General features: G+C 45.7%; 1 protein-coding gene across 1 annotated transcript; it reads left to right on the plus strand.

Moving 5' to 3' along the window:
* The first annotated feature begins 362,174 nt into the window (after positions 1 to 362,174).
* Positions 362,175 to 903,005, plus strand: DCBLD2 (discoidin, CUB and LCCL domain containing 2). Its single transcript, XM_086934447.1, has 15 exons — positions 362,175 to 362,645; positions 526,715 to 526,942; positions 582,719 to 582,856; positions 597,213 to 597,264; positions 665,029 to 665,101; positions 667,019 to 667,152; positions 667,518 to 667,558; positions 682,347 to 682,562; positions 725,815 to 725,939; positions 729,885 to 730,032; positions 791,705 to 791,842; positions 831,758 to 831,851; positions 852,910 to 852,959; positions 883,622 to 883,759; positions 898,685 to 903,005. Exons 1-15 carry the CDS (start codon positions 362,579 to 362,581, stop codon positions 899,125 to 899,127), a joined length of 2,085 nt encoding a protein of 694 aa, XP_086790573.1. The 5' UTR covers positions 362,175 to 362,578; the 3' UTR covers positions 899,128 to 903,005.
* The last annotated feature ends 250,428 nt before the right edge of the window (positions 903,006 to 1,153,433 follow it).

Raw genomic sequence — 1,153,433 nt, forward strand, 5'->3', positions numbered from 1 at the left:
ATCAGGGCTTGGACTACTGTCTTCCGGGACTCGACCGATAGCAAAGGAAGAACATATTTTAACATTTTCAACATGCTGAAGCACGACACCACGGTCTGGATGTGGGCTTTCATTGTTAGGGTAGTGTCAAGCTTGACCCCTAAGTTCTTCACAATGCTGACTGGAGCAATAGGAGGGGACATGTCCCGAGGCCTCCACTGGTGCCATGATCCACAAGCTGGCAACCAAAAAAGATAATCTCTGATTTTTCTGGGTTGCACTTTAGTTGATTGAGCTACAAGCAAGAGAAAACCTCCGTAAGACAGGTATTGATCTCCTTGCCTCTAAAACCAAAGCCTTTGTCGCACGTAAAAAATAATTGAGTGTCATCCACATATGACACTATCCTGGCACTGTGGGACTCAGCTAGAAGTGCAAGAGGAGTCATATAAATGTTAAATAATGAAGGGCTCAGGATAGACCCTGTGGAACCCCCACCTTCATAGGCGGGATGGAAGCCGAGATGGAAACCGCAATGGGGAGACCAAATTTCCTGGCGACGATTGTTCAGAAAAGAGGTGAACCACACAAGTAGTGTGTAGGTAGGCAGGGTTGATGTTGTGCAGTGCCAGGAAAGTGTGAGTTAGGAGTTTGAATTGAGCATGTTTGTGTATAGGGAGCCAGTGAAGCTTCATGAGGTGTGGTGTGGTGTGATGTAGGTTCTGCGTGAGAGCTTGAAGGTTGGTCTGGCTGCCATTTTCCGGATGGTTTGAAGTCTTTTGAAGTCCTTTGGTAAGATGCTTGCTGATTCCTGCATAGAGGGTGTTGACATAGACTAGCTTGATGTTGACTATGGTGTGTGACAGTCTTTAAGTCTCCAGAACCATTTGAAGATGTCCTTCAGCATCTTGAGGGTGTGGATGAAGGATGCTGTGATGGCATTGACTTGGCGATCATTTCCAGTTTTGTTGTCAATGATGATCCCGTATTTCCTGGTGCGGGTGCCGGGAGTGGGTGTGGGACCAAGGTCACCCGCCAACCAAGTGGAGTGTCAAGGTGAGGTGTTCTTGCTGAAAATCACAACTTCTGTCTTCGCAATGTTTAGCTTGAGATAGTTTGAATTAATCTAGTTGGTGATTTCAGTCATGCAGGCTGTGAACGTGTCCGTGTGTTGGGGGTCTTGTGCAAGAGAGAGTATGAGTTTCATGTTGTCGGCGTAGGAGAGGATGTTGATGTGGGCGACCCTGGCTAGAGGGATCATGGAAGCTTTGAAAAGAGTGGAGCTTAGGTACGAGCCTTGTGGCTCTCCTCAGATAATTTTCAGGCTGACCAAGTGAAAATCAGCTCACTCGATCCATGAACGGAGCGAGGATTCCGAATACCAACGCTACCTTTTGATCAAGATTCCACCAGGGGTATTCAGGGCAATTTTAGACTATGGCCATTTAACCTCTATCAGACTTGTAACAAACGAATCAAGATACAGCACCCTCTCTTGAGGACAGCAGAATGCAGCTTATTATGTATGGGCCTGTACCACAGGACTGGTGTCTCCTTCTACCAAGGGGATTAGCTAAACATATATCTCAAAGTACCTGTAATCATTGCAATACAAACCACGATTGGCTAACCTCGTGACAGAAATACTACTGCATCTGTTTAAAAAAATAAATAAATACTTTGGAATCTGAAATGTTCCCCAAAGCCTTAATGGTATTGAAACTCTAGCCAGAAACCGGTCCTAGGATAATTGATTCCAGTCCAGGAAAGACATGGCTTGGCAGTTCGGGCTGGACTGTTCCCATGATGCACAGGGTCAAGGCTGATTTGCATATGGCCATGTCTGAACTGGGGTGGTGTGGAGTGCAAAAAAACGATGGATTTAGGCCCAGATCTCTATACTGGGGTGAATGTATGACATTATTCTGCATTCTGTCCATCAACTGTTGTTTTTGCATTTGTCACCCCGAGTGGGATGGGTATGCTCAGACGTGAGTCCCATGCTCTCCACACCACTGGAGTCAAGCTATCCTGGCTGAAGATGACTGATAGCCAGAAACCGGTCCTAGGATGCTTGATTCCGGTCCAGGAAAGACATGGCTTGGCAGTTCGGGCTGGACTGTTTCCATGAGGCACAGGGTCAAGGCTGATTTGCATATGGCCATGCCTGAACTGGGGTGGTGTGGAGTGCAAAAAAACGATGGATTTAGGCCCAGATATCTGTACTGGGGTGAAAGTATGACATTGTTCTGCATTCTGTCCATCAACTGGTGTTTTTGCATTTGTCAACCCGAGTGGGATGGGTATGCTCAGACGTGAGTCCCATGCTCTCCATACCACTGGAGTCAAGCTATCCTGGCTGAAGACGGCTGATAGCCAGAAACCGGTCCTAGGATGCTTGATTCCAGTCCAGGAAAGACATGGCTTAGCAGTTCGGGCTGGACTGTTCCCATGAGGCACAGGGTCAAGGCTGATATGCATATGGCCATGTCTGAACTGGGGTAGTGTGGAGTGCAAAAAAACGATGGATTTAGGCCCAGATCTCTGTACTGGGGTGAACGTATGACATTGTTCTGCATTCTGTCCATCAACTGTTGTTTTTGCATTTGTCACCCCGAGTGGGATGGGCATGCTCAGACGTGAGTCCCATGCTCTCCACACAACTGGAGTCAAGCTATCCTGGCTGAAGATGGCTGATAGACAGAAACCGGTCCTAGGATGCTTGATTCCGGTCCAGGAAAGACATGGCTTGGCAGTTCGGGCTGGACTGTTCTCATGAGGCACAGGGTCAAGGCTGATTTGCATATGGCCATGTCTGAATTGGGGTGGTGAGGAGTGCAAAAAAACGATGGATTTAGTCCCAGATATCTGTACTGGGGTGAATGTATGACATTGTTCTGCATTCTGTCCATCAACTGTTGTTTTTGCATTTGTCACCCCAAGTGGGATGGGTATGCTCAGACGTGAGTTCCATGCTCTCCACACCACTGGAGTCAGCCTATCCTGGCTGAAGATGGGTAATAGCCTGAAACCGGTCCTAGGATGCTTGATTCCGGTCCAGGAAAGACATGGCTTGGCAGTTCGGGCTGGACTGTTCCCATGAGGCACAGGGTCAAGGCTGATTTGCATATGGCATGTCTGAACTGGGGTGGTGTGGAGTGCAAAAAAATCATGGATTTAGACCCAGATCTCTGTACTGGGGTGAATGTATGACATTGTTCTGCATTCTGTCCATCAACTGTTGTTTTTGCATTTGTCACCCCGAGTGGGATGGGTATGCTCAGACGTGAGTCCCATGCTCTCCACACCACTGGAGTCAGCCTATCTTGGCTGAAGATGGGTAATAGCCTGAAACCGGTCCTAGGATGCTTGATTCCGGTCCAGGAAAGACATGGCTTGGCAGTTCGGGCTGGACTGTTCCCATGAGGCACAGGGTCAAGGCTGATTTGCATATGGCCATGTCTGAATTGGGGTGGTGTGGAGTGCAAAAAAACAATGGATTTAGTCCCAGATATCTGTACTGGGGTGAATGTATGACATTGTTCTGCATTCTGTCCATCAACTGTTGTTTTTGCATTTGTCACCCCAAGTGGGATGGGTATGCTCAGAAGTGAGTCCCATGCTCTCCACACCACTGGAGTCAAGCTAGCCTGGCTGAAGATGGCTGATAGCCAGAAACCGGTCCTAGGATGCTTGAGTCCAATCCAGGAAAGACATGGCTTAGCAGTTCGGGCTGGACTGTTCCCATGAGGCACAGGGTCAAGGCTGATTTGCATATGGCCATGTCTGAACTGGGGTGGTGTGGACTGCAAAAAAACGATGGAGTTAGGCCCAGATCTCTGTACTGGGGTGAATGTATGACATTGTGGGGACACTTCTTTCTACCAAGGACTGCGGGACCCCTCACCTGATCTCAACGCCACTGCTCGCCTCACCCGTTCGGCGGGTGCCGCCTCGCTGCTTGTTCCAGGGCAGGGCAGCTTTGGAGAGAGTCCGTGGGTGGAGGAGGTAACTCTGCAGGTAGTAGTGCGATGCTGCAGGGACTCCATCACCCAGGAGTCCCTGCTTGATTCAAGGCACCTGGCCCGCGCTCCCTGTTCGACCCGCCCACAGGACGCTGCAAGAACAAAACCGACAGCCTGTTTCCTGACCTGCGGGACACTTCTTTCTACCAAGGACTGCGGGACCCCTCACCTGATCTCGACGCCACTGCTCGCCGCACCTCGCTGCTTGTTCCAGGGCAGGGCAGCTTTGGAGAGAGTCCGTGGGCGGAGGAGGTAACTCTGCAGGTAGTAGTGCGGTGCTGCAGGGACTCCATCACCCAGGAGTCCCTGCTTGATTCAAGGCACCTGGCCCGGGCTCCCTGTTAGACCCGCCCACAGGACGCAGCAAGAACAAATCCCATCGCCCTTCTCCCGGCCCGCGGGACGCGCGCGGGCGGCGCCGAGCTGAGCCCGGGCAGAGGGCGGGCCATCTGTGGCCATCAGGGGCCAGAAGAGGCCGGGCCGGGCCACCCCTCTTGGCTGTGAAATGGGGAAGCGTAAACTACAAACCAAAGAAGGGGAAGGTAAGAAGGCTAAGGTTCCCCGGAAATCGGAAACTATCATTTCTTATTTGACATCTGCTGTGGGGGCTTTAAATGATCAGATTGCTACTGTGGAGAAGGAATTGGGTCTTGACTCTCGCATTGATATCATCCCCGCTCAAAATGCTGTGACACCTCCAAGTGGGGCACCCCCCATTCCATTGGAACCAGACATTGTTGTGATTAACCCGACTCAAGGTGCCCAGGACAAACAAACCTGTATAAACACTTCCCACAGAGCTACCCCAAGGGAGTCTATAACACACAAAGATTCCTCAAAATTGACCAGTAAAGGTAGCAAAAGGAAGAAATCCGTTATTTTGCCTAAAGGGAATGTGGCCAACACTCCGAATGGACTCCCTACAAATGTTTTGGAACTAATGGAGGAACTGATTGAATCCCACTTGGAGCCCATACTTGTGAACATTGGCAAGGATATTGTGGACTCTTTGAATCACTGTGTTGCAAACATAGTCAAGAAATGTGAAAATATTGACAAATTTCTAAAAGATGTCAGGTCACACTTCACAGTTCTCACTGATGCTAAGGACACAGGAATTAACCAAATCCGGACGCCTAGTCTGGTTATGGACACTGAACCTTCTTTGGGGGAGGGTATGCAGACCACGTCGGGACATCTCAGTCATCAGATTAAGAGGCCAGTTTCTACACCTGAGGCACAACAACATTTGTTACACGATGAGGGCATACACCCAAGTTCTCCACATAAAAGTGGATATGTTACTAACCACCGCACCCCTAAATTAACTACATTAGATCTCCCCCCACGAGCTGCTCCGCTAGTGGTAATACTGACAGGAATTCCATCTCTTAAAACTGGAGCAGTAGAAAGTGATAACGATCTCCTGATTAGAACTAAAAGGTGGTGCTCACAGTTTAGTAGTGGGAGTGTCGATATTGTTTTAAGTATTATTTCGGCCAGAAGAGTTGAGTGGGTGGGGAAACGTAAAAAGACCATCCCAGGAGACTGTGTTGTTGTTAACTTCGACAGAGCAAAAATCGTGGACACTCTGCTCTGGGATGGCTCAGACCTAGATGGGCAGGGTATTAGGCCACTTCCCCTGGGTTATTTCTACCCGCCACCCAATCTTCTACAACCAGCAGCACGTCGACCTATAGTCCCTAGGACCAATGGTCCCATTCTGAAAGTCAATAATCCTATGCATTACTCCTACCAATTTTACCAGGCATCCTTGAGGCCAGTAAAAATAGTCCGGAGTAGGGGGGGGCGTGGTTTGGACGCCGAGGGAGATGGCGGCGCTCTGAGTCTCTCTGCTCGTGCCGGAGGAAACGTTTATGAACTGGAGCATACAAACCTCTCCAGCGCCGGAAAAATAAAAGAAATGGACGGCGGAATGTGAGCGGGTCAGAAAGAGCGCTCAGTCGACGAGCTGCGTGAAGGTTTCGCAGGATTGGCAGCTCCGCTCCGGCGCTGCTGGTGAAGGACGGCGGGAGGAAGGCTACGTGTCCGCCCAGCAACCACCGAGGACGCCGGCAGACAGAGAACGAGGGTCTGCTCGATATGAGAGCAGGCTTTGAAGGATTCCGGCGGTAACCGGTCTGGCAGATGCACCGGTCTGGCAGATGCACGGAAAGGGCAGCGGGAGAAACAGTGAGTAAATGAAACGCCTGAAACGCTTGGCAGGCACAACAAAAGTGCATAAAAAGCGGCCACCGCTCGCACCACACAAAATGGCGGCGTAACGAATTTTCCAAAGAACTGCAGGCATACAGATTGATTCTGGCCACATAAGATGTGCGTTTTCACTGGGTAAAGGAGATAAAAACGATTGAGCATGAAAAAACGCCTGATCATTGTTCTCATGGGAATATTAAAATCGGTGCCTTGCTAACAAGCAGAGACATGCTTTTCTGGGATGATTTTGGCCCCTGAGGATTGATTCTGAGCTCGTATGTGTAGTCTGACCATGCTTCCAATTTAACCCGAATACTTTGACACTGCTGAGACATCAGGGCTGCCACAATTTCATGTGCTATGATGGCTGGGTGCTGGCTCAACATGAAGGAATGATTAGTTGTTGCTCTACAATGGGCAGAAGCTGGTAAAGGCGGGTAAAGACTGGTAAAGACTGCAGGAAAGTGGAGCTTCTAAATGTATGATCTGAGATTGCGCCTGAGATTGCGCAGAAGCTGGTAAAGGCGGGTAAAGACTGGTAAAGCTGGTAAAGGCGGGTAAAGACTGATAAAGACTGCAGGGAAGTGTAGCTTCTAAATGTATGATCTGAGATTGCGCCTGAGATTGCGCCTACCACACGAGGTGTCACTGCAATGCGATTGAGTGAGATTGCCACTCCACTCCACACATATTGCCTATTTTAAGCAAAGTGGCGACGCAAACTCTCACCGTGAGTTAAGAATAGCGCCTTCAGCACAGTGATCAACCCACTCAAACCAATAGACTGCATCATTGATTGCCGTTACCTGGCTATCACGGCTTTCTCAGTGGTCATCTGAGGAACAAATAGGGCATTCTACGGAGCCTGGAAAAGAAAGTGCGCCACGGCGAACAGACACAAATCAGGTGAATCAATTCACAAATCAGGTGAATCACTGCCCAGTCAGTCTACGTCAGTCAGTCTACATCACGAGCAAACATGTCAGACAAAGAACTAGCAAAAAGCCTAAAAAGACTTAAGTCTGATCTGCCCTCACCAGGCAAAGGAAGGAAGGATAACCCGGATCCGATAGATTTAATACTTAGCAGACTTGATGAAGTCAGGGATCTGGCGAAAGCGACAAAAGAAGAGGTGGCAGCAATCAGGCAAGACAATCGTGACACCAATGCAAAACTTTTAGAAGCGGAAACGAGGATTAGCAAACTCGAGGATATGGAAGTGAAGACCTGCAACGCAGTTAAACGCTTGTGCATAGCAGCGGATCAAACAACTCGGAAACTCGCTGAATTGGAAGACCGTAATCGAAGGGGGAACCTACGCATTTTTGGAATTCCGGAAGGTTCAGAGGATCAACTGGGGAGCTGCGTGGCTTTTCTTGAGTCCTGGTTTACCCAAGCTACAAACATGACGTTTACACACCCACTAGAATTTGATAGAGCCCATAGAGTCCCGGCAAGGATCTCAAAGGATCAAAAGGGTCCCAGAGCTATTGTTTGCAAACCGCTCAGGTACCAGCATGTAGAACAGATTCTTACCTTCATGCGTAAAAACAATCACATTTTATGGAAATCTGCTAAGGTCTATATATCTCAAGACTACAGTAAAGAGACAGTGGACGTCAGGAAGGCATTCTTGGCGCTTCGACCGCAATTGAAGAAAAGGGGCTTCCAATATGGATTCATTGGTCCGGCAAGGTATCGAGTGATTATTCAGGGCTCTCCACACATTTTTTCAGACCCACTGAAATTGAAACGTATGCTGGATGGCCCTGAGGAATTGGACATGGAGACGAATAATCCTGAAAGCTCCGCTGACCAGGCTTCAGCCTCAGGTTATAAATGAAGGGCATTCTGCAACACGCATTTTCCATTGGTATTCAATTCCTGGTTGTTTAGCAGAACAAATGAATATGTTCAGCTATTGTTCAAACAAATATGGTGCTTTGAAGCAAAGATTATGGCCAAAGTTTAGGGCTTTTTGACTCGGAGTTCATAACTCCATATATGTATCCGTATTATACACACTTCACACATTTATACATATTTTTCAAGATACTTTGAGGGCCCATGGTTAAGGCCCAGGTTTAAGGTTCTGACTTGGTATCCATGTCTATACATTTGTAATCTTCTACCTTGAGCTTCTTCGTTTAATAAGTTTAATACTTTTTCGCATGCCTCACTACTTAGGTTTTATAACTTTACCAGTTGGTATTGATTCAAACAAAAAGGTAATACCTTGTTTCGTTTATCTCTAATATTGCAGTCCTTGAATTCCTTCATGCGTGCAAGGTGGCTTGGTACATGATTTATTATGGTCGTGATAGTTAGAAACAACTCACAAGTTTTCAGTAAAATGTTATAACTCTTATATGCTCCTAAAGAATATGAATATGTCTAGGCACGGGGAGGCTGTACCGTACTCTCTCTCCAATCACCATGCCTACGTTATACAGGTGGGGTGGGGAGGGTGGAGGGATGAGGGGATTGGGGGTTCGGGTATGTGTTGCATATCTTTTATGTTTGATTCTTTTTCTTCTCTTTCTGTTTCTTCTTTTTCTTCTTTTTCTTCTTCTTGCTTGCACTTTCACTATTGCACTGACACCTGATGATGATGTGGGTTATAGCCTCTATGTTCACTCATATGTCCTCTCGAAGTCTCGGGGAGATGGAAGTCCAGCATTTTGTAATTGGTCAAGTGTGATGCATGTCTTTCTCCAGATGAAGCATTCTTTGACTGTTCACACATAACGCGGTGAATACTCCGATGGGAGTATGTAATATGGACAAGATGAAGATATTGTCACTCAATGTTAAAGGTTTGAACCAACCGATCAAAAGACAAAAAATCTTGGATTATGTGCGTAGGTTGAAAGGCGATATTGTATTGCTACAAGAGACGAAGCTGGAAGCTAAGTTGTTTTATCACTTGAGGAACAAGTTTTACAACGAAGTTGTGGGTGCAGAATCTGTTCACAAAAAGAATGGGGTGTTGATTCTTGTCGCGAAGAAATCAAAGGTGGAGGTTTTATCTCATGAGGCTAGCTCAGACGGGAGGTGGGTTACGGCCAGACTAAGCAAAGAAAATACGGAATTTTATGTTACAAACATATATGCCCCTAACACCAGTGACCTTAAGTTTTGGGAGGGCTTAAATAAACATATGGAAAATATCCCAGATAACGCTGTTCACATAGTGGGTGGTGATTTTAATCTTCCAAAAGATGCAACGCTAGATAGGGACTCCCACTGCCCTTTCAAGCCAAACAAATCTCATAGAGCCTTCAATAATCTGTGTGAACGCTTTCATTTAGTGGATGCGTGGAGGCTCCAGAATCCTACAGGGAGGGATTATACCTTTTATTCTACACCGCATGACTCATACTCCAGGATTGACTACATCCTCATAACACAGAACGGGGTACCCAGAATAGAGTCTACCAACATAGAGCCTCGTGTGATGTCGGATCATTCTTGTATTTCCCTGTCCATTGCAAATGCCAAATCATCTCCCCGTCAAACGTCTTGGCGCCTGAATGATGAGATATTAAGCGACGCTCAACACAGATCTACAATACAAGCTGCCATTGTCTCTTACCTGCAAATTAATAAAGAAGGGGACACATCTGATCTTATTAGATGGGATGCTATGAAAAGTACACTACGGGGAGTATGTATTAAGATTAGGTCTGCCATGAATAAAAATTATAATGCGAAATTAGAATCCCTTGAAAGTGAAATTAGAGATCTTGAAAGTAAGCATTTAAGGTTAAGAGACGACATGACTCTTTATGCTCTGGCAAATAAGAAATATGAACACAATAAGTTAATAAGTGAAAGGGCGGGAGTTTGGCTAGACAAAGGTAAGAGGTTTAAGATTTGCGAGTCCAATAAAGCGGGAAAGAGTCTTGCTTCATATTTGAAATTTAAAGTGCAAAAAAACTGTATTAACATCCTTAAGGACGCCTCAGGGAACTCACATTCTGATCCAGACAAGATAGCTGAGGTATTTAGAGTGTTCTATGAGGACCTGTATGCAAAAAATACAAAGGTGGAGGAAGATAAAATTAAGAGTTATTTGGATGAGTGTGACCTTCCAAGGCTGACCGCCGAAGACCAGATTAGTCTAAATGGCCCAATCAGTACTGAAGAAGTGGAAAGCGCGATTAAAAAATTGAAAACAGGGAAGGCACCAGGCCCAGATGGCTTTACAGCAAAATTCTATAAAACATTCCCAACTATGTTAACTGGGCCCTTGATAAACCTATTCCAAGAAATAAATAGCTCTGGTGAAGTAAAAGGCACCCTGGCGGAGGCAATAATTGCAGTACTCCCGAAGGAAGGGAAAGACCCATCGCTCCCAAAAAACTACAGGCCAATTTCGCTAATTAATATTGACTGTAAGATTCTAGCAATGATACTTTCCGCACGTCTTCAAAAGGTGCTCCCACATTTAGTCCATCCATCTCAAGCGGGCTTCCTAAAGCATAGGTTGTCCAGTGATAACACACGGATTTTGGCGCATGTGTTGGAGAAATCTAATCTTCTAGAAACCCCTGCAGTAGCAATAACGTTAGACGCCGAAAAGGCCTTCGATAAGGTTGATTGGGTCTTTCTCAAAGCAGTCCTCAATAAATTTAATTTGGGGGAAACATTTACACGGCTAGTGATGTCACTTTATTGCTGCCCCTCGGCGCGAGTTAGAGCTGGTGGATCGTTCTCATCTTCCTTTTGCTTAAAGCAAGGTACGAGGCAGGGGTGCCCTTTATCACCCTCATTATTTTTATTGGCAATTGAACCATTCTTACATCATATAAGGGAAGATCCTAAAATTGCAGGTATACCCTTTGGAGACTGCACGGTTAAATTGACAGCATATGCAGATGATGTGCTTGTCCTGTCTGAAAGGGCGGATGAGGCAGTGTCTGCACTCATGTCGGACATTGAAGACTTTTCGAGGGTTTCGGGCTATAAGCTCAATAAAGACAAGACGGAGGTCAAGCTGCTAAATAACATAGGGGATAAGGGAATCTTGGGGGATTCTGGTCTTACATGGCAGCCCAAATGCTTTAAGTACCTGGGGTTGGACTTCGATAAGGATTTAGTCTCCACTCTAAAAATAAATGAAGAATCGACTTTGAAAAAAGTATCTACTCTTCTAGAAAGTTGGTCCCCAAAGTTTCTCTCATGGTGGGGCAGGGCAGAAACTCTCAAAATGATGTCAACACCATTAGTTAACTACATTGCCAGTATGCTCCCTATGACGTTCTCTAATAATTTTGTCTTAAAAATAGACCAGCTGTTTGGTAACTTCCTGTGGCGGGGCAAGAAAGCCAGGATATCTCTAAAGAAATTACAACTGGCAAAAGATAAAGGTGGCCTGGGGCTACCATCGTTCAGAAACTATCAGACAGCCTTTCTGTGTAAGCAAGGTACTCAATGGTTAATGAAATCACCAACTTACACTCCTGTGTGGATTGACATTGAGAGATCAATAGTGGGCAAGGCTCCTCTTGAGTCTTTAATCACCATGGATCTGTCACACCTCCCTCACTCCAGATACATATTGTTAAATACCAGAAGGGCCCTACTTAGACTTGACCAAACGCATAAAACCAAATTGACATTCTCTAAATCATCATGCATGTCATTATGGAGAAACCCCTACCTTAAACACACGGGTGTGGAACTCTTTTGGGAGTCATGGTCTGGAAAAGGTATTAACCTGGCCGGAGACTTGTATGACAACAGCGAACCAATCCCGTTCTCAAGCCTACAAACGAAGTTTGACCTAGCCCCGATAGACTTCTATAATTTTCTAAAAGTTAAGGCGACATTAACCAACCGTAATTTCACACCCTACATTCCGTGGCTGATAACACATCTCCCACGCATCATGCACTCAGGTCACTTCGTTTCCAAGGTGTATAAACTGTTGCTACCACTGCCCAGCAAATCTCACAAAAAAGTGGAAGCGAAATGGGAAGCGGAACCTAACTCCACAGGAATAGAGTGGGATTGGGAATTGATTCATAAGTCAGCACTTGCCCACAAAGTATCACCCATCCTATTCCAGACGAAGTATATGCTCATAAATAGGTCGTTCTGGACTCCGGAAAAGCTATTTAAATGCAAATTACGTGATTCTCCGGAGTGCTGGAATTGCCAATCAGGGACTGGTGATCTTCCTCACATGCTATTCAACTGTCCCCTGCTGGAAGAATATTGGGAGAAAATATTTGTATGCATTCATCATGTGTTTAAGATAAAGCCAATAAAGGAATTTGTATATGTCATTCTAGGGGGGTTGGAACCGCGTTTAACAAATGAGCATGATCGCCAGCTTTTGGATTTAATGTTGACACTGGCATGTAAGGTTATTTTGTGCAAGTGGAAATGTGCTAAGGAAGTAAATTTCAAAATTTGGCAGGAATGGCTGTCTTTCCTGAGAGGTGCCACGAATCAGGCGTTACAGTCCTCTACGTGGTGTCCGTCCAATAAGAAATTATGGAAGTCACTAGACAGTTCATCCCTCCACTTTGAACCGCCTTGAAGCAATATGACCTTGTAGTAGTACCTTGGATATATGGGTGTGATCCTAGTTGCTATGTCAGAACTATCCCCATTCATCCACACGTCAAGTGTTTAACAACTTGATCAATAACCATGTGACAAGCAAGAGTGATTCTTCTCTTTATTCTCTTTATTTCTATCATTTGTAGTTTCTGTATTGGTCTGACAACATCTGTATTAATTCACTTTTGATGGAAGATTTAATGTAATGTCTTTTGCTTTGCTTTCTTACTTCAATAAAAACGATTTGAAAAAAAAAAAAAAAAAAAAAAAAAATAGTCCGGAGTGATAGCATTGATACAGGTCTTAATCCTGAACTAGTATTAACAAACAGATTTTCTGCTTTATCAAGCCTGGAAATAAATGATTGACAACCACACATAGAATCTGACACCACGTCTAACATTATACCGGATAATCCATTGCTTCCCCACTCCTCGTACAGATTAATTAGTTGGAACGTGGCGGGGCTTGGCAAAAAAATAAAAGATGCCAGATGGATAGGTTTTGTAGTACAACACAAGATTATTGCTCTACAAGAGACTTGGGACACAAGTGATCTTTTTCATCTAGATGGTTACTGTAGCTTTCATGTTAAGGCCACCGCAGGGCAGGGCGGTAGACCTAAAGGGGGTCTTTGTATTTTAACCTCACTTAAACTCCCAGGCACATTCAGAAACTTGGGGTTTCTGTCAGCAAACCTACAAGGACTAGAATGGAGTCGTCCCAAATACCCTAAAATTTTTATTTTGAACTTTTATAATGCGCCAGAGAAGGTCACACAAAACTTACACCTAAATACACTGGCTTCTTACTTAGAACACTACAAGTCAACACAAACTGCTATATTCGATATAATCCTAATGGGAGATTTTAATATCCATCCATGTGTTTGGAATTGTCTGGATAAACACAATATAGGCCCACCTGGTTCAATCTCCACACATTTCGAGCACTCACCCCAAGGCGAGTTGTTAGAAGATCTACTTGCAAACACTAATCTCTATGAAGTTGAGGGGAGCGGAGGGGAGGAAAGGGCCCCAACCTTTGTTGGTAGAGAAGCCGAAACTGTAATTGATTACATTTTCGTCTCCCCTGGTGTGGTACAGATTTGTTCCTCAATAGAGGTCATAACTTCGATCTTTAGTGACCATAATCCTCTAATCATGACCATACACAGGGGGGAGGACACAGACAACCAGAAGGCAAACGAGGATTGTAATCCTGATAAACTCATACCCAAAGATCAGGGGAGGAGGCTCAATTGGGCCAAGGTGGTCCCAGACACTTTTATTTTAATGACCAAGAGCACAAAGTTAAGGAGGACATGGCAATATGCTTAGATAACTTGGCAGATGGGAAAAAGGTCTTAAATTCTTTCACCACTATTTGTACACAAGTGAGACTTGACCTAAAATGTAACAAGAAGAGGGATCGCCCAGATCAGCCTAGGTGGTTTGATGAGTTGTGTTCAAAAGCCCACAAAGATCTATTGTTTGCTTTAAAACAAAAACCGAGAGAGTAGGAAAAGGTGGCCATCCTGAGAAAAAATTATAAACTTGCTATGGCTAACCGTAAAAAATCTATAAAGGAGGAGGCTTGGGACAATCTCATGTCAACTGATGTGTTGAAGGACAGTTCTAAATTTTGGGCTGTAATAAGCCACCCTTACTTTTCTGGTTCAAATAACTCGGTGATGGACTCTGTGATTCCCGATGAGACATGGGTCGCCCACTTTAGTAAAATATCTAATAGTGCTGAAGAGAACATATTAATGATGGACCCCTTAGAAATTGGTGTAGAACCTCTCTTACGATTCGAGGAAATGGAGGTACAAAAGGCTATTGTAGAGATGTCGAAAAATAAGGCCCCGGGCCCAGACGGTGTGCCCGCAGACCTTTACAGAACCCCCCTGGAGCTATGGACTAAGATACTCACGAATGTCTTTAACTCCACTATAACTTCGGGGTTTCCCCTCTCTTGGGCATCTTCATCTATAATACCGTCTTTAAAAAAGGTTTAAGATCTGACCCTGCCTGTTATAGGCCTATCTCGCTGATTGACTCGGCCGTCAAAATCTTGGGCAGGGTCATTCTGCAGAGATTAGGCGAACATCTGGAAGAGAGGAAGGTCCTCTCCGAACTACAATATGGGTTCAGGGCTAAAAGGGGTACTCTTGATCAATGCCTCAACCTCCATATGATAATTAGCAAATACACCCTGGCTAAGGAGGGTATGCTATATATGGCATTCATGGACCTAACATCGGCCTTTGATCTAGTTAATCGTGGTAAACTTTGGGCAATTTTAATTAACATAGGGATTGATCCCCCATTGGCACATTACTTAGCGGGTCTGCATCAAGACCTGCGGGCCACTATTAGAACTAATAGTGAGGGCAGAACTACAAGTTCTTTTAAGTCAAAACGAGGGGTAAGGCAGGGGTGCATCTTGGCACCCCTCCTATTTACCCTATATATTAACTCCCTCAAAATAACCCTGAAAGGGTCCACTCCTGATGTCCCACGCGTGGGGGAGTACTTGGTGCCGGTACTCCTCTACGCGGACGACGCGGTACTGCTCGCTCGTACTGGGGTAGGGCTGCAGAAACTTTTGGACGATTGTGGGGTATTTATGTCCTCTTTGGACCTGAAGGTAAATAACAAAAAATCACACGTTATGGTTGCAGGGAAGCGATCCAAAAATGTAAAGTTTGGCAAGTTTCTTTGCAACGGTGAAGAAATCTCCAGAGTCCCGGTCTTCACTTACCTGGGCGTCCTTTTTGATGAAAGGGGTACCTGGAGACCACAATTAATTGCTAAAGGCTTAGCTGTCACTAGAACTAATTCTGCTCTATTGAGCTTTGCTAAACGCTTAGGTTCACGTCCAATAGAAGCACTGCTGGCAGTTTACAAATCAAAAAGCCTATCAATAGCTAGGTATGGTGCCTCCATATGGGGCTATCTACCACAAGATAAAGTCCAGGTGGCAGAAAATAAGTTTCTAAGATCCCTTCTAGTGGTCCCCCAATCAACCCCAGTATTATCAGTGCATACTGAGGTAGGTCTCGGTTAAATCAGTGATCAACTACAGTTGGCACCCTTGACCTGCTGGGCCAAGACCTGGTTGAATCCAGACATTAGCCTAAATCATTCTATTCTGAAAGACTGTATGGCGCTGGATAAAGTTAATAAAATTCCTTGGTTGGCCTACATTAAAAAACACTTTTATTAAATTGGGGAGGCCTGAACAATATCTTGCCCCATGTACCATCAAGAAGGACGATGTATTGTGGATCAAGCATAACTTCTTAGAACATGTGACGATGGAACGGGAGGAATTAGAGGTCCAAAAAACGGGGGTTAGGGCCAATTACATACTTCAGACTACCCCTAAAGTGGAACCCTATTTGACCATTGTGACTCGTCCTTACCATCGTAATCTCCTGGTGAGATTTAGACTTAACATCATCCAGTATTCCTTGGGGAATTACCCAGTATGGGGAAAATCCGATACATCTATCCCTTGCAGCTGTGATAATTTCTCTGAACAGACACTGATGCACTTTATTATGTTTTGCGGCCATTATGATGAATGTAGGAGATTGTTTTTAATACCTATTTTGAGAGAAGCAGGGTTCACACAAGTTCGTCCCGCTCTCCGCTATTTACAACTCCTGAGTAGCGTCAGAGTGATATTTGGGGTCGCAAGTTTTTTGGTTGCTGCCATGCGTGTTAAGTCTAGGAAACTGAAATTAAATTGCCTATGAAATATGCTAATAATTGCCAATTGCTAGTTTAACTATGCAATGCTCTATTTTTAATGTATATACATGAATTGTTTTTAAAAGAAATGTTTTTTAATACATGAATTGCTGATTTTATATGTGATGTAATTGCTTTTATGATTGTAATTAATCGAATAAAGCTTGTTTTGACTTGACTTGACTTGACTTGTATGACATTGTTCTGCATTCTGTCCATCAACTGCTGTTTTTGCAAATTGTACTAGAAGAAAGGCACAACTTGGACCACCAAGAACACGTTTCATGCACAGATGGCAATGCCCCAAAACAAAACGCCTTTCTATGTTTAATGTATGATAACTAAAAATATATTTGAGATCCTAGGCCCAAGTTGACCTTTTTTGTTACCTACAACTGAAAATTTGCATTTAACTTTTTTCGAAATGGCGCACTTTTACAGGTGGTGAGTTCCTAAGGCGAATTTCTGCTTGGATAAATTGCACAATATGTGTCCAACTTGAGGAGCACAACACGATAGGTTCATAATATGAAGCATCGCTGGATCACACAACGATGTAAGTGTTACTGTGCTCACTGTGTGCCATGCAGGACATGACTTTTTAGGGTAGGCGCAAAGGGGACACAAAGGGGACAAATAATAAAGTCTCAAAACGCTAAATCTGGTGAAGGCCCAATGTATTGCTTGCTGCCATGGTTCTCCTTCCAATTGAAGAATAATAGAGGCAACTATGGAGCAGTGGCAAAGCTGCTGATTTGAGCTCCTTGGGAGCCTGGGTTCAATTCCTGAAAGTCGTTATTTGCTAAAAACCGATTGATTCTGGTAAAAACCGCCTGATTCTGGGTAAATCACTTAATTTCCCACGGCCTAAATGTGTGAAATGTAACGTAATTTACCTGATGGAAATATCTCAGCAAACCCCATAATGCAATTTTCATTCACTTTATGTATCCCTTCCAAGACATTGGTGTTTCTCTTCACAAAAACAGGTGCTCTCTGTCGTCAGGTCCCACTTGAATGCAATATTGAGACTGGGCCTTTGTGAACCTTGCCATGAATTTCAGAGCCCTTCGGAATTGTACAGGAAAAACGTGTAGCAAGGTTTACGGGGAACAGTATCTCTGGCAAAGACAGGGAAAATAGAACATGGCGCGGTTTTACCCTGGGAAATCTTGCACTTTTACAATTGTTCTGACAAAACGATTTATTAAAGAAATATGAAAATGAAAAAAATGGTAAAATACAATACAGAGCCCTAAACTGGAAATGGGGAAACTACTTTTGACAACCCGGCTCTGGGAATGAGAGGGAAAAACTGCAGATTTTGGACTACCTCAAATTGTAAAGCGCTCTGATATCCTTCGGGATCAAGTTTGCGCTATATAAAACTTTATAAATGAAATTAAATTAAATGTATACAAGGGCGTTTTATATGGAACAAGTAGAGCTCACATTTTATCAACCTTCAGCTTAACCATAATCAATAAATGTCCCTAACGATGAATTCTAAATCATTCCTTCCCACCTAAACATTACCCACCCTTTAGGGCTATAAATCCCCCTCCAACTCCTTTAAATGCAAACGATGCTAACAGGGCTAACTAGGAACTATTTACTTCCCATTTTTATTGTAAAATTTCCATCAGCTTCTTGTTCACGCTGCTGAATTAGGCTAATGATATTAGCCTCATAATAAAACACGTGATTCAGCAGGGTGTCTAGTTTTGGGCTCCTATTAAGTCAGATAATCCTCAAACAATCTGACAATCAAATTTACATTCCACAAAAGGCATACTTTCATTTCAGAGATATCTTCAGCCTCATACCTTTCATTAGCCAACAGATTATTCCTTCTGGCTGATCATCCCTCTTTTAAAGAATGAACAACATCTACTGCTGACCTATAATTACCAGTCTTATAACTGAAACCCTTCGTAAACAGCTAAACTATTACATTTGCTATCATAACCCCATAAGCCTCCACAGGATCCACCACCTTTCTAAGCATCAATATTTGGTGCCTCTGACTCCTATGGAGTTGTGAAGTCTCTCCCCAAAGCTCCTCATATTGTTTGGACCTTCTGATATCTTTTGAAGAAGAAGGCTCAGAAGTAACTGTCATTACCAAACGAAGTTGCCCCCTTGCAACAATAACCCTCTCAATGTTGGTATTACAAAAGCTTTCCCCACTGTTAGCTCCATCACCCCCAAAAAACATGGATGAGATACCCAAAACAGGAGTTTCAACATCACCTGACACCTCTGCCTCTCCACCAGAGAATCATTGTGAAACATGGAAATGTATCCATGGATTTAGCCCCTGCATCCAACCTCCAACTGTAAAAACTCTGAATCTGAAAGAGTAGCCTTGATGTAAACAAATCTACTTCTAGTGGACCCCACATATCCTGGACTTTCAAGAAATAATTTTGATTCAGCTTTCATTTACTGAAATCCTCTAAATAGTGTGTTTATATTTGTTACTCCTTTCTCCAGTCCTGGCATATGCTTTGTTCTCAGAGTAACATTGTGCATCATAAAAAACTGACACAAACCTTAGCTAATTCTGTCAACTGCTTCAACCTGCTTCCTCCAAAACTGTTTAAATAAGTAACTGCTGCTATATTGTCCATACAAAGACATATAGAACAATTCTTAAACTGAGATCTGAAACTTCACCGAGCAAAAAACCCTGCTTTCAACCCCTCACAACGTATACGTCGATTTCCCTCTACTCCTGACCATTTTCCACCTGTCTACTAACGGTTCATCCATGTTCCCTAACCAACATAGCTTGCATTCAATTTCTCCCCAAAATCTGAAAATGTTCTCTAACCAAATAATCAATTCTTTCTTTCCATCTTCTGTCACAACCACTTTGTTGACATACCAAAGTCTCTTCTTCAACCCAACAGCTTTCAACCATTGCAGGACTCTGGAACAATTGCCTAAATTGAAATTATCAAGTCATATCACTTATGCCAACCCTCTCAGATATTGCACCTTGGTGGTTAAGCAAGTTATGTATCTCCATTTTTAGCATCCTCACTTTATTGTCTAGTAATCACAACAATGCCTTCACTATCTAACAAGAATCCTACATTTTACGAAGTTCTCCATAGGATCAAAATTGGCTTCTCCGAATTTATAATGAACCCTAATTTCTCCAAAAGAGTATCTGCCATCCTTAAATGCTTCTTAACTGTCTGGCATCCTCACATATCAGACAAATATTACCAAAGTAAATCATCAGCCTCGCTCCTTTCTCTCAGATAAGCAACCACTGGCCTGAACACTTAAGTGAAACAGTAAAAAGGTGAGGAAGCACACTGCCATCTTCTCAGCTAACGTTCACCACTGTCAATCGCAGTTCATGATAGTGTCTGTAACTTAAAAAGATGAACTACAAGCAGCATTTCAGCACCCCAACCCTGAACTGCTACTTTCTATTGAAGACATGCAAAAACCCAGTGATGTATGACTAGGTACCAGTGCATCAAAGGATGTTCAACACTTCCTTACTTGTGAATTATTGAAAATATCATAAGCTGCAATTACCAGAATGCAGTGGAGAACATTTCATGAGATTCCCACATTGTGTTCCCTCCCTCTTCTCTATACCTTTGTGAAACACCAGGGTGCGGATGAAAGCCCAGAGGGTGAACACAGAAAATGGAAATGTTGGCCCTTCCACGTGAATTGAAGTTAAGATCAACTCTTCTCTCTAGCTGGAATTGTTAAAAAAGAATCTTTGAGGTCCAGTCTCCTTCACAGATTCCTGTAAACTAAAAAATATTGTTCAAGTCTCTCAGATTTATCACCAGCCTTCAACTCTTCTCCTTATTCCGTTCCAATCTCTACTTATTAATACATTGCTCTCCTCTATCTCTTTTGTGTTTGCTCTTTTCTTCAACATTTGCCACATGTGTACAACTACTAAACTTTGCTGCTCTTCCGGAAAAACCTTTGTTCTTTGTTTTTTTTTTTTTACGTGACATGGAAACCTAAAAAAATCTAGCTTGAGGGGGTGTGGCCAAGTTGGCGGAGTGAGCAGACGTGCTCAACGATCGCTCTGCTCCCAGCCCAATTATTCTCCTGTCACAGTAGTGCCCTGAGGCTTTGTAGAGGGCCCCCATTGCATGTGGGGCTCCCGGAATCTCGTGCCCTGCGGAGGAGTCCGGCGGCAGCTCCCGGAACCGGGAAAACTAGAAGACCCTGCGGTCCCGGCCTTGCGCTGTAACCGGGACTCGGGCCCACGATCCTGGGCTGCAGTGCCTTGAAGTGCGGTGACCGGCAAAGAAGAGGAGATCATGCAGCGTCATTACCAGACAAACACGCCGGATGTGGGAAGGCCTAGAACTGTGCGAGCCAACCCCCTCCTCCAACGACTGCGGGCTGAGTGCTACAGCTCCAGGAGGCCACAAGAGCGTCTGGTGAGTCACTGCATCGGGAGCTTGCAGCAGACCTCTTGTGCCCCCCCATTGATTTGAAAGAGGACTGGGCTCCCCTTCGCTTAGGCAGGGGGCCCTGCTGCTCGTTGGCTACAGTGAGAGCCTGATCGAGTGACATCGGAGGTATTGGGAGTGGTAGAACAAGACGATCCCGCCCCCCTCCGACACCTACCTGGTCAATGGACTACCCCTACGCTTGGCAGCCCCTCCGGGACAGAGACCCTCCCAAGGTGGCAGACAGTATACCTGGTGATGCCTGATCTTCCCCAGGCCTGTAAAGAGGTGAGGGTCATCGCCTAAGGTATTGCAGGATGGGATAACAGGAGGAACCCAGCAGGGGAGGCAAAAGGAATGACTAGGCCCGGAGTCCCCACCCGCCCGTACAAAGTACGAGTCTTCACGACAGGGCCAGTCCCGAAGTTGGGGGCACCCACTCAGAGGGCCTGATCTACGGAGAGTCTTGAGGCCTGATTTCTGGGGACTGACATTGCAGAAAACATTGGAGCCCCGGTAGTCAAGGGGTACAAAGCGGGGCATAAGGAGGCCCTGCCTGGGCCCAGATGGCCACCCCATAGTACAGCACCGGAACAACTGGGGATTCGGAAGACAGGCTAAGCAGAGAAAACCCTATGGCAGCACGAGGTGACTCTCTCCTTGGCGGCTCTGGCTTCAGAGGTACTCTCCTCTGGGGCCCCACTTTGGGGGACAGCACGCCTTTCTAGCTGCCGGTTCTTGACAGCCCGGAAGACGCTCCTACGGAAGGCAATGTAGAATACCGGCGAGCACCATCTGACCCCCTCTGACCCAACGCTGTTGCCGCGCCTGTACCCAGCACACTAAACATGGCAACACCCTGGGTTAAGAAGGACCATATGCTAAAAGACATGCTGGTAAAACCCTCACTTCAGGACCGACCTGACCCCCCGGCAGACTCTTCACCACCCCAAAGGAGGAGGCGAAGGTAAAGCCCCCATCACCTGCTTCTATCTGGAGTCACTATTCTCATCACTTAAAGAGGACCTACAACAGATTTAAGGCAATTTAGCCAAAGACTTGCAAGGAGTAAGGCGAGAAATATCGGACGTAGGGGACAGAGTCGACACTCTGGAGGCAAACGAAATGACCAGGGTTGAAGAGTTGGAGCATCTATGCCAAGAAATAATATGCCGCACAGGCAGGCAAATCGACCTCCAGGCCTTTGCTTCAGACTTAGAGAATAGGTCCAGCAAAATAATATCAGGATCCGTAATGCACCACCCTCGGCGGAAGCAGGAAACACGAAGGAATTTGTTCAAGCTCTCTTTGCTCAAATCCTGGGTGATATGTCCATGTCGGATAGTCGCCTGGATCCAGTACACCGAGTGGGACCATCAATGTGACCTGACCTCGGGTCACTCCCCACGCTTCACGGCTCCTCCAGGGTGCGCGTGTCTCCCCGCTGCTGCCTCTGACCGAGGGTTCGCCGCCCCTGGTGACTGCCACTCTCACTGTGTCTAACCTTGTCTCCTTTCCCCATCCTGTAATTTTGTCTTTTTTCATATTTTGTACTTATTCTAATTGTCTGCTCTAGGCGCTCCTTTTTCGCGCCATTGCCCTCCGTGCCCCCCCACCCCCGCTTCTCACCACTGCTCCCCTTCGGCCCTGCCCCCTTTTGCCTCGTGTCCCTCACCCATTGGCCCCCCGCTCCCGCCTCCCAGCTGCTCCTCCTTCCCACTTCGCCTCTTATGGAGGTCACCGCGTGGAAGCGCAGTGGACGCGCCGCTGACGCTGAAGGCACACCAAAGGCAAGCCCATCTGCGCCCATCCGCGCCTGGACTGCGCCCAGCGCCAGGACCCCTTGACCCCGTGCACCCGCAACACCAGACTGCACTACGACTCCAGCACCCTCCGCGCACTCAACACTGGACAAGGCCACCCCTGCTACCGGGCCACCCCGAAGCGCACCCAAGGACCCTTCGCCTGCCAGAACTGCAGATTCACCAGCATCCAGCCCAGCAACCACCAACCAGAGAACCCAACCACCTCCGCTGCATCCTCCTCAACACCCGCTCCGCTCGCAAGCACGCCATCGAACTCTGGGACCTCCTAGACCCCACCGCCCCCGACGTTGCCTTCCTGACGGAGACCTGGCTGAACGCCACTTCAGCACCAGACATTACCATAGCCATCCCAAGGGGCTACAAGATCTCCCGCAGAGACCGCACCAACGGAGTGGGAGAGGGAATCGCCATCATCCACAAGGACACCCTCAGAGTCTCGACCAACACCGACGACACCCTCACCACCGCCGAGCACATGCACTTCCAGATCCACACCGACCCCAACACCACCCTCAGAGGAACACTCATCTACAGACCTCCCGGACCACGACCACAGTTCAGCGACACCATCGCCGACCTCGTCAGCACCGACGCCCTCGCCTCCATGGAATACATCCTCCTCGGGGACCTGAACTTCCACCTCAAGAACAACAACAACGCCAACTCCACCGCCCTGATCGACAACCTTGCCAACCTCGGACTCAAACAGCTCGTGTCGACACCCACCCACGCCGCCGGGCACACGCTGGACCCCATCTTCACCAAAAGCCCCTACGTCTCCTTCAACCACACCACCGAACCCCACTGGACCGACCACAGATGCGTCCACTTCACCTTCAGGAAACCCAACAACACACCATTGCACCCAACAGCTACCACGCCGCTGCTGGGACAAGGTCACCAAGGACCAATTGACTACCACCCTCGCCCAGAGACCACCCGCCGACCCCACCGACCCCGACACTGCTGCGACCATCCTCAAACAATGGATCATCGACTGCGCCATCACCTTCGCCCCTCTCAAGACCTCTACAACCAACCACACCAACAAGAAAGCCGCCTGGTTCACCGAAGACATCCGGATCTCCAAGCGCACCTGTCGGATGCTGGAGAAGAAATGGCTCCACGACCGAACACCAGACAGCCACACAGCCCACAAGAGCGCTACCCGCAGACACCACCAACTCATCAGAACCGCCAAGAGGACCACCTTCAAGGACCACCTAGACAACAACGCACACAACACCAAAGAGCTCTTCAACATCGTGAAAGAATTCTCCAACCCCAGCTCCAACACCAACAACATCCCACCATCACAAGACCTGTGCGACTCCCTGGCCACCTTCTTTCACCGCAAGGTCACCGACATCCATCACAGCTTCAACACCGACACCCCCACACCAACCACCGAGTCCACCACCCCTGCGACCACCACCCGCACCAGCCGCCTGACTGCCTGGTCCCACGTCAGCGACAAAGACACCATCAAAACCATGAACTCCATCCACTTCGGATTCCCATCCGACCCCTGCCCTCACCACGTCTTCAACAAAGCCAGCACAACCATCGCGCCCCACCTCCGGAAAACAATCAACAGTTCCTTCGAGACAGAAACCTTCCCGGAAAGCTGGAAGCACGCCGAGATCAACGCCCTTCTGAAGAAGCCCAAGGTGGACCCCAAGGACCTCAAGAACTTCATTCCCATCTCCCTGCTCCCGGTCCCGGCAAAAGTGACAGAGAAGATCGTCAACAAACAGCTAACCCGCTACCTCGACGACAACAGCATCCTGGACCCCTCCCAATCGGGTTTCGCAGCAACCACAGCACCGAGACTGCCATCATCGCCGCCACTGACGACGTCAGGATCCTGATGAACAAAGGAGAAACGGCCGCCCTCATCCTCCTGGACTTATCAGCAGCCTTTGACACAGTCTGCCACTGAACCCTATCAGCATTCCTCCATGACGCCGGAATTCAAGAGAAGGCCCTGGCCTGGACCACATCCTTCCTCTCCGCAGAACCCAGAGCGTCCGCCTCCCACCCTTCTGCTCAAAAACCACCGAGATCATCTGCGGCGTCCCACAGGGGTCCTCCCTCAGCCCGACGCTGTTCAATATCTACATGGCGCTGCTCGCCCACGTCGCACGACAACATAACCTCAACATCATCTCCTACGCCGACGACACCAAGCTGATCATATCCCTCACCGAAGACCCCCACACCGCCAAAGCCAACCTCCACAGAGGAATGAAGGCCGTAGCCGACTGGATGAAGGACAGCAGACTGAAGCTGAATTCAGCCAAGACGGAGGTCCCCATTCTCAGACCCACCCCATCAGCCTGGGATGACTCTTGGTGGCCTACATCGCTAGGCTCAGCCCCGGAACCCACAGACCATGCATGCAACCTGGGGGTCATCCTCGACTCCACCCTCTCCATAACCAGGCAAGTCAACGCCGTCTCCGCATCCTGCTTTAACACCCTCCGAATGCTCAGCAGGATCTTCAAATGGATCCCCCCGACACGAGAAAAAACGTTACCCAGGCCCTCGTCACCAGCAGACTCGACTACGGAAACGCCCTCTACTCAGGAACAACAACCAAGCTCCTGAAACGATTACAATGAATCCAGAACCCCTCGGCACGACTGATCCTCGATGTCCCCCGATGCAGCCACATCACACCCCAACTGAGAGGCCTCCACTGGCTCCCCATCAACAAGAGGATCACCTTCAAACTCCTCATCCACGCACACAAAACACTACACAACACCGGACCCACATACCTCAACAACCGACTCAGCTTCCACACCCCCACCCGAAGCCTCCGCTCAGCCAACCTCACCCTCCCCTCAGTTCCTCGTATCCGGAAAGTCACCGCCGGTGGAAGATCCCTCTCCTACCTCGCCGCCAAGACCTGGAACGCTCTCCCTACCAGCCTGCGACAGACTCAGGACCTGCTGGCCTTCAGAAGACTTCTCAAGACCTGGCTCTTCGATCAGTAGCGCCTTCCCCCAGCGCCTTGAGAAATGCAGTGATTGATTGATTGATTGATGGCTTTGAATATGCCACCACCGGACATACTAGCCTGTGTCCACAGTAAGCATGGGCGGAAAATCCGTTCCGCTTGCGGATTTCGCGGATTTTCTGTAAATTCGCATTCCGCGAGATTTGCGAATTTCCCGCAAAATCCGCGAGCGGAACGGATTGGGTCAAAAGTTCAAGTTGACTTTTGTAACTCTTTTAGAATGGCGCCGGCAAGCTGCCAGAGCCATTCTAAAATAGTTACAAAAGTCAGCTTCAACAGGAAGCTCTAATAGATAAAGTAAAGCAGGTGCTGCCCAAACTTGGGGTGATTAATGATTGTGTAACTTAATTTGACCTTCAACTGGAGCACCTGCTTTACTTTATCTATTAGTGCTTCCTGTTGAAGCTATTTCTAGCTATTTTAGAATGGCGCTGGCAGCTTGCCGGCGCCATTCTAAGTGGGGCTGAGGGCAGAAGGGCACAAAAGTGGGACAGAGGGAAGAAGGGGACAAAAAATGAGTGGGGCTGAGGGCAGAAGGGCACAGAAACGAGTGGTACAGAGGGCAGATGGGCATAAAAAACGAGAGGGTGGCAGTGATTAAGCAGGCAAAAAAAACCCCCGCAAAATTGCAAAGCGCCTCGCGAACACCCGCGAACACGCAAAGCGCCTCGCGAACACCCGCGAACACGCAAAAATAAAAAAATCTGCAAATTTGCGCGAATTCGCGAATTTTGCAGATTGCCAATTCGCAAATTCACAAATTCACGAATTGCGAATTCGCAAAATTCGCCCATGCTTAGTTAGTCCACAGCTTCCCCTTGAAGGAGCACATACTCCGAACTGTACGGGGCTCAAATATAACGACCATCAGAGGAGACTCACTGCAACTGTTCCAAGATCTCTCAGCTGTAACACTTCAGAAGAGGCAAGAGTTTCGTCTGGTGACTTCCTTTCTCAGGAACCACAACATCTCTTATGCGTGAGGCCACTCATTCCGCTTGATCTTTGTATTAGAGAGGGGAAGACTCGCCAGGTACGTACCCTAAGTGCGGTTTGTGACTTGCTTTGGATGGAACACCCTGAGTCCCAGGTGGCGAGAGTGGAGGAAGCAGGGGCTGGGGCTGGGGTGGGCCAGTAGGAAAGACCACAGCAAAGGCAGAGGGGCCAAAAGCTCTCAAAACCAGACCCTGAGGCTATAGCGCAGGAGAGGAAACCAGTGCTGGAGAGCCTTGCCGGGGGCACTGCAGCAGGAGGGTAAGAATAACCTCACGCAGAATGCCCCGACAGCCTTAGGGACGCTCATGGGATGCTATCTGGGATGGTGAGCAGACCAGCCTTCAGGACAACCTCTAGCCATGATGTACCCTATCAGAAACTTCTCTTGCCGGCTGGAGGAGATGCTTCTCGTGGCTACCTACTTCCTAGAGACATTGTCCAAACTACTGTTAATGTTTGGTTGAGAGTTTTCTTTATTTTGGTTATTTGTTTTTCAAGTACCACTACATGACACTAATAGGAGATGCCAAGACGCCGCTCTCTAGATCCCAGGATATCACATGTCATGCTGCTTTAAAGAAGGGGATGGTTGGTCAGCTCATTTCACATGGCAAGCCCTTATACCTCTAATATGGCATCAGGTGGCACCTTGAAGATAATTTCCTTGAATGCTAAAGGGTTGAACAACCCTGTCAAATGGATAGCTAGCCTCTCCTATCTAGAAAATACTGGGCAGACATTTGTCTCCTCCAGGAGACCCACCTCATGGCCCAAGACACCCAGCGACTCAAGTCTAGATCCTTCCCGCATCAGCGTTTTTCCTCAACTGGGCGTAAGGGAGGTGTTGCCATTTTATTTTCACGCACTTACAGAGGCACTATTGGCCCTAAGTTAGCCAAACTCAAAGGCTGCCTTCTGAGGCACCAAATACAGCTGGGTATGCAAGCACTAACATTGGGCACCTTATACGGGCCAAACAAGGGGCAGGAGACCTTCATGCGGGCGGCACTGACAGAAACACTCACATCGCAGGGCTGCTTGCTCTTAATCAGGGGTGACCTCAATTTAGTCATGGACAACCACATAGACCGTTCCATACACAGAGAAGGTGGGTTGGGGGCCCTCTCAGGTGAACTTGGCTGAAGGAGGCTGGTCTGGTAGATCTGTGGAAGGTTAGTCACCCAAACACTAGGTAATTCACGTTCTGTTCTCATGCTCACAAGTCATATGCACAAATAGATTACTTCTTGGGCTCCCAAGACATACACCAGTTCCTCCACTCAATCAAGATAGAACAAAGAACCCTTTCTGACCACTCTGCCCCAGTTTTAGACATACAATTCCCCCTACAGCGACAAATGCAGCGTTACTGGAGACTAAAGAAGACCTCATTACGAAAACCCGAAACCCAGGCAGTAAATTAAGAAAGTTATCATTGATTACTTGGAGGCCAATGATAACGCAGAGACACCACTCCCAATAGTTTGGGACGCATTGAAGGCGGTGGTCAGGGGCGAGCTGTCAGCAGCTGAAAATATGGAGAAAAAACTCAAAAGAGCCGAGCTTTAGGAAATCATTTTTAGTACACAAGGGAACCCAAGGAAGCGTAGGCTAGGGACCTTAGGTGGTTACGTTTTTTCACAGGACAATGGTCCCTAGACAATTGAATTATTTACAAAGAATAAATATAGACTAAATAGCAATTATATTCATTGTCCAGCCGGACAGTATTTAATTTTTAATAAAAAGAATTAACAGGTGATATGGTGTGATACAAGCAGGACACCAGCCGATGCCCAACTAACACACTCAGAAGAAAGACAAACAAAGAATTACAGTCCCCGAATTTAAGACCTTTTCCATCCTCATTTGCCACTCTCTTGGTCAAATCTTCCATCTTTGGGCTTATTTTCGTTAACATGGCTTTGTGCCTCTTTGTAACCAAACTCAAATTCATATTCCCTAAAAACCAAATGACTCTCTGGCACCAGGCTATAAACCTATTAATGTCTACCACCACATATTTTAGGTATGACTCGTAAGACGTGTCAAAGAAACATGCCAGTGGTGCTAAAAAATCGGAAAAAAATAATCTTTGCACAGCTTAATAGAATGTTCTAATATTTTCAAATGATCTTTTCCCAATTCGGAAAGATGGGTTATTCACTTGGAATCCAAATTTGGAGTTGGGCATATTTTTAATCTATTCCCAGACTTGAGCATTACACCTTCATGACTTCTCTGTGCTCCTTCTCCAAAGACCTCCTTAATCGACACTCTATATACAATTCCCCACATGTTCCATGGGTCACTGCCCTTTGCTACTGGAATACTAATTTTCTTTAGGATAAACAAAACATGCCCGAATGTGTCTTTTATCAAACCCTATTTTGGCTTCCTCGCAACCTTCTCCTTTCTAATCTCTTCCATGTTGATACCCTCATTGTCTAGGTCCAGTACATATTCCTCTAAATTGGACTTTTCCTCATCCTCGCCCTCGAACTCTAACTTCTCAAATTCCCATCCTCACCATAGCTAACCTGCTTTCTTTGTGTGCTGCTTCAAACACCAGTCACTTTTGTGCTCAGGATATCACGCCCCATATTGTTTGTAGGGTGCACTGCACAGCTCACCTTTAACTGAGTGCTTTGGGTGCAGACTGGGTCAGTGTGCTCTACTAGAGTTAACATACTGCCCGCAGTTGTGCTGCAGCGTTGCAACTGCTCTGGGGCAGTGTATTTGTGAAAGGCAGACCAGCTTCTTGAAACCGCCAGTCCGCCTTTTGTGTGCATGTGGCAAAGCAGTCTGCTTTCTAGGGGGTCCATGAGATCTGCTCAGAGTTCACCCTTGGGGGACCCAATGACTGTGTGCCACCTCTATATGGCATACAGTCCATGCACCTCCTAATAGCTCCTTGCCTCTGCAGTCATGTCTATAATACAGTGCGGGCACAGAGGCAAAGTGTTTCCTCATTTTGCATAAGGCCACACCCTGATGCAAATAAGGGAACGCCTCCTATAATATAAAAACCTGGATATCTGCTTTACTTGTCTCATCTCTCAATATTCTTATCACATTCCCCACTTAACTTTTATATTTTCTGTGGGAATATTTTCCGTTCTTATTAAGTCTAAACCCGCGTATGCATGGTGTGAATAGGTGCATTACTTAGCCGAAAGAATGGGGCTTGTTGCTGCAAGCTGTATGCTTTTCAAAAGCAAAAAGTGAATCATAAAGAGTTAGTATTCAGCACACTCTAAAACACAGGACGACTAGGGATATGAAAAGCTTTTGGAGTACCAGGAAAGGTTACTCCAGGTATGTTGGAGTGGTGCCACGGATCCAAAGAATTATTTATCTTGACCAGTTCTTTGTATAGTCTTTTATATGGCTTTCGATGTGTTCAACAGTATACAATTCTGGTCACCTGTAAACCCTTAAGGCGGCAACAGGGGAGGATAAGTTCTCAGTTTTTACATGGTGGCTGGGTAGAAAAGCAAAGGGCGCACTGATGGGACACTTTAATGTCCCTTTCTTAAGCTTGCTATAATCTTTGCTCCTGACATTTGAAGGACTCATGCACTTAAATGGTTATATATTTTGTTACTCTATCTGTGTAAATAATGCATATTTTGTACAGTACCGTTGTCTTTTTATGATATTGATTTATCGAAATAAAGTATTCTGACTGACTGACTGACTCATGCACTCATCTTCTTTCCTTTAATATGCAAAGCCAGAAGACTAAAGCTTTAAAAGGAAATTATAATATTTCACTCAAAGCAGGGCAGCACGCAAAGTTGCTGTGTTGCGTTGCGTGATATGGAGTGTAGAAATGTGCGATATCTGTTAAGATATAGTGCGCTTCTGCACTGGTGCTCTGTGTGCCAGCGCAGGTACTCTTGGGCAATGCTGCAGGGTGCCTGCATTACGGCAGGATAGTTTTTGTGCAGGGAAGGATCCTTTGCGGCACAAAAACAATCCTTAGAGGCTAATTCCTCTTCCTACGTGTGATGCAGAGTTCATCACACATAGAAGAGGAAGGAACGAGGAGAAGTAAAGATATCTTTCCTTGTTATGCCTCATTGGGGAAGTAGTACTCCCAGGTTTATTAGCTTTATTAAATCTGAGAATGCACCAAAATCCACGGGTGAATGCATGGGAACACCCATGCACCAACCATGAAATGCCTCCCTGAAATGTACTGAAAACAGTGCAAGCAGCTGCCCTGAGTTACATTTCCTTGCAAAGACATGTAAGTGGCACTTTGTAAATATTACTGAAGCCTTTGTGTTGTCCTTGCCTTCCCTTGCATGACGTAAGGACATCAGAAAGGTTTGATAAATCTGGGTCTTAACACATAGAAAAGAGTTTGCTGTGTCAAACTGAGTGCCAGAAGAAAAGCTGATCTGGCATTGGCAGTGGTGACTGAATGGGGTTAAAAGGCAGGGACTCCTCAGACTGGTGCACCACTTCTACACACGATTGTGGGCAATCTTCGCCTGCTTCCTAATCATAGCAGGTATTCCTAGTCATAGCAGGTATCTTCCTGCCCAATTGCTTCCCCACCACCCTCCAACCGCCTCTGCCAAGCGTAATGCCAAACGCTGCTGTGTGGCAGCTCTCAACAAAAGAGCTGGACACATTACAAACATAACATCCTACACACAGCTGGTGAAGAGTGAAGGGGGCTGTGTAGCTCATAGACAATGCATTACCAAGACTTCCATCCCTGGTCTCCATCCTGTGAAGCAGAAAAATCCACCCTGCACACATCCAGGATAGGAGGGGTATAGAGCGGTACGTGCTCTCAAGAGATCTGACTGTGTGGCTGCCATCTTCTGCAGCCTCCTTGCTCTTGGACCCCTCGCCTCTCAATCCCACCTGAGCATTGTGGCACTGTCACTATGATTTGTTTCCTATGAGCTCCTTATTGCAATCTTGTTTGGCTGATTTGTATACCCAGGAGTCCAGGGAGGAGGAGCTCAAGCTGCTCCACTCAAAAGAGAGCTGCTTTCATCCCTCCTCTCCTCCCAAGCTGTCTGTAAATGGGACACACAAAGGTTTCTTGCAGAACAGACACCTGGAAAATAGACTTGCCTGATGTCACATATGGACCAGCCTCCATAGTGGATTGTGGAAACAGGGCAACAACTGCCCCTTACTGTTTATCCTCCAATGAGGACAATTCTGCCCCAGTCTTATTGATTACATTGTTAGAACCTGACACTGCACTGCCAGGTGGCTGCTTCTAACTCCCAAAGACTATGGGGCTGATTTAGATCTTGGCGGAGGGAATACTCTGTCACAAACGTGAAGGATATCCCGTCCCCCATATTACAATCCCCATAGAATATAATGGGATTGTGATATCCGTCATGTTTGTGATAGAGTATTTCCCGCCACCGGGATCTAAATCAAACACGCCCTATGTATATAAGCTGAAACTCCATTACAGCAACTGGAAGCCCTTGATGAAACTAGACCCACACAAACTCCTCTGTAATCCTTATAGAAGTGTGCTGCTTATTTCTTCTAGGCTAGGATTAAGCTGATGCCATGTTGAAGCTCTGCTGGCCTGCATTGCAGATGACTTTGTATGTATGGTAGGCCCCAATTAGCCACAGGATGCCAGGAATATGATTACCAAGCTTCAGAAATCTCTCTCCCTCTCTCAAGATACCTTTAGGGTTGCTCGTTCCATCTACAATTGCTGGTGAACCGAATGGGGACTCTGCCTGGCAAGTATGTTTCCTCCATGTGCCAATATTTGCTTTGCATGTTCACTTTTGGTCAACTTCTCTACTTGCCTCTGTCCGGGGTTTCCGGGGTGGCATAAGCTTAGGCCCAACACCACCCATTGTATATTTTTTCCAGAAGTGTTTTCAATCCACAATGTTGTTTCTCTGCCCTAATGTTGCTGTGCAAAGGTCCAGCACCTTGCTGGCTTGAAAGCTAGCAGGATTCAGAATTTCAAAGCCTGCCTGATTGGTCCTTGTGCACACCTTATGTACCTGTGTCTGCATGCCAATTTCTTCCAAGAGTCAGACCCACTGTGTGCCCCCTCAGTACTGGTGTTGCAAGAATTGTGGGGCAAGAGAAATCAAAATTATAAAATGATGGCAATTCCAAAACTGGGAGGCAAAGCAAGGTTTCCTAGTCTCATACTTCTTTACCTCAAAACAAAGACAATTCGGTCGCAATTGCAGCGTGAATGTAAGACATTGTTCTGCATTCTGTCCATCAACTGTGTTTTTTGCAATTTTCACCCCGAGTGGGCTGGGTATGCTCAAACGTGAGTCCCAGGCTCTCCATATCACTGGATTCAAGCTATCCAGGCTGAAGAAGGCTGATAGCCAGAAACCGGTCCTTGGATGCTTGATTCCGGTCTAGGAAAGACATGGCTTGGTAGTTCGGGCTGGACTGTTCCCATGAGGCACAAGGTCAAGGCTGATTTGCATATAGCCATTGTCTGACCTAGGGTGGTGTGGAGTGCAAAAAAACGATGGATTTAGGCCCAGATCTTTGTACTGGGGTGAATGTAAGACATTGTTCTGCATTCTGTCCATCAACTGTGTTTTTTGCAATTTTCACCCCGAGTGGGCTGGGTATGCTCAGACGTGAGTCCCAGACTCTCCACATCACTGGATTCAAGCTATCCAGGCTGAAGAAGGCTGATAGCCAGAAACCGGTCCTTGGATGCTTGATTCCAGTCTAGGAAAGACATGGCTTGGTACTTCGGGCTGGACTGTTCCCATGAGGCGCAGGGTCAAGGCTGATTTGCATATAGCCATTGTCCGACCTAGGGTGGTGTGGAGTGCAAAAAAACTATGGATTTAGGCCCAGATCTTTGTACTGGGGTGAATGTAAGACATTGTTCTGCATTCTGTCCATCAACTGTGTTTTTTGCAATTTTCACCCCGAGTGGGCTGGGTATGCTCAGACGTGAGTCCCAGGCTCTCCACATCACCGGGTTCAAGCTATCCAGGCTGAAGAAGGCTGATAGCCAGAAACCGATCCTTGGATGCTTGATTCCGGTCTAGGAAAGACATGGCTTGGTAGTTCGGGCTGGACTGTTCCCATGAGGCACAGGGTCAAGGCTGATTTGCATATAGCCATTGTCCGACCTAGTGTGGTGTGGAGTGCAAACAAATGATGGATTTAGGCCCAGATCTTTGTACTGGGGTGAATGTAAGACATTGTTCTGCATTCTCTCCATCAACTGTGTTTTTTGCAATTTTCACCCCGAGTGGGCTGGGTATGCTCAGACGTGAGTCCCAGGCTCTCCACATCACTGGATTCAAGCTATCCAGGCTGAAGAAGGCTGATAGCCAGAAACCGGTCCTTGGATGCTTGATTCCGGTCTAGGAAAGACATGGCTTGGTAGTTCGGGCTGGACTGTTCCCATGAGGCACAAGGTCAAGGCTGATTTGCATATAGCCATTGTCTGACCTAGGGTGGTGTGGAGTGCAAAAAAATTATAGATTTAGGCCCGTGTCCTTGTACTGGGGTGAATGTAAACATTGTTCTGCATTCTGTCCATCAACTGTGTTTTTTGCAATTTTCACCCCGAGTGGGCTGGGTATGCTCAGACGTGAGTCCCAGGCTCTCCACATCACTGGATTCAAGCTATCCAGGCTGAAGAAGGCTGATAGCCAGAAAGGATGCTTGATTCCGGTCTAGGAAAGACATGGTTTGGTAGTTCGGGCTGGACTGTTCCAATGAGGCACAGGGTCAAGGCTGATTTGCATATAGCCAGTGTCTGACCTAGGGTGGTGTGGAGTGCAAAAAAACGATGGATTTAGGCCCAGATCTTTGTACTGGGGTGAATGTAAGACATTGTTCTGCATTCTGTCCATCAACTGTGTTTTTTGCAATTTCCATTGGTACAAGCCTGCAAGATCCTTAAGATCTGGTGAGCAGGCGCTGGTAACAGTCCGAAGAGTTAGGAAAGCGCTCTGGGGAGGCAGGAGCTTTTTCCTGGGTGCTGCAGTAGCTTGCAATAGATTGCCACTAAACCTCAAACAGTCCTTGGACCTCTTATCTTTCAGAAGAGCGCTAAAGACCTGGCTCTTTACACACTAAGCTTTTGGCTCTCACGCACTATGGTCAATCAATTAGCGCCAGGACACCTCCGGGTAACAGCGCGCTTTAAAAATGTGAAAAATAAATAAATAAATGAGGAACAGGGTCAAGACTGATTTGCATATGGCTGGGTCTGAACTGGGGTGGTGAAGTGAGCTAAATAATGATGATGGATTCAACCCAGATGTGTCACTGGGGTCAATTTCTGAAAAGTTTCAACGCTCCGTCCATCATCTCCTTGTGTTTGCTTTGATCGCCGTTAGTTGGTAGGGTATGCCCTGACGTGGGTCCCTTGCTCACTTTGCCATTGGATTCAAGCTAGTTGGTTGATGAGGGGTGTTACCCTAAAACCGGTCCCAAGAAGCTTGTTTTACAGTGCAGGAAAGACCTGGTTTGGCAGTTCATGCTGGACTGTTCCCATGAGGAACAGGGTCAAGACTGATTTGCATATGGCTGGGTCTGAACTGGTGTAGCGAAGTGAGCTAAAAATGATGATGGATTCAATCCAGATCTGTGACTGGGGTGAGCTTCTGTGAAACGTTTCAGTACTCCGTCCATCATCTCCTTGTGTTTGCTTTGTTTGCCCTAAATTGGCAGGGTATGCCCAGACGTGGGTCCCTTGATCACTTTACCACTGGATTCAAGCTAGCTGGCTGATGAGTGGTGTTACCATGAAACCAGTCCCAGGAAGCTTGTTTACGGTCCAGGCAGGGGCGGCTCTAGGGTCATGGTGGCCCTGGGCAGGGAGCGTAGGTAGGTGGGCCCCGGAAGAGGGGGTCCGGGTGGGGCAGAGCGCGGAGGCCAGTAAAGAGGGGGGGGGGGGGGGGGGGGTCAGGGTGTTTAGAAGTGGAACTGAGCCGGAGGCCGCCAAATCCCTGCCAGGGGCCGCCACACAAATATGTATCCATCCTCAGATTTAGGGATATATATTGATGTGGTGGCCCCTGGGGTTTGGTGGCCCTGTGCAGGTGCACAGTTTGCACATGCCTAAGGTCGGAAGACCTGGTTTGGCAGTTCAGGCTGGACTGTTCCCATGAAGAACAGGGTCAAGGCTGATTTGCAAATGGCTGAGTCTGAATTGGGGAGGCGAAGTAAGCTAAAGAACGATGATGAATTCAACCCAGATCTGTCACTGGGGCCTGAGTGTCTAAAAAGTTTCAGCGATCCGTCCATGATCTCCTCGTGTTTCCAGGGAAAAATGCATGTGGCGGGAATCCCCAAATGCAACAGACCACCAACGGCTAGACTAATGCAGCTGTTTCTTCTTCTATATATGCAGCTGAGTGTCCCATTTGACAAACAATAAATAAACGAAGCCCCGTGTATGTTTCTTTAAAACAGTGGTTCTTAACCTGGTGTCCGTGCATTCTGTGGACCCCTGAAAGTCTGTGGCACCTATTTAGGGGCCCGCAACTGTAGTTGAAAAGTGAAATAAAAGTAGCTGATTATTAAAGCATGTGTTCAGAAAAAAGTTACATGTAAAATTGAGCATTTTAAAACTTGCTGTAAATGTGAAGAAATTGGAAATTGGAATCTAAAATTTAAGTTGGTATGCTTAGGTAGATTCGTGGAAAAGCTCAAGGACAGGAACCAAAGGAGTAAAAAGGAAAAAAAGCAATATTAGAGGCTGTATAGATATCGCTTTGTGTTTTAGAACAGATTTTGAAACGTTACAACGTTCCCATTACAATTTCAGTGTTTGTATATCTTCAGTCTGAATATGATATAAAATATTTCATAATTTATGTATTTGTTAAATACGTAGAAATTGTGTAGGTAGGCATCCCCAACGTCCAGTAGTAATTCATTGGGGTTCCCCAAAAGTCAAAAGGTGAGGAACCGCTGCTTTAACATATCCTTGGGAAGCTCTCTTGAAGCAACATGTCTTGCTATCAAGAAACAGCGAATGCTCAATTAACACTTCAGCACTTTACAAAAAATAAAAAGCGTGTCAAACCTCCAGTCAAACTATTAAAAACATTTCAACGCACTCCACAGGGCAATTCCGTCATCCATCTTGTTATAATGAAGCCTTAAAAGCACTGCCGCCCTCTTTTCCGGGAATTCCAAGTGATGCCATTACACTTTGGCACAGATCAAAATCTGTGCTGCATAGAATAATGGCAATTAAGCACGCGGCCAGAAATGAAGGGCGTCTCTACAAAAGGAAGGTGTGCATACTTTGTAAAAGCATGCAGCTCGTAATATTTACAGCTCCGTTTTCTAATCCCTCTATAAAGGTCTCTGTGTGCCGGTGTTTCTGCCTCTACATGCCAGGAAACCATCCGCAGCTCTTCAACAGAAGGACCGGATCACTGATGGCGTTTTATTTCCTAGAGCAAGACATCTTGAAACAGATTCCGACATGCTGTGTAAGGCAAAGTAGTCATTAAACATGATAATAATTAAATGCATATCTTTTCTAAAAGGCTTGCAATAAATTAACACCCCACCCTTTAGATCTTTGACGCCCTGTGGCACACGTCTCGGTGTTAAATATACTCATTGTGTTTGTCATAATTAGTAATGAACAATGTCAACTTGCACTGAATTAGTTAGGCAACATATAAATGTATTGCATTTAGGAAAAATTCTCCCTTTCGTAGGAGTTAAAGGCACAGGTCTCTTTGAGATACATATATATAAAAAGAAAGAAATCAAAGATCGTCTAAAGAAACATGAGGAGAAAATAATAGCGAGAAAAATACATAAATTCACTGGAGACCAAGAGGATTATCAAAGAGGACAAATATACACTTTCTCAAAAAACTATGATAATTTCCGAAAAATAAAGAGGAAGAACATTTCAAAGCCAAATACCCTGCAAGCTGGTGCCTCAAATGGAAAGAATGAGGATACCAATACTGACCCCGAATCATTAACAAGTGAATCGAGTGATGAATCAGGCAGCAGAAGCAACAAAGATGTTGATTATATGGTTCTGAGCATGGAGGAAGAATTGGATTTTTTGGTGGCAGCCAGGATGAAAACCCTAACACCGCGGAACGAACAAAATCAGGTCGGAAAGGGCGGGACACAATTAGGGGGTCAAATAGGAGGAAACGCAAACGAGAAGCCCAAAAAAAAGAAAAATAATTGGCGCAAGAAGTAATGACAGACCAACAGACAATAGTAAATCTAACGACAATGACTCCTACAAAAACGGAAGAACAGTTGTTAGCATTAGGCCTGAACTATTGTCCAAATACAGATTTTAATTATGCCACCACACGAATTGATATTTTCAAATTTATAAGGAAGCTGAAGTTGAGAAAGTTCTTTGCAATGAGAAATGTGTGGGACGAAAAAACAACGAAATTACCCACCACAGCAGGATCCAATCTATTGGTCTCAGAAGTCCCTACTTTATGGGCTTTGCATGAATTAAATAATGAAGAAGAAAATAACTCACAGTTGGCAACACAAACAAAACTGCGAGAAATGAACTTATTACAATAGGGTGCAGGAGAAAGCCCCTTCAAGCCCAAATCGGCATTCATTCCTCTAATACCGAAGGACGCCATAGACGTGTTCCACGACCGTGTTATTGAGGACATGAAAAAATTAAACTACCAAACTAATCATAAAAAATGCAGACCCAATCAGCATCAAATTCAGTTTGTCAATCTAATGGAAAAGATAAGAAAGAACCCAGATGTAGTGGTGAAAAAATCCGATAAAGGAGGAAATATTGTCCTTTGGCAGAAACTGGAATATGATGCAGAAGCAATGCGGCAGTTGGACAATATAAACTGCTTTGAAAGAACGTCTCTGAAAACATACAACAAATCCAAGGAGAATATTAAGAAAGAATTGCAAAAGTGGAAAAGTGAGGGGCTAATAACAAGTGAGGAATTTAAATTTATGCATAAGACTCATCCAGTAATGCCCTTCTTATATTTGCTACCCAAGCTGCATAAAGGAAAAGTCCCAATACCAGGTCGTCCAATAATATCAGCAATAAACAGTATGACGGAGCAAGTGGGCCAATATATAGACTTTTATTTACAAGATCTAGTCAAAGGCATGCCATCATACATAAAGGACACTGGCGACTTCTTGAAACGGATTGACAACATATCTTGGACTGATGATCTGATGCTTCTGACTCTTGATATAGAGTCTTTATACACAAGTATTGACCATGAACAGGGTCTGCGTGGTGTGGAATACCTTTTAAATACTCGACCAGCAGAGTACGTTTTGCATAATTAGATGCTTATGTCCTTAATTACTTGGTGTCTTAATAACAATTACTTTTCCTTTGGTAAGGAGTTGTTTAGACAGAAGCGAGGGGTGGCTATGGGGGCCTGCTTTTCCCCGAGCTATGCATGCTTGCACGTTGGGTTCTGGGAGAAGCAGGTCCTCATGGGACAATACCAACAAGAGATGGAAGAAAGACTATGTCTATGGCTGCGCTTTATAGACAATGTGTTTATTGTGTGGAGGGGGATAGTCAAAGCGCGAAAGAATTTGTTGAGAAAATCAATATAAATGATTATAACCTGTTCTTTACTTCTCAATGCAGTACAAGTACAATCGAATTTTTAGATGTTAAGATACAGGTAACTGACAATAAATTAACAACTATTGCATATAGGAAACCCACAGCAGGGAATGCAACCCTCCATGCGTCAAGCGCCCATCCTAAACACTTAATAGCCAGTATTCCCTACGGGGAATTACTGAGGCTTAAACGCATATGCAGCACTTCTGCAGCATATGAAAAATGTAAGATTGAAAGTTTGGAAAGGATGCGAGCTAGGGGCTATACAGAAGATATGCTCACTAGGGCCATAGACAAAGTTAATGAAAGACCCCGAGAAGAACTATTACCAACAGACACTGAGGTAGCAAATGAATTTGTATTATATGTGCTTTTATGGTTTTCTCTGCAAAAATCGAATAAAGCTTTATTTGACTTGACTTGACTTGATATTGTAAATAAGGATGAGATACCCAGGCTGATTACAACATTCAGCAGACAGGAACGCAAGATAAGAGCTATACTAAATAGAAACTGGCCAATTGTTTTAACGGATAGCATTTTAAAAGAGGACCTTCCTGAGAGACCCCAGGTAACTTTTAGAAAGTGCAAGAACATGGCAACATATGTATCACAACCCACAGTAGCAGGGGCTCCTGCTACTATGTGGTTACCAACTAAACAGGGTTTCTATAAATGCACAACCTGCCGGGCATGCAACTTTGGTGTAAACACTACAAAGTACAGCACACCTTTTAGTAAAAATGAACAGAACATTAAGGGCAACTTTGACTGTCGAACAGAATTTGCTGTATATATACTTACGTGCACTTGTGGACTTAGGTACGTGGGAAGTACCATAAAACCAGTGCACGTGAGAATTTTACAACATATAAGAGCAATTATCAACAGCGATCCCGCCTATCCGGTAGCTAGACATTTTAAGGCGATACATGAAAAAAACATTAATTGTTTGTCCTATTATGTCATTGACTCGGTACCGGTACCTAAAAGAGGCGGAGACAGGGAAATATTGTTAAGGCAGCTGGAGACAAAATATATATTGAATCTTAACAGCCAGGCTCCAAATGGATTAAATAACACAGAGGACATGCACACATTCTTGTAAAATATAAAGATGAATCACAAATTATGAAGTAATAATGCAAATGCTATACAGTAGAAAATCTCTCATTCCTGTTTTTAATCATCACTTATTTTTTCACTTTTTGCACAAAGCACGTTTTTCTGACAATAATGTCATCATGTGTAATAAGCTAGGTTGGTTTCTTGTCCGAGGATCGGACTTTTTAACCAAATAGATCCTAGGACAATTCATAAAATGCAAGTAAAGTACAAAAACATCAAATTATCGTTTTTTTAATAAAAAGAACAGTCACTTTTTGCCAGAATTGCACATATGTAATAAGGTTTTTTGCTCTTCCTTTTTTTTGCACTGTGATTGCGTAAATTGCACAAAAATTGGTTTTATAGGCATTAATGGCGTTATGTTGTTTTAACTCTAAAGATTTATACTTTTATGAGTTTAACATAACCAATGCGTAATATTGCACAAATACAACTTGGTTTTAAAGCATTTATGCTGATATATATGAATTCTAAAATGCGATGAATTTGAGAGTTTTTAATTATTTTTTACAATGTTGTACATATAATAATTTTACACAGATTTATTATGTATTATTATCTATGGCATAATGTTGCACAGTTATAAACAATGCATTCATGCACAAATGTATAAAGTAACTGGAGAAAATATTTTGAAACCGATTGCACAAATATGTTGATGTAAATGTAACATTGCATATTCAAGTGAATCTAGAGATTGTCAGTAAAAGTATGTCTTCACTTTTTATGCACCACGTGGTGAGAATGAAGGAAAAAATTAAGTATTTAGTAAGGAAGGATACTGCATTGTCGCCATGTGATCAAGGTTACCTGTCAACCGAAACGCGTCATGCTGGAAGAAAACCGTGATAAGAGTTAATAAATCTTCCTGGAATACTTACTTGCTGCTTGGTGGTCCGTCATTCTGTGGTCCGAGAATGCCGTTTTTCAGAATGTGCTAGGATATATGTATATATATATGTATATATATATATATATATATATATATATATATATATATATATATATATATATATATATATATATATATATTGTCGCTCCAAGGTAGTCCACCTTTGAGTAGCACACGAGCGGCAGCTTGATTTATGTGTAGGTGAGGACAGGGATCCGCTTGTAGATGCCGCTCCGTAATGGATCTGCCCGATGCGTTTCGAAGCTCCATATGCTTCTCTTCAGGGGCTTTAACGGAAGTGGTGTGCGCAACCGTTAACCCACTCCTCCAATTTCCATATGACACACCCACCAATGGGAGGCTCAAATGAGACTGTGTATTATGGGAAGTGTGGTGCGGAAAGCACACAATCAAGTCCTGTATGGACCCCGCAAGTGGGCCCGTCCTCGATGCCCTTGTACGGCTGCTGTTTCACTTCTGTGACCCCCAAGGATGACGGGGTGGTGCATACTCCGCGGCTGGACGGCCGCGTGTAAATTGTCGCTCCAAGGTTGTCCACTTTTGAGTAGCACACGAGCAGCAGCTTGATTTATGTGTAGATGAGGACGGGGATCCAGTTGTAGATGCAGCTCCATAATGGATCTGCCCGACGCGTTTCGAAGCTCCATATGCTTCTCTTCAGGGGCTTTAACAGAAGCGGTATGCGCAACCGCTAACCCACTTCTCCATTTTCCATATGATACACCCACCAATGGGAGGCTCAAATGAGACTGTGTATTATGGGAAGTGTGGTGCGGAAAGCACACCATCAAGTCATGTATGGACCCCGCAAGTGGGCCCGTCCTCGATCCCGTGTACGGCTGCTGTTTCCCTTCCGTGACCCCCAAGGATGACGGGGTGGTGCATACTCCGCGGCTGGACGGACGCTTGTAAATTGTCGCTCCAAGGTTGTCCACCTTTGAATAGCACACAAGCAGCAGCTTGATTTATGTGTAGGTGAGGACGGGGATCCGCTTGTAGATGCCGCTCCGTAATGGATCTGCCCGACGCGTTTCGAAGCTCCATATGCTTCTCTTCAGGGGCTTTAACGGAAGCGGTGTGCGCAACCGCTAACCCACTTCTCCATTTTCCATATGACACACCCACCAATGGGAGGCTCAAATGAGACTGTGTATTATGGGAAGTGTGGTGCGGAAAGCACACAATCAAGTCCTGTATGTACCCCGCAAGTGGGCCCGTCCTCGATCCCGTGTACGGCTGCTGTTTCACTTCCGTGACCCCCAAGGATGACGGGGTGGTGCATACTCCGTGGCTGGCATCACCTACACATAAATTAAGCTGCTGCCCGTGTGCTACTCAAAGGTGGACAACCTTGGAGCAACAATATATATATATATATATATATATATATATATATATATATATATATATATATATATATATATATATATATATTCACTGAAAAAACCATAGGTTATAGACCATATATAGTTAGGAATTCGCATTTACAAAACCTTATTTTACTCACACAAAACCATTGAAATTCCATATATAGTTAGTTGCACTAACTATATATCGCGCACCCGCAATCCACTGCTGATGATGTCACATATTACATCATTCATGACATGGTCAGTGACATCACTGATGACATCACTGATGACATCTCAAATGACATCACTGATGACATCTCAAATGACATCACTGATGACATCACTGATGACATCTCATTTGACATTACTGATCACATCACTGATGATATCATTCATGTGATAATACGATGAACCTCTTCAGACTCTAATATAACCTTAGATACAATCAGTGTAAACAGACACTCACAGACTGTCACTCATCCATGGAGTTACTCACACACCTAGTCAGTCATGCAAAGAATCAATCACACCTCCATTTCCTCAACTATACAGTTATACAAACTTTACTTATTCAAACATATACTAACACATATTTACTCTCTTATACAATCCCTGATACAAGTTCACAATGATCCATACAGCCACTCACACATTCACTGGCTCTTATGCACAGTTATTTATATATGTCAACTCTCACATGTACTGTGTTTTACATATGTACTTACTTTGACATGTAGCACTGAGATATCCATTCACTCACCAATACACTCATGCACACAGTCAACCGCCCATACAGCTGTTTCCACATGCACTTTTGAAACCATACATCTAGTGAATCAACTGCTCACACATCGATGCACAGAGTCATACACCTCCCAGCCACCCACACACACACTCAGTCTCCCATACAAATACTTGGGCAACCAATCAATAACCCATATAGTTACTCATATAGCTACTTATCAACACATGCAACAGTTTACAGAACAACAGACATAATGATGCACAAATTAAGACAGTTTAGTCACTAACCCATGCACTCAGTGAGACACATTTAATCACTCACTCATACAGTCAGTCATGCACCTACTAAATCCTTCATCCAGACACTTATACATCCACTCATTCTTCAATATGTAAGACATATTTTAACTTTACAGAAACATACAGTCACTGGATGTTGTCATCAGTGATGTCATCAGTGATGTCATTTGAGATGTCATCAGTGATGTCATCAGTGATGTCACTGACCATGTCATGAATGATGTAATATGTGACATCATCAGCAGTGGATTGCGGGTGCGCGATATATAGTTAGTGCAACTAACTATATATGGAATTTCAATGGTTTTGTGTGAGTAAAATAAGGTTTTGTAAATGCGAATTCCTAACTATATATGGTCTATAACCTATGGTTTTTTCAGTGAATTTTCAAGGTTTTGTAAATGCTAATTCCTAACTATATATGGTCTATAACCTATGGTTTTTTCAGTGAATTTTCAAGGTTTTGTAAATGCTAATTCCTAACTATATATGGTCTATAGCCTATGGTTTTTTCATTGAATATATATATATATATACATACATATATAAACATATATCATCTGTATATCTATATAAATACAAACATAAATGCATGCATACATATACTTATATGCATACAGATGCATGTTATTTACATGAAAGTTGAAAAAACACTAATAAAAGCAAAGCTAAAAAGCCACCTCATTACAAACAGAATGGCTTTAACTTAAACGAGGGCGAGATCTATTGCATTTTCAATGCTTGTTTACTTTGGTTCCATCAAGAAGGCATTCAGATGTGTCACACATTTGCCATACATTCTGAATGTTAGCACTCTAGTTGCACATTAGATCACTGTAGTAAAGCTACTGCTCACCAGGGACGTCTGCTGCTGGTATTCAAAGTGCATGTTTCAGTCTGCATGTCAGAATTTTTTTAATGAAATAGAAGAGGATTTGAGAAGTCACTCAAAATGATCCCTAATTTTTCTTTCTGAAGCACTAATCATACTTTCTATGGCAAAATTAACCCCCTCATGTTGTTCCTTTTTAAATTGAGTGTTTTCAGACTTACCACTTCATTCCAATCAAGATGGCTTCTGGCGTGCCATACTTTTGTCATAAGTAAGAGTGTTAGCGCTCTAGTTGTTCTTTAGAACACTCTGGGACATTCTGTCATTGGGCTATACTTGGGGTACATCTGGGTGATATTTGGGCTACATTTAGGCTCTTTTGTCTCTGGTGGCCATCTTGGGAGACTGATAAATAAACAAGAAGAATCCTACTACCAGTGTGTATCACAGGGAGGGGGAACACTCAGTGTTGTGTAAAATACCCCTCACACACCAACAGGCCCCTTGGTGTCATGCTTCATCATTGGGGTCTTCGCGTCCCGCTAAGGGCACGCGGCACGCTGCGACCTGCGACTACGCGGGAGCGTTGACAAGTTGGACTATGTGTGGTGTGTGTTGAGTGCAGGTGAAGGGATTTATGTGAGTGAAGGGTGTGGTGAAAAGTAAAAAGTACCTGGCTAGTGGGTGGTTTGAAAAAAACTTTATTTCTACCCCTAGCTGGTGCTATTAAAAAGGTGTGCAAAAAGGGTGAGGTTTTATTGTCTTAATTAGGGACAGAACCTCTAGTGTGCGTCGACATGTTTCGGTACTGGTGTACCTTCTTCAGGACGGGGCACAACTTCCCAACCCTACTCACGTTTTTCTATAAAAAAATGTTATCTTAATTTAAAAAGTGATAACAATTTAAAGGAGGCTACAGTGTGCCTACAGCGGTTCTTTTGGATCATGCAGTTGCATGCCCTGCAAAAAAAGAAAAATCCATAAGGTTTGGTTGCCATATAGGATTGGCTCAGACAGGTGCAGTCGCCTGGAGCCCCAAACAGTTAAGTAAACCTGTAAAGAAAGGGGGGACACACAAGACACACAACATATAACACACACTTAAGGTTTTTGTTTATACTCATTTTCTTTGGACATACTCATGGTCTTTGTGGTATGTTGCCTCATGAGCAAATCCTGGGCATCAAGGTAGGTAGGTGGATCCACAATCTAAGTAGGAAGATAAGTGGATTCAGTGTTGTTCCTTTTACTCACTGTTTAACTCCATGCTACACCTGGACAGATTGGAGTTTCGTTTGTTTGTAATATACTCACGAGATCCGCCTGAATTGGCCTCCTTCTACCACCCTGTGCTGCTCCGCTGTGAATGTATTGGGAAACAGCTAGGCGGTGTATATATAGAGGATGGGGGTGTAAGTTCATTGGTTAATTGGCGGTAATTGAAGGTGACCATGTAAGGAACATCCGTGTTACCGCCTTTCGTATACATGTGTTTTGGCCACATGTAACATGTATCCTTCGCTCATTCGTTAATTACCGGGTCTGTTGGTTGTCCAAATATGGACTATCCGCTTCCCAGCCATTCACGGGGCTCGGGTTCTGACTGCCGTTGTCAGTCGAGCCTTCTGCGCAGGTTAGGCTCGCGTGTCTCTTTGGCGCGCATGCGCGCAAATGTCTTTACTGCGTCTTCCTTGTTGATTCACGGCGCATGCGTGATCACATCTTTGGTTTGCGCTAGTCACTGGGGCTGTATAGTCCCCCGGTTTATGCAAAGAGAGCGCTTTGGTATTTCATTGTTATTCCGGATGTGTCTCGATGTGAATTGTTAATCCGCTTCTCTTTTAAACAAGGGCATAGAGACATATAAAATGTACAATATCCTCATTTTTCACAGTGTCAGTCTTTGACTACAAGTATTACATATATTTCATTGCAATCCGTTTCTCTTTTGGACAAAGACATAGAGACAAATATTGAATTCGCAATGTCCTCATCCTCTACAGTGTTAGTCTTTTACTACAAGGATTTCATACACTTCATTACCATTGCTGTTTTGGAAAAAAGACCATTCAGATCTTTTCAGTTATTATCTGTTTTCCGGTATTTTTTTGCTGTTTTTACCTCGGAAATTCTTTTGTTGTAAACTTTCTCATATCCCAACTAAAGTTTAGGTGATTTGGCTCCATGGGATGTCGTCGTTGAGACCTGTGACATGGGTTCCTAAGCGGAACACCCATCGTTGTTCCTTCTGGAACAAGCCTGTTTCAGAGGGTAGACGTTCGATGACCGTCCAGCGTAAATCATTGATGCAATGCTGGTGTGTCAAAAAATGTGATGCCATCTTAGTTGTCGTTTTCTTGCAGCGTATATTGCTTTTATGCTCCCCTATCCTTACTTTCACGGGTCGGGTGGTCATACCTATATATTCCAGTCCACATGGGCATGTTATCATATAGACCACGTTTCTTGTATTGCAATTAGAAAATTGGCGTTGTTCCCATGATGTGCCATTCCTAAAGGTTAGGGTTTTACTTTTTTGAGTTTGATGACAGCAGCTGCAATCCCCACAAGGGAAATAACCTTGCACAATTGTATTATTTTGTCTTGCAGTATGGTTTTCACGTGGTCTAGTGTGTACCACAATGTCTTTTATGTTTTTGCCCCTCCGATGTGCATGCATTGGTTTCTCAAAATCAAGGTCTCCGCAGTTCAATATTCCCCAGTGTTTGTTAATGACTTTTGATACCTGATTTGATATGGAAGTGTAAGTAGTTACACAGATTGGTCTTTTGTTGGTTTCTTTATCTTGTGAGGTATTCTCTATGAGTGCCTCCCTGTGATTGTTTTTTGCGCGTTTCATCGCTTTGTCGATGGTTTTGACAGGATATTGTCTTTGTAGAAGTTTGGATTTTAAGTCTTTTGCCTGTTTGTTGAATTCATTCATTTCTGTACAGTTCCTTCCGAGTCTTAAAAATTGACCGTACGGCAGATTCTCCCTTAGGTGTCTGGGATGAAAACTGTCGTAGTGCAACAGACAGTTCCTCGAGGTGGGTTTGAAGTGGGTCGTGCTTTTTAGCCTTCCATCCTCAGTGTAAATATTCAAATCCAGGAAAACCATCGATGTGTTTGAAATGGTGCTGGTAAATTTCAGGTACGCATTTTGGTTATTCAACCAGGCTACCAAATTCGTGGCGCTGGTGACATCCCCGTTCCAAATGATGAAAATATCATCTATGTACCGTTTCCAGGTGTCAATCTGGGAGCGGTATGGGTTACTTTCATGTAGGATTTTGTGTTCCTCCAAATGGTGGACATATAGTCCCGCTAGACTCGGGGCAAAAGTACTACCCATGCTCGTTCCATGGGTCTGTAGGTATAGTGTCTCTTTGTACTGGAAGAAATTGTCTTTCAAAGCCATGGTGATGCATTCAAGGACCAAGTTCCTTGGTGTCTGATACTTCCATGCATTACTGAAGAGCACTTCCTCTATGATCTGTAGAGTCTCTTCATGGGGCAGGCTCGTATATAAGCTCTCCACATCGAGGCTTACAAGGAGCTGTGCAGCTGGATCAAATACCTTTTCTTCCAAAAGTTGTAGGACTGATTTGGTGTCCTTCAGGTATGTGTTTGTTGCTTGTACCATTGGTCTGAGGAATGCATCTGAGAACTTCGATAGAGGCTCCAAAATCGACCCAATCCCTGAAACAATGGGTCTTCCCGGTGGGTTTTCGATGTTCTTATGTATCTTCGGGATACAGTAAAAGTATGGTATTCTCGGAGTGGGTTGTTGTAGGAAATTCGCTTCCTTTTTACTTAGCCAGTCATGGGCTAGGCCTTCCTCAACCATACCGCCGATCCGTGTCCGAAGTCTTTCCGTTGGATCTCTCTCCAACACTTTGTAGTTCCGTTCATCCAATAGTAGACGTTGGCACTCTTTGTCATATGCCTCAAGGGTTTGAAACACTATAGCTCCCCCTTTGTCTGCTGGTTTTATAACAAGCTCGCTGTTGGCCGTTAGTTCTCGTAGGGCTTGTTGTTCCTCACCACTTGTGTTATAGAAGACGTTCCTCCCTTGTGTATTTAACTTGTTGACCTCTGTGATCACCGCCTTTTCAAAGGTAAGGATTTCTACGGGAATGGTAGAATCGGGTGGGGTGAAGGTAGATTTTAACCTCAAACCTGTATCAGTCTTTTCTTCTGGTGTGTGCTTGTCTTTGAAAAAAGCCTGTAGTTTTAGTTTTCTGAAGAAATCCTGTAACTCCATGTTGAGTTTGAAAATATCTGGTTTCTGGGTTGGTACAAATCCCAAGCCTTTGTTTAGAACCTTCTTCTGTGTCGCTGTTAAAGTGATGGGTGTGAGATTCACCACTAGGTCCCTCTCTTGCTGGTTGACGGCTGGTTGGGAAGTGATCCCGTCATGCTCCGAGTTGTTCGGGCGTTGGGCTGTTCCTGGTCTTCCCAAACGACACTGTTGCCTTTCCGGTTCTTCCCGCGTGTGTTTTGGCGTGCCCCTAAAAAAGGTTGTTGTGCCCCTCCATAGGGTTGTTGTTGTCCATAATAACCATCGCTGTATTCCTGGTTCCACATTGGTCCAAACTGAAAGGGGTTGAATTGTGGTGGGCCCATAAATTGTTGGAAATGGTTCGGTGGTTGATACCCCCGCCATCCTCTTTGTCTGGGGAATTGTTGCCTCCTCTGTCTCCATCCTCCTCTGCGTTGTCTGTTTCCTCTGTTACCACTTGAATTGGAACCTGAGGAGCCATTATCCGAGGTGTCGCTGTCCGCGTCGCTGTAAGTGTTTTTTGAGACATAATCCACCTTAGTGTATGGGTATGCATTTTCGGGGGTGAATTTTGCCACATCCTTAGTTAATTTGTTGGTTTTGCTCTGTTTCAGATTGAACTCGAAGTCGGTCATCTGTTGATTTAGTTCTTCGAGTCTGGTTTTCAGCTCTTCCGGTGAGATATATGTTTTCAATTGGACCTCTATTTTATTTATTTCAATTTTGAGTTCTTGTGTGATCCTGGCAGCTGTCTTGATTATGAGTACTAACCAGTCTCTTGAACAATGCCAAGAGATTAAAGACCATTCTTTTTTGAAAATCATATCATTTTGGAAAATTAGTGGTTCATTTTTCACAATTAGGCCAGGTGGTGCCATTTTGTTACGGAGGTACTGGGTCATAAACAGTCCATGTAAGGCTGCTTTTATTTGGTTTCGTCTGAGGTTTAGTAATTCATTCCAATCATTTGTTTGTGGGCCTGTGTCCTGGTTACATAGGCCTTCGAAAAGGTTGCTGTCAGCTAGGATTTTGTCTATTTCGTCCTCTGCAAAGGTGAGGCCATGTTCATCTTCCATTGTGAGACGGCCGCTGGCTTCTTTTGTTATACCTAAGTGTGTGTCTCTATGTGTATGGCAAAATGTGTCTGTAGGAAAAAAAAAAACTCCCGCAGCTGTGCGCTGCCTAAAGACTATAATTAACAAAGGAGGGAGGTAGAGTACAAAAGTAGGATTCCTACTCCACGGGCACTGATAAATAAACAAGAAGAATCCTACTACCAGTGTGTATCACAGGGAGGGGGAACACTCAGTGTTGTGTAAAATACCCCTCACACACCAACAGGCCCCTTGGTGTCATGCTTCATCATTGGGGTCTTCGCGTCCCGCTAAGGGGACGCGGCACGCTGCGACCTGCGACTACGCGGGAGCGTTGACAAGTTGGACTATGTGTGGTGTGTGTTGAGTGCAGGTGAAGGGATTTATGTGAGTGAAGGGTGTGGTGAAAAGTAAAAAGTACCTGGCTAGTGGGTGGTGTGAAAAAAACTTTATTTCTACCCCTAGCTGGTGCTATTAAAAAGGTGTGCAAAAAGGGCGAGGTTTTATTGTCTTAATTAGGGACAGAACCTCTAGTGTGCGTCGACATGTTTCGGTACTGGTGTACCTTCTTCAGGACGGGGCACAACCTCCCAACCCTACTCACGTTTTTCTATAAAAAAATGTTATCTTAATTTAAAAAGTGATAACAATTTAAAGGAGGCTACAGTGTGCCTACAGCGGTTCTTTTGGATCATGCAGTTGCATGCCCTGCAAAAAAAGAAAAATCCATAAGGTTTGGTTGCCATATAGGATTGGCTCAGACAGGTGCAGTCACCTGGAGCCCCAAACAGTTAAGTAAACCTGTAAAGAAAGGGGGGACACACAAGACACACAGCATATAACACACACTTAAGGTTTTTGTTTATACTCATTTTCTTTGGACATACTCATGGTCTTTGTGGTATGTTGCCTCATGAGCAAATCCTGGGCATCAAGGTAGGTAGGTGGATCCACAATCTAAGTAGGAAGATAAGTGGATTCAGTGTTGTTCCTTTTACTCACTGTTTAACTCCATGCTACACCTGGACAGATTGGAGTTTCGTTTGTTTGTAATATACTCACGAGATCCGCCTGAATTGGCCTCCTTCTACCACCCTGTGCTGCTCCGCTGTGAATGTATTGGGAAACAGCTAGGCGGTATATATAGAGGATGGGGGTGTAAGTTCATTGGTTAATTGGCGGTAATTGAAGGTGACCATGTAAGGAACATCCGTGTTACCGCCTTTCGTATACATGTGTTTTGGCCACATGTAACATGTATCCTTCGCTCATTCGTTAATTACCGGGTCTGTTGGTTGTCCAAATATGGACTATCCGCTTCCCAGCCATTCACGGGGCTCGGGTTCTGACTGCCGTTGTCAGTCGAGCCTTCTGCGCAGGTTAGGCTCGCGTGTCTCTTTGGCGCGCATGCGCGCAAATGTCTTTACTGCGTCTTCCTTGTTGATTCACGGCGCATGCGTGATCACATCTTTGGTTTGCGCTAGTCACTGGGGCTGTATAGTCCCCCGGTTTATGCAAAGAGAGCGCTTTGGTATTTCATTGTTATTCCGGATGTGTCTCGATGTGAATTGTTAATCCGCTTCTCTTTTGAACAAGGGCATAGAGACATATAAAATGTACAATATCCTCATTTTTCACAGTGTCAGTCTTTGACTACAAGGATTACATATATTTCATTGCAATCCGTTTCTCTTTTGGACAAAGACATAGAGACAAATATTGAATTCGCAATGTCCTCATCCTCTACAGTGTTAGTCTTTTACTACAAGGATTTAATACACTTCATTACCATTGCTGTTTTGGAAAAAAGACCATTCAGATGTTTTCAGTTATTATCTGTTTTCCGGTATTTTTTTGCTGTTTTTACCTCGGAAATTCTTTTGTTGTAAACTTTCTCATATCCCAACTAAAGTTTAGGTGATTTGGCTCCATGGGATGTCGTCGTTGAGACCTGTGACATGGGTTCCTAAGCGGAACACCCATCGTTGTTCCTTCTGGAACAAGCCTGTTTCAGAGGGTAGACGTTCGATGACCGTCCAGCGTAAATCATTGATGCAATGCTGGTGTGTCAAAAAATGTGATGCCATCTTAGTTGTCGTTTTCTTGCAGCGTATATTGCTTTTATGCTCCCCTATCCTTACTTTCACGGGTCGGGTGGTCATACCTATATATTCCAGTCCACATGGGCATGTTATCATATAGACCACGTTTCTTGTATTGCAATTAGAAAATTGGCGTTGTTCCCATGATGTGCCATTCCTAAAGGTTAGGGTTTTACTTTTTTGAGTTTGATGACAGCAGCTGCAATCCCCACAAGGGAAATGACCTTGCACAATTGTATTATTTTGTCTTGCAGTATGGTTTTCACGTGGTCTAGTGTGTACCACAATGTCTTTTATGTTTTTGCCCCTCCGATGTGCATGCATTGGTTTCTCAAAATCAAGGTCTCCGCAGTTCAATATTCCCCAGTGTTTGTTAATGACTTTTGATAACTGATTTGATATGGAAGTGTAAGTAGTTACACAGATTGGTCTTTTGTTGGTTTCTTTATCTTGTGAGGTATTCTCTATGAGTGCCTCCCTGTGATTGTTTTTTGCGCGTTTCATCGCTTTGTCGATGGTTTTGACAGGATATTGTCTTTGTAGAAGTTTGGATTTTAAGTCTTTTGCCTGTTTGTTGAATTCATTCATTTCTGTACAGTTCCTTCGGAGTCTTAAAAATTGACCGTACGGCAGATTCTCCCTTAGGTGTCTGGGATGAAAACTGTCGTAGTGCAACAGGCAGTTCCTCGAGGTGGGTTTGAAGTGGGTCGTGCTTTTTAGCCTTCCATCCTCAGTGTAAATATTCAAATCCAGGAAAACCATCGATGTGTTTGAAATGGTGCTGGTAAATTTCAGGTACGCATTTTGGTTATTCAACCAGGCTACGAAATTCGTGGCGCTGGTGACATCCCCGTTCCAAATGATGAAAATATCATCTATGTACCGTTTCCAGGTGTCAATCTGGGAGCGGTATGGGTTACTTTCATGTAGGATTTTGTGTTCCTCCAAATGGTGGACATATAGTCCCGCTAGACTCGGGGCAAAAGTACTACCCATGCTCGTTCCATGGGTCTGTAGGTATAGTGTCTCTTTGTACTGGAAGAAATTGTCTTTCAAAGCCATGGTGATGCATTCAAGGACCAAGTTCCTTGGTGTCTGATACTTCCATGCATTACTGAAGAGCACTTCCTCTATGATCTGTAGAGTCTCTTCATGGGGCAGGCTCGTATATAAGCTCTCCACATCGAGGCTTACAAGGAGCTGTGCAGCTGGATCAAATACCTTTTCTTCCAAAAGTTGTAGGACTGATTTGGTGTCCTTCAGGTATGTGTTTGTTGCTTGTACCATTGGTCTGAGGAATGCATCTGAGAACTTCGATAGAGGCTCCAAAATCGACCCAATCCCTGAAACAATGGGTCTTCCCGGTGGGTTTTCGATGTTCTTATGTATCTTCGGGATACAGTAAAAGTATGGTATTCTCGGAGTGGGTTGTTGTAGGAAATCCGCTTCCTTTTTACTTAGCCAGTCATGGGCTAGGCCTTCCTCAACCATACCGCCGATCCGTGTCCGAAGTCTTTCCGTTGGATCTCTCTCCAACACTTTGTAGTTCCGTTCATCCAATAGTAGACGTTGGCACTCTTTGTCATATGCCTCAAGGGTTTGCAACACTATAGCTCCCCCTTTGTCTGCTGGTTTTATAACAAGCTCGCTGTTGGCCGTTAGTTCTCGTAGGGCTTGTTGTTCCTCACCACTTGTGTTATAGAAGACGTTCCTCCCTTGTGTATTTAACTTGTTGACCTCTGTGATCACCGCCTTTTCAAAGGTAAGGATTTCTACGGGAATGGTAGAATCGGGTGGGGTGAAGGTAGATTTTAACCTCAAACCTGTATCAGTCTTTTCTTCTGGTGTGTGCTTGTCTTTGAAAAAAGCCTGTAGTTTTAGTTTTCTGAAGAAATCCTGTAACTCCATGTTGAGTTTGAAAATATCTGGTTTCTGGGTTGGTACAAATCCCAAGCCTTTGTTTAGAACCTTCTTCTGTGTCGCTGTTAAAGTGATGGGTGTGAGATTCACCACTAGGTCCCTCTCTTGCTGGTTGACGGCTGGTTGGGAAGTGATCCCGTCATGCTCCGAGTTGTTCGGGCGTTGGGCTGTTCCTGGTCTTCCCAAACGACACTGTTGCCTTTCCGGTTCTTCCCGCGTGTGTTCTGGCGTGCCCCTAAAAAAGGTTGTTGTGCCCCTCCATAGGGTTGTTGTTGTCCATAATAACCATCGCTGTATTCCTGGTTCCACATTGGTCCAAACTGAAAGGGGTTGAATTGTGGTGGGCCCATAAATTGTTGGAAATGGTTCGGTGGTTGATACCCCCGCCATCCTCTTTGTCTGGGGAATTGTTGCCTCCTCTGTCTCCATCCTCCTCTGCGTTGTCTGTTTCCTCTGTTACCACTTGAATTGGAACCTGAGGAGCCATTATCCGAGGTGTCGCTGTCCGCGTCGCTGTAAGTGTTTTTTGAGACATAATCCACCTTAGTGTATGGGTATGCATTTTCGGGGGTGAATTTTGCCACATCCTTAGTTAATTTGTTGGTTTTGCTCTGTTTCAGATTGAACTCGAAGTCGGTCATCTGTTGATTTAGTTCTTCGAGTCTGGTTTTCAGCTCTTCCGGTGAGATATATGTTTTCAATTGGACCTCTATTTTATTTATTTCAATTTTGAGTTCTTGTGTGATCCTGGCAGCTGTCTTGATTATGAGTACTAACCAGTCTCTTGAACAATGCCAAGAGATTAAAGACAATTCTTTTTTGAAAATCATATCATTTTGGAAAATTAGTGGTTCATTTTTCACAATTAGGCCAGGTGGTGCCATTTTGTTACGGAGGTACTGGGTCATAAACAGTCCATGTAAGGCTGCTTTTATTTGGTTTCGTCTGAGGTTTAGTAATTCATTCCAATCGTTTGTTTGTGGGCCTGTGTCCTGGTTACATAGGCCTTCGAAAAGGTTGCTGTCAGCTAGGATTTTGTCTATTTCGTCCTCTGCAAAGGTGAGGCCATGTTCATCTTCCATTGTGAGACGGCCGCTGGCTTCTTTTGTTATACCTAAGTGTGTGTCTCTATGTGTATGGCAAAATGTGTCTGTAGGAAAAAAAAACTCCCGCAGCTGTGCGCTGCCTAAAGACTATAATTAACAAAGGAGGGAGGTAGAGTACAAAAGTAGGATTCCTACTCCACGGGCACTGATAAATAAACAAGAAGAATCCTACTACCAGTGTGTATCACAGGGAGGGGGAACACTCAGTGTTGTGTAAAATACCCCTCACACACCAACAGGCCCCTTGGTGTCATGCTTCATCATTGGGGTCTTCGCGTCCCGCTAAGGGGACGCGGCACGCTGCGACCTGCGACTACGCGGGAGCGTTGACAAGTTGGACTATGTGTGGTGTGTGTTGAGTGCAGGTGAAGGGATTTATGTGAGTGAAGGGTGTGGTGAAAAGTAAAAAGTACCTGGCTAGTGGGTGGTGTGAAAAAAACTTTATTTCTACCCCTAGCTGGTGCTATTAAAAAGGTGTGCAAAAAGGGCGAGGTTTTATTGTCTTAATTAGGGACAGAACCTCTAGTGTGCATCGACATGTTTCGGTACTGGTGTACCTTCTTCAGGACGGGGCACAACTTCCCAACCCTACTCACGTTTTTCTATAAAAAAATGTTATCTTAATTTAAAAAGTGATAACAATTTAAAGGAGGCTACAGTGTGCCTACAGCGGTTCTTTTGGATCATGCAGTTGCATGCCCTGCAAAAAAAGATAAATCCATAAGGTTTGGTTGCCATATAGGATTGGCTCAGACAGGTGCAGTCACCTGGAGCCCCAAACAGTTAAGTAAACCTGTAAAGAAAGGGGGGACGCACAAGACACACCACATATAACACACACTTAAGGTTTTTGTTTATACTCATTTTCTTTGGACATACTCATGGTCTTTGTGGTATGTTGCCTCATGAGCAAATCCTGGGCATCAAGGTAGGTAGGTGGATCCACAATCTAAGTAGGAAGATAAGTGGATTCAGTGTTGTTCCTTTTACTCACTGTTTAACTCCATGCTACACCTGGACAGATTGGAGTTTCGTTTGTTTGTAATATACTCACGAGATCCGCCTGAATTGGCCTCCTTCTACCACCCTGTGCTGCTCCGCTGTGAATGTATTGGGAAACAGCTAGGCGGTATATATAGAGGATGGGGTGTAAGTTCATTGGTTAATTGGCGGTAATTGAAGGTGACCATGTAAGGAACATCCGTGTTACCGCCTTTTGTATACATGTGTTTTGGCCACATGTAACATGTATCCTTCGCTCATTCGTTAATTACCGGGTCTGTTGGTTGTCCAAATATGGACTATCCGCTTCCCAGCCATTCACGGGGCTCGGGTTCTGACTGCCGTTGTCAGTCGAGCCTTCTGCGCAGGTTAGGCTCGCGTGTCTCTTTGGCGCGCATGCGCGCAAATGTCTTTACTGCGTCTTCCTTGTTGATTCACGGCGCATGCGTGATCACATCTTTGGTTTGCGCTAGTCACTGGGGCTGTATAGTCCCCCGGTTTATGCAAAGAGAGCGCTTTGGTATTTCATTGTTATTCCGGATGTGTCTCGATGTGAATTGTTAATCCGCTTCTCTTTTGAACAAGGGCATAGAGACATATAAAATGTACAATATCCTCATTTTTCACAGTGTCAGTCTTTGACTACAAGGATTACATATATTTCATTGCAATCCGTTTCTCTTTTGGACAAAGACATAGAGACAAATATTGAATTCGCAATGTCCTCATCCTCTACAGTGTTAGTCTTTTACTACAAGGATTTCATACACTTCATTACCATTGCTGTTTTGGAAAAAAGACCATTCAGATGTTTTCAGTTATTATCTGTTTTCCGGTATTTTTTTGCTGTTTTTACCTCGGAAATTCTTTTGTTGTAAACTTTCTCATATCCCAACTAAAGTTTAGGTGATTTGGCTCCATGGGATGTCGTCGTTGAGACCTGTGACATGGGTTCCTAAGCGGAACACCCATCGTTGTTCCTTCTGGAACAAGCCTGTTTCAGAGGGTAGACGTTCGATGACCGTCCAGCGTAAATCATTGATGCAATGCTGGTGTGTCAAAAAATGTGATGCCATCTTAGTTGTCGTTTTCTTGCAGCGTATATTGCTTTTATGCTCCCCTATCCTTACTTTCACGGGTCGGGTGGTCATACCTATATATTCCAGTCCACATGGGCATGTTATCATATAGACCACGTTTCTTGTATTGCAATTAGAAAATTGGCGTTGTTCCCATGATGTGCCATTCCTAAAGGTTAGGGTTTTACTTTTTTGAGTTTGATGACAGCAGCTGCAATCCCCACAAGGGAAATGACCTTGCACAATTGTATTATTTTGTCTTGCAGTATGGTTTTCACGTGGTCTAGTGTGTACCACAATGTCTTTTATGTTTTTGCCCCTCCGATGTGCATGCATTGGTTTCTCAAAATCAAGGTCTCCGCAGTTCAATATTCCCCAGTGTTTGTTAATGACTTTTGATACCTGATTTGATATGGAAGTGTAAGTAGTTACACAGATTGGTCTTTTGTTGGTTTCTTTATCTTGTGAGGTATTCTCTATGAGTGCCTCCCTGTGATTGTTTTTTGCGCGTTTCATCGCTTTGTCGATGGTTTTGACAGGATATTGTCTTTGTAGAAGTTTGGATTTTAAGTCTTTTGCCTGTTTGTTGAATTCATTCATTTCTGTACAGTTCCTTCGGAGTCTTAAAAATTGACCGTACGGCAGATTCTCCCTTAGGTGTCTGGGATGAAAACTGTCGTAGTGCAACAGGCAGTTCCTCGAGGTGGGTTTGAAGTGGGTCGTGCTTTTTAGCCTTCCATCCTCAGTGTAAATATTCAAATCCAGGAAAACCATTGATGTGTTTGAAATGGTGCTGGTAAATTTCAGGTACGCATTTTGGTTATTCAACCAGGCTACGAAATTCGTGGCGCTGGTGACATCCCCGTTCCAAATGATGAAAATATCATCTATGTACCGTTTCCAGGTGTCAATCTGGGAGCGGTATGGGTTACTTTCATGTAGGATTTTGTGTTCCTCCAAATGGTGGACATATAGTCCCGCTAGACTCGGGGCAAAAGTACTACCCATGCTCGTTCCATGGGTCTGTAGGTATAGTGTCTCTTTGTACTGGAAGAAATTGTCTTTCAAAGCCATGGTGATGCATTCAAGGACCAAGTTCCTTGGTGTCTGATACTTCCATGCATTACTGAAGAGCACTTCCTCTATGATCTGTAGAGTCTCTTCATGGGGCAGGCTCGTATATAAGCTCTCCACATCGAGGCTTACAAGGAGCTGTGCAGCTGGATCAAATACCTTTTCTTCCAAAAGTTGTAGGACTGATTTGGTGTCCTTCAGGTATGTGTTTGTTGCTTGTACCATTGGTCTGAGGAATGCATCTGAGAACTTCGATAGAGGCTCCAAAATCGACCCAATCCCTGAAACAATGGGTCTTCCCGGTGGGTTTTCGATGTTCTTATGTATCTTCGGGATACAGTAAAAGTATGGTATTCTCGGAGTGGGTTGTTGTAGGAAATCCGCTTCCTTTTTACTTAGCCAGTCATGGGCTAGGCCTTCCTCAACCATACCGCCGATCCGTGTCCGAAGTCTTTCCGTTGGATCTCTCTCCAACACTTTGTAGTTCCGTTCATCCAATAGTAGACGTTGGCACTCTTTGTCATATGCCTCAAGGGTTTGCAACACTATAGCTCCCCCTTTGTCTGCTGGTTTTATAACAAGCTCGCTGTTGGCCGTTAGTTCTCGTAGGGCTTGTTGTTCCTCACCACTTGTGTTATAGAAGACGTTCCTCCCTTGTGTATTTAACTTGTTGACCTCTGTGATCACCGCCTTTTCAAAGGTAAGGATTTCTACGGGAATGGTAGAATCGGGTGGGGTGAAGGTAGATTTTAACCTCAAACCTGTATCAGTCTTTTCTTCTGGTGTGTGCTTGTCTTTGAAAAAAGCCTGTAGTTTTAGTTTTCTGAAGAAATCCTGTAACTCCATGTTGAGTTTGAAAATATCTGGTTTCTGGGTTGGTACAAATCCCAAGCCTTTGTTTAGAACCTTCTTCTGTGTCGCTGTTAAAGTGATGGGTGTGAGATTCACCACTAGGTCCCTCTCTTGCTGGTTGACGGCTGGTTGGGAAGTGATCCCGTCATGCTCCGAGTTGTTCGGGCGTTGGGCTGTTCCTGGTCTTCCCAAACGACACTGTTGCCTTTCCGGTTCTTCCCGCGTGTGTTCTGGCGTGCCCCTAAAAAGGTTGTTGTGCCCCTCCATAGGGTTGTTGTTGTCCATAATAACCATCGCTGTATTCCTGGTTCCACATTGGTCCAAACTGAAAGGGGTTGAATTGTGGTGGGCCCATAAATTGTTGGAAATGGTTCGGTGGTTGATACCCCCGCCATCCTCTTTGTCTGGGGAATTGTTGCCTCCTCTGTCTCCATCCTCCTCTGCGTTGTCTGTTTCCTCTGTTACCACTTGAATTGGAACCTGAGGAGCCATTATCCGAGGTGTCGCTGTCCGCGTCGCTGTAAGTGTTTTTTGAGACATAATCCACCTTAGTGTATGGGTATGCATTTTCGGGGGTGAATTTTGCCACATCCTTAGTTAATTTGTTGGTTTTGCTCTGTTTCAGATTGAACTCGAAGTCGGTCATCTGTTGATTTAGTTCTTCGAGTCTGGTTTTCAGCTCTTCCGGTGAGATATATGTTTTCAATTGGACCTCTATTTTATTTATTTCAATTTTGAGTTCTTGTGTGATCCTGGCAGCTGTCTTGATTATGAGTACTAACCAGTCTCTTGAACAATGCCAAGAGATTAAAGACAATTCTTTTTTGAAAATCATATCATTTTGGAAAATTAGTGGTTCATTTTTCACAATTAGGCCAGGTGGTGCCATTTTGTTACGGAGGTACTGGGTCATAAACAGTCCATGTAAGGCTGCTTTTATTTGGTTTCGTCTGAGGTTTAGTAATTCATTCCAATCGTTTGTTTGTGGGCCTGTGTCCTGGTTACATAGGCCTTCGAAAAGGTTGCTGTCAGCTAGGATTTTGTCTATTTCGTCCTCTGCAAAGGTGAGGCCATGTTCATCTTCCATTGTGAGACGGCCGCTGGCTTCTTTTGTTATACCTAAGTGTGTGTCTCTATGTGTATGGCAAAATGTGTCTGTAGGAAAAAAAAAACTCCCGCAGCTGTGCGCTGCCTAAAGACTATAATTAACAAAGGAGGGAGGTAGAGTACAAAAGTAGGATTACTACTCCACGGGCACTGATAAATAAACAAGAAGAATCCTACTACCAGTGTGTATCACAGGGAGGGGGAACACTCAGTGTTGTGTAAAATACCCCTCACACACCAACAGGCCCCTTGGTGTCATGCTTCATCATTGGGGTCTTCGCGTCCCGCTAAGGGGACGCGGCACGCTGCGACCTGCGACTACGCGGGAGCGTTGACAAGTTGGACTATGTGTGGTGTGTGTTGAGTGCAGGTGAAGGGATTTATGTGAGTGAAGGGTGTGGTGAAAAGTAAAAAGTACCTGGCTAGTGGGTGGTGTGAAAAAAACTTTATTTCTACCCCTAGCTGGTGCTATTAAAAAGGTGTGCAAAAAGGGCGAGGTTTTATTGTCTTAATTAGGGACAGAACCTCTAGTGTGCATCGACATGTTTCGGTACTGGTGTACCTTCTTCAGGACGGGGCACAACTTCCCAACCCTACTCACGTTTTTCTATAAAAAAATGTTATCTTAATTTAAAAAGTGATAACAATTTAAAGGAGGCTACAGTGTGCCTACAGCGGTTCTTTTGGATCATGCAGTTGCATGCCCTGCAAAAAAAGATAAATCCATAAGGTTTGGTTGCCATATAGGATTGGCTCAGACAGGTGCAGTCACCTGGAGCCCCAAACAGTTAAGTAAACCTGTAAAGAAAGGGGGGACGCACAAGACACACAACATATAACACACACTTAAGGTTTTTGTTTATACTCATTTTCTTTGGACATACTCATGGTCTTTGTGGTATGTTGCCTCATGAGCAAATCCTGGGCATCAAGGTAGGTAGGTGGATCCACAATCTAAGTAGGAAGATAAGTGGATTCAGTGTTGTTCCTTTTACTCACTGTTTAACTCCATGCTACACCTGGACAGATTGGAGTTTCGTTTGTTTGTAATATACTCACGAGATCCGCCTGAATTGGCCTCCTTCTACCACCCTGTGCTGCTCCGCTGTGAATGTATTGGGAAACAGCTAGGCGGTATATATAGAGGATGGGGTGTAAGTTCATTGGTTAATTGGCGGTAATTGAAGGTGACCATGTAAGGAACATCCGTGTTACCGCCTTTCGTATACATGTGTTTTGGCCACATGTAACATGTATCCTTCGCTCATTCGTTAATTACCGGGTCTGTTGGTTGTCCAAATATGGACTATCCGCTTCCCAGCCATTCACGGGGCTCGGGTTCTGACTGCCGTTGTCAGTCGAGCCTTCTGCGCAGGTTAGGCTCGCGTGTCTCTTTGGCGCGCATGCGCGCAAATGTCTTTACCGCGTCTTCCTTGTTGATTCACGGCGCATGCGTGATCACATCTTTGGTTTGCGCTAGTCACTGGGGCTGTATAGTCCCCCGGTTTATGCAAAGAGAGCGCTTTGGTATTTCATTGTTATTCCGGATGTGTCTCGATGTGAATTGTTAATCCGCTTCTCTTTTGAACAAGGGCATAGAGACATATAAAATGTACAATATCCTCATTTTTCACAGTGTCAGTCTTTGACTACAAGGATTACATATATTTCATTGCAATCCGTTTCTCTTTTGGACAAAGACATAGAGACAAATATTGAATTCGCAATTCGCACCCGATTCTACCATTCCCGTAGAAATCCTTACCTTTGAAAAGGCGGTGATCACAGAGGTCAACAAGTTAAATACACAAGGGAGGAACGTCTTCTATAACACAAGTGGTGAGGAACAACAAGCCCTACGAGAACTAACGGCCAACAGCGAGGTTGTTATAAAACCAGCAGACAAAGGGGGAGCTATAGTGTTGCAAACCCTTGAGGCATATGACAAAGAGTGCCAACGTCTACTATTGGATGAACGGAACTACAAAGTGTTGGAGAGAGATCCAACGGAAAGACTTCGGACACGGATCGGCGGTATGGTTGAGGAAGGCCTAGCCCATGACTGGCTAAGTAAAAAGGAAGCGGATTTCCTACAACAACCCACTCCGAGAATACCATACTTTTACTGTATCCCGAAGATACATAAGAACATCGAAAACCCACCGGGAAGACCCATTGTTTCAGGGATTGGGTCGATTTTGGAGCCTCTATCGAAGTTCTCAGATGCATTCCTCAGACCAATGGTACAAGCAACAAACACATACCTGAAGGACACCAAATCAGTCCTACAACTTTTGGAAGAAAAGGTATTTGATCCAGCTGCACAGCTCCTTGTAAGCCTCGATGTGGAGAGCTTATATACGAGCCTGCCCCATGAAGAGACTCTACAGATCATAGAGGAAGTGCTCTTCAGTAATGCATGGAAGTATCAGACACCAAGGAACTTGGTCCTTGAATGCATCACCATGGCTTTGAAAGACAATTTCTTCCAGTACAAAGAGACACTATACCTACAGACCCATGGAACGAGCATGGGTAGTACTTTTGCCCCGAGTCTAGCGGGACTATATGTCCACCATTTGGAGGAACACAAAATCCTACATGAAAGTAACCCATACCGCTCCCAGATTGACACCTGGAAACGGTACATAGATGATATTTTCATCATTTGGAACGGGGATGTCACCAGCGCCACGAATTTGGTAGCCTGGTTGAATAACCAAAATGCGTACCTGAAATTTACCAGCACCATTTCAAACACATCGATGGTTTTCCTGGATTTGAATATTTACACTGAGGATGGAAGGCTAAAAAGCACGACCCACTTCAAACCCACCTCGAGGAACTGTCTGTTGCACTACGACAGTTTTCATCCCAGACACCTAAGGGAGAATCTGCCGTACGGTCAATTTTTAAGACTCGGAAGGAACTGTACAGAAATGAATGAATTCAACAAACAGGCAAAAGACTTAAAATCCAAACTTCTACAAAGACAATATCCTGTCAAAACCATCGACAAAGCGATGAAACGCGCAAAAAACAATCACAGGGAGGCACTCATAGAGAATACCTCACAAGATAAAGAAACCAACAAAAGACCAATCTGTGTAACTACTTACACTTCCATATCAAATCAGGTATCAAAAGTCATTAACAAACACTGGGGAATATTGAACTGCGGAGACCTTGATTTTGAGAAACCAATGCATGCACATCGGAGGGGCAAAAACATAAAAGGCATTGTGGTACACACTAGACCACGTGAAAACCATACTGCAAGACAAAATAATACAATTGTGCAAGGTCATTTCCCTTGTGGGGATTGCAGCTGCTGTCATCAAACTCAAAAAAGTAAAACCCTAACCTTTAGGAATGGCACATCATGGGAACAACGCCAATTTTCTAATTGCAATACAAGAAACGTGGTCTATATGATAACATGCCCATGTGGACTGGAATATATAGGTATGACCACCCGACCCGTGAAAGTAAGGATAGGGGAGCATAAAAGCAATATACGCTGCAAGAAAACGACAACTAAGATGGCATCACATTTTTTGACACACCAGCATTGCATCAATGATTTACGCTGGACGGTCATCGAACGTCTACCCTCTGAAACAGGCTTGTTCCAGAAGGAACAACGATGGGTGTTCCGCTTAGGAACCCATGTCACAGGTCTCAACGACGACATCCCATGGAGCCAAATCACCTAAACTTTAGTTGGGATATGAGAAAGTTTACAACAAAAGAATTTCCGAGGTAAAAACAGCAAAAAAATACCGGAAAACAGATAATAACTGAAAACATCTGAATGGTCTTTTTTCCAAAACAGCAATGGTAATGAAGTGTATGAAATCCTTGTAGTAAAAGACTAACACTGTAGAGGATGAGGACATTGCGAATTCAATATTTGTCTCTATGTCTTTGTCCAAAAGAGAAACGGATTGCAATGAAATATATGTAATCCTTGTAGTCAAAGACTGACACTGTGAAAAATGAGGATATTGTACATTTTATATGTCTCTATGCCCTTGTTCAAAAGAGAAGCGGATTAACAATTCACATCGAGACACATCCGGAATAACAATGAAATACCAAAGCGCTCTCTTTGCATAAACCGGGGGACTATACAGCCCCAGTGACTAGCGCAAACCAAAGATGTGATCACGCATGCGCCGTGAATCAACAAGGAAGACGCGGTAAAGACATTTGCGCGCATGCGCGCCAAAGAGACACGCGAGCCTAACCTGCGCAGAAGGCTCGACTGACAACGGCAGTCAGAACCCGAGCCCCGTGAATGGCTGGGAAGCGGATAGTCCATATTTGGACAACCAACAGACCCGGTAATTAACGAATGAGCGAAGGATACATGTTACATGTGGCCAAAACACATGTATACGAAAGGCGGTAACACGGATGTTCCTTACATGGTCACCTTCAATTACCGCCAATTAACCAATGAACTTACACCCCCATCCTCTATATATACCGCCTAGCTGTTTCCCAATACATTCACAGCGGAGCAGCACAGGGTGGTAGAAGGAGGCCAATTCAGGCGGATCTCGTGAGTATATTACAAACAAACGAAACTCCAATCTGTCCAGGTGTAGCATGGAGTTAAACAGTGAGTAAAAGGAACAACACTGAATCCACTTATCTTCCTACTTAGATTGTGGATCCACCTACCTACCTTGATGCCCAGGATTTGCTCATGAGGCAACATACCACAAAGACCATGAGTATGTCCAAAGAAAATGAGTATAAACAAAAACCTTAAGTGTGTGTTATATGTTGTGTGTCTTGTGTGTCCCCCCTTTCTTTACAGGTTTACTTAACTGTTTGGGGCTCCAGGTGACTGCACCTGTCTGAGCCAATCCTATATGGCAACCAAACCTTATGGATTTTTCTTTTTTTGCAGGGCATGCAACTGCATGATCCAAAAGAACCGCTGTAGGCACACTGTAGCCTCCTTCAAATTGTTATCACTTTTTAAATTAAGATAACATTTTTTTATAGAAAAACGTGAGTAGGGTTGGGAAGTTGTGCCCCGTCCTGAAGAAGGTACACCAGTACCGAAACATGTCGACGCACACTAGAGGTTCTGTCCCTAATTAAGACAATAAAACCTCGCCCTTTTTGCACACCTTTTTAATAGCACCAGCTAGGGGTAGAAATAAAGTTTTTTTCACACCACCCACTAGCCAGGTACTTTTTACTTTTCACCACACCCTTCACTCACATAAATCCCTTCACCTGCACTCAACACACACCACACATAGTCCAACTTGTCAACGCTCCCGCGTAGTCGCAGGTCGCAGCGTGCCGCGTCCCCTTAGCGGGACGCGAAGACCCCAATGATGAAGCATGACACCAAGGGGCCTGTTGGTGTGTGAGGGGTATTTTACACAACACTGAGTGTTCCCCCTCCCTGTGATACACACTGGTAGTAGGATTCTTCTTGTTTATTTATCAGTGCCCGTGGAGTAGGAATCCTACTTTTGTACTCTACCTCCCTCCTTTGTTAATTATAGTCTTTAGGCAGCGCACAGCTGCGGGAGTTTTTTTTTCCTACAGACACATTTTGCCATACACATAGAGACACACACTTAGGTATAACAAAAGAAGCCAGCGGCCATCTCACAATGGAAGATGAACATGGCCTCACCTTTGCAGAGGACGAAATAGACAAAATCCTAGCTGACAGCAACCTTTTCGAAGGCCTATGTAACCAGGACACAGGCCCACAAACAAACTATTGGAATGAATTACTAAACCTCAGACGAAACCAAATAAAAGCAGCCTTACATGGACTGTTTATGACCCAGTACCTCCGTAACAAAATGGCACCACCTGGCCTAATTGTGAAAAATGAACCACTAATTTTCCAAAATGATATGATTTTCAAAAAAGAATGGTCTTTAATCTCTTGGCATTGTTCAAGAGACTGGTTAGTACTCATAATCAAGACAGCTGCCAGTATCACACAAGAACTCAAAATTGAAATAAATAAAATAGAGGTCCAATTGAAAACATATATCTCACCGGAAGAGCTGAAAACCAGACTCGAAGAACTAAATCAACAGATGACCGACTTCGAGTTCAATCTGAAACAGAGCAAAACCAACAAATTAACTAAGGATGTGGCAAAATTCACCCCCGAAAATGCATACCCATACACTAAGGTGGATTATGTCTCAAAAAACACTTACAGCGACGCGGACAGCGACACCTCGGATAATGGCTCCTCAGGTTCCAATTCAAGTGGTAACAGAGGAAACAGACAACGCAGAGGAGGATGGAGACAGAGGAGGCAACAATTCCCCAGACAAAGAGGATGGCGGGGGTATCAACCACCGAACCATTTCCAACAATTTATGGGCCCACCACAATTCAACCCCTTTCAGTTTGGACCAATGTGGAACCAGGAATACAGCGATGGTTATTATGGACAACAACAACCCTATGGAGGGGCACAACAACCTTTTTTAGGGGCACGCCAGAACACACGCGGGAAGAACCGGAAAGGCAACAGTGTCGTTTGGGAAGACCAGGAACAGCCCAACGCCCGAACAACTCGGAGCATGACGGGATCACTTCCCAACCAGCCGTCAACCAGCAAGAGAGGGACCTAGTGGTGAATCTCACACCCATCACTTTAACAGCGACACAGAAGAAGGTTCTAAACAAAGGCTTGGGATTTGTACCAACCCAGAAACCAGATATTTTCAAACTCAACATGGAGTTACAGGATTTCTTCAGAAAACTAAAACTACAGGCTTTTTTCAAAGACAAGCACACACCAGAAGAAAAGACTGATACAGGTTTGAGGTTAAAATCTACCTTCACCCCACCCGATTCTACCATTCCCGTAGAAATCCTTACCTTTGAAAAGGCGGTGATCACAGAGGTCAACAAGTTAAATACACAAGGGAGGAACGTCTTCTATAACACAAGTGGTGAGGAACAACAAGCCCTACGAGAACTAACGGCCAACAGCGAGCTTGTTATAAAACCAGCAGACAAAGGGGGAGCTATAGTGTTGCAAACCCTTGAGGCATATGACAAAGAGTGCCAACGTCTACTATTGGATGAATGGAACTACAAAGTGTTGGAGAGAGATCCAACGGAAAGACTTCGGACACGGATCGGCGGTATGGTTGAGGAAGGCCTAGCCCATGACTGGCTAAGTAAAAAGGAAGCGGATTTCCTACAACAACCCACTCCGAGAATACCATACTTTTACTGTATCCCGAAGATACATAAGAACATCGAAAACCCACCGGGAAGACCCATTGTTTCAGGGATTGGGTCGATTTTGGAGCCTCTATCGAAGTTCTCAGATGCATTCCTCAGACTAATGGTACAAGCAACAAACACATACCTGAAGGACACCAAATCAGTCCTACAACTTTTGGAAGAAAAGGTATTTGATCCAGCTGCACAGCTCCTTGTAAGCCTCGATGTGGAGAGCTTATATACGAGCCTGCCCCATGAAGAGACTCTACAGATCATAGAGGAAGTGCTCTTCAGTAATGCATGGAAGTATCAGACACCAAGGAACTTGGTCCTTGAATGCATCACCATGGCTTTGAAAGACAATTTCTTCCAGTACAAAGAGACACTATACCTACAGACCCATGGAACGAGCATGGGTAGTACTTTTGCCCCGAGTCTAGCGGGACTATATGTCCACCATTTGGAGGAACACAAAATCCTACATGAAAGTAACCCATACCGCTCCCAGATTGACACCTGGAAACGGTACATAGATGATATTTTCATCATTTGGAACGGGGATGTCACCAGCGCCACGAATTTCGTAGCCTGGTTGAATAACCAAAATGCGTACCTGAAATTTACCAGCACCATTTCAAACACATCGATGGTTTTCCTGGATTTGAATATTTACACTGAGGATGGAAGGCTAAAAAGCACGACCCACTTCAAACCCACCTCGAGGAACTGTCTGTTGCACTACGACAGTTTTCATCCCAGACACCTAAGGGAGAATCTGCCGTACGGTCAATTTTTAAGACTCGGAAGGAACTGTACAGAAATGAATGAATTCAACAAACAGGCAAAAGACTTAAAATCCAAACTTCTACAAAGACAATATCCTGTCAAAACCATCGACAAAGCGATGAAACGCGCAAAAAACAATCACAGGGAGGCACTCATAGAGAATACCTCACAAGATAAAGAAACCAACATAAGACCAATCTGTGTAACTACTTACACTTCCATATCAAATCAGGTATCAAAAGTCATTAACAAACACTGGTGAATATTAAACTGCGGAGACCTTGATTTTGAGAAACCAATGTATGCACATCGGAGGGGCAAAAACATAAAAGGCATTGTGGTACACACTAGACCACGTGAAAACCATACTGCAAGACAAAATAATACAATTGTGCAAGGTCATTTCCCTTGTGGGGATTGCAGCTGCTGTCATCAAACTCAAAAAAGTAAAACCCTAACCTTTAGGAATGGCACATCATGGGAACAACGCCAATTTTCTAATTGCAATACAAGAAACGTGGTCTATATGATAACATGCCCATGTGGACTGGAATATATAGGTATGACCACCCGACCCGTGAAAGTAAGGATAGGGGAGCATAAAAGCAATATACGCTGCAAGAAAACGACAACTAAGATGGCATCACATTTTTTGACACACCAGCATTGCATCAATGATTTACGCTGGACGGTCATTGAACGTCTACCCTCTGAAACAGGCTTGTTCCAGAAGGAACAACGATGGGTGTTCCGCTTAGGAACCCATGTCACAGGTCTCAACGACGACATCCCATGGAGCCAAATCACCTAAACTTTAGTTGGGATATGAGAAAGTTTACAACAAAAGAATTTCCGAGGTAAAAACAGCAAAAAAATACCGGAAAACAGATAATAACTGAAAAGATCTGAATGGTCTTTTTTCCAAAACAGCAATGGTAATGAAGTGTATGAAATCCTTGTAGTAAAAGACTAACACTGTAGAGGATGAGGACATTGCGAATTCAATATTTGTCTCTATGTCTTTGTCCAAAAGAGAAACGGATTGCAATGAAATATATGTAATCCTTGTAGTCAAAGACTGACACTGTGAAAAATGAGGATATTGTACATTTTATATGTCTCTATGCCCTTGTTCAAAAGAGAAGCGGATTAACAATTCACATCGAGACACATCCGGAATAACAATGAAATACCAAAGCGCTCTCTTTGCATAAACCGGGGGACTATACAGCCCCAGTGACTAGCGCAAACCAAAGATGTGATCACGCATGCGCCGTGAATCAACAAGGAAGACGCGGTAAAGACATTTGCGCGCATGCGCGCCAAAGAGACACGCGAGCCTAACCTGCGCAGAAGGCTCGACTGACAACGGCAGTCAGAACCCGAGCCCCGTGAATGGCTGGGAAGCGGATAGTCCATATTTGGACAACCAACAGACCCGGTAATTAACGAATGAGTAGGCGTGGGCGGAAAATCCGTTCCGCTCGCGGATTTTGCAGATTTTCGGGAAATCCGCAATCCGCGAGATTTGCGAATTTCCCGCAAAATCCGCAAATCCGCGAGCAGCGGATTTTGCTCGCACTGCTCGCACTGTTCGCGTGAGTTCGCGCCCCGCGAATAAGTGCAAAATTGCAGAAATACGATTTTAGCAAAACTGAAAGTAACTACTTACCAGGTTCAAAAGTTCAGGCTCATCATTAGTAGCCATTTCCTGGAGTGCTTCCTGAGGGGCCCCTCCAGAGTTCAGTTGCCAGTTGAAACTAGTATGTGACCCTGCTCTGAACCTCAGAATAGTTACACATATGCCACAAAGGTCCTGAATTACAGCTAAGGGAGACAAGCAGGAGCCAGGCTGGAAGTTAAAATCCATTAATCAGCCCCTAATTCATTATTGTCAGTTGGGGCAGGGCAGGTGTTGTAACTAATTTTGCAACAATGAAAGCACTTAGCAAGTGCAAAAGATCACTAATCAGGGCGCACTAAGGAAGCAGGTGCCAGCTAAAAAAATATTCTGTGACACATGAATCAGCCCCAAATTAATTCAGGTCACTTGAGGCAGGGAAGGTGTGCTTTGCTTTGCCGAAAATAATGTACACTGGACAACCAGAGGGTGTGGTGATGAAACAGAGGGTGGCATGGGTGGGCCAGAGGGTGGCATGAGTAGTCAGAGAGTGGCAGTGGTGACAGAGAGTGGCAGTGATGAAGAAGAGTGTCCCAAACAGGCTGGACACGTAGAAACAACAAGTTCGCGAAACTTGCGACCCGACAGGTACGTTCGCAATTTGCGAAAGTGTACAAAACCCTCGCGAACTGGCAGAAACACGGGCGAACACAAAAAAAAAAAAAATCCGCAAATTCGCGGGAATTCGCGGAATTCGCGAACGCGAGATCCGCAAAATTCGCTCATGCTTACGAATGAGCGAAGGATACATGTTACATGTGGCCAAAACACATGTATACGAAAGGCGGTAACACGGATGTTCCTTACATGGTCACCTTCAATTACCGCCAATTAACCAATGAACTTACACCCCCATCCTCTATATATACCGCCTAGCTGTTTCCCAATACATTCACAGCGGAGCAGCACAGGGTGGTAGAAGGAGGCCAATTCAGGCGGATCTCGTGAGTATATTACAATACAAACGAAACTCCAATCTGTCCAGGTGTAGCATGGAGTTAAACAGTGAGTAAAAGGAACAACACTGAATCCACTTATCTTCCTACTTAGATTGTGGATCCACCTACCTACCTTGATGCCCAGGATTTGCTCATGACACAACATACCACAAAGACCATGAGTATGTCCAAAGAAAATGAGTATAAACAAAAAACTTAAGTGTGTGTTATATGTTGCGTGTCTTGTGTGTCCCCCCTTTCTTTACAGGTTTACTTAACTGTTTGGGGCTCCAGGTGACTGCACCTGTCTGAGCCAATCCTATATGGCAACCAAACGTTATGGATTTTTCTTTTTTTGCAGGGCATGCAACTGCATGATCCAAAAGAACCGCTGTAGGCACACTGTAGCCTCCTTCAAATTGTTATCACTTTTTAAATTAAGATAACATTTTTTTATAGAAAAACGTGAGTAGGGTTGGGAAGTTGTGCCCCGTCCTGAAGAAGGTACACCAGTACCGAAACATGTCGACGCACACTAGAGGTTCTGTCCCTAATTAAGACAATAAAACCTCGCCCTTTTTGCACACCTTTTTAATAGCACCAGCTAGGGGTAGAAATAAAGTTTTTTTCCACACCACCCACTAGCCAGGTACTTTTTACTTTTCACCACACCCTTCACTCACATAAATCCCTTCACCTGCACTCAACACACACCACACATAGTCCAACTTGTCAACGCTCCCGCGTAGTCGCAGGTCGCAGCGTGCCGCGTCCCCTTAGCGGGACGCGAAGACCCCAATGATGAAGCATGACACCAAGGGGCCTGTTGGTGTGTGAGGGGTATTTTACACAACACTGAGTGTTCCCCCTCCCTGTGATACACACTGGTAGTAGGATTCTTCTTGTTTATTTATCAGTGCCCGTGGAGTAGGAATCCTACTTTTGTACTCTACCTCCCTCCTTTGTTAATTATCATCTTGGGAGACTGTCAGAATTTTTTAATGAAATTGAAGAGGGTTTGAGAAGTCACTCAAAATGTGCCCTAATTTTTCTTTCTGCAGCACTAATCATAATTCATATGGCAAAATATACCCCATCATTTTGTTCCTTTTTAAATTAAATGTTTTAAGAGTTACCACTTTATTCCAATCAAGATGGCTTCAGGTGTGCCATACCTTTGTAATAAGTAGGACTGTTAGCGCTCTAGTTGTTCTTTAGAACACTGTGGGACATTCTGTCATTGGGCTATACTTGGGCTACATCTGGGTGATATTTGGGCTACATTTGGGCTCTTTTGTCTCTGGTGGCCATTTTGGGAGACTGCATGTCAGAATTTTTTAATGAAATAGAAGAGGATTTGAAAAGTCACCCAAAATGTGCCCTAATTTTTCTTTCTGCAGCACTAATAATACCTTCTATTGCATAATATACCCCCTCATTTTGTTCCTTTTTAAATTAAATGTTTTAAGAGTTACCACTTTATTCCCATCACGATGGCTCCAGGTGTGCTATACCTTTGTAATAAGTAGGACTGTTAGCGCTCTAGTTGTTCTTTAGAACACTCTGGGACATTCTGTCATTGGGCTATACTTGGGCTACATCTGGGTGATATTTGGGCTACATTTGGGCTCTTTTGTCTCTGGTGGCCATTTTGGGAGACTGCATGTCATAATGTTTTAATGAAATAGAAAAGGATTTGAGAAGTCACTCAAAATGTGCCCTAATTTTTCATTCTGCAGCACTAATCATACTTTCTATGGCAAAATATACCCCCTCATGTTGTTTCTTTTTAAATTAAATGTTTTAAGAGTTACCACTTTATTCCAATCAAGATGGCTTCAGGTGTGCCATACCTTTGTAATAAGTAGGACTGTTAGCGCTCTAGTTGTTCTTTAGAACACTCTGGGACATTCTGTCATTGGGCTATACTTGGGCTACATCTGGGTGATATTTGGGCTACATTTGGGCTCTTTTGTCTCTGGTGGCCATTTTGGGAGACTGCATGTCAGAATGTTTTAATGAAATAGAAAAGGATTTGAGAAGTCACTCAAAATGTGCCCTAATTTTTCATTCTGCAGCACTAATCATACTTTCTATGGCAAAATATACCCCCTCATGTTGTTTCTTTTTAAATTAAATGTTTTAAGAGTTACCACTTTATTCCAATCAAGATGGCTTCAGGTGTGCCATACCTTTGTAATAAGTAGGACTGTTAGCGCTCTAGTTGTTCTTTAGAACACTCTGGGACATTCTGTCATTGGGCTATACTTGGGCTACATCTGGGTGATATTTGGGCTACATTTGGGCTCTTTTGTCTCTGGTGGCCATTTTGGGAGACTGCATGTCAGAATTTTTTAATGAAATAGAAGAGGATTTGAAAAGTCACCCAAAATGTGCCCTAATTTTTCTTTCTGCAGCACTAATAATACCTTCTATTGCATAATATACCCCCTCATTTTGTTCCTTTTTAAATTAAATGTTTTAAGAGTTACCACTTTATTCCCATCACGATGGCTCCAGGTGTGCTATACCTTTGTAATAAGTAGGACTGTTAGCGCTCTAGTTGTTCTTTAGAACACTCTGGGACATTCTGTCATTGGGCTATACTTGGGCTACATCTGGGTGATATTTGGGCTACATTTGGGCTCTTTTGTCTCTGGTGGCCATTTTGGGAGACTGCATGTCAGAATGTTTTAATGAAATAGAAAAGGATTTGAGAAGTCACTCAAAATGTGCCCTAATTTTTCATTCTGCAGCACTAATCATACTTTCTATGGCAAAATATACCCCCTCATGTTGTTTCTTTTTAAATTAAATGTTTTAAGAGTTACCACTTTATTCCAATCAAGATGGCTTCAGGTGTGCCATACCTTTGTAATAAGTAGGACTGTTAGCGCTCTAGTTGTTCTTTAGAACACTCTGGGACATTCTGTCATTGGGCTATACTTGGGCTACATCTGGGTGATATTTGGGCTACATTTGGGCTCTTTTGTCTCTGGTGGCCATTTTGGGAGACTGCGTGTCAGAATGTTTTAATGAAATAGAAAAGGATTTGAGAAGTCACTCAAAATGTGCCCTAATTTTTCATTCTGCAGCACTAATCATACTTTCTATGGCAAAATATACCCCCTCATGTTGTTTCTTTTTAAATTAAATGTTTTAAGAGTTACCACTTTATTCCAATCAAGATGGCTTCAGGTGTGCCATACCTTTGTAATAAGTAGGACTGTTAGCCCTCTAGTTGTTCTTTAGAACACTCTAGGAGGCTGCAGTAGAACACAAAGGAATCAACTGACAGTCTCTGTCCTTGTTGGATGTACATGTTTTACTGAGAATGTCAGACTTCATTTTCACATGACTGAGAAAGATAATGTGAATTTACAGAAAATATGCTTTCAGTTTAGCTTATAGATCCCCTTCCAAACCACTGTGGGAAAATCATGAGATATTAGTTTTCTTTCAAACAATATTCATGATATCACAGCAGAAGGTTTTTTCACATGGTAAAATCACCTTAGAACCCACCACAATTCCTAAAACGAGTATGGTACCATCAACAAATGATTTATAATGTAACTAAAGTCCTAAAACCCTCTATTAACTACAATGCTTTTTAATGAGGTGCTATCATGTATATTGGTCCCAAGATGGCTGCCAACACTTCTTGGATGAAGTGCTGACAGCCAATCAGATCAGATGTGTGGTTAGGCTCCGCCCAGATATATATCTTTTTTTGAACCTAAATTACTCAAAATCCACTGGAGCACATATATTGAGACCTAGCAAAGGCACATCGGGCTAACAGTCCCTACAATTTTGCCAAGTTTCGTGCAAATCCATTCAGCCGTTCGAGCTAAAAGTGAGGCCAACCGCCCTATGGAAATTAACATGGGAAAAACGCGTTTTGGGACCCCCTTTTTTTCTCGGCCCCCCTTGATGAAACCCCCCCAAATTGTCAGGGGCTGCTCAGAAACAAAATGTTCCATTTTCCTGAAAATTTCAGCCAATTCCGTCCACAAACGCCAAAGTTATTAGACATAGAATTTTCAAAAATCCCATAGAGAAAAAATCCTAACTATATATACCTACTGGCGACCGCCAGTAGGTAATATATATATATATATATATATATGGGCACTGTGCCATAATGTTTACTCTTTGTCGTATCACAAGCTGTGTCTAATTTGGTTTTCGGCATTGATAATATTGTCAATACAATCACTTCTGTTAGTGGGTGGCATGTAACTCTTCATAATGAGAGAATTAATTAACGTGCCATCACCAATGCACTCCCTGTATATATATGAGTTGGATACTTGGTTTTAACATGCACAATTTTGCACATTAGCACAATTTTGCACTCTATTAAATAGCATATTTTGCGCGTTCCCTGTAAAGTGAGACTTTAGTATCAAATTTAGACTGTATATACTAATTCAAAATATGGAGAGGGTCAACATGTGTATTATTCAACAAGGGAAAAAAGGAGATAGGAGATGTGATTGGAAATAACACTTCAGTCAATGGGTAATTATAATGTATGATATATTTTGTAGATATTGTGTAAATATATCAATTTACCTTTCCCTTTGTATATATATATATATTTATATCAATTTACCTTTCCCTTTGTATATAGACCTATGAAAATTGTTAATTGGGTTTTAGACAATATCTCCGATCATGTAGTATTTTCTCTATGTCTATGTTTTGCTTAAGTTTCATTGGGGACACACACAGTATATAAATTGCACTTATTGGTTCTTTTGGTCATGTGATCAAGGCTGCCGTGTTGCAGCCGAAACGCGTCATGCTGGGGACAGAAGATCAATAAACCACCTTTAATCTGAAAAAAAGCACAGTTTTGTGGTCTGTACCTACGTCTGTGGAGTCGGTGTCCATTGCCGATTAGTAGGAGTGTGGAACGGATATATATATATATATATATATATATATTACCTACTGGCGGTCGCCAGTAGGTAGTATAGTTAGGACCTAGTTTCCATAGGAAATCCACAACATTCTATTTGGAATAACTTTGGCGCCGATGGATGAATCTTCGTGAATTTCTCCAAGAAAATGGCCTGCTCGGTTCCGCTCCTTCAATGAAAGTTTGGGGGTGATTCGTCAAGCGAGGGCAGAGAAAAAGGGGGTCCCAAAACGTGTTTTCCCCATGCAATTTTCCGTAGGACCTTTAGCCTGGGCTACAGCCCGAACGGCTGAACGGAATTACATGAAATTTGGCAGAAAGGTAGAGTTTGGTTCGCAGATTGAGCTTTTTGTTAAATGGTGTAAATGCGTTCAGTAGTTTCTGAGAAAATTGCAAGTAAAATCATAGCGATATCTAGAGACGGGGTGCAGCACGCGTACAGAAATTTGTTTAATTACGAGCGCGAGCTGCATGCTGATTGGCTATGAACTGTCTGTCAACACTCGAAACCAGGAAGTGTTGGCAGCCATCTTGTGCTTCGGTAGAACTGAGTAAGAAGAAAACAGTAAAGAAAGTTGAGAAATAAGGGAAGGGGGTAGGCTACAAACATTTTGATCCTTCACGCTTGCTCAGGGAGTTGTACATGGATGTTTGAGCTCTATTTTTCTTTTCTTTTTTTTAAATAAAAATCGCGGAGTACGCGTATGGAAATACGTAGAATTACGAGCAGGAGCTGCATGCTGATTGGTTGTGAACTGTCTGTAAACACTCGATACCAAGAAGTGTTGGCAGCCATAGTGTTCGTCGCTAGAAGCGAGTCACAAGAAAACAGTCAACAAAGTTGAGAAATAAGGAAAGGGGGCAGGGTAGAACCATCCTGACCCTGTAGGCTTCGTTAGGGGTTAGGTTTAGAATTTTTAGGCTATTTTTTAAAATTGTATTTTGAATAGAAAAATCGCAGAGTACGCGTATTTATGTGCACGAGCAGCATGCTGATTGGTTGTCGACACTGCAAACCAGGAAGTGTTGGCAGCCGTGTTGTTGGTCGCTACAACCGAGTCAGAAGAAAACAGTTTTTAAAAAAAAACAAAAGGCGAGAAATAGGGAAAGGGGGCATGGTAGAAACATCCTGATGCTGTTGGTTTGCTATCGGGGTCGTTCATGGATTTTTAAGCTCTATATATTTTTTTTAGTTGAAATGGAAAAATTGCGGTGTACGCAGACGTACAATCACAAGTTGCATGTTGATTGGCTGTCAACGCTTCAAAGTAGGACGTGTTAGCAGGCATGTTTTATTAAGTTCGGCTGAGGGGGCGTATATGCTCTGGGGTCCGCCACCTTCCTGGGGCAGTAATCTTTAAAATAGGGTGGCCGTGAGGGCATGGACCTCCTAGCTCCAGGGGTTACCACTTTTCGGGGCTTTTTAATGTTGGGAGGGGGTAGCGCTGATTCTGTCCTGGAGCACTTGATTGTTCTGGGGACCACCATGTCTCAGGGCCGACTCCTGCAGTGTCCTGGGGTGTGTACCCCCGGGACACTGCTGTTTGGTATGGTAGGGCGGGAGCGTCGCGTCTCCCACTTTAGCGCAGGAAACCGGTTTCCTATTTGAAAGGGAGAGCAAGTTAAGCTGCTGTGTCTTTCAAGTAGTAATTACATTGCATTTCGTTAGAGAGCAGCATATAAACTGCTCTCTCTGAGAAAGCAATGCCGGCTCTCGAAGGATGCAGGGAGACGGCTGGGACCGTGTGGGCATTGGTGTTCTCCACATGGTTCCTAATGATATTTTTTGAATCCCGGGGAAAAGGTTCATTTGCAGCTCCTTCTAAATTTGTTATATAGTTTTTGCTATATTCTTTTTTGGGTTGGGGAACAGAGTATTAGTCCAGTGACTTTGTCATGTAGGTATGGTTTTTTTTTTTTTTTACTTGTATTCCGTTTTATTTAGAGTATGTTTCTACGTCTCTTTAGAATGAGTTCCACAGCGTACCATCTGTGGCAGTGTTGTTTTTTGTTTGCCTCCCTCCACCCTAATTGACAACGTAATGGGGGCAATGCTGTTGTCTCTATTTTAATTTTGCAAAACAGTAGGTAGGATAAATAAAGCACTTGACACAATGTAGAGTGACAGTATTTATTGTATTTAATTTTGCAATGTTTTTCAAATAGAATATACTCATGTACAAAATATTGTTTTATCTGAAAAATAAATATTTAATATAATTTTTTTGAATCACCACATGAGCTGATATTCTAGTTAAGATAAAAAAGAAGTGTTTATGTACAAGGAGCTACAACAGAAGAAATTCAGTATGGAAGATCAACAACAGAATTTGAACACATTTTCGAAATTAATAACAGTGTCATAGAAGAGCTGAACATACTTTTAACAAGTAGCAAGAATGAAGAGGAAGATATAAATGCTGGAGATATTAGCTGTGATTTCCTAGATTAAAGGTTAGATGTTGATTTTCTGGAAGATTTACATGACAACAAGTATGATCATATGAGTTTTGAAATTGATAATGAGGTATATGAAATACATGATGAAATTATTTTAGGTCTATTAAGTTATGAGATGTTATAAGAATACATTTATTAAAATGGCTGCAAGTGTGCAAATTACCCAATGCCTTTAGCCGGGGAAGTAGTTACAACAAAGAGGCTCGATGCAGGGCCTTGACGTTCAATCAGAATGTGATATTGAAGAATAATTGATAATACCAGTCAAGAAAGGCAGAAAGTGTGCAATTTAAGCACTGCTTTCGGCTGAGGTAGTTCATACTAATTAGAAGATAATGTGAAGAAAGTAATGTTGAGCATAGTGATGCTCCTGATCCATGCATTTTATTAGGTTGATAGACTGTTCCTCGTAAGAGAAAACTTCATCACAATAAATGCATAGAATGTTAATTTCACCGAAATGGGGATTAATTTATGGGTGTGGATTGCTTGCTGAATATGCTGCTGCAGCAATTTCTGTGCTTGGTGCAGCAGTAAGTGGGTTCTCTCTGTAAATGAAAAGGAGGACATTTTTCTGTGTTAGGCTCTCTACGAATAATAGCCTGGAATGGATGGACACATTTAATAAGAATAGACTCATAGGTATTTAAATCCATCAGTTTAGAAGGAATTATTACTAAGTCTACATTATTATGCACAGCACTAGGAGGCTTTTGTTCTTTTCTAATTTGTTATAAAAATATTTAGAAATATGCTGATTAGAATGCAATTCAAAACAATTATGTGACAAATACGTTGCGAAATGTTTTTTCATTATTATTTTCCTTTTTAAGTACAGATGAACAGTACTGGTTTGATTTTTATAAAGAGTTTGTTGAAAACAAATGGAAGAATAACTTGGTGTTTTGGTGTTAGTGAAATCACCTACAACTTTGTAGAATGTAGCTCACAATTATCTACAGTACAACATTGTACATTCTGTTCCACATTTTCTTCTATTAATATCTCAGTTTCTGCACGGTTTTCCTGAGGACCAAAGTAACTAAGCTTAATTTCTTCAGAGACATGTGTTACATCTGATACAGATGCACGGAAAAGAGTACTGTTCAATTTTTTTTTAACATTAGTGCTGGAATTTTTGCATAATACAACGTTCTGATTAATTTTCTGATTTGAGTATGATGAACTGGTAACATTCTGAATTGGTGAAAAACACTTTGGCATACTTTTTTAGAAAGATAAGGCAGGGAATGACTTTGCAAACCAGTATTTTCTCTCACTCTGCAAGAGTCTAGCGCGTGCCATTACCATATCGTAATGTTTTGTTTAAACATTTGTTAATATACTTAGGTAAAAAGTTGCATAAACAAATTAATAGATTCTTCACTTACAGTATAAATACTACTACAATTGGAAGTGTTCACTGGAGTTTTAGAACGTGTCCCTAAAAGATCCTCAGGTAACACTTCTTTTGCATTTCTAGGAAAAAATTTGTGTTTCACAATAGCACAACCATTTCTAACGTCATAGGTACGAATACTAGTGTCATCTGTATGCAAATCATTACTCTGAAGATAACTTGTCATTAAAAAAAGGCTTAGAACTTGATCTATCGTTCCAGTCTCCTAAGAAAAATGTATGAAAAATTATTTGTTAATTTCTCTTTTCAATTCACTTTTGGCCTTCATTAAAGGGATTGATGAATGCAATTTTGTCACAGTTAACAGAATGTGTGGACACAGTACAATTGTCTGTCTTAAATAAAGCAAAGCTACATTCAATGTTGTCGTTAGTGTACATGAAAAGGTGAATTGAAGTTGTTAATCCTCTTGTCCGTAGTGTAGGTCGAAGGCAGTAGTTGACACAGAAATGGAGGAATGCTTTTTGTCTCTTTTGTAATACAAAATCTGAAGACATATAGTAGAAACATCTATCATTTTAAAAAATGAAGGCTGAATTTCCTAATGTACAAACTGTAAGGAAATGTGATGACATTGTGAAATTGTCTGTTTTAAATAAATCAAGATTGTATTGAATGTTTTCTGTACTACTGGCGGGATTGGTATCTAGTTGTGAACTCTAGTGAGCGCAGAATTTATTGAAGGCTCTTCTTTGTAGACATAAGAGAAATTTGCATGCAAAAGTTAATTGAAGTTGTGAATCCTGCTGTTCGTAATGTACATCGAAGGTACTAATTGATACAAATATTGATGATTGCTATTTTGTACAGTTAACAGAATGTGAGGACATAGTACAATTGTCTCTGCCTTAAGGAAAGCAAGGCTGAATACAATGCTGTCCTTAATGTAGAAGGAAAGCTGAATGCAAGTTGTGTACCCTGTTGTCTGCAGGTTAGATTGAAGGTAGTTGTTGATACAAAGATTGAAGAATGCTATTCAGTTGCAGGTAACAGAATTTGAGGTCACAGCAGAATTGTGTTTGTGTTAAGGAAAGCAAGGTTGAATACAATACTGTCTTTAATGTAGAAGGAAAGCTCAATTGAAGTTGTGAACTGAGCTGTCCGTAGTGTAGATTGAAGGCAGTTGTTGACACAAAGGTCGATGAATGCCTTTTAGTCACAGATAATAGAATCTCAGGATACAGTATAATTGTGTGTGCCTTAAGGAGATCAAGGCTAAATGCATTGCTGTTCTTAATGTAGAAGGAAAGTTGAATTGAAGTTGTGAACCCTGCTGTCGCAGTGTAGATCGAAGGTAGTTGTTGACAGAAAGATCAGTGAATGCAAGTTGTCAACCCAGTTGTCTGCATGGTAGATCGAAGGTAGTTGTTGACAGAAAGATTGAAGAATGCTATTTAGTTACAGATAACAGAATCTGATGACATAGAATTGTATTTGTGATAAGGAAAACAGTGTTGAATGTAATGCGGTCCTTAATGTAGAAGGAAAGCTCAATTGAAGTTGTGAAGTGTGCTGTCTGCAGTGTAGATTGAAGGCAGTTGTTGACACAAAGATTGAAGAATGCTATTTAGTTACAGATAACAGAATGTGAGGACCGTGTAGAATTGTATATGTGATAAGAAAAACAATGTTAAATGTCATGCGGTCCTTAATGTAGAAGGAAAGCTGAATTGAAGTTGTGAACTCTGCTATCTGCAGTGTATATTGAAGGCAGTTGTTGAGACAAAGATTGAAGATTGCTGTTTAGTTACTGATAAAAGAATCTTAGGAGAGTAGAATTGTATATGTGATAAGGAAAACAGTGTTAAATGTAATGCGGTCCTTAATGTAGAAGGAAAGGGGAATTGAAGTTGTGAATCCTGCAGTCTGCAGTGTAGATCAAAGGTAGCAGTTGACAGAAAGATTGGTCAATGCAAGTTGTCAACCCAGTTGTCCGCAGTGTAGATTGAAGGTAGTTCTTGACAGAAAGATTGAAGAATGCTATTTAGTTACAGATAACAGAATCTGACAACATAGAAATGTATTTGTGATAAGGAAAACAGTGTTGAGTGTAATGCGGTCCTTAATGTAGAAGGAAAGCTCAATTGAAGTTGTGAAGTCTGCTGTCTGCAGTGTAGATTGAAGGCAGTTGTTGACACAAAGATTGAAGTGTGCTATTTAGTTACAGATAACAGAATGTGAGGACTGAGTAGAATTGTATCTGTGATAAGGAAAACAATGTTAAATGTAATGCGGTCCTTAATGTAGAAGGAAAGCTCAATTGAAGTTGTGAAGTCTGCTGTCTGCAGTGTAGATTGAAGGCATTTGTTGACACAAGATTGAAGAATACTATTTAGTTACAGATAACAGAATTTGAGGTCACAGTAGAGTTGTTTCTGCTTTAAGGAAAGCAAGGCTGATTGCAATGCTGTCCTTAATATAGAAGGAAAGCTGAATTCAAGTTGTGAACCCAGCTGTTCGCAGTGTAGATTGAAGGCAGCAGTTTCTGATGTAATTTGTACTAAAATGTCAACATAATTTAAAATTTCCATCAAAGCTTTCGTGTTCAAAATCACAATTCATGTGTGCAGTAGTAATTTCTCCTTCATCACTCTCATTGCCTGTGACAGATACGATTAGTTCTTTAATTATATTCAAAGTAATATCCAAAATCTCATGAGTATGAGGCTCATTAAAGGGCCTGTAGTTTGAATTTCAATAAGAAACAGAAGATTTGATAACTATAGACTATACTGGCTCTTTTTTAATATTGTTAGACTTTTAAGCTTTTGTTTATACATGAACGGCAGGAAGTGCGCAAATTACCCACTGCCATTCACGAGTAATAGTTACCAAGAAGGCTCAATAAAGGGCCTGCACTTTGAATTTTTATTACAAGAAGGACAATTGACAACTCCAGCCAAGAAAGGCAGCAAGTGTGCAAATGTTTCACTGCCTTTGGACGGGATAGTAAAAAAAGCTTGATAAATGTTTAGTGAGTGATGTTGAGGAGAGTGATCTTTTTTCTCTTTTTTTTTTGAAGAGGTTGATAGAGTATTTGACGTAACAGAAAAGTTAATCGCAATAAATGCATAGAAATTTAAGTTTACCAAAATCACGATCATTATGTGAGTATGGACTGCTTGCCGAAAATGCTGTTGCAGCAGTTGATGTGGTTGGTGCAGCAGCAAGTGGGTTGTCATGTAATCTCTGTGTTGCAGCTCAAGTGAAGTTGTTGGGGTGCAAGTTTTTACGTGTTGCATCATAGTTGGTGTGCCAAATGAGTGTTTATTTTTTGGATGGATCATCCCTTGAAAGAGTTGTTTGCTAAATTTGACAGATTAGTTTGGGAGTATTAACCTTCTTCTGGGGTAGTAGAAATTAGAAAAAGGTTCGATAAAGGGTCTTGACGTTCAATTAGAATATGAAGCCAAGAAGGAAGCAAGTGTGCATCTAAAGCAAGAAAGTCTCGTGGAGTGTGTGATGTTTTGTGGTGCAAGCAGCACGGGTTGGTAGCAACATTTTTAAAATCAAGTTTTCTAATAAATATTGGTTGTCTATTCACAGAAGTAAGTTGAAGTATATTTTCAAAAAGTATGATGTATTTTTTTGTAAATAAGTCATGTCATTCAATACGGTGACATGGTGATGATTTGTGGTGCACTGAGTTAGTAATACCTTTGGAGCTGAGCTTGAATGTACAATGTGAGGATGTGTGGTCGGGTGAGGTACAGTAATCGACGTAATGTCTTTTGTTGATTGAATTCTGCATCAATTCCATGTAAAAGGGACAGTATGTCTCACTGTGACATAAAAGTGTTCACTCTTGTTTGTGATTATTTATGGTGCGCTGAGTAAGTAGTATCTTTGGTGGTGAGCTTGTATGTTCCCTGTGCAGTGTGGATTGAAGTCAGTTGTTAACAGACATAGATGAATGTTTTTTGTCACTTATTTAAACAAAATGTGAAACATAGATAGTAGAATTTGTGTGCGTTAAATCAATGAAGGCTGAATTTCCTAGTGTTCAAAGTTTAAGAAAATGTGAGGATATTGTGCAATTGTCTGTGTTTTAAGTAAATCAAGATCGTATTGAATGTTTTCTGTAGTGCTGGCGCTCTTGGTGTCTAGTTGTGAAATCTACTGAGCACAGAATTGATTGAAGGCAGTTCTCAGCACACATAATGAAGAGACATTTACATGGAAAACTGAATTGAAGTTGTGAACCATGCTGTCTGTAGTGTAGTTCGAAGGTACTAATCGATAGAAACATTAATGAATGGTATTTTGTACAGTTAACAGAATCTTAGGACAGAGTAGAATTGTATCTGCGTTAAGGAAAACAATATTGAATGTAATGCTGTCCCTAATGTAGAAGGAAAGCTACATTGGAGGTCTGAATGCAGCTGTCCACAGTGTGGATTGAAGGCAGTTGTTGACACAATGATCGATGAATGCTATTTTGTATAGTTAACAGAATGTGAGGACACAGTATAATTGTCTCTGCCTTAACGAAAGGAAGGCTGAATGCAATGTTGTGCTTTATGTAGAAGGAAAGCTGAATTCAAGTTGTGAACCCAGCTGTCTGCAGTGTAGATTGAAGGCAGTTGTTGACACAAAGATCGATGAAAGATATTTTGTCACTGTTTGCCTAACTGAGGGCACAGTAGAATTGTATTTGCCTTAAGGAAAGCAAGGCTGAATACAATGCTGTCCTTAATGTAAAAGCAAAACTGAATTGAAGTTGTGAACCCAGCTGTGCGCAGTGTAGATTGAAGGTAGTTGTTGACAGAAAGATCTGTCAATGCAAGTTCTACAAGTTAACTGTATCTGTGGACACAGTATAATTGTGTCTGTCTTAAGCAAAGTAAAGCTCAATACAATGGTGTCCTTAATGTAGAAGGAAAGCTGAATTCAAGTTGTGAACCCAGCTGTCTGCAGTGTAGATTGAAGGCAGTTGTTGACACAAAGATCAATGAAATCTATTTTGCCACTGTTTGCCTAACCTGAGGACACAGTATAATTGGCTCTGCCTTAAGGAAAGCAAGGCTGAATACAATGCTGTCCTTAATGTAGAAGGAAAGCTGAATTGAAGTTGTGAAACCAGCTGTAATCAGTGTAGATTGAAGGTAGTTGCTGAGAGAAAGATCTGTCAATGCAAGTTGTACAACATAACAGTATCTGTGGACACAGTATAATTGTGTCTGTCTTAAGGAAAGTAAAGCTCAATATTTTATTTATAAATATGATTTTGGAACTCCATGGAGATCCACATATTACAAGAATACAAATTAAACATATTAAAATAAGACCACATGTTATCAACCTGTTCTACAGTAATATACAAAATGTCATGCCATTCAACTAGTACAATTCTAAGAAACATTTAAAATAATTAAAAATTCTATTACAGAAGATTTCATTCGGAGGACAAAAGATCGCATCAATCAAAGATCTAGCAGATAAAATACCCAACTGAATGCATACGGGCTTTACCCACAGCCGACGATAAGCCATTAGTGCTGGACAAACTAACAAGCCCTGATCTTTGGACTGGGTAAGAGTGGTCTGTTTAACTCAGACACTCTGTTCATCACCACCCCCTTTTTGTAAATCGGACAAACTAACAAGACGTGTATGGAGTCTTGGACTGAACTGTTACAAAAGTTACATATATTGGATATGCCATACCATTTGGCCAGCAGCTTATTCAATGGGAGTAGATCATGCCTGAGAAGTAGCCAAAAACGGCGCACGCCGTGGGGTATATTCCAAGAGACATAAGGTTGTATTTGTCTTAACAAACAAGAATCAACAGCTTGGTTTGTCCCCTTTTTTTGTAAAGTCAGGTTACGATCCCTTTCATAGCTCAACTTCCAGGTAGCATGTTTTAATGTGAGCTTTAGTTGTTGTGTAGAAAGGTCTAGGAGGGAGACTTCCTCCAGACCCAAGAGTATGAGGGCCTTCCTATAGTTCTTTATAAGCATTGAATACTCTTTTAGTGGGCCCATCAGCTCTTTTTTGATTAGGGATCTTAATGTTGCTGGCTTTCCCTTAATCAGACATATTACCCAGCAAATGACTCCTGCCAAACCCTGTGCCCAGCTGCTTCTTAACCCGAATTCCAAATGAAGGGCAGCTGTACTACGGCTATTATTAGCCGAGATTAAGCTTCTCAAGAGGGAACCCTCAACAGTGTCTAAAAAAACCCCATTCAACTAGGTCAATAAACTCTATGCCATAAAGCAGAGTTGGAGGGACTTTTGCCCGGAATGCCTCCAACAGATAACCAAAGTGCCTTTTACCAGTCGATTTGTATAGTGCTCTTAGGCCGTTTCCCTGTGATTTTGCCTTGTGGGTGCTGTTTTCAATATGGGATTTATTACGCTATTAAGCTCAATACAATGGTGTTGTTAATGTAGAAGGAAAGCTGAATTCAAGTTGCGAACCCAGCTTTCTTCAGTGTAGATGGAAGGCAGTTGTTGACACAAAGATCGATGAAAGCTATTTTGTCACTGTTTGCATAACCTGAGGACACAGTATAATTGTCTATGCCTTAAGGAAAGCAAGGCTGAATACAATGCTGTCCTTAATGTAGAAGGAAAGCTGAATTGAAGTTGTGAACCCAGCTGTCTGCAGTGTAGATTGAAGGTAGTTGTTGACAGAAAGATCTGTCAAGGCAAGTTGGGAAAGTTAACAGTATCTGTGGGCGCAGTATAATAGTGTCTGTCTTAAGGAAAATAAATCTGAATACAATGGTGTCTTTAATGTAGAAGGAAAGCTGAATTCAAGTTGTTAACTCAGCTGTCCGCAGTGTAGATTGAAGGCAGTTATTGAGACAAAGATCGAAGAATGCTATTTAGCCACAGATAACAGAATCTGAGGACACAGTATAATAGTCTCTGCCTTAAGGAAAGCAAGGAAAAATACAATACTGTCCTTAATGTAGAAGGAAAGCTGAATTGAAGTTGTGAATGCAGCTGTCCCCAGTGTAGATTGACAGCAGTTGTTGACACAAAGATCGATTAATGCTATTTAGTCACAGATAACAGAATCTGAGGAGGCAGTATAATTGTCTCTGTCTTAAGTAAAGCAAGGCTGGATTCAATGATGTCATTAATGTAGAAGGAAAGCTGAAGTGAAGTTGTGAACCCTGATGTCTGCAATGTATATTGAAGGTGCTACTCGACACAAAGATTGATGAATGTTATTTTGTACAGTTAACAGAATCTGAGGACATAGTACAATTGTCTGTGCCTTAAATAAATTGAGACTAATATGTCATACTCTGTTTTAAGAGTTTGCAGCATTCTTAAATGCACAAAGGCAAGCATTACGTTTGATAGCATGCTTATGTGATCAATAATGAGAAGTTTCATTTTCTTCAAGAGTCTTCACAACAAGCTTGTCCAGATATCTTGTGGTATTTAATTAGTTGTTATACTCCATAGGTAGTATAAGTAAATGATGTAATATAGCATTGGTAATGTTAACATTTGGTTATATTTTTTGTATAAGGAAGTTATTACAAATATGCAATAAGGAAATGATGCTGAATATGGAACTATTCTACAAGAAATAAGAATTGGAGAAATGACTGAACATGTCAAACAAGTTTTACAGAGACGATTAGTTTGAAATTTGTTTCCAAAAGAAAATATTGTTGCCAAGTATGTAGGTATTTTTAAAATAATTGACAACCCCAGTGAAGAAAAGCAGCAAGTGTGAAAATATCCTACTTTGCTCGGCGGGGTATTAGCTACAATAAAAAGATTTGTTAAAGGTCCTTGACTTTGAATCAGAAAATGAAATTGAACAATAATTGATATCCCCTAGCCAAGAAAGGCAGTTAGTGTGTAAATGTTCACTGCCTTCGGTCGTAGACGTAGGTACAACAAAAAGCCTCAATAAAGGGCCATGAGTTTGTATCGGAATATGAAATTGGTGAACAATTGATAACCGCAGCCAAGACAGGCAGCAAGTGTGCAATTTTTTACTGCCTTTGGCTGGGATACTTGTTACCACAAAAAGGCTCGATAAAGGGCCTGTAGTTTGAATACGAATATGAAATAGAATAGTTGATAACCATAGTAAAGAAAGGCAGCAAGTAGGTGTGTGTACGTGTAGATAATGTGTTGATTGAGTGGAACATGAATAGTTTAAAAACTAGGAAAGGCTGTAAGTGTGCAAATTAGTCACTGCTATTCACGGGTAGTAGTTTGCAAGAAGGCTCAGTAAAAGGCTTGCACTTTGAACTAGAATAACAAAGAGAAGATTTGATAACCATAGACTATACTGGCTCTTTTTTAGTATTGGTAGACTTTTGTTAAGCTTTTTTACATACATGAACGGCAGGAAGTGCGCAAATTATCCACTGCCATTCACGAGTAATAGTTACCAAGAAGGCTCAATAAAGGGCCTGCACTTTGTATTTGTATTACAAGAAGGATAATTGATAACCCCAGCCAAGAAAAGCAGCAAGAGTTCAAATTTCCTACTGCCTTCGGCCGGGGTAGTTGATAGAATAAAAAGGGCTTGATAAAGGGACTGCAGTTTGAATAGGAATATGAAATTGAACAATAGTTCATAGCCCCTGTGAAGAAATGCAGTAAGTGCACACATTTTCTACTTCCTTCTGGTAGTGCAGTATCTAAATGAAAAAGACTCGATAAAGGGCCCACACTTTGAATACAGGTATGAAATAGAAGAATAGTTGATAACCATAGTCAAGACTTGCAGCAAGTAGGTGTGTGTACATGTAGATGATTTGTTGATTGAGTGGTAGATGAATAATCTAAAAAAATATGAAAGGCTGAAAGTGTTCAAATTAGCCACTGTCATTCACGGGTAGTAGTTAGCAAGAAGGCTCAATAAAGGGCCTGTAGTTTGAATTTCAATAAGAAACAGAAGATTTGATAACCATAGGCTATACTGGCTCTTTTTTAATATTGTTAGACTTTTAAGCTTTTGTTGATACATGAATGGCAGGAAGTGTGTAAATTACCCACTGCCATTCACAAATAATAGTTACCAAGAAGGCTCAATTAAAGGACCTGCACTTTGAATTTGTATTACAAGAAGGATAATTGATAACCCCAGCTAAGAAAGGCAGCAAGAGTTTAAATTTCCTACTGCCTTCGGCCGGGGTAGTTGATAGAATAAAAAGGGCTTGTTAAAGGGACTGCAGTTTGAATAGGAATATGAAATTGAACAATAGTTCATAGCTCCTGTAAAGAAATGCAGTAAGTGCGCAAATTTTCCACTTCCTTCTGGTAGTGCAGTATCTACATGAAAAAGGCTCGATAAAGGACCCACACTTTGAATACAGATATGAAATAGAAGAATAGTTGATAACCATAGCCAAGAAAGGCAGCAAGTAGGTGCTTGTACTTGTAGATGATTTGTTGATTGAGTGGTAGATGAATAATCAAAAAAATTATGAAAGGCTGAAAGTGTTGAAATTACCCACTGCCTTTCACGGGTAGTAGTTAGCAAGAAGGCTCAATAAAGGGCATGTACTTTGAATTGCAATAAGAAACAGAAGATTTGACAACCATAGACTATACTGGCTCTTTTTTTAATATTGTTAGACTTTTAAGCGTTTGTTTATACATGAATGGCAGGAAGTGCGTGAATTACCCACCGCCATTCACGAGTAATAGTTACCATGAAGGGTCAATAAAGGGCCTGCACTTTGAATTTGTATTACAAGAAGGATAATTGATAACCCCAGCTAAGAAAGGCAGCAAGAGTTTAAATTTACTACTGCCTTTGGCCGGGGTAGTAGCTACAACAAAAAGGCTCGACAAAGGGCCCGCACTTTGAATACAGATATGAAATAGAAGAATAGTTGATAACCATAGCCAAGAAAGGCAGCAAGTAGGTGCGTGTACATGTAGATAATTTGTTGATTGAGTAGTAGATGAATAATGTAAAAAAATATGAAAGGCTGAAAGTGTTCAAATTACCCAGTGACATTCACAAGTAGTAGTTAGCAAGTAGGCTCAATAAAGGGCCTGTAGTTTGAATTTCAATAAGAAACAGAATATTTGATAACCATAGACTATACTGGCTGTTTTTTAATATTGTTAAACCTTTAAGCTTTTGTTTATACATGAATGGCAGGAAGTGCGCAAATTACCCACTGCCATTCACGAGTAATAGTTATAAAGAAGGCTCAATAAAGGGCCTGCACTTTGAATTTGTATTATAAGAAGGATAATTGATAACCCCAGCTAAGAAAGGCAGCAAGAGTTCAAATTTCCTACTGCCTTTGGCCGGGGTAGGTGATAGATTAAAAAGGGCTTGATAAAGGGACTTCAGTTTGAATGGGAATATGAAATTGTACAATAGTTCATAACCCCTGCGAAAAAATGCAGCAAGTGTACAAATTTCCCACTGCCTTCTGCCAGTGCAGTATCTATATGAAAAAGGCTTGATAAAGGGCCTTGACTTTGAATCAGAATATGAAATTGACGGTGCATAGTCAGCTTTCAATTATAGTGCACGCTACTCAGAAAAGATTCTTACCATAAAGTTTTCTGTATAAGTTGCTGAAGCTTTTTGATTGCAGACACCACAATACTTTTCAATAGACTGTAAATGTAAAAAAAGGTGTATATTAGGGAATCATAATAGCAATACTAACCATTGAAAAGGTAGTTTGCAAAATAAATGTTATCCTTGAAACCCTGTTTGGTATTTACGAGTATTTTAAAGAAGTTGCATCAAGCATAAAAAACGGTAGCAAACTGGCAGATTCTCAGAATCTTTCCATTTGTGACCGGTATTTTTGCATTTGGGATGCATCATCCCAAATGCAAAAATCCCAATTAGGGAATCTCTAAATTGAGATTCTTTAAATTGCGATTGCATTTAAGGAGCCACGGCTTGTGCAGGGCGTTACGCAGGGCGGGGACGTCAGGCAGAAGAGAGGCAGGGTAGGGGTTGTAAAATGCAGGATATGGATTTTGTCAGGTAAGTACCGAAAAAAAAAGAAATTGTTACCCGCGGTGCATCGCCAAATGTGATGCAGCGCGGGCAACAAAATTATTATTTTTTTTTTTTCGGTACTTACCTGATATCGTCCATATTCCGCATTTTACAACCCCACACCCTGTCCCTCCTCTGCCTGACGTCACTGCCCGGCGTAACGCCCTGCACGAGCCATGGCTGATGACATCACAGCCCGGCGTAACGTCATGCACGAGCCGTGGCTGCCAATTACATTCATTTAGACTTACAAGTATTAGAAAACGAATACAGGCTTGGGAGTGTCACGTGATGCAGTAATAAATATTAAAACTAATGGGAGAATTAGGAGGGAGCAAATACGATGAACCAGAAAGCATATATTCCAGAAAAAGAAAGCAAAGCAGAGCTGGGAGGGCCACGTGATGGATAGAAAGAAACGTTCGCACAATAACTCACTGTCCACAACTTCTTGGTTAGGAAGGTTAGGAAGAAAGGCCACTTAAGACAGGTGCAATTTAACTTCTAATCAAATATCTTGCTATTAATTATTTAATAAACCAAAAATTCCTTCAACTTATCTTAGCATCCTTATGAAAGATGAAACCCCCACCAAGTTAACCCAAACAAACCCAGGAGCAACTGACTCTTGTTGATACCCTCCTCATTTCCTTTAACTGCTCTTTGAGGATGGAGCAACCAGGTCCAGGCTGCCCACTCCCCAGAAAAAGCGCCTACCAACTAAAATTGCACCTGGATCTGTCTTAGCGTGGCAACCAAGAATAAACAGCTTCGGCAGTACCCAAAGCACAATAAAACAACAAACAAATAGGACCTGAAAGAGCAAGTGGGTGGGTGGGGCAAAAACAACCTTCGCCACCCGCCTCCCAGGCACTGTTCCTATTCCCGTCCTTTCTACCCCTCTTTATCCATTTTCACTTCCGCTCCAACTAGCTAATCACCCCCCCCTTTCACCGTTGGCCAGTTCCCTTGCGCAAACCAACCCAGGGGAGAGAGCGGATCGCGCACGGCTCCCCCTGGGCCCTCCCTTATACTATGTACATAGAAAATCATTGAGGGGTAGGAGGGGCACGTGATGCAGAAAAGAATACCATTATGAACATACAATAAAAAGAACACATTGTAAAGCACGTGACACACTTCAAAAATAGGATACAGAAATTCATGGAAGCTCAATTTATAAAAAAAGGCGTAGGAGTGCTCCGTAATACAGAAGGAAATATTAGGATCAAAAGAGGAAGATCAATGAGAATAGAGTCCTGGGACCAGGGCCGGACTGGGAACCAAAACCGGCCCTGGCAAAGTGCTCGGCCGCCCCCCCCCCCCCTCCTCCGGGAGGAGGGGAGTTGGGGGTGCGACCGAGCTCTTTGGCGGGACCAGTTTTCGGACGATTTTGTTACAGGGCCGATTTTGCAACTATGCTGTAAAAATCGGCCCTGTAACAAAATTGGCCGCAGGGGCCTAAAACCGGCCCCCACTCTTACGGCATATCGTGGGTTTGCCAGTGCCCGCAACGGCCAGTCCGGGCCTGCCTCGGGCGGCCTCGTGACGCAGAAAAAAAATGTCATGATGGACGCACAATTAATAACGATAGAGGCCTAAGCACATGGCGTAGTACAGAAATACGACACAGAAATTTATGGACACATAATTTATAAAATTAGAGGTATATAGGACCTCGTGACGCAGGTAGAAACTTTTATACTATGTGCATACAATTTTAAACCATTAAGGGGTAGGAGAGTCATATGATGGAGAAAAAAATAGCATTATGCATATACAATTTACAGCGGAGTCTGATGTTGTGACGGCTTCTCTTACCTTTGTTTCTGTCGTCTTTTGTCGTGTCTTCAAAGGGTGCGGTTTCACTGGGTCTGGGGTGTTTTGGGTGCGGGCCTATGGTATTGTGGGTGGGTGGCAGCAGTAGTGATACCACGTTGAGTGTCAGGAGTCTTTCTCCGCTTGAGCTGTGAGTTTGTAGTGAAATCGATGACGAACACACTGTCTGTCACCGCAGCACAAGCAGGCATAAGAGAAAGTGCTCACGTCAGTGTTCGGACTATATGGGAACCATGGGGGCTGAGCAAACAAAGCCCAGGACCATCATTGGTAGCGTTTTCGCGGTCTATAAGAATGATGGCCTTGGGGGACATCGCATTGGCTAATGTATTAGTTTCCAGGCTTAGTGATAGCAAGCATGCTAGGTGGTGGCATGTGGGCAGTGTGGGCGGGCGTGTACCGCGCATGTGCAAGTGTGAGTGTGTGCACCAACAATTAAGATGTTTTCAGTGATGTCATGAGTGATGTCCTTGACCATGTCATGAGTCATGAGTGATGTAATATGTGACATCATCAGCAATGCATTGCGGGCGCACGAGTTATAGTTAGCGGAACTAACTCTAACGGAGGAATTTCAATGGTTTTGTATGGGAGAAATGTCCAGCTAACTAGAACATGGATGAAACCTATGTTTTTTTCACTGAATTTCTAAGGTTTTTTATATGCTAATTCCTAACTATAACATGGCTGAAACCTATGGTTTTTTCAATGAATTTCTAAGGTATTTTAAATGCTAATTCCTACTTATAATGTGGCTTAAACCTATGGTTTTTTCAGTGACTATATATATACATACCATAGGAAAATGGCCACATTCTATTCCCAATAACTTTGGCGCCGATTGACGAATCTTCGCGACCTTTTCAAAACTAATTCTTTGTTGAGATCAGCTCCTATGTTGAAAGTTTGCGGGTGATTCTTCAAGGGGGGCTGAGAAAAAAGGGGGTCCCAAAACATGTTTTTTCAATGTTAATTTCCATAGGAACCTTTAGACAAGGCTACAGGTCGAACGGGTGAACGGAATTATCCCAAATTTGGCAGGGAGAAAGGTCTTGGTCTAGAAGACAAGCTATTGTTCATTTGGTGTAAATTTGATCAGTAGTTTTTGAGAAATATTGACATTTACAGATATCGATATTTGGGAATTCTGCCATCTGATTGGTTGAGGCGTTAGGAGCACAAGCTTGCTGCTGATTGGCTGCGAGTGGTGCAAGCGGTTGCAACTAGGAAGTGTTGGCTGCCATTTTGTGATTCTGTTGAAGCGAGTAAGGGGAAAAAAGGGTGAAAACAGTGGGAAAGAGAAGGGTAGGAGCACTGTAACCTCTGTGGGGTGTTTAGGGTGTGCTATAGAGGGGGTGTGAAGCAAAGTATTCACGCCTACCGGTGTAAAAGTGCTGGGCTACAGAAATTGAGTGAGGTATTGCCTAGAGTCTGATGCTGGTAAGGTGAGCTGGTGCGGGACTCAGGATTAAAGCGGAGCCCAAAGTGTGTGTCTTATGCTCTGAAGTCATGTGCCATGGCTGCTGCACAACTGTTGTGGAAGTAGTGTCAGCCTGTATTTATACCTACTAGTACGAACTACTGACCCGTACTAGTCTGAAAGTCCTGGGGTACGGAAAATATGTGAGGTATTGTCTATAGTCTGATGCTGCTAAGTTGAGCTGCTGCCCGACCCGGGGATTAAAGCGTGAGCCCAAACTGTGTGTCATATACTGTGAAGTCATGTGCTCTGGCCGCTGTGCCACATCTCCGCAAGTAGTGTCAGCATGTAGTTATAGCTACTTGAATGAACTTTTGTTTTAAACATTGTAGCTTCTGTATGGTGCTTTGGGGGCGTTATAGAGGGAGTGCGAAGGTAAATTTGTGCGTATCAAATCAATTCGGTATTTGTGAAGTGCTAACTACTCACTCCTATCAATCAATCAATCAAAGCATTTATATAGCGCGCTACTTACCCAGAGGGTCTCAAGGCGCTGGGGGAGGGGGGTCCGCTACTGCTCGAACAGCCAGGTCTTGAGTTGCTTCCTGAAGGCGAGGTGGTAATGGGTCAGGCGGAGGTGGGTCGGGAGGGAGTTCCATGTCTTGGCGGCGAGGTAGGAGAAGGACCGTCCCCCTGTGGTGGCTCTTCGGATGCGGGGGACGGCGGCGAGGGCGTGGCTGGTCGATCTAAGCTGGCGTTTGGGAGCGTAGAAGTTGAGGCGGCTGTTGAGGTATCCTGGGCCTTGGTTGTGTAGGGCTTTGTGTGCGTGGGTGAGGAGTCGGAAGGTGATTCTCTTGTTGACCGGGAGCCAGTGCAGGTCTCTCAGGTGTCCGAAGATGTGGCTGCGACGGGGGATGTCCAGGATGAGTCGTGCTGAGGCGTTCTGGATCCGCTGGAGTCTCTTCTGGAGTTTGGCGGTGGTTCCGGCGTAGAGGGAGTTGCCGTAGTCCAGACGGCTGGTGACGAGGGCCTGGGTGACTGTCTTCCTGGTCTCGGTGGGGATCCACCGGAAGATCTTACAAAGCATGCGCAGGATGTTGAAGCACGACGAGGAGACGGCGTTGATTTGTCTGGTCATGGAGAGGGAGGAGTCCAGGATGAAGCCCAGGTTGCGTGCGTGGTCTGTTGGTTTGGGTGCGCTGCCTAGGGCGGGGGGCCACCAGGAGTCGTCCCAGGCGGAGGGTGAAGATCCCAGAATGAGGACTTCCGTCTTGTCCGAATTCAGTTTCAGGTGGCTGTTCTTCATCCATTGGGCTACCTCTTTCATCCCTTCGTGAAGGTTGGCTCTGGCGGTGGCGGGGTCGTTGGTGAGGGAAAGAATCAGCTGGGTGTCGTCGGCGTAGGAGATGATGTTGATGTTGTGCTGGCGTGCGATGTCTGCGAGGGGGCTCATGTAGACGTTGAAGAGGGTTGGACTGAGCGAGGAGCCTTGAGGAACGCCGCAGATGACTTCGGTGGCTTCAGATCTGAACGAGGGGAGGCGGACTCTCTGTGTCCTTCCGGCGAGGAAGGAGATGATCCACTCCAGTGCCTTCTCCTGGATTCCGACGTTGCTGAGTCGCTGCACTAGTGTATGGTGGCAGACAGTGTCGAAGGCCGCGGAGAGGTCTAGGAGGATGAGGGCTGCTGTTTCTCCGTTGTCAAGCAGTGCTCGGATGTCATCGGTGGCTGCGATCAGGGCGGTCTCGGTGCTGTGGTTGGCCCGGAAGCCAGACTGCGAGAGGTCGAGGGATCCGTTCCTCTCGAGGAAGGCGGCCAGCTGCTTGTTGACGGTCTTCTCGATGACTTTTGCAGGAAATGGGAGCAGCGAGATGGGGCGGTAGTTCTTGAGGTCGGTGGGGTCGGCTGATGGCTTCTTTAGTAGAGCGCTGAGTTCGGCGTGCTTCCAGCTCTCCGGGAAGGTAGCGGTGTCGAAGGAGGTGTTGATGATGTCCCGCAGGTGGGGTGCGATGACAGCGTCGGCCTTGTTGAAGACGTGGTGAGGGCAGGGGTCGGTAGGAGATCCGGAGTGGATGGAGTTCATCGTGCGGACGGTGTCTTCGGTGCTGATCGGGGTCCAGGCGCGGAGGGTGGTGGTGGTGGGGGGGCAGTGGTTCGGTCGTGGCGTGCGTCGGTTGAGTGCTGAAGCTGTTGTGTATGTCCGCGATCTTGTTGTGGAAGTAGGAGGCGAGGGAGTTGCAGAGGTCTTGCGAAGGGGTGATGTTGTTGTTTCCGGCGTTGGGGTTGGAGAGCTCTTTAACGATGTTGAAGAGTTCCTTGCTGTTGTGTGCGTTGTTGTCCAGTCGTTCCTTGAATGCGTTTTTCTTGGTGGCGTGGATGAGTTGGTGGTGTTTTCGGGTGGCGAGCTTGAGGGCAGTCATGTTGTCCGGTGTTGGGTCTCTGCGCCATGTTCTCTCGAGGGCTCGGCAGTTCTTCTTGGAGCTCTTGAGTTCGTCGGTGAACCATGGGGCTTTCTTGCTACCGGGTCTGCTAGGCGAGGTCTTCAGAGGGGCGAGGTCGTCTGCGCAGTTGCTGATCCACTTCGCGAGGTTGGTGGCCGCCTGGCTTGGGTTCGTTGCGCTGGTGGGAGGGTTCATGCCAGGGAGGTCGCGAGCTGGTCGGCTGTGATCTTGTTCCAGCTTCTGCGTGCAACCTGTTGCTGGTGGTGGTGGATCGTGGTCCTTCTGAAGCTGAAGTGGACGCAGCTGTGGTCCGTCCAGTGGAGTCCGGTGGCGTGGCTGAAGGCGATGTCTTTGCTGGATGAGAAGACTGGGTCGAGTGTGTGTCCGGCGTAGTGGGTGGGGGTGGTGACCAGCTGCTTGAGTCCCAGGTTTGCGAGGTTGTCCAGCAGGGTGGTGGTGTTGCGGTCGTTGTTGTTCTCTAGGTGGAAGTTGCGTTCCCCGAGGAGGATGTTGTCAGCGGAGAGGAGGGCGTGCGGGCTGATGAAGTCGGCGATGTCTTCGCTGAATTGTGTGCGTGGTCCCGGGGGTCTGTAGATGAGGGTGCCTCTGAGGGTGGTCTTGGGGTTGATGTGGACCTGGAAGTGCAGGTGCTCGGCGGGTGCGAGGGTGTCGTCGGAGTTGGTCGTGATGCGGATGGTGTTCCTGTGGATGATGGCGATGCCTCCTCCGGTGTGGTTGATGCGGTCCCTTCGGATGATCCTGTAGCCATCTGGGATGGCGATGGCGATGTCGGGTGCTGAGGAGGCGTTCATCCAGGTTTCCGTGAGGAAGGCGACGTCTGGTGAGGTTGTGTCGAGCAGGTTCCAGAGCTCGATGGCGTGTCTGTGGACGGAGCGGGTGTTGAGCAGGATGCATTTCAGGTGGCTGCTGCTGTTGCTCGTCTTGGTCTTGGTTGGTACTGGAGTAGTGCTGGTCCGGATGCAGGTGAACTTGCAGGCGTTGCAGCAGAAGGGTCCGTGGGTGCGTCTCGGGGTGGCTCAGTAGCATCCTGGGATTCGGCCGGCGTTGAGTGTGTTGAGGGTGGCAGCGTCGTACGTCCGGCGGGTGGGCTGGGGTCTGCGGGGGCCAGGGGTCCTGGCGCTGGGCGCGGTCCAGGCGTGGACGGGCGCAGACGGGCTTACCTTTGGTGCACCTTCGGCGCTCAATCGGTGCTCCCGCTGCGCATGTCCGCTGCGCAGTCGCTCTGGGGACGTCATAAGAAGGGAGCCGGTCGGGAGGGTCTGCGGGGAGGCGGGAGCGAGAGCCAATCGGCTGGCGGGGGGCGGGGCTGCGGGCTGGGGCAGCGGGAAAGCTGGAGCAGGCTCGGCGGCCCTCGGGTGGCTGGGGCGGCGGGAGGCTTGTGTGGGCTCGGCGGCCCTCGGGTGGCTGTTGCGGCGGGAGGCTTGTGTGGGCTCAGCAGCCCTCGGGAGGCTGGGCCGGCGGGAGGCTGGTGTGGGCTCGGCGGCCCTCTGGTGGCTGTGGCTGCGGGAGCAGGCACAGGCAGGAGGAGCGTGGGGGTGACCAGGCCGGAAGGCGCAGTGGTCACTCCCTGGTTCTGGTCAGGCTCCCCTTAAGAAGGGAGCCGGTCGGGAGGGCCTGCGGGGAGGCGGGAGCGAGAGCCAATCAGCTGGCGGGGGGCGGGCCGTGGGCTGGGGCGGCGGGAAAGCTGGAGCGGGCTCGGCGGCCCTCGGGTGGCTGGGGCGGCGGGAGGCTTGTGTGGGCTCGGCGGCCCTCGGGTGGCTGGGGCGGCGGGAGGCTTGTGTGGGCTCGGCGGCCCTCGGGAGGCTGGGGCGGCGGGAGGCTGGTGTGGGCTCGGCGGCCCTCGGGTGGCTGTGGCTGCGGGAGCAGGCACAGGCAGGAGGAGCGTGGGGGTGACCAGGCCGGAAGGCGCAGTGGTCACAGCGCTACTGGTGTGATGGCGCTGGATGCGTAAGCTGAGATGCTGACGGACTCGGGGTAAAGTCGCTAAACTACTGACCTCTACCGGTCAGAAAGTGCGGGGTACGGAAATTAAGTGAGGTATTGCCTAGAGTGTCATGCTGTTAAATTGAGCTGCTGCTGGAGTCGGGGATGAAACCATGAGCCTAAACTGTGTGTGGTATATTGTGAAGTCATGTGCTCTTGGCGCTGTGCCACACGTGTTCAACTTGTATAGGGTGCTTAGGTGGTGTTGTATAGGGAGTGCAAAGGTAAATTAATACGGTATTTGTAAAGTGCCAACTACTCACCTTTATGGGTGAGTACAGCCGGGGATCAAAGCGAGAGGTCTGTGCTGCAAAGTGAGATGGTCTGGCCACTGCGCCACAGCTGTGTGGAGAATACATTTTGGCGAGGGTCTGGGAGTTGCCATTATCTGGCCCAAAATAGCGTGCCTAAGTTGTAATGTATAGGGTGGCTCTAAAAAGGGCCCTTGACTTTATTAGTTGGAGCTACATATAAATGTGGATGCACAGCTTCAAGTTATTCAGGAAAACTCCATCACTTCTATATATATATATATACACCATATCAAAATGTATATTGTTGTTGTATATGGACCCCGTTTTTTGGTCTCTGAGCTATGCAGAGACAGCTTTGTTGACTTTTTTCCGAGATTTTTCAATCTGAGGACAAAATTGTTTGGACCATTTCCACTTCCGTCTTCGGCATATATTGGAACATACAAAGACAGTTTGAGGCAAAAGTAACATCAACATGTCCAAAGGTGTCCTTCACAAGCATTTCCAAACCTACCCCAGTCAATGTGCCTACGTAATTTCCACCATAGTGCACAATCAGGGTGTTGGAGATGCAAACAGATTTTAACCAAAGGCACAATTGGTGCCACTTCAATCCTCTCTGTCCAAACCGTTTAAAATCCACATTTTGTAAACCGAGGTCTAAGTCAATATGTCTCTATTCTGCATACCTCTTGCACCAGAAAACATAGCTATGTCCTACAATCCACACTAGCATTTTGAAGGTAAAGCTGGAAGGTATGAAAAGATGTCTGTAGCTCATATAGTTCCTTCATAGAATAAGATAGATACATGTTTAAAGATGGAGAACTAGTTTCTTTTCGACTACAAAACGGTATCTGATTGGGAGATGAAAAGCATTGTTTTTTAAAAGTAGGGTGCATATTTGTTTTGTGGAAAAACATCTTTGTGATTGGTTAAGAAGAAGCAGTTTGCACGTGGAGTACATATTATAGGATGACATTTGCTCAACTCAACCACACCTACTACACAACAGGATGTGGGAGCACACCGCTGACCTCTCAGGCTAGGCTCGCCCCAGGTATTCTCTGGGAAATGCAGTCTCTTGTAGCTCGCTCCGATATTTTCGAGTATTTCGCCAAGGTTGATGCAGATAATGCTGATCTCTAGACACGTGTTTCTGGTTTATTAACCGTCATCAGTAGAGAATACAGTCTAGTATTTTCGGGTTTGCTGAGTAGGCTGCCAAACATTATATCACTTCTGGTACCTCTCACTGGCACGCAGGCACTTGATCCACAAGCTCGTCAGCTGAATGACTCACAGGAGTACTTTAAATAGACAACAGGATGTGGGAGCACACCGCTGACCTGTCAGGCTAGGTTCGCCCCTGGCATTCTGGGACATACAGTCTCTTGTAGCTCGCTGCGATATTTTCAAGCATTTTGCCGAGGTTAACGCAGGTAGTGCTGATCTCTAGACATGTGTTTCTGGTTTATTAACTGTCATCAGTAGAGAATGCAATCTTGTATTTTGGGGTTTGCTGAGTAGCTGCCAAACATTATATCAGGTACGGTACCTCTCACTGGCGCGCAGGTGCTTCATCCAAGAGCTCGTCAGCTCAATGACTCACGCGAGTACTTTAAATAGGCAACAGGATGTGGGAGCACACCGCTGACCTCTCAGGCTAGGTTTGCCCCTGGTATTCTGGGAAATGCAGTCTCTTGTAGCTCGCTCCAACATTTTCGAGTATTTCGCCAAGGTTGACACAGATAGTGCTGATCTCTAGACATATGTTTCTAGTTAATTAACCGTCATCAGTAGAGAATACAGTCTTATATTTTGAGGTTTGCTGAGTAGGCTGCCAAACATTGTATCAGGTCTGGTACCTCTCACTGCTGGGAGGTGAAGCGGTGTGCTCCCCCCCCTGTTCCTGTTTGATAGTACTTCAGTGAGTCATTAAGCTGACGAGCTCGTGGAGGAAGCACCTGCATGCCTGTGAGAGGTACCTGACCTGAGAAAGATGTTGGCAGCCTACTCAGCAAACCCCACATTTGAAAGACTGTAGAAATATGTGTCTAGAGATCAGCACTATCTGCGCCAACTGTGGCGCAACACTTGAACACTCTTGAAGCAAACAAGTAACTGAAACGGCATGTACCACAATGCCAGGGGCAAACCTTGCTGGGAGGTGAAGCGGTGTAATCCCACTCCTGTTCCTGTTTAATAGTACTCCAGTGAGTCATTGAACTGACAAGCTCGTGGATGAAGCACCCGCATGCATGTGAGAGGTACCTGGCCTGAGAAAGATGCTGGCAGCCTACTAAGCAAACCCCACTTTTGAAAGACTGTGATCTCTACGATGACGGTTAAAGAACCAGAAACACGTGTCTAGAGATCAGCACTATCTGCGCCAACTGTGGCGAAACACCCGAACACTCTTGAAGCAAGCAAGTAACTGAAACAGCATGTACCACAATGCCAGTGGCGAACCTTGCTGGGAGGTAAAGCAGTGTCCTCCCACCCCTGTTCCAACCACACCTGCATTTGGAAGGCACTGTACGAAGTTAAAACAATTGTGAACTTTTAACCTGCATGTGCAGTTAAATGTTTGAGAAAATATTGCAAAAAAATATCATTAGGTTTAAAAAAATTGATGAACTTTTAACCTCCATGTGTTGTAGAATGTTTTAGAATAGTGTGTTGACAGAATACGTTGCATTTCTGACTTCTATGTGTACTTGAATATTAATAAAATTGTTTATATGGAAAATTAGAAAGACAGTAATAGAGAGAAGTTTTGAAAGCTAAAAGAATCAAGGAACTATTCTAATTTGTTTTTTATTACCTACTGGCATTCGCCAGTAGGTAGTTATGACTGTTACCGGTCTGAAAGTGCGGTGTTGTTCATATTGACATGGTGCTAATATGATATGGTGCTACACTCGGGTATGAAACCGAGAGTCTAAACCGTGAGGTCACTGCTGTAAAGTGATGTGGTCTGGTGTTTGTAGCTTACGTGTGCAAGTAGTGCTAGTAGTCATTTATACCATACAGGGAGTAGGAGGTGAACTACTGACCGCTACTGTGTGTTGATAGTGTACCAGAAGCGGGAAGCGAAGTAGTTACGCCTACTGGTATGAAGACTTTGGGATGAAATTGAGGTGATTGCTGTAAAAGGATGGGCTCTGGCAACTTGAGGTATACATGTGTAAGTAGTGTTAGTAGGCGTTTATACCATACAGGGAGTGGGAAGCTAACTACTGACCGGTACCATGCGTTTATACTACACTGGAGGTGGGAAGCAAAGTACTCACACCTACTGGTGTGAAAACTCGGGGATCAAACCGAGCTGATTGTTGTAAAGTGATGGGCTCTGGGTGCTGTAGGATACTAGCCGCTGTAGTATAAGTGTGTAAGTAGTGTTAGTATGCGTTTATAGTATATAGGGAGTGGGAAGTGACCTACTCACCCCTACTGGTGTGAAGACTCGGGATTAAAACGTGAACCCAAATTGTGAGCTCATTGCAGTAAAGTGTTGTGCTCTGGGTGCTGTAGCATACCTGTGGAAGTAGTGTTAGTTTGCCTTTATACAATACAGGGAGTGGGAAGCGAACTACTCACCCCTACCGGTCCCAAGACTCGTGGATAAAACCATGAGCTCATTGCTGTAAAGTCATGTGCTTTGTGTAGTATTCCAATGTAAGTCATAGTAGAATGTTAGTATATAATTCTACTAGAATCTAAGTATGTTTTGTTAGAATGTAGGGCTGTCAGTCAGTCAGTCAGCAAGCTTGATTCGGTTGAAACAAAGCAACCATAAAAGCACAGTACAAAGTCAAAATACATTAAGTACAATAAATAAAAGAAACAACACCAATAAAAAATAATTACATTGAAACATCATACGTAATTCATTAAATATAAAAGAGAAGCACCCCTCAATTCTCTTAGTAAAAACAGTCTACTCCTAGCAGCTTTTCGATACTAAAAAAGTGCCTTCACTTGTAGTAACAAGATTAAAAACAAATAGGCTTCAGAATGTGCAAAAGAGCAATGTGCATAGATGCTTACTTTAGCATAGACCATCCCCGGGTTTAGGTTTATCATTATTAGCAAACCATTCAGAAATCAGTTTAACAAGTCAGTGCATCATATCTATACCAGAGAATAAGGCAAATCGGTTGTGAATGTGTATATTGTAGCTACTAAATACAGGGCCTCTGCTGCCCATACAGTTGTTCTTTTCTACATTTGATCTTACAGGTTGCAGATATGTGGTTCTAGGGTAAAAGTCGCAGAGTTCCCAATTTACTATGGGCCCGTCTCCCACTTGTGGTTGCCAACTTTGCAGATAAGGGATGACCTGGGTATCCCTAAAGTTTATTATAACCAGGTCTCCGGCTATATTCTTCGGGAGGGATCCTAACCACCCCACCCTTCTGACATTTAAGATTTTTCCATCAATGTTAGGTGGAAGGGGTCTATTTTTGGTTAGCCAGAAAGATACCTTATTTACCATTTGGGAATGTCCTTCGATTTTGCCGTTAGTGAGTTCAGGCACGCCTGAGAGGATGCACACGAATGGTGCGGCCTCCGGCGGTAGGTCTAATTGGTTAATCTTTCTTTGCGCATTGCCATAGTCGAAAGATATCCCCTCTGTGAGCGTGGATTCTTTAGTCAGCCCTACACTAATGGCGGAGCTCTGGAGTATTGGGGGGTTTAATGGTACATGCTGAATATTTGATGTTAATAATGTTTTTGGGGCAACTGAGGGAATTTGGGCAGTATTACTTTGTGCAGAGGTATTGGGGGTGTCAGTCGCGACCAGGGACTTTACCTGCTTATATCCTGCCATTCTTTTTATAAGCATTGCATTTGCCTTGGTTGTTTCCTCTATACCTGCGACCTTTTCCCCTATTACCTTGATTCTTTTTGCCAGCTGGGATATTAAGGATTTGATAAGAAGTTCGATCTGAACCAGTAGGTCAGATAATGTAGTGGATACAGGGGTTTCCAGAATTGGACATACCGTAGATGTTTTTGGGGTGTTGCTAATGACCGAAGGGGGGACTTAAATGTAATTTTTGTTTTTTTGCTAGTCTTCCCCTTTGTTTAGCACCTTTGCGCTTTCTATCAACAAAAGGGGCCTGAAGGTTTGCTTTGATTGGGTATTATCTTTAGCTGATAGTGAGGGGGGGTACCCAGATGGCTTACATTTAGTTGGGATGGTGTACTAGGATGGGGACTTGTGTTTCTTATTACACATATAGGAGCACCGGTTTGCTCGTTTCCCTCTTCAACATTAGTATATATAGTTTTGCAGATCTAATTTAATTCCTCCAGAAATGTAAAATTTTGAATTTGGTCTGCTGTCACCAGAGGAGATTGAATACTAGATGTAGTTTCTATGGAAGGGCTTTGTTCTGCTCTCTCTATTTCGCGTTCAATTATCGATGTTACCCTAGTTAAAAAATTGTCCAATGTCCCCTTCCGTGGCCCCCCCGATAGATAATATTTTTTGGAACCCCTTTATCAGTCATAATGTGGCTTGCTTTTATGTGAGTGGCAGTGTAAGTATAACAACAAGAGACACCTATGCTGGTCGGGCACGAAACTTAATAACCAAAAAGTAGTCCTTTAGAGTGAGCGGAAGTGTAGATAAAGGCAGTCACTGTTGTGGGTTAAATCAGTTTACCTCCTTTTCCAGCAAAAGACAGGAAAGAGTCAAGTGGGGTGGCCCTGCCCAGCCTCCTCCGGCCTCTGAGGGCCTCAGAGGGCCCGCCCTTTGCCCGGGCTTAGCCCGGCATCACCCGCACGCATCCCGCGACCCGAAAGGGGCTCTGACCTTTTCAGCGCCTTCCGGGCGCGTCAGTGGGTGGGTAGGGGCAGAGCAAACAGGCAAAGGGTTGTGGGGGCTGTAGTACCCCCGCTCGGCGGCGGCGTGGTGTTCCGGTCGCAGCGGCGGGGGGACCAACAGCCGGTGGGGATGCAAGCGCCGACTGCGCTATGGCCAGCGAAATCCCAGAGTCCCCGGTGAGTTCTGATTCAGGAGAGTCGCTGTCATCAGGGGAACCTTGTGGAGATTGTACATGGTGCTGGAGAAGACGGTTGCCTTTCTGTCTGCTCCTGTTGGTGGTTGTTTCAGGGGTCTTGTTTTCTTGTAATAAATCTACTTATTGGATCCACTGGTGTATGCCTCGTCACTACATAAATTTGTACATGAGTAGGAGAAGGTAAAAAGAAAGCATCACTCAGCAATATTTAAAAATTGCTTGCGTTGTGCTGAAGACCTGTTTTCTTCGTGTTACTGTTTCTACTCATGCCAGGGTCGTTGCTCAATGAACTGTCATCCGACTTCTGGTAGGATTTATATTTTGCGTTTCCTCTGCTTTTTTATTACATTCTGGTTGCTATACTAAACATGTGTAAGTAGTGTTAGTATGCATTTATACTAACAAATGCATCATGCTCTTCGAGAGGGAGACATGTCAGGTGCAGGGCATACAATGTCCCGGGGTGTGCATTCGCTGGACATTTGTGTTTGCTATTAAAGGGCTGGTGCATGGCTTCCACCCTGTGATAGCAAGTACTTGTTTGACTACTTGAAGCGAGAGGAGGAAAACCTTGCATCGCTTTAATAGAGGGGATACAGGTGGTAAAAATCGAGAGAGAAAAAGAAAGGAAAGCGGGGTCTCACCCGTTCTTTTAAATGGGGCCCCTGGTGGGTAATGTTCCGTGGCCAATCCAATTATTATATTGCGGGGTCTTTGTAGGACTGGGGATCTTAATGTCACATGTAAATTAGGCGCGGAAGGGCACAGAGACATTTTGCAGCCTAGGAGACCGCCACCTTCCCGGGTATTGTTTACTAATTGTTCGGGTGGTTCGAGGTCAACTGAAGTCCGGGGATCGCCACACTCCGGGGCTTTATTTAAATATGCAGGGTGGGCCTCGGCAGTCCCTGAAGCCTCAGTGGTCCTAGGCAGTGCCTTATTTGTTCGGTAATCACATGGGCAGTACTCACGGTGTTATAAAGTGATACACTCATAGAACTCTTGTAGTTGTACAATTTCCCAGACTTCATTTGTCTAATAGTCAGTTAGATTATGTTTGGTAGGTGCACTCTAATATTCAATAAGTTTGTCCTTAAAATCTCCTATAAACAGATGAATTTCACAATAAATAATAGACAAGTGTTGTCAGAAAAAGAAGATCTATACAGTTATTTATTTGAAAAAAAAGAAACCTTTACTAAAACAGAAATAAATAGAAACGTAACTTTAATAGAAGAAACAGTGTAATAAAAAAGTGGGCTGGACTCCAGTGGAAGCAGCGTAGGAAACCTGCAAGACAAAAATGAAACATAAGTATGTGTTCTATGTGGAAGAGGTAAAGAAAGGTAGTCCGAATGAAAGGACGATAGTGAGAGTGGAAGGGAGGGGGAGTGGGTGGAAGGGAGAAGGGGAGGGAGAGTCAAAAGAAGAGAAGGAGGAGGAGGAGACAGAGCGTCGGCCTACTGCACCCAGCCCTTAGTGTTTACCCTTCCCTCACCCGTTTGTCTAGGATGCTGGGGTCCCTACTGCACCCAGTCCTTAGTGTTTACCCTCCCGCCACCCATTTATCTAGGACGCTAGGGCCCGTGAGAAAGAGTGTGGTTCAGCAAGTCCTTAAAATGAAACACATGAGGCCTGAGATTATGGGCCTTGTTTATCAAGGAATGGCGATAACAATATCGCCGCTTTAGCTGCAGGAAACTGCGGCTAAAGCAGCGATAAGGGGTTGATAATATGCCCTTGTGAATTCCCATAGAATCCCAGGTTCGGGTGTGACCCTGGGTTTCTATGGGAATTCAGAAGGGCATATTATGAAACCCACAATAGTCGCTTTAGCAGCAGTTTCCTGCCGCTAAAGTGGTTATAATGTTATCGCTGTTCTTTGATAATATAGTCGTACATATTAGCTGCAGGAAAATCGCTTGCATGCACCTGTGCACCCAGGGTGCTGAACCCAGGGTGCTGCACCCCAGCCCCTTCCCCCGTGCTATGCTCCGTTGTAGGTTTTACACACCGAGGCTTCACTGCTCACCTGCTACCACCATTGTGTCCCACAACGTGTTGGTGTAAGCTCCAAGTCCGGGGTACGTTTGTACGGTAGACCAGGTCTCCGCTTGGGGAGGGTGTCTTGATACCATGATGGAAGGTGTCAGAATGCCCATGGTATCATTGCGGGGTCAGCTCCAGCTCCACCCTTCTTGAGGCAATCTATGGAATGTCTGAAAAGGGAGAAATAATTTAATGGTGGAAACGTCTATAGGTAAATGAAGGTTTATTTCAAGCTTGATAGAAAATAGGAGTCGAGTGCATCCTTCGACTTTGAAGTACGATCTACCAACTGTTAGTGTTAATCGTGGTTCAAAGAGGAGTTGGCGTGCCCGAGAATACACAAGGTTAAATAATATGATGTCATACCAAGGTTCACATATAAAGGAACAGAGCGCATGCTAGAAGCATAATGTGTGAGTGTAATGCAGAGGCGGAAGCCTGTGTGCATGTACACTTAGTAACAAGCTCACTACAGAGTACAAAAAGCCAACGCCACATGTCTGTAGGGCAGCGCTGCCCGCTGGCTCAGGCCTACAGTACGGTCCAGCAGGTCTTTGAAATGAGACAGAGATGAGACTGAATGAGGTCAGAGATCACATCATTATGCATGGCAACATCACTTGTTCACACCTGTACACCCCTCTTGCAGCACCGCGCTCAATTGGAGACCCTGTGCACCGAGGCCGCTCTGCTTACCTGCTGTCATTGTTGTGTGACCAAACACTACAGGCAGCAGTGCTCACAATTCAGGTGGAGTGATGATTTCAGGATAGTGTACACCTCATGGATCCATTTTGTAGACGACGGGCAGTAGGGCTCACAATTTAGTGCCTGTGTTGATTGCCAGGATGGTGCACACCTCATGGATACATTTTTTTTTAATTGCACATTGCGATATGTGAGGTGGATGCGGCATATCACCTGGGGCAGTGTGGAAGAAGAGGGACATTTGGTGTCATGGTTATCCTATTTATACATACGCAAAGTGGGCTGGGCTTGCGTATGCCAGGCCAGTGTAGGGGTGTGAATAATTATTCCGGGGACCTGGGCATTGTTAAATTCCTGTCTGGCCAGGAAGTGTACTTATGTGTGTTTCTTTTGTAGTTTAGACCTCGTAGAGTGTGCAATTTAGATTACTGTAGCATGTGTCAGGAGGGCGGAAACTATCATTAATGAGATGGTGTTTGACAAGATTGAATGGTAAACATTACATGTCGTTGTCAAGGTTGTGGATATGCGCAGACACTCATGGTAATGGTGTGCGGTAATATTGAAAGTGTTGCTATCGCGAACCATTCACATGTGAAGGTGCTTGGATGGAGGGAGGATCAGCACTGCGGCTACGTCATACACAGTCATAACACTCATTACAGTGAAGCAATGCATGTCAAATGTGAATCTGAAAGTCTTACATATAACACACTACTATATTGGTAAAGCCTGACAACAGAGAGTACAGCAAAAGAAATCTACACATTGCTGTTAACTGTTTTTCACATGTGATCTAGGATGTGCACTCTGCCCATGGCTCTGATACTTCTTAGAGCGAGGCCGAAAGAGAGCACAATAATGTGCACACACAGACACCAGGGGCATCGTGTAACACATATTTGTTTTTTAATGGAACGTTTGAGATGCATGGCAATCACACGTGAAAGGCTAAAGTACAGAGCATGAATATTGATCAAGATGATCATTGCATGTTGTGTGTAGTAAAAGATACGTGTATACAGGAAAACACTTTTCAAAAAATCTTTCTAAGCAGAAGAGGTATCTCTCATCAAACGCTGTAGAGAGAATGAGTAAAATGGGTGAGGTCGTCCAACTGCTACAATGGGAAATGTTATGAACCAATCAAATGCTTTTTTTTAAGGTCACATGGCAATCGCGCACCGAGCGCGCAAGGAGGCCGGATCCGACACGAATGTGACAAAATATATTTATCATTATATAAGTTTATTACAGTTAGAAACATATACATGTTTAAAATATTTAAGATTATCGCTTGCTCTCATATACTGTTATAGTTATTTAGATATACTTTTGAGACAAAAAAGGGAATGGCTTACCCGTCGCGATACTATATGTCTGTGACGTAACACAGGGCCTGGCAGGTGTATTAGTCACATATGCAAAGCGCAGCGGGCACGAACCCATACGTAAATGACGTAAGGCGTGGCTTGGTACTGCGTACCCGTCGTATACCAAAGTAGCACCTGGGGTGACTTCATGCGTATATGATGTTACTTGGGACGCGGTGACACAAAGTCGGCGGATACGAAATGGGCATCATTTATGAGTTTAGCAATATGGCGGATAGGATTCATGTGGTGGTGGAGCTTGGTACGCTACCGGTATGGGAGTGCAGTTTTCTCCCCCCCAAAAAATAATATACATATTCTTTGGGGAAGATATAAAACATTTACAAAAGAAGGAGGGATTTGCTATATCCGATCTGCACATCAACAATTGTCTCTTTGTTGTCCAGGAACAGTAATTATAAATATATACCAACTTTTGAGTGCAACCTTGATGTAGAATGCTTATCCTCCTTAAGCATTAACCATATACAATCCACCCCACAAAAGTGTTGCAGAGTGTCACATCCATGTACAAAAAAATAACATCAATGCACATCACAAATAGACTCTTTCATCCATGTGCTGTTAGCACACACAGACAAGACTTCTTAGTCCAAAAGGAATCACGTAGTGTAGACAAATTCCAGATTTTGTTTCTTTTAAAACAAGGTTCTTCACAGCCGACGCGTGTTTTGCCCCCTATGGGCTTTCTCAAGGCACAAATCCAATTTGTACAATACTCTATCTGCCGATGCTATATAGTTCACACTCCCTTTGAGAAGAATCCGCCCAATATATATTCCAATCTAGTAGCACACTATCAGAGGTTACAGTCGTCCTCATTCGTTGTCAATGTGGAGACATGATAAGTTCCAGCATAAAGCCCAAAGTGTGTCTCTGACCGATATGTGAACGCGACCAGGTTCCATCTTAGCCCTCTCCAATACCAGAATGCAACAGATGAGTTGCAATAGGCAATCGCAACAGGAAGTTATGTCAGAATTTTTTTAATAAGTGGAATTGTAATGGCGTTCTGTGTTGAATAATTGTTCCCCGTGAGCAAAGTCTCGGCTGAGACTGAAACGCGTTGGGGTTTGTGTTGGCAGCATTTGTGGAAACAAACACCCTTGAACTACCGATGGAGGAGTAAGATTTATTGGTTGCTATTAAGTAGCATTGAGTGCGGTGAGGAAATCCCTCTTCAAAAAGCAGTGGCGTAACGAAACTTGAGGGGGCCCCCCTGCAAACTACATGGAGGGGGCCCCCCTCCCATCCTCCGTGCCAGTCTAGAGCTCTCAGGAAAGTGACCCGCCATACTGCAGGGGATGCGGGGCTATTGTTACCCCACTGTCACCAATGCAGCCGTTATAAGTAACACTGGATGGTGGAGTCAAAGGTTGGGCTTAGTCTGCCAGCAGGCTATCATAGGTGGTGGTCCATTCATTACAGTGTCCCTGCCATCAGTAAGCCGGGGAAGTTTGCCCAAGTTTAGGTGGGTTTCCTGATGCAGACTCCTGTCATGATATACAACATTGGGCCCCCTCATCGTTCAGTTTTGACATAAGTGCATCCACTGCTCCTTATTGTTTCTGTTTTAAAACATTAGACAATGCGACAATGCAGTATTTCAAAAGCAGATGTAACTACAAAGAGCACATTTTGATAATACATTTTTATTAGTAGATAATAGCAATCTTAAGAGGCATTGCATAGCTTCATCCACACTGTGACCCTAATTCCATCACAGTCTCTCTCTCTCTCTCTCTCTCTCTCTCTCTCTCTCTCTCTCTCTCTCTCTCTCTCTCTCTCTCTCTCTCTCAGTGAGTCAGTCTTTCTCTCTCTCAGTCAGTCAGTCTCTCTCTCTCTCTGTATTCAGTCTCTCTTAGTCAGCCAGTCTCTCTCAGTCTGTCAGTCAGTCAGTCTCTCTCTCTCTGTCAGTCTCTTTATCTCTCTCTTTCTGTCAGTCTGTCAGTCTCTCTCTCTCAGTCAGTCAGTCTCTTTCTCTCTCTCTCTCTCAGTCAGTTTCTCAGCCAGTCAGTCTCTCTGTCAGTCAGTATTCAGTCTCTGAGTCAGTCAGTCTCTACTCTCTCTCCACTCTATCTCTCAATTCTCTCTCTAAACTCTGTCCACTCTATCTCTGCTGTCTCTCTCTCTCCACTCTCTCTCCACTGTCTCTCTCTACTTTTTCTCTCTCTCTACTCTCTCTCTCCTCTCTCTCTCTCTACTATCTCCCCACGCTCTCTCCGCTGTCTCCCTCCACTGTCTCCCTCCACTCTCTCTCCAATCTCTCTCTCCATTCTCTCTCTCTACTCTCTCTCCACTCTATCTCTCTCTCCACTCTCTCTCTCTCTCTCTCTCTCTCTCTCTCCACTCTCTCTCTCTCTCTCTCCACTCTCTCTCCTCTCTCTCTCCACTCTCTCTCCTCCACTCTCCCCACTCTCTCTCTACTCTCTCTCCACTCGCTCTCCTCTCTCTCTCCTCTCTCTCTCCACTCTCTCTCCACTCTCTCACCACGCTCTCCACTCTCTCCACTCTCTCTCCACTCTCTCTCTCCACTCTCTCTCTCTCCACTCTCTCTCCACTCTCTCTCTCCCTTCTCTCTCTGTACTCTCTCTCCACTCTCTTTCTCTCTCCACTCTCTCTCTCTCCATTCTCTCTCTCCACTCTCTGTCCTCTCGCTCTCCACCCTCTCTCCACTCTCTCCACTCTCTCTCCACTCTCTCTCCACTCTCACTCCACTCTCTCTCCACTCTCTCTCCTCTCTCTCCACTCTCTCTTCACTCTCTCTCCATGCTCTCCACTCTCTCCACTCTCTCTCTACTCTCCACTCTCTCTCCACTCTCTCCACTCTCTTTCTCCACTCTCTCTCTCTCCACTCTCTCTCTCCACTCTCTCTCCATTCTCCACTCTCTCTCTCTCTACTCTCTCTCTCTCTTCTCCCTCTCTCTACTCTCTTCTCTCTCTCTCTCTCTCTCTACTCTCTCCCCACTCTCTCTCTCTCTCTCTAATGTCTCCACTCTCTCCACTCACTCTCTCCACTCTGTCTCCACTCTCACCACTCTCTCTCTCCACTCTCTCTCTCCACTCTCTCTCCACTATCTCTCCACTGTCTCTCTCCACTCTCTCTCTCTCCACTCTCTCTTGCTCACTCTCTCCACTCTCTCTCCACTGTCTATCTCCACTCTCTCTCCACTCTCTCTCTCGCCACTCTCTCTCCACTGTCTCTCTCTACTCTCTCTCCACTCTCCACTCTCCCTCCACTCTCTCCCTCCACTCTATCTCCACTCTCTCTTCACTATCTCTCCACTCCCTCTCTCCACTCTCCACTCTCTCTCTCTCCACTCTCTCTCTCTACTCTCTCTCCACTGTCTCCCTCTACTCTCTCTCTCCACTCTCTCTCCACTGTCTCTCTCTCCACTTTCTCTCTCCACCCTCTCTCTCTACTCTCTCTCTCTACTCTCTCTCTCCACTGTCTCTCTCCACCCTCTCTCCACTCTCTCTCCACTCTCTCTCTCCACTCTCTCTCTCTCCACTCTCTCTCTCGCTCCACTCTCTCTCTCACTCCACTCTCTCTCCACTCTCTCCCATTCTCTCTCACAAAGTAGTGTGCGTTGACATGGGCGTCCGCAGAAATTTTTCCAGGGAGGGGGACATTTTTAACTTCATCACTATCCCCCTTGCACCCTTCTCCCCTCTGCCTTGCACCCTTTCTACCTTGCACCATTCTTCCCTCTGCCATGCACCATTCTCCCCTCTGCCTTGCGCCCTTCTCTCCTCTGCCTTGCACCCTTCCCCCCACTGCCTTGCACCCTTCTCCTTTCTGCCTTGCACCCTTCTCCCCTCTGCCTGGCACCCTTCTCCTCTCTGCCTTGCACCCTTCTCCCCTCTGCCTTGTACCCTTCTCCTCTCTGCCTTGCACCCTTTTCTACTCTGCCTTGTACCCTTCTCCCTCTCTGCCTTGCACCCTCCCCTACCTTGCACCTTTCACCTCACTGCCTTGACCCTTCTCCCCTCTGCCTTGCACCCTTCTCCCCTCTACCTTGCACCCTTCTCCCCTCTGCCTTGCACCCTTCTCCCCTCTGCCTTGCACCCTTTTTCTCTCTGCCTTGCACCCTTCTCCCCTCCCCCTTGCAACTTTCTCCCGTCTACCTTGAAGCCTTCTCCCCTCTACCTTGCACCCTTCTCCGCTCTACCTTGCACCCTTCTCTCCTCTGCCTTGTACCCTTCTCCCCTCTGCCTTGCACCCTTCTCCTCTCTGCCTTGCACCCTTCTCCCCTCTGCCTTGCACCCTTCTGTACCTTGCACCCTTCTCCCCTCTGCCTTGCACCCTTCTCCCCTCTGCCTTGCACCCTTCTCCTCTCTGCCATGTACCCTTCTTCCATCTGCCTTGCACCCTTCTCCCCTCTGCCTTGCACCTTTCTCCCCTCTGCCTTGCACAAAACATCACCTCCGCCTTGCACCCTTTTCTACCATGCACCATTCTCCCCTCTGCCTTGCACCATTCTCCCCTCTGCCTTGCACCCTTCTCCCCTCTGACTTGCATCCTTCTCCCCTCTGCTTTGCACCCTTCTCCCCTCTGTCTTGTACCCTACTCCTCTCTGCCTTGCACCCTTCGCCCCTCTGCCTTGCACCCTTCTCCCCTCTGCCTTGCACCCTTCTACCCTCTGCCTTGCACCCTTCTCCCCTCTGCTTTGCACCCTTCTCCTCTCTGCCTTGCACCCTTCTCCTCTCTGTCTTGCACCCTTCTCCCCTCTGCCTTGTACCCTTCTCCTCTCTGCCTTGCACCCTTTTCTACTCTGCCTTGTACCCTTCTCCCTCTCTGCCTTGCACCCTCCCCTACCTTGCACCTTTCACCTCACTGCCTTGACCCTTCTCCCCTCTGCCTTGCACCCTTCTCCCCTCTACCTTGCACCCTTCTCCCCTCTGCCTTGCACCCTTCTCCCCTCTGCCTTGCACCCTTTTTCTCTCTGCCTTGCACCCTTCTCCCCTCCCCCTTGCAACTTTCTCCCGTCTACCTTGAAGCCTTCTCCCCTCTACCTTGCACCCTTCTCCGCTCTACCTTGCACCCTTCTCTCCTCTGCCTTGTACCCTTCTCCCCTCTGCCTTGCACCCTTCTCCTCTCTGCCTTGCACCCTTCTCCCCTCTGCCTTGCACCCTTCTGTACCTTGCACCCTTCTCCCCTCTGCCTTGCACCCTTCTCCCCTCTGCCTTGCACCCTTCTCCTCTCTGCCATGTACCCTTCTTCCATCTGCCTTGCACCCTTCTCCCCTCTGCCTTGCACCTTTCTCCCCTCTGCCTTGCACAAAACATCACCTCCGCCTTGCACCCTTTTCTACCATGCACCATTCTCCCCTCTGCCTTGCACCATTCTCCCCTCTGCCTTGCACCCTTCTCCCCTCTGACTTGCATCCTTCTCCCCTCTGCTTTGCACCCTTCTCCCCTCTGTCTTGTACCCTACTCCTCTCTGCCTTGCACCCTTCGCCCCTCTGCCTTGCACCCTTCTCCCCTCTGCCTTGCACCCTTCTACCCTCTGCCTTGCACCCTTCTCCCCTCTGCTTTGCACCCTTCTCCTCTCTGCCTTGCACCCTTCTCCTCTCTGTCTTGCACCCTTCTCCCCTCTGCCTTGCACCCTTCTCCCCTCTGCCTTGCACCCTAGTCCTCTCTACCTTGTACCCTTCTCCCCTCAGCCTTGTACCCTTCTCCCCTCCACCTTGCACCCTTCTCCCCTCTGCCTTGCACCGTTCTCCCCTCCCCTTGCACTCTTTTCCCCTCTGCCTTGCACCCTTCTCCTCTCTACCTTGCACTCTTCTCCCCTCTACCTTTCACCCTTCTCCTCTCTACCTTGGACCCTTCTCCTCTCTGCCTTGCACCCTTCTCCCCTCTGCCTTGCACCCTTCTCCCCTCTGCCTTGCGCCCTAGTCCTCTCTACCTAGTCAAGTCAAGTCAAGTCAAAACATTTATATAGCGCACTACATACCCAGAGGGTTTCAAGGCGCTTAGGAAGGGGAGGTGGATTATTTGTCAAATATCCACGTTTTAAGCTGCTTTCTGAACGATAGGTGATTCTGGGTGAGGCGAAGGTAAGCGGGGAGTGAGTTCCATGTTTTGGCAGCCAGGTATGAGAAGGATCTGCCTCCCATGGTGGTCTTGTTGATGCGAGGTACAGTGGCGAAGGCTTGGCTGGAAGAGCGGAGTTGGCGGGAGGGGGTGTAGAAGGACAGTCGAGAGTTGAGGCAATCTGGTCCGATGTCGTAGAGTGATTTGTGTGCGTGGGTAAGCAGTCGGAAAGTGATCCTCTTATTGACGGGTAGCCAGTGGAGGTCTTTAAGGTGACCGGAGATGTGTTCGTTGCGTGGGATGTCTAATATGAGCCTGGCTGAGGCGTTTTGGATTCGTTGTAGTTTCTTCTGGAGTTTCGCGGTGGTACCTGCGTAGAGGGTGTTTCCGTAGTCCAGTCGGCTCGTGACTAGAGCGTGGGTGACTGTTTTCCTTGTTTCGGGGGGGATCCAGCGAAATGTTTTTCTGAGCATGCGAAGAATGTTGAAGCAGGAAGAGGATACGGCGCTGACTTGTCTGTTCATTGAGAGTGAAGAATCCAGGATGACGCCAAGGTTCCGTGCGTGGTCTGTCGGGATGGGTGCATTTCCGAGGGCTTCCGGCCACCAGGAGTTGTCCCATGCAGAGGGGGATTTACCTAAGATGAGGACTTCTGTTTTGTCTGAGTTCAGTTTCAGACGGCTTTGTTTCATCCATTCGGCGACTTCTTTCATTCCTTCGTGTAGGTTAGTTTTAGCGGTGCTGGGGTCCTTGGTGAGAGATAGGATCAGTTGAGTGTCATCCGCGTAAGAGATGATGTTGAGGTTGTGTTGTCGGGCGATGGCCGCGAGGGGGCTCATGTATACGTTGAAGAGGGTGGGACTGAGTGAGGATCCTTGTGGTACGCCGCAGATGATTTCGGAGGCCTCGGACTTGAATGGTGGGAGGCGGACTCTCTGGGTTCTTCCGGTGAGGAACGAGGTGATCCATTCCAGTGCTTTTCCTTGGATTCCGATGTTTCTGAGGCGTTGTAAAAGGGTGCTGTGGCAGACTGTGTCGAAGGCTGCAGAGAGGTCGAGGAGGATGAGGGCGACTGTGTCTCCATTGTCCAGTAGAGTTCGAATGTCGTCTGTTGCTGCGATAAGGGCGGTCTCAGTGCTGTGTTTGGCTCGGAAGCCAGATTGTGAGGGGTCGAGTGATTTGTTGTCTTCGAGGAAGGCGGCGAGCTGGTTGTTGACAGCTTTCTCGATGACTTTGGCCGGGAATGGAAGAAGCGAGATGGGGCGGTAGTTTTTGAGTTCGGTGGGGTCTGCTGTTGGTTTTTTCAGAAGGGCGGTGAGTTCAGCGTGTTTCCAATCTTCTGGGAAGGTAGCGGAGTTGAAGGAGCAGTTGATGACGTCTCGGAGGTGCGGAGCTATGACGGAGTCTGCTTTGTTGAAGATGTGGTGGGGGCATGGGTCTGTGGGGGATCCAGAGTGGATGGAATTCATCAGGCGGATGGTGTCCTCAGTGGAGATTGGGTTCCAGGCGTTAAGGGTGTTAACGGGGGGAAGATGGTCAGTTGATGGTGGGGTGGGTTGGCTTCCGGGTTGGTTGTCAAAGCTGTTGTGGATGTCAGCAATCTTGTTGTGGAAAAAAGAGGCTAGGGAATCGCAGAGGGTTTGAGAGGGGGTGATGTCGTTGGAGTTGGCCGAGGGGTTGGAAAATTCCTTGACGATGTTGAAAAGTTCCTTGCTGTTGTGGGCGTTGTTGTCAAGTCGATCTTTGAAGGCTGTTTTCTTGGCTTTTCGGATCAGTTGGTGGTGAGTACGGATGGCGCTTTTGAAAGCGTCCTTGTTGCTGGTGGATGGGTCTTTTTTCCGGGCCTTTTCAAGGGAGCGGCACAGTTTCTTGGATTTCTTGAGGTCGTCGTTGAACCATGAAGCCTTCTTGATGCCAAGTTTGTGTTGACGTTTTTTCAGTGGTGCTAAGGTGTCGGCGGTGTTGGATAACCAAAGGGTGAGGTTGGAGGCGGCTTCGTTGGCATTAGAAGAGAGGGCTGGGGAGGTTTGAAGGAGTGATGTGGAGATCTGCTCTGTGGTGATTTTGTTCCAGTTTCTTTGTAGAGTTGGTTGGAGGTGGATGATAGGTTTCGGCTTGTTGTAGGTGAAGTGAACGCAGCTGTGGTCAGTCCAGAGGAGATCCGTAGTGTGGCTGAAGGAGACATGGTTGCTGGAGGTGAAGATGGGGTCGAGAGTGTGACCTGCGATGTGTGTGGGGGAAGTGACCAGTTGTCTAAGTCCGAGGTTGGCGAGGTTGTCTAAGAGGGTGGCGGTGTTGCGGTCGTTGCTCTTTTCAAGGTGGAAGTTGAGGTCTCCCAGAAGGATGTAGTCTTTGGAGGGGAGCGCGTGTGGGGTGATGAAGTCCGTGATGTCTTCACTGAATTTTGCGCGGGGTCCTGGTGGTCTGTAGAGGAGGGTGCCTCTGAGTGTGGTCTTGGGGTCGGTGTGGATCTGGAAGTGAAGGTGTTCGGAGTTGGCGAGGTTGGCGTCGGAGCTGGTGGTGATGCGGATGGATTTCTTATGGACGATAGCGATTCCTCCTCCTGTATGGTCGGTGCGGTCCTTGCGAGTGATCTTATAGTCTTCAGGGATAGCGATGGCGATGTCAGGGGCGGAGGAAGCGTTCATCCATGTTTCCGTTATGAAGGCGACGTCTGGAGAGATGGTGTCTAGTAGGTTCCAAAGGTCAATGGCGTGCCTGTGGACCGAGCGGGTGTTGAGAAGGATGCATTCTAGGTGGTTGGGGTCGGGAATCTGTGTTGTGGTCGCAGCGGAGATGTTGTCGGTGCCGCTAAATTTGCAGGAGAGGCAGGAGAACGGTCCATGGGTGCGTCCAGGAGCGGCTTGGACGCAGTTGGGGGCGCGACCGGGGTTAAGGGCTAGGAGGGTGGCGGCATCATAGGTGACGCGGGGGGGCTGGGCAGCGCGAGGGGCAGGGGCTCTGGCGCTGGGCGCGGTCCAGGCGCGGACGGGCGTAGACGGGCTTACCTTTGGCGCACCTTCGGCGTGTCCGAAGCGCGTGGACGCTGCGCGTGGGGGCATTGGCCATAAATGGATGGTGGAGGGGGCGGAGCGTGGGAGGGGCAGCAGCTGGGAGGCGGTAGCAGGGAGGAGGGGCGGGCCAGGGGACACACAACAAGATGGAGGGTCACAGGGCATTGGGGGCTAAAGGCAAAATATCTTAAGCCAACACAGCGCGAGGCTGAAGTAAATAAATGAAACACACCGCAGGCACAATTAATTAAATAAGTGCAGCGCGAGGCGGAACGAAAATGGATAAACACACCACAAGGCACAATTAATTAAATAAGTGCAGCGCGAGGCGGAACGAAAATGGATAAACACACCACAAGGCACAATTAATTAAATAAGTGCAGCGCGAGGCGGAACGAAAATGGATAAACACACCACAAGGCACAATTAATTAAATAAGTGCAGCGCGAGGCGGAACGAAAATGGATAAACACACCACAAGGCACAATTAATTAAATAAGTGCAGCGCGAGGCGGAACGGAAATAAATAAACAAATAAACACACCGTAAGGCGGAATTAATTAAATAAATGCAGTTGCAGCTCTGTAGTCTCGGCTAGATCGTCAGCAGGAGCTGGGATCAGGGAGCATGGGGGGAGCGACCGTGCTGGAGGAGTGCATCCTTCTCCCCTCAGCCTTGCACCCTTCTCCCCTCCGCCTTGCACCCTTCTCCTCTACGCCTTGCACCCTTCTCCCCTCTGCCTTGCACCCTTCTCCCCTCCCCTTGCACTCTTCTCCCCTCTGCCTTGCACCCTTCTCCTCTCTACCTTGCACTCTTCTCCCCTCTGCCTTACACTGTAGTGTAGTTCCTATATTCCCAATAGGCTCTGCGCATTGGAATAATATATTCAGCAGTGTAGACGTACAACTGAGGTCGACTAGGTATCTACTGACTATATTAGACTTAAGGTTTGCCAGCTAGCTCAGAGGTCACTAGAAACTTTCTCGAATAAACGAGGAGGAGTTTAAGCTCCCTGGATAGACAAGAAGGGATTAGCTTCCGACAACCATATAACATGACAACTTTGCTCCCTCAGAATAAGAGTGTATCTCTAGAGTCGTGTGAAAACAATAGGCAGCTATTTCACTCAGTCAAATGTGCGTACTTAGTTTCACCAGAGTGCAGAGAAAATAGAGACGGGCGTTTTCAATAAAAGGTGTAATTTACTGAGCAGTCTTCTTTCTCATGCAAGAGAAATGAATTGCCATAATTACAATACTTAATGTAAAGTAAAGTGCGTACAGTAAAAAGAGTATTATGAAATAATACTGTAAAAGCATTGATATGGTTTCTTAGCCATAAGATACTTTAAAATGGATACAATATATACATACATATATACATTGACTAACATACTCAACTGGTGCTTCTAAATACGCCTACCCCGGTGTACCTGAACTAAGCCTAATACGTGGGAAGGAGTAAGTAAGTAGCAGTTTAAGTTAAGTTGGTTTTGCCAAGAATCTGACTCAAGAATTCTCTTTAAGGATTTAGTCAGTTCCGTACCTGGGTAATAGAATGCAGGAGGTCTGGTATCTCTCTTTCAGGACTCGATATCCCAGCAGCCCACGAAGGCGGCTGAGAACACCGGAGCTGGATTTCTCGGCAGGAGAAAAGACAGCGTCTCTCTCAGTGCGTCAAAGAGGAGGGGCAGCGTCCGTGGGCTCTCGCATCAGCTGGGCTCTCAGGCAAGTAGATAGCTGCTCGGCTCCAAAACCACCACCGTGTGTTTGCTTAAGGCAACGTTGGTATATTTATACCAGAAAGGTGCCGAGTTTGACGTAAGGTTTGGACATAAGACGTCAATAAATATGTCACTAAGAACTGACTGTTCCTTTAGTGTTCGCAGGAGTTCAATGACAAATCAAAACAAAAGCAAATGGGGATTTCCCAGGTTGCTGGAGGTTTGGTGTGTCGAAAGAACTCATTGTGCTTTCTAGGAATCCAAGGAAGTAGCTTCTGCCGTGTTTTGGACTGCAGGGGCTATTTACTTAAATATGGATCTGATTCTTATGCCATTATAGGGATATTATTGATTATAGCCGTACAAGGGCATAAAATAGCAATATTGATTCGGTTCCTAGATAAAAACACAATACCCACTCCACGATCTAATGTCCACCATTACTAAAACCAAGCAATAGTAAACATTTAAAGGTGCATGTGTATTCCAACCCACCCCAAAATACATTTTATGCATTCGAAATGGTGTATGCGAAATACACGAAAATGATTATTGTACTGTACGCTTTTCAAGCAGTGTAATCATTCAGTTAAACATGCTTATATATATTAGCTGAATGATTTGCGAAAATTACACATGAAATGGCTCTTAGTACAGAAAAGAAGGTCGAGACCATTCCATCACATATAAATACAGTTGCTGTAAAAATGTGCTAGAGGCTGAGGTAATATATTGTCTCTAGAGTTCCTAAAAATAGAAGCTCTGTTCTTTAAGAATAGTTCTACTTTAAGCAGAGTACATGTGCCAGAAAAAGGTAAATATTTTGGAAGTTCGAAAAAAAATAATTTTGTTTTCAGGGCAAAAAATAGTTCTAAATGTTTTCAGTAGCTTTTGTTTATCAAAGCTGAAGGCCGAATTCAGAGTTCAGGGGAACGCTGTGTGCTCGTTGCTGATGGTAGTGTAAGACAGACGTCCAACATGCATTCTTCTCCGCATAGCATACATCGAAGCACAGGTAGGATGCAATTTTGCCAGATAGGTCTGAATGAAAGAAACCAGGTCATATTCAGATCTCTTAGCCGGGCTAATCCAAGGACTTTAGTTATGCGGTCCCGATAGCGTATAGCTAGGATCGTTTTTTCCATTGTTGCTTGAGTCTTGTCTGCGACTTGGCTTGCCATATTGGAGCAGAAGGGTAAAAAATAAAATTCCGGCTACGAGTCCCAAAAGTAGTGGTAGGCCGCCAAAGACAGAATGGACAAAATTGGGAAAAATGCCCAGAACTGCTTCGAAGGGTGTTAACAGTCCCGAAAAAATTGTCTTAAATATATGTGGGATACCACTGGCATCAGACATATTTAGGATTTGGCTTAGCATTTCTACGAAATGCACGGGGCAATTTGTTGATAAAAGGGTATGTATCTCTGCCATTGTCCTTGCAACTAGAAGATCATACCTTTCTTTTGATGACGTTAAAAGCACGGTTATCTGTAAAAGAACAGACTTCATTCTGCTTAAAGTATCAATTCGTATAGAAGAGATATTCAAAGAAGGCCAAATCGTCACCTCCGTATCTGGAGAGCTGTTTGGATACAATACTTGCATACAGCAAGTGACCATGAAACTAACGCTTACGAGATAGGCTTTCCCTGACACCATGCCACAACAGCTATGGTCCTTTTAGAGAATTTCTTGGCAGATTGTTAAGACTACGTTGGACACTTGTTAAATGTTGGACCCACCCATCACCCAAACCTAATACCCTCGCCGTTATAGATTGCTTTATGTCCCGGTTTTTTCTTTCCACAATCCCATTTCCCTTAGGATGGAAGGGACAAGAGTACCGCAATGCAATGCCCATGCTGGTCATGGCCTCCTTATAACCTCGAGAGCTAAAAGCATGACCCTGGTCAGAATGTAGCATGCCAATTGCGTATGTGCCGATAAAGACTCGCAAATCTTTTATACCAGTTCTGGCGTCAGCCGAGCGCTGGTGTCTGTATTTTTAAGTGAATCTAGTCTTAAAAAGAAATTAATGGGACGCTGGATTTTACTTATAGATAGCCTTATGCTAACTACAAGAATGGCCATGGCAATACTCCGGTCGGTTCACTACTGCGATCTCTGTTGCAGTTTGGAAAGCTCTTTGCAAATTTGTAATGTTGCAGGCTCATCCCTGGCCACCAGTATTCTGATTGTAATTCTTTCAGTGATTCCTTGATCTGTTTGTGCCTCGGACCTTCACCCATGTGTGCATCTGCTATTAATAAGACTCTCCTGTTCGTGTTTGGAATTACTCTATCCCCCACTCAAGGGATTCGAGCAAAAGGAACGGAGTTTGCATCAGTAAGTAAAAATCTTTATTTGGATAAAAAAAAATATACCCTTAAAAGCATTACAAATTGAGTCCACAAATCGGTACATTGTAATTAAAAAATTTCAAAACATGTTTCACCACAATTGAACAGTAAAAATTGATCAACACCTGTTACTCGCGTAAACCTTAAAACTTAAAACAATTGTGGGATAGGCAGCGATAACACTTAGAGAAAGAACATCAATTATATATGTATAATTGAGTGGATAGTTCACGGGAAGGGCTGCACAGTCGCCTTTTGAAGGCATTTGTACCGCCAGCATTGTTTCCCCGTCTATGTATTTTTCTGAACGCTTTTTTGTGGCTACGGAAGCCGGTTGAGTTGCTTCCGCTGTGGCTGTATTAGCCAATGAATTCCCTGCAACGTGAACGCCATCACGTTGATGACTCAGTGTATGTATCATGTGAGTCTTTCGTAGTTCTTTCTGCAAAAGAACTACCTGTTCCCAAAGCTTCTTATGCTTTATTGTGGCACCTGTGTCATCTTTGTAATCGTTTGGAACCCAGTTCTGCAAGTCCTTATTGTAATATTTGACGCAGAAATGTGAATCGCACACTATTAGTGTCGGGAATTCACGATCTGCATTTTCAAGCGCCATCTTTAAAGATCTGATTTCAGCTCGCTGAGCCGAACAGTTTCTCAGTGATTCAGTTTTTGTTATTTTTGGTCTGAATTTACCACAGCGCCAGCGACCTTTAACAATCGCGCATGCTGCATTGTAGGATTTATTATCCACATCGTAATGTTTTGCAAATCTGTCCATATAGATTACACAAGAGTCAGGAGAGGCAGAATTTCGATTGGCAGAGGATATTCTTCTTCATATTTTAGATCTTTCAGTTTTTTCATGTTTGGGTCAAAATAGTATTTCACGTCTTCCGCAGCAAGAGAATTTTCCCACTGTATCCATTTTGGATCTAATGCCACCGTTTTTAGATTAACTGGGCTTAATAATGCCTCAAGGGCTGATTCTGCTGTAAAAACAGTTATTCCTTTGCCTTGGGCTTGGGCTCTTTCTTTTGCTACAATAGTTTGAACCGCATTTACAATATTCTCAGTAAGACTGAATGTTTTTTCAGCTTCTGTGTACAAATGTGATTTGTAAGCTATTGGTACAGTTTCTGCCTCATTAGAGGTCAGGTACGTGAATCCGCATCTTCCTGGGATGACTCGGATTACAAGGTTGAGTGTTGTCGCGAGTTTGTAATTTTGTTTTAGCTAACATGTCTGTTTGCAATGATCTCAAAATTTCTGTGTGTTTCTGAGTCCAATTGATTGGTTTAAAATCAGGTTTTATTAATTCGTAGAGAGGTTTAACCCTCTCTGCATAATTTAGAATGTAAGTTCTTCCGAAATTTAGGAAACCTAGTACTGATTGTAAGTTCTTCAGCGTTTTTGGTGCTTGGAGTACAGCGCACTTCTCTAGGAAGTTGTCTGCTAGGCTTTTGCCTTCACTTAATATTTCATATCCTAAAAACAGGACAGTTACATGGGCAATTCGTGACTTTTTAAAGTTGAATTTGTAACCCTCTGCTGCAAACCCAAGTATTATGGTGTTCACTCTTTTCAAGTGAGTATCCAGGTCATCATCTGTGAGATAGATGTCATCGACATAAGATAATGCCTCATCATCATACATTTGTAGTAACTCTGTTACTCTTGCTGAGAATAATCCTGGGCTATTCTTGAATCCTTGTGGGAGTCGACAGAAATTTTTCTGTGACCCCATTATTGAGAAAGCGGTTAAATACCTGCTTTCAGGTGCAATGTTTTGACAAAAGAATCCATTGGAGATGTCTAATGTTGTTTTGTATTTCTTTGCGAATGATGTTATTCATTAGTGCTGCACTGTGCGAGTTTTGTACTGCAAATGTTTTGCAACATGAGTTAAGGTGTCTGTAGTCCAAGACTAGACTATATGAATCATCTGGTTAGGAGACAGGAAATAAAGGATTGTTCATTTGAGAGGTGCATGTTTCGATCACCCCTTGGTATTCAAGTTGATCTAAGATCTCCCTGACTTGTTTTTTAGCTTCTTGCTTAATTGGGTACTGTCTTTGTGCAGTTGGTTGACATTTTAACTGGATTTTGTGAGGAGGGGAGTCCTCATCCCATCCTGCATGATTTTTATATAATGCAGGAGCTTGAGCTACTGCCCATTTTCTTGCATATATGTATTTTCTATGAATTGGAATATGATTTGAGAAGGCAGGCATAATCATTTCTTCGCCACGAGGGCACTCCCTGACAAACTCTGGTGGCCAGTCTTTCTCAGCTAATAGGATGTCATAGCCTTTTGAAAGGTTATCCCAAAACAGACCCCTTACTTTCCTAGTCTTATCTCCCTCTATACGCAATGTTATTTCATATATTTTATGAGGTTCGCTAACTCTGGTATCTGCAGTTTCCACCTGAATGTATTCATTCGTGTCCACTGTCTCCAGATGATTCATCAGGATCTTGCAAGCTATTGTTACTTCTGCTGCGCTGTCTAGCATTGTCTGGGCCCACTCTCCGTTTTTCAGCTGTGTCCTCAGTATCCGTGGCATGTTTGATTATTTTAATACTAGCTACCTTCTTTCTTGGAAATTGTAATTTTTTACTTTGAGCAGGTTTTTTGTCTTTGGACTTGACGTGCTCTTCCCTGTGTTCTCACCGTCCTCTTCTTTCCGATTTCTGCGAGGAAGTCTGAAAAGATCGAGAGGGACGTGTATCAATATCTTGATATCTATCAGGCTTTTTCAAATTATCCCTTTTTCTAAGGTTGTATCTTTTCTCAGATGGCTCCCTCTGGGGAGACTTGTGTCCTTGGTCCGGAGATCTTTCTCTCCACCGAGGAGACCTTCCTCTGGACTGGAATCTTTTTTCTTTGGGAGTGGATTGTTTGTTTCCATCCCAGCTCTTTTTTGGAGTGTTTAGATTATTTTTAATAAATATCTTTTCAGGATTTTCAGTTAGTTGGGGTTTTACCGGTTTCCCACCCAAACTATCTCTACCTAGTTCTTCATAGGATTTTTCTATGATTCTGGCAAGTTAATTGGTTGATCTGTTATATCTGTTTCTTTCAATTTCTGGCGGATCACCACAGATGCTGCTTCTCCTTTTATGTTGGGTAATAATATAGCTGAGACCTGCTTGAAGTCTTTCAGTAATTTCATACCCAGAGTTAAAGCAGGTTCTGGACCGTATTCATTTTGAATCTGTCTTAGTACATCTGGTATTACCGCCATGGACGGAACACCATGAGTTTTTGTGTAAATGGAGGCAAAGACTGTGCCCCAAGTGTAACAATCCTCCACATGTGGTGCGATCCCCATTATAAGGCAGATAGTCAGAATTCTGTGTTTCTCACTAGGGGTAGTATTCGGAAATACCGCCTCTATTTGAGTTATCTTTTGTGCTAGCCAGAATGGAATTTGTTCCCGTTTTCTGGGTGTTTTACCAAGACATGAGTGTATGTTCTGTGGTGTAATTTTGTTTGTGTTTCCCTGATGAGGGCTCAGCTGTGAAATGTTAATAGCTGGTTGGACTGTTGAAGTCCGCATTACATATTGAACTAATTGTCTATGTATTTTAATTAGTACTTTTAGCTGGGCTAAAAGTTCCCCGGTCTGACATTTTTTCGATGTCTGGATGTGGTGTGTAGCTGGCTAGAACCGGCCACGTTGCTCCTGGTCTACCTAGTGGACCGAGCCTGGTGATGTGATCATTATGTTTTAGGGCGCCTTTGAACCAGAGCATGTGCTCTTGGTAATTTAGTGGGATTTCAACATCCTCAAAAGGAGTGTATTCATCCGGAGGTTCCTCTATTTTGTAATAGTGGAATTCGTGTGTTACAGCGTTTGCTGCTGGAAAGTTTATCCATGAATAGAATACCTCTATCTGCCGATATTCATGGGCCTCTACCACGAATATGACTGTACCACCTCGTGGTGTCAGTCCGTTTTCTATAAGTTTAAGAGTTATAGTTTTTCTTATGTTGACCGGAATGAGTATAGCATTCGGGTCAGTCTGTAGGAGACTCATGTCCTCCTCTAGGAGTCGAGCTGCTATTCTAGCTGCCTCCCTCTCGTCTTCACTTTCCACCATTTTACTGGCAGAAAGGTTTTTTGTTGCAGATCAAGTTTCAAGGAAACAAAGATTAGGTGCACAATATTTTGGAACACTGTATCCTTCAACGTTGACTAAACCAAAAACTATACATAGGAATCTCTTCCTACTAAGTTCCGGCAGATTTTAACCACTTACCCACTCCAGACGTCTTTTGGAGTATTTACGGGAAAAAGGGTCTGCGTGAAAAAGCACGACTGAGTTACTCTAACGTCTTGTGTTAGTTTTATCGCCTTACCAAACGTTGGGCGCCATGTAGTGTAGTTTCTATATTCCCAATAGGCTCTGCGCATTGGAATATTATATTCAGCAGTGTAGACGTAGGACTGAGATCGACTAGGTCTCTACTGACTATATTAGACTTAAGGTATGTCAGCTAGCTCAGAGGTCACTAGAAACTTTCTCGAATAAACGAGGAGGAGTTTAACCTCCCTGGATAGACAAGAAGGGATTAGCTTCCGACAACCATATAACATGACAACTTTGCTCCCTCAGAATAAGAGTGTATCTCTAGAGTCGTGTGAAAACAATAGACAGCTATTTCACTTAGTCAAATGTGCGTACTTAGTTTCACCAGAGTGCAGAGAAAAGAGAGACGGGCATTTTCAATAAAAGGTGTAATTTATTGAGCAGTCTTCTTTCTCATGCAAGAGAAATGAATTGCCATAATTACAATACTTAATGTAAAGTGCGTACAGTAAAAAGAGTATTATGAAATAATACTGTAAAAGCATTGATATGGTTTCTTAGCCATAGGATACTTTAAAATGGATAAAATATATACATACATATATACATTGACTAACGTACTCAACTGGTGCTTCTAAATACGCCTACCCCGGTGTACCTGACCTAAGCCTAATACGTGGGAAGGAGTAAGTAAGTAGCAGTTTAAGTGACTCTGACTCAAGAATTCTCTTTAAGGATTTAGTCAGTTCCGTACCTGGGTAATAGAATGCAGGAGGTCTGGTATCTCTCTTTCAGGACTCGATATCCCAGCAGCCCGCGAAGGCGGCTGAGAACACCGGAGCTGGATTTCTCGGCAGGAGAAAAGACAGCGCCTCTCTCAGTGCGTCAAAGAGGAGGGGCAGCGTCCGTGGGCTCTCGCATCAGCTGGGCTCTCGGGCAAATAGATAGCTGCTCAGCTCCAAAAACACCACCGTGTGTTTGCTTAAGGCAATGTTGGTATATTTATACCTGAAAGGTGCCGAGTTTGACGTAAGGTTTGGACATAAGACTTGAATAAAGATGTCACTAAGAACTGACTGTTCCTTTAGTGTTCGCAGGAGTTCAATGACAAATCAAAACAAAAGCAAATGGGGATTTCCCAGGTTGCTGGAGGTTTGGTATGTCGAAAGAACTTGTTGTGCTTTCTAGGAATCCAAGGAAGTAGCTTCTGCCGTGTTTTGGACTGCAAGGGCTATTTACTTAAATATGGATCTGATTCTTATGCCATTATAGGGATATTATTGATTATAGCCATACAAGGGCATAAAATAGCAATATTGATTAGGTTCCTAGATAAAAACACAAGAGCACCCTTCTCCTCTCTAGCTTGGAACCTTCTCCTCTCTGCCTTGCACCCTTCTCCCCTCTGCCTTACACCCTTCTCCCCTCTGCCGTGCACCCTTCTCCCCCTCCCCATTGCACCCTTCTCCCCTCTGCCTTGCACCCTTCTCCCCTCTCCCTTGCACCCTTCTCCCCCTCCGCCTTGCACCCTTCTCTACCTTGCACCCTTCTCCCCTCTGCCTTGCACCCTCTCCCTTCCCCCTTGCACCCTTCTCCCCTCTGCCTTGCACCCTTCTCCCCTCTACCTTGCGCCCTTCTCCTCTCTACCTTGCACCCTTCTCCCCTCTGCCTTGCACCCTTCTCCCCTCTGCCTTCCACCCATCCCCTCTCTGCCTTGCACCCTTCTCCCCTCCGCCTTGCACCCTTCTCTACCTTGCACCCTTCTCCCCTCTGCCTTGCATCCTTCTCCTCTCTGCCTTGCACCCTTCTCCCCTCTGCCTTGCACCCTTCGCCCCTCTGCCTTGCACCCTACTCCACCTCTGCCTTGCACCCTTCTCTACCTTGCACCCTTCTCCCCTCTGCCTTGCACCCTTCTCCTCTCTGCCTTGCACCCTTCTACCCTCTGCCTTGCACCCTTCTCCCCTCTGCCTTGCACCCTTCTCCCCTCTGTCTTGCACCCTACTCCTCTCTGCCTTGCACCCTTCTCCCCTCTGCCTTGCACCCTAGTCCTCTCTACCTTGTACCCCTCTCCCCTCAGCCTTGCACCCTTCTCCCCTCTGCCTTGCACCCTTCTCCTCTCCACTTTGCACCCTTTTCCCCTCTGCCTTGCACCCTTCTCCCTTCCCCCTTGCACTCTTCTCCCCTCTGCCTTGCACCCTTCTCCTCTCTACCTTGCACCCTTCTCCCCTCTGACTTGCAATCTTCTCCTCTCTACCTTAGACCCTTCTCCTCTCTGCCTTGTACCCATCTCCTCTCTACCTTGCACCCTTCTCTCCTCTGCCTTGCACCCTTCTCCTCTCTGCCTTATACCCTTCTCCCCTCTGCCTGGCACCCTTCTCCCCCCCTTGCACTCTTCTCCCCTCTACCTTGCACCCTTCTCCTCTCTACCTTGCACCCTTCTCCCCTCTGCCTTGCACCCTTCTCCCCTCTCCCTTGCACCCTTCTCCCCCTCCGCCTTGCACCCTTCTCTACCTTGCACCCTTCTCCCCTCTGCCTTGCACCCTCTCCCTTCCCCCTTGCACCCTTCTCCCCTCTGCCTTGCACCCTTCTCCCCTCTACCTTGCGCCCTTCTCCTCTCTACCTTGCACCCTTCTCCCCTCTGCCTTGCACCCTTCTCCCCTCTGCCTTCCACCCATCCCCTCTCTGCCTTGTACCCTTCTCCCCTCCGCCTTGCACCCTTCTCTACCTTGCACCCTTCTCCCCTCTGCCTTGCACCCTTCTCCTCTCTGCCTTGCACCCTTCTCCCCTCTGCCTTGCACCCTTCGCCCCTCTGCCTTGCACCCTACTCCACCTCCGCCTTGCACCCTTCTCTACCTTGCACCCTTCTCCCCTCTGCCTTGCACCCTTCTCCTCTCTGCCTTGCACCCTTCTACCCTCTGCCTTGCACCCTTCTCCCCTCTGCCTTGCACCCTTCTCCCCTCTGTCTTGCACCCTACTCCTCTCTGCCTTGCACCCTTCTCCCCTCTGCCTTGCACCCTAGTCCTCTCTACCTTGTACCCCTCTCCCCTCAGCCTTGCACCCTTCTCCCCTCTGCCTTGCACCCTTCTCCTCTCCACTTTGCACCCTTTTCCCCTCTGCCTTGCACCCTTCTCCCTTCCCCCTTGCAATCTTCTCCCCTCTGCCTTGCACCCTTCTCCTCTCTACCTTGCACCCTTCTCCCCTCTGACTTGCAACCTTCTCCTCTCTACCTTAGACCCTTCTCCTCTCTGCCTTGTACCCATCTCCTCTCTACCTTGCACCCTTCTCTCCTCTGCCTTGCACCCTTCTCCTCTCTGCCTTATACCCTTCTCCCCTCTGCCTTGCACCCTTCTCCCCCCTTGCACTCTTCTCCCCTCTACCTTGCACCCTTCTCCTCTCTACCTTGCACCCTTCTCCCCTCTGCCTTGCACCCTTCTCCCCTCCCCCTTGCACTATTCTTCCCTCTGCCTTGCACCCTTCTCCTCTCTACCTTGTTTAAACTCTTTATTGTTGACCATAGCGAAGCATCATGATATAACAGGGCATTTTCACATCACAGTCAATTGTTCCCTTTTGTTGTGCAATAATATACAGGAATTCTAGTCTCACAATAAGTAATTATCTTCCCTAGCGAGCTTTAGAGTAAGGCAATGAGGGATATGAAGTGCTAACATCTACCATCATTGTTTTTTTTCCACTGCCTACACGGTATATATATCACCTCATGCCTGCCAAACATTATTCTCATAAACGATAAACCTCCCTTCCTAACAATCCCCCCTCCCCGCTAACCCACCCACCCACTCCTGGTCATGGCAGATTCAACTAGGTGATCTACTGAAGTGAAAAGATAATAGACATCAGGCTGTGATTCTAGTATATAATGTACAAGCATATCACTTTGTAGAGGGGGGGCAACCACCCCATCATCTTTCTTCCTCTTGAACTAGTAACTACGTTCCAGGTGCCTGAGGGGCACTGTCCACCATTCCCTCCAATTCTACAACCATTGTATCCCATTCCAGCACTATAGGATGTTTCCTATGACCTCTCTCTTCCTCCCTTATCAAAGCCGCACTCTCTGTCCGACCCCATTGTAGCAAATCCAACTGCCACATAGCTAGATTAGGGGGCCTCTGTTCTTTCCACCTCCTAGTTTTACATCTGATCGCCAGGATCATGGCCAGGTCCAAGAATTTTAATTTCACTTTCAATGCCTTAGACCTCCTCCGCATCCCCACTAAACAATATAAGATTTCCATCGGGACAGGTACTTGTGTAACAGTATGTAGTGTCTGACAGAGGTCAGCCTAATAACTCTGCAATCGCAGGCAGGACCACAGCATATGAACAAAATCAGCATCTTCCCCCTGGCAGGGAGGGTAACAATGGGAGGCATCAGGGAACATACGGTGGAGTCTCCTGGGCGTTAGGTATGCTCTGTGGAGCACCATTGTCTGAATAAACCAGAACTTAGCATTACGTGACACCCTTTTCGGGTGTTCCGATAGGAGCTGCCAGTTTTTATCTGTGAGTTCTAACCCGGCGTCTTGAGCCCACATCTCTCTAAGTGCAGTAAGCGGGATTGCAGCGTGTTCTCTAAGTCCCGTGTATAGCCAGTGCACCAGGTGTTCTCCCTCCCCCTATAGTACATCAGATATACCAGTTTGTGTTGTGTAGGTTTTACTCTCAGAGGTGCCCACGTGTTCTTTATATAATATGTGACTGAGGCATGCAATAAGTACAATCTTGGAGGTGCTCCCGTGATCTGCATGAAGGAGTTGTGATCCAACAACACCTCATCTCCAAAAAAGGAGCCAACCTCTTCTACCCCGTGGTCCTTCCAAGCCTGTAATACGGTCCTGGTAAGATTACCCTGTGGTGTGGGGATGTTGTGAATGTATCTAGGACCCTAATTAAATATTCCCAATTTATGCCCTTATGTGATTATAACAAATCATATCCTTATAAAGGCATAAGAATCATATCCATATTTAGACATAGCCAATGCAGTCCAAATACGGCAAGGCTACTTCCTTAGACTCCTAGAAAGTACAACGCGTTCTTTAAACAATCCAAACCTCCAGCAACCCGGTAATTCCCCCTGTTTTTGTTTTGATCTGTCCTAGAACTCCTGCGAGTCCTGAAAGAACTGCCAGTTCTTAGTGACAGTTCTTATTGACGTCTTATGTCCAACCTTACGTCAAACACGGCACCTTCCAGGTATAAATATACCAGCATTTGCCTTAAGCAACACACAGTGGTTTGGAGCAGAGCGGCTATCTACTAACCCAAAGCCCAGCTGATGCGAGTGCCGAAGGAAGCCGTCCCTCCCATTTGACGCACTGAGAAAGACGCTGTCTTTTCTCCTGCCGAGAAAATCCAGCTCCAGTGTTTCCAGTCACCCTTGCGTGTTACTGGGAGATCGAGTCCTGAGAACGAGATAAAAGACCTCCTTCATTCTAAAACCAAGGTACGGAGCTGATTAGACCCTTAGAGAATTCATGATTCAGATTCTTGGCAAAACTAACTTAACTGAAACTGCAACTCCCTTACTCCTTCCCACGTACTAGGCTTAGGTTAGGTACACTGAGGTAGGCGTATTTTAGAAGCACCAGTTCAGTACGTTTAGTCAACTTTTATCATTGTATGTAACTGTATATATTTTATCCGTTTTAAGTATCATATGGCTCAGAAACCATATCAATGCTTTTACAGTATTATTTCATAATACTCCTTTTACTGTACGCACTTTACTTTATGATAAGTATTGCAATTTGGGCAATTCATTTCTCTTGCATGATAAAGAAGACTGCTCAATAAATAACACCTTTTATTGAAAACGTCCGTCTCTCTATTTCTCTGCACTCTGGTGAAACTAAGTATGCACGATTGACTGAGTGAAATAGCTATCTATTGTTTTCACACGACTCTGGAGATATACTCCTTATTCTGGAGGGAGAAAAGTTGTCATGTTTATGGGGTTGTCAGAAACTAATCCCTTCTTGTCTAATCAGGGAAGTTAACTCCTCCCTGTTCATTCGAGAAAGTTTCTAGTGACCTCTGAGCTAGCTGGCATACCTAATTAAGTCTAACATATTCAGTCAAGACCTAGTCGACCTCAGTCCTACGTCTAAACTGCCGCTTATGTTATTCCAATGCGCAGAGCCTATTGGGAATATAGGAACTACACTACAGGGATACCTGTCAATGGGATGTTTGCTCGCGTAAGGAGGTATCGTGGATGTGTATGACAATGCTTTCTTCCAGCACGTTAACGCTGTGTGTAAGAGGGGAGAGCAGTCCGGGGGGATCAGGGCCTTTGGTAGTAACAGGGAGTGGAGCGCCCCACGATCCAGTTGTTCTTTCGTGAGAGCAATCTCTTGGAGGTTTCTCCCCACAAGCCAATATGACAACCACTGTAGTTGGCTGGCATAATAATAGCCTCTGAAATCTGGCACTCCAAGTCCTCCTGCTTTGGTTCCCAACTGGAGTTTACGCAGACTAAATCACCTCCGCCCAGTGCCCCAGATAAGGGAGATCAATAAGGTATTGAGAGAGGCAAAAATGTGTTGAGGAAGAGTTACTGGCATATTCACAAAATAATATAACATGCGGAGGAGCACCACCATTTTAGAAATGGCCACCCTACCCATGACAGACAATGGTAGTGAATTCCAGAAACTTACACTGCCCCGAAGTCGAGTGATGGCACGTTTAATATTCACATCAATTTGGTCAGCAGGCCTCCTGTAAATTTGTATACCTAAATATTTGAAGGACACAGGGGCCACCGGGATCAGATATGTCCCAAAAAGAATTTGGGGGGGGGTGACACACCATCCTTGTTCTCCTCTCTACCTTGCACCCTTCTCCCCTCTGCCTTGCACCCTTTTCCCCTCTGCCTTGCACCCTTCTCCCCTCTGCCTTGCACTCTTCTCCTCTCTACCTTGCACCCTTCTCCCCCCTGCCTTGCACCCTTCTCTGCCCCCCCTTGCCCCCCCCTGGGGATGCCCATGGTGCGTTCTAACAAGATCACTTACCTAAGGACACCATTTTGCTGCCTCATCCCTTCTCAGATATGAGCTTTGCCCTGGAGAATGCTCTCTCCGGGGGCCCCCAATCCCACCCTTGTCAGGGTCCTGAGCAGTGGTCTGTGCTGCCTCCTGCTCTCTTGGGCCCCCACTCCATCCTCTTTCCGGGCCTCCTGCGCTGTGACTGAAGAGAAACAATGTTAACTTGTTACATTGTTTCTCTTCAGTCAGCGGGAGGGGCTCAGAGCAGGCTGCAGACAGCCTGCACCTGCTTTGGAGAGAGAGAGGCTTGCTTTAGCGCAAGCCTCTCTCACAGCTCTCAGAAGAGCTGAAGGGGCTCAGGCCCCCTTCATTTACTGAAGAGAGGGGGGCCCCCCCGCACCACGGGGGCTGCACGGGCATTTGTTATGCCCCTGTCAAAAAGGGAGTGTGGTGATATTTGTAACAGCTTGGTCCTGCAGTACCCAACACGCACCATTCAAGAAGCGCCCAGCAGCCAGAAAAATGGTACCATGCGGAAAAGAATATATATATATATATATATATATATATATATATATATATATATATATATATATATATATATATATATATATATATATATATATATATATATACATACATACATACATACATACATATATATATATATATATATATATATATATATATATATATATATATATATATATATATATATATATATATATATATATATATATATATATATATATATATATATATATATATATATATTACCTACTGGCGGTCGCCAGTAGGTATATATAGTTAGGATTTTTTTCCTATGGGATTTCTGAAAATTCTATGTCGAATAACTTTGGCGTTTGTGGACGGAATTGACTGAAATTTTCAGGAAAATGGCACATTTTGTTTCTGAGCAGCCCCTGAAAATTTCGTCAAGGAGGGGCCAAGAAAAAAGGGGGGTCCCAAAACGTGTTTTTCCCATTCATTTTTGCATAGGGCTGTTGGAGTCACTTTTAGCTCGAACGGCTGAATGGATTTACACGAAACTTGGCAAAATTGTAGATATGGTTTGCCCGACGTGCCTTTGCTATGTCTCAATATATGTGCTCCAGTGGATTTTGAGAAATTAACGTTTTAAAAAACAGATATATCTGTAACAGCGCTCCGGTTAGCGCTCCGGTTCGCGTACCAGACGCGTAACGGAACTTCGCGAAGCGAAGCTGATTGGCTCTCCGGTGTCTGTCAACATTCTAAACAGTCCGGTTCGGCCGCCATCTTGTCTCTCGGTAGGATCGAGAGACAAGAGGTGGAGAAAAACGAAGGGGGAATTTAATGAAAGGGGGCAAGGTAGACCCCTCCTGACCCCCTAGGAATGATGTGGGGGTTATTAAAGGGTCCCGTGGGGCAAATAAAAAAAATTCGATTTTTCGCGGTAAAAGCGCTTCCCGGTACGCGAACCGGGTAGCTCACCGGTAGTGTAACGGGAGTTCGCCATTTTGTGTTTCGGATGAAATAAATCACAAGATGGAGGGAAAACAATGCGGTAAATGGGTATAAGGGGGCACGGGAGACGTATCCTGACCCCTAGGTTTTCTGAGGGTGGCTGAGGAGGCTCATATATGTCGGGGAAAAAAAAAAAGATTGAATTTTTTACGCGGTTTGCTGCCGGTACGCGAACCGGGTAGCGAACCGGGAAGCGAACATAAGTGAAAATTTGTGAAAAAAGGTACATTCGAAATTTTTAAAGAATAATCATAGTTAAGGTAGCTCTGAAAAGAGCTTTTGGGTCCTGTGTAAGTTCTAGGTACTTATAAGTAGGTACCAATACACAGTCCTAAATTTTGTACGAAAACTCTGTTTCCCTCATCTGAGAAGTGCACACCATCTCCTCTGTAGATATCTTGCATGTAGTAACGCAAGTTATTGTTGTAGATGGCGCCCATTCCATGGTCTCTCATATAAGCTGAAACAGACTTATTTACATGTTTCCTTGCTTTCTCAATTTGTGGACAAATTTGATTGGACCACCTCCATTTCTGTCTTTGGCATATATTGGAATATACCAAGGCAGTTTGAGGAAAAAGTGCCATCAATTGCTCAAAGGTGTCCTTTAAAAGCATTTCCAAACCTACCCCAGTCAAAGTGCCCAAATCATTTCCTCCACAGTGCACTATTATGAGGTCAGGGTTTGGCAAATGTAAAAAGGTTTTTACCAATGGTATCAATTGGTGACATCTCAATCCTCTTTGGCCAATCCATTTGATTTCCACATTTTGTAAATTGAGGTTGTGTAAATTTCTGTTATCAGCATACCTGTGAGCCCAGTGGATGTAGCTATGTCCAAGAATCCAGACAGAAAACATGGTTAGAGGAGGTTCTGCTGCAGTCAGATGAAGTGTGGGAATGAAATGGCAGTTGAAACAGTAGGAGTTTGTAAAGAAAAAAAACGGTGGAGTTTCAGTGCTAATGAATCACTAGCAGTGATTGGTGGATTTCCATTTCTGAAAACAGAAAGTTAGGGTGCATGGATGTGTTCTTTGAAAGATGTAATTTGAATGGTTAAGAAAAAATGATTTTAAGAAACATTGCAGTGGATTTGCAGGTGTACTGAGAGTTCAGAGTTCATTTGAAACATTGTTGTGTGAGCTTGTAAACATGAGAGGTCTTTCAGGAGGTAGTTGCTATGGAAAAAGGGCAGAAAGGGCAGGGGGGGGAAGGGTGTTGATTTGAAAAAAGTGAGGGAAGAGTTTTGATTGGGTGACATGAGAGATATGTGTGATGAAATACAGCATTTCTGTGCCTTTGTTGGTTGCAGCCTCTGGAGTGCATACCCTTTGCTCTGCTAAAGAAAAATTGGTGTGTGACTGAGACTGTTTTGAAATTCAAAAGCATTTGCTAAGGTGAGAAAAAAATTCATTTAATTTAGATAGAGACTAGTATAGTTTATGGAGAAAATAAGGAAGCCAGCTGTGCATTTAAAATGTTGTTTTGTGTCAAGTGTTTTCATTTTTTTTTCCCAAAAAATTTGCTTCTTTGACAAATTATAATTATATATAATGTGAAGTATTAGTACTGACAGGGTGTGCTTGTACATAAGAGGTGTGCTGTGTTTTCAAATTATGACCAGAAAATCGTTTTTTAACAAAAAGACATGCTTTTTACATTTATGAGAAGGATAACATGGGGTGTGCTTTTTTAAATAAATATTTCACTTCCCAACATGAATATGGGAGAATAATTTGCTTGTTTGTTGGTTTAAAAACTCGTTTCTTGAAGTCATTTAGGTTTCACAACATGTTCTGCAAGAGTTACATAGTCAACATGGGGGCATATTTACAAGGCTTATGAGACACATTCACGTCATTTTCCCCATTTTAAAAGTGACTTTAAAGGTGGTGCAAGGTCCTTGTAAATACACCCTCATGAGTGCTTTGCAAATTTAAATCATTTTCCCCTGGTTTATGTGCCTTGTAAATACGCCCCTATGTGTGCTAGACAATTTTAAGGTACTTCTCCTATGAATCTGGGAGACTAATTTGCTTACATGATGTGTTTAAAAATTGTGCTAAGGTGAGAAAAGATGTATTTGATTTAGAAAGAGATTAGTATGCTTTTTTGGAGAAAATAAGGAAGCCAGCTAGGGTGTGCTTGTACATAGGAGCTGTGCTGTGTTTTCAAATTATGACCAGAAAATCGTTTTTTTTAAAAAAAGAAATACTTTTCACATTTATGAGAAGGACAACTTGGGGTCTGCTTTTTTAAATAAATATTTCAAATCCCAACATGAATATGGGAGAATAATTGCTTGTTTGATGGTTTAAAAACTCGTTTCTTGAACTCATTTAGGTTTCACAATATGTACTGCTAGAGTTTCATAGTCACTATGATAATTATGATATACATTTAGGACTGTTTAGGGGGCATGGATATGCTGAGGCTTCTGTAATTGTCATTGGAGGAGAATTATGTACATTGCACTGCTGCATACAGTCCTCACCTTCTGCGTACTGTTGGATATGCTAGACTATATCTGCTCAATGAGATACCTAAGCTGAGGAAACACAGGTGATGTGATTGTGAAATGAGCAAAAATATTTGCACGTTTTTCAATTACATCATCTGTGTTTCCTAACATTACTAATCACATTGTGCAGATGAGGTTTAGGCCTGTCCAGGGAGACAGAGGAGGTCTGGTCTTTGTTGAAGTATGCAGTGGACATGACTCACTTCATCTGTTGGCCTGCACATGTATTATGTCCTCTGTACTCTTCAACAAGCCAAAATTTCATCTGCAACTCTGAGTAGGCCTCACCTCAAACAAACTTTTGGGACTGCAAGACCTGACTTTTTCCCCCTAGATATTTTTTGTTTTTACCATGGCAGACAGACAATCCAGCATACCTCTGGATAGGCCACACCTTATGGTGGTGCAAGGGCCTTGTAAATACGCCCTCATGTGTGCTTGGTAATTTTAAGTCACTTCCCCCTGGTGCAAGGGTCTTGTAAATACACCCTCATGTGTGCTTGGCCATTTCAAGTTACTTTCTCCTGGTGCAAGGGCCTTGTAAATACGCCCTCATGTGTGCTTGGCAATTTTAACTCACTTCCCCCTGGTGCATGGGTGTGGTAAATACGCCCTCATGTGTGCTTGGTAATTTTAAGTCCCTTCCCCCTGGTGCAAGGGTCTTGTAAATACACCCTCATGTCTGCTTGGCCATTTCAAGCCACTTCCTCCTGGTGCAAGGGCCTTGTAAATACGCCCTCATGTGTGCTTGGCAATTTTAACTCACTTCCCCCTGGTGCATGGGTGTGGTAAATACGCCCTCATGTCTGCTTGGCAATTTAAGTCACTTTCCCCTGGTGCAAGGGCTTTGTAAATACGACCCTATGTGTTCTTGGAATTCTAAAACATTCTAGCAATTTCTTATAAAGGGGAGGTAGTTCTGAAAATAACTTTTTTTTAAATTATTTTTGTTGTTTTATATTTTTTTTATTAGTTTTCTGAACATTCTTTTACTTTTTTGAATTTTTTGAACGGTTTTATATTTTTTTTGTTTTTTGGGGGGGAACGAAAATGATTCATTATAAAGGGCTCAACAGGAGCAACAAAAAAAAAAGATAATTTATTTTCTGGGGCGTTTTGGACATTTGTGATTGTCAATAGCTGTGTTGATTAAATGTATGCTACTCTCCCTGTAGCAAATCCATTGGCCACAAAAAATGCACACGTGCTTCACATTCCCAAACTTCAGCTGGATATTTGGGACCATCTCCCTCGCCTCTGGTCCCGTCACTGCCTCTTCATTGGATGTACTGGCCACAGGTGGAGGGTTATCCTGCAGGTCACGTACTTGTGCAGCACTATAATTTATAGGGTGCCACCTGTCCATGTGCCGATGCATGGTATAATTGCCATAGCTGTATTTTTTATCAGTCCCTCTGGACAGATCTTTTTTGCAGATCAGACAGGTAACGTAGCGGGCATTTACCTTATTTTGGCCCCGGGGAAATGTAAAAAATTGCCATATGTAATTTTCTTTGACATGGGACCTCCTCGGCTGTTCAGGTAAAAACCTCCTCGTCCCTTCCTCCTCTTCCTCTTCTTCCTCTTCTTCCTCCTCTTGCTGAAGGATAACCTGAGGAGGTGGTCCTTTCTTCCTAGGAGGTGGTGGTGGTGGTGGGGGTCCACCAGCTGCAGCTATTACTGAAGCCATTTCTAAGGAATCAAAGTAGGTCTTTCTCTCATAAAAATGAAAGTCAGAGTGAGGAAAAAAGGTGGAGCTTTCATCATTTGGGAAAAAAAATGTTCTAAACCAATGAAAAGTGTTATTTTTAGGTCATATGACCAAGCCTTACATCATTAGGAAACCAAAAGTAAAATGAACCAATGAAAAGTTTTATGAACAAGTCACATGACCTGTTATGCTTACGTTACGCGTCCCGCTACGCACCCGGAGCGCTTCCGGGGCGCTGCGCTTCGCGCCTCGGTTCACGCTCCGGAGCACTTCCGGGTGCGCTAACGCGGCGCGTCATAAGACGCATTACGAGGCAATGTGATATGTCGCGTTTACGCGACGCGTCACGATATTGTTTTCTTGCGCGGCAGTTGCGCTAACGGAACGTTTCCCGGTTCGCGGACCGGGTCGCTGCACCAAATTGAGCTAACGGGAAGCTACCCGGTGCACGGACCGGTAGCGAAACAAAAAAAATAATAAAAAATATATATAAAAAAAAATTATATTACAAACATATAAAATATATTTTTGCATTAAAATAAGAATACATTTTCCAGCTTTTGATATTTGCTATTAAAAAACCATTGAAATTCACTGAAAAAACCATAGGTTATAGACCATATATAGTTAGGAATTAGCATTTACAAAACCTTAAAAATTCACTGAAAAAAACATAGGTTATAGACCATATATAGTTAGGGATTAGCATTTACAAAACCTTATTTTACTCGCACAAAACCATTGAAATTCGCATATATAGTTAGTTGCACTAACTATATATCGCGCACCCGCAATCCACTGCTGATGATGTCACATATTACATCATTCATGACATGGTCAGTGATATCACTGATGACATCACTGATGACAACTCAAATGACATCACTGATGACAACATCCAGTGACTGTATGTTTCTGTAAAGTTAAAATATGTCTTACATATTGAAGAATGAGTGGATGTATAAGTGTCTGGATGAAGGATTTAGTAGGTGCATGACTGACTGTATGAGAGAGTGATTAAATGTGTCTCACTGAGTGCATGGGTTAGTGACTAAACTGTCTTAATTTGAGCATCATTATATCTGTTGTTCTGTAAAGCGCTGCATGTGTTGATCAGTAGCTTTATGATTAACTATATGGGTTATTGATTAGTTGCCCAAGTATTTTTATGGGAGAGTGAGTGTGTGTGTGGGTGGCTGGGAGGTGTGTGACTATGTGCATAGATATGTGAGCAGTTGATTCACTAGATGTATGGGTTCAAAACTGCATGTGGAAACAGCTGTATGGGTGGTTGACTGTGTGCATGAGTGTATTGGTGAGTGAATTGATATCTCAGTGCTACATGTCAAAGTAAGTACATATGTAAAACACAGTACATGTGAGAGTTGACATATATAAATAACTGTGTATAAGAGCCAGTGAATGTGTGAGTGGCTGTATGGATCATTGTAAACTTGTATCAGTGATTGTATAAGAGAGTAAATATGTGTTAGAATATGTTTGAATAAGTAAGGTGTGTATAACTGTATAGTTGAGGAAATGGAGGTGTGGTTGATTCTTTGCATGACTGACTAGGTGTATGAGTAACTCCATGGATGAGTGACAGTCTGTGAGTGTCTGTTTACACTGAGTGTATCTAAGGTTATATTAGAGTCTGAAGAGGTTCATCGTATTATCACATGAATGATGTCATCTGTGATGTTATCAGTGATGTCATTTGAGTTGTCATCAGAGATGTCATCAGTGATGTCACTGACCATGTCATGAATGATGTAATATGTGACATCATCAGCAGTGGATTACGGGTGTGCGATATATAGTTAGTGCAACTAACTATATATGCGAATTTCAATGGTTTTGTGCGAGTAAAATAAGGTTTTGTAAATGCTAATCCCTAACTATATATGGTCTATAACCTATGTTTTTTTCAGTGAATATATATATATATATATATATATATATATATATATATATATATATATATATATATATATATATATATATATATATATATATATACATATATATCACACAGCAGACTCCTCTGGATTTGAAGAAGCAGAGGCCATACAGGGGATTCTTTGGAAGCTCTTTCATGGATGAAGGCATAATGCATTTCGGCCTGGATGGCCTTCGTCAGATGCCGTAATACTCAGGAAACCTTTCCACCCGCTCTTTAAAATGTCCTGCCACTTTCCTATTGGTTGGAATCTGCTCCACCCTAACTAGTGTATCCGCACACTGCTCGCCGCTCATAGGAGCTGCAAGTCCCAGAATTAATTTCCAGGTAAGTGCTGCGTGGGGAATATGCCTGTGTGGGCTGGCGGGGTACAGGGCAATGCGCGGTGTGGTCAGATGCCACTATCCTGTTTAATTTAAATACAAGGGCTTTCTTGGGTCCCCAAAAGTTCTAGCCCCCAAATGAACAAGTATCCACGGGCAGGGGCAGGAATGACAATGCATCCGACCCTACATGGAGTCACGAACCGCACAGCAGCCGCCCTTGCTTCACTTGAACTAAGAGGCGGGCCCTGTGTGCTATATATCTATATATGTTAGGACAATGCCCTTTCAGGATTAGAGTGCCACATAAATTATGCAAAACAGGAAGCAGGGAACTCTGGATAGTTCCCACGTTTAGGGGAACATCAGCTCCTATATTTGGAGCACCCTCCAAAACCACCAACACTCTGAGCTGCTCACCTAAAATGTCTATTTTTGTAGAAAGTTTTAAACAATAGGATTAGCACAATGCCATTTGTGCAGAGCTAGAAAGTGGCAAAGCCTTTTGCCATTTTTACAGCAAAGTTTTTAAGCAGAAGGTACACAGCGAAATCCACGGCGAGCTGAAAAATTACAAAAGCCTTTTACCACTCTGTAGGAAATTGGGTTACTGGTTGAGGGAGACGAAACACTACTCAAGCAGCACCACAATTCCTGTCAGGAAAAAGTTGCCAGTAAATCCCAAATTAACCTGTGCTTAACCCTATTGGTGCTTGGCATAAAAGCAGCAAGGCTTACCTTATGGGCAATGTGTAAAGTATTTATGCAGCACTTCAAACAGTAATAAAGTGAAAATACCATACAAGAAAAACCCCACACCAAGTTAGAAAAAATGAATAGCATTTAATAAATTATTTTAGACCAAAATAAAAAAATCTAGTCAGCAGAAACAGAGATATGCCATTTAAAAAATGTAAGGTAAGTATTGCGCTTTAAAGCACAAAGTGCACCCCATGGTTATCTGGTCATGCGAGACCAGGTGAAAGTCACAAGTTCAGGCCGACGTGATGAAGCACGGGCCAGGTACAGGGCACAGGTTAGTCCTGCTGATAGAGTTACCTTGAAAAGTCCAGTCTGAACAGTTCTGTTCACAATGGAGGGAGCAGCAAGGAGAGCGTCGCAGATGGGCAACGATGTAGCATGAAGAGCAGGCTGGGCTTCGCAGATGGTCATCGCTGTAGAGCAAAGATCCTGTCGGGTGTCGTGGATGGATGTTGCTGGAGCTTCGCGTTGGCAGTCACTGCGGGATGTCCATGCTGTAGAGCGAAGTGTAGATCCTATGTTGCTGGTCATCCCTGGTGGTCGTGTGGCGCAAAGAGTCAGGTTCACCCTAGCTTTGTGTTGACAGCCGGCGTGAGCAGCAAGATCTTGGCACGAACGGGCTTATTCGCGGTCATGATGAGTTAAAAACTTTAGGATTTCTCATTTGCTTGGGTAGATAGCTCAACTAAAGTCACAAAGGGTCCAGGACTTTATGGGTACTGTTGGACCTGGCCCTTTTGTTAGGTTCACCCCTGAACTTTTTGCCTTTTAATGTTACATAATTATAGTGATTTCGGGTCTTTGCGCACTTTAGCACTGTGGCGCAGTGTAAAGTGCGTGCGCTCTCTGAGTACGTGTGGTGAGATTGGCCTGCCCTCCCATAGGAATGCATGGGGAATGTGTGTGTCCATGGTAGTTCCTGATGTGTGGGGAGTGCAGGGTCGAGTTTGGTATGTGTGAACTCGTGAGATTAAATGCTGCGCGATGATGTGTGCAGATTTATTGTGTCTAGTGTGGAAGTGTCACTTTTAGAAGTTGGCATGTCTGTGCAATGAATGTGAATTGACTGTCTGGTTTGTGATTGGCTAGAGCTGGCTGGTGTGCCTGGCTCCAGGAGTCAGGATGGGTCTGCCCCAGTGGTGAATGAAGAGATCTGCATGTTGATGGGAGGGAGGAGTGCATCTGGGACCTGAATAGGGCTGGGCCTTCCCTCCACAATGCTGGCTCCGCCCCCTGTGGTGCGTCTGATGTCCCTGACCCATCCTGTGAATAGGCAGAGGGGCTGAGCAAAACAAAGTGCTCAGGAACCAGTTGCATCTGGTTCGCCCCTTGCCTGCACCTTTGGAAACAAAGGATTTCTGTGTATAAAAGAGGAGCTGTGACCCCATGAAAATGTTCTTGTCCTGTACTCGAATCTACCAGGGGAGTGCTGCTGCTGGGGTCCATCACCACCCCTTGTTGTTAAATATTTTGTCCGCCCTAAGCGTGGAAGGGTATACTCAGATGTGAGTCCCTTGCTCATTGCACCATCAGGATTCAAGCAAGCCGGGCCGACGACGGCTGAAATGCCAGAAACCGGTCCCCGGAAGCTTGTTTCCTTCCCAGTGTAAGAATTGGCTTGGTAGTTTGGTTTGCCCTGTTCCCATCATGCACTGGGACAGGAACAGACTAATTTGCATATAGCCAGGTTCTGAGCTGGGATGGTGCAGTTAGCTAAAAGACGGTGTTGGATCTAGCCCTGATCTCTTGACTGGGTGAGAGTATTCTGCTTAATTCAGAGACTCTGTCCATCACCACCCCTTGTTGTTAAATATTTTGTCCACCCTAAGCGTGGAAGGGTATACTCAGATGTGAGTCCCTTGCTCATTGCACCATCAGGATTCAAGCAAGCCGGGCCGACGACGGCTGAAATGCCAGAAACCGGTCCCCGGAAGCTTGTTTCTTTCCCAGTGTAAGAATTGGCTTGGTAGTTTGGTTTGCCCTGTTCCCATCATGCACTGGGACAGGAACAGACTAATTTGCATATAGCCAGGTTCTGAGCTGGGATGGTGCAGTGAGCTAAAAAACGGTGTTGGATCTAGCCCTGATCTCTTGACTGGGTGAGAGTATTCTGCTTAATTCAGAGACTCTGTCCATCACCACCCCTTGTTGTTAAATATTTTGTCCACCCTAAGCGTGGAAGGGTATACTCAGATGTGAGTCCCTTGCTCATTGCACCATCAGGATTCAAGCAAGCCGGGCCGACGACGGCTGAAATGCCAGAAACCGGTCGCCGGAAGCTTGCTTCCTTCCCAGTGTAAGAATTGGCTTGGTAGTTTGGTTTGCCCTGTTCCCATCATGCACTGGGACAGGAACAGACTAATTTGCATATAGCCAGGTTCTGAGCTGGGATGGTGCAGTGAGCTAAAAACGGTGTTGGATCTAGCCCTGATCTCTTGACTGGGTGAGAGCATTCTGCTTAATTCAAAGACTCTGTCCATCACCACCCCTTGTTGTTAAATATTTTGTCCACCCTAAGCGTGGAAGGGTATACTCAGATGTGAGTCCCTTGCTCATTGCACCATCAGGATTCAAGCAAGCCGGGCCGACGACGGCTGAAATGCCAGAAACCGGTCGCCGGAAGCTTGCTTCCTTCCCAGTGTAAGAATTGGCTTGGTAGTTTGGTTTGCCCTGTTCCCATCATGCACTGGGACAGGAACAGACTAATTTGCATATAGCCAGGTTCTGAGCTGGGATGGTGCAGTGAGCTAAAAAACGGTCTTGGATCTAGCCCTGATCTCTTGACTGGGTGAGAGTATTCTGCTTAATTCAGAGACTCTGTCCCTCACCACCCCTTATTGTTAAATATTTTGTCCACCCTAAGCGTGGAAGGGTATACTCAGATGTGAGTCCCTTGCTCATTGCACCATCAGGATTCAAGCAAGCCGGGCCGACGACGGCTGAAATGCCAGAAACCGGTCCCCGGAAGCTTGTTTCCTTCCCAGTGTAAGAATTGGCTTCGTAGTTTGGTTTGCCCTGTTCCCATCATGCACTGGGACAGGAACAGACTAATTTGCATATAGCCAGGTTCTGAGCTGGGATGGTGCAGTGAGCTAAAAAACGGTGTTGGATCTAGCCCTGATCTCTTGACTGGGTGAGAGTATTCTGCTTAATTCAGAGACTCTGTCCATCACCACCCCTTGTTGTTAAATATTGGGGCCCAGGGGAAGGCTTGCCTCCCTGGGCCCTGCCCAGCCCCTGGATGCCCTGGAGACCTGGTGGGACCCTCCTACTTTGCTTCTTTGCCTTCAGGACCACAGAGAGACTTTTGGGGGCATTCCCAGCACCTTGTGAGTGTGAGTTTTTGGGGCACCTAGCTCCTCCTGCATTGCCTCTGGAAACTTCATGACCTTTTGTGGCTGTTTTGCCCCCCAGCACCTCGTGAGCACTTTGCTTTTGCTTTATGCCTGAAAGGGGGGCCGTTCCTGCCGTTCACACGTCGGCTTGCGGTCCTCTTCGTGGGTATTCCTCTGTGTTTATTTTGCGCCTATAACGGATCCCCACCCCGCGACTTTGCCCACATATTTTTAAAACCCGAGGGAGCCGACTCCTCATTCTCCCCAAGATAGACGTCCGCGGCCCACCTGGTTGTGGGCGGGGCAGCCGGACAGAAGGGGAAGTGACGCTGCAGGGCTCCCAGACAGAGGGGAGAGCCCCGCGGTGGCGACGAGTACAGAAGAAAGTCCCGGGTCCCAGGAGGGGGCCCGGAAGAAGCAAAGCTGGCGGCCGAGGCCGCCATCGGAGGTGCGGGGCTCCCTGGAGTCAAGGGGAGCCCCGCCAGAGACATGCTGCCACCTGCCCGAAGGAACCCCGCCGGAGGAGAGCAGCCTGGTAAGTAGAAACGGGCTGGGGGCTCCGGCGTGTGTTGGCGCCAGTGCGCTACACCGTGACAGGGGTGCATGTAAGGCGGCCCCGGATGGCAGTGGGCCGCCCCAACTTTTTTTACGAGCCCAGGCATGGCTCCAACGGTGGGGGCATCTTTATTTCCGGAGCCAGATGGCTCCCGAGGCCCCCAGTTATTTCCCAAGGCCCCATGGGCCCGTGCTGCCCATGATAGTCATTTGTCACCCACCTTATTCCAAGAGGTACCCTATTCAGTTACTGAGCCCCATGTGGCTCCAATGTTTGGCACATTATTTCTTTTCGAGCCTTAGAGCCTAGATGGCTCCTATGCTGGGCACCTTTCTTTTCAGAGCTTAAAGGGCTCCAAGGTGCACCTTATTTGTTCTAGAGGGCTCCAACCCTGTAGCACAGTTGTTCTAAGGGCCAGCGAGAGCCCATGCCGCAGTTTACAGTTCACAGCTGCCCAGCAAGTAGTGGGCAGCTGAACCGTTTAGGCTTTTCTTTTCAGGGGACATGAGCTTTGTGAATCCAGCAGTAAGACGCACTCCTTCACCCCTACAGTGGCCTTCCACAGCTGTGCAGCACTTAGTGCCAGCTGCAGCATTTAGGCCCCAGTTCCTTGATCTCAGCTGCCCAGCAAGTAGTGGGCAGCTCCAATGTTTAGATTTTGGCGCAGTGGCACAACCTTGACCTTCGCTGCCCAGGCAGCAGCCCTGAATCTCTGGACATAGGGCATTAGAGCCCCCCTATTTTAGATGGCCAGTTGGCCATGGGGATGGTTACTTTTTATAGGGCGCTAGGCCCTAATGTGATTTATGTGCTAATATGATTTATGTACTAATGCTTTTGGGTTCTAGGAAATGTATGGTGTGTAGTATGTTTTGCGCACCCTGTTTGATACCTCTGAGATATGGTTTATGCATATGAGGTTGTTTTACCTGTTTAGGTTTGTGTTAGGGAGATTATACTTCCCTGTGTGAGTTACGACCCTAGTGTAATGTTAACTTAGGTGGTTAGGGTCTAAGGTATTTAGACTTGTGGGATATTGTGCCTGTTATGATTCATATTTCAGGTTGACGCTGAGTATAGGGTCCGCCAGTGATTACTGGCTGTGTTCTAAGTGCATATATATTATTTTACTATTTCTTTACCAAGTTCACTAAGTGCTAATTCTGACAGTGGCCCACGTGGCCCTGTCCTGTGTAAATAATTCCTCGTAAATATTGCCCGTGCCAGTTGGCACAATGTATATGTGTGCTTACTATCTGATGTGTTTTGTGAATACAAAGGCTATTTTTGATATAACCTTGTGTGGAGTTCCTTTTGTGGGGGGCCTGGGATGTTGTTGCTGGTGGGTGCGTGCGCAAATGCTTTACACTTTGCCTCTGGGATAAGCCTTACTGCTCGTGTCACATGCCAAGGGGGTGAGCAGGGGTTATCTTTGGAGTGTAACTCCCTTGCCCTAACTAGAGTGATGGTTTCTGCCTGGCTTTGGCGCAAGCCTCCGGCAACCAGAAATCCCATTTCTAACACTGGTAGCCAGCGGAAGGATGAGGACTGTGTTTGCGCAGTACCACAGAGACAACTGGCTCCAGTGCAAAACTCTGCATTTTTAGATAGTCACATGAAAAGGGATTATTGTTTCTAAGTTGGTTCTAAATTTCATTTGTTTGGAAATGTGTTTCTTGTGCACTGGGAGTTTTCTGGATTCACCAGTAAGGATGGGATCCAGTGGAAGCATCAAAAGTGTGTCTGGATTCACCAGTAAGGGTGGGATCCGGTGGTAGCAGCATAAGTATGTCCAGTGCATGTATTCCCCGTCCCGTTCCCAGAGTGTGGTACCTGGTACTCAGTAAGAGGGGTGCACGTTGAGATTCAGGAACAGTAGATACTGTCTCACCGGTCTGGGGGGGTGTGTGTGGATGAATGGTGTGTTGCACTGGACGAGTGAGTATGAGTTCTCTGAGATAAGAAGCTTGCTGAATACTTTGATGTGAGTTCTCTGAAATAAGGAGCTTGCTGAATACTTGGGTGTGAGTTCTCTGGAATAAGGAGCTTCCTGAATACTTGGGTGTGAGTTGTCTGGAATAAGAAGCTTGCTGAATGCTTTGGTATGAGTTCTCTGAAATAAGGAGCTTGCATGGGAGAGTGACCCTAGGGGAATGGTGCAGGCGTCTTCCAACCTAGGGTGGTAGTAGATGTTCAGAGTTAGGTGCTGTTATAGTGAGGAGGTTGCAAGGCCTCACATCATGTCCTGCGAGGAAGGTGTGAGACTGGGCCGTATTCCGAGCCTCAATCTATCTCCAGCACTGGGTGGTTCTTAGAGGGAACACCAGGAAAGTAACCTAGCCTGTCCTGTTTGACGGTTCTATGTGGGGATCTACCTTTGTTAGAAGATTTAAAGAAGCATTGGGGAGTAATTCCAAAAGGAGTGGCTGAGGTGTCTTCCAGCCCAGAATGGTGGAAGAGGTTCAGAGTAGCCTGTCGTGTTTATATCTAGGACCCTAATTCGATATTCCCGATTTATGCTCTTGTGAGGTTATAATCAATAATATCCCGATAAAGGCATAAGAATCAGATCCATATTCAGTAATAGTCCATGCAGTACAAAGCACAGCACGGCTACTCCCATCGACTCCTAGAAAGCACAACGCGTTCTTTAAACGAACCAAGCCTCCAGCAGCCCGGGAAATCCCCCCTGCTTTTGTTTTGATTTGAACAAGAACTCCTGAAGTCCAGAAAGAACTGTTAGTTCTTAGTGACGTCTGTCGTCCAACCTTACGTCAAACCCGGCACCTTCCAGGTATAAAATACCAACATTTGCCTTAAGCAAACACACGGTGGTTTGGAGCAGAGAGGCAATCTACTTGCCCGAGAGCCCAGCTGTTGCGAGAAGCCCACGGAAGCCGCCCCTCCCGTTTGACGCACTGAGAGAGACGCTGTCTTTTTCTCCAGCCGAGAAAATCCAGCTCCGGTGTTTCCAGCCTACCCTTACGGGTTGCTGGAATATCGAGTCCTGAGGAAAGAGATACCAGACCTCCCACATTCTATTACCAAGGTACAGAGCTGACTAAATTCTTGGTGCAGATGCTTGGCAAAACTATCTTAACCAACTTAACTTAAACTGCTACTTACTCATCCCCTCCCACGTGTTAGGCTTAGGTCAGCTACACCGTGGTAGGCTTAGTTAGAAGCACCAGTTGAGTACGTTAGTCAATGTATTTATGTATGTATATATTTTATCTATTTTAAAGTATCATATGGCTAAAAGACCATATCAATGCTTCTACAGTATTATTTCCTAATACTACTTTTACTGTACGCACTTTACTTTACTTTAAGTATTGCAATTGTGGCAATTCATTTCTCTTGCTTGAGGAAGAAGACTGCTCAATAAATAACACCTTTTATTGAAAACGCCCGTCTCTCTATTTCTCTGCATTCTGGTGAAACTAAGTATGCACCGCTGACTGAGTGAAATAGCTGTCTATTGTTTTCACACCACTCTAGAGATACACTCTTATTCTGAGAGAGCAAAGTTGTCATGTTTATGCGGTTGTTGGAAACTGAATCCCTTCTTGTCTGAGCAAGGGAAGCTAATCCCTCCCTATTCATTCAAGAAAGTTTCCAGTGACCTCTGAGCTAGCTGGCGCAAACCTAATTAAGTTTAACATAGTCAGTAGAGACCTAGATGACCTCAGTCCTACGTCTAAACTGCTGTTTATGTTATTCCAATGCGCAGAGCCTATTGGGAAAATGGGAACTACACTGCATGGCACCCAACGTTTGGTAAGGCGATAATCTAACGCAAGACACTAGAGTAACTCAGTCGTGCTTTTTCACACAGAATCCTTTCCCCGTAAAAACTCCAATAGACGTCTGGAGTGGGTGAAAGGTTAATATCCGCTGGAACTTAGTAGGATGAGAATCCTATATATTAGTTTTTGGTTTGATCAACGTTGAAGGATACAGTGTTCCAAAATATTGTGCACCTAATCTTTGTTTCCTTGAAAACTCGATCTGCAACAGAAAACGTTCAGTCAGTTAAATGGCAGAAAGTGACGAAGAGAGGGAGCAAGCTAGACTAGCAGCTCAACTCATAGCAGATGACACACTTCTGCAAAACACAGACCCGGATGCAATAATCATTCCGGTCAATATAAGAAGAACTATAACTCTTAAACTTATAGAAAATGGACTGACATCACGAGGTGGTACAGTCATATTCGTGGTAGAGGCACATGAATATCGGCAGACAGAGGTATTCTATTCATGGATACATTTCCAGCAGCACACGCTACGACAAAAGACTTCCACTATTACAAAATAGAGGAACCTCCGGGAGAATACACTCCTTTCGAGGAGATCGAAATCCCACTAAATTACCAAGGGCACCTGCTCTGAATTAAAGGCACCCTAAAACATAATAATCACATCACCAGGCTCGGTCCACTAGGTAGACCAGGAGCAACGTGGCCAGTTCTAGCCAGCTACACACCACATCCAGACATTGATAAAATGTCGGTTCCTGAACTTTTAGCTCAGCTAAAACTCTTAATTAAAATACATAGACAATTGGTCCAATATGACATGCGGGCTACAACAGTCCAACCGACAATTAATATTCCAAAGTTGACCCCTCACCAGGGGAACACAAACAAAATCACACCACAGAACATACAATCATGTCTTGGTAAAGTACCCATAAAACGGGAACAAACTCGATTCTGGTTAGCGCAAAAAATTGCTCAAATAGAGGCAGTATTTCCAGATACTACTCCTACCGAGAAACACAGAATTCTGACTATCTGTCTCCCAATGGGGATCGCACCACATGTGGAAGACTGTGACACTTGGGGCACAGTCTTTGCTTCAATCTACACAAAAACACATGGTGTCCCGTCTATGGCGGTCATACCAGATGTATTAAGACAGATTCAAAATGAATACGGTCCAGAACCTGCTTTAACTCTGGATATGAAATTACTGAAAGACTTCAAGCAGGTCTCGTCTATATTATTAGCCAACATAAAAGGAGAAGTAGCATCTGTGGCGATCCGCCAGAAATTGAAGGAGACAGATATAGCAGACCAACCATTTGAACTCGCCAGAATCATAGAAAAATCCTATGAAGAGCTAGGAAGAGATAGTTTGGGTGGGAAACCAGTAAAACCCCAACTAAGTGAAAATCCTGAAAAAACATTTATTAAAAATAATTTAAAAACTCCAAAAAAGAGTTGGGATGGTAATAAACAATCCACTCCCAGGGAAAAACATTTCCAGTCCAGAGGAAGGTCTCCTCAGTGTAGAGAGAGATCTCCAGGCCGAGAAGACAAGTCTCCCCAAAGGGAGCCCTCTGAAAAAAGATATAACCTTAGAGATAGGGATAAAATAAGAAAACCAGACAAATATCAAGATGTTGATACACGTCCCTCTCGATCCTTCTCACTCAATCTTTCTCGATCTTCCTCACAGAAATCGGAAAGAAGAGGACGGTCAGAACACAGAGAAGAGCACGTCAAGTCCAAAGACAAGAAACCTGCTCATCAAAGTAAAAAATTACAATTTCCCAGAAAGAAGGTAGCAGCATTAGGTATTAAGATTAAACATGCCGAGAATTCTGAGGACACAACTGAAAAACGGAGAGTGGGCACACACAATGCTAGACAGCGCAGTAGAAGTGACCATAGCTCGCAAGATCCTGATGAATCTTCTGGAGACAGTGGACACGAATGAGTACATTCAGGTGGAAACTGCAGACAAACGAGTTAGTGTGCCCCATAAACTATATGAAATAACATTACGTAAAGAGGGAGATAAAACTAGGAAAATAAAAGGTCTCTTTTGGGAAAAACGTTCAAAAGGCTATGACATCCTATTAGCTGAGAAAGACTGGCCACCAGAGTTTGTCAGGGAGTGCCCTCATGGCGAAGAAATGATTATGCCTGCCTTCTCGAATCATATCCTGAATACACTAGATGAACATCTTCAGTTTACCAGTACAATAGAACTCACAAGAATTCCTTTTCTGGACGTACTAGTAAAACTAGAAGACAATGAAATCCGCACTGAAATATATCATAAAGCTACTGATAGAAACACAGCTTTAATGTTCAACAGTTTTCACCCCAAAAACCTAATTGAAAACCTGCCATATTCACAGATGTTGAGAGCCAAAAGGATATGCACGGATACCCACACACTTGAGCGTAATTTGGAAACCATCATTGACAAATACACAGAGAAGAAATACCCGAAGACACTTTTGGAAAACACCATACAAAGAGTAGCAACAAAAGACCGGGAATCACTGTTAACACCCACAACAAAACCCGAGACGAACCGCCAAGTATTTGTATCTAAATACTCAACCAGCTCAAGAGAAATCAAAAAGAGTATAAACCAGCACTGGGACCTTCTTAGTAATGAAAATGATTTTCAAGGGTTATTCAAAGACAGACCGATCTTTGCCTATAAAAGGTCCAGAAATATCAAAGAGATGTTAAAATCACCCACCACGAATCTTCAAGAAAACTATCGAGGAACTAGGAAATGTTACAACTGTGTACAGTGTAACAACGTCATAGTGAGTGATAACATTAAGCATCCCTACACCGGAGAAACCATCCAGACTAAGCACAATGCAGATTGCAATTCTACACATCTGATTTATGCGATAAAATGCCCCTGCGGGCTCCTATACATAGGAAAAACTGAACGAAAAATTAAAACACGCATATCAGAGCATAAAAGCACCATTCGCAATAATAACCCCAACAGCAGCCTAGCAATACTCTGGAAAGAAAATAGGCACACAATAGCACAGCTCAAGTTCCAGGTGCTCGAGGTAGTTAAACCCACCCCCGGTAAGCACCCCACCAAAAAATTACTCCAAAGAGAAATATTTTGGATAAAAAGACTAGACTCACAGGATCCGAAAGGGATCAACGACAGAGTAGATTTAGGATGCTATCTATGATATTGTACCATACGTCGCCTGCGTGCGACCTGTGTTCAGTATTTACTATATAAACTAATGTAAACAAATGAGAAAACGCATATAATTACATGTATTTATATGTATGTTTCCACTGTATGGAATCTCAGTCCAATGTACCTAACTTATACCCTTTCTTCTCTTTCTGCCTATATTCTTGTTTTTTATTTCTGGTTTTTGCATGTCTTAAGCCATTCACCAATGGCTGCCACCTTCATTCACTATGCCCCATAGACTTGAAGTAGTCCGTCTTTCAGTACCTTAGTTTTAAGCCTGTCACACGCATGCGCGGTTATCAGCAACCGGGATTGCAGTAACTCCGGCATCCCACCACGAAGTTTCACGGAGTTTTCTATACTTGCGTAAGGTGAGTCACTTCCCCCGCTAGCCGGTTTAGTCTATTCTCCGCTTACGAGCTGCTAACGCTCTCCGCTCGTTTCACTTTTCAGTTTGAGGACCGCACCCACTTGAACTATCCAGACGATTACCTCTACAGGATAGACTCCCGTGGAAATTGCTAGGTATGACGATTTCCTTTAGTTCCGCCGTAGACACTGATATCCGTACTAATTGTGATATTTACACAGTACTTTCCGCATTTTTTTAGAACTTGTCTCAGTTTGCTGTACGCACCATACGTACCACCCCTAACCTACAAAACATTAAGTCAAGGTTAGTGACATAATAAGTGGGCCACGTTTACCACTTGGTGTGGAATACTGGTAGCACCATCGATCTCTTCGAACCACTCCCATAATTAGATCCACCTTCCATCACTCTCGTTTTCTTTCAGTCACCGTTATTAGTAATTTTCTTTTCTTCACCAGTTCCCAACTGTTTACTTTCCACTCAATCTTCAGCCCCCTCATTGATATTAAGGCATGTTTACAAACTATTGTATACAGGAACGATGAATGTCTAAGTATATCTGACTGTATATCCCTCACTGCATAAGAACTGTATCAAATAGAGTGTATTTTTTCTGATCTTTACAGATACTGCCCCTGAGGAAGGGCCAAGGGGCCCGAAATGCATAGGGCGTCGCTAAGAAATGCAAAAAATGTTTATGTATGAATTGTGAACGTGAAACAATTATCCAATGAGTTCTTCAATTGGTTAAATTTCATGATTTTCTTTGAAAAGAATCAAGTAAAATGGCTAAGAACTAACTTATTTTTGGATTTATTATGTTGATTTAATAATGACATGATATTCAATATTGGCTCAGAATTATGTGTATCAATTAAGTCATAGCATTCCAGCAGGAAGTGCAACAGTGCGCATTAGGACAAGCGGTTACGCTTGTATTATTACTTGTTATTTGAACTGCACAATATGGACATTGTGCTAACCTAAGCAGCACGCATTTAGTAATAGAACAAACTTACGTTTAAAAATATTTAAGAGCAGGTGTGCCCAGCCCCTATTTAAATTTTTTGAAGAAATTATTATGCCTGCCTTCTCGAATCATATCCCGATTCATAAAAAATACACATTGGCAAGATAATGGGCAGTAGCCCAAGCTCCAGCTTTATACGAAAATCATGTAGGATGGGATGAGGATTCTCCTCACCACAAAATAGAGTTAAAAAATCAGCCCACTGCACAAAGGCAGTACCCAGTTAGACAAGAAGCTAAAAAGCAAGTCAGGGAGATCTTAGATCAACTTGAATATCAAGGGGTGATCGAAACATGCACCTCTCAAATGAGCAATCCTTTGTTTCCTGTCTCCAAGCCAGACGATTCATATTGTCTAGTTTTGGACTACAGACACCTTAACTCCTGTTGTAAAACATTTGCAGTACAAAACTCACATAGTGCAGCACTAATGAATAACATTGCGCGCAAAAAATATAAAACGACATTATATATCTCTAATGGATTCTTCTGTCAAAACATTGCACCTGAAAGCAGATATTTGACCGCTTTCTCAATAATTGGATCACAAAAACAATTTTGCCGACTCCCACAGAGATTCAAGAATAGCCCAGGATTATTCTCAGCAAGGGTAACAGAGTTACTACAAATATATGATGATGAAGCATTATCATATGTGGATGACATCTATCTCACAGATGATGACCTGGAGACTCACTTAAAAAGGGTGAACACCATAATACTTGGGTTCGCGTCAGAGGGTTATAAATTCAACTTTAAAAAGTCACGAATTGCCCATCTAACGGTTCTATTTTTAGGATATGAATTATCAAGTGAAGGCAAAAGCCTGTCAGATAATTTCTTAGAGAAATGTGCTGTACTCCAAGCACCAAAAATGCTGAAGAATTTACAATCAATACTAGGTTTCCTGAATTTCGGAAGAACATACATTCTAAATTATGCTGAGAGGGTTAAACCTCTCTATGAATTGATAAGACCAGATTTCAAACAAATCACTTGGACTCAGAAACACACAGAGATTTTGAGATCATTGCAAACAGACATGTTAGCTAAAACAAAATTACAAACTCGCGAAAACATACGCAATCTTGTAATTCGAGTCATCCCAGGAAGATACGGATTCACATACCTGACCTCTAATGAGGGAGAAACAGTACCTATAGCTTACAAATCACATTTGTACATTGAAGCTGAAATAAAATTCATTTCTACAGAAAAAATTCTGACTGCGGTTCAAACTGCTGTAGCAAAAGAAAGAGCCCTAGCCCAAGGCAGAAGAATAGCTGTTTTTTCATCAGAATCAGCCCTTGAGGCGTTAACAAGTCCACGTAATCTGGTTAAAGGGGTATTAGATCCAAAATGGATAGAATGGGAAAATTCATTTGCTACAGAAGACGTGAAATACTATTTTGACCCAAAACTGAAAAAACTAGATGAGCTAGTATATGAACGAGTATATCCTCTGCCAGCTGAAATTCTGCCTCTAGAACAATGTACCAGCGTAATCTATATGGACAGATTCGCACAACACTACGATGTAGAAAAGAAATCCTACGATGCAGCGTGCGCGATTGTTAAAGGTCGCTGGCACTCTGGTAAATTCAAACCAATGATTACCAAAACTGAATCACTCAGGAAATGTTCAGCTCAGCGAGCTGACATAAGAACTTTAAAGATGGCGCTTGAAAATGCTGATCGCGAATTCCCCACACTAATAGTGTGCGATTCGTATTTCTGCGTCAAATCATACAACAGTGACATGCAGACATGGATCAAAAACTGTTACAAAGATGACACAGGTGCCACAATAAAGCATAAAACGCTTTGGGAACAAGTAGTTCTTGTAAAGAAAGAACTACGAAAGACTCACGTGATACACGCTCTGAGTCATCGACGTGATGGCGTTCACGTTGCAGGGAATTCATTGGCTAACACAGCCACAGCGGAAGCGGTTGAACCGACTTCCGTAGCCACTGAAAAGCGTTCAGAAAAACAAATAGATGGCGAAACCATGCTGGCGGTAAAAGCCTAATTAAAAGGCGATTATGCAGCATTATCTCTCAACTATCCACTCAGTAATACATACATAATTGATGCAAACTCTGTTCCGTTTGCTTGAATCCCTGGAGTGGGGGATAGAGTAATTCCAAACACGAAGCGGAGAATCTTCTTACTACAAGAAGCACATATGGGGTTGGGCCTGAGGCACCAAGAGATCCTGAAATCTCTGATGGAACTACAATCAGAGTACTGGTGGCCGGGAATGAGCGTAGATATCTACTATTTTGCAAAAAATTGCAAGGACTGCAACAGAGATCGCAGTTGTGAACCGGACCAGCCTGTAGCCCAGATACCACTATTAGATAGCATCAGGCTATCTATAGCGCAGAAATCCAGTCGGAGAAATGCGTCCCCATAATAATTAAGACTAAATTCACTTAAAAATGTGGCTCCAGCACTCGGCTGACGCCAGGACTGTTATATAAGATTTGCGAGTCTTTATCGGCACATACGCAATTGGCATGCTACATTCTGATCAGGGTCCTGCGTTTAGCTCTCGAGCTTACAAAGAGGCCATGAACAGCATGGGCATAGCATTGTGGTACTCTTCTCCCTTCCATCCTGAGGGAAATGCGGTTGTGGAAAGAAAAAACCGGGACATAAAGCAATCTATAACGGCGAGGGTATTAGGTTCGGGTGATGGATGGGTCAAACATTTAACAAGTGTCCAACGTAGTCTTAATAATCTGCTAAGAAACTCTCTAAAAGGTCTCACTCCATACGAACTATTGTTCGGAACTAGAATGCTTATTCAGGATCTTGATAGTGACACTTTAGTGGTAGAAGATAAATCCTTTGATATCAAAGATCGTTTGGCTGTTTTACAGGATTTAAATGAAACAAGAAAAAACCTGAGTAACATAAAGTTGAAACTACAGCCAACAGCCACTGAAGAAAAACCACGTGTCCCAGCAAGACCTGTCTGGATTCCTTAGATTGGGGATCTGGTCAGAGAGAAGATCGTGGTAAAGAAGGAATTTCGGCCTTCTTACAGAAAAGCAGTACCTGTCTTAGCCATCAGCGGAACAAGATCAGTCGTACTACCGCCCCTTGCTGGTAAAAAGGAGAACAGAGTTGTATCCATCGACCTGGTAAAACCAAAATCATGTGGCCAATAATAAGTAGTAGGCCAAGTGGACTCCCAAGAAATAGCAGAATACCGAAATTTGCTACAATCCAAGAGGCTCATACTGAGAGACTAATCACATTTGATAAACCTACAGTGAATAACAAAGGACTATGCAATAATGCCATGGAACTAGTGCCTCTTGAAACCCAAATAACGACAGTTCGTCAAGAAACACCAGTCTACAATGATGAAGCTTCTGACTATGCTAATGAAACAAAGAAAAATGCAAAAGCAAATGAAAATCCGGAAAAATTCCAACAATTGACAGAACTGCACCTGGCTACTTCATCAATTTTGACGACTTCTCTGAAGATCCAAACGAGAATGAAGAAACGCCTCCAACAAAAACTCTCAAAGACAAGTTAATTGAACTTTCTCACCAACTAAAAGAAACATATCTGATTTCACCATGGATTCAATTTTGGATTGTGTTAGGTGTACTTACTCTCCTACTTTGGCTCATCATGGTCCTCTGTTTGGAAAAAATTCATTGATGGAAAATATAGTACAATGAACACAGCAAGTCAGAACATCAACTTGGTCCTAAAGCCTCACACATCCTCCCACGTCGAGAAAAGAGAACTGTCATCTGTGAACACCTCAGCCAAACTAATACCCGGTGGGGTAGCATGGGACAGAACTGATTATGACATTTTTGGCCCGGTTGAGCTCTTGAAGTATCCACACCAGTTCAAGGTTTCATTAAGTGACTTTGTGACACCAAGTACCTTCTCTGATGACTGGGACTTTGAAAACATTAATAATATGATGTCAGATTTAGTAATGTCAGCCAAATTTTCAGAACATGATTACTTACAGGTTTCATCGAATTATGAAGAGTTATACTATGCTGATCACTATTTGCATAAAACTGCTCAGCCTAGAAATGTTTTATCTTATAACCAGTGGGAACACTGTCCAACTCCACCAAAAGGCAGTTTGAAAACATTTTATGAGAAATTCCAATACTTCTCAGGGTTTAATAACACTGATCCAGAAACGTTTTATGTTAAAATGTTAAGTAGGACAGGAATGAAAACAATATTGACAAATACTAAACTGATTTATTCTGAAAAATTTTATGACAAAATGTCTACATTTGGTTTCGAAATTTTGAAAAACACCATTGAAACAAAAACGATCTGGGGTTCCAAAGATTGGCAAGTACAAGGCCTAGAAGCATTATTTAGGGCCTGCATGATCCCAGAACAAATGATATTCTTGAATGACACAATTTAACAAACTACTTGTCTTGGACTAGCTAAGATAAAAGATTTAAATACACCGTCTATTCCGAAACCCATGACTGATAGTGACAGCACTACAGATGTGGAGATAGACGTATCCCATATTTTACACCAAAACAGAACACATCCTGATTGGAAAATGTGGTTGATCTGGCCAACAGACACGAATAACTGTCAAGATAGATTCCTGAACAAAACACAGGGGTTCAAAATGACCAGAACAGACCCTAGATACTCCCAGAGACAACATCCAGGGATAGTTATAACATACAGTGTAGGGAAACAATGCCTTGAGTGGCTAGAGAAATCCACACTGGCTGAAATTAAGCAACACTTGACTTTACTTAAAGACGGTGCTGACTTGCGTGATTTCATAATGGGACCACGCAAACTGCGTCAAAAACGTTTCATAGCGGCCGGTATATACACTGTGTACAACGAGGCATGGAAAGTAATGCAAATTGAAACAGCAGAAAAAATACGAGAAATTGATCGTATAAATTTGGAAAAATCACTTTCTGTTTTAGACAATGGGTTAACGACTCTGTCCTCCAGAATATATTCACTGGACAGCATTGTATCATCTGCTTTTGATATAATAGAGCAGGACTTACTAATGTTACAACATGGTCAGTCTCAATTACGTTCTATTGTACAGCTTGGTTGGATGTTGCAAAATCTGCGTTCAGGCTACGTACCATAGCGTTTAATCAACACAACGTCATTATTCGGTATCTTTAACCTTACTGATAAACAAATCAGTTTGGCACAAAAAGGAACAGACTATACGATTCTGAGCATTGAAAAACTCGAGAGATTACCATTGACAATGTCAGAGAGACCTGTCATTGAATGGATAATACATGGAACGATTACACAATTCCGATTACAACTTTCCAGTTCAAATACTGTCAAGAGTATATACCTGTAGGCCAGTATGAAAGGTTGGGTAAAGAATACATCAAATCAACCTGGGATTTACCCTATACACACAGATGTTATAATGAAGGGAACAAGGAGGTATTTCTTAGTGGTAAAAATTGTAAAAAATCACTAAGCGGTACACTTCTGTGTCAAGGTATTAATTTGCATGCAGCCTGCGAAGGGTCTTCAAATAACCTTTCATGTCACCTGCATGGCACGCCTGCAAAACGGATAGAGCCATTTTTTAGACCACTTTCTAACGGCAGTTACGTTTTAATAAGTGACCATAGCTGTTGTGGCATGCTGCCAGCAAAAGCCTATCTGACAACTGTAACTTCCAGGGCCGTTTGCTGTATGCAAGTATTGTATCCACACAGCAATCCAGATATGGGGGCTGCGTTATGGCCTCAGTTGAATGTCTCTTCTATTCGAATTGATACTTTAAGCAGAATGAAGTCTATTCTTTTACAGACAACTGTGCCTTTAACGTCATCCAATGAAATGTATGATCTGCAAGTGGCAAGGACATCGGAAGAGATACATTCCCTTTTATCGACAAATTGCCCCATGCATTTCGTAGAAACACTAAGCCAAATCTTAAACATGTCTGATACCAGTGGCATCGCACATGCATTTAAGACAATTTTTTCGGGACTGTTAGCACCCTTTGAAACAGTTCTGGGCATCTTCCCTAATTTTGTCCATTCTGTTTTTTGGCGGCCTACCCTTAATCTTGGGACTCGTGGCAGGAATTTTATTTTTGCTCCTTCTGCACCGATATGGCAAGCTAATCCACAGACAAGACTCTAGCAACGATGGAAGAAACGATCCTAGCAATACGATACCGAGACCGTATCACTAAGGTCCTCGGATTGGCCCGGCTAAGAGATCTGAGTACAACCTGGTTTCTTTCATTCAGACCGATCTGGCAAGATTGCATCATACCTGTGCTTCGATGTCTGCTATGCGGAGAAGAATGCGTGTTGGACGTTTGTCTTACACTACAATCAGCAGTACCAATGGATATCGATACTTTGCTAGGTCCTGTAACGACTCATGCATCGTGTTGTCCCCAGCGGCTACCGATTCTGATGACGGCATTCGTTGAGACTTCACCACTACGAATAGGTGGCGGTGAGATACGAGAGGAAAGCAGCACCGAACAGGTACAGCCGTCTGTGAGCATTGCTGATCCAACCATCGATGATAGCAATCACGCAGAGAAATGCACAGTTGCAGCATTTTCATATTTGGTCGAACTTTCACCTGACGTTGTAGACCAATATTTTGCGGGTCTGTCTGAAATAATGTTCTCTCCCGTCAACGAGAATAACTCTTAAAAAAAACAATGAGCACACAGCGTTCCCTGAATTCTGAATTCGGCCTTCAATTTTGATAAAACAAAGCTACAGAAAATATTTGGAACTATTCTTCCCCTGAAAGCGAAATTATTTTTGCCCATTTTTCAAAATATTGATCTTTTTTTTTTGGCACATGGTACTCTGCTTAAAGTAGAACTATTCTTAGAGAACAGAGCTTCTATTTTAGGATACTAGAGACAATATTTTACCTCAGCCTCTAGCACATATACAGCATTTCGTATAAATATGTGATGAAATGGTCTCAACCTTCTTTTCTGTATTTAGAGCCATTCTTGTGTAATTTTCGCAATTCATTCAGCTGATATATATTTCCATTTATCTGAATGATGACACTGCTTGAAAAGCGTATAGTACAAACACTCATTTTTGTGTATTTACCTTATACCATTTCCAATGCGAAATATGTATTTTGGGGTGGGTCGGAAAACACACATGCATCGTTGAATGTTTACTATTGCTTAGTTTTTTAGTAATGATGGACATCAACCCGTGGAGTGGGTGTCATGTTTATATCTAGGACCCTAATTCGATATTCCTGATTTATGCCCTTGTGAGGTTATAATCAATAATATCCTGATAAAGGCATAAGAATCAGATCCATATTCACTAATAGCCCATGCAGTCCAAAGCACAGCACGGCTACTCCCATCGACTCCTAGAAAGCACAACGCGTTCTTCAAACAAACCAAGCCTCCAGCAGCCCGGGAAATCCCCCCTGCTTTTGTTTTGATTTGAACAAGAACTCCTGAAGTCCAGAAAGAACTGTTAGTTCTTAGTGACGTCTTATGTCCAACCTTACGTCAAACCTGGCACCTTCCAGGTATAAAATACCAACAGTTGCCTTAAGCAAACACACGGTGGTTCGGAGCAGAGTGGCCATCTACTTGCCCGAGAGCCCAGCTGATGCGAGAAGCCCACGGAAGCCGCCCCTCCCATTTGACGCACTGAGAGAGACGCTGTCTTTTTCTCCAGCCGAGAAAATCGAGCACCGGTATTTCCAGCCTACCCTTGCGGGTTGCTGGAATATCGAGTCCTGAGGAAAGAGATACCAGACCTCCCACATTCTATTACCAAGGTACGGAGCTGACTAAACCCTTAAGAGAATTCTTGGTGCAGATTCTTGGCAAAACTATCTTAACTAACTTAACTTAAACTGCTACTTACTCATCCCCTCCCACGTGTTAGGCTTAGGTCAGGTACACCGGGGTAGGCTTAGTTAGAAGCACCAGTTGAGTACGTTAGTCAATGTATCTATGTATGTATATATTTTATCTATTTTAAAGTATCATATGGCTAAGAGACCATATCAATGCTTCTACAGTATTATTTCCTAATACTACTTTTACTTTAAGTATTGCAATTGTGGCAATTAATTTCTCTTGCTTGAGGAAGAAGACTGCTCAATAAATAACACCTTTTATTGAAAACGCCCGTCTCTCTATTTCTCTGCATTCTGGTGAAACTAAGTATGCACCGCTGACTGAGTGAAATAGCTATCTATTGTTTTCACATGACTCTAGAGATACACTCTTATTCTGAGGGAGCAAAGTTGTCATGTTTATGCGGTTGTCGGAAACTGAATCCCTTCTTGTCTGAGCCAGGGAAGCTAATCCCTCCCTATTCATTCAAGAAAGTTTCCAGTGACCTCTGAGCTAGCTGGCGCAAACCTAATTAAGTTTAACATAGTCAGTAGAGACCTAGATGACCTCAGTCCTACGTCTAAACTGCTGTTTATGTTATTCCAATGCACAGAGCCTATTGGGAAAATAGGAACTACACTACAAGCCCAGCTAGGTCCCGGTGTAGGGGCCCACGTCCTGCCTCTGAGGAGAAGGAGTGGGTGGGACTGCATGTCTCCATGTGCCTGAAACCCTGTCTCAGGACCTGGGTGGTTTCTTTAGGGAACACAAGGTTGGGAGCCTAGACTGTACTTGTAGACCATTTGAGGAGGATCTCCCAGTGTTTAGAGAACATGGAACATCTGTAAGCAGTGTCTTTGACATTAGTTGTGTGTCATTCTTGAGAAGTCCTGTTGTGCCAGGCATCTGACCGAAGGGTATCGTCCCTAGGTTGGGGAGCCAGGTCCAGGTGTTTGCCTGTCCTGGACGGCAGGGCGACTGTAATCAGTGTCCTGGCCGGTTTTGTCTTCTAGGGGTACCCCTGTGAACACAGGTGGGGCTAATCTTAAGTGAAGAGACCCTGTGTTTCCCAGAAGGGGTGGTACAGGCCTAGCGGGGATCTTTAGGGTCCTTGGCTGAGTGTTGTGGTACTACCCTGAGAGCAGGTGGGATCTACCTTAAGTGGAGGGACCCTGTTCTACAGTGGGAGGGTGCAGAACTCTGGAAGGGGGTGCAGAGGGAGGGAGTACCTCGCTTCTGACCCCTGTGCATCCGGTGAATGTGGATCCCAGGTGGTAGACCAGTTGAGGGAGAGAGGTCCTGATCTGGTGGGAGGGTTGTTTTCTGGCGGGTGCTTTTCCTGGGAGAATGCTCAACCCCAGAAGTAGAGGTAGGGTGGGGCACTCTTGCCCGTGACCTCTGGTCAGCCTGAGGGTGCCGTCCCTAGGTTGAAGGTTCAGTAGTAGTTTGGAACTACACTGAGAAGGAGGGTGGAGAATGGCTATTGTATGCCAGGGGTTACTACCCCCCACTCTGTGGATTGGCAAGGACCAGTGGTATCTGGGAGGCTTAGGGCCTGGTCCTGGCCGTGGACATCTGAGGAGTACCAGTGGGGTAGCCTAGTTGGGCCTGAGTTTTTTTTCTGTGTTTGTTTTGTGGAACCACGTGGCATAGACCCGGAGGGTGTTACTGCAGTGCAAGCCAGCGTCCATATTCTATCGCCCCAAGCAGGGAATCCCATCACAGTGGTGAATGGTCGGCCCTGCATTTTGGCTGGAAGGGGGTGGACTTGGCCCTTTTGGCAGGTTCACCCCTAAACTTTTTGCCTTTTAATGTCACATAATTATAGTGATTGCGGGTCTTTGCTCACTTTAGCACTGTGGCGCAGTGTAAAATGCATGCACTCTCTGAGTGCGTGTGGTGGGGTTGGCCTGCCCTCCCATAGGAATGCATGGGGAATGTGTGTGTCCATGTTAGTTCCTGATGTGTGGGGAGTGCAGGGTTGAGTTTGGTATGTGCGAACTCGTGAGATTAAATGCTGCGCGATGATATGTGCAGATTTATTGTGTCTAGTGTGGAAGAGCCACTTTTAGAAGTTGGCATGTCTGTGCAGTGAATGTGAATTGACTGTCTGGCTTGTGATTGGCTGGAGCTGGCTGGTGTGCCTGGCTCCAGGAGTCGGGATGGGTCTGCCCCGGTGGTGAATGGAGAGATCTGCATGTTGATGAGAGGGAGGAGTGCACCTGGGACCTGAATAGGGCTGGGCCTTCCCTCCACAATGCTGGCTCCGCCCCCTGTTGTGCTTTGATGTCCCTGACCCATCCTGTGAATAGGCAGAGGGGCTGAGCAAAGCAAAGTGGTCAGGAACCAGTTGCATCTGGTTCGCCCCTTGCCTGCACCTTTAAAAACCAAGGATTTCTGTATATAAAAGATGGCCTGTGACCCCATGAAAATGTTCTTGTCCTGTATTCGAATCTACCAGGGGCGTGCTGCTGCTGGGGCCCAGGGGAAGGCTTGCCTCCCTGGGCCCTGCCCAGCCCCTGGATGCCCTGGAGACCTGGTGGAACCCTCCTACTTTGCTTCATTACCTTCAGGACCCCAGAGAGACTTTTGGGGGCATCTCCAGCACCTTGTGAGTGCTGACCTTGTTTTTGGGGCACCTAGCTCCTCCTGCATTGCCTCTGGAAACTTCATGGCCTTTTGTGTCTGTTGTGCCCCCCCAGCGCCTCGTGAGCGCTTTGTTTTTGCTTTATGCCTGGAGGGAGGGGGGGGGGGGCGCTGCTGCCTTTCACATGCCGGGCTACGGTCCTCTTCTTGCGGATTCCCCTGCGTTTATTTTGCGCCTATTACGGGTGCCACCCTGCTTATCTGATTGTTTTTGTGCGCGGGTGCCCACCCCGCGACTTTGCCCACGTATTTTTAAAACCCGAGGGATCCTACCCCTCATCCTACCCGAGATAGCCGTCCGTGACCCACTTGGTTGTGGGCGGGGCCGCTGGAGGGAAGGGGAAGTGATGCCGGGCTCCCAGGCGGAGGGGAGAGCCCCGCAGTGGCGGCGAGAAGAGAAGAAAATCCCGGGTCCGAAGGAGCCCCGCCGGAGGAGAGCAGCCCGGTAAGTGGAAACGGGCTGGGGGCTCCGGGCGTGTTTTGGCGCCAGTGGGCTACACCGTGACAGGGGTGCATGTAGGGCGGCCCTGGATGACAGGGTGCAGCCCGAACGTTTTTTACCGAGCCCAGGCGTGGCTCCAACGTTGGGGGCATCTTTATTTCCGGAGCCAGATGGCTCCCGAGGCCCCCAGTTATTTCCCAAGGCCCTATGGGCCCGTGCTGCCCATGAGGGTCATTTGTCACCCACCTTATTCCCAGAGTTACCCTATTCAGTTACTGAGCCCCGTGTGGCTCCAACCTGTGGCGCATTATTTCTGTTAGAGTCTAGATGGCTCCAACGCTGGGCACCTTTGTTTTCAGAGCCTAGAGGGCTCTAAGGTGCACATTATTTGTTCTAGAGCCTAGAGGGCTCCAACCTTGTGGCGCAGTTGTTCTAAGAGCCAGCGAGAGCCCATGCTGCAGTTTACAGTTCACAGCTGCCCAACAAGTAGTGGGCGGCTGCACAGTTTAGGCTTTTCTTTTCAGGGGACATGTGCTTTGTGAATCCAGGAGTGAGACGCACTCCTTCGCCCCTACCTTGGCCTTCCACAGCTGCGCAGCACTTAGTGCCAGCTGCAGCGTTTAGGCCCCAGTTCCTTGATCTCAGCTGCCCAGCAAGTAGTGGGCAGCTGCAACGTTTAGGTTTTGGCGCAGTGGTGCAGCTTGACCTTCGCTGCCCAGGCAGCAGCCCTGACTCTCTGGACATAGGGCATTTGAGCCCCCCTATTTTAGATGGCCAGTTGGCCAGGGGGATGGTTACTTTTTATAGGGCGCCAGGCCCTAATGTGATTTTTTACCTGTTTAGGTTTGTGTTAGGGAGATTATACTTTCCTTTGTGAGTTATGCCCCTAGTGTAATGTTTACTTAGGTGGTTAGGGTCTAAGGGCCAGATGTAGGAAGGCTATTACCGGTCGGTAGCGGCCGAAATTAACGAATTTCGGCTGTTACCGACCGGTAATAGGCTTTTCTGATGTAGGGGCCGAAATTACCGATTCGGTAATTTACCGAATCGGTAATTTAAGGAATCGGTAAATTACCGATTTCTTAAATACCAATTCGGTAAATTACCAAATTCCTAATGTATGGAGCACTTAAAATAGTGTTTATCCCATGTTAGGATTCGTTATTTACCACCAACTACAAGTTGGTGGTAAGTAACGAAAACACCCCAAAAAGCAATATTATGCAAATTGCATCAGTGCCATGTTGCATGTATGTCTGCAACATGTGCACCCATACACAATTGAGGGGTGCAACAGGGTGTCAAAGTGACACCCCGCCACCCTTCAATGTTTTCCCCCTTTTACCGAATCGGTATTTACCGATTCGGTAATTGACATTCATTCCTACAGGCCTCCAGGTCCATAGGAATGAATGGCAATTACCGAATCGGTAAATACCGATTCGGTAAATACCCGATCTTAACGATTCGGTAATTTTTACCAACTGATTTGCTACGTAGCATTTACCGATTCGAAAATACCGAATCGGTAAAATTCGGTATTTTCGAATCGGTAAATGCTACTTACCTACATCTGGCCCTAAGGTATTTAGACTTGTGGGATATTGTGCCTGTTATGATTCATATTTCAGGTTAACACTGAGTATAGTGTCCACCAGTGATTACTGGCTGTGTTCCAAGTGCATCTATATTATTTTACTATTTATTTGCCGAGTTCACTAAGTGCTAATTCTGACAATGGCCCACGTGGCCCTGTCCTGTGTAAATTATCCTTTGTAAATATTGCCCATGCCAGTTGGCACAATGTATATGTGTGATTACTATCTGATGTGTTTTGTGAATACAAAGGCTATTTTTGATCTAACCTTGTGTGGAGTTCCTTTTGTGGGGGGCCTGGGATGTTGTTGCTAGTGGGTGCGTGTGCAAATGCCTAACACATTGCCTTCGGGATAAGCCTTACTTCTCTTGTCACGTGCCAAGGGGGTGGGCAGAGGGTTATCTTTGTAGTGTAACTCTCTTACCCCAACTAGAGTGGTGGCTTCTGCCTGGCTTTGGCGCAAGCCTCCGACAACCAGAAATCCCATTTCTAACAGGTACCATTTGGGAAATAGCAACTCATTGCAGCAGAGGCCATCAGGGCTCCAAAAGGTCGAGTTCCAGGTCCAGGTAGCAGGTCAGCTGGGCAGATGCAGGAACGCCTCTGGAGCTTGTCATCTCCATGTAGCTCAGAACAGGATGTCAGTCAGGTGACTGACTCTTGGAGTCATGTCAGCCTGGGATGAAGGATGCAAGTTTAGTCTTCCTTCCCAGCAAGCAAATCATCAGGGTAGAAGAGTTTCAGGGCAGCAGGTTACACTCCTACTGCAGCAGAGCAGCACAGCATTCCTCCTTCTGAAGTATCCACAGGTCTAGAGGTGTAATGAAGAGTTTGGTCTGAGGGCGGCTTATATATATAGAAAAAGGAAGGTTTGGGCCTGGCTAAAGGTTTATTTTGCCATGTCCAAAAGCCAGATTAAAACTGCACACCGACACTGCAATAGCAGGCCTGGACATGTTTCAGAAATGTATTTGAGAGGGTGGCATAATGAGTGCTGAAGACCCACTAGTAGCATTTAATTTACAGGCCTTGGGTACATCTAGTACCACTTTACTAAGGAACTAGGCAAGTAAATGTAATGTGCCAATTGGGTGTAAGCCAAATTCACCATGTTTAAAGGACAGAGCTCAAGCACCTTAGTACTGGTTAGCAGTTGTAAAGTGTGCCGAGTCCTAAAACCCACCAAAAATGGGTTCCAAAAACAGGAGGGTAAAAGCGAAAAGTTTGGGCATGACCCAGCAGAAAGGGCAGACAGAGACTCAGAGCTTTACTGCATGCAGCATGAGACGTGCAGAGGCGGGGCGCAGAGTGAGCGTGAAAAGCCAGTGAGGAGCTGCAAATGCTGTGTTTTGGCGATTTGCCCCTGGAGACTCGGGACCTTGGCGATTTGGGGTATTAACCCCTTCGATGCTCATGACGAGCTCAGCTCGTCATGAGGCACACCTCTCGTACACTCATGACGAGCTGAGCTCGTCATGAACAATGGGATATCACCATTCTCAGCATAGGAGGAGGATATCATCAGCATCCATGGTGTTAATTAGGGGTCGGGGAGAGAAAAGAGCCCAAGATACCCGCGCCAGAGCATTTTGATCACCTGCCCGCACACCTACCTGTTCGACTACGCTCGGTTTCAGTGGTGCGAAGCCCGGTAAAGCCCCTGCCCACTATCTTGACAGGAGGAGTGAAAACCGTGCCAGAGCGTCAGTGGAGCGAGGAAGGAAGGTACATGCTAAGCACTTGGTGACAAGCCCCTCTTCAAGTAGAAGCAGACATTAGACCGGTGTGGATTGCTTGGGGGGGGGTTGCCTCCCAGTCAACCAGCCATTCTTCTGGAACAGAGGTGACAGGAGTTAGGAGGTGGAGACTCCAAGAGTTGCTGCTACAGTTTAGCCAAGTAGCCAAATACCATGTTATGGGCTTAAAACCAGGTTTTGATATTTACCTAACACATTCCCGTCCTATGAAAAGGAGGAAGGACTAGTGGTGTCACAGAGCTGGCTGACCTTATGAACATATGACTTTATGATCTTATGCTAGCTTAGTTTGTGATTTCCTGCCCTGTTTTTGACTTTGACTCTGTCTTTGGTTTTTGGCCTGGTTGCTGTTTCCATTGTGACTTGGTTCATTGATTTTATTGATCTCACTGATCTTATTGGCATTTTTGGCACTTCTGACTCCCCCAGATTCGTGGATTTGGATTTTCGAATGGATTGGATTGGATTTATCCAACTGACAGCCTTGGCATCTTTGCCCCCTAGTATGCTAGAGTTTTGGGGTTTGGGAGCCATGTACATCTGTGTCTGACAGGTGTGGGGTCGTCTCTGGGCACAGTGACATAAAAAAAATTACGCTCTGGTTATGTAATCTCTTCTAACCTAAAAATAAAGAAATCTTTTAGCCGGAACAGAGGCTCTCAGCTACAAACATATAAATCTGACCTGTCAATTTCTGGATGTTTTAAAAAGACAAATAAAGTTATGCCTAAAGAGGTTAAAGAAGCCTTCAATTTCTCTTATTCTGTAGTCTCTCCCTCAGCTGCGTTTCCCAGACCATTGACTCAATGAAGTAGAAATGAGTGCAAGTATGTGAGTTCCTACCCAGTTGCAAAGAAGTCTCCAGGCCTTAACAAAATGGACATAATGGAAAATGAGGGGGCGCTAAATCCCCTGAGATGTTGTTTGGCATATGTGATCCAGAGGGCTTGGGAAACAAGCCTTTGAAGGAGATGCCTGTGCCCTTATTTTAACTGTCAGGGGGGACGTACTTCTGATAAGGGTTTTGGAGGATGTTTCTCTCCTTCGTCTTCAGTACCTACCCTAAAATGACATGGGAAGGGTCCGTCTCCAGGCTCCAAAGTCACCCCTGTAAGAACCAAGAATGCCAACGATGAGGAAGTCCTTCTTGCAGAGGACTTTACCCTGCCAGACAATGATTTAGACTTCTGGAGCACAGAGGCAAGGGTGGTGGCCTCAACACGTTCTTCCCCTAACAATATTTGGGTTGATGTAGGTCGTCATACTATGAATGTATACACTCTTCCCTCCTTGCCAATATTATACAGCAGTTCTCTGCCCTTAGGGGGTGTGGTATGGCGTCCTTCCCTACCTCCATTTCCGACCCTGAGGGGTCCCTAACAACGTGGTCTCCACCCCCTCTATCCTTCATTTCAGGAACCAATCCAACCTGTAGTTGGGCCGGAAGTGCAACCTTGTGACCCCGGAAGACCCTCCCTGATCCCGGACTCGGAGACCGGAAAAGACGGCGCAGAGGAGAGCAAGACGTTCTTCGCGGCGAACTCGTGGCAGGAGGCTTGTGCGAACCCAGAACCAGAGGCAACGATCCAGGAAGAGGCGGAGGACGTTTGGAGCGAGGATTGGTGGAGTTCACAGGAGGTGGCTGAGGAGTGGCTGCAACTCACAGAAGAGTTGCTGCGGGGCATGTGAGTACCAAACACCCAAGTTACTCCGATAGCACCTTAAGTGCAGTGTATATAGAAGCGTCACCTTGGGTCTAGTGGGAACACTGTATCAAAGACTGTAGAGCACGTGGGAACCACACAAACACTGTTGTAAATACTCCCCCCCTCATCAACCCTCACGCTCTTCCGACTATACTCTGTACCCCCCCTTTCCAATCCCCTTACCCTCCTCACGGTCTCTTCTATAATTTCCCTCACCCGGGTGTCGGTAGCAGTACTCAAACCATCCCAATCCAGTTGGACTAATAGCCCCTTTTTTCTCTTTTTTGTTCCTTATAACCTCCGAGGATTCCAACTGGAGCAGTGCACCCCAAAGAACCGCCTTCCTAGTCCAGCGGCTGATGAAGACTCGGACTGCTATCTTTTCACCTCCCTCCTTTTCATTTGTTCCTCCTTGTTCTGAAAAAACTGTTGTGTCGAAATCACAATAATAGAAAAGGGACGTCATAGCCCACTATATACGGCCTCCACGCCTGTTATTCCGGTCCACCACACCCCCACGATCACAGGTGGCTCTTCTCCAATCAAGACAATTGTTTTTTATCCCAAAGTGCACAGTGGAACATAAACCTCCCTAATAGTGGAGTGGGGTGGGGGGCGTTTCATCAGATATTTTGTTCTGTATTGAAAAAAGTTGTATATTCTATACTGTCTCTAATAGAGAAATCTGTGTCAAACGCGTATCATAGCAAGGAAAAGGACTAACCCTGTTATATTGTCTTTATTAGTTAAAGACAAACCCATCAACATGTTACTGTTGCTAAACAGTTCCAAGGAAAGACACTAGTTATGAGAGGTCTCAAGTTAAGGGGGACACACACTGTTGCAGTCTAGAAAGCACATAAATGTTGCAAAATTAATAAAAAAATAATGATATGTAGGTAAGGATATTAAATTAAAACAATTTTATTCTTTACATAAAAAGAGCATGGATGCACCTCCCTGAGGGTTACAATCTAGTTCCAATTCAGCTTATGTCCTTTTTAGGAGACAAATATTAAAAACAATGATTAAGAATCAATTTAAAAACAGTCAAACGCTTATCATGTACTGAATATGCTGTCGTCAATACTAATGTTAATAATCATAAGTCAATTATCAATCCAGCATCGGCTGTGCCACCCGGGAGGGGTTAGAGACGCTTTTGCCCAAGTTGGTAAACCAATGTTGGGTGGTGTGTTATAAAAAAAATCCTAGCTCAAATGTGGATGAGGACATTTTGCTTAAGTTTGTTGTTTGAAGATTAGAGTCAGGATTTCACCTCAGATTTGGCAGCAATGGCTGAGCTTTTCCCTATCACTTTAAAAAAAGGTTCAAAAAAGGGGTAAGAAAATTGGAACTGTGACAGAAATAGATGCTGGTGCTGGATTTAATGCAGGCAAATCTGAAAAGCAGAGATTAGATCTTGTCATAACCTGTATTAAGAAGGAGTTCAAAGTAGAGTCAAATTCATTGGCACAGTTGGGTGTTTTAAAGAACATAAAAGAAGAATAACAGGAGAATTTAAAAACACAAACCAAAAAAAGTTAGATTTTCTATTTGTCCTGTTAAGGAGTGTTTGAATAAAGTGACGCCAATGTTACCTGTGGTTGGTGCTTTTACTCCACTTCCAATTAATACGCATATAAACCATTGCAACTCCAAGGCGGAGGAAATAGGCAGGGCATATTTTTTAGAATCTTACATCCCTACTGTAGTTTCCCTACGATTCCAGCTTGTTCCAAATACTTTACTGAGGTCCTCATACACTCAGACAGGGTGCAGGGTGGGGTTACTTGGAAGCAGGGCCCTTCCATTATATACTGATGTTGAGGGGTTAAAGGACACTATTGCCCATTCACATTTTTGGGGAGCCATCATTGGGCCGGACAAAGGGGGTAGTTTCTCACTATTAAAGGTACAATTGGAAAATCAGGTCAATCAACTATTGTATACACTAATTGCTCGTGACCAAGGAGCCACAATGGCTCATGTTAATACAACCTATCATTTGCTTAACCAAGAAGCAAGAGTTTTTGTACCGAGGGCCATGGAACCTGTAATGGGGCGTAATGTATGTTACCCTCAAGGGTGTCACCAGAGCAGGTTTCAGAGTCAACTTCCTTGAATTTTAATCTCATTATTTGATAATTAGCCCTTCCCTGTGACTATAAGTTCTATCTTACACTCGCTTTCAGAAATAGAAACACTGAGGTTAGTGAAAAGCAGTGACTTCAAAAATGTGTTTATACACTCAACTGCACCGATGCCATACTCTAGAATCACTTTTGGTTCATGTCATTGCAAATTTGATATTGCGAAATAGTGAATATTTTCCCAAAAGGGGGATTGATGTTGTCTCCCAGAACCCTCACCCAAACAAATTAATTTGCTAAAAGTCCATTTTTGTTGCTGCAGTGTGGCCTGATAATGACATTTCACTGTGGAACCCTAATGATATAGTTGTCTCTCTGGGGCAGGGAGGACATGTGAAAAACGTTTTGGGGGTCCTGCTCCTAACTCACAAGTTGTTGAGTTGAAGGATGATCTCCTTAAATGGAGTTGGGTGGCGGGTGTCTTTATTAGTCCCCATCCCATGGTAAAGACTGGTGAGCCCTGGTGGGCTACTTCGGTCCTGTACCTTGGCTGGGTTCGGTCATGATGAAGCGAAACTGAATTACCGAAGCCTCTTAACTCATTAATGTTATGTTTACAAGAAACGTGGGCATGTACAGATTTTACACATGCTGATTGTTTCGTAGTTTTCTGCAAAGCGAGCCATTCTGAAAGGGGCCATGCTTGGGGGTGGGAAGGAGATTCTGGGGGGAAAGGGGCGAATTTATGTCAAAATATTATGAACTGGAATAAAGAAGGTTTTATTCATCTATCCAATTTATGCCTTTGTTTGAAATTTGCCCTCCATGATACGAGAGGTTGCCCATCCAGCTTCCTTTTAGCAAATATGTACATTCCTATTGGTAAATCCTTTGAGCACCTGGTAAGTTCATTTTTTACTTTCATTCATGATATTAGTATGACTGAAGACTGTCCCCTGGTAATAATCGTGGATGATTTAATTGCAAAGGTTTCCAACTCAGTTTCATCGACATCTACTTGTGTAAAAAAAGAAGTGTGGTCCATCCCGGAGAATTCTTACCGGAAACATTAGAACAGATAACCGTGGTTTTCTTTTAATGGATAACCTTAGGCAGTATGAATTAGTGCTTCTGAATGGACAGATCCCAAATGGTGAGCCTGCCTATTACACTTTACAATCAACTACCAGGCAGAGTTTATTTAATTATGTGATAGTATACTATCAAATGTTTGGGGCTTGTTCCTAATTTACTGTGCGATCCCGGCATAGTGGGCATGACACTCCCCTTTAACCTTCATGTACTAACGCCATGGCACCTTTTAAATGGTGAGGTTGGCTTTAATAAGTCGAATCGGTGTACCTTTTTGGGCAGCTAGGAACAGTGAGACCCTAAACTGAAAAAATCAAGATTTATGTGTTGGATTATATGACTCTTCATGGTGTGAACCTATATTTTGTTTTGAATCTCACATGATCTGTTTTCGTAATCTAGGCTCAATGAATAAAGGCCCTAAGAAAGTGAAAAAGTACAGTCCAAAACAGAAAGTGCTAAACCAAGAAATACATTTCTTGATAGGGAGACAGCATCAGTTGTTTTCTTCTACTTTAATCCAATATGAAATCTATCTTCAAAATTATAAGCATAAGAGCGTGGGAGTAAAAGTGATGATAGTGGATCAATCTAAGGGAGGCCACTAATTCTAAGGTCTTAATTAAATACTGGTGCGTGGTGGCTGAATCCTGCGATTCTAGGGTTATAGCACATGCAATCTCCATCTCTGAAAATGTTTGCATAGGTTATATTTCAAATTTGTATTCTAGTAATCCTGGGAAAGTTCTTCCTGTAGATAAAGAATTGCTTGTATTGTATGGTGCTCCGAATGTATGATGTTACAACGCAAATAATTACAACGCATGCCTTTACAACGTGGTTTTTACATCACAACTACCATTACAACGCATGATTTTACAACGCATGCCTTCACAACGCATTTTTTTAAACTACCATTACAACTCATGCCATTAGAACGCATACCATTACAACTCATAATACTTTTGGGGCAACAGGGGGGTAAGTATTGGATAGTGTAGGGGTAAAAATTACTATTCCCCACCAAGTGAGTGCGACAGTAGGGTAAGTGTTGGATAGTGTAGGGGTAAAAATACTATCCCCATGTACCCCAAAACTCATACCCACACTAAAACTAAAAAATCCCCATTACTTACCCTATAAAGCATTGTAATGGCATGTGTTGTAATGGTATACGTTGTAAAGGCATGCGTTGTAGTGACATGCGTTGTAAAGGCATGCGATGTAAAGGCAGTTGCGAAATAACTGCTGCGTTGTAAAGGTAGTGTGTTGTAATGACTGTGTTGTAATGGTTGTTTCCTGGTGTTCCATCTCAAGGCGAGACTGTTGGTTTTAATAAAAATGCAAGGACTTCTGGGTCAATGGGGCCTGATGAGAGACGGATTTCAGTACAAAAAAAGGAGCCCATTGCTTCTCTTTAAATATTGCTAGTGAGCTGGAAAAATTCCCTTCGTATTGTAGAGGTAGTGTCCTCGTACCACTTTATAACAAGGGCCCCAAACTATCCACAGCAAGTTTCAGACAGACACTATTATTAGATGCAACAGGTACATTTTTTACTAGGAGTTTACTGTCCCAATGGGTTCAAGAAAACAATATTATCCCCCAAAACAGGCTGGCTTCAGGAGGTACCATAGCGCTCTTGATAAAATTCCTGTTCTCCAGCGACTATTAAGAAATATCTTTATTCCCGCTGTATGCTGATGTATATGGCCTTTATTGATTTTTCCAAAGCGTTCAATAGAGTTTTTTGTTTTTTTTAAAGTTTATTTATAACATTTTCCACATACATAGAAAATTGGGTATTCAAGATAGCACTTTGTCAGCATATTGTACAAAGAATGGAATCAATCGTGACCGTCAGATAGCAGGTAAATGGGTAACATTATACATACAGATAGACAGTATATTGAAACATTGCATGAATAACTGTAAGCACATGACAGTAGAGAACACAACATATTTGCATAGTCCGAGGTACATCATATCCCCACGTAAGTAGGCGTACAGCACGGCACCATGACTCAAAACCAGAGCATCCCTGATACCGTTTGGTACCCGGCATCTGGCATTACCCTGTTATATCGTGCCCAAGCTCCCCTCCAGCCCCTCCGTTTGTCTGTCCCTCAATCCCCACATCGGATGGCACCTGCTGCGAGATATAGGACTGAAGTGGGCCCCAAATATCAGCTGATCTAGAGGTCACCGGTTGTGTTTCGGCATAGATATTGTGCTGATCCTGACAATATATCAGATCTTGCATCCATTCCTTAGATTTTGGGGCTCTCCCCCGCCCCCACCGACATGCAAGTCTACGCTTAGCTAACTGAAGAGCAGTGTCTATAAATTTCCTGTTCCCTCTGGGTATATGTGCAGTGTGCCCGAGGAGGAAAACCATGGGATCTCTGGCTAACTGCAGTGTAAGCATACTCTCCAATGCACCATGTATTTGTTCCCAATAAGAACAGACCCGCGGACATGTCCACGCTAGATGGAAAAACTCGGCTCCTGGTTGCCCACATCGTTCACAACAGTCTGTATCTGCCAGTTTAAATCTATACTTCCTAGCAGGGGTATAATAAAGCTGGTGTAAGAATTTGTAGTGAATGATCTTAAATCTACAGCTAGATGTAATACACCTTATCATTTCGCAGCAGTACTCCCATTGCTCATCAGAGATCTCCATCCCCAAATCAGCGGCCCAGTGACTCCTAGCCGCTCCCTCAACTTCAGGGCTATGCGCCCGGTTGCTGCTGTATAATCTAGATGTGTGCCGTCGGTACTATTCAGCAGCATAATCAAAGGAGGAACAGCCTCCGGCTCATGGGGGTAGTCAGACAGAAGGCCCTTCATCCCCTCTCTCAGCCGCAAGTAATAAAAAACTTCAAGGGGGTTAGGATTGAATTCGCCAAAAAAATCGTTCCTTAGGTCGAAATTCCCCGTTAAGAAATAGGTCACCCCATGTACTCTTCTGCAGTCGCTTGCACATGAGCTGGAATCCGGTTCCATTTAAGACAGCCAGACCCGGGTTGTATGTCAGAGGCATGTGTGGTGCATATAGCATAGGAAGTCGCAATCTGCGCAGTATTCTATGCCAGGAGTCTATTGTACAAGATACTGTCGTTGGTGGCGTCTCCAGGACGCTAGCCGGACCATGAACAACTCCATTCAGGGGTATCGGTTGTGCAATCCATTTCTCCACAGCTATCTGCAGCATGTATCTTGTGGGTCTATTCCAGTGGTATAAAAAGTGCGCTTGAGCAGGGATGTCAAAGCCGCCTTTGTTATACGGTTGTACCATGACACTCCATTTGAGCCGTGGCTGACGGCCCCCCAGACCAGTCTGATCAGCTCCGATTTTAGGGTTTTGAAGAAAAACGCCCCCGGATAATAAGGGATATTAAGGAAATAATATAGGAAGCGCTGGAGTATGGCCATTTTGATTAAAGAGGCTTGTCCCGCCATCGACAAGGGCAGTGCAATCCAGCGTGTAATGGTACCTTTCAGTTTTATTATAGCCGTTCCATAGTTCATGCGCAAGGTTTCCTCCCTGTCTCTCGATACCTGTACCCCTAGGTATTTTAAGTCGGAGTGACACCATTCCACCGGATAGTCCAGAGGGAACTCGGGAACATCAGGTGTCAGTGGAAAAAGTTGATATTTACACCTGACAGTCTGCCAAACACAAGAAATTCCCGCAATAGGGCGTTCAACCTAGTCTGTGGCTCTCTGACATATAATGTTACATCGTCTGCATATAGTGATACAGAAATCTGCCTCTGAGGGCAATGGAACGCACTGTCCTGATGTAACTGCCGTAGCAGGCATGCCAGCGGCTCGCTTGCAATGGCGAATAAAAGTGGGGACAGCGGACACCCCTGTCGGGTGCCACTTGTAAGAGATATTGCAGGCGATAGATGCCCGTTCACAAGCACCTTAGCGCTTGGCTTATGATACAATAGTAGGATCCACGACAAAAAGACAGGGGGAAGCCCATTCTCCCCAGCACCGTAAGCAGATAGTTCCATTCAACGGAGTTGAATGCCTTTGACGCATCCAGAAACACAGCAGCGAGAGGGAAGTCCGGCGCCACTGCCTGCATAAAGGAGAAGAGAGTGCAGAGGTTATGACTCGTAGCCCTCGTTGGGACAAACCCCGATTGATCCGGGAGTACTATCTGAGTCATAAGTAGCGACAGTCTGGTGGCCAATACCTTGGCCAATATCTTAGCGTCACAATTAATGAGCGTCAGGGGTCTATAGGAGTCGGAAATTGTGGGGTCCTTGCCAGGTTTTAGGAGAGATGTAATCACCACTTCGTGCATTGTTTGAGGTAGTAAACCCACTTCTAGCGAGTCTTCGAAAACTTCTCGCAGTACCGGCGCCATTATATCTATATAGCAGTTATAAAATTCTGCCGGTAGACCGTCCAGACCTGGCGCTTTCCCATTTTGTAGGGACATTATCGCATCCTTAATCTCCTCCAGTTCTAGAGGGGCACTCAAGAACTTCCTGTGAACATCGCTCAGCCAGCAGAGGGCCACATCACCCAAGAAGGCATCGAAATCTATTGCACCCGAGACTTGGGAAGTGTATAAACTCTTATAGTGGCCTGTGAGGACCTCCAGGAAGCGGCCATTATCTTTGCACAGTTCACCAGTGCAGTCTGCGATCTCCAGTATGGTGTTAGCGCCTCAGGCATTTCGTATAATTGTAGCAAGGGCTTTTCCTGGCCGCTTTCCCTCCCTATATTTTCTAGCAATCCAGTATTTACTCCGAAATTTTGATTCACGAGCCGCCTCACTCTCATATTCTGACAGCTTTACCCTAAACTCTTCTTGCGCTGCATGGTTCTCTTCCCCCTGCATCCGGCGCTCTAAATCTTTCAACTCACCCTCTAGTCTACGCATTGTGCGCTGAATGTCACGTAGTACACCAAATCCCTTTGCTATGCACCAGCCACGAACAGTGACCTTAAAGGCCTCCCAAATGGTTGCAACGCTCTCTACAGTGCCCTGATTGCGCAGGAAGAATTCAGTAATGTCCATTCGCAGTTCCTCCCTAAAAACTATGTCCACGAGGGCCGTGGGTTGTAGCCCCCAGTTTGGCCTGGAGCAGTCAAAACCCGAAATCTTCAGTGTGATCAACACAAGGCAGAGATCCGAATATGTACGGGCCAGATGTTTCGCAGCTGTCATATTACCCGCAAGCCTTTGTGACAGGAGACAATAGTCCAACCGTGCCCAAGTCCCTGGGTGAGATGTGAAGTGCGTACCTTCAAGTGTGTTGGGATGTAGGTGTCTCCAACTATCTATTAACAGTCCTTCCCCTAAAATATCTTGTATAGCCTCCCTTGCTTTAACGTGATATTGTGCCCTTCCATCCGCCCTGTCTAGTGCCGGCTGCAGTGCCACATTAAAATCACCCCCCCAAATCACATGCGCAGATCCTATGTCTAATATCTTGCCCCATAGTAATACAAAAAAATCCGGTGCATCTACATTGGGGGCATAACAATTTACCACTGTGATCGAGTCATCACCCAGCCTCCCCCACACAATCACATATCGCCCCGCAGCGTCAGTTACACTACCCTGGAGTAGGAACGGGACATTACGTTTAATGTATAGCAACTCCTCTGGAATATGAGGAGTAAGAGGAGAAGTATCGGCCACCAGCCAACTTGTTTGCGAAGGAGTGGGTAGTCTGCGGGGGGATATGTGTCTGCTGCAACAATACCAGTTGTGCCCCACGCCCTTCCAGGTAGGATATAACTTTTTGACATTTTCGTGGATCGTTAAGTCCTCTGACATTCCAGGATAGTGTAGTTAACAACTTGTTAGTCGGTTCGCCAGTCATACGCACAAGCAAAACATGCAAAGTAACTCAGCAATGTCTTTAACAACCCTGCTACCCTGTAGTCACCACAAGATTCATCCTTCTCATTGTGTGCCTTCGCACTGCCCAGACCGTAGTGGTCAACTGCCCCCGACACATCCCCCCCTGCCATAGAACAAACCCCCCTCCCAATGAAGCATCCCCAACTCATCAACTAGTCCCCTCTCCTCCCTCCCGTCTATTTCAACATATCCAATACGATACAGTACGCATTCGCACCCCATCCACCCCCCTCCCACTGAAGCATCCCCAACTTGCCAGATGTGCCCGCCCTCCCCCCCCCAACCCTCCCAGCAAAAACAAAATAAGCACCCCACTGACATGGTCCATTATTGGGGAATACCCACAGGGGCACAGCATTAGAAGGTCACACAGCCCCTATCCCCCCTCAAGCCCCGGAACCTGTGCGCCTCTGGTCTTCGTCTGAGGAGGGGTAGTGGGAGCCTGGAATACGTTACCACTGGAACTGGTGTAAAGCTTAGTGGGCAGTAAGCCATGAGCCTCCGTCCTCGTATATGCCCAGCAGGTCGTGCAGTAATCATGAACCACAGTTCAGTTCCCACGTCTTGCCGATCAAGCGTCTTCATCTGTCTCCCTTGCGTCCGCATGTCTCGCCGGGCTGCGATCAGTCTCTACACGTTGTGCATGTTTCAGTGCACGCAGATATTCCTCCACTTGCTGCGGGTTTGTAAAAAAACGTTGTTTCCCCTGATGCGTCACCCTGAGCCTCGCAGGGTGCAGCAATGCATAGTCAATTTGGGCTGCACGAAGCTTCTTCTTCACCTCTACAAACTTGCGCCGGACTAGTGGTGTAAAATCCGGGAAGAAAGAAAAGGCATCTCCATCATAAACTAAGTTCTGTTGAGTGCGCGCAGCACGCAACGCCACATCGCGATCACGATAATTTAGTAGTCGCGCAATTATGGGTCGCGGCGGGGCACCAGCTTTTGGTTTAGGCCCCAGAGACCGATGTGCCCTTTCAACAATAAATTGCGTAGAGAAAGCTTCAGAACTAATGGACGTCAAAAGCAGTCTTTCAATATAATCCTCCATCCGCCCCGTGTTTGTTGATTCCGGCACGCCCGTGACGCGTATGTTATTGCGTCAGCTGCGGGCTTCCAAATCTTAATTTTTTGCAGCAATGACCCGCAGCAAATTGTTCATTCTCGCTAATTGCGTTGTGTGTCCAGCCGTGACGTCATCAGCAGCAGAGATGCGGCTCTCCGCTTCCTTCAGCCGCTCTTCATGTTGATCCACTTTATGGACTATGGCGTCCATTCTGGAGGACATCCGATCCACCTTGTCCACCACAGTAGCGAACCCCTGTTGCATCTCTTGTAGTAGTTGGCGCATATCGAGGTCCGCAGTCGCTGCTCCGTTACATGACACAACTGCGTCATGCGCCTCAGCCTCCGTCCGGCCATTCTTGGGGGGAGTCCTTTCTTGGTTGCGTCAAAGGTAAGTTTAGGCTACTGAGTGTCTTTTTTTCCCCCTGGCGCCACTAGGTCACTAGTAAATTGCGTCTGCACAGTCAGCTTGTGGTGCAACGCTCCCCTCAGAATTGCCTTGTGTCTTTGCCACTCCGCCAAATGAAGGTAGCAATGTCTTCAGCAGCCCTAACTCACAGCAAATAGATCTGATGTACCCCAGTGCGGTCGCACTAACTCTCAGCAATCACCTGCAGCATCACCTGAATTGTATAGGCACACACCAGAAAGTCTGCTGCCCTGTCCTGGAATGCCCCGCGTGCAACAATCGAAGAAAACCCCTCGGCACTGGTAGTTCACGTCCACTAATAGCTTACTGCAAGATGGCGCCAAAATGAGTGCCCCAGCGGTCAGGGTAACCCGGGCGATGTCTTCCGCAATAGCGGTTATCACAGCAGCGGGCAGAGCAGAAATCCGCCGGTCGGTAACTCAATTGCCGCTGTCGGGCCCCGCAGATAGAGTGCAACGTGCCCCCGCTGACTCCCGCGTAGATGAACGTCCGGGCCCTTCGCACAGCGTGTCCTGCCAAGCACTCCTCAACGCGCTGCCCGCGATGGTCGCGGGTATTACAAGGGGGGCTGCTGCCTCCTCGTCTGCCTCAAATATGGCACCCGTTTGCGTGGGGGTGTGTGCCCAGGCTGTCCGCTCCCGCTGCAGAGCCACGAGCCGCCCTCACCTTCAGTTTGAATCCGCGGCACCGCCGCGCCACACGCACGCAGCAAGGAGGGCCCGCAGCCCTCGCAGAAGGCCTCGGAGTTTCGTGCTTCAGGCAACCGGTCACAGCATTCCCCTCCGCTCCAGCGCGAACCCGGTGCAAAGTTCAGAGCGGTCGTTTTCAGGCTTGGAAAGCGCAATCAGTCCCAAAATTTCACCGAGGACAGACAGAGGCACCAGAGACGTGTACCCTTCTTTTCAGCTGTGTGGTAACCGTTTTTTAGCAGAAAAATGCAGGATTACTGGTCCAGGGGACAGGAGCCTCACCAACAGGCGGCCATTCTGTTTGTGCGCCCTCTAGCGCCGCCAAGCGTTCAATAGAGTTGATCATCATATGCCGTGGAGAAAGCTACTATTTTTCCTCATCACCTTCTGTGGCTCATTACTGAACTTCACTCAGCTACCTGGTGTCAAATCTTGATGGGAGGGGCTCAGGGTTTATCTTGAAAGGTTACAACCCACAATGGCTTAAAACAGGGTGGCCCGTTGGCTCCCTTGCTGTTTTCCCTCTACATTTATGACCTGCCAGGCTATTTAAGTCAGGTGCGAGGGGACCACCTAAAAATCTGTCACATGTATAGTAGTTGCCTGCAATACACTGATTTCTACTATTATGCTGTCATTGGTCTTAGGATATTCGACTGCCAACCTTAGGAAGCCACTAGCCCAACCATCCCCAGTGGCAGGGACACAGGGCAAGTGCTATCGCGTCTGGCTTGCATGCTATACGCTGATGACGTGGCAATAGTGGATTTAACCCCATTGGCTTACAACATCACTATACTGCTTTGAAGAAGGATGCTAAAACCAATGTTTTGAAAATAAATATTTCAAAAAGCTAAATTTTTACTTTTTTGTTAGAAAGGTACGAGAATAATGGGGATTTTAATTGTTACTTAGGGGAAGATAAATTAGAAAAAGTAGAATCGTATCTTTACCTGGGCAAGATTTTCTCTAGCAGTATGCTGGATTGCTCAAATAGGGCCTTATCCCAGGCAAATGCCCTTAATAAACAACATAAATTGTGTATAAAATGTCAGTTTGGTCACTTTTTGTCTGTCTATGGGCTAATAATTCCCTCATTATGAAGTTATGCTTGTTATTGTGTTGGACATGAGCCTTTGACAAATTCTTTGAGGTAATAGAAGTTTGCATCTTTTGTTAGATTTGTGATTTGAATACTTTAGCCGCCCCTCACACCCTTCACCTGGAGTTTGGATTATTGTCAATTTATCCCTTCGTAATGGCCGCTGTTCTGAGATGGGGAAATTCGCTTCTGGGCAGAGAGACTTGAACTCTTCGTGAAGCTCTTCAGTACATATGTTTTTTTTTATTCAATTTATTTTATTGTTTTTCTGCAAACAGGAGCAATACAGAGGCAAAAGAAATAAATACACAGGTAGACTAATACAATAATCTGAAAGGCGGGGTACATTGTGGGCGTGAGGGAAAGACTGCGCATGACATAAATGTTTATACATATTTTGGTAGGATCACTTCTTTACATGTACATTAACGCATATTCGTAAAAGCATGTATACATCATCCTGTAAATATTCTTGAATAAGCACACAGGTATTTAATCTTAATACGAGGTAGGTATAGATGTTACATTCCAAGATCATTGAGTCGATTATAGCAATTATAACAGGGGTAAGTTCTTACATCTTCATTTAAGCCTTCCAACTTCAATTAAACCTCACATAAGCAACACATGGCAGTTATTCCTAGAATAGCACACAGGAAATATAACATTAACAGCTGAACCGGTTATCTGTAGTATTTCGAGATCATTGATCCGGTTGTGACAATTATACCACTTATAACACTATGTCTGCTTGGGTAATACTACTATTTCTAGAAGGATCCAAGTGTAAACGTAAGATGCGCACAGGTAAGAATAAAATATTGGTACCTCTTGTGTTTCAGGGAAGATAGAGGTGTAGACGGCGTTGGGATCTAGTATTATATTTGCGGGATTGTGTTATGTTGCAGGCGTGTGTTATGTTGGTTGTGAGAGGGAGAGCTACAATAGGAGATATGCCCTTATTTTAGGGATATTTCATGGGGGCTCATAAGTGAAGGATCTGTCATCCAATGAGTTCCATATTGATTTGCGGGTGGAGCGCCAAGGAGAGAGCTGTAATGCTATATTGTCGACTCCTCTAAGGAAGGTAATCCATTCCTGCCACATAGTGAAGGATACCGATTTATCGTTTTTCCAATTGTTCAGTATCAGTTTGCATGCAATAGTGGTCATTAAATCCAGTAGTTGATGGTCATTGTCACTCTTGAGTTGAGGGTCTAGAGGGCCCTGGATAATGTATGAGAATTCTTTTGTATAATCTTTAGAGTGTGTTTAATGCAATCTAGAATTTTATTCCAGAAGTTGTGCAAGATGGGACATTCCAATAACATGTGGGCCAGGGTGCCTTCTTGCTAGTAGCAGCTCCAGCAGTTGAGGTTTTGTTTGAGTCCAACTTTGAAGAGCCTGGAGGGAGACCAGTATGTTCTGTTTATTGTCATATATTTAGTCTGGGAAAGGGTTGGAGAGATTTTGTGTAGAAAGGGAGATTTATTGATGGCAACCCAGTCAAATGGAACTTTATTTGTGTTAGATTCGGCTTCCCATTTCTGTTGGTTTTGTATTAGGTTTTTATTTTGGTTAGGTAGGAGGAGTTTGTATATGCAGGAGACCACGTGGCCTTCCTTGAGTGGCGACCCAGAAGGGTGGGGAGAGATGGGTTGAAACCCGAGAAGTTCTTTTTCGTGATCCCTACTTTAAGTTGTAAGAATTATAAAAGTCTAAATTTTTAAGATTGAATCCGTTCTGTAGGGATGAAAATGGAAGCGGGAAACCTCACCCGGCCCGGACACAGAAAGGATTGACAGATTGATAGCTCTTTCTCGATTCTGTGGGTGGTAGTGCATGGGCGTTCTTAGTTGGTGGAGCGATGTGTCTGGTTAATTCCGATAACGAACGAGATTCCTCCCTGCTAACTAGTTACGTGACCCCCAGCGGCTGTTTTTGAGTGTGATCACTCATCTGTAAGAAATCATTGACTTCGAGAGTATATCCTCAGATTGGATTGTGGAATTAGATTGAACATTTTTTGTTAGAACATGAATTCTGTACAACTCATTTGAAAAATAAAAAGAACAAGGACTACAACATGGATGGTTGACCTTTTACTTTATGAACTTGACTCTCCTTCCATTAACCTTTAAATATTGACAAATGGCTAGACCCTTTGGTGGTTTTATAAAAATCCATTGCAGGAGACCCTATGCTAGGATGGGGTATTTATTTTACCCACAAAAAAGAAACCCTCCCAGAATAAAGTGAGTGGAGCTTCCGATTCGCGGGTTGCACCGGAACACAGGGAAATGATTTTGAAATATGCATAGTTATGTCATGGACAGATAACTGCATTTGAATAGGGTATTGATCTTCTGTACTGGGCCTCTATGTTTCCTTGAAATGTTTCTTCGATTTATATTAAAAATGAAGCGTATTAGTGTATTAGAAAAGCAATTGGGTTTTATGTGATGTCTCTGGCTGGTCCACAACTGTTGATTTTCCTCTTTGTAACACATTCTATCCCATATCCAACAACTTTCCCTTTTAGGAGACGTTTTGTATTTATCTTTCACGGTAAGTGCACATTATGAGTAATGTGTGTTTTAAGTTACCTTATGTACATAGCGTATTGTTCATGCTGTTACTTTCATGGTTAATGATTTTTAACCGAATAAAGTACTTTCTGATTCTGATTCTGAGTAAACAAAACACATTTCATGAGAGGGGATCTCAGAAGAAAATCATGGTTAGCCCACTAGAAAATTGGTAAAAACTGTCAGGAGGAAAAAAGGTTCAAAACAAATCATCACCAGATAGCCCTTACAGAGAAAGGTAAGAATATGAATTATATAAAATATGTTAAGTAGCTGCATGCAACTATGGAAAGTGAAGCAGTAACAAAGTATAGATGTGTGAACATTCAATTATTATATTTCCACAATGGTAAAAATTAGAATTAAAACCTGAAGCAGAATTGCCTAGCATTCCATATAAAAAGAGAATAGACTTTGCATAAATTGTCCTGTGTTTCATAGACGATATTTTGTGTTTGTTTATGTACATAATTGATGTATTAAGGATTGCTCATGTTTTATGTACCTCTTGTAAATGTTACCTCACAACAAATAAAGCGCTCTGAAAATTTGGGGTATAGCTAGAGCTATATTATGTTAAAAGTAACTTTACCTAAAAAAAGGTACTCAATAGGAAAAAGTAGGCCTCACACAGAAAAACAAATGTGTGTGTTTTACACAACTAGGACGTACATTTTTTTTATATAGATGCCCAACATTTTGTTAGTGCTTCCTATCAGCTGTGCAAAATGTTACAGCACTCTCCTTAAATACATGATATTAAATATTAAAAGCATTCACATTGTATGAGTAATTGGTGGCTGCTGTACAGGTAAAATGCTAAAATAAAAGTGTCCTCCTTTTTACCACACTGCTTTTGACTGGCTTAGAATGCCTGGGTTTTAATAGAATGAACTGAGCTTAATCCCAGCACCAGCTGCTGCTTTCTCTCCTGAGAAGTGTAGAAGCTGACACCTGCCGGTCATAAAACATAACTACAGGCACAAGTTACAGGTGTAAAGACTGTGGCAACTAGGTTTTAAATTAGTATCAAATAGCACATACAAGCATGTGCCTTTAAAGACAAATAGTCTTGCAAGTAATGACATATAGGTAGATTATTTTGGATAAAAGAAAAGGGATAAAAGTCAGGACTTCCTTTCTTGCTTTTCCTAAAAATTACATTTGTGGATCTCTTAGTAAATAATTACTTATTTCTAAAGGGTAAATAATTACTTATTTCTAAAGGGTGAAACAAACTTTCTATGTTTCAGTAAAGCTTCTGTTTCAAAAGAAATGTTGTCATTGTTATAAATAAATGCATTAAGGAAAGGGATCAGGCTTGCTTTTCATATGTAGAATCAACAAAAGGGTTATGGATTATTATTCAAAAAATGACTACATGAAGAAAAATATTAAAAGTCATTGCACTAAAACCGTTTTTTACATTATCATGATCTTTAAAATATCTAATAACATCACTGTGTAAATGTAATAATATTTAGCACTGTAGAAAATTACCCTGTGCAAAGTATGTATTCATATTTCAATGTGCACATTAAGATTTCTGTCTCCAAATGGTTAAATATGTTGTTGTACCAAATTAAAAGGGTGAATATTAGTTTATCTAACAACATCAATATTACTGTCTCTTAGTGACAAACTTAAAATGTAGTATGGCCTAATGGCTGCAGTGTCAAATACAAAGGCTATTAAAAGTTATGCAAAAAGTAGCTGTACAGACATGTGAATTACATTGCACGCCTTTATGCACGATAGTTCTGGGCGCATCATGGTGTTCTGTAAACTAAAATTGTGAGCCAATTCTTTAGGTGCTAGAAAAGCACAGTGCACAAGGATAAAAAAATCAAGAACAAACGTTATATTCTACCTTTAAAATATTAGCACACAGGCACGGAGCAGGGATGCCCCTCAGTCATGCTTTTATGTTTCTCAAAGAGTTACTATGAACTGTGATGGCCACATGAGGATAGTCTTGCTCAGATAGGGGACAACAGGTTTAAGGGTCAGAGGCCATGTTCTCTATTTAGAACTGACCAGCACGACTGAAAGCAAAATGTCCACGCAGGGAGTTTTGGAGCATTATTTTTTATCTGAGTTTAGCCACTTAGACAGTGTGTGATTTCCACTTTTAGGGGCCTACATTACACTATGAAAGCATCACAGTGTTTCTTGATGTGTACATGTATATATATAATTGTGTAAATGCAAATTGTACATTAAGGGGCCTATTAGGATGGCGGACGGACCTACGTCCGTCCGCCACCCCAGAGGAGGAGGGACCGTCCACAGGGGCAGCGGCGGTCCCTCCGTGATGATTAGGATGTGACTGCCACCCTGGCGGTCACATCCTGTATATTTAACGTTTTGGCGGGTGCTGCTTGAAGCAGCACCCGCCGCAATGTTAAAAAAACATGTTTTCCTTTGCGTGCACGAAGCTGCAGGCACCGCGTGGTGCCTGCCGCTCCGTGCACGCAAAGGCAGGGTGCACCCCCCACCCCCCTTTCACCCCTGGGGGCCCGCAACGGGCCCCCAAAAAAAAGTCTGTTTGCCTTTCCACGGCGGAAATGCCGCCATAGAAAGGCATAGGACCGCCGACATCCTAATATGGCTGGCGGTGTCTGATAGACACCGCCAGCCATGTTAGAGCTTTTCTGCCGCGGTCGGAAGGCGACCGCGACGGAATAGTGGCGGACGGAAAAAAGATCCCTCAGCCATCCTAATCTGGCAGGGGTCTTTTTTCAGTCCGCAGCGGTTAATCCGCATCCTCCGGGCCGGCGGTGGCTTCCGCCGGCCCGGAGGATGCGGATTAACCGCAATCCTAAAAACGTAGATATAATACCTGCTTGTAATAGTGAAGAATAGTTTAACCACTTAATTCCTTTGTATTAATTAAATATCCTGATTCTAACATTGTAGGATAAAACACTACAGGTAATGTAAACTTTGCTCTAATAATATCTGAGGCTATAATGTGCCTAGGAAAATTAGGGTCAAATTAATTCTCAATTCATGTTAATATTATTTAGGATATCGTCATTAGTAATTAAACTACATTTAAGAAATGGAAGAATTTACTTCGTTGTTTCAATGAAATTATGGCCTTAATTAAGCCGTCCTGGACGCGGGCATCCGAGATGGCCGCGTGAGCACATGGATCCCGGGACCCTCGCCGCTCTTTGCAAAATATCCTGACGCTATCCTGATTTTTCAGATGGGTTACTGAAGATGAACCTCAGCTGATACCTTTGCTCTCTGAAGAATTTGATTTGGACTCTGGGAACCGCAGTTACGTTGGTCCGAACTTTTGAGGCCCACCTTGCGATGAAGCCGGGGGCTTGGCAAGCTGGCATGCCGGGACGAAGTTGAACAACAACGGCCGAGGGGTCTTGCCCCAGTAGCCCTGCATCAACTTTCAGTTTCGCTTTTGGGTTCTGGCACTGTCAGATCGCAGAACTGTTCCGTTCTGTCGGAGGTCCGGCCTGGATCTGCATCATCATTGTGTGCCTTCGACGGTTGCCATCGATGTCACCTTGATCAGAGCTGACTTGTCTAAAACCAACGAGAAAGTGAAATCGCTGGATTTAAAGACTTCTAGCCTTACGGCCGATGTGTCGGAACTACAAACGGAAATCGGTAACCTTAAATCATCCAACGACCTCATGTCTCATCGACTGGAGGATTTTGAAAATAGGGCAAGACACAACATCCGCGTCATTGGTGTAGCTGAAAACCCCAAAAATCCTTCAATGGACCTCCTGGTGGAGGACCTCGTTCTGAACCACCTTGCCCCTACAGGACTGAGCAAATTCTTTGCCGTGAAACGTGCTCACCGTGTGCCCGGTGGAAAGCCGAGGCCGGGCGCCCCTCCGAGGCCTATCATTGCTAAGCTCTTTCATTTCAGAGACCGGGATGCTATCCTGCAGGCCTCGAGGGTGAGCGGCCCAGTAAAATTCGAAAACACTACAGTAAGCTTTTACCCGGACTTCACCCAGCTTGTTCAGAGGCAAAGTATGGGCTTTCAGGGTGGGAAACGAAGACTCCGAGACTTGGGCCTGAAATATGCTGAAATATGCTATGTTGTTTCCTGCCAGACTCCGTGTTGAGTACTAGGACCGGATGTTTTTCTTCGATCGTCCAGAGAGTGTGAGTGACTGGCTGGATTCTCTTCCTGCCCGGAATGATCGAACTGAGCACCCTGGTGGCGCCGAGGGTGGCGAGCCAGAACAGAAGTGACGATGCGGTTCCCGATTTCCGAATACTTGACTTTTCACAGCTGGGTTCGATTGTCCTAATATTGTTATATCTCATTGTCGTACACCCGAGGGTGGCGGGGGTGGCGAGACTCTTTCCTCCTCCAGGGTTCTTTTTGTAGATTAGTGTAATGGTAGGGCGACAGGCAAATGGCAAGTTGGGATGGATTTTTAGTCTAATGCAGGGGTGCAGGGTGGGGGGAGTTGTAATGGGTTCAAGTTGGGGGGTGGGGGGGAGTGTTTTGGGGTTTGTTATCTTTTCTCAAGGCAACGTATTGTTCTTTTCTACGATCCGGTTATTGTGTTCCTTGTGGGGTGGGTTCCACATTTCTTGCTGGGATGGGGGGTAGTGGATTGAGGCTAATATCTTGGAATGTCAACGGGTTGGGCGATAGAATAAAACGGGGAGTGGTGCTGCAATTTTTGCGTCGCCTGTCCCCCGATGTCATTCTTTTACAGGAGACACATCTGGTGGGGAACACGTGTCACGCCATGAACAGGTGGGGGTACCGTCTCGTTGCAAATTCTGGGTTTACCACTGGTTCCAGGGGCGTTGGCATTCTTGTTTGGTCCTCTCTCCCCTTGGAGATAGATGATGTAATCTTTGATGACAGGGGGCGCTACGCCACCCTCACTGGTAGATGGGAGGGTAGGACTGTTTCGCTGATCACCGTATATGCTCCACCGGGTCTACAGACCTCCACTTTCTCAGATATTGGGCGAGTAGTGCTGGGACTCCCTGATGGTACCCTGGTTATGGGTGGGGACTTTAATTCTGTTGTTTCTGGCAATATAGATCGCCACCCCCCCAGATATCTTACCAAGTCTCAATCATGGCTGAGTGGGTTTTTGGAGACTTTTGGTCTGGTGGACTGCTGGAGGCTGATGTATCCAGAGCAGATACAATACGATTGTATCTGCCGGGGGCTTGGCAAGCTGGCATGCCGGGACGAAGTTGAACAACAACGGCCGAGGGGTCTTCCCCCAGTAGGCCTGCATCAACTTTCAGTTTCGCTTTTGGGTTCTGGCACTGTCAGATCGCAGAACTGTTCCGTTCTGTCGGAGGTCCGGCCTGGATCTGCATCATCATTGTGTGCCTTCGACTCTCAACGCTTCTGTATCGCACTGCGTCGTCACCTCAGTCACGCGAGCCTACTCTTGTAGACTTTTGGTGACTTGCCTGCGAGCGGCCATTTTCACCAGGTCTCACGGGCCCCTCCGGGGCGCATCTTCCAGTATGGCTACCAGGGCCGACAACGGAAAGCGGAAAACCAAGGCGCCTATTCGCGGGGGACCGATTCAAACTAATATCATGGATCGTTATACCCAATCTAAAGGATCCCCCGGTGGTGCCAGCCACACTCCAGAAGACGCCAAGGAAGACCCGGCTGTGTCGACCGAACTGTCACTCCAAGACATCTTGACCGCCATTGCCAATATGAAGGCTACCATCGGCCAGCAATATGAAGCTATGGCTCATAAAATCGACACGGTTGCCATCGATGTCACCTTGATCAGAGCTGACTTGTCTAAAACCAACGAGAAAGTGAAATCGCTGGATTTAAAGACTTCTAGCCTTACGGCCGATGTGTCGGAACTACAAACGGAAATCGGTAACCTTAAATCATCCAACGACCTCATGTCTCATCGACTGGAGGATTTTGAAAATAGGGCAAGACACAACAACATCCGCGTCATTGGTGTAGCTGAAAACCCCAAAAATCCTTCAATGGACCTCCTGGTGGAGGACCTCGTTCTGAACCACCTTGCCCCTACAGGACTGAGCAAATTCTTTGCCGTGAAACATGCTCACCGTGTGCCCGGTGGAAAGCCGAGGCCGGGCGCCCCTCCGAGGCCTATCATTGCCAAGCTCTTTCATTTCAGAGACCGGGATGCTATCCTGCAGGCCTCGAGGGTGAGCGGCCCAGTAAAATTCGAAAACACTACAGTAAGCTTTTACCCGGACTTCACCCAGCTTGTTCAGAGGCAAAGTATGGGCTTTCAGGGTGGGAAACGAAGACTCCAAGACTTGGGCCTGAAATATGCTATGTTGTTTCCTGCCAGACTCCGTGTTGAGTACTAGGACCGGATGTTTTTCTTCGATCGTCCAGAGAGTGTGAGTGACTGGCTGGATTCTCTTCCTGCCCGGAATGATCGAACTGAGCACCCTGGTGGCGCAGAGGGTGGCGAGCCAGAACAGAAGTGACGATGCGGTTCCCGATTTCCGAATACTTGACTTTTCACAGCTGGGTTCGATTGTCCTAATATTGTTATATCTCATTGTCGTACACCCGAGGGTGGCGGGGGTGGCGAGACTCTTTCCTCCTCCAGGGTTCTTTTTGTAGATTAGTGTAATGGTAGGGCGACAGGCAAATGGCAAGTTGGGATGGATTTTTAGTCTAATGCAGGGGTGCAGGGTGGGGGGAGTTGTAACGGGTTCAAGTTGGGGGGTGGGGGGGAGTGTTTTGGGGTTTGTTATCTTTTCTCAAGGCAACGTATTGTTCTTTTCTACGATCCGGTTATTGTGTTCCTTGTGGGGTGGGTTCCACATTTCTTGCTGGGATGGGGGGTAGTGGATTGAGGCTAATATCTTGGAATGTCAACGGGTTGGGCGATAGAATAAAACGGGGAGTGGTGCTGCAATTTTTGCGTCGCCTGTCCCCCGATGTCGTTCTTTTACAGGAGACACATCTGGTGGGGAACACGTGTCACGCCATGAACAGGTGGGGGTACCGTCTCGTTGCAAATTCTGGGTTTACCACTGGTTCCAGGGGCGTTGGCATTCTTGTTCGGTCCTCTCTCCCCTTGGAGATAGATGATGTAATCTTTGATGACAGGGGGCGCTACGCCGCCCTCACTGGTAGATGGGAGGGTAGGACTGTTTCGCTGATCACCGTATATGCTCCACCGGGTCTACAGACCTCCACTTTCTCAGATATTGGGCGAGTAGTGCTGGGACTCCCTGATGGTACCCTGGTTATGGGTGGGGACTTTAATTCTGTTGTTTCTGGCAATATAGATCGCCACCCCCCCAGAGATCTTACCAAGTCTCAATCATGGCTGAGTGGTTTTTTGGAGACTTTTGGTCTGGTGGACTGCTGGAGGCTGATGTATCCAGAGCAGATACAATACACTTTTCATTCTGGGGCCCAAGGGAGTCTTTCCAGACTTGATTACGTTCTGATGCCGGCGGCGCAGTCCCCTTCTGTTAGAGAGATCAGACACCTTGCCCGGGGCATTTTAGACCATTCCCCATTGTGGCTCTGTATGGACACTAGAGCGTGTGGTGCAGGACGAGTCGCTCCCATAAACCCCTGGTATTTACGTAATCCTAAGACCCGTGCTGGTTTGGTAAAGTCCCTGGATCAATATTTTCTTGAAAACGAGGGGTCTGTGTCCTCATCTGTGTCACTATGGGAAACCTTTAAGATGGTCATTCGTGGGCAGGCTCTATCCTTGATTGCTGATGCTAAGAAAACTAAAAACCAAGAAATTGTCCGTCTCGAGACAGAAATAGTCGAGCTGGAGAGTGACTTGGAATCAGGCGTTACTCATGCCAAACTCCACGCCCTTGGTCTGAAGCAACTGGACTACAAATCCCTGGTTACGGATGCTGCCAAAATAATGCACAGGGAGCAGAAGGCAGATTATATGATGTTGGGGACAAGGCGGGTAAATTGATTGCGTGGCTTGATAAGAAAGAAAGGGCGAATCGGGTGGTCCCCGTGATTCAGAAACTGAATGGAGTGTGTGTGACTGACCCGAGTGAGATAGTGGGGTGTTTTGTGGACTAATTTCGTACAGTGTATTCTCCGGTCTCTGATAGAGCTGAGGAAGACTCTCATTTGTTGCTACGCGATATTGCACTGCCGCGCCTATCAGAGGCTGACCGAGACCTAATGGATGCTCCACTGTCGGCGGATGAGATTGCAATCGCCATTCGCTCCATTCGCTCTGGCAGGCCATGGACCCCAACGGTCTGCCCATCGAACTATGCAAATTGCGCCCTGATAATGTGGCACCGTATCTCCAAAATATGTTCCTGGAGTCGCGAGACCTTGGCTCCCTCCCTTGTGATCAGCGTTTAGCTACGATTGTGGTAATTCCAAAGGAGGGGAAACCTCGGGATTGCTGCGCTTCATACAGGCCCATCTCACTGTTGAACGCCGAACCTAAAATCCTAGCTAAAGTGTTGGTTAATCGGCTGATTACGGTGATCGGTGACCTGATCCACCCAGACCAATCTGGTTTTATCCCGCATCGTAACACCGCACTCAACTTGCGGGGTTTGCATGGCATCCTCGCGAGGGCGGAGTCTCTTCATGAACCGGCCATCTTGGCTTCTTTGGACGCCACGATGGCCTTTGACACTATAGAATGGCCGTATCTCTGGGCCGCCCTCGCGAAAATTGGTTTCGGATCCGAGTTTATCGGGTGGGTGAAACTTCTATACGTGGAACCCCTGGCTTAGGTGGTCGTTAATGGCCGAGTATCTGATTCTTTTACTCTTGGGAGGGGTACGAGACAGGGCTGCCCGTTGTCCCCCCTACTTTTGCGCTTGACTTAGAGCCCCTGGCTGCTTGGCTCCGGTGGGAGCCTTCGATAAAGGGCATACAGTGGACTCCAGATTTTGAAGATCGGATCTCGCTTTACTCTGCCGATATCCTGCTATACCTAACCTCCCCCAGAAAATCGCTTAATGTTTTGTTCGATGTTCTCACTTCGTTTGGCAAGAACTCAGGTCTAGTCATTAATTGGACTAAATCCTGTGTCTATGTAATTTCGGGTGGTCTCCCCCCTTTGCCTCGTAGATTTCCCATCCAGGTCTCGCAGACGGAATTCAAATATTTGGGGATTTTTATATCATTAGACCCCGTCGTTCACTATGAATGCAATTTGCTTCCCCCTCTCCAGAGGCTGAAACTCAACGTCGTTTGCTGGCGTAGATTACCATTGTCACCGCTCGGTCGCGCTGCACTCTTTAAAATGATGTCCCTGCCACGCTTTCTGTACACGCTCCAGAATTCATTCGATATTATTCCCGCAGGCTATTTCCGGGAGGTGGAGAGCTTGCAGAGGCGGCTTGTCTGCGACGGGCGTGCTAGAATCGCCCTCGCTAAGCTAACCCTCCCCTGGTATGATGGGGGCATGGCGCTCCCAGACATCAGGCGGTATTATTGGGCCTCTCAGTTGAGCGCGATTAACCACGCAACATATGCACCCAGCCCAAATCCTGCATTTGAAATGGATAAGCATCAGTTGCCGGGTGGGAATTATAACAGGGCGCTCTACTCTAAGGGGGCAGGGAGAAATTTAACAGGTCCCACTAAGATTGCTGTACGAGTCTGGTGTGATGCGAATGCGGCCTTGGGTTGGAAGGATCGACTGACACGCCGACTCCTTTGTATGCGTCTGAGAGACAACGAAAGGTTTTGAAAAATGGGATATGATTGGTATTAGTAGGGTGGGCGACCTCTGGGCCAAGGGTGCAGTTAAGACTTTCAAAACGTTGCAGAAGGAATATGAGTTGAGTGACAGGGAGTTTTTCAGATACGCACAGGTTCGCCATGCCTTGACCTCGGTCTTTCCTGCTGGTGTCAATGCCCCTGAGTCCTCCCCGCTGGAAGATTGTGTGCTTGATGGTCATGTGCCTGATAGTATGATTTCATTAATATACAAGAAGTTGATCAATAATCGGGCGGATCTCCTTGTAAGCCTCAGAGAAGTCTGGACTGGGGATGGGCTGGAACTGGACGATGAAGATTGGCAGTCTGCACTATCCTCACCTAAGGAGGTGGCTATTCCCGCCCGTCTCCGCCTCGTCCAACTTAAAATTCTCCATTGTGTGTATGTCACCGGTCCTCGTCTGGTTTCTATGGGTTATTCTGCTGATGGGCTATGCAAGCGTGGTTGTGGAGTGATTGGTACCTTCCTCCATATTATTTGGGAGTGCCCAGAGGTGGCCGCATTTTGGAATCGTGTGCATGCAGTGATGGAGAGTGTCACCGGAGTCGTGCTGTTGCCTGAAGCCCGGCGATGTCTGTTGAATGTGTGGGAACCGAATGATTATAATGTCGCTCAGACCCGGTGGTTGACCCTTGGGAAATTGATTGCCAAGAGAGACATTGCACAGTTGTGGGGTTCCCGGCGGCCGCCCACTGTGTCAGTATGGAAGGAACAATGCAAACAAGAAAAACAGATGCAATAACATTAGGTAGAAAAGCGATAAGTAACAAGCAAAACAAGTAGTTAAAAAATACAAAATCTTGTTTATTATTAAGTATATATACTCAGATTAAAAACATAAAATTACTGACATGTAAAAATAATAGGACTTTTGACCTATTATAAAGCATCAACACAATACAGCATTACAAATAACATCATACATTCTTAATTCCTAAGACAATGGTGGACAATATCAATGCTCTTCTCGACGCGCGTTTCGGCGTTTTCACAGGAACGCCTTCTTCAGGAGCCACATATACAATCTGAAAAACATGTACAGCAATTCAGATTCTCTTTTTAGGTAAATTATATTTACATTTTAATCGGCACCTCTATACATACAAACATGCGAACAGCTTTACATATCGCCAACTCCCTACTCATGTAGCCAAATATGAGGCTACATAAGGTACAAACTCTACGATATTATATTTGAGCAGTAGTGTAGCATATATTAATAAGACAAGGTCTTGTGTCGATTAGAGCATTTCGCCAATTTTCTCTAGGAAATCCGTAGCCAAGGTTTGCTGGGATAGGCATGTTATCAATAAACAATGGCTAAGAGTACATATATATAGGGGTGTATTGTCTACACTCAGCGAAGACCAAATAAATTTGTCTGAACATATTTCCTTACATTTAATGTGATGATAATGTTATCGATACACAAAGGATGCATTTTCCACATGTAGCAAGAACTCACTGAATTTATCTGGGCTTCTATCCTTGCATTTAATATGGTGGAAAGGGTATGATAGATATTACCCAAATCTATGTTAATCAGTCGGCACCTGCAATCTATGGAATGAAGTTTGTGGCAGTCAGCAAGTATTTCTTTATTTGAGACTACACAATATTGGTGGAAGGACCTGATAATTTAGTTCCAAGATAAAAATAGTACCGCTTTCGGAACTGGTTACGGTACTAAAACAGTAATAGCATAAACACAAATGTTAGTTATTCGTATCTTTACCTTTGCAGTACTAAACAGATCTTACTCAGAAAATAAAGTTAGATCAACAGCTGCTGCCCCGTCCACGGCAAACATAGACTTCTGCCGTCTTAGGTAAGAAACGCGGTATTTGTGTTGAATAATCTAGAAACCCTACTCACCAAGTTCTTGAGCGAAATTATCAGGTCCTTCCACCAATATTGTGTAGTCTCAAATAAAGAAATACTTGCTGACTGCCACAAACTTCATTCCATAGATTGCAGGTGCCGACTGATTAGCATAGATTTGGGTAATATCTATCATACCCTTTCCACCATATTAAATGCAAGGATAGAAGCCCAGATAAATTCAGTGAGTTCTTGCTACATGTGGAAAATGCATCCTTTGTGTATCGATAACATTATCATCACATTAAATGTAAGGAAATATGTTCAGACAAATTTATTTGGTCTTCGCTGAGTGTAGACAATACACCCCTATATATATGTACTCTTAGCCATTGTTTATTGATAACATGCCTATCCCAGCAAACCTTGGCTACGGATTTCCTAGAGAAAATTGGCGAAATGCTCTAATCGACACAAGACCTTGTCTTATTAATAAATGCTACACTACTGCTCAAATATAATATCGTAGAGTTTGTACCTTATGTAGCCTCATATTTGGCTACATGAGTAGGGAGTTGGCGATATGTAAAGCTGTTCGCATGTTTGTATGTATAGAGGTGCCGATTAAAATATAAATATAATTTACCTAAAAAGAGAATCTGAATTGCTGTACATGTTTTTCAGATTGTATATGTGGCTCCTGAAGAAGGCGTTCCTGTGAAAACGCCGAAACGCGCGTCGAGAAGAGGATTGATATTGTCCACCATTGTCTTAGGAATTAAGAATTTATGATGTTATTTGTAATGCTGTATTGTGTTGATGCTTTATAATAGGTCAAAAGTCCTATTATTTTTACATGTCAGTAATTTTATGTTTTTAATCTGAGTATATATACTTAATAATAAACAAGATTTTGTATTTTTTAACTACTTGTTTTGCTTGTTACTTATCGCTTTTCTCCCTAATGTTATTGCATCTGTTTTTCTTGTTTGCGTTGTCTTAATTTCCCTGTCAAACATATTCTGTTACTCAAACAGGGGGTCCTTTTTATTTACACCATCAGTATGGAAGGAAAACATGGATTGGTGTATGTTTAGAGAAAAGACTGTGTATTTGGCTAGGGGCAGACCTAGGGCGTGGACTAAGGTCTGGAGCCAGTGGAATGCGTACCGCGAGAACATATGTACACCCCCGTTTGATGACAATCTGGACATCTCCCTCTCCCCCTGATCCGACATTCCATGTCTTGCTTAAATTTTGTTCCTATTCTTGGCTTCCCCGCTGGCCCCCGTGACCCCCTCCACTAACTATCAGTTCACACAACTTTGCACTTGGAGGTCCCTCCTGTACGAGCACAATTCCGTGTACAATGTTCTATGCCTTGAGACTTGTTATTTTTTTCTTTTCTTTATTTTTCTTTCTTTTGTACAAAACAAAATAATATTTCATTATGATTCTATCCTGTGTTGCTATAGATCTTATTCTGAATCGCTGCCGGCCTCAGGGATGTCGGCGAGAGCTGTGGTATATAATGATTGCTTCTACTTTGACTAGCGGCCGGCCCCTGTGGTTGTAGGCCCTTGTGTGTAACTTTATTTGAATGCACAATAAAGTTTAAAAAAAAAAATTAAGCCATCCTGGAACAAGATTGGACACCACAGATCTGTTTTAGGTAACATTAGCTAAAGGAAATATTGCATATTCTGTTACGAGTAGAGGGGGATATTACTGTTTTCTTGAGAAATAATACCAGTGTAGGAGATATGCAGGGTGGGATTTATCCTACTGATTAACATTATCAAGGGGTGCAGCATAGATACCAGAGAGTAGGTAAGATTATGGTATCAGTGCTATTGTGCCCAGTGTTTCAAGATGAAGGTAACAAACACGTTCCTCCCTGAAACATGCCCAAAGAGAATCTCATGTTTCCACTAAGGTGGGAGACGATTCCACTAACGTGGGAGATAAAGGGATACATTTCACAATTTAATATAAATAAATATAATTTTTTGCAGCAGTATATATATATTTTTTCAATAAATGGAATCTACTCACAAATACCTAAGGATAGGTTTGAACAGGGCACTTACTGCTTGCAGCTTCAGTAAGGATCCTTGTACACATCCCCTGTAGAGCACGTGTGGATGTGTTGAGAGATGATGAATGATGCTGTTAGACTGCAGTTTGTTACAAATGAAAGGGAAATGGATGGATGTACACATAACTAACAATAAGGTTATAGAACTATGGAACAGAGAGGTTTGGAAAAATGCCTTCACCCTAAAGTGATATTTAAAAAAAAAAAAAAAAAAAGAGAGGGTGGTGAAAATATGCTGTCCCCATAAAGTGATTACCTTATGAACTTGTGGTTGCCTTATTGCATGTTTTGCCTGACACCAGTACTATATTATTAGTTATAAAGTCCATCCACAGGGTGAAAGCATATTTGCCGTCATGAGGTAATTGAAATTTTTATGGTCAATTGTGTCCCCTAACGTGTACCCCAACGGCTCCATGTACGAGTTTCAAGTACATGTAATTTCCCTCCACAACCGAATCTGAAGACGCAAATACATTTGCGTCCAACGTTAACATGTCCTCTGTCAGATCCACCATGAATGGATCGATAATTCAGTTCCTAAGTATGCCGTGCCACCGTCTTTACATGGTGCACTTTCTCGTTTTCCTGGCTCTGCCGAGCTAGGCCCTGAATTCTGTCCTCAAGCCACTTCTGTCTCTGCCTCTGAAAGCTGCAGCATGGATATGCATCCCTGACCTCTGCCTTACTTCCTGCCAAGCGAGCGGTGCCCGGCTCGGCCTGGCCTGCCTGCCAAAAACAGTATTTTACCTTCAAGTTATCAGCATAGCCAGCTCAGCTCCTCGAAAACACATTCCTGTCTAGTGATTTAGGTAAACATATCCCCGGCTACAGATCAAAGGGCCAAGCCTTCCTGTCTTCCTCATGTAATTCATTGTTCCCGTTACCATGGTAGGCCCCTGGCTCCGTGCATTGCACTTAGACACGCATACATTCAGTATAGAATAGCCTCTGCCCGAAAGACCTTTTACTCCAGATTAAACATCCCCTAAATACTAGATATCAGATATGTTATAGGGACAGGTCGATCTGACATGCTAGACTTCTGTCTCCTCTACTAGTGCTAAAAGTCAGACCCTTTCTTCCTCCAGATGCACGTCAATCACACGTCATATAAGCTACGCGCGCATTCAGGTCACAGGTTTCAGCTGACTCTGCAAGAATTCTCTATGCATCCACCCACTTATGACACTTTTCTGTGACGTTTCTAGAACACGCCTCTGTGCACACCCTTGTTCACGCCTTTTTGCTACGCACATGTGTTCTTATCATATACATTTCACTTGTCACGCCTACTGTATTCACTGCTACTGTGTCATTTTACTATATATGTCATGTACTGTTAATAAATCGTTGACATCTTTCCTGCCATCATTGCATACCCGAACCCTTGTATTGATGGAATAGATTTCCATGACTCGAGTCATCATTTATGATTAAAGCCCGTATGACTCTGATGCCACGGACTCTGCCTCTCATTTGATTGAGCTATTCCTTTACTTGACCGAAATTATCTGGCAAACTCGTATACGGTAAAATATTTACCACATAATTAGGCGCCCGAATAGGGACCCCTCCCCCACCCCACGCGCCGGCGATGCGTCGCAGGCTTCGCCCCCGACTACAGCTGTGACGGACCCCATGCGCATCTGCAGGTTTTCCTGTATCTCCCTCAGGCCTACGGAGGTGACGGAGACTGCGGTCGACATCCAGACGAGGCGGTGAGGAGTGCGGAGGATCCCGACCAGAGCCCAGCCGAGAGAGCAGTGTCCGAGGTATCGAGAGGCCCACCAGTAGTGTCGAGGCGCATGCGTAGTGCGCAGCAGCAGCAGTGACGTCGAAGAGGTCCAGTCCAGTCGAGTTTCCGAGGCCTTCCGTTTCCGTGCTTCCCGGTGAGTACCGTTGCTGGGGACGCATCAAGACGGGTGCATTAATTTGTGTCCGGTCAAGACGGGTTTGGGTACACAGATCCGGTCTGCACTGTTTTAGCAGTGTATCTGTACTGTTTAGCAGTACATCCAGTATCCAGTTATCTAGTTATTGTTGTTCGTTCCGAAATGTTTCAATGTGTTTTGATGTTGTGGTATGAGTGATTGTTTGCATTTTCTTACTGTGTTTATAGTGTCTAGATCAAGGTAGCCATGCCTTTATTTTCGAAGTTGCGACAAATAGGAACTAGGAAAGGGATACTCGAAGAAGCAGTTCCCATCCCACCCAGGCACACTCCTGGACATTTTATGTACCACAAGCACGGCTTAGATGCCATATTATACCTAGACTTGTGGGTGGATTACACGAAAGACTTAGCAGAGAATCAGAAATGGCCCGTTACAGGGACATGGGATGCCGAGTGCATCATGAGAGTAGAGGAAGCGTTATGGAAAAAGAAAGCCAGACAGTCACAGAAAGATGCCATTGAACTATGGCGTAAAGAATCACATAGACGGACAGAGAAAGCACTCAGAAAAGTAGAGAAAAGTAGAGAGGATTCCAGAAAAGCCAAAGAAAAAGAACTACTTGAAGAAGGACAGCGAGTCAGAATAGAGCAACACGAAAGACAGAGCAACGCAATTATGACAGGACTGTATCCGGTCCTGGCCGAGGGCTTGCCCAAGGCGACCCCGGAAATACCGAAAGATCTGCCCCCTCCATTGGTTCCGACTAAATGACGTCACAAAACCGCAGCAGACATTTTTCTTTCTTCCTATTTAGACGATGTAGCTCCCGCATATACCAATGTACCCGTACTACCTGTACCTGTACCACCCGTTGATCATCTGCCCCCAGGTCCACAACAGCAGACCCCTCCCGCACCAGTTGTCACTTCCCCTATTGTTCACCCTGGTATTCATCCGCTTAATCCCTTTGGGCCTGGCGCTGTTCAGGGCCCAACCCCGTTACAAGTACCGACCCAACAGCCAGGTTACGCTCAAGCCTCCGCCTCAGGAGGTGCTACAGGAGGTTATCGCACTCCGCCACAGTTACATCGTGTGACAATGAGAGAGTTAGCAATGCAGCGGACACCTAAAGCTGCCCCAGCCGAAAAGCTTAAAGAACAGCTTACAGATTGCAGATATGACACAGTGCCTGGAAAAGCAGGACCTATGATGTTAGCATCCTTACGTTTAAGACGTGTTACAGATTATTTGATATTATTACCAGAAATGCCAAAACATCTAGACAATATATATCATTTTATTAGAACAGGAGAAAGACCGGAGTGTGTTGGTGAAGCCATGTCACATCAGAAAGTTGAGACACAAGGTTTAATAATGCGATGTTTGGTAAATTTGTTGATAAGGGAACAAGACCAGCCCAGCTTTCCGCAAGAAGAGATGGATAGATTGAACAGATGGAGTCAGAATATTGCCGAGGGTAAACATGATAGAGAGAGAAGTATACATGCTATGGTTAGAAAGATCCGTAAGGAAATAATAGCAATACATGCCCGACGAGAATCTGAAAAGCAATCTGAGTCAGACGATAAAGAAACCTCAGGAAGAACCAGAGAATCCAGCAGAAACCTCGCAACAGGCGGGGGAAGGCATGATAGCGTATGTAGGTAGGGAGAAACTACCTAGACAGTATCCTCTTGATAGGCCCTTTGACAGACCTATTCGTCTAGAAAACAAGAAACGTTACCTTTGTCCGATACCAGAACGATGTTCCCTTGAACATATTTTTCAAATCACTGATAAAGTACTGAAAGAGAGAGTAGGTTATCACGAACTCAATACCTTACGTGATCAGGAACTAGCCCGGTCCGCAGTACAGTGGCCCGGGGATGACAGCATATATAAAGACGAATCAGTAGTGCAAACATTTTTAAGTCTTACTCCAGAAGAACAGCGACTAGCTGGTATATACATGACCCAACATCTCATTATACAGTATGAAAACCAAGCATCTGACCCAGGTCCGTTATATAATTTATTGCAAGACTTACTCATGAGAAGATGGAGAGGTCTAGGTACCGATTTAATTGAAATGATTTTAGAACAACGTCACAAGTAAAGAACTTTCTTGACTCCACATCTTGTTTCCGTTCCACCCCCAGTTAGACAACCATATCACCTAGACAAACAGAATCCTTTACGAGAAGTGCATCCAGTCAGGAAATCCGATGACACCCTTGAACGCGTGTTTGTATACACGCCTATAACTAAAATGGAACTGTTAGAAATGAAGAAAATAGTGCCCAGCCACGATAAAGACCCTGCAGGTTTCCACCGTGAAATAAAAGACATGTTACTCATGGGAGATTACACCTATCCCGACATTATGAAGATATTGAAAGTATTATTGCCTGCCGGTATTTACGAGAAGCTCAAAGAAAAAGAATGGGAGGTGGGAGACAAAAAGATTAATTGGGCTGCATTAGAAGCAGAAGAAACTGGAGGAACCCCAGGTTTAGGTCTTGGGGACCAAACTAAAGCACTACCAGGATTGTTAGTACAGGTTTTGCCAAGGTTATTGGCAACTAAAAAGGAGGACTGGGATGCAATCTCAGCCTGCAAACAGAAACACGACGAAGACACTAGTGATTTTTATTCCCGATTCGAGAAATGTTTTATTATTAACAGTGGCCTGAAAACAAGTAGCGAGTCATACCCACATCTTTTTGTAACCAAATTAGTCGAGAATTCCCTGCCCCAAGTTAAGAATCGTGTATTGAAAGTCGAGAGCACATGGCAAGCAAATACGCCTTCCCAAATGTTACAGATGTTACAGTACCACCAGAACAGAATTAGGGAGGAACATGATCACGAACAAAGACGTATGAAAGACACGAAAATGAAAGTACTAGTGGCTCAGTCAGTTCCAGCTGATGGTCATAAAAGGGGTACGACGCAATCCAATAATTCAAATTCAGCAGCTCCTCTTAAAGGGACATGCAACTATTGTAAACAGCCAGGTCACTATGTAAACGATTGTGCAGTTCTGAAACACAATATAGCCACAGGTAAAACTAAAGAGAGACCGCGTCCTCCTAGACAGGACCAGGTCCAACAACACGTTCCACAGAATGTTCAGCCTATGCAGATTCCACAACAGACCGTTGCGATACCACAGCCACAACCCATTGCCGCAACACAACATGTAACACAGCAGATGTACCAGTATGCACAATCTGATTATCCCGATTATCAGCAATACACATGAAACAGCCTAGAGAGGGAGGTTGGCTTGCCTCTTATCGAGGTTCCTGTAGATCAAGAGGGTCCTTATGTACATAGTCAGGTATTAGGAAAGGATAGTAAGTTTTTGATTGACACAGGGGCAAGCAGAACGACCATCAGTAATGAAGAGGTTCCAGGGGCACCCCTCTCAGGCTCACAGAATGTTTCCCTTGGATTTTCAGGAAAGCCTATTGTTAATGAAGTTTCGAAACCTGTTCCCCTAGCAGTTGGTCCATTATCTCGTACTACAGACTTATTGCTCACGAAATCATGTCCAGAAAACATACTTGGTATAAAGACTCTGAAGGCTCTAGGAGCTGTAATTTGTTGTTCTCCAGAAGGAGTCAGGTTGTTTCTTCGTGATTTTAAGGGACATTATGTATTGAGAGACTTTGACCCCAGGTTACAGAATGTTCCTGCACATTTATGGGCAAAAGGCCCCACTGATGTAGGTTGTATGCACATTACTCCATACCGTGTCACACTCAAGCCAGGAGTAGTACTACCACGCATTCGACAATACAAGTTACCCCCAGATGCTGTAGTGGCTTTACTGAAAATCATTGACGAGCTCATTGCACAAGGAGTGGTTGTAGAAACCGACTCAAATGTTTGTAATTCCCCTATCATTCCAATACTTAAACGCAATGATCCAAATGCACCTCCTGTTTATCGACTAGTGATCGATTTACGAGAATTAAATAAGTGCATTGTACCACAGTATCCAGTGGTCCCAGACATTTCGTCCTTATTGACAACTATTGATTCTGAAGCGACGTTCTTTACTGTAATAGATCTCAAGAACGCCTTCTTTAGTGTCCCCATCGATCCGGAAAGCCAATACCTTTTCGGATTCTGTTTAAATGGCCGAAGCTTCAAATTTGCACGCGCACCTCAAGGATTCACAGAAAGCCCCAGTATCTACAGCCAAGCATTGAAAAGACAACTTGACAGTATACACATGCCTGCCAACACTGCCCTACTCCAATACGTTGATGATCTATTGATCACCGCCCGTAGTGAACCAGAATGTGAACAAGCATCACTGACAGTTTTGCATTTCCTGGCGGACAAGGGACACAAGGTGTCCCCTTCGAAGCTACAATTCTGTGCCCAGCAAGTGGTGTACCTTGGGCACTTGCTGTCCAAGTGGGGTAGGCAGCTGACACCCGAACGAATTCAGTTAATTGCACATCTTCCGCAACCCAAGACACAGAAAGAAGTACGAGCCTTTATTGGACTCACTTCCTACTGCAGATAATGGATTCCACAATATGCATTCCTAGCCAAACCACTTATACAGTTGACAACACAGGAGGCAGCGTCTTCGACTGTCCTCCCTTGGACTCAGGAACATACACAAGCTTTTGAAGAATTAAAGAAAGCCTTATGTCAAGCACCAGTTTTAGCAACACCATGTTACAGCAAACCTTTTACACTTTTTGTCACAGAACGCGATGGCACTGTGTTGTCGGTTCTCACTCAGGTTCAAGCAGACAAACACAGACCGTGTGCTTATTTTTCGAGTACATTGGATCCAGTAGCTCAGGCTTTGCCTGCGTGCTTAAAATCAGTTGCAGCAACAGCTCTAGCAATCAGACAAAGTGACTCCATTGTATTAGGACATCAATTGACAGTACAAGTTCCACATTCTGTAGAGGTTCTCTTAAACAGAACACAGACTCAACACTTGACTATAGCACGACTGACAGGTTATGAATTGACATTATTCCAACCACACATAGAAATCAGACGTTGTAATACACTGAATCCTGCTACACTTCTACCATCGAGCACAACAGATCCTACTCCACATGACTGCGTAGATGTAGTTGACACAGTCACGAAACCCCGACAAGACTTGACAGATGTCGCATTACTCAATCCAGACCTGACACTTTATGTGGATGGTTCATGTTTAAGAACAAGTACAGGAGAGTTAGTGGCCGCGTATGCATTGACCACTGAAACTGAAGTCATAGAAGCACATCGCATTGACACACTGTCAGCCCAAGCAGCAGAGCTCATTGCTCTGACTCAAGCCTGTATACGAGCCAAGGACTTGAAAGTAAACATATACACAGATTCGCGTTATGCATTCGGAGTCGTACACGACTTTGGTGTACTCTGGCAAGAAAGAGGTTTCTTGACCCCTCATGGAGCCAAGATACAACATGGTCCCCTCATTCAAGCCCTGTTAGAAGCAATACATTTGCCTACAGCCATAGCTATCATGAAGTGCAAGGCACATACGAAAGTCACAGACAAGATTTCTCAGGGCAACGATTTTGCAGATCGAATAGCGAAACATACAGCACTGACTCATACTCAAACGACGGACATGACAAAGACTGATGTAACTTCACTGACACATAGTATGACAGTCAAAGATCCTACACAAGATGTCATTGACATACAAACACATGCTACTCCAGATGAAATAAAGAAATGGGCTGAACAAGGAGGGGTCCAGACAGATCAAGGTTGGATGACGAGGGGAAAGACCACATGGTTTCTCCCCGACTCTATGGTTCAGGTTATCATCAACACAGCACATAGTCCAGCACATTTAGGAGAAAAAGCCATGTTAGACAGTGTACAGAATCTCTGGTTCAACAAGCATTTACGAGCAGCAGCAAAACAGAAAGTGCGTACCTGCATGATCTGTTGTCAGTTCAACCCAGGAAAAGGTGTTCCCGTAGCGCAAGGTGGATTTCATCCTCCCGACTACCCTTTTGAAGTCCTCCAGATGGATTATATCCAGATGGAAAGATGCCGAGGATTTAAGTATGTCCTCGTAGTTGTCTGTGCTCTATCCCGATGGACAGAAGCATATCCCGTCCCAGATTACACTGCCCCGACCACTGCCAAGCAGCTGGTTCGTGAGTTTTTCCCTCGATACGGTTTGCCCCGTGTCGTGTATTCAGATAACGGTCAGCCATTTTCATCCGAGCTTATGAAGCAAGTCTCGCTTCTATTGGGGTACCAGTGGAAGTTTCACTGTGTCCGGCATCCTGAGGCAGCAGGTCTCGTGGAGCGGCACAATCAGACTCTGAAAACTCGCCTTGCCAAAGTGTGTAGGGAGAAGGGTGTAGATTGGATAGTAGCACTGCCAGTTGCTCTTTTTTACATGAGAATGGTAGCCCATTCTAAGACAGGGCTATCCCCGTATGAGGTGGTCTTCGGTAGACCTCCTAATATGTGGGGGACGCCTCTGCCACGAAAAATCACTGATGTTGATAGTACTATGTTGACAGATTACCTTGCTTCCTTGATGTCTGCACTACAATCATGTCGTTCACAGGTCGCGGCAGCCTTCCCAGACAACACCGAGGTGAAGCCACATGAACTGGTCCCGGGGGATATCGTAGTCGTTCGGAATTTCGACCGATCAAGCCCTTTGGAGCCTCGCTGGAAAAGCCGAAGATCGTTTTGTTAACAACCAGGACAGCTGTTAAACTGGAGGGGCGCAAAGGCTGGGTGCACTCCAGTCACGTCAAGAGATTCTTTGGACTTCCGCCAAAATCTGAATCCCAGAACTCCCACGTACCAGTGACTGATACCAAACTCCCCCTTCGAGAGAAAACTCCCCAAGAGGAGTACAGACAGAAATTGAGGTCTAGTAAGTCAGACAGTTTAATTGTTTAAGTCCCCTCCTGGGTGAAGCGGTTAGGCAGTTTCTGACAATGTACAAGTTAGACCCAAATAGAGAGATAGATAGACAGGAGACCAAGAAAAGAAAATATTGTAAAAGTCTCCGGAGCAGATGCGTCTGCACATTACTTATTATGTTTTTTCTGAGTCTTACGGTTATCATTTTGAGTTGGATGCTATACATGTATTTTCCTCTTGCACATTCTTTTCCTAATGACACTGTCGAGCACACGTTTAGTGCTCTTCCTCCACACGAATTGTCTTACAGACTTGCGCTGCGCAACAATACATTTATTCGTATGTTACACCATTCTCACCAGATCAACAATGCCACTAATTGTTGGATATGTGGCCGACTCCCTCCCTATCAGAACTACAAGGGAGCTCTGCCCCTCTTTCCTTACCCGTTCACACATAATGGTTCCTGTGGTGCATGGTTTAGTTTAATATCCTCTATAAACACCGAGTCTAGAGTTTCCCAAAGCAATTGGATATGGGGAAATCTGAACACAGTCATGAACAAGGCATGTTTCCCAGACAAGGAGGGTCTTCCACAAATGACAGGGACAGATCTAGAAAATGAAGTGTATGGATTAGGCAATTTCACACTCAACCTCATGATTCTAAATGTTCAGTCAGAAACCAGTCCAGACTTGCCATCCATATCAGTTCTACCAGCGAAAGGTGTATTGTGTGTCAGAAAGAATGGTTCAGTATATCTAGGTCACAGTGACTGTACTACTGTGGTCGAATTCAGTGATAAAGGCAAGTCTACATTCAAAGCTTCCCGACATTCCTATTTCATTTGTGGTCAGACAGCCTATGTCCGTTTACCTCCAGACTGGGATGGTACCTGTTTCATTGCATTCTTATTGCCACCAGTTTTCCTAGCCCCATCTGACTATCACAGGAATTCCCGCCTTAATATTGTTAGACACAAGAGAGACCTCCCAATAGTTGATCAGACTGAAACTACATGGGAACAATACACAGATTTCAATAAAGGATTCTTTCCCTATTTAGGCACTGTCTCCAATAGTAAACTGATACGCAAATTAACCAGAATACTTGAAGCCGTAGTGAACGAGACTACTTCTGCCCTGGGCAACTTAACAGAGGAGCAGTCTGCTATGAGACTTGTCGTTCTTCAGAACCGCCTTGTCCTTGACGTCATCCTGGCAGATAGGGGCGGGGCTTGTAGAGTCATCGGATCCAGTTGCTGCGTGTTTATTCCAAATAACGCGCCATCAGTCTATAAGGCCATTACCCGACTTCATGAAATTGCCCATCTGATACACCAGAATCCAGGCTCCTGGACTTGGTCCGGTTGGCTCTGGAGTGTAATCACAGCCTGGGGATGGAAACTACTGTCATTCCTAGGAATCATATTGGCCATAGTATTCAGTTGTTGTCTATGTCTGCAATGTGGGCCAGCGATTTGCGGCTTGTGCGCCACAACTTGTGTTCCCCATTCAAGTTCACGGTCCCATTCCAGAAGAAAGAAAGAAGAACAAATGATGTTATATGAACAGATTGATGGTCTCATGAACATCGATATATCATGAAGGGTCCGTAGGGGACAAGGAGGGAATGAGGTAATTGAAATTTTTATGGTCAATTGTGTCCCCTAACGTGTACCCCAACGGCTCCATGTACGAGTTTCAAGTACATGTTATTTCCCTCCACAACCGAATCTGAAGATGCAAATACATTTGCGTCCAACGTTAACATGTCCTCTGTCAGATCCACCATGAATGGATCGATAATTCAGTTCCTAAGTATGCCGTGCCACCGTCTTTACATGGTGCACTTTCTCGTTTTCCTGGCTCTGCCGAGCTAGGCCCTGAATTCTGTCCTCAAGCCACTTCTGTCTCTGCCTCTGAAAGCTGCAGCATGGAGATGCATCCCTGACCTCTGCCTTACTTCCTGCCAAGCGAGCGGTGCCCGGCTCGGCCTGGTCTGCCTGCCAAAAACAGTATTTTACCTTCAAGTTATCAGCATAGCCAGCTCAGCTCCTCGAAAACACATTCCTGTCTAGTGATTTAGGTAAACATATCCCCGGCTACAGATCAAAGGGCCAAGCCTTCCTGTCTTCCTCATGTAATTCATTGTTCCCGTTACCATGGTAGGCCCCTAGCTCCGTGCATTGCACTTAGACACGCATACATTCAGTATAGAATAGCCTCTGCCCGAAAGACCTTTTACTCCAGATTAAACATCCCCTAAATACTAGATATCAGATATGTTATAGGGACAGGTCGATCTGACATGCTAGACTTCTGTCTCCTCTACTAGTGCTAAAAGTCAGACCCTTAGCTTCCTCCAGATGCACGTCAATCACACGTCATATAAGCTGCGCGCGCATTCAGGTCACAGGTTTCAGCTGACTCTGCAAGAATTCTCTATGCATCCACCCACTTATGACACTTTTCTGTGACGTTTCTAGAACACGCCTCTGTGCACACCCTTGTTCACGCCTTTTTGCTACGCACATGTGTTCTTATCATATACATTTCACTTGTCACGCCTACTGTATTCACTGCTGCTGTGTCATTTTACTATATATGTCATGTACTGTTAATAAATCGTTGACATCTTTCCTGCCATCATTGCATACCCGAACCCTTGTATTGATGGAATAGATTTCCATGACTCGAGTCGTCATTTATGATTAAAGCCCGTATGACTCTGATGCCACGGACTCTGCCTCTCATTTGATTGAGCTATTTCTTTACTTGACCGAAATTATCTGGCAAACTTGTATACGGTAAAATATTTACCACAGTCATGTTGGGATACCCAGTCCACTTCCTTCACTGTGAGTCCCAATGTCAATGCGCAGGAAGTAAAGAGAGACTTGGACCACCTATTGCTGGAAGGTGGTATCGTCTTGCAGTAGGCTGATTACCTTCTTATGACATCTCCATCACTTGAGGCCTGTAAAAGTTTGTGAAAAAGACACTGTAGCGCTGCTGATCTACCTCCAGGAGAGAAGACACAAAGCCTCATTGTCAAAATGCCATTGCTTCCAAAAAGAGGTGACTTACCTTGGTTATGTGATATTCCAAGATACACGCCATATGCCACCTGACAGAATAAAATTGTTTCAGGGCATTCAGCTCCTGCCCACCAAGAAAGGAATGATGTCCTTCCTGGAGATAATGAACTGCTGCCACCAATGGGTCCCTGAATGCAGATGCTATGACTAATGAACTTACAAACTATTTCAAGAAATTGAAAGAGACATTGTGTACTGTGCCATCACGGGGACTGCCTGACTACAAACTGCCTTTCCATCTCTGTTTCAGAGCAAAATAACATTGCAAATGCATCAGCTATGATGGTGGAGAGGACGGCTCTCATTTTGTTGGACTATACTTGTAATATCTAGTTGCCACATTTGGTATGGTTGTTGTTGTTTCCTGGATCAACACAACCTTTTTCTGCTGGCAGGCACACAGGTTATAATGGCACCATGTTGTCTAATTGTAATGTCATAATAAGAGGCCCACCTGCTAATTTGGCAAAAGTATTACCTGCAATAGGTTATTCTGATGAGATCCATTTTCTTAGAAACAGATGAGACCCCTAAGTAAGTTGCTGTTGAGATTGTAGAAATCGGCACCACACCACGATTAGACACTATTAGAAAAGGCAGACTTTAGGAGTGATACACTGATGGTTCCTCCAGCAGAGTGACAGACACTTATTACAGAGCAGGATATGCTATAGCAATAGCTGAAGTGCAGCTCTGCCACTTGGAACATCTACCCAATAAGATGAGCTGTATGCTGTAACAAAAGTATGAATACTAGTCAAGGGTAAAACTGTCAACATTTACACAAACTCACATTATGCTTTACAGTTCTTATATGTGGCCAGCTGTGGAAGTATCATGGATTCATAACAGAAGCAGGGCACCATATTAAAAATGGTCCTTTAGTAAGGATCTTGCTAAAAGCAATACTATTATACACCAGGATAGCAGTAATAAAATGTGAAGCGTACACAGGAGCTAATACTAAGTTAGCCAAAGGTGATGCCATCGCTGACAAAGCATTAGATGAAAGCATGTTCCAGCCTGTGCAGATGGGACTAATGAACAAAGCATTTCCAATAATACAGCTCATTCAGAGACTTTAGTTGCAAGCTAATGTAAAGGAAGCACAATGGTCTGCAACACCAGATGAACATAGAGGGTGGATTGATGATGTATGTGAGCCGGATAATGAAGAGAGTATGGGCCTACCAGGATGAGATGCCTGTTTCCCCACGCAGTATGTTCCTTTCCCTTACAAGACTGGAACAGGGACCCTCTGATATTGCACAAGGGAGGATGAATGTGCAGATGCACGTTGCTTCCCAGTGAATGGATTTAAATATTTGCTGGTGTGGGTGGATATGTTTTCAAAATAAATGGAGGTGTATCTAACAGGGAAGAATAATGCAGCAACTGGGGTGCAGTACTTCAGGAAAGCCATCTCTCCAAGGCTAGGGGTCCACCAGGGCATAAATAGCTATTGAAGATGACTTTGTGACTGCATTTATGCTAAAGAGGTTGTTTTGGGGACTAAAGTATACCATGTATACCCCATACCACCCTCCACCGTTGAGGCAAGAAAGAGTAAATGAACTCCAAAAAAAGAAAAAAACAGATTATTAGTAAAGGCAACTGATGGAACAGGCCTGAAATGGCCTGATGCTCTGACTTCAGTATTGCCTGCAATGTGGCAAAGACTTCTAAAGCGATTATGGAGACATGGTCATGGTGAGAAAAATAAAAGCTGTTTCTTTTATTTCTAGGTGGACTGGACCACAGACGGTAAACCAACGCCATGAATGGATTGAGGGGACAAGATGCAGGGAAGCACTCCAACACCTGAGAGGACAGTACCAGAAATTGATGAACATCTGTCACCAGAGGAGCTGCACAACACAACAGTCAAGAAGAGGACAGACCAGACCATATCTACGATCCATGGGGGCTCATCATAAAGTGTCAGAGGGACCTGTCATAAACTGATGCTGTTGAGTGAAGTACACAACGCAGTCTCAAAGAAAGGTGATGATCTGCACCTGCAGAAAAATAGACTGAATGAGGACAACGCAGGGCAGGTCCGTGAAACGGCCCCTGAACAAGACGACTGAGGACCAGGAGGAGAAGCAGATGACCGCTCACTGCGTGCATTTAAATTTCTGACACTTGCAGAAAGTGCCCGGGAACTGAGTGACTAAGTGACAATGTAGCCAGATGCATTGCATAAGAGCAAACAATATTTGTTGGACAGCTAATTATGAGTATGCTGCCGGTATCGCAATAGCCTGCTGATATAATAATGATCTCATCAGCATGTATCAATATGGCAATATATGCATTTTTTGCAAACACTGTGTAATGCCATCCAAAGATTTGTAACTAATGTTTCCTTCATATGTACATATATATATATATATTTTGGTTTTACACTAATGTTGGATAGGTCTATCCAAAAGGGAGGATTGTTGGGAAATATATATGTATTTCCATTTAAATTCATATGTATGCACTCACACTAACATGAGGCCCAGAGCTCTAAAGGGCTTCCTATCTGACCTTGCCTGGACAAGCTTCCAACAGCTATTATGAATCAGCCTTAGAGGTCACTTTCCTTGTCCTGACGTCATCATAAGTTTGCTTATCTGGTTGTGCAAGTTGCTTACACAGTGCTGAGCCAGCCTTTCTGGTCTGCCCATATCTGGCTGTTTATAATTTGCATGGTGCAGACATTGCACATCCATGTTAGCCATATTTGACGTGGTGCCTTATTCTAGTTCCGCTGACATGGCGCTAAACTATATAGCACCCAGAAACCAAACACTCTGGGAAGAAGGGGTCTGAGAATCCCTAAGGCACAAGACCTGACTTCTTCCTTGCTAATTAGCAATAAGGCATGCTTTTGGTACCAATAAATACATTTCACTCTTTTCTGCTATGTCTGGTGAGTTTCATTCATTTGCTCCTGGGAGGGTGCCAGTATTTCCCCATCAGAAATGACATTTTAGAAACAAACAATTCACACAGAAGATTCAGACACATGCTACACAATACTTTGAATTCAATGAGGGCACAGCAGATTCCACCTTTACATTATAAGAGGCTTACAAAACAGTGAATAGGGGGTTCATCCAGACCGAAATTGGAATTTATGAGAAAGAGCAAATTAAAGAGGAAAAAAACTGGAACTTCAGATAACCCAATTGGAGGAGGAATTGGGAGAGAAGGGAAGGACCTATTGCGAGGTGGCTCGGTGGCTGGTTTACAAGAGATAGGAATTGAAAGAGCTGAATGGGAATAAAGCAAAAGCACATGAGCTAGCAGTCCAGAGGAAAATCTATGATGTGGGGGACAAAGCAAATAAGATAATAGTGTGGCTAGAGTGCAGGGATAGGGATAGGAGCTGGCTCCCAGAAATACATAACCTTAGGGGAGGAAATAAATGAGTATGGAAGGAAATAGCAGAGGAATTCAGTAAATTCTACGAGGGCATATATACCTCCAGTACAGAGCGGACAAGGGGAGACTGTGATGCTCTGCTGCGCGAAATGAATCTCCAGTGTTTAGAGAAAGATGACAGAGAGGCCATGGACCAAGAAATAACGGTGGAAGGGGTCACTAATGCCCTATCTGAATTACAATCAGGGAAGGCATCCGGCCCTAACGGTTTGCCAATAGGGTTTTACAAAAGTGTGGTGAGCAAGATAGCGCTGCACCTTTTAAATATGTACAAGGACGTGAGGAAACGAGGGGAACTCCCAGTAGATTTGCACACAGCTACTATTGTAGTAATTCCTAAAAATGGTAAGCCTTTGACTGAATGTGGGTCATATAGACCCATATCGCTTTTAAATGTGGAGGCAAAGGTCCTAGCCAAGGTCCTAGCAAACAGGCTGCGACCAGTGATAGCCACATTGGACCATCCAGACCAATCTGGATTCATGCCCAACCAAAGTACGCAACTGAACCTGAGGAGATTGTATGGGGTTCTACACTGGACCAAACAAATGCCAGAGAGGGACGCAGTCCTCCTATCACTAGACACGCAGATGGCGTTTGATAGTATAGAGTGGCAGTTTATATTCACCACCCTAGACAGATTAGGTTTCGGTCCTGAGTTTTGCTCCTGACTGAAGCTTTTATATCAAAACCCGCAGGCCAGAGTGCAGGTGAACGGAGAGGTGTCCCGCTCTTTTTCCCTCAGTAAAGGTATGAGACAGGGATGTCCGCTGTCACCGATGATTTTTGCCCTGGCATTGGAGCCTCTGGCGACATGGATACGTAATGACACAGTATTACGGGGGATACCGGGGGAAGGGGACTCGAAGGATAGGATATCTCTGTATGCAGATGACATCCTTCTGTATCTAAATAACCCATGTAGGTTGGTTCATAGGGTCCTCCAGGTCTTTCAGCTGTTCGGGACTCATTCTGGGTACACAATCAACTGGACTAAATCCCTTATGTTCCCTCTGGCCGGTGAAATCCCACAGAGAATGGCGACTAATGCTCCCCTACAAATTAAAACTAAATTTACGTATCTGGGCATGCAGATCTCCTTGAATGATGAAGACTTTCCTGTGAAGAACATATAACCACAGATACAGCGATTAGGAGAAGACGTGGAACATTAGAGGAAACTGCCAGTGCCACTGATAGGGAGAGCAGTCCTCTTTAAAATGGGCTTCACAATTGATTGTGGTAAATGATTGGAACTTTGGAGATCGTGGCGACCCAGCATTCAGGGCAGATCACTGGGCAATGGGGACAAGGGAATACATGGCAGCTTTATATGGCGGACACACAGATAAGTATTTGCCTATGCATACGCGATCAGTTATACGAGTCTGGAAAGAGGCGACAATGCACACGAGTGGAAGGGCAAGTTAACAGGGAGAACGCCACTGTGGGACAGTGACCAGTTGATGGAACTGGGGACCCTTAGGCAGACTTTTAAGAAATGGGAAGTTCTTGGGATTGAGAAACTAGAAGATATATGGAGAGGCCAGAAACTGCTCACATTCACGGAACTCCAGGGGGAGTATGATTTGGCGGAAACGGAACAGTATAAATACTTACAACTGGGACATGCATTATACCAGCACATAAGGGAGGGAGACACCCTTCCAGACCACTCCCCTCTGTAAGATAGATTGCTAATGGACCCGATGGAGATTAAGGCCACCTCCTTGACGTATAAAAAGCTGCTCTATAACTCTCCTAATCCGATAGATCCTCTCTGGGCGGCATGGGAGACGGAATTGGGGCTACTTGAGGATGACGACTGGGAAGAGGCGGTACAAAGCACCAGAGAAGTGGCAATTAGAGCCAGGTTCCGTCTGGTGCAGTTGCGCATATTACATAGATCCTATGCCTCCAGACCACTAATACATAAACTGGACTACAGACTGTCCGAATTCTGTGTTAGGGAATGTGGCAAAATAAGTACCTTTTTTCATATTTTGTGGGATTGTAAATATATACATGAATACTGGAAGGGAGTGGCAAAAGTCATGTAAAAAAAACGGGGACAACAATTCCTGTTGACTCATGCTGGATGATTCTGTGTGTAACAGGGAAGAGAAATGGCCGAAATACACAACCATTTGGCTGAAAGTGGCTGCAATGGTGGCAAAACGGTATATAGTCAAAAAATAGGGGGCAAGACAGGTACCAGAAGTAAGAGCCTGGAAGTCTGACTTGAACTGGTGCTCTAGGGCAGAGAAAGTGATTTACAAAGCCAGAGGTTGTCCACATAAATGGGATAAAATTTGGTGAGAATGGCAGAAATACTGTGGTTATTAGGTAGAGTAGAGGTATGGGGTGCCTATTCCATATTAGATTAGAACACTCCGAGAGTTCACAAGGGACTCGAGGAAAGGACTGCGATTGTGGTTATACTGACAATAACAATTATATACTCTGTACATGTACCTTAGATATGGTGACTCTGTGTTTTATACTGAGCTTGTTCAATAAAAATACTTTTAAAAAAAGAATTCTTCGATTAAGGTGATGGGCAGCATACTAATAAGGTAGTTGATCATCATTGGTAGCGTTTCGGCCCTACCCCACCATGACAGAAACTTTGGAGGCTAACTGTCTCGGAGAGAATCTAGTTTTTTGGGACAGTGTTTTTTCATTAATATGTAGAGTGGTGATGAGATCACTTGAGAATTCTATCCTAAATATTTAATAGAGCCCTGTTGCCAGGCTAATCCTGATGACCCTGGGATGTCCTTCTCTCCATTCTGATGAAGGAGTTTTACCTCAGATTTGTCCTTGGTAAGGGAGTATCCTGAAACTTCTGAGAATTGGTTGATAGTAGACAATAGAGATGGAATGGCAGAGGGGGCATCCTCCATAACTAATAGCACATTGTCTGCGTGCGACAGTTGTATCGCCAAAGGTAATCCCAGTGATATCCTGATTTTCTCTGATGTGTTGGAGGAAGGTTTCCAATGCCAAGAGGAAAAGGGGTGAAGAGAGTGGGCAACCCTGCCTTGTGATTCAGGTTAAAGGCAGAGGAGATTACGCCTCCAGCTCTGACTTTAGCGCTTGGTTTGTGTTAAAGGGCCATTATCATTTTGATTAGACTGTCACCTAAGTTAAATTTCTCCAGAACAGCCTTAAAGTATCTCCAATCTGTCAAAGGCCTTTTCTACATCTAGTGTGATGGCTACTGTAGGGGAAACTAGGAGTTTAGCTTTCTCTATAGTGTGGCATAGCAACCTTCTGTTGTCACAGCTTCAGAAAGCCCACTTGTGATGGATCTATGAGTTTGGAGATGTATTGTTATACTCTTTTTGAGAGGATTGTGGCATAGATTTTACATTCGAGATTTATTAATGATATTGGTCTATAATTTTTAGGTAAGAGAGGATCTTTACCTTCTCCAGGCAGAACAGCTATGATTGCTTTGGGCGGAGTACCCGTAACCTGGCCAGGAGAAGTGAGCAAAAAGCTGCGTTAGCGGTAATACTAAGGATCAGGGAAAGGTTTTGAAGAATTTGGCATTAAACCCATCGGGTCCTGGGGCTTTACCTGATTTGAGTTTATTGATTGCCTCTATGATTTCACTTTCTATAATCGGGCCATTGATTGAGGCTTTTTCTACTTCTGTGAGGCTTGGGAGTGTAACACCATTTAAATAGTTGTGGCACTTCGAGTGGTTAACATCCGCATTTTCCTCATACAATTTCTTATAGAATTCTCTAAAGATATCGGCAATATTACTAGGGTTGATGTTGATGTTCCCATCCTTATCCTTCATAGAATTAATGGCATATTTTTGTAATTTGAATTTTAGGTAGGATGCTAGGATTTTGCCAGCTTTGTTTTATTCACATAATTTGATGCTCTTTTGTTTATTGACCCAGATTCCCACACGGTTACTTATGATTTTCTTATTTTCATTTTCCCTATTTAGGATTTTGTTGAGAATTTTATTATCTTTGTTGGTGATGTGTGCTTTTTCTAGGTAAGCTAACTCTTTCTCTAATTTGATTAGATTGGAGTTATCCTCTTTGTTCGTTTTTGACCTGATCCTGATTATCTCACTTCTTATTGTTGTTTTAAGGCCTCCCATGTTTTGGGGTTTGATGTCTCTTCTGTTTTATTTTCATTAAGAAAGTTGTGGATGGCCTCTTTAATTGCTTATATATTGTTTTGATCTGCTAAGATCTCATCATTTAAGTCCCAGCTTGTTTGTTTTTTATGTGGTGCAGGGTCAGAGATGGAGAACGTAATACAAGAGTGATCGGAAATCACTCTGGGCTCTATTGTAGTTTGGTCTACTTTACATAGTGCATTGCTTGAGATCATAATGTAGTCTATTCAAGGGTATGTCTTATGAGGTAAGGAATAGAATGTATATTCTCTTTCTGCAGGATTCTGGATTCTCCAGGCATCTACTAAATTGAATTTCGTACATAGTTTCTTAAGAGCTTTGTGGGATTTGTTTGGGTGAAATGGGAACCTAGAGTTTTTGTCTACATATGGATCAAGAGGCAAATTAAAGTCACCCGCAAGTATGATAGTGGCTGTGTTGGATATTTTGCCTATTTGCATGTAGAGATCATCCCAGAATAAGGGTTCGTCCTTGGTTAGCCATATAAAACTCCACATTATCTTTGGTAAGCTTTGTGATAACCCATCTTCCTTGTGTGTCAGAGATGTTTGATATTAAATTGATTCTGGAGTTTTTTGCAATAAATGTGAGGACCCCATTTTTCTTCCCTACAGCTGCTGAGTAGGCTACCTATGAGAAGTGATAGTTTGCAAAATTCTGGGAAACTGTGTTTTCTAGTTTGGTTTCTCAGAGAAGAAATACGTCTCCTTTCTGCCTGTTCAAATATGCTATGATCTTTCTCCTCTTGACTGGATAATTCATCCCTTTCACATTTAGTGATACAAGCTTAATGCATTGGTTTTTACCCGCTATTAGTATGGGTGGGGACATTTCTTCTTCCCAACGTCACCTTTTTGGGAGATGACTCTATAACTGGTTGACTTATAGTAGAACTTCCCTTTGTATATATCAGTTTGAAATGAAAAATAAGGTACACAAATCAGGATGCAAGAGAGCCAACAAAACAGACAATAAATGGAAAGAAAACCCCATCCCCTGTATGTAATGAGGAGGAATCCATGCAGGGACACTGTGGGCCCTGTCAAATTCCAGTTCCTTTTCGAATTTTATGGTTTTTTTGCTTGGGTGAACCACTTTTCCAAAAAGGCGATGCATGATTGAGCAGACTTCTCTTCACCTTCCGGCATGAAGAAAATACGTAAGTTTCCGTGTCTATTTCTGTCTTCTAACTCTGATATTTCCTTGGCAAAGAAACGGGAAGCATTATTGAGATTTTGGATGGATTTTTTTATTGTATTCCCGTTGTCTTCCAGATTGCTGATCCTGTTTTCGGCTTCTGCAATTCTGGTATTTGTTTTCTTCATATCTTGACAAATGGCTGCAATTTCATTTTGGATGATGTCAGTGTTGGACTTGGCCCGCAGGGCAGGGTCACCCCTAGACTTTTTGCCTTATTTGTGACCCTGTGTTAGTGATTTTTGGGTCTCTGCGCACTTTCCCCTGAGTCCCAGAGTGCGTGCGTGTAGTATGGCTGGCCTGCCCTCCCATAGGAATGCATGGGGAATGTGTGTGTCCCTGGTAGTTCCTGATGCGGGGGGGAGTGCAGGCTCGAGTTTGGTATGCCTGAACTCGTGAGAGTGAATGCTGCAAGATGGTGTCTGCGGCATATGTGTGTCTCGTTGGGAAGTGCTACTTCTGGACATTGAGATATGTGTACAGTGAGGGTGCTGGAGCGTGATTGGCTGGAGCTGGCTGGCATGCCAGGCCCCAGGAAGTCTGGATGGGTCTGCCCGGTGGTGAGTGGGAGATTAGCATGAGTGATGTGTGGGAGGAGTGTACCTGGGTCCTGGATGGGCTGGGTTTTCCCCACACAATGCTGGCTCCGCCCCCCTGTGGTGTGTCTAATGACCCTAGCCTCCCCAGTGAAAGGAATGGGTGGTTGGGCTATCAAGAGTGCTCCAGAACCAGCTGCGACTGGTTTTCCCCCCACCCTGCACATTGTAACAAAGGAATTTACAGTATAAGAAGGGGCTGTGTCCCCACTGAATTTGTTCTTCTTTTGGAATCCTGCCAGAGGGGGCTTGTGCCGCTGCTGGGGCCAGAAGGACCGCCACTTGGGGAGTCTCCCTGCCTGGAGACCCAGTGTGCTGGCTCTGGCCCAGCCTTGCCCCCCCTGCCTGCCTCCAGCCCTGCTGGAGCTCTGCCCTGTCCTCCAGTGCTGGGGAGCACTGAGGACTTCTTGCCTAGCGCTTGGGAGCGCTTTATTTCACTTATTGCGCTTGTGAGCGCTGTAATTACAGAGGCCGGTGCCCACCCGGCACTGTCCGCCCCGAGCGAGTGCACACCTCGCTGACTGTGAATTGCTGCTGGGACCGGGCGCTGTTCCTTGCCAAGGATCGAGTGCCCACCTCGAGTAAGTTCTGTGCCGAGATCGTCCTGAAGTTGCGAGTGCCACCTCGCTTCTTAATTTAATTGGAGCCGGTGCCCACCCGGCATTGCCCCGTGTCGTCCTCGCAGAGGAGAAGCCGAGAAGGAGAAGCCACCCGCGTCATCGCCCTGCCGCGCTGGGATTGGCCCAGCCGGCCGAGCCTCCGGCCGCGTCATCGGGAAGACCGGAGAAGCAGGAAGCAGCCTGCCGCGTCTTGCCTGGGGCTCCCGAGTGGAGAGGAGCCCCACCCGCGGCCCAGCTGAGCAGCCGAGGCAGCCGGTGAGTGCGGGGGCGGGTTCTTTGTTGTGCTGCGGGCGGCCCCGTTGAGAGAGGGTCGCTCCGACAAGAGGGGCCAGTTCTTTGTTCGCGCCTGTGATTGAGAGCCTGCGAGGCTCTAGGCGGCCAGTATTTCCCGAGTCCCCCGAGAGGGACTCCAACGATTGTGGCAATCAGTGTGCTTAGAGCGGCCCCGGTTGGCAGCGGGCCGCTCCCACGATCTTGGGGGCATTTTCCCTTGCATCCCGAGTCCAGGAGGGACTCCAACCCGAGCCTAAGAGAGGCTCCGACGAGAAGAAGCATCTCCGCGTTTGTGGAGCCACGAGGTGCCCCGGGGGCACCAGTTGAGTAGAGCCCAGCGTGGCTCTTGGCAAAGCCTCATCTCTTTGGGTCCCCAGAGCGAGGGACCCCCCAGCCCAGCGAGGCTGTACCTTTCTGTTGCTGAAGCCCTGAGAGGCTCAGCAGCCCCCTTGCTGGTGAGGGAGCCTAAAAGAGGCTCCGCAGTGCCACAGTGGTGGTTCTTTGAGCCCAGAGAGGCTCCAACTCTGTGCTAACTTTCCCTGCTCCAGTTGTCCAGCACTTAGTGGACAACTGCCACGTTTAGGCCCTGACATTGGGACACCGGGACAGTCACAGGTGGTGACTGGTGAGTTTGGGGACATAGTTAGTGATTTTACACCTCTGAATGTTACGGCATCATGTGTTTTGCTTACACCTCTGAATGGGTAGATTATTCATCATGTGTTCTCTTTGTCCTTTTACACCTCTGAATGTTACGACATCATGTGTGTTGCTTTTGCACCCCTACAGGTAGTGTGACGTGTAGGTGGTTGTTTTCTCCCTAGTACAGGTGGTGCTAGAGAGGTCCTGTTACCAGTGATTACTGGTTGTATGCTCTACTGTTATATTTTTGTGCTACAGTAATTATTTCTAAAAGTGCTGATACCCTTGACAGTGGTTCAAGTGGCCCTGTCCTGTACAAATATCCCTTGTAAATTCCGCCCGTGCCTGTTGGCACAGTGTAACAAGATGTGTGTTTTATCTGATGTATATTTATTATAATACAAAGGCTATTTTCATATAACCTTGTGTGGAGTGTTTTCTTTGTGGTGGGCCTTGGGGGTTGTTGCTGGGGTGCATGCGCAAATACTTAACTTACATCGCCTCCAAGTTTAGCCTTGACTGCTCGCGCCACGTTACCTAGAGGGCGAGTAGGGGTTGCCTTGGTGTGTGACTCCCTTGCCCTGACACCTAGAACTGGCGATCCCTGACTGACCTCGACGCGAGTCTTGGCCGGCCAGGGTCCCGGTTCTAACATTGGCGGCAAGCGGTGAGGATAAGAATTTGTGTTTGCGTTGTACCACAGTAGCAACTGGCCACTACAAAGCTCTGCATTTTAGATGACCACATTTTTGGGGATTATTGTGTTTTGGTGAAATTCCATTATTGCTTCTCCTGAAGAGTGCCACTTGATAATTGTGTTCAGTACATTTGTCCCCCGCCCTGCTTCCAGAGTTTGGTACCTCTGTCACATGTGGTCAGGTTGAGAAGTCAGGGGTGGTAGAAACTGCCTTACCGATCCGAGGGGAGGGTGTGTGTGGATGAATGGTGTGTTTCCCTGGACGCATGAGTGAGTTCTTTTTTTTAAGGAGAGTGGAAGTTTTGGAATTGTGTACTTTTACTTCAGATTGCTAGGTCCCTTGTGTTGCACGTTTCTGTGAGCATCCTGTCAAGATGGAATCTCCTTTTAACCTGTGTGACCTGTCTAAGTACAGTGTGCATGAGTTGGTACGGTTATGTAAGGAGAGAGACATCCCAGTGAGTGAGTCAGACACCCAGTCCAAGCTTAGGGATAACATGATCCTGTGGCAGAAGAGTGACTGGGAACGTGAGCACAGTGAGAGGGAGAGGGCCCGGACCGCACACCATGAGGGTGGTGGGTCTGAGGGGAGCCCTGAAGAGTCTGATGTGGAGAGTGAGTTTGACAGTGAATGGGCGCCAGCAGAGAGCGAGTACCCCCTAGATAGGGAGTCCCTTGCTGGGTCCCGTGTCAGATGTAGCCCCCCATCCCTTTCCCTGTCCCCAGAAGAGTGGGTGGATAGGAGAGAAGAGAGGGAGCACCAGCTGGCCATGGAGAATCTCAGGTTAGAGTATGCCTGGAAGATGGCGCAGCTGGGTGTGAATGAGCGGATTGCAGAGGCTGAGAGGGCCTGGGCCAGGGAGAAGATAGCCCTAGAGAGTAGGTTATCCCCTGCCCGCAGTCCGAATTTTCTGGATCCCCCAGGGGGGGTGGAGTCCAGTGGTGGCAGCTTTTTAAGTGTTGGTGTTGACAGTCCCACTCCCAGTTCCCAGAGTATGGTTCCTGTTTCTCCAGAGGAGGAGTTAAGGTTGAAATTCAGGGGCAGTAGGAGGCTGCCTCACCAGTCTTGGGTAGACTTTGAGGAGGGCTGTTGTGAAGCCCTGTGCGATTGGGTACAGGAGCCCACGAAATGTGATTGGGACATATTGTTCGATATGTTTCTCAGAGAGCAGTTGCTCAGTTGTTGTTCCCCAGGGTTGCGGCAACACCTGATGGGGTGTGGATTGTCTGACCCGTGTGAGCTTGCAGTTGAAGCAGACCGCTGGGAGAGCGCCAGAGGTTCTGCAGAGTCATTAGAGAGTGAGTCCAACAGCAGTGGTACAGGGAGCTTCCAGCCCAGCGTGGTGGAAGAGGCTCAGTGTAGCCCAGCTAGGTCCCAGTATAGTGAGAAGGGTGAAGGGGCTGACTGCCTGGCTCAGTGGAGCAGAAGTCAGGGGGTGGCTGAGAGCACCCAGAGGCCCGAAGCCCTGTCTCAGAACTTGGGTGGTTTCTTAAGGGAACACCAGGTTGGGGACCTAGGCTGTCCTGTTAGTACACTTGAGGAGGATCTCCTAGTGTCTAGGGAACCTGGAGTGTCTGTAATCAGAACTCCAGGGGTTCCAGTGTCCGGCAGTGTCGCTCCAGTTGGGAGGGCACAGAAGTCCGAAGCGAGAAGTGATTGGGGGACGAGTTTCCCAGTGGATGCACCAGTGGACCAGAGACTAGCCAGTTGGGCTAGGTCTTGGGTGGACCCGGGTGGCGCCACTTCTGGTCTGGGGGATCTTTGCGCCCTGTCAGGTGGACAGGAGGCGGGAGATCTGCGCCAGACAGACCGTCACACGACACATGGGTCATGTGTCAGCCTCAGGGGGATTGCGTGTGAGTCCTCAGAAGTCCTGGAGTGCCAGGCAATTATTCCACTAAAGGTTTTAGACCGGAGGTTGAGAGGCCAGGTGCAGGTTCGGCCTGACCTGAAGGGTAGGACGACTGTAAGCAGTGTCCTGACCGGTTCTTCCAGGGGAACTTCTCCAGTTGGGAGAGGGCAGACCTCTGGAAGGGGGTGCAGAGGGTGGGAAAGCCCACCTCTGACCCCGGCGCAACCTGAGGGGTTAAACCCTGGGTTGGAGTGGCGTTGTAAGGGTACCCCTCGCAGGAGGAGGAGGAACCCTGGAAGACCAGGTAAGGGGAGGAAAGCCTTCCCTGAGACTCCTGGTCCGCCTGAGGTTGTAGGCCCTAGGCTGGTGAACCAGTGGCAGTCTAGTCCTGTCTTGCAGACAGGGAGAGTGGAGAACGGACACTATGTGCCAGGGGTTACTACCCCCCGCTCTGCGAATTGGCAAGGACCGGTGGCGCCTGGGTGGCCCAGGGCCGGGTCCTGGCCGCGGACAGCTGAGGAGTACCAGTGGGGTAGCCCAGTTGGTCCTTACAGGAGCTTTAGAAGGAACCCTAGGGGTTCACCGTGGCATAGAACAGGAGAGTGTCCCGGCAGTGGCGGGCCTGCGTCCGTGTTCTATCGCCCCAAGCAGGGAAGTCCATCACGGTGGTGATTGTTCTCCCCTGCGTTTAGGCTGGAAGGGGGTTGTGTTGGACTTGGCCCGCAGGGCAGGGTCACCCCTAGACTTTTTGCCTTATTTGTGACCCTGTGTTAGTGATTTTTGGGTCTCTGCGCACTTTCCCCTGAGTCCCAGAGTGCGTGCGTGTAGTATGGCTGGCCTGCCCTCCCATAGGAATGCATGGGGAATGTGTGTGTCCCTGGTAGTTCCTGATGCGGGGGGAGTGCAGGCTCGAGTTTGGTATGCCTGAACTCGTGAGAGTGAATGCTGCAAGATGGTGTCTGCGGCATATGTGTGTCCAGTTGGGAAGTGCTACTTCTGGACATTGAGATATGTGTACAGTGAGGGTGCTGGAGCGTGATTGGCTGGAGCTGGCTGGCATGCCAGGCCCAAGGAAGTCTGGATGGGTCTGCCCGGTGGTGAGTGGGAGATTAGCATGAGTGATGTGTGGGAGGAGTGTACCTGGGTCCTGGATGGGCTGGGTTTTCCCCACACAATGCTGGCTCCGCCCCCCTGTGGTGTGTCTAATGACCCTAGCCTCCCCAGTGAAAGGAATGGGTGGTTGGGCTATCAAGAGTGCTCCAGAACCAGCTGCGACTGGTTTTCCCCCCACCCTGCACATTGTAACAAAGGAATTTACAGTATAAGAAGGGGCTGTGTCCCCACTGAATTTGTTCTTCTTTTGGAATCCTGCCAGAGGGGGCTTGTGCCGCTGCTGGGGCCAGAAGGACCGCCACTTGGGGAGTCTCCCTGCCTGGAGACCCAGTGTGCTGGCTCTGGCCCAGCCTTGCCCCCCTGCCTGCCTCCAGCCCTGCTGGAGCTCTGCCCTGTCCTCCAGTGCTGGGGAGCACTGAGGACTTCTTGCCTAGCGCTTGGGAGCGCTTTATTTCACTTATTGCGCTTGTGAGCGCTGTAATTACAGAGGCCGGTGCCCACCCGGCACTGTCCGCCCCGAGCGAGTGCACACCTCGCTGACTGTGAATTGCTGCTGGGACCGGGCGCTGTTCCTTGCCAAGGATCGAGTGCCCACCTCGAGTAAGTTCTGTGCCGAGATCGTCCTGAAGTTGCGAGTGCCACCTCGCTTCTTAATTTAATTGGAGCCGGTGCCCACCCGGCATTGCCCCGTGTCGTCCTCGCAGAGGAGAAGCCGAGAAGGAGAAGCCACCCGCGTCATCGCCCTGCCGCGCTGGGATTGGCCCAGCCGGCCGAGCCTCCGGCCGCGTCATCGGGAAGACCGGAGAAGCAGGAAGCAGCCTGCCGCGTCTTGCCTGGGGCTCCCGAGTGGAGAGGAGCCCCGCCCGCGGCCCAGCTGAGCAGCCGAGGCAGCCGGTGAGTGCGGGGGCGGGTTCTTTGTTGTGCTGCGGGCGGCCCCGTTGAGAGAGGGTCGCTCCGACAAGAGGGGCCAGTTCTTTGTTCGCGCCTGTGATTGAGAGCCTGCGAGGCTCTAGGCGGCCAGTATTTCCCGAGTCCCCCGAGAGGGACTCCAACGATTGTGGCAATCAGTGTGCTTAGAGCGGCCCCGGTTGGCAGCGGGCCGCTCCCACCATCTTGGGGGCATTTTCCCTTGCATCCCGAGTCCAGGAGGCACTCCAACCCGAGCCTAAGAGAGGCTCCGACGAGAAGAAGCATCTCCGCGTTTGTGGAGCCACGAGGTGCCCCGGGGGCACCAGTTGAGTAGAGCCCAGCGTGGCTCTTGGCAAAGCCTCATCTCTTTGGGTCCCCAGAGCGAGGGACCCCCCAGCCCAGCGAGGCTGTACCTTTCTGTTGCTGGAGCCCTGAGAGGCTCAGCAGCCCCCTTGCTAGTGAGGGAGCCTAAGAGAGGCTCCGCAGTGCCACAGTGGTGGTTCTTTGAGCCCAGAGAGGCTCCAACTCTGTGCTAACTTTCCCTGCTCCAGTTGTCCAGCACTTAGTGGACAACTGCCACGTTTAGGCCCTGACATTGGGACACCGGGACAGTCACAGGTGGTGACTGGTGAGTTTGGGGACATAGTTAGTGATTTTACACCTCTGAATGTTACGGCATCATGTGTTTTGCTTACACCTCTGAATGGGTAGATTATTCATCATGTGTTCTCTTTGTCCTTTTACACCTCTGAATGTTACGACATCATGTGTGTTGCTTTTGCACCCCTACAGGTAGTGTGACGTGTAGGTGGTTGTTTTCTCCCTAGTACAGGTGGTGCTAGAGAGGTCCTGTTACCAGTGATTACTGGTTGTATGCTCTACTGTTATATTTTTGTGCTACAGTAATTATTTCTAAAAGTGCTGATACCCTTGACAGTGGTTCAAGTGGCCCTGTCCTGTACAAATATCCCTTGTAAATTCCGCCCGTGCCTGTTGGCACAGTGTAACAAGATGTGTGTTTTATCTGATGTATATTTATTATAATACAAAGGCTATTTTCATATAACCTTGTGTGGAGTGTTTTCTTTGTGGTGGGCCTTGGGGGTTGTTGCTGGGGTGCATGCGCAAATACTTAACTTACATCGCCTCCAAGTTTAGCCTTGACTGCTCGCGCCACGTTACCTAGAGGGCGAGTAGGGGTTGCCTTGGTGTGTGACTCCCTTGCCCTGACACCTAGAACTGGCGATCCCTGACTGACCTCAACGCGAGTCTTGGCCGGCCAGGGTCCCGGTTCTAACAGTCAGTGTTTGTTTTTATCGACTTGGCCAGTTTGTGGAGATCTGCAAGTTTTTTTAGGATCATCTCTATTGTCGAGTTTATCTTGTTTTGTTTTTATTGGAGAGTCTGGGTGTGGAGGATCTGCTTTCACCCTTTTCAGAGATTGTTTAGCGTCCTTTTCCGTCATTTTACACTGTGACTGTTAGAGACTGGGTTTTCTGGTTTCTGTTATTGTGGAATTATCTCACCACTGTTTGTCCCAGTCTCACCACTATTTAACCCAGTCGATGTGTTCTAGGTCTGGGTCGTCAAGTGCTAGTGGCGACAGACTGTGATTGTGACCAACCAGGGATGGATGACTGGTTTCTGCTGGACTGTGGTTGCCTCACTCCTGTTGTACCAGCTAGTTGTTGCTAGTTTTAGTTGACTGTGTTTGTGACAAACCGGGGATGGATTACTGGTTCCTGTTGTACTGTGATTGCCTCGGTTCTGTTGCACCAGAAAGCTGTTGTTGGTTTTAGTTGACTGGTTATCAATGTAGATTGTTCGAGAGAGTTTCTATCATAGGTTTTCACGGTTGTATATCAGGTTTTCAACATTCGATCAGTACATTTGTTGTCAATTGTTGTCAGTTGTCAGACGTGGTACATGCATAGCTTGTAGCCTTTGGCAGCCATTTTACGTATGATGAAACAAGCAATTAATGAGAGGGTCCAAGGGCGAAATTAACGACTCGCATCAGAACCATGCCCCAAAATAATATCTCAATACACAAAAGAGTACCTAAAGGTCGAAATTACCACTCAACTGTAAATGCAACCCCAACACCATACAAACAACACAGTGGAACAAACAGTGTGAGCAAAGTGTGATAATAATCGAGTTAAAACTCGAGGGCATAGGGAAAAATTCCCATCAGAAACCACACTGTACTGCCCTCTTTTGCATCATTTGGGTACTCCTTGCCCAGGAGACATAACAGAACAAACGGACGACTAGTTATTACCTTGGCCGTTTTCAAATGTGCATAAAGTATACTTATAGAGGGAGGTAGTGTAAAAGTTTACAGTATTAATGTGGCTAATGAAAAAGCAGTGTAAGAATAAATGAAAAAAAGTGAATGGTGCAATACTTAAAATTGGATAGGCTGGGTAGATGTAAATGATTTATTGTTATCCCCCAGGCTTCCAACTCTAAAAACCAAGTGCAAACACAGATTTAACAAAATATCCGTGATCAGTAGTGGTCAACATGTTTCAGCATATCAATGAACATTTTTCATGCCTTCTTCAGGACCCGTTGTAATATAACTACTGCTTTTTGTGAAAGATAAAAATTGTATCACCTGAAATATCCAGGTTGTGAGTTCAACCACATACTGTTGTCGCACCCTGTCGGAGACACGACATCCACAGGAGCGGATATATAAAACACATTACAAAACATTATGTCAGTTACACCAAGATGTTCCCAATTAATGTAATACATCTCTATGATTTTCAATGTATTCAAATCACATGTTTTTGGATTCCCATTAGTTCAAAACCACTCACCCATTAGTTGTGGTTGTTGCGCTTCACCCCACCTGGCTACAGCTCAGGTTTAGAGGAGCACCGCTCTAAATTGGAAAGTGAAGGAGTCAAAACAAAAATGACATTCGTGGCTTCTTGTATTTAACAATAAATGTCTGCCAGGAAACTGTATGGCTATATCTCGTTTCCATACGCAACTTCGAAGGTAAAATCAATACTAGAAAAGACGTAGATTGATGATGTTACTCTAATCCTTGCAAATGACCGAGATGGTATGTGTACTCAAACCCCCAAGTAGGAGGTCATCACACACTTATATGAGCCCTCATGCCCAGTAGATTGTATTGGCATATTGACATATAGTCTAAAACTAGACCTTCCCTAACTTTATCTGTCTAAAAGTGCGCCGATAATAATAATACCAGATCACTAGATAGCGTGATATCGTATGAGCCCTGTGCGCTGCATATGCGTATTAGTTCGAACTGGTAATAGAACTCCCTCTATGATACCAATAAATGAAGGAGTTGGTTCGTAACCCACACTCACCTGTCCGTCGGTGTCTCCCGGCAGTCTTCCGAACTGTCTGGGGGGGGCACCGAATAGCAAAGGAGCGCCATATTTAACCCGGATGTGTCCCGCACTCGTGTCGTTGGTCACGTGACTCACGGGTTTGACTGGAAATGTAGTTATTTTACTCCCGTGTTTGTAGTCCTTTCAGATGGCAGCATTCGAAATGAGTATTTTCTCTGTTTTATGCATTAATCACAATAAATAGAGATATGCGGCAGATGCAGCGAGTCATCAACCCATTTGTAGACTATAGGTCTCTATAACTCGCTCAACGCTCGCCATTGCACTATTCCCCGGGCTAGCTCGATATATAAGTGCCATAATTGTAGTTCTTTCAACTTGCTGTAGTTTTTACAAATGATCTATAGGTACTGAAGGGGATATTTATGTCAGGATGGTAAAAGGAGTAGAGTAACTTTCTATGTTTTTTATATATCAGTCCTTTCTACCCTCAGAATAAGTCTGCTGATTATTAACTTTTCAGAATCTGCAATGTGTTATGTATGGGTTCATTCTATGAATTAGAAATGAAATGATTATATTTCAATTACGTATGCCTCTTTAGGACAAATTTGAGATGTTCACCATAGGACAATAAATGCAGACTAGATGATCATAAGGAAGTGTTCAGATTATTCATGATGGACTTAGGATACTTCAGAGAGACATCCACGGTATCGGCTCATTTAACCCATCCTTTTCGCTGTTAAGCTTATAGACCCACTTTTGTTCAATTTTGAACAAAAAGCGGCCTATATCTGGGCAAAAGTCGGGGATTCGAGGCTGTTCAAGCACAGTCCAGTGAAACTCATTTGGGCCATGACCCACTTTCAGAAAGTGTGTAGTTAAACGGGTGGCCTGTTTACGACAGCGTACCGTACTTTTGTGTTCCTGTATTCTGGTCCGTATCTTTCTCGTCGTCATGCCAACATACTTCTTCTGGCATGGACAGGTTATCAAATAGATGAGATTTACGCTATTACAGTTCGTAAACCTGCGTTGTACCCAAGGTCTATTTGTACCTATGTCAACTGTTGTGGATTTGCAGGTTTGAGGACATACAGAACACGCCCCACAAGGGTGACGACCCTGTACTGGTGGTAAATCCCACAGGGTACCCACTTATCTAAGTTCTTTGTTCTTTGGGCGTGTATGGACCAATTGGTCCTTCAAACTTTGACCTCTCTTAAACGCAAATAGAGGTAACGGAATCTCATCACCCCCTGTATTCAATATAGACCAATGTTTTTTAATGATCTTTTGTACTTGATTAGATCTGGTGTTAAAGGTATTCACAAATGTAATACGATCAGTTTTATCCTTTGGTGGCTGTATTTCAAGAAGGGACTCTCTGTTGTTATTTGATGCCCTCTTCTTGGATTGTCGGATTATCTTCTTTGGATACTTCTTCTCACAAAGTTGTTTCTCCAGATTTTTTGAGTGGGTTTTGAATGCTTCTCTGTTGGAACAATTTCTCTGGACCCTGAGAAATTGGCCAAACGGCAAATTGTTTCTCAGGGCCCGCAGATGACAACTTTCGTAGTTGAGTAGAGCATTCTTCGCTATTGGCTTGCGATAAAGCTCAGATTCAAGGCCATTCGCAGTCGCTAGGATCATTAAATCCAGAAAAGCCAATCCAGTCTTACTGTGTTCCACAGTGAACTTAAGGTATGCATTCTGGGTATTCAACCAATGGTGGAATGCCAACAGGTCTTTTTCGGTCCCACGCCATACAACTAAAATATCATCTATATATCGCTTCCATACGTGAAGCGACAATAGATAAGGGTTTGTAGATGTTAGCACTACCTGTTGTTCGAAGTTGTGCACGTATAGATTAGCGAGGCTCGGTGCGAAGACACTACCCATGCTTGTCCCAGATGTTTGTAGGTAGGTAGTGTCTTCGAACCGGAAACAGTTGTCCTTCATCGCTATCTCAGCCAAATCCATTATGAATGATACTGGCGTGATAGACTGATGGTCACTCTGTTCCAACAGATGGCCCACAACTTCAAGAGTCTCTGTCTGGGGAATCGAAGTATACAATGACTCTACGTCAAAGGATACCAGGATATCGGTACTGACGTCGTATTGTATTTCAGGAAGAAGTCTCAAAACGTCCTTGGTATCCTGAAGGAACGTCGGCATGGCCTTAACCATTGGGTTCAAAAAGGAATCCACAAAAGTGGAAAGAGGTTCCAAAAGGGAACCAATTCCAGAAATAATAGGCCGCCCCACTGGTGGTCTTTGGGGTTTGTGGACTTTTGGAAGGCAATAAAAGAATGGAATGGTAGGGTGAGTGGTTAGAAGGTACTGGCCCTCTTGTTGTGTAATCCACCCTTCAGATGTTGCTTCTTCCACCATGTGCCCAATCTTGGTTCTGAGTCGTTCTGTGGGATCTTCTGCAAGTGGGATATATGATTTCCGATCACTTAATTGCCTCAAGCATTCATTTCGATAGGTGTCAATGTCAAGTAAAACAGTTGCCCCACCCTTATCGGCTGGCTTTATTATTATTTTCTCATTTGATGTTAATGAGCGCAAAGCCAACTGTTCTTTCTTAGGAAGATTGATGAAGGACTTTTTCTCTGTTTGGTATAGAAGATGTATATCATTCTCTACTGCCTCTTCAAATGTCAATACCTTGGCAGGTAGACCAATACTTGGTGGATTGAATGTTGAGGGTTTCTTCAGTCCGGTGTTCTTTTCTTCAGTTCGTATATCAGTATTCGATTGTTTTGAAAAAAAATAGTGTACCCTGATCTTTCTAAAGAACTTAGCTAGTTCTATTTGTGCTACAAAAGGATCCCCTTTCTGAATTTCTACAAATCCTAAGCCTTTATTTAGCAGACTTTCCTCATCTTCGGACAGTATATGCGAGCTCAAGTTTATCACGAGACCTTCGCATTGCTCGTCCCTGCTGTTTCTTGGGGGACTTTCTTCCCGCTGCGGAGGTCCATTGTGGGTTGTGGTGTATTGCCCCAGTGGACCTGTTGTGTTGTTCCTTGTCTCCTCCTGCCCCTGCCTCGTCTTGTGCCAAACCCTAAAAAAGGAGGGAACATTCCTGGGCCTTGTTGCATCTGGGGGGGACAGAAGGGACCCATCTGTGGGGGATATGACGGTCCATACATCCACGGGTCTCCTTGCCACCAGGGTTGGTAGTGATTCTGGGTCTGAGTATGGTACCCACCCCTCCAGTTTCTGCGATTTCCGCGACCCCTTTGGGTGATGTTGGTGGATCCACCCTGTGGTGTATCTGAATCACTAGAAGCTCCATCCGAACTTGGCGTAGCATACATTGAACCACCTCTTCGGCCATTACGATTAAAAGTGGGTGCAGTGTAAGATTCGCTCGTGTAAGGGTAAACCTTTTCTGAGGAAAATCTTGCAAAGTCTTTTTTAAATTTTTCTAATTTGGCAAATAGGATAGTGTCTTTATAATCCTTATTATTTTTGTCGCTCTCATCTTGGCCTTTCTTAAATATTGAGCTCTTTATTGTGGTCTTGATCTGACCCTCTAGTACCTGAATTTCAATAAGTATCTTATCTGCCACTCTCTTTGCAGTCTTGATAATGAGGACTAACCAGTCCCTGGTGCATCTCCAGGCGATCATGGACCAATCCTTGACAAAATCTTTGTCATCAAGGAAAAGTCTAGGTGCATTATTTACAATGAGGCCAGAAGGTGCACAGTTGCCGCGGAATTTGTCCTAAAGAGGCATACGTAATTGAAATATAATCATTTCATTTCTAATTCATAGAATGAACCCATACATAACACATTGCCGATTCTGAAAAGTTAATAATCAGCAGACTTATTCTGAGGGTAGAAAGGACTGATATATAAAAAACATAGAAAGTTACTCTACTCCTTTCACCATCCTGACATAAATATCCCCTTCAGTACCTATAGATCATTTGTAAAAACTACAGCAAGTTGAAAGAACTACAATTATGGCACTTATATATCGAGCTAGCCCGGGGAATAGTGCAATGGCGAGCGTTGAGCGAGTTATAGAGACCTATAGTCTACAAATGGGTTGATGACTCGCTGCTTCTGCCGCATATCTCTATTTATTGTGATTAATGCATAAAACAGAGAAAATACTCATTTCGAATGCTGCCATCTGAAAGGACTACAAACACGGGAGTAAAAGAACTACATTTCCCGTCAAACCCGTGAGTCACGTGACCGACGACACGAGTGCGGGACACATCCGGGTTAAATATGGCGTTCCTTTGCCGTTCGGTGCCCCCCCAGACAGTTCGGAAGACTGCCGGGAGACACCGACGGACAGGTGAGTGTGGGTTACGAACCAACTCCTTCATTTATTGGTATCATAGAGGGAGTTCTATTACCAGTTCGAACTAATACGCATATGCAGCGCACAGGGCTCATACAATATCACGCTATCTAGTGATCTGGTATTATTATTATCGGCGCACTTTTAGACAGATAAAGCTGGGGAAGGTCTAGTTTAAAACTATAGGTCAATATGCCAATACAATCTACTGGGCATGAGGGCTCATATAAGTGTGTGATGACCTCCTACTTGGGGGTTTGAGTATACATACCATCTCTGTCATTTGCAAGGATTAGAGTAACATCATCAATCGACGTCTTTTCTAGTATTGATTTTACCTTCGAAGTTGCGTATGGAAACGAGATATATCCATACAGTTTCCTGGCAGACATTTATTGTTAAATACAAGAAGCCACAAATGTCATTTTTGTTTTAACTCCTTCACTTTCCAATTTAGAGCGGTGCTCCTCTAAACCTGAGCTGTAGCCAGGTGGGGTGAAGCGCAACAACCACAACTAATGGGTGAGTGGTTTTGAACTAATGCGAATCCAAAAACATGTGATTTGAATACATTGAAAATCATAGAGATGTATTACATTAATTGGGAACATCTTGGTGTAACTGACATAATGTTTTGTCATGTGTTTTATATATCCGCTCCTGTGGATATTGTGTCTCCGACGTGGTGCGACAACAGTATGTGGTTGAACTCACAACCTGGATATTTCAGGTGATACAATTTTTATCTTTCACAAAAAGCAGTAGTTATATTACAACAGGTCCTGAAGAAGGCATGAAAAATGTTCATTGATATGCTGAAACATGTTGACCACTACTGATCACGGATATTTTGTTAAATCTGTGTTTGCACTTGGTTTTTAGAGTTGGAAGCCTGGGGGATAACAATAAATCATTTACATCTACCCAGCCTATCCAATTTTAAGTATTGCACCATTCACTTTTTTTCACTTATTCTTACACTGCTTTTTCATTAGCCACACTAATACTGTAAACTTTTACACTACCTCCCTCTATAAGTATACTTTATGCACATTTGAAAACGGCCAAGGTAATAACTAGTCGTCCGTTTGTTCTGTTATGTCTCCTGGGCAAGGAGTACCCAAATGATGCAAAAGAGGGCGGTACAGTGTGGCTTCTGATGGGAATTTTTCCCTATGCCCTCGAGTTTTAACTCGATTATTATCACACTTTGCTCACACTGTTTGTTCCACTCTGTTGTTTGTATGGTGTTGGGGTTGCATTTACAGTTGAGTGGTAATTTCGACCTTTAGGTACTGTTTTGTGTATTGAGCCATTTTACATACACATTCATTATGTTCCACCCTGCAGCATCTTTCGCTTTCAAACATCAGAGGCCTGGACGTCATCACATAATTTTTCTAATCAGCGTTTTAATGATCTGTGGTGCTTATAAAGCTTGGCACAATTCCATGCCTCCATACTATACCAAATTTATTTATGTGAGATAGTGTTTATTTGTTCAGGTTACACACTCAGAATCACCATTTTAAGGTCAGGCAGTCAACAACAACTGTACAGCTACACAGAGTTAGCATGATTCATACAATTATGTCCAGTTGGCTGAGACCGCCTTATCTAGTTGGGACTAAAAGAACTTGCGCATTGGTAGGGTGGACATCAGTTGATCCGCTCTATTTGTCTCGGAAAACGAGAAATGGTCGCCATCTTAGAGACAGGCATCCAGGCCAGGGCAGCCAGTAAGAACGCTTATTTCACTTAAGACACAGCATGCATGTATGTTATGGACATCGGTTGATCCACTCTATCCACTCTATAGATTTATTGCTTGTTCGATCCCCATAGTCTTGATAGATATGCTCTATAGCGGAGGATTTTAAGAGGCTGCCATGTTGAGGGCAGGCCTCCACCGGTGAGCTTGCTTAACCCGCTTAAAATAACGATGTTCACATTATTACTGATAGTGCTTGCACTGCGTAGCTTGCACTGAGTCCCACCTGGGTTGATTTGTAGGATTCATGTGGCACACGACACCGTGTAGGCTACCAAGTAGAACAAGCTTTGGTGCTTCTGACCACCACATGGTCCACTTTCCTAACGGCCCTGCTCCTCCCGCATTCCGCCGTCAGACCGCCGAATTTTGGTCGAGGCAAGACCTCTATGGGTTTTCTACGCATCGGACGATGCCCTTGATGTTTGTCGTTCAGGGTCTGCCTTTCTTTTGGTGGAATGCTCTAAAAATAGAGTCATTATTCTGGCAGGTTTGTTCCTCCGGAGCAGAGCTGAGAGCTCACACCTCCATCTTCCTCACTCTCCAAGCCACGCCCCCAAGTGCAAATGTTTTTAACTCCAAAAAGAGAAGAGCACATTTTTTGGAGTCCTTTGTGATGGCTAAAGAAACCTTTGGGATTGCTTTGAGTGCAGGGTCTTTTATGCCAAAATCCCTTCTAAAGATTTATATAAAAAATCCCTATATAAAATAAGCCAGGACAGAGACATGGCTTTAGGTCAATCAAATCAGTGCAATCGGGTAATACAGGAGAGCAATCTCAGGAATAAACCCTAACCCTATCTAACCTTGAATCTCCCCCTTGGGACCCGAAAATCGATCTTATTGTTGAGAATGGATTTGCTTCACCTACCTGTTATCTCAGGCATCTGGGATAAAGTCCCAAAAAAGGAGTACAATTACCATATGCTGAATGGGGGTAAAATGCATCTTGGAGGAGGTAAAGAAGCCTGGTTCACCAATTTAGAGTCAGATATGTCTGGGACCTTCCAAGTTTAAATGCTATGAATTTTTTTTGATTGATGAAAACCTCTGCTACCTTCTCATCGTAGATACAGTCATAAAAACTGATTTTTTTTCTTCTGATGGTCTTGTGATGAGTACTTCAACAATCTCATTTTCATCGCAAGGCAATTTAACAGTATCTTTTTTCATAGAGCATGGACTAGTGGAAAAGCCTGTCCCTTTGTGGGTACCCCATAATTTCTTACATCCCAAGAAACACCTCAATCCACAGGTGGGAAATTTGGGGATAGTGTTAAACCTCAATTTCATAAGGCAATGTGTCCCGAAGTAAGGTACAAAATCAGCATATTCAAAAATACCATCAGCTAGGTATGGGACAAACTCATTAAGTGAGATGTAGAAAGTCATTGCCTTAACGACTCTCAGTAATAGGGAAATATAGAATGATCAGCAAAATCATCAATCATATTAAATCCCAAATGAGCATCAAAATCAGAAAGAAATATGATAGCATCCCTAGTAGCTGGGAAAGGTCATCTGGCTTACCCCCGAATTGAAAATCTTCTCATACAACATAATAGAAATTGCAGATTCTTCATCGTGTGAGTGGAAAAAGAACATTTCAGCAAATCAGAGCATAAGATTTAATAGTGTCATACACCTTACCACCTAAGAACTATGTCACTATTTGAATATTGATTCAGCCTACTCTATGCTAATGTCATCCAGAAATGTCAAAACAAGCTAGTTACAAAATAATAGTGAACAATTGTAAATCAATTGAATTCTGCAAGCAAGTGAAAGAAACTTTGGGGCATATTACCAAGCAATAGCGATAATTATCGCTATTGCTTGGTTAGAGACAAAAATTTACCGCTGAGCTGCGGCGATTTTTACCGCAAATAAACCTTGGTATTACCAAGGTTTATCTCAAATGCGATAAAAATCGCCGCAATGCATGAATATCGCTGAAAAGTCAGCGATATTCATGCATTATCGAGCTAATGCTCTTAGCCATGTTATCCACCTCCCATTGGATAACATGGCTAAGAACTGCTCAGGGCAGGTGTTAGCTTTTGGAGATATTCGCGCTTAGCGCAAATATCTCCAAAAGTTGGTAATAGGAGATAGCGATGTTAGCGACTGTTTTCAGTCTCTAACATCTTGGCACGCCCACTTTGCATGTCATTAGTGATAAATATCACTGACATGCAAAGTGGGGCCCAAGATGGTCGCTATCTCCTACTAGCTGTCGCTAACTGGTGTTAGCGATGCTAGGTAATAGGGAGATAATTTTATCTCCGCTTTCTTGGCTTTTAAAGCCAAAAAAGCGGAGATAAACCCCCTTGATAATATGCCCCTTTGTTCTCAGTGTCAGTTGGAAGTAAAGAAAGCATGGCATGCAGCAAAAGTAATAAACAATGAATAATCAAAATGAGACACCCATTTTGAACAAAATGGTGTCAGGGCCTAACTGAGGCCTAGTTAGCTTCAGCTAAGAAAAGGGAAATTTAACAGGTCATATCAAAATTGATAGAAATCTATAGGTGTACACATGTGAACTTGAGTGTAGATTACTACTTTTCACATTGTTATTAATGTACAATTAATATTAAACACAAATATTTCTACAACTTGGTATGCATAATGGCTTATATAAAAAAGGTGACATATTCAAAAGGCAGCAGCTCACCTGGTGGCCACTAAGAACAGCAGAGACTGCATCTCACCAATACCCACTCTCAGCCCCTTCTTATGTGATTTTGAGGGAGCCCCTTCAACATATCTTGCAGAGGGGCCCACTCACGTTCTGTTACGCCACTACCGCTAGCATAGTGTGATGTGTGCCCCCAAAGAGGGCCACTGCAGCCTGACCGTTCAGGGTGCTGCCGTACCCGCATTCCCCAAGTAAGCAGATACAGGTGGAGCAGTTAAAGGTATGTAGGTCATGTCATTTCATTAAAATCTGAAGCAAGGATGTAGATGAATGGAGCCAATATCTTTTGATATGTCTCCGTATTGTGTGTTCCAGAGAGGGACAGTTTCTCCATACCTAGCAGATACTATAGTTTGTGCAACTAAGTTGTGTAATCTGGGGTCTTGTCTGTTACCTGGAGTGAGAGAATTGCTTGGTGTGCCGCACTGAGAGCCAGGACCATCTGTCGCCCTTGGAGTGATTTCAGCTGGAATGTCAGCTGGTTAGGGAGTCCAAGTATTGTGTATGTGGGGAAACATGGCATCTCTTTGTCAAAGGGGCAATCAACTACATCAATTACCACTCCCAGTATCTGGATAGTTTGGGACAGTTCCATAGCAGGTGAGCGGTGTGCCGGTGCCTCAGTGTGGGGTCGTATACCCCAGGAGAGTATCTTGATGGCACTCTCGGTACCTGATACACTATATGAGGCTTAACGACCTCTGGGGTATATGTCTGCCCATTCTTTGTGTAGAGTGTTCTCCCAATCTCAGCTTCCTATATAACTTGGCCAGCACTCTTGCTGACCTGAGGTTATTGCAGTAAGAGAGCATATAGCTCAAATATGAGGTGCATGTCATTATCTTTTATCAAAGTTAATTTCTCGCTAACGTTGTGAATGTAGGATGTAGGATGCGTTGCCCCGTGTCGGATCACTAGGTATGTTACACGGGCAGCTTCGGGAAGGTCACGACCTCTTTCAAATTGTCACTTACTATCCTATTCTGAGAAACAAAGGCTCCTTCAATATGCTGTCATGTCAGTTTAGGTACTTTTTAGACCTTGCAGCTTTAGGGTGGTTATCCCCCAACCTTTTAGTCTCTCCTCCTCCATTTTGCTGAACTTATTCTTGTTGGCCTAAGGACGCAGTGCACTTTACGACTGCTAGCCAGTGCTAAAGTGCTTGTGCTCACTCCCCTTAAAGACGGTTAAATTGGTGTATACCCAATTGGCATATTTAATTCACGTATAAGTCCATTGTAGAGTGGAATACCATATACCCAGGGCCTGTAAATTAAATGCTAACAATGGGCCTGCAGTACTTATTGTGCCACCCACTTACGTAGCACACTAAAACATGACCCAAACTAGCCACTGCAACCTAAATGCAGTTTTGAACTGCCATGTCAACTTGGCATTACACCCCCCTTGTCAACCCTTAAACTCCCCTTTTATTACATATAAGTTACCCCAAAGATAGGCCCTAGGTAGGCCATGGGGCAGGGTGCTGTGCAATTAAAAGGCTGGACATGTTCTTTTAAGTTTTACATGTCCTGGTAGTGTAAAACTCCTAAATTCGTTTCTCACTACTGTGAGGCCTACCCATCCAGTAGGATAACACTTGGGATTCCTTATTACATCTAACACGCTCTAATTTCCAATTGGGAGTTAATAGCTATGTCATGTTTGGTGGCTATTGGAATTGTAGTGAAAATCCCTCTTTAATGGTATAGTTGAGTTTTGTATTAAAATCCACTTTTAAAAAGTTGCCAATTTTTGCCCTTGGCCCCTTTGTGTTTGCAGCCTGGCTTGAAGCACATGAGTGGGTATAATTGACAGACTTTGTGAAATCCTCCAAGACAGTTACACAATAGAGGGATTAGGTGTGCCTTAATGGGCCATCTGCTGGCATGATTGGGGTGGAGCTGAGCACAGCCCCACTTGCAACTGAATAGGGAGTGGTCTGACTTCACGGAAAGGACCTATCACCTTCACATTGTCACTGCAGCCAGCTTGGAGCCAGGGCAGGGGTGTCAGGGAATTTCATGCACTTCAAAGCAACTCTCTAGAGCTTCTCGCACCTTCCACGAACAGGGGCACAAGGGTATTAAAATTGCGCCTCAGACACCAACTCCTCAGTACACTTCGGACCTGTGGATACTCTGCCAGGAACAAGGACTGGTGAGCTGCCGAAAGGACTGGTACTCAATCAATCTGAGGTAATATGAATTTTTATTGTCAATTGTGTCCCCTATCGTAGACCCCAACGGCTCCATGTACGTACTTCAAGTACATGTATGTTCCCTCCACAACCAGCTATGAAGACGCAAATACATTTGCGTCCAACGTTAACATGTCCTCTTTCAGATCCACCATGAATGGGTCGAATATTCAGTTCCTAAGTATGCCTTGCCACCGTCTTTACATGGTGCACTTTTCACGTTTTCCTGGCTCTGGCGAGTTAGGCCCTGATTTCTGCCATCGAGCTTTTTCTGCCTTCTGCCTCTGGAAGCTGCAGCCTGGACCTGCATCTGTATCCCTGAACTTTGTCTTACTCCCTGTGCGGCTAGCGGTGCCTGGCTCAGCCTGCTTGCCTGCCAAAACTGTATTTTGCCTTCAAGTTATCTGCTCCGCTCCTCGAAAATACATTCCTGTCTAGTAGTTTAGGTAAACATCCTTCCCAGCTGCAGAGCAAAGGGCCCGGCCTTTCTGTCTCCATGTAAGTAATTCATAGCTCCTGTTACCATGGTAGGCCCATGGCCCCCTTGCTTTACACGTAGACACGTAGACACATATGCACGCACTAGCAGTCAGTATAGAATAGCCTCTGCCCGAGAGACCTTTCCTTCTAGATAATATAGTTCCTCAAACACAAGATACCAGATATGATTTGGGATTAGGTTGTTCTGACACGCCAGACTTCTGTCTCCCTGTATAGCGCAAATGTCAAGTCCCCTTCACCCTCCAGTTAGACGTCAATCACACGTCATGCTGCTGCGCGCGCATCTCTGCCACATATTTCTGCTGACTCTGCAGGATTCTTCTATGGATCCACCCACCTGTGACGCTTCTCTATGACGTTTCTAGCACACACCTCCGTGTACACCCTCATGCACGCCTTCTGTTACGCATGTGTGTTCTTATCTCGTTTCTCTCAGCTGTTACGCCTTCTGCATCTATCACCACTGTAATGCATTGACTATATATATGATATTCTGTTAATAAAGCATTGTGATTCCCTTCCTGAACCCTTGTGGTGATGGAACATGATACCTGGTTCGAACCAATTCCTTTTTAAGGAATAAAACCCTTATAAACTCAGATGCCACGGACTCTGCCTCTCATTTTTTTGACTGAGTTATTCTTATTGAACTTTACCGCATAAATTAAGTATAGGTAATTTTATTTACCACATAATTGGCGCCCGAACAGGGACCCCTCCCCCACCTTACGCGCCGGCGGTGCGTTGCAGGCCTAGTCCCCTGCCACAGCCGTGACGGACAACTACGCGTACCCGCAGGATTTCCTGTATCTCCCTCAGGCCAACGGAGGTGACTGAGGCTGCGATCGACACCCAGACGAGGCGGTGAGGAGTGCGGAGGATCCCGACCAGAGCCCAGCCGAGAGAGCAAGGTCCGAGGTGTTCAGAGGCCCACCAGTTCCGAAGTTCCAAAGTACCTGCGTCACGAGTCGAGTCGAGTCCAGTCCGGTCCAGTCCAGTGTCGAGTTTCCGAGGCCTTCCGTTCCGTGCTTCCCGGTGAGTACCGTTGCTGGGGACGCATCTAGACGGGTGCATTAATTTGTGTCCGGTCAAGACGGGTTTGGGTACGCAGACCCGGTCTGCACTGTTTAGCAGTGTATCTGTACTGTTTAGCAGTACATCAAGTATTCACCTATTAAGTTATTGTTCGTTGTCCGAAATGTTTCAATGTGTTTTAAATGTCGTGGTATGAGTGATTGTTTGATTTCCATTACTGTGTTTATTGTATTAGTGGTGTCCAAATCCGAGTAAGTACCAAGTATCAAGGATCACGGCTCAAAATGCCGCTGTTTTCTAAACTGAAACAGATAGGAACTAGGAAAGGAATCCTCGAGGAAGCTGTTCCCATTCCACCCAGGGACACTCCCGGATATTTTATGTACCACAAACACGGCTTAGATGCTGTATTATATCTCGACTTGTGGGTGGACTACACCAAAGATTTAGCAGAGAATCAGAGATGGCCCGTTACAGGGACATGGGATGCCGAGTGCATCTTGAGAGTAGAAGAAGCATTATGGAAAAAGAAAGCCAGACAGTAACAGAAAGATGCCATTGAATTATGGCGTAAAGAATCGCATAGACGCACAGAGAAAGCACTCAGAAAAGCAGAGAGAAGTAAAGAGGATTCCGAAAAAGCCAAAGAAAAAGAACTACTAGAAGAAGGTGAACGAGTTAGAATAGAACAACACGATAGACGTAGTAATGCTATTATGACAGGACTGTATCCGGTCCTGGCCGAGGGCTTGCCCAAGGCGACCCCGGAAGTACCGAAAGATCTGCCCCCTCCATTGGTTCCGACTAAATTACGTCACAAGACCGCAGCAGAGATTTTCCTTTCTTCGTATTTAGACGATGTAGCACCCGCATATACCAATGTTCCACCTGCACCTATACCACCCACTAATAGCCTTCCCCAACGACAGATCACTCCTCCACCACTTCCTGCACCCCCCATTAACCCTATTAATCCGCTTAATCCTTTCGGGCCTGACACGGCTCTACAGACAGACCATGCTCAAGCCTCCGCCTCAGGAGGCGCATCAGGAGGTTTCCATACCCCGCCACCAACACACCGAAAAACTATTAGAGAACTAGCAATGGAACGTACTCTGAAACCAGCCACAATGGAAAAGTTTAAAGAGCTTCTTACAGACTGTAGATATGACCCAGTACCAGGCGAAGACGGTTGCATGATATTAGCCTCAATACGCCTAAGACGTGCTGCAAACTTTTTTTTTTTTTTTCCAGAAATGCAAAATTACCTAGACAGGATATATCATTTTGTTCGGACAGGAGAGGGTCAGGAATGTATTCACGAGGCTATGGCACATCAGAAAGTAGACCTTCAAAGTATACTATTAAGATTCCTCATAAACTGTTTCATGAGAGAACGAGACCGGCCTGGTGTAAATAAAGAAGAGATGGAGGTACTAACTACGTGGGGTCAGAATATTTCAGAGGGAAAACATGATAGAAAGGCATGTATAGAGGCCATGTACAGGAAAATTCGTAAAGAAATAATAGTATTTCATGCAAAAGAGAAAGCTGAAAGGGGAGCAGAATCAGACGTAGATAAATCCTCAGAGGATGAGCCAGAGACAGAGCCAGGAGATAGAGGAACGATAGCATATGTAGGAAAGGGTAGATCCTTTAATAAACCGATACGTCCAGAAAGCAAGAGACTTTTTCACTCCGCTATGTCAAACCCGAAGACTCCTGAACATCTATTTCAGGCTACCGATAAAATACTGCAAGAACGAATGGGGTACCATGTACTCAATTCCATGGATGAACAAGAATTAGCCAGGTCAGCAGTACAATGGGCTGACAATTTCTGATAAATATAGTGATCACGCATTAGCGCAAACATTTTTGAATCTTCTCCAGACGAACAGCGTCTAGCTAGTATGTATATGATACAACACCTCCTTATATTGTATAAGAGCCAACATTCTGATCCAGGTCCCTTGCCTGATGTATTAATAGAGTTACTCATGAATAAATGGAGAGGCCTGGGTACCGATTTAATTAAGCTTATTCTGGAACATCGACACCGATATAGTGCTTTCCTGAATCCACAGTTTGTTTCAGCTCCACCCCCAGAAAGAAAAATGTTTTACATAGACAGACAAAATCCCTTGCGAGAAGTGCATCCAGTCAGGAATGCTGATAATACCTTTAGACGTGTGTTTGTGTACACGCCCATAACAAAAATGGAACTATTGGAAATGAAGAAACTAGTGCCCAGTCACGATAAAGACCCTGCAGGTTTCCACCGTGAAATAAAAGACATGTTACTCTTGGGTGATTATACCTATCCCGACATCATGAAAATATTGAAAGTATTATTGCCTGCCAGTATTTACGAGAAACTCAAAGAAAAAGAATGGGAGGTGGGAGAGCAAAAGATTGATTGGGCTGCATTAGAGAACGAGGAAAATACTCGAACCCCAGGCCTAGGGCTTGGGGATAAAACTAAAGCATTGCCAGGATTATTAGTACAAGTTTTGCCACGATTATTAGCAACGAAAAAGGAGGACTGGGATGCAATCTCAGCCTGTAAACAGAAACCCGATGAAGACACTAGTGATTTTTATTCCCGATTTGAGAAATGTTTTATTATTAATAGTGGCCTGAAAGCAAGTAGCGAGTCATATCCACATCTTTTTGTATCTAAGTTAGTCGAGAATTCCCTGCCCCAAGTTAAGAATCGTGTATTGAAAGTCGAGAGCACATGGCAAGCAAATACGCCTTCACAAATGTTACAAATGTTACAGTACCACCAGAACAGAATTAGAGAAGAACATGATCACGAACAAAGACGTATGAAAGACACAAAAATGAAAATGCTAGTTGCTCAGTCAGTTCCAGCTGATGGTCAGAAAAAGGGCATGACACAGTCCAATAATTCAGCAGCTCCTGTTAAAGGGACATGCAACTATTGTAAACAGCCAGGTCATTATATAAACGATTGTGCAGTTTTGAAACACAATATAGCTACAGGTAAAACTAAAGAGAGACCGCGTCAACCTAGACAAGATCAGGTCCAACAACAAGTACCACAGAATGCACAGCCTATGCAGGCTTCACAACAGACAGTACAGACCGTAGCGGTACCACAGCCACAACCGATTGCCGCAACACAACATGCAACTCAGCAAATGTACCAGTATGCCCAAACTGATTATCCCGATTATCAGCGATACACATGAAACAGCCTAGAGAGGGAAGTTGGCTTGCCTCTTATTGAGGTTCCTGTAGATCAAGAGGGTCCTTACGTTCATAGTCAAGTATTAGGTAAAGATAGAAAGTTTTTGATTGACACAGGGGCAAGCAGAACAACGATAAGTCACGACGAGGTTCCAGGGGCACCCCTCTCAGGCCCCCAGAATGTTTCCCTTGGATTTTCAGGCAAGCCTATTGTAAATGAAGTATCGAAACCAGTACCTCTTTTAGTTGGTCCATTGTCTCGCACTACAGATTTGTTATTAACGAAATCATGTCCAGAAAACTTGTTGGGTATCAAGACATTGAAAGCTCTAGGAGCTGTTATTTGCTGTTCTCCGGAAGGAGTAAGACTGTTTTTGCGTGACTTTAAGGGTCACTATGTCTTGAGAGATATTGATCCCAGATTACAGAATGTACCTGCACATTTATGGGCGCAAGGCCCCACTGATGTAGGTTATATGCACATTACACCATATCGAGTCACACTCAAGCCAGGTGTTGTATTACCACGAATCCGACAATACAAGTTACCCCCAGATGCTGTAGTGGCTTTACTGAAAATCATTGACGAGCTCATTGCACAAGGAGTGGTTGTAGAAACTGACTCAAATTTATGTAATGCTCCTATCATTCCAATTCTTAAACGCACTGATCCAAATGCACCCCCAGTTTATCGATTAGTTATCGATTTGCGCGAATTGAATAAATGCATTGTACCGCAGTACCCTGTGGTCCCAGATATCTCCTCTCTATTGACAGCTATTGATTCTGAGGCAACGTTCTTTACTGTAATTGATCTGAAGAACGTCTTCTTTAGTGTCCCAATTGATCCGGAAAGCCAATATCTCTTCGGATTCTGTTTAAATGGTCGAAGCTTCAAATTTGCACGCGCACCTCAAGGATTCACAGAAAGCCCCAGCATCTATAGCCAAGCACTGAAAAGATAACTTGACAGTATTCACATGCCTGATAACACTGCCCTACTTCAGTATGTCGATGATCTATTGATCACCACCCGAAGTGAACATGATTGTGAACAAGCATCACTGACGGTTTTGCATTTCCTGGCTGACAAGGGACACAAGGTGTCCCCTTCGAAGCTGCAATTCTGTGTTCAGCAAGTGGTTTACCTTGGGCACTTGCTGTCTAAAGGGGGGAGACAGCTAACACCTGACCGCATCCAGTTAATTGTAAACATGTCACCACCCAAGACACAAAAGGAGGTACGGGCTTTTATAGGCCTCACTTCTTACTGTAGACAATGGATCCCTCAGTATGCATTTCTAGCCAAGCCACTCATACAGTTGACAACACAGGAGGCAGCATCTTCGACTGCCCTCCCATGGACTCAGGAACATACACAAGCTTTTGACGACTTAAAGAAAGCCTTATGTCAAGCATCAGTTTTAGCGACACCATGTTACAGCAAGCCTTTTACACTTTTTGTCACAGAACGTGAAGGTACTGCATTGTCAGTACTCACTCAGGATCAAGCAGGTTCACACAAACCGTGTGCTTACTTTTCTAGTACATTAGTTCCAGTAGCCCAGGCGTTGCCTGCGTGCTTGAAATCTGTAGCAGCGACAGCTCTAGCAATCAGACAAAGCGATTCCATAGTGTTAGGACATCAATTGACAGTGCAAGTTCCACATTCCGTGGAAGTTCTTTTAAACCGAACACAGACTCAACACTTGACTATAGCACGACTGACAGGTTATGAATTGACATTGTTTCAGCCACACATAGAAATCAGACGTTGCAATACATTGAACCCTGCTACACTTCTGCCATTAAGTGAGACAGACCCATTGGCACATGATTGTATTGAAGTCATTACCATTACGACGAAACCCAGACAAGACTTGACAGACACCGCGTTACCAGATCCAGACCTGACACTTTATGTGGATGGTTCATGTATGAGAACAGGTACAGGAGAGTTAGTGGCCGCATATGCAGTCACGACAGAAACTGAAGTCATAGAAACGAATTGTATTGACACCCTGTCAGCTCAAGCAGCAGAGCTCATCGCTCTGACACAAGCCTGTATTCGAGCCAAGAACAATAGAGTTAACATATACACAGATTCACGTTATGCATTCGGAGTTGTACACGACTTCGGAGTACTCTGGCGAGAGAGAGGTTTTTTGACTTCTCACGGTGCCAAGATCCAGCACGGTCCCCTGATTCAAGCTCTGTTAGACGCAATACATTTGCCTACAGCCATATCCATCATGAAGTGCAAGGCACATACGAAAGTCACAGATACTATTTCCCAGGGTAACGACCTGGCAGACCGAACAGCCAAGCATACAGCTCAGACTCAGACTCACACAACTGACCTGACAAAGACAATAGTCGCGACACCGACACATTGCATGACAGTTAAAGATCCCGCCCTAGATGTAATTGACATACAGACACATGCTACACCAGACGAAATCAAGAAATGGACTGAACTAGGAGGGATCCAGACAGAACAGGGATGGATGACGAAGGGAAAATCTACATGGTTTCTCCCCGACTCTATGGTTCAAGTTATCATTAACACAGTACACAGTCCAGCACATTTAGGAGAAAAAGCCATGTTAGACAGTATTCAAAATCTTTGGTTCAATAAACATTTACGAGCAGCAGCCAAACAGAAAGTGCGTACTTGCATGATCTGTTGTCAGTTCAACCCAGGTAAAAGTATTCCTGTAGAGCAAGGTGGTTTTCATCCTCCCGATCACCCTTTTGAAGTCCTCCAGATGGATTATATCCAGATGGAACGCTGTCGAGGATTCAAATATGTCCTCGTAGTTGTATGTGCACTCTCCCGTTGGACAGAAGCATATCCAGTCCCAGATTACACTGCTCCGTCCACTGCCAAGCAGCTGGTTGGTGAATTCTTCCCCAGGTATGGTTTGCCCCGTATCGTATACTCAGATAACGGTCAGCCATTCTCGTCCGAGCTTATGAAGCAGGTATCACTCCTGCTAGGCTATCAATGGAAGTTCCACTGTGTCCGACATCTCGAGGCAGCAGGTCTCGTGGAACGTCATAATCAGACTCTGAAAATTCGCCTTGCCAAGATCTGTAGAGAGAAAGGCGTCGACTGGATAGTAGCTCTGCCAGTTGCACTCTTTTATATGAGGATGGTAGCTCACTATAGAACAGGGCTATCCCCGTACGAGGTGGTCTTTGGTAGGCCACCGAATATGTGGGGGACGCCTCTGCCGAGAAAAATTACTGATGTTGACTGTAACATGCTGACAGATTACCTTGCCTCCTTGATGTCTGCACTACAATCATGTCGTTCACAGGTTGCTGCAGCCTTTCCCGACAACACCGAGGTGAAGCCACATGAGGTCGTTCTGGGGGACCTGGTATTCGTGAGGAACTTTGACAGAAGAAGTCCGCTGGAGCCCCGTTGGCAGGCGCCGAAGCTAGTACTATTGACTACAAGGACTGCAATTAAAGTGGAGGGCCGCAAGGGCTGGCTTCACTCGAGTCATGTCAAAAAATACCATGGACTGCCGCCAGATTTAGACTCCCAGCCCGGCCCTCCTCCACAGACTGACTCAAAACTCCCCCTGGTAGAGAAAACTTCTTCTCAGGAGTATAAATTAAAGTTGAGGTCTAGCAAGTCAGACAGTTTAATTGTTTAAGTCCTCCCCTAGGTGAATCGGTTAGACAAGTTTCTGACATGTATCCACTAGACCCCAATAGAGAGAGAGATAGACAGAAACAGCTCAAGAAACGTGCATATTGTAAATCACTCCGTAGTCACTGTATTGTGACATTACTGATTATGTTTTTTCTGAGTCTTTTGATTATTGCTGCAAGTATACTGTTACACTTATATTTTCCTATTTTCAAACGTGCACATGCTTCTTCAAATGACACTGTCGAGCACACTTTTAGTGAACTGCCCCCGCATGAGTTGTCTTACCGACTTGCGCTGCGCAACAATACATTCATTAGTATGTTACATCATTCCCATCAGACCAGCAATGCTACTAATTGTTGGATATGTGGCCGACTCCCTCCCTATCAGAAATACAAGGGAGTTCTGCCCCTCTTTCCGTACCCGTTCACACACAATGGTTCCTGTGGTGCATGGTTTAGTTTGATTAATTCCTTAAATTCTGATTCCGTAGTTTACCAGGGCAACTGGGTATGGGGAAACCTGAACACTGTTCTGCATAAAGTATGTTTCCCTGACAAGGAGGGTCTTCCCCAAAGGACAGGGACTGATCTAGAAAATGAAGTATATGGATTAGTGAACTTTACACTTAACCTCATGATTCTGAATGTCCAGTCCGAAGCCGAATCAGTCTTACCCGCTATGTCAGTATTACCAGTCAAAGGTGAATTATGTGTCAGGAAGAATGGTTCAGTACACCTAGGTCATAGTACATGTACTACTGTGATCGAATTCAGTGATAAAGGCAAGTCTACATTCAAGGCTTCCCGTCATTCCTATTTCATTTGTGGTCATACAGCATATATACGTTTACCTCTAGATTGGGATGGTACCTGTTACATTGCATTCCTTCTGCCACCTGTTTTCCTAGCCCCTCCTGATTATCATAGGGATTCCCATCTAGTACACAACAGATCCAAGAGAGATCTCCCGATTGTCGACTATACTGAAACGGCATGGGAGCAATATACAGACTTTAATAAAGGTTTCTTTCCCTACTTAGGTGCTGTCTTCAATAGTAAATTGATACATAAATTAACCAGAACCCTTGAAGCAGTAGTGAATGAAACTACTTCCGCCCTAGGCAACTTAACAGAGGAACAGTCTGCTATGAGACTTGTCGTTCTTCAAAATCGTCTTGTCCTTGACGTCATCCTGGCCGATAGGGGCGGAGCTTGTAGAGTCATCGGATCGAGCTGCTGTGTTTTCATTCCAGAAAACGCGCCATCAGTATATAGAGCCATAACCCGTCTTCACAAAATTGCAAGTCAGATACACCAGAATCCAGGCACCTGGACTTGGTCCGGTTGGTTCTGGAGCGTGTTATCAGCCTGGGGATGGAAAGTCCTATCCTTCCTAGGAATAGCCCTTCTCATAGTATTCAGTTGTTGCCTATGTCTGCAATGTGGGCCAGCGATTTGCGGTTTGTGCGCCACATCATGTATTCCTCATTCAAGTCCACGTTCAAAATCCCGTAAGAAGAAAGAAGAGCAAATGATGTTACATGAACAGATTGATAGATTAATGAGGATTGATATATCATGAAGGGTCCGTAGGGGACAAGGAGGGAATGAGGTAATATGAATTTTTATGGTCAATTGTGTCCCCTATCGTAGACCCCAACGGCTCCATGTACGTACTTCAAGTACATGTATGTTCCCTCCACAACCAGCTATGAAGACGCAAATACATTTGCGTCCAACGTTAACATGTCCTCTTTCAGATCCACCATGAATGGGTCGAATATTCAGTTCCTAAGTATGCCTTGCTACCGTCTTTACATGGTGCACTTTTCACGTTTTCCTGGCTCTGGCGAGTTAGGCCCTGATTTCTGCCATCGAGCTTTTTCTGCCTTCTGCCTCTGGAAGCTGCAGCCTGGACCTGCATCTGTATCCCTGAACTTTGTCTTACTCCCTGTGCGGCTAGCGGTGCCTGGCTCAGCCTGCTTGCCTGCCAAAACTGTATTTTGCCTTCAAGTTATCTGCTCCGCTCCTCGAAAATACATTCCTGTCTAGTAGTTTAGGTAAACATCCTTCCCAGCTGCAGAGCAAAGGGCCCGGCCTTTCTGTCTCCATGTAAGTAATTCATAGCTCCCGTTACCATGGTAGGCCCATGGCCCCCTTGCTTTACACGTAGACACGTAGACACATATGCACGCACTAGCAGTCAGTATAGAATAGCCTCTGCCCGAGAGACCTTTCCTTCTAGATAATATAGTTCCTCAAACACAAGATACCAGATATGATTTGGGATTAGGTTGTTCTGACACGCCAGACTTCTGTCTCCCTGTATAGCGCAAATGTCAAGTCCCCTTCACCCTCCAGTTACACGTCAATCACACGTCATGCTGCTGCGCGCGCATCTCTGCCACATATTTCTGCTGACTCAGCAGGATTCTTCTATGGATCCACCCACCTGTGACGCTTCTCTATGACGTTTCTAGCACACACCTCCGTGTACACCCTCATGCACGCCTTCTGTTACGCATGTGTGTTCTTATCTCGTTTCTCTCAGCTGTTACGCCTTCTGCATCTATCACCACTGTAATGCATTGACTATATATATGATATTCTGTTAATAAAGCATTGTGATTCCTTTCCTGAAACCTTGTGGTGATGGAACATGATACCTGGTTCGAACCAATTCCTTTTTAAGGAATAAAACCCTTATAAACTCAGATGCCACGGACTCTGCCTCTCATTTTTTTGACTGAGTTATTCTTATTGAACTTTACCGCATAAATTAAGTATAGGTAATTTTATTTACCACAAATCAATCAATCAAGGAATTTGTAAAGCGCGCTACTCACACGTTAGGGTCTCAAGGTGCTGGAGGGGTCGCAACTGCTCGAACAGCCAGGTCTTGAGTTGTTTCCTGAAGGCGAGATGGTCCTGGGTCAGCCGGAGGTGGGTGGGGAGGAAGTTCCATGTCTTGGCTGCCAGATAGGAGAAGGATCTTCCCCCGGCGGTGGCTTTGCGAATTCATGGGACGGTGGCGAGGGTGAGGCTGGCGGAGCGGAGCTGGCGGGTTGGTGTGTAGAATGCGAGGAGGTTGCTGAGGTGTATGGGGCCCGCGTCGTGGAGAGCCTTGTGTGCGTGGGTGAGGAGTCGGAAAGTGATTCTCTTGCTGACGGGGAGCCAGTGCAGGTCTCTCAGATGGGCAGAGATGTGGCTGTGGCGGGGGAGGTCCAGGATGAGTGTTGCCTGGGTGACCGTCTTCCTGGTTGCGGTGGGGATCCATCCGAAGATTTTTCGGAGCATGCGCAGGGTGTTGAAACAGGATGATGAGACGGCGTTGACTTGCTTGGTCATCGTGAGTGAGGAGTCCAGGGTGAAGCCCAGGTTGCATGCGTGGTCTGTGGGTTTGGGGCGGTGCCCAGGGCAGGTGGCCACCAGGAGTCGTCCCAGGCAGAGGGGGATGGTCCCAGGATGAGGACTTCCGTCTTGTCTGAGTTCAGTTTCAGCCGGCTGAGCTTCATCTGTTCCGCGACGTCTTTCATTCCTTCCTGGAAGCTGGCTCTGGCGGTGTCCGGGTCGTTGGTGAGGGAGAGGATCAGCTGTGTGTCATCGGCATAGGAGATGATGTTGAGGTTGTGTTTGCGTGTGATGGCTGCGAGGGGGCTCATGTAGACGTTGAAGAGGGTGGGGCTGAGCGAGGATCCTTGTGGAACGCCGCAGATGACTTCGGTAGCCGCGGACCGGAACAGGGGAGGTGGACTCTCTGGGTTCTTCCGGCGAGGAACGAGATGATCCACTCCAGGGCAACGTCTTGGATTCCGGTGTCGCTGAGGCGTTGTATCAGGGTGTGGTGGCATACCGTGTCGAAGGCTGCTGAGAGATCCAGGAGGATGAGGGCGGTGGTTTCCCCGTTGTCGAGCATTGACCTGATGTCGTCGGTAGCTGCGATGAGGGCGGTCTCGGTGCTGTGGTTTGCTCGGAAACCGGACTGTGACGGGTCGAGGGATCCGTTTGTCTCGAGGAAGGCGGAGAGTTGTTTGTTGACAGTCTTCTCGATGACTTTGGCAGGAAAATGGAGGAGAGAGATGGGTTGAAAGTTCTTGAGGTCCGTGGGGTCCGCGGTGGTTATTTCAGGAGGGCGCTGAGCTCGGCATGCTTTCAGCTCTCCGGGAAGGTGGCGGATGCGAAGGAGCTGTTGATGACGTCCCGGAGTTGGAGTGCGATGATGGAGTCGGCTTCGTTAAAGATGTGGTGTGGGCATGGGTCGGTAGGGGAGCCGGAGTGGATGGTGCTCATTGTGCGGGCGGTGTCTTCGGTGCTGACCGCGGTCCAGGTGCAGAGGGTGGTGGTTGGGTGCGCTGGTTTGGTGCACTGACTAACTATCCCGTGAGACTATGCCATGCCGGACGAAGTTTTGCCAAATATCAAAACATTTACTGTTGATGCGGACTAAGTAGGCCATATCACCGTTTTTTTCGAGAGCAACCCTCAATATAAAAGGGGGTCATATTTCATAAAAGATTGAAGGTCCTGAGGATGGCCTTAAGGATTTGACAATTATAAGGCCGAAATGTCGACTTATTAGTCCACATCTTTGTTCTCAGATTAACTCGATACAACGCTATCTTTGTGTACAGTCAGCAAGATTCGTTGTCACTTATCTAAAAAGAGTGGATTGCAACGCAAGTGGATTTTAATAACAACTAATCTACGTCTTGTCCGCTTGTACATTGTTGATTGTTTTTCACTGTTTTTTAAAAAATTGTACCCTTTAGGATGAAAACTTTACATAAAGTGACATTTCTATCAAATCCATTTCCCGTGTAGCTTTTTTCTTATGTGAGTCTTTACCACTATGTTAAAATTTAAAGTGATAAATTTGATGAATAACAGGTTTTAATTGAATTAAGTTGGTCCCAAGTCTTCTCAGTAGAGATTGATCAACCTCCTGTTACTAAATAATTCACAAAAGAATTCCCTTGTTGGCAATTTTTTTTATATTGAATTTTAGCCCAAGCTCGCAAGGGTATATTGGGTCACCCACCCTCAACAAAACGGTTTGGTGGTTGGGCGCGTGGTCTGTGCGCCGAAGCTGTCGTGCATGTCGGCGATCTTGCGGTGGAAGAACGAGGCGAGTGAGCCGCAGAGGTCTTGAGAGGGTGTAATGTCGATGTTGCAGGTGCTGGGGTTGGAGAGCTCGTTAACGATGCTGAAGAGTACCTTGCTGTCGTGGGTGTTTGTGATCGTGGGGTTTGGGCAGACCGGAATAACAGGCGTGGAGGCCGGATATAGTGGGCTATCTCTTAGCCGGTTTTTATTTTCAATACAGAGTTCGAAGGGGGGGGGAGAGAGAACAGTGTCCTGAAGCGGTGCTTGGCCTGATGTCGAGACAATGGCTCTTCGCGGAGGGAAGGTGCTTGATAGGAAGTCGTGTAGAGGGCTTCTTCCAGAGGGATTAGTCGGATGGTCACCGGGATGGCGGCTCCTCGGAGGTATGGGAAGGAGAGAGAAAGAGGGCCGTTAGTCCGACGAGTTATAACAGGCTGATGCCGTATACCTTCACCAAGGGGGTGCTGGACTTTGAGCGAATGTGAGGAAGGTAGGGGACGGGTCAAGAGGGGGAAAGAGGAAGAATGGGAGGGCAGAAGGGTGACTAAGTGCTGGGCGAGTGTGGGATTTTATATACAACTGTGCCTGTGACTTTCACACGGGTAATATACAGTTCTACAGTGCTGGGTTCAAGGTGGGGGTTTGACTAATTTGAAACTCTAATAGTTACACTCTTTGTACAAGGGGAATCGGTACTCACTTGCCTCTCCCGTGAGTTGCGGCCACTCTCCAGCCTCCTCCACCGGACTCCACCAGTCCTCGGTCCAGGCTTCGTCTTCTTCTTCCGCTTCACCGCTCGTCTCCGTAGGTTCTCTGCACGCTGTCTCCTGCCACGAGTCCTCCTGCTTGAACACACTCCTCTCTTCGATTCTGGCTTGTCCGCACTCCGCCTCGGGTTTGGGGGAGAGACTTCTGGAGTCACTGGTGAGTCCTTCTGGTTTTCCGCTTGTTGCTATTGGCTCCTGCAAAGAAGGAGAGAGGGGTGGAGTCCTGGTTGCTATGGACACCACGGGATCGAATGGAGAGGTCCGGGGCTTCGAGGGACGAGGCCGCCCGGACGAGGTAGGGGACGTGGATCCGTCACATCCCCTTCCCCTAGCTGTCTTTCTTGATCGGGTTGGAGGGTGAGGGTAACGGGAGAGGTGATCTGCATTACCCTGATCAACGCCTTTCCGGTGTAAAGTCCTGAATCTATAGGGTTGTAGGGATAAGAACCAACGAACGACGCGGTCGTTGTGTCCTTTGTTACGGGCCATCCATTCTAACGGGGCATGGACAGTGTACAGGACGAAATCTCGTCCGTCCAGGTAGTAGCGGAGGCTTTCTACAGCCCATTTAATGGCCAGAGCCTCCTTTTCTACTACGGAGTAGTTCATCTCTCTTGGAAACAATTTTCTGCTCAAAAAGAGGATGGGTCGTTCCTCCCTGTTGTGGTCCTTCTGAGATAGGACTGCCCCCAAGCCCTGTTCCGAAGCGTCAGTTTGGAGAATAAAGGGCGGGAATAGTCCGGGCTGATAAGCACAGGACCAGACATGAGGGACTGCTTAAGGGTGGTAAATGCATGTAGCAAAGAGCGGTCAGGGTGTCTCAGAGCGTCTTCTGTCTTTGTAGACTTTTTTAAGAGATTGGTTAGGGGTGCTGCAGTCTGGGAAAAATTAGGGATGAATCGCCTATTGTACCCTAAGAGACCTAAAAATGCGCTGAGCTCTTTTCGTGTTTGGGGGAAAGGGATCGACTGTATGGCAGTGATTTTATTGTTTTGGGGTCGGATAACTCCCTTGCCTAAAAGATAACCCAGGTACTTGACTGTTTGGGCGGCTAAGGTGGTCTTTGAGGGGTTGATGTTGAACCCGAATGAATTCAGGGAACAGACAACTTTTTGTAGGTGGTGCAGGTGTTAGTCTCAGTCATCACTGTAGATGATTATGTCATCCAAATAGGCCCCGCATATCGGGAATGAGGCCGTAACACCTGATTCATGGCCCTCTGAAATGTGGCGGAGGCGCCGTGAAGGCCGAAGGGCAACACGGTGAACTGAAACAGGCCTTCGGGCGTAGAAAATGCAGTTTTCTTTTTGTCCGCGTTTCTCAATGGGATTTGCCAATAGCCCTTGCATAGGTCGAGTGTGCTGATGTACTTGGCCTTCCCTATGCGCTTAATCATCTCATCAACACGAGGCAAAGGGTAGGTATCAAAGGATGAGGTATTATTTACCTCGCGGAAGTCATTGCAAAACCTCATCGACCCGTCAGGTTTTGGTACCAACACAATAGGGGAATTCCAACTGCTAATAGAAGGTTCTATGATCCCCATGCGCAGCATCTGGGCTATTTCATCCTTAATGACGGCTCTGCGGGCCTCAGGGACCCGATAGGGTCGTTGACGTACAGTTTTACCGGGTTCCGTTTGGATGGCATGCTCAATAACGGATGTGTGACCAGGGTAGGATGAGAACACCTGTTGTAGTGGCCTCAAAGAGTAGCGGAGTTCTTGTTTCTGCTTCTCCGTCAATTCTGGATCCATACAGATCTCATAGGACAGGACGGTTTCTGGTTCCGTACCGGACAGAACGGGGCGAGGGCCTACCCATTCCTTTAACTGATTTACATGGTATATCTGGGAGACGTGCCGGGTAGGGTCTGTTTCTATCTCATAGGTAACCAGCGTCACCTGTCGTAGGACCGAAAAAGGGCCCTGCCATTGCCCCAGCAATTTGTGGTCTGAGGAAGGCATGAGGAGGAGCACCAGGTCTCCAGGGTTAAAGGACCTTGGTTTTGTGCCCTAATCATATTGTTGTTTCTGGGCTGCTTGTGCAGTCACCATGTTCTGTCTCACAATGTCCCTTATTTGTCCCAGATGGGTCTTGAGGTTCTCCACGTACTCAGGGAGGGGTCTGGTTCAGTCGGGTTCGGCCTCCCAGGCTTCTCTGGCCATGTCTAAAAGGGTTCGTGGGGGACGCCCATAAAAAAGCTCATAAGGCGAAAACCCCGTGCTGCTCTGCACCTTGCAGCGGATCGCAAATAAAGCTAGGGGCAACATCTCCTCCCAACTTTTGCTCTCAAGGGCAAATCATTTCTTCAAGGTGGTCTTTAGAGTGGCGTTGTATCGCTCAACAAGCCCATCCATTTGGGGATGGTATGCAGAGGTTCTTATCTGCTTAACACCTAGTTGGGAACACACCTGTCTCATGAGAGAAGACACAAAGGGGGTCCCCTGGTCTGTCAAGATTTCTCTAGGGAAGCCTACCCTAGAGAAGATCGAGATCAAAGCTTTGGCTATGTTCTGGGTGGTGGGTTGTCGTAGGGGTATGGCTTCGGGGAAACGGGTGGCGTAGTCGACCAGGACTAGGGCATATCGACACCCGCTTCTGGAAGGTAACATGGGGCCTATAATATCTATCCATACTCTACTGAACGGTATGTCTATAAGGGGCAGGGGTTGAAGAGGCACTCGGGGGTCGATATTGACTGTTCTTTTGGCAGATCAGACATGCACGGCAGTACTGCTTCACTTGCTGGTAGACGCCTGGCCAATAGAACTTTTCCAGGATCGTCTGACCAGTCTTCTCATCGCTAAAGTGGCCTCCCAGTAAGTGACTGTGGGCGAGAAACAACACCTTATCGCGGAAGGGCCCTGGGATGATCAACTGAGATGTTTGTTGGGCCCCTCCCTTTCTATACAAAAGTCCGTTCTATTTATAGAAGTAGGGACCTACTTGTAGGGGGTCTTCATTGTCCAAGGCACGCCCCCACACCTCTTGCAGGACGGGGTCCTCCTGTTGTGCTGCGTGGAATTCCCTGTCTGTTTCCCAGGGGTGTTCATCCAAATGAACGGGGAAAGCTGTAGCGTAGTTCCTCTTCTCTTTGTTCTTTTGGGTTTTTGTTGTGTAGGGTCTGGCTGTTGTTTCGGGGGACGGATGGCCTTGGGGAAACGGAGTTTCGGACCACCACTTCTTTAAGGAGTCTGTCGTATCATGGAGAAGACGGGGAAGACCGGCGTAGTCGCTGCCCAGTATTACCTGTTCCGGGAGGGTGGGTACTAGACCAACAGTGAGCGTGCTTCCGCGGTCCATAGGGTGTTGAACCCGAACTCGGGCGGTAGGGTACAGTCTCGTATCACCGTGTACGCACTGGATGGCTACTGTACCGGTCACTGGTCCCACCGGGGTTGGCAGCTCCTGGGGCCGGAGCACGCTCTGCCTGCAGCCCGTATCAGCAAGGGCTAGAACCGGGTGTCCATCCACTCTCACTGGGTAATGAAATTTGGGAGGGGTAGCTTCTGCCGTGCGGCAAACAAAGTTCCGGGCTAGACCCACCTCCATCGGTTCTTCTTTCTGGGGGCATACTCGGGCGATGTGTCCATATCCCCCGCAGTGATAACACTGAGGTCCAGGTGGAGGTGGTCGAGGCACAACAGGGTAAGGAAACAGAGGAACGGGCTCCGGTTTTGGCCTCAGGCCCGATTGTGGCTAGGAGTTTGGGGTCGGTGGGTATGTTCCTCTTTCGGTTTCTGGAAGTCTTGTGCCCGGCTGTAGGCACTGGCGATCTCTATCGCGTTCTCCAGTGTGAGGCGGGCGTGTTGACGAACCCATTTTTGTGTGGCAGGATGTAGAGACGCCAAAAACTGCACCAGATATACTTTAGAGAGTATGTCTTCTTTTGTGGCCGTGGTAGGTCGTAGCCAGCGATCGGCTAGATCTTTGATGCGAAAAGACAGGGCCTGAGCGGTTTCTTGTGGCCCTTCTCTGGCCTGGCGCAGCCTCACCCTATAGGTTTCGTCATCGATACCCAGGCGCTCTAGGATACATGTTTTGATATCACCATAAGGGGTCTGTCCCTGGATATTGGCCTGTTGGTAGGCTGCTTGTAATTCGCCGGTCAGTAGAGGACCCAAATAGTGACCCCAACGGTCAGGGGGCCAAGCGGCAGCTTGGGCCAGATGTTCAAAATTAGTGAAGAAGAAATCCGGGTCTTCTCCCGGTACATACTTTTGGAGGACCACAGAGGGAAGAGAAGTGACTGGTCTTTGTTGACCTAGTACGTCGGTGAGCTTGCCTAGTGCTTGGTCTTGGGCTACACCCTGTCCTTTCAGGACATCCTGCAACTGTCCTTGGTCGTCCTCGGCCGTCTTGAGGAACTGCTCCATCATTTTCCCCAGTTGCTCCTGAGTCTCCGCCAGTTTCTTAACAGCGGCCTCCATGTCTCCGGATAATCCCACTTCTGACACCAACTGTGATCGTGGGGTTTGGGCGGACCGGAATAACAGGCGTGGAGGCCGGATATAGTGGGCTATCTCTTAGCCGGTTTTTATTGTCAATATAGAGTTCGAAAGGGGATGGAAGGGAGAACAGTGTCCGGAAGCGGTGCTTGGCCTGATGTCGAGACAATGGCTCTTCGCAGAGGGAAGGTGCTTGACAGGAAGTCGTGTAGAGGGCTTCTTCCAGAGGGATTAGTCGGATGGTCACCGGGATGGCGGCACCTGGGAGGTATGGGAAGGAGAGAGAAAGAGGGCTGTTAGTCCGACGAGTTATAACAGGTTGATGCCGTATACCTTCACCAAGGGGGTGTGGGACTTTGAGCGAATGTGAGGAAGGTAGGGGACGGGTCAAAAGGGGGAAAGAGGAAGAATGGGAGGGCAGAAGGGTGACTAAGTGCCGGGCGAGTGTGGGATTTTATATACAACTGAACCTGTGACTTTCACACGGGTAATATACAGTTTTACAGTGGTGGGTGCAAGGTGGGGGTTTGACTAATTTACACTCTAATATTTACACTCTCTGTACAAGGGGAATCGGTACTCACTTGCCCCACCACAACTCTCCCGCAAGTTGCGACCGCTCTCCAGCCTCCTCCACCGGACTCCACCAGTCCTCGGTCCAGACTTCGTCTTCTTCTTCCGCTTCACCGCTCGTCTCCGTAGGTTCTCTGCACGCTGTCTCCTGCCACAAGTCCTCCTGCTTGAACACACTCCTCTCTTCGATTCCGGCTTTTCCGCACTCCGCCTCGGGTTTGGGGGAGGGACTTCCGGGGTCACTGGCGAGTCCTTCTGGTTTTCCACTTGTTGCTATTGGCTCCTGCAAAGAAGGAGAGAGGGGTGGGTCCGGGTTGCTATGGACACCACAGGATCGAATGGCGAGGTCCGGGGCTTCGAGGGACGAGGCCGCCCGGACGAGGTAGAGGATGTGGATCCGTCACAGTGTTGTTGTCCAGACGTTGTTTATATGTAGTTCTCTTGGTGGTGCGGATGAGTTGGTGGTGCTTGCGGGTGGCGTTCTTGAGGGCTGTCATGTTCTCTGTAGTCTGTTTCTGGCGCCAGGTTTTCTCGAGGGAGCGGCAGGCTTTCTTTGAGTTTATGAGGTCGTCAGTGAACCACGATGCTTTCTTGCTGCGGGTCTGCTGGGTGGTTTCTTCAGTGGTGCGAGTTCGTCGGCGCAGCTGGCGAGCCACTGTGCGAGGTTGCGGGCTGCTTCGTTGGGGTCCGTTGTGATGGTGAGAGGGTTCCGGCTGAGGGAGGTGCTGAGCTGGTCGGCGGTGATCTTGCTCCAGCTTCTGTGGGGGGCCTGTTGTGGGTGGTGGTGGGTCGTGGTTTTCTTGAAGGAGAAGTGGACGCAGCTGTGGTCTGTCCAGTGGAGTCCGGTTGAGTGGCTGAAGGAGATGTACTTGCTGGAGGAGAAGATGGGATTGAGCGTGTGGCCGGCGTAGTGGGTGGGGGTGTTCACTAGTTGCTTATGTCCGAGGTTGGCGAGGTTGTCCAGCAGGGTGGTGGTGTTGCTGTCGTTGTTGTTCTCCAGGTGGAAGTTGAGGTCTCCTAGGAGGATGTAGTCTGGGGAGGTGAGGGCGTGCGGGCTTACGAAGTCTGCGATGGCTTCGCTGAATTGAGTGCGTGGTCCCGGGGGTCTGTAGATTAGGGTGCCTCTGAGGGTAGTCCTGGGGTCGGTGTGTATCTGGAAGTGCAGGTGTTCGGCGGCTGTGAAGGTGTCTTTCGAGTCGGTCGTGATGCAGATGGTGTTTCTGTGGACGATGACGATGCCTCCTCCGGTTTGGTTGGTGCGGTCCCTCCGGGTGATCTTGTAGCTGTCCGGGATGGCTATGGCGATGTCGGGGGCTGAGGAGTCGTTCATCCAGGTTTCCGTGAGGAAGGCGACGTCGGGTGCAGCTGGACTGCTCACCTGTTTCGGCCTTGCTGAATGGCTGCCTCTCTGCCTTGCTGCTCTCTTGCCTGGGGAAGAAAGTAACCTCCTGAGGTAAATCGCTGGTCAGATTGACTTTTCAGCTTCTCCCGCTGTTTTGTTCTCCGTAACAGTCCTCCACCCAAGGGGTTTCCTGCCTCGTGGAACTGTCTTCGGCTACAGCCCTCTACCTCGTCCCGCTGGAGATTTTCAATTTTCATTTCAGAGACTAAGTTTGAGCTTAGAAATCTTCACCCCGGTTTAGACCCAAGGCTATCTGACAATGACGTTCACTCCTCGGACACCTCCTGCAGCCTTGTCCTGCTAAGCTTTACATTCTCAGAACAATTTTCTCAAAGTTTCTTCGAAGTCCAAAGGTAAGCACTGTCCAGGCACAATCTACTTCATGTATCCGAACCGCGCCTAGGTCTCCCCGGTTGGAGCTTTGATCTTTTAGGAGCTAGCTTTTACTAAACACTTTAAAAATTCATAAGTCTGGTTCTACTCATAGTCAAATATTTTATTAAAATGTACTCTATTTTTCTAATAATCAGTGATGTCATTTGAGATGTCATCAGTGATGTCAAGAGTGATGTCACTGACCATGTCATGAGTGATGTAAGATGTGACGTCATCAGCAGTGCATTGCGGGCACGCGAGTTATAGTTAACTATAACGGGGGAATTTCAATGGTTTTGTATGAGTGAAATGTCCAGCTAACTATAACATGTGTGAAACCTATGGTTTTTCATTGAATTTCTAAGGTTTTTTAAATGCTAATTTTTAACTATAACGTGTGTGAAACCTATGGTTTTTTCAGTGTATTTCTAAGGTTTTTTAAATGCTAATTTTTTTACTATAACGCAGGTGAAACCTATGATTTTTTCAGTGAATTGTTAAGGTTTTTTAAATGCTCATTTTTAACTATAACCTGGCTGAAACCTATTTTCTTTTCAGTGAATTTCAAAGGTTTTGTAAAAGATAATTTTTAAATGTATTAATTGTTATATTTTTTTATACTGATTTACTACATTATTTTAAATTATTTATTTTTAGATATTTTATTTTTCAAATTACATTATATATTTTTATATAAATTGAAAAAGAAATGTTTTTAAAAATGTTGAAATTGTAATTTTTTAAATATTTTTTTAATTTATATATATTTTATATAGCAGGCAATGATATCCTATGGAAGAAAATTCAAGTTACTGGTAAGTACAGTTAAATTTACTTTTCAGGAACAGTAGTGAGCTGAAAGATGCAGCACTGAGGTCTCTCCTCAAAACAGCTGAGTAAATCGGAATTTGTAGTTCGGCTGATTTTTGAGGAATTTTTTAAAGTTCCAAAACTCCACACTTAGAAAAATTTCTAAGTGAAACATGTCAATGTTACCCTACAGAAGGAAATTCAAGTTACTGTAACTACGATTAGAATTACTTTTCAGGATCAGTAGTGGGCTAAAAGATGCAGCAATGAGGTCTCTCCTTATAACAGGTGAGTAAATCAGAATACGTACTTCGGCTGATTTTAGAGGAATTTTTTTAAGTTCCAAAACTCCACACTTAGAAAAATTTCCAAGTGAAACCAGTCAATGTTAGACTATGGAAGGAAATTCAAGTTACTGTAACTACGATTAGAATCTTTTTTCAGGATCAGTAGTGGGCTAAAAGATGCAGCACTGAGGTCTCTCTTGATAACAGGTGAGCAAATCGGAATTCGTAGTTCGGCTGATTTTAGTGGAATTTTTTAAAGTTCCAAAACTCCACACTTAGAAGAATTTCCAAGTAAAACATGTCAATGTTAGCCTACGGAAGGAAATTCAGGTTACTGTAAGTATGGTTACGTTTACTTTTCAGGGTCTGTCCTGGGCTCAAAGATGCCGCACTGACGTCTCTCGTGATAACAGGTGAGTAAATCGGAATTCGTAGTTCGGCTGATTTTACAGGAATTTTTTAAACTTCCAAAACTCCACACTTAGAAAAATTTCCAAGTAAAACATGTCAATGTTAGCCTATGAAAGGAAATTCAAGTTACATTAAGTATGGTTACATTTACTTTTCAGGGTCCGTCCTGGGCTCAAAGATGCAGCACTGACGTCTCTCGTGATAACAAGTAAGTAAATCGGAATTCGTACTTCGGCTGATTTTAGAGGAATATTTCGCTCAACAGTGAACGAAGGGGGCAGGGCCTGAGGACACATGTGTGCAAACACACCCTGTGGTGCATTTTAGATTGGGGAATATATTCCTCTTCAATCCTGAGGTCACCTGTGAGCCAACTAGCCCATCAGGTACCTCCAGTTTGCACCAGAGAGCTGCGTTGTAGAGAGGTGTTCAGAGGGCACCCCCCCTTTTTACACCACTCTGCAACGCAGCTCCGTGGCACTTACTAGAGGTACCCGTTGGATTAGTTGGCCCCTAGGGGACCTCTGGATTGAAGAGGAATATATTCCCCAACCTAAAACGCGCCACAGGGCGTGTTTGCACACATGTCACCTCAAGCCTCTCCCCCTACCTTCACCACTGTGCAAACATGCCCCGTAACGCGTTTTAAGTTGGGGGATTAAGTTCCCTTGCATACTGGGGGTCCCTGGGGGCCAACTAGCACACCAGGAACCTCCAGTATGCGCCAGGGGCCTGCGTTGCAGAGAGGTGTAAAAAGGGGCGTGGCCTCATTACACCTCTCTTCAACGCAGCCCCCTGGCGCGTTTGCAGAGGGAGAACTAATTCCCCTTGCATACTGGAGGTCCCTGGAGGCCAACTAGCCCACCAGGAACCTCCAGTATGCGCCAGGGGGCTGCATTGCAGAGAGGTGTAATGAGGCCACGGCCCTTTTTACACCTCTCTGCAACGCAGCACCCTGGTGCGTTTGCAGAGGGGGAAGTAATTCCCCTCTTATACTGGGGGTCCCTGGGGGCCAACTAGCCCACCAGGAACCTCCAGTGTGCGCCAGGAGGCTGCGTTGCAGAGAGGTGTAAAGAGGACATGCCCCTTTTTACAACTCTCTGCAACGCAGCCCCCTGGTGCTTTTTCAGAGGGGGACCTAATTCCCCTTGCATACTGGGGGTCCCTGGGGCCATCTAGCCCACCAGGAACCTCCAGTGTGCGCAAAGGGGCTGCGTTGCAGAGAGGTGTAAAGAGGCCATGCCCCTTTTTACACCTCTCTGCAACGAGCCCCCTGGCGCGTTTTCAGAGGGGGACCTAATTACCCTTGCATACTGGGGGTCCCTGGGGCCAACTAGCCCACCAGGAACCTCCAGTGTGTGCCAGGGGGCTGCGTTGCAGAGAGGTGTAAAGAGGCCATGCCCCCTTTTTACACCTCTCTGCAGGGCAGCCCCCTGGCGCATACTGGAGGTTCCTGACCCTCTAGGCCTGCTCAGGGGGTGCCACAAGGACCCCCAAGGTTCCTCCCAATTGTATTTATTTGTTTTAAATCCCAGGATACGCGTTGGGTACGCGTACCCTGCTGATCCCCAAAAAAAATATTAAGGCGCCACTCTGCAAACGCACCCCCTGGCCCATTTGCAAAGGGATAAATAATTCCCCTTGAATACTGGGGGTCCCTGGGGGCCAAGTAGCCCACCAGGAACCTCCAGTATGCGCCAGGGGGCTGACTTGCAGAGACGTGTAACAAGGCCACGCCCCTTTTTACACCTCTCTGCAATGCAGCCCCGTGGCGCATACTGTAGGTTCCTGTCGGGCTAGTTGGCCCCCAGGGACCCCCAATATTCAAGGGGAATTATTTTCCCATCTGCAACCGTGCCAGGGGGCTGCATTGCAGAGAGGTGTAATGAGGCCTCGCCCCTGTTTACACCTCTCTGCAACGCAGCCCCCTGGCATGTTTGCAGAGGGAGAAGTAATTCCCCTCGCATACTGGGGGTCCCTGGGGGCCAACTAGCCCACCAGGAACCTCCAGTGTGCGCCAGGGGGCTCCGTTGCAGAGAGGTGTAAAGAGGCCATGCCCCTTTTTACACCTCTCTGCAACACTACAAACTTTGCCCCGGGGTGGCGGTCCCCGGGGCAGTAGTGGGGGGGATTGGGGCCCCCCCACAGTTTTTATAAAATATGCCCCCGGGAATTTAAAAAAAATCACACCGGGCTTTTTTTTTTTATGGGGTACGTCTACGTACGCGTACACCGCGATTTAAAAAAAACATTTTTTTTTGGGCCTTGAGGGTCCTTGTGGGACCACCTGAGCAGGCTTAAGGGGTCAGGGTGTGTCTACCCTGCCCCCTTTGTGTGTTTTGTGCGTTTGTTTTCAGATTTCTTGTGCCTCGGTTCTACTGAGGCACAAGATGGCTGCCAACACTTCCTGGTTTGGAGTGTTGACAGCCAATTAGCATTCTGCTCATGCTCTGGAAGGTACAGGGTACAGTAAGCTTACAGTAAGCTTACAGTAAGCTGCTATAGATATACTTATGATTTCATTTATGATGTTCTCAGGAACTACTGAACAGATTTACACCATTCAACAAGAAGCGTGATCTGCGAACAGAACTCTACCTTTTTGCCAAATTTGGTGTAATTCCTTTCAGCCATTCGGGCTGTAGCCCTGGCTAAAGGTCCTATGGAAAATTGCATAGGGAAAACACGTTTTTGGACCCCCTTTTTTCTCAGCCCCCGCTTCACGAATCACTCCCCAAACTTTCAGGGAAGGAGCGGAGCGGAGCTGGCCATAAGTGTTGAATTTCGCGAACATTCGTCAACCGGTGCAAAAGTTATTCCCCATAGGAACCGTTCATCGCGGCTACAGCCCAAACTACTGAACGGAATGACACCAAATTTGGCAAAGAAATAGTCCTTAGTTTAGACTCGTGTTGTTTGCTTAAATTGTGTAAATCCGTTCAGTAGTTCCTGAGAAAATCACAATTAAAAGTACATATATATCTATGGCCGCACAGGATCCACGACCCTGCCGAGCACGAGCTGTATGATAATTGGCTGTCAACACTCCAAACCAGGAAGTGTTGGCAGCCATCTTGTGCCTTGGTAGAACCGAGGCACAAGAAACCTAAATAAAAAACACGCAAAACGCAAATAGGGGGCAGGGTAAACCCTGACCCCCTAGGCCTGCTCACGGGATCCCACAAGGACCCCCACGGGCCAAAAAAATATATATATTTTTTTAAAAATCACAAAGATCCCCCCACACTGCCCTGGGGACCGCCACCCCTGAACCTTAAAAGTATAATTTTGGGGGGCCTCTAAGGCCCCCCCGTGCCCCGGGGCCCGCCACTCCCCGGGACTCAATTTGATTGACATTGCGGGGTGCACACGTCCCCCCCACAGCCTCGGGGATAGCAACCCCTGGGGCTTAAAAGTTTAATGATGGAGGGCCTCTAAGGCCCCCGAGCCTCAACTACATTGAGATTGCGGGGGGCACACTGCCCCCCCCCCGCAGCCCCGGGGACTGCCACCCCCGGGGCTTATTTTTAATTTCATTTTTTTTTAAACCCTGTGGGGGGCCTTGAACCACCCCACACACCCCGGGAACCGCCACCTCCCCGGGGCTCTAAATATGTAAATTGGGGGGTCCGTGATGGATTCCCCAGCCCCGGGGACCACCACCACCGGGGCTTTGAAGAAGGTGAGAGGGGGGCCGCACGGCCCCTCCTGGAGTCCTCAAAAGCCCTGGGGACCGCCACTGCCCAGGGCCGGCTCCTGCAGTGTCCCGTGATGCCCACCCCGGGGACAATGTAGTTTGCTATGGCAGGGCGGGAGCCTCACGGCTCCCACCCTGCCATAGCAAGCTGCTTTGCTATTTGGAAGAGAGAGCAGGAAACCTGATCTCTCTTCCAAATAGCAAAGCAGATTGCTTTTCCACATGGGGAGCAGCATGTTAGCTGCTCCCCGTATGGAAAAGCAATGCCGTCTCCGGCAGGAGGCAGTGAGCCGCAGGACCGTAGGGGGATTGGGGACCCCCCACAGTCCCCAATGGAGAGGGCCAGCCCCTTGGGATGGGGTCCACGGGGCTATTAGTGGCCCGGGAGGGGGCAATGCAGCCCCCTCCTCAAATTAGAAAAAAAATAAAGAAAGAAATCAAATAAGGCCGGCCCCGGGGGATGGGGTCCCCCAGGCCATAAGGAGGGGGCAAGGCAGCCCCCCTTCCAAAAAATATATATTTTTTAAAAGGGTCATGCCCCGGGAGATGGGGTCACCGGGCTGATTAAGGCCTCGGGGGAGGGGCCACACGGCCCCCTTCCCAATTTTTAATTAATCAAAAAAAATTAGAGGGTAGGCCCTGGGGATGGGGTCCCCAGGGCAAGAAAAAGAAGGGGGGCTACGTAGCCCCCTTCTTAAAAAAAAAGAAATACTGGCATCGCGCCGGAGGCCACGCCCCTTCCTTTCAGCAAACACGCCCCCTGGCGCATTTGCAGTTGGGTAACGAATTCCCCTTGCATACTGGGTGTCCCTGGGGGCCAACTAGCCCACCAGGAACCTCCAGTATGCACCAGGGGGCTGCACGGCAGAGAGGTGTTCTAAGGCCATGCCCCTTTTTACACCTCTCTGCAACGCAGCTCTGTGGTGCTTAGTGGAGGTAGCTGGTGGGCTAGTTGCACCCCAGGGTCCCTCAAGATTCAAGGGGAGGTCATCCCCCAACTGAAAACGAGCCACGGCGCGTTTGCACAGTGGTGAAGGGAGGGGGCGGGGCCTGAGTTCACATGTGTGCAAACACACCCTTTGGTGCGGTTTAAGTTGGGGAATAAATTCCTCATCAATCCTGAAGGTCCCTGGGGGCCAACTAGCCCACCAGGTACCTCCAGTAAGGGCCACGGAGCTGCGTTGCAGAATGCTGTAATAAGGGGCGTGGCCTCTGAACACTTCTCTGCAACACAGCCCCATGGCTCATACTGGAGGTACCTGGTGGGCTAGTTGGCCCTCAGTGATCCACCGATTGAGGAGGAAATGAATTCTCTAACTTAAAACGCGCCACAGGGCATGTTTGCCGACATGTCACCTCAGGCCACGCTCCTTTCCTTTACCACTGTGCAAACGGGTCTCGTGGCGCGTTTTAAGTTAAGGAATTAATTTTCTTTCAATACTGAGGGTCCCTGGGGGCCAAATAGCCCAACAGGTATCTCCAGTATGCGCCAGTGAGCTGTGTTGCAGGCAGGTGTTCAGAGGCCATGCCCCTTTTTACACCTCTCTGCAACGCAGCTCTGTGGCGCTTATTGGAGGTACCTAGTGGGCTAGTTTGATCCTAGGGACCCTTAGGATTGAAGGGGACTTAATCTCTCAACTTAGAACGGCCACAGGGCGCGTTTACACAGTGGTGAAGGGAGGGGACGGGACCTGAGGTGATGTGTTCAAACACGCCCTGTGGCACGTTGTAAGTTGGGGAAAAAATTCCCCTTCAATCCTGAGGGACCCTGGAGGCCAAGTAGCCCACCAGGTGCTTCCTGGAAGCGCCACTGTGCTGTGTTGCAGAGAGGTGGTGCAGGCCGTGCCCCTTTTTACATCTCTCTGCTACTCAGCTCTGTGGCGCTTACTGGATGTACCTAGTGGGCTAGTTGGACTCTAGGGACCCTCAGGATTGAAGGGGAATTATTTCCCCAACTTAAAATGCGCCACAGGGTGTTCTTGCACAGTGGCGAAGTGAGGGGATGGTGTAGGAAAGTGGCTCTATATATACTGGACCGAAGTAAAATCAGCAGAACTACGAATACTGATTTACTCATCTGTTATCAGGAGAGACATCAGTGCTGCATCTTTGAGCCCAGTACTGATCCTGAAAAGTAATTCTAACCGTACTTACCAGTAACTTGAATTTCCTTCCATAGGCTAACATTGACTGGTTTCACTTGGAAATTCTTCTAAGTGTAGAGTTTTGAAAATTTAAAATATTCCTCTAAAATCAGCCGAACTACCAATTCCGATTTACTCACCTGTTATCAGGAGAGAACTCGGTGCTGCATCTTTAAGCCCAGTACTGATCCTGAAAAGTAATTGTAACCATACTTAGCAGTAACTTGAATTTCCTTCCATAGGCTAAGATTGACTGGTTTCACTTGGAAATTCTTCTAAATGTGGAGTTTTGGAACTTTAAAATATTCACCTAAAATCATCCGAATAACGAATTCTGATTTACTCATCGTTTATCAGGAGAGAACCCAGTGCTGCATCTTTTAGCCCAGCACTAACCCAGAAAAGTAATTCTACCCGTACTTATCAGTAACTTGTATTTCCTTCCATAGGAATCCATTGTCTGGTTTTCACCAGAAAAGTTTCTAAGTATCTATTTTCACATATACAAATATTCCTTAAAAATCGCCTGTATGACTTAACGCATTCTTTCAACTGTTTACAGGAGATGCACCAGTGCTGGATGCAAGATCCACCACTGAGTAAGAGATAGTAACAATAACAATACTTACCTGCTAAGTGACTTTTCTCCCGTAGGATAACATTGGTGATTCTATGTGAAAAAGTTTCTGTGTCAACTTTTAAAATACAATAATATTCCTTAAAAATCACTACTGTAACCAAAACGCTTTTACTCAACTGTTTACAGTAGATGTTCCAGGACTGAATCTAGGATCCAGTCCTGTGATTAGAAAAGTAATCCATAAAGTAAGTAATTACATTTAACTAGAAATTCCTGTTGAGTTCAATGTTGCAGTGTGTTTGAAATTGTGTTGCCCATTGCAGCAACTGTAACTACTGTACTTAAAAGTCTATTGCCTATTTGCAAAGTATTTAAACTAAAGTAATTCATTCTGAGAAAGTATATTTTGTAATGTAATGTATAATGTAATTATAATGTAATTTAAAAAAATTAAATATCTAAAAATACATTGTTTAAAAAAATTTAGTAACTCAGTATTAAAAATATATATAACAATTAATACATTTAAAAATTGTCATTTACAAAACCTTTGAAATTCACTGAAAAACCATAGGTTTCAGACATGCTATAGTTAGGAATTAGCATTTAAAAAACCTTCGAAATTCACTGAAAAAAACATAGGTTTCAGACATGTTATAGTTAGGAAGTAGCATTTAAAAAACCTTTGAAATTCCCTGAAAAAAACATTGGTTTTAGACATGTTATAGATAGGAATTAGCATTTAAAAAACCTTAAAAATTCACTGAAAAAAAACATAGGTTTTAGGGGTGTTATAGTTAGCTGGACATTTTAGTCGTACAAAACCATTGAAATTCCTCCTTTATAGTTAGTTGTACTAACTATAACTTGTGTGCCCGCATTCCACTGCAGATGACATCACATATTACATCACTGATGACATGGTCAGTGATATCACTCATGACATCACTGATGACATCTCAAATGACATCACTGATGACATCATCCTTGTGATAGAGTGGCAGACCTCCAATCACCCTAATATAACATTTGATACACACATTCAAAAATAGAAACTACAATTTTCAAAACAATGGACATAGCAATATCACTTACATCACATCTATTCAGTAATTCTAACATCTACACACACATTCACTCATTCACCAACAGTCTTATACAGTAACTCATACATGTACTCACTCATCACATGTACTCATACACCTATACATCCTGTTACATACCCCCACTCATCCATAGAGTTACTCCCCCATGGTAATCAAGAATAAAACATCCATTTACTTGAATATACAGTTACACACACACTACCACACATACTTCTATAGAAACTTAACATACTCTTTTAAACAATGATTATAGAAACACATACTTTTTCATACAGGAAGTCTTTAAATCTCTCACTCTCACATATATTTACTTATATACACCAATACTCATAAATACTAGTTTAAAATATATGTAGTTACTTTTAAAGACACTATTGAGACAGACATTCACTCACTAACACACCCATACACACACTCATCCACCCATACAGTCCTACACACATACTTTCTTCAAAACATACAAACAGTGACTCACTCATTTATGCATCTATGCACTGAGCAATACCACCCACGGAACCATACAGACACTCAGACACTCATACTCATACTCGAAAAACCAAAAATTAATAACCCATATAGACACTAATGTGGCTACTCACGAACCTAGGCAGTCACTTATACACAAAGTGAGAGACTGATACAGATATTTACATATTTAAACATCACTCACTAAACTATGTATTCACTAAGACTCACTTAATCAGTGCATTATACAATCAATTTTACAAAAAAATCATCCATTTAGACACTTATATACCCATTTATTCTTCCATCGACCTTGAGATATGCATATATAAAACATATTTAAACTTTAGAGAAACACACATTCACTGGATGATGTTATCAGTGATGTCACCAGTGATGTCACTGACCATGTCATGAGTGATATAATATGTGATGTCATCAGCAGTGGATTGCGGGCACGCAAGTTTTAATCAGTACAACTAACTATAACGGAGGAATTTCAATGATTTTGTACGACTAAAATGTCCAGCTAACTATAACACCCCTAAAACCTATGTTTTTTTCAGTGAATATATATATATATATATATATATATAGTTGCGTGATACGGAGGCCTCCGCATCAATTTTGGGCCACAGACTTAGCTGGCTGCTGCTTCGGCGGGTTGCTTTTTGTTCCGAGGGATCGGATTACCCGTGGCCCGCCTCAGGAATCCAGGACATATGCGGGCGGTGACACGTTGGGTAGGCTGTATTCACACCCCTGCCACTGCCCACTTTGTCATCTGGAGGAAATGGGATGATGCGGTGATGGGGACTCAGGGAAAACGCTGCAAGAACAATAACAGGAATTCAGCAATTTGGAAGTACCACCGTGAGCTCTGCACTCAGCGAAATCCCCTGTGAGTGCAATTCCCCCTGCAACACCTACCTGGAGACACCTGCATCCTGGGACGTGTAGTTCTTCAACTGCAGTCTGGTGAGCGAGCACCAAGGTAGGGGGCGGAGCGGATCCCCTCCAATGGGGATGTGGCAGGACCCACATAAATGAACAATTCCAAAATGCCGTCTGACGATTACAGGCATCTGAGGAAGGCCAACTACAGGCCGAAATGCATTATGCCGCTCTATCTTGAAATAAAGCGTTTCCCAAGATGTCCCCCGTGTGGCCTCCACTCTTTGTTTAATTGAGAGGAGGTGTTTGGTTATATATATATATATATATATATATATATATATATATTCACTGAAAAAACCATAGGTTTCACACCAGTTATAGTTAGGAATTAGCATTTAAAAAACCTATTAAATTCACTGACAAAACCAGTTATAGTTAGCTGGAAATTTTACTGATATAAAACCAATGAAATTCCACGTTATAGTTAGTTGGACTCACTATAACTTGCGCGTGCAATGCACTGCTGATGACGTCACATATTACATCACTCATGACATGGTCAGTGACATCACTCATGACATCACTGATGACACCATCCAGTGAATATGTGTCTTTCTGAAAAATAAATATTAGTGAGTAATGTTTAAATATTTAAATATATATATTATTGTTTCACTTTGTGTATAAGTGGCTACATGTGTTGGTAAGTAGCTACATGCGTATGTATATGGGTTATTAGATGTTTCTCTTAGTATCAGTATGAGTGTCTATATGGTTTGGTGGGGGTATTACTTAGCACATAGATGCATGAGTGACTGACTCGCTGTTTGTATGTGTTTTGAAGACAGCATATGTGCAGGACTGTATGGATGGATGAGTGTGTATATGTGTTTGTTAGTGAGTGAATGACTGTCTCACTAGTGTCTTTATCAGTAACTACATATGTTTTAATCTAGTATATGTGAATATTGATGTATATAAGTGAGTATATGTGAGAGTAAGAGATTGTAAGAGTTCCTGTTTAAATAAGTATGTGTTTCTATAAGTGATTGTTTAAGAGAATAAATATGTGTAATTTTCAATACAAGTAAGGTGGAAGTGTGTGTATAACTCTATATTCAAATAAATGGATGTTCAATAGTTTATTTGCACGTGTAAGTATGTGTGTGAGTAACTTTTGGATGACTGTCGGTGTGTAACAGGATGTATAGGTGTATCACTTCATATGATGAGTGAGTATATGTATGAGTGACTATATAGAACTGTTGGTGAATGACTGGATGTGCATATAGATGGTGGAATTACTGAATTGCTTGTTGTAACTGATATGGGTATCTCCATTTTTTTTTTAAATTTCAGTTTCTATTTTTGAATATGTGTTTCAAGGGTTACATTACAGTGAAAGGAGGTCTGTCACTATGTCACAAGGATGGTGTCATCAGTGATGTCATGAGTGATGTCACTGACCATGTCATGAGTGATGTAATATGTGACGTCATCAGCAGTGCATTGCACGCGCAAGTTATAGTGAGTCCAACTAACTATAACGTGGAATTTCATTGGTTTTATATCAGTAAAATTTCCAGCTAACTATAACTGGTTTTGTCAGTGAATTTAATAGGTTTTTTAAATGCTAATTCCTAACTATAACTGGTGTGAAACCTATGGTTTTTTCAGTGAATTTTAAAGGTTTTTTAAATGCTAATTCCTAACTATAACTGGTGTGAAACCTGTGGTTTTTTCAGTGAATTTCAAAGGTTTTTTTAATGCTAATTCCTAACTATATAAGACCTGAAAGCCCACCAGGAATCTCCAGTATGCGCCAGGGGACTGCATTGCAGAGAGGTGTAATGAAGCCACAACCCTTTTTACACCTCTCTGCAACGCAGCCCCCGTGCATGTTTGAAGAGGGGAAACTAATTCCCCTTGCATACTGGGGGCCCCTGGGGGCCAATTAGCCCACCTGGAACCTCCAGTATGCGCCTGGGGCTGCATTGCAGAGGTGTAATGAGACTATGCCCCTTGTTACACCTCTCTGCAACGCAGCCCACTGCCGCGTTTGCAGAGGGGGAACTAATTCCCCTTGCATACTGGGGGTCCCTGGGGTCAACTAGTCCACCAGGAGCCTCCAGTATGCGCGAGGGAGCTGCATTGCAGAGAAGTGTAATGAGGCCACACCCTTGTTACACCTCTCTGCAATGCAGGCCACTGGCGCCTTTGCAGAGGGGGGACTAATTCCCCTTGCATACTGGGGGTCCCTGGATCATATCTGCCCAAACACCGATATTCCGAACGATTGTAAATGACTTTTCTTGAGAAACATTTGGATTTGGATTATCATGTCCTATACTTTGGAATTTTTGAAAGACTGACTTTGAGGATGCTATAAATTACTCAAGTCTGCCCGAATTGTGTGGGTAAAATTGATACCTAGTCACTTTTAATAAGAATATACTTATGTCTCGTCTAACATTTGGAAGAAATATCTAGTTATATGACAACGGGATACCGACATAACTTGAAGGAAATAAGAACGCCCTGAAGAAGTTCTGTTGTACAGAACGAAACGTTTCGGCTGGCTGTGGTACATAAACTTAAGGAAAATAAAAGCATTTGAATATACACCAAGATTCAGCGCTTCAATAAGTACTCTAAGTGATATGATTTGATTGGACTCATTGTGAAAGTGGTGCTGTGCCAAACTTTGGAATATTCTCCACTACTCTCTACTACTTACTCTCTCCCACTCTCTACTACTCACTCTCTACTGCTCTCTACTACTCACTCTACTACTTACTCTCTACTACTCTCTACTACTCAGTCTCTACTACTCACTCTCTACTACTCTCTACTACTCACTCTACTATTCACTCTACTACTCTCTACTACTCACTCTGCTACTCTCTCTACTGCTCTCTACTACTCTCTACTACTCACTCTCTACTCTCTATTACTCACTCTCTACTCTCTACCTCTCTACCTCTCTACCTCTACACCTCTACCTCTCTACCTCTCTCTACACGCACACATATAGACATATATGCATATATATATGTGCATATGCATTTATATATATGTATGTGTATATATAAAAAAAACAACTAAACATTTTTTTTTCTAATCAGCTACTTTTAAAACTGTCATTCTTTTTCCCCATGGTACACTCCCCGGTACGCTTACCGGTGCGCGTACCGGGCGCTCACCCCGCGAAAATCAAAATTTTTTTTTTTTTTTTTTGCCCCGTGGGGCCCTTTTATGGCCCCCACATCAAACCTAGGGGGTCAAGGGGGGTCTACTCTGCCCCCTTATGGTCATTTCCCCCTTTGTTTTGGCCACCTCTTGTGTCTCGATCCTACCGAGACACAAGATGGCGGCCGCTCCGGACTGTTTAGAATGTTTACAGACACCCCAGAGCCAATCAGCTTTCTCCGCGCAAGTCGCGTGACGCGCCCGGTGCGCGTACCGGTGCGCTTACCGGAGCGCTGCTATAGATATATATATTTTTTTGAACCTTAATTACTCAAAATCCACTGGAGCACATATCTTGAGACATAGCAAAGGCACATCGGGCTACCAGTCCCTACAATTTTGCCAAGTTTGGTGGAAATCCATTCAGCCGTTCGGGCTAAAAGTGAAATCGACCGCCCTATGGAAATTAACATGGGGAAAACGCGTTTTGGGACCCCCCTTTTATCTCGGCCCCCGCTTGACGAATCCCCCCCAAACTTTCAGGGAAGGACCGGAACGCCGCGAGGCCATTTTGAGGAAATTCTCAGGCAGATTCGTCAACCGGCGCCAAAGTTATTCCAAATAGAATTTTCAGATTTAACATTGAAAAAAATCCTAACTATAACTACCTACTGGCGACCGCCAGTAGGTAATATATATATATATATATATATATATATATATATATATATATATATATATATATATATATATATATATATATATATATATATATATATATATATATATATATATATATATAATTATTTTTTTTTTACCTACTGGCAGTCACCAGTAGGTGGTTATAGTTAGGACCAAGTTTCCATAGGCAGAGCATTTTTTGTTTTGCTTATAACTTTAGTGTTGTTTGATGAATCTGCATGAAATTTTCTAAACTAATTCTTTGTTCATATCAACTCCTATGTTGAAAGTTTGGGGGTGATTCGTCAAGAGGGGGCCAAGAAACAAGGGGGGTCCCAAAATGTGTTTTCTCCATGCAATTTCCATAGGAAACTTTAGGCAAGGCTACAGGTCGAACGGGTGAACGGAATTACCCCAATTTTGGCAGGGAGAGGGTCTTGGTCTAGAAAGCACGCTTTTTTTATTTGGTGTTAATCTGTTCAGTAGTTTTGGAGAAATATTGAAATATACAGATATCGATATTTGGGAATTGTGCCATCTAATTGGCTGAGGAGTTAAGAGCACGAGCTTGCTGCTTATTGGCTGCAAGCTGTTGCAACTAGGAAGTGTTGGCAGCCATTTTGTGATTCCCTTGAAACGAGTAAGGGGAAAAAAGGGTGAAAAGAGTAGGAAACAGCATGGAAAGGAGCACTGTAACCTCTGTGGGGGAGTGCGAAGCGAAGTAGTCACTCCTATTGGTCTTACAGTGCGGTGTTGCTCAGAGTGACATGGTGCTGAGATGAGATGCTGCTACACTCGGGTATGAAACCAAGAGCCTAAACTGTGAGCTCATTGCTGTAAAGTGATGTGCTCTGGTTTTTGTAGCATACGTGTGCAAGTAGTGTTAGTAGGCGTTTATACCATACAGGGAGTGGGAAGCGAACTACTGACCCCTACCTTGCATTTATGCTATAACAGACGTGGGAAGCAAAGTACTCACGCCTACCGGTGTGAAGACTCAGTGATCAAACCGAGCTGATTGCTGTAAAGTGATGGGCTCTGGGTGCTGTAGCCTACTGGCCGCTGTAGTATAACTGTGTAAGTATTGTTAGTATGCGTTTATACTGGGAGTGGGAAGCGATCTACACACCCCTACTGGTCTGAAGACTCGGGGATTAAACCACGAGCCTAGACCGTGAGCTCATTGCTGTAAAGTCATGTGCTCTGGGCCCTGTGGCATACCTGTGGAAGTAGTGTTAGTTTGCGTTTATACAATTCAGGGAGTGGGAAGCGAACTAATCACCCCTCCTCGGTCTCAAGACTCGTGGATGAAACCATGAGCTCATTGCTGTAAAGTCATGTGCTCTGTGTAGTATTCCAATGTAAGTCATAGTAGAATGTAAGTAAGTAATGCTACTAGAATGTAAGTATGTAATGTTAGAATGTAGGGCTGTCATTAGGGGAATCTTGGGGAGTTTGGGCACGCGCTGGAGAAAACGGTTAACTTGCTATCTGTTCCTGTTGGTGGCTGTTTAAGCTGTCTTGTTTTCCTGCAATAAATCTACTTATCGGATCCACTATTGTCTGCCTCTTCACTACATAAATTTGGCGATGAGCGGGAGAAGGCAAAAAGGCAGCATTCACCAATATTTCGAGCTTCCTTGCGTTCTGCTGAAGACCCATTTTCTTTGTGAAGCTGTTTCTACTCATCCCAGGGTCGTCGGCTCATCGAACTATGTCATCCGACCTCTGGTAGGATTTATATTTTTTGATTTTAGGCTTCCTCTGCCGCTTGACTTCACTCTGGTTACTGTACTACAAGTGTGCAAGTAGTGTTAGTATGCGTTTATACTAATTCTGTAGTTATGCAGTAACCAATGCATCATGGCCCTATGGAGGGCCACCTCCCAGGTGCAGCTCATACAATGTCCCGGGGTGTGCATCTGTGGGACATTTATGTTTGCTATTACAGGGCCGGAACATGGCTTCCACCCTGTGATAGCAAATCCGTGTTTGCCTCGTTGAAGCGAGAGGAGGAAAACCTTGTATCGCTTCAATAAAGCGGATCCGGATGGTAAAAATGGAAGAAAAAAAATTAAGCAGGGTCTCACCCGTTCATTTAAATGAGCCCCCTGGTGGGTAATGTTCTGTAGCCATTCCTATTATTATATTGCGGGGTCTCTGCAGCACTGGGGACCTTAATCTCACATGTAAATTAGGCGCTGGAGGGAATAGAGATGTTTCGCAGCTTAGGGGATTGCCATTTCCCCGGGTATTCTTTGCTAATTGTTCAGGGGGCTTCGAGGCCAACTCAAGTCCAGGGATCGCCACCCACCGTGGCTTTACTTAAATATGTAGGGTGGGCCTCGCCAGTTCCTGAAGCCTCGGTGGCCCTAGGCAGTGCCTTATTGGTTCTTTAATCACACGGGCAGTAATCATGGTGTTATAAAGTGATACACTCATAGAACCCTTGCAGTTGTATAATTACCCAGACTTCATTTATGTAATAGTCTGTTGGTTTATGTTTGGTAGGTGCACCACAAAATTACAAATGTTTTCCCTCATAACCTCCTATCAAATGCCGATTTTCACAATAAACTACAGACAAGTGTCAGAAAAAGAAGACCCATACACTCACTTATTTATTGGTAAAAAAATAACCTTTATTAAAGCAACACAAATAAATGGAAACGTAACTTTATTCAAACAAACAACAGTATAACATGAAATAAGTGGGTCGGACTCCTCTGGATGCAGCGTACAAAACCTGCAAGACAAAAAAGAAACATAAGTATATTTGCCATGTCAAAGAGAAAAAGAAAGGTTGTCAGAATGAAAGGAAGAAAGGAAGAATGGGACAGAGAGCGAGTGGTTGGAACGGAGAAGGGGAGGGAGAGTCAAAAGAACAGAGGGAGGAGGAGACAGTGCTTCGGAGTACTGAACCCAACCCTCACTGTTCACCTCACGGGACGCTGGGGTCCCCGAGAAAGAGTGCGGTCCAGCAATTCATTAAAATGAAACAGAGATATGAATTAGGCCAGAGATTACATTATTATCTACGGCAACATCACTTGCCTGCACATGTGCACCCAGGATGCTGCACCCCAGCCCCTTCCTCTGTACTGTGCTCAATTGCAGCTCCTACGCACCGAGGCTTCACTGCTCACCTACCACCACCAGTGTGTCCAACGGCGTACCAGTGCGAGCTCCGACTCCAGGATGCCTCTCTCAGGGTGGCACAGCAGGTCTCCAGTCGGAGACGGTGTCTTGATACCACGATGGAAGGCGTCAGAATGCCCAGGGCATGATCACGGGCTGAGCACCCGCTCTGCCCATATTGGTGCAACCAACTCAGTGTCTGAAAAGGGAGAAATAATATAATGCTGGAAACGTCTTGAGGTAAATTATGGTTTATTTCAAGCTTAATAGAGAACACCAGTTGAGTGCATCCTTCCTTCTTGAAGTACGATCTACTAACTGTTAGTGGTAATCGTGGTCAAAGAGGAGTTGGAGTGCACGAGAATACAGAAGGTTAAATAATAATATCTTATGCCCACGTTCACATACAAAGGAACAGAGCACTTGCTAGAAGCATAATGTGCACGTGTAATGCAGTGGCGGAAGCCTGTGTGCATGAACACTTAGTAATCAGCTCACTACAGTGCCCCAAAAGCCAATGCCACGTGTCTGTAGGGCAGCGCTTCCCGCTGGCTCAGGCCCACAGTACGGTCCAACAGGTCCTTAAAATGAGACATAGATGTGACTTAATGAGGTCAGAGATCACATCATTACGCACGTCAACATCGCTTGTTCGCACCTGCGCACCCAGGCTGATGCACCCCACCCCTCCCGCCGCACCGCGCTCAATTGTAGCCCCTGTGCACCCAGGCCGCACCGCGCTCACCTGTTGTCATTGTTGTGTGTCCAAACACTACGGCCAGCAGGATTCACAATTCAGATGGAGTTTTGATTGCCAAGATGGTGTACACCTCATGGATTCCTTTTTTTTATTGCGCATTGTGATATGCGAGGTGGATGCGGCCATATCCCCTGAGGCAGTGTGGAACAACTAGGACATGTGGCGGCGTCGTTATCCTATTTATAAATACGCAAACTGGGCTGGGCTTGCGTACGCCAGGCCAGCGTAGGGGTGTGAATAATTTTTTCGGGGACCTGGGCGTTGGTCAGTTCCTGCCTGGCCAGGAAGTGTACTTATGTGTGTGTCCCTGTTGCAGTTTTGATGTCGTACAAACCGCAATTTACATTAATGTCGCATGTACCGGGAGAGCGACAACTATTGCTAATGAAATGCTGTCTGAAAACATTGAATGGCCAACATCACATGTCATTTTCAAACTTGTGGATATGTGCAGACAAGCATGTCATGGCGTTCGGTATTATTGAAAGTGTTGCTATCGCGGAGCGCACACATGTGAATGTGCTCGGATGGAGGGAGGATCAGCAGTGAGGCTACATCATACACAATGAAAACGCTCATTACAGTCAAGCAATGGATGTCAAACGTGAATCTGAAAGTCTCACATATGACACACTACTATACTGGTAAAGCCTGACAACAGAGCATACTGCAACACAAATCTACACATTACTCTTTACTGTTTGTCACATGTGATCTAAGATGTGCACTCTGACCGTGATGATGATACCCCTTCGAGCCAACAATGCCCAGGCTGAAAGACAGCACAATGATGCGCGCACACACACACCAGGGGCATCGTGTAACACACATTTATTTTTGATGTAACGTTTCAGATGCATGGCCATCACACGTGGAAGGCTACTGTACAGACCATGAATATTGATCAAGATGATTGTTGCATGTTGTGTGTAGTATAAGATATGTGTACACAGCAAAAAACTTTTCAAAAAAGCTCTCTAAGCAGAAGAGGTGTCTCTTATCAAACGCTGTAGAGAGAATGACTAAAATGGGTGGAGTCCTCTAACTGTTACAATGGGCAATGTTATGAACCAATCAAGGATTCCGCACCAGATGCGATTTTGAGAAAATATATTTACCATAATATACGTTTATTACAGTTAGAAATATATAAATGTTTAAAATATTTTAGATTATCACTTGCTCTCATATACACTTTAAACTTATTTAGATATAGTTTTGAGACATAAAAAAAAATGAGGGAATGGCGTACCCGCGCGACACCGTACATCTATGATATAACACAGGGCCTGGCAGCGTGCAAGCGGGTGCGACCCCATACGTACATGACTTAACGCGCGGCTTGGTACTGCGTACCCGTTGCATACCACAGTAGCAGCTGGCGTGACCTCATACGTATATGATGTTACGCGGGACGCTGTACCACAAACCCGTCGGATACGAAATGCGCATCATTTACTAGTTTAGCAATATGGCGGATAGGATTTGTATGCTGATGGAGCTTGATACTCCAATTTTCTCCCCCCCCCAAAAAAGATATGCATTTTTTTTAAGACATAAAAGTTAAAGTTAAAAAAAAGGATAATAGAGTTCCAAAATATTACAAAACAAATAGAAAAACTATAGGTTTTATAAATATTAAAATATGAAATTAACATTTAAAAAAACATTGAAATTCACTGAAAAAAACATAGGTTTTACAGACGTTATAGTTAGGAATTAGTATTTAAAAAACCTTTGAAATTCACAAAAAAAACATAGGTCTCAGTGAAGTTATAGTTAGTTGGACATATGACTCATATAAAACCAATGAAATTTGCCAGTTATAGTTAGTTGAGCTAACTATAACTTGCGCGCCCGCAATGCACTGCTGATGACATCACATATTACATCACTGATGACATGGTCAGTGACATCACTCATGACATCTCAAATGACATCACTGATGACATCATCCATGTGATAATCTGATGCACATACTGAAGCCCTAATATAAACTTTGATACACCCACTCCAAAATACTGACTACTATTTTTGAAACCATACATACAACAATGCCAGATACTACATAACACCCACTATTTTCTAGGTTTACACACACATCCAGTCACTTATACATCCAGTTACTCATCAATACAGTACTATAATATGCACTCATACACCTATACATACAGTCACACTCCACCACTCATCCATAGAGTTACTCACACACCTAGTCAGTGATGCAAAGAATCAATCACATAGCTATTTACTCATGTATACAGTTATACACACCAACTCAGTTAGTTATACACATACCACATCCCTTATTTATGCAGATACTAACACATACTTACTATCTTATACAATCACTGATACAAGCAGACACTCATTTATACACCCACTCTTCAAATAACTTACCCTCACGTATAGTCATTTATATACTCCAACACTCACAAAACATTAATATCAATGATTGTGACAGTGGCTGTATAGATGAGTGTGCACTTGTATCAGTGATTGTATAAGAGAGTATTTATGCATTTTTTTCTGTTTGCATAAGTGATGTGTTGTGTGTATTTTCAGGTATAGGTTAGTAAATGGAAGTATGATTGATTCTTTGCCTGACTCACTAGGTGTGCGAGTAACTCTAGTTGAGTGCTGGTGTGTGAGTGTCTGTGAAGGTGTATGAGTGCATATATTAGTATTGTATTGATGAGTGACTGCATGTATGAGTGATTGTATGGGTGGATGAGTAGATGTAAGTGTAGTCTTAACAACCAGTGACTAGATGTGTAGTAAGTGGCATTGGTGTGTCTATGGTTTCAAAAATGGTATTCTGTATTTTGGAGACAGTGTATCAAAGGTTATATTAGGGTGTGAGTGTAGGAAGATGGATACCTGACTATGGTTACCCCAGATGTGTTGCCTAGTGTTTAGCTGGTTTTCGACTTAGTTGGCCTGGGATCCTGCTAATCAGGGCCCCAGGCTATCTGCTCTCTCTTTAAAATGGACTCCATGTACCCTAGGTACATCTCCAATTGCATACTGGGTCACCTTATGAGCCCCTGTACAGTGTACTATAGGTACCCAGGGCATAGGTGCATCCAAGGCCTACCAGGGGCTGCAGCATGTATTATGCCACCCCTGGCTGGCCACCCAAATTGACACAACTGGCTGATCACTCAGCTGGGGCAAGGTTGTGTAATCACCCCTTGCTTAGATATAGTATAACTATATCTAACCTTATATCTAGACACATATAGGCCTATAAGTCACTCCTATGGCAGGCATTAACAATCCTGGAGTGCTTGGTTTTATGTGAGATGGTGCTCTAGCATGAGCTGAGCCTGTCTGCAGCTTTCGGAACCATGTCCTTATAGCTGTTCAAGGATATTGCCGTACAATATACTCTTATGTGCATTATGAACCTCCCGGTTAAATGCTAACTATGGTTTGGCTTTATCAAAATATGTCGAGTAAGGTGTCATATGATATGGAATACTACCCCCTCGCCAGTTTTGGTGACGGGGGTAGCATTCCACCCTTCTAGAGGGATAAGACATGTTGTTCCTACTATTCCCGGTTAAAGTTAACCAGAGCCTCAGCATCACAAAATGGATGCTGCTGCCACAGACCCCCTGCTGCTGGGAGTCCTTCCAGCGAGGGAGGCTTGGACAATAGGTTTCCTGCCTTGGGAGGTACTAGCACCACCCCAGACAGGATTTTGTGTATTGGGACAGGGAGGCTGAAAGGATTGAGACAGTGCCTGGGGCACATAAGGTGTCCCATGCATAGTCCAGTTCATACCGGTGCTGGGGCACTCCAGCCCCAGCTCTGGCACGAAACTGGACAAAGGGAAAGGGGTGTAACCACCCCCTTCCCTGGTCCCACCCATAGGAGGGACCTTGCAGGTAATCCAGCCCCTAAGATTGGTATACAGGAGGGAGCTCAGTCTAGAGACTTTAGATTGTCCTGACTGAAACTTTGAGACAAAACTCTGGACCTTCATCACTCTACTTGAAGAAGACGACTGAAGAATCTCCCTTGTGGTCAAGGAGTGACCACCCTGCACAAGCAGGCACCATCCAGCGATTGACAACTTAATTTGCCACCACCTCCTGCCGGAGCCCGAGCCCAGAGCCTGACAAGAACCGGATTCCCAGACATCCAACAGCCCGATCCACAGTCCCTGCAAAGCTGAGACCTGTGGAGGCGACGAGAGACGTGGGACCGACCGGCCATCTTGAAAAGTCTGCAACCTGCTAACTGTGCAACCCCTGAGGCCTCCTCAAAGGTGTGCATTGGGGATTGAGAAGCCCCAGCCCCAAGCAGTATTTGCAGCAAAGATCAGCCCTGCACACTCCACGAGTTCTGCGTGGGGCCCCTTTGCATTTTCCTGCTTGACGCGTGTGCCCAGTCACTTGCCCGTTGGCTAGTGGCCATCTTGGCAATGATCCTTTGAAACTACACCACTGGTCTGGTTGCTCCAGACTGGCCCTTGCTTCCCTCTAAAGCCTACATCGTATCCTGCGTGGGTTGCCTTTGCCAAAGCTTGTTGACTCCAATCCTGAAGCCGACACCACTGACATCGAGAGCCTTCGTGGGACAGTCTGTGCCTGCCTCCTGGCCATCATCGACGCCTCCTGGTCCACGTGGCTGCAGAGACAAGCTTCCTATCAGCACCTGATTGCTTCGCGACATCGCCTGGTTCCTTCCTGGTTCCATCCTGGTCACTGGCTAGTGACCCAGACTCTGTCCCCTCTGCTTTCAGGTCCTCTACATCTACACCTTGGATACACCTGGACTCTTCTCTTCTGTCCGCCTGCAGCATCTCTTCTCCAAGGCTCCATAGAACTTCACGAAGAAACCAGACACACTTTGGGACCTATGCACCCGCTTCCTGAGGGTTAGGTAACGCGAGTACTGCGGTGCTCCTGTAAAGAGTAACTCTCCTAGTGTCCTAGTTTCAAATGGTTAAGTTCTAGTCCAGTCGGAAGACTCCCAAACCTTTAACTTTCCATTTTTACGCACCCATTGACTTCTATGTGTGCACACGTGTGCCTTTAGACTCTGCACACACATCCCGTGGGCCTCCTGCTCCCTAACCATTGTTAGTCCAGTGTAGCCCCAGCGATTCCAGAGGCCCAAGGCCTTACCATTGTTCGTGACGTGGTTCTTATACCATTTTTTTAGTATATGGTTTAGCGGGCCACCCGGCCCTATCCATATTTGTGCAACTTTTGTATGTTATATTAAGTTACTTGTTATGCGCTTGTGCTTCTTTGCTCATAAAGAGTTCCGGGGATTTCTTTAGCAGTAAATACATATATATTTTTAATATATATCCTGTGTGGTGTCCTTTCATTTGGTATTAAGGCATTGCATATGGTAAAACAGCTGGCTTCACATGCCCTCTTGAGTTTAGCCTAAGACTGCTTTGTCCATGATACCTCTAGGATAGCTGGTCTATAAGGTGTTTATAAGGTGGACTTTACAACCATCACCATAAGGGTTGTTTGGACTGGTGCAAGGTGCTCACTAGAATAGTCAACATCATATACCAGGCCAACTTCTCACTGTGAGAAGATGCATCAGATTCTCACATGGATTATGTAATCAGTGATACAATCCATATTGGACTACAGCCATGTCTCCCAGTTCACTTACAATCCTATAGTAGGTTGCTGTCAAAGGAACCGCTGGGTCCCTGTTTGTATAACTTGCCAACACGGTCACGCCGTTCCGCTGATGCTGCAATCTTCTCAGCGTGCTGGAGGTGCTCTTCTGCAGCGGGGCACCTCGCGACCCGAGCAGGGCCGCTATATATATATATATACAAATAAAACCGCCCAACCATTGAAGCGCCGCACACGAACGTGTTAGAAACCTTCTTTATTAGCAGGTTGCAGGGAGACCGGCATCCCTTTAACAGCAGACGTTCATCTTTCCAAACATGTTTTGGGCTGCATAGCCCTTGGTCACTGGAGACAACAGGAGGCACCGCTGGATCGTGTTTCACGCTGCATTTGTTTTCATTACCATACTTGAAGGGCTGGATTCAGCCAAGCTCCAAAGCAGTCAACATTCACTAATTTACCGATGTAATTTATTGATGTAGACCTCCACAGAGATCAACAAAGCTCAGCAAACAATTTCAATATTTAACATTTGAAATTTAACTAATATAAATTCAAAAAGCTTAAAAAAAATATATATAAAATAACAAACATGCTCATTAGGAGAAGATATCATAAACATACAAACACCATTCGATTAGAGAATAAAGGATATAAAAACATTCTACGCTGTAGCCGTAAAGAAGGACAATAGAGCACTACATAGTTAAAATCTTGTACCCCATCTGCGCAAACACAGTTGTTGATCATAGATTGAACCCTTCAAAGCCCTATTTAAAATTCTTAACAGGGGCCACCCAGATATTATCAGAAATATCACTGTACCAAACTTGTGTTCTAACAGCTGTTCCACTAAAGTTGCGTTTTGTTAAACAAGACAGCCTCCAATAAGGACTTCTACAGTTTCAATTTTGAACAATATTCTGTATCTATTTTTTAAATCACTTGAGGTGTTGCCCTTTTCAAGGTGAGTTTGAACTGACCAAAAGACTAACACTGTAAACATGCCTCAGACATTTAATTTTAAACAAGGTATTATTAAAATTCTTGATAAATGAACTATGTTTCCGGCCATTCAAATATTCTTCTTTCAAAAGTTTCCTCAGTTGAAAAGGACATGGCAAAAGTGCTCAGCGAGCTAAATTCCAATTGCTAAGCTTGGAAAGGACTGAAAGCCCCCAAAGAATGGAGCTGGCACAATATTTTCTCTTCTGATGTATTTATAAATGATGATAGGGTATGTGTTCTACTGTATATAGTAGTTTAGTGGAAATGTTGACCTTGTAGATATGTATTAAATAATAGGTGTCTAATTCTGGTTTAAAAATGTAACACAAACCCAAGGCCTTATCACCCTGCTACATGATAAGAGTAACTTTTTTAACATATCCCCTTCTTTCATAACCCTACATCAATTTGAAATGGATACACCTCCTCCTGCCTCTTAATGCCACAACCTTGCTCTTTGAGACAATAAACTTACAATAAAATATTCGCAATGGTTGCATAGCAATTCATTTAACCCAAACCACATTGAAGACCTAGTACCATGAGATCAAAAAGGGTCATTTTGTCTGCTTACACTGCAATATGAAGTGGATGAGACCCAAACCATGGGAAAAAAATGTTGAAATGTAAAACTGGTTGTGGGAAATCATATTGCCAGAAAGCACCAGCCTTGTACACTACATCTAACAGGAGCAATGCAGTCTTCCAACTCTCATCGCCTCCACCATTGACCACATACTGTTATTCCATGTAGGATGGGCTTGAGATCCCGGCACTGGTAGTTTCCTGAGTGTGCCTGGGCAGGTCTTGGCGGATCATTTGGCAGCATTTGTGCTCTGCGAGTGGAGTGATACTTCAACATGCCTTTTTGCCACTGTGTTTGGGTACCATTCGTGCTTGTGGATCCATGTTCGGTCAAGAATGGCACAAACTCTGTTCCTGGAGCCTCATGGCCTCCCTCAAATATGCCTTCCTTCTGAGCAAAGGCCTCAAAAGAAGAAAAAAGGTGGACCCTTCCATATCTCTTGACCAATCAAGAATCTGGATTGGACGTTCTTCTCTATTCCAGCTATCCCATGGCCACTAGGAAGAATTATATGATAGCCTTCTCTCTAAAGGGTATTTAAGACAAAGGCCGATGCAGGTCACTGCATTGCAATGCATCCAAAGTTTTTTTTTGCCTCATTCATCCCCATTTCAAATCCATCCCCAATAATTTCGAGTATATTTGGATCTTCTGCCTCTGTTTCCAGCCTTCCTGTCTTCTAGCCCTGGTCTCCTGGATTCTTTGGTCATCTGTCATCCTGTCCTGATACACTTTGGGGTATTCTGACCTATCCCCTTCATAAGGTTTTTTGACTTTGCCTTCTTCCTTCCACGTTGGGGCTCTTTCTAGAATGCACTGGTAGTTCAGTAAGTTTCTTAAGCATTCAACATCTCTGTTATTATTGGAAGGGGTCGACTTTATCTCTGGCAGCCCCACTGGAGAAAGAAGTCCAGCTGGTTTAGCATCCAGTTTTTGGCAGATTGCGGCGCCAGCTGATTCAAGACCCAGTTGTCAAAAGGGGCAGCATGGAAGGAAGTCCGCCAGCTCGTCTCATGCATTGGATTGATCCTTGCAGCATCAAATTCAGAAACTACAGTAGTTGCATGACACAAACGTAGACTTAAAGCAGGCATTGGGCAAGAGCCTCAGGTTTGCCTACAATGCCTTCCACAGCCCAACGTTTTCTAGATGCCTACTAGTTTAAAGGAGCTTTTGGACTCGTTGACTCTGTATTTTGCCTTTCATCCATCACAATTTGCACCGTACTAAGGTTGGATACTTAATAGGTTTGCTCAGTGGGCCCGCCTTATCCTGGTGTAAAACCCTTTGTTTGCATACAACATTCCTAGCCTGTAGAATAATTAATATTTCCTTTGCAATATTCAAAACATTTTTTTAACTGCTCTTGAATGAAAATGTAACATATATGGGGAGACAACACTCTGAGTCATTTATCAGTCCGATACAACACCTAAGCATTTAATATTTCGATATTTAGTGCACAGTTAGGTGTGCTGGAGCCACAGTTATCAGTTTTCATAAACATGTGGTACAAGCGAGCCACCTGAGCAGCATGCAAGACACTTCTTGGTGTCATCATATCTTCCCCACAACGGTCAGCTAGGGACGGTAAAGTTGAGGACTGGCGCCCACCCAGGTTAAGACAGTGTCAGAGAAAAGCTGTGAGACACTGGAAGGCTAGACCCCGAAGTGTGGCATTGCCCAGTATGTCAGTCCTCGCCTCTATGTGCTGTCTACCCAGGTGGTCCTGTGGGCAGTTTCTAACAACCAGTCTGGGTCAGGTTCCAGTGCTAAGAAAATCACATTGTATCCTGTGAACTGATTGTCCTGCCCTGCCTTTTGGCGAAGCCACTGAATCAAGTGGCCCTCTTCTCTTGCCCAGTGATGCACATCAGTTTGCCAAGCCACCACTGATGGTGCCAAGGCCACCTTCCAATGCAGTGTGATTGCTCTTTGCCCTAGTGACACTGCCAGGTTCATGATCCTGATTCCTGCTCTGTCCTCTTTGCGACTGTGCATCAGGCCCAGCAGACATATCTTGGGTGTGTTGATGTGTTGCCTACCCATGAAGTGGGTGATGTAGGTAAAGACTTCGGTCCAAACTGGGCGCAGCACTGCGCAATGCCAAGTCATATGGTAAAAGCCACATTATCCATTCTGCATCTGGGACATTTGTGTGACGCTGTGCCAAACATTCTATGAAGGTGTGAGGGGAGGAGACATGTGCGATATATACATTTGAATATTAATAGCTTCTGCCATGTGATTCGCGAGACCTTGGGGTGTGGCTCATAAACTTATTCCAATCTGTGCCAATTAATGCACTCTGCAAATCTTGCATCCAATGATCTTTCAGGCCGGTTAGCGCCATTCCCACTGCCTGATCCAATGCCATATATATTGTTAATGATCCTGCGCCTTGCAGGGCTCCATGTTAGTAGCCTTTCCAATATGGGTCTATGTCAGGTTCCTTACCCGGATCTCTCAACGCTTCCTCAATGGTTCCTATTAGTGGTAGGTGTGTCAAGAACTGTCCCGTTGGGATAGTGTACATCTCTTGGAGTTCCACAAATGAAAGGGTGATCCCCTCATTGAACAGCTTGGCCCAGTTTAATTAATGGATGTGCATTGCAACTGAGTTGTGTAGTCTTTCCGACTTTATCAAAGACTGACAGGTACCACAAGAATATATTCAACGAATATGCCATTTCCGCTAGTCGATGGAGTTGGTAGTGAGACCAGCAATACTGAGCCACCCTTATCACGAGTGGGACCCACACGTCCTGGGAGGTCACCCCCAGCACATCACTGAGCACACCCTCTTACATTTTTCAGGGCCAAAGGCAGGTGCCTCAAGCAATGCATCTGGGGTTATCCATGTCATCAGCCATTGTAGTTGGCAAACTAGATTGTACAATTTATATTCTAGTGCCCCCAAACTACGATGCCGCCAGTGAAAGGCACAATTTCTACAGGAACACGAAACATCCCATGGGATACAGCAGCAATGTCCACAAGTATGTCGATGACGCTTGGAGGGAGGCAACCACTCAGTCCAGGTTGCCCCACGGAAGTCCCAGGTACTGTGATAAATATTTTACCATATACGAGTTTGCCATATAATTTCGGACAAGTAAAGAAATAGCTCAATCAAATGAGAGGCAGAGTCCGTGGTGTCTGAGTCATAAGGGCTTTAATCATAAATGATGACTCGAGCCATGGAAATCTATTCCATCAATACAAGGGTTCGGGTATGCAATGATGGCAGGAAAGATGTCAACGATTTATTAACAGTGCATGACATATATAGTAAAATGACACAATGGCATTGAATACAGTAGGCGTGACAAGTGAAATGTATATGATAAGAACACATGTGCGTAACAAAAAGGCGTGAACAAGGGTGTGCACATAGGCGTGTACTAGAAACGTCACAGAAAAGTGTCACAAGTGGGTGGATGCTTAGAGAATTTTTGCAGAGTCAGCTGAAACCTGTGGCCTGAATGCGCGCGCAGCTAATATGACGTGTGATTGACGTACATCTGGAGGAAGCTAAGGGTCTGACATTTAACACTAGTAGAGGAGACAGAAGTCTGGCATGTCAGATCGACCTGTCCCTATAACATATCTGATATCTAGTATTTGGAGGATGTTTAATCTGGAGTAAAAGCTCTCTTGGGCAGAGGCTACTCTATACTGAATGTTAGTGCGTGTATAGGTGTCTGCGTGTCTACGTGCGGGGCCATGGGCCTACTCTGGTAACGGGAACTGTAAATTACTTGCACGGAGACAGGAAGACTTGCTCTTTGCTCTGCAGCCGGGGATATGTTTACCTAAATCACTAGACAGGAATGAGCTGGCTACGCTGATAACTTGAAGGTAAAATACTGTTTTTTTTTGGCAGGCAGACCAGGCCGAGCCGGGCACCGCTCGCTTGGCAGGAAGTAAGGCAGAGGTCAGGGATGCGTCTCCATGCTGCAGCTTTCAGAGGTAGAGACAGACATGGCGTGAAGACAGAAATCAGGGCCTAGCTCGGCAGAGCCAGGAAAAACGTGAAAGTGCACCATGTAAAGACGGTGGCACGGCATACTTAGGAACTGAATTATCAATCCATTCATGGTGGATCTGATAGAGGACATGTTAACGTTGGACGCAAATGTATTTGCGTCTTCAAATTCGGTCGTGGAGGGAAATTACATGTACTTGAAACTCGTACATGGGGCCGTTGGGGTACACGTTAGGGGACACAATCGACCATAAAAATTTCAATTACCTCATTCCCTCCTTGTCCCCTACGGACCCTTCATGATACGTCAATGTTCATGAGACCATCAATCTGTTCATATAACATCATTTGCTCTTCTTTCTTTCTTCGGGAATGGGAACGTGAACTTGGATGGGGAACACAAGCTGTGGCACACAAGCCGCAAATCGCTGGCCCACATTGTAGACATAGACAACAACTGAATACTATGGCCAATATGATTCCTAGAAATGACAGTAGCTTCCATCCCCAAGCTGTGATTACACTCCAGAGCCAACCGGACCAAGTCCAGGAGCCTGGATTCTGGTGTATCAGATGGGCAATTTCGTGAAGTCGGGTAATGGCTTTATAGACTGATGGCGCGTTATTTGGAATAAACACGCAGCAACTGGATCCGATGACTCTACAGGCCCCGCCCCTATCGGCCAGGATGACGTCAAGGACAAGGCTGTTCTGAAGAACGACAAGTCTCATAGCAGACTGCTCCTCTGTTAAGTTGCCCAAGGCAGAAGTATTCTGGTTAATTTGCGTATCAGTTTACTATTAGAGACAGTGCCTAAATAGGGGAAGAATCCTTTATTGAAATCTGTATATTGTTCCCATGTAGTTTCAGTCTGATCAACTATTGGGAGGTCTCTCTTGTGTCTAACAATATTAAGGCGGGAATTCCTGTGATAGTCAGATGGGGCTAGGAATACTGGTGGCAATAGGAATGCAATGAAACAGGTACCATCCCAGTCTGGAGGTAAACGGACATAGGCTGTCTGACCACAAATGAAATAGGAATGTCGGGAAGCTTTGAATGTAGACTTGCCTTTATCACTGAATTCGACCACAGTAGTACAGTCACTGTGACCTAGATGTACTGAACCTTTCTTTCTGACACACAATACACCTTTCGCTGGTAGAACCGATATGGATGGCAAGTCTGGACTGGTTTCTGACTGAACATTTAGAATCATGAGGTTGAGTGTAAAATTGCCTAATCCATACACTTCATTTTCTAGATCTGTCCCTGTCCTTTGTGGAAGACCCTCCTTGTCTGGGAAACATGCTTTGTTCATGACTGTTCCCCATATCCAATTGCTTTGGGATACTCTAGATTCGGTGTCTATAGAGGATATTAAACTAAACCATGCACCACAGGAACCATTATGTGTAAACGGGTAAGGAAAGAGAGGCAGAGCTCCCTTGTAGTTCTGATAGGGAGGGAGTCGGCCACATATCCAACAATTAGTGGCATTGTTGATCTGGTGAGAATGGTGTAACATACGAATAAATGTATTGTTGCGCAGCGCAAGTCGATAAGACAATTCGTGTGGGGGAAGAGCACTAAACGTGTGCTCGACAGTGTCATTAGAAAAAGAATGTGCAAGAGGAAAATAGGTGTATAACATCCAACTCATAGCAATAATCGTAAGACTCAGAAAAAACATAATAAGTAATGTGCAGACGCATCTGCTCCGGAGACTTTTACAATATTTTCGTTTCTTGGTCTCCTGTCTATCTCTCTCTCTATTTGGGTCTAACTTGTACATTGTCAGAAACTGCCTAACCGCTTCACCCAGGAGGGGACTTAAACAATTAAACTGTCTGACTTACTAGACCTCAATTTCTGTCGATATTCCTCTTGGGAAGTTTTCTCTAGAAGGGGGAGTTTGGTATCAGTCACTGGTACGTGGGAGTTCTGGGATTCAGTTTTTGGCGGAAGTCCATGAAATCTTTTAACGTGACTGGAGTGCACCCAACCCTTCCGCCCCTCCAATTTAACAGCTGTCCTGGTTGTTAACAAAACGATCTTCGGCTCCTTCCAGCGGGGCTCCAAAGGGCTCGATCTGTCGAAATTCCGGACGACTACAACATCACCCGGGACCAGTTCATGTGGCTTCACCTCGGTGTTGTCTGGGAAGGCTGCAGCGACCTGTGAACGACATGATTGTAGTGCAGACATCAAGGAAGCAAGGTAATCTGTCAGCATAGTACTATCAACATCAGTGATTTTTCGCGGCAGAGGCGTCCCCCACATATTAGGAGGTCTACCGAAGACCACCTCATACGGGGATAGCCCTGTCCTAGAGTGGGCTACCATTCTCATATAAAAAAGAGCAACTGGCAAAGCTACTATCCAATCTACTCCCTTCTCTTTACACACTTTGGCAAGGCGAGTTTTCAGAGTCTGATTGTGCCGCTCCACGAGACCTGCTGCCTCAGGATGCCGGACACAGTGAAACTTCCACTGGTACCCCAATAGAAGCGAGACCTGCTTCATGAGTTCGGATGAGAATGGCTGACCGTTATCTGAATACACGACACGGGGCAAACCGTATCGAGGGAAAAACTCACGAACCAACTGCTTGGCAGTGGTCGGGGCAGTGTAATCTGGGACGGGATATGCTTCTGTCCATCGGGATAGGGCACATACAACTACGAGGACATACTTGAATCCTCGGCATCTTTCCATCTGGATATAATCCATCTGGAGGACTTCAAAAGGATGGGCGGGAGGATGAAATCCACCTTGCTCTACGGGAACACCTTTTCCTGGATTGAACTGACAACAGATCATGCAGGTACGCACTTTCTGTTTTGCTGCTGCTCGTAAATGCTTGTTGAACCAGAGATTCTGTAAACTGTCTAACATGGCTTTTTCTCCTAAATGTGTTGGACTATGTGCTGTGTTGATGATAACCTGAACCATAGAGTCGGGGAGAAACCATGTGGTCTTTCCCTTCGTCATCCATCCTTGGTCTGTCTGGACCCCTCCTTGTTCAGCCCATTTCTTTATTTCATCTGGAGTAGCGTGTGTCTGTATGTCGATGACATCTTGTGAGGGGTCCCTGACTGTCATACAATGTGTCAGTGAGGTTACATCAGTCTTTGTCATGTCAGTCGTTTGAGTATGTGTCAGTGCTGTATGTTTCGCTGTTCGATCTGCAAAGTCATTGCCCTGAGAAATCTTGTCGGTTACTTTCATATGCGCTTTACACTTCATGATAGCTATAGCTGTAGGCAAATGTATGGCTTCTAATAGGGCTTGAATGAGGGGACCATGCTGAATCTTGGCTCCGTGAGAGGTCAAGAAACCTCTTTCTTGCCAGAGGACACCAAAGTCGTGAACGACTCCGAATGCATAATGGGAATCTGTGTATATGTTTACTTTCAAGTTCTTGGCTCGTATGCAGGCTTGAGTCAGAGCAATGAGCTCTGCTGCTTGGGCTGACAGGGTGTCAATGCGATGTGTTTCTATGACTTCAGTTTCAGTGGTCACTGCATATGCGGCCACTAACTCTCCTGTACTTGTTCTTAAACATGAACCATCCACATAAAGTGTCAGGTCTGGATTAGGTAAGGCAACATGTGTCAAGTCTTGTCTGGGTTTTGTAACTGTGTCAACGACATCCACGCAATCATGTGGAGTAGGATCTGTTGTGTTCGATGGTAAAAGTGTAGCAGGATTCAGTGTATTACAACGTCTGATTTCTATGTGTGGTTGGAATAACGTCAATTCATAACCTGTCAGTCGTGCTACAGTCAAGTGTTGAGTCTGTGTTCTGTTTAGGAGAACCTCTACAGAATGTGGAACTTGTACTGTCAATTGATGTCCTAATACAATGGAATCACTTTGTCTGATTGCTAGAGCTGTTGCTGCTACTGACTTTAAGCACGCAGGCAGGGCCTGGGCTACTGGATCTAATGTACTCGAAAAATAAGCACACGGTTTGTGTTTGTCTGCTTGTAGCTGAGTGAGAACCGACAACGATGTGCCATCGCGTTCTGTGACAAAAAGTGTAAAAGGTTTGCTGTAACACGGTGTTGCTAAAACTGGTGCTTGACATAAGGCTTTCTTTAACTCGTCAAAAGCTTGTGTATGTTCCTGAGTCCAAGGGAGGACAGTCGAAGACGCTGCCTCCTGTGTTGTCAACTGTATGAGTGGTTTAGCTAGAAATGCATATTGTGGAATCCATTGTCTGCAATAGGAAGTGAGTCCAATAAAGGCTCGTACTTCCTTCTGTGTCTTGGGTTGCGGAAGACGCGCAATTAACTGAATTCGTTCAGGTGTCAGCTGCCTACCCCACTTGGACAGCAAGTGCCCAAGGTACACCACTTGCTGGGCACAGAATTGTAGCTTCGAAGGAGACACCTTGTGTCCCTTGTCCGCCAAGAAAAGCAAAACTGTAAGTGATGCTTGTTCACATTCTGGTTCACTACGGGCGGTGATCAATAGATCATCGACGTATTGGAGTAGGGCAGTGTTGGCAGGCATGTGAATACTGTCAAGTTGTCGTTTTAATGCTTGGCTGTAGATGCTGGGGCTTTCTGTGAATCCTTGAGGTGCGCGTGCAAATTTGAAGCTTCGGCCATTTAAACAGAATCCGAAAAGGTATTGGCTTTCCGGATCAATGGGAACACTAAAGAAGGCGTTCTTGAGGTCTATTACAGTAAAGAACGTCGCCTCGGAATCAATAGCAGTCAATAGGGATGAAATGTCTGGGACCACAGGATACTGTGGTACAATGCATTTATTCAATTCTCGCAAATCGATGACTAATCGATAAACAGGAGGAGCATTTGGATCTGTACGTTTAAGAATTGGAATGATAGGGGAATTACAAACATTTGAGTCGGTTTCTACAACCACTCCTTGTGCAATGAGCTCGTCAATGATTTTCAGTAAAGCCACTACAGCATCTGGTGGTAACTTGTATTGTCGAATACGTGGTAGTACTACTCCTGGCTTGAGTGTAACACGATATGGAGTAATGTGCATGCAACCTACATCAGTGGGGCCTTGTGCCCATAAATGTGCAGGAACATTCTGTAACCTGGGGTCAAAATCTCTCAATACATAATGTCCTTTGAAATCACGAAGAAACAACCTTACTCCTTCCGGAGAACAATAAATTACAGCTCCTAGAGCTTTCAGGGTCTTAATACCAAGCAAGTTTTCTGGACATGAGTTCGTGAGCAATAAGTCTGTAGTACGAGATAATGGACCAACTGCTAGGGGAACAGGTTTCGATACTTCATTGACTATAGGCTTTCCTGAAAATCCAAGGGAAACATTCTGTGAGCCTGAGAGGGGTGCCCCTGGAACCTCGTCATGACTGATGGTTGTTCTGCTTGCCCCTGTGTCAATCAAAAATTTTCTATCCTTCCCTAATACCTGACTGTGTACATAAGGACCTTCTTGATCTACAGGAACCTCAATAAGGGGCAAGCCAACCTCCCTCTCTAGGCTGTTTCATGTGTATTGCTGATAATCGGGATAGTCAGATTGTGCATACTGGTACATCTGCTGTGTAACATGTTGTGTTGCGGCAATGGGTTGAGGCTATGGTACTGCTACGGTCTGTTGTGGAACCTGCATAGGCTGGACATTCTGTGGAACGTGTTGTTGGACCTGGTCCTGTCTAGGAGGACGCGGTCTCTCTTTAGTTTTACCTGTGGCTATGTTGTGTTTCAAAACTGCACAATCATTTACATAGTGACCTGGCTGTTTACAATAGTTGCATATCCCTTTAACAGGAGCTGCTGAATTTGAATTATTGGATGGTGTCGTACCCTTTTTATGACCATCAGCTGGAACTAACTGAGCAACTAGGACTTTCATTTTCGTGTCTTTCATACGTCTCTGTTCGTGATCATGTTCTTCCCTGATTCTGTTCTGGTGGTACTGCAACATTTGTAACATTTGGGAAGGCGTATTAGCTTGCCATATGCTCTCAACTTTCAGTACACGGTTCTTAACCTGGGGCAGGGAATTCTCGACTAATTTTGATACAAAAAGGTGTGGGTATGACTCGCTACTTGTTTTCAGGCCACTATTAATGATAAAACATTTCTCGAATCGGGAATAAAAGTCACTAGTGTCTTCGTCGTGTTTCTGTTTGCAGGCTGAGATTGCATCCCAATCCTCCTTTTTAGTTGCCAACAACCTTGGCAGAACCTGTACTAACAATCCTGGTAATGCTTTAGTTTTCTTCCCAAGACCTAAACCTGGGGTTCGACCAGTTTCTTCGGTTTCTAATTCAGCCCAATTAATCTTTTTGTCTCCCACCTCCCATTCCTTTTCTTTGAGTTTCTCGTAAATACCGGCAGGCAATAACACTTTCAGTATTTTCATAATGTCGGGATAGGTGTAATCTCCCATGAGTAACATGTCTTTTATTTCACGGTGAAAACCTGCAGGGTCTTTATCATGACTGGGCACTATCTTCTTCATTTCTAATAATTCCATTTTAGTTATGGGCGTGTATACAAACACGCGTTCAAGGGTATCATCGGGTTTCCGGATTGGGTGTACTTCTCGTAAAGGATTCTGTTTGTCTAGGTGATATGGTTGCCTGACTGGGGGTGGAATGGAGACGAGATGTGGAGTCAAGAAAGTCCTATATTTATGACGTTGTTCTAAGATTATTTCTATTAAATCGGTACCTAGGCCTCTCCATCTTCTCATGAGTTGCAATAAATTATATAACGGACCTGGGTCAGATGCTTGGTTTTCATACTGTATAATAAGGTGTTGGGTCATGTATATACCAGCTAGTCGCTGTTCTTCTGGAGTGAGACTTAAAAATGTTTGCACTACTGAATCATCTTTATATATGCTGTCATCCCCGGCCCACTGTACTGCGGACCGGGCTAGTTCCTGATCACGTAGGGTATTGAGTTCGTGATAACCTACTCTTTCTTTCAGTACTTTATCAGTAATTTGGAATATATGCTCAAGGGAACATCGTTCTGGTATCGGACAAAGGTAACGTTTCTTGTTTTCTAAACGAATGGGTCTGTCAAAAGGATTACCTAATGGGTTTTGTTTAGGAGGTTTCGTTCTACCTACAGACGCTATTGTATCTTGAGTCACTGCCGGATTCTCCGGTTCTTCCTCCTCTGAGGTTTCTTTATCATCTGACTCAGAATGCTTTTCAGATTCTCGTCTGGCATGTATTGCTACTATTTCTTTACGGATCTTTCTAATCATAGCATGTATACTTTTCTCTCTATCATGTTTACCCTCTGCAATATTCTGACTCCATTTTGACAATCCCTCCATCTCTTCTTGTGGGAAGCTGGGCTGATCTTGTTCCCTTATCAAACAATTAATCAAAAATCGCATTATTAAACCTTGTGTCTCAACTTTCTGATGTGCCATGGCTTCACTAATACACTCCGGTCTTTCTCCTGTTCTTATAAAACAATATATATTGTCTAGATGGTCTGGCATTTCTGGTAATAACACCAAGTAATCTGTAACACGTCTTAAATGTAGGGATGCTAACAACATGGGTCCTGTTTTTCCAGGCACTGTATCATATCTGCAATCTGTAAGCCGTTCTTTAAGCTTTTCGGCTGGGGCTGCTTTAGGTGTACGCTGCATTGCTAATTCTCTCATTGTCATTCGTTGTAACTGTGGCGGGGTGCGATAACCTCCTGTAGCACCTCCCGAGGCGGAGGCTTGAGTATAACCTGGCTGTAGGGTCGGTATCTGTAACGGAGTTGGAACCTGAGCAGCGCCAGCCCCAAAGGGATTAAGCGGATGAATACCAGTGACAACAGGTGCGGGAAACGGTGCGGGAGGGATCTGCTGTTGCGGACCTGAGGGGAGATGATCAACGGGTGGTACAGGTGCAGGTGGTACGGGTACATGGACGGGTACATTGGTATATGCGGGAGCTACGTCGTCTAAATAGGAAGAAAGGAAAATGTCCGCTGCAGTCTTATGACGTAATTTAGTCGGAACCAATGGAGGGGGCAGGTCTTTCGGTATTTCCGGGGTCGCCTTGGGCAGGCCCTCGGCCAGGACTGGATACAGTCCTGTCATAATGGCATTACTCTGTCTTTCGTGTTGGTCTATTCTGACTCGCTGTCCTTCTTCTAGTAGTTCTTTTCCTTTGGCTTTTTCCGAATCCTCTCTACTTTTCTCTGTTTTTCTGAGTGCTTTCTCTGGCCGTCTATGTGATTCTTTACGCCATAGTTCAATGGCATCTTTCTGTGATTGTCTGGCTTTCTTTTTCCATAACGCTTCTTCTACTCTCATGATGCACTCGGCATCCCATGTCCCTGTAATGGGCCATCTCTGATTCTCTGCTAAGTCTTTCGTATAATTCACCCATAAGTCTAGGTATAATATGGCATCTAAGCCGTGCTTGTGGTACATAAAATGTCCAGGAGTGTCCCTGGGTGGGATGGGAACTGCTTCTTCGAGTATCCCTTTCCTAGTTCCTATCTGTCGCAACTTCGAAAATAAAGGCATAGCTACCTCGGTCTAGACACAATAAACACAGTAAGAAAATGCAAACAATCACTCATACCACGACATTAAAACACATCGAAACATTTCGAAGCGAACACCAATAACTGGGTAACTGAATAGTGGATGCACTGCTAAACAGTACAGATACACTGCTGAAACAGTGCAGCTTGGATCTGTGTACCCAAACCCGTCTTGACCGGACACAACTTAATGCACCCGTCTTGATGCGTCCCCAGCAACGGTACTCACCGGGAAGCACGGAACGGAAAGCCTCGGAAACTCGACTGGACTGGACCGCTACGACGTCACTGCTGCTGCTGCGCACTACGCATGCGCCTCAACACTACTGGTGGGCCTCTCGATACCTCGGACACTGCTCTCTCGGCTGGGCTCTGGTCGGGATCCTCCGCACTCCTCACCGCCTCGTCTGGATGTCGACCGCAGTCTCCGTCACCTCCTTAGGCCTGAGGGAGATACAGGAAAACCTGCAGATGCGCATGGGGTCCGTCACAGCTGTAGTCGGGGGCAAAGCCTGCAACGCATCACCGGCGCGTGGGGTGGGGGAGGGGTCCCTATTCGGGCGCCAAATTATGTGGTAAATATTTTACCGTATACGAGTTTGCCATATAATTTCGGACAAGTAAAGAAATAGCTCAATCAAATGAGAGGCAGAGTCCGTGGTGTCTGAGTCATAAGGGCTTTAATCATAAATGATGACTCGAGCCATGGAAATCTATTCCATCAATACAAGGGTTCGGGTATGCAATGATGGCAGGAAAGATGTCAACGATTTATTAACAGTGCATGACATATATAGTAAAATGACACAATGGCATTGAATACAGTAGGCGTGACAAGTGAAATGTATATGATAAGAACACATGTGCGTAACAAAAAGGCGTGAACAAGGGTGTGCACATAGGCGTGTACTAGAAACGTCACAGAAAAGTGTCACAAGTGGGTGGATGCTTAGAGAATTCTTGCAGAGTCAGCTGAAACCTGTGGCCTGAATGCGCGTGCAGCTAATATGACGTGTGATTGACGTACATCTGGAGGAAGCTAAGGGTCTGACATTTAACACTAGTAGAGGAGACAGAAGTCTGGCATGTCAGATCGACCTGTCCCTATAACATATCTGATATCTAGTATTTGGAGGATGTTTAATCTGGAGTAAAAGGTCTCTTGGGCAGAGGCTACTCTATACTGAATGTTAGTGCGTGTATAGGTGTCTGCGTGTCTACGTGCGGGGCCATGGGCCTACTCTGGTAACGGGAACTGTAAATTACTTGCACGGAGACAGGAAGACTTGCTCTTTGCTCTGCAGCCGGGGATATGTTTACCTAAATCACTAGACAGGAATGTGTTTTCGAGGAGCTGAGCTGGCTACGCTGATAACTTGAAGGTAAAATACTGTTTTTTTTTGGCAGGCAGACCAGGCCGAGCCGGGCACCGCTCGCTTGGCAGGAAGTAAGGCAGAGGTCAGGGATGCGTCTCCATGCTGCAGCTTTCAGAGGTAGAGACAGACGTGGCTTGAAGACAGAAATCAGGGCCTAGCTCGGCAGAGCCAGGAAAAACGTGAAAGTGCACCATGTAAAGACGGTGGCACGGCATACTTAGGAACTGAATTATCAATCCATTCATGGTGGATCTGATAGAGGACATGTTAACGTTGGACGCAAATGTATTTGCGTCTTCAAATTCGGTCGTGGAGGGAAATTACATGTACTTGAAACTCGTACATGGGGCCGTTGGGGTACACGTTAGGGGACACAATCGACCATAAAAATTTCAATTACCTCAGTACCGTAAGGTGTAAAAGGCAGTTGGGATACTGTAGGGTTCAGATCCCACTGAAAGGGTTGTGCACTGATTTGACAGTGGAAAGAGGCATGATGTCTGCGTGTTCACTAGTAACCCAGAGTGTGCATCTAACAAATCAGATAGCCTCATTGTAGGCTCTCGCCCGGTAGTAACGTTGTGCAGGTATATCAGGTTGTTGTCTGAGTAATAGGAGATCATGCATCTGTCCATCCACTGTTAGCCCCTGACCAACCCAGCCCACTAGTGGTGCGCATCTAGCATGCCAATAGCTCTATGTTGACTGCAAACAACAGTGGGGACAGTGGGTATCCCTGGTGGGAACCTCTGTGTTTCGGCAATTGGCCCGAATACTCGTGCCTTACCTAATATACTACTTAAGAAGTCCTGTTTGACTAACGGTGTGGAGGCCGAGCCCAGATTAGTTTCATAATAAACCAACCAGAAAATTAATTGTGGAAACCAACACCTCTGAAAGAGCTATCAGGAAGTAACCCTTCAAACGCAGGAAGATGAAGGGCTTGAGCACTCAATATTCTCTTTGACCCAGCGTTCAGTAGTGGAAAGGGAACTGTTGCTGATGAAATTTGCTTGTACTGAAACATTATCCGATGGGAACTGAGGAACCATTTGAAGTCCAAACTGACTTAATTTCAGCTCCCCAAAAATTGGGTCCATTCAATCCTTCATTGAAAAGGTTTGATCTGCCATTCCAGGATGACAACTGAAGACTTCATGAGACTCAAAATTCATGTGGATGAAAGAGATAAACTCCATTTAAAGTATCAAGCCATGTATATTCTGTCTTATGAATTGAAGGCTAAAGTCCAACAGATGTGCTGTGACTCACTGATAGTAGGACACCTGGGAGTTAAAACCATCCTTGGCCTCTTTTGCCGGTCCTTCTGGTGCCTGTTTCTATGACAAGGTGCAGAACTTTATGTGACTATATGTTCAGGTTGCGTCCAGGATAAACCTCTTCACACAAGACCACTTGGATATTGTTAGAAACTGGATTTCTGGTTGGCTAAGGCTTGCGCCAAAGCCAGGCAGAAACCACCACTCTAGTCAGGGCAAGGGAGTTATATGCTGAAGATAACCCCTGCTCACCCCCTTGGTAGCTTAGGACGAGCGGTCAGGCTTATCCCAGAGGCATTGTGTAAAGCGTTTGCGCAACACACACACAGCAGCAACACACGAAGCACACCACAAAAGAAACTCCACACAAGGCTCTCTATATATATAAATAGCCTTTGTATTATCCAAAACACATTAGAATAGTAATCACACAATATGCACTATGCCAACTGGCACTAGGCAATATTTACAGGGGATTATATATACATGACAGGGCCAATTGGGATATTGTCAGAACCTTTTAGAAAGCACTAAAAACACATGCAGTAAATAACGCAACCAGTCATTACTGGCAAAATACTGTACTCAGCATTATATCCTGCATCATAAAACACATTATGGAATCAGCATCACGTTAGGCGTAAAACACATTATGCGACAACCTCCTAAGCATAAACCACATTAGAGGCATGAATCATGGTGCATAAATCACATTAATCCTAGGAACCATATAAATCACATTAGCGCCTGGTGCCTTACCAACCTAACACTGACCCCCTGGCCAACTGGCCTACTCTTTGGGGCTCAAATGCCCTATGTCCAAAATGTCAGGGCTGGGCTGCCAATGCAGCAAAACCAAAGTGTGCAAATGTGCTGGGGCAGGGACGGAGTGTATCTCACTCCTTTCTTCTTGTGCAGACCAAAAATGCCCCCAAAGAAATGATAGCGCTGGCACTGTAGTGTAAACCCTATATTCCCAATAGGCTCTGCGCATTGGAATAATATATCCTAGAGATTTGACGTAGGACTGAGGTCAACTAGGTCTCTATAGAATATATTAAACTTAATTGTGTGTGCGCCACCTAACTCAGAGGTCACTAGAAACTTTCTTGAATACACAAGAAGGGATTAGTTTCAGACAACAGCATAAACATGACAACTTTGTTTCCCAAGAATAAGAATATATCTCTCAGAGTCGCGGAAACAATAGATAAGTATTTCACTTAGTCACTCGTAAATGCTTCGTTTCTACAGCGCTGCAGAGAAATAGTGAGGCGGGCGTTTTCAATAAAAAGGGTTTATTGAACAGTCTTCTTTCTCTTGCAAGAGAAGTGAACTGCTACAATTGTTATGCAGACTGCAAAGTATAATGCGTACAGCGTAAACAGTAATATGAAATAATACTGTAAGAGCATTGTATGGTTTCTAAGCCATATAAAAATACATACATAAACAACATTGACTAAAATACTCAACTGCTGCTTCTAAAATACGCCTACCCCAATGTACCTAACCTAAGTCTAGTACGAAGGTAGAAGTAAGTATTGTGTATCATAGGTTTCATTTTACCAAGAATCTACCAAAGGGTTCTCTAGGTTCTAATCAGCTCCATACCTTGTCAGAATAAAGAAGGTCTGGTATCTCTGTCTCGGGACTCGATTTCCCAACACCCCGCAAGGAGCCGGAAACAATGGAGCTGGATTCTCGGAAGGAGAAGGGCAACTTCCTGATCAGTGCGTTAGCTGGAAAGTCTGCTTCCTTCTGCACTTGCTGTAGCGAGCTGCGTCGGGCAAGTAGGTCTTCAAACTGCTCCGTACCATCATATCTTGCTAGAGCAAGTGAAGGTATATTTATACCTTGAAGGTGTTCAGAAATGCCATAGTTTGACGTAAAGTCTGGCATATGAACATCAGGAAAGAACCCCTAGGGAATAGTTGTTCTTTGTAAAGTAACTGAGTTCTTGGACAAATCAATATTCAAGCAAGGGGAAGTCCCTGACTGCTTAAGCTGGTTTTCCAAGAAGTCGTTGTGACGTTTGGTATGGGTGGAAGGAGCCATGCCTTTATTTGGGTAGCATGGGCTATGCCTAAATAAGGGCTTGATGTCCATACCTATATAAGGGCAATGTGAATTGTACCTATATAAGGGCATGAATCGGGAAAATTCACTCGGAGCTTAAAACGCCACACAACACCCACTCCACTTTCATTACTAAGTTCTGAACATATAAAAACATATCCAAACATGATGTGTTAAAACCCACCCAAAATACATAAAAATGCATTGGTACTGGTTGTACATGAAAAGCATTTGTGCTGTATGCATTTAAAGCAATGGTTCATTCAAAGCATATAGATGACATTTGAAAATGCTATCCGAATGAATCACAAAAATACATTTATGAAATAGCTCTTAATTACAGAAGAAAAAGTTGAGATCATTCCATGGCAGATTATATAAACTGTTTGAATGTGGACAAGGTCAAATATTGTCTCTAGGAAGTTTTCAAAGAATTCTAGTTCTCTATGAATATTTCTACTTTAAGCAGATTACTTTGTGTCAAAAAAATTAAAAAATACAAATTTGGAAAAACAAAAGTTTGATCATAGAAAAAAAAAATATAGAGTTCCAAAGTTAGGACTTTGTTTTGAAAAATGAAGGTCGAATTTAGATTCTCTCAGAACACTGCGTGCCAAATCAAAAGTCAGTGTTATTGTTCGGTGAAAACATCAAATCTTCTAAGTCTGTAAAGAATTTCTCTACCATTGTAGGTGAAAGTTGGATTACCTTGTTAAGAAGAACAACGCATATAGCTGTGAAGCATCGCCCTCAGCATTTTGTATCTGTGAGATCTCAATGAATGCCGTCATCAGGATTGGTAGCCGCTGGGGGCAACACAGTGCATAAGTCGTCACTGGTCCAAGCAAAGTATCAACATCCATTGGCAGGACTGATGGGAGTGTGAGACAGATGTCTAACACGCATCTTCTCCGCATAGCAGGCATACTAGAACAGGTAAGATGCAATCTTGCCAGATTGGTCTGAATGACATAAACCATGTGGTATTCAATTCTCTTAAACAAGTTATTCCCAAATTTTGGGCTATGCGCTCACGACACTTCATCGCCAGTAGAGTATTTTCCACAGTGATCTGGGTGTCTGCTGTGGATTGGCTTGCCATATCGAAGCAGTAGGAGCAAAAATAGTATCCCTCAGCGAGTCCCAAAATGAGAGGCAATCCGCCAACACAGAGTGGCACAAAGTTTGGAAATATTCCTAGGACTGCTTCAAAGGGTGCGAACAGTCCTGAAAAACTGTCTTAAATACATGTACAATACCACTGGTATCTGACATGTTTAAGATACGACCTAACATTTCTGAGAAATGTGCAAGGCAATTTTTAGTTAATAGGGTGTGTATCTCCGCAGAAGTCCTTGCGACTTGCAGATCATAGGTTTCTTTGGCCGAGGTCAATGGCACAGTTTTTTGCAAAAGAATGGCTTTCATTCTGCTTAAAGTATCAATTCGTATAGAAGAGATGTTCAGTAAAGGCCATAATGATGACTCCCGGTCTGTCTTGGTTTTTGGAAACAATACTTGTATACTGCAAGGGACCCTGACTGACACAGTTACGAGATAGGCTAAACCTGGCAACATGCCACAGCAGCTGTGAACATTCAACATAATGTAACTCCCATTAGAAAGGTACCTAAAAATTGGATCAATCACTGCAACACGTGAACCTTGCAGGTGGCAGGATAAATTATTAGAGGAACCATCGCAGGCCCCGTGTAAATTAATACCCTGACAAAGGAGAGACCCGCTTAGTGCGTTTTCACAATTTTTACCACTAAGAAAGACTTCTTCCCCCCACTCCAACATTTGTGTTTGTGTATGGTAATTCCCATGATGTCTTGATGTATTCTTTACCCAACTTTTCATATATGCCTGCTGGTATATGTTTTAAGCAATACTGAAAATGGAAAATTGTAACAGCCAGAGTAATTGTTCCGTGTATCATCCATTCAATGGCCGGCTTTTCAGAGATAGTAAATGGAAATCTTTCCAGTTTTTCAATGCTCAGCACTGTATAGTCTGCTTCCCTCTGTGCCAGTTTGATCTGTTTATCAGTGAGATTAAATTCTGAAAACAGTGACGTGGTATTGATTAAACGCCAAGGCACATAGCCTGAATGAAGGTTTTGTAATGTCCAGCCTAATAGCATTATAGAACGTAATTGCGACTGACCATGTTGCAACATGACCAAGTCCTGTTCCATTAAGCCTATGGCAGAAGATACTATGCTGTCCAAAGAATATATCCTGGACGACAGAGTTGTTAACCCATTGTCAACTACAGAGAGAGATTTCTCTAAATTAATATGATCAATTTCTCGTATTCGTTCTGCAGTCTCTGCGTGCATAATCTTTCATGCTTCATTATACAGAGCATAGATACTGGCGTATATAAAACATCTATGACTCGGTTTAGTAGGTCCTTGTAAGAAGTCCCTCAGATCAGTGCCATCTTTAAGTAAAGATAAGTGTTGTTTTACTTCCTTTAGTGTAGACTTGTGTAGCCATTCAAGGCAGAGTTTCCCCACACTGTATGTTGCTCTTATTCCTGGGTGCTGTCTCTGAACATATCTTGGATCTGGCCTAGTGAATGTGAACCCTTGTGTCTTATTCAGGAATCTATCTTGACAGTTGTTTGTGTCTGTGGGCCAGATTAACCATTTTTTCCAATCAGGAACTGTTCTGTTGTGAGTATGTACTTCGACCACCCCCTCTGAAGTGTTACTCAGATCAGGTGTAGGTGTAGGTATTGACGGTTTGTTTAACTCCTTGATCTTGACTAACCCAAGACAAGATGTCTGTTGGACAGTGTCATTCAAAAACATTATTTGCTCTGGGATGATGCAGGCTCAAAATAAAGCTTCTAAACCCTGTACCTGTCAGTCTTTTGTGCCCCAGACAGTTTTTGTCTCAATGTTGTCTTTCCAAAAGTCGAAACCTAACGAAGACAGCTGAACATACTTTTCATTCCTGTCCTATTAACATTTTTAAAGTAAAATCATTCTGGATCTGAAACATTAAAACCTGAAAAGTATGGAAATTTGCCATAAAATGTTTTTGAGCTACCCTTTGGTGTCGTTGGACAATGTTCCCATTGGTTATATTTCAATACATTTCTAGGATTTGCAGATTTGTGCAAGAAGTGAGACCTTAGTGATTATAATATTACATTTGTTCATAATCTGATGAACCTTCTAAGTATTCGTGATTTGTAAATACAGCAGACATTTCTAAGTCTGACATCATATTATTAACAGTCTCGAAGTCCCAATCATCAGAAAAGGTACTAGATGAAACAAAGTCATTCAAGGAAATCTTGAACTGGTGTGGAATCTTCAACAGGTCCGCCGGACTGAAAATGTCATGTGCAGTTCTGTCCCAAGCTATACCACCAGGTATAGGAACGGCTGTGATGTTCACTGATGACAAGTCTCTTTGTTCACGATGAGATGATTAGTGTGGCTTGAGGAGTAAGTTGATGTTCTTACTTGCTTTGTCCTTTTTAACATATCTTCCATTTATCAGCATTCCCAAAGTTATTACAAGAGTCAACCAAAGTAGATGAAAAAGTACACCCAACACAATCCAAAGTTCAATCCATGGTGAAACCAGATAAGTCTTTTCCAAGTGATGAGAAAGTTATGTTGCTTGTTCTTTAAAAGTTCTTTTTACGGGAGTTGTTTCTGGTTCGCTGTGATCCTGGGAAAACGCATCAAAGTTAATGAAATAACCAGAGGAAGTTCTGTCAATTGTAGGGATTGCATCAGGATTCGTTGAAATCGCTGGAACCACTTGATCACTTGTTACATTTGTATAGTCAGATGCTATTTCATTGTAGACAGGCGTTTCTTGACAAACTATTATTTGGGTCTCAAGAGGTACAAGTTTCATGGCTTTGTTGCATAGTCCTTCTTTTCGCACTGCAGATTCTTCAAAGGTGATGAGTTTCCCAGTTTTATCTTCTTGGATAGTAGCCAGATTAGGGTGTCTGCTACATCTTTGGAGTCCACTTGGCCTACTGCTTATGATCGGTCACGTGATGTGGATTTAACAGGTCAATGGACACAAACCTGTTCTCCTTTTGACAAGCAAGGGGCGGCAGTAATACTGTTCTTGATCCGTGGATTGCTAGAACAGGTACTGGTTGTCTGTAAGAAGGCCCAAATTCCTTCTTGTCCGCAATCTTTTCTCTGACTAGATCCCCAATCTTTGGAATCCAGACAGGTCTTGCTGGGACGGTCGGTTTCTCTTCAGTGGTTGTTAATTTCAGGAACATGTTACTTTGGCTTTTCCTTATTTCATTTAAGTCCTGCAAAACAGCCAAATGATCTTTGATATCAAAGGCTTTTTGTTCTACCACTGAAGTCTGACAATCGAGATCCTAAATAATCATTCTTGTTTCAAAAAGGATTTCATATGGAGTGATTCCTCTAGAGAACTTCTTGGCAGATTATTAAGACTACGTTGGACACTTATTAGATGTTTGACCCACCCATCACCCGAGCCTAATATCCTAGCCGTTATAGATTGCTTTATGTCCTGGTTTTTTCTCTCCACTACCGAATTTCCCTCAGGATGGAATGGACTAGAGTACCACAATGCAACGCCAAATTTGGCCATGGCCTCCTTGTGAGCTCGAGAGATAAATGCAGGACCCTGGTCAGAATGTAGCGTGCCGACTGCGTATGTGCCGATAAAGACTCGCAAATCTTTTATAACAGTTCGAGCGTCAGCCGAGCGCTGAGGCCACATCCAAATAAATCTTGTCTTAATATTTGTGGGACCGCATTTGTCCATAGGGACGTCTGCGTGTAGAAAGTCTAATGCTGTCTAACAACGGTGTCTGTACTGGGCTGGCTACACTGCAGTCAGGTATCTGGGGGCGTTCTCTGCTGCGATCTCTGTTGCAGTTATGGCAGTTAATTGTGAATGTGTGAATGTGACCATTCATCCCTGGCCACCAGTACGTCTCTTTTAATTCTAGTATAGCTTTAGAGATTCCCTGATGTATCAGACCCTCTCCCAAATGCGCTTCATGTATCAAAGCTACTCTACGTTTCCTGTTTGGAATTACTCTATCCCCCACTCCAGGAATTCGAGCAAAAGAACGGAGTTTGCGTCAATTATGTATGAGTATTTGAGTGGATAGTTTTGAGGTAACGCTGCACCGCTGCCTTTTCTTATCGCATTTACAGCTAGAATTATTTCGCCGTCTATTTTAATTTTTGAACGAGTGATTGCAGCTACGGAAGCCGTTTGCACAGCTGCCTTCGCGGCTTCATCAGCCAATGAATTCCCTACAACATGAACGCCATCACTTTGATGACTCAGTGTATGTATCACGTGAACGTTTTGTAGTTCTTGTCATAACTGAACTACTTGTTCCCAAAGCAATTTATGTTTAATTGTGCCACCTTTTGCATCTTTGTAACCGTTTTGAATCCAGTTTTGCAAGTATTCATTGTAAGATTGAACACAATAATACTAATCACAAACTATGAGTGTGTGGAATTCGCGATCTGTATTTTCAAGCACCATCTTGAATGCTTGTAGTTCAGCTTGCTGAGCTGTACAATCTCCTAGAGATTGCGTTTTAGTGACCATTGGTCGGAATTCACCATCGCACCAGCGACCTTTAACAATCGCGCATGCAGCACTATAAGCTTGTTTATCCCCCGTAGCAGGTTGGGCTGATCCGTCACTATAAATTATACATTCATACTTTTCTATAGGTAGAATCTCATCTGGCAGAGGACATTCTTGTTCGTATTGTAGAAATGCTTGTGTTTTCAAATAAGGGTCAAAAACGTATTCAACGTCTGTTGCAGCAAGAGAATTAACCCATTGTATCCATCTTGGAAGTAAAGCTTTAGCATTCGGGATGCTCGCTTTCGTCACTGCCTCTAAGGCAGGTACAGGTGTAACGACCACAATGCACTTACCCTGTGCGAGGGCTCTCTGTTTTGCTACTGCAGTTTGAACCGCTGTCAGAATTTTTTCTGTTGCAGTGAATTTCATTTCTGCTTGTGTGTTCAAATGTGATTTGTAAGCTATTTGTACTTTTTCTCCTTCATTAAAGGTTAAGTATGTGAATCTGCATTGTCCTGGAATGATTCAGATCACTAAGTTGCGTACGTTTACGTGTGTTTGTAAATGTTTTGTTGCTAACATGTCTGTTTGCAATGAACGCAAAATTTCTGTGTGTTTTTTAGTCAAATTAACTGTTTTGAAATCAGGTTTTATTAATTTGTAGAGAGGTTTAACCCTTTCTGTGTAGTTTAGAATGTAAGTTCTTTTGAAATTCAGGAAACCTAGAATCAACTGTAAGCTTTTCAGCGTTTTTGGATGTTGGAGCAGCGCACATTTCTCTACATAGTTTGCTGCCAGGCTTTTGCCTTCACTTGAAAGTTCATATTCTAGGAAAAGGATGTTTAAATGGGCAATTTGTGATTTCTTAAAATTGAATTTGTACCCTTCAGAGGCGAAGCTCAATATTATGGTGTTCACCCTGTTCAAATGCCTATCCAAGTAATCGTCTGTTAGATAGATGTCATCGACATATGATAATGCCTCATCATCATAGGTTTGTAGTAACTCTGGCTGAAAATAACCCTGGTCTATTCTTGAATCCCTGGGGGAGAGGACAGAATTGACGTTGTGTCCCCATAATTGAGAAAGCGGCCAAGCACCTACTTTCTGGTGCAATGTTTTGACAGAAGAAACTGTTAGAAATATCTAATGTGGTTTTATATTTTTTACGCACAATGTTATTCATTAGTGCTGAGGAGACCTACCTCACTATTGAGAACGCTTCTCTTTAGAAGTTTGTTTAGTGTTCTCCCACTTCTTTTTAGAAGGAGTAGGAGTGTTTTTAATAAAGACCTTTAACTATATCATTCAATTAAATTTTTAATATTACTAAGAAATTCATCATCTGACATTGCTTCAATGTCAGAGTCAGGTCTGTAGTAGGCATGGGCGGAAAATCCGTTCCGCTCGCGGATTTTGCGGATTTTCGGGAAATCCGCAATCCGCGAGATTTGCGAATTTCCCGCAAAATCCGCAAATCCGCGAGCAGCGGATTTTGCTCGCACTGCTCGCACTGTTCGCGTGAGTTCGCGCCCCGCGAATAAGTGCAAAATTGCAGAAATACGATTTTAGCAAAACTGAAAGTAACTACTTACCAGGTTCAAAAGTTCAGGCACATCATTAGTAGCCATTTCCTGTAGTGCTTCCTGAGGGGCCCCTCCAGAGTTCAGTTGCCAGTTGAAACTATTATGTGACCCTGCTCTGAACCTCAGAATAGTTACACATATGCCACAAAGGTCCTGAATTACAGCTAAGGGAGACAAGCAGGAGCCAGGCTGGAAGTTAAAATCCATTAATCAGCCCCTAATTCATTATTGTCAGTTGGGGCAGGGCAGGTGTTGTAACTAATTTTGCAACAATGAAAGCACTTAGCAAGTGCAAAAGATCACTAATCAGGGCGCACTAAGGAAGCAGGTGCCAGCTAAAAAAATATTCTGTGACACATTAATCAGCCCCAAATTAATTCAGGTCACTTGAGGCAGGGAAGGTGTGCTTTGCTTTGCCGAAAATAATGTACACTGGACAACCAGAGGGTGTGGTGATGAAACAGAGGGTGGCATGGGTGGGCCAGAGGGTGGCATGAGTAGTCAGAGAGTGGCAGTGGTGACAGAGAGTGGCAGTGATGAAGAAGAGTGTCCCAAACAGGCTGGACACGTAGAAACAACAAGTTCGCAAAACTTGCGACCCGACAGGTAAGTTCGCAAATTGCGAAATTGTAAAAACCCTCGCGAACTGGCAGAAACACGGGCGAACACAAAAAAAAAAAATCCGCAAATTCGCGGGAATTCGCGGATTTTGCGGATTGCGAATCCGCAAATCCGCAAAATTCGCGAACGCGAGATCCGCAAAATTCGCTCATGCTTAGTCTGTAGTTGGCTAAAGCTAGCCATGTTGCTCCTGGTCTACCTAATAGACCGAGCCTGGTAATGTGATTTATATATTTTAGGGCGCCTTTAAACCAGAGCGCATGCTCTTGGTATGTTAGTGGAATTTCAATGTCCTTGAAAGGAATGTATTCCTCTGGTGGTTCATCTTCTTTGTAGAAGTGAAACACTTTTCTTACTGGATTTGCTTCAGGGAAGACTATCCATGAATAGAATACCTCTGCCTGATGATATTCACCTGCCTCTATCACAAAAACGACCCTACCACCTCTTGCTGATAGGCCATTTCGTATAAGTTTTATAGGGTTGGTTTTTCTTAAAGTTTCTGGAATGCTTATAGCATCCTCGTCGGCCTCCTTAAAGCCTGTTATGTTAAAAGCTGCATCGGCTGGATCAGCCACAGCTCCACCGGTTTCGGTGTTGTCGCCGTTATTCGTCATTGTTTAATGAAAAATGCAGAGCAAGTTTTAAGGAAACAAAGATAAGGTGCACAATATTTTGGAACACTGTATCCTTCAACATTGAACAAACCAAAAACTAATACATAGGATTTTCGTCCTACTCAGTTATGGCGGATATTATCCCTTTACCCACTCCCGACGTCTATTGGAGTATTATGGAAAAAGAGGTCTCTGAGAAAAGCACAACTGAGTTACTTTAGTATCTAGCATTAAATTAGTGCCTTACCAAACATTGGGCGCCATGTAGTGTAGTTCCTATATTCCCAATAGGCTCTGTTCATTAGAATATTATATCCTATAGATTTGACGTAGGACTGAGGTCAACTAGGTCTCTATCGAATATACTAAACTTAATTGTGTGTGTGCCAGCTAACTCAGAGGTCACTAGAAACTTTCCGAATACACAAGAAGATATTCATTTCTGACAACTGCATAAACATGACAACTTTGTTTCCCAAGAATAAGAATACATCGCTCAGAGTCGTGGAAACAATAGATAAGTATTTCACTCAGTCAATCGTGCATGCTTCGTTTCTACAGAGTTGCAGAGAAATAGTGAGACGGGCGTTTTCAATAAAAAAGGGTTTATTGAACAGTCTTCTTTCTCATGCAAGAGAGGTGAACTGCTACAATCGTTATGAAGACTGCAAAGTATAATGCGTACAGCGTAAACAGTAATATGAAATAATACTGTAAGAGTATTGTATGGTTTTGAAGCCATATAAAAATACATACATATATAACATTGACTAAAATACTCAACTGCTGCTTCTAAAATACGCCTACGCCAATGTACCTAACCTAAGTCTAGTACAAGGGAAGAAGTAAGTATTGTGTAGCATAGGTTTAGTTTTTGCCAAGAATCTACCAAAGGTTTCTCTAGGTTCTAATCAGCTCCATACCTTATTAGAATGAAGGAGGTCTGGTATCTCTGGACTCGATTTCCCAACACCCCGCAAGGGGAGCCGAAAACACTGGAGATGGATTCTCAGCAGGAGAAGGGCAGCTTCCTGATCAGTGCGTCAGCTGGCGTGTCGGCTTCCTCTGCACTTGCTTTAACGAGCTGCGTCGGGCAAGTAGGTCGTCGAACTGCTCCGAACCACTGTATCTTGCTAGAACAAGTGAAGGAATATTTATACCTTGAAGGTGTTTAGGAATGCCATAGTTTGACATTAAGTCTGGCATATGAACGTCAGGAAAGAACCCCTAGGGAATAGTTGTTCTTTGTAAAGTAACTGAGTTCTTGGACAAATCAATATTCAAGCAAGGGGAAGTCCCTGACTGCTGAATCTGGTTTTCCAAGAAGTTGTTGTGATAATTTTTTACATAGGTTGGGGCTTAAGTGTAGATACAAAATTGGCACTTAGCAAATCTCAATCTCACTTAACTCTAAAATAAAAGTCGGCATCTTTGTTTTTCTTTTTCTTTTTTCTTTTAATTTTTAAGGGAGCGAGGGGTTAGTGGGAGCCCTGCAGGGTGCAACTTTCTGGACTTGGTCCAGATAGTTAGGGCAAAGGTTTCCCGGGGGGGGGGATGGGGGGCTAGGTTTGGGCACTGGGTACAGGGGTGGGTGTTGCAAGATGAAAAATGTTTAAAAATCCTCATTCTCTCCTTTATAATTCTCTTTTTGTTTGGAGCAATCTATGGTGCAAATATGGCTGGATTAGATAGGCCTAGGGGGTTCTTGAGTCAAAAATGGGCTCGGTGCAGGGAAAGCTACCTTACTTATGAATAGTCTACAAATTCTCTCCTGGAACGTCAATGGTCTGCGCACTAGACCTAGAAGGATCTTGCAATATCTTCGGGATTCTGGTGCGCGAGTTATTGTGCTCCAGGAGACGCACTTAACAGAGTCAGAGATGATTCTACTTGTTCAGAAACATAAATGGATAGATTTACATGTTTCCACAACTCAGACTACGAATATCAGGGGGTTCTGATACTTTTTAAGAGATCAGCTGAGGCCCGCCTTATATCAAAGTTAGTAGACCCAGATGGCAGATGGGGCATTGTAACCGTTAATATTTCAGGGGCGCAAATATCCATTGTTGGATATTATGGCCCGAACCACGATGACCCTTCAGTTCTTAAATCAATTTTTTCTCACTTATTATTGTTTCCAGAACCAACTGTATTGGCAGGCGATTTTAATATATTTTCAGACCCTCATCTCGATAAGTCACCAAAGAGTCGTGCCTCAGTCCCCTCTAAAACTAGAACTTTCTTACTTGATGCTATAAAACAATATGTTTATTTTGATATCTGGAGGCTAAGGTCAGGGCAACATTTAGGTTTTTCATTTCGTAATTATAAATATCGGCATCAATCGAGGATCGATCTTATTTTGGTCAGTCAGGCTTTAAAGGGTGCAGTTAAAAACATCTTATATCTTTCTTCACATCTGTCTGACCACTCTTTTGTGTGGTTGGAACTGGAAGGCATTGTCTCTATTTCCCCCAGATCGTGGTCATCTGATCGCTCACTACTCCTGGAAGATGAGGAGATTTCTTCCTTGACTACGGAGACAGAGTGGTTCATGGAAATGAACATAGGTTCGGCCTCAATAGGGTATGTATGGGACACCTATAAGGCCTTTTTAAGGGGCCAAATAACCAGCAGGGCCTCCTATAGGAGAAAAATATATAGAGAGGAGGTCTCTACTATTGAGGCCGGAATTGGAAAATTGTAAGTAGAAATAGACCAATATACTAGCATGTCTGTCGAAACTTCACAGGAACTACAAAACAAGCTAACAAGGCTAAAGGGACAGTTGGAAACAGTATTGAATATACATTTGCTTCGCAGGTGGGAAGCGAGCAAAATGGCCCATTTTGAGTATGGGGAAGGCGCAGGCAGGCTCCTTGCCTGGAAAGCCAAGACTGACCAAGTACGAAACAACATCGGATCCATTACTCAAGGTAACGTCATACTCACATCGGATAACGATATTGGGAGGGCTTTTCAATTGTTTTTTCAAGACGTCTATAAAGAAGATAAATGTATTGACCCTTCCTGTATTGAGGCTTGGCTACGTGAGGTCTCATTACCTTCATTGACCACAGAACAAAGGTGCCACCTCGATCAAGTGATCACGCAGGAAGAGGTTAATGCAGCCGTTATGAGTTGTAAAAAGGGGAAGGCGGCTGGCCCAGATGGCTTACCCTCCGAAATTTATAGGGTCTTGGTAAAGGTAATTGTTCCTATTTTGACTGCCCTGTTTAATCAGATACTTCAGAAGGGGTATCTCCTCCAGCCTTATGGGATAATGCAACGCTGCATCTAACTGCGGGTCCTATAGGCCAATATCTATCCTTAATGTTGATTATAACATTTTTACTTCTGTTATGGCTAAAAGACTGGGGCTGGTTGTAGGTGACATCCTGCATCAGGACCAGAGGGGATTTGTTAGGGGCCGACAGCTTTCTGACTTGACCTATGATCTGATTGGGGCTATTGACATCGCGTCTACTGAATCTCTTCCTCTGGCTGTACTGACACTCAACGCTACTAAGGCCTTCGACAAGGTTCATTGGATATACCTGTCGGGGGTCTTAGGCAAGTTTAATTTTGGGGAAAAATGGTGTAGAGCCGTGAGGTTGTTATATCAGAATCCTTCTGCATGCCTTTTGGTGAATGGAGCTCTTTCAGACCCCTTCAAGATCACAAGAGGCACGGGTCAGGGCTGCCCACTCTCTCCTCTCCTGTTTGATCTATATATTGAACCTTTTGCCCAACGGCTGAGGGATGATCTTAACATCAAGCCCTTCAGGCATGGGGAGTGGGAGAGGAAGGTGGCTCTGTACGCGGATGACATCTTGATTTTCTCTTCTGAGTTACATACAGCCCTTCCCTTGGTTATTAAACTAGGGATGTATGATGGTACAACGCGTACCGTTACAACGCGTCCCTTTACGACGCAGTTTTAACAACGCAAGTCGTTACAACGACTTGCGTTGGGGGGGCGCTGATAGTGAATAGTTTAATTTACTATTCCAACACCAGTCTCCGTGGATAGTAGGGAAGGTGTTGGATAGTAAATTAAACTATCCCCTATCCTAGAGCGCCCTCCAGCGAAAGTTGTTGTAACGACTTTCGTTGTTAAAGCAGCGTCGTAACGGTACTGCGTTGTACCAGTTACGTTGTAAAGGAGGTTTCCCTTAAACTAGCCCATGATTTTGGAGCGATCTCTGGGTATGAGATTTATGCCTCCAAAATGGAGATTATGGCCTGGAATATGGGGGAGACCCAGATAGGAGTGCAGCTTAGTTAAAAAATGAGGTTTCTTGGAATTAGCATCCTTCAGGATATTAGTAAAAAAGCCGAAACCAACCTTTCAGTAGTGGCGAAGGAGAGTCGGAAACTTATACGGGCATGGTCTTCCTTACCCCTGTCTATTTTGGGAAGGGTACATTTAATAAACATGTCAATCTTACCCAGAATTACTTTTCTTTTCATTACTATTCCTCTTTATTTTGAGGTTGCCTCTTTACTTAAGTTACAGAGTGATATCAATTCATTTATTTGGGCCTACCATACACCTAAGATTGCTTGGAAAAAACGTAGGCGGCGTAGAGAAAAGGGAGGCCTAGCCGCGCCGGATCTTCAGTTGTATTCATGGGCATTCCAACTCTTCCATTCTCGCATGCTATTGAAAATGCCTATCAACACAGGGGCGGGTTGTATCTTTCAGGCTATGCTTAGTGGAGCCAGGTTACCATACCAGGGCTTTCTGTTCAAATTTGGTGATCCCAAATTTTTTAAAAAGATAAAGTTAAAGGCTTTCAGGGCCTAGCTAGAACATGGGCTAAGTTGAGAAGCACAGTAGCGTTAGGATATTTTTCTAGTATGGCTCCTTTGTGGGATACACCGGGGGCCTCGGATGGCATAAAGATAGACTGGCCTTACCCTTGAGAGAAGCAGGTGTGGAGGTTTGGGGGGATCTGTTTGTGGAAGGGGTCCTCATCCTGTGGGAATCTCTCAGAGATAGGGTTGGTTCTGGCCTCTCTAGGTTTAAATACTTACAGATGGCTAGTTGGGCCCAGTCGCAGATAGCCACCCAGAGCAAATATCAAGTTGGAGGAGGTAATCATCTAGAGTTCCAGCTTGTTAATAAAGTTCCAGTAAAAAAGGAAGTCTCCTTTTGGTACCGTTCAATATTAGATGAGGTAGATGGCGAATTTCAACTGGCCAATAAGCTTTGGGGCAGCTCCCTTTTGAACCAAGATATTAAACATCTGTGGTTAAACTCCTGTAAGACACTGTGGGAGGTAGTTAAACCAGCATGGCTTCAAAGGAATCACCTCTTCACCCTATATAGGGCTTATTTAAGTTTATTTCAAGTTTATTCGGACCATTGGTCCACAAACAATACATATCTTTAGTAAAAACTCATCTAAAAGAGCATTTCATTTACACGCATAAATATATCCTAAAACATGTTCTATCTAAAAACCCACTATTACCTAAGTTGCGGGTAAACTAGCTAAAACTCATTAAAAAGATATAAAACTGCCTTCACTTTTTGCATAAATTTCCCCATAGCCACGGCAATATCTAAATAGGCCATTTCGGTCATCAGTGTCACAGCCTGGGTCCTTGTTTTAATCTAATATTTCATGAAAATTGGTTTTAAAAACATAATATGTAAGTCAAGGAACTTCAGGCAATCAAATAAAATATGTGGCAGATCACATTGGGTGCCCAAGGTGCAAGTGCAGCTTCCCGTCTTATTTATCATAGCACGCTTTACCAGATTGTTAATATAACAAGGGTTTACCCCAATTCTTACCCTCAAAACCTCATTTCGTAATTGGCAATCCGGTAGCTTATCAATATAAGGGAAGCATTGATCATTTTTCCATGCAACAGCCATAAAACAAATCGAGGTTTTATTTGTACGATAGTTTTGGTCCTGTGCATGAGATATTTCCTTCCCCTTCAACCTGAGTGTCTTCTTATCAATATTAGCCACAGAGATAGTGGGGCGCACATTAACTTCCATCTTATTGCATAGCTTTGTTACAATCCCCCTAATCTCTTTTGCCCATTTTAGTTCACTGTTCTGTATTTCATTTTTACACCATTGAGATATTTTGGTGTTTACGCCTACTTCTAGGCGTTGCCAGAAGCGTAGTAGGGCCATACCGACTTGAATACCCCATGAAGTTAATCCTAGTTCCAGTCGTACCATTGCTGACAGAGGGAGTGTAAGTAACTTTTGTAAGTTTTTACCTTCCTCGACATCCCAGTTTTCCTTGCCACTTAAAAATAACAGTTCTGCGCCATACAAGAATTGCGGGGGTACAATAGCCGAATATGCTTTTAGCACTGGTCTATCGGTCATTGCTCCATAGGCTTTATTAAACAATTTCAGGCCGCTGATCGATGCAGAGGTTCTTAATTTTGAAGCCTCTAAGTGGGTATTCCATTTCAAACTTTTCTCAAACCATAACCCCAAGTATCTATGCTCAGTAACCGATTCCACCTTCTCTGACCCTATCCACCATGGGAACACAGTTTTTCTCCGGCCAAAGCTCAAGGTTTTGGTCTAATCCATATTCTGGAACAATAGTCATTAAATAAATTCGGTTTCCTTTGCAGGCCAACCTCGGTCTGGTCCATGATCACCAGATCGTCGGCATAAAGTAAACATGCAATCTGCTTGCCATTTAATTTCGGGCTTGTCCCAATGGCATTCCCCAAAATCAGTGGCAAGTCTGCTAAGAACAGGGAAAACAGCAGGGGAGCCAATACACATTCCTGCCGCAGCCCATTTCCAATTTCTATTTTACCAGATAAACCACCATCTATGTCTAAAATTATCTGGGCTCAGTTTTTAGTTTGGAGCATTTGTATCAGCTGTAGAAGATCATTTGAAATTCCATAACTAGTTAGGGCCTCCCACAACAGCTCTCGATCCACCAGATCAAAGGCTGCACGGAAGTCTACAAAACAACAAAATAACCTTCCCTGTGTTTCCAGCGACTTCCATGCTATGGCCCACAGAGCAAAGCAATGGTCAATTGTGGAATGGCCAGCTTTAAACCCTCCCTGTTCCGGGGGGATAATCTGGTTTTCCTCTGCCCAGTCTTTTAATACATTCAGTATGGCATTTGCAAAGACTTTTCCCCTATATCTAAGAAGTTTATCAGCCTATAGTTTTTTGGTATTTTGTGATCACCCTTTTTATGTATTGGCCTTATAATTGCACCCTTCCAACTTTCTGGTACAATTCCCGTTTCCAAGATTACTAGGAACATCTTTGCAAAAAGCTCCGCCCACCATTCTGGTCTCGTTTTAATTATCACTGCCGGGAGGTTGTCTGGGCCTGCAGCACGGGTAAGATTATTATTTACCACAGAGACTTTCAAAATTCTCAAAGGGTCCTCCAGTATCATGCATGAGGTGTGGGACAATAGCTGCTTCCGATATTCATATGTTTTTCGACTGTCCAGCCCTGTTCTCTTTTTGGGACCCTATAAGCAAATTATTGACAACATCTCTTGACTGCCCTATTATAATTAATCCTTCGTTGGTTAAATTTGGTTTATCGGAGGGCGTGACAGGCCCGCTAAACAACTTCTTTTCCATGCTATCCTGTTGGCCAGAAGAGAAATTTGCAAAAAATGGAAGGAATCTTCATCACCCTCTTTTCTCGACTGGCAGGCATCAGTATTGCAGGTTTCCAGATTGGATCTTGGGAGATCAGGCAATCTAAATAAACAAGCTTTTTGGAATCTTTTGAAATTGGGGCAATATTGAGATCAATCAATCAATCAGGAGTTTGTTAAAGCGCGACTACTCACCCGTAAGGGTCTCAAGGCGCTAGGGGTGGGGTGGGTGGGGGGTGCAGGTTCCATTCCATCAAGGAGGGGGTCTGTCGAAGAGCCAGGTTTTGAGGTTTCTTGCGAAGATGGGGAGCGATGTTGTCTGTCTGAGGTGGAGCGGAAGGGCGTTCAACGGATGATGGATGGTTTTTTTTTCTTGTTTTTTCCCCCCCTTTCCTATGATTATGCTGCCCTACTTTTCCGCAGATACATCCAGTGACATTAGGTGGCGCCCTTAAATGGATGGTCTGGTTAAGTTCAGTAAGGTGGCTCCCCATAGGTCTCCTTAAAAGCCTTTTGAGTATCTGACAACACTGGTAGGCGAACGCTAAAAATTCCAGATGCCTACATATCCAGTATGCTGAGGCAGTGTGTCGATATCTCTAAGGTAGAATGGAGCTAGTTGGGTGGAGAATGAGGACAATAAAAAAACTAAAAAAAGAAGTAGTTGTGACATTTGGTACGTGTGGAAGTAGCCATGCCTGTATTTGGGTAGCATGGGCTATGTCTAAATAAGGGCTTGATTTCTATGCCTATATAAGGGCAATGGGAATTGTACCTATATAAGGGCATGAATCGGGAAAATTCACTCGGAGCTTAAAACGCCACACAACAGCACCACTGTGCCTCCTGGGTCCCCACTGGGACTCCTAAAAATGATATGGCCTAAACGTTGCAGCTGCCGCTAACTGCGGTGCAGCTGTGTGGCACAATCAGCGCTACAAGTCCACCAGTGCCATTTAATTTACCAGCCCTTGGTATATGAGATACCACGTTACAAGGGACTGACAGGTTTGTATATAATGTCAATAGGAGATAACTTAGTAGCTGGCATAATGTCAAATATCTAATGATAACAGTGAAAGGATATACCTTAGCTGTATTTCTGTGTAATCACTTCTCTGTGTTGTGGTATGAAATTTGGTATTACTGCATAACAAGAGATGAATAATTGTATATATGTTCATTAGCAGAGGCGCAACTAGAGCCACATTTCGTGGGGCTAAGAAAAAATTTCGGGGGGGGGCTGAATCTCTAAGCAATAGGCAGAGTGGAGCTGCAGGGGCTCTTAGAAGGGGCGAAATAACAACAATGCCTCATTAACAATCAAAAGATCTTTAAAAGACCTGTGAAGTACTCGGGTGCAGCTGTGTGTGTGCCCGGGAAGCAGTCTCATCACGGGCTGCCACACACGACGGGGGGGCTTCAGCCCTGTGAGTTCAATGGGCGTTGCACGCCTGCACTTCTCCTTATTAGTCAGATCACTACCCAAAGTTACCTAATTATTCGCTTTCTGCTGTAGATTATTTTGTTTCTACTTTCTGCTGTAGATTATTTTGTTTCTACTTGACATATTATGCCACTGGAAAGGTAATCAACAAACATTACAATTCCATGGATCCTAACACTGGAAGTCCTACATCACTTGCAAAGAATTCTTAGTACCATATGTATTAATATACACTTCATGTGTAGTATTATCCTATCAAGAGAATTGTTCCTGTTCCGTAACAAGACCAACCCCAAAATCGTTTATATTGTATCATAAAATCAACTCCAAATCTAATGCAACAATTCTTAAAGTCTCTACTAATATCCCAAAGTCTAATGTTTAAAATGTTGCCAAGTTCATTTTCTAAATGTTACCTAATTTTCAGAATACTTCTCTGTATTCCCGAATGTTCTCCAACAAACTCTCGCTGAAGCAAATGTTCTTTGGAAATGGACACACTGAATTCGAGTAGCAAGATCCTGGCTGGAGCAACATTGAAGCATGATTTCCTATCAAGAACGTTGTAAAACATGAGGAAAATTATTCCTGATAAAGCAAGATGGCCACCACCATTTATATATCATTTGAGAGTTCAGGAACCGCCGGGAAATATAGTTAGTCATTGGGGAACCATTTCGCATGGTAGTGCTCTCTGCCATGCACTAAATGGCAAGCCATGACACCTGACATGGCTTCTGATAAATATAGGGAAACAATGAAGGGGCTAGGGTGCAGACCTGCTTTTGTGTATTCCCTGTTACTATCCTTGAGGAAATATATGTGTCTGCCCCTATTAAGACCTTACACCGCGAAGAAGAATGAATAGCAATAACAACCTCAAGAAGACCTGAATGGATCTTAAGTGAAGCACATTTTTTTCTGAAAAATCTATAAAAGCAGCACAGACTGACTATTCCTCTGTTCCAACATGCCCCTCTAATATAAACTGAACAGAAGCTATACACTACCAAGCACAGGCCAATTAGATTTAAAATCAGCCTGTGGCTCAGGAGTAAAGATGCTTAAAAATGCTCTTGGCAAAATTCTTCCCAACAAAGTCTAGAATAAATATTTGTATATAGCTCTTAGGTGAGTTACATGAACCTTTTTTGTATATAAGAAGGATAAAACTTCTCACCTAAGAGCATAGTAGTGTTCATGAATTATAGCAGTGATGAAATAAAGACATCAAAAATTGTCTCAAAGGTTAGTATCTTCTTTAAACACCACTTTCAATAACTGGTTGGGACTCATCAAGCCTGGGTCCTCAAACAAATTGAGCTGTTTTGCTGCACGTGAGGTGGACACATAGGAACCATCAAGAGAATCCAACTCCTGCACATGACAAACAATTCTTCTGTCTCATCTGAGGCTTAGAGGTTTTAAATATAATTGTGAGAAGTTAGCCTGGCATACGATGTCCACTAGTTCTAGTGGGCACCTTGCACCAGTCTAATCGAGCCTTATTGATGGTGGTTGTAAAGTCAACCTTATAGAAAGCTATCCTAGTGGTAGCATTAACCAGCAGTCTTCAGGCTAAGACTTCAGTAGGCGAGTTAAGCAAGTTGTTTTACCATATATAATCCCTTGAATACCAAATGAAAGGACACCACACAAGGTATATATCAAATATATATGTATTTAATCTGAACACAACCCCTCTGCACTCTTTATGTTCTGTTATGTTATGTGTTTTGTTGAGCGCGACAGCTGCCCCAGCAACGGGGCGTCCCGGCGCTATGAACCACAGCACAACCTACTGAGGAGGGGGGGGAGGGAATAGAGACTACAGAAGTGGAAAGAGGTGCGTTTTTATTGCTTTGCGGAAAGCAAACAGGTTGGTGAGGCAGCGGATGTGGAGGGGCAGGGAGTTCCATAATTTTGCCCCCATTAGTCTGAAGGAGCGACCTCCGATACGGCAGAGCTTCGTGCGAGGGACCACTACTAAGTGTTGACCCATGGAGCGAAGATTGCGTTGGGGGGTGTTAGGTGTTAGCAACGATCGAAGAAGTTCAGGGCCATCAGTTTTAAGAATTTTAAAAGAGATGGTAAGGGCCTTAAACTGGATGCGAGCTTCCATAGGCAGCCAGTGGAGCCTCTGTATGGTGGCTCTAGCCGAGCATCCTCTGGGCAGGCCTACAATTGCCCTGGCCGCTGAGTTCTGAATACGCTGGAATCTGGTTATCTCGGCTTTGTTTGCGCCTAGTAAAAGGACGCTCGCATAGTCCAGCCGGGCAAGGATGGTGGATTGGACAATGAGCTGCCGTGTTTTGGGGTCAAAGAAGCCTAAGATGGAGTTAAGGCTTCTCAGCAACCCAATACATGTGGCTGCTACTTTTTTGGTATGCGTTTGGTAATTCAGTGCAGAGTCCAACCATACTCCTAAGTTTTTCACCAGGGATTTGGGAGGGGGGGTGGGGCCCAGCAAGGGGGGCCACCAATGGTCGTTCCAGCCGCTGGTGTTCTTGCCCAGGAGTAACACCTCGGTTTTTCCTGCATTTAGTTGTAGGCAGTTTGCAGTCATCCTGTTGGCAACTGCAGCTAACCCATCCCTAAATCTTGTGGCAGTGGCAGAGGGCACCTCCGTGAGGGTGATTACCAGCTGGGTGTCGTCAGCGTACGACACCAGCGTGAGGTCCCATTCTTTGGCCACTGCCGCAAGAGGTTGCATATACACATTAAAAAGGGATGGGCTAAGGGCAGAGCCCTGCGGGACTCCTTGGCTGATCGCATGAGATTGGGAAATAAAAGGGGGGCTGACACGCGAAAGGATCTGCTTGTGAGGAATGACCGAAACCATTCCAGTGCCAGTTCACTGATCCCAATGCTTTCCAGGCGGCTCAGTAGGATATTATGGGAGACCGTGTCGAATGCTGCGCTGAGGTCGAGCAATATCAGCGCAGCACTCTGACCGGTGTCCATAATCCTCTGGAGGTGTTCCGTGGTGGAAAGAAGGGCGGACTCCGTACTATGTCCAGGCCTAAACCCATGTTGGGAGGGGTCCAGGATGTTATTTTTGGCCAGATGGTCAGTGAGTACGGTGTTCGCATGGGCTTCAGCTATGAGGTCAGAGGTAAAAATACAATACAACAGCAAAATGAATGGGACCCCCTCACAATAAGTGTAAGGTCAGGGAAAAGAGGGGAAAACAACACCTATATCTATACAAACATTTCCCTCATTGACCAACAAATTTACTTTGAAAGTATGCCAATACTCATGTATTGATTATTTATTTTATGTTTTTATATTTTCATGTATGGTCAGACATTTCATTTCTTTTATTTGTATAGTTTGTCCATTATATAATTTTGTACAAAATCAGAAAAGTTCATTTCATCAGGCAAAAATACAACTGCATATGATCATTGGTACATTTCTTTTATAACCATGATTATTGCCTATAACTTTATCCAATACAAAAATATATATATATATATAAAACGTCCTCCTGATAAGTCGACTACATCCATCCATTTCAATCATACACATTCACTCATCCACATTCATTTGTAACACCACCTCTGTTAGTGGTAAGGAAAAAATGTAGACAGTGAGAAACTGAAAGATATTATTAGTTCTCTGCTGCCAAAATTACGGGTCTCAGAACCAAACTTCAATGAGACCCGGCACAAATACAATACAAGTCATACAGTTAATATACCATAAGTTGCACAGTATACGTTATGACTTTGGGGCCTCACAAACCATATACTAAGACAGTGGTATAAGTACCACGTGAGAGTTAGAAAGCAGGCCTGGGGCCTGTGGAATCGCTGGGGCTACACTAAACAACCAAGGGTTAGGAAGTAGGAGGCTCACGGGAGACGCGTGCAGTGTCTAAACATAGACGCGGGTTACCATTCACTTTCTATGGGAAACAAAGAAGTTACAAATACACAATTTAAGGAAACTTCCGGATGGACTAGGATGGAACCCTTTTAAACTAAGACACTTCGAGACTCAAGACCCACAGGAGCACTGGAGTACTCGAGTTACCTCACCCAGGGAAGCTGAGTGCATAGGTGTCTTTTCGTGTCGGGTTTCGTCGTCGTTTTCTATGGAGAGCTGCAAAGAAGTGCTGCAGGTGACAAGAGGAAAAGTGTCCGGGTGGATCCAAGGGTGGATCGGAGATGTGAAGAACCTCAAAGCAGAGGGGACAGAGTCTATGTCACTAGCCAGTGACCAGGAAGGTACCAGGAAGGAACCAGACGATGTCGGGTGCTTGAAGGTGAAGAAGGGGAGTTTGTCTCTTCAGCCACGAGGTCCAGAAGGCATCGACGATGACCAGGAGATGGATTGGAGCTTTCCCACGATGGATCTAGATGACTGCGGTGTCGGTATCCGGATTGGACCCAACAAGCCTTGGCAACAGCAACCCATGCAGGATGTCGAGATTGGTTCTATTGCATACCAGCAAGGTCTCTGGTGCTTCTCCATTTAGGGGAAGCTGGAGCAAGCCTGGAGCAACCAGAAAAACAAGTTAGATTAAAGATGGCATCTTCAGGGGGCTCACTAGCCAATGGGCAAGGAACCAAGAAGACACGTCAATCTCAAATGCAAAGGCCGGGCCCACGGGACACTCACGGAGTGTGGGGGCCTGGGCTGCAGTGCAAATGGTGCTCGGGGCTGGGTCTTCTTGTACCCCAATGCACAACTTACTGAGGCTTCAGGAAAGGAGTGCAGGTAGCAAAAATGCAGGATGTCCAAGAAGTCTGGTCCCATGTCTCTCGTGTCCGCCATGGGTCTCAGCTTTGCTGTGGATGTGGATCGGGGTCAGGGAAGTCTGGAAGTCCAGTTCTTGTGTCGCAGAGTCTTCGGGTTCTGACAGGAGCCTTGAAACTGCAGACCAGCAAAGATGATGTTGGAGCCTGTTTGCACAGAGTGGTCACTCCCTGGACAGCAAACCTATTGTCCAGGCCTCCCCTGTCGGAGTTTCATCCAGAAGCAGGAGGTCAGACTCATGTCTGTGGCAGCAGCATCCATTTTGTGATGCTGAGGCTCTGTTTAACTTTAACTGGGTAAAGCAGTAACTACATGTCTTCTCCCTCTAGAAGGGAGGAATGCTACCCCCGCCCCCAGAATTGGCGGGGGGGGGGGTAGTATTCCAAAGTGTTTGACACCTTACACGACATGTTTTGATAAAGCCAGACCAAAGTTAGCATTAACCGCGAGGATTATAATGCACGTAAGAGTATATGGCATGGCTATATCATAGAACAGCTTTAAGGAGATGGTTCTGAAAGCTGCAGAGGGGCTCAGCTCATGCTATGGCACCCTCTCACTTTAAACCAAGCACTCTGCCTCCAGGATTGTCGAGGCCTGCCATAGGAGTGGCTTATGGGTATATATGTGTCTATATGTAAAGGTAGATATATGTATACTAAATCTAAGTAAGGGGTGATTACACCACCTTACCCAGGCTGTGTGAACAGACCTGTGGTGTCAGTTTAGAAGGCAAACCCGGGGTGGCACAATACATGCTGCAGCCCCTGGTAGGCCTAGGGTAGACCCATGCCCTGGGTACCTATGGTACACTATACAGGGGCTCACAAGAGTGACCTAGTAACCAATCTGGTATGTACCTAAAGTACATGGTATCAATTTAGAGAGAGAACAGCTGGGCTGTGGGTCTGATTAGCAGACCCACAGCCACACTAAAGTCGAAAAACCAGAGAATCATAGCAAAAAGTGGGGGTGGCCATTGGAAGCAGACCCTACTCTCCTACACAACACCCCCCCCTCCCAAATGCAGGGACATTAAACTAACCTTGACCAGTTGAGTCTTCATGTTCTAAGTGGAAATATCTGGAGAGTCCATCTGCATTGGCATGGTCAGTCCCTGATTTAGCCACAAGAGGGGCTTATGGTCTGTCTGAATCTTGAAGTGAGTACCAAACAAATATGGCCTCAGCTTCTTCAGAGCCCAAACCACAGCAAAGGCCTCCCTCTCAATAGCTGACCAACATTTCTCTCTAGGGGTCAGCCTTCTGCTAATAAAAGCTACTGGCTGGTCTTGACCATCTTTATTCAGTTTGAAAGCACAGCACATACCCCCAACTCAGAAGCATCTGTTTGAACAATGAATTCTTTGGAGTAGTCTGGACTTTGCAGAATAAGAGCAGTGCACATGGCCTGCTTCAGGTCATCAAATGCCTTTTGACAGCAGGCTGTCCACTGAACTTTCTTTGGCATTTTCTTGGAAGTTAAGTCATTCAGGGGTGTCACTATGGAACCATGCCCCTTGACAAATTTCCTGTAGTACCCAGTCAGGCCCAAGAAAGCTCTGACCTGAGTCTGGGTGGTTGGAGCAGTCCAGTCCATTATGGTCTGCGTCTTGCTCTGCAATGGTTGAACCTGGCCTCCACCTACAACGTGGCCCAGGTATACAACTTGACTCTGCTCTATCTGGCACTTGGTAGCCTTGATAGTTAGACCTGCCTTTTTCAGGGCCTCCAACATTCTTCAGGTGGATCAGGTGATCTTCCCAAGTGGAGCTAAATACAGGAATATCATCTAGATAAGCTGCACAGTAGTCATCCAGACCTGAGAGGACTTGGTTCACCAACCTTTGGAATGTGGCAGGTGCATTTTTCAGACCAAAGGGCATCGCCACAAATTGATAATGCCCACCAGGGGTTGAAAATGCTGTCTTTGGCTTTGCATCATCAGCTAGTCTGATCTGCCGCTATCCAGCAGTCAGGTCAAATGTTCTCAAAAACGTGGCAGATGCCAATCTGTCGATGAGTTCATCTGCCCTGGGTATTGGATGTGCATCTGTCCTAGTGATAGCATTGAGGCCTCTGTAATCCATGCAAAACCTCATCTCTCTCTTACAATCTTGGGTGTGAGGTTTAGGCACCAGGACTACTGGACTGGCCCAAGGGCTCTCTGACGGCTCAATGACTTCCAAATCCAACATATTTCAGACCTCTGTCCTGATACAGTCCCTGACATGATCAGGTTGCCTGTAAATATTACTTTTAACAGGCAGACTGTCCCCAGTGTCCACTTCATGAGTACACCAGGTAGTCTGACCTGGAGTCAGTTTAAACATATGTCTGTAGGACTGTAGAACTTGTCTTCAGTCCTGCTGCTGTTGGTCAGTGAGGTTGCTTGCCAAGGCTACACCATCAACTGAACCATCGTCAGGGTTCTGAGAAAGCAGGTCTGAGAGAAGGTCAATCTCTTCCTCTTGTCCCTCATCTGCAGCCATGAGCAAGCCCATGTCTCCCCTGTCAACATATGGTTTCAATCTGTTGACATGAAGCACCCTGTGGGGGCTCCTGGGAGTTCCAAGGTCAACCAAATAGGTAACTTCTCCCTTCTGTTCAATAGTGTGGGGTCTACTCCACTTGCCTTGGAGAGCTGCTGGGGCCACAGGCTCCAACACCCACACTTTCTGTCCTGGCTGGTAAACAGTCATCACAGCATTTTGGTCATGCCAGGCCTTTTGCAATTCCTGACTAGCCTCAAGATTTTTGGATGCCTTTTTCATGTACTCGGCCATCCTGGAGCGGAGACCAAGTACATAGTCCACAATGTCCTGTTTGTGAGGTTTGAGGGGTAACTCCCATCCCTCCTTCACCAGACAAATGGGTCCTCTTACAGGGTGCCCAAACAGAAGTTCAAAAAGGCTGTAGCCAACCCCCTTCTGTGGGACCTCTCTGTAAGCAAACAAAAGGCAGGGCAGAAGGATGTCCCATCTCCACCTAAGCTTTTCAGGGAGACCCTTAATCATGCCCTTTACGGTCTTGTTGAATCTCTCAACTAGACCATTGCACTGTGGATGACAGGGTGTGGTGAACTTGTAGTTCACTCCACATTCCTTCACATTGCAGTCAGATATCCAGACATAAAGTTTGCACCTCTGTCTGAGACAACCTCCTTCGGAAAACCCACTCTTGAGAAAACTCCCAGGAGGGCTCTTGCTACAACAGGTGCTGTTGTGGTCCTTAGGGGAATGGCTTCTGGGTATCTGGTGGCATGATCCACTACCACCTGAATAAACCTGTACCCTGATGCTGTTTGGGGATCCATTGGTCCAACAATGTCAATCCCTACCCATTCAAAGGGAACCCCCACCACAGGTAGTGGTATTAGGGGGGCCTCTGTGGTGCCACCTGATTTGCCACTGGCTTGGCAGGTGGCACAGGAGCGACAAAACTCCTTGGTATCCTCTGACATATGAGGCCAGTGAAAGTGAGGGACAAGCCTGTCCCAAGTCTTGTTCTGGCCAAGATGTCCTGCAAGGGGAATATCATGGGCTAGTGTGAGAAGGAAGCCCATGAATGCCAAAGGTATGACCAACCTCCTGGAAGCTCCAGGCTTGGGGTCTCTAGCCCCTGAATACAGGAGCCCATCATCCCAGTAAACTTTGTGGGCCCCTCTAGCATTCCCTGCAGCCTCAGCAGTAGCTTGCTGTCTGAGGGGTTCAAGAGATGGGCAGTCCAACTGTGCCTGCCTCAGATCTTCCCTGGAGGGACCCCTTGTCCAAAGAAACTCAACCTGATCAGACTCAAGCTCTTCTAGGACAGTTTCCTCCTGGGTCTCAAAATCAGCTTCCTGAGAAGTCTGATCCTCTTTCTGAGGCAAGGGGGAAGGCACTGCCTTAACCCTACTGCTTCTCCTCCTGGTAAGCAACTGGTCCATTGTTCCAGAATCCAGTGCCTGTTCAATGTTGCAATTTCTGACCTGTGACCTAGTCACAGCAAGGACATGTGCTGATATCCCTAACATTTCTGCATGGGTACTATACTCCACTTCAGCCCAAGCTGAAGTCTCCAGGTCATTTCCAAGCAAACATTCTACAGGGAGGTCTGAGCTAACCACAACCTTTTTGAGGCCAGTGACCCCTTCCCAGAAGAAATTAACAATTGCCAAGCTGTGAGTGGTAGTGACATTGCTAGCATTGGTCACTAGGTAATTTTCACCTAGTATTATCTGTCCAGGGTCCCCAAAGCCAGGTGTCACCATTGTGACACTAGCACATGTGTTCCTGTAGGCCTGAGCCACTATGTCATTAATTAGAGGAGTTTGTCTGTACTTGCCCAAGTTATTGGGACTCACAGTAGAGGACAGAATTGTGTCCCCGTCACAAATCAAAACAGCTTGAGTTGGTATTCTGACTAGGCCAGAATCAATCTCAGTTACCAGGGTTAACCCACCTAAACCCTTCTGTTGAGAACCACCACTTGGAGCTGAACTAGGGGGAACAGTTGCCTTAGGGTGGCTGGAGCTGCCTCCTTCTTGGCACAATCACTGGTCCAGTGAGTATTTACTTTACAAATCTTGCACCAAGGTTTCTTTGGGCCTTCTTTCTTCTTAGATTGTTAGGAACCCCCACCATTAGAAGCTTTTTGGGGACCTTGAGAAGTCTTCTGGTCTTTTGCCTTCTCCCCACCCTTTTGGTCTTGCTTCTTGTGATCACCACCTTGGTTCTGTACCTTCTGCTTCACCCTGGTTCTGACCCATTTGTCTGCCTTCTTTTCCAATTCTTGGGGAGAGGTCAGATCAGAGTCAACCAAGTGCTGATGCAATAACTGGTTTTGACAGTTGTTAAGAATTTGTTCTCTCATAATCAGATTATACAATCCTGTGTAGTCACTTACTTTACTGCCCAGTAACCAGCCTTCCAGAGCCTTAGTAGCACAATCTACAAATACAGTCCAGTCCTGAGTCTGTGTCTTTTGGGTATCTCTGAACAGCAACCTGTACTGCTCAGTGGTTAGGCCAAACCCATCTATCAGAGCACTCTTCAGGACATAGTAGTTGTCAGCAATCCACTCGGGGCACAATTCTCCCGTAGGTATTCTGCCATACATATCCCATGAACACGGACTCTTGCTTGCTTTTTTTTAAGTATCAGGACCTTTGCCCATTCATCATTGCTGTTTATCTGAGCAGTTGGTATTAACTCCAACACGCTCGGGTTATCAGCCAAAATTGACTGTACCTCAGCCTCATCGAAAGCCAACCCTAAAATGGTAGCCATGATAACGAGAGAATCTCAGCACCGATAGGCCTCTAACAACAACAGAGAGAGTCTGCTTGAAATTTTGCCCTCGAAGTTAAAACAAGAACGGATCACGTGCGTAAACACGTTCTGCACACAATCTAACCAAATCCAGAAGATTGTAAGAAAACACTGGAGGATTCTGAATACTGGCACTGACACACTCCCTTGTTTGCTTTCAAGAGGGGACAGAGTCTGAGAGACCAACTAGTTCATACCAGACCTAAGAATACCATTCCCGAGCTGTAGGGATGCTTTGGGACCTGCCGGCTGTTACTGGACATCACCCATGTGGCAACTGTGCGGCCTGCCCACTAACATCAAAGACATATAACATCGATATTGGCACAGATCGCCCTTGGCAGCTGAGAAGGTTCACGAATTGTAACAGCACAAACCTTATATATCTGATCACTTGTCCCTGCAATAAAAAATAAGTGGGGATGACGACCAGAAAGATTAAGGTGCGGAACTCTGAGCACAAGAGTTCGATCAGATGCTCCAAACAGGCCACTAAATTAACCAACCACTTTTTAGAAGTAGGGCATTTACCGACTGATCTACACTGGACAGTATTAGATCAACCATTGATTCCATTTGGGGTAGACACCTCTGCCTTTCTGTTCAGGTGTGAACAAAAATGGGTGTTCAGGCTCAAATCTGACAAAATAGGGTTAAATGAAGACATTCCCTGGATGTCGCTCTAAGTGAAGTCTGTAAAAAGCTATATAATCACAGTACTAGAGTTGGCTCCTGTAATATGTCAACAAAGCCTACATTCCATTAATACACAAGCCCTCAGCCATGAGTCCGAGTCTGGGCATTTATCTTCAGACAAAACCTGTTGTTTTGTGACACCTTATCATGTACAAGGTGTCTATATCTGGTACAAGACTCGAGGTCAGCATTACAGTGCATGAACCATAGCTTCTGTGGTTTGGACTGTAAAATACAGGGTGCCTTGGCATGATGGGTTTTGTATGACACACATAAAAAACTGTTGTAGCCGTTCTTCTGTATCTGTTTATCAGCAGGTTATCGGATCCACTAATGCAACAACATTATAAATAGGATCTACTAATGCAACAATAACGCTTGGTTCGAACATTTAAATCGGCTAATAAACGGCTGGTAATGAAAAGTATGCCATTAGCACTACATTTCCCTTTCATGTGAGTGCAAATCGGCGAAAAACTACACGTAATGAAGAGAATGTTGGCAGAACTACATTTCCCTTCCACTCGAGTGCGGAACACTTTGATGACGTCATACGCACGGGCGACGCTGCCATCGGAAAGAACTTATTGGCCATAACCTCGCCGCGTCGGCACCTCCCCAAGAGACAGCCCAGAAGGACGTCCGGGGTACCGATGGAGAGGTGAGAGCTTGGCTTCTATTATTACTCTCTTCCATACAGGGAGTAGCGGAGAATACGATCTAGGTATTCTGATGTGAAAGCGCAAGAGCTGCGAGTCTGTTACGACCACAAATGTGTGATTGCTGGCGCGCTTTTATTAATGGCGGTCAATATAGATGCAACGAGTACTTCCCTATAAACACGATTAAGCTGCACACGAATCCTGTGGCTGAGAGAGCGCACTCTTTACTTGTATTGTATTACAGGCAGTACTTATTGGCGAATACTTTCTTTATGAATAACGGCATGGCCCCCATATTCAATATTCGCCATGTAAGGATATTGTTGGAGAGACTCTGTAGAGCATGGCGGGTCGATAAGGACTGGCTGATTATGGATACAATCTAGGTATTCTGATGTGAAAGCGCAAGGGCTGCGAGTCTGTTTCGACCACAAGTGTGTGATTGCTGGCGTGCTTTTATTAATGGCACTCAGTATAGATGCAACAAGTACTTCCCTATAACACGATTAAACTGTACACGAATCACGAGGCTGAGAGAGGGCACTCTTTACGTGTATTGTACTACAGGCAGTACTTATTGGCGAATACTTTCTTTATGAATAACGGCATGGCCCCCATATTGAATATTCGCCATCTAAGGATATTGTAGGAAAGACTCTGTAGAGCATGGCGGGTCGATAAGGACTGGCTGATTACTGTTGTTTCTATGAAATTTCAACCCCGTTGTGTAAATAGCACCTCTTTTATTCCCTTCGCTAGAGCGGTGCTCCAAGTACCTGAGCTGAAGCCAGGTGAGGTGGGGCTGTTCCTTCCTGCCACAAAGGTGAGTGAGCATGGAAATAATAGGGCAGAATTAATTGGCCTGTTACGGCTGGCAATGCATTAGCTGGCAAACGAATTTGATTAATTGATCATAAGATTCAAGCACATGGTAAATAAGTACTGATTGTGCCTTGTTTGTCTTTCTTTTTTATGTATCTGGTTTTTCCTTATGGACTCTTGCACTATGAAGTCAGGAAGATGGTAATGGATCACGTTCCAAGGTGATATTATTCTATTTTATCTTTAGTAGTAGCATTAATGGTCCTGAGGAAGCAGCAGGAGACCACCAGGCTCCGTTTGTCTGCAGAAACATGTCGACCTAAGATACTTACTAGTAGTTATTTGTTACACTACTACTTGCACTGTTTTTATTGACTTGGGATTGAAGGGGTACAGAATAAATGTTTTTTTCCCCGGTTACTACCCAATCTTAACTTACTTTATTGTTCACTGATTCACTTTCACTTTATTTGGCACTGCTATTCAGTCATCTACAGACACTTCTACCATCCCTTTCCATCCATCAATGATATGTTTTGTTATAGATTAGGCTTACAACATCAGCTAATCTATTGTGGATACTTTACCTTCAGAGTTTGAGGGTCCCCAGATGATGAAGGGCGGTCTCGTTAAATGACTGATGGGAACTCTTTCACATTGAGGAAGTTCCACAGCAAGATTTCACTTTCTGCTTTTGTACACACCAAGGTTTACATACAGATACATAATTTAGTTAGCTTTTTGACCCACTGCTATTCTTTGTTGGTGTAGTTACGTAGTTAGGGGCTATAGCAGGCGTGGTCGTTAAATTTCCCCTAGGACCCTCTACCCTCAGTGCTTTGTTGATCACAGTTCTCTCCAAGAATAATGTTTGCACTATATCTGTCATTACAGTAGACCTGTGACAATTGGGTTCTATTATAGCAGGCTGGCTTTCCCTTGTGGATGCAACTTTATGACCCTGATACTCAATGTCTAAAGGGGTTGATCTCGAGCCAGCCCCATCATCAATAACTTCAGACACAGATGGAGTGAAGTTTGGGCTAACATTTGTTATCAAATTTGATGAAGCCGCTAAATGCTCACTGACTCTCATCTGCTTTAGAAAACGTATGAAATCTTGATGCTTAGAAAGGTTTTTTTTAGTAATTTTATTCCTCCATATTTTTCCCTTTTTAGGTTTTGCCTGGCGAAAGCTGCGCTTTCTGCGCAGCTTTTTCGCGCAGGCGAAAACCTGATGAGAACTGTAGTGTGGCTTTGTTCGGCCCTCGTCATTGATTGGCTGGCTCCGTAAACGGAGCCTTGCCATTGGACGAGGGGCCTGTCCGTCAATGCCAGACCAGACACGGGGGCGTTCCTGACATTCTTTGGCTTTTGCCGACGTCACGCGACGCCGGGAACGCCCCCGAGTCTGGTCCGGCATTGCCGGCACTTCTGCGTCTCTCCTGCCCTGTGACTGGCCGGCCGGCCAATCCTAGCGCGGCCGGCCGGAAGTGCCCGCCCCCCGCAACAAGAAGGAAGACGGCAAGCAGTATGGCGGCGCCCGCGGGGCTCCCGTGGCCTGGAGGGAACCCCGGGAGATGCGGAGGACGTTGCCGGTCTCCCATGCCGAAGAGGGAGACCGGAGAAGTGCCGCCGTCGCAAGGTGCAGGTGAGTCGATTTGTGCTCCCGTCCCCGTTCCCGCCCCTTCTCCCGCCCAGCCACGCAGAGCACCGGCCGCCCGCTCTCTGTCCCCACCGCAGGCCCGGAAGGCGCCTGCCGCCCGCTCGCAGTCTCCCCCGGCGCGGAAGGCTCCCGCCGCCCGCTCCCAGTCTCCCCCTCAGGCCCGGAAGCCCCCTGCCGCCCGCTCCCCGTCACCCCCGCCGCCGAAGAAGGCCCCTGCCACCCCTCAGCCTGCCAAGAGCGCTTCACTGCTGGACCTGGGCTCCCGTCCCCGTTCCCGCCCCTTCTCCCGCCCAGCCACGCAGAGCACCGGCCGCCCGCTCTCTGTCCCCACCGCAGGCCCGGAAGGCGCCTGCCGCCCGCTCGCAGTCTCCCCCGGCGCGGAAGGCTCCCGCCGCCCGCTCCCAGTCTCCCCCTCAGGCCCGGAAGCCCCCTGCCGCCCGCTCCCCGTCACCCCCGCCGCCGAAGAAGGCCCCTGCCACCCCTCAGCCTGCCAAGAGCGCTTCACTGCTGGACCTGGGCACGCAACCTTGATCTACGAGTGTCAGCCATTTCAGTTTATTCTTAGTCAATAAACATTTCTGCTTTTCACTATTTAGAAACATAGATAATATCTATTCTAAATACATTCTCAATTTCTGATGAATTAAATCAACTGGATTTTAGTGAATGTACGATGTATAGATCTAGGACACATTTTTATGTATGGCGCTCTAGTGCCCTCTGTGGCATGGAGCCTTATTTCTGGAAGATATTATATGAACTACATCTTGAACAGAGTAGGCAAAGTACAAACAGGCTTTACAAACCCGGCTAAGGATACAGGGAATGACTGGATGCAGTCTGATGTTATTCTTTGCAATTACCTGGTTACGACAAGGACGTGGCTAACGAGACAAGGAATCTGTCAGCCTAGGAAATTAAAATAGTATATATACTGTTTGCAGCTCCTAGGTCATTCTGCCAGCGGGAACAGCAGTGGTGAGATGTGTCACCTTGGAGACGATGCACAGAAAAGAAAGCCGTTTGACAAAGGCAATTGAATTGGCTTGTGTATACTGCACATGCCCAGGCATACAATATGGACGTATGAGAACGCACAACTTAAAAGACCCATGCTCACAAGTACCAGCATGCAGTAATACACACAGACCACCAAATATAGGCATTTGTGCACAGATGACAACAGTCATGCATAACCCAACACTAGAGGGGACAAATGGTGATGTGCACCAGCGGAGCAAAGGCTAAAACCAAGCAGGGGCACATGGTGATCTGTTTGCCTGAGAGCACTAGTGATGAACCTCAGGAGAGTATTGGGTGATGAGCGCCAGAGGAGGGCAGAATGATGCGCAGTTCAGGGGAACAGGTCTCTGTGCATTTAGAGGCATCATTGTGAGGATTCAGGCTGATATGAAGCAAGAAGCACATGGAGCTGCACAAAGGGGGCACCCGGCAATGAACAGAATGCGAGCGCCCTGCATTGCTAGATAAGTCTCACGTTGTCCCATGTGAAGTGTGAGCAACTCATCCCGACTAAGGGGGGGGGGGGGGGGGTTTGGAAGGAAGCATGTCCCATGTGAAGTGTGAGCAACTCATCCCGACTAAGGGGGGGGGGGGGGGGTTTGGAAGGAAGCATGCACTCGTGCCCTTTTTTGCTGTTAGTGAATTAAGAGTAAAAATCAAACATTTATACCAGGAGAAACATTACTATTTTATTTCACAAATGGTTGAAGCTGCTTGCATATCCCGAGTCAGGCGGGTGTCTACCAATTTCTAACCCCCCCAAAAAATACGTTATTTTGACTGTGTGTGTGTGTGTGGGGGGGGGGGCTCTGTGTGGGTGTGTGTGGGGGGCTTTGTGTGGCTGTGTGTGGGGGGGCTCTGTGTGGGTGTGTGTGTGGGGGGGGGTTTGTGTGTGTTGGGGGGGCTCTCTGTGGGTGTTGGTGTGTGTCATTTGCGAGAGATAAAGCTAGTGGCATTGTAAATGACAATGCCATTTATTTATGTTAAAAAAAACATAAATAAAAATAATGTCAAGAGCAATGCCAATCGCTCTAACTTTAACAAAGGCAAAACCATTGCATTGTAAATGCTTGTTTATTTTTCCCTTCACTACCTCTTTCAGTTAAATTAGACTAGCTACTGAGTCTATCTTATGCTACTACTTAACACTCAGATAGGTAGGGACGCGTTCTACCTGCTCTAAAGAAGTCATATTCATGGAAAAGCAGCAGCTTTCAGGAAACAGCTTCCTTAGTGAGAATACCTGATCAAAAGACTCCTTTTCCTGCTTTCATATTCTGGGTTTCCTATCTTCACTACTGCAGAATCCCCTGCTTAGATCGCCACACTTGTTTTACTTCTACTCTCTCCTAGATATACAGTGGGGGAAGTTCCCATGACATTTCCCTTTGCCTGCATGATATGATTTAAAGTCTGCATAGATTTTAGAAATCTATAGCTAATTTTTTTCACAAGTGTCAGGACCCTTGACCAAGGCTGTCAAAATAGAAGACAAGATCACCAAAAAATGATCAAAGTTGAGGGTAATTTTCTTCAACATTTTTAACACCGAGCTCAGGAGTTTATGTAATGCCCGTGAAACCTGCCATAAATGAACATGATCTCCTAGAAGATTGAGAGAGTCCTTTAATGGCAGTTCTGGGGTAACAGATACGTTGTGTTCAAGTAGCAGTGTATCCCTAGGGGTGTTATTAAATAATCTGGAATCCCTTTAGACATTGAGTAAAATATCCCTAGTTGTATTGGGCCAACTTCTAAGTCAGGTAAACTCCCTTGGGAATGAGTGATACTAAGTTACTTGTTCCAAAACTGTTGGCAGATGGAAATTGGGCAACGTAACCCCCTGTCTTCCTTTGTAGCGAGCTGGTTGCCTCCTTGACCTGGGCATCAGGAAATGAGGATGAATTTTGTTAAGAGAATACATAAGCAGGAGTTTGCTCCTCTCTTAATGTCACCTACTGAGAAAAAATATTCGACATGACAGTAAACCATCTAAAAATTCAACATGCAAAAATATATTCCTTTAAACATTTACATCTGGAGGTAATACTATTCTTTTTTAGTGCAATAGTTCTGGATCTCAATTTTCTAATGATCATTGTACCTGTTCTCACCCAATGACCAAACTTCCAATCTATAATAATAAATGGGTACCAATTTCAAATCAACAATATAATACTAAGAAACATCCAAGTGACTGTCTTCTCCTTGGTTGCTGACAATATGTAGTCTAGGGGTCATGGTTGTGAGGTTACAATGGCCAACCTTATCTGTGGATACCTATAGGCTCCCTCCCCCACACAAAAACATGCTATAAGTGATTGTGACACTTCCTTGCTGCTGGTCCCAATGCCCCAAACACCATCACCTAGTCTGCCCAACTTATACCATCCTTCATTAGCTGGCCTTCCAGTGGCCTAGAAGTAGTTAGAGAGAGAGGACTCAGGAGAATAGGGGAAAAAGTATGAAGATGACCAGTAAATAAAACTCCACACAGCCCTTGCTGACCTGGTCAAACTGGATAGGCAGGTGTCCGAAGTGGTGGTGGGGTCTGACAGAGGTCCAAAGATTGCTGAAGTTCTGCCACTTGAGGTTTTGGACCATGTCAGCAGGAACCGTGAGAGGCATGTATGAAGGACACAAGCACGGCAGCCACTTCTGTTGATCATTAAGGAAGGGAGGAGTCACAGCCAGGCCACGGCCTTACAGATTGAGCAGACAACAATATTTGGTATACTCCAGCATAGGATACATTTTCTGCTGGCCCAATGTAATTTTTTAGCGAGGCAAATATATCAGAAATGAGCCTGGAGGTGGACATGCGCAATGATTCCCCCAGGACTACTCTGAAGAAATGAGAACATTGGTTTCCAGAAGAGAAAGAGGCATGCTTTCTACCTGATGATTCTCAAAGCTAAAATGACACTCTCTATCATGGCCTAGGTGGGTGAGTTTTGGGGGGCATCACCACAGCAGAGTTTGTTGCTGATCGCTTTCCCAGATACCATGTTCTTCGCCCCAGAAAGCCTGGTGATCCTGATGCCTAGGCACTACATTAACAGGTATGGAGTGTCATTGGACTATTGTGAGAAAGGAATTTTGAAGTGGAGGAGGATTTCAGAGTGGGGGCTTTAGCTTCTCGCTAGGTGACACTAGAAGAAAGACTGGAGCCAGATGATCTACAGAGTAGACATAGGTCTCAGACCTGGACTCAATTGCAGCTGCCTAAGGTATCCATTCAGGTGCCCATGTACCCACACCCTAGTGGCTGGGGGTAGTTGTGTGTGATCAATAAATGGGCTTAGTGCTCTTGAGAGCGCAAAGTCAGATCCATTAAATCACTATGTCAGTCATATGTGACTGCCCTGTCGTGCTATGGACCAAAGACAGAAAACCTCCTTACGTGTTCATGGTGCTGCTCCGAATTTTAAGCTACCTGTATCCTCGACTGGGAGATGTTGTTGCTGGATACATGGGTAAAAATGACAAGAGCAAGCCCAGGAAGGAAAGAGGAGATGTCTATACCGCCAAATCCTGTGCCACGACGAGAGATGAAGGTGATTTGGGTGCAACAGTGGACCAGCTCTCTCATATGGAGAGTCTCTCCTCGTGACAGCAATCTCTGAGGTGTACCCCACCTCTCATGGCATTGATGCAAAGGTAGCATGACTGGAGAGCAAACTAGCGGCTTGCAGGTCCATTAGTGGTGAATGAGAACCAGATACAGGAAAAGGTTCAACCAATGGAAAAAGTTACATTTATGCTATATGTAAAGACCAGCATTTTCAGAAGTTCAGCGACAGCACAGTTAACACCCTGGTTCAGCCTGACCCTGAAGATCTGGAGGACCTTGCAAGAACATCATACGTGTGAATCTTGGGGTTTCTAATATTCTCTGACGGTGAGAGCCTGAGGAAAGTGTTACAAGGTTTTCTATTCTCTGCAGTTTCCTTCCCTCTGAGGTTCTCAAAGAAGCTCAGATGAATATGATAGAGGCTGTCAAAGTAATGGGACCACCCACAAGTATCCCATCTTGGAGCCAAGCATGGAGAAGTACCACCCCTGTACAACTGAGGATTGAGTCTGAAAACTCCATGGTTTTAAGGGAAGCCATCATAAAGAAATAAAAGTAATTTCGGCAAGAGCAATGAATGTTATACCTACATTATAGCCGTATAAGTGGGGCAGCATGGATTACGAGTTATTTGGCTATTCTTTCCTTATGTGCCGAGATAGCCATTTGATGTTTATGGAGGTAGAAAATGCTGAAACCGCTTGTGTTCATAATTTCTTTGCAGCCTTTCACCAAATGAATCAAACATGATTAATGGCTTCCAATATCCAGTGCAGAACAATAAGGAGCCAAGAGGGAAGTACGAGTACTGTAGGGATAGCCCTCCACTCAATAAACAACAATACAAAAAGATCCTAGTACCCTGGACACGGATTAGTGTTCATCTAATGTGGCATATTTCTGTGCTGGGAGACATTTAATTGGGTCCCTAGTCACTATCCTACTCAATATTGAGTTAGGTGTTTGTCTTCAACAATGCCTATTCGTCCAAAACAAATTATTGTTTTAACTTTAAAAAAAGGGGGGAAAGGAGAGTCCAAATCTGCTTTCAACTCGACATAACCACGTAAGAAAATAAGTGATCACACATTAATAGTGAAACAACAATAGAAAATGTGTGGTGAAGAGGAAGGCACCTCACGGGAGAACACCCTCGGGCCCTTGGCAGATGTTTACCAGTTTCTTGCCCCTTTCTCATCATCGGTCGCCATTCATCTTCGAAAATAAAGTGTCCAAACGCAAAACCATTCGTGTATTGTGCAAAGAAGACAGGTGCAAGACAAACCATCCAAGAAAGCACTCCTTGGTATGGAACAGAAAACGTGATTAAAATCAGCAGTCACACCAAAATTACAAATTTATTATTAGTTATAGTGTGTACTGATGAATTAAAAAGGCTGGTAGCTTAGCATTGCATACCAATACCCACAGCCAACATGTTTCACTGCCTTACACACTTATTGGCAGATTCATCAAGGCTTCACCACTTGGTCACTGCACCAGTGTTGGACATCCTTGTAATGGAAACTGTCGAGTTGAAAGCACAAGGCCACAGTTAAAAACATTAAAACCTAACCTTGGAACACACTCATACACTTTGTAATGTATTTGCAACTAATACATGGATTAGTTACCCTCATTCAGCTATGTCCTCTCCTACCAGCTGAAGTAGGGAAAGATACTTGATCTGGACGTCGATTGTATCATCAATCTATAAGAAGTATGTATAGTATTACCAAGGGTTAGAAATACATGAATCCCAGCCAAATACATACTATATTTATAGGAAAGAAGCATGGAACACATCGTTGTCGTGCACTGCACTGTGGTTTCTACAGCTTTGTAATGAGATATATTTTATTTTATTTTATCAACTCACAAAAAACGTGTGTTCTGTGCTGCTTGAACCTCATGGTAAAACACAGATACACGCTCTCGATAGTAAAACAAAACCACACGTGCTAATGCTCACGCACATGCATACTTTATTCGTAGGGAAATGTATGGTGAAAAACTGGTTGTCATGCATTGCACTGCGGATGAAAGTCCAATCTTATTTCTACAACTCAGCTGTTCATAAGAAGAACTATTTTCATGCAAACAACGTCTGTGCTATGCCGCTTAAAGCTCGTAGTGAAACGTAGATCCAAGCGCTCGATGTTACACACGCTCGATCTTGTAGATTCAAGGGGTATTCAAGGGGTATTGACGCTAGTCAATCGGTTCCTTCCCAAAACGTTCCGAGCCCCCACCCTAAGGTAGAACGGGACTCCATTCCACTGGATTGTCGGACTAGTACAAACCACTGAATCTACCGGGCATCTACTTCAGTAAATTACCGAACACACACAACACACGGCGTAGGTGGTATTAAAGCTCATGTGCGTTTCACATCCTGCCCCCCTACTCCTCACCGTACGTATGGACCACAGGGCGGTAAATCATCCCAGGAACACTCCGGTCCTAGTTGGATCGACTTTTAAACTCCGTATCGCGAAACCTACTCCTTCCCGATCACGTGACACAGGAGAATACTGTGGGCGCCATCTTGGAGTGGTCTGCTAAAACCCTGCATCCTACATATTGTGTTAATAGCCTAACATTCGGCTATACCCCGTTTGTTCAGACAGTACTATCGGTATGTGTTGGAACTCATTTCACCTCTTAATTCTAAGGCCAACTACAGGGGTATGCACGCAACCAGGCTAAGTGTCAATCATCCCGTTTGTTTATGTTTGGTAATATCTCCAGCTCTAAACATTGCACTCAAGCCTACTCCTTTCCAATCACGTGACAAAGGGAAATGCTGTGGGCGCCATTTTGTGATGGTCTGCTAAATCCCTGTATACTACATAATGTTAATAGCCTAACATTCACAGAACAGTAGGCTATAGCCCGTTTATTCAAACAGTATTGGCACTGTAGTGGAGTCCAGCGTAAATACCTCTACTCATAGTTTGTCATACCTAGAGGCTAGGACAGCCCACATTTTATTAAGGGTTGAACATATAAACTTTGTTGGTGGACACAAAGTACTGCAGTCACAGAGAAAAACATAGAGGACCTAAAGGGCCAAAAAATACTACACAGGTACTGATCATTTAACCCTGTTCCACTCAATAATTTCATTCAGCCCGCGGGTGTCACTTCCTTCCCTGTAGATCCATCTCGCCTCTTTTGCCAGCAACACTGCTTCAATATTGATGGGGTTACCCTTGACTCTTTCAAGTACCGTCCAAGTGAATCCATGCTTCTCCTGAAAACAGTGCTGCACCAATTTAGTTGTACGTTTGCCTGCCTTTATTGTACTCAGGTGTAACTGAATACGAACCTTGATCTTTCGTGAGGTAAGGCCGATATATGGAAGGCCACAGCTGCACAGTAATCTGTAGACTACATTAGTAGTGTTGCAGTTGCTAAAGTGGTTTAAAAACCATTCTTTGCCTGATGTCAGGGTAACACTGTTACACTTTTTTGTCAGAGGGCATACTGAGCATGACCCACATGGATAGTGCCCGTTGGGGACTGTTGTGGGTTCATTTCTCAGTACTGCCAGATCCCGGGTATGGACAAGCCTGTCTTTCAGATTGCTAGATCGTTTGAAAGCAAATCTCGGTGGCGGCATAGAAAAGGTCGTACTTGATAGAATATTCCAGTGTTTTCTTATGGATTGCCTGATTTTTGTTGCCATGGGGTCAAAGGTCATAACCACAGACAGGCAATCCACTCTTTCCTTATTGCTTTTTTCCAATAGAGCACTCCGAGGTGTATTGAGTGCCCTCTTCCTAGCATTCTTAACCACCTTACAGGGGTAATTTCGATTTTCAAGTTTCTCAGTCACTGTTCAAGGAAAACCTCAGTGGCAGAGCAGTTCCTTCTGTACCGCAAGAATTGGCCCACCGGTAGGTTATCCCGGAGGGCCCTGGGATGATATGAATTGTATAGAAGTAATGAATTCCTGTCGGTCAGCTTTTGGTGTACTCGGGTGCTGAGATCACCATTAGATCCTGTAGTGATTTCTAAATCCAAATAGGTGGCATTGGTATGGCTATATGTCCAGGTGAATTTAAGACTTTGATCCTGAGAAGTCCCAGGAATATTATAAACATACCAACATGACTAAAGAAGATTGCAATGCCGTCAAGGGTTTGGAGGAGAATGTGTCACTCACTATTAAGCCGGCCGACAAAGGGGGTGCGGTGGTTATTCTCAACACAAAAGACTATGATGCCGAGGTACACCGTTTGCTAAATGTGCGTACCAACTACAGACCTCTCAGCAAGGACCCGGTGCATGATCTTTTACAGACCATCCGCGAAATGGTGAGCAGAGCTAAAACAAACAAATGGATTTCCATCAAAGAAGCTGAATTTTTGGTTAATGAGACTCCCAGGACCCCAGCTTTTTATATCTTGCCAAAGATTCAAGTTCAGGAATTTGTATAGCGCACTACTCACCCAGAGGGTCTCAAGGCGCTTGGGGGGGGGGGTGCATTATTTATCGAATAGCCAGGTTTTAAGTTCCTTTCTGAAGGAAATGTGGTTCTGTGTGAGGCGGAGGTGAGTGGGGAGAGAATTCCAGGTCTTGGCCGCCAAGTAGGAGAAGGATCTTCCTCCCATGGTGGATCTGTGGATGCGCGGAACTGCGGCGAGGGCTTGATTGGAGGATCTTAGTTGGCGGGTGGGTGTGTAGAAGGACAGTCGTGTGTTGAGGCATTCGGGTCCTAGTTTGTAGAGGGCCTTGTGTGCGTGGGTGAGGAGACGGAACATTATTCTCTTGTTGACGGGAAGCCAGTGGAGGTCTTTCAGGTGACCGGTAATGTGAGCTTGGCGAGGGATGTCCAATATGAGTCTGGCTGATGCGTTTTGGATGCGTTGGAGTTTTTTCTGTAATTTGGATGAGATTCCGGCATAGAGGGTGTTTCCATAGTCCAGTCGGCTAGTGACCAGTGCGTGGGTGACAGTCTTTCTTGTTTCGGTGGGAATCCAACGGAAGATTTTTTTGAGCATACGAAGTACGTTGAAGCAAGAGGATGAGACGGCGTTGACTTGTCTGGTCATCGAGAGGGAGGAGTCTAGGATGAAGCCTAGATTACGTGCGTGGTCTGTGGTTCTGGGTGCTGTGCCGAGGGCCGATGGCCACCATGAGTCGTCCCAGGCCGAGGGGGATGATCCTAGGATGAGGACTTCCGTTTTGTCTGAGTTAAGTTTTAGGCAGCTGTTTTTCATCCATTCGGCTACTTCTTTCATGCCTTCGTGAAGATTGGTTTTGGCGGTGTTAGGGTCTTTGGTGAGGGAGAGGATCAGCTGGGTGTCGTCAGCGTACGAGATGATGTTAAGGTTGTGTTGTCGCGCGATGGATGCGAGGGGACTCATGTAAACGTTGAAGAGGGTGGGACTGAGTGATGATCCTTGTGGTACTCCGCAGATGACTTCGGTGGCCTCTGATTTGAATGGGGGAAGTCGGACTCTCTGGGTTCTCCCGGAGAGGAACGAGATGATCCAGTCCAAGGCTTTTCCTTGTATGCCGATGTTGCTGAGGCGTTGTATGAGGGTGCTATGACAGACTGTGTCGAAGGCGGTGGAGAAGTCGAGTAGGATGAGGGCAACTGTTTCTCCGTTGTCCAGTAGTGTTCGGATGTCGTCTGTCGCTGCAATGAGGGCGGTTTCGGTACTGTGTTTGGCTCGAAAGCCGGACTGTGAGGTGTCGAGGGAGTTGTTGGATTCAAGGAAGGCGGCGAGCTGGCTATTGACGGCTTTCTCAATGACTTTGGCAGGGAATGGGAGGAGTGAGATGGGGCGGTAGTTCTTAAGTTCAGAGGGGTCTGCTGTGGGTTTCTTCAGGAGGGCGCTGAGTTCGGCGTGTTTCCAGCTTTCTGGGAAGGTAGCGGAGTTGAAGGAGCAGTTGATGACATCACGGAGATGGGGTGCGATGATGGAGTCTGCTTTGTTGAAGATGTGGTGGGGACAGGGGTCGGTTGGCGAACCTGAATGGATGGAGTTCATTAGGCAGATGGTGTCTTCAGTGGTGATTGGGTACCAGGCGCTGAGGTTGTTAGAGGGCGGTTTAGGTTTCGGAGGTGGGTGGAGTGGACTGTTCTTTGGAAATGTTCTCAAAGCTGTTATGTATGTCGGAGATTTTATTGTAGAAGGAGGATAACGAATCGCAGAGGTCTTGGGAGGGAGTAATGTCGTTTGAGGCTGCGGTGGGGTTGGTAAATTCTTTGACGATGTTGAATAGTTCCTTGCTGTTATGGGCGTTGTTGTTGAGTCGATCCTTGAATGCTGATTTCTTGGTGGATCGGATCAATTGGTGGTGTTTGCGGGTGGCTGTCTTGAAGGTGGTCAGGTTGTCAGTGGTTGGGTTTTTTCTCCATGTTTTCTCGAGAGAACGGCATAGTTTCTTGGATTTCCTAAGGTCCAGGGGGCCTTTTTGCTACCCTGATTGGTTTGGTGGTTTTTCAAGGGTGCTAATTCGTCAACGCTGAACCAGGGGGCTTTTTTGTTATTTTGCTTGAATAGATGGTTCTTCAAGGGTGCTAGTTCGTCGGCGCTGTGGGTGATCCATTGTGTGAGGTTGGTGGCTGCTTGGTTTGGGTCCGATGATAAGGCAGGGGGGTTTTGGTGGAGCGAAGTGAGGAGCTGGTCGGTGGTGATTTTGTTCCAATTTCTTCGAGGAATAGGATGTGGGGGGTTGTGGGTCGTAGTCTTTTTGTAGCTAAAGTGGACGTAGCTGTGGTCCGTCCAATGGAGTGTTGTGGTGTGATCGAGGGAGATGTGCTTGCTGGAGGTGAAGATAGGGTCGAGCGCGTGCGGTGGGGGTGTCAACAAGTTGTTTGAGACCGAGATTGTCCTGGTTGTCCAGAAGGGAGGTGGTGTTGCTGTTGTTTTTCTTTTCCAAATGGAAGTTGAGGTCTCCCAGTAGAATGTAGTTTTCGGAGGTGAGGGCATGTGGGCTGATGAAGTCAGTGATGTCTTCACTGAATTGTGTGCAGGGTCCTGGTGGTCTGTAGATGAGGGTGCCTGTTAGGATTCGGTCCCCAGTCCTCTTTTGCTGACCATGTCCTAGCCGTCACATGACACGCCAGTTGCATAAAAGGGAGTCCTACTATTATGTTGATGCTTGTTATTGCTAACCTGTGGGTTCCTGCATCCTGGCTCCTGTGTATCCTGTTGGCTGTTGCTGTCTTTCACGGGCTCGTGAAGAGACATTGGAGTTTTCCCCTTTATTCCTTCCCTTTTGCTTAGTCCCGTGTCCTGGAGCTCCGTTATTGCACTTGTCCTTACCCTCCCTTCCCTTTACTTAGTGTCTGTCCCTTGTAGGTTGTAGTTAGTCAGTTAGCGTGCCTTCGTTTTTGTTCCTATTCCCCCTTTTGCCCTTTATTTTGAATAGTCAACGACATCCAGGGGCTCCTGTTTGTTTGTTGCCTTTTCCGCGTCTATTTCCTGTTTTCTGAGACGCTGTGAGATTAGCTTTTGTACGTGCGGTATTGCGCTGTACATTCGTTTAGAGTTTAACCGGTCCGCCTCGTTTTGGGCGGAAGTGACGATTGTGGCCATTCCGCGAGTGGAAACCCGGCTGGGTTTTACCATTCGAGTATACCGGAGAGTGTGTCATCACGTCCCCTGGATTCCCTTAGACTCAATCACTGTTTCAAGAAAGACAGGGTTTTTTTGTACATGCCCTATAGTTCGGCGTGTTTTTTACCCTGCATTTCTTACTCGCCCAAACCAAGCACCCAAACGACCAGTCCTGTTTTAATTCAGCCCAAGAGAGGTTATCTTGGGATAGTGTTACTCTGGACTAGAACCTGTGTATGTGTAGTTGTGGTTATTGGATATGGTCATATTGTACAAAGGTAGGATTGGGGACTGAGAGATTACCATAAGGTGTACTTTTGTCTCCCTGTTTATGCAGGTGCAGAAGGAGGAGGAGGGTGTTCATCTTACTGCGATTTACAAGGGTGGAAGGTTTGGGTGCCTTCATATATTTTCCACCCCCTTTTCTGGGTCACCAGCTTACTCATATGTACCATCTAGTGAGTGGCTGGTGAGTCGGGGAAGTGGACTGGGGCATTCCTCGTTCCGGCAGTGTGTGGGTTGGGCAGGAGTCTAACAGTGCCTTTAAGTGTGGTCTTGGGGTTGGTGTGGATCTGAAAGTGAAGGTGTTCGGCGGTAGCAAGGTTATCGTCGGAGCTGGTTGTGATGCGGATGGTGTTCTTATGGACGATGGCGATGCCTCCTCCTGTTTGGTTGATGCAGTCCTTTCGGATGATCTTATAACCGTCCGGGATGGCTATGGCGATGTCGGGTGCTGAAGAGGCGTTCATCCAGGTTTCTATAAGGAAGGCGACGTCCGGTAAAGTGGTGTTGAGTAGGTTCCAGAGTTCAATGGAGTGTCTGTGGATCGAGCGGGTGTTCATGAGGATGCACTTGAGGTGGTTAGAGACAGAATTATGTCTGGAGTTAGTGGATTTGGTGTGGGTCCTGATGCAGTCGAATTTGCAGGAGTGGCCGGTGAAGGGTCCATGGGTGTGTCCTGGGGCAGCTTGGTAGCATTGTGGTGTGTGGCCGGGGTTAAGTGCTGAGAGGGTTGCGGCGTCGTATGTAATGCAGGTGGATTGGATTTTGCAGGGACCAGGGGGTCTGGCGCTGGGCGCGGTCCAGGCGCGGACGGGCGTAGACGGGCTTACCTTTGGCGCACCTTTGGCGCACCTTCGGCGCGCATGGGGCGCGACCGCTGCGCGTGAACGCTGCACGCAAAAGCTTCTGTCATAAGAGGGTAGTGGAGGGGGGAGGGGCGAGGGAGGAGCAGCTGGGAGGCGGGAGCGGGGTGGAGACCCGGGCAGGGAGGCACAACAACAACAACAAAATGGCAGGCAGCCTAAAACAGGATGCAAATGCGATGCAAATGGCAGTGGCACCGGCACAATCAGGCACACATCAAAATCTACAGGCAGCGCAAGACAAATGAAACTATACTAACAGCGCACTATGGCAATCTAGCGCTACGATCTTAAAATGAATACAATGAATAGACAATCAAGGCATTCTAGCGCTACGATCTACAAATGAATACAATGAATAAACAATCAAGGCAATCTAGCGCTACTATGAAAGTATTAGTTGCAAATACATTACAAAGTGTGTGAGTGTGTTCCAAGGTTGGGTTTTAATGTTTTTAACTGTGGCCTTGTCCTTCCAACTCAACAGTTTCCATTATAAGGATGTCCAACACTGGTGCAGTGACCAAGTGGTGAAGCCCTGATGAATCTGCCAATAAGTGTGAAAGGCAGTGAAACATGTTGGCTGTGGGTATTGGTATGCAATGTTAAGCTACCAGCCTTTTTAATTTATCAATACACACCATAACTAATAATAAATTTGTAATTTTGGTGTGACTGCTTATTTTAATCACGTTTTCTGTTCCATACCAAGGAGTGCTTTCTTGGATGGTTTGTCTTGCACCTGTCTTCTTTGCACAATACACGAATGGTTTTGCGTTTGGACACTTTATTTTCGAAGAGGAATGGCGACCGATGATGAGAAAGGGGCAAGAAACTGGTAAACATCTGCCAAGGGCCCCAAGGGTGTTCTCCCGTGAGGTGCCTTCCTCTTCACCACACATTTTCTATTGTTGTTTCGCTATTAATGTGTGAACACTTACTTTCTTAGGTGGTTATGTCGAGTTGAAAGCAGATTTTGACTCTCCTTTCCCCCCTTTTTTAAAAGTTAAAACAATAATTTGTTTTGGACGAATAGGCATTGTTGAAGACAAACACCTCACTCAATATTGAGTAGGATAGTGACTAGGGACCCAATTAAATGTCTCCCAGCACAGAAATATGCCCCATTAGATGAACACTAATCCGTGTCCAGGGTACTGGGATCTTTTTGTATTGTTGTTTTTTCCAATATCCATTGCCAACAATATAATGGTATTTGTGGGAGAGTCATTGTGGTTGATACTGAGACACCTGGACATTATGGGGTCTATGCACAAAGGTACATTTACGCGAGTAAATCTACATGTGTAACTTTTCTCTTACACTTTGTTGTAAATGTACTACTGTTTGCAGTTTATCGTTTCTAAGTGTAAACATACATTTTTCCACTTCCTGCTACAGGGAGTGGAGTCAAATGCATGAGTATAAAGTTACTTCTAGTTTCCTTTGACAGGAGGTCTCCTCCACCGGTGTGAAGATTTCCCTATGGTAAAGTATAAGGACATTTTAAAAAGCGTATTAAACCTTAAAAACAATGTAAACATTTTTATGTCATATATTTATATTCACTATTTTTATATATTTATTTGAAATGTAGTGCAAAATAAAAAAAATGCTACAGCAGTATTATCTTAATTTTGAAAAAAATATTTACATCATTTCAATGTATTACGTTAAATTAACAGTTTTTAAAGATATATATATATATATATTTATAATTCCACCTACAGAAACAGTGACTAAAAGTTAGGGATAGAATTAATTTAAATGTATTAAAAATGACTAAAAGTTAGGGATAGAATTAATTTTAAATACCTTACTTATTTGAATATAAAAATAGAATGATTATTTATACTTTACAAAGGGTTATTAGAATATTTCATAATAAAATATATATTTATTTATATACATTCCTTTAAATTAAATCATATTTGTATGTATTTTTAGAACATCACATTAAATTAATGTATCTTAAAATTATTTCCTTTTATTTTAAACTAGCAGCCCGGGAGCAACAGGCTTCCCCGACCCCCGCCCACCCCGACATTGTCCAGCAGCCCGTGCCACCGCCCGGCCCGTCCCCCGCCTGCCCCGAACCCCGCCTGCCCCGACATGGGTCCCCTTACCTCAGCTGCCGCTCCTCCCGCCTGTCCGCTGCTCGCACCGCCGCTGGCCTGTCCGCTGCTCCTCACATCACCGCTCCTCCCCCGCGCCATGTCAGCCGCTCCCTTACCTCAGCCGCTGCTCCTCCAGCCTGTCCACTGCTCGCACCGCCGCTGGCCTGTCCGCTGCTCCTCATCGCGCTCCTGGACGCCGCTCCTCACCGCGCTCCTAACGTGAGCACGCACGTCGCAGCCGGCGCTACTTCGGAGGGACTACTTTCTTTTTACTGTTCATTTTTTTAAATAAAGTTTTTTTTTTATTTATATAGCCTATAACCATCTACACACCCTGACAATTCCAACGGTGTATCGGGTGTGTGGATTGGCGCTGTGGTTCCCGAGTTTACCCGCCTCAAAGGCTGAAAGTTCTTCCTTTATTATAGTAGTATAGATATTTTTATTCGGATTCCCCCGCCCCCCTTTTTTTGTTGTACAGGGCAAATAAGTTCATTCACAAATGAAATGCAAGAATATGGCAAAACATACAATACAAAAATATAAAATATACAAAGGAAAAACAAAATCAGGTAAAAGAGAAAAAGAACATTAGATAAGCAAAGCTGCTATAAGCCCTAATCAGAAAATTCTGCTTCTACATGTACAAATTATCTCAATCACATTCATTTCATTTCGACACTACCCGGGATCCCTCTCCTTTCATCTTTGTATAGGTTCCCATATTTGAATTACTAGTTTCTTGCCTTTTCTACCCCTCCTTGCATATATTGCTTTTTCAAGATTGTAAACTGCTAATAATTTACCTAGCCATTGGTGGAATGTCGGTGGTAGACGATCCAGCCATGCTGTGGCGATGCACAGCCTTAATACAGCCATGGCTACAAAAATAAAATATCCGTACTGAGTTCGACTACCGTTATCATCTACTCCAAGCAAAACAACTGCCCAATAGGAAATAATTTTAAAATTATTTCCTATTGGGTGTCATTTTAAATATGATCACACTTAGGGTCTTCAGGAGATCATTTTATTCTACCAAAAAACGTACTACTCCTGCAAGCACAACATAGCACACTAATTGTATGTTTGGTAGTGTACAGACAGAGAGCATTTTGCTGTTAAGAACGAGAACCTTCACACACTCAAAGGTGACATGCTTCATTATTGGGCTCCCTCCTCACACAAGGACCACAAAACACCTTAGCTCCTCCCTAGGTAGTCAGGAGTTGTAGCCCACAAAAGGTACCTTGCGGTCCTTGTGTGAGGAGGTAGCACAATGATGAAGCATGTCACCTTCAGGTGAGTGAGGGTTTTTGCCCTTAACAGCAAAATGCTCTCTCTGCACACTACCAAACGTACAATTAGTGTATTATAGTGTCCTTTTAAATCCATGTCACTATTATTTTTTATGCGAGGGTGTTGTTATACCAGTGGTTGGCCATGTGTGGTGCTGAACTTACTCCATGCCTGACCTGGAGTACATTTACGACTGCTTTAGGTACTTTTTGGCTGTAGTAACTTTAGAAGTAGAGTTTGTGAAAAGGGATGGACGTATTGTTTTGTCGGTGGTCCATGTTCCTCTCTGAACCATTCTTTAGTCCTCGCAATGCCACCCTCATTTTGTAGTAAGTAGTCCCCATTTTAGAGCCACTACCCTCTCTACCTCTTATATTTACTACAACAAAGGATATGTGCTGTGACTTCTTCAGTGCAGAGGAGATCTCTGGATATAAAAGATAGGAGAGACAGACGTTGATCTCCGAACATAGGTTAATGAATTGCATTTTGTACTTTGTGTGTATACTATTGTAGTTCCACTAAACTTACTACAAAGTTCAATAAACTGCATCAGTTGGTTCTATTCCTATAGCAAATGGAAGGGCACAATGCCAGAAAATTTTCATAAGCAAGTGGAGAACTGGATTTTCTGAAACCAATTGAGGGGCTTCATTAAGTATAGGAAAACTTTTTTTTAACCCAATCTTGATTCAGCCCTGATTAGATTTACAGAGGATGCCAGACACTGGAAGGGGCTCCCAATGCTAGTATTGAGTAATGTGGCACTCTTACATACTATATCTGTCCCAAGATTCTAGTACATAATCAAAATGGGATATTTTATGCCTACATCCTCTTTAAAATGATTGGAGAATGGGTTTGCTAACTCTATACAGACAAAATGTTTATGGTGGAATATTGAATTTCTCGAACCTCTAAAACTATTATTCATTTCAACTAAAGATATGTACATAATTATGGACAATAACAACGTATTAAATACAGATTCCTTCATCTTCTATAGAGAGAGCTCATAGGGCAAAGCACATTTGCTGGGTTATTTTATGGGGACCAGTCTCCAGAAATCTGCTGCAGGTCACATTTGCATGTACAAAAGAGTGATGGATGGAATGCCTGAATTAATCTCAGCCACTGGTAATTACTTGGGATGCATTTTATTTTGTACATCATGTCACCTCAGTTTGGACCCAACTGTATGCTAATAAGGCTTGACACTGCTCAAATTGGAACAGTCCAGCACAAATTGCCAAGCCAGGTCCTCCCTGAACCGGAAAACACAAGCAACCCATGAAATTTGTTGCCCTGTTTATGGGCTCATAATCTGGGTAGAGCTTGATTCCAATGACACATTATGCATGGGACTAATGTCTGTAGAGCGAAACACTAAGGTATATGTAGGAAAGTAGTATCTGCTTCGATGGTTACCCCCACTTTTTGCTTGATGCAATGCTGTTTATGACTAGTCTGGCTGGTATTCTGGTAATCAGGACCCCAGCCTCTCTGCTTTCTCCCCTAAATTGGTTTGGTGAGTACTTAGGTACATCGCAGATTGGACACTGGTGCAACCTTATTATTATTATGTTCTTATATAGCGCCAGATTCGACCCCCGAAGGGGTATCTCCGCGCTTGCCTTGGGAACCCGTCCTGGCTTTTCCCTGTGAGATAGCCCCTACAGGGCATCCCCAAGGTGAAAGCCAGGCATCCCGCCGCAGGGGGCCGTTGTGGAGATTAAGCAAGCTTAATGCCCAGAGTTGCAGAGTGTGAACCCATGATTAGGTCAGGCACCAAAGCGAGAATTATCGAGTCCATGGACATTTGAGCTCAAGACCCTGCCGCGTCGGGAATTGAACCCTGGTCCCGGGTCTGACCTCTGCTTCAGGGTCTGCCTGCTCTAACCAGTGAGCCACACTTCTCCACAATTATCTGTCCCTAGTATATGATACTAAGGGACCCAAGGCACAGGTTCACCAGGGATCCCCATGGACTGAAGCATGTATTATGCCACCCATGGAAGACCACTCAATTTGTAACTACAGGCCTGCCAGTGCAGCCTGTGTTAGTTGGTGCTAACACCTCTTACAAAAAAATATAGGTTTACCTATATCTAAGGTCACTGCACTTAAAACCTATAAAAGTCACCCCTACAACAGGGTATACAATCCTGAAGACAGGGTGCTTGGTTCTAAGTGTGAGGGTGCCCCTGCATGAGCAGGACACACCTACAGCCCATGGAGTCCATTCTCCTGTGTTGTAAGTGAGACAGCCATATGAAATATAGAGGAGCACCACGTCATTGAGCGATGACCACCTCGAAACTAGCTGTAACGAACCCTGTTGTGTTTGGTATCAAACATGTTGGAATCCAAGCACTGTAAAGGCCCTCCCTTAGGCCCTTAGTGCTCCTGGTACCAGTCTTCTAACCCAGGGCAGCACAAAATGGCTGCTGACGACCAGAGACATGATTCTGCCCTCCTGCTGCTCAGCCAAGCTCGAGCAGGGGGAAGGCAGAACAATAGACATCCTGTCACAGGGAGGTTTGACTACCTCCCAGACAGGGTTTAGTTTATTGGGGCAGGGTTGGGGCACTTGCCAGTGCCACATAGGTTGCCCTAGATTCATTGTGGGACAAGATTAATTTCAGAACCCACTTCTTCTTTGACCGTCTGTGCACTCTGGACTTCGCTCAAGGCTGCAACCGGGAAGACTCCTGCTGTTCCTGATCGCCTCGCCCTGCTCATCTTTTGTAAAATCCATGCCTGTGCACCATACAGGAACCATCCAAGGCCTGTGGGCATCCAAGACACCTGTAGTAATCTCCCTTGAAGTGAAGGAGTCACTTCCCTGCATCTGCAGGCACTGCAACTAAGCTGACTGGTCTGCTAATCCTGGGCTGCCATGGACTCTGAAAGGCCCAGCAACATAGGTGGTGGTTCTTCACATCCCGCGAGGCCTGCCCTGTCCTTTCAACACATTTGAGGCCAGTATCCCTCGTCGGAGCTGTAGGAACCGAACTCCTGTGCAACACATCGACTTGCAGTTGCAAAGGCTTTTTGGCTTCCTTCCACCAAGATCTTCGGGCTCAAAGAAGCCCCAACCTCAAGCATCTCCAGTGACCAAGATCTTCATCCTCACTGCATCACTTGCATTGCGGGCCTGCGTCTTTGGTGAGCTGCTTGAGGTCCTCTCGCGACACCAGTGCCTCCTGCCTGGGGTCCTCTTGAGGGTCATCCTAGAATTCTTTAGGATCCCCTCATTGCTCGGGCCTGCCATGACTCCCCTCCTCGTGGTGAGTCACCTGGACCTTGCTGGTCCTAACATTGCACCTTCTTTGCTTTCCACGTTGTTTGCAGTTGCCAAGGCTTGTTGGCGCTCCTAACAGACACCGACCCCTCAACTCTCGACATCTGACGTAGGACAGTTCGTGAATAACTGCTGGTCTTCCACAGCATTTCCTGGTCCTCACAGCTGCAGCTCCAAGGTAACCATCAATTCTCTTGAAGCACTCAACACCGGTGGGCATTCGTCTTCTGTGCCTCCGTGTCACTTCCAAGTGGCATAGACTCTGTCCCCTCTGCTTCCATGTACTTCTCAACTTGAATCTGCCTTTGGGTTCCACCAAACACTTCTACCTTCTCCAGCAGCAGCATCCTCCTGAAGCCCTCCATTGGGTTGGACAGAGGTTTCCAACGCCAGTTCACACCTATGCACCCGACTCCCTGGGGCAGGTATCCCGATACCTAAGGTATCCACAGGTGGAGTGGCTCTCCAACCTTCTGTCTTCCACTGGGTTTCTTCAGGGTCCACAGGAAGGGTCCTTCTCCTTTAAAATTGCAACCACGACTTACCGATTGACTTGCATTGATCCAGCGGTCGTATTTCCACTCAGCACATGGCCTCTGTGGAGCTCCTGGTTACTTACCTTATGGGATTCCTTGGGCTCCCAGCACTTCTACGTCTTCTGGGTATAGTATTTACTTGAGTCGTGGTTCACATACCACTATTTTAGTATATGGTTTGGTCTACCCAGTGACCACTGTGTATTACATGCTACTTACCTGTTTTAATTGAAAAGCATTGTGTGTATCTCTGTCTAGGACAGAGGTCTTCAAACTTTTTTACTCTGAGCCCCCCTGAGCAAAATGTTTTGAGGTCGGGCCCCCCTCCAAAACTTTATGGGAAGGATTGGGGGAGCTGGAGGGACATGGCTGCGTGCAAGGAGCGGGGCTTATGAGATGATTTCAGGAATACTTTTTCTATAGCTTATGAACCACACCAAATATGAGACTTATAAAACAGCAAATGCATCAAACAAAAACAGATATCCTAAACAAACTACTCCCCATAATTGGGGTGTTGGGAGCCTGTTGGACAGGCCTCGTGCACGGGCCGCTCCCTCCCCGCATGATAGGGTCAGAGCACCGGCTCTCCCGGTGTCACCAGAAGAACCACCCCGGCAACCCACAGAAGCAACCCGCAACCCGTCCCCCACGGGACGCCTGCTCCCGAACATCCCAGCATCGGCTGACCCGGGCCTCCGTCAGCACCATTGCCCAGCCCAGCCGCCATCTTGGACACTGCACCACGAGGCCTCGTGGTCTCAGTTCGACCCCAACCCTGGGCCTGGCCAGGCCCCGACATCGAGGCACCACCATCCACCCAGGAGGTGAACGCACCACCATCCACCCAGGAGGTGAACGGACCACTTGGCAGGTCAATGGGAGAGAGGAGTGTCGATGGCTCTTCCCCGCCAGGTGCCGATCGCCCCCAGCCTCCCCGGGCGCTGGCTCCACCCCCCTGCTGGGTGTCTGGACTCCCTCATCCCGGACCTCCCGACCTCCAAGAGCGAGGGTCCGGACATCAAAGGAGGCCAGACCTATAACTGGGGCAGCTCCAGAGCAGGAAGGCAGTTGTATCCTGGAGTAGAGAGACACCTTGAAGAACTCATCCTTGACGGACTGCTGGCGCTGCCGCAGCCCTGCCTTGTGAACCATCGTCCTGCCTGCTGGCGCTGCCGCGGCCCTCTGCAACCTACATCCTCGTCGGGACCTGCTGGCGCTGCCGCGGCCCTCTGCAACCTACATCCTCGTCGGGACCTGCTGGCGCTGCCGCGGCCCTCTGCAACCTACATCCTCGTCGGGACCTGCTGGAGCTGCCGCGGCCCTCTGCAACCTACATCCTCGTCGGGACCTGCTGGCGCTGCCGCGGCCCTCCGCAACCTACATCTTCGTCGGGACCTGCTGGCGCTGCCGCGGCCCTTCTCAAGTGAGACTTATCATCCGAGCCTGCTGGCGCTGCCGCGGCCCGACCTTCCAGAACTCCGAGCTCGAGGATTGTGAGCTATTCATCATACCACCTCAGTACCAGACCAGTACCAAGATTGTCCCGCTACCCTTTCCCCCTCAGAGACTAGAATTGAGAGGACCCTCGTGTCCCGATCTCACTGTATCGCTGATATCCTTGCTTCAAGAATCATATATAAAGAGTGTTGACCTTATCCTTGTGTGGTGTCCATCTGTGGGGGGGAAGTTACTTGTCTGTACGATCGCTGGAGACGGCCCTCTCCGGAGGCCTCTCCCCTTGTCCTCGGCCGACCCTCCAGGTCCCCGTCTAACAGAGCCCCTCATACTTTTTGACCCCAATGCAACAATACCTGCTGCACTAATGATAACTGCAGTCCTGAGTAGCAGGCTATCTCCTCTGCCTCTTTTACCTCGTCCCCACCATGATGGATCACCTCTGTCCTAATGCTTGAAAGAACAATAGGCTCTGATGCCCCTTTTTTTAAAGGTAGACAGTCATACTTGTGATGCAGTGGGCCCCCCAAATTCCTGGCCCCCAGCCCTGCTGCATCTGCTCCTTTATGATAACCAGCAGTGGCCACTTACACACTTGTTTTAAAGGTAGACAGTCATACTTGTGATGCAGTGGGCCCCCCAAATTCCTGGCCCCCAGTCCTGCTGCATCTGCTCCTTTATGATAACCAGCAGTGGCCACTTACACACTTGGCAGCAGTACCAGCTTCACTAATGAATGACCCTTTAAAAAAAAAAACTTATATTGTCACCTTCTTTGGGGTATCTCTCTGAAGGAGCGGTCTCTGGCCATTTGTAAACATAAAAATGAGTCTGCATACAGTGCTCCTTATTCTGGGCCTTCTCTTTGACAATATCTTTGAACCTTGCTCCTTTCCTAGACCATTTCTGTGAGGCCCCAAGGATCGAGAGGATTAGGGTTCTGCATCTGAATGCAACCCTGCTGGCCTTCTACCTGATACCACCCAATGGACTCGGCTTTCACACAAAATACTTCCTCTGAATGGTTAATACTGACTTTGAGATGCTGGTGCCTGAAACGAAGTGTGCGGCAGTAGTGCAGAAAGTTAAAAAAGAAACCGGCCTTCTTACCAGCCATTAATTGATTGAGTCACTTAAAGCCAGGGCCACTGGAATTATGAGTTTCTGCAGCAGCAGCTTTTTCCACATAATTATCAGTTTAGTGCATTTGCTACATGTTCCAGGGCAGTGGAAGGCCCTTTGCAAAGATTGACTGGTAATCTTGTAGTTGCTTTCTGCTGTATTTGGGTGTTAAACTGGTACTAATGAGGTGAAATATTTTCCGACAGCGTTACCATGAGTTAAAATGACAAAATAATGAAGTAATACTAACCACACAATTTGGCGCATTGTGCTACATAATTTACCTTTTCTTGCCGCATAATTTAGTCAAACCTGCCACATAATGTTGTCCTCTTCTGCTGAATAATTACAGTGGATCTGCTTAAAGCTTTATGGTGGCAAAGACCTATTCTTTTTAAGATGTAATGTAAAGGAGTTATCAGCTCGGAACTGGAATAGTGGGGACACTTACAAAAATGTCTGCATTAGATACAGTTTGATTACTTATTACTAAAAAGTATATTTTGCAAGAACTTGTTTTATCTCAATCACTGCATCATTTTGCAGCAGCCTAGCTTAGAGTATGTAAATACTGTTTTAAAATAATGACTTACATATTCACAGTGTTTTCTGCTACAGTCTGGGACCTCATAGCACTATAAACAGGGCCATTGGAATTATGCGGCAGGAGAAGGCCAAATTATGCAGCATGGTTGACAATTCTGCAGCAAGCAAAGGCGAATTATGCTGCATATTTTGTGATAGCATTAATGCACTATTTTGCTATTTTTACACTTGTTACCATTGTCCTGGCCTTTATTGCTCCTCATAAGTACCACATTAACACCCACATATAGCAATAAGCAACAGAAAGGTGACCAGTCTACCTTTAGAAAGGGCCTTCCACTGCAAAGTAACATGTGTTGCTGCATTTTTAAATCTGCAAATTATGCTGCAGATGATGGATTATGTGGCAAATGAGGGAAACCCCTAACTATGTGCTGAGAGTGCAGGGTGAGTGTGATAGTGAAGGGTGAGAATGAGCAGTGAGTTGTCTGAATGCAGGGTGAATTCCCAGACAAAGGTAATCAGCATGTGATTGATGTGGTGTAGGGTTTCAGATATAAGTTAAACTATTGCTATTATGGAATGAATCAGGCAATCGAGGGTGAAATAAATAATGTTGCAGACATTACAAAAATAAACATTCACCTAAAGCCCTATTTTTAGCACTTATCTGTGCGTACTTTTAAAAGCAAATATAAAGCACTATTAAATGTGTTCAAGGGCTGCCTGATTGATTCATGACTGAAAATGAAAGGAACAGACAGAAAGTCACTTTACAAATGAATACATACTTTTTTATTTAAGACCATATTTAGTGTCAAAGCAGGGTCTTTGCAGGCTCTTTAAACATACAAGGCTGGCATTTTTTCTATTGGCAACACTTTTTTGTACTCCTTTTCATGAAATGCATTTTCTCACTAAAGCAGTAAATTTATAATACAATTGTAAGGAATAGGCAGAGTCGGGGCCCAGGAAAAAGAAAAAAAAATAAGCTTTGGTAACCAGTTCCTGAAGGTATTTAAATGGTCTTTAAAGACCTGTGAAATACTCTGTTGTGCTGGAGTCTTAATAAGACTCCAGACACTGCCCGCTGAGCCCCCAATGACCTCTGGCCCCACGGCAACTCTGTTGGCTTTGGAGTAAATGAAGACAGCCTGGAAATACAGCAAATAAACTTCGCTGCACTTCCCGGCGTCTTCATTTACATGTGCTTGCAGAGGCCTTTGCGCCCCCCTGGGAACCCATCCACGCCCCCACAGGGGGGCGCGCCCCACAGTTTGAAGAACTGGGGTCTAGGAGATAACCTGTATGTGATATTGAGTGCTATATAATAAATACATGATTATGTTCTGGTAAAACAAGCTGCTTTACACTCCTTCTGGACTAAGCCTGAAGGCTGCTCTCCACAGCTACCACTTAGAGAGCTTTCTAAGTTTGACTAAGACCACTAAAATCACCATAAGGGATTGTCTGGATTGGTGCAAAGTGCCCACTTACATAACAGTACACAATATATCAAGCCAGCTTCTCACATTATACATAAAAGTTACTATGGAATGCCTGAATTAATCTCAGCCGTTAGTAATTACTCGGGACACATCCCATACCATTGCTATTTCACACACCACACTTCCGTTTGGACCTTGTTATATGCAAATCAGTCTTGACCCTGCTCCAAACGAAACAGTTCAGCACAAACTGAACCAAATCACAAGCAAAGGGGGACTAGTTATGCTCTAGTTATTGGCTCATCAGCCAGGCTCCAATGACACAGTGTGCAGGGGACCCAAGTCTGGGCATATCAGTGCCACATTTGCGGCAGTCAAAATATGTATGTAAACTACCCATTCAATAACTAAGGTGCAAATTCAGAGACAAGGGAAATTGTATTATTATGGATGCCAAAAGTTATGAAAGATGTAAGTGATTTAGTGAAAAATGCCCACATTTCTCTTAAAAGATGTACTTGGCAGCAGAAAAAGGCATTATTCATTTGGACTGATTTTCATTGGGGTTGGATATTTTATCTGTGCCCAGGCTGAATAAAATAGTTGATAACCACTTTACTTTTTGGGATGAAAATACCGGTCATGCCTCGCAAACAGAATGAGCCCATCGATGTGGTCCAATACATGCCAACAAGGGAGGAGATTTTGCAACAGTTAAAATGGGTATTTCCATGTCTCCCAACTCACTCTCCTTTAGAGGATGTCGGCTTCCTTTAAATAATCTTCATCCTGCGGACAAGTAAAAAACTCCCACAGACTTCAGCGTGATTCCCCATCTCGATAATTTTAATCTATCTCTAAAAATGTTAGATCGCTGTTTATTTCAATGGGATCGCCCTTCCAAAACAGCCTATGTCAGCCTCCATTGAGACTGAAAAGGTTTCGAGATATGGTTACGTCAGTCTACGAGTGGAAGCTATCATTCATTCAGACCGTTTTCTGAAATCATTTTGTCAAACTCGAACTATTCGTATTCCAGGAATCCCGGAACCATCCCCTGGCACGTCTGCTCTGTGGGCGCGGACACTCCAGGGCCCGGAGTTTGACAGGGACAGGGGAGGGCGAGCGGAGGCCCGCTCAGCCGTGCGAGTGGGAGATGTTACAAGGGTGGGGGAGATCAGGGGGAAGCGGAAGTTGTTGACCGAGATTGAAAGTGGCCCGAGCGGCGGCTGAAGGAGGAGCAGGAAGCCGAGGAGAGGGGCCGAGGCAGGCGGGGCGTGCGGGGGCGCCGCACGGCACAACTTTGCGCAGAGAGAAGTGCCCTCACGGCCCCGGGGGCTACTGGGCGCTTGGTTCCCTGAACACGGACTCTCCCCCCTCCAGCCCGGAAGCGGCGGTAGAGGGTAGGGAAGCCCGCGACCACAACAAAGCTCGGCGCCCGCCCGCCATGCATGCGGACTGCAGGCTGCTGCCGCTGGGGCGCGCATAGCGGGGATGGCTGCCCGAGCCTGCCCGCTTCTGCTGGCCGCCTTGCTGTTGGGCACCGGACGGGCACAGAAAGGTGAGTGCCGCCTCCCTCCTCGTTCCTTCCTCAAGCACTGCTGGGTGAGACTTGAGGGGTGTGTAGGCAGGGCTCTCTTGTTACTAACACAGATCTATTGTTATGGTCACTTCACCCTTTTGATATCCCTGCTTTGCAAAATCCATCCTTAGTTTACATCTGCTCTCGGTACTAGATTACTATGGCCAGTCATCTGTTTACATTACACAGTTACATTTTTGGAATATACATTATAAAAGCACCACAAAACTGAGGTTTAACTCCATCTGAATCCAACATATTGTAATTTGTGTTGCTCATTTTTGTATTTTTCACTCGCATTTTAATAATATAGATGGGCTATTCAACTTCGTGGCTACAGTAATGGCCAACAACTGTAATCTAAAATACAATTTAAGCTTGGTTCGCTCTCAAAGGCCGTCATTTAAAATACATTGTTTAATTTTATTATACACTAAGCTACTTCCACAGTCTGTCTTTTTTATTTGCCAGGAACTTCTTGAAAACACAATCTCATTTGGGTTATAAAAAAGGAGAATTATTTTGTTATCCCGAAAATCGATAGCGACAAGTGCGTGTTAAAGGGGACGCACGGCAGTTTTCATACTCAAAAACCCTTACTTATTAATTAGTCTAATGGGCAGTGTGGCTGGTTTCATTCCTAAATGCCTTTTTGCTTAATTTTTTAAATGTATCACTCCAATGTTGTCAACGCTTGGAAAGACTAGCAAGTGTGTAGACATTCAGAAGACGACTGTTACCTGAAAATTGGATAGTATGTACATTTATTGTGAACAATGACTAATTGCAACCCTTAACCTCTGTTATAAACTCCACGGCTAACGCTCACATCTTCTTTCATGCATTTGAGTGAACATGTTTGCAAATTATTTTTCCATTGTGCACACACACTGCCCTCCCCTTAAGAACGAACCCAGCTCCAATCAAAAATCCCTGCGTGCGTCGAGCGTGTTGTTTCTATTTACATAAACGCCTCGGAATGTTTTTCAGAAGTTTCACAGTTGAATTCCCCACATCGAAAACACCTCGCTGGCATACTTTTGTGTTGTGTTTTTCGCTTACTTTATTAATGGGTTTGGATAACAGGTTCCCTCAAGAGACCACGACCAAGAACGGATTGTTCCTGCGTTAGCCCAAAAAACCTATTTCCCGAGGATTGTGTTGTCCGAAGTGATACTTATCATGTAGATGTAGGAAATCTGATGCGTTGGTCCTTCTTGGATTAATATTTTAAGTTATTTAAGTAGTGGGGGGCCAAGACTTGCATCTTCTGAATATTCAGTGTAGCTGGATAAACATTCAGTATTATACACTCATCCACTCCGCTCTCCCACATCTTCTGTTGCATGGTTGTGGGCATGTACTTGGTGAACTGGTTTAATTCATTTGGGGTTTCTTTCAAACGTGACACATTTGTTTTAGTTTTACTTTGCATGGTCGCGTAGACCACATCTTCCAAAGAGCAGCAGAGTGCTTTAAATTTTTATTTTATTGTAGTAGAACATCTCCGGCATTGGGTCCAGATCTTTCACGTTTCCCAGGTCCTTGCGCTAGTGTCTCAACCAGATTATTGTGGATCAGTATTCTGGGACTTGTAGTTTTGTTGTTCCATTAAAAAACATAAGAGAGCTTCCTCCCAGAAGGCCAACCAAAACTTGATATGGAAGCGCTACTCATCCGAGGATCTGTAAATCTTGATGAGATTGGGGATGCCGTTCATCGAACAGTATTGTGTGTGTGGTTCAGTTGGATGAAGGATATCAAGAGCTGGACAGGGCCAAATGCAAACATAAAGCTAGTAAGTGATTGGAAGCGTAGCTTAGTTCTGTGACAGGAAGTGGACTGTTACTGTGTCTTGGTGTGGTTTTCTTTAATGCAGTGCTCTTCACGTATCTCCTAAATGTGAGCTTCGCCAATTGAAAGTTGGGCAGTCATGATGTATACAGGGATATCATTCCAGATTCTGGGTGCATAGTTGGATAAGGCCTATTCACAGGTGTGAATGCAAGGAAATGATGGATGTAGCGCTGAAACTTTTCAGACACTCTCCCTCAGTCACAGATCTGGGTGGAATCCATCATCGTTCTTTAGCTCACTTCGCCACCCCAGTTCAGACCCAGCCATATGCAGATCAAACATGACCCTGTTCCTCTTAGGAACAGTCCAGCCCAAACTGCCGAACCAGATCTTCCTTGGACCAGAAACACGCATCCTGGGACCGGTTTCAGGGTAACCCACGGGTCTAGCTAGCACTATATTAAACTTTATAAATAAATAAATAACACCCTTCATAAGCCAGGCTAGCTTGAATCCAATGGCAAGGTGAGCAAGGGACCCAGTCTGGGCATACCCTGCCAACTTAGGGCGAACAAAGGAAACACAAGGAGATGATGGACGGAGCGCTGAAACTTTTCAGACACTCCACCTAGTCACAAATATGGGTTGAATCCATCATCGTTCAATAGCTCCCTTCACCACCCCAGGTCTCAGGATGCTTGTTTCCAGTCCAGGGAAGACCTGGCCCGGCAGGTCCCATGAGGAACAGGGTCAAGACTGATTTGCATATGACTGGGTCTGAGCATCGGGTGTGTTGCTTCCCCTGCCCTCCTATTGGTTCTCTCCACCCGACGATTTAACCCCTATGTATTTCTTGCGCCCCTGCATTCCACGTTGCTGTTTCTCGTCTGTTTGTCCCTTTGCGCTTGACTCCCAGAGAAGCTGAGGAAATTTGGATCAGCTACGCCATGAAGCAAATGGCCTACTTAAGTTCAGGATGAACTTCGCTGTGGAGCAAATGCTGCAGCTCCACTTTTAAAGGGGTACAGTGGCACCAAGAGCCCCAGTACCTACATTCACGTCCTGGGGTGTCAGTGTAGGTGGTCAGGACCTCCACTTTCTTTCACTGAAGCGCACATCTCCTCCCCCTAAGTATAACTCCAGCTGTGCTCATGTCTTCCCAGAGATGCTGCAGCGGATAAAGGTGGTCAGTACTTTTGGCTGCACTAGTTTTAGATTTGTTTCCAAGGACTCCACCGTTTTACAACCTCACAATTTTTAGTCCACCCCCACAAACAGCATTTAGCTGTTGTAGACTAAGGCCTATTGTGGACCACAGTGCTTTAATGAGATGAAAAGAGGGGGGGAGGTGCGTCGCTTAAGTATTAAGGATGTGGATTAAAACATGTGAACTACAATCCTTTGCTTTACACAGATGCTGCTTGACCATCAGTAAGATGTCTCTTTGTGAGTTTTCTGCTATTGCATCCAGACATATCACACACAACGAAACATATGCCTAAAACAAGCCAGACCTATTGATTTTGTGAGTGCTTGTTAGCAGTTTGAAATAAATGAGTTACAACAATGATTTTGTTGTAAATAATTAGAATTGGTAATTGCACATGGTACACGTGACCATCGCTAAGTACGCACTGGAGAGAGGCCAAGGATTGTAAGAGCATGTAATTTATTTATTTATTTATTTATTTATTTATTTATTTATTTATTTATTTTGAGAGTTTTATACAGCGCGAACAAGGCCCTTGCGGGTATCAGAGCGCTTTACAGGGAAGTGTCCTTGTTACCTAATACATGTACATGACATGGAGTTCAATGCGAGTCAATGCTAGAATAGATATAATCTTGTAGGTACATAGTTCTATGCTACATAGCAAGATTATCACAAAATAACACGTATCATGTAATTACAGTATCTGGGATATCTGGGTAGACTGTAGGCATTCTAAAGTTCCATATCGAAGATACGTAGGGTCGTATATTAACAGTGATCCAGGCTCATGTGCATTTCGCCATGAGAAGCGATTTCACTTCTTTTTTGAAAGATGCAGTAGAGGGTATAAGTCTAATTTCTGGGACTAGAGCATTCCAGATTCTGGGTGCCATCCCTGAAAAGGTTCGCTTGTATGTTTTCTTCTTGTTGAATCTTTGCGGCTTCAGTAGCAAATTTTTGGTACTTCTTGAAGATCTGACACCACATGAGGGCGCAAGTTTCTGTGTCAGATATCATGGTGCATTGTGATGAATGGCTTTGGGTCATACATGCTATTTTCAAATGAATTCTGGCTTCCAAAGGTAGCCTGTTGAGGGATTTTAGTTCAGGGGATATGTGGGAGCTTCTTTTTGATCAAGTGATAAATCTCGCTGCGGCGTTGATTGATGCTCTTAGCGGGGCTGTTGTGGCTTTTGGTAGAGAGACACTCCCGTAGTCCACTCTTGGGATGACTAGGGCTTGTACTGCCAGCTTGAAGTCCTTTTCCAGCAGTAATAGTTTCAGCTTTCTCAACGTATTTATCTGAAAGTTTGCTCCTTTTGTTGCGGTGCTGATGTGTTTTTGCATATTGAGGTTTCTGTCTAGTGTTATTCAGAGCGATTTCGCTGAGTCCACGATGATAGTCTGGCAGTTGAGTGCAGTGAGGTGTTTTGATCCAGTCTTGCATTATGGGTACTTGGGAGGGAGGGGAGATTAGGAGGAATTCGGTTTTGAGGGCATTCAGTTTTAGATGGTTTTCTGCCAGTCAGGTCTGGGTTTTTCCAAGAGTTGTGTTGAGGGATTTGATGTCTTCTAGAGTGTGGATCTCAAGGTATAGTTGTGTGTCATCGGCGTACATGTGGTATTGCACGTTAGACGCGTGGAGAATTTCGGTGAGAGGTTCCATGAAAAGATTGAGCAATGTCCGAGATAGTGAGGACCTTTGTGGGACTCCTAAAGTGACTGCGACTAGTTTGGACAGGGATTGGTTGACCTTGAATCATTGTGATCTGTTTTTGAGGAATGAGGAGAACCAATTTAGTACTGATCCCGATAATCCCATTCTGAGTTTCAGAAGGTCTATCATATCGTGTTTGATGGTATCAAAGGCCAAGGAAAGGTCTAGCAAGATGAGTAAGCAGGCTCCATTTTGATCTAGGATTTGTAGTGCATCATCAATTATACGGATCATAGCTGATTCTGTGCTGTGATCTGTACAGAAACCTGATTGGTATTTGTTGAGTAGGTTAAAGTGATCAATATGTCTTATCAGCTGGAGAAGTACATATTTTTCTAATAGCTTGGCCAAGGTAGTAATGTTGGATATAGGGCAGTAGTTGTTTAAGTCCGCAGGGTCAGCCATAGGTTTCTTTAGAATGGGGGATACCTGCCTGGCTTTGAGGGTGTCTGGATGCAACCTTGTTGTAAAGAGTTATTTATGATCTCGGTTCAGAGAGGTAACAGCAGCAGAATGAAGTCTTTTACGGCATTTGCTAGGAGAGGGTCAGTGAAGTGATTGGGACGAGTTCAGGGCAATAAGCATTTTGCGAATGGATTCTTCGTTGTAAGTATTGAAGGATGACCAGGACGCATTGTTTTTTAAGACAAACTTTGATGAGCTTCGATGTGGTGCAATTAGTAGGGATTGTGAAGGGTTCGTATGTGAGGCAGAGCGCGTGATTACATCATTGAGAAGGTCCTTCTTAATGCTGCCGGTCTTCAGGGTGAAGAAGGTAGCGAATTCTTCACAATTGGGTTGTGGGCCTAATTGATCTTGGGGCGATGCGGTGCATCCTTAGATTGAGTTTTGATAAATTCGAAAAGTTTTTTGGGGTGATTTTTATTTTTTTTGCCTGGTCTGATTGGTGGCTGAAGAAGTCTGCTTTGGTGCACATCATCTTTCTGTAGTAAGCGTTTCTCTTCTTTCTTAGTATATTGAGTTGATTGGCGGAAGGATCAGATCTCCATGTGCGTTCCGATGTTCTTAGGGATCGTCTGTTGAGTTTCCATTGTACCAAGGCTTAGAATCTTTTGTGGAGACTCTCTTTAGTTGAAGGGGGGGCTACCTCATTTAGTATCAAGTTAATGGAATTGAAGTAGTGGTTGGTGAGATCATGAACTTCGAATACCCCTGGTATGACCCACTTGCCCACACTGCCTTCAGCCTCTGCTCCAGATCTCTCAATCATACCCCATTATATGAGCACCCTCCCACAACCAGAACTCACTCAGACACCTCATTTGACCCAGCTCACATATATCATACACGTATTGGAAAACCAAATAGCAAGGCCTCCCAGAGTTGAGACCTTTTGGCTTTACCAATGCTTTGTAATGTAATTTGAGTTTACTTTACTAAATTTCGCTAAAGCAAAGATAGTTTACAAATGTTAACAAACTCAGCCTTTACTTATATAAAATATGCCTGTATATACTGTAACATTTTGCGAAAACCACAGTGGCAAAGCCAATAGGTCCCAAAAGTGAGACCTATTGGCTTTGCCAATGCTTGTTATTTAAAAACTGATCTGCATGAAACACGTTTTAGTAAACAATGTCTCAGAGAAATGGTATCTAAAGATGAACAATAGTTTAGCAAAAGCTTATTTTGAAGTTGCGTTTTTTTTTGTGCGTACATTTTAATTTGAAAGGAAGCAATTGCTAATATTGCTTTCAGCATCTGTATTTATTTGCATTTAATCTGGGAGCATTGTAAATAACCTTAAATTGTTGTATTTGTGTACTTGTGCACATTTTTATACTGCAAACACTATGATTAATACAGTTCGTTAGAAGTCGCTCCCTAATAGTAAAGGCTTTGCATTAATGAATCACATGCAAGTTTGAACACCTTATACATATGCTTACTAATTTTGGCTTGGTGGCAGAAAATACTCTTTCATAGAGCAGTAAGTACTGTAAACTAGCTACTAAAGTGTGTTTGGAGGGGGTTGTGCCTAAATGTCACCTGGACAAACTAAACATGAAAACTTGTTGTAATTGACCTCAAACTATATGTCCTGAGCTTTGGATTATGGGAATTCCACATGCCTTCTGTTTACTTGTGTCTTTTCCTTTTTTCACTTGTTTCCTGTAAATGTATCTTTTTCTGTGGGTGAATAGAGAGGCACTGGAGATGGTGAGCTTATCAGCCATATCGATGGGGTGCCAGGAGTGATGGCTTTTGACCCTCGACAAACCATCTTAGGTGTACTGGCCTTGGCAGGTCTTGAGTAGGAAGGTAGTCACTGAGTGTTTTTCTCTGCTATCTGTCCACATCAAAGTTTTGAAAGCATTATTGCCTGTGTGATATCAGTGACGGTGACCATGAAGATCTAATGATCAAAGTTAACCACATTTGAAGGTTGGTCAGATGCGTAATTGTGCTTTTTCATAGATGATTAAAACAAAGGCCAATCTAGGTGTGAAATATGTTTTATTTCTGGTGGAGAATGTGAAGTCTGTGTTTTTTGGCTTTTCAAAATCATTGTAACTTGGATCGTTTACAAAAAATCTATCTTAGCCAGGATTACCTACCTTGTATTAGGAATAAGTAATAAGGATAGAGAACCTTATTGTGTACTCCGCTTTATGTGACTCCATTATGGGGAAATACTTTATTAACAACCCCTAGCTTTGAAAGCTTCTTTGTGGGTGAATCTTTTAAGACGATCCCTACCAGCCTTAAGGGACGTCCTCCACGTAAGCCAGTGCTTGGCTTACCGACTACGTTGTGACCACACCCCCCTCCTTGTTCTCAGCGTTTCTGGTATCTCTCATCGATAGCGGTTTGTTCCTGCTATTGTTCCAGTAGCTGTCCTGCTCCCATTCCTCCTGTTGGAGTTTGGCAATATTTTTATGACTCCATTCTAAGTAAGTTGCTGCCCCGGTCTTATTTGGAGCCGGACGACATTTCCTTATTTTTCCTTCCGAGCCTTCAGCTGTTCCGCTCCTCTCTCCCCTTGGAGTCGGACGGCAATGCTCTGTACCCGCCCATGAAAGTCAGTCGCTGTTCCTCTCCTTGCCCCTTTTGGAGTCGGACGGCACTGCTTTTTCTTGGCTTCCGTGAGCTATCTGCTGTTTCGCTCCGCACCCCCCTTGGAGCCAGACGGCGTTGCTTTTTTCCCCGCTTTTCTTGACCGCACTTGTCCCGCTTCTTACCTCCTGTCGGTGTCGGACGGCACTTTTGTCCATGGGCCCTCTACGTGTGTAGCGCTTCTGCTCCTTGTCTCTCCCGGAGCTGGAAGGCATTTTCTTTTTGTATATTTTAGCTCTGTGTTAGATTTAGAGTGTGTTGTTGTTCCGCCTCTTCCTTGTTAATGACGCCGGACGACACACCCCCAGAGTGAGTTTCTGCTCCGCTTCTACAGTTTTGTATACAGGAGCCGGCCAGAGCTTCTCTGAGTCCTTTTTTTAAAATATTTTATTTTATTATCTTCTTTTTCTGCCTTCTTTCTGCCCCTTCTCCCTTGACGGTGCTTCTCTGGTAGAACCACATTCTGATTGTACCCTTACAACCCCTGCCCCTTTGGTGAGACGTTTCTCAGTCAAGGATTTACCATTGGTGAAGTTTCCCTTGGGGTCTCCTGTATTAAGGACCTGACACCTTATCTTTGGGGTAAGTGGAGCACAGAAGCTGAGTATACTCTACGGTTACTAGTCATTGTTTATAAGACATTCTTGTTCATTATATGTATTGTCTTGTTTACAGTACCAGCTAAACTACCAGACCACGACCAGTAGCACAGTTTCCTACACATGGGAGAGTGGTGGGCCCGCCTTGGAATATTCCTCCATACTTTTAAAGAAACAGCCCTCTATGAGGGCTTTCTGGTGCCTCCTGAGCGTTGCTTTCTGGAAGTTCGGCGTGCTCTCATCTTCGCTCCTGTGAAATCTTGGCATAAAATCAAGAAACCTGACACCTTGTCCTTAGAAGGTCCCTTTGTTTACACATGTCACTCATCAGCTGCTGTTCAAGTTTAGTTTCATCCAGTGTCTATAATTAGAGAAGTACATTTTTTTTTATTTTGTCGAGTTTTATGTAGCACAAACTAGACCCGAGACATCGGGTATCAGAGCGCTTTACATAGCACCCGTTTCGTTATAGAAGGACACATTCATTTTTGTTAGGCATGGGGATATTAAGTGATTTGCCCAGAATCAAAGGATGTTGATCGTCGTTGCCGAGTCTTGAACCTGGTGCACCAGCTTCGAGTTCGACCGCTCTAGCCGTAAGGCTACATCCTCTCTCCCTAAAATATTAAATGACAGTTAAGGATAATGCAGCATCAAAATTACGTAAGTGAAAAGTGCCTCAAAATGTGCATTAACATGCTCAAAACTGTGTAGACTGCATTAGATATTAAACAAAAAAACAAGCAGTAAAAAGTAGGAAAATGCTACTTACCCAGTATGCATCTGTTCTTGGCATGTAGAGCTGTAGAGTCACATGCTGTGCATAGCCCGCCATCTAGTGTTTGGTCGGATGTTTGCACCCTGTTCTTGTTCTAAGAAGCCTTCTCCAGTCACAAGACAGGGACTCCTCCTTTCGGTGACAGTGCGCATGGACATCAACTCCATTGCCAGACCATTTTCTTCCGCCATCGGGCTCGGACGTGAATTGCTGCGATCTGGTTAGGCACCGTCTCTCTGGTTCCCCTCGACGCGCAATCCACCACCCTCGACGGCATTGTCTCTTGATCGCGTCTCCCACTCTCTGCGTATCGTTTTGGCAAAGACCCTCGTTCAGAAGACTCGTGGAGGGCAGTGGGGCCCACCCTCGCTGGGCTCGCCAGCAATCACTTATCAGGGCCGTTGTTTCCCTTGAGGTGATAATTGAGTGCAATTTAGAAATAAACCGCCCGATCAATGGCATTTTTTCAGCTTTTGGAATTGAAGGTTGAGAATGAGGTGCAATAAAAAAAAAAAACTTTACAGTGCAGTACAAAAGTTGGTGCATTTTGTCCGTGTAATCGGCAACTTTGCCCATAAATGTAATTATTCTGTTGAATAATCGTCTGTCTGTGATTTGGAAACAATATGTAATGGCTAATACGTAGTTCCTTACACTCGTTTTTCAAAATATTGTGTGACGGAAGCTTTCTCCTTTGTTGGCAAAGACTGGACACACACAGAATCCGGGCTAGCGACACAACAAAGAACAGTGGTAATATATAGATGGGTCGCACATCAAAGATTGTACATATGTACAGGGCTGGCAAGTACAGATAGTAATTTATACTTAATAAAGAACATCAAAGTAAATTGCGGTGCCTCTCTGGATAACTAGCACCCCACTACCTTGGGTGGAAAAAACACACAGGGGCCTAAAAAAGTACCTGTGAGCTGAAATGTGGCACTCCTAAAATTTGAATTACAAATGTGTGACCTCGTTAAGTTAATACCAATGGTCCACTCAATCAGGGGAAAACATCAGAGATGTATTTATACAAAGTTTCCTCCGTTTATTCCACACATAAAATTTGACATATGAGCTAAAAGCATCTCTGTATCAATTAATAACATGACTGAATGCACTCCAATTTTATAATGGGTACAGAGGACAAAACATTCCTTTGATGGTGGTGACGTGCATCAGTCCTTGTGAGCAGATACGAGAACAGCCGACAAGTGTTTCGTCACATCCATTGACTTCCTCAAGGCTGTATGGAAAAGTTGAGCTACTGAAAGGCCATGATTCGGTGATTGTGCATGATATATAGGTTGCTTGTCAGTCCAGGTAAGTCCTGAAAATGTAAAATGTGCCTGTGAAAATTTACCAGAAGGCCAGTAATGGCTACAAAACGAGTCTATGGGCATCTCCTGATGGACTCTTATATGTCCCTCTCCTCTGGATAGACCGTCTGTAGTCATGGACATCCGTGTTGTCAATAGCCACACTTTGTAATATGACCTCTTATTTACATTTTAGTACCAATTCACTTACATCAAAGAGGCCAAAATGCAACCTTAAAAACCTGAGTTTCATTTCCCCGGAAGGCGTCAAGTCGAGATACTTCTGAGGAACTAGTATTTCGTAGGTGGGAGCTGTGAATGGGTTGTGCTGTTTTGTTTGAAGTGTATGCAGATCAATAGCTCTTGATTTCAGATTTAGGGCTCCCTTAAGTCATTGTTTAAATGATTCACTGGCAATATTGAAAATCCATGGTGGGGTCAGTTTGAGTTCCTTTAATGTGGAATCAATAATGAATGACCAACAAGAATGATTAGTACGGGCCACTTCCTGTCCAAGATGGTATTTGAAGGTCCCATTTTCCTCTTGCTTTGGTTTGAACCAGAATTTAAGCATTGTTGCAATTTGACCCAGTGTTTGCTGCATTAAAACAAATTCTAGCGAAATATGCTCTTCCCTCGCAATGCTTAAAATAATACCTGTCTCGGTAGTTGGCTGCGTTAGCGTGTGACAGTAATCAATTTATATCAAATGGGTAGACTTTGATATCCCACTGTGTGCTCATCCGTAACCTGTGCAAGCAAAGATTATTGGTCCAAATTCTTTAAATTGAACACTTACTGAAAAGCGCATCTATTTATGTTTATGGACAAATCTTGATTATTCCTGGTTTATGCATGTTCATTTTAGTGCAAACCCGATGGAGGAAAGGCAAGACCAAGTTAGTCATAAGAAGCATTGTTGTAGCTTATCACCTATTAGCCTCACTAGATATCCGCTAGCAGTGAAGCTTTCCCTTTGGCATTCCAGCTGTTGGGTATCGCCCTCTTGCGTGGCCAAAAAGGTAGATAGGATGGGGTTGACATGTGAATCCAAATATGTTCTTCCCTTGTCGCACATTTTACAGCAGTCTTGTAGGTACATTTGGGAAGATATTTATAGCTAACACGTCCAGGTTCATCACTGACTTATGATGTATTTATCGCAGCATTTTGGTCAAATAGGGGAAGGGCGGGAACATGCCCAGAGTTCTTTTTGTGTGGTGTGATCTCTTATTGGGATGGCTTAACAACATTTAATTAGTGCTTTAAATCGAAATCTAGAAGTGCAGGTACTCACTATTCAGAGTACCTTCTTGCTCCTGAGACACGCTGGTACTCTCCCATTAAATCTATAGTTACAAGGCAGAGCAGTTCAGGCACTCTCCCTCTTAATTTAAAGAAGTGCAGGTTCTCGGTATCGGAGAGTACCTGCCCATTTAAAGCACTGGGTTTAGTACCTTATTACCCAGGTTTTTTTTTCTGTTAAATTGTTCTTTTCATTTTTTGAGTAATAAAAAAGAACAACATGGGCAAAAGAGAGTTGCTTGTCATAACAAGCTACTGCCACTGAGTATGTACAGTCAGAATTCACAGTATTCTAATTGGTTGCAAAACGGGCGTTAAAACAGTTGCGCAACATAAGAAATTCGTTGTGTATTGAGGTGAATACCGCTTTAACCTGCAACCATGCACCCGACACTTTTTAGTTGAGGGAGGAACAAGAGTCCAACCGTAGCGCCCAGCAGCACGTGTCCCCGGTGCTCTGTTATCATTGCTCATATATTTAAATCAATGGGCCCATGTCCATAGCTTCGCGTATAGCTTATCGATTATGAGGAACTTGTTACATGTTTGTGTTCCACTGAGGCTGCTGTACTGATTGGAGCTAACCATCCCTGCAGCATGTCGGTCCAGACCTAATAGTCTGCTTCACCTTCATCATCAGTAAAGCCCTCCCGCATGTGCCTTTCCTCTGCTAGTGCCGATTCAGGAATATCCTTATTCCATCCCTGAAGGGTAGGGTTAATATTAGACCACCTATGGATAGCAATCCTTCTCTTCACCAAGACTAACCCCAAAAGCACAAACCTATATTGCGTCTTGACACTTTTAGGGCATGGGATAATACTTAGGAGAGAGTTTTTCATGGAGACCTCTAATTATATGCAAGAAGTCTGCACCACCCGTACCACATCTGGGACACTCATCTGACTTACCCGGGTAAAGTATTCCTAATCTTACGGGTGACATGTAGGTGCGCGGTGTAACATGTAGAAATAAGCAAGCTGGAACAGAGTGTTGCTGGACACCCCCTGGACCAGTGTACCTGCTCCATTCCCTCTCTACCAGACTTTCTTTCTCAGGTTAAATGTATTCCATTAGTAAGGTAATGTATTACCTAGAAGCATTGAATGATTCTTTGGAACCCTGAAATCCATTAGCTTGCTCAGGTGCGCTGTTGAGCGGGTGTTAGGAGTACGGTGTAGAAGTTGTACTGTGTGAGATAATGGTTAGAGTGAGTGCTGTTGTGAGCCACTGATATCCAGGCGTTCAGTATATCTCTGCTATGCTGGATGTGTATGAAGAGTTCTCTCGCAATGTTTGTGAAAATAGGTGGAAAAGTGGGTCTTATCCATCATCGCTCTGTCTGCTGTTTTGGAGTATGTTCAAATGATTAAACACACGGACCTGTTCAAAAAATGTATTTATCAGATTTCATGTGAACTGACTAATGCAAATGTTAAACCTAGGAACTGGTGTTAAAAATATCTTAAAAACCGTTCATTGTGTAACATACCATGCAGGCTTTATTTGCACCATTATAAAAATCAGCAAGAGCTTTGGATTGCATTATAAAGTTAATATTAATGTAATCAGCTTACCAATAATGAAAGGCAAAAGGCGCAGCGAGCTTGGGGTTGAGCGCTGGTTGCTTATGTCTCTGTGACCTGCTGGTCACTGCTTCAAATAACAGGAGCACCTGCTCAGCCTTTAATACTTTTGTGGTTGACAAATTTAAATGAAGTAACAGTAATACATGGTCCAAGTGTCTACCCCACAAACGCAACATGGCGGCACCTTCACCCCCACGTGAGGGCTCTGATTGGTTGCCCATCAGTCATAGAATATACTCCCCCACCGATTCAACCGGGCATATCAGGCACCCTGTCTGCACTTAATCCTACTGTCAAAGCTGCTACCTCGCTTTGACCCCCATGTTTGCCATACACAACAAGTCTCCTAAATTCCACTACCCCTTATCATGCTCTTTTTTCGATTCTCCTTCTTGATACTAGCTTACACAAAGAGGAGAAGGGTACTACTGCAGGAGGTGGAGAAGTGTTTTAACGCCTCTTTATCACACATTCTGTTATCCTGTTTTTCTGATAACTGCTGCTTTTGTACCTCTATGATATTCAAACTGTTATAAGCTACTTGACTGCACTATACCATCTACACTGTTGTAAAAAAGCATAGTAAACATATTATTACAAAAACAGCAACACTTGCTATTCATAGCACTTAAAAATAAAAAAGGCTTTATTAGACACCATCTAAAAAAACATCTTATTATAAGAAATAATCCTTCTTGACAATCGCAAAGAACAAAAAATCCTCAGATGAATTAAACACTCTTGACATTAAATATGCAAAACCTCTTCAAAAGCTTTTCATCCTTTCCCCCCATCCAGTTCACTCCCTGCACCCCCAATTCCCTCACCCTCACCCCTACTTCATAATTTTTGTTCTCAGGGCATGGGCTTGGAATCCATGAAGATATCAGTAGGGGGCTTCTGACCCCAGTTCGATTCAGTCATTTGCGTTAATGGCTTCAAATAAGCTTCCTAAAGCGGCCTGTCCTCAAATTTATCACAGCAGAGGTGTGGAAATCGGCCATTAAATCACCACAACAGAGAGCACAGTCCTCATGGTAAACCTAAAACCATCAAAGTTACTCCAGAAGAAAGAAGTAAATAGAAGCCTCACTAAGGTTAAGCAAATGTTCTCTCTTTAGCCACAGTTACTCAGTTGTGCTGGTGTATCTGTTACCGACCCTTCACCTACGCTGAGGTGGCATGGTCCAAAAAATTGGTCCCCCGCTCACATGTTTGGAACTTATAAACACATGTTCTCAACCTCATAAATCAATGAATACTTTGATGATGCGGTGCATGTGTAAACATAATCACGAAGTTCATCCTATAACTATGAAGGGCATAAGTGGCAAAAAAAAGTTGGTTATCTAGAGGTAAAGTTAACAACATTCAGGCTTTGTGATTATTCCTGTGTACCATGCCAGCATGTTTCAGCCCCTTATAGCCCACTTATTTACCCACAGAGTAGCTATGAAATGTATCTGAAAATCGCAACCTGAAACAGTCACTACAATAGACGAGGAAACAAGTAGAACAACCGTTGCCCACCCCAATGGTCAGCTGCAAATTGACCGTAGATTAAACTCATAGTAATATTGAAGTCGAGAGGCAGCAGGAACAGTTGAAGATGAGCACATTTAGTAAAGACGGGAAGTCATAAGTCTTGAATGATGATTCAGAGTTTTTATTTATTGTATATTTTCCAAATTACGCAGCCAGTGCATTTCGCCTTAGGTTTGCAGATGTTCTTTCCTATTTACACAAACCAAGGCGATATGAGTAATAAACAACACTCACCCGATCCTCATCAATGGGAGAGTCAAAGTTAAAAAAACTATGTCTATACTGTCCTAATGTCATTATTTCTCTTAAAAGAGATAAGCAACTCAAGACATGCGTAAATGCAGGCTCACGTGTGGAAACACAAGAAGGAATCAAACAGTGAGTGCAGATGAGGCGGTGTTACGTGACACATTAGTTAAATATTAGACTATGTACACACCCAAATCTAATTTAGTGGTTTTGAAGTTAGAATTCTTTGGAAAAAATCAGTGAGTTTGACCTAATTAGGTCCCTGTGCTACTATTCATGTAACATGTACCAAGAACAAAAGAAAGATCAAATATATAGTGGGTCTCTTACCCAGATATCTGTACAACTGGAAACGAGAAACTTCCAGGTAAGAAAAAGGCCGTATCGGTGTTCTAAAAGCACCTACAATCAAAAATAACTTTTATAATTCAAATATTTTCCCGAGCTTCGTTTCATGCTACGCTTAGCATACTGCAAGAAATGTCTTGGTGTTCCAAAACTTATATGTAATTTGACATTGATGTCTGCTTAGATATTTTATGTCCCATTCAGCGATTGCCGCATGTATCTCCTGATCAAAGCATGTGTAGCGTACATGCAAGTTAACTAATCCTAACACCGTTCAGTGGTTCTCGAACACACGCATTTCTCCTTCTAGAAAAAGAGAGACAATCGATAAGCCAATTAAACTTAAAATGATGATCAGAAAGAATATAAAACAATATCACCCAAAAATCCTTTACGTCAAGTTCCTTTGAGTTCATTAAATTCAAAACGTAATGCACTATGTCCACTTTAGTACAGATTATAATTACATTTGACCTTCTTCGGAGAATGGTCAGAGATCTAATATCTATTTATTAAACCTTTAGGATGTCCAAAGGTATGATTGGAGAGCATCACATTCCAAGAGACTGGATAGGGCTACAGACTACCTTAATAGCAGATTGTATCAATGTAGCAAAAAAAGGGGGGAAATCATAATCCCACCCAACCCCACAGCCCCTGCCTGCAAGCGCAGTCTCTCATCTATTTGCTTGCCTGCATGTCTGCTGGGAAGGAAACAGATTAAACCCCCACTTCCAGTGGGCAGGAGCACTTTAACAGCTCCCACCCGCTGGAACTGTAGTGTTTTTTTTTTTGATTGGCAGAAGCTATCATAGCTTCCGTGAAGCAAAAGCAAACCACTAGGTCCTGGGGTGGGCACAACAGGACATTCCAAGAGCCAGCCAGGCGCAGTGGCGGTCCCAAGGGCCATTATTGATTGCAATAAGGGGGGGGGGGGGCGCATGGACTCCTTCCTTTCATCTGCTTGGGCCGGCCCTAGTAGGTGTTGGTCCCTGGGGCCGTATATGGCCCAGGAGGGGGGCGCATGAGCAAATAAATGGATTTAACCCAGATTTGTGACTCTGGGTAATGTTTGAAAATGCCTAGCATTCCCTGCATATTCTTTTGGTGTTGCTGTAGTCTCCTTAAGTGGGTCGGTATGCCCAGATTTGGGTCCCTTGCTTGATATGCCAGCGAATTAAAGCTAGCCTTGCTGATGAGGGGTGATATCCTGAAACCGGTCCCAGGATGCTTGTTTCCTGGTCCAGAGAGGACCTGGCCTGGCAGTTGGAGCTGGACTGATCCAATGGAGAGCAGGCTTAAGACTGATTTGCATATGGCTTGGTCCAGACTGGACTGGTTTGGTTAGCAAAATAACAATGTATTTAACCCAGATCTGTGACTGGAGGTGAGGGTTTTACAATGTTCAGCATTCGTCCATCCTCATTTTGTGTTGCTTTGGTCTTAAAGCTGCCTGAGATTCACCAGCCGTTTGTCCGACTTAGTTCATGCCTGCCTCTTGAAATCCCAGGCCAAACCACTTTGTCTTACCACCCTTTTAAGTACGGTTTTGTTTGGGCAGTACCTGCAGTACACTTAATGTGTCTGCTACGGGGCAAAACAACATGGACCTGTTTTCCTGAGGAACCAGTACCCTCACAGACACTGAAGGCCCTGCTTGGGCTGTTCGGGGCCCACAGACTGATTTCACACTTGCATCTTGCACTAAGGGAAGATTTGTCAAAAATAGTTCCTAAGGCACATGAGAAATGGGAGGGGTGCTGGGTGAGGCCCTATCCGCCTGGGAATGGGAGAAGGTCCATGTGGGAGAACTCATTATGGGCTCTAACGCATGCTTTAAATTAATACATACAATTACATGCACCAGGAATATCTCTCATCCACATCCTACTGGAGGACAGTGGTGGAAAATCTAAACAGGGTGACCGGTTGGGAGGTACAACATACCCTGCTGGCGGTGGTGTTTGGCCTATATACAGCTCCTGCAAATATGAAGTTAGCCGTAGGTTTCTACCACTAGTCTTGCTACTAGCAACGCGATGTATTGCTATCAAATGTATGGGGGGATGGCCCCCCAGTTACTCTGACCGACTAGCTCAGAGATATGTCCGTATAGACATGTGAGGAGAGGTGAGCGTCTAGAGGATGATTAGGCTGCATGAGCTTTAATGCTAACTGAATTGCGCAATATGGCAGGCACAGGTGCAGACCTGGGGAAAGAGGAATGAGTGAGAACGTGATGTGTCCTAAGACATGACGGAGAGTAAGAATGGGTACCCTGGAAACCGAGCTGACCACCAGAATAGACAAGGGGATGAATGGTAAGAGTAGCTACATGGGCCGCTGGCGCGGAGTTCAGAAAATTTACCAAGTGCTTCCATGAACAACAAATGCACACAGTAGAGAAATATATACTGTAGAAGATGAGCAGCATTGGAGGGAAAGGGGGAGTTAAGGGAATTATTTGTAGGCTAAGTATTCATGCAATCATAAGAGTGTAGATGTTGCCACGCTGGAGTACTGATTGTGTTCTTATCCTATGAAAATCAACAAAGGATATTTGTCCCGGTGTCCCCTTACCCTGCTCTTTGCTCTAGGGCTTCCTCACTGTAGTGCTTTCACATGTTCGTTCAGTTTAGGAGGCTGCCTCTGTGTTTTGATAATGTGAGAAATGTAATCACTTATGTTGTTTCCTGCATGATTTCTGTTCTATTTAACCAGGTGGTCTGTTCTACAGAAACAGAGTGGCCTTCTCCCAGTACGGATGTGGGTATTCACTCTTGACCATAACAACTTTGTATCATTAAAAATATCCTCCTTTGCCAACGGATTTTATTTACTGTGCACATTTTTATACACCAACCCATGTTAGTATACATGAGCTTGGGTGTACCAGTCTGTGAACTCTCATTTTGCATCAAGGTGCATAGGTTCAGCAAATATGGTCCAAAATATAAGTTTACCTCTCGGTCTACACCCTACCAACTTTTTATTTGCAAATGGTAACGCTCCAAGCAAAAACACAAACTACAGATCACTGTGAATAACCCAGTAAGATCTCCACTTTATGTGGAGTTATGTTTACATTAAACTCTATTGTTTTGCCTACCAGATTAGAGCTTGTAGCAGAAAACTTACCCTGACCCCACTGGATATAAGAACCTGACCGTGGCAGGCTACACTTTTCCAGGAGTTTGTCACTTTAGTGTTGGAGACTTAACCTGCACTACTTGTATTGTCACTGTTAACTTGATTTAGCCTAACAACAGTGTGACTATCTGACTATTCAGTAGCTGGACTGTAAGGAGAGTCTTGGCGCATCATTTTGTCCAGAATTCAGTGAGGCTTTTGGGCCCCAGTTTTCCCTAAAGTTTAGTAGGTAATACCCTGTCAACTGTTGGGTAAGGAGACCAGGTCTCTGCTTTTGTCTACGGTCCATACACCCTAAGTAATATGCCAGTGTAGCCACAGCATGCAGTAAGTAATCTGCCCAGCATTTAAAGATGGCTACTATCAAAGGATGCTTTATCAGCCAACAAGTTTGTTAAATGCTGATAGTGAATGACTATTGCAGACTGCTCCCCAGCCCAAATCCCTCTGTTCTTTCCTCCACCTGAACTATTGCTATCGCTGACTGTTCTAGGCCACGTATTTTACCCTTCTTCCGGGATGTAAAGGCTGGAACCCATTCTGAGCAAAAACTCCAATTTGTCAATGCACAAGTACTCGTGGGGAGTCGTGAAGTAAATGGGACACAATGATGCCAAAAGAAGACAAGAGAAAAAAGGTACAAAGCAAGAAAACGTAAAGACTGATGAGAAAGAAGCATCCGAATAATAGAAATCGGGAGAATAGCCAAAATAAAGCTGTAGGAAAATGATCTGATGTAGAATAGGGTGACAGAAAAGGAGGCAAAAATGGCAGAAAATATAACATGTTGAAAGAAAAAGGGAAGGAGGTCATATATGAAATTGGATTATTACTTGGTGTGGTTGACTGCCCACTTCGGGGTCAAGGTATAATCACAACCCTTGTCAGGATAAACCCTCAAAGTCACTAAATCAATGTGAGCTCAACCCCCTGGTAGCTATGGCACAGCTTGCTTAAGGCGCATGTAAAGTATTTATGCAGTACAGAAACAGTAATAAAATCAAACAAAAACAATGAAAATCCCAAACCAAATTAGAAAAATTGAATAAAATGTGATAAACTAAATGGTAAAAACCCAATAAGGGAAACCAAAGATATGAATTTTTAAAGCTTAAAGTAGAAATATTGTCACAAAGTGCCAGTGATAATCAATGTTTATGGTAGACCGGGAACACGGCGCAATTTGCGGCTGACCGCAATGTATTATGAGTTTGGTACACCAACCAGGGTTGTTCTGGTCCCAGGTTTTACCTTCTGACTTGGGGCCTGATTAAGACACTGCCAAAGTCGATCAACACCGCCTGCCAGATTACAAGTCATTTTGTGGTCTGGTGGGCGGGAGGCGCGACAGTCCTGCAGCATTGCAGTTCAAAGGCCCATATGTGAACCTATAAACTGCAGTACCGAAGGAGCGCCGAAGCAAATTCCTGCATGGCTTACTACAATTACTTACTGTTAGTTCTCATTATGGGGGTATCCATTCGAGCAGGTTTCATGTCTGCGAAACCCTGCTCCATCATACTCCTTTCATTGATGTCGCTAAGGCACATTGAACATAAGTGATAAATGCACATAAGTATATCACTTTACTGTGACGTGAAAGGGTGAAGCTAAAATTACACTTCCCTACCCGCTGTGATGTGATACATTTTTTTTTCAGTTTAATCTCCTAGCATTCACAAATATCGTGAGATGGCCTTTGGCAGTTCTCCTGCATTGGCTAACAGTGGTGGTATTTGTTGTCCTCCAATTTGCCCAAAAGCAGGGAGGGTATTAAAGGTGTAATAAGTGCCAGAAATGTGACAGATGTCCTAGTGGCCTGTTAGCAGTAGCAAAACAGAGCAGTGATCAAGCTTTCTGTTGTCTCGGGCCTCCTTTCTTGCTCCTAAAAATGTGAGTCAGGGAGAGCAACTGGGGCAGTAAACCACCAGGCAAAGAGGAGGCATCAATATTTAAATTCTGTTCTCATCGTTGTCAATATGTGGTGCAGCGACAATATCTTCCAGGCACTGTGAGGAGTCTCAGAGGAGCCACCAAGGCAGTTGGATGGCAAGCGCTGGGCAGGATTTGACTTAACACAGTAGAAGATATTCTACCCTCTGGTGAAGTAATATTTCCCCCTGGGCTTCTCTTAGGCAAGATAGATGGGTGGGGTGGTGATTGGCTGATACTTATAGGAGCATTCCACCCATCACCCTTGTGTTTTAAGGCTGAGGATAGCAAACCCTCCCTGTCCCTGGGACAAAGCCGGGAATGGAAGAAGAAAGATGATTTAGGTGAAGGTCTGCATACGTGATCTTACCTAAGGACATCCACTTATGCAGACTCAAAATGTGATTCTTTTTTGGGATTCCTTTTTTAAATGTTTCAGTGAGTTCATCCCATAAAATTCGATAGTTTTCTATGTTTGTGAATGTTGATAAAAAGCCACCCAATCTGAATTTGTAATAAGTACTTTTTGCAGCTTTTTTTAAAATCATGAGCAACTTTTTAAAAACATCTGATTCAGTCTGTAAGGTTTTAAGTGTGGAATAAATTGCAATGATTACACTTTTTGTCAGATTTATTACAGGTGATGTAATCTATGGTAGTCTGTCTGAAATGAAGTGGGGTCATAAGCAGTATCTGGAGAGAGGGACGTATGATTGCTCAGCCTGTGACTGTAAATTTTGGTCCCCAGTGCGCAGTGCTAAAAGGAAAAATAACTGCCCCAAGTTGGGGCGATTTCATCGAGAATCTCGATGTTTGCATGGTCGAAGAAACCTGGTTAACATTGCCTGTTCATAGACTGGGATATGCATGCTGTCCTGTAGAAGCGACCCACCAAAATTGGGAGAGGCCATCAGGGGACCATACTGTTTGGATTAGAAGGTCTCTGGACTACAGAATTAAACAGATCCCCATTAACTCTAGGGAGCTTTTATGATTAACATTTATAACACCCAAGGGCATCACACTAAAGATGTATACCATGTATAATCGTAGCGTCCCAGAGTCAGAGATGCTAAATCTTTTGTAATCCTGATTAGAATCTAACCCAGCAGAGTGCTTTACGATAATTGCAGGAGACTTTTAATACAACTTTGAGCCCAGTAATGAAATTAATTGTTTTTTAAAAACATGTTTTATAGGGTTTATCAGTTTTTAGGTTTCAGCACAGCAATACAAGGTGAACATATACATTTGATCTATAACAAGTGATTACCGGTCATACCGGGGACGTAATAAGCCTCATCAAATTCAAAACATTATTAGCACATATGCAGACCAGGTCGAAATGAGGAGCACTTCAAGGCTCGGTCGGATAGGAGAATTCTTTGCCCCACCTGCAAGGGAAGCTGCCCACATATCGACAGGGGCGTTGACAAGCTTTTCACAAGTATGTGTTGAGAAAAAATAAATCCCAAAAAAAAGAAAAATCCCACCACCCTATCCCGTCCCTATTGCCATTCCACCACCAGAGTGTCCATATCATTAAAGGTGGGGTACAAACTGATGTTGTTTGGGATGGCTGAATGTTTCCTGCCTTCGTCACTTGGGTGATTGCCAACTTGATGAAATTAGTATGAAGATGAAGACGCAAGATGTGTTTCCCAGTTTGACCTTCCAATAATTAAACAAGCATTTGCAATTCAATAGGTCTCGCATTAGGAAAGTGTGAGCTATTGGTATTCTAAATGACACATTTTTAGGTCTCGCCTGTCGATGCGCATGCGCATCGAGCTTGCGAGACTATGGGGGCTTAAACACTCTTTAACCAACTTGCAAGGAATCGTGGCGATTCCTTGCAGTGCCCGTGAAATTCAAGCTCAATGCGCATGCGCATTGAGCTTAAAAGCGCGTGCACATGCCCCCAGCCGCCTGCCTTGCATGTATTTTCCCTCAGGCGCACTCCTCCCACACCCCAGCTCAGGGCCGGACTGGGAACCAGAACCGGCCCTGGCAAAGTGCTCGGCCGGCCCCCTCCCCCCCCCCCCCCCCCGGAGGAGGGAGAGGTGTGGCCGCGCTCTGTGCTAGGGCCGGTTTTCGGCCGTTTTTGTTACAGGGCCGTTTTTGCAGCATAACGGCCCTGTAACAAAAACGGCCCCCAGGGGGCCAAAACCGGCCCCCAACCATGCAGCCCACTGGGGATTTCCCGGTGCCCGCAACGGCCAGTCCGGGCCTGCCCCCGCTCCGCCCCCTCCCCTGCCTGCGGTGTCGCATTTCTTTAGTTCCCTCAGCCGCACTCCAGGCCCCTGCTGCTTTCACACCCTCTCCCCGCTCCGCCCCCACCCCTGCCCGCCGTGTCGCATTTCTCCTCCCCCCTCCCCTGCCCGCCGTGTCGCATTTCTCCTCCCCTTCTCTGCCTTCCCTCCGTCTTTTTATTTTTTTTTTACCCGCTTCGCCTCCTCCCTTTTCCCCGGAGTCACTGACCAGAGGACTCTTCACCATGTCTTCACCTCTATGAACAAGGTACTGTTTTACAAAAATATATTTTACGGCACTGCTTGTTTTAAGGAGGATTAGACACCAAATACTGCTAATCCTTCCAATTTATGAATAAAAATGCCTTTGCGTTACTCCAATTTATACTTTTTTCTTGTTATTTACAGATCTATCTCAGATCGGTAAATCTTAAAATAAAAAATAAAAATCGCAGCGTGCATTTTTGCCAATGCCGTACATCACAATCAAATGAATACAAGACTTTGACAGAGCAAGTCTGGCTCAAAGGCAAGGCCTCTTGGTTTTGCCCATGCTTCTTTTCTCTTTTGCATTGATGAGTACTCTCCGCTACCCTTCCTCTGTGTGCCCCTTCCTGCCTTCACTCTGGTAGCACAGCTGCCCCGAGGTTGAGTTAATGTGGCCTTGGGTCTGCCAAGGACTTTGATCTCCTTTAATGAACCCTCCCCAGCAGGACGTTCACTTCCTCCTCCCTGTGAACGGAGCCCCTCCAGCCAGACCAGAACGAGGGAGGTGATCCTGCCCGCCGTGTCGCATTTCTCCTCCCCCCTCCCCTGCCCGCCGTGTCGCATTTCTCCTCCCCCCTCCCCTTCTCTGCCTTCCCTCCGTCTTGTTTTTTTTTTTTTTACCCGCTCCGCCCCCTCCCTTTTCCTCCATGGTGGCAATGCACATGCTTGACAACCTCCATACTGGTCACCCTCCCCTTCCCTGCATGCTGTAGCCCTCCTCATCAAGGGCTTGAAGAAATATGGTGCATTATCTCCCCAACCACTCTCCTCCATGGAACTTCACACGCGCCCCATGCCAGCCTGCACCATCTTCTAAACCAGCTGCATCATCAAAGAAGCCATCACGGTCAGCACCCTTGCCTAGCTGGTTGACGAGCTCACCACCTCCAGTGGCTCTCTGCGCTACACTTCTCCTCCTTCACACCCAGGCAGGACCTGAAACAAAATCCCCATGTCCTTCAGGACTGTCCGTACAATTCTTCAATTTAGGAAAGAGCGAAGGACACACCTCTGCGAAGAACACTACTTCAGGGCAAAGTAACAACCCGTCTCCACTCTCAGCACCCAGTGATGCCCTCCAGTACCTTGTTGACTCTCTTTGGCCGTCTACAAGGCTCTTTCGCCTCTCGTCTAGGTTTGGATTATACAAATCTCACATGGAGATTTCCGAGTAAAGGTGTGCAGCCACTGTCTCTCTCACACGATGATCAAATACATTCTCTGTGCATGGAGCCCCCTTCTGCCCTGTGACTTGTTACTGCGAGTTTTATAAGTACAAAATTTGTCCGTATGAGTTATGGGATATGATGTGTTGCTGAGTCTGTATGAATTGTCAGTGTTCGGCAAGTATGTGATGTGTCACTGCACCTGTATAAATTGTCCCTGCGAGGTCAGCTGGTATGTGATTTGCCACTGCACCTGTATAAATTGTCCCTGTGAGGTCGGCTGGCTCTGCCTGCTCTCCTCTCTCTCTCTTCCTCCCCTCTCTCCCCCCTCCGTCCTTCGCTCTCGTCCTCCCCCTCTCTTCTTACCCTCCCTCTCTCCCTCTCCCTTTCCCTCTCTTCCTTTACCTCACTTCCCTCTCCTCTCTTCCCGTCTCTGTCTCTCTCTCCTCCATCCCCCTCTCTCTACTCTCTCCCACTCTCTCTCTCCTCTCCCCTTCTCTCTCTCTCCTCTCTCCCCCTCTCTCTCCACTCTGTCCTTTGCTCTCGTCCTCCCCCTCTCTTCTTACCCTCCCTCTCTCCCTCTACCCTCTCTCCCTTTCCCTCTCTTCCTTTCACTCACTTCCCTCTCTCCCTTTCCCTCTCTTCCCTCTCCTCTCTCCCCGTCTCCGTCTCTCTCTCCTCCATCCCCCTCTCTCTCTCCTCTTCCCCTCTCTCTCTCCCCCTCTCTCTCCCTCTCTTTACCCTCTCCTTTTTCTCCCTCTCCACATCTCCCCCTCTGACTGCTCTCCTCTCTCTCTCCCTCCCCTCTCTCTCCCCTCCGTCCTCCGCTCTCGTCCTCCCCCCTCTTCTTACCCTCCCTCTACCCTCTCTCCCTTTCCCTCTCTCCATTTCCCTCACTTCCCTCTCTCCCTTTCCCTCTCTTCCCTCTCCTCTCTCCCCGTCTCCGTCTCTCTCTCCTCCATCCCCCCTCTCTCTCCTCTCTCTCTCCTCTCTCCCCCTCTCTCTCTCCTCTCTCTCCTCTCTCCCCCCTCTCTCTCTCCTCTCTCCCCCTCTCTCTCTCCTCTCTCCCCCTCTCTCTCTCCTCTCTCCCTCTCTTTACCCTCTCCTTTTTCTCCCTCTCCCCATCTCCCCTCTCACCACTCAACACTCTACCCTCTCACCACTACACTCCCTCTCCAATCCCTCTCTCCTCACTCACCTCTCTCTCGCCTCTCTCCCCTCTCCTCACTCACCCCTCTCCTCACTCTCTCCAGGCCTGACTCTCTCCTCCCCTCTCACCACTCTCCCCTCTCACCACTCTCCCCTCTCACCACTCTCCCCTCTCACCACTCTCCCCTCTCACCACCACTCTTCCCTCTCAACACTACTCTCCTCACCACTCTCCCCTCTCCTAATTGCATTTTTTCACGGCCGCCTGGCCGTGACACCACATCAAAGGGCTTCTCCTCCCCTAATTATTTTTTGCCGGCCGGCCGTACTTTAAGTTTCACGCCCGCCATACAACATACAACCACACATACAACCACATGCACAACCAAATCAGTGCACGCTTTCACCAGTCACACACACACCACAAGCCGTCGGTGCACGCTTTCACCAGGCACACACACCACCAGCCGTTAGTGCACGTTTCCACCAGGCACACACACCACCAGCCGGCAGTGCACACTTCCACCACTCGGCACCACCACAGCACCACTCAGCACCACTACAGCATCACTCCGGGGCACCACAACATCACTATGTGCTACAACAGCATCACTGAACGCCACAGCATCACTTGTCCCCAAAACAACATCACTCAGCGCCACCACATCCACCACCACATCCACCGCCACATCCACCACCACATCCACATCCACCGCATGCACCACCACCACATCCACCACATCCACATCCACATCCACCACATCCACATCCACCGCATCCACCACCACCACATCCACATCCACCACATCCACCACCACATCCACCACCACCTCCACCACCACATCCACCACCGCATCCACCACCCCATTCACCACCACCACCGCATCCACCAACACCACATCCACATCCACCACCGCATCCAACACCACCACATACACCACCACATCCACCACATCCACCACACCCACCACCACCACATCCACCACCGCATCCACCAACACATCCACCAACACTTCCACCACCACCGCATCCACCACCACCACATCCACCACCGCATCCACCGCATCCACCACTACTGCATCCACCAACACCACATCCATGACCACCACCACATCCACCACCGCATCCACCACCACATCCACCAACACATCCACCACCACCATATCCCCCAGATCCACCACCACCACATCTGTGTGTGTGTGTGTGTGTGTGCGTGTGTGTGTGTGTGTGTGTGTGTGTGTGTGTGTGTGGGGCTCTGTGTGTGTGTAGGTGCAAATGCAATGTTCTTGGATTTTCGTCACAATAAAATACACTGAACATAATCTTCACAAAAGTTATTTACAAACGTTTAAGGTATTGCCATTATAAATTACAATAACTTTTATTTAAGTATTAATTATTTACAAAAATAAAAGCCATTGTTATTTGTAATATCAATACATCTAAGTCACGTAAATACAACACACATTGCATTACAAATGCTATAGGTGTCACATTTGGGAAAGTTAAAACTATTGACATTGTAACTGACAAAGCTATTAATTTTGCTACTTTCAAAACCAACACATAAATAAAAAAGTGTCATTTACAATAACAATCGCTCAAACTTTCCTAATGCGAGACCTATTGCATTTCCAATGCTTGTTTAAATGTGTTGGCTTTCAAAATATCTGAATTAATAGCATTGTTATTCACAAAGCCAATAGCTTACTCTTTCCTAATGCGAGTCCTATTGGCTATGGCAATGCTTGTTGGTAGCAAGCAAGGACAGTGCTGTTGTGGTGCTGAGTGATGATGTGGTGGTGTCCCTGAGTGATGTGGTGGTGTCCCTGAGTGATGTGGTGGTGCCCCTGAGTGGTGCACCCTGAGTGATGTGGTGGTGTCCCCGAGTGATGTGGTGGTGTCCCTGAGTGATGTGGTGGTGTCCCCAAGTGATGTGGTGGTGTTCCAGAGTGACGTATCCTCTTAATAGCCTGTAAACAAAACCCTTGTTATGTATATAACATTGATTAACAAAGCATGGGGTGTGTTATGAAGAGAGACGAGTAGGCACAGATCAATACTGCAATGATTTTCTTAGCCAAGAATGGAAGTATGTCTGCGAGATGAAGAGAGGGTGGTTAATTGGATGAGGAAGATGAATAAATAGGAGAGAGGAAAGAGGAGGAGGGGGCCGAGATCCAAGATCAGCGAGGGAGGGGGTTGGAGATAGGCCAAAATTCAGAGGAGCAAAAGCAGCGAGCAACAGAAGTGAGCCTGTATGGAAGAGAAGAGCCACGGCAAACAATATGAAACAACAAGGTTGAAACCGAGAGAGAGGGCAAGAAACAGAGGTAAGGAGAGAGAGAGCTGGATGAAGTACAGACCATGAAAACAAGTAAATAAAGGCTCACGAGAGCGAGGCCAGCAAGTTCTGGAGCGCATTCCTTTGAAGTCTGATGGGCGGGTGAGCGGCTTCCTTTGAAGTCTGATGCTGAGGCACAGACAAATGGTGGTGCGCGATGTGCACGCGGGGGCGGGGAAGCGGAAGCCTTTGAAGTCTGATGTCGAGGCACAAACAAATGGTGGTGTGTTATGTGGCTGGCTCCGTGCACGCGCATAGATCACATGAACTGTATGCGATCCGCAGCTGTTTTGGTAGACTTTTCTTTTCCGCTTACTATAATCTTGCCGGAGCAATGCGCAAGCGCATTGGCTCAGGCGAGATCTAAACAGGACTGCGATGGTAGTACAGTTGGCTGCTCTTACTTTCCCATTTGGGCTCAGATCTTGTAATGGTAGAACTGAATATGGTTGAGTGGGTGCTTAAAACTTTATTAGACCACGACATAGCAGCAGAATTAATTATGTATTGCTTTGCATAAGATTAGAGGATATGAAAATATTCAAACAAATTAACAGTACTCTCCACCTGTCGTTGATTGATGAAATTAGTTATTTGCCAGATCTTGCCCCAAGATTGGTTGATGTGCAGATAAAAGTGTATAATAACAAAAGCTCTATCAAATGGTCCAAGATTAAACAAAACCCTAGCAATAATGTATAAGGAAGTGACAGTGGGCATGGGATCATTAGAAAATGTAATTAAAAATTCAAGTGTTACGAGCAACTGCTTGATAACAGACATTCATACCAGGCTGTCCACCGAATCACAGGGTTTTTCCTCAGAGAAAAAAATAATACAGGGCAGATTAGAAATAAAACACTTGGCTCAATAGTTACTGTAAGAAATTTAAATATGCTCTTATACACGCATTCAAAAGTAAAGAAAGAAGCAACATCAAGCATTGATGAAGAGGTATAACTATAAGAGGCTAATATCGGAAAGTAATAGTAATGATATTAGGGAATTCTGAAATATAGTGTTCCCTGGGAATTCTAGAGTAAATTACAGGATTGATGCATACATCCTGCCCCCCATGCGTGGGTAAATCACTTTGAAAAATTATATTCAGGCTGTTTGGTTGATGTCAATAGTAGTGACGTAGGAAATATGTCTATTCCTACTTCCGGATTTGTGAGATTGGAATTTCTATTAGATAATGCTCTTGCAACAAACAGTAAAATGAAATTTGAAAAAGCACCACGACTAGCCAAAATCCTGGGAAACCTGTTCCTTTCGGATCCATTAATTAGGGCTCCGTATATAAATGTTTTGTCAAATGTCTATTGTGATGGGTGCATATATTACAGAGACTTGGCATAGGGCTGTGATTGTTCCAATCTATTAAAAGGGTTGTAATGGCGATCCAGCTAATTACAAGCCTATTGGCCTCATCAACAATTTACAGAAAATCATTTGTAGACAGATTCTCAAAAAATTACATGACTAAATGGAGGATAATGCAGGTTTAGGATGTAAATTGAGGATTGTTGACCAATTTGTTGCTTTGTACATATTCTTTGGAAGAATGAGGTTTTGTAATGTTGTCATATTTATGTAGCTTTTATTGATTTGCGGTTGGTTTTTGACCTTATACCTAGATAAAAACCGTGGGTGGTCCTAAAAGAATTGGGTGTACAAGACTCTATGTTAAGAATCCTTATAAGGTTACACACTGGAAATTTGTGTCCAGGTGAACTGTGGAAAGAATGCGGAAGTTACTGAAAATATAGTTGAGACAAAGGAGTGAGACTGGTGTCTTCGGTCCAACTGTATTTTCGTTATATATCAATGGTGTTCAGAAGTATTTGGAAACGTGGATTAATGATTACTCATTTTTAGGTCTCGGCTAGCCGCGCGGAAGTGCGTCCCCGCCGAGATCTTTTGTTAGCGAGTGTGCTTCCCAGGAGACAGTTTCGGCCGCGCGCATCCTTGGAGCCGATTTGAAACGGGAACGCGCGCTGTGGTCAGGCGCTGTCTCCTGGGAAGCTCAAGCACCACACACGCATGCGCATACACACACACAAGCGCCCATGCACGCATGCACATACATACATACAGAGACACCCCCCCCGACACATACACACACACGCGCACACACAAGTGCACAGAGGCCCCCCCTCCCTCCCTCCCCCGCCGTCACCGTCGCACACATACATACACACACGAGCATACAGGCACACACACAAGTGCACCAAGCCCCCCCAGCCTTTTGGAGCTTACCTGGCCAATGTCGGGGACTCTGCTCTCAGCACGCGGCGCCCAACCTCCTGCTGGTGCGGCCCCGGGGCTCCACACCGCTCAGAGGAGCCCCGGGCGCGAGACGCATTTGACTCCGCCTGCCTCCTTTTCCGGTCTGGACGTGGCCCCACCCCCGTCACAGGTGACCGTGCCTGACTTCCGGGGCGGCCGCGGCGGGATTCCGGGGGCATTTAGGATGCTCTCTCAGCTTGCACTGGGCACACTCCTTAGTTACTGCAGTCAAAATAATGCTCATGAGTCACGTCTTTGGTAACCCCTCTCTCCCTTCGAGTAATTCTCCAGCAGCGATTTCTGCACCCGAGGCCATCGCCTGTGACTGCCTCTCTGTCTCCTGACACCCCATCCATGTCTGCTCTCCCCTCGTGCACCCTTCTAATTCTCAGGTCTGCTTCTTTTGAAATCATCCTTTATTGTAGCTAAAACTGAACATACACCGCCGGCTGCTCTTGCATCTATGGTGCATACTTTTAATTTATCCTGCTGTATTTATGTATTCGGAGACTCTCCTTGCTGCATGACGCTCTCTAGCGCCCCTTCCCGGTGGTCGTTCGTGGCAAGAATGTTAAATAACTAAATACAAGTAAATACATAATGCTTCTAACGTGCACTTATTGTCATGTCGCAGAATTATACCCAACATCAGCCTTATTCACGCTGTGGGTGGCTGGTCACAGTCAGGTTTAGCGAGACGTGGTGAACATCAACTGTTCGAGGTTCAGGCCGGTGGTGCACGGGTAGCTTGGGGACAAGCGTGCACCGGAAGCCGAGGGTGACGTGCACCTCAGATAGTGTGGCTCGGTGATGGACATGCTGCTGACTTAGGTTCAGGCCGGTGGTGCACGAGCAGCTAGGGGACAGGCGTGCACCGGAAACCGCGGGTGAGGTCATGTGCACCTTCCTTCCGCAGGCGTGGCTCGTTGAAGGAATCTGCTGACTTTAGCGCTGCGCGAGGACGCCAGGCCAGCTTTGGCGAAGTCCATGAACTCGCAGCCGTGAGTTGGAAGGTCACGGGGGCGGAATCTCACACCCACTGCGAAAGGGGCTTGGGGAGGGTCGGGTGAGGAGGGGAGAGTGCTGAGTGCAGAGTAGTGAGTGCAGAGTAGTGAGTGCAGAGTAGTGAGTGCAGAGTAGTGAGTGCAGAGTAGTGAGTGCAGAGTAGTGAGTGCAGAGTAGTGAGTGCAGAGTAGTGAGTGCAGAGTAGTGAGTGCAGAGTGGTGAGTGCAGAGTGGTGAGTGCAGAGTGGTGAGTGCAGAGTGGTGAGTGCAGAGTGGTGAGTGCAGAGTGGTGAGTGCAGAGTGGTGAGTGCAGGGTGGTGAGTGCAGGGTGGTGAGTGCAGGGTGGTGAGTGCAGGGTGGTGAGTGCAGGGTGGTGAGTGCAGGGTGGTGAGTGCAGGGTGGTGAGTGCAGGGTGGTGAGTGCAGGGTGGTGAGTGCAGAGTGGTGAGTGCAGAGTGGTGAGTGCAGAGCATTGTGTGCTGTGTATTGGCAATGTTAATGACAATGCCATTTATATTTGATTTAAAGAAAAAAAAATGTCCTGAGCAATGCCAATAGCTCTACCTTTAATGATGCCGAGACCATTGCATTGCAAATGCTTGTTAGCTTGAGAGAAGGCTACAGCCTAACTGTATGCTGAGGACCCCATATTGATTTCACACACCTATGGGACTCCAGGCTTTGCTGGACCAATTTACCGCCTTTTGAGTAGATAAAAGACGAGCAATGAACCTGATCAAATCAAAATTTATGTGCCTTAACCCACTTAAATGTTTTAGACATACTTTGAGGCTGGCTTGGTGTGCTATAGAGAGAGAGTAAGTAGTTCTGAGTACCTTTTAATGATACTTTCTTGTGGGTTCGTCAGATCATGAATTGTAAACTCTCTCTATGGCACAGTTCTGCCGCTATTTTGAATCTATTCAAAACCTGAGGGGGTTGATCCCATGGCTTTCCTCAATGAAATCATGGTTGCATAAATTAGGGTTAAATGGTTTATGGAACTAGCCAACACTCCTAATAGGGCGCCTCTAAAAATTTGTTAAAAAAACATATTGAGGTTATGTAGTATATGACCAATGCACGAATCAGAAAAATTGGTCCTCAACTACGAAGTTACTTGAGTTCAATTGTTGTCCACATTTTGAAGATCTGTTAAATGTCATATCACTACCATCCTCAAGACAATTCTACTTAAAGTTTTTATATGGTATTTTACCAGTTCAAACTTTTGAGTGTAAATGATCAACAAATGATCTGCTTCCTCGAACTGATTATTGCCCAGTTTCCATATTGGAGTAAGATACTGAGACACCAATGCTTTATTTTGCACTGGTTATGCACATTTACGTAGAAAATGGATCTTATTTGTCGTATGCTGTGTTTGTCCTGCCATGTTGATACATTGAGAATTTATTAAAATCAGATACCAGAGGTGGCACTAGTTGAATTTAGCAAATCTATCTTGGTGGGAGAAGTACGCACAGCTATACTCTGTTCAGCACCAGGAAAGGGAGCAGGACCAGAGTGGGTGCCGGTAGAGATTTTTAAACACAATTTAGGACTCTGGGCCCTGCTGCTCACAAATGTATTTAGGTCTATAATAGTTGGTGGGCCAGTTGAGTCATGGAGGCAGTCAGTCACAGTTCCCATATATGAAAAAAAGAGAAGAACGTACCTTCCAATTACCTCCCATTTGCACTGCTTGAGCCTATGGGAAAAATCGGTGGTAGTCATTTTAGGGAAGTTCAAAGCTTGGGCGAGTGAAAACTTCTTTTTTTTAATTCATTTTTTTTTTAACCAAAATGCAATATGGGTTCCGCCCAGGAAAGGGTACTACAGAGCAAGCTTTAAAACTCTCCCCAATTATGGGTAAATATGTCAAGGCCAGGAGAGGGGCCATACATATGGTCTTTATGGACCTCTCCTGTGCCTTTGACTTCGTGGATCGAAACAAACTGTGAGACATTATGGGGACTTTCCGGAGTGGATTTATCTTTATTGCATGTGCTAAAAAGTGTTTAACAAGATACAAAGATGACAGCTTGCTATTCCCAGTTAGGCGAATGGACTCCGCCTCTATTCAAGTTACCCGTGGAGTGAGACTAGTATGCATTCTGTCACCTTTTTTTTTTTTTTTTATATTCAGGCCCTTGACTCCTGTTTAAAAAAAAAAAAAACGGTACCCCTAATGTCCCAGAAATCGGTTTGCATGTAGTCCCTGTTTTACTGTACTCGGCCATGCCGTCCTCCTGGCCCCTACTGCAAATGGTCTGCAAGCTCTTTTAGATGGGTTTTATAGTTTTATGCAGGGGCTAACCCTCAAGGTAAATAATGCTAAATCCTACATTTTAACATGCTTGTCAAAGATGCACCGGCTCAAAGATATTTTTTAGTGGGTAGATACCGATAAGAGTGGACTTTACCTACCTGGACATTCTATTTAGCACCAATTTGAAATGGGACCGTTTGATTCTTCAAAAATCCCAGTCGATGGACGCGGCTTGTGAATCTCTCTTTAGATTTGCAAACCATTTAGGACACCAAACCCCCCCCCCCCCCCCCCCCCCCAAGAACTGACAATGCCATAAAGAGGTAAATGCCTGGTGGTGGGTACGTATGGTGAGGGGATCTGAGGACATACACCTGTACACCTGTAAAGACACCCCCCCCCCCCTCCCCGGCAGCAGAAATCAAGTTTTTAACAACGCTCTTAGGACTTTCCAGATCCACATAAATGTTTATCACTCAATGAAATGGGCCTAGATTTTATAGAAGATGTGGTGGGCTTGGCACCCATCTTCCTGTAGATTAAAATCTGGTCCACTCCGAAGGTTAGTTTCACTCGGGGGAATAGTAGGGGTTTGTCTGAAACAGACTAATATGCTAGACCTCCCATTGATCAAGTGTATAAAAAACGCTTTTCATGACCTAGGATTACACAGTGTTTTTGAAACACTAGCGAGATTGGCTCACGCACGAAGGCCTTGGTAAAGGACTCATACTCAGCCCATAGAGATAAGATGAGACTTGTTCTAGACATGGTAACTGTCCACTCCTATATCCCTTTGTCAACCTGGGAAGGCATGGAGCCCTTTCTGTCACGAATAAAGGCACCGATACGCAGATTTTATTTAACCAGCCTTTTAGTAAATACGATTCACAACCTGGTGGCTTACCTATTTAGTGGGACATGGTTTGTTTGCTTCACTACACTGCTGCCCATGCGATAGTGTCCATACAGTCCACTAACACTCAATTATTCTTCACTTTATAATCTGCTTTTAAAACCCGGTTTTTATGCCCAATTTTAACTGGAAAGGGCTTTAAAACACATCAAGAAGGATTTTTGCTTTAGCAACACTAGGCCCCAAACAATATGTTATGCATTGTTGAATCTTATTACTCAAGCGAGGAGCTTAAGAAAAAAAATATGCTGAAAGATTGATGCAATTGAAGGTGGAATATGATGTACAATTCAGTAATTGACTTTTATGATTTTCATGCGTGTGATCTGTTTTTTAATTCGTTTTTACCATGTGCTTTTATGGTCTTTTTTGACCGAATAAAGATTATTTTGATTGATTGATACAACAGGTCTTATTGTTTTGAGTGCAACTAAATATCTCTTTCATGCTTGCCGTTTAAGAAGTTAATATTGTGACCCTTGACTTGACCAAGCATGTTTAACCTAAATATTTATATCTATCTTTTAACTTGATTCTGTATAATGTGCATGGATTGACAGCTTTTATTATTGTTAATACTTTATAATTTTATGTACTGAGTGATCTCGGTATGCTGGTGAGTTGCTTGTAAGGGCTCGGCCTCAAAATAAGTAGAGTAAATGCTTCCTTGTTGTGTAGTACAAGTTACCTGCTGTACTGCTTTTCTGTATGGTGGTGATGGTTTATGGTGTGAAATTGGAGTTATTACCTACTTATTTGCTTCTGTTCTGCCAACAGGGGATAGAACTGGTACTTACTTACTTTATAGATGTCCGCTCAAAAAGGTTATACCTGCTACTTGCATTGCAGAGGTGTTTTTTTCCATTTTTGAAGTTTTAGTGCTACATAGGCCACCTCTCATCCCAGCATCACACTCCCAAGAAAGGAGTTCTTATTTGCACAAGACTAGTTGAGTGCTACTTAGGCAGCACTTAGCCAGTTAAGTCTCTGCCCTGACAATTAACCCTTTTCTTGTTAAGGTATAAGGAGATGGGCTAAGCTTCTGTATGTTTAGAACTCTTTGAGAAATGTTTAAACCTTCAGCCTTGATCTCTCCCATGGGCATGTTGCCACGACAAGACACCGTAAGCAAGTCATCATCGACCCTCTACTACAAAAAAAGAACTATCTTAAACACCTAGCTACGTTGTAGTGCATGAGATTTGGGGAAATAATGGATGGGAGATATTGGCCTATTTCCCATTATTCAGTGCCTGATATGAGTATTGAGTGTAGTGGGTGGTGGAATAGGTTCTTCACCCTTCTTGATTGAAGTCTGCTCCACAATCTGAGTTTACTTTTGCATTCATCTTTTGCCTCTGTACGAGTCCAATGAGTTATGAATCGTAATAATAGCAATCTTTGATAGCAATGCAGCCTGATGTAGAGTCGTACAGTAGAGTGAAATCTGGAGTGACAGTTAAGAAAGGAGGGTTGAGGTTCTGAATGCCACCGAACAGGACAGGAATCTTAATGATGTAAGCGAGGGCCAGCTGCAGAAGGGTTGTTCTGTTACCACTGCACACATCCCTGGTGAAGCTGCTGTAGAGTATTTTCTCCTAATCTGGTGCTGCATTTCCAGAAGTATAAAAACACATTGTTGTCAGGCCCAGTGCTCACCTCTTCTTTGCACATTCCCACTAATAGACAGGCTTTCTGCATTGGTGTGACAGAAGTGGGAGTGAAGAAGCAGGCGCTGTATGTTGTACCATTTCAGTTAACGAGTTTGCCATACCAGGGTGGCTGAGTGAAGCACGGTCCACGGAGGTTTCTTTTATACGCTGCTTTGTTTGATTCACTACTGTGAAATAAATTGGAGCCTTGAAATGGGGACTCTACTTAAAGACTTATTCAACCAATCACTGTAAAGAAAAGTTCTCCATTCCATAGAATCTCAGAAATTCAACAAGGCTTCCCTTTAAAAAAAAAAAAGTAGTAGCAAATTCCAATCTATAACTCCACATTACTAGCCCTGCAACTCTTTAGTGCCAGATCTTTACCTGCTTACGTCCTCCAACAGCACCTCTGTCCTCTTACTTACATGAGCTAGCTCCACCGATACAAGCAGCGAATTCAAATACCGCAAGGCCACACCAATGGTATGGTCAGAAATCAAAACACGCCTTGTGGCGTAACTCTCTTCATTTATGCATTTCACTTGTCGGTCTGCTGCTCTTCTGTAATCTCTTATTCCGAGCATTACCAAATCAAAATTGCTCCTTATTGCTTTCAGCAAATGTACTTTATCTTTGCAATTGAACTATTGAATTTAGTAAATTATGCATGTAATTACTGTTTACTTTTATTCTGCTTAATGAAAATCTCACAATTGTTCTGAGGATGAAACAAAGTGGTATTTATTCGCAACGCTTGATTGCTTTGGAATCCCCTTCCCCTGGAAGGTAAGCCCTCCCCCTCCCCAACTGTGTGTAGAACGAAGCTCAAGACCGTCCTGTCTGACTGGACCAAGGCCAAGAGATCTCCCGGGGTAGTGACACTACATGAATATTTCCAACAGACTGAGAACGTCAGACTGTTAAGTCTGCGACCATACTCTGTGCCTACCTTTTTCTCTGGCTCTGACTTACTGTGTCTCTGACGTGAATGGGGCCAAGATGTGTGTGGATTTGTTTACGGTGCTCTTTTTCGTTTTCCACTGCACATGCAAGACCACAAGAAGGAATTTGTTTCTGGTGATTTTGTCTCATTGCTGTGCCTGTGCTCCGTTTGAGAACACAGATTGCACTGCTGCTGCCGCCGGTTCTTGTCCTATATGCTGTGTGTGCGACAAACTGCATTGTTGCTGCCTGTGCTGTGTTTGTCGGGGAAGGTTGCACTTCTTCTACTTTTGCTGTCTGAAATTTGACACTCACTTGCCTTTCGGAGCGGAAGGGTAGCCCAGAAATACACAGCATTGTGAGTTATTCAAGCCATTTTGAAATGAATTCTGTCATCTAGGGTAAATACTAATGATTTTCATGATATATGTATTTATTTATTTTGCTCATTTATAAAGCGCATGAATCGCCCCACACGGGGTATCTCCGCACTGAAGACTAGTGAGGTAATGTTAGTTGACTCAGAACAAGAATGTTTTCAGCTGCTTCCTGAAGCTAAGATAATTATGATTTAGTCGCAGCGTCTCAGGGAGCTGGTTCCATAACTTGGGCGCAAGATGAGAGAAGGCTCTGCCTCCCCATTTTACTTTCTTAAAACGGGGAGTAACTAGGAGGCCTTTGCCTTCCGAACGAAGCCTGCGTGAAGGCGTATAAACTGTCAATTTGTTTGATAAATATAACGAGCCAAGTTGATGAAGACTCTTAAAGACCAGAACACATATTTTGAAGTGGATTCGTTTGCGAACCGGAAGCCAATGTAATTTGTGAAGGAGGGGCAAAGAGGGAGTGCAGCGAGGGGCATTGGTAACCAGTCGGACTGCAGTGTTCTGAATCACCTGCAAAGAACGCAGGGTAGAGTCTGTAGCTGAAATAAGAAGTGCATTACTAAAGTCCAGCCGGCTTAGGACCAGAGCATGTATCAGCATCTTACGAGTAGTGAGGGGAAGGAAGTGAAAAACTTTCCGTAAGAGGCTAAGGGCATGGAAGCAAGATCGTCTAGTAGATGCTATATGCTCCTCCATGTTTAACTTGTTAAACATGGATGGGTAGAGTGATCGATTTTCTAGATGCCTATTAAAAGGCTGGCAGGCATGTGTAACGCCCTCTTATTGAAGGCTTTGCAAGTAAACTGTTACAGCCTTTGTGAGAGGACCAGGGCTTGTAAAACGTTTCTGAAGTCGTCGGGCTGGATAGGTTTACGTTTTCTGAGCAGTTGAACTGGATGAGGCGGGTTTAGCTAATTTGGAGATTTATGAAATAAGGGAGACGTTTGGTGTAAGTTGAATACAATGGATTTTTGTGTGGAGACCCAGGTGTGAATGCTCCTTGATCTGAGAAAGTTGCTAGCCAGTTTTGGCCTGGAGGGGAAGGTCATGAGAGTTTAGGAGGAAGGTTTCTAATAGAAAATTAATCGGATAAAAACGAAACCACAAAAGTTGAAAATAAGGAGAATCTAAATAAGACCATTTAACTACCCCAGAAAACCCTACCCTAACTAATGTTAAAAAAACCACACTTTGCTCTACCAGCTCGTGACAGAACTGCTAATGGGATCAAATCGAGCTGAAAACATTATTACAAACTGACTGAAGAACCCATGTTTCCTGACAACATATAATATCAAAATCGTGGATCACATGTAACCAATCGGGGTTATTCATCTTGGAACCTAGTCCTGAAACATTCCAATACGCAAGTTTAAGAACAAGATTACCACCTAATATCCTGATGTCCCCACTTGTGATAGGACCCACCAGAACAGGTGTCCTAGCTGAACCTGTGCTGTCTGATACCAGAGTAGTTAACACATCTGATATAGGATCAGCCGTAAACATTCATAAGAGAAATTCTGCTTATTTGTCAATCATTGGCATCCGGTTGAGCCAGTGCTTCAAACCTGTTATGGACTGGTATGGCAAAATTAGAGGCCACAACACCTTTCCTATGAATGTTATCATTGGTAACTGGTCTCATCAGATGCTTTTCAGGGTGGTGAAAATAACCCAGTGGAGGGGCTTAGATTCTGCTGTCATGCCTTGGGATGAAATTTGACCAGTTTAATAGATCTCGGACTAAAGCAAAAAGAAGTCATGGGTGGATGACCCTTCGATCATATGCCCTGCTAACCCCACAGCCGTACCGTACCATATCTTTCAGTGTACGAACCAAATCAAGTTTCTTAAAGTTGAGACTGGGAGTTATCAACCTGCTATCTCATTGGCCAAAATGGAAAAGAGAGCTAGGACGCGACCTATGCCGACTGTGTGGGAATTATAAAGAAGACATTACACATATTGTCTGCTTGTGCCCAAAACTGCTGACTGAGAGACGGGGCCTGCTCAAGCCTCATTGGAACATAAAAAAAATGATCAGAAGCTGTAGAGCAGCAGTCCTGGCCTGCTTCGACCCTAGGAACACTAAATTAAACTGTGCCCTAGTAAAATTCATGGAGCGTGCTTCTAAAAAACTTAGTGACCCGTCGACAGCATGCGATTCCCCATTAGCATAATGTTTGATAAGCTTTACCTGCTACTACTACCCCTACTGGTTTTATGATGTTATTGTTACCCTTACTGGTTTTTAAGAATTATGACATTTTAAATGAAATCTGGATACCTTTTTTTTAAAAAAAAGTTTTTTATTTGCAATGGTTTTTTAAATCGCGCAATAAATAAATTTAGAGACAGACTACAAATTAATGACTAAAACTGATCATAATACATTCATTAGTGTCCAGTTTAGGGGAGTTACTGACCTACTCAACCCTCCTCGCCATAGGTATTTTATCATGCAATAATATCTAACCTCAGATTTTCCAGAAAGCCAATGCACCACCTTATTTCCAGCTGTTCATAACTCAGTTTAGAGAGATCCGAGTTTAGGTACCCCTTTGAAAATAATAGTGTATGGAATCTGGTGGTAGATTTAAGGCAAGATTATTTTTTGTCAAAAAAAATAAAGTTGTGGGCCTCGGGAAGCCATAGTGGCATTATTTCCAGATAAAGGGCCTAAAACGTGTGCATTCGCAGCCAGAGTCAAATCAGCATTCTGGTTAGGTGTAGCAGAATTAGTAATGCAGGGGTCTAACATGGCCCTGCGAGTTAGAGGAGAAACATCCCTTTAAGTGGGTGGCTTAACATGTACCTGCAGTGGCTGAAATTTGGTTAATTTCAATTCAATAAAATACATATGTTAAGAATGCAACCCATAAATGACCTTATATGAAACTGTAAATATTCCAAACTACAGTTAGCTGATATATCATATCACCTCCTCAGTCCCATTAAGCGGTTTATGCATCCCAGCCTGTGTGGCTATATCTACTGCTGTAGAAACAGTTTTTCCTTTCTCCTGCTGGTTTTATTTGATTTTCTTTTTCCTTTTACCTGGAGGGGAGGAGCAAACCTGGTCACAAATTCCTTCAGAATCTAAAGTAAGACTAATCATATTTGCAGGTATCTGAGAGGAGTCAAAAGAACAGCTTGATTGGCCTCCAAAAATAAAAAGTGAAGAAATATCCAATACAGGTTGCTGCAAGGGGGGGGGGGGGGGGGGCAGAGTACCGGCTGGTTTGTCTTTAAGTTTGCCAAAGGTTTTATCAAGGTCTGGTTTGACCACATTAGAGAGACTCTCTTCAACCGAGTCAATTTCTTGGTCAATCCCCTGCATAGCATTTGTCAGAAAGCTTTCTATAGTATTCGAAATTAATGGGTCCTTACTGATGGGGCAGATTTTCTCTTAGCCATGATCCTTGCCAAATCCGAAAAGAAGCAGTATGGCTGGAATTATTTGCGGCGAGCCAAGCAAAAATGTGGTGTGGCGTAGCCCAGCCTAGTCCGGCCGCGGACTGGCCGCGGACTGGCATAGACAGGCCTGCTCTTAGCCGAATCCTGGCTTGGGCATGCACCTGGCACGTCCTGCACTGTGGGATTCCCAGGCATCTTAAGCGCCTCCCCACCTCCAGGCAGCAAAAGCTCCTGGGAATGTAGTCTTCTGTTCCCACAGCCCGAAGTTGTGCAAGGTTAGCGCCCCGGGCTACGGTATTCACAGTGCCTTAAGTGTGCATTGTTCTCCCTACCACTAGGTGACAAAGATTCCTGTGGAATGTAGACTCTGGCCCCAACACCCCCTGATGGAGCAAAGTCAGTGTCCCCACTGCGTACAGTCTAGCACTGACTTGACCAGTAGGTATTCAACATTATATTGCTTCTGGAGCATTGTTTCTTACATTGAGCAACAATGTCCTATGCATCTTGTGTCCTATAGAAGTTGGCTGACTTGGTTTGTTGGAGGAAGCGCCTTCTCCCAGCACACCAGTTGTTACCTTTAGGCCCTTCTGTTTAAACACTATATGCAGGGGTGCTGCTTAGTTTCTGCCTCCCACTTGTGCATAAAGCCCTAGAATTGGTGGGTGGCTGTTAATGCCAGTAGGACAGCAAACGCTGGCACAGGCGGTCGTACGATTCATGGAGTGACACCCACCAACCTGGCAATAAATCTACTTCAATTAAGCTGTTTCAAGCATTAATTGAATTAAATGTTTACCTAATCCCTACCATATGGGTGTATGCTAGAGTGACCTTTATTGTTGGATTAGTGTAATTTTGGCTCTACCCTCACATGTCACATATACGCGATATATATGTGCTCTTAACACTACATACTTGTGTGTTCTAATGTTATTAAAGTGTTGGACTTAAATCAGGTTCTGAAGTGCATTTACTGTAGATTTAGGAAATCATAGACACCGTGTGCCCTAACAGTATTTTAAAGGAAATATAGTCTTTAGAGGTTGAATATATCCGCTTCCCACTATAAAAATGTTTTTTCTTTATAGACGAGAGGGATTTATATAAACATGCACTAATGTTTTCGCATTGGTATTTAAAATGTAGTTCTTAGTCACACTTTTATTTGTGCATTCAGTTACTTTACATTTACTTAAAGTGCAACGCGAATCTAAGGCTGAATTTATGTATTTACATGTCATTTATTTGTAGGCCTATATGCACAAACAACACATTTAATTATGCACCACTGAATATTCTGCTTAAATTGACTCAAGTATTCCTGAATTTCCTTCTGCATAAAATATAGTTTTCTATTTTTGCTTGTGTGTCTTTTCCTTGCAGGTATGTTCACATGGTTTGTTAGTTTGTGAATCGATGTTACTCTGTACTAGCGATAGAGAGCCTGAGAAGAAGACCTTGACAAAGAACAAGGAGAGCCAGAGTGTTAATTGCAGTAATGTGGAGAAGTGTCGCAGGTGACCAAGGACAGTGCTGTTCTCAGGACTAGCCTGGGAGAATCTGCTAATATTGCAGCTCTCACCATGAGAATGAAAAGGACAGTGGAGCCCCTGATGGTGTGATCAATGGGTGTTGCCTAGAAGATCCCTGTGGTGTTAACTAGTATTCTCACAGGTTGATGATCGCCTCTTTTTATTTGGACTTTGAGAGGTATGCTTACCCATTTGATTCTTTGCTGAGTGGCTTAGGCTGACACGTATTTCTCTATCCCTAGAAGACTCTTAACAGAGTTTCTGAAATGCTGACACTTTCCTGCATACGTCCCACTTTTTTTCTTTTTCACATTTCCCCAACCTTTGAGACTCCTTTAGATTAAATTTCCTTTAGCATCTTTAGACTCGAGATTAGAGGACTTTATATTGTACTCCTTTTTAAGAGAGAAGATCGAAGACTCTTCTCTGAGCACCACATTCTGCGGTTAATTCTTTGTATTTCTGTGACTGAACTTCTTGTTTGTCTCATACTTTTGTGCCTGAACTTCTTCGGGAGGTTTGGCTATCCAGTTGTTACTCTGTACCTTTATATAATGATATTGAGAATGATTATTTAACCTGACTGCTAATTTTTAATGAAACTTCTTGACTTTATTTACTGAATCCTGGTCCTTATTGCATAACCAAATGAGTTACACTGTTAATTATATGTGTTTGACCAAGTGCTAACTCCCTTCACCTCTCAGTCACATAAAGACCCATCGGATAGCTAATGGTAAGAAGTTTGCCCAGTACTGGATCATTGTCCAAAAAACTCTCTACTCCTAAAATAAGTGTTTGAAAGTCAATTGTTCTGCTTATATGCAGGTCGGATCTGGTAGAAATCTCTACTTTATTTGGGGTACAGTGATTAATGACCCACTCCAGAAGAATTGAGAACTGTCCTAGATTGGTGCGAAGTGGAATTTTGCATCTCATCTGTAAACTCTATCCAAAATTCTTTGGCGACAATACCCAGGGTTTTTTCACTTAACAGACTTGCAGCGGGGATCAAACGTGAGCAAGATGACTGCATATTTTCTGTTTCTAACGATTTTCCAGGTTGGTATGCATTGTACCATTGGGCACAGAAAAAAAAATCTGTACACAATAGAAATTCCTGCAACGATCTTAACAGTTTATACTGTTTCTGATCAAATGTGTTCACAGAAGCATCACTATGTATCGGTTTATTTTTGTAAAAGTACAAAAATATGATGTTTTTTTGTCCGGATATGCATTTTATAATTATTCATACAAAGCCACTTTCGCATAGGGCTTTCTTTTTTGCATTGATGTGCCATAGCCAGGAATTTCTTACTTGAAGTTTTCTACAAACCATTTAGTGCATAGGAAAGCAGAGGGATATATGGTGTGAGATGCAGTGGAAGGCCATGACGTTACATTATGCTTTCTGTCACTTGAATGGGAGTTACTTTTATGTTCTGTGCCTGGAGTACTAAGTAAAGGTTAACCACTGGGTGGATAAGCAGTTCTCTGTTCCTTTTATGAACAGTGGGATTTTGAATGTTCCTTTGCATGAAGTAATTCAGGTTCTCATCATGTAGTTTCACCTCTTGTTACATCTTTGGGTTTGGCGGAGGGGGGTGGTAGATATTAAATTTTATCTCAATTGATAAATGCATATCAAGCCAATACCAAAACGTTATTCATACGCTTCTCAAGACTTCATTGTCTTCATTAGCAAGTGAAGTGTACATGTGTTTTACTATTTACAAAGTGTGAATGTATCTGAATTGCAGTTGAGCGTTGAAAATTATTCAGGATGCAAGCCCATGTACATAAACTGAAAGTTTGCACATCTGAATTGGACAATGAAATTAAATTTCACAGGTTTCAAATTAGCAGTTCATCGAATAGCCCACTTCTCTTACCCTGTGTCTATATCACTACGGACTAGTTATGTTTTTGGTACTTTCACAGGCACAAAAACGGGATGCTATCTTTACTCGTTGGTCTTCAACACTGCTCAAGTGATACACATGGCACGAGTTTTGATTTAAAAAGATTATTTTTAAAAATCATATATTTCCTTACTCCTGTAATTCCTATTTTTATAGTTCACAAACAGCTATTTTTATATCCTCGTGGGGTTAACAGATGTATAGATATCCTGAGGGCCCCATTTATAAGTATTCTTGCCAACCAGTAAAGGCTTCTTAGTACAATCCTTGTGTTTGCTTTGTTTGCATTAAGTTGCCAGGGTATGCCCATACGTGGGTCCCTTGCTCCCTTTGCCACTGGATTCAAGCTAGCCTGGCTGATAACATAGCTGCCAAGGTTTCAGATTGCTATGTGTGACATTTTCATAATTTCACGGTAATAATGAGTGACATTTCAATGACTATGAGTGACACTTTCTACCGAGTCAAATCAAGCAATGAAGATGAGAGAAACCTATAAATATCGGAAATTACATCCATTTGAACAACAAGAAATTCTAAGGAGATCTTAAAACCGCTGCAAAGCTCTAGAAATGGAAGGGAACTAACCTAGTGCACTGGATACTGTTGTGTGTTAAACAGTATGTCCCTTCATGAGAAAATGCAAAAGGTATGGCAGACGCTGACGGACCAAAAGAGAAATGGTTAAAGTTTCACACAGGCAACAAAAGGGGTGTGGAGTTTCATATATTTTTTTTATTAGTCCACCATACGTTTTCGGATGAGGAGCACTTCTTTATCAGTTCCCCAGATGAGGACTGCATAATGCTAAACACAAAATCCTGGAACGAATATTAAAGTCAGAAAAAGTTATGTGTAAAGTGTCTAGAGACTAATGGCCATTCAGAAATAACATTCCCCATTTGTAACGTTGGAGATAAGTCCTAAGCACAAAGAAAGCTATATATATATGTACTGTAGCACATAAACAGGTAAGAGCTGTCAGCTAGACCGTCAATCACAGAGAGAGAATAAAAGAGCTGCACTCGAGAGAGAAATTAGTTCAGGTACATTCAGGTCTATGGACTGATGCTGGGCTACAGCTGTTGCCTATGCCGCGGTGATAAAATATACCGTACACTGTTTTAGATAGTTTCTTGCACATGTCTTTATGAAGAAGTATATTTCAAATTAAATTATGTTGCTCAACGACACTAATGCGTGTTACGAATTTCAGTGCTACAGTGCTTCAGGATTGTAAATGGAAAAACATATGAGCTAATATAATACAGACCTTGTTTTCAATTAATTTAGGAAACAGTCATTGTACGGGATTTCTATTCGGGAAAAACACCAACCTTTCCCTCACAAACTTCGAAGTTAGCACATCTCAGTACATACGTCACAATATCAACTTAGAAAAAAGTTCTCTTACCATAATGAGATCAAGTGCCTAGTAACCTTCAGGGGCAGCAGGTTAGTTGACGGGCACCCTGAATGGTTAACATGCTTAACCAATATCTGGCCGTGCGCTTTTGGCGCAGCGCTCCATAATTAAAGGCAGCGACTCTGATCTGCAAGGCCTGCTTGTTATGTTGTGCTTATTATTATTATACAGTATGTTGCTTTAAGGCTCGTGTTTAGAGCGAGCCTATCTTGGAATGCTTTTACTTCATGTTGTGTTCTGATTCTGTGTAGCAGTTGATGCCTGACTGATCTGCTGTACAGCTGTGCTTCCTGGCACCACCTGTTCTTACCTTATCTGAAATAAAGAACTAAGAAGGAATCCTGCCTCCACCTCTACTTTACACTGCTGCAGGCAGGCTCAGGCTTTGAGTCACCCCGGGTCGTGGTAATGTGAGTTTGCCGCCCCGGTGGGGTCCGTCGGGTCTACGAGATCATTACTGCTGTGGTAGTGGTGCGAGTCACAACTTGCTCAGCCATTGTGCCCACAGGGGTTCTGGCGGCCTCGACGAACCGTGACTGAGCTGCACGGCTGTGCAGCACTGCGTGCAGTGTCCCCTGCAGTGCCCGATCATTATGCGGCGGCTGTGCTGACTGACCCAGAGTGTGACTACCAGCAGGTAGTCGATCATGCTGTGCCGGCGTCTCGCCGATTTAACAATCTCGCTGGGCCGATTTTAATGAATGATTGCCCCTCTTGCGGAATGCGCAGGCCTAGCAGCGGCGCACAGTGACACAGACAGTCTCAGAAGACTGTTTAAGGGACACCGGGCGCCGACCGGATGACACAGCTGCAACTCCTACAGTCTACTCCCCGGGCTGGCCCCACCGCTTCTGGTCACCGACCTCACTTCCTGTTTCAGGAGGACGTGAGGCCAGATTTCAGCAGCAGATTGTTAGTAAGTAAACCTCTGAGTCGGAGAGTGGCAGAGCAGATCTTTAACTGTTAAGCTGCTGCTTGTATTGAGTGAAGTCTGCTGCGGCCGGGGAGCACATACGGATGTCAACGCCGGCGCGCTGTAGCACCTGGGCGTCAAGTGGGCAGTCATGTGGTCAGTGACAACATGCGTGACAATGCATTTCAGTGCGGTGATGCGGGGACACCACACTGAAATGTGTTAGCGTCACGCCTAATGCGTGACACGTGGCAGGCCTGTGATAAGAGGTGTTACACCGAAACTGGTCCCAGGATGCTTGTTTCCGGTCCAGGGAAGACCTGGCTTGGCAGTTCAGCTGGACTGTTCCATTGATGAACAGGTTCAAGGCTGATTTGCATATTCGTTGGGTCTGAATTGGGATTGCCAAGTGAGTTAAATAACGATGATGGATTCACCCCAGATCTGTGACTGGGGGTGAGTGTCTGATAAGTTTCAGCACTTTGTCCGTCATCTCCATATGTTTTCCTAGTACAATCATGGCACAGGTAGTGTGCCAGAAGCCTTTCACTATCCCATCAGTGAAAGCCAATAGTGATCCTTCAGCTTATAGCGCTATAGCATATTTCTGTGCTGCTGTAGTATAAAGATGCAGTGTTGTTCTAGTTTGCATAGTTGATTAGTGTTCTGTTTTGAGATGACATGGAGGCGAGGCCACTTGAATTATGCAGTTCAGAGGCTGCAGTATTTTATGCATAACCATTGATTTGCCTCATTTTCCAAATAATCCACCATCTACTACATAATCTGCAGATTTAATAAAAACACAATTGTTTTAGGCTCAAATGGATCAAAAGTTACTGAAAACATGGCGCCTTGTGTTCCCAGCGCAGTGGAAGGCTCTTCACAAAGTTGACTAGTCCTCTTTTAGTTGATTATTGCTGCATGTGGTTGTTAAACAGGTACTAATTAGGGAAATCAGACAGTCTTACCATGATTAAAATTGACAAAACAATGAAGAAATATCACAAAATGTGCCCCATTATTCTGCATAATTTTCCTTTTTTAGTTGCATAATTTAGTTAACCCTGCTGCAAAATTTGGTCTTTCCTTGACGCTGAATTTCAGTGGCCCTGCATGAAGGTATGATAGGTTATGTATTAGTGTGTTGAAACAAACGTACTCTAAAATAGCATTCAATGTTATGAGTTTATTTGAGTGAAGAGTTGCAGGCTGTACTCTTCAACTGAATTAATGGTTATGGACCACTGTGTGAAGTAGTTTTTGTTTACTAACTAGGAGTCTTGGAATTGTCTGTGACCATGGGGGAGGAATAAGGCCTCTCGGAGTGAAGAAATTCTAATTCTTAGTTTGAGACAAATATCAAATTACTTAACACCTCATTTACAACAGCGCCATTAGGACCTGGGGCATTCTCTCCACTTCTTTGTGTTTTTTGCATTTCTGGGCCAATGCTATGCCTCAGTAGGTGGTGCCTCAATGAGGTACTGCAGCAAGAGATGTGAGGACACGCATGTTGTGTGTAGATTGTGTTGGCACAGGCTAGCAGTGGCCATAGACAGAGTGAGGGCCATAGACAGAGTGAGGGCCATAGACAGAGTGAGGGCCATAGACAGAGTGAGGGCCATAGACAGAGTGAGGGCCATAGACAGAGTGAGGGCCATAGACAGAGTGAGGGCCATAGACAGAGTGAGGGCCATAGACAGAGTGAGGGCCATAGACAGAGTGAGGGCCATAGACAGAGTGAGGGCCATAGACAGAGTGAGGGCCATAGACAGAGTGAGGGCCATAGACAGAGTGAGGGCCATAGACAGAGTGAGGGCCATAGACAGAGTGAGGGCCATAGACAGAGTGAGGGCCATAGACAGAGTGAGGGCCATAGACAGAGTGAGGGCCATAGACAGAGTGAGGGCCATAGACAGAGTGAGGGCCATAGACAGAGTGAGGGCCATAGACAGAGTGAGGGCCATAGACAGAGTGAGGGCCATAACTCTAGATAGAGTGAGGGCCATAACTCTAGATAGAGTGAGGGCCATAACTCTAGATAGAGTGAGGGCCATAACTCTAGATAGAGTGAGGGCCATAACTCTAGATAGAGTGAGGGCCATAACTCTAGATAGAGGGAGGGCCATAACTCTAGATAGAGGGAGGGCCATAACTCTAGATAGAGTGAGGGCCATAACTCTAGATAGAGGGAGGGCCATAACTCTAGATAGAGGGAGGGCCATAACTCTAGATAGAGGGAGGGCCATAACTCTAGATAGAGGGAGGGCCATAACTCTAGATAGAGGGAGGGCCATAACTCTAGATAGAGGGAGGGCCATAACTCTAGATAGAGGGAGGGCCATAACTCTAGATAGAGGGAGGGCCATAACTCTAGATAGAGGGAGGGCCATAACTCTAGATAGAGGGAGGGCCATAACTCTAGATAGAGGGAGGGCCATAACTCTAGATAGAGGGAGGGCCATAACTCTAGATAGAGGGAGGGCCATAACTCTAGATAGAGGGAGGGCCATAACTCTAGATAGAGTGAGGGCCATAACTCTAGATAGAGTGAGGGCCATAACTCTAGATAGAGTGAGGGCCATAACTCTAGATAGAGTGAGGGCCATAACTCCAGATAGAGTGAGGGCGATAGACTGATAGAGTGCACTGACGGCTGTTGGTGTGTGTATGCCTGTTGAAAGCGTGCAGTGACGGCTGGTTTCTGATTAGTACAATTGCATTTGAGATTTAGGAATAAGACGAGGAAGATAATATTCTTCCTTTTGCACCCCACCCACCCATGTCTGCTTAGGGCATGAAGATGCAAGGTTCAGTTTTATCTATTTCCTAATTACATTGCAGAGTGTAAATAGTAATAGAGCATACTTCGAAACTGCGACTAACGGCTCATCTTTTTAACTATTGGACTATAAAACTATGATTGTACACATTTATCAAAACCTGCGGCCCGCAGATTACAGGCACTTTGTTTATGGTCAATAGAAGGTCCCAAAGTTTGTGTATCCTACACCCCTGGGAGGAATATACTTTTTGCTTTTGTCAGCCAACCAAATCACCTCACTCTGCATGAGAGACGGGGCACTAGTGTCTTATTCCAAGCAGTCGAGCCTCCTCTCATTAAATGTATATGCCTCGTCAACATAAACTACTACCGACGAGAATGGGACAGCACAAGAGATGCGGTGTCTGCGGTCACTGACATCCACCACAGGCGCAATACAGCCCTTAAAGTTGAATGACTCAACACCACCTCCTCGAAGATACTCTGCAACTGCGACTCCCATCGGCACCATGGGAAGCACCATGACCCCTCTTTCCCACCCGCGAACCCGATGCCAAGCACCTCCGTTTTGGAGACCCCTGTGCACGAGCGAAGCACAACAGAGCTCCAAGAGGCCGAGAAGGAGCCCCTGACATAGAAGGGCTCCTCTATATCAGGGGCATGTGTGTGCCAGATGATGCAGAGATGACACCAGCGCAGCGACAAGAGCCCGGTGAGGTAAGGGGTGGGGGGGTGAGGGGGATTGCTTGTGTGTGTCTCTGTGTGTCTGTGTGTGTGTGCGTGTGTGTCTGTGTGTGTGTGCGCACGCGTGTGTGTCTGTGTGTATGTGTTATCCGCTTCCTGGCAATGTGGGACAGGGGATGTGCACGGCGTATGGATGAACGTGCGCGCTCACATGGGAGAATCCCCTGCGCGTGACCATCCCCTGTCTCACATTCCCAGGAAGTGGATAACAATAGATGCTTCGCTGGACGCTGTGCTGCGCACTGCTACACCAGCTCGACCTAAAAATTAATTATAAAGTTTTGGAGGATCAGTGTCCTATCGTGCAAAAATTGGGTCAACATTCAAACCTTTTTCCATTTACCACCTTTTTTTCCTCAAAGCGGACAAGGGCTTATTTTCATATTTAATGAGCAAAAACGTCATTCTAAATGTAGTTTTATTGCCCTAGAGTATGACATATTTGCCTTTCTGTCTCAGCTTTTTAAAACTCGTTAATGAACATCACACATTGCTAATGTTATTACAAGTGATATTGCTCTAGAACTGCTGAGACCTGATTTGTCTTTAGACAGATTATTTTAACTGTAAATGTATAAAGAAATTAGAAATTAGATCCCTGGATTTTTTTCAGAAAACTTTAAAAACTCTGTTTTTGTTAGAGGTCACCTTTTACTTGAGCACGCAACACTTAGAATAAAATCATTTCCCACCATTTCCTATCATATGCAAACATTGCTGACCATTCCGCTGTAAAAACAGAATATCTTGCACTTTGTGATTACCAATAGCTGCTCTTTGAAAACCTGGTTGTGATCTTCCTTTAGCGTTCACGTTCGGGATTGCATCTGGCTGAATATTGCATAGCAGCGCAGTACCTTTATGTATGATCAGACCAGCAGGTTCTCAGTCATCAATACAAAGAATTCTTTGTAATGTTTTACTTCTCAACACGGCTGGGGTTGCGCTTTGACTATGCTTGTGTTAAACATTGGTTCTTCACTACAACACACGTGGCATGCACAAGCAGTTTGCTTGGACCACTGCAAACTCTCTGGGAGAACACTGTTGATCTTCAGGTTACTCATGCCCTAACGTGTCGCCATTTGTAGCATCCTCCTCAGCTTGTATGCCCGCAAAGGACTACAACACTCTTGGAGCTTAGCAATTCACGTCTTTATTCTTCTGCGCGTAACCGCAAACTCAACATTCTAAACTAGCCTTCAATGCCTTCCGCTCTAAAACTTATGTCATGCTTCTACAGAGTCCATCTGGAGCCAAATGAGTTCCATCATTTTTAATTATCATGAGGTGTGCAAGGACCTGCCCCTGATTCAAAATAGACCGATACCAACCCTACTCTACGCCTATGATGCTGTGATAATGGCCCGAACATCAATAGAGCTACAGCGGGCTCTGCATAAATATAACGAATACATGGAAAGTCTTGACCTAAAGATAAATTCTACAAAAACCTTTATAATGGCCTGTGGGAAAGCTACCAGGAAAGATAAATCTATTTTTATTGGTAGCGGTAAACTTGAATACACAAAATCATATCCATATCTGGGTATTCTCATGGATAATAAGGTTTCTGCTAGGAGGCCATGAGGGCAAAGAAACTCTTATTTATGAAAGCCACGACTGCTCTTGTAAAATTTGCACAGAAGCTAGGAAAAAGACCACCCTTGGAGCTGACAAAGATATACAAGGCCAATTGCGTTAGTGCAGTTTTATACGGGGCGGGGATTTGGGGATATTGTAATGTATCAGTAATACAAAAAGTAGAAAACGCTTTCATCCGCTATGTATTGGCAGTCCCATCCTCTACTTCAACGTTTCTGTCATTCAGAGCTGGGACTGCAGTATATAACGGATAAAAGAAGAGTCCAGCCATCCTTATTGTGACATCGTATTTAGACGTCAACAAAGACAACTTTTAATCAAAGCGTTATAAGTTATTCCCTTAAACTAGAGAAAGCCCTAGATATTAGATGGCTGAAATATATTAAAGATTTTATGATGGACTTGGGACATCCTGAGTATTTCAGTAATCCATCAAGGCTGAATAGCATTTCCAGAAAAGATTTTAAAAAACAGTGTATGCTTCACATGGACGAGTTGAGATATGTAAGTGAAGCACACAAGCCCACAGTTCGCCAAAACCAGTTGAATCTTTCCACCTTAGGGATGCAACCATATCTGACTTATCAGTTAACTGGATATGAAAGATTCGTATTAGTCAGATTCAGGCTAGATTGCTTTGATCATTTAGTGTCGTTCCCTGAAACAAATGATTGGTAATGAAACTTAGGACCATGCCCGTGTGATGGGGTTGCAGCCCAATCAACAATGCACATTGTGTTATTTTGCAAATATTATGGGGTATATAGAAAAAGATGGATCATCCCAATTTTGAAAATGTGGGGTCTGAGGCAATGTCGCCCGGCTTACTTTGCACTCCAATCATTGGAGAAGGATTGTTATGCAAAAAATATAGCATTATTTTTAAAAACTGTTATAAAATCACAGAAAAATGTAATACTATTAAAAAAAAAAGACTTGTCTATTTTGTATAAAGCATTTCTGTAAATTATGAATTTGTTCAGATGAAATGACTAGACCGTTGCTTTGGAAACACGTGACAATTTTTTATAATACAATGGATGGTTCTTTTTTTAAAACTAAAGATTTTAAATGTTTACATTCTGTATTTGTATGCTACGCTTTTATGGTTTTTAAGTCTTGAAAAGAAACCGAATAAAGTGAATTTGATTTGAAATTATCAAGACACTACACTAATGTTATGGCAAATTCAGTTTAAAATAGTCATCCAATTGCAAGTTGTTAACCGTGAATAGTCGCACAGCGAGGAGTTGGTTTTCTAAAATTGCTCAGTTGAAGGAGCCTTGTATGATGTCCTTAATCTGAAGCACTGGTTGTGAACGCATGGCATTGAATCTGTAATATCAACACAACATTGGACTCTTTTTGCATTTTTTTCTCCATTTTCAAGCATTTTCCCACCCATGTATCTCATCCCAGCCTTATAAAGGGTTATTTTGCTGTCTTGTCTCCAGCTGGGATTGCTTTTACTTTATCAATATTTATTTTAGTTTTAAACATGCGCATAAACATTCAAAAATTAAAAAGTCTCAAAAGCAATAACATTAAATTACAAAAGATAATAGAAACAAACATTATAAACATGTTTAACTGCCTGGCGCCTCCTGCTTAGGCAGTTTAAAATTGGAGCAGATAATCGAAAAGATTATTTACATTATTGCTTTAAATTTAAATCCTCATAATTTTACAAAGCTATTCATTCCTTCAGGTGTTGAGCCAATATTAATAATAATGACTTGTTTTATATACCCCTTCGGACCGCACAACTGCTGACTCAAAGTACTGCAAACTACTAATGTTACTATTAATCAGCTTAATGGTAATTAATGTATTCACCTCAGAAGGGTAAAAGAACGAGTCTGTGATGGGACCCTTGGGACAGGGATACAATAATACTTATTACAGGTCACAAACATAAAACACAGATTTTATCTCACAAGACTAAGAATGGGATTAGCCCACTTTTTAATAGTTTTTCCAATGATGGGCATAATCTTCCGAAGTGCCCTTGTGATGGAAAATCAGACCAGCCCACGTTGCATTTTATTTTATTCTGTGGTTTTATAGAGATATTAGGAAGAATCTCTTATGACCATTGTTTTTAAAGGAGAGACTGTTCACATATAAAGCTGCTTTTGAGTATACTTGTGGCCTAGCAAATGATCGTTTGCAATGCAGTGGCGGTTTATATCCAGAAGGCAAACAGAATAAGAAACAATAATTCACATCATGAGGTCCTTGTATATGAAGAAGATGGGTCACATATTGATAAATGATGTCCAGGATTGTAGTTGTTTTTTTAAATTATATACTTTGCTTGTGGCACTTTATGTATTATGCCTTTTCGGACATACTGATGAAATTTAAACGTATGCACTTTATTGTATATTCTGTGCAGAATAGCGGAGTTACCAGGGTCATAACCCCGCTTTGAATTGGATATCCTGTACGTAGCACTTTATGCATAGGGTCTTTTGGGGTCTGTTGCTGAGATTTTGTATCTTTTCTTTTATTTAAATTCATTTTATTGTATATCTTGTGATGTGAAGATGTTTATTACTTTTAGGATGCTTTTATGGTTGTATTTTGTAACCGAATAAAGCTAGTTTTGACTTTGACCTATTCTGTCTTTCAAGGTTTTAAGCTCATGACTTGCAAATAATGGTCAATATGTTCTAGCCCATAGCACACTGAGCTCTTGTGTAGACTTTCAGAAAGATATGGGCAGTCAAATTATAATAAAGGGTTTATTTACAATTTAATGACGAAGGTCATGTGGATTCTCAGAAAATGCAAATTAATCTGGGACATTTTTCATTTCTGCTTGACATATATTAGTGATTGGAATTTATTAAGTAGTGCAAGGACTCCTGGTTGCAGGGAACAAAATGTGTTAAATTGCCCCTGTTCCAACACATTTCTTAAATCATGTAACGGTCGATCAGAAAATGGGTGGCAATCTCGTACCTTTTTGTCCAGAGATTGCATTTACAATCCCAGGTCCCTCAACACCCAAAAAATTGGGAGCTAGCTGACTCGAAAGAGCTACCTTCACACCTACTTAATCTGCCAGTTCCTGCCACTTTCTTTTTCTTTTTTATCGTTATAGTAGCAAAGGTAAATGGACAAGAATGGTCTGGTTCATATTTTGTGAACAGTTTATAAATCCATCAGAAAATATTTTTTCTGGCCATGCAGGTGAAAGATTAGCCTTTGAAACACTAAATTATTGCATCACCTTAGCAATATTCTTTAATTAGAAATGATTGAACCTTCAAAAGGTAACCTTTATTTTCAAGATTGTTTTCAACATATTGGTGAATATTGGCAGCTAACCGTTTTTGCTGTTGCATCAATTTGTAGTGAAAGAGTACATCTTCGTCAGTATAAAGTAAGGCGTTGATGATTTCCGTGCTCTGTTTATGATAACAGAAGCATTTCATTTGGCTATGAAAAAATGGAGGCCAGAAAATATATTTGAAGACAGGCCAGAGAACTGTCCTCACACCATTTCATCAGCAAACTAAACCCGTCATCTCAAAACTGCCAGAGAAATGCACCAACGGTCAAATTACTACCTATAATTACTGTCCTCACTAGAGCAGGAATCCCTCAGTTCTGATTTTCCGCCTACGTCGATTTGCCAGCCTTGGTGGTTGCCGTAGTATGTCCGTGTATGTGCAATAGAATGCTAATAGGGGTAGTCCTCCGGATTTCTCACCAGTGGATAGAGCTAATGTGTAATGTAACATGGACTCAACCCAAAAATGAAACAATGCAGCAAGCACTTTAGTAACGACCTGCAGTGTGCTAATTGAACGTTTGGCAATCGCCTGATTTACATTTCGTTTATTAAATGGGCGTGACGCTTCAAATGCTGAATGTTATCCTTGTGGTTCATATTGACGTAGGTTATGCTTTTGACCGATAACGAACACGTTTATATGTCAGAAAAGGTTCTTTTCACGTTTCTTTTAATACATTTTTGTTCCGTAGTTGAAAGGACAGTTGCACGGTAAAGCACATTATTATTCAGTTCCTGTAAAAGCCTACACATTAAAAAAAATATCTTATGATATGACTGGGCCATAAAGGACCGGCCTATGGCAGGGGTTAAAGTGGGAACGCAGCTGCCAGTTGTAGGAGGGTAGATTATTTAACTTTTGGCCGAAGGCGTTGTTAAATAAACTGGAATATGTATGCCACAGAGATTTCTGCCTTTCAAGGAATCGAAAGCTGCCCTTGGTGCCTGTGGAACGTAAGCGCTTCATGAACACCAGCTTTCTGGGTCTTTGGCTGACCTTGCTCCTGCCTTTGTTTGCTATGTGTGTCTTGGAGCTGCTCTTTCGCAGCCTGTTCGTTTTGTTGCCGTTTCCTTTGGTGATATGCAAAAAAAAAAACCGAGTCAGAGCATTCCTTTCTGATGATGCCGTGCTGTTTGTATTACTTATTCTGCTGCGTGCTTGCGTTAATAAAACAGCTGGATCGCGTCGGGCGCCAAGAAAAAGCCATTTCAGAATCTTGTTGCGTCACCAGACATTTCCAGCCACTGGCGAGGCCTCTCAGCTATCCCATAGTTTGTATTTTTTAGTTCAAATATCTCGTTTCATTTTTAACATGCCTTGTTCAGCATGTATTAGAAGATTTGGTATGTGACCCCCGCCGAAATGTAATTTGTGAGAGTGAATCGCTCCTTTGCTAACCGTGGAGGGGAGGGGCGGGGGGAGGACGGGACTCGATAAAGGTTAAGAAGTGGAAAGTCGTACCAAAGCAGGACTGTGATGCGTGTTCATAGGATCAGGGTGCCGTTTATCTTGAAAGAAATGGTACTGGGTGCTGGTTTCCTGTTCCTTTGTATATTCTAATAGAAATACAAATACAAATAGAAGGCTTCCGTCCTTGATTTTTTTTTTTTTTTTTAAAATATATTTTTATTGCAGGAATCAGTAAATCAGTACAGTAGCGACCAGCATTGTATCACAAGCAACATTAACAGAATAAAGCCCTCTGGCCCCCCTCCGTAAAGTCTGTACACAGCCAACCGGCCCACAACCCTGGGGTCGGGCGGCGAAATGCAACGGGGGTCAGTAGGATGCTGGAGCTGGTCCGGATAATACACTGTCCGTCATCTGCTTTTCCAAACAAGCCTAAAACCCCCAAAATAAACCCCCCCCCCAAAATGTCTACTAACTGAGAACCCCCCCCCCCCCCCACCACCAGCGCCAGGGAGCTATCAACATAGGATCTGCTATTTGACCCACGGGGAAGACAATAGGACTGTCAGTGCTGACGTTCATCGGGACTCGGGGCGAGTCGCTTCTTCACTTTCAGAGTCGCTGGGGGCACAATAATCCCTGAGGGCCTGCACCAGCATTTCCCACTCCAACGCGGCCTCCTGCGCCTTCTCATTACCCTGCCTCCAAGCCAGTTGATACCTCAGCGCGCTCTCTCCCGCCGCCCACTTCAAAAGCTCACTGTGCCATCTGCTGCCTGCCGGACCAGCTCGTGCCTTCCAGTTCCTGGTCACCTCTCGCTTAGCAAGGAGGAGCCCCAGGTCGATAAATTTACTGGAAATTTTATTCCTGGGGGTATGGGGGAACCAGTGCAAGAGCCCCACCGCCGCATCTAATGATAAGAGTCTCCCTGTCACCTCCTCCAGAGTCGTCGCTACCTCCTGCCAGTAGGACGTCAGTCCTGGGCAGGCCCATAACATGTGTAGGAGGTCCGCCTCCTGAGCCGGGCATCTAGGGCATTCCGCCGAAGCCGTGGCAAAATAACGCCTGATTTTCACCGGGGTCAGGTACGCTCTATGGAGAACATAATAGTGGACCAGTTGGAAACGGGCGCTACGTGTGCCCTTCCAGGCTCGTCTCACCAACTGGGCCCAGGTCGTCTCCGGGATCTCCCTACCAATGTCCTCCTCCCAGCGGGTCCTCAGGGTGGTGAGAGAAGCCAATCCCTCGGTAATCAACCTGCCGTAGAGGCAAGTGACCGCCTTCACCGTGCCCGCCGACATCATTACGTACTGGCACACCGGAGACAAGTGGGGTTCCTCCTGCCCGTTCTTCCAGTGTGCCTGGATCGCTCGCACTATGGCCGAGTGCAGCAGAAAGTCACCCCGGGAGATCCCGAAGCGGTCAATGAGATCCTGAAAGGACAACAGCGCTCCGTCCTCGTACAGATCACCGACGAGCTGTAAACCGGAATCCTCCCAGGCCGCCAAACGTGACCAATCCCCTCCGTGGGGGAGGGCCGTCAGCATCCCCAACGGTATTTCAGGCGCATACGGTGTTCTCAGTTGGCCTCGGGCGTGGGCCCGATTCCAACACAGTCGGACAGTCCGCTCCTCCATCGACAAGTCCCGCAGGACCAAACGTTGTCGCAGCGCTATAAAGGAGAGAACATGCCTGGCCATACCCGTCCCTCTACCGTCTTCCGGGCCCCGGAATTCCCTGGCGATCTCCTGGGTGAAGGTCTGGAGCTGCGCCGCCAGATAGTACTTCTCGAAGTCCGGCACAGCGAGCCCCCCCTCGTCTTTCGGCCTCATCAAGGTATTGAGGGCCACCCGCCGCCGGCCCGTTCCCCAGAGGAATCCGACCACCATAGAGCGTAAGCGACGAAACGTGGCCGGTGGGACCCAGATCGGCAAAGTTCGGAAGTAATACAATAACCGGGGAAGCGCCACCATTTTGAGCAGGGCGATAAGTCCCGCCACTGAGAGCGGCAGCGTGGCCCAAAAGTCCATGCATCCTCGGAGTGCTCGAATGCAGCGGGCAATGTTCCCATCTAGGAGGTCGGGGTGGTCGTGGTAAACGAATACCCCAAGGTACTTAAAGCAGTCGGGCTCCCATCTAATCTCCCTACTTAGTGCAGGGGTGGGGGTACCCCTGCGTACTGGAAAAAGACAGGTCTTCGACCAGTTCACTCGGAGGCCCGAGACCTCTCCGAACTCCGTGAGCGCCAATTCCGCTCCCCGTAAAGCGCCGACCGGGTCCTCTAGGAAGAGCAACAGGTCGTCCGCATATAACGAGACATAATGCGGGCCCGCAGACGTCCATAAGCCCGTATAGTGGGCTCCCGAGCGAAGGTGCATCGCCAGTGGCTCCACCGCTAGCGCAAAAAGAAGCGGGGACAAGGAGCACCCCTGCCGCGTGCCTCGTTCCACCAGATACCGCGATGAAATCAATGGGCCCGCTCGGATCCTGGCCGAAGCAGAAGCATAAAGAACCGCGGTCCATCTGACAAATCCCTCCCCAAGGCCGAATCTCCGTAACACCGTGCAGAGGTAGTCCCACTCTAGGCTATCAAAAGCCTTCTCCAGGTCCACCGACAAGACTACCGGGGACGGGGCATCCACAAATGGTTCCCCTAGAAAGCGGAACAACCTACGAATATTCATAGTCGTGTTCCGCCGTGGGATGAAACCGGCCTGGTCCTCATGCACCAGGGAACTCATATGTCCCAGCAGCCTCGAGGCCAAGATGCTGCTCAATATTTTGTAGTCCACCGTCAACATTGATAGGGGACGGTAGGACCCCGGGTCGGATGAGTCTCGGCCCGGCTTGAGGAGAGGAACCACCAACGCCTCACACATCGAGCTCGGGAGTCGCCCCAGCCTCTTCGCCTCCCTGTAGACCACCAGTAACCGAGGGGCTAGGAGGTCAGCGTAAGCTGCATAAAACTCCACTGGTAGGCCATCTAGGCCCGGGGTCTTGTTCCTCGCCATCCGTTTAATGGCCCCGCGGATCTCACCCAAGTCGATGTCGGATCCCAGAGTTTTCGCCACTTCCTGCTCTACTGTGCGGAGCTCCAGTGGGCGAAGATAATTATCAAGCCGGTCTGGGTCACGTGCGGAGCGACTGCGGTATAAACATTCATAATAATGCCGGAAGCAACTAAGAATCTCCGGTTGGGTGCATACCTCGGTCCCGTCTGCCCCACGCATATTCGTCGTCGTCTGGGACTGGCGCGTAGGGTTGGCCAACCACGCCAACAACGCACTCGACCTGTCTCCCTCCGCGATAGACCGGACCGTATAGGCCTTATAATCAAAACAGCGGAGCCGTTCGACCTCCACCGCTACCCTCTCCCTCGCCTCCGCCGTTTGTGTTTGCAATTCCGGGTGTCCGGGGCGGCGAACTTCAAGCTCGCGGAGTGCCCGGTCCGCTGTGTCCAAATCAGCCAGGATGACGCGCCTCATGCCCACCTTCTTAGAGATACAGTAGCCCCTCACCACTACCTTAAAAGCGTCCCATTCTAACGCCCTAGTACTCGCGGAGCCGCCGTTGGACGCAAAATAATCCGATATTCTCTCCCCCAAGTCCGCCCTGAAGACACTGTCCTCGAGGATCTCGGGTCGCATCTTCCAGGTGGGCACCGCCGGCGTCCCAGGAAACCAGCGAAGGTCCAGCAGGAGGGGGTTATGGTCCGAAATGGTCCTCGATAAGTACTCCGATCGGACCGCTGCCGAAACCAGTTTGGGCGAACCAAGAAAGCCATCTAGTCTGACATGCAGCTCATGGAGGCTCGAGAAATATGAATAATCCCTAGATGCGGGGTGATGCGCCCTCCAAATGTCCGTCAAACTCCAGCGGGTCTGCCAATCCTGACGACCCTTAGCCGTGCGACGGACCGGGGAATCGGGGAGCGGGGGATGCGAGCGGTCTATGTCCACATCCTCTACGGAGTTAAAGTCTCCCCCCAACAGGAGGGGCCCGGCGAAAAAGTGGGCCAACGAGCCCGATAACCTGGAAAGGAAGGCAGTCTGGTCTACATTAGGAGCGTATACACAGCAAACGTTCAGGTCTCTCCCTCCTAGAGTGCCTGAGATGGCCACGAAACGCCCCTCTGGATCCAACACTGTCCTCGTGACTTGGAAGGGGACCCCTGCCCTGATCCATATTAGCGCCCCCCTGGCATAAGCAGAGTACGACGTGGAAAAGACCTGCCCCCGCCATCTACGCTGAAGCGCCGCCCCTTCCGCCTTGTTCAGATGAGTTTCCTGCAGCAGCGCCATTTGCACTCCCCTACGCACTAAATAAGCATGGACCTTGTGGCGCCTGGACATAGTGTGAAGCCCCCTCACGTTCCAAGTAACACATTTCAAGTTAGCAACATCAGCCATTGTCCCAGATTGTTCTTGCACAGTCCCCCCATCCGGGTCTCCACAAAGAAAAGGCATCAATCCTCCCAGCGCTGATGGCGGCCATTTTCCCCAACCAAAACCAAACCACCCGAGAACCAACCAAACCCCCCCCCCACCCACCCCAGAACAGGACCCAAACTGCACCATCTAGATCCCATCCAAACCTCGTCTTTCATCAACCCCAGAACCCCCACTAATCCTATGGTCGCCACCGTAGGAAGGCCTTATGGGCCAGGTGCGGGCTGGGCGGAGGCAGTGGGCCCTCGTCGCCCAGGCCACCAGGACTATAACAAGCCCCAAACAGTGCCAAAACCTTCCGGGGCAAAAGCAGAGGCCCCCCAACCCTCTCTCCCTCTTTGTCAGCAATAAAGGACGGCAACCGCCTCCCCCCTGCCGGGCCCCCACCCAAAACAAGGCAGTATACCCCGTTACCCTTGTCCATCTAGAAGGTCCTCCACCGATTTCGGTGTGATCACCGGTGTATGGGTACTATCTGCCACTGAATCCTCCGAGTCCGATGGTGCCCCCTCAGCACCCGGGTTTTCTTCCTCCTCGATGGCTTCATCCCTTGCTCCCGACAGCTCCGACAATACTTCCAGCACTCCCCTCCGTTCCGAAGATGTCTCCGCAGTCGAGGGCCCTCCCGTGCGGCCGCGGCGATTCCTGACCCTCTTGGATCGCCTCCTTTGTTCCGGCTCATCTGCCTGTTGGGACGAGGAGCCAAAACCATCTTTCCCTGTCCGGTATAGTTCGAGCCAGTCACAGACCTCCTCCGGGGTGTCGAAGAACTGGGTTTTGTCATCGACAATGATGCGGAGCCTCGCAGGATAGAGGAGTGAATACTGAATCCCCTCGCTCCTGAGTTCGCGCTTAACCGCTAGAAAGGAGAACCGCTTGCGCTGCGTCTCGTAGGTGTAATTAGGGAAGATGTTCACCTGACTGTTCGCTACTTGGAACGGGCCATTGTGCCTGGCGGCATTGAGGATTAAGTCCCTGTCCCGAAAATGCAGCAACCGCGCCACCACCGGCCTCGGGGTACGTCCCTGCTGTGGGGGCCGTGCAGGGACTCTGTGGGCCCGTTCCAGAGTGTAGAAGGAGGACAGACCCTCCGGGACCACCGTGTCTCGGAGCCAGGTCTCCAAGTATCGCACCATGTCGCCATCCTCGATCTTTTCCGGCAGGCCCACCACTCGGATGTTGTTCCTCCTGTTGCGGCCTTCCGCATCCTCCGCCCTCCGTTCCAGGGTCTCAATTCGGGATAAGGCGTCCTTCATCGTCGCAGCCAAGGTTCGCTGCGCCGGCTCCAAAGTTTTCACCGTGCCCTCCACCTCCTTGACCCGGTCTGAAAGTTTGCCATGGTCCGCCCTGAGGAGGCCCAGGCTCGTCGCCACCTGCGCAATGTCCTGTTGGAGGGCCGATCTCGTAGCCTCTATCGCCTCTAGGACACGGTCGAACTGTTGCTGCATCGGCGCGCTACCAGAACTTTTTGGGTCCCCATGTTCCTCTTTGTCTTGGGCTTCAGAGTCCGAGGTGGTCTGGGTGGATCCCTTGGCTCCTCTAGGTTTCCCCATGCTTCCAGGGGCACTCCGTGAGGGTCCCGGAGTAGGCGTCTCCGTGCACAGGTGACAATCACGACCTTCCCGGGTGCTTGTCCTCAATTCGGGTATGGGCGACCTCCTTCTCCAGAGCCTGTGGAGACTCCGCCGCTTCGGCTCACGCCACCGCCACGGCGTCCGAGGGCACCGATGAGGGGGCGGAGACAGCCGTCGCCGAGTCGGGCAGACCCGTTCACCCACTATAGCCCCGGGGTGAGGGCCACCAACTCCCTCGGACGATCTGTGGCGCCAGAGTGTCGCGCCTCCCATATAGGTGGACTGGCCAGGAAGACGTAGCTAGTTGCGGAGTCGCGAGGTGGGCCACCGCTTGGATCACAGGGCGTCCGCTCCCGGTGCCCTCCACTGCGTGGGCACCCGTCCGGCCGTCCAACCGAGTGCAAATCCGTTGCAAAAGGTCCAATCTAGTAAATGTCCAATGTCCAGAACAGCCGGGGATGGTGAAGCCGGGCGCCAGTCGACACCCGCGGCACCTCTTCAACTCAGTAGTTCCGACCAGGGGGACAAAGGAGTCCGGGCGCCATGTTGGGTCGCACTCCGCAACTCCGCGAACTTCGGTAATACTCCGTAGCAACCCTCGTCCAAGCTCCACCAGGGGCCCCGGCAGGTTGCCGTCGGCACGCTCAGCAGAATGCGGGGTCTGGGGTGCCCCGCAGCCTCCGATTTTCAGGATAATCCCGGGCTTAGTCCCGGAGCCGAGCTCTCAGGCGACCATCGCCATCGGCGCCCAAGCCACGCCCCCAAGGCTTCCGTCCTTGATGTGATGCTTTTTGCACGTCCCCCCACCACATAGCAGTTGCTAGTGTTTTTAGGTCGAGGACCGTAGGCTGCGCTTGCGCAGTTCGGTCCGAAGATTTAATGTTTATTAGTTAGGGGGCTTGAACCCGCTCTTCTTCTCCATTGGCTGGCCTCGTAAATGCTGGCCAGCCATTGGAGGAGAGGGGTGTCACTCCCTTTAAACGCCGTCTTTTTCGGATTTGGGGGCGTGCTTTTTGCGTTTCTCACCGTGACGTCATCCGTTACTCAACATAAACACGCCCCCCAGTCTGAAAAGGACGGGGCTTATCTGCAGCTGCTGCTACCATTTTGCTTGTTTCCTCCCTCGCCGTTTTGTTTCATTTTCGTCCCTCTCTCACCCTGTGGCCCCTCACCCGCTCCTATGGTAAGTATGAAACAGGCAGAAATTTAAGAAAGGACACATCCTACATATTCGAGGTTAGGGGAAGCGGTTATGTGCAAATCTGGGAGCGTCCGAAGGAAAATATATTTTTATTGCTGCTTTGGGAATGCAACACAGATTTGTAATATTTGTAGTCACTGCACAGATTAAACAGAGACTTGTTACAAAAGTTTTTAAAAATTGTGAGACTTCCTTATGGCGATGAAACAGCAGTGACTTAAAAACGCTATTTAGGAGTTTCCGGAACTACTGTCAAATTGCCCAGACTGATTTCCGAGACCCACTTGAAAAACTCGTCTCTTTTTTATTAAGACGAGATATCTGATAAAACTGAGAATTCGTCATCGTCCAGCGGTTTGCGAGCAATCAGAAATCTCAGTAGCCGGCCGTACGACACGCTGCCAAGGAACCCGGTTTCTGCTGTTTAATCTGCGCGGCGCAGCCTTGCACGTAAATAGGAGTCTCTACGCGAGAGACGTGCGTGATTCATTGCGCTGTAAAATATCTGTCCACTTTAAAACTCTACTTCTGAACTTTCTGTGTGTTGCACGCTGCTCTTCTCTCACTCTCTCTGCTCACCTGTTTGCCTTCCCTCGCCTGTGGTGGCTCCGCCCCCTCCTTCCCAGGGAGGTGAAGTGGGTTAAGTAAATGGCAGAGGTACCTCGAGGCGGCGTCGCCACTGCGCACTCCCGGACTGGGGCAAGTGCCAGAGAGTGCAAATTCATGGGGGTGAGGCTCGGGCATGGGTGTCACTGCCTCAGATGCACCTCAGCCTACCTGGGAGAGGACGACAGGACGGGTCCGGTACAGGTGCCTAAGGAGAGCTGCGGGGATGTACTGACGTGTCCTGACAGAGCTGTGTACGGGTTCAGTACTGGAATGCCCAGAGGTGCTGCAGGTGAGAGTCGCTGTGCCCCAGGAGAACAGGTGCGTGTCTCGGTCCTGGGCTGAGGTGTACTGACAGAGCCGTGTGTAGGTTTCAGTACTGTTTTGAGTCATAGTCCAGTTTGGATGAGCTGCATTGGTCGAGCTGTAAGCTCGGAGCTGTGTTATGGCCCCAGTTCTGTTATAGACGGGTTTCTGTAGATCGGGACAGAAGTTCATTCTCAGAGCATGTAGGGATCTCAGACCAGGAGCTGCAGGCCGGCAAGAGTAATGTGCCTTCACAGAGCTATGAGTATCCTTGCCCCTAGAATAGCAGAGGGTGCGGGGTACTAGTGAGGTAGCTCGGCGGGTCACGTGACTGAAACAGCAGAGTGTGTGCGCTTGTTGGCCTAGCCTAGTGATTGACAGCAAGGGAGGTGCTGGCAGAACTGAGGTGCATAGACTGAGTTCCCCGTCGGCCCTGGTGCTATGGAAAAGGACCGATGCGAGCTGGCCTAGCTGTGTGTGGTGCAGTACTGGCTAGAAGGGGAGCTGCAGGGCAGGACTTAAGTGCATCATTAGAGCTGTGGGGCAGGACTGAGGTGCATCAGTAGAGCTGTGTGCGCGTCAAAGCGCTAGGACAGCAGCAGAGCTGTGGGGCAGGACTGAGGTTCATCAATAGAGCTGCGGGGCAGGACTGAGGTGCATCAGTAGAACTGTGTGCACGTCAAAGCGCTAGGACAGCAGCGGAGCTGCAGGGCCGGACTGAGGTGCATCAGTAGAGCTGTGTGCGTGTCAAAACGCTAGGACAGCAGTGGAGCTGTGGGGCAGGACTGAGGTGCATCAGTAGAGCTGTGTGCGCGTCAAAGCGCTAGGACAGCAGTGGAGCAGGATTGACGTGTACTCGTAGAGCTGTGCATGGCTTCAGTATTTGATTGGGGTTAACTGGCAGACCTAGTGACTCCGGACGCAGTTGTGTAATGCCAATCTGGGCTTGGCTCCTGTCCAGTCCTGGGACCGTGACAGGTGTGGTCTGTGTCCTTTGTGTACAGCCTCGGTGTGCCCTGATAGGGGATTATCAGTGATAAGCGCTATATAACTGGTGCACAACTGAGCCACGCGCCTGCGGCGTGACTGGCAGGAGGGGATGGAGGGTACACATGTATGCTCAAAGATCCAATTCAACAATGTAATTATTGTTATTATGGTGCTTTTTAGGGCTCGCCTATTATATACCCGCAGGGATTAATAGGCGAGTTTATAGCAGTTGAAAAAACTCTTGAAACCAAGGGCTTTGGCAGGCGGATTGCTGACAGTGCATGTTCCCATGCACGCGCTCTTGGCATTTGCTCCCCCCACTCCCCCCCCCCCCGCATCATCGCATCAGACCCGCCGAGAGCTTCAGACTTCAAAGGAATGCTCTGTCCCCACTGCCACTTCACGCGCTCCGCAGAATCAGCCCTCCTCCCAGCGCTGCCTGTCCTTCAAAAGCAATTCATGGCAACTTGTTTTGTGAGACATTGACTGTTAAAGCCCTTCGATTTCTTATGACCTCTGCAATTTCATATTTCACCAGATGTTGAATGGGGTGTAGTGCGTCATGGTTTCTTTTTAATGAACAGCACCACATTTTACATGTTTACACATCGTCTAAGCTTGTTTTATCAAAAGGAGTACATATTATGTCTGTCTGAAACGCTCAAAGGGCTGGCATGCTGTCAGTGGATGGTACATTATTTGCATTTTAGTATACTGTATACTTTGCGCAAAATTTACAAAAGGCTAGTATAATTATGGCATTTTACTCAACATAAAGCAGAACTTGTTGTGCCACTGACGTTGTGCCAGCCCTTTCAGCTTTTCACACGTAATATCACGTTATCTCCTCCATTTGCTAAAGGGCCATTTGGATACTGTGATTTATTTTAAATATATGTTTGTGAAAGTGCTTAGCTGACAGGATTGAGATTTCTAAATGTATTTATATTGTAGAACTACACATGCCCAACCATTGGAATTTTTAATTAAGAAACGATTTTTGGAAATAAACACATGCTGCTGATCGCATTTACAGTTTATTTTCAATACATACTTCGGACTGTGCTTAGCTGGCATGATAGTGTGATAGGAATTTATTTATAATTAAGAATAAAACGTACTCGGGCAATGGAATACTGTTAGACGGGGACCTGGAGGGTCAGCCGAGGACAAGGGGAGAGGCCTCCGGTGAGGGCCGTCTCCAGCGATCGTACAGACAAGTAACTTCCCCCCCACAGATGGACACCACACAAGGATAAGGTTAACACTCTTTATATGCGATTCTTGAAGCAAGGATATCACGATACAGGGAGATCGGGACACGAGGGTCCTCTCAATCCTAGTCTCTGGAAGGGAAAGGGGGTAGCGGGACAGTCTTGGTACCGATCTGGTACTGAGGTGGTACGATGATTAGCTCACAATCCTCAAGCTCGGAGTTCTGGAAGGTCGGGCCGCAGCAGCGCCAGCAGGCTCGGATGATAAGTCTCACTTGAGAAGGGCCGCGGCAGAGCCAGCCGGCAAGGGCGATGGTTCACACAAGGATGGGCCGCGGCAGCGCCAGCAGGTCCCGACGACGATGTAGGTTGCAGAGGGCCGCGGCAGCGCCAGCAGGTCCCGACGACGATGTAGGTTGCAGAGGGCCGCGGCAGCGCCAGCAGGTCCCGATGAGGATGAAGGTTGCAGAGGGCCGCGGCAGCGCCAGCAGGTCCCGACGAGGAGGTAGGTCGCAGAGGGCCGCGGCAGCGCCAGCAGGTCCCGACGAGGAGGTAGGTTGCAGAGGGCCGCGGCAGCGCCAGCAGGTCCCGACGAGGATGAAGGTTGCAGAGGGCCGCGGCAGTGCCAGCAGGCAGGACGATGATTCACAAGGCAGGGCTGCGGCAGCGCCATCAGTCCGTCAAGGATGAGTTCTTCTAGGTGTCTCTCGACTCCAGGATACAACTGCCTTCCTGCTCTGGAGCTGCCCCAGTTATAGGTCTGGCCTCCTTTGATGTCCGGACCCTCGCTCTTGGAGGTCGGGAGGTCCGGGATGAGGGAGTCCAGACACCCAGCAGGGGGGTGGAGCCAGCGCCCGGGGAGGCTGGGGGCGATCGGCACCTGGCGGGGGAGAGCCATCGACACTCCTCTCTCCCATTGACCTGCCAAGTGGTCTCTTCACCTCCCGGGTGGACGGTGGTGCCTCGATGTCAGGGCTGGCTAGGCCCAGGGTTGGGGTCGAGCTGAGGCCACGCGGCCTCGTGGTGAAGTGTCCAAGATGGCGGCTGGGCCCGGCAATGGTGCTGACGGTGGCCCGGGCCCGTGATACTGGGAGGTTCGGGAGCAGGCGTCCCGTGGGGGACGGGTTGCGGGTTGCTTCTGTGGGTTGTCGGGGTCGTTTTTCTGGTGACACCGGGTGAGCCAGTGTCCAGGCCCTGTCATGCGGGGAGGGAGCCAGCCTTTCACGAGGCCTGTCCAACATGCGTCCCCCCAGCTGAAGGCGGGGAGAGTCACCCATCCTCTTGGGTACTCTCCTCGTCGAGGCGGAAAAAGCGGGACAGGCCGTCCGCGTTGGCGTGGTCCTGGCCTGGACGATGCTCCACAGTGAAGTCCATCCCCTGCAGGGAGATTGGTCATCACAACAGTTTTGGATTCTCCCCCCGCATCTGCATCAACCATTGCAGGGGTCTATGATCTGTTTGTACCTGGAAGTGGGTACCGAAGAGGTAGGGCCGGAGTTTCTTGAGGGCCCACACTACTGCGAAGGCCTCCCGCTCGATGGTGCTCCAGCGCTGTTCTCGAGCCAGTAGGCGTTGGCTGATGAAGGCCACTGGCTGATCGACCCCCTCGGCGTTTAGTTGAGAGAGGACTGCCCCAATGCCATGATCTGAGGCGTCCGTCTGGACGATGAATTCCCGGCTGTAGTCGGGGGCCTGGAGCACAGGGGCGGTGCACATGGCGGCCTTCAGCTTCTCGAAGGCCGCTTGACAGTCCGGGGTCCAGTTGACTGTTTTGGGGTTTTTCTTGGATGTGAGTTCCGTGAGGGGCCCCACAATGCTGCCATAGTCTTTCACAAACCGCCGGTAGTATCCGGTGAGCCCCAAGAAGGCTCCGACCTTGGTTTGTGTGACGGGTGGCTGCCAGGACTGGATGGCAGCGATCTTGAGCTGGAGAGGGGCCACCAGACCGCTCCCCACTTGGTGCCCAAGGTAGGTCATGGACCCCTGGCCAATCTGGCATTTGCTGGCCTTGATGGTAAGGCCGGCCCGTTGGAGGGCGTGCAGGACTTCTCTGAGGTGGTGAAGGTGGTATGTCCAGTGGCGGCTGTACACAGCGATATCGTCCAGGTAGGCGGCGCTGAACTCTTCGAGGCCCGCCAATACCTGGTTCACGAGTTGTTGGAAAGTGGCTGGAGCGTTTTTCATGCCGAATGGCATCACTTTGAAATGGTAGTGACCATCCGGGGTATAGAAGGCGGATCGTTCTTGGGCTCTGGGGGTGAGGCCGATCTGCCAGTAGCCCGCTGTCAGGTCGAAGATGCTCAGGTAGCGGGCAGCCCCCATACGGTCAACCAGTTCATCTGCCCGGGGAATGGGGTGAGCGTCGGTTCGGGTGACAGCGTTCAGGCCCCGATAGTCTACACAGAATCTGAGCTCGGGGGTGGTGCCCGGGGCGGCAGCTTTGGGGACCAGTACGACTGGGCTGGCCCAGGGGCTGTCGGATGGCTCGATGACTCCGAGTGTGAGCATTTTAGAGACTTCGTCCTGGATGCAAGCGCGCACCCGATCCGGCACTCGGTACGCCCTGTGTCGAATAGGGGGACTGTCCCCAGTGTCCACGTCGTGAAGGCACCAGGGGGTGACCCCGGGGGTGAGGGAGAACAGGTTTGCAAATTGCAGCAGGAGAGCCCGACAGTCTTGGCGTTGCTCCGGGGTCAAGGCATCGGAGAGTCGGACCCCGTCCACCGAGCCATCTTTCTCACGGGTCCTCAGTAGGTCAGGGAGGGGCTCGGAGTCTTCTTCCGCCCCACTATCTGTGGCCATCAGTAGGCTGATCTCCGAGCGTACGAAGTGTGGTTTGAGTCTGTTGGCGTGAAGGACCCGGAGGGGGTTCCGGGGGGACTCCATGTCTATTAGATAGGTGACCGGGCCCTTGCGCTCAATCACCTTGAAGGGCCCCGTCCATTTGTCCTGCAAGGCACAAGGTTCGACGGGAGACATCACCCATACTTGCTGACCGGGCTCAAACTCAATGGAGGAGGCATGTTGATCGTACCATTTCTTCATGTCCTCCTGACTGGCCTCGAGATTGGCTTTGGCGAGTTCCCTGAATCGCCGGGTCTGGTTGCGGAGGGTCAGGAGGTACTTATACATGTCCGGAGGGGTCTTCTGGGGGGTCATTTCCCATTCTTCTTTAACCAGGCTGAGGGGCCCCCGGACAGGGTGTCCGTACAGGAGCTCGAAGGGGCTAAAACCAAGGGATTTCTGGGGAACCTCTCGGTAGGCGAAGAGGAGGCACGGGAGCAGCACGTCCCATTGGCGACGTAGGGGTTCCTCCAGGCCCATGATCATCCCCTTGAGAGTGCGGTTAAACCGTTCGACCAGTCCGTTTCCTTGCGGGTGATAGGGGGTCGGGAACCGGTAGGTAACCCCGCACTGCTGCCAGAGAGATTTCATGTATTTGGAGATAAAGTTCGTGCCCCTGTCGCTGACGACTTCCCGGTGGAAGCCCACTCGAGAGAAGATCCCCATTAAGGCTCGGCCTACCACTGGTGCTGTTACGGTCCGGAGAGGAATGGCCTCGGGATAGCGGGTGGCGTGGTCCACCAGGACCAGGATGAATCGATGCCCCTGTGCTGTTCGGGGGTCCAGGGGCCCCACAATGTCTATTCCCACCCGTTCGAACGGGGTGGTGACGACGGGGAATGGTTGCAAGGGTGCATTGATCTTTCGGCCGCTCTTCCCGCTGGCCTGGCAGGTGGGGCAGGCCCGGCAGTGGTTGGAGACATCATTTCGCATTTTGGGCCAGTAAAAGTGTGTTACCAGGCGGTTGTAAGTTTTGTCTTGCCCCAAGGGCCCAGCAAGGGGGACATTGTGTGCCAAGTTCAAAAGGAAGTCTCTGAAGCGGAGGGGCACCACCAGCACCCGACTGGCCCCCAACTCAGCAATTCTTTGCTCGCTGTACAGTAGGTCATTGTCCCAATAGATCCAGTGGGCCCCTGCGGTGTCTCCTGCTTGCTGTCGGAGTCCCTCGAGGGAGGGACAGGTCTTCTGTTCTTGCCGGAATTGTTCCCGAGTGGGTCCACCCTCTTGACGCCACTGGGCCAGTTCTGGAAGATCTTGGAGCTGAGTGGGCCCTTCTTGGTTTTGCTCTGGGGGATCAGTACTGAGGGTGTCTCCCTCTGGGATGATCGGGGGAGGAGGTGCTGGCCATTCGAGTTCTTCGGGTCTGGGGATGGTGCGGGCGGCCATGGACCGGGTCGTTACGCAGGCCCAGTCCGGGAGGCCCAACATCCCCAGGTGCTCTCTTCTCTCAACGGCTGCCCAGGGGGAACTTTCGAGGTCGTTTCCCAGGAGGCAGTCCACCGGGGCATCATCGCGGACAGTCACCTTTAGCATACCGGACACTCCTCCCCATTCGAAGGGGACGCAGGCCATTCGACACAGGCTCTCCGAATTCTCAGCTGATCGGACGGGGCAAAGAACGTTTGGCAAGATTTGTTCCGGGGTTACCAGATGACAGCGGACTGCTGTCACACTGGCCCCGGTGTCACGCAGGGCTTCGGCCTGGCGCCCATTAATGTTCACCCACTGGCTGTATTTTCTGGTGTTGGCGGGTAGGGGAGCCCGCGGAATCATGTCTCTTTCCCCCAGGCAAGCCAGGATCATGGCGGCGGGTTCCCACTCGGGCTGTTCTTGTTCGTACTCTTCATAGTCTTCGGGGGCTTGTTCCTCTCCCAGAGCGGCGGCAGCGACCTGGCGGGGTGCGGGACTCTGGTTCTTCGGGCAGTTAGGGTCGCTGGCATAGTGGCCGGTCTGCTGGCACCGGTGGCAAGTAACGTTGGCTCGGAACCCTGGACGCATCGGGGGGTTTCCCCGACCGGCCGGGGGCGGGGTGTTGCTGGCGGGAGCTGCCGGGACGGCGTCTCTGCCCCGGCCCTGGCCTCCTCCTCCTCGGGGGCGATGGGGACCTTGGTTGGTTCTGTTTGGATCACTTGGCCCACTTCGGGCCACTCGAGTGCTTTCCCATCGGTCAGCTTCGGCGGCGAGCTGCCGAGGTTCAGTCAATTTACTGTCGAGGAGGTGCTGCCTGAGCTCGACAAAGCAATTGTTGGAGAGGTGCTCCCACGCAATGAGGTTAAAGAGTTGCTCGTAGGTGGTTACGTGGCTGCCCTTGATCCACCCCTCGAAGGCTCGGCTGAAATAGTTCACATACTCCACCCAAGTTGTACCCAGGATCCGTTTGCAGTCGCGGAACCTCTGGCGGTACATCTCGGGCGTGAGTCCGTATCGAGTGAGGAGGGCGGCCTTCATGTGATCATAGGATGTCATCTGATGGTCCGGGAGCTGCAGCAGGGCATCGCGGCCTTCATTGACGAACCTCCCCCATAGCCCGGCTCCCTAGTCACTTCGATCAATCCGGTGGGAGGTCATGGCGATCTCGTAGGCCTTGAAGCACTGCTGGATGTCGTCGTTCCGATAATATTCTCTGACGACATCCTTTGGGATGTGGACTTTCGGTTCGGCAGTGCCCGGGGTGTGCGGGAGCTCGGGCACCCCGAGGTCTTTATTCTGTTTTCGCATCTCTATTTCTGCTAGCTTGCTCTCGTGTTCGTATGCCAGTTTTTCTCTTCGAGTTCTCTCTGCCTTTGTTTCTCTTCCCGCTCCTCTCGGAGCCGTAAGTGTTCTAATGTTATCTTTTGTTCCGCCAATTTCAGCTCACCGTCCAGCCGGAGCCATGCCAACTCTAATTCATGGAGTCTGCTTTTCTCTCGTTCTTGGATCTCTTCCAGGGAGAGTCCCGCTCTCCTTCCTTCCGTCGGAGTGGTGTTTGTTTCTGGTGCCTCGAGGTTTTGGTTCCGGGGTACGGCCGCCCCCGTTTCTGCCCAAGATTCTAGGGCGTGTTTGAAGTCCTCTTTCGTGCTCAGCCCGGTGGTAGCAATGCCTAGTTCCATGCAAAATTGCTTTAGCTCTCGGTGGTTGTACTCTTCTAGTTTCTCCATCTGGAATTTCTCTGTGGGTCCGCTCTCTTTTGTTGTCATTGTGGTTGGGTCGTGGGGTGAGTTACTTTCTGTACGATTACGCGTTGGTTCGGATCGCGCCGCTGGCCACCAATGTTAGACGGGGACCTGGAGGGTCGGCCGAGGACAAGGGGAGAGGCCTCCGGTGAGGGCCGTCTCCAGCGATCGTACAGAAAAGTAACTTCCCCCCCACAGATGGACACCACACAAGGATAAGGTTAACACTCTTTATATGCGATTCTTGAAGCAAGGATATCACGGTACAGGGAGATCGGGACACGAGGGTCCTCTCAATTCTAGTCTCTGGAAGGGAAAGGGGGTAGCGGGACAGTCTTGGTACCGATCTGGTACTGAGGTGGTACGATGAATAGCTCACAATCCTCGAGCTCGGAGTTCTGGAAGGTCGGGTCGCGGCAGCGCCAGCAGGCTCGGATGATAAGTCTCACTTGAGAAGGGCCGCGGCAGCGCCAGCCGGCAAGGGCGATGGTTCACACAAGGATGGGCCGCGGCAGCGCCAGCAGGTCCCGACGACGATGTAGGTTGCAGAGGGCCGCGGCAGCGCCAGCAGGTCCCGATGAGGATGAAGGTTGCAGAGGGCTGCGGCAGCGCCAGCAGGTCCCGACGAGGAGGTATGTTGCAGAGGGCTGCGGCAGCGCCAGCCGGTCCCGACGAGGATGAAGGTTGCAGAGGGCCGCGGCAGCGCCAGCAGGCAGGACGATGATTCACAAGGCAGGGCGGCGGCAGCGCCAGCAGTCCGTCAAGGATGAGTTCTTCTAGGTGTCTCTCGACTCCAGGATACAACTGCCTTCCTGCTCTGGAGCTGCCCCAGTTATAGGTCTGGCCTCCTTTGATGTCCGGACCCTCGCTCTTGGAGGTCGGGAGGTCCGGGATGAGGGAGTCCAGACACCCAGCAGGGGGGTGGAGCCAGCGCCCGGGGAGGCTGGGGGCGATCGGCACCTGGCGGGGGAGAGCCATCGACACTCCTTTCTCCCATTGACCTGCCAAGTGGTCTCTTCACCTCCCGGGTGGACGGTGGTGCCTCAATGTCGGGGCTGGCTAGGCCCAGGGTTGGGGTCGAGCTGAGGCCACGCGGCCTCGTGGTGAAGTGTCCAAGATGGCGGCTGGGCCCGGCAATGGTGCTGACGGTGGCCCGGGCCCGTGATACTGGGAGGTTCGGGAGCAGGCGTCCCGTGGGGGACGGGTTGCGGGTTGCTTCTGTGGGTTGTCGGGGTCGTTCTTCTGGTGACGCCGGGTGAGCCGGTGTCCAGGCCCTGTCATGCGGGGAGGGAGCGAGCCTTTCACGAGGCCTGTCCAACAAATACTTACAGGAGAAACACACCGTTTTTTTTCTAGGATTGTTTTTGTTTATTGAATTAGGACTTGCTGGGCTACTTAACAGTGTCTCAGCCCTTAAGGCTTAAACACATTGGCTAAACCAATAACTCTAGCTAAACACTTTTTAGGCCCCAAATGCGAGACTTATTGGCTTTGCGTGCAGCACCTTTCCGTTGTGTGTCTGTGTAGGTGGGGGCACAGTTTTTAGTCTCTACATTTCTGGCTAAAGCGGACTAAGCAGTTTTTCAATCTCTCTTATAAGTGAGTCAGTAATTAGCACATTAAAAGGCAGAATGCTTTATCTTGGAGGCAAGGTTATAAAGTGTAAGACACACAACCATGGCCCCGTGCTCACCGCCCACCTCCTCTTCCCCAGTCACACTTCAGACGTGGTACATTTAGCTCGCATGCAGCCGGTCAGTTGCAAGATCTGCACACCAGCCGCCCAGTGTGCACCCTCCTGTGTTCATTGTCCTGTGTGCACTTGCTTGTGTGCACCAGTATGTGAGCAACGTCATGAGTGCATTGTCTTGTGTACCTTCCTGTGTGCATGGTCCTGAATGCACCACCTCTGAACACTGTTGCATGTGTACTGCCCTGTGTGCACGTCCCGTGTGCACTGCCCTGGATGCACCACCTCTGTGCACTGTCCTATGTGTCCTGTCCTGTGTGCACTTTGCCTACTGATAACAAAGCCTCGCTATTGTGTTTAATCTCGGGGGTGCTACTGTGGCTGGGCGATGCTTGAGGGCTTCCGTCTGTGATACTCCCTGCCCCCACAGTTGGCAACACTCCACAGGCACTTACAATATGTCCAACATACAACCGCACACACACAACCGCACACACACAACCGCACACACAACCGCACACACAACCGCACACACACAACCGCACACACACAACCGCACACACACAACCACACACACAACCACACACACACAACCACACACATACCACACACACACACAACCACAACCACACACACCACCACACCCACACCACCACACCCTCACCACCACACCCACACCACCACACCCACACACCCACAACCACACGCACCCACAACCACACACAACCACACCCACAACCACACACAACCACACCCACATACAACCACACCCACATACAACCACACATACAACCACACACACAACCACAACCACAACCACACACAACCACAACCACACACACAACCACACACATCCACAACCACACACACACCCACAACACACCCACAACACACACCACCACCCACAACCACACCCATACAACCACACCCATACAACCACACCCACATACAACCACACCCACATACAACCACACCCACATACAACCACACCCACATACAACCACACCCACATACAACCACACCCACACAACCACACCCATACAACCACACAACCACACACCTACAACCACACACACACCTACAACCACACACACACCTACAACCACACACACACCTACAACCACACACACCCACAACCACACACACCCACAACCACACACACCCACACCCACAACCACACACACCCACAACCACACACACCTACAACCACACACACCTACAACCACACACACCCACAACCACACACACCCACAACCACACACACCCACAACCACACACAACCACAACCACACACAACCACAACCACACACACCCACAACCACCCACACCCACACCCACACACCACCACACCCACAACCACACATACAACCAGACACATAACCACACAACCACACCGTCCGTGCACAATTTCACCTGACACAGACACCATCAGTCGTCATTGCACGCTTCCACCAGGCGCACAGCACCAGCCGTCAATGCACGCTTTCACCAGGAACACCCCACCAGCCGTCAGTGCACGCTTTCACCAGTCACACATCACCAGCCGTTAGTGCACACTTCCACTAGCAGTCAGTGTAAGCTTCCACCAGGCACACACACCACCAGCCATCAGTGCACAATTTCTACAGGCACACACACTACCAGCCATCCGTGCACACATCACTTGTTAACACATCAACAATTAACTATTGAAGCAATCGCAGTATGACGCATTTTACTTTTAAACATATTCATCTAAAGTGCAGCATGCCACCATTGCTACAAAAATGAATACACTTTTTGAGGCCTACAAATTCTAGACTTTTGTTGCAATTGATGTTGCAATATTTAGCAGTGCCAATAGCTCAAACTTAATTAATGCGAGACCTATTGCATTGCAAATGCTTGTTTTTGCTAGAGTGCTTCACAGCCCTGATCTTCGCCAAAGAGCACTTTGCAGGTGTGGAGAGGAGAGGAGTTATATATGGGCTCCTTCTGGTGTAGTCCTGATGTTGAAGCCCAGAGTCGAATTGGTAAAGTGGGCACTCGGTCAATGGGGGAGGGGGCGGTACCAGAGTTGCAGCCCCCCTGAGACGCTTTTTGGCCAGCGCGGAGGCTGATTTACGCTTCGTCTGTGCAGTTCAGAAGCCGCCAGCGGTGCAGTGGGGGCCTGAGCGGCCTCTCCGAGGCAAATGGGTCTCCATTACCCCCTTTTAACAACGGGGCGGAGGTGTCATTCAGTCTCCCTCTGTATGTAATGGGTGCAGATCGAGCGGAGGCAGGGCGCCTGAGCAGTAATAGTCTTGCTTATATTAAAGTGTGGTTCACAACTGTGAGCTAGTCCGGGCAAAGGAGTCCTGGCAAAATTAGCATTTTTAGGTTTCGCCTGCCGAAAGCTGCGCAAGCAGCGTTTCGCGCAGGCAAAATCTTTTGTTTTGCAGTATGGATGTTTGTCTCGCCTCTGCTAGCTACATAAATGGAGGCTAGCCATTGGAAAACAGAGGCGTCTGTCATTCTGCGAGGCGACTCGTGGGCGTTTCTGAGAATTTTTCTCATCCGGCCCCTTTTGTCACTTCAGTGCGGCGGTGGGCGGGGTTTATTTTTTTGGTCGTCGAGGTTTCATTTGGTCATTCCGCGGCCGACCGCCGCCGGAGGAAGTCCAGGTGAGTGCCTTTCTTGCCGTTTGCAGTTCCCGCCCTCCTCCCGCTGTCCGTGCCTTTCCCGCCCCCTCCCACTGTCTGTGCCTTTCCCGCCCCCCTCCCACTGTCTGTGCCTTTCCCGCCCCCCCTCCCACTGTCCGTGCCTTTCCCGCCCCCCCTCCCGCTGTCCATGCCTTTCCCGCCCCCTCCCGCTGTCCGTGCCTTTCCCGCCCCCCCTCCCGCTGTCCGTGCCTTTCCCGCCCCCCCTCCCGCTGTCCGTGCCTTTCCTGCCCTCCCTCCGGCTGTCCGTGCCTTTCCTTGTTTCATAGTTCTATTCCAGTTTAGCTCTTTGGACCATACGTACTTCTCGTCATGGAACACTCCTTTACCATCCATTTGACCCCTCGACCCCTTTCTTGAACCACCTCATTTATTTCCCTTCTTCAAATGGCATGTGGTGATTGCCTCCTTACCACCATATGCCATGCGTCCTCCCAGATTAAATGTCGGGCACACGTTCCTTTGTTTTCTTTGCCTCGGTGCCCCTCAGGCATGCCACCTTCCGTTCACGTGAGCGGCGTCATCGCTTGAGCCCTCCTCCTCTTCCTCGTGTGTGTGATCGGCCTCTGGGCCGAGCAGGCCTTGAATGGAGCTGTAAGGTGCAGGCGCCCGCTATCCCCGTGGACCCGTTGTATTGAAAAGTGCTGGGTCCCTCCTGTCAAAATTAGCACGCGCACCCCATTGAGAGGTGCGGCTACTTTCCCTTTTAGATGAAAGTACCTGGCCACTTACAGCGCCGTGACCCACCAAAGCCAGTGAAGCGCCTCGCTTCCTACAGCCCTTGCCTCCTCTCCACCCTATGTCTTCTGACGGGTTGTCTGGGTGGTTACCCCTGCTTTGTTCCTGCACCCAGTGTCTGCCTGCTTCTGCGAGGGAGTGTCTGCACCCGCAGTCCCTGCCTGTAGGCTTTGCCGGGCTTAGCACTGCCTGTCTGCTTCTGTGACTCCCTCTTTGCTGCGAACCCCAATACTGCCAGTCTGCTCCTGTGACTCCCAATACTGCCTGTCTGCTCCTGTGACTCCCTCGTTGCTGTGCACCCCGGTACTGTCTGCAGGCTGTGCTGGGCGTCACTCTGCCTGCTCCAGTGGCTCCCTCCATGCTGCACACCCCAATACTGCCTGTCTGCTCCTGTGACTGCATGTCTCCTCCTCTGACTCCCTTGTTGCTCCTCAGCTGCAGATCCCCTGTACCGGGAGACTGAAGCGGTGTAGAATTAAATGCCATTTGACAGGCCCCATTGGGCGTACATTTCAGTGATTTGTGCAGGACACACACACACAGTAATATTAGTTGCAACTCCGGATTCGGCGATGAAGCCGAAGGCTGACGCTGTCCCGATGCCAGCTGGGAGGTCACATCCGCCGCTTGAGGCACTGTGACTGCACACTGCCGCCTTAGGACGCGTCGCTGTGCCACTCGTGAATGCCGTCTGCAAAGCATTGCCTTGTGTCTGCTTCGGTGTCTAGTGACATGCTGCTGTCGCTCATGCCCCCTCCTCCTCCGATGGATTAAAATGCATGTTATACCTGGGTCCCCTGGTTAATGTAGTCACTCCCCCCGCTGTCCCCCCCCCGCTGTCCGTGTCTCTGTTTAGGCACACCCAGGCACTCCTGGCTGTTCCCATCCCATTTTACAAGAGCCTAGCCCCATTAGCCCATTGCTGTAATGGCTTCTGTGACTCCCTCTTTGCTGCGAACCCCAATACTGCCAGTCTGCTCCTGTGACTCCCTCATTGCTGCGCATCCCAATACTGCCTGTCTGCTCCTGTGACTCCCTCATTGCTGCGCACCCCGGCACTGTCTGCAGGCTGTGCCGGGGTGTCATACCGCCTGTCTGCTCCAGTGGCTCCCTCCATGCTGCGCACCCCAATACTGTCTGTCTGCTCCTGTGACTCCCTCGTTGCTGTGCACTCCTGGTCCCTGTCTGCAGGCTGTGCCGGGCGTCACTCTGCCTTCTCCAGTGGCTCCCTCCATGCTGCGCACCTAGTACTGCCTGTCTGCTTCAGTGACTCCCTAGTTGCTGTGCACCCCTGGTCCCTGTCTGCAGGCTGGGGCGTCGCACTGCCTGCCTGCTCCAGTGGCTCCCTCAGTGCTGCGCACTATGGTACTGCCTGCCTGCTCCAGTGACTGCATGTCTCCTCCTGTTACTCCCTCGTTGCTCCTCAGCTGCAGATCTGTTCACCCCTGGTCCCTGTCTGCAGGCTGGGCCGGGCGACACACTGCCTGCCTGCTCCAGTGGCTCCCTCAGTGCTGCGCATTATGGTACTGCCTGCCTGCTCCAGAGACTGCATGTCTCCTCCTGTGACTCCCTCGTTGCTCCTCAGCTGCAGATCCCCTGTACCGGGAGACTGAAGCGGTGTAGAATTTAATGCCATTTGACAGGCCCCATTGGGCGTACGTTTCAGTGATTTGTGCAGGACACAGACACACAGTACTATTAATTGCAACTCCGGATTCGGCGATGAAGCCGAAGGCTGACGCTGTCCCGATGCCAGCTGGGAGGTCACATCCGCTGCTTGAGGCACTGTGACTGCACACTGCCGCCTTAGGACGCGTCGCTGTGCCACTCGTGAATGCCGTCTGCAAAGCAGTGCCTTGTATCTGCTTCGTTGTCTAGTGACACGCTGCTGTCGCTCATGCCCCCTCCTCGTCCGATGGATTGAAATGCATGTTATACCTGGGTCCCCTGGTTAATGTAGTCACCCCCCCCCCGCTGTCCGACCCCCCCCCCCCTGCTGTCCGTGTCTCTGTTTAGCCACAGAAAGTTGATAGGTTGCACTCCTGTTTTTGAGTCATTCAACGTCTAATTATGTCAAATTAAACCAAGCGTGCTCAATGGTTGCGTGCCCTGCCCCAGTGGCACGTACAATCAGGGCACCGCATTTCAAATTCTTCCTAGAATCTAGTTGGGGAGGAAGTGGGAGCACATGGAAAGGGTACACAGATGGGGGAAAGGTCATGAGGTGCACGCACAGGCATTGCGAAGAGAAATGTATATATATATTTTTCTAAAAAAAGAATTTGAAATGCGCTGACACTTTCATTATGCTTTTAGTCTAATGTAAGTTAGGGCTATCATTGCTGCATTTATTGAAAGATGAGAGACAATTGGTTAAAGAGTATGTCTATTCTATAGAGAAAGTGATATATTTTACATACATTAATTGTTGTTTTGTTGATCTTTCCAGTTACCCCTGACGAAGGGCCCATGGAGGCCCGAAATGCATTGGGTTTTTAAATAAAACTGCTTTTTACGAAATTTGCACTTTTATGTATTCTTGATTGAAGAGGCACGGATGGCCCATTGGGAGTATGAGAAAAACAGAAAATAAGCATTTCTTTGCAAGTGGATGAAACATGTGAGAAAATGTAAAAATGAATTTCGAAGAAAAAGTGATGAAAATAAGTGTATTTTTACGCTAAAAAAACAGTTAAAGACAAAAGTGGAATAATTCTGCAACAAGCAGCAGCTACAGTGCCGTGGTTTGGGGCACTACCTAGTGCCCTAGTGTTTGGATGGTCTGTTTAGGCACACCCAGGCGCTCCTGGCTGTTCCCATCCCATTTTACAAGAGCCCAGCCCCATTAGCCCATTACTAATGGCAATGTAAATGACGATGCCATTAATTTATCTGTTTTCAAAACCAACACATAAATACAAATTTTGTCATTTACAATGCCAATAGCTCTAACTTTTCCAAAGGCGAAACCATTGCATTGTAAATGCTTGTTTTAAAATTGCGGTGAAGTTAAGAAAACATGCCTCTTTTATTGAACGCCTCCCCTTCATAATACTTAAAACACGAAAGTAGTGTTTTCGGAAAAAGTGCAACCCGCAAACGTGGGCCACTTATTTAGGGTGCCCTGAACTATTTTTTATCCCAATCCAACGCTGTCTTGCCGTGGGTGTCTTGAAAGGTGATGCAAGTGTTGCAGAACTAGAACAGGCTGTGAGGGTGAAACCGATGGAGAGTGTGTGGCTCTGTCTGTGTGTGGCTCTGTCTGTGTGTGGCTCTGTGTGTGTGTGTGGCTCTGTGTGTGTGTGGCTCTGTGTGTGTGTGGCTCTGTGTGTGTGTGGCTCTGTGTGTGTGTGGCTCTGTGTGTGTGTGGCTCTGTGTGTGTGTGGCTGTGTGTGTGTGTGGCTCTGTGTGTGTGTGGCTCTGTGTGTGTGTGGCTCTGTGTGTGTGTGGCTCTGTGTGTGGCTCTGTGTGTGGCTCTGTGTGTGGCTCTGTGTGTGTGTGTGGCTCTGTGTGTGTGTGTGGCTCTGTGTGTGTGTGTGGCTCTGTGTGTGTGTGTGGCTCTGTGTGTGTGTGTGGCTCTGTGTGTGTGTGTGGCTCTGTCTGTGTGTGTGGCTCTGTCTGTGTGTGGCTCTGTGTGTGTGTGTGTGGCTCTGTGTGTGTGTGTGTGTGTGGCTCTGTGTGTGGCTCTGTGTGTGTGTGTGTGGCTCTGTGTGTGTGTGTGTGTGGCTCTGTGTGTGTGTGTGTGGCTCTGTGTGTGTGGCTCTGTGTGTGTGTGTGTGGCTCTGTGTGTGGCTCTGTGTGTGTGTGTGTGGCTCTGTGTGTGGCTCTGTGTGTGTGTGTGGCTCTGTGTGTGTGTGGGGCTCTGTGTGTGTGTGGCTCTGTGTGTGTGGCTCTGTGTGTGGCTCTGTGTGTCTGTATGTGGCTGTGTGTGTGTGTGTGGCTCTGTGTGTCTGTATGTGGCTGTGTGTGTGTGTGTGTGGCTGTGTGTGTCTGTATGTGGCTGTGTGTGTGTGTGGCTGTGTGTGTGTGTGGCTGTGTGTGTGTGTGTGTGTGGCTCTGTCTGTGTGTGACTGTGTGTGACTGTGTGTCTGTGTGTGGCTCTGTGTGTGTGTGGCTCTGTGTGTGTGTGTGGCTCTGTGTGTGTGGCTCTGTGTGTGTGTGTGTGGCTCTGTGTCTGTGTGGCTCTGTGTGTGGCTCTGTGTGTGGCTCTGTGTGTGGCTCTGTGTGTGGCTCTGTGTGTGGCTCTGTGTGTGGCTCTGTGTGTGGCTCTGTGTGTGGCTCTGTGTGTGGCTCTGTGTGTGGCTCTGTGTGTGTGTATGTGGCTCTGTGTGTGTGTGTGTGGCTCTGTGTGTGGCTCTGTGTGTGTGTGTGGCTCTGTGTGTGTGTGTGGCTCTGTGTGTGTGTGTGTGGCTCTGTGTGTGTGTGTGTGGCTCTGTGTGTGTGTGTGTGTGGCTCTGCGTGGGTTTAAATGTAATAGGTCATGCATTTGCGAGCGATTAAGCTATTGGCATTGTAAATGACAATGCCATTTATTTAACGATTAAGCTATTGCCAATGTAAATGACAATGCCATTTATTTATGATTTATAAAAAAATGTCATGAGCAATGCCAATAGCTCTACCTTTAATAATGCCGAGACCATTGCATTGTAAATGCTTGTTCATACTTGTCATGGCCTCTTAGCATCTCATAAGATGCATACTCATCAGTCAACAGTTTCATTTAAGATGGTAAATATTAAATTAAATAACTTCACGACCTAAACCTTCATTCTACCCACTTTCTACCTCTAAACACAAGATGGCGGACAGATACTGTAGTCTCTGTCTGTCCTCTCCATATCAATTTGATATGATCCGTATCACCGTAGCATAACATTTACAAATTCATTACTTGCACTATCATAGTCAACAGGACAGTCCTATTGTATATGAAAGGACCTATGAAACAGATGCAGGCTATACAAGCCTGCCTAAATAAGCTCCAAGTCCTAACCGGATGGGCCTGCCGAAACTAAAGAGACTTGCCACAAACTTCCAGTCACCGAAGGACTTTACCATAGTCCGCGCTTCCGATTCTAAGTAGTACTTAGTCTGAGAACTGACATCCTATAATAATAAAAGGATGAGGCCAATGCAGTCCACCTCGGCAGATCTCTTCCATTGATATCTCTTAAAGGCAATCATTTCAAAAAGGAGGACTGTTACAGTCTGTCCCAGCAGATCTTGGATTTCCCCCTCCCGCAGATCCAGAACATCAGTGGATTATACCCTCCCACAGCCATCATATAACATCTGATTGAGAACATAAGATAAATTACCAACACCCTAATGGGCACAGTAATACTAATCAAAACTGCCAGCATAGCACATTTTAAAATTGTGCATCTGTCTCACACGTTTTCATCCGACGCACCACTAAAGACAGCCTCTCATAATGTAGTAATCACACTTTGGTGGTCATGATGCGAAAATTGAGTCACTTCCCATATAAGCTCAAGACCAAGACAACTTTTATAACTATTCACCCACCTGGTGAAGTGTGCTACATGTTTGGACTTCCACTTCATTGCTCCCCACATAGGGGGTATTAGGTCCTTTACAAATACCATAATACAATACATTATGCTTTACACTTCCTGTCCCTTTGTCTTGGAATCCTTGCATTATTCTGGTCTTTAGATTGACCAGAAATTGATTCTCCTTTAGCAGGGGATTGCTGGGACTATGGGAAGTTATTGTATTGGTACTTGTGTTTTTTATAGCAACTGTTATGTTGTTTTTATGCTGTCTTGTCATTTTGCTACCAGCGATGTTATAAGGTTTCTCCTCAAGATTCTTTCTATAGAAATCCATTTAGCGTTCCACACTTTAATCAAAACTATCCTAACCTCCCAAGAGAAGTTGGTCAAACTTGCATATGCCAACCCAAGAAAGAAGTTCTCATGTGACTTGACCCCAAAGTTAGTGCCACCTTGCTTAAATGTATTGCAGTCCAGAACGACTTGTCATTTGATATCATGTGATAATATATTGTTTACCCTCAGACATATCACAAAACGTTGAAGGGAATCAAAAGGGAAATCTAGTTGCATTCAGACCTCTAGTAGAGATCCTAAACACTTTTAGCTCCAGTTCAGGAGCCAGCTCATTACCCGGAGCATGGTCTTTCAAAAAGTGATCCTTAAGGGCAATCAGAAGCACCCCCAAGGTCCTAATCGTTGATGCGCTGGCAAGATTGTGCAAAGATTTGACCTCTTACTTCCAAGCTGATTGCAAAGGTATTGTGTAGTGTTTGAAACACTCAGTGATGCACATCTCCCACATTCGTGAGACCCTGGGAGTTGAAGGTAGACCTTTCATAATACCAGTCCTGTATCCACCGCCCGGATAGTGCCACCTTATTCTTGAGGTCCTACAAACACCCTTTAACTAATGACAATTCACCATCAGTGCCTATGATTTTGCATCACAGGTGTTTCAAAAGTCAATGGGTCTGTAAAGTACAGAAAATATCCACCAAAGAGTAAGGATACATCTGTGTCCACCGTGGGTCTCAATACACAAAGCCTTCCAAGTAGGGTAGTGTTCATGCAGCAGGGGGTGCATTTAGATCCGTGGCCTGAGTTGCCACACTCGTAGAGCCCACACTCCAACATCTTTTGTTGCCACACTAGATAGAGGTTTGAGAAGGGAAACTCCTCCGGTAAAGGTAAAATGCAGATTGCTCTGTTTCATTGTTGACTGTTTCCTGGCACACATTAAATGTGAGGCATGTAGCCTTACCATCTGAATTCCACAAAGACCACGGTCTACTAGCCAAAGTGTGACACAGAAGCAGGTGCCATTTTGCTCTCTGGTTCAGCTTCTGGAGAAAGGACTACACAGTGATCACTGTATTTACTTGTCTAGCAAGAAGCTAAACGCTCAGAACCTCTTCATTCAAGAGCTCCGCAGGTTCCGACATCTCCTGCTCCATCATAAAAGTGATCTAAAGTGTTGCATCAGGTCCTAGAAAGGAATCTGCCCCGAGCTCTGTGGAAAAACATCCACTCGCCAGCCAAGCAAGTGCCACTGTGTCTCAGGATTCTTGTGGTTGTCAGTTTGTCTCGGACACCAGCAACTTTATATTGCACACTCAGTCCACTGGAACCTTCTACCATTTCTAACTGACTGACAACTTCGAGACTCCTGAGATGGAACCTTATAATATCAATGTGGCATAATGACTGGACACAGCATACGGACGACATAAAGACCACAATCACCATTCAAGACACAACAGGTTGCTTATCTAACAGCCCAACATGTTTATTTGTTCTAAAAAGTTTTGGTTCCTAAATGCATTCAAACATTTATGTAGATTGTCCTCATTAAGCATACTTTGATTTACCCAAAGTATTGAAAAGGGAAGCGGCAGCACGAAAAATGTAAAACAGTTGTGGACTGGAGGGAAGGAAATGTGGGTGGTCCTATACATTTATCCTAGACATCCTAAAAATGGACCATCGACCCTCGCACAATTAACCAACTCTGAGAGTGAATGTTTTATTCGTCATGCCTAAAATCTGCTATGAAGTCGACATGGCATACAGAAATACACGCTACAAAGGCAAACCGTGTTCTTGTGGCTTTCTGAGACAAATACTAATAGTTAATTGTTGATTTAGTTTTACTGATTGCTTCTGCGTGTCTCCGGTCAGTAGAATGCCTATTTCTGTGACTGAGCATGGCATCGCTCTCTATATGATGTGGAAAAACATCGTTTATGTTAGTTAAATGTATGTTTCATCTGACTCTTGAATGTATCCAAGCAGCTCTGTCCCTTGAGTTCTTCGTCCGCATCACATTACGTTGAACCCCGTTGACATTTTACAGCCGGTTTCTGCCATAGTTTTGGGCTGACTCAGACTGCATCAAGATATTTCAACCGCGGGAGCATCGCCTTTTTAGCATCTTTGACAGTAGTATATGGGTGATAGTCACAGTAATTTAAAAGGTACGTGCTGACTTTGGCTTCATATGTTGACACATTTATGCAACACAACATATAACACAATTACATACACAAAAACACAACACATAGCTTAACTGGGCACAGTTCAACGAAACCATCAAAACGGAGAGCAACTCGCCAACCATAGTACATCACCACCACCACATTATGTTCCAATTAAGCAGCGCAAAACAGAGCACATCACCACCAGAACGAAATGCCTTTCAACATGCACCGACATTCAGTGGCGGCTGGTGGATTTTGAAAGTGGTGAGCGTAAGGCTTAATCCTTAATCCTGAATTTTGTGGCGTAAATCCTAATCCTGAATTAGTGTGAATGAGCAAGTGTAGTGAGCGAGAGCAACCGTCACCATGGTACTTAATTGGTGAGTGTCTCAAAGTGTATAGATTTTGAATTAAGGATATTAAATCTGTATGCAGCTATTCATACTTAACTGAGGTATATTTTGTCAGTCAATAGTCTACCTAGATTACTCCTGTAGCACAATAATTTCGTGGATGGCATTCAGAAATAAAATACCCCTCTTTTGTACCCTCAATGCCCTTCTGTGCCCTTCTATCCATCCATTACTCTGTTCCTTTCTCTATGCCCTGCCACACCAAGCTAGTTTATTCGATTCAATCTCAATTTATGTAACGCTTTTATTCTTAAGATTTCCTCTACCTATTCCCATTTATACATATCACTCGATTCCGCCTTTATTCTTCTTGTCCTACTTTATCTCCATCACTCTCCTCTTCTGTTGCTACCTATACATTCTTGTAACACAACTAACGTCAGAAGCATGCTTTCATAATACGGTGTTGAAGGTATTTGCACCAAGTACCTCCTTACCTTACCATCATGGAAATGTACTAGCACCAGTAAAAATGTTTGGCAATCTGCTCCCCCATGTGCCTCTTCAGCTCCTCTTGGAGATTTTTGTGCGACGTGTTTTGATGGTTAATAGGGGGATGCAGCATAGAAAGCTACCCCTAACTACTCTGTCAAAATGTAGAATTATTTACCTGATGTACCCAGCTCTACGGAGCGGATTATGGACCAGAAGGGATAGTAAGTGCTAGAGGTGAAGAAACCTTGGATAGAGCGCTCCCTCTACCTGTTCATATTGGGCTGCATAGGTAGTGATGCAGGGCCTTATTGGTATTAAAAATATTTTAATGGTAAATGTGGAAAAAAAAGTGGTTTACGTTTTTCAAATGGGAAATAAAACAAAAAAGAATCCTGCATTACAGCTGATGAGCAAAAACTTCTCCTGCCAACTGCTTGATGGTAAGTTTTGTGCCAGTCATTAGGTCCGATGTTAGCCATGAATTTTTGATATATATATATTGTGAATGCCTTACCCCTTCCACTTACGACTGCGTTCAACGGCGAGATTGCGAGCCTCACAACAGCAACCAACGCCGTTCTCCTTAACGAAAAACACAGCGTGCCGTGGATACAGGTTGTTTAAAAAACTGGGTTTATTTGACACTAGTTAGACCATCTCTACGCGTTTCGGGAACAAATTTCCTTGTTCACAAGCAGATTATAGATAATCTGGTTAAATGCGCCAAATCAATAATTATGTGTAAAACGCCTTGGCCGCAAAATCGCATAATTCTAGTGGCCCTGTATACAATATACTTTTTTTAGCCAGCCCTGTTCATCCATTGGTATACTGTTAAGTTACTGAAATTTTTCTTTCACCCACTACAGCATATAGCATTGGATAGTTTGTCAGCCCATTTCAGTAACGGGATAATATAACTGAGTGACGGCATTCTGCTCTTTCATAAAGTGTGCGCCTCAACTCAAAGTAATTGTTTTCAATACTGGGGACTACTATAGCAATTTGTTTTGAGACCCCAATAAAAACCCCTTTTTAGGTCTCGTGACGTAAGCAGCGCATGCGCTGCTCTAGTCTTTCGAGGCTTCTTGGAATCAATACGATTCCAGAATGCTTGTCCTAGCTCCGCCTTCAGCTTTGATTTGTGCGCGTCGTTTGGCGTCACAAATTATGCAGAAAGCAGTGCAATGATTGCATGCAAGGCATGTCAATCGCTGCTTGAAACTGGTGTGGGAGCACACTGCTTCACCTCCCAGCAGAGTCGCCCCTAGGCATCATGGTAGATGCAGTTCAGTTTGCCAAGCGAGTACACTTGGAAAGTCTCTTGAGTGTTTCACCAGGTAGGTGCAGATTAGTGCTGGCCATCTCTGGACACGTGTTTCTGGATTATTATCAGTCATCCGCAGAGATTAGGCAAAATTATTTGGGTGCCATTACGCCCCAATCTGCTACCTGACGACCCTCTTGGTTCCCGAACTGCCCTAGCCACTGTGGCTACACTTCACAGATTGGATCGCACCAAACCGATCAATTGCTTGCCAAGCACTGCTTTCAACCCCTGCTTTCAACCCCACCCAGTCCTGAAAATGATCCGAAATTAAATCAGATCGAAACGCCATGGACTACCCAGCAAGACCATAGGCGCCCCTTACAAAGTGGTTCACGCAAAGAATTCCAAATTAGAACTATCATTCAAAACCATACTGAACCACTCTGTTTTTACTCTCTGTATATATCCATGCACCAAGCACCTTGCGCCATCCACGCTGAGCACATTGTCACTTGCGTCGCCTTTGTGTTCCACACTCGCACACTTGAGCACCTTGCACAATGTTGGGTTGATTTCAACTCTTTAATTTGTCATTCTCAGTGCTGATATAACTGCTGTATGCTCTGATCTTTCTTCTAAACTGTTGACATAAATGATTCCATGACAACATGATATAATCAAACAGGGTCTCCTTGTTTCTCTTTGGATAATGTTGCATTCATATCCTTACTAATTGTCTTAAAATTATACCAGTTGGGATATTTTGTGTTATAATTAACCACAACCAGGTCAGTAGTTTGTTTTATTTTCTAGGACTTAATTTGTAAACTGTTTCTCAGCCTCTCTTGCTGCTTCACAGAGGAAGCCATAAGCGTTTTTCTATGGCGTGCCACAGGAAACACCAGCACCCTTCCATACTTTCCACAAATTCTGCAGAGGAGCCCAAAGGGTTGGGTTTTTCTGAATCCTCCTGCTTTTGAGGCTTTTATTGCATTTCCGAATGGGACATAAACAAGGGTTTGCCATACGCTAGGTCTCGCATTTGTCGTTGCTTACAAGAAGCAAGGCTGGCAGTAACTGCGCCTGCTTTACTACCAGTCTTGCTTCTCCTAAGCAAGGACTATAAGTACAAAGTGCATGTTTATGCACCACTTGCGAGTTTTTAAAACACATAATTAAAAGGCATTGTCATTTACAATGCCAATAGCTCAAACTCTCGCAAATGCGCAATCTATTGCATTTCAAATGCTTGTTTCCAATAGGTTTCTCTTTTTTACCTCAAGCCTGTGAGAGCATGTGCTAGCACATGCGCTCTCGTTTGCGATACTCTGGTGTCTAATAATAGGCTTGAAACCCGCCCATAAATTACCATTCATTGGCATCCTTGTTCAGTGGCGGCTCCTCCGCTAAGACTGAGGAACGTCATCCCACTGCTATTTGAGCAGTGCAAAAAGAAAATGATAATAACAAGACGTTATCATTTTATATTTCTGTACGGGACTATAGGCGAGGCGGGGTTAAGCAAAGTAGGCTGGCCAAACATTCATGCGCATTTAGCATGTTCTCCACCTGACTTGTGTTGCACAGCCCAGTGGAGAACATGCCCAGGCTCCCAGACAGTGCCAGAGCGGCCAAACAGGCCTGAGTCTGCTTCCGGTGCTGCCAAGTCAGAGGAAGAGGATGGAGGACAGCCATGCGGTGGCTGCGCCGAAGGGACGGTAAGTCATTTTTTAATCCGGCCCACCCCTCCAACCGCCCACTTTCCCCATTCCGAGGCAGCCGCCGCTGTCATTGTTGCTCTTCTTTGCTTCCTTCTCATTGGCCAGCGCTTGCCATGCATCACTTTCGAGGCACACGGAACAAGTAAATAGTGTGACTAGTGAGCTGCTACCTGCAGGAACTGTTATTAATACTGGAGCCAGTTCCATCTTGTGCCATTGAGCTCTTTTAATCAGCCCCTTCTTCTAATACTTTCTCTTGGCATCTCATGAACCATTTTTTTTTTCTACACCTGAAATTTAACTGGACCCTGCGCACCAGTTGCCCAAACCGTACTAATTCCGACTGCTCAAAAGCCAGAACAGGCAGATGCTGTAAGAATCCCTGTAACTCGCAGACCCTTACCTGGCGGCGCGAGAACAATGCAAGTTACCACAGCCCAATGCGGCCTGGCACATCACACCTGGTTGCTGTGTGTACTTACTCTACACAAGTGGGCTTTTATCAGATACTGGGTGGACTACAAATACCCCTCACCTAAAGAAACTTCACTTCCTCCAGACTGCACTGTCATCTCACAGGCAGACCTACCCCATGCTAACAAGACAGACCAACAGCTTTTTCAGAATGCCACCTTGTACTAGCATTGCACGATCCGCTTCTCCCTGCACTTTTCAACGCAGGCAGGTAAAGGCATTGCTCAACCCCTTTTACTTCATTCATAGATGCCCCTCCTCTACCAGATGCCCACCAGACACACACGAAACTCGCACAACCTCTTGTATGAACTTGTCATCCAATGCCCGTATGTTAGTCCACTTGCTTCCTTGATCTTGCTCTATTGTCTATTGCAGTGGTCTTCAAACGTATTAATGCTCCACCCACCCCCCCCCCCCCCCCCCTCCTTCCGTGGGGAAAAATATCTCAGCCCCTCCTCAATTTTTCACATTTATTCTATTACACTGGCAATGTTTAAATATCTATAGACTTATTTTAACATTGCAGTCAAGTTCTGTTACCGTTTTACAAATGCTATCAATACATGATTGTCAAACGTACCTTTCTGGTCAGGCCTTTCTAACATGTAAAAGTATCTACAGTGTGAGTATTAGAAATGCGGGGCGGGGGTTTTAAAGAATACTTGGAGCCCCTTTTCTTTTGACGCCTTCTCCCAGCCAGAATATAAATGACAAAAGTTGTTAATGATGGCCCCTTACAGAGCGACTTAATGATGCTCGTTTTTTGTTGTTACTGAAAACAAAAGACTGTTAGCAGCATAATGCTTCTTTTGGCCAGAGCCTGGTGCCCCCCAGGGATCACTTGAGGTCCCCCAATTTTGAATACTCCTGGTCTATTGCCCAAGAACCTAATTGGGGGATGTGAGGGGTTTGAGAACAGGCCAGTATCAGCCTGTCTTGCCCCCTTCTTGCAAACCGAAAAGTGCTAGCATCAGATCCGCATAGTTTATTTCTAGTTCTCCTTGGACTGCTGCTATTTAAAATGTCTATTCTCTGCCTAAACTGACTGAAGCAGAGGAGGATATGTGACGTTTGACTCTCTCTTTCCAAGTATACTTATACTACTAACCCTTCACCCCTCCCACTGCCCCCATCAGATGCTGCCTCCCTCCTCCCCCGCACCTCTCTCATTTTGCCCAAACAAAAAAAAACGCTATGGCCTCATCATAGCGTTTTTTTGTTGTTGTTTTTTTACCCCTACTCTCCATTCCACTAACCCCACCTGCCCTCCCTTTCACTAACCCCACCCGCCCTCCCTTTCACTAACCCCACCCGCCCTCCCTTTCACTAACCCCAACCACCCTCTCATTCACTAACCCCAACCGCCCTCTCATTCACTAACCCCCAACCGCCCTCTCATTCACTAACCCCAACCCATCCTCCCATTCACTAACCCCAACCCACCCTCCCCTTCACTACCCCACCCGACTGACAAAGCCTATAGTTCACCCATAAGCAAGGCCTATTGGCTTTGCCAATGCTGGTTTTATATTGGTAAGGGCCCGGTTTTATAAAACCATAACAAAACAAACATGGACCAACACAAAAGCCTGACAACCAATACTAAACCGATTGGCTGTGCCAATGTTAGTATTTTAATCCTGCTCGATCCACGAATTTTGGTGGTACAAGTACCTGGTCCTCAAAAACTTTAGACGGTATATTTGTAAAGTTCTGCAGATGTAGGGGCAGGAGTTTCTGTTCCTAAATTTAGTTCGTGAGAAAAGAAAAAAAAGACAGTTACAGAAACAGTTACTATTCCACTTTTCTTTTGCTTTGTTTCAAATGACTGAACTGTAAACTGCGTGCAGGCGGCCTGTGACACGTGCTGAGGGCGGATAGTCAGAGGGGAAAAGAAACTGAAATTCTGTGTTTGACGGTAACTTTTCCACGGATTTAGATGGAATATGTTTGACAGGCTCATACCGCTCACGCACCCGCTTCACACTTTAACAAGTGGAAAGTTTGTTTCATGAACGAACTACAGCTGCGAACAGTAATCTTGGGGCCGCAGATTTACACGAGTCGTAGTCTAGGAGTTATGACGTTGGACTGTGATGAGGAGGCGAGAACATTGCCTGTGTGTGTAGACTGTTTTTAGGTGGTTTGCTTGTATGACCACAATGCACTTTATTTCCTCAAAGTTTATAATTCCAGGATAGTTGCTCCTACATCTGTTTGATAGTCTAATTCAGTGTGTGTGTGGGGGCGGGGGGCAAAAATACAGTACTTCAGTGATTATTTTTTTTCCCAACATTGTTTGGGGCAGATGAAGATAGATGTGTCAACCTTGTCTGTTACTGATCGAGGACAGTGGGGGGACATTTTCTGCTATTTCATGTGCTCACTGTGTTGAACTGGATTGGCACTCCTGTCGCAGTGACATACTGTGCATGTCAGTAGAAGGCCATATAAAATGGGTTTCTTGTACTGGATTATAGGCCATATTTTCTCGCACATTTTCAGAGCCCCAGCACTTCAAGTGAAGGTTCCAACTGTTAATTTTTTAAGTGTTGTGTTTTTCGTTGAGTCCTGTAGAGCACAGCCCAGTTGTTTTCAAAAAGTAAGAGTAGTGAAGCTAAGGCATTAGTTCATGGAGGCCACATACGTTTGGTAGGTCCGGAGCTCCCTCCAGAAGCAGCCCTGGTCAATTTACACAGCAGTGACTAAGTGGAGCCTCATTCCCTAACTATCCGCTTGCAGTCTTTTAACACCCCAGTTTCAACAAAACCACTCCCCCACATCTCATCATCCAGTCTCGCACAGTCGTTGCCCACCTTGGCCCAGCTCTAGGTTCCAGATGCACTTTAGTCCTAAAATATGAGTTACTTTTAATCTGGCACACAGAACACAACCCCTCTCGCATCCTCAAATTGATTCTAGCATCTTTGGGGAGCCAGCTTTGTGTTACTAGATTGGAGAGAGATTGTCCAATGTTCATTAGCCAGTTTCTAGCATAGTAGCAGAGTGAATGGGTGCTTTGAATGGTCTTGGTGTTTATGGATCCCAATGAGCAGCACGTTTTCATAAGCTAATCTGGAAGCACTAGAGCCTGGATTACTTGTCTAAAGTAATTTTCCTGGATTTAAAGGCCTAATACTTGAACGTGCAAAAAGAAGGGGGTTCCCCAGGGGAAACAGGATAATAGGCAGGTAGGGGGGAAAAACCAGTACAAGAGAGAAGAGAGACCCTGCCGTGGATAAAGAGGCCCTATTCAAGGGTCCTGGGATATAGATCAACTTAATGGACCAGAAAGCACAGCCCAAAAATATAATTACAACATGCATGGCAATGAAGTCCATTTTTCTTTTTCTTTTTTCATTTTCTTTTATGTCTTTATACAATGATAAAAAACATTTTTTTAAATAATAGATATATACATTTTTGATAAACATATTCAACAATTGATCCCAACAAACTAACAATTTATAAAATATTTCTCATAAATCAAAGTGACGTCCCACACAGCACCATTCATACCTCATCATTCTTCACTCATGATACAGTCATACAACAACATTCATCCTCAATAGCTACAGTTATTAAAAATCAATTCAAGATACACAAATGCCTGAATGGAAGGTCAGATGGAAATATACTGTAAATATAGGCAAGTTATATTAGCTGGCGTCTATGGTGTTGAAGACGGCGATCCTTAGTCATCTTTGGGATCAGCCCCCTCCCCCTGTTTTTCCAGCTAATATAGCGTGCCTATATTTACAGTATATTTCCATCTGACCTTCCATTCAGGCATTTGTGTATCTTGAATTGATTTTTAACTGTAGCTATTGAGGATGAATGTTGTTGTATGACTGTATCATGAGTGAAGAATGATGAGGTATGAATGGTGCTGTGTGGGACGTCACTTTGATTTATGAGAAATATTTTATAAATTGTTAGTTTGTTGGGATCAATTGTTGAATATGTTTATCAAAAATGTATATATCTATTATTAAAAAAATGTTTTCTATCATTGTATAAATTCATAAAGACATAAAAGAAAATGAAAAAGAAAAATGGACTTCATTGCCATGTTGTAATTATATTTTTTGGCTGTGCTTTCTGGTCCATTAAGTTTATCTATATCCTAGGACCCTTGAATAGGGCCTCTTTATCCACGGCAGGGTCTCTCTTCTCTCTTGTACTAATACTTGAACGTTTCAGCTGATGTTATCCCTTTTGCTAGACAATTGATGTGAGTTTGCAGGTTCAAATTCCTGTCCAGGAAAAAGTCATTTGTTCAGCTCTGCAATTTGTGGCTGACAATTGAAGATCATACATGCTTTCAGCCGTGACTGGATCAGGACTTTGCTGTTTGGAAGATGGCAGAACTCCTTTCAGAGTGCCACAGGGCATGCAGGAGCTACTGGGACCAGCAGGTGTGGTTGATGCCTTTTACTCCTGATGTCCTGGGGCTCTACCTACTATGGATCCTACTCAACTGAACCAAGTACCTCTTCTGCACTTGACTCTCCAGGGTAGCTGTGGTTGAACAATCAAGGCTCCCTTGAGGGAAGGAGGGGGGCGGGGAGTGGGGGGAGCGGATATAGATACATGTCGATAAACACAACTCAAAATGCAAACAATACATGCTACCAGTCCAACATCACTTTAACATAAAAAATATTTTATTTCTAATCCTACACATGCAAAAGTGTAGGACATTCAGAAGCAATAACAAAATCCCATTTGTGGTTGGGGCTCTAGTAATTGTATGGCAAGTCCCTGTCACACCCTCCTTCGTGTAATGTGTTTGGGGTTAATCCTCAATCACTCCTGGCTGCATCCAGGGAATGCAGACTATTAGGCCGTACTCAGTTCACCCTTTGACTCTTAAGAAATTAGTCAAAAATGGTCTATGGTGCTGGAGCACCATTAGCAGCAAATCCCCCAAGGTTCCAAATGCTAAGTTCCAGTTTTACCTGCTCTGGCGGTACGTCAGCGTTCAGCTGCGCAGCGAGTGATATCCCCTTTGGGGCTCATGAGTCCTTATCTTGTTGAGTAAAGTCAGGCTTTTCGTGATATACACGTTGGCACCCAGTCTCTCTCTGTCAAGCAGTGCTTCTGGTCTGTTCCAGTTGATCAGAGCTGCTCCCGCTTGCTGACACAAAAGGAAAGTTGCATTGCTCTTCTCCCTCGCGGGGTGGGGTGGGATGAGGGCAGGGGTTGTGGGCGGGTGATTTGGTGATCTGATCCTCTAGCTCCTGAGCAGAGTTCCAACGAGGGTGCAATGTCCTCAGCAGGTGGCATCTTGGTGAACCTTGGGGACTTTGTCAGGTGCAGATCACAGCATGTGGGCTCGACCCGCAGGTTACAGCGGTATTCTTTCAGTCCAGCGATGACCTAGATCCTAGGCCAAAGTGATACAGACTGCCCCTCCTGCATACCAGGTTGCTGCGGTAATCATGATCCAGGCACAGACGCTACTTATGCAATCACCCTCACTACAGTGGTCCTTACTGGCATACAGGGTTGCTGATTATGGCAGTCACAAGTCCTGCATTCCTGGCCTAAAATGTGTTCACCAGTGACTCCCTTTGGTTGCAGGCTCCCTGCAGTGGAGCATGGTGCTTACTGCCAGCCATTCGTATACAGCTAAAACAATACAGCCCGCTCCTTCCATCTGAGGGTTGCAGAGCCGAAACTGCACACAAGCAACGGCCTGATTGATGTAGAGCCTCACACGCTGCTCAGGAAATTCTCATACAGCGCTCCCCACTGGACTACACTGCACTCCTCTCCCTCACAGGGCACTCTGGTATTGGCAAGCAGCCAGGCAATGGTTCTCCAGGGCAGGTGATCTTGGTGACCTGGGTGAGGCCTCCTCATCCAGCAGAAAGACTAGCAGCCAATGGCCCCTAGTCCTGGTCAAAGGAAGGAGTCTTGCAGAGCTTTCCATTCTCACACAGCCCGCCTTGCTTCTTGGTAGATGACAATTTTTGGGGACTCAACCTCCTCTTCTTATAGTCCTTATCTAGACACCAAATATGATTTAGGGTCTGAGCCCTTGAAGTTTTATGTTGGGGGTTCTGCTTCTTTTGAAGTGGACACTTATCTCTTTCTTCTTTCCTTATGATAGATGTCTATCACAGCAGGCAAGACCCCAAGTTGATTGTCCCACAACACAATTCATGGGTGTGATCAGAGATCACACCTAGATGTCAGACTCAGTGATATGCACTGCAAAAGGTTAATCCCAGACACTCGGCCCTACTCGTTCTGATTCCCATATCTTCCTTCATGAGATGTGTCCAGCCTCCTTCAATGTGATTCATCACTGAATCAAAGAGCAGTGTTTTAAAGTGTAAAGGGAGTCTCTTCCTTTTCCCTCCAGGGTGTGTCCCACCTTTCTCAAAGCAATGCAGCAATACACAAATCTGTGTGGAGAGGGGCATCCACTACTCCTCGTGTCTTAGCCAGGCAGGCCTGGGCTTCCCAAAATGGAACTCTGGGTCCTTCATAGAATGTATCACCTCAGGCACACTTACTCAGTGCTCATTCACAGTACACTTTCAGTCCAGCACTGTTACATCTATGCATTGCTGCCCCCACCTTGCTCGTGCTGCTTACCTCTTGGTAAAGGTGGTAGCTTTCTACCACTATCAGTAGCGCTTTGCGCGCCACTCCTTGTCCAGCAAGACCACAATCCGTGAGACAGGCATATTTCATGTGCACACGCATGATCCGTATTCTCCTATGACAAAAAAATCAGCAGTAGGGATCCAGACAACAGTACAGTCAGGCACTCAGGGCAGGGGTACACGTCTTTACCATGCGAATGACTTTTCCATCCCAACAGGAGAGACATCAGAAGTAACTGTTTTAAATGAGTTGAGTTTCAATAGATGGATAGTAACCCATTTTTACATGCCCTCTATATTCTTGCTGCATTTTCAATATCATTTAGAGAAGCAATTTTTAAGCAGAGCTGTACATCATCTGCTTAGACATGGTGTGCAGTCTGTGAGTACTTCAGGAATGAATCCAGTAGTGAGTCAAACAAAGGGGGGGGGGACCAGGAGCTGGTTGAGGTCCAGGGCCCGTGCTCCAGATTCTTTTATTACAACCAAATAAGGGGGATCACTGTTCCATCCGAATGTGCACTGTGAATTTCACGCCCACATCAGATAAAGTAAAGGGAGAGGTTGGAAATCCGAGAGAAGGAAGAGAAAGCTAGGTATGGTCTCGACCCTCTCAAGTGAAGCAAGAAGGGACGGGGGGGAGACATTTTTTGTCTCTTGTTGCCCTCACACACCCCGAAGGATGTCATGCTTCATCATCGGGCGGTGCTCCTCGTCGGGCCGGTGCTGCAATGCCCTATGGGTCACCCGAAGGGTCACTTTGTCGTAGATCTTTTAAGAGAACAGCCGTATGAGTGCGGGTATGTGGAGAGGGTCCTACTGTAGAATGGTAGTGTAGGTTGGGGGTGAGTATAAATGGCTAGGGGATACCAAAGGGCAGTAATTTTATTAGTGAAGAATGGGTTCCCCTGTCATGTTAAAAAAAAAACAGAAGGTTGTGCTACAATGTGGGTAATATTGTACCCTGGGTAACATAAGGTGTGGTCAGGTCGACATGTTTCGCGCTATCGTGGTCAAGAAGATCCTGTGCTCTTCATCAGGACCAGTGCATAGAGAAGTGGTAATAGTGTCATCTAAAAATAGTGCAAGTGTAAATGTAGGAGGTTACACTTACCTATGTGGTACTGGAGGTAAATGCGGTTCTAAGGCCCTACTAGAGTGCCGCAGTGACCAGGAAATTAGTCTTCTATCCAGTAGAACCTAAATAGTAATGGAGTATTACTCCATGTGTGGCGGCGTAGGTATCACCATCAGATCACGGTGGTTCTGTAGATACAGAGGCACTGTTCAGCACCTACCCGGGCGACCCGTAGGGCATTGCAGCGCCGGCCCGACTAGGAGCACCGCCCGATGATGAAGCATGACATCCTTCGTGGTGTGTGAGGGCAACAAGAGACAAAAAATGTCTCCCACCCCCCCATCCCTTCTTGCTTCACTTGCATCATACCTAGCTTTCTCTTCTTTCTCTAGGATTTCCAACCTCTCCCTTTACTTTATCTGATGTGGGTGTGAAATTCACAGTGCAAATTCGGATGGAACAGTGATCTCCCCTTATTTGGTTGTAATACTATGAATCCAGTAGTTCCATATATAAACTGTAAAGCATGGAAGAAAGTATGGGCATTTGCTGGGCCCCTTTCTGGAGCAGCATTGAAGTGCTTAAGTGCCAGCTGAATGTGTTGGTATCTGTTTTTGAGATATGATTAGAAGCAGTTAAGGTTTCATACCCACTCAGATGCATTCTTTCAATGAGAATTTCAAGAAGGCTTCAGTGATCTCCATGCCAAATGCTGCTTACCGGTCCAAGAGTATTACCTTACCAGTAATTCCTGTTGCCTAGAATGTGGAGAGGATTGCCCACTATTTTTTGAACAGCTCTTTCCATGTTGCATCCTGGTATAAAGAATGATTGAATTTAGTTGGAGTTTCGAAACGGAAGTTCCTCTCTACTCAATTTTTGGGGAGCCATGTTAGATTTTGTGGGTGACTGACCAGTGTTAGGCTAGTGCCTGTGTTGCTGTCCAGTTCACTGTGGGAATTGCAGAGCAAAGGTGCTTTCACAGGTAATGGTTTCCAGCCAGAGGAGCTCAGACAGAGCTAACCCCCTCTTTTTGGCAATCTTGCTTGGTGATTGATTAATCATTATACCTAAAATTTCTGCCCATTGATTTTATTGTTGCCTTCTTCAGTTTGTTGGATCAATGGAGAGTACATCACGAAGAAGAGCTAAGTTATTATTGGTATAGTGTGTCCCTCTAGGACCAATGCTGTTTAGCCAACCATTCAACCATAGACTGTAGTGTTCCTTTCCTTCTGAGGGCAAGAGTTTCAAACTTGTGGAGTCTAGCAAAAAGTTAAATAAAACATGTGTCATGCTAGTGTGGACAGCTTCTGTTTCTCATCTACCTGTTTTTATGGACTACTAGAGGTACATGAACCTATTAACATGATGTAGTAGTCAACAATTAACACCTGGCCCTTCTATTTAATAACCCATTTGTGCTTGCACCTTGATTTTCACTGAAAGGTTTCCATGTATCCACCAGTGAGATAACAGAAAATTTACAATAGAATTATTAGTAGAATTCAAATTAAATCTGTTTGTTTACTTTTCCAGAATAATATGTAGAATGTTTTACAACATGCAACTTCGGTACTAGATCGATCTCGTCTTAACAACAAGCATTTGCAATGCAATAGGTCTCCCATTAGGAAAGTTTGAGCTATTGCCCTTGTAAATGACACATTTTTTATTTATGTGTTGGTTTTGAAAATCGCGAAATTAATAGCTTTGTCATTTACAAAGCCAATACTTTTAAGTATCACAAATGTGAAACCTATAGCATTTGTAATGCAACATGTTTTGTATTTACGTGATTTAGATGTATTGATATTACAAATAACTATGGTTTTTAATTTTTTTAAGTAATTAATACTTAAATAAAAGTTACTGTAATTTATAATAGCAATAGCTTAAACTTTAGTAAATAACTTTTGGGTAGATTATGTTAAGTGTGTTTTATTGTGGCGACATTCCAAGAACAGAAGTGAAATATTAACATCTTTTTGTGACATTTGTAATAAAGCTTGAAATATTGAGAGAACATATTTGATCCAGTTGTTGTTGAATAGTTGCACAGATTGATGCTGTCGTGGCGCTGAGTGATGTTGTGGTGGCGACGAGTGATGCTGTGGCGTTCAGTGATGCTGTGGTAGCGCATAGTGACGTTGTGGTGCCCCTGAGTGATGCTGTGGTGCCCCCTGAGTGATGCTGTGGTGGTGCGATAGACAGACTGAGGGCAATAGATAGCTAGAGGGAGGGCGAAAGATACTTAGGTAAATAGAGTGAGGGCGATGGATAGATAGATAAATAGAGTAAGGGTGATAGATAGATAGACAGTGAGGCATATAGATAGTTAGATAAATAGAGAGTGTGGGTGATAGATAGAGTGTGGGTGATAGATAGAGTGTGGGCGATAGATAGAGTGTGGGCGATAGAGTGTGGGCGATAGATAGAGTGTGGGCGATAGATAGAGTGTGGGCGATAGATAGAGTGTGGGCGATAGATAGAGTGTGGGCGACAGAGTGTGGGCGACAGAGTGGAACAGATAAGCACAGGAGAAGAGAACAGGGAGTTGGAGAAGGAGGTGGGGTGGAAAAGAGCAGCAAAACCGCACAGGAGAAGAGAACAGGGAGGTAGAGAAGGAGGTGGGGTGGTAGAGAACAGCAGATCAGCACGAGAGAAGAGAACAGGTAGTTAAAGAAGGAGGCGGGGTGGAAGAGAACAGCAGATCAGCACAGGAGAAAAAAACATAATTAAAGAAGGAGGCGGGTGGAAGAGATCAGCACAGGTGAAGAGAACATGGAGTTAAGGAAGGAAGCGGGTGGAAGATAACATATTAGCACAGGAGAAGAGAACAGGGAGTAAGAGAAGGAGGCGGTGAAAGAGAACAGCAGATCAGCACAGGGAAAGAGAAGTGAGCAGAGAGTTAACACCTTGGCTGCTAGGGGGTTTTCCCGTTCTGTGCTGAGCATACATGATCCCCATTGTTCATGACAAGGTCAACTCCTCATAAGCACAGGGCAGGTAAAACCCATGACGAGTTGACCTTGTCATGAGCACTGAAGGGGTTAAAGAAGGAGTTTGGGTGGACGAGAGCAGCAGATCAGCACAGGAGAAGATAACAGGGAGTTAAAGAAGGAGGATTAGTAGAATTCAAATGAAATCGGTTTGTTTCCTTTTCCAGAATAATATGTAGAATGTTTTACAACATGCGACTTCGGTACTAGATCAATCTCGTCTTAACAAAAATCTCTCCAATACAGAAATGTGGATATACCTTAATCTCTTCGTAGCACTTTGTTACTTCAACTATAACACACTTTTCCATAAAATGCTAAGTGTGTAGTTGGAAATAATATTCTTTTCATAACAGTTCATTCCTAACCATGTCAGTTCAGTGCAAATAGCCAGGTCACAAAAATGTACAACAGTCACACTTGTCAGGTCATTCTTAGAGACAGCTGTTAGTGGGCTGTTGTTGAAGACGTTTTGTAGAGTCTCGATGAGAGAGTTGATAGTGATAGAGCAAGGCCATAGGTAGGTCAAGATTGTGTGCATGATCCATCGGGTGCTAGCATGTGAATATTGAAATCACATAAGGAGGAGGGTAATGTAGCCCAACGGAGGGTGCTGCAAGTTGGTATATAGGGACTGAGAGGATATAGAGAGAATTGCAGTGCTTACTTGGTTCATGACAGGTGTACTTGTAGGATTTCTTGTGGTCTCTTTGATCTTCGGGTGAATACAGTGGGCATCGCATGTCACTCAAAAAGTCGCAAGGCACGGAAACATTGACGAGTTAAGTAGTGATATTTTAGTCTGGACGTATGGTCTACTTGGGTTAACATGTGTGTCTCTGTTCTGAATGTGTTTGAGAATGTGTGGTCTGTTACATGGCAAGCATCTGCCACAGCATGCGGAACCAGAGTGCAGTGTAAGGGGCTTCCTTTTACTTCCAAAAAAGCACTAAGAGTTGTTTGGCTTCCCCTGTCATATGATGCATAGTATCCTGTCGGACTCTGTTAAACTCCTCATGGTTGAGGGTGTTCCACCCAAGATCACTGCGTTCAGGTTAGCTGGGATAGGGTGTCCCAGGATTCCCTTGATGTTACCTAGTATCTCCTTCCATAACGTTAGAATTAGTGCGCATGACCACCATCTGTTCTGGAATGAACCATCCTCAATCCTATATCGCCAGCATAGTGTTGAGATTGTAGGGAACATTTTGTGAAGGTGCATTTAAGTAAATTACCATTAATACATCACTTTATAGGACGATTCTCTGTGGGGGATACTGCGTGAGGTCTTGGGTATGTCATGCCAGAGTCGTTCCCAGTCTTTGAGTGTATGTCCTTGTGTACGTTTCTTTACCACTTTGACTGATAAGTGTAGTGGCGTGGGTTTGGAGTTTTGCAGGACACAATATGTTATGGAAATGAAACCTTTTGTGCCGGAGTATGTGCGTACTAGGTTCTCGTAGGGTATGACAGATTTCACGGCAGCGGAAGAGTTGGATGGGTGTACAGCCTAGTGTTGGAGCTGCCTATATTGAAATCTGGATTTCTCTGTGATATGAAACTCTTGTGTGCAGTAATCGAGTGCTTTGATGGCTTCTCCTTAAAAGACACATCTCCGTGCTCTGTAGTAGTTTAGTCTAGTCTAAAAAAGTGTTAGGCTCCAAAGCTAGGGTGAAGTCAGGATGTCTAGGTATCGGTGGGTTCAGAGACATGAACGACAGTTTTTATGGGTATAGCAATCTGAGCTCTTTTTAATGACGTTGCTACATACCAGCCATGATCGATATATGGAGCCCTATCTCCTAAGATTATCCAGAATAGCTTTACTATAGTCCACCTAGTTTACTTTCGACCGCCATCTGTTTGGTGATGCAAAGACCCAGATAGCAGATCGAGGAGGCATCTCATTAAAATGGTGCTTGTGTTTGTGTCTGTACGTCCTGCACATTTACCATGAGGTTAGAAACACAAGACTTTGCTTTGTTTATTTTAAAACCGGACACTTCAACTAGTCGAATGGCAACTAATGCCAGAAGGGATTCCATAGAGTTGGATAATTAAGAGAAATGTCATTTATAGATAGTCTGATTTCAGGCTCCCGGCCCCCAAATGGAATTCCTATAATTGTGGGTGCCTGCTGGATTTTTATGGTTAGGTTCCACCGCAGGGCAAACCAGAGGTGGGAGAGCAGGCTGCCTTGTCTTGGCGTTTTTAATTTGTGCGGTAAATTTTCAGTTAACTCCTAGGACTGCAGCAGGGGTGGCATAGGCTGCCACAATGTTCTCTCTCATTGTGGGGCCTAGCTGAATTTCACATAGTACCACATCTTGGAAAGCCCAGCTCACCCGGTTGAATGCTTTCTCAGCATCAAGAGATACTAGTAGTGTCGGTGTATCACATTTTCACAGTTTTTCAAACAAGTGAGCAAGGGGTCTGTTATCATCCATTCCTTGTCTGTTACGAATGAAGCCCACATGGTCAGGGTCTATCAACCCAGAGGAGAGAGCCTCCAGTGGCTTTGGTAGTATTTTACTGTATAGTTTAGCATCTGTAATTAGGTCAATTGAGTGGTAAGACATACAATGTGTGCGGTCTTTTCTGGCTGTGAGAGAGCGCATATCTGCATCACACATTGTGGTTGTGAGGCAAGTTGTTTGCGGAAAGGATTTAAAAACAGGAGGTAAGTGGTGTTGCAAAATGGCGAGAAAGAGTTTGTTGCATTCAGGAGTGAGAGCATCTCAGCCCATGGATTTCTCAGTGGGGAGCAGTGTGAATGCGTGGTGAAGTTCTGAGATATCAATGGGAGCTTCTAATCGTTCTCTATGGTGGGATCTATGGTTGTGCAGTCACAGTTCTGCAGATATATATATATATTCATATTCATATTCCAAAAGAAGCATCAAATGCGTTCCCCTGTTACCGGAGCTTCTGGCCCTCCAGGGTGGCCTCACAAACATGGGGACAGGGCAGCTCATCATCACCTTCCTGGCAAAACAAACAGGTGAGGCCCAATACAGTAGAAACTGGCTTCATTTCAAAGTCTCAAAAGCGCATGCTTCCATGTGTCTTAACGTTTCGGCGTCATGCCTTGCTCACAGACTGGATCACAAGCTCCCAGGTGCGCTCGAGCCTGATTTAACACGGTGCACCACGTGACTGTGATGATGAACTACTGCTCCTCCCAACCTACTGAGGACTGCCACTGAGCAAAGAGGTTGGCGCGTGGAAGGAGTTCAGACAGGGGGACATCCTGTAATGATCGTGCAGTGTGTAAATGGCCTCTCCGGATTCAAAGACATCAAAAAAAGAGCAGCTGTAATAATGTACTCACCTGACTGTTTGAAATGTAATTCCACTTTGAAATCGTGCATGTGCGTAAGGATGGAACTGTTGCCTAGTATTGACATAACCCGCACAATGCACTTTGGGAGCAGTAGTTCATCATCACAGTCACATGGTGCACCGCGTTAAATCAGTCTTGAGCGCACCTGGGCGCTTGTGATCCTGTCTGTGAGCAAGGCATGACGCCGAAACGCTAGACGCATGGAAGCAGACGCTTTTGAGACTTTGACATATATATATATATATATATTCACTGAAAAAACCGTAGGTTTCACACCAGTTATAGTTAGCTGGAAATTTTACTGACATAAAACCATTGAAATTCCACATTATAGTTAGTTGGACTCCCTATAACTTGCGAGCCTGCAATGCACTGCTGATGACGTCACATATTACATCACTCATGACATGGTCAGTGACATCACTCATGACATCACTGATGACACCATCCAGTGAATGTGTGTCTTTCTGAAAAATAAATATGTTTTGTATATGTATATGTAAAGCTCGATGGAAGAATAAATGTTTAAATAAGTGTCTTAATGGATGTTTTTTTTTTTTAAATTGATTGGTTAACTGGCTTATTAAGTGTAAAATAAATGTATTACTGTTTCACTTTGTGTATAAGTGGCTGCATGGGTTTGTGAGTACCTATATGTATGTGTATATGGGTTATTAGATGTTGTTTTTAGTATCAGTATCAGTGTCTGTATGGTTTGGTGGGGGTATGACTTAGCACATAGATGCATCAATGACTGATTCTCTATTTGTATATGTTTTGAAAACAACATGTGCAAGACTGTATGGGTGGATGAGTGTGTATATGTGTGTTATTAAGTGAATGACTGTCTCACTAGTGTCTTTATCAATAACTACATATGTTTTAATCTAGTATATGTGAATATGGATGTATATAAGTGAGTATATGTGAGAGATTGTAAGAGTTCCTTTTTAACTATATATGTGTTTCTATAAGTGATTGTTTAAGAGAGTAAGTATGTGTAAGTTTCCTTAGGAGTAAGGTGGTAGTGTGTGTGTAGCTGTATATGCAAATAAATGGATATTCAATAGTTTTTTGCATGTGTGAGTATTTGTGTCAGTAATTTTTGGATGACTGTCGGTGTGTATCAGGATGTATAGGTGTTTCACTACATATGATGAGTGAATATATGTATGAGTGACTATATAGAACTGTTGGTGAATGAGTGGATATGTATATAGATGGTGGTATTACTGAATTGGTTGTTGTAACTGGTAGGGGTATGTCCATTTTTTTGAAAATGTTAGTTTCTATTTTTGAATATGTGTTTCAAGGGTTGCATTACACTGAAAGGAGGGCTGTCACTCTGTCACAAGGATGGTGTCATCAGTGATGTCATGAGTGATGTCACTGACCATGTCATGAGTGATGTAATGTGTGACGTCATCAGCAGTGCATTGCAGGCGCGCAAGTTATAGTGAATCCAACTAACTATAACGTGGAATTTCAATGGTTTTATGTCAGAAAAATTTCCAGCTAACTATAACTGGTGTGAAACCTATGGTTTTTTCAGTGAATTTCATAGGTTTTTTAAATGCTAATTCCTAACTATATATAGGGCCTCAAACCTATGTATTTTTTAGTGTATTTCAAAGGTTATTGAACGAAAATGTCTATAGCTAAAAAAGGTAATTTCTTTAAAAATAAATCCTATTTTGTATATTAATATAATACTTTTTTTAAAAAGTATATTCATATATTTTAATTTTTTTATTTTTCACCCTGGAGCGCTCCCGGTGCGCTTACCGATGCGCTCACCGGTGAGCGCAATGTTACGGCGCGCCCCGGGCGCGTACCGGGGAGCGTCCCGTTAGCGCTATTGCCGCGAACGAAAACAACATCGTGACGTATCGCGTAGCCGCGTGATGTGTCATATGACGCACGGCGTAACCGCACCCGGAAGCACCAGAGCGCATACGATCGAGCAACGTAAGCGCCGCCGAGCGCGCCCCGGCGCGCGCACCGGTGCTCGTAGCGTAAGCCGTCGGGTCATGTGATCTGAAAATAACGCTTTTTATTGGTTCAGATCAGTTTTGGTTTCCAAATGATGAAAGCCCGGATCATGTGACTTGAAAATAACACTTTTCATTGGTTCAGATCAGTTTTGTTTTCCAAATGATCAAAGCCCCCACCTTTTTTCCTCATTCTCACTTTGTTATTTGAGTGAGTAAGACCTGCTTTTTCCTTACAGAGATGGCTACAGTCATATCAGCAGCTGGAGCATCTGCCCCACCACCACCACCATCATCAAAAAGACCACCAGAAGATCACATTGGTGGTCAAGAAGAAGAGCAGGAGGATGATGAAGAGGAGCAACAGACATGGGAGTACCTGCCTGAAGATAATCCTCCATACAAACCAAAAGAGCACTTGATATGGGAGTTTTTCAAAATCCCAAGGGGATTCAAAAAAGTCAACGCTGCCAAGGTGACTTGTCTGATCTGTAAAGCTGAGCTGTCCAGGAGGAACCCTAACAAAAAATATTCCTTTGGGAATCATACTATGATTCAGCACATGATGTGTTTGCACCCTAACAACTATTCTTCAGCAGAGCTAAGGGACCTCTGCAGTAAGCTACCCCAATCTACTTCCGGAGCCTCAACATCAAAAGAACCCACTCCATCGGGTCCAGAGGCAAGGGAGACAGTCCCAAATATACAAACAAAGTTAAAGAATTACAAAATTGTTTGTATATATTGCAACAAAACAATGAGTTACTGTCAGCAAAGCATCACACTAATTAATGTTGCTATTGATAACCACAAATGCCCGAGGAAACCATAATTTTTCCTGATTTTTTTTTTTGTGCTCCACTTGAGCCATTTTCAATTCCCTGTTTTTTGTTTCTCCCCAAAGAAAATACAAAAAAATATAAAACTGTTCAGAAAAGCCAATAAAAGTAAAAAATGTTCATAAAAACAAGAAAAAAATATAAAACAAGAAAAAGAAGAAAAAAAAGTTCTTTTGAGAACTACCTCAAATTTATAAAAATTCTTTTTCCCCATGGTACGCTCCCTGGTGCGTGTACCGGGTGCTCCCCCGCGCAAATCAAAAAAAAAAATATTTTTTTTGCCCCGTGGGGCCCTTTTATAGCCCCCACATCAAACCTAGGGGGTCAGGGGGGGGGGTCTACTCTGCCCCCTTATGGTCTTTTCCCCCTTTGTTTTTGCCACCTCTTGTGTCTCGATCCTACCGAGACACAAGATGGAGGCTGCTCCGGACTATTTGGCTCTCGGGTGTTTGTAATCATTCCAATCAGCTTTCCGCGCGCGAACTTGCGTAGTGCGCTCCCCGGTGCGCGTACCGGGGCGCGCTTATAGATACATATATTTTTTTGAACCTAAATTACTCAAAACTCACTGGAGCACATATCTTAAGACATAGCAAAGGCACATCGGGCTACCAGTCCCTACAATTTTGTCAAGTTTGGTGGAAATTCATTCAGCCGTTCGGGCTAAAAGGGAGGTCGACCGCCCTATGGAAATTAACATGGGGAAAACATGTTTTGGGACCCCCCTTTTATCTCGGTCCCTGCTTGCAAAATCCCCCCCCAAACTTTCAGGGAAGGACCAGGGCGCCGCGAGGCAAATTTGAGGAATTTTTCAGGCAGATTCCTCAACCAGCGCCAAAGTTATTCACAATAGAATGTTGAGATTTTGCATTGAAAATAATCCTAACTAGAACTACCTACTGGCGACCGCCAGTAGGATATATATATATATATATATATATATATATATATATCTCCTATATATCTCATTTGGGTTTTCAACTCTTAGATCTTATAGGGCTTGGTAGCAAATTTGAAAAATGGTTAGATCTTCATATTTCCTCAATTGTACAATTGCCTTTATGCATGCAGATTTGTGGGCTAAATGAGTTGGTTCTATGGAGCCTGATCTTTCGTGCAAGGGGAGAGCCCACCTTATCTCCTGTGTCGCAGAATTGCTGGCCCTGGGCCAAAATAGACCGTTCAGCGTAATTGGCCCTGTATGCTTTTAATTGCTGTCGCGCCATGGCCAGTTTACGTTGATTTGCTTTGGAGGGGCTTTGTTTGTCTAAACAATTTCTAATCTCCAATCTGCAAGTTTACTGTATGGGTGTGCCCTCTTGCCCTATCTAACTCTATGGTGGTCTCACACCTCTAATAGTACCCTTGAAAATATCCCAAAGCACATGTGAGGATGTCCTCTGGTCAGTGTTGAGTGCAAAGTATTTGGTGATAGTGTTGTGTGTGGCCGTTCTGTTCACTAGTCCAATCACAATTTGTCAGATAAGTCGCTAGTGCAGGGGACCTTTTCAGAGACAGAGGCCGTCCCTCTAAGTGAGAGCTAGATGTACATGGTGAGATATCAATATGTCTTACATTGTCATTGTGTCTAGTGTGGGGAGTAAAGAGTGTGTGATCAGGATGTAATTGATGCGTGAATAGAGTACACAGGAGAGGGGAAAAAGTAATCTTTCTCATCTATTTGCAGATTACGCCAGTCGTCAAGCAAGCTCAATTTAGTAAAACAATTAGGGGAGGAATGCGGACTCCACTCCTGTACCTTGATACGTTTGCATTTTGATCCCGCCCAAGCTAGATTGAAATTGCCTCCCACTGTACTATTTCTATGCACATTATAAAGTTGTCTTGACAGGAGTATACATAAGTATGTGTCCCGCTCGGTTTTGGAGATGTATACATTTAATAGAGTGGGGCTGTCCCCGTGAGCAGAACTAATTTTAGATAGTGCCATGTGGCTCTCTGATGATGATGATAGAGGTTTTCTGGACAATGTGGGGCTTGCCCAAGATGGCAACACCAGCTGTTTTAGCCGGAAGAGATGGGTAGTATTGGTGAGGGTATTTGTGGTGTCACATGAGTCATTCATCCTCTTTTAAGGAGGTGGGTTTCATGTAGGACAATTAAATCAGCGACTTGCTGAAGGAGATCGCTCCAGGTCTGGTGTAGTTTATTGGCCGAGTTTAGGCCCCTAATGTTTAGTAAGAGGAGTTTAAATGAATGTGCTTGTGGTATTTGCTGGTAGTGGTTGGTGTAGTATATGGGTATATTAGAACAACGAACACAGAAAGGTAGGAGGAGGGCCTGAGGGATTTTAAAGACCAAGACACATTCCCTAGCTACATATAGAAAAACAAAAGAGTGTCAGAGGGTCTGGTTTATCTATGTGTGGGTCATTAAACTAACAGAACCGTGTCAGATCATCTAACCAAAACAGAAAAAAGAAAGAATTGTTGGATACCAGTGATCACTTACAGGTTATCCATCAGTCACCACACGGAACCGCCCTTCATCATTTGGCATTCCTGTTATTCACAATCATTGGTACGTCACTGGCTCAAGTAAGGGGAGGTCAGATGGTATAACCTCCTGAGAGCCAAGTGGCGGCCAAATAGTGGTAGAGTGTCACAAACTACCCATCAATTCATTTGGTGGGTGACTGATTTGCAGTGCTGTGAAAGAGGGTGTGTGGATAGGGTGAGTGAAGATGTATAAAATTGGGTGAGTGAGCAAAAATACGAAAACTTTATTAGGTCATATGCTCGCTCCGCCAACATTAAAAAGCAGCATAGGTAGTTTTAACAAATATCTACCCTGATATCTACCAATCTAATATCAGGGTAGATATTTGTTAAAACTACCTATGCTGCTTTTTAATGTTGGCGGAGCGAGCATATGACCTAATAAAGTTTTCTTATTTTTGCTCACTCACCCAATTTTATACATCTTCACTCACCCTATCCACACACCCTCTTTCACAGCACTGCAAATCAGTCACCCACCAAATGAATTGATGGGTAGTTTGTGACACTCTACCACTATTTGGCCGCCACTTGGCTCTCAGGAGGTTACCATCTGACCTCCCCTTACTTGAGCCAGTGACGTACCAATGATTGTGAATAACAGGAATGCCAAATGATGAAGGGCGGTTCCGTGTGGTGACTGATGGATAACCTGTAAGTGATCACTGGTATCCAACAATTCTTTCTTTTTTCTGTTTTGGTTAGATGATCTGACACGGTTCTGTTAGTTTAATGACCCACACATAGATAAACCAGACCCTCTGACACTCTTTTGTTTTTCTATATGGGTATATTAGCCCTCAATACCATGGGCAATTTATTGTACCGTTTCTCTGACCCATTCATGTTTTGTAAATGATGTGATGTGCCTGCCTCAGGGAAGGGGGGTGGTAGTGAATGGGGAACAAACTGGAACACATAACACTAACAGGCCAACATGGGCAATCCAACATTCTTTAGCCATCAACAACATTGGTGTAGTCCTCAGTCCACACTAGAGGTGTGCCCATCAAAGGTGTGGCATGGAAAGCTGGTAGAGTATTGCTGGGAGGTTGGCCAGATACTTGAAAAAATGCTCGAGAGAGGAGAGGTGATCAATTCTCAGTACCTATGCTTAGCCAGCCTCCTTCGGCCCTCTTGATCGTGTCGCTTGGAAAGGGCATGTATGAATCAATTGTTTATATGGCTGGAGGGGGATCGTTGGTTTGTGACAAAAATGCCAATGATGAGGGTTCCCATTTCATTCTGAGGAGATGGAGAAATTATGTCTGATTGCCTTTCTCTGGGGCCTTGTTGCTGAGTCAATGTGTTCTTGTACGTCGACGGACCCTTTGCCAATCCAGGCGTAGACCCGTACGTGCCTGGGATTGGTCATCTGGTCTTGCCTTGATCCCCTTGTCCTGGGGAAGGCCCATCAGCGTCCTCTCCTCTGTGAGGGAGTGTACAAAAGGGTTTTTCTGACCATTGAAACAAAATGCTGAAGGGGTGACCCCATTCATATTTGATGTGGCGTTCATTAAGAAAGGCTGTGATAGGTCAAAAGTCTCCGGCGTTGAGGTGTGGAATCGGATAGATCCTGAAAAAGGCGGATGATGTGGCTACGGAATACCAGCCGATTTCCTCCTAGCAATATGCATTATGTCCTCCTTGTCCTCGAATAAGTTTATATACTTGAGGTTATCTGGGGCCGTAGAAGTCCTGGTAAAGCTAGTAAGGACTCTGTGGGGCCAGTCGGGTAGGTTTTGATTTCCTCTACTTGCCTGGAATAGGGTTTTAGTGAAGCTCATAATGTCCGTTCCCTAAGCACCTTTAGGGATTTCCCCATATACATATATTATTGCAGCTGCACAGTTTTTCAGGTCATTGTGCTTTATTTGCAAATTTGCATGTTTTTCCTGCAGAAGTTGCACCCTTTTCCAACTGTTATTTATCCTCAGTTCTTGGGTCCATTTTGTGTTCTAAGTCATCCATCCTATGCCCCATGTTACATAGTATTTGCGCAAATCCTGTGGACAGGACTTAAAGTCTGTTCGAAGCAACTCGGTTTCAGTGTGCATTTTGGTCAAAAGGTAGTCCGTATATTCCTGCGTGATCAGGGTCGTTAAAGGATTCATGCTCAGCGAGGGTGGGTCATCTTCTTTGCGAGCCCCATCAACTGTTGAATTCCACATGTCTGCAACAGAGCTTTCCTTGTGATGCTTACCCGTGCCCATATGAGAAGAGTCAGGGTTGGCGACCAATGAGAGGAGTTGGCCCAACGGCTAGTGCTGTCGTCTTCGAATCTGGGGAACTGGGTTCGAGTCTCGGAAATGACGCTGAACATCCTGTGATTCTGGGCAAATCACTTAATCTTCCTGTGCCTAACCCAAAAAAAAATGAAAATTAAAAAAATTAATGTGTCCTCCTGTAACATAACTGGTGCTATGTAAAGCACTCTGATACCCGATTTGAGTCAAGTTTGCGCTATATAAAACTCTGTAAAATAAAAACAAATTTAAAAAATGAGAGGATAGCACACCCTTCCAGACAGTCCAGGGGCACCGACAGGGGTAGGACTGAGTGGGCTGGATTTTGCAATGATGATTTGTAGTTTGTGCCCCCGATCAGCTCTATAATAGTGTGCAAGAGATCACATCTCTATTAGAAGCGACTCTGGTCAGTAGAATTGATATTGGTCTATGTGGTCCTCAGGATATTGACGCAGCGTGTAGGCTGTTGCAGCAATGGCGGTGAGCTAATCCTAGTACTTTTGACATTTGGGTCCACGGTTTGGGCAGGCATTAATGGTAGGGGCATAAGGGGCCCAGAAACATCCACGTCAAACAGCCGTCTCTCCCAACCCCCTTAAGGCTGCTAGGCTTCCTGCCTGAGAAACGGTGCAGTGCGCTACAGGACTCACTTAGTTCCTGCCACGAGCGGGTGTGTTGAGGGGCCAGAGAGATAGGGAGGCTCCCTTGGTTGTCCCCGGTGCTATGATTTCTAGATTCCTTGTCGCCAGAGAGCAGCGCTTGCTGGGTGACCCAGCCTCGTGGTGCTGAGGATAGGTGTTGACTGAGTGGGCTGTCTAGACCAATGTATGGCTCACTTGTCTGGAGTTATCTAGTCTGAGAGGTTGGCCCGAGGTGTCAACCATGATAGTCAAGCTCTCCCCAGCCAAGGCCCTCCTCTTGGTGCCATACCTCCTTGCATATCTTATGCCTAATTCTGTCCATGTGGCAGAGGGGTAGCCATATCTGTGGGTGAGTGGGTGCAGAAGATGGTGTTCAGCAGGCCCAGGGAGACCGAGACCCCACCGCAAGCTAATCCTGGGGGTGCTGTTCCATTTGGGGCTCCATTGGGAGGCCGTTTGGATTGAGGCCTCTCGCTTCCTGACAGATAGTGCTCTCTCTGTGGGAGTGGCAAACGCCAGGCTGTTGGTGCTAGTGCTGGGTGTATCTGTGGGCAGGCTCAGGGAGGGACATCCGTCTGGGGGAGAGGCACTGCCGTCACCCTCCAGGTGCATGTGGTGCCGCCAAAGCTCTGAGCAGGCCTGTCCCCTGGCCAGCGAGTTGGTTCGCTCCGTAGTCACTGGTGGAGCTTGTTGCTGACATGGAGCCCAAAATGGCGGGCACGTTTCTCTCAACGCAGCTATATCATCCTAGAGACTGAACCAAGGCAGTGTCCCTGCTCCCTTGAGGGATCCTGTGAGGCTGCAGGAAGACTGTCCTGCAAAGCGGGACAAGTTAGGGGTCTTTAGCCTCCAAGAGAGAGGTGCTATAGTAGAGTTTAAGCCATGCTCCCCGTCTCAGATTTTTTTACACCCCTTTCTCCTACCAAGCTCCTCCATTGCGCCCCTCCAGCCGCATGTCGGTAATTACTCCATCCCCCCCCAATTGTTCCAAATGTCCCCATTTCGTCACATTATCTCCCACTACATATATATACACCCTGCTGTTTGATGCTGGGGTGTTCCTGCCACGTTTTGCGTGGTGACGCTGGGGATACTTTTGCCTGAGGCCACATACTTGCATCATTGCTACTTTTTTCATTTTCGTTTTGGAGACGCAAAAAATATTGGCAAAGCCAAAAGATCTGCATTGGCAAAGCCAGAAGGTGTCACCTATTGGTTTTGTCAATGCTTTTCTTTGATCACCGTAGCACTCAAGAGATTATTTAAAACTGCACGTATTAGGGTCAAGCTCCTTGTTTCGTTTTTTTGTTTTTTTGTGTGTGATGTATTACTTTCCTGAAAGCTGCAATTGGCCATTTTAATCCTCCAGTAATTTGCCTAATAGGATTTGACTTTGCTGAGTCTTGCCCTTGCTCAGCGTATTTGATTGATTCGTGGCTTTTGACATATATTAATTCACTTCTTTAGAAGAGTGATTTTCTAAGAGTCTTAAAACACCCCAGTGTGCTTTTTTTCTGTATCAGTTAATTAAATAGGCCATGCTCTCACGATGTTCTGATTGGAACATATCACACGCTAGAATCGGCTTCTTTTGGCAACGTTCTAACTTGGCCAGGCTCACTGTATCAATTTTGTCCTTGCCTTGTGCAGTTTGTACAACAAGCAGAGTCTCTCGATATTGAGGAGCATGAAGTTTCAGGAAAATGATGTGGTATAAAGATTGGATTAACGGTGATTGTAATAATTCCCTATATTTCATTAAGAAGGCATGATTGGGAGATAGATTTCTGAAGACCTAGCCATTGAGAGTGTATCAATAAATCCATATTTCTGAAATTCAATTAAATATATTCAAGGAGGATGTCAAAGTAAGTTATGCACAAATTGGATCAGTGCAATTTTCTAAAATATGTGCAGCGGTACAATGCAGTGCAGGACATTTGTTATATGTTTATGTATTCATATATAGTTCCATGGTTATATTGTGGTTGTAAGTAATACATAATTGCATTCCAGAATGCAAGTGTTATATCAGGTTTATGGTATTATGTATGGTAATGTAATGGAATGGGGGGGATGCCTGTGATGTGGAGTATCAGTTGGAGTATAGGCTGAGCAGCAGGGAGGCTGCTCCTGGTGAGGCTAACTACAGAACTTACTACAAGACCATCTTAACAACTAAGATCAATAAAACCTTAATCTACAACCTAACCTCGTCTACTGGATTTCCTCTCTACATCATAAGGTTCTTGGATCACTCAGGCAGCATTCTTTCTTCTGCTGCTGAGATGACCAGAGCCTCCTACCCATCTCTCCTCTGTCGTTGATTGTACTTAAACAAACCACTGCTTTTCTAACATCTGCTGCTGCCATAGTTTATTTCCCCATAACAACATTTAGTACCAGGAGTGGGGTCTACAAGAAACTGTTTGGAGCACCACGTTTGCAACCCACAGACAACGTGCAGGATTTGGAGCTTTCTGCACTTAAGAGGTTAGAGAGGAATGCTTTGGAACAGCAACTGGCTATTTGCTGGTTGTCGACTACAAGAAGCGTGAGGGACGGACTTTGCCGCGTAACAAGTGGCAGTTTCATCAAGAGGTAAAGCCGTTACCTGTGGGTTTGTTTTTGAACTTCAGTGCCCTGAGTGCTTGCAGACCTGGGTGCCGGTCACCTGCCTGCGTTACTCAATTGGCTCCAGCATTTGGAACCACTGACGGTGAGTCACCGCACGCATATGAGCCTATGATGAGAGGGTTGGAAACTCTTGTTCTAGTGCGCGAGACGTCATGTGGTTGCTGGTGTTTAACTGTGTGTGAGATGCTCATCGACGGCCATCTTTAATCCCCCAGTGAAAGGAAAGTTTACTTTGTTTCCGATGGACACTGTGACGGTGAGTGGCCATATTGCTTTGGGGTGAGGAATGCCATGAAGTATTGGCATGTTTGTTTACTAGAGCACATTCATGCATGCGCTGTGCTCGCTTTTCTGAAGCGCGCTGATCGTTTGGTCATATGACAGCACAAGGTCATTACGGAGGCAATTGTGGTCCGGCGATTTGCAGCTTCTTCAATTTTCAGAAGCATTAAATACATTGTTCCACTCCTTGCTCGGTGATTCGCATACCAGATATTCATAAATACATTTGATAGCTGTGACAAATTGCTCTGATTCTAAGTATTTCTGTACTTTTCTTTGTGTATTTACTCTATATTGTTATTTCAGCTTAGTAAATAGTAGCACTCCGGATCACCAACCGACCCCTGCCCTCACCACGTCTTCAACAAGGCCTACACCATCATCACACCACATCTCCAGGACATCATCAACGCCTCCTTCAACACCGCCACCTTCCCAGAGAGCTGGAAGCACGCCAAACTCAGCGCCCTACTGAAGAAACCATCAGCGGACCCCACCGACCTCAAGAACTACCGCCCCATCTCGCTCCTTCCTTTTCCTGCCAAAGTCATCGAGAAGACCGTCAACAGACAGCTGGCCGCCTTTCTCGAAACGAACGGATCCCTCGACCACTCACAGTCTGGCTTCTGGGCCAACCACAGCACCGAGACTGCCCTCATCGCAGCCAACGACGACATCCGAGCCCTGCTCCACAACGGGGAGACGGCGGCCCTCATCCTCCTGGACCTCTCTGCAGCGTTCAACACTGTCTGCCACCGTACCCTAGTACAGCGCCTGCACGACATCGGAATCCAGGAGAAGGCACTGGAGTGGATCATCTCCTTCCTCGCCGGAAGAACCCAGAGAGTCCGCCTCCCCCCGTTCAGATCAGAGGCCACCGAAGTCATCTGCGGCGTAAAACAAGGATCCTCGCTCATCCCCACCCTCTTCAACGTCTACATGAGCCACCTCGCAGCCATCGCACGCCAACACAACCTCAACATCATCTCCTACGCCGACGACACCCAGCTGATCCTCTCCCTCACCAACAACCCCGACACCGCCAGAACCAACCTACACGAAGGGATGAAAGACGTAGCCGAGTGGATGACGAACAGCCGCCTGAAACTGAACTCAGATAAGACGGAAGTCCTCATTCTGGGATCACCACCTGGGACGACTCCTGGTGGCCCCCTGCCCTCGGCAGCACACCCAAACCAACAGACCACGCACGAAACCTGTGGTTCATCCTGGACTCCACCCTCTCGATGACCAGACAAGTCAACGGCGTCTCCTCGTCATGCTTCAACATCCTACGCATGCTCCGAAAGATCTTCCGGTGGATCCCCACCGAAACCAGGAAGACGGTCACCCAGGCCCTCGTCACCAGCAGCCTGGATTACGGGAACACCCTCTACGCCGGAACCACAGTCAAACTCCAGAAAAGACTCCAGCGCATTCAAAACGCCTCAGCATGACTCATCATGGACATCCCCCGACACAGCCACATCTCCGGACACCTGAAAGATCAGCACTGGCTCCCCGTCAGCAAAAGAATCACGTTCCGACTGCTCACCCACGCACACAAAGCTCTCCACAACCAAGGCCCCAGATACCTCAACGACCGCCTGACCTTCTACACCCCCACCCGCCAACCCCGATCGACCGCCCACGCCCTCGCCGCCATCCCCCGCATCCGAAGAGCCACAACGGGAGGAAGAACCTTCTCCTACCTGGCTGCCAAGACGTGGAACTCCCTCCCCATCCACCTCCGCCTGACCCAAGACCACCTCTCCTTCAGGAGGCAACTCAAGACCTCGCTATTCGAGCAGTAGAGGACCCCCCAAGCGCCTTGAGACCCTCCGGGTGAGTAGCGCGCTATATAAATGCTTTGATTGATTGATTGATTTAGCAATGTTGTGCAGCATCTGCCTTTCCTGACGATGATTAGGAAAGGGTAAAGTATGATTTGAGAGAAATCTGCTTTGTCATAACTTTTGGGGTGGTAGATGGCAAGCATCAAGTGGCAAGAGGTTCTCAGTAATTGGTAGCACAAGACATCATGATCGATTAAATATTGAAAGTAAGATCCTGAAATGACTGCATCAAGGTTCCAAACAAAATGACTGCCAAATCCTTTATTAGGTTTTGCCTTCCAGATGGTTGCGAATAGACCTATTGCCATCTTAGAGTGGGCTTGGAGCCCGCTTATTGCTTACTATTGGCTGGTTTTATTATCACTCATTTTCTTCCTTTTTAATTGTTAGCTTGTGTGGGCCTTCCTTCTTCTTTTGTTCGTCTCCCTTCACCCCACTGGAGCATAACCTCATTACCTCAGTCCATCTACTTCTTAGTTTTCAGGCATTACGGTTTTCTTTTTGGTTAAACATCCCATGTGAGTGCATCTGTTTTCCAGCTATCCCCCTTGAGCACATCTTTGTCCCACCCGCTAAGTTTTGCTCTCTTTTGCCGTGTACGTCTCCCCCACTTTGTGCTGAACTCGCGCATATGTGCTTCTCTTCAGTGTTCCTTTCTCTCAAGCTTCTCGATCAAGTGCTGCTTACTCCTCAAACCCTCACACTGCCCCATGCAGTCTCCTCCAACTCTCCTTTGCTGTCCCCTCAGCCCCCGTTGCTGAGACTCCCAACCTCCTGCTGCCCATTACTGACACCTGCTCCCCGTTGCGAACCCCTCTGCCCCCACCTGCGGTCTTATTTTTTTATATTAATTAATTTTGTTTGGAGAGGATCAGGCACTAAATTGATGCCTTAAAGGTGATTTTGCCCTGCTTCTATCTGTTTATTTACGGATCTGTCCCTGATTGGTAAATGAAATAAAAAAATCTCTTATGCCATTTTGTAGGTGTGCATGCATAATATGGCATGCACTTGCCTGCTAAATGACATGGCTGCATCGTTGTGCCCTTTTTAGGTTTTGCCTATCGAAAGCTGCGCACCGCGCAGCTTTTCGGCGCAGGCGAAATCTAATGTTTACAGTATGTGTGTGTTGTCCCACCCTCTCTTTCCATTGGCTAGCTCCATAAATGGAGGCTAGCCATTGGAAGAGAGATCTGCTAGTCATTCTGCGAGCAGATTTGTGGGCGTTCCCGCGATTTTTACTCATCCCGCCCCTTTGCGATCGTCATGCGGCGGTGGGTGGTGGTTTATTTATTTTTTCTTCGAAGGTTTATTTTGGTCATTTCTCCAGGCCGACCGCCGCCGGAAGAAATCCAGGTGAGTGCTCCCCTCCCCTCCCGCTGTCCGTGTGCCCGTTCCCGCCCCCCTTTCCCCTCCCTCTGTCCCTGTGCCCGTTCCCGCCCCCCTCCCCCCTCCCGCTGTCCGTGTGCGGTATGTTCGTGTTTGGTGCATACAACCCCGATGGCTCTCCTGTTGGTAAGAAGCTCCATGCAGCTAGTAAACAGAGTCTACATGTGGCTGAGTGTGTTTGGGAGGGAATAGAGGGTATCCCACTTGTCTATCCAAGCTAGCTAAATTCAGCAGTCCTTGCAGACTGCCGGGGATCCTGACTCTCTCTTACAGCACGAAAGTTAATTGCATATTCTTGTACATTGGATTTGCGCATCCTATTCACCAGCATGTGAAAGTCTTTGATTGACTGCCTCTAGGCGTTTCTCCAGGGTCAGGCAATCACCGTACCCGCCCCCCTCCCCCTCCCACTGTCCGTGTGCCCGCCCCCCTCCCGCTGTCCGTGTGCCCGTTCCCGCCCCCCTCCCGCTGTCCGTGTGCCCGTTCCCGCCCCCCTCCCGCTGTCCGTATGCGGTATGTTCGTGTTTGGTGCATGCAACCTCGATGGCTCTCCTGTTGGTAAGAAGCTCCATGCAGCTAGTAAACAGAGTCTACATGTGGCTGAGTTTGTTTGGGAGGGAATAGAGGGTATCCCACTTGTCTATCAAAGCTAGCTAAATTCAGCAGTCCTTGCAGACTGCCGGGGATCCTGACTTTCTCTTACAGCACGAAAGTTAATTGCATATTCTTGTACCTTGGATTGGCGCATCCTATTCGCCAGCATGTGTAAGTCTTTGATTGACTGCCTCTAGGTGTTTCTCCAGGGTCAGGCAATCACTTTGACAATCTCATGCAGAGATTTTACGCCAGGATTTGAGAGAATAGTATATTAATTTTACCATCTTGGTAGTGTGTAAACAGGCATTCAGTGTTTTTCTGTCGTCGAGATAGTAATGGTCTGAAATTGGTGATTGCGATCAAGGGAAGGTTTGTGGTACAGCTAGTCCTATTGTGTAGTTGTCATGTGAAATGATTAGTGAAGCTAGTGTATTTCGTGCAGTTTTTGACAATATACATACAAAAGTGCTTTTGATATCCACTGATATGACTACCTTTTCAAGAAACCGCTAAAAACAAGCCTTTTTAAGAGTTAAGTTGTCCTTGGCTGCCGTCATTTGTGAACCTATAGCGCCGGAACACTCCGGTTGGAGTAGCTGTTTACAAGTTTCGATCTATCATTCATTCATTCAGCAATGTTGAAGTTCCACATCGGTACAATCTTTTACTAAGACCGGAGACTTAATCTACACGTGTAATTGGTTCTTGACCAGGGCAGATAATGTACCAGGTTATTGTAGGTACCTAGTACTAGGGAGGAGTAACAGTATCCAACTGAAGCACAAGTGATCACAATGCTGTGCATTTCCAGAGTGCGGTGATGACCAATACTTCTCGCCAGTTTAAAAAACAAAAAAAAGAACCACTATTGTTTGCGCATGGTGGTGACGCCTTTTTAAAATTTCTTTAGTTTGAGTCGTGGAGAGGCATGCTCCTTGCTTCAATTTGTTTGGGTTACGTCAAGAACATTAGTCTATGGTGGATCATCATACTATTTAAAAAAACCTGGTTTACCCGTTTTGCTGTACAATAAGTAGCATAGCAGAAGATACATTTTTATCACTTTCTTTGTACTTCTGTGGCCGAATTTGAATCCTTCCTTCCGTAACGCACCCAAAAATATCCCATGTAGCAGGATACATGGTCAGCAAAAATTTTGCTGGGAGTACTGGCCCCATTTCTTGTACTTGCACAAAATACATCACACACATATACATGTATCAAAAAAATAGAATTTAGTTACGTGTGAATAAAATGTAGATAGTTTTGTTTGCAAGCTATCTGTACAGAGAGAGTAGAAATTAGTCGGCAGCAATGTCGTATCTGAACGGTTTAGGTTCCACCTGGTATTTTTTCACATTCCATCCCCTTACATTTAAAATAAAGAACACCGTGCTCCTTTTGAAAGAAGCAACATGGATTCGAAGCCTTATTGTAATGCACCTACTGCAGGAGTGGATTTGATTTAAAGGAGTGGGCGCTATTTGTGGAAAAACAAATCTGAAAACTACCCATGTGTACCCGAGGGGCGGTCACCCAAAAGTGGTGTCCATTGAGATTTCGTTTTTCAAGTTTACGTTCCCACTTTTTCCCTTGCAGGTCCTTCTTTTGGGCCTCCATTAAAGAAAGCTCACTGTCTGCAAAATCATTTTACATACATATTTGGACCTGTTTCACTGCATGCCCTAAGCAGATGTAAGTACATGCTCATGAGCTGCTAACACCTACCTGTATAGTGATTATTGATGTATGTGCTCTGGCTCTTACAAGTTGATCTCTTTTTTGATAGCATTTCTGTTACAACCAGCCTGTTGGTACATTCCGTCCACCCCTTCTCCCTGACCCCTGTTGGGTCCTCCCACCCTGAAGCTTCCTGTAGAATGTTGAGGTGTTCTTCAGTGAGGAGAGTGGATGGTCAATAAATGAGTATTCCTTCTACCAGCTGTGTCCTGTTTCTTCAGTATTTCCAATTTCTAACACTGGCGACGGAACTGTGCAGGGGGCAGTAGTGACCATCTTACCTTTGTGTGCTCTCTCCACACACTGGCATCTAAGGACCCAGAAGTAAGGAATTTATAACATACTGACTTTTCAAGAATGAAAGCAGGAAGCAGTATCGCATAGGAGCATTGCAAAACGTAAGCTGACCTCCTGGTTGAGCTACGAGTGGTTACTGTATGAGCGCAGTATAAGTGATTCTAAAGAGACTGAAGGAGAGCGGATGGTATGTCTCTGAAGAAACCTGACCCGCTCTGAGTGCGACGCGTACATCCTGATGTGCCTTGCTGTTGCTGACGGCCGGCGTGAGCGGAGTGGCGGCTCAGCGAGTGAGGTCTACGTGCATGGGTTGGTGGCAGCGTTGACAGCGAGGACTCCTGCCAGGGCGCTTCGTCTTCGTCCAAGTTTCTGACGAGTTGTGATTTGTGGGACTTTGGCGCTGTGGAAGAAAGGCTTTTTTGCCTGTGAGAGCGGTGTCCTGGCATAGCGGCGCATCAGAAGCCTAAGCCCGCCCTTTCCTGTCAGAGTTCCTGAAGCTGACTATATCCTGGGTCTGGCGGTGTTCCTTGACGGCGCCTGCGTGTTACCTCAGATCGTTCTCTGAGGAGAGTGTCCGTGTGCCTGATTTCCGCCGGGGGAGCAGTGCCGGCGCATCAGGTGCTAAGGGCCGCATCTTTCTTCCTGTCAAACCCTGTTGACAGCATCTGCATCGGAAGCTTGTTCAGGCCGGCAAATTTAGTTACGTGGCAGCTGTTTTGCACCAACTCGTTTTCTTCAAGGATCTCCACGGACGTCGAGCGGACAGCGGTGTCACAAGGAAGGGAACATTTAGTAAGGAAGCCTGCGCACCGCTAGCTAAGCGACTGACTGTTGGTGCTCTAGTAATTAGTGTGATTTCATCCAAAAAGACTAACTTTTACCTTTGCAGCGTTTTCTGCTCCGTGTGTTGGTCCAATTTAAGGAGGGACTGTGTGTATTGTAGAAGAAAAAGAAAAAGCCTGATCTAAGTTGTTTTGCATGCTGCGTAGATTCATCTTCCTAGGTTAAAAAAATGTTCCCCCCTGTATAGTAGCTCTTGGTCTTATTTTCCTGGTTCACAATGGCAGCAGCAAGCATGAACCAACCACCGCCATTTCTAAATGACATAGGGGAACCCGAGATAAGCTGGAAGGAATGGGTGAAGCTTTTTGAGTCGTACCTTATAGCCATTGGGGGACAGAGGTTCAATTTGGTAAGGAAACAACACATCCTACTCCATAATCTGGGGATGCAAGGGCGCAAAGTGTATGAAAACTTACCCGTACCAAAGCAGGATGGTAATGCTGTGGGGGAAATTGCTGTGTTTGTGCAGACCATGGAAAAGTTAGAGAAACACTTTGGGGATAGGATCAATGTGGTACTAGAGCGCCACAAATTATTTAAAAGATGTCCAGGTAAACAGGAGTCAGTAAAGAATTATATCACAGTTTTGTGGGGAATGACACAACTATGTGAGTTTGGGGATCTCACTGACTCCCTAATAAGAGATCAATTAGTGAGGTGCACTAATAATCCACGCATCCAGGAAAAACTATTAGCTAAGAATCCAGGGCTAAAAGAAGCTATTGAAATAGCCAAGTCAGTGGAACACACAGCAATGTGTGTTAAAGAAATGAAACCAGAAGGGGAGGTAGTGGCTACCATTAGTGATGCAGAGGAGAGATTTGATGTGTACAAAATGAAGTTTAAGGAAAATATCAGCACCAAGGTAGAGCACAGAGAGAAGGGTCCTAAGTGTTACCGGTGCGGCAGTAACAACCATTTTGCCACCTATTTTCAATGCCCAGCCAGGTATGTCACTTGTAAGAAATGCAATAGAAGGGGGCATTTTGCCAGAGTGTGCCGTGATGGTGAGTTACACTCAAGAGATTATGAAAGAAGTAATGAAAGGGGTGCAAATAAAGAAGTAAAATGTATTGAACAGAGAATGGAAAAGTTTATTTTGCAGGTAAAGGATGTTGATGACACCGTGAATTCCATTTATCCAAAATGTGATGTATTAATTAATGATGAACGTATCGAAATGTTTGCAGATTCCTGTTCACCGTTCACGTTGATAAATAAGGATGACTATGTTTCCATGGGGGAAAATAAGATTAGCGATCTAACAATTCCAGATATCTCTCCTTCAGGATACAATAAGGGCAATATACCCCTCCTGGGGATGAAAGATGTGCAGCTTCAATTCAAAGATAGGAAAACCTATGGGACAATTTACGTAGTAAAGTCTGGTTCAAACCTTTTGGGATGGGCTCATCAAAAGGAGTTGGGAATCATACTGGACCCAAATAGTGCAGAACAAGTCTTGCTTACAGAAAAGTTTCCGGGAAGCGAAAAGATCTGTGAAGGATTCAAACAACTGTTCAGAGAGGAGCTTGGATGTCTGCACAATTTCCATCATAGGATTAAACTAAAGCACAATGCCAAACCTGTGGTGCACGGCCTGCGCACCGTGCCTCTTAAACTGAACGAGCCTCTAGAAAATGAACTGCGCAAGTTGTGTGACTTGGACATTATTCTACCCATAGACTGCTCCGAGTGGTTGGTCCCCATTGTTCTCGCAGCCAAATCCAACGGTGAAGGCATCCGCCTCTGTGTGGATTTGCACAGCTTAAATGACTGGATCTGGGTCGAAAGACACCCTTTGCCAGCCATAAATGAGATGCTAAGCACAATGGGCCCTGCAAAATACTTCAGTGTAATAGATTTATCCATGGCGTACCACCAGATCGAATTGCATCCGGATTCAAGGCCACTTACGGCGTTTATTACGCCATTTGGAGCTTTTATGTTCAAAAGGATGCCGTTTGGCCTTGCGTCAGCGGCAGCCATTTTCCAAAGAGTTATGCAGAAGATCCTCGAAGGTGTAGAACACACAATGTGTTTCCAGGATGACATCTTGGTCTATGGAAAAAATTCAGAAGAACATGATAATGTGCTAAGGCAAGTCTTTAAAAAGCTAATGGATGCAGGCCTAATAGTCAAGAAGGAAAAGTGCAGAATAAAAGTGCAACAAGTCGAATATCTGGGCCATTCCATCTCAGAACAAGGGTTTAGACCAAAGGGAAGTTTAATCCGTGCAGTGAAGGAGGCTCCAAACCCACGTAACAAAGAGGAACTCAAATTTTTTTTAGGACTCATGGAGTACATGTCCAAGTACGTGGACAATTTTGCTACAAAGTGCGAGCCCATGAGAGAGATGTTAAAGAAAGACAAGGATTTTGTGTGGAATGAGGAGCGGGAGGCTGTCGCAAATGCTCTAAAGGAGGATCTAATCAACTCTCCAGCGCTTAGTACGTTTGATTCGACTAAAAAAAACATTCTTGCAACAGATGCATCAAACTATGGATTGGGTCAATCAATCAATCAATCAATGGCATTTATAGAGCGCGCTACATACCCGTAGGGTCTCAAGGCGCTGGGGGTGGGGGGGTGCCGCTACTGCTCGAACAGCCAGGTCTTCAGCTTCTTCCTGAAGGAGAGGTGGTCTTGGGTCAAGCGCAGGTCGGTCGGGAGGGAGTTCCAGGTCTTGGCGGCCAGGTAGGAGAAGGACCTTCCTCCTGTAGTCGCTCTTCGGATGCGGGGTACGGCGGCGAGGGCGTGGTTGGCTGATCGGAGGTGGCGTTTGGGAGCGTAGAAGTTGATTCGGCTGTTGAGGTAGCTCGGGCCTTGGTCGTGTAGGGCTTTGTGTGCGTGGGTGAGGAGGCGGAAGGTGATTCTTTTGTTGACGGGGAGCCAGTGAAGGTCTCTCAGATGTCCGGAGATGTGACTGGTTCGTGGGATGTCGAGGATGAGTCTGGCTGAGGCGTTCTGGATCCGCTGGAGTCTCTTCTGGAGCTTGGCGGTGGTGCCGGCGTAGAGGGCGTTGCCGTAGTCCAGTCGGCTAGTGACGAGGGCCTGGGTGACGGTCTTCCTGGTCTCGGTGGGGATCCACCAGAAGATCTTCCGTAGCATGCGTAGGATGTTGAAGCACGCCGAGGAGACGCTGTTGACTTGCCTGGTCATGGAGAGGGAGGAGTCCAGGATGAAGCCCAGGTTGCGTGCATGGTCTGTCGGTTTGGGTGCGGTGCCCAGGGCGGGAGGCCACCAGGAGTCGTCCCAGGCGGAGGGAGAGGAGCCCAGGATGAGGACCTCCGTCTTGTCCGAGTTCAGTTTCAGTCGGCTGGTCGTCATCCACTCGGCTACCTCTTTCATCCCTTCGTGCAGGTTGGCTCTGGCGGCGGCGGGGTCGTTGGTCAGGGAGAGGATCAGCTGGGTGTCGTCGGCGTAGGAGGTTATGTTGAGGTTGTGTTGGCGTGCGATGGCCGCGAGGGGGCTCATGTAGATGTTGAAGAGGGTGGGGCTCAGAGAGGATCCTTGAGGGACGCCGCAGATGACTTTGGTGGCCTCTGACTTGTACGGTGGTAGGCGGACTCTCTGTGTTCTTCCGTCGAGGAAGGAGATGATCCATTCCAGCGCCTTGTCCTGGATTCCGACGTTGCTGAGGCGCTGTACTAGGGTGTGGTGGCAGACAGTGTCGAATGCCGCGGAGAGGTCTAGGAGGATGAGGGCCGCTGTTTCTCCGTTGTCCATCAGGGCTCGGATGTCATCGGTGGCGGCGATGAGAGCGGTCTCGGTGCTGTGATTTGCTCGGAAGCCGGACTGTGAGGGGTCGAGGGATCCATTCGTCTCGAGGAAGGCGGCCATCTGCTTGTTGACGGTCTTCTCGATGACTTTGGCTGGAAACGGGAGGAGCGAGATGGGGCGGTAATTCTTGAGTTCGGTGGGGTCCGCTGTGGGTTTCTTGAGTAGAGCGCTGAGTTCGGAGTGCTTCCAGCTCTCAGGGAAGGTGGCGGTGTCGAAGGATGTGTTGATGATGTCTCGCAGGTGTGGTGCGATGACTGCGTCAGCCTTGTTGAAGACGTGGTGAGGGCAGGGGTCGGTCGGTGATCCGGAGTGGATGGAGTTCATCGTGCGGGTGGTGTCTTCGGTGCTGATCGGGGTCCAGGCGTGGAGGGTGGTGGTGGTGGGGGGTGGTTGTTCGGTCTTGGTGTGCGTTGGTTGGTTGTTGAAGCTGTTGTGTATGTCCGCGATCTTGTTGTGGAAGTATGAAGCGAGGGAGTTGCAGAGGTCTTGCGATGGGGTGATGTCGTTGTTTCCTGCGCTGGGGTTGGATAGCTCTTTCACGATGTTGAAGAGTTCCTTGCAGTTGTGTGCGTTGTTGTCCAGCCGGTCCTTGAAAGCAGTTTTCTTGGCGGCGCGGATCAGCTGGTGGTGCTTCCGGGTGGCCAGCTTGAAGGTGGTCCTGTTGTCCGGTGTAGGTTCCCTTCTCCAGACTTTCTCGAGGGCTCGGCAGTTCTTCTTGGAGCTCTTGAGTTCGTCGGTGAACCACGGGGCTTTCTTGCTGCCGGGTCTGCTGGGCGGGGTCCTCAGCGGGGCGAGTTCGTCCGCGCAGCTGCTGATCCACTTCGTGAGGTTGTCGGCGGCCTGGCTGGGGTTTGCTGAGCTGGCAGGAGGGTGCTGGCTCAGGGAGGTGGCGAGCTGGTCTGCTGTGATCTTGTTCCAGCTTCTGCGGGCGGCCTGTTGCTGGTGGTGGTGGGTCGTCGTTCTCTTGAAGGTGAAGTGGACGCAGCTGTGGTCCGTCCATTGAAGCTCTGTGGCGTGGCTGAAGTCGATGTCTGTGCTGGATGAGAAGACTGCGTCGAGTGTGTGTCCGGCGAGGTGGGTGGGAGTGGATACCAGCTGCTTGAGTCCAAGATTGGCGAGGTTGTCGAGCAGGGTGCTGGTGTTGCGGTCGTTGTTGTTCTCCAGGTGGAAGTTCAGGTCCCCCAGGAGGATGTAGTCAGCGGAGGGGAGGGCATGCGGGCTGACTAAGTCGGCGATGTCGTCGCTGAATTGTGTGCGCGGTCCCGGGGGTCGGTAGATCAGGGTGCCTCTGAGGGTGGTGTTCGGGTCGGTGTGGATCTGGAAATGCAGGTGTTCGGCGGTGGTCAGGGTGTTGTCGGTGCTGGTCGTGAGACGGATGGTGTTCCTGTGGATGATGGCGATGCCTCCTCCCATCTGGTTGGCGTTGCGGTCCCTCCGGACGATCTTGTAGCCCTCTGGGATAGCGATGGCGATGTCGGGAGCTGAAGAGTTGTTCATCCAGGTCTCTGTGAGGAAGGCAACGTCAGGGGCTGTGGCGTCTAGGAGGTTCCAGAGTTCGATGGCGTGTCTGTGGACGGAGCGGGTGTTGAGCAGGATGCACTTGAGGTGGGTGCTGCTGGTGTTCGACTTGGCGGGTGTTGGTGCGAGGCAGGTCCGGATGCAGGTGAATTTGCAGGTGTGGCAGCTGAACGGTCCGTGGGTGCGTCGTGGTGTGGCTTGGTGGCACTCTGGGAGTCGGCCGGTGTTGAGTGCGATGAGGGTGGCGGCGGAGTACGTCCGGCGGGTTGGTCGGGGTCCTCGTGGGCCAGGGGTCCTGGCACTGGTCGCGATCCGGTCGCGGACGGGCGCAGACGGGCTTACCTTTGGCGCGCCTTCGGCGCACAATCGGCGCGCCCGCTGTGCGTGACCGCTGCGTGTTCGCACGGTCGCCATATAAAGGCGAAGTGCGCGGGTGGGCGGAGCAGCTGGGAGGCGGGAGCGGGGAGGGAACAGAAGGAAAAAAGGGGCGGGGTCAGCGGTGGTGGCGGGAAGCGGGGAGGGAAGACGGAGGGCGGCGAGGTAGGCGGGCAAACAGGAAGGACACAAGCTGAAAAATACAGGCACAAATGGAAGTCAAAAAAACGCTAACACGGGCAAGAAATACAATTTAACAAGCACAAATGGCGAACAAAACAAAAACAAAACAAACGACAATAGAGTCAGCCGGCAGCGAGGCGGGCAGCGAGGCAGGGGCAAGGCAAAGGGGCACACGCAGCAGCTGGTGGCCGTGCGGCGCGGGGGTGTCCCACAAGTGGGTCACACTCACCTGTGTCGCACGGTCGCCATATAAAGGCCAAGTGCGCGGGTGGGCGGAGCAGCTGGGAGGCGGGAGCGGGGAGGGAACAGAAGGAAAAAAGGGGCGGGGTCAGCGGTGGTGGCGGGAAGCGGGGAGCGGGGAGGGAAGACGGAGGGCGGCAAGGAATACGGGCAAACAGGAAGGACACAAGCTGAAAAATACAGGCACAAATGCCACCTTAGTCCAGAAAGATGGTAGTGAGGAAAAGATCATTGCCTACGCGTCCAGGAGCCTTTATCCACTGGAGAAAAACTACTCTGTAATCGAACGAGAAGCCTTGGCGTGTTTTTGGGCAGTCAGGCATTTAAAATTTTTACTATGGGGATTGAGGTTCACTATACGGACGGACCACAAACCCCTCACGTTCATATTTTCGGTGAAAGGCCTGGAGAACTGCACCCCACGCATCAGCAGGTGGATTCTGGGATTGGAACATTTTAATTTCAAGATCGAACACGTGCCGGGCAAGGAAAATACTATTGCAGATTTTCTCTCAAGATCACCTTTACCAAAAGAAGAAATACCTGAGGAGGCTCTGGACAGTCCAATAATGATGATGGATTTCCCTGCCATCACAGAGAAAGAATGGGAAGACGGTATGAAGGAAGATAAAGAACTCAAGCTTTTTATGGAGCAAGTCAAGAATGGATGGCCTAACAAGAAGAGAGACGTTGAAGCAGAACTAGAAGAGTATTGGGAGGTCAGGAATGAATTGAGTGTCATTGGAGGGAAAGTGTACCGAAACAACAGAGTGATTCCCCCCAGAGAATTGCGGAAGAGAGTTATAGACTTGGCGCATGAAGGGCACCTTGGGCGAAGTGCCACCAAAGCTAGAGTTAGAACAAATTTTTAGTTCCCCAAGATGGACACCATGACGGAAGAAGCCGTAAAAGAGTGTGGGGCATGCGCTAAGAGTGACAAGTCAAAAATAATACACAAGTCTCCACTTTCTCCAGTAAGTGTCCCAAACAAGCCATGGAGCAAGTTGGCATTGGACCAATGCAAAACCTAGGTGTGCAAAAAAGGTTCATGTTGGTTCTGATTGACTATACTTCACATTGGATAAGGCAAAAATGTGTGCACAACATCAACACCAGATCAGTGATCCAATTTCTCAAAGAAGTGTTCTGTGAAGAAGGTATACCCTCCACATTAGTTACTGACAATGGGGTACAGTTCACCTCCGAGGAAATGCAGGGTTTTCTGGAATCTTCAGGCATGAGACATGAAACCACAGCCCTCTATTGCCCCAAAGCTAATGGCATGGTGGAGAGAGCTAATAGGCTTATCAAAGAGAATATCCAGCTAGCTACTGTAAATGGACAGGATGTAGAGAACTGTTTGAGGGAATGTCTGTGGGCTTATCACACTTCGCCAAATAGAATAACTGGAGTCTCTCCTTTTGTGTCTTTACGGGGGAGGGAGCCTAGTACAAAGTTAAATCCCAGTTGGTTAAACGGGGGCGAGGTCAGGGATGTAGATTGGGAGGAGGCAGGAGAGATAGTCAGACAACATCAAACTAAGTACAAACAGTGGTATGATAAGAAACATGGTGTTAAGGTTCAAAGGTGGGAAGTGGGGGACATGGCGCAAGCCAGAAGGAACACCAAATTGGGAACAGACATCAGCAAGTTCTACTCCCCCAGCAGGATTGTTAAAGTGTTAAAAAATGTAGTACAGTTTGAGAATGGTCAATGGTGGAGTTTTGACAACATTGTAAAAGTGCAGCCATAACTTTTCCTCCTAGGTACGCCTGTGTTTCTTCCCCCCCCCCCCTGGGAAGCTGACAAGTGTTGCTAACCTGTAACTGACGTTATGCTTTGTTGGTACTCAAGGAAGGGAGATGTGTTACAACCAGCCTGTTGGCACATTCCGTCCACCCCTTCTCCCTGACCCCTGTTGGGTCCTCCCACCCTGAAGCTACCTGTAGAATGTTGAGGTGTTCTTCAGTGAGGAGAGTGGATGGTCAATAAATGAGTATTCCTTCTACCAGCTGTGTCCTGTTTCTTCAGTATTTCCAATTTCTAACAATTTCCCATTCGCCTGTCACACTCCAGCCCTGTTTTCGGTCTGTTTACTGTAATCTCCATAATGTGTAAAACGTTAACAAGCAGAGGAAACGCTCTGTGTGTGTGGCTCTGTGTGTGTGTGTGTGTGTGTTGGGCTCTGTTGGTGTCTGTGGGTCTGTGTGTGGGTCTGTGTGTGTGTGTGGGTCTGTGTGTTTTTGTATGGCATTTGCCAGAGATTAAACTATTGGCATTGTAAATGACAATGCCATTTATTTATCTGTTTTCAAAACCAACACATAAATACAAATTTTGTCATTTACAATGCCAATAGCTCAAACTTTTCAAAAGGCGAAACCATTGCATTGTAAATGCTTGTTTTTAGGTCTTGCCTAAGCAGCGCGCATGCACTGCATAGGAGGGCCTTTAGCCGTCGCTCTTCACTTTTTCAAGCACTGCACACGTGCTTGTGGCGGCATCGACCTTGCGGGGGCGAGCAGGGGCGCGCCACAAGCACGAGTGCAGTGCTTGAAAAGTGAAGACTCTCCCAAGCGCGTGCGCACGCTCACCACTCGCGGGCTTACCTCCCGCTCCCCCTCTCTCTCACAACAGTTAACTTTCGTGGTCGCGGGGCAGAGCTTGTGTTTTAGCGCTTGTTCTTTCTGCCCCCTAAAGACTTGGGCATCCTGAGTTCTTCAGATTGTTTCCAAGGAGCAGCTTTGTTGCAGTTTCATGAACAGTTGTCATCTCGACTGAGCTGCAATAAAAGTAATTTTCTTCACCCTAAAGGTTTTTTTTTTTTACCTTTTAAAGAAGCTGTCCGGTGTTTTACACAGACCTAACCAAAGAAACCGTTTACAAACCAGCACATTCTTTGCTCAATTTGCAGGTTTGCTTCACACTTCAAGTAGTGCGCCTTTGATACACCCCTTCTGTTGGCAAAGCTCTATTCAGCAGTGCAGTCTTGGTTTAGACTCCTTGTTCTTCACTTTTATCCTCTGAGCTAGGTAGCTTCTTACCCATCAGCATCGCTGTGTGTTCTTGCCCTCAAGGTCTTCTGCTGGACGCACCATTACATTTGTTTTGCGTAGTATACAATCTCTGCCCCACCTACTTGGGAGGAACATTTCCGGATACACAGTGGTGATGAAAGTTTCCAGTATTATTAAAGGACTCGAACCAAGCTATGTCGGCATCAGTGTACGTTTCTCCTCTGCTGCGTTCAGTATTTTTAAGCAAGCTTTAATCACCACTTTATTGTGCGATGAATTATGCTGACAATGGTGACTAATGTGAGAGTCTGAGCCTTGAGCACCTCGGTAGACAAGACAAAGGCTGGCTCTTCTGCCCAGGTGCTTACTTGAAAGGAATTGAAGCAAAGAACCCCATGTTGGCGCTTGGCGAGAGCCGGCTTTAGCCTCCAGTGGGCAATGAGTGGCATGCTGCAGTTACAGCGCCCGGGTATATCACAGATGTTTACATTGAGCTATTGAAACATCATGTTGTGGCTTATTTACCTCCAACGCTTTCTTCTTCACATTTTAGTATGTTTGGACCAATTGCTCCACCATATGCCTAGTGTATGAAGTGCAAGCTAGACAGACTTATTGCATGTTCAGTATTCCGTTTCTTAGACATTGACTAACAGGAATAGTTAAGACACTTTTGGCCTACATTCAGATATACGTTGTAATATTCCCCTCCTTTCTGTAGGTTTGAACTATATCCTTCTGGCATGGACCTTCTGGGGTAGGACACTCACTGAGCTTTTGCTAACCCTGCTTTTCCGGGATCACTGGTCCATCAACTGTGTGATCTCTGGCATGTTGAGTGCCTGACCCCCCCCCCCCCCCCCCCCCCCCGGGTTGAGTGCCTGACCCCCCCGGGTTGAGTGCCTGACCCCCCCAGGGTACAGTGCCTGACCCCCCAGGGTTAAGTGCCTGACCCCCCCAGGGTTAAGTGCCTGACCCCCCCAGGGTACAGTGCCTGACCCCCCCAGGGTACAGTGCCTGACCCCCCCAGGGTTAAGTGCCTGACCCCCCCAGGGTTAAGTGCCTGACCCCCCCAGGGTTAAGTGCCTGACCCCCCCAGGGTTAAGTGCCTGACCCCCCCAGGGTTAAGTGCCTGACCCCCCCAGGGTTAAGTGCCTGACCCCCCCGGGTTGAGTGCCTGACCCCCCAGGGTTAAGTGCCTGACCCCCCAGGGTTAAGTGCCTGACCCCCCCAGGGTACAGTGCCTGACCCCCCCAGGGTTAAGTGCCTGACCCCCCCAGGGTTAAGTGCCTGACCCCCCCAGGGTTAAGTGCCTGACCCCCCCAGGGTTAAGTGCCTGACCCCCCCAGGGTTAAGTGCCTGACCCCCCCAGGGTTAAGTGCCCGACCCCCCCAGGGTTGAGTGCCCGACCCCCCCAGGGTTGAGTGCCCGACCCCCCCAGGGTTGAGTGCCTGACCCCCCCAGGGTTGAGTGCCTGACCCCCCCAGGGTTGAGTGCCTGACCCCCCCCAGGGTTGAGTGCCTGACCCCCCCAGGGTTGAGTGCCTGACCCCCCAGGGTTGAGTGCCTGCCCCCCCCCCCCCCCCGGGTTGAGTGCCTGCCCCCCCCAGGGTTGAGTGCCTGCCCCCCTCCTTGTTTTGAGTGCCTGCCCCCCTCCTTGTTTTGAGTGCCTGCCCCCCCCCCCCCCCCCCCGGGTTGAGTGGTGGTGTATTAGAGTGACGTGGTGGTGTATTAGAGTGACGTGGTGGTGTATTAGAGTGACGTGGTGGTGTATTAGAGTGACGTGGTGGTGTATTAGAGTGACGTGGTGGTGTATTAGAGTGACGTGTTGGTGTATTAGAGTGATGTGTTGGTATCCCCGAGTGATGGGGTGGTGTCCCCGAGTGATGCGGTGGTGTTCCCGAGTGATGCGGTGGTGTCCCCGAGTGATGCGGTGGTGTCCCCGAGTGATGCGGTGGTGTCCCCGAGTGATGCGGTGGTGTCCCCGAGAGTGATGCGGTGGTGCCCCTGAGTGATGCGGTGGTGCCCCTGAGTGATGCGGTGGTGCCCCTGAGTGATGCGGTGGTGCCCCTGAGTGATGCGGTGGTGCCCCTGAGTGATGCGGTGGTGCCCCTGAGTGATGCGGTGGTGCCCCTGAGTGATGCGGTGGTGCCCCTGAGTGATGCGGTGGTGCCCCTGAGGGATGCGGTGGTGCCCCTGAGGGATGCGGTGGTGCCCCTGAGGGATATGGCGGTGTCCCTGAGTGATGTGGCGGTGTCCCTGAGTTCATGGGAGAGAGTAAGGCAGACAGAATGGAAAAAAAAAGGAAGGCTGACCGTGTGGGAGAAAGAGAAAAAGAAGCTAGAAAGCATGGGAGAAAGAAAGGTTGAGATTGAGGGCGACAGCAAGGCAGACATGTGAAAAGGAAGGTGAAGGGCATGGGGGAAAGGGAAGCAGAGTGAGAGGGAAAAACGAAGGCAGAGTGCATGGGAAAAATGAAGACGGACAGCAAGTGAGAAAGGATGGGAGAGTGCATGGGAGAAAGGAAGGCAGAGATCATGGGAGAAGAAAAGCAGAGTGCATGAGAACCTTGGGGCACAGTGCACAGAAAAGAATGTAAGGTAGACTAGGGGAAAGTAAGCAAACGTTATCACATAAAGCAAAGAGCGTATGTGAAAAAAGAAGGCAGCTTATGTGACAAAAGGGAAGGCAAAGAATGGCAGTAAGGAAGACGGCGTGTGGGAGGAAACTAAGGAGAACGTAGGAGAGAAGAAAGCAGAGAGTGCCGAAAAATGAAAGAAGAGTACAGAGCTTAGCAGAATGGAAAACCGAGAGCACGGAAAAATGAAATTGAATTAAGAATGTGGTAAAGAAAAAGCAGAGAGCTGTGAGAGAAAGGAAAGCAGGTATTGGGAGTTAAATGTATATTTTAGTGAGCACATTAATTTAAACAAAAGCCTGATTTGTCTGCGAGAGCGGGCTAACGTGGAAGCCGTGACTGGGGTCGAATGTCTATTTTAGTGAGGGCGGGCAAAATGCCACGAACTGGAGAGGTGCGGGGGCCGAGAATTCAGGGACTGCAGGATGGGAGGGGGGGAGACACAGGAAGCCGTGACTGGAGTTAAATGTATATTTTAGTGAGGGCGGGCAAAAAGCCACGAACGGGTGGGGTGCGCGGGCGGAGAAGTCCGGGACTGCAGGATGGGAGGTGGGGGGGATACAGGAAGCCGTGACTGGAGTTAAATGTATATTTTAGTGAGGGCGGGCAAAAAGCCACGAACGGGAGGGGTGCGGGGGCCGAGAAGTCGGGGACTGCAGGATGGGAGGGGGGGAGATACAGGAAGCCGTGACTGGAGTTAAATGTATATTTTAGTGAGCACATTAATTTAAGCAAAAGCCTGATTTGTCTGTGAGAGCAGGCTAACGTGGAAGCCGTGACTGGGGTCGAATGTCAATTTTAGTGAGCTCAATAAACAAGCTCTCGGCACTGCTGGTGCGGGGTGGGAGCACATTCCTTTGAAGTCTGATGGGGGGGAAGCGGGGGAGCGGCAGCCTTTGATGTCTGATGTGAGGCACAGACAAATGGTGGTTTGTTATGCAGCTGGTGTGCATGCGGCTGTCTCACATGAACTGCATGGGATCCACAGCCGTTTTGGTAGACTTTTCTTTTCCACTTACTATAATTCTCGCCAGCAACGAGCAAGCGCATTGGCAGGCGAGACCTAAAAAAGCACAGAAGCTGTACAGCACCACTTTTTTTTAAGAATACTTTGCTTTAAAAGACATTTTGCAGCAAACGTGTAAAAAATATGATAACCCCTGCAAAATTCAAGTAAGCATGAGACGTGTTTAGCCATGCAAAAGTTGATGATGTTGCACCAAGGATATTGTGCTGCATACCTAACTACTTATAAGGTCCCAAAGGCGAGACCTATTGGCAATGCCAATGCTTGTTATAAAATAATTTTCGCTGAAATTCCAGTTTCTAAAACTGATGCATCACTGCTATGACGTAGTAACAGTTGATAGCAAAACTCGTTACCCACTGTCATAAAGTCATATAGGCCTTCCAGGTCCGGGTGACTGGGCTCTCTGAGAGCCTGTCAACGCAGCTCTACTTGTCTGCTTTGAATGAAAGCCGAAAGCACAGCTGCAGGAGGAAGGAAGGGAAGGTGCTGGGGGTTGGTCAAGGATTGCACGTAAGGTATTAGTTTATTTAAATCTTTGGGACAAAGATACATTACAGAAGCCATGTTATGTATGGGCCCCCATTACTCCACTGAATAGCATTTGAAAGCAGGGCAGACTATTTTGGGGGCCATACATACCATAAAATTGTAGATGGATTAAAAGTTAGTTATGGGTCTGTTTTTCCACCCCAGGGATCTGAGAGACAACATAGACAATTCAAGCTTCTCTCGTCTATTTCATGTCACTCAGAACCTCTTGTTGGAAAACATCCCCTAAATTTACTGTCCCCTTTCCTAATTCAACATGTTCTGCATGTCTTCCATCGGAAGCTTCTATCGTTTACGCCAGATTCAATCTGGTAATTTCTCTGCTGTGATGTAGCAACAGTTGATAATAAAACTCAATATCTACTATGGCTATGTCATAAAGGCCTTCCATGCTACACTGACACGACTCTTGTAGCATGTATGCCCCGTGCTGCTTGTCTGTTTTGACTGAAAGCTGAAAGCACGCTGCAGGAGGGGGAAGGACGACCGGATGGTAAGTTATCTTTTTTTTTTACATTTGGGACATGGAGGAGAGGCCATGTTGTGTGGCTCCCCATTACTCTTTTGCCTCAACCTAGCAGTTATAAACAGTGAGAGATGATTTTGGAGACCACACATTATATATAATTAAAGATGAGTGACTAAGTTGTGGGGGTGTTTTTTTTATACGCCACAGGGTTTTAAGTCACTTGAGCATCAGCACACCGGCATAGGGTGGACATTAGTACCGTGAAGATTCACATAGTGGAGGGTGGTTTTAGCGCCCCTGATTTTGAAGACTATTATCTCTCATCATAGGTGCATTGGCTATCTCATTGGCTGGACGGGAAACATAGGGAAGAATTGGCACACATGGAGGGTGACTAAAAGATTACTATCCCTATAGACCTCACCTTACACAGCCCTCTAAGGGACAGAAAGCTACAGCAGGCAGCTAGGTAAGCTGGCACATGTAGACATCAAATGCTAGCATAGCTGTATCTTCAAGACCAAGGCAGCACCTGTCTATGCACCAACAATCCCCCTGGGAGGCCAAAGTAGGAGTAGGCCCCAGACTGGGTGTACAACCTACGCCACTGGGAGGGCAGCTGGTCTTTCACAATTGGGGACTGTGTTTTTTGTTTGGTCTGTTTATTACGTTTTTGCATATCATATAAGCACTACAGTTATCACAATGTGGCTATAAGCAAGTATAGAAGTTAACTCCGTCTTTGCAATAGTACAAATGAGAAATTATACATTGACGAAGCAGCGTGGGGCTGAATGTTGTCAGGCTTGAGCTGGCCCATATGCGAACTCAATGGGTACATCAAGTTAATGTAATCAATGTGCTTATAGATAATACTGTAATCCTGAACAACTTATACAACAAGTGATACCAGGATAAGGGGGGGGGGGGACCTCATCCCACATCAAGCAACCCACAGTCACTTTAGAGCGGCAATCAACAATGTATGCAGCACATAGTATTTAATGTATATCTCAACATCAGTTGGTCTGCGGGCATTCCGCCGTATGTGTGGGAGGTGAGTCGATGATCAATTATGTCTCTGTAGCCTTCTTCAAAGAGGTTTGAAGGTTCTGCAGTATGGCATCCCAATTAGAGGAGATGGGATGTTTGTGGAGACCCAGTCTGTCCTCCCTGCATAGGGATATGCCTGCCCTACCCCAAACTATGATGAATCGTGTCCAGGCCTCCACCGACGGTGACTCGCATAATTTCTACCGCTGGATAACAAGGCATTTGGCTACTAGTACACCTAGGACTAAAAAACGTGTGGTCACCCTGTCTTTCATATCCCTAGGATAAAGGCCTACCAGGCAAGTCTTCCAGGTGCCTGTAAATTGCCGCCCCATGCATGTGGAGGATAGGTGATGTGTCACACTGTGACAGTAATTTTGTAGTGCTGGGCATGGCCACAACATATGGAGCAGGTCAGCCTCTATCAGATCGCAGTGGGGGCAAGCAGCATCTATCTACTAAAATAGCTATTGATATTATCGGGGGTCAAGTATGCCTTACGTAGGATGTAAAGCTGTAGGAGCCGAAACCTAGCATTATGAGGGATAAAGGTTGGGCCTGCTAAAAACATATTCCTGTCTCTGGTCGTGCAGCGTCGAGCTAAATCTGTCTTCCAGTGTTGACGCAATGGTGTTAGCTGTACAGCAGTATGTTTGCGGAGTGAGTCTGCAGACCAACAAGTGAGGTGACATCTTGTTTCCCTAATATGAAGGTATTGGATTATGAGGTCGAATTTTTGCCTCTTGTGAGATATCACCTCAGCTGCGTCCCAATGTGTCAACCCAGGCATTGTAACGAAGGTGTCCTGTGGGCAGTCCCTCTATCATCGGCTCTTAGAAGTGAATTGTACCATTCCAATATAGGTCTCCAAGTGTGTGGAGGCCTGTCGCGTGCCAGGCTGTCAGTTCTACTTTTGGGGTGGCCCCTGGGTGTTCCAGGTGACAAGATATCAAAGGTGCATATGATGTAGTGAGCTTGGTGAGGTATAAACTTCTACAAACACATCGATAGGCTATGCGCAAATATATGGGGCGAGGTCAGGATGCTCTGGTCCATGGATGAAACAAGTGGATGAGGGCTCCAAGCAGTGAGGTGTAAACCTGCCATCCAGTGTGCTACCCATTAAAGATGGGATGCTAGGTAGTAATGTTCATAGTTAGGCACTGCCATCCATCCCTGTTAAGTAGGTAGGTATAATTTCAAAAGGGCCACCCTATAACGAGATATATTCCATATAAGTTCACAACATCCGTTTTTCCAGAGGTTGAAAAAAGGACGGTGGAACATACAGTGGCCGATTTGCAAAACAGCTACCGACGGAGAACGTCCAGATTGATATTTGAGATGTCGGGGAAGTGAGTGCCCACGTGAGGTTTCCATCAAACAGATCCTGGTCCGCATGATAAACTCTGTACATAGTTAGTTGCCAAACCACAGGTGCCCCGTTAATAGTGAGAGCTGGTTCTGACAGGGTAGGAATGAATGGGAAAAGGCAGGTTTTCGCCGAGCTCACATGCAAACCAGACAGATCTGCAAACCTGTCTAGGATGTCGGGTATCTTGTGAGGGACAGAGTGGATATCTTTAATATAGAACTGTAAATCTTCTGCATACAGTGAAATTTCAAGTGTCCCATCATTCAGAGGTATTCCCCAAGTCTCTGCCTGCATTTGCACAGCTAGGGCCAGTGGCTCTATGGCGAGGGAGAAAAGAAGGTGTCTAGTGCCTCTGCACATCTGTATTGGCTCGGAAACAAGGTTCCCTCTTAACCCTCGACGCCGTCGGTTGTAGAGGAATTGTACCAGATGAAGGTACCGGAGGACCTCGAATAGAAAGCCCCATTTGACAGTGTCAGACGTGTTTTCGAGGTCGAGCACAAGGCATCTCGAATGTGGCCAGGTGTTTATGGAATCGGATAAGAGACAGAAAAAAACACCGCAGATTGAAGGAGGTGTTGTGGGCAGAGGCAAACCTGTTTTGATCTGTATGTATCAGGAAAGGTACCAATGGTGCCAATTTATTCAAAATCTTGTAGTCTGTGTTTAATAACGCTAACTGTCTGTATGAGCCCAGCGCAGTAGGATCCCTATCGGTTTTGGGGAGGGAGATAAGCATGACCTCGTAAAGAAAGTCAGGAAGGTGGGAGGGCAGAAGTGCCTCATCATACATATGCTGTAAGTGAGGAACCAATAGTTCTGCATATGCTTTATAGAATTCGGCCGGCATACCATCTGGTCCTAGCAATTTCCCAGTAACAAGTGCCCAGACAGCCTTTCGAATTTCTGCTGGGGTGATGAGGCTATCCAGTTCCGACTGCTGCTCCAGAGTCAAGCAAGGAAAGGGCAAAGGGGGAAAGGAAGTAAACTGTGCCTGTGGGGGACGCCAACAGTGTTGAGCAATATAAAGAAGTGTAGTAGTTGTGCATATCAGCCTGAATGTCGAGCATTGTGTTAAGTAAAGGTGCCTCCAGCAGATCTCAATGAGATTATAGGGTGTGCTGGCTGTTCCTGCTGGGATCAGCCATGCTCGGAGAGGGCCAGACCGATCAGCGTCAAGTGAACTCTGGTCGAATGGGCCTCGTAGTTTAAACGTCATAAGCAATCCAGCAGGCCTGCGTGGTCGTCTTATGCCTTTTCGAGAGCAGGTGCTTTTGGTGTTAAGAGTTGTCAGTCTCCAGGTGCCTTGGACGCTCACGGCAGCCCAATAAAGTTCAGTTGTCGGGGGCTTGGTAGTTGGGCAAGGGTGTGTTGCGGTAAGCTGGGGAGGGAAGCAGTGTCACCACAGCAGGCACTTCGGGCCTCCCTTCCAGGGTACCAACAGGGCTCAGGGCCAGCTGCTTGGTCTTACTGTCAGGGCCTGCGTCCTGCCGCCGCGCAAATTGATTTAGGTCTCTTCTGACCTTACCCACCGCCCCTCTGGTCTGTGGGCTCCGGGCAGTATGTCAGGTCAGCCTGACATCCTCACAGCCGATGGCCGGGATATCCACCGCACACATCTTCAGCTTGGCCGCAATTCTGCTATGGCGGTGCACGGCCACTTCTGCTTATGGAGCGACTCATTTAAGAGAGAGTCAATAGGGCATCAAAGCGAGACCCACGAGTCATGGATGCCACATCGCAGCCAGATAAATACCAGATAAGAGGCATGAATTGCGGATCCTCGTTAGGATGCGTCCGCCATCTTGGCTTAGCAAGCCATGCCCCCCTTACCTTTGATAGGAATTTACTCAAGCAGGATGAAAAGGTGGCAAGCTTACAGCTCCCAGAAGCACATATCCTTACGTATGCTGTGATCCGAAGGAGGGTCAGGGTCCGAAGGGGGGGGGGGGGGGAGATGACGAGTCACAGACACACCATTCTTATTCATAATGGGTGGGAGGGGTGCATAAAGTTGGTCTCCTGGTTTTACAAATTCTTAACACACATGACTAGACCCTAACTCGCAGCAGTTAGAGACAGATGGGGCCATTACCCAGGACAGACTCTTACAGGAAAAGAATGTGACACAGTCACCAACCACACACAGAGAGTAACTAGAAATGCTTGGCTAAAATACTTGCAGTTTAATATCTTCACTCCACCAAACTCGCTCCCAGGTGACTGAATCGCATGCCGACTGTTAAGAATGCATGCCCGCATTGCAGAGGAACTAGATGATGATGATGATGATTTCCTTCATTTGGTGTGGCAGTACGTGGCCTTGCAACACTACTGGGAACAAGTGACAGCAACTCTTAACAGAGTGGTACTTGCAGGTTTGCGTCCCACTCCAGACGTGTGCATAATTGGCTTATGTCCTAGAAAGGAGGATAACAGTCCGGGTGCCATATTGGTGGACCTGGCCCTAGTTCTTGCTAAAAGGAACTAAAAGGCAACATTACCCCCTGCAATAGAGAGGTGGATATCCGATATGTGCAGGTGAGCCACCAGGTAGCACCGCACACTAGTACTAGGAGAGAGACTGAGGCTCCGGCGCCACCCCATTTGAGAACGTTGGGAGTGACAAACTCGCAGCTTTCTCAACCCTAGAGCTGACCTCACCCACTAGACCGGCACAGCGCAGCTACATGCACGAGGCAGAAACCACTGCTCTTTATCCCGTATACTTAGCATACCGAGACACATATGGGCAAGCCATCACCAAACTGACTATTAAACCAGGAGAGAAAGTGGACAGTTCTAGTTTTGCTTGTTTATTTATGTCAGTTGAATATCACACACAACTGGGTTTGTTATGCATTGTGTTTGGATGTACTGTGAACATGTGCTGATACACCAATGCTGTACAAAGCATAATAAACAGGTAAAAACAAAATAGACCACTCGAGCTTCACTCTTGTCTATTTGATACACTTTATTAATTTCAAATGGCCACATTCGCCCCAGATGGTGTGATTTATCGTTGCCCTCATTTGAGGTTCCACAGTCTGGGACGATCAGCACAGCGCTTTGAGGCAACTACTTATCACATGTTGCCTGTTTCCCATTTTCTCTTGTTGATAAACCTAACCGCATAGCGCTATCTACTGCATACTACATGGCTCCAACTCAGAATCCCACACTGTTGCAAACATGTTCTAACTGGGGACCACAACATGGATTAGGCTCTACTCACAGCCACTCTTGAGCTGTCCTATGTGTCAGTACCCCTCTGAAGCATCTCATACGCCATTAGCGCTTTGAAATATCTCTACATTCATCCTATACATTGGGCAGGTGCTTCCTAAACTCATGTCCTGATGATGACCCTGTCTAAATTGTATGCTTGAGTTTGAAATGTTGACATGATACAATAATAGTGTCCTATTTTTATTTGATTCTGGAGCATTTCACTGTCAATGTGTGCACCAACCACTTGTGCTTCCTGGGTGAGTCACTATTTTATGTATATAGATTGTATAGCACCAACTAACTTTACACTCACTTATTTCACTTGCACCGCATCATTGCGTCATTTGGGATCACTTTCTTACTTGCAAATTGATTTAAATTTAACCTTGCAATTATGTTTTTCTATTGTTTAAGAAATTGAAATAAAACTGTCTTATTGAGCAATGCAACCAATCTTTTGATGATCAAAGTTACTCTCTCCTAGGAAGTAGAGGTTCGCACGTCCTGCTTGAGGTTGTCTATTTGATGCCCCTGAGAACCCCTTGGTAAAAAAACATCCCTGTAACTCAATTAAGCACCTATAATTCTATATATTGCATATATACTTTTATTTGATATGGTTGGTGTAGGCAAAACAGAAAGTAGTTGTTCACAAAGCTGCTTTGTTTGAGCAAACCCATAGGCGCATGCATATAAATATATCATTTAAAATGTCTTAAAGTAGTCTGTCTCTTACTTGCTCATTGTCTTACTTGTGTGATTAACAGTTTTAGTATTATTGCTGAGAAGTTGGTTGTATGGGCTTGCTTTACTTTCTGATGTGTCCTTTAAAGAGTGTAGGATTATTAGCAAATGCCATTGTTCTATTTTAGTTCGCTTCTTCCAAAACAAATGCAAGACCTTTCTGGAAAAGTAACCTCCTGACAGCCTCATTATAAGCCATCAACCAGGGCACTGTTTGAGGTATGGAATGGTTGTAACAAGCGAAATTAAAACTTACGTTATCAATCCTGCTGTTCCATCTTGGAGCAATTGTGTTTGTTTTATTTGAAATGTGTAGACATATTTGCTTAATGAGCCTGGAGGAGGCATCCCAGAAACTGCCCATCTCTGCCAAAATGAATAGTCCTGCTCTGTGTCCAGATAAGGAAATGGGAATGGTTAATACCTAAGAAAAGTAGAGGGGCTTCACTCCCTCGTTAAATGTAAATTATACAAGCCTAAGGTGGATACAGCCTCTCCACGCACCCGGGCTATCTATCACCTCACTTACGGATTTGCAAATTGCCCTCAAGACCTGGCTGTTCGAATAAGCCTCTGGGATCTGCAAGCGCCTGCATACCCTATTGGGTGATTAGCCGCGCTTTATAAGTCCCGATTGATTGTGTTGGACTTTGTTTGGTGTAAATGTTACCTTATCTATCGGCTCAGAAGTTACAAATCTACAAAATTCTTGTTTCATTGAACACTAATGTTTTGTTAACTTGTGCTTGCAAAGTAAAAAAAAAAAACATTCGTTATTGTGAAAAAGGCCCAGATATGGAAAGCATGATCTCTCTTAACCTTGGCCGGTTTCAAAGGTTTAATCATCAGGTATGAATATGTCCAAAATTTCAGACTCGAAGTCTGACCGGACGGACGCTTTTTGCGGTTGCAACATGCACGCCTTATTATACCTGTAAGAACTCCAGGGGCTCCCAGCGCAATACACTGGAGAACATTTTCGAAACTATAGTTCACTGTTGAAAACTTATAGAAGAATTTATAAGCCCTTATGAAGTTCCCCTAGAGGGAATGAAACGCGTTGGCTGAGTGTTGCTTACCACAGAAATTCTGTATGAAATTACAAATGAAATATTTTTTTGATACTACCTACAATCTATTGAACTTCATTGCCTGGCGCACCCCCATTTGTATTAATCATAAGGGATGACAACTTTTGTTTTTATATTATAGCTTTTCTTTTTCTTTTGTATAGCTGTAATATCCGCAAAGCTCTTTACTGATTTCCTTCATCTTCTTTCTCCTGAGTATCGCTGTTCCTTCTCTTCTATCTCTCTGTCTCTCAGCACTTTGAGGCGACCTTAAGGTGTCACAAAAACTCAGCATTGTTTTTAGAGCAAATAATAAGCTCAAAAGCTATTCAACTATTTTCTTTGGGCTAGTTTTTCCCAACGGACAAACTGTGGCCCCATAAGTTATGACCACTTTGGAACATCATAGTGGTTGAGAAAGGCGCCTATGTTTCGTTACTTCTCCTTCTTTTCTGTACTAAATAGGACTTGTAACCTGTAGTAAGAGCCAAAATGCTAAGAGATGGCATTTGAAAAAATCCCTATTTATATCCAACCCATGATTCTTTGCTTCTGATTTGAAACACTTAGAGAGTGGTAACTGGCTGAGAAAGGGCTTAATTAATCGTCATTGGAAAGTATGACAAGCTGACACAAGACTTGCCACTGATTTGAGGAATCGAGACCCTGATGCCCATATCATTCCAAGACTACACTGACCCCTGATAAGTGCCAATATACAATTCAAACCTGCTGTCTCCCCTGTTTCAGAGTTTCTTCTTGACTCAGCAACATGTTCACTACCATCCCATTAATCACAAACCAGTATGCTCCACCTACATCATCTTTCTAGCCACAAACTCATAACAAGCATTAGGAATGCATTAGGGCTCGGGTTTGTTTGAGTTTGAGATAATGGCATTGTAATGGTAATGTGCATTGACAGCTGCTGATGATTGTGCCAATTGAAAGAGTGGCTGGTGTACTGTCAGCTGTTGGTGTGCGTGTGTGTGTGTTTAGTGAAAGTTGCACTGACATTGTTTGTTGTGTGCGTGGGTGTTTAGCAGCACTGATGCATGGTCGTGTTTGTTTTTGGTGAAAGCGTACATTGATGGTTGTTGGTGTTTGTGCATGGTGAAAGCATTCATTGACGGCTGGGGGATGTGTTGTTGTGTGTGTTGTTTTCTATGTAGTGGTGAGTCTGTGGGGGTGAGCCTGGGGAGTGAGTGTGGTGCTGACTGTGTTGTGGTGAGTGGTGAAGAGTGTGTGGTGTTGAGAGAGCGAGGTGTGTGGTTTGTGTGTGTTATGTGTGTGTGTGGTGTATGTGTGTGTGGTGTATGTGTGTGTGGTGTGTGTGTGTGGTGTGTGTGTGTGGTGTGTGTGTGTGGTGTATGTGTGTGGTGCTTTCTGCACACTCACACACTGCCCCTACACATTCATACACTGCTCACCCGCACACTCCCAATGTCACCCTGCATAGTCACACACTGTTTATCCTGCACACTCATTCTGCACACTCCCACAATCCGCACCCTGACACACTGTCTCTGCAGTCACTCTGCACTCACTGTCACTCTACACTCACTCTGCACTCACTGTCACTCTACACTCACTCTGCACTCACTGTCACTCTGGCACTCACTCTGCACTCACTGTCACTCTGCACTCACTGTCACTCTGGCACTCACTTTGCACTCACTGTCACTCTACACTCACTCTGCACTCACTGTCAGTCTGCACTCACTGTCACTCTGCACTCACTGTCACTCTGCACTCACTGTCACTCTGCACTCACTGTCACTCTGCACTCACTGTCACTCTGCACTCACTGTCACTCTGCACTCACTGTCACTCTGCACTCACTCTACACTCACTGTCACTCACTGTCACTGCACTCACTGTCACTCTGCACTCACTGTCACTGCACTCACTGTCACTCTGCACTCACTGTCACTCTGCACTCACTGCCGCTCTGCACTCACTGTCGCTCTGCACTCACTGTCGCTCTGCACTCACTGTCGCTCTGCACTCACTGTCGCTCTGCACTCACTGTCGCTCTGCACTCACTGTCGCTCTGCACTCACTGTCGCTCTGCACTCACTGTCGCTCTGCACTCACTGTCGCTCTGCACTCACTGTCGCTCACTGTCGCTCTGCACTCACTGTCACTCACTGTCGCTCTGCACTCACTGTCACTCACTGTCGCTCTGCACTCACTGTCACTCTGTAGAGGCAGCAGCTGATATGAAGGGCTTGCTGTTGGCTCCATTAAGGCCTGTGTAGATGTCTGGTTCACAGCGCCACTGCAAATGGCCACACGAGGGCACCAGATTCCTATAAATTGCCTATACGACTACCTTGTTGCTTAGGGAGAGGGGGCACTCAAACAGCAAATTATTATTGTGCCTGGTGCCCAGAAACCCCCTTGGATCGTCGGAGATGCTATTACTGAAGTAATACTCTGTAGATCATGGATTTACATCAAAGAATGCGAGTGAGGGGAAGGCAGAAACACTGGTGACAGCACCATGCAGCCGCTCAGGGAGAACGCTGCCTCGCCGCAGGAGTCACACCGAGGTACTTTAAACCTCACCAGGATCTCCTATAGATCACCAATGATGAAAAAGACAGGATTTGTGTTTAAATTCACTTTAACTATTCTTGTTGCTCTTGTTCAGAATTCGCTTATGTTTGCTTTCCCTTGCTCCCAAAACAAAGTACAATGCTTCATGAAGTCTGGGCCTGCTATTATTTTAAATGTTCGGATTTTCCAACGAGTTGCTTACTCCTCCTTTCACACTACTTGAGGAGTCTCTCTAACAACTTGCCCAGCGCAATCCCAAATATCTATAAAGAAACCACAATCACAAACCGTCCTGAAAGTTAACAAAACGACCACATTTTGCTGAAATGCTGGAAAGTGTGATTGTGGCGGAACTGCGATGCAGACGAACGCGCGCCCACCAAAAGCACTGTAGAATGGTGAACGCGCCCACAGCATCTGCATTCCATTACACCGGCTCCCTGACAGCTCCTAATTGAAATTAATGGACTGCCGTGCGCATAACCGCACAGAAAATGCCAAAAATGGCGAACGAGAATTACATATGGCCTATCGCGTCAAGGCTACTAAAAAGACAGCACCGCAAACACCAATTACAATGCAGCTGCCAAAAAAAGTACCAACAATCTTGCGCACGGAAGAATTTTTGCTACACTAATCTGAGCCCCAGAACAATACGGCTCGAAGCTCCGCCCCACTGCTACGCAGTGGTGACGTAGGCCGAGCCCTAAAAACGTGGCTAGAGGACTTGGACACCATCTGACTTTGGAACTATTTGTAGGAGGCAACTCAATAAAGTCCATCTGCAAATGTTCGAAGGGTGCCTCAGAAGGTGAAAAATGTCCTGTAGAGGTAGGAATCCCTTTACCAGCATTATATTGTGTGCATACTATGCAATTTTTACATATTTTGTCTGCAAACTTCCATATATTAGCATTTTTCAAATGCTTTTCATGCTGTTTTCAATGCCATCTCTTGCCAAGTGGGAAGGGCGTGTATTATCAATGCTATAGGATACAAGTTTGGCAGGTAGTGTGAATCGATAACCATGTTGATCCTTCCAGCACTCATTTATCAGAGTACCATATTGTTGCCATTTTTGTAGCTTCTTTAGTTGATTGTTTTTGCAAATCTGCAATGCCCACATCACTAAGTCATATGTACTTTCCTTCTATTCAATAAACATTTGATGGGAAACATATGTTAATGACATACCATTCTGTGTTGTTTGTTTCGCCGTTTCATCAGCAAAGGCATTTCCCTTACCTGCAGCATCTGTTATTTGTTTTTGTGTGAGATACATTTGACAATGGTTACCCGTTTTGGCAGCGATTAAAGCATTAACCAAATTTACAATAAGTGGACCATGCTGTATTTTTTTTCCTTGAGATGTGAGGAATCCTATTTCTGTCCAGAGCCTGCCAAAGTTATGTGCAACGCATAAACGCATATTGGCTATCAGTATGTATATTCACAGTTCATCCTGAACTAGCCTCACAGGCTCTTGGGGTGGGGGGTGAAGGGGGGGGGGGCCATGTGCGCCCACTCCGTTTTATTTAGGAGTGGCCCTGGGATATGTGGTTCCTAGAACCTAACAAGGCTTGGAGAGGGGGGGCGCAACATGGGCTTCCTCCTCTTTACTTAAATAAGTGGCCCGAGTCCCTAGGGCCGATACCAGCTTGGGGGAGGGGGCTGCACAGTCACCCCTCCCCTTCAATAAAAAGAAATCTTTTGGCCCCAGGGTCCAACCCTATGGCTAACACCCCACCACCCCCCCCACTGCCGAAGGCCATGTGCAGAGTAGGGTTGGCTGCATGGGGGTGTGTTGGCTGTAGGGCCCGGCTGCAGGTTAAAGTAACATTATAGTTAGGTGTAAAGAGGATCTTTTTTTTCTTTTTTATAAACCTTGGAAATTCACTGAAAAAAGCAAAGGTTAACCACTTCCACGCGGGGCTAATTTCCCCACTGTGTGGGAGGGGCCACGCGTTGCTCGTGACGAGCCCAGCTCGTCATGCTGCACAGTGGAGCTGTGCTTATGACGAGCTGAGCTCGTCACGACTCCGCCCACTCCCGTAGATAGCGGGGAATTAGCCCCGCGTGGGCCATCCGCAGCTGTTAAGACGAGCTCAGCTCGTCATGAGCACAGCTCCACTGTGCCTCATGACGAGCTGAGCTCGTCATAAGCAAGCAAGGGGTTAAAGGAACATTATGCTTGGGTCATGTTGCCAGCGACAACATTAACATTTTGAACTAAAAAAAAAAAAAAAAGAAATTAACCAGTTATGGTTTGTAACTAGCTATAATTTGCCCCTCTGCCATGCCACGCAGTGCTTATGACCACACATATGATATCACTCATGACTTGTTCTATGACATCATTTGACATTTATTTTTTTTCAAATCGTTTTTATTAAAGACAAACAATAATACAAACAAGATAATAATAAGATTATGACAGTAATAATCATACAAATATTTTAAATGATAATGATACTGATAATAACAACAATAATAACTGCAACAAATAATGACTGTACTCAAGTGCCAAATAAAACCTTCGTAGCAGAGCGCATGCTTGATAGTACATGTTATCAGATCAACCACAACGCACGACAGGGCAGAAGCAAAAGTTCCACTGATGTAAGGAGTAAAAGGTATTCTAGACATAAGAATGTTTGTGAAATTATGGAGGGTCATAAAATGAAGACGATGCGTCAAGGGATTTCCACAGTTTCCTGTGCGATTTACGCCATGGAGAGGTATGGAGAGATTCATTATCTGCACCTCTCAAAGAGTATAGGCATTCCTGCCACATTCTAAAAGAGACTTTACCAGCATTTTTCCATTTGCTTAGATTGACTTTACATGCTAGAGTGAGCATGAGGTTCATCAAATGACGATCCTGCAAGTTTACAAGTTGAGGGTCCAATATCCCTAGTAAAGTATAGCAGAAATCTCTTGGAGGTAAAATATTAAATGTTTTGTGTATATAATTGTAGATCTTGTCCCAGTAGGATTGTAAGGAAGTGCAATAAAAGAGCATGTGGGCAAAGTTGCCTACATGAGATTTACAGTTCCAGCATGTGGGGCTATCACTGAGTTTAAGCTTAAAAATGTTCACGGGTGTCCAGTACGACCTATTTATCAACATTATCTTGGTCTGTGAAAGTATAGGCAATATTTTGTTAGAGAATGGAGTCAAGTGAATCTTTTTCCAATCAAATGGGATATTATTGGAGTGGAGTTCATTTTCCCATTTCACTCAATTTTCCTGTGCGATTTTCGGGAGTTAGGAGAAAGAAGTTTATATACTTTGGAGACGGTGTGTCCAGACTGTACGAGCTGTGATAACTTGGCGACTATCGAGGGATCTGAGGGTGTGATGGAGCGTAATGAAAGGAGCGATTTGAGTTTTAGGAATTTATAAAAGTCTAATGGTTTAAGTCCGTGTTGGGTCTGGAGGTCGGAAAATGGTAGTGGTAATGAACCTGTAAAGAGATTTTTGACTAGATTCAATCTGTTTTTAGACCAGTATTCCCAGTATAGTGTCCTACCATATATCTTTAAGCTCGGGTTGTACCATAAGGAGGCCAAGTTAGATTTATTAATTTTGATTTTGGTTTTGGAAACCCGTTCCAATCTCAGTAGGGCCCTCTTAGTATTGAGCAGAATGTATTTTGAGTGGGGAAAAGCAGAGACAATGGCTGTTAGAAGACCGGAGAGAGGCATGTTCTTGATGATCGATCTTTCTATATCCAGCCAGAAAGGGGTATAGTCTGTTTGCGGGAAGAGCCAGTTAGAACCCTGTTTGCATAGATACGCAGTTTGATAGTTTCTAAAGATCAGGAGACACAGACCCCCTTTTTCCTTGGGTAGTTGAAGTTTACTTAATGAAGTTCTGGGTTCATTGCCCTGCCATAGAAACGCATTAAAAAGTTTGTAAACCTTCTTCAGGAACTCATTTGATAATAACATTGGGAGCATACTGGCAAGATAATTAACAAAAGGGGTAATCCTCATTTTCAATGTCTCTGCTCTTCCCCACCAGGATAAGAATTTCGGGGACCACCCTTCCAGCAGTGTAGATATCTTTTTGTGAAGGGACTTCTCATTAGTTTTAGAAGGTGGTGATCGGATATTTGTCAAAGTCCAGGCCCAGGTACTTGAAGCATTTAGATTGCCAAAGTAAGCCTGAGTCACCAATAATGCCTTTGTCACCAATGTTGTTCAAAAGTTTCACTTCTGTCTTATCTTTATTCAATTTGTAGCTAGAGATTCTGGCGAAGTCTGCTATTGAAGACATTAAAGCCGGTATGGCGATTTCCGCATTTTCAGATATCACTAAGATATCATCAGCGTAGGCCGTTATTTTGACCGTACAGTTGTCAAAGCATATCCCCGTAATCCGATCGTTATTCCTAAAAAGACAAGCATTAGAAATGCAATAGGTCTCGCAGCATTAGAGTTAGTGCTTTTAGAATTGTTAATGGTTTTTTTTGTAAATCTTTAGCATGAGGTTGAGGGTGAGTGAGGGTGAGGGGTTGAGGGTGAGTGAGGGTGAGGGTGAGGCTGAGGGGTTGAGGGTGAGGGTGAGTGAGGGTGAGGGGTTGAGGGTGAGTGAGGGTGAGGGGTTGAGGGTGAGTGAGGGTGAGGGGTTGAGGGTGAGTGAGGGTGAGTGAGGGTGAGGGTGAGGGGTTGAGGGTGAGTGAGGGTGAGTGAGGGTGAGTGAGGGTGAGTGAGGGTGAGTGAGGGTGAGTGAGGGTGAGTGAGGGTGAGTGAGGGTGAGTGAGGGTGAGTGAGTGAGGGTGAGTGAGTGAGGGTGAGTGAGGGTGAGGGATTGAGGGTGAGTGAGGGTGAGGGATTGAGGGTGAGTGAGGGTGAGGGGTTGAGGGTGAGTGAGGGTGAGGGGTTGAGGGTGAGTGAGGGTGAGGGGTTGAGGGTGAGTGAGAGTGAGGGTGAGGGGTTGAGGGTGAGTGAGGGTGAGTGAGGGTGAGGTGTTGAGGGTGAGTGAGTGAGGGTGAGTGAGTGAGGGTGAGTGAGGGTGAGTGAGGGTGAGGGAGGGTGAGGGAGGGTGAGGGAGGGTGAGTGAGGGTGAGTGAGGGTGAGGGAGGGTGAGGGAGGGTGAGGGAGGGTGAGTGAGGGTGAGTGAGGGTGAGTGAGGGTGAGTGTGAGTGAGGGTGAGTGGGGGTGAGTGTGGGTGAGTGTGGGTGAGGGGTTGAGGGTGAGTGAGGGTGAGGGGTTGAGGGTGAGTGAGGGTGAGGGGTTGAGGGTGAGTGAGGGTGAGGGATTGAGGGTGAGTGAGGGTGAGGGATTGAGGGTGAGTGAGGGTGAGGGATTGAGGGTGAGTGAGGGTGAGGGGTTGAGGGTGAGTGAGGGTGAGGGATTGAGGGTGAGTGAGGGTGAGGGGTTGAGGGTGAGTGAGGGTGAGGGGTTGAGGGTGAGTGAGGGTGAGTGAGGGTGAGGTGTTGAGGGTGAGTGAGTGAGGGTGAGTGAGGGTGAGGGGTTGAGGGTGAGTGAGTGAGGGTGAGTGAGTGAGGGTGAGTGAGTGAGGGGTTGAGGGCGGCGTAGTGTCGCAGAGTTGCCCTCAAAGAAGGGAGAACCAGGCCCTTAATTGCCAGTAATTATTGCAGCAGATCGAGAAACTGATTTGCATGTCTCTGCCTTGCAGGGGACCTAGACTATCTACTTTGGAAATGTAAACAGGCCTTTGAGCGCCATATGTGAAGAAAAACAAAGGAAAACATACAAGACCGTGAGAGAGGGGTCAGGGCCCCTCGCCCCAAGAGCGAGATAAAAAACACAGTTTGCTTTATTTTACCCCTATTCCTTGATATAAAAAACGTTACTTATTAAATCTAAAGACGTGAGGAGGGGAGGGAAACACTGTTTCGGTATATAGGCGGCATACAGTGAATAACATATCCAATGCGCGGGGAATATAGGAATTAACCCAACTTTATACATCCGTTCTTAACCTTTTCGACGAGGAGGCGACAAGGGAATATCACCACTTAACTATACAACCAAGTTCACTGTAAAACGTCTTCCTAATTCTTTTTAAGGTTTCATAAAACCAACATTTAAGAGGAGACATAAAAAAGGCATCATTTACGTCAAAAAGTGATTGAAAGTACTAGCGAGTCATGGACATTCCGTGGAGGGGGGCGGTGCGGGATAATGGTTTAGGGTTCTTAGTTCTACAAAGTATATGTCGTTGTCAATTCCCATGCTGTTATATACCATAGAGATATATAGAAGACGAACATTTACTAGCTAAAGCATCACCTGAATGTGCAAAACCACAACAAAATGGTTTGGGGAAAAAGCAATGCAAGTAACCCATTCAAACTTTGGCACTGCAACCACTTCTACGAAGGTGAGCACACTTTCACTCTTTTGTTAACTTTTACCAAAAGAGAGCGTGAGAATGACAAGCGCTTTCCTTTAGAGACAACCGTCTGCGCGAAACGGTATTAGTAGATATTTACACAATTTCTAAAACATTCAAAATATAGTTACCAACACCGACTGCAAAAATATAGCAATCGAACAACCAAAGAAAAACTTGCGACTCCCTATGATGAAGGTAGCATGCAATTGGAAAACAAGGAGGCTTACCAACCAGAGCAATCTCAAACTCTGTTCGACTTCTGGGGCAGCAAACTAAACAAGCCTTTCACCGTAACACGGCGGGCAGGGGAGGGGGCGGGCAGGGGAGGGGGCGGAGAGGGGAGAGGTGCGACACGGCAGGAAGACGGAAGGAAGAGAGGGGAGGGGGAGGAGAAATGCGACATGGCGGGAGGTCAGAGCAAGGAGGCAAAGCCATCAAGAAGGGCAGTTATAAAAAATGTCTCACTACTTATGGAATTGTTTTCGCTTTTAATGTTGCACGGAAATTCAATACCCACCATTGTCCTCACTTTATGTATGTTTTATGGGTTTTTAGGTTAAAAAAGCAAGTTCGCCATGGTGCAAAGTCCTTTGTACCCGGAAAACGGTTGCAGAATTTAATTTGCGACCATTACTGTTTGGCTTGGTTTGAATTAAGCGAGTAGTGAGTTTTCTTTCTCACAGTAGAATTCACAGACCTCTTTTGTGGAGTAAACTTCTGGACTCCCTCTGAGAACTGTGCTTTCCAGGTTTTAGCTCAACCCCGCTCTATAGTTCTCATAAGTTTATGCAATGTTTGCCTTTTAATGGCAAGGTGATACACTTGCCTGGATCTAGATTTAGAGCAGGGTCAGTCAGGGTAATATATTTCCCTCCAGTGATTTAGTGCGGATGACGGCTGGTCTGTGGATGCGACACCGAAGCGTGCTTGCTTCTGGCTGGTCAGTAGCACGCGCCTTGCATTGGACAGTGTTCCCGGTAGAGCATTGGGAGGTTTGGGCCATCTTTATGATGGCCAACACAAACAAAATGGCTGTGCATATTTCCACCTCGTTTAACGCCAAGGAATTCATACCTCGTCCAAGTTTTGATGGGGGTCCAACCGTAGCCGTGAAATAAAATATTTCCAGGACGCAGGCGACAAGAGAGGCTTCAGTTCTCTGCGTCTGGCCGCAGCCAGACTTCCACCATACCGCTTGATTCGGAAAGAATTAATGGCGCAGACGCCTTGGGTGACTGTGAATGGGCTAGAAAAAAAAATCCCAGGCGTGATGTATGGGGTGCTGTTAGCCGGGCTGGCCTCGGCCCTGGCTTTCAAGTGGAGCGTCGCCTGCCCTCGCGGCGGCTTCGCACTTCCCCGCCGGCCCATGGCGGACGGAGGCAAGCACAGTGCGGCTTTGAGGAGCGCCGGTTCACACGGGGACGGCACTTTTCTCAGCCCAATCCTAGCTTGGCCTCACGTGCACCTCGGAGAGGCAGGCCCGGGGTAAAAGTTCGACGGGCGTCGTTTGAGTCTCCGTGTGTAAGGCTCGATTTCAGACAGCGGGAGGGTGCTGAGACAAAGGGAACGGTAAAAAAAAAAGAATGAAACTCACCCCTGAGCAGCCGCGCGGCCACAAGCTGCAAGACAACAGACAGCGGGAGGGGGCAGGAACAAAGGGAACGGGGACACGGACTACAGGAAAGGGGGCGAGAAGATGGACAAAACAGCCAACGGGAGGAGGGCATTGCTGTGGGGAGGGGGGGGGAGGAGAAGTGCGACACGGCCGCAGCAGGGGGCGGAGCGGGGAGAGAATGAATGTTGAAGGCGAGCAAGACTGAGAGACGGATCTGTAAGTTAAAACAAGCTTCTCAGCAGTGGCCGCAGGCTGCCAGTGGGAGGGAACGAGCGAGCATATGGCGAGCGGCGGGAAGGGGAAGGGGCGGAACAGGGGAGGGGGCGGAACGGGGGAGGGGGCGGAGAGGGGACATGCACGCGCCCGTGACTTTTAAGGTCAATGCGCATGCGCATAAGCTTAATGCGCATGCGCATTGACCTTAAAAGTCACGGGCACTGCAAGGAATCGCCACGATTCCTTGCAGTGTGTCTAAAGAGTGGATAACTCGCAATACTCTCGCCTTGCTCGATGCGCATGCGCATCGACAGGCGAGACCTAATAAAGGAAGGGTTCAATAGTAGTTAAGCAAAAGAGAGGTAACCCAAGTTGTTCCAGGGAACAGGGATCTTTAGACAACTAAGCAAATTGGAACATCCCTGGAAAAAATCTTACATACTTCCACACAGTCACTTCACATAATCTCCTCAGTAGCCTCACCATACAGCTAATTCACACCTCTATACTGAAAATGCAGATCCAGATTCCAAGTATACTCTCAGACTGAAATGTAATACTTACACTGTTTTATTAATGTAAATTATCTTTTTCCTCAGTTGATTAAAATCTTGGAAATATCCCGAAAGTGTGTACACAGTCAATATATAAAAACATTTTTCACAAATTATACATTCCAATATCTTTATACCAAATAATACAATACAAAGCAAACAAAAAAGGTTAAATTTACTAGAACCCCAGTTTAAAAAACAGTCATTATTCTCTGTTTGCGCATCTATTTGATCCAATTGCCATATATGATCGATTTGGAACTTTTAGTAAAAAGGACTCTTTTTTTATCTAAATGTCCCTAGGCTTTTTTTTGGTTTCTTTGCAATGCGAAGGCGTCAACGCATTTCGGTGGCTAAAAGACAATATAAACAGAACCACCTTCCTCAGGACAAAATTCAATATGGGGTCACTTTTCTCCTCACAGTACAGTTTATATCAATACAAGAGAGAGAAAAAAATCAGCTACAGTATAGGCTATACATAAATACATTCCATCTTTTAATCAGTGGCCTCAACCTCCTATTGATAACATCCAATCTAAAACAAGTTTAAAACATTCTTTCTCTCAATCTATTATTTTAAACTTTTATTAACAACATCAGAAAGTACATAATAATTTCTTTTTTTTAAAACTTTTTAAAACAACGCAAGAAAATGCATTACATTTCACTGTGATGTCTAATGATTATCCTCCCGTCTACCCGCACACTCCCTTAGGCATTTCTCAATTATTCCATACACCCTAACATTCATTTATCTTCCATTCATACTCCATTCATGCTATTCGACAGCCATTACTGACCATTTGACGTATCAGTTATGTTACAGTTTAGGGCTGGATATAGACCCATCTTCAGTCCTTGTTTTATTCTGGATACATTTCTGGAGGAAGGAGATTAGTGTACAAAAGTGAGGATTTACCTACAATTGCTTCTTTATAAACTCTTCTTCCTTTATTTTATTTAATTACCTTAAAATTTCTTGTATCAATCTTGTTAGTTCTTCCCTTTTCTATATGGGACGAAAATGGCTTTTTGTAGAGAGGTCCCTCAATTGACCATATAAAATATTTGTATCTATTACAGAAATACAAAGAAAAGAGCAAATGATCCAATAAGTAACCTTGCTTTTTGACCTCTTTATAATTTTGTTACTCCCCTAAACTCTTTAATGTAGGTTGGATGATTACTTTTGGCTTACCTTTAATAAAAAAATGGTTTAAGGTCATGCCTGCTACATTCGCTCCGGGAGTCATTGATATCCCTGCATATTTCCCCACCGTAGTAGACTTTTGATGCGTCTATTCAGGGCTATCCAGAAGCTTTAGATCTGTTATTATAAAAAAACACGGGCAATCCTATATCGTCTAGTTTCTTTTCATTGCCCTTGCTATCTTTCTACCTTGCCGCATCCGTTGTTATGCCTCACTTCCTCTGCGCGGTTGGCGGAATTGCTCAACAAATACTCAATAAATGGCGGGGGTTAATGGCTCAATAGCCACTGTCCCCCTTCACATAATTGCATATTGTGCCCCGTCCTCGCTGAGCTCCATCTGGCCGGCCTGCCTGGGTCCCCCCCAGTCCCAAAGGATGCCATTAAGAGCTTGGGCATTTGGTTGGACAGGTCCCTAACGCTAGACCACCAGGCCGTTAAGTTGTCTGCCACCTGTTTCGGCATTATCAGAATGCTGAGGAAGATTCTCCCCCTGCTACCATTCCAAGCCAAGCAAATTGTCATACAGGGATTGATCCACTCTAGGCTGGACTTCGGAAATGCACTTTATTTGGGAGCCCCTGACTTCACATTGCGGAAATTGCAAGTGATCCAAAACTGTGCAGTCCGGACCCTACTTCAAATTCCTCGTAGGTCCTCTGCTAAACCTGGATTAACAAGATTGCACTGGCTTCCTGTTAGAGACAGGATTACTTTTAAATCCCTTTGTATCGCCCACCAGTCATTCTGGGCAACTGGCCCTCTGATCAATCGTCCCTTAATCACCCCCTACCTCCCTAGCAGACAGTTGCGCTCAGCTAGCGCGTTCCTTGCTACGGTACCCAAAGTCAACCGGGCTAGATCAGGAGGCCGTTCTTTTACCCTTAATGCCGCTAGGCTGTGGAACAGCTTACCCCTTCAATTAAGGTCCAATCCAGATCTGACCTCCTTTAGGAAGCATCTGAAAACGTTTTTGTTCAATAAATAAACTTTCCTCTCCCTCTGTGTCAATTGCTCTGCTGCTTAGAACATCTCGCAATCTCAGCGCTTGGACGCCTCCGGGCAACTATTTCGCGCTATACAAAACGCATTTTCATTTCATTTCATACTTTGAGGCTCAAAAACTCGGCAGGTGTTAATACCTCGCTCCCATTTCAATGTAAACCGTGGGTTACTCATTTGTGGACCATAGTCCCCCTTCGCAGTATTTCCAATTGCATATCTTACATCCTACCCGGAAATAGAGAGGACCTAGCGGTCCCTAGCTATTCATGCACAGTCTTAAGCGGGGTCTCATTCATCCCGTGGCCTTACCTTTGTGTAGCAGTATGTATTGTTCCCCTCTTTTTTCGTAATGCGTGGGCATGTTCCCTCCCCGCTCTCTTTTTATACAGAGTGTAATAGTCCGAAATCTCGTTGCAAAAGATCGCGAGAGAGAACCGCCATATTCACTCTCACCCTCACACCCTCACACCCTCTCACACCCTCACCCTCTCACCCGCTCACCCTCTCACCCCTTCACCAGAATAGCATAACAAAACATAGCATAGCATAACAGAACACAGCATAACTTAGCATAACAAAAAAGCATAGGATAACAAAACAGCATAGCATAGCAAAACAAAACATAGCAAAACACAACAAAGCATAGCATAGCATAACAAAACACAACAAAACATAGCATAGCATAACAAAGCGAGCATAACCAAACAAAGCATAACCAAACAAAGCATAGCATAACATAAAGCATAGCAAAACAAAACGTAGCATAGTATAACAAAACATAGCATAGCATAACAAAACACAACAAAACATAGCATAACATAACTGAAACACTCCCTTTTCTTTCGTCAAAACCCTCTCACCCTCACACACCCTCACTCACCTTCACACCCTCTCACCCTCACACCCTCACACCCCTCACCCCCCTTCACACCCTCACACCCCTCACCCCCTTCACACCCCCACACTCCTTCACACCCCCTCACCCTCACACTCCTTCACACTCCTTCACACCCCCTCACCCTCACATCCTCTCACACCCTCTCACACCCTCTCACACCCTCTCACACCCTCTCACACCCTCTCACACCCTCTCACACCCTCTCACACCCTCTCACACCCTCTCACACCCTCTCACACCCTCACTCACCCTCACTCACCCTCACTCACCCTCACTCACCCTCACTCAACCTCACTCAACCTCACTCAACCTCACTCACCCTCACACACCCTCACACACCCTCAAAACCCTTTCACCCTCACCCCCCTCACCCTCACACACCCTCACACACCCTCACCCACCCTCATACACCCTCACTAGCATAGCATAACCAAACATAGCATAGCATAACCAAACATAGCATAACAGAACAAATCATAGCATAACATAAAGCATAGCAAAACACAACAAAACATAGCATAGCATAACAAAACACAACATACATAACAAAACATAGCATTGCAGAACATAGCATATCATAACAAAACACAACAAAACATAGCATAACAAAACACAACACAACATAGCATAACATAACTGAAACACTCCCTTTTCTTTTGTCAAAACCCTCTCACCCACCCTCACTCACCCTCACACACCCTCACACCCCCACACCCCCTCAAACCCCCACACTCCTTCACACACCCTCACCCTCACACACCTTCACACCCCCTCACCCTCTCATACCCTCTCATACCCTCTCATACCCTCTCATACCCTCTAATACCCTCTCACACCCTCTCACACCCTCTCACACCCTCTCACACCCTCACCCTCTCACACCCTCACTCACCCTCACTCACCCTCACTAGCATAGCATAACCAAACCTAGCATAACAAAACAAATCATAGCATAACATAAAGCATAGCAAAACACAACAAAACATAGCATAACAAAACACAACACAACATAGCATAACATAACTGAAACACTCCCTTTTCTTTTGTCAAAATCCTCTCACCCTCACACACCCTCACTCACCCTCACACACCCTCACACCCCCACACCCCCACACCCCCTCACTCCTTCACACCCCCTCACCCTCACCCTCCTTCACACCCCCTCACCCTAACACCCTCTCACACCCTCTCACACCCTCTCACACCCTCTCACACCCTCTCACACCCTCTCACACCCTCTCACACCCTCTCACACCCTCTCACACCCTCTCACACCCTCTCACACCCTCTCACACCCTCTCACACCCTCTCACACCCTCTCACACCCTCTCACACCCTCTCACACCCTCTCACACCCTCTCACACCCTCTCACACCCTCTCACACCCTCTCACACCCTCACTCACCCTCACTAGCATAGCATAACCAAACCTAGCATAACAAAACAAATCATAGCATAACATAAAGCATAGCAAAACACAACAAAACATAGCATACATATCAAAACATAGCATTGCAAAACATAGCATATCATAACAAAACATAGCATATCATAACAAAACAGCAAAACATAGCATTGTTTAACAAAACAACAAAACATAACATAGCAAAACATAGCATAGCAAAACAAAGCATAGCAAAACATAGCATGGCAAAACAAAGCATAGCATAATAAAACACAACAAAACATAGCATAACATAACATAGCATACCAAAGCATAGCATAGCATACCAAAGCATGGCATAGCAAAACATAGCATAGCAAAACATAGCATAACAAACATAGCATAGCACAACAAAACACAGCATAGCATAACAAATCAAAGCATGGCATAGCAAAACATAGCATAGCATAACAAAACATAGCATAGCATAACAAAACACAGCATAACAAATCAAAGCATAGGACAGCAAAACAAAACATAGCATAGCATACAGCATCACTCAGGGGCACCACAGCATCACTCGGGGGCCCCACAGCATCACTCGGGGGCCCCACAGCATCACTCGGGGGCCCCACAGCATCACTCGGGGGCCCCACAGCATCACTCGGGGGCCCCACAGCATCACTCGGGGGCCCCACAGCATCACTCGGGGGCCCCACAGCATCACTCGGGGGCCCCACAGCATCACTCGGGGGCCCCACAGCATCACTCGGGGGCCCCACAGCATCACTCGGGGGCCCCACAGCATCACTCGGGGGCCCCACAGCATCACTCGGGGGCCCCACAGCATCACTCGGGGGCCCCACAGCATCACTCGGGGGCCCCACAGCATCACTCGGGGGGCCCCACAGCATCACTCGGGGGCCCCACAGCATCACTCATTCGCCACCACAGCATCACTCGTTCGCCACCACAGCATCACTCGTTCGCCACCACAGCATCACTCGTTCGCCACCACAGCATCACTCGTTCGCCACCACAGCATCACTCGTTCGCCACCTCAGCATCAATCTGTGCAACCATTCAACAACAACTGGTTCAAATATGTTCTCTCAATGTTTCAAGCTTTATTACAAATGTAACAAAAAGTTGTTAATATTTCACTTCTGTTCTTGGATTTTTGTCAGTCAGTCAATTTATCTTTATTCGATTATTAAAAATCATAAAAGAACGAGCATAGATACATAGCAATTCATCTGTTCTTGGATTTTTGTCACAATAAAATACACTGAACATAATCTTCACAAAAGTTATTTACAAAAGTTTAAGCTATTGCCATTATAAATTACAATAACTTTTATGTAAGTAATAATTATTATTAAAAAAAATAAGCCATTGTTATTTGTAATATCAATACATGTAAGTCACGTAAATACAACACATATTCCATTACAAATGCTATTTATTTATAGTCTTGTATCGCGCCTGAATCAGCCCCGAAGGGGTATCTCCGCGCGTGGCTTCTGTATGAGTTAGACAAACTATAGTTGAGGAGTGACAGAGGGAAGGCTAAGTTAATCCTGTGTGAACAGGTAAGTTTTTAGTTTCTTCCTAAAGTTAAGAAGGTTGGGGATTTGTCTCAGCTGGGGAGGGAGGGAATTCCACAGCAAAGGACCTTTAAGGGAGGGGGCTCGACCACCCTGTCTCGCTCTGGTGACTTTAGGTACATATAGCAGCATAGTGTTGCTGGAGCGTAGAATACGTCCGGGAGAGTAGGGAAAGAAAATGTCTTTCAGATATTTAGGACCAGACCCATAGATGCATTTATGCATGATGCAGCAGAGTTTAAAATTTACCCGCTGTTGCACTGGAAGCCAGTGAAGGTGGGAAAGAAGAGGACGGGAGGGGGTACGGGGAGGGGCATTCAGGATGAGTCTTGCCGCGGTGTTCTGCACCACCTGCAGTCTGCGCAGTTGTTCCTGGTTGGCGGAAATGAGTAGACTGTTACAATAGTCAACCCGTCCGAGGACTAGCGCCTGAACCAGCGTTTTCCTAGAGATGTTTGATAGGAAGGGGAAGATACGCCGTAAAAGACCAATTGTACGGAAACACGTTCCCGTGACCTGGCTGACGTGATCTTTCATAATCAGAGTTTGGTCTAGGCGTACCCCCAGGTTTTTGATGGTTTGTTTGGGCGCTGGGACACGTCCAAGCTCAGTTGGCCACCATTCCGGGGACCAGAGCAGGGTGGCCCCTCCAAACAACATGACCTCCGTTTTGGCCACGTTGCATTGGAGGAAGTTTTGGGCCATCCAGCCTGCCACCGCTCTCATGCCGTCTTGGAAAGATTGCATGACTGCAGGTGTAATGGTTTGAAAAGGAAAAGCAGCTGAGTATCGTCAGCGTAAGAGATTGGTGAGAACCCGTGAGATCTTATAATCTCTGCCAAGGGGGCCACATATACGTTGAATAACGTGGGGCTCAGACATGAGCCCTGTGGCACACCCTTGGTAAGCTTCCTGCAGGCAGATTTATGGGAGCCTAGTTTAACACCTTGTTGTCTGTCTTCAAGAAAGCTTTCCAGCCACGCAAGAGCGGTTCCCTTTACTCCTACTCCCTTCAGACGGTCGAGAAGAATTTTGTGCGACACCGTGTCGAAGGCAGCGGACAAATCCAATAGCACCAGAATCACTGAGCTCCCTCTGTCAAGTGACATTCTGATGTTATCTGTCACTGACAAGAGGGCTGATTCGGTGCTATGGTTGGGCCTAAAACCAGATTGCGAGTGGTCTAGGCCGCCCGCTGCCTCGATGTAATTGGACAGGTGTGCGTTAACATGTTTCTCGACCATCTTGCTATAGTAAGGCAGAAGGGAGATAGGGCGGAGGTTGGAAAGCTCCGTCCATGGGAGAGCCGCATTCTTGCGGATAGGGTTCACCACTGCTCTTTTCCATTCAGTTGGTACTTTTCCCTCTTTAAGAGACTGGTTGATAATATCCTGAATGTAGGGGGCTAACAGGGTACGGAGAGAGGTTAAGGTTTTAACAGGAATAAGGTCATCCGGCGATCCTGATTTTACTTGGGTCATTATTGAATCAAGCTCTTCAGTGTTAATAGGAGGGAATGTAGTTAGTGTAAGGTTGGTATTTTTTCATTGGGGGAGGAAACAATTAAGGAGTCACCATTTGGTTGGGATACTAAGATTTTTCCGTAGATGGATTCTATTTTGTTCTCAAAGTAGAATGAGACTTCTTCACATAGACTTTGTGAAAAGTCATCTGGACTTATACAGGCCGTAGGATTTACAAATGTTTCGAGAATCCTGTACAGTTCTCTGGGGGAATTATCGGCTTCCATGAGCTGTTGAGCGATGTTGTCTTTATGGGCAGCCCCGATATGTTTATAGTAGTTGGCTTGAGCTGCACGGTGTGCCTTTTTATTATCCTCAGAGTGTGATTTCCTCCATCTCTTCTCTATCCTTCTACATTCTTGCTTCTCTTTCCTGAGAGCTTCGGTGTACCATTTTTCCTGTTTAGCCACAGGGAACTGTCTAAATGTTTTCAAGGGGGCAATTTTATCAATGGCTGCAGTCAGAGATTGCTGAAGCATAATTAACTTATGTTCTGCTTCATCTAGATCTCTAATCTCGGGTTTTTCCCACGCCTTTTCTAACGCCTCCAGCGTGAGTTTGTGCCACTGTCTACGTATAGTGGAGGGTAGGGAGTTCTTTTGGGAACCTTTATTAACTTTAAAAATAGTAAATTGTAATAAAAAGTGATCTGACCAATAAACTTGGGTAGGTTTATGACACAGTATATTGTCAAAGTTGGTGTATATCAGGTCGATGCAGTGTCCACCTTCATGGGTGGAATCCTGATTCTTTTGTGTGAGACCGATGGTTGTCATATCAGTTGACAAACTTTTGGTCCCTGTGGATTCAAATTGGTCAGTGTGAATATTAAAATCTCCGAGGAGAAGGAAATCTTCATTGGCCCGCATATAAGGGCCAAGCATCTCTAAAAGAGATGTGGAAAAACTGGGGCATGGAAGAGGTGGTCTGTATACGTGTATAGGTGTCACATTTGCGAAAGTTATAACTATTGGCATTGTAAATGACAAAGCTATTAATTTTGCTATTTTCAAAAACAAAACATAAATAAAAAATTTGATATTTACAATACCAATAGCTCAAACTTTCCTAATGCGAGACCTATTGCATTGCAAATGCTTGTTTCTCTCATCATTACTTCAATAGTATCAACACTCTAATCCCATCCACACTCTTACTTAACCCTCTGGCACTCACTTCCCATCCACGCTATCACCCAAACTGATAGATCACCCTTACTTGCACGATTCTCCCACCGACATAATCAATCATACTTACAGGATCACCCCATCCACAACTGTCACTCCATTACCCTATGTTAATTTCACTACTTGCGCACTTGCTTTCAATGTTCACATTCACCCCAACCTTATACGTTTGGCTAAACTCACTGCTTCCACACACAACTTATTCCCCCACTCCTTGCTGCTCTTGACCCCTAGCCAGTCACTCTATAACCAACCCAGTGCCTCCTACTCAACCAAAAGGTAAAGAAAACATAAAGTTGACATACTATATGCGGTGAATCATATACATCTTATTAACAAGGAATCCAACCTTGTCAGATGCTAATTTATGTCACTCACAAAGTATAAGTTCACAATGCACACAGATCATAGATTGTATTTATATTTTCATTTATTCTTTAGTAGATCAAATTAAAAAACAAAACTTATTCATACCAACAGTAAGTTTGAGGTGATCTCAGAGTTACTTCTTGGCTAAACAAAAATGAAAAAAGTAGCTGTGTGGAGCCCTGGATAATAGTACGAATTGCAGAATGAATATGTACGTGTCTACTTAACATTATGTTTCTATTATTTCAGGAGATGGATGTGGATACACAGTAATGGGACCAGAAAGTGGAACATTTACATCCCTAAACTATCCGCAAACCTATCCAAACAGTACTGTTTGTGAGTGGGAACTCCGTGTCAAGTCTGGGGACCGAATTCATCTGAAATTTGGTGATTTTGACATTGAAGACTCAAACTCATGTCATTTTAACTACTTGAAAGTTTATAATGGAATTGGTCCAACAAGAAGTGAAATAGGTATGTGAATTATATATTTGTCTTGTTTGGCTTTTATTATATGCATAGTTTCTTTTGTTGCATGTTATTTCAAATTGAAGTTGCGTCATGATTTCCAGATGTATTATTTTTTTTATCACGTTTCTTGTTCTATGACAATACATTCTCAGTCAGTGAAGCTCATCGCACTGCCATCATCTCAATTACATTTTGAGAATTCTTTAATATTTTGAGCACACCTTCAGCGTCTTTGTTTTTTCTCCATACACCCCCCCACAATTCAGTGATATAGAGGAAAGATAAGTGCCCCATACTAGAATGAGTGTATAAAGTTCACTGTGAAAATTACTTTTAGCTACTTGTTTGCCCTGACCACTTAGTGCTGTTACTTATTGCCGCGTGTGATTTCAATGGGTAGTGAAATCTATAATAAGTTGTTTCCGTGAGTGGAAGTTTTCCTTTGATTTGAGTAGGGCCAATATCGTGTTTATTTGTAGATCGGGTAAGTCACCCGAGGAGGGTGACTCATACAGGCCAATCTTGGTATTAAACACACAAAAGGTGGTGGGGGGATGCCTCCAATTTTTCTAACCACTGGCAATCGCTTGGAGTAGCATTCCCACCAATCGTTCCTTTGCCCTCCAAGCCACCTCAGTTTAGACCCAGCCATGTGCAAATTACTCTTGACCGTCCTCCAATGGGAACAGTCCAGCACAAACTGCTAGGCCCTCCCTGTACTGGAACACAGGCAAACCAAGACAAGTTTCACCCTGATTGGGGTAGCTTGGTGGGCAAAATAAGGATGCGTTTAAATAATACTCAGATTGATTGCCAGTGGTGTTAATATGTATGTAGTTTGGTAGACATACAGATTGAATAAACGCTGGAATATAGTGCTCGCAATCCACTTGAAAAGACATGACATCTCACAAATATATAGGACTTTGGTGAATAACTGCCTAGTAACAATGGGCAGACTAGGAGATAATTGGGGATAATTAGCAAGAGAAGAGTGGACTATCTTAAGAGGAAAACTGAAAAGAGGCTTTCAGTTGCACAAGGGAGGTGGCAAAAAGGGCAGGCTTCTGATACAGACAATTGAAAATATTACACCAAGTTTATTATAGTACAATTTTACTGAAGATTCCGGGAAGGGCAGTTAATGACACAAGCATTAGGGGCTGCAGATTAAAGGAATCTTTTATCCATACTATATGGGAATGCCCCAGGATGTGTTCTTCTCTGGAATGGGAAGTACCAGCTGATAGCCATGGAGTCAATAGAGTTATGGAATTGAAATCTCCTCCTATGATAGTAGGAATGTAGGGTGATTTAACAGCAATGTTGCATTGTTGGTGGTTCAAAGGGGATATAATCAGACTGTGGGGCAGCCAACATACTCCCACTATGAGCCAATGGGACAGAAACATTGTATTGTCCATGCAGCTGGAGGAAGTGGTATACAGAGGTCAAGACTGTCTGCAGAAGTTTCCATACAAACAAAAAAGGGGGTGCCACGCTCAAGAAACAACAAGCACGCCAGTAAGGCTAATGGTGAGGATGTTGAGCACCTCTATTACGGCAGAATAGTGCAGAAACACATTGACCTGTTAAACTGGGTTATCAACCTCGAGTTCCCCACACTATTTTAATATCCCAACCAAGACATGTCCTAATTAAAGTTTTATGCTGTCGCCAGAGATTAGAATTTTAACCGGCACTCACCTCTTTTATATGGGCTCCCCTAGAAATTTTGTTTGCACTGCACACTTTCTTTCACAAAGAGCTCTCGCTTTATGCTGTTGAGCCCACTCACTCCCTCATAACAATGAGCGGACGAGTGTAGGTTGCTCAATGACGAGGCATGGCATCCGGTTGGGTGTGTGAGGGTATAACTTGTAGGTTTAATATAATATTTGTTAGTCTTATTTCAGACGACAGGCTGACACACCACTGTTGTAAGATTCTCCTTCTTTTGACATCCTCATCAATAACCTTACTGGAGGGAGTGTTTCTTTTCTTGAGCGTGGCGCCCCCTTTTTTGTGTGCATGGATACTGTTATAGGGCGACCGGCGTTAGGCTTGTATAGTCTCTCCTTTCCCCCTCTCCGTGTCATTGATGTCTGCAGAAGTTTAACAGGATTTGGGCCCCCTGGAAGGAGTACTGCAGTGGAGCCGAATAAGAACCATATGAAATGGTATGCAATGCTGAAACAATCAAGGGACATAATAGGAAAGTACTCAAGAATATTGGAACCACAGAAGGTACTGTTGACCCAGACAGTTTACAAGCGGGTGGGGTACTCCCAAGTCCAATATTGATGTGGTTAGTATTACAGTTTAGTTACAAAATGAAATCTGTATCAATATAATCTATGTGGTGGTGTTGCCTGTATGTTTTTTCATGTTTGTAAAACCTAGCAATCTGGTAAAAAATAAACTACACTTGCCCAATTGGTTCCATGCAATGAACTGAAAAATAATAGCAGTGTTCTCATTTTATCAGAGTTATGATAATGGCCTCTATGATTTTGCCAGTGCTGATATTAGATCAGGGTTTGGATTTTAGCAAGGCTCTGATCATATCTCATTCTGATTATAAATGGCACCAAACATACCACTGCCACATTTACTTCATATCTTCAAACATTCACAGTATATGCATATGCAAAGGTTCTGTTTATACATGGGCTCCGTTTACACTGGCTTTCTTATCGTGTTTGTTAGTGGGCTCTGTTTACACTAGCTTCCGGGTCACAGAAGGGCCCTGAATATGCCAGAGTTCTGATTATAGCAGAGTTGAGGATATATAATTTCTCCCTTTCTACTTTAGTGTCTGAGGAAGTATCTTTTCAGTTGCTCTGGCAAATTTACTTTTAAGTATTTACTCAGGTTTTAGGTCTCACCTGCACAGTGTTTGTGAAATCTCTTGTAATGAAGAAAATAACATTCTTAATAAGGGATTAAAACCCATCCATTACTTACCTTTACTTACTATGTTTTGGCTCCTATGTCAGGCTTAGTTCCTTGCTTTCTGTTGGTCAGCTGCTCTTCCTGGGCATCGGAGTCTTATTCCATGTCGTGGTGCTTGACCAAATACTGCTTCCTGTGGCCAGTGTCCTACAGGTACTCTTCTTTCACTTTTTTCCTCAAGCACTCCTTTTTTTTTTCTCCTTTCTTTTGATAATCAACTTTATTGGGTTTTGAACAATGACGCAATGATTCGTAGCACAGTAACATACGGTACAGTCCATTCATATCTCATGGTGATCAGATAACAGCCACAGTCTCCTTACAGACATGACAGATAGCAAACCTGATTTGAGGAAACATTAAAGACCAGTGTATATCTCCATTAGCCCACCAGGCCCAGCAATTTACCGCATACTTGATCATATTTGGTCAGACAGCCTCTCGCCTCATATACAAGGTTCCTTCAGTGCACACCAATCCAACCCTCTGCGCCAGTGTGACACCGTGGTTTGGGTGAGGCCGGGGCAGGGTTCAGGCATTCGGCCTCTGTGTGATGTTTGGCCACCATGGTGGCCAGACCGAGAAATGCTCTGTCAGCCTGAGAACCCTTCCCGAGCCCTCCAAGACCCCCAATATAAGGACCAGGGGAGTGAACGGGACTTACCTTCCCAGGACCGCATTGAGCTCGTTCACCACGTCTGTCCCATATTTGTGTAAAGCGGCACAGGACTAACTCATGTGTTAAATATCAGCTGGGGTTTCTGCACACCTCGGGCCGCTTAGTTGGAAGGAAATCAGTGTGATGTAGTGTGACCGGGGTGAGATGGGTGCAGTGAAGGTATCCATCTGCAGTCCCTCACCCCTTTACTCCTTATTATGTCTGTTTTTTCCCCATCCCCCTCCTCTCATGTCTATTTAATCACTCCCCGTGTCTGTTCTTAATCATTGCCCCCGTCCTCCTCCAGTGTCCTTGTTTGATCACTGCCCCTGCCCTCCTCCCTTATCCCTAATTCATCCAGCCGCTTTTCTTTTCACAACACCCCACCCCACCCCTATGTGTCTTGCCCCTCCTCCAGCCCTGTTTTAAGACATGTTGCACAGCAGTGCAGGCTGCTGTGCAACATGGCTCAAAGGAAAAAAAGCACTATGATGAAGGTAACTCGGGCCGTGTAATCATGCTTTTAAGGTTTCGCCTGAGCCAGCACATGCGCTAGTCTTGCGAGACATTTAGTAAGCTGCTTTTAGAAGCGCTTCCAAAGCGGCATCCAGCTTGTGCGTGCGCGCCACGCTCCGCCTTTGCTGCATGCGCATCCCTTGTTTTCTTTCACTTTTGCGCAAAGCACAGGTGCCGCGATTATAGCAAAGGTAAAGAAATAGATTTTTTTTCTATTTCTTTACTTTGGCTATAACCGCGGCACCAGCGCTTTACTTTTAACATTAAAATTAAAGGGCGGGTGCCGCGATTATAGCAAAAGTAAAGAAATATTTTTTTTTTCTATTTCTTTACTTTGGCTATAACCGCGGCACCAGCGCTTTACTTTTAACATTAAAATTAAAGGGCGGGTGCCGCGATTATAGCAAAAGTAAAGAAATAGATTTTTTTTCTGTTTCTTTACTTTGGCTATAATCGCGGCAATCTCACTTTAATTGTAAAGTAAAGAAATAGAAAAAACCCTCTATTTCTTTACTTTGGCTATAACCGCGGCACCCGCGCTTCACTTTTAATTTTAATAGTAAAGTGTGGGTGCTGCGATTATAGCAAAGTAAAGAAATAGATATTTGTTTCTATTTCTTTACTTTTCCTATAATCGCGGCACCCGCGCTTTACTTTTAACATTTAAAAGTAAAGCGCGGGTGCCTCGATTTATACAAAAGTAAAGTGATAGAAAAAAACATCTATTTCTTTACTTTTGCTATAATCGCGGCACCCGTGCTTCACTAATAATGTTAAAAGTAAAGCACGGGTGCCGCGATTATAGCAAAAGTAAAGAAATAGATGTTTTTTCTATTACTATACCTTTTGCTATAATCGTGACACCCACGGTTTACTTTTAACGTTAAAAGTAAAGCGCTGGTGCCTCGATTTACTTGTAACGTTAGAAGTAGGCAGTTATCATTGTAAGTCTTTGGGAGATGAAGTCCCTCTTCCCTTGGACACTGATCTATGCCATGTTGTTAGCTCAATTGATAAAAAACTAATTCAATACAAGTTCGAGGGAAACTGGACATGACTGTTTTGATTATAGAACTTAATTAATTGCCTAAAATATTTTATTCAAGGCCATAAATCTTTTCAAAATCATTTACACAAAAGAAAAACATGAAGGATAAATTACATTGGTTGAAAGCTTAATGAAATTTTTTGTTGTTGTATGCAGTATTTTCATCACATGGGAACAAAGACAGCACCATAGCCTAAATTGTAAAGGTAGATAATGAATTGTTTTATCTGCAAAATAAGTCTCATAATAGTGGCACAAAATTAAACCAAGTTCTAAAGTATAGCACACGTAGTGCAAGTATTGAATGAAAAATAAAAGGAAGGTTGGAAAGCAATACCTAGTGAGTGGTCATGATTTAGAAGAACAAAAGGATGGTGACAAAATCAAATGTGTAGCGTTCAGGGGTAAGAAAGTAGATTAACTAGATCAGACATCTTTTTGCCACTGAGTTAATGTTTCTGTGTTCAAAGTAACTCGGAACACATTTTACATCAAGCACATAAACAAATGGCAGTTTTGGATGCTGCTGTGCACCAAGGTTTCCTGTTCAGCACATTTGTACCAAACTTGTCTTATCTGCTTCACTGTCTAAGAAGCTCTGACCCCCTGAGTTTCCGAAGGCAAAAGGTTAGAGATTGCATTCATTCAGACTTTTCAGACTTATGACTGCCAGCTAAAGAAAACGCTACAATTATAAAATCTGCAGAGCTTGCAGATGTGAGGTGACAATGTGAGAAGATGAAAATATATTCACATTTATAGGTGCGTTTGTGGGCATTGAGAGGTCCGTGTCTCTATTCTAATTGGTTTTTGGGGAATGTGCTTTAAAGGGCATCTGACAAACAGCCTGTCTTTTCGTCCTTATTTGCATTTATAAATTGAAAACCATACGTATGTAGGTATAATGTTTACTAAAATATGTTTAGTTACATACACAAGGTTTGCAATTTAAAAATGTAAATATAAACCGAAAAGTCACGCAGCTTTTCTGATGCCCCATAAACACATTCCTAAAAAAACATTTAGAAGAGAGACACTCAGCCTTTCAACTGGCACCATTCATTTAGCCATTGAGCAACCTGGTTGTCACTATAGAAACAAGCATTGGCATAGCCAGTAGGTCTCGAGACGCCTTTGGGATCTTATAAGTGTTTAGCCACGCAACAGTTGGTGTTGTTGCACCAAGGATATTGTGCTGCATAACTAAATACTTATCAGGACCAAAAGCGAGACCTATTGGCTATGCCGATGCTTGTTGTTTTTGGGGTAGCACTCCATGAATGCATGCTGTCTCTGCCCCTCCCTTTAGTCTCATTTGCTTTCCAAAACTTCCACCTACTCCTGTGTCCTTGTTTCCCAAACTAGCAGGCTCTTCCGCAGTCTTCAAAAGGCAATGCAAACGGATTGGCAGTTTGGGCTGGACTGTTCCCACAAGGAGCAGAGTTATGACTGACTTGCATGTGGCTGGTTCTGTACTGAGGTGGCGAAGTGAGCAAAAGCACGGTGATGGTTTTATTTCAAATCTGTTTGTTGAATATAAATTGAACAGACAAACAAAGAGGGGGAGAAATAAAGGAAAGTACATCACTGAAAGTATGGTACCTTGGTAGGGCCTTGCCAAAGTTCTCCTGTTATAACCAAAGAAAACAATAGAGGGTAAGGATGTAACAAAGATAAAACAATATGCTTGTCAATTAACAGGATACACTGGTATAGCTTTATGTTAAAGTATAACGTTTAGCATAATAGCCATAGAGGGGTAGTGATCTACTTAAATAAGAGTGCCACTAATGTCCTATTTTAGTAAAAGCACCCCCGTGTAAGAGAACAAGAAGATGGGAGCTTGGGGTCACTGGCCCAATGTTCTGTTATGTGAGTAAGCTTTGTGCATACCAGCGTATTAGCATGAAAACGTGCTAGAACTTGCGCGATGGCGCTAGTGAGAAAAGGGGGTTAGTAAACACTCCCTTCCTTAATAAAATAGATGGGGAATCATTAAAAACCGGGTAGGAAGCGTGAGGGGAAGGAAGTGCTTTCAGATCATCAAATGGGCGGATAGCCAGAGTCTTGTGGGAGGAGGGAGATGCCCCAACAAAGTTCTCTGGGATAGGGGAAGACTGGCGTGTGCCTCTTGAGTATGGCAGAAGGGAGTCTTCAAATAGCTGCAGTGCTCTAAGATGTGGAGGGATAAAGCGAGCATATTCAGTCTGGGATAGGTGTTGGATTAATGTTTGCCAAGTGCTAGTGAATTTGGTGTCCGTGTGATTAAGATATGGGTAAGCAACTCTAGGGCCAGAACATACCACAGATGAAGAAACCACAACGCATTAGGTGGAGGGCCGGGTTTCTTCCAATATAAAGCTATCGTCTGTCGTGCCGCTCCCAGCATTTGTGCTATTAGGTGCCAGTCTGAATGTGTCATGGCTGTTAGTTGTGAGGGTCTAATGCCCAACAAAGTTACGGTCAGAGAGCTGGGTATGGGGAATCCTACCATATCTTTAATGTGACTAAGGATCTCCTTCCAATAAAGCGTCGGGTTGGGGCAAGACCACCAGATGTGTATGAAGTCACCCGTTCCACTCTGACATCTCCAACATGTTGGAGGGAAGCCCGGAATCATCATCTGTAGACTGACGGAGGTAAAGTATCACTGTGTCATACGTTTATAGGCCGATTCGCGTTGGGGGTTGCTTTGGTATATTTTAGGCATGTCTCGGCATAGTCAGTCCCAGTCAAGGTCCGTGTTCCATTGATTTTGGTATGTGTGGGGCTGGGGTTGTTGTGAGTGTTGTAGCACTTTGTATGTGTTAGAGATCAATCCCCTAGATCCCCACGAAGGCCTCATAGGGAGTAAGCGGTCTAGTCGCTCCTTTTGTGTATGAGGGAGAAAACAGTCAGTGTCTAAGTTGATAATATTGCATTCTTTCATTGTCTCTAAGGTGAAACATTTTTTTGCACGGGTCAAATGTGATAAATGTGGCCCCTTAGAATAAGTCTTGAATTACGCGATACTCACAATCCGTCCAAGGCAGGAAGGCGTGAGGTTGGAGGGCAGGTGGACAAGGGGGGTTGCGTGCTATAGGGGTGTTTGGAATGGAAATGAGGTCAGGCCCGAGGTACCGCAAGTTTGTCCCATATGTCTAGGACCGTTTTTGTAGGGGGGGTTGCTATGTATGCGCTATGTGGGCCAGCCGGACGAGGGAGCCAAGCTAAGTCCCTCAGGGGTCTACTCGCCACAGCGTGGTCCATAGGGAGCCATTGTTTTTCGCTTTCCCGTAGCCCCCCATTCTGAGATGTAGCGAAGATGACAGGACCAGTAATATTCGAGGAGGTTAGGGCATGCTAACCCCCCTCCCCCCGATCTTGGGGTAGCATCAAAACTTTGTTGGAAAAACGTGGGTGGCCCTTACCCCAGATAAAGGTGGTTAAATCTCATTGGAGGGATTGATTATCGGTTTGTGGGATTGGGGTAGAGAGGTTTTTAAACAAATATTGCACCTTCGGATGGCGAGACATCTTAACAGTGTTAAGTCAACCTAGCCCAGAGAGGGCGGAAGTTTCGCCATCTATGGATATCTTCCCGTATGGCCTGTCTGTAGCTCGGCCAATTGGCCTGAGTCCAGGAAGATAATGAGGGAGTCGGGTCCAATCCTAGGTATCTTATCGACCTCTCAGACCATTTCAATGGGATCCGAGTCTGTAGCTCTTGAATCTCTGAAAAGGGGAGGGTGGGGTTCAGGGCATGGGACTTGGCTAAGTTGATCCTGAAGCCTAAGGCTTCTTCAAAGGAGAGCAGGAGTGATGCTAATTCTGGAAGGGATGAAGCCAGAGTCGTAAGAGACAAGAAAAGGTAATCCGCAAATAAAGAAATCTTGTGTTCATATCCCGTAAAAGGAATGCTCGAGATGATGGATAAACATTGTACTGCAATTGCTAGAGGCTCCACCACCAGGGCAAACAACAGCAGAGATAGGGGGCATCCTTTTTTGGTACCCCTACGTTTAGCGATGGGAGAAGTGAGACAGCCATTGATGCAGTTGCGTGTGGTCGGTTGAGAATAAGGGGCCATCAGCCTGGATATCATGGTAGGACCTAATCCTATTCAGTGGAAGACCTCCCTGAGAAAGCGCCAGTCTACCTGATCGAATTCCTTCTCCAGTGCTTTTATCCATCTCAGTAACTCGCTGGAAGTATCACAATATGGGTTCAGAGCCTATCATAGCACTGAGTTGGCTCTGTTAAAATCCACAGAGGAAATCCCAGAAGCTGTGGATAGAGGAGGAAATGCTGTACTTGTCCTATTGGACTTATCCGCGGCTTTTGACACGGTCCATCATGAAATATTGATGGACCAGTTGTCGGAAGTCGGTGTTAAGGGGTCGGCATGGAAATTGTTACAATCTTTTCTATCCAACAGGTCGCAGACTGTCGACCAGGATGGGAATGCCTCAGAACCCTTCTCACTCCCATGTGGGGTGCCACAGGGTTCTTCGCTTAGTCCCACTCTATTTAATATATATGTGGCACCATTGGCGGGAGTCATTAGGTCCATTGGCTTTCAGCTCACCTCTTATGCAGAGGACACACAAATTGTGTTATCATTGACAGCTGAGAAGGAGGCCGGGGATTGTTTTCATGATTGTATGAGCGCAATCCCGACCTGGATGTCTTCCAACTGCTTAAAACTAAATTCTTCTAAGACCGAGGTCCTGAAATTTGGCAACAATCCACGGGTCTGGACACCAGAGTGGTGGGCAGAGGACCTTGGCATATGCCCAGAACCTGCCAGAAAAGTTAAGAATCTGGGAGTTTTGGTGGACACTAAACTTACTATGGGAGACCAGGTAAGTACAGTGACCTCAGCCTGTTTTATGGTTCTCAGAATAATCCGGAAAATCAAGTTCTTCCTTACTCAGAGTAATCTGAGGACAGTGGTAACAGCTCTTATAATGTCGCGCTTGGACTATTGTAATTGCCTTTACCTTAATGCTCAAAAACAACATTTGAATAGGCTTCAACTAGTCCAGAACGCAGCGGCAAGAACACTGACTGAAATCCCCAGGTTTGTCTCTCTCAGGAGCGAACTGAAAAATTGCATTGGCTTCCAGTAAGGCTAAGAACTTGCTTCAAGGCTCTGTGCATTGTTTTTAAGGAAGTTAATGGAATAGGTCCGGAGTTTCTTAGACTCAAACTTCAATGGTATGTTCCAGGCAGGAATTTAAGATCAACAGGAGCTAAGCAAGTGCAAGTGACCTCCTTTAAAAAATCTAATTGGGGAGGTAGAGGCTTTATTGTCTGTGCTTCTAGAGCATGTAACGAGCTGCCTTTCATGCTTAGAAATGCCCGGGACTTTTCCCAGTAATACGAAACCAGCTTCCCAGGTAATCTGCACCTAGCGCCAGGACACCCTAGGGTAACCGTGCGCTCTACAAGAATAAATAACATAAATTAACACGTCCAGCAACACCAAACAGGCAGGAATGCCCCTGTATTGAGCTTTTTCTATAAGGTGGGCAGATAGGGTTCCAGGCGATTTACAAGGAACTTTGTATAGGTCTTCACATCGGTATTTAAGAGGGCAATGGGACGATAAGATGTACAAAGAGAGGGGTCTTTACCTGGCTTTGGGACCAGCACTGCGTCGGCTTCTGACATGGTTGGAGTGACTCCGGTGGCGCTGGTAAAATTATTAAGGAGGGAAAGATGGTGATTTTGGAGCTGCGGATAGAAGGTAAGGTAAAAGGCAACAGCGAGACCATCGGGCGGGGGGGGGGGTTCCCTATTAGAACCTGCTTGAGTGCTTTTGCTATCTCCTCCAGCGATATTGGCTTGTCTAGAAGATTCACGTAGTGGGAGCTGATAGGTTCCAAGTGGCAAGAGTCAAGTAAGGAGGCGATATTCTCTGGGGCACAAGGTTCGGCTGCATACAGTTCTTCATAGAAGTTGGGGAGAGTTAGGCCTTTATTGTGCTCAGATGTGGCCCAGGAGCCATCCGGCCACCTAAGCTTGGATATATGGGCGCGTGCGTAGCTTGGGCCCCGCAGGCTTCGCGCAAGGCATTTACCTACCTTTTCCCCACCTGTGTAAAACTTTTGTTTAAGACTAGAAAGGAGCGTTCTGCTTTGTTGGTGCAGTGTAGGCTTAACTAGCATCGCAACGCTGCAAGGGTTGTTGATCCTTTTGCTCTAGCGCTTTAATGTCGCCAGAGAGAGTCGACTCCAGAGCCTCCCGGAAGCGGGCTATCGCAATAGAGGAGATAACTCCCCAGATAGTCACCTTGAAGGTGTCCCATCTGACAGATTCCGAAGTGTCTTAGGTGTCGTTGGCAGCGAAGAAGGCCTCAGTCTCTCTCCGTATGTCTTCCACATCTACTGATCTACTGGATCATGCAAAACATGAGGAGGGAGTCTCCATAGGGGATGTGGTCTGTGCTGCGTATCGGGGCGGGAAGGGGTTGGGAGAGAAATCGTGACATGTACGCGGTCAGAGACTGAGATGCCAGACATCTCCGCTGCAGTTAATAGAGAAAGGGGGAGGGATAAGAAAAAATAATTTGCGAATATGAGCGATGGACAAGGGAAAAGAATTAATAGTCTTTGATGTCAGGGTGGAGATAGCTCCAGGCATCTAGTAGACCCAAGTCATTGATAGTATTCTTAAGGGCCGCTGGCATAGCGAACGCACCCTGATATGCAGGTGCGCTGCGGTCCCAGTCAGGGTCCCATACCCTGAGGACATTCGCCTCCTCCAAAGGCTTAGCAGATCTCGTAGGTGGGAGCACAAGAACATGTCCTGGTCTTGATTATGTGCATAAAGGTTTAAGAGTCAAAAGTTTTGTGCCCAATAGTATCTAGAGTTTAAAAAAACGGCCCTCAGAGTCTCACACCACCTCGGGGGTCCTCCCGCCAAACCTGCCCTCATTAGTATGGCTACTCCTGTGGTTTTGGAAGAGGAACAAGCCAAACATTGTAGTGGGTATTCAGGGTGTGTCATGAGTCGAGTGTCTGTGGACACAAGGTGGGTCTCCTGGAGGAAAATAATGTCAAGATCCTGAAAAAGCAAATGGCGCCAACCGTGGCATCTCTTATTAGGGGAATTAAGTACCTTTACATTGAGCGAGAGGAACTTAAAGGGAGACATCATTGACATCCTGGTAATGTATGAGTGCATAGGTCGCTTATGAAAACACTAGCACTTATTTGGGACCACCAGGGATAATGGGATGTGTGGAAGTGCGTATTATGTCGCTTTAAATGTGTAGGGGGCTCCAAGTTACTTAATATGTCAGTCGAGTTGGAAAGATTCAGCCCTGTCCCCCTCTCAAAAGACTCATCTAGGGGATAGTGATGGTTGAGGGAAAAAAGGGGTAGGAAGGATATCAACAACAACAAACGGCCAACCGAGTCAGTCGTCGAAGAATAGCCCATAGTTCACAGAACGGACCATTCTGAAGAGGAAGCTCTTCTATGTGACACTGTAGTTGTAGGGGGAAGCGGCAGGCGCAAGCAAATTTCCAAATCTCTGCTTCCGGCAGCCTGCTACATGAGCTGCAGAAGAAATCAACAGCCGCCGGCAGGAATGGAGAGCTGGAGTCGAAGTAGTCAAGGGCGAGACTGGTGGGTCATTTGCAGAGATGAGTTTACCCACGTTTCCATAGTGTCTGAGGCCCATCCAACCAACGTCCAAGGGTATCTGGTTCTGTTGCGTATATTTGGGTTCCCATGAGTAGACTCGAAGATAAGAGACCAGTTTAGACTGTGAGGAGTTAGAGATAAGAGTGTGACCAATCAAGTCATTGTGACCAATCAAGTCATTTTGTGTGATCAGAAGGTCGAAGTTGTGGGGGGGAGTCATTCAGGGTTCGGATGTGATTAATATAACCTGCTTAGCCTAGGAGGAGTTTTTGTCTTTGGGGTGCTTTCTATGCTTAAGCGATGGGACAGTAGACCATTCCGAGCCGAAAAGCTTTCCAGGGCGTCCATGTTGGGAAGTGGGGTCCCCTCTCCCTGATCCAACGGGAGGTGAAGAGGCTGTTTTGCTTTATTGAGCGAATGAAGGATCGGCATTTGCCCTCCCAAGAAAACATCAGCGCAGAGGGGGGGGGGGGGCCCACTGGTATTTGATTTTGAGCTCACACAGCTTATTAGTAAATGGTTTAAAATCCTTGCATCTGCATAGCGTGGCAGGAGCTATGTCTAGGAAGATTTGGATTGAATATCCGTTGTATGACAGAGGTGTGGCACCATGGACCTTTTTCAGGATTGCTTTTGTTTCAACAAAGAAATGGACCCTTGTGAGTATATCTGGGATGAAGTCTGGGCGCCCCCCGGGGCTGGGGACTCCGTGAGCTCTATCCAGCATGGGCAGACTGGCCTCTTCGTTTTTCTGGATTGCCTGCAGGAGATCCGCCTTGAAGGTCATGATGTCGTCGCCCTCTGCTCCACGCGGGACTTCTCTGATGTGCAGATTATTACGCTGACCCGGATTTTCCAATTCTTCCTGCTTGAGCTGTAGAGTGATGTGTTGGTCTTCCAGCTCCCCCATCCTACCCAGAGGCTTTTTTGCTCTTCTGTTCTAGGGTCCATCCTGCGCTCGAGATAGTCTACCTATCCTCCAATTTCAGTGACATCCCTCAGGATGTCTTACAGCCCGGCCTTGAAATAGTGTTTAAGCGATCTGATCTCAGCCTTGATTTCCTGAAGGAAAGAGTTCATGTAGGCCTTTGTGATCGGAACTTCAGGCGGCCCCTCCATCCAACTCCGGTACCGGGGGGTCGGATGTAACCTGTGACAGGGCATGTGATTTCATCCATAGTGAGATTACGGGGTTGGCTTTAGACATATTAGGGTCTAGGTCTTTGTTAGTTTTAGATCTGGGCATGGTCAACGAGTATTCGCCGGCAGCGTCTTAGTAGCCCCTAAATAAGTAGACCGTCCAAATAATCGCTGCTCTGCAGGATATGAAGCTTATGCACTTACACCCAAGACCTCGCAGTTTGGCACTGTGGGAAGGCTGTCGGCAGAGAGGAGAGGGCCGAAAGAGTGTTCAGAATTCAAGGGAGAGCTGGAGCTCCCTGCCCCTCCGGTCCACATGTAGGAAGTGGACCAGTGGATGTCCAGATGAGCTCAAAGAGAAAGAAGGATTCCAGTTGGGTTTCCCAAAGATTTCACAGCAGGGCGGCTGTCCGGCCTCCCGGTCTCTCAGTCCAGGTTTTCGGTGCGCCTCTCCTCCAAGAAGCCAGTCTGGGTCAGGGGCCCCAGTCGAGGGTGCAGGTTTCAGTTTTCCTGCGGGTGTACTGTAGCCGGGCCAGTGCACAGACAGTCGCAGGTGTGCCTTCCAAAGCAAATTTGAAGGCTCTGTGATCTTTAAGCTCCAATTTTCGCAGCTAGCAGTCTCTACGTGGGAGGTAACTGGGGGAAGGGGCAGCCCAGCATGCTATGCTGCCCTCTTCACGGGTGTCCCCTCGCCGCTGGGGCCCCGGATGGTGCTTATTGCTCTTCCTTTTGCACCAGTGTGTGTCAGATCAGCCCTAGGCCCAGAATCTGCATAAAAGCTGTTGTGTCCGTGATGGCTAAGGAGGGGTGGAGGCCCCAGTCGTAGAGCAGGATCAGGGAGAGATCCCCTGGTAACAGCTAGCAGTGCCAGGGGACTCCAACACCCAGGCTCCTCGGCGCGGTAGTTACCTGGTGTTACGACAGGGAGGAATCAATTTCCTGTACAATGGGCTAGCTTCAATTGGCTGAAAGTCTCACCGCAGCACCATGTTCTTCCTTCGGCGTCTTACGGGTCCCAGCCGCCACTCCTCTTTTCAGCTCTACATGGGGGGCCCCAAGCACACCCCAGGCCAAAGGGAGCAGATCCCCAGCGCCGCAAGCCCCACCTGCGAAATCAGTAGGCCTACACCGTCACAGGCTCTACTCAGACTATTCAGGCCGCAGGGCCACCCCACCGTAGTGCGATCCAGCGGTGGAGCTCAGGGAAACCAGGCGGTGTCAAGTGGTTTCCCAGACACAGAGGGGGCGGGCGCCCAGGTCACTCCGAACAGGTGCCCTCTGAGAGGTCCAGTTCAATGGCCTCGACCCCTCCGGTCCGAAGAGCGAAAGCGGCAGAGGAGCAGCTGAGTCACAGGCAAAGTTTAGCTGTAGGCGGATAAGGCTCTCGATTGGTGGCCAGAAGTTCAGGGGCTCGCCCAGAGAACCAGCAGCCCCCGCAATCACTGGCAATCAGGGCCGCCAGCAGTCGTGGCTGGGTGTAGGGGCAGGGGGCAGGTCCTCTCTCCCCGCTCAAGGCCCAAGATTATGTCAGCAGACCCAGCGGCAACACCTCCTTCTGGCGATCTCCAATTCCCAGAAGTCTCCAAGGCTGGTTCCCAGCAGGTAAAAGCTGATTGTCAGAGTCACAACAGCAGGCCAACCCTCCGGTAATGGCTAGCTCTACCGGTGGCTGGGATTTCAGCTTGATATTGCCACGACGGAGTGGAAACCCAGCGGAGCACGTCACTCCATTTGTGTCCTGGCCACCCCCCCCCCAACGATGATGGATTTAACCCAGATTTAATAGTGATTGGGGGTGAGTGTCTGAAAAGTTTCAGCTTTCCGTCCATCTTCTCACGTTTGCTTTGTTTGCCCTAAGTTGCCAGGGTATGCCCAGACTGGGTCTCTTGCTCACTTTGCCACTGGGTTGAAGCTAGCCTGGCTTATGAGGGTTGTTACCCCAAAACCAGTCCCAGGATGCTTGTTTCCGGTTCTGGGAGGACCTGGCTTCGCAGTTCGGGATGGACTGTTACCATGAGGAGCAGGGTCAAGACTGATTTGCATATGGCTGCGATTTAACCCAGAACTAATATTGACTGCGTGTGAGTGTCTGAAAAGTTTCAGCGTTCGGTATGTGTTTCTTCGATTTGATCAGCACACTATTATGCTCCTATACCATATGTTAGAAACGGGACCCTGGCCGGCCAAGACTCGCGTCGAGGTCAGTCAGGGATCGCCATTTCTAAAGTCAGGGCAAGGGAGTCACACACCAAGGTAACCCCCACTCGCCCTCTAGGTAGCGTGGCGCGAGCAGTCTAGGCTAAACCTGGAGGCGGTATGAGTTAAGTATTTGCGCACGCACCCCAGCAACAACACCCAAGGCCCACCACAAAGAAAGACTCCACACAAGGATATATATAAAAAATAGCCTTTGTATTATAATAAACAAAACACATTAGATAACACACGCAAACTGTACAATGTGCCAGGGGCATGGGCAGAATTTACAAGGGGAATTATGTACAGGACAGGGCCACATGGACCACTGTCAGGGGTAGGCACTTGTCAGAAAATAATACTGGTAGTTATACACTTATGTCGTAAACATAGAATGAGTAGCACCAAAATTATAAATGCAACACACATCCAGTAATCACTGGAACAGAGTCAAGACCTCCTACGCAACCCTAAAACACTGTAGGCAATTACGCAGGTAACTAGGACCTTCTCATCAGGACCTAAGGAAGGAATACCAACACCTAAGCAGTTCACTCTTAGCAAAGGGAAGGAAACCTAAACATAAAATGGGACATCAACAATCCTCTATGCAGGTCACTCTTAGCAAAGTGGATAGACATAAAATGGGACATCAACAATCCTCTATGCAGGTCACATTTAGCAAAGTGGATAAACATGAAATACCTAATCAGGTCACTTTTAGAAAAGGTAAGCGGACATAAACAATTGCACATGAGATGCAGGTTAGAACATTTTGCGCAAGAATCACATAGCAAGAAATTACAATGCGCGGGGTGCACAAAGCACAACACTCACAATGTCCCTCAGGCCAACTGGCCTCGAAAGGGGCGGAATGCCCTGAGTCTCAGTGTCAGGGAGGTCTGCGCAGGCAGCACAGAACACAAAGCCTAAACGTGGCAACTGTCCACTAAGTGCTGGACAGTTGTAAATAAGAACTGGGCAACGTTGGAGCCAGGAGGGCTCAAGAACAAGGTGGGGAGACACATTGTGGGAGCCTCGGGGCTACAACCACCTAGCTGCCTGTGTCCCCCTAGAGCCTCTCAGGGGCTCACAAAGCAAATGCGCAAATAGAGCTTCCCCGCTCTAAACAATGATGTGGGCGCTCAAGAGCCTTTCTGGGGCTCATAAACAAATAGGGCACGCAGGAGCCTCTCTTAGGCTCGTGGCAAGGACTGTGGCTGGAGCCTCACCGGGCTCGCAGAATGAATGGCGCCGTGAGCCTTCTTGGCTCAAAGAATAATGAGGCCGGGTCAGAGCCTCGCAGGCTCTCAAACAATTATGGGTGATCTGAGCCTCTCGGGGACTCAGGAAACAGAAATGCCCGGATCGTTGGAGTCCCTCACGGGGGACTCGGGAATCAGCAATGCCCCCAGGAGCCTCAAGGCTCCAATCTAAATGGTTGGCCTCGTTGGAGTCCCTCACTGGGGACTCAAAAATAACACGACTGCCCCCAAGAGCCTCAGGCGGCTCTCTGAACTCTAGCGCGAGCTCGCGCTACCGGGAAAAGGGGGGGGGGGCGGACACCGACAATGTGTCCCGGTGCCCCTCCCTCCTGCTCCACTCACCGGCTGTATGGGGCTGCGGCCGCTCCTCTCCTCTCGTCGGCGCGGGGCTCCTCTCTCCACTCGGGGAGCCGCGGGGACACGACCGGCTGCCTCCCTCGTCTCCCGCCTGGCCTTGTCTCGACGTCCGTCTGCCTGACTTCCGCCGGGGCCGCCAATGGCAGCGCGGCCCTGGGGGTCAGGAGGCGGGACTTCCGGGTCGCTCTAGGCAGTGGCCCGGCAACAGCTTTCACTCCCCCTCGGCTGCGGCGGTGATTTCTTGGCAATGCCGGGTGGGCACCGGCTCGAAAATGAATAAATACCACGGGGCAATGCCGGGTGGCACCGGCCTTCAATTAAAAAGATAAAGCGAGGTGGGCACTCGCTCGCCCAAAAATCGGCAAAATAGGATGGCCAGATGCCGGGTGGGCACCGGCTGCACACAAAGCGCTCCCAAGCGCTTAGGGGCTAAAGAAAGCGGGCCTAGCGCTAGAAATATCAGCAAAGCGCTATTGAGCGCTGGGGCACAAGGAAAGCGCTCCTAGCGCTATAAATCAAGATCAGGGCGCCTCCAGGCACAGGAAAGCTCCAGCAGGGTCTGGAGGCAGGCAGAGGGGCAAGGCAGGGCCAGAGCCAGCACACTGGGTCTCCAGGCAGGGAGACAGCCAAGTGGCGGTCCTCTTGGCCCCTGCAGAAGCAGCAGCCCCCTCTGGCAAGATCCTGGAAGAAAACCAAAGACAGGACAAATTGTATGGGGACACAGCCCCTTCTTATACAGAAAAACCCCTTTGTCTCAAGGGTGCAGGGTGGGGGAAAACCAGTCGCAGCTGGTTCTGAAGTACTCTATTTACCTCAACCACCCTCTATTCACTGGCAGGGCTAGGGCCATCAGTCGCACTACAGGGGGTGGAGCCAGCATTGTCTGGGGAAAGTCCAGGCCCATCAGGGACCAGGTGCACTCCTCCCAAGCCATGAAGCATGCTGATCTCACACTCACCACCGGGCAGACCCATCCAGCCTTCCTGGAGCCAGGCTCACCAGCCAGCTCCAGCCAATCACACTGCAGACATATTTTACAGTAATATGCCAAGTCCTAGAAATGGCATTTCTACTCATGACACACACATGCCACATACACCATTGCAAAACATTCATTCCCACGAACACGCACATACCAAATTCGAGCATGCACTCCCCACACATCAGGAATTACTAGGGACACAGACATTCCCCATGCATCCCTATGGGAGAGCAGGCCAGCCTAACTACATGCACGCACTTTACTCTGGGACACAGAGAAAAAGTGCGCACAGACCAGAAAATCATCCACGCATATCACAGATTAAAAGCAAAAAGATTAGGGGTGAACCTGCCTTAAGGGCCAAGTCCAACACGATACCAGATGCAATACAGCCTGTTTTTGTTAACGACAAATGTCTGCACATAGTAACACATGTCCATTCGCAGACACTACTTTTATGTATCGTAATATCCAAGGCCTCAACAGCCCACGCAAGGGCAAAACAAATGCTGCAGTATCACAGCATCGATATAGCCTTACAGGAGACTCATTTACCACCCAGCCTCTCACACACGTTTGCAAACACATGGCGTCCGCATCTATTCTTCTCCAGTTACAGTACTTACTCATGTAGAGTGTCTTTGTTGATAAACACCTAGATATTCAACTCTGTGCCACCCATACCGATGAGGATGGCAGATGTATCCTAGTGGTAGATCACCTAGCAGGATACTGCATATTATTTATCAATGTCTATGCTCAGAACTCTGACAACCCGGACTTCTTTCAGGCACTCCCGCCCTAATTGACCGCACGACACATTTCACATTGTAATGGGGGATTTTAATGTGCTCCTTGATCCGGTGTTCGAAACCACAGCATAGGCCCCGGTCAGAAAGCACCGCTCGCTCTGTATCTTACAGGACAATTTGATTTATACATACTCTGAGACCCCTGGGGCCTGCAAAACTCTGCCTTCTCTGCCTACAGATTTTACTCCGCTCCCCAAGACATCTCGACACGCATAGATTATTTGTTCCTATCGGCCACACTTACACCATGGCTTCTCTGTCACACATCTCCCACTGACTCTCTGTGATCATTCCCCAGTTGAGATGACTCTACTCTGCATTCTTCTGGCGGAAAGGTCTTGAATGTGACTGGAGACTCTTCAACATGGCACTTCATGTCTTTTGCACTAAACTCCGTTCAGCCATCACTGAACATTTTGAACTTTACAAGGAATCAGTTCAATCACAGACTACCCTGTGGGAGGCCTTTAAGTCGTACATCAGCGGCATATGTGTACATAGACATCCAAGGGTATTGCATGACCTGCGCAGGACACTGGTCCGCATTGAGGCAGACCTGGCAGACTTTGATTGTGCAAGTGCTCAAAGTACCACTGAGGCCCATCTGCACCAATGTATTATGTTACTGGCTGAGTTCAGGGAGACTTCAGAATAAGAGGCTCACTATCTGCAGAAGTATACCAGAGCCCGCCTCAATGGGGAGGGGGAGAGGCATAACGCATGCTCGCTAGGCTTTTAGGACCACCCAGGGGTACATCTTGTGTATCAAAACTAAAGCGGTCTGACGGCACCCGAATCATAGACTCTATGGGCATACACACTGAATTACTTCATTATTATACCATTCTTTATACCACACGATTGGGTGACGACCTCACTGAAAGGGCGACCTGTCTGAGCGAGGTGGCCAAGATCTGGCTCACTACTCCACCCCAACAGTTTCTTAGTGAACATTGCACCTCTGAGGAGATCATTCAGACGATTGATTCGATGGACGGCTCCAAGGCACCTGGCCTAGATGGGTACACAAGTGCTTTTTACAATGCATACAAGCACGTCTTAGTACTACACCTCTTTGCAATGTACTCAGAAGCTTTGGAGAAGGTGCACTCCCACCCACACTGCAAGAAGCAGTGATTACACTACTCCTGATGCCGGGTAAAGGCCCTCAACATTGCTGTTCCTATCGCGCATTATCGTTAGTAATTTTTTATAACACAATCTTAGCTAAACTACTGTCAACTCACCTTGCACTACTGATGGACCAGATTATCTCACCGGCCCAATCAGGCTTCGTCCCACTGTGCTCAACATCTCTGAACCTCCGTACAGTCTGAGCTGTTCTTAATAGAAATCCTCTACTGTACCCCGTGGTCGCCGTATTGGACGCAGAGAAAACCTTTGATTTGTTGGAATGGCTGTTCCTACAAGCCACTCTTAGTAAAATGGGCTTTCTGCATAACTTCTGTTCCCTACTATCTCTTCTTTACTTACTACTGACAGCTCAGATTAGGGTTAATGGTACTCTTTCAGCTCCATTTTCAATCACGCGGGGGCACAATAGGGCTGTCTCCTCTCACAGTTGCTTTTCATTATATCGATGGATCCGTTGGAGCACTACCTCCAGGATTAACATCTACACAGGCTTGCACTTTAAACCAGGCCTGCTTTTGGTTTCACTCTATGCGACAATATATTACTTTTTATATGGCACTCTGCTGATAACTTACCTCTGATACTCTGGGAGTTAATTAGGTACGTGACCATATCTGGCCTCCATATTATTGGAATAAGTCAAAACTATTCCCACTAGAAGATGCGACCACTCAGGGGCACTGTGACTTCCTCTTGACTGTGTGCGACGGCTCTGCTCGCTATCTGGGCATTTATATACATTGAGACCAGGAACAAGTCATACATTTAAACTATGGTCCGGCGGTGGACAAGCTGACCACTTAGGCAGAGTGTTGGAATAGACACCCTCTGTGTCCATGGTGGAACACATTGCCATTTTTAAAATGGTGGTACTCCCCCTGTTTCTTATCTTTTTCAAAATGTCACCATTCTGCCGACAAATTTGTTCTTTGCGACTTTGCGGATTATACTGACCAGACTTATTTGTGCAGGCAGGCAGCCTCAAATTGGGTAGGACACCCTAGTATTCTCATGAGAATGGAGGCTTCAGAGTCCCTCACTTGCGCCTATACTGTCTGGCTGCACAGTGTAAACTCGCCCAGCAGTGGTATCATACAGATGCTTACATACTGTACTACATACCCAAAGCGGACCTTGCAGCTCCGACACCACTAAGGGCATTGCTACTGGCAGGTCTGTGCATGACCAGCTGGGCTTGTAGAAGATTGACTCTGACGCCTGGTGGACAGACCCTGTACTCTCTTGCATCCCTCTGGTTGACAACCATTGCTTCCGATAACCTGGGAACGGTTGGTCCAGCGCACACTGATGAAAAATGCTTTACACACCTTCGAAGACATTTTCCTGGATGGGCATGTGTTCTCCCGTACGGAAGATGCACGATTCAAAGATGCCACCCACTTGGACCAGTTTGTGCTCCTAACAAGTTCTCGCTGCTGACCTGCGAGATCACTGACACAGAAGGAGGTAGGTTCATCTCTAAAATATACCACACCTATCAGGGCATTCTTTTTTTTAAGTTTAAAGTTTATTGAAAAGAATATAGTATACCTAAAAAGAAATATCATAAAGGCAAAAATACAATGAAAACCTATGACTATTAAAAATGGGAAAGAGAAGGAGGAAAAGAAAGAAGGGAGGGGGGAGAAGGGGAGAGGAATAATAAAGCATTACCTGAATCACAATTCTAAGTCAACAACATTAGCATTATTAAGTACAATATGAAATATAAACAGAAGATTACATGAAAAGGAAAAAGGAGTAATATCGGAAGATATACATCAGGAACAATAAAGTAAAAAAAAGACAACAGAGAAATTATGGAGGTTTCCTTACTTCATCCGAAGTGTTAGCTGTAGTGGGAGAATCTAAGGCTGAGGTCGTTAGATATGAAGATAAACGAAGCCATATAAGATCTATTTTAATGCATAAAGAAATAGGGAAGGTATTGTGTTATATCCTATGTACAATGTATATAGTGCTTAATACTCTGTTTGCTAGCTTAGTTTAATTAGCCATTTACCACTGATGTCATTGGGTTTACGATGTCATGACATCTGGAATGTTATGTTTCAATGCTGGGGAGTTAACTGTACTGTAGCACTGAGAGGACAGGACTTGCAGATGATCAGCTGTGTGGATTTTGAACTTCTCAATAAATCAACCAATTGAAGCTCACTTGATTCTAGTCATTTGTGAGTTTACTACAACATTTGGCGACGAGGACTCTACACAGCAGAATCCACACAATTTCAAGACTTTGAGTATCATCTGCTGCTTTCAATTATCTACTTTCCTGAAGATTTGTGCTTTTCAAACCACCATCTAGGGGTTACTTCATAGATTACAAGCCTATGGACTGATTCAGATAAGTGACTATTTTTATTTTCTCTTCTTTTCTTTCTACTTTCGTTTTATGCTAAAATATTTTTAATATAAGTGGCACGAGTACTCCTCCAAGAACTATTTTTCAATGTACTGAAAAGAAAAGGAAGGTTGATACCGCGGCTGTTGAGATTTTCAGTTCTCATGCACAGTGCAGCTCGATTTTACTTATCTGAATCTTCGTCATATTTCCTGAGGATGTTATGTTCTAACTTTTGCTATCTTGTCTCCTATTTTTAATTCTTCATTTTTATGTGCTTGCCTTGTTTATTTTTGAAAGCACTCACCTAACTGTTGGCATCTTGAACGCGCTATTCCCCTCGCGCACCGAACATCCATAATTGTTTTCCTTCTCGTGCTGCCAGAATGTTATCATACTAGCGCGAGATTTAAAGAGCTCGTCATCACGCATGAACTCCATGTTGTATGCCAACCAGAGTCAACGCTGCCAACCACGTTCAGCGAACTAGTCATTGTGCATGCACACCACGTTGTATGCCAACCAGAATCAACGCTGCCAACCACGTACAGCGCACTCAGGGGTCTACCAGAACGTCATTCAAGATTTACCCACTGTGATGTCACAATAAATCTTTCTGTTTGGTAGATTTATGTTCTACATTCTTTGTCCATTTCAAGTGAAGATTATTACATCAAAAAGCTGTTTTTTTTTTTTTAATGATGGCTTTAATCTCTAATTTTTCTCAAGGTTTTCGATAGAAATATTCATTTTACTCGCACAGTCTACTAGTGTATTACAGTTATTCACATTTTTAAACATCCAGCTATCTTATCAACAAGCGAATTGCAGTGATATGCACAGTGATTCGCACACTTTTAAATATCCAGCTGTCTTATCAACAAGTGAATTGCAGTGATATGCACAGTGATTCTCACACTTTTAAATATCCGCCTGTCATCAACAAGCGAATTGCAGTGATTTGCACAGTGATTCGCACACTGTTCAATACAACGGAGTGGAGTAAATACTTACACTTTTTCTACATCAATAACAAGCGAATTGCAGTGATCCGCTCACTTTTCAATATTCAAAGGAAAACACGCTTTTGTGTCAATTTATTCATCTCCAGAAATTGTGCATTTGGTATTGAGGAATTAACCATTTTTCTTCTGTTTGAAATATTTATATTGTATAATGTCCTCTTTACAATCTGTTAATGCGCCTCCTTCTTTTCTTGAGACTCCAGGAGAGCCTCCTGTGAAGTGGGATGTATGGTTTGATGCCTTTGAAACATATCTAGGTGCAATAGGGGCTCTAAGATATCGTCCAGAAAGGAAGAAATAGTTATTATTAGACTCATTAGGATTCGAGGGGAGATAGATTTTCAAACATTTACCCGATTTGCCTGACAATGGGGACATTTTGGATGAATATCAATGCACTGTAGCAAAACTTAAAGTACGTTTTGATAAACAATCTAATTTGATTTTACTAAGACACAAGTTCTTTAAGAGAAAACAGTCTGAAAAGGAAGATGTAGATGCTTATGTTTCTGTCCTCTGGAAACTTGCTTCAGTGTGTCATTTCGAGAATTTTACCGAACAGTTGATTGGTGATCAATTTGTTGGGAATTGCAAAGATAAACAACTTAGACAAAAGTTGTTATCTATGGACAGACAATCCATTACTTGATGAATCCATTAAAGTTGCAAAAAGTACTGAAACCTCACATATATCACTCAAGGAATTGGTGTATAAACCAGCTGAGGCTATCAATTTTGTGGGTCCAATAAAAAAAAATAGAAACAAGTTTGCAAAGAAAGGAAATAACTTTTCTTCAAAAACAAAATCTGATAATTCTATACCTAGCAATGTCTACTTACGATGTGGTAGTCCTTCTCATGGGAAGGGATTTAAATGTCCAGCATTTAACTCAACATGTAACTATTGTAAAAAAGTTGGACATTTTGCTACTGTGTTTTTGAAGAAGAAATTTCAAAAGAAATCTGTAGCTTGTATATTAGAATCTGATGATAATGATTCAGATGAAGAAATTGTTTCTGTTGTACAAGAACAGTTGGTTTCTAATGAGTATGCAATACCACTTACTGGTGATCCTTCATCTTGTGTTGAGCCTATTGTTGAGATCACAGTGGGTGATAAGAAACTTAATTTACTAGTCGACTCTGGTTCTAGAATTACCATGATAACACAAAAACCTTTCTATGAAACATGGGGTAAAAGAGATTTGTTTCCTCCTGATCGATCACCAGTCTCTTATGAGGGAAGGAAAATAGATTTACTTGGTTTCATTGAGGATTTTCTCATTTTCAAGGGAAGGAAAATTAGAGGCAAGATTTACGTAGCTGTCAAGGGATTAAACATCTTAGGCTGGCTCCATCAAGGCTTATTTGGGATGCAACTTAAACCAGGCACTAAAGAACAAGTTAAGCTGGTTACATGTGAAGAATAAAGCACTAAGTGGATTAGTGAATTTCCAACTGTTTTTAGCAATGAGTTGGGAAAAATCATCGGGTTCAAGCACAAGATAATTGTAAAAAAAGGTGCAACTCCTATCAAACATAAACTAAAGGGTGTCCTGTTTAGCATTAGAGAGGATCTTAACAAAGAACTCTCCTCTCTGTGTGAGAAGGGAATCGTAGAACCAACTGATTATTCTCTATGGTTGTCACCTTTAGTGGTTGCACGCAAATGAGATAGAAAGTTGAGGGTATGTGTTGATCTCAGATCACTCAACAAGGAGATCTGGGTTGACTCTCATCCCTTGCCTAAAATAACAGATTTGTTTTCAAGTATCAAAGGTGCAAACGTTTTTTCAAAGTTAGATTTGGCTAGCGCCTACCACCAGATAGAACTTCATCCTGATTCACGCTCCTTGACTACTTTTGTATCACCTCTTGGAACGTTCCGTTATAAGAGGATGACGTTCGTGCTCGCTTCTGCGGCGTCGGTGTTCCAGAGGGTTATGCAGAATATGTTGAGGGGTGTAGACGGGGTCCTGGTGTTTCAGGATGACGTCCTTATTTATGCCAAAGATAACTAATCCCATGACAACATCATCAGAAATGTTTTAGAAATTTTTAAGAGAAATGGTGTAGTATTAAAAAATGAAAAGTGCAAGTTCTCATGCAGTGAAATTGAATATCTAGGACATCTGTTATCCTCTGGAGGAATTAAGCCCAGGCAAATTCTTATTGATGCTATCATGAATGCACCTGTACCCAGCGACAAGACTGGTGTAAAGTCGTTGTTGGGGTTGCTAGAGTACTACTCTCGATTTGTCCACAATTATGCTTCTAAAGTCAGACCTATCAGCAACCTTTTTAAGTCTTCTATGAAGTTTATATGGTCATCAGACTGTGACCGTGCTTTTGAGGCGGTTAAGGATGCTTTAAGGAAAAGTGATGCTCTTACGCCTTTTGACCCGGAGTTGCCATGTTTTATTACTGTCGATGCTAGCAAAGAAGGGTTAGGAGCAATTATTACTCAGCAGTCTGGTGATCAAGAATTTACGGTTGCTTTTGCATCAAGAGTTCTTAGGGGTTCAGAAAAACCATATTCTGTGATCGAGAAAGAACTGTTAGCTTGCTTGTGGGCTATTGACAAATATCGTCCGTATATTTGGGGAAGACACTTTAATTTAATCACGGACCACAAGCCTCTTGTTTCAATATTGTCTTCTGGCCCAAGCAAGTGTTGTACACCGAGAATCACCAGGATGGTTAACAAACTGTTACAGTATCAGTTCAATATTACACATATTGCTAGTGACAAAAATATCAGGGCTGACTTTCTTTTACGTTTTCCTCAAAGTTCTTATTAGTGAGGGTACAGGTTTTAAAGAGTTGTGTGATGAGGATGATGAGGACTGTTTTGTGTCATCTGTAGACATTCCCATTTTAGCTGTTGGATCAGAAGAAAAGTGGAAGTTGGCCTTTTCTGATGACAACATTCTTCAGGATATCTGCATGTATGTAAAGGAAGGTTGGCCGAAGGAAAAGTCTCTTTCTTGTGAACTTCAGCCTTATTGGAAGGTTGAGTCTGAGTTATCTATGGAAGATGGTTTACTGATGAGGTGTGACAAGTTAGTTCCTCCACATTCATTTAGGTCTGTTATTGTCAAAGAATCTCATGAAGGGCATCTAGGTATATCACTTACTATACGGCGGGTCTGTGAAAACTTTTGGTGGCCTAGAATGGACAATGAGATTAGGATTGCTGTAGAGAATTGTCTATTGTGCTCTTCGTCAGAGAAAACACTCAAAGTGAATACTCTACCTCTATCTTCCATTGAATGTCCTCCTGGACCTTGGGTTAAGATAGGTATCGATATAATGGGTCCTTATGAAGTTTTACCTTCGGGTATGAGATATATCATTGTTTTGATAGATTACTCTTCCAAGTGGCCGGAGGTGAAAGTTGTTAGAGAGGCTAGTTCTACCAGTGTCATCAAGTTTTTGAAGGAAGTGTTCTTGAGGGAAGGGTTTCCACAATTTCTGGTCTCAGACAATGGTTCTCAATTTGTGAGTCACAAGTTTCAGTGTTTTCTTAATTCCAGTGGCATAAAACACCTCAAGAGCTCGTTATATTATCCACAGGCGAATGGACTGGTGGAAAGAATGAACTGGGTTGTTGGAGAATGTGTCAAATGGGCTGTCAAGGGAAAGCATGATGTGTTGTCTTCTCTGGAAGGCATGCTGTGGTTCTACAGGACTACACCACACTCTACTACCAAGTGTTGTCCTTTTGAAGATCTAAGAGGTAGAAAAGCCAATACCAGTTTTCGTCCAGGATGGATGAACAAATGGTTTGACTCTTTTGTTGATATTGAGTTGATTATGGAAAATGTTAAAACCAATGTTGATCTTATGCAGAGTAAAAAAAAGGAATGGTTTGACAAAAAAAAATGTCAAAATGGTTCATTTGTGCGTTGGTGATTTTGTAAGAATCAAAAATCCTGTGCATATCAAGAAAGGAAAGGGAAGATTTGGTGATCCTGTTAAGGTTATCGGAATTGGTAACAATTCTGTTCAAGTCGAAGGTGGGTGTTGGTGGAATGTATCGAAGATTGTCAAAGCTAAGTCCAATGTTTCATGGGAAAAGGAAAAAGAAAGTAATGACATCAATCTATCTACCAATCCATCTACTTCTTGTGTACAAAAAAGGAAAAGTTCTAGAGTTCCTATTATTCCTCGTAGATTTCGTGAATAATCTTTTAAACTAGTTCTTATTTTTCTTTGCAGAGTTCGTGATTGAAATTGTAAAACTATTTTATAAAATTTTATTTTTGTTATAACTGTTTTATTTTGTAGAAGGGAAGGTATGTTATATCCTATGTACAATGTTTATAGTGCTTAATACTCTGTTTGCTAGCTTAGTTAAATTAGCCATTTACCACTGATTTCATGGGTTTATAATGTCATGACATCTGGAATGTTATGTTTCAATGCTGGGGAGTTAACTGTACTGTAGCACGGAAAGGACAGGACTTGCAGATGATCAGCTGTGTGGAGATTTAACTTCTCAATAAATCAACAAACTCAAGCTCAAATGATTCTAGTAATTTTTGTGAGTTTACTACATATGGCCTGTATCTAATCTGTGATGAAAACAAACTGCATTACACCAAGCTCTAAAGATAATGTTCTGAACTTGTTTCCAGTTGGAAGTAATTAGGTGTAGGGCTATTGCTAATAGCAGATCAATTAATGAGGGGATGGAGGTAGAGTACGGCCAGGAGGGTGATACGGGACCCAAAAATGTTGGAAGTGGAGAAAAGGATTTGGGGATTGAAAATGTTGTTAATTTGGGACCAAACTAGATGCCAAAAACGGGAAAGAGAGGGGCAATCAAAAAGCATATGCTTTAAATTGGCTGAAGAACCTTTACATGACCAGCAGTCTGAAGGAAGATCTGAGGAAAATGAGGCTAATTTCATCGGAGTAAAAAGAAGGCGTTTATAGATGAAATATAAGGTCTGAGAGATGTTAGCTGCTATTGACGTTTTGTGAATTTTTAACCATAGTTTGTCCCAAAAAGGAATAGACCAACATTCTACAATATCATTTTCCCAGGCCAATTCACATTTACTCTTGAGTCTGTCAGAAGGGAAAAATAGATTTCTATTAAGAGAAGAGGCCAAAGTAGTAGAAGATAGTAAAGGAAAGAGACTGGAACATTTGGCAGGAATGTTGGGTTTGGATGGCAAGGAAAAAAGATAATGCAAAAGAGGGAGGAGAAGTGAGTCATATTGAGACTTACAGGAAGAAGGTAAAGAAAATTTTAATTGAAGATCCGAAAAAGAGAGAGGAAGATTGTTAGATAGTAATTGAGAAATCCAGAGTAGACCTTTGGATCTCACTGTTTTCCAGTAAATGGTACGGCCTTTAATGCGTAATAAGTGGTTGTGCCAAATAGGTTGCTGATCTAATGAAGAAAAAGCAGGATAGGAGGATGGAAGAAGAGGTATTAATATTTTACGCCTTTGGGAGATCACTGGAGGGTGAAAAGAAGAGATATTGTTAGTGAAAGCAAGAGATTCATTAAAATGAAAAGGAGCCATAAAGTATTTCTCAATGTTCAACCAGATAGGAGGATAAACACTGTGTTCTTGATCATGAGAGAGCCAGCGAGAAGCTTGCCTCAAGGAGAAAGCATAATAAGATTTGAAATCCGGAAATTTGAGACCACCAGAAAGTTTATCATCTTTGAGAGCATTAAGAGCTATTCGAGGGGGTTTATTCCTCCAAAGGAACTTGTTTAAAATAGCATACATTAAAAAAAAAGAAACCAGGGATATGGACTGGAATCATGGATAAAAGATAGAGAACTAGCGGAGAAAGCATCATCTTAATAGAGTCTAGACGACCCCACCAGGAGAGAAAAAGTGGATGCCAACGATCAATAGACGCAGGCAAGGTCTTTGAAAGATGATCAAAATTACTTTTCAAAGTTTCCGGGATGGTAGGAGAGAATCATAAGCCTAAATATTTAATTTTAAAAGTGTTCCAAGAAAAGCCAGTAGAGACAAAATCTTGTTTCAAGCAGCGAACATTTAAAGGAAGAACTTCACATTTATCCAAATTGAATCAGTACCCAGATAATTGAGAAAAAGTATCAACTGGAGAGAGGAAAGCTGGAAGGGAGATTATTATTATTATTATTATTATTATTATTATTATTATTATTATTAACGAGATTTATATAGCGCCTGGTTACCCTTGGGCATCCCCGCGCTCATCCAGAGAGAAAACGCCAGAACAGGAATTACAAGAATTAGGCAGGAAACAGATATGTTTTTAAAAGTTTACGAAAACCTAAAAAGCTCGTTTCCGAGCGCAGGAACAGAGGAAGAGAGTTCCACAATGTAGCCACATTTATGGAAAATCTTCTGCCACCGGTTCTTGCCTTCCTAGAAGGGTTGGAACAATAAAGAAGAAAGTCGTCCGCTTAGACAGACATTTTAACATGAGAAGTATCAATGTTAAAACCAGAAATACTGTCATGTAACCGAATTGTCATTAAAAAGGGCTCTAAGGCAATTCTAAATAAAAGGGGGGGACAAGGGGGGGGACAAGGGGCAACCTTGACAAACTCCCTAAGAAGAGAAAAGTACTCAGAGGATTTTCAATTTACAAAGATGGAGGCTTTCGGTCCTGAATAAAATAATGAGATAAGAGAGATTAATTTAGTAGGGAATCCAATCCATTTGAATGCTTGGAACATACAATCCCATCCAATCCTATCGAAAGCTTTCTCCGCATCTAATGCTATAGCAGCAATGGGCTAATTAAGGGAAGAGGCTTTACTTAGAATATTAAAGAAAACCCTGGAGTTGTCGGAAGATAATCGACCTTTGACAAAACCAGATTGCTCTGGGCCAATAATATTGGGGAGGACAGGGTCAATACGAAGGACAAGGATCTTTGCAAATATCTTATAATCTAAATTAACTAAGGAAATCGGACGATAATTTTTACAGAAAGAGGGGTCTTTATTATCTTTGGGAATTAAACAGATCACAGCCTCTTGAAAAGAACCAGAAGAAGAACCGTTCTTAACGAAAGAATGATAGAGCGATAAAAGATGTGGAAGTAATAAGGAGGCAAAATGAGCATTAAATTCAGTAGTAAAACCATCTGGGCCAGGAGCCTTACCCCTATTTAATTTTAAAACAGCATTTTTAATTTCAGAGAGAGTAATATCCGAGTCTAATGAGGTAAGATCCGCGTCAAATGCAAGAGGGGGGGGAATCGGGTTAAAGAAAGAGGAAAGTGCAGCATAGGAAGGTTGTTGCTCTGGTGTGTATAAATTCTTATAAAAAGAGACAAATTCATTAAGAATGTCATCATCTTTGAATAAGGAGACGCCAGCATTGTTACGAATGGAGTCAATCTTAGTCCGTTCCTGACGAATTTTAAATAACTTGCAAATAATTTGCCCATCTTGTTCTGGCCTCCATAATAATGAGCACTGCTCCTTAAAAGATAAGAGGAAGCAGCTTCTGTGGAGGACTTATTAAAAGATATTTTTGCTTCAATAAGATTCTTTAAGGAGACCTCCGAATTAGAGCGATAAGAATATTCAAGACGCTTAATTTTTGGCTCGTAACTGGGTAAGTTAGATTTCAAAAAACTTCTTTTTCCAGGAAACAACATTTATAATACAACCCCTAGCTGCAGCTTTAAAAGAGTCCCAAATCATTACAGGGGAAGATTCTGGAGTAGAGTTAATAGAGAAGAATTCAGATGCAACAGATGTGAATTGGCCTGTGAAGTTAGGATCTGATAGTAGTGAATTATTAAAACGCCATCTACCAGCATGAGGGGAAAATGGTAACAAATCAAAGTCTACAGAAACTGGGGCGTGATCTGATATTAAAATAGAGCCAATCTCTAAATGTGAGACGAGTTGGGACAAAGATTTACTAAAGAAAAGATAATCTATTCTAGATTGTGAGTTGTGAGGGGTAGAGTAAAAAGTGTATTCCTGTAAGTCCGGATTGCAAAGCCTTCAAATGTCAGTTAAAGCTTTGCGGCGAATGGCGGAAGTGAATTGCGAGTGCATCTTGGTATTAGAGAATTTTACAGAGGAATGCCTGTCTAAAATGGGATTGAGTACTTGGTTACAATCGCCTCCAAAAATAATATAATCATCATCAAACATGACAAGTTTATCTGAGATCAAATTCCAAAACATGTTATCAACATTAACAGGAGCATAAACATTGAACAGAACTAAAGGTATTTGATCAATAAGTAATTTAACAATTACCCAACGACCCTCAAGATCATTCTCCTGATGCACTACTGAAAATTGGTTTAGCAGCTTCAACCTCTGATAAGTGAGTCTCTTGAATAAAAGCAATATCAGTATTTAATTTAGCTAGGTGAGTTAACACACGTCTTTTTATAGGATTATTAACTCCTTTAACGTTCCAAGTTAAAACTCTAAATGAGAACAGTTAAAATGAACATGCACAATTAGTATAAAAGCATCAAAATAGTGTCTATCAAATAGAACATAAACAAGAATGATCTTAAAACAGGTAAGAAAATAGTTCAAGATTCTATTGCTAATAAGAACATGCACAAGTTTTCTAAAAACAGATAAAAAGTACCTGCAAAAGAGAATGTAACCAACGAATGAACAAACAATATAATGTTGCAAAACATTATTACCTAGGGGAAGAAGAAGAGAGAAGGCAAAAGAGAAAAATAGATTCAGGATTAAGTAGACGAACAAGATAAAGATAAGAGATATAATAAGAAAAAGAAGATTGGGTAGTATAGGAATAAAGATAGAACAAAAGAGAGAAGGGAAAGACCGGGAGAAGAACAATAAAAAGAGAAGGTAGGAAAGATCAAAGATGTAATTCATATGACATTGAAGAAGGACAATGAGGAGACATACCACAGGAAAACAGTGGAATTGGGGGTGGTGGAGCCACATGAGGAAATGAACACACCGGACCACAAAGACGTGTGCAGGGAGAACGACCTCCAAGTGAACAGGAAGAATGAATAACTCAAAGGGTCACAAAACCGCATCTAGAAAAAGTCAAAAGAAATATATTAACAAAATAAAATCACACCAAAATCAGAGTACAATACAGGATATAGAGAACAGAGCACAAAACACAATATTGTTACGATTTGGGGCGGGATGCGGCGCAGCAGATATGGGCAAGAGTCGTGCTCGTGGTAACTGAGGTTTTATTGAAGCAAAGAGTTGGTCTGTACAGCTCTTCCGGTTGGGGTATCTCCGTGGGGACCGGCTTCTGCTCCGTCTACGATGGTGGACTTTCTCCTTCTTCCGGGTCCCTTCCGGTCCTCTGGATGGAGTTTCTTCCTCCTCGGAGTCCGTCCCGACGAGCGGAGTAGCTCTCCAGCAATCCCCCAAAGAGAAGAGAGGAAAAGTGTCAGGCGTTTGTTCCGTAAACAATCCGTGCAGGGTAGGGAGTGAGGGGATCACCTGTGCTATATATATATCGAGTGAGTGGTGGGGGTACGTGCACAGGAAGGGTACCGGGGGTGTTAGACGTCCCGGGGAGTTGTACCTAGCGTACGCTGACCTCCTACCCAGCCCCTTAACCGGTCACGTACCTGGAGGAGCCACGCACCTCCCCTGGGTGAGTGGCTGGGCGGCTCGTGGGAACGGTGGCCTCCTGGCTTCACTCCGTCCGTGGCAGGCGCCGAATCTGCTCTCGTCTCCTCTCCTGACGTCTGACTTCCTTCTCCATCTCTCGGAGTCCGGCTCTCGGCTTCTCCACTGACGTCTCCCGCTCTCTCCTCCTGCAGTCCGGTCCTCCGGTCCTTAGCTTCCTCCTCTCGACGATCTATTCTCCGCGCACTCTCTCCTTCCGTCCTCCAGGTGAACAAGCACACCTGTGACCCGTCGGGCTCTCCTTTTGAGGGGCAAGTCGGATAGGTCGGCTCCTCCCACTCGGCGTCCTCTCCTGAATTAAAGGGCCAGTCCATGGCGTTCGGCTCAGTCCAGCTTGCACCCGGGTCCTGTGGTTTAGAGAGAGAGAAGGGGGGGGGAGGGAACAGTTGTTAGGTCGAACCTCCCCTCGGTCGCTCTCATTGCTCGAGGGAGACCGGCACCTGGAGGCTCTGAGTCCTGCGTGCCATCCGATGCCCTTCTGTACACCCCGTTACACACCTCCCCCCTAGGACGCTCCCGATCGGGGAGTGGATGACGAGAAAGATAGTCCGCATTAATGTTCTCAGTCCCCTTCTTATGGTACACCGTGAAGGTGTAGGGCTGTAACGCCAGGAACCAGCGCATGACCCTGGCATTGTTGGACTTATTACGTGACATCCACAAGAGGGGAGCATGGTCAGTGTACAGGTGGAACGGTCGACCCTCTAGATAGTAAGCCAGCTTTTCAATAGCCCATCGCACTGCCAAACACTCCTTTTCAATGGTGGCATATTTTAACTCTCGGGGAAAGAGTTTACGGCTGACATATACCACCGGGTGCTCAAGCCCGTCCTTGCCTATCTGGGACAATACTGCGCCTATGCCGTACTCTGAGGCATCTGTGTGAAGCAGGAACGGGACCGAGAAATCTGGTGACGTTAGCACAGGGGTGGTGGTTATGATGCGCTTCAGGTGGTTGAAGGCATTGGCCATGCATTCCGTGGGTTTGATGGGGGTGTTGGATTTCCCTGGCTGTCGTAGGGCATCCGTAAGGGGGGCCGCAATGTCCGCAAAGAGGGGGATGAACCTCCTATAATACCCCACAAACCCTAGGAAGGCCCTCATTTCTTTTCGGGTGGAGGGAAAAGGAGTGTCCGCTATTGCCCTAACTTTCTCTATCTGCGGTTCTATCATGCCATGTCCCAAGACATAGCCGAGGTACTTCACCTTCTGGTAGGCTAGCCTGGATTTCTTGGCGTTTACTCGGAGTCCCGCCTTCTCCAGTTCTTGAAACACCTGATGAATATGTTGCAGATGTTCCTCCCAGGTTTTGCTGTGTATGACGATGTCGTCTAAATAGGCCGAGGCCATAGAGGACACGGGGGCAAGAACGGTATTCATGAGTCTTTGGAAAGTGGCATGTGCCCCGTGGAGCCCGAACGGGAGGACGGTGAACTCATAATGTCCCTCGTGAGTGCTGAAGGCGGTCTTCTTTTTGTCCTCCTCCCGTAAGGGCACCTGCCAATATCCTTTTGTAAGGTCGAGTGTCGTTATGTATCGGGCTTCCCCAAGGCGTTCTATGAGTTCGTCCACGCGAGGGATTGGGTAAGCGTCAAATTCAGATATCTCATTGAGGGCTCGGAAGTCCATACAAAAGCGCCGGCTACCGTCCGGCTTGGGAATCATGACTATAGGACTTGACCATTGGCTGGTTGACGGTCTTATCACCCCGAGCTCCAACATGTCTTGTACTTCTTTCTGGATGGCAGTTCTCCTGGCTTCAGGCACCCGGTAGGGTTTGATATTAACGACCTTTTCCGGTGGGGTGTTTATGCAATGTTCTGCCAGGTTGGTTCGTCCGGGCTGGTCGGAGAACAATCCCTCGTGTCTGTGGAGGAGTGTCTGTATATCATCTTTTTGGTCTTGAGTCAACTCCTCATTGATGTTCAGCTGGTCTCTTGTGGAACTGTGAGGGTTTACACTAGTTGTTACTTGCACATCTGCGGGAGGGGTCCCTAACCACTTTTTTAGCATGTTTATATGGTAGGTTTGAGTTTTTCTGGGTCCTATCTGCAGGCAATAGGTGGTTTTTCCGATGGTTTTGACCACTCGGTAGGGTCCGGTCCAACTGGCACGAAACTTCTGAGTGGAAGAGGGCAATAATACAAGGGCCCACTCTCCTTCCCTCAACTGCCTCCATTTCTTGCCTTTATCATAGGCTTGTTTCTGTTTTTGCTGGCTAGTCCCCATATTTGCATAGGCCAGGTCTCTAAGTTTTCCCAATTTGGATTTGAGGTTCTGGGCATAGTCCAGTGTGGCGGAGGTTTCTTCTGGAACCTCGTTCTCCCAGGCTTCTTTTGTCATCTCCATCAGAGAGCGGGGTTGACGACCATAAAGAAGCTCAAAGGACGATACTCCGAGACTGCTTTGGCGTTGCCCTCTTATTACGTACAGAGCCAAGGGAAGGATTTGGTCCCATTCGTTCCCATTGACCTCCATCATTTTCCTCAATGTCGCTTTTAGGGTGCGGTTATAGCGTTCAACTAAACCATCCGTCTGCGGGTGGTATACGGAAGTTCTGATTTGGTGCACATCTAGACACTTGCACACTTCCTTCATCAGACGGGAGACGAAGGGGGTTCCCTGATCTGTCAGTAGCTCTTTTGGGAACCCCACTCGGCTGAATAGCTCAATCATTCTGTCTGCAACCTGCTTCGTGGTGGTAGCAGTGAGGGGAAAAGCCTCCGGAAACCTGGTGGCGTAATCGACTAACACCAAAACGTACTGATGTCCTTTTCGGGTTTTTGGTAAGGGACCGATGATGTCCATACCGACTCTTTCGAAGGGTTTTCCGATAATGGGTAGGGGTTGGAGAGGCACTGCCGGAGGCCTAGTCATGTTCTTCGTTTGGCATATACTGCATTCCTGGCAATATCGGTGGGCATCCTTATATATACCGGGCCAGTAGAAAAATCGTAATATACTTTGTGTGGTCTTTTCGCTCCCGGTGTGCCCGGCTACTAGATGAGTGTGGGCGAAGAATAGGATTTGTTCTCTGTACGAGACAGGTACCAGTAACTGTTCTGGCTCATCTTCCTTTGCCTGTCTGTACAGCAGGTCCTTGGAAATGAGAAACCTGGGGTAGCGAGGATGAGGGGTGTCAATCTCCTGGTGGGCCTGCTCCCAGGCATTCAAAAGCGTAGGGTCGTTACTTTGTGCAAATTTAAAGCTCCGGTCCATTACCCAGGGTTCAGGAGTCAGAAGGGCTGGTTTTGGGGTTTGTGAGCTGGATTCTCCTGTACCTAGGCTCTGCCCGAACCATTGAAGAAACCGGGGATTGTCGGTCCCTATGATTAAGGGTTCCGGGAGGGTCTGGAGGACCCCTACTCTTACTAGCTGCTGGGGACCTCCTTTGGGTGCTATGGGTATCTGAGCAAGGGGGTAGGTTCTAACATCCCCGTGTACGCATCTTATGGCCACTGTTTGAGGATACAGATATTGTGACCTGAGGACATGTTGGGCCTGAATAACTGACTGCCGGCACCCTGAGTCTAATAAAGCTTGAATAGCGGATCCGTTCACCTGTACACTCACCCGATAGGTGCTCCCCATCTCGGCGGAGTATAGCACTGTCCTTGGCAAGTATCCGACCTCCATTGGTTCTTCCTGGGGTTTCTTGGTGGGGCAAAATCTGGCGATGTGGCCCCAGTTCCCACAATCGAAGCATTGTGGACCAGAGGAGGTGGGAATGTCTGGCTTCCAGCTACGGGGTTTCGGGTGTTCGATGGGACGCTGGACGGGGCGTCTCTCTTGTTTCACCGGAGGCTTCTGGGGGCGCTCTGGTTCCCACCCCGAGGAGCGGGGTTGTGCTCTAGAAAACGTGGTGGCCATCTCCACGGCTTCTGCAGTGGTCAAGTTGTGATGTTGTCGGAGCCACCGTTGCGTAGCATAGGGAAGGGCTTCCAGGAATTGTTCGAGATAGATACGGTCCATGATCTCGGTCTTGGTGCTGGTGGAAGGGGTCAGCCATTTGTCGGCGGCCATCTTCAGCCTCACAAATAGAGTTTTGGGGGTCTCACCGGGGGTGCCCCTTTCCTTCCGAAACCTTATTCTATAGGCCTCTGTGTCCAGTCCAAGATGATCGAGAATAATTTTCTTAACATCCGGATATGAGGTATCGCCGTTGGGGTTGGCGACCTGGTAGGCGGCTTGCGCCTCGCCAGACAGGAGGGGCGCTAAGAAGAAGGGCCATTTGCTCATGGGCCACCCACAGGCCCTCGCGGCTCTTTCGAAATTAAGCAAAAACGCATCAGGGTCGTCTCCCGCATGATATTTTTGCAGGGCCACTGCGGAGGAGCCATGGGGAATAGTACCCTCCACTCTGGTTCCGCCTGTGGGGCCGGGATCCACCCACGCCTGTTGGGTGTCTTCTCTGGCTGCTAGGGCTTTCTTTAGAATCTCGCGGTCTGCCTGGGCCGAGGTCAACTGCTGTTCGGCAACCCAGCCGAGTTTCTCCTGTCCTTTAATGAGCTCTTGAAGGAGGGTCTCCATCTCTATATCGGGATTCACATTGCCCGCATTCTCCACCACTGTTACGATGTGGGCGGGATGCGGCGCAGCAGATATGGGCAAGAGTCGTGCTCGTGGTAACTGAGGTTTTATTGAAGCAAAGAGTTGGTCTGTACAGCTCTTCCGGTTGGGGTATCTCCGTGGGGACCGGCTTCTGCTCCGTCTACGATGGTGGACTTTCTCCTTCTTCCGGTCCTCTGGATGGAGTTTCTTCCTCCTCGGAGTCCGTCCCGACAAGCGGAGTAGCTCTCCAGCAATCCCCCAAAGAGAAGAGAGGAAAAGTGTCAGGCGTTTGTTCCGTAAACAATCCGTGCAGGGTAGGGAGTGAGGGGATCACCTGTGCTATATATATCGAGTGAGTGGTGGGGGTACGTGCACAGGAAGGGTACCGGGGGTGTTAGACGTCCCGGGGAGTTGTACCTAGCGTACGCTGACCTCCTACCCAGCCCCTTAACCGGTCACGTACCTGGAGGAGCCACGCACCTCCCCTGGGTGAGTGGCTGGGCGGCTCGTGGGAACGGTGGCCTCCTGGCTTCACTCCGTCCGTGGCAGGCGCCGAATCTGCTCTCGTCTCCTCTCCTGACGTCTGACTTCCTTCTCCCGCTCTCGGAGTCCGGCTCTCGGCTTCTCCACTGACGTCTCCCGCTCTCTCCTCCTGCAGTCCGGTCCTCCGGTCCTTAGCTTCCTCCTCTCGACGATCTATTCTCCGCGCACTCTCTCCTTCCGTCCTCCAGGTGAACAAGCACACCTGTGACCCGTCGGGCTCTCCTTTTGAGGGGCAAGTCGGATAGGTCGGCTCCTCCCACTCGGCGTCCTCTCCTGAATTAAAGGGCCAGTCCATGGCGTTCGGCTCAGTCCAGCTTGCACCCGGGTCCTGTGGTTTAGAGAGAGAGAAGGGGGGGGAGGGAACAGTTATTAGGTCGAACCTCCCCTCGGTCGCTCTCATTGCTCGAGGGAGACCGGCACCTGGAGGCTCTGAGTCCTGCGTGCCATCCGATGCCCTTCTGTACACCCCGTTACACATATACAAGAGGGGGGAAGTGCAAAAAGGGGGACAACGAGACTGGACATACTCCAATACAAGTAGAATTTATGCGCAGTAATTATGAACGAGGGAATTCCTTCTATTCATTTGAACAAGAGTCAAGAAATTGCTGAAGCAAGCCCAGATCTTCATAGTTCGTCTTGTTGTTGTAAGTCACTTTAAATAGGCAAGGATGAAATAAACCATAGCGGGTATTCAAGGAGCGAAGAGCAGGTCTCATATCCAAAAACTTCTTGCGACGATCTGCGGTACTTTTGGAGTAATCTTGTGCAAAGAAGAGATTGGAACCATTCCAAGTGATTTTCCCTTTCTGCTTGGCAGCCTGAAGAACTTTGAGTAAGCCAGTATACTCCAGAAAGTACAAAATAACAACTCTAGGTTTTACAGTGGAAGAGGAAGAGGTAGAGGCACGAGAGGGTGGACCCAGACAATAAGCTCGTTGGAAGTTTAAAGCTGGAGAATTTGGTAGGCCAAGTAGCTGAGGTAGGAAGGATTGAAAACATGTTATGGGGTTTGATCCTTCAAGATTCTCTGCTAGGCCGTAAATTCGAAGGTTATTACGCCGGTTTCAATTTTCCACATTTTCCACTTGGGTCTTAAGATTTTTAATTTCTCTGTGTATATTGGGAACTTGGTCAGTAAAAACTTGAACTGAGGTGATGGTTTTCTCAAGATGATCAACTTTTTGCTCCGTATGGGACCACTTGTCCTCGAGAATTTGAAGGCGAGCGTTGGTGTCTGCCATGTAGGGTTTGAGCGAACTGATTTCCTTCATGTAAGGTTTAAGTGAACAAATTTCTTCTAGTAGAAGCTCCATAGAGATAGAAGAAGTTGTATTTGTAGGTGATGGGGGATTCGTTTATACTAGTTTCCCTGTAGAAGTAGATGAAGAAGATAATTTAGCAGTAGTTTTGGTATTCGAGCGAGAAGTGTGAGGAAAGGCACATTTTGTGGAAGGCGAATCGCTGGCTGCGTCTTCTAAATTCTCTTGTAAAACATTGAAAGGATTGGCATCCTCCAGTGAAATTGTAGAAGAATTAACCTGCTGAGAGGAGGTACGGTTATATCGTGACATTGCCATGGAAAGAGCTAGATGTATAAACGGAATGCAATAAGTTCCAGAAGTTGAAGGTTCCAAAAACTTAAAAGGGGAATAAGTATCAAAAACTAATTCTCAAAAAAGAGAAAAAAACATGTCATTATAGGAGAAAAAACTGATTCACAACCAGAAATATTGGTAATCAAGAGCTGCAATGCACATACTTGCAAAGGACTGTATGCAGATGTAAACTCTTGAAAGATACAATTTTCTCCTTGAAATTAGCTATGGCAATTCCACATTATGTAAGCTCTTTCCGAAGATTAAAAAAAAGTGTTAATTATAGAGGAAACACATTAGAAGAGATTAGAATTGAACTTATGAGGTAAAGCCCACCTCAAAATGGCGGATAATGCAGAGCTGTGGGCTGAAAAGGTGAGAGAAAAACGACCCATAATCCAAATCTGTTCGGGGTCAAAAACCTCACTGAAGGCAAACAATCCTAGAGGAAAAAATATTCGGATTGTACCACATTTATACACCAATTATCGAGTGAGGAGAGCTGTGTAGCGCATATCGGGCGGCAAACACTGTAAAATGGTGGACGAGGTCAGACGCGATCCGACAATTGCAGGGAAGCGCTGAAAGTCAATGAACTGCTCACCCCATGCGGCGGCAATAATAGCGATAATGGCAGCAAGATATCCGTTGCTGGAAAATGCGGTTAGCGGACCTCGTAGGTGGCGCCAGCACTCTGAGGAGTATTGACTCTGCTTCGTCGCAGCGGAGCTCCTCAGTATAGCGGCCATTTCTCTCGGCGCCGAAGCCACGCCGCCCCCTATCAGGGCATTCTACCAGCTCGAGACTCAAAAGCCAGGGCTGCATGGGAAACCGATTTGGGGCACCCCCTTGCCTGTTGTGCACAGACGTGCCTCGTCTTTTAACCATCACCGTAAGCTTATGCAGTATTTTTTGTATGCGCAGAGCAAATGTCACACCTGCAACAGTAGCCTGTATTTACTCTGCCCATAAACCCTATTGCCTGAAATGCCCTGCAGAGGTTGCAGACTTTGCCCATGTAACATGGGTATGTAATAGTATTGCACCATACTGGAGAGAGGTATTTACTAGACTTGCTTTGATGATTGACATTGCCCTTGAACCCTCCCCTTTATTAGCTCTACTGGGCTATGTGCACGACGTGCCCAAAGCTGTGTTGATATGTTGTCATTACTTTAGCCCAAACGGGAGGTGTCCATCCACTGGGGGAGCAAACTCCCACCTATAGTAGCGGTGTGGATAAAAAGCCTAATACAATGTGATACTAGCAGTGAGTTGTATACAGCCCTTCAACCACCCACCTCTGGACCAAAAGATATTTGGCAGCCACAGAGAGATTACCTTCTGATACTAGACTCACGAAATCCATCCAGCCACCATGAGCAGACCCTAATGGGATTTGAAGACGCCGCCAGTACCCTTCCATAAGTTTTAGTGATGCATGGGCCTTGGATCTTTTTTACTATGTCATTATATGACAGACTGTGGTGCTGACATGATATTCACTGTTGTGTTGTGTTTCTCGTTTGTCATGTATAAAATGAAACAGAGAATCAGAATACTCCCCTCTCTGGCGAACGCCTCTGTATGTATGGTATGATTAATAAAAGAAAATAAATGGAAATGAGTCAATTAGTTTGACCGGGCCTAACTGGATGCTGGGGGATCTTCCACAAATTCCTCTGGCACCCTTTATACCCGTGAGAGTCTCAGTCTGGCTCTCTGGTCTCTCTTCAACTGTAGAACTGCTAATGATGGCAACTGAAAATGTTATAATAGTTGATGTTTATAGTTCCATGGTCTGTCTCTTTCACAGCTATTGGGATGTCTCTGTGTCCTGGTGGGTTTGGGCTACCAGTGTGAATAGGAGTTGGAAGGGTGGAGGATTTTTATGTTTCTATAATGTATACTTGGAGATTGAGCATTGCTTACTGGTCATGTTCTTTAGGGGTGTGGTGATGCTATGTTACAGCTTCCTCTTGCTCTGCTTACTATTCTTCATCATGCTGTGTATGTAGTATGGCTAGAGGGGAGGTAGTCAGGCCGTTGGTTTGTGTGACTTGGGCCATTAGAGGTCTGCACAACCAGTGTAAAATACGATTGATTCGCTCCTACTTGGACCTCCCATCATGTACATGTTGCCCTGTGCTGGGAGCGTAACTTAGCTTCCAGATGGGCTGTCTGTCAAATACTAAATTTGTACTCATTCTGACGAGGTGTAGCTGTATTATTTAAGACACATTTTATTGCATTTTGTAGGGTACATCTCAGTATAACATGGAAAATAAAATATAAATATTGTAGACCACAGAGAATCCAAGGCGCATAGCCAACAGTTCTCCCCTCTCCTGCTTCACCCCTCCAGGCCAATATATACTTTTTCTCTTTGACAAAGGCTTCCCCGCCTCCCTCCCATCTCACCAAACCTCATCTTGCATGCTTGCTGATAACCTAAAACAAGGTTTGTTTTTTCACTTGCTAGGGTCCCTCACGGAAAATCAGGGACTGTATGATGTTGTCTGGGAGAAATTAGGCACCACAATGATCACTGGTACATTGCTGTGGCATAAATGTTGATGATCCCAGCTTCTTTACCAGCCTTTGGGGGAAGGTTCTTTCTAACGACCCACATGGAATAATATGAGGGATACAGTTTATATGTGTCCTGCTGGAAGGTCTTGATCGGTTGCATGTTGTGGGGGGTTCTGGTTGATGGAAGTGCTCAGACCCTGTTCATATACTGTCTATATTTACCATTCTTTTTTTAATCATTGTATACGTCCACCTCCGCCAGAACTGCTAAAAACCTTGCAGTCTATCTTGGCGATGTAAGCCTGGGGTGGCTGAGTGATAACTACAGGCTCATTCTTGCCAGACCCTTTACTTTAGACTGAATCCTTAGTCATTTGTTCACTCCCCAACTGCAAGGTTCCTGGGGAAGATGACTATGTGGCAGAATTCTATTCAAGATATGCCTCCCTTTTAGCTCCTTGACTGCTTGCAGGTTAAGAAGAGCCTTGGCAAACTGAGCTCTGCCCGCCGTTCATGTGCAAGACAGTAATATTCACCCTCCTTAAACCTGGGAAGACACCCCATCTATGAGACTAGTACCTCCTGTGTCCTTGTCAAACTTTTACGGTTATATCCTGGCTAAACTAGTGGGCAACCAATTAATCCTTTAGCCAAACCTGGTTTGACTCGACCAGTTGTGGCTTATTCCAGTCCGATCACACTTTGTCCCCTTCTGCAGGATCTCAACCCTGCTCTGGACACTGTGGCCGTCTTTCTCGACACTACTATGGCTTTTGACTCCCTAGAGTGGGACTATTTCTTTCCTATACTGAACAGGATGGGTTTCCCAGTACCTTCCTAGGTTGGATCAAGTTGCTGTATGTCCAGCCTATGACTAAAATGCGCATCAGCTGGATATTTGAACCCTTTGGTTTAACAAGAGATCACTAGGCAGGGATGACCTCTGTTGCCTGTCTTATTTACTCTGGCTGTAGAGGCATTGGCTGCCAAGCGATGGCAACACTAATTTAATTATGCACTTCGCTATACGAGTCGGCACATTCTCTTCTCTCTTCATGCAGGTGAAATCACCCTACACATCCGAGAGCCCAGCAAGAGCCTGAACGCTATACTACATACATTTCTGAAGTTTTGGGCCCTCTGGGTATTAACTTTAACTGGGGGAAATCTCATATTTTTCCAGTAACACCTGCCATACTTTCCCCTTCAATGGTGCACAATTGAAATGAAACACCTAGGCATATGGGTGCACTGTGATAGAGAGGTGTTGATGCATGCCAACTATGGCACCGCACTCAACTCCATCACGATCAGGTCACTCAATAGATCTCGCTTCCTTTGTCACTAGCTGGACGTGTAGGGTTGGTGAAGATGGTTATCCTAATGAAGATATTACACACGTTTTTAAATGCCCCCTGCTCAGGGCTCCTTCTTTTCTGCATTAAAAGCCCAATTAGTATGTCTAATGTGGGAGGGAAAATAACTGAGAATAAAATCGAAACTTGCACCTTGCCATTTAATCTTGGGGGCGGGGTTTTGAGGCCCCTGATATGGAAATGGATTACCTGTGTGCTCAGGCACATTTTGCTCTACATTGGTACCACCTTACTCCATTTCTTCCTCATTTGACTGTTGAGGTGGAGTGTATGTCGCTGGTGCCCGACTTCTTTCATTGGGACCCCTTCTACTGGCTATAATAGCGACCCATCCACAGTCACATGTACAACTGGAGCCTAGCAACGTATATCCAAAAAAAGTATGTGATGGTGAAGAAACATAAATCCAATACTATATAATGTTGGCGTAATGTATCCAATAAATGTGATAGCATGATGTACCTATCCATTCTTTTGCTGTATATTTATTATTGGCCTAATGTGTCTAACCAATATGTAGTTGCAGCGTATTATTCATGTGCTGCAACCCACTGAGCTATTTTTGTAATGTGCAAGCTTCAGTAGTATAGAATTGTTCCTATAATGTGGAAGCTTTTATCTTATTCTTGCCTTCTGAGTTAGAAATCTGTTGTGGTACATTGCTTTCCATTGGTTTGGTTTCCAATATTGATGTAGTACTTCAATTGAGTGATCTACCTTCTGCTGTCTATTACCCATCAACGGCTTGTGATATCCCTACTCCGGGCAAGAGACATGGTTAACTGGATGTACCTATACACAGGGCACCTTTCTCTTTTTACCGGAGTTTCTGGTAGTCTCCTCTGGCTCTACCTTGGAGGTCTTTATATACCATTGACTCCACAGCAGCTGTAGACTGGCTTTTACGAGCTTTCCCGCAGAGTGAGCTTCTATCACCACATTGGACAGGCTACCAGAAGCCTGATCACCACACTATGCAGTACTTTGCAGGTGGAGATTGTGAGGTTGCCTCCGGGGGCTAAAGTGGCATTGGGGGAGGAGCTGGACCATGATAGTTCGGGGAGGTCTGGGAAAATAGCTGTACACCAACTGGACTGCTCTCTTCTATCAGCTGACTCAGAATTATACATGATACATTTCTGCAATATATGTCCAACACCCCTAAATGACTACATAAATATTGACTCCACATGGATGACTGTTGCGCAAGGTGCGGGCGCCTGGGGCTAGATTTCGGCACCTGGTGTGGTCCTGTCCTAATGTATTGACATACAGCTGGATCGTTTGGTGGCCCTCCTGGGATATGTTCAGGAGATCTCGTCTCTACACAGAAAATGTATGGCTTTGGCACTTTTGTTATTGAAGAGGCAGGTGGCCATTAGTTGGTAAAGAGGGAGAGCCCCCGACTTCAATCACTTTAACATACTGTAATGAACAATTGGACTTGCAGGTGGAACTGTAACCCCCGAAATCCAGACCGGTGGATACTTGGAAGCCTTTGAAATTATATCTATTAAACCAACTGCAGGTTGATGGACTATAACACCTTGCGATTGCACCCTGAGGGAGTTGTTGAGATATTTGATAGTAATACAGCAGTGCCATTAATTGACCTGGTGGCTGAAGGTGTTCTTTAGCCTGGCGCCTCCTGACATCATGCACTTTACAAGGACCACAGTTTCATATTTCTCTGTTGTTATACGACATATGTATTCTACCCCACCAGGTATTTATTTGCAATTCTCATGCATTGTAACTTTCTGATTCTTGAAAGTGTTCGTCTGCATCTCAAAAGCATATTAAAAATAAAGTTTAAACAAAAATACAAATTAAGGAGACATTTCGGAACTTCACGAAGTCCAAAGTTATTTTGCAAATTATTTTATCCTTTGGGTCCATAGTACCAACACACTTCCACTTGAATTAGCCAGTCCATCTCAAGTCTTTCCTTCTGACCCAGTCTTACAGGGCAGAAAGAGATATTCAGTCTGTGGATGTAGCAAGTTGCCTAAAATTTTACATAGCGAAAATTGAACCATTTAGACATACTTAAAATTATTTTTCTCCTTCAGTTGACCACATAACTGTCAAAGTACCACTCTTAAACATTTGTAGGGGGCAACATGGAAGACCCACCCTCTGGGCATTTTGCTTACCTGTACATTGATGGTTACAGTTTTCCACTATACCAGTTCCTTCCCATACAACTGTTCTAATCGCCCTTCCTCCAGCCTTAGTCAATGTTTTGGGTGTAAGGGTGAACTGTTTCCCATACCACCATTGGTTGCTGAAACAATTCAGGGTCCAAATGCCTCCACTAACTGTATTTGTATATGCATCTCTCTCTTACTCTGTATGAGCTGGGTCATACAGTGCCATTTTTAGGTCTCGCCTAACAGTGTGCATGTGGTGTTACTGTGAGGGGTATTGAATACAGTAAAGGGATTGGAGCAGCCTATTTCTTTTCATGTCACTTTCTTTTATTTCTCTGGAGCAAGGACCAAGTACTGTCTGATTTCATTTGATTAGTGTTCTTTCGCTGCTCGCACTGTGATTCAGGGTATTTTTAGGTCTCGCCTGAGACAGTGCATGCGCTGTCTCTTCAAGACATTTAGTAAGTGGCTTTTAAAAGTGCCACCAGATGCTTTTGCTGACCTACAGCTTGCATTCACGAGATCATGCACGTGCCCAGCTGCCATCTGAGTTGGCCATACGGCTAGAGCACTCGACCTCGGACCTGGGGATCCCGGTTCGAGTCTCGGTAATGTCGCTAAACCTCCTGTGATTCTGGGCAAATCAGTTAATCTCCCAATCTATCTAAATCTACAACACTCCACACTTCTCCACTCCACTCTACCCCAGTCCACCCCACTGCACTCTACTCCGCTCAATATACTTAGTTCCAGTACACTCTACTCCACTTGAATGTACCCCACTCCACTCTACCACAATGTAACCCACACCAATCTACCCCATTCAACTGCAGTCTACCCCCACCCCGCTCCAATCTACCCTGCCTTGCTCCAATTGGCCCCATTCCACTGCACTAACTTTTAGCCGTGCTGAGCAGCAGCCACACTGGTGTACAACATGACTAAAACACATTGCAAAAGCCAATAGCTAATGCGTAGGTAAGACCTATTGGCTTTGCCAATGCTATTTTTTTTAATTCAGTTAGTGGGTCAGTCAGTGGCTGCAACCTACTTAGAAAAGAAAGTGCATTTAAGTCTTGGCAACCCTAATCTTATTTGTTTTCTCTGCATATATGTGCAATGGTGCCATCCCAACCAGAATAAACCGTAACCAGAATGCGAGGTTATAGAAAGTAAGCCACACTTTCAGAAGGGGTTCCTATGGTGAGGAGAGGTCATTGAGGGAAATAAGATAGACGAAGTCAGAAAGCAAGTGTCGGAGTGAAAGATGAGTAACTCTAGTGAGATGGGTGTCAGTGATAGGAAAGAATCCTAGCATGTAGGACATCATGTCCTGGCCTTCCAAGCAAAACTGAGCACACTGCAAATGAAGACCGCAGAATTTTGTACAAGCTTGTTTTTGTTATTTTTATGATATCTAAGATTTGACTAGATAATTTTAATTATTTGATCTGCATAAGGATTTTGCTGGTATTATAAATCCTGGGCCTCCAACCTTCACGATATGTTCAATGAAAATCATCCTGAGCTACTAATATCATCCTGAGCTACTAATATTGTGACCGCATCAGGCAAGTGTACACTAGTTTCCACCATTTGCAAGATTACTAGCACTGATCACTTCAGTGCATTGGGCACGGTTGCCAGCAGTAATGCAAAAAACGCGTTGTCAATGTGGATGGCCTCTATTTGGGTAATATAAAACAGTCATGGAACCTATGCCCCTAGCATCAAATTAATAATATTAATAATAAATCTTCACAGCGCCGCATGATACATCACTCAATTCTCCACGTTAAATATATTTTGGAAATTCAATCATTCTTCTTCAAACATCAGCCTATGAGTTCTGAAAATATGCACATTCTCATCTTCAATACACACTTTTCAGTTTTGATGTACATATATTAATTCGGCCAAGGAAAAGCTTTAAACTTATTTTGCTGGCTGCTCTCAAGAGAGCTACTTACAGGTAGGTAGCTGGAGAGCTACCAGTAGCTCACGAGTTACTCGTTGAAGAAGCCTGTTCTAAATTCAGAATCATTTAGAATGGGTGTTGCTGAGAATATATGTTAACTTAAATTAAAATGCGGTCCCGTCCTTCAAAACTATATTCACAGAGTCTTGACTCTTTCCACTTCTTTGATATGGAAGTGTACTGCATCTGTTCCTGTGATGTATCCTTGACTTTTCTCTCAGTTGGTGGCAATACTGCATAAAATGTGGCCATACAGTGGAAGGAACTTGTGGTTTGCTACTACAGAGACTTGTCAAACATACTTGAAGAGATTTTGTCAGCCCCAATAGAGTATAGTTAATGAGAAACTAATGTGGTCTATCATTCATAAGCAATTTTGTGAACTCTAGGTCTGCAAAAAGGCAATAGAATCTTATTTTGAGGCAGCTTTATATAACAAATTTTAAGAAAACTAGGCGTTTAGAAACGTGTATAGTTTGAGGAATATTTTTCAAATATTATATTGCATGCAAAGTTATGGTAGTTGAGCTTATGGGACAGATCTTTTTGGATTTGTTTTTGTTCTATAAATAATTAAGCTCTAGTTTTGTTTATGTGGGTATTTACATTGATATATGCATACAAATGTAATGCAAAGCAGTAATTCTTGAAGAAGCCTATAAATTCATGGAAGAAAGCCTGAGGATAGCATGTGGTTTTATTTAGCTTTTCAGTGTGTGCATAGAGCATTTGGATAAGCTGCACACTGCCAAGTAGCATCTAAGTCAGAAATGCATGTTAAAAGCAGAATAGGATTTCAAATTCAAATGATCTTTATTAGCACAAGGAGTTATACCACTGTTGCCAACTTTAATACTGTTTTCACTTTTTTTGCCCAACAAGTCAATATTAACAAAATATTTTGGACTCCAGATTCAAATTACCAGATTGATCGGGGAAATTTATTTAACGATCAACACCATAGTGCCCTTTGAAAATGCCTTCCTAGTCGTTGAAATTGTCTCCATGAACTTTGAAATTGCACCTGCAAGACTTAAATCTTCCCCAAAAACCAGGAATTGGCACTGTGCTTCTTACCATTATTCTGTTAATAATAGTCAAGTGTTTGCAGTGTGAATCTGTTGTGTTTTCTCATGCTTAAGCTATTGCAACAATTAAAAATGCTTAACTTAATGTCGGCCACTGCTAATTATTCAATGCCACATCGCAGTCCATTCATTTAGTTTTTTTGCCCACTATACCAACTCGGAGTAGAGCCAACATATGCAAATCAGCCTTAGTCTCCTGCTCCTTTGGAGCAGATTAGCCCGAACTGCTAACTCGATTTTTCTCTGAATGCGAACACAAGCAACCCAAGACCGGTTTCGCCCTACTTCAGTTGGTGCAGCTTGGTTCCAGTGGTACATTGAGCACTAGTCCCACGTTTGGGTAAGGCTATTTCACTTCGGGCATCACAATGAAAGATACCAACAAAAAAGAATACAAAAGAATGAGGCCATTTTTATATTTCTGCAATTCTAGTTTTGATGAAGGTGTAACTTCTTTTAAAAAACATTTCGTACAAGTTGACAGTGACATGTCCGCATTCAGATCTCATGTCTAAGGTTGGTCAATATTTTTTGCATCATCTGTTGGGTACCGAGGACATAATTGACCTCAACATCTCGATTCTCAAGTGTTGTTTTTGGATAGAATTCATGATTTTTTGGCAGTTACTTTTTAATAGTAATTTTTTCCTAAACGTTGGTGTTTTAGAGATTGTTTTCGGCTTTGGAAAAATCAGTTTTGCTAGAACAAAGGATGATCATATAATTAAGGAGAAACTAATGGTAGTCATGCCTTCGATAGTCACACTCCCCGCCTCCCAGTTCTCCCTCCACTCCCTAAGCACCAGGGGTGTTACATCAAGGAATGATGGCTGCAGTAGTAACTGCACTGGAGGCGGTACAGGGGCTACCTCTGTAGACATTCCACTTGCCCCATAACCTATCCAGTTTTCTGGGACAGCCCCGGCTTTCACAAACCTCTTCCTCGACTACCATGCACCAATCCATGTACTTTTCCAGTCTTTTAGGAGTGGTGTAGACATTGCCCCCTACAGGCGTGCTATGTTATGTTTGGCAGTTGCCATGCCCAGCGTCCTCCAAGTCTGTTCCATGCGATTTAGGTCCTTTGCTTCCTACTCATTGAGAAGACACCAGTAGACTGAGATCGGCATGTCACTGTTACATAGGCAATTCATGGACTCCACCATTGATTCCCAGAAGACCTGCACCACTGAACAACCCCAAATTATGTGGAAGAAGGCCCCTTCCTGGCTAAACTGCCGTTGACTGCTCGAATCCGACACTCTGCCCACTTTGGCTCTCATGTTGCACGAGGGATAAGATCTGTGAAATATTTAACCTGCACCAGCCAGAGCCCTGCCCTAATGGCCACCTCCTTGGGGGATGCCAAGGCCTCCTACCATTCATCATCTGCTAGGCCTCTCAGGTCGTAATCCCAGTGGTCCAGCAGGCGAAGAAGTGTCTCTGGTGAGTTATTAATCAACTTCCTGTATGTAAGGGAGTTTGCCTTGCGGGTCTTATGTTTGTCGAGTAATCTATCCTCAAGGTGCGCCTATTCAGGGAGCTTGGGCCCTCGGGGAATCACCGATTGGAGAGCATGGCATATAGGTACTGGCTGGTCTCTGAGGTCACAAGAAACACTAAAGAGCTTGAAGGTCTGGAGTAAAGCTGAGTCTGCTAGGTCCTCAAAAGGAACAAAATAGACTGAACATGCATTGAGCCAGCCCACGGATGATCAGAGGACACTATGGAATAGACTTCGATTAAAGTCCTATCAGCCCACCCTCATGGCGGAGCATCGTCATTTAGGACATCAGGAACCAAACCGGTGTCTCCATGCCCAGATGTATTGGCTAGATAACACACGATTTAGGGTTCAAAGTTGATGAAAGTGTCCTCGCCATTAGCGGTGCTGGTATAATGCAGTGCAGTGTGAAAATAGTGAGTGAAGTTAAAATGACGGTCAAGGCAAAAAATTATTTTATTCGTATTCACCTGGACGTCACATTAAAAAGGGTGAAGGAACAGTGTGAAAAAATCACTGTAATCTTTGCTTAAAGGTGAAAAAGGGGCCAACATGTTTCTGCCGCAAGGTGAAAGTCCACCGGCATTCTTCAGGGCCAATGATGTATGCTACTGCAAAGATACACTCTAGATTCGAGTGACATAAAGAGTGAAATACAACACTACAACAAGTTTAGGCGAATATGGTCACTGGACCACCCTACCGTATCCTTACGAGTTCTGTGATAAGTGAAGGATACCGTCCCTGCAGAGAGAAAAACAGAGAAATACACCAAACCTAGATGTGAAACAAGTGATAACTAAATTCCCAAGAACAATTGGTCCTGGACATAACATATTGTCAACAGATGAGTATTATCAGAACTCAGCTCAGGCCAGTCATCTTTGTGACGGCCAGTATTGTGTAAAATGATTGCCCTTAGGGCCAGACATAAAAGTTCTGTTTACTAAGTTTAGAAATGCAAATGGACTTACCCAACTAATTGTGGGAATCCAGCCTCACCTCACCCGGCAACGGCTCGGAGGATGAGGCCCCGCTCTGTGCACAAAAAATCATATATAGGACATAGTCAGAGCCCTGATAGATGCCCCAAACCTATTGGCATGTTATTGAATTGTGCATAAAACTTGATTGTGAATTGCCCACCATGATCATTGCTACATGGAAGAAAGGTAGGTAGAGCGTGCAATGTAACTAATGTAGAGCCATATTGTGTATGTAAGTTCGGGAACATAATAAAGTGCTAGTGAAACCGGATGGAACAATGTCAAACTAATCCTACCCATTTCCGCCAGCACTACCATGTTAACACGAACTTGGCTCTCTTAAAGGTACATCTTCATGGCGTCATGGATCTATTAAGCGCCTGAATGGGATAAGTGATGTGATCACTACACTAGAAAAAACGCTCCAGAACCTGTTGGATGTTGTCTCTAGGTAGTTAGTAATGGAGAATGAGTTAGGGTAAATCATTAAGTAAGGAGAGCTTCTCTCAGCGTGAAAGTGTAGAGAGCAATCCCCTAAACCTAACCAAAGAGGCCAGCGTGTACCGACTAACCCGACTTTCAAAGAACCGCCGCCATGAATCTTAAGTACTCACCTCTCCGTCGGTACCTCTCGGCGAAGTCCTAAGCCGAAGGGGAGGCAACGACGGGAGGCGAGAGGCGTGTTAATATACCCCCATTGATTGGTGGACAACTGATTAACTCGGCTCACCTGGGAAAGTTGAAGCGTACTACTCCTGCGCGTCGAACTAACACTAGACTGGGATCATGTCTAGTAACGGAGCATGCGCAGTCTGGTGAGCTCAACTGTGGACGTGCATCTCAGAGGGATAGTTCGTAATCGCGAACCGATTGAGAAAACACGCATGCGCGTGTGATAAAGTCTTGTTTACTTAACACAGGGCATGCGCTGTGTAAGTAACTACGTGCGGAAAACGACAATTTGTCTATAGAGCGTATCGTGTTCCCGTGCCCTCAACTAGTTATTACTATCCACTGCAGGAGATTTTTACCAGAAAATCATTTTATTGCCGACACATAGTTGCAAAATGCAACGTGCCTGACAGTTTACAGCAGAAACCCAGGGCTAAGAAAGAGTATGTGCACATGAGCACATCCAGACAACTATTTACGTAGCCAATGCTAAGAAGGCACTTCTGTCCGTGGGGGCTGTTCTATGTCCCACATGACGTCTATGATGTAAATGTAAATGTATAGGCATTTATATAGCGCACTACTTACCCGTAGGGTCCCAAGGCGCTTCGACCGCTGCGAAACCCTTCCTGGCTTCCCTGAGAGATGGTCCCTTAATGGGTATCTCCAGGGTGAGACCAGGCATCCCCGGCGGTCTGGTGGGGCCGTTAGTGAAGATGAGGCAAGCTAATGCCCAGAGTTGCCGAGTGTGATCGCTGATCAGAGTGGGCACCGAGGCGAGAGAATTATCGAGTCCGCTGACCCTGGTCCAGAAACCTGCCGCGCCGGGAATCGAACCCTGGTCCCGGGCCGTCCTCTGCTCTCGGGTCTGCCGCCTCTAACCAGTGAGCCACACTACTTCACTGCCATCAAATGGTAGCCAGCTCATAATCCCTCTGCAGATCAGAGAAAGGGATCACCCCACCCTAGGCCCAAAGGTCCCTCACTTTAAAGAGACTTATGAGATCCCTTTTGTCGAAGTCAGATCGCGCCCCTAGAATGCCCAACCTCTGGGAGTCCCACTGTGGTGTGACCAGGGAAACCCCCCCCCCCCCCCCGCCCTCAGCCGAGCGTTCTGAGTGTTGTGGACCAGATCTGGACCGTGACTGCTGTGGGTCCTTGGACAATCATGTGCCTCAGGATGATGTAAGGGCTCGCAAATATCCCACTGGGCGCAGAACGAAGCGGTCCATACGGACTATGGTTAATCTTCGGGGTGGTGAACCCTTTGTCTGATAACCACCAGTTGTGCCGACCAGTAGTATCTTTGTATGTCTGGCAAGGCTCTCTCCCCATCACGCCAAACCAGTTTTAATTTGACCAAAGCTATTCGCACAGGTCCCCCATCCCGAAGCAGTGGTCGGATTTCACTCTCTATGGCCCTAAAATAAACTGTAGGGACTGGGAATGGCGTATTCTGCAGCATGTAGATGAAGTGTGGCAAGGCCATCATTTTGAACCGCGCCACTCTCCCGAGCAATGAGTGGTAATAATCTTCAGCGATGGATGCCGTAAGTCTCATCAGATGGGTCTGGAGGTTTCTGTAGTGAAACAGGTCAGGGTCTGGGATGACGTATAGGCCTAGTTAGAGGAACTTGTCTATTTCTATTCGGGCGGTACACTCCGACCGTATAGGACTTATGTGGTGGATTTGGACCAGTTGATTGTGTACCCTGAATATTTACCAAAGTTAGTAAAAAATTTCAATACTCTTTGAAGGGAGAATTGCGGGTCCGTGATGTACAGCAAGACATGGGTGTAAAAAGAAATCTTGTCTTCCGATTGCTCTGTCCAGCCCAGGTCATGTATCAGGGGATCTGTTCAAACCACGGCTGTCAGCGGTTCAAGCATCAGGGCAAAAAGGAGTGGCAAGAGCGAGCAGCCCTGCCTAGTTCAGCGCTGGAGGAGGAACACTCGGGATGCCTCCCATTGACTATGACTTGGGTTAGGGGCTCAGTGTAAAGAAGCAGCAGCCAGGATATAAACTTGGGGCCGAAGCCCATGTTCTCCTGTGCCGCAAAAAGCTATGGCCATTTGACCGTATCGAAGGACATGCGGGCGTCAAGGGAGAGAACTACAGCATCGTCTTTAACTCTAACAGCTCGACCCAGCACCCCATGAAGCCACCACAAGTTGAGGGCCGTGATGCGGTCAGGCATAAAGCTTGATTGATCAGGGTGTACAAGTTTAGAGACATTTTGAATAAACCGCTAAGCCTGAAGCTTCGTAAGGATCTTGACTTCCACGTTTAGAAGCGATATTGGTTGCTATGAGGCACGATTCTCTGGAGGCTTGCCTTCTTTATGAAGGACCACTATCGAAGCCAATCGCTGGTCTCAGGAAAATGTGCCTGGCTGCCTGCTCTCCCTGTACATCTGTAACAGATACATCGCTATGGTGGTTGCTGTGAGTTCATAGAGCTCTATCGGTAGGCCATTAGGGCCCCATTACCTTGCCAGATCGTAAGCCACGTTTTCCTTGGGCAACCTCCTCTTATTAGCACACTCTTAAAATGTTTGCTACCTGTGAACAAAATGCTGTTCTTTTTCATTATTTTATTTTGGGTATTTTTATTATTCAGACCTAGCCGCAAGGCCAATGGAGCTTTTTACAAATAACTTGAAAAATACATTAAAGGAGCTAAGAGTAAGGTAGAATAATATACACTAGGTAAAAGGAGGGGTAAAGGAAAGTTGATGATGATAGAACAGGGCATCATTAGGAATAGGCTTTGAATAGGTGGGTCTTTAGATTTTCTTTTAGCAAAGTATGTTTTTATTGAGTCTTGGATCCTGTGGAAAAGCTTTAGAGACGGGAATTCCTCTGAACAATTGGAAAGAATATGTGTGTAACAGGTAATTGACTCTAAATGATTGAATGAGGATGGCAGTATCTATATATTATGTGATATCCTTCCCTCATGATTGTACTCAGCATATGTAATGTTACTTAACTCTCAAAAACTATAAGCATACTCCAATTTCACATTGTTCTTTTGTGTATTCTAGGTAAATACTGTGGTCATGTGCTTCACCTTGAAAACTTGATTGAGTCCAAAAGCCATGAGGTTACAGTGCAATTTATGAGTGGGACTCACATTTCCGGTCGTGGCTTTCTTGCCTCCTACTCAACCACAAAAAATACAGGTAGTATTTTGTAATTCTTTTCATATTCTTCAGAATTAATAGTTCAATGTTGCACTCCCCCAGTCCCTTATGCTTGATGATTTTTAAATTAAATGTGAATGCTGTTCCAGGTTTGTTTAAATATCACATCCTTTATGGCTGGCAACGCTGTTTCTCCACTTTCGAAAAACTACCCTTTGGTGACTGAAAACTGTTTTGTAGCAGTTTATAGGAACTGTTAGACAGATATGCTAGTGTGAGATGGTTAGTAGCACAATAGCACATCAGAAGGGGAAGTTAGAGTGACTGTGCCAAGCCCTTGGGTCACTATTTAATGTATTTATAAATGGCCAAGAGAAGAGTCCTTAGCTTTGTTGTAAGATGTAATATCCAGTCAAGCCATTTCCACCTTGGGGCACTATTGATATGAAAACTAACTTGGTCTGCAATAAGAGTGATCACTTAATCTAAATGAGGAAAGTATCATGTTATTTTCTAGAAACTTCATAAGGAATCATAATATAATCAATAGTTGAAGGATTATTTGGGCTGCTTTTGTTCCTAACAGGAATATCCCTGCTGACTCTGCCATTGAGTATACAACTTCTTATTTCCATCAGTGCACCAAAAAGTACTTTCCCTCTCTTTTTTTATTTATTTTTTTATTTTCAAAAACCTTTATTGGTGGTTGAGAGCGTTAACACTGCTCTATGCCTACAACCATGATGTGGCCGGCAGCGCTTAAGTGATTATCAGACATCAGTCAGTAAGAGCAATACTCAGTGCGTATTAACACAGCAAGCCGCCTACAACCACTTCGGGCCGGCCACGTTGAAATTAATATCCATATGGCAATTATCTGCATTGGTAGTAGGACACATACAAAGAAAATCTCTGAGGGACATTGAAATGCATTATAAGTCATAATCCTGGAGCATGCAGTCATCAAACATTATCCGGCACAACACCTCACACTTAGCAACATCACACGGCAGATATAACCACAGGTAAGTCCAAACAAAGAAAAGTGGAAAGGAATGTCGAGGAGCCCAAGCAGTCCAGAACCTTCCTCTAGGGCTTCCCAAGTCACTGACAACAACATCATTTAATCAGGATCCCCAGGGTCTGATATCCCATGGGCCGAGTTGCATAATAGCAATACACAATTATCTACACATTAGCATGTGGATGGGTGGTCTCCGTGGATTGCGACAAGTAAGATGTAAGTGGGGACCATATATTTCTGGGCCAAGAATTAATGGGTAAAAGGTCAGCATAAAGGGCAGATTGTTCCTGGCAATAAATCATATCCGTAAGCCAATCCTTAATTTTGGGTGCCCTGTCCCTGCCCCACCTACAGGCTATCCATCGTTTGGCCGTTAGTAATGCAAGTGCTATATATCGGCGATGTCTATAGCCAAGTGACAAAAATAATTGAACAAATTGTTTTACAGTTCTCTAAAGTGAAAACAAGAAATATTATAAACCGAATATAAATGATATATAGAGTCCAACTGTATACAAAACCAATAAGCATTAGATATTTCTACACAGTTTCATGTCTATTGATTTTGTACCTTTTCTAATGAAATTTTAACTGAATGTTGTATAACAAAAAATAATCACCAAAAAAACAAACCAAAATAGAAGAAAAAAAGAAAACAAAAGTCTATATATATATATATATATATATATATATACAAAAAGAAGAATAAAGTCATATCAGAAATATCTAATGCTTATTGGTTTTGTATACAGTTGGACTCTATATATCATTTATATTTGGTTTATAATATTTCTTGTTTTCACTTTAGAGAACTGTAAAATAATTTGTTCAATTATTTTTGTCACTTAGCTATAGACCTTTCCTAACCCCACTTCTTCCCTATGTATAGCAAGTGCAACAGTACTATATAGGGGTCCCCTTTTTCCAAAATATATATCGGGGATGTGCCAGTGGAACCTTTTTAACATAGCTCAGCAAAGCAATCAGTGGTGGCGTGGCTTCTATGTGCGTATTGGTCATCTGACTGAGTGCCGTGAAGACATGTCCCCAGTATTCGTGTATGGCTGGACAGTCCCAGGACAAATGTAAAAAATCAGCTTGCATCGCATGACACCTATTGCATCTGTCTGTATCGCGCAGGTGGTGTCTATGCATACTGGTCGGAGTGTGATACAACCTGTGCAAGTATTTATAATGTATGATTCGAAGCTGGCTGCTGGCTGATACACGTTCAGTTTGCGAACAGCAATATTCCCATTGCTCCTCTGTTATTTCAGCTCCCAATTCTACCTCCCATTTAGAGCGTGACGGTGAGTCCTCCACATTGTGTCGAGTGTGTGTGACACGATAAATTAGTGAAACTAGATGCCTAGGTGAAGGCTGTTGCAACAATACCTGCAATGGCGGGAGTGATGGAGGTTCAGCGGAAAAGTCAGCATGTAGTGCCCTCATACCCTGCTTGAGGCGTATATATAAGAAAATGTCCAGAGGAGTGCACTGTGTGCCCTGAAACACACTATCGGAGTCCTGAAATTTACCGTTCTCATATAGGTGCCCCCAAGTTGTGATGGACGCACGTGTCTGTAGCTTGTGAAAGATGGCTTCTTGTAAAAGGGGCATGTCTGGATGATAAGCCAAAGGAAGCAGTGGCGAATATAGTAAGGGGAGGTCAAAGAGTTGCACAAGTCTCTGCCATACTGTAATAGTGGCATTGACAGTGGTCTGTGAGGGCTCTCGAGCATTCAAGATCATGTATATGGCCCCCTCTATCGGTATGGGGTGTAACAACCAGTGTTGTGCCGCCAGTTGTGGCATATACCTGGGCTGTCGAATCCAATAATATAAGTAGTGTGCCTGGGCGCTAATGTAGTAGAGCTCAAAATCTGGGATGCCAAACCCACCCGACTCATAAGGCCTGGTAAGGATCGACCATTTCAATCCTGCTCGCTTGCCCCCCCACACCAATTGGATCAGTTCAGATTTGAGGGATGCAAAAAAGTGCCGCCCCGAGAATACGGAATATTTAAAAACAATTATAGTAACTGGGGAAGATCACCATCTTTATCAGTGATGCCCTCCCTGCCATAGAAATTGGAAGCGCTATCCAGCGGTCCACCTTGTCAGTGATACGAGACAGTGCCACCCCGTAGTTGAGTCTCATAAGCTCTTTCTTGTTCCTGGTGATTCCGATCCCTAAGTATCGTAGTTCCCCCTCGCACCATTCCAGTGGATAGTCTAGAGGAAAACGCGTCACCGCGTCCGTCAGTGGGAAGAAACAAGACTTCCCCCAATTGATTTGGACCCCAGACAGGCGGCCAAAGACAATGAATTCTCTCAGTAGGGTGTTCAAGTTATGCTGTGGATCTCGCACGTATAGGGTAATGTCATCAGCATATATGGAGATCAGTATTTGTCTCATGTTGCATTGCAGGGCCATAGCATTGTGGTGCTGACGCAGTCACACCGCCAATGGTTCCGTTGCCAGGGCCAACAGCGGGGATAATGGGCACCCTTGTCGCGTGCCCCTAGTAATCAAGAATTTCTGGGACATTTGCCCATTGATTAGCACCTTTGCTCTGGGTTGATGATACAAAAGGCGTATCCAAGATAAAAACAGAGGTGGGAAGCCCATGCGCATCATTATTCCGAAAATATACCTCCATTCGATAGAGTCAAAGGCCTTTGTTGCGTCCCAAAAAATCGCAGCCAGAGGTAATTCAGGAGCAACATTATGCATCAGTGTAAAAAGGGTTCTCAAGTTTGGGAGGTAGATCTGCCAGGGACAAACCCAGACTAGTCCGGTAATATCAGATGCTCCAACAAAAGGCTCACTCGGTTAGCGATGAGCTTTGCTAAGATTTTAGCATCACAATTAAGAAGGGAGAGCGGCCGGTATGATTCGCATAAATGGGCCGGTTTGTCTGGCTTCAACAATGAAATAATGAGTGCTTCCCTCATTGAGGGAGGGAGAGAGCCAACGTCTAAGGACTCTTCATAGACTTCGCGAAGGATTGGGGCTAGCAAATCGATATAAGTTTTATAAAACTCAACAGGTATGCCATCCATTCCTGTGGCTTTGCCCGATTGAAGGCCCATTATGGCCTCGCGCATTTCGTCCAGTTCAAAGGGTGCGCATAGGAATTCCCGATGCACGTCGCTCAGCCAGCCAAGGGCCACATCTCCTAGGTAATCATCCCAATCTAGGTCTCAGGAGCCAGAGGTGGTGTATAGGGTTTCATAATGGCTTGTGAACCCGTCAAGTATACTCGCAGTGTCACAGCAGCGCGTTCCATCTAGCCCTTCCATCTCTACCACGTAATTAGAGTAACGTGGTTTCCGGATTATGTCCGCTAAAGTTTTACCTGGGCGTTCTCAAGTCAAGTCAAGTCAAGTCAAAGAATTTGTATAGCGCACTACATACCCAGAGGGTTTCAAGGCGCTTAGGAAGGGGGGGGGATTACTTGTCAAATATCCAAGTTTTAAGTTGCTTTCTGAATGCTAGGTGGTTCTGGGTAAGGCGAAGGTATGCGGGGAGTGAGTTCCATGTTCTAGCAGCTAGGTATGAAAAGGATCTGCCTCCCATGGTGGTCTTGTTGATGCGGGGTACAGTGGCGAGGGCTTGGTTGGAAGAACGTAGTTGGCGGGAGGGGGTGTAGAAGGACAGTCGTGAGTTGAGGCCTTCTGGACCGGTGTCGTAGAGTGATTTGTGTGCGTGGGTAAACAGTCTGAAAGTGATTCTCTTATTGACGGGAAGCCAGTGGAGGTCTTTAAGGTGGCCAGAGATGTGTTTGTTGCGTGGGATGTCTAATATGAGTCTGGCTGAGGCGTTTTGGATTCGTTGGAGTTTCTTCTGGAGTTTTGCGGTAGTACCTGCGTAAAGGGTGTTTCCATAGTCCAGTCGGCTCGTGACCAGAGCGTGGGTGACTGTTTTCCTTGTGTCGGAGGGGATCCAGCGAAAAGTTTTTTTGAGCATGCGAAGAATGTTGAAGCAGGAAGAGGATACGGCGCTGACTTGTCTGTTCATTGAAAGTGAAGAATCCAGGATGACGCCTAGGTTCCGTGCGTGGTCTGTCGGGATGGGTGCTTTTCCGAGGGCTTCCGGCCACCAGGAGTCGTCCCATGCAGATGGGGATGTACCTAGGATGAGGACTTCTGTTTTGTCTGAGTTCAGTTTCAGACGGCTTAGTTTCATCCATTCGGCAACTTCTTTCATTCCTTCGTGTAGGTTAGTTTTGGCGGTGCTGGGGTCATTGGTGAGAGAAAGGATCAGTTGCGTGTCATCCGCGTAGGAGATGATGTTGAGGTTGTGTTGGCGTGCGATGGCCGCGAGGGGGCTCATGTATACGTTGAAGAGGGTGGGACTGAGTGAGGATCCTTGTGGTACGCCGCAGATGACTTCAGAGGCCTCTGACGTGAATGGTGGAAGACGGACTCTCTGGGTTCTTCCGGTGAGGAATGAGGTGATCCATTCAAGTGCTTTTCCTTGGATTCCGATGTTATTGAGGCGTTGTAACAGTGTTTTGTGGCAAACTGTGTCGAATACTGCAGAGAGGTCAAGGAGGATGAGGGCGACGGTGTCGCCATTGTCCAGTAGAGTTCGAATGTCGTCTGTAGCTGCGATGAGGGCGGTCTCAGTGCTGTGTTTTGCTCTGAATCCGGATTGTGAGGGGTCGAGGGATTTGTTGGCTTCGAGGAAGGCGGCGAGCTGGTTGTTGACAGCTTTCTCGATGACTTTGGCCGGGAATGGTAGGAGCGAGATGGGGCGGTAGTTTTTGAGTTCGGTGGGGTCCGCTGTGGGTTTTTTCAGAAGGGCGGTGAGTTCAGCGTGTTTCCAGTCTGCCGGAAAGGTGGCGGAGATGAAGGAGCAGTTGATGACGTCTCGGAGGTGCGGTGCTATGACGGAGTCTGCTTTGTTGAAGATGTGGTGAGGACATGGGTCTGTGGGAGATCCTGAGTGGATGGAGTTCATTAGGCGGATGGTGTCTTCAGTGGAGATTGGGTTCCAATCGTTAAGGGTGTTCGCCGGGGGAGGATGATCAGCAACTGGTAGGGTGGGTTGGTTTCCGGGTTGGTTGTCGAAGCTGTTGTGGATGTCTGCAATTTTGTTGTGGAAAAATGAGGCTAGGGAGTCGCAGAGGGTTTGAGAGGGGGTGATGTCGCATAGCGGCGAGTTTGCCAGTGTTTACCCCGAAAGTGTGTTTCCCTCTGCGCCTCTTCCATGTATTCATTGTTTGGACCTAAATTTGTCTTGCGTCTCACAATCCGGTGTGCGTGTCAGTAGAGCCTCTAGTGTCTGCAGTTCGCGCTCTAGCCTGGAAAGTGTAGCGATAATGTCTTTGAGTACTCCCGACCCCTTAGAAATGCAGAACCCTCGAAGTGTAACCTTAAAGGCTTCCCGTATGGTCTCTACGCTTTGTACCAATCCCTTGTTTCGTGTGAAGAAATCCTGCACCTCCTGCCGCAGTACTTCTGGGAAGACTGTGTCTGAGAGCATGCGTGTGTTGAGGCGCCACGCGCTACGTGGCGGGTTTAAAGTCTGCGTATGAGAAAGCAAGCCAAACAGGGGCATGATCAGAGTAAGTCCTAGCTAGTTGTTGTGCCTTACAGATTGCAGGGCCAAGCCCCCTAGATACAAGCCAAAAATCTAGTTGTGCCCAGGTGGCAGCGTATGCCGTAAAGTGTGTACCTTCCCTGCCCGAGGGGGTGCAGGTGCCTCCACGCATCCAACAAGTGATTATCCACAATGATGTCTTTGAGTAAGGAGTCTGCCGTAGTACGATGATGCGGGCGGGGTGCAACCTATCTAGAGCCGGACCATATGTTACATTAAAGTCACCTCCCCATATAATATGATTGGACCCAGCGTGTCTCACCGCCTCCCACAAGGAAGAAAAGAAATCTGGGGCATCTACATTTGGTCCATAGCAACACACTAGTGTGACCGATTCCAGGCCCAGGCGCCCCAGATCATGCAGTACCGTCCCTGATCATCGCTAGTCGATCCTACCAGTTGAAATGGCACTTGTTTCTTGATTAATATGGCTGTAGCCCTAGCATAAGTGGAGTATGAGGAGAAAACACTATGCATGGCCCACCGGTACTTGAATGTGGCAGGCTTTAGAGGTGAGAAGTGCTACTCTTGCAACATCGCTATGTGGGTGTGGTGCCTGTCTAGGTACGCCAATACCTGCCTTTTCTTTGTGGGGTCTCTGGGCCCCCGGACATTCCATGTGAGAACGTTTAATTGCGCACCCAGGCTAGTAGCCATGAACACATGTTATCAATAATTCCAGCCATGCTGTGCTGTGCCGAGCCTTCTCGATCCACGCAGAATCTAATAACATTTGCAGCATGCCCTGTGCTCCAATTAGCCTGAAATACATCCTGCATTTCTTTGTCTCAAAATTGCTTGTATAGACCATAATACGAACTTTCAACATCCCGTCTCTCCTCCCAGTCCCCCCCTCCCACTGAAGCAACCCCAACACGCCAGCATAATACACCCACCCAGCCCTCTCTACCCATTCATCCAAACAAAAATGAAGAACATCCCCTACCATAACTATTGGCAAGGTATTTGGGGGTAATTCCCTGTGGGGTCTCATCCAGGCAGCAACACAACCACCCCTCGCCCTTGGAGCCAGTGCAGCAGATGCTGCAGCTCCAACGAGCATACAGAGGGCCCGGCGAGTCAGCGTCCAGCTACCCGGGGGGACACCCGTCCATAATTACATACAGTTCAAATGGCATTAACCCCTAGCTCATTCGACACTACTCACAGTTACCAAGGTTCAATTTAAGAATAGTTACAGTCCAAGGCACTTTACTGTTCTTCATCATCCGCGCCCTCCATCGGCGACTGCCGGCCTTCTTTCTCTCTTTCCTCAGGGCGAGCTGATTGCCTGAGGTGTTTAAGGAACTTGTCCACCTGCTTTGGTTTTGTAAAGAAGCGTTGCCGATCTTGATGAGTGTCTCACAGTCGTGCCGGGTAACAGAGGGCATAGTCAATCTGTGCCTTGCTCAGTTTTCCTTTTACATCAAGGAATTTATGCCGCTCTTCTTGAACCATTGGTGTGAAATCCGGAAACATAGTGAAGGAGTTTCCCTCATAAGACAGTGACTGCTTGCTGCATGCTGCCCGCAACGCCACATCTCGGTCCCTGTAGTTTAAGAGTCTAGCAATTATAGGCCTCTGAGCAGTTCCCGGTTTGGGTCTAGGGCCTAGTGATCTATGCGCCCGCTCAACAATAAATTGGGGAGAGAAGGCTTCCGGCCCTACCGCTGCCAATAACATTTTTTCTGAATCATTGGTATGAAGTGCAATAACATTTTTTCAACATATTCTTCCATGCGTCCGGTATTGGTCGACTCCGGAATCCCTAAGATGCGTATGTTACGTCTGCTTCTCGCTTCTAAATCCTCGTTCTTGGAAGCTATAACTCGTAACAGGTTATCCATTCTAGAGTTGCGAGGTATGTTTAGCCGTGACATTGTCCGAGTCCGATATGCGCCGCTCCGCCTCCGCTATTCGCTCCTCGTGGACATCCATTTTGTGATCTATAGTATCCATGCGAGAGGACATCCTGTCCACCTTGTCTGCTATTGTAGCAAATCCCTGGCGGACCTCTCGCAAAATGTCCTGGATCTCTGGGGGCTGTTCCGCTAGGGCCCCAAGTGGCCCATTGCTGCTCATTGGTGCAGGTGGCTCTTGCCCCATCCGGGTGAGCCGTTTGGAAGCCTCGAAGGTGAGTTTGGGCTGACATGCATCGGTCTTGCCCATGTTGGCGCCCGGTCAGGCCTGGTGAATAGCCCCTGAGGCGGGTCGGTGGCGGCTCCCGCGGTAGGAGAAATAGGGCGCGGAGGCACTTGATACCACGCAGAGTTGCAACTCAGCTGCGCTATGCAGTCCCTCCTCAACGGTACTAGCACGGTGCTGTGGTGGTGACACACCGCGGCAATAATAAAAAAGAGGCGCCCAGCACACTGTGGTTCTCTAATGCGGTACATTCAGGGCTATTGCAGGTACTTCGAGGGGGCAGGTCACAGGATGGCAGTGTCTTCACCCTAGGGGGGGGCCTCCCCGTTCCAATACAGCAGACGAGGGCTCTGCGCAGTGAGTATCTACTACTGGGTGGACAGGAGGCCCCGGCGTGCACTCCACTCGTGGCTTCGGTGGTAGGGAGTGTGGGCAAGCCGGTGTCCATTCGCCGTCCTAGCCGTCAGAAGGATTCAAGCTGTAAGTCCGCCAAAGTGACCCCCAAAGCTCACTGTGGCAGCAGGCTGTGGGATGCGTGGGGGGGAATAAACAGGCGTACAATGGCCAAGGGCCCTCAACAGTGATCCCGGCCTACAGACCTCGTGGGGGCAATGGAACCCCGCCCCGCTTACCGCCGCCCCCGGTGTGCCTCTGCTGATGTTACGCCGTTCCCCGAGCCCAGAGGGGTCCGCAGATGATGCTGTAGCAGCCGCGGACACGCAGGCCAAGGCGCGACCGGCCACACCACACCTGGGCGCAAAGGCCTTTTACACTTAAGTTGACTATGCCCTCCTTTACCCTCGTGCGGCGCGGCGGCGCCACAGGCTCACGTAATCGCCACAGCCGGCGTCCGCGCAGGGCAGGCTCCGTGGTCGGCTCCCGAGTAAAAATGCCAAGCGGTCTCCAATCAAGCTGAGGATCGGCCAGCAGATTCTAGTAGGGCATGCCAATCAAGCGCTGGTGTCAAGAGCCCCCGGCGGTGCCAATCAATAGGATAATTTTGGGATGTTAGTCGCCGAGCGGCGAGAGCTTCACGAGGTGACAGCCATTCGCTAGTGCGCCACCTAGCGCCCCCCCAGTACTTTCCCTCTTGCATTGGTTTTTGCTCAGAATTTTTATCTTGAGACTATTCAACACATTTTCATGCTCAGTGCCGCTCAAGTTACAGATTATGAGAGATCTTTTCATTGTGATCACCCATGATAATTATATTGGTTATTTTTTTTGTTCCCAAGAAATGTCTTCTTTCCTGCAACACTTCCGTGAGTAACTAATTGTTCCGACCCCAGGGGGAATTAACAAATTAAAAGTATTAGTTCAGATGAAACCTAACATTCTTTCTCCAATTTAAACAAAATGACACTGTGCAGATTAATACTAACAAACGAAAGTTTCATGTGATCAAAAATAGTCCGTTCTTATCAGTGGCACCAAGCCATCTCTTACATGATCGTTTGTGGATTTAAAAGTTGCTATTAAGATAACAATATGGCCACATTTCTTGTACACACGTCACTTTTGAATTTTGCTGGTTAGTACTTTCCAAGTCATCTTGAACGATGGCTATGCTTGCAACATTCCAACTAGTAGTGTCTACATAATTGCTAAATGCAATTAGAATAAATCACATTTCCAACACAGGTAGGAGCTATGACCAGGAAACTGACAGGTTTTGTATATGACAACATGGAGCTGATAGTTTATTCTCTACTCTGTTAATTCCATCAAAACTGGGAATCACTGTTTTGCCTTCATCAATTTAGATTCTGATAGTGAATTTCCAAACTTAGGACCATGGACCAAGACTAACATCTGAGTTCAAAATATTCAACCTATCTATGTTCCTTGCACCAGGAAAATGAAGAATTACATTAAAGCCCTTCATTCTGAAATGGTCTAGATTAGGGTTTGAATTTACTGATATAAATGTAGTGCACAACAATGTGGAAAATTCAAGCAAATGTTAATCTTTAAATTGCTGGAATATCTTTGTGCTTCCTGTGGTCATTTGACAAGATTGGAGTAATTTCCTATTGGAAAGATCTATTCATGGGCACTTCTAAACAACACTTTTCCTCTGGAAACAAGTCTATGATGACTATATACAATGTCTACTCAGCTGGAGTATAGTAAAGAGCAGCTGGAGTATAGTAAAGTTGAACACGCTTTTCACAGAATGATCTATAGTTAAGTAGGATGTACATTTTCATAATCCACAGAATTAAAAATTTTTGAGCTAATGGAAACTGCCAGGTTTGTATTTTCTTGCCCCATGGTGTTACTATAGCCTTATAGCCCGCCGTAGCGGGCTATACCGGCTATGAAAGGCCCGCTACAGCGTTAAAGGCCTGAGCCGAAGGCGAGGGACTTTAACAAGGCAGCGGGGCTTTAATAGCTGGTATAGCCCTGCTACTAAGAGCTATAAGGCTATTAGAACATTCTGCCACTAGAGAGCAAAATGTTCTAACAAATAAAACAAAGTCTTCAGGGAGCGCGAGGGGATTGAAATCCCCTCAGGTTCCCTGAAGCCTTTGTTCAAAGCTAGAGCTATGAACAAAGAAACATTGGAATGTTGGAGCTACTGGCTTATACCAGCCATTATAAGGCCGGAGTACTCCATTGTTTTTAATGGAGCTACCAACATTCCAATGTTCTAATATAGACTTGTAGCCCACCGTAGCGGGCTATACCAGCTATTAAAGGCCCGCTGCAGCGTTAAAGGCCCGAGCTGAAGGCGAGGGACTTTAAGAAGGCAGCGGGACTTTAAAAGCCGGTATAGCCCTGCTACTAAGAGCTATAAGGCTATTAGAACATTCTGCCACTAGAGAGCAAAATGTTCTAACAAATAAAACAAAGCCTTCAGGGAGCGCAAGGGGATTGAAATCCCCTCAGGCTCCCTGAATCCTTTGTTCACAGCCAGAGCGGTGAACAAAGAAACATTGGAATGTTGGAGCTCCAGGCTTATACCAGCCATTATAAGCCCGGAGCACTCCATTGTTTTCAATGGAGCTACCAACATTCCAATGTTCTAATAAAGATTAGAACATTGGAATGTTGGGAGCTCCATTGAAAACAATGGAGTGCTCTGGGCTTATAATGGCTGGTATAAGCCTGGAGCTCCAACATTCCAATGTTTCTTTGTTCACAGCTCTGGCTGTGAACAAAGGCTTCAGGGAACATGAGGGGATTCCAATCCCCTCACGCTCCCAAAAGGCTTTGTTTTTTTTTGTTAGAACATTCTGTCCTCTAGTGACAGAATGTTCTAATAGCCTTATAGCCCTTTGTAGATGGGCTATACCGCTATTAAAGTCCCTCTCCCTTGTTAAAGGCCCTCGCCTTCGGCTCGGGGCCTTTAACGCTGGAGAGGGCCTTTAATAGCTGGTATAGCCCTCTACGGCGGGCTATAAGGCTATATTGTACCTGCAAGGAGGAACAAGGACCTTTTAAAGAAATTCCTATTTTCAATGGTCATCTTATATCAATCTTCTATTTAACCCCTTCCAGGCTCATGACGAGCTGGGCTCGTCATGGTGTAGCCTCCTCGCACACTGATGACGAGCCCAGCTCGTCATGGAGCATGGGTTTTTAAAAATCTCAGCATAGAAGGAGAATTCAACTAGCGCGGATGTGGTTAATAAGAATCCATTAGTCTTTCTCAAACTCCAGGTATGGGTTAAGATTTGCAACCTGTATGTTTGTGGGTAGCACTAACCTATCATCATTTATGGGCTTAAGCTTTGATTCCTTAAATAATTCCTTCAGATAATTTATAGGCATCTTTACTTCCCTGCTTTGGATTTGTTTGTTTTATTTGTAGTTTTATTTTTGTATTTCTGCCTTGCAGAGATTGTCTGTTCCAAACTGGAGACATTCACATGGGAAATAACCCCCTCCTGGGCAGGATAATCACTGTTCTAATTTCCATAACACCAAAATTTTGGGAGCTTCCCTCTGAATTACCACTATTACGGGGTGTAACTTTCAGGATATCCGTTTTAGACCAGATCAACACTATTGTCTTTTTTTGGGGGGGTGGGGGAGCGGTGGGGGGAGACAAACGTCTGTTTTAATGACTACAAGTGTTTGCAGAATAGTTGTCAACTAAATAGACAAATCAACACCACTTCGATATTTCTGAAAAAAAGTGTAAGAATGGAGCTGAGAACTTAGTGCTGAGCATGCATGGATTCAGATATTCTTGTTCTCTCCCAGAAACGTTATTTAAGGAGAGGCATAGAAGTGCATGTCTGATATCAGAATACTGTTAACTGGATCCTCTTTTTTGAATTAAGAATGATGTTGTATATGATGGAAACTTTATATTGATATGAGGTAAAATGAAATATTCATTAATCTACTAAGCGGAAGGAAACCTCCATGCTTCAGCTTTTCGATGCGGACTGTAAGAAAGAGATCACCTATTTCACTTTGACATCTTCTACAAAGGAGTTGGATCATATAGAGCAGTCTCTAATATCCCCTCTGACCGGTGCTTCTGCAGTAGATTTATTTCTAAATAGGACATCATCTGGTGATTCCTCAGCCACTAATGAAGAAGTCACAGTGTGGAATTGCAAAGGTAATTTATGTGGTTGAACTTGAATCTTTTTGGATGATACACCAACACTTGTCAAATAAATTAGCTAGTGAGAAGTGTGTAGCAGCAACCATACCTGTAGAGTGGTAGCCAGGTGGCTGATGTGTTCTGTTCTGCTTGTTTCTAGAGCTTCCCCTTGGGAAATGCAGCTTTCAGTTTCTCGTATTTGTTTCTGCTGATTTATTTAACTGTCCGTGCCCTTAATTTCTTTATTAACTTTCAATTGCAGAAAGTTTGTCTCGCATAGTTACTCACCTCTCTCATTGTTAGTGATGAAGCAGAAGCTGGTCTAGGCAGAGCCACCAAGCCGACACACAATGGAAAACAGTAGGCAGTCTGCTCATGAAGAAAGCGGCTGCAAGTCGCACTGGGCGCCACCTTCAATGCTGAATGTGTGTGTGGTCAACCCACGCAGCCTTTCAGCCCATAAACTTTCTATGCTTAGTTTGCAATAAATAAGTGGCAGGCCTTCAGTATTGCTCAGGAGGCCACTACAGCTTGCATTTCCAACAGGACTTGCCATCGCTGCCACATGCCTGTGTAAATACTTCCTACTAAGCATCACACCTCTATAAATGTGACAATTTGGGCAAGTCTAGGTGACCCACAGCTGTAAGATTGACCTGGACGCGCTAGAATCTTGTTATGTATTTCATTGACAAATTGATGTGCTCAACTCGAAAATAGGTAGTCGGGGCCACCATGTGGTGGACTGTCTTATGTATGGGCCGGTGTCACCAGTGAAGTGGCCGTGCCAAGCACTGGCAAATAATTGTACATATTAAGAACTACTCTCGGCCACCTGAGGTGTCTTGAGTCACATAGAGGCTCAACAGCAAAGAGTGGCTGCGTAAAATGGCAAGCTTGCATGCACCAGCACACGAAATGAGCATATCCAGCCACTTCCATGACGTGGTTCCAATGGGAAAGGGAAGGGCTGACTCTGACGTGTTGAAGTCAGGGCCGTAGACGTTGTCGTCTATAATTTTGATGATTAATTCTGTTTTCTTCTCTCTAGATCTTATTACATGTTTGGAAAAAGCAAGTCGGTTTTCAGAGCCTGAGTACAGGTATGAGATTGACTTCCAATTTACTTGAACATAGCAGAACAAAGTCAACGTTTTTTGTCTATGAATTGTAAAGTTACACATTGATGTTTATTTTTAGGACCATGACTATATGCATACCTGTAAATGAGGGTTTTGGTGAACCAGATAATGTGATCATGCTGAAAATTAAAGTAATAGTGATAGAGCGCACAGGTCACCCGAGTCACCAGTTTACCAATTTTCACGCACTGGGCCCTGTCATGCATATTATGACTGAGTTTGCGTGAACCGGGTGATCTTTCCACGCTACTATGAGTAATCAGGGGTTGACTTTTTCACCACTATAATTCATGTACCTGACTTACCACAGGCACATTTCTCCTGATGGACCAGGGGCTATCAGTGGACAGGTGATAAGATTTTCATAAACACTTCATATATTCAGTTCATTTAAACCACTTTGTGATATATAATGACCACAGACACCTGGGGGGTTTTCAAAGCTTTATATAGAGTAAGTTTAGAATGAATATGCCATGAGTGTGAGGCAAATACAGATCAGTACATCAATAATCAAGAATAAAAGCACAATGTAACTATGGATGAGGGCAAGTACCATTGAGTACTAGGGAACACTACAGGGTATGAGTACTAGGGAACATGCTAGTCAGTACGAGTTTAAACTAAGGCAGAGTGACTGAATAGGGCTAATATGGGTACTTAATATTCGTGTTCTAATTACTAACTCTAAGCTATCTTCTCTAAATTCACAGCAACCATACTAAAGGGAAGGGATAATTGGAACAAGCTAAAATAAGCAGTCAGTTTTAATAATATCCTATAGGTAGGGAAAGAATTGGAACATCACTAATAAACAATTTCATAAAAGTCACTTTCGAAAAGGCGATAAGAAAATACCACAGGCAAGAGTGCTTTATTAAGAAGAGGAAAAGTAAGAGTATAGTTTAGACGGACACCCACAATTATATTTACCTAGGACAGGAATGAAGACCAACCCTGGCCACGGGTCAGCTTTAGAATAGGCAGGGACAAGGACCCTCAAGAATTCGGAAATGCCAGTAGGCGAGCAGGTACAGCTCTGGGACAGTCAGGACAGAATACCCCTCAGGTTTTGGGTCAGGACTGGGCTCATCAAAGGGCACGACCAACACCTGCAACTTCGGATGCAATGCCTGCGTTACTCCCTCTCTGCACGGAATCCGCCAGTAACCCCGATTGGGTTTTCGAATCCCCAGCAAAGTGCTTCGCCAGCACTTAAGACTATTTCCACCCCTTGGAGTTTGTGGAAAATACGGACAGAGTGCTCCGCAGCGCTCTGTATCAATCACCTATAGAGTTCGTAGGGTCAGTGACAGGTCAGCTACTCGGACAAGTCGGACAATTTTCTCTAACTAAACTAGGCTAGTTATACTCTAATTGGACCCCTAGACCACCCACAAATGTTGCAAGTGACAAGGTCCCATCTTTCGATTGGTCAAGAGAGGTGGTTAGGTCATTGTCACCTCCTAAATTCTGCGTTCCCATGTTTAAATCTTTAAATGACAGTACCCACCCCTTGAATTCCTGTTCCCAGGCATACGTGTAGAAGAGGACAATAGAGCATACAGTAGAAAGAAACAAATGTTGCATTTCAGGTGAAATTCAGCTTCTCCTCTCTGGGTTATGAGGCAGGTTCCCAGGAGCATCTCAGCTTCGGTGGCCAGCTGGCTGAGTTCCACTGATGCAAGGCCCGGTCCTCATGTCAGGTGACCAGGTCCACATGGGCTTCTAAAATGGCGCAGCTCCCCAACTCCCAGGCCCCCAGATACGCGGTACATGAAAAGTAAGCGAAAACAAATTAGAAACACAGAAAAAATGAATACACTGTATACCATGAAAAGCTTCACTGCACCCCTTACTTTATAATATCTATAGCATTGAGGGTTAATGCGGGAAAGACAGATATGCAAAAGCAGCATGAGCTAGCAGAGAGCATGGTTAAAGACAAGCGGCCATATTTAGCAGTAATGCGCATGAGCGAAAACATCCCTCCAAATTGCGAGTGCGTCACATCACGTGGGTGTGACCGACTCATGCGCAGACTGGATTTCTGCGAAGCGGCCATTCAGTAGTGCAAGCATCATTATGATTAACAAAACACAGATGCGAGCTTCTCTCGGGCACCCGCGTGTACTGAAAAAGGTGAGATTTAAGACGGACAGGATTGGTTAATGCTTATTAAAGGTTAGACGAGGTTCGTGAATGAGCAAGTCGCTTTACGTGCGAATCCTTGCTCCATCAATCCCCTCTTTGATGATATTTACTATCATCACTATAAATGGAAACAGATGCCAACTTCATTCTTGCATATCATTCATCTCAATTTCCACAAACTTGTTGTTGAGCTTTCTCCCTGCATCCTTATTAGGATGAAAGCTTTTAGCTCTCTTGTAAATTTCGTTCTTCAATTCTTCTAATTCTAGCTCATCAACATTACGCTTCACTCCTCTTTTGTTCACTGTATATTTCTTTTTGCATTTTTGACATTTGCAGCAGATAAATATAATCAGTACAACCACACCTATTCCAGCTATTGGCATCAGTATTTTCCATAGAAGGTTTTTACCCAAGTTAGAGAACCAACTACCTATTGAGGAGAGACCATCAGTCAGTCTCTTCCAGGCACTATCAACCTCCAATGGTTTGAGTTCTTTTTCCAAACTAGTTATGTTTCTCACATATTTTTTTATTTCAATGCTTTTATCAGGAATGTAAGTGCAACAATGTTGCGCCTTCAACATTCGGCAGACTCCGCCCTCTTTTGCCAATAAGGTATCAAGAGCAAGGCGATTCTGTAAAACCATTGATCTGATCGCAACCATTTCAGTATTGACCAGCAGGAATCCAGCAGCAGTGTCAGTTGATAACCTATCCACTACTGTAGACAATTTGCAGATACGGTGAGTATTCAGAACTACCCCCATTCCAGGTATCAGTGCGCTAAATATATCACCTACAATTTCTCCTACACTCTCACACCTACTACGCACTAAGCCATTAGTGTTTTCATTGCTTCCAGCAGCACTGTTCACATGGTATATTTTCGGGAAAACAATGCCAAAATAGCAGCTTCCATACCAGTGATCCGGCAATTTGAAATAAGCCTTGTTTCCACATATATAATAAATTACGGGAAACACAGGTTCTGACCCATTTTTGAAACCCCAACCTCCAATTACCTTGTAATTATGTTCACACTCGCTGGAACCGATGAATACATTGTTATAATAACTAGTCTTCCCTCTATGCAGACAGAGTTTCCCTTTCCGTTCAAAATCCAGCAACAATGCAGGACTAGCTTCGCCTTCTGAGGTGCTTTCCATGTTTTCTGCCCACCTAGGGATTCTATCTTTCTCATCATTGGCCTTTTTCTGAAATTTCTCCCTCCTTCTTTCTGCCATTTTCAGGAACATCTTTTCCTGCTCTTGTAAGGAACAGGTCAGATTATTTTCTCTAGCTTCATTTAAGTCTATGTCACCTATGGTCAGGAAATATTCTCCCATATAACGGGTTACCTCGCTTCTAATATGTACAATGTTCAGATTTCCTCGAACAGGAAGTTCTGAAAAGATTACGTCAGTGTTTGAGTAGTAGTACTGTAAAGTGCTTCTATAGAATAAGCTTGCTAATATACTACAGGAAATTCCGTAGGTCAGGGGTAAATGGTGATATGTCACGCTTTCAGCTACAGAAGTAGGTAGCTTCATGCATACGTAATAATCTTCTATTTCCATAGCTTCTACATAGTGCACTAAAAGATTAGCGAAGACATTTAACTGAGTTCTGTTTTTCAATTTTTGAAAATGTAGTCCACCCTCATCTGAAGCATCTAAGTCGGGTCGTTTTTGTTTTAGTACAGCAGAGTTGTCACGTCTTTCTACACTTCGTGATGTTTCTACAGTCGGTTCAGCTTCTGTGTCTAGAGTTTCTGGATTAGTGGGGTACAAGTTAGGATCTTTACTTATCATAAAAGGTATAAAAACGGTTAGTCCTATCCATATTATTATCAGTACGGCTATACTACAAAAACAGATTTTACAGCAAGTTTTACAACAACTAAATTTGGATCTTCCATTTACATTCGAATCAGACATAGTGGCTTACAGGTGGTTCTCCAACCCCTCTTTGTTTCTTTACACCGAAGGTTCACTCAGGTTTTCCTCAAGGAGGGTCTTCGTTAGAACTCCGATCAGTAATTGACTCTTCGTCACTTTTGCCACTTGTTTCTGGTTCGTCAATTTCTTCCAATACCAAGAAAGTCCATTCAGGGCTCCGATACAATTTGCTTTGTCTCTTTAATCGTGTACTCCGTCGATGTGACTGGTCTCGGGCTTCTTTTCTTTCACTGGCAGCCCTTTTTCGGTCTTCTAGTTTTTCTTCAACTGTCTTTATCCTTAGTCTCAGTCTTTTTATGTATTGGGGTTCATTCTTCTTCTTGGGCCGTTTAGTGGTCGAGGAAACTTGGCCTTCCTCGTGAACTCTCTTGTTCTCGCTTCGTTGTGGCACTATAGTTTCGGCAGTGTTTATTTCCCTTCCTGTCTGACTAGTTCCAGGTCTTTCATTAGCCTCTTCTGCCTGGTTTCTAAGCTGGCCTTGTTCAGGTTTAATTTGTATTTGATTTCTATTTTCAGGCAATTGTGATTCTGCTTCCTGAACGCGTTCGTCTATTTCTATCTGTTCCTGTTCATGCACTTCGACCCCTTGATTTTCTTCCGCATGAACTTCAGCTTTAATCACTATCTGTCCCTTTCCAGTCTCTGGAGTTTCAGGAGGAGTGTCGATGACTTGATCTGTCCCTACTTGGCCTATTTCCTGATCAGGTTTGTTGTGAGTCTCGATGACCTGACCTTCGTCCTCTAATTCTGTCTCACCTTCACTATCCCACTCACTATCTAGGTAAGAATATTTTCGGGTTCTTATTGGATCAAGAACTTGGTCGTCGGCAGGGAACCACTTGACGTCCTGACTTGAGCTTGGTAGTTCGATGTCAGCGAGATCTGGACCCTCTTCTGGAGCCTCCTCAGCTGTGCTACCTTCAGCTTCAGTCGCGTTTTCTCCTGTCACTGGCTTCGTGTGACTGGCATGGATCCACTTCGGTACGCCCGCACACTTCACAGCAGTTGTGGTTACAAGGATCACTTGCCTCGGCTTTCCCCACTTTGGTCCAAGGCAACTCTTCCGGGTGTGTTTCTTTAACACCACCCAATCACCTGGTCTCAGTTTATGTGCTGGAGTTGTAGGCCATTCGACAGCAGTCTCTCCAATCTGGTGAGAGATAGAACGCACTTGGTCACCCAGCTGCCTGCAGTATTCTAGCACTAAATCATCAGAAATACTTAGCAGTTTGTGTCCAGGTACCCATGCCTGCCGCATTACTCTTCCCATTAGTACTTCATGGGGACTTAGGCCTGTTTTTCGGTTTGGAATACTTCTCAAACTCATCAGCACAATGGGTAAAGCTTCTATCCAGTTCATTTTGGTAGAATCACACACTTTCGCCAGCCTGGACTTGATGGTGCCATTCACTTGTTCAACTATTCCAGAAGCCTCCGGATGATATGCACAGTGCAGCCTCTGTTCGATCTTAAATGCTGTACAGAGTTCTTTTAGGATTTCGTTGGAAAAATGCCCACCTCTGTCTGTTTCAATCGTCTCTGGAATTCCAAATCTAGGTATCAGCTCTCTAAGTAATAATTTGGCTACAGTTATGGCATCATTTTTCTTTGCTGGGTAGGCCTCCACCCATCTGGAAAACAGGCAAATTATGACTAGGACATATTTGTATCCTTTGCACATGAGCAATTGGATAAAGTCCGCCTGCAACATGACAAAAGGACCCTCTGCCTTCCCAATCGTACTTTGTTCCACTACTGTCTTTTTTCCTGCGTTGAATTGCTGGCACACTAAACACCTTTGGCAAAGCTTATCCGCTATGTTCCTGAACTTTGAGTTACGGAATACCTTGTCAAACATACGGCACATGGCATCTCTCCCAATATGTGTGTCCTCATGTATGATCCTAGCCATTGGGGCTACCAGACTGTCTGGTAATACAGGCACACCAGTTTTGTAAATCACAACACCATCCTCGTCTCTGGGTTTACATTCATCCCTTTCCCACCTGTCTTTTTCTTCCCTGTCTGTTGCCTGTTGTATGTCTCTCATCTCCTCCCATGTAGAAACACTTTCAAACATCATAAGTTGGCAGCTGCTTCCACCTCCCCATAATTTGACTTGGAGGGACATTTTGTATCGGGCACAGTATTGGGCGATTTGGTCAGCGTACCGGTTTCCGGCAGTTACATCATTTCCAGACCTGTGAGCCGCACACTTGACCACAGCCAATTCTTGGGGCAATTGGATAGCTTCCAGTAAGTTCTGTACCACCTTTCCATTTCTGATAGGGGTACCTGAGGAAGTCATGAATTCTCTTTGTAACCATAGTTGGCCGAAGTCATGAACAACCCCATAACAGTACTGGCTGTCAGTATAAACAGTTACCTTTCTGTTCTTCCCTAGTTTACAAGCTCTTGTCAATGCGATTAACTCTGCTACTTGTGCAGATTTTATGTCGCACAGGTAAGATGCTTCCAAGATTGTCTCCAATGTAACTACAGCATAGGCAGCACTCAGACCTCCAGCCTCATGTCTTAAACATGAGCCATCCACAAACATCATAAGATCCTCGTCAAGTAAGGCTATTTCTTTGATATCAGGTCGTGGCTTGGTGCTAAATTCAGTTAGGTCCATGCAGTTATGCTCAACTTCACCTTCTTCTTCTATATCCAGGGGAATGGGCAACAGGGTTGCAGGGTGCAGAACATTACACCGGGAGATGATCACATTCTCAGCACCTATAAGAATTCTCTCGTACTTGGTCAGCCGACTAGGGGTGAGATACTGGGTCTTGGTTCGGGTCAGCAAGATCACAACGGAATGCGGAACATATACAGTGACAGGATGTCCCATAACAATGTTTTCACTCTGTTCTAGACTTGCACAAGTAGCAGCTACTGCTTTCAGGCATCCGGGTAATCCAGCAGCCACTGGATCCAGAGTGGCCGAAAAGTAGGCCACTGGACGCCTAGTCAGTCCATGTTCCTGTGTTAGGACTGAGAGCGCACAATTGTCTCTTGTATCACAGAACAGTTCGAAGTTCTTGGAATAATCAGGCATTCCTAAGGCTGGTGCTGAGCATAGGCAATTTCGCAATTTTACCCAAGCGGTCATGCTTTCATCGTCCCAACTAACTGGGTCTTCCACTCCCTTCCTGGTCATCTTTTTTAATGGCTTGGCTAGAGCTGCGAATCCCACAATCCATTGCCTGCAGTACCCTACAACTCCTAGGAACATTCTTACTTCTTTCTGGGTTCTGGGGAGTTCCATCTCTCGAATTATTTTGATCCTTTCTGTAGTAACTTTCCGAATCCCTTTTTCTATCTGGTGCCCCAGATATTTCACTGAGTTCTTACAGAACTGTAATTTGTCTGGGGATACTTTATGTCCTCCCTTTCCTAGGTGATTCAACAAGGCAATGGTATCAGTGACACATTGGTTTGACTTTTGGACGCCACCAGAAGGTCATCTATGTACTGTACCAAAACAGACTCCTTTGGCAGTACTAAAGATTCAAGGCATCTTTTTAGGATCTGGTTGAAAATCGAAGGACTTTCAGTGTACCCCTGGGGGACACGATTCCAGACATAGACATGGCTGTCAAATTCAAAACTAAAAAGAAATTTGCTTTCGGGGTGCAATGGGATGGAAAAGAATGCATGACACAGGTCAATGACAGTGAACCATTCCGCATTCCAAGGAATCTGATACAGTATCACTGCGGGGTTGGGCACAATGGGACAGCAAGGTACAACAATTTGGTTTACCTTACGCAGGTCCTGCACTACCCGATACTTTCCGCTAGGCTTTCTAATTCCAATTATGGGCGAATTACAGGGACTGCTCATCACTTCCTGTATGATGTTGGCTTCGAGCAATCGGTTTACTTCAATTGCGACTCCAGCCTTTACTTCTGCACTAATTTTGTACTGTCTGGTTCTTGGGTAAACAGCATTTGTTTTTATTGATATTTTAACTGGGTCTACATTTGCCATTAAGCCTACATCTCTTCCAGTGAAATCCCACACTTCAGGTACCACTTTTAGCTGTAGTTCTTCAGGTAAGTCTTTAATAGACAGGAGCTTAATTTCTGTGTCTGGTCGTAGTAACATCAATTTGTACAAGCTATCTTCATCTGGGGTCTGGATTTCGACGCCGTTTGGTGTGCAAAAGATGGTACAATTCATTTTGCACAACAAATCTCGTCCTAGCAGGTTTACGGGACTGGAGTCACAGACCACAAATCTGTGCATGTCTTTGAAATTCCCAATGGAAATCTCCATTGGTTCAGTTACCGGAGTACTGATTATCTGATTGGAAACACCTACTACTTGGATAGCTTCTCCCGAGAGGGGTAGGTTAGGTACATCCACGGTTCTTACAGTGGAACGGGTAGCACCAGTGTCCAACAAAAAGGTGACGTCTTTTCCTTCAACCTTTCCTTCTATGTATGGTCCAGTCTGGTCTACCGGTAAGGAGGCGCCAAGTACGCACTCCTTGTCCTCCCCCCCTCAGGCCCCGTCAATATTGATCATCACAGAGGAAGGAATCATTTAACAAGAACTGTGAAGTTGCTGCATTTCTCTCATTCGCTCCTTCCCACACCTCAGCCCTTTCATTCTGCTGAGCCTGATTTTTATAATTTTGTCTAGGAGCGCGAGGCAACGGAGGCTGGTTTACCTGTGGTTGGTTCTTCCGTGTCCCCTCTTTCTGCACCTGTGGATTTAAACCATTTACGGGGGCATTACCAGCCTGCAAATGTGGACACTCGTCTCTCCAATGCCCTATCTGACCGCACCCGTGACAGGGAAATTTCTTCATAGCCTCTTCTCGACTCATTTTTACCCGGGGTTTCCCTCCTCCCCCAGCAGTGGGATTCTGTGCGTTATATTATTATTATTCAATTTACTTAACTGTTTTTCTTGCTGTTCAGCCAATTTCACTTGTGCCCACATAACCTTTTCTTTGAGGGCTTTCTTTTTGTTCTCTATCTCATCTTCGCAATACTTGGCATATTTCAGGACATCATCTATGGGCTTACCTTGCCAACTGATTTTATTATCTCTAATCCACTGAGATATTTCAGGTCTTAATCCTAGCACGAATCGGTAACTGAAATGGGTCATATCCTTCATGTCCACATTATCGATTCCACTGTAAGTTTTGAACACCTGCAGTAACCTTTCATAAAAGGAGTGGACGATTTCATCGCGCTCTTGGGTAGTTCTATCTATTCGGGTCCAATCAGTTTCCTTTGCGGGTACCTTTTTCTTCAGGTATTGTATGACTTGATCAGATTTCCTCATTACCTCGGGTGAGGGAGTTCCGGTTTTGGAGTCTCTCTCATATTCATCACTGGGCCAATCAATTTCAATTTTGCATTCGGTCCACAAATCTACAGGCACCACAATGTCGAAAAACCCATCCAGGTCTTTCAGAAGACATTTCTGAACCTTTATGAAACGTTCGACCTGTCTGTACCAGTCGACGGGTTTCTCTCGCAGTTTTGGGAAGTCATTAGTAAATGACACAATATCTTGTCTAGACCAAGGGACATGGACATATTTTCCCCCAGGTACTTCTCTCATGGGACATAATTTTTCTGCTGGCCCTACTTCTTTTAGTACGTATTCTGAAGCCGTGGTTTTAGTCCCACTATCTTCCTTTTTCTTGGCCCACCGGGTTTTCCATTTTTCAAAATCTCCCCATTTCTGTAGGATTTTCAGTAATTCTTTTATTTGGGTTTGTTTTCCTGACACATTCATGTTTTCTAAATCTTTGTCAGAAAAGTCCGCCCTGTAAGGTTTCTGAAGGACTTTGGAACGACTAACATCTATTCCCATGTCAGTGGCAGTGTCCATTAATCTCTCATGGAGCACTCTGGTGTTCCGGGTAAGGCTTTTGCTGATAAACAGCAACTCTTCCTCACTAAGGGTGTTCAATCTATCCAATCCCACATTACCGGCCATAAGTTCCTCGATCTCTATTCTTAGTCTATATATCTCTAACGGTTTGGGTTGAGGTGTGTCTTTTGGGGTGTCTTTTTCTAATTCTTTGGTCCATCTATCCAATTCTTCTGGAGTTACTACAGTGGCACTCCTGACCCCTGAAGTGGTTTCAATCAGGACCTCTTTTGCCCTAGCTTGACTCCTTGCCCTTGGCACACTTGTTCCAGGTTCCCTTATGGGCAGATCCATTAAAGAGATTACAGACTCACACTCACTTTCTTGATCATCGACTATGAGTGGCTCTTTTCTTGGGGGCGGTACAATAGGAGTAATAATAGGAGTTCTTGGACTAGTCAGTCTATCCCCATAAAGAGGTATGGCTGGACCAATGGTTACCGGGATAGTCAGTGAATCCGGACTGGGATTTATCTGGGCTATGGTCTGAATTAAGTCATTTCGCTGTTTGTTCAGGGCTTCCTTTTCTCTTTCATGCAAAAACCTTCCTGAAGAATTGTCATGCATCACTTGGGGTACCAATGTGGGGTAAATACTTGGGGCTGTCGGAAGGACCAAACTTGGTCGGCCTTCCCCAAACGGTCGGTAATTTGGGACCACGGAACTAGGTCTGCAAAACCCATCACTATCACTGGCCTTACTTTCCGTGCCCGTTACATCTGTCTCACTGGCCCTTCTACATCTAGGATATTTAGAAAACGGGTTTTGTGAACTCAAAGATTCTGACTCTGTAACATAGGGAGGTGGATTTTTCATCAATAAATCCTCTAGGTGTTCATCTTCTGAGTCCCCCATAGCCATGAGGTGTTGGTTTTTCTCCGTACACTTCCCTTTCCCCTCTTCGTGTACCCCAAACATTGGAAACAGTCCCTCAACCATCATATTCTGTCTCCATTGTTGCATCTTTTTCTCTTTAGTTTCTTTTTGGACCTTTGGATACCACTTACTCACTCCCTTATCCATTCGGGGTCTGTCTCGTTCTAGAGCTTCAATTTCCCACTCCTCTAATGCTTCGTATTGAGTTAATCTGGGTCGGGGATGTAATTCATTCATTCGGGTTCTTAAGTTAAACAGGATCCTACCATTAAAGGTACCATCAAGGGGAAATGCTAAAACCCCATCATCTTCCGTATACCTCATCCAATTCTCCAACCATACACAGGTATGATACCCTTTATCAAACATCATGAAGGAGGCGGGAGTATTTGGTGGTGGAATGATCACACCCTCCCTAGTTCGTATGGGCTTATCTTTCTTGAAATAGTTTTTAATCTTTTCGGCAAATGACAATTTTCTCTTTCCTCCGTACATATTGTAATGACTACCTCTTAGCATCTGCTCCTTATAAAAACCTAAATTCTGTGGATTAGGCAAGAATTCAGGATACCACATACACCTTTCCAGACTAGCTTCTAACTCGGCTTGATTATTTTTGTTTACTTTTGTGCTTCCAATGCTAGCGCAACTTCTATTTCGCAACAACCAATCAACACAGTAATAACAAAAAGTCTTGTCCAATGGGTGCGCGGCCTTTCGCGAGATGAGGTCTCACGCTCCGGCACTCACCCCTCCCTTACAATTTCAGCTTCACTACGCGCCCGCTGTCTTGACCAATACCAGCGCGGCACGGAGTGACGTCAGAGCAGCCTTCCGACTGACTCCCTCCTTTACAAGGTAACGGAAACTTTGAATTTTTCTTTAAGTGCAAGTGCTTATTTTAGTTAACAATATATAACGTTCGCCGCTGTGTCGGAGTGTCCTAAAAAGAAAGAAAGTTTTTCTCCCGCTACAAGCAAACCACTTCAGTCTACTTTTCATTCACCTCGGATAGACTTCACTGCCTAACCTTTCACACGTGCAATATAGAACCTGCTATTCCTCTGACTTATCCACTTCTTTCCGGGATATATACTAAGTCAGGCTTTCACCAGCGAACTACCTTGCTTACCATTCAAGCTTTGGAGACCTTATGACCCCTTCCTCCTGTGACCCTTACTAGGTGATATCACAATGGAAGTTTTACACAATAGGACTCGTGGCTATCATTTATTCAAATACAAAAGATCCTAATTAGCGCTTCCAGTTCTACCTAACCATGCACTAATTTTTCCTCCTGACAAGCGACCTCTGAGCGAGATGGATTCTACTCACCATCCGCTATACAATTCCCCGGGGATTTCAGACAACATAAAACACTTTACGGACAATTCCGTTAATATCACATATAGCAGCAATGCAAAGCAATCAAAAATATATTCAAAAACTTTTTGCGCAATATTTGAAGCAATGTAATCAATATAGCAGCATTGAAATCTAGCAGCACATTTTTATTTCCACGGTTTATTTATTAACATATCTTATCTACCTATCTTAACTAGTCCTAACCATACTACTGCTACCAGAAAATTACTGATAGAGCGCGCAGGTCACCCGAGTCACCAGTTTACCAATTTTCACGCACTGGGCCCTGTCGTGCATATTATGACTGAGTTTGCGTGAACCGGGTGATCTTTCCACGCTACTATGAGTAATCAGGGGTTGACTTTTTCACCACTATAATTCATGTACCTGACTTACCACAGGCACATTTCTCCTGATGGACCAGGAGCTATCAGTGGACAGGTGATAAGATTTTCATAAACACTTTATATATTCAGTTCATTTAAACCACTTTGTGATATATAATGACCACAGACACCTGGGGGGTTTTCAAAGCTTTATATAGAGTAAGTTTAGAATGAATATGCCATGAGTATGAGGCAAATACAGATCAGTACATCAATAATCAAGAATAAAAGCACAATGTAACTATGGATGAGGGCAAGTACCATTGAGTACTAGGGAACACTACAGGGTATGAGTACTAGGGAACATGCTAGTCAGTACGAGTTTAAACTAAGGCAGAGTGACTGAATAGGGCTAATATGGGTACTTAATATTCGTGTTCTAATTAACTCTAAGCTATCTTCTCTAAATTCACAGCAACCATACTAAAGGGAAGGGATAATTAGAACAAGCTAAAATAAGCAGTCAGTTTTAATAATATCCTATAGGTAGGGAAAGAATTGGAACATCACTAATAAACAATTTCATAAAAGTCACTTTCGAAAAGGCGATAAGAAAATACCACAGGCAAGAGTGCTTTATTAAGAAGAGGAAAAGTAAGAGTATAGTTTAGACGGACACCCACAATTATATTTACCTAGGACAGGAATGAAGACCAACCCTGGCCACGGGTCAGCTTTAGAATAGGCAGGGACAAGGACCCTCAAGAATTCAGAAATGCCAGTAGGCGAGCAGGTACAGCTCTGGGACAGTCAGGACAGGATACCCCTCAGGTTTTGGGTCAGGACTGGGCTCATCAAAGGGCACGACCAACACCTGCAGCTTCGGATGCAACGCCTGCGTTACTCCCTCTCTGCACGGAATCCGCCAGTAACCCCGATTGGGTTTTCGAATCCCCAGCAAAGTGCTTCGCCAGCACTTAAGACTATTTCCACCCCTTGGAGTTTGTGGAAAATACGGACAGAGTGCTCCGCAGCGCTCTGTATCAATCACCTATAGAGTTCGTAGGGTCAGTGACAGGTCAGCTACTCGGACAAGTCGGACAATTTTCTCTAACTAAACTAGGCTAGTTATACTCTAATTGGACCCCTAGACCACCCACAAATGTTGCAAGTGACAAGGTCCCATCTTTCGATTGGTCAAGAGAGGTGGTTAGGTCATTGTCACCTCCTAAATTCTGCGTTCCCATGTTTAAATCTTTAAATGACAGTACCCACCCCTTGAATTCCTGTTCCCAGGCATACGTGTAGAAGAGGACAATAGAGCATACAGTAGAAAGAAACAAATGTTGCATTTCAGGTGAAATTCAGCTTCTCCTCTCTGGGTTATGAGGCAGGTTCCCAGGAGCATCTCAGCTTCGGTGGCCAGCTGGCTGAGTTCCACTGATGCAAGGCCCGGTCCTCATGTCAGGTGACCAGGTCCACATGGGCTTCTAAAATGGCGCAGCTCCCCAACTCCCAGGCCCCCAGATACGCGGTACATGAAAAGTAAGCGAAAACAAATTAGAAACACAGAAAAAATGAATACACTGTATACCATGAAAAGCTTCACTGCACCCCTTACTTTATAATATCTATAGCATTGAGGGTTAATGCGGGAAAGACAGATATGCAAAAGCAGCATGAGCTAGCAGAGAGCATGGTTAAAGACAAGCGGCCATATTTAGCAGTAATGCGCATGAGCGAAAACATCCCTCCAAATTGCGAGTGCGTCACATCACGTGGGTATGACCGACGCATGCGCAGACTGGATTTCTGCGAAGCGGCCATTCAGTAGTGCAAGCATCATTATGATTAACAAAACACAGATGCGAGCTTCTCTCGGGCACCCGCGTGTACTGAAAAAGGTGAGATTTAAGACGGACAGGATTGGTTAATGCTTATTAAAGGTTAGACGAGGTTCGTGAATGAGCAAGTCGCTTTACGTGCGAATCCTTGCTCCATCAATAGTAGGTTGAATGGGCTCCGTCCATTTAGACAGTACCACATAATTTTATAACACTAGAAATGAGGCTAAAGCAAAACGAGCGTTTTACGATGCATCGGAATACTCCGCATCGTAGGTCACCTGTGACTGGCTATCTTTGGTTGTTACAACCAGGATCTAAAGAACACTGTTTCGAATTTATAAGTATTAAAAAAGCACTCCATGAAAAAAGTTTCATGAGAACAAACCATGTGGAAACATTATATTTCATTGTCTGTTAAAATTGTGCGTGATGCAGACTTTTAACTTTTTTATTAGACCTGTAAAACAAAAAAAACTAACTGTGTAAAATCAAATTATTTGTCATGCAACAGATTTATTGTTTTGTTACTGTTATTTGCCTGGCTTTGGATCATAGTGAATAGCATGGGCTAGTATTTCACAGGTCAATTATTTGCATTTATAGACCTTAGATTATTGAATTTCCCATTCCCCTTTTCTTGAAGATTAGCCTGTGGCTTTCCAGTTGTGCATCCAGCTCTGTAGCAGGCTCGCCAACGTGAACTGGTTAATCTTCTACTGTTGATGCTTTAAATCAGACTGAAATCCTAAAGTACGTGAAAACTTGGCTTGTGGAAGTAATGTGATTAAGAACAACTTGTTTCTGCTGGAAGAAGCTCTTGGTGAATGGCTTGACAAGTAAGACAATTCAGACCATATAACAAGCTTTAACAGCAAGAAATGATTATGGTATTTCAAGAAGGTGGAGTAGTTTGTGGTGATGCAGGTTAGGCTTCACCATGCAATACCCCAGAGATGCTCCTTGGAGTCAAAGTAACAAATCCTTAGCTGAGTCATTGTAGAGTGGCAAATGGCAGTCGGGCTTTACCAGAGGAACATGTGGTAAAGCGTAAGAGTACCAACATGAATGATAAATAATCGACTCCAAAGAAATCCAACACCAATTTGTAAAAATAAGGCAGATTTCTATCTAAATTTAGACACCAAAATGAACAGGATCAGTTACATGTATCCAGAGTTATGGACTTTAGTAGAAAACATAAATCAGTCATTTATTACTGCAAAATTTCTGCATTGCGGTCAATGGGAAAAAGTGATGTGACAGTTGGTCACTGGCAGGTCGAGCTGCTTGGAACCCATGGAAGGTCAAGGTTGTGCGGGTCCAGGCCTAAACCATGACAGTCAGTTCAGTTTTACCTGGCTCTGAGTCCGGGTGCAGAGTTGTCCTGGCTGTCCTTGGTGCTGAAGCGGGAGGCGCAGGAAAGCTGGTTTTACCGCTTACACTGTTATGGCGGAGAACAGGGTGCAAAAATTCGAGAACAAAGCCACTTCTGACGTGGGATGAAAGTTTTGCGGCGTTCCCTTGAATTTATTTCGACATCCGCAGGTCCTGGGGAACACAGTAGCCACCTGGAACTCCATGGCGGTCAGGACTGTTTCCCACCAATGAACTTGGCCATCTACCTCTGGGTGATCCCTCGAAGATCCCGATGGCTAGCGATTCTTCAGTTCCGGTACGTTGTTTTTACCTGTGGTTGCTGGGAACAAGTGCCACTAGGCAAGGGGAGTGTGGTGATGCCGTTGGCTCTCAAAGGGGTCCATCTGTCTGGGGGAACCGAGCTTTGGTCCAGGACAAGCCATGTTCGTGCAGTTCCTGGAAAGTTGCCACAGGTACAAAGTATAACAGTTGGGGGTGGGGTCGCACAATACTCACACACCGGCGGTGTCGCCCCTAAGGACTCTGGTTAGTGTAGTTACGTGTTCGCGATGCATCATCTTTCGATCTTCCGCTATCTTCGCCATCCCTGGACACGTGTTTCGGGGTATCACCCCTCGTCAGCAGGGATAGGCCATGTTCTGGGGTTGCCGATGGCTGCCAAATATCTGCCAGGTATAGTACCACACAGGCGCGTAGGTGCGGGATCCCAGGCTCGTCAGCCAAGAGCTCAAGGGAGCTTTAAAGTTACAAATGGGGGTGGGGTCGCACACTACTCACACACCGGCAGTGTCGCCCCTAAGGACTCTGGTTAGTGTAGTTACGTGTTCGCGATGCATCATCTTTCGATCTTCCGCTGTCTTCGCCATCCCTGGACACGTGTTTCGGGGTATCACCCCTCGTCAGCAGGGATAGGCCGTGTTTTGGGGTTTGTAACAAAGTATAACAGCTCTGGTTTATGCAGCTCCTGTTGTCACATACACAGGTCTCTTATTTTTTTTGGTTTCAAAAGGAGAGGGTACCCCACTTTCACCAGGGAACAGGGTAGGAAGACAGTTAGTCAAAAGGGGAATCCCTGGAGTCGACTGGTCGACTGGTAACTGTTGGCCTTTTCTATTTGAAGAGAAAAGGTCACAAAATGCAATGGGTATTTACACGGACATAAAAATAGGTTTCCACAAAGAAATAGAATCGTTAACAGTCTATATTTATTAAAATTACAATCAATTAAACAGTAAAAAGCAAAACAAATTCATACACTTTTTGCCATACAGTTAAAATCCAATGGAAAGGATACCTTGGAGAGTTAAAAATAAATATTAAACAATGTTACACCAACACAATATTACAGTACACGATAAATAGGCATAGATATCTGGTGGGCCACATATGTACTAGGGGTTTTTTGTAATTATGTGTAGTTTGCTGTCTATTTACTGTGAATATACCTAGATTGTGTTCCTATTTATCGTGTACTGTAATATTGTGTTGGTGTAACATTGTTTAATATTTATTTTTAACTCTCCAAGGTATCCTTTCCATTGGATTTTAACTGTATGGCAAAAAGTGTATGAATTTGTTTTGCTTTTTACTGTTTAATTGATTGTAATTTTAATAAATATAGACTGTTAACGATTCTATTTCTTTGTGGAAACCTATTTTTATGTCCGTGTAAATACCCATTGCATTTTGTGACCTTTTCTCTTCAAATAGAAAAGGCCAACAGTTACCAGTCGACCAGTCGACTCCAGGGATTCCTCTTTTGACTAACTCTTATTTTTTTTACCTTGTTGCAAATCCGATCAGAACTGAGGTTCTGGTGCCAAATGGTAGCCCTTAAATCCTAGATTTAAGGGTGTTAGGGGTGTGGGCGCAAGTGGGGAATGGGCTACTAGCCCCAGCGGCTAATCTGCCCCTGAGGTGACCACATCCGGGGGTGTAGGTCACCTTTTCTACACAGAACCCAGTATTCTACCACTTTTAAAAATAGATGAAGTCTTCTTATCTGTAAAGACCCATCCTAGAGGTGTGGCTAGCCTTTTGGGCGTGTACACCTCCTGAAATCCCAAATTTTCCGGATGAGCCCACTCAAGGTAGCACTTTAATTAACTTTTGCGCTTCTGTTTTTTGCCTTACAAGGGTTTTATATTTGAACCATGGCATGTTGCAGCTACTGGTTTGAGCCGGTTTTATTATTGGTTTTATTATTTGTCTTGTGCCCTGATTGTACACTGGACTTTTATGGGGCACTTGGCCTTTAACCTCCATCGTAAACATTCATCATGTTTTAGTGCCTTGTATCTTTTTGAAACAGTTATGGAGTGTTGGTTTCTATGCTTATATATGATCTGCAATCTAAACATATGCAAGTGCGGGAAAAGATATACTGGAAATATTAATGAGGGAAACTATTAATTAATCTCTCTCCTGGCATGACATTATACCAACCATAATTTCTTTATCTGTTCAGTATACAAGCAAGCAGCACTTCAAAGCATTGTAGTTTTATCTCACAAACAAACATTCACAAAACAGACATAACATGTATACTAAAAAAATAGAAAGCGTATCAAATAACATCAAATAATACTCAGTTTCTCTTCTGACATGATTTGTCAATTTGGCTGCTGAAATTCATTAAGCAAAACAGTCCAAAAGGAGATGGTCACATACAGGAATACACTAAGGACAAAACAATAATAGGCCCCTTAATTAATCATAGAGTGTATTCTCAATCGATGTATCATTCCTTAATTTGATTTGCCGGGCTTCTCCAAACCAGAACATCTGTCGAAGCATTTAGGCCCATTCATTCAATGGGTGAATGTTTGTTTGCTAGATAAAACGACCTACAATGCTTTGAAGTGGTGCTTGGTTGTATTTTCGAACTGATAAAGAAATTATGGTGGCTATAATGTCATGCCAGGAGAGAGAATATTTTTTTTCTCTCATTTATATTTCCAGTATATTTTTTCTCATACTTGCATAGGTTTAGATTGTGTTTTATGCCTAGCTTGTGGGGGGGGGGGGGGGGGGGGGGGGTCACGTGGGTAAATCCCTAGATGGTGATACTATATATGATACTATATATGATCTGCAGCAGACCAGAATCCCACTGCAGCAGACCATAATCCCACTCACGTCCTTGAGCTAGCTATACTTAGTACACTTTATATCCCCTTTGGACGTTACTTTATCAGTCCCGTCTCGAGCCGCGTTGCCTATATGCCCTAATTTTAGCCATTCTCTCTCTTAATGACAGGCTCTTCATTTCAAGTTCCTTTTATCTTGACCACCATCACACTGAGGTGGTCGCTTTATGTAATGTGCTAACGGACATATATTGTTTTGTGTTTTATCTTCTTTCTGATTTTGGGCATGCCAGCAAGATGTCCACCTCTTTGTACTGTTGAAATGCTGTTTCCTGTGCGGCAGCCCCTGAATGTTTCAGTACCTGAGAGCCTTATCTTTTACCTTCTGCTCTCTCCTATATCCTCACTATAGGAGAGACTGCACCCTGAGGCCCCACCTTGGCCCCTAAGTTGCGACACAACACCCAAAGATTGTGGGTAAGACCTTTGGTTTTGTATAAACGCCTGGTCTTGATTATGTACACACTGTGTACCAGGGTGTTCAAAATTCCCCTTAACTTTGGTGAATTCTGTATGAGCGCAAAGTTTTGTTTAATCTTTCACTCACTTTACAGTGGTATATGATATCCACCATTAACTTGGGTAGTCGGTGGCACAATGTGAAAGGTGCCACTAATTTCTGAACTATAACCTAGCTGTTTTTCATTCCCCCACAGGTTGATTGAGAGTGGATCCTTTCCAAATCTGACAGTGGACCACTGATTAGTTTTGTATTTTCTTTGTATGAGCTCGCTTTTCGAGCAGTAGCATTTTTCAGAGGTTCTGATGAATGCCAATATGCTTCTTATCTCAAGGGTAACATGGCAGAAACATCTTGTCCTATTTTTGTGACACACTTAAGCAGGTTTAATTGACCACTGCAATGTCCCTTCGTTTTAACCATGACCCAGGTGCACATGAATAAAATTGTTATGGTGCTCTGGAGTCAGTTCTAATCATTATATCACATGTCGCACGCTCTGCATACCTCTCCACCCCTTAGCTCACCATACAGTATCTACCATCTCTCCAAAAACATCTGAAGAGCGCCTCCTTCTCAGTGACGGAGTTGTAGCCTGCACTGTAATCAGCTGTCATGGTGCGAGGATATTCCCAGTGATGAAGCATGCCACCTCTGGTGGGTGAGGGAAATTGTCCTTAAAAAGTAGTATCCCTTTCAACTAGGCTGTTCTTCCGTGTTTTTCTTCTTGTTTACCCAGGTGTGTGTTTGTGAGTGCTTCCTAATTTTCTCTCATGACCAGGTGCAAATTTCCCTGGGGCAGGTGGTGGGCTGTTTCCTCCATTAGGAGGTGGAGCAGCCTTTAAAGCTCACCTACTTGATATGCAACTTCATTAGTCAGCCTGTCAGGGAGGGACGTGTAACCTCCTTCACATCCAGGACATTTTCTGACTCCTGGGAGAGGTTACACTTCCTAGCAGGGGCTCAGATTCCTGTTGTGGCGGCAGCAAGCGCTGGCTGGCAGCTAGTGCATTGGAAAAGCTAGGGCAACCAGGTGAATAACTAAGGTAGCCACTTGGGTGCATGTCAAATTGTCCTCGAAACAAGATTAGTGTCCGGTGTGATGAGGCATGTTGTTTGATACCAAACACAAAATATTTAGGTGGCACCATAATGGAGTGCCTGCCTCGGGTTTGCCCCGGTTCCAGCCCATGTTATCCTATAGACCATCTATCACCTATAGTGTCCTTTAATCGTAAAAGCCACTATAGGGACATATAAGCTTTTACTTACATGTCCGCACTTGTAATATAATGAACCCTGCCTCCTGGGCTCAGGAGACCTTCCTTTATGGGTGTCTGTTATATATTAAAAATAGTGCTTTGACTTTGCCACACATGATGATGGCAAAGTCGAGTTCAAGTAGTTTGCTCTGTTCCTGCAGTCTGCAATGACAGGCATGTTGTCAGTAGTTTACTTGGGTCATTCAATGTGGCACCAACAGTGCTTTAGGCCCTGATGACCCTGTTTTACACACATGCCCTGGGTTCCACTGTTACCATAAGCTACGGACTTATTAGGGAGTTGAAGTTCTTTACCAATTGGGGATACCAATTCACACACATCAGTTTTAGGGAGCGATCAATGGCACTGCACCATGGTTATCAGGCTTTAGTGCACTGTCAGTCGAAAATCTGCATCTAGTAGTCCAAAGGGAGGAAAAAGTGCAGGTGTATCTGCAAAAAGGCCTGTTTTCTTACAGCTATGGTCAATCAATCAGGAGTTTATAAAGCGTGCTACTCACCCGTGAGGGTCTCAAGGCACTCGTGGGGGGGGGGGGGGGGCAGCAGCTCCAGATCAGCCTAAGAGCCAGGTCTTGAGGTCCTTCCTGAATGTGTGCAGGGTCAGGGAGTGTCTGATGTTCACTGGGAGCCAGTTCCAGGTCTTGGCTGCGATGTAGGAGAAGGCTCTCCCGCCTACTCTGTTTCTGCGGATGCGGGGGACCTCTGCCAGGGCGAGGTCGGCGAATCGGAGGTTCCTCTTGGGTACGCGGAAGGGGACTCTCTCGTTGAGGTATTTGGGTGTGATGTTTTAGAGGGATTTGTAGGCGTGGGTGAGGAGTTTGAAGGTAACCCTCTTCTCGATGGGGAGCCAGTGGAGGTCTCGTAGGTGTTGGGTCATGTGTTTGTGACATGGTATCCTGAGGACGAGTCTGGCTGCTGTGTTCTGGATGGTTTGGAGTTTATGTAGAAGGGTTCTGTTGGTTCCGGCGTAGAGGGAGTTGCCGTAGTCCAGTCTGCTGGTTAAGACCGCGTGGGTGACGGTCCTTCTGCAATTGGGGGGGGGGGGGGTCCATTTGAAGGTCGTGTGGAGGATGCGCAGGCAGTTGAAACTGTTGGAAGCGGCAGCGTTGATCTGGCGGTTCATGGAGAGGGAGGAGTCGAGGATGATGCTGAGGCTTTGTGCGTGGTCTGTGGGGGTAGATGGACTCCTGAGGAACAGAGGGCCACCAGGTGTTGGCCCAGGCGGAGGTGCAGGGTCTGATGATCAGGACCTCGGTTTTATCTGAGTTGAGCTTCAAGAAGCTGTCTTTCATCCAAGTTGCAACGTCCTTCATTCATTCCTGGTAGCAGAGTACGGTGTCTTCGGGATTCTTCATGTGTGAGAGGGATGAGCTGGATGTCGTTGGCGTAGGATACTATGCTGAGCCCATGGTGTCTGATGATGGTGGCGAGGGAGGCCATGTAGATGTTGAAGAGCGTGGGGCTGAGCGATGATCCTTGGGGTACTCCGCAGTTGATCTCTGTGGGTTCGGAGAGGAAGGTAGGGACTCTGAACCTCAGGGTTCTGCCAGAGGGAAAGGATTGGATCCAGTCGAGGGTGGCTCCTTGTATCCCCGCGTCGTGAAGTTTGGCTGCAAACGTGCGATGTGAGACAGTGTTGAAGGCTGCGGAGAGGTCTAGAAGGATGAGGGCTGCAATGTGTCCCTGGTCGAGTAGCATGCGGATGTCCTCAGCGGCAGCGAGGAGGGCAGTCTAGGGGCTGTGGTTGCTGCAGAATCCAGATTGGGAGGCGGTATGGTGTATTGCCTTTAGATAGTCGTCAAGGTGCATAGACAAATAAAAGATACTGACTGCAGTGACTTCCGTATTCCTAGTAAGTTGTGCATGTCCTCCTAATCAATGACATTACAGCAAGTGCCATTGAACTTCAAGAGGTTATGAGATGTGAGCCAGAGAGTAGGAGACTTCGACAGATTCCAGTGCTCTGCCATCTTCTACCTTTTGTAGCGACTTTCAGCCCAGTCTTCTTTTTATTGCCTGAGGTGACAACTATAGTGCGGCCTGGACATAGGGAAAATGAAGGAAGGGTTGTACAACTGAAGGACATGATATATATAGGAGTTACGGTAATGAGTAACTTTTGCTCGCCTGCATGTCTACACTCCTTCTACATATGAGAAGATTACCAGTCATAGGTTTCAGAGGAATGTGTAATTACCATGTGTCCTGGGAGTCTGCAAAACCTTATTTACCTGCTGTGCTGCCGAAAGTCTCAGGGAAGTTGTGGACACCATGCCACAGTAATTGATCTGATCGTTGGTAATCCCACTGCAAGTAATGCAGTTCAGGCTTCATTGATTATCCTTTTTGTGTACTTTCGCTTGATTATACCGGTCTTTTCAATTTGGGTGTGGGCTACCTCCTGTGGTACCTCATGTCGCTCTTTCTTCTGCTGTGGCTTCCCTGTTGCTTCCCTTGCTCCTCGCTTCCCTAGAACTGGGTGAATGTGTTTAGTCCAGCCGAGCATCCATATAGCTTATGCAATCTCTCTGCTTCAATGAGGTGTTCTTTGGATCCCAGATTCTTTCGTGCCCCAGGGACTCTCTAGGTGTGTCGTGCTCTAAGTTTCCGACCATGGTTCATCTTTTATTTATGTACCCTGTCTGTTCACTCTATATGGATATCTGTCACCATTCCCCATGCAGTACCCCTTGAATCTCTTGTCTCCTTCTGGTGCATCATCTTTGGCCCATGCTTCCCTTTGCACCCTATGATTCTTCTTTTATAGAAGAGGCCAGGAAGTGCTTGTTGGTACCAGTTGTTTCCCTTCCTCCTGGCATGGTCCTTGAAACTCGTCTGGAGTATCTTTCATTTTACAAGTCCTTCCCCTGCCATCCTGCGCTGTAGATCAGTAAGTGCAACTTAAATATCTGGAGTGCAGTCCTTTCTCCAGTTTTCATACTTAAAATAAAAAATGCCAGCACGAGGACAAGTTTCCTAACTCCATTAATAGTTTTTGAAATATTTTTATACCATTTTCAAGCTAGCCATGCTTAATAGGGTTCTTTTTTTGGTCCTCGGTTATGTGATTGTTGTGAGGAATTGTGGCGTATTATACAAACCCTAGGTTTGTGTGGTTATGAGCAGCAAGGCTTACACAAAGGAGCAAGGGGTGACCTACTTATGCTCAGAAAATACCTTCATGATAGGATGCGGGTAGTAGCCTGGACTATCCGGTTTCCTCCCACCTGATCACCTCTTCAAGCGAAGTGTGACATCTCAGAATGTACCTTTCTGCCCACTCCCAATATGGCAGGACCCCTCTCCTGGCGCGTGGAGCTTCCTAGCCAAACCTAGTGATGTGGTTACTAAGTGGGCTAATCACCCCTGGAAAGCCTGTTTGGCAACTGGCTTATACTCTACTGTCCTACGCACCATCCTGTCTCCCTGAACAGTGGAGCAGCCTCTCTCCCAAGTGTTACCCATATGCCTTTCAAGGTGGCTTCCCCTTAAGAAGCTGGTCTTCTGGACCGACACCTGTGTGACTTTCTGCAGGATGGTGGAAGCACTTCCTTCCAGAGTAGGCCCCTGTTGTATTCTTTCCTGGGAGTCGTTAGCACATCTCACCAGGAGGGCAGAAAGCTGTCTCGGTTAAAGGACCTCGTGTGCAACCGATATGAGCATTGAGGATGAAGGCTACAAAATGGCAACTTTGCTAAACTTGTTACATTGATATCGACCTGAGGATCAAGTAAGTCTAAATGTAAATAGTTGTTTGGAAACCTTGGTTGACCAAATTTGCTCGCACCTTTTCTGACAAAGCACACCTAAGGGTTCAGCGTGTAACTCTTCAATCGCCAATCTGATGACAAAGCTTTTCCACTGTAAAAACGACAGTTCTGTGTTTTCACTGGTAAAACATGTCAAGTTACATGTTCTGCTAGTGGAATAGGATGCACCCTGCCCTTGGACTCTATAGGGGTGGCATTCACATGTACCAGGGGGCAGTCTGGCTTTGCCATTGCTTTAAATGGCAAGGTCAGGTCAGCAGTCAAACTGTCCTTCCGGTCTGCAAATGGTGGTCTGGTAGTTTTGTTTTACTCGTGTCCCACCCAGGGTGGCTGAACCAATGCTGCAGTCCCTGGGGGGGACTCCCTAACGTACATGCCCTTGGTATCATTTACTAGGGACTTACAGGTAAGCTATCTCTGCCAATTAGGTTAAAGCCAATTCAACATACCAGTTTAAGGGTAAGTTCACAGGCACGGAGGTCTGGTTAGCAGGCCTCCTGCACTCGGAGTCCAAACCCAGAAGCATTAGTCCCAAAAACTTGGGGAGTGACCATACACCAGGAGGCATTTCCTTTGCTTTCAAGCAAATTAATAAATCATTGACAGCTCGATCAGTAATACTTTGCTCAAGTTTTTATTCTTTGTAGAGGAACACTACTTTGTATTGAATGCTTTTTGCAGGCCTACTGGACAGTGGTGGTTTGATTAGGATGAATGACCAAACCGAGCAGCAACAGCATCTTCCTATGCGAGCCGACAGTGTTTGCGCACTGAAACAGTCGTGTTGATAAGGGCTCAGGTTTTCATGAGAAATTACTGCAAAATAATCCATCCACATACATCATCGGAATCTTCCTGTGCATGTTCCCACGAAGGGTAACTCCTAAGGATCCCAATACATTATTTGCTCACATACTCCGATCATGGCGGCACTGATGAGAATGGCAGTGCTTGTTTTGCTTCAGTTTGGTATTCCTATTAACCCCTTCACTGCGGCGGCTATTCCGCCGCAGTGCTAAGGGGGCGGGGCGGAAATACGGCGGGCGCATGCTGGTGACGGAACCGCTCCGTCACCAGCGTCAGTTGCGCTGTGCTTATGACGGAGCGGTTCCGTCATGGCCCGCCCCGCTCAATGGAACGCTCAGCGCAGGCGCTCCGCGTGGGCCATGACGGAACCGCTCCGTCATCAGCACAGCGCCACCGCAGCTGATGACGGAGCGGTTCCGTCATCAGCAGGCAACGGGTTAAACCATGAGTTCCGGAATGGAATCCTTACTGTGGCTATGCATGGTGCATGCAGACTGTACAGAGCACCGGTGACCGGAATTTTTTCCTTAGTTCAAAACTTTGCACACAACGATCTTGAAAAGCAACGGGCAAATATATTTATAATTTGGTTTTCACATTCAACTGTCTGTAGTTCACATAGGTCCGTTTAAAATGGCCAGCGTTAGTGTATGTTTTTGTTGACGTGTCTTCTTTTCTTTTTTATTTCTTGAGAAACGCTGTACCAGCAACCTCAAACGTTGTTTCTTTTATTTTGTTTTCTTGTGTGAATGTTTAACTTTATGCAATCCTCAAAATATTTACTAATGAGCTCCTGGGAGAGAACATCTTGGAACGAGTATCTTTTTTCTGGTTCAGATACCGAAGCTGAAGGAAATTTAGGAGAGATTTTATTGTGATTTTGCTTGTGAAAATAAAGACTGTCTTATGAAAATGTACCCTAACCCAATTGGTTCCCTTCATGGGAACTGTGTGTAGGTGTAACAACATGTTGGAATATATGTTTGAAGCTAATGCCATGGAAACATGTCCTCAGATGCCTTTTTCCCTTGCGCGAAGGAGTTTAACTGGACTCTTGGACATATGCCTTCCCCACTTCCTAGACAATGCTTTGCTTGATTTATATGTACTGCCTTTTAGATGATTTCCATGGTGATACCTTCTGTCTGACTTCTCTCCAACTTCCTAGCTTACCTGCAAAGGGATTTTCCCTTCATGGGAAAGTGAGTCTGCTTTGATTTATTTTGAGGCGACTTTATACCAGTTTGTCTTTGCATTTATGATTTTGAATTGTTTGGAAATATGTATGGACTAATGCATTCATGTATTGTCTATTCAAATACAACAAATTTGATGAATTGAAATTGTAACCTTGCTAATCTTTTAAGAAACCATCATGGTTGGGAAATCCAATATTCTCTATCGTCTTTGAGGCCGATTGTACTTCAAGTTATTGAAATGTCAGCCTCAGATGGAACTAAAGATCCATCCAAGCAAGTGCAGCTTATACTTGAGTTTGCATCAAAATGTGCATGGATCAAAGTGCTGCATCACCGGCTTTCCCACATATGTTTTTCCTAGCTCACATCAATCACTAAAGAAATTATATTCATGCTTTCCCTGTAGTATGGTGTCTTAAATGGAAACAAACCCATCAGTAAGATGAACAGGACGTCCGAAAAGCATACATATTCACTAAAAACAGTTTAAGTGTAGACCTGGGCTTTGGCATAATATTCAATGAGACACCTATTTTTGAAACAACAGAATCTCTGTGCCTCCAATTCTAATTAATCTACTCTCTCTTTGTCATTTTTAATGGCTGACAGTTATGGAAAGATATTGCATGTCATCTATCCTTGCTCCTGGCCACCACCTACCAGTGGTGGCTCCTCCATTATGGCAGAGGAGCGCCGCCCCGCCTGCTGCAAGTACAGCTGGCGCACACATTAATAAAATGGTAATAAATACCATTTTATGAATGTGTCCAAAGCTCGCACTGTTATAGCGTGATGTCAGGGGGCGGGCCTGATTAGTCCTGTGCACTGTTAATTCAGCCCCTGCCAGTGCGCATGTAAGATTGGCCGGCTGTCTAGAGCCAGACAAACTGACTAGTACACTTCAAATCCTGCAATTCCAAGGCTTAGAAACAGCAGAGGGATTGCAGCTGCAGGCCTCCAGCCTCGAAGTAAGTTCTGGGTTAGCCTGCTCCAACCAATCATGGAGCTGCGGTGTAGCTCTAGGATTGTGCATTGTACAAGGGAAGAAGTCCTTCCCTTACGTCAGAGTCAGCGCCAAGGAGAGCATCACAAGGCTCCGTAGGCTCTGGATGCAGGCTCCTTCATCCTCCTGGCGCTCTCCTCTGCGCTTACGGAAAAAGTGAGCAGACTGTTGTCAGAAGAGGACGTTGGGGCCTAGGAGACGTAGGTGGCAGTAGCGACTGGTGTGGGGAAGGAGTGCCGGTAAAATATGAATGTTTTGCAACCGCATTTCAGCCGCAAAACATAAGTACATAGCATAAGCAATTGTTCTTTGGAAGGAACACCTTAAACATGCCTGTCTCAATATTGATTCCTTATTTCCTAAGCCCATTTAGCGTTTCAGTAACGTATCACAAAATTGATTTAGTACATTCAAAAACCAAATAGTTTTTTACTGCAAACCCTGCGATTTACCTTAACTGTAGGGGTTGCAATAAGAAATGCATTAGTGCATCATGATCTATTTTTCTACAGTGTTTCAGCAACACACATGATCACTCGCATATATTACACACTCGTTACCCTAACATACACCCTTATGCTTGCACATTATCCTCACATGCCACCATGTAAAACACACACACACACACACACACACACACACACACACACACACACACACACACACACACACACACACACACACACACACACACACACACACCAGCACCAGAACATTATATAATCATATACTCCATCCTCAGACTGTACAATAGAACAATATAAACTGCATTCCAAGCACACATACATTTTCGCACTATCATAGACCATCATACCCACAGTCGTACACACTCGCCACCACCACCACACAATTGTGAATGTTTACATCTGATCGAGACTTCCAGCCAAAGATTCCTTACGTTAAAATTATCCCCAGGTATCAGACTGGAAACATAAGGTTTTCGTGAGTAGTACCCCTGGGTGTCAGTAGGGGGCATGGCATTGGCTGCCTTGAACGTGTTGTGCACTGTGCTTACATTTGTGCTACCCCAGCACGCTGACGTCAGTTCTTTTCCTTCCGCGCCAGTCAGCGCTGATCTGGAGAGAGCTACCCCCAGTCATTTTTTTGACTGACCTATTTTGACTTTTGTCAAAGTGGTTTTTTGCGACTTATTTCCTGGGGTAGCAGGTAGGTCCACAAGGAAGGCTAGCTTCAAGCCCTGCGGCTCCTGTCACCGACAAATGTTGGTGACAGACCCGCACCTTATCTGCCCCTGGCATCTTGAGAACGACTGTGACGTCAAGACTTGCATCGATTAACATTCCATGCAACCCAAACCCTTGAGCGAGTGCTTCCGCAAGCTCCTTTCTGCTTGACTTGCAATGCTGCGACGGTCTCGATCCCGGTCGAGAGGATGGTCCCGGGATCGGTTGTGCAGCCATCGATCTTCATTGCTGTCCATGAATGGGTCTGGACCTGTGCCCGTCGTACTACCTCGCCCTTCACCTATGATGGTCTTGATGTCAACACAACTGCCATCACCATCACCATTCTCATTCCCGACTCTGACACGCAGCCTGAGGGACGTCGCCCAACAAAGACTCCGGCACAGAATGGATCTATACCTTCCAGGTTGGAGCCTCAATCCTGTTCCTATGGGCTAGGACTTGGGGAAGATTGGGAGGGGCCACTGGACCCTGAAGAATACCAGCCTCTAAACCCTAACATGGACCGGTGTGAGGAATTGGTGGACACCAGTGGACTCGACACCTTCCCAGATACTGGCATGATCCCACCTACCATGGCTACGGAGGATGGAGCTACTTTTTCTATGCTGGAGCGAAGACAACCCAACATTATTAAGGAGAAATTTTGGTTGTGCCTTTGGGCTCTAACTACCATTACTTTATTGATTTGGCAGTGAATTACTTAATTTGTGGCTGGAGTCATTGCTGTATCTCTGTTTAATTTATACTGGTCCTTAGGATGGTCTTGTGGATTGATACTGCTTGAGACCAAAACGTTGAAGCCAAGCCCAACCCTCTTCTCCTTTTTCTGATTCCATCATCTCCATTGATCTCTAACTTGATGACACATAGAAAGTTGACACTAATCCTTTTGCGAATGGGTCCTTATATATTGACAAATGAAGTAATGTAATGTGAAACACGGTTATATAGTGCATTGTCAATGTGTATTCGGATATTTTACAGTTTGAACCCCTTCTGTTTGATTTATAAATGACGGTCCATTGTTATGCCTGTCTTGTGTTCATAAAACTTATTTTGGTCATTTTATTTCCTCATGTTTATTAGTAATTTGTATTTAAATAACTGATTTTGATTATGGTTTCAACTATATTGGGCATCTGTAATGTAATTCAAATGGTTTATTTGGGTTTGAATGCTCCCCTTGTTAGTTTACTTATCTGGATTTTCCAGGTCAGCTGTCGCTGTGAGACACTTCATTTTGAGCTCAGGCCTTCTGTACACCTTTCCATCCATACTACTCCTGCCCAGAGTTCACAAGGAGATCAGGAACGACTGGGTCCAAGTCATGCTTGTGGCTCTGGACTGGGCTGAGGTTTTAGTATCCCGAGCTGTTAAGCATGGCCATCGGTCCTACAATTAAACTGCCCTGTTGGGAGGATGTTCTATCACAGCAGCAGGGGAGGGTTCTAAACCCAAACTTGCCATTGCTCTGCCTTCATTCTTTGAGATTGAATGGCAACAGTTAACGGTGTTTGACCTTCCACCCAAAGTCTGCAGTGTTATCTTGGCAGCCAGGCATCCCTCCACCAAGACAGTATATGTTTGCTGTTGGGGCAAGTTTGCGGCACAGTGTGCAGAAAATGAACCCCCTTTCTGCTCCGCTTTCTGAAATTCTTCTATTCATTCTTTCTCTTGTCCAGCAAGGCTCTGTTAGGGCACCTTAAAAAACTATCGTTTTGCCATATCCGCTTTTCTGCGGTTGCCAGATCAGCCATCCCCGATCAAATCCCCTGTTGTAAATAAGTTTCTGAAAGGTATTCAACACATGTTCATGTTGCCACCTTCACCCCCTTCATCATGCCTCAGTGGTACTTACTTTTCTTATGTGCGAACCTTTACAGCCAGTGCAAGACTGTCCTCTCTCACGTCTGTAGCATCAAGACGGCTTTCTTAGTATAGCATCTGCCCGGAGGGTCAGTTGAGCTTCATGCTTTGACATTTAAGTCTCCATACATAAACATCTTCCCAGATAAGCTGTTTCTTTGCACTAGAGCTTCCTTTCTACTGAAAGTGTTTCCTCCATCACCTTGCCTACCTTTTATGTTCTGCCGAATCCCTTTAAGGAAGAGGAGCGCCTCCACCGACTGGACCTAAAATGAGCGTTGTCGTTCTGCCTTGACTGCACAAAAGAGTTCCGGTAGACAGTCAACTCTTTGTGGGATATGCCAGAGCGAAGAAAGGGAACGCTGTGCAGAAACAGACCATCTCCTGATGGATCGTGCTCTTCATTAAAATACACTACGCACTAGCCAGGGAGCAACCCCGAGGGTGTGCGTGCTCATTCCACCAGAACAAAGGCTGAGACCACTGGGTTTGCACATGGAGCTCCGATACTGGACATCTGACAGCCAGCAACGCGGGCTTCTCTGCACACATTCACCAAGCACTACTACCTGACAGTCAGGTCTTTCGGGATAGTCACTTTGGTTATTCGGTCCTGCAGGACATTTTAGAATTAAACAATTTTGTTGACCCACCTCCGGGGAGGTACAGCTTAGGTATCTATGCTAAGGTAAGTAATCTGTGGCTAGAAGTCTCTATCAGATGAAAAAGTTACTTACTTTTGGTAACGCCTTTTTTGGTAGAGACTCTATCTAGCCGCAGATTACTTACTGACCCACCCATCCTCCCCGTTGTGCAGATGAATTTCTAGGGACAAGGCTTTCCCCTTTCATGGCCCTAGTTTTCCTCACGAGTGGTCATTGTTCTTCGTAGCTCCGTTCTCCTGGCATGGAAAGACATGAAAATAAACTTGAAGTCAGATCGCTGGGGTGGCACATATATACCCACCATGCATGTTAATTCCGACAAAGCCATGTGGAGCCAAATGACGCCACCTCCTGGTGCACAGGGGTACTGCTCATGAAAATTCTGTATCCAGTCAGATGCCTGGGGATAATTCTAAGGTAAGGAATCTGTGGCTACATAGTCTCTAACGAATAAGGCGTTACTGGAGGTAAGTAACTTGTCCTTCACTTGTCATTACTCCTCACATCAATTAATACAATCGCAGCATAACACATTCAGCATCATCATCCTGCCAACACACACCGACAGAAACCATTACTTACACCATGGCATGCTGCTGCAGAGTCACAATCATATTGCATCTATCACACACCACATACACACACCCACGCTGCCCATTTTGCATGAACATACAGCTATCACAAATAATCACACACCTGACACCACACAATCACCATCACCTGTCATCATACACACCACTGCATACTGCACATAGCCACACACTCACACCAACACTACATCACACACACACCTTCGTAGCAAAACATCAAATTCACATCGATGCAGCATACCAAAACAAACACAATCTCACAAATCCATTAACCATCACATACTGACACCATCTCACAGAAGCACACTCATAGAAATACATTAAACAAACAGCTTCACATACCAATTCTTGCTAAAACATTACATATCATGACTCCCATATATGGTGTGTTTGTCTCTCTCTCTCTCTCTCTCTCTCTCCCTCTCTCTCCCTCTCCCTCTCTCTCCCTCTCTCCCACCCTCTCCCTCCCCCTCCCTCCTGTTTACTTCCACAGTGCTTGCTTTCTGTAAAATGTCCTTTAAGTTTTGTTGTGCAGCATGAATCTTTTCTGGATACACATGCTGTGCAATATTCGACCATCTAGTGGTTGGGTCTGGAATTCTCCAGCAAATAGTTTGTCCTTTTTTCTCTTATTGTTTTTTGATGTTGAGGGGCATTGATGGACCTCCATTTAGTGTCCCCTTGTGATGTTGTTGTGTTTCCTCCAGAAGCTCCCACCTTTGGTCCTATCTTCAGGTTCTTGTTTTTTGCCGTTGGATCTGGATGCATCCTGAAGGTTCTCCAACACTTGGAAGAAGTTAACCGAAGATTGTGTAAAGTTCGCCAAAAGTCAACTGAAAATACGGAAAACATCTAAGAAAGGTCTTGGGGGAGATTTCAAGAGAAGAGTAACAATTTCCTGTATGGTTTTGGAGCATGCATGTGCGGGGAGCTTCCTGTACTGAGTATTGGAGATAACATCTTCCCAGTTTTGCCGAAACTGCCACCACAAATTTACCCAGAAAGATAAACATTCAGTTTGCAACCTCTGCTTGCCCGTAGGTCATTGTAGTGAGGACTGCAACGCCTGTTCTGTGTTCACACTGAAGACCCTGAGGGTAAGAGAGAGGTAGAGTGGAGCACAGTACACCATGCAGGGACAACACCCCCCACCCCCTCCTCTATTAGGTTTGGTCTTCACAAGCGACAAGGAGAGCGTCACCGATGAACCAGAGGGGAAACTGAGGTCGACCTACAGATCGTTGATGCCGAGACGCAGGGGTCAAGAAGACATCTAGAACCGAGGTAACCATTGCGCTCGAAAAACGTTCCTGAGTCGCGAAGATAACTCAAAAACATAGACGAGAGCCTCGATGCACTCCACTTCCACAGTCGCGACTCGAGCCAAGGAACCTCTCGGTACCTTTCAGAGGGAGACCACAGCGGGTAAGACGCCTGACGAGCCCAAGCCATCAAAGGACTCATCTATGTCCAAACAGGTAAGGTTGTGAACAGACCATCACGATTGGCCTAACAATTTGTCTACAAAGTACTCTTCCATGTGGAAGAGCAAGACTGTCAATCTCGAAGCTGAACAACTGGCTGCCAAGATCAAAAGAAAAGGCATCTTGAAGCAGAAATGAAGATCCTGCTACAGAAACTCAAACACTTCAACGAAAGCCTGAACGAGTTTCAAATCTAAAAGAAATCCTCAACATTGAAGGATCAGGGGGAGAAATGCTTCACAAAAAATTAAGCCACCTCTCACTCCTGAGCCTCAGAAAGAACTAGAGAAAGAAAACATCTGTGTAGAAGAGGAAGAGCAGATGGCAGAACTTTCTCAGTATTCAGAGGCTTTGAATACACTGAAATACAATGGCAAGACTTTGACACAGATTCACCAGAAGAGTAGGTAGACATTTACCCATCAAGGTCATCACTGCCTAATGACATAGGCATCTACAACCAGGTGATAATAAAGGCAGCGAACAGGTATGATGTTCAACTAGAAGAGTAATCTCAATCCTTTTTCCTGTTGGAGACTCTTGTTCCCACACAATCAAAGATCCATTCTTGCCTATGCTACCAAATGTTTTGGACCAGGGTAAGTATTCCATTTTGAGCCTTCACACCAAGGGCAGAGAAAAAATATAAGCATTTGTCAAAAGATCCTGCCTACATAAGGGGGTACAACGTGCCAGCAGACTCCATTATTACATTAACAACTAGGAAGTGTGCTAACATTCAACTACCTGAGGACCAACTCTTGACAAGAAGAGTAAAAGAGTGGACCTCATTAGTCAAAAGCTCGAAAGAAGTGTTGTAAATCAGTGGTGTATTGTGAATTTGAATTCACTACTAAATCACCATGCCTATCAACACTGAGAGAAGATAGGGGAGCTTATGAAACAATCCCCCAGAATAATATCGGAAGAGAGTGGCTCAACTGGTGGAAGATGGCAAGAACATTGCCAATACACGCTTGAAATCAATACTTGACAGGCAGAGACATTTAGCCGACAGATAAGGGTAACCCAATGCCATCACACCTGGCTCAGAATTTCAGGGTTCAAACCTGAAGTTCAAGCAAACATCCTGAATGCGCCATTTAATGACAAACAGCTGTCTGGAAGTGCTGTCTATGAGACACTTAATCAGCCGAAGAAAGACAACGAGACAGCCAAATCAATGGGAGTTCTACAGTTCAAAGGCAGTATGCTGAGAGGGTCCGTACCTTCTCGAAGATCCGTAGGAAGGGGCAGCTTCCAATCTGGGACATCCCACCGGACGTACCAACAAACTTATCAAGGAGACAGTCAAACAACTAAGCAGCAGACTTGCCAATCCCAGCAAGGAAGGCGTTCCTTTTGAGGTCGAACACGTGTAAGAGAACCGCCACAAAGTGGAGGAGCACCACCTGCAAAAATGTGACTTACCAACAGTCACAAACACTCCCTAACAACATCAGGGAGAGAAAAAATAAAACCCCACCAGCTCCTACACTTAGCACCAGTAGTAAATAAAAAACCTTCCTTCTGGAGTGGAGAAAGATCACTTCAGACACATGGATTCTAAATATAATACAATATGGATATTGCATAGAACTAGACAAGACACCTCCGTGAAGGGGGACCAAGAAGAAAGGTTAATTCAAAGGAGGAAACATCCTGTCTACTCGAGGAGGAGTAAATGTTGTTTAAAGATGCAATAGGAGCAGTACGAAGAGTAGTTATCAACAAAGAAAACTACCCAACATATTTTCTGATCCCAAAGGTAGACGGGACGCTATTTCTAATTCTAGACCTAAGTTTCCTAAGCAAATTTGTAAAGAGTCAAATTGACAACCCTACAGGAGGTTTTACCACAACTGCAAATAGGGGATTACATGGCAACAATAAACTTAAGACACCTACTTCCACATCCCAATTAATTCAGGTCTCAATAAATACCTCAGATTTGTGGTAAATCAAAAACACTACCAGTTTAAGGTAGTAACCTTCGGAATCTAATCCGCACCAAGAGTATTCGTTTACAGTCTTTATTTCGATCAATATAGATCATAAAAGATTACAACAATTTTAAATGATTAAAAAGATGTCAAATTAAAAAGAAGTTTGGAGGATAAGTAAAAAACAGTACAGGTAAACAAAGATTAAAACATTACAAAAGCATGTTAGAAAAGAAACAATTGCAGTGCATTACATTTAAAAAAGTATTTAGGCAATGCTTTTGTCAATATTTGACTTAATACAACGGTTGCGAATGTACCACATAGCTGTTAAAAATGTTTCCACTGCAAACACAATAGGAAAGGATAGATCTGTCTTTAATATTCTGTAGGCTGGGAGATAAAGCCTGAAGCCTAGGTTTTTTAAGAGGGGAACAAGCCAGTATTTCCTAGGTCTCTGATAAGCTTTGCAAAAAAATAAAATATGCAGATCATTTTCATGAGGATGTCGGCAAGCTGGGCACTGTGTGGAGGGCTGGGGCTTACCCCAACAATCCATAAAGGCCCCAAGGGGGAGAGTGCCGTAACGCCACTGCATGAATAGTTTCCTTGTCAGGATGGGACTTATTTCATCAAGGACAGGCTCTAGGAGGTATGAGTCCTTGGACATGGTGAACAGATTAGTTAGAGACCCCTCGCGTGTACTCTCAATCGAGACAAGCAACTTTTGCTCGTAGTACTCTCTCTCTCGAGAGAGAGAAGTTTGCGTGGGGTCCTACCACAAGCATTACCCGGGTCCAGCCATAGTTCCGGCCTTCCTAGAGACTCGCATGTTTGTCTGATATATCTCAGCCAAGGTATCAGGGTAGCATTTGGTAGGCGTAGGATCTCCATGAGCTCAACCCTGTAGCTCGATAATTCAGGGGAGCTCCAAATTCTGCGCCAAAAAGTTAAAGGTTTCAGTCCCAATTCTTCAGTAATGGGTCTAAGACCCAAATATAATCTCAGTGGGAGGAGGGGGGTGCCAGGTGATAGAGCTGTCAGCTGCCTTATGAAGTTATTCTCAGTAATCTGTAGTTTCTTGGCTATTGCATGGCCCCACAGTTCTCCGCCGTAGGTAACGGCCCCTCTTGCCTGCATTTTATACATATGGATAAGGGGACCAAAAGGCTTAAAAGTCGACCTACTTGCCATCCTACAGATGCCACCCGTTAGCTGGACCAGTTTCATGATAGCCTTGGTACAGTGTGAGTCCCAACTCCTATTCTGATTGATGGTTACCCCCAGGTATTCGAAGTTGAGGATCCTCTCTAGTCTCAACGGCCCTATGGTAGGGTTTGGGCGAGTTGAGGAGGGAGGGTTGAAGATCATAAATTTTGTTTTCATGGCATTGATCTCCAACCCTCGCTCCACACAGAAGGTCGAAAACCCGTCCAAAACCCGTTGTATACCCATGGGAGACTTAGATAGCAGCAGCGTGTCGTCCGCAAACATGATAGCGGGCACCCTGCTGATATCAAAAAGGGGGAATAAGGGAGGACGATTTTTAGTGGGGTCCAATGTACTTGTCCTAGGATGCAGCAAGCAACAATCGGTGTACAGAGTTCCCCAAGTAGAGCTAGAAACTTTAGCTCAGCCAGTATTCTCTCTCACTCAATTAGACAAGGGGTGGTGTGAGGGTCTAAAGTGCATGATGTAGACCCTTTTTCCAGAATGTAAGGATACCTCACACAGGCTACCGGCAGGACCACAACTGTGGTCCCAGCCGATGACCGTCCAGCGTCATCATCGGTATCCTGCTCCTTCGGCAGGCTGGCGGTGCAATGCCCGTCGGGCAGCGAAGGGAGCTGCACTTTGGCGGAGATCTTCTATTCTGGGCCAGCGGGTGTGTGTGTGTGTGAGGGGCCTAAGGGAGTGCAATCGTGAGCATGGTGGTGTAGTTAAAAAAAGTCAGTAGAGTCCTGTTGGAGATTATTTTAATAGTCAGGCTCACTGCTTTGATTAAAAGTTACAGGGGTATTAAGGGGTGGTAAGCAATGAGACCAACCCTTATTCAACCCTTATAGTGGAAAAAACGGTCGACATGTTTCACGCCCTAAGGGCGATTCATCAGGACCTATGTGCTCATAAAATTGCTCGGATCCTCTAAGTTAGGAGGATACCAGTATACGACCTGTGAAAGTGTCGTTCAGAAATGGTTCCACGCAAGGGACTTCCTGGGAACTGAAAGAAAATGAAAAGAAACAACAAAACAGACACAAATGATGGCACCGTTAATCTGACTTTAGATACATCTTATTCGTGCCTATGTTCAGAGTGTCAGAACATGCGTGCCCAGTGGGTGAACCTGTTGCAGAAGTGACAGCGTCAGGTGCTATTGTGAGAGAGAGAGGATAAAATTTCAATCGGTTAAGTGCGTGTAAGTCACTCGCACTGTGTTATGCTGCCATGCTGGCTCGCTATAACATGCATACCAGGAAATGTGCCGTTATCTCGGCTATGCAGCATACATGGTGGATTAGGTCATCACGTTGCTAGATCAGTGTCAATCATACACCTCCGGGTAATCAAGCAGCGTGTGACAACAGTTTTCAAAAATAGTGGTCTCAAGTTTTAAGCCATAAACAGTAAAGCGCCACACAGATCAAACCAAAAATCGTGGTTTGACACTCTGTTTAAAAGTAACTTCGTCCGCTGGTGGAGTGTTCGAATAAACCAGCGCGCGTGGGGAGTGTGTGTGTGTCCGACTCTGACAGCGAGGGAGGCGGGGAAACGGGAGACAAGTGCCCTTTAAAACCGGGTTGCGTGAGCGAGATAGTTCTACAAATCGGCGGTGCACTTACCCTTGCTGTTTCCTCATGGAAGCCTCACGAGCTGTCCAGGTGGGGCCAGCAGCGAGTGAGGAGGTCCTGCGGGGAAAGGAGAGTAGCCCGCGGGATATTTAGGGGAAATTAAAGCCATCCGGGCAACCGCGATCAGGGTTTGGCGAGAACTGCGTGTAATGGCAGATCGCGAGCGGTATTACGGCCCAACACCTTACCTCAAAGGTCGCTGCAGGCAGGCTTCTCTGCACCTACCCCTCCCACAGGAAATCAGATAACTGGACAGCCGGCACGGTAGTCAGGCAATGTCCGGATTAGATAAGGGAAAGGCGCGCGCGCAACGAGGGGTGTGTCCCTCAAGTTGCTAGGTGACGGCACGCAAAGGTAAACAGAGAAGAGGGGTTTGCTTAGGGACAGCGCAGGCCGGGCATAGTGAAGCGGGTGCCATATTGGAATGGACTGGGATGTCTAGTAAGGCATACACAGGCATGTGGAAGTGGACAACAGGTCCAGAATCGTGACTATCTGGCGAGTGTCGTCCAGGGCACCCCATCATTTAATCCCAATGTTTCGCACTGCAATCGGTGTATCCATCTCTGTTCATGTTTGAAGAGTGCTTGTTGGTTGAGATGTGGTAGGGACTCAATAACAGTCCATCGAATGCTTTCCGGAGAGTGGTTCTTATCCTTGCAATGATCATAGAGTTTAGTGTGTGTTTTGCGACATCGAATGTTGCTGTTATGCTCCATAATCCTTTGCTTAACGGGACGCATGGTCATCCCGATGTATAACAATTCACAGGGGCAGATCAAGACATAAATGCACCTGGAGCTGTTACAGTTCGTATGTTTGCTAAAGGTCCACGTGAAATTGTTATTAAGTACAATGGTCTTGCCCTGGATGGTCTGTGGGCATACGACGCAAGTACCACAGCGATAATGTCCAGTTACTGGAGGCAGGTCCCAGAGTGTATTGACAGCTTGGATGCAGGTTTTCTTGGGACGGGTATGGATAAGGGTGTCTTTGAGATTTGCCGTCCTCTTAAAAGCAAAACGTGGGCGTGGTAACTCCATCCCTGCGGAGTTGAGAATGCCCCAGTGTGTGTTGACTGTTTTTTTGATAAATGAAGAGTTTCTGGTAAACGAGGTCACACAGGTAATCTTGTCGTCTGGTACCTTGGGATGCACCTCAAGCAAGGCCTCTCTGTTATTATTGAGGGCTCTTTTGGTGGAATCTTTCAAAAGGCGGGTGGGATACCCCCGATCCAGGAGTTTGGTTTGTAGGGAGCGTGCTTGTCGTTTGTAGTCATTGATTGAACTGCAATTTCTCCGAAGGCGGAGAAATTGACCGAATGGTAGATAGTTCCTCAGGGATCTCGTATGATGGCTATTGTAAGGCAACAGACTATTCCTGTCAGTCTCCTTTTTATAGAGAGTGGTGCTGATCGTGGTAGGTTCCAGTACTATGGTAAGGTCCAAATAAGGGATGGATTCACCGGAAATGGTGCCCGTGAACTTAAGAAACGGGTCTTGTTGATTTATCCAAGTACAGAACGCCTCACAGGTCATCCGGTCCCCCTTCCAAAACACCAAAATATCGTCAATGTATCGACGCCAGCACGTGAGATTCTCACGGAACGGATTGTGTTCTGGGGGGTAGATGCATCTTTCCTCAAACGATGCCATGTAGATGCAGGCCAGGCTCGGCGCGAAGGTCGAGCCCATAGATGTCCCGCGAATCTGGTGATACAAGTTGGACTCGTATTTGAAAAAATTTTCGGTAAGCGCGATATGTGCCAATTCCATAATGAAGGAAACTGGAGTGGGGGACAACCACTCCTCTTGTCGGAAGAGAGATTCCACCGATTCGAGCGTTGCCTGTTGGGGTATATTCGTGTACAAGGCTTCCACGTCGAGTGTTAGGAGAAGATCGATGTCCTCTCTGCCGTCCATGTCGTTGATAAGACGAAGCACATCTCTAGTGTCCTGTAGGTAAGACGGGATGAGTTTGACCAGAGGTTGCAGGAAAGCATCACAGAATTGAGAGAGGGGTTCTAAAATAGAGCCGATGCCAGACACGATGGGTCTTCCTGGGACTGGGGTGGTGCCCTTGTGTATTTTGGGCAAAATGTAGAAGTACGGTATGACAGGGTCCGTGGTTACCAGAAATTCTGCCTCTTTTTTGCTCAGCCATCCATTGGTCTCTGCTTCAATAACCAGGGACATCACGGTAGTCGTCAGTCGGTTGGTTGGATCCTCTGTCAGTAATCTGTAATGGTTTGAATTTGACAGTTGACGTCTGCATTCCAGATCATAATCGTCGTAGTCAAGTATGACAGTGGCACCCCCCTTGTCAGCTTGCTTGATGACAATGGAGGTATCCTTCCCAAGAGAGGAAGCTGCCTGTCTCTCAGCATTGGATAAATTGTTAAATGGTTTAGTTGATGGTACGTTCCTCATGGTTCTGCTGCCATTAAGCTTGGGAGCGTCCATATCAACCAGCCTATTCAAGTGGTCGATCACCCCGTTGACAGAGGCAGAACAGGATCGGTGCAAGCACACAGCCCTGTCTTACCCCTCTGCGAACGGGGAAACTACCCGAGAGTGCCCCACTTCTGCCACACCTAACCCGGGCGAAGTTCCCCTGGTGTAATCTCATCAAAATTGACAGAATATTCGCCGGGATCCCTAACTCCGCCAGGACAATCCACAGTCTATCTCTCGGCACTAAATCGAAGGCTGCTCGCAAGTCCACGAAGACCGTGTACAAGCTGCCGCCCTCGATTGTCACAGTCTTCCAGAACAAAAGGTTCAGACGGAAGATCTGGTCCGTTGTTGAAACCCCTCTTCTAAACCCGGCCTGGTAGGGACTTAGGATGGCAAGTTCCTCAATCCAATTTTGGAGGCGGTCAAGTATCAGCCTATCAAAACATTTCTGAGTTACATCAATGAGGCTGATAGGCCTATAATTGGCTGGGAGCCGAGGCGACCTCTTCTTATATATAGGGACAATCTCTGCGCCCAACCAAGTACCCGGTATATCCATACCCCTTAAAACAGCGTTAAATAACGTCATTAGGTATGGTGCCCATACGTCGGGCTCCTGTTTGAATAGGTCACCCGGTAAGCCGTCCAAACCAGGCGCTTTGCCAGGTATCAGCCCTGCGATGGCTATTCGCACCTCCTTTTCGGTAAAGAGGTCCCCCTCTAGTACCGTACTGGTGATCGGTAAGGGTTTGTTAAGGGCGCCATCATCAACCCCATAGAGAGACTGAAAGCGATCCTGCCAAGCCTTGAGCGAAATGTTGGGTTCGATTGCCGAGGCTTGCTCCTCAGACCCCGTATTTACAATGCGCCAGAATTTACGTGAATCCCTACAAGATAAAGAAATTGTGAGATTTTCCCATTTCTCCTGCTCCCATTCACCTTTAGCATGTGAAATCAGGGACTTATAAACCCTTATCCTGGCCCTGATCACGGATCTGTCTCTGCCTTCCTTAATCGAGGTCAGCAGGTCAGATTTAGCCTTACGGCATGCAGCATTATACCAAGTGGAGCGGGTATGGTGACCACCACCACTCTTTCCTGTTGAAAAGAAAACATCAGCCACAGACTTAACCATGTCCTCGTGCAACAGCCACAGCTGCTCGTTGATACCCGGCATGCTAGGTTGCTCCATTAGTGTGCAAACCTTTTCAAGTGTGGGAATAACCCGGGCGTAAAGCCCTGGTATCTTCTCTGGATAAGAGGCAAGCTTCTCCCACCTAACTCTCCGTCTGTTATTCGTCAGTGCTAACCCATTTCCAGAGACGTCCGTCGCATGCCCTCTATCATCAATGCCTGGATGGGCATATTCCAGTTCCAATGCGTTGTGGTCACTGTCCTCCCTAGGTATCACCCGGAAGTCAATAATATGAGACCACGACGAAATTGGGACTAGAATATAGTCTAATCTCGACTCCCTACCTATTCTATTGTAGGTGCATTTGGGGGGGGAGGTCAGAATTGGTGCATCTGTTACAGGCCCGCACACCGTGTTTGAGAGTCAGACCAGTAATTTGGACAGCCAACGGAGTCCAGGCTCTGGGTGCAGGTGCTGCCGTTGGAGGTACGGACCATAATGCATCCTCCTCTTGAGAAAGTCCATCCACTAAACCCAGGAGGTGTTCAAAGTTGCAGTTTAGGTCCCCTCCAATCAAGAGGGGAGTGCCCTGAGAAATGTCACTAAGGGCGACCGAGAGGTCATCAATGGTGCATGACTCCTGTGTTATGCCAACCTGCCTGGAATAGACATTTAACACCACAAGTCTACTCTAATTCGGCCACTCTAACAAAAGACCAAGAATGTCATCTATGCCTAGTGGAAGCACGGCAACCGTGCATCCCAGATCAACCGCCACCCAGGTCACAAGGCCGCCTGAAGGGCGCCCCCTACCCCCCCACTATGCGGGGACAGAATAAGATGCAAAACCTGTGCGAGGGACTTCCTCTCTCGCCCAGGTTTCTTGGAACATGCATATGTCCCTACCCTCAATGAATAAGCTCCAATCTGAGAATTAATTGTGTTCCCCAGGCCAGCCACATTCCAAGATAGTATGTTTAGGAAGAGCTGTCTGGGGTTCAGGGTCGGAAGGGGAGGAGTGCCCATGTATGAGGAGTTTGTTAAAGGCGTGTTACTAGAGAAACTTTCCCCTTGTTCACGTATAGTTTCACTCAGACTGGGGATGGTCCCGGCTATATTTGTCTGAACCTCTCTGGAAGAATGTTGCACCTCACAACGAGCTGACCCACAGGAGTTATTAGAACAGAATTTAGAGGAAATGGCTCCCCTTTCCTTTAAAGCACCTTGGTCGCTCTGCTGCCTCCCCCCTCATAGTCCCACTCGGTCAGTCGACTAAATCCAAGGTACTATACCTATTAAAGGTTGGAATATGGACCGGGTAGTGGGCAACAGGGCGGAATATGACTCCTCTCCCTCTGTCACCCCAGCTTCCCTCCCTCCTATGGATAGTCTCCCATCGCTCTTCATCTCTCACATGGGTCGCTGGTGGATAAAAGAAAGATAGAGGTAAGGACTGAATGGATGTCCATAAGTCAGGGTAGGACCATCTGCAGATATGTGCAACGGTCGAGGGGTCCCTGAAATTAATTAAAATACAATCCCCATCGATTGATTTTCGTGTGTTACCTAACCATGGGACTCTCCTCACCATAAGGACATCACTCGTTGTTCCCTAGGGGAGGGGCCTATTGATGGAAAGCCAGCTGATCACCTTATTTTTGAGAGCCATAACATGTTCTTTTGAGGATGGTTTTAGCTTTGGAATCCCCGCTAGGATAACTGTGTATGGACTCGCCTCCGGTGGTAAGTTTACTACCCTGTGTTTTTTGTTAATGCCCTGGTCTCCCTGTGTAACGACAGCTGGCCTTTCAGGGGGACGTGAAGATGTGACACAATCGGTCAACTGGGCGGACACTATGTGGGGTGCGGGCTGTTGGGATTGTGAGGACTTGGAGGCCGGTGCCACCTCCTTCACCACCTCCTTTGCTAGTGGCGTGGATGCAGGCTTTTTATTCCTGAGCCCCCACCACCTTTGGCAACAATACTATCTTTTTGGCAGGGATAATGGCGTCTTTCTCCTCGGGGGGGTATGTCCCTTGCTGCCAGATCCCAAGTTGATTCCCTCCGCTGATGGGTTGTGCTTTGCTACCTTGGCCTTGCGCCCCCCTGGGTTTTGTGGCCCTCTTTTCCTTTTTGGAATGGCTCCTTCTCTTTCCCCCTGCAAAGGGCAGCTAACTGTATCATTAGTGTCATCCCTGTTAGCCAAGCTGACAATGACATTAATTGGGGGAGGAGGGGGCTGGGGTAGGGGTAATAAGCTTAACTCTACAGGGGCACTAGTGTCGATATCGTTAATTAATAGGGTGGAAATGGTTAGGTCAGGTGTATCTAACACACCACTAGCTCCATTCTCCCCATTGTCAGACTCTATGCGATCCAGTCTCTTTACCGGGCTCCTAGCCTGCGCTATTGTGCCCATGGATGATCGCCTTACCCAGTCTATTTCTTGTGATATTCGCCTTTCCAAAATCGTAATTATATCAATGAGGAGAGACCCCGCCTTTGCAAAATAGTTGTCCAAAGTACCTTTTGAGGTCCCAGCAGCTAGCGTGCTCTTGCTTCTCGTCTCTCTCGTTGCCATAGTTTCAAAGTTTAGTGATTTGAAAGGATGATTTGAAGAAAAGCAAAGGGGGTGGCCCGGTCCCGGTCTCTACCATTCTCGAACGGCCTTAAACGGCCCACCCTTTGCCCGGGCTTAACCCGGCGCCCGCCCGCGTCCGTGCGGAGGAGGGCGTGGTTATATGAAGCAGCTGGGGGCGGGAAGAGACACCAGGTGCGCTGTGTTGGAAAAGCGCTAGGCACCCTGGGTCTCGCTGTCCTGGCCCCGGCGGCACCGATGAGTATCTTGGGAAGTTCTGCCCCTCTTGATCAGGCTCCGTGACAGATTTTGGCAATCCGGTGAGGCAATGGACGGGGAAAACCAGTATTTACAATTCCAGAAGCAACGGCTGCGAGCGGCTCCCGCGGAGCGGGGGCCGGGAGCCGTAAATAGCCGCAAGGGAGCTGGGGGCGGGAAGAGACACCAGGTGCGCTTTGTTGGAAAAGTGCTAGGCACCCTGGGTCTCGCAGTCCCGGCCCCGGCGGCACCAATGAGTATCTTGGGAAGTTCTGCCCCTCTTGATCAGGCTCCGTGACAGATTTTGGCAATTCGGTGAGGCAATGGACGGGGAAACCCAGTATTCACAATTCCAGAAGCAACGGCTGCGAGTATTCACTAAAAGTGCCTAGAAGCAGTTGCAGCACACCTACGTAGAAAAGGCATGCACGTTTATCCCTACCTAGACGATTGGCTGGTAAGGGCAAATAAAAACAAAGTGCAAGTACCACATACAGCAAGTTATGCAAACTCTATACAGTCTGGGTTTCGCACTAAAAATGGAGAAGTTGTCTCCAAAACCAGAATAAGTCAAATATTTCTGGGGGCAAGGATCAATTCAGTCCAAGGGAAAGTGTATCCCAGTGAGAAGAAAACAGAATCACTGTTAAATGTCGTTAAATGTCGTATACTTGTAAAGCGCACAGCTGCCCTGGCAAAGGGGTGTCCCGGCGCTGTATACCGCTGGGGAACCCATCCTGGCTTTCCCTGTGAGATGGTCCCTCCTGGGCATCTCCAAGGTGAAGACAATAATCTGCGGCGCTGATGGGGCCGATAGTAGAGATTAAGCAAGCTATTGCCCAGAGTTGCTGAGTGGGACCCATGGTTGGAGTAGGCACCGAGGCGAGAATTATTGAGTCCGCTGACCATGGCCCAGGACCCTGCCGCGTCGGGAATCGAACCCTGGTCCCTGGTCAACCTCTGCTTCCGGGTCTGCCGCCTCTAACCAGTGAGCCACACCACTCTACTGAAGGAAACACACCACTCTACTTGAAGGAAACACAACTGTACTGGAAGGGGCAAGCGGTGACAGTGAGGACAGTGGGACATTTTGTTAGGAATTATGGCTTTCTGCATCCCTTTGATTCCAAATACAAGACTCCACTTGAGACCAATTCAAGAATGGTTGCAAAATCAATGATTGAGGGAACAGGGCTTTGGAAAGATATAGTTGTTGTCACGCAAAAGATAGAGGAGCAGATAGCATGGTGAACAGATCACATTTGCTCAACCAACTCATCCAGTAACCATTACAGCAGACACCTCTCATATGGGATGGGGAGTTCACATGAACCATCTAGTCTAGTCTAGTCTGGAAATTTGTATTGCGCAGAACATATCACATCCCGTGAGGGAGTCTCATGGCGCATGCGGACAATCCCAGAGTAAAAGGAGAGAGATCCTGCGAAAGGCAAGACCTAGCTGAAAAGCCATGTTTTCAACAGTTTTCGGAAACTCATGTGCTCGATCGTTGCACGGATATTCAGAGGAAGTTTGTTCCATAGGAGAGGTGCCATATAGGAAAAAGCATGTCCCCCATTCCTGACTGTTTGTACTCTAGATGGCGTGAGTTGGAATTTATGGCTAGATATCAGTTCTCGTCCGGGCTGGTACCAAGTCAATTTTTGGTTCCAGTATTTAGGTCCAGTGCCATGCAGATGTTTGTGAACCAGACACATAGTTTTAAAAATGACTCTTTTTTATGGGAGCCAGTGTAGATTTTTTAGGCTCGGAAGGGAAGGGGATTGTTTTGGGAGTCCCAAAATCAGACGAGCAGCAGTATTTTGAACAACTTGCAGTCTCTTTATGTGGCACTCATTTATGGCAAGCAGGATGGAGTTGCAGTAATCTAACCTATTTATAATGAGGCCCTGAACTAGAACTTTGCGTGCTTCTTTTGGTATCCATTTGAAAGCTCTGCGGAGGCTTCGCATGATTCCAAAGCAGGTTCCAACAGTGTGGTTCACATGGTCCTTCATGGATAATTTACTATCCATGTGGATTCCAAGATTGCGGACGGATTCTTTTCGGACCGGACATTCCCCCATTTCCGGGGGCCACCAGTCCTGAGACCAGTGTACACTGGCTTGACCGAAAGTCATTATTTCAGATTTTGCACCATTTAGTTGTAGGTGGTTCAGACTCATCCAGTTTTTAACCTCTATCAAACACTTTTTAAAACGTTTTTTGGTGTCATTAATATCATGGCCAAGGGTAACAAGTATTTGCGTGTCATCCGCATATGATAACACGTCAAATCCATGTGCCCTAATGAGATTGGCCATGGGGGCCATATAAACATTAAAAAGCGAAGGGCTGAGGATAGAGCCTTGTGGCACACCCCTTGTAACTGGCCGTGTGCTGGCTGAGGTTTCATCTGTTTGCAGTGTGGTGGTTCGGTTTGACAGATAGCTAATGAACCACTTTAAAACCTGCCCTTTGACAACATACTCCCACAGTCGTCTGACTAGGATATGATGGGAGATGGTGTCAAAGGCAGCCGATAAGTCTAAAAGTACCAGAATGCATGACTGGCGTTTGTCAAGGGCACCTCTGATGTTGTCGGTCACCTCGATCAGGGCTGTCTCCGTGCTATGTGCAGCACGGAAACCTGACTGTGAGGTGTCGAGTAGATTGTTCCTCTCGAGATAGCTTATCAGCTGCTCATTTACGAATGCCTCCAGCACTTTCCCTGAGAAGGGTAGCAAGGAGATGGGGCGATAGTTTGAAAAGGTGTTTGCATCCGCACCGGGCTTTTTTAGTAGTGGTTTTACTCTAGCCGCTTTCCAGATTTGAGGGAATTCCGCTTCTCTCAGGGATGTGTTTAGGAGGCAAGAGAGGGGATGGACCAACACTGGAGCAAGGGTAGTAAATAGTTTGGATGTTAGGTGGTCGCAAGGAGATCCGGATTTTATTTTATGTCCTAGACATAGAATTTTTTCATCGTTTAAAAATTCAAAAGTGGACCAGTTAGAGGAAGAGACATCTTGGTTCATGTGTAGCTCTTTGTCAAGGTGTTGGAGAGATGTATTTTCTGCATTGAATGGTTGAAATATTTTTGTGATTTTGTCGTCTAGGAACATTGAAAGGTCTTCCGTCCATTCTTTGGTTTTTGGGGCCTCTGGTGGGCTTTTAACGGACGTAAGTTCTTTTAGTATGTGATGGAGCTCTTTGGACGAGTTTTTAGCTTTACTTATGCGTTCAGCTATATGGGTTTTTTTTGCCGCTTTGATTTTCCTCATGTATTCGGTATGTAGGGTTTGGTAAATTTTGCGATCATTGGGGTTTTTTGTTTTACGCCAGGTTTTTTCAGCATTTCTTGTTTGAGTTTTGAAATATTTTAATTGGTCGTTGAACCATGGTGAGGTTTTTTCCCTACAGTACACCTTTCGTAAGGGGGCTATTTTATCTAGTGTTTTATGGATGGCAGACTCCAGATGTATAGCTCCAAGGTGTACATTTTCCTTGAGGTTTATGTGATCTATTTTGAAATTTTCTGAAAAAGAGACCTGAGTAACATTTTTCATGTTTCTACATGCTTTTTGCTTTTTGTTTATTATATTTTTAGCTCTATGGCCACTTATAGAGAATTTCACCAGGAAGTGGTCGGTCCATAATAATGGAGTGGGAGTCTTTAGTGAGACATTAGGCGAATTTGTGAATAAAAGATCAAGAGTATGACCTGCTAGGTAGGTGGGGCCAGTGACCATTTGTATCAGATTGAGGGTGTTCATTGTGGAAATCAGTTTTTCTGTGTCCGCTTTGGACTGATCGTCCACATGATAGTTAAAATCGCCTAATAATAGGAAATTGTCTGACGTCAGTACATGAGGGGCGATGGTTTCTAGTAGGGTATTGGCGAAATCTCCTTTGTTTCTTGGAGGGCGATATAATAAAGCCCCTTTCCAGATGTCTTCCTTTTCTAGCTCGTTAATTTTAAAAATGAGAATTTCTGTGTCTCTTACCGCTAGGCTGTCTATGATTTGAACATTTATGTTCTTTGTAGCTGCTATAAGTACTCCACCACCTTTTCCTCCTATTCTATCTCGTCTTATTATGGAGTATTGTGGGGGGAAAGGCGATATGGAGGTCCGGGATTGCATGTTCATGCAGCCATGTTTCCGTGATGAAGCACAGTTCCGGTTCTTCATAATTAAGGAGACTCCATATTTCCATAGCATGTTTAGGGATAGATCTGGCATTCAGGTATATAGCAGTGTATTTTCCTAGTGTGGAACTGAGTTTTGTTTGGCCGCAAGCCGACTTAATACAGTCCTTGGGGGCTTTTAAAAGATCGGTTGTTAGATTGTCTGATAACACTAGGGGAGGGCGATTAAGAGCCACCAGATCTTGTCGTGCATACCTGATGGAGGTCGGAGTGCAGAAAGTCATTTTCCGAGCCAAGGAAAGTGCTGGGTCCGGCGATGGGTGGAAGATAGTGGCCGGGCAGCTGGCAGCGGACGGGCGCAGACGTGCTTGCCTAAGGCGCGCCGCCGCCGCGCCGCTTCGCGCGTCCGCGCCTCCCTTGGTATTAAATAGGGAGAGTGAGCCGGAGCACTATCACGCTGACCTCTACTTCCGTGTGAGAAACCGGAAGTGAGTATGCCTGCAAGCGACCCTCCGCAACAAACGGCAAAAGCCGCGGCGGACCGGGGTCAGCAGAGAGGTACACAAGATACACTATTACAATCAGTGTTAAAACAAAGTAAAATCTCAAGGTGCAGGGTGTCTGGAAAGAACAAGATGCTGCACAACATATCAACATCCTGGAACTAAAAACTGTATTTCTAGCCCTAAAAGACTTTTGGAATGAGTTGGCATGGAATACATTATTGATCCAAATGAACAATACAAACACCACATTCTACATCAACAAACAGGGAGGGACACAATCCCTACCACTGTCAAAATTAGCACAAGAGCTGTGAAAAAGTATGAATCAAAAGAAGATGGAAATATTAGCAATTCGTCTATCGGGAAAATACCCTGTTGAGGCGGACAGACTGAGTTGACAAGCCTAATGTTCCCACGAATGGGAACTAAACCAAACAATACTCAACAGGAACTTTCAGAAATGGGCAACACTGGAACTAGATCTTTTTGCAACACTTCTGAATGCAAAATGGCCAAGCTTTTCCTCCAGACAACCTTACCACCAATCCATGGGAAATGCACAGTTGGGAAATTTGCATACGCTTTTCCCCAATACCACTACTACGCAGGGTGATCAGCAAATGCAAAATCAGCAAGATGACCCTGATACTAATGGCTCCACAGTGGGCAAGACAATCATGGTTCTCAGAGCTGGTAGAACAATCTCAGGGAAAAATTCACAAATTACAGGCAAGTTCTGCTGTCAATGGAAGAAGGAAGGGTTCTACACCCCGAACCAGAGTCTTTAAGCCTGGCAGCATAGCTCCTGAAGACTTAAAGCTATCAGAGAATACGATGATTGGCCTAAGAGGCAAGAGGCAAGGAAGCCATCAGAACGAAGGTGTTATATGGCTAAATGAGAAAGATACTCATTTTGGTGTCTCAAAGAGGGATTATTAAGACAAAACACAAGAGACGAAACAGTGCTAACATTTTTGACACATCTCCTAGACTGCAAACTGATATATGCGTCTTTAAAGGTCTATTTAGCAGCAATAGTGGCATACACAAGGGGTCACACTGGGAGACCTTTCTTCACAACACCGGTAATAAAGAAGTCCTTGGAGGAACAAAGAGAATTGCAAAACCAAGACTGTACCCGCAACCACATGGAACTTGAATGTAGTGCTCACACAGCTGATGAAGGCACATTTGGAACCTTTGCACAAGACAACATTGCAAATGCACACTCTAAAAACAGCTTTTTCAGTGGCTATAACTTCACTACGCAGAGTCAGTGAATTACAGGCACTCAAATTACAAGAATCATATTCTAAAGTACACAAGGACAGAATTGTCTTGAGTACTGACCCGCAGTTCATGCCAAAAGTAATTTCACAATTCCACTTGAATCAAAGTATTCAAATACTAAGTTTCTTTCAAAATCCAAAGAAGCACGCAAAAAGGACATTACACACATTAGACGCTAGAAGAGCTGTAATGCATTATATTGAAAGAAGAAAACCAGACAGAAAAACAAAACAGCTATCTGTTTAATTTACGAACCGTTTTCTAGGAAGACCAGTAACCAAGCACATAGTTGTAAGATGGATAGCACAGACTCTTCAGTTGTGCCACAAGAATGCAGGAGAAACATTACGCCTGAGGCCCATTCAACTAGAAAGAAGGGAACAACCATTGCTTTTCTAGCAAATACACCATTAGAAGACATTTGTATGGCAGCAACGTGGTCATCAGTGCACATGTGCACAAGACACTAATGTGTAGAGATACAGATGAACAAGGAAGCAGAAGTGGAACAAAGTTCTTACAACATCTTTTTATTAATCAATGCTCATCCTCAGGCCAACCACCACAGAGGTAACAAACTGCTACAAAGTCAATGCACAGCATTTGAATCCAGAAAAGATTCACACTGCAAAACGTATTGTTTCTTACCGCTCGTAGTTTTGCAGCTTGAAGAATTTTCCGGATTCACAAGCGAACCCACCCACCTCCACCAAGAAGATGAGAGAAAGGAACAATATTCATAAAAATCTGAAGATGGTGACCAAAGGTGGGAGCTTCCGGATGAAGTATGAAGACTTCACAAAGGGACACCAAATTGAGGTCTGTCGATGCCCACTAACAGCAAAAAACAAAAAGAGAAAAAGTACAAAAGATTTTATGGAGAATTCCAAAAGCAGCCACTAGATGGCAGAATAAAGCACAACATGTAAATCCAGAGAATTCTACAAGCTGCAAAACTACACTGTGCATTCAAAGTTTGAGGTCAACTGTCAGGCTCTGTCTTCTGAGGGAGACTGGTGTTTACTTTCCTGTTTCTGACCTCAAAGTGAGAGGAATTATGTGACACTCTTGCTCTGAAAGGAATTACTTTTTTCTAGCACGCAATAACATTTTTATGTTTGTAAATGAACTGTGCAGGTATTTCATACTATATTAAAACTTGGAAAGGACGAATGAAGCATACTTTTGAGGTGCCGGGTTTTTAGGAACCCAGTGGTGCCAGGGGAAAACACCCAAAGACCTCTTGAGTTCTTCCTGTTCTGGACCACAGAAACACAGAGTCTTCTAGGTGAAGTCAAAGATCGAGTTTTATTGGCTGCAACCAAGTAACAAGTGTCCTAGAAGTACAACAGCACGGGATGTAGATTCTCAGGAGACTGTTCGTTTTTACAGAGCCAGCCTTCTTTTATACAAAAATAACAGCTGCAGGCAAGAATTCCTCAGTTTACAATACGGTCATATACATATTTCCACAATAATGAAAAAGCAAAGTCATGATGGCAAACCCACATTTTCGATGTCCAGTTTGTGATAGATGACCCAGCCCGGCCCAGAACTACCATCAGATATCGATGAAACCCCAATAAAATCGGGCACCTCCTCATCGTAAAACTAGTCATAAACAAGAAACAGGGACAGGTGTGTGTATGATAAAGCATGGTTTGTATGTAGTGAATGGTTTATGGCATGTTGTGCCTTGATGCTATCTTACTCGGCCACTGGGCGAGGATCCGCCCAAACAGGTTTGGCTGGAGGCAGTGGAGTCAGCTCGGCCAGGTCAAGGGGAAGTCAGCTAAGGTGGACGTGTCCTTTCAGATCAAACTCAGCCTCAATCAATTGACTATATGAGGGCAAGCCACAAGATGGATGCCGTTCACAAAATGGAATCCGAGGGTTCGAGACGGAAACCATGATTTAGAGGGGGATAGCATCACTCAATCATGACGCAAATGCATAGGGATAATGTCCTGATCATTACCGGTCTGCCGACACCAAATTCGTGATGGTACGATGATATTTTGTGACACGAGTGTTGGGCCTCGGTACCATATTATAGCAGGGTCCAGAATTTTCAGAACCACAGACCCTCCTTTTGCCCTTATATAGGCAATAACTCATGCTAATCTGAGTCCAAATCTGTATTCATGAAGTCATGGAGATGCTGCTGTAGCATCATCCTGTTGTTCAGTTCGTCCCTTGACACAGGCTCCCTTACACATGATGCAGCACAGAGGCCACATATTGCAGGAGCGCACTGCACACACAGGCAGAACAGGAACAGAATGGCTAAGATCATCCCAATGAATATCAGAATTTTCCATCCCCAGGCAGATATCAGTTCCCAGAACCACCCCAGCAAGGACCAGTCCCCTTTGTCCACATGAATGGAATCGGAGATCTTGTGGAGTTTGGAGATGGCCTGGTACACTGTCGGAGCATTATCAGGAATGAAAATGCAGCAACTGGATTGGATCACTCTACATACCCCACCACGGTCTGCAAGTATGACATCTAGGGCAACCCTATTTTGAAGAGTCATAAGGCGGTCCGACTGGAGCTCAGCAGTCAAGTTACTAAGGGCACCAGCCGTTTCAATCACGGCGGATTCAACTACCCTCTTCAATTGGTGAATGTTCCTGCTGTTCACCATTGGCCCCCAAAACGGCAGAAAACCCTTTGCGAAGTCTCCAAACTCCTGCTCCGCAGTGTCGTCTTTACTCACGACACCCCTAACTGTCCTTGTCCGATGGTAATCTGCCTCGGCCGTGTAAGTGGCTGGCAGCAGAAACGAGACAAAACATGTGCCCGAGAAGTCAGGGGGCAACCATGTATACGTTCTGTCGTGGCAGACGAAGTAGGTACCCTTAACCGCTTAGAATGAAGGGGAGGTCTGAGATGAGAAAACATAAGTCTCAGTACAGACACTGTTCCCTAGCTGAGCTCTAGAGTTTCTGCCATTTCCCTGCAGACATAGGTGACCTTGGTGGGGTACTATCCAGATTGGGGAGGATTTCTTTGCTTTCTGACTCTCAGCCAAGGAAATTCCATATTGTGTTATATTCCATCTGCTGTAAGGTGTCAATTCATCTCTGGGAATAGTTTTATACGTTTCAACATCCCTGCTCATATTTCTAATTCCCGCCACTAGCGCCTTGTTGCTTGAGTTTTTCCCCGGGACATATGGTTCGAGGGCAAACAGGAACATTGCTCGAAATGCCCACAGAGAACCATGGTAGCCAAATGGCAGGACAAAATACGGTATACCCTTGTCTGTCGTGTGTGGCATGAGGCCACATACCCAACAGTTCGTCGTGTTTACTACAGACTGGTGCTGGTGTAGGAACTGAACAAATGAGTTATTTACAAATTCTAATCTTCTGACAGACTCGTGTTCCGGCAGAGGGTAAAAGAATGCGGGGAGACAGTAGGAGGAGGTGTGGGCTGAGTGTTGTGTACAAATGTAACTCGAAATGTGAATAGAGTATAGCCAATCAAAAACAACATTATGCTACACAACATTAAAATGCATATTATTAAAAATTGTTTTCTTACCATCAAAATGCATATTTTTGTTTCAAAGTTCGTTGATCTAGCAGGTCTCTCTACCCTTGGAAACTCCACCCTCTATGTTGCTGCCCGCGGTGGGAGATTGATTCTGCTAAGGGGTGCTTCTGTTCAGTCCAGGGTAATTCCCTTAGACCAACCAGAACTGTCGACCTAAACGTCTCCAGCTGCACTTCCCAAGACTGTCAACCGCGACCCTAGCAGCAGAACCGGATGGCGGTTCGAAAATTAAAAATGAGCAAGTTCCCTGGGCGAGAGAGCTGCACAACCAAAAAATAGTTCTTGGGGGAAAGAAAATCGTATTAGTTTACTTTTATTAGTTCGTTTTTCTTGGCCTCAGATTATACCGTTGTTTCCCAGGTATGGTGTGGTCTTCAAACAAGATTTCAGGTTCTGAAGTGTCCAACTGCATTGACGGTGGCACAAATCCTTGCAGAATATGATCACTCTCCTTTTCCGTAGCAGTTCCTTTTAATCGTGCATCACTGAAGGGTAAGAAACGATGTACAGATGCAGTCTCTGAGTCGGCGACACCCTCCTGGACCCACCGGTCATAAGGCAGAGGCAGAGGGATCTGTTTACAATGGATCCCGTGGATCCAGTTCTTCTTTCCTTCCACCCGAATGGCTGATCTTGTGGAAAGAAGGACGAGGTATGGGCCGGTCCACCTGGGCTGTTCGTTCTTTGTTCGCTGAAAGTTCCGCACTAGGATCCAGGTGCCAGGTTCGATCGTGTGGCCTGGATCATCAGACGCTGGCGGAGAGGAACTGTGAACCTGTTGGTGTAAAACATGCAATTTAGTTGTCAATTCGTGCAAATAGTCAAGCAGTACAGGGTGCTCTATCTCACTGAGTTTCTTGGACCTTGGCACTCCCCATATATTAGCTGGGCGGCCGAACACTATCTCGTGCGGACTAAGTCCCAGTCTAGAATGGACAGTCATTCTGGTAGATAGGAGTGCTAGAGGCAGGGCGTCAGGCCATTTAAGACTTGTGCTGGCTTGGATCTTGGCCAATTTCAACTTTAACGTGCCGTTGTAGCATTCTACTAACCCAGCTGATTGGGGGTGATTTGCAGCGTGGAACTTCTGGTGTATGCCTAGACACTCACACACTCTTTTCATCACTCGTCCCACGAATTCACTTCCATTATCACTCCAGACAATTCTAGGCATACCGTACCTAGGGAAGAATTCTTTCACCAGGGCTTTGGCTGTGGACAAGGCAGTATTGTCCTTAAGGGGATACGCTTCCACCCACCTGGAGAAGGCGCAAACAACAACAAGCACGTATTTCAGATTGTTGCACCTCTCCATGTGGATGAAATCGAGCTGCAAAACCTCGAACGGATACGTTGGAGGCGCAAAATGATTAGCTGGAGTTGGAGTTCCCCTACCGGGATTGTACTTCAAACACACCATACAGTTCTTGACCAAGTTCTCTGCACATTTTGGGATGCCACTTTTCTGCCATACTGGGGCCAACAACTTAGATTCCTTTCACACTGATGTGAGCCATCCCATGAGCCATTGTCACCACTGCAAGTACATATGCGTCGGGTAACAGCCATCTCTGATGCTCTGACAATTCGACCCAACAACCATTCGCATCCAATCTACCCTTGCTTTCTCTCCATTCATTCACCTCTTTCTCAGTGGCCTCGGACTGTATAGACTTCACACTTTCAATAGTGTCCTCACACATACCCACATCAGCAATCCATCTCGCAGGACCTACAACATACATTCGACTCATTGCGTTCCTTGCAGTCTCTTTCGCAACTTCATCTGCGAATGCATTTCCACGATCAACATCATCTTGAATCTTTCTGTGTGCACTGCATTTCACAATCGCAACTTGTAGTGGCAAGGTCAGTGACTCGAGAAGTTCGTTAACTAGCTGACCATGTTGTATTTTTGCACCATGCGACGTCAGGAACCCACGTTCACGCCACAATCGTCCAAAACTGTGAGCCACGCCAAAGGCGTACTGGCTGTCTGTATACACATTCACTCGTTTTCCTTTTGCCAACACACACGCTCTTGTAAGTGCAATTAACTCTGCTGCTTGCGCAGAATTGTGTGGGATACGTGCAGTTTCTACAATCGTGTGCAATGTTGTCACTGCATATGCTGCAGTCGTATCACCATTTGGCAACTTGAAACATGAACCATCAACCCATAAAGTATCATTACATTCAGGAAGGGGAGTGTCCTGTAAGTCTACTCTCCCTTTTGTCTCTTCTTCTGTCCTAAAACAGCAATCATATTTTTCGACCTCATCTGTCTCTGTTGGAATGGGCAATAATGTGGCTGGGTTGAGTGTATCGCACCTCTTTATGTGTATGTGACTCGCTAACAGTGTCAGCTCATAACTTGACAGTCGAGCACTAGTTAAGTGCTGTGTCTTTGTTCTGTTTAGCAAAATGTCTACTGCATGTGGGACCCTAACGATCAGTGTATTATTCATTACTAACCCAGCAGACTGTCGAATACAGACAGCTGCTGCAGCAGTGGCCCTCAAGCAACTTGGTAATGCCTTAGCTACAGGATCTAGAGTCGCTGAGAAATACGCGCATGGACGCTGTTTGTCCCCAAAGGATTGTGTCAGGACTGATAATGCGCAACCTTCCTTCTCATGGACATATAATGTGAAAGGCTTACTGTAGTCGGGGTTACCCAACACAGGAGCCGAACACAATGCATCACGCAACTCGTGAAAACTTTTCTGACAATCTTCAGACCAAGGCACAGGATTGGGTGTATCCTTACAGATTAGTGCCAGCAAAGGGTTGGCCAACAATGAGAAGTTCGGTATCCATTGTCTGCAATATGATGTAATGCCCAAGAAAGCACGCACTTCTCTCTGTGTGCTTGGGACACTCAATCTTGCAATTGCCTGTATTCTCTCTGGGGTCAGTTTCCTTCCCTCCTTTGATAAGATGTGACCTAAGTAGGTCACTTCTTGTCGACAAAATTGCAATTTCGAAAGGGAAACTTTGTGCTTCATGTCACATAAATGACGCAGCAATGACAATGTGGCTTGCTTGCAAATCTCTACAGTATCTGCAGCGACCAGCAAATCGTCTACGTACTGAATAAGAGTCGCACCATCAGGTAGAATAATCGTGTCAAGTTGTGATTTCAGAGCCTGACTGAATATATATGGACTTTCACAGTAGCCCTGAGGGGTGCGTTTGAAGCGGAAGCTTCGTCCTCCTAAATTGAAGCCAAAAATATCTCTGCTCTCTTCAGCAATAGGGATGCTGAAGAAAGCGTTCTTCAAATCAATCACCGAGAACCAAGTGGCTGAAGCTGGAACCATAGTCAATAAGGCAGTAATGTCGGGAACAACTGGAAACTGTGGCACAACAATCTTGTTCACTTCTCTAAGATCAATCACAAATCTGTACACAGGTGGCTTAGACGGATCAGTACGCTTTAAGACTGGCAAAATAGGACTGTTACAAATGTTGCCTGTTGTCTCTTCAATGACATCTTTCTCAATCAGATCGTAAATGATTGCTAACAACGCCTTTTCACATTCGCTAGAGATCTTGTACTGGGGAATACGTGGCAACTTACATTGGCTCGCAATGTTATGACATATGGAGCTATCTCCAAAAGACCCACATCATCAGAACCAGTAGCCCAAAGTATGTCCGGAAGAGATGACAATTCTGTAGGGATATTCTCCTTTGACAAATACATTAGAGAAATCACTTTCTTACCTAGGGTAAGTTGTACTCCCGAAGGAGAACAGTACAAGGTTGCATATAATCTTTTTAACAAATCCAAACCTAACAAGTTTTCGCCACAACCTGTTGTAAGAATGAGGGGTGCTTCTAATTCACATGGCCCAACAGAAAGGGGCATAGGACTAGAAATCGGGTTCCTAACCGGGGCGCCAGAAAAACCTACTGAAACATTCATTTCGCCAGACAAAGGTGCGCCAGGAAGTTTTGAGTGCATAATAGAACTTTTTGTAGCACCAGTATCCAGCAGAAAAGGTTCTGACACACCTGATGTAATCACCTCAACATAAGGTCCATTCTGATCTACTGGAACTGAAACAACTCCCTCTCTTTGTCCATGGCTGTCCTAACAACCATTACCCTCATTCTCGTTTTCTGCGTAGTAGTCATCAGCATAGTACTGAGCTGACCTAGAAGACTCATTATTCTGTTGGTCAAAGCTGTTCATGGAATTCTGAGGTGGAAAAGAAGTAGTTTTCTGGGAGAAATTTCCACGGCCCCTACCTCTAGGAGCCTGTTGAACACCTCTACCTCTTGCACCAGAAACACCATTCAAACGTCGCAACAGAGCTGGACAACTATTCTTGAAATGACCCTCTTCCTTGCAATACGCACACTGATTCGGACCATACGGTAAACGCTGTTGAGAAGACTCATTTCTTTGTGAGTTTCTCGAATACTGTTGTGGTTGCTGATAATCAGGCTGACTAGTAGTGCGAGGCGGATAAGTTTGCTGGAGAAGTACTTTAGTTTTCAAATCTTTAGTCTTTTTGTCTGCCTTCTCTAGCTCGTCTTTGCGTCTATTTTCATAGTACTGGGCTGTGGCTAAAATCTGCGCTCAAGCACTCTCTGAATCTTTCAATTTATTACATAGTTCAGGAAGCAGATTATGCACGAACTTGTCTACAAACAATCTTTGGCCACCCTCGGTAGCCATATCCTGACCACTATGATCGACGTAAGTCTCTTCAAACCTCGTGAAAAAGTCGGACACATTCTCATCTTTCTTCTGCTTGCATGCAGACAACTTGTCCCAATTCACACGTAATTCAGGCATTAAAGTTTTCATATACGTGATAATTCTACCAGGAAGTTCTGCTACCAAAGGCTCGGGCTTAGAGCCACCAACTTGTCTAGCATCAGCAGCAGTGATATTAGCCCATGTGTCACCTAATTCTTGGTCATGATCTGTATGACGAATCTTACTCCATAAAGGCTGTAGAGCAATATTTCCAAACAACATGTCTACATCCGCTAAGTTCATTATACACGAGCTGGCAGTCTGTGATAACTCCTTATAATATCCTGCAGGGTTTTTACGGGGATCAGGCAATGTCTGCTTGAGTGCTAAAACTTCAGATCTTTTCCAGGGGACATGTACCCATGCACGCTGGAAATGTGGCAGAATTGCTGGATTTGCATTTGCGTCACCTTCCCTCCAAACTGGAGGAACTTCTCTCATGGGGTACTGTCGCGCCTTTTTCCTACCTGACATGTCATCCTCATACAGTGATCTAGAGACGTTTCCCTTACTCCTATAAGATAACAATAAATCTATTGCTCGTTCAACATCGGCACCTACAATCATGCCTTCATAGAACTTGAATCGCATACGGAATAATTCCTGCATTTTGCGTTTTGGATCATTATCTTGCAAATCTTCGCAGAGATATACACACATCTCTTCGAATACATATCTGTGAGTGGGTGCTTCCCACTGACGGAAGACTTCCATTACAGACTTTTGAACATCATACTTTACAGTATCAGTAACCCATTTGCGTGCTAACTCATTCAGCACTTCTCTTTCCTGATAATCAGGTAGTTGACTACGCAACTGTCTACGTCCTGTTTTAGGGGTCGTTTTAGGTGACCCAAAGAAAGGTGAGAACAGACCAGTGACAGTACTTGCCACTCTCTGTCGAACAGAAGGAGAAGCTTGCGGAGAGGCAGATGTGCCAGAAAAGACAGGCTGATGTAAAGAGGAAGTCGAAGCAGTGGCAGAGGAAGTTGAGGCAGTGGCAGAAGTAGTATCATGATAAACAGTTGGAGCAGTAGGCAAAGTCGTAGAAACAGTGGATGGAGTATGTAGCAAAGGCGGCGGCCCTTGTGAGGGCTGCGCTGGAGAAGTAGGAACCAGCTGAAGAGGAGCTGGTGTTTGTGTAAGAACTGGAGTTCGTGCGCCGGGGCGCGGTATAACAAAACGCTTCGGGGGTGCAGTAGCATTTGGTGCATATGGAGGTGGTGAACTCAGTAAATGGGACATTAATGGATCTTTCTCTGATGTCCCTTTTGAATCTTGTCCTTCATGCGGCAACATTGGGTAGCATTTATCTACTGCGAACTTCTTGCTTCTGAGCATTTGTTCACTCTCTTGCTCTTCCTCATTATCCCTGTATGCAATGGCAGCTTGCACCATTGACATATTTCTTTTATTTTTCTTTGCTAATTTCATTTCTTTCTGTTTGGCTTCTTTGCGCCATAAGCGAAAAGAGTCAAACATCGCCGGCCGGGCTTTCTTCTTAAACAGTTTGACCTCTAGATTATCTAAAATTTCTGCGTCAAAGCTTCCATATTGGGGCCATTTTAAAACACCATCTTTTCTGGTGTATTTTATCCACACTTCATTATATGTGATAGGGCCTACTCCGTGCTTCACATAGAGTTCATATGTTGGAGTTCCAATCGGAGGAACCGGACATGAATCCTCTAATCGGGAGTCCTTACTACAACCAAGACAAAACAAGTTTCCAAGTCTGCTAAGACCAGGCATCTTCGCTCACTAGTCTAGCTTCAAACTTCAAAGGATTATCGAATACGATATTTTCGTGAATACACGAATCCCTTGGTTTTGGCGCTTGCAAGTTCCAAACAAGGTGTATCTCAAGGATACCAAAACTAAGAATCAAACTAAGGACTGGGAGACGCTCCACTTATACTTAACTGAAGTATTGATGATCGATGACGTCACTAGAAGACTCATCTATAGTTTCGCTCTACCAAGGATCACTGGGCCCAAAACAGGGCGATAGTCAGGGCAGCAGTCCTTCGTAGCCGTCGGGACGCGGGGAACCTCGCAGCAAAGACCTTCGGAACCACGTCGACATACAGGGGTCGCTGAAGTGGCTGGCCGTCTGGAATTTTCACACGAAGCTCCTCACGAACATCTGGCTTGGACCGTCACCGCTTGATACCGCCCCGAGTTGGGTGCCAACTGAGGTGCCGGGTTTTTAGGAACCCGGTGGTGCCAGGGGAAAACACCCAAAGACCTCTTGAGTTCTTCCTGTTCTGGACCACAGAAACACAGAGTCTTCTAGGTGAAGTCAAAGATCGAGTTTTATTGGCTGCAACCAAGTAACAAGTGTCCTAGAAGTACAACAGCACGGGATGTAGATTCTCAGGAGACTGTTCGTTTTTACAGAGCCAGCCTTCTCCTTTTATACAAAAATAACAGCTGCAGGCAAGAATTCCTCCGTTTACAATACGGTCATATACATATTTCCACAATAATGAAAAAGCAAAGTCATGATGGCAAACCCACATTTTCGATGTCCAGTTTGTGATAGATGACCCAGCCCGGCCCAGAACTACCATCAGATATCGATGAAACCCCAATAAAATCGGGCACCTCCTCATCGTAAAACTAGTCATAAACAAGAAACAGGGACAGGTGTGTGTATGATAAAGCATGGTTTGTATGTAGTGAATGGTTTATGGCATGTTGTGCCTTGATGCTATCTTACTCGGCCACTGGGCGAGGATCCGCCGGAACAGGTTTGGCTGGAGGCAGTGGAGTCAGCTCGGCCAGGTCATGGGGAAGTCAGCTAAGGTGGACGTGTCCTTTCAGATCGAACTCGGCCTCAATCAATTGACTATATGAGGGTAAGCCACAAGATGGATGCCGTTCACAAAATGGAATCAGAGGGTTCGAGACGGAAACCATGATTTAAAGGGGGATAGCATCACTCAATCATGACGCAAATGCATAGGGATAATGTCCTGATCATTACCGGTCTGCCGACACCAAATTCGTGATGGTACGATGATATTTTGTGACACGAGTGTTGGGCCTCGGTACCATATTATAGCAGGGTCCAGAATTTTCAGAACCACACTTTGTTTTGTAATTCTGTGTGGTGGAAGCAAATATTTTGACACTGGGAAAAATACCAATACACTAGGTGATGACACTCCACTCTACCCTGCACCACTTCACTGATTGCCACTGCACTCCTTGCCACTGTACTCTGCCCTACTTCGCTCTGCCCTACTCTACTCTTCCCCACTCTACTCTTCCCCACTCTACTCTGCCCCACTCTACTCTGCCCCACTCTACTCTGCCCCACTCTACTCTGCCCCACTCTACTCTGCCCCACTCTACTCTGCCCCACTCTACTCTGCCCCACTCTACTCTGCCCCACTCTACTCTGCCCCACTCTACTCTGCCCCACTCTACTCTGCCCCACTCCACTCTGCCTCACTCCACTCCACTCTGCCCCACTCCACTCTGCCCCACTCCACTCTGCCCCACTCCACTCTGCCCCACTCCACTCTGCCTCACTCCACTCCACTCTGCTTCACTCCACTCCGCTTCACTCCACTCTCCGCCACTCTACTCTGCAACACTGCAGTCTATGCAGTTGCACTATATGCCGTACCACTCCACTCTACACCAATCTGCTCTATGCCGCTCTAATCTACTCTGCTCCACTGCACTCTGAAACAATCTGTTTTACCACTGCACTCTGCTACTACAGTCTATACCACTGTACTCCAATCTGTGCCACACCACTGCAATCTACATTGCACCACTCCACGCCACTCTACTCAAACACTGCACTCTATGCCAATGCACACTGTGCCTTTCTACAAATACAATGCACTATACACCATTTCAGTCTACATCACTACACTCTACGCCACTCTACACTGCAGCACTATACTCTATGCCACTACTCTGAACAACTGCACTCTACGCCACACTACTCTACACCACTGCACTCTACTGTGCAACATTGCACTCTCTGCCACTGAACTCTACACCACTCTATGCCACTGCACTCTACGCCACTCTACTTCAATCTATGCCACTACACTCTGTGCCGCTCTAATTTGCATCACTGCACTCTATGCCACAACACTTTACACCACTGTACTCTACAGCACTCCTCTGTACTCTGCACCGCTCTACTCTGTGCCACTACCCTGTACAGCACTCTACACCACTGCACTCTATTCCACTCTACTGTACTCTCCACCCTACAGCACTCTACATCACTTTACGTCACTGCACTCTATGCCACCTACTCTGCACTCTACGCTGTGCCACTCCACGCCAATCCGCTCTACGCCACTGTTATCTACTCTGCACCACTGCACTCTGTCACTGCACTCTACGCCACTCTAATCCACCCTTCACCACTCTACGCCACTTCACTATACTTTGCAACAATTCACTCTACGCCACAACACACTGTTCCCCTCTGCCACCCCACTCTACGCCACCCCACTCTTACACCACTCCATTATGTGCCATGTCGCTCTACTCCATTCTATACCACTCTACTCTATACCAATCTGCTCTAGACCACTGCACTCCTCCCAACTCTACTCTAAAATACTGCACTTAATGCCCCTACACTCTATGCCTCTGCACTCCACACCAGTGCACTCCATTAAAAAACAACACACTCTATACCATTTCATTCTACGTCACTGCACTCTTCGGCACTCTATTCTACTCTGCACCACTGTACTCTGTGCGACTCTGCAAGTGCACTCTACACTACTGCCCCCTACTCCACTCTTCAGCATTGCAATCTCCGCCACTCTTCTCTGCACCACTGCACTCTATGCACTCCACTCTTCTCAACTGCACTCTCCGCCGCTACACTTTATGCCACTCTAATCTCTATCACTCCACTTTACCCACTGCACTCTGCTCTGCACCACCATATTCTCTATATTACTCTATTCTGCATCCTTGTACACCGCTGCACTCCACGCCACTGCACTCTACACTGTACCACTCCATACCAATGTGCTCCACGCCACTTTAATCTGCTCTGCATCACTGCACTTGCTACGGCACTCTACTCAATGCCACTCCACTCTTCCCCGTACTACTCCACTATGCGCCACTTTGCTCTACTCTGTGACACTGCAATCTACGCTATGCCACTCCACTCTACTCTAAAACACTGCACTCTACAACATTTCAGTCTGTCACTGCATTCTATGCCACTCTGTTCTATTCTGCACTACTGTACTCTACACCACTGTACACTGCCACGCTACTCTACTCACCTTCTCAGCAACACTGACCTCTGCACCACTCACTTGATGCCACGCTACTCTACGCCACTCTACTGAACTCTACTTTGCTTTACTTTATGCCACTATACTCTGCATCACTCTACACCATTTCACTGTATTCTACTCTACACCACTCTACTCTATGCCACTACACTCCAACCACCTGCACTCTACTCTGCACCACTTTACAGCTCTCTACTCTGCACCACTCTATGCCACTGCACTCTATGCCACTTTGCTCTGCGCCACTATGCCACTTCACTCTGTGCCACTCTACTCTTCACCACTGTGCGCTCAGCCACTGCACTCTTTGCCACTCTACTCTGCACCCTTCAAATCTCTTCCACTTCATTCTGTGTTGCTACATTGTACGCTGCTGCATTCTAGGCCGCTTTACTCTACACCACTTTTACTCTGTACCTGTACTCTCTACGCCACTCTAATGTACAAGACTCTACACCAATGCACTCCACTTTACACCACTCCACTGTATGCCATTCTAACCTACTCCGCTCTATACGACTCAATGCCACTCTATGCCAATATTCTGCCACTCTACGCCACCCCATACCACTGCATCCACTCTACACCACTCCACTGTACTCCTCTCTACTCTGCACCACTGTACATCATGCCAATGCATACTATGCCACTCTACTGTGCACCACAAAGCTCTACGCCACTGCACTCTACATGATTCCACAATAGGCCACTCCACTCTACGCCCACTGGACTCTACGCCACTGGACTCTACGCCACTGGACTCTACGCCATTGTACTCTGGACTCTATGCCAATGCCCTCTACTCTGTACCACTCCGCTCCACTGCACACTTCATCACTCCACTCTAATCTGCACTACTGCACTCTGTGCCGCTGCACTCTACCCTGCACCACATCACTCTACTTAGAACCACTCTACACCACTACACTGTATACCATTCTGCTCTACTCTGTGCCACTCCACTCTACCTCACTCTGTACTGCACCACTGCACTCTATGCTGTGCCACTGCATTCTACTCTTCTCCGCAGTACTCTGTCACTGCACTCTACGCCACTGCATTCTACACCACTCTGCTCAAAACCACTGCTCTCTATACAGCTCCACAACACTTTACACTACTGCACTCCTCGCCAAATCATTCTGCTACTCTATTCACCTCTACACCATTGAACTCTATGCCTCTGCTCTCTGCCATTGTTCCCTAAGCCACTGTTCCCTACACCACTGTATGCCACAGCAGTCTACGCTACTCCACAGTTTGCCACTCTACTCTGTACCTCTCTATGCTCCAGCACTCTATTGCGTTGCACTCTGCACCACTCTACTCTGCAACAATGCACTCTGCACCAGTTCACTCTACTCTGTAGGCCACTGTACACGACCCCTCCACACAGTGCACGCAACACCACTCTACCCTACTTCTCTGCACAATCCCACTCCAAGCCACTGCACTCTACGTCGTGCCACTCCACTCTGCTCCATGCCACTCTACTCTATCCGACTCCACTCTATGCCACACCTCTCCTGTGTGCTCCACTTTATGCTGCTCCACTCTACGACACTCCAGTCTACGATTCTGTACTCCACTCTATGCCACTCCATGCTACTTCATTTCACCCTGCTAAACTCTGGGTACAACAATATGTGGCACTGCACTATACAACACTATACTCTTGTCTGGGACACTATACTCCTCTTTACACCCCTCTATTCTACGTCACTCCACAATACAACAGAACACTGTACCCCATGACACTCTATTCTATAACACTCTACTCCATCCCACTCTGGTGCTCCACGACACTCCACTCCACTCCACGGCCCTCCCCTCCACTCCACTCCACTCCACTCCACGGTCCTCCACTCCACGCTACGGCCCTCCACTCCACGCTACGGCCCTCCACTCCACGCTACGGCCCTCCACTCCACTCTACGGCCCTCCACTCCACTCTACGGCCCTCCACTCCACTCTACGGCCCTCCACTCCACTCTACGGCCCTCCACTCCACTCTACGGCCCTCCACTCCACTCTACGGCCCTCCACTCCACTCTACGGCCCTCCACTCCACTCTACGGCCCTCCACTCCACTCTACGGCCCTCCACTCCACTCTACGGCCCTACGGCCCTCCACTCCACTCTACGGCCCTCCACTCCACTCTACGGCCCTCCACTCCACGGCCCTCCACTCCACTCTACGGCCCTCCACTCCACTCTACGGCTCTCCACTCCACTCTACGGCCCTCCACTCCACTCTACGGCCCTCCACTCCACTCCACACTACGGCCCTCCACTCTACGGCCCTCCACTCCACTCTACGGCCCTCCGCTCTACGGCCCTCCACTCCGCTCTACGGCCTCCACTCCGCTCTACGGCCCTCCACTCCGCTCTGCGGCCCTCCACTCCGCTCTGCGGCCCTCCACTCCGCTCTGCGGCCCTCCACTCCGCTCTGCGGCCCTCCACTCCGCTCTGCGGCCCTCCACTCTGCTCTGCGGCCCTCCACTCTGCTCTGCGGCCCTCCACTCCGCTCTGCGGCCCTCCACTCCGCTCTGCGGCCCTCCACTCCGCTCTGCGGCCCTCCACTCCGCTCTGCGGCCCTCCACTCCGCTCTGCGGCCCTCCACTCCGCTCTGCGGCCCTCCACTCCGCTCTGCGGCCCTCCACTCCGCTCTACGACCCTCCACTCCGCTCTACGGCCCTCCACTCCGCTCTACGGCCCTCCACTCCCCTCTATGGCCCTCCCCTCTGCGGCCCTCCCCTCCGCTCTGCGCCGCTCCTCTCCACTCTGCGCCGCTCCTCTCCACTCTGCGCCGCTCCTCTCCACTCTGCGCCGCTCCTCTCCACTCTGCGCCGCTCCTCTCCACTCTGCGCCTCTCCACTCTGCTCCGCTCCTCTCCACTCTGCGCCGCTCCGCTCCTCTCCACTCTGCGCCGCTCCGCTCCACTCTGCGCCGCTCCGCTCCTCTCCACTCTGCGCCGCTCCGCTCCTCTCCACTCTGCGCCGCTCCGCTCCTCTCCACTCTGCGCCGCTCCGCTCCTCTCCACTCTGCGCCGCTCCGCTCGTCTCCACTCTGGCCCGCTCCGCTCCACTCTGCGCCGCTCCGCTCCTCTCCACTCCACTCTGCGCCGCTCCGCTCCTCTCCACTCTGCGCCGCTCCTCTCCACTCTGCGCCACGACCCTGCAACTAGATGATTGAGGCTCCGCTGTCAGAACCGTCAGCTTCTCTTTTGATTTGGTGGAAGTACTTTTACGACCTTCCTCTTAATTATTCCTCAAGTTCTTTTTATGCTTAATCGTTTATTTGAACTTTTATGAGGTATGATTTAGCGGTGAGTCTCATAAATGAGTCTGGCATATCCTTGCATATCCTTTTTCAGTAAGGGAATCCTTTCTAGAGTAGAGTCATCGTGTAAGGTTCTGATTATTCAAATTGTCACATTGAAGTATGTTGTGACTGGACTCTGAACCGCTTTGTCTCCACAGAAAGATGGTATGTTTTTCAAGATTAGAGATTTGCACTTTAAATAGTAATATCAAAGTTGGAAATGTGTATTGCTTTTTACATGATACCTTAAGACATTTTGGGTTTCTGTTTTGAATTGGCATTTATTTCTTTTTTTACTTTGTTTTAGTAAATATTGCCCAGCTGGTTGTCTTACTCCCTTTGGCGATATTTCTGGTACCAGTCCTCATGGATACAGAGATGTAAGTGAAGTGCATTTAGCATTATCTATCTTGTGAAACCCATTCCAAATTATCAGCAATAAATAGATTCAAACAAAAAAAGGGAGCTTGCAGTAAATTGGTCCATAATGCAGGCAGTACTGCTATCTCCACATTAGCTGTAAAGAGGATCCACTTGCTCTCTGGAGGTAGGTTATGCTACTTGCATAAATTCATATGCCGTAGCTGCCAAGGATTCAGTTTCTTTGGGTGTGACTTTTGCATGGTTTTAGTGGGCTGTGTAATATCTCACTATAAAATGTAAAATACATGGGTAAGGTCAAATTTGAGAACGCTGTTAGTTCCTTCATTAAATGTTCATCCTCTTGAGTGATTGCCACACAATCACCGTACTGCCTTGTTAATCTAGGTTTTAATATCCTCCAAATCAGTGACCAAAAAAGTAACAAGCATCAGCAAAGTGAATTAACTGCTTCTTTTAGCTGTGTTATTACTGTTTGTTGATGCTGCAGGCCGTGATAATCTATTACCTCACATCGGTCACCATATGTGCTTGCATGTGTCCTGACACAGCAGTCATTTTGTTTTTTAACATTTAATAATCCAGGTTGGCAGTGGCATTTACAGTGGGTAATTTAAAAATAAAATGTGTGCGTAAGTCATTTTACAATTTGGAGCAACCAAGAAACAGATTTCGGCTGCGGGACCATCCTATAAAGATTTTTTTATTAAACGGAGCGAGAGATGGGTGGTTAAACAGTAGAGGAGAGGTTGCTAGATGGAGCCAATAAACGCTGCTAAAAATTAATGGTGGCATCGAGGTGGATAAAGGTAGCACTGGAAGCTGGCTATAAAAGAAAACCTGAGTGGAATGGGGTAACAGTGGATAGGCACTGGATGCGAGAGGGTGTGGGGGGGGGGGGGGGGGGGGCAAAGCGTGTGTGAAGGGCAAAACGAACAACAGTGGGAGGGCGGGTTTGAGGATTCCATGTTTCATAGGCAGCAACATGGCTCTCCCCTTTTTAGTGGTTCTACCTGCCATTGCTATGGGCTGAAAACCCTAAGCCTGCAGTTCTTTGATTTAGTTAAGGGATTTCATTATCCTGATCTTGAAAAGGTGACAGAGGATAAGTTCCCCACAAAAATAGCCTAGAAGCACACACTTGGAGCCACTGGAGACTAATTTGATGACTATTCCCATAGAACCCCAAATACAGTTGTGTCAAAATGTTCTCTGTGGGAGCAATAGTCTGATCTAGAAAGCTTTCAGGCACACACCACTCCCGTTAAGTATCTTAAATCACAGCCTACCAAAAGGTTCTCATATTTTCAACAGGGTTAAATGATGACCTGTTGCAAGATAATGGCGACATTCGAGGGACATGACATGGACCGATATAAGAAAGGCTAGATTATGTAAGAAATATACCTATGAAGGTGGTTAGGCGTGTGCTGTTTGAACCAGTAGATGGCCTGAAAAAGAAGAAGCAGTGCAAAATTAGGACCCATTGCCCTAAGATCAAAAGTCTTTGAAACCGGGGCCTTCCCCAAATGTTTAAGTCTTAATAAAGTGCAGAAGCTGAATATTTTCAATCTGAAAATTGTTTTGGACAACCTATGTTAGCAAAACTATCACTAAGAATTGAGACAAATAGCTTTTAGCGTATGAGGAATTCAGGGGTAAAGCTGAAGCAAAGGAAGATGTGTAACTCGTTTTATGAGTCTAATAAAGGTTTAACAACTGAAATATTGATTGTTCTGACGAATAAGATCCTCAATCATCTGGTAATCTTAATGATATAGTTGGAATGCCCTTCCACCTATCCCTCACTCTTCCCACTTCATTTCTTTGTTTATATATTTAAGATTTTACGTTTATTTCATGCTTCGGCAAGATGGAACCTAGCAGTGACGGGGCAACTTATTTTTGTTTTCTAGTCATCGTCGCTGTGCATGGCCGGTGTGCATGCTGGAGTCGTATCCAATGTGCTTGGTGGCCAAATCAGTGTTGTGGTCAGTAAAGGTATCCCATACTACGAAAGTTCTCTGGCTAACAATGTCACATCGAGAGTGTAAGTGGAGCTCTTATCTTTAGTCTTAATGCAACTGATCATCAAGCTTGTGATATGAAAACCTTTAGATCTGTGTAAATTTAGTGGCATTGATCATTAGTAATTAGTTCCCCCCCCCACCCCCTTCGCATCATCTATATGCAAAAATAGCATGTTCTATTAATTACAGTTCTGAATCACACTATATGCTTACAAAAGGCAGCTTTAGTGCAAATGCATCATACATACCGTAATGGGATTGTAAAATATTTTACCCTCCAAACAAGGGTGCTAATGTTGGCATGGGTTCAGCTTCCCTAGGGCCTACAAGTCACTCTTACGATAAAGCATGACTGTACCTCAGTAACATATGATTTGTTTTTCAGGGGCCCGTTATCTGCAAGCCTTTTTACGTTTAAGACCAGTGGTAAGCGTTTTCCTGTACATTGATTGTTACAGTTCAATTTCTAAAGTGGCTAAGTAAAAACCTCTATGCACTGTGACATTCTTGAGCAGATTCACCTAATCCCCCTTTTGTATTTTTTTCTACTATATCTCTTATGAAGACAAACCCATTTATGTTTCTGAATGTTTTAGTACTACTAACTTAGTAATGTGTGGGCACAATAATGTCCTGCTGGACCTTTACTTTGTATTACGATGCAGTTTCATCAGCCTGCATATGTTGTGTGATTTATAGACTGCAAAATGCAGACTTCAGTAAGCGGAAGATACATTCAATTTCTTAATTAAAGACGCTCGGGTGGTTACTTTCTTTGAGTGATGGTGGGAGTAAAAATGCATACTGAAATGTATATGTACAAACGAGTGATTCTACTAATCCCACTGCAGGAGGGGACCCGTATCAGCTGTAGGACCACTTTAATAAGGAGGCTCTATATTCAGCCAAAAAATAAATTGAAGTTCTGCTGTACAAGAATAGCGAGCTACTGGCACCACAATTGAACCTTCAGTAGATTTAAGACCTGTGAATAGTACCTTAAAATCACACTGAGAATAAAAGGGCATACTGCCATGAATTTCTTTATTACAATTATGTAGAAAGCAATGGAGCAACCTTATGTATTCGTCACTTAATGCATGATTAAAAATTCAGTTAAACAAAGGATCCTTTTTACTGTGTAACAGGAAATTAGTCCAGCTGATTTGATTAAAAATAGATGAGTCATCCGCATGGACCACAATGGCAGGGAAGCAAGGTATGATGTTGATGACAAACCACACATACATAGATTTGGTAAGCTGGAGGTTTTATTGTACACCCCTCAGGCACAAGCAGTGCCTGACCAACTGCCTGAACAGAATCTCACCATCTAAATCCTAACATTCCAGATCATTACTACAGAACACTGGAAGGTGCCTGGCAAGTGCATAGAGTGGAGAAGCACACCTCAGGCACTACCCCACAGATCTTCCCTACACGAAAATGTCGTAAAATAATAGTGTACAACAAGAAAAGTAAACAAGTCACGAAACTGAGAATAAAATAACTTGGAAAATATCAACTAGGTCCGCATAATCACTGATCGCGATCACTGTACATAATGCTGCAAATATTTAGGTCTGCGTGAAGCTCTTTCTTCCCGGACCAAATAACTCATTCTCAGATCACTCAGTGCTTTCCATTCTCAATCCATTTGTCTGTACTTCCCTCCAACACGCTACCCCTTCCTCACATACTGACTTCTGATTTAGATTCCATATACATATTTTTTTTTAGTTTTATATAGCTCGGACTCGACCCTAAGATATTGGCATTCTTAAACAGCTTTTCACCTTGAAAAGTTTCTTGAATTAAAAAAAAATTCTCACATCAACTTGGCACATTAGTATGCACCCAGTCCCACATGTTAACCCTACATTAACATGCAGCTTTTCTTATGTTTGTTCTCGAGTCTCAACTTTCTATCTTCCAAGTATCATCAGGAGACATCCTCACACAAGCTTTGAGCCACCCCATCCGTTATGGGACTAATTTAAAATTAGGTTTCTGTTCCCTGAACAGCTAGAAAGGGGTCTTGCCAGTGGTCTGTTGAGAATAGAGATTGTATGACTCGATCCTTTTGAGTAATTCCTTTTAACTTAAATGTGAGGGCTGTGCTAACTGTATACCTTCCTTCAATGTGCCAGTCAATCATTCCACTGGATTTGGAATGCTACCACATATGCTCAATAACACTTTCAACAAAATATGCCTTTAACTCTCTGGAGCAAAGCTGCACATGTTATCGGTTAGTTCTGTTTCAGGAAAACCTTCCTTGTAGAAAACCTCTTGTAGCAAAGACATAACACTATAAGGACTCATGTGATTCTCCCACATTAATTCCGGCCAATGTGAAAACATATCCACTAGAATAAAAATGCAATGTGCAACTACTTGTCCAGGTAAAAGATCCACAAGATCCAAAGCAATCTCCTCCCATGGCGCTGAATGCAATTTCCTACAGCACATTGATGGAGTGCATGCCTTGCGTATTGTGTCACTGATGCAACGCTCAACCTCTAAATCTAAACCAGGTCACAAATAATTAAGACGCAATTGCTCCTTGGTTTTCTTGATCCCAAGATGACCCTTGTGAGCCAACCTGATGATCCTGTTCTTGAGTGACTTTGATGGAATCAGTCTCATGTACCTGAACAATAACCTTTCATTTTCTGAGACGTGATCATGAAATATCCATAACATTGCATCTTCAATTACTTCCTGTGTCCGTTCCGCTTGTGACCGTCTACACTTTTATCTCTTCCGACATCTGCTCATCTAGAACACCTTCACAGGGATCCCTTTTCACCATGCAGGAGAGGTAATCGGCTGCAACGTTTTGGTTTCCTGGTAGAAATTGTGCACAAAAGGTGTACTCTTGCAAACCAGTGACCCAAAGCTGTTTGCATGCCGACTGTATCAGGTCCTTTCTTTTCAGAAATTTCCCTCAATGGCTTTTGATTCTTTCATACGGTGAAAACCTATCCCACTCACAATTCCTCACTTTAACAGCCCAGTGTATTGCTAGCACCTCTCTTTCAATGACTGAATAATTAAATCCTGCCCTTCTCAATGCCAGATAGGCAAACAGAATAGTTTTTTTCAGCAGTCAGTCCTCTGAACACGCACTGTGCCTGGTCCTTTTGAACTAGCAACCGAAGTGACAAAGCACTGTCTTTCTGCAAACCAATCTGCCGAGATAGCTGTTGCTTAAGGTCCTTTTCAAATTCCTTTCTTAGTCTTTGTTATCCTGTGATGGAGAGAGTAAAGTTTAAATCCCTAGTCTCAGCACATTCAGCTCTCAATGGACACGGTCCTACTTACCTGAGGAAACGCTTCAGGTTCTATTTTCCCACCAGGCAGCTGCGTTCAGCCACGCAGCTTCTTGCCCACGGTACGAGATTTTGCCTTGAGAGTTGGAGGGAGCTCTCTGGCTTTCAGGGCAGCTTCAGCCTGGAATCTTCTTCCCTTTGACCTCCCCAGCGTTTAGGATCCCAGGCTTTTCAGGAAAAGACTTAAGACTTCTCTTTATTGCACAGTTTCTTTCTGCCTTCCACCAGCTTCGCGCCGGAACACTCTTATGAGTAGCTGTGCGCACTACAAATCACATAAACATAATTCAACACTTTTCCTCAGGAGTGGTGCACTTAGTCTGAGTTTTATCTACCATTTTTTCCATCAAACTGCTAGCAAACTTGATCATTGCAGAAAAGAGATAATTTTATCTTTATTCTGTTCATTGTGAATAATGGTGTCAACCAAATACCTGTTTGGCAAGACACCAGTGCAACTAATCATTTGGTCTAGATGTATAATCTTCACTTTACCAAAATCACATTTATTAACTCTCAGGGTCAATCCATGCTTCTGAAACTCCTTACATGTCCTCTGAAAGACCAGACTATAAATAGGTAAATGACCCCTCCACAGTCTCCTGACAAAGATGACAAAGCTCGCTGAAACACTGAGGCCGCTGTCACAAGCCAAAATGGAATGCGCAAAAATGTGAACAATCCAAATGATGTTATAAAAAAGTGTTTTCCTGACAACTTTCTTCTAATCTTCCCAGATGATCAACTGAGATTAGATCCAAAGTAGTAAACAAAAACTTAGTCACGCACACCACAGACAAATGCTAGTTTATACTAAGAAGTGTAAACTTATCAATGACTGCCTCCTAGTTAAGGGCCCGAAAGTCAGTCCACAGCCTGATTTCCCTAGAGGGTCTGTTCACCACAGCGATGGGCACCAACCATTTCGTTGCCACAGTGGGGAACAATAACCTCATTTTCATGCAACCTAGTTAATTCATCCTTGACTGCTTCATGAAACTGGTCTGACTGGGTCTTTAAGGCAAATGATGAATTAATAATTCTTCAAGCTTTCCAATTTCTTTACGAACACTAGGAAACTTGTACTCCGAATTTGTACATTCCCTTTACAACTATACATTTTCTAGATTCTTCTCTCATCTGAACATGTGGTTCTTCGTTAGGATTCAAGAAAACACCTAACTGTTTTTTTTTTAGGCCAACTCAATAAGCAGTGACTTGAGACTGAGACATACACCTTTCCCATAATGGTCATTCCATGAAACAACACATTCGCCTCAAAATAGCCTAACATTTTATTGCCCCACCCGTTATTCCCCCTTGCCCCCCCAACTCGTCCTCCTGGGCTGATATCCATTCTCATAAGACTGCATTTATCCTTCAGGTTCTTTGTTTACACTTGCTCTGAAATTAACCCGAATCAAACACCATACACAGATCTACATCATCAATTTTTTCAATATCAGATGGTATTTACTCGCCTTACACACCAACTATAACACAATTTTGTTGCAGACTGCCATTACGGTTTTACTAGCTGTGCCACCTTACCACTTCAACAGCGTACAAAATGACATCTTTCCACACCCATTGCATATACCCCTGATCTCTGAACAACTTTTGTTGTTTGTCATATGGCCCAATTTCCCACATTCGAAACATTGGCCTGTAAACGTTTTGTCCATCATTTTCTTGTCCGTTTCCTTTTTTTCCCCTCTCCCAGTTGCGGCGATAAGCTTTTAGTTGAGATATTCTCCACTCTCACAGTCTCACTTTTTCGAGATTCTGCTCACTTATGCATGTGCTCCACCCTCTGAGCTATCACTTTGAGGTAGCTCATCCTTTAACCATATGTACTCTTTCTTTTTTTCTCACTCCTTCAATTTTGAAACATCTGGTCTTTTAACTGTTCATCAATCAGGACACCAAACCTATAACTGTTGGCCAACTTCCCCAAGACTGTTACATACTTCTCTGCACTTTCATTCTCCCTGTGAACCCTTTTCACAAAGTGGAAACGTTTATTAATAGTACTTACTCAAGGTAAATAATGCAAGTTTAACTTCTTGAGACCCATCTCAAACTAATTTTGATCCCTCATCTTTGATTGACAATTCAAGTACATTGGCTTGCTTCTCCTGGCCCTCAGTTCCCAAACAATTCAACAACAGTTTCTGCTGGACGCTGTGTGTAAGTTAATTGACTGAAAGACAGTCTTGGTGTTCTGTCTGTTCATGGTAGGAGAACATTAGCATGTTTGAGTTTGGTGCTAGGAACACCTATTTACCTTGTGATCTGTATTCTATAATTCATACAACGTAATCAAGAAAATTTGACTAACAATTTTCCCATGTTATCCCTTTGACCAGTTTTATTAGTTCAGCTCGAAATTCTTTATTCGGCACAAGAAAATGGCCATAAAATATCAATAAATAAAAACATTGATATAATGCAATCACATAAGATCACATTAAAATAACCAATCAACAGTTAAAAGGAGCAGTGAGTCCAATAAATACTATAACAGATTGCCACACTTAGCCATCCATCGACTTTCTGCACCTTACTGCTGCTTTAAGAAATGAGCAGACACTGTAACAGGACTCAGGGCCATTTAACAATTGTAGGCAAAACAAAGCATCAGTGCACTTGCAAAGGCTTAATAATTTTAAAATTGGCTTAATAAATAGGATAAAATGCATTTGATAAAATTGACATCAAGCATAATTGCATAATAGTCTGTTCAGATAATCCATCGGTAGGACAAGCTGGTACCAATGACCCTGAAGAGCCATCCTTGCCTGGAAATTTCACGAGTCACACCACTGTTCCTGCCCTAAAAAATGAAACCGTAATGATCTCTCCCAGTGCGAGAGCAGGATTGCAAAATAATGCACTGGCTCCTCAAGTTATGTTATGTTATGTTATTTACATTTTTAATGCGCACAGCTGCTCCAACGAAGGAGCGTCCTGGCGCAGGAAGGATAAGATACTCCCTGATAGAGCTTTTACTAGACTTACTTTGTAGCCTCTGGAAGTGACGACTCTAGGAAATAGCACTTTACCATCAACTTTTCACCTTTTGCGGATGCTTTGAAAAAGACCTGTAGGTTTAGTGCTTTAAAGTTATTTTGTAAATAATTCAGCCAGGGGATTGAGAACCCCTTATCCAAATTGAGGCAGTCTGAGATAATGTCAACGTTCCGACTATCTTTGTTGCTGGACCACACACTGAGCCATAAAACAGGCACTAGCTTAAATGTATTAGAAATATACTGGAGGTTGTGCGCTGAGTGCATGATAAAATGAGAGCTTGTGGGTGGTAAACACAAGAGCTGCCTACATATACGATTTTCCTCTGTCTACAATGTGGTGACATCCTGATAGCCCCATATCTAAGCTCCATGAAGTGCTGCTGATGTGCACCGAGAGTTCTAGATGTTCAAATAGGGGGAAATTGTCCCCCTACCTCCTGCCGGGGGTAGATTTAATAGAGAAGCTGCTGTCCTACTGATCTTAAGTCAAAAGTGATTAATCTGCGGTTACCAGGAGACAGACTAAAGACAACCCCCTCACAAATAAAATAATTCACAGACCCTAGTTTTTGCCCCTTCAACCTTGGGGTGGATATATTTTTCTTCCCTGGTTCACAATCCATTTTGGACGAGTTCCCATAGTTTGTAGACCGATCTAATTCACTCTTAAAGGATGTAAAAGAATCCACCATCAGACGAAGATCCCCTGGCGGTTGTGCCATAAGTACCACGTTGTCTGCTTAAAGCAGCGCTGGTGCAGGAACTTGAGAAATCAGGATAATGGTAGTGGCTTAACCAAGATGGGACGCAAATTATTAATATAGAAAATAAAGAGCAAGGGGGCCAAAATACACCCTTGGCGCACCCCACGAGCTAAAGTGAAGGAGTTCGACAATTCCCATTATAGGCCAAACCAGACCTTAGCTTCCAGGTTATCATGTAATGTGTGCAGAAAGTTAAACAATGACACCTCCACCCCTAGGTCCAGCAACTTCAGCCACAATTTGGATCTAGTAACCGAATCAAATGCTGTTGACAAATCCAGAAAGGCCAGGTACAGCGGACAGTGCTTAGCTATTGTGTATTTGCTGACGATAAAGTTCAGGTTTAAGTACTGTTCCACTGTACCCAGACCCTATTGGAATGCGAATTGAAAGGGACACAAGATCTTATTAGAGTTTGCCCACAACTTCAAGCGATTAAATATTACCCGCCCAGTTACCTTAACCGTACTGTCGGTGAGGGAGATCTTGCAGTAACCTCTTTGAGACATTTGATCTTTTTAAGAATGGCAGCTATTGTGCAAAGGGACCAGGAAGTAGTAATCTTACTTATTAAAGAATTATTGAACACATTAGTTATCAAGGCCCCCCAGAGTTCTTTCTTCCTAGAATTCAGAATGATTTTGTAAGTCTTGCGGGCCTCTCGTACAGCGACCTAGTCTTTTGGTGTGTTAGAAAGTGCCTTCCTTAGTTTCTGTGTGTCTGCAGAACAGTGGCTGTTGAAACAACACAGCCTCTCTTGCCTACTCCTGATCAGCTGCAAAAGTAGATGCCTAATGCTCAAGTTAAGGGAGTCAACATATGCGAACGTTTCATCACAACGCTTGTCAGACAAACAATTCATGAACAGCATAAGGCTGGACTTCAGCAGCTTTCTTTTCTTTTTCTTTCATTTGTTTGTATAGCGCCAGAATCGACTCCCGAAGGAGTATCCCTGTGCTTTGGAAGAGGAGCACAGTTAAAATGCAACTGCAGCCTGAATCAGCAGGAGAAGAGTGTAGTCTTAAGCAGCTTCCTGAATTACAAAGGGCAAGGGTATCCCCGCATATTTCAAATGTCATAGAAATCTTAATCCACAACTAGTGTACTGTGCGTGAGATGTTGTGACTGCAGGGGGGGTGTTAAGTTTTAAGCACTGGAAGGTGACCTACTACATACAGAGCTTTATGGTCACCACATTCAGTCGCTAATGCGGCTCCTTACAAAAACCGTGAAGAAAAATGTATTGTTGCATGAGCACAATCTTTAAATTCTGTCCAAACTGCCATTGTACGTGTTCCCTCAATGACGAAAACCCAGTCTGCTTGTTTTGCCTCCCTATAGACTGTATGTCAGAGGATTGTTTTCCATGCCACCTTTTTCAGCCAAAAACCTTTGTGCGCAGGGCAAAGATACTTAGGGCTTCTTGGGCTGCGACTAACAGGGCAGGTTTATTGGAATTCGAGTAACAAAGCAGGTGTGCTCATGATGTAAGAGATTGGTTTCTCTGATGATGAAAAGGCAGAGGAACCTCAGCGGGAACACAATGACTCAGAATTTGAGGAAACAATGGAGGTTAAACTAGCCTTTAAATATGCATTGCTCCGCGCCTGTAAATCATTAGAGGGCTCTAAACAAAAGGAATCCAAGATAATGCATACAACACTGAAGCAAAAAGCATTGAGCAATGCTACCCACAAAAAGCTCAGTACTGAATGCACACAAAGTTGGCAGTCGAAGGAGCTCAAGACGTTCCCCATTCTTCCAGACAAGCGAAAGGTACTGGTAAGGAGATTCTGAAGGGCACGTCTCGACTTCGGAAGATGATCAACGTCATTGTGGGTTAGGGAGACAGACGCCCTCAATAGATAAGGCCCAACTGGACAATAGAACCTCCAATACTTCCGACATCGAGAGGAAGAAAAGGACTTTGGAAGCTGAATGTGAGCATTTAATAAAGAAAATTAAGGCATATGACAGCTGTTTAGCATAATGTACCCAACCAAAGGCATTGGGGGTTAAAAAGCCACAATCTGGCATCGTAGCACAATAGCTAGAACAGGAAATTCAGCAAGATGCAGACTTAGAAGCGGAGGAATATACTCTCACACAAGTAAAAGCCAAGGACATGTTTCCACATGTTGAGGAAGATACTTTGAGGCAAACTTGCCACAGGAAGTGGCAGACGCATATGCCCTCTGGATGACAGTATGTACCATGGGGTTAGTCCGAAAGGCAGCTGATGCTTTTCGGGTAGAAAATCTGGATAAATGTTTTCTCCCGGAGACCCCAAATCTTGTGTACAAAAAAAACTGATTGCTTCCGATGTTACCAACCATAATTCATCATGAAAAAATGGTTTTCATCAGTCCAGCTCTAGCCAAGGCTGTTATACCACATATAGGAAATACAAGGCGTGTAGCATGGATCCTAAAAATATACATGGGCATGTGGAGGCAGACTCATTAATTGTATACACAACAAGGAAAAGGCAATGTCACTAGCATTCTTGGGACCACATCCTGAAAAAGCGAGCAAGAGATTAGATGGTGTAGGAAAGAAAATAGAAAGCGCACCAGCCACACAATGGTGTATAGCTAACTCTAATGCCCTTCTCAATAGAAATGCTCACCAACATTAGGAGGAAATGGAGGTTCTCCTTTGCCATTCCCTAAAGAATATTAGAAAAGGGCAAAAAGTATTCTAGAGGGAGAAAGATATTGCCAACTTTTTTCTAAAGTCTGCTTGGGGCACAGCTGAAACAACTAGTTGCCTAGTGGCAACTAGCACAGTGTTTACAAGGTATGCATGGCTGCCCTTATCTGGATTCGAACCAGAAGTCCAGTTGAACATCATTGATGTGCCACTTGCAGGAGGATATCTCTCTGGCCCAGAGGTGAAACACTCCCTTTAGGCTATGAGGAAGGCAGATGAAAGCAGAGAGCCATGGGGACTTTACATACCTATAGACCATCCTTTAAGAGTGGATTGCCTACAGATAGAGGAGGTCAAGGTAGATATTTCTGTAGAACACAAATCCAAGGACAGATGGATGTGGGGGTGACCAGTTCTTTACATCCTCATAATGGCAGAAACAACAATCAAAGCAAGTGCCTTTCTTAAGAGAAATCGGGAAACCACTGGTCTGAAACTCCAAGGAATCTGCCTCCAGGTCCTTAAAATAACATCCTTAATGTTTATTTCTTTTTATGATTTTAAATAATCGAAATAAAGATTGTTTGACTGACTGACTAACATGCTTCTCTCACCACCCCCCTAAACACAAAACACCTGTGGGGGGAGCAAATAGGCCTTCCTAGTTCAAATGGTGTCTATCACCACCAAGTGGGTTGAAAATATTGTCAATTATTTCTATGTATAGACCTCCTCCACACACCACCAAACAAGCCATCAGGGCTACTAAAAGTACCAACTAGAGATCCTACAAGCAGAAGTACAGCTGCTGCCAATGAAAGAAGCAATAGAAAAGTCCCAGATGAAGGAAAGAAACACAGATGTGTATTCAGTCTACTTTTTGGTCTCCGTCAGGACTTGACTATAAGATTGAATCTAGATCTGAGGTTCGCAAACAGGTATATAAAAACACAAAGATTCCAAATAACATTGCAGAATGTTACTCCATTTTTGGAAGGAGGCCTTATATAGCAACAGCAGATCTCTATGCCTACTTCACATTCCTGTACACCATTCCCCGAGACACTATCTAAGGTGTTTGATACTAGATCGTCATTACCAATTCAAAGCGCTGTCTTTTGGCATGAAATCCACCCTAATAGTGTTCACAAAAACACTCTCTGTGGTGGCAACACACCTAAGGGAAAACAACATTCATGTGTATCCTTACCAAAATAATTTGTTGGTAAAAGCAGACAACTACCACCAGTGCCAGCAAATCTTCACAAGAGGGATCACACTGTTGCACTGTCTGTGGTTCACCAGAAACTGGGCTAAGTCCTCGCCAACACCAGAGACAATAGGACATCTCTGGGGACAGAACTGGATACAGTCAAAGCAATTGCTTATCCGACTGCAAGGAGAGGTCAAGCAATCTTAACACAGATTGAGCCTTACCAGACGGCTTAAGTTCGGACACTGAAGACAGTCATAACCTTGTTGGAGATGATGGCATCCTTCATTCATCTTATTTCAAACACACGGCTAAACGTGAGAACACTACAGGAATGTTTAAACATACAGGGAGTTGGGAGGATCTAGTGGTTGTAACAAGCAAGACCTTCGAAGGGATGAGATCATGGAATGCATCCAACATGTTGAGAAAGAGGCCTATCACGACAGCTGTAACACAAGCCAACGAAACAGCACATGCTTTACACATAGGACGGAGAGCACATATGGGAATGTTTAGGCCAAATGAGAAGGCTGCTCTACGCTTTAGCGCCACCTAGGTTTCTGAGAGCCAGTATCCTCCTGTGTGAAGCTCAACAAATCTTTTCACCATATTTGTTTATAATGTGCAGAGTTAACTTACTTTTCTTGGTGCAGAATATGCTAGACTTTTCTTGGTGCAGAATATGCTAGACTTTTCTTGGTGCAGAATATGCTAAACTCTACGATAACTGCAGAGCACTTTAATGTTAGTACTACCTTGTTTTAATTTCTGCAAAACCTTTGGAGGGCCAACTGCATTTCAGTGCTCTTGAGTGTCCACAATTGAGCATCTATCCTTGAAAAGGACCTTGCATTGATTTGGGCATAAATAGTTTGATTTAACACATTTGTAGGACATGGTTTCTTACTTAGTTGGCAAAGCTGTAAGTTAACAATTGAGAAACATTGTTTGTGTTGCTAGCATGCTTCTTCTATTAAATAGAGTAATCTTTTCTTAATTCTTTCCTGGTTAGAAAGCCAGTGCAGAGAAACTAAGCCTAATTGGCTACCGTCTACGCACCTTATGCCTAAAACAATGCAAAAAGTAACATTTGGTGCACTCACCCAGAGTCAAAAAACAAGGTTGGTGGAGGTTCTAAGGGGGAAATTATTTAAAGACCAAAGGAAAGACAACCCCCTTATTCACAGTATAACAATACAAAAGGACTGTCCATGGTCTGTACAACTAACATTTTTCTTTGCCCCCATTAGTTGTACAGACCATTGACAGTCCTTTTTAGGGCTCGGCCTACGTCAACCCTGCGTCAGCAGGGGAGGCGGAGCTTCGAGCTCTAATGTTATAAAAAAAAAAAAAGTATCTCTAGGGGTCCGGGCTGCCACATTCCTTAGTGCGCGCGCGTGTTTTATGGCATCTGTAGAGTGATTCGTCTTCGCTGTGCTGTGTTTTTATTATCCTTGACGTGATAGGCTTAATGGAATTTGTCAGTCACCATGTTGGCATTTTCTGTGTGGTTACGCGCACATCAGTGCATTAATTTCAATTAGGAGCTGTCAGGGTGCGGCGATAATGTAAAGCAGATGTTGTGGGCGCGTTCACCAGTCTGCAGTGAATGGCGCGCGTTCGTGCTTTTCTTGTGTTTTCTTTCCGTGTAGGGCAGACGTGAAAGGCATGGTCTTATGAGGGTGAGGGCCGAGTAGTGAGGGCCGAGTAGTGAGGGCCGAGTAGTGAGGGCCGAGTAGTGAGGGCCGAGTAGTGAGGGCCGAGTAGTGAGGGCCGAGTGGTGAGGGCCGAGTGGTGAGGGCCGAGTGGTGAGGGCCGAGTGGTGAGGGCCGAGTGGTGAGGGCCGAGTGGTGAGGGCAGAGTGCAGAGTGGTGAGGGCAGAGTGCAGAGTGGTGAGGGCAGAGTAGTGAGGGCAGAGTGCAGAGTGGTGAGGGCAGAGTAGTGAGGGCAGAGTAGTGAGGGCAGAGTAGTGAGGGCAGAGTAGTGAGGGCAGAGTGCAGAGTAGTGAGGGCAGAGTAGTGAGGGCAGAGTGCAGAGTAGTGAGGGCAGAGTGCAGAGTAGTGAGGGCAGAGTGCAGAGTAGTGAGGGCAGAGTGCAGAGTAGTGAGGGCAGAGTGCAGAGTAGTGAGGGCAGAGTGCAGAGTAGTGAGGGCAGAGTGCAGAGTAGTGAGGGCAGAGTGCAGAGTAGTGAGGGCAGAGTGCAGAGTAGTGAGGGCAGAGTGCAGAGTAGTGAGGGCAGAGTGCAGAGTAGTGAGTGCAGAGTAGTGAGGGCAAAGGGCAGAGTAGTGAGTGCAGAGTAGTGAGGGCAGAGTGCAGAGTAGTGAGGGCAGAGTGCAGAGTAGTGAGGGCAGAGGGCAGAGTGGTGAGGGCAGAGTGGTGAGGGCAGAGTGGTGAGGGCAGAGTGGTGAGGGCAGAGTGGTGGGGGCAGAGGGCAGAGTGGTGAGGGCAGAGTGGTGAGGGCAGAGTGGTGAGGGCAGAGGGCAGAGTGGTGAGGGCAGAGTAGTGAGGGCAGAGTAGTGAGGGCAGAGTAGTGAGGGCAGAGTAGTGAGGGCAGAGTAGTGAGGGCAGAGTGCAGAGTAGTGAGGGCTGAGTAGTGAGTAGTGAGGGCAGAGTAGTGAGTAGAGTAGAGTAGTGAGTAGGACATCACAGGCAGCAGCTGTGCAAGCTTCTTACACTCACAAGGAGACCACAGGCAGCTGAGGTGCAATGTTCTCCCACTCACAAGAACGACATCACAGGCAGCAGCAGTGCAAGCTTCTTACACTCACAAGGAGACCACAGGCAGCAGAGGTGCAAGCTTCTCACACTCACAAGAAGGACATCACAGGCAGTAGCGGTGCAATATTCTCACACTCACAAGGAGATCACTGGCAGTACACACCACATGAACACACTCCATAACACATACCAACAATACATTGGCATTTACAATGCCATTAGCTCAAACTCAAATAAATCCGAGCCTGATTGCATTTCTAATGCTTGTGTATTGTTGCTCTCACCCAGAGTGCCTTGGTTGGGGCAGGTTCTTCTGTCTCCAGAAATGTTTCACATCCTACATCTACAAAGGCCATAATAGAGTTTGAAGCTGTGCTGCAGCCTACGGAGATCCAGAGAAAACAGTGGCTTCCACTACCCCTGAAAATGTAGATCAGAACCAATTGTTTACAAGATGAGTCCCTAATTTTTGGTCCCCAGGTAACTTAATTTTGGTCTGAAAACCTTTGTTCCACCCTGACGTCCCCAATGAGACCTTTATGCTGATTTCAGCTAAGGCTGTAAGTGGTCCTTCTTGAACTTGGTCCAGCTGCCCCAATTTTCTGACAACTTGATCTATGGTAGCTTTTTTTAGCTGAACCCTCAAGCCATCACTTTATTAGTTCAGTTTCACTTTTTGGTGGTAGGTTTTTATATCTCTGAAGTTGTTTGGCAGGCTTCCAGTTAACTTGGCTAAAACTTTCTCCCACTCGAATACTGAGCTGTTGTAAAACTATTGCAAAAGGCATGCATATCAAAGCCTACTTGGTATAATTGTATTGTGCTGTGTGGCATCTTCCTCATTGAGATACATTTACCCTGAAAGTTTCTGGCTATTGTGAAGGATCTGTGTGAAAACTCATTGGCGTCATAATGTTCTAAAAATACTTTTCTCTTTCAGAGCTTAATTTGAACTGCAATACTTTTATTAAATGTCTATTCTATTCCTAGTAGTTTTGACTGAGCATTGAGTTTAAGGTTGACTACTATGTAAAACTGCATCTGAGTCTTGCAACCGCACTATCTTGTGAAGTTCTATTTTTCCATTTGTCTTACCTTATAGAGTATAGTGTACAAAAGAAGAAACATCAATATTCAGTTGGTGTCCTGTAGTACCTGTGGCTTGAGACACTAATTGAACATAGACAAAATACCTCGTAATGCTATTAGCATACACATAGATACAATTTGCCACCAGTACTTTGCAAAGTTAGCACAAAATGTATTATAACTTCATGCAAACAAGTTTGTCACAAGTGGTGAAATTATCGGATAGCCTGATAGCCTACAAAGTGAGAGGAGCTATGGAATATGTTGTAAAAAATGTATTATCTTTCACCTGTGTTTCTTTACAGTCCTCTTCCTCAACTATTTGACATTGCTGAAATGTAATTCCACTTATACTCTGACTGCCACGGAAGTGACATGGTGTATTACTTTCAACTTGCACTTCCAGGTTGTTATGGGACTCTTGGAATGGAATCTGGTGTCATCCCGGATTCTCAGATAACCGCCTCATCAACTCTCGAATGGACTGATGCTTCAGGTGAATTAAACATCTGGAGCCCTGAGAGAGCCAGGATGAAAAAACATGGACCTCCTTGGGCCTCCGAATTCATAGATGAAAACCAGTGGCTACAAATAGACTTGAACAAATTCAAGAAAATTACAGGTACACTAGCCAACTTTTTTGAGCGACAAGCTTTAGTAGTGAAATATATGATTGTCAGGTGTGTTGTGTTTTTCTCTGTGGTTATGAGTAAAGTCAATGTTTCACAGGAGTGTCGCCACTTTGCTCTATGTAAGATCTTTAGTATGCATTTTTTTCCTCTATGTGGGAGAATAGCAATGGAAACATTTCCAGGTCTTATCGCATTATCATTCCTATTTCCAGGTCTAAAAGGGTAGGTAGGAGATGAGGTGCTCAGAGCTAAGAAAAAGAATAGCTGCTGTCCTTTTAGACTTATTTCCTCCCTTTGATCTGTGTGAAGTGTCAACACAATATGCAGTTGCTGGGAGTAAGTGGCTCTTGCAAATTCCTTCGCTAATTTGATGCCCACCAACTGTTCTGTCTGCCTCACATTGGTATATACTGGGTTTAGGTACAGGACATGTAGATGAAGAACAATGTTCAGATGTATGAATGTATTATGTATCCTAATTTTCTTGAATTGTATTGGGAAACAAAGAGAATACATATTTACTAATGACAATTGTACATGAGGCCAAAGGTAATAGAAATCAGTGTTGAGATGTACGAGCCATCCAATCATCCCCCAATTCCCTCACACATCATGCTTTATGGTACTGGAGCTCCTACATTTCTGGACCTTTACAGATCATATAAACCAATCTAATGTAAAACCCAGGATTCAATGTTTGAGCAACAGTGAAGAATATCACTTAGAGGGAAAATTGTTCTCTGTCATGTATTCTTAATGGTTCTGTGCTATTGTGTAAGTCTTAATTGGCACTTACAGAGGAGGATTCAGGAAGATTAGTGAATGGGCAGATAGGTTTTATCAGTACTTTAGTGTCAATATGCACAGACCTTGGAGTCCAACTTAAAAATGTCACATTTGTAGCTGTGTGCCGACAAGACCATGTTGCAGCTTTGAAAGGCGAGTCATATCGGGTAAGGAGATCACATTAGATACTTTGCATATTACCAAATTCACAAAAAAAGGTTGTGCTAACCTTTACCATGCTACAGTGTAACAAGCCAAACAATAGACTTGTCAGCGACTCTGGCAAGGGCTGGTTTGCAGAGTAGCAGAATATTGGGTACAGAGCTGCCCAAGATCACACAGGGAGTCAAAGGAGAAGGGTATTCAAAGGGAAAGATCTGCAGAAGGGAACGAGAAAGTTCAGGCTCAGAAAGAATAGGAAGTCAAGTGGCAGTTTGGCATTAAGAATAACACCCAGGGGGAAGAGTGTGTATGTGTGTGTATGTGTGTGTGTGTCTGTGTGTGTCTGTGTGTGTCTGTGTGTGTCTGTGTGTGTGTCTGTGTGTCTCTGTCTGTGTGTCTCTGTCTGTCTGTGTGTGTGTGTCTGTCTGTGTGTGTGTGTCTGTCTGTGTGTGTGTGTCTGTCTGTGTGTGTCTGTGTGTGTCTGTCTGTGTGTGTGTGTCTGTCTGTGTGTGTCTGTCTGTGTGTGTCTGTCTGTGTGTGTGTGTGTCTGTGTGTGTCTCTGTCTGTGTGTCTGTCTGTCCCTGAGAAGCTTCACATGGTAAGAATGAAGCTCAGTAAGTTCCTCAGCCTCCATTTCAGATACTTACTGCAAATGCCCACATATAGGATGTACTTGTGAAGGCATGGTCTGTGGAGTGGATACATATGGTGATGTTATAAAAGTAACTCAAAGACAATACAGTGGACAAGAAACACCACCTAGGTTGTCAGTTGTGCCCATGGATCTTGGCAATCAAACACGCACGGCGGTAACATTAAAGGTGTAGAACTAAATGCACAGCCACAAATGGATAAGTAGCTAGCAAGGAGGCGCACTTAACAGGATACTTGTTTGCCCACATTGTTGTTCTATTTCAAATGTATTTTTCCGAAAGCCTTCTATTACCTACCTAATAGGCGTTTGTTATGTATTATACAACTGATAGTGAGTTCCCACCGAGAGAAGAGGAGATCACCGGAAGAAAGATTCATGGGAAGAACTCTCTGGATCACAAAATCTCAATGGTGTAAATTTCAAGGTTCAATGTCTAAAATCTTAATTTGCCCCTATAATAAAATGGGGAGTTTGTTTATTCCCAGGAGTTTTCTGACTTTCTATTGGAGGATGAAGAAGACAAAATAATTCATGTGTTTATGCTGGTGCATGTTCCTAGAGTAGGGTAGGTTTCCTTCCCCAATTCTCTAACTTGGAGACTCGCCTTTAAGTTTCTGCTGCCTTTCTTTATGAGAGACAGCCTTACTTAGATTTTACTGAATTGTCTGCCGATATCTTTGAGCTGAGAATATTTCCAGCTTATGCTGAGAATAATTTCCAGTTTTTAATGCAAAGACTTCATGCTTGCTTATACATTTCTCTTTCTCTCATCAAAACTCTTCTTTGGGTTTTTGACCTGTCATCTTTTCCTGTCATTATTCCATATTATTTAGAATATGAAATTTCCGTTCTCTAACACGCTTATTGCATTATTACAATATTAACTGTGATTCTGACAAACATTTTGTTCTGTTTATAATTAGGGCTCCTGGTTTTATTGTATTTATCTGTTTAACATTTTCTTCTGTTTTTATCCATATTTATTTTGTGTTTTGATTTTAAATGGAGCCGTTAAATGGTATGTTTCCATGTTTCCACGTTTATTTAACCCTTGGGCATTCACTCATACATGGATATCTGTCCCGTTTCAGAAAATTAAACATCAACATGTAACAAAACACTACACTCACTGGTGTATATTAGTGTTATACTACAAAAATGGTAGCATATGCCTGTATTTAAGGAAATCTCGTCCTGTTTTTTTATCTCTCCATGCTGTCTATCTGCTCAGCTGTTGCCTCGAATTCAAGAAAGACAGCATAGAGAGACTCTCACACCCCTAAAAAAGTACAAGAGAGAGAGAAAAATAAATGGGTGTATTTGGACCATATGCAGTCGGGGAAAAGGGGTAGTACGAATGGGAGTACGAACAGGAAAAGGAACCCCCTGAACAGAGCACAGATCTTGAAAGTCTTTGCGGAATGTAGTAGCCTTAGTGGGATCAGTACAAGCGATCTCCGGCAAATTGGCTTTGTAGAGACCAGAAATGGTAAAGAAATAACAAAAGTATCATTACATTCAGTCCTGGTAAAAATGGCAATCCTCAAAGCAACTAGCGAGATAAACCACCTGGGAATAAGAATAATCCCGGAGAGGGAAGTAAAAGCCCCCAATGACAATACCTTCCTAAAGCATCATGCAGGTTTAGGGAGAAGACAGGTGAGATTATATAAAGACGAGGAAGGGAACCAAAGCTGTCTAAATATAGAAATAGACAATACAGATAACGAAGGCCCATGGGGTAATTGGTCACACTGTAGCAGCCCAAGGTTCGATTTAAACAGGAGTCATACGGAGGCCGAGGGAGATGAGGGAGGTATGAGTGAGATAGAATAGGATGAGGGGGTGTCGCAAAGTCTAGGTCTCCTGTCATGGAATGTAAACGGGCTAGGCAATGAGAAAAAGAGAGAAACTATAAAGGAGATAGTAAATAAAGTGGACATTGCCTGCTTGCAAGAGACCTGGTCATGTGACGAAACCCCGTTTAATGAAGGATACCTACAACTAAACTGCCCGGCCAAGAAAAAGAACTTTGGTCGTCCGTCGGGTGGTTTAATGACTTTGATTTCAACGAAAGTGCTCAGAGAAGTAAAACTGATAAAAATGAAATGTAAATGGGTTCAGACTAGCAGAATAGAATTATTGACAGTGGAAAAGAAGTATAAAATGCTGACTATAATGAATGTATACATGCAGTGGGAGAATGGGGCAGAGTATGAGAAGGAGATGAAGCTGTTTAAAGAAGATGTAGATTCTGTTGCAGAAAAATATGTATTGGATACCGTGATAATAATGGGGGATTTCAATCATAAACTTAACCCAAAAAAGGCGGATATCTGGAACAGAGAAATGTTAGAGGTGTTTGGTATAAACCCAGCAAGGTTCCCAGTAGGGGAGATATCAAAACATGAAGCAGCTCTGGTATACTTCCTAGGAGGCAGGGGTTTCCAATGCCTGAATGGAAGAATGAAGAACGACTGCCCAGCAGGGAAAACTTTTAAAGTAGGTTCTCAGAACTGCCCAATTGATTATATGTTTTTACATGCCTGGAACTTCCCCCAAGTACGGGAATTTAGGTTGGAACAAAAAGAGATTAGCGACCACATCCCTCTATATCTAAAAATACAAGGGGGAAGAAGCTTACCCAGAGATAAAGTGATCACCCAGGAGGTGGAGTACCCTAGACGTGTGACGACACGACTCACGGAGGAATATCAGGCAAAACTGCTAGCTATGCAAATTAAAATAAAGCCGGAAAATCTTGAGAACAAAACCTTGAACTGGTTTATAGGTAAACTAGAGGAAGTTGTCTGTTGTTTAAGAACTGAACTGAAAAGGGTCAATAATACAAGTCGAAAACCACCCAGTAGAGTAAAATGGTTTTCAGTAGAGTGTCAATCCAAAAAACGTCAGATCCGGGCAGCACAAAGAAAACAAAAAAAGAACTTCTGCCAGGAGAGACAGGATCAGGTAACCCGTCTAAAAAGAGAGTATAAAAAAATGGTAAATGACGCTAAAAGGGCATTTAAAGAGAAATGCTGGTCAAACCTGCTGGAAGCGATTGAGGATAAAAACCTAAGACAATTTTGGAAATTGGTAAAGGCAGCCCTTAGCCCCTCTGATGGGGAACTAAAATGTGTAGTTAGTGAGGCCGAATGGGAAAAGTATATTAGGGAATTGTATGGGGCAAGAGCCACCACAAACCAGGTAGTGACACATAAATGGCAGGAAATATCAGCAGACCTAAAAGCTAAATTTTGCGTAAAACAAGTAGAAGATACAATAAGAGAGCTGAAATTATCCAGAGCAGCAGGTCCGGACAACCTCCCAGCAATAATTTTAAAGTCAGACATAAACTGGTGGGCAAGATTCTTTGCTCAGATGTTTGGTACAATACTAACAGAAGGCAAAATGCCATCCAACTGGAAGGGTGCTATAATTAGGCCCATCCATAAGAAAGGTAGCATGGAGGCACCACAAAACTACCGCCTGATTAACCTCCTTGATATAGGAGAGAAAGTTTTCTCTAAAATTGTACTGAAGCAACTCAACATATGGGTAAAAGAGCGCCAGATTGTCCCTACAGAGCAAGGAGGTTTCAGGGAAGGGCACTCGACTATAGACCATGGGTTTGCACTGTGGGCATTGGCGAAGAAGTCAACGGAACAAAATGGCAAGCTGTGCTGTTGTTTCGTTGACTTCCGAGCCGCATTTGACTCGGTTGATCGCGCGTGCCTATGGGAAGCATTACTTAAAGTAAACATCCCGAGTGACCTCCTGACAATAATAAAGGAACTTCATAATGAGAACTGGGCGCAAGTCATCAAGGATACGGAGGGCTCCTTAACGCAAAAAATACCCATCAGAAACGGCCTAAGACAGGGGTGTGTGTTAGCGCCGCAGTTATTCTCCTTATTCCTGTCAGACCTACCGGCCCATCTAGAGGTCGAGGGTAGTGCAAGTCCCAGAATGAACGGAAACAAGGTGGCCTGCCTACTATATGCAGACGACCTAGTTATTGTAGATCAGACAGAAATAGGCCTCCAGCGTAAGCTCAATGCCTTCAACGCATACTGTGCCAATAAATTTCTTATTGTCAACCTGGATAAAACTAAAGTACTTTGCTTTGGGAAAAAATTAACCAGATTCAATTGGTACCTAGGGGAGCTCAAACTGGAGACGGTGAATGAGTATCGTTACCTAGGTATATGGTTCGACAAAAGCCTAAAATGGGATATGCATTGGGATACACAAAAAGCCAAAGCACACACATCGATATGTGGCCTAAAAATGTTCAACAGGGATTACGGTGAGATGTCGCACAGACCAATGCTAAGGGCCTTTGAGGCAATGATACCCCCCCAAGTGCTGTATGGGGCAGAAATCCTTTATTTGAGCGGTAAAGGAGCCTGGGACTTGGTAGAGGGTAAATGCCTCAAAGGACTCCTCTCTCTCCCACAATCTGCGATGGTGCAAGCCATAAGAAGGGAAATAGGCACAAAGTCCTGGGAGACATTAACTCAAATGGCAATACTTAGACTTTGGAAACGTCTGGAAGACCCCGAGGGACAAAAAGTAGCACAATGGTGCAAGAAGGAAATCCAAACGAGTAACCTAAAATGGGCAAAAATGTGCAGGGAAAGAGTTACGCAAATCTGTAAAAAATTAAAGGTAGAGGTAAACCAGGAAACTCATCAACTCCTTTGTACAAGGAGTGAGTTGAAATCAAAGGGGAAGGAAATATCGGGATTGTCCGATATGGAATATCTAGCGAAAAAGAAATCAATAACACATATGATGGGCGCATGGCTAAATGAAAACTGGTTCCCCTACCTAGACATCCTTCCCAACCGCGGACTTAGGCAGGAGATCTTAAGGCTGAGGGTTGGTCTAAACCCATTGTTAACAAATAAAGATCTGAAAAATAAATTGTTAGATAAAAATGGATGTTGTAAATGTAATTTGGGGTGCAAAGGAGACCTGGTACACATCCTACTCGATTGTCTGTTTTTACTGGAACAGCGGAAACTGTGGTTACGTCCCGTGTTCCTAAAATATGATATAAGCTCTAGAGCGCAGGCAGCCAACCTGCTAACTGAAATACCCACTATCGACATTGCGATTGCTCTTGGGAAATACATAAAAGCAGCATTAAGTGAGCTAAGAATCCGGGAATAACAGGTATATTTTAAAGCATTTTAAATTAAGGAAACTAGTCTAGCTGAAGGAAGTAGATTGGGTTTGTTTTATTCATAACTGTGGAATGTTAACTAAAATGCAATTTTAAGGGCGTCGACAAAGGATGAAGCGTGTGTAAGAGTTTTAACTAATATGTGATGGATTTTATTGTGATAATGTTTTAAATGAGTTGAGCTCAGCGTTTTAACTTTTTGATACTCTCTTGCACCTGTTTAAATGACTAAGGTCATAATAAACATACCTTTTGACTTGACTTGAGACTCTCACAAGAAGCAACATTACCAGCATTATTCTGCTTTTAAAAATAAATTTAGAAAGGAAACACTTTGTTTTCTCTTTGTTTCTGTAAAAATTCATAAAAATGGAAAACTGGAAGCCTTATTTATAATCCAATATCTTTTGATGAATTAGATAACATTTAGTGCTGGAAGCTAAAAATGAACATCTAATGAGTAAACCGATTAAAGACTAAAAAGATTTGAAAATAAAACTCTTAACTCGTACTAATTCTCTTTATTGACTGAACTAAAAGTCTTTAATTATGTATTGTTATGTAGATTATTGCACCGCTTTCCTCTTTGTTGATGAAGAAAGATCCATAAGATCAGTGACGGTGTCATTTAATGATTACACCAGAAGATTGAAATATAGAAAACAACGCTTCCTCACAAGTAACGAATTACACAAGAGAGATGAAAGCAGAGACTGTAGGAAAGAGAAGGTATCAAATTAGAAACTGGAACAAAGTTAACGGAAAGAAAGCAGGCACAGGGAAAATGTAAATATAGAATGAGAGAGAGTTCAAGTATGCACTAAGAAATTGCTGGTTCAGAATTCAAATGAGTACTGCAGGCAGTGCTAGTTTAGGAACCAGAATTAGTTAAATCTCAGAAATCAAGAATATCAAAACAAGGACCCGCAAATACTCAGGAAACAAAGGTTGGTCTACAGGAACAATGCTACAATGACCAATGCTGACCTGACAGAAACTGGGCCAAAAAGAGCTCACTGTGATTAACTGCCAGCCACAGGTGTGCTGAATGGCTCCACCCACCCTTGGCTTCCAGGAGTGGAGATAAAGCAGTGAGCAGGAAATTCTAGGTAATATAATTTTTTGCATGAGCAGACTGGCTTCCACAATACCCAAAATGGATCCTAAATAGATGTGAATTTCCGAATTTTGTCCAAGAACCTGGAAATAAGATATGCAGGCAGTGGTGGGTACGGATCCAGATTGAAACTCTGGAGTGTGCCACAGTTGGGCCCCCTGGTGTTGGACACGAGATCACAGGGAGTGAATTGTTACAAGAATATAGGATTGAGAGAGGATTCCAGTAGTCATGGAAGCTATATTCAATTCCACTTTTAGTGTGGATGCTATTCTTACAAAACACTCAGCTATCTGCTTCAGTTTAACAAAAACTCAAGGGCAAAGCAACTGTGTATGGAGGAGCCCTCTTTAAACATAAAGATAACATTTATAACAAAAGGAGCAAGCTGTTAATTATTATTCTTGTTGAAGTGTACCAAGAGAGAAGGTATTTTTTGCAACAAGCTGTAGTAGCTGGGTGCATATGTGCAGACGTCTAATAAATGCTCATTCTTTGTATATATTTATGACGTTTTATCAGAATATACATCACAGTTCAGAATCTCATATCCACCTACCTTAATAATCTGGGTACACTCCAAAAACCTTTTGCCACCTTCATATTCCAACCATGTGGCCTTTTGAGCACTGGAGCACCCTATCACCAGAGATTTGTGCAACCCTCCTCCCGGAGTTCAATCTGGTAATGAAATAAAATTCAGTGAGTCTTCAAAAGATGCGTTGTCAAAAGAGACTAACTTAAATATGACCAATATTGTTAGGACTCTGATTAGATTTGTCATGGGCACCTCGTTGGTGAGTTCATGAAGCCCTCACCCACCAACCTGGTTGGTGGCATGCTTCATCATCAGGCCCACCCAGTGACACCTAATGTGTCCTCGGTGTGCTGCGACGCCTGATTACAGCGGAGCTGGTATTTTACTGAGAGTGCAGTGTGAGGTGTAAAGTGAAGTGTGAGTAAAAACGGCTTGGCGAGGGTCCCAGTACCAGAGGGTAAATTAAATTTTAATAACTGCGCCCCTGTCAGCGGTTAAAATAAGGCTAGGGGATGTTTAAGGGAGGCAAGATACTACCTCCTACATCCATCAGTTGGTCGACATGTTTCAGCCGGTGCCTTAAACTAAATCTGGCTTTCCTCAGGACGTTTTTAAAATAGAGTGTAGTGCAGGTTAAAAAGGACTGTATTCCAGGCTATGTGTTACACTCACTAAGGTGTTTCTTTAAGTGTGAGACGGGATTCCCTTCTCATATATGCCTGTACCGACTACATTGAAGACATAGACAAAACATGTAATAAGAGGAGAGTCAAATAGGCGTCTTTGCCACATAGTCATATACATAGAATGCCGAATCTACAGTGCTCAGTGGGTAGACTACAGTCGCAAAAGTGTAATGGCACTGGTGGTACCATTATTGCGATTATCGCAAATAATTGGGGGTGGTGTCGCTAAAACACGGGTATCACACATATGCATGAGATACAAAGTGTGATGGGGCGTAAGTAAACACTCTTACGCTTAGATTTTGCAGCCAATGCTTCCAGGAGTGAAGCGGTAAGGGGTTGACCCTGTAGGGAAATAATGTTGGCCACTGGGAGTTAGAGACCTGTAAGGAGGGAAATGCGCTTACCCAGAGATTGTTGCTTGGAGGTTGTCATACTCACAGCTTTTCTGGTCAGAGCTTGCCTTGTACCTGTTGCACCGTCCTCGTACTCCGGTAGAAAGAGCTGGAGTTTCTTGTTCGTTTTTATATGCTTGCTAATTGGATTAACTATCGGCACCTGTAGCTGGGAGTAAGAGTAGAAAGACTACCCCGGGCGTGTTCCTAGCTGTCTGCTCATGGGCGGTGGAAAGACCCTAGTCTCTAGCACATGAGCGGTGCTGCTTGTGTCTATTGCGCATGAGCGGGGGTGAGACACTAGTTGGTGGAAAGACACTAGTCTCTAGCACATGCGCGGTGCTGCTTGTGTCTATTGCGCATAAGCGGGGATGAGACACTAGGTATTAGTGCAGGTGCGTCTGCGGGTCTAACACGGTAGAGTATGTGTCGTATTGAAGTATGCAATCTGCCACTATCAATAGTGCGGGTATGGAATTTCAAGGAGGTGCATTTAGCTCGGGCATAGTGTAATGAAGTATCACAGGTTGCTGTAGGAGCGGGAGACTATGGCTGGGTATGGCAACGAGTCACAACCCGATATGGGTTGGGCACGATTAGGGGTGGTAGCCTCAGTTGAGTTGAAGTTCATAGGTCAACTGGGTTGAATGGGTACTAGTAAAGACCTCTGTATAGAGGTTTACGTCAGCATGTGACTGAGTTCCAAGGGATCGCATCGTTCAGGCCATTGATGTGTGAGGAAAGGCGATAGATCCAACTCTGTTCTTTGCTCATCGGTCTTCTTTCATTGTCTAATGCCTGCTCAGGGATTTGTTCGATGATTGTCCATGTGAGGTCATTGGGGGTATGGCCATGGGTGATGAAGTGGTTGGTTAATTTACTGATGTTTTTCTTACACCTAATGGTGCTCTGTGCTCAGTGACCCTAGTGCGTATTTTGCGGGTGGTCATGCCGATATAGCGAAGACCACAGGAGCAGGTGAGAAAGTAAATCACATTACGTGAGTTACAGTTGGTGTGGCTGCGTTGTGTCCACACCTTGTTAGGTTCTAGGGTTAGAGTTTTGGTGTGGGTGGTTAAGTGACACACACTGCAATCATTGCAGGGGTAGTGTCCAGTTACTTTTGGTAGGCCCCATGCATTCAGAATGGTGTTCGGTTCTTGTGTGTTATGCGTTTCGTTTTAGGACGGGTGTTAACTAGTTGGTCCTTCAAGTTATTGCTTCTCTTGTAAGCAAAACGCGGTATGTCCCACTGCCTCTGGCAAGAATTCAAGATCTTCCAGTTCTTCTTAATGAGTTTGGCTACCTCATTGGAGGCTGTGTTGTACGTAGTGACGCAGGTGATAGGTTGTTCCTGCTCCTCTTAAGCTGTGGTTTCAAGGAGGGCCTCTCTATTCTGGTTCCTGGCCCTCTTCCTGGTTTTGGAGATGATAGCTGGTGGGTAGCCCCGGGCCTCCAGTTTCCTGGATAGTTCAGCAGACTGTTTTTTATAGTCTGCTATATCACTGCGATTCCTGCGTATACGTAAGAATTGTCCGAAGGGAAGGTTCTCCCTTAGCGGGCGTGGGTGGAAGCTTGTGAAGTGGAGTAAAGAGTTTCTGGCCGTGGGTTTATAGTAGGTTGTCGTGGTGAGGCTGCCATCTTTGACTGTTATATTTAGGTCCAGGAAAGCAAGTTGCTTTGCACTGATAGTGCTGGTGAACTTCATGTATGGCTCCCTGCCGTTGAGCCAGATGAGGAAGTGATCCAGGGTTGTTTGTGGACCCTCCCATATCACAAGGATGTCTTCAATATAGCGGCGCCATGCGAGGATGTGGTTGGCATAGGGGTTTGTGCTGTCAGCAATGTGCGTGCGTTCGAATTGGTGGACGTAAAGACCTGCTACGCTTGGGGCGAAAACGCTGCCCATGGATGTTCCATTGGTCTGGAGGTAGAGGGTTCCCTCCTATTCCAAGTAATTTTCCTTTAGTGCCAGTGTGGCGCATTGGAGGATGAATTCTCTGGGGGTGTGGTAGGGGTCTTCCTCTAAAGGTTCCGGTCGGCGGGATCAGTTTTTAATCTCTTTTCCATACAGCGCTCATTAAAGAAACTAAGAAAGCAAAGTATTTCCCGTACAGCATTATAACAACTTTAAACTTTTGTGGCTACTCCAGAAGAAGGCGCTGGCCGCCGAAACGCGCGTAGAGTACCAATCTGCCACTTCCTGTTTTTTAACTTTATATATGTTTGCATATGTAATGTGATCTATGTAATGTGATTTATACATCGTTGTTTAAGTCTAGTTTGCCTAAATTATACTTTTTTAACGTACATATTAAATTTGTAAATGTGATATTGTTCTTTTTTATCTCTAATAAATTGTTAAACTTCACAAGCATTTTTGTAGCTTAATTGCCTTCCATTCATCAAAATCTTTTTGATTGTTTCTTATGGTTGCCTAGATTGTTAAATACCAAAAGATCTTGAATTCTGGCCAGAGGCAGTGTGACATACCGCATTTTGCTTACAAGAGAAGCAATAACTTGAAGGACCAACTAGTTAACACCCGTCCTAAAACGCATCACACACAAGAACCGAACACCATTCTGAATGCATGGGGCCTACCAAAAGTAACTGGACACTACCCCTGCAATGATTGCAGTGTGTGTCACTTAACCACCCACACCAAAACTCTAACCCTAGAACCTAACAAGGTGTGGACACAACGCAGCCACACCAACTGTAACTCACGTAATGTGATTTACCTTCTCACCTGCTCCTGTGGTCTCCGCTATATCGGCATGACCACCCGCAAAATACGCACTAGGGTCACTGAGCACAGAAGCACCATTAGGTGTAAGAAAAACATCAGTAAATTAACCAACCACTTCACCCATGGCCATACCCCCAATGACCTCACATGGACAGTCATCAAACAAATCCCTGAGCAGGCATTAGACAATGAAAGAAGATTGATGAGCAAAGAACAGCGTTGGATCTATCGCCTTTCCTCACACATCAATGGCCTGAACGATGCGATCCCTTGGAACTCAGTCACATGCTGACATAAACCTCTATACAGAGGTCTTTACTAGTACCCATTCAACCCAGTTGACCTATGAACTCCAACTCAACTGAGGCTACCACCCCTAATCGTGCCCAACCCATATCTGGTTGTGACTAGTTGCCATACCCAGCCATAGTCTCCCGCTCCTACAGCAACCTGTGATAATTCATTACACTATGCCCGAGCTAAATGCACCTCCTTGAAATTCCATGCCCGCACTATTGATAGTGACAGATTGCATACTTCAACACGACACATACTCTACCGTGTTAGACCCGCAGACGCACCTGCACTAATAATTAGTGTCTCATCCCCGCTTATGCGCAATAGACACAAGCAGCACCGCGCATGTGCTAGAGACTAGTGTCTTTCCACCAACTAGTGTCTCACCCCCGCTCATGCGCAATAGACACAAGCAGCACCGCTCATGTGCTAGAGACTAGTGTCTTTCCACCGCCCATGAGCAGACAGCTAGGAACACGCCCGGGGTAGTCTTTCTACTCTTACTCCCAGCTACAGGTGCCGATAGTTAATCCAATTAGCAAGCATATAAAAACGAACAAGAAACTCCAGCTCTTTCTACCGGAGTACAGGACGGTGCAAAAGGTACAAGGGAGGCTCTGACCAGAAAAGCTGTGAGTATGACAACCTCCAAGCAACAATCTCTGGGTAAGCGCTTTTCCCTCCTTACAGGTCTCTAACTCCCAGTGGCCAACATTATTTCCCTACAGGGTCAACCCCTTACCGCTTCACTCCTGGAAGCATTGGCTGCAAAAACTAAGCGTAAGAGTGTTTACTTACGCCCATCACACTTTGTATCTCATGCATATGTGATACCCGTGTTTTAGCGACACCACACCCAATTATTTGCGATAATCACGATAATGGTACCACCAGTGCCATTACACTTTTGCCGACTGTAGTCTACCCACTGAGCACTGTAGATTCGGCATTCTATGTATATGACTATGTGGCGAAGACGCCTATGTGACCCTCCTCTTCTTACATGTTTTGTCTGTCTTCAATGTTGTCGGTACAGGCATATATGAGAAGGGAATCCCCTCTCACACTTAGAGAAACACCTTAGTGAGTGTAACACATAGCCTGGATTACACTCCTTTTTAACCTGCACTACACTCTATTCTAAAAAGGTCCTGAGGAAAGCCAGATTTAGTTTAAGGCACTGGCTGAAACATGTCGACCAACTGATGGATGTAGGAGGTAGTAACTCGCCTCCCTTAAACATCCCCAAGCCTTATTTTAACCGCTGACGGGGGCCCAGTTATTAAAATTGTATTTACCCTTGGGTACTGGGACCCTCGCCAAGCCGTTTTAACTCACACTTCACTTTACACCTCACACTGCACTCTCAGTAAAATACCAGCTCCGCTGTAATCAGGCGTCGCAGCACACCCGGGACACATTAGGTGTCACTGGGTGGGCCCGACGATGAAGCATGCCACCAACCAGGTTGGTGGGTGAGGGCTTCATGGACTCACCAACGAGGTGCCCATGACAAATCTAATCAGAGTCCTAACAATATTGGTCATATTTAAGCTAGTCTCTTTTGATAACACATATAAACTACGGGGACTCGAACTAGCTTTCTAGTCCTCTCTCTCTCTCTTGATACGCGCAGTCTTCAAAAGTTAACACTACCCTTGTATGCTGTAAATATGTATACTTTCTGATCTAGAATGTCCTAACATATAGTTAAATGTATTGTTGATCCGTCTTCCAATGCTTTTGTTATCGGTACAACTTATGTGAATATTCCTTCCTTACACTGCCATCTTTCAGAGCTGTCAGCCCATATCAAAGTATGTATCCTCTTCAGTGTGTAAAATATTTTGGCTTGAAATGTTAGTGCTGCATAAATAAAAAAACTATATTTACCCCATTTAAAAGCATCCTGTATTTAGAGGTATCCTTCCAGGAGATAACATGATTTATCTAAGAAAGTGGATTTTGGTCAGGTGAAGAAGTTGGCTTTAGAAAAAAATTGTGTAAAATGATATCAGTAAGTTTCTGAAAATTTCAAGAAGTTTTTTTTCTTTAAGTGTTTAAAGCTCAGAAACTTTGCATCGTATTTAAAACGATTATAAATATCTGGTAAAGGTCGATTTTTGCTACAGGAAGACCCTTACAAAAACCTTCTTTCAGCACAAGAATTCTGCTGCACTGTAATTGTATTAGAAAATACTCCAGCAAAGGTATATATGTGTATTTATTTGCTGGAAACTTTGCTCGCAAGTCAAATTTACAAAAAATTTTAATTCCCAAAGTACTAGAATTGGGAATTTCACAACCCTTTGCTGGTGGAAAGTAATCCTGTACAGCCTTAGTTTAGAACTCTGTTCTCCTTTCACTGGCTTAGGCAACAAGCATCATGACCTCGCTAGTGACAGCATGGACTGAAGCAGGTAGAAGCCCAAGATGCAAAATGCCGGATTACTCGTTGTTTAAAATTAGCACATTGACTATATCAATACAGGTAAGACATGGACTGGACTAACACTACAATTAACAGACAGGAAGTTATATGTAGCTTCTTCTCCTAGAGCAACCTGAAAAAAATGTACAGCCTATCCTTTAAAGACCCTCTGGTTAGGAAGGGTTTTTAGCAGATATTACCACATGCATGACTTGCCTAAAGACTAAGCTGATTATGCTACTGGACTGCAGTTGTAGACGAATCTAGGGCTCTAGTGTAATTTTCCCGATTCATGCCCTTATATAGGTATAACTCGTCATATCCTTATATAGGCATCAGAATCATAACCATATTTAGACACAGTCAATGCAGTTCAAATACGGCATGGCTACTTCCACAGATTCCTAGAAATCACAACGAGTTCTTGGAGAGACCAAACCTCCAGCAGTCCGGGACTTTCCCCTGCTTCTGTATTGATTTGTCCTAGAACTCCTGGAGTCCTAAAAGAACTGCAAGTTCTTAGTGACGTATTATGTCCAACCTTACGTCAAACTCGGCACCTTCCATGTATAAATACACCAGCATGTGCCCTAGCAAAACACACAGTGATTTGGAGCAGATTGACTAACTACTTGCCCGACGCCCTGCTGTAGCAAGTGCCGAAGGAAGGCGACCCTCCAGCTGACTCACTGAGAGAGACGCTGTCTTTTCTCTTGCCGAGAAATCCAGCTCCGGTGTTTCCCGGCTACCCTTGCAGGTTATTGGGAGATCGAGTCCTGAGAGAGAGATACAAGACCTCCTACATTCTATAAACAAGGTACGGAGCTGATTAGACCCTTAGAGAATTCTTGGATAGATTCTTGGCAGAAATTATTTAACTCAAGCTACATCTCACTTACTCCTTCTCATGTACTAGGCTTAGGTTGGGTACACCAGGGTAGGAGTACCTTAGAAGCACCAGTTGAGTACGTTTAGTCAACTTTTATCATTGTATGTATTTTATCCATTTTAAGTATCTTATGGCTTAGAAACCATATAAATACTTTTACAGTATTATTTCATAATACTTTTTATTGTACGCCTTTTACTTTATGACAAGTATTGCGATTGTAGCAATTCACTTCTCTTGCATGAGAAAGAAGACTGCTCAATAAAAACCTTTTATTGAAAACGCCCGTCTCTCTATTTCTCTGCACTTCTGCTGAAACTAAGCATGCACGATTGACTGAGTGAAATAGCCATCTATTGTTTCTGCGACTCTGGAGATACATTCCTTATTCTTGGGGAACAAAGTTGTCATGTTATATGGTTGTCAGAAACTAATCCCTTCTTGTGTATTCGAGAAAGTTTCTAGTGACCTCTGAGCTAGCTGGCATTCACAAATGAAGTCTTACATATTCAATAGAGACCTAGTCGACTTCAGTCCTACGTCTAAACTATCGTTTATGTTATTCCAATGCGCAGAGCCTATTGGGAATATAGGAACTACACTACACAGTGATTGTGTCGTAAAGTGGTAAGATAGCTTAGTGAATGAAGCACCTGCTTCTGACATGTGTATGACTTTTAGATCACAGACTTTAATACCAGAATGGCAGGCATAGTCTTTTAACCTTCCTTGTTTGATGAAATGATAACCTTACCAGAGGAAAGCCTTCTTCCTGACTAGGCTTCGATTTAAAACAATACATTTTCTGGCAGTTTTCCCAACCCACCCTCGCTCCCTTCTTGCCCATGCGCACTATATATCAAAGCACCAAGCAATGTATCTTATTATGTACTTTTTATACCCCCCAGAGAAGGCAATCCTTCGTCCCTTATCATTAGCTCCGGGGATTAGGTGTCATGAGTTTGCGTTGGCTTATCTATTATCCCTAGATAATATAGATGTTAGATATGGAGTATTAAGTTATATCTTAACTGTGTTTAGGATTCGTTGTAAATATTAAATCATGACTCTGTTTTAAAGTGTTTTCATGGATCTGCATTTTTAAATCGTTTTTAGGGCTCGGCCTTCGTCAACCCTGCGTCAGCAGGGGAGGCGGAGCTTCGAGCTCCTAATGTTAAAGAAAAAAAAAAGGATCTCTAGGGCTCTGGCCAAACACATTCCATTCATTCCTTAGTGTTTTATGGCATGTGCCTAGTGATTCGTCTTCGCTGTGCTGTCTATTTAGTAGCCTTGACGTGATAGGCTATATTGACTTTTTGTCCGTCATTGATGTTAGTTTCATGGCATATTCTGTGCGCGAACGAGCACGCAGAGTGATTAATCTTAATTAGGAGCTGTCCGAGTGCCTGTGTAATGCAATCCAGATGATGCTAGCGCGTTCACAGCGGTGAGCGCGTTCAATGTAAAATGACGAGAGGCAGCAGGCGAGGCTCACAGAAGAGGACTCATACATGCTCGTCCACACTGTAGTTCTTGTGTTTCCTGAATACTCTCATTTCCAAAGGGCTTCATTTCCTTCTTTTCCTCGCACGCTGCGCTGCACTATTTTTGTCTGTGGTTTAAAAAACGGGGTTTAAAGGCGTTTTATTATAAAACATTTGGATTCTGGTTCTGTAAGCTTTGTTTTCCGAATTTTAATAAGTGCTGACATGCAGACTACTGGTTGAATAAATGATGAAGGTTAAAAGTGACCTTCGTGACACGTGCTGTCGAGCCTGACTCGCAGAGTTAACATGCAGTCATCATTATTGTAAAGTTTTTGGAAAAAACGTGAATACGCAATAATCATGGAAAACAGAGCCTTCCCGCGGTTACAATGGGAATTCACAAATGTCTTGTGTGTCTCACGTAATGCCAATGGCTATTTCATTAGGAAAAATTAGACTCATTGATACATGCACCACCACCAGCAGTACTACCAGTGCTACAGCCACCAGTACTACCATTACCACCACCACCAGTACTAACAGTACCACGACCACCAGTACTACCACTAACACCACCAGCAGTACTACCAGTACCACCACCACCAGTACCACCACCACCACCACCACCAGTACCACCACCACCAGTACTACCACCAGCAGTACTACCACCAACAGTACTACCACTACCAGTACCACCACCTCCAGTACTACCGCTACTACCACTACCAGTACCACCACCACCACCAGTACTTCCAGTACTACCACCATCAGTACTACCATTACTACCACTACTACAACCACCAGTACTACCACTACTACAGCCACCAGTACCACCACTACCACCACCACCAGTACTACCACTACCACGACCACCAGTACTACCACTACCAGTACTACCAATACCAGTACCACTACAACCACCAGTACTACCATCACCAGTACCACCACCACCAGTACTACCACTACCAGTACTACGGGCAGCAGTACCACCACCACTAGCAGTACCACTACCGGTACCACCACCAGTACTACCACCACTAGTACCACCACTACCAGTACCACCACTACCAGTACTACCACCAGCAGTACTACCACCAACAGTACTACCACTACCAGTACCACCACCACCACCAGTACTACCACTACTACAGCCACCAGTACTAACACCACCACCAGTACTACCAGTACCACAAGTACTACCACTACCAGTACTACCACTACCAGTACTACCACTACTAGCAGTACCACAACCACCACCACCACTACTACCAGGCTAGCGATGACAGCGCATATCTACAGGCTAGCGATGACCGTGCATATCTACAGGCTAGTGAAGCCAATGCATATCTACAGGCTTGCGATGACAGTGCATATCTACAGGCTAGCGATGACAGTGCATATCTACAGGCTAGCGATGACAGAACATATCTACAGGCTAGCGATGACAGTGCATATCTACAGGCTAGCGATGACAGTGCATATCTACAGGCTAGCGATGATAATGCATATCTACAGGCTAGCGACGACAGCGCGTATCTACAGGATAGCAATGACAGCGCATATCTACAGGCTAGCGATGACAGAGCATATCTACAGGCTAGCGATGACAGTGCATATCTACAGGCTAGTGAAGCCAATGCATATCTACAGGCTAGCGATGACCGTGCATATCTACAGTATAGCAATGACAGCGCATATCTACAGGCTAGTGAAGCCAATGCATATCTACAGGCTAGCGATGACAGTGCATATCTACAGGCTAGCGATGACAGTGCATATCTACAGGCTAGCGATGACAGTGCATATCTACAGGCTAGCGATGACAGAGCATATCTACAGGCTAGCGATGACAGAGCATATCTACAGGCTAGCGATGACAGTGCATATCTACAGGCTAGTGAAGCCAATGCATATCTACAGGCTAGTGAAGCCATAGCAATGACAGTGCATATCTACAGGCTAGCGATGACGGTGCATATCTACAGGCTAGTGAAGCCAATACATATCTACAGGCTAGTGAAGCCAATGCATATCTACAGGCTAGCGATGAGAGTGCATATCTACAGGCTAGCGATGACAGTGCATATCTACAGGCTAGCGATGATAATGCATATCTACAGGCTAGCGACGACAGCGCATATCTACAGGATAGCAATGACAGCGCATATCTACAGGCTAGCGATGACAGAGCATATCTACAGGCTAGTGAAGCCAATGCATATCTACAGGCTAGCGATGACAGTGCATATCTACAGGCTAGTGATGACAGTGCATACCTACAGGCTAGTGAAGCCAATGCATATCTACAGGCTAGCGATGACCGTGCATATCTACAGGCTAGTGATGACAGAGCATATCTACAGGCTAGCGATGACAGTGCATATCTACAGGCTAGCGATGACAGTGCATATCTACAGGCTTGCGATGACAATGCATATCTACAGGCTAGCGATGACAGTGCATATCTACAGGCTAGTGAAGCCAATGCATATCTACAGGCTAGCGATGACAGTGCATATCTACAGGCTAGCGATGACAGAGCATATCTACAGGCTAGCGATGACAGAGCATATCTACAGGCTAGCGATGACAGTGCATATCTACAGGCTAGTGATGACAGAGCATATCTACAGGCTAGCGATGACAGTGCATATCTACAGGCTAGCGATGACAGTGCATATCTACAGGCTTGCGATGACAATGCATATCTACAGGCTAGCGATGACAGTGCATATCTACAGGCTAGTGAAGCCAATGCATATCTACAGGCTAGCGATGACAGTGCATATCTACAGGCTAGCGATGACAGAGCATATCTACAGGCTAGCGATGACCGAGCATATCTACAGGCTAGCGATGACAGTGCATATCTACAGGCTAGCGATGACTGTGCATATCTACAGGCTAGCGATGATAATGCATATCTACAGGCTAGCGACGACAGCGCATATCTACAGGATAGCAATGACAGCGCATATCTACAGGCTAGCGATGACAGCATATCTACAGGCTAGCGATGACAGCATATCTACAGGCTAGCGATGACAGTGCATATCTACAGGCTAGCGATGACAGTGCATATCTACAGGCTAGTGAAGCCAATGCATATCTACAGGCTAGCGATGACAGAGCATATCTACAGGCTAGCGATGACAGTGCATATCTACAGGCTAGCGATGACAGTGCATATCTACAGGCTAGCGATGATAATGCATATCTACAGGCTAGCGATGACAGTGCATATCTACAGGCTAGCGATGACAGAGCATATCTACAGGCTAGCGATGACAGTGCATATCTACAGGATAGCAATGACAATACATATCTACAGGCTAGCGACGACAGCGCATATCTACAGGATAGCAATGACAGCGCATATCTACAGGCTAGCGATGACAGAGCATATCTACAGGCTAGCGATGACAGTGCATATCTACAGGCTAGTGAAGCCAATGCATATCTACAGGCTAGCAATGACAGTGCATATCTACAGGCTAGTGAAGCCAATGCATATCTACAGGCTAGTGAAGCCAATGCATATCTACAGGCTAGCGATGACAGTGCATATCTACAGGCTAGCGATGACAGAGCATATCTACAGGCTAGCGATGACAGAGCATATCTACTGGCTAGCGATGACGGGGCATATCTACAGGCTAGCGATGACAGTGCATATCTACAGGCTAGCGATGATAATGCATATCTACAGGCTAGCGACAACAGCGCATATCTACAGGATAGCAATGACAGCGCATATCTACAGGCTAGCGATGACAGAGCATATCTACAGGCTAGCGATGATAGAGCATATCTACAGGCTAGCGATGCCAATGCATATCTACAGGCTAGCGATGGCAGTGCATATCTACAGGCTAGCGATGACAGAGCATATCTACAGGCTAGCGATGACAGTGCATATCTACAGGCTAGCGATGACAGTCAGGGATGTGGAATTCCTATAGCCGGACGCCCAGGACATATTGTTTGGGGTCAAGGGCAAGAAGTTTTCATGTGTAGTTTGTCCTTGGGACAAGTAGGCCCAACCCCCTGCAGCCCAAACTCTTTGGCTGACAGTTTGCAGCACCACATTATGGATCAGGGAAGGGCACTGTCAGCAGTTGAGGTAATATTTTTGTCCATATGTTAATGCTGTTCAAACTTGTATTTATGGTTCATTAATTGAAAGCCTTTATTATTAGGGTGCACGCTCTAAGTGAATGTTGTAAGTTCTGACTGCACTACTAGCAGTGGGCCCAGTATAAAAATGTATACACACGTTTTCAAAGTTTAGCAATATGAGGCTATGTATAATGCTCCCAGAATGCTCTCTGATTTGATGCAAATATTAGCAGCAGTTTGAAAGCAAGATTGATGATTCTTTGCTTTCAAAATAAAATGTTGATAAAAAGGAAAGCATGAAAGAAAACATTTAGCTGAACTACTGTAAAATTGCAGGTACCATTTCTTTGCAGTTTCATTTAGTAACCTGTGTTGATGCATTCTAGTATTTCCCAAAAATATTCATAATAGACAATCAGTGTAACCAGTTTCAATAAGATTATGGGAAACAAAAATAAACAAGCATTGGCAAAGTCAGTAGGTCTGAAATTGATGGTCCGCCTTTTAGGTTGGTCTATGTGCGACTTGTTTTGGCATTGTTTTTGTAAAACCTTACTGGTGAGGGAGCTGCAGGGCCCTAACCATTATAACAAACATTGGCAAAAGCAAAAATTGCTTTTGGTCCCCAAAAACACACTGCCATAGTAGTTACTGGAACTGAACAAAACTACTTTGTGTGCCAATATACTCTTTGTGTACGAGCAGAACGCTGTCTAGTCACAATGAAGCCAGACAATATAGAGACAGAAGTTCTATAAACGCAAAAAGTCTTGGTCATCGCCAGACCAGAATAGGTGCCTAATTATTAAAGCAAGTCTCAAATGTGCACCCATGGTATATGTCCTTGCATTTAAGTGCAGCTATATGGCTTTCATGAATTCCCAAGAATTTACAGAAGTTGGACAAGAAAACTCACTCCTAGAAAATATTTGTGAACTGCATTTTAGCATGAGTAAACATGCAGTTGTTGATAACCCTTATAACGTGCAAGTTAATAGGTTTGCACAGACTCCAAGGGCATTCTAACACTGGAACTATTGCTTACCACTACCCTCAGACCCAGTATGTAGATCTGCGGAAACGTGGGAACATAAGAAGTATTCAAATGCTACTATGGTATGAGCCCCGGCATAATCAAAGAGGCTATTTCAGAACTCTTATATAATGAGACTGCTGCCATAATTTGTCGTCGCACTACATTGCACCAAAGGGACAAGTGGATTTTGTTACAGGACAAGTAGATTTATGAAGCAACCTGCCCCATGGACAAGTAGATATTTTATTAAATTCCACACCCCTGACAGTGCATATCTACAGGCTAGCGATGATAATGCATATCTACAGGCGAGCGACGACAGCGCATATCTACAGGATAGCAATGACAGCGCATATCTACAGGCTAGTGAAGCCAATGCATATCTACAGGCTAACGATGACAGTGCATATCTACAGGCTAGCGATGACAGAGCATATCTACAGGCTAGCGATGACCGTGCATATCTACAGTATAGCAATGACAGTGCATATCTACAGGCTAGTAAAGCCAATGCATATCTACAGGCTAGCGATGACAGTGCATATCTACAGGCTAGTGAAGCCAATGCATATCTACAGGCTAGCGATGACAGTGCATATCTACAGGCTAGCGATGACAGAGCATATCTACAGGCTAGCGATGACAGAGCATATCTACAGGCTAGCGATGATAATGCATATCTACAGGCTGGCGACGACAGCGCATATCTACAGGATAGCAATGACAGCGCATATCTACAGGCTAGCGATGACAGAGCATATCTACAGGCTAGCGATGACAGTGCATATCTACAGGCTAGTGAAGCCAATGCATATCTACAGGCTAGCGATGACAGTGCATATCTACAGGCTAGCGATGACAGAGCATATCTACAGGCTAGCGATGACAGTGCATATCTACAGGCTAGCGATGACAGAGCATATCTACAGGCTAGCGGTGACAGTGCATATCTACAGGCTAGTGAAGCCAATGCATATCTACAGGCTAGCGATGACAGTGCATATCTACAGGCTAGCGATGACGGAGCATATCTACAGGCTAGCGATGACAGTGCATATCTACAGGCTAGCAATGATAATGCATATCTACAGGCTAGCAATGACAGTGCCTATCTACAGGATAGCAATGACAGCGCATATCTACAGGCTAGTGAAGCCAATGCATATCTACAGGCTAGCGATGACAGTGCATATCTACAGGCTAGCGATGATAATGCATATCTACAGGCTAGCGACAACAGCGCATATCTACAGGATAGCAATGACAGCGCATATCTACAGGCTAGCGATGACAGTGCATATCTACAGGCTAGCGATGATAATGCATATCTACAGGCTAGCGACAACAGCGCATATCTACAGGATAGCAATGACAGCGCATATCTACAGGCTAGCGATTACAGAGCATATCTACAGGCTAGCGATGACAGTGCATATCTACAGGCTAGTGAAGCCAATGCATATCTACAGGCTAGCGATGGCAGTGCATATCTACAGGCTAGCGATGACAGAGCATATCTACAGGCTAGCGATGACAGTGCATATCTACAGGCTAGCGATGACAGTGCATATCTACAGGCTAGCGATGACAGTCAGGGATGTGGAATTCCTATAGCCCGACGCCCAGGACATATTGTTTGGGGTCAAGGGCAAGAAGTTTTCATGTGTAGTTTGTCCTTGGGACAAGTAGGCCCAACCCCCTGCAGCCCAAACTCTTTGGCTGACAGTTTGCAGCACCACATTATGGATCAGGGAAGGGCACTGTCAGCAGTTGAGGTAATATTTTTGTCCATATGTTAATGCTGTTCAAACTTGTATTTATGGTTCATTAATTGAAAGCCTTTATTATTAGGGTGCGCGCTCTAAGTGAATGTTGTAAGTTCTGACTGCACTACTAGCAGTGGGCCCAGTATAAAAATGTATACACACGTTTTCAAAGTTTAGCAATATGAGGCTATGTATAATGCTCCCAGAATGCTCTCTGATTTGATGCAAATATTAGCAGCAGTTTGAAAGCAAGATTGATGATTCTTTGCTTTCAAAATAAAATGTTGATAAAAAGGAAAGCATGAAAGAAAACATTTAGCTGAACTACTGTAAAATTGCAGGTACCATTTCTTTGCAGTTTCATTTAGTAACCTGTGTTGATGCATTCTAGTATTTCCCAAAAATATTCATAATAGACAATCAGTGTAACCAGTTTCAATAAGATTATGGGAAACAAAAATAAACAAGCATTGGCAAAGTCAGTATGTCTGAAATTGATGGTCAGCCTTTTAGGTTGGTCTATGTGCGACTTGTTTTGGCATTGTTTTTGTAAAACCTTACTGGTGAGGGAGCTGCAGGGCCCTAACCATTATAACAAACATTGGCAAAAGCAAAAATTGCTTTTGGTCCCCAAAAACACACTGCCATAGTAGTTACTGGAACTGAACAAAACTACTTTGTGTGCCAATATACTCTTTGTGTACGAGCAGAACGCTGTCTAGTCACAATGAAGCCAGACAATATAGAGACAGAAGTTCTATAAACGCAAAAAGTCTTGGTCATCGCCAGACCAGAATAGGTGCCTAATTATTAAAGCAAGTCTCAAATGTGCACCCATGGTATATGTCCTTGCATTTAAGTGCAGCTATATGGCTTTCATGAATTCCCAAGAATTTACAGAAGTTGGACAAGAGAACTCACTCCTAGAAAATATTTGTGAACTGCATTTTAGCATGAGTAAACATGCAGTTGTTGATAACCCTTATAACGTGCAAGTTAATAGGTTTGCACAGACTCAAAGGGCATTCTAACACTGGAACTATTGCTTACCACTACCCTCAGACCCAGTATGTAGATCTGCGGAAACGTGGGAACATAAGAAGTATTCAAATGCTACTATGGTATGAGCCCCGGCATAATCAAAGAGGCTATTTCAGAACTCTTATATAATGAGACTGCTGCCATAATTTGTCGTCGCACTACATTGCACCAAAGGGACAAGTGGATTTTGTTACAGGACAAGTAGATTTATGAAGCAACCTGCCCCATGGACAAGTAGATATTTTATTAAATTCCACACCCCTGACAGTGCATATCTACAGGCTAGCGATGATAATGCATATCTACAGGCTAGCGACGACAGCGCATATCTACAGGATAGCAATGACAGCGCATATCTACAGGCTAGCGATGACAGAGCATATCTACAGGCTAGCGATGACAGTGCATATCTACAGGCTAGTGAAGCCAATGCATATCTACAGGCTAGCGATGACAGTGCATATCTACAGGCTAGCGATGACAGAGCATATCTACAGGCTAGCGATGACCGTGCATATCTACAGTATAGCAATGACAGCGCATATCTACAGGCTAGTAAAGCCAATGCATATCTACAGGCTAGCGATGACAGTGCATATCTACAGGCTAGTGAAGCCAATGCATATCTACAGGCTAGCGATGACAGTGCATATCTACAGGCTAGCGATGACAGAGCATATCTACAGGCTAGCGATGACAGAGCATATCTACAGGCTAGCGACGACAGCGCATATCTACAGGATAGCAATGACAGCGCATATCTACAGGCTAGCGATGAAGGAGCATATCTACAGGCTAGCGATGACAGTGCATATCTACAGGCTAGTGAAGCCAATGCATATCTACAGGCTAGCGATGACAGTGCATATCTACAGGCTAGCGATGACAGAGCATATCTACAGGCTAGCGATGACAGTGCATATCTACAGGCTAGCGATGACAGAGCATATCTACAGGCTAGCGGTGACAGTGCATATCTACAGGCTAGTGAAGCCAATGCATATCTACAGGCTAGCGATGACAGTGCATATCTACAGGCTAGCGATGACAGAGCATATCTACAGGCTAGCGATGACAGTGCATATCTACAGGCTAGCAATGATAATGCATATCTACAGGCTAGCAATGACAGTGCCTATCTACAGGATAGCAATGACAGCGCATATCTACAGGCTAGTGAAGCCAATGCATACCTACAGGCTAGCGATGACAGTGCATATCTACAGGCTAGCGATGACGGTGCATATCTACAGGCTAGTGAAGCCAATGCATATCTACAGGCTAGTGAAGCCAATGCATATCTACAGGCTAGCAATGACAGTGCATATCTACAGGCTAGCGATGACAGTGCATATCTACAGGCTAGCAATGATAATGCATATCTACAGGCTAGCGACGACAGCGCATATTTACAGGATAGCAATGACAGCGCATATCTACAGGCTAGCGATGACAGTGCATATCTACAGGCTAGCGATGATAATGCATATCTACAGGCTAGCGACAACAGCGCATATCTACAGGATAGCAATGACAGCGCATATCTACAGGCTAGCGATTACAGAGCATATCTACAGGCTAGCGATGACAGTGCATATCTACAGGCTAGTGAAGCCAATGCATATCTACAGGCTAGCGATGGCAGTGCATATCTACAGGCTAGCGATGACAGAGCATATCTACAGGCTAGCGATGACAGTGCATATCTGCAGGATAGCAATGACAGCGCATATCTACAGGCTAGTGAAGCCAATGCATATCTACAGGCTAGCGATGACAGTGCATATCTACAGGCTAGTGAAGCCAATGCATATCTACAGGCTAGCGATGACAGTGCATATCTACAGGCTAGCGATGACAGTGCATATCTACAGGCTAGTGAAGCCAATGCATATCTACAGGCTAGCGATGGCAGTGCATATCTACAGGCTAGCGATGACAGAGCATATCTACAGGCTAGCGATGACAGTGCATATCTGCAGGATAGCAATGACAGCGCATATCTACAGGCTAGTGAAGCCAATGCATATCTACAGGCTAGTGAAGCCAATGCATATCTACAGGCTAGCGATGACGGTGCATATCTACAGGCTAGTGAAGCCAATGCATATCTACAGGCTAGCGATGACAGTGCATATCTACAGGCTAGCGATGACAGAGCATATCTACAGGCTAGCGATGACAGTGCATATCTACAGGCTAGCGATGATAATGCATATCTACAGGCTAGCGACGACAGCGCATATCTACAGGATAGCAATGACAGCGCATATCTACATGCTAGCGATGACAGTGCATATCTACAGGCTAGCGATGACGGTGCATATCTACAGGCTAGTGAAGCCAATGCATATCTACAGGCTAGCGATGACAGTGCATATCTACAGGCTAGCGATGACAGCGCATACACTCACAAGGAGACCACAGCCAGCTGAGGTGCAATCTTCTCCCACTCACAAGAACGACATCACAGGCAGCAGCAGTGCAAGCTTCTTACACTCACAAGGAGACCACAGGCAGCAGAGGTGCAAGCTTCTCACACTCACAAGAAGGACATCACAGGCAAGTGGTGCAATATTCGCACACTCACAAGGAGATCACTGGCAGTACACACCACATGAACACACTCCATAACACATAGCAACAATACATTGGCATTTACAATGCCATTAGCTCAAACTCAAATAAATCCGAGCCCGATTACATTTCTAATGCTTGTTTAATGCATGTTTAGTCCTCTGTGGAAGTGTATATGATTTTATGCAAACTTTCATGGCTCAGTTGAGTCGAATAAAGTATCTTTTGATTGGTTGAAGTATTTCGGACAATATTTGTGAATGAGGGGAGCAGGGCAAAAACTACAGAGATACACGTGATCAGTTAAAATGAAATGTCCCTTTGAAATCCTTTTTAGGTCTCGCTCGAGACCTATTGCTGCTGAGATGGGTCTGAAGGGACATAGACTGGGGGACGAGCAATGATAGCCCCGCCGTGCACATCTCAGTCAGAGTCAGCCATGCCTCTTTCAGTCACGCGCACACACACACATGCAGGCACACACACACGCACTGCATACACACGCTCACACACACACACACCCCCAATCTACTCACGGGCGCACACACAAGCACAGTCACACACACGTGCATCCACACACTCGAAGTGCCCATCTCCTGTCTCGCTAGCCTAATGCACCAAAAAACAGTCCCCCTACTCACTGGGCTGACTCAGGACTCCCCCCCTCTGTTCTCCAGGCCGGTCTTTCCTCCTCAGGTGTGTAGGGTCAGCGGCTCAGGCTCGGCAGCAGGCGGGGCTCTCCATGACGAGTTTCCTAGACGTCCGAGGTGCACGCTCACGGCACATGGAGACGCGCAGCGTGACTGAGTGTGCGCCCGCCCGTACAGCTGAGGTGCATGCTCGCACGCTCATGACGTTATCCTTCGCTTGTTCTAAAGTTGTCAGGTCTGTAATGTACCATAATGATGACGTCAAAATGATGCTAGAGAGCCTCGTTATCTTTGTAAGACATTTATGAAAGCGATGAGAGTGACAAGCATTTGTGTTCAAGCGAGGGAAGATATCCACGTGAACTGGATCACCGGCGTCACTGCTTGCGTTGCGTTCTAAGCCGAGCGCGCTCTTCAGAGCCAGGCGTTGCGAAAGTAACGCTGAGGGCGCTGTCAAGATGTGTTTAACTCCGCTCGTCGCCTCTCCACGCTTTCCTGAGTGACTGCAAGCCAAACGGGTGAATAAATCGTTGTTTGATGGGCAGTATTGATCCCCGGGGTACTTAAGTGCTTTTAATTTTCCGCTGTGTTTCAGGAGCTTAATGAAAGTCAGTGTTTCTTATCGAAACTAAGAAGCAGCGGGTTTATCTGGTCTCACAAATAGCACACACAAATTACCGCTCTTTAATCCTCAGCTGTAACACGTCCAATTAAACAGTGTCAACAGGCTCCTCAGAACACGCACGGGCCCATTTTGAGGCTGTTAGGGTTTCGCAGTGCTTATTAATGTGTCGTCTTTACACGTTTTAAAGTTTTATGAATGGCATGTATATTTTATCGGATTGCCGTTTACATAATCTAGTTTTATTACATATCACAAATGTGGGAAGGATTTTGGAGTTTGTTAATAAAGCCATGGGGATTATTGAAACACCGCTTGCGCTTTTTTTGCACATGTCTGCGCCATTGCTTTTATACAGTATGTTTGTTTCTCGTTTTCAAAAAATTTTTAACTGCAATTTTTTACTACATCCTGTTGTATTGTTTTTTCTGGCAGACTGGAGAGGAGACACTGCTTGCTGAATGCATGGTGTATGTACATTTACTGCATGTCTAAATTTCTCCAATTCTTCTCTTTACTTTTTTGCACTTGCCTCCCTTCTTGCACGCATTCACAGTGGGTCTGGCGCAAAGAGTGGATTCACAGTAACATTTTCGTAACAGGCCATACTTTGTTTGAAAGGCGAAACCCCACATTCTCTTCCAGTATTTCTTTTTTTAAAAGCATTTTTTTTACTTTTCAGCTCCTTGCCCAAGATCTTCTTTTCTTTTCATTATTTTACATCAGTTTCTTTGACATATGGTGCCTATGAGCGCTTTGACTGGACTCTCATACTGTTCTGGATGGGGAGTGGCAGACCCCATTTGGGCATCCACAGGGCAGAGCGAGGCTACAGGAGCAGAGCCATGGTGGTTGAGGTTAATTGCCACTGGTGTCCTAGGACGCATCATGTTAGGGATCTCCAAACTTTGTCAAGTACACCCTTTCCACTCTTGACTGTCAGGGTAGTAAGGGTGAGTAGTCCAAGGTGTCTCAGGGAGGTAGCGTGGCTAGAGACTCAAAATTCGAACAATCACACAGTAGAAGCAATGATGTAATTTACAGACCAGTGACCAGTGCTTATCTTCCTATAAAATAAGTATTTAAACCACAACATAAATTAATACAGTTTACAGGGAATAAGCAGGTTTACAGGGATACACTGTGAGAGCGACAAGTTCTCTAAAGAATGGGAACATGTAAGTAAATCCAATTAAAGCTTAAATGCAGGCTCGCCATCTTGCAGAGGAGCATCTCATAAGCATTCTGTGACCCGTAAGAGTGTGGGGATAGCAATGTTCATTAAATTGTGCCATCAAACTCTGTTAGTCAAAGTTCACAGTTGGTGTCTCTTAGGCATATGGAAATTCCAGATGTGGAACACACTCTATTACCATGTGCTTGCTGGATGGGGCTTGGGGCAAGTCATCGTGCTCCCCGAGCTCTTTCAGGTAGCCCAACTTTCTTTTGTCCATTATCCCCTGGCTGAAATGTCTGAGGCCTCAATAGGACCGTGGCCTTCTGAAACCTCCAGGGTGCTTATATAATCACTGAAGAGAAACAAAGGTGGAGTCAGCACAGTACATTTGCATCTTTCTCCACATTGATGACCGAATCTGGCAGTCCTTACTTTACAGTTGACTGACAATTTGTAAACAACCTCCCTTTAGTCTGACAAAACTCAGCTGTTTGGCAAGGAGACGAAAACTTCTCAACACTCTTCCACATTTCCTTTCTTTCCTCTGCACTGCTCCGCACACTGCGCCCATACATAAGCTGGACTCTCCTCCATGGGCATGCAGACTGTTGCAGGACAAGGGCCTCCTTCCCTCTGGTAACAGGCAGGCAGCTCCTGGATCACTAGCAGACCGACCGCTTCCGAAAAACGTGCTGAAACCAGGAGATATCCCTTCACCTTCAGGAGACTGACCATCAGTGACATCAGTCCTGGAATACAGCAGCTTTTCTCGGGCAGTGAAGCTGCTCAAACTGGAACAAAGAGGGTATCTTTGGGACCTGCTATTATATGGAATTTTTAGACTGGGGAAGTGGATTTACTGTCTGTGTTTACTAAATAGTTTGGCCTGGCTTCTTTTTATAATTAAGTTTTTCTTTGCAGTGCATTCAGATTCTTTGTGGAAGGTAATGACTCCTTGCAGTAGATAATGAAGATGATGGCTCCAAGCAGGGGTACCCAGAACATAAGCACAATAAGTGTAAAGTTCTGCACCAAGCTCTCATCAGCACATCAGGACAGGCCACTCAAGGGAAACAAAGGGTCCACTCCCTCCGCAGGAGCTTCTTGCAAGAAACTGGAATATTAGTTGAGAAAGGGTGAAACCGAACCTCAAATAATAATTACAGTCCTTGTGATGGTGCACCACTAAAGCCCCTCAATATACCTGTGCTTAACCCTCTGGTAGCTTGTCACAAAGCAGTCAGGCTAGCTCTGAAGCAACGTGTAAAGTGTTTATGCAGTACTCAAACAGTAAGAAAGTGAAACGGAGCACAAGAAAATTTCCAAACTAATTTCCAAAATAACATAGAGAATATATTAATAAATCAAATGAAACCAACATGTCAAAACTCCAATAAGTAGAACGGTAAATATGAATTTTTAACATTTGAATTAAATGTAATGCCCAAAAAGCACAAAGCACCAACGTGGTTATCCAGTGGGGCTAAACCGGGTCATAGTGAAAAGTTAAGGCTGGTGGCAATGGATCACAGGTCAGATACAAGGACCAGGTTGGTCCTGGTGGAAAGGTGACAAGGTGACCTTCTTTGAAACTTTATTGGAGAAAAAGTGGCAGTTGATGAGAAAAGTAGTCCTTGATGAGTCGTTGGTGGGGTAAGCTACAAACTGAATCCGAAGCGGGGCTTGATGATGGCGGATTGTTGAAGAGCTAGGTCCCGGTGCAATTGTCTGTGAGGGAGGGAAAGATCCATGCAGGTGAAGTCCATGCCTGCAATGGCCTTAGTTTTGATCAGCTTCTTCCTGGCGTCGGTCCCGGGAAAGTCCTCTACATTTGGACTTAGAAAGTTTTCTGGAAGCCAGGTCTCCTGCAGCTGGGCAAACCAGCAAGCTGAGGCCGACTGGCATCCTAAGTTCCATTGGATCAAATGGCATCCACTGTAACTAGAAATGAATCAAGTGGAGTTCAGAAGTCGCTGCAAAATATATCTCTTGGAAAGCAAATCTATCTGATCAGACTTATCCTTCAATTAATACAATCAATGACAGACAACTCCTTGTGCCAATCTCATCAACAGCCAACAAGCCAAATTAACAATAAGTTCCTTCAGATCCACCTTTTCAAAGATGTGGTTAACGAAAGATCTCTGGTCCCAGAAAACATAGCTCAGTAAAAAGTTAAGATCACTCGGATCAAGGTGGTGTCCCTCCATGCTTGCAGACATCAACATTTTTCGCTGTTGGTATAAAAAAAAAATCTGGCAAGCAAAACAAAAGTACTTGACTTTAAACAATATTAGAATATTCAATTGACACAAGATAGGAATGACCTTACTAGGAAAAGCTTGTTTTTCTTTACATTCTGGGGCCTACACAGGCCTCTCCTGTGAGACTCTTTTAGTACATGTAACCTGCAGTTTAAGTGGTTTTAAGATGATGGTCCGTATTTATCATTGTAATATTTTATCTTTTGATATTGTATTGTGTTCTAATTTCTTGTATGGTTGTTGATTTTGATTAATCAAACAATAAATCATTTGACTTTACTAGACTACTACAATTGGTTCAGCAAATTGAATCTTCAGTCGCTAGTGTGTAAATTTTATTCATCTTCAGATCTAAAGGAAAACATACAACCTTGCCTGCTAACCCCTTTACAAATTTATGTAGAGGGAGTTTAGATGTCTTTATGTGGTTGCACACTAGTTATTGGATGATAATATTTTCATATACATTTAGCTCCTTTAGTTTACATAGCAACACATCAATGTCTGTACCATTGTGAATTGCACTAATGGGCATCATATTGTTATCAAATCTCTTTTGTCTGTACTTGTACAACACCAGCAATTTCCTAATATCAAATCAATCCTCTATTGGGGGGTACAAAGCCAATTTAAACCAATGCCTTTCCTCATTAGCGTCAGGTATGACAGGAGCGGTGGCAATCCGCCCGCCGTTTCCAACCGCCCGCTCACCAATTCTCCCCCGCCAAATTACGATGGCGGTGGGGGACCCCCGCGGACTGAAAGACCGCCTGCTGGTTTTCTGGCAGCCAAACAGGAGACCTGGCGGAAAAGGGCTCAGGTATGGTGGCGGTGTCTGCAAAACACCGCCATCCATATTATGATGGGCAGCGGTGCAGGGCTTTCCATGGCGAAGACTCTGCCATGAAAAGCCAGGCAGGGATGACTTACGGGCCGCCAGAGGTATAGGGGGTTTGGGGGTACCCATTGTGCCCCCTCCATTTACATGCACAATGTGTCGGGCACCGCACAGTGCCTGCCACGGTGTGCATGCAAATGAGCGACATGCATATATTGCATTGTGCGGGTGCTGCTTACAGCACCACCCGCCACAATGCTATATATGCTGGATGCCACCGCCTCCTTTCCGGCGGGATCCTAATTTCGATGGCGGGCCGTATTTCTTGGTACGGTGGCAAGCGGACAAAGTCCGTCAGCAATCGTAATAGGACCCCAAGTCTTTTGCTTTGCTCTGCGTGCTGTTCAGTAGTGGGCCTTCCTCGTGCTGTTGCCTCCCAGAGTATTCATCTCAAATGTCTCTTGAAAGGTTCTCAGTTTCAATGGCACCTTTTAGAGGTGCATCAGTAAGATCTTGAAGAAGTGCTGGCATGCAGGTATGATGGAAATAAATTATTCTAACGTTATGAAATCTACTGCCACATACCTTGTCAGACAAACATACAAGCAAGTACCCTGACGTTAACTCGGTTTTTTCAATCTGCATGGACCTAACTTCTGCAGAATTTTTGTTTTCTCCTTGACAGTGCCAAGAGTGCATTCTTTTAGAAATATTCTCAGTTTTAAATCCTTTTGTTTTGTCTTACAATGTGGAACACTTTCATCGACACACTGGCTGAGGAGACCGCCACTGTCCCATCATTGGCAGAGCGTCATCAGAATTTCTTTTTACTGTCACTAGTTGTTGTTTTTCTTTTTCACTGGTTTGTAATCTATTATTTGATAACCGCGTCTACCACTATCAATGGCATATTTCAGTCTTCCTTCCGTAGTGTCTCTCTTAAAAAATGTGTGCCTGGAATGCGTCCATTTCCCCTGACGTAATACGGGTGCCTGATTTCAATCTCTTTAACCCAGCATTATCTTGTCTGTTTCAACCCCGAAGTAAAATGGATTTAGAAATGATTAGTGAATTAAGTCGTGAATTCCAGGTAGCACATAATCCTGTGCTAATGTGCTGAAGCTGACAAGAGCACACCCGTGTTACATCTGTACTAAAGCCATCTGACCAACTGTTTTCAAAAGCCTGTTTTATTAACACCACCAATACCACCACCACCAATACCCCCACCATCAATACAATCATCAATATCATGACCATCGCCAATACCACCACCGCTACCACCACCGCCAATACCATCACCCCTAATACCACCACCAACACCACTACCACCAGTACCAATACCACCACACCACCAATACTCCACCACCAATACCAGTGCCGCCACCACCAATACCACCACAACCAATACCAGTACCACCACCACCAATACCACCACATCAGCTCCTCTCGCTCTCTTGTAATAGCAGAGCCACTGTATGAGGCCGGAGCTGCAGCCGAGACCCTCCCTCCATGTCTGCCATAAAGCACAGCCCGCCCTGCACCAGGAGGTGAAGCCAGGGCCCTACTATACCTGAAGTGTTTTTTATTAGGACAAAGATAACAATGACATTACGGAGTGCCACACTGCACACCCAAATCACTGAGAGGGCAGGAAATAGCCCCCCACTCTTCCTCCTGAGCTGCGACAGTTTAATCACAGAGCGATAGGAGTTGGAGCGCTTTGTTAGTGTTTATAGCTCGGATCATATGTAACATTCACTTTGCACTTTGTGTCTGTGTAAATTACAACACGTACACAACTTCTTCCCTTCACTATTTATCACTAGTTTGAAGGCATCCCAGGTTGGTCTCTTTCTCTGATATTTAGAATCTAACAAGCGGTCGAGAAGACCCGTTATTTCAATGTAATAGGCCTCGCATTTACGAGGATTTAAGCTATTAGTAGTGTAAATGACAATGCCTTTTATTTATGTCCTAAAACCCAAAACATAAATAAAAGGCATTGTCATTTACAATGCCAATAACTCAAACTCGTGTGAATGCGAGACCTATTGCATTGCAAATGCTTGTTGACTAATAACTCTGACATCGAGCATACTTTATTTTCCCTTGTTGTGAATTGTTCCAGAATCCGGGCTCCCTGGTCTGATTCAGTATCTCTACCACTTAAGCACCAGAATCCCTTTCTGGGAGTCGCTGTGTGTAAACTATTCAAGTGTTATTGGAACCATGCTTAGTGAACTGTTGATAAAAAGTACTTGACTACTGCCCAATCCCACAGCTCGACATTACTCTTCATCACAGTGGCGTAATTGTACTTGAGGGTGCCCACCTGCTGCAAAGTACATGTAGCTAGCGCCCCCCCCCCCCCCACACACACACACACACACACACACTCCGGACCGAGTCCAAAGCTCTCTGGCCAGGGTCCAGCCAGTGCCAGAGGGGGCCCCCAGAGTTCAGGGCCCGCCACGGGGGGCGTTTGTTACGCCACCGGTTCATCCTTTGATTTCATTGTGTGGACCGTGTACAGGGCATTCCTTTAATTAGGTTGTGTTTTAAATGCGAGCCTGCCGCCCCATGGTCAACAAAGGGCTATTTTTAACAGCGGTATGCAGAGAAATGGGTATGCATGGAATACTTAGATTTAAATAGATTCCCTCATTACTCTACATATATTGGATTACGAATCATATTATTAATAATCGTGCATTTGTAACAGGATCACAGGGGTCACTTATTTTTCATGGCTATGGGATTTACATTACCTGTTCTCATCACACTGCAACATATAAGTCGGTTCCTTACCACAGACTACATTTTATTCATGTAAATGCCATTGGATAAATTCATGAGGCAATGAAATTGAGTACCCTAATAATCCAGACTGCAGCCGTCAACTTCCCCTCCTGCAAATGAACAATCGCTGTCCTGGCGTTCCATCCTCTTCAACATAATCCACCAGTCACCTTTTTACGAAGTTACATTCCAATTTCTAATGCTCATGGCAAAATTTGACATAATATATGGTGTGTCTGTATGTTGTTCCTCTAGTATGGTTGTCATTGGAAGCTGTAAAAAATTCTCGAGGATAACGAGATGTATGCTTTTGTTTACCTTTGAGCGAATTAAAACACTTTCAAACTATGCAGCTTTTAGTTTCTATCTGGCTAGTTGTTTTTGTGATGCCTAGTGTTTAATGTGCATGTATGAGTCTTTTTGTTTGATGATTTGAAATGCACTGATGCATTGCTCGAACATGTTGGTGTTGGATCAAATAAACATATCTAAGCAGGAGAACCTTTCTGTTTGACAAACATTCATGAAGTTTGTCATCGTAGGTGTAAACTGGGTTCAAATGTATTGGTGCATGAGGAGTTGGAATTGGCAGAGTTTTTATTTCGTCCCAAACCTTGATAGGTGGCCATATTAAATGGTTCAAGAATGTCTTTCAACTCTTCTTTCAGTAGCCATATTCGGTACCACGTAGGGTATTCCTAACGCCACTAGGTCCACATGGGATCATACTCTATTCCCATTAATAACAATTTGAAAATAATGTGTAACTTTACTTCATGATATAGTTAAAATATTGGGATCATTAGCGCTACGATCATGTTCGGCCCTGACAGCATTTGTTTTGACAATAAACTGAGACATGCAAGACTGTTTTGGTTGCACATGTTAGATTCCTATTGGCTCCTAGGATATAAGGACATACTGTATATGCCCTGTAATGTTTAGGAAACAGGCAGGTGACATGAAAGCCTATATAATCTGTCCTGTCATAGACCCAGTATTTTATTAGTGAGATGCACCCCGACAACCCCCTAAGTTATCAAACCCAATATGCATATGTAGTTCTATCTTGGGTCTTTTTTATGCAACAGCTTAGTACAGAATATGTTTCATATAGTTATATAGTAAAATATATAGTGACAATTGAAATAGCATTAGTGAACATAAAGAAAGAATACAGGGTAAAGAACATAAGCAATGTGTAGTATATGTATTCCCTAGGTAACTTAACAGCCTCATGGCTAGTAGCTCACAATCTGCCTTTATGAGAAATGCGATGAAAGCAACACACTTTCTTCAAAACTAAATGCAGTCGATGCAAGCGCAACTGAGGGATAACCCTGGGCTGTGCCTGGGGAAGAAGGCACATTTCCTTGTACACGTGCCTTTTTGGATCATTCTGTCCATGGTGCCCATTGTGCGCACCAGTGTGCCATTTTGTATTGATTCTCAGAGTAGAAACGATGCACGAGAAGGTATTTTGCATAGGATATAGTTTATAGGTAAGGGGTCAGAAGTATGTACTGGAGGCTTCGAGTGGGCATGACTGTGGCATGCACACACTGTTAACCCTCCTTCCAAAAGAAAACACACACACAGACAAATGTAATAAGTGTATATTTGCTGAACTATGGCCAACTTGACCCAGGCGACTTTAAAGTAGCACTGGGAACAGCTACTGTGGTCTGGGTAGAATATTCGCTCTTTCCGCTCAAATATTCTTTGTAACCAGAAGTATAGAGTATACTCAGTTTCGCTAGTACCTCTCTAATGTTAATTTGGAGTGGGTAATTGTTTCTAAATAGTATATATAGATAATCTTTTATGTAACTCCCTGGGTATTTGACATTCTCTACTGCTCATTGGAAAAGTGGCTTTGCCTTTAGATTGCCTGCCAGAGTTTGATTTAAGAGTTCCGATTTACTGTAATTAATTTTGAAGTCTGCTACTAACCCTTGCAGCGTGGAGCTTGTACTACTTTGTTGACACTTGACTGCCATGCACCTTTATTATAATTCCTAATTTAAGCCTTTAAGGTTTCATTAAAAAAAAACAGAAGAGCGAGAAAGTGGGCATACCTGCTTTGCACCCCTTTAAAGCCTAATTTTGTCTTCCTCATCCCACAACCCTTTGAACAAAATCTTGGTTGTATTATTTTTATAATTAGCTATTATACATTTCATCAGATTGTCTCCCATTCCTATTTTTCGTATTTATTATTACACTAATAGAGATCCTACGGTGATGCTTTTTCTGCATCAAAATCTTTCAAAGCTGTTTATTGATTTTAATAAAGTGTGTCTATCATTAGATGTAGCCAAAGGTTTCAATGACTGTGAAAAAGCGGAGCCCACCTAATTTGGGTGTATTTAAAACCTTATCAGGTTTCCTTAGCTTACCAAACATTTTATTTAAATCTTAAATTCCATATTAGGCAGATATATATCGGGCAGTAAAATGGGTCCTTAGTCTGTTTAGGAATTAAGGCTATTTTGGCTTCTTCCATCTTACTTGTGACTTGACTGTCATATAAAATGATTTAACCACTTATGAAGAAGTTTACTCACAAATGTTTTGTAGGACCCACTAAACCAGTAGGCGATGGTTGTCTTGTTTGAATTCAGTGTTTTGATTTCTTCCCTCCCTTCTAATGATTACACATTCTGTTTCATCTTATAAATGTGTGGCTGGATTAGTAGATCTACAGCTTAAAGAAGTATCTTTAGTTATTTCTCTGATTTCTCTCCTATTAAAAGTTCATTTAAAGGAAAAAGCACAAGTGCAGGCAATGATAGGACTGCACCTCTAACATAGAATATACTCAGTCTAAATAGTCTGATATCCAAGACCGCTTCACAAACTGTTCCTGCTTCTAACGCAGGGACCAATCTGACAGCAATAGTGGTGATTTCTTCTGGGATGGTATGTGGGAAACGTATATTAGAATAATAATTTTCCATTGCAGGACATGAACACTTCATCCATGCACTACAATGGAAGCTCTTCTTACATGGACTAACACAGTGGGTGGCCAATAATATGCTGAATAGTTGTAAAGAGGCTTGACAACATAGGAGCTGAACTAAAGCCCTTCTCTGAATGCTCGTTTTTTCTTTTTTTGTTTTGGGCATGAGGTTTGACAACCAGCTAAAGCTGTTGCTAGCCAGACCTAACCGTTTATTAACTTAATACATACACAGGAGACATGTTGAATGCATAAATCATGGTATGGGGTGTGGGCATTTTTCAAAAGTCTACTTGGCCAATGGACAAACTGTTACAGAAATCTACTTGTCCTGGAAAGAAATCTGCTTGCCCCACCTATTCCATAAATCACCACAGTGGGGTCGGTACGGCAATCAGTCCAACATACTATACCAAATATATTCCCCATACATGTCAGATTATGTAGTGCATGGTCATACACCCTTAAATGCAACTGTTGTACTGGCTGGATGTGCAGCATGTGTGCAGATGTGTCCGTGTGCACGGCACCCGATTATTAACCAGTATGCATGTGACAAATATTCACATTTAGAGGAAAAAGTACGTAAAGGCGTATTTGGCAAAGACTGTGTTGGAATATGAACCTGTAGGGCAGAAGGGTGTTCTCCATTCTAGGGCCAACTCATAGCTGTCCAGTTTCAAAAATACTCTCATGTGATCATGCTCTGATAAGCGTGTGGATGGGGATAACCACTTCTCAGCGGAGTTTATGAACTGCTCAAGGGGCAGCAGAAATCACATAGCAGAGATGTTTAGTTCACTGAAGGAGTATCCACAAGTACAACTACACAAGAAGCAGTAATGGACAGTTAAATCAATCTCTCCGTTTACACTCCTGTGCAGGTAAGATGTGATCATATTATTGTGCACTTACTGATACATCGCCACGTTCATTTACCACACAAGGAGCATGTGCAGCTCTAGCAGTAGCAGTAGAGGTTTCTCTTGTGCACAGTACTGGTTAATAATGGCACCAGCAGAGTAAGCTTCCCTAACATGAAGAGGTGCAGATCAGCAATAGATGTGCATGTTTGTCTCACTGAGATTTGTAAAGTACACACTTTTTTCTTTAAAAACCAAGTTATCTTCCACTTGTCTCTCTCCTTCCAAACTCCCTAGCACCCCATTGACCACCCTTTTCTTCCGGGAAGTCCTTATACTTCTGTTGCTGAATGCTGACATACGAGTATTGGAAAGCCTGGTCAAAGATACGGTTTTAACATTGCAGCAACTTGTGCAATCAGTTTCTTTATTTCAGAAGCTGAGCTTCCGGAGGGTCTATGGGATGATGCTTGGATATTCGAAAATGGGCACATGCATAAAGAAGGCACAAATACATAAACAAAACCTCTAATCTGGCCTATCAATCATTCAAAGTGGAATTAATCTGAACCTATCACAGAGATGAACCTTGATAGTAAATATTCACTTAAACATAGTGTTCTTTAGTTTTTCATTTATTAAAGAAGAAGGCACAAAGCCAGGCACACAGGAAAAACACCCATTGGCAAATCATGTAGGGAAAGAAAAACAAACCTTTATGTCTAGATAGGACAAATACTCACACAGGTGGCAGAGTCACTTTTCCTTGGATCTGGTATGGGCTCGTTTTTACTGCTGGCGTAACTGCAATATAAATGCAACACTACTGCGGTTGCATAAAATTCTGAGGTGGGAACATTGTATATTTTCACCAAGTTGTCAATAAAACGTGATTGTGAGACCTACAATTTTGTATTTTATATTGAGGTCGCTTCTGCAATTTTAGCCATTTTATATTGTTGCACACAAAAGATGGTCCAGGTCCTGTCTACCTCTGTGTATATACGTGATTTATATACAGAGCCACTCTAATTATGAGATTCTACAGCTGAGGCGTTTTCCACATAATGTGCCATATAATCCAACACATACTGCCCAACTGCATATTTTAACAAAAAAATGTAAATGCTAGCTCAAACAGATCAAATATTACTAAAAAGGAGGTAACGTCCTGCTTCACAGTAAAAAGCCCATCACAAGTAGTGACTGGTCTCTTTTACATTGCTATTGGTGTATTTAGGTCTTAATCTGAAAGTAATGAGGCAAAACATTTATACAGGCAGTGTTAATGTGTACAGATGTCAAAATAATAAAGTAATACTATCAACAAAAATGTGCTGCATTATGCTACATAATTCTCATTTTTGTGGCTATATAATCTAGTCAACCCTGCCGCATAATTTAGACCTTCCCTGCCGTTTCATTACAGTGGCTCTGCTTATTTAGCAAAAACTGCCAGAGCACTATGCATGGTGGGGGAGGTTTACAGTAGGTACAGGAGACGAGAAATGCAACCAAATAAAAGTTACAGGCTAAATGGAATGAGCCCAAAATGTGAAGAATAATCCGTTTCTTGACATCCTATAAAAATTGGCACGGGCGTGAGGCTTTTCCTCTGCCGCAGTGGCAAGATTAAAAGATAGTGTGGGCACTGATTAAGCGAGAAACCATGAAGTGAAGGGGGAGGTAACGGAATAAGGAAAAGGCAATAAAGACTGTGGCGGAGGGTATTGGTAAAGGAAGACCTCATCTTGGGCAAAAATGTGGACATTGCAACGTTTCAGATGCCAAGAGTGGACCACATAACAGTGGCCAGTGTGAAATACGCTGCACACATAGCTTTGCCTGGATTACGAAGATACTTTCTGCCTGCTGCATAAGTGGCGTTTACTTTATTCAACTTTAGCTTAATTTATTTACCACCAGGAAAACGATGCAATAAAAAAAAAAATTCTATTAACAGCGCACGCATAATCTTGCAAGGCTGCATTTTCTGTAAGCTTTTCAGGTGTTTAAAGTATTATTGTTTGCTCCATGCCCCCAAATAAGACCTCGTCCATAAAAGCAGAGACAAAGTAAAGGTGAATGTCTCTCTATAGTACACTTACTTACATCGTGTTTTCACTCATTATCAACGCTGCACTGATTCCATTGTTACATTAATATAGGAGAGGTTCCCACCTTATTGTACAATTTTAACATGCCACACATTTGACCCTGCCCCCATGCTCACTGAATCCAGACCACTGCATGCAGAATTACAATTAACATACTTTTCTTCAGGCTCGGACCGCCGCAAAACCCATTATCAGACTGACTCGCCTGCTGGGGATGCATACAGTGTGTGAGAGACGCCGACTTGCCACTCCCGATTCCAGGAAGTACGCAGCAGCGCACCAAAGATGAGTGGCCTGCCTTCGACAGATCCCACTGGACAGGGCGATAGAGCCACGTAGCAATCAGCAGCGGAGAGACCACAAGGGCACTCGGCCCACAGTGCTGGGACCTGGCAGCGGAAAAAGTGTTTCCTGCCTCGGCGCCCGCCCTTGAACGTTGAGCAGCTGTGTTCCAAGAGCAGGTGGCCTGCACCGGTGTGGAATCCGTGCTAGAACACGGACGTTTAGCTCAAGATTCCTGCAGCCAATCACTAGCTAGGGCCTCCAAAGGCTTTTTGGCAGCATTTCTAATTGGCTGTGAGCCCGAGTGCCACAGCTCATATATTTTTTGTGATTTGATGTCTACTTGTCCGTTGGACAAAATGGACAATAAATCTTCTTGCCCATTATTAAAATCTACTTGGTTCGGGCGTCGGGCGATACGATTCCCCGACCCCATCTAGACATTGATTTCCAATCTGAGTGATCTCTATATTTCTTAATGTGCTCACTTTTTGTAGACCTCGTTAATCATTATTAAGTGGGACCTGACTACTGTGACATGTGATTGACTCCTTTAGGCTCAAAGCACTTTTAGCACCACTAAGGCGTGGTAGGAATTGGTGTATATTTGTGTTTAAAGCTGGTAGCCCTGTAATTCATATATATCCTTATTGCTGAGCATACATGTGTCTGTGGCTTGTGCCTGTGTGTATATCTATAATTTAATCTAGTGTAAACACAAAGCTTCAATTTTACAGGAATCATAACAACTGGCTCCACCATGGCACAGTACAACTTTTACGTGACGATATACAGAATTATGTACAGTGATGATGGAAAAAAGTGGACTGTGTACAAAGAACCGCACATCGAACAGGAAAAGGTAAACTATCCGAATTCCAGTAAGTTCAGGTTAGTTGAAGACTGCATTGCTAGAAAAAGGAAAGAGATGCTGTTTAATGTTTAGGACACTCACGGTCACATAGTTCTTCTTGGTCAGTGAACTTCTGGAACAGTAAGTAATGTTATGCTCATTTACCTACATGGGTTTCACATTTGCTCATCCAGTGCCTATCAAACCAAGATATTGCATACCATAACAAAGAAGTTGCTGCTTTAAGGCATACTAGGATTAACCAAGCAGTTGCTGCCATACAACCGAAAATGTTTTATTGCAAACTATGGAAAAGAAATAGACTTATGTAGGTTTGCTAAAAGGCCTAGGAACAGTGCAAAGGGTAAAATAGGAAGACCCAATTACAAGTTCTGCAAGCAAGATCAGCAACCGCCTGAAAAGCACGCGGGACATCAAGCTTCAGTTACTTACCTGTTTTGCGTTACGCTGCTGAAAGAAACATTTTCAGAAGTAGCAAATAATTGGCATCTGGTCAACTGAGGTTGAAAATTCCATAGTTAACTGATCAACTATGTTGGCATGGTGATAGTGAGCATAGCCTAGGTGTGTCAGAAAAAGAAAGGACTTCATGTGTTTTTGGTGGTTTGGCAACTTTGTCTGAGCTGCTTTTGATCCTTAGGTGCATTTTGCAGTTATTTAGATATCCTGTCAATACTGATTGTTCTTTGTGCCTTTTAGTTTTGAGACTGGATTTCATTATTTTATGTTCAATGCTATGTATTTTGTATGGCCCACTTCTTTTGTGTTTTGTTGGAGGGATAGGATAGTTCTAGCTTCAGGTTATCCTTTGTAAAGAATCACATTTAGTGAGTCTAGGAGGCTGATCTGTGGACCAGCAGTGGGTAGGTACTTCCAAGATCACCTTAAGTCTGGCTGATAGTGACTTCTTGTAATGTGACTGTAGATGTCTACTATCTTCCTATTAATGCACTTTCTGAATCAGGATAAACCTGGATACTTAAAGAGCATGTGTTACTGATTTTCTTAGCCTTCACAACAGCATTGTTTATCGACTACCTTTGCAAAGGACAGCTTGGTGGAATCAGTCTTGTCTGTATAAAATGAGGAATATTAACTAATCAATGCAGATAGAAAATGTAAGGGCTGTCTCCCACATTTTACTGTTCAGTTTTGACAAGTTCCGTGTTTTTTATATACATTTATACCTCTGATGTTCTGGGTGGTGTTTGATTCATTTTCCTCTCGTTGTTTCCGTTGCTGGCTTGGAATTTCTTCTACTTGGTGTTTTTCGTGTGTGTGTGTGTGTAAGTTCAGCTATTGTTTGGTAGTTCTGTTCTCTGTATTCAGGAGATTCAATTGCTTAACCTCTTTGCAAGGGGTTCAATATAGTTGGGATCTGTTGTGTCCAACTGATAATAGTACTTCTGGAATATGCTCATGCCATCCTGATAGACTTGGAAACCTTATCAGGTAGCTCCTCCTTTTCATCATGGGTGATGGAGCTTCTTCAAGTACATTTTTTGGGCTGTGTACCATGTAATACAAATGTCATATTTTTGTGTAGCCCTTCGAAAAAAGTTAAAAGGAAACATTCATATTGGTATAGAACTTTGAATGCGAAAATCATATTTATAGTGTCCACCCTTCCCCCACGATGATAAGGTGAGTGCTGACATACGAATGTTCTTTCATTGCTAACCTCTGATAAGTCTGGATAAGGTTGGATGTGTTGGATAAGTGATTTATAAAAGTGATTTGTAGATAGGTGAAGCCTGATGGACTACATCTGACTTTTACATTGTGCCAAGTGTTGTTTCATTTACATGCTGGTTAGTTGTAGAACTTCAGTTTTTCTTTTATAAGCTTGCTTTTGGCACATATTATAATTTCTTGTAATAGGTTAACTGCGTAATATTTAGGGTTGCTTAGATGTATGAGCATATTATTTGATTAGACTACTAATTTGTAGAATTGGATATGCAGATTCTTACACCTTAAATTTTGTCAGTGATTTTTATTCTTTCTAGTAAAGATTCCATGGCACGGATAAAGAGAAATGCGGAGAGAAGGAAACTTGACATGTATAAAATCTGAGTACTGGTGAAATCAAACCCCTAATCAGAATGTGTACTTTTAGTTTCACAGGATTTTAAGAGTATCCATGATTCTCTTTAGGTTGCCTTGTTTTTCTATAGATATCAAAATCTAGATCCATTCTCCTCTACCAAATGACTTCTCATTGTCTAAGGTGATGGTGCACCACAAAGTCTCAAGTGTTTTCTCTGCTGAGGCAATGATCTTGGAGAATAGTCTGGTGTTAGAGGATATATTTCCATTTACGTACCCTGTTTCATGCGTAGTAATTAGATAGAGCAGGACATGTTCAAGACCAGAGGCAAGGATTTTGAAATCCACATTGAGAAGTGAAATTGGAATGTCATTTTTAGTGGCCCTGCTCTTTACATCAATGAAGGTGAAAATGGTTTAAATTTTAGATTTTCCAGGAAACATTGGTAGAACTCTGTTAACTTAGAAGCATCTGGGCTGGGAATAGTCCCAATCTTTAATTATTTGATGCTGTTAGACATTGTTTCATCGGTTGCTTCTGCTTCAATGTAGGTGTTCTTATCTTTAATTTATTCACATAAGTTTAGGTCTTCTTCAGTGACGGAGATTTAAATTTGCACATAGTTTTGCATAGAAATTTTAGATTAGTTGGAGGATTTAGGTTATTTAGTTTAATAGCGAGGTCACTCTCTGCACACAAGCATGTAGGATTTTGGGTAATGATAATTAAAGGCAGAGAGGCATACCAGGAGGCATGCGTGTCTGAAAACCTTGAACACTTGTTAATGTCATGATCACACCAGGACATTAATTCATGCAGCAGCACAAAAAGATGACGTATTGCTGACCATTGTCAAACATTCATCCCCAGTACAGAGATCTGGGCCTAAATCCATCCTTTTTTACTCACCATGCCTTTCCAGTTTGGACCCAGCCATATGCAAATCAGTCTTGACCCTACTCCCCATGGGAACAGTCCAGCTCGAACTGCCAGGCAATGTCCTCCTTGGACTGGAAACCAGCTAACCTGGGATCAGTTTTGTGGTATCACTCATCAGCCAGGCTAGCTTGAATCCAATGGCATAGTGAGCACAGAACCCACGTCTGGGCATACCCATCCTATTTGGGGCAACTACAGCAACACAAACAGATGTAATTTATTCATGCAACATTAGATATGTTGAGATGTGGTGTATAATTTCTGTGTTTTGCTTTTGTTAATTTTTGTGGTTCTCCTTATAAAGTAAACTTATTTGTTCAAAATGCATTTATGATCTGATGTAAACCATCTCACTGGAATTTATATAAAGAAAATAAATACACTTGAATGACTCGTTGAGAAGTTGTGTTTTCTCACCGCAGTTTAATTAACATTTAAGTGGAAACTAAACCTAACACGCAATTGACTAATATGCTTCGCTTTGCTTAACAGAACACTGTGCAATTTTTCACGCTGCATTCCTCATAGCCTACTTTGGTGACATTGGCTTACAGTCAAGATGAAGGTTTGGAAATTAGAATGGTGGCTTTGTTCCAAGCTGTCAGATTTGCTTTTGTAACTTGTTTAGTTGTATGCCACCTCTCTACTTGATAAGGGATATTCTGTGAGTTTATCACGAATGAGGATGATCATGCTTTAGACGAATTGTCATGTATATAACTGGCTGGTTTCCCATAGTCTTTCAACCCTTAAGTAAAAAAAAAAAAAAAAAAGTTTTTAAAAACTCACCGAATGTATCCTTTTTGAAACCGGGGTTTTGCATGCCATAGATAAAAGTATGGTAAAGTCAACACTAGATTGAGGATACTATAAGAATCCTATTTGTGTATGTGTAATGGGGGTGCTAATGTTTAGGCATATGTAATTTGTTACGTTTTTCCTAGTTATTTCAGGGCAACACCAATTACTATCAAGAAGTACGCAATAATTTTATTCCACCCATTACGGCACGGTTTGTGAGAATTAATCCGTTGATGTGGCACCAGAAAATCGCTATGAAGGTGGAACTTCTGGGGTGCCAATACAACAAAGGTCAGTATCAGCATTTACTGTAAGCTATGACGGTTGTGAAAGGAGCTAATATTTCTTGATAGCCATGCAAAGTTAACAGCACTTGAAAGTAGTGTTATAAAAACTAAGTTGCATCATAATGCGTACGGTAATGTTTGTGGAAGGGTACAGAATTTAAGCTATCAGCAATTGTAACTTAAGTGTGTGTTGGAATCCTCAGTATTACAGTATTTGACACTGGCTTGCATACCTGGCGGTAGATGTACTTTGTGGTTATTTTTGAGGGTTGGCATAATTTAAAAAAATATTGGATCTACGTAGGTTATGCTGTTGCATCTTCTCCTTTCTTACCCTTATAAGACGTTTGCTAATGCATTTTCCTTGTTTCCTGGATAGGAAAAAACGTATTTATTTATTTTTTTTAAACTTTTTTTTTTGCAAAATACATGAGTTAGTCGTCAAAGAGTCATAATTTGCAGAGTACATAGTTACTATTGACATTCATTACATCAATTCATCAATAAATCAATAATCCTGGAGCCAGATACATAATATATTGAAAAAAAGTAAATGAATACATTTTAGAAATTATATGTAACTCATATTAGATACGTAATGAGAAAAAAAAATACAATTGACAATGCAATAAGGCAGATACATATAGGGCTAATAAATTTTTTTTAAAAAGAGTTACCGGAAATAGACCATCAAGCAGTGGACTCTAGATGATTAGTAATCTTGCCCCAAATCTGTTGACCAAGCTTCTTTTTCCTATGCCCTTTAAGGGCATACAGACTATGCTCCATATTATGGACTGCAAAAAAACGCGCTCTCCATAGTTCAAAAGAGGGGTGTTCCTGCTGTTACCACCAAGATGCTAATAAAAGTCGGTATACCGCTGTAACTAAGAATATTAGTTTTACATGTGGCTGTAATAGATCTGATATTACCGGCCCCATTTCTGCTCCTAGCATTATCTGCGTAGCACTTAGTTTAACGGAAAACCCTAAAGTGGCTGTTAGATAATTCTCTATCTGTGAAAGTAAAAAAGATAACCGAGGGCACCCAAAAAAAATATGGAGATCGTCTGCAGATATGTATCCACACCTATAGCATTTCCCAATAGCATCACCCTGCCATTTCAAAACCTTGTCAGGCGTATAATATAAATTAAAAATGGATTTGTAATGCTGTGCAGATAATTTTGCCGAAAGGAATACATTTGTTGCCATCTCCAGTGAGATTTCTATCCGTATATCCTACCTCCCAAGTTTATTCCCCCATTTAACATTTTGTTGCTGTAAATCATTCGCCTTAGTATTCAGCAAGTGGCCATATAGCACTCCTATTTTTGCAGATTTGGTATTATCCTCTATCAGAGGGTTAGCTTGTAGATTACTGGCTTTTTGGGATAGAAAATTCCTAATTTGCAAATATTTTGCAAAATTCTCCCTGGGTAGCTGATATTGTATACGAAGTTGCTCAAAAGATTTCAAAGATCCATCACTAAAAAAATCCCCCACTAACCTTAATCCTTTTTACCACCATACATAAACCACCCTATCCCATAAGTCAATTGGCAAAAATATTGGAGACGCCAAGGGTGTATACCAAGAAATTTTCCCTATTGCAAACATTTTCCTTAATGTCCGCCAGATTTTATATGCAGCTAGTAGTACCTTAAAACGTGTGCGTTTGTAGTAGCTCCATTCCTGATGTAGTAACAGACAATTATTAGCCTTCACACCTAGTAGCATCTGGTAAATTGATGGGCACTTGATATTTTGATAAATTGTCTCCGCTTCATCAAAACAGGACAAATTCTAGCCTGCCTTAATTGTGCAATCCCATTCTTTCACAGTAAGATTTGAGTAGAGGCTCGAGTAGTAAAATAGTTTTTTTTTTTTTTTTTTTTTTTTGCAAGCCTTCATGCTGGTTTAAATACAGTACGCTAGCTTCATTGAACATTTTGGTATTTTCATTATAACCCATACAGCATTTTCTTTCATTTTATTTGTGTAATGATGTGGAAGTGACAGGCTCAAGAGAGATCCAAAGAGCACTATTACTGTATTGTATTTGAGTGTGAGGAGAAACTTATTGATGATGGTGATAATCCTAATATATCAGAGATGGATTGCAACTCTAGTTTGGTGTTTGCAATGGGAGTGAGCTAGCAAATGTTACAGATAGCCTGCCTTAATTATGCAAGCCCATTCTTTCACAGTAAGATTTGAGTAGAGACTCAAGTAGTAGAATAGCTATTTTTTTTTTGCAAGCCTTCATGCTAGTTTAAATACAGTACGCTAGCTTCATTGAACATTTTGGTATTTTCATCATAACCCAATCAGCATTTTCTTTTATTTTATTTGTGTGATGATGTGGAAGTGACAGGCTTAAGAGAGATCCAAAGAGCACTATTACTGTATTGCATTTGAGTGAGAGGAGAAACTTATTGATGATGGTGATAATCCTAATATATCAGAGATGGATTGCAACTCTAGTTTGGTGTTTGCAATGGGAGTGAGCTAGCAAATATTACAGATAATTGCAAAATCATAACTTTATTTCAGACTGTGGAAAGAGATTTGAATGAAGGGTGAGAGAGTGGATACTTAGGAGCAGGATGGAATAAGCTGAGCAGCAAGGATACCCCAGACCACAGGCAGAAATCTCACCACATAACAGTGTTGCTACCATAAATATCACACAGAGGGCATGTCTAGCTGTTGGATGGTCCCGCAATAAGCTGGATCTAGTTAAGATGTGTAGGTTGGAAATTAGGCTATGAAAAAAAGTGATCATCTATAATCTGTGTGACAGTCACCAAATGCCACCACATGTGAGCAGATGAGCCCACCTAGGCAGCACCATAATGCCAAGAGAAAAGGCAAATAGTTTCTGATAGAGACTTCTAGCTGTAGATTCCTAACCTTTTGAATATTCCCCAGGTGTAAGATTGGATCCGAAACTTTTCCATAGTTTTTCTGCATGCCGGAAGGTGGCACTGCATGGTTCCGTGCTGACATGTTCTGCTCCGAAGGTGATGAATGGGGTCTATATAGTTGTCACTTTCGTACACTGACTTCAGTTCCTTTCTTTCTGCCCCTCAAGATTCAGATCCCGAGCTTCTCTCGTCTGTCAGACTTTTTTTTCTAAACATTTTCTACAGTGCATAAGTATTGTCACCCCCTAAGACGACTGGTTTTAAACCCTGTAAAGATTGTCGCAAAAAGATGTCTGTGACAGATCCACCACCGGGTTTGCCTTTGGTTAGAAGGGTCGAGCCACACTGTAAGACCTGTAAAGACTGCCTCTTGATAAACATGAAGGCCAACAGGGAACACGAGGGGAAACGCTTTGTCACCAAGAAAAGAAAGAAGCAAGGCTTCCGCTCCAAGGCCCGATTTCATTCGCAGAGTCGACGGGGCTACTCTAGAGGCCGCTTTTCAACATGATTCAAGTGCTCCGGGAATCATGGAAAACACTAGTATTCGATGAAGAATTAAGGTCCTCCACACCATTCCCAACATTCTTTACACTCATGTTTTAGAATGGACTCCGATAAACAATTGTGACCAGAGTGTTGAGTTTGCTTAGCCCTATGCCAATGACAATGGGTATGAGGAATTGTAGGAAGCTAGTGAACTAGATACTTCCCTGGAGATAGCCCTTTTCTCTCCGCCTGACCTGGCCACAGTGGAATCTCCCTTCTATGCCATGGTTATGTGGACCGCTTTTGGCCGCTATAAGTGTGCCAGGGTATGCTCAGACGTGAGTCCCTTGCTCACTTTGCCACTGGATTCAAGCAAGCCGGGCTGAAGACGGCTGTAATGCCAGAAACCGGTCCTCGAAAGCTTGTTTCCGGTCCAGGGAAGGCATGGCTTGGCAGTTCGGGCTGGACTGGTCCCATGAGGCACAGGGTCAGACTGATTTGCATATAGCCATGTCTGAACTGGGGTGGCAGAGTGGGCTAAAGAACGGTGATGGATCAAACCCAGATCTTTTGACTGGGTGTGAGTGTTTGATTGGTTCAGATGCTCCGTCCATCACCACCCCCTTTTGTACCGAATGGTTATGTGGAGGGCAGCCAAAGTCCTGACCTCCACCTCTCAACCATGGAGGAGAAAACAAATGTTTGACCGAAGTCCTGCAGCCTGGCCAGATTGCTTCTGAGTCTCTTCTCCCTTTTTATGAGGCCTTGATGGATACCCTCAAAGGGGCTTGGGCTAAGCCTTGTACAGGCTATCCAGTTAACCAGCTAATTGCCAGACGCCATAGTCCTGCTCCAGTCTACGTGGCCTTTTTGTCCCAGCACCTCTCCCCGGTGATTCTTATGGAACAAGTTTCCACTAGCCCGGACCAACTCCAACAATTTCACTATCACTTCCCCCTAATAGGGAATCAAAAAGAATGGAGACTTTTGGAAAACACCTATGCTCCTCAGCCAGTTTGGCCCTGCAGTCGATTACCGCCTCCAATTTGCTGGGTCGCTTTACTCATGCACTTTGAGACTCACTGGTGCAAGGCCTCCCAGGTCCACAGAAGTCATTTGACCTGTTCTCTTACAGGCGAATTAGGGTGGCCATGTTGCAGCCAAGTTCACAATTTGTTGTGGCTTAGACATCTCTGATTCTGTTGGGCAGGCTATATGCTTCAATGCTGCCATTCGTCGCCATGCGTGACTGCCATCGACTGGCTTCTCTGGCGACATTCAGTCCTCCCTCATGGACATGATATTTGATGACCTGCTTGTTCGGAGACCAGGCTCAATCTGCCCTTGAGGAGAGTAGGGCTACTGCTCGTTCGAGAAGCCTTTCTACCCACCCTCACCAACAACAATTCCAGAGTTGCTTTCATGGCTTCAGACAAGGTATTCCTCCCCAGCAAGGACCCCAGCATTTTTGAGGGATAGGCCGTGGTGCGGCGCTGCCATGCAGCCAAGGCCAGTGTGTCACAGGGACAGTCCACCACCCTACAAAACCCCACTTGCCACCCCTTTAGTGTACCCTTCCAGGGTCAGTGCCACCCGGTGGGAGGCATAATCCATAGATTATATCCAGGTTGGCAAGCGATCAAGTTGGGCAGGTGGGTCTTACAGATCATTTGCAGAGGTTATATCTTACCCTTCCTTTCTTCCCTGCTGCACCTCCCACCATCAACCCAGCGGTTGACGGAGGGCCATCACTCCATTTTATGGCAGAACGTGCGAGCCCTTTTGACTAAAGGGGCTTTCAAGAGGGTGCCAGTGTTAGAAGTAGGGTGTGTTTGTTATTCCAATAAAGATTCTGGCGCCTATGAAGCTCAGATATTTTAGATCCGCGCTCTCCCAAATTATTTCTCCGAAAGGAGAAGTTTAAAATGCTCACAATGGCCCAGGCTTTGTCTGTTCTCTTCCTGGAGGGTGGAGTGAACCTGCAAGATGCCTATCGGCATATTTCCGTCCTGCCAAGCCATCTGCGCTACCAGCGGTTCGTGGTGGGAGAGAAACGTTTTCAGTTCTTCGTGCTCCCCTTAGTCACACCAGCGCACCTCTGGTATTTACGGGATGGTGGTGGTGGTGGCAGCAAACCTTCGGAGACCAGGGGTGCCATTCTTCTCCTGCCTCGGCGACTGGCTATTGCAGGTGGGCTCGCCCCATGCAGCCACCAGACACCTCCAGACTATGTCAAACCTCCTGTTATCTTTGGATTTGCTGTCAATGTGCCAAAGTCACACCTGACTCCTCAGACCTCCACTTCATCTAAGCGTGATTATTTATTGATTGATTATTTAAAATCTTTACAATCTCCGTCCTTTGTTTGCGCTGTGTCCGCCCTGATACCCTCGGAAGCGGACGCTCCCCACGACCCCTGGTCCCACCTGGGTATCGTATCTTTACTGCACTCTGCTGCCGATTTACCCTGCATATTATAATTTTTACTGGTGCCTGCGCTGCACGCTGCACTCTGCTGCCGATTTATCCTGCATACTATAATTTTTCCTGGAGCCTGCGCTGCTCGCATTTCCTCCTCAGCTGCATCCGCCATAATTTAGTAGATTCTCAGCTGTTGTGGTGTGGTGCTCGCTTTGTCTGCCCTCATTGACTCGCATTGCCTCCGCATTTATTAGTAACGTGCACAGCCTGTCCCGGTTTCGATTCGCCAGCCATTTTTGCTGTTGTTGTGCATAGGAGCCCGTCCCCTCCACCACGATACCGCCTCCCAGCTGATCCTCCCTCGCCCCTCCCCCTCCACTATCCTCATATGACTGATGCATCTGCGCGCAGCGTTCACGCGCAGCGGTCGCGCCCCATGCGCGCCGAATGTGCGCCAAAGGTAAGCCCGTCTACGCCCGTCCGCGCCTGGACCGCGCCCAGCGCCAGACCCCCTGGCCCCCGCAAACCGCACTCCTCCAGCATAACGTATGACGCCGCCACCCTCCTAGCCCTTAACCACGGACGCTCAACACAATGTTACGAAGCTGCCCCGGGACGTACCCACGGCCCCTTCGCCTGCCACTCCTGCCAATTTACCAGCTTCAAGACCCACACCATATCCACGAACCCCAAACACAACTCCGACTCTAACCACCTGAAGTGCATCCTGCTGAACACCCGCTCGGTCCACAGACACGCCACCGAACTCTGGGACCTACTCGACACTGCTTCACCGGACGTCGCTTTCCTTACAGAAACTTGGATGAACACATCATCAACACCCGACATCGCCATAGCCATCCCGGACACTTACAAGATCACCCGAAAAGACCGCTCCAATCAAACAGGAGGAGGCATCGCCATCGTCCATAAAAACACCATCAAAATGACGACCAGCTCTGACAATAACCTTACAACCGCCGAACACCTCCACTTCCAGATCCACACCGACCCTAGGACCACACTCAGAGGCACCCTCATCTACAGACCTCCAGGAACCCGTAAACAATTCATCGAAGACATCACCGACTTCATCAGTCCACATGCCCTCGCCTCCGAAAACTACATTCTACTAGGAGACTTCAACTTCCACTTGGAAAAGAAAAACAACAGCAACACCACCACCCTTCTTGACAACCTGGCCAATCTCGGCCTCAAACAACTTGTTGACACCCCCACCCATGTAGCCGGACATACGCTCGACCCAATCTTCTCCTCCAGCAAACACATCTCCTTCGATCGCACCACAGCTCTCCATTGGATGGACCACAGTTGTGTTCACTTCAGCTACAAAACCACCTCGACCCACAACCCCCCACAACCTATTCCCCGAAGAAAATGGAACAAAATCACCACCGACCAACTCCTCACATCGCTCAGCCAAAACCCACCCGCCCTCTCATCTGACCCAAACCAAGCTGCCATCAAACTCAAACAATGGATCACTCACAGCGCTGACTAATTAGCACCCTTGAAAAACCATCACACCAAACAAGACAGCAAAAAGGCCCCCTGGTTCAACGATGACCTTAAGAAATCCAAGAAGTTATGCCGTACACTCGAGAAAACATGGAGAAAAAACCCAACCACCGACAACATGACCACCTTCAAGGCAGCCACCCGCAAACACCACCAGCTGATTCGATCCACCAAGAAATCAGCATTCAAGAATCGACTCAACAACAACGCCCATAACAGCAAGTAACTATTCATCATCGTCAAAGAATTCACCAACCCCACCGCAGCCTCAAACGACATCACTCCCTCCCAAGACCTCTGCGATTCGTTATTCTCCTTCTACAACAAAATTGCCGACATACATAACCGCTTCAAAAACAATTCCAACGAACAATCCTCTCCACCCCCCTCAGAACCTAAACCGCCCTCTAACCACCTCAGAGCCTGGAACCCAATCACCACTGAAGACACCATCCGCCTAATGAATTCCATCCATTCTGGCTCGCCAACCGACCCATGTCCCCACCACATCTTCAACAAAGCAGACTCCATCATCGCACCCCATCTCCGTGATGTCATCAACTGCTCCTTCAACTCTACTACCTTCCCAGAAAACTGGAAACACGCCGAAGTCGGCGCCCTCCTGAAGAAACCCACAGCAGACCCCTCTGAACTTAAGAACTACCGCCCCATATCCCTCCTCCCATTCCCTGCCAAAGTCATTGAGAAAGCCGTCAATAGCCAACTCGCCGCCTTCCTTGAATCCAACAACTCCCTCGATCCCTCGCAGTCCGGCTTTCGAGCCAAACACAGCACCGAAACCGCCCTCATCGCAGCAACAGACGACATCCGAACACTACTGGACAACGGAGAAACAGTGGCCCTCATTCTACTCGACCTCTCCGCCATCTTCGACACTGTCTGTCACAGAACCCTCATACAACGCCTCAGCAACATCGGCATAAAAGGAAAAGCCTTGGACTGGATCATCTCGTTCCTAGCTGGAAGAACTCGGAGAGTCCGACTTCCCCCATTCAGATCAGAGGCCACTGAAGTCATCTGCGGTGTACCACAAGGATCATCACTCAGTCCCACCCTCTTCAACGTTTACATGAGTCCACTTGCTTCCATCACACGTCAACACAACCTCAACATCATCTCCTACGCTGACGACACCCAGCTGATCCTGTCCCTCACCAATGACCCCAACACCGCCAAAACCAATCTTCACGAAGGCATGAAAGAAGTAGCCGTATGGATGAAAAACAGCCGCCTAAAACTTAACTCAGACAAAACGGAAGTACTCATCCTAGGATCATCCCCCTCTGTTTGGGACGACTCATGGTGGCCTTCGGATCTGGGCTCAGCACCCATACCCACAGACCACGCACGTAACCTTGGCTTCATCCTAGACTCCTAACTCTCGATGACCAAACAAGTCCACGCCGTTTCATCCTCCTGCTTCAACGTACTTCGAATGCTCCAAAAAATCTTCCATTGGATCCCCTCCGAGACAACAAAGACTGTCACCCACGCACTGGTTACGAGTCGACTAGACTACGGAAACACCCTCTACGCCGGAACTACAGCCAAACTACAGAAAAAACTCCAATGCATCCAAAACGCTTCAGCGAGACTCATCTTGGGCATCCCTCGCCAAGATCACATTACCGGCCACCTGAAAGACCTCCACTGGCTTCCCGTCAACAAGAGAATAACATTCCGTCTCCTCACCCACGCACACAAGGCCCTCTACAAACTAGGTCCCGAATGCCGCAACACTCGACTATCCTTCTACACACCCACCCGCCAACTAAGATCCTCCAATCAAGGCCTCGCCGCAGTTCCGCGTATCCAAAGAACCACCATGGGAGGTAGATCCTTCTCCTACTTAGCGGCCAAGACCTGGAACTCACTCCCCACTCACCTCCGCCTTACACAGAACCACATCTCCTTCAGAAAAGAACTTAAAACATGGCTATTCGATAAATAATGAACCCCCTCCCCAAGCGCCTTGAGACCCTCTGGGTGTGTAGTGCGCTATATAAATTCTTGAACTTGAACTTGAATACACAGTATAAACATTTCAATTATGATAATACTATAAAAAGGTGATTTTGAAAAATTAAGCATAAAACTTTTTTTATTTTAAATAGTGCACGTGACTTATAAAACCGTTTTAAATTTGTAAATTCATGTGTTTAAAAGTATAGAAGAGAGGAATATGAGCAATATGACAGTTAATATTATAAAAGTTAAAGTTTTTTCCATGCAAGTGTTAAGAATTTTGAGAAGGCAGAGTTAATCAGTATGTCGTCTGGGCACAGACACTGGATCAGTGCTTGTCTGCAAGTCCTTATTGATCTTTCATTGAATAACCTTTTTAACAATGTTAGTCTTTCATTTTTTAATTCCGGACAGAGGCACAGTAGGTGTATAATGTTTTCTTCTCCTGTGTTACTCAACCGACATGATATGTTATTTTTCAATTTTTTCCATGGTAGTGCATGCGACTCTCCGGGTAAAATTCCGAAACGTGCTTTCAAGAATATATTTTTATATTTCCAAGTCCAAGCTGCGTACAAATATTCTTGAGCACTCTTTTTTTTGTAACCATTTATTATGGGCCAAGCGTGCTTCCTTTTAACCAGGGACTCTTTGTTCTTTATCAATGATAGAAGATCAGTTGTCTTATTCACAATTTTTTTTAAAGGATTCTTGAGGAATAGTAGTCCTCCAAATCCCCTTGAGCCCAAATTCATCCAAAGCCTTCTCGAGATATTTCCAAACAGATGATTTGTTATTGCCCTCTATTTCTTTCCATAAAAGCTGTGAGATTAGATTCTCCTTGTCATTTTTTACTCTGTTCCATACTTTTTATTTCATTACCCATTCGAGCATATAGTTGGTTGTTTAAACCAAATTCCAGTCTAATTTGGCATTGTGAAGCATTTTTAGGTAGACAAAAAAGGGATCGGAAAGTTTTCGAGATTTCTTTGTTTATTGTTACTGCGTCTTTTCCATTTAACGCCTCACTACCGTAGGTTAGGGAAGGTAGCAATTTTGCAGATATGACTTTAAGTAGAGGTTGGTAGGATAAATTACTGGTGGATTTTTTTTATAATCCCAAATGCACCTGTTAGGGAGTTCGCTTTCCTTGCGATATCCAATTTCTGGGGTTTAAAGTTACCATTGTCATCAAAGACCACTCCCAGATATCTATAGGTCTTAATTTGTTCCAGTTTTTCCTTTCCTAAGAACCATTTTGTGTTGTACTTCCTTCTCACATTTTTTGAAACAACCATAACTTTGGATTTTGATTCATTAATTACCATTTTGTTTTCTATTGCGTACTCCTGTATACATGTTATCAATCTTTGCAAACCCACCTTTGTTCTACTTAAAAGGATGACATTGTCTGCATATAGCAGATTTGATATGTGTTTATCAGCAAGCTTGGGTGGGTGTGCATTAATCTTGTTTAAGGCTTCAGTTAGATCAGTTAAAAACAGATTAAATAATAAAGGTGCCAATACACAACCTTGCTTCACTCCCCCTAGTGTTGGTATTTCCTCAGTTAGTGATCTGCCATTCCCAATACGAACTCTGGCCCAAGTGTTTGTATACAGGAGACTGATCATGTATATTAAAGGCGGGGGAATCCCTTGTGCATGTAACTTTTCCCATAACAGATCTCTGTTGACACAATCAATAGCTGAGTTAAAATCAACAAAACATAAGAATAGTGATTCATTACTTGCAAGTGCTTTTTCCATTAAAATCGATAGTGCCAGGATATTGGAAGATGTCCAAAGACCTTTAATGAAGCCAGTTTGGTTTAGCGGAAGAATGCTATTCCTTTTTACCCAGTCACATAAGATTGTTAGCAGATGGGCTGCAAATAATTCTTCTTTATATACAGCAAAGGGTATCCCATTCGGTCCTGGTGCTCCATCTTTCTGTTTTTTTTATTAGTTTAACAATCTGTTCTTCTGTTATATCCATCTCCAATTCTTGCCTTGTTATTGCAATTTTCTTCCACGGGCTGTTGTCTTTGGTCCCGTGTACTGTTGGGTGTGGATTTAGATGGTGACTCAGAAAATGTATCCATTCTTTTCAGTCAATTCTGATGAGACTACAGCTTTATCTGGCCTTGTTAAGCTGTTAATCATCTTCCAGAATTCCCTTGAGTTGCTTTGGTTACTAGCACTTCATCTAAGCCATTCTGGACATAGTTCGGTTTTGTGCTTTTCCCCCAGGAAAGAGAGTCTAGGACATTCAGGCTATGTTCCTGTTTCTTCAACCTTGGTCCTGGATTTCAGTGAGATCGACTTGGAGACTGCTAGGACTGATGGCCTCCTGCATACTGCTGGTCGAGTGTGCCAGGTGGCATATGTGGGCTCTGCAGTTGGATCTGAAACCACAGTGGGCTCAAAATCAAGGGAACCTCTCCGACCACATTCAGATTTCGGAAGAGGTGGCCAATGCATCACTTCTGGGTTGTGGAGGCCACCTGGGAAAGGTGGAGTCCCAACTCCATTTCATCATTCTGGAACGGACGGCTATCAACTTGGCACTGTAATCCTTCTACATGCCCATCAAGGGGAGGCTGGTACAGGTGCTTATAGACAAGACCATCGCCATGTGGTACTGCACCAAGTAGGGTGGAGTTGTTTTGCGGACTCTGTGCAAGGAGGCCTTGCACCTCTGGAAATGGCGGCATCAGTAAGGAATAGTCCTGGTAGGGAATTTTCTGGCAGGCTCCCTGACTGCCAGGGCAGATTAACTCACCCATTGGCACCTAGCAGATCAAGAGTGGCAGTCACTTCTGCGAAAGGGAAGACCTGTGGCTCAATCTATTCACTTTTGTGTGTTGGAGTTTCCATGGAGTCCCTCGCTCAGACACATTCCACCCTTAAGTGGACCTCAGGACTCCTGCATGCCTTTCGACCGATGCCACTCCTGCTCTGAGTTTTCAAGAAGATCAGGACTCACCGGGTCCAAATCATTCTAGTGGCTCCGTATTGGACACAGAGAGTATGGTATACAGAACGCCTGGGTATGAGCATCAGTCCCCCTGTCAGGATGTCCTTTCAAGAGGACCTTCTGTCACAGAAACGGGGCAATGTTCTGCACCCAGCCCTACACAACCTCTGCCTTCTTGTGTTGAGATTGAGCGGCGACAGCAGAACAACTTTCTAGTTCACCAGAGTGGTTAATGACATTTTGGCAGCCAGGGGTACTTTGTCGTTAGGACAAATTTGTGGTTTGGCCCAGCGCTCGCTAGGTTGACCACCTCCAGGCTAAAATGTCTTATATTTTATTATTCTGTCTCTCACCCAGCAAGGCCTTGTTCTGGGCACAGTTAAGGTTGGTCTTTCGTCCCTCTCGCCTTCTTATGGTTGCCTGATCGGCCCTGTTTGGTTAAGACAGCAGTTGTGATGTACTTTTTGAGATAGCTACAACACGTTTCCCCCTTCTCTGTTGTGATGCCTTCAATCTGGTCCTTACTTATTTAATGTGTCCTCCGTTCGAGTTGCTTTACTGCTGTCCATTGTGCCTTCTCACCATTAAAACTGTGTTCCTGATTGCCATCATCTCTGCACAGTGTGTGTGAGTGAGCTTCAGGCTCTCTGTGTTCATCCACTGTACACCACTTTCTTCACTGACAAGCTGGTTCTGCGAACTAGAGCCTCTTTTCTACTGAAAGTTGTGAGGCCATTCCACATTGGTCAAACCATCATTATTCCAGCATTCTAGGCTCTGCCTCACCCCTCTAAGAAAGAAAGACTCAATTATTTGGATCACAATAGAGCTCTCCGTTTCTACATCGATCGTACCATCAGGTGGATGATCAACTCGGTGGGGTTCGCTGGAGCGAAAAAAGGCAAGGCTTTGCAGAAGGTACTATCTCCTACTGGATTGTGCTCTGCAATAAATTTTGTTACACATTGGCATAGAAGCTGCCTCCAGAAGGCTTGCAAGCCCACTCCATGTGGGCCAAAGCTGCCTCACTGTCTTGGTACGCGGAGTCCCTGTTCTAGACATCTGCCAGGCAGCAATGTGGACGTTCCTCCATATGTTTACGAAGCACTATTGTCTGGACATCCTATTACGCAGAGAAGGGCACCTTGCATGATTGGTTCTACAGGACTTTCTGGTTTGAACTGATTCACAGCCCAACTCCCATAGTTGCTGCTTTGGTATCTATTCAGAAGGTGATGGATCTACACCTAGAAGTCCCTATCAGAAGAACAAGTTACTTATCTTTGGTGACGCTCTTTCTGGTAGAGACTCTAACTAGCTAACTCTAACTCCCATCCTCCCTGTTCTGTGATTGAACTATCTATTAATAAGAGCCCAAGTATAGGAATCTGCGCACTGGTCGTTCAGTTAGCTTTTGGTGCGCTGCTTATGGGGGTGTGGATAGTCTCAAAAGTCCCTGAGTCTGCACAAGGGATTGGCACCTATATAGGCCCTGCATGTCGCTTTTGAAGTGAGACGACGTCGGTGCGGAGCTGCACGGCACCACCTTTTGGTGCACAGAAGTACTATGGAAAAGTTTCTGGATCCAGTCTGACGCCTGGGGAATATTCAAAAGGTAAGGAATCTGCAGCTAGACAGTCTCTACTAGAGAGTTACTGAAAGTAAGAAACCTTTTCATTTTTAATACTGGCAGGATAATCTAACATCAGAGTCACAGTGAAACAAGCATTGGCATAGTAATAGGTCTTGCCTTTGGAACCTTATAAGTGTTTAGCCATGTATAAGCTCTAGAAATAGTATTGTTCATTCATTAATTAATTCACCCGTTCATTCAAAACACAGACATAAATAGGGTGATTGCGAATCGGGAGAACCAGCTAGAACTGGAGAGGTTACAATAGCTACGAAAAATGCCTGTAATGGTACATGTGAGGTGTCAGTAGGACAGGCACAAAGGCCCGACTGCTAAAACAGCTTATAATAGTAAACTGGGGGGTAGTATGGTGAACGGCTTATGTGAGTCTTTGACAACAGATGTTTTTCTCCAGGCTCGCTGGTGTATGTTTGTATTGCAGACTTCTAGACTGGAATACGTGGACAAACGTGGACCATGATTGCATAGTGAATACCTCAAACTTTGTTGAGAGTTACCAAGGAAACTTCTCATCTGAAAGAGAAAGTTTGTCCCCAGCTGCTCAGCATTCATTCACTATACACAGCCATCTAAATGCTCACTCTCTGAACAGTGACTCAAAACAACAGGGTCTTGACAATGACAGTTTTTCAAATTAAACACATAAATGGCATGGCACATAGATGACATAAAACAGCTCCTATCCGTGATATTGGTTACTCTATCTTAGAACTGCAGTTATCTGTACTTTTAACATCTTGGGTGTACTTGAAGGCACCCACACTCGGGCCGTGCACAATGATGTTTAACAGCAGCTGCGGGCCAGCCATGATTTATTATCAACGACAAGCATCTGTGAGCACTTATCTCTTGTGCTTATCTAGTAATGCGTTGTTTGCATTTACGCAGACGGCAGCATCACCTATAATGTAGTGGCTTCTGTTTGATGCTTAGCAGAGAACATCTCTTGGCCACTTTCATAGCCTACAATGTATTAATAAATACACAATTCTCACGAAAGGCAACGGACTGGGACTTTAAAATGTGTTAATGCTTTTAGTTTTACCTTGAATTCAATACTTGAACCTCACTGTAGCCAACGGTGTGAATGGTGAGTTCATGTAAGGCTTCTGAGTTAAAGTATTGAGGACAGGGCTTGTCATAATGAGGTCTGGAATGCATCCGTCGGCCCAAGATCTGATAGCCTTTATTCAGAAATAGAAGCCATTTTGCAGAGTGTACCAGGGGATTAACACCATATAACGGATGAAGGGAACACGCGACGAATGCAGAGTTGTGTACCTAAAGTAAAATGTTCCTGGATATACACAAATAAGAGGTTAGATACAGTTTTAATTCAGTCTCATATCCACCAACTCCACTCTGTATTTAATTTATGAGATTATCTGAAAAGAAAACTAAGGCAGGTTGACATCAGGGGAGACTAAAAAAAAACAGTTTGAGGGTGTTCTCACAAGTAAAACTATTAACCCTATCAAAATAATACAGATTAATAGTGAAGTGGGCTTGAGGCTCCAATTAGGACTAGTTTTAATCAATGGACGTTCATAGTCCGGTCTAAAAACAATTTCGAAATGATGGAATTATATTGGATCCACGTTTACTTTCAGCTGATACATTTCATAAATGCCAAAAAACAAACAGAGAGAATAGGGTCAAAGGGAATAGTTTAAAGACCTACTCCTGGTTCATTTCCCCAGCAACCACGTATGAAATAACAAACAAGAACCCAGGAGGTCTAGAAGCCAAGCATCTTGCTGGCAAACACTGGCAGAACTATCTCTATGTCAGTAAGTATTTACTGTAGACTGCATCCAGTACTTATTTTGACTGTGTGGCATGAGGTCCTGATGATCGAAGGACCTGCCAGGTCACAGTGTGGACCGCCAAATGATAGGACCGATCACCTGGTTTGTTTGATGGTTATCCACAAACTATGCATGCTGGATCTGGTTTGACCAGTTTTCTCAATTGGGTCTTAGTTATCACAACTCTCTTGCCGCCACACATGTGTTTCTCTCTCTCCCTCTCTTCTCCTTAGACATTGTTATATGGTGACTGTAGCACCCACTGACATAGAGCTAGTTCTGCCAGTGTTTGCCAGCAAGAGGCTTGGCTTCTAGACCTCCTGGGTTCTTGTTTGTTATTTCATACATTTCATAAATGAACTGCTTTTTCCAAGATCTCCTCAACACCGACAAATCTTAAAGTTCACGTCACTCAAGCCATCTCTCAGCATAAGCTGTAGTTATGATGAGTTTTTGGACCCACCTAATCGGGCACTGTTCACTTAGCGCTCCGCGCCTTAATTATACTTAGCACACTTTTTCAATTTTAATACTGATATTTATTCTTGTTCATCTTTTTGATAAGTTTCATTCACTCATGTATTATTCTCATTTTCATAATACAAACTTGTAATTCATTTTATCTGTGTTGCAAACATTTATATCAACCTTACAAGTTCATTACTTTGGCTTCATATACATTTTCTACACAATAAGCGGTACACAAAATTTTAACATGTGAGCCCAATGCATTTCGGCGCCTCTACGGTGCCTTCATCAGGGGCGACTTTGTTGTTCGTCATGAAGGAGGTTTATTTAAAGACGCCACTCGACAGACTCTATGTGTGGACACTGAATGTATTGATATGTATACGCTTATCTTCACCAAAAATATAACTTGTCTTGTCTTCAATAGATGGCATTGAAGACAAGACAAGTTTCCAAGGAAAACGGTCAACAAGCTGAACCCCAATTTTGGTGGAAATCTTTGGCGCATCAGAAAGAGTCATAACTTTATTGAAGACAAGACAAGTTATATTTTTGGTGAAGATAAGCGTATACATATCAAGACATTCAGTGTCCACACATAGAGTCTGTCGAGTGGCGTCTTTAAATAAACCTCCTTCATGACGAACAACAGAGTCGCCCCTGATGAAGGCACCGTAGAGGCGCCGAAATGCATTGGGCTCACATGTTAAAATTTTGTGTACCGCTTATTGTGTAGAAAATGTATATGAAGCCAAAGTAATGAACTTGTAAGGTTGATATAAATGTTTGCAACACAGATAAAATGAATTACAAGTTTGTATTATGAAAATGAGAATAATACATGAGTGAATGAAACTTATCAAAAAGATGAACAAGAATAAATATCAGTATTAAAATTGAAAAAGTGTGCTAAGTATAATTAAGGCGCGGAGCGCTAAGTGAACAGTGCCCGATTAGGTGGGTCCAAAAACTCATCATAACTACAGCTTATTCACAGGATTGACTACCCTGATAAATCGGAGCACCAGTGGATATATCAGAACTACCGTGAACAAGGAGTGCTCCTTACGCCCTCCACTTATCTTGATCTCTCAGCATAAGGCAGACTTTCATCTAGTAAGCAGCTGTGAGAGGTTAGTGCCGGCCATCATCTTCTCTCTTAAGCTGTAGGGTGCTTTAAGCATGTGTGCAGCGCTTCTACCTTTAACATGCCATTGTAGCGCTTTATCCATCACCAGGTTGTGTATGATTGGATGCAGTGCTGACCTAGTAGAGGGGAAGCCGGTGAGCAGAGATGGGTGGAGTGCCCAGTTAGGTAACAGTTGCTGCAATAGATTTACAGGAACGCGGCAGTGAATGGCACAGATGACCTGCCCAAATGACTGCGGTTGGGCGCACCTGCAACGCTCACCAAGGCCCTCCCACTGTCCCCAGACACTGCAAGCCCCACTGTAATGTATCCTGCAGCCTGGCTGCCTAAAGCTGAAAATCCCTGCACTCTGTCCCAGCCCTGCTGTTTACCTGACGCTTCTCAGTGCAAGGCAGAGCGATAACTCATGCCCAAGCAATCTGTCCAAGAGGCTGCTGGAGCCCCAGCCCCTGGATTCCGGGCCCTGTTTGCGACGCCATTACCGGCCTGGAGGTACCACAGGGAGTCACCCTGCTGGCATGCATACACTACTTCAAGTGCCAGGGGCTCCGTGCGCTTCAGGAAGTGAAAAGGATCAGGGCCCGTTACATCTCCCTGGGGAAGGGGGGTGTCCACAGCAGATCGTCACACTGGTACAACACACTCTGAACCCATCTGTAAAGGGGAACAAAACAATAACACCTAGATGGAGACCGTGATCCTCTGCTGCTGACATGTGCCGCCCAGCTCCAGGCGCCCAGATCAAACCACTGATGGGCCAACTGAACCTTAAAACTTTCAGGGATCGATACATTCATAGTGATTTCTTAGAAACAGCAAAACTGTGGTCTTAAGCATCAAATAGTAACAAGAACTCTAAACCGTTTGTTTTACAGTGAGTTTATTATAATTTCAAAGCCGAGCACGTACCTTGTGACTGCTTAATATTGTCCAACAAGTGGTATTTTTGTGTGCCTGGGTAGTAGTCATCTTCAATAATTACTCATTGCTCCCTGTTAATTCCACCTGGGCTGCCCCAAATACAGGCATGTGATTTATACAAAGCTCAGGGAGTTTAAAACACACTGCCTGACAGTTCGCAGCTATGCCTTCGTGTGCCCCGGCCCTCTGTCACATGTAATGAGAGCAGTGAAAGCAACGTGCCCCTGCTGGAAAGCAAAGCCCACTAAAACAAGGTGAGAAAGAGTGCCTCACAGACACCCCACCTTTACTCGAATTATGTTATTACTGTGGTGTGTCACTGTACTATATGTCCCTTTAGTTAGGGGGTGTGGCAGTACGCTACACCGGTGAATGTTGTGTAATTATTTGGGGGCATGTGCTTGCAAATCACTAGTCAACTTGATCTACTTGTATTGGTTTGCCCGGTGGCTGACATTCTCGTGGATGGAGGCCGGTTCATCAACATTGGCCCTCTCTTACTGGAAAGCAACGATTTATGCCATTACCCTTACCCGCAGACTCGCACCCCTGAAGAGAAATTTTCGGCTTCAGTGCTGAGGCCGGGCTGCAGTGACTTGCTCTGGTCCTATGGGACTGAAGAAAAGGGTGGTTCTGCTGGGTCCCCGCTCCCGCCGACCATATCATGAAGTACTTGGCTTCTCTTCACCCGGAAGTGCATGTGCAGTGACCAGACGCTCCAGCCAAAGCAGCTCTGAGTAAGCAAGATGTAACACACCAGTCTTGAGAGACTAAAATAACGTAAAAAAACGCTGGAAAAGGATATTATTTGGGAACCGTGAGAACAGGGATGCATTACGACAAGTAGACTTCTAGTTAAATAGCACCATCTAGTTGACGTTCTGCCCCATAGTTCTTACACAATCCAAATTACATGCTCGTGCCTCTCACAGCAGCAGGGGCGGGGGCCTGCGCGGTTCCCTTGCGGGAGGGTGCGACTATACGGCGTCACGCGTTCCTGCAAGGAAATCGCCAGATGTACACGCGTTCCCATTGAAGACAATGGAACGCGTGCACGTTTTTAGGGCAAAAGCTGCATCGATTGCTAAAGGTCTTTTTCAACAACACATGCGCGCTGCTAGGCGAGACCTAAAAAGGAAAAAAGTCTGCAAATAGTTTGAGGTGTAATACTGAACATGAGTAGGGAAAATACAACATACCTACCAGTAGTAAACCAAGACTTAAGAAATACTGTAACTGTTTCTTGTTAGTCATAGGTGAGAAAAGCTCATGACATAGTAGTTTTTCGGTTTCTCTCCAGTGTGAAACAGAGGCTTCATTATGAGACTATGTTAAGCTGACTACTTAGGTTCTTTTACAGAGCTCCAAAGTGAAGGTTTCCAATTCACCTTTTTAAACCCACCACCTGATTATAGCGAAGGTATCTTGATGGTGCCATGTGACTCTATTTCTCATGTAACACTTGGTTTATAAATAATGTCAATAGGCAAGATTGATGAGTTTTTCACCAGTAAACTTTTGCAGAAATATAAAATAGAACGGACATGAATTAACACATTTCCCTGGTTAAAATGATTAATTTTACAGTCTGTATGAGTGTCTTGCAAAACTTGCACTAAAATCATGATTTCCCCCCTTTAAGTAATGGGGGAATTATCATGGTAAGTTCTTTAACATGAATTGGGAGACTGTTAACATAAACAATATTCAAGAGAATCATCATTTGTGTTCCAAGTGCTGGACCTCCAAAGATACTTTGTGAGCTGTATACAACCATCAGCTAAGTTTTATTTGGCGAGTTAAATCAATTTAGTGACAGGTAAACACATGCCCATGAGGAAGGTGGGTGCCTCTCAACTTGTGATTCTTTTTCTGTACATCCAAGCTGGAAAGAATGCACCTTTTCCTGGTCTTCTATCGCAAATACTGAAATGATCTTGCTGTAATATGCTCTCTCCACATCCATTTTGGTGATATAAAATGTGCAGGCCTATAAGTATTTAAATAAGGATGGCAAAACACTGGTGCCATTCAGATTCAACAGGTGAGTCATCACAATAGTCTTAAAAACACCTAACACTGTCCTGAATTTTATTCTGAGCTGCAAAAAGTGTCCCAGTCTGAAACCACTAGAGAAAGTGTTAGGGAATTGTTGACCCATTATGCGGTATTCTCTGTACAGTAAATGCAGTCAGAATAAAGAATGCCTTCTTGTGTTATTTTATGAAGAAGTGAAGTGCTTTCTGCAAAAAATCCATTTGAACTGACTGCATTACATCAGCCTTTCCTGGGTAGGATATTTGCAGCATGGTATGATTCAAGCAAATGAATGGCTTTTATTGTCTTTTTAGGCAATACTTCAGAAACTGTTTTAATGGTAATGGTCTATGGTGTCTATGCAATGAATTTTATAATTATTCCCTCTGTATTATGTATTTATTACTGCTCTTTTATGGCCTCAAATGGCCGAAATAAATAATTTTTGAATTGGTAATGTAACCTCTTCAGTGCCAAGTAGAACACCAGTGTGTATTCCCATTTGATACATTTGTCATGGGCAAGGTGTTATAATTTATTGCCGAAGTAAATTCTGCTGGCTGACTTGGATAATTTTTTTGGGTGGTTATTATTAGCTACATTTTATGTCTGAAAGAATTGCGCTAACATCAAAGAGAGAAGCATACCTGCTATAAATGCAAAGGCAATATCTTGTGTTATGGCATTGTCTGAAATGAATCACGGATAATAGTCTAGGATATTTAAAGGAATTGTGAATATTGATAGAGACTGCTAACCACAGATTCCTTACCTTAGAATAATCCCCAGGCATCAGACTGGATCTGGAAGCCGGTAGGTGGAGTTGCTCGGCACAGTGTGGTGTCGTTTGCACCCAAAGTGATGTGTGCAATGCCTATTTGGCACCACCCATGCTCGCTGACGTCCGTTCTCTTCACGCCAGTCAGGACATATTCGGAGATGGCCTACCCACAGTCTCTCTTTGACGGACATTTTCACAACCCTTTTGTCGAAGATTTTGAGACTTTGTCTCCTGGTGTAGCAGGGTGTCTGCAAGGAATGCTGGTTTCCAGCCCTGTGGTGGCTTTCACTGGCAGATGTTGGTGATGGATCCCCCGCAACCATGACGCCAAGGCTTGCGTTGACTGTCACACCATGCACCACCAGGCCTTGAGGAAGCAGTTCCACAAGCTCCTTGCTGCTTGACCACGGTCCTTCAAGCTCCTTGCCGCTGGACATGCAATACTGCGACGGTCTCGATCATGGTCAAGAGGAAGGTCTATGGATCGTTTGCTGAGCCACTCCAAGTGCTTGTCGTCAAAGTCTTCTGGGCAAGTCTCTCAAACTGAAGAAGAGTAAGATGTCGAAGAGGTCTTCGACTGCGCCCCGTTCATTGGAGTCATCCAAGGAGACAAGGGAGCTTTGGCACTCAAGGTCTTGCTCTGCGGTTTAGCCTGGTCCTGGGCTCTCTGCGCCTCCCTAAGTTTCCAGGACCCAGAGCAACCCCGCTCAACTTCGCAAATTCTGGGAGGCCATGTACCTCATATTTGTATGGCCTGTCACTGCTGGAGTACCTTTGGGTCCCGCAGGCACAGGAGGGGCCCACATTTGTCTTCCGCTGGTGGGTTTGCCACTGATCGCAGTTGGGACCCTTGGACTTATGGATGGACCCGGAGCCACCTCAACCTTACCAATCTCTGCTCCACTGCTGATGTCCTTGGCACTCACCGGCAGCGCAGTCCTGATACTCATTTCTGACTCCGTCCCTGAGCAGGATGGGTTTTGTCCAAAGCTGACTGACGCTGACTGGGGATAGACCATCCAGGCTGGAGCCTGAACCCTATTCCTTTGGGCTAGGACTCAGGGATGATTGGTAGGGACTACTGGACCCTAATAAATACCAGCCCCTAAATGTTCCTGGTCTCTGTCAGGCAGCCAAACACTACTGCCTGGGCAGTCAGATTCGTTGGGATGGGCACTTTGCCCATTCGGTCCTGCTGGCCTTTCTAGTCTAAATCTGGTAAGCAGACCCACCTCTGGGAAGGTATTGCTTGAGTATCTATTCTTTAGGTATGGTGTATGCGGCTAGAAGTTTCCTTCAGATCAACAAGTTATTTACCTTCGGTAAAGCCTTATCTGGTAGAGACTATCTAGACACAGATAACACTCTGACCCATCCATCCTCTCCACTCTGCGCACAGATTTTTAGGTGCAGGGCTGTTCTTCTTTTCAGGGTCCTAGTTTCATACACCAGTGGTCAATGTTCTTTGTGGCTCCATGCTCCTGGCATGGAAAGTCCCAAAAAGAAAGCATCCAGTGTGCTATGGTGGCATATATATATGATCATACAATGGAAGACAACAATCCCAAGCAATATTTAACAAAAGCAATGTGAAAAAAGAAGTCAGAGAAAATATTATATTAAAAAGTCATGCATTTTAATTATTTCAACAAATAATGTTTATATTATAAAAACAGAAGTCAATGACTTTCAGTAGTACATTTAAAATTCATTACACAGTCAACAATTTAATGAAAGTAGCCATGGTTTCTTTGAAGAAACCATCGCTACTTTTATTAAATTGTTACGCGCAGCGCCTAGGGGCGCGGACATCTTACTATTACAAGAAACCCATCTGCTGGGTAATCCCTGCCCCTTCTTAACGTGTATGGCTATGACAGAGTGTGGCACTCTGGGTTTACGCGGAAATCCTGAGGGGTGGCGATACTGGTGGAACGCTCACTCCCCCTGGTGACTGTCCAGACGACTCTTGATGCCCAGGGCACTTTTGTGGCCCTTAGTGGCACACTAAACGGCAACCCGCTTAACCTGGTGTCGCTTTACTCTCCCCCCTCGATGCTGACGATGACCCTAGCTATGTCTGTTGATCTGACGTTTCTTCCCCCCGGTCACACATTCCTTGGGCGCGACTTTAATGCGGTCTCATCACCCGACCTCGACACGACAGGCCTCCAGTCCCCTGGTAGAATCGCGCAAGCCAAACAGCTGAGATCTTGGTCCGCATCACTGGGTTTATGTGACGCCTGGTGAATATGGCACCATTGCTCTAAAAAATTCACACACACCTCACTGGCGCACCACACACAGGCACGCATTGATGCCATCTTCGTTCCTTCGACGGACTGTCTTCTGATTCAGGACGTCTTGCTTCTTCCGAGAGTTATCTCTGACCATTCACCAGTGATGATCCGTACAGGTCCCCCCTCCCCCCGCTTCTGTCCGGCAAACTTGGAGGCTAAATGCCTGGTTTCTTCAGGACAAAGATTTCAGGAAGGTGGTGAGGCGGGAACTAAAACAGTACTTTCTCTCCAACGAGGGATCCGTGTCCTCCCCAGGCATCCTATGGGAGGTGGATCGCCATGGGCCAACTTAAGCTCCAGCGACAAACCCAATTGGAACAGATTACTTCACGGGAGGCGCAGACTCTGCGCCTTGAACGTGCCTCAGCCCGATCCCCAGATGCTTACGACATGAGACTTCTGACCTGGCTCCGGTCAGAGATCAAGCAGCTGTCGCTGGACGCAGCCAAACTCCTTTGGCTGTCCTCCGTGGCCAGGGTATATGGATGGGGCGGTAAGAATGGCTCGCTCCTTCACCGCCTTGCTACGTACCCAAAGCTGAACCGCATAATTCCTGAAATAGCGGCACCAGATTGTTCACTGTGACGTGTCCCAATGGAGATGATGCAGGCATTTGCTACCTACTACGACCTGCTGTACGAGGCCAGAGCCCCAACCCTGTCCCTTGTGGACCTGATGGATGTGGAGAGTGGCCGCCTTCCGCGTGTAGACGCCGCCACTCAAGCCGATCTGGACCGCCCCATCACCCTTGAGGAAATTGGAGAAGCAATCGCTCTTGATTCTTTCCAGCAAGACACCAGGCCCAGATGGTCTTCCTCAAGAATACTATGCTCACTACCGGGATGGTCTCATCCCTCACCTTGCTGAATTGTTTTGAGAAGCTGTGGAGCTTGTGGTTTTTCCGAAATCCCAGCCCCCCCTCACCATGGTGCACAGATTATCGCCCCATCTCCCTCATCACCACATAGGTCAAGTTGTTCGCCACCATCCTTGTTCAGCGACTGATACCCCACCTGTCCACGTTAGTCCACGTTAGTCCACCCCGACCAATGTGGGTTTATGCCCTCTTGCAGCACCCGACACGGTCTGCATTCCGCCTTGGCCCATCGCCACCTCCTCACCCAGTACCTGGCTCTTCTCCTAGTAGACTTTGAGAAGGCCTTCGATTCGGTGGACTGGAGCTTCCTTCTAGATGTTCTTGACATGGTGCGACTCGGTCCCCGCTTCCAGGCCATGGTCAAGGTTCTGTACGCCCACCCGAGGGCTCGTGTTCTGTTAAACGAAGTCCTGTCGGAGCCCTTCTCGGTCTGTATGGGGACGAGGTAGGGTTGTCCCCTTTCCCCCCTGCTTTTTGCTTTGGTGATGGAGCCCTTACGACCGGATGCGGGGATGGGAATGGCCCAGCGCTGAACCGGATAAAATTGCCCTCTACGCGGACGACGTCCTCATCTATTTGGCAGATCCCGCCCGGTCTGGCCCACACTGTCTTTGCATCTTGCAAAATCCTTCGAACAGGCTTCGGGCCTCTGTGTGAATCCTGACAAGTTAGTCCTGGTTCCCCTCCACCTCTCCCGTGAATGCTTTGACTGGCAATCCGAAATACCCCTACGTCGTCAATCCTTCAGATACGTGGGCATCTGGGTGACCTTGATGCCCAAGCTCAGCTGGGCCCTCAATGTCACTCCACTGGTGAGGCGAGCCAAGGCAGACCTCCAGCGGTGGCAGTCTTTGCCCCTCAACCCCATGGGGAGGGTGGCCCTTTTTAAGATGATGGTGCTTCCCCACTTCCTTTAGATACTTCAGAACACCCCATGCGCTTTCCCAGGGCCTGGTTCCGCGAGCTCGATGGCTTAGCCTACAAGTTCTTGTGGGGGAAAGGTAGGTCCAGGCTGGTCCTCAGTACTTGCAGGATCGATGGGGGTTTGGGGATGACTCACCTTTATCTATACTATTTAGCCACGCGACTTCTCTCCATACATGACTGGTTCAAATGGGGGAGGTCCGACCCGGCTTATAGGCTTGAACTGGGGCAGCTGGGCCTCGCCAGAATCCAATCCTTTCTATATGGGACGCTGATTCCTTCCCGTCTTACTGAGGTGACGCCTCGGTGTTACTGGCCTGACGGGCAGCACTGCGGCTCACCAAATGGACACACACACTGACCCAATGTACACCCCTGTGGCACGGGACCTGGCTCAAAGAAGTGACCGGGCTTCGGGGCTTTGGAGCTTGGGACCTCATAGGTATCAGGCAACTGGGCGACGTGTGGGTGGGGGATCACATGCGCTCCTTCGACAATCTCCAAACCAGATACTCGCTGCACCACTCGCAATTCTTTAGATACCTCCAACTACAGCTTGCCCTGCACTTACACCTCACAACAGGTACATGGTTACCGGATCATAGCCCACCTGAAGCCCAGTTTATGTTTGGGGATCTGGGGAAAGGTGGCATTTCCCGCATTTACCGTGCACTGATTAACAACACCCCAACTTCCCTAGACCGACTACGGGCACAATGGGAGGACTGGGTGGGCCCCTTGGAAGAGGAAGATTGGCGTGACGCCCTTATGACTCCCAGAACAGTCACCACCTCCGCCAGACTGCGCTTGGTGCAGCTTTCCTACTTACATGCCGCATACCTCACCCCGATACGCCTTCATTTGGCGGGGTTTAGTCTGTCTTCAGCCTGTACCAGGTGTGGCCATGACCCCGCTGATTTCCTTCACATGGTTTGGGCCTGCCCCCTCCTGGTGGGATTTTGGAGGGGCATCGAAGAAGAACTCATTGAGGTTCTAGGGTGGGGATTCCCCACCCTAAGCACACGATCCTGGGCATCACTGATGGGCTGGACGGGTCACGCAACGAAAAATTGTTTTTCACTACAGCTATGGTGGTAGCTAAGAGAGACATTACAGCCTCCTGGAGATGCCCTGAACCCCCAGTGTGGGGCACTGGCGGACTGGGGTGGATTGGTGCGCCACACAGGAGAAAGTTATGTATGTGGCACGTGGATGTCCTAAGAAATATCGCAGAATTTGGGGGAAGTGGTTGGGGGGGGGGTCTAGTCTTGAAGGAATTGATCGTTTCAATCTAGTTTTTGCTTTATTATTGTCTGTACATTGGGTAACGAGGACTTGTGTATGCTATCCTAGACTATTGCGATATAGTGCAGAATGGCTGGTGCATTCCTTTTGTAAATTAAATAAAAATGTGTTTATCAACAACAACAAAAATAATAAAGCTTCTCCAAAGGGCCTATTTAAGCTCACTTCTGTCCTGCTGTTGAGTTCTTCACTTCGTTTGGCTAAGGGCTGAAAGGTCACTGATGTACTCACTTTGAGTAACATTTATTATTAGACACCAAAAGACCTATTGTTTTGAGATTTGTTTCTATATCAAAGAATGTGGTTCTTAACCCCTTCGCTGCAAGGGTTATTCCCTCGCTGTGCTGGGGGGAGGGGGCGCGCACAGCGCCCCCATGCTCATGACGAGCTATGCTCGTCATGAGCTACAGTGCTCCTGTGCTCATGAAAAGCTCAGCTCGTCACAGGTGTATTGACTCCCGTGGAACGCTCAGCACAGCAGGGAAATTCTCCCCGCACCTGAGCGTTCCACAGGCCATGACGAGCTGAGCTTGTCATGAGCACCGGAGCGCCGTGGCTCATGACGAGCTCAGCTCGTCATGAGCGTCGAAGGAGTTAAAGTTATATTCAGTTTCCTTTATCATTTTGTTCCCTCCAGTAGCCTGGACACTGAACAGAGCTCAGATGCTTAGGTTCTACTGAGTGAACCGCATGTTATGCCCAAGTATTTAAAAAAGGGTACTCCTAGTGTGAAGGTAGAAAGTCCAGATTCTGTCTGCGATGGTACTACCCTGTTTGTACACCTTCACCCTTTACTTGTTAAGTGTGCCTAGGCTCCTGCTACGAAATGCAGATATGTTGTGCCTAAGCCACGTATTGCTCTACAGGGCAAAATGTCTGAATACTTACTCATGATTGGCCGTATGATGTTGCCTTCACAATGCTGAAGCAGGATATCAGGTATGCTTGCGGAGAAACTAAGGGCTGCTCAGCTAAAGTTGGGCCTGGAAAGTAATTATTTGCATCACAACTGAAGATGGTTATGCAGAACTAAACATAAACCAACACTTCCGTTCTTTAAAGAAGCTGAATTCTTTTCTTGACAAAATCTGTGATCTTACCTAGGGAGTGTGTTTATTTTGAGCTCTGTCTACAAATTCTGGTTGGGATGGGGTGCAACTGTGCTCTTCCTTTCTGTGTGGTTCCTGTACACACATGCTTAGAAGAGCCCCTTGAGGTTATACTTCCTGCCTTGGATCCCAATATTCCCTTCTTTGATTACAGTGTTTAATGTGTTAGAGGAGATAACTCTGGTAATCAAATCCAATATCTGTGTACAGTAGATACAGAAACGGACTAGTGGGCTGTTAATGTGGAGGGTGCAAGTGAATTGGCTAGATTGTTGTATGAAGGGAGAACATATTCAGGTTTGCTGTCAAATATCTTGGTAGCCTATGAACAGTTCTCCAGAGACCCAGAAAATTGGATGTACTTAGCTTAGCCATTTCATATGCCAATGCCTGGAAGGCTCTCTTCAAACGTGGCCTCTTTCTCACCGTGCCACTGGACTCCCTGCTGACGGAGTCACAATCGAGGAGGAAACAGTCTTAGGTTGCTTGTGTTGCATTTCAAGGAGGACCTGGCAGTTTGGGTGGACTGTTCCTGTTTGGAGTAGGGTCAAGACTGGTTTGCGCATAACTGGGGCCAAACTGAGGTAGCAGGTTGTGGGCAGAAGATCAAGGAGTTGGAATGGTACCCCGAACAATTGCCAGTCGTTAGACCTATTGCAAGCATTCCTCCCATCACCTTTTGTTTGTTTGGCATATCCAGTCATTAACAGCTCCTAGCTCGGTAACAGGATAACAATTCAGTCACGCCACTTTCAAGCCTGCCCTCAAATTGAGATTTCATGCATTTATTTATAACCACCTAAGGAATGCCATTATCCCACAATACAGTTCTCATAATTGAATTACTGAGTGGAAAGAAGTCCTCCGTGATTTGGTAGGGGTAGTTCTGTTGCTTATTTAAGAACCAGGTGAGGAATATAATTTGTATTATGGCTACACATCCCAGCAAGGATAGCTGAGTGGAGACCAGTATGTCAAGTTACCTTGCTCATCGTTCAACATGGGAACCATATTTCCCTGCTAAGTTCGGTCTCATTCATATAGACAAACACACACACACGCACACACACACACACACACACACACACACACACACACACACACACACACACCACCCCTTTTTTAGTTGTCATTGTTAATTCTGATGCCCAATACGTCTCTGCCATATCTCCACCCATTGGGTATATTACTGATTTGCTCTTGTTGACTTTGAAAGTCAGGAATTCACTGAATACTTAGAGTAGTTGTAGTGCATGCAAGCCTGACCATTTAGGGTCCTGGAGATAAGTAGAACTTTCACGTAAAGCAACACTCTAGCTTCCACCTCCTTTATCCAATCAAATACCTGCAATAGGGAATGTAAACCCATTCCACTAAAATCACTATAGCTAAGACAAGGAAGTGGGGAAGTGGACACCCCTTCTGGTAGCCTCCCTTCTCATTATAGAAGGGTGTTAATGTTCTTTGCTTAACCCAACCTCGTGCTTTAAGTTGTTTATAAAGGAGTCAAATGTAGCAAGGAAATTATGGGCCAAACTCAATCTTGATAAGAATGGCAAAGGGAACCCTTCAGTTAGCAGACTCAAAAGCCTTTTCAAAATCTGTTGCGAGTAGGCCTAAATAGTTGTAAGATTGATGAACCAGAAGCAGCACATCCTGGAACCTATGAATATTATGCCTCTTGGATCTATTTGACCTAAAACAGTTTCGGCTCTTCCGCTAATGGTTTAGATTGAGTGTCCTGACACCCCACCAGACCAGTTTGGAGTTGTTTTTACAATCCCATTTACCTCTAACACCTAAAGCCCTCTTCCCCATTAGGCTCCAAGGCTGTTGATGTTAAACCGAAGGCTTCCCGTGTGGAAACCTCAGCTTGAACACTTAATGATTGATTGGTAGCCCCAATTACTCCATCACTATTGGGTCAGAGCAAGGGGTTGATGAGGGTGTGGATGGGAGGTTCATCATTAGTGCCCCTTTAACACAGTTGAGAGACCGTAGTCACTGGGACATTGAGATGTTCTGATTTAAAGTGTTTTTCATGTACTGGGCTGTCTGTGGTGGATCACCCATGCTGAACTATTGATTATCCTTTTTAATAATTTTTCTCAATCTTTTTCTGTGGAGATTCTCCCTGGGATGGTGTCAGCCAAGCACCCTGGGGCACCTGGCCCTTTTGTGTCCATTGATCTGATCCTTCTGTCCAGCCCACTCCTACATCCGCTCTGGGGTATCAAGAAACATTTTTGTAGGGAATATTACTTTGAGTTTCACGGGATAAAGGAGCACATAGTTTATTTGATTTAATTGTCATACTTTATACTGCAACGGGAGTAGTAAACAGTACTAGGGAGGGGGCGTGGAATTCCTATAGCCCAACGTCCAGTTAATATTCTTTGGGGTTAAGGACAATGAGTTTTCATGTTCATTTTGTCCTTGGGACAAGTAGGCCCAACCCCCTGCAGCACAAACCTTTTCTTTGCCAGTCTAAACTACTACAGTATGGATCAAGGAAGGCCATTGACTGCAGTTAAAGTAATATTTGTGTCCATAAGTTAATGCTATTCTAACTTGTATTCATGGTTCATTAATATAAAGCCTTAGGGCCATATGTATCATAGTTCCGTTGTGCGATTTCTAAATAGCGATTTTTAAGGAATCGCTATTTAGAAATCTCAAAATGGTATGTATGTAGAAATCAGCTTCTTTTTAGTGATTTCTTAAAATTCCTTAATTGCGATTAGCAAATTGCTAATCGCAATTAAGGAATAATTTCCCATTAATTTCTATGGGCCAGGAGGCGATTAGCAATTAGCAAATTGAGAATATTTTCAAGGGTGCAGGGGTGTCCAAAGGACACCCTGCTGCACCCCTGAAAATGACATGTGTGCGCATATGGCGCACATACATGCCCTAAGGGCATGTATGAGCGTCACATGGCACCTTTTGTTTTTCAAAAAATAGCTTTTTGAAAGGAATTCGCAACTTACCACCAACTTGAAGTTGGTGGTAATTTGCGATTCCTTAGGGACAATTAGCAATATTTTTTTGCATGATACATTGCATTTAAGGAATCGCAAACGGTGCGATTCCTTAAATGCAATCGCAAAATAAGGAATCGCAAATTGTGCGATTCCTTATTTTGAACCACATATGCTTAATACATACCATATTGAGAATTCGCATTCGCAAAGGCCGAAATTCTGCGAATTTTGGCCTTTGCGAATGCGAATTTCAATGATACATATGGCCCTTAATTATTAGGGTAGGCGCTTTAAGGAAATGTAAGATCGAACTGCACTCCTGGCAGTGGTTCCAGTAAAAAAATGCTTCCACATGTATAATGTTCCCCGAATGCTCTCTGATTAGAAGATATTTGCAGGAACTTGAAAGCAAGATCGAGAATTCCTTGCTTACAAAATCAAATATTCACAAAAAATGCAATTAGGTAAAAGAAACTTTTGATAAACTACTGTAAAATTGTAGGTACTAAGTCTGTGAGGCATTGTTTAGTAAAATGTGTTAATGCGTGCTAAAATTTCCCAAAATATATTTATAGAGGAAAATCAGTGTAGCCGGTTTTAACAAGGTTATCGGAAACATGAAAACAAACAAGAGTTGGCAAAGCCAGTAGGTCTGACATTAGTGGTCAGCCTTTTGGTTCTGGCAGTGCGTGACTTGTTTTGACATGGCTTTTGCAAAACTTTATCGATGTGGGAGCTGCCGAACCCTCACCATTATAAAAAACATTGTCCAAAAGCTGGCACTGAATAAAAACAAATGGTTGTGGTTAACACCAGACTTTGGACCATATGTACAGATGTTAGGGATAGCGCTTTCCTAATTGCAATTGTCTGTGAATCGGTATTTGGAAATTTCTACCCCTAATGTATGAAACTCCTTTAGTTTTATGTAGAGATTCCTTGTGGGTCGCAAAGCGACCTACCCAGGGGTTTGGAATTTAATAAAATATATACTTGTCCATGGGACAGGTTGAGGGGAGTTTGACAAGGGGCAGAGGAGACTGCCCACATTATAAGGGAATAGCTCTAATTGGTAAGGCAGGTGCAGTGGAACTGAGACCCAGGAGTGTTAAGGGCCCACTACATCACAACTGTGGCTGTCTTGCAATACAATCGAGGCAGGGGAGAGCGTTGATGTTGAGGGCTTCCATGCTGCAAAGAGGTGGGCAATACATGGGAGCTAATGGTTTCACAAAGGGACAGACAGTCTGTTTTAAGATGGGAATGTCGTCCAGGCTTGGTGGGGGAGGAGTGAAAGAGGAAGAGGGGATATCCTGCTGCTCAGGGCCCCAGCTATCATTAGTAGAGAAGGGGCAGTTGCATTTCAGCCCAGCAGTGCGAGGGGCTCTCAATAGCCCAATTAACCCTTTCGCTGCGGCGGCAATTCCGCCGCAGCGCTAAGGGGCGGGGGGCCTTGCGGTGACGGAACAGCTCCGTCACGCCCCTCGGGTGAGCTGTGCTTGTGACGGAGCGGTTCCGTCATGGCCCCGCCCGCTCAATAGAACTCGCCGCGCAGGCGCGGCGAGCGGGCCGTGACGGAACCGTTCCGTCACCAGCCCAGCCCACCCGAGGGGCGTGACGGATCAGTTACGTCACCAGCGTGGGAGGGGTTAATAGAGTAGTGTGTTTTTTTTTTAATCAATCTACTTCAGCTTTTTTTTTTATATTTGTTCTTTTAAACGTCTCTCATTTAGTGTGAATTATGAGTTAATGAAAAAGTACCCCTGAAATGATCTCACAAGCCTCTCCCTAGCGCTAAGGCATGCGCCTTTCACTCCCCCAGTTTACCATATAGTTTTGAAGAAGGGGCCCAGCGTCAAACAAATGTTGGTAGGGTGGCTCCGAGCAAAAAGGTTTGAAGACCTCAGCCCTATAGGGTACTAAGGAGGCACGGGGAAAACATATTCAGGATTCTGCTGTCGAAGAAATAACTGATATTAACAGAGAGTTAAACAATATGGTACTACACAAAAAGCCTAAGCGGACTGTCTCTGAAAGGATGGCTTTCGAAGCCGAAAACATCAGACTCCAGTAAAGTAACAAGACTTGGCAAGTCCAATAGGCCTCCCCTTTGGGACCAACTCGCTTTGCCAATTCATTTTGTTGATACTGAATAGCGTTGCTAAAAAAGCAATGATTTTTCCCTTCACTATTTCGTATCAGCGAAACCAGAGCGCATTGATGCAGCCACTGTAGGCCATGCATCAGGACATGTGTGCACCCTCGGTGTCATTTAAAAAAAGAAATTTGACCAGTTTAGTATGGCGGGCACTACTTACATCAGTGAATAAAATAAATTGTAAGTGGGTAAAGGGGCTTTTCTGTAGGGCTGGCAGCAATTTCCTGCCTGGCTCTCTAAAAACAGGAAAGTAAATGGTGGGGTGCAGAGAACAGTTTGGGGGAAAGTAGTGGGGAGGAGATGGGGGTCATGGGGGATGGGGCAGGGAGAGAAGCACCTGAGGGAAACACAAATATGGATTGTGGGACCAGGGAGACCTGGCAGGGGGAGAAGCACACTAGGGAGACCGCATCGTAGAGTCTGAGATCAAGAGAGAAGTACATGGGAGAGAGTGAGCAGCCGCAAGGGAATGAGCAGACACAGAGCTCAGGCTGAGGGCTGGTATTTGGCTGGGTATGGAGTAGAGAAACACAAGAAGTTAAGAGCTGAAAAATACAACCAAAAAGAAAAACGTTGTTGACAAAGTTATTAGTGGAAGGACACAGCCAGTCAAGAAGATAGTAAAGAGGTTATGCTCAAGAGGGGAACAAATAAAAGATGGACAAGAAAAGCCATTGAATTAAAAACAAAGAAAATTAGACAGTAAAGCCAACTAGTGGGAAGCAATGGGTGGGATGTAAGCCTTTCTATGTTCTTACTAAGCTCACAGTATGCCTTGTGAAACCAGGCAGTATTTGCTGTCTGTTAGGCTCGATTTAAAGACTAATCCCTTGACGTTGAAAACCGTGCTGGAAAGGCAGAAGAACTTAACACACAGATCAAAAAAGAAAGATATTGGTGTAGAAATAAAGCGTAAGCCTTCTGGCTCGACACCAGAGTACTGAGGACCAAGACCAGAGGAAGGCAAGACAGTAAGTAGTCCAAAACACCACAACCTAGGATATACAAGTCCAAAAATAGTCAAGGTCAAAGGTGTCAGATTCGACATCATGAGACAGAAACACAGAATTGAGACTGAAATGGGTAGTTATGTTTCAGAAAAAGGAATTTAATGCCATAATGGCCTTGTACAACATCCCAGTCTTTATGGAACATAAAAGACAAAGGGCAAACCGAGTTTCAAAAGGAAGAAATAGGGGAGTAACTCACACTAGATACCTACGGTCAGGTAGTAGACCCTCAGATGCACATAGAGTACCATGACATGTGTAATCGGTTATGGGCAGATTCACAAGAAGAAGGGATAGAAACATACCCTACTAGAGCAGCCCTACCACATACCTAACTGTATATCATACAATGGTAAAAAGGGCTGCGAATGGGCATCGGCACAAAGGACCACTGCTGAAGTGTCTAATTTTAATGTAATGTAATGATGTCTTGTAAAGCGCATGTATCACCCCGCCATGGGGTATCTCGGCGCTGTGGACCGCTGGGGAACCCGTCCTGGCTTTCCCTGTGAGATGGTCCCTGCTGGGTATCTCCAAGGTGAAACCAGGCATCCCCGGCGTATGTGGGGGGCGGTTGTGGAGATGAGGTAAGCTAATGCCCAGAGTTGCCGAGTGTGATCCCTGGTTAGTATCTGAGGTAAATATCATTACCGCAGAGTGAAGAATTTAACACTTGTGGTAAATACGGAGCGTAACATGTGGAATCGGTTTTTAAAAAAAAAATAAAAAAATTTTAAAACCTTTATTTAAAACAGAGCACACAGCTATTCAGCCTGACATCCCGGAGGCAAGGCAGCATGGGTAGCAGGAGAGAAATAGTGCCAAACAATATTAGACATTATCATCGAAGGTTATTTTTATAATAAGATGAAAGGTTCAACGAAAGGGCGCCCGAGGGCGCGAAAATGGCAATAGAGGCAATGTGAAGCTGGGCGTCAGGGACGGGTAGGGGAGGAAAGGCAGGGAAGTGAACATCAAGGATAAGATGTCAGAATGGAAAGTAGGAGGGGGGGAAAGTACCAGGAGAATACAGTACATCAGAGCTCAGTTGGCGTTACAGGTCAGGGTGACACATTGTCATGCAGGCTGACTGATTCAGGCGGCAAGCACACGTCTCCCCTGTACTCATTCCATGCCCCCCAAATTTTATTCCAAGTTTGAGGTCTCCCTCTTGCCACATAGACTGTCTTCTCCCGGAACATGCACCAGTCCATGTTGGCTTTCCACTGTACCAACAGGGGGGCCGCGGACGCACCCCACTTCTGAGCAATGTCCCTTTTGGCCACCATGTTCCCAAGGGTCACCCACCTAGTCTGCGCAGCGCTGTGGTCAGAAGGCTCCCATACGTTCAAGAGGCATCTACGAGCTTCCGCATGGGCAACCACGCCAGTAACCTCCTCCATGACTCGGTGCACTCTCCTCCAGTAGGAGGCTATCACTGGGCATTCCCAAAGGATGTGTAAGAAAGTGGCGAGGGCTCCGCAGCCTCTACGGCAGAGACCGTCAGGCGAGAATCCCATGTGCATTAATCGAGGCCCTGTCATATACACCCGGTGCAGGATCTTGAATTGCACGAGGCGAAGACGGGAGGAAATCGCAACCTCCTTAGGGGAGGAAATCGCGCTTTGCCAATCTTCATCATCAAGTTCAAGGCCATCCGCCACCCACTGGTCCCGCAAGCTAATGAGGAGATCCATGCGCACGTTAATCAATTTTTTATATGAAAGGGAGATCGCGCTGTCCGGCATGTGCCCATCCAGTATCCTGTCTTCCAGAGGGGAACTCTCAGGAATGTCGCCGTCCGGCGGTGAGGCCGCGAGCAGCGCATGTCTCAGTTGAGCGTAACGGAAAAACTCCGTCGTACCCAGCTGGTATTCGGTTTGCAACTGGGGGAAGGTCTTAATTGAGCCTCTGGAGAGCATGTCTTCAACCCTGCTGATGCCGATGAGGTCCCACTTATCAAACCCCTTGGTGTGCCATAGTCTACCCAGGATGTCCGAATCAAAGAGGGGAGTGAACCTAGTGAGTCTGCCTTGCCAACCTTGTGCTTTAGTGACCGCCCGCCAAGTGTGGACCGCCGTACGTGTAGGGCCCGTCAACCGCCGGTCGAATGACTTCGAGTATAGGGCCCGATAATAGTTACCGTCGCCCATCAGCCATCTATCCATGGCATAGCCGGGACTATCCACAGGGCCATAGAACCCGTGGTTGAGGGCAGCAAATTGAGAAGACCAATAGTAACGGCGCACGTCTGGGAGAGCAATGCCACCATCGTACCATGGGAGCGTGAGTTTGTGGATGGCAACGCGGGGTCGACCATCCCAGAGAAGGGTCCGAAGGAGGCCTTCAAGGTCTCGAAAATAGCGCGCCGGGACAGGGTCCTGGGCGTTTTGCAGGGCGTACAAGAACCTGGGCAGGGACATCATCTTAAACAGCGCGGCACGGCCAAGGAGAGAGAGCGGAAGCTTACGCCAGCTGTCTACATCACGCTGCAGACGCTGGAGAGGAGGGAGTAAGTTGTGGTCGTATCGCAACTTGGGGTTACCAGAGATGTAGATGCCCAAGTACTTGAAGCCGCGTGTGGCAATCTGAATGTTGCAGCCTCTGGGAAGTCGTGGAGTATCACCTTTAAGGACATACAGGGACAATTTGGCCCAGTTTATAACCAGGCCAGAGTACCGTCCGAAGAGCCTGATCACATCACAGGCCACGATAAGGGATCTGCAGGGGGAAGTCAAATAGAGCAAAATATCATCGGCATACAAGGATACCCTGTCTTCGAAGCCAGGGGCCCACGTAATGCCGCGTAGGTCAGGATGCACACGCAGTAGGGCTGCGAGCGGTTCAAGGGCCAAGGCGAACAAAAGAGGCGACAGGGGACAGCCCTGTCTAGTACCTCGATGTAGGGGGAAAGGCGTCGACAGGCGGCCGTTGACCGTGACATTAGCCATCGGATCCGCATATAGTAGCTTCACCCAGCTCACAAAGATCGGCCCAAATCCAAGTTTGGACAGCACTGCCCAGAGGTATGGCCACTCGAGAGAATCGAAAGCCATCGTGGCGTCGAGGGACGCGAGGACAGCTGGCTCCTCGAGGGTGTGGGCTCTAGCCATGACACCGTGGAGGCGACGTAAATTGAGAGCGGTGTTTCGGTGGGGGATGAATCCCGACTGGTCAGGGTGTACGAGGTCGCCAATAACAACAATCAGCCGGTTGGCGAGCAACTTGGCGAGGACCTTGGGTTCCACGTTAAGGAGAGAGATAGGACGGTACGACCGACAGACGTCACGTGGTTTACCCTCCTTGTGGATGACCACAATGGTGGCCAGCCGCTGATCCAGGGGGAGACAGCCCCTCTCAAAGGATTCCAGGAACATTTTCCGCAAGTGCGGAGACACCGCATCCGGGCGGATTTTATACAGTTCAACCGGTATGCCGTTAGGCCCAGAGGCTTTACCGGTCCGTAGGGAGCGGATCGCCAAAGCAATCTCGTCGGCGGTGATGTCCCTATCCAAGTCCGCTCTCTCGTCCTCAGAGAGGCAGGGAAGTTCAATATCCGATAGGAAAGCCGACGAATCCGCCTCAGAAAAGTCCGATTCAGACTCATAGACTCCCCGAAAGTAACCAGCGAATGAGTCGACAATGGCACTAGGGTCCGTAAGGACCATACCATCGTCTCCCAGGAGTTCAGGTACCACGCGACTAGCCATCTCCCTCCTGTCTAACCAAGCCAGCAACTTCCCGGCCTTATCGCCCACATCATACACACGGCCCTGCTGTTCTCTGGCCAGGGTGAGTGCGGCATTCGCGGCCAAATCGTGGTACTCCGCTTGTTTCAGCGAGAGGGTATGCAAGATAGAGGGGTCCGGCTCGGGCCCCAACTGGGACTCGAGACGCAGGACCTCTTGCTCAACAATCAACAGGTCAGAATCCCTAGTCCGGCGGGCCTCAGCGATGAGCGCCTGGGCCTCACCCCGGAGCACCGTCTTAAAGGCCTCCCACAACGTTACGGCCGACCTAACCGAGCCCACGTTTTCGGAAAAATAAAGATCAATGGCTTTGGCCAGGAGAGAGCGGGTCTTGATGTTACGAAAATACCACGGATTGACCGCGGCCGGTCGCTCCGACAGGACCACCCCAAAGTCGAAGGAGACCCATAATGGGGAGTGATCAGAGATGCCCCGCGCCAAGAAGCGGGCTTCGGAAACGGCCGATGCGTGCGACGCCAATGTGAGGACCTAATCGATGCGGGAAAGACTCCCATGTGCACCCGAAAGAAAGGAGAATTGACGGAGCGTAGGATGTAAAAGACGCCAGCCATCGACCATGCCCATAGACTCGAGAAAGGAGGACAGCCACATCTGTGGGTTACGTAGGTCCTGGGGCGGTTGGCGATCAAGCAGACCAGAGCAAACCGAGTTAAAGTCACCTCCCACTATCAACCGGCCAGCCGGCATAGACAAGATGGCACCACCAAGGTCTTGAAAGGTACTGGATTGAAGCCCTGGGGGGACGTATACAGAAAACAACGTGAGGGAACGCCCTTCCCATCTACCAGCCACGGCAGCGTAACGCCCCCTGTCGTCAATCAAGGTGACATCTATCTCTAGGGGAAGGGACGCGCGCATGAGGATACCCGCCCCCCGGGAACCGGAAGAGAACCCCGAATGTGCCACCATTTTGTAGCCTTTGCGATTCAAAGCTTTGCATGCGTTTCCCACCAGGTGTGTCTCTTGAAGGAGGACCACATCAGGCATGTGACGTTTGATCAGTTGTATCACCACCCCTCTCTTAATTCGGTCACCCAACCCGTTGACATTCCAACTGAGAATTCGCAACTTTCTACCCCCATCCCCCCACAGCCCGCCCCACCCAGTCCCGCAAGACACCCGCATCAGATACAGTTCAGGAGCACAAATGACCCATTGCCACACAAAAGAAAGAGAGGAAAAACCAACAAACAAGATAACTATCCCCAACAAACCCCCCACCCTGCACCCCTGCATCAGACTAAAAAGCCCCCCCAACCAGCAGTGTGCCTGTCGCCCCATTAACTACTCTACGAAAGACCCAGAGGAGTAAGGAATCTCCATGAATACGTCCCGCCACCCACCATAGAAATGAAGGATAGACCGTTAATTAACGAGTCACAATTCAGGCAGTCATTCGAGGCAGGGGTAGCATCAGTTCCTTGTTCAGTCTTGCCGTTCCGCTCCGCCCGAGGCGCCCCCAACTTCATCCTCCTGTTCATCCCGATGTGGCGAAACCGTGTCCAACCATTCACTGACATTTTCAGGATAGTCAAAGAAAAGGGCACGTCCCTTATATTCAACACGGAGTTTCGCGGGGAACATCATTGAGTATTTGAGACCCAATTCCCTGAGACGCCTCTTTACTCCCGCGTAGCTCAGGCGTTGGCGCTGTACCAACCTGGTGAAGTCCGGATAAAAGTGCACCTCCGCATTCTGGTATTGGAGTGGCCCATGCGATCTGGAAGCTTGCAGGATCGCATCGCGGTCCCTGAAGTTGAGGAGGCGCGCCACAATCGGTTGCGACGTCGCCCCGGTCTTCGGCGGGCCACCCGGTACCCGGTGGGCACGTTCCACCGAGAAAAAGTTGCTAAGTCCAGAGGGCGCCAAATAGGTTTTAACCAAGTCCTCCACAAACAGGTCCGTCGCGGCATTCTCGGACCCCTCCGGTACACCAACTATGCGGACGTTCTGCCGCCTGGCTCGCCCCTCAAAGTCCTCCAGCCGCCTCGAGAATAGATCAGTGGTCATCCGCAGGTTGCGGACCTCAGTCTGTAACTCGGAAACGTCGGAGGTTAGGCTGGAGGTCTTGATGTCGAGCGCCTTCACACGCTCGTTGGTCTTGCCCAAGTCGGCCCTTATAAGGGTAATATCAACGGCCATGGAGTCCACTTTGTGGTTCAGGGTTTCATGCTGTTGCTGCATGTCGGTCCGGAGGCTCGTGATGGCACCCATGATGTCCACGAGGGTGAGGTCCGATCCATCCGGCGGGCTCGTCGATGGGGCCCCTTTAGAAACGGCCCGCGATGTAGGTGGTGATTTGAGATTCACATATCGCTCAATGCGATTCTGCTGGGTTTGTGACTTGCCACGGCCACCCTTGTTCGATGTCCTGTCCGGGTCACCTCTGCCCGCCATGATGGGTACGAGAGAACAAAGGCAAGGTGTCCACAAGTCCGGGACCGCAGCCGGAAGGCAGGTGGGGCCAAGGAGGCAAGACCAGGGAGTAGAAGGCACAGGCAGGAACACAGTCACTCCACCACTGAGGGCGGCAGGCGGTCACTGCGCAGTCCGATCATGCGAAGTGGCGAAGTCCGGAGGGACAATGGCACCGTCACGGAGCGGAGTTCAGCTCGACGTAAGTTTGCACAGGAACCACCGATTTGGAAGCCGATTGCAGTCCCCGCCTCAGCAGACCACCAGCAATACCATTCCACCAACGTGGATCAGGATTTCAAGCAGGATATTTGCGGTGGGTCGGACGGTCCACGGAGCTCCGAGCTTACGCGGCCATCTTGGTCGCCCGCGAAGCTCCTCCCCGTGGAATCGGTTTTTAACACACACGATTCCATATTTTTTTTTGCTTTTTTTCTGGGCTTTTTCTCCCCGACAAATTTCGGCAGCATTGATCTGTTAGAATTTAGAAGGGGAAAACTAGGGTGTGATAATTATCACACAACTTGTAATTCCCGGTCCCAGCACAAACGTGTTCACAGTCATTGAAATGTAGCCTTTAACTCGTAATGAGAGCTAAAATGGTGGATAAGGGAGACCATGTTAAGAGGCAGAAGTGGTCCAACATATAAATGTGTTAGTTAAAAAAACATCTTTACAACGCTAAAAGTTTCACAAATGCAAATAAGAGGAAAGGACATATTGATACAAACAACACCATAGCTATGTTTTATCCAAACAAAGAACAACAAAATCATACCTCCTACAAAGCTAGCACAGGAGATATGGAAATGGACAGCAGAGGACATGAGCAGACTATAAGCTGCCCACATAGCAGAACAGCTGAACTTAAAGGCAAACAGACAAAGCAGAGAAATGGATAGTTCGAGGCATATGGGCTGCAGATGGTACATTATGAATAGATCGCCATCTGGTGTTGGGCTCGGATGATTGCACTTGTTTTTCTCTTGGAGAGTCTTTTGTAGCTTGGTGACTCCTCCTTTGGTTGCTAGTGCGCATGGGCATCGGCTCCATCCTAAGATTGTTTTTTTCCGCCATTGGGTTCGGATGAGGATTGAAGCGCTCCAGATCGACTTCGGAAAGAAGTGATTTTTCGGCGCGTATTCCCTTTCCAATTCGACGGTATTGTTATCGAACGCGATTTCATTTCCATTCCGACGCGTTTCGAATCCAACACCAAAGAAAAACTTTGATCTACGTCGACGAACAGGAGGCCTTTCTCGACGTGGTCAAGCCCGGAGTCCATGGAAAGGACTCCATTTAAGAAATGTCCAACGTGTGGTGCTAAGTTCCCACACAAGGACCTACACGAGGTGTGCAACCTCTGCCTGTCGCCTGAACACTAATCCAGGGACTGCGAAGCCTGCGCAGCATTCTCTTCCAAGTCGACGATTAGAAACCGTCGAGCTCGAAGACACGAGGTTTCCAGAATGCAGTCGGAGGCGATCCCGGAGCTGTTCGAAGACCAGAACTTTGAAGAAGAAGAGGATCATGAAGAACAGTCAGGGTCGGAAGGGGACGAGTCGGAGGTCGAAGAATTCGACGTTCAACAAACCGTGAGTGACGACGTCCCCTTACCAAAAAAACGACCACGTGCGGTAACGACCCCGCCTTCGAGCCAGGTCAAACCGCAGAAAAAAGTTTGACGCCCCGCCTTCGGGCCCGGCAACGAAACCGAAACTGAAACCGAACCTCTCGGTATCCCACCATGTCGGATCCGAGAAACGGTCGACATCGACTTCGACACCGAAGCTTCATGCAAGGGAAAGCTCGGAATCGAAACATTCCATGTCCAAACCGAAACATGCTTCGACGTCGAAGACTCACTCGACACCGAAAAAATCGGACTCAAGCAAATCCTCGGTGCCGAAGACACCGAACATTGACGATCGAAAGCAAAGGCACCTTTCGGAACCAAAAGCTTTGGTACCGACACAGGAGCAACAAACAGATCCGAAACAAAAGATTTTGTTTATCGATCCACAAACTGGCAAAGTGGTGACGAAGAAGAGGAAGAATGAACAGCCAGAGGACAAAGCTCTTCCTTCTAAGAAGAGAACAATGGGGACAAATACAACTCCTCCTACTTCTCCTCGACCTAGAGTCACACCCTCTTCTCCTATTCCTAACACTATGCCAACTATTCCTCCACCTTCTACACCAAGACCATCTACACCTCACACAGATGTAGACAGTGACACAGGGGAGGGAGAATCTCATGGGGACGATGAATCTATCCCAGATGAGGAAGACCCATGGGAGAATTATGACGCAGGGTCAGACGATGACAACAACCCACAGTTATATCCCTCAAAACCTTCACCGCCTGATGATAACACAGGTTTTGTACAGCTCATTAATAGGGCAGCAAAATATCATAAGGTAGACCTACATACAGAACCTCAAGTAGAGGATTTCCTATTAGAGACACTACTCCTGCATACTACTAATACCACATGCCAGACTACAGATGCGTCCACTACAGGAGTGTCTAGCGACACAGTGGAATCAGGCTCACGGTCAGATTACAGATCTGGTGTTGGTAGACGACCGTACGCATCGCTCTCTGAAGTGGTGGAACACAACAAACATTTCCAAGGGACAGTCGTTCCTAGAACCGATTCCACAACTAATACTGACAGCAGACTCATCGCTCTCCGGATGGGGAGCGCATATGGACAAATACACAGTGCAGGGGAAATGGAGTGTGCAGCAAAAGAAACTGCACATCAACTACTTGGAACTACTAGCAGTATTTCTATCATTAAAAGCTTTCCAAATGCAGATAACCAACAAGGCAGTCCTGATCAGAACAGACAACATGACTGCAATGTATTATATTAAAAAACAGGGGGGGACACACTCTCTCCAACTATCCAAACTAGCACAGGACATTTGGAGATGGGCCATTCCTCAAAAGATCTATCTGTTAGCAGAACACCTACCAGGAGTTCAAAATCAGATAGCAGACATCCTAAGCAGAAAGTCAGAACAAGTACACGAATGGGAGCTGCACGACCAGATACTGCAGCCATTCTTCCAAAGATGGGGGCAACCACAGATAGATCTGTTTGCCAATCATCAGAACGCAAAATGCCAAAACTTTGCATCCAGGTACCCACACCACCGGTCCCAGGGCAATGCACTATGGATAAATTGGTCCAACAAATTTGCTTACGCTTTTCCCCCTCTCCCACTAATTCCATTAGTGGTTCGGAAACTGCAACAGCACTCAATGACAATGATAATAGTAGCACCCACGTGGGCAAGACAGCCGTGGTTCACCACGCTACTGCAACTCTCACAGGTGCCACATCAAAAGCTAAGATTATTACCAATGCACCTTACACAGAACCATGGAGAAATAATGCACCCAGATCCCAAACAATTGAACCTAGCGATCTGGCTCCTGAGGTCATAGAGTTTGGATATTTAGATTTACCTCCAGAATGTATGGAAATCATTAAACAAGCAAGACGTCCTACCACCAGAGCATGCTACGCAGCAAAATGGAAAAGGTTTGCTGTACACTGTAACAGTAATCACATCAACCCTCTGGACGCATCCACTAAACAGATTATTTGCTATTTACTACACTTGCAGCAATGTAACTTAGCATATACCTCTATCAGAGTTCATCTCGCAGCTATAGCGGCGTACCTTCAAAACAGACAACATCTTTCCCTGTTTAAAGTACCAGCAATTAAAGCCTTCATGGAAGGACTCAAAAGAGTCATTCCACCAAGACTACCACCTTCCCCAGTCTGGAATCTCAACATAGTACTTACCAGACTAATGGGACCACCCTTTGAACCTATGCATAGGTGCGAAATACAATTTCTCACATGGAAGGTGGCCTTCCTCATAGCTATCACTTCACTCAGAAGAGTAAGTGAGTTGCAAGCGTTTACAATTCAAGAACCATTCATGCAGTTACACCAAAATAAAGTGGTTCTTAGAACAAACCCAAAATTCTTGCCTAAAGTAATTTCAGCATTCCACATCAATCTGTCAGTGGAACTACCGGTATTCTTTCCAAAACCACAGACAGTAGCGGAAAGGGCCCTACATACATTGGATGTCAGAAGGGCAATATTGTATTATATAGAAAGAACACAAACTTTCAGAAAGACAAAACAGCTATTTGTAGCGTTTTCTCCTACACATAAGGGCAATCCCATCTCTAAAGCAGGCATTGCCAGATGGATTGTAAAATGTATACAGATATGCTACTTAAAAGCAAAGAGGACATTAACTGTTCCTCCTAGAGCTCACTCTACACGTAAACTAGGAGCATCTATGGCATTCTTGGGAAACATTCCACTAGATGACATATGCAAAGCAGCTACCTGGGTTACACTGCATACCTTCACAAAGCACTATTGTGTAGATGTGCACACAACACACCAAGCTAGAGTGGGACAAGCTGTATTAAAGACTTTATTTCAGACTGTTGCAACAGGCACGGGTGACCACCGCTAGGGAGAGAACTGCTGTATAGTCTATTCTTAATGTACCATCTGCAGCCCATATGCCTCGAACGGAATATGCTACTTACCAGTATGCATCTGTTCTTGGCATAGAGGGCTGCAGAGTGGTACATGCCCTCCCAGCCTCCCCGGAAACCTGTGTCTGTTCCAACAATATCTTATTTAGATACACTTACATGGGCATTTCTATCTGTATTTTATCATACTACTCCATCTAACCCTACTATGGCAAAACAATCTAACGATGGAGCCGATGCCCATGCGCACTAGCAACCAAAGGAGGAGTCACCAAGCTACAAAAGACTCTCCAAGAGAAAAACAAGTGCAATCATCCGAGCCCAACACCAGATGGCGATCTATTCATAATGTACCACTCTGCAGCCCTCTATGCCAAGAACAGATGCATACTGGTAAGTAGCATATTCCTTATCCGATAAGCGGAAACTGAATCAAGAAGTCTAAGAAGACTTCTTACAGAGTGGAGAACATCAGTATTGGTGCCAGATGTGCTAAGCTTTTCACCTTTTGCTAACCCTCTGATTTGGTCAATCTGAAAGCTTGGGACAGTTAAAAGGTTTTTTTAATGTACTAAAGCACATTTTATGATTTAGAAAATGTTCCTTAATAGCTACATTTGTTTGAAAATGGTAATCAATTCCGTATTAGGAAGGGATGTGTTTTTGGCATATACCATATCAGTGTATCAATAGCTTGTGACTTGCCTAATGAATATTTCTCATATGACCCACTATGAATCATCAGTTTATTAACTGAACTGTTAAAACATAGGGCGGTTCTCAAAATAATTTAGTTTTGGCAAAAGGTCTGTATGCCAATTGTAACCGCTTTTTGCAGCCACAGATTTAGTAAATATGGCACATAGACCTGTTAGAAAACATAAAATACCATGTCTTCACATCCACGTTTCAACATACACTCTCCATGGGTATTGCATTGTCTATGAACTAATCCGGAATATTTGCATAATCTTTCTCCCCGTTACTGCAATTGATGAAAGTAGTCGGAAAATGCAGAGTAGTGTATGATTCTCATAGCCCCAATGTAAGCAGGACAAATATGTTTTTTCCACCTAATGTTAACGAACAGATAACACGTCAAAAGAGTTCCTAGACGTGCTAACCTTTTGTTAATGAACGTTGGAAAGATATCCCATCTAGAACCAGAATATTTATCCCGAAAGGCATAGCTCCTGAAGGCTTAGTTCGCACCCCTTACTATAAGTGTTTGGCAATCATTTAGGAGGCAAAAAGCCCTCACATGCAAGTGTTATGCTGGGAAAAGGCTACAACTTCTCAGTTGTAACCAACAGCATAAACACACAAATTACCTAACTAACCAGGGTAACATCATAGGCTACTTAATGCACCTGTTTGATTGCAAATGAGCCTACTTAACACTGAAAGTCCATGTGTCAGCAAATAGTAGCATACACAAGGTTCAAAATAAAAGTAGCGTACACAGGGGGTCAAATTAACTGTTTTTTTAAATGCCAGCCTTTAATATATTTGTAGATGGGTATTGTGGCATAGATTTGGAAATGTTGAGGCAGGTTTTTTGTGCAACCATTTTGTGGGATTTAACTTTATTGGCAATGCCCAGTTATTCATATTTGAGTTGTGTAGTAGGTTTAAACCAGTGGTCTCCAATCTTAATACCTACCAAGTGCTCATTAGTTTTTTTTTAATACATATTTTTATTTTATATTCTTAAGTGCATCAGTGAGAAAAAGAGCATCATACAGGATATCCGGTGTACAGCCCCATTGCAACAAAAAACATTGTAAACAGTAACCTAAACCAGCTGTACCAAATGCTTATTAATGACTTGTTTAGCCAATCCTGGCTTTTTAGGCGAAAGATGTCTGCGGGCAGAAATTGTGAAGTGTTTTCAGTCACATGAGAGCCGAAGTGAATGTGAGAGGAAAACTTTGCAGACTGCTGCTGAGCACATAGCTGTATACAAGCACCATAGTATTTAAGGCAACTGACTTCACGAAATAGCACTCCTTATGTTTGTCTGGGGTCAAAAGGATATCACCCACCCCAGAACTTGAAAATAAGATATGCATATTGCTTTTCCTTTTCTCATTTGTGCACTAAGGTGATAATCATACGATGTGTAGCACTACATACAAGACCTACATAAATAAGCAAAACTCTTACCTTCAAGCATGATTCATCTCCACTGCTGCAGCCTGCATGCACTGAAAAGAGAAAAGCCTTGAACTGAGGGTTCGGACTACAGAAGCACACAAAGACAATATTAAGCCATAACAGAGTTGAAGCCAGAGCAAATATTATCAAAATAAGTTATGAAGCCCAAAAGCAGGAACACTTCCTGAACCTTTCCGCCTGAGAGCTCATTTTATGGTTTAAATCTTTTATTGAATGTTCAAAACATGAAAAAACATACAGACCACATTTCCCCATCAGATGGAACAATGCCGAGCTCTTCTTGTGCGACCCAAACGAAAGTGTGCGGTAGCGAGAATAACGACAATGCCAGACTTGTAGAGTCTCTGCGTAGGGGAAATATAGTCCGACACCCCCCCCCCCTCCTTGTCCACAAAGCAAAAGAAAATGGAAAGGGGAATCACCACTCCACTAAGGGAAGGCAGTAAGCCGATCATCAGCCCTGCATCTTGCGCCTGCGCGTCGGGGCCTGTTGCTCCTCGATCAGGTATCTGCTAGGCCCAGCAAGCGCAAGTAGCGAGGGCAGCTCAATTCCCTAAACTCCCCTGTGAGTAGAGTTAAAAATGGCCGCCAAAGTTCTGCAAACTCCGCTCCCCTCCCTGCCTTCGCCAAGGACAGCTTCTCCATACCCAGTACCATCCACAGCCTGTGGAGCCAACCTGTGTGTGGGGGAGGTTGCGTGGTCCTCCAATGTGCCAGGATGTTCTGCATGGCTGCCCCTAGGGCAATCGCTATGAGCCTCCCTCTCCTAGACTTCAAGGGGTACATCAAAGCATTAGGGAGTCCTAACAGAATGTAAGCGGGGAATCTAGGAAGTTGGGTATCCAGATGTGAGTCTGTCATCTAAAATCGAACTCCAGTAGGGTTGCAAAAGGTCACAGCTCCAAAGTAAGTGCTCTAATGCGCCAAGCTCCCCACACCCCCTCCAGCATCGGTCAATAATGCGGGGATCCCAGTGATGTAGGCGTTTCGGTGTATGGTACCAATAGGTGGCCACTTTGGTCAGGGTTTCGGTGAGGCCTGTGTGATAAGCCGAGTGTCTGGCCCTATGGTATATGCCGCCCCATTCTTTGTGCATGGGTGGTCTCCCCAAGTCCCGCTCCCACCTGGTCCTACCCGCATTGTATCTGTAGGTGTTTGTGAGGAGGAGATGTTGGTACAGGTCTGAGATCAATTTCTTATCAGAGGTGCGTGTAACCAGCCACTTTTCATACGGGGTGAGGGAACGCTGCGCGCCCGGTCTGATCTCCGGATGTAAAGCCCAATGTCGGACCTGCAGATAGGGTAGGCGGTCGGACTCTGGTATACCATAGTCCTCCTTCACCTGCTGAATGGAGAGGTTACCGTTTAGGTTGAACAGATGCCCCAGAGCTCTGCAGGGCGAACGTCTCCAGGTCGCAAATGCCCTGAGGTCCAGTCCCGGGGAAAAGCCTGGGTTAGCAAAAAGCGGGGTCATCGGGGAGGGAAACTAAGTGAGTTTTTGTCGGACCGCAACTCGGTCCCACACATCCAGAACGGTGCTCGTAATCTGTGATGCGTAGAGGTTGGGAGGGCGGTGGCACCTGGGAAGGAAGGGAACCCCCTGCAGGGGCCTGCCCGCAACAGCTTAGTCTTGAGAAAGCCAGTTCATGCCCGATTCCAGCTGGTGCCACTCCGCCAGGGTGCGAAGTTGTGTTGCTTGGTAGTATAAAAGGAGATCAGGCACCCCAACCCCGCCGTGAGCGGGTGGAAGTATTGCAATCGCATGTTTGAAGCGCGGACGGCGACCATTCCAAATAAAGCGCGCCAGGTCGGACTGTGTCCGCTGAAGCCAACCCGTTGGGGGGCGCAGAGGGAGGGTCTGGAACACGTAAAGGATTTGCGGTAGCAGGGTCATCTTAGTGGCTGCTATCCGCCCCAGCCAGGAGAGCGAGTGATGCTTCCATCTCCGGAGTTCATCGCTAAGGCGCGAGCGGAGCCTGGCGTAATTTGCTTCAGCAGTGGCCTGGACGGTTGGGGCCAGCAGGACTCCTAAATAGGGGATAGTTGTATTTGACCATTGCATATCAAATTCGCCTTGTACCTCGATGAGTGTCTCTGGTGAAAGGGAGATGTTCAGGGCCTCTGACTTCTCCACGTTAATTTTAAACCCCGAGGCCAGCGCAAAGGTATGGAGTTCGATAAAAAGCGATCGGAGGGATTGCATCGGCTCAGTAAGGGAGAGTAGTATATTGTCCGCATAGAGACTGATCTTATGCACGTCGCCGCCAAAGGGGATGCCCTTGATTAGGGTATGTTGCCTGACCCGTTGCGCTAATGGCTCCATGTATAGAGCAAAAAGGATAGGGGAGAGTGGGCACCCCTGTCTGGTGCCCCTGCTAATCGGAAAGCGCGGGGAGGTGCGCCCATTGACACGGACCGTGGCGTTAGGCAGGCGATAGCAATTCAGTATGCGGTTGCGGAGGGCCTCTCTCACACCGAAGTGCTGCAATACCAGTTCCAGGTAGGGCCATTGCACCCTATCGAAGGCCTTTTCGGCGTCGATGGTAAGTAGCATACAATCTGGCCTCGTCCGCGACTCGGCCTCATTGAGGTGGAGGACCCGTTTGGTATTATTGCTAGTCTGCCATTGGGAAATGAAACCTGCTTGGTCTGGTTCCACCAGCTGCTGCATATATGGTGCCAACCTGCTCGCGAGAATGCCCGTGTGGAGCTTGAGGTCCAGGTTTAAGAGGGATACCGGCCTATAGGAACTACACCGTGTGGGGTCCCGGCCGGGTTTTGGTATGACCGTTATCGCTGCTTCCAAAAGGTCCTCCGGAATTGTGCCAGGCTGGTCGAAGATATTAAAAAGGTCTCGTAACAGTGGGGCCACCTGATGACAAAACGTTTTATAAAAGGCCGCTGAGTAGCTGTCTGCGCCAGGTGATTTCCACAATTTGAGGTGCGATATCGCCGAGATCACTTCCTCCAGGAGGCCGATGGGCCGATCGAGGAACTCCGCCTGTGCCTCGTTCAAGGAGGGGAAGAGCTCGCCTCCCAGGTATGCGCGTCCAGCCTGTAGGTCAAGCGAGTCAGCTGTGTATAAAGGTTCGTAAAAGTCCCCAAAAGCTGCGGCTATGTCGGCACTGTCGGCGACGAGTTCTCCCCGACCGGTTCGTATGGCTCTTATGCCCGGTCTTTGGCGTTGCTCTCTAAGCTTACTCGCCAGTAGTTTCCGGCAGCGATCACCCCCACTATAATACGCATGCCGGAGGCGGAGGGCTGCATATTCCGCCACATCTTGGTCTAGGGCAGCCAGCATCTTTCTCTCTGTGCAGAGTTGGCGCCACGCCCGGGCTGCCCCCGTACGTTGGTGCATCTGCTCCAACTCTGCTACCCGTTGGGCTATTTCCGCTCTCTTCTGAACGCGATCTCTGTTGTTGGCTGTGGCTATAGAGATGAATTCTCCCCGTAGGACCGCTTTGAGCGCGGCCCACTGTGTGGCCTTAGTGGTATCAGCGTTGGCGTTGTGAGTTAGAAACTGGGTGATGGCGGCTTTAATCCGCTCTACTATGGTAGGACCCTGGAGCAAGGCATCCCGAAGGCGCCAATGCCGAGGCGGGGCAGGCGCGTTTGAAAAGAGGAGAGAGGCCATTACCGGGGAATGATCAGACAGGGAGGCCGGGAGGATATCAACATCTTTCGCTCAGAGCACCATCTGTGAGGAGCACTGGAAATAATCCAGCCTAGCGTAGGATTTGTGGGCTGCCGAGTAATAGGTGTAAGCCGTGCAGTGTGGGTGGAAGTGTCTCCACAGGTCAACGAGGCCTAGGTCTGAGAGATGTGCGTGGCCTGCCTTGGAGAGTGATCCCACCTGCCCTGAACGTTGGCAGGAACGGTCCGCCGTGTTATGGAATACTAAATTGAGGTCGCTCCCAGTAGTAAGTGTGGTTGGGTGTTAGCTGTGGCCATCGCCAATGCCGTGTGTAGGAAATTTTCCTGACCCTCATTAGGGGCGTATAGGGCGCCCACTAAAATTGTCTGCCCAGCAATCAGAAAGCGGTGTATCAGCAACCTGCCCTTGATCTCTGCCTCCCTCTGCAGAACTTGACCCCTAACGGACTTGGACACCATAATCGCCACTCCCGCCACCTTCTTAGATGCGGACGAGAAAAACTGCAAGGGGAAGGCCCGGGATTTAGGTCGATGGTGATCCTTCGGCAGCAAATGCGTCTCCTGTAGGAGGCAAATGTCCGCTGTAGAGTGCTCCAGGAGGGAGAGTATCGCCCGGCGCTTGATCGGGTTGTTAAGTCCCCTCACATTAAGAGAGAGAATTTTCAATTGGAGCGACGTCATAAGTGATTAGCAGGATCTGCATGGCCCTTAACCCGGCGCGTGAAAGAAAAAGGGAACTCAAAAATAGGTGGACAAGGAGGACCCCCCCGTCCCTCCCCGCCCCCCCGGCCCCAACCCCCCAAACTCCAAAACCAACTCCTTCCTCCCCCCACCCGAACCCCAACATCCCAATTGTTAGAAGACAAAGTCCCAGTCCTGTCAGTCCAACACAGGGCTGTGGTAATAGTACCTAGTGGGGTGATGTCCAGAGGCGACCTCCGTGGTCCCCCGCCCGTCCCCCCCCGCACAGCGAGTTAATGTGCTAAGATGACCCCCCCCCCCCCCCGGCGAGGGAAGTCAATCAGAAGACGTTGTTTCTTTAGCCACCTCTAAGATGGCTGTGGCTCTCTCTTGTGAGGTATTGTGGGCCTCGGGCTTGGAGCGCAACTCTGGAGAGCATCTGCGGCCCACCGTCTGCCAACCTCCCCCGGCAGGGTCTTGGGAGGGTTTCATTGGTGGTGTATCCTCCTCCATGTCTATGCCCAGCAGTGCACAGGTGTCCCTGAGGGAGCGCAGTTGTTGTAAGGTTCCGTTCCATTTAAATATTAGGCGGAACGGGTGGCCCCAGGAGTAAGGAATCTCTTGTTTCCGCAAAAAGTCCGTGGCCACCTTGAATGTTTTCCGCTTCTGGAGGGTGATCGCCGAAAGGTCTTGGTATAGGGCAATGGGATGCCCTCGGAAATGAAGTGGTTGGTTCCGCCGAGCCTCACGGAGGATCCTCTCTTTGAGTGGGAAGTCAGGGAGGAACGCTAAAATGTCCGGAGGTGGGGCCAATGAACGCAGAGGAAGCCCCACTCTATGCGCCCTGTCTATTCTAATGACAAAATCTGCGGGAGCTCCCAGGATCTCGTGGAAAAGCTCTTGTAGATAGCCAGTGACGTCCGTCCCCTCCACTTTCTGAAGCACCCCTCAGACCCGAATGTTGTTGCGTCTGGAGCGATTTTCCAAGTCCTCCGTGTGGGCCTGGAGGTCCACCTGTTGTTCCTTGAGCCGTAGGACCTCCTGCTGGAGTTGTTCGAGCTCCTCGCCTCTTGCGTTGTCGCGTTTTCAATGGCGACGCGCTCCCCAAGGCCATCCACGTCTCTCATGAGTTCCCTACCCTCCCCAGCAACCTCCTGCTTCAGGGATTTGAAGTCATCCCTAAGGGAATTGAACAGGGACTCCAAAAAGGATTTAGTGATAGCCATCTGATCGTCGAGGGGCACCGGTTAGGGCCCCGGGGAATGGTGGCCCCTTTTCAGTCTTAGCCTGGCTTTTCGCGAGCATCTCCGGGAGCGTGTGGTCCGCCTTCTTCCTGAGACCCGCCATGGTGTCCACAACGCTCCGACCCGTTGTGTGTGCTGGATGTCTGAGGCTCTGTGGGCGGCACTGTGTGGAAGCATGGCCCCAGAGGTAGTTGTCTCTGCTGACCCGGAGGGCTGCCGCGCCGCTGGGTTATGGGAATCTGGTGTCTGTTGCCCCAGGGGCCGGTGGAGGGCAGCTCCGTCGCAAGATCGGGTGCCTCTGTGGCGTGCTCACAGCTGTCGGTTGTCTGGAGGGCGGCAGAAGTCGGGCAGGGCAGATAGGGAGACGCGGCTCCTCAGGTCCGACCTTAGAAATGTAGCTTGGAAAGCGTCCTCAAAATGGCGCTCAGGAACCCCTCGCCGCGCCTCTGTAGATGCCTGGTAGATGCACTGTGGGGCTCTGCTGCCTCCACCGGCCCCCCTCGCCTCCTCTCAGTGGTCTCTTTTGAATTAGTAGGACCATCTCGCCCCGCCGCCCCCGCACTGGGATGATGTGGCTTGTGGGACCACTAGGCCTAATGCCGGGGGCTCGATTATGCCCCCCGAGCCCCTCGCTCCTGCTAGATCCGCGCCGCTCTCCTCACCTCTTCGTGGGTCCCCTGGCCTCTGCTCAGTCAGCTCTGGTAGGGCCTATCGGGGGCCACTCCCGGCTCTTTTCCCGCAGTCGGCAGCAGCGAAGGGCTTCACAGCCGTGGTCGTGCAAGCCCAGACCGGGGCCTCGATTACTGCGTCTCCCGGCCGGCACGCCTCACGCCACCAGGGACGTCACGTTGGTGGATGTACACTCCGGTCGCCGCTCGTCTCTGCCCCCAGCTGGCGGCCCGAGAACTCGACCGGAGGTTTGCCGCAGGCACAGCAGTTGGACGGCCAAGGGCTCGGGCGGGCCAAGTCATTCGGCGGGCCCAGGCGCCATTACCGTCCCAGCCGTCCAGCAAATGGTGCGTAACCCAGGGGGAGCCCGGTGGCCGTGCGGGTCTGATCCCGGGCACACCGGAGCGTCTGCAGGGTGCTCCCGTATGGCCGGCAGGCACCGGGATGTTTGGGGGGAGTCAGGCTTCACTGACAAGGGCGTTAAGGGGAAACGGGATGGGGAGCCACAGAAAGCCTCGTCCGCTCAGGCCGCCATCTCGGCCACGCCCCCTGAGAGCTCATTTTAGATCCCAGATATTAATACTATAACAATTTAATTGCCTATTAATGGGGAGAATTTAGATTGTGCTGGGGTATAGTGGCTGTTAGACTTGAGGTTCTAAGGAGAGGATTAAAAGACTCAGTCCTAAATCCATTTTGACAAACAGTTGAACACCTTTCTCTGTCAGCTTTCAGAAACCACTCAGATTCCCAGTGGGCCATAAAAAATCCAATTTGAAGTCAACAGATACAGGGTGGCAATCAAAAGAATGTGACCTGTGCTGGGGGATTGGAGTTACAGCACAAATAAGGCACAAACACCACTCTCCCCCAGTGATCGTCATCTGCCTACAAAATATGGGGTTGAGCTGAGCTAAGTAACCTAGACCCACAGGGGCTCTAGTTTTATCTGCACAGCATATTCCAGCATGTCAGAGATATGCTGCATAAATAAGAAAAGTAAATACAAGCTTGAAATCCTCTGACTCCTCGACATTCCGGGCTCAGTTCTAACAGCACTGAGGAGGTGGTAGAAAAGCAGAGACAGGCTGTCAGCTGTGAGAATTCAGCTGCATGGTAAAGTTACTGTGCTTGGGCATACAAATCCGTTCTTGTAGAGTAAGGAACAGAAAACAGCTTGCTGCTCTGCCTATTCCATGGCTCCCACATACGTAACCATCACTCATGTCCGGCTGCAAAGGAAGACCTTCATTTGTGGAGCGATCAGGTCCTTTTTCAGGTTTTGCCTGCATCAGAGTTTGAGCAGCATCTGCTCTCTTACTAGAAATATCGTATACAACATCTGCTCTCTTACTAGAGATATCGTATACAATGAGGGGCTTGCGGCTCGCCCATTGCTTAAGATTTGTTGGTTTCATTCTCGCTCTTGCTTACTGCCTTCTAATTTGCTTGAGTGTCCTGGCTTCAGTTCCACTTCTTTTGGCTGGAGCATGGACCAAGAACTTGATTGCTGTCCTTCCTCTGATCGCACTGTGATTGAGGTACCACTTTTATTTTTTCTACCTCCCCCTGATGCTTGTTGAACCTCTTGCCATTTCTAGCTAATTTTTACTTTACTTTGCCGCATACACTTCAAAGAAGCCCTTTCTCCCTTGAAATGGAAGTTTGTGACCACAGATATCTGCTTTTATTATGACAATAGATGTTATCAGCTTCTAAATTTATTTTCACTAAGACTTGAACGCAATTGCTTTCTTTGTGTTAACATTTTTTACCAAGTGTCATATTATTTTTCTTTTCCATGCGTGCTCACAATCACAGGAGTGTTGTGCCAAGACCTTACAAGCTTTGCCAATGCCAATAGGTCTCGCCTTTGAAACTATTGGCTGTGCCATTGCCTTTTGTTCATGGTGTACAGCATGGGCATTTCATACTTTGGCAATTTGTTGCCATGCTATATAGCAGTGTGGCTGCTGTGCACCATGTCTAAAAAGAATAATAAAAAAAGATTGTGATGCATCGAGCGCTAATTCACTTTTAAAAAAGTGCTTTATCCATGACTGCATCATTACACTTTTTAAAATTAGTTTTAGCCACACTGCAAAGCATCTACGCTGCTGTGCAGCATGGCTACTAAACATTGCCAAAACCTATAGCTCTCATAGACTAGACCTCTTGGCTTTGCCAATGCTTTTTTGATTCACTGCAGGTGTTGCTTCTTCCACCTGTTGAATTTACTTTAGTCTGGAAAGATCCAGATTCTCTTTTGTCAGGCTCGACATTGCCACTTTGGTTAGCTGGTCACATACTCGACCAGGTTTGGTCCCTCAACCTTCCAGTTTCTCCGGTGACTGTATCTCCCTGCCCCTGGTCCGACCATGCCCTTATCTCTTTCTCCATTTCTCTCAACCCGGTATCTAAAGTCCCACACGCCAAAAACACCTGGGCGCGGAACTGGAACAGAGTTGATCTTCCCTCCTTGACCTCCCTGCTTCGGAACTCCATCCCGACCCTCTCTGGTCTTTCATCCGACTCTCAAGCCAATGCTATTAATGCCTGGCTGGCTGGAGGTTGTGACTCAATGGCTCCTCTGCATCGCATTTCCATCCGACGACCCAAGGACTCCAACAGGTGGTTCAACGACCACCTAAAAGAGCTAAAACTGACCGTTCGACAGGCAGAGAGGCATTGGAGAAAAAATTATTGTCCCTCACTAAAAACCCTTTATCTCACATCACTTGCCGAATATAAAACAGCAATCCTCGCCTCCAAAACCATCTATTTTTCAACCAAAATAACGTCTGCCAAAAATAAACCTAGGGAGATCTTCGGTATAGTGACTGACCTAGCCTTCTCCGACAGAGCCTCACCCCAAATCCCCCAATCCCAGCCTCTGTGCGACCAACTAAACACCTACTTCTTGGATAAGATTGTAACCATTAAGGCCAACATCCCCCTCCCCTCGTCTGCCTTTGTCGATCCTTCCCCTCCCACTGTTCAATGCCATCTTACCTCCATTCCCCCCCTCACTGAGGAAGTATTCCTGGAGATACTCCCCAAAGTAAAATCGGGTTCTCCGGCAGACATCTGTCCGGCACGAATCCTGCAACAAATCTACTCCTTCTGTCCCGAACCCCCCATTACTTTCCTCAACAGTTCCTTATCGCAGGGAGTAGTGACCCCTGCGCTCAAATCAGCCACCATAGTGCCCATTTTAAAGAAGCCTGTCGCTGACCCGTCCATCTCAGCCAACTACCGCCCCATTTCCCTGCTGCCCTATTTGGGCAAGGTGCTGGAGCGCCATGTCACCGCGGTACTCAGCGCCCACGTAGAGGCAAATGGGGGTCTGGCTTCCTGCCAGGCCGGCTTCCGCCCCAGGCACTCGACCGAATCAGTTGTGGTATCGGTCCTAGACAACCTCAGGAAGGGTATGGATCATAACAAACACCAGGCGCTGGTGCTCCTCGATCTCTCCACCGCCTTTGACACGGTGGACCACACCATCTTACTGTCCCGTGTCAAGGCGGCTGGAATTGAGGGATCAGCCCTGGTCTGGCTTTCCTCCTTCCTGAGGGACCGCACCCAGGCGGTTCGGCTAGGAGACTTCACGACCACCTCACTCCCCGTCACCTGTGGTGTTCCCCAGGGTTCCTCTCTCTCTCCCTTATTGTTCAACCTTTATATCTTTCCTCTCATTTTCGCACTTCAGCAGCTGGAGGTCACCGTGTACAATTATGCGGATGACCTCCAGCTCATCTTTGACCTATCCTCTTCTCCCCTCTCTGTCTCTAACTTCCAGTCCACTATGATCTTCATCAGGGACTGGGTGAACCACAACCATCTCAAGTTGAACCCGGATAAAACCGAGTTGGTTCTCACCGGTGGTTCTTCCAGTCCCTGGAACTCTCTCTTCTGGCCCTCCTCTCTTGGTCCCGCCCCCACTCCTTCAACCACGGTCAAAACATTGGGTGTCAAAATGAACAACCAACTCACCCTCCATTCACAAATTAGCTCTGTAGTCTCCTCCTGCTTCCTCACCCTCCGAACCATCCGCACCGTCTCCCGCTTCTTTTCCCCCCAGGCACTCAAGTTGATCATGGCCGCACTGGTGATATCGCGGCTGGATTATGCCAATGCCCTATACAACGGCATCCCGGCATACAGCCTGCGGAGGCTCCAGTTGGTCCAGAACCAGGCGGCCCGGTTGGTCTATGGTCTCCCATGTTACCACCACTCCACACCCCTCCTCAGAGAGCTCCACTGGCTTCCTGTTAAGGAACGTTCCCTTTTTAAAACCGGCTGCATGGTTTTCCAGGCCCGCCAAGGCACTGCCCCCGCCTTCATTTCCTCGCTGATAAATGAATACGTCCCCACCAGAGAGCTTCGTTCCTCTTCCAAGTCTCTCCTTCAAATCCCACGATTCAAGCGCAAAAAGTGGGGTGGAGCCAATTTCTCTACCCTGGCTCCTACATTCTGGAACTCCCTCCCCGACCACCTTCGTTCTGCCACTCATTAGGTCTCTTTCCGCAAAGACCTAAAAACGTTCCTTTTCAAACAGGCCTTCTCCGTGTAACTGGCCCCATCTTCCCCTACGACAGGCTTACTTTGCCTCAGTTGCCGGACCCTTCACTAGCGCCAAGAAACCGTACGGTAAACGTTGCGCTCTATAAATGTTTTAAATTGGTAAATTGGTAGCTGCTAGTAAGATCAGTTCCCTTTCTTATGTACTAAGCAACTCACATAGGCAAGTTTTTACATTCCATACAGCTACACTGACAGTTCACACAGGCATGATATGATGTGCTATAAGCAAAGCTAGTAGCCCAGTTAGTTTCACAAAACATACACAGAAGCAAACTGAAAAAACACAGTGCACAGAGATAGTTCGTTTTTGTTTGTGTTAGAAAAATTATGTCCATGTTGCACCTCTGCCGATTTCGTGGTAAAATAGCGAATCGTTTAATATGTGGCGTGGCGCACAGGCCAATTTTTATTTTACTTTCAGTCGATGGGTTTGTTTCCGTTATGTGAAGTTTAAAGGTCAGTTTTGGGTGCACCAACAAGTGACATGAACGTCCATGCACGTCGTGAGTAAATGTTTATGCTGTGCATTACAGAGGGCGTAAACGCATCCTTGATATCGGGCACACGCTCTGGTTTAGTCTATATAGACGGACTCCATGTAAGTTCTAGTAATCAATTTATTTTTTCAAAAGTTCATTGTATTCATAAGTTTCAATATAGTTCAGAAATCACATATTCCCAAGTTGTTTGATAAGGATTACAATCACTTTTAAGGATTTTACATAGGTGCTCCAATGCATTTCGGGCAGAACTGCCCTTTTTCTAGGAGCTCTGAAAAGATGCAAAAACAAAAACACATTTACAATCTCAGACCGAGATACAAAGTAAAATAACATCATAACTGGTTACATGTTACTAGCTAAATATGCGTGATCTGTGTGGTACCTTATAGACCGGTGTAGGGGAAAAAAAAAGAGGGGGGTGTAGGGTAAGTGAATGGCGGTGAATGAAAGATCGTGGATCGGAAACACTTACATGTCTAGATCCGAAGCGTGTAGTTGAATCCCTAAGGGAAAGGTAAACAACGCGTTAAAGTAGGGGAGATCAGACGTTAAACAAGTTAACGTAGGCCTCAATCGGAGCTCCGACTTACTTAAAGGAAGGTGATGTGTCGATGTTAGGGTTCCATGGCGAGAATCGCCGGTGGCTTGCGCAGTTTTCGCGGAGTGGGTGGGAATGTTCGGAGAGCTGCGCGGAGTTGTAGACGCCAGCTGGGGTGGTGAAAATGAAAGAGGGACTACTACTAAAAGGTGAATGTAGCGGCCATCTTAGAGTGGGTGAGTGTGATGGACACATAGTGAATATGTAAACAATGAAATGTTCTAAACATTCTCAAGCTTATGGAACATAGGATTCATGGTGAAACATAAATACCAACAGGTATTATAGAAAGCAACTCAGTTCAGTTCGGTCATTGAGGCCTAAAGGCTTCAATGCCTGTAGTCTGTATATCCAGGCGGTCTCGCGCTGGAGGAGAATTTTGTTATTGTCTTTCCCTTCTTGTTTGTGAACAATTTCAAGGACCAGAAATTTGAGCTGAGCCACGTTGTGGTTGTGTTCATTAAAGTGCATTGCAATGCTCGATTTCTGATTTTTAGTGCGGATGTTGGATTTGTGTTCGTTAAGGCGAACTTTAATTTTTCTTGTAGTTTTCCCCACGTATATCATACCACATGGGCATTTCAGTAGGTATATCAAGTTACAAGAATCACAGGTGGCATTTACGTGCAATTTGATTTTAAATCCTTTCATGGGGTGGTTAATACTGTTGCCCTTAATGACATTATTGCAATTGTTGCAATTGTGGCATGGCCGTGCCCGTGCTGGAGGTTTGCTGGGTGGGTTCCCTGGATAAGATTTCCTTGAGATTTTCAGACCTGGTATATGCGAAAATTGGAGGATCTTTGAAAAGGTTACCAAAGTCGGTTTCAGATGAGAGTATGCGCCAATGTTTGAGGATGATGTTTTTGTATGTTTTACTTGCAGAAGAGTATTTGGAAACGAGTACTGTTCTGTTTTCCTCTTTCTTAGTGGAGCCTTTGAGGGCTTCTTGGCGGGTGATAGCAGATGCTTTGGCAATTGCTTCCATGATTGGTTCTTGAGGATACCCTTTGTCAATAAATCTTTTTGCTGTTTCCTTCATATTGGAGATACATTCTGTTGGATCTGACACGATGCGTTTGATTCTGAGCATCTGGCTGAAGGGAAGATTCCTTTTGAGGGATTGTTGGTGGAAGCTCGTGTAATGTACTGTATTGTTGCGATCTGTGGTTTTCCTGAAAAGATCTGTTTGTAATCCAGTTTCAGTGATTTTAACCAGTACGTCAAGGAATGTAATCTCATGTTCATTGATGTTCCAAGTGATGGTTATGCGATTATCCTTGGTGTTTAAGTCGGTTAAGGCTAGTATGAGATTTTCACGGGTATCTTTCCAGATGAAAAATAAATCGTCAATGTAACGAACATATAGCATCAAATTATTGGACCAGTTGGAATTGGCATAGATGTGGGTTGACTCAAATTCAGCCATATAGATGTTTGCGTAGGTCGGTGCTGCGCAGTTGCCCATGGACATTCCGGACATTTGAAGATACCACAGTTTGTCATGCTTGAAATAGCTATGGTATAGCGTAAAAATTAACAATTCCATGAAAAAAAAAAATAGCGAATCGTGACATCGCTGTAAGCTGTGGGGTAGGTGTGGAAATAAAATCCGGCCACCAAAGTCTAGCCCACCACTAGTGTGGAGCTTAAACACGGTTGGATACAACTGCTACAACTGCTAAAACTACAGAGCGGAATTAAAAAAAATTACACTACACGCTGCCTTTTTGGTGGGAATTACATCACTGAGAAATATAAGTGAGACACAAGCACCTACCATACAAGAGCCGTACTTCCATTTACACTAAGACAAAATAGCGATGAGAACAAACCTCAAATTGATACGCAAAGTAGCATCCAACATTCATATTAATCAGAAAATGAATTTTATCTTTTTGCTATTTAATGAAATTTGTATATGTATACTTTATCGTTGTGAAAAACTAAATAAAGTAAATTTTTGACTGACTGACATATTAATCAGGCCATCCAGTTGCAGGAGTTTTTCCAAAATACCTGCAGAAAGGAACACGCACACTAGATGTATGGAGAGACATCAAGTACTATTTGCAAGCTACAAAGGACATTAGGAAAATAACAGTTGTTTGTGGCACATACACCACAATCAAAAGCGCGCCGGTGTCAGGCTTCTGTAACCTGAAGGATATTGCAAGCTAGCCAAATGTGCTACTCCATGGAAGAGAAAACTCTTGCCTTTAAACCAAGAGCACACTCGACAAGCAAGAATGGGGCCTTTTAAATATACGTGGGAAACATTTAGCTAAAAGGCATTTGCCCAGTAGCGGTGTGGCACTCTGCCTGGATGTCGACACAATGTTGAGTAAAGGTGGGTGCAATGAGGGAAGCTCTGATGTAAAAATATTTGAATAAAATGTTCCGATCTTAATACCCTTCTCACACGCCTTTGTAAGAGGGATGAAATGCTGTAAAATCTATGCCACATGTATGAATCTAGAAGAGTTCACGCTGCACAAGAAACTAGTTACGTACCTGTAAGAATTGTTCGCACTATGCTGCTGTTCAGCATAAGCAGCCTAACCCCTTCTTCCTGACAAATGTGGGAGAGGAAAACAAAAGGGCTAGTGATTATATAGAAAAAAAGTATCTAAAGATGGAGGCTGTGCACTTGAGAATTGTGGGCTTATGTACACCTTCATAGACCTCGCCTATGGTCGATGCATAAAAAGCTAAACCTTTTGTAATAAATCAGAATCTCTAGTCCTCACCACAACATAGTGGAATTATGCAGACCATTTGACTCTAAGAATCCATGCTGCAAAACTAATGTTACAGGTAAGCAAGCAGTTTTCTTCTTTCACCTCAGAGTTAGATATGATTCAAAGTGTTTCTTATATGGTTTGGAGCATTGACCTTGTCAATATGCACTGGCTACATTTGTCATATTGTCAATTCAAGAATATTTTTTTGTCTGAATGGAGATTATCTATTTTCATATTAAGTCAATCACTTTTCTCCAAAGGTTTAGCTCCGAAGCTTACCATCGCACCGCCACCACCTTTGATACCTCGGTCCAGAAATAACATTCCTCTGCAAACAGAAAAAACAACCTTCATTCCGGAGATGAAAAACACCACAGTAACTCCACATATCATTAAAGGTGCTTGCTTATTTTTTTATTTGTGCTTGAATATTTTTTATGAATGCTTACAAAACATGATAGTCAATGAAATTCTTGATTCAATTATTTAAACCGTAATTTAAATGTTCAGTTGCGTCCAGAAGAGAAATGATCTGCCTTAAAGGTATTCCATTTTTGCTTGTGGCTGAGGTTCACTGAGAAAGTGATGCGCCCATGATTACACGATATACGAGAGAACAGATTTAAATCTCATGTCATCAGATCACCACTACGTAATCTCTTCCCTGACATAAAATACATTTAAATCTATGAATAGAAGACACCTAAAGGCCTGCTTTGCGTATTAGGCAAGTGTCATTAATATCATCACGGCTGCCATTTTCTGCCTTCTTGATGTTTTTGTTTTCCACTTTTCTGGTATTTATCAAATTACCACAATAATAGTTACTGTTATTTATCAAAATTGTAGAGATTTAAAGATTTAGAAAGGGATGTTTTATGATTGATGACCGTTAAGAGTTTTTTCTGTCCTGAGACATCATTCATACTGTATAAGTCACCATTTTAGTATAACGTTGCTGAAAAGTATCCGTAATGCATGATTTGTTAAGTAACATTAAGATTTTCTACTGCAAATAGCCCATAAGAGTTACTTTAGCATTTGTTCATACTATATTTGTTACATAGAAATTCTTGTTACACCCTTCACAATAACAAGAATGGCTAAGGTTACACCTCTGTTTTTTTTCCTTTCCAGCGTCTGTTATTTAATTGTAAACAAAGTACACGTTGGTCATATAGGAGAGAGCGAAAGAAATTAAGGCATCCATTTTTTGCACATTCAATTTTATTTTGGGATCTTTTACGTCGCCACTAACGTTGTTCTAATTCATACATATTAAGTGTTTGTAAAGCTCGTGGGCATTCAATAATAATTCAGTCATACTGACTATGTATTTCAGTATCTTGTCCAAGGCAACATATGTGTCTGACATGCTCAACTGGTGCTGCACTTATTAAATTAATATAATTCACAACGTTATGGGTACTTACATAATGATGACAAATAAAGCCAACAACTGCCTCTTATGACCTAAGATTATGGTGTTTGCTGCATTACAAGAAGAGTTTCTGTGCCACCCCTGACAGAACCAGATTTGGTGGCAAAGTCACCTGTATCCCATAAAAGGAAAACTTCACTTAAATAATACACTATCAGTGATGTAAATTTTGCAAAAAATGTTGCAACTTGACTAGGCATTTGAAAGGAACTTTATTAATGTAGATATGAAGTATGGTTTAAGTTTAACCAATATTTATGCAAGTAGCACTCTAAAATATTGATGCTAAGTTGAAGATTACAGATTACTGCAAAGTAAGAGTTTCAGTTGTGGGAGTTCGGTATTGTATGAATAGTTGAGGATCTTTAGTGTTCAGATGCAGAATTGCCACTCTCTCCTCGAACTCTCCTCAACCTCTCATTTTGGGAATAGTTTCTCATCATTTATCCTAAAGAAGAGAACTTTATTTTTGATGAGTCTCAACCCTTGTTAGGAGTAACACACAAATCCAAGGTGAATGTTCTAGACTCCTAACAAAAGTTCACCTTGTTCTGAAATGGTCAGAATTAGAACACTTGTGCTTGCCATTTTGCAACTATCAGCAAATGTTTTTTTTTTTGCTTTGTGTCAGAAGTCTCACATCCAGTGGGTTTTGAAAATTCCAGATTGACTCACTTGGGTGTGCATTGGCTGGTGTTTGCTTAAGGAATATCATTCCATGATAGTACAGGATTTCTAGTCATTTAAAAAGAATAGGAAAGAAGGCAAGCTGCATGTGTAGTTTTGCTCCCTTTCCCATGTTGCTGGGCAGATTTCTGAACTTGGTGGAATTCAAGCAAACAGTATGGCAAGCAGGGAAACTATAGAATTCATCATCCTGTAATAGTTCTTGCTAGAGTTCAGAGTGTTTCTAGTTCTGAAGGAGAGCTGGCAAGCATTTGAATTGTAGGAGTACTGTGGTTATTCAGAAAGGTCTGTTAGTTTTACTACAAGTGGTCTGACACACTTAAACATGAAGGCGCTAGTTACCGCCACATGATCTTGCATGATAAATTTGTTGAAAAACATTTCCGTTGTTGAGCTACAACATTATTTTAGTGTTCCACTGTCTGGTCACATAAGTATACCCTGAGTTATTAGTTGGGCTCCAAGGGGCCGGCTAAGCTACCTGACCTCAAAGTAGGTCCGCAAAGGTTAATTTTTCCAACCCCCAGCGAATGCCTTCATAGTTCTGACTGCTAATAGACCCCCTCCCCCCTTCAGCTGTAGGGTCCAGTGGTGACATCCACCACCCTCCTTGGTTATTTTGTGTTGTGTACCAAGTCAATAGGATATTACGGCCTTTGACGATTTAAAGTTCATGAAAAAACATTGGCCACCCTAATTCCTAAGTAGCTTGATGTCCTCTTAGTTGTTTAAATGCTTTTCTTCTAACCTTTATAAATGATTGTTATAGAATTTCGTTTTTAAGTTAGGTCAGCATCTTCACACTCTTAACAGGGCTATTGAGGCAATTTGTTCTTAGCATTCCATTCACCATCCAAAGCAACTTTCAGGTGCTACTTGTCCTCGTTTGCTTGTTCAAGTATAATTAAATCACAGTGGTCCTTTTGGAACAGGAGGTAGGCATCAGGCTCATCGATAAAGAAGAGCTCAGTTCAGACACAGTGGACTCCTAGGCTTTAACCCCTTTCCTTTCCCCAAACCCTCACCAAGCCCCCTTCCGCTGAACCTAATGTCTTCATCTCTGAGCACCCTACTGTTTTACTTGCTCCCAGGGTTAAGGATCCAAGGATGACTGCTTCCAAATGAGTCTGAAAAGAGACTGAAAATGACGGACTAACATAAGACAATAGAGCTCAAACTGGAATGCAATGATAAATATCTGCATTATAACCTCTAAGGAAGTTAACTTCCATATGAGACAGTGATGGCAATTGTGGATTTTCTCTAGGAGGAGTGATCATCAAATCTCACCAATCCCATCAATATATATTTCCACTAGTAAGGGCCATTGTACAAGAGAATCTGATGAAAGGTATTGAGCCTTCATTTTTTTCTTCATTTCAACAAGTTTTTTATTGAAGTGTGGAATGACAGAAGACAACTCTCAAGGCAGGCATCCAGCGCCAATATCCGTGGATGGAGCGCTCGTCCACCCGGAGCGAACTCGTCAGACAGCCATCTTCCTCAGACGCAGCCCTGCCCCCACATTGAGCCTCTAGTTTTGATTGTACAATATACGTGAGCATTCAGGATCATCACATTAGGGGGCTTCGTGAGAGGGGAGATGGGAAGCAGGCAAGGTCAAAGTTGAAAGGCTTAGTAACTGTAAGGCTTTGCAGAATTGCTGGCTCCTAATGTCGCACCTCCCCACTCACCTAAATATAAAGCGTTAGAACATTTTACATTCTAGCTTGATTTTGTGACTTTAACTTCTCATTGTTGGCATTTGTCAACGAAATAAACAGCCACAAAATCAATCGGATTCAAAATATGCTAATTTTAGCAAATACATTTTGTAGCGAACGTTGGGGAATCGCTAACTTTGTATGGCCATAATTATATCTGAATGGATTCTGCACCTTCACTACTCCTGCTACATGGCTTGTGTGTTTCTTTGCTTCAAAACCACAGTTTTGATTTTGGTTGTTCCAAATGCGTGACTTTGCTGAATTGCTGTGCTTCTAGTGGTTCACAATCGAACTGAAGCCAAATGCAATCATTTGCTACCTTTTAATCAGCAGCTGTTTGTGGTTAGGCCATATTTCACTGCTGATTCTTTCTGACTTAATCATCATTTTCTCTTTCTATCTGTGTTCACCTGCTCACAGTATTTGTGATAAAGAAAAAGCAACATACTTTTCATATGGATGCTGCTTGCAGAAGCAAGAAAATCGTTTTCGGTCGTGAAGTTGAAACCTTAGCAGTGCACTGTAAATTATATAGTCTATATAAAGTCACAGAATGTTAGCACTATCTATGAAAGCATTTTTAAACATCTTTCCTGTAAGATTTAGTTTGTCCAGTCCTCCTTTCAATATAGGAAAGTATAGAATTATGAGAACACTAGAGCGGTGCATTTCCAAATGAATATGACGTCAATAATAAAGCTCAATCAGTTTATTTGTTGCAAAAATATAAAACTCTTTATTTTCAACAATCCATAAGGTATGCATAATGCATCAGCCAACACATTTCGTTCAAAAGGTTGAACTTCGTCAGGGCGAGTGTGATAGATGGTGAATACAGCAAGTATAGTGCTTTTAATGGGTGGGTCCACGGGCCTGGTCTGGTCCGGACCCCGGTCTGGATATATGTCAAATGTTGTAGATCTCTGGACTGCTTGACGCTATGTGGGCCTCCTTGATAAGGGCTTTAGTAGTGTAACTGCAGCCAGAGCGTACGGCGTCTCAGCTCACGGAGCAGGCTGCTCTGATCACCGTCTATCACACTCGAAGAACGCAACGAAGAATCTGATTGAGCTTCATTATCAACGTCATATTCATTTGGAAGTGCACCGCTCCAGTGTTCTCATAATTCTGTATATCTGCTTGGCAGTTGGCATCCCCCAACGGCGGGTGCATGAGCAGAGTGTGCACAGCGACTCTCATTTTAATACTAACACATTACTTGGAGATCACACAGAGAAAGTGCGGCAACTGGGTCTGCCGTTGGCTCTCTATTTGCATAAGGAAGTATAGAATTCGGATTTTAAAACACGCGTAAAGTGGTATAACAGCGAGCATTTCAATGGAGTTTTATCAGAAGCTTTTTCTGATTGAAAAGATGGTTTTTAGACAAGGGAAAAGTAACCACATCAAGGTATTTCAGTTCTCATCGCAATGACTGTCCTTCTGTCTGGAATGGTTTGAATGCTAAGTGCAGTCTAGACCAGGGCTAGCTGATATGATTTGTTCCACAGTGCCTGGTCGAAATGCATACATTCTTGTAGCAAATTTATTTTTTTTTTCAAAAGAAAGGAACTACCCCTAAAACCCCCCCCCCCCAACTTCCCCCCCGTTTGCTCTCGAGTGTAAACGTGGAATCCTAACCAATCCCCCTGTGCTAACAATTCTGCGTGCGCCCCCCGTGTGTGTCGAACCATCCCTCCGCCCGTGCCGCCCCACTCCCCACGTCCCTCCCTGTCCGCCTTCCCTGAGATGCATGCATCCGTCCCGCTTTGCCCATTCTCACATTCCAAACATCACTCCTCCCCTCGGGGTGGGGCTCCCGGACCCAAACCACAGTCCACCCCCTCATCCTGAAGTTCACCGTTCTCAGAGGTGTCAGAGCAGCCTTCCTCCCCTTTGCTCAGGTGTTCTTTATAAAGGTCCCAGAAGTTTTTCGGCCTGCTTCTGGGCGGCAGTAAGTCACTGTACAATTCTGTTTGGGTGCAGCAGTACTGTAAGTCCCTAAGCCATCTCGCTTTGGTAGGGAGTGGCCCGCGCATCCAGCAGGCAGCGATCACTCTCCTGGCCAGCAGCAACGCAATGTCCACAAGCCTGCGCAGCGAGGGGGCCAGCGGTTTGGAGAAACCAAGGAGTGCAAGTGCCGGAGATCTCTGCAGCGGCTCCCCCAGAATCTGGTCTAGCTCCGCAAATACTTCCTCCCAGAAGGACCTCACCCCAGGACAGAGCCAAGCCAAATGAAAGAAATCTGCGACCTGAACGCGGCAGCGTTCACACTCCGCGGAGGCGCGAAGACCGTAGCGGTGTAACCGCTCGGGGGTGTAATACACCCGTTGTAAGTACTTAAAGTGCACCAGCCGGTGCCTGCCATTTAGAGAAATCCTTCGAGTGCTGGTGCAGCAGTATCGCCACATGGCGTCATCCACAGGGGCTTGGAGATCCTCTTCCCACGCCGCCCTAGCTTTAGAAGATGGCAGCGTCTGATGCGACACCCCCAACCTGTTAACTCGCGAGACCAGTTTAGCAGGCGCTTTATTCTTAATAATACACGTCAGTTCAGGGATTTCCTCAGGCTCCTCCAGAGTAGGCCCCAGTATCTCCCGGAAAGCAGAGCGGAGCCTGTGGAACTGGAATCTGTGCAACAAGGAGGGGCCCGTTGTAGTGGGGGGAAGTTGTTCCCAGGTTTTTAGGGTGCCTTCCAAGAACAGGTCCTCTATTTTTACTATGCCTAGGGCTCGCAGGGCTTCTATCACGCCTTTCTCATTGAGCGGGTCTAGCCAGAGGGCCCAGGCCACAGGCATCAGTGGAGAATACAGCAGTTCACAGCCACGTGCTCTTGCCAGAGCGCGCCAGGCGTGGTTGGTCGCCTTGAGTGAGTCCATCCGCCCGACGGACCGGTCCGTAGGAAGGCAGATCGTCGCAGGCAGGGGGAGCGGATCGGCAAACAGCCTCTCTAGTATGAGGTGTGGCGTGCGTGCGTCACCGTGGATCCAGGAGTGCAGGTGTGTCGCCTGCGCCACCCGATAGTAGCGTTCCAGATCCGGGGCCCCCAATCCCCCCATCTCACACGGGAGAGTCAGGGTCGCCCAGTTGACTCGGGGTTGCTTTCCTCCCCAGGCCAGCCTAATCAAGACCTGCGTGAGTCGCCTGAAGAACCCCCTCGACAGGACCACCGGGATGTTAATGAAGAGGAAGAGGAACCGGGGGAGCACTATCATCTTCATGATGGCGATCCTGCCGAGTAACGAAAGTGGGAGCCTGATCCAGGCCTCCACGTCGTCGGACAGTTTGGTAAATGCGATTCCGTAGTTGTCCCGGATCAGGATCTCCGGGTCAGTGTGCAGGCGGATGCCTAAGTATCTGACCGAATCGTCTGTCCACTGTAGAGGGTACTCCATGTCGAAGGGCCGTGTCACAGGTGTCAGGGGGAAGGCTATAGACTTGTCCCAATTCACTTGGAGTCCAGAAAGTGACCCGAAGCGGACTACTTCCCTGAGAATCGGTGTTAGATTGGTCTCTGGATCTCGGACGTAAAGCAACGTGTCGTCTGCGTACGTTGAGATACCAATTTTATAAGTGGGGAAGCTGATACCTTCCAGACTGTGGTACTCTCGGATGGCACAGGCCAGGGGCTCCGCCACCATCGCATAGAGCAGAGGCGACAGGGGGCATCCCTGTCGAGTCCCTCTGCTGATGTGTATCGGCTCTGAGACCCTATCTCCCAGCCGCAGTCGGGCCGAGGGGCGATGGTACAGTGCTCCTATCCTCTGCATGAACGGTTCTCCCAGGCCCAGTTTTCGTAGTACTCTAATCATGAACGGCCATTCGACAGAGTCGAACGCCTTTTCCATGTCCAGGAAAATCGCCAGCGCGCGGTTTTCCTGTTTAACATGTTGTATCGTGCCCAGCACCGTACGGATGTTATAGGTTAAATTCCTGCTAGGGACAAATCCAGATTGCTCCGGCGCTACCAGTTCAGGGACTAGTAAGGCCAGCCTGTTGGCCAGTACTTTGGCATATAATTTTGCATCTACGTTTAGTAAGCTGAGCGGCCTGTACGAGCCACAGCGATCTGGGGGTTTCCCCGGCTTGGGGATCGTAATCAGCAGGGCTTCCCGCATGGAGAGGGGCATTTCACCATTCTCACAAACAGTGTCAAAGAGAGTGACCAACTGCGGGAGCAGAAGATCTCCGAATGCTTTGTAAAAGCCCACTGTAAGACCGTCGGAGCCCGGAGCACTGCCCGACCTCATGCTCCCCAGGGCCTCTAAAATTTCATCTTCGTGGAATGGGGCCATCAGAAATTCCCTATCCGAATTTTTGAGGAAAGACATGGAGATGTGGTCTAGGTAGTCGTCTATTTCGGCTTCCGCACCCCCTGCCTTGGAACGATAGAGTTCCGCATAGTAGCGTCTAAAGGTCTCCAGTATTTGTTCTTCCTCCGTGACTCTATCCCCCTCCGGAGTCTGCAGTTCGTCTATCACCAAGGGTCTCCGGGAGCCCTTGACCATACGAGCCAATAACGCCCCTGGTCTCTCTCCCTCACCATATGCCCGAGCCGTGGCGTACTTGCCCATGAAGAGAACTTCTCTGTCCGCCAGCGCGTTATATTCCAACAGCAGTTGCGACAGCGCCGGACCATCATCGCCACTGGGAGCCGCCAGCCCGCGGTTCTCTAAGTCCGCCAAGTTCATTTCTAAATTGGAAAGGTCTCGCCTAATGGTGCGTAGCACGCTGGAGTGTTTGGACATGGCCATTCCTCTGATATACACTTTAAAGGCCTCCCAGACCGTAAAGAAATCGTCAACCGATTTGAGATTGGTAGCGAAGTAGAGTACAATATCCTCCGCCAATTCCCCTCGGAAGGCGTCGTCCAGTAGCGCGAAGGGGGGGAACCGCCAGGTATAGGGCGGAATCCCCTTCCTGGCAGTGGAAAGGGAGAGCAGCACAGGGGAATGGTCAGAGAGGGTGCGCGGAAGAACCTCACATGAGCTAATTGCACTTAGGACCGGAGGGGAGGCGAGCCAGTAGTCTATCCTCGTGTGTATGTTGTGGTAGGCTGAGTAGTGTGTGAATCCTCCCTGCATGGGGTGTTTATCCCTCCAGACGTCTATTAGGTTCAATTTGGTCATCTCCGCTTTCATATAGACAGCAGATGCGACCGGCCTCCGGGTCGGGCCCGTGGAGCGGTCCCTGGCGGGGTCAAACACGAAGTTAAAGTCCCCTCCCCACAACATTTGCGGCTGAGCGTGTGGCCTGCATGCGGCAGACAGGGTCGTGTAAAACTCCGGGCTATCATAATTGGGGCCATAGACATTCACCAACAACAGATCCAGTCCTCTTCCCACACACCTAGCAAGGGCATACCTACCCTCCAAATCTACATGCACCGGCGTCAACTTCAATCTCGAGGAGGGATTGGCCCAAATAAGCACCCCACGGGCGTGGGTAGTGAAACCCGCTGCCACGATGTTGCCCACCAACCCCCTGGTTTGCAACATTTTACTGTTAGTAGGCAAGTGGGTCTCCTGCAATAGGGCTACGTCTACGTGATGTCTGTGGAGATAGCTAAGGACTTTTCGCAGCTTACGATAGTTATTCAATCCCCGCACATTCCAGGTCAGGAGCTTTAGTGTGTTGTGGGCTTGTGTGTGAGCAGACATTACAGCAGTAGACATTGCATCATGTTACAGACCTTTGTGAAATCAGGGGTAGGGAGAGCACAGCAATGCATTGGGTCGTCACCATACGCGGCTAGCCAGCCGCTCCGTACATTGAAATTTCCACAGTTCCAAACACTCGTAGCAAACTTCGGGCACTTCAACAGTTCAACATGAAAAAATACAACAAACCTAGCGTTTGTTCCTACCCCTAGTACCCACTCCCACCCACAGCTGACCACCCCCAACCCGGCCAGACAGGTCCCCACAACATTCCCCATCAACCAAAAAAGAAGAAAGAACCAGAGTCAATTAGACAGTTCGAAACCCAACTCCCTAGGGAGAGTCTCAGCCAAAAGCACTGGGGCAAAGCGTGCCGGAACTGTACAAAACCACCAACGGTCACAAAATATACCCTCAGTCCGGTGCCTCAGTCCAGCCCCAAGATCAGTTCAGTGCCCAAAACGATTTGCATTCCTCAATTAACAAGCGGGGGGGTGGATCCCCTGCCCCCCCATCCCCAGCGCCTCCCAATCCCGACCTTCAGTGTAAGTTCCATTTCACCGCAGCACCCCGCGTCGTTGTCCCCAGATTCCCTGTAAGTAGGACGCCCTCCAGCGCTATCGCTACCTCCCCCCCACAACGCACAATCCCCCACTTTACCGAACTTACTGCCCCCACCGGGGGAGGTGTATCACAGTTTCGGTGGGGAGTCAAGTCCTGGCCTCCAGGAGGAGGGCAACCCCTTCCAGCGAAGTCTCCTCAGTCCTGCTCATCCATGTGCGAAGCCGAGCCCGCCTCCTCACTCTGGTGCTGTCTTTGCTCCTTGCGCTCCTGGGCCCACACCTTCAGTGACTTTTGTAGTTCTTTGGGATCTGTAAAGAAGTACGATTTCCCACCCGTATTAATTCTTAGTTTAGCAGGGTAAAGCATCGCGTAATCGAGCCCCAGCTCGCGTAGCTGCTTTTTGTGCGGAGCGAACTGCCGGCGTTCCTCTTGTACCTTGGCAGTGAAGTCCGGGTATAAGGAAATGTCCATGCCCTCCATCTGAAGTTTACCCTTCTCCCTAGCTAAGCGCAAAGCAATGTCTCTGTCCCTGTAATTCAGGAGCTTCGCAATGATGGGACGGGGAGGCGCGCCAGGCTGTGGCTGGGGTCCCAGCGTGCGATGTGCACGCTCCACAATGAACATCGGGGAGAAGGCTTCCTCTCCAAGCAGTACCTTCAGCAAGTTTTCTACATAGAGCTCCATCTTGCCAGTCCGAGTTGATTCTGCCACCCCCGTTATACGAATGTTCGATCTGCGGGAGCGCGCTTCCAAGTCCTCAGTTTTGTCACGGATTACCTGCAGCAGCCTGCCAAATTGCTTCCTGTCCTTATCCCATTCGGACTGCGCTTCCTCGGTCTCCGTGAGGCGGCGTTCCGCCATGTCCAGGCGTTCTGCATGCTTGTCTACCCGCTCCGCCATTCGGTCCATGCGGTATGACAAAGCGTCAATCTTGGAGCCCACTGCCTCAATGCTGTTTTGGATGCCCTTCTCCATAGAAGCCAACAGTTCTCTAAGCTCTGAGGGAGCCAGGGTCACCGTCGCTGGTCCTTTAGGGGAGGTCTCCGGGGCTAGCACCTCGGAACCCTTTGGCCTGCGGCGGTCAAAGGAGAGCTTCGCCTGGGTACTATCGTTTTTCCCCATGTTTCCTCCTTAGCGCTGTGGGGCGCGCTTCCGAAGGTGTACCCCTCGTCTCAGGATAGACGGGGACGCAGAAGTGTGTCGCCTGCCGTACACTGCCACCAGTGGCCCTGCGTGGGCAGGAGGAGCAGTCCTGCCAAGATGGCGTCTCCAGGGGAAATGTCGCCGCTATTAATGGTGCTGGTCAAACCCTCTCACTTCGCTGAGCAGTCGTAGCCCCCCGTCCAGCTGCCGCCTGTGCCTGCTGTCTCCTGCGCCGGCGCTCTGTAGGTCCTGAGCGCTATGGGGTCCGTCCCTGCCCTTGGCCGCCTCAAAGTTTCTGCGCACCGCGCCGGTTGCCGATGTACTCACGGTGCCCTCTGCCACGGGTCTCCTGAGTGGGGGCGCTGTGGGGGCGTCGATTTGGCCGCTGCGGGGCTTCAGGGGAGAGTAGTGGGTCGTCCCGGTGGCAAAGTGTCCTCTCGAGCGTTCACGCGCGGAGCCCCCGACTCCTCTAACGTTCTGGGGCCGCACGTCAGGTGACGTCGCCCGGATCGCACCACAGGGCAGACCGCGGCTTCAGGCCTGGTCCGCCAGCTCTCCGCGTCGCGGACCTCCGCCACAATATCTCAGAGTGGAGCGCCCGCTCAAGTCCGCCAGGCTTCGTGGACAGGGTCGGTGACACCGGGGGGGGTGGAGGGGCCTCGCACACTGCAAATCGGGCACTATTCAGGATACTTTAGCTGGATATTTCGGGGCTTTGGTGAGGAGCCGAAAGCTCACGCGTCCGACATCGACGCTGGCTAGCTCCGCCCCCTTGTAGCAAATTTATAGTGTTCCATAACATGGCTCACAGAAAGGCCAAGGTGCATTAACTCATTGTTTTTGCAAAATGAGCTAGTCCATAGGGACATGTATTGTTTATTTTGGTTAGTGACGCATCTGGGACAGATCACGGAATAAGCTATAAGGGCCATTCATATAGTGCCTTCAAATCCACTCTTACTTTGAATAGAAAGCCAATGGAGGCCTCAAATACCAGGATTGTTTTTTAGGTCGAGCCTGCGTAGACTGCGCATGCGCAGTCTCGCTGGCGAGATTTAATGATATTGGGGAGCTTTCACTAGCGGGCGTAACCGTTTATGCTAAACGGTGGCCAGCCATTGGGAAAGAGGTTAGTGTGACGTACACTTTTCTCTTTCACAGACTGCCCACTTATGGGCTTGTCTGACTTCCTCCTGTCGTGAAAGGTTTCTTATCTTTATGGGGCCATGGCCCCATAAAGAGAAGAAAGCTTTCACCACGGACGAAAGTGAACGCGGACCATGCTTGTCTTTAAACAACCTCACTGTCTTCTAGTCTGACCTAGGTGAAAGAAATCTCCCCTCCTTGAGAAGTTGACTATGCAGATTCCTGCCCAGATCACACATGTGATATCTGGACAGGGCGCTTCAAAGACTTCCCTGGAAGAGCACTCAGGGGCTTTGGACAACGCTGGTCTGTGAAGTGTCTGTACATTGCACCCAGATGTTGAGCGGCTGCCTACTGGCTGTGCATTGCGCAGGCTCTGAGGACCTATACGCATTGCTTTATTCACTGATAGTTGATGTACTTGTGTGCGCAGGACAGGGGTTGTGTTCTCTGTTTTTCCACAAAGAAAGATTTCCGGACATCCGAGAGGCGGAGTGCGGGGTATGCTAGCTGTTCCTCAAAGCCGAGAGTTGAGAGGAGGATGCGCTGCCTGTCACCTCTGCCGTTACACCGGACTTTCAGGGGGCTTGTGGTACCCATGGTTATGCCCAGGCACTAATAGAATGCGGCCTTGCATATTATTATTATTATCTATACATTACAGCGGGGCCTGAGAGCTCACATCGCTAGCATGTTACTCATCACTTGTAGCTGAGGGGCCTAGGTTGCTGTGCACGTTTTTCCATGAAGAATGCGCCACAAAACTTTGGGTGAGGGTCATGCGGGGAGTGGGAGACCCCGGGAAGGAATTATCGCCGCTGGAAAGAATGCTGATGGAATGCCCTTGTGAGGTTTCCTCACTCCCACCTCCTGTGGGGTGAGGCAGTGCTGGTCGAGACGTGTCAGGGGTGCAGGTAAGCGTCTTCCCGCAGGGAGGTGTTTCCACTGTGCGCGCCTTACTCCTTCTGCCCCTGGCACACAGTGGAACAGAAGTGAATCCAACGAATCAAGGCCTGGGAGGAGCTGGAAAACTTTGGGAGTGGACGGACCCAGCAAGGCCTGGGAGGAGCTGGAAAACTTTGGGCGTGGACGGACCCTGCAGGAGTCGGCCTCTTCTCTGGGCTCCAGCAGTCAGACATCTTCCCTCAACTCCAGGACGAGTCTGACAGCTCCCAGAAGCCTGCCTCAGCTCTCACAGTATCCACCATCAACCTGGCAGAAGCCGCCATCCCAGACTCCTGGCGAAGCATCAACCCTGAGCCGAGGCACAGCTTTGAATCCCCCGACCTGGTGGCTCCAGGTCTCAGTCCGGAGGAGCCTCGGTCCCAGGAGCCCGACCCAACCCCCAGCAATCAGCAGCCCGAGGGGGCCCAGGTGAACGCCCTGACCGTGCTGACCCTGCTGGAGAAGCTGGCCAGCATGCTGTACTCAGTGCAGCAGAAGCAGCTGCGCATGGCCCAGTGGCAGAGTGGCAGACGGGCATGGAGAACTCGGTGTACCCGCGCACTACTTTTACTTTTGCCTTGGCTTGTTTTGTAACTTTCTTGTTCTGAACTCTGCTGCTCTCTGTTATCTGTCCCTGTTTACTTTGCTCCTGCTCCCCTCCCGTTGTCCCTATTCACTTAGTTTCCGCCCCCTCCTGCCAAAGCTCGTGTTGCCTTTCTAATCCCCCTCCTTTTGTCCGTGTTGTCTTTCTTCACGCCTCACCTCCTGTTGTCCGTTTACTTTGCTCCTGCCTCCTCCCGTTGTCAGTGTTCACTTTGTTCCCACCCCTCCCATTGTCCATGATCACCTCGTTCCTGCTCCCTCCCGCGGCACTTTGTGTTTCCCACCGTAGTTTGACTTTTAAACACGTTTGTATGGAATTCAGTTAAATTTGTCTTGCTTGATTTTAGAAGTTGTTTACTATTACCATTAATATCAGCTACATACATCTCCCGCCGACTAAATGCAGAGCCTACAATCTATATAGCTTTTAGAAACGCGATTATATAATTTACAAAACAAATTACCCAGTAATGACGCAGACATTATTACGCCGTAGTTGTTCATTTAGATTGCTAGAAATCCATCCAGACCATCCAAATGCAGCACCCCAAGACCTTCCTTTAATAGGAAAGTCATGTACACATCTCGGCGGCCTTACTTTGGTTTTTAACACGTGCACGTAATCAATAACGCAGACTCCCTGTGCAAACACAAACATTCCTCTCTTGACCTGTTGATACTGATTCAACAACTCGTTAATGAGGTCACTTTATACATTCCCTGAAGACCGAAGCTGCAATAAAAGAAAAATAACACATTGGTGCCCAAAATGTTTAGAGGATGATGCTGTCCACTGCCACTATTGGTGCCAGCTAATGCAGGTGCCAGCAATTGTTTTTTGGGCTAACGCTACTCCAGACTTTTTTGTCTTCTCTCTTCATCTCGCACCCTCATCTGTCATCGTCTCTCTTCCCCCTTCAGCCCACTGTTTCAGCTTATATTTTCCCCCTGCCTCTCTTCTTCTCGTTCCTCGTTTCTCTCTCCTCTATTCCATCTGGGTCCCTTCCTCGCTCCTCGCCTCTTCCTTCTTATCACGCTGCCCTCTTTACTCTGTTGGGTCCTATCCTGTTTCTCGCTGTTTGTCCTAAGCTTTGAGCTCCTCCCAGGCCTCTGCTTCCCTTCCCCTATCTTTCTATCTCCCCGTTCTGGCAGTCCCTCTTTATTTTCCCAAACTCGCCCTACTTTCAATCTACAATGTCTTTTCTATCCTCTCTCTAACTTCCCTCAGAGACGATTAGCGTTGGCAAAGCAGACAAATGGCCAGTACCCTCACCTGCCAATGCCCTGGTGAAGTGATAGCACGCTTGAAATTTCCTTCCTTGATAACAATCCTAAACACACAGGTTTTGTTGTAATTTGCCAGAAAAGGGATGCTTAATAGAAATACAGAGCCGGATTTACGAAGTGTTGGCACCAGGGTAATTTAAGAAGTTGCAAGCAATCGGTCTCGCGTTTGTGGGAGTTTAAGCTATTAGAACTATAATTGACAATGCCTTTTATTTATGTTTTAAAAACCAAAACATAAATATTAGGCATTGTCATTTATAATGCCAATACCTCAAACTCTCGTAAATGCAAGACCTATTGCATTGCAAATGCCTGCTTTTATTTTAGTCCCTTGCATGCATACCCAGTATGAGGGCTATACCACACACACACATTCTAAGCTTCTGTATCTAGGTAAATTAGTATATTCAGAGGCAGGCCTATGGAAGTGGGACCATATTTTTTACTTGGTGATATTTCGAACACAAGAGGACAGAGGTCTTCTGCTGTTCAAAGAAGACTTAAGAGCTAAAGAGGATACCCCAGATGTATACCATTGTAACTCAGGTGGGTGGAAACTTTGAAGAGGCTGGTCAGGAGAATTAACCACATAAGGGAGATTTGATAACTATGACTTCTTGCCACCATTTACAGGGAGCAAGTTTGCTTTAATACATTATTCAGTGTTTCTTAGGCAGTAGGGAAGGGGACTTATTGATATAGTTGTTGCATGGTTCATTACAGTTGATCTTACCTTGCTCATTTTAATAAGTAGCGGACTATAATGTGTCCTTTTAAGTTTAGTGGTATGTATCATTCCTTTGAGCTTCTATCCTTTGAAACTCCCAATCTTTGCAGTGGAAAAATCTTAAGTTGAAAGAAACACCTCATCAGGACACATTTATTATACATTAGTGAAAGATAAATGTTTTCCTTGTGAAAAGGCAGGGTGGATAGTAGCATAACTAAACTGTAAGTTTGGTTATCAGAAAATTATTCATGTTTGAAAAATGGCTACGTGCATATGGGCAGTACCTTTTCAATTGATATGGGGGAATTGGTGAATGCCTTAGCATGATGCACAAGACTGAAATGTAGGCATCATTGAAGGGTATTCTCTTAAGCTGCCAGACCTATGTAACGGGAGAGGTACCCGTTTTAAAGTGATATTCTCCTGAGGATCACTGCAAGAGGACGAACTCCTAGCAGGAATCCATCACTTGAATACCTGTTTTACCCCCTGATGTGACCTTCACAGGAGGATTTGAAATGTTCCCTTGATACCAGAATGACATTTGTTTGGGCAAACAATGGAAGCGGAGTAGGGAGCAGGGCTTCCTTTTACAAAGCATGCCACTCTTTGCCCTGCAATCATCTGGATTGGAGGAGGCAGCGAAGGGCCCACACCATAACCATTTGAGGACCACATTTCATTTACATGTGTTCGGGCATTCTGTCCCATGCAGTAACCCCACCCAACACTAGTCTGGATTGTGGGACTGTTGGATGGCTTATTGTTTGCCCTTGGCTACAGATAACAGCATTTTACAGCATATAACCATGACAAAATTGTGGCTTTTTTTAATAGTTTGCTATTTGGGGCATTCTGGGTAAGACAATGTGGTGGTATCCACACAAGCCATATCATCCTAGATTTCCTTAACTTTGTAGTATTCCAAAATCTATGGGGTTAATAGGTCTCCCTCGGTGTGCATATGTGTATTTAACGCAATGTGAAAGTCCAGTCTTCCTTCTTAGAGCATGGCAAACCACTTTCACCTTAACTGGACTGTAAAATTGTCTAGGAGGTTGCCTATTGCACCATTAGAGTTCCCCTTAGTCTTTGTTGCTAGATTCTACAGATGAAATCAACAACGACTGCAGGTATTTACAGATTTTCATATTGCTAGAGGTTGCTAGCTTCTCTTACTGGCCTAATTCCACTAGCATTGTGAAGAGGCCTTAGCAAACAAATTCTTAATTCACCTTATAAAGGGCAGAGTAAAAGAATCTGAATATGAATTTTTAGGGCCCCATTCACCCATAAAATGGTATGTTCTTCTCATGATCTATGGTCCACCGCCCCACCACAGCCAAGTGGCATCTGTCCAAACTAAATTCCACATAACACTGCCATGTCTTAGCTGGAATACCTTTACCTAGGTAGTCTTCCACACAGCCACTGCTTTACCCCCAGTTAGGTGGTTGCCATCTGACTTTGCTCTGCCTAGAAAAGAAACCTTTCCGTGTTGTGGAACATGTCCAATTTTTTTAGTATTGTCGTATATACGCCACTGTGGGATTTTACACTAGCCGTCGAGATTCTTAAGGCTGAACATGGCCAGCCTCATCATGGTTTCTCATCACTCTTCTCAAGCTTCCTTAAATGAAGGAGCTTTATTGCAGGGTAAACCCAAAACGTAATTGAAGAAGAACCAGGAGTTTAATGTTGGCCTAATGGTCAATGAATGAAAAGTGTTGTATGTGATATACGTTATCAGAAAAAAGCAGGAGTGTACAGTATAAATTAAGAAATGGTCACCCCTATTACATTCTGTTTAAAAATTGTTGATCTGTGGTATCAAGTATAGTATGAAAAAAGCACTGGCAAAGTCACTAGATTTGACATGATACAGTGTGCGTTTGGTTTTGTGCACTGGGGAGTGAGCCCAGACAATACTATAACCCAATAAGAGTATACTGTTTCTAGAAGACGGCTTATGATTTTTAGGCAATCTGCAAGGGCTGAGCAATACTTATTAATTGGATGCTACAGAAATTAAATTACCTTTTGTGTAGCATCCCTTTTCGATACTTTTGTCAACACTTGCTTCCTAGTGCTACCAGACCACCCGCGGGCTGTAAAATAGTCCTTATGCATTTCAGCAGGTGTGTAAGGCCGCACCTAAACATGCAGGTGAAAAGCAGTGACACCAAAATACTCCTGTGAACTGATCCAAGATGTGTATGACAATGTTGCAAGCCAGTAGCTGAATGTTCCATGACGAAATAAGGCAATGGCCGAAGAATGCTCACCTAAACCAGCCCCTAAAGTAAGTATAGCTTACAAAATGATGCCTGTTCGAAATATATCAAGCCTAGCAAGTTGTTATTCCAAATCACTTATTATGCACGTGTTTCAGTATGAGGAACTTCATTATTCTAAACTTTGAGTGTCCCTATGAATTAACTAACTACTACTTCGAAAACAGTGTAGAGTAAACATAAATGTACAACTAGTGAAACAAAACATTTTGTATCACATTAACTAATTATTTCCGTCCTTGTTGCATTACACTTGAATGTACCAAGTTTTGTTTCCTGGTTTAGGCAAAATGTCTATTGGATTGGCCATTCTGGGCAAATTTATCAGCATGTTAAAGCCTGAATATAGTAACCAACGTGTGAGCATTAACCAATTCACCTTTGCAGCTCAGTTGGTGCTAGATGGTATTCTATGTGCAGCATTTTAGTAATCTTTCATCTGAGCTCTTAATGTTTATTTTTTGTTTAAATGTCAAAGTACACAGCAGAAAACGAATTGTACCTCAAGTGCAGCAAAATGATACCTTTCTGGGGAAATGCTTTAGCCACAGAATCTTATAATTCTAAAGGCCTTAACCATAAAGTTATCTCAGAAAAGATTAAGGTGGATGCATTCGCAAAAGGTCTGTATGTAGTAACAATCATAGCATGTACTAGTAACAATTGTTATTAGAATACGCAAAGCAAGTGCCCAGGATGTTTTACTGGAGTAGGAAAAATATGGAGCTGATCACGTGCAAAACCGGCACAGACTGTACTGTCCAAGTTCATGTAAGATGGTGATGGAGGTAGATTGTTCTGTTAGTGCACCTACTGCCAGTGACCACAAACGGAAAACAAAACCTCTATGTGGGATGTCGAGGAACCACAATTTTTTCTTATCCCCGTTTTCTCACATATGTACATATGTTTTTTCAAGTGACAATAAATATATATATTTATATGTATATATATCTACGTGTGTGTGTGTGTGTGTATGTATATATATATATATTATATACACAGATTGGTAGTGGTGTTTCCAAACAGTTGGAAAGGACCACACATTCACTAGTATTAGTAGAGAGTAGAGAACAGCACTGGACAGTCAGTGGAATCTTTCTCAATATCAAAGACGGAGTGCTACATTGACCAATATCCCCCACTACCAGGAAGGATCACAACTTCTCAAGCCAAAGGATTGACAAGTAAACATATAGGCAACGATGATCAGGAGAGCACAATCCTATAATGTAAATATATTATGGACTAATACAGTGTAGAGTCCTGGCAACAACAAATTTAAATGATGTCAGTAATTCCAAATAGGATGCAGGACGAATAGATAAGTAAAGTTCATGTTTTGTTTCATCTTTTTCTTTATTGATTCCTTAAAAGTGATTATCCAATTGATAAAATGACAGCCGACACGTGTTTCGTCCGTACTATGAATTAGTACAAGGACTTTTTCAAGGCTAATGGGGTAAGGTATTACGGCATGTGTATTGTCAAATCACGTGGAAAATATAATCAACTCGATGCTCCTGAATGCATAAGTAATCACAGTCCAAGTGGCCCGATTAAATAAATTGAAAAGTATGCTGCTGGATGAATATCAAATTGGGGATTCTTAACCATCAGTTCAGTAGTTAGCTAAATATGTTCCACAGTCGGGCAAGAGGATTGAGGTGATAAAAAGTAGACTGCCGCATGAGTCCTGGTCAAAACATTCCAAGTAACGGCGTTGACACCAAAATTGGGTAACAATGTGGTGAACAATGTATTATAACAACAACGTGCTATAAGAAACCTCGAAGTAACATGAGGCGTATTACGAACTCCGGCACCACTTAGTAATGACGGAGTGCCATTACTAAGTGGTGCCAGAGTTCGTAATACGCCTCATGTTACTTCGAGGTTTCTTATAGCACGTTGTTGTTATAATACATCGTTCACCACATTGTTACCCAATTTTGGTGTCAACGCCGTTACTTGGAATGTTTTGACCAGGACTCATGCGGCAGTCTACTTTTTATCACCTCAATCCTCTTGCCCGACTGTGGAACATATTTAGCTAACTACTGAACTGATGGTTAAGAATCCCCAATTTGATATTCATCCAGCAGCATACTTTTCAATTTATTTAATCGGGCCACTTGGACTGTGATTACTTATGCATTCAGGAGCATCGAGTTGATTATATTTTCCACGTGATTTGACAATACACATGTCGAAATACCTTACCCCATTAGCCTTGAAAAAGTCCTTGTACTAATTCATAGTACGGACGAAACACGTGTCGGCTGTCATTTTATCAATTGGATAATCACTTTTAAGGAATCAATAAAGAAAAAGATGAAACAAAACATGAACTTTACTTATCTATTTGTCCTGCATCCTATTTGGAATTACTGACATCATTTGGATTTGTTGTTGCCTGGACTCTACACTGTATTAGTCCATAATATATTTACATTATAGGATTGTGCTCTCCTGATCATCGTTGCGTATATATATATATATATATATATAATATACACACACACGCACACACCTATATATATAGCTTGAAACGATAAGCACCCGATATTACTACTAGTAACATATCCTGGTGGTGCTATGTCGGAGGAGTGGGAGAGAGAAGAGGCTTTTGAAGAACTTTTTTTTAATTTGCCCAAAGTTCAACAAGGCACTAGAAATGCCACAAATAAATCTGTCCACAATGAAACGGAAGTTAAAAAACTTATGAGATGTAAATGTAAATGTAAATGTATGTAAATGTAAATGTATAGGCATTTATATAGCGCACTACTTACCCGTAGGGTCCCAAAGCGCTTCGACCGCTGCGAAACCCTTCCTGGCTTCCCTGAGAGATGGTCCCTTAATGGGTAGCTCCAGGGTGAGACCAGGCATTCCCGGCGGTCTGGTGGGGCCGTTAGTGAAGATGAGGCAAGCTAATGCCCAGAGTTGCTGAGTGTGATCGCTGATCAGAGTGGGCACCGAGGCGAGAGAATTATCGAGTCCGCTGACCCTGGTCCAGAAACCTGCCGCGCCGGGAATCGAACCCTGGTCCCGGGCCGTCCTCTGCTCTCGGGTCTGCCGCCTCTAACCAGTGAGCCACACTACTTCACTTGAGAGAACTAGAAAAAAATCGGAGAGGGGAACTCACAAAATGGTGGGAGATTCGATCCCTCAAAGTACCACGAAGTTGGGAGAGTGCCACGCGGCTTAAGGGTCATGCTCGTCCCAAGTTTCGAAAATCCTAACCCTGATTTACTCAAAGACTGGGCCCAAAGTAATCTCGAAGCATCAATGCGACTGTTATGCCTACTAGTGAAATATGCAAAGGTCGATAGGCAGAAGAACCTGGATGAAATTACCAGGATCAACGAAGAACTCAAACAAGATGTTTATAAAGTTGATAAAGCCTACATAGAACAGACCATGAAAGAGATGACTGAACGCCTGAAAAAACAAGAGGCCACTATCAAGGCAAGAAAGGTCTACAAATTTGCTAGGGATGAGCAAGATTACGCTTTGGGCTAAATTTACACCTTTGCGAGAAAATATGACCAACTGCGCAAACAGAGAAATACATCACAGGCCAAACCCATTGCAACAACTCGACAATCACCTATTGTTGTTAACGATCCCACCATGTCAGGTTCAGATGCAAGCCTAGTGCCAAGTAGTGATGGCTCTGAGGAAGATAATCAGGATGCGCGAGGAGAAGATTTGGGCCAATTAACTTTGGCGGAGGAAATAGAGTACGTGAGACTTCAGAGGAAACAGACCCTGCGCTCACGGAATCCAAACTCCGCGCAGTTCAAAGGAGAAACAGGAGACGCAAACAATGCCGCAAGTGCGCCAAAGCCAAAAGGACAGCAACCCAAGAGAAAGTACTGGCAGAACAAGAAACAATAAACTAAAACACTATAATAAACCTGACATCGGTACAATTGGATCAAGCTGAGAAACAACTGCTTTCATTGGGCCTGTCATTCTGCCCAGAAAGCAATTTTAATTACTGCAATACCAGGATTGATGTCTTTAAATATATCCGGAAAATTAAATTAAGGAAATATTATGCAATCAAAAAAAGCACGTCGAATAGAAACAACAAAGAAGGAGACAAGCGTGCAAAAAATACCGGATTACAAGCAAAAGACGTTGCCCTGATGAAAACAATGTCCCGGTTGCGTAGGGACGAAGACGACATTGGTAACACAAGAAATGGCAGACACTGAGGACATTGAGGTAAATCAAGTCGCAAGCACCCCCTTTAAGATACCATCAACTTTCATTCCGAATATGCCCAGGGACGCGATTGATGTTTATGCGGACAGGCTCACCGAAGAGTTGAAAAAACTCCAATCAAAAGTCATGAAACATCGAAAACAGCCTGATCCCAAAATGAGGGCATACTACAATCTTATGGACAAACTAAGAAAGAACAATGAAATGGTTATAAATCAATCAGATAAAGGGGGCAATATAGTCCTATGGGCTAAACAGGACTATATTCAAGAAGCACGACGACAACTTAATGACACTGCTTGCTATGCGAAAATTGATTTTAGAACAGCGAAAAACATTCAGGAAACGTATGTTAAAAACCTGCATCAGTGGAAACGAGATGGTCTACTATCTAGGGATGAATTAAACTTCCTATACAAGAAACATCCAGTAATGCCCAATTTATACTTTGTGCCCAAAGTCCATAAGCAGCAAACACCAGTACCTGGCAGACCAATTGTATCGGCCATCAATAGTGCATTCGACAATACCTCCAAGTACATCGACTTTTTTCTGAAAGATTTCGTGGTAAAATTACCAGCTTATATCAAGGACACAACAGAGTTCTTATATGGCCTCAGTCAATGTACATGGTCTGAAACATATCTCCTTATCACCATGGACATAGCAACTCTTTACACCAGCATAGACCATGTGGATGGCATAAGGGCGGTCAAATACTTTTTTAGACCAACGACCTATTGAACTGCATCAGCACAACAAGATGCTCATATCTATGATTGATACCGGTCTCCACAACAATGTATTTATGTTTAATAATGAGGTGTATAGACAACTAAGAGGGGTGGCGATGGGGGCATGTTTTTCCGCCACCTACGCGGGGCTCCACGTGGTGTGGTGGGAGGAACATGTCCTCAAAGTCACGCATAGTACATGGTGGAACAACAATGTGGTTAAATACTGGAGATATATAGACGATGTCTTTATAATATGGAATGGCACAACACAGGAAGCTGAACAATTTATCAAGGGCATAAATACAAACCGATTGAACCTCAAGTTTACAGCTGAGATTAACACAGAGGAGGCAACTTTCTTGGATGTTAAAGTCAGAATAGAACAAAAGGTAATTAAAACTGCATTATTTAGAAAAATAACCTCTGGCAATACCATCCTGCATGCCCGTAGCTTCCACCCTAAACATACTATAACTGCTATTCCGTATGGGGAATTTTTAAGAATCCACAGGTCTTGTAGTACTATAGCAATGAGGGACAAACATCAAGATGAATGTAAAAACAGACTAGCAGCAAGGGGTTATGAAATTAAGAAATTGGAAACCAGCATGGCGAAAGCTAATCGCTTAGATCGCCAAGAACTCCTTAACCCTCACAGACCTAGGAACATAACTACCCCAGTAGAGGCAGAAGAAACAAACACCATACGCCTGATAACAGGGTATAGTCATCAGGCACGACAAATATCCCAACTGATTAAACGTGAATGGCCCATCATTCTAACTGACAATGTCCTCAAAAACATCATGCCACGAACCCCCACTATAACTTTTAGACGAGCGTATGCGATGCGCAACGAGTTAGTCAGCAGTAACCCTGAGATACCAGCAGACAATTGGCTATCCCCCCGTATGGGGTTCTTCCGCTGCATTAGTTGCCGAGCGTGCAAGTTCGGAATTAACACTAGATCTTGTCCCACGCCATTCGACACCAAACCTATAATGCTGAAAGCCCACTATACATGCCGTACTGAGCTGGCAGTATATGTGTTAAAATGCAGCTGTGAACTAGTCTATGTTGGAAGTACAAAGTCGGCAGTATATCTCTGCATACTCCAACATCTGAGGGCCATAGTTAATGCTGACCCCTCATACCCGGTTGCTCGTCATTTTCAACAAGTACATAATCAGAATCTTAACCATCTTAAGTACTTTGTTATAGATGCAATCGTACCCAACAAAAAGGGAGAAGACAACGAAAAACGTCTCCGACAGCTCGAGTCCAAATACATAGTGCTTCTTAATAGTAAACATCCTGGGGGATTGAACACTGGGGAGGATTTTCGCAATTACTTATAAAAATTTCCCCCTGTAATAAGATCATCGACATGATCTACATAGAAATATAGGGAAGTAGAAATATAGCGTATTGGGCCTATATGTCACGTAATCAGTTATGAAGCAGTTTCCATCTGTCCTTGACTTATGTTGATTCCGTAATCTTGAGGATTTCACTATCATGTTTACATATATGAAAATCCAACTTGAAAATGTACATGATAGGGTCAGTTCAAATTTTGAACAATTAATTGAAAACAAATTCATTTATATATATGTTGTTTTGGTATGCTGTATGATATCTTTATTTATATTTAATCACATTCAATCACGTAACAGCACCACGCTTTAAGGCTCTCACGATATTTAGGTGAGCAGTCCTTTTTAAGCCCTCACATACTTATGGAGAATATTGCTTATATAAGGGTTATAATCAATTCCATTCGTGAGATCTATACGTGTTTGGGTCTTTATTGAGACACTTCCCCAAAAAATAAATTTGTGCCAGGCATATATAGTGGTCCTACATTAATCAAATGAGGGATTATACATATTTTTATGCCACACAAATAAACCATTACGAATTCCTACTAATCAGTACCCGCAGGTACAGTAGAAAGGTAGTCTAGTAGGAATTCAGGGGACACATATCATAGGATGTCCTTATGAAGTATTGAAACATCTTGTATTTGCACAGATAATTACAAACACGACCCAACCATTGCTTGATAATATGCAATATATTTCACAATGTGTATGTAAAAAAGAAACCATGTGAGTAATGTATGTCATATAACTCAATGTATTGTAGTAAGCACTTATGAATAATACTGTATTTGAACAGACATACTAGTGCACCATTAGCGATATCAAAATTGAGTTACTTAAGATCGTAACATTGCACGTTTGATCATGTGTTTTTAACTTGCGAAACTACTGTAAAATTATACAATGAAAACGACATATGATATACGATGTGACACACAAAGTAATATATTTAAAAGGTATTGATTTATATAGATGATAACATTGCGACCGCTCCATACTAGACCAACATGGCGACTGTAAAAATACGAAATGAAAGAGACTCGAGTCTCGAAGTCCTTTGTTGATGTCAATTACCTGTTGGAAAGGCGCGATTTTGTAATGCGTTCGTCCCCCTTAAAAACATGGCTTCTCCAATTCCCTTTCATCAGTGAGCAAGGACGCCAGTCCGAAACGTGTCTGATGACTAGCACCACCACCATCACGAAATGAAATAAATCTTTTTGAAAAGAGAAGTCTGGCTTGGGTGATTATCTGAAGTCCGTGTACCTGTTTGCTTGCTGACGGCTGCTGGCGACAAGTTGGATGTTTATATATATATATATATATATATATATATATATATATATATATATATATATATATATATATATATATATATATATATATATATATATATATATATATATATATATATATATATATATATATATATATATATATATATATATATATATATATATATATATATATATATATATATATATATATATATATATATATATATATATATATATATATATATATATATATATATATATATATATATATATATTACCTACTGGCTGTCGCCAGTAGGTATATATAGTTAGGATTTTTTCTCTATGGGATTTTTGAAAATTCTATGTCTAATAACTTTGGCGTTTGTGGACGGAATTGGCTGAAATTTTCAGGAAAATGGAACATTTTGTTTCTGAGCAGCACCTGACAATTTGGGGGGGTTTCATCAAGGGGGGGCCGAGAAAAAAGGGGGGTCCCAAAACGCGTTTTTCCCATGTTAATTTCCATAGGGCGGTTGGCCTCACTTTTAGCTCGAACGGCTGAATGGATTTGCACGAAACTTGGCAAAATTGTAGGGACTGTTAGCCCGATCTGCCTTTGCTAGGTCTCAATATATGTGCTCCAGTGGACTTTGAGTAATTTAGGTTCAAAAAAAGATATATATCTGGCCGGAGCCTAACCACACATCTGATCTGATTGGCTGTCAGCACTTCATCCAAGAAGTGTTGGCAGCCATCCTGGGAGCAATATACATGATAGCACCTCATTAAAAAGCATTGTAGTTAATAGAGGGTTTTAGGACTTTAGTTACATTATAAATCATTTGTTGATGGTACCATACTCGTATTAGGAATTGTGGTGGGTTCTAAGGTGATTTTACCATGTGAAAAAACCTTCTGCTGTGATATCATGAATATTGTTTGAAAGAAAACTAATATCTCATGATTTTCCCACAGTGGTTTGGAAGGGGATCTATAAGCTAAACTGAAAGCATATTTTCTGTAAATTCACATTATCTTTCTCAGTCATGTGAAAATGAAGTCTGACATTCTCAGTAAAACATGTACATCCAACAAGGACAGAGACTGTCAGTTGATTCCTTTGTGTTCTACTGCAGCCTCCTAGAGTGTTCTAAAGAACAACTAGAGCGCTAACAGTCCTACTTATTACAAAGGTATGGCACACCTGAAGCCATCTTGATTGGAATAAAGTGGTAACTCTTAAAACATTTAATTTAAAAAGAAACAACATGAGGGGGTATATTTTGCCATAGAAAGTATGATTAGTGCTGCAGAATGAAAAATTAGGGCACATTTTGAGTGACTTCTCAAATCCTTTTCTATTTCATTAAAACATTCTGACATGCAGTCTCCCAAAATGGCCACCAGAGACAAAAGAGCCCAGATGTAGCCCAAATATCACCCAGATGTAGCCCAAGTATAGCCCAATGACAGAATGTCCCAGAGTGTTCTAAAGAACAACTAGAGCGCTAACAGTCCTACTTATTACAAAGGTATAGCACACCTGGAGCCATCGTGATGGGAATAAAGTGGTAACTCTTAAAACATTTAATTTAAAAAGGAACAAAATGAGGGGGTATATTATGCAATAGAAGGTATTATTATTGCTGCAGAAAGAAAAATTAGGGCACATTTTGAGTGACTTTTCAAATCCTCTTCTATTTCATTAAAAAATTCTGACATGCAGTCTCCCAAAATGGCCACCAGAGACAAAAGAGCCCAAATGTAGCCCAAATATCACCCAGATGTAGCCCAAGTATAGCCCAATGACAGAATGTCCCAGAGTGTTCTAAAGAACAACTAGAGCGCTAACAGTCCTACTTATTACAAAGGTATGGCACACCTGAAGCCATCTTGATTGGAATAAAGTGGTAACTCTTAAAACATTTAATTTAAAAAGGAACAAAATGAGGGGGTATATTTTGCCATATGAATTATGATTAGTGCTGCAGAAAGAAAAATTAGGGCACATTTTGAGTGACTTCTCAAACCCTCTTCAATTTCATTAAAAAATTCTGACATACAGTCTCCCAAGATGGCCACCAGAGACAAAAGAGCCTAAATGTAGCCCAAATATCACCCAGATGTACCCCAAGTATAGCCCAATGACAGAATGTCCCAGAGTGTTCTAAAGAACAACTAGAGCGCTAACAGTCTTACTTATGACAAAAGTATGGCACACCAGAAGCCATCTTGATTGGAATGAAGTGGTAAGTCTGAAAACACTCAATTTAAAAAGGAACAACATGAGGGGGTTAATTTTGCCATAGAAAGTATGATTAGTGCTTCAGAAAGAAAAATTAGGGATCATTTTGAGTGACTTCTCAAATCCTCTTCTATTTCATTAAAAAAATTCTGACATGCAGACTGAAACATGCACTTTATATACCAGCAGCAGACGTCCCTGGTGAGCAGTAGCTTTACTACAGTGATCTAATGTGCAACTAGAGTGCTAACATTCAGAATTTATGGCAAACGTGTGACACATCTGAATGCCTTCTTGATGGAACCAAAGTAAACAGAAATGCAATAGATCTCGCCCTCGTTTAAGTTAAAGCCATTCTGTTTGTAATGAGGTGGCTTTTTAGCTTTGCTTTTATTAGTGTTTTTTCAACTTTCATGTAAATAACATGCATCTGTATGCATATAAGTATATGTATGCATGCATTTATGTTTGTATTTATATAGATATACAGATGATATATGTTTATATATGTATGTATATATATATATATTCACTGAAAAAACCATAGGCTATAGACCATATATAGTTAGGAATTAGCATTTACAAAACCTTGAAAATTCACTGAAAAAACCATAGGTTATAGACCATATATAGTTAGGAATTCGCATTTACAAAACCTTATTTTACTCACACAAAACCATTGAAATTCCATATATAGTTAGTTGCACTAACTATATATCGCGCACCCGCAATCCACTGCTGATGATGTCACATATTACATCATTCATGACATGGTCAGTGACATCACTGATGACATCACTGATGACATCTCAAATGACATCACTGATGGCATCTCAAATGACATCACTGATGACATCACTGATGACATCTCATTTGACATTACTGATCACATCACTGATGATATCATTCATGTGATAATACGATGAACCTCTTCAGACTCTAATATAACCTTAGATACAATCAGTGTAAACAGACACTCACAGACTGTCACTCATCCATGGAGTTACTCACACACCTAGCCAGTCATGCAAAGAATCAATCACACCTCCATTTCCTCAACTATACAGTTATACAAACTTTACTTATTCAAACATATACTAACACATATTTACTCTCTTATACAATCCCTGATACAAGTTCACAATGATCCATACAGCCTCTCACACATTCACTGGCTCTTATGCACAGTTATTTATATATGTCAACTCTCACATGTACTGTGTTTTACATATGTACTTACTTTGACATGTAGCACTGAGATATCCATTCACTCACCAATACACTCATGCACACAGTCAACCGCCCATACAGCTGTTTCCACATGCACTTTTGAAACCATACATCTAGTGAATCAACTGCTCACACATCTATGCACAGAGTCATACACCTCCCAGCCACCCACACACACACTCAGTCTCCCATACAAATACTTGGGCAACCAATCAATAACCCATATAGTTACTCATATAGCTACTTATCAACACATGCAACAGTTTACAGAACAACAGACATAATGATGCACACATTCAGACAGTTTAGTCACTAACCCATGCACTCAGTGAGACACATTTAATCACTCACTCATACAGTCAGTCATGCACCTACTAAATCCTTCATCCAGACACTTATACATCCACTCATTCTTCAATATGTAAGACATATTTTAACTTTACAGAAACATACAGTCACTGGATGTTGTCATCAGTGATGTCATCAGTGATGTCACTGACCATGTCATGAATGATGTAATATGTGACATCATCAGCAGTGGATTGCGGGTGCGCGATATATAGTTAGTGCAACTAAATATATATGGAATTTCAATGGTTTTGTGTGAGTAAAATAAGGTTTTGTAAATGCGAATTCCTAACTATATATGGTCTATAACCTATGGTTTTTTCAGTGAATATATATATATATATATATATATATATATATATATATATGTGTGTGCATATATATTCACTATCAAAAAAAGAACTCAAAGGTTCATTTAATGTTGACTTGGAAGGCGTTGGGTGGGGTTCAACAAAGCCAGGTTTTTGAGACCCGTCGTTGGCATAAACCATTGAAAGTGTCTAGTTAAGAGAACTAAACTATGAAACCTTAACTCTCACCTTGCCACACATTGCTCATTATCTACGACATTACATCACAAATGACATAATTGATAACACTGGTAAAATCACATTTCGCATCAACATTGATGACATTGAACCATCACTTAGGCATCATTAGTGGTAGCAATGCCCGTGCCCAGTCTCTAGGGCACCAAGTCCACTGCATACAACATTTGGCTACATGCAGCAGACACTGGGCACAGTATCTCTGCCCACTGCTCTTGCCCTCTTACCCACATCGTGCAAGAATTCTGAGAACAGGTTGTGGCTTTTAGTGTAACACTCCACACCCAGCCCCTTTACCTCCATACATGGGGATGGCCTTTTGCTATGCAGATCGAGCATTGGTTAAGGTGCATGACCCTTGGCCATGTCTGCACAGAGCTTCTGTACTTCAAGACCCACTGCCTTCAGCCATATTCAGTGGGCACGTGACACAGGGTTAGGACTTTAACAATGCCCTGCACTCAACCGCCTGTTTTCCTGAGCAGCTGTGCACTGCCTTTTGAGCAAGCCTACTTTTCACAGATGTTGGGTATGTGCATTCAGCACTGGACACAGTAACCCCATACCACCGCACCCCCTGCCCCCCTTCAGCTGCAATTATATTAATACTATGGTGGCAAAAGTATGTAACTAAATTGTGTCAGCATCCTGAGTACACCTGCTGGACAGAGCTTCATCAGGCGGCACCACGTTTTAATTTCTTCCGGGTGCAAGCCACTACAAAGGAGATCATTGAAACGTGTGGCCAGATCATTTCAAGTGGAGAAATGCTGCTGTAAGGGAGCCTGTAATCCCAGTGCAAACTACCTAACTCTAAGTTTAATTTTAGAGGCAACTTGTAACACATCTATTTGTGTATTATACTGGTAAACGGTCATTACAACGCGGCTTTAACACCGCATACCATTACATCGCAACAGCTACAACGAATGCAATGTAACAACGCGTACCATTACTACTGTTATAACTGACGCCTGGTTTCACCCACTCCTTCCGGTTCCCCCCTTGCCTCTTTCCCACTTGGTATGGCCCGTGCTGTCACTTGAAGGCAGCAGTAGAATGTTCGGTTGTTACGATCCTGTCAAGCTGGGGGCACCTGTGTTATATAGAACTTAATAAAGGTTCTTGATTTCTACCACGTGTGGACTGTCATCACTACAATTTTGGCGACGGAGGAAACGGAGCTGAGCCAGGGTCAGCGTGGTGCCTCTCCCCTGGAGTGAATTGAGCTTGGACAAGGAAAATATGAGGAAATGAATTTATGACGTACCTAGGGCGTTCTAAGGAAACTGAGTCATTAAAGAGAAGTAAGACCCAAGTTGATGAACACTGGAAGAAGCGCAAATCCGTGAGGTGAGCAGATTAAGCTGAGTGAATAGATTGGTGAACGAATTGTAATCTCTGTCACCGCGTTTTGGAGTTGATGAATTGAGCCTTGTTTGGCCGCATGAGGAGCGTGACCAGTGAATAAAAGTGGACGTTGATTTATCGTGAGAAAACGATAGTTGATTTATGGAAGCGGTGTTACATAATACTGGAACCGGTGCAAGACTTATGTGAAGAGCCTTGGTAAAAAGAAAAACATAGGAGAAGTGAGCGAGGGAGGAGACGTATTGTTCTCTGTTAACGCAATTGTATTGGAAGAGAATCAGCGCAAACGGCGTGTGATGTGAAACTTCTCATCAGATTTTCAGTGTGCAGCCAGAGAAAACGTTAGGGTTTGTGCGTGCGAGGTGAGATTCCCTTCATTCCTACAGGGCAATTCCACTAGCAAACGTTATAACACACTGCCGTCTTGTGGCCAAGTTGACAAAGAGACTAAATGAAAATACTCCAGTAAGGAGGGGAAAAGTCGTATTTAAAACTCAATGGCAAGCGGAGGAAAAGAAAGAGGCAGTGATCAGTAAGATTTATATAAAAGTTGAAGTAAAGTGGAAGGCTAAGAATGAGCAAATAAAAAAAAATATATATAATCTTGAGCAAAGTCAAGGTATCGCCGACATAGGAGGAGGAGATGTTGACAAATGGTTGAAACTGCGCCACCCCGTTGGCGATGAATCAGGCACTTTAGAGAGCAAAGTGAAATCCTCCACAGCGTTTTTTTATTGAGCAGTGCATGTCAATTCAGCTGTGTTTTGAGGGAAAGTGTGACTCAGGTAGAGAGACGGAATCCCTCGGAAGTGCAAACTGCCTGAATGTAGAAGGGTGATTCTCCTCAACGTGGAGCGAAGAAACCCATCGATACTAAAGTAATAAATCAGCATCAGCACATGTCACATGCTGCTCTAGAGACACTTATTCTGAAGGATTTAATATAAATAATTGGCTTACCTTGAAGCAGCAGTTTCGGGAACGGGAAGCAACACGGACAACAGTTTCCGGAGGTGCTCATTGAGCGTAGCTCTTTCCTCAGCGTGGTGGCGCGAAAGGGAGAGAGGCGCACTTCATGTTAGGGCTCCACCTTACTGAGGACGGCTGCAATTGCACTTTCGCACATCAATCCCTGGCAATTATCTATCGAGTGGTTCAGCAAAGGATAATTTAATTAAAGCCAGTTTAGACAAAATAAGAGTGTATAAAATTAGTACCTTCGCGGGTGGAACTCATCAACAGCACTTCAAGGAAAATTAAATAAATAAATAACAGTGTCTTTAAAAAAAGAAAAAAGAGGTCTACTTCAAAGAAAATTTACCCAAGCAGTGAAAAGTCTGAACACCTACTGCAAATCCAAGTTTCGAGGAAAATATTCTGTATGAGCCAGGGGAGTAAAATATTAACTGCACTAAATAGGGTGAGAAGGAACAACTAGGATAAGTTAATCACCCATAGCCAGCCACATGGAAATCCAAGAGTTCTAAGACTGTATCCTTTATGCTGACCATATATGTAAAACAGAAAGATTTTATTGTGCTGTGAAAGCTTAGAGGAAAACCTATTTGCAGGAGTTTAGGTATTGTGATATCAATATGGATAAGAACATGATGTTTAAATTAATGTCACATGAGCCATTTATGAAAGGAGAAGATGCTGATTCTGCAGAATGGGGAGTGAGGAAGCAAAAATTATACAGTTATATATCCACTTTTGACGTGGAGGATCTACTTTTAAAACCTGATGAAAAGGTAGGAATACTGTTTCGCAGTTTAGGAGCTGGTGGACGGAAAACTTACTATGACATAGAAAAGAAAATCTTTAAGAGAACAGATAGGAATGCATTTGAAAATGTCATGCTGGTTTTAGATGAACATTATAAGCAAGTAAAGAATGGTGAGGCACAAAGGATCAAAATACACAGAGAAGAAGGAGATCTCAAAATGGTATTGTACAAGAGAGAAATTGAACATGAGTATACCATCAAAATAGAGGGAGTAGATATTGACTTTAACGGTGACTCAGGGTCACAAGGTACAGAAGTTAGCAAAAGAAAATGGAAGAGCGAATTGACTATAACACTAGGGAATACATTGGAAGAAGCTGACACGTCCTGGGAAACACACACTGGCAAAGGCATTATTTGGATTGGAAGAAAAGAGATGAATTTGAGTTACAGGGTGAGAAGCGCATGGAATAAAGGGTATATTTCAGAAGAGGTGTTCTCCGTACTGGGAGGGGATGAGGAAATGAAATTAAGAGTAACGCAAAGTCCCAAAAGTTCAGAACATATGGGTAGGCGGACTATAATCAAAAGTATACAAATTACCCAGTGGGAGATGTTGAGTTTGAGAACACCATTATCCAGGGATGGAGTTGGAGGAACTAGGGCTGTTGTGAGGAAGGAGCAGATAGGAGAAGCAGCAGTGGTCAAATTCAAAAGAGATCTAAATAATTCAAGGAGAAAAGATGAGGAAGGAAATATAAGGAAAAGTTTCAAAATAAAAGAACTTGTTAATAAAGGAACTCGGGTGGTAACACGACCCACGAGGACAGAGGAGGACCTTTGTAAGTCCACCTGCCACAAGTCTGAGAAAGCGTGGTGCTCTACTGCACTGGCCGAGTCCAAACCTATGACAAGGGTGATATGTTCTGCTGACATTGACCGTGGTGGTGCTTATGATCAGAGTCGGATTGATCCAAAGTGCAACAAGCAAGGAGAGTACTTGGACTGGTTATATAGCGAAGTGACTGAGATGGAAAGGGAGGAGGCACACAATAACGTACGTTACCCGCACCCCAAAGTACCTTTAGGAGGGAACAGGATGCTTACAGAAGGCGGGAGAGGATATGTGTTCATAGACACAGAAGATTCAGCATCATCCACCAGTAGAACGGGTTTGAAGGAATCGGGGGAAAGACCGGATTTTGAGGAGGCGCGTACCGAAGGATTTACCAGTGGTACTGAGAGCAATAATAGAACTGTCCTTAGACCCGATGCCGATCATTATGATGAGAAGGAACCTGGACATTTGAGTTGGTGTAAACGCAGCCTTACATGGTCCAGGAAATTTCCCAAGAAAAAGGTCTATAAGGGTGGTCACCCGCCAGAGTGGAGAAGGGTACAAGTCATGGCGGACTAGAGCAAAATGGTGAAAGGGACCGCCGTGGCCAGTGACACCCTGAGGAATTCACCCACACCATGAAGTATACTTAAGGGTGCACTGTTGCATTTAGGAATTGCGAGTGAGCACAAGTTCAGTTCATCGTCAGGCCCTTTTGTTTCCTAATTATACGTTCCCTTCCTCGTGGATGGAAGGGACAGACTATGGGAGGGGCCTACACTGATCTAACGAACATGGTTTAAAGTAACCCTCCTTGCTAACTTAAAACGGATGAGAAACATGGTAACCTGAGTCTACATGATTCCTTAATTACAGACAAATGTACTACTAGTAGCATGTTGTTTACCAGTCAGTTGTTTAGAATTGAGGGGTGGCCGGGGAATACGGGAAGTTGGAGCTTTTTGCCAGGTTTTTTCCCGTCACCATTAGATATGGCTAGGAGGGTGAAGGGGACTTACAGTCAGTTTACTATTGGTAGGAAAGGGGGGCAGAGAATATAGTTTCTCAGGATACTAATCACCCGCCACTGGACCTCACCTTCCTGCCCTGTCATAGACATTGTTATAGTTATCAAGGTGCTCTCTGCCAAGCCTGGTAGAGGCCATGGTTTATCATATTGGGTAGACCCCGGTGTTCCACCGGGGCCAGGGTCCTCCTTGTAGGACCCACCTTTGGTTTTTGCGCACATGATGTTATCTGTCCCTCCTGTGTACACCTGCTTTCCTCTCTCACACTCTTTTTCTCTCTCTCTCTCTTTCTCGCTCTCTCCTTCCCCCGCTCTTCCCCATTCTCCACCCCGCACCCATCTCCGTGTCTCCTGCCCAACTCCCAATCCCTCCGTTGTCTCCCTAGGGAGGATGATGTGTTCTAACTGACGCCTGGTTTCACCCACTCCTTCCGGTTCCCCCCTTGCCTCTTTCCCACTTGGTATGGCCCGTGCTGTCACTTGAAGGCAGCAGTAGAATGTTCGGTTGTTACGATCCTGTCAAGCTGGGGGCACCTGTGTTATATAGAACTTAATAAAGGTTCTTGATTTCTACCACGTGTGGACTGTCATCACTACAACTACTCATACCATTACATCGCATGCGCTTTTACAACGTATGCGATGTAATTGCTATCCACATTGTTGTGAGGAAACTGAAGCTCTTCCGTTTCCTCACAATGACGTGCACCGCCCCTCAGACTTCGCAGGAATCAGTAGAGAGGCACCACAAGGAGAGAGAGGTAAGGGGGATTGGGGGTAGTGGGATGGTCGTGCTGGGGGTAGTGTTTCAGTGTAGGGATTGGACTGGGGGACGGGAGAAAGTCATGCTGGAGGTAGTGTTTTAGGGTTTAGGGTAGTGCGGTGGTGTGTGTGTGTAGTGGTTTAGGGTAGTGCTGTGTGTGTGTAGTGCAGGGTAGTGTTGGGTTTAGGGTAGTGTCGGGGGGTCATGCAGGGTAGTGTTTAAGTGAAGGGGCGGACTAGGGGTCGGGGAGGGTCATGCTGGAGGTAGTGCTTTAGGGTTTAGGGTAGTGCTGTGGTGTGTGTGTGTAGTGCAGGGTAATGTTTTAGGGTTTAGGGTAGTATCGGGGGGTTGTGCAGGGTAGTGTTTAAGTGAAGGGGCGGACTAGGGGTCGGGGAGGGTCATGCTGGAGGTAGTGCTTTAGGGTTTAGGGTAGTGCTGTGTGTGTGTAGTGCAGGGTAATGTTTTAGGGTTTAGGGTAGTGTCGGGGGGTTGTGCAGGGTAGTGTTTTAGTGTAGGGAGAAGACTGGGGGTCGGGGGAGAGTCATTCTGGAGGTAGTGTTTTAGGGTTTGTTAGTGCTGTGGTGTGTGTAGTGCAGGTTAGTGTTTTAGGGTTTAGGGTAGTGTTGGGGGTCGTACAGGGTAATGTTTTAGTGTAGGGAGCGGACGGGATCGGGGGAGGGTCGTGCTGGAGGTAGTGTTTTAGTGTAGTGCTGTGGCGTGTGTGTAGTGCAGGGTAATGTTTTAGGGTTTAGGGTAGTGTCGGGGGGTTGTGCAGGGTAGTGTTTTAGTGTAGGGAGAAGACTGGGGGTCGGGGGAGGGTCATTCTGGAGGTAGTGTTTTAGGGTTTGTTAGTGCTGTGGTGTGTGTAGTGCAGGTTAGTGTTTTAGGGTTTAGGGTAGTGTTGGGGGTCGTGCAGGGTAGTGTTTTAGTGTAGGGAGCGGCCGGGATCGGGGGAGGGTCGTGCTGGAGTTAGTGTTTTAGTGTAGTGCTGTGGCGTGTGTGTAGTGCAGGGCAGTGTTTTAGGGTTTAGGGTAGTGTCGGGGGTTGTGGAGGGTAGTGTTTAATTGTAGGGAGCGGACTGGGGGTTGGGGGAGGGTTGTACTGGTGGTAGTGTTTTAGGGTTTAGGGTAGTGCTGTGGTGTGTGTAGTGCAGGGTAGTGTTTTAGGGTTTAGGGTAGTGTCGGGGGTTGTGGAGGCTAGTGTTTAATTGTAGGGAGCGGACTGGGGGTTGGGGGAGGGTTGTACTGGTGGTAGTGTTTTAGGGTTTAGGGTAGTGCTGTGGTGTGTGTAGTGCAGGGTAGTGTTTTAGGGTTTAGGGTAGCGTTGAGGGGTTGTACATGGTAGTGTTTAAGTGTAGGGAGCAGACTGGGGGTCGGGGAGGGTCGTGCTGGAGGTTGTGTTTAAGGGTTTAGGGTAGTGACGTGGTGTGTGTGTGTAGTGCAGGGTAGTGTTGTTGGGTTTAGGGTAGTGTCAGGGGGTTGTGCTGGGTAGTCTTAATGTAGGGTGAGTACTGGGGGTCAGGGAGGGTCGTGCAGGGGTACTAAATTAGGGTTTAGGGCAGGGCTGGGGAGTGTGACTTACATTGCATACTTTTACCATGAGTATAGCTTTACCACGCATGCCTTTGCTTTGTAATGGTATGCGTGGTAAAAGTATGCAATGTTAATGGCATGTCGTTATTGCAACGCATAGTAATACCTGTGTTGTAATGGCACGCGTGGTATTAGTATGTGTTGTAATGAGTCATATTCATTATACATGTTATCAAGTCCCCCCTGAGCTACCTTATTAGGATATTGCAAGTCACTGAGGAATTCATGACCATATAGAGGAACGAGGCCAAAGGCAGAGTTCCTATATAAGGTTATGGAGCTCCGACGTGGCTTGCAATATCTTTATCATGTACGGCAAGGAGTAATTTAATCCTTTTGATACATGGGCGCACCATCACCTTTCCCACAAAACATTTTCACATGAAAGGGAGAGCACATTTGCAAACCTGGAGAAAAAAAATACAATATTTGGTGCAAAATTAAGCACGTCACAGAAGTTCGATATTTTTTGCAAAAAGATATAACCAGTTTAATATTAGGTTTTTAAAAAAAAAAGACGCAAGAGAGATATGCAGAAAGATACCAACTTATTTATAATTGCCCAAGGAGTGAACAAATAAACATATTGCCATAAATATCTACTTTCTGCTGATCACTGACCTTCTAGAAAAACAGTAGAAGAGAGAAAAGAAATGTTGTTTCTTTGCTTTAAAAAGCAGCTTTTATTATGCTCTGTGACCTGACCTGCCTTTCCGGTCGACTGCTGACTCTGACAGGAGACATAGTGACATAGTGATTACAGCTGAGTTCTGATATCATTTCTCTATAATAAACCTATGGGTGCGTCACAAGACCCTTAATATAAATAAATTAGAGAATGGTTATAAGACCAGGATTGCAGAATCCTATGCATTATAAGGAGTAGACTTAGTTGTTCAACAGTAATACGTTTTTACAGTTCACTTCTGAAGTCACAGTGCCTGCTGCCTGCAGCCGGGGTGAAAAGCCGGTCACGAAGAATAATTACAGCTGCGGTTTAAACAAGGAGCACAGGAACTACCACTTCCTTCTAATGATGCGCTTTGGTCAAAATGTAAAGGTATAAGCAGAAACGAAATATTAACACAAAATATTTGTTTTTCCACGCTGTGGGTCATTACAGAAAAGATACAAAATTCGTGTTTCAACAAAAATATGAACAACATCGTTTGTTAATGTGATTGACATTAAACTGACCCTAATATCTCTTTGCACACATTTTCGTCTTTAGTGTTTAATTTCCCAGTAGAGATTATGCTTTTATTCTTTCTTCTGTAATGAACATAAAAAATCAAGATTCCGAAGATGTTGGTGGTCAGTGGGACAGGTGATGGTATTGACCATGTATTATACAGAATAAAATACGGTCTGCCGTATATCGAAGGATATTGCAAATCACCTTGGAGTTCCATGAACTTATAAAGGAACATGGCTTGGCGGTTCGGGCTGGACTGTTCCCATGAGGCACAGGGTCAGACTGATTTGCATATGGCCAGGTCTGAACTGGGGTGGCTGAGTGAGCTAAAGAATGGTGATGGATTAAACCCAGATCAGTTGACTGGGGGTGGGTGTTTGATAGGCTCAAACGCTCCGTCCATCATCCCCTTTTGTATCGCTTTGTTCGCCCTAAGTTGGCAGGGTATGCTCAGACGTGAGTCCCTTGCTCACTTGGCCACTGGATTCAAGATAGCCTGGCTGATGAGGATTATGAATCCGAAACCGGTCCCAGGATGCTTGTTTCCGGTCCAGGAAAGACATGGCTTGGCAGTTCGGGCTAGACTGTTCCCATGAGGCACAGGGTCAGACTGATTTGCATATGGCCATGTCTGAACTGGGGTGGCTGAGTGAGCTAAAGAATGGTGATGGATTAAACCCAGATCAGTTGACTGGGGGTGAGTGTTTGATAGGCTCAAACGCTCCGTCCATCATCCCCTTTTGTATCGCTTATAAAGGAACTCTGCAATTGGCCTGTTTCCCCTGTACGGTCACTGAACTCCTTGATGACTTGCAATATCCTTATAATGTAAGGCAGGTGGTACTTTATTCCGTATATTCATTGTGAAACATATTCTTTACCATGTAGGAAAACAGGTTCAGCAGTTACTACAGAGAGACCTAGGAGAAAGGGGCATGCAAATGATGCCCAATATTTGTGCCAACAACCTTATTGTGGAGGAGGTTCCTACTAAGCAAATAAACAAAATCCAGAGCCTAAAATCATCAGTTCTGGAAGTACTCATGGAAATGGGTGCAGAGAGTCCTCTTAGCAGTGAATCAGGAATGTCTGTTCCCCTGATAGCATGTATGCGGGGACTCCATTTTGGAGGCCCTTATTCAGACAATACAATTTGTCCTGTGTTGCAAAAACTGGTTGTACTTTATTGCGACCTTTGTGCAGTTATACACTATGCTACACATTTGTTATAGTTCACACTGATGCTTCCAGTTCAGCCCTGTCTTCTACAGAATAAATTGGCATGTTGCATAAATGAGGTGTGTCTTTAATACCAGGGATGCATAACAGTACCTAATTTATTTAGTCACCGACTACTGTGTCTGGGAAGAAAATTAGAATATTTAAACAAAACTTTTAGTTAATATACAGACCGTTTTATATGCTTGAGCACTCTCCTTTGTCTTGTAATAAATAAAGAGTGCTATCTCATTTAATGACCCACTAGCCAATTGTTCGTGAACAACCTTAAAACCTGCAAATTGAGTGCTTTATAATTGGCGCATTCAGAGCTGTAGTCTTTTTCTCATATTTGTAATGTGTTTCAGATGTGGCATTGGCAGCTATCCTGGTTCCTGTGCTAGTCATGGTTCTGACAAGTCTTATTCTGATCCTGGTTTGCGCGTGGCACTGGAGAAACAGGTGATATCAGTACTCCATTCTTGCTTCTCATTATTGCGTAGACTGTAAAGATAAATCTTGCTGTTATTTGTACCGTGTCATCTACATTTAACAGAGATTGCATTGTGACAGGTGACCCCTTTGTAGCTCACTTCTTTTTTTATTTGCACCCATTGCTAATGTTGAAATCCACCATGGTTTCTTACTTTTTAGTGTTGTGGAATGTGACTAAAACCACCTTTAAAATGTTCTTGCTCAGAAAACTCAACCCTACCATCCCACCTTCTGACTTCAGAGTGCGGTACAAACCCCAGTTGTGTACCACTTTGCAAATGTAGGAGAGGCCTCTGCATAACCAAATATGTTTAGCACTCTTAAGGCACGTGTCCCATGGTCAGATTGTCATTGTTGTCCAAATGTTGTGCTCCTTTGAATGCTAAAAAAGAAATATTGTTCTTGGGAAGTGGATTAGTAATGCATTCACATACTGGCTAGTTACATTCATATGGATGAACTATGTATTTGTACAGACGTGTTGCAAGAAAGATAAGGGTTTCCTTGGCTGTCCACCCAAAAGACACACTAGTACTTCCCCAGGATATTGTCCATGGTGAAACACACCTTGTCAAAGGTTCCTTAAAATCAGAAAAGATTTCCATTCAGAGACACCTCCATTGGCTCCTTAATAAACTGACCTGTCTCACTCACACGACCCTTAACCAGGGTCTACCGTGACATCATGATACGATAAAGAGACGTGGTACGATAAAGAGACACAAGAGGAAACCTATTACTAAAAATCATGGTCTAAAAATAAACTCTACATTTTTCTTTACAAGCTACCAACATCAGAAATCATTTCCCCGAGGCTCTCCGCTTTATCTCAGATTTGCTATTCTTCTGTAAAGGTCTAAAAAACCCTCAGAATCAGGCTAGAAAAATCACATATTCTGTCCCATTCTTCGTTGTTCTATAGTTAGCTTAGCTTAATATATGCTGTTGTTAAATGTATCATACAACTGATTGGACCATCACTTGAGTCTGTGCACAGACGTGGTATCAAATGTCATTAAAAGTTGCGTTTTAACATGAGTCACTTTTTAGTAAACATTACTAAGTGAGATGTTGCTAATACTCGTATGGTTTTATAAAAACAATTACATTCATTTTCACGTTACTTGAACAATAGTTGCTTGTCTATTACAAGAAACCACATTCTGCAGCACAAATAAGATTGCATATGTTCGAGGTGAGTAGAACATCAGTGCATTGTGTGGATATGGCAAAAGATTTTGAAAGTATATGCTACCATTCTGATGGATTCTTCTTCCTGCTGTTTCCTCACCTGTAGAATAATCTCAGGCATCCGACTGGATCCAGAAACTTCAAAGCTCTCATGATACTGTTAGGGGACACTAGCTTTGTATTGATGCCAGAAGTGGTATCAGATGATGTCACCAAAGCCATAAATTGCCCATCCTTGCGCAGTGACATCAGTTCTCTTTTATTCCATGTGTTCAACGTGGATCTGGATCCTGAGAGCTGCAAGTTTTGCTCACAGCAAATTTATCCTGATGTGCAGCTCTTGGTCTCCTCTCAAACATTTAGACTTCAAGCCCCTTAGGAATTGCGAGGCACAGATTTTCTTTATGGGCCAACACACTATCTGCTAGAAATGCCTTCGCTAGAACCACAATGCCTACACTTCTCTTGCAACTTCTGCCATAGTATGCACCCAAAGGCCATCAAGGAGCCTGATTTCAAGTTGTTGATGTCCTGGGCCTGTGCTGACAAACTAAGTAGTCATCGATCAAGAACCCGGTCCAGATCTCCCTCCTCACATTCCTCTGGACTGAAAGAAAGAAGCATCGGAGGAACAAGAAGCATGTATGAGGCAAGTCACTTGGACAACCCCGGTCTTCCACAGGATCTTCATCCTTTGAGTTGGTTGTGGTGGAGCCATCTGACCAAGATCCTGCCGGCTCAGAGCCTGTTCCACAGCTGGACCCGGACTTCGAATAGACTCCACTGGCGCAAGCCAGTCATTAGCAGACTTTCCAGCAGCGCATTCTAGTTTTCTAAAGTGCCCGGTACTGATCCGGTAACATTCCTTAATGTGGTGTTTGGCATCTTGGCCAGGTTCTTCACCCAATTTGGTATACCTCTCGAAGATGGAACACAGTTCGCTCCCTCCCCATGTTTATGCTGATGAAACCTTATGGTGCTGGGCCTGTAACTCCAACACCTGCTTTTGTCTGCACTCTTGCACACAGCTATACAGTTCTACCATTGGTGACGTGGCAGTCGCCGCCTCCACCGGATCAATGCTTGGAGACATTGACGCCACCTCCTCTGGTCTCCGATCCCCTTCCTGAGAAGGCGCAGAGACTGATTGAAGACAAGGAGTACTGCCAGAGGATACATGACCTCTTTGGCAAATATTCCGGCCCGCTATGGGGATGATAGGAGGGAACAGCCCTATGCGATTCCAGGTTTGCCTTCAGCTAGTAGACTTTACACTTTGCGGGACGTGGAACTCATGCTGGATCAGCCACTCCAGAGGGCATGTCTTCTCACTCTGTAGTTGGAAAAGCAACAGAACTACTGGATCTAGTGCTACCTCTAGATATACACAGTTGAGTTCCTTCTGCTCTCGACTCTCACATCCGAACCATTACTGTACTTTTATGAAGCCTTGGTGGAACCTGTCTTTGCTGCTTGGGAGAAACCTTCCTCCGCACCTGCAGTTGCTGACTAATAGCCAGATGCTATCACTCTGCTCTGGAGGCCTGGCTTCTCTCTCCGCACACCCTTCCACCGAGAGTTTAGTGATAGAAGCATCCTGTTTATCTGGACAGGTGTAAGGTATGTTCTCCACAGTGCCCTCAGACAGGGAGTCCAAATGGCTGGAGGCATGGGGAAAGATCATCTTCTTAGCTGAAAGCATGGCTCTCAAACCTTTGAACACTAACTGTCTTTTAGTGTGCTACACACATGTTCTATGGGATATAGCCCATTTTATCACACTATATGTTCAGTAAGGTAAGCAGGCACATTTCCAGGAGGTATTAAAGCAATAGACAGAAGGCCTTGAGGCGCATCATCAAATTTGACCGTGATACCGCTGACTCCATGGCAAGGGCGCTAGGTACCTCTGTCTGTATCGGGTACCATGCCTGGCTCAGGACTTCAAGATTTTCAAATGATGTAAAAGCCAATCTGCCATTCGATGATGCCCATCTATTCTGGGATAAAGTGAATGCATCCCTAGAAAGGTTTAAAACCAGCCAGGCAACAGCCCGCTCTCTGGAACTCCAACAGCCTCCACCCTAAAGAGACTACCCACAATATCAGCGCTTGGGGAATTCTACAGGGGCTTTACTTTTAGTATGTGTGACCCTGTCAACCACAGACACAACAGGCCCAGAAACCTTTGTTTCGCCAGTACAAGGATAAATGCAGAGGTAAGGACTGTGTATCTCTCCTGCAAGCCTACTCTTCCTCCTCCTCCCCTGACAACCCCACCCTTCATTTCCTTGAGGCTCCCCTCCTTTTCATCCCTGCCTTCCTCTCCCCCTCTGAAGCACCTGGACATCTTACAGCAAGAAGTGGCTTAACTCCTTTGGAAACAAGCGGTGGAGTTACTGCCGGGGCAAGGAAAGGTTAAGGATGTTACTTTCGTTCTGTTGCCACGGACTGCTGTCTGCGTCCGTTCCTGGACCTCAAATAGTTGAACTTCTAAGATGCTGACCCTAGCCTAAGTGTTATTGGAGTAGGAGACTGGATGCTGTTGCTGAGCCTGTAGGATGTGTATCTCCACATTCCATACCTGGAGTCTCACCAGAAGAATTTGCTCTTTATGGCAGGTTCTACACATTGCCAGTTTGCATTACTTAACTTTGTGTAACTCAAGGTGACGGCAGCGGATGTGGCACATCTCAGACGTCATGCATCACCATTTTCCTGCGCTTGGACAACTGGCTGGTCAAAGCTCGGTCACCAGATATTGTTTCCACCACCTGCAGTCCACAATATCCCTAGTGTTTAGCCTGGGCATTTTGATGGAGCCCAAATTTCAGCTGAAGCCCTCCCAAAGACTCCAGTTCATAGGGTTGGTACTGGACACTAGCCGGCTCTGTGCCTTACCTCTACGTCAAGGGATTGCCAACCTGTAGTAGATGCTCTTGTCCTTTTGAAAAGACAAGTGAGTTACAGTCCTAAGGTCCTGAGATTCCTAGGTCTGCTGGCTTCCTGCATTCTCCTAGTCACTCACGCATGTTGGCACGAGGGCCCTGCAGTGGTGCCTCCACAGTCCGTGACTAAAATATGAGGGAGATATGGTTTACTGCATTGTGATCTCTCCCAGCGCTGAGGTGGAAGTAGGTTAGTGGGGGACTCAGGCAAACCTTATATGCAGGATGGCCTTCACTCCCCCTCCAATAGTCACTACAGTAGTGAAGGATACCTCCACCACAGGTTGGGCAGCTCGCCTAGAGGATCTGGAGATCAGAGGCCTCTGGGCTTCTGTAAGAAAAGGTGCTTCAAATCAACCTGTCAGAACTGCAGACTATTTTATTAGTGCTCAAGGCCTTCCTCCCTTCTATCCAAAGTCAGTTGTTCCAGATTTTGTTGAACAGCACGACAGCAGTGCAGTACGTCAAGAAGGAAGGGGAAGTAGGGTCTCACCTCCCTAGTCTGGAAGTGTTGACATTGTGGTCTTGGGCACACATCTGAGGGATCTGTCTCAATGCCAGCAATACTGCACCCTCCAGTGTCTGTTGAGGAGAGCCTTATGGGACACGTCTAAGTTGAGATGGAACTTTGAGCTGCCCTATGTGTTTCCACATACCTTTGATTCCTTGAGTTTTGAGGAAGATTTGCCAAGACCGGGCCCCAAGTTATTCTCATTGACCAGGTTTGGCCAAAGAAGGTGTGGTATGCATCTCTTCGGAACTTCTCCACCTCTCTACAGTTCAAGCTGCTATTCAGACCAGACCTCCTTTGCCATTCTCAACCTTGCACCAGGCCAAGAGGCAAGCCAAAATACAAGCCACCATTTATGCCCTCTGCAAACTCCAAGGCAAACTACATAGCCCTCCCACCAAACCCATCATGAGTCACAAAATCCAAACTTCTTGCAGTTGCTGGGTATGCATCAGGTAAGATGGAAAAGATGATGGAAAAACCCAGTGCCATTGATATAAAAGGCTTTTTAGGTTCCCCAAGTACACACACGCCTTGATTCGGCTTGAGTTTGTCCTTGTACAACAAAATGAGAATGCAGGAGCACACTGGTTAAATTTTGGTTCAAGACGACAAAAGCTCAGAAAGGATCCCTTAAGGAGGCACTGAGAACCATATTTGATGGGTCGACGAACCCATGGCAGAAATACTGCCGTGAGATAGTGGCAGAGTTGGACTGAACTACAGCTTCCTGGTCTCAAGAAGAACTAAACTACCTTGCAATAAAGAGGGTGCTAAATAAGCATACCGTCCAGCTATCAAGGAACGAAGATACAGGAAGATTGAAGGTAAACAGAGGTCTGGCCGGCCTAATTAAAACATACGAGTCGCATAAAATCCAGCCATACATGAACAATCCTCAGGGAAGGAAATGCATGAATGAAATTCAATGGGCGTGCCTAGTCCCCCTACCAATAAAATAACTGAAAATGGCCTGGAAATCGTTGAACAATATAGTCAGTTGCAGGCTGTGTAATTATAGGGCTAAATCTTTGGTACATCCACTATGCTGCTGCCCTGCATTACTACAGCATCAATGTATAGTGTTAAAACCAATGTTCCTAAGGTATGGGACAAGAAGATGCAGAAATGCAGTGGCATTGCTTCAGTCTAGTATAGAGTCTTCAGACCTGGCCAAATTTGTCAAATATATGAACAGGACACGAAGGGCCCTAATCGAAAACAACACAGAGGAATAACATGTGATAGCTACTGTTGAGCCCCTGGTAGTAATAGAAGGAGCAGTAGAGCGAATAGCACCTCCCAGGAAATAATTGCACGGCACCCATAGCCCCACAACGAACTAAGAAATAACTTCCCATGAAAACACAGGGAATACGGACCTTGCTAATATTTAATTTCAAAATCAGTGAATTCAAGAACAAGGTCACATTTTAGAAAAGGACTGGTATTATTGACCAAATGACAGTCCTAATTTTTTATACACGTCTATATAAATGTTTTACAGTGTCATGAGACATATTTTAGTGTAATTCAGGATAATGTACTGCAATTTTGCAATGATTTTAAGTAATTATGCAAATAAAAATTAATTCATTCATTCGCAGGGGATGGTGCTGCATCCCAATCTCAGAGGCCTCCACCTTTATGTCTGAAGATGAATTGGGAACATTTTACCTCCTTCTAGTTGTCAGCGGAAGTGGTTGACGTTATTCTGTCAATGCATCGCCCCTCCACATAATGAGTTTACTCTAGAAGATGTGCCAGCTTTGTTGCATGGTGTGCCCACAACAACGTAAACCTCTTGCAGGCTGAGTTGTCCAGATCTTGCCATTGGTCCTTTCCCTTTCCCAAAGGAGTTGTTCAATTGTCACTGTTAGGAGTTATTTGGCTATGCTGTCGTCATTCCTCTGACTTCAAACCAACTGTCCCACTTTAAACCCCCTATTGTGATGCATATTATTGAGACGTTGAAAAATCTTTATCTTCTGATTCCTGTTGTTGTACCCTAGTGGGATCTTATTTTAGTGGCAACTTTTCTAAGAGACATTCCATTTGAGCAACTCCATATTTGTTCCTTTTACAATGTTAACTCTGAAGACAGTAGTGGCGATCACATCAGCCAGAAGGGTGAGCCAGCTTGTCAGAACCGCTGGTCATGTAGAGCCAGAGATTAGTTCAGCCTGCTCTCTGACAAGAACCTGTTGGCAAAGGAGAATGAGAAAACCTACCTGGATGGAATTGCTGCAAGCGCGGAATTCCAAGATGGCCGCTGCGGGCATTTCAGGTTACAGTCTAGTGTTTGGAGAAAACGCCGGCCCGAGTCTGACGCGCTCCTCTGTGACTACGCACTTCACTGAGGCAAATTGCCAGTACGCATCTAGAAATCGGAGTTCCCGAGTAAATACAGTTTGACAGTTCAAAACGTCGGGAAGTCGTCCGGTTTTCCGCCCTATACATTCGTCGGGAGTAGTTAGGGCTATAACTCCTTTTGGCATTCATAGAAACACGAGAGAAATACAAAGAAAACCACGAAGAAGTTGAGCGTCGCTCCTTTCCTTCGAATAGTCTTCATTTTCAGTCAGCAGCTTCAACTCTGAGTTCCTGATACAACAGCACCACCAAAGGGACAAGAATAAGAAGACAAAAGCTAAGTGTAAATGATACATAGAAAAGTCGAGTGAAAAGCAAGATGTGAATAAGGAAATTGTAAATAGTTATATAGCGAAAAATATAGCTTACCTGTGTTAGTGACTAAGACTTCACCTGTAAGGATAAAGAAGGTACAAAGGACAAAGGAAAGTTATTGTACCACACCAAATATTATTAGAAGATAAATAGTTGAATTTTAAAAACAATACTTATCAGAGGAGAGAAGAAATAGAGGTAGAAGCAGAACTAAAAAGACCTGTAGTGGAAATATAGAAAACACACGTAACACAGAATTAGGTAGGTTGGCAGCGTTCAAAGATAATAGTAAATAGGTTAAAAGTTTGGAGAGATACTTACTAATTACGCTACCTTGCATATGTAGAAATTTCCTGACCCGTGACAAGTAAACCTACATCAGGAGATAGAAGAGAGACAGGTTACAAGAGGACCGAGGGTAGGTTAACAGAAAAAGAAAAGTCAATAGAAAAGGTACAGAGAAGGAAGAATAGGGAGTTTATTAATTGTTATATGTTAGTCTCCTTAGGTTTCTTCAACAAGTTGGTCGCACGTCGATTGACAGAAGAACGAGACAGGGAACCTGAAGGTCCAGGACCAGTCTCTTCTTTGTTCTTTGTTATTTTATTCAATTCCCCATTCCCCCTTTTGGGGTTAATTAGGGTCATGATTTAATTCTGACTCTGAGGAATCCTGGAGAGGGAGTTGGGAGCAAGCATCTTCTGTTCCTGCGCAAGTATTTTGAAGACAGTTATTGGTAAGCAAGGTTGGGTTCTGACAGAGTGAAGTGCCCACGTTTTAAAACTTGCACCTAAACAGAATGGCTGAAGGAATAAACTTGCAGAGTCTGGGAGCAATTTTAGATGTTATACAAAAAGAACTGGCTGCAGTTAGGGGGAGAAATCAAAGTTTGAAACAGGAGTTAATTAATTCCAGAAAAGAAACAGAGTTAGCCCAGAGGGTGGGGCACCATTTCCCATAGATAGACAGAGTTCAACCACAGCAACTGGAGAATCAAGTTAACTACGCAAGTAATACATTCATTATCCCCTGTTATACCGCTAGCGCCTCCAGAAAGGTTTAGTGGGGATCCTCAGAAGGCACAAGTATTTATTACACAATGTTCCCTACATTTTATGTGTCGCTCTTCTATTTTCCCTGACGCACAATCCAAAGTGGCCTTTGTCTTTTCATACTTGAGTGGGGACGCAGCGGCGTGGTCAATGCCTTTGGTGTCAATAGATGATCCTCTGTTACAGGATTATGAAGAATTTAAAAAAGAATTCTTACGGATATTTGATAGGCGGAGGATATCCCAAGCGGTGGCTAATGAGCTGTTAGAGTTGAAACAAGGTAACCGAGATCTTGTGGCATACTTGGCTCAGTTCAAGTTAATAATGGACACATATTGGCCAGAGAGTAAAAGAGCAGCAATATTATATCGAGGGCTTAGGGACAAATTAATAGATGGACTAGCACAAATACCGAATCGCCCTACTGAAGTTTCAGCTCTCATAGATTTAGTTTTGGAATTAGACTTTCGTCAAGGAGAAAGGAGAGGGGGAAGAAAACGAGAGTTCAGAAATCAAGTTCCAGCTCCCCGGTATGATAGAGCAAAACCTGAAGTTGGAAAAGCCATGGAAGGATCGTCAAACCCAGAACCAATGCAAATAGGAACTATAAGAGGCCCACTCTCTAAGGAAGAGAAATATAAAAGAAGAACTAGTAATTTATGTATGTACTGTGGTTCTGGGGGACATTATGTGCGAAATTGCCCAAAAAAGCCAAAGGGGTCATTCAAGCCGAAGGAAAACTTGCAGCACCACCTGTAGAAGGAGTTGTACCGGTGGATGCGAGTAAAAAATCAACTCCAAATGAACATCAAGTGGCCAATACCCTACAATCATCCTCACCACATCTGATTCTGTCAATGACGATAAGGTTCCGACAAATTACCTTAGAGGGAGTAGCTGTAATGGTTGACTCTGGGGCCACAGGTAATTTCTGCGACTTGAAATTTGCGGCCAAGGTTGGGTTGAGAGCGATTCCCAAGACAGAGTGAGCCAGTCAGGGCGGTAGATGGAACAAATCTTTCTTCTGGGCCCATTGTTAGTCATACTGAACTTGTACAGATGATCGGGGGAAGACTGACATCGAGAAGAGATTCATTTTAACCTAATTGATGCCCCCCCAGTTTCAATTAATATTAGGACTCCCTTGGCTTACTGAACACAATCCTTCCATCAATTGGAGTGTTAGAATGATTGAAATGAATTCCACTTACTGTAAGGGAAATTGTTTTGGAGACAAGGAAGGAACAAATTAAGAAAACCCCGCACGTTCCTTATGTTCGGCAGAGGTTTCAGTGTGTGTGATTAACTCGCAACAATTACCGCAAGAATACCAGGAATTTGAAGATGTATTTAATGAACAAGAAGCTGAACAGTTGCCGCCACATTGAGTCTATGATTGTAAAATAGATTTTGAACCAGGCTCTAATATGCCTTGCAGTTGAGTTTATGCCTTCACAGAGAAGGAGCATCAGCATTTAAAGGAGTATATTGACAATTACTTGGCTAACGGATTTATTCGACCCTCTTAATCACCAGTATCCTCGCCTCTGTTTTTTTGTACCTAAGAAGGAAGAAGGAGAGCTGCGAACGTGTATCGACTATCGTGCAATCAACAGAATCGCGAAGAAAAATCGGTACCCTCTTCCTCTCATTTCGGTCTTGTTGGACCAGGTACGAGGAGCGCAAGTGTATACGAAGCTGGACCTGAGAGGAGCCTATCACTTGATCTGAATAAGGGAAGGCGACGAGTGGAAGACGGCCTTTAGAACTCGATTTGGACTATTCGAGTATCAAGTAATGCCCTACGGTTTATGTAACGCTCCAGCGGCTTTTCAACATTTCATCAATGATGTTCTTAGCGAATTTATAGATCAATGTGCAATCGTGTATATTGACGACATACTAATATACTCAGCTAACACTAAGGAACATCAAGAACAAGTCAAAAGAATTTTACAGAAACTTCGAGAGAACAGACTATTCGTCAAATTGGAAAAGTGCGCCTTCAATGTCACACGAGTAGAATTTTTGGGCTTTGTGATTTCACCAACTGGAATAAATATGGATAGGCGGAAGATTCAAGCTGTCCTTGAATGGAAATCTCCAACTACTGTGAAAGAAGTACAAGCGTTCATAGGTTTTGCGAACTTCTATCGGAGATTTATCAGTGAATTTTCACGCAGAATACTTCCACTTACTCGCCTACTGAAGAAAGGAGTGCGTTTCAAATGGACGGAGGAAGCAGAGGCAGCTTTCGAAGCTCTGAAGGTAGAATTCACTTCAGCACCTATTCTACTTCATGCGGATCCAACAGAGCCTTTTTATGTAGAGACAGATGCTTCGGATCTGGCGGTTGGAGGAGTGTTGTCCCAGAGGAACAAGAGAACCATTCAATTGCACCCCGTTGCCTACAGATCTAGAAAATTGACACCTGCAGAGATTAATTACACCATAACGGAAAAGGAGTTGCTAGCGATTAAAGACGCTTTCAAAGAGTGGAGGCATTATCTCATGGGAGCTCACCATGTAGTTAGTCTTTACGGACCACCGTAATTATTATTTTTTTAATATCAGCTAGAACCTTAACCCCTCGACAACGTTGTTGGTCGTTGTACTTTGCTGATTACAATTTCGTGATAACCTACAGACCTGGAACTCAAAATGGAAAGGCGGACGCCTTATCACGGATGGGAACTGGAGAAGAAAGGAACCTGGTAAACACTCAAGCCATTATCCCTGACTCTCAAATAATTGGTGCGGTTACAACCTTGAATATGAAAGAACAGATTACTCAAGCTCTGAGTCCAGAAGATATGCAAGAATGGGTCCAGGAAGAGAAGTTCTTGATGATTTTCCTTATAAAGGAGGGGCATTGTATTTGCCAACACAGAATTTGCAAGATCAAGTCCTACGTGAATGCCATGATAATCCTTTGGCCGGGCATAAAGGTGAACTCAAGACTGCAGACTTGGTGAAGAGGAAATATTGGTGGCCCCAAATGAATAAAGACATTGAGTCATATGTTAAGACTTGTGAGATTTGCGCTCCCGGAAAATCAGAACGGCAAGCCCCTAAAGGATTATTACTGCCAATCCCAACTCCTCCTTTCCCATGGCACACAATCACTTTAGACATAATAACTGACCTACCATCTAGCCAGGGAGGGGTAAACACAGTCTTACTGGCAGATGCATCAACATAGCCTTTTGCCATTCCTTAATAGCGATTTTTAAGGAATCGCTATTTAGGAATAGCAAAAGCCTATGCATGTAGGAATCGGTATTAAAATAGCGATTCCTTAACATTCCTTAATTGCTACTCGCAAATTGCTAGTAGCAATTAAGGAATGCTGTCCCATTCATTCCAATGGGCCTACAGGCCCATAGGAATGTATTGGAGATTGCATGAGCAATTTGCGAGTACCAGTAGATACTCGCAAATTGCTCATGCAATTTCAAGGGTGCAAGGGTGTCAAAATGACACCCTGTTGCACCCCTGAAATTGATCTATGCACATATGTTGCACACACACATTCCCTAAGGGCATGTGTGTGCGCAACATGAAACTTTGAAAAATGCACAAAAGTGCTTTTTTCAAAGTTTTAGCAAATTACCATGAAGTCCAACTTCATTGTAATTTGCTCCCCCTATTAGCAAATTCGTTTTTTTTTTACTTTCATGCATTGCATTTAAGGAATCTCAATTTGGGATTCCTTAAATGCAATGCTAATTTAAGGAATCTCAATTTAGAGATTGCTTAAATTGCGATGTTTGCATTGGGATGATGCATCCCAAATGCAAAAATACCGGGAGCAAAGGGGCAGATTCTGAGAATCTGCCCATTTGCTCCCGGTATTTACTTTGATGCATCTGCCAGTATGTCGTTGTAGATGCATTCTCAAAGATGACACATGTTGTAGCCTTAAAAGGAATTCCTACACCAAAACAATTAGCTAGTCATTTCAGCACACAAATAGTGAAATTGCATGGAATCCCTAGGGTTATTATTTCTGACCGGGGAATGCAGTTCCTATCCCACTTCTGGAAGGCCTTTGTAAAAGGATTGGGAATTGAAGCACGATATTCCACTAGTTTACATCCCGAAACTGATGGCCAGACCGAAAGAGTGAACCAGGAGCTTGAGCAGTACCTAAGGTTATTTTCGTTAAAACAAGACAAGGAATGGCCAGACTACTTTTGGGCGGCAGAGTTCGCCCACAATAAGGCAAAAAATGTGTCAACTGGATATTCTCCGTTTTATTTGAATTATGGAAGGCATCCAAATTCCACGGTTCAAGAAACTGAGATTTCAGTTCCTGCAGTGAAGGATTTGGTATCGCATCTGAGTTTAGTCCACAAAACTGCATCTAAGAATCTAGAACAGGCTAAAGAGAAATACAAGACTTATGCAGACAAAAAGAGAAAAGAACCCCCTCCTTTGGAAGTAGGAAATGAGGTCTGGTTGAATACGAAAAGTCTTAGACTAAAAGGGAATCGTAAATTTCAACCTAGGTTTATTGGTTCCTACCCCATTGCAGAACAGACAAATCCAGTAACATATAAACTAAATCTACCGTCAAAATTTAAGATTCACCCAGTGTTTCATGTTTCCCTGTTAAAAAAGGCATCTCCAGGTTTAAGGAAAGAATTACCCCCGAAACCAATTCAATTAGAAACTGGGGTGGAGTTTGAAGTAAAGGAGATTTTGGACTCTAAGATAGTGAAAGGGAAATTATATTATCTGATTGACTGGAAGGGCTATGGTCCTGAGGAGCGCTCTTGGGAGCTGGAGTCAGAGGTTCATGCTCCCAAATTGACAAGACTCTTTCATCAACGATTTCCTACAAAGCCAAGACTTGGAGGACCTCCTTTGGTGGGGGTACTGTCGGAACCGCTGGTCATGTAGAGCCATTGATTAGTTCAGCCTGCTCTCTGACAAGCACCTGTTGGCAAAGGAGAATGAGAAAACCTACCTGGACGGAATTGCTGCAAGCGTGGAATTCCAAGATGGCCGCTGCGGGCATTTCAGGTTACAGTCTAGTGTTTGGAGAAAACGCCGGCCCGAGTCTGTGACGCGCGCGCTCCTCTGTGACTGCGCACTTCACTGAGGCAACTCCCAGTATGCATCTAGAAATCAGAGTTCCAGAGTAAATACAGTTTGACAGTTCAAAACGTCGTGAAGTCGTCCGGTTTTCCGCCCTATACCTTCGTCGGGAGTAGTTAGGGCTATAACTCTTTTTGGCATTCATAGAAACACGAGAGAAATACAAAGAAAACCACGAAGAAGTTGAGTGTCGCTCCTTTCCTTCGAGCAGTCTACATTTTTAGTCAACAACTTCAACTCGGAGTTCCTATACCACAGCGCCACCAAAGGGACAAGAATAAGAAGACAAAAGCTAAGTGTAAATGATACATAGAAAAGTCAAGTGAAAAGCAAGATGTGAATAAGGAAATTGTAAATTGTTATATAGCGAAAATATAGCTTACCTGTGTTAGTGACTAAGACTTCACCTGTAAGGATAAAGAAGGTACAAAGGACAAAGGAAAGTTATTGTACCACACCAAATATTATTAGAAGATAAATAGTTGAATATTAAATCAGTACTTATCAGAGGAGAGAAGAAATAGAGGTAGAAGCAGAACTAAAAAGACCTCTAGTGGAAATATAGAAAACACACGTAACACAGAATTAGGTAGGTTGGCAGCATTCAAAGATAATAGTAAATAGGTTAAAAGTTTGGAGAGATACTTACCAATTACGCTACCTTGCAGATGTAGAAATTTCCTGACCCGAGACAAGTAAACCTACATCAGGAGATAGAAGAGAGGCAGGTTACAAGAGAACCGAGGGTAGGTTAACAGAAAAAGAAAAGTAAATAGAAAAGGTACAGAGAAGGAAGAATAGGGAGTTTTATTAATTGTTATATGTTAGTCTCCTTAGGTTTCTTCAACAAGTTGGTCGCACGTCGATTGACAGAAGAACCAGACAGGGAACCTGAAGGCCCAGGACCAGTCTCTTCTTAGTTCTTTGTTATTTTATCCAATTCCCCATTCCCCCTTTTGGGGTTAATTAGGGTCATGATTTAATTCTGACTCTGAGGAATCCTGGAGAGGGAGTTAGGAGCAAGCATCTTCTGTTCCTGCGCAAGTATTTTGAAGACCGTTATTGGTAAGCAAGGTTGGGTTCTGACACAGCTGCAGACTTTTAGTTTCCGTCTTTTTGTGGGGTACTGTGGTACTAACAAAGGCAGAGTGGTGCAGAAATGGACTCATTAGAGTTGGATCATCCTCTACATCAAGACCTGCTTCACCTTGGTCAAGAAGGATCCTCCAAAAGGATCAGGCCCCATTCTACTAGATCCATATTCGCTACTTGTGCTCTTTCAAGAAGAGTTCCAATTGCATAGATATACAAGGGGCTACATGCGCATCTGAGGCTCTGGTCAAGGGCACGCCAACACAGGATCTGGTTGCTGATTAAACATCTAGCTGGCTCTATGAACATCAGGTCCGATGACCTGAGTCTGCATAATCTTGCAGAACACGAGTAGCATCTACATGCAGAGGTAGGGCAAAGCACTGTGGATCTCTTTGCCACTCGTTCCAATTCAAATTGCCCGAAGATCATGTCCAAGGAGCCCTATGAAACGAGTTTTGGTTGAAGAGGCATTTTACTTTTCACTACATGTTTCCTCCCATACCCTTGATTCCTGTGGAGGAGCCTCCAAAAGTAGGTCCAAGTCATCTTATTGGCTCCAGATTTAACAAGAAGGATTTGGCACACAGCCCTTCTACACCTCTCCCTGTCACTCGCCCTGTCTTCCTCTCACTTCTTTTCCATCCAGAAGGGCATGCCTTTCACCTTACTCACTAGGGCCTACACCTTCATGCATGGAGTTTGAACGGCGACACTTGACTGCATTCCTGCTGTCTGATGACTTAGTGGATCTGATCTAATTTTAAATAACTTTATTTCGGCATAAGCCATAAAAGTGAGCAATAAATAAATATGGTTCGTACGTGCAACACGCTGATGTTGTTAAATCAAATTTAGCAACATATCCAGATAGCATTTACATAAATCAATATTCCATTACTAATATTCACTAAAACCAAGATTCAGACTATGAAAATACGATTAAAAGTCATTTTAAAAGTATTCACTGCACTGCATGTTAAAAAAAAAAACAACCTTAAAATCATCTAGCAGCAATAATGGTGCTCCTTTTTGCCCACATCAAGCCCAAGAATTTTTAACTGCACAACCATACAAAGGAAGTGGGTCCGTGCATAGTATTCTTAATGCTATAAGATGGCTAAGGTTGCCCAGCTGCCTATACACTGGCACAATCCAAATAGAGCGAAACTTGGCATGCGTAGAAAAAACAAATAGCACGTACGGGATGGTCTTTTTTTGGGCACTTTGCAAAGTGGACAATCGTCACAAGATGCACCCTTCCATTTCACAGTAAATGCTTTACCAGGGAGTGTGCCCGCTCTAAATTGATTATATAACTTCCTGTCTGATAGAACAGTGACCAACTCCCAATACTGCACTAATGCATATGTGGTCTTGAAATTTAGAATTTCACCAGTCTAGCCATGTGCACTTCCCTCTGTAGGGAGTAAGCCCAATAGTGTTTTTTCAGCATACCCTTTGAGGGAATTTTCCCAGTCTCATGGTGAATGCCTAGGTCCCCTATGACAGTCATCCTCAATACCTGCTTTACTGAGGTCAGCTACTGGACTTTATTGGCTTTATCCAACTTTAATATCTCATCTAGGGCCCTTGCATAATGCACCATCTCCGAGGGCACCCAGATCCTAAGAGGGGTCGGAAATGGGCTTTAAAAGTTACTTTTTTCATACCCAAATCCTGAAATAAAGGATGCAAGGGGTGCTAATTCGGAGTAAAACCAGTTCTCCTACAAAATTGTTCTCTGGTTTTGCCAGACCCGTAAGGTCGCCATAACCCTAGAGCTCGGTTCCATACAAAGCAGCTCCTAGAGTTTTGGCCTCATAGATTTTCAAAGCGGGTGCGACAGGCCTAGTGTAAGAAGTGCGCTATTCCTTTGAAATTACACCAGCTCTGCAAGTCAATATGTTGGCCCAATGATGTTTAATGCCCAGGTATATGAATGAATTTACCTGTTCCAGTAATGCGCTCCCAGAGGTTATCTTTCCCTTAAACCTCTTACTATAGTTGAATGCCATAAATTTAGTTTTATCTGCATGTATCTCTAAGTCAAGCTCCAAACAAAAATCACTGAAGCTGGCTAAAAGATTTTGCAGCCCACTGGGTGTTTTGGAAATTAGCAAAGTGTTGTCTGCAAACATAAATAACGGTATCTTGCCCTTTGCCAAGGAAGGGGCATCAGCCTCACCTTTTAAGAGATAGTGCACCAGTCCATGTACATAAATACAGTATGTAGTTTACCCATACATCTATATCAGGGAGACAGACATTTACTGGAATGGTGTCTGAACCAGCAGCTCCCCTTCTGGAAAAGGTGTCCAGCGAGTTAAAAACATCCTCTCTAGAAAAGGGTGGCGAATTAAAGTTAATCAAAGTTGTCTTCAGGGATGTTTCACCAAGGTTTGTGGCATCTTCCTAATATAGGATTGAGAAGTGACTGAACCAGTTAACGGAAGGAACATGATTCGGGGCTCAAACCCTGCTGTGTGCTCACCTCTAGCCATTGGCCTCCAAAACTGAGTCGTCCTCTTTGGATGCTCATATCGTCACTAAATATCACCATCTCTTGTCCCCCCACTCTTTTTTTGGCCCTAGCCAATGTCAACATATACAATTTCCTGGGGATGCTGTTAGAGGAGAGTTTTTTGCTTTTATGCCCTCAGCCAATACTCGTTTTAGTTTTCCGCATTCTCTATTAACCCAGCTACCCCCTCCATTATGGGACGACGTTTTACTTGCACATGGAGCTGCCAAGCATGGGCGGCTCTAGGCTCATGGCGGCCCTGGGCAGGGAGCGTAGGTAGGGGGCCCCGGAAGAGGAGGAACGCAGGCGCGGAGGCCGGTGAAGAGGGGGGGACCGGGTGAGGGTGTTTGGAAGTGGAACAGAGCCGGAGACCGCTAAATCCCTGCCAGGGGCCGCCTCGCAAATATGTATCCATCTTCAGAGGATTATTATATTAAGGATATATATTGGCGTGGTGGGGGTTGGCGGCCCTGTGCAGGTGCACAGCTCGCACATGCCGAAGGCCGCCCCTGAGTGAGCAATATCCTTAAAAAATTGTGTGCATCTCGATAACCTTGTGCTTATCCTTGATTACATCCCTGTAGAACAAAAAGATTTAGGCAGAAAATCCAGAGCATCATTCTTTATACTAATTTGCTGTCAATTAAGGTGCCGTTTGTCTGCTGTATGTTCGATATTCCTAGCTCTAGCACGAGTTGAGCTATCAACCCCTAAATATTGAACAAATCCTCCATTGTGAGGCATAAAGGGTTATGATCACTTTCTTCCCTTTCTAGTACAGTCATGTCAATACCTAGGTGCCACATAGTCAATGTGACTTTTAGATCTGTAGCTGGTAAACGTATATGCCCCTTTACGGGCAGATTTAGTCCTCCCATTTACCACTTGTATGCCAAATTTAATAGTGAATACCTTCCAGTGGAGAGCGGCCCATGCCCATCTCTTGACTGGGGCTACCTCCACTTTAGAGATAGCCCATGTATCATCCTCCTCCATTGCGATCAAGGGGCTCAAATGTGGTGTTGAAATCCCCAGCAAGAGTCGGAATAACCCCCAGCTGCTGTCCAAGAATGCTTCCAGGAAATGAATTGGTGGTAAGGCAGTCCCACCTATTTCCCCTCTCGCAGAGATATTATAAAATGACATGTTAAACTTTCTGCTGCAGCTTACTTCAATGCTTAATTTGTCCTCACTATCGATTTTTAATGGTTGAATTTTGCAATTCAAGGAGGATTTAACTAATGTTATCAATCCACCCGCAGGCCTGCCCCCTTTACTTGGTTTTGCCAGGATAAAATACGTTTAAAAAATGTCTATTTACAGGGCTTATACACCAAGTTTTTTTTAAAGGAACATATATCAAAGTTATTGATAAAATGGCACCAATGTGGAAGTAGCTGCTTTGCCTGGAGTCCTGTAACATGCCACAATATTAATTAAGTTATTGTTGGAAAGTGATTAACCTGGGTGCTGCTCAATGATCAGTTAATGCCCTCACTGGAGTCTTCTAGAGCGCTTGAAAAGATGAATCTTTGCTGGGCCTTAGCAGAAGATATTAGATACCACGCATCATGGGCCCTTCCTAGGCACAAAGAGCTACTGTTCTAAAGGTATGTCTGCAAATCTATAGTTTTTGAAATAATAAAATCCTCTACGGGTTCTTCTTTCCCCTCTGCTAATACAGACTCCAACTGCCCCATTATTCTGCATATTTTTATGCCCCCAGGTAGAAGCGCCTGATGGTTATTACACAGACTTATAACTTTACTAGTCCCTTTTACTTGAGGTTGATATTTAGAGAAAATACTTAAGCCATGTCTAAGTCAATCATTATTATCAAGCCCAGACTTAACATCTGGCTTGATGGCAGATTTGTCTGGTGATGTTGATCCTTTTGCTGCTAAACATATATATTTAGACGGTAGGTTGAGTTTTTAGGAGGGCAAGACCGAATATCTATTGTAACTAGGCCATCAATGATGTGCTTTTTTTAAAGACTAGTTTGATTGTGTCGAAGGGTGTCATAGCTTTGGAACATCTTCTAGCTCCCATGATGTCTTTCCCGATCACTGAATAGCATCCCCTGGTGTGCCTGATCCAGTGGGCTACTTTGTTTTTTATTGACTCTTCATCTTTAAAGTTTGTAGGATTCGACAGTTTGGGACAGTGAATGTGATCTAATCTGCCTGTCGTTCGTCCACCACATCAGTTTATTCTGGGAGGTGGCACAGGTTTGTCGTTTGTTGTGAAAATCACCAGATTGACCCCTTGAAATCACAGCTGTCTGACATTCTCAAATTTGCTTTTTCTTTATCCCTGAAACAATACACCGTGGGGAAGGTGAAAAGGTATCTAGTAGCTTTGTTGGCTCTTTGTTGCCTCCCGGATTAACAATCCCTTTTCAAGCATTCCATTATTTTACTTATCTTGAACGGTCTGACCAGTATGCTTCCTCCCACCCCTTTTGTTAATCCACAGTGGGATCCAAACCTGGTTCTCACTTTTCTGATGGGAGCTCCATTCAACCCCCTTCACAGTTGTTTCTTAAGGCTGTTAACCATTAAAATATTTTTTAGTCATTACTTTGGCCAGACTTTTGAGTAAATTACTAGCACTGAGCATCCAGCCACCCTTCCCCAAATTTTGGTTGGACTATTTGGTCCTCACAATTGGAGCCGATTTCCTCCCAAAGTTGGTGACCCCTTTCCCTCTGTCAGTCATTCACTTGTCCTTCTTTCTTTCCTTCAATTCACTCTACTGAGGTGGAGGAGAGACTGCAAAGCTTGGATCCGCAAAGAGTGGTGAGCTGTTATGTCGACCACATGAAGGACGTGCTTGCAGATGACTAGCTCTTCATAGGCTATGTAGGCAGCAGACACGAAAATGCAGTACAGAAAATGAAGTCTATGTGGATTATTTGGTGCATTAAAACCTTCTATATGCTGTGACCCAAATAACCCACTGGACGGCATCAAGCACACTTCATGTGAGCCTCTGTCCTCAACATCTGTCTTGGCTAGGGGAGTCACTGTAGGTTGAATTCTGTAGAGTGGCTACTTGGTCATTCCTTTCCAGCTTTGCCAAGTATTGTTATCTGGATTTAGAGGTAAGGAGGGATGGGCATTGTGCCTGATCTGTGCTACAAGACTTCCTGGTATAACCATCCATCAAGGCTGTCTGTCCCGTAGGTGTGTTGCTTGGGAATCTTTTCAAGAGTTGAGGAATCTGCAGGTAGAAGTAACCATCAGAAGAAAAAGTAATTTACCTTTGGTAATGATATTACTGGCAGATAGACTACCTGCAGATTCCTCACCGTTCCCACCCACCTCCCTGTTTTTTGCTGGATCATTGTGAGCCACTATAATAAGATCCCATGTTTTATGCTGTTGCACTGCATTTCACAATCTGATATAATTCCCATCTTGCTACTTCAGTGTCGTGAAATACATTTATGGGAAACTGGCATCGTCTCGACGATGGGGCGATTATGGCCCCTACAACATAACATGGACGTCACTTCTGACTTTGGTGTGACACCCGCGCTCCTACTGTCTCAATAGACCTATGGAGGAAAGTTTTCTGAACCTGGAAAAGTGTTCAAGAGGTGAGCGTTCTGCAGATCTAACATCCATCAGAAATAGCGTTACCAAGGGTAAGTGAATTTTTTTTTATTTTAGTTTAACATGTTTTAAACACATAGCAAAAACACTCCACCAATGTGCGTGCCTTGGAAGTAAATCATTTCATGACCGGGGAGCCCTTATTTTATGAATGCTTCTTTAAGGAACCGTTTTTTGCCATCACTCCATTCCAGTAAAAGATCATAAAAAACATGTTCACAGATAGTGATTTTATTTTATTATATGCAAGTCAACTTAACATAAGTTTTAGATTTTTGTGTTTTTTGTTATTTCAGAAGAAAGAAAACTGAAGGAACCTACGAATTGCCTTACTGGGATCGTGCAGGTAAAAAAGGCATATATATTTTTTTATCAAGTCATTCATCGTAGAGCTATAATAGCTTTTAGCGTTCATATCATTTAATGTAATTAATTTAAAAATTAGGTTAATGAAAATGCATCGTGGTACAGTTTAGGGTTATGAACAGTGGAAAGTAAATGTAGTAAAGGTCATTTCAGTGTTATGGATGGGTCGTTGAAAAAAGAAGTAAAAGTAAGGATGTGCAACATGTCTGTAGTTTTCTTGTTCTTGGATGTATTTTTTATGTTGCCACGCTATTTCTCCTTTACTGTCTGAAATCAGAAAATAGAGATTTGCCTGCAAATTTTTCACCTCTGTAAGAGGACATTTCTTGTACTATCAGACTACTTTACATAACGGAATGCCGCCACCTTCAGTATCCATCAATGACCTCCATAAAATAGTATAATTTTGCTCCTGGTACCATACTGGATCATTAGATATCCTCCATAACGCAGATTCCTGCATGTCGTGCTGACTTTGTTATTCATATGGCAGGGTATGCCACTGCTTAGGTAATATGTCACTGTTCCATGGAATCTTGCTTCTCCAATCCCTTTGCTTCTGTATCAAGGAATTACATGTCCCGTGTACCTATTGAGTTACTCTTTTATTGGACTCTGAGTTATTTGTTTTTATCATGCTGCAGTCTTCTAGTGAGACAGGCTGACAGAGGATTTTGATAGAGTACTCACCTTTTGAATATTCCTCAGGTGTCAGACTGAATCTGGAAACTCTTCAGCAGTGCTTCTGTGCCGCAGTAGGTGACCCTATGTTCCATTCAAAGTGCTGAGGCCATATAGCTTCACTCCCATGCACTGATGTCAATTCCTTCTTTTTGCGCCACTAGATACAGATCCGGAGAGCTGTGTCTTCTCTCTGAGACACTCACCTCAATACTTTACAGGTTTCCTAGACAAACCCTAAAACAACAGGTATTCAGCCCACTAGGGACTGTCACAACAAATGTCAGACAGATCCCCATCCGGTATGTCTGCGGTGTCTGGGATCGAATCACGACTCCAAGGCCTGCAGTGACTGTGCGCCGATGAATCGGAAGGTCATTCAGGATTGCGAGGAGAAATTTACTTTGCCAAGCATAAGAAGATTCCTCAATGAGACCGATCTAAGTTGCAGTCCAAGTAGGTTTGGTCCCTCCAGGAGTCACCAGAGCCTCTAAAGGGGCTGATCTTCATCACAATCCAAACCATCTGGTAAGTTTAAGCACAAGAAATCGAAGTGGGAGTTGGCACCCTCTCACCTCGCATTTGCTGTTGCAGTTGCAGTTGCTAGGGTGGCACTGTGGCTCTCTTACCATAGTCGTCCAAGTCCTTAAACTATCCCACAACTCTGTCTGGCACAAATGAGTTTTCGGGGCCAATCCACAACAGATAGAAGAGTTTTGCACAGCCAAGCTCTGGCTCTTCAGATCCTTTGCCCACTCTGTTGCGCCTTCTGGCTGTATGGAGCTGAGAGGCCTTCCACCTGGAGTACATGCTGGTGGGTTTACCCTTGGTGCCAGCTGGACCCTCCAGGCCCATCACAGCGCCTCTGGTCTGCACCTCGCCTCCAGCATCATGGTTCATGCCAGTTTGTCCGACTAGTCATTCCAAGTCTGACTTCGACCTAAGCTGCTTCCGACGACAGTTGAGGCACCACTCCACCTAAACAGCAGCCTCCACAAGGGAAGCAGCACACCTTGTTCTCACTTGTCAGCACAGACTCGGACAATGATTACGACACAGGTGATGAGTTTGCTAACCCCCGTCTAGAAAACAGTTGATATGATGATTTGCAGGATGCTAGTTTTCTCGACGACTACCCTGGAATGGGCCTTCTCTCACCCCCTGGACCCGCCACCGATTAATCTGCTTCCTACACCATGGTAATGCGAAGGGCGGCCAAAGTCCCTGACCTCCAGCTCCCAGCCTTGGAGGTTAAGACTAATGTATTGACAGAAGTTCTCCAGCCGGGTCAGACATCTTCTGAGATCCTTTTACCTTCAATTAGGCACAAACAGATACCTTATTGGGGGCTTGGGCCAAACCGTGTTCCGGCCTTCCAGTCAACAGATAAATTGCTAAATGCCATTGCCCTGGGCAACACAGAGTTCCTCTGTCTGCACTCCTTCCCTGAAAGTTTAGTGGTGCAAGCGTCCATGAGCAGGTCTAACCCCAACACTTTTCCTGCTACTCCCCCCAATAGGGTGCCTAAATGGGTGGAAACATTTTTTTTTCCTGTAGCCTTGCCATCTGACCTGTAAACAGCAGCTGGCTCCTGGGATGCTATTCCCACGCCCTTTGGGACTCTGTGCCTAAGTCCTCCCTGGTGTCCCTGAAGGTCTGAAACCTGTCCTTGCTCAGGCTATGCAAGACAGTCATGATGCGGCCAAGTTCACTTGTCGTTGCAGCTTGGACACAACCAACTCCACCAGCCGAGCCAAAGGCACCTGTGTTGCCATTCACTGCCATGCTTGGCTGCGATCAACCGGGTTCTCCAGCGATGTCCACTCCTCCCATTCAGACATGCCCTTCTACTGAACTCGCCGGTTTGGGGACAAGTCTGATTCCACTTTAGAGTGATTTAAGGAGAGTAGAGCTATTGCACGCTCTCTGGGCTTATCCTCCCAGTCTCACCAACTGCACCAACGTGACCGCTCCTTTCACAGATTTGGTAGAGCTGTCCCATACTGCCAGCCTCAGCAAGGAAAATAGGAGTTTTGCAGTCGAATCTGGAGTGTCCACCACCCCAGCAGCCAACACCAATGGGCCACCCAATCCACCGGCCCGCAGCCCCACCTGCAAAACACCTTTTGTGGGCCCTTAGGAGAGCACAGCCACCCAGTGGGGGGAAGGATACAGTGATCCTTCACGGGTTAGAGAGCAATAACATCGGACAGGTGGGTTCTTCAGGTCGTTGGCAGGGGATATGCCTTACCCTTCCCCTGCTGCACCTTCTACTGTCCCTCCAGCGACTTACAGAAGACCATCTCTCCATTTTGCGGCAGGAAGTGAAAGCCCTTTTGGACAAAGGGTCTGTCGAGAAGGTGCCTGCAGTAGGATGAGGTTGTTAATCTCGCTACTTTCTGGTGCACAAGGATAGAGGTCTTTATTCTACTGTAGACCTGCATCCTCTCAACGCCTTTGTCCGGAAGGAGAAATTAAAAATGCTCACCCTAACCCAGGTTGTATCTGGTCTCAACCATGGAGACTGCATTGCTGCAATGTAACTGCAGGATTCCTGTTTTCATATACTTGTCCTGCCAGCCCATCGGTGCTACCTGCGGCTTGTGGTAGGACTGGATTATTTTCAGTTCGTTGTGCTCCCCTTTGGTCTCACCAGTGCTACTTTGATGTTTTCAAAAGTGATTACTATGGTAGCAGCACACATTTGGAGGTCAGGGGTGCCCGTCTTCCCCCTACCTCGACAACTGGCTTTTAAAGGCAGGCTCACCCCAGTCAGTCATCAACCACCTCCAGACTATGTGGTTCACTATCAACGTGCGAAAGTCACACCTGACTTCTTTTCAGGTGCTCCTCTTCAGTGGAGTCATCCTGGGCACGGTTCGGTTTTGGGTTTTTCTCCAGTGAAAGAGTCCAGGACATTCAGGGTATGATCCTGATCTTTGAGCCTCGTCCATGATTTCAGTGAGGTTGACTCTGAGGCTACTGGAATTGATGGCCTCCTGCATCCTTCTGGTCAAGCACGCCAGGCGGCATATGCAGGCTCTGAGGTGTGGGAGTCCTCGAAGCAGTGATGCGTCACCATCTAAGGCAAATGTGTCAATTCAGGCAATCCATGTATTTTTGCAGAAGCAGCCAGAAAACCTACCTGGAAGGGCCAGGGCGGGGTTGGCACCTCTTGGCATGGCAGGACTCACAGCTGGCAGATTCCAAATCTGCAGCAGGGTTGGATGAAGCCTTTGATGTCTCTGAAACTTCAAAACTGGAGGCAAGCCCTTGGTGTCCCCTCGTTTTAGGGATGTAGAGATTCAGGTCCAGTCCTTCTCACTACCGGGCAAGGGACAGCAGGGCAGGCACAACAGAGCAGGCCCTTTGTGTATCAAGCTGTGCATTTATAAGGCAAATCTATATTTAAGGCTACAGTTGCAAGATGGAGTGCATAAAGAGTTTAATTTAGTTAATCCACAGTAGGGAATACAATGCAACCCCAAGAAAATGTTCTACCAGATCAAATTGGTCCTTCCGTGGCTGTCATAGGAAATGTTTTCTTAACAGACCTTTGTAGGGTAGGTACATACTCGTCCATTCACATTTGTAGCAAATATTACTGTTTCGATATTGTGCCAATTTAGGAAGCTGCAATATACTGAACTGTGTTAAAGCATTTGTTTGGGATTGCTCTTGCTTCACAATGCTTTCCATAAGGGCAAAATCACCTCACAGAATTTGCTTCAAGAATAGGTTCACACTGCAAAAGAAACACAATATTTACCTGCCGGGTATTAAGCTATTCTAGATTCACATGACCGCTTCTAACATCCCCTGTGGAGATTAGCAGTGCACTAATAAATTCGATTGAAAATGTCATGTATATAATATCGATCAGTAACCAATGCTCCCATATCATAGTCAGGCGGAAAATAGAATTATTTTTTCATGTAGTAGGTGTAGGAAGGTGAATACCTGACTATGGTTACCCCAGATTTTTTGCCTAGTGTTTAGCTGGTTTTCGACTTAGTTGGCCTGGGATCCTGCTAATCGGGACCCCAGGCTATCTGCTCTCTCTTTAAAATGGACTCCATGTACCCTAGGTACATCTCCAATTGGATACTGGGTCACCTTATGAGCCCCTGTACAGTGTACTATAGGTACCCCTGGCATAGGTGCATCCAAGGCCTACCAGGGGCTGCAGCATGTATTATGCCACCCCTGGCTGGCCACCCAAATTGACACAACTGGCTGATCACTCAGCTGGGGCAAGGTGGTGTATTCACCCTTTGCTTAGATATAGTATACCTATATATAACCCTATATCTAGACACATATACACCTATAAGTCACTCCTATGGCAGGCCTTAACAATCCGGGAAGCAGAGTTCTTGGTTTTATGTGAGATGGTGCTCTAGCATGAGCTGAGCCTGTCTGCAGCTTTCCGAACCATGTCCTTTATAGCTGTTCTAGGATATTGCCATACCATTTACTCTTAAGTGTATTATGAACCTCGCGGTCAGATGCTAACTCTGGTTTGGCTTTATCAAAACATGTCGAGTAAGGTGTCATATGATTTGGAATACTACCCCCTCGCCAGTTCTGGCGACGGGGGAAGCATTCCACCCTTCTAGAGGTAGAATACATGTTGTTCCTACTATTCCCGGTTAAAGTTAACCAGAGCCTCAGCATCACAAAATGGATGCTGCTGCCACAGATACAAGTCTGACCTCCTGCTGCTGGGAGTCCTTCCAGCGAGGGAGGCTTGGACGATAGGTTTCCTGCCTTGGGAGGTGCTAGCACCACCCCAGACAGGATTTTGTGTATTGGGACAGGGAGGGCTGAAAGGAATGAGACACTGCCTGGGGCACACAAGGTGTCCCATGCATAGTCCAGTTCAAACCGGTGCTGGGGCACTCCAGCCCCAGCCCTGGCGCAAAACTGGACAAAGGGAAAGGGGTGTAGCCACCCCCTTCCATGGTCCCACCCATTGGATGGACCTAGCAGGTAATCCAGCCCCTAGATTGGGTATATAGGTAGCAGCTGAGTCCCGAGACTTTAGATTATCCTGACTGAAACTCTGAAACGAAACTCTGGACCTTCAACACTCTACTTTGAAAGAAGACGACTGAAAAATCTCCTTGTGGTCAAGGAGTGACCACCCTGCACAAGCAGGCACCAGCCCAGCGGTCACCGACTTGCTTTGTCGACGCTCCCGCCGGAACCCGAGCACAGAGCCCAACCAGATTCCCAGACATCCAACAGCACGATCCACAGTCCCTGCAAAGCTGAGACCCGTGGAGGCGACGAGAGACGTGGGACCGGCCATCTTGAAAAGTCCACGACTTGCTGATTGTGCAGCACCGGAGGCCCCCTAGAAGCTGTGCATTAGGGATTGAAAAGCCCCAGCCCTGAGCATCATCTGCACCGATCAGCCCTGCACCCTCCACGAGTTCTGCGTGGGGCCCTTCTGCATTTTCCTGCTCGACGCGTCTGCCCGGTCACTTGCCCACTGGCTAGTGGCCATCTTGGCGACGAACCTTTGAATTTCCACCGCTGGTCTGGTTGCTCCAGACTGGCCCTTGCTTCCCTCAAAAGAAGCAGCCCCTCAGACCTTGCTGGTCTGAGTAAGAAGCCAACTTCGTTTCCTGCGTGGGTTGCCTTTGCCAAGGCTTGTTGACTCCAATCCTGAAGCCGACACTGCCGACAGCGAGAGCCTTCGTGGGACAGTCCGTGCCTGACTCCTGGTCGTCGTCGACGCCTCCTGGTCCACGTGGCTACAGAGACAAGCTTCCCATCAGCACCTGATTGCATCGCGACATCACCTGGTTCCTTCCTGGTCACTGGCTAGTGACCCAGAGACTGTCCCCTCTGCTTTCAGGTCTTCTTCATTTTCAATCCACCCTTGGATCCACCTGAACACTTCTCTCCTGGCCGCCTGCAGCATCTTTTCTTCAGGCTCCATAGGATTCGACGACGAAACCCGACACACTTTGACACCTATGCACCCACTTCCTGTGGGTGAGGTAACACGAGTACTCCGGTGCTCCTGTGGGTATTAACTATCCAACTGTCTAGGTTTCAAGTAACTTTCACCGAGTCCAGTCAGAAGTACTCTCAAAGACCTAGTTTCCATCTTTTACGTTCCTATTCATTCTCAATGGTAACCCGCGTATGTGTTTAGACACTGCACACGCATCCTGTGGGCCTCCTGCTTCCTAACTCTTGGTAGCTCAGTGTGGCCCCAGCGATGCCCTAGGCCTATTCACTTTCCTTGTAGTGGTTCTTATACCACTATTTTAGTATATGGTTTAGCGTGCCCCTAGGGCCCTACTGTATTTTGTGCAACTTATTGTATTTAAATTGATTATCTTGTATTGTGCTTAGACCTCTAACCTCATAAAGAGTTCAGAGAGTTTGTTTAGTAATAAATCCCATATATATTTTATATATATCCTGTGTGGTGTCCTTTCATTTGGTATTAAAGGGGTTACATATGGTAAAACAGCTGGCTTCACATGCCCTCATGAGTTTAGCCTAAGACTGCTCTGTCCATGCTACCCATAGGATAGCTGGTCTATAAGGTTGACTTTACAACCATCACCATAAGGGTTGTTTGGACTGGTGCAAGGTGCTCACTAGAATAGTGAACATCATATACCAGGCCAACTTCTCACAGTAGGCATTGTGAGCTTGTGGTTGAAATAATACTGACTTTCCCTATTTTCGATGCCCAAATAGGGAAGGTTAGTTTTTCTGCAGGTTTTTCCAGGTCCCACCACTAAAAGGCAGAAGTAACTTGTTTCTTATATATCCCCATCCCAAATAGTGCATCTTGAATTGGGAGGTTTGCCAGCAAATGTATGAGTGTCCTTTCTGGCTCTAGGGAGACTTCTAGGTTGTGCCACTATGTTTTGTAGTTAGCTAGTATTTAGAACTGTCTTTTTCAACTGAAGGCCTCCCAAATCTGTTTCCTTGAGACCATAGAAATTTGGTTGGCCCACTGAAATTTGTAGGCGTTTGCGTAAGCTTTCTTGCTTTTATCTTTCTACTCTCTGGTTACTCCTTAACTTATAATATTAATAATAATAATAATAATCCACATTTGTAAAGCGCGAACACTCACCAGTAAGGGTCTCTAGGTGCTGGGGTCCGTCGGGAAGATTAAGCGAGCTATTGCCCAGAGTCACATGGTGCTGGGCTGACCTGCCGCCGGTCCCAGTGATCAAACCGTGATCCCCAGATTCCAACGTCAGTCGCCCTGGCCGCAGAGCCTCACCTCTCTCACTTAGATATTGTTAAGAGAATTTGGATTTCAGCCTTTTTGAACACAATACTTTTGTTTCCAGATTGGGATGCAAGTTTATCTTTGAGAGTCCCTTTTAATTCGCCTTATTTGATTATCAGGTTGAGTTGCAAGTTATGAAGATTTCTTCTTAATGTTTCTTGGTTGTACAGTTGTACCATGCTGTTTGCCTTTTTAAGCTTGTATGTAGTCCGCTTCTTAGTTCTGACCTATAGTGTATAAACAATGGGACATTTACACTTTACCCAGTAAGTTCAGTTTCCCAGAGGAACACTATCTGGGAATATTGGGCTGTGCTTTCTTCTGCTTGCACTCATATTTAGTGAAAATGGCTTGATACTTGACTATTTTGAAGGTTTAGGTCTTTCTGCTTCTCCTGTATAATTTGTTGCATTAGCCCTGGCGGTGGTCTTCCTTGCAGCTTTATCTCCTGACTTAAAATAGTTTAAAGGCAAGCCCATTTAACACTGGGTTTGGAGCCTGTGCTTAAGCGGTTTGATTTCAAACACCTGTTTGCAAGACAATTAAAAAAAAATATTATTTATTTATTAAAGAAAACTTGTTCTTCATTTAGCTGCTAAATGGCGAAATAAGTGCAAAACACGTGATCCATAATATTGTCATGCTGCACAAACATTATTACAGGTAAGTCATTTTTCTCTGGTTTATATGTGGAACAATGCACTGTAGTAAATACTTAAGAGCAGTTGTTGGCTTACTCTCCTGGATTTTGTTTCTTGTTTTGTGTACCTTTGTCAATTCAATTTAATTGTCTTTATTCGATCTTCCAGAGGCAGATCATAAAAGATACACACGATAAAAAGAAACAAACAAAATAGTGCACACATATGATAAAAAGTAACAACCATATAATTGAAAATTATAGAATTCATTATGTAGGTTGATGGTTATTAGAATAACAGACCATAAAATTAGGTTCCAGGAGCGTAAAATCTGATATAGTAATAAAACATGTATATTAAAAGCGACCACATATAGCTAGAAATAATTATGTTGGTTTACCTTGAATAAAGTGACAATGCAGAAGTTTTGATTCCAGAGGAGTCCTATCTAGTGTAACAGTACCTAATGAATAAAAGTTGGAAGCAGCAATATACACTTCAAAATACAAGGTCAATGATTATTTTTAAGAGAGAATTTAAAAACTTTTTTATCAAAACAGCAAACTCCATCTTTTAGCTATAGTGCACTTCAGAAAACTAGCAACTGCGTAGCAAACATTACAATCGTTAAGTTGCAATAAATAGAAAAGAACAGCTTTGCACTTAGAAAATGTATGTCTGCGTAATAACAGTAATAAAAACTTCCTAGTGAACGGCAGATAAAATTGACAAAAGAAGACAAAGTGTAAAATGGTTTGGCTAGATTGCTCATCACATGGACAACTAGCAATAGTGTCTGAGGAGTACTGGCCTAAGGGAAAACTTATTAACCAGCAAAAGGAATCTAGCCTGAATCTTGCCAACAGTATTCTTTCGTAGACATTGGTCACTTGAATAATACAGTAATCTCTGACTGAGGGTTTGAGCTCACGAAAACTGTCCTGGACCCAGTTGTTGTCTTTTTTTAGGTCTCGCCTTGCGACGCGGCACATGCGGTGCTCGCCTTGGCGAGACCTATTGTCGTTGGTTTCTTGGCAGTAGGGGGACAGGAGATGTGCACTCCGTATGCATGCACATCTCCTGTCCCCGCATAGGGCTGGCGTTTCAAGACAGCGCGCACATGGCACGCATTCACTTTCCCTCCCCCTCCCTCTTGTCGATGACCCAATGTTTCTCAGAGCGGGTTCTTCATGGTGGTCGACAGTGCCGACTACTGTGCGGATGTCTCAGTGCTGGGCGTTACTGGTGCCCCGGTGTCTCTGACTGCTGGCTGTCTTTCAGTGGTGACTGTTCTTGAACACCCTGTGTGCACCAATAGTAGCTGGAGGGCAACGGTGAGCTATCACGTGTCTCTGATTGCTGCATAAAATCCCAATGTCTTTCGTTGCAGGTGGGTCCTTTAACGAGGTGCCCCCATCCCTTCTCTCTATGACCCAGGAGACCCTCAGCTGCCCCCTCTTGCTGTTATCTACTCGGCCCTTAGCCCACTCTTCTGGTCCGCAACAACCCTCTTGCTTTTACGCAGGTATTCCTAAGCTAGCCTTTGTAGTTTCCGAGGTAAGTCTCAGTCCACCCTTGCCGTTACCCTGGTAACCCCCTACCCCACTTCTGCTGGTACCCTGCTGACCCCCAAGCCCCTCTTGCTGTTATCCAGTTGACACTCAGTCGTTGCTGTCACTGAGGAGGCCCTCAGACCCCCTTGGCTGCGTCCTTCTGCTTCCCTCATGCAGCGAGGCAGGCGTCCTTCAGGCGGCCAGTCCCTTGCTGTGCCAGGTAGCCCTCAGCACCCCCCTGCTATTATTACCCAGGTGCCTTTCCTCCCTTCCTCTTGGCATTACCCAGGAGTCTGTTCACTCCGGCCCAAAGCTCCAAGTATCTTTGCGCATGTGGCCTATCTGCATTTATATCTGAGTTTGAAATGTGTGCTATACACAGCGTGCTGACAGGAGATGTGCACTCCGTAGGGCTGGCGTTTCAACACAGCGCACGCATGGCGCGCTTCCACTTTCCCTCCCTCCCTTTCCCCGCCGGCTCCAGATCATATTTGAAGCTCCTGGGGAATTGGTTTTGTTTTCTTCACTAGAGTGCGATATTAGTAGTCCGATTACAAAAATCCTAACACGTGATAATACTCACCTTTCCCTTGTTTAAATAATAACAAGCCCTCAGGATAACTGTGTGTTTGACAATCTGGGCACAACACAGAGCTTTTGCACACAAAACACACCAATACGCTTTACTGTGTGAACAGGAGGTATCGTTTTTTTTTTTAGCATTTCAAAGAATCATAAAACTGTAAAGAGCAGGTGGAAATTGGGGGAGCATGGGGAGGTGAAGGGGGGACAAAGAGAAGTACACAGATGATATTTAGGAAAACATGAGGTATAGTTGGGAGAAGCCACAGAAATCCAAAGACTGTTTTTAGGTCTCGTCCTATTAATCGCGCAAGCGAAAATAGGACGAGAGTATTGAGGGCAAAACAAGCTCTGAAACCACCAGGCGGATTACATCGAGTGCATGTGCTCGTGAACGCACTTACCATTTGCTCCCGAGCCGCCTGCCTCCGAGAGCTTCCCTTCAAAGGGATCCACTTCCCCGCCCCCAGCTTCACACTTTTCACGGCCGCTAGGCCGTTTCTCGCATTTCTCCCCCCCCCCCCCCCCTACAACATCATTGTCTTTATCTACTGCCCATATGCTTTCCCTCCCCTCGCTCGCCCCCCCCCCACCCCAGGCTCTTTTATCTACTTGTTCCTATTGCTGTCACAACATGCTTTTCTGCATGTGATATGCGCTTTCACTTTCCAAATAGCCGGTCACTTCCGTCACATGTTTTTTTAACTAACTCGTTTTATCTTTCTCCCACTCCTTCCGAGATGTTGTTTATTTATTTATTTTTAATTTTAAAAGTGCCAGATCCGCTAATAATTACAGATGTTGAGCCCACGCCAAGGCTCGAACACTGGTCCCCAGCTCCAGAGTCGGCCCCAGCTCCAGAGTCAGCAGCTCTGACCGCTGATCCACAGTTCTCTCTCCATGCTTGTTCTTTTTAACTTCAGTTGGGAGCACTTCACTTCCCATGTTCGCTAACAGAGCACCACTGTCCCGCCCTTACTACATAGTGCCTTTGTAATGATGAGTGTGGGGGGGTCTCGTGCTCCTTACAGTTGAATGAGGCATGCCTTTCTCCTTCCTATGCCTTGTTATGCTCCTCCCCGCACTTTTCTTATTTGTTTATTTTACCTACGGCGGTGCTAACACTGCAGCAGAGCGCATGCATACACTACTTAAAAGACACATTAAAAATAGATTGTGGAGGTGCTAAGTGGAGTCGCCCACTCAACAGATATGCTCTGGGCAGTTAAATTGTTGTAAGTTTCCAGCATCGGAAACGTAGTGACCTCACAAACCGGCAGCTTGAGGACTTCCACTGTAAAATGCGGCTGCGCTTGAATTACTTGTTTATTTTTCTTTACTTTCTCAAGCTTTTTAATTAAATATCGTCGGAAGGAAAAGAAGCCTGCATTAGCCCCAGTGCGGTGTGAATGTCCTTTCTTATATTAAAGATGCTGCTGTCCACCTGTTTCTGGTCCCACAGGCAGAACTGGGAGGGGAGGTGCCGCAGCTATCATACCCAAGTGTGCTCCGAAGTGCGGGCACAGAGCTGCTGGGCGACAGGAACACACTGACAGAGCGAGGAAGCGGCCTGATGTAAAATGAAGTGCTTGGCCAGCAGATTTCAAGGAACTCAGACGAGAAAGTACATTCTTTCGGTACTTCCTATTTGGCTTTCAAGAAGCTACACGAGAGCCGGTTAAAGGTTGCCCAGAATGCCAAGGGTCCCAGGAAATGACACAGTACAGTCTTCAATCTCGGACATCCCGGGTCTAACACCCTAAACACCCCACATAGCACCCATAGCCTCCAAAACGCCACCTGTTTGTTGCAGAATAGCTGTACGCAGGGCCATAGACCACAGATGGTACTTGTCTCTCCGAGCTGTGCTGACGTCAGTTCTTTCATAACCCTTGAATTAGGGGTTTGTGAGGCGGTGGCAGCCATTTACAGGGATAGCCTTCCTCTGGGTACACTGGTTAACCTCCGTGCCAGAGCCTAACCTTTATTTCTGCATGTTTATGTTCCAAACATGCTGGGAGGTTTCTAGATGGTGTGGTGTCCAGGGGGGCGTACTTCTCAGGGCCGTTCACACCTCTCCTTTTGTCTCATCTGCTCGGGAGACAGGAAACTTCAGGTAAATGTTGGCCACCCTCATCTCTGGTTTGTGCCTTTCTGCCCCCTGTTAGACTCGTTTTTGTGCCCTTCTACCCTCTGTTAGACTCGTTTTTTGTGCCCTTCTGCCCTCTGTTAGACTCGTTTTTTGTCCCCTTCTGCCCTCTGTTAGACTCGTTTTTGTGCCTTTCTGCCCCCTGTTAGACTTGTTTTTCCCTTGTTTTTCTGCCCTTCTGCCCCCTGTGAGACTCGTTTTTTTGTGCCCTTCTGCCCTCTGTTAGACTTGTTGTTCCCTTGTTTATCTGCCCTTCTGCCCTCTGTTAGACTCGCTTTTGGTGCCTTTCTACCCTCTGCATCGCCACATCATTACTCAGCGCTACCCAAGCATCACTCAGCACCACCACATTATAACTCAGCACCACCACATTATCACTCAGCACCACCACAGCACCAGTCAGCACCACCACAGCACCACTCAGCACCACTCAGCACCACCACATTATCACTCAGCGCCACCCCAGCATCACTCAGAGCCACCCCAGCACCACTCCGCACCACCACATCTTCACTCAGCACCACCACATCTTCACTCAGCACCACCACATCTTCACTCAGCACCACCACATCTTCACTCAGCACCACTACATTATCACTCAGCACCACCACATTATCACTCAGCACCACCACATTATCACTCCGCACCACCACATCACTCAGCACCACCACATTATCACTCAGCACCACCACATTATCACTCAGCACCACCACAGCATCACTCAGCGCCAACCCAGCATCAATCTGCGCAACCATTCAACAACAACTGGTTCAAATATGTTTTCTCAATTTATCAAGCTTTATTACAAATGTCACAAAAAGATGTTATTTCACTTCTATTCTTGGATTTTCGTCACAAAATACACTGAACATAATCTTCACAAAAGTTATTTACAAACATTTAAGCTATTGCCATTATAAATTACAATCACTTTTATTTAAGTATTAATTATTTTAAAAAAATTAAAAGCCATTATTTGTAATATCAATACATCTAAGTCACGTAAATACAACATATGTTGCATTACAAAAGCTATAGGTGTCACATTTGCGAAAGTTATAACTATTGGCATTGTAAATGACAAAGCTTTTAATTTAGCTATTTTCAAAACCAACACACAAATAAAAAAATTGTCATTTACAAGACCAATAGCTCAATTTTTCCTAATGCTAGACCTATTGCATTTCAAATGCTTGTTCTAATTGGACCAGCAGACAAAAAGCACCAATACATGCACCAGTCCGTGGCCTGTACACGAAGCAGGCAGCTAATGGGCCACATGTGAGTGTTGGCATTAACACCCAGGTGTGGCGCGAGCCAGCAGCGCATTCTGTGCCCCGTCGCTGCTCGCTGTGTTTGCCATGTCACTGGCCCTGGTCTTGCTTCCTGTGTCGATGGCATGCTCACATTTTAGAAATCACTGCTGGGTTTACGGGTCAATGGTGTGGAAACACGGGGGAGACCACACTGCCACAGATTCAGCACACTCTCCTCCTAAAGTGTCTCTGGACACAGGCCTCCCAAGCAGATGTCCTGATGGGGCGTTTATGGGGCGCTGCTGCATGTACACTAACGGCATCAGGTACCCACTGGTCTGCAACCCTCTGCGCCGCTCACTGAGGCCTGGCTGCGTATGCTTTGTGCTGTTTCTAGCTCTGAGCTGTACTCAATAGGCCATATTGGCACAGATTGCAAACCCTTCAGTGCTTCATTCACTGCTCTGCAAACATTGGCGTGAACTGAGATAACTTGCATGTCACAAGAGAGCCCCTGCCTCAAGCACTCTCGCTAGCACTTTAACTTCTATCGCTAAATAGGCTTTAACCTTTGTACCAAGGTTTATAGGACTGAGAATATTTTAATCGAAAGAAATAATGCCATTATTACTCCTGCTTCGTGTTCCCCTCCCTTTCTTTTCTGTTCCTACCTTTATTTTTGTTCCCCGCCCCCAAATTCAGGTGCACCTGTCCAGTCCTTCCAGTTACCCTAATCCTCCTTTCTGTTCCCCTTCCCTCCCCCTCACTCCTGTCCCACTCCCCCTAGTTCCTGTGCCCCTCCCTCTTTCTCCTGTCCCCTCCCTCTTGATCCTGCGCCAGTGCACTGCAGTCTGAGTGTGAAAAGCTTCTCAGTTTCTGGCATCTTTCGCAGTTTCCAGTTTTAACTCGTTACGCATCTTTATCTTGGGCATTTCTTTTTATTTGAACCCGACACCCTCTGTGACAAAGCAACATTTGTCTTTAGGAAGGAGGAGTTAAAAAAGTAGATGTACGGCAATTATAAGGGAGTTAATATTTGAGTAAATTTGTAAAGCGTGGAAGAAGCCTGAAGACTTCATGGCACTGTGAATTACTAGAAGAATAAACACAGTAGCATCCAGAGTCCTTAGCAGAATATATAAGTTATCAAAGCCTCTCTGAAAGCTTGCGCGTCTTACTTTACATGTAAAGAAGCAGAGAGCATTCCACAAACAAGCCTTCAGAATGCAATAGGTCTCGCATTTGCGGGAGTTTAAGCTATTAGCATTGTAAATGACATTGCCTTTCATTTAGGTTTTAAAAACATAAATAAAAGGCATTGTAATTTACAATGCCAATAGCTCAAACTCACGTAAATGCGAGACCTATTGCATTACAAATGCTTGTTTTGGACTGTGGATGCTCAAACAAGGAGGCACACCTATATGTCGAGAAGCAGTTTTTAATATATTGTAACCATGGAATGGGCAAACTATGAGCACAGGATAAACAGTCTCGAATGACTGCCCGATCGAATTCGAGTTCTTTGTTAGACCAAATTGAACACCAGAGGGGCAGCATTGATGGTATCTTGGACGTACTCCATACCTAGCTCCAGATGTAAGGAGAAATGCGGGGATGATGGAGGAGCACTTAATAACCGGTGACCAAATCTATTATCCTCTGTCTGCATCGCATGTGCATCCCTGCAACCCCCTATACCCATTCCATACGTTAAAATTGGCAGGCATTTCCGGTTATATATCTCTAGGATAGGAGAAATAGCCTTTTTACCAATACACATAGCAAGCGAGGAAGTGGTATCTACAGCTTGGGTATATCAGGATATTCTATTTTTGATACAAGGAAGCCAAGTAAATCCTTCATCAAACTCCAGGCCTAAGTAAGGAAAAGAACTGACCCCATCTAGGGTTTTGCCATCAATATATAGGGTACGGGTTTTGGTATTTCTTGGGTCACATACCATAGTAAATATTTTCTTAAAATTTGGCTCCAGGCCCAGGTCTCTCATAAAACTAACGTAACTAGTGATAGGTTTATTGAGACCATTGACTGTCCTTGCTAGGAGGAACGCATCATCCGCATATAACAGTGCAGGAACTGCCCTTTTCTCCACATACGGAACGTCCACCCCCCCCCAGATGCCAATGTTTTCTCCAGGTCGTTCGTATAGAGGAGGAGAAAAAGGATTGGGGCAAGGACGGAATCTTTGCACACCCCACGCTTAATGCTGAAGGGCTCTGTCCATTCGCCAACACTCCCAAACCGAACTGTTGCTGTAAGGTCCTGGTAGAGCCTTAAAGTAAGCAGCCCTGCGTCAACATCCATGCACTCTAAGATAGCCCACAACTTTGGTCTAGAGACATAGTCAAAGGTGCTTGACAGGTCCATAAATGCGAAATGGGTTGAAACTCCAATGGCATATTTGTATTTTGCCACAATAAGATGTAGATTGAGACACTGTTCAATAGTCCTAAACCCCTTTCTGAACCCATACTGACTTGGGGCAAGTATACTATAAATATTTTTCCAGTTAATTAGGCGTTCGAGAACTACTCTGCCAACGATTTTTGCTGTGGAGTCTAAGAGGGATATTGGGCGATAGCACTTAGCATCATGCATATTTCCTTTTTTTTTTTTAAACGGGGACCAATATTGATGAGCGTTACGATCTGGGCACGCCCTGGCTACATACAGAGTTAAATACTGAAGTAAGAACCGAAGTCCAAAACGCTGGGTCCTCCGTGCATAGATCAAGCCGAATACCATCCTGTCCCGGATCCTTCTTACACGTGCTGTCTACAATTGCTTTAAAAATCTCATCCTCTCTAAAGATGAGGTTTGGACAAAATGGAATCATCTGTAAGGAAGCATTGTCTGCCTTGCTGTCAGTAGAATACCACCCAGAGAAATGCGCAAACCAAGCCTCTGCCGAGATGTGAACTGTTACTTTATCTTGGGGTGATATGGGAGATAAAACAAGACTGCACAGCTTTCCAAAAAGCTTGTGGGTCTTTAGATTTTCAGGCTCCAACAATGGATTCCCACTTCTCCTCTTTCATTGCCAATTTCCTACTCTTAATTGCTTGCTGATATATATTTCTACTGGCTATACTGGCACTCTGGTCCCTATGAGTTAGATTTAAACCTGCGTAGAGTCATTAGCTGCTCTACATACTTTGTCAAACCATGATTCGGCATGACTACATGGCTGAGCAATTGGTCTAGAGAGCATCTCTTTTATCCACAATAGGAGATTTGAAAAAATAGTTAAAATGAGAGCCGGATTACAAGATAATAGGTTGCAGCTATTCACCAATGCTGTGCTATTGCAAACTACCTGGAACATAATACTCTTCAGGTTCGCAGTTTGCCATACCACTCTGCGCCCTGCATCATTACTAAGTAGATCCCGGGGAGGCATTGCCATAAACTGATGCTGTGCACGTGGAGACAGTAACTGCACAGTAATGGGGTTATGGTTGATATAGATCAGGGTAAGAACTTCACAGTTTTTAATAATTTGAGAAATACTCCAGGAGGTAAAAATATAATCTATGGTGCTCCCTGCACCCCGCCCTAAAAAAGATGGCATATAGCGGTCAGTAGAGTTAGGGACCTTATTGGCCAGACCCCGTTCGGCCAGAAGGGAAAATAGGACCCGCCCCCTAGTATCAATCATGTTGCGATCAATTTCTTGAGAAAATAGATCAAAAGTGGTTAGAGATAGAGATGGCGGGTGCCCCAGTTTGGCATTGAAATCACCGGCCACCATCAAATTAAGGAGGTATTCAACCCTGGCCTCTTTCTCCACAAGCATATCCATCACTGTGAAGAGTACCTGAAAATTACTGTCACCCTTACAAGAAAAATTGTTATTATAAAAGTTCAGCAAGTAGATCCTATGGTTTTCATTCCAGCTTAAGCAGAATACCTGTGCCTCCCTATGATCCAAAAAGAGCTGTAAAATAGAACAGCCAATATTAACTTTAAACCAGGCAGTCAGTCCCCCTTTTACTCTGCCTGCTGGAGAATGGACCCACAGGCAAAGTAAAGCACTTAAATCCATCAACTGCTATCTCATTCAACTCCCAGGTTTCCTACATAAAAACAATATAAAAATGTATAATAAAATATTGCCATCCTTCAATCGAGAACTTTTGTCAATATTTGTGTTGCATAGGTTTTTGAAGTATGTTATGGTTGTACACTTAACTCCATGTGCTTCCTGGGGGCGTGGCCAAGCAGGCTGCAATGGCAGACGTGTCCTGCTGAGGCTCCGCGATCGGGCCAACACAGTGCCTTTTCTCCTACGTCGAAACAGACCGCAGCGCCTGAATCCAGATGTAGAAATGTCCACAACACCATATGATGTCTTACTCCTTCAACAACCGGACAAATCCCGACAGAGCGCCGAACTCTCGGGACACCCGAGCCTCGGAGGCAAGATGGCGCTCGCCTGCTACTGAAGGTAGACCGAGCCGGAGACTCACACCGGGGGGAAAAGCCATGTACCGACCAGCCCAGGACGACAGTGGCAAAGAGGGATCAGCCCGACATTGAGGTCTCTTGCGCTTGCCCCCACATATGACCACAATTGGCATCAACCAGAGGCGGTCTGCCATTTTAGATGCAAAATCACCCCGTACTGACGAGCATCTGGGCCTGCGCTGCAATCTGATGGGACGGGCGGATACCGGCCCGTAGGACTCTGATCCCAGGTACCCAGAGGGGGGGGGGGGGGGAGATTAATTGCTTCGACCCCCCCCCCTTGATATTTCTGCCATTCACAGATCGCTTCGTGGCCAGCGCTGCCTTACCTCAAAATGGTGCCCGGAGATGGGGGACAGACGGCGGAACTAGCTCAGTGCGACGGAGCCACCTGAGCATACAGCTCTAGCAAGACAGAGGTGAGAGGTGGCCCCCCTGACTCTGCAAGCACTGCTAGGGTGATTCCCCTCCCACCATTCCTGGAATCAAGGACGCCAGGGCTGGACAATGCCTGACCTCAACATGGCTGCTTACTGACCCAGGGATTGCAGCATGTACTTATATAAAGAAATCTAATTACTACAATACCAAGGTAATCCAGGTGATTCAAGCCTAATTGGAAAAGGGCCCACGACCTCAAGGATCCTTGTCGTGCCTGCGGAGTCAACTCTGGGCCCCGGCTAAGACCCTGCAAAAGACCTTATCCTGCGCTGCTCTCACAGTTCTCCCCCCCCCCCCCCCCCTCCTTGCTCAGGGAGCGATTGGCGTTCAGGAGTCTTCCCACATAGACGCTTCCAAACACACTACAACCCTCGCGCACCACCTGGTCAGCGCAAATCACCAACGGGATGGACAAACTAAGCAACAGTGCGCCACATACTCTGCTACTAGCAAGGCACGCTGAGGGTGGGAGCTTCCCCCAACCACCACAATGGGGAAGCCAAGAGCATTACAACAAACCACAGTGCCCGAGACTGCACCGGAGAAGATGCCAAACACTCGGACATGGGCCAAAATCACAGCATCACAAGCGGACCAGTCAATCTCAGACAAACTGGATCAGGTATTGGCAGCCTTCGAACTCTCCAGGGTGTCTATGGAGGAACAAATCGGCACCCTGACAACGGACATCAGCCTCATCCGTAACGACCATCGTAAACTGGCTGACGAAGTAAAAGACGGAGAGAAGACATTAGCCGACCTACAACCCACCGTCAAGGCACACCAAACCACGCTCCAAGATGTCGTGTGCCGCCTGACCACCATGAAGGAGCGGGCGGACGATATAGAAGGGCGGTCACGACGCTGTAACATCCGCGTGCTGGGTCTCCCAGAAGGCATTGAAGGGTCGAACCAACTGGAGTATGTGGAAACATGGGTGAAATACTTCACTCCCGCAGCTGACCGAACAGCGTACTTCTCCATAGAACGTGCTCACAGGCTCCCAGCCCGCAAACCTCCACCAGGATCCGCCCCTAGACCGATGCTGGCGAAATTCCTACATTTCCGAGACCGGGACGTAGTTCTCCGAGCGGCCAGACAGGCGGGCCCCTTGCACGTCGACAAACAGATAGATATTCCCGGACTATGCGCGAGCAGTACAGCAGCAAAGATCTTCGTTCCTGTACGTCAAACATCGTTTGCGGGCGAATGCTATACAATACTACCTGCTCTTCCCGTCCCGCCTCAAAATTATCCATAAAAGGTGCCACCATCTTTTTCACGACCGCCGAAGAGGCACACGACTGGGCAGACCTACATTGTACACAACAATCCAGGGCGGAGTCCACACGTGGCCCAGGCTTCAAACCGTCCCGCACCAGGAGACGCAACTCGAAACAGCAGCACAGCGGACCAAGTGGGACGACCAGAACGCACATCCAGGACTCCCCGGACCTGGAGCAAATCATGAAGGAACGGCGGGAGGTCCTGAGAACAGTAACCGAATTCCAGACATTCCCCCTCGCAGGAGATGCAGAGCAGACCCCACACATCTTCTCGTCGGAGGAGAGGATGACAGCGATGGAACATTATCTGGATCAGACTCAACCACACCTCCCTTAGTCACCCCCCAAATAGCGGATGCATTGCTGGATGGGCAAACGAACACCCTCTCTGCATGAGATAGTCCGACTACTGACTCTGCACAAGCTTATGTCAAAAAGACTCACTCCTTGAGCGCAAGCTGCGCGAACATGACTGAGCGCATTCCTGACGACGCCTAATGATCCTACAAATGCCCGACCGCCGAATCGCCTCGCACGCACACACTGCCACCCCCACAAAATGTTGTTATACTCTCAGGACTTATGAGAGCAGGTTTTGACGTGTCTCAAACAGCGATAGGTCCTCGGTATTGGGACTGTTTTCCGACCCCAGTTTACAGTTTGCAATCCCCGTTCAGGAAAATCCCATCTCCTCATGGAACTCGGCACAATAGGGTATATGTAGCACGCGAATGGGCAACATTGCGTATCACATGTATTCTTCATGCTATTGGGGACCCAGGGTGTGCTAGGCTCCAGCTGGCACGGGCCATCCTGACGCACAGCACATAACCATGACTACGCAGAACACTGATGTCAACATCCTAACACTCAACACCAGAGGCCTCCACACACCAAGCAAACGTTACGCAGTCTACTCATACACGAAGCGCCAGAACGCTCAGATCGTGTTTTTACAGGAGACACATCTCACTACCACCGAAATAGGCAAACTACAGACCAAATGGCGAGGAACCATATGTGCCACGTCATACTACGCGTTCGCACGTAGCGGTGCGCTGATATGGATACGACCGGGGACCCCATTTCAGGAACTCAGATGGGTGGTGGACAAGGAGGGCAGATATGCTTTACTAGAGGGACTCCTAGATGGGCAAGCAGTACTTTTGGGCAGCATCTACTCTCCAAACAGGGAGCAGGACAGGTTCTGGGATCGCCTCACAGGGGTTTTGGCCCAATTCGCTCCCATACCGTGGATATTAGGGGGTGACTATAATTGCACATTAAACCTCTCCTTAGATCGCTCACATCCTCCGCCCACACACTCCTCAGCTCATAAACAAACAGAACATTTCAAAGCTTGGATTACACAATGGGCGTTCACAGATGCATGGAGGCTGCATCATCCTCAGACTCGACTATACTCGTTTCACTCCATACCACATAACTTACAAGTCCGTCTTGACAGATTTTTATGCTCCAAAGCAATACTGCCCAAAATTCAACATACACACTACCTGGGTAGGATCATCTCGACCATGATGCCCACATTCTGCAATTACACTGGAGACCCCCAAGCCCCCGGTTCCCACCTGGCGGCTACCACGGGAATGTTTGACAGACCAAGTATTCAAACACGAACAGAGAACAAAGCATACAGGATTACTTCACTACTAACGCAGGGACAGCGTCCTCAACACTAGTGCAATGGGACACTTTTAAAGTAGTAGGCATAAAGGGTACCTCTTTAAAGTAGTGGCACGGGAGAATGTATCAAGCAAATAACAGGGATTAAAAGGACGTAAGAACAGGCAGTCATAATAAACCGAAGCACAGCTAGCTACCGCCACCAAACGAAAGGACCTCGCAGACGACACGGCGGCACAGGTGGCCACAGCTAAGACAGAGTACCTTGCTGCCTGCGTCGATCTCCGCCGGTACAATTTCAAAACGTATGCAACCTGAATGCACAAGGTGCGAGGCAAAGCGGGTACATTACTGGCATGGCTCGCCAAACAAGATACTGAAATAAAACCCGTAACTGAAGTGTTCAACCCCCTCGGTATTCTAGTGCGCTCCCAAGACGAGATTCTCGCGGCCTTCCATCAATACTACTCAGAAGTTCATCATCACCCAGCGCCGATCGGACAGGAAATACTAGATCATTTTCTAGACTCACTGACGATCCCATGCATCACGAAGGCAGACAGAACAGCATTAGATAATGCGATTCAATCTTCCGACGTTGTTCACGCCCTACATGCTCTGGCTCGCAACAAAGCTCCGGGGCTGGATGGGCTCCCCCTAGAATACTACACAACCTTCTCCACCCTGATGGTCCCCCGTCTGGTAGCGATGTTTGCAACCGCATTAGAAAAAAAAGAGCTACTGAGATCCCTCTGCGAGTCAGTTATTGTGACTTTTCTGAAGCCAAACCGTGACCCGCATTGAATGGCCTCATACCGCCCCATCACGCTTCTATCCGCTGACTGTAAGATTCTGGGAAAGATATTAGCGGACAGATACACACAAATCCTCCGGCCCCTGGTTCACCCTGACCAGTGTGGTTTAGTTCCGGGCAGAAATACGTCCCAAAATATACGCTGACTATTCCACGTCCAGGATCGGGTGGGTGACCTGTTTCCCAGAGAAGCCTGCCTTATCCTAGACCTCGAGAAGGCTTTTGATATCCTCACATGGCAGTATCTTTTCTCGGTCCTGCGACGGGCAGGGATCGGTCCCATCCTCTTAGCATATACGCAACTCCTATACACCAAACTCACATCGCGTATCCGCATGACCGCATATATATCGTCAGAATTCACGGTCCACAGGGGTACAAAGCAGGACTGCCCGCTCTCACCTCTCCTCTTTGCCCTCGCGGTTTAACCCCTAGCTATAAGACTACAACGAGAAGGAGAACTCTGGGGCATCCCCATAGCGGATACCGTACACAGCGTCTCCATGTACGCCGACTATCTTCTCCTCTATATACATGACATTACCGAGGACCTCACGCCTATCTGGGCAACGCTGACTGAATTCGCAGAAGCCTCCGGGCTGCATGTAAACTGGGACAAATCCAAAGTCTACCCGCTACATCCAAACCTCCCCCCGCCCCCCCCCCCCCCCATGATGTCTGGGTGGGTGACCAGAAAGTGTCATGGAGTGCGCAAGCCCCCCGTTACCTTGGGGTCCGTCTCTACCACTCTCCAACTGACTTATTCGAAGGCAACCACCGCAAGGCACTGGCCGCTGTCAGATCAGCGGTGGGATTCTGGAAGAACCTCCTGTTGGCCCCAATTGGCCACTTGGCTATAGCCAAAATGATAACAGTCCCACTGCTGCTGTACTACTTTACGAATCTACCGATCATACCGCCCAAAGCATTTTTCAGAGACTTGGACTCTCTCCTTAGTGTACTAATATGGGGATCAGGCAGACGTCGGATAGCATTAACAAAGTTACAACTGCCCACCACACAAGGGGGACTAGGAGCTCTGTCATTCGAATCCTATTTCTTGGCCGCACAATTACAGTGGCTATCCTACTGGACGGCGGACAGACACACAGGGGAAACATGCCCCACAACCGGCCATGTACGCACACCAGAACTATGCCGCCTATTGCTACCAGGCACTAAACCGAAGCGCACATATTCCATACATGTGACAGTGGCGCGCAAATGCATGCAAAGGATACACCGTATGGTGCCTGGGAGACCTCCGTACTCTCCTTTGCTACCGCTGGTCGGCTTGGCCCAAACATTAACAGTACTACACCCCGACTAGCTTCAAACATGGACGAATTGCGGCCTCACTGAAATGAAGTCCCTATTCGAGGACGGACAACTCAAACCGTTCCAACGGCTCATGGACGAATATGATCTCCCCCCCCCCCCCCCCCGGTCAGTTCCTACTTCACCACCTACTCCTCGAGAGTTATCGTTCGCACCACGACCTTTCGACTGGGGAGCCTGTCACCCACCTGGTCATCCACACAATCCTCCATATGGGAGTGGGGCGACATTTGACCACGCAGCTTTATAAAGCAATTAGAGAACTTGCTAACAGACCCTTGGCAGTCCTACGGGCCACCTGGGAGGAAGAATTAGGACGCCCATTGCATGACAAAGAATGGGAGACGGCCCTTGAATACCCCAAGAAGGTGTCTAGAAATGCACGGTTTAAAAATATACAATTCTATATCCTACACAGGGCATACTTAACACCGGCACGTCTCCAAAGATTTTACCCCGACATCCAGTTCCTCTGCCCTAGATGTAACTCACAGGCAGCGGATTTTCATCATATGTTTGGGAGCTGCCCCACACTACAACCATATTGGCACGAAGTTCACAAATCGCTCCGAGCTCTTACAGAGCTCTCACTGCTGGACACATAGTAGGCTTGCGCGCTAGGCATTTTCCAAAAACGAAAACAACACAAAGTGCCAATCTGATTTGTCTCGCTAGCAATTCTGTTAGCCAAAAGGAGTATTGCTATGCACTGGCGATCCCCCACAGGCCCAACGATTGCGGCATGGACAGGAGCAGTTCACAAATGGGCGATAGCAGAGGAAGAAGCGCTAAGGGAGGAGGAGGTGAAGGGGACACGCAAACACCCCATTTCCATGAAGTGGGCCATGCTGCTGCACCAATTCTAACAGCCACATACCCACGACGACCCAGATGACCACCCTCACAGCCCAACGAATACGTGCCCATAAGCCTAAAATCATCAACGCACATGCTAGAACCCCTCCTGCAACATATACGCATTGCCCCCGCGATTCTTAATATGCACCACACAACACCTGAAGGCCTGACACTGGAGCAGGGCTGACCTGACATTCCCCCTCCCTCCCAGAGACAAACTAATACGCTACCTAGAGAGACACTTTTTTCCCTGATACCACTCATGCCCAGATTTCCATTAACATTCCCCGAAGTTCCACACCCCAGTTCGTTGCAGGACTTGTTTGATATTGGACCTTAACAATGACTGGATGAGTATTCATATATAGTAGAACTAGCAAAGCATAATTATATCCAACATGAAGAATGCAACTGATTTGATTGTGTCCTAACGTACCATATCTGTTTTTTGTACACCACAAAAGCCAATAAAAATACGTTAAAAAAAAAAACTCCATGTGCTTCCTTAACTGCTGAGTTTCTCCATTTGCATCCTCCAGTGGTGCTTGTCTCGGTCACATCAACTGCTGAGTTTCTCCATTTAGATCCTCCAGTGATCTTTGCCTCTGGTCGCATCACATTTTACTGACCTAGGGAGCTCTCGTATTTTTCTCCCCACTGCCTGGTATCCAGCAAAATTATGATTTGGGTTGATTTCTAATCTCTTATCTTTTTAAAGGACATGGGATAGGGTGGTAGCATAAACGACAAGTTAACAGTGTAATTTATGTATTTATATTATATTTATTTGTACTTCTAACGCGCAGCAGCTACCCAAAAACGGTTTCCCGGCGCAATTTGCAGATTCGCGGAGAGGCTGGGGACATTGTAAATGTCTAGGTGTTAAATAGCCATGTCTTTATGGCTTTGCGAAATTTTATATAATCAGTCTCATTTCGTAGTGAAAATGGCAGTAAATGCCACAGAGAGGGACCTAAATAGGAGAAAGATCTTCCGCCCATCCGGGAAAGCTTAATTTTGGGAACAACAAACTTTTCTTGCTTGGAGGAACGGAGAGTACAAGAGGGAGAGTAAGGGCAGACAAGGGATTGAAGGTATTTCGGTGCACTACCTACTTTGATTTTGTGCATGAAACTGAGTGCTTTGAATTTTCAACGCTGAGCCAGTGCAGGTTCCGAAGGTGTTGGGAGGTGGGGGTGGCTCTTGGGACCTTGCATAACAGCCTAGCTGCAGAGTTTTGTACCATCTGTAATCCACGTGTTGTGGCTTTATTTGAGCCCAGATACAGCACATTACCATAGTCAAGCCTTGAGGTAATCAAAGAATTGACCACAGTTTTGTGAGTGGACTCTGGCAACATCCAACAGATTTGTTTTAGCCATTTGAGGATGGCAAAACACGTGGCAGTGGTTTTTACTGCATGTAGGTGCATGTTAAGAGATTCATCAATAATGATGCCCAAGTTACGCGCTTGGGGAGAAGGTGAGGGAAGAGTACCCATTTCGCATGGCCAGTGTTGGGGACCCTACACATTTTTGTTTTTACCAAATATGAGTACTTCCGTTTTTTCTCCATTTATTTTTAGGAAGTTCTCCTGCATCCATGATGCTATTTTGATTAAACCCACTTTAAGGGGAGAGGAATCATTTGTATTCTTGGAAGAGAGAGAAAAAATAAGTTGGGAATCCTCGGCATAAGAATATAGCGTCAGCCCAGAATTTTCTACCACTTCAGCTAAGGGACTCACATACAGATTGAACAGTAAGGGACTAAGTATGGAGCCCTTTGGCACCCCATGCGTAAAAGCATGTGTATCGGAGCAAGATGTTTGTAAGAAAACTTGAAACATGCGCTTAGTCAAAAATGAGGCAAGCCAGTTGAGAGCTGAGCCGCGGATGCCCAGGGAGCTGAGAGTGTTTATTAATACAGTGTGAGATACCGTATCAAGTGCCGCACTTAAGTCCAATAGGGTAAGTGCCACTGTGTCTCCCCTATCCAAATGGCAGCGTATGTTTTCTGTGACTCCTAACAGGGTGGTTTCTGTAGAAAAACCTGTTCTAAAGCCCGATTGGCTAGGATGCAATACATTTTGAGTGGTTACGAATTGAGTTAGATTCCGATCAACATGCTTTTCTAGAATTTTAGAGAACACTGGCAGTAGAGAAATAGGCTGATAGTTCGAGGGTTGGTCAGGATCAGCTCCTGCTTTTTTCAGGAGTGGATGTATCATTGCATGCTTCCAATCAGATGGGACGGTTTCTTCCTGCAAGGAAGTATTGAGGAGATCTGTAATAACATCCAGCAACGGGGAATCTAGCTGCTTAAGTACAGAGATGGGCAAAGGATCTTTGGGGGATCCAGATTTGATATTATTGAGAAGATTTATTAAAGTATCTGAATTCAGCCTAAGCCAGAAATCAACAAATACCATCCGAGATCTCGGTAAGCTCCATATGGTTATTACATTTTTTGTGGGCAATAAGAGGTTTAGATGATTCTATCGGAGTAGAGACATTTGTCTTGCACCAGTACAATGCCTTGAAAGATTTTTTTCAACTTTTTGTGCAAAAAAGATAGCCAATGTCTCACATTGCTGCTCATTTAGGGATTGAGGCTTAGCTATAGTTTTAGAGCCTGCAAGCTCTTCACCATATTAAATAGCATTGTGGAGCAATTAAGGGCGTCAGAAATAGTAGAGGACACATAGTCAGCTTGAGCCTTTCTGCAAAGGGTATGATATTTTTTAGCTTGATTTTGTAAGTATTTTTAGCTTCAGATGTATAATTTTTTCTCCACCGTCGCTCTGATGCTTTGCAGTCAGATTTTATTTTCAGCAGTTCCGTGAACCAGGGTGCTGGGGGCCGGTGACTATTAACTTTTTAATTGGTAAGTGGTAGACAAGTGTCTATTGCTGTAAGAAGCCATTTCTGCACTGAGGTGGATAGTGAGTGAACAGATTGTTTTGAGCGGGGAAGGTGGGCGTTTAAAAAAGTATTCAAGGTAGTAATATCTAGTTTTTTCCAGTTTCTGGTTTCCGCAACTTGATCCATAGGGGTTTGTGCCTCATATGTTGCGGTTTTGAGTGAGAAGCCAGTCAAATAATGATCCGACCAACATATTGGCAGCGCAGGTAAGCATGTAATTTCCACGAGATTGGAGAAAATAGGGTTAAGTAGATGACCCGCCTCATGCGTAGAGCCAGAGTTGAGCAAGTTCACATTAAGGGAGGCCAAGTCAGAAATAAACTCAGAACTTGTTTTATAAGCCTGATTATCTAGATGAATATTTAGGTCCCCTAGGAGGGAAAACCTGTCTGTTTTCATAACCAGGGACTTATAAGTTCAGGAAAGACGTATGCCCAGGAGGAAGCAGGGCCAGGGTATCGGTAAAAAAGTGCGCCGGAGAACGTAAATTTAGGAGTAAGAAACCACTTAAAAACGGCTGCTTCACAATTAGGGATTGGTCGGTGAGTGAATTTGTATCTTTTTTAAATAATGGCAATGCCACCCCCTGTTTAATTGGTGCAATCTATCCTGACTATTGCGTAGATGTCAGGAATGGCAACCGCGATGTCTGGATCTGAGCTCTCATGGAGCCAGGATTCGGTAAGAAAAATTGCATTGGGTTTGTCATTGATTAGCAGATTAAACACCTAAAAATTTTGTTTAGGGAGGGATGTGCAATTTAGACTGATACATGAGAAAGTTCAATTTTGTGTTACCTTGATTGATATTTTGACATTTATTATCCTTATTAGTATTAGAATTAGGAGCAAAAACAAACCCACAGTTTGGACATAATGCTGTCATAGCCTCCATGTTCAATTTAACACATTCCGGGGGTAAAGGGAGATGAAAGGTCCTAAGCTGTTATGAATTGTACGTGAGCAGCGGAGCTTTCATATTGCTAATTGAATGGTTAACTGATTGTATGCTGCAGGCAGGTCTTTGATACAACTATTAGGCATTAAACCAGGGTTTCTGGCCCTCAGCCTGGGCTAGGCACGGACGGGCGCTGACGGGCTTGCCTTAGGCGTGCCCGCAGTGTGCCCGCGGTGCACCCGCTGAGCGCGTCCACTGCGCGTCAGAGCCAGCCTTCCTTAAAATACTATTAGCGAGGGGTAAAGCCCGCCTCTGCCATTCCCGGAAGTGCGTTCCTCTCAGGGGATGTCCAGCTATTGGTCAGGGTCGCCCTCCACTACAAACGGCACAGGCCGTGGTGGACCTGGGCAATGACCAGCTGACAATGCAGCGTGAAGCGCTGAAAATAAGTTTCAGGTGAGTGGGTGAGTCAAGAAGCGAAATTTCAATATTTTAGTATTTTTTTAAACGATGTAGTGCAATGATTCTGTTTTTAAAATAATAAACTGCAGCGCTAAATACAGTTATATTAAACAGCATATAAAAGCGAAGAGCACTGACAGCGTAGCTAGCGCCTCACCATAAGCGCGCGTCCGATGCGCGTCAGAGCCAGCCTTCCTTAAGATACTATTAGCGAGGGTAAAGCCCGCCTCTGCCATTCCCGGAAGAGCGTTCCTCTCAGGGGATGTCCAGCTATTGGTCAGGGACGCCCTCCACTACAAACAGCACAGGCCGTGGTGGACCGGGGCAATGAACAGCTGACCATGCAGCGTGAAGCTCTGAAAATAAGTTTCAGGTCAGTGGGTGAGTCAAGAAGCAACATTTCAATATTTCAGTATTTTTTTTAAAACAATGCAGTGCAATAATTCTGTTTTTAAAATATTACACTGTGCAGTGCTGAAGACAGTTATATTAAACAGTATATAAAAGCGAAGAGCACTGACAACGTAGCTAGCGCCTCGCCAGTGTAACTGGTGTAGTATTGTCTTTAGGTCCTCTACTTGGTGATGACTTATTCACTTCTCCAACCTTCAGTTCAGTTGTGCTGTATGTAAGAAAAGTGTTGGGGTTGAGGGAGTCTCCCATACCTCAAGGCTTGAAAGTGAACTGATTTTGTGCTGGAAAGTAATGTCTGTGATCTATCAACTGCTTAGTCCAAACATTTCATGGATCATGGAAAAGAGAATAAATTGTCCTTGGAAGGAATGGCACAGATGTTTCAGCCAGTATAGCGAAACTATTTGAAAAAAGTTCATTTGGCATACTGAAAATCAAAGTGTAATATTTTAATTGGCCACACAACAGACCAGTTTTAGATCTTTCCACCTGTCTCTAATACCAATTGGCTGATGCAAATGAAAAAAGATTGTTTCCCATTTGTCCGGTGCTCGCTGCTAACACCTTTAATGAGTATATTGGAGAAGTTCACAGATTCATAAACTTCATCTCGCTGTTGAGTCCTAAGAAAGTTGATTAACTTATAATATACACTCATTGTATATGACCAGTTATCTAATCACTCTAGTTTAGTTAGAGACACTGCTCAGATAAATAACCAATACCTAGGCCTACAACGGCAGGGAGCAGTGGTGTGAGACCTTTTCCAGCAGTCATTTGATTATAAAAGGAGGACGCTATTTCACAGGTACTAACCTCTGCGGTTTTGTAAGAGCTCAATCTGACATCTGCTTCTAGACTACTTAAAACAATGACCCCTGGGAAATATTACTGGTTTTGTGTGATATCATTTTTGTTTTTGGATCTTTATGAAGGCTGGTGGAAAGGAATGAAGCAATTTCTTCCTACAAAGTCAGCCGAGCATGAGGAGACACCAGTGCGTTACAGCAGCAGTGAAGTGAGCCGAATGAGACCAAGGGAAGTGGCCACCATGTTACAGTCTGAAACAGCAGGTATTGTTTTGTGTACTTGATCTTTTTTCTGATTTTAAAAAGTGGACAAATTGTGCTTTTTTGTTAGGTTCGCCCAATGACTATTTGGTAGCAGTGTAAGAATATGCTGAAAATTTTTGGTACTACTTATAAAACCACTCCTTTTATTTTATTAAGTTGATCAACAAAGGAAATTGATTTATCCAGTGTAAATAAATTGAAGTTCTTTATTTAGGAGAAGCAATATGAATGTTGAATTGATTACGGTGTACTTCTCACATAGACCTCTCTTCCCTTAGGTTATGTGTTTTTCTCAAAAATGTACTTCTTGAACTGTACTCCGCTTTATCACGTTTTGTGCTAAAAGAGATCTGGTGATCAGCCGTGCATAATCGTAAGTGCAAAGCTGGTCATGTGAGATCACATGGAATCTTGTGTAGCCTCTCGCATGAAACATCATTTTTGTTTATGCAAAGTTCTGTATAACAATTTATGGCTTCTGATTTCAGCATGCTTCAGAACAGTTGTGGTTTCATGAATGTACTCATATAATTGTCTTTTGCTGTCAGGATTTTATACTCATTTTTCTGATGGATACATCTGCCTGTGAATTTCTCACCTTTTGAATAACCCCATGCGCAACATTCCACTGAAACTTTTTTCATAGCTCTTTCACGTCGTCGAGAACATCGCAGTGAAACGGATCAGCAAGCAACTCCACGTGACATCATCGGAGCAATAAGAAGACCTCATCGGCATGCTGACGTCAGTTCCCTTTTTTCCACACCGTCGACGCGTAACGTTTTTTCTAGGACTCTCCACTTCTTACTAGTTTAACATTGTTACAGGTAGGGCTGTAATTGTAGCAGTGAGATGGTTGCTCAGAAATTCTTGGTTTAAACCTTGTAGGGAATGCGGGGGTCATATGCCCATCACGGACCCCCATGATAATTGTCTTTGGTGCCTGTCAACTGACCACGACGTCAAGGGATGTTCATTGTGTCAGCGTATGAATCCAAAGGCCCTCAAGGAGAGGGAAGCTCAACTGTCATGGCCAGGGCGAAGAAGCGGAAGAGGAGTCGGAGAAAGACAAGTTAAAAGTCCAAGTCACTGACTTCGCACACCTCGAAGTCGTTGAGGAAGCATAAGAAGTGGTGTCGTGGCTCCAGGTGCTGTTCTTTAAAGGACAAGTCTGGATCTCCAGCTCTATGTCATCACAGGAAGCATGAATTTTCCCCTTCCTCTCACCTCAAGTGACTCAGGCTCATTCTCCGACTCTGAGGGGTTCTCTGATGCCCAGGCAAGCGACGCCTCCGACCACTCTGCCCCCAGTGTGTCTGGCACCGCAGCCAGATCCGGCTTTACAGCCTCGAGCTGTTCCTGAGCAGGTGGTACTCGATCCGTACCCACCCTTTCCAGCTCCAGGTACTGATCCTTCGCATTTTTTTAAATAAGAGTATGGCATGTTTGCCAGGGCAGCTAACCCTTCTGGTGCACCTGTTGGCCCCACGGGACCGCTATCTTTCAACATAGGCTCACCACCACATTATGCCCAGGCACCTTCTATTCAGTTTATGTTGATGACTCCAAGTTTGCTTCTGCCGATGCCGAGGTTCTGGACGCTGATGCAATCCCTGGAGGAAAGGATGGAGTATTTTCCTGTGTCATCGAGCTCCGGTCCGGCGCCATCTCGACTTCGTGCTGCGCCCCTAACCCTCCCTGAAAAGCTTCCATCAACGCCTGCGCCATGTCTGGCGCTGCTGATGTCAATATCTAAGGAAAAATCTAGAAGGGAGGCTCAGAGGCTTCTGGAGGAAGAAGAATTCCAGGAGCATCAGGAGGAGGCAGAAGAAGGGGAAATTGCGAATCCTATGCACAAGTTTGAGGGCTTCAGGAAGCTACTGGGCATGTTATGTTGCCAGAGTGGGAACTCTCTCCTCCTAAGAGTCTTCCTTCACAGGTCTCTTCTTAAAATTCAGTCATCAGAAAGGCGGTTGATCTTCTGGACTTGCAGTTGCCTACTGCAGAGGGTAAATCGATCATTCTGACTTTCACTCTCCATCTGTTACAGAGCCTCTGCTCCAATTTATTGATCTTTGACTAGAAGTATGGCAAAAGCCTATGTCTGCCCCAGATGTGTCCAAATCGGTGGCAAGAAGGTACAAAGTTGTGCCTGGAGATCCAGCTTTTTTATCTACACAGCTATCTCCTGAGGGCTTGGTGGTTCAGGCGTCATGCTCGACTAAACAATCTTCTGGCTCGTTTCCATCCCCACCTGGAGATAGGAATTTAAAAAAAGATGGGACAATCAGTCAGTATGGCTTTAAAGTCGACAAATGCAAAATGACTACTGGGTCGCTACATCCATGCGTTGATGGATTCAGCTAAGGAGGTGGTCCCTTAGCTCCCAGAGGATTTCCAGGACAACTTTGCTGAGGTACTGTTGGACACTCAAGCAGCGGCCCGTCCGGTTATTCAGTCTGGGCTTGAAATGGCTGACTCTGTTGCTAGAGTGATGGGTTTCTCAGTGGCAACTAGGAGGCACGCCTGCCTGAGAGGGTCTGTTTTCTCTTTGGATATTCAAGCCACCCTTTTGGATTTACCCTTTGATGGGACTCGACTTTTCGGAACCAAGGCGGACTCGGCGCTACAGCGTTTTAAGGATCGTAGGGCCATCGCTGGATCACTGGGCCTGCCGTCTCAACCTAGAGGCTTTGGTTACCAAAGATTTCGGGGCTTTGGAAAGGCTACTCCATTTTGGGCCTAGCAGCAGCAGGAACAGAAGGCGATCCTACTGTATAGATCATACAGAGGAAAAGGTAGAGGCCACCTGCTAGGCTCGCCAACAGGTCTCCTCCTCCTCCCCTGTTCCCCCAACTGATTCCACAAGGAAGCAGTTCTAGATCCTCATTTTAGAGGTTGTTGGTCCCGTTGGAGGTAGGGTGTCCTGGTTTCTATGAAAATGCAGATCTTTTACATCAGATCTCTGGGTTTTGCATCTCTTAGAAAATGGATATGCCCTTCTTTTCCTGGGAGTTTCCCCCTCCTTTCCCCCCTTGCCAGGGCTGGTTCTTAGAGGACCATCAGTTGTTCCTGCAACAGGAGGTTCTATCTTTGCTGCAGAAAGGTGCAATATAGGTGGTTCTGGAGCAGGAAAGGGGTCAGGGAGGCTACTCTCGGTATTTCCTGATCCCCAAAAAGGAAGGGCGATTAAGACCGATCCTGGACCTCCGGATCTTGATTTTTTACCTCAGGCAGGAGAAGTCCAAGATCTTGACCCTGGCTCAGGTTCTTTTGGCATTGCAGCAGGAAGACTGGATGGTGTCGATCGATTTACAGGATGCGTATTTTCACATTCCCATCCTGAAGTCGCATCGGAAGTATCTCCGTTTCATGGTGGGATCTCAACATTACCAGTTTGCGGTCCATCCATTAGGTCTTACACCCGCGCCACAGGTCTTCACAAAGGTGATGGTGGTGGTAGGAGCTCATCCGAGGAGGTCAGAGATTCCTGTATTCCCCTATCTGGGCGGCTGGCTGCTCAAAGGAAAGTCGCCAGAGATGATGCTACATCATCTGCAAGTGACAACACAGCTGTTGTTCGAGTTTTTCGTTTTTTTAAATAAATGTACCTAAATCTCACCTGGTGCCCTCTCAGCGCAACCTGTTTATAGGGGTAGTACTGGACGCTACTGTGAGTTGTGTTTTTCCGCCTCCTCGAGAGGATTCTAGACATCCAGGCTATGATTCCAATGTTTCAAGATGGAGCAGCTGTTCCAGTCCTGAAGGTTCTGCGCCTGCTCACTCTGTTCGCTTCCTGCAGTATGCACGCTGGCACATGAGGGCCCTCCAGTGGTGCATCCGCAGTCAATGGTTTAAACACAACAGAGATCTCAGGGAGGTGGTCAGAATCTCCAGAGACACTTGCAGCGGAGCTGTCATGGTTGAGTGTTTCAGGCAACCTGTCTCAAGGGAAGCCATTTCAACCTCCCTCTCCGGTGGCCACAGTGATAATGGTTGCCTCCACTCTAGGGTGTGGAGCTCATCTGGGGGATCTGGAGGTCAAGGACCTTTGGTCTCCAGAGAAAAGATTGTTTCACATCAATCTTCTAGAATAGCGGGCAATACGTTTAACTCTCAAGGCCTTTCTTCCCTCCCTTCGCGGTCAGCCAGTTCAGATCCTGACGGACAACACCCGTGTGATGTGCTACATCAACAAACAGGGAGAAGTAGGAATTATACTCTCTGCATAGAAGCTCTGCGACTCAGGTCCTGGGCTCAGGTCTATCTGATTTGTGTAATTGCAAATCATCTTGTCCGTCATTCTGCAGTCTCTAGTATCGGATATGGGGAGGGTTGGGGTATGCATTTCAGTTAGATTGGGGCTCTCAGCTTCTTTTTGTGTTCCTCCCATACCCTGGATTCCTTATGTTCTGAGGAAGGTTCGTCTAGACCGGGACCAAGTCATATTGATTGCCCCACATTGTTCAAGAAGGGTGTGGTACACAGACCTAGTTCACCCTCATCGCACTCTCCGCTCCATCTGTCTTCCTGTCAGGGCAGAGCTCCTCTCGCAGTCGCAGGGGCAGGTTCTACACCCCCACCTCCAAAGCCTGCACCTTCATGCCTGGAGATGGAATGGGCAACCCAAGTTCTTTCTCTCTCCCACCGGATGTGGTGGGTGTTATATTATTCACCAGAAGACCCACCACCAAATCTGTTTATTCTGGTAGGTGTGCCCTGTTTGTTTAATGGTGTGGAGAGGGGATCAATTGATCTTTTGCAGACCCATTTATCTGATATTCTGAGTTTTTCTCTTTCCTTCGCTCAACAGGGTTGTGCAGTAGCAACTGTTAAAGGCTACTTGCACTTGTCTGCCTTGCCAGCCTTTCTTTGTTTACCAGACCAACCCTCTTTGTTTAAGTCTCCCTTAGTCAGGAGATTAATTAAGGGTCTCACTAACCTGTTTCCTCCCGCTCCATTTATCATGCCTCAATGGGATAGGAATGTAGTTCTTACTTTCCTGATGGGGTCCCTCTTAGAGCCACTGCATAGTTTCCGGGTGAGATTTCTAGCATTCAAGACAGTTTTTCTGATTGAGATTACTTCTGCCAGGAGGGTGAGTGAGCTACAGACTCTTAGTTCTAAGCCTCCTTTTACCTCAATTCATGTGGACAAGATGGGTCTTCGGACCAGAGATGCTTTCCTGCCTTAGGTGGTCACTCCCTTCCACCTACGTCAGTCTATTACTTTACCTACTTTCTATCCTCCCCCTCCCCCTTCTAAGGAAGAGAGACTTCACCACCTGTTCCGTAAGAGGGCAGTCAGCTTCTACCTGGACAGGTCTAAAGACTTCAAGCTGGACGGCCAACTCTTTATTGGGTATGTGAGAAAAATGAAGGGCAAGACAGTCCACAAGCGAACGCTGTCCAGGTGGATCATCCTCTGCATCAAGATCTGCTACGCCTTGGCCCAAAAGGAGCCTCCTGTAGGTATTAGAGCTTATTCCACCAGAGCTTAGTAGTCTTCTTCGGCTTAGACTAGAGGTGTCTCTGTTGTCGACATCTGCAAAGCAGCAACTTGGGCCTCCCTCCACACTTTTGAGAAGCATGACTGCTTGGACTCAGAGGTGAAGAGGGACGACCACTTTGCACGATCTGTGCTGGAAGATTTTGTTGGTATAAGTAGGCAGGCACCCTCCTCCGAGAGTGCGACTGCTTGGGGATTCAATTCAAAAGGTGAGGAATCTACAGGCAGATGTATCCATCAGAAGAACAAGTTGCTTACCTTCGGTAACTTTTTTTCTGATGGATACAGTATCTGTCTTTGGATTCCTCACTGATTGCCTGCCTACTTATACCGAAAAGATCTTTGGCATGAAATTCTTGCATTTCATTGTTAATCAAAATGATGTGATGTTTGTCACTAGGAAATATCTATATTTTAGAATTTACAGTTTTCTTTTCTTCTTTATTGTATTCTGTGTATACTTGAGGAGATGTTGTAAACCATGTATACTTGTGAAAGGTGGTCGGTTCATCGTTCGCCTCGAAGGCATGCAAAAAATGGGTGAAACTTATGTCTGCACGCCAACGAGGTCTTCTTATGGCTCCGATGATGTCACACGGAGTCGCTTACGGAGCCATTCCATAGTGACGTCCTCGTCGACGTAGGAGAGCTATGAAAACAATTTCTGTGGAATGCTGCGCATGGGGTAATTCAAAAGGTAAGCAATCTACAGGCAGATACTGTATCCACCAGAAAAAGCTTTACCAAATGTAAGTAACTTGTTCATCCTTACAAAACCTGCTTACTGCCTTTGATTGGGGAAATAGGGGTAGTTCACTGTGGTAAGGTATAAACTAAGTGGTCAAGCGAAAGACAGAATGAAAGCAGGAGAGCAGTAAAGAACTTCTCCAGTGTTAGAATATTACATTGGGCCTGATTAATAAAGTGTTTCTCTGTGTGCAGTTGTGACTGATTCTTGGAGTAAATAACACCCATATAAAGGAGTAAGACACATCCACCTTGCAGCAGATGTCATATAGTCACAGGAACATTAACATGGGATAGCATGGCATAATAGCAGAGAAGTTTAATTTCGGCAATTTATCCTTTTTTGGTTCACTCTTTGTATCGGGCTCCAAACATTCGAGAGAACCCGTCTATCTGCTGTAGGTACCAGCAAGAACTATATCCTTATAAGTCAAATCTCTCATGCAACATTTTGGCATCTTGCACAGCCCAGTTATAACATAAGTAGTGCTTATCCAGAGAAGAATTTTAGCATGTAACTTGGCAAATCCTAAACCATCGCTCAAATTAAATGTATAGTTCTCGCATTAAAAAGAATTGAATACAACTTTCATAGTCCTAATGCTCCAGTTGTCTAGATTTTTTTCGAATCAGATTTTCTAAATTATTTTCATTAAATTACATGAGTGCATTGCTGTAGCAGCATATATATGACCCTTCCTGACAAGAAATCTGCAGCTTTGCTGTCTCACAGTTTGTGCATAATGCAATAGATCTTTACTCATGTCCCAGCTGATAAAATGACATGTGTGTGCTTCCTCTTTCCTATTCATTTGGCCGATGCTCAGTGGAGCTGGTTAGGCAGCTATAGAGGAGTTTGCCTCTGGTTCACCTCCTCCGGCCGTCATCTACCCAGCCGGACATTGTTTTTCCTCGTCTCCCCATTGTGTTTTTCCTTCCTTCCCCCACCTCCTCCCTCAGTGATCCTGCGGCTGCCTCCCCTTTCCAGCCTTTCTCTCATCGTATACTGTCACCGATACACAGGAAGTTTTGGGATGGTTGATCCCCAGCTGGTTTGTCTATCTCCCACTTTGACTGCTTTGCCTCCTGAAGTACTTACCCCCTTGCTGGTCTGCCTGACACTATCTGCTTTCCTTACCCCTTTTTACCATTCCCCCTCTACCTTCTATTCCCCATCAGACTTGTGTCCTGGCTATGGTATGCTCTAATAACTCATGTTATTGTGTAATCACTGGTTTTCTCCAAGGTTTATACATGGCTGTTGTAACTGATGTAATTTTGTAACCTGTAACTCACCGATTCCTCATGTAAAGCGCTCTGATACCTCTGGATCTAGCCAGCGCTATATAAAACTCTGCAAGCAAGCAAATTCTTTCAAAGGATGGTGTTAAACCTAAACCCAGCACTGCAGAAGGCACCTTAAGTGCTTCCCATCCAGTTAATAAGGAACATTTACGATCCTTTATTGGTCTGTGTGAATTTTATGCGAAATTCATAAACAAGTTTGCTGGTCTTACAGAATGTTTTAGAAGTCTGCTAAAAAAGGAACAGATTTTATTTGGGCCTCTAACATTTTTAACTTATCAAAAAGAGCATCTTAGCAGCTCCTGCTCTTCATTCATATGTGGAGGGTCGGACAGGGTACACACAGATAGGTGGAGGAACTATGGTATAGGAATAGGTAGATATATTAAGGTATAGATGTAAATAGCGGTACAATGGTGTAGAAAAGAGTAGAGTACTAAGATATAGGACAGGGTAAATGTAATAGTGTATGGGTAGGAGACGTATCAGGATAAATAGAAAACATATGCCCTGCCCCTGTCTCTTTTCCTTTACCTCCCCCCACCAGCCTTTAATTATGTTTAAGCACTCCATGTGAGCGCTTACTACTTGAGTTCTGTTCCTATTTCTTTTACTATAACAGGCACTGACTGACTCTGTATTCCGTGTTATGTCCCCCAAACTCCCCCACCCTCGTCCTTAATCATTGTTGTTGCATCTTCTTCGTACTTGTAGAGCGGCAAGTAGGAGAAGTAAAATGTTTTGCACGCAGAATGTGAGCCACAACAAAACAAACGGAGCAGTACATAAAGCCTTAATCTGAAAATATTTTAAGATGAGTGATTTTGAAAACTAGGGCCCACTGCCCATACACTCTGCGCTGTTTACCTTTAAAACATATTGCTAGTGTGACTAAAAGACAATCAAAGAGGACTAATGCATTTCACTGTGGTGCTCTGCATCATTGTACTGAAATGCCTTGTCAGGCATTATAGACATAGCGCCTCAGCAGTCACTCAAGCCGTTAGTGCTGCCTAACACTATTAAACTAAACTGGAGTGGCAGCTGGCATCGCGCCATGGCGTGTGTGCACTGCTCCCACAGGCTTGGGGCTCACTCGAATGGCTGAGCTAGTTGCAGCTCGGCTGGCAGGCTGCTTGCTACAATGTTTCATCATGAAGTTTTCAGAAGGAGATTGATTCCTGCTGCGGCTCTCAGATTGACATCACCGGACATGTCGAGGTAGTGCCCAATGGCTACTACAGAGGCATGACAGCCCAGTCAGGTTGTGTGATAGACTGCAGCACCGCAGGGACCGGATATCACGTCCTGCAGTGCAGTCTGAGTTAACTTATGGGAAGCGCTAGGCTACTTTGCGGCAACTCATCATGGTATGGCAATGCTGCCTGCATGCACCGGCCACCATGTTGCTCAGCTGTCTGAGCTGCAATAAAGTTGACCCCCTGCTACGCTGCGGCACATTCAATTGCCGAAAGAGGGAGACTGGAGGGACCGTTGCAGGACTGTCACTGGACACGACAGCCTTGGCCGAGAGGACTCGCGGTCAGGAGGCGGAAGGCAAACAGTAGTTCCTGCAGTGGCTCACCGCCATGAACCGAGTCGTTGCAAGTGAAGTTGAAGTTAGTGAGACAGAGTGGTGCAGTGCAGCCACCCAAGTGTGTGTTTAATTATTCACATATAATTATTCCTTCAGGCAGCGTGCAATGGGCAGCTGCCTGCAGTCAGTGGATGCTGGTCGTGTTACAGAACTCACTACAGCTCAGAGGTTCTGTCTGCTGTGGCATGGCTGCAGGCGAGGCTGCCGGCCGCGGCCTGGGCTGTGACCAAGTGTGTGTTTTTGGTCTCCTTACATTTGCGGTTCTCAAAACTGTCAGGGTAATTTAAACCACGTTTCCATATGTTTCCCTCGTCTTCATTTTGCTCGCGAGAAAGTGTCACTCGTAGTAGTTGAAATGTCACTTATGGTAACACTGAAATTATGAAAATGTCACACATTGCAATCTGAAATCCTGCCAGGTATGGATATGCAATGAAATATAATTTATCAATATTGCAGTTGTTCTCCTAGACCTAGACAAAAAATTACACAAAATGAATTTGTCTTATTAATAAAATACCTTAATTTAAAATTGCTGTCAAGCATTTGAAACTGGATATTTGAGCTTCCGTTTTTTATGTGTACCTGCAGTGAGATGCGTCCTGCGTCGGAGAAGTCTTTTTTTCACTTTTCAAAACAAATTGGCTGCACAGCTACTGATAACCGAGAGGAATGTGTACTTCATCGTAATAATGCTCTCATTTCCTCATGGCACTGCTGCCTGATCCATCGCTATCTTGCTACTGCTCCTCCATCTTTATGGCACTGCTTCTTTCCTTTCCTCCATGTGCTACTTCTCCCCTTCTTAAACACTTCATAATCCACCAGACCCAAATCTACCCTACTCCACCCCACTTCAGTCTACCCCATTCTACTCAACCCTAATCTACCTCATCCTAATCTACTTCTCCCCAATCTACCCTATCTATCCCACTCCTATTTACTAAAAATCTACCCATTACAATCTACCTCAATCCAGCCCACTGCAATCTACCCCACTAAAATCTACACTACTTCAATCTACACCACTCTAATTTACTCCAATCTTCCCCACTCCAATCTAACTCAACCTACACCACTCCGATATACCTCAATATGCCCCACTTCAATTTACCCCATCCTAATTTACCCCATTCCAATCTACCCCACTCCAAACCAATCTACCCCACTCCAGTCTACCCCACCCCAATCTACACCACCCAACCTACCCAGTCTACCTCACTCCAATCGAGCCAACTCCAATCTAACCCAGCTACCCCACTACAATATACCCCACTCCAGTTTACCCCACTTCACTCTATCTCTCTCTACCCAACTCCAATCTACCCCAACCCGCCCCGTTCCAGTCCACCCCACTCCAATCAACCCCAATCTATCCCACCCAGTCTACCCCACTTCAACCTATCTCCTTTCTACCCAATTCGTCTACCCGATTCCAATGTACCTGTTATACCTGCTGCTCAGCCTGTGTGTCTTTGGAGCGGAATGTTGGTGTGAGAGCTGGTTTGGAATGTTCATGAGAGAGAGAGTCAGTTGGAGGAAGTGCTGAGCAGCAGGGAGGCTGCTCCTGGTGGGGCTCTTATTGTAACATCTTATCTTGGATTGAATCATTTAAAGAAACTACACGGAATGGACCTACTTCTTTACAACATATTTTGGCGATGATTTTAAGGAAAAGAACCTGCCTGTGCAACTTCTGACGACTGATACTATGAACTTTGAGAAACGTCAAGGTAAAGGAACTTAAAACTACATATTTAAAGAAAGCTGGCACCCTGAGCCCCACCAGTGAGCACCCCATTGGTCGCCCACAATCCAAAGGTGCCAGTTCCTGCTGTATTTTCCTCCTCCCTCCCTCTCTTGTTGCCTTGTGAGACTGTTACTGCCTTGGAACAAGGATGTCCTATTGCCTGCCTTCCTCTTTCTGTTAATGATACTGCCAACTGTCCTCTAGATCCACAAACCCCTGTCATGGTTCTGGTAGATTAGCCCTGCAGTCCGTGCTGTCTCTTCAGGAGGAGTGATTATTGACTCCTTCCACCCATTTCAAGAGGGCGGTTTTAAACGGCTTGGAAGAGGAGTTCCTGTTTTGCCTGTTTCAGCCTACTTGCTTTCAAAGTCTGCTTGTTTTCACATTTCAGAACTCATTGTCCAGAATGTGCGGTGTTTGGAGTTTTATTTTTGCTGCTTTCACTTGTTTTTTCTATGGCTCACCGGCATGACTCTTACCTAAAACCAACTGGGAATTGTTGTGCGCTGTTTACGTGTAAAAAAATGTACTCGCCCACCCACCATCTTGTTGCTCCCGCGCGGAGGAGTTTCTTTACAACAGTACCCCAATCCAGTTGACCTCAGCCAGTCCCACTCAATCTACCACAATCTGCCCCACTTCAATCTAACACAATCTATCCCACTCCAATCTACCCAAAATACCTGACTCCAGTGTACCCCACCCATCCTACCCAATCTACTCCACCCCAATTTACCTGCCTGCCCCAATCTACCTCAATCTGCCCAACCCAATCTACCCCTACCTACCCTACTCCAATCTACCCCATCTCGATCTACCCCAATCTACCACAACCAGTCTACCCCACCCCAATATACCCCAATCTACCTTGCCGCAATCTACCACACCCAACCTAACTCAATCTACCCCACTGTAATCTACCCACTCTGTTTTGCCCCACTCTACCCTACTCAATCTACCCCACTCCAATTTTCCCCAGTCTACACCTCCCCAATGTACCCCATTACAATCTGCTCACCCTAATCGACCCACACCAATCTACCCCAACCTATCCCACTCCAATCTACCCCACCCCACTACAATCTACCCCACCTAACGTACTGAAGTTTACTTCACTCCAATTTACCCCTCTCCAATCTGCCCCACTTCCAGTCCACCACAATCTACCCCACTCCAATTTACCCAATTCCAGAGTATCCCAATCTACCCCACCCCACTCCAATCTGCCCACCCACCAATCTACTCCATTCTAGCCCACTATAATCTACCCCAATCTACCACACTCCAGTCTACCCCACTCCATTCTACACCCCCAATGTACCTCAATCTACCACACTCCAGTCTACCCCACTCCATTCTACACCCCCAATGTGCCCCACCCAAATCCACCACACCCAGTCTACCTTAATCCACCCCACTCGTCTACCCCACACCAGTCTACCCCTCTCAAGTTTACCCCAAACTACCCCACACCAATTTACCCAACTCCAGTGTACTCCCATCTACCCCACCCTAATTTCCTGCAATGTACCCCCCCTCAATCTACTCACCAAACCTACCCTGCTCCAGTCTACCCCAATCTACCTCACTCCAATTTGCCCGAACCTACCCCACTCCAATCTACCCATATCTACCGCTTAAACTTCTTCAATCTACCCCAACCTATCCCCTCCATTATACGCTACTCCAATGTACTCTACTCCAATCCACCCCACACCAATGTACCCTGTCTCAGTCTACCGCAACCCAATCTACCCCCAATGTAAACCAATCTACCACACTCCAGTTTACCTCACCTCAATCTATCCCAATCTACCCCACCCAAATCATTCCCAGTCTAACCCATCCCATCCCACTCACTTTTAGCCATGTTAAACAGCAGCCACACTGGTATACAACATGGCTGTAACACATTGCCAAAGCCAGTTGCTCTTGCATAATTGAGACCTATTGGCTTTGCCAATGCTTGTTCTCACTTGATAGAGAGGACTCCGTTTTATTGGTATACACAAGTATGTCAGAATTCGCAGTAACCACATGTAAACAATCACACCAATCAAGCATGCCAAAAATTGCTTCATTATGTGTGTTGCGCAACATCTGCGGATCACTGATTGAGTAATAATAGACTTTTCTCTCGCATTATAGGTCAGATTACTTGGGATTGCACTATACGGGCAAGCTGTAACCACATTTTTTTTACTTTCTCCTACTCAATGCATCCTAGACTTTCACATCAGTATCATACCCTGATGGCAGGTTGAGACAGATAGGAGTGGTTCCTTAGTCCTGATGAATGCCCTAAACCAGCGCTGGCCACAAAGACAATGGGCAGAAACTTGTTGACAGATCACCAAGTAACTGCATTGTTCAGATTACTTTGTGCATTTGCCTTTATTGATGCGTTAGTAAGGCATCTATAAACCCTATAAAATCCAGCATTCCTTCTCAATGCCCTAGATAAATTACAGTGGTGCATACCTCACACCCCTTGTAAGAGTTCCAGGAGGAGCCCACAGTGTTAACCTGATACTCACCAGAACACATTTTCCATCGTGTGAATACCATTCATTGGGAAGGATTCTCAACAACATGTGTCATTAAGTATGTTTTTCTCCAGAAGCACATGCAACTCGTTGAAATGAATCCAGAAAGCCTGTAAACCGCTATCCTGTTTCTATATCATCAGGGCAGATAGTGGGTTTTACTTTCTCCAGCAGCTCAATTTTTTTTATTGAGGGATGAGGCATAAAATAACTTATTGTGCATTGTCATTGTTTGCCGCGGCGCACGTTTTAAAAGGTGCGCCGGGCGCAAACAATGTCAATGGTCCCTATTATGATATGTATGCGCTGCCCCCAGGGCGCTTATAAACTTGCAAAAAACACAGAGCAGCTGCCCCATGTTTTCACAGTGCAGGCGGCATCCACCTGCACTTTTACAGGGAAATAGAGATCCCCTTGCAGGCGGGTACAGTCAGTGACTGCACCCGCCTGCAAGGGGTTGTCGGGGGGGGGGGGGGGGGGTGGGGGGGGGTCCATGGGACCACCTTTACCCCCTGCAGATGGCTTGGCTGCTGTCACTAGGCGCACTATCTTTTAAATGGTGCACTGTCAGTGTGCCTCCTGGGGGCTTCTTTGACTCTGCACCCGCATCTGTAATATTGTGCGAGTGCAGTGTTAAAGGAATTCCATTATTTGCATAGGGCACGCACTTATGCAAATGAGGGAACACCCTCTGAAGGTAGCGCTGGCGCTTTAAGTGTGCCAGTGCTATCAGTAATAATGAAGGGGAAGCACAGGCGCCTGTGCCCCCTTCTGTAATACCAAAGTGCCCCAGGGCGTGCAAAGCGGCGCAAACGCACATTGTGCCCCTGGGGCACTTATTGCAATACACCCCTGGAAGGGGACATCTAAAGTAGTCTCGTCCTAGGATTTAAGGATGTGTCAGTGTCGACACATTTGAAACAACATTAGCCTCATGAGTCGCCCTAACAAAACTCCTATAGTAAGCTCTTTTGGTATGAATAAATTCGCCATCCTGTTCGATGACTCCTTCCTGATATTTTCATTGCTGTCTCTATCCGTATTTTGCTGGCAAATCTTGCAAAGATGAAGAATCCGCAAAGAGAACGGAATCCTTTGCAATGAAGTGTTACATACCTTTGGATATGCTGGCTGCGGTCAATACAATGTTCTCTGCAGGTTGTTTACCATCCTCGCTTTCTATTCAGAACGGCGAGTGCCTCGGAATATCTGGGTGCTTTATGGAAAATGTGGTAGGTCCTTTAATTCACTAGTGCATGGTTGCACTCACTCCGGGCCATAAGTAGTATTTGATGGCAGAGAAAAATACTCCTGAGTCTCATCCTCCGGGAGGAGACAAACTATAGGAGGAAATCCGCATCTGAGTCAATGTATCTGAAGGTACATAACTTTAGTAGTCTCAATTGCTTAAACAATGCTTGAAATGTTTTTTATGCACGTGCTTATATAACTGTATCCATTTCTTTGCACAGAATATGCCCAACCTCTCGTCGGAGGAGTGGTAAGCACGCTCCATCAGCGGTCCACGTTCAAACCAGCAGATGGAAAGGATGCGGCTTACGCGGACCTGGATCCCTACAACTCGCCCCAGGATGAAATCTACCACGAGTATGCGGAACCACTGCCTGCCAATGGACCAGAGTACGCCACCCCCATCATAGTGGACATGTCTGCGCATTCAGCTGGACCTTTGTGTATGCCGTCGACGTCCACCTTCAAGGCGCCAGGGAACCAGGCTCTACCTTTGGTGGGAACCTTCAATAAACTTTTATCAAGGACTGACAGCTCCCGATCCGCGCAGGCGCTCTATGACACTCCTAAAGGGACGCAGGGACCAGGTCCCGGAAGTGAAATGGTGTACCAGGTGCCTCAGAATGTGCCACAAACAGCAGAGACGAAGGGAGAGTTGTCGTAGGACCTGCACGCTTAGTGGGAACAGGAACATTGTCTGAACCAGTTGTAAAGAACAAACCTTCCACTCTTCTCCGAAGGGATTGGCATTTACACTTTGCAGCTGGATTCGTTTCTGAAAATTAGTGCCAAAAGTCATTTGGCCACTGTAATGGAGGTGGGTGGAGAAAAATGTGACAACTCAAGCCTGAGAGAGTCGTTTCTGATCATTGTTTGTGAATGTTCCAACACTTGTTGGATGCTTTTGCCTTTCAGTCCTTCGGAAATCTTGCTTTATCGAGCCTGACACAGATGCTTCTTGAACTTCAGAAGTATTGAATTATACATAGGCCCTGTGCTCCTCGTCAAGGCAACCAATGAGAATTTAACAAAAAATGATCACTATAGTTTAGTAATTTTATTTCACAAAACAAGTATTTTTCGAAGAGACATTTTCTTTTTAAACAGACCTTTAAGTCCTACTATCAAGATCCGTATATCATCATGGATGGCTTGACTGTCGCTAAGGTAGAACGCCAACGTTCTTGCATTGCTCCCCTTCCCATCAAAAAGAAAGAACATGTGAATTATCCTCACCCAACAGTTGAGTATCTGTCATCGTGGCCTTTTAATAGTCAACCGAATTGGACACTGAGCATCAGCCTTCATAACAATGGGACACCGCCCCGATTCTCTCCTGACCGGCCTCTCTGTGCTCATTATAAAGATAAAATGCACCATTCAACATATTGACTTCATTACCAACTTCCGTAATAAAAGGGCTTTTGTTTGTGTACAGGAGCTAAGGTAATAACTGATAACTAGCTTGACTCATTGATCTGCGGTATTAATTTGTATTGTTGAATTTGTCATTTCATGCATTAGGTTTAATAATTGATAGCACCGCTATTCTAGATTTACCATGCAGTCCCTGGGCAAGATTGAGCATTTTAATCCTGTGCTCGACGACTTATGGTACTTAATACAGGGCTAGGCTGGCCTGCCAATACATGGGGAAGATCCCAGTAGGCTAGAGTAGTGTGCTACCTTTGCAGCGGCCTGGCCTAAAACATTCCAAAGGAAGCTGAACCCACTCTTTCATGCACATATCTGATTTTGCTGCTGCAGGGAAATAATACACGTGGGTACCTTCCCAGGCCCTACAGCGTTGGAAAGTGTAATGAATTACTTTTCAGGCCTGCCTATAAAAGCAATACTTTATCGCCACTATAATATTTTTTTCAATTCTTTAAAATCATTTGGCCCCAACAGCTAATACATTAATGCAGTGACTACTACTCAAGTGAGGTGCCAGTGTTTAAAATTAGTTTAAACCTTTTCATCCCTAGAACTCCAGTGTGTTTGGAACTCTTTAGCTGAGCTTCGGTAATTGAAGGGAGTAATCGCTGATTTCAAGTCAGAGTGGCGGTAGCATCCAAGACAATGTATTGCGGACCCTGTCGTGAAGACCTTCGGTCCAACCACACGCAAGACCTCTAGCTATATCCTGACGTGTACAAGAATTTAAATGGAGCCTCTTTTGTTCTGGGAAACGTGGTTTCCTGCTCAGCTCGCCATGTACCTTTACTCTGGCAGTGGCAATTTTAGTGTTATCTTTGGCTTAAGGGTCAACAGAAAAATGCCTCAACAGGACAAGAGTAATAGCTCCCCTCTCTAAGCAAAACGTAATAAATAACCTCAAAATTAAATTACAAATATTTTCTAAATACTTAAATATTCTTAGACTCCTTCCACTGCAGTATAGTCCGAGTTGGACTTTTCAGAGCTAAAGTAAAGAATGCAATAGTACAATTTGCCTTTTTTACGCTTAGATATGTGTACTTTTATATAAGCAGTTTCATCACAACCGCTTGTTTATATAGCACCGTCAGAATTAATTTATATTATTTTATTGCAGAATGTCTTAAGAACGTTCTTTATACTTTTCCACAAAGGCATGATGACACTGTTAGGAATGCTGTAAAACATACAAATGTGACATCAGTGTGTACACTGTAGCCCAGTTTTATGGACTTTTAAATGTAGATTGAGTTTGTGGCATTGAAATGCATATTTTATCTTGCTCATATTTTAAACACCAAAGGTTGCTAAAGCTGATATAAAAGTTATTTAATGTGCAGTTTTCTGATTTAAGAAATCAAAAAAGGCAAATGTAAAAACCCTCAATGGGACATGTAATCGACCACTAAAGCCTGTCATGTAGCCACTGAAAATCAGCAAGTGCATTGAGCTGCTGCAGCTGTTTTTGCATCACGGAAGCCTTTAGACTAGCAAAAGATGAGTTTCGACTCTACTGCTTCTCACAGTCTTGCATATAAAAAAAATACTGTGGAGCTGTGACAAATGTTTATCGTTTTACACACAGGCACAATGCATTTATTTGAAGGAAGGCCACAGCATTTATCTTCAAATGACTCAATAAGTGGATTAAGTTATCTGTGTTATGTTTACTACATAGGTTTTCATACTGCAGTTTGGCTTTAGACCTACATATATCAAAGTGAAGAGAAATTAATTATTTTCTTTAAAAAAAAATGAAAAGACTGTCCAACGATGGGGTTTGTTGCGTTTTTTAAATAGTCAGCTCCTTATTAAATTGAGACGTGGTTAGGGACACAAAGCCATGACACGGATTTGCTGTCTGAAAACAATGATTACAAACACAAATAATTATGCAGTAATCAGGTAAAGGTAAAAACATTATTTGAAATGAACATTCTCCAATGGTGCTAAGTAGATTGTAGACTTGCTCTTAAATTAATAAAAATGTAATTGCCTTTGACTAGCTTTTCCCTCTATATTCACCCTTAACCTAGGACAAAGAGATGTGTATTTGATAGGGTGAGATTAGAAAATAGGATTGTTCATGAAGGAAAAAGAAGAGGAAGCAAAGAAAATGGAATTAGTCCTGGAGCGGTAATACATTTGTGTTGAATAATGCATAAATATGTATAATCAGTTCTTAAGCACAGCCTTTTTAATTTGCAGTGGTAGTCTAAATGGTCACGCTGAAGGCAAGAAGTGTGGATTTCACTTTTCCTTTGTAAATGGAGCATGTGGATTGTATTTTCAAATTCTTAGGAACAGAAATCCCACGTGTGATACGCTTCTTCAAAAGGAACTTGCAGTACATGCTATGACAACTTGCACTACTTTACAGATGTCTTTTATACACCAAGTTTGGGACAAATCAAGCAAACCTTACTTAAAGCTGTGCTTTCTTTAGAAAGCTTGAACACTGGTCATTTTACTTGAGTTAAGCAACAGGCAATGAGTTTCCTTTTTTCTGTGCCAGTTCATTCTGTATTTAACACTTTTGGAATCATGTGTTGCTGCAAGTGATTTAGAGTGTCAAAGTATAATGTTGTTCAGTGGAAAATGGTAAGATTAATGGCACACCATGGTTTTGTGCACCCAGACCTGCACTAATGTGTTGTTTAACTGTTATATTCTCTTTCAAAGCTCTACTGGACCGAAAATGTGCATTAGTAACTGCTTATTTTAAATGGACCTCACTTTAGTGAATGACAGTAGAATAAGCTGTAGCCACTCCAATATTAGTTAACTTTTTTCCACTTCATCCTTAAACCAAGGTCCACGCTTTGATTTGACTGGCTGTAACAGATAATCACTAAATATAGATGTGGTATCTTAGGCTATAAACGTATCTAACAGAAAAGGGAAAACAAACTTTTAAAAAAGGATTCCTTTCGACCACTTTATTTGTTTTTTTGGGGGGTTTTAGAGTACAGCCGTGTTCCATAAGGTGTATATTTCGGAGTAGCACTGAATTTGAAGATAGCCTTTAGTTACTTTTACAGTGTATCGGAACTCTCTCCCATTCCAAACTTGTAGAAATTGTTCAAATTAAATCGACTAGTGTATGTGTTTCTCCATGTGATTTGACTCTCCGCCTGTGCATGCCCAAAGGTTCCTGGTTTTCTGTCCATTCGTTAAAACTTGAACCTGCTTCACAATCTGTTTTTCCAAGTCTGCACCTCAATTGCTTTTTTGTATTTAATAGTTTTTACAAGCATAGCCCCCTTTGGCCCACACAGAGGTATACGTAATACATTGTTTGGCCCTGTATACTACAGTGCACTAAATGCTATGGGCAGTATTTAGAATGCAATTTTCTGCAGCTTACTAGCATAATGTTTGTCGCACATCCTCATGAAACAGTTTTCCTGGGAGCTTGTTTGTGTACTGCATCAAAGTTACATTGAAGGCCTTCCACAGGCTCCACCAAGAAATGCACTGGAACAGCAAGCAATATCCATAGGAGGGGTCTTTGGCTTAATCGGTCAGTTGTGGTACTGTGGTCTGCACACGAGGCTTTGACAACATAGTGGTTTTAACTTTGCCGCTGATTTTGTAATGACCGTGGTAAGATCCCTTTATCCAAAGTAGTGTGCATATCCTAAGTGAAATCCAACTTCGCTGTACACCTAATTATTGGATCATATTGTGTGGGTGAGATTTGTTCCTCTAAGGACCACAATAAAACCACACCAAACCATTTGCTGCCTCTTGACAACAATGTCTAGTTTTTCCAGTGCACATGGGGGATGCTTGTGCATACCATTTATTCAAGTTGGTGCCACTCCTATTAGAAGATGTCCACAACAAAAGCACCATGGAGAGAAACCCTTCATCTGTTAGTTGTCAGCAGGGATGTACGTTTTGATATTGTTCTTGTATTAGGCAGATCATGCTATGCCCAAGTTTCTCCAAAAGGTTATTTTCACATTTAGAGACAAAATGTAAATGCACATGGAGGTTACACCTCTTCTGCAGTCTTCACTATGTCTCCCCGTCTTTTTTCACATCACAGCAACAAAAAGGTAGGTATACAAACAGCCATCTGTGTCTCGAAGCTTCAGAGTTTTCTGGCATCAGAACTGAGTCATACACGCCTCTTTGATATCAGAGAGAATTTCAGGAGCCTCAAGCCAAGGATCTTTTTCTGGGTTTGTCTCCAGATTTTGCCATTTCCAGCCCAAGTACTATCTAAAAGCTCCTCCGCAACGGTTTTTGGCTCAAATAATGATTATGCTGTTTAAGACACCGGCCAGGCAAGGCTCTGCCCTGGCGCCAATTGTCTAAACTTGTTGACCATGCTAATTGGAGTTAATTTCCACATCAAAATCTGGATAGCCACCAGTTTCCTTAAAAGATGCCTGCCAAAGGAGTTAATGCAGGATCCTGCCCTTTGATAAGGATGTGACCTGATGGTGCTCACCGAAGGGTTTTTGGGTAGTAGCGAATCCGATGCCAATTATTCATCTGTATCCTCAAACCCTGGCAACTATCGATTCAGATTCTCCTCTCTAGAACGGTCCCTCTCAAACCTTTAACACTTTATCCCTAGCAGTTGAGCCTTGGTTAGAGATTACAGTTCATCAATTTGATAATGAATTTCAGAACGGGTAGGACATTTCTTCCTTGTGATATCTTTTGTGATCAAAATCTCTCGGGCCTCCAACACCAATTTCTTTGTGTTTTGTAATTCCAGGGCTCTGGTAGGCACAGACAAAGAGTTAAAGCATTCAAGTTCTAGAATCATAAGCTATATTCCGGATAGTAAAATCTTGCTTCCATATCAAATAATCAATTATCTTAGACTATAAAAGCAACACATCTGTAATACATAGGGGATTAAGACCACTGGGTTCTAACCAAGTCTGCCAATGTCATCTTGCTTTTGCAGCAAGGTCAGCATTAAATAGTCACAAGCCGAGTTATTGCTTTCTCTGAAATTTCTCCCGAGAGAGATGCGTAGAAAAATATATTTGTCCGGAGTGCATCTTCCATGCATCAGCCAGGAGAACTAGTGAGTTCTGAGCCCATCCAACTTCTAAGCCACATACAGTTTTTCGCTTCACAATAGTAATATTTGCTCTCTTCCAATTCCAGAGTTCTCGTATATTGCCATCCTAATTGTTATGCACTCATGCTGGTGGTCATCTTTTTGCTTCAGTCTGGTATCTCAGCCCTCACTTGATGAGACCTGATTCATTTTCTCTGCAGCTTTTTGTCACAGATCGTAGTTCACTAGGGAACCCCTTTTACAAATTTGTTATTACTAACATTTGTATTTTTTTGTGATCGCAGAAGACTCACTTAAATAGGGAATCCATGTGCACTCCATAAGGAAAACAGTATTTTCCAAAGATAATTTCTATTGAATGCTTCATCAATGGCTGGTGCAAAATATGCTCATGGTGCACTCCTTGGCGTGTTGATTTGAAGCCTGACTTCTCACTATGCTGCCTCCACCTTCAGATATCCTCTGATTGATAAACTGTATTCATACGTTAGGAATAATAGAGAGCTCTACATAAGTGTCTCATGTAATCCTAGTACACAGGATGCAGGTGTTTTCAGCCACGTTTTGTTATTATGGTCTAGCTAGCATCACCATTTTGGAGCTGAAAAGCGGGGAGAGACTGCATTGTGGAATGGCAAGTAAAACACTTCTTTATTTCATGTACATTTTTATGGAACAGTTAAATACCTTTTTCTATATTTAACTGAATACCATTGGAGTCAAGATAAGGGAGGGCTAGCTTTGACCGTGCTTTAAGCCCACTTGTTCACTTTTTGCACTTTGTATTTCACAAATTAGTGTATTGTTCTTTGAGACCGATGGACTGCACACTTTTTTTTGTTTTTTAAAAGCTTCTTTATATAGAGTGGTTGTGTGCAAAATGTTCTTTTTATACACGGAAGAGAAAGAGTGCTTCATGTTACGTAAAATCCTTACACACCATGTATGTCTGGTGAGCTTACAAATAAGGCAGTGGTTATAAATGTTTTTATTAGTTTTTTAATAAATCAAATGTTGGTCTAAAACCAAAAGTCATGTTTGAGCTTTCTTCAAGGTTCAGATTTAAAGAAAGCAATTGGAAGTTGTGTTTGAACTACATGGGCAGTGTTAGGACTATCATTTTGACACCACGCTGTTTGCCTGGTGCTGAAATAAAATTTGCAATGCTTTGTAAGAGGTAAGAATGTTTAAAACTATTTGTATGTTGTTGGGTATAGTTAGTAGATCATGTTGGTAAAACTGTATGTATAAATATGTACATTTTTACACGCAATCTAAATTATGTGAGACGGTTGACAGAACATTTCATTTTCTTTTTTGGATGTGAAAAAGCCTTGGGCATCTATGTTTTTGCTGAATGTAGTTTTCTCTTACCTTGGTATGTACTGTAGACACTATGTATTTGTATATTTTGCTAGAACTAGGATGTATAAAGAGAGTGAAAAGATGTTTTATGTTTATAAATGTGTTAAATAAATTGTTTACAAAATATGTTTTGCTTGAATGTATTGTAAGACGCTAAGCATGGAGCTTTTTTTTTTAAACAATTCTGTTTATTAAAGCCTGTCAATTGCAGTACACAGCTGTTCACCTACAACCAATGGCCGGCAGTAGTAAGGTCTATATATAGAACATATAATACAGCTGTTTGCCTACAACCCTTTGCATCAGCAGCGTAAATCAGGCAGCTTGGATAAGAAAAACAACCCATCAAACCATGCCCTCCCTTCGTCATTCAGCATTATATGATCAGTGGAGTGGGCCTCATGGTCTGATACATAAAAGGCTAGGGGAAACAGCATAGTATTTAGCATCGCCTAGTCTGTGATAGGGGTCTCATGAAGAATCCGTAGGTAGGTTGAGCAAGTCAATTCTCTAAACTCAGAGGAATTAATTTGGATAAAGGATGCCCATCTATTGGCATAGGAGGTCCAGCTCTGATCCATTGACGAGGACAGTTTCTCCATCCCCTGGATGAACCATAGCTTGTGTAACCAAGAGATATATCGGGAATCCTATTGGTACCCCAGAGTGAGAGGATCACCTGTTGTGCCACCCACAGAGCTAGTGCCATTTGTCTCCCGCAGTTGAAAGGTCAAGGGGTTTGGGAGTCCAATAATGTATGCTGAGTCCCTTGGGATGGAAGTGTTAAAGACGGTGTTCGTGCCAGTTAGCACTTGGTGCCAGTAGAGAGTGAGTTTTGGACAATGCCATAGGAGGTGGATAAGGGTCCCTGTGTTTCCGCATCCCTGTCCGCCATCTGAGCTGCCCGCATTCTACTTGTGGAGTCGCGTCGGAGTCAGGTACCAATAAGAGGCAATTTTATAAGTAGTTTTGGTGCTGCCCATATTGTGTGCTGTGTAGTGTACCATATTGAAAATATCTAATATCCTCCTATTCTTTGGTAGTAAGGGACCAACTCAACTCTGTTTTTCAGAAAGTGGGTGGTTCCACTCACCTAAAAATCGGAGTTGTGCGGATTGGTATTAGCAATGGAACTGCTAGTCCTCCATTGTGTTTCTGGCAGTATAGCACCTGCTGGCCAAGGCAAGGTTTTCTGCCTTACCACACAAATTTGTTAATATCCATTTGAATGGAGAGTAGGGTGGAGGGGTCAGCGGTATGCCTGAAACACATGCAGTATACGCGGAAGAATGGTAATTTTTAAATGCCGCTATCCAGTCTGTCCAAGAGAGGCGAAGCCGGTTTCATGTAGACAGATTCCTGCGTTTGTTAGGTAAGAGCAGAATAATTAGAAGCTAGAGTCTTGCACAGAGTCTGACCCAGCTTGATGCTTAAATAGGGTATGGAGTATTCTGCCCACTCGAAGGGAAACCTGGAGTGCAGGGCACGTTCTTCAGGAGGAATGAATGATAGGTTCAAAATCTGGGATTTTTGCAAGTTTACTTTGAAACCTGAGATCTCCTTGATAAACTGGAGTTCTTCAACCAGCGCAGGAAGCAAGGACATCTGATCAGTTATCGACAGGGTAACCCCGTCGGCGTAAAGGCTGATGAGGGTCCCTTCCGAACGGAATCCCAGCGATGGCCAGGCTATCCTGTAGTCGTTGTGCTATAGGCGCCATGTACAGAGCAAAAAGAAGAGGGGACAAGGGGCACCCTTGGCAGGTACCCTGGACTATGTGAAAGGTAGGGGACGAGAGACCATTGACACTGTCACAGAGGCCAAACTTTTGCAGAGTCTCAAAAAGATAGGGCCAGTGAATGCAGTCAAACCCTTTCTCTGTATCAATGGAAAGAAGCAGGGCTTCCTTCTTGGACCTATAAATAGGCATTTGGGATTATCTACATATTGACACGCTGGGATGAATACCGCTTGGTCAGGCTCTATTAGGCCCGGCATGAGTGGGTTCAGGTGGTGCGCCAGGATGCCGGTAAACAGTTTGGTGTCTATATTTAGGAAGGAGAGGAGTCTATATAAACCACAGAGGGTCGGATCTTTGACTGGCTTCAGAATAACCAAAATGGCAGCCTCTAACACCGAGTCAGTGAGGGAGCCAGAGTCCTTGAAGGAATAGTGGAGACGGGTAAGCAAAGGAGATAGCTTGTGGCAGAAGAACAGTCTTTAATTGCTAGCTCTTGTGAGATAATTGTATTTTGGCTAATTTATCAACCAAACATATGTATTCTCTCGAGTCCGGTTGGCCACTCCATTCATCGTCACTGTATCACTTGTAAAACTATCTCCCCTACTATCTTTATTCAATGTGACATTTGATGAATTGCTGTATTTTTATTCCTTTGCTCTCTTTTTATTTGTTTTGTGTTTGAAAATCCAATAAAAGTTACTGAAATCAAAAGAATTGAGCACTAAAACCATTGGGTCCTGGCGGTTTCATCAGTTTTAGGCTAGTGATCGCCAAGATCACTGCCTCTACTCGTATGCCTCAGTCTCTGCAGCCGGGAGGAAAGCAAGGATGACCTCCCAAAGGTAGTTGGAGGGGTCCCCGCTGGGGCCTTCAGAAGTAGAGTACAGAGAACCATGGAAGGCCTGGAAAGCTGAGGCAATCTCTCCATCTGAGCAGTCCTCTGTAGAGGCTGTGCATATCGCCTTTACTGTTCCCAGAATGAATTTTACTAAGAAGGTGATGCGCTAACATATGCCAGCAGCGGTTACTCCTGAGGAAAAATGTGTGCTTAAGAGGTATCCGAGCATATTCCGCGTGCTCAAGGTGTTTCAAAAAAAGAGCCTCGGGTACATCTTTGGAGAGCAGGTGGGTCTCCTGTAGGAGGCATATGTCGCTTCCGAACTGTTCTAAAAGTGAGAGCGCAGCAGACCATTTGGTCGGATTGTTTAGGCCCTGTACATTGAGGCTAGTAACATTAATATCCTGAAAAATAGGTAAAGGAGGAGGAAAGTTGTGTGGACTTCTCTACCAGATTGACAAGGCATACAGCCATGTTTACAGAAGTAGAAAACGTACCTGAGGAGGGGGCACTGTTAAGTTGAAGCATGTCCGAGAAGGAGCATCCCGCCCCCCATCCCAGCCATCGTTTCTACCCCCATGCCGAACAGAACAAAATAGAGGTGCTAAAGTCCCCTTGCCTTCATGGCACTTCAGGCTTGTAAGTGTCCGTAGACAGTGTTTTAAGGACTGATTGCCTCTCCAGCTCTATAATTTCTGGGTCGGGCATTGTGTTCGCAGGAGAGCCTTTGGTGCACTGCCACTGGGAGCATTTACGTGCTACACAACCCTGAGAGATGGGTTGATGTTAATCTGTCGAGGGGTCAGCAATGCTGAACATTCTGTAGGCAATCTGATTTGGTACAGTTTGCTGTTGAGTTGAAAAATAATCTGGAAAGGATGGCTTCATGAGTACAATATTCCAGCCTCCCATAGATGAGCAGAAATAGGGTGAAAGCCTTGGTGCTTTTAAAGGATTATGGACACCAGATCCTGGTATAACACAGATGTGTGCGCCCTCAGAAATGAATAGGGTGGGTCTTTCGAGTTTTGTGCAGGACACTCAGTTGAAAATTGTGTATACAAACCAGGATATCCAAAGGAGGGGCTTTGTTCGAATTTGGCAGATCCGCTTGGTGGTACCAGTCCAGCTTTGTTTTTGCCCTCTGCGGCCCCCAACATGTACCGAAAGAGGACCCCAACATACTCTCCCTGGTCGGCTACTTCTGCGTGGGTGGGTAGCCCTTTGATGCGTATATTATTACATCGGGAGCAGTCTTCTAAGTCCTCTGCATGGGCTTGGAGTTCATTGTGTTCCTTTAGGTGGAGAACCTCCTGCCTCCTTGACCCGCCTAGACTCTTGCTCCTCCAGGGCAGGGACCCTATCTCCCATCTCCTCCAGGTCCTGGCAAACCTCGCCTAGATCAGCTGAGAGGTCCTTCACTGTTTGCAAGTCATCTCGTAGCGATGTGAATAAGGCCTCCAGGAAGGACCTAGTCACCGGTCCTTCTGCGTCATCTGATTCGGGGAGCTGGTCGATACTAGGTATAGATGCCTTGTCGCCCGCCGCTCCCGCAGCAGGCTTGGTCAGCATGTCCCTAAGGGAGTGGTCCTCCTCAGTCCTTAGCTGAGGGCATGGTGGGGACCCGTTACCAGGAGGAAGTCCGAGAGGATATCAACCAGTGATGGTCTCCCCGAGGGGGTGAATAAACCAGGACTCCCTAAAGCCTCACGAAGGTCAGCTCTGTCCCCAGATACTGAGGTGTCACTTCGTCTCCCACCGAAGAGCCAACCAGAGCAGGCCCTTCATGTGTTGCACTTCAGTTGTTAACAGTAGTGCGCAGTCTACCAGGGGTTCCAACTAGGTTTCTCGTGTGGACATCAAGATGATGTGCCTATAGGGGGCAGTTCAGGTGCTGGATGAGTGACCCCAAAGGGATGGAGCGCCCAGTCCCAGGAAAGATTTAGGACTCATTGTAGCACTGTATGCAAAGTACCAGGTCCTCCTCTGGTTTATTAAGGTCAAGCCCCAGCAAGGCACAGACTGTGGAGAATCGTTAAGACTGCTCCGTCTCGAAGGACGAGGCCCGTTCATGCTCAATACCCGGCCCTGGGGTGAGGAGCAAAGCAGCCCAGGGGTCAGACACAGAGTGGACAGATAGTCTTTTGCTCGAGGGGCCCGCTGAGAGGAGGAAAGGATGCTTGATGCCCTCAGGGTCCCACGACCTGCAAGGGTGCACAGCTAAGTTTCATGTTCCACAGGCAGGACTCTGGGCACAACTAGAACCGCCAGAGAAGCCTGCTGATATCCGCTCCTGTAGGTCAGAGTTTGGGGTGGGAGCCTTCGTTAGACCACCTGCCCCTCCACAGATAAAGCTGGTACAGTTAAGGGCGAGCGTTCACCCAAATCTCGCTCCACAATTGACTGCAGGCAGTGGGCCGTGTCCCCTAGGCCAAGAACCAAGCCAGTTCAAACAGCAAGCCCTGTAGGTTCAGCTGCGAAGTCTGTGTGGGGCCATGACGAAGCTCTCCACACAGGGTCCTGGGCAATGGCCCAGGTTGAAGAAAAGGACACCAGCAGGACTGACAGCCACATGGGCAGGCGGGGTAGCACACAATGTAGATGAGGTGGCCGCAAGCCTCTAGGCGGCTCCCATTGCCCCCGCAGATAGACCAGTGCACGGCATGCAGCTTCCTCCTCCCCGTGGCATGCAGCAGATGGGGGTGAACCACCTCCATCTGTTCCTCCTCCCAATCCAACGAGGATGGGCTAAAGCAGGCCTGGTTCTAGCAGGTGGGCCAGCCCATCCAAACATGAACCTGGCCCACCCAAACATGAGCCTTGGCCCTCTCAGTGACAGCATGAAGGCCGATAGAAAATGGTCACTTTAATTTAAAACGTTCCTCCGAATTTTGTTTTTCTTCCTGTCCTGGGAGTTGTGTGATTGGGCCTGGACTCTTCCTCACAGGCACCACCAATCGCGCATCTCCTTTTAAAAAGGGCAGCTGTGTCCCCACCCACTCGTGCAGGTAAAGTAGGGGCATGGCGAAGGGGACAAATCCTTTCTTTTGCACGGCTAACCTACTGCCTACTGTCCTGCTGCGCGGAAATTTTGTTTGCTATTCCATGCTAGAGAAAAGCCGTTTGTTTATCCTGATTCACCTTTCCTGGCCCCTGAGGCTGCTTATGAGAGCGGGCTGTGACATAGTTTTTAAAATCATGGAATGCCCAGTAAGACACATACTTTGTGTATGCTTCATTTAAACATGTTTTATCATTATCACGGTCGACTCTGCCATTGATGCAAGAAAATAAAAAATGTACAGATAACACTAGTGATTTACGATCCTGCTGGAGAGCAATCGTCTGTTGATAGTTTTGAAATGCAGATTAACTGTATTTTATGTGGATAGCTCAGTGGGTTACTGCCTTTGTCACAAAGACCCTTTTGTTATTTGCAGTTCAGAAGTTAAAATCCTTACATAAGCAAGTGACCTATGAACTGTCATCAAAGAGCTGCATACAAACCTCAAAGGTATAGTTTTTTTGTGTGTTACTCTATAGTTAGAACTTCCCACTCTTTCACTATTCTAATGTTGCTTGTGTGTTTGGGCAGATATACATTTTTATCAGTGAAGACAAATCCCAAGCACTGGATTACTCTCTGAATCATGAGGTTCTGTTTCTGCAGACCAAACCCTCTTAAAATATTCTGCCCACCAGTATGGTGGATGATTCCTACACCTTGTAATCCTCATTGGCTTATGTGACATTCCCTGTAGATTGATTTACATACTTGTATGATTCATTGTCTCGGAATAATGTGTGAGCGATGTAAAGTACTATGACACTGATATGAGTAGCGCTATACAACAAATTAAATGCATATGAGAGAGTGGCTATGGAGAGATGAGGGGCACTGGTGGAGGGTGAAAGTGAGGGAATCTGAGAAGGTCAATAGATGTGTTTAGCTTTCCCCGCATTCAGGAATAAAAACAGCTTACACTACTGTCATGCTCAATGAATTGTCTCGGCTTCAGTGGTGCAATCGCAGGCGGATGATACTACAGACCTTTTCGTTGACAAAGACGTGGCGTGCTAACAGCAGTCCAGGGCCTCCGGAGCAGAGGCCTAGGTCTTCAAGTTTGAGGAGAGCTCCAGCGCAGAAGTGAATGAGCTGTTGCCTGTACAGCGTCTTGCATTGAAAATGGCCTCAGTAAGTACAGGCTTGCCACTTCCTCCCCCTCGACACTAGTCAGATGCAGACCCCTCAAGGGGGACAATATTCAAGCTTGCTGGCTCGTCATGAGATCTCCGGTTCGTCCAGGCCATGGTCGGAGCTGAACTTCTACGCCAAACCCATCGCATTCCTAGCTTCTGGAGCCAAAATCCTTCTTGAAGCCACATACTTAGGTCATCCTTTCAACTCCAATGTCGAAACATCAGCGACACTAGCACTGAAGTCAAGACATTTGGAGCCGAAATCTGACTTTGTGCAGGCAGGACAACAGCCATCCTTGGCACCAAAATAAATAACCTCCAGGATAGCTTCCTCCACCTCTCCCAAGGATCAAGACCAGCCCATCCTCCAGCACCTCCAGAGGAGTGTGACGCCAGGTAACAGCACATCCACATCCATCGAGAACAGACCGATCCTAACTCTGCCTCCTATCAAGTGAAAGGACCCTGTTCCTCCCAAGAGGAAATAAACTTTTGAAGAATACCTGAATCAAATTTTAGAGCCAGCACCCAAGAAGCCTCAGTGCCATGGCAGAGGCACCTCTCCACCACCTCCTTTGCATCACTCCACCTCTCTTCTCCTCCTTCTGCTTTGCCTTCCTCCCTGCCTCCTCCTTGCTTCTTCCTCGCCATTATCGCCAGCAGACCAACCACTGATTCTGTTCAAGGATCCCTGCATTCTGGTTTCGGGCGAGACAGCCCTAGGTGTCCATATGACCCATACCCTCCAGACGACATGTTTGACGACAATGATGTTGATCCCCCTGGGGATACTGACCCTGACTTCTGTCAGACTGAGCCATCCCCACCAGATGATATTATCATATCCTGGAATCTTACAGAGGGCAGTCCCCATCACAAGCAGCAGGAGGATGAAGAGTTCCTCATGGAAACCCTCTGCTCCCCTCAAGGGTCCTTGTAATATCTACCAATGCTGAAGAGTATGAATATGCCTGGTCCTGACATCTTTAAATAACTGGTAAAGACCCAAGTGATCACCTCCAAGATTGACAAAAAATACAAACCATCCCCTTCTGACCTTCCGTACATTAGGGGCCTACTCCTTGATGGTACACATCGCCCGGAAGCTCCCAGTGTACAGGTGATGCACTCCCTCCTGAAAGGGAGATCAAAAAGATAGATGTGGCAGGCAAATGCATTGCTGCCCAGTCTGCTACCCATTGGCATATCCCCAATTCCGTAGGTTTACTCTCCTGATATGAGCACACTTGGTTGAAGTAGAGGAGTTCCTTCAACACCTTCCGGACCACTATAGAGAGGTCAAGAGTTTGTGGCAGAGGGTAAGATTATATCTAACTACAACATTGGGTGTGCTTGATGCAGCAGATGCCGCTGCCTGTGACATTAATACTAGTGTCCTTCTACGCCTGGCTGTGTGTTTCTGGCTTTAAGTCAGAGGTGCAACATAATCTTGTCAACTTGCCCTTTGATTGGGTGGACCTGTTCACGCTACAAGTTGACCAGATCCTGGAAAAAATGAAGAACACATAGACTGCAAAGCGCTCTACAAACATAATCTGCCCGCTGCTCCTTTTGCCACTCACAGTATTGGATAGGGGCCAAAACCACAACCAGAGGCATCAACTTCCTTTCCCTGGCAACTTCTTCAACAGACACCCTCTTGGGGATACTACAGGGGAGGGAGGGTACAAGAGCAACAATGGTAGAGGCAAGGGCAGAAGTACAGCGCTCAAAGGGGAAGCACCTGCAAAACGGTGACTCCCTCCCCTCCCCACACAATATAACACCTGTCAGGGGAAGACTACAAGGGTTTCTGTCTGACTGGACAGAGATCACCACAGACCAGTGGCTTCTTGTCTTAGCACAGGGGTGCTGTCTAGAACCCACACAAACACCACCACAAATCTCACTGCAGACACCGACTTGCTAGAACATCAGCGTCTGCTACAACAGGAGGTGCAGGCACTACTGAGCAAGGGAGCCATAGAACCTGTGCTGCCACAACACCATGGCAAAGGTGTGTACTGCCTATACTTCTCATCACCAAGAAGGATGGGTCACTAAGGCTCACTCTCAAGTTCGGGCCCCTCAACAAAAACATTCTTTCAGAACACTTACATATGGTAACACTCCAGGATTTCATTCATCTTCTACAGCATGGCGACTTCATGACTGCCCTTGACCTGAAGGATGCTTGCTTCCACATCCCCATCCACTCAGCACATGGCTGGCTCCTTCAGTTTGAGGAAAGTGGTCGGCCTTATCAATTCAAGGTGCTGCTATTTGGGGTAACCACAGTTCCCTGGATGTTCACAAAGTGTCTTGCCGTGGTAGCCCCTCATTTCAGAAGGAACTGCGTCTTCCTTACTTAAACAACTGGCTGATCAAGAGTTCAATGAAACAGCAGTGCCTAGCGCATACACAAGTCACCATACAGCTCTTACAAAGCCTAGGCTTTACCATTAATACCACAAATTCCCATCTCCAGCCCTTCCTAGAAGGTATACTCAACTCTGTCACAGGATCATACCCAAGGCCTGCAAGGGTCCAAATGTTCCAAATGCTGCTCCCTCTTTTTCAGCAAATACGTCCGCTAGCAGTCAGAAAGACCATCTGCCTCCTTTGCATGATTGCCTCCTGCATTGTTATAGTACCACATGCAGGTTAAACATTGTCTGTTGCGGGAATGCCTAGCAGCACAGTTGTCATAAGCAGAGGGTCATTTGAAAGGGCCTAGTGTTGATCTGAGGCAGTGCTCATTCCTCTCTGCAGTAGTGGAAGGCCAACAATCTGTTGCAAGGCTGGCCCTTTCTGGACCCGGTGCCTATGTTATGTTATGTTATGTTAATATGAGGTTTATATAGCGCGCGGCTACTCAGGCAGAGTGTCCCGGCGCTGTGCAGATCTGTAGAGAGACGTAGAGCAGAAAACAGGCGCACTAGAGGCTGAAAAGCCAGGTCTTTAGGCCTTTCCTGAAGGACAGAAGGTTGTCAGTTTTCCTCAACGAGAGGGGGAGCTTGTTCCAAAGCTGCGGGGCACAGGCTCTGTAGGAGCGACCTCCAATGCGTGAATGCTTTACAGATGGAACGACAGCAAGGGCTTGTGTGGCTGAACGAAGCGATCTGGTAGGATGGTAGAACTGAACATGTTTCCTGAGGTAAGCTGCACCGGTATCGTGTAAGGACTTAAAGGTCAAGGTCAAAGTCTTGAAGATGATACGTTTCCTTACCGGAAGCCAGTGGAGTGCCTCAAGGAGAGACGAGGTATGAGATCTGCGGCTTAATCCGAAAATGGCTCTTGCAGCGGAGTTTTGGACAGACTGTAAGCGAGATAGGAGGTATTCTGGGAGCCCTAAATAGAGCACATTGGCATAGTCAAGCCTGGATCCAATCATTGCTTGAACAGTGATTCTCCTGTGAGCCTGAGACAATAGAGGAAGAAATTTCCTAAGTATACGTAGTAGGCCAAAGCATTGGCCGACTAAAGCAAGGATCTGGGGTTTGAAGGTAAGACCATTGTCAAGTTTGACACCCAGGTTCTTAGCGACCGCAGTAGGAGAGGAAGGAGGATGCATATCTGCCGGCCACCAAGATTTCCATTGAGTATCAGGAGAGCAGCCAAAAAATATAATTTCAGACTTGTCTGAATTACATTTAAGCTGGTTCAACTGAAACCAGGAAAAGACTGCCTCTAAGCAACTTTTAATAGAGTCACCCGCGAAATCAGAGTTCTTGTCACAGGTAAAAAGCAGCTGCGTATCGTCCGCATAGGACACGATACGCGCGCCAAAGGTCTCCACTAGTTCAGCCAAGGGGGAGAGGTAAACGTTAAATAAAGTGGGACTAAGAACTGATCCCTGTGGCACTCCCACATCAAGAGATGGAACTGTTGCTGAAAAAGGGGGTGACCAGATCAATTGTTGGCGTTCGGAGAGAAAGGACTTAAGCCAATTGAGCACCGTCCCTCTAATCCCGATCTCCTGAAGTCTAGAAAGGAGCCGGTTGTGAGGGACGGTGTCAATGACCACCACAACAGACTCCTCCTTCTCTGGATGGGGGTGTACACTTACAGGAGTTGAGCATTCAAAGCATGTGGGCTTCCAATCAACAGGATCTTCGCATCAATAACTTGCAGTCACTAGCCATCCAGTTAGGCTCCTTGCATCCAACACAAGGTAGTACTTGTCTGCACAGACAGCACAACTGCCATGATCTACCTCCATAAACAGGTGGCCACTCACCCTCTGCAGTTGTCCGCTCTAGCCCAGAATATTTGGGGGTTGGCGATCCAGCCAAGAGTTAATGTACTGACAGACTATATACCGCGACTGGACAACAATTTTGCAGACTTTCTCTGCAGGATGCAGCAACAAGTCCACTGGTCAGTACTCCACCCCCAAGTCCTACACTCGTACTTCACTGTTGGGGGGCGGGGAGTTATAGACCAAGACCGCTTCGCCACTACAGAAACTGCAAAATGCCCAAACTTCGCCTCCACAGTCGATGGGGTAAAGCACTGTAGATAAACTGATCAGGGATGTTTGCCTATGCTTTTCTGCCTCTCCCACTTCTTCCATTCGTTGTTCGGAGGCTTCTGCAAACATTCCTTACCCTCATCTTAGTAGCACCAACATGGATCAGGCAGCTCTCTTTCACCGCTCTTCTAAAATTGTAAATCTAAATTGTAAATTGATACTTGTATAGCGCACTACTCACCCGCAAGGGTCTCAAGGCATTTGTACGAATACTGCTGTGGAATCCATCCTGGCTTTCCCTGTGAGGCGTCCACTCCCAAGGTGGAGGCCAGGCATCCTTAGCGTTGTGGGGGCCGTTGTGGAGATTAAGCAAGCTATTGCCCAGAGTTGCAGAGTGGGACTCCATGATTAGACTAGGCACCCTCAGCGAGAATTATCAGGCCCGTGGAATTTTGAGCCCAAGACCCGCCGAGGCGGGGAATTGTACCCTGGTCCCGGGCTAGACCTCTGCATCAGGGTCTGCCGCTCTCGAACTATCTCTAATGGTATGGCCTGTCATTGTATGGTATGGCCTGTCATTGTATAGTATGGTATGGCTTGTCAATGTGTGGTATGGTATGTCTTGTCATTGTATGGTATGGTATGGTATGCTTGTCATTGTATGGTATTAGTATGGTATGGCTTGTCATTGTATGGTATGGCCTTTGATTGTAGTGTATGGTCTGTCATTGTATAGTATGGTCTGTCGTTGTATACTGTGGAATGGCTTGGCATTGTATTGTATAGTATAGTATAGTATAGTATGGCCTGTCAATGTATTGTGTGGTGTGCCTTGTCATTGTATTGTGTGGTGTGCCTTGTCATTGTATACTGTGGTATGGTATGACCTGTCATTCCATATTATGGTATGGTACACTTTGTTACAATGTTTAAGCTACAGGAGGAAGAGAAATAGGGGCAGCCAAAAAAGTACTTTATGATATGTTATTTCCACTCTAGCATGTTCTATCCAACCTATAAACCAAGTGAAAACACATACATATTTTTTTGCACAGAACATTTTATTAATGCCCAAGATATATAAATCCTGAAACTCATACCAAAAGTACTTTGTTGCAAACTAAACAGATGATTACTTTATAGTGTTAGCGCAAAGCCAATAATGTATTTTGGAATCGCTGTTAAAAGCAACGCTATCCACCTGTGCCCTGCTAATGTTGTTATCCTGCACCAAAGAGTAGAAGGGGAGAGAATGAAACGAAGACTATGAACAGGGGAGTCAACAGTGAAAGCAACAGCGCAGAGCAAAACCCAGGAGCAAGACTTACAAAAACACATACTCTTATAAAGTACTGGAAGTATAAGACAAAATAGGCTAATACAGAAAGTGGATGCACAATCCTAAAAAAGGAAGCAGTACTTGACCCATGCTACTGAGATGCAGGCAACACTCAAATATCAACTGAGATCCGTCTAATCAGACGGCCAAAGAAGCCAACGAATGGTAGACAATGGTAAATTGCCATAATCCCCCTTTATGTAAACAAAATCTCTTTCAAATAACAGCACATTCACTATCTCAGGTGAGACCTAAAAATAAAATGCACACATAGACTTTTGATATTAAAAGGGAAAATGGGGGATCCAGTATGGAAAAAAAACCTTTCTCTTTGCCAGGTACTGCATCACTAGCATGTACCAGCAATAGGTATGATTGAATGTTGCTTTGTTTGACGATGACTGCATGGGTTTTGAGAATACCTGGGATCATTTTAATTATGGCAGAGTAATTTAGGTAATTCTGCATTGCCCCTTGAAGTGGTATGTAACTGTTACAACGCAACTTTTACCATGCATACTGTTACCACGCATACCATTACAACGCAGGATCCTTTACAACTCATACCTTTACAACGCATGACATTACATCGCAGATACTATTACAACGCACGCCATTACAACGTAAGTATAGGTAAGTATATCATTTTATTTTACCTTTTTTTAATTACCAAAACATTAAAAATAAATTAAATTAATTAAAGTAATTTTATATATAGTTTGGGTTTTGGGGTACAGGGGTATTTTTAGGGTTCAGGGCTGGGTTTGGGTTTTGGGGTACAGGGGTATTTTTAGGGTTCAGGGCTGGGTTTGGGTTTTGGGGTACAGGGGTATTTTTAGGGTTCAGGGCTGGTTTTGGGTTTTGGGGTACAGGGGTATTTTTAGGGTTCAGGGCTGGGTTTGGGTTTTGGGGTACAGGGGTATTTTTAGGGTTCAGGGCTGGGTTTGGGGTACAGGGGTATTTTTAGGGTTCAGGGCTGGGTTTGGGTTTTGGGGTACAGGGGTATTTTTAGGGTTTAGGGGTAGGTTTGGGTTTGGGGTACAGGGGTATTTTTAGGGTTCAGGGCTGGGTTTGGGTTTTGAGGTACAGGGGTATTTTTAGGGTTCAGGGCTGGGTTTGGGTTATGGGGTACAGGGGTATTTTTAGGGTTCAGGGCTGGGTTTGGGTTATGGGGTACAGGGGTATTTTTAGGGTTCAGGGCTGGGTTTGGGTTTTGGGGTACAGGGGTATTTTAAGGGTTCAGTTTTATAAAAATACTTAAATTAAATTCATTTATTTTAGTAATTTTAATATTTATTTAAAAAAGTATATATATATATATAATTTTAAAATTACAATGACATTAATAAAAAATGTATTTAATAAATAAAAATAATTAAATATTTATTAATTACATTTAAAAAAAAATATAATATTTAAAAATAATATACTTACCTATACTTACGTTGAAATGGCATGCGTTGTAATAGTATCTGCGATGTAATGTCATGCGTTGTAAAGGTATGCATTGTAAAGGGTCCTGCGTTGTAAATATTGCGTTGTAATGGTATGCGTGGTAAAAGTATGCGTTTTAACGTCATACATCCTTTGAAGTGGAGTTACGATAATAACGTGATTACGCCCACACGGGTAATTAAAAGTAGTTGGCGGGGAGAAAATCCTAATGTAAAAGCACATTTAGAGAGTGCCTGAAGGCACAGCTGTTTATGTTGTATTCTATTACCTTTATCGCCATATTCTTAGTGCAAAATGCATACTTGCATCCATTTTGGGCTCAAGGGTGTATTGTGCTTTAAGAAACTAGTGCTAAATGACCTGAGTGCGTTGGGGGAAAATCGCACCTAAAGCGCACATTTAACAAGTGTGAGGGACTGCTCGTGCTGCTATTCATGTTCTGTTGTATTTAATGTTATTTCTTAGTGCAATGAATTTGTGGATGCAAGAGGGCATTTTTGCGTTAGGAAAATAGATCTAGATGCAGAATTACTCTTCTTGCGTAATTCTGTGTAATCTCGCAAAATCTTTAGGCAATTATGCATGATTACTTTTTGCAGAATTACGAGACTTACACCTACTCCTAATTTTCTGACCTTTTTGTTACATCATTCACACGATGGCCTCTTTAAGTTAGGAGCTCAAAAACAAATCTGTGAACTTAGCCTTATAATGTTGCATTAATGCTTATGCATTTGGAAAATGCTCTGGGATTCGGTTTAGAATCTGTATGTAGCCTTGTTCGCGTAATTCAATTCAATAATAAACATAGTCTTACAGTAGAAAACTTTGCAAAGAATAGCTTTAAATTAAACTTTAAAGTTTTTACAGTACATCTTCACAGGGGCAGCTCCTCCATTTGAGCGGAGGAGCATCCCCCCACTCACCAAAATGCACCAAAAAAAGTTCCAGAGATGAAAAATAAAACGGTAATAAACTTAATTTATTACAATTTATTTTTCCATTCCGCCGTCCCGAAACAAGGATCAGGGCGGGGCTTGCACGGTGACAGCAGCAGGGAGGAGAGTGGGCTGCCTGAGCACTTTTCAAAGTACGCATGTCCCTTTGGACAGCTGTCTTGTGACTGCCAGCCATACAAATGCATTTTGAAAGCTCTAACCCATCTGTCTTGAAACAGCTGGGTTAGAGCAGGTGCAGGGCTCCAGTGCTCTTGGGAGTGCTGAGAGCAGCCTCTCTCTTCAATACTGGCACTCTTCTCATACTGAGAGCAGTGCCAGGATTGGTTAGGGGAGGCCGAGCCAAGCGGAAGACCGCACTGGAGCAACTAGGACGTTCATTCAGGTAAGTGCCTTTTTATTTTTTTTCTTGTCACCTACCCAAGTGCCCACCCCCACTCTAGTGCTGCCAGCCGCGGCTGCACCTTTGGCATGTTAAAGTGAATGTCTACTTAGTGTATCTTTTTGTAAAATGTCAGCAAAGCCTGCTGCTGCTTTAATTTATTACAATTCGCCCTGGAAGCCAGGATTTTTAGGTCTCGACTATTATATTCCGCAAGGAATAAATAGACAAGAGTATTCTGGGCAAACCAAGCTCTGAAACCAGCGGATTTCGGACAGTTCGTGTGGCTTACTGAAGCGGAAAGCGCGTCCACATCAGTCATCAGCCTCCCTCCCACAGGCATCTGAAGCTTCCCCCAGCGTGCGCTCGGCCTCAGGCTGTTTCACTTTCACGGCCGCGAGGCCGTGCTTCAAAGGGATCCGCTCCCCCGCCCCCTGCTTCACACTTTAAAGGAATACTCTCCCTCGCCCCCCACAGCAATGCCAAGAGCTTGTTTTCTTCTTCAAGTGTAGAATCGCGTTTGACCCGACTGTAGAAATGCTGCCATGCCGTGCCCTGCTTTGTATGTGCGCGCAGCGACGACACACTGCCACAAGCAGTGGACGCACGGACTGGAAAGCGTGCTACACGTTTAAGACTATCTCCTGATGCGTGCTTGTTTATCAATGGCGGATATGTTTAATATGTTCTCTTGTTTGTTTCTATCACACAAGTCCAGCCTCCTTTACAGTGAAGGGACCATGTCTCCTCGGAGGGGGCTCGTACTGAAAGCTTGTTCATGCCTCCATGTCCCCAGCATATCTCACGCTGCCTCTTCTCTGCGCGGAATAAGTTTGTTTTCCGTTGCACCCTGGCCTCGCTTAGTTTAAAGTCCAAACGGGTCAACCAACAAACTGTTCTTTAGAAAATCCGCGCACAAGACTGCACAGGATGCAATCGACTGTGGTTGGCAGCACCTCGGACCCAGCTCTTCGGAACAGCAGTGGAGCACACCTATCTGAACCTTCTCCACATGTCTCCTGCTCAAATTCTCATAGCGCCTAGAGGCAGAACTGATTGTATTACTAGCTGAATACATAATAAATGCAAACACAACAAAGAATCGCCTCCTTTCTTGTACTGGGCTTGACTTTCAGGTGGGACATAAAAAAATAAAAACAAGAACTGGAAGGATTCCCGTAATAACCTAAGAAATGTGAGCGCGCTACGAGTCTGTTAGGGTTGGGTCTTCTGGGAGCTGGGTACTGCAGTGAACAACTACGGGCCAGTTGCATTGTTGGGCTGTGTCCTTGCCAAGCCTTGGAGGAGCAAGAAGCCAGTAACGGGCTATCATACAATGTGGGAGCAGTTTGTGAATAAAATGTTATTTTAATTGTATCCTTCGTAGCAGTGCATGCCCTTCATTTATAATTGTATGTTACCGTTTGGAAACTAAAGAAATGAATTACTTTGATGCATTTAGTGAAAGGATTTTAAGTTCATAAGATGACCTCTCAAGTGGGCCGATTCCAACTTTGAAGTGCCAGGCAGTCTTAACTTGGCATCATTCATGACGTCACCGTTGCGCATGCGTTGCGGCTGGACTGAAGGTGTTCTAATGGTTGACGCCCAGTCACACTGCAGAGATGCTGATAATATGTAGCCACAGCGATGTGGACATGTATGTACCTTGTGTCTACCACCCCGGAATAGATTAGAAGAGCAGTGTGTGACCTCCTCACCCAGCACAGGTCACCAGCCATGCTATGAATGTAGATATAACAGTAAGGTGACTCTCTCCTGGAATATTCTCGAATTGAGGTTTGCTTTTATTCACATTCTTTATTTACATAAATATATTTTGGTTAATATATGAGGTGTGCACCAGAACATTATTTCAGTTCAAATTGCTGCTAATTTGTAGAAGGTCTAACATCCTGGTTACACTTTTATGGCACAGCGTGCATTTCAGTGGAAAATCCGTGCATGTGTGAACAGCATGGACTGTTCTGCCCTCGGGCGAATCTTGCGTTATCAAACTTTGCCCGATTATTAAAAGAAACAGAACACCAAATTCTGTTTCTATGTTTTTTTCCTCACAAAAGTGTCATTGTGCACAATAATGCGGCACAGTGCAATCTGTGACAATGCGTTTTCACCATTGTCACCTAAGCACACATTAATACCAACTGGGCAAAAGATTTACCTTTTAGTACCAGTGTACTAACTTCCTATAGCCCCTGGCACCTGAAAGGTAACCACTTTCTTCTTTGGAAAGGGTGTGCCACTATTGTGCGTCACCAAACGCGGAACTTTGTGGTAACTTTTTATCCATCCGAAACAGATTTTATTTTAGTGCAATCTGGAGAATTATGCGGCAGAGGGTGTAATATGTACAGTGCTTAATGCTGATGCTGGCCAGCTTTTAAGTGCTCAAATGATGCCAGACGCGGGAACTAATGCAGAAGTTGTGTCCAGAATCACACACTTAGCACTTAGGTAACCGGCGGTGCTTTTCTGTAGTATACGAGCATGTCATTGCGGGAACCCCGAAACATCACGAAATTTAGGGCTGTTTAATTTGAGAGTCTTAACAATATTCTCATCTGGGGATCAATGTCACAAGGTTTTTCTGCAGAGCAGGAGGAGGGCACGTCACTTCTTCAAATTACCTATAATCTCCTAACGAGTCTTCCTTCTCCTGCATGTGACCCTACTTGCACTCTCTCGGATCCATCTTCATTCTTTTCTGCTTTTCCCTGTTTCCGCCACACACTCCACTCCTTTGTGTCTCCTTTCTGGCCTCTTTCCTACTTAACTTTTCATCCTTTCTCCTTTAATCCCATTTACACCTTCTCACAACCCCTTCGAGCACTGTTATCTTAACATTTGTGTTTCTCTCTGTCTTATGATGTCTGCCCTGCCGCCATTTACTTCGGACCCTCACACACCCTCACCCTCACTCCTCTTCACCCTCACACACCCTCTCACCCTCACACACCCTCACTCACCCTATCACCCTCACCCACCCTCACACCCCTCACCCCCTCACACACCCTCACCCCTCACACACCCTCACACACCCTCACACACCCTCACACACCCTCACACACCCCTCACACACCCTCACACACCCTCACACACCCTCACCCCCTCACTCACTCACACCCCCTCACTCACACCCCCACCCCCTCACTCACACCCCCCACCCCCTCACTCACACCCCCCACCCCCTCACTCACACCCCTATCACCCTCACACACCCTCACTCATCTTCACCCCCATTTACCCTCATCCTCACTCACCCTCACACCCCCTCACCCTCACACCCCCTCACCCACCCTCTCACCTTACACACCCTCACACACACTCACCCACACCCTCACACCCCCACACACACCCTCACACCCCCTGAAGAACCGGGTTTTTAGAACCCAGCGGCGCCAGGGACACGCCCAAAGTCTTCGGGTTCTCCTGCCTTGGCGGAGACACAGAATACTTCTAGGTGGCGTCGGAGATCAAATTTATTAGCTGCAGCTAGTAACAGTAATCCCAGCAATACAACACGGTGTACAACTCAAGAAACTGTTCAATTTTGTAGAGCAAGACATCAGTATTTATACACAATATTCACATTACAAATGGACACCCACTGCAGCAAATTCTGACCAATAGAAGCACATTTCTATACATTATCACATTCCAAAAGGCTCACTTTACATTGTACCAACCCCACAAGTTAATTATTAGGATGTCCCAAATTCAATTTCCACAAGCCGGACTAACCCGTAATTGAAAGCACAATGCATATAACGAAGGAACATAAAAAGGAAACAATGATAGATAACGAGCAAGATAAGGCATGTGTAGAAAAGCTAAAAGTTGACGATGTCCTGAACTTTGACTTGCAATCTCAGATAGCAATCAACTAAGGAAATTGGCCTCGCAAAGGGTCAGTTTCAGATAAAGAGGTCAGTTCCTTACAATGCACCTTAGAGTCAAAGAAAGGCTTAGTTAATAAGTGCATGAACAACTAAGCCCATGCAACTTCGTTCATCTAGTTACCTCCATGGGCCTACGTGATGGCAACACCAAAATGGAGGCACGAACAAAATGGAACCCATATTCGAGACAGTCTCTGAATACGTAATGAACTTGCTAGTTAACATGACAAATTCACTCCATATTAGCCATACTTGCTAAATACGGTACAACATCACCAAGATCGTGACGGAACCATAACATCACAGGACAAGGCAAAATTTTACAGAACCTCAGACCCTCCTTTTGCCATTACGTAGGCAATAACCTAAACTCACGTCAATCTGAATCCAGGTCTATATCTATTCTCATCAGGTCATCAAGGTGTTGCTGTAACATCATCCTATTCTCCTTAACTTCTCTCGAAACGGGTCTCACACAGATCGTAGCACAGAGACTACAAATGGCGGGACCACATTGGATGCATAAGCAACACGAGAAAAGGATAGCTAACGCCATACCAAGGAACATCAGAACCTTCCATCCCCATTTGGACAACAATTCCCAAATCCATCCTGTCAATGACCAGTCCCCTTCGTCTACATGTATAGACTCAGCGGACATACGTAACCTAAAGATGGCTTGGTACACTGTCGGGGCATTATCTAGTATGAAACCGCAGCTAATAGATCTAATCAATTTGCAGACCCCACCTCTATCTGCAAGTATAATATCTAAAACAAAGCGGTTCTGTAATGTCATAAGGCGATCCGCTTGAAGCTCAGCTGTAATATTGCTAAGGGCACCTGCAGTCTCATTTATAGTGGCCTCAACCACTCTCGTAAGCTGACGAATATTCCTACTATTAGCCATAGGACCCCAAAAGGGCAGGAACCCCTTAAAGAAGTCTCCAGCTTCTTGTGCGACAGTATCTTTCGCATCGATAACACCTCTACCATATCTTGTCTTATGGTAATCGAAAACAGCAGTGTATGTAGGGGGAAGCAGAAATGCCACATAACATGTGCCAGAAAAATCAGATGGCAACCATGTGTAGGCTCTGTCGTGACAAACAAAATACGTGCCTTTAGCTGGCACGAATGGAGGAGATTTCTGGGACGTATAAACCTATGTGTGAACACACACACTCTTACCAAGCTGAGCTCTCGGATTCTGACCATTACCTTGCAAACAAAGATGACCTCGGTGGGGTACAATCCAAATAGGAGGAGACCTTCGCTGTCTGTCTTTCTCCGTCAAGCTAACACTATATGTCGTCTTATTCCAACCGACATATGCTCGTACCTCATCTTTAGGGATAGCGTTATACGCATCGATATCTCTAATCATATCAACTATTCCCCGTATCAAGGCATTATTACTCGCATTGTCTTTGACAGAACGTACAGAAGAGGCTTCATTTGCATAGATAAACATTGTTTGGAGTGCCCAAACTGACCCATTAGGCAAAAAAGGCAAAACCAAATATGGCATTCCCTTATCTGTAGTATGTGGCATAAGACCACACACCCAACAATTCGTGGTATTTATGACTAGCTGATGCTGATGCAACATCTGTATAAACTAATTGTTCACAAATTCTGATCTTCGTGTCTGCTCATGTTCAGGTAACGTATGAAACTCATGTGGAGAAACAGTAGAAAAAGAAAGAGTAGGTTGGGAGGTAGATGTAAACGGCAATTGTGTGACATAGAAAATCCAACCCACACAAGCTAACGTAATATTCAAAAGCATTAGAAAACACATTATCCAAAAACATTTGCTACGAACCAATCTATATATTCTTACTTTAGAATCAGCTTTTCTAACACTCTTATCACACCCAAAAGACTGCATCCTCTAACGTGCTGCTCACGGCTATTACCTTCTTCACTTAAGTGTGCGTCAAGATCGTACTAACGACCATGAACCACAGACCTTTCGTCAATTCGCGGCTCACCCCTTAAGAACTTGCTTCCGTGACCCTGCAGCTGAGTCCGGATGGTGACTCGAAAAAGAAAAAAAGTAAAAGTCTTTTGATCTGACAAGGTGTAATTCACTATATAAAAAATTCGGTTTTATTTGTCCATAACAACAGGCTTTCTTGGCCTCAAATCATAACGTTCTTTATCAGGTACAGTTGGATCCTTAAATAAAAGTTCCGGATTGGTGGTGTCAATCTTTAGATGAGGAGGCACAGCAGCTTGCAGAACATAATCATCTTCGCGTTCTGACCGTGTCCATGTCAAATGAGCATCACTAAAAGGCACGAATCTGGGAACTCTCTCGCAATCTGTATCAGCTATACCATCCCTCACCCACTGATCATACGGTAAAGGCAAAGGAACTTTTTTACAATGGGTGGCATGCACCCAGTTCTTTTTGCCAGCTACTCTGCGGTTCTAGTAACCAAAAGAACTAAATAAGGACCAGTCCATCTAGGTTCCAAATTCTTGGTACGCTGGAAGTTCTTGACCAACACGTAGTGATCAGGTAGGATTGAATGTCCTGGATCTGTAGTAGCTGTCGGCAAACTGTCATAGACCTGTTGGTGGAGAACACGTAATTTAGCAGTCAAGTCATGTAAGTAATCCACCAACATAGGGTACTCAATGTCACTGTACTTTTTGGGCCTTGGGACACCCCAAACATTGGCCGGACGACCAAACACAATTTCATATGGGCTAAGTCCCATACGAGAATGTACTGTTGTCCTCGTTGACAAAAGAGCCAATGGCAAGGCATCTGGCCATGTAAGACCAGAGCTCGCTTGTATCTTAGCTAGCTTCAGTTTTAACGTGCCATTGTAGCACTCGACAAATCCAGCTGACTGGGGGTGATTCGCTGCATGAAACTTCTGATTTATCCCCAAACCAGAGCATACTTTCTTCATAATTTGACCTACAAATTCACTTCCATTGTCCGACCATACAATTCTCGGCAAACCATACCTAGGGAAGTATTCTCTCAGCAAAACCTTGGCTGTAGACAAGGCAGTATTATCCTTTAGGGGGTTGGCCTCTATCCATCTGGAAAAGGCACAAACAACCACAAGGACATACTTCAAGTTATTGCATCTCTCCATATGTATATAATCTAGCTGTATCACCTCAAACGGATACGTCGAAGGAGCAAAATGACCAGCTGGAGTTGGAGTTCCCTTACCAGGATTATACTTCACAAATCATGCAATGTTTCACCATGTTCTCTGCACATTTCGGAATTCCAGCATTCTGCCAAACTGGAGCCAACAACTTGCGTATTCCCTTCGAACTGATATGAGCCATTCCATGAGCCATTGTAACCACTGGGAGCACATACGCATCTGGCAACAACCATCGCTGGTGTTCTGACAACTCAACCCAACAACCTGTAGGATCCAACATACCCGTAGTCTCTCTCCACATACTTACTTCCTTCTCAGTCGCTTCAGCCTGAATCATTTTCACACTTTCTATTGTGTCTTCACACATTCCACCAGCCATAACCCAATTAGCTGGGCCTGCAACATACATACGGCTCATCATGTCTTTCGCCGTTTCCTTCGCAACTTTATCCGCAAACGCATTCCCTCGACCAACATCGTCCACAACTTTCTTATGCGCACTACACTTCACAATTGCAATCGGCTTTGGGAGAGTGAGAGATTCCAAAAGCTCATTCACCAACTGCCCATGCTGAATTTTTGTTCCATGGGAAGTAAGGAACCCTCGTTCTCTCCACCAACGTCCAAAATTATGGGCAACACCAAACGCATACTGACTATCGGTGTAAACATTTACTCGCTTTCCTTCTGACAACACGCACGCTCTAGTCAGTGCAATCAACTCTGCTGCTTGCGCAGAATTCTGTGGTATGCGTGCTGTCTCAACAACTGTATGTAAGGTTGTGATCGCATACGCTGCAGTTGTTTCGCCATTCGGAGGCTTAAAACACAAACCATCTTCCCATAGGGTACCATCAACATCCATAAGGGGAGTATCCCTTAGGTCGACTGTAGCTTTCGTTTCTTCCTCTGTTCGAAGAAAACAATCATGCTGTTCCTGAGGATCCGTCTCTGTAGAGATCGGTAACAACATAGCTGGATTCAACACATTACATCTTTTAATGTGCACATGACTAGCCAACAATGTCAACTCGTAACCTGACAGACGTGCACTAGTAAGGTGCTGTGTCTTAGTCCTGTTTAATAAGGTATCCACTGCATGTGGGACCATCACAATCAACGTATTATCCAATACCAAACCAGCAGACTGTCGGATAGAAACAGCCGCTGCAGCTGTAGCTCTCAGACAACTCGGCAACGCCTTAGCAACTGCGTCTAACGTTGCTGAAAAATACGCACATGGATGCTGCTTGTCCCCAAATGGTTGTGTCAACACTGACAACGCACAACCTTCTTTCTCGTGCACGTACAACGTGAAAGGCTTACTATAGTCTGGAGTACCCAACACAGGAGCCGAACACAATGCATCGCTTACTTCAGAAAAAAAATTCTGACATTTGTCAGACCGAGGAAGAGGATGCGGAGTATCTTTCAGAGTCAATGCTAACAAAGGTTTCGCCAACAGTGAAAAATTGGGAATCCACTGTCTACAATACGATGTAATACCTAAAAAGGCACGCACTTCTCTCTGTGTGGATGGCACACTCATTTGCGCAATTGCTTGAATTTGTTCTGGGGTCAATCTCCTTCCCTCCTTCGACAAGAGATGACCTAAGTAGGTCACTTCTTGGCGACAATATTGCAACTTTGAAGGTGACACTTTATGATGAAGGTCAGACAAATACCGCAACAAAGAAAGAGTAGCCTCTTTACAAATCTTTTTATTATCAGCAGTAATCAACAAATCATTGACGTACTGAATAAGAGTAGCACCAACAGGTAACACAAAACCGTCAAGCTGAGTTTTCAACGCTTGACTATAGATGAAGGGACTTTCACAATAACCTTGGGGAGCTCTCTTAAACCGGAAGCTTCGGCCTCCTAATGAGAAGCCAAAAATATCCCTGCTCTCCTCAGCAATAGGAATACTGAAGAAAGCATTCTTCAAATCGATGACAGAAAACCAAGCTGCCGAAGTAGGAATCAGAGTCAACAAAGCAGTGATATCAGGTACCACAGGAAACTGTGGCACGACAATCTTGTTGACCTCTCGAAGGTCAATCACAAACCGGTACACAGGTGGCTGAGAAGCATCAGTACGTTTAAGGACAGGCAAAACAGGACTGTTACACACATTACCTCTCGTTTCCTCAACTACACCCTTCTCAACCAGATCATAGACAATCGCTAAAAGAGCTCTCTCACCATCGCTCGAAATCTTGTATTGTGGCATACGAGGCAGCATAGCATTCGATTTAAGGGTAACAACATACAGAGGAATCTGCAAAAGACCAACATCATTTGGACCTGTGGCCCAAAGTGTATCAGGAAGCGAACGCAATTCCAATGGCAAACAATCCTTAGACAAATACATTGGAGAAATCACTTTCTTACCAAGGGTAAGTTGTACTCCTGAAGGAGAACAATGCAAGGTCGCATACAATCTTTTCAGCAAGTCCAAACCCAACAGATTCTCACCACAACCAGTCGTTAGAATAAGTGGAGCTTCCAATTCACAAGGGCCAATGGAAAGGGACAAAGGACTAGAAACCGGATTACGAACTGGGGCGCCTGAAAATCCTACTGAAACATTGGTCAAGCCAGACAAAGGTGCGCCAGGAAGTTTAGAGTGCATAATAGAACTCTTTGTCGCACCAGTATCCAAAAGAAAAGGTTCTACCACACCTGATGTAATCACTTCAACATAAGGTCCACTCTGGTCTACTGGAACTGACACTACTCCCTCACTTTGTCCTTGGCTGTCCTAGTTATCATTATAACCAGAACTCTCACCTTCGACATAGCAATCCTCAACATAATACTGGGCAGACTGACCACTCGGAACATTCTGTCTGTCAAAACAATTCGCAGAATTCTGTAGGGAAGAGGAACGCTCATTTTGGGGGATCACACCACGTCCCCTACCCCTAGGAGCTTGCTGAAAACTACCACGACCTCTCTGACTAGGTACACCATTCGCACGCTGTAACAAAGCCGGGCAACTATTCTTGTAATGACCTTCCTCTCTGCAATAAGCACACTGATTAGGGCCAGGAAAGAATCGCGGAGCATAGGGCTCAGGCTTCTGTAACAATCTCTGAAATTGTGGAGGTTGCTGAAACTGAGGCTGATTCTTACGAGGTGGATAAGCTTGCTGCAAAAGAACTTTCGTCTTTAATTCTTTAGTTTTCTTCTCCACTTTATCCTTCTCATCTTTATCCCTATTCTCGTAATATTGCGCAGTAGCCAGTATCTGGGCCGACGAAGAAAAAGCCCATGAACTCTCAGAGTCCTTAAACTTATTAGAAAGTTCGGGAAGCAAATTAAAGACAAATTTATCCACAAACAACCTTTGACCACCTTCCGTACTCATATCCTGACCACTATGATCAATAAACGTCTCTTCAAACCTAGTGAAGAAATCAGATACACTCTCGTCTTTCTTCTGCTTACATGCTGCTAACTTATCCCAATTCACTCGTAAAGCGGGCATCATCGTTTTCATCAAATTAATAATTCTACCTGGTAATTCTGAAACTAAAGGTTCAGGTTTATTTTTCCCTCCTGTCTACCATCTGCAGCAACAATATTCGCCCAGGTATCACCTAATTCAGCAGCATGATTCTCATGACGAATCTTCGCCCACAAAGGTTGAGGGACTACATCTCCACGATATCTTGGCATTTATTCTGTCCTGACCTTTGATATCTATCTTGTTCTGTCTTTAAAATAGCACGATGGTACAGTCCTGAGGAAGGCACTTATACAGTGTTGAAACGCGTAGACAGGAGACAGGAAACCATCCAACAGTTTTTATATTTATGAATTATTTGAATGATTGAAGTTATGCATATGCTATAAAAAACTTTTTTATCTTTTGTGTGTAATTATGTATCAATTTTATCAAATATCATGTTATTGCAATAAGTATTAAATTTGTATCCTAATATGTACAAACAGTAGTGGAATATCATTTCTTTATGTGGCCTAAGCCACCTTTTATGTGTTAGCTGGTTGCAAAAATTTGCCTGGGTATTTTACTTACACATGCTATTTGCCCTGACCCAGGAAGTTGAACTGTATCGGGGGGTCCTTGCTATCTCGCATATTGAGGGACTACATTACCCATCAACATATCGATGCCGGCTAAATTCATAATACACGCTTCAACTGTCTGGGACAACTCCTTGTAATAACCAGCAGGATTCTTACGAGGGTCAGGTAAGGTCTGCTTAAGAGCCAAGACCTCTGCTCTCTTCCAAGGGACATGTACCCATACTCGCTGAAAATGAGCCGGAGCGGCAACAATACCCTGATTTACATTAGCCTGAACTGCTTCTTTCCATACAGGAGGAACTTCTCTCATAGGGTACTGTTTCACTTTCCTCCTAACAGAGGAATCCGGTTCATACAATGTCTGAGGCGAAAGCCTAGATCTGAAAGCAAGTATCGTCTCTACGGCATCTGTAACATCAGATTCCACTATCATCCCTTTAGCAAACTCTGACTGAACATCAAGCACATCCTGCGGAATCGGACCCAACTCATTATCTTCCTATTCCTGACGCAGAAAAGTACACATTACATCAAAAACATACCTTTGCTTAGGCGGTTCCCACTGAAAGAAAACATCCATAACCGCTGGCAAATCATACCTCGGAGCATTTAAAATCCACCTACGAGCCAACAAATCCAACACTGTCCGTTCCTCAGAACTAGGAAGCTGACTACGACTCTGCTTACGTTCCGAAACAGGGGTCATATTCAGTGACCCAAACAATGGTGACAACAAATTAACAACAGTCTCGGTCATTCATTTTCGAGCAGAAGGAGAAGAAGTAGACATAAGAACAGGAGAATAAGTATTCTGAGGCAAAGAAGGTGTAGGGACAGGAACAGTAGAAGTCAAAGATGCAGAAGCAGAAGGCAAAGGAGTTTGAGGCAAAGCTGGCGACCCTAGAATGGGTTGCCCAGGAGGAGGCAAAACCATCTGTGGAGCACCGGTTGGCTGAACAACAGCAGGAGGTTGAACAACAAAGGGTGGAACAACCGGAGGTAATGGAGGCGCAGTAGCACCCTGCACATAGGGAGGTGGCAATCTCAGTAAATGAGAGATCAAAGGATCTTTTTCAGGGTCTTCATTCACTTTTGGAAGGGAAGGCGGCAAGGCCGGATAACATTTATCGATAGCCATGCAACGCTGTCTATCTAAGACTTCACTCACACGTTCTTCTCCATCTTCCTTAAACTGCCTAGTAGCTTGTAATACTGACATATTTTTATCTTTCCGATCTCTTTTTGCTTGTTTAATTTCTCTCTGTTTGGCTTCCTTTCGCCAAAGGCGGAAAGAGTCAAACATTGCCGGCCGGGCTTTCTTCCTAAATAGCGCGACTTCTAGGTTATCTAAAACCTCTGATTCGAAACTACCATGTTGGGGCCATTGTAAGACACCATCTTTCCTAGTATAGCAGATCCATACCTCATTATAGGTGATAGGACCCACTCCGTGTTTTGAATAGAGCTCATAAGTTGGAGTTCCAACCGGAGGTATCGGACACGAGTCCTCCAATCGGGAATCCTTGTTGCAACCACAACTAAACCATTTCCTAATTTTGCTAAGACCAGGCATCTTATAGCTCGCTAATCTAGCTTCAAACTTCAAGGGGTTATCAACTATCGATACTCTCGTAAATATACGAGCTCCTCGGCTTTGATTGCTGCAGTAACCGAATCAAACGAAACCAAGAACCAAACCAAGAACAAAACAAAGTCGTGGGAGTGACCCACTTATACTTAACCAAAATATCTGTCACGCCACCAGAAGACCGTCTATCGTCTCGCTCTACAAAGGATCAATCAAGGGTCCAAGACAGGGCGACAGTCAGGGCAGCAGTCCTTCGTAGCCGTCGGAAAGTGGGAAGTCTCGCAGCAAAGACTTTCGGTCCACGTCAACATACAGGGGTCGATGAAGTGGTTGGCCTTCCTCACGATCCTCGGGCTTGGACCGGTACCGCTGAAGTCGCCCCACGTTGGACGCCAACTGAAGAACCGAGTTTTTAGAACCCAGCGGCACCAGGGACACGCCCAAAATCTTCGGGTTCTCCTGTCTTGGCAAACAGAGACACGGAATACTTCTAGGTGGCGCCAGAGATCAAATTTATTAGCTGCAGCTAGTAACAGTAATCCCAGCAATACAACACGGTGTACAACTCAAGAAACTGTTCAATTTTGTAGAGCAAGACATCAGTATTTATACACAATATTCACATTACAAATGGACACCCACTGCAGCAAATTCTGACCAATAGAAGCACATTTCTATACATTATCACATTCCAAAAGGCTCACTTTACATTGTACCAACCCCACAAGTTAATTATTAGGATGTCCCAAATTCAATTTCCACAAGCCGGACAAACCCGTAATTGAAAGCACAATGCATATAACGAAGGAATATAAAAAGGAAACAATGATAGATAACGAGCAAGATAAGGCATGTGTAGAAAAGCTAAAAGTTGACGATGTCCTGAACTTTGACTTGCAATCTCAGATAGCAATCAACTAAGGAAATTGGCCTCGCAAAGGGTCAGTTTCAGATAAAGAGGTCAGTTCCTTACAATGCACCTTAGAGTCAAAGAAAGGCTTAGTTAATAAGTGCATGAACAACTAAGCCCATGCAACTTCGTTCATCTAGTTACCTCCATGGGCCTACGTGATGGCAACACCAAAATGGAGGCACGAACAAAATGGAACCCATATTCGAGACAAAGTCTCTGAATACGTAATGAACTCGCTAGTTAACATGACAAATTCACTCCATATTAGCCATACTTGCTAAATACGGTACAACATCACCAACATCGTGACGGAACCATAACATCACAGGACAAGGCAGAATTTTACAGAACCTCACCCCCTCACACACACTCTCACACACCCTCACCCTCACACCCTCACACACCCTCACTCCCTCACCTCCTCACCCCTCACACCCCCTCACACCCCCTCAGCCCCACACCCCTTCACCCCACACCCCCTCACCCCCTCACACCCCCTCACACCCCCTCACACCCCCTCACTCACTCTCACACCCCTCACTCACTCCCAGACCCCCACTCACTCACCCTCACACCCACACCCTCACATACCCTCACACCCTCACCCTCACACCCCTCACCCTCACACCCCCTCACTCTCACAACCCCTCACCCTCACAACCCCTCACCCTCACAACCCTCTCACCCTCACAACCCTCTCACCCTCACACAGCCTCACCCCCCCTCACCTCACACACCCTCACACTCCCTCACTCACCCTCACACACCGTCACTCACCCTCACACACCCTCACCCACCCTCACCAGCATAGCATAGCAAAACGTAGCATAGCATAACAAAACACAGCATAGCATAACAAAACAAAGCATAGGATAGCAAAACAAAACAGCATAGCAAAACAAAACAAAAAAGCATAACATAAAAACACAACATAGCATAGCACAACAAAACAGCATAACAAAACAAAGCATAACATAACAAAGTATAGCAAAACAAAACATAGCATAGTATAACAAAACATAGCATAACAAAACATAGCATAACAAAACATAGCAAAGCATAGCAAAACAAAATATAGCATAGTATAACAAAACATAGCACAGCATAACAAAACACAACCAAACCTAGCAGAACAAAACATAGCATAACATAAAAAATAGGATAACATAACAAAACATACCATAACAAAACATAGCAAAACACAACAAATCATAGCATAACAAAACACACCAAAATAAAGCATACATAACAAAACATAGCATAGCAAAGCATAGCAAAACATAGCATAGCATAACAAAACACAACAAAACATAGCATAGCGTAACACAACACAACATAGCATAACAAAACAAAGCTTAGCATAGCATAACAAAAGATAGCATAACAAAACATAGCATAGCAAAACAAAGCAGAGCATAATAAAACACAACAAAGCATAGCATAACAAAGCCTAGCATAGCAATAGACAACAAAACATAGCATAGCATAATAAAACACAACAAAACATAGCATAGCATAAACAAACACAACAAAACATAGCATAGCATAATAAAACAAAGCATAGGATGGCAAAACAAAACATATCATAACAAAACATAGCATATCATAACAAAATATAGCATAACAAAACACGACAGCACATAGCATAACAAAGCATAGCAAAATACAACAAAACATAGCATAGCCTAACAAAATACAACAAAACAAAGCATAGCAAAACAAAACATATAATAGCATAGCAAAACATAGCATAGCATACCAAACACAACAAGACATAGCATAACAAAACATAGCATAGCAAAACAAAGCATAGCACAATACAACACATCATAGCATAACAAAACATATCATAGCATAACAAAACATAGCATAGCATAGCAAAGCATAGCATAGCAAAACATAGCATAGCCTAAAAAATATAGCATAGCATAACAAAACACAGCATAGCATAACAAATCAAAGCATAGGACAGCAAAACATAGCAGCACAGCACAACAAAACAAAACCTAGGATAGCAAAACAAAACATAGCATAGCATACAGCATCACTCAGCACCACCACAGCATCACTCAGGGGCACCACAACATCGCTATGCGCTACCACAGCATCACTGAACGCCACAGCATTACTCGTTCGGCACCACAACATCACTCAGCGTCACCACAGCAACAATCTGTGCAACCATTCAACAACAATTGGTTCAAATATGTTCTCTCAATGTTTCAAGCTTTATTACAAATGTAACAAAAAGATGTTAATATTTCACTTCCCTTCTTGGATTTTCGTCACAATAAAATACACTGAACATCATCTTCACAAAAGTTATTTACAAAAGTTTAAGCGATTGCCATTATAAATTACAATAACTTTTATTTAAGTATTAATTATTAAAAAAATGTAAAGCCATTGTTATTTTATAATATCAATACATGTAAGTCACGTAAATACAACACATATTGCATTACAAATGCTATAGGTGTCACATTTGAAAAAGTTATAACTATTGGCATTGTAAATGACAAAGCTATTATTTTCGCTATTTTCAAAAACAAAACATAAATAAAAAATGTGTCATTTACAATACCAATAGCTCAAACTTTCCCAATGCGAGACCTATTGCATTGCAAATGCTTGTTCTCCTATCAATGCACTTGCAGGAACAACCTAGCATTAATGAAGACGAGATTGCAATTGTCCCCCATATTCAAGACACTCGGTATTCAATGTGTGGGGGAAGGTTGGCCTCCCAAACCCACTTGACTCCTGAGGTAGCATGGTTGATTAGTTAAGATCCTGCTTAATGTAGGTGGGAGGTTCGGTCATGATGCAGTGCAGCAGTTATCACTGTTACAATAAAGATATAATTCCCAGCCAGAGTAATTGTACTATAAAAGAGCTCGATTTTGATAACAAACAGTATAAATATATTTAAAATAACAGTAACCGATGTAAATCATACATCGTGTAACTCAACAAAGGATCACAATATGTTAGATCATTGGCACCCATGTTATACACAATATACATTGTGTTCAATAACGTATTGAGAACGATGCACTGTTCATAAATAAAACACACAGGACTGAAAGCCTACAGCCAAAAATGGCAACTATTAAAATAGGGTTCATGGTAATTTATTGATTACAAACATGAAAAACGTTTTACAACACTGAGTCTAAATGGTGCAACTGGTAGGGGACAAAAGCAGGATTTGAAAATAATGGGATTCGTGGTTCACAGTCTCCAGTTACAGGACTGTAAAATATGTTTACCTCCTGTTTTAGGGTTAAGGTTTGCCAATAACTTCAAAGATTAATATCTCATCTGGGGTTCCTAGTGATCTGCATCAGAAGAAGATACAGATCTAAGGACTGAAGGGGTCAAACAGCATCTGACCTACAGGGGACATTGCAGTCTGTACCCACAGGTATAAAGGTGCACAGTTGTACCACAGAAGATCACTGAGCTCTCTAAATACAGCTAGCAACTTCTCAAGAAGGATAGCTGATGCAAGGCAGTTTAGCATAAGAATAGCACACTTAGCCATTAGTAATTCATTGACCTAAGTTAGTGCTCCAGCAGTGTTAGAAGCAAGATGATCAACTAGTGTTGGCAATCTCCCAATCTTCACATCATTTAAAGCCACACCAATGGACTGAATCATAGCACCTAGCACATCCAACACAATTTGTCTAAATCCACTGTTCACTCCTTTCACACAAATGGCTTCATTCATCTCCGTTACGTGGTATATCTGAGGGAATACCAATGAAAGGTAGCAACTTCCCATCCAGTTCTTAACTAGGTGAAAATGGGTAATCTTACCACAAGTATAATAAATTCCTCTAAATATGGGCTCTTCACCAATCAAAAACTCAATTCAATCAACTTTATTCAAAAGCATTAAACAAAACAAGTAATAAAACAATTCCTACATTGTATCAGATGCAAAGTACATAAAATGCATTGTAAAACAGTACCAAATAGTAGCAGCAATATATTAGGACAACATGGGCCTATGTGCTCTTACAGTGGATTTTAAGAAAGACCAGATATTCAAAATAGATTCTTCATTAATTAAGAGTAAAAAAAATCTAAAAGCTGGCATGTATTGACCAATATTGCAGCAGTCTTTTTTTTAAAGAGGGGAGTTAAAAAAAAGTCTAGTAAACTGTGCATAAAATTTACAAAAAAATTACAATAAAGCATTGTTTGCCCAGAATAGTCACAAGGACAGGACATGTATTCAAGATTGTGTGTAAAGCCCATGGGAAAGCGAAGCAGATATTTAACAGTATCAGATCTAAAACAGAATAGTAAAGAATATTCTCATAGACTGCGGGCACACCAAATGTTGTCGGTGGTAGAATCCATTTCCCACAGATCGAGGTATGTAGTCATGGTAGGCTTCCCCCTTAACCGCTGTGTTTCCTCAAAATTATAAAAAGCATTGGCCACCTTCCTCTTGCTTGTACTGACACATGATAGTGTATATAAAGATAGACTGCATCCCAATATTCCAACATACATCCTTAGCATATGCAGTCCATGGGATTTGTAAGCCCCTATCCAGGTAAAGGCATTCCAGTATTATTCAGACCCCCCAGGATATAGCGGCATGGATTCGCAAATTTAGCGGCACAAAAATGGAAATTTAGCGGCACAAATAGGGAAATTTAGCGGCAATTTTGCGGCATTTTATTTGGCCATTTTTCCTCCAACAAACCCAGATATCTTAGCTTTTTTAGTTATTTAACAACATGAAGCTATATCGCTATATTGAGGTGTTAAACTGGCACTAATGAGGAGCATCCAATGCCCATAGTGTTACCAAGTTGAAAAGTACTGAAATAATGACATAATCCAATGACAAATTTGCTACATTATACCGCATAATTTGCCTTTTATCGCCAACAAAATTACTCAACCCTACTGCATAATTTAGCCTTCTACTGCCACATCATTCCAGTAACCCTGATTATAAACTTCCTTTTAAAAGCTTGATTAGCCTGAAACGTATTGTGATTCTTTCTCTAAGATAAACATGGACCATTCTAAGATGGCAGTCAAATTGACTTGTTGGAAGAAGCAATTTCTGACATCCTACCACCTGGATTGTGGCTTCTACCTATCGAGTGTCAATATCCTAATTCATCCATCGAAATAACAGCATCATGTGGCAGCACAAAGGCATCCATTATTACAGTAAATGCACTTTCACCTCTCTTATGCAGTAAGCACATGAATAGTTAAAACATTGATAATTCTAGTTTTACAGTGATGGCTCAAATAAAGGAAATATTAAACTATCTTCACTTTTGTTTAGGCGTTTTAATTACATTTCTGGTGTGACCTACATACTGATTAATTTGGTAGTTCAGAGTTCGCATCCACGTAAAGGGTACTTTATTTTCGGACTTAACTACGCTCTCATAATCATTATAAACATTTATTGGCATCTCATGCGCCATGCAATTTCCATTCTGCTAAACAGAACACTGCAGCATATTGCACTAAGCCTCCTATCTTAATTATCCTTGGAGACTGGCACTTGACCTGATGGGACACCGTAGCTGTTTGGTTCATGGTTCAGCGCCTAGGGCAGAGCACAATCCCCACAAGGAATTCAGAAGAAAAAAAAGCGTTGGATAGAAAGAGAATAATAATGCTTCCCCGTGTTGTCTGCAACGGCAGCAGTGCTTCTGGCGTGAGAGCTAAACACTGACACGTAAAAGGCATCTGCATTGCTTCCTTCACCTCTGATAGAACACTGATTAGGTTTCCTGCCCCCAGTGCTCAGGACGATGCACACTGGAAAGCTAGCCTAAGCAGCAACAGAGCGCTTCACTTCACTTTGCCTGCACCCTTCCAAGCTTGAAATGTGAGAGATCCCCCGCTCAGCCAATGATCTGAGCCGAAGCCAGAGCTCCGAGCAGGATTAAAAGCCGAGCAGTGCTGGGCCCGCACCTGCTTGCCTCCCACCTCCGAGGATCTGGGGGGACATCTTCCGAGCCCACTTTTTCAGACCCCCCAGGATATAGTGGCATGCCTTTGTAAAAATACCGCGATTTCTACAAAAGTGCCGATTTCGCGGGCACTTTTGTAAAAATCGCGGCATTTTCACAAAACTGCCGATTTCGCGGCAAATCGCGAAATCGCGATATCCTGGAGGGTCTGATTATTTCTCTTGTTACAGCGGCCTCAGGGTTCTTCCAGATTGAAAGCCACAGGAAGGCATGCTGCACCTGTATTGAATCACCTATGTCGGATAGCCCAAGTTCCATGTGGCAGATAAAATGATAAGCCGACAAATGGACAGATAAAAACCTTTCTAATAAATCTATTTTCTTACTGTTGAATGGCATACAATTAGCAATCAAAGACTCATTATTAACAACATAACTCTTTTCACATTCACTTTCTCTAACAAATTGTATTGAACTAGCAGCCTGTGATCTCTGACACACCATACACAAAATCCCTATTCTCTTATGCTCCATTTTCAAACTCAGATGTTTCTTTTAATTTCTAGACTCAATTTGTAATTTAATCTCACTTGCATCCTGCCAATCTCTCAAAATTCTCACTCTTCACTCAAGGTCTAAGTAACTTTATTCGGTTTCAAAAAGAGAACCATAAAAGTGCATAGAATCGACAATACAAGTTAAAATTCCAATTACCTATGTTTGAGGCATATGAGCTGCAGATTGCACACCGTGCATAGATCGCCACCTAGTGTTGGGCCCGGATGTTTGCAGTTTTTTTTGTCCTGATAAGTTCTTTGGAAGTCACGAGATGGGTAACTCCTCCTCTGGACCATGCTGCGCATGGACATCGGCTCCATCTCCCGATTGTTTTTTTCCGCCATTGGGCTCGGATGTGTTTCCTGAGCTCCGGTTTGGAACTGAATTTCTTTCGGCGCGCAATCCTCACCCAGTTCGACGGTATTGTTTCGATCGCACTCCACAACGACGCGATTCTTCACCACTTCGAATCTTCGATTCCGGACGTCGACGAAGGCCTTCGGGCCTACCGAGCCTTACTCTGGCTCAAGGAAAGGACACCATTCAAGAAGTGTCCTCAATGTGGGTCGAAGTTTCCCCACACCAATCTACATGAGGTTTGTAACCTCTGCCTCTCACCGGAGCACGAGGCCAAAGACTGTTCCGCCTGTGCCTCTTTCCACTCCAAAAAGACAATTCGGGACCAACGAGCTCGAAGAACAAAGGCTCGCTCATCAGCGTTGATTCCCGACGACATCTTTGCAGAGGGCATCGACCTTCCAGAACTCCAGCAGGCCAAAGAAAGTGCCAGCTCCTCTGATGCCGACGACTCAGACGTCGAGGACATCACTCCACCTCAATGGGTCGTAAGTAAGAACCGTCGACCCCAACCCTCCTCGACACCCTCAAAAAAGGCTTCGGTCACACCCTCACCTTCGGGCCCGTGTGCACACAGAGAGACTGCTTCCCATGCCCTGCCTTCGGGCTCGGCAATGAAGTCTATTAAGCCTTCAGGAGACTTGGGCTCTAGCCAGCCTATTCCCGATGTCGATCCCATACCGACACCGAAAAAGAAGCCATCTTCCTCAACCACGCCAACCACTGCTCTGACACCTAAGCACTCGGCGCCGAAGACTGGCACTGGCTCATGGATGCCGAAACCGCACTCGGAGCCCAGTAAAAAAACACCTAAAGGTCCCGACTCTCTCGCTTCGGAGCCGAAAAAACACCCGGAACCGAAAAAATAAGTTCCGGTAAAAGACATTTCAAAAGGTCATACTTCAAAGCCAAAAGACTCTACACCAACTACCGAATCGGTGCCGAAGAAACCTTTGGATCCGAAAACTTCAACGCCGAAGGATCTGCCAGACACAGTAGAGCTTTTTACACCAGATCCTACTCAAAAGACTCTTATAAAGGATCCTAAGGATGGAAAATTAGCTCTTAACTCCAAGAAAAGACCACTAGAGGTGCCTGCATCTCCTCCTCCCCAAAGAAGAGAGACATTGCAACCTCTCCATTAAGGGTCCCTTCTCGTTTACCCCCTCATACTGTTCCTCCCCCTACACCTCCTCCACCACATCATTTGCCTACTCCATCTACTAACCCAGATGATGATTTAGATACAGGCTCTGATGACACAGGTGGGGGTGCACATGACCCAGTAGGGACCAATAGTCCCCCTCAGTCACCTAACCCATAGGATGATTATAACACCCCTGATGTGCCTTACGTTCCCCATTGGGATTGTATATCCTTCCAGGCCTTCCCCACCAGAGGACACTGTAGGTTTTAACCTACTAGTCCAAAGAGCTGACCAGTACCATGGGGTTGATTTACACACCGATACTGTGGAGGAAGATTTCCTATTGGACACTTTTGATAACACACAAAGGTCCACTGCCATTTTGCCAATGCTTAAAGGGGCCATTAAGCACGCAACAGGTATTTAAAGATCCTGTCAGGGCTCGGGTCCTCAACCCTCAAATTGAGAAGAAATACAAAGCTGCCCCTACAGACCCAGTTTACATTAGAGGTCCAGCACTATTAGATTCTTTAGTAGTATCCAATGCATGTAAACGTGCTAACTCACAGACATCAGGTGAGGCCTCGCCACCAGATAAGGAATCTAAACTCCTTGGCGCCTCTGGTAGCTAATATATGGCGCATTGCCAATACTCAAGCTTTGTTGGCAAGATACGACAGGGCACATTATGAGGAACTACAGTCCATAATGCAGCCTCTACCAGACAAGTATAAAAATAGGGCCAATGAACTCATACAAGAAGGTACAAATATTACTAAAACTTCAATTTGTTGTGCCCTAGATGCTGCAGACACTGCCTCAAGGGCAATTAATACCAGTACTCTTTTGCGTAGACATGCATGACTACATATTTCAGGTTGTAAACCTGAGGTACAAAATTCCATCCTAAATCAGCCATTTGATGAAAAATCTTTATTTGGCCCTAATGTGGATGTGTCTTTAAAAAAAATGAAAAAAGACACCGACACAGCAAAATCTATGGGAGCTTTGCAGCTGCAAACTCCAAGACGTTCTTTTCGTTGCTCATCATAGAGAGGCAACTCAAGAGGCTACTCCTCCGAAAGCCCCTCCACTTCTTACAAGACCTCTAGCCAATCCACATTCACTAAAGGCTACCAAAGAGGGGGTTACAGGGGTAACAACAACGAGGCAAAACCAACAACTCCCGCTCGGCCTCCACCCCTACCCAATGACTTTCCTCTGCTTCCCCCCCAACATTTCACTCCTGTGGGGGGAAGACTACAACAATTCCTTCCTGCCTGGATCAACATCACATCAGTCAGGTGGGTGGAACAAATTATTCAGTCAGGTTACTGTCTAGCACTAACATCTACCCCCACAAACATACCACCGAAAGAGCGCCCAATGTCACAAGAACATCCATCACTGCTAAAGCAAGAAGTAATATCTTTGCTAGAAAAAAGTGAAATAGAACCAGTTCCTCTGCACCATCAAAACAAGGGGGTTTACTCCCTATACTCTCTTATTCCAAAGAAGGACGGCTCTCTAAGGCCTATTGTGGACCTCAGACCGCTAAACATATACATCCAGCCAGACCATTTTCACATGGTCACACTCCAACAAGTCCTTACTCTCCTATTACAAAATTACTTCCTTGCTACTCTAGATCTCAAGGACGCATACTTTCACATTCCCATTCACAAAGCTCACAGGAAGTATCTCAGATTTGTAATAGACGGGCAGCACTATCAATTCAAAGTACTCCCATTCGGAGTCACTACAGCACTAAGAGTATTCACCAAGTGCCTAGCAGTAGTGGCGGCACATTTACGAAGACAGCACATCCACGTCTTCCCATACCTCAACGACTGGCTCATAAAAGCCAGCTCATACAAAAAGTGTGTAGAACACACCAATGCCACAATCCTACTGCTCCACAACTGGGAGTTCACAATAAACCACACCAAGTCTGATCTGCAACCATCCAAAATACAACAGTACCTCAGTGCCACAATAAACACCTCAACAGCGCTAGCTTATCCCACTCCAATAAGGATAGCCAGCATGCAAACTCTTCTCACAAAGTTTCAGCCACAACACTCCCTTCCAGCACGAGTGTTTATGCAGGGATGATGGCCTCTTGCATTTTCATAGTGCCTCACACAAGGCTCCAAATGCGTCCTCTCCAAGAGTGCTTATCACGTCAATGGAACCAGGCTCAAGGTCAATTAACAGACCTAGTGTTGGTAGACGGTCGTACTCCTCGCTCTCTGCAGTGGTGGAACACCAAAAACCTTTCCAAGGGACGACCGTTCCTAGAGCCAGTTCCTCAGATAATCTTGACAACGGACGCATCACTCTCCGGCTTGGGGGCCCCCCTACTGCAACACACCACGCAAAGCAGGTGGACACCGCAACAAAAGTTACTCCACATCAATCATCAGGAGTTACTAGCTATATTCCTAGCACTGAAAGCTTTGCAACAGCAAGTATCAAACAAAGCTGTGTTAGTCCGCACAGTCAACATGAGAGCCATGTATTACATACAGAAACAGGGAGGAACACACTCCCTGCAACTCTCTCAGCTAGCACAAAACATATGGCAGTGGGCTACACCTCAAAACATATTCCTCTTAGCCCAGCATGTCCCAGGAGTTCAAATTACCATAGCTGACCTCTTAAGTCGTCAGGCACCACAGGTCCACAAGTGGGAACTTCATCCGACAGTTCTTCAACCATTCTTTCAGATGTGGGGACAACCTCAGATAGACCTCTTTGCCACCCACGAAAACGCAAAATGCCCAAGCTTCGCCGCCAGATATCCACACCCACTGTCCAAAGGCAATGCGATATAGATCAACTTGTCAAACAAGTTTGCGTACGCTTTTCCACCTCTACCACTCATGCCACTAGTAGTGTGCAAACTACAGCAGCATTCTCTGACCCTCATCCTAGTTGCTCCCACGTGGGCCAGACAGCCGTGGTACACCACACTGCTACAACTGTCTGTAGTGCCACACCAAAAACTATACCAGTCTCCACACCTTTTAACACAGAACCGTGGAGAGATCAGGTACCGGGACCCAGCTCAGCTCAACCTTGCGATCTGGCTCCTGAAATCCTAGAATTTGGATATCTTAACCTTCCTCCAGACTGCATGAATGTTATAAAAGAAGCTAGACGCCCAACCACTAGAACATGCTATGCAGCTAAGTGGAAACGTTTTGTAATATATTGTCACAACAACAATATTAATCCTTTAGAAGTGTCTATTCAACACATCATAGGATACTTACTGCACCTCCAAAGATATAACTTAGCCTACCAATCTATTAGGCTACATCTTGCAGCTATAGCAGCATATCTTCAAAACAGACAGCATCTATCTCTCTTCAGAGTGCCTGCTATTAAAGCCTTTATGGAAGGCCTTAAAAGAATAATTCCTCAGAGTACCACCTTCACCAGTGTGGAATTCAAACATTGTTCTCACACGGCTAATGGGACCTCCCTTAGAACCTTTACATAAATGTGAACTACAATTTTTAACATGGAAGGTTGCGTTCCTGGTAGCTATTACTTCTCTACAATTCAAGAACCTTTCTTGCAAATGCATCAGAATAAGGTCGTTCTCCGTTTAATCCCAAAAAATCCTACCGAAGGCCATCTCTCCCTTCCATCTCAACCAATCTGTGGAACAGCCAGTAACAGAAAGAGCGCTTCATACCCTAGATGTCAAAAGAGCATTGCTATACTACATTGAGAGAACACAACCTTTTCATAAAACCAAATAACTTTTTGTGTCTTTCTCACCACCAAACAAGGGTAATCCCATACCAAAATCTGGGATAGCTAGATGGATTGTCAAATGCATACAAATTTGCTACCACAAAGCTAAACAAACGTTATCTGTTCCTCCTAAAGCCCATTCTACAAGAAAGATAGGGGCTTCAATTGCATTTTTAGGTAACATTACCCTAGATGACATCTGCAGAGCAGCTACATGGTCTACACCGCCCACATTCACAAAACACTATTGTGTAGATGTGCAAACCAAGCAACAAGCTAATGTGGGCTAGGCTGTTCTCAAAACATTTCAAACCACTGCAAGTCGCCGCTAACGGTGGGTACTGCTTTACAATCTATGCACAGTGTGCAATCTGCAGCTCGTATGCCTCAAACGGAAAATGCTACTTACCAGTATGCATCTGTTCTTGGCATGTACAGCTTCAGAGTTGCACACGCCTCCCCGGCTACCCTTGTCTGTTCCAGTATTATCCTAATTAGATACAATTTACACGGACATCCTTGCTTTTCATGCAAAGCTCCATCATTTCCCTAATGGTGAAAAACAATCTGGAGATGGAGCCGATGTCTATGCGCAGTATGGTCCAGAGGGCGAGTCACTCATCTTGTGACTTCCAAAGAACTTTTCAGGACAAAAACAAACTGCAAACATCCGGGCCCAACACTAGGTGGCGATCTATGCACAGTGTGCAACTCTGCAGCTCTACATGCCAAGAACAGATGCATACTAGTAAGTAGCATTTTCCTTACAAGACAGCGGTAAAGGCAATTCATAAGATAGAATGGTTAAAAAGAAATGAAAATAAAATAAGAAGTATACAAGCCTTAAAATTCAATCTTTAACTAGACACAACATTTGGTTCACGGAGCACTTAGGCTGTATGTTGATGAATCTAGCTAATCCGATTCAGCTACAACCACTAATACCATTTCCTAATAGCCATTGCAACTTTAATGTAGTTGGAAACTCTAGTACATATATCAACTGTAGCCAAAGAGTGCAAGTAGTTAAAACCATCAATATAAGAATATGGCCTAATTTATTTTAAAATTGGGACTACAAATGTTCTTCTAGGCTCTTTGTAAAGAGTGCAAAATAGCATAAAGTGCGATGTGCTTTCGGCTGCCAAATTGTCACAAGGGCAGAGAACAAAATTGTCTGCCCACCCAATTTGTTTCAGAAATGCCACTAAGACATGTAGGCTGAGTAAACGAAATCTTGTTAAGTAAAAGCGTGTCTGGATATTTGTAGTGAACATTAAATAAATTGCTGCTGAGCAGGGAATATACAAAGAGGGGCTGCTACCTCCGGTTCAGAGCGGCGAGTGTTTGCCTCTATTTTATGATATTTTTTGCATTCTCGTGGATACTGGCTGGGCAATCAAAATTATGTTCCAGGCCTAGCCTATAAAAGCTATCCTTGGCAAATCGGAGCCAAGGGATAGTTAGTGCGCCATTGAGGTTAAGACAATCTTTTATAATCTCTCTGGAGAACACCGACTCTTCCGTAAACCAGATTTTGGCCCATAAAAGTAAGGGGGAGATGTTTATACAATCCTCCACAAAGTCAAGCCCCAACTCATGACAAAAGCTTGAAGGGGGCACGATTTGGAATAATCAATAGTAGTTTAATGAATGTTTTCCATGATTTGCAACGGTCGGCTGTTATGAAACCCACATGTGCCTGCTCCATATGTTGCCCCAGGTACACATTTGGCTTTATAGAATGTTACTAGCTTGGTCACCGGTTTATGTCCCAATTTGCAGGCAAAACAAAAAAGCCCCTACTCTACCCACGTTGTGCATCCTTGTATTAACAAGCGGATCCCAATTCAGCTTATTATTAAAAAGGTTCCCTACGTTATGAAATTATTCATTTTATCAATCCTCTTTGCACCCACAGCATAGTTTCTAGTTTTAGTCATTTTAGGCCTACAGACCATAACATGTGATTGTCAAATGAACCTTTAGGTCAAGTGACAACATAATATCAGCAAATGCTTTTAGAGACCATTTGCTGTCAGGGCTATTAAAACAGTATCATCGGCATAAGAGAGAAGCGGGACCCGAGTGCCCCCAATGCGTCGACAGTCAAGTTCTTTATCTGACAAGAAAGCTTCAAGGCCATCGGTGTATATTATAAAGAGAAAAGGAGCTAAGATGCATCCCTGCCAGACACCTTCTATCGATGCAATAGGCCTAGTTTTTCTCCCCGTGAGCGCCATATCTAATAGTTTCAGATGTAGAAGGGTGGAGCTTGCAGAGAAAAGAAATTAAGGGTTCCTTAACTCCCATTTTACCCGTCAGTGTCCACAGCTTATCCCGATTTACAGTATCAAAGGCGCTGGACAAATCCATGAATGCCAGATGAATAGAACCCTTCCTGGCCTTCATGTACTTGCCCATAATCAGGGACAACTTGAGGCACTGTTCAGTAGTGCCCATCCCCCTCCTAAAGCCTTCTGTGATCTTGCGATCAGCCCTGTGTCAGTCGCCCAAGTTTCAATTCAAGCAAGGACAACCCTTGCCAACAACTTCTCTGTGGCATCAATAAGGGAGATTGGCCAGTAACAGGAAAGGTCACATATATTACCTTTTTTTAAACAAATGGACCACTATGGCCTCCTTCCAAGATGCCGGGATAGGGCCGGTCACCACTGCTTTAAACACGTTGGTCAATAATGGGGACCACTGATTAGGATTAGTTTTAAAAAGATCCAATGGCACTCCATCTGGGCCAGGGGCTTTCATGCTAATTCCTTTAGCTATGGCTTCCTCAACCTCAGCTACTCAGATTGACGCACTTAAGTTAGAGGCTGAGGTTAGATCTTGGGGCAAATCCTCAATGGGGACCTCAAAGTGGAAGCCTTTAGGATTAAATATGGCCACATAGTGTGCTTCCCAAACATCCTCCAAAATCAAGGAATCCATCCTGCCCATCTCCCCATTAAATAATGGGAGGTTTATAACTTCTCAGAAACTTTTCGAGTCCTTAACACCTTGGCTGCTAGGGACATTTCCCTCCTGTGCTGGGCCCTAATGTTAGTGGCCATGATCATGACGAGCTCAGCTCGTCATGAGCACAGCTCCACTGTGCCTCATGACGAGCTGAGCTCGTCGTGAGCATGGAAGGTGTTAAGGGAGCTAGCTCTCTCCAGATCATCCCAGGCTGAACGCCTCAGTTCTTCTTTCCTCTGCTTCACTATACGTTTGTATGACTTCAAAGTATTTTTTAATGTGAGCCCTGTCTCGAGGGTTTGCGTACAGTGCCAGCTTTAAAATATTATGGGCTGTTGTGCATTCCACATTAAACCACCTTATCTCCTAAGGGTCCATCACCTTAATTGATTTAGTCAAGTTTTTACCTACATCAGAACAGATCAATTGAAATTCCTGAATAATCTCAGCTGGGGGCAAGTCATTGGCTAAGCACTTCACAATCGAGTCGTAATTACTTATAACAATTCTTGCTTCGAACTCAAAGGGGTTTACTTTATTCCATTTGAGTCTTACCCCTTTATTAGGATTAAAAACAACTTTATAGCCATCAACATTCCCTGGCTGAATTATTATACTCTCGTTATTTGGATCCACCTCAAAGTCACCAATAAGTGGCAGGAACCGCCGTGATATGAGCACAAAATCAATAAAACTCTCCCTACCTCCACCAACATAGGTGGAGCACTGTATTGCGGAGTTGCTAGCTAAGTCGTTAATGAGGCTCAGATCATTATCCACAATAATAGAATTTAGAGCCTCTTCCTGAGGGGTATGGTTAAAATGCACCAGTTGCTGCCCCTCTATGCGTAGAATCCCGTAGGCATCACCAGAGCTATAAGTGCAGATTGAGCAATTAAAATCTCCCACCCAGAGAATACATAAGGGTTGCCATTTCTCTGAAATGTTGTTAATTTCTGCCTGTAGAACCTCAATAACCTGGCAGGTATTATGATAAAAAAAATATTGTAATACCAGTTCACCACTAGTAACTTGACTTGTAGAATATTGGAAATCACAACTAACTCAAACCAGTGAGATGTACATACAACAGTAACTTTTATAGCCTCATATTTTACTGAGATTACCACTGCCAACCCTTCTTTAGCCCTCCCTGAAGAGGAGGGAGTTGCATTAACTGTGTAAGAATAGTAACCATTCAGCGAAATGTCCTTAATGTACCATGACTCCTGAAGACAGATGATGTCAAAACCTTTGATATGTTAGCCAAGCCTCGACGAACAGTTTAGAATGAATACCTGCTATATTACAGGAAATGACTTTAAGTAGAGACTTATGGGGACCCTGCTTTTCCAACCCCATGAGTTTTTTTATTTTTACCTTGGTCAACTGTAATGTTGAGGGGGGCCCGGAACCTCCGTAGTCGTGATATCACTTAAAATTACATTGTTACGGAGGAACAATTTTCACAATTGTCCCAGTTCGTCCCACTAATGTTTATTTTAGGTGAGGAGGTTTCAAGCGGATCCACAGAACCCCTATTAGTGAGTGCATCTGTGTAAGCTCCTGTCCCTAGAGCTCTATAAGGCAATCCCAATCCCATCATAGCTGCTGGTGGGCTAGGGCACTCAGTCAATCAATTTCTGACAGCCCAGAAAGGACATCAAAATGGTTATAATGGCTAAATGAAGGAGGCTGTGTAAACAGGTGCGTACTAGGACCCACCCACGAAGACTGTTTTCTCATCAAGTGTTCAAGTTGCGGAGGGTAGAAAAAACTCTCTCGGGTCGCCATGTGAGCCTTGAAAATGCGTTAGGGCAAAGTGTACACATCATGCATTATTAAAATTAAGCACAACGCAATGCACTCCCCCGTGTTTGGTCGTATGACCCAGTCAGCTCACTTGACTGGCCATGATAATGTTATCCGACCAATTTATCTTTGATTAGATTTTCTAAGAGCATAAGTGTGCTGATTTGTTGATAAGACTTTGATAGGTTTCTTCCTGACCAATAGCAAGACCGGGAACCCCCTTCAAGATCAGTGTATACGGTGTGCATTCTGGTGGCAAATTTTACACAGTTTTAGCACCCCTCCCGCCCCTATGTTCTTGACCTATGCCATTTATATGTGCATGACCTTGTAACAGACCGGCCCTATCTGTTGTCAGTAACCTTGATTGAGTAGTGTCCCCTTTCCCCGGTCCTATATTGTTCCTAATGATGTTCCTAACCATGATGGGATCTTGAGTTACTGAAACCGCGGTATTGATGCGGACATTATTAGACGGTGTCTCTATATGAGGAACCTGGCCATTTACAGTAGATGTTATACTTTAGGAAATCGATTGGCTTGAGGGGACACTAGAAGTGATGTCAATTATGTCAGAGCTTCTTGGGCAACTGGTATTATCAATCTGGTTTTTGAATTCCGAGTCATTAGCTAGACCCATTACGACTCAGGCAAGCTGTTCTTCAATGCTGGCTAATATATCGAAAATGGGTGTAAAAGCCTCTTGTAGAATTCTACTGAATTTATCTACATTGTTATCAACATTGTTATCCATTTCATTTAATGCATTAGCTCTCCCTCCTCCCAACCGAGTCCTTGATGTATTGCCAGTTGAGTGGGTTCTCTCAGTTCTTTTGTCCCTTGGCGAGTGAATCATTATTTTACAATCAGCCCTTGTCACGTCCGTTCGTTTTCTTTTCCCACCTTTTGCAGCTTGGGTTACAGGAAGTTTCTCCACTGGACCGGTGAGGGGGTCATTTCCTTCGTTGGAGGCATGCAAAACACCCTGGCTTGAAATAATTACAGTGGGTGATAGAGGAGGTTGCGGTCACTGCTCAACTACAGTTTCCGAGGTAGATATATTTTTTTTCAAGATTTATTTATTGAGTAGCTTGCAGCAGTAATACACAAAGCCCCACAACTGGGGTCCAGCAAGCCCATCATAGTATATTTCGATACAAGCCATTTTCGTTTCCTAACATTGCATCTAGTATATAATGCACAACAGAGAACAATTCCCAAACAGAAAAAAAACCCTCCCCCACCAGGCACTTTAGGTGATGTTACATCGTACAGTTGTCGGATCTGAATCCTTGTAGACACACATGAGTGATAGCTCGTAAAAGTAGTCCCAAATCCGATAATTCCTGACCGGCACAAAATGCAGTACAAATAAAGAGAGATACTCTACAAATCAGGTTGACTCTGTAAATACATTGTCAGTGGGGCCCAAAGTCTTTGGGCCGTGAGGCCTCAGGGAACTCTTCCGCATAAGCCTCCAGCTGTTCCCTACAGTAAATTAGGTCTCAAATCCATTTCTTTACAGCGGGTGTGGTTTTTGCGCCCCAACATTGCGCTACAACACGTTTAACCAACAGTCGAAACGGCGACTATTCGCCTATTGCAAGGCTTCAGATACTTCATACTACCCAGCAGGTATACCTCCAGTACACATCGCACGCGATCCGTCGAAATGGCGACTATTCGCCTATTGCAAGGCTTCAGATACTTCATGTAGTGCGGTTAGCACTCTAATGGACGCACGTATTACGCATCCATAGGCCAGGCGTGGCCTGCGGGGTTCAATAAAGGGAAGGCGTGCGCTTGGGCACGTCACTTCCGACCAGGACCAAGTGTGTGCTTTACTGGCTGTCGCTGCGCGTTGCCACCCCTGCGCAGCGACCAGACCCACTTGGCAGGGCCCACACCCTGGCACACTACATTGGCGACGAGCGGAGGGGGCCCAACCCTCGCCCGTACACCTTTGCCTCGAGCGGAGCAGTCTGCTCGATCCCGCGGTGCACACCGCGTGTGGCCCGGCGCCTTCCCCCGAGCCACGGGGCCGACGTGCTCCTTCCTGCCTGCCTTCGCCCACTGGAGGGCGCCGCTCTCTCACCCTCACTGCCCTGGGGTGCGAGCATCAAGCGGGTGCCTTCACCGACGGCCGCCGCATCCTCCCGCCTCTCACGGCGAACTGGTGCCGAACACCACGCATCTCGCGTGGTACGCGAGGACATCGCGCCCAGCGTTTCCTCACGCATCTGGAGTGGGGAAAGGCCGTGAGACTTCAGGACAAGGCCCTATCTTCTGTCCTGCCACACAGCCGCCGCGTGCTTCGCGTGCTATGGCCTGCTGAGGCCTGGTGTGGCCTGGACCTGCTACTACGAACACTGACTGCCTAAGTGGAGGTCCCTGGTACTACTCTGACCGCCCTACCCCACTGACCACGTGGCGCGTGTGTCTGGACGACGGATGGAGCAACTTCCCGCCAAGGTACTCACGTTGCCGCGTGCCTGCGCAAGGGACTGGGGTGATTCTGGACTTTGCCCTGCTAGTCCTCGCACGCCGCCATGGGGGATGTGGACGCTGGGGCTCCCGTCATCAATATCCCGTTTCAGCATGCTGCCGCTGGGGTGCTGCCGCCATTTAGTGAGGCGAGTGACCCATCCACTGCCTCGCCCCGATGGAAAATTTGGTTGGAAAGACTCGAAAACTATTTTGTGGTCACAAGGGAGACGGATGACGCGGTAAAAAGGTCGCTACTCCTCCACTATGCAGGGGATGAGGTCTTCAGGCTCTTCAAACACCTCCCCAACCCGACGGGGGTGACTACCTACGCTGCTGCTGTTACCGCCCTAAATAACCATTTTGACCCTCAATTAAATGTGGATTTTGAGGTCTTCAAGCTAGGGCAAGCCCGTCAGCGTGATTGGGAATCCATGGACCAGTTCCACACCCGAGTTCGAGAGCTGGCTAGCTCCACGGATGAGGACCAGCCAAGGGCCATACGACGCCAACTAATCCAGGGATGCCGAGACAAGACGCTGAGGGGCCACATCTTGCGGAAGCCGGGAATCTCACTGGAAGACATTCTCATCCTGGCCAGAGCGCATGAACTCTCAGATGCCAGAGCAACGGCCATGGAGCAGGCCCTCCACAAAACTCCCGCCAAAACCGAAACCATCAAAGTGGAGCGCGCTGATGCCGTACGACCACGGACACGTGGCCAGGTGAAAAAGGGATACCGAAGAGACCCGCCTCAAGGCCGTTGTGGATACTGCGGGCATGAACCTCATGCAGCTAAGGATTGCCCAGCTCAAGGTCAAACCTGCGGGAATTATGGAATCCCCAATCATTTTGCGTCAGTCTGTCGCAGAAAGAGCCAACCCAGGAATTCTAAGAAACCATGGACACCCACCAAAGCTGTCCGCCAACTATCGCTAACAGACCCACCCCCAGAGAGACCAGACAAGTTTCTACCGACGACCTATGATGAGTCAGACTCGGAAGACGAGGAGGCGTACGTAGTCTCCTTTGCTCGGGAGCTAAAACGAAGACAACGACCACAGCCGACATGTGTAGTACAAATGGGAGAGAATGAGGTAAAAGCCGTCATCGACACTGGTGCCACTGTCAACGTCATGGGGCTGCAAGAATTCAACAAATTACGCCCCCGCCCTGATGTCGTACGTTCCAAGACAAGAATCTTCGCCTATGGAGCGGATACTCCTCTTCCTCTGAAAGGGAAAATTGTAATACCCATCCGGACCGACGAGGCTGAAGTAACTGCAACGATACACATAATAGACCGAGAAGCCGACACGCTGCTAAGCAGCCATACTGCTGAGGACCTAAAACTGATCGCTATTGCTAACCGCATCTGAGCCCATCAGGTAGAGGAGCTGCTGGAGCGCTTCCCTGAGCTGTTCAAAGGTCTAGGTTGCATCAGGTGTGACCCAATCAAACTTCATATCGACAAATCCGTCACCCCTACAGCCCTACGTCACCGGCGAATACCATTCCACCTGCGGCCGCTGGTGGAAAAAGAACTCGAAAAACTGGAGAACCTAGGGGTCATTGAAAAAGTAACGGGACCCACCCCCTGGGTTTCCCCTATGGTCATAGTCGAAAAACCCAAGCAGCCTGGCGAGATCCGCCTATGCATCGACATGCGACTGCCGAACACCGCAATCAGAAGAGAGAGACACTTAACACCCACGATGGATGACATAATAGCCGACGTGAATGGCTCGAGGTGGTTCTCAAAAATCTATCTCAAAGCGGGCTACCACCAACTGCCCCTCGCAGAAGAAAGTCGTTTTATTACTACATTCAGTACCCACCTTGGCCTCCGGCGATACAAACGCCTCAACTTTGGAATATCTTCGGCAGCGGAGGTATTCCAGAATACCATCAGAGAGCTGCTGTCAGGATTGCCGGGGGTAATCAATGTAAGCGACGATATCCTAATTCATTCTGCCACCGCATCCGAACACCATAAACATCTGCGGGACGTATTGAAAAGACTGAGCACATACGGAGCAACTCTCCACAAAGACAAATGCCAATTTTTCCAATCTTCAATTGAATTCTTTGGTTATGTTTTCAACCAGGAAGGGGTCCAAATTGATCCGAGAAAATCAAAATCTATCAAGGATGCCCCAGCGCCGAAATCTCCAACGGAGGTGAGGAGCTTCCTCGGAATGGCCACGTACTGTGGCCGGTTCATACCAGGCTTGGCGACCCGCAGTGAACCCCTCCGAGCCCTAACAAAAACGGACGCCACATGGACATGGGGCCCGAAGGAAAACGATGCCTTCCAGGGCATAAAGGATGCCCTCCTTGAAAATGCAACACTATCGTACTTTGACCCCGCCAAGCGGACCGAGGTAATTGTGGACGCCAGCCCAGTGGGACTAGGGGCAGTTCTGACCCAAGAACATGAACCTGGGAGATGGACAGCCTTGGCTTTTGCCAGCAAGGCATTGACTCCGACCGAAACCAGATATGCACAGATAGAGCGAGAGGCCCTGGCAATCAAGTGGGCCTGCAGCCACTTTCACCTTTATCTGCAAGGACACTCATTTGGGATGGTAACCGATCATCAACCCTTAGTACCACTCTTCAAGGGCACTGCCCCCCATCCACCGCCACGCATCGAGAGGTGGGTGATTCAGCTGCAAACATACGATATGGAAGTGGTATACAGACCGGGAGCCAAAAACCCGGCTGATTACCTATCGCGCCACCCACTACCTCAAGAGCCAGTAGCTGCTGATGAAGACTGCAAAGAATATGTCCAGTGGGTAGCACTCACGTCCTGCCCCCAATGCATGACTATCGAGGAAATCAAGGAGGCGACAGTGGACGACAACCCATACATGAGATCTTTGCAAGCTGTACAAGAGGGGTCCTGGACTGACTACTTACACCCCCCAGCACCTGGACGGCCTCGGATAAGGAAGCCCTCACGAAATTTTGGCACGTCCGCCACGAGCTCAGCGCCACGGAAGAGGGCGTACTGCTGAGAGGGACACGCCTGGTGATACCAAAACGCCTCAGACACCGAGCCACCCAACTTGCTCATGGCGGCCACCAGGGTGCCACGAAAATGAAGGCGCGCATGCGCGAAAAGGTGTGGTTCCCTGAGCTCGAAACCTCGGTGGAAGACTACGTAAAGAATTGCCTGTCCTGCCAGTTGACCAGTGATCCCGAAAGGCCGTTCCCCATAATTACCGAGGATGCATGCACGACTCCCTGGTCCAAAATCAGCGTGGATTTCGGAAGCTTCCCTGGAGAGGGACACACCCTGGTAGCCATTGACTCGTATTCTAAATATCCTGTAGTTGATAGAATACCATCCACAGCATTCACACACGTGGGGCCAGCGCTAGAGAAAATGTTCTCTCTGTTCGGATTCCCCGACGAGATTAAAAGTGACAACGGACCACCATTCCAGGGAGCGGAATTTGCCACGTTTCTGAAAACCAGAGGCATCACCCACCGACGCATCACTCCCCAATGGCCGCAAGCCAACGGGGAGACGGAAATGTTCATGCGGACTCTTAACAAAATGTTCAGGATCGCAGTGGTAGAAGAAGCTGACCCGGAACAAAGACTACATGAGTTCCTGAGGGAATATCGGGGAACCCCCCATTGCACCACTCAGAAGAGCCCGTGGTCCCTCATGTTTCAGGGCCAACGCAGAGACCTCCTCCCCACCGCCATGGAACCAACACCAGCCACGGACGACATGAGGGAGGTTCAGGAACGCCGACGCCGAAACACTTTACGAGCGAGCCACCGACGTAGAGCAACGCCAAGACAACTACGCCAAGGAGACCGGGTAGTCATCAGGAACAGACGCCCGGTAGGAAAATTCCAGACATTCTACGAACCAGGCCCATGGACTGTAACCGCCACGAAAGGAACCATGGTGACTGCCAACAGAGAGGGGGAGGAAGTATCGAGGAACACCTCGTGGTTCAAAATGGTCCCCTCGGGCCCGAGGGTGGACACCGAAAATACGGATAGGATCGACGAGTCACCCCGAGCTGCGACACAAGAAGGAGGCAGTGCAACAACCGATGCCCGAGGGCCAGTGGCCGAGTCGGGAGGGGGACTCTCTCTCACGTCCACACCCATCAGGAATCCATCACGCAGTGGAGAACAAGGGCCGGGTCGTACCCCGCGATACAATCTGAGGCCCAATCCCCCTCCAAGTCAGAGACTCAAGGACTACGCCTGTCAGCTGAGACCCTGAAGCCGTCATCCAAGGGACACGCAAGTACAGAGCGTCTGATAATAGTTATTGTAGTATTATGAACATTCATGGTTTGAACATTTCTCAAAATCTTGTGTAGTTGGATAGAGATGTAGTGCGGTTAGCACTCTAGTGGACGCACGTATTACGCATCCATGCATCCGCAGGCCAGGCGTGGCCTGCGGGGTTCAATAAAGGGAAGGCGTGCGCTCGGGCACGTCACTTCCGACCAGGACCAAGTGTGTGCTTTACTGGCTGTCGCTGCGCGTTGCCACCCCTGCGCAGCGACCAGACCCACTTGGCAGGGCCCACACCCTGGCACACTACACTTCACACTACCCAGCAGGCATACCTCCAGTACACATCGCACGCGATCCGTCTAAATGGCGACTATTTTCCTATTGCAAGGCTTCAGATACTTCACACTACCCAGCAGGCATACCTCCAGTACACATCGCACGTGGTCCATCACAACATCTGAAAGCACGCTCAGAATGCAGCTCTCTGCACACTGGCCCCTCAAGGTGCAAAGAATCGGCGTCAGCCTGCCCGCATCGCACACAATTGGTGTCACGCAGGCCAAATCTCCGCAGTTGCACTGCAGTATAATATAACTGGTGCAAGAATTTTAAATAGATTATGCGGAGATTGTAGTTCGCCGTAACGCCCCCAGTTAACTCACAACAAAATTTCCAGTGATCTAGCGACAATGTGGACCACAGCGTAGCATTCCATTTAAGATATAAAGGGTGTTCCCCTGTCTCCCTCTCTCGCATTGACGCACCATATAGCTTAGAAATAAGCCCCCTACGCTCTTCCCCAGCAAGCACCACCTGCAGTGCTCGCAGTGTTTGTGGTTCAGTTGGATGTTAGGGTAGATGGCTCTTACCGATTACCTCACTCTCACGTATGTAAATCCCAACATCAATCCATAATTCTGAACTGCCTGTAAATCTTGTAATGAGCGTAATTAGCCCTAATTATACAGGTCACCCATCTGTGTAACTCAGACTGCCTTCAGCGCCCGTTGAGCGGGTCACACCTGTGTAGCCAAGATATCTGGATGCGCAGCTATTGGTAGCATCGGGGCATATAGTTAGACCAGCTGTGCCCTCTTGGCAAGAGCCTGCCAGGCCCATGCGGTACACTGCACTGGGTTAATTTCCGTCCTGGGGGCCTCACCCCCACCAGAAAGGGCTGCTGCCACTAGCAGCAGCGGGAGTGCTGCGTCGGACTCTATTGCTGTATGAGGCTGAAACCAATAATGCGCAAACTGCACCTGTGCGCATAGATAATATAAGCGCATATCTGGTGCCTCAAACCCTCCCTGGTCCAATGGCTGCACAAGAACATTCCAACTGCATCTGGGCTTCTTACCCCCAACCCCCCCTCCCCCCCCCCCCCATACAAATGGCAGTAGGGCGACTGTAGCGTCTTAAACAGAGAGATATTCAGCCGAATGGGAATAGTCATAAACAGATATCGCAGTTTGGAAAGTATAGACATTTTTGTCACTTCAATGCGATCGGCAAGCCACAGGGGCAGCCAGGCACACTGTTCCACCCTATCTGTGACCTGTGTAACAACTTGCCCATAGTTCATAGAAATTACCTGATCAGGATCCCTATGCAACCATATTCCCAGGTATTTCACTGTGTCCCGGTTCCAAGTCAGAGGTAAGTCCAGCTCAACCTCACTCGTGCCAGCCTTCAGCGGGAACACCATCGACTTAGCCCAATTAATCCCTAATCCGGAGTAGCCCTCGAATTTAACATACTGAGCAATTCCGGTAGCTAAGTTGCAGGCTCACTAACATATAGTAGCATGTCGTCTGCATACAACAAGATCACGAGTGGTCACTGCCAGAACCGCAATGCAGCCGACGCATGCCGCTGGCGCAATTTGCAAACCAGAGGCTCCAGTGCCAATGAAAAAGCATCCGCCACGGGGGGCAACCATGCCGCGTGCCCCTGCCTGTAGGAAAATCCAAAGACACCCAGCCATTTACATGCACTCTAGCCACGGGCTCAAGGTACAGCACCCTAATCCATTTAAGAAAGAACTGAGGAAAGTCCATTCTTGTTAATACAATAAACATATAATCCCACTGAAGGGAATCGAACGCTTTTGCTGCGTCAAGCAGCACCGCCACAGCCTGGAAAACCGGATCAAAATAATGTAAGGTAACGAAGACCCTGTGCAGGTTGTGTGTGGTTGACCTAGCGGGCACAAACATCGACTCGTCAGGGGGTACCAATAAGAGGACAAGCAGCTGTAGTCTGTGAGCAATCATCTTTGCTAAGATCTTGGCATCAATATTAATAATCGAAAGAGGCCTATAGGAATCACAACGAGTAGCAGCCTTCTGAGGCTTCAAAAGCATAACCAAGAGGGCCTCCTTCAAGGTAGGGGGAGATGTCTAGTGTCATAAGCCTCCGCGTTAACCTCTAGGAGCTTGGGGGCCAGGTCATCCACGTAGGCCTTATAAAATTTGCTGGGAAGCCTGTCCAGACCTGCAGCCTAACATGTGGGGAAGGACATGATAGCAAGCCTAACATCCTCTGCGTCAAATGGTTGTGTAAGATATGCCCTATGGTCAAAAGACAGCAAACCAAGCACAATGTCATTGAGGTAGGAGTGTAATTCCCCTATTTGCACCGTGGTTTTATTTTCGTAGAGTCCAGTATAGATATTTAGTATGGCCTCGCTAATCGTGGGTGTGGTGTAATGGGCTGTCCCCTCGTCATCAAGCATCTCTGTGATATATTCCTGACTTCGTGGAGCTGCTAGCTTTTGTGCCAGCGAGCAGCTGGGTCTGCCCCCCTCACCGTAATATATAGCCGTGCATCGTCTGGATCTATGAACTAACTCTTAATCCACCGTATGTTCAGTCACTAGCTCCCGCATCGCGGATAATGTCGCAGGAGAAGGGTCCTTCTCGTAGGCGCACTCTACAGTGGATATTGCGCAGCTAATTTATTAATTGTACGCCTTAAATCTCTCAGTACACCTGCTTGCGCCCCCATGTACGCATCCCCGATGGTCACCTTAAATTCTTCCCACAGGACTCCAGCACTGTCAACTGAGCCCTAATTTTTCCTAAAATAATTTCGAATGGCCTCCCCAATGGTATGTTTAAAAACTGTCCGAGGTAGATATTTGACAGTCAAGTAGGGCAGATGGGATTGAGCAGGGAGCTAGTGAAAATCTGCGTTCAGCTATTTCATTCTCCTTTAACACCCCTACGGCTTTTTAGGTCTCGCCTGTCGATGCGCATCGAGCAAGCGAGACTATGGGGGCTTATCCACTCTTTATCCACTGCAAGGAATCGTGGCGATTCCTTGCAGTGCCCGTGACTTTTAAGCTCAATGCGCATGCGCATTGAGCTTAAAAGCACGTGCACGTCCGTCTTGTTTTACCCGCTCCGCCCCCTCCCCTTCCCGCCGGGTCGCATTTCTCCTCCTCTCTTCCCTCCGTCTTGTTTGTTTATTTTACCCGCTCCGCCCCCTCCCCTTCCCGCCGTGTCGCATTTCTCCTCCCCCCTCCCCTCTCTTCCCTCCGTCTTGTTTGTTTATTTTACCCGCTCCGCCCCCTCCCCTGCCTGCCGTGTCGCATTTTTTTTTAAATCCCCACTTCCCCCCTTTTTGGTTTGGTGTGGGGAATTGTGGCTTGGTCTTGTAGGAGATTTCCACCAAATAAATAGGATTGCATCCTTTAAATTCCCCTACCAGGGCCAAAAAACCTCAAAGTTACCATGGAGACTCTAAGAAAAATCACTATTTTTGGAGCCGATTCTCAGGATGTTTTAAGACCATTCCGGACCATTACGGGAACTCATGGGGATGTTGGAATCTAGAATTTATTGGGAATGCCGTAATTTCAACACCTCGTCATAAAGCAAGACAACAGACAGGCGTACAATAACTTTTTTAAAAGATATAAAAGAAACACTTCTCTAGCTCTGCCCTTTATTATTTTGCCAGTTTTACGGATCCCTATTTGATGATCTGATCCACCTTTGATCATTTCTGCTTGTGAAATATTATTAAATATTTATCGGATTTAAATTTGGTTTGGATTATGAAGCTCTTTCTGTATTTTTGCCTGTCCTTTTTGTAAACAGACACACTGAGGTTCCGTGACAATTTGAACCCGTGTTTTCAATATTGTCGGAAATACATAATATTGGTATCAGCGAACCGCAAATGATCCATTTAGCATATCCTGGTGTTTTCGCTACGCTACGAGCAAGAGTACTCCTGTAACAAACACATTTCTGATCTACCCATGGCATCCATCTTAGATCATGGTGGCCATTTTGTGTTTCTTGCCCTCACATACGCAATAACCTCTGATCACTTCATTTCAATTAAGGACACGTAGCCTTAGCCGGAGATTCACCTCTCTAGTGACACGTGCACCTTAGACCAGAACACGCTGTAGCTGCATGACTCGACAAAGGCTGCCTCCTCTGCCCGAGGCCAGTCCTGCTGAACTGGTCCCCGTGTCCGTTGGCCTGATCACGATTAGGCGGCCGAAGCCGGTAGCCTTGCCCATTTACAACCCACAAACATCCCTTATCCTACTTTCCTATCTTCCACACCTGGCTCCGTTCTTTTCTTTTGGAATCTTTATTAGGGGGAGGTAACGAAATTTACGATGAGGCGGTCCGGGTCTTGAATGCAATATTGACAAGGGATTGTGATGAACTAGTGGGAACCCCTCTTCGTAATGTTTGACATCAGATATTATCGACGGTTCCTGTGTAACGCCAAATATTTATTGTTTAGGACACAAAGGTTCTGGGAATGTATTACATGTAAAGAATTTGCCTCAAGCTCAAATTTTGGTATATAAGGAGCAACCCTCTTTGTACAAATCGAACAGGCTCCTAGACACTGCCCATGCGTAGTTTCTGTGACTTCTGTGTCCCTGCAGTAATAAACCTTTGGTCTTTGACGCCACCATCGAGAAGCCCGTGTTTCTGTTTATTTGTGCACCAAGACAGGTGGAACTCCGGGGTCTTCGGGTGTTGTTCCCTGACACCTCTGGACGGAACCAAAAAGTCCAGAACTCCAATTGGCGCCCAACATGGGGCGACGTCATTCGGTACCGGTCCAAAAGCCTGAAGAGTTCGAGAAGCTTCGTGTGAAGATTCCTGAGGGAGGCGCCCCACTTCATCGATCCCGGCATATCGCAAAAGTGGCCCGACGTTCTCTTCCACGAGGGTTCCCGTTCAGGACGGCTGCAGTGGGCCGTTGCCTTGACCGTCGCCCTGTCTTGGACCCGAGGTGCAGTCCTTAGTACGGCGAAACGAGACAGGTTTCTCCTTGGTGACGTCTTCAGTGCCTCAGTTAAGTATTTAGTGATTGCTAGCTGGTTACTTCGTGAGGGTTGTTAAAATCCTTTTTGGTTCTTGGTTTGGTTTCGTAAGATTGTCACTGGTTGTTCTGGTTACGATAATCTATTTGGTTTGGTTTGGGTATCGATACATCAGTTCGTTTTTGGTAGGCCTAAGTTCTTAAGTCAGGTGCACATATTTGTTTCTTGTTTTGTTCGTTCTGTGTTCCGGATTGCAAAACGGTAAGTCGGAGAAATTGTATGTTGTCTTGTTTTGGTTGCAACAGTGATTCACGATTGGAGGACTCATGTCTGGTTCCTCTGATTGGGACTCCCCTGTATGATCTTTACTGTAAGCATGGTGTGGGTCCTATATCTTATAATGAGGTATGGGTCCGATACACTGAAAAGGACGGTGTCCTTAGTTGGCCACTGCATGGTAGTTTTGAACCCGAAATCCTTGATAATTTAGAAGCGAAATTGTTTAGGAAGAAAGCCCGGCCGGCAATGTTTGATTCTTTCCGTTACTGGCGAAAAGAATCTAAACAGAGAGAGATTAAAAGGTTGAAGAAAGAACAGAAAGAGCAAGAGTTGACTTTAGAACAGGCGGCTAAGCAGCTGCAAGTTAACGAGTCTGAGAAAGCCATAGAGGTGGCCATTAGAGAGCATAATTTAGCGATTGACAAGTGCTATCCTGCCTTGCCATCGAAAACAACTAAGATACTGGAGGACCCCGAAAACGATCCTCTGTTGTCTTACTTGTTACGGTCACCTCCACCGTATGCACAAGGTGCTACGGCTCCACCTGTACCGAATGTTCAATTGCCGGTTGCTGGACAACCTGGTATTCCTGCCCCTGCCCCTCAGAATCAAGCTCCTGTACCTCCTGTGGTCAATGTGAATGTTCCTACGGCACCTCCTCTTCCTGGGTTGCCGACTTCTTTACCTATACCTGTGTCACTTACACCTACTGTTCCACAAGCTATCTTCCTTGATCCTCCTACTGTCCAGCTATCTGTTCCAACTGCTACTGTGTTCTCTGCATCTGCCAGTATGTTGACTCCGCTCTCTGTTCATCGAAGAATCACTGATTCTGTCTCTAGCATTCTGTCTCCTCTCTATAAAACTTTAATTAAGACTCCTACTTCTGACTCTGTACAAAGACGTAGTCAGCTTCCAAGTACTGAGGAACGGGGAATATTAGATTCCACGGCTCTTAGATGGATTTCGAAGAGTAGGAGATATAGCACGAGAGATGTACTAGATACATTTATGCAGTGGAATGAACCAACGCAACGATATGTTTTTGACGAGATGTGATCTCTTTTACGTGAGGAACTAGAAGAAGATGACTCTGAATCGAATTTAGAAGAATTAATTAAGGTTCAGAAAGAGTTTGCTGCAGGAATGATAGTAGGTCAAAAAAATAAAAGAAGCGATGGAACTGATTTTAAGTTATAGAAATGATCCATCACTTTGTTCACCGAGAGATTTAGAGAAAAGTAGTATGAAGCTGAATCGCCAATATCCAATGAGGGAGGTTCCTCCAATTTGGCGCAAAGCTGTGCAAGCTGATGCTATTAATGGTATTCCAGCCGCTCCTGCGCAATTCCAGAGAGTGTGGATACACATTCCGTGGAAGCGAGCCGAAGTGTTAGCAGTAAAGCAGGCCTTGCCAGACCCGCGTAAGAATCCTGCTGGATACTATAAGGAATTAGCACAGACAGTAGAGGCCTGTGTAATGAATCTGGCGGACATCGACATGTTATTTGGGAATGTAGTTCCGCAACCAATTTGGGCTAAAATACGTAAAGAGAATCATCCAGTTGCCCTAGGTGGTGATTGGGCAGCTATCATTGCAGCGGATGGTCAGCAAATAGGTGGTTCCAAACCCGAACCTCTAATTGCTAATCTTCCAGGTAGGATAATCGACTTAATGAAGACTCTGATGCCCGCATTGCGCGTTAATTGGGACAAGTTGTCCGCATGCAGGCAAAAGAATGACGAAAGTGTCTCCGATTTTTTCACGAGGTTCGAAGAGACTTTTGTAGATCATAGTGGTCAGGATATGAGCACAGAGGGAGGACAGAGACTGTTTGTCGATAAATTCGTACATAATTTGTTACCTGAACTATGCAATAAATTAAAAGATTCCGAGAGTGCGTGGGCTGTCTCTACAACTGCGCAAATACTTGCAACTGCACAGTATTATGAAAATAGGGATAAAGAAGAGAAAGAGAAATCAGATAAAAAGACGAAAGATTCAAAGACTAAAGTCCTTTTGCAACAGGCGTATCCGCCTCGCATGAATCAGACTAATACACAGCAAGGATCGTATCAAAGAACAGATTATAGTTCACCTAGGCCTCAATATCAGTGGAATCAGTGTGCGTATTGTAAGAAAGAAGGTCATTATAAAAATGAGTGTCCAGTCCTAGCGCAAAAAAATGCAGCAGCAGCTCAGAGAGGTCGTGGTGGTTTTGTGCAAAATTCTAGAGGTCGAGGACGAGGTGCTATGCCTCCACAGACGAATGACCGCCCTTCCAATCACTTTGATCAACGAAATGGACAGTCTGCTCAGCAAAATAGATCTCAACAGTATCATGTTGAAGATTATTGTGAAAATGATGAGGGATTTCAGCAAAATGGGTACTAGGACAGCCATGGACAGAGAGAGGGAGTAGTATCAGTTCCAGTGGATCAGAGTGGGCCTTATGTCGCAGTAGCAACATCAGGTGTAGTCGAACCGTTTCTGTTGGATACTGGTGCAGCAAAAAGTTCTATCATTCATGCGAAACTCCCTGGCGCACCTTTGTCCGGCTCAACAAATGTTTCGGTAGGTTTTTCAGGCGCCCCTGTTTACAACCCCATATCTGGTCCTTTGTCTATTTCTGTTGGACCGTGTCAATTGAAAGCACCCCTGATTTTGACGACAGGTTGTAATGAAAATCTGCTTGGTTTGGACTTATTAAAGCGACTATATGCGACATTGTATTGTTCTCCGGAAGGAGTACAGCTTACATTGGGTAAAAGAATCACCTCTCCGATGTATTTGTCAATGGATGCACTCCCGCCAGAGCTGCGTTCACTCCCTGATACTCTTTGGGCGACTGGTCCTAACGATGTAGGCCTTTTGGAAATACCACCATATGTAGTCACTTTGAAAGCAAATGTAAAATTTCCACGAATTCCTCAATACAAAATATCTAGTGAAGGTGAACGTGCACTTTTATTGATTGTACAAGATTTGATTAAGAAAGGTGTGGTTGAAGAAACTAGAGGAAATGTCTGTAACAGTCCTGTATTACCGATTTTGAAAAGAACTGATCCTACAAAGCCTCCAGTGTATAGGTTTGTCATTGATCTCAGAGAAGTTAATAAGATTGTGGTACCGCAGTTCCCTGTAGTTCCAGATATTACTGCCTTGTTAACATTGATTCCTGCTACAGCCACATGGTTTTCAGTCATCGACTTGAAAAATGCCTTTTTCAGCATTCCGATAGCCGAGGAAAGCAGAGATATTTTCGGCTTCTGTCTAGGAGGTCGAAGCTTCAGATTTAAACGCGCTCCACAAGGCTATTGTGAGAGCCCATCCATTTACAGTCAGGCATTAAAAAGTCAGTTAGATTCCTTTGTACTTCCTCCAGGTTCTGCCCTAGTGCAGTATGTAGACGATCTTCTAGTGGCTGCCGATGACAAGGAAACTTGCAAAGCAGCTACGATTTCGTTATTGCATCATTTGTCCAATTTGAATCACAAGGTATCACCTTCGAAAATGCAATATTGCTGCCAAGAAGTGACCTACCTAGGTCATCTCTTGTCAAAGGAGGGAAGGAAGTTGACCCCAGAGAGAATAAAAGCAATTACACAGATGAGTGTTCCTCGCACGCAGTGTTCCTCGTACGTGCCTTTTTAGGTATTACCTCTTACTGTAGGCAGTGGATCCCAAATTTTTCTCTTTTAGCAAAACCATTGGTAGCTTTGACTGGGAAAAATGTTCCGAGTCCGGTGCCATGGTCTGCTGAATGTCAGGAGAGTTTTTCTGAGTTACGAAAAGCATTGTGTTCAGCTCCTGTATTGGGTACACCCGACTACAGCAAGCCATTCACGCTCTATGTTCACGAGAGAGAAGGTTGCGCGTTGAGTGTTTTGACACAGAAATTTGGTGATAAACAACGCCCTTGTGCGTATTTTTCATCAACATTAGATCCGGTAGCTAGAGCGTTGCCTAGTTGTTTGAGAGCTACAGCGGCAGCTGCGGCTTCCATTCGACAATCTGCTGGTTTGGTGATGAACAATATGCTAGTGGTCATGGTTCCTCATGCTGTGGATACACTCATGAACAGAACCAAGACACAACACCTTACCAGTGCGAGATTATCTGGCTACGAGCTGACACTGCTAGCGAGTCATATTCAGATCAAAAGATGCAATGTATTGAATCCAGCAACATTGTTGCCGGCTAATCAAGAGTCGAGTGATTCCGAGCCCCATGATTGCTGTTTTAGAACTGAGGAAGAGACAAAAGGACGAATTGATTTAAAAGACACCCCATTGTCAGATCCAGATGGCACGTTGTATGTTGATGGGTCATGCTCTAAATTGGAAAATGGTGATGTGACTGCTGCCTATGCGGTAACGACTTTGAGTACGATTGTGGAGACTGCAAGAGTGAGTCAGAATTCTGCCCAAGCTGCGGAATTAATAGCTCTAACAAGAGTGTGTGTCTTAGCTAAGGGAAAGAGAGTGAATGTGTTTACAGATAGTCAGTACGCATTTGGCGTGGCCCATAGTTTTGGCCGTTTGTGGAAAGAAAGAGGTTTCATTACGTCCCATGGGACTAAGATTCAACATGGTCAGCTAGTTAACGACTTGTTGGAATCTCTAACCTTGCCGACTGCAGTTGCGATTGTGAAATGCAGTGCTCATAAAGCAATCACGGATGATGTTGGTCGTGGGAATGCTTTTGCTGATGAAACCGCTAAACAGACAGCTAGAGATATGATGAGTAGAATGTATGTTGCAACGTCTGCAAGATGGATTTCCGAGTCTGGAATGTGTGAGGATACAGTGGAAAGTGTGAAAGAGATTCAGAAAGAGGCAACTGAGGAGGAAAAACGTGCATGGAAAGAGAGTACGGGCAAGTTGGATTCGAGTGGGTGTTGGATTGATTTGTCAGAACAACAGCGTTGGATGTTGCCTGATGCGTATGTGCTTGCAGTGGTGACAATGGCGCATGGAGTAGCACATATAAGTTCTAAAGGAATCTGTAAGATGTTAGCTCCGGTCTGGAAGAATGATGGGATCAGTAAATGTGCAGAGAGAGTGGTGAAAAATTGTATGGTATGCCTGATGCATAATCCTGGCAAGGGAACCCCAACTCCTGCTGGTCACTTCGCTCCTCCTTCCTGCCCCTTTGAGGTAATTCAGCTAGATTTCATACACATGGATCGTTGTAATAATCTGAAATACGTCCTGGTGGTAGTCTGTGCATTCTCCAGATGGATCGAAGCATATCCACTAAAGGACAATACTGCCCTATCAACTGCCAAAATTCTTCTCAAAGAATATTTCCCTAGGTATGGAATGCCACGGATTGTATGGTCAGATAACGGAAGTGAGTTTATAGGGAAAGTTATGCAGAGTGTGTGTGCCGGTTTGGGCATTAAACAGAAATTTCACAGTGCAAATCATCCCCAGTCTGCTGGTTTAGTTGAGGGTTACAATGGCACCCTCAAACTAAAACTTGCTAAAATACAGGCATCCACGGGTTTATCCTGGCCAGACGCACTACCCTTGGCTTTGTTATCAACGAGGGCGACTGTACATTCTAGAGTAGGGCTTAGTCCTTACGAAATAGTTTTTGGTCGTCCCGCGAATGTTTGGGGAGTGCCTAGGCCGAAAGAATTTTGTTCCCTAGAATATCCAATGTTGATCGATTACCTTTACGACTTGACTGCTAAATTGAGTCTTATTCACCAACAGGTTTTCGATGCATTGCCAAAGCCTCCGGAGAGTCCAGGTCATCAGCTGAAACCCGGCGACCACGTTGTGGTCCGAAATTTCGCGAGGACAAAGAACCTTCAGCCCAAGTTTGTCGGACCCTTCCAGGTGCTGCTTGCAACGAGAACTGCCGTTCGTGTGGCTGGACGTAAGCACTGGATACACGCAACTCATGTCAAACGTGTACCTTTGCCACTTCCTTACGACGACTGGGTGAAGAAGGGAATTGGTGCCTCTGAATGCGAGCAAACACCCAAGTTTATCCCTTTCAGCGATGCCGAATTGGTAACTGACACTCCGAACTCTGACTCTCCTCCTGAAAAGACTCCTTTGAACTCTGAACATTTGTCCTCTGTATCAGAAAGAACTCAGTCATCTGCGAACCTGAACACAGCAACAGTTACTAAGGATACATTATTTTCCGATCAAACGGTTCCTGCAAAACTAAAATACAACTTACGACCTCGTAATATGGACAAATAAAGCAGGAAACTGCCTATTGTGATATTTTGAAATTTTGAACTTTTGCCTTCAGCCAGGAAGTTTGCTATTATTTTATTATTTTTAATAATTGCCTTGCCGTCTGGGTAGCCGTAGGGTCGTGGCTGTGTACCTAGTTGAATCTGCGGGGGTCTGACACAAGGTTGATCTTTCTGTTGGTTCTGGGAACTCCCAGGGCTGATAGAGGCATTTTCATCTACGTACACATCATCAGTGGTCGCGAGCGGATTGTAGAAGATGGAGCTTCCTGAGCTGCAACGAGAAAATGTGATTTATGTTCGCAGAAACAGACTTTACAGAATTCTTCACAGCAAATGCTTTCTGATACAATGTGCCATTACATTTTTGATTGTTTTGATAACGTTGGTGGGTGGAATCGTCTTTGGTATGAGTTTGATTTTTATGCCAGTAACTACAGTACCTCCCCTTGATCCTGCTACCTCTACTGTTTCTTCTATACACTCTTTCCACTCGTTTCCTGAACATGAGCAAGCTCGACGCTCAGAATTTATCAATAACACTTTTGTACAACTCTTGCACCAACACCAACTGGTAGTTAACACTACAGACTGCTGGGTGTGTGGCTTGATACCCCACACTATGGATAAAGGTATTCCCTATCTGGTTTTGCCTTTCAGCTATAATGGATCATTTCAGGCCCTTCAAACCATCTTTGCTTATGCCCTTGAAACCTATCCTCCACGTCCACCACGTTCCACTAAATATAACTCTGCCAACAAAGCTTTAGTCCAGGGAATTATTGACATGATCAAGGACGTCAATAATACTCCATCTTACCCTAGAGACGAATTACGAGTATATTTGAGTTGGAACTCTTCAGAGTATCGCCTTAGTTTGGGAGAAAGCAAACGGAAAAGCTCCACTCCAATCTGGGTCGTACCTCACCGAGGTCAGGTCTGTTTGCAAGGTAATGGGAGAAATCTGAGAGCTCAGCTAGGGAGGAGTGAGTGCGTAGAGACTTACTTGTTTCCGTCTAACTCTTCCCCTGCTTTTCTTACTGCTAGGGGTACCTACTTCATCTGTCAAGACAGAGCGTATACATGCTTGCCTGCTGACTTTTCAGGATCATGTTATATTGCTCGACTATTGCCTCCAACATACACTGCTTCATCTGATTATCACAAGACCAGGGTAGCAAGAGGGGTTTTCAGCAAGGAAGACACCGCTGGTCAGGAAGCTGGAGACTTCTTCAAAGGCTTCCTTCCGTTCTGGGGGCCTATGGCCAATAGTAGAAACATACGTCAGCTAACACGGGTAGTTGAATCTACTATTACCGAAACTGCTGGTGCCCTTAGCAATTTGACAGCTGAGCTTCAGGCGGATAGACTCATGACGTTGCAGAACCGTATGGTTCTAGACGTAATACTTGCAGATCGAGGTGGGGTATGCAGAATGATCCAATCGAGCTGCTCTGTCTTTATTCCCAATAATGCTCCAACAGTCTATGAGGCGATCTCTAAACTACACAAGATTTCCGACTCTATACACGTAGACAAGGGAAACTGGTCCTTCATGGAGTGGTTTTGGACTCTGATATCAGCTTGGGGATGGAAGGTTCTGATGGTCATTGGTGTCATCTTAGTATTCCTATTCTCATGCTGCCTGATTATCCAGTGTGGTCCAGCTCTGTGTAGTCTTTGTGCTGCAACCTGTTTTAGGAAACCACCTGCGTTTGGAGAAAAGGCGCGAGAAAGGATGATGATACAACAACATGTCACTGACCTGATGAGCATAGAATTAGACTCTGACATAGACTGAGTAATTGCCTATGTAAGGGCAAAAGGAGGGTCTGAGGTTCTGTGACGATTTGAACCCGTGTTTTCAATATTGTCGGAAATACATAATATTGGTATCAGCGAACCGCAAATGATCCATTTAGCATATCCTGGTGTTTTCGCTACGCTACGAGCAAGAGTACTCCTGTAACAAACACATTTCTGATCTACCCATGGCATCCATCTTAGATCATGGTGGCCATTTTGTGTTTCTTGCCCTCACATACGCAATAACCTCTGATCACTTCATTTCAATTAAGGACACGTAGCCTTAGCCGGAGATTCACCTCTCTAGTGACACGTGCACCTTAGACCAGAACACGCTGTAGCTGCATGACTCGACAAAGGCTGCCTCCTCTACCCGAGGCCAGTCCTGCTGAACTGGTCCCCGTGTCCGTTGGCCTGATCACGATTAGGCGGCCGAAGCCGGTAGCCTTGCCCATTTACAACCCACAAACATCCCTTATCCTACTTTCCTATCTTCCACACCTGGCTCCGTTCTTTTCTTTTGGAATCTTTATTAGGGGGAGGTAACGAAATTTACGATGAGGCAGTCCGGGTCTTGAATGCAATATTGACAAGGGATTGTGATGAACTAGTGGGAACCCCTCTTCGTAATGTTTGACATCAGATATTATCGACGGTTCCTGTGTAACGCCAAATATTTATTGTTTAGGACACAAAGGTTCTGGGAATGTATTACATGTAAAGAATTTGCCTCAAGCTCAAATTTTGGTATATAAGGAGCAACCCTCTTTGTACAAATCGAACAGGCTCCTAGACACTGCCCATGCGTAGTTTCTGTGACTTCTGTGTCCCTGCAGTAATAAACCTTTGGTCTTTGACGCCACCATCGAGAAGCCCGTGTTTCTGTTTATTTGTGCACCAAGACAGGTGGAACTCCGGGGTCTTCGGGTGTTGTTCCCTGACACCTCTGGACGGAACCAAAAAGTCCAGAACTCCAACACGTCACAAGCATTTTTCCCTCAGAGGATTACTAAACCAAGAAGGATTTTGAAATGAGAGTGAAGGTAGAGGTTGTGGACGCTATTTTCTGCTCAGGGTCCTTTGCGATTGCAGCGGTTGTCTGCTGTTGCCTGTGTCTGTAATCAAGCTCTCTATTGGCTCGTGCTACCGGCTGCCAGGCTACGCTTAGCCTCTGGTTGTTGCTGGTGTTGGATGCAGCGTGAGGATTACGTTTCACCATCTAACTCCTGGTCGTTATCTCTCTTCTTGTATCTCCGGTCTTCAACCCAAGCTGCTACTAATAAGTTTCACAAAATTTGGGACTGTTTCCTTCATTCTTCATTTTACATATGCTTGTTTAGTGTAGTACACATGCTTACGCAGGATTAGTACTAGGCACCATTGCTCTAATTAGTATTTATTTTGCCTTGCATTATGTTGTAGTTGTTTGCTGGTTTCTTTAATATGTGTGAAATGTAGCCCTGGTTCTGTGTGTTTTTCTGCGCTTTGTTTATTTTACCCGCTCCGCCCCCTCCCCTGCCCGCCGTGTCGCATTTTTTTTTAAATCCCCACTTCCCCCCTACCCCCCAGCAATGCCAACACTGACGCCGTGCTCTGCTGCTTGTTTTTTTCTTCCTCACTTCTAGCTGCTGCAATTCCAGTCCAGCAGCCTGGGCGACGGAGGGAGGATTTGCAAGCAGAGCTGCTCCCATTTGCAATCAATTTCCGTAGAATTTGCCAATGATTTAAATGCTTACTTTTTTCCGCATTTTTGTTAGCACAGAGCTGTGGCATTATCGAACCGCCGTCGATCTCTTTCTGCTTACTGAATTTGCCAATGATTTAAATGCTTATTTTTTCCGCATTTTTGTTAGCACAGAGCTGTGGCATTATCGAACCGGCGTCGATCTCTTTCTGCTTACTCAACAAGGCGCACTGTTGACAAACACTGATGAGCCAACTGGTTTAACGAGGATAGCGATGTTGGCCACCCCTCACCCTCACTCACCCTCACCCTCACTCACCCTCAACCCCTCACCCTCACTCACCCTCAACCCCTCACCCTCACTCACCCTCACTCACCCTCACTCACCCTCAACCCCTCACCCTCACTCACCCTCACTCACCCTCAACCCCTCACTCACCCTCACCCTCACTCACCCTCACTCACCCTCAACCCCTCACCCTCCCTCACCCTCACCCTCACTCACCCTCACCCTCACTCACCCTCACTCACCCTCAACCCCTCACCCTCACTCACCCTCACCCTCACTCACCCTCAACCCCTCACCCTCACTCACCCTCAACCCCTCACCCTCACTCACCCTCAACCCCCCACTCACCCTCACCCTCACTCACCCTCAACCCCTCACCCTCACTCACCCTCAACCCCTCACCCTCACTCACCCTCAACCCCTCCCCCTCAACCCCTCACCCTCACTCACCCTCACTCACTCACAACCCCTCACCCTCACCCTCAACCCCTCACCCCCTCACCCTCACTCGCCCTCACCCTCACTCACCCTCAACCCCTCACCCTCAACCCCTCACCCTCACTCACCCTCAACCCCTCCCCCTCAACCCCTCACCCTCACTCACCCTCAACCCCTCACCCTCACTCACCCTCAACCCCTCACCCTCACTCACTCACCCTCAACCCCTCACCCTCAACCCCTCACCCTCAACCCCTCACCCTCACCCTCACTCACCCTCAACCCCTCACCCACCCTCACCCTCACTCACCCTCACCCTCAACCCCTCACCCACCCTCACCCTCACTCACCCTGACCATCACTCACCCTCAACCCCTCACTCACCCTCAACCCCTCACTCACCCTCACTCTCACTCATCCTCACTCACCCTCAACCCCTCACCCTCACTCACCCTCACTCACCCTCAACCCCTCACCCTCACTCACCCTCACCCTCACTCACCCTCACCCTCACTCACCCTCAACCCCTCACCCTCAACCCCTCACTCACCCTCACTCTCACTCATCCTCACTCACCCTCAACCCCTCACCCTCACTCACCCTCACCCTCACTCACCCTCAACCCCTCACCCTCACTCACCCTCAACCACTCACTCACCCTCACTCATCCTCACTCACCCTCAACCCCTCACCCCCTCACCCTCACTCACCCTCACCCTCACTCACCCTCAACCCCTCACCCTCACTCACCCTCAACCCCTCACCCTCACTCACCCTCAACCCCTCACCCTCAAACCCTCACCCACCCACCCTCAACCCCTCACCCTCACTCACCCTCAACCCCTCACCCTCACTCACTCACCCTCACTCACCCTCAACCCCTCCCCCTCGACCCCTCCCCCTCAAACCCTCACCCTCACCCACCCTCCCTCACCCTCAACCCCTCACCCTCAAACCCTCACTCACCCTCAACCCCTCACCCTCAACCCCTCACTCACCCTCAACCCCTCACCCTCACTCACCCTCATCCCCTCACCCTCACTCACCCTCAACCCCTCACCCTCACTCACTCACCCTCAACCCCTCACCCTCAACCCCTCACTCACCCTCACTCAGCCTCAAGTACTCCCCCTCACCCGCACTCACCCAAAACCCCTCACCCTCACCCTCACTCACCCTCAACACCTCACTCACCCTCACCCTCACTCACCCTCAACACCTCACCCTCAACCTCAACCCCTCACCCTCACACACCCTCACTCACCCTCACTCACCCTCAACCCCTCACCCTCACGCACCCTCACCCTCACTCACCCTCACCCACCCTCACCCTCACTCACCCTCACCCTCACACAGTGCAATAGTTCTCAGACCATTTCAGTTAGAGCTTTTAGAAATGTTTACGGCTTTTTTTATTTGTAATACTTTAGCATTGGCTACAGGAAACAAAAATGCTAAACATTTACAACAAAAAAACCCATAAACAATTCTAAAAGCACTAACTCTAATGGTGCGAGACCTATTGCATTTCCAATGCTTGTTGTAGATAGCCATCCAATGTTGTGTCTGTTGTTTTTGATGTGGGGGAGGGCTTCCGTTTCCCCAGAGTACAAACAACTGTTAATAAAAATAACAAAAAAGGAAAAATATAAAAATGTAAGATGTTTTACCTTCGCATAGCTTCCCACAACTATAACCGGAGCTATAGGGGTCCCGAGGGCAGGTAGCGAAGCAGATAATGAAGGACAAAAAGGGGTGGCCCAGCCTAGCTTCCTCCGGGCTCTGACTGGTGCAGTTGAGCCCACCTTTCACGGTCTGGGTGCGGCCCGGCCACACCTACGCACGCCACACACTGTGGGAGCCCCTGGTGATTTTTAAAGTGCCTCCTGGTGCTCTGGAGTGCGTCCGCGGCAGGCTGGTCGCAAGGGATGCTGGGTTGTGTAGTCCTGGCTTGCGGCTCCCAGCGAGAGGCAAAACAGCAAACAAATGGGCGTCCCACACTGCGGGAGCTCCTGGTGATTTTTAAAGTGCCTCCTGGCACTGTGGTGTGCGTTGGCGGCAGGCTGGCCGCAAGGGATGCTGGGGAGTGTAGTCCTGGCTCCCGGCCCCCAGCGAGGGGCAAAGCAACGGGCGTCTTCACTCATATTCCTTAATAAACTCATGGTCTGCTTCACTCATCTACACACACAAACATTTTTAGTCTGATTAATATTCAAGTTGGGTTCTGTAATCACCTTTAAGTATTTAGAAAATGTTATACAATTCCAGGATCTTCAGATGCAGAAAGTTCTTTCAAAGAGATGCTGAAAACTGAAAGGTGTGGCAACAGAAATTCTCTATTTTAAAAAACACTAACAAAAATATTACATGTAATAGAATAGTTGAATATACTGAAGACAGTAAATATGCAATGACAAAACAGTCCTTAACATTTATGATGCTAATATATACCTGTAAATCTATCCCTATGCGTTAACTTCATGTGCACTACATCATTGTGTGTAGTAGTTAGTTCAACTTGCTGTGGTGAAGCTTAGCCAACTGAAGAAATCATACACAACAATATGACTCAGATTATTAATATCATTACCAATGAAAATACTCTTCAATTTGCACAGCACTTTCGTCTAAAACTAGCCCTCCACCTACTAAACACAAGCATTGGCATTGCCAATAGGTCTCGCTTTTGGGACCTTATAAGTATTTCGTTATGCAGCACAATATCCTTGGTGCAACAACATTGTGATTCGCTCAGGGGCCAGCAGGCCAGGGCTTTCTTAAGGCTGACTGTAAAAATGAAAGCTGAAAGAAAAGGGAGATTGCATAGGGTGGACATATCAACAGATAGGTACCGATGACTATCTGGGAGAAAGAAAGTAAGGAGGAGGTAGAGAGAAGGTAGGGAGAGTATAAACTTGAAAAATGGTAGATGAAAAGTAGGTGAAAAACAAAAATATAAAAGTAAATAACACCCGATACATCACATCAGTGAAAGTGGGATTAGTAAGGAGAGAAGGAGGGGTTCAAACACAAGTATAAGTGAATAAAGGTAAAACTGCTGTATGATTACAGTTGCGAAAATTGCACTCATACTGTTTAATGGCTTCAAGCTGAACAGATATATACATAAGATGTGGTAGTAGTCATAATTGAGATGATCATCATTTATCTTTCACATAAGGGTGGTGAAGCACCCACAGAGGTAAATCAACTCAATGCATAGACAAGTTAGACAATATACATAGTATGACAAATAGTCTAGTTTTCAGCATAACATGGGAGAAATAGGCCACACAAGCTTTGTAGAGCAAAATCCCAGCCTGGATACAGACATTTTGCAGCGCTTGCAGAGAATCCGGGAACAGGGATTATAAATTGAGCAAAGGAATGATTTACAATGACTACCATTATGTATACATTCATCCATAATTTGACAAATGCGAAGTCTGGTTACGCTTAGTTTTCGAACAACTGAACAAAAGATTTCGAAACTGAAGCATTTTATAGTTTAGGCCAGTCGAGTTCAACTTACCAGGATATCGTATGTTTTAGGTTGTATTCCTATCTGTAAAGGTCAGAGATCAGTGTGTAAGCGTAAAATAAACTCACCGAGAACAGCCAGTCACCAGTATGGGTAAAAGTGAGGGAGTGTGATCCCGTTTAGAAAAACGGTTTAAGTGGGCAGGGATCGCGTTAATGTAGGTGGGCAACAATTGGAATAAATTCGGGAAAGAAGCAAATATGTATAAGTAGGACTATGGGTAAATGGCGGGAAGCGTAATGCCCGATATATTCCTATGGGCAGAAAAATGTGCTAAAATGGACGGACTAAGTGGCGGGGACGGTATTGTCCATAAATATAGCAGTCCAATGTGTAAGTGGAAAATAAACTCGCCAAGAACAGCGAGTCACCAGTATGGGAAGAAAGTGAGGGAGCGTGATCGTGTTGAGAAAAGTGGTTTAAGTGGGCAGCGATCGTGTTAATGTAGGTGGGCAGAAATTGGAAAAAAATCTGTGAAAGAAGCAAATACGTGAAATTAGGACCATGGGTAAATGGCAGGGAGCGTAATTCCTGATGCGATTTCTATGGGCAGAAAAGTGCGCTAAAGTGGACGGACTAAGTTGCCGGGACTGTATCGTCCAAAAATATCGCAGTCCAATTTGTAAAGGTCAGAGATCAGTGTGTAAGAGGAAAATTAACTCGCCGAGAACAGCCAGTCTCCAGTATGGGTAGAAAGTGAGGGAGCGTGATTGCGTTGAGAAACAAGCATTGGCCGCGCTGCTGTGAAAGTTACGCGGTCCGAAAGTGAAAGTGATCTCATGCTTCATGAGGAAGAGAGAGGGGGCGTTTTTTGTGTGTAGAGTCACAGAACTGGGGTGGTGTGGTGAGCAAAATAACGATGGATTAAACCCAGATCTGTGACTGGGGTGAAAGTTTTGCCATTGTGCGACATTCCATCCATCAATTGTTGTATTTGCATTTGTCACCCTGAGTGGGTCGGGTATGCTCAGACGTAAGTCCGGTGCTCTCCATGCTACTGGAATCAAGCTATCCTGGCTGATGACGGCTGATAGCCAGAAACCGGCCCTAGGATGCTTGATTCCGGTCCAGGAAAGACATGGCTTGGCAGTTCGGGCTGGACTGTTCCCATGAGGCACAGGGTCAAGACTGATTTGCATATGGCCATGTCTGAACTGGGGTGGTGTGGTGAGCAAAATGACGATGGATTAAACCCAGTTCTATGACTGGGGGTGAATGTTTTGCCATTGTGCAACATTCCTTCCATCAATTGTTGTTTTTGCATTTGTCACCCCGAGTGGGACGGGTATGCTCAGACGTGAGTCCCGTGCTCTCCATGCCACTGGAATCAAGCTATCCTGGCTGATGACGGCTGATAGCCAGAAACCGGTCCTAGGATGCTTGATTCCGGTCCAGGGAAGGCATGGCTTGGCAGTTCGGGCTGAACTGTTCCCATGAGGCACAGGGTCAAGACTGATTTGCATATGGCAATGTCTGAACTGGGGTGGTGTGGTGAGCAAAATAACGATGGACTAAACCCAGATCTGTGACTGGGGGTGAATGTTTTGCCATTGTGCAACATGCCGTCCATCAATTGTTTTTGCATTTGTCACCTCGAGTGGGACAGGTATGCTCAGACGTGAGTCCCGTGCTCTCCATGCCGCTGGAATCCAGCTATCCTCGCTGTTGACGGCTGATAGCCCGAAACCGATCCTAGGATGCTTGATTCCGGTCCAGGAAAAACATGGCTTGGCAGTTCGGGCTGGACTGTTCCCATGAGGCACAGGGTCAAGACTGATTTGCATATGGCCATGTCTGAACTGGGGTGGTGTGGCGAGCAAAATACCGATGGATTGAACCCAGATCTGGGACTGGGGGTGAATGTTTTGCCATTGTGCAACATTCTGTCCATCAATTGTTGTTTTTGCCTGTGTTTTTGCAGGGCTAGCTGTCTGATGGTGACATTGGCATGTTGTTTTCATTTGGCAATCCCAGATGTAAGTGGTTGGTCCTTGATATGTTGCTGGCATTCTCAATATTTTCACTATCTCGGTGTCCTGATGACCCACCCCATCCTTCACAGTGTTGACGTTCTTGGTGACATGTTGGCTAGCTTGCCATCTTTAGTGACTTGTCCTTGACATAGTAGGTTTCCTGATGACATTCTTAATATCCCTTGTGTAATAGTGGCCCATTCTTGATATTTCGTGGCTATCCATTGTTTTATGATGCCACTTGCACATTGAACCCATCCTTGACTTATTGTGGCCATTGTTTACATAATTCTGGCTAATCCTGGCACAGTCACGGTCAAAATCTCTGCCATTTGAAGGACATCCTTGATATTTGATGATAAATGAGCATTAAAGGAATAACCATATGACCATAGTGCATAGCAATTCTTAGTGTCAATGACAAGCTGATGTTTGCAGATTAAACATATTTTTACTAAAAAACTAAAATATATATTATATGTCATATTATACTGTTTATGAACATGACAAGATTATCTTTTGGTGAACTGAGCTTATTCACCTAAAATAAAACATATGCATTTCATAGTGAACGGTCTGCAATTTCAGAAACTGGAAGGCTGATGTTTCAGGTGGGATGACTTCATTTCAATTTTCTTTTAAAGCTCATATTTGAGGGATAATAGATGCTGAGTTCAGAAGACTTATTGTTGATGTCGGTTATTTGGTACCCGATGGTAGTTTCTGCTGTGGCTTTTATCTCATGACTTCTGTGAGGAACTTTTATTACCTATTGTGTTAAAGCATTATCACTCCTGCTTGGGCCAAGCATGTAAGACTGGTTTAACCCATTGGTTGCTTTTTAGGTCTCGACTATGCAGTGGGCATGCGCTGCATAGGAGGAGACCTTTAGCCATCGGTCCCATTTTTCACCCACAATCGTGCACGTGTTCCATTGCCTTCAATGGCTATGTGTGCACGTGTGGCGATTCACTTGCGGGAGCGATAGCTGCCATAGGGTAGCAATTATAGCTCCCGCAAGTGAATCGTGCAGGCCCCCCTCCCTCGTGAGGCACACGCCTCCTCGAGAACTTGTGCTTGTTGTTTTATGCAGCTCTTTTACCCACTGGTGCTGTCATTGTATTCTAGGCCTGCGTGTATACAGGCACCTTCGAGCAGCGGGAGGGACTCTGCATGCATGAGGCACACACTTTGATCTGAGTCTAGGCGCTTGGGCTTCAGCAACCATTCGAAGGTAGAAGCGCACCATGAGTACAACGTCAAAGCACTGGTTCTGCATCTATCCGGGCTCCCTACACTGCTGCTGCGCGTGCCATGGATTCTAACTCAGCTTGTCACGTGTTAGAGTTCCTCACACTGCCTAGGTACTCCAGGTCCTCAAACTCCGTCCAAGTGCCCCAGTTCATCACAGTGCCTGTCCAAGTGCCTTAATCTGCTCCTTACCCGTCTGCGTGCCTCATGCCCTTACACTGTATACGTGACCCCGCAACCTCACACGTTTCATGCGCGGGCCACAATCTCTTCACACTGTACATATGTCCCAAGGTCGTCACACACACTGTCCACGTACCTACTCACTGCACTACTGTAAGATTGGGGAGGGTAAGTAGGGGGTTTCATATTTTCCAACAATCACGCACCCATATAATATTAAAATACATTATACGACAAGAAGGGGCATTCAAGGGGCTTAAGGGGCAGGGGAAAGGGTGAGGAATGCGGTTTGGTAGGGGTTCTAAATGAGAGAAAATACAATATTTTGTAAAATAACAAACATGTTTTAAGATGTTCATAACAGAGAGAGAAAGAGTCAGGGTATGTTTTTGTTTGTGTGTATGTAAAAATCCGACAGACACCTCAACCCGACTGAAATCACCTGTACCCAACATTTTACAATAATACACATTTATTTAGGGGGTGTGTGCAACACCCCAAACAACTCAATTGAAGCTACGCCCCTTCACTTTCAGAGAACCAGGAATACTCACTGGGAGCAGCTGTAGCCAGGTCACCTGGGTCTCCCACCAACAGGCTCGGACACAAATTGTCAAAGGCACACGTCAGTCGGCGCCATCACGGAGCCAGTGTGGTAGAAAAAAGAACACTTTAATGTGACCGACCTGCGCTAACAAATAATCATACCCTGCCAACACCTTACCAAAGGCATCACTAATACAAGACAACAAACAAGCAATCACCTTACACACTTCCTCCACTGAAACAACAAGTAAACTGCTCATTAGTCCCCATGTTAAACTGCAGTCTGGCTAATTTACCTAACTCCTTTTCCCTTTGGTACTACTCAGCCCCCTACTCTTCCTAACTACTGCCTCAACTGGGCATCTCGGCTCAAATCCATACCTCCCTTTGAGCAGGGGCTGTTACCTATAATTTAAGTAAACCCACCTACAACCCCTGAAACTTGTAACAAACGAAACACCCTAACAACCTATGCCAGGCCTGCTCCACCAGCCCATAAAATGCACAAGGGCAGGAAATGTCAACAGTGGCTAGAGCTGCTAACTGTGAAAGTGATTCTGGGTAAATCACAGAAAAGAAGCATTGAGTGCTTAAACACAAAGAAAAAAGTTGTATCTAAAAAAATGAGCAGGGGAAAACTAAAATGCTCATGGGAAGGAACACACACAAAGGAGGCCTAGGGAGATGACCAATAAGAAGAAAGCAAATGAGGATGACAATGAAAGTGTCTAAATAGATATAGAAATATATGTACACACTCCTCAATCCAATGCTCGTGAATGTCCTCCAAATGTCCTAAACTTCTCTCCCTTAAAAGCCCAATGGACTTGATGACACACGGAGGGAGGGGCAAGCTGCCAGACTCTGGGGGGCATAGAAGAAAGAAACATGAAGCCCCACCCCATGCATGTGAACCTAAACCCTCTACTCCCACCACCTACTAGCTCAAACACTACTCTGCGCACTATTCCTCCTAGTGGTTGACAGCTGAGGTCTCGGCTACACCAGGCAACCATTTTGCATTGTTTTTTCACTCACCAGTGTTGCCAGAATGGATAATTTCCTGTACAAATGGGTGATACTTTCCATTTGTGCTGGGCAAAACTCAACTTGTGGGTGCCCTTTTAAGCAAAGCACCAAACTGATGACACGTGTGTTATAAAGTTGAGTGAGCAACTAAAACCTCGAGCCAGAAGCCTGACTCTGGCTCAGAGAAGAGTGCGCTTTATAAACACATTGGCATGTGCAAATTATAGAGGGGGCAGCGGAACTTGCTGAAAGGGCATGGCGGAATTGCTAAATCACGGATTGGAGCTTTTTTGACACAAGGAGCTGGGTTCGTATCCTGGCTTCGGCTGAGCATCATGTGATTCTGGGCAGATAAATCATGTGGTTTCTTTGCCCTGAAGCCACTCTGCTGAAAGCAATTGCTTCCTCTCAGGGGTGACTGGCAACAAGCTGCCACTTGAATGTTAGTTTTGGTGCCAGAATTGGTCAAGGTGTTGTTGGGCTGTTGCTTCTGACTTCAGGTAATGTGTAGTTGCACGTCAGAATTCAGACAGGGTCCCGCTCACCCTTTCATTATGCCGATGTCACTACTAATGGCTGCTCCTGTTGTGTTGAAAGCTGCCCCACTGAACACTGGGTAGATCCGTTGTCAGTGAACAGGAGTTGCTACCGAAGGGAATGTTTGTTGAGTTGGCATTGGTCTTTGAGGTTTTACTGATGTTTCTTTTCTCACCCCTACTTTCAACATGGTGGTTTCTTTTTTTCTCATGGCTTCAACTTGTTGCCATGTTCTTGGCATTTTTGGCCAACTAATTTCCCCTTGATATTGGCCTGTTAGTATTTTCAGTTCTATCGAGGTTGCAGGGCTCGAGCATGGCTGTTAAAAGGGCTTTAAATGGGAAGAAAACTAGGGGGGGGGGGGGTGTGGCAGTGTAATTCAAGGCATGGTTTACAATAACTTTTTTTTTAAGTTTTCAAAAACATTTATTGAGGAAAATCATGGCAAACACCATACACCGTGCAATACTGCAGCTCAAATCAACAAAATACAGAGCAGGTCAAGCGTTTAGTAACAGGTAAATTACATCTTGCAGCAAATTAAAAAAACTTGAAAATTGAACTCGCAGCTCCACTACACCGAGGTCCCTCTCCCCCAGGAGGAACACACACAAAATAGCAACATTAGTGGGGGTACTAAAAAAGCGGGGCGCTCATGGAAAGGGAGAGAGCAGTCACTGACCAGCGCCGGCGGCCGCCGCGGACCCAGGTCTGGCGGGGACCGCGGGAGAGGCAGCGCCACTGCGATGGGAACGGGAAAGGAGATAGGTTACCAGAGGGCCCCAAATGTCAACAGGTCGAGATCTGGCAGGCATTAAATCCCAGAACTCCGATTGGAGAGTCTGGCACCAAGAGGCATCCTCCAACCAACTCTCGGCTTTGGGAGCAGGCCGACGACCCCGACACATGGCTACCCTGCGCCTAGCAAGGACCAGCAGCATCGAGATCAGACGCGGAGAAGCATCAGGACAGAATTTAACGAAGCCGAGAAGGCACACGGGTGGATCGAGGTGCACTGCAAAACCGGTGATGTCCGAGATGGTGGAACACACCACCCGCCAGAACTCAGAGACCTTAGGGCATAGCCACGCTAAATGGGCAAAGTCCGCAGCAGGAGCATTGCAACGTACACAATTGTCCCCAGGAATTAGCCTGAGCCTGTGGAGCTGCTCTGGGGTGCGGTACAGCCTGTGCAAATACTTGAAATGGATCAGACGGAGCCAGTAGTTCGGTGACAGCTTTTTCGTCTGATTACAGCAATATAGCCAGCCAGCTTGCAAAATGTCGATACCGAGATCCTCCCATGCACGATCAGAGGAAACTGGGGCTGACACTAGGGTAAGCATGGGCGAATTTTGCGAATCTCGCGTTCGCGAATTTTGCGGATTTGCGAATTCGCAATCCGCAAAATCCGCGAATTTGCGGATTTTTTTTTTTGTGTTCGCAAGTGTTTCTACCAGTTCGCGAGGATTTGGTACTAGTTCGCAATTGCGAACTTACTTGTCGGCTCGCAACGGTCGCGACTATGTTGTTTCTACGTCTGGTTCATCATCACAGCCTCCCATGCCACCCTCTGTTACATCAATGCCACCCTCTGGTTCATCATCACTGTAGAAGATGGGGGGGGAAAAGCAAGCCCACCTGCCCTGCTTGAACTGACATGAATTAATTTGGGGTTAGTTTATTAACAACACCTGCCCTGCCCCAACTGACAATAATGAATTAGGGGCTAATTAATGTGTCACTGAAAGAATTTCAAGTTCCAGCCTGGCACCTGCTTGTCTGCTCCTTTAGCTGTAAATCAGGACCTTTGTGGCATACAGTTAAGGTCAGAGCAGGGTCACACAATAGTTGCAAGCAGGCAACCGAATTCTGGAGGGCCCCCTCAGGAAGCACTACAGAGAATCGTTACAAATCATGAGGTTGACCTTTTGCACCTGCTCATTGCTTTTGCTTTTGCTGAAATCGTTTTTCGGTTTTTTCGCGCTATTCGCGGGGCGCGGCGTCGTGCGAAACCGACCGCGGAAGCCGCCAATTAGTGCGAATGAGCATTTTATTTTTTTGCGGCTTGTTGTTTCGCGAGTTTTTTTGCAGTATTCGCGAGCCGCTTGCAGCGCAACACGCGAATTTACCCCAAGGTCGAGTACGGGCGCGGCCATTTTGTTTGCGTGACGTATTTCCGTTTCCGCCCGCTATGTATAATCTCTCGCAGTAAGCGCATTGCGAGTAGAGGTTCGCACGAGATCGCGAGGAATATCTCGAGCGAACTTACTTTCGCGCTCGTGAACGGGCGCCGGCCATCTTGTTTTTCATTCATTTCCTGTGTCTGGGCACGGTGTTTAATCCTCTTGGTATCTTTGCCATCCTTTGCTTGTTTTCAGTTTTTTTTTTTACGATTTTGCTTCTTATCTATCCCTCTCTTTTCCTAGCTGTATATTTTTGTCTTTTCTGCTATTTTTCTTTACTTTTAAACTACTTTTTTAAACTCTTTTCTTTTCTTCTTCCCTATCCTATTCTTTCTTAATTTTCTACTTCTTCCTACCTTACCTGCCCAGACCATGGTCAAGCCAGGCGCCGTGAAGCTGCCCAGGCACTTGAGGGCCGCAGCGGCGGCGGGGAGTAGTGCTGGACCCAGTGCCAGGACAGCATGCGGGAGATTGAGGGGGGAGCAGGTGACGCGACAGGAGATATTCAGCCCGGAGGAAGTGGGCGCGCTGGTCTACTTCGTCCAGCGCCGCCTGCCCAGGACCATCGCGGGAGGCGGCAGGATCGCGGCCGGCGGCTACAACATGCGGGAGCGCCGGAAGCGGTGGGAGAAGGTGTGCTGGGCCATATCCCACCTCTACGGGGTCCAGCGCACCTACAGCCAGGTCACCCATCGCTGGACGGACCTCCTGGACCGCGAGCGCGACCTGCTGGACCAGCTCGGCTTGGAGATCCCCGGGCTTGGTGAGTAGTAGTAGCCATTTAATCACTCACTACTATGATGTTTTCTCCTGCTCTGTGTTGTTGTATTGCAAATATTTGTTTTTTACATGGAGCAAGCCAATAATGCCGCTGATGACTATTACATTGTAGTTAAATTATATTTCAAAATCTTCTGTGCATTTCAGGTGCACTGCTCTCCTTCTCAGTGGCGTTGCTACTATGCTTATTTGTTTTCTATTTCGTGGTCTCATTGGCCTGAGTAACTATTATGTATGAGTGTACTTTACAGAACTGCGTAATGCTAGACACTAGGGGGCAGATTACATTTACAAGCCCCTTGCGCCACGTTTACGTTGCCTTGCGTGACGCAACAGCGGCGTAAACGTGCCGCATCCCTGCGAGTCATTTACAGCATGACGCATCTAGGGAGATGCGTCACGTTATAAAGCCATGGGCCTGCACCACAATGGGTGCGTTCCTAGTACGCAGGGTGGGCGGTCCGGCGGCTGTGCGCCTCGCAAAATTGCCTGCGTGAAATCTACAAGATTTAACGCAGGCACTTCTGCGACGCTGCTACGTCAATTCAATTCCTTATGTCTGCTCGAAGCAGGCGAAAGGACTGACACAGCATGTTAAGTATTGGGTGGCCCTGAGCATTACTGGAGTTGCATTGCGTTGGCGACGTGACTCCAGTGATGCGCCGCTCTTACGTGACGAGATGCGTCACGCAAGTGCCTACCCTTGCGCCAGGGCGCGCCGCATTGTAAATGAGGCGCATCTGCCGTGTCGCAAGGGTAGTTTTGCGTGACGCATTTGATCTGGCGCATCTCTGGAGATGCGCCAGAACGCGTAAGTAAGTATGCCCCTAAGGGGCAGAATTGCAATTACCGTCGCATCCCTGCAAAGTAGCAGGGATGCGCCATTAATTGTGCGGCCCGCTACCACCACCAAACATGGTGCGCCGTATTTGCAATGCGGCGCACCATGGGCCCAAAACGTCACCGAAGCTTTACTGCTGGAGTTGCGTCGCAACGATGGCGCAGCTCCAGCAATGCTCTGGGGTACCCTATCTCCCCAATGCTGGGTCAAGCCGTACGTCTGCTTCAAGCAGGTGCAGGGTTTGTGTGACCCATCATTGTCCTAAAGGTGACTGATTGAAATTTTGTAGATTTCCCTCAGCCACTTTTAGGATGTGTTCCAGCGCAGGAATGCCCTCCCTTGCGCCGGAACGCCCCCTGATGGCGCAGGGCTTTATAACGGGATGCATCTCCCAAATGCGTCACGTTGTTATAATATTATACGCCGCACCATGGCGCCCTTTTTTGTTTAGCTGCTGCGTCACAAAAGTCACGCAAGAACGGCGCAAAAGAGCCGCAAGGGGCTTAAATCTGCCCCTTCCTTTGTACCCCTGACAATAAGAAAAATAGTGGCGGTGGATTGATAGTTTGACTATTTAAATGACTGGTAATGTAGCAGGCAACTGTTAGTGTTGTCACTGATCTGACTGAAATCACAATGGAGTTTGTCTGTCACTTTGCGTCTTGCCTGCGGACTGCTGCTTGCCAGTCCTAGGTGAACGTTTCAGTACTTTGTTTAGTGAGTTACGTGACTTTCGAAGTCACAGGTCCGCAAATAAATGAAAACTAACCCTAATCAATATAATTTCGCGGAAATATTTTGTTATTGTTCTTTTGAAATGTTTGATTTGGTTGACATTGACAAGCAACAATCATCCATGTTTTCTGTTCTTTCTTTCATGTTGTACGTCAGCTCCCCCCAGGGGGCGAGAGGAGGACACAGGAGCAGCAGGCGGCGGATGCTGTTCAACAGGGCCAGGATCGGGCAGGCGAGGGCTCCTCTGCTGGCCCCAGTAAGTTTTCATTTTAGACTAGTACCTATTTTTCCTAGCGTTCCTCATTTGACTTTTTTCAAAATTGTCTTTGCTCTTCTTGTAGACTGTATCTAAATTCTTATCCTGCCTCTACTATGACTCCCTGTGGTATTACTAGATTATTCTTATTAGTCTGTCTGTGTAGCTAACTAAGATTGCACGGTTGGCGAAACTCCCATGATTCTAGTCAGCAATAGCTCTATCAACTTAGTGCAGTCCTCTGGGATTGTCCATAATGTCTTTTGAAGTGTTCTATCTGGACTCATGCTTGCAAAAATTGCAAAACCTTTCGCTCAGTCACTCTAGTCTGGACCAAAAAACACAGATTGGATTTAAGTTTAAAAGCTTTATTAAAAGTAAACACATTTATTAAAATGAAGTCATAATAAAACTAAACGTTTAACTGATAATGGAAAAGTGGTTAGTGCTGACGATTAATTGAAGACATTTCTTGTGGTCGAGCCGAGCTCTCACCTGCCTGGTTTCAACTTGATCTTGTTGTTAGAAGTCCATCTTCTGTCTGTGTGGAGAAAAATGGTGCGTGTTAAAAAAACAGCCTTCATCAGTTGTGCCAAAAAGTGCAGCAAGACAACCTTCCCTGGAAAAAGGGACATTTTTTTTAACTTTAACGTAGACAGTCACAAATTACATTGTTTTCACATGTCTTCATTCCTAGACCAAAGACTAGTGAGTGCTTTATTCTAACATTCTTAAATGTACTTTGTAGGTGGAACATCTGGTGGCGGGGCCAGTGTGGAGGTGGTGGTGCTCGACACGGAGGCGGAGGGCGATTCTTCAGGGGAGGAGGCGGCGGCTGTGAGAGTTGAGACGGTGGTGGTGGCGGCCAGAGGTAAGCTCTTATATATTCCTTACTTATTGAGATTGAAGACTAGCTGGGAAGGCAAGAATATGAGATGCATGGTTGGGTGAATGATGAAGCAATGATGGGTGGAAGGACAACAGCCTGGGTGGGTGACACAGAAACTGTATGTGTCCATATACCTGGATCATGCTACTATCTGACTCTTAGATAGCATATGTGTATCTAGAGCAGGGGTACTCATAGTACGGCCCGCGGGCCGGTGGTGGCCCGGCAAGCCTTCCTTGGCGGTGCGCAGACCATGCAGACAATCACTGCTCCCCCGGCCCCCACAGAGCAGAGGCTTTTTTGTATTTCACCTGTTAGCGCCCCTGCATCTCCACTCTGACAATCACTGCTCCCTCGGCCCCCACAGAGCAGAGTGGAGATGCAAGGCCACAAAGAGGTGAAATAGAACAAAGCTTCTGCTCTGTGGGGCCGGGCAAGCAGTGATTGTCAGGGTGGAGAAGCAGGGGCGCTACAACAAACAAAGCCTCAATAATATGTTAATGGTCTTTTAAAGACCTGTTAAGTACTTTGGTGTTGTTGTCTGTGTGTGCGCGTTGAGGAAGCGGTCTCAACCCGGGCTGAAGGCTGACACAGATAGACACACACACAGTGAGATGACAGAGGGGGAGGGAGAGGGAGGGCAGGAGGGAGAGAGAGATGGAGAGGGAGGGCAGGAGGGAGAGCAGGAGGGAGAGAGATGTATGTAAATGCTGGGTCTGGTGGCTCAGTGGATGAGGGCATCTGCTGCAGGGACCTGTGTGCAACCTCATGGTCACAAGTTATCGTTTTGCTTTAGCCCCGCCCCCTCTGACTCCGCCCCCACCAGTGCGGCCCTCGGCCCCAAACTACACTGTAAATGTAGCCCCTGAGAGAAAGTTTGTGAGTACCCATGATCTAGAGAGAGTAGACGGTCAGTGGATGAACTAAGTGTAACTTTGTAGAGCATGTAACACTGCACCCGCACGTCCGTTCCAGTGTAGGAAAGGCAAGGAAAAGAACTTTTAATTTTGTCCAAATACTACCATCAATGGTAGCAGTAGTTTGTATTGCAAGCACTGCATAGATCCGGTTATTACGGTGGCCACTCCCTACCTCCCTTAATAAGTTTAGTAGTACTCAGTCATTCATGTGTGGATGTATCACTGGTCACTCAATAAAAAGCAAAGCACCTAAAGTCATCCCATATATAAGCAAAAACATCCCATGTGAAGTGATAGATAATCAGATTATTTATCTTCTTCAATTTTCCATTTCTAGTACTCATTTCCACTGTAGGGTGAAAGTTAAATTAATTAAGCAGTAGCCCTTGAGTTGTAACAGAGTATTCTCAGTGCCACCCGTAATAGAAAAGTAAGAGCTTCACCACCTGCATTTACTGGACGGGTACAGTAACGCAACGCAAGTCTAGGTCACTCCTCATGGCGTGCGTCTCTTTTTCTCGGGTGCAAGTTTACTGCGCTGGCATTATGCCGGCTTGCAGAAGATAACGTACCAATTTTCCAAAACAAGAGACAAGAAGAAGAATAAGACTGGTGTACTTTCATAGTCGACTCCAATGGAAGTCCATAGTGCTCGTAGAATTTGTTCCTTAAACTCCCACTAATGTTAGAGCAAGGATGAAGAAGTGTGAGGTTAGATAGATACTGGCCTCAATAGTTATGTAATGCGTTTGCAAGTTGCTAGTTGTAGTGCAACACAAATTTCTGCTGAATGATTGAGTTAATCTTAAAGAGCATTGGTTACAGACTATGTCTTTCTTTCTTCATATAGGTTCTCCTTCCAAACGAACAAGGAGGAAGGAGCTGGCTAGAGCGGCCCGGCAACGGAGGATCGATGCCACTGTGGCCGAATATCGGCGGCTGGTGGCCCTGGAGGACGAAGAAAGTGTGCAGTCGACCACAACAACTACGTCGTCTGCATCGGCCTCCGTTCCCCCACGGGCTGCCAGTGCCACCCAGCACAGTGGTCCACCCAGACTGAGCCGGGCTGCCAAAGCCAAACGCCACCGCCGAGTAGCAAGGACAACAGCTACAGCTTCCTCTCACAGCCGTTGCACCTACAATATTTACAACAAGGGGTGGTGAGGGACAGAGTCTCTGAATTAAGCTGAAAGCTCTCACCCAGTCAAGAGATCAGGGCTAGATCCAACACCGTTTTTTAGCTCACTGCACCATCCCAGTTTCAGAACCTGGCTGTATGGAAATTAGTCTGTTCCTGTCCCAGTGCATGATGGGAACAGGGCAAACCAAACTACAAAAGCCAATTCTTACACTGGGAAGGAAACAAGCTCCCGGGACAGACTGATTTGCATATAGCCAGGTTCTGAGCTGGGATGGGGCAGTGAGATAAATAACGGTGATGGATCAAGCCCTGATCTTTGGACTGGGTAAGAGTGGTCTGTTTAACTCAGACACTCTGTTCATCACCACCCCCTTTTGTAAATCGTTTTTGGCCACTATAGGTGTGGCAGGGTATACTCAGACATGAGTCCCTTTCTCACTGCTCCATCAGGATTCAAGCAAGCCGGGCCGAAGAAGGCTGAAATGCCAGAAACCGGTCCCCGGTAGCTTGTCTCCTTTCTGGTGAAGAATTGGCTTGGTAGTTTAGTCTGCCCTGTTCCCATGATGCACTGGGCCAGGGACAGACTGATTTGCATATAGCCAGGTTCTGAGCTGGGATGGGGCAGTGAGATAAATAACGGTGATGGATCAAGCCCTGATCTTTGGACTGGGTAAGAGTGGTCTGTTTAACTCAGACACTCTGTTCATCACCACCCCCTTTTGTAAATCGTTTTTGGCCACTATAGGTGTGGCAGGGTATACTCAGACATGAGTCCCTTTCTCACTGCTCCATCAGGATTCAAGCAAGCCGGGCCGAAAAAGGCTGAAATGCCAGAAACCGGTCCCCGGTAGCTTGTCTCCTTTCTGGTGAAGAATTGGCTTGGTAGTTTAGTCTGCCCTGTTCCCATGATGCACTGGGCCAGGGACAGACTGATTTGCATATAGCCAGGTTCTGAGCTGGGATGGGGCAGTGAGATAAATAACGGTGATGGATCAAGCCCTGATCTTTGGACTGGGTAAGAGTGGTCTGTTTAACTCAGACACTCTGTTCATCACCACCCCCTTTTGTAATTCGTTTTTGGCCACTATAGGTGTGGCAGGGTATACTCAGACATGAGTCCCTTTCTCACTGCTCCATCAGGATTCAAGCAAGCCGGGCCGAAGAAGGCTGAAATGCCAGAAACCGGTCCCCGGTAGCTTGTCTCCTTTCTGGTGAAGAATTGGCTTGGTAGTTTAGTCTGCCCTGTTCCCATGATGCACTGGGCCAGGGACAGACTGATTTGCATATAGCCAGGTTCTGAGCTGGGATGGGGCAGTGAGATAAATAACGGTGATGGATCAAGCCCTGATCTTTGGACTGGGTAAGAGTGGTCTGTTTAACTCAGACACTCTGTTCATCACCACCCCCTTTTGTAAATCGTTGCACCTACAAGGCATTGAAGGCACGCCTGCGCCGCAGTACCCTGATGGTGTCCCGCCTCCAGCAGGAGCTCCACCACTTTTCCAACCAGTTGGAGGGGCTCCGCGTAGAGCACGCCTTGCTCCGCCAGGAGCATGATGCCCTGGCCCAAAAAGTTGACAGCATCCACCCATAGTGTCCCTTGCCCCTTTTTTAGAGACTTTTGGGGGGTGGGAATTGGGAGTTGGGTTTTTGGGGACTTTTGAAGGACAATCGTTGGGGTTAGGGAGGGTCTTGCGGGAGATTATTTTGTTAGGGATATAAATATACTTTTTCAAACTTTATCTGAGCATACCCGTTTCTTACTGCTTGCCTGGTGGGTGGGGGTTTAACAGTGACTTTGTTTTCCTGAAAGTTTAGTTCCATTTTCTTCCTTTAAGTGTAAATGCCCAAATGTTTTCAACACTAAGTGCCTCTCACAGACTAAGTGAAGTGAATCCAAGAGTCCTAGGACTTTAGTAGTACTACCTTCAGTCTCTCGTCTCTCCTACTAATACTCCATTATACCCCCAAACCACCAAACGCTTATCTTACCTGTAATTTGTGTTTGAAAGTAGGGCTAGACCCAGGGCTGGCTCCACGGGAAACAGCGAATAAGGTTGGCAATCTTGGTCCGATAAAATTTCCTCATAGCGGTGGTACTAGTGGTGTGACACAGTGGCAGTTGCATGCCTATGAAAAAAAAGAAAATGAAATCTGGTTTGTCCTCCTGACCAATTCAACGGTACAACTGAGAATATAGCAGGTGACAGAAGTACAGTAGAACAGTGCCACATTGTAGCCTAACAAATGGTAAAGTATAACTACTAATTCGGTTGAAGTTCTTTCACATTAGCAATGGTTCTTTGTCAAGCAGAGTAAGAATATATCCTCGGATTTCTTCACCAGCCTGTTGCTATCACCTTATCCTCCCCAGCAAGTGTGTGGATTTATTGCTGTAATTTAGTCACACATCAATCAAAACCACACAGCCCGGGGGAAGAGGGTTAGGGTTTGAAAAATGGATGGGTACGGGGTGTGAGAAGTTGGCCCGATATGCAACGTTCGCTATTCTAGCGACCGCTATGTATCGTTCCAACGACCCTTATGGTGTTTGGTTGTAAGTCAACCTATAGACCAGCTATCCTAGTAGCGTGGATACGAGCAGTCTAAGGCTAAAGACTCGAGAGGGCGTGTTAAGCCAGCTGTTTACCACACATGTACCCCTTGAACACCCAGTGAAAGGACACCACACAAGTGTTATGAAAATAAACAGTATATTTATTAAGAATCACAACAGCCCTGTACTCTTTATGAGGACAGGGTACTAAGCACAAACCAAATCTCTTTAGCAAATACTTCAAGTGCACAATTAGAAACAAGTGTCCGAGGACACGGAAAGATTAAGGTCTCGGGCGGACCCGATAAGGCAAGCCGGAAGCGAGGGACTCGGGACCCTAGAGTAAGGAGGCTATGCAGGCACCGAAATGCCGAGTTACCTAGCCACGAGGGCTGCGGCTGCACAAGTCTTACAGGCGTCGGGGTCTTCGCTGACGAGCCAGGAGCCGGAAGAAAAGGAGTTGCTGGCCGGCGACCAGTGCTGAATAGTTCGTAGAGATCCAAGCCTGGATCGGAGATTGAAGAAACCTGAAAGCAGAGGGGACCAAGTTCGTACTACTAGCCAGTAGTCAGAGGGTACCAGGAAGGCACCGGTTGGCCGTCACCTCGACCAGGTGAGTGGGCGACGCTAGGCTCTGCAGTCTCACGGACCAGGAGGCGTTGTCGGCGACCACGGCGGAGGTGCGAGCTGTCCCACGAAGGATGATGCTGTCGGCGTCGCTGGGCCCAGGATGGGGCAACAAGCCTTGGCAGTTCTCAGGGCCACGTGGTGGGCCTAAGATGGCGTCTTGAGTGGACCAGGAGGGTCCGGGGTGCTTCTCGCAAAGATGGAAGCAAGGGCCAGTCTGGAGCAACCAGACCAGCAGTGATGATTCTCGGATGTCGTCACAGAAGGACACAAGCCAGCGGCTAGTGACCAGACAACGTGCTGAGCAGCGAGCAGAAGGGCCCCACGCAGATCGTGGAGATGCTGGGAGACTGCACTTCGGTGCTGGAGCGGCTCAGGGTCGGGGCTTCTCGGACCCCAGAGCACTCACCAGAGAGTTACCTCGATGGTCGTGCTGGTTTTAAGAGCGTGCAGGTTCTGATGATGGCCGGTCCCTCGAGGTCTCGTCGCACCCACAGATCACAGCTGAGCTGATGATGTGGGTAGAGGTCAGAGGTGCCAGGGAAGCCGGTTCTCGTCGAGCTGGGCCGTCGGATTCCTTGAGGAAGGACTTACAGCAAACCGCAGAGTTCTTAGTTGGTGCCCGCTGATGCAGGGTGACTACTCCTTAGTCACAAGGGAGAAATCTTGAGAAGAGTCTTGAATGTCCTTTCGTAGAAAGTAGTTCTTGAATCAAAGATGATCTAATTTGGAAGGGTCCCCGCTCCGGTCTTTATTCTAAAGAAAGGGGTGGGTACATGACTAGGTCCTGCCCTAAGGGTGGGACCAGGAAGGGGGCAGTTACACCCCTCTCCCCTGCCGGATTTTCCCCAGGCCAGGGCTGTCGCCCCTGGAACTGGTTCTAACCGGCAGATGCGTAGTGAGCACCGGGGTGCCACTCCGCAGTCACCTTCACGCAAAAGCCCTACCTACCCAGAATACACAAACCCTGTCTGGGACGGTGCGAACACCGCCCTCGACGGGAAACCCTTTGTCCAAGCGCTCCTCGCTGGAAGGACTCCCAGCAGCAGGAGGTCAGACTCGTGTCTGTGGTGGCAGCATCCATTTTGTGGAGCTGAGGCTTCAGTTAACTTTAACCGGGGTTCACGGTTACGTGCATGTCGTGTCCCTCTAGAAGGGTGGGATGCTAACCTCATCGCCAGAATTGGTGAGAGGGCAGCACCCCGATTCGTATGACACCTTACTCGACATGCCTGGATAACGCGACACCGGAGTTACCGTTATGGTACGCGTTATCATGGAACAGCCATTGGGTCTTGATTCCGCAAACTGCAACCGGGCTCGGCTCGGGCCTGAACCTAGCTCACACGAGCCCACGCACTCTGCCTTCAGGATTGTTAAGGCCTGCCATAGGAGTGACTGATAGGAACTCGGGTGTCCATTGTATGGTTAGATATAGAGCTACTATACCTAAAGCGAAGGGTGGTTACACGGCTTCGCCCCAGCTGTCGTGCAGCCAGTTGTGTCAAATTTAGGAGGCCAGCCAGGGGTGGCATAATACATGCTGCAGCCCCTGGCGGCCCTGGGTACACCTATGCCCTGCGTTATGGGGTCTGATAAGGTGGCCCAGTACCAATTGGAAATGCACCTAAGGTACATGGAATCCATTTTACCGAGAGAGCAGTAGGCCTGGGGTCCTGATTGGCAGGATCCCAGGTCGACTATGTCAAAAACCAGCTAAAACACAGGGCAAAAAGTTGGGGGCAACCATAGTCAGGATGTACCTTCCTACACAACCCCCCCCCAAACGAAAGGAGATAAGGCTATCCTTGTCCAGGTAAGCCTCTGTTACCTAAGTGGCCATATAAGGAAGGACCAGCTCTGGCTTGGTTTCCCCCTGTGTCATGGTCCACTAGGCAACCCCTCACCCTAAGGGTATCTGAGGGTCTCCACCATAGGGAATCTCTGTCTCTGGTGTGTCTTGGGAAAGAAGAAGGCTGATGCTGGGATGGAGTACTGAAGTGAGGCTCCTCTACCTTTGGGCTCAACTTCCTCCAATCACCATTCATCATGTGTGCCTTCCTTTCTTTAGCTGAGATGCACTGAGCTCTCAGGGTCAGCCTCTGGCTACCTAAAGCTGGAGGCTGAGTCCCTCTGTTTGGCTTACTGGAGGGACAGGTCAGGGCTGGGGTTTTTTTAGGCCCCATGTTTGGCTGTGCCCAACAGTGTCCAGCTGTGGGAGTTCCCTAACTATTTTTAAGGGGGATCCCTCAGGAGTCTGTTCTATTTTCACTTGGCTAGGTTTACCAGCTTCAGTGATCCTAATCTTCTGATTAAGGGGTTCTTTTGGACAGGGGGCCCTTTGGGGTCCACCACTGGCCTCCCTGATCTCTTCAGCCCTGGGCTGACTGAGGCAGGGTAGAGAGGTGCAGGTTACCTGCTCCAGACTGGGTCCCACCTGGGAAGGGTCCACGGCCATCAGGGGCTCTGCCAGGCTAGGCCTGACTACCTCTGGGGCAGTTCCTTCAACAGGGGTAGAGTCAGTTCCCTGAGGAGGCTGGCTCTTACCTAGTGTCTGGGAGGGGGAAGACTCTTCTTCCTCCTCAATGCTCTCTGTTTGAGTGGAGTGATCCATTGTTTCAGGCTTCACAATCTCACTATCCGTTTGAGTAGAGGCTGAGACCATTTCAACCTTGCCAGCCTTTTCAGGAGGGCACTCAGTCTGTGTTTGGGCGGTGACTGTCACAGCCCTCCTATCCTGTTCTGGAAAGTCTGTCTGAGCCTGGGCAGTGGCTACCACTGCCCTTCCAACCTTTTCAGGGAGGAATGGTGCTTGGACTGGGGCTGTAGCTATTACTGCCCCACTAACCTGTCTGGATAGGCCTATCATTCGGGAGTGAGTTTCTTGCTCCACCTCAGCCCATGCTGAGAGTTCCAGGTCATTCCCCAGTAAGCAATCTACAGGTAGGTTATCTGTCACTGCCACTCTCATGGGCCCTGTGACATTACCCCAACTGAGCTTGACCACTGCCATGGGGTGCCTTCTCTTCACTCCATGAATGTCTGTCACCTGATAAGTAAAACCAGGGGTCAGTTGAGCAGAGGGGACCAGATGGTCACTCACCATGGTGAGGCTGGCCCCTGTGTCTCTGAATGCCTCAACTTTCTGACCATTCACTAAAACTTCTTGTCTATACTTTCCCAAAATGTGGGGTCCAGTAGTGAAGTTGGCAAACCCCATGCCAGTCTCACAGACAAGAGTGTGGTCAGGGAACCTGGCTAGGCCATAGTCCTCCTGATTGCCCAAAGTAATGCCCACCACATTCTTGGGGGCACTCCCACCACCTGGGGGATTACCACTAGTGGTAACAGGAGGTCTGGGAGTGTTACTTGGGGGTATGTTTTCCTTATTGTTATTTTTAGGGCACTTGGCATCACTTTTGTAATGGCCCACCTGTTTACAGGTATGGCAATAAGGCTTCTTCTGTTCTGAAGGAGTGTTCTGGGACCCACCCCCCTTGTTGGAGTTTTGGGGCCCTTGGGAAGTCTTCTCTGTGGATTTATCCCCACCCTTCTCTTGAGGCTTGGTTGATTCCTTTTTCTGGTCACCACCCTGGTTTTTAGGCCTAACCCTGGTTCTGACCCATTTGTCTGCCCTCTTACCCAATTCCTGTGGAGAGGTCAACTCAGCTACCAGGTGCTGATGTAATAGCTGGTTCTGACAATTATTTAAGATTTGCTCCCTCATAATTAGATTATACAATCCTTTAAAATCAGTAACCTTACTACCCAGTAGCCAGCCTTCAAAAGCCTTAGTGGCACAATCAACAAAGTCAGTCCAATCTTGAGACTGAGTTTTCGGGGTATCCCTGAACAGCACCCTGTACTGCTCAGTGGTTAGGCCAAACCCTTCAACCAGTGTATTCTTCAAGACTTGGTAATCGTTCGCATCCTCCACCCTTGTGGTGAGGAGCTTGTCTCTTCCTTTACCTTCAAAGGAGAGCCACAAGATAGCTGCCCACTGACTCTGGGGAACACCTTGCACCGTGCAGGCCCTCTCCAAAGCAGTAATCCATTTGTGGATGTCGTCCCCTTGTTTAAAGGGGGGCACTATCTTACCAAGGTGTTTCGTATCGAAACTCTTTTCCCTATTGCTAGGTACATTGCTGCCACCAGTGGGGACTACCCCACTTAACTGTTGCTCTCTAGCAAAGGCAAGCCTTTCTTTGGCCAGGGCAAGTTCTTCCCTTTCGATCCTCAGATTAGCTGCCCTTTCCTTAGCTTCGTACACTCTCCTCTGAGGGGACGTCATCCCTCTCTGAGAAGAGTTGTGAGAGCCATTGGTTCGAAGGGATCCGCCAGAGTCTCTTGACAGAGAGCGGGCTCGTCCATTCCCAATGTTAAGCTGACCTGATAGTGGCCCCAGGGGTCCCCCAGTACCGCTATCATGTTTGCTTAAGTTGGACCTGCTTAGTCTGACGACTTCTACCTGTCCCTTATCTGCCTCATCCCCAGAGAGATCCTCATCCTCATCCTCCTCCACATCTTCGTTCTCAGTTGCGAGGTGAATGAGGTCAGGATCGTCTCGGGTTCCCTCGAGGGGAGGCATGTCTCCTTCTGGATTAGAAGAGCTACGAAGTTTCTCAGCTCTCCTGGCATCATAAGTCTCCAAGAGACCAATCAGAAAGGACGTTGTGGGGTTAGACCCCTGCTGAATCTTCCTGGAGTGACACAGTCGTCTTAACTCCTTGAAGCTCAGCACAGTATATCCTGAAGGGATGACCTGTGGAGGGTCAACTGACACAAGGGGAGACCCAGAGTTTCCTCCTTTGTCCGACATACTGGTTCTAGTGTGGTGTAAGTGATGCACCTACCTACACTACGTGTTTACCTACTGTACCCTTGCTAAGAGTTGTAGCCAAGGTGTGCTAAGCCTTGAGGAGCTACAACAGCTGGTTCAGTAGAACTCAGAGTATTCTAAGCTTTTAGTTATATGTACTAACAGTACTTTGTGCGATCTTTCAACAAGATATTCTTAGGATACGTGTGGTAAAACAACAGCAAGCTCAAATCCCAACCGCTGCTCACCAATGTGAGAAGTTGGCCCGATATGCAACGTTCGCTATTCTAGCGACCGCTATGTATCGTTCCAACGACCCTTATGGTGTTTGGTTGTAAGTCAACCTATAGACCAGCTATCCTAGTAGCGTGGATACGAGCAGTCTAAGGCTAAAGACTCGAGAGGGCGTGTTAAGCCAGCTGTTTACCACACATGTACCCCTTGAACACCCAGTGAAAGGACACCACACAAGTGTTATGAAAATAAACAGTATATTTATTAAGAATCACAACAGCCCTGTACTCTTTATGAGGACAGGGTACTAAGCACAAACCAAATCTCTTTAGCAAATACTTCAAGTGCACAATTAGAAACAAGTGTCCGAGGACACGGAAAGATTAAGGTCTCGGGCGGACCCGATAAGGCAAGTCGGAAGCGAGGGACTCGGGACCCTAGAGTAAGGAGGCTATGCAGGCACCGAAATGCCGAGTTACCTAGCCACGAGGGCTGCGGCTGCACAAGTCTTACAGGCGTCGGGGTCTTCGCTGACGAGCCAGGAGCCGGAAGAAAAGGAGTTGCTGGCCGGCGACCAGTGCTGAATAGTTCGTAGAGATCCAAGCCTGGATCGGAGATTGAAGAAACCTGAAAGCAGAGGGGACCAAGTTCGTACTACTAGCCAGTAGTCAGAGGGTACCAGGAAGGCACCGGTTGGCCGTCACCTCGACCAGGTGAGTGGGCGACGCTAGGCTCTGCAGTCTCACGGACCAGGAGGCGTTGTCGGCGACCACGGCGGAGGTGCGAGCTGTCCCACGAAGGATGATGCTGTCGGCGTCGCTGGGCCCAGGATGGGGCAACAAGCCTTGGCAGTTCTCAGGGCCACGTGGTGGGCCTAAGATGGCGTCTTGAGTGGACCAGGAGGGTCCGGGGTGCTTCTCGCAAAGATGGAAGCAAGGGCCAGTCTGGAGCAACCAGACCAGCAGTGATGATTCTCGGATGTCGTCACAGAAGGACACAAGCCAGCGGCTAGTGACCAGACAACGTGCTGAGCAGCGAGCAGAAGGGCCCCACGCAGATCGTGGAGATGCTGGGAGACTGCACTTCGGTGCTGGAGCGGCTCAGGGTCGGGGCTTCTCGGACCCCAGAGCACTCACCAGAGAGTTACCTCGATGGTCGTGCTGGTTTTAAGAGCGTGCAGGTTCTGATGATGGCCGGTCCCTCGAGGTCTCGTCGCACCCACAGATCACAGCTGAGCTGATGATGTGGGTAGAGGTCAGAGGTGCCAGGGAAGCCGGTTCTCGTCGAGCTGGGCCGTCGGATTCCTTGAGGAAGGACTTACAGCAAACCGCAGAGTTCTTAGTTGGTGCCCGCTGATGCAGGGTGACTACTCCTTAGTCACAAGGGAGAAATCTTGAGAAGAGTCTTGAATGTCCTTTCGTAGAAAGTAGTTCTTGAATCAAAGATGATCTAATTTGGAAGGGTCCCCGCTCCGGTCTTTATTCTAAAGAAAGGGGTGGGTACATGACTAGGTCCTGCCCTAAGGGTGGGACCAGGAAGGGGGCAGTTACACCCCTCTCCCCTGCCGGATTTTCCCCAGGCCAGGGCTGTCGCCCCTGGAACTGGTTCTAACCGGCAGATGCGTAGTGAGCACCGGGGTGCCACTCCGCAGTCACCTTCACGCAAAAGCCCTACCTACCCAGAATACACAAACCCTGTCTGGGACGGTGCGAACACCGCCCTTGACGGGAAACCCTTTGTCCAAGCGCTCCTCGCTGGAAGGACTCCCAGCAGCAGGAGGTCAGACTCGTGTCTGTGGTGGCAGCATCCATTTTGTGGAGCTGAGGCTTCAGTTAACTTTAACCGGGGTTCACGGTTACGTGCATGTCGTGTCCCTCTAGAAGGGTGGGATGCTAACCTCATCGCCAGAATTGGTGAGAGGGCAGCACCCCGATTCGTATGACACCTTACTCGACATGCCTGGATAACGCGACACCGGAGTTACCGTTATGGTACGCGTTATCATGGAACAGCCATTGGGTCTTGATTCCGCAAACTGCAACCGGGCTCGGCTCGGGCCTGAACCTAGCTCACACGAGCCCACGCACTCTGCCTTCAGGATTGTTAAGGCCTGCCATAGGAGTGACTGATAGGAACTCGGGTGTCCATTGTATGGTTAGATATAGAGCTACTATACCTAAAGCGAAGGGTGGTTACACGGCTTCGCCCCAGCTGTCGTGCAGCCAGTTGTGTCAAATTTAGGAGGCCAGCCAGGGGTGGCATAATACATGCTGCAGCCCCTGGCGGCCCTGGGTACACCTATGCCCTGCGTTACGGGGTCTGATAAGGTGGCCCAGTACCAATTGGAAATGCACCTAAGGTACATGGAATCCATTTTACCGAGAGAGCAGTAGGCCTGGGGTCCTGATTGGCAGGATCCCAGGTCGACTATGTCAAAAACCAGCTAAAACACAGGGCAAAAAGTTGGGGGCAACCATAGTCAGGATGTACCTTCCTACACGGGGGTTTTTGGGAAAGGTTTTGGGAGAGAAGAAAAAATAGCACAGCATAGACAAACAATTGTGAACATAAACAAATCTTTGGGAACAAACCTATCCATCAATCTTTGAAAGTGCATGCACTACTGCATGCATGTCAGTGAAAAGTAAGTAGTACTTTCGACAACTGTGGAAGAAAGAATGCGACAGTACAGGGCCTGTGTGGAATTATTGATAACGATATTCAACATAAGGTCTCTGTAGCCAGATACCCGAGAGCCTTGCTGGTCACTATAAATCCATTCACAACAACACTCAGTGGGGTTGGTCTGGAAGGTATAGTAGATAGAAAAGGAGAAATTGCTTTTTTTCTAGGTGTCCCCTCACTCACCAGGGTTGCCCCTTGGTGACATGCTTCATCATTGGGGCCATCCCAGTCCTCTACGGCCTGGGGCGTGCTGCGACTTGCGAATTACGTAGGAGCACTTACAAATGACTATGTGTGGTGCAGATGTGATAGTGGAGTGGAGTAAGTGATGTGTTAAGGGATCAATTTAGAAGCAGAGAGAGATCCAAGAAATGCAGTCACAGTCAGAGAAAAATGCAAGGGATACTGTATCTATGTGGTTGTAGTGGTCCTGTTGGAAGTGGTAAGTAAGTTGCCTGCAGAAAAAAAATCCTCTTATTAGCGGCACTCCTCCATTGCAGCCGACGCTTCGTCCATCGATGTTGGTCAACAGAAGACACCCTGTAAAAAAAAGCACAGCATAGACAAACAACTGAACATAAACAATTCTTTGGGTACAAACCTATCCATCAATCTTTGAAAGTGCATGCACTACTGCATGCATGTCAGTGAAAAGTAAGTAGTACTTTCGACAACTGTGGAAGAAAGAATGCAACAGTACAGGGCCTGTGTGGAATTATTGATAACGATATTCAACATAAGGTCTCTGTAGCCAGATACCCGAGAGCCTTGCTGGTCACTATAAATCCATTCACAACAACACTCAGTGGGGTTGGTCTGGAAGGTATAGTAGATAGAAAAGGAGAAATTGCTTTTTTTCTAGGTGTCCCCTCACTCACCAGGGTTGCCCCTTGGTGACATGCTTCATCATTGGGGCCATCCCAGTCCTCTACGGCCTGGGGCGTGCTGCGACTTGCGAATTACGTAGGAGCACTTACAAATGACTATGTGTGGTGCAGATGTGATAGTGGAGTGGAGTAAGTGATGTGTTAAGGGATCAATTTAGAAGCAGAGAGAGATCCAAGAAATGCAGTCACAGTCAGAGAAAAAGGCAAGGGATACTGTATCTATGTGGTTGTAGTGGTCCTGTTGGAAGTGGTAAGTAAGTTGCCTGCAGAAAAAAAATCCTCTTATTAGCGGCACTCCTCCATTGCAGCCGACGCTTCGTCCATCGATGTTGGTCACCAGAAGACACCCTGTAAAAAAAAGCACAGCATAGACAAACAACTGAACATAAACAATTCTTTGGGTACAAACCTATCCATCAATCTTTGAAAGTGCATGCACTACTGCATGCATGTCAGTGAAAAGTAAGTAGTACTTTCGACAACTGTGGAAGAAAGAATGCGACAGTACAGGGCCTGTGTGGAATTATTGATAACGATATTCAACATAAGGTCTCTGTAGCCAGATACCCGAGAGCCTTGCTGGTCACTATAAATCCATTCACAACAACACTCAGTGGGGTTGGTCTGGAAGGTATAGTAGATAGAAAAGGAGAAATTGCTTTTTTTCTAGGTGTCCCCTCACTCACCAGGGTTGCCCCTTGGTGACATGCTTCATCATTGGGGCCATCCCAGTCCTCTACGGCCTGGGGCGTGCTGCGACTTGCGAATTACGTAGGAGCACTTACAAATGACTATGTGTGGTGCAGATGTGATAGTGGAGTGGAGTAAGTGATGTGTTAAGGGATCAATTTAGAAGCAGAGAGAGATCCAAGAAATGCAGTCACAGTCAGAGAAAAAGGCAAGGGATACTGTATCTATGTGGTTGTAGTGGTCCTGTTGGAAGTGGTAAGTAAGTTGCCTGCAGAAAAAAAATCCTCTTATTAGCGGCACTCCTCCATTGCAGCTGACGCTTCGTCCATCAATGTTGGTGACCAGAAGACACCCTGTCCACTGCCTGCCTGATGCTGAATTGTGGCTCGCTACTGTGAAGCCTGACTCCATCCTTTTTTCCCCATTGCAGAGACTGAAACCCAGCCTGTAATTATTCAACGAAAAACAGGAAGTGATATAATATTACAACACCACTGATAAATAAATATAAGGTATGTAGGCTGTGGAGTGCAAAAAGTCACAATTTGATTTTCCTAGTAGACAGTACAATATTTTTGAAAGTGCGTACTCTGTCTGAGTCACCTTTTGAAGGATAAATAAGTATGGGCAAATTAATGTAGCGGATCTTTCCCCTCAAGCTAGGTGTACTGTAAACTGTGTTTTAGAACAAAATTAGATCTTCCTAGCAGTGCTCCCACCCAGACCCTTACTAAAGCCAGTCGGAAAAATGTAGAAGACCCCCAATCAAATCTCAAAAAACGAGGCCTAGCAGAAAACTGGTGACAAAACGTACTTTGAAAGTAAAAGTAGGCCGAAGTACCCCCTTCCTAATTACCCCTTACCCACCGTGGATTGCATTCAAACCACTTGCAAGCAACCAAGCAAAATTAGCCATAGCCAGCATCGCTCCAAGACTCGAAATCCCCCCCACTCAAACACATGCAATAGAAATACTGCTAACCCTAACGAACCCTAAGTTAAGAATAGTGGCAAAGGCTTTCTTTAACTATGCCAAATCCCCCCTTTCCCACCATGGATTTTCTTCAAATGACTTGCAACCAAAATTACACATTCTCACGAGTGCTCTAAGAGAGAACACCCCGAAACACATGCAATCCTGCTGCTAGGGCTAACCCTAACGAACCCTAAGTTACAAAAAGTGCCAAAAGGCTTTTCCGCGAGGATTTTGTCCCAACCACTTCTACCCGGTATTAGACCTTCCCAGGAATGCCCCAAGACCCGCCAACCCAACCCACCCGCCAAGAAGCATAACACCCCCAAACAGGCCAAAAGCAAAATCTCATACTTGCAATATTTCTCGGCCTTCGGTCCAAAAGCGCTGCGTAGCTAGGCCATAAGTCGGGGTTGCCACGACGGATTTCCTGAAAAGCAAATGCAATCAAGATTAGAGTGTCCCAGCAGTGCTCCCAGACCACGAAACTCACCCACAAACACCGGGAAGCCCCCCAAACAGGCCCCCGAAAACGCTACATTGAGCAAAATGTCAGAAATAGCCAAAAAAAAATCGGCCTGGATTTTGTCCCAACCACTTCTACCCGGTATTAGACCTTCCCAGGAATGCCCCAAGACCCGCCAACCCAACCCACCCGCCAAGAAGCATAACACCCCCAAACAGGCCAAAAGCAAAATCTCATACTTGCAATATTTCTCGGCCTTCGGTCCAAACGCGCTGCGTAGCTAGGCCATAAGTCGGGGTTGCCACGACGGATTTCCTGAAAAGCAAATGCAATCAAGATTAGAGTGTCCCAGCAGTGCTCCCAGACCACGAAACTCACCCACAAACACCGGGAAGCCCCCCAAACAGGCCCCCGAAAACGCTACATTGAGCAAAATGTCAGAAATAGCCAAAAAAAAATCGGCCTGGATTTTGTCCCAACCACTTCTACCCGGTATTAGACCTTCCCAGGAATGCCCCAAGACACGCCAACCCACCCGCCAAGAAGCATAACACCCCCAAACAGGCCAAAAGCAAAATCTCATACTTGCAATATTTCTCGGCCTTCGGTCCAAACGCGCTGCGTAGCTAGGCCATAAGTCGGGGTTGCTACGACGGATTTCCTGAAAAGCAAATGCAATCAAGATTAGAGTGTCCCAGCAGTGCTCCCAGACCACGAAACTCACCCACAAACAGACGGAACCCCCCCTAAGAGCACCTCAAAGGCAAGCAAGTCATCAAAAACACAAAACAATTTCCGCCTGGGATTTTGTCCAAAACACTTTTATCCGGTATTAGAGCTTCCCAGCAATGGCCCCAGAGCCGTCAACCCAGGAGAAAACGAGTAGAAGACCCCTAAACAGCCAAAGAGCAAAACTACAAAAATGGGGACTTAGTCAATTTTTCACAAATTTCCCAAATCACTCCGCGCGCGCTCTGCAGCTAGGCCCTAACTCCCCTCTGCCACCATGGATTTGCTTCAAACCTCTTGCAAAGTAAAGTATATATAGCTAGCAGTGCGCCCAGACCCCGAAACCCACCCACAAACACCAGGAAGCCCCCCAAACAGGCCCCCGAAAACGCTACATTGAGCAAAATGTCAGAAATAGCCACAAAAAAAATCGGCCTGGATTTTGTCCCAACCACTTCTACCCGGTATTAGACCTTCCCAGGAATGCCCCAAGACCCACCAACCCACCCGCCAAGAAGCATAACACCCCCAAACAGGCCAAAAGCAAAATCTCATACTTGCAATATTTCTCGGCCTTCGGTCCAAACGCGCTGCGTAGCTAGGCCATAAGTCGGGGTTGCCACGACGGATTTCCTGAAAAGCAAATGCAATCAAGATTAGAGTGTCCCAGCAGTGCTCCCAGACCACGAAACTCACCCGCAAACACCAGGAAGTCCCCCTAAGAGCACCTCAAAGGCAAGCAAGTCATCAAAAACACAAATAATTTTCCGCCTGGGATTTGGTCCAAAACACTTTATCCGGTATTAGAGCTTCCCAGCAATGGCCCCAGAGCCGTCAACTCACCTGCAAAGAGGTACAACAACACCCCCACAAGTGCGGAGTCTTTCTTCATTGGGCGTAAACCAGCCCTCTGGTTTGATGGAAATAGGAGTCTGGAGGAGGAGGATAGAGGAGCATGTTCTTCTGAAATTGTGAACCTGAGGAATGCAGACTGCGGCAACTTCAAATCAATTAACAAACCAGTGAAGACAGTTCTGCTGATGGGCTTGATTTTGTGATTATCTGATTAAAGTTTGAAATATATTAACTGTGCACAACAAAGAAAGACAGACAGACAGGAATAAAAGTGAATAGGGACGAAAAAGAAAGTTATTGATTGGTTGTCTCATTTTCAGGGCTCGGTATCACGGTCCAGGAATAAGAATAAGGCTTCGTCATCATACTCTGCGAATTCAGGCAGGGTGAGCTCAGTGTCACCTGACAGAGTAGAAATTCCCTCATCTATGTTGCTGGCCACCTCCTCTTCATCCGGCACGCTTTCTCGTACTCTGAAATCTGGTGGTATGAGGTGCTGATTCATCTTGATCATTGTTAACCTCTCCACATTTTTGGGCGAGAGGCGGCTCCGTTTGGGAGTTACAATGCCACCAGCAGCACTGAAAACCCGTTCAGAAGACACGCTTGCGAGTGGGCAAGACAAGTAGTTTAAAGCCAGGTTGGTGAGCTGTGGCCACAATTCTTTTTTCCCCATGCCAATACGCCAATGGGTCAAAATTAACATAGACCTCTATTGAGTCATTCAGATAGTCCTTCACCATCGACTCAAGGTCCTCTTCCAAGGTTCCTCCACTTTGCTTAGCTCTTGCTGTGCCTCTGACCTTTTGAGAACCAAACCCACGCAGAGCTAGCCAATCCTCTTCAGCCTCCAATGTTTCTGGTGTGTCTCGTGCAGATGATCCGGTTGCCGGTGTCTTTAACGGCTGAGAGGTCACTTGTGCCACAGCCACAGGTGCAGAAGTGGATTGTTTTTGACTGTGGATGGCCTGCTGATGTACTGCCATTTCCTTCAATTTTCAGCCGTTCTGTTTCAAACCTCTTGGCTGACAAGGCTAGCCAACGTTTGTACTTTGGAACATGTTCATCATCAAAAGGAAAGAATGCTTGGCCTGCCAGCGCCTTTTTGTAGTGTGGATCCAGAATAGTAGCACAAATGTAATGCTGTTCTGAGTGGATCTTTTTAAGACGTTCATCACCTTGTAGGAGCTCTAATAATTGCTCAGCCAGAAGCAAAGAGTCTTGGTTTTTGTCATCTTTTTCGAACACAGAACACACCTCCTTCAGTTGGTCCTCCAGCATGTACAACAATGGGATAGCTTTTCCCAAATTAGAGTCCTCCTTGCTGACTGCACGCGTGAAGAACTCAAAAGGACGAAGCATGCGTGTCAGGCCTTGAACTATGTTCCATTGCGGCCCACCCATCCTCAGCTCCTCTGTACCCTCTGTAAGGAAATATTGATCGAGTTCCATATACTGCTCATACAGACGCTCAAGCATGTAGAAGGTTGAGTTCCAACGTGTTACCACCTCCTGGATGAGTGCTTTCACTGGCATTTTACGTTGATATAGCAGGCTCCTCAGCTGCTTCCGGGCCTTAAAAGAATGGCTGAAATGCTTGCACATTTTTCGGCAGGTGTCCAATACACTGTACGCTGCACTGGCTTTATTAGCCAAGAATTTTTGGACAACCAGGTTTATACAGTGCGCCAAACACGGCACTCTGAAATAGTAACCGTCCCTCATGGCCTTAACTATATTGGCGCCATTGTCCGTGGAAACATAACCAACCTGGCGTTTTAGTGGGGACAGCCAGTTAAGGACCTTTGTGTTAAAGACATCCAAAATGTTTTCTGCTGTGTGACGTTTCTCCAAACCAAACATGGCTAGTGTTGCATGTTTCCGAGCAGCTTTAAAAACAATGTCCGTGTCAACACCTGTGTTTAGCTTTGCTTTAGCCCCTGAAAAAGAGACCCAGTGTGCAGTGATGCACATGTAATCAGCGCCTGCGCCACTGGTCCACATGTCTGTTGTCAGATGTATAGTGTGAACAGCACTCTTCTGCAAAGCTGCCCCAATCACCTTCAGAACATCTTCATGTAGTGCTGGAACCGCAACTCGGGCAAAATAGAACCGGCTAGGAACCTTCCATTTAGGGCAGAGCGCTGCCACTAATTGTAGAAAACCAACCCCTTCTACAAAAGAAAAAGGGAGAAGGTCCAGAGCTAGCATTTTAGCCAGCTTAGTGTTATACAGACGCGCCAGTGGGTGGTTGCGTTCATATTGCGTTTCTGTAAACAACATCTTTTTAATGTTGCCCTGGACCAAGGATTTACGGGATGATGATGATATCTTCGACCCAGTTACGCTCGCTGATGAACTTTTCCGCATTGATGTCTCACTCTCTCCCACACTCTTAGTGTGGCTCACATGGGGGTGTGCTGCTGACAGGGGTACTGGGTGTAAGTGAAGTGTTTGAATCGTCTTCTTCCTCCTCGTCATCATCAGATGAAAAATCAACGTTTTCATTACGTGCAATTCGGGCTTCCTTGACCGCGTCTAGGTGCGCAAACCATTGGACAGCGTGCGTTCTCCTAAGATGACCTCTCTGGCCTCCGGTACCATAGTTGGTACCAAACTTACCACGACTAACTCGAAGCTTACAAATGCTACAAATGGCTACGTTTTCCTTTTTTGGGCAAACACTAAAGAAGTCCCAAACTGGAGACTTGAAATGTCTTTGGGGGCCGGAGGAGGCGGCGATACTGGTGGTGGTGGTCCTGCTGCTAATGCCAGATGTAGTGGAGGATGTGGATTGCCGAACTTCAGTACGTTTTGCACTTTCACCACCACGAATTGAGGTTGAGGTGGGTACCTTCTTGCGAGGAAGAAATATGGAAGCGGTAGGTTTTGGTGTACTACTTAACTCCAAATCTAATGATTCCATTTCCATTGCCTCCTCGTCGACATCATCATCACGCTCAGCAGCTTCTCGGGATAGGGTCAAAATGTCTCTTTGCTGCATGCCCGGTGGGGCTGCAGTGACCATTGTGATGACTGGCTCGTCGTCATCGTGAGAGGCTTCATCACCAGCAGTATCTGTCACTTCTTGTTGAGCCTCATCACACTCCATAGGTATGAGTTTTTCGACGACCTTCCTTTTACGCTGAGGTACCGGTGTCAGATCATGGTGTGCCTCACTCTCAGGCTGCCGTGGTGGTACCCATTCGTCATCCAGATCATCAGAAGGCGGTGGGCTTGAAGAAGATGTAGACACCCCCCTTGATCTTTTCCTTGCTAGGGATGTGGAAGACAATGAATGATCATCAGGAGGAGTGGCTTCCAATGATACCTCGGCTTCATTGTCGATTTCCTGATGTGCCCCTACTTTTGGAGGAACAACTATTGTGGGCACTTGTGAACCTCCATGCACCTTTGCTTGCGCATCTCCTTTTGATGCCGCTCCTTCCACATGTACTTGGGCGTGTACTTGCACATGGTGTTGTTGTTGCGGCTGTGGTTGTTCAACACTTGTCAGATGAGTTACAACAACCTGTGTTGATTCAGGGACGTTGCTGCTACTTTCTTGCGATGAGCCAACATCACTGGTCGATGGTGATTGGAGAAGTACACTGACTGCCTCTGAAGCACTCAAGGGCTTTGACTTAAGTTGGCGTGGTGGTGGAGGCACTGAACCCAATGGAGCAGGGGTGCTGCTCCCAGCTTGGTCCCCAGCAGATCCTGCTGCTGCAGGCGTACTTTTTTTTTTCTCCCAAAAAACGTGGCGGGTGGCACACCAGCCTCCTTGGTAACTTGCTTCTTCTGCTCCTTACTAGCAACTTTCTTGCTAGAGGAGCTACGGAGACCTTTTTTTGGGGCCATCTTCTTCAGAGCAGGTCAGACAGCAGGCCGCAGTTGCACGAATTGTAGAGTTGTCTGAGGCCAGACGTGACGTCGTGTGACGTTATGCTACACACACACACCGCTGCAGGACTTCTTCCTGGCACTGGTGGTTCTCTTGAGTCTTGTGCACCTAAAAACAATGGAAGACAGAGGAACATCAGTTCAGTTATACAGCACAAAAAAAATCGAAAAACACTGCAAAATCAGCACAATCCCAATCCATCCATGCCCTCCATAATGTTTAAATTCAAGACAACCCACAGAAAGACTAGGCCCATGCAAGACTCACTACCCCTGGGCATAAATAAAGGTTGAAAAGTAGGCAAAATGGTTGCAGGCCTAACAACAAAGCCTGCATTCAAAATGGCCACTTGCCTGCCAGCACATGGCCAGTGCCTGTAGCTGCACTCAAAATGGCCACCAGCCACATGGCCTGTCCCTCCCCATGAACACCCCCAAAAATCGAAAAACACTGCAAAATCAGCACAATCCCATTCCATCCATGCCCTCCATGATGTTTAAGTTCAAGACAGCCCACAGAAAGACTAGGCCCATGCTAGACTCAAATACCCCTGGTGAAAAGGCCACAAGTACAGGCCCAAAAAACGAAAATCACTGAAAAATCACCACAATCCCAATCCATCCATGCCCTCCATAATGTTTAAATTCAAGACAACCCACAGAAACACTAGGCCCATGCAAGACTCACTACCCCTGGGCATAAATAAAGGTTGAAAAGTAGGCAAAATGGTTGCAGGCCTAACAACAAAGCCTGCATTCAAAATGGCCACTTGCCTGCCAGCACATGGCCAGTGCCTGTAGCTGCACTCAAAATGGCCACCAGCCACATGGCCTGTCCCTCCCCATGAACACCCCCAAAAATCGAAAAACACTGCAAAATCAGCACAATCCCATTCCACCCATGCCCTCCATGATGTTTAAGTTCAAGACCGCCCACAGAAAGACTAGGCCCATGCTAGACTCAAATACCCCTGGTGAAAAGGCCACAAGTACAGGCCCAAAAAACGAAAATCACTGAAAAATCAGCACAATCCCATTCCATCCATGGCCTCCATGATGTTTAAATTCAAGACAACCCACAGAAAGACTAGGCCCATGCAAGACTCACTACCCCTGGGCATAAATAAAGGTTGAAAAGTAGGCAAAATGGTTGCAGGCCTAACAACAAAGCCTGCATTCAAAATGGCCACTTGCCTGCCAGCACATGGCCAGTGCCTGTAGCTGCACTCAAAATGGCCACCAGCCACATGGCCTGTCCCTCCCCATGAACACCCCCAAAAATCGAAAAACACTGCAAAATCAGCACAATCCCATTCCATCCATGCCCTCCATGATGTTTAAGTTCAAGACAGCCCACAGAAAGACTAGGCCCATGCTAGACTCAAATACCCCTGGTGAAAAGGCCACAAGTACAGGCCCAAAAAACGAAAATTACTGAAAAATCAGCACAATCCCATTCCATCCATGGCCTCCATGATGTTTAAATTCAAGACAACCCACAGAAAGACTAGGCCCATGCAAGACTCACTACCCCTGGGCATAAATAAAGGTTGAAAAGTATGCAAAATGGTTGCAGGCCTAACAACAAAGCCTGCATTCAAAATGGCCACTTGCCTGCCAGCACATGGCCAGTGCCTGTAGCTGCACTCAAAATGGCCACCAGCCACATGGCCTGTCCCTCCCCATGAACACCCCCAAAAATCGAAAAACACTGCAAAATCAGCACAATCCCATTCCATCCATGCCCTCCATGATGTTTAAGTTCAAGACAGCCCACAGAAAGACTAGGCCCATGCTAGACTCAAATACCCCTGGTGAAAAGGCCACAAGTACAGGCCCAAAAAACGAAAATCACTGAAAAATCAGCACAATCCCATTCCATCCATGGCCTCCAGGATGTTTAAATTCAAGACAACCCACAGAAAGACTAGGCCCATGCAAGACTCACTACCCCTGGGCATAAATAAAGGTTGAAAAGTAGGCAAAATGGTTGCAGGCCTAACAACAAAGCCTGCATTCAAAATGGCCACTTGCCTGCCAGCACATGGCCAGTGCCTGTAGCTGCACTCAAAATGGCCACCAGCCACATGGCCTGTCCCTCCCCATGAACACCCCCAAAAATCGAAAAACACTGCAAAATCAGCACAATCCCATTCCATCCATGCCCTCCATGATGTTTAAGTTCAAGACAGCCCACAGAAAGACTAGGCCCATGCAAGACTCACTACCCCTGGGCATAAATAAAGGTTGAAAAGTAGGCAAAATGGTTGCAGGCCTAACAACAAAGCCTGCATTCAAAATGGCCACTTGCCTGCCAGCACATGGCCAGTGCCTGTAGCTGCACTCAAAATGGCCACCAGCCACATGGCCTGTCCCTCCCCATGAACACCCCCAAAAATCGAAAAACACTGCAAAATCAGCACAATCCCATTCCATCCATGCCATCCATGATGTTTAAGTTCAAACTAGCCCACAGAAAGACTAGGCCCATGCTAGACTCAAATACCCCTGGTGAAAAGGCCACAAGTACAGCCCCAAAAAACGAAAATGACTGAAAAATTAGCACAATCCCAATCCATCCATGCCCTCCATGATGTTTAAATTCAAGACAACCTACAGAAAGACTAGGCCCATGCTAGACTCAAATACCCCTGGTGAAAAGGCCACAAGTACAGCCCCAAAAAACGAAAATCACTGAAAAATCAGCACAATCCCAATCCATCCATGGCCTCCATGATGTTTAAGTTCAAGACAACCCACAGAAAGACTCAGTCCACCCACCACTGAGTACCCCTGGGCAAAAGGCCCCAAAACAGCCCAAAAATCGAAAATTCCAAAATTTTAGTTGCAGCAACTGTAATGCCCCAAACAAACTTACTTGTAAAATTTCTAATCCAACAGTGATCCAAAGAAAGTCAAAAAGGCCTCAAATCCAAATATCCAGCAGCATCCACAAAAAGTAATCCTTCCAGCTCCAGATCCAAATGAAAAGTGACCAGGAGATGGACAAAGCACTGGGAGGAGCCTGCTGAACAGGAACAGGAAGTTGAAGACTGTGGGGCACTTCCTTCCTCCCACCCCCCTCCCCCCTCCCCAAAATGGACTCCTCGCTAAAAAAGTGCAGGCAAATGTCAACCTAAGGAGTTATTCAGATAAAAATCATCATTTCTAGAAGGTTTATGCTGCTTGCTGGTGGATTTCTTGTGCAGAATTGCAAATTTTATATTTTCGCTCGCCGCATCTCAAATCTCGCAATTGCGAAGTACCGCGAGACGTGATCTCGCCGTACTCGCGTTGACAAACTCTCGCTGGCAATCCGCGATGACGTTGCGCGCTCGCCAATTCCCGCGGGATCACACAGCAAGATCCAAAATGGCGCAGCACTCGCAAACTATCGAGAAAAACAACCCGGCAAACGATGATAAACGCCGCGTGCCGCAAAAATTGTATCACCAATGCCGCGCGCCGCAAAAAAAATCCGCTGCGTGCGAATTTGCGGATTTTGCAGGAAATTCGCAAATCTCGCGGATTGCGAATTTCCCAAAAATCCGCAAAATCCGCGAGCGAAACGGATTTTCCGCCCATGCTTACACTAGGGTGAGAGCGGATAGTTTGGTGACTAATTTGTCCGGCGACGGGGAAGTATATATGAAATCCAGAGCCGGCATGGTGGGGCGGGGGCTGAGGGAATGTGGGGTGCAGTTTCCGGCAAGTGGCATGCAGCCGATAGAATAAAAGCGTGTGCAACGGAACTGAGGAGTCAGGAAGAGAGTAGAAGGTGTTCTCTGGGTATAAATCCACCACCGCCCTCAAACCCAACCGCGTTGCATGTCTAGACATGCTGGAAGACTGAAGTGAGGGGAAATCTGGGTGGTTCACTATTGGCATGGAGTTGGCAGAGAGCCGAGGGATGCTAGAAAGCTGACGCAGGCCAGACCAGGCCCATCACAGCGTCTCAACTGTGTCGAACTCCGCCCGAGGGCGCACCGCGGGTACGAACAAAGTCATGGACAAAGGGCAGGGAGAAGCTACATCCGTCTCAACTGCGATGTGAGGCTGATAAGTGGTAGGGTGAATCAAAAAATGCAGGAAGCTGGCCTGGGCACACAAGACATAGATCCTGAAGTCAGGAGCGCCCATCCCAACGGCAGACATGGGGAGAGTAAGGATATCATAAGCTACTCTTGGCTGTTTACCCGCCCATACGAGCAAAATGATTAGGGAGGGTAATTTGCTAAAGAAATGAGAAGTGAGAGGGATAGGGATGTTTAAAAACAGATAGAGAAATTTAGGAAGGACCACCATTTTGGCAATTGCGATTCGGCCTACCAAAGATAGCGGAAGTTGGCTCCATGATGGAATCCTGGATTCCAGCCAGTCTACCGCACACCTGAAGTTAGACCGCCACAGTTCATCCTGATCCCTACTCAGCCAGATGCCCAAATAGCGCGTGGGGCCAGAAGCCCACACTAACGGAAAGTGAGGTGGGAATGGCACGGTGGCATCCGTCAAGGGGAATGGAACAGACTTGCTCCAGTTCACCTGGATGCCTGAAAGCCCGCCAAAGCGTATGATTTCCCGGACCAAGGGGCTGAGGTTCTCCTGCGGATGGCGGACATATAGGGTAACATCGTCCGCATACATTGAGACGAGTTGGGAGCGGGACGAGAAACCAATACCCCTGTGGGTGTGGTGTTGCCGAAGCCTGGCGCCCAGGGTCTCCATTGCGATGGCAAAGCGCATGGGCGATATTGGGCACCCCTGGCGTGTGCCACAAGCAATACTAATAGGGTTGGAGACCTGACCATTAATGCGGAGACGTGCCGAGGGATTGGTGCCTTAAAATAACTTAAGATAAAAATCTGTGCTTAGCACAGTGTCCCGCCCCACCGGTATTTTACAGCATCTGCCATTGCATCCGGATATATAACAAAACAAGTAACATTACGCCTACAAGACAGTACTATTGGGTTTGCCAATTTTTGTTAGTTCCTTAAAATAAATAAGCAATACATATGGCTTTGTTGCATGGAATATTGAAAACACTTCTGTTCTGAAATGATGAGACTGTGAAAGAACTATATAACGAGTCTCTTGGAAGTTACTTCAAAGGCTGTGAAGGGTGGCCATGCTGCAGAGTTAAGATTAAACTTTATCCTGATGAGGGCAAAAATGGAGAGCCCAATAGGGACCCGTCTCAGCACCCGCTTATTAGAATTACTTTTCAGGCTCTTTTTTACCCTCTAAATTTGTTTGCTTTCAGACTGACATTTACGACCCTTTTGTATGCAATGTCTTCTTGGTTATATATAAGGTGACAAAAATGCTTAACACTTTTTTACTGTAACTTTCCGACATGCTGTACAGCAGCCCCACTGCTCGACCACATACCTTAAAGACATTGGCAAAGCCAATAGCTCTGGCTAAACACATAAGGTCCCAAAGGCGAGACCTATTGGCTATGCCAATGCTTGTTGCTCTTGTAACCTCTATGTAATTACGGAGTTATATTGCTCTGTGCACAGGCACAGTTGTTCTTAGCACTGCTATCTACAGCCTGTGTTTTTCAAATTAGGTTAACTTTTGTTTTTCCCACCCTACCCCATTCAAATAGTCTCCCCATCGTGACATAGGATATGTCTGGGATTCTGCTTGGTAGGGACGGATGGAAAGATGATGTGTACATTTTGAATAAAAGATAAGTCATATTATGTCTTATAATCCTTATTTTAGGCTCCTGTAATACATATAGTCCTTTGACCAATTGTTTGCCAAATTGTGCTCACCAAACCTCTTCTGTCAAAATGTTGGGAAGGTTTTTTTGGGGCGGAGGGAGTTCACCCCGCCAGATTCCTACTTTGACATATTATTCAACATTTGCTGGCTCCCTGCTTAAAACATGTTACACAGTAATCTAGATCCTCAATAAAATAATTTATTTTCAACAGTGTCTACAATGATAATTTTCCCCCTGTGTCACCTGATCATTCAAATGCAATTTTACACAATAAAATGAATGTTGTTAATGTTTAAGCTGGGAAAGGATTTTCTTTTTCCATTCTTACGTCATTTAATCTGTTTTGAGTCTCTCTTTTGTTTTAAGGGCCTGAATACCACTAAAACACGCCACATAAAATATTGCAAAATGTTCCCAGTGAACGAAGCCATCATCCCTCCCGCCACATACTGAAAATCCTTTCAATGTAGCCAGAGTTGCTCATTTAGCTTTCATGCATCGTCCAATTCGAGGCAGGTACGTACGTGTTAATGCCTTCAGTTTTCACGAATTGCCTCTTCCTGGCAGTTTCAGTTGTGGATCTCCATTTCCCTGAATGTAGTAATTCATGAGAAGAGAAAGAAACTGGACATGTGAGCGAGGTCCTGCCTCCAGAGTCCGTTAAGGTTCAGCAAATGATGAGGCTTACGAGTGTGTTGTAACGCACTACAACACTCTGCCCCACATACTTGGGATGAGTAGCACTATAGAAGAAATTAAATACACATGAGAGAGGGTCTATGTGAAGATGAGGGGCGCCATTGGAGGGTGGTAGCAAGACCAGACTGGCCGGACCAGGCATCATGCGTTTTCTCTCGGAGCTGGAAAGGTGGGGGCTATTTTGTTACCACAAAAAGACCTGCGCATTTGCTTAAAGCTGCGCTCATACTGACTAACCATGAAGTGCATAATTGCCTCAACCTAATATAAACTTATTTTCACTTGTACTTTAGTGGTTGTCTATTTACTTATATACCATTGCGCAACCTCCTCTGATGTGTCTGTAAAACGTTCCTTTTGTCCTGAATTTTGACCTCCTGTCCTGAATTTTGACCATTTGTCCTGATTTTTTACACTCACTGTCTTGAATTTGCACCCATTCCAGTTGGTCCCCCCATGATGAGCCAGGCCCGGCTCTAGAATTCTTCCGCTGGGAGGGCCATGAACACGGATTGGTGGGCTATGAAGAAGAATGGGCAGCGTCTAAAAAGCAATACATTATTGCAGAGATCTGATATTTTAGGTACTGGCACCTGTCCGATTTTCATCTTTTTAACAAGAGGAACCGGGAGCATTTTGAACTGGCCCTGCATACAGGCTCCTAGGTAGTATGAGAAAAACAGATGGTATGCAGTTCCGAGAAGTGAGGGAGGATTAAGGTCTTTCTACAAAGTGCCCTCACACACCCCGAAGGATATCGTCCATCTTCATTGGGCCTGCAACTCGTCGGGCTGGCGCTGCAATGCCCAACGGGCACCCGTAAAGGGGGTCTTTAGCAGATATCTTTTGTTGATGATGAAGCTGTAGGGTGAGTGCGGGTGTGTGGGCTAGGTAGTGCAGTGAGTGTGGAAGTTAAAATAGATCTGGAGCAGCCCTTTCTGATACTTTTATTCCTAGGGGGCACTAGCCTAACTAAAAGAAGTGAGCCCCAGCTGGATGTAATGATCCTACAGGGCTTGTATGGTGCATAAGGTCGACATGTTTCATGCCAAGAGTAGCCCCTAAAGGGTCTGGTGGCAATTCGTCAGGACCGTAATAAAGGGTTTGGTTATACTCTAGCACTACAGCAATGCTGGTTCAAGGATTTTTTGGATAGTAACCAGCTTTACAGTTAGAGAACTGGGTCCAATTTAGCCCAGAGAACTGAGACCTGAAAAAGAGGGAAGGGAAAGGAGATAAAAACACGAACAACCATAGGTTCAGTTACGGAGGTTCTTATGCAAGAGTCAAATTGCATGTGATTACATGCAGAGTGATTTAGAGTGTAGTATCACCACTGTAAATAAGACAGTGAGTGTCTAGTTATCAAAGTGCCTGTGGTGCCTTCCTAATTACAGACTATCAGACAGTTCTTGTGCTAATGACTAGACATTCAATATGGGGATGTTTACACACCAGCCGTGGTCTAGTTTGATGCGACCCCATGGGTGCTATGGGTAATTAGTATTACCATAGTGCGACGCACCATACTGAATTTTGGAAAGTCCATAGCGTACAGGGGGGTAATTCCACAGTGCGTTCTGCGGTGGGGGGGGCGTCTTTTTTCTAGGCCTGGTGTTGATCAACAAATCTTTTAGATTTGCAGTTCTTTTAAACGCAAACCTCGGTGGGTTTGGGGCATGGTCACCTATCTGGAGGATTCTTCAGTGTTATCTTATCACCTGTCTAATCATGTTAGGTTCAGGTGTAGAGGTGGTTACACAGGTCATATGTTCAGTTTTGGTTTTTGGTTGTGTTTCGAGTAATGCCTCTCTATTGGTATTGTAGGCTCACTTCTGGGCGGTTTTTATTTTGGCTACTGGGTATTGCCGTTTAACCAGATAGTTGGTTAATTCTGATGCTTGTGATTTGAAGTACTCCACGTTGCTACAGTTGAGTCTAATTCGCAAGAACTGCCCATAGGGGAGGTTTTCCCGTAGGGCTTTTGGATGGAAGCTGCTGAATAGGAGGGGACTGTGACTGTCTGTGGTTTTTTTTAAAGATTTTGTCTCCAATCTGTTGGAGTTACGTCTGATCATTAGATCCAGGAAAGGTAATTCATGATCTGAAGTGTTGCCCGAGAACCGGAGGTAGGGATAGAGGTCTTTTTAAGACTATCTTTTCCACATCGTTGAGATGTTTCTCGGAAAGGTTAACAATTAACTTCTCTTCTCTGTGTGGCTCCTCAGCTCCATGTGCCATTGTTGGGATTGGTCCTGCCACTGCACCTGCTTCTGTTGGTTGAAGCCGCCTCTTCTTTTTCTGCCTCTCCCTCAGCCTAAAAAAGGTGGTGGTTGGAAGGGGGCGAACGGTGGCTGTTGGCCCTGTGGAAAACTCGAGTATTGCCACAATTGTGGTCCTTGGTAGGGGGGCATTCCATATCCATACATCGGGTTCACTGGTCCTCGTTGGTGTTGTTGTTGTGCCCCCCAGCTGTCAGTTTTCAAATTAGGTAGGAATGACTGTCATCTGATGAGTTGTCATCCACTGCTTGGCAGTAATCCTTCTTGAGGTAGGGGTAGATGTTCTCCTTGCTGAATTTGGAGATGTCCTTTTTCAGTTTGGTGACCTTTTGTCTCATCAAGTAGTCTTTTGCAGAGGCCGCCGCACCCGCCCGAAGGGTGGGGGAGGCTCGAAGGCCGGCGCCATAACCCTCGTGGTGCCACCAGCGGGGGTAAACTGGTTCTGGGCGCTTCGATGCGCACAGGAACCAGCGGAAGCGGGGTGCGCACCAGCCACCCGACCGGAAGTGACCTGTTGACCTGAGCGCCCCCAAAGGGCGCCCAATGGTCAACCTGGTTTTGTTTGAACCCCCCAATCAGGGGGACTCACCTGAGACCTGCATGGAGGGCTCAAGAGGATTTAAGCGACGCCGCCCTCCCAGCAAAAGCACATCGCATTCGAGGAGCTGGGAGAACGGCGCGACAGCAACAACGACTGAAGAGGAGGAGAGGCGACGCGGCGGAGGACGAAGAGGAAGACGGCAAGGCTCCAGTCGAAGATCAAGGTCGGTATCACCGAGGACGCCTTACGGAGCGCGGCGCGCCGTGCCAGCTCCCTTGAAGCAGCAGCAGGTAAAAACCGCAACAAGCTCAGAGCCCAGGTTAAGCACACGCAGCCAGCTGTGCCTTCAGCTGACGGCCTGACGCAGACGCGGGAAAACAAGAAGCCACACACCAGTGCGCAGGGACTCACGACATGTCGGAAGGCCAGCCGGACGAGATGGCAGAGGTGCTGTTGAAGATCCGAGAGTTATCGGCCATCCACGGCGACGACTGGCTTCACCCCCACCTGGGCAAAGGGAAAGAGAACAGACCGGTAGAACAGGCGGATGAAGAGCCAGGGCCTTCCGCACCCAAGAAGTTGAAGAACACGCCGATGAAGAGAACATCGAAGAGGAACCCTCTGAGGAAAGTGCGGCAGAAACCCCTCCCGCCGAGACCAGAGGGCGGCGACCGGAGCGAGACCACCGACCAAAAGAAAAAGGGTGAGCATATTAGCAACATCGTAAGGGAATGTCTAAAATCGCTGGCGCCGGGGCTACTTAATGGCACAGGGCAGGGGGTACCAGGGCCTAGGGAGCAGCGCGCGGAGGAGGCGACAGGTCTCACGTGGCATATGGTCGACCCGGGGTGGGCCCGTCAGACAAGAGTGCAAGAACAGGTAAGCTTGTCCACCCAGGGGGAACAAATCTCCCCACTACCCGGTTGGGGTTACGGCCCCGTTTCGGGAAGCCCGCCTCCGAGTGGCGTAGTCAACGATCATTACATCAGGCCATCCCCTGGTCCGGCGTCCCTGACCACGAAAGCCACAGGCTTGGCTTGTCTCATCCCCCTAGCGGTGAAAGAGAGGATATGGCGCAAAGAATTCATTGACATATTTTCGCTGCTCGAAATACAGCTAGAGGGACTTGATCTAACCACGTGCGACAGGAAGGAAGAGGACAGGAGAGAAAGGCGTGGGGCCAGAAAGGAGCGCAGTTTCGACAATTGGTTAGATGCCTTTAGAATCATGGCGTGCATTATAGTGGAAAGGTTCCCCCATTGCGCGGCCGACTTGTGGCTTTACGAGGCCAATATCCACCTAGCACAGAGGCAGTTCCCGGGGGATGCCTGGTTAGAATACGACAAAGGGTTTAGATTAAAAATGCAGAGGCACCCCGAAATGGAGTGGAATGAGGAGGATGTCTCGGGTTTCATCCACAAGATGCTCACAGCCAAAGATGTTAGGGCCTGGGCGGGAAAAAGCGACCAGCCCTTTCGGAGCTCCTACCAAAAGGGGAAGAGCGGTTCTTATCAAAGGCGGTCGAACGGGAGATCGTACTCCCCAACCGCAACCAAGGCGATCTGTTGGAGATACGAGGCGGGGGACTGCTCATGGGGCTCGTCTTGTAAGTTTCAACACGCATGCGCTAGCTGCGGGGGCAAGCACGCCACCGTTGCGTGCAAAGGTTCCAAGCACGAAGCGAAAAGAGAGAAGAGAGAAAAGAGCAAGAAGCGGTAGCCCCAACGCAGGAGAAAGGGGGGGACTGGTGGACATTTGTAGGCGCCAGCTGGCCAGATCCCCCATTGTTACGCAACAGCTGCGCAGATTAACAAACAAGTACCCGAACAAAGCGGAGGCCAGATCACTGGTAGAGGGCTTCGAGCAAGGCTTTGTTATTCCATTCCAGGGCCCGCTCCCCTCGGCGGGTGCGAGTAACCTGAAGTCGGCAAGCCAACACCCCGAAGTGGTTAGCGCCAAGATAGAGAAGGAGTTGAAACTAGGTAGAGTTGAGGGCCCCCTCCCAAAGGAATTGCATGAGGGCATAGTCATCTCCCCGCTAGGCGTGGTCCCCAAGAAGGAACAAGGTCAATTCAGGCTGATACACCACCTATCGTTCCCGGAAGGTTCCTCTGTGAACGACGGTATCGACCCCGAAGCTTGCTCAGTGAGTTATGCGTCAGTCGACGACGCCATCGAGCTGGTTAAGGCGACAGGCAGAGGGGCCCTCATGGCGAAGGCCGATATTGAATCTGCGTTTCGACTATTGCCGGTCCACCCCTCCAGCTTCCATTTATTGGGTTTCCAATGGGGCGAGGACGTGTTTATTGACAAAGCCATGCCCATGGGATGCGCAATTTCATGCGCATACTTTGAGCAGTTCGCCACTTTCTTAGAATGGGCGCTGCATGACCGGCACCAAGAAGGTGGAAAACTGCACTACCTAGACGACTTCCTGTTCACAGGCCCGGCAGGATCCTCAGTGTGCGCAAGCTCATTGGCAGCCTTCGAGGAGCTAGCTAGGTCCCTAGGGGTCCCCCTCGCAAAAGAGAAAACTACAGGCCCGACTACAAGCCTCACGTTCCTGGGCATAGAATTGGACTCTATAGCGGGAACGGCCAGGCTGCCTCCCGACAAGGTGAAAGAATTTCGCGAGGAAGTATCGAAGCTACGGGGTCGGAGCAAGGCCACCCTGAGGGAAATCCAACGAGTGATAGGGAGACTTAACTTCGCGGCTCGGGTGATCCCGCCCGCGAGGGTATTCTCAAGACGCCTAACAGGGCTAACGGCCGGCGTCACCCACAAGCACCACCACATCAGGCTGAGCGCAGGCGTGAAACAGGACCTGCAGGTGTGGGATGAGTTCCTACAAGATTTCAACGGGGTGCTGATTTGGAGGGCAGGTTGGGTAACGGCCGAACAGATAGCTCTTTACACTGAGGCAGCCGGAAGCCTTGGCTTCGGCGCGGTCCTGGGAAACAGTTGGTGCGCCAGCCAGTGGCCGGATGAATGGCATGCGCAGGGGTTCACCAGGAACATCACGTTTCTCAAGCTGTTCCCGATCATTGTGTCTCTGACCATATGGAGCGAGAAAATAAAAAACCTGAAACTCACGCTTTGGTCAGATAACATGGGAGTAGTACAGGCCATTAACAGAGGCGCAGCGAGATGCCCGGACATGCTGAGGCTAATGCGACGGTTAATTAAATTGCAGCTGGAAGGGAACCTGGAGCTGAAAGCACGCCACGTGCCAGGAGCAGAGAACTCAGCAGCAGACGCACTCTCACGGGCCCAAATGAAACGTTTCAGAGAACTGGTGCCCGGGGCGGACAAGGAGATGACCCCCTTTCCATCGTCCCTTTGGGACCTGGGGGAGTAGACTTATCATGGCTAATAGGGCAGTCACTTACCGCACAGGCTAACAGAAGATACAAGACATACGCGGGCACGGTAATGAGAGTGGGGGGCCTAAGATCACTGGAAGACAGGGCAAAAACTCGCACAGCAGTCGAGAAATTCGTGCAATGGGCATTCGAGTCGAGAAAAACGAGATCGTGGGCCCAGGCGCATTTAGCCGCCATCGCCCATTTTGCCAGGCTTTACACAGGCGAGGACCCCACTAACTCGGCCTATCTAAAGACGGCCTTAAAAGGCTGGAGGAGGGTTGAAGGTAGAAAGAAGGACGACAGGCGTCCCATTGATTTTGCCAAACTGGGCCAGCTCCTTGGAGCTCTCACGGGCTTAATATCGGATAAATATGAGCTGTTGCTGTTTAGGGCGGCTTTCACGACGGCTTTCTTCGGAGCATTCCGTATAAGCGAACTGGTAGCCCCCAGCAAATCGGGCCCAGCGCAGCAATGCCTGCAGGCAAGAGACATTAAACCAATGGAGAGGGCAGTCGAATTAACGCTGAGACAGTCCAAAACGGACAGGGAAAGGAGGGGGACGACGATACGTCTCCATTGCATCCCAGAGTCGGGGCTCTGTGCGGTATGCTGGTTATTTAAGTACATGGGGGCTCGACCAGCTGGTGAGGGTCCCCTCTTCATACATAAGGACGGGAGGAACCTGAGTAAGTTCCAGTTTACAGCCCTAATGCGCCAAGGCTTGGGTAAAGCCGAGTATTGCGCGGCATCATTTGCCTCTCACTCCTTCAGGATCGGCGCAGCGACCTCGGCAGCGCAGCATGGCATGCCAGAGGACAGGATACAGGCAGTGGGCAGATGGCGCTCCAGGGCGTACAAGTCGTACATACGCCCTCACCTCATATAAAAAAAAAAAAAAAGAAAGAGAGAAAGCCACGGGGGGGGGGAGGGAACGAGAGGGATTCGCCTTGGGATGCAGCACGGCAGGGTGACAGCACCCCCCCCTCCCTCTCATAAATGCACACGGTGCGCAGATAAGCCACCTAACAGAATGCTTTCTCTCGACAGGGGGACGCCCGCAGCTGGTCTGGGTGGTGGGGCACTCATTCGTGTCCTGGATGGAGTCTTGGTGGCGGCAGGGGGGCCGCAGCATAAACAGGCCCAAAGCGACATACATCCGGTGGATAGGGCAGCCAGGGATGAGATGGGAGCAGCTACTGCCGACGCTGGACGGCCTCATGGCAGATTCGGCCTGGTTGCCCGACGTCCTGATCATCCACCTTGGGGGCAACGACCTGACCCGGCTAGGGCGAAAAGCAGTCGGGCAAGCCATCCAAAGGGATCTCACCAAGACAGCAGCGTGGCTGGGACCTACGACGGTAGTCTGGTCCGAAATGATCAACAGGAAACATTGGAGAGGGGCCGATTCCAACAAAAAAAAAAAAAAAGTAAGGGAAAAGATATGGTGAAAGGTGGGAGCCACGAACCAGGTGCAGGGGGGGGAGCCACAGTGAGACGTGGGCCTCCCTGCGGCGTGGCGGAAATTCTACACTGGTTGGCTAAGAAAACACACCGGCGGGCGGTGTGTAAGAGGATGGCCACTCACTTTTGAATGCCGCACGGCAGGGTGACGTGGCGGCATAAAGGAGGGGAGTAACAGGAGGAGACGGCACTCGCGGCCCAGACCCGGCCGGACGGCAGGGCGCAATTTGGTAGCGAGCTGGGGACCTAACTCCCGACTGGAAATCTCCCCTCCACAACACGCAAAGGGCGTGGTCAACCAACCACTGGAGCACCAATAGACTGGCAACAAACTGGTTTGGGTACAAGCCCCGTTTTCGAACAAAGGAGGGCACAAAGAGACTGACACCCGCTATCACAAGAGGGTGTCATAATGTGTAATATGCCAATTATGATTGATAATTATGATTGATGAGTAATGTTCGCAAAAATGGAAGATTGCTTGAAACCAGTTTGTGTTATTAATATGTCTTTGGTTATTAATAAACTGCGGCCAACAACGACCACTAATGATACCAGGTTTTGTTGGCTGACATTATTTCCCACCTTTGGCAACAGCAGAATGCGGGGGCCGGTAAGTATGGAGACTGGGGTCTCCGCGGAATAGGCACATGCGAGGGTTATTGCAGAGGCCGCCGCACCCGCCCGAAGGGTGGGGGAGGCTCGAAGGCCGGCGCCATAACCCTCGTGGTGCCACCAGCGGGGGTAAACTGATTCTGGGCGCTTCGATGCGCACAGGAACCAGCGGAAGCGGGGTGCGCACCAGCCACCCGACCGGAAGTGACCTGTTGACCTGAGCGCCACCAAAGGGCGCCCAATGGTCAACCTGGCTTTATTTGAACCCCCCAATCAGGGGGACTCACCTGAGACCTGCATGGAGGGCTCAAGAGGATTTAAGCGACGCCGCCCTCCCAGCAGAAGCACATCGCATTCGAGGAGCTGGGAGAACGGCGCGACAGCAACAACGACTGAAGCCCACCCACCCACACCTAAGGAACAGCAAAAGTCGCAGTGCTGGATAAGGGAAAGGGTGTTAGCGGAAATTCTACACTGGTTGGCTAAGAAAACACACCGGCGGGCGGTGTGTAAGAGGATGGCCACTCACTTTTGAATGCCGCACGGCAGGGTGACGTGGCGGCATAAAGGAGGGGAGTAACAGGAGGAGACTGCACTCGCGGCCCAGACCCGGCCGGACGGCAGGGCGCAATTTGGTAGCGAGCTGGGGACCTAACTCCCGACTGGAAATCTCCCCTCCACAGCACGCAAAGGGCGTGGTCAACCAACCACTGGAGCACCAATAGACTGGCAACAAACTGGTTTGGGTACAAGCCCCATTTTCGAACTAAGGAGGGCACAAAGAGACTGACACCCGCTATCACAAGAGGGTGTCATAATGTGTAATATGCCAATTATGATTGATAATTATGATTGATGAGTAATGTTCGCAAAAATGGAAGATTGCTTGAAACCAGTTTGTGTTATTAATATGTCTTTGGTTATTAATAAACTGCGACCAACAACGACCACTAATGATACCAGGTTTTGTTGGCTGACATTATTTCCCACCTTTGGCAACAGCAGAATGCGGGGGCCGGTAAGTATGGAGACTGGGGTCTCCGCGGAATAGGCACCTGCGAGGGTTATGTTCTCCGCTATCTCGCTGTTGAAATTTTGACATTTTTATACCATACCTACTAGCCAATGAGGTACACGTTTTGTATTCCCTGCTGAGCTTTTGGTTTCGTGGAAGGTGTGGGACGCTGCATGCAGATTGACTACTGCATGCTCCTGTTCATGTTCAGCAGTAGAAATGTTCGTGCTGCCGCACATTGCCTTTGCAGCTTTATGTTTTTGCTCAAAACACCAGCTTCCCAAAGGAGCAGAAAAAAAGGAAAGGGCAAAAATATGGAGAGTGGCGCACGTTATGTCATGCGTTGTGTGCTTTGGTTACCATAAGTGGCAAATCTGACTGGTTGTCTGCTTTTGAATCAAAGCTATGACTCAGTTTTTTAACTCTGTTGTTTTAGTTATCCATTGACCATCACCATTGATGGTTATATTAACAATGTATTAAAGAAAATGAAATAAACCTAAATATTCTAATTACCTTAGAGTCCACTATTAGCTGGTCTTTGAAGAAAACAGCATGTTCAAGCTAAGTACCCAAAAGTCAACATGTATTTAAAAAAGACTTAACAGTTCCACTTATGATATGGTCCTCTATTGCCTTCTCGGGGCTCTACTGGAATTTACAAACCACTCGGCCTTTGACTTCATGATTTATGATGTCACCAGAACATCTCGATTGGAGTATTGGACCATATTACACAGTTACCTGTCATGCTTGCCATTCAAAGAGCAAAATAATTTTTGGGCTAAACACTTGAAATTTTTACATTGAGTTAATAACATTTTGGCTACCGCCATGAGATGTACATTTGGTTACACAAACAAAGTTAGGTGAACCTTATTCAGGGATTTCATCGTTTATAGGATGAAAATAAAATCTTTAAAAAATATATTTTATTAAGCTTTTCACTTTTTATGTTCATTCAAACAATTGCTAACTTTTTGTGAGATAACAAAAGGAAAATATGGAGTCGGCTAAATGTACCTTTCACAGTAATAACTAAATGTGAATATAATGCAGGCACAATAAACTACATACCTTTGTAAGCAGTTTCATCAACAACATCTTAATACAGGTTGGTTTTTAGGTAGCAACACTATGATACATAACTATCCACTCCACTTGTCCTCCTCACTCAGCTACGAATTATCAATAAAAGAATAGTTTTTAACTTCTTGTAAATACTTAGCATTTAGCTAGCAGCGCTACTGTACATAACTACTCACTCCGCTTGACTTGCTCTTTTCACTTAGCCAAGTCCATTATGTTCCTCCTAGATCTCCAACATCCACATTTCATTATTAATTCTCCCAAATGTCCACGGCTGAATTCTGGTGAAATGCACTAGGGTGAACATTTTCATTTGAACCAAGAGGAAAGTAGATATTGCTGTCGGTGCTCATGCAAATGCTTCCTTCCATAACCCTTTCTCTATTGGGCCTGTGTCTTTCTCCAATCTGTTTTGAAGCCATGCATGCTTCTTTTGTATTTTATGGACATTCTAGCCTCGCCTAGCCCTCCAACACTAGTGGTGACACTTACATCATTCCTATCTCTCCCTTCATGAAAGAAGTAACAGCATGCTTGAGCTGCTGTTATGGAGTTTTGTACCATGTATTTGGTTTGCAAATGTGTAAATGGAACTTAACGTGCACCAAGTGATAAAAGAGGCTCGATTCATTCGGGCAAACAATACTGCAAGTGCCCTGTACTAAACAAACATCAAAACATGCATGCTTAGACTAGACAGCACAATACTGTGCTTGTTCATTCATTTAATATAAAATGTGAACGGGATTCAAGGGTACAACGGGTGTACACCATGAACCTTAAAACACATGTCTTGAGGGCACTGAAATACACCAGGTAAGGTGCTCTTGAAAATGAAACCTGATAGTGCATCACACACATACAGTGACAATTAATCATATGTGTGTATATCAGTGTTTACAAAATAAGACAAAGGGGATCACAACGTGTAGAATTCTTGTCATCCATACTGGTAGGCATTTTTTAAGAGTGCTTGGTCTGGAGAACCACAAACTCAGGATTCAGAATGTAACAGTGTTTAGGGTTAAATTTACCAATAAGAATCTATCTCTACCCAAACAAACCCTTTTGGCAACATTAGCTAATGAAATATTAGGTAAAAACATAACTTTCTAACCTGTACCATGGAGTTTGCATCCAGCCTTTTGAGGGCAGTGTATAGCTTACTGCTGTAGATTACGATTGTAACTTATGAACTGCACCGTAACAAAAGGATCTATGTGGCTGTAACGAGGTAGGGATGCATACCCCTCGTGAATGGTGGAGTCCTTGCCCTGCTGACCATACATCGCCTCCTTATTTACAGACTGAACAGTGGAAGGACGGTCTGATCGGCCCTGACGACGAGGAAGAAAATAGCGGCTCCTTTAACTGGGCGTTCGCATCTGAGGAGGAGGAACCTCCCCCGAAGGACGTCAGCGAGACAAGACTGGTCAAAAGGGTGTGTGATCACCCCGGAGGAGCGGAAGGCGGAAGCAAGCGGCACGGAGCAGAGCAGAGGAAGCGGAGGAGACGAAGAAAGAGGCATCCCGAAGGAACATCGCGGAGAAGACGGAGGGACTGAGAACGGAGGAAATCCAGGAGGCCAACGACCCCATGAACCGCCGTGCCACACTCCCGAGGGAGGAGTGTGGCTGTCACAGGTACGGCGACGTTGGGCAGCCTGGGTGGGGAGCCGGAGTGCTCGAGTGTAAATAGTGTAAAATTCCCGGTTCGTCCCTTCCCTCTGTAGTTTCCCTTCCCTTACCTTTTTCCCCCGCGGTACCTCACCTCCACCCCCCCCCCCCCGCCTGTTCACCGAGCACTGTACAAAGATTGAGCACGTCTCACTGGGTTTGCCCTCACATTACCCAGTCCCTCTTGGTGCACCACCCCTAGAGGACTTGATCTAACGGCCTCCCTCTTTGTTGGTCTCTTGCATGTCACGGAGCCGGCGGTATCCAGAGTGACGACCCACCAAGCCCCACCAAAAGACGGGAGAAGACCACCGCCACGGAACCAAGTGCTTTTGCCCGAGAGAGATTGACCCTGCGGAATCGAAAGACGTTTATGTCCAAACCCCTGAGAACTATAAAAATAAAACCATCTTTGACCTCACTACCTGGTGTCACGGTCGTCCCTACTCCCACGCCCACAGTGACAAAAGCAGTACCCAACTGAGCTATGCACATAAAATACGTTTCTGTGATTTTCATGGTACACGTTCTTTGCAGCAGATATATTACCACTTTGTGCAACCCTAGAGGAGTCAATACTGCCACTGAACAAAACTCTGATCACTCTCCAGTGGGTACATTAGTCACCAGAGTTATCTTGACACCTTCATTGTTGCCAGAAAACTGCTGGCTACACAAGGAACTCTGCAGTGGGAGCTTTTAAAACTGTTGCACCGCTACAAAACTGGCCCCCAGTGACAAAACCGGTCCCACCTTTCTAGGCAAAACCTGATGTTCTTAATGCCAGTCCAGCCTTGTCTACCATCTCTATTCTCTTCACTTTTGATTCCTATCCTTTCCTCTACAGTGCTTAAGTTGGGCTAGTGGTTGTTGGGGGGTGAGAGGGCCATCTTCACTTATTTTTGGGGAACAGAGCTTATTTTTTGCCTCAGATATTTTAGCTGGTTGGCGTCTGGTCTGGGCACCGAACACCTCCTCTTTGCCTTCCAAGCTCGGTGCCTTGCACAGTTGTTTTCAGAAACCAGACTGGCCGCATGGACTCTGCTCGGGTGTTGCTCAGCATGAGGCTTGTGCTTGGCTGCCCAGGCCTAGTCGTCTTTGGGATTCTTGCGTTCACCAGTTGAGACCGGTTCATGCTCGTCTTCCTTCCAGATGCCCCTCTTGGTGAAGCTAGCAGCTGCGACAACTGAAAACGTGTTAATTATTCTGCCAGAACCTCAAATGACATCCCAATCAATCTCAGCAGGCACACACTCATGCATCCTTTCTTCATAACAAATAGAGTGCAGTGTACTTGATGGCTTCCCAGGCGTACGAGCCAGGGTTGGCCTGAAAATGGTGGACAGGTGCTCTGCATTATCTAGCAAAATCTTCATGCAGAAGACCTAAGGGGAGATTTACTAAGATTTTATGCTGTCTTTGCATCACAAAAGTGATGCTAATCAGCGCAAAATCTTTTTTTCCCGATTTACTTTCGAAATAACGTGACATCAACGTGACATTACTTGGCGCCAAAGGGGCATACCATGAGTGGTGCATTGGCGTTCCAATGCAACCACCCAAGTTTTTTTTTAACATTCTTTATTTAGTTTTAAAACTCAGCAGATACACCATAAAAGGACATACACAAGCATACCGGCAAATATCCCACCAGCTCCCACCCCCAAGATGGGAGCACCTACCCCACCCTGGCTGGTCCTTGAAAAGAAAGAAGAAAAACAAAAAACAAAAGAAAAAAAAGAAAGCCGGAGACGCGCTTACTGGCATGAAAGACACTGAAAGAACAAACAGAAAACAATGTCCTAAATGTAGCTACAAAATCTTGCAAATATTATAAACATAAAACATTAGGGCCATTTGTGCCATAAACATTAAATCATATATATGTGTACTTCAGCGCCTTTCCCCAATATCTTGGCTATCTCAGACCATCTAGTCAGAGGGACCCAAATATCCATCCCCTTGGCTCTTGCTCTCTGCCCCCTCCTAGCATATACTGCAGTCTCAAACCTAAACACTGCCAAGAATCTCCCCAGATATTGCTAACCCGTAGGTGGAACAGGATTGAGCCAATGAGTAGCTAAACAGAGTCTGAATACTGTCATAGCTAAAGAAAGGTCTGGACCAGAGCTGGTAAGTGAGAGCTGCTCACTCCTAGTACAATCAGCTGTGGTGTCATCTCAATTTGCTGTCCCAGATGAGATTCAAGAATAGTACCAATTTCCCTTTTGATTATACCCAAATCGGGGCAGGAAGCAAACATGTGTACGATGTCTGCTGCACGATATCTGCAGCATTGGCATGATGTTCTCGCCCCTCCCCCCCATTTAAAATTCTTCTCCGGTGTTATATACAGATTAAACCAAGTCTTAAAACATTACAATTGGAGGTTGACCGCTATACATGAGGTTTGGGCCATATTAAGTGAATCTTCTACTTCCCCCAGTTCAACTTGTAGCTGCTCCTGCCAACAATCACAATGTTTGGGTAGATCATCAGTCATCGTCACATTTCGTTTTTTATAGATCCCACCCAGTGTACCTACCCTTTTAAGTAACATCTCCACCAATGTCACCCTGGTGAAGCCGCTGCTGCCTCCCAATTTCCTCGCAAAGAAATCTCTAATCTGGAGATATTTAAAAAACTGCCTGTTATCAATCCCAAAAGTTTCTTTAATCTTGCCAAAAGAAATCACCCCTGCCGCGTCCATAATATCACCAACCTTCCTGACACCTGTGTCGTGCCACATTTTCATATACCCATCATTAAAAATACAAGGGAGCAATTTGTTACCATACAGAGGGGTGTAAGCATGAATGCGGCCCAAACCAAGCCTTTTTCGAACTGAAGTCCAAATTTTAAAAGCACAGAACAATTTCTTGAACTTCACCCTTTTGTAATAATTAAAATCAGGATATTGTACGAGACCGCTCCTAGCCCCTGACCTCAATAATAAATCAGAAATTGATGCAGAAGCCGCCTCTTGTACTTGATCAAGTTCAACCCTGATTAGACCTCCAATTTTAAATAATATAGCAGCCCAGTGATATAGCTGTAAATTAGGGACCACCCATCTGCCTCTGCCCCTAGGTAGTGTCAGGAATGTTAGCGCTCTCCGAGGGCGACAATTGGCCCAAAGAAATGTAGTGAACAACTGATTTATATTTTTAAACCAAGTATTGTTAACAGCCAACGGCATTGCCCTGAAAAAATATATTTTTTTGGGCAAAAACACCTTCTTAATGACATTGCACCTCCCTACCAGGCTTAGCTTTAGATTGTCTATGCGATTAAAATCTGTTTTAAATTTTGGAAGCAATGGATCCAAATTAGTTTCAACAATCTTAGACACATCTGCCATTATTTCAACACCAAGATATGTTGCCTTCTGAATGACCCAGGGGTCACTGATCTGAAATCCCTTACCGACAACAACAAGGGTTTTGTTAGAGTTGAGTCGATATCCTGAGATATACCGAAAAATCTCTGCCTCTTTTTCTATTTCAGCTAGTGCACAAAGTGGTTTTGGGGTCATAATAGCTAGATCATCGGCATATGCCAATAACTTAGTGCTCCCCCCCTTACTGTGTATAGATAGAATCTGGTTGTTATCTGTTAATTTCTTAACACAGGGGTTGATGTACAAAGCAAATAAAAGGGGGGAGCAAGGGCAATCCGACGCGTCCCCCTGTTAATTAACACAGGACGACAAGTCCCACATAATCGCAATTCTTGCCACCGGATTGTTATACATGATTGAAATAGCCTTACTAAAGCCTGTATCAAATCCTCCACTCTCAACTGTTGCCCACAGAAATCGCCAGGATACCCTATTAAAGGCTTTCTCCGCATCTAGCAGAATTAGGCCGAGTCTACCGTAATCCCAGCCGCATCAAAGAGAGCAATCACCCTCCGAATATGATCAATTGTACTCCTACCAGGAACAAACCCATGTTGGGTGGGTGAAACCAGCTTCTTAATCACAGTGGCTAGACGATTTGCCAAAATCTTGGCATAAAACTTTACATCGCTATTAAATAAATTTATAGGCCGATAAGACCACAGCACTTTAACCGGTTTCCCTTTTTTAGGAAAGACCACAATGTTGGTCGACCCCCATGAATCGAGTGCCCTCTGTCCAGACTGGGCTTTGAGAAAGACATCAACCATAAGTTCCACTAAGCAGGAAGCCAGTTTTTAATAGAATTCCCCTAGAATAGAATCGGTGCTAGCCGCCTTCCTGTTAGCCAGGGAGCTGATAACATCAACAACTTCTTCAGCCATAATGGGTACTTCCAATGCTTCTCTTTCCCCCCTAGTTAGTTCCCCCCCAGGAAGCTCTGCTAGATAATCCTGAATTTCTTTCTCTTTTCCAGGGATTTCTTCTGTATGAAGCAATTGATAAAAACGCTGGAAGGCAGCCCGAATATCAGAGACCTCTGAGACTAACCCATCTTGAGAATCATCAATTTCGAGAATTGCACCCTGTGTCACCATTTCTCTAGTGCGTACCACAAGTATATGTCCCATTCTCTCACTACATTCGTACATTTTGGATGTCCATGCTGCGTATTTCCCTGCTGCTTTGTTTGTTGAAACTTCTAAGATTTGGAATTCAGCTAATGCTACCCGAATTTGTACCTGGCCCACATCTCCCTGATCCATAATAGCTTCTACTAGTTGTGCCTCTGCCTCAGCTAGTTTGTCATAAAGTTTCTGCATATAACGTTTGCCTACTTTCTGAGCCCGCCAACCATACCTTGAGGTTTCTCCTCTTATCTTAGTTTTTAGAGCATCCCATACAATATCGACCCGCGTGCTATCCCTATTCTCAGATATAAATCTAGGGATCCATGCTTTTATAATTGCAATATACTCTTGATCATAAAGGAGTGCTCTGTCAAAAGCCCACAGCGGTATCTCTCTTTTTGAAGCTTGAAGTGGAATCTCGAGGACTAACGGATTATGGTCAGACATGACCCGTGGAATCTAGAGATCCAGCAGTTAATCGAAAGACCCTGAGACACAAAGAAATAGTCAAGCCTGGCATATGTCTGATGTGGGGCTGAAAAAAAAGTTAAGCCAGGGTCATGGGGTTCTTGCGAGGCCCAAGCATCAATAAGACCATGAGTCATACATAAATTCTGCAAAGATTTAAAGACTTTAGGTTTACGACCTCTGTAAAGACTAGGCCCAAGCTTCAGAGTATTAACTCCAAGATTTAGTTAAAGTCGCTGCAGATAATCAAAGGCAATAGCCAGCCAACAAGCTCCATATTTATACAATTAAAAGGGCAGGATCATCAAATACTGAACCATAAACCGAGCAGAGCTTAAAGGAATAATGATCAACATTCCATAAAGTGATTGCCCATCTGCCCAGAGGATCCGCTTTAGGCCGTGGGAAACTGAAAATCTTCATGCGAGCCATTATGGCTACTCCTTTTGTGCAAGTGCTTTGGGTTGTGAAGGAGACTAGCTGATAGCCTGCTAGTTCTGCCACTTTTTGTCTCCCAGCTTCGATATGTGTTTCTTGTAAACATATTATATCCACAATAAGGTGTTGGATGTCTTCGATGACCCTGGGCTTTTAAAGCTGAGAGTTCAAACTACATTAATTAACAGATGCATTCCTTAGCTTACCCCATGTCATTCATTACATTTATTAGCTTCCAGTTGCCATAAACAAAAACTAAAAATCAACTTATATTCCACAAAGTTTCCATGCCATTATAAAATTGTCTGCCCAATGGACCAGCCACCCCCTCCCTCCCCCCTGAGCCCAGCAAAATAGGCCCGTAGACCCTTGTGATGGCTCCTGCTGTTGCCCCCTGCCGCTGCCACCTCTAAAGAGAAAAATGACATAACATGCCACATACTATCCGGACCCTTAGGAACCAATAGGAATCAGACTAGCGTTCTCTAATACTTTCCTCCCGAGATTTCCTGCAAATGCTCCTGCACTTGAATTTCTGAGCTAAACACTCTAATCACCCCCTTATATATAACCTTCAATCGTGCAGGACTCATTAGATAAACTTCACAGCCGACCTTCTGAAAAGGAGCAATTAACTCTTTGAGCCTCCAACTTCTCTCCACTGTTGTGTGGCAGAAGTCTGGCCTGACATAAAACAAGTGTGTCCCTCTGCTGATCGTCTAGCTTCTGGTTGGGCCTTTACAAAAACAGCCTGTCTTAACAAAAAATTCCAAAAGAAAATCAAAATAGCTCTGGGTTTATCATTGTGGTCGCCCTGACCCCTTTATTTCTTGAGCATAAGAGGGGGATCTGTCCACTCTCTGAACCTCTGCATCCCAATTCCAATGTTTCAGTTGCGGAAAAGCTCCCTTCAGTAGCCGCAGAACAAATCAGCGAATGTCCTCTGCTTCTGAGTTTTCTGCTGTACCAAGTAACCTCAGATTATTTCGCCTCTAGCGATTCTCGAAATCCTTGAGCTTCCACATGGCCGGTCATTCTTGCCATGTTTGCCGTTACTTGTTGCCCTCTGGCCTCGGACCCTGTCTCCAACACCACTACCTGTTCTTCCAATGCCACAGTTTGTTCCGTTATCTCTGAACAGGTCATATTGACTTTCCTTATAGCCCCTTGTAGTTTTTTAGTCGCCAAATGTGCTCTCTTGTGCTCTTGTTGAACTTCAATTTACATTTGTTTAAGTGTGAAATATACCAATCCCATTGAAGGAGAGGCATCAGAGATAGCATTCGATCCGGGTGATAGCTTACCAGACCACCCTCAGAGGCACCCTCATCTACAGACCCCCGGGACAACGCACACAATTCAGCGAAGACATCGCCGACTTCATCAGCCCGCACGCCCTCTGCTCCGCTGACTACATCCTCCTCGGGGACCTCAACTTCCACATGGAGAACAACAACGACCGCAACACCACCACCCTGCTGGACAACCTCGCCTACCTGGGACTCAAGCAACTGGTGAACACGCCCACCCACTACGCCGGACACACACTCGACCCCGTCTTCTCATCCAGCAAGGACATCGGCTTCAGCCATGCCACCGGACTCCACTGGACGGACCACAGCTGCGTCCACTTCAGCTTCGCAAGGACCACGATCCACCACCACCAGCAACAGGCTGCACGCAGGAGCTGGAACAAGATCACAGCCGACCAGCTCGCGTCCTCCCTGAGCAGGAACCCTCCTACCAGCACCACAAACCCTAGCCAGGCGGCCACCAACCTCACGAAGTGGATCAGCGACTGCGCAGACAAGCTCGCCCCCTGAGGACCCCGCCCAGCAGACCCGGTAGCAAGAAAGCCCCATGGTTCACCGACGAACTCAAGAGCTCCAAGAAGAACTGCCGAGCCCTTGAGAGAACCTGGCGCAGAGACCCAACACCGGACAACATGACTGCCCTCAAGCTCGCCACCCGAAAACACCACCAACTCATCCGCGCCACCAAGAAAACTGCATTCAAGGAACAACTGGACAACAACGCACACAACAGCAAAGAACTCTTCAACATCGTCAAAGAGCTCTCCAACCCCAACGCCGGAAACAACGACATCACCCCTTCGCAAGACCTCTGCAACTCCCTCGCCTCCTACTTCCACAACAAGATCACGGACATACACAACAGCTTCAGCACTCAACCGACGAACACCACGACCGAACCACCGCCCCCCACCACCACCCTCCGCGCCTGGACTCCGATCAGCACCGAAGACACCGTCCGCACGATGAACTCCATCCACTCCGGATCTCCGACCGACCCCTGCCCTCACCACGTCTTCAACAAGGCCGACGCTGTCATCGCACCCCACCTGCGGGACATCATCAACACCTCCTTCGACACCGCTACCTTCCCGGAGAGCTGGAAGCACGCCGAACTCAGCGCTCTACTCAAGAAGCCATCGGCTGACCCCACCGACCTTAAAAACTACCGCCCCATCTTGCTGCTCCCGTTTCCTGCAAAAGTCATCGAGAAGACTGTCAACAAGCAGCTGGCCGCCTTCCTCGAGACGAACGGATCCCTCGACCCCTCGCAGTCTGGCTTCCGGGCCAACCACAGCACTGAGACCACCCTGATCGCAGTCACCGATGACATCCGAGCGCTGCTCGACAACGGAGAAACAGCGGCCCTCATCCTCCTCGACCTCTCCGCGGCCTTCGACACTGTCTGCCATCGTACCCTAGTACAACGCCTCAGCAACGTCGGAGTCCAGGAGAAGGCACTGGAGTGGATCATCTCCTTCCTCGCCGGAAGGACACAGAGAGTCCGCCTACCTCCGTTCAGATCTGAAGCCACCGAAGTCCTCTGCGGCGTCCCTCAAGGCTCCTCGCTCAGTCCAACCCTCTTCAACATCTACATGAGCCCCCTCGCAGACATCGCACGCCAGCACAACCTCAACATCATCTCCTACGCCGACGACACCCAGCTGATCCTCTCCCTTACCAACGACCCCGCCACCGCCAGGGCCAACCTTCATGAAGGGATGAAAGAGGTAGCCGAATGGATGAAGAACAGCCGCCTGAAATTGAACTCAGATAAGACGGAAGTCCTCATCCTGGGATCCTCACCCGCCGCCTGGGACGACTCCTGGTGGCCCCCCGCCCTAGGCAGCGCACCCAAACCAACAGACCACGCACGCAACCTGGGCTTCATCCTGGACTCCTCCTTCTCCATGACCAGACAAGTCAATGCCGTCTCCTCGTCGTGCTTCAACATCCTGCGCATGCTACGTAAGATCTTCCGGTGGATCCCCACCGAGACCAGGAAGACGGTCACCCAGGCCCTCGTCACCAGCCATCTGGACTACGGCAACACCCTCTACGCCGGAACCACCGCCAAACTCCAGAAGAGACTCCAGCGGATCCAGAACGCCTCAGCATGACTCATCCTGGACATCCCCCGTCGCAGCCACATCTCCGGACACCTGAGAGACCTGCACTGGCTCCCGGTCAACAAGAGAATCACCTTCCGTCTCCTCACCCACGCACACAAAGCCCTACACAGCCAAGGCCCAGGATACCTCAACAGCCGCCTCAACTTCTACGCTCCCAAACGCCAGCTTCGATCGTCCAGCCACGCCCTCGCCGCCGTCCCCCGCATCCGCAGAGCCACCACAGGGGGACGGTCCTTCTCCTACCTCGCCGCCAAGACATGGAACTCCCTCCCCACCCACCTCCGCCTGACCCAGGACCACCTCGCCTTCAGGAAGCAACTCAAGACCTGGTTGTTCGAGCAGTAGCAGATCCCCCTCCCCCAGCGCCTTGAGACCCTCTGGGTAAGTAGTGCGCTATATAAATGCGATGATTGATTGATTGATTCAACTGAGTACTATGATGTACTGACTCTTTGGCCTCAGAGTCCAAAAGAGTCCCTGAGTAATCCCATTTCATCTGATCAGGTTGGCCGATGTCTGATTCAAATCCCGCAACTTGGGAGACTTTTCCGCCCATGCTTTACCACCTATTCCGTGCAATAGCCCGTTTCTGAGTGACGGGTTCTGCCTCTGTGCTATCTGACTCTTCTCTAGAATTATCGAGGTCAGAAGCACTAAACTCGCTATGATTAGATAATTCAGAGTCATCGTTAAGGGAGTAGAATTTGTCTCCTTCAGGGGTTCTCACACCTTTCAATTCTGTCATAACGATGTCTTATTTCATAGTTACATTGGATCTCCCCGAATCAGACTCCCCTCCGTGTCTCTCAGCAGAACCCAATTGCACCTCTAATCCCCCGGCCGCACACTCCCCCAGTACTGCACTAGAAGCATTTGTCAAGAAATATAAGCCGGAATAACATTACTCACATTTCCAGGCACATCATTTATTCTTGGCTGCTCACCCCATTTTTATTGATTTGTCTTTTTACCGCTGAGTGACCCGAGTCCCGAGAACATCCCTGGGACTGTTGATTGTCGAGTTTTCCCTGCTGTTTCCAAAAGACGCTGCTCATGTAGCTGGCGTGTAGAGCAAATCTCCTCCTCCTTCTCTTTTTCAACACACACCGGGGGAGTAGCATCTTCACCCTTGCGGCCAGCCAGCATCTTCCGGGGTAGAGGCAAACCTTGCTGCGATGCTGGCGCGTCGCTCGCCGAACGGTCTTTGAGGGCTTTAGCGGTTTTTGGGAGGCGTCCTGATAGACCAAGGGTAAAGGCCTGCACCAGCAATAGACCTGCCAAAGGAATCCGTCTGCTAGGACACCAGTCGCCACGTGAATTGCCCGATTCCTTTTTTTTTTTTTTTTCTTCAAAAATTAGTCACACTTTATACATTGTTCATCAATCAATGACTTTCCATTACTAAATACAAACCAAAGATATACCAATATACATAGATATATAAATCATTACATTTCGTTTCATCATTTTAACACAAAATTAATCAAAGCAAAACAAAGCAGAATATTCGGTCAACCTATTCCCTCCTTCCATCTTGTATTGGGTTCCCATATCCTCAGCCCCATCAGTCTCCCTCTCTTCCCTTTACGAGCATATATGTTCTTCTCTATATTGTAGGATGCTAGTAGGTTAGCCAGCCAACACTGTACTGTCGGTGGATTCTTGTCTAGCCAGGCCCTGGCTATCATTAACCTATATACCGCCATCGCCACAAATATAAATTCTTGCTGTATCCCATCATTAGCCCTACCTACCCCTAATAGAATCCAAGACGGGGTGAGTTTTATTCGAATCCCTAAAGTGCTATCCATAAACCTTTCGATGTCTCTAAGAAGGTATGGAGTTGCGGACATGTGGCAAATATATGTATATTGTCAGCCTCGGCGGCATTACATCTCGAGCAGGAAGTTCCCTCAGTATCACCCCATTGTGCTATCCTGGCACGAGTAATATATAGCGAATATATTGTTTTATAATGTTGGGATTGAAGAGAGGATGCACACAATATCGATCGGCCTAGATCTAATGACTCCTGAAACCACCCTGTTTCTCCCTGTATTTTCGTCTCCCATTTATTGCTATATTTTTCTAGATCATCGGTTTTCTCTTTTGCCAAACTCGCATATATTGAACGGATCGAACCGTCTCCTGCTAGTCTTATTTTCTCTAAAATGTCATTCTTATTGAATCCTCCTGGTCCTCCTTGCTTGCTACCTAAGTAGCTCCTAATCTGGAGATACTTAAAAAAGTCTCTGTTGCTCAAGTCATATATTTTTCTTAGATCCACAAACTGCACCACTCCCTCTGGTTTCAATATATCACCAATTTGTACAATTCCTCTTTCCGCCTAGTTCAACATAGTTTGATCTCCAAATATTTCCAAGGGGAATGATTTATTTTTGTACAGCCTTACATATCGATTATATCTTCCCAATTTAAACTTTTTCAGAAATGCGTTCCATATTTTAACAGCGGCCAGTAGTGTCTTAAATCTCGTTCTTTTGAGATATCCATAATTTATACAATTTAATAAACAGTTTCCCGCTTCCGCCCCTGCTACCGCTGTATATATTTTTGTAGAAAAACAATCAACCCTCGGATCACCGTCATTACCACCCATTAGTCCCTGCATATATTGCAACGCCGCCGCCATGTAATACAATCTGAAGTCCGGAACGCCCCACCCTCCCCTCTCTCTGGGTAAAACCATAAATCTGTAGGCTCTACGTGTTTTACCGTGTGCCCAAATGAACCTATTACAAATTGCCTCCAATGTGTTAAACCAGCTGACCTCAAAATATAAAGGGATTGATCTAAAAAAATAAAGAAACTTAGGCAAAATTAACATCTTTATAACATTAGTGCACCCCACCAGTGACAGATGTAAATTATTCATTCTTTCCAAATCCTCTTTTACTTGTGTAATTAATGGAGTCATATTGTTACCCACCACCAGATCAAGATTTTCCGTTATTGCAACCCCCAGGTATATTGCTGAGTTAACTACTCTATTATCGTTACAAGTAACACAACTATTCTCGACGATCTGAGTTTTACTTCTATTCAGACTATATCCTGAGACCCGTCCAAAATGTAGAGCCTCCTCCTCCACCTCCCTAATAGCAACTCCGGGGTCAGGTGTTAATATGGCTACGTCGTCCACGTACGCCAATGTTTTAACTCTACATCCATTTATATTCATTGCCGGTATATCTGGATTTAGCTCTAATCTGCGCAGATAGGGATCCAAATATAGCGCAAATAGCAGGGGAGATGAGGGGCAACCCTGCCTTGTTCCTTTCTTTATTGTAACCTTTTCCGAATATCCTCTGTTAACTTTTATCTTAGCTGATGGACTTATGTAAAGAGTTTGTGTAGCTTTTATGAAACTTTCTCCTATTCCGCTCCACCTCATGACTGACCATAAAAAACCCCAGGAGACCCTATCAAACGCCTTTTCAGCATCCAGAAATATTGCTGCCATAGGGTCTCCTAGGGTATTTGCTGCATCAAACATTGTTATTACCTGTCTTATGTGCTGTGTTGTTCCTTTCCCTGGGATAAAACCAATGTTGAGAGGGACAGACAATACTTTCTATAGCCGTTGATAACCTTTTGACCAGCATTTTTGAGTAAATCTTCACATCTGAGTTCATCAGTGTAATTGGCCGGTATGAACCTGTGCTGGTCGTAGGTTTCCCTTTCTTTGCAATTACAATAATGTCTGCCCCTCCCCATGATTCCGGTATTGACTCTCCCTTCTGCACCAGCAACATTATGCTAAACATATCCCCCAGTAGAGTTTTTTGAAATATTTTATATAAAACTCCAACGGAATCTGGTCTGGGCCTGCGGCCTTCCCTGTCGGTAGGTCTCCTATTGCTGCTCCAAACTCCTCTAACTGGAATACTGCTTCAAGGTAAGCCTTATCCTCTATTGATAGCTTTGTAGGGGGTATGTCGCTCAAATAACTTTCTGCATCCTCCACTCCTACTACATCATCTGCATCATAAAGGCCTAGATAGTATTGCCTGAAGACCTCCCTTATCTGGTCTGGTTCTTGTACCATATTACCTTGTACATTTTTAATCTCCCTAATGTCTGATACTGCTCCTCTCTGTCTAGTCCGAACAGCTAAGATATGTCCCACCCGCTCGCTAAGCTCATAAGCACTCTCCTTTCTAACCAGATATTTTTCTACTGTTCTCTTGGCAATCCCTTCTGCTGCCTCTGCCCTAAGCACTATACCTTTTAGTAATATCTGATCTAACGGGGATTGTTGTCTAATAGTCATTTCTAGTTCATCCTCAACTCTCAAAATATTTCTATTCATTTCTTCTATTTTCAATCTTTCCCTTTTTTGTCTTGAAAAGACATAGCTCATTGTCTCCCCTCTAACACCAGCCTTAAATGTGTCCCAAACTACGCCTGGGGGTGCCGTGTTTCTGTTTACATCCCAGAAACTCGTCATCCAATTTGTCATAGATGTTCTATATTCCGGATCTTGCAGCAAAGCTCTATCGAAGGTCCATTGTGTCTCTTTTTTTTGTGTTTGCTCTAGTTTAACTGTTAATACTAACGGGCTATGGTCTGATATAATACGTGGATGTTTTTCTATTTCTGAGCCCGTTACCAAACTATTTGAAATTAGGAAGTAATCTAACCTAACTAAGACGTGATGTGGGGCTGAAAAAAAGGTGCTCCCGTCCAGATTCGGATGCCATTTTATCCATGGGTCTATCAAAGCATTATTTAACACCATTTCTGTCAGAGCTTTGTATGTTTTTTTCTTTCTACCTTGGTACTGGAACCCTGGTTGTAAAAATGAACTATCCGGATCATGTAGGTTGAAATCGCCACAACATATAATTGGTTCCTTCCATTGTGCCAGTTCTACATCCAGATATTGAAATACGTCCGGGTCATCATCCGTAGACCCATAAACTGAAACCAGCGTAAATGTCTCCCCTTTAAATACTAATTCCAAAATTACCCATCCTCCCCATTGATCTTCTTTTTTCCCCTCTTTACCTCCGTATCTTTCTTTCTGCCCATCACTGCCACCCCTCTAGTTTTTGTCCCTTGATTAGTTTTTACAAAAACCGCAAATCCTAGCTGCTCCATAAGTGATGCATTATTACCTTCTATATGTGTCTCTTGAAGACAGACCAGATCTAATTTCAAGGTATTTAATAGTGCAGCAACTCTATGCCTTTTATTTATGTCATTCAATCTGCAGACATTTATTGAGGCTATCCTACACGACATTGGAATTAATTTTATTACCAATGAGTACCCCTACTGCTTTGTTTGATCGTAAATATATTGTAGATGTTGCGTATACCTGTATGCTTCGTATATCTTGTATATCTTGCATGTATTTCAGCATTTCTCCTTGCCTCCCAGTGTGCTGTGCCAATTTTAAATCACCAAACCTTTGTGACTCTTTTCTTCCCCCCCCTTTACCCACCCCAATCCTTCCCGCTCTCCCCCCCCTTTATCTCCCCCCTCCCTCCCTCCCTCCCTCCCTCCCACCCCTTTACAGGCAAATAGGTCGTCCGACCTATATGTGACTGCATCGGGTTCTGCTTGTCGCATCCCCCTCCTGCTTATTCCTACTGACCTCATGCTGTGTTGCTTTATTTTAGATTTTAGCCCCTGCGGTCCAAAAAGAGTAAATTCATAGGAAGGTACCACAAGCCCATAATTAATAACCAATTAATATATAGGTTTCTTCATCCCTTTCCCTAATCCTCTTTCTGATCCTTCAGCTGTTCGGCTTTAATCTCTGATGCAAACATCCATGTTTTCCCTTTTACCACCACTTTAAGTCTAGAGGGATAAAGAAGATATGCTTCTGCCCCTAGAGCCTGAAAGGGAGCTATCATCTGCCTCAATTTCCATCTACGCTCTACCGTCATGTGGCAAAAATCAGGTCTCGTAAAAAATGTAACATCTTTAAATGATCGTCTTTTGTCGGGCCTTGCTTTGTCTATAAGCTCCTGTCTTAACAAGTAGTTCCCTATATTGACTAGGATTGCCCTAGGTAGCACCCCTCTTCCTTCATTAGCCTGTCCTTTCCTTAAGACAAAAGGGAACCGATGCGCCCTCTGAACTTCCCTGAATTGCCCGATTCCTAAGGAAAGATTCATGGTATAACCCTCACATCTTTATCCTGTGTGGTAGGAACTGCACCTACAGCAGTAACACAGCGGCCATCTTGCCGAAGCTATTTACTTTCAACCACCCAAGTTTTGTGATGCTAAACTCAATTTACTAAAAGTAGACAGGAATTTGCATCAGAAAACTGTGCCCTTTTGAAGTACAGTACAAAGGAAAGTGGTCAGGTAGCACAGGACATTTTTAGTTAAACATATTAAATCGCATCCTAAACAAAAGGAAATTCCTGAATGTATACTCTCAGATTTAATGTGCCATTTTTTGCATCAATTTTTTGAGATATTAATCAAATATATACAAATATTTACAATATGGTGCTCAGGTTTGGAGAAAAAGGGGAAGGAAGAGAGTGGGTGGTTTTTGAGGGTTAGTGAGGGTAGTGGACATGGAGAGGGTGGTGTGACATGTTTTCATCACATAACCATTGTAGCGTCAATCCGCCCTAAAACATTAGGGTATACGTTCCAAATGTACATAGCTCAATGTGGACACTGAACCTTCTTTTCAAATTGTCCTTGCTTGTACTGGTGCGTGTGTGTCAACGTTTCGACCCCAAGTAATTAAGCTAGGTGAGTCCAGCCTTAGGAAGGGGTCTTCATCAGGACTGTAGCGGAGCACCTAAAGAGGTAGATTGTAATTGATTAGGTTTGGGCTATGTCGTTGTGATTAAAAAGGGGGATGTGCTTGTGATTAAAATGAATTACCTAAATTGATCAGCTAAATACTTGTCGCTGAACAAAGGGATGAAGAGGGCTCAGCCGAGCTCCTGTCTGTTGGAAAAGAGTGAGTGTCAGTGGACCAAACCGGTAGAATTGCAATTGCATATTAAACCGGTGGTAAAAAGAGAGACTTGCTCATATTAAACGCGGCCTAATGTGCTCGTCAGATTCAAATGGATGGCAGGTCAGGTCGATCTCTGTCATATGTGAACGAATCTAAAAAGGAAAAAATGTTGTGTCAGTGTCTACTAGTCTGTGGGCCGTGTGATATCAGTTCACAAGTTATCTAAAAACAGGCTCTCTAGATCATAAGGTAAATACACATGCCTCTTACATGGGCACGGCATACTGATTATGTCAAGTCGCCGTCCGTGATAGTATATAATTATTCACGTGGTGTCTGCATCACGCATACCGGTCGCTTAAAAATGCCACTTAAGATTGTTAAATATGGTCTTACAGTTATTTACAAAACGCTCGTAAATATCTGATTAAATTAGCAATGGGGGCTACACACACAGTCACTATATGTGGTGTGCTGAATAAACCGTATTACCAAAAGGGGCAAAGAATTTTGCTAAAAGCGGCGTTCGGAAAGAACTCCAATGCCGCGCATGTTATTCAAAGTTTACAGACGTGGCAGAACATTATTGCTACAGGCATAGTTCGGAAAGAGTTCCAAAGCAGCGCCTGTATACAAAGTTTACAAACGTGGTAGGACGTGGGTTCTCCTCTTACCGGTATGAAGGAGTCAGTTCAGTAGTCTTTACGTCTAGCAGCGTTGAAGGTTGTCTGGGTAACCGCTGCTTTAAAACCTTACCGGTAATGGGGTGCACGTCCGCACTTGATTAACATGTAAGTAGTCACGTCGAAAGAAACTTCACTTGCGTGTCAGTGACGTGGCCGAGGCTGCCAGTAGTAGGGCATGCCCGCCAGTGTAGTATTGAGCTATCGGCAGATGCGCCACATTAGTGTGTGTTGGGTTTTATGTAAAAAGCATTGTCACGGTTAGGCCTGGAATTTTTCTCTTGTCCTGAGACAATTACTTCCCCATACATTAATGTAAATATCAAAGTAACCAATAACAAATACATAGAATCATGGCCTACCACAAACCAACAGTGTGGGCCCCTGGAAGAGGAAACTTTCTGGAAAACATTTTATGGAAAACATTTTTGATAAATTCAATTACAGATCCGCTTTGAATGTGACTGGCTCCAGTAAATGTGATAGATCATAGTTCCACATATACATATAATACAACATGTAAATCATAAAATGGTGTATTGTTGCAGCCTCTCTTAATACATCAAGTTGGTTCATAAACAGGGAAAAATTTACAGACCGGTTAATACACATTTAAATGTTCAGAAATAATTGTATGAGAAGTATGCAAGACAGAGCCCTATCAAGTCCAGTGTACTAGTCCGTAGTTAGAGTGGACATTTGAGCATGGGACCCTTCCAGTTCATTCAGGCCATGATTAACTGTGTCCGATTTGTACATCCATTTACACTCTCTTGTATTCAAGAAAGATTTGATATCGGCTCCTCTGTTGCTGAAGTTTACTTTCTCAATGACAAGCCATCTGAGTGATTCTGGTTCGTGTTGTTTGGTGGTAAAATGTTTTACAAGGGTTGCACCCACTGTCCTACATCTAATCATACTACAGTGTTGTAGAATTCTTGTTTTAACTTTTTGTCTTGTCTGGCCAACATATAGTTCATCACAGGGGCACAGTATTCCGTATATCACGTCACTTGTGTTACAATTTGAGTGAACTTTCAGGTCGATGGTATGGTTATTGTGACGGAATTGCTTGGTTTCAATGGTCAGTTTACATGCCTTGCATTTTGTGCATTTGAAATGTCCCAGTATCTCTGGAAGATTCCATAATGTTTGAATGGTGGGCTGAGTCGGTGTATCCAACAATGATCGTACGACATAGTCTCTCACATTCTTAGCTTTCTTGAAGCTGTGTAAAGGAGGTTCCGCCATCTCAAGGTCTTCTGCGATTAGCCCCCAGTGTCTATTCACACTCTTTTTGATCTCATTGCTCTTGGTACAGAATGTTGTAACGCATATCAGTCTGGAAATCTCTGAGGGACGAGTCTTTGGTGTTAATAATGCGTCACAGTTGTTATACCAGGTACGTTTCCTTGCCCTTGTGACTAGTCTTCTGGGGTATCCCCACTCAATAAGGCGAGGGATCAGGCTATCTGATTCCAAGAAGAAATCTTCTTTACAAGAACAATTCCTGCGGATCCGCAAAAATTGGCCGAATGGCAGGTTGTCTCTAAGTCCCCTGGTGTGGTGGCTGGTGTTCCTCTCTGCCTCCTTCCTGTAAAGTGTACTGTATAGGTGGCCCTGATCCACCTTCAGGGTGATATCCAGGAAATCCATTGTGTTCTTGTGCCATTTAATGGTGAATTTGATATCAAGCGATCTAGTGTTTATCCATTCAAAATATGCCTGGAGGCCATCTTCATTTTCAGTCCAGATGAGCAGGACGTCGTCTATGTATTGGCGCCATTCCGTTATCTTGTCTCTAAAAGGTTTAGTGTGACGGAATACAAAGTTGTCTTAAAATTCATCCATAAACAGGATCGCCAGATCTGGTGCAAATGCTGCCTCCATAGCCACTCCCTTGGTTTGTACCAAGATTTTGTTTTGAAAGATGAAATAATTCTTCATCATAGCTATTCTCAATAGTTCTATGATAAAGTCGGTGGGGACGTATGTGGGTTTTGATCTGGCATCCAAAGCTCTGGTTAAAGATACTAGTGCAGGCTCCTGTGGGATACTAATGTACAATGACACTATGTCCAGTGTGACTAATAACTGGGTTTCTTCATCATATGGCATGTTGTCCACCATATTGATCCATAGTGTCTCTTAGGTATGCTGTGGTTGACTGTGCCAGAGGTTTGAGAAAAAAGTTAATATATCTGCAAATAGGTTCCAGTAGTGAGCCACATCCGGAAATAATCGGTCTCCCAGGTGTCTTTTCTTGGTTCTTGTGGACTTTAGGGAGCGTGTAGATAGTTGGCAAATGTGGTTGCTTGATGTTGAGGTATTGGAATATGTTCTCTGATAGGAAGCCAGCTGTTCTTCCCGTTTCCGTTATTGCCTTGATCTGACTCCTGATGTCCTTTGTTGGGTCAGTAGTTAGCTTTTTGTAGCTGACTCCGTCACCAAGCTGTGCGTAGATTTCTACTTTGTAGTCTTGTGTCTTGCACGACAATCGCACCACCTTTGTCGGCCGGTTTGATGACTATTGTTCGGTTCTTTTTAAGGGTGGTGAGAGCCTCGCGTTCTCCCTTGGATATGTTGTATTTGGTGTATTGCTTGATGGAACATGTCTTCATCACGTCTCTGAGAACCACACTTTTGTATGCCAAGATCCGATGTGGCATCATGTGAGCCGGTGGCATAAAGGTTGACTGTGGGCGAAAGCCTGTCTGTGGCGTTGTTGCACTTGGAGGGGAATTTTTGAAATGGTATCCCAATCTTATTTTCCGAAAAAACAGATGAAGCTACGATTTAATGTTGAACATGTTGGGATGTGTGGTGGGCATGAAGGATAATCCTTTCCTTAGGACACTTGCCTCACTGTCCTTGAGTACATATGTAGAGAGATTCATGATGGGGTTCTTTTCTACTCTTTCCATCTGTTCATCTGTCAGGTTGTTATTGTGTGGTCTCATCACCATCTGTAGGTTTGTCTGTGGGTCTGGATCTCTCTGTGTTGTTCCTGGGGAAACCTCACCTGCTTCTAGGCCTGTTCCTGTGCCCGACCTGGTCTCCAGTTCTGCTGATTTTGTTCTCTGCGTGGTGTCCTGTTCCAGTTGTACCCCCTGCCTCACTAGGGGCGCCATTGGCCTTCCTCTAAAAAAGAGGGTCGGTCCCGTGTCTTCTGTGTGAATTAACACTGGAATTGATTTGTCAATGCACTACGATCTTTTTGACTTCTTTCCAAACCCTAATTAACAAACTGTAAAAACTGTAAAAACACAACAAACTGAGATTTTTTTCGTTTACATCAAAAAGTTTTCTTTGACACTGGGACCAGTATGAATGCGGTATAGGATGAATGGTTGGCCATGAATGTGTTGTTTGTGAGGTTGTCTGAATCACTGTACATACCTAATTGTTTGTTACATGTTTGTATATAATTGTATATATATTTTTTCATGTTTTTGTATTTCCGTGCACAAAAGAAAAATAACAAAAATCTAAAATAATTCTTGAACAAATTAAAAGCAAAAAAGGTGCAATTTAAAAAGCCAGCGTCCATGCTATTTTTTCATGTATGCTTTTCTATAATTGAGTTGTATAGAATCAGTCTCTCAGCTTTGGCAATTGTGTAGTTTCGTTAAGGGATGTGTGGTGGGCATGAAGGATAATCCTTTCCTTAGGACACTTGCCTCACTGTCCTTGAGTACATATGTAGAGAGATTCATGATGGGGTTCTTTTCTACTCTTTCCATCTGTTCATCTGTCAGGTTGTTATTGTGTGGTCTCATCACCATCTGTAGGTTTGTCTGTGGGTCTGGATCTCTCTGTGTTGTTCCTGGGGAAACCTCACCTGCTTCTAGGCCTGTTCCTGTGCCCGACCTGGTCTCCAGTTCTGCTGATTTTGTTCTCTGCGTGGTGTCCTGTTCCAGTTGTACCCCCTGCCTCACTAGGGGCGCCATTGGCCTTCCTCTAAAAAAGAGGGTTGTGCCTGTGGTGGTTGGTAACAGGCGTCTTGGTATTGGTAACCACTGCTAGTTCCTGCCTGTTCGGTGTCACTTCCTGTTGAAGCAGAGGATTCCGAAAATGTGGTGTATCGTTTGTTTCCTCTGTAGCCACCTCGACCACGATTGGAGAAACGCCCCTGGTGATCTTGTTTAAAAATATCATTCTTGTAGGTACGGATATGTGATCTTTTTATCGTAGTATTTCACGTCCTTGGCTAATTTATCCAATTTTCTGGCTTGTGTGTTGATATCAAAGTCTTTTATTGTTTTTTCCAATTTCTCCAAGGTCTCTTTGGCATTGGTTAGAGAGGAGTCTCCATTGATTTCAAACCTCAGCTCACTTATTTCTTTGAGCAGTTTCTCCACTTGTTCAATAGCTGTTTCGATGCCCAACACCATCCAGTGGTGTTCGCAGGTGTTCGCCACAAAGCTGGAACCCTCGGTGACCTTTGGTACATCGACAAATATGGCTGGTTCGTTTTTCACTTGGAGTCCTGTTGGAATGATATTTGCCTGTAGATATTTTGTGAGTAGGTGGCCATGAAGGCGTGTGCGGACTAGCTTTTTCTCCAATCGCTCAAGCTTGTTGATTTTCTCATTGAGTGAGAAATCAATGTCGGGTGTGTCCGCAGACAGAAATGATGGCCTGGATTCTCCTTTTATCAAGCTAACTATATAGTCTTCTGTGTATGACAAAGTCTCTCTTTCTGACATATTTGGACCCGTAGGTTCCCGAAAAGAAAGAAGGGTAAGGGAAATTAAAGTTAAAGGAAAAGGAAAACCTCGCAGGGTAGTGCCTGTTCAAAGAGTGTTGCGTTTCAATGGGGGGACACAGAAGCCTACCAGCCCCGGGTTGCTGGTTCAGTACAAAGGAAAGTGGTCAGGTAGCATAGGACATTTTTAGTTAAACATATTAAATCGCATCCAAAACAAAAGAAATTCCTGAAGGTATACTCTCAGATTTAATGTGCCATTTCTTGCATCAATTTTTTGAGATATTAATCAAATATATACAAATATTTACAGTATGGTGCTCAGGTTTGGAGAAAAAGGGGAAGGAAGGGAGTGGGTGGTTTTTGAGGGTTAGTGAGGGTAGTGGACACGGAGAGGGTGGTGTGACATGTTTTCATCACATAACCATTGTAGCGTCAATCCGCCCTAAAACATTAGGGTATACGTTCCAAATTTACATAGCTCAACATGGACACTGAACCTTCTGTTCAAATTGTCCTTAATTGTACTGGTGCGTGTGTGTCGACGCTTCGACCCCAAGTAATTAAGCTAGGTGAGTCCAGCCTTAGGAGGGGGTCTTCATCAGGACTGTAACGGAGCACCTAAAGAGGTAGATTGTAATTGATTAGGTTTGGGCTAGGTCGTTGTGATTAAAAAGGGGGATGTGATTGTGATTAAAATGAATTACCTAAGTTGATCAGCTAAATACTTGTCGCTGAACAAAGGGATGAAGAGGGCTCAGCCGAGCACCTGTCTGTTGGAAAAGAGTGTGAGTCAGTGGACCAAACCTGTAGAATAGCAATTGCATATTAAACCGGTGGTAAAAAGAGAGACTTACTCATATTAAACGCGGCCTAATGTGCTCGTCAGATTCAAATGGATGGCAGGTCAGATCGATCTCTGTCATATGTGAACGAATCTTAAAAGGAAAAAATGCCGCATAACTTGTGAACTGATATCACACGGCCCACAGACTAGTAGACACTGACATGGCATTTTTTCCTTTTTAGATTCCTCATCCCTTTGTTCGGCGACAAGTATTTAGCTGATCAACTTAGGTAATTCATGTTAATCACAGTCACATCCCGCTTTTTAATCACAACGACCTAGCCCAAACCTAATCAATTACAATCTACCTCTTTAGGTGCTCCGCTACAGTCCTGATGAAGACCCCCTCCTAAGGCTGGACTCACCTAGCTTAATTACTTGGGGTCGAAACGTCGTCACACACGCACCAGTACAAGCAAGGACAATTTGAAAAGAAGGTTTAGTGTCCATGTTGAGCTATGTACATTTGGAAGGTATACCCTAATGTTTTAGGGCGGATTGATGCTACAATTTATTTATTTATTTATTTGTGCGTTTTTATATAGCGCAGACTTTACCCGAAGGTGTCAGAGTGCTTCACAATAGGAACAGAACTGATACATGAGAACATTACAAGTGAAAAAAATACAAAAGCAAACGTTACATTAAATGAAGCAAAAATGACAATCGTGAGCCAACAAAATACAAGAGGTAGCAAACGGTGCATTACAAAAGTGACAATCATGAACCAATCAAATACAAGAGGTAGCAAACGGTGCATTAGAGGAGGAAAAAGTGACGTGTGCAGGTTACAAAAGCGTACAAAGTAAATAGAGGTATAATACTGCAATATATGGAGGGCCCTCAAGCACACGAACAAACGTTACGTAGGCCATGGTGGCACTTGTGCAGGTATCGAAAAAAACAAATGTAAGAGGTAGGAAACAGTGTGTTACACGAGAAAAGTGACGGGTGAATGTTACACACGAGTACCAAACACAGGTAGAAAGATAATACCGCAATAAATGGTAGACTCTCAAACCACACGAACACACTGGGAAGACACTACCATAGTCATGTACAGTAGATTTTTCTATAATGGAAGGGCTTTCTTCAGATAATAGAGAGGGCATGGATTACATTTGGAAGTGTCGTTGAAGGAGGAGAACTTTGAGGTTAGTTTTGAAGGCCTGGGAGGAGGTGGTGGTCCGGAGCTGCGGCGGAAGGGAGTTCCAGATTCTCACTGCGTAGCCTGAAAAGGATTGTGCCATCGTTCTTTCCTTCTTGAAAGTGGGAGGTTCAAGCAGATGATTTTCCGCATTACGTGATGGTCTAGAGCAGAGGTCTTCAAACTTTTGGATGCTGAGACCCCCCTGTCAACATTTTCAAGCATAAGGACCCCCTCCTGGCAAAAATTTCGAAACCTCTAGGTTATGAGGAAGATGAGGACCAAATTATGCGACAGGCTTGACTAAATTGTGTGAGTAGAATATGTAAATAATGTTCTGTGATGCTGCGTATTTTGGGGTAGCATTGCTTTATTATTTAGAATTTTTTTAAACACAGTAATACTGAGGAAAGATTTCACCCCATCAGTACCAGTTTATAACCAAAATACAGCAATTAACATCAGAAAGATGTCTAGTCAACCTCTGTGAAGGGCCTCCCAATCCGCAGGAATACGCGCTGCCACATTAGAAGCTCACCTGGCCATGGCCGGGAGCAGTAAGGGTGAGTGCATGGTGATCAGTGTGAGTGCATGGTGATCAGTGTGAGCGGGTGAATTGTGTGAGTAAATGGTGGTTGGTGTGAGTGCATGGTGATTGGTGTGAGTGCATGGTGATTGGTGTGAGTGCATGGTGATTGGTGTGAGTGCATGGTGATCGGTGTGAGTGCATGGTGATCGGTGTGAGTGCATGGTGATCAGTGTGAGTGCATGGTGATCAGTGTGAGTGCATGGTGATCAGTGTGAGTGCATGGTGATCAGTGTGAGTGCATGGCGATCAGTGTGAGTGCATGGTGATCAGTGTGAGTGCATGGTGATCAGTGTGAGTGCATGGTGATCGCTATGAGTGCATGGTGATCGCTATGACTGCAAGGTGATCGCTATGACTGCAAGGTGATCGCTATGAGTGCATGGTGATCGTTGGGAGTGCAGGGTGAACGTGAAAGTGAAGGCGAGAATGAGAAGTGAGTAGTCTGAAAGCAGGGTGCATTCCCAAAAACTTGAAGCGTAGGGTTTCAGATATAAGTTAAATTATTGCTATAATGGCATTAATCAGGGTTCGAGGGTGGAGGAAATAAATAATGTGCTGATCCTGCAACAAACGTCCAGACTAATGATTAGGGTTACCAGCTCATTATTTTGATGGCCCAGAAATAAGCAGTCACCTACAGCTGTATTTTTTGCACTTATCTGTGAATACTTAGAACAGCAAATATAAATAGAAAGCACTTTTAATTGTGTTCTAGGGATGCCTTAATGATCCATGACTAATAATTAGAGAGAATAAAGACAGAACAGTCACATACCTAATTAATACATACTTTTTTATTTATAACTCAATTTAGTGTCAAGAGTAGGCCTCTGCAGGATCTTTAAACAACACATAGCAGGCATGTTTCTTTTGGCAACCCAACTTTATATTTCTTTCCATTAAATGCATTCTCACGCTACAGCAGTAAGTGTAAAAATACAAATGTAAGAAATAGGCAGAGTGGGGGCCCAGGGGGTACTGGAACCATAAAAAAACGAATCTTTAGTAATCAGTTAACAAAGGCATGTAAATATGCTAATGGTCTTTAAAGACCTGTGAATACTCGGGCCGGAGATAAGACTCCAGACACAGCCCAGCCGAGGCCCCAGGAGCGCGAGCTGCACTGCAGCAGCCCAGTCTGAGACACAGGATGGGGGAGGAGGGGGGCTGAAGCCCTGGAGGCAGAAGTGACACTGTGAAGGCGCGACCCCCTTTGCATCATTCCACGGCCCCCCTGGGGGTCGCGCCCCACAGTTTGAAGACCCCCTGGTCTAGAGCCTCCAGAGAGTTTCAGTTTATTCGCCAGGTAGCGAGGAGAGGAGGAGTGCAAGGCTTTGTGGGTGATACAAGCAGTTTTGTAGATAGCTCTAGCCTCGATTGGAAGCCAGCGGAGGGTGGATAAAATCTGTGTAATGTGGTCGCTTCTTTTGGCCCCATAAATGAAACGAGCTGCTGAATGTAAAACCGATTTAAGGGGGGACAGGTGGGATTTGGGGAGGCCAGTAAGAAGAGAATTGCAGTAGTGAAGTCTGGAGAGGACCAGCAATTGCACCAGGGTTATAAGGTCCTGCTCCGGGAAGAAGCGACGGATCCCCCAAAGAAGGCACAGATGGTATCGAGCAGACTTTGCAATGGAATTGATGTGGGGGGTTAGATTGAGTTTTTTGTCGAGAATGACACCCAGAGATTTTGCGCTGCGGCAATGATGGGTTTAGTGTTCAGTAGATTCAACTGATCCATCCATGATTGCACCGGGGGAGGAGAGAACGAAGAGGAGAAGAGGAGGAATTCGGTTTTGGAGGGATTCAGAATCAGTTGATGAGTAAACATCCAGTTATGAATGGAGTCGAGAGTAGAGCTTAGGATAGAGAGATCGTGAGTGGAGGCAACCTTGAGGTAGATTTGAGTGTCGTCAGCATAGAGATGATAGTGGATCCCGGATTTACTTAGGAGATTTCCTAGTGGTTCTAAATAGAGGTTGAACAATGTGGGTGCAAGTAAAGAGCCTTGAGGAACACCTTGACCTACCGCCACAGGAGATGAAAGACTGTTCGCTATTTTGATCATTTGTGATCTATCAGAGAGGAAGGAGGCAAACCATTTAAGCACAGTACCCTACATGCCCATTCTCTGTTTAAGAATGTTGAGAAGGGTGTTGTGATTGACAGTGTCAAAGGCTGCAGAAAGGTCAAGGAGAATTAGAAGATAGGACCCCCCCCCGAGTTGAGGATCCTCAGCGCGTCATCAACCACTTGCAGTGGGCTGTTTCAGTGCTGCAGTATTGAATGAAGCCAGACTGGAAATTGTCAAGAAGATCATTGTCCTTGATATGACGAGAGAGTTGTTTCGCTACACATCTTTCTGTAATCTTCGCAAGAAAGGGTAAGTTAGTGATGGGGCGGAAGTTGTTGAGGTCAGACGCATCAGCAGTTGGTTTTTTAAGAAGCGGGGTGACCTGCCCAGTTTTGAAGGAGACAGGAAGGGAGCCTTGATAGAGGGAGAGGTTGACCAGAGTGGTCCAGTAGGAGAGGGAAAGGGTATAAAAGTCAATGGCAATGGCACTGGGGATGGGGTTCAGATGATGGTTGGAGGGCTTTGTTTCGCGGATGCACTTGAGAAGGGCATCTTCAGATACAATGGTTATGTGATGAAAACATGTCACACCACCCTCTCCGTGTCCACTACCCTAACTAACCCTCAAAAACCACCCACTCCCTTCCTTCCCCTTTTTCTCCAAACCTGAGCACCATACTGTAAATATTTGTATATATTTAATTAATATCTCAAAAAATTGATGCAAGAAATGGCACATTAAATCTGAGAGTATACCTTCAGGAATTTCTTTTGTTTTGGATGCGATTTAATATGTTTAACTAAAAATGTCCTATGCTACCTGACCACTTTCCTTTGTACTGAACCAGCAACCCGGCTCTGGTAGGCTTCTGGGTCCCCCCATTGAAACGCAACACCCTTTTGAAGTAGGCACAACAAAGGAGGAATGCTTTCATTGCTAGTCTATTCTTTGATTTATAGAGAGCATGGCTAAGCACAAGAGCCTCCCAGTGCTGGATAAAATACATGACACTGTCCTGCGGATGCTAATTAAATTGTCTAATCTATAGCAGTAGCAGCTGGTGGAACTTGAAAGGGGTGGGGGCGCCTCCTGTATGCTTTCAACACGTGGGAGCATTTCACTTTAGTAAATCAGTTTATATCATTATAGTGAGAGGCATTTATTAAAAATGTTAATAAAGGCTGCTCAATATAGTGATATTAACTTATGTACTAAAGTGAAATGCTCCTGCAAGTTAAAAGCATTCAAGAGACTTGGGCACTTCTAAATATGTGAGTTCAGAACTAAATGTGTGAGTTCAGAACACATCCTGAACTCACATATTTAAAAGTGTCCTAGTCTCTCTTGTATGCTTTTACCCTGCAGGAGCATTTCACTTTAGTACTCTATACCACTATATTCAGTGACATTTAATATAACTGTTAATAAATGCCCCTCAATATTGTGATGTAAACTGATGCACTTAAGTGAAACGCTCCTGCACATTAACAGCATACAAGAGACAAGGGCACTTGTAAATATGTCCCTTCAGGATACACACATCCTGAACTCACATATTTAAAAGTGCCCTAGTTTCTTGGACGCTTTTAACATGCAGGAGAGTTTCACTTTAGTACATACATTTATATCACTATATTGAGAGGCATTTATTAACAGTTTTAATAAAGGCCTCTCAATATAGTAATATAACCTGATGCACTAAAGTAAAATGCCCGCATGATTAAAAAGCATACAATGGGAACACTTTTAAATACATGAGTTGTGGATGTGTGCTCTGCTGTGCCAGCCTGCGGTTTGTTTTCATTCTTTAAAAAACAGTAAATATGAACCACAGTCTGGCAGACATGATGGAAGGCCTCCATCCCCATGTTCCACTTACCTGGCATTATCCTGCTCTGGAACACGCAAGGCAGCCCGCAAAAGGGTGTGCTGCTGCTGCTCCAGTCCGGCAAACATAATTTACAATGAAGGCATTACTACGCGTAAAGTTTACTACGGTACACTTACCACGTAAACGTCATTTCCACGCGTATGCCTTCCATGATCGTCTTTACCATGCACGGTTCATTCCGGTCATCGTTCCGTCCTGCGTGTACGTCAATACAGAAGTCCTTTTTTAATTTTGCTAGACGTGTTTTCATGCTTGTTTCCGTGGTTGGTGGAAGTAAGGGCTGCTGGTGAAAGGCGTGCGGGAGACAGGTAAGAAAACTAAACGTTATTATATTAAAAGTAAAATTTAAGCGCACTTTAAATTAAATGTATTTTTAAATGTAACGTAATCTGTTATTTTTGAATGTTTCATACATCGATCTTTTGCTTTGTTCTGCTCTCTAGACTATTTAAGCAGCGTTTTTAAAAGCATGAGTTATCTGTTAAAATGCTTTTTTGTACATTTGTATTTTTGATAATATGCTGTTAATGAATTTCAGACACACATATATATTAGAAATAAAAGTTTATTTCATGTGGATGGATTTTTTTATGTGGGATGCTTTGGATGTAATTGTTTGAAATATAACATTTGGTTATTTTTTATTTAAGGTTAATCTTTTATCTTTCTATGGTTAATGCTATGTTAATTTGGTTGACGTTTTGGGATGAACCTCATGATTATTTATATGCTGTGTGTATTTTAATAATTGGGCATTTTTTATTTATTTAAATATCCTGAAATTATTATCGTAAAGGCTTATGTTTAATGGGTTGATTTTCTTTTCGTTTTGGATGAATTAAATTTTTTTTATTATTATGTTTTGGATGGACGAGTATTGTTCGGTAAATTGGCGTATTATCAGGACATTTTTTTATAAAAAAAAAACCACAGTATTATTTAAATTAGAGAAGTCGTTTTTATTTAGCAAGTTTTAAAATGTATTTATAATAAAATTGTATGCTATCCTTTAGGTGCCTGATGTTTGGGATGTGTGGGCTTTGGCTGGGGGTAGTGTGCCTGAGTTTTTATCTTTGAGTGTCATTCCAATATTATTGCAAACATGAGCACTAATTTTTAAGAAATTACATACCCATCTTTTAAGAGTGGGATGCTTGGGGTACAGGGGTATTGGGTGGAGTATTGTTTTAATACCCAGGTATTTCTTTTCTAGTATATACAAAATCCCTGTGTATTTATTTGTATAGTGGATATTCTTCATTTTTGAGAAAAACAAGAAGTATATTCAACATGAAATTACAATGCTAACGTTTAGGAGTGGGATGCTTGGGGTATAGGGGTATTGAGTGGGGTAGTGTTTTAATACCCAGGTATTTTTTTTCTAGTGGAATAAAAACCCTGAGTATTAAATTGTAAGTTGATATTCCTTATTTTTGACAAAAACAAGAAGTATACTTAAAATGAAATTACTTCGCTAACTTTTAGGAGCGGGATGCTTGAGGTATAGGGGTATTGGGTGGGGTAGTGCTTTAACACTATCAGCTTCACGACCAACGCAGATGACACACTCACCACCGCCGAACACCTACACTTCCAGGTCCACACTGACCCCAAGACCACCCTCAGAGGAATGCTCATATACAGGCCACCGGGCCCACGGACACAATTCAGCGAAAACATCACCGACTTCATAAGCCCGCACGCCCTAGCCTCACCAGAGGACATCCTCCTAGGGGACCTGAACTTCCACCTGGAGAAAAACGACAACACCACCACCACCCTGCTCGACAACCTCGGGTTCAAGCAGCAGGTGGACACGACCACCCACCTCGCTAGCCACACGCTCGACCCCCATCTTCTCCGCCAGTAACCACGTCTCCTTCAGCCACTCCACCAGACTACACTGGACCGACCACAGCTGCATCCACTTCACCTTCAAGAAGACCACATCCCACCACCACATGCCACAGATCCCCCGCAGATGCTGGAGCAAAGTCACCTCAGACCAGCTGACCACATCGCTGAGATAGAACCCACCTGTCGACACCCCTGACACCAACGACGCAGCAGGCAACCTGGCCCAGTGGATCACCAACTGCGCCGACGGCCTCGCTCCACTGAAGAAACCTCCAGGCAAGACTAGCAACAGAAAAATCTCATGGTTCACAGACGCCGTCAAGACCGCAAAGAAATCATGCCGAACCCTCGAAAAAGCTTGGCGACACAAACGGACATCAGAAAACATGGCGGCCCTCAAGAGCGCCTCCCGCGAATCCCACCAGATGATCCGCACCACCAAAAGGACATCATTCAAAGAGCGGCTGGACAACAACTCCCACAACAGCAAGGAACTCTTCAACATCGTCAAAGAGCTCTCCAACCCCAGCGGCAGCAACAACGACGTCACACGGTCGCAAGACCTCTGAAACTCCCTCGCCACATTCTTCCACCGCAAGATCGCAGATATACACAACAGCTTCGGACCCCAGACTCCGCCTCCAGCCCCCAAACCAACGACAACCACCACCAGCCTCATCGCATGGACGCCCATCAACACTGAAGACACCACCCGCGTCATGAACACCATCCAGTTAGGCTCCCCCTCCGACCCCTGCCTTCATCATATCTTCAACAAAGCCGACATCATCATCGCACCCCACCTCCGGAACATCATTAACTGCTCCTTCACGTCAGCCATCTTCCCTAGAAGCTGGAAACAAGCAGAAATCAACGCCCTTCTGAAGAAACCTACAGCGGACCCCAAAAACCTCAAGAACTTCTGCCCCATATCTCTTCTCCCCTTCCCGGCTAAAGTCATCGAGAAGACCATCAATAAACAGCTGACCGCATTCCTCGAAGCAAACAACTCGCTTGACCCCTCCCAGTCCGGATTTCGAGCCAACCACAGCACCGAGACCGCCCTCATCGCAGCCACCTATGACATCAGGACCCTGATGGACAACGGAGAGACGGCCGCTCTCATCCTCCTGGACCTCTCGGCAGCCTTTAATACTGTCTGCCACCACACCCTAATAACCCGCCTCTACCACACTGGGATCCAAGGACAGGCCCTGGACTGGATCACATCGTTCCGCTCCAACAGAACCCAGAGTGTCCGCCTCCCTCCCTTCTGCTCCGAGGCCACCAAGATCATCTGCGGCGTACCCCAGGGCTCCTCACTCAGCCCAACACTCTTCAATATCTACATGAGCCCCCTCGCCACCATCGCACGCAAACACAACATCAACATCATCTCCTACGCCGACGACACCCAACTGATACTCTCCCTCACCAAAGACCCTCTCACCTCCAAAACCAACTTCCAGGATGGAATGAAAGACATCGCAGAATGGATGAAGCACAGCAGTCTGAAGCTCAACTTGGGCAAGACAGAGGTCCTCATCCTCGGACAATCCCCATCCGTCTGGGACGACTCCTGGTGGCCCACGACGCTGGGCACCGCACCAACACCCACGGACCACGCACGCAACCTCCCTCATGATGACCAAGCAAGTCAACGCAGTCTCGTCCTCATGCTTCAACACCCTGCGCATGTTCCGAAAGATCTTGAGATGGATCCCCACCGAAACCAGAAAGACGGTCACCCAGGCCCTTGTCACCAGCCGACTGGACTACGGGAACGCCCTGTACGCAGGAACCACAGCCAAACTTCAGAAACGCCTTCAGCGCATACAGAACGCCTCTGTAAGACTCATCCTAGACGTCCATCGCCACAGCCGCATATCGGCCCACCTGAGAAACCCCGTCAGCAAGAGGATCACGTTCAGGCTGCTTACCAAGGCACACAAAGCGCTCCACAACATGGGCCCCGAATACCTCAACAACCGCCTCTCGTTCTACACCCCCACCCACCAGCTCCGCTCCACCAGCCTCGCCCTCAAATTTGCAGAGCCACCACAGGAGGAAGATCGTTCTCCTACCTGGCAGCCAAGACATGGAACTCCCTACCCGCTCACCTACGACTGACCCAGGACCATCTCATCTTCAGAAGATACCTCAAAACCTGGCTATTCGAGCAGTAGCGTCTTCCCCCCCCCCCCCCCCCCCCTCCCCAGCGCCTTGATACCCTCACGGGTGAGTAGCGCGTACTACAAATACTTTGATTGATTGATTGATTGAATACCCAGGTATTTTTTTCTAGTGGAAGAAAAGTCCCTGAGTATAAATTTGTATATGTGGCTATTCTTTATTTTTGAGAAAAACAAGAAGTATACTTAGCATGAAATTTCTATGCTAAATTTAAGGAGGGGGATGCTTGGGGTATAGGGGTATTGGGTGGGGTAGTGTTTTAATACCCGGGTATTTTTTTCTAGTGGAAGAAAAGTCCCTGAGTATTAATTTGTATAAGTGGTTATTCTTTATTTTTGAGTAAAACAAGAAGTATACTTAACATGAAATTTCTACGCTAAATTTAAGGAGCGGGATGCATGGGGTATTGGGTGGGGTAGTGTTTTAATACCCAGGTATTTTTTCCAGTGGAAAAAAAATCCCTGAATATTAAATTGTAAGTTGATATTCCTTTTTGTGACAAAAACAAGAAGTATACTGAAAATGAAATTACTACGCTAACTTTTAGGAGCGGGATGCTTGGGGTATAGGGGTATTGGGTGGGGTAGTGTTTTAATACCCAGGTATTTTTTTCTAGTGGAAAAAAATCCCTGAGTATTAAATTGTAAGATGATATTCCTTCTTTGAACAAAAACAAGAAGTATACTTAAAATGAAATAACTACGCTAACTTTTAGTAGAGGGATGCTTGGGGTATAGGGGTATTGGGTGGGGTAGTGTTTTCATACCCAGCTATTTTTTTTTTTTACTTGTAGAAAAAAATCCCTGAGTATTATTTTGTAAGTGGCTATTCCTTTTTTTGCGATAAACAAGAAGTATACTTACCATGAAATTACTAAGCTAACTTTTAGGAGGGGGATGCTTGGGTTATAGGGGTATTCGGTGGGGTAGTGTTTTAATAACCAGGTATTTTTTTCTAGTGGAAAAAAAAGTATTTATTTGTAATTTGCTATTCCTTATTTTTGAGAAAAACAAGAAGTATACTTAGCATGACATTACAATCCTAACTTTAAGGAGCGGGATGTTTTGGGGAAAGAAGTTTTGGGTGGGGTATTGTTTTAATACCCAGGTATTTTTTCACCTTGAGGGAAATAACCCTAGTCTATTAAATCCCAGTGTGTTAAAAATGAGGTACAATCAATTATCGTTAAAAGCAATAGATCAGTGCAATTATTAATAACATCAAGGACATTTTATATCTTTATAAATCATTTATAGATATGAATATAACATTTAAAAATGATTTAAGAAAATAAACTCAGTCATTTTTCAGTAAAAAGATGTATTTATTGAGAAAATATTTTTTTTAAAATAAAAAGGTATTTAATTTTTAATGATGCACAACAAATATTTATTTTAAAACGCAAAAACATTTGTAAATATTTTCTTAATATGATATATTCATCCGTTTGGAGATAAGTATAGTGGATATAATAGTCAGTTTTAATTTTATAGAAACTTCGTAGTCACTAATTGTTTCACATTTTGATTCTGTAGTTGGTGGTACCTCTCAGAATGCAATGACATAAAGACGGGGTGCGGTTAGGATTTGATCTTTTTTTTAAATACATTATAACATGTGGGAGGTACATTTACTGTAAGGAAAGATGTGTACGGTAAATTCAAATACTGTGGTGAGTTTTATTTTTAATTTGTATTCACTACACTTTGATCCCCATGCAGGTTGCCGTAATATACACACTTTGGGCCAATTTTTTTTTGACTAATAAATTGTTAAGGAAAACATTTTTAGATGAAGTCAGACACATTTATTAATCCATACCTTGCCTAACTTTGTAAATTTACAAAAATATGAAAATTAAATAAGTGTTTCAATATAAAAGTATTGAAACACTATTGATGTGACGTCCGTTAAAAAAAAATTAGGAAGTTGGCAAGATAGCAAAATACATTTTAATTTGGAATTTGGGTACATTTTGAAAAATTTCAATTAAATCTTTTGGAAGATGAGTAAAACAGGCGATCAATTCATATGTTAGAAATGATACTTAGAAATGAAGAATATAGGCAATACTTTCAAGGTAGTCAGACGTGCCCATTAAAGGAAATTGTTGGAGTTTTGATTGAAGTCTTTCACTCAACTCTTTGCTTCGTCGTGACACTCGACGATTTAGAGTACCTGAAAGAATTTGAGTGTCTGGATATAGTTTACAAATAGTATTTATCATTTGTATCTCAAAATCAATTATTACTTTCCTAGGACTTTTGTTGAGAGTTGTGGTTTTTATAACTGATATAAACTCAGTGTAAGTGGAAGATTGTCTGCCAGGCAGCAAACCAAATACTAAGGGGACAGTTGTCTTGTTAATATTGCCATGAATAGTATAAATGTGGTTAAAAGGATGGGTTGTAGACTTAAAAGTGCCATCCATCATCCAAATGTCAGTATTTTCAAGAGTGGCCAAATTATGTACTGTAGAGAAGATTAGAAAACGTTTTAGGGGATTATCATTATCATGTAAAAGAAAAGTTTAGTTAGTAAAAGTCACAGTTGGTTCTGGGGGGGATGTTAATATCGGAGAAAGTTTGTGGTCTTCTTGCATGTGGATTGATGGCCTGTTTTGTTCTTTGGATTATGTGCCTTAAATTGGGGATTGTGGGCATGTTACTGGCAACATGCATGGGGATATTTTGTGCAACTTTCCGTAAAACTGAGCCACAGTGTTCATTGGAGGTGGCTGCCAAAAATTTGATCTGCTGTAGATTTTCCCTTACTCCTATCTCCATTGCAGAGGCAGAGTGGTTATGCTCTGTGGACCTCTCCACTATGTCTCCCAGAGTAACCGCTCTGCCTTTGCAATGTGATGAGAAATATTCTACGCACCTCCAATGACCCATGGACTCAGTTAAACGTTCCTTACAGTAAATGTAGCCACCAAATTTTAATAACCTGTTACCCCCCATTGATTGTACGTAACTTGCTCGGCGACTTGAATTATCTGTTGATGATTCTGTAAATAAAAGAGGATGATAAATGAGTATACATTTTTTAAAACTACTTGTTTTTTTTATTGTACAGTAGATTTATGGTACCTAAATAGAATTACAATAATCAAGATTATTTCTGTTTTAGATTGGATGCAAGATAAAGTTTAAACAACTCATTAAAAACTGGATTTAGACACTTTAACACAACTGTTTCCACCCATAACCACACATGCATTATATCGCATGTGTGGTTACCACTAATAGCCTTTATCACGCATACCTTTACTACGAGATACGTAGTAAAGGCATGTGTGCTAAAAGAAATTTTAAAAAAGGGGGGGTGGGGGGTCTCCCCCCCACGCCCCCCCACAAAAACTGCATCTGTTTACGTTGTGATGTGAAGGAAATCAGCGTGGTAAGTGGACATGGAAAGACACTTCCGCTTCCTCTTCATGACGTGTGATGCTAGAAAGGGGTATTTAGTTTAAAAATAGAGAGCTGGAGCGGGGAAGCCGCATGTATTTGGAAGATGGTCTTTGGCGACATAGGTCAGCCCCTGCTGTGGGGTGTTAACTGTTCAACTACTCAAAAATGTCTTACCTGTTTTCTCCGAGCCTACAGGGGCAGGGATCGAAGATAACCTTTATCAAAAATATGCCATTATCATGCCTGCCTTTTCAACGAAAATCGTTGTAAAGATTTGCGTGCTAAAGGTATTTTTGTGGTAAAGGTTATGCATGGTAACGGAATACGCGTTGTAACGCAGGCGTGGTAAAGGTAAAACTAAAAAAGGGGGTTTTGGGGGGTTTTCCCCCCCAAAAAAGCTTGCAAATCAGAAAGGGGGATTGGGGGTTCCCCCCAATTAAAACATTGGGTGTTAAAGGCATGCGTTGAGACAAGAAGCATAGTAACGTTGTACAACAAATTATAATGTGCTACACGATTGACAGTTTTAATATCTGATAAAAAAAATTAAGTCTAGATTTGTTTTTCAGGTTAAGTGAAATGTTTTCCATTGTACCTGAGGTTTGCATTTCTTTGTTCTTCTGTGGTGAAGTATCGTTTGCAAAAGTATTGTTGTATGTGTTGCTTTCCTTTGTATGCTCTTATGAAGTCTGTTTGGTTTTCCAGGTCTATGTTGTGACGTAGCTGCAATGACGTGTATCAATAATAGGACTAGAATAGTTGACATAAAATTGTTGGTTAAACTGCAAATGTAAAAATTTACTTTTAAAGTTCGTTTAACTGTAAGATAAGGCAAATTAAAAGGTTGTGTCATTTGTACCTGAAGATTGGATGTTTTGCTCTTTCGTGCATCAGACGTTTTAAGTTGTTCTTCCTTTTACCAGTTTATGGTTTGATGTTATTGGTTCTCTATGCGATATCTGGTTAGAAAACAAAGACATAGCATATTTTTAATAATTATTATTTAGATATATTACATTTCTTTGTTGTAACTTTCTCAGTAAAGTTTTTATATGTTGACCAAGAACTTCCCTGAGGTAAGTACTCAACGGAGTAAGAGTAGTAAATCTGGCTCCCATACACCGACCAACACCTTCCCTGAGGTAAGTAACCAGCGGAGTAAGAATAGTAATTCAGGCGCCAAGATGCTGACAAACACCTTCACTGAAGTAAGTACCCGGCGTACTAAGACTAGTTAATCTGACCCCAAGACACTGACCAACAACTTCCCTGAAGTAAGTACCCGGCGGAGTAAGAATAGTAAATCTGGCTCCCAGACACTGACCAACACCTACCCTGAGGTAAGTATCCAGCGGAATAAGAATAGTAATTTTAGCCCCCAGACACCGACCAACAACTTCCCTGAGGTAAGTAACAGGCGGAGTAAGAATAGTAAATCTGTCTCCCAGACTCTGACCAACACCTTCACTGAGGTAAGTACCCGGCGGAATAAGAATAGTTAATCTGGCCCACAGACACTGACCAACACCTACCCTAAGGTAAGTACCCAGCGGAGTAAGAATAGTAATTCTGGCCCCCAGACAGCGACCAACACCTTCCCTGAGGTAAGTAACCGGCGGAGTAAGAATAGTAAATCTGGCTCCAAGACACTGACAAACACCATCACTGAAGTAAGTACCCGGCGTACTAAGACAAGTTAATCTGGCCCCAAGACACTGACCAACATCTACCATGAGGTAAGTACATAGCGGAGTAAGAATAGTAAATCTGGCCCCCAGACACTGACCAACACCTTCCCTGAGGTATGTAACTAGTGAAGTAAGAATAGTTAATCTGGCTCCCAGACACTGACCAACACCTTCCTTAATTTAAGTACCCTGCCGATTAAGATTAGTAAAACTTGTCCCCAGACACTGCTTAACACTCTCCTTGGTGTAAGTTTTCAGCAGTGTAAAAATAGAAAAACGTGCTCCCAGAAAACAGAGTTAGATTGTTGCACCAGTTAAAGTTTAAAAAATAGATGAGGCAAATGAAAAGGTTGTTTCATTTGTACCTGAAGTTTGGATGTTTGGTTCTATCATGCAACCGATGTTTTAAGCTGATCTTCCTTTTACCAGTTTATGGATTGACGTAATGGAGCTATCGGATTTGAAAATCAAATACATAGCATATTTAATCATTTAGAAATATTAAATTTCTTTGTTGTAATTTATTTAGAAAAGTTAATATATGTTGACCAACACCTTCCATGAGGTAAGTATCCCGCAGAATAAGAATAGTTAATCTGGCCCACATACACTGTCCAACACCTTCCCTGAGGTAAGTACCTGGTGGTCTAAGACTAGTTAATCTGGCCCAAAGACACTGACCAACACCTTCCTTAATGAAAGTACCTAGCAGAGTAAGAATAGTAAAACTTGTCCAAAAACCCTATCTGAGGTAAGTTTTCAGCAGAGTAAGAATAAGAAAACATGCTCTCAGAAAACAGTTACATCGTTGCAACAGTATAAGTTTTATAAAAGGTTGTTTCATTTGTACCTGAAGATTGGATGTTTTTTTCATTCATGCAACTGATATTTTAAGATCTTCCTTTTACCAGTTTATTGATTGACTGTAATGGTTCTCTATGAGATATCTGGTTAGAAAAACAAAGACATAGAATATTTTATAATTGTAATTTAGATATATTACATTTATTTGTTGTAACTTACTTAGAAAAGTTACTATATGTTGACCAACACCTTCCCTGAGGTAAGTACCCGGCGGAATAAGAATAGTTAATCTGGCACCAAGACACTGACCAACACCTACCCTGGGGTAAGTACCCAGCAGAGTAAGAATAGTAAATCTGTCTCCCAGACACTGACCAACACCTTCCCTGAGGTAAGTACCCAGCGTACGAAGTCTAGTTAATATGGCCCCAAGACACTGACCAACACCTTCCCTGTGGTAAGTAACCGGCAGAGTAAGAATAGTAAATCTGGCTCCCAGACACAGACCAACACCTTCCCTGAGGGAATTACCTGGCGTACTGAGAATATTTAATCTGGCCCCAAGACACTGACCAACACCTATCCTGAGGTAAGTACCTGGTGGAGTAAAAATAGTAAATCATGCATCCAGACTCTGACTAAAACCTTCTCTGAGGTAAGTAGCCGGCGGAACAAGAATAGTTAATCTGGCCCACAGACACTGACCCAACACCATGAGGTAAGTTTTCAGCAGAGTAGGAATAGGAAAACGTGCTCTCAGAAAACAGTTACATCGTTGCACCAGTATAAGTTTTATAAATAGATAAGGCAAAAAAAAGGTTATTTCATTTGTACCTGAAGATTGGATGTTTTTTCTTTCATGCAACTGATATTTTAAGATTATCATCCTTTTACTAGTTTATTGATTGACGGTAATGGTTCTCTATGAGATATCTGGTTAGAAAAACAAAGACATAGAATATTTTATAATTGTAATTTAGATATATTAAATTTCTTTGTTGTAACTTACTTAGAAAAGTTACTATATGTTGACTAACACCTTCCCTAAGGTAAATACCCGGCGGAGTAAGAATAGTTAATCTGGCTCCCAGACAGAGACCAACACCTTCCCTGAGGTAATTACCCCGCGTACTAAGAATAGTTAATCTGGCCCCAAGACACTGACCAACACCTACTCTTAGGTAAGTACCCTGTGGAGTAAGAATAGTAAATCATGCACCCAGACTCTGACCAAAACCTTCCCTAAGGTAAGTACCCGGCAGAATAAGAATAGTTAATCTGTCCCACAGACACTGACCAACACCTACCCTGGGGTAAGTACCCAGCGGAGTAAGAATAGTAAATCTGTCTCCCAGACACTGACCAACACCTTCCCTGAGGTAAGTACCCAGTGTACTAAGACTAGTTAAAATGGCCCCAAGACACTGGCCTTCCCTGTGGTAAGTAACCCGCAGAGTATAAATAGTAAACCTGGCTTTCAGACACAGACCAATGCCTTCCCTGAGGGAATTACCCGGCTTACTAAGAATATTTAATCTGGCCCCAAGACACTGACCAACACCTTCCCTGAGGTAAGTACCCAGTGTACTAAGACTAGTTAATATGGCCCCAAGACACTGACCTTCCCTGTGGTAAGTAACCCGCAGAGTATAAATAGTAAATCTGGCTTTCAGACACAGACCAATGCCTTCCCTGAGGGAATTACCCGGCTTACTAAGAATATTTAATCTGTCCCACAGACACTGACCAACACCTACCCTGGGGTAAGTACCCAGCGGAGTAAGAATAGTAAATCTGTCTCCCAGACACTGACCAACACCTTCCCTGAGGTAAGTACCCAGTGTACTAAGACTAGTTAATATGGCCCCAAGACACTGACCTTCCCTGTGGTAAGTAACCCGCAGAGTACAAATAGTAAATCTGGGTTTCAGACACAGACCAATGCCTTCCCTGAGGGAATTACCCGGCTTACTAAGAATATTTATTCTGGCCCCAAGACACTGACCAACACCTATCCTGAGGTAAGTACCTGGTGGACTAAGAATAGTGAATCCAGGACACCCCCCCCACGCGCAAGGCCCCACAGCTGCGAGCGCGCCTCTGACCTCAGGGCCGCAGGTTTGCCCCTGGACTCGCTGTCTCCTTGCCGCCATCTGGTCCTTTTTTCCTGCTATTGCCCACTTGGAACTGACTTGTGATATTGTGTTTGTACTCTTTAGCGTTTTACTGGTTACTGTTTAACTTTTTCCCTCATTTGTTTTCTGTACCCCTGACCTCTGGTGTGCCCCCCCGACCCCCGCTTCCTGCCGCTGCTCCCTCGCAGCCCTGCCCCCTTTTTTCTGTACCTCCGCCCATTGGACGCCCCGCTCCCCCCTCCCAGCTGCTCCTTCCTCCCACTTCGCCTCATATGGAGGCCGCACGGCGGCCGCGCAGCGGCCGCGCGCATCAAGCGCGCCGCTGGAGCGCCGAAGGCGCGCCTAAGGCAAGTCCGTCTGCGCCCGTCCGTGCCTGGACCGTGCCCAGCGCTATGACCCCTGGCCCCTGACGATGCCAGCCCACACGTCGGACTTACGAAGCTGCCACCCTCCACGCACTCAACGCCAGCAGGAACCCCGCCTGCTACCAAGCCACCCCGAAACTCACCCACGGACCCTTCACCTGCCAAGCATGCAAGTTCACCTGCCTCCGGACCTGCACCGCACCCACAACACCAGCCACCAGCAACAATCACTTGAAGTGCATCCTGCTCAGCACCCGCTCTGTCCACAGACACGCCGTCGAGCTCTGGAACCTCCTTGACACAACATCACCAGACGTCGCCTTCCTCACGGAAACCTGGGTGAACGCCTCCTCAGCCCCCGACATCGCCATAGCCATCCCGGAAGGCTACAAGATCACCCGGAGGGACCACGTCAACCAAATCGGAGGAGGCATCGCCATCGTCCACAGAAACACCATCCGAATCACAACCAACTCTGATGACACCCTCACCGCCGCCGAGCACCTTCACTTCCAGATACACACCAACCCCAATTCCACCCTCTGAGGCACCCTCATCTACTGACCCCCGGGACCACGCACACAATTCAGCGAAGCCATCGCAGACTTCATCAGCCCGTACGTCCTCACCTCATCAGACTACATCCTCCTAGGGGACCTCAACTTCCACCTGGAGAACAACAATGACAGCAAAACCGCCGGCCTGCTGGACAACCTCGCCAACCTCGGACTCAAGCAACTGGTGAACACCCCCACCCACTACGCTGGCCACACACTAGACCCCATCTTCTCCTCCAGCAAGCACAACTCTTTCAGCCACTCCACCGGATTACACTGGACTGATCCCAGCTGCGTCCACTTCCACTTCAGGAGAACCACGACTCACCACCACCCGCAACAGGTTCCCCGCAGGAGCTGGAGCAAGATCACCGCCGACCAGCTCACCACCTCCCTAAGCCAGAACCCTCCCGCCAACACAACAGACCCCAACGAAGCAGCCCGCAACTTCACACAGTGGCTCACCAACTGCGCCGATGACCTCGCACCACTGAAGAACCCTCCCAGGAGACCCGGCAGTAAGAAAACCTTGTGGTTTACCAACGAACTCAAAACCTCAAAGAAAAACTGCTGCACCCTCGAGAAATCCTGGCACCACAACCAGCCCTCAAGAATGCCACCCGCACAAACAACCAGCTGATCCTCACCACCAAAAGGGCAACATTCAAAGAACGACTGGACAACAACACCCACAACTGCAAAGAACTCTTCAGCATCGTCAAAGAGCTCTCCAACCCCAGCGCCTGCAACAACGACATCACACCCTCGCAAGACCTCTGCGACTCACTCGCCTCGTTCTTCCACCGCAAGATCGCCAACATACACAGCAGCTTCGGCGCACAGACCACACACCCAACCACCGAACCCGCGCCCCGACCACCACCGTCTGTAACTGGACCCCAGTCAACACCGAAGACACCACCCGCACGATGAAAACCATCCACTCTGGATCACCAACCGACCCCTGCCCTCACCACGTCTCAACAAGGCCGACTCCATCATCGCACCCCAACTCCGGGACATCATCAACATCTCCTTCGCCACCGCCACCTTCCTGGAGAGCTGGAAACATGGCGAACTCAGCGCCCTCCTGAAGAAACCCACCGCAGACCCCACAGACCTCAAGAACATCCGCCCCATCTCGCTCCTCCCTTTTCCTTCCAAAGTCATCAAGAAGACCGTCAACAAGCAACTCGCCGCCTTCCTCAAGACAAATGGATCCCTCGACCCCTCACAGTCCGGTTTCTGAGCTAACCACAGCACCGAGACCGCCCTCATCGCAGCCGCCGACGACATCAGATCCCTGCTTGACAACGGTGAAACAGCTGCCCTCATCCTCCTGGATCTCTCAGCAGCGTTCGACACAGTATGCCACTGCACACTAATACAGCGCCTCAGCAACACCGGAATTCAAGGGAAGGCCCTGGAGTGGATCATCTCGTTCCTCGACGGAAGAACCCAGAGAGTCAGACTCCCCCATTCCAATCCGCGGCCACCGAAGTCAACTGCGGCGTACCCCAAGGATCCTCTCTCAGCCCCACCCTCTTCAACGTCTACATGAGCCCCCTCGCAGCCATCGCATGCCAACACAGCCTCAAAATCATGTCCTACGCTGACGACACCCAGCTGATTCTCTCCCTCACCAACGACCCCGCAACCGCCAGAGCCAGCCTCCAGGAAGGAATGAAAGACGTTGCAGAGTGGATGTAGACCATCCGCCTGAAACTGAACTCAGACAAGACGGAAGTCCTCATCCTGGGATCATCCCCCTCCACCTGGGACGACTCCTGGTGGCCCCCGGCCCTGGGCACTGCCCCCAAACCAACGGACCATGCACGTAACCTGGGCTTCATCCTGGATTCCTCCCTCACGATGACCAAACAAGTCAACACCGTCTCGGCGTCCTGCTTTAACACCCTGCGCATGCTCCGAAAGATCTTTCGGTGAATCCCCACCGAAACCAGAAAGACGATCAACCAGGCCCTTGTCACCAGCCGACTGGTCTACAGGAACAACCTATACGCCGGAACCAAAGCCAAACTCCAGAAAAGACTCCAGCGCATACAGAACGCGTCTGCACGACTCATCCTGTACATCCCTCCCTACAGCCACATCTCTGCCCACTTGAAAGACCTGCACTGGCTCCCCATTAACAAGAGGATCACGTTCAGACTCCTCACCCACGCACAAAAGGCTCTCCACGACATGGGCCCCAAGTACCTGAACAGCCGCCTGGCATTCTACACACCCACTCGCTAGCTTCGTTCCGCCTGCCTCGCCCTCGCCACCGTCCCACGTGTCCGCAGATCCACCGCCGGAGGAAGATCCTTCTCCTACCTGGCGGCCAAGACATGGTACTCCCTCCCCACCCACCTTCGGCTGACCCAGAACCACCTCTACTTCAGGAAACAACTCAATACTGGCTGTTCGAGCAGTAGCGAGCCCCCCCGCCACCCCCCCCCCCTCAGCGCCTCGAGACCCTAGCGGGTGAGTAGCGCGCTCTACAAATGACATGATTGATTGATTGATTGATCATACATCCAGACTCTGACCAAAACCTTCCCTGAGGTAAGTGCCCGGCAGAGTAAGAATAAAAAAATCTGCCCCACAGACTCTGACCAACATCTTCCCTGAGCTAAGTACCTGGCGGACTAAGAACGAAAAATCTTGCCACTAGACAATGGCCAAACATCTTCCCTGCGAAAAATTAGTTCACACCTTATTTTTATTTTAAAAAAACTGCTTCTCAATCCCGATACAGCAAAACTTAAAATAATGATATAATTAAAAATTCAACAACCATGCACTTTTATCTTTGTTCTCAGAGAAAATATTTAAAGGAATCTGACATTTAAAAACCCATGCATTTTCACTCAAAATATTGACTAGTTACCTAATTTTTGCTAAAAACAGCAGGTCTGGGAGCACACCGCTCACCTATCAAGCAAGGGTCGCCCCTGGCATTCTGGGTAATGCAGTCTCTGGTAATTTGCCTCGTAGACGTGTTGTCGAGTGTTACGCCAGGGTTGGCGCAGATGACGCTGATCTCTAGACACCGGTGTTTCAGGTTCATTAACCTTCGTCAGTAGAGATTACAGACTAGTTTTAGGGGTTTGCTGGATAGGTTGCCGAAATCATCTCAGGTCTGGTACCACTCACTGGCGCGCAGGGCATCAACCACGAGCTCGTCAGCTCCATGACTCACGGGAGTCCATTAGAAAAAACTGCAGGTCTGGGAGCACACCGCTCACCTATCAAGCAAGGGTCGCCCCTGGCATTCTGGGTAATGCAGTCTCTGGAAATTTGCCTCGTAGACGTGTTGTCGAGTACTACGCCAGGGTTGGCGCAGATGACGCTGATCTCTAGACACCGGTGTTTCAGGTTCATTAACCTTCGTCAGTAGAGATTACAGACTAGTTTTAGGGGTTTGCTGGATAGGTTGCCGAAATCATCTCAGGTCTGGTACCACTCACTGGCGCGCAGGGCATCAACCACGAGCTCGTCAGCTCCATGACTCACGGGAGTCCATTAGAAAAAACAGCAGGTCTGGGAGCACACCGCTCACCTATCAAGCAAGGGTCGCCCCTGGCATTCTGGGTAATGCAGTCTCTGGTAATTTGCCTCGTAGACGTGTTGTCGAGTGTTACGCCAGGGTTGGCGCAGATGACGCTGATCTCTAGACACGGGTGTTTCAGGTTCATTAACCTTCGTCAGTAGAGATTACAGACTAGTTTTAGGGGTTTGCTGGATAGGTTGCCGAAATCATCTCAGGTCTGGTACCACTCACTGGCGCGCAGGGCATCAACCACGAGCTCGTCAGCTCCATGACTCACGGGAGTCCATTAGAAAACACAGCAGGTCTGGGAGCACACCGCTCACCTATCAAGCAAGGGTCGCCCCTGGCATTCTGGGTAATGCAGTCTCTGGTAATTTGCCTCGTAGACGTGTTGTCGAGTGTTACGCCAGGGTTGGCGCAGATGACGCTGATCTCTAGACACCGGTGTTTCAGGTTCATTAACCTTCGTCAGTAGAGATTACAGACTAGTTTTAGGGGTTTGCTGGATAGGTTGCCGAAATCATCTCAGGTCTGGTACCACTCACTGGCACGCAGGGCATCAACCACGAGCTCGTCAGCTCCATGACTCACGGGAGTCCATTAGAAAAAGCAGCAGGTCTGGGAGCACACCGCTCACCTATCAAGCAAGGGTCGCCCCTGGCATTCTGGGTAATGCAGTCTCTGGTAATTTGCCTCGTAGACGTGTTGTCGAGTGTTACGCCAGGGTTGGCGCAGATGACGCTGATCTCTAGACACCGGTGTTTCAGGTTCATTAACCTTCGTCAGTAGAGATTACAGACTAGTTTTAGGGGTTTGCTGGATAGGTTGCCGAAATCATCTCAGGTCTGGTACCACTCACTGGCGCGCAGGGCATCAACCACGAGCTCGTCAGCTCCATGACTCACGGGAGTCCATTAGAAAAAACAGCAGGTCTGGGAGCACACCGCTCACCTATCAAGCAAGGGTCGCCCCTGGCATTCTGGGTAATGCAGTCTCTGGTAATTTGCCTCGTAGACGTGTTGTCGAGTGTTACGCCAGGGTTGGCGCAGATGACGCTGATCTCTAGACACCGGTGTTTCAGGTTCATTAACCTTCGTCAGTAGAGATTACAGACTAGTTTTAGGGGTTTGCTGGATAGGTTGCCGAAATCATCTCAGGTCTGGTACCACTCACTGGCGCGCAGGGCATCAACCACGAGCTCGTCAGCTCCATGACTCACGGGAGTCCATTAGAAAAAACAGCAGGTCTGGGAGCACACCGCTCACCTATCAAGCAAGGGTCGCCCCTGGCATTCTGGGTAATTCTCTACTGACGAAGGTTAATGAACCTGAAACACCGGTGTCTAGAGATCAGCGTCATCTGCGCCAACCCTGGCGTAACACTCGACAACACGTCTACGAGGCAAATTACCAGAGACTGCATTACCCAGAATGCCAGGGGCGACCCTTGCTTGATAGGTGAGCGGTGTGCTCCCAGACCTGCTGTTTTTTCTAATGGACTCCCGTGAGTCATGGAGCTGACGAGCTTGTGGTTGATGCCCTGCGCGCCAGTGAGTGGTACCAGACCTGAGATGATTTCGGCAACCTATCCAGCAAACCCCTAAAACTAGTCTGTAATCTCTACTGACGAAGGTTAATGAAACTGAAACACCGGTGTCTAGAGATCAGCGTCATCTGCGCCAACCCTGGCGTAACACTCGACAACACGTCTACGAGGCAAATTACCAGAGACTGCATTACCCAGAATGCCAGGGGCGACCCTTGCTTGATAGGTGAGCGGTGTGCTCCCAGACCTGCTGTTTTTTCTAATGGACTCCCGTGAGTCATGGAGCTGACGAGCTTGTGGTTGATGCCCTGCGCGCCAGTGAGTGGTACCAGACCTGAGATGATTTCGGCAACCTATCCAGCAAACCCCTAAAACTAGTCTGTAATCTCTACTGACGAAGGTTAATGAACCTGAAACACCGGTGTCTAGAGATCAGCGTCATCTGCGCCAACCCTGGCGTAACACTCGACAACACGTCTACGAGGCAAATTACCAGAGACTGCATTACCCAGAATGCCAGGGGCGACCCTTGCTTGATAGGTGAGCGGTGTGCTCCCAGACCTGCTGTTTTTTCTAATGGACTCCCGTGAGTCATGGAGCTGACGAGCTCGTGGTTGATGCCCTGCGCGCCAGTGAGTGGTACCAGACCTGAGATGATTTCGGCAACCTATCCAGCAAACCCCTAAAACTAGTCTGTAATCTCTACTGACGAAGGTTAATGAACCTGAAACACCGGTGTCTAGAGATCAGCGTCATCTGCGCCAACCCTGGCGTAACACTCGACAACACGTCTACGAGGCAAATTACCAGAGACTGCATTACCCAGAATGCCAGGGGCGACCCTTGCTTGATAGGTGAGCGGTGTGCTCCCAGACCTGCTGTTTTTTCTAATGGACTCCCGTGAGTCATGGAGCTGACGAGCTCGTGGTTGATGCCCTGCGCGCCAGTGAGTGGTACCAGACCTGAGATGATTTCGGCAACCTATCCAGCAAACCCCTAAAACTAGTCTGTAATCTCTACTGACGAAGGTTAATGAACCTGAAACACCGGTGTCTAGAGATCAGCGCCATCTGCGCCAACCCTGGCGTAACACTCGACAACACGTCTACGAGGCAAATTACCAGAGACTGCATTACCCAGAATGCCAGGGGCGACCCTTGCTTGATAGGTGAGCGGTGTGCTCCCAGACCTGCTGTTTTTTCTAATGGACTCCCGTGAGTCATGGAGCTGACGAGCTCGTGGTTGATGCCCTGCGCGCCAGTGAGTGGTACCAGACCTGAGATGATTTCGGCAACCTATCCAGCAAACCCCTAAAACTAGTCTGTAATCTCTACTGACGAAGGTTAATGAACCTGAAACACCGGTGTCTAGAGATCAGCGCCATCTGCGCCAACCCTGGCGTAACACTCGACAACACGTCTACGAGGCAAATTACCAGAGACTGCATTACCCAGAATGCCAGGGGCGACCCTTGCTTGATAGGTGAGCGGTGTGCTCCCAGACCTGCTGTTTTTTCTAATGGACTCCCGTGAGTCATGGAGCTGACGAGCTCGTTGTTGATGCCCTGCGCGCCAGTGAGTGGTACCAGACCTGAGATGATTTCGGCAACCTATCCAGCAAACCCCTAAAACTAGTCTTTAATCTCTACTGACGAAGGTTAATGAACCTGAAACACCGGTGTCTAGAGATCAGCGTCATCTGCGCCAACCCTGGCGTAACACTCGACAACACGTCTACGAGGCAAATTACCAGAGACTGCATTACCCAGAATGCCAGGGGCGACCCTTGCTTGATAGGTGAGCGGTGTGCTCCCAGACCTGCTGTTTTTTTTTTTTTTTACCTAATTTTTGCTATTTGCCCTCTACTCACTAACTTAATGATATTTAATTGGTTTCTTTTACTACTGGGTTAAATGTAGATATATATCATCTGTCACGGACATAAGGTGTGTAAAAACTGTTTGACACGCGTTTTTTTTAGAAACTTGGTTTGTGTGACATTTTGATAAAAGTAATTTTTTAAAAAGCTAAAACATATTTTCCTTACTTTTGCGATGACATTTTTACTGTTGGATGAATTCGTCACTCTCCTCAGTTAAGTTCTGTAAAGTATAAAATAAAATACATTTTTTTAATACTTTCACCTGATTTACTAGGCCTTTATATTAATAATTGTGTGTAAAAACGTGTACTTACTTTGGACAGTAGATGGCAGTGACGGTCTAAAATAGAGTCTGCTTTCTCCAGTTGCACACAACCGTGTGAACTCTCTAGATGGCGGCGAACCACTGATAATAAAATGGTGGACGGCCCTTTTTTTAGGTTTTGACTGGCCATGCGCTTTGCGCATGTGCCAAAAAACCTCTTGAGTTGTGTGTGTGGGTCGGGATACGCCCCCTCCTCCGATTGGCTAGCTCCATAAATGGAGCATAGCCATTGGACGATGGGCCTGTCCGTCAATGCCGGACCAGATTCGGGGGCGTTCCCGAGATTCTTTGGCTTTTGCCGACGTCACGCAACGTCAGCCAAAAGCCGGGAACGCCCCCGAATCTGGTCCGGCATTGCCGGCACCCGCCTTCCTGCTCCGGCCGTGAGGAGTCTTACAGGTAGGAATTGTGTTGCTTGAGGCACAGGAATTAAAAGGTCTGGCCGGCGGGGGGATGAGCAATCTGTGGGGTCTCTTGGGGGAAATAGGATGTGGTCCGTAGTTGTTACTGATGCATTGATTGTCAACTTCCTGTCTGGCTGATGGATTCCTTTTTGTTCCACCCCGTGCTAGTAGTGCTGTGAGAGGGACTGTTTTTGCCACTCGGGAAGCGCTAACTATATGGTTATAATTGCCTCTGTGCCAGTGTTTGGGTCACTGGGCCTGCATTGTTTCGGTGCAGAAGGATTCTCGCTACTGGCGCTTGGTTCTATGGTTGTTGTGCCTCTGTTGGTTGAGGTTGTCTGATGTGCCTGTGGTGAGCAGTGGAGGAGTCTTACAGGTAGGAATTGAGTTGCTTGAGGCACAGGAATTAAAAGGTCTGGCCGGCGGGGGGATGAGCAATCTGTGGGGTCTCTTGGGGGAAATAGGATGTGGTCCGTAGTTGTTACTGGTGCATTGATTGTCAACTTCCTGTCTGGCTGATGGATTCCTTTTTGTTCCACCCCGTGCTAGTAGTGCTGTGAGAGGGACCGTTTTTGCCACTCGGGAAGCGCTAACTATATGGTTATAATTGCCTCTGTGCCAGTGTTTGGGTCACTGGGCCTGCATTGTTTCGGTGCAGAAGGATTCTCGCTACTGGCGCTTGGTTCTATGGTTGTTGTGCCTCTGTTGGTTGAGGTTGTCTGATGAGCCTGTGGTGAGCAGTGGAGGAGTCTTACAGGTAGGAATTGTGTTGCTTGAGGCACAGGAATTAAAAGGTCTGGCCGGCGGGGGGATGAGCAATCTGTGGGGTCTCTTGGGGGAAATAGGATGTGGTCCGTAGTTGTTACTGGTGCATTGATTGTCAACTTCCTGTCTGGCTGATGGATTCCTTTTTGTTCCACCCCGTGCTAGTAGTGCTGTGAGAGGGACCGTTTTTGCCACTCGGGAAGCGCTAACTATATGGTTATAATTGCCTCTGTGCCAGTGTTTGGGTCACTGGGCCTGCATTGTTTCGGTGCAGAAGGATTCTCGCTACTGGCGCTCGGTTCTATGGTTGTTTTGACAGCTTGTCTTCTTAACAGAATGACACTTAAGAGGCTTCCTGCTTTATTATCTCCACCTGTTTGCGAATAATGTTTTTAAATACATATTTTGCATGAAGTTATAAATGCCATGTTGATCTTGGTTGACCAAAAGTGGGCGCTGCAATTTTCTAATGGTGTGTCTATTTTTCAGGGCCGAGTTCTACAGATTTGAATCGGCCGATGTACTTGGGATTTGAAAGGGATGTTTTTAAAACCATAGCAGACTACCACGATCAAATGAAGGAGCCACTTCTCACCTTTCAACTTTTTGATGTGTTTGTCAGCATTCTCGGGGAGAGCACGCTTGTAAAAATCTAGAAACTCTGGCTGTTTTAATTTTTTTTAAAAAGAGAAGAAAATGTTTCTTGCCAATTGCTTACTTGTGGCCGATGCCTGCAACTGTAGGTGTTTCAAAATGCATACTTTTTAAACTTTTTATGTGCGCATGATTTGGAGCAAATCCTTAAACTACTTCTGTTAGTAAAAATGTTCACTAATTTATAGTGAGACTATGGATAACCTCAGCTCTATATAAACCTGCGCCTATTAAACAAAGCTTTGGGCCTGCATGGTTCATATGATTTATCTTGTGAAATGGCTGCAACTAACATGTGTTTAAGAAACAGTGAATTATTGTGCTTATGGTTCATTTAGATTCAATAGTCTCATCTCTTTTACTTTTTAAATTTTCTGTCATCCGTGAGAATATATTCCTACTGCTTGTTCTGTGCCGCTCGCCTCTGTTCCACCTGTCACGTTCACCTGGTTTCCCACAAGCACAAATGTGCACAAGTTTCTTTCGGGTTACGTACACATTTAATGTATATATGTGCTGATACTGTCCTTTTGCCCAATTTTGACCGCTCCTTGCATTATTCGAACAACCTTTCAAGTCTCCCTGTCTTTGCTTTTTGCAATGATTGGGCTTGTGGTGTAAAAGAAATGGCACACTATGCAAAAGCTCCGTAACACAGTGTAGTCTCATATGTTCAATAATCTTGTCATACAGTAGTACACCGGTTTATTTGAATTATTAGACCACATGTTTTCACTGACAATGGTTTGTGAGGATATCATTTTTGATTTATGAAATCTACATCATAAACCTGCAGCACTTTTACTGAAGTATAGTTGGGTGTATATGGCCTCCTCCATAAGTGTTGACTGCTAAAATTGAATAGAATAGTGGATCCACTTGGAAATTAAATGGGTTACTGCTGATTCAATGACACTGGCTCCCCAGCGGTTGTTTCATACACGGTATGTTTTGGTCTCATGCATGGGTGCTTATTGTTGCTCTCGCCCCTGTTTCTGGCCTGTGCACTAGAATGATGAACTGCTTTTCTCCTTCACTTTCACTAGTAGACGCTTCCTTTTCTGGTGGGATGTGGTGCTGTCAGTGTCCAGAGAGCTACTGCAGGTAGGGGTGGAGAAAGTGATCTCTGCATGGATTTCTCCCAGACCACACTGCTGGTAGATTGTGACCTATCTGGGTTGTTTGGTGGGTGTCAGTCAGTCCGTAGTCACTCATTTTGTATTTGGCTGGTGTTGCCTGTGTTTTGCTTCTCGCCATAGTGAGTTTTTCAGAAGTTTCTTCTCAGTGAACGGTAGTATTGCAGCTGGTTGTGTTGCCCCAGGTTTGCCTCCTAGAACATTGTCTAGTGTTTCTTTGGTCCTGTGGTCCTTGAGAAACTCTTCATCTTTCTTGTGATCTCATTTGTTAAGAGCTCCGGGGGCTTCTTTTCAGGGATCTCAAGATTCTATGCACAGAGGTATATGACACAGATGGCATGGCCTGGCACCATGCTAGTGAACACTACACACCAGGGCATCTTACACATGACGTGTCATTTTGACAAAATTACTCATTTTAAGTACCTTATACTTGGGGGGCTTTGTGTGGCTGTGTGTGTGGGGGGCTCTGTGTGGCTGTGTGTGTGGGGGGCTCTGTGTGGCTGTATGTGTGGGGGGCTCTGTGTGGGTGTGTGTTTGGGGGGGCTCTGTGTGTGTTTGGGGGGGCTCTCTGTGGGTGTTTGTGTGTGTCATTTGCGAGATAAAGCTAGTGGCATTGTAAATGACAATGCCATTTATTTATGTTAAAAAAAAACATAAATAAAAATTATGTCAAGAGCAATGCCAATAGCTCTAACTTCAACAAAGGCAAAACCATTGCATTGTAAATGCTTGTTTTGATAATTGAGCGACAACGATAATTTTAAGTAAAATAGGTGTTAGAATCTGCATTTAAAACGATTTCAAATGGTGACTAAAAGTGTATTTTAAATTTTTTATTTCTAAATAACAAGTGACCTTTGTCGAATTTTTTTACCATCTTGCTTGGGAACACGTTTTTAGAAGGTCAGTGAAAGTGACAAAAGACAAACGCGTCACTACTCAAGACATTATTTTTGCCTATGAGTATCACTATGTTTATTTTAGTGAAATTCGTGCTTAATGGACGTTGGATGCTTCCTAACGTTTCTATGCGTGGTATAATCCTGCGTTCTAAAATCCAGCGTGGTAAAGCCACTTGCGAAGTAAAATTTGCGTGGTAATGCCATTCGTGGTAATTGTTAGCATGGTATAATCCTCCAGTCCAGGATGGGAGGCTTGAAAGTGCCATGTGTGCCCGCTCGGCCGCCAATGCAAAAGCATGCGTGTGGCTCGAGGTCACAGAGTCTCATGACTCTGTGACCTCGAATCACATGCGTGCAATCCTTCCACATGCTGCAAGGAACAACTTTCCCCAACAAGTCACATGTGACAAGTTGGGAAAGGGTGTTGCTTTGCAGCCTGTGAAAGTGATTGACAGGCAGTCCCGGGAATACAGGGTTTATGCCCTGGATTGCTTGTAATATGACGCTGCTGGTGAATGGGATGCCTCTTCAGAACCCCAAATGCTGCAGGCACGAAGCCAGCTCTTAGTCTGCAAAGGGATTTTTTTAATGAAAATACTAAGGACACAAGCTCACTTGAGCATGTATTCCACTAGAAAGTGCCTGTCTGCCTGAATCTCATTGAGAGGCAGACAGGCACTTATGCAGCACCCCAGGTCCTTAAAGCCCTCATAAAAAAAACAATATGTGGATGGTAATTACTTTTTGCAATTACCATCCACATAACATGAAAAATGATGTGGGTGTCGCCCCAGCGCCCTCTAAAGGCTGCCGCTGCTGGTATTTAGTAGTTTCTTAAATTGCAGTTCTGATTCAGTTTGCCTCATATGCAACAGGGGAGAGTTCTAAAGCAGTGGCGCAATATAAGCAAAAGCGCGACCTCCGGCTTTGGCTCTCTTAATTCTGGAGTCAGTGAGCAGTAACTGATTAGAAGAGCACAGTGATCTCATAGGCTTATTAAGGGTAATGAGGTCCTGAATCAATTGAGAACCTTTTCATGAATTGCTTTGTATACAAGACATAGAGATTAAAATTAGACTATCTTGTCTATGGGAAGACAATGCAAGGCTAATAGTGCTGTTCTTGTTGACTGGTGTTTAGTTATTTTTTTGGATGATGCGCTGCAGTATTTTGTACGACCTACAGTCTTTTCAAGACTGTCTTAGGGCTTTCAAGATATAAGTAATTTCCATAGTCCAATCGAGAAATTACAAGGCCTTGAACCACAAGTCTGCCTGTTGAGTCAAGTAGCCATCTTAGAAGTCTTCTTAGTTTATGAAATAGGCCAAAACAAGTGGCTGCTAATTTCTTGACCTGGAATTCCATTGTCAGTTTCTCATCCAGCCATACACCTAAACTTTTTACCTCTGTTTTGGGGGTAGGCTGGTTACCCAGGGCGGCTGGCCAGATCATTTCCATCTACCTAGTGGGATTGTTGTCCACAACCATCACCTCGGTCTTATCACTGTTTATCTTTAGGCTGATAGTTGCCATCCAGTCCATTCCGTTTATAAGACAAGAATTAAGGAGAGATGAGGTATTTGCAATTTGATTGGATAGACTAATGATCATTTGTGTGACATTTGCTTAGGAGATTGAGGTTATACATTAAGATTTTATATCTGCTAGAGGTGCAACATACAAATCAAATATGGTGGGGCTAAGGGACGAGCCCTGTGGCACTCCACATATATGAAAAAAAGTATTGAATTGCTTATCGTCTTCTAGTACTTGAAAAGTATGCTTGTGAAGAAAAGATGCAAACCATTTCAGGGCTTTGCCTCCAATGCCCCCTTCCACTAGCTTTTTAATCATTGTTGGGTGCAAGATTGTGTCGAATGTGGCACTAGGATCAAGTAAGATTAGAGCCGCGGTGCCACCCATATAGAACATGGCCCTCAATTATTCAGTGGCAGCTAGGAGAGCAGTCTCTGTATCACTCCCTGTCCTGAATCCTGTTTGAGTGGAATGCAAGATCCCTTTGGACTCTAGGAATGAGAAAGATGTTTATTTACAGATTTTTTCCAGCATTTTGCTTGGACCAGGTAGAAGATATATTGGGCAATAATTCTTGCACAATAAAGGGTAAGCTGTAGTTTTTTAGGTCTTGCGTACCGATGCAGCGCCATGCGCTGCTCGCGTAAACAAGACTTATTGTTGCCGGGTAGCTTAGCGACGTGGGACAGAAGAGGTGCACGAGCGTGGAAATACATTGGAAAATACATTGGAGACATGCGCTGTGAACGCGGGCTTTTGGAGACATGAGCTGTGAGCGCGTACAACTGCGTTAGCAGCGTCTGTTCCCACGCTCCCTCACGATTTCCCTTTCTCTCACACCAATGTGCATTCTCACGGCTTGTTTTCACTCTCATACCACACAGACTGCCATAGAGGACAGCACACGATTCAAGGTGTCGTCCCTGGCTGCTGCTAGTTTGGAGCGTCGGCGAGTTTATGCAGATTACGTGCATTTTCAGGGGTTGTTTATGGTTGCCTTCTTCCTGAGGACCTGTGTGCGGTCCATTCAGTTCATGCTTGGTGACTGCATACAGCTTGCAGGGGCCTCTTATGGCTCTATATGGTCTGCAGGTGTTGGTTGCCTTCACAGTTATGAAAGCACAGCTTGTGGAGGTGAGTCTGCAATCCTGACTGAAAACACACACGGCATCCAATGATATGATTGATTCCTATTAAGGCCGTTTAATCATGTCAAACCTTAAACCTGATTGAGGGATGCGGGAGATGCGAGAGGGAAAACGAAGAAAGGGTGGAAGAAACTAAAACTTTTGTAGAAGCAGCCGAGGTGTTGTAATTTAGTAGTGACGGGGTCAGCGTTAGCAGAAGCCATCCTGTATTTAGAGATTATCTTGACCGTTTAGTGGAATCATTTTGTATTTCGGTTAGCCATTTTGTTTGCCATGTGCTCTGTCCTACCTTGCTATTCTCTGCTCTTGAAATCTGCCTAGAGTCGAGATCTATTTAGCCTCATCTGCTCTGCACATGCTCATTTGAGCTTGCAGCTGTTGTCAATCCATATCTGTCAGGATGTGTTTACTAGAAACTAGCCACTGTTAGCTCCTCCTACTTGTCGACCCTGCATTTTCTGTATGACGTTATATGTACCTAAATCCAGCAGTTGTAATTGTACTGCCTTCTTTTGAGCCCCTGTGTGGGTATAAAGGGACCATGCTCCTTCCATTCAGTGTGCTACTTCATGCATTACCAAAGGGTGCTGTGTGAATGTAGATCCACCACATGAGGTTTGATGAACTCTGTCTTTTCTATTCCAGTTTCTGTGTCAACTTCTTCCTATTGGTCTGAGGACTCTGTGCAGAGAAGGGAGAACCCCTAGCACTGGTAGGCCTTGCTGAGGCCCACTACTACAAATTGGCGCCCAACGTGGAGCTTATCGGCGACTTGGATGCCCGAAGGATTGGTTTCGACTAAGGATTGGAATCTCGCTTTGGATGCAATCACTGCCTAAGGAGACCCGAGTCTTGGCACCCACAGCATTTTTCCTTTCTTTCTGATCTGACCATCCAGGTGGCGCCGGTCCTCGACTGAGATCTCTTCTGTTGATTCGCCGTGCAGTGACCATTTGGTTGATTTGAGAACTTGGCAGTTGGAACCTGGACACCATTTGATTGGTAAGAGCCGTTCAGCGGCACTTGCTGTTGATTTGACGCCTTTGATTGGTAAGGTAGTTTAGTAACACTTACTGTGGCTTTGTTTGTATGTTTGGCCAATATTGAAATCTGTTTGACAATTATATATGTATTGCAATTCATATAGGCAGGTAATGAAGAGATTTTTCTCTATTTAACTTTGTTTGAACGGCGCAACGTACGAAGAGTACCTTAAGCGCTACTCTAATTATAATACTGCTTATTTTGCACTATTTTTGGCATGCCTGTTTCCAGCACACTGCGTAGGATGTGTTGCTTTTGTAGTGGTACCAATTTGAGACTTGGCGAAGCACAACCGCCCCCACGCCCCCGGAGGGGACGCCTAATAGGGACATGTATGTTAAGAATGGTATTTCTTCCATAATGTACAGCACGTTATGAAAGAAATACACTCGTAAAGATCCTGAGTTGCATTGGCCTATGCATGGGTCATTTGATTTGGGAAAGATTCAGTATGTGGAGCAACAAATGTTTAAGCGAAAGGCTAGGCAAGATATGTTTGACTGTGTACGAATGTTGGAGAAAGAAGTGCGTGAGCGAATAAAGCGTGAGCAAGCGTTGATTGAAAAAGAACAACGAAAGACCATTCATGCGAAAGCATTGGAAATGAAAAATAGGGAAATCAAAGAAATTAAAGAGAGGAAAGATAGGGAGCGTCATTTACAGGTAAATGGCCAATACACTGTTCGTAGACCTCTTTATCCTATTCTTAATAAACCCCAAGATGATTCTCTATTATTAGATCGTTGTCCACCTCCGTATACTCTTCCTTCTGCTCCTTATGAGTCAGATGAGGACTCTCCTACAGACCAGGACAAAGCTAGAGAAACTCGCTCGATGTTATCTGCTGAACGTGTGTCTCAGATTAGATCTGCGGCGCGTAAAGCCGTTCGTAGTACTGCCACTGCTTCTGAACTTTTAGATAGTATAAAAGATTGGCAGGAAAGAGAGCAAATATATTTTACCGGTACATTTGCCGCAGAGGTTATTGAACGATTTAGAAAATATTCAGTAGAAGTAGAGCCCGATGATGTAGCAGCTGATTGTAAAAAAACTACGTGAAGGTCTTTTTGTCTTCTCCCAGGTGGCTGACACAAGCAGACGCTTGGTTAAACTGCGTGTTGAAGCAGCCCGTTTGCGAGAGGAGAAAAAGGCAGCAGATACAGCTGCACAAACATCCCGAATCAGCATGGCACGAACTTCTACTTCTGAAACAGATAAGAATGTTGAAACCCATGCAGGAAGCAGTGCCTTTATATGTTCCTCCTAAAGGAACGGGTGCAAGTGATAAGACTTCTATTCATGCTAAAGGATATTTTATTTATAATTGGGTTTACACTCCTTGGAATAGAGCAGATGTTATGGCCCTCACAAATGCATTGCCTGATCCGCATAAAAATCCAGCTGCTTTTTATGAGGAAGTTGAGGATGCCATCAGCTCTTGTACTATGACTTTGCCTAACATTGATTTATTTTTCGGATTGATATTGCCGCCTGATATGGAGAGAACTGTTCGTAAAATTGATGATCGTGCAGCTTTTAGGGCATTATGGAAAGACTTAGAGCAAATGGATGTAGAAAGAGAACCCGCGCAGAAGCCATGTCAGTTAATTTTAGATCTTCCCGTAGCCATATTAGTTAAGTTAAAAACGAATATTCCCCCTAAAAAGATAGATTGGACAGTGTTAGCGTCTGGCAAGCAAAAGGTAGATGAATCAGTTTCTGACTTCTTCACACGCTTTGAAGAAGCATTCCACGATTTTAGTGGCCAGTCAGTGACAGATGACATGGGTAGACATCTGTTTGTCGATAAATATATCGCAAACCTTTTGCCAGGAATAGCTAGTCGCCTGAAGGCCAGTGAGAGTTCATGGAATACCTCTTCTCCGGTTTCTCTCTTAACCATGGCTCAGTATTATGAGCGACAAGAATTAGAAGCTAAAAGTAATGAGGATAAAAAGTCTAAAGAGTTGAAAACAAAGGTTATGTTAGCTCAAGCTTATGGCCCACCTTCTAGAGGTAATGATAGAGGTCGAAGTGGATCTTAGGGTTCGTCCTTTCCTTCCTATACTTGTTCGAATTTGTCTGTTGACCAATGTGCGTACTGCAAGAAATTTGGACATTGGATTTCTGATTGTCCAGTGTTGCGTGCTCAGCAGTGTTCAAGTGGTCGGGGACAAATGAGAAGTCATTCAGGATATTCAGGGCCTAGAGGAAGCTCGAATGATCGCACTAGGTTTGATGCTAATACACGTGGGCAGGATGGGTTTAACACTTTTGATAGAAGGAACCAATATCAAATGTCCGACTATGTGCCATCTGATTTACAAGATTCTGCTTATGCATGGGATTACCTAGGATGGGGTAAGGAACCAGTTGAAGTTCCAGTAGATCAGAGGGGTCTCTATGTTACAGCACATGTTTTGGGTTCTACTGATCAGCTTCTGGTTGATACAGGAGCTACTCGTAGCCCCTTGTCTAAACAATTGGTTCTAAGGGATCCCCTGTCTGGCTTAACCATTACATCTATAAGTTTCGATGGAACACCTTCCCTTAGCCCACTGTCGCAACCACTTGCATTCCATGTTGATAAGTTTATTGCTCCATGTCCATTTTTGTTCTCTCCAAACACACCAGATAATATTGTGGGTCTTAATATGATCAAATATTTCAGGGCTGTGATACGATGTTCTCCAGAAGGAGTACAGGTTATTTTGAATGACAACTACCCTGTGATTGAGAGAATCTGTATTATTAAAGAGGACATTGCATTAGCTTCACTCCCTAGTACTTTGTGGGCTACTTCAGACACTGATGTAGGGCAAATGGTTATTCCGCCAGTGCATATTTGTGTCAAGGAGGGTGCTTCTTTGCCAAGACTGCCTCAGTATAAAATTTCTAAAGAAGGAGAAGAAGCACTTGCATGCATTGTTCATGATTTGATTAAAGTGGGGGTGATGGAAGAAATTCCTTACAATGTTTGCAATAGTCAGACTCTTCCCATTTAAAAAAAATATACTGACACTAGGATTTATAGATTCATCATTGATTTAAGAGAAGTCAACAAGATTGTAGTACAGCAGAATCCTGTGGTTTCTGACATAACGACACTTCTTACTTTGGTTCCTCCGACAGCAACTACATTCTCTGTGATAGACTTGAAGAACGGTTTCTTTTTGATCCCTATTCATCCTGATAGCCGATATTTGTTTGGTTTTACTTTGAATAATCGATCGTATAGATTTTGTAGAGTTCCTCAAGGCTATACTGAGAGTCCTAGTATTTATAGTCAAGCATTGAAAAGACAACTTGATTCTTTTGTTTTGCCTGAAGGTGTGTGGCTCATACAATATGCCGATGACATCTTGTTGGCAGCCGATACCCCTGAACAGTGTGAAAAATGTACTTTGTCCTTGCTTTCTTTTCTTGCTTTACATCATCACAAAGTGCCATGGAAGAAATTGCAATATTGTACACCGAAGGTAACCTACTTAGGTCACCTTAAGGTAACCTACTTAGGTCACCTTCTGTCTAAGGAGGGCTGTGCATTGACACCAGATCGCATTCAAGCAATTATAGACACCCCAGTACCTTCCACACAGAAAGATGTCCATGCGTTCATTGGATTGGCTTCATTTTGTAGGCAATGGATATTGGGCCCTTCACACATTGATAAACCCCTGCTAGCGCTTTTTACTAAAAACACTCCGATTCCCCCTTCCATGGACAGATGAATGTCAAAATGCTTTTCGTCATTTAAGAAAAGCTCTTTGCTCTGCACCAGTGTTAGGCACACCAGATTATACGAAGCCTTTTACACTCTATGTACATGAGAAAGATGGATGTGCATTGTCAGTTTTAGTACAGACACACGGCGACAAGCAGCGTCCCTGTGTATATTTTCCCGCAGTTCTCGATCCTGTTGCTTGTGCGCTGCCTGGGTGCTTCCGCTCAGTTGCAGCAACAGCTGTGTCCATACGTCAGAGTGAAGGGATAGTTTTGTCACACAAACTGTTGGTGCTAGTACCTCATGCGGTTGATGCTCTCTTAAATCAGACAAAGACGCAGCATTTAACTAGCGCTCGTCTGACAGGATATGAATTGACATTGTTGGCCACTCACATTACACTGAAGAGATGCACGGCATTAAACCCAGCCACATTGTTGCCATACCCGGTGACTCAGTCTCAGTCAAAGGAGTCTCATGATTGTATATTCCTTACTGAAGAACAGACAAAGGGTCGCTTTGACTTGCAAGATACGCCCCTTCCAGATGTAGATGGGGAACTGTGGGTTGATGGGTCCTGTTTGAAGTTACCAGATGGCACGACTTCAGCTGCTTATGCAATCATCACGCTTGAGACAGTAGTGAAAACAGCTCGCATACCTGAGAAGTCGGCTCAAGCAGCTGAACTAATAGCTTTGACACAAGCGTGTGAACTTAGCACTGACTTATGTGTAAACATTTACACGGATAGCCACTATGTTTTTGGAGTGGTTCATGATTTTGGCCTACTCTGGAAGGAAAGAGGCTTTCTTACATCCCACGGGATGCAGATAATGCACAGAGAATTAGTGCGTAATCTCTTAACTGCACTTACATACCCGAAGAAAGTTGCTATTATGAAGTGTAGCGCACACAAGAAAATCATTGACAAAATAGGACAAGGCAATGCCTTTGCGGATCGTGTAGCTCGTGAGACTGCGATGCAGCGAAGCACTACATCCATGTACGTAGTGAAATCACAAGCTGAGCGTTGGTATGATGCTAGAGAGGAAGTATTGGATACACAGAGATCTGCCTCTGTGGAAGAGCTTGAGCAATGGTCTAAAGAAGGAATGTTAGACGATGAGGGCTGTTGGCTTAACAAATAAATGAATAAATGGAAATTGCCTGCAGCCTATTTACAACCTATGGTTCAAATGGCACATGGGCTGGAACATGTTGGAGCTTTAGCAATAACTAAATTGCTTACGCAAGTTTGGGAGCATCCTGAAATTGCCAGCACAGCTAAAAGAGTGGTACAGTCAATTGGGGTTCGCCCTGGCCACTCAAATATGGCACAATGCCTCAGTCTCTACCTGATCCTCGGGAAGTATACCATCTCCCGCCCAGGAACAATTTATTTGGCCTTCATGGATTTGTCATCAGCCTTTGACTGTGTTAATCGGGAGAGGCTATGGCAATCCATGAGGGACATGGGGGTAGAGCTCAATCGGGTGGACTTCCTGATGGACCTACATAGGGACACAGGGGCAAACATTAGATATGCTTCTGACCTCAAGGTGACCAGGAATTTTAACACAGAACGGGGGTTCGCCAGGGGTGCATTCTAGCACCATTCCTTTTTAATTTATACATTAATGACCTGGAAAAAACACTGCAGGAGACTGGGGCTGACTACCCGTACGTGGGGAGGCGGGGTCTGCCCGTCTTACTTTACGTGAACGATGCCGTCCTTTTGGCACATACCCCTAAAGGCTTACAGACCTTATTAGAAGCATTTTGGGGATTCATGGATGCAAGAGATTTGGCTATAAATAACTCCAAATCATACATAATGCAGATAGGGAAGCGCCCCACAAAACAGTATCCTTTTTAAGTAAATGGAGAAAAAGTTCCTATCTCTACAACCTTTTCTTATCTGGGCGTCCTACTGGACGACAAACTGAACTGGATTGCTCAGCTTAACAAAAAGAAGGGAGAGGTTGCAAGGTCCAATGCTGCAATATTTAGCTTTTCGGCCAAAATGGGCTAATGGGGACGCTCTCTTACTTGTTTTCCAGACGGAGGTTCCTAGCTTCACCAGCGAGGCATATCAGCGCATCAGCCCACCAGCCTAGCAGTGCACCAGTCCACCAGCCCACTGCTTGCTGCACCCGCTTCGCGGGTGCCGCTTCGTTTGTGGGTGTCAGTGGCAATACCATCAGAAGGAGTATCGTTGGACCCAGGCGGCAAGGCGGTAACGGGCGCGAGGCACCAGCGGGGCTGCGAGCGTGCGGGGACTTCAATACCCAGAAGTCCCTGCAAGACCGACGGCTAGCTTCCGGTCCGCTCTACCTGCTGGCCCGCCCCCCGCCCCACGAAGGCTCTTAAAAGTGTACCAGCACCTTTAGCGTGCGGGACGCACTCTTACTTGTTTTCCAGACGGAGGTTCCTAGCTTCACCAGCGAGGCATATCAGCGCATCAGCCCACCAGCCTAGCAGTGCACCAGTCCACCAGCCCACTGCTTGCCACACCCGCTTCGCGGGTGCCGCTTCGTTTGTGGGTGTCAGTGGCAATACCATCAGAAGGAGTATCGTTGGACCCAGGCGGCAAGGCGGTAACGGGCGCGAGGCACCAGCGGGGCTGCGAGCGTGCGGGGACTTCAATACCCAGAAGTCCCTGCAAGACCGACGGCTAGCTTCCGGTCCGCTCTCCCTGCTGGCCCGCCCCCCGCCCCACGAAGGCTCTTAAAAGTGTACCAGCACCTTTAGCGTGCAGGACGCTCTCTTACTTGTTTTCCAGACGGAGGTTCCTAGCTTCACCAGCGAGGCATATCAGCGCATCAGCCCACCAGCCTAGCAGTGCACCAGTCCACCAGCCCACTGCTTGCCGCACCCGCTTCGCGGGTGCCGCTTCGCGGGTGCCGCTTCGTTTGTGGGTGTCAGTGGCAATACCATCAGAAGGAGTATCGTTGGACCCAGGCGGCAAGGCGGTAACGGGCGCGAGGCACCAGCGGGGCTGCGAGCGTGCGGGGACTTTAATACCCAGAAGTCCCTGCAAGACCGACGGATAGCTTCCGGTCTGCTCTCGCTGCTGGCCCGCCCCACGAAGGCTCTTAAAAGTGTACCAGCACCTTTAGCGTGCGGGACGCTCTCTTACCTGTTTTCCAGACGGAGGTTCCTAGCTTCACCAGCGAGGCATATCAGCGCATCAGCCCACCAGCCTAGCAGTGCACCAGTCCACCAGCCCACTGCTTGACGCACCCGCTTCGCGGGTGCCGCTTCGTTTGTGGGTGTCAGTGGCAATACCATCAGAAGGAGTATCGTTGGACCCAGGCGGCAAGGCGGTAACGGGCGCGAGGCACCAGCGGGGCTGCGAGCGTGCGGGGACTTCAATACCCAGAAGTCCCTGCAAGACCGACGGCTAGCTTCCGGTCCGCTCTCCCTGCTGGCCCGCCCCCCACGCCCCCTATATTATAACACCTTCTCCCGCAGCGCGGGACGCAGCCCGGGCGAAGACTGGGCAAAGACAGGGCCGTTTGAGGCCGTTCGAGGACGGCAGAGGACGGCCCAGGCCCTGAACCCCTACATCACCGCCTTTTATCCATCGGCAAGGTAGGCGGCACTGCGATTCTCATCCTTTCTTCCAGTATAGAGTGGCCGCCCACTAGATCTAATATTAATTGTTTCTGAGGGCCACTTTGCTGTATCCGGCCCTGCAGCGCAGATGTCAACCATGCGCAATAGAACCAGAAGTAGCACCAAAAAAGCTATGGCCGTAGCACAAGTGACTGGACCTATAGATCATTTCATTTCACGGGTAAATGAAACCATCGACAAGAGTATCATTCTGCTGGAAAAAAGAGTTTCCTTGGATCTCATGAACGCTAAGCGCTCGTCTTTGGGCTCTCTCGCAACTGTAAATTCTCCCTCCCAGCAAGCCTCGAACAATTGTTCTCTACCCCTACCCCTAACTACTGCCGGTACGTTCACAGTCCCGAACGCTATCGACCTATCAGTGACTCAATCTGACTCCGATCCGTCTTATGCTGACCTTGAGGCCACTCCAGATTTAGAAGCCTGTCAGCCATCCGATAAGCCAGAACTGAGTGCAGATGGGCAACCTGACATAGGAGCAGCTACTGTATTGATCGACTCAGGGAGAAGGGCCACTATTCCTACAAAGGTTGCGCCTAAGACCAAGACTAAGGAAAAACCTAAAGCTAAAGCTAGGAATCACAACCTGATATCGCCCACCCCGCACTCTGCATCAGGCATACCCTGTTGGGTCGAAAATATGGTAATAGATCTAAAACTGGACCTTGAAGCTACAATAGCAGCGCAAATCAAGCCCTTAATTTCCAAACTTGATAGACTAACGTCGCTAATAAATTTGAAATGTGCTAATAAGACGAGTGGGGTTGGGCCCACTCAGCTGCAAGGGTCAAAAGAAGCACTTCCCAAGAATATACCTTGCACTAAGCACGTAAAAGACCCATCCATCAAGGCTAATACTTCATTAGCTACTAAGGATCCAGCTATACTACACTTGACCCAAACAGGGAACAATCCTGCTTTACCCCTACCCTTATCTACCCCTAATGTGGTGGGCTCTACTCCAGCATTACAAACATCTACTGGTCTACCTAAAGCAGACAACTCACAAGCCAAAGACCCAAATGGGAATTCCACCAACCCAACAGTACCTTCTTCCTCAAACAAGCCTCAAGGTTCTAAGTCAAAACAGGCGCGCTTTAAGACAATTAGCCTGCCACCGGAAGTCTCTCCCTTCGTGGTTGTGTTGACAGCTGTTCCGCCACTGAAGGAGGGAGTAAAAGAAACTTTTGTAGAGCTAAGAAATAAATGCGCCCAGTGGCTCCAGTTACATAAACCTCTACCTAGCCATATGAGTGGTGACATTCTCACTGTGCGTAGAGGGGACTGGGTGGGCAGGAATACGAAGACTATAGCAGGCGATGTAATTACAGTTAACTTCAGGGACATAGGGGCAGCAAGTTATATATGTAACACACCCAACAGTGGACCTGCTACCCAAATCTATCCACTCCCCTTGTCCTATTTTCTTCCCATGCCCCCAAGACTAAATTCTCATCGGCCTGTTCTCCCAAATAGCAGAGGGTTCGTGTATCCTCCCCAACATACCACCAAACAATGGCAGCAACCTCCACATTTCCCACAACCCCCACAGCATACTACTCTTCAGTGGCAACAACCTTTTCAACCTCCACAACCACTTCATTATCCTGCTCAGCAGTGGCAGCAACCCCTTCAGCCCACACAACTTGTAAACCATCAGTGGCAAAAGCCGTGGCAAGGATTGCCCCCTCCCTTTGATCCCTTTTTTTCACAGTTTGCTCATCCAAATAGATTTTGTGTGTTAGACGAGGTAGATTGACTCAACCCCATGGAAGCTCCAGCCCTAAACTCTGATACCAATAGGGATATGGAGGATGTTCCCTTAGCCATCCCTCACCTTATTTGTCCCGAATCTCCAACAGTGGCACCTGTTATACCACTATCCCATGCTCCAACTAGGGTCTGTGAAGATCTAACTAACCCCAAAACTACTACCAACATTGGAGGTAATTTAACACATGGTGAAATAAAAATTCTTAGTTGGAACCTTGCGGGGATTACTAGGAAATTAGGTCTGCCTGAGTGGAACGTCCTGATTGAAGCCCACAAGATCTGTGTATTCCAGGAGACCTGGAGCAACGAGCCACTGTATCGAGTTGGGTTTGTTATCATCTTTGCACCAGCTGAAAAACCTAAGCAAAGGAAGGGGCGCCCATCAGGGGGGCTTATCATTTGGGTAAGCATCTCGCTCAATTGTCGAATAACCATTAAGCGGACAGGTAACCCAGATATCCTTGGCATTTCTCTATCTGGTCATCGTGGGGGACTAACAGTAGATCTCTACGATGTCTATGCTAGAGGTTCCAAAAATGGGTGTATTTCACCCGTAATATCCGAGCTTGAGGCCCAACTTGGGGATCATAGAGAACCTGATCATATTATAATAGCAGGAGATTTTAACTGCACATATGAGCCACTTCCCCTAGAAGGAATACCTGATCTAGGAGAAGAGGACAGTAGATGGGGTATTCCTACGCTCTCTATCCCTCCTATTAAGCGCTGGACTCGTAGTGCAATACAGCTTAATGCATTGACTCTAGAGCTCGGACTAAGAGCAGCTAATGGCCGCACACCTTCTGATCAGATGGGTGCCCCAACATTCAACAGAGTTGGTCATTCCTCGAGGATTGACTATATTCTGTTGGATCGGGGGCTTTGGAGCTCGGTCATTGATATGGCTATTATTCCGACCATAGAGAGTGACCATAATTCACTTTCTTTATCCATGATGAATCCCTGGTCCCCCGGAGTGCCGTTAGCACCACCGAACTGTCCACAGGGGGTTACTGTCTCCTCTTGTGGAAGACGCCTTAAGTGGAATAAAATCTCGAGTAATGTTGATAAACTCTCCACTATCGAAGAAGTGCTTAAAGGCTCACAAGAAGAAATCAGTTCCATAGACCTACTCATGGCAGCAGATAGGGTAACACCTATTTATGAAGCAGCCGTAAAAACAATAGGGGACGTTTTCTGGGTAAAAGGAACTGCAGGGAAAACCATGCCTCAAAGCAAAACCAAAGGGAGACACGACTGGTACTCTGCATCATGTAGGAAAGCCAAAACACGCCTAATTGAGGCAGTCAAAGGAAAGTCCCAACCACTAATACAGACGGCTAGGCGAGAACACAAAAGAGCTTTGGGGCTAGCGAAAAGGGAGTGGGAAGACGCCTACTGGTCAACTCTCAAAGAAGCTAGCTCTAAAAAAGACTCGAAATGGTTCTGGGATACCATAAGAGCTCGCAATAGACCAGATAGTGATCTGATAACTTGCAATATCCCAAGCCAGGCGTGGGTTGATCATTTCTCTAAACTTTACACTTGTCATGATGATCTAGATGAGGGTGGGGCGGCTCTAACTTCGTTCACTCCAAACCATGAAATTTGGCACACCGACTTTGATTTTACGATCAAGGAAGTGGAATATGCAATAAGCACTATTATTCCACAAAAAGCGGCTGGTCCCGATGGCATTCCTGGTGACCTCTTAAAGTCTGATAGTGCAAAATGGGGTAAATTGATTCCTTCTCTCCTTGTTGCCATTTGTAAAGGTGCCCCTATCCCCTCTTCGTGGAAAGGGGCCGAGGTGGTCCCTATTTACAAGAAAGGATCGAGGGATGATCCATCCAACTACAGGCCGATCAGCTTGTTAGACATTGGCCAAAAACTTGTCGGTAAAGTCCTGTTAGTTAGAATTCTAAATTGGGTAGAAGAAAACAAAATTCTTTCTGACTTTCAGGCGGGTTTCAGAGTGGGTACTGGGACGATCGAGCAAGCCTTCAGGCTCATGATGGTGTACTGGAAGGTGGTGGTTATAGGCAAGGGCAGTCTTTATCTCGCGTTCATCGATTTAAAGACTGCCTTTGACCTTGTACCTAGGGAATCACTATGGAAAGTACTCGCTGACATGGGGCTGCCCCATTATTTGCTGTCCCTACTAGTTAGGTTACACCAAGATAGCTTTGCCCAAGTCAGGTGGGGCCCTGGAGGGGAGAAAACGGGTAGTATTCCGGTTGAGAGAGGTGTCCGCCAGGGATGTGTTCTGGCTCCCACCCTTTTCTCTCTTTACATCAACGGGGTGGTTGAGCATCTCCTCAAACATCCTTCTGATGAACCATCCCTGGCTGGTGAACGCATACCGACCCTCCTCTTCGCGGATGATACGCTCTTAATTTCTAAATCCCCAATGGGACTCCAGAGACTTTTGGACAACTTCCAATCCTTTTGCACCAAACGAGGCTTGGTAATAAACACAAATAAAACGAAGTACCTTGTGCTGAACCCACCAAAGGAACATGTGCGCTCTCCCACCCTGAATGCCGAGCTCTTGGAAAGGGTAAAGGTCTTTGACTATCTTGGGATACGCCTATCGCACAAAATGGACTGGACCCCTCACTTAGATAAAATGTTGTTGAGTCACAAAAGGATTACAGGAACCCTTGTGAAAGAGCAACGATCCAGTACAACAAGGCCTATAGCTACAGTCCTCGAGATTTATTCAGCCAAAGGTGTTAGCTCTGCCCTCTATGGGGCTGAACTTTGGGGTTCATCCAACACTGATGCTCTGCAGAGATCTGAAAACAAATTCTGTAGAGCAATTATGTCCCTCCCACAAGGCACCCCTACACTTCCTTTAATGCTGGACCTAGGCTGCCCCCTGATTGACGATATCGCAAAATTCCGTCCATTATTACTATGGGCACGCATCTGGCAGGTGGAAGAACTAAGTGGACATGAAGAGCTTACTAACTAAGTTGGGCCAAATTGAATCATGGTCGAATAGAACTTCACCCCCGATAACTTGCAATATCCCAAGCCAGGCGTGGGTTGATCATTTCTCTAAACTTTACACTTGTCATGATGATCTAGATGAGGGTGGGGCGGCTCTAACTTCGTTCACTCCAAACCATGAAATTTGGCACACCGACTTTGATTTTACGATCAAGGAAGTGGAATATGCAATAAGCACTATTATTCCACAAAAAGCGGCTGGTCCCGATGGCATTCCTGGTGACCTCTTAAAGTCTGATAGTGCAAAATGGGGTAAATTGATTCCTTCTCTCCTTGTTGCCATTTGTAAAGGTGCCCCTATCCCCTCTTCGTGGAAAGGGGCCGAGGTGGTCCCTATTTACAAGAAAGGATCGAGGGATGATCCATCCAACTACAGGCCGATCAGCTTGTTAGACATTGGCCAAAAACTTGTCGGTAAAGTCCTGTTAGTTAGAATTCTAAATTGGGTAGAAGAAAACAAAATTCTTTCTGACTTTCAGGCGGGTTTCAGAGTGGGTACTGGGACGATCGAGCAAGCCTTCAGGCTCATGATGGTGTACTGGAAGGTGGTGGTTATAGGCAAGGGCAGTCTTTATCTCGCGTTCATCGATTTAAAGACTGCCTTTGACCTTGTACCTAGGGAATCACTATGGAAAGTACTCGCTGACATGGGGCTGCCCCATTATTTGCTGTCCCTACTAGTTAGGTTACACCAAGATAGCTTTGCCCAAGTCAGGTGGGGCCCTGGAGGGGAGAAAACGGGTAGTATTCCGGTTGAGAGAGGTGTCCGCCAGGGATGTGTTCTGGCTCCCACCCTTTTCTCTCTTTACATCAACGGGGTGGTTGAGCATCTCCTCAAACATCCTTCTGATGAACCATCCCTGGCTGGTGAACGCATACCGACCCTCCTCTTCGCGGATGATACGCTCTTAATTTCTAAATCCCCAATGGGACTCCAGAGACTTTTGGACAACTTCCAATCCTTTTGCACCAAACGAGGCTTGGTAATAAACACAAATAAAACGAAGTACCTTGTGCTGAACCCACCAAAGGAACATGTGCGCTCTCCCACCCTGAATGCCGAGCTCTTGGAAAGGGTAAAGGTCTTTGACTATCTTGGGATACGCCTATCGCACAAAATGGACTGGACCCCTCACTTAGATAAAATGTTGTTGAGTCACAAAAGGATTACAGGAACCCTTGTGAAAGAGCAACGATCCAGTACAACAAGGCCTATAGCTACAGTCCTCGAGATTTATTCAGCCAAAGGTGTTAGCTCTGCCCTCTATGGGGCTGAACTTTGGGGTTCATCCAACACTGATGCTCTGCAGAGATCTGAAAACAAATTCTGTAGAGCAATTATGTCCCTCCCACAAGGCACCCCTACACTTCCTTTACTGCTGGACCTAGGCTGCCCCCTGATTGACGATATCGCAAAATTCCGTCCATTATTACTATGGGCACGCATCTGGCAGGTGGAAGAACTAAGTGGACATGAAGAGCTTACTAACTAAGTTGGGCCAAATTGAATCATGGTCGAATAGAACTTCACCCCCGAAGCTGGTCCTCAAAAAGCTCTACTGGAACTGGATCTGCACACAAAGAAATTCTAGTACCACCTTGGGCAGGCTTACAGAGGATTTCTTGAGGTTTAAAGATTGCCCTAGACGGGAACTGTACCTTGATGCAATTGGAAAACCCTTTGATAGGGCCTTGTACTTCAGGTTCAGAGTGGGAACCCTTCCACTTAATTCTTTTACCGCAAGATGGAAATCCCACATGGAAATGTCCGAGTTATGCCCAGCCTGTCTTGCCAAACCGGAATCATTGGCACATTTCATGTTCGAGTGCAGCGAGTACGCAACTCCAAGGAGGGTCTGGCTCAAAAACCTATACCGCCAGATGGGGACTAGGAGCCATGACGCGGCAATTAGGATACTTATATCCGATAGTAGTGTACCCTATGCTTGTGCCCTAGCTATATTTCTATCATGGGCTTGGGCTATCCGAGCCAAAAGGCTAAAATCAACTGTTTAATTCTATTTTTATAAAATGTCTTAACTGAATGAACTGCCATTTTTTCTTGATTAAGAAATCTGTAAAAACTCAATCAATTAATTGGCTAGTTTTTGATTGTACAAACAATTATTATTGAAACTACTGTCTTTTTTAATGTTTTGTACATAGACAAAAGTATCTTTTTAATCTATTACTGTTTTTACTTGTACTATTTGATCTACTGAGCTGCTTTTATGATAATTGTTTTATCGAAATAAAGCCTTTTGACTTGACTTCAAAATGGGCTAATGCCCTTTGGCGGCCATGTTAAAAATTTATCAGGCCAAAAGCGTCTCTATAGCCAGCTATGGAAGTGATATTTGGGGGTACTCTGGCCTTGAGGGGCTGCAGGTAACCAAAAATAATTTTTTTAAGCAGTTGCGGTGTGTCCCACAAGGGACTGCAAACTTTTCGGTTCATGAAGAAACCGGTACCTACTATATCAGCGATACATTTGCCATACGTCCTCTAATATTCTGGCTTAAATGTTGGCTAAATGAACATCTTACCCTCACACATAACATTTTAAAAGAGACTTTGAGCCTACACCACATGCTACACATCCCTTGGTTTAAATATCTAAAGGAAAGTTTTAAAGAGTTGGGATGTTTAGATCTATTCTTAAATCCTGATAGTATCTCCAAGGAAGATGTGATCCTGGTAAAGAGTTCTTTCATGTCACGCAGAAAAATGGAAAGAGAGGAGAGAGAACTGACAAAAAAGAGTGTACACAAACATATATTATTTAGGACGTCACTTGAGCTGGAACCATATCTTAAATGGCCGGTGCCCTCATATGAGCGTTTCTTGTTAATAATGTTCAGAATTGACTACTTCTACATTTTATTAGCTGTTTGTGAGAGTTTGCCTACCAGACCTCTCCGACTACGACATCCAGGCTCCTCTCGTCTATCTTCACAGGGCTACGAACGGGGATACGACCCGGAAGTTCCTCCCTCGACGACCAGAAACAGTTCCTCAGGACCAATAAGAGGGGAGTGGAATAACCGTTACGGGAGAGAAGGAGGTGGAACCAGGACAACGTGGAAGGAAGACGCGGGACCCGAATTCAAGCAGGAAAACGCGGGACCCGGTTTCAAGCAGGAAGACGCGGGACCCGAATTCAAGCAGGAAGACGCGGGACCCGAATTCAAGCAGGAAAACGCGGGACCCGAATTCAAGCAGGAAGACGCGGGACCCGGTTTCAAGCAGGAAAACGCGGGACCCGGTGTAAAGCAAGAAGAAGACGCGGAACACGACTGAAGGAAGAATTGGACAACCGGAACCAACGAGGACGAAGACGAAACGTGGTCCGAAGATTGGTGGTGTCCGGAGGTGGCTGGAGAGCGGCCGTGACTCAGGAGAGTTACGGCGGAGCCAGGTTAGTGATTGTAAACTGGGAACAGACGGGAGAGGGTGGTAACGCACGGGTGGAGGTAGCGTTCAACAAAGTGGTAATTGACGAGTACTTTGTGAAGATAACACTGCCTTAGATTGAATCCTATGTTATTGTAAACCCATCCTGATAATCGAACCTTAGTACTAAAATAATAGCAGACTATCATTTTGAGGGTGGTAATAACCCCATCTTGTTCTTTCTTATAGTCCTTACTATGTGCAGGACTGTTCACCAAAACGCTTAGGTTGTAAAGTTATGATGTTATGACTTTTTGGACATAACACTACTTTATTCTAACGGCTCCTTTTCATTTCTTTATTTCCTATGAGCCTCCGGGGAACACATCACGATCACGGAGACAACGAAGATCGAACTTCAACATCCTCGTCAGACTCGGATGACGCCGTACAATCTCAAAAGCCTATAACTCAACAACCTTCAACTTCTTTACCAATCCTTAATAAACCTTCCTTTAAACCTATTCTTCAGCCTCCTCGCCTGTTTATCAAGCCTGCCCTCCCACAAGTGGTGTCAGAAGTGGGATTTGAAGGCGTAATGGAGGCCGCCCTAGCCAAAATGGCTGAAAACCAAGAACATTTGGGAAAAGTAATGGAACGGTTCCTAACGGTCGTAGAGGAAGACCGAGGGAAGCTACAAAAAGTACTCACCGACCAGGAACAAACACAGGGAACCGTTGTAGACAAATTAACCGCAGCACTCAGTCAACAAAGAGGGCCTACAACCTTACCCTCGGTAGTGTTACAACGGTACGTTGCAGGAGAAGACCCAGACTTTTTCTTTAGCAACTTCGAACGCATGGCCAACGTGGCCTCATGGCCCCCGGAAAAATGGGGACAATATTTGGGTCCCCTGTTGTCAGGTGACTTACAGGCTGCTTACCAAGCTGCAACCCTTCAGGGAACGGTTCCCTACGCAGACATAAAAAAATGTATTTTGGAAAGACTAGGAATAGATGATGAAACATATCGAATCAAGTTAAGACAAAGGAAAGAGGGTCCACAAGAAACTCCACGTGCACTCTATTTTAGGGTAAAGGACATGGCCGATCGTTGGTTGAAACCAACTACTACAACTAAAGATGGGATTATGGAAAAATATATTTAGAACAATATTTAACATCTCTGCATCCACCCATTCAACGATGGGTGCGGCAACAGGCAAACCTCACTCTAGAAACGGCGGTTGAAATAGCCAGTGCATATAGTAGAGCCCAGGACTTTCAAAAAGGGAAAGAGGACGTAGGAAAACCAGTAGGTCATTCCCTTCATAGATCGACCAGACCCCTTTTACCCAAGAAACCTGAACCTCTTGCTCTGGTCCAAGGTACGCCTACAGTGCCTATACCCAGTATTCCACTTAACAGACCTCCTCAGACTGGGCCTCAATGTTTTCAATGTGGAGGGTTCGGTCACATAGCCCGGTTTTGCCCACAAAGAGAAGAACCCATGGAAATTGCGTTGGCACGCAATTATTATTGTTCTCCCCCCTCAAAGAAACTACCTCCATACAAATGCACGGAGTCAGTAAACGGACAACTCCTGACCGCATTAGCTGATACAGGCTGCTTACATAGCGTGGTTCGGCCGCAAGACTTAGGAGATCGCCTAGGACCCATTGACGGGATGGTGGCTATCAAGTGTGTACACGGCGATACCAAACCATATCCGACTGCCAAGGTCTTAATTCAACATCCCCAAGACCAGGGTACATCCTTGACGGTGGGTTTGATACCGCGACTTCCCGAACAGGCTATTCTGGGTAACGATTATGAGAAATTACCCCAGTTATTACATGAGACAGGCACGGAAGAAACCAGAGAGTGGCTGGCTACAGCCCCTTTCTCCACAGATGTTGAAAAAGAGTGGCCGCCTTCCAAACCACGGAAAAGTCGAAATCAAAGGAGGGCAGAAAAAGGAAAGCCACCTGTGGTGATGCCGTCCATTCCTATGGAAAATCCATGGGAAACAGATCGTAATTTTCATGCTGCCCAACGGGAAGACCCGGTACTACAAGAGGCCTGGAAGAACGCCCTCGATGAAGATCCACATCATGTAGGTCCTTATTTTTTTATTAACAAGGGATTGTTGTATAGAAAGAGTCATGATCAAAAAGCGCAGTTGTTAGTACCAGAACCTTTTCGGGAAAAAGTGTTATATTTAGCCCATAGTCACTTATTGTGTGGTCATTTTGGGGCAGATAAGACGGAAAAGACAATACTTGACAATTTTTATTGGCCAGGTATTTATCAGCATGTAAAGAAATATTGCAAGGAATGTCCCATTTGTCAGCGGCATAGTCGATACCATCCTCCTCGGGCACCATTATTTCCATTACCCATTATCAATGATCCCTTCAGTCGAGTGGGCATGGATATAATCGGGCCTCTCTTACCCTCTCGAAGTGGTTATAGATATGTCCTGGTGATTGTTGACTATGCCACAAGATTCCCTGAAGCTTTACCTCTCCGTCGTCCTGACACAACTAATGTAGCTAAAGCCATGATTGGAGTGTTTTCCCGAGTAGGATTTCCCAAAGAGATCCTAACGGATCAGGGAACTCCTTTCGTTTCCAAACTAATGAGAGATGTGTGCAAAGAATTAGGGATACACCAGATCCGAACATCGGCCTACCATCCACAGACAGATGGTCTGGTAGAAAGATATAATGCTACTATCAAAACCACTCTGAAAAAGCTGTTAGATCTAGAAAGTAGGAAATGGGAGGACATCCTACCTTTGGCTCTATTTGCTATCCGGTGCAAGGAACAAAAGAGTACTGGGTATTCTCCCTTTGAGTTGCTCTATGGCCATAAACCTCGCACTTTCTTGGATATGGCTCGAGAGCACTGGGAGGCTGAACATGATAATAGCAAACCTTTACCCGAGTATGTCACGAATCTAAAAACGCATTTGAGTCAAATGCGAGAAATTGTCCGTAACAATTTAGAGGAGGCACAGAACGCACAAAAGACACAATATGACAAAAAAGCCAAACTCAGAACTTTCCAGGTGGGAGACCTGGTACTGCTTATGATGTCCTCCTCTGATCAGAAGTTATTAGGACAATGGCAGGGTCCCTATCCTATATTACAACAAGTTACACCCGTAACTTATCGCATTGAGGTAGACAGTAACAAAAAAATCTCTCAGATGTACCATGTGAACTTGCTTAAGAAATGGGAGGGACCAGCACCGGCAGCAGTTCACTCTGTTGAGCTTCAAGAGCCCCTTTTCAAACAGTGTATCGATCCAGACTTGCCAGGGTCTTTAACTAGGAAGCTAGTGGAAAAATTACAGTCTCACGAATCCGTCTTTTCCAATACACCGGGTGTGACTAATCTAACTGAACATGCTATAAGGACCACCCCGGGGAAAAAGGTTAGATTACGACCCTATCGGATACCCGAAGGCAGGAGACAGACGATAAGAGAAGAGGTACAAAAGATGTTACAGATGGGAATTATAGAAACATCCAACAGTGAATGGAATTCTCCCATTGTACTTGTGCCAAAGCCTGATGGATCCATTCGATTTTGTATAGACTTTAGAGAAGTGAATAAAATTTCAGAATTCGATACTTACCCGCTCCCTCGAGTGGATGAAATGGTTGAAAGAATAGGAAAAGCCAAATACATTAGCACTTTGGACTTATGCAAAGGATATTGGCAAATTCCATTGAAAAAAGAAGACAGGGAAAAAACAGACTTTTCCACACCGGATGGGTTGTACCAATTTCGGATGTTACCTTTTGGGTTACATGGAGCTCCTGCCACGTTTCAGTGGGCCACGAATACAATACTAAGGCCCTATGAAAGATTCGCTGGAGCCTATATTGATGATATCATCATATATAGTGATACGTGGGAACAGCATTTAGAACATCTTGCCGCAGTAGTACACACACTGGGTTTACAAGGACTAAAGATTAACCCCGCCAAAAGTCATTTGGCAGCTCAAACTGTTAAGTATTTGGGTTATCTGTTGGGAGAAGGGGTCATACGACCCCAACCTTCAAAATTGTCGGCCATTTCCCATATTCCTTTCCCCAAGACAAAGAAAGATCTACGGGCCTTCTTGGGGTTACTGGGATACTATAGAAGGTTCATCCCACAATTTTCACAGTTGGCAGCCCCACTGACTGATTTGTTCCAAAAACAGTGCAACACCGAACAAGTTCTACAAAGTCCCCCCAAGCCCGTTCAACAGTCCTTCGAAGCCCTAAAACAATCTTTAACGTCGGACACTGTTTTGATTAGTCCCGACTACTCACGACCGTTTATTTTACAAACGGACGCTTCAGATCAAGGACTAGGGGCTGTGCTATCACAAGAAACACCACAAGGAGAGAAACCTATTTTGTATATTAGCTGCAAGCTTTTTCCTCGAGAAAAAAACTATACCACGATCGAAAAAGAAGCCCTTGCCATCAAATGGGCTATCGAGACATTACGGTATTATTTAGAGGGAAGAGAATTTACTTTGTTCACAGACCATGCTCCCTTAGAATGGCTAGCACGAAACAAAGGACACAACGAGAGAGTGCTGAGGTGGTTCCTCTCTTTACAACCTTACCGTTTTCAGACACGACATAGGAAAGGTCAAGAACAAGGAAATGCGGACTATTTGTCCAGATACCCACAAGAAAGGCTTCCCCTTAGAAGAAAGACAGCAAGGGAAAGGGGATGTGAGAGTTTGCCTACCAGACCTCTCCGACTACGACATCCAGGCTCCTCTCGTCTATATTCGCAGGGCTACGAACGGGGATACGACCCGGAAGTTCCTCCCTCGACGATCGGAAACAGTTCCTCAGGACCAATAAGAGGGGAGTGGAATAACCGTTACTGGAGAGAAGGAGGTGGAACCAGGACAACGTGGAAGGAAGACGCGGGACCCTAATTCAAGCAGAAAAACGCGGGACCCCGTTTCAAGCAGGAAGACGCGGGACCCGAATTCAAGCAGGAAGACGTGGGACCCGAATTCAAGCAGGAAGACGCGGGACCCGAATGTGAGAAGGTGGCCTGATATGCAGTGCTCACTATTCTAGTGAACACTATGTATCAGTCCAGCAACCCTTATTGATGATTGGTTGTAAGTCAACCTTATAGACCAGCTATCCAAGTAGCGTGGATACGAGCAGTCTAAGGCTAAAGACTCGAGAGGGCGTGTTAAGCCAGCTGTTTACCACACATATACCCTTTGAACACCAAGTGAAAGGACACCACACAAGTGTTATGAAAATAAACAAGATATTTATTAAGAATCACAACAGCCCTGTACTCTTTATGAGGACAGGGTACTAAGCACAAAACAAAACTCTTACGAAAATACTTAAGTTAGCACAGTATATACAAATGCCCGAGGGGCACGGAAAACCATATACTCTGAAAGTGGAATGCGAAATTACTAGCAGGTAAGTACAGTACTAATAGGCTTAGGAATCGCTAGGACTTGACTATAGAACCTTCAGATTACTTATAGGAGGCCTAGGGGACTCGGGTGCAGAGTGTGCACTCTCACGCGGGATGCGGGACAAAGTCTATGGTAGCTAGTAATTGCAAAGTTAGTGTTCTCGGGCGAACCCGACCTGGTAGGAGGAAAACGAAAGTGGATTCTGACCCTTGGATAGTGAGGCTATGCTGGGGCACCGAAATGCCGAAGTTACCTAGCCCAGGGGCTGCAGCTGCATAGGTCTCAAAAGACGTCGGGAATCCTCGTAGACGGACCAGGAGCCTGGAAGAAAGAAGTTGCTGGCAGGCGACCAGTGAAGAAAGTTCGATGGATTAAAAGCCTGGATCGAAGGAAGATGACACCTGAAAGCAGAGGGGACCAAGTTCGAGACTACTAGCCAGTAGTCAGGTGGCACCAGGAGGGCACCGGATGGTAGTCACCTCGACTAGGTGAGTGGGTGACGCTGTGCTCGCAGATCTCACGGACCAGGAGGCGTTGTCGGCGACCAGGATGGAGGAGCGAGCTGTCCCACGAAGATTGAAGCTGTCGGCGTCGCTGGACCCAGGATTGGGCAACAAAGCCTTGGCAAATTCAAGCCCACGCGGTGGACTCATAATGGCGTCTGGAGTGGACCAGGAGGGTCCGGGGTGCCTCTCTTGAAGAAGGAAGCAAGGGCCAGTCTGGAGCAACCAGACCAGCAGCAGTGATGTCGTCGGGCGTCGTGAAGAAGGCCACAAGCCAGCCGGCTAGTAGCCACACAGCGCGGTGAGCACGCAAAAGCAGAAGGGCCCCACGCAGATCGTGGAGATGCTGGAGGGCTGATCTTCGGTGCTGGAGTTGCTCAGGGTTGGGGCTTCTCGGACCCCAAAGCACTCACCAGTGGAGCACACGGTGGGCTTGTTGCAAAGAAGTCGTGCAGTCTTGGTGATCGTCGGTCCCTCGAGGTCTCGTTGCACTCACAGTTCTCAGCTTTGCTGTAGAGGTGAGTAGAGGTCAGAGGTGCCAGGTAAGCCGGGTCTCGTCGAGCTGGGTCGTCGGATTCGTGATGAAGGACTTGCAGCAGACCGCAGTGTTCTTAGGATGGTGCCTGCGGATGCAGGGTGACTACTCCTTAGCCACAAGGGAGAATCTTGAAGAAGAAATCTTGATGTCCTTTCGTAGAAAGTCGTGTCTTGATTCCAAAGATGATCTAATTTGAACAGGGGGCCCGCTCCTATCTTTATACAAAAAAAGGGGGCTGACCCGGTGACTAGGTCCTGCCTATGGGTGGGACTAGGAGGGGGGTGATTACACCCCTCTGCCATGCCGGACTTTCCCCAGGCCAGGGGCTGGTGTGCCCCTGGAACTGGTTCTGACCGGACTATGCGTAGTGAGCACCGGGGTGCCACTCAGCAGTCACCTTCCTGTGAAGCCCTGCCTACCCAGGATACACAAAACCATGTCTGGGACGGTGCTAGCACCGCCCCTGACAGGAAACCCTTTGTCCAGGCTCCCCTCGCTGGAAGGACTCCCAGCTGCAGGGGGTCAGACTCGTGTCTGTGGTGGCAGCATCCATTTTGTGGAGCTGAGGCTTCGTTTAACTTTAACCGGGGTTCACAGTTACATACATGTCGTGTCCCTCTAGAAGGGTGGAATGCTAACCCCGTCGCCAGAATTGGCGAGGGGTTAGTATTCCAATTCGTATGACACCTTACTCGACATGTTTTGATAAAGCAATACCAAAGATAGCATTTAACCGCGAGGATTATAATGCACTTAAGAGTATATGGTATGCGATATCATGGAACAGCTATTAGGACTTGGTTCCGCAAGCTGCAGACAGACTCAGCTCATGCCAGAGCACCATCTCACACGATTCCAAGCACTCTGCCTTCAGGATTGTCAAGGCCTGCCATAGGAGTGACTGATAGGAATCTGTGTGTCCATTTTAGGGTTAGATATAGGTATACTATATCTATAGCAAAAGGGTGATTACACGACTTTGCCCCAGCTGTCATGCAGCCAGTTGTGTCAAATTTAGGAGGCCAGCCAGGGGTGGCATAATACATGCTGCAGCCCCTGGCAGCCCTGGGTACACCTATGCCCTGAGTTACAGGGTCTGATAAGGTGGCCCAGTACCAATGGGAAATGTACCTAGGGTACATGGAATCCATTTTACAGAGAGAGCAGCAGGCCTGGGGTCCTGATTGGCAGGGCCCCAGGTCGACTATGTCAAAAACCAGCTAAAACACAGGGCAAAAAGTTGGGGGCAACCATAGTCAGGAGGTACCTTCCTACACAACCCCCCCCCCCCCCAAACGAAAGGAGATAAGGCTATCCTTGTCCAGGTAAGCCTCTATTACCTAAGTGGCCATATAAGGAAGGACCAGCTCTGGCTTGGTTTCCCCCTGTGTCATGGTCCACTAGGCAACCCCTCACCCTAAGGGTATCTGAGGGTCTCCACCATAGGGAATCTCTGTCTCTGGTGTGTCTTGGGAAAGAAAAAGGCTGATGCTGGGATGGAGTACTGAAGTGAGGCTCCTCTACCTTTGGGCTCAACTTCCTCCAATCACCATTCATCATGTGTGCCTTTCTTTCTTTAGCTGAGATGCACTGAGCTCTCAGGGTCAGCCTCTGGCTACCTAAAGCTGGAGGCTGAGTCCCTCTGTTTGGCTTACTGGAGGGACAGGTCAGGTCTGGGGTTTTTAGGCCCCATGTTTGGCTGTGCCCAACAGTGTCCAGCTGTGGGAGGTCCCTAACTACTTTTAATGGGGATCCCTCAGGAATCTGACTTATTTTCACTTGGCTAGGTTTACCAGCTTCAGTGATCCTAATCTGTTGATTAAGGGGTTCTTTTGGACAGGGGGCCCTTTGGGGTCCACCACTGGCCTCCCTGACCTCCACAGCCCTGGGCTGACTGAGGCAGGGTAGAGAGGTGAAGGTTACCTGCTCCAGACTGGGTCCCACCTGGGAAGGGTCCACTGCCATCAGGGGCTCTGCCAGGCTAGGCCTGACTACCTCTGGGGCAGTTCCTTCAACAGGGGTAGAGTCAGTTCCCTGAGGAGGCTGGCTCTCACCTAGTGTCTGGGAGGGGGAAGACTCTTCTTCCTCCTCAATGCTCTCTGTTTGAGTGGAGTGATCCATTGTTTCAGGCTTCACAACCTCACTATCTGTTTGAGTAGAGGCTGAGACCATTTCAACCTTGCCAACCTTTTCAGGAGGGCACTCAGTTTGGGTTTGGGCTGTGACTGTCACAGCCTTCCTATCCTGTTCAGGAAAGTCTGTCTGAGCCTGGGCAGTGGCTACCACTGCCCTTTCAACCTTTTCAGGGAGGAATGGTGCTTGGACTGGGGCTGTAGCTATTACTGCCCCACTAACCTGTCTGGGTAGGCCTATCATTCTGGAGTGAGTTTCTTGCTCCACCTCAGCCCATGCTGAGATTTCCAGGTCATTCCCCAGTAAGCAATCTACAGGTAGGTTGTCTGTCACTGCCACTCTCATGGGCCCTGTGACATTACCCCAACTGAGCTCGACTACTGCCATGGGGTGCCTTCTCTTCACTCCATGAACGTCTGTCACCTGGTAAAGGAAACCAGGGGTCAGTTGAGCAGAGGGGACCAGATGGTCAATCACCATGGTGATGCTGGCCCCTGTGTCTCTGAATGCCTCAAATTTCTGACCATTCACTATGACCTCTTGTCTATACTTTCCCAAAATGTGGGGTCCAGTAGTGAAGTTGGCAAACCCCATGCCAGTCTCACAGACAAGAGTGTGGTCAGGGGACCTGGCTAGGCCATAGTCCTCCTGATTGCCCAGAGTAATGCCCACCACATTCTTGGGGGCACTCCCACCACCTGGGGGATTACCACTAGTGGTAACAGGAGGTCTGGGAGTATTACTTGGGGGGATGTTTTCCTTATTGCTATTTTTAGGGCACTTGGCATCACTTTTGTAATGGCCCACCTGTTTACAGGTATGGCAATAAGGTTTCTTCTGTTCTGAAGGAGTGTTCTGGGACCCACCACCCTTGTTGGAGTTTTGGGGCCCTGGGGAAGTCTTCTCTGTGGATTTATCCCCACCCTTCTCTTGAGGCTTGGTTGATTCCTTCTTTTGGTCACCACCCTGGTTTTTAGGCCTGACCCTGGTTCTGACCCATTTGTCTGCCCTCTTACCCAATTCCTGTGGAGAGGTCAGATCAGAGTCTACCAGGTGCTGGTGTAATAACTGTAAGTAGTATTTTATTTGTTGATTAATTAAAATCATTACAAACAAGAATAGATAAAAGCAACTCACATAAACAAACATATACTATGCACAAAGTTATAATCATATTAAAATAATCATCTAAAATTGCATTAATACAGTCAATTCCATAATAATGTTTAAGCGTTTACACACTATTAAAATACAGGTATTAACTAGAGTACAATATATTAGCAGCAATCACTATTATAGCAGCATTTAACTTAAAGTGACAGTGTTAGCAGTAGGAAATACTAGTATAATACATTTTTTGCTATTTTCCATTTGCTAGCTATAGTAAAGTGCAATATGCATAACTATAGTAAATTAAACTAATAGCCCCTTCAACTGGCATACATTTTGATTTAAACAATTCCTAAAATAGGTTTCATTTTTTTTTTTTTTTTTACACTTTGGATCACAATAAACCGTTATTTACTTGTTCTTCGTCTTTAAGTTTCTTCTCAACAATAATAATGAACTTAACAAAGTGGTAGGTAACTTTGATATTGGCCCCACTCAAACAGGTAATAATTGCTTGCCTGCATGTTCTAATTCCTAATTCATTAAAAATTGGTTTTAGGATCAACTTCCGAGCCTCTGCCAAAGCTGGACATAAGGTTACGATGTGTGTTAGTGTTTCCTCCCTTTGACTACAAAGCCTGCAAATGCTAGATTCCCATTGATTTTCCCATTTTGGTATACCATCCTTTGTCGGATATCTTCCCAGCCTTAAATACATAAATTTATTCTTAAGCCTAGGTTTTAAATGATAAGACAAGTAAGATTGAGGTGACAGCCTACCGAAAGAGTTTGCAACTGTCCAGAAATGACTTCTTTTTCTTAATTCCTCCTTGTCCGCTATAGTCGTTAATAATGCGGCCATTTGGTTCATCTCTTTTTTAAAAACGATCCTGCTCCTCAGTTCATCAGCCAAATTAGAGCAGTCAAATTTACTTATACATTCATTAAAATACAGCTGCCAATTTTTTGAATATTCCCCTTCTGAGATTTCAAGCCAGCATAACTTTGCCAGTGAGCCTTCCTCTGAACGGACTAATGTTAAAAGAGACTTCAAGAATGTAGATTGACGCGCCAGAGATTGTTTTTTCAAACCAAATTCCAGTCTTATGTTTGCTCGACTAATATATTTGGGGATTTTAAAAACAGTGTTCTGGGACCCACCACCCTTGTTGGAGTTTTGGGGCCCTGGGGAAGTCTTCTCTGTGGATTTATCCCCACCCTTCTCTTGAGGCTTGGTTGATTCCTTCTTTTGGTCACCACCCTGGTTTTTAGGCCTGACCCTGGTTCTGACCCATTTGTCTGCCCTCTTACCCAATTCCTGTGGAGAGGTCAGATCAGAGTCTACCAGGTGCTGGTGTAATAACTGGTTCTGACAATTATTTAAGATTTGCTCCCTCATAATTAGATTGTACAATCCTTTAAAATAAGTAACCTTACTACTCAGTAGCCAGCCTTCAAAAGCCTTAGTGGCACAATCAACAAAGTCAGACCAATCTTGAGACTGAGTTTTCTGGGTGTCTCTGAACAGCATCCTGTACTGCTCAGTAGTTAAACCAAACCCATCAACCAGTGTATTTTTCAAGATTTGGTAATTGTTAGCATCCTCCACTCTAGTAGTGAGCTTATCTCTACCTTTACCTTCAAAGGAGAGCCACAAGATAGCTGCCCACTGACTTTGGGGAACACCCTGCACAGTGCAGGCCCTCTCCAAAGCAGTAATCCATTTGTGGATGTCATCCCCTTGTTTAAAGGGGGGCACTATCTTATTCAGGTGTTTTGTATCAAAACTCCTTTCCCTATTGCTAGGTATATTGCTGCCACCAGTGGGGACTACCCCACTTAACTGTTGCTATCTAGCAAAGGCAAGTCTCTCTTTGGCCAGGGCAAGTTCTTCCCTTTCAATCCTCAGTTTGACTGCCCTTTCTTCAGCTTCATACACTCTCCTCTGAGGGGAAGTCATCCCTCTGTGAGAAGAGTTGTGAGAGCCATTGGTTCGAAGGGATCTGTTAGAGCCTACTGATAGAGACCTAACTTGTCCATTCCCAATGTTAAGCTGGCCTGAGAGTGGCCCCAGGGGTCCCCTAGTACCATTCTCATGCCTGCTTAAGTTGGACCTGGTTAGTCTGCTGACTTCTACCTGTCCCTTATCTGCCTCATCCCCTGACAACTGATCCTCATCCTCATCCTCAGCATCATCTGCTTCCTGGAGGGGATGGTCATGGCTATCAAAGGGTCCCTGTAAGGAGGGCATACTCCCATCTGGATTAGAAGGGTCTGGGTTACCAGCCCTACTGGAATCATAAGCCTCTAAGAGACCAATCAGAAAGGAAGCTGTGGGGTTAGACCCCTGTCTTATCTTCCTGGAGGTACACACCTGTCTCAACTCCCTGAAGCTAAGAACAGTATATCTGGAAGTGGGGACCTGTGGAGGGTCCACTGACACAAGGGGAGACTCAGAGTTTCCTCCTTTGTCTGACATACTGTTTCTAGTGTGGTGTAAGTGATGCACCTACCTACACTATGTGTTTGCCTACTGATCCCTTGCTAAGAGTTGCAGCCAAGGTGTGCTAAGCCTTGAGGAGCTGCAACAGCTGGTTCAGTAGAACTCAGAGTATTCTAAGCTAAGTTATATGTACCTAACAGTACTTATGTGATCTTTCAACAAGATGTTCTTAGGATACGTGTGGTAAAACAACAGCAAGCTCAAATCCCAACCGCTGCTCACCAATGTGAGAAGGTGGCCTGATATGCAGTGCTCACTATTCTAGTGAACACTATGTATCAGTCCAGCAACCCTTATTGATGATTGGTTGTAAGTCAACCTTATAGACCAGCTATCCTAGTAGCGTGGATACGAGCAGTCTAAGGCTAAAGACTCGAGAGGGCGTGTTAAGCCAGCTGTTTACCACACATATACCCCTTGAACACCAAGTGAAAGGACACCACACAAGTTTTATGAAAATAAACAAGATATTTATTAAGAATCACAACAGCCCTGTACTCTTTATGAGGACAGGGTACTAAGCACAAAACAAAACTCTTACGAAAATACTTAAGTTAGCGCAGTATATACAAATGCCCGAGGGGCACGGAAAACCATATACTCTGAAAGTGGAATGCGAAATTACTAGCAGGTAAGTACAGTACTAATAGGCTTAGGAATCGCTAGGACTTGACTATAGAACCTTCAGATTACTTATAGGAGGCCTAGGGGACTCGGGTGCAGAGTGTGCACTCTCACGCGGGATGCGGGACAAAGTCTATGGTAGCTAGTAATTGCAAAGTTAGTGTTCTCGGGCGAACCCGACCTGGTAGGAGGAAAACGAAAGTGGATTCTGACCCTTGGAAAGTGAGGCTATGCTGGGGCACCGAAATGCCGAAGTTACCTAGCCCAGGGGCTGCAGCTGCATAGGTCTCAAAAGACGTCGGGAATCCTCGTAGACGGACCAGGAGCCTGGAAGAAAGAAGTTGCTGGCAGGCGACCAGTGAAGAAAGTTCGATGGATCCAAGCCTGGATCGAAGGAAGATGACACCTGAAAGCAGAGGGGACCAAGTTCGAGACTACTAGCCAGTAGTCAGGTGGCACCAGAAGGGCTCCGGATGGTAGTCACCTCGACTAGGTGAGTGGGTGACGCTGTGCTCGCAGATCTCACGGACCAGGAGGCGTTGTCGGCGACCAGGATGGAGGAGCGAGCTGTCCCACGAAGATTGAAGCTGTCGGCGTTGCTGGATCCAGGATTGGGCAACAAAGCCTTGGCAAATTCAAGCCCACGCGGTGGACTCAAAATGGCGTCTGGAGTGGACCAGGAGGGTCCGGGGTGCCTCTCTTGAAGAAGGAAGCAAGGGCCAGTCTGGAGCAACCAGACCAGCAGCAGTGATGTCGCGGGCGTCGTGAAGAAGGCCACAAGCCAGCCGGCTAGTAGCCACACAGCGCGGTGAGCACGCAAAAGCAGAAGGGCCCCACGCAGATCGTGGAGATGCTGGAGGGCTGATCTTCGGTGCTGGAGTTGCTCAGGGTTGGGGCTTCTCGGACCCCAAAGCACTCACCAGTGGAGCACACGGTGGGCTTGTTGCAAAGAAGTCGTGCAGTCTTGGCGATCGTCGGTCCCTCGAGGTCTCGTCGCACTCACAGTTCTCAGCTTTGCTGTAGAGGTGAGTAGAGGTCAGAGGTGCCAGGGAAGCCGGGTCTCGTCGAGCTGGGTCGTCGGATTCGTGATGAAGGACTTGCAGCAGACCGCAGTGTTCTTAGGATGGTGCCTGCGGATGCAGGGTGACTACTCCTTAGCCACAAGGGAGAATCTTGAAGAAGAAATCTTGATGTCCTTTCGTAGAAAGTCGTGTCTTGATTCCAAAGATGATCTAATTTGAACAGGGGGCCCGCTCCTATCTTTATACAAAAAAAGGGGGCTGACCCGGTGACTAGGTCCTGCCTATGGGTGGGACTAGGAGGGGGGTGGTTACACCCCTCTGCCATGCCGGACTTTCCCCAGGCCAGGGGCTGGTGTGCCCCTGGAACTGGTTCTGACCGGCCTATGCGTAGTGAGCACCGGGGTGCCACTCAGCAGTCACCTTCCTGTGAAGCCCTGCCTACCCAGGATACACAAAACCATGTCTGGGACGGTGCTAGCACCGCCCCTGACAGGAAACCCTTTGTCCAGGCTCCCCTCGCTGGAAGGACTCCCAGCTGCAGGGGGTCAGACTCGTGTCTGTGGTGGCAGCATCCATTTTGTGGAGCTGAGGCTTCGTTTAACTTTAACCGGGGTTCACAGTTACATACATGTCGTGTCCCTCTAGAAGGGTGGAATGCTAACCCCGTCGCCAGAATTGGCGAGGGGTTAGTATTCCAATTCGTATGACACCTTACTCGACATGTTTTGATAAAGCAATACCAAAGATAGCATTTAACCGCGAGGATTATAATGCACTTAAGAGTATATGGTATGCGATATCATGGAACAGCTATTAGGACTTGGTTCCGCAAGCTGCAGACAGGCTCAGCTCATGCCAGAGCATCATCTCACACGATTCCAAGCACTCTGCCTTCAGGATTGTCAAGGCCTGCCATAGGAGTGACTGATAGGAATCTGTGTGTCCATTTTAGGGTTAAATATAGGTATACTATATCTATAGCAAAGGGTGATTACACGACTTTGCCCCAGCTGTCATGCAGCCAGTTGTGTCAAATTTAGGAGGCCAGCCAGGGGTGGCATAATACATGCTGCAGCCCCTGGCAGCCCTGGGTACACCTATGCCCTGAGTTACAGGGTCTGATAAGGTGGCCCAGTACCAATGGGAAATGTACCTAGGGTACATGGAATCCATTTTACAGAGAGAGCAGCAGGCCTGGGGTCCTGATTGGCAGGGCCCCAGGTCGACTATGTCAAAAACCAGCTAAAACACAGGGCAAAAAGTTGGGGGCAACCATAGTCAGGAGGTACCTTCCTACACAACCCCCCCCCCCCCCCCCCCCCAAACGAAAGGAGATAAGGCTATCCTTGTCCAGGTAAGCCTCTATTACCTAAGTGGCCATATAAGGAAGGACCAGCTCTGGCTTGGTTTCCCCCTGTGTCATGGTCCACTAGGCAACCCCTTACCCTAAGGGTATCTGAGGGTCTCCACCATAGGGAATCTCTGTCTCTGGTGTGTCTTGGGAAAGAAAAAGGCTGATGCTGGGATGGAGTACTGAAGTGAGGCTCCTCTACCTTTGGGCTCAACTTCCTCCAATCACCATTCATCATGTGTGCCTTTCTTTCTTTAGCTGAGATGCACTGAGCTCTCAGGGTCAGCCTCTGGCTACCTAAAGCTGGAGGCTGAGTCCCTCTGTTTGGCTTACTGGAGGGACAGGTCAGGTCTGGGGTTTTTAGGCCCCATGTTTGGCTGTGCCCAACAGTGTCCAGCTGTGGGAGGTCCCTAACTACTTTTAAGGGGGATCCCTCAGGAATCTGACTTATTTTCACTTGGCTAGGTTTACCAGCTTCAGTGATCCTAATCTGTTGATTAAGGGGTTCTTTTGGACAGGGGGCCCTTTGGGGTCCACCACTGGCCTCCCTGACCTCCACAGCCCTGGGCTGACTGAGGCAGGGTAGAGAGGTGCAGGTTACCTGCTCCAGACTGGGTCCCACCTGGGAAGGGTCCACTGCCATCAGGGGCTCTGCCAGGCTAGGCCTGACTACCTCTGGGGCAGTTCCTTCAACAGGGGTAGAGTCAGTTCCCTGAGGAGGCTGGCTCTCACCTAGTGTCTGGGAGGGGGAAGACTCTTCTTCCTCCTCAATGCTCTCTGTTTGAGTGGAGTGATCCATTGTTTCAGGCTTCACAACCTCACTATCTGTTTGAGTAGAGGCTGAGACCATTTCAACCTTGCCAACCTTTTCAGGAGGGCACTCAGTTTGGGTTTGGGCTGTGACTGTCACAGCCTTCCTATCCTGTTCAGGAAAGTCTGTCTGAGCCTGGGCAGTGGCTACCACTGCCCTTCCAACCTTTTCAGGGAGGAATGGTGCTTGGACTGGGGCTGTAGCTATTACTACCCCACTAACCTGTCTGGGTAGGCCTATCATTCTGGAGTGAGTTTCTTGCTCCACCTCAGCCCATGCTGAGATTTCCAGGTCATTCCCCAGTAAGCAATCTACAGGTAGGTTGTCTGTCACTGCCACTCTCATGGGCCCTGTGACATTACCCCAACTGAGCTCGACTACTGCCATGGGATGCCTTCTCTTCACTCCATGAACGTCTGTCACCTGGTAAAGGAAACCAGGGGTCAGTTGAGCAGAGGGGACCAGATGGTCAATCACCATGGTGATGCTGGCCCCTGTGTCTCTGAATGCCTCAACTTTCTGACCATTCACTATGACCTCTTGTCTATACTTTCCCAAAATGTGGGGTCCAGTTGTGAAGTTGGCAAACCCCATGCCAGTCTCACAGACAAGAGTGTGGTCAGGGGACCTGGCTAGGCCATAGTCCTCCTGATTGCCCAGAGTAATGCCCACCACATTCTTGGGGGCACTCCCACCACCTGGGGGATTACCACTAGTGGTAACAGGAGGTCTGGGAGTATTACTTGGGGGGATGTTTTCCTTATTGCTATTTTTAGGGCACTTGGCATCACTTTTGTAATGGCCCACCTGTTTACAGGTATGGCAATAAGGTTTCTTCTGTTCTGAAGGAGTGTTCTGGGACCCACCACCCTTGTTGGAGTTTTGGGGCCCTGGAGAAGTCTTCTCTGTGGATTTATCCCCACCCTTCTCTTGAGGCTTGGTTGATTCCTTCTTTTGGTCACCACCCTGGTTTTTAGGCCTGACCCTGGTTCTGACCCATTTGTCTGCCCTCTTACCCAATTCCTGTGGAGAGGTCAGATCAGAGTCTACCAGGTGCTGGTGTAATAACTGGTTCTGACAATTATTTAAGATTTGCTCCCTCATAATTAGATTGTACAATCCTTTAAAATCAGTAACCTTACTACCCAGTAGCCAGCCTTCAAAAGCCTTAGTGGCACAATCAACAAAGTCAGACCAATCTTGAGACTGAGTTTTCTGGGTGTCTCTGAACAGCATCCTGTACTGCTCAGTGGTTAAACCAAACCCATCAACCAGTGTATTTTTCAAGATTTGGTAATTGTTAGCATCCTCCACTCTAGTAGTGAGGAGCTTATCTCTACCTTTACCTTCAAAGGAGAGCCACAAGATAGCTGCCCACTGACTTTGGGGAACACCCTGCACAGTGCAGGCCCTCTCCAAAGCAGTAATCCATTTGTGGATGTCATCCCCTTGTTTAAAGGGGGGCACTATCTTATTCAGGTGTTTTGTATCAAAACTCCTTTCCCTATTGCTAGGTATATTGCTGCCACCAGTGGGGACTACCCCACTTAACTGTTGCTCTCTAGCAAAGGCAAGTCTCTCTTTGGCCAGGGCAAGTTCTTCCCTTTCAATCCTCAGTTTGACTGCCCTTTCTTCAGCTTCATACACTCTCCTCTGAGGGGAAGTCATCCCTCTGTGAGAAGAGTTGTGAGAGCCATTGGTTCGAAGGGATCTGTTAGAGCCTCTTGATAGAGACCTAACTCGTCCATTCCCAATGTTAAGCTGGCCTGAGAGTGGCCCCAGGGGTCCCCTAGTACCATTCTCATGCCTGCTTAAGTTGGACCTGGTTAGTCTGCTGACTTCTACCTGTCCCTTATCTGCCTCATCCCCTGACAACTGATCCTCATCCTCAGCATCATCTGCTTCCTGGAGGGGATGGTCATGGCTATCAAAGGGTCCCTGTAAGGAGGGCATACTCCCATCTGGATTAGAAGGGTCTGGGTTACCAGCCCTACTGGAATCATAAGCCTCTAAGAGACCAATCAGAAAGGAAGTTGTGGGGTTAGACCCCTGTCTTATCTTCCTGGAGGTACACACCTGTCTCAACTCCCTGAAGCTAAGAACAGTATATCTGGAAGTGGGGACCTGTGGAGGGTCCACTGACACAAGGGGAGACTCAGAGTTTCCTCCTTTGTCTGACATACTGTTTCTAGTGTGGTGTAAGTGATGCACCTACCTACACTATGTGTTTGCCTACTGATCCCTTGCTAAGAGTTGCAGCCAAGGTGTGCTAAGCCTTGAGGAGCTGCAACAGCTGGTTCAGTAGAACTCAGAGTATTCTAAGCTAAGTTATATGTACCTAACAGTACTTATGTGATCTTTCAACAAGATGTTCTTAGGATACGTATGGTAAAACAACAGCAAGCTCAAATTCCAACCGCTGCTCACCAATGTGAGAAGGTGGCCTGATATGCAGTGCTCACTATTCTAGTGAACACTATGTATCAGTCCAGCAACCCTTATTGATGATTGGTTGTAAGTCAACCTTATAGACCAGCTATCCTAGTAGCGTGGATACGAGCAGTCTAAGGCTAAAGACTCGAGAGGGCGTGTTAAGCCAGCTGTTTACCACACATATACCCCTTGAACACCAAGTGAAAGGACACCACACAAGTGTTATGAAAATAAACAAGATATTTATTAAGAATCACAACAGCCCTGTACTCTTTATGAGGACAGGGTACTAAGCACAAAACAAAACTCTTACGAAAATACTTAAGTTAGCACAGTATATACAAATGCCCGAGGGGCACGGAAAACCATATACTCTGAAAGTGGAATGCGAAATTACTAGCAGGTAAGTACAGTACTAATAGGCTTAGGAATCGCTAGGACTTGACTATAGAACCTTCAGATTACTTATAGGAGGCCTAGGGGACTCGGGTGCAGAGTGTGCACTCTCACGCGGGATGCAGGACAAAGTCTATGGTAGCTAGTAATTGCAAAGTTAGTGTTCTCGGGCGAACCCGACCTGGTAGGAGGAAAACGAAAGTGGATTCTGACCCTTGGATAGTGAGGCTATGCTGGGGCACCGAAATGCCGAAGTTACCTAGCCCAGGGGCTGCAGCTGCATAGGTCTCAAAAGACGTCGGGAATCCTCGTAGACGGACCAGGAGCCTGGAAGAAAGAAGTTGCTGGCAGGCGACCAGTGAAGAAAGTTCGATGGATCCAAGCCTGGATCGAAGGAAGATGACACCTGAAAGCAGAGGGGACCAAGTTCGAGACTACTAGCCAGTAGTCAGGTGGCACCAGGAGGGCACCGGATGGTAGTCACCTCGACTAGGTGAGTGGGTGACGCTGTGCTCGCAGATCTCACGGACCAGGAGGCGTTGTCGGCGACCAGGATGGAGGAGCGAGCTGTCCCACGAAGATTGAAGCTGTCGGCGTCGCTGGACCCAGGATTGGGCAACAAAGCCTTGGCAAATTCAAGCCCACGCGGTGGACTCAAAATGGCGTCTGGAGTGGACCAGGAGGGTCCGGGGTGCCTCTCTTGAAGAAGGAAGCAAGGGCCAGTCTGGAGCAACCAGACCAGCAGCAGTGATGTCGTCGGGCGTTGTGAAGAAGGCCACAAGCCAGCCGGCTAGTAGCCACACAGCGCGGTGAGCACGCAAAAGCAGAAGGGCCCCACGCAGATCGTGGAGATGCTGGAGGGCTGATCTTCGGTGCTGGAGTTGCTCAGGGTTGGGGCTTCTCGGACCCCAAAGCACTCACCAGTGGAGCACACGGTGGGCTTGTTGCAAAGAAGTCGTGCAGTCTTGGCGATCGTCGGTCCCTCGAGGTCTCGTCGCACTCACAGTTCTCAGCTTTGCTGTAGAGGTCAGAGGTGCCAGGGAAGCCGGGTCTCGTCGAGCTGGGTCGTCGGATTCGTGATGAAGGACTTGCAGCAGACCGCAGTGTTCTTAGGATGGTGCCTGCGGATGCAGGGTGACTACTCCTTAGCCACAAGGGAGAATCTTGAAGAAGAAATCTTGATGTCCTTTCGTAGAAAGTCGTGTCTTGATTCCAAAGATGATCTAATTTGAACAGGGGGCCCGCTCCTATCTTTATACAAAAAAAGGGGGCTGACCCGGTGACTAGGTCCTGCCTATGGGTGGGACTAGGAGGGGGGTGATTACACCCCTCTGCCATGCCGGACTTTCCCCAGGCCAGGGGCTGGTGTGCCCCTGGAACTGGTTCTGACCGGCCTATGCGTAGTGAGCACCGGGGTGCCACTCAGCAGTCACCTTCCTGTAAAGCCCTGCCTACCCAGGATACACAAAACCATGTCTGGGACGGTGCTAGCACCGCCCCTGACAGGAAACCCTTTGTCCAGGCTCCCTTCGCTGGAAGGACTCCCAGCTGCAGGGGGTCAGACTTGTGTCTGTGGTGGCAGCATCCATTTTGTGGAGCTGAGGCTTCGTTTAACTTTAACCGGGGTTCACAGTTACATACATGTCGTGTCCCTCTAGAAGGGTGGAATGCTAACCCCGTCGCCAGAATTGGTGAGGGGTTAGTATTCCAATTCGTATGACACCTTACTCGACATGTTTTGATAAAGCAATACCAAAGATAGCATTTAACCGCGAGGATTATAATGCACTTAAGAGTATATGGTATGCGATATCATGGAACAGCTATTAGGACTTGGTTCCGCAAGCTGCAGACAGGCTCAGCTCATGCCAGAGCACCATCTCACACGATTCCAAGCACTCTGCCTTCAGGATTGTCAAGGCCTGCCATAGGAGTGACTGATAGGAATCTGTGTGCCCATTTTAGGGTTAGATATAGGTATACTATATCTATAGCAAAGGGTGATTACACGACTTTGCCCCAGCTGTCATGCAGCCAGTTGTGTCAAATTTAGGAGGCCAGCCAGGGGTGGCATAATACATGCTGCAGCCCCTGGCAGCCCTGGGTACACCTATGCCCTGAGTTACAGGGTCTGATAAGGTGGCCCAGTACCAATGGGAAATGTACCTAGGGTACATGGAATCCATTTTACAGAGAGAGCAGCAGGCCTGGGGTCCTGATTGGCAGGGCCCCAGGTCGACTATGTCAAAAACCAGCTAAAACACAGGGCAAAAAGTTGGGGGCAACCATAGTCAGGAGGTACCTTCCTACACCGAATTCAAGCAGGAAGATGCGGGACCCGGTTTCAAGCAGGAAAACGCGGGACCCGGTGTAAAGCAAGAAGAAGACGCGGAACACGACCGAAGGAAGAATTGGACAACCGGAACCAACGAGGACGAAGACGAAACGCGGTCCGAAGATTGGTGGTGTCCGGAGGTGGCTGGAGAGCCGCCGTGACTCAGGAGAGTTACGGCGGAGCCAGGTTAGTGATTGTAAACTGGGAACAGACGGGAGAGGGTGGTAACGCACGGGTGGAGGTAGCGTTCAACAAAGTGGTAATTGACGAGTACTTTGTGAAGATAACACTGCCTTAGATTGAATCCTATGTTATTGTAAACCCATCCTGATAATCGAACCTTAGTACTAAAATAATAGCAGACTATCATTTTGAGGGTGGTAATAACCCCATCTTGTTCTTTCTTATAGTCCTTACTATGTGCAGGACTGTTCACCAAAACGCTTAGGTTGTAAAGTTATGTTATGACTTTTTGGACATAACACTACTTTATTCTAACGGCTCCTTTTCATTTCTTTATTTCCTATGAGCCTCCGGGGAACACATCACGATCACGGAGACAACAAAGATCGAACTTCAACATCCTCGTCGGACTCGGATGACGCCGTACAATCTCAAAAGCCTATAACTCAACAACCTTCAACTTCTTTACCAATCCTTAATAAACCTTCCTTTAAACCTATTCTTCAGCCTCCTCGCCTGTTTATCAAGCCTGCCCTCCCACACTGTTCCAAGAGAGAGTAACAGGGGCAAAGTGCTAGCTTACTGTGGCTGCGACAATATGGCTCCACAGGACTTGCTGCACTTTGTGTTCTTTTGTAAATATTACGAAACCCCAAGGGACTTTTATTTAACACCCCTTTTAAAAAAGCTGAACTTCAGACAAGTCCGCCCTGCACTTTACTACTTATTATTGTTAAAACCTGAATGTATTCATTTTGTGGCAGGCTTTTTAAAATGTACAATGAAAGCGAGAAAAAGTTTGGACATCTAAAAGGAACTTGATTATTTGCTGTTTTTAAATTTACATGTTTTTAATACTGGAATTGGAATGTGCCCCCCCCATAAGCCCCCAGTTTAGAACACTAACCTGAAATCCCTGTACTGTATTCCTGGGGAGTTATCTCAACATAATGTTTTCTTTTTTAATATAATACTATATGCCCGGTGTATTTTTAAATGGTTATGCATTTGAATTGTATTTATAACTTTTATGGTTTCATATGCTGTAAGTCGAATAAAGTTTATTGTATTGAGTGGTACAGTCCTGTTTAATCTGTAGGCAGTTTAATCCTGGAAAAGGGACACGGACTCCTACAGGAGGGTTTGCTACACCAACCGCACCTTTTGAAGTTTTGCAGATGGATTACATCCAACTTGAACGCTGTAATAATCTCAAATATGTCCTAGTGGTGGTATGTGCCTTCAGTAAATGGATAGAGGCATACCCTACAAAGGATAATAATACTCTCACCACAGCAAAGGTGCTTCTAAAGGAGTTTTTCCCCTAGATATAGTGTTTGTAAGCTTTTATGGAGTGACAACGGACCTCATTTTATTGGGAAAGTTGTTGAGCATGTCCTGAAAGGATTAGGGATCAAACATAAATTCCATGCAGTCTTCCATCCACAATCAGCAGGATTAGTGGAGAGGTACAACGTCTTTGAAGTGGCCGGATGCACTGCCCTTGGCATTGTTGTCCATAAGATCAGTGCCACATTCACGATCCGGCCTTACGCCCTATGAGGTGGTATTTGGAAGACCGATGAACATTTGGGGAGTTCCTAAGCCACGCCCCATACATGATGTACCTTGTGTTCCGATGAATGATTATTTGGCACAGTTAACCGACAGTTTGATCTCTATTCATCAAAAGGTTTGAGAAGCGCTTCCTGACAGATCTACAGGCGAGGCCCACGAACTCCGTCCTGGCGACTATGTGATGGTCAAAGTCTTCGAGAGGTCGAACAGCTTTGAGCTGAGGTGGCGAGGACCCGAGCAAGTGCTTCTGGCCACGAGGACAGCAGTTCGAGTGACGAACCGGAAGTACTGGGTCCACAGTACACACTGTAAGCGTGTGTTCCCTGCCTCGGTGGAACCTGCTGTGCTGACTGATCATCGAGAGATCCTGGACACGGAGAAGAACCAAGCCATCCCACTTGACGAATCTGCGGAAGTCTTCCTGGACCACACGATCGCTGGAGTATCCCGATATCACTTGAGACCGAGGAAAGAATCTGCAGTGTTGAAAAAGACTGGTTTAGCTACTGCCCAGGGTTAGTGAAACGGAGAGCCGATATGGCAAGGGGGGGGGGGGGGGGAATAAGCCCTGCGTTAGTGTAGTGACACCTGTCTTGGCCCGTGGTGAAGAAATCAGCAGCTGCCCAAGGGATAAGAGCTCCAACGATTGTTTTCAACAAATTTCAGAAAGATCAATTATCTTGGTTGCTGAAATGAATAACAAAAGAATCATTTGTGCTGTAGGGTTTGTTGTTGCTATGGTGGTTATGGCAGCAATTACGTGGTACATTGAGAAGGTGGCCCCTGCTCAACAGCTTTTTATTACCACTATTCCAGTACCAGTTGAACACCGTTATTATACGCTTCCCTATCATGAGCAGAAGAATCGACAATCCTACTTAAATAATACCTTTATCCAGATGTTGCACCATACTCGCAATGCCACAAATACTACCAACAGTTGGGTGTATGGGATGATACCTGCACATCAAAAGAAAGGAAGAACCCCTTTTATTCCTCTTCCGTTTTCCCATAATGGTTCATGTCAAGCTTGGTATGCGCTTTTGTTTGCATCTGGAAGACGTACAGTAGGCGGGCTTCTTTTTCGCCTTAATAAAGTATGCTACCAAGATAAGGATGGTTATCCGCTAGCTAAAGGGAGTAAATGGGAATGCGACAATGCGGACAATATTTCAACACCATATGTTTTCACAAATATGAGAACTTTTTCCAGCAATGAACAATTTGTGATTTCTGTTACCAGAGCCAAAGCAGAACTATGTATAAGCAGTATTGGGAGAATTCCAATGGGGAACAGTGAATGTACTGTAATTCTGACTATTGAAGGTGTTAATAACAGTAGCTTTATAGCCTAACATAATACCTATTTTATCTGTGGAAGCCAAAGATATTATCAACTACCTGCTGGGTGGTCAGGTGTGTGCTATGTGTCCTTTTTATTGCCCCCTGTGTTTCTGGCACCTGCATCATATCACCAGGACCTTACATTGTTTGATGATATCTCTAGAAATAGATACAAAAGGAAAATAAGTAATGATGAAGTAGACCAAACTGGCACTACTCTGCAACAATATGTCTATTTTAATTTAGGGTTGTTCTTCTTTGTGGGTGCTGCATTAAACAGTAGGAAAATAAGACAATTGACTAGAGTTGTGGAAGCTGTTACCAATCAGACAGCTATGGCACTTGGGAACATTACAGAGGAGCTGCAAATTGCAAGAATTGTAGCTCTCCAGAACCGAATGGTGCTTGATGTGATTCTAGCTGATCGAGGTGGTGCATGCCGCATCATTGGCAGCAGCTGCTGCTTCTTCCTCCCGGATCACTCACCTTCAGTATATGACGCAATATCAAAACTGCAAAAGATTGCTGCAGAAATTCATCCAGAGACTGGTACTTGGACTTTTGCTGGATGGTTTTGGACTCTCGTTTCTGCGTGGGGCTGGAAGCTACTGACTATCCTGTGTGTAATAATTACAATACTTTTTACATGCTGTGTGTGTATCCAATGCGGTCCAATGCTTTGCTCCATTTGCATCTCTGCTTGTACACCTGCCAAAAGGAATGTTGCAGAAATAAAGGCCCAACAAATTTTGAACAAAGAGGTGGCCAAAATAATGCTAATAGATGTACAGGATGCATATCTAGATTAACTCAGATAAACGAATGTCTTCAGCTAACGCTGAAAGGGTCGTCTGTTGTAATTTAGTAGTGACTGGGTCAGCGTTAGCAGAAGCCATCTTGTATTTAAAGATTATCTTGACCGTTTAGTGGAATCCATTTTGTATTTCTGTTAGCCATTTTGTTTGCCATGTGCTCACCATGTGATCTGTCCACCTTGCTGTTCTCTGCTCTTGAAATCTGACAAGATATATTTAGCCTCCTCTGCTCTGCACATGCTCAGTTGAGCTTGCAGCTGTTGTCAATCCATATCTGTCAGGATGTGTTTACTAGAAACTAGCCACTGTTACCTCCTCCTACTTGTCGACCCTGCATTTTCTGTATGCCCTTATATATACCTAAAACCAGCATTTGTACTTGTACCGCCTTCTTTTGAGCCCCTGTGTGGGTATAAAGGGACCATGCGCCTTCCATTCAGTGTGCTACTTCATGCGTTACCGAAGGGTGCTGTGTGAATGTAGTTCCACCTCATGAGGATTAATAAACTCTGTCTTTTCTATTCCAGTTTCTGTGCCAACTTCTTCCTATTGGTCTGAGGACTCTGTGCAGAGAAGGGAGAACCCCTAGCACTGGTAGGCCTTGCTGAGGCCCACTACTACAGAGGGCAAGAGACTGCAAGGTGATAAAAAAAAAAAGGCTGTTAACAAGAGGAACAACAATGAGGCTGGAGTCGATGTACAAGAGAGGGAGGGGAGAGGGAGACTGCGTGGGAGAAAAGAAGAGAGCAGAAAAAGTTGTTGCTCTAACCTTTAAAAACTCGGTCAAGGAGTCACTGTTTTATAATTTAAGTTTATAAGATACAGGCTAGATCGATGCGTTAGTGCAGATACCGCATGTTATTCCCCATTGCATAGAATTTCTCGGGTAATTGCCAAATAGTATCACACCTCGGAATTATCATTTGTGTAAACATGAATGGACCATCAGCTGATCTTCCCTTGTAAAGCAATAAATGCATGGAGAGTTTCCACCATACTTTTATTATCCTGTGTATGGAGAATCATCAAGTGACTGCTTCTATGACTGTTAAAATGAATGAGTTTCAGACTAAACTGTGTAATGTTGAACTGCATTTAACTTATTCTACAATGCTTTTCGCATAACGTTTCCCATCCGTCGTAGGTTGTCTTGAAGTAACAAGATGTTTACTATTCAACTATACTCTGGCGCCTGCGTTATGTAAAAGAGTCTTGATCCACGAGCATTTTGCATACAGTCATATTTTGTCTTTTTCATATGTACTGCGCTTGAGGCACGTGTTCGACTTAGAAGACGGGAAATTGGTTTTGTATAGCAAGAATAAGAAGCGTTTGGAGGTCATAGACATAAAGAAACAGGCTTTGATAAAGCCAATAGGTATTGAACATGTCAACGTATAGAAACACAGACCTTCACAGATAATCTTTACATGCACTAATGTTGCTTAGCACATTAAAGTCGACCCAGTTGACGAAGGGAAAAAAACAATAACCTTTTCAATGCCAATAGCTCAAAACAATGTAATTGTGAGACCCTTTGCATTGTAAATGCTTGTTTCAAAAGTGTTCTGACAATGGCATGTTTCTATGTAAATGGGATTTCACCCGATTTTTAATGACTGATTAAACATATTAGTCAAGATTTTAATTACTGGTGCTCCTCTTAGTCATGACATCGGGACGTACCGGACCCTGAGGGGAGCCTGATTTAGGAGAGGACAGAATGGCTAAAGTGTCTTCCACGGTCATCTCTGGGGAATTGCTCAACTTTTTATTCCCTTGTTCTACAGGTATAATAATCTCCTCATGATCTACTAGAGTATGAAGGATAGTATTGACTTTCTCTAAAAAGAAATTAGCCAATTGATTGCAGAGTGCACATGAGAGAGAAGGACCTGAGTTCATGTAGGTGTGGTGCCCTAAACGGTTCACCAGATTGTGTAGTTCTCTAGCAGAATTGGCACATTCGGTATTTTGTTAGCAAAATAATTGGCTCTTACTTCCCTGATAGCATGATACTTCTTAACTGCTTTTTCTGTAGTTACTTTTGCAGAGAGCGGAGCGGAGGGTGTAGCAGATCAGAGCTGCCGAAGGTCAAAAAGCCGAAAAACCGTAACCGCAGCCGAGGTGAAGAAAAAGCGGCGGGCAGCGGTAAGCGGCAAGCATTGGTTTCGGCGCTTGGGACCCTCTACGCATTCCTCGCAATTCTGGCAGCCGTCCTTATTGAACCAGCACCAGCACCAGCGTGGTAGGCGCGCAAGCCGGGCTCTTGGTGCTCTGGTGTTAGGAGCCCGGAATACGGAGAAGCACAGTGGAGAGGGCGGCGTCCGAGCTCCGTTGGTGCAAGCAAAACGAGAGTCGCAGGGGTGCCTCCAGGTGTGTGCAGCAGAGGAAGCAAGGTGAGCCACTCTGTCACACTGCCTCCCCATCTCTCCATTCCGCCACATTACACACTCAGCTGAAACCCTCTTTGTGCCTTCTTGACACTCTTCGATAGCACCGCCTGCCACACAGAATCACAGTAGCAAATCTCCCTGACAGCGCTACTCACCCCCCCTTGATTGGCGGGAATGAAGGTGGAGGGGGAGTAGTGATTAATGGGCTGCGAGCAGCGAGGAGAGCTGTAACAAGGGACAGTAATAACAGCTTTGCCCTCGCCTCAATCAGCCCACCAAACAGCTAAAAAAAAAAAAACAAAAAAAAAACATTTGCATAAACTTTTCTACTACTGCTAAACCGGAGCCCCTGCAGCCAAAGATAATTGGTGACTACTGTGGTACCTTTTGAAGGAGTTCCCCTTCCAGTTACCACCGGACAAGCCCCCGGAATCATACCCTTCAGAGCCTGAAAAGTCCACAAACCCAGCATAAAACCCGGAAATGCAGTCAGGGAGAACAAGAGGAGGGGAAAAAAAGGATAAACCCCCACAAGCTATCCCAAAAATGGAGGATAAGGACGAGGACAAGGGCAAGGAGGGAGCCTGTACGCATGTCAGTCCTGGTAAGCCCTTCTCAGTCCTGGGCCAGCCAAACACAGAGGATATATTAATTACAGAAGCACGGCATCAGTGCGCAGTTACAACAGAAGCAAACAATGGTCCGAGACCTATAACTTAATACAAAAGAAATTAATCAAACCTTAATTGATTAGAGAGCATAAATTATTTGTCACTGCTCAAACCAACTAATGGAGAACATAAGAATTGGCAACAACAACGAGGTCCAAAATTATATGCAATATTTTAATCTATTGTCATATATAACATTAGTATTGCAATTTACGAATTTTTTTATATATATTTTTTGTATACATCTAGAATAGTAATTGTAATTGCCCCGTATATAGCGTGCAGTAAAAAAGGGGTGTCAAAGAAGGTGCAAGTGATAGGGTGAAAGGAAGAAGAAATCACACAAAATTTATAAAAACAACAATTTCTACTATTCCGAAGGAATACCAGCCAATAAATGCTGGACCAGAGTACCTGACCACATTCAATTAGTCCAAGGGGACTTCTTAATCTTGTTATCAGACATAAGATGTAACAATTATCTGCACTATATCACAAAAAGAGGGGGGATATCTAATACCTGGACCACTACCTATATGTAAATGTAAATGTAAGGTGTTTTGTAGCGCGCTCAATTACTACCGGAGTATCCTGGCGCGAATGACCGCTGGGGAACCCGTCCTGGCTTTTCCCTGTGAGATGGTCCCATGCTGGGCATCTCCAAGGTGAAGCCAGGCATCCCCGGCGTCTGTGGGGGGCCGTTGTAGCGATGAGGCAAGCTTAATGCCCAGAGTTACCGAGTGTGATCACTGCCCAAAGTGGGCACCGAGGCGAGAATTATCAGTCCGCTGACCCTGGTCCTCGACCCTGCCGCGTCGGGAATCGAACCCTGGTCCCGGGCCGTTCTCAGCCTTCGGGTCTGCCGCCTCTAACCAGTGAGCCACACCTCGCTACTATATCCCCCCTCTTTTTGTGATATAGTGCAGATAATTGTTACATCTTATGTCTGATAACAAGATTAAGAAGTCCCCTTGGACTAATTGAATGTGGTCAGGTACTCTGGTCCAGCATTTATTGGCTGGTATTCCTTCGGAATAGTAGAAATTGTTGTTTTTATAAATTTTGTGTGATTTCTTCTTCCTTTCACCCTATCACTTGCACCTTCTTTGACACCCCTTTTTTACTGCACGCTATATACGGGGCAATTACAATTACTATTCTAGATGTATACAAAAAAATATATATAAAAAAATTCGTAAATTGCAATACTAATGTTATATATGACAATAGATTAAAATATTGCATATAATTTTGGACCTCGTTGTTGTTGCCAATTCTTATGTTCTCCATTAGTTGGTTTGAGCAGTGACAAATAATTTATGCTCTCTAATCAATTAAGGTTTGATTCATTTCTTTTGTATTAAGTTATAGGTCTCGGACCATTGTCTGCTAATATCAATTTGATACCCAGGTCCAGTACTTTTGGGTTACCCCATTTCTTTAATGGTTACAACAGAAGCATCAGCCGTCGAGGCAAGCACTATGGAAACAGCAGAAACAACAGAAAAAAATCCAGTAGATTCTACCCTTTAAGCCAAGCACGATGGAAGCAAGAAAACAACTCGTTCAACTTTAAACAGGCATAATTCTTGCCCGAACAGCAGCAAACGGGCATTGATTACAGACTTTTTAAAGGTAGCAATAAAAACTACGGAGGAAAATCGGAATCAACACGTGCCCAATCACTCCAAAGTTACCAATACAAACATTCCAACTAACGCTGATAAAGACCTCCAAAAAGAGGACAACCCGATCGATCTAGGTGACAGAAGTGTCACCATCAACGAGGTTAAAAGGAAGGAAACGAAAGAACCCCTGCATATGGGATTGGATTCTACGGGTGACAAGTACAAAGACACCAAACACCCCCAATTACAAACACATAAAGCCCCCCTCTTTTCAGAAATCTGCTAAAGTAATCCCTCTCAGGTAACTGAGGCCCTCATTCACTTTCACTCGCCAACTTGGGATATGCCCTCCCCGTCCCAGCAACAACAACCTTCATCTAGCTACAGTGGACACAGTAGCCCAAACGGGCATACCAAAAGGGAGCCATCACATCAGTCGAATATAATCACCCGAGCCCCTTGATGTCTGGAGCCCTCTCTCCTGCCTGTCAGCGGAACTCCAATTCAAATACCTATAATCAAGATAAATTTGATTCATTGTCCCGCTCACCGGAAATAGATAAGTACAATTGCCAGGACCTCAGTCTGGGCAAAGTAGACGACAAGACCTTAAGCCAATCAAGTCACCCAGAATTCTCCACCTATTTACCGCTTTCCCAAAACAAGGTATCACCCACTATTTTCTCAGGCCGGCTGAGCGAGCCACCCACAGGGCACACCCACCATTTGGAAAACTGTGGTCGCCAATCACCAGTAGAACAAAATTGCCCTTCCACATCCTCAGTCTGGCCTCACCTGTTAAATACAATGGACATCATCAGCAAGGCAATGACTCTTCACGCAGACAAATTGGATACCCAAGTCGACCTCCTGAACATCCTTGCTATTCATGTTCAGGGGGTGGAACAAAAGTTGCATAGCTTCAACGAGATGATCTTGAGGGTGCAGCGAGACCGGGAAACAGCTTACCAAATGTGTCAATGTCACTGCACCCAAATCATCGATAAACTAGCCTCAGTGCCAACTTTATTGACAGAATTACTGCTTACAACAAGAGGAGCTTTGACTAAGTCCCCAACACCAATAGTGATTGAAAAAGAAGCGCCAAAGGAAAAGGTCCTGGACGGTCTTAACTCCCCCGTGGGGCTTAAATCCAGCAAAATGAGTTCAATCCTCGGATCAACCGAACCAAGTAAGTCAACTACACCTTCACCTAATCCACCTGGCACTCTTGACAACTGCAGTGCTTTGGACTTATCATTTCAAGCTCAATGTAAGCAGTCTCCATCAAGACAACTAAAAATATCCAAGCCACTAACTAAACGAGAGAGAAAACGACTGAGAAAGTCCAGAAAGACCAAACACACAAGCCAGACATCAGATCAATTCCGGCTAAGATCTGTTCAAAACGGAATTCCTGAAGATGACATAATACCACAAAATAGCTTTGAATCAGCCAGGCCCAAAGAGCAATCGACTTCACCTCCTATACCGCTTGTCATTCAAAGCACTTCAAATCTCAACTCAAGGGAGCCACCTCCGCCAGAAAAAATATACAGTTTATTCATTCCTACAGCAAGTAAGGTGAAAAACAATCAAATAACTCAGGCCACCCAATCAATAGTAAAGTGCACCTCAACGACCACAAGGGAAACAAGACTGGGGAAGGCCACTTTGACCCAGGAAATTGGCCCAATTGTAGGCAGTAATTTAGAAATAAACAGGGGTGGTGAAATCCATACACAAAGAAACACTCTGGAACCCCGAGATTTATTTCCGATTTTCCCAGAGCCTAAGGTGGCGAAGAACGATATCAGAAAGAGCTCTGTAAAAGAGTGGCAGTGCGACACGCCAAACAATAATAAATTGGTTTTTAACCCCCAATATGTCTCAAGGGGAGTGCACGACTACCTCAACAGAACTGCACTGCTCAAATTATTTAAAGCTCTCCCCTCCTTGAGCCACATCAATTCCAATGATATCGATAGCATTGAGTTCGAACAAAACTCAAGTCCCACGGGTCATGAATTAACAATTGCCACATTCACCAACAATACTCCTATCGAACAGATCTGGCAGCAAAAGGACACGTTTGCCAAATGGGGCATCGAGCTAAAAAAAGATAGTCCCCTCCTGCTATCCCAGTCCATTACAACAACCACCTCACCCAATGTGTTTCTTAAAAGGCGCAATAGGCCCAGACCTACGCTGCCTCAAAAAGGAGAAAGAGTCCTTGGCCAGGAAAATAACCATCACTTTTGACCATCCTGAAGCAGGCAAGCCTCCGGGTTCCCGGCACCTGAGTATGACAGTTTCCCCCACCGGAAAAGCATGAATAACCCCAACAGCTTCACACACATATCAAGGTTGCAACATATGTTCCTGGAACGTGCATGGCCTGCACACAAAATTAGAAAATCCTGACTTCATGGACTTCATAACACAGTATAATATTCTTTTGTTTCAAGAATCATGGCAGAAAAACCCCTCTCCAATAATCGGCTATAAAGAATTTCAGAATCCGGCTAAAAGAACAACTAAATCCGAAAGAGCAAAAGGGGGCCTCTCCACCTTTATTTCAACAGAAATCCCATGGCACGCTTCTATAATAGATCTAGACTGCTCTTGGATGTTATGTGTCAAACTAAAGGCCTCGTTGCTCCACATTCTCCTCATACTCAACATCTACATCCATCCGGCATCTAAGCAAAAGAGCTTAAGAATCGAACAACTTATCACATCTCTAATAACACTAAAACTAGCCTACCCAGATGCTAACATCATACTGTCGGGTGACTTCAACATGAATTTACAGCACAACTGCAATAAGTACACAATAGGGGCTACACTAGCCTCCAATCGACAGGTTTCCCTTGGTAAGAGATGCGCAATTCGCCTGAATGATCTCTCAATGCAAGTGCTCAATGATCAAAGCCCAACAGATCGGCCCCCAGCACATACAAGGGTCACCCAAAAATCATGCTCAACCATCGACTACACGTTTACGGATTACGACCTTTTCCCGTACATTGAGAACTTTCAAATAAAAAATAGGGCAGAAAGCGATCATCTACCACAATCGTTCACTTTACTAGGTAGTTTCGCACTTCCAGAGAAACCAAAGGCGATGTCTTCCTTAACCCAATGTTATAACTTAAAACGCCTCTGCTGGAAAAAGGAAAACATTGAGGATATCACATGTATATATTCCAGCCTTTTGGAAAGATTTAATCTAGAAACACTGAGCATAAAGGCCTGGGAGTCTTTCATCCATGTCATAAATAACAAATATTCCAAGCACGTCCATGGCCATAAAGCAGGAAATTTAAAGGGGGAAGCCTGGTACACCAAACGCTTGAGGAAACAAAAACGAGAACTAAATAAGTACATCAGACAATTACGATCACGGGGACCAGAACACCACCAGGGAATCCTGATCATAATTGCAAAAGCAAGAAAGGAGCATAACAGGGACATAAGATTGGCCAAAAAAGAGTACAATGAACACATCTGGGCAAAACTACTCTATGCATGTAAATTAAGGGACTCCAAGCGTTTCTGGGATCAAATTAATCAGTTAACTAATGGCGGGAATCGACATCATAACTCGGATGTAATGGAAACAACCTGGAGAGCCCACATTGAACATCTATACAATGAAACTCTATCTCCAATTGCCCTGAATAATGGAACAATAACAGCAAACAGGGCCGGTGGCGGAGGACAAGCAAATAACACACTGACCCACGAATCGTCTCAAGACTCAGAGTCTTTTTCTGTCGAACAAGTACTAAAAATAATAAAAAACTTAAAACCTGAGGGAGCTCCAGGCCCTAATGGTCTACCAAATGCCCTGTTTCGGCACGACCCTCCATTCTTTTCTCGCCTCCTTACTCCCCTTTTTAACAAAGCCATAACATGCGGTTTGATTCCTGAGTCTTGGAGAGGAAGTATCCTTAACCCAATCCACAAGTCTGGTTCCCGCTCAAATCCCTCCAATTACAGATGAATCGCATTGATAGATGTGGAGGAGAAATTATACGCATCCAATCTCTTGGTTGAGCTAGAGGCTTGGGTCAGCAGATCAAACTTAATACCCTACACACAAACTGGATTCCGGGCAGGGATGGGCACCCTCACCAATATTTCAGCGGTTACCCTCATAGCCAATCAGTCATTTGCAAAATCTAGGCCCCTGTACACCTGCTTTATCGACCTAAAAGCGGCTTTCGATAAAGTTTCAAGAGCCAACTTATGGGCAAAAATGCAAGACTGGGGGGTTCCGCCACGACTCCTGAAGGCCATCATCAATCTATACTCACATACGTGGGTACAAATAAAGAAAGGAGACGGGTCCAGTTTAACCGGCAAAATTCCAACATCCAATGGGCTAAAACAGGGTTGCGTACTGGCACCCTGTCTATTTAACATCTACACCTCCGATCTCGATAAGCGCCTCAGGTTAATCCAAGCAGACCCTCCAAAATTGGGAAAAAAAACGATCCCTTGTGTCCAATATGCTGATGACATCGTCCTGCTAGCACAAACTCCCATAGTCCTACAGAAACTGATCACAGAACTAGGAGACTATGCCACCTCGAACCAACTTACGATTAACCATAAAAAAACAAAAGTTATGTGTTTCTCAAAATCTATTAAAACACCGAAAAGTCTAACTTTTTCCTGGAATTTGGGTGAGCATCAATTGACAAGGGTTACGTGCTACAAATACCTGGGCTTTCAGTTAGATTGTAAGCTTAACTTCAAATCACACTTGGACCAAGGTCGCTTGAAAGCCAAACAACTGTTGTTCGCTTTTAAAACTCTAAGGAAAAAACTTAGAGGATGCTCCACTGCCCACCTGCTTAAAGTGATTGCTGCAAAATGTTTACCTTCCATTTCATACGGCTCAGAAATTCTGAACACCAAAGATGCCACAGTCCTAAATACAGCACAATCTACACTATTTAAGAGACTGTTCACAATTCCGCTACACACCTCACAGGCACAAATCCGCCTAGAATATGGTCTAAAAAATCAGATTATGGCCAGACAAGGCGCCCTAGTAAAATACTACTGGAGGATGAGGGAGGCAGAAGATAACACCCTAGCCCACTATTGTTGGGTCGAGATTGAAAACCAAAAGAGCCTAGCTAACTCAACCACAGCAGCCCTGAAGGAATCCCTGTTGGCATTACAGTTAGAGGATGCTTGGCTCACCCTCACAACGTACTCAGGATTTAAAATCGTTGTCAATAACGCTATCAAACGGACCTCTTTATTAACTGATAAAATGTCCTTTGCAAAAAAACATCATGCCTGGGCTGTGATTAAGGATTATCAGAGGCTGAAGCCACAACAATATCTTTTGGAACAATTCTCCCACCAGAAAAAACATTATCTGACTTTGATACGCATGGGGTCTTTCCCCTCAAAGGATTAGACCCCAAAATGGCAACAAACATGGCCAACCAAGGAGTGTCGTCTCTGTGGTCAAGGGGAAGAGTCGCTACTACACTTTCTATGCACATGCTCTTTTTCATTGGAAGCCCGAAAATCCATTCTCCGGGAGGCTCTAAGGAAGGAACAAATAAGAACATGTAGAGCAGCGGTCATTAAATGTCTCGGAGGATCGTCAATTCCTCTGTCCTGTAGAGCCATAATACTATGGAAAATCGCAGCAAAAGAACTGGTAAAATGCGACCCTGCCAAGCAGCCAATTAATTAGCAGATTATTCCCAAATGCATTGTTATATTCGTCATTATTTTTAAAATAATAAGTATCTCCTTATTCAGACATCAACCTCAAGCCTTTTTAGGTGTTTTTAAAAAATGTATATTCTAAAGCATGGTGTTTTATGATGGTTGTCCATCCTTTTATGATTTTTTTAATGAATCAAATAAAAGTATATTTGGCTTGACTTGAACTTTTGCTAGTGGCATTGTAGTTTTCCCCAAAAACCTTTCTATTTGTTTAGTCTTTTTTTTATTTTTATGCCTGGAGCTCCTTAGCGAACCATGGTGCTTTCCCTTCTGTGTGCATAGATTTGTTGTTGTTTTAAAGGCACCAGGAGGTTAGCAGCAATAAGTATCAACATTTTAAAATTATTATATCTATTGGTTATATCTCTGAACATGACAGGGGTCGAATTGGATAGCATATTTTCCCATTCTTTGGTCATTAGCTTTGACCAGTTTCCGAGTAGTCTAGGATTGGTCTGTACTTCCACAGTATGGCTGACCCTGGTCAGCTGAAATGGAATAATTGTATGATCCGACTAGATAATGTCTACAGGGTTCCCAATGGTCAGGTCATGTATATTAGAAAAGATGGGATCAAGTACATGCCCTTGATTATGAGAAGGGCCATTAACATGCTACGTTAGTTGGACCACTTCCAGGTCCATTAACAAATTGTTAATCATTTCATAGTTCATATTATCCAAGTGAAGATTAAGATCTCCTAATACTGAGAAGTTAGATGTTGTGAGACTATATTCTGCCACAACATCTGGGAGCGCTTGTATAAATTGCTCAGGGGGTCCTGCCAGTCGGTAGAATAGTAATCCAGAGAAGGGGAAAGTGGGTATTAGCTCCAGGGAAAATACCAGACCTTCACACCCCACAAGTGGTATCAGGTTAGTTTGAACTTTCATTCCTTCTCTGTGCAAAATAGCGACATATCCTCTTCCTCTCTGACCTCCTTCTCTATCCCTTCTTCCAATGGAATATCCCGGTGGAGTGCCATGGCTTTGTCGGAGATGGAGCCTTCCTGATCCCAAGTTTCCATAAGGAACATGGCATCTGGATTTTCATCCTCTATAAACGTAATTTGATCTAAACTATGTTTGGATAGGGATCTACAATTAAATAAATACATCTGCCAGTGCGAATTTTTAAATTTCCCCAATGGCAGTGAGTCATTAGTCACAGAGTGGTGGAATCCTGTTGGGCTCCATTTACAGTTGTCACATTTAATCCGATAATCTCAGGGAAGTCTGTGCATACAGGTCTTCGCTTCTAGTGAACTAAATGCCTGCAATTCCTCAGCCGAGCAGGTAATCCTACTTCCATTTGGCTGAAAACAAGCAGAGCTCCTGGTCCTCGGCCCCAGCTGAGCACAGACGAGCTTCCCTTTGGCGCGCTTTTGCCTTTTCTGATGTTGTGTGTGTGCTGCACTAGCACACATACAAAGAGAGAGAAGGGTTAAAATCAGTCTATGCATAGTATTTTGTACTGGAAGGTTATCCTTCAGTACAAAACCTATGCTAGACTCATGGAGACAATCTTGCACTATGGTACAGTGGTGTCTGTGTGGCGCACTGCAGCTGATTTCAGCACCAGCGCTAGGGAGAGTGCCAACTCTCTGTAACTATGGCTCTCTCCTATCTTTTTTCATGCAGCGCAGCAATTGTGGCTGCTGCACTGTGCAAGTAAGTGGTACATCTGGCCCCTAGACTCCTGTCACACTAATGGATACCTCTCTCAAACCGTAGGGAAGAGGCCCTCTGGTTTACAAGTTTGAAGTTTACGACTTTGTTTTATTAGCATAGTTACTGAAAACCATTGCTACAGAATATATCATAACATTTTCATCATAAATTGCAATTTTAAGAGAAAGGTAAAAAGGAATTTGCTAAAAAATCAGTTAAAATCAATTAAAGTTAGTTGATCTGTGCAGGACATAGTTATTTATTCATTAATTTAGCAGCTTTTGACCTTTTTTCATTCCCGTAAGGAAGAGGCCCTCTGTGTAGGAAGCCACACACTTTGCCAGTACGTGCCACACACAGTCAAGTTTAGGATGTTCCAGATGCTGCTGTGTACGCAGAACCCCTCTGACTACTTAAGAAATATTTCGTACAGGTAACTATAGTTGGCTTGCACGCACAAAAAATGGTACTACGATGATAATACATTTATAAGCATTCCTGGCCTCTCTGGGTGTATATATATATAGCAGTATATATTTATATATACTGCAATATATATATATATATATATATATATATATATATATATATATATATATATATATATATATATATATATATATATATACACACAATATAATTAGCAGTGTCTTTGATCCTGATTACATTTATTGAGGAATATCCATCAAATTATATATCTGTAGCAATTGTATTTTACAATTATTCTCAGAAACAACCACAGAAGGCATGTTATTCATACATGAGTTAGTGTCAAATATGGTCTTAAATTGCTATTTTAGCAGTAACTATGTTGACTCTTACCTTTCTTGATTTTACTATTGATCTGTGTAAAATGGTTGTTTTTCTTTTAAAAGCATTATTTATTGATGTTTTTAAAGCAAATGACGAGCTGCTTGACATTATATTTTGTCTATGTCCATGATGACGTTGTCGATTGCAACTTGCACTGTCACTTTAAATTCATGAACATCACTCCATAGCGTGTCATGTGATCAAGGGCCAAGGGGGCCCGAAACGCGTCATGGCTAAGGTGCGGGGTTACTTGCACTAATAAAATATTTGCACCTTCAAAATTTGGGTCCGCTGTCGTCCCAATTCCTCAAGGTGTCGACTTTCCTGTTCATATATATATATATGACGTGCTAGAGGGAACCGCCTTGTAAAGTGGACAGAGACCATCGGGGCACCTTGCAATTTTGTGTATCCAGGTTACTGGAAGTTCTCTGTTCCGCCGTACCTGCACGGAGGATCAGCTCCGCTGCAGCAAGCAGTTCGTGTAATCACACGGAGAAACCAAGGGTCACGGTATCCGAAGTTCCAGGACTGCCCCAGTGTGGATACTTGTGGTTAAGGCGTCTTGGGGACCCAACCGGTGTTTTTTATCTACAAGCCGAGTTTGCCACTGACTCTGTGCCGTGTTCATAACGATGTCCAGGACCCAACAATTGGAAACAAGGGAATGAGAACAGAACTCCACCCGGCATGCTGTGAGAGGGGCATGCTGGGATTTGTAGTTTGCCGACGCTACTGCATTATCCTGAGTAACTCTGTTCCGCCCTACCACGACAACCACCAATGGTAGAACATATGGGACTACTTACTGAGCAGTGGCAGCAAACTTTGTTTGGCAGCAGGCATCTGAGGAAGTCATTGAAGACGAAACGCGTCATGCCTAAGCTCTTTTGAAAATAAATCACCTACATGGATCCCCGCTGTGTCCCTCTGATTCTTTCTTTGGTTTGGATCCTTGTTTGTGTGTATATATATATATATATATATATATATATATATATATATATATATATATATATATAGATATATATAGATATATATAGATATATATAGATATAGATATATATATACATATTCACTGAAAAAACCATAGGTTTCACACCAGTTATAGTTAGGAATTAGCATTTAAAAAACCTAATAGATTCACTGAAAAAACCATAGGTTTGACACCAGTTATAGTTAGCTGGAAATTCTACTGACATAAAACCATTGAAATTCCCACGTTATAGTTAGTTGGACTCACTATAACTTGCCCGCCTGCAATGCACTGCTGATGACGTCACATATTACATCACTCATGACATGGTCAGTGACATCACTCATGACATCACTGATGACACCATCAAGTGAATGTGTGTCTTTCTGAAAAATAAATATGTTTTATATATGTAAAGGTCGATGGAAGAATAAATGTTTAAATAAGTGTCTTAATGGATGTTTTTTTTAAAAAAAAATGATTGGTTAACTGGCTTATTGAGTGTATTTTAGTGAATACATATATTAGCGAGTATTGTTTAAATATTTAAATGTTTGTATCAGTGTTTCACTTTGTGTATGTGGCTGCATGGGTTGGTGAGTAGCTACGTGTGTGTGTATATGGGTTATTAGGTGTTTTTTTTAGTATCAGTATTAGTGTCTGTATGGTTTGGTGGGGGTGTTACTTAGCACATAGATGCATCAATGACTGACTCACTGTTTGTATGTGTTTTGAAAACAGCATATGTGCAGGACTATATGGGTGGATGAGTGTGTATATGTGTGTGTTAGTGAGTGAATGACTGTCTCACTAGTGTCTTTATCAGTAACTACATATGTTTTAATCTAGTATATGTGAGTATTGATGTATATAAGTGAGTATATGTGAGAGTGAGAGATTGAAAGAGTTCTTGTTTAAATAAGTATGTGTTTCTATAAGTGATTGTTTAAGAGAGTAAGTATGTGTAAGTTTCCTTAGAAGTAAGGTGGTAGTGTGTGTATAGCTGTATATGCAAATAAATGTTCAATAGTTTATTTGCATGTGTGATTATGTGTGTGAGTAACTTTTGGATGACTGTCGGTGTGTAACAGGATGTATAGGTGTTTCACTACATATGATGAGTGAATATATGTATGAGTGACTATATAGAACTGTTGGTGAATGAGTGGATGTGTATATAGATGGTGGTATTACTGAATTGGTTGTTGTAACTGGTATGGGTATCTCTATTTTTTTGAAAATTGTAGTTTCTATTTTTAGGTCGAGAGACCGTTAAGCTGCGAAGGAGCTTCCGGTCCGGAGAATTAATGTCATCTAGTGGGGCTTCAGAACCCGCCTCCCTGCCCTGTCTCTCCATCATTGGCTGGCTTCCTAAATGGAGGCCAGCCATTGGAGGAGAGAGCCGTCCCTCCAAAGAAGCTCCGTCTTTTTCGGATTCGGGGGCGTGATTTTTTGCATTCTTTAGCCCTGTGACGTTGCCTGTCACTCAGGGCGCAAAAAACTCGCCCCCGAATCTGAAAATGGCGGCGCTTTTCTTTAGGCCATTTCACAACAACAGCCGCCCCAAGAAGTCGCAGCCTCCTCCACCTGGCAGTCTCTGTGTGCCCAAGAGTACACATCGCGCCTCTCGTTTTCTGCTGCCCACCGCAAATCGAAGGGGACGTCCACCGCTGCCCATCTGCGCCCCACGCACCCAGGAGCAGTGAGAGTCAGGACGCAGACCTCACCAACGTTGTGCTCTGGTTTTCTGCTTCTTCCCGGCACACAGAGAGTGCCCCCTGCGAGGCGCCGAGACGCGCCCCTCCCCCCCCCCCCGATTGGAGGCAGAGACAGAGGCAACACCAGGGAGGAGCAGAATATCCGAAGGGAGAGAAATCCTTCGCATTCCAAAGCGCAAGACTTCACCCACAAGCCCCTGCTCAAAGCTCGCACCTGAGACCATCGTGGGCTGAGCAGAGCAGAACAGCGCCGTGAGAAGAGCATACCGGCAGTTATGTCCAGGATGTTACTGTTTATGTGCCCAACGTTATTTTTCCACGCGCTTAAAGGGATGTGTATTTAGGGAGGGATGGAGGGCGCATGAGTATACGCTTGATTATTAGGTTGCATTTTTGTTCATCCGTGTTGTTTATCTTCCTATTGTTGTGGGGCAGTTTCTAACGTGCCATTATTTTCGCAAAAATGGATTTCCCCAGTGTTAAGTTCTCAGAACTCTGCCACTGAATTAGCCGTGCAGGCGGGAACTTTACTATAGCGTTATAAAATTGAATTTGTTATCCGGCTGGTGTTTGTGTACGTCTCCATCTCAGAGGGTGTTTTTTCTTGACCCTATCCGTGGTTTTATTGAAAATGGGGAGGGAGGGAGGGGGGAATGGACGCCAACATCATTTAGAGGGTTTTGAAAGGCATCCAGTAAGTTCTTGCACCAATTCCTCGGAGATTATGTGGTACTTAACTCCTGTTTCTTGTGTGTATGAGTGAGCACTTTCAGACTTATTTAACATGTTTCACCCCGTGGAGTTCTGTATCTTTGCCTATTGAACGAGGAAACTCCATTTCCCAGGTGTGTGTGCAAAGAGCTGCCGACCTCCCGTCTTGGGCTGTGAAATACCTGTCCCGTGGGGTGCCTTGATCGTCCTACCAACGCCAGAGGAGGCTGCCATGGCGAGTGCGAGTGCAGAGTGCGAGTGCAGTGGTGAGTAGTGAGTGCAGTGGTGAGTAGTGAGTGCAGTGGTGAGTAGTGAGTGCAGTGGTGAGTAGTGAGTGCAGTGGTGAGTAGTGAGTGCAGAGTAGTGAGTGCAGAGTAGTGAGTGCAGAGTAGTGAGTGCAGTGCAGAGTAGTGAGTGCAGTGCAGAGTAGTGAGTGCAGTGCAGAGTAGTGAGTGCAGTGCAGAGTAGTGAGTGCAGTGTAGTGAGTGCAGTGCAGAGTAGTGAGTGCAGTGTGCAGATGTTGGACCCGGCCTCGTGGCGTGGTCCTCGCGGATCTCCGCCGCTCCAGAACTATGGGTGGAACTGATTCCCGTCCACCCAGACCTGTACAGGACACTCTTACTCCGGACCTGAGACTATCTCCAGACCACGTGCCTGCACCCGTGCACGTGACCATCAGACTCCATGTTTGGCCACCTCGGCTGGCCGGCCGCCTTCTTTCCTTTCGGCAGCTCCTGACCTCTCCTGGCTACAGCTAAGCCTGGGCGTCCGGCGCGCCCAGCTCCACCCGGGGGGGTGAACGACTCACCAAGTACCCGAAACCAAGACTTCCATCACACCTCCGGCCCCCTCCCGAGGAACTGGTTCCCCTCACACCTCGGAACTATCCCTGAGGGCTGGTTTCGATCGCACCTTGGGCCTCCTAGTGAGCTGGCTCCAGGTCCTGATGGGCGTCTGGGATTCCCTGGACACATGGTCCAAAGCATCAAAGAACCAACCGCCCAGACAATCAGGCGCCTGGCCCTCGGCCCTCCGGCTTCCTGCCTATGAGGGTCCGGACATCAAAGAGCTCCAGGACTATAAGACAGCCTGCCTTCCCTCCAGTCGACAGTTGTATCTTGGACAAGAAAGCCCTGCTGATCTGATCGCGGCTGACCTTGAGGAGAACAGACTCTGACCCACTGAGCCCTGCTGACGTCGTCGCGGCTCATTCTCGAATCTACAAGACCTGAACCACCGGAGCCCTGTTGACGCTGTCGCGGCATCCTCTTGAAGCACAAGACCTGAACCACCGGAGCCCTGCTGACGCTGTCGCGGCCCCCTCTTGAAGCACAAGACCTGAACCACCGGAGCCCTGCTGACGCTGTCGCGGCTCCACCTGCTTACGAGTACGACGGAGTACTCGTGACCAAGCCCTGCTGACCTCGTCGCGGCTTGACAAACTCTCTGGTCCGGCTGGACCCTCGACGCTACCCTCACGATCATCTTGAACAGAAGTGAGTAGGACGGCAAGTCACATCGCCAGCCCCCGTACCCACCAGTTCGAGGATTGAGAACTGTGCGCTGGGTGCGTGGTGTACCAGCTGGCCTCCTAAGACTGTCCTGCTTCCCCGAGCCGTCGTTACGAGACTTTCGCGATCCCTCGATCGCTGTGTAATGCTCCCTACTTTATATCTCGATAAAGTCTTTTCTGATAAAGAATCACGGTGTGGTGTCCGTTCATAAGTGTGGTGTGTCGACATTGTGTACGATCAGTCCTCCCCGACGAGGACTCTCCCTCGATAAGACTCGGCAGTAGTTGTGGGAGAGGAGGTTCCAGGCGGTTAGGAGAGACCTCTTGACCCCTGGGGTCACCGCCTTCCAACATTGGTGGCAGCGACGCGATACGAACCTACGTCTAAAAAGATCGTACCACTGACACACTACCTGAACCCACACGCAGCAAACGCACAAGAAAAGAAGAGCAACAATGACGACTACAGAATCTAGGGTAAAGACAACCTTCGACAAGGACCTCCTGGAAGACTACACCCATAGAGAGCTGAAACAGTTCTGCAAAGAACTGAGTATCCCGAGTACCGGACTAAGCACCAAGGATGATTTCCAGAAAGCGCTAACCGCTTGGGTCGAGTCCGGAGCACCTCTTCCCCCGATCGAAGACGAGGGAAGGAGACCACAGACCGAACCCGGTACACCGACCGGTGAGAGAGTCCAGCAACCGTCCCGGAGCCCAGCAACCGGGAGAGAGCGGTCATCAGAGGAGATGGCCGATCGAGAACGTGACCGAAGCCATGAGCTCGAACTGGCGCGCCTCAAATTGGAGGGCGAACTCAAACTCGCAGAAAAGAAGTTGGCAGTGGAGCAGTTACGGCTCCAAGGAGAACTAGAGGAGAAGAAGCTCCAGAGGGAGCATGAAGGACGGAAACTTCAGCTCGAGCACGAGCGCAGCCTCAAAGAGCTCGAATTAAAAGCAAGAAAAGACGCAACCGGATCACCGGGCCTTGGGGAGCAGGTGGTCCCCAAAGAAGCGAAGGTGCATATCCCCAAGGACGTTGTAAAGGAATTTTACAAAGGGGACGACATCCAGCAGTGGTTCAAAGCCTACGAGGTGGCCATGTCCGCTCACCGGGTCCCCGAGAAGGATTGGGGGGCCGGCCTGTGGAGACGCTTCCTCAGCGAGGGGAGAGACACCCTGCTGGACCTACCGACGGCACACATGAACGCCTACCCCCACATGAAAGACACCCTCCTATTCCGCTACGGCCTCACACCGGAAATGTACCGCCAGCGGTTTAGGGAGTGCAAAAAGATTCCTGGCACCACCTGGGTAGACTATGTGAACTACTACACCCGGGCCCTAGACGGGTGGATCAAGTGCAGCAATGTGACCACCTTCGAAGGCCTAGTCGACTTAGTGGCTTACGAGCACCTGTCCGCCAATTGCTTTGTGGAACTAAGACAGCATCTCCTAGACAGCAAGCTCGCCAACCCACGGAAACTGGCTGTGGAAGCCGATCGATGGGTGGCCACCCGAGTCCAGAAGGGGCCCGGGGGAGACACTCAGCGGAACGACCAACGATCTTCACGCCAGCGGGGTGGGGGAGGTCGGGGCAAGCAACAAGGTTCCCAGTCAGGGCCCCAGCTCAGTCCTCCCAGAAACCAGACCCCCCCGCTCTCCTCCCGCGACGAGAGCCGTCCCAAGTGTAGGACCCCCGGGGCTCCGTCCCAACTCCACGTGCTTCAAGTGTCAGCAACCCGGGCATTATGCCGGTGAACCCCGATGTCCCCTGACCCCGAAATCCACTCCCACTGGGCCCTCCACTAGACAGATATCCTCAGTAGCCTTAGAAGAGGAAGAAATAAAAGAACAGGGGGAGTGGGAACCCGCAGCCATGGTCCTAGCCTCCCTGGGGAATAGTGAGATGATTCCCGGAGATTATCTGCCCGACAACACCGAAAAGTACCGCCAGACAGTAAAGGTTAACGGGCGCAGCATAGGAGCCCTTCGGGACACAGGAGCCAGCATCACGTCTGTTAGGTACACGCTAGTTCCTGAGTCCATGTTTAAGAGAGTAAGTATGTGTAAGTTTCCTTAGAAGTAAGGTGGTAGTGTGTCTATAGCTGTATATGCAAATAAATGTTCAATAGTTTATTTGCATGTGTGATTATGTGTGTGAGTAACTTTTGGATGACTGTCGGTGTGTAACAGGATGTATAGGTGTTTCACTACATATGATGAGTGAATATATGTATGAGTGACTATATAGAACTGTTGGTGAATGAGTGGATGTGTATATAGATGGTGGTATTACTGAATTGGTTGTTGTAACTGGTATGGGTATCTCTATTTTTTTGAAAATTGTAGTTTCTATTTTTAGGTCGAGAGACCGCTAAGCTGCGAAGGAGCTTCCGGTCCGGAGAATTAATGTCATCTAGTGGGGCTTCAGAACCCGCCTCCCTGCCCTGTCTCTCCATCATTGGCTGGCTTCCTAAATGGAGGCCAGCCATTGGAGGAGAGAGCCGTCCCTCCAAAGAAGCTCCGTCTTTTTCGGATTCGGGGGCGTGATTTTTTGCATTCTTTAGCCCTGTGACGTCGCCTGTCACTCAGGGCGCAAAAAACTCGCCCCCGAATCTGAAAATGGCGGCGCTTTTCTTTAGGCCATTTCACAACAACAGCCGCCCCAAGAAGTCGCAGCCTCCTCCACCTGGCAGTCTCTGTGTGCCCAAGAGTACACATCGCGCCCCTCGTTTTCTGCTGCCCACCGCAAATCGAAGGGGACGTCCACCGCTGCCCATCTGCGCCCCACGCACCCAGGAGCAGTGAGAGTCAGGACGCAGACCTCACCAACGTTGTGCTCTGGTTTTCTGCTTCTTCCCGGCACACAGAGAGTGCCCCCTGCGAGGCGCCGAGACGCGCCCCTCCCCCCCCCCCGATTGGAGGCAGAGACAGAGGCAACACCAGGGAGGAGCAGAATATCCGAAGGGAGAGAAATCCTTCGCATTCCAAAGCGCAAGACTTCACCCACAAGCCTCTGCTCAAAGCTCGCACCTGAGACCATCGTGGGCTGAGCAGAGCAGAACAGCGCCGTGAGAAGAGCATACCGGCAGTTATGTCCAGGATGTTACTGTTTATGTGCCCAACATTATTTTTCCACGCGCTTAAAGGGATGTGTATTTAGGGAGGGATGGAGGGCGCATGAGTATACGCTTGATTATTAGGTTGCATTTTTGTTCATCCGTGTTGTTTATCTTCCTATTGTTGTGGGGCAGTTTCTAACGTGCCATTATTTTCGCAAAAATGGATTTCCCCAGTGTTAAGTTCTCAGAACTCTGCCACTGAATTAGCCGTGCAGGCGGGAACTTTACTATAGCGTTATAAAATTGAATTTGTTATCCGGCTGGTGTTTGTGTACGTCTCCATCTCAGAGGGTGTTTTTTCTTGACCCTATCCGTGGTTTTATTGAAAATGGGGAGGGAGGGAGGGGGGAATGGACGCCAACATCATTTAGAGGGTTTTGAACGGCATCCAGTAAGTTCTTGCACCAATTCCTCGGAGATTATGTGGTACTTAACTCCTGTTTCTTGTGTGTATGAGTGAGCACTTTCAGACTTATTTAACATGTTTCACCCCGTGGAGTTCTGTATCTTTGCCTATTGAACGAGGAAACTCCATTTCCCAGGTGTGTGTGCAAAGAGCTGCCGACCTCCCGTCTTGGGCTGTGAAATACCTGTCCCGTGGGGTGCCTTGATCGTCCTACCAACGCCAGAGGAGGCTGCCATGGCGAGTGCGAGTGCAGAGTGCGAGTGCAGTGGTGAGTAGTGAGTGCAGTGGTGAGTAGTGAGTGCAGTGGTGAGTAGTGAGTGCAGTGGTGAGTAGTGAGTGCAGTGGTGAGTAGTGAGTGCAGAGTAGTGAGTGCAGTGCAGAGTAGTGAGTGCAGTGCAGAGTAGTGAGTGCAGTGCAGAGTAGTGAGTGCAGTGCAGAGTAGTGAGTGCAGTGCAGAGTAGTGAGTGCAGTGTAGTGAGTGCAGTGCAGAGTAGTGAGTGCAGTGTGCAGATGTTGGACCCGGCCTCGTGGCGTGGTCCTCGCGGATCTCCGCCGCTCCAGAACTATGGGTGGAACTGATTCCCGTCCACCCAGACCTGTACAGGACACTCTTACTCCGGACCTGAGACTATCTCCAGACCACGTGCCTGCACCCGTGCACGTGACCATCAGACTCCATGTTTGGCCACCTCGGCTGGCCGGCCGCCTTCTTTCCTTTCGGCAGCTCCTGACCTCTCCTGGCTACAGCTAAGCCTGGGCGTCCGGCGCGCCCAGCTCCACCCGGGGGGGTGAACGACTCACCAAGTACCCGAAACCAAGACTTCCATCACACCTCCGGCCCCCTCCCGAGGAACTGGTTCCCCTCACACCTCGGAACTATCCCTGAGGGCTGGTTTCGATCGCACCTTGGGCCTCCTAGTGAGCTGGCTCCAGGTCCTGATGGGCGTCTGGGATTCCCTGGACACATGGTCCAAAGCATCAAAGAACCAACCGCCCAGACAATCAGGCGCCTGGCCCTCGGCCCTCCGGCTTCCTGCCTATGAGGGTCCGGACATCAAAGAGCTCCAGGACTATAAGACAGCCTGCCTTCCCTCCAGTCGACAGTTGTATCTTGGACAAGAAAGCCCTGCTGATCTGATCGCGGCTGACCTTGAGGAGAACAGACTCTGACCCACTGAGCCCTGCTGACGTCGTTGCGGCTCATTCTCGAATCTACAAGACCTGAACCACCGGAGCCCTGTTGACGCTGTCGCGGCATCCTCTTGAAGCACAAGACCTGAACCACCGGAGCCCTGCTGACGCTGTCGCGGCCCCCTCTTGAAGCACAAGACCTGAACCACCGGAGCCCTGCTGACGCTGTCGCGGCTCCACCTGCTTACGAGTACGACGGAGTACTCGTGACCAAGCCCTGCTGACCTCGTCGCGGCTTGACAAACTCTCTGGTCCGGCTGGACCCTCGACGCTACCCTCACTATCATCTTGAACAGAAGTGAGTAGGACGGCAAGTCACATCGCCAGCCCCCGTACCCACCAGTTCGAGGATTGAGAACTGTGCGCTGGGTGCGTGGTGTACCAGCTGGCCTCCTAAGACTGTCCTGCTTCCCCGAGCCGTCGTTACGAGACTTTCGCGATCCCTCGATCGCTGTGTAATGCTCCCTACTTTATATCTCGATAAAGTCTTTTCTGATAAAGAATCACGGTGTGGTGTCCGTTCATAAGTGTGGTGTGTCGACAGTGTGTACGATCAGTCCTCCCCGACGAGGACTCTCCCTCGATAAGACTCGGCAGTAGTTGTGGGAGAGGAGGTTCCAGGCGGTTAGGAGAGACCTCTTGACCCCTGGGGTCACCGCCTTCCAACATTGGTGGCAGCGACGCGATACGAACCTACGTCTAAAAAGATCGTACCACTGACACACTACCTGAACCCACACGCAGCAAACGCACAAGAAAAGAAGAGCAACAATGACGACTACAGAATCTAGGGTAAAGACAACCTTCGACAAGGACCTCCTGGAAGACTACACCCATAGAGAGCTGAAACAGTTCTGCAAAGAACTGAGTATCCCGAGTACCGGACTAAGCACCAAGGATGATTTCCAGAAAGCGCTAACCGCTTGGGTCGAGTCCGGAGCACCTCTTCCCCCGATCGAAGACGAGGGAAGGAGACCACAGACCGAACCCGGTACACCGACCGGTGAGAGAGTCCAGCAACCGTCCCGGAGCCCAGCAACCGGGAGAGAGCGGTCATCAGAGGAGATGGCCGATCGAGAACGTGACCGAAGCCATGAGCTCGAACTGGCGCGCCTCAAATTGGAGGGCGAACTCAAACTCGCAGAAAAGAAGTTGGCAGTGGAGCAGTTACGGCTCCAAGGAGAACTAGAGGAGAAGAAGCTCCAGAGGGAGCATGAAGGACGGAAACTTCAGCTCGAGCACGAGCGCAGCCTCAAAGAGCTCGAATTAAAAGCAAGAAAAGACGCAACCGGATCACCGGGCCTTGGGGAGCAGGTGGTCCCCAAAGAAGCGAAGGTGCATATCCCCAAGGACGTTGTAAAGGAATTTTACAAAGGGGACGACATCCAGCAGTGGTTCAAAGCCTACGAGGTGGCCATGTCCGCTCACCGGGTCCCCGAGAAGGATTGGGGGGCCGGCCTGTGGAGACGCTTCCTCAGCGAGGGGAGAGACACCCTGCTGGACCTACCGACGGCACACATGAACGCCTACCCCCACATGAAAGACACCCTCCTATTCCGCTACGGCCTCACACCGGAAATGTACCGCCAGCGGTTTAGGGAGTGCAAAAAGATTCCTGGCACCACCTGGGTAGACTATGTGAACTACTACACCCGGGCCCTAGACGGGTGGATCAAGGGCAGCAATGTGACCACCTTCGAAGGCCTAGTCGACTTAGTGGCTTACGAGCACCTGTCCGCCAATTGCTTTGTGGAACTAAGACAGCATCTCCTAGACAGCAAGCTCGCCAACCCACGGAAACTGGCTGTGGAAGCCGATCGATGGGTGGCCACCCGAGTCCAGAAGGGGCCCGGGGGAGACACTCAGCGGAACGACCAACGATCTTCACGCCAGCGGGGTGGGGGAGGTCGGGGCAAGCAACAAGGTTCCCAGTCAGGGCCCCAGCGCAGTCCTCCCAGAAACCAGACCCCCCCCGCTCTCCTCCCGCGACGAGAGCCGTCCCAAGTGTAGGACCCCCGGGGCTCCGTCCCAACTCCACGTGCTTCAAGTGTCAGCAACCCGGGCATTATGCCGGTGAACCCCAATGTCCCCTGACCCCGAAATCCACTCCCACTGGGCCCTCCACTAGACAGATATCCTCAGTAGCCTTAGAAGAGGAAGAAATAAAAGAACAGGGGGAGTGGGAACCCGCAGCCATGGTCCTAGCCTCCCTGGGGAATAGTGAGATGATTCCCGGAGATTATCTGCCCGACAACACCGAAAAGTACCGCCAGACAGTAAAGGTTAACGGGCGCAGCATAGGAGCCCTTCGGGACACAGGAGCCAGCATCACGTCTGTTAGGTACACGCTAGTTCCTGAGTCCATGATCATCCCCCACACCTCCTGTCGAGTGATAGCGGTCGATAATTCCGTCCGCACCTGCAGGATAGCCCAGGTCCCGTTTGAGTGGGAGGGGGTCTCGGGCGATCTGCGGGTCGCAGTCCGCACGGACATGCCTGTAGACTGCCTCCTGGGGAATGACTTAGAGAGTTCCCAGTGGAAAGAGGTAGAGAGAAGGACCCATTTAGCAATGCTGGGACTGCCCAAATGGGCCTGTGTGAGCACCCGAGCCATGACCGCCAGGATGTCCAACCCCGGGAACGAGGAGCCCGAGTTCCCCGTTCAGCCCCTGATGTCCCCGAGGGCGGCGAGCACCCCACGGTCCTCGACCAGCCCTTCCTCGAAGAGAACTCATCCGACGAAGGTCCCCTCGGACCCGCTGTCGAACCAGTCCCGACCCTAGCAGATCTCCCCGAGTTGGCCCAGTTGCGCCAAGAGGGAGGACCGTCCCAAGAGGAGTTCTGCCAAGAGCAGACATCCTGCCCTGCCCTAGAGGGGCTACGCCGACAGGCCGCAGCCCAGGCCGCTGGAGACCAGTCCGGCTCCCATTACCTTTACTGGGAAAACGGCCTACTGTACAGTGAACAGAAGACCGCGGAACTAGGGTCAGCCCGTGTGCGGGTGGTACCCCTACGTTTCCGCGGACTCCTCCTCAACCTGGCCCACGATGTGCCCCTGGCAGGACATCTGGGTCAAGATAAGACCTTCCAACGACTAGTGACCCATTTCTACTGGCCCCACATGCGGGCTGATGTGGAACACCACTGCAAGTCCTGCTCCACATGTCAGGCTAGCAGCAAAAGCGGAGGCAAGCGCAAGGCTCCCCTCCAGCCCTTTCCAGTTGTCAGTACCCCCTTTGACAGGGTGGGGATCGACATCGTCGGACCTCTGGACCCCCGGACCTCCTTAGGCCACCGGTTCATTCTGGTTCTGGTCGATCACGCCACCCGATACCCCGAAGCCATCCCCTCCGGACCGTGACGGCCCCGGTCGTGGGCCGGGCCCTCATGGGGATATTCTCACGGGTGGGATTCCCCCGAGAAGTGGTAAGTGACCGAGGCACGAACTTTATATCCCGGTACACGAAGTCCCTCTGGCAACAGTGTGGGGTGTCATACCGGTTCACCACCCCCTACCATCCCCAGGGCAACGGCCTGGTTGAGCAGTTCAACCGCACCCTGAAAGGGATGATCATGGGTCTCGAGGAACCCTTGCGACGCAAGTGGGACGTTCTCCTACCCTGTCTCCTGTTCGCCTACCGAGAGGTACCCCAGAAATCCTTGGGGTTTAGCCCTTTTGAGCTGCTCTATGGACACCCCGTCTGGGGCCCCCTCAGCCTGGTCAAGGAAGGCTGGGAGACAGCCCCCCCGAGCACACCCCCCGACGTATTCTCCTACGTCCTGGCCCTCCGGGACCAGACGCCGAAGTTTCGCGAACTGGCCGAGGCCAACCTGGAAGCCAGCCAAGAGGAGATGAAACGCTGGTACGACCAGAATGCCACTCTGGTCGAGTTTCAATCAGGCCAACAGGTTTGGGTCATGTCCCCAGTGGAACCTTGTGCCTTGCAGGACAAGTGGACTGGACCCTTTAAGGTGATAGAGCACAAGAGTCAGGTCACCTACCTCGTTGATACGAAGTCAGCCAGGAACGCCCTGAAAGTGTTACACGTAAACCGGCTCAAACCCCATTTTGTGCGGTCTGAGTTGGGGTTACTCCTTGCCACCGACGACGGAGAGGAAGAGGAGACGGACCCTCTACCCGATCTCCTGTGTGCAAAGGATCAAGATGGCTCCGTAGAGGGAGTGAGTCTCTCCTCCTCTGTTGGACCCGGCCTCGTGGCGTGGTCCTCGCGGATCTCCGCCGCTCCAGAACTAGGGGTGGAACTGATTCCCGTCCACCCAGAACTGTAAAGGACACTCCTACTCCGGACCTGAGACAATCTCCAGACCGCGTGCCTGCACCCGTGCACGTGACCATCAGACTCCATGTTTGGCCACCCCGGCTGGCCGGCCGCCTTCTTTCCTTTCGGCAGCCCCTGGCCTCTCCTGGCTACAAGCTAAGCCTGGGCGTCCGGCGCGCCCAGCTCCACCCGGGGGGTGAACAACTCACCAAGTACCCGAAACCAAGACTTCCATCACACCTCCGGACCCCTCCCGAGGAACTGGTTCCCCTCACACCTCGGAACTCTCCCTGAGGGCGGGTTTCGATCACACCTTGGGCCTCCTAGTGAGCTGGCTCCAGGTCCTGATGGGCGTCTGGGATTCCCTGGACACATGGTCCAAAGCATCAAAGAACCAACCGCCCAGACAATCAGGCGCCTGGCCCTCGGACCTCCGGCCTCCTGCCTATGAGGGTCCGGACATCAAAGAGCTCCAGGACTATAAGACAGCCCGCCTTCCCTCCAGTCGGCAGTTGTATCTTGGACAAGAAAGCCCTGCTGATCTGATCGCGGCTGACCTTGAGGAGAACAGACTCTGACCCGCTGAGCCCTGCAGACGTCGTCGCGGCTCACCCTCGAACCTACGGAACGGAACCATCGGAGACCTGCTGACGCTGTCGCGGCTCCCTCTCGAGACACAAGACCTGAACCATCGGAGCCCTGCTGACGCTGTCACGGCTCCCTCTCGAGACACCAGACCAGAACCACCGGAGCCCTGCTGACGCTGTCGCGGCTCCCTC

This window comes from Lissotriton vulgaris, chromosome 8, assembly GCF_964263255.1.
Source record: "Lissotriton vulgaris chromosome 8, aLisVul1.2, whole genome shotgun sequence".
NCBI lineage: Eukaryota > Metazoa > Chordata > Amphibia > Caudata > Salamandridae > Lissotriton > Lissotriton vulgaris.

Excerpts from the sequence above, each read along its gene's own strand:
- DCBLD2 (XM_086934447.1), top strand. The coding sequence starts at position 362,579 with ATGGCTGCCCGAGCCTGCCCGCTTCTGCTGGCCGCCTTGCTGTTGGGC. Across the intron at positions 667,153-667,517 it reads AACAATGTCACATCGAGAGT|GGGCCCGTTATCTGCAAGCC; the intron begins GTAAGTGGAGCT and ends TTTGTTTTTCAG. Across the intron at positions 667,559-682,346 it reads TTTTACGTTTAAGACCAGTG|GTTGTTATGGGACTCTTGGA; the intron begins GTAAGCGTTTTC and ends TTGCACTTCCAG.